We start from the raw sequence: 1,153,433 nt of genomic DNA, 5'->3' as shown, positions 1-1,153,433 counted from the left end.
TGGCGTAATGCTCGTGCGCGATGGGTCGTAATGTGGCGCTCTTTACGCCATCGGCCCAGGGCGTAAACGCTCATTACGCCATGGCGGTAATGACGGAAGATTACCGCCTGGGTCGTAATGAGACCCCATGTGTTAAGAATCACACATGATAGAATGTGCCTTGGATGTGCGGCTAGATGCGTGTGGCGAGGTGCGACTTCAGTACAAGTAGCGGTCTGCCAGCTGCGGCTTTCTATAGGCAGCGCACGTGGCAAATTGCATAAGCCAATAATATGCACTGCACTCGAGTTTGTGCATTGCTGGGTGCCCCCCCCTTGTGATGTATTAGTTTGTGGCTAGGAACACTACTGCGCAAATAACTTAGCTTCTATGGAGCAGGGGGGACTCGAGGATATGGGCGACGCCCTCTGTGCGTGCCACTGATAACTTGGAAAGCTTCTTGGCATTTGCTCGTCAGCGCGGCTTAGCTGTACTGTGCGCATCTTCCCCAACGCCTGGCTAAGTTCACCAGCACTGGCGCTACTTAGCTTGCATGTGCGAGGGGCCTGGAGGAAGGTCGGCTGGGGCGTGGGTCCTCGTGCTGCTCACCTTGCTTGGAGCTCCTGGAAACACGTCTGCTTCTGTCGGACGTCTGAGCACAAACCCCGTGCTTCTGTTTGCGCACGCATTCGCACGTGTGCACCACCCAACGTGGTCAGGGTTTTGTAGTTCTTGGCCCGGTGTCTGCTGGGAAAGGTAGTCTGGAGGCTCCTTTTCCTGCAGAAAGGGCATAAAAGCTTTTAATAAGGCTTGAAAGTTTCCTGTGTGTGTGTCTTTATGCTGCTTGTCACTGGGCCATGTATAAGACCTACATCTGACCTCCTCCCACACAACCCCAGGTTCTGTACCCTGACAGGTAGAGCTGGAACTTGAGTCGAAAATAACCAAGGAGGCTGGCACAACTGGATGATTGAGCTGAAACCCAATCAATCCTTGATAGCGTGAACAAAGAAAGGCAGAGACAGCACAAGTCTGGAAAGGCACAGAGAATGCAAGATAGCCGGAAACAGCTGACAGCAAGTTAAGAGCCCCAACAGTTGAATAGCATTGGTAAAAGTCAACAGCCAACATAAAGGCATGGATGTAATAGATGAAAGACAGGAGGAGTTACAGAAATATGCTGTTGAACAGAAGTGTACAGAGGCAAACCGAGGCAGTCTAAGAGTACGCGGAAATAACAGCCCGAGAGATGGGCGGACAGATCTGCAACAAGGACAGTAGCAGGAAGAACAGGGACTAAAGGCACCAGAGTGTGAAAAACAAGTAAAAGAGCAATAGTCCAGTAGGCAGGCAGCATCAAAGTCCAAAAGGGAAGACAGACACAACGTGCCGTCCAAACGGAACAGAGCGCAGTAGTAGTATAAGCAGACATCTCAGGTGAGGACTGGACCATGACTTGTGCCTCTTGGGTCCCATTCCTAATGCATCCTCCTTTGCCAAAATCCCCAGGGGCTGAACTCAACATGTACCAACTTGACATTGTTAACATCCGGCCCCCTCCCACCATCAGTGTGACTTTGACAGCCAAAGGGTGCAGGCTACCGTCTACAGCACGAAGTGCATCAAGCAAGTATACAGGCAAGAAAAGAACATACATCACAATCAACATCAATAAATGGACAGTTCAATAATGTGCTCACCAAAATTGATTGCAGACATGCCGTGGAGAAAACATCCATAATCCCCACTAGGGGTGTTAGCACAAGTAGTACAGCAGCAAACAGGCCACAGATATGACGAAAGTCCAATGCCCTTGTGTAAATGGTTGTCACACCGAACCATCCTTGCGAGACCATGGACAGGGGAAGCAGGAGTGGCATATGTGTCAGGACCGCAAGCAGCAAACACATACACGAGACAAGCTTGAATGGGCCCAGCTGGAACAGACAGTGGATGCTTTCAAAAGCCACAAAGCACCATACCGTCACATGCATGCACAATAGACAAACAATTTTAAACTATATTAACTAATTAAACTAACTATGAAATAGAAAATAGCCACCTATGACCCGGGGGGGGGTAAGTCACCCAGGAGGAGGGAGGTACAGGGTGCACCTCAACACCCACATGCAATGATGTTGAGATAAAAAAACAAAACTCCATGGGCTCAACGCCTGCACGGCCGGCCTGTGTGGGAGATAAGTCGTCGTCCTCCTCACCCTCTGACTCAAAAGGTGGACGTGGCACAGTAACCTGACCACGCCTATGCGCAACTTACCCCTCGTCGGCAGCAAGTCTGCAGGACTGGTAATTCCGTGGGTCCCGTGCCCACTGGGCCTAGAGACCCAAGCTTCTCCTCACTGATGAGCCCCAACAAGGGCGAAACATGTTTGGGGATGCTTGTGGTCTCGTGCAGAAGGGATGTGACCTAACGGTTCGGGCTGGACTGCCCCTTTTGGGGTGGGGCCAAGCCTGATTTGCATATGGTCTTTCCCCTTCTGTAATGGCTTGGCAGGCGAAGAACGGTGATCGGGAGGGTTGCCCAGAGCAACGCCAGTGGTTAAGATTCATTCTAAACCTTCCAGCCATCACCTCTTTGTTTTTGCTTTGCAGGACTGGTAAGCATGGTTCTGTGCGGCGATGACACGTAGGTCAGCATGCAGCACCTCACGTGATACGCGTGCTTCCTCTTGCAAGGTAGCACGTGTAACACGGAGTTCTTCCTGCATGGCCTGGCATGACATCTGGAGCACCTCCCGGCATGCACGTAGCTCAGCCGAGATGGTATTCTCAAGCTGGTCCAACCTCTCCTCTATCCGCTGCCTCTGGGTCATGTTGAGCACACCCAGAGTATATCTGAGGGATTGATGGTCATCCCTCAGTGCCTCCCTGTGTGCCTCTACGTGAGCAGCAAGTGCTTGACGCAGAGACACCATTTCAGCCCGGCGTGCCCTGTCTGAGGCCGCCAAGCCCAGCCTGATTGAGCGGGCCGTGTACTGTGCTGCCCGCTGCTAGAGCTCCACCTGCCTGGCAGGGGGAGCACGGATTGGGCCACACGTTCCATGCTCTGAGCGATCTTATCAATTGCTGCCCCCTGTTGTTCTGAATTGGCACACATGGATTGCTATCACCAAGTATACTCCGGTGCCGCACGGCCACCGCGTTGCCGGTCTTGACACCCATGGGGCCGAAGGAGCCGCAGTCCTCGCTGGGTTGGTACCGCTTGCAGCTGCAGGACTACATCCCTCCGTTGACGTGATGCCCCAGGCACATCATCAACCTGTGTAGAGTGCGACCATGCGTCCCGATCCACCACAGGCAGAGGTTCCAACACCGTCTGGTCCCTCAGTGCAGGTGTCATGGACAGAAGATCGTCCGCATCAGAATCACTCACTGTCGACGAATGGACATGACGCGCATCCAACTCAACATTGTCGTCAGAGTGATCATCCGAGCCAGACTCATTGCCAGCCCTAGACACATTGGTCCGGAGTACAAGTGGTTTCTCATGGCCTACCACCCCACAACCCCCTCGTGTGCCAGGTTGCTGATGTAATAGCAACGCCGTGCCTGGGATGACATCACTATCCTCTGGCTCCATTGCGTCATCATCTGTAATGTGGAAAAAACAAACATGAGTACACATGTCAGAAGCACACAACCCACACACACATAGACATCACATCGACAGCCAACACATGAAGCAGACATGTCACACACAAATTAAATTCCGGCATGCATCCAGTGGCATTGATATGCAAACACATCCCAAAAGCAGAAATGTATGTGTGTAAATAGCAAGGCCTACACATGTACAGAATGTAGTATATCACCTCCATCACACACCACCTCTGTTAGGCACATGTCACAGGCTGAAAGGACAGATGGCAACAAAGAGATGGCACATACCATACCATAAGCATGTCTGAACTGCAAAATGGCCACAGCTGCAAGTGAATCCAAACACACCATGACACACATAATATGCATGTACACATACATCACTAAACCATCACCAATATAGCTTCATCCATCTGCAGCTCGGCCCGTACCGGGCGTCATGGGCTGTGTAAACATAGTGAATGTCCCGAGCAAAGCGAGGGCCTGCAACCAGGCATGAGGGACCATAACGCCCAGTATGGTCTGAGCTGCTGGCCATGAAGCCTCCAGAACACCCCTCAGGGCCTGATTGAGCACATTGTGCATTGATTGTGCCCTAAAACATTATTCAGTGTGTCAAATCATCACGGCCAGGCCACACCAGATTAGCTAAGTGGGTCTGGGCGTACACATATTGAACATAACGGGCGCAATGCTGAAATAGCAGCAGCATTAACGTTAATCAACTACATTTTAGTCATTCAACAAAAAAGCTGCAGAGAACACATGTGTAAATGAACACCTTCACACACACATGAGTGAGTAGCTGCAATGTTGCACTACACAACCTTGAAGCTGCTTGCATATGTATATGTGAAAGTGTTCAACAACACCCGTGTCCATATACACCCGTATGGTGATTAAGAACAGCAACCTATACAGCAAAGCAAGCAGCTACAACGCTGCTTGCTTCGATGTATGTGAAAGTGTACACATACACACGTGAAGGCAGCTCCACAGTCATTACAACCCGATTGGCAGGCTATAATCAATCTGCTGCCTATACCAGTTGGTATAGGCCGCAGATTGACCTATCAACTTAGCTAAACACCCACTAGGGTGTTCCAATACTGAGTACATTTGTCACAGGATGCACCTGTGCCCGTGCCTTTCATGACAGTGAAGGAATGACAATCTGACCATACATGCCATGTCACTTTGACATTGCAGCAGTGAGTAGGCATGTAGAACGGTGTAACATGGCTCAGAAGTGGGTTGGTGCAGTGCAGCATATGTGTACGTAACCGACTATCTACATCAACAAGTACATTATGATGCAAATCAATAAACATGAAGGCAGTGTAAGGCCAAGTTCAGGCATCACGTGCAATGTGCATGCAATGGGTTGCATGGATACAGGCAACCCCCCTGCCCCCTTAGTGAAAATACAGGGGGGCATACCATGGCAGCGAAAGGTTGACCAGAGAACTGTGTATTGGCAGACAGTGTTGACTAGCGTCAATTGCATCATCTGAGTTAACTGACAACACAGCAGATGAGAATGGGACAGTAAGCAGGACACATGATGAACCCTCAGTAGTACACCCATTTGTGCAGAAGGCACTACACCAGTTGAACAGAGTCAGGGGGCCTGAAACAGGGTGAGGCCTGTGTCCCACACAGACCAGGACACCCTAAACATGTGCGTGATGCAGGACTGAGCCAGAGTGGGCATGGAATGGATGATCAAATGCCATTAAATGTATATCATCCTGGACACGTACTACAATGATCATCCTGCCAAGGACACATAGGGCCATGCATGGAATGCACATGGAGCATGAATGGGCACTCATGTCCCTGCAGAGCATCTGCCATCTGCACAGTCCGAGTGAGACACCCTGCATCAAGGACAAAGGATGTAGCCCACAGTATGTGTCTGGCAGGTTAGCAGGGGGAAGTGTGCATATACACAGGAGCGTTGAACAGGCCATTACAGTAGTCCAACATGATACCCACCAGTGCCATGGTGAAATTGGGGATCAGGGGGGTGGAGGGGCAAGGGAGCATGCCTACGTGGAGTACCCGCATGCAGGCAGAACACACATGCACGTCAGTCATGCGATGACATAGTCTGAGTGCTGAGTGGAAAGATACCCCAGGCTACATGCAGAAGGGCCAGTAAGCTGGAACATGGACCCGAGGGGCAGCCGGGTGACTAGCATGTGAGTAGGGTGCAAGTGTGGTGATGAGGGTAGTCCCCGTCTGCTCTACATGCCCAGCATGCTGCACAGCAGGCACACATCAGTGAAGCATTGCATGACTCGCACATGAGAACCATGCACACATAGCATGTAGTGGCAGTCAAGCACAACACATCACACAAGCAAACCACACATGGGCTGGACAAACATGCCACAACACTCACTGGACGGGGCATCAAAGTCCAGCATCTCTCCCACTCCTTCGTATAATTCTGCCGGTATGAACTCCGCAGCGATTGACTCGTACAAAGTGAGATCTTCCTCCTCAGGTGGTGGCCCACTGCCAGTCACCCGAGTCATAGCATAATTTGAAGCACGCTTTAGCTTAGCAGAGCGTCGGAGGTCATCCCAACGCTTTCTGCACTCCTGAGCTGTGCACACCTCATGTCCGAATACACTGACACCCTCCGCTACATGCTTCCAGTGGTACAAACGCTGGGCAGTCGTAGTGTGACAATTCGGGCCCACTAGCATATCACGGTCGTGTCCCGACATGTAGTCCACAAGGAAGTCCAGTTCCTGCTTGCAGAAAGGCTTCTTCCTTGACGTGCTGGAGGCCGGAGCCGTGTCTGGGGTCCCAGCCTCTTGTGCAGGTGCAACCTTCCTCCTCTTGGGCAGTGATCCGGACCCTGACTGGCACATGCTTCCCTGATCAGTATGGGCAGTGGCGCTGGTGGATTGAACCGAGGGTGTGGCAGGTGTAACTAGGACGGAAGCCCTAACTTGCGTCAGTGGCTGCTGGGTGCCCCTGACTGGACCCTGCGCAGCAACATCCGCTGTGCCAAGGTCATTGACGGAGACTGTCCTGGATGGCAGACTCACAGCTGGGGTGGTGTCGGCTGCATCTGCCCATGCAGTTGCCAACACCCGGATGCTCGGGGCAGCAGATGACAATACTACCCCAGGGACACGTGCCTCGGTCAGGGGAGCCCTGCGTGCCCTTATCGCATGCCTTATGACCACCTGGAAATCATCCTGGGACTCTTGAGGTGCCAACATGGCATGCGCTGGCCGACCCTGAGCCTGGGTGGTGGTGGCCACAGCTGCAACTGCAGCTACCACTACCCTTGGGCCCATGGCAGTCCATGAAACGGACTGCCGGGTCACATGGGTGCCAGTGCCAGATGCAAGAGCTGCATCTCCCGGAACCACAGGGGGTGGTGGCATGACTGCACCAACACGTGGCAGAACATCCTGCCGAAGTGGCGCACCCTTTCCCCTTCCCCCTCTGCAGCCACCCTGGAGTCCCCTAGTCACCCCGGCCACGTCCCTGAGCACGCCCGCCACGTGGAAGATGCCCAGCTGAGGCGCCCCTCACCTTTTGTGGCCTCCCAACCATGGCACAGATGTAGTAGTACCGGCACAGATATAGTAGTGCCAATGGGAGGTGTACATGACAATTGTCCTGGGCAATTGGGGTGAAGGGGGTGGGATGCTAGATGTTAATAGCAACCCTGTGCGCCTGCAAGGCTGTATGTGACCCCGGTGATAAAGTGACGGCTCACGCAATGCTCAGGCACCCCAAAACTGCAGTAAAACTGTGCACGCGACCCCTGGTAGCCCACATGTGTGGAATTAACCTCCCGCAGTACACGGTTGCACTCAGGGACACAAAAAACACATGCGCGTGGGACACACAGGCTACTATGACCTCGAAAGCGGGTACGTGATACACAGGGGGACCCACAGTGGGAAAAAGAGCGTGCGCGACTCACCGTCTGACTAATGACTGGTAATGAAAAACACGCGTAGCCAATACCCCCGCCAAAAGAAGAGATACGTCCTTGATCCGCTGTGAAGTAGTGATGGTGCGTGAAACAACCAGAAGTAGCAACACATGCTTTGGTCTCCACGAAAGGCACGTACAGCGAACTGCTGGGACCCGCTCAACTTTAACCCGTGCTGAGGGAAACGCCTGCGTGCATCACGTCACTTACGCGCTTAGGCCCTTTCCTCGAATTACATGCATTAACACGCGGACGTGCTGTTTTTTCACGTGCTGAATCCCTATGCACCCATGACGAGGGAAACGCCCGCACGTGTCACGTCACATACGCGCTTATGTGCTAAGGGCCTTTCCTCGAATTACACGCTGATGTGCTGTTTTGTCACGTGCCAAATCACTCTGTATCAAGCTGGCCACACGACAACACACGGAAGACCACGCTGCTGCCCATAAGGCCATTGTCCTGCCCCCCAGAACCCCAAGCGGACTCCCACCAGCCATCTGCTGCTGCCTGCCTGCTGGCCACGTGCCCTGCTATTTGGTGCCTGTACGTCAGCCATCTGCAGGGGTCCAGTTGCTGTGACCACCCCTGCTGGAACAAAAGACTCCCGAATGCAGTTCCATCGCTCTACAGCCCAGCACCAGGACCCATTTGCCCACCCACACCTGCCTCAGGGGTTGCCATGTCGGGGCAAACACTACCGGAGGCCACTGGTGACCCCCAGCCAGAGAGGCAGAGGGCTACCAGCTTCAGTGCAGGAGAAGTTGGTATCCTGGTGGAGCAAGTCCTGTTGCATTATGATGCCCTCTTCGGAAGAACATGCGCCAACAAGGATGGAAGGGAGAGGATCTGGAAGGACATCGTGGTTGCCATCAACATGGAGGGGGTGGCAACCCGCGACCTACAACATGTCCGTAAGCGCTGGGAGGACTTCAGGTCCAGGACCCTCAGGAAGGCCCGGCACCTCTTGGAAGCAGCGGATGCAGTGAGGCGCCGGGTCCACCTTACCACTGACGACATGAGGATCCTGGAACGTATTAACCCAGTGCTTCACCTCCAGGTCCTCGAGAGGCAGACCCGTCCGGAGTCGAGCGTTAAGTGTCCATGCGTACTTATTGGACGCAGTGCATGTTGTGTTGTGCCAGGAGTGTGCAGCTTGGACATATGTCTGAAAAGGGCAATGTATGGATGTGCATGTGCAGGGACATGACCGTGCTGCATGTGAGTCCAGTCATGTGTGATGCACATCAATTGTGTATGTGTTCCAAAGCATGATGCACAACAGCATGGGGAGACGCACACATGTTAGCATTTCTGTGTATGTACTATGGCATGGTTGGGGTGTGACACATGGATGCTGGTTCCACCGTCATGTACATGCATGGCATACATATATGTGTGTGTGTGTGTGTGCTTGACATGTGTGCGACTGATACGCCATGGATGCATGTGACACAGACATGTAGGAACCCGATTGGCAGATCTGACATAGTTGCTTATGATTGCACTGTGACAGGTGGTGGAGATGTACAGATGCATGTCTGTCTGTTGGCGTGTATGCGTGTGTTCGGCACTCCCCATGTTGCCAACCTTCGGATGTTCATGCTGTTGTGTGTGTATGGATGCTGCTGCTTGCTGCATGATTCCTGTTAATTTGTGCATGTGTGTGGCTTCAAATGATATGAGTGTTGGGGAGTGTGATGCCATCTGTGAAGTTTGACACTGACACTCATGTGCAACTGTCATGTGTGTATCCGACCATTGTACAGTGCCCTGATGCCTGTGTTCTGTCTCTCCCTGTCTGCATCGTCGACTGATGAAGAGGGCGGAGACGGTGCTGTGGAGCACAGTGGCAGGGATCCCACTGCCAGCCCGAGACCCAAGACCCAGCTCTCCTCCCACGTAGTCATCTATTCCGAGAGTGTGGAGTCTGGTGCCGCATCCATGGCCGCAGCTGCCGAGGGAAGGTCCAAGAGGCGGAGATTGGAGGCGGACTCCTCTGCAGTAGTAGGGGCAGCTGAGCCCACACAGGGGCCTATGGAGGAAGATGGCACAGAGTCATCCAGGTTGGTGGGGGGTTCGGTTGAGGAGGAGGCTGTGGAAGGCCCATGCACAGGGCCTGGAAGGGGGATTCCACTGGTGCTAGTGGTGCAGTACAAGGGCAGGGACAGGAGGCAGCACATGCCGCAGCGGATGTGCCTGTGTGTAATCCTGTCCCCGATCCTGTGACTGCATCATCCGGTCCAGCAGGGATGCCATCGTCCAGACCCGTTTTCAGGGAGGGGATGCGCATACAACAACTGGCCTTCCTCTCCCTGAGGATGTTGCAATCCGTGATCGTGTTGATCCTGTCCTAGTTAGGATGGCGTTCGTCAACGTGGTATTCGGGATGACGTGCAGGGTTCTTGTGAGGACAATTCACCTCATTTTGAATACCTCTTTGACCGCGTCACCCTACTAGGACAGGTCACCAGTGCTGGGTTCCTCCATGTGCTGGAGGCTCTTGTGACCCCCACCTCAACTGAACCCCCTATGCGCCAGTCATCCTCCCTGCCATCTTCCCACCCAAGTATCACCTGGGACCCCTGTGGAGCTGCCCAAGCCAGCGGCCATGCTGGTGGAGGACACATCCCTGCCACAGTCGGGAGTCGGAGGTCCAGCAGGGGTGGCTACCCCACCAACTGGACCCCAGCAAGAGGAGGACGTGCAGGCATCAACAGGCAGGGCACGTGCACGGCAGCAGCAGGCTCAGAGTGGGAGCAATCATGGCTCGGGGCCATCAACATCACAGGGGCAGGCATCGGCCGGAGGGCAGAAAGACCCAGGATTGGGAGTGTCTTCCGTGTGGCAGCGGTTGGGCCAGCAGATGGATGCAGAGCGGCGGCGGGCGGAGGAGGCACGGCTCACAATGGTCAGGGTGGAGAACTCCATGTACCGGGAGTTGAGGTGGGCTGAGTGCCTCGAGGCAACTCGCAGGGAGTTGGAGGAGGCCATGGCTGCATCCCTGCGAGACCTCGAGGCCAGAGAACTGGCCCCCCTCCGGGACATTGAAGTGGAGTTCGATGATCCCCTGGCCCAGGACATCAATGATTGAGCTGTCAGACTAGCCCGCCGCCTTTGTATATAGTTATTTAGATTTAGGTTTCATTTGGTTTTTATTTTTATTTGGAGTCCACAGACTTTGCTCTACCTTTTGTATATAGTTGTATTTTTGATAGGGTTTTAGGTAGGTTTCCTTTTGTTTTGGGATCATGGACCCTTCATTCTTTCTTTGTAAATAGTTCTGGACATGTAAATACTCTTTTTTTTTTCCATCCCATGGAGAAATGGTTTTCATTTTTGGATTTGTTTCTTTGGACTTTGGCAATGGACCACTTTTCATTTTTCATGTCTTGTTTTTTCAAATTTCATTGGATTTAACTTTCTTTTTCTGATTGCATTCATTATTTGTTCATTTGCATGTGTGGTTTTCTTTTTGTCATTTTGTTTTATTTTTAATAAATTTCATTATTCTTCATTATTGGTGTGGTGTACTATGATTTATTTTGCGCATGTCTCCATGAGCATTGGCTCAGTAATGTGTTGCCACTGTGTGGCTCTGTCACACATTTGTTGATGGGTATGTTGGTTCTTTTCAGACTATAATGGAATGGGTAATTTACTAGGGAGAGGCTGCAGCGGATCGTTGGGAATTTGCACTGGGAGGTGGGTGGGTTGGTTTTTGGGTTGGCATTAGGGCCATGGGTCTGTATAGTTATGACGTGGTGTTTGGGGGGACATGAGTCGAGGCCTGCTGGCAGGTTGCTGTCACTGGGGGTGGGGTGGGGGACATGAGTCGGGGCCTGCTGGCAGGTTGCCGTCACTGGGATTGGGGTGGGAGACATGAGTTGGGGCCTGCTGGCAGGTTGCCATCACTGGGGGTGGGGTGGAGGACATGGGTCGGGACTCACAAGTGCATGGTGCCATGTGGCATTTTGCCTAAGCAAACGGCAACACTGGCGACGAGGCTGTTTCCTGCATGCATAGGAGTCCTCCTTTCGGCAGTCCACCACACTTGCTCGGGTGGTGGACAACCCGCTGAGCCACCTCCTCCTCCTTCGCCACACTGCAACGAACAACCGAAGCGCGGGTGCGCTTACCTGGGCAAGCCGCCAGGTCTCCTCCTCCTTCGCTGCTCACACGTGGCACGAAGCCGCAGGCGCCCAGCGACAGCAACTTCCCGGGCTTTCAACTCCTCCTACGAATACAAAGTCGAGTGCGCTCGGAGAGCGTGCCGAGTCCTGGCAGTCCGCCAGGCCTTCCTTGAAGACGCCTGTGAGTAGTCCACACCCACGCATCCATCCTCACATGCCGGCACTCCTCCTCCTCACACGAGCAGCGTTTTTTTCCACAGCAGGGACGACCAGCCTCCAAAACAAATCTCCATCCTGCTGAGCACCACATACCCACAGTTTTCCCTGCTGCAGACCATTCACGCGCTAGTGTGTGGATATTGTCCTAAGACACAAGAGATCTGACCATTCATCTCACCAAAGCCCTACAGCCCAGGCTGCCAGACACTGTTACACCTGCGCTTGATCTTACAACAGCGCCGCACTCAAAAGTCAAGCGCAAACAGACAAAACATCTCCACATTCCACTTGCTGGTGGGGCGTTTAGGACCTTTACCCAACCCAGAATATGAGCAATCCTGCGTCCCCCCAGCCTGACCGCACAGCGAAGTCTATACAACTGCGGATGCCTCCGCCATTCATCATGACACCCCAGGCCACGAAAGAGCCCAGATGGACCGAATGGATGGAGGATTTTCAGCACTTTGTGAGGGGGTCAGGAGATGGTGACTCCCCCAACATCAGAGACATTTTTCTCAATTTGGTGGGTGGAGAAATAAAGGCTATCGTGAAAACAATCCCCTCAGCTGAACAGAACAACTTCGCAGAACTGATCAAAGCACTAGATAAACTCCTCATCATTGAAGTAAATCTAGACTATGAAAGATATCTGTTCGATCAATGTACGCAAATGCCACAGGAGACTGGACGAATTCATAACCCGCCTAAGGGTGAAGGGGGCACACTGCCAGTTCGATGAGTTTTCCCTCGAGGAGGAGATACGGCTGAGGGTCAGAGGGCCGTCTCTCCCCTGCACTCAAAAAACAGCTATTGAAGAAGCCCCTCACCATTCCAGAAGTCAGCGAGCTCGCTCGCATTTATGAGAGGGCCGACGCCCAAGCTACATCCATGGGCGGCTCTAGTAACCCCAAACAAGACGCCAACGAACTCGTTGCGGCCATACAGCCACCTCGCTAGGGAGACAGAGGATCGTACCCATACAGAACACAAGTCACACAAGTCCCGCGTCAACAGAGGCAATGCTATCGCTGTGGAATGACGTTTCCACATTCAGGGTCATGTCCAGCTCTATCACAACGATGCACAAACTGTGGGAGAGAAGGACACTTTCACTCAGTTTGCAGAGAAGGAATACCGTTTCCCCCGATGCGCCCACAAGCGCCCACCAGGACACCATTCCGCCCACCATCCCCACAATATAGACAACCAAGATACCATAAACAAGGTCAACGGCAATACGTCAGAGCCATTGACGAATGCCAAGAACTGGGATACCCGCCAATCCCCGACCAGGCAGATCAAACTCGATACTTAACGGACAAATATGACAATCCACCGAAAGAATACAGGGCCGAGGAATTCTACCATGACGCTCCAGCAACCGCCTACAATGCGTATTATGACCCACACAACCAGGACGAGTACGTCAACCTCATACTTGACAACGACGAAGCCAGGGAGGCCCCCAAGATCGTGATCAAGATGGAAAACTGCCTATTCCAATTCATGGTAGACTCTGGTGCAACTGTGAACATTATGGGCGAGCAAGACTATGCCAGGATGCCAAACCCACCAATGCTCGAGCCATCACACTCACAAATATTCCAGTGGGGAGCCGCCACACCTTTGCAGACCATAGAGCACTTCACACGCCGCTTCCTTTTAAACGGCCGCCAAGTGGACTCTACCATTCATGTCATTCGAGCACTTACCAGGAGCCGTGCCTACTCAGCTATCACACGGCCTCTCGCTTGGGTTTGATTGAAATTAACGTAAGAGCGGGACACCATCACCGCAACATCAAATAGACAAAACCCGAAGGACTCCATCGGAACAATCACGTGCAATCCATCTCAAAATCTCATTACGCAAGAAGCCATCACATGTAATTTCCCAAAATTGTGCTCAGGTCTGGGGAAGCTCAAGAGTCCCCCTAGTAAACTTCACATAGACCCCTCAGTGAGACCAGTGCCACAACACCCTAGAAGGGTTGGATTCCACCTCCAGGAGGCAGTATCGAGAGCACTCCAACAACTGCTCTCCGATGGCATCATCGAACCAGCAACAGGACCAACACCATGGGTGTCCTCCCTCGTGATTGTACCCAAAGAAGGAGGCAAGATACGCTTATGCGTGGATATGAGGGTAGCCAACACCGCTATCCAACGCGAGAGACACCCAGGTCTGTGCATCGAGGACATGATAGTGCAGCTAAACAACACCCAGATGTTCTCTAAACTCGACTTGGTGCAAGGTTACCATCAACTGGAGCTGCACCCCGACTCCAAAGCGATCACGACCTTTGCAACGCATGATGGATTATTCAGAGTTCGGAGATTACATTTCGGGATCTCATCCGCAGCCGAGATTTTCCAAGAAGCTATACGTCAAATCATTAGACCCATACGTGGAGCCCTGAATTACAGCGACGACATTCTTGTCTTTGGATCATCAAAGGAGTCACATGACAGAGCCCTACATGCTACCTGCGAAGCGCTGCAAGCTGCCGGCCTCACGCTTAACGTCGCTAAATGCCAATTCAGCAAAACAAAACTTAAATTCTTCGGACACATTTTTTCCAGTGAAGGGATGATGCCAGACCCCGACAAAGTCGGCATGATCACCAACCTCAGTGAACCCCAGCGGGTTGCGGACGTCCGGTCCTTCTTAGGCATGGCAGGGTACTGCACAAGATATATACCTCACTATGCTTCCCTCACTGAACCACTCAGGAAACTTCTCCAAAAGGAAGCAGTGTTTACTGGACACCTGCGTGTCAACGGTTGTTTACTGGCATCAGGCAGGCCCTCACCGAAGCTCATCGTCTTGCCTATTTTAACCCGCTGTGGCACACGGAAGTGATAGTGGACGCAAGCCCAGTCGGCCTTGGAGCCATTCTAGCCCAGACCAGCGGCATGGATGTCAACCCCAGACATGTGGTTGCTTACGCAAGCAGAGCCCTGTCAACCCCGGAAATGGCCTACTCCCAGGAAGAAAAAGAGAGCCTGGCCACAGTCTGGGCGTGTGAACACTTTCACAATTTCCTAATCGGGAAAAAGTTCACTCTAATCACAGACCACCAGGCGCTTCTCTCCCTTTTCGGGAACCCACACACCAAGATGCCCCAGAGGATCGAGCGATGGGGCATTTGCCTGCAAGAGTACACTATGACATCATCCACCGACCGGGTGGCGAACTGAACCCCGCTGACTATTTGTCACGACACCCAGTCGGAGCCCCAATAACGCGGAAAGGGGATGTTGCATACGTGCAATACATTGCTTCGAACTCATTACCTCCAGCTCTGTCACTTGAGACGGTCGCTGCCGCATCGGCCGCAGACCCCACAACCGCTCTCACCATCAGCCTGACAATGTCCAGTAAATGGAGGGACCACCGGAGAGTAATGTTGGCCCACCCGGAGGTGAGTAAGCAGGAAATCGAGAGACTAGCTACAGTGCACAATAAGCTGGCTGTAAAAGACAATAACATCCTACTCAGAGGGTGCTGGATCGTCATCCCAGCCACTCTAAGGAGCGAGGTTGTCCGCACCGCCCATGAAGGGCATAGGGGGGCTGAAAATACAAAAAAACAACTGAGGTGCCATGTCTGGTTCCCATTCCTAGATGCTGCAGTTGACGAGTGGGTGAAGAACTGCCACGCCTGCCAGTGCACGTCACCAGCTGAAACCCCTGCCCCGCTGCAGCACACACAGATACCTGATCACCCATGGGAAAGGGTAGCCATAGATTTTTACGGGCCCACAGAAACGGGTGACTACCTCCTGCTCCTGATAGATGAACATTCAAGGTTTCCGATACGCAAAAAGTTTGCCACCACAGCTTTTCCCCAAGTAGCAGCGGTATTGGAAGAAGTACACAGCGAGTGGGGGATTCCCAAAATAATCAAGTCAGGCAATGGACCACCATTCTGTGGACATGAGTTTGGGACACTGGCAAAGCACCTAGGATTCAGTCACATGAAAATCACTTTTCGTCACACGCAAGCAAATGGGATGGCGGAACGATTCATAGCGTCAATCAAAAAGACAATACAGAGCGCCAGAATCGAAGCAGTCAACCCGCACCAAGCACTATGCAGACTCCTCAGAGACTATTGGAACACTCCACATGAGGCCACGAACAAGACACAGGCCGAGCTCATGCTCCACTATGAAGTGCGCACCCGCATCCCACCAAACTCGCCAGTCGCGGAGCCCCCAGATGCGGAGATTCTCCAAAGAGATGCAGAACGGAAAGAAAGAGCCAAACGGGACACTGATGTCCGGCGCAAAGCAGCGCCAAAAGATTTCCAAATAAGTGACGAAGTTCTCGTACAACAACCGGTGTCCAGAAAGACAGGCTCGCGCTTCGCCTCAAGCCCCATGAGGGTCACTGCAGTGAAAGGGACGATGGTGACAGCCGAAGATCAAGACAAAGCCATAACGAGGAACTGTCAACAATTCAAACATTACGTCAAGAGAGAAGACACAGAGGTGCCTCAAAGACCTGTTACACCGGAACCCCGGGTCCCTAGAGATGACTTGTGGACCCCTCCTGAGGGAGACCCCGGAGTGACAGAACAAGGCACAGAAGCCCCGAGCACGTCAGGGTCAGAAGCTCGAGATTCACGGCCACGCCGGACAATCAAGAAACTGACGCAGTTAGTCGAAGAGTGTTAAGCTGATGTTTTGACATATTGGGCCTCATTACGAGGTGGCGGTATATTACCGCCCTCCTACGGGTTCCCTTTGCGGGTCCTCCCTTAACGCCGTTAAGGACGGGACCCGCAAAGGGACTCCAGAGCTAATAACGGTACCGCAATTTGCGGTACCGTTATTAGCGCCTTCCCCATTCCCATTGAGCCCTATGGGGGCTCAAATGGGAATGGGGAATGGGTCTGGTGAATGGGGAATTACCGGTCCCGCCAACCTTGGAATGGACCGGTAATTGCTCCATTCACCAGACCGGAGTCGGAACGAGTTTGGAGGCAGACCTCCAACCTTGTAATGAGTCCCATTGTCCGGAGGTGGTGTTACCGGCCACTACACGGTTACTAACTAACCCGCCCGTTGGAGAGGGGGGGCTCGATGACGTTGTTGTTGGGGAGCGGGGAGTTCTGGGTAAGGCGCGAGAGGGGCCAGTTAACGTTTGCAGTTATAAAATAAAGACGTGTTGCGAAACCCTCCGTGTGTGTGCGTCCTCCTTTTGCCTAAGCAAATGGCAACAGGTGCAGTCCCAGATTCTCTTGCTAGAGGTCCCACTGGAAGCGGATTTTGGATTTGGAAATTCAAGGTGCAGTACCAGAGTTTGCTACTAGAGGTTCCATGAAGCGGAATCCAGCAGAAAGGATAGACGGTGCTAAGGCTCACGGGTAAAGGGACTCAGGCTAATGCATCCAATCAGCGGGTCTCAACCTAATGCAGCCAATCAGCGGAACGAACATAGCGAAGACCATGGATAACGGAACGGTACGGGATATCAAATCTTACACAACACCGGCTGCAAACCCCTCCAAGCTGGTTTCCTTTTACATCTTTATTTGTATTGGTTAAAAATTTCAACCTTTCAAATTTAAACATTCATAATTACAAATCTTATTACATTCTTATTATTTACATTAACATTAAAAACATGATTAAAATACATCTTCTAATACATCTTGTCTATTCACAGCACCGTTCTTGTTCCATTCCTGACATACATCAATGTTAAAAACCTCCTAAAAACATAAGAAACTGGAGATTATTCTCAGTCATGTCATGCCAGAGTCTTCCAGCAGATGTTAAGCAACAACTGGAATCCACTCACATACATGAGAGGAGATAACATGTGAAACATGTGGATACTGTCATTAGTACACTAATATAACTCAACTCGTGATGTGAACATACTAGACACCAATTGTTGTGTGGGGGTGTAGTTGTTTTGGCAATGTGAGCACCGTGACTGTCATGATGCTCACATGCTCAGTTAATAAAAGGGGCTCTGCGAGGGCAGAGCAGCAGAGCCCCAGGAAGTGGCAACTCGTATCAACTCGTGACGAGGTCGCGCCCGCCAGCTGCTGATGGTGGTGGGCGGAAGTACGGATCCGCGCACACGGCCACAATCGGCGGCCGTGTAGAAGAGGCACGTGGTGGCCGCAGGAGTGCGGGTGGCCCCGGGACCTGTTGCGGTCCTCCTGCGCTGGTCACCTGGTGCCCGCGGTGGGAACTGGAGGGGGCCGGCCCACGAACAAAGAGAAGGGGCATGGCCTGGAGCCCCGGCCCGCGACTCGCGTGTGGGCCTCATCTGAGGGCCTGTTTTCTTCCCCCAGGCATCAACGGGGAAGAGAGGGAGGGGGTGTGGCCCGCCTGCGAGCACCACGAACAAAGAAAAGGGGCGTGGCCTGGAGCCCCGGCCCGCGACTCACGTGTGGGCCTCATCTGAAGGCCTGCTTTCTTCCCCATGCACCAACGGGAAGGGGCGTGGCCTACCTGTGAGCCCCGCTTACAAAGAAAGAGGGATCCCCACGCCTGGGCCCCGTGGTGAACGGCCTAGCAGCAAGTAAAAGAAAGCCCTTCCACATACGGGCCTACAAAAAAAGGATAAACGTTTCAAGTGTGGGCCTTGTGACTGGCTGGGCTGCCCCAGGGAGGGAGAGAACTGGGAAGGGCCTGGGAAACGGGCAGTGCCCCTCCACAAGCCGCACTTGTGCCAAGCCCTGGGGTTGCAGCTCCACCTGGAGTGCTCGTGCGCCCCTGGGCAGGAAGAACGTGGGCACTTAAAGGGGTGAACGTTGTGGTGGGGGCACCCTGTGTGTTACCAGCCACGGCAGGCACCCATCAACACCGGTGATTTGCACCTGGCATCCTCACCTGCACTCAGCATGTTGGACGACGAGGGAGTATGTCAGGGTCAGCTGGCACAAATACCCCATTTTGATGTCCTGGGTGCGCCGGCAAGCCTGGGGGCCCGGTGGAGAACCTGGAGTTGTACTTCGCTGCAATGGAGATCAAAGATGCAGCCAAACGCCTGACACTCCTGTACTCTGCCGGGCTTGCCGTCCAGAGACTGTTCAAGACATTAAAGCCCCAAGATCAGTCGTACGGCGCAGCCATCGCAGCCCTGAACGAGTATTTCAGACCCATGGTCAACAGGGACTATGAGAGGTTCAGGATGAGGTGTGCAAGGCATGAGGAAGGGGAAAGCCTCGGTGCATTCCATGGGGAGCTGTGCGGCATTGCACTGTCCTGTGCCCTGGGGAATTTCGAGGAGGACGAGATCCGGGCGCAAATCATCTATGGCTGCAGCTCCACCAAACTATGCAAGCAGGTTCTGAGGGACCCAGCGCTGACCCTCGATCGAATACTGGAGCTTGGCCGGGCCCAGGAACTGGCGGAGGTGCGGGCCTCGGTCATGGACTCCTCTAGACACCACCTAAAGATGGAGGTCCCCATGCAGCGAGTGAAGGTTGAGGAGGTGGCGGCTGTTGGCAGGTGGCCAGGAGGAAGAGTGATGAGGAGGGGAGACTGGCCGAGGAGAGACCCCAATGCCACAATATGTCATCAGTGTGGGTGGGATCTTCCACACCCGCAGGACTGCCCGGCGATAGGACAAATCTGTGCGGGGTGCGGGAAAGGAGATCACTTCGCACGAGAGTGTCTCGCTCCAGCCCCAGCCGGCATGGTGGGGGCATCAGGGGGGAATGGGGCGAAGGGGAGAAAGACCCCCAAGGTGGCGGCGGTCCAGGTGGCGGAGAGTCCCCGAGAAGCACTGTATGATATGGGGGAGGAGTACGAAGAGAATATATTCTTCTTGTCCTGCAGCGGCGCCGGGGGCCAGTTTGATCCCGGGATTTTCTGAGCTGGAGGGGCCCGTCATAGGGCCCGTGGTGTGAGGACTGGAACACACCTGTTTGTTTTGCAGTGTCAAATATGTTTGAGTTTTAGTAGCTGTTAGGTGGTGCGCGTACTGGAAAGCACCAAATGTTTGCGGTGGGGTTTTGTTTGATTTTGTTTGCTTATAATAAAGGAGGGATGTTGTGTGGGGGTCTAGCTGTTTTGGCAACGTGAGCGCCGTGACTGTGTCATGACGCTCACGTGCTCAGTTAATAAAAGGGGCTCTGCTGGCGCTGCGAGGGCAGAGCAGCAGAGCCCCAGGAAGTGGCAACTCGTGTCTGCGTGTGTGTTTGTGCGGACAGTTTGTGGGCCTGACACGTGGTCGTGGCCTTGTGTGTGGCGCGGCCCGAGTGTCCTCGGAGCCGCGACCGCTGAAGTCTGGGGGCGGTGAACCCAGCACTGTGGATCCTGCGCCCGGTGACACTGGGCACCGTATGGTGCCTCCCTACAAGAGACACGCCGGTTGTCTGCCGACGTGTCTCCAGCCATCGGGTGATCCCGACGGCATCTGTGGGCTGCCCTGGAGACCGGAGGCAGCCCACAACACCAATTATTAATCAATGCTTCCCCATAGCTCTCAACTCACCCGCTTTTGGCGGGTGTCACCCGCCTTGAAAGCTGATGAATCACCCGCCAAGCCCCTCCTACGCCCATTCACTTCTATGGGCTTCTCGCCCGCCAAAAAGAAAATCGGGTGTTTTCACCCGCCTTGGTGACAAAAAAGGTTGGGAGCTATGGCTTCCCACTTCCTAAATCGAATGTCATTACACTCGATTTAGAACAAAGGGCCCTCAGGTGTAAACCTTCTTCTTCTTCTTCTTAATTATCGGAGGCGTGGGCGGACCCACACAGGCGCTTCCCCATCCTATAGGATGATGTGCACCGTACCCACTAATTATTATTTAGCTCCATTTAAACTCCTCCCACCTCCCCGTCTGCCTCCCAACATCCAACATCACACTACTCCTCCTCCTGCCTGTCTCCCCATCACCTCCCAGCAAAGCCCTCCCGCTCAGCTCAGCCACACCCAACGCAGTCAACCGAACCCTCATCAATTCTCTCTCTGCAACATGTCTCTCACACCTGATCAAAAAATGTCCCACCGTTTCAGGCACCCCACACACCGCACAGTCCCTTGATTCATGCTTCCCTATTCGAAATAGACAGTCATTCAGCCCCACATGACCTATCCTCAACCGATTCAGCATCACCTCCTCCCCCCTCCTCCATTCTGAACTCCCTGCATCCACCTTCACCGACACTTTCCCACGAACACTGAACATCCACCTGCCCTTTACCCCACTCACCCATCTCTCCTGCCACTCATCCAGGACCCGTCTCACCATCACAGCCTTCACCTCATCCACACTCAAAGGCAACCTCACATCAACCGCTCCCCTCCTCATACCCTCATCCGCCGCCAGATCCACCAACTCATTTCCCAAAATGCCACTATGACTGGGAACCCACGCCAACTCCAAATCCATACTCCCGCGCACACACCGATCAATCTTCATCCTAATGTCCAAAATCACATCCTTCCTATCACCATCCCCTGCCACAATCGCCTGCAACCCACTCAATGAATCCGAGAACACCACCACTTTCTCATACCCCAACTCACACACCCTATCAATCACCAATGCAATCGCCACCAACTCAGCCGTACAAATAGACACATCATTCGTCAGTCGTCCTATTTTATACTCCCCAATGCTGTCTAGATAATACGCCATTCCCACTCTCCCAGACACAGGATCCTTTGAACCATCCGTAAACACCTTGTATCCTTCCTTTCCTGCCACATACTCCTGACCCAAAGCTTTGATCTCACCCCGCATACCTCTCTTCTTCGACAGCACATTCGCCAACTCCAAACACACCTTTGGAGATCTCATCATCCACCTCGGCCTTCTCTCCAAATCCGTATCTGTCACAATCATCAAATCACCCACACCCACTGCACTCCCTTCTTCCACATGTGAAACCCAAAGGTGCCCCCCTTCCTCCTCCACCGATCCCTGTAATAGCCAAACCTCCAATTATACTTCAAACATTCACGCACCGGATGAGCCACACTCTTCGCACTGCACTTCACCCACCATCTCATATTTAACGCATCCCTCCTCAACCCCAATGGCATCTCTCCCACAAGCACCTGAACCGCATTCACCGGAGAGGACCTCATCACACCCGAACACACCCTCAATGCACTCGCCTATACCCTATCTAACCGCAACTTCTGACTCGACGTATAACCCACTGACACCTGACACCCCTTATACAACATTCGTAAACACTTCTGTTGCGCACCCCATTCTTTCCCAGTCACCGCCCGCAACAAATTCAGCCTGCGCTTACACTTATCCACCACACCATCCACTTGCACATTCCAATTCAACTTTCTATCCAGAATCACCCCCAAGTACCGAAACTCTTCCACGCTCTTCATCCTCACACCTTTCAAAACCAAATTCAACTCCTGCTGCACTCTTTTCCTTTCCTTGAGAACACCATACTCACACTTTTATCCACAGACACAGAGAAGCTCCATTTCCCACACCACTCCTCCATGCGTACTATCGCAGCTTGCAACCGTCTCTGTACCAACAACAAACTCCGCCCTCTTACCCAGACCACACCATCATCCGCGAAGAAATTCACCTGACACCCAATTCCCGCCAAAGCCTGAATCAACCCATCCACCATCGCATTAAACAGCATCGCACTAATCACACTCGCCTGCGGTGTCCCATTCTCCATCTTCCAAACTTCAGACAGCACCCCCCTCACTCTCACCTGAAAGGTCCTATCTGCCAAAAATGCCTTGATCCACCGAAACATTCTTCCCTTCACACCCATCTCCAACATTCTCACTAACAACCCTCCCTTCCACACCATATCATACACCTTCTCCAAATCCAAAAAGAACGCTCCCACCAACTCTCCATCACATAATGCCTCCTCCACCCCTGTCACTAATCTCACTAATGGATCAGCCACCGACCGATTCCTCCCGAACCCACTCTGAAAGTCACTCAAACACCCATTCGAATCCAAATAAAACCCCAATCGCTCAACCACCATCCGTTCCATAACCTTACACAGCACAACAGTCAACGCAATCGGCCTATATGACTTACACTCTGTAGGAACCTTGCCACCCTTCAAAATCACCACTACAATCGCTCTTTTCCACAACTTCGGCAAAACGCCACTCTTCCAGATCTCATTGAACAGCGCTAATACCTCTAACTTACATTCCTCAGGCAACTTCTCCAAAAATACATACATAACTCCATCCACCCCAGGGCTAGACCACTTCCCCTCCCGAATCGCTCCATTAAACTCCACCATTGAAAATGAAACCTCATATTGCTCCTCCCAAGGCCCAACATTCGCCACCACCTCTCGCGTCTCCTCCTCTACCACACCCATTCGTATCCTCACCTCTTCTGGGAAGTTCCTCGAACTGTGAACCCCCACAAAATACTCCCTCAACAAATTCGCCTTATCCCCATCCTCACTAATCACCTCTTCTCCTTTCAACAACACAGACATACCACCCTGCGATCTCATTAATCCGGACATCGCTTGAACTGTTTCCAAACCTCACTCACACCAGAATCACTCCCCAGGGACCCACAATAGCTCCTCCAATATCCTCTCTTTCTTTCCCTAATCACCCTCTGCACCACCGCCTTAGCCTTCTTATATGCCACCAGATCCACCAACATTCCCGTTCTCACCGCTCTTGCTCTAGCCTACTTTCGTACCGCCACCGCTCTTGAACATTCCACCGACCACCAAGGAACCTCGATCTTCCCACCCTTCCCCTTCTCAATCTCCGGAATTGCTGCCACAGACGCTGCTCTCATTCCCTGCACCAGATGCTCATTCCATTCATCCACCCCCCCTCTCTTCCCCTTGGAACAATCAAATCCTGACACACTCCCTTATACACCTCCCAATCAGCCTTCCTCCCAGTCATACATGACCTGGTCCCTACCTCACCCCTCACAGTCACCAAAATAGCAGAATGATCGCTCCTCATGTCCCCATCCTCACGCACCTCCCAATCACATTCACCCGCAATTGCAGCAGTCACGCAGGTCAAATCCAAGCACGACAGCTTCCCAGTCCTCACATCCAACCTCGTACCTGACCCATCATTCAGCAATACCAGACTCAATTCATCCGCCATGTCTTACAACAGTTCTCCATTCGTATATCTGTCCTATCACTACCCCACAACGTGTTGGCACTGTTAAAATCGCCACACAAAACACACGGTCCCACATGTCCTCTTATCACTCCAGTCAACACACCCACTTCCACCACCTCACACGGATTTTAATAATTCAGCACCAATACTTCCGAACCTCCTACCCGAATCCCCGCCCCAATCGCCTCTACTGCTCCATCCACCACAATCTCCCTTGCAATCAACCCCTTTCGAACTGCTAAAGCCACACCTCCCCCTCTCCCCTCCAACCTATCCTTAAGAAACAACTCAAAACCTGGTTTCACAAATCTCAAATCACCCCTCAACCACGTCTCCTGAATACAAACCACGTCAACATTCAATTCCTCACACAACACCGCTTTCAACTCCTGTCCATTCCTCAACAAACTCCTCGCGTTCCACTGTAAAATCCTCATGCCGGCACCCCACTCAGCTTCTGCACTTTAGCAACCTTCTTAAACACATCTTCTTCTGATACATCTACAACATTCAGAAACCTCCTCCCAGCTTCCACCACTCCTTTCGTAAGATCTGATGGACTGATAGACACATTCCCCTGAACCAGATCCAGCACATTCACTATAAAGCACAAAAACTCAGTTTTCGGGACAACCACCATTTCTACACCTTTCACTTCACCCACCACTTTCTTCCTTCCCACAACCTCATCCACCACCAACTTTTTCTCACTCACCTCACTCACTACCCGTACTGGTTTCACCTTTGCAACAGCCTGCGCATAAGACAAACCTTCCGCCGCCCTCACCTGTACCACTTCTCTCGCCACCCTGTAACTCTCACACCCCCTAAGCAAGGAAGAATGCTCCCCCCCACAATTCACACATTTCTCCGGGGTCCCCACCTTGCATTCCTTTATATCATGATCTCCACCACACCTCCCACAGTGTCTCTCATTCCTGCATGCTTTCGCCACATGTCCAAATCGTTGACACTTATAACACCTCAATGGCATTGCCACATATACTTTCACACAATACCTCTGATAAGCCATCTCCACCACCTCCGGACACTTCGTTCTCTCAAATCTCACTGCCACAGTTGTAGACACCACATCCCCATGTGCATCCCTCCTCCCCAACCTCCACGCCTCCACCACCCCCACTCCCGCCAGTTGCTCCTCCACCTCAGACATACTCATAACCACCGGCACTCCATACAGCACAGGTGTAAACCTGCCCTGAAGCCCCTCCTAGGGCTCGTGGAGTGTCACGTGGGAGCTGCGTCACAAGTCCCACTGCTGTGACCTGAAGCCCCTCCTAGGGCTCGTGGAGCGTCACTTGGGAGCTGCGTCACAAGTCCGCATCGCTGTGAACTGAAGCCCCTACTAGGGCTCGTGAACTGTCACGTGGGAGCTGCGTCACAAGTGTGCACTGCTGTGACCTGAAGCCCCTCCCAGGGCTCGTGGAGTGTAATTTGGGAGCTGTGTCACAAATCGGCAGCGCTGTGACCTGAAGCCCCTCTGGCGCTCGTGGAGTGTCACGTGGGGGCTGCATCACAAGTCTGCACTGCTATGACCTGAAGCCCCTCCCAGGGCTCGTGGAGTGTCACTTGCTATGTGGTTCACCTTCCCGTGGGTACGCATAACACGTGGACTATAATGCAGCAATTGACAAATCTTTCTTTTTACTTAGTATGTTGGTCTCAGACTAACAGAGACCTTCACAAACTGAGTTTATAGCCACCCGAAGTACTGGGAACCGCCGGCTCGAACGATATATTAATAGCGGAATGTGTAAGCTAAGGAAAGGTTGGCTAGAGCGACTGTAACCTCGAAAATATAGAACGACTCGTGTACTTTATGAGTTCAGTTAAAATAAACTACATATAATAACATGTTATATGAAAAGGAAGTTTATTAATTTACTTCTATGAAATAAAGCTTCTGAGTTTGAGTAACCGATAGTAATTATGCAGATATTTGCTATGCATTATGGGTTGAAGGCTATCCTGATGGAAAGACCATAATGGGGTTCATTAACTGGTCAGTCTCCTGGCATCCTCTTCTTAGGGAAGCCTGACTCTCTTACTCTGTGTTTCAGGATCTCACAACAGGGAACAGAGAACAGGGCACCAGACTTTATTATTAATATATCTGAGTAAACCATGTATGCTGAGATCTAGCCAGGGTTTGGCGAGCTGCTTTATTTTCAGACTAGTAATACCATCTCCAGGGATCTAGAGATGCTTGCATACTAGTAGTGGAGTAACCCCCCTTTCATCAACTGACAAGCCTTAACCACGCCCTAACCGGATGTCCCGCCCCTTGGGGTGTCCATGGCAACGCATGTCCCGCCTTAGCGGATGTCCCTGTGCTGTAGTGACGTCATGTGTTGTGTTGAGGGGCGTGGTGGTGTAGGAAAGGGCGTTTCTGGGGGTGATGTTGTGTGTGATGTAATATTTTGGGGGCTAGGCGTGGTCTAGCAGGTGTGGTGACATCACGGGGGTGTCCCTGAAGTTTCCCCTAAGGCCTAACCTAACAGTGACGTCATGGCTTGTGTTTAGGGCGTGGTGGTGTAGGAAAGGGTGTTTCCCGGTGGTGATGTCGTGCATGAGGTCATATTTTGGGGGCTAGGCGTGTCCCAGCAGGGATGGTGACATCACGGGCGTGTCCCTGATTTTTTTTTTGTAAGGCCTAACCTAACAGTGATGTCATGGCTTGTGTTTAGGGCGTGGTGGTGTAGGAAAGGGTGTTTCCTGGTGGTGATGTCGTGCATGAGGTAATATTTTGGGGGCTAGGCGTGGTCCAGCAGGGATGGTGACATCACGGGCGTGTCCCTGATATTTTTTTGTAAGGCCTAACCCAATAGTGATGTCATGGCTGGTGTTTAAAGCGTGGTGGTGTAGTTAAGGGCGTTTCCCGTTGGTGATGTCGTGGATGAGGTAATATTTTGGGGGCTAGGCGTGTCCCAGCAGGGATGGTGACATCACGGGCGTGTCCCTGAAGTTTTTTCTAAGGCCTAACCTAACAGTGACGTCATGGCTTGTGTTTAGGGCGTGGTGGTGTAGGAAAGGGTGTTTCCCGGTGGTGATGTCGTGCATGAGGTAATATTTTGGGGGCTAGGCGTGGTCCAGCAGGGATGATGACATCCCTCTGGGGTCAAGGTCCAGGGTTTTGATGAGATGATGTAGGTATGAAGTTGTGATGTCAGGTGGGCAGGCCCGGGGGGGTGTTGTGGGGGTGATGTAGTTGTGGGTCCTCCCCTAGGGGTGGAGTATGGTGTATATATACAGAAGGAGCTCTGGAGAGAGGTAGACGGCGCTCTTGGAGTCTGACTGTACTATTTGCATAACACTTACAATACCCCTGAATCATGAAGCGTTACAGCTACTACTCTAAGAATACAGGAGGGGAAGACGTCAGCAACACCGCTGAAAAGGCTGATAGTCCTAGAAGTCCGACAACAATAATTCCTGTAGCAGATGAGGAATCGCAAGGTCCCACTTATAGTGGAATGGCGTATGAGGATGAGTTGAGCCAGGGCATTTTTTTAATGAATCTGGGTGATATGACACCTCCTGATTCTTATCCATTTAAAGATGCTGATGGTGTAGAGGCTGGTATAATGGATGCAGACTATACAGAGGCCGATCTGAAGGCTACGGACGAATCTATGAAGACTTCTGAAGAGCCTTTGTATGCGGATCTGGGGGTTTTGGACAAGCTGTTTCCAGAGGTAGCCATGACCCCGGAGTTGGAAACAAGCGCTGATGAAGATAGGCTGTTTATGGAGACAGCAGATGCTGTGGAGGCCGGTTTGTCTAGGGATGCAGCTGTTGCTATGGAGGCGGAGGCGGAGGGACCTGTTCTGTGTAAATTGGTATGTAGGAAAAGGGGTGTGTGTGTGTGTGTGTGTGAACTATGTGTTAAAAAAAAATAAAAATATATATATATATATATATATATATGTATTGAAGAGTTACATTTCTTTCTTTTTTGAATTGCAGAAAACGACAGATAAGTTGACGGTACTGAAAGTCAGCGGTCTTCATTTAATACCGTCAATTTTTACTGTGTGTGCTGTTCAAAAATGATCGAAAGTCCAGCAACACAAGCCCGCAATATGTGTAAGAAGTGTGTTTGTTTAAAGCGCTTTGAAAGTTCTGATGAAGAAGAAGAGGAAGCTATGACTTTTTTGGAAACCTCAACTGTTCAGGCTTTTGCGGCCTGTGTAGTGAAAGTGTGTTTGAAGCGTGATTATTACCGCTGGTGTTATGGACATAAAAGCGATGACCCGCAACAGGATGCTCATGACTGTTTACTTCTGAATTATCACGCTAGAGCAATACGTCGGATATGTTTTCTGTTGAATTCATATAAAAGTTTTCAGCTGCTTAAAGCTGTATATAAAGGCATGGGCATGCGTGTACATGCTAGTATGGAGAGTGTTCTATCTAAAACATGGATAGAAATATACCATTGCCGCAATCCCGAGAAAAAATTGAGATCTTTACACATGGCTGGTCCTGTGCGTTTTAGAAACAGGGTAGCCCGTTTAATGGATACATATTTTTGTGACCTATACACTTTTGGGAATCCCCTGAAGCCTTGTGTAGCACGCCGTAAACTGTTTTAAATAGAGAGGAGAAATAAATAGAGTTTTGTTTCTTATATGTGTATATTTGTTTCTAGGATAAGATTTCTGAAGGGCCAGCAAGGCGTGTGGATCGTAAACTGAAACCGGGCCGTGTATGTGTGGAAAAACTGTTATACGCTATGCTGAAAGAGCGGATATCGGAAATTGCCCCAGATACCCTGAAATATCTACAGATACCTACCCCCCAACCAGAGCCAATTTGTAAAAGTTTGATGTGTATAGGTAACATATGTACCAACACATGGCTCCCGGTATTGGATGAATACTGGCATTTGTACAAATATGATGTGGGTTCTTTATATTTACACCCTAGAGAGGTGTTACATCAGCTGTTGGAGCAATTGTATGAAAAATTACTTTAGCATTAAAGGATACGTTTTACAGGACCGCGAATTGTATGAACTTTTAAATGCCTCAAGTGTTTTATGTATACAGAGTTATATGCGGGGGGAATGGGGAGTTTTGTATAATGCTATTTATAAGGCTGCAGAAAAAATATCAAAAAGGGTCACGTTGTGCCAGACGCTATATGTATAAGAGTTGTAATAAAATCATCTTTCACCCATTATGCCTTTGTGTTTCAGGGGTGAACATCTCTTATTGAAGCATGCATGAAAGCTATTATGATGAAAGCGGTGTTGGCAGTTATGGGGGTGTTGATGCTCTTTATAAAAAATTACAACATGACAAGAAACCTATCTCACGCGGAGCTGTTAAGGAATGGTTATCAGGTGAAGAGGCATATAGTCTTCATAAAAATGCTAGAAAACGTTTTAACAGAAGAACAACAGTGGTTTCCCAAATAGACGATCAATGGCAGGGTGATATTGTGGATATGCAGAGTATTATGTACTTACTATGGGCCTCATTACGACCTTGGCGGTAACCAATGGCGCTATTAGCACCATGGTTGCCGCCGGTACCATACCGGTACCGTCATGGAGAATGGTGCAAATACCGCCCCATTCCAAGGTTGGCGGGGCAGTAATTCCCCATTCCCCATGGCCCTTCCCCATTCCCATTTTTGCCCCAATAGGGCTCAATGGGAATGGGGAAGGCGGTAATTACGGTACCGCAAATTGCGGTACCGTAATTACCTCCAAAGTCCCTTTGCAGGTTTGTTCCTTAACGGCTGGTAAAACCAGCCGTTAAGGTAGGGACCCGCAAAGGGATCTCGGAATAGGGAGGTAAGGGATTACCGGTACCGGTAATCCCTTACCTCCCTACCTCAGTAAGGTGGAGCGATTATCTGAATTGCAAATAGTACATAATCTGCCATTCTGTACAAGTTACTGAAATGGAATGGATTCACAATTAGGTATGGATACATACACAAATTGCTCATTTGGGATTTGTTCCTGTATGACATTGCTACAGAGAGTGCATGTATGTTTCCACATGTATAAAATCTGGAAGATTTCATTTATAGGTATGCTTTTGGTTTCCAGTACTTGTAGTAAGTACATTAGAAATTCTTGTGGATCTTCTTGTGTGTTTATAGTGAATCTCACCATTCCAGCACAGTAGTCCAATTCTTGTCTTATTCCGTGAACACTGGCCCTCATTACGACCCTGGCGGAGATCCATGGTGCAATATGCACCATGGAGCATGGCGGAAAGCTGCCGATACCGCCATGGGGGTTGGCGGATTTACCGCCCCATTCCGACCTTGGCGGGGCGGTAAATCCCCAATCCCCATTTTACCCTTCCCCATTCCCATTTTTGCCCCATAGGGTATAATGGGAGTGGGGAAGGCGTTCATTACGCCACCATAAATTACGGTGGCGTAATTAACATCAAGGTCCCGTAGCGCCATGGATTACTCCGCCCGGAAAAACCAGGCGGAAAAAGGCTCCATGGCGCTACGGGAACTCGTAGTAAGGCGGACGGGTCCGCCACGATTACCGCTGGCGTAATCCCACTCCGCCAGGGTCGTAATGAGGCCCACTGTATGTGTTGTTAGGATTGTTTGTTGCGTTTCTATGAAGGACTAATATTTGCAAACACAATTGGTCTGTAATGTGTAAGTAAATATTGTTAACAATTGGTGGCAATTGAAATAGAATATTCATTGCTACATTTGCATAGCAATTTACACCAGTTTCATTTGAAAATTTGAATGGACCATCTAGTTCCGTATCTGAGTGCTTTTTTCAGAGGTTCTCTTCCTTCTTTAAAGAAGTACCTGGTTTACTTTCCCTAATAAATTCTTCTTTGCTTGTGGTAATTGATGAACCTTTACCTTCTTTTGTTTCCTTTGAAGGATTTGCTGTCAGATTCTGTTGCATTTCTGATTAAATTAGTTTTCTTTTACCACGTTTAACTTTTTCTGGAACAGGATATTGTTTCAGGTGGGGGGTGTACAGTGAACACAGTCTATTGTATTCTAAAATGCAAGAAATATCAGCGTTCACTTTACTTGCATCAAAGTTGATTAGAAATAGACCGTCAAGTGTACGTAAGCGTGATAGTGCGACGTAGCTCATCCCTTCCTTAAAGACTGTGTTTCCTATATCTATTAATGCTTTGTCTAGGGTAAGACCTTCGGATTTATGAATGGTGACTGCATATGCAAGAGTTAGAGAAAAGTGTGCTCTACGTACATACATATCTTTGAACAGAAGGAATCGAGCAGTTGAGCGCCCTATCCTTTTCACTTCTGAAAGTTTGTCAAAGCGAATATTGACAAACTAAATGTTGTTGTCACGTGGGTATGATAGAAAGCTAACAACTGTACCCAGTGCCCCATTAACTAGCCCTTGCTCCCCGTCAAGGTTACGTTTAAGCATTACTCCACAATTTAAGGATAATTTTAATACTTTTTCCAACCCAGTTGTGTTGGATATTGAATTGTCTAAGCTACTTAGTCTTGTTGTGGCTTGCTCACACATGGGTAGTGTCATACCATGTACGTCTAGTTTGTCTGTGGCACAAATTTCCATTATTGGTTGCATTTCTTTATTTAACATTGTTTCATTGAATTTGCAACAGCTTGCAAGAGTTGGCATTAAGGCCATACAATTGACATGTTTGTGTGCTAATTGTTCCATGACATCAGTAGCACATGCATTATCGCCATAAAGTGCATGAATGTGCCGGTTTTTCAATATTGCTTGTGCTTCTTGAGATAGCATACCAACTCTAATACCTTTTAGGATATTGCCATAAGTGAGATCTACAGATTGCCGCATGTTTTCTGTTAATTCTCTATATTGGAAATTTTGCCAAAGGTTGACATTTTCTATGCTGCCAACAAGTTTTACGGCAGAGTTTGTGTCCTACGGTTTTAAAAATAGGTTCACCTTTCACTGGTGTCAATTGTAGAAGATCTCTGAAAACGATAATGTGTTTCCCTGCAAAGAGTTCTTCGTAGTTTGTTTTAAGTACTTCTTGCAATCTGAGGTGAATCAAAGCCACCATTAGGTTGGAGACCATGCTCACTTCATCTATTAGTAGCATTTTCATTTGCTTTAATACTCTGCGTAGTTCCATTGCAGCTTCTGCAGAAAGTTTGTAATAGTCAAATTTGTCTTGGTGTTCTACTGGAAGAAGTAGTAATCGGTGTAAAGTGACACTGCCTATGTTGTAGGCAGCTAAACCTGTGGGGCAGTTACAACAGCTGACAGTTTGTTGTTTGTCAATTGCTGAAGGAACTTGCTGATGATTTTGATTAAGAATGTTTTTCCTGAGCCAGCTTCACCACTGACGTACAGCTGTATTGGTTTGTAATTTTGGCAGGTACATTCTTTATTTTCGTGTTGTACACCATGTGCAATTTGTTTTGTTACGTCTTCAAAAATGGTGCGCTGATCTTTGTTAAGTTTCGCTTGTTGTACAGTTACGTCTTCTATATTTTCTTGATAGTGACATATGGTGTTTTCCACTTCTGTCATAGCTAATTCTGCCTCATTTGCTCTTAGTGGCTGTCCTAGTGGTGCTTGACTTCCTGTTACAGAAGGTTGACTACTGTCGGAAGAGTCCTTATCTAGTTGGGCCTGAAGTTCTTCTTCGTGTTGCTGTTCATTGTGCAACATTGTTTTGTACTGCGTAAAGTTCACATCGGTGATAGCGCTTTCATTTGCTTTGAAAGCATCTTCATAGCAGTCATAGTTATCTAGTATCTCTTCCTCTTTTCTTCATGGTTTAAAAAGTTGTAGCAGAGACATGAAATATAGTTCTTTCTGTTGAGGAGTTTTTAATGACAATATAACATGATTAATTAAGCTTTGTTTGGTAAGTTTCACTAAGCTGCCTTCACAATCTCTGACTCTATCGGCCTCATTACACGGTAGGCGGTGGACCAAGGTGCTAATAGCACCTTGGTCCATGCCGGTAAAATACTGGCACCGCCTTGGTGGAAAGGGGAATTACAGCCCTATTCCAAGTTTGGTGGGGAGGTAATTCCCCCATCCACCATTGCCCTTCCCCATTCCCATTTTTGCCCCATAGGGCATAATGGAAATGGGGAAGGTGCTGATTACGGTCCCGCAAATTTGCGGTGCCGTAATTAGCACCAAGGTCCCTTAGCGGGTTGGTTTTTAACGCCTGCTAAAAGCAGGTGTTAAAGTACCAACCCGCTAAGGGACCTCGTAGTAAGGCGGTAAGGGTTAACGGTCACCGGTACCATTACCGGTGACCGTTAACCCTTACCGCCTTCCGTGTAATGAGGCCCAAATATATCTGCCTTTGCTTTCATCGGGTTTTATATTATTTTTGTATGCAAAGTTTTGAGCTATGTGGTATAGACACATTCTTTCCAAAGTGCTACTCCTGTTCGGATAGTATGTGTCTAGTAAATTGTTTTTTAAAATGTCTTGGCTGTTGGGATCATTTCTGGCAATTGTTTCTATGTCCTCATATGATTTCAGAACTCTTTTTCTAGATTTAGCAGGACCAAGACTTAGCCATACTATGTTGTCTGTTTTTCCGTACAAAGCAGTACCGGTTAAACGATCTGTCGCTTCACAGGTGCCACATTCTCTATGAGAGAGCATTTATATGCCTAGGCTGTACAATTTCTGAGATAGTGTTTTGTCTGATGATAAGACATCCCAGAGGTCTTGAAGCTCTGTTTTTTTTGCTTTTGATAAGTAGGCTGTAAAATATCGTGCAACAGCAGTGGAATTGTCTGCAATGTACTGCACATCTATGTTTGCATTCCATAAGAGGGCAATTATTGCATTGTAATCATTGATATATTTAGATTCTTCAGTTATTTTTATGTAATACGTGTTCTTAGGTGATTTACCTTTCACACTATGTCGAACTGAAGACATGAAGTTGTTCACTTCACCTGTTTCTCTATCTGGTCTAGGGAAACCAAACCGGCATTTGGTATAGTATTTCCCTTTGTTTTTGTATTTGCGCCGACAATATTTGCCACATTTGTGTCTTTGAAATTGTAAAATCTGCCCATGCAGGTCACTATGTGTCCGTTCTGAAGGGATTTCACAAGTGACATATTTTTGGATGAACTGCAAAACAGTGGCATCAGTGTCGTGACCAAATTTAGGTGCACCTTTGATCCATAAAAACATGTGAATATGTGGTGCTCCTCTCGCTTGGTATTCTTTTCTCCAAAAGAAGTGTTGCACTTCTCAGAGGGGAGGAACAGTTTTATCGCAGATAAAGTGTAGCATAGCAATGAAACGATGATGGAAATATCTTGACACATTAAATGGATCTAGAGAACAAAGTTCTCCAGGTGTTAATAAATGTATGTTGGTTTTGTTGTTTTTTGATATGCGTAGGAACTCATGTAAATCTTCCCATGCATATTCTGCACAACATAGTGTAACAGAACCAAGTCGGTGGTCCAAGGATTCTGATCATACAACGTACGTCTCCGTGCCGTCGGAACCAGTATTCTTTTGTACCACTCATGTTTGCAAACAAATGTGTTATACTTGATTGTAAACCCTCATCTTTTTCTTGTACTTTTTGTTTTAATTGCGTAGATGACATATTTTGAAAGTGGGTTCCTGTGGACGTGCTCTTCTGTAATGGTTAAATAAAAGACTTAGCCAGTGAGTAGTTTGTATGAGTTAGAAGAGAACCCACATCTTTTATTAACACATTTTTTTCTCTTTCTTTTAGGTTTAATGTAAAGGATATGTCTTCTTCCCGATTCTTCAGTCTTCTTGTAAAGGATCCTTTCACAGTAGGTATTCAGGTAAGTTCTTTGTCACATTAATGTCTATTTTCTCCTCTTTTTACTGTCTCTGTTTTCTTATATCCTTGTTTTCATAGATTTTTAAAAGTTATTCTTCTTGTTTTCTCTTCTCTGTTCTTTCCTTTAACTCTGCTCTTCTTAGTCCAAAATACCTTTTAACCCCACTTCTTTTCCTGTCTTTCTATCGTGAACGTATTGTTCCAATATTAACAGTTTGCTGCAAACATTCATTCATGTACTTTCAACGCAATTACACTTTTTTTGCTTCCTTCTGAGGAAAAAGGTCAGTTCGTGAAAGTTGTCCATGTCTGAGCAATGTTTTCTGCTGTTGTGCCCAAGCGTTAACTTTCGCTTCTAATTATTCTTTTTTCATGTCCACATAACGTTGTTCGATATTCCCCTTATAAACATCAGCTTTCTTTTAACACACTCTCTTCCTTTCTCTCTCTCCGTGGCACTCTTGAACTTCCGTTCATCCATACCTTCTCTTGAAAGTCTCTCCGCCTCCTTACTCGCACATTCGATCGTCCGCTCCCGTAATAACGAAGTCTCAGGTTCTTATCAGTCTTTGGCCCATAAAGGCAGCTTTACTCCGTTCCCGTTGTGAGTTCAACAGGACACTTCTCCTCCCTCGCATTCACCTCAGTAATACGTTACTGTTTGCGGTCCGATGCTGACTGTGATCCCTCTCCGATTCTGGTCTCTTTATAGGCTTCGGGTCTGTCTCCTTTCACACCCCCGTCGCAACCGCGCACTCCCTTATTGACTTCAGAAGGACGACAACGGTCGCTTCATTTTCACATCGTTTTCCTTGTCGCTGAGCGCAACAGCGCTACTTCCTTATTGTCTCCAAACTGACGACAACGGTCGCCAAACTTTATCACATCTTCGGGCTGATCGCAACAACGCTACCTTTCCCAATCTTCATAAGACGACAACGATCGTCTTCTTTATTTCAATAATACACTTCTGTCATAAGCGTAACGGCGCAAGCTTAACCACAGAATACTCTTCAACTCTTCACCAGCTGACGCCTTCAATAAACCCAGCTGTAACGGTCTATCTCTGTCTCCTCTTCCCTGACCCGTGTCTCCTAGGCAACCAAAAGCACAGCATTCATTAGAGGAAAGTCCATACATGCAGGGCTTCCTCTAGGTGAAAGTTGGATTTAGAAGTGCATTTAGAAGTTGAATTAGAAGTGTACCCAACAACCTTTCTGTGAATATATAAGTGTCTCAATTGGCCCTCCCTGAAAGTTGAATTTAGAAGTACGCCCAATAGACTCCCTGGGAAAGTTGATTTAAAGTGTACCCAATAGACTCTCTGTGCAAAGGTGAATTTAGAAGTGCATTGGAAGCTGAATTTGAAAGTGTGCCCTGTAACACCTCTGTACAAAGCTGAATTTAGAAGTGTGCCCAATAGCTTCTTGGTGAAAGTTAGATTTAGAAATACATTTAGAAGTTGAATTAGAAGCGTGCCCAATAACCTCTGTGAATCTAGAAGTGTCCAAATTCCCCTATGTGAAAGGTGAACTCAGAAGTGGGCCCACTAACCCCACTGTGAATCTAGAAGTGTGCCCAATAGCCTCTCCGTCAAAGTTGAACTTAGAAGTGTGCCCAATAGCCCCTGTGTGAATATAAAAGTATGCCCAATAGACTCTCTGTGAAAGTTGAACTTAGAAGTGTGCCCAATTGCCCCTGTGTGAATTTAGAAGTGTACCCAATAGGCTCTCTGTGAAAGTTTGAACTTAGAAGTACGCCCAATAGCTTTCAGGTGAAAGTTAGATTTAGAAGTGTGCCCAATAGCCGCTCATTGAAAGCTGAATTTAGAAGTGTGACCAATAGACTTTACGTGAAAGTCAAATCCAGGTGTGGATTTAGAAATTGAAGTAGAAGTGCGCCCAATAGCCTCTATGTAAAAGTTGAATTTAAAATGCACCCAATAGACTCTCTGTGAAAGTTGAATTTAGAAGTCCATTAGAAGCCGAATTTAGAAGTGTGCCCAATAACCTCTGTGAATCGAGAAGTGTCCCAAATGCCCCTATGTGAAAACGGAATTGGAAGTGGGCCCAATATCCTATTAGTCTAATACCGTGACTGGTTGAATTGACTAATCTCCCTAATAACCTCTCTGTACAAAGTTGATTTTAGAATCACGCCTAATACCCTCCCTCTATAAAGTCAAATTAAGAGAAGTGTGCCTAACAGTCTAATATCCCCGCTACACAAAATTGACTCTAGAGATAGACCTAATAACATCTCTATACTAAATTAAATCTAGTAGTAGACCTAATATCATCCCAGTGTACAGTTGAATTTTAGAACTGCGCCTAATAGTCTATTATCCCCTCTATATGAAATTGAATACCATCTCTGTGTTCAGTTGAATTTAGAAGGGTACCCAATAGTACCTAATAACCTAAAATCATCTCTGTGTACAGTTGAACCTAGAAGTGTACCTAATTGCCCACTATCATCTCTGTGTACAGTCGAACCTCGAAGTGCACCTAATAGTCTAATATCATCCCTGTGCAAATTGATCCCAGAAGTGTGCCTAAAAGCATGCCTGAATTGAGAACTACAACTAGAAAGCCCTCATAAAATCCACCTAAAAGCTTGTACCAAGCATGAGTACACCCACTCCACCAGAGTTTGTCGGAAACGACCACCGTGGACTGCCCCCACTCCCCGATCTGCCTTCCGTCCCGTCCCCCCTTCCCAAATCAACCCACCCCCCTTCGCATTCCCTACCATTTGCCTCTCCAAACACCAAGCCAGAGGGGCACGATGGCGAGCCAACCATCCTAAGACCACTCCTCCCCCGAACCCCCCCACCGACCAGCCAATGCTAACCATGCCCGCTCCCCTCACTATCATAGCAGGCATACCCCGCCCTGAACTCATCAACCCCCCGCCTTGCGCACAAACCCCCACCTCCTTCCCCCCCGACCGCACCCTTTCCCCTCCCTAAAAACTGCACGCCTAGCCCTAGCCAGAACCGAAGCTGCATCCCTCTCTCCCTCTGACCCCCGCTACCCTCTCTCTCACTCCAATTGCTACAATGAAACTAAAGAGGATACGTACCTGGTCCCCCTCAATCTCTCACCACTCCTCACCGCCCCTGTCTCGACCCACCACCTCATTCCCGCAATCACCTCCTTCACCCGTGGTTTCACCCGTCCTAAAACCCGTCTTCCTCGACTTCTTACCAACTGCAACTGAAACTCCTAACCACCCACACCCCACCTTCAAATCCCCCAAACCCAACCCGATCACCCTAACACATGCAGCTACCCAAACCCGCCCGAAGCCCGCCAATTTTTCTGCTCGCCCACTATTCCCATCGAGCAGCTCCCCCCCTACCCCTCTCCCTCCCCAGTCTCCACTCTCTCCGCCACCACCCCCTTCCGCCCCAGCTCCGAAACCAACCTTGCCGGCCAGTGTAAACTGCATCCTGTTTAATGCCCGATCCGTAGCAAAAAACAGACACTGCATCTTTGACCTCCTCGCCTCTGACAAACCAGACCTGGTTTTTATCACCGAAACCTGGTTCTCTGACGATTTCGCCCCAATCGCTAATGAAGCCTTGCCCCCTGACTACTCCCTCATCCCACTGAACCGTCCCTCCAGAGGAGGGAGAGTAGCATTCGTCTTCAAGTTTCTCTTCCACGCCTCAATCATCGACAACCAACCTTCCATTCCTTCCTGCAAATCTCTCCTCGTTAGACTATCCCTCTCCCCGTCGCTCTCACACAGCTTCCTAATTATCTACAGGCCCCCTGGCTACGATAGACAATTCGCAAACAACCTCTGCGACTCTATTGCCACCCTTCAACTAAACCATCCCAACCTCACCCTTCTTGGAGACTTCAACATATGACTCGACATCCCCACCAACCCTATGACACACTCTCTGGTTGACGGTTTGGATGCAATTAACCTCCAACCCCACATAAACGGCCCGACTCACTATAAAGGACACACCCTCGATGCCATATTTAGCTCCAACACCCTGATTCATTTAAAGCCCCCCACCCCTATCCTCTGGTCCGATCACTACATTCTCTCGTTCGCCATTCACTCACCCGACCCCCTTCAAGTACTCGAATCTGAACCTCCGAATCTACGTAAATGCTGGAAAAAACTAATAATCGTCCCGGACCTAGCCGACGCACTCCTCCAGTCTCCACCACCTACCTGCCAACTCAACAAACAACTAACGCCTGACGCCTTTGACTCATGGCTCAACGCATCTCAAATGCAGCTCACACCCCCTTGCAAAACATCAACCCGCCGTGGCCTCTTCCCCAGATGGTTCACTCCTGAGTTGAAGATCACTAAACAACTATATAAATACCTAGAACACAAATGGCAGAAAGACAAAACCCAAGAGAACAGGGCCACCTTGGCCCGACACCTTTATCAGTACAAGGCCGAAATCCGGAAAGCAAAAAAAGCCCACTACAACTCCTGAATCCTAAACTGCAAAAACCCAAGCAAAGAACTCCACAAAATCATTTCCGAATTCACCAATCCGGCTTGCAACACGACCGTCCCGACTCCCTCACAATCACTGTGCGACTCACTTTCCCTCCACTTTTTCACCACAGCTCTCGAAAGAACGAATACTCTAGCCACCATACTGGCTCTCTTACATCCACCAAGCACTGCCCTTCGCATACCAAACGGCCCACTAGCTGCGACCACTACGCAACCAACGTTCGAATCCTTTAGTCCAATATCACCAGAACAATTCCTCAAACTTCTATCTGCCCGCAAACCATCTGGCTCGCCGCTAGACCCTTGCCCAGCCACAACCCTCAAAGAAATGTTCGCTTCCACCTGCGCAGGCGAACACGAAAGATCCATTATAAATGCCTCCCTTTCCTCTGGTATCTTTCCCGTCGCATTCAAAACGGTTCATGTCAAACCTCTGATTAAAAAACCTTCGCTCGACCCCCTCGAGCCCAAAAACTACCGCCCCATCTCAAACACCAGATTCCTTGCCAAACTCATTGACCGAACCGCCTACTCCCAACTAAATGCCTTTGTCGAAGCCAACAATCTCCTTGACCCCACTCAATCAGGTTTCAGAGCCCGTCACAGAACTGAAACCACCCTAACCTCAATCTGGGATGACCTTAAAATGACGGCAGACTCCGTGAGATGCACGGCACTAATCCTTCTTGACCTATCCGCTGCCTTCGACACAATCAATCACTCAATCCTCCTAGACCGCCTCCACTCCCTCGGAATTCATGGAACCGCTCTTAAATGGATAGCTTCATTCCTCAAAGATCGATACCAAATAACGATACTCTCCACCTATACCTCCCAAGCCCGACCAGTCGACACGGGAGTCCCTCAAGGAGTATGCCTATCCGCCCTCCTGTTCAATCTCTACTTGATCACCCTCCCACCAATAATTCGTTCGCACAACATCCTGTGCTACAACTACGCCGATGACACCCAACTAATACTAAAACTCCTGGACTTAAAACCCCACTCCCGACCAGACCTAGCCTCCTGCCTCCTTGACATAGAACTCTGGATGACCCAAAGCCACCTCCTGTTAAACCCCTCCAAAACGGAAATCATGGTATGTGGCAACCCCAAACTTCTTCCACACCCACTACCCTGGCCATCCACCATGGGCAACTCACCAACCCCCTCCAACTCAGTGAAAAATCTTGGATGCACCCTTGACTCTGAGCTGACACTCTCGCGCCAAGTCAACAATGTCTCAAAGTCCTGCCACTACACCTCAAAACCCTTAGGCGCATCTTTCCATATCGCTCCTTTCCAAACAGACTCTCCGCGGTCCACTCGATCGTTATATCAAGACTGGACTACGCAAACCCCCTATACCTCGGAATCCACCGTACCAACTTAATAAACTCCAAAGGGCACAAAAAGCGGCAGCCAAATTGCTTCTTGGGCTCGGCCCAAGAGACCACATCTCCCCAGCCCTTAAGACGCTGCACTGGCTCCCAGTAGCCCGAAGGGTGACTTTCAAAACCTTGTGCATCTCCCATCGAGCACTGCATAAAACTGCACCTCGATACCTTCAAGACAAGCTAAAACCCTACCACCCCCCACGCACCCTGAGATCAAGCTCAGCCAGCCTCCTAGTCATACCAAAAACAAACTCAATCAGGTTAGTCGGATCATCATTCTCAGCCTTGGCCCCCACGCTATGGAACTCACTCCCACCCCACATCTGCCTAACTGAGGATTTAACGTCTTTCCGCAAACTGCTGAAAACCTGGCTCTTCCCCTAAAAACAACCCGTACCAAACTTACCCAAACAGACCAACAGCAACTCAATGTGACCAATCCATCAAACCACCTGATGCGAGAAACTGACAGCTGACAACCCCTAATATAAACTAGAAGGACAAACAGAATTAAACAAATAAAGTAGATCAGAGCAGTGAAATGGTTAATAAGAGTAAATCATACGGAAACAGTAAAGAGATTTAATCTCCTGAAATGGACAGAATGCATGCGGAGTGAAAGAAAGTGAATGGCGTGGATGAAGTAGTTAAAATGGATGAAACAGTGGAACAAATGAATGCGCTGAGTGGAAGAATACATGAGTAGAAGATCAAATACCTATATAGTTCAAATGAGTGTGGAAATCGAACGAATATGTAGATCGGATGAGTGTATGGAATGGATGAACATGTTGAGTGGATGAGTGTGTAGAGCGGCTGGGTGTGTACAACGGACAAGCGTGGAGCGCGGATGGGTGCGTAAATACAGAGAAGCGAGTAGAACGCAGGAGTGCGTAAATCAGATAAATGTCCAGAACAGATGAGCGTAAACGGGATAATTGTGCGGAGCAGATGAGTATACCGAGCACATAAGTGTAGATAACAGATGAATATGGAAGTGCCGAGAGTGTGTAGATCACTTGAGCAGATGAATGTACAGAGCAGATGAGTGTACAGAGCGGATGATTGTATAGAGCAGATGATTGTATAAAGCAGATGAGTGTGTAGAGTGGATGAGTGTATAGAGTGGATGAGTGTATACAGTGGATGAGTGTATAGAGTGGATGAGTGTATAGAGCGGATGAGTGTATAGAGCGGATGAGTATGTAGAGCGGATGAGTGTATAGAGCGGATGAATGTATAGAGCGGATGAGTGTATAGAGTGGATGAATGTACAGAGCGGATGAATATATAGAGCGGATGAGTGGATAAAGTGGATGAGTCGAGTGGATAAAGTGGACGAGTGGATAAAGCGGACGAGTGTATAGAGCGGATGAGTATATAGAGCGGATGAGCAGATAGAGCGTATGAGTAGATAGAGAGGATGAGTCTAGAGTGGATGAGAGGATAAAACGGATGAGTAGATAGAGCGGCTGAGTGGATAAAGCGGATGTGCAGATAGAGCGGATGAGTGGATAGAGCGGATTACTGCATGAGTGGATAGAGCAGACAAGCGGATAGAGCGGATGAGTGGATAGAGCGGATAAGTGGATAGAGCATATGAGTGGATAGAGCGGATGAGTGGATAAGTGTACAGAGAGAATGAGTGTACAGAACGGATGAAGGTATAGAACAGATGTGTGTAGAGATGAATATATGGATCAGCATATTGCTGTGGAATGCGTGGAAAGCACGAGTGCTTAAAGCAGATGAGTGCGGAGAGCAGATGAGCGCTTAGAGGGGATGAGCGCGCAGAGGGGAGGAGCGCATAGAAGGAATCAGTGAGTAGAGGGATGAGTGCGTAGAGGGGATGAGTGTGTAGAGGGGATGAGTGCGTAGAGGGGATGAGTGCGTAGAAGGGATGAGCGTGTAGAGGGGATGAGCGCGTAGAGGTGATGAGCGCGTAGAGGGGATGAGCTCGTAGAGGGGATGAGTGCGTAGAGGGGATGAGTGCGTAGAGTGGATGAGCGCCTAGAGGGGATGAGTGCCTAGAGGGGATGAGTGCGTAGAGGAGATGAGTGCGCAGAGGGGATGAGTGCGTAGAGGGGATGAGCGCATAGAGGGGATGAGTGCGTAGAAGGGATGAGTGCGTAGAGGGGGTGAGTGCGTGTGCATGCGTGGGGCAGACAGGAATGCATTGGTGGTGCAGACAGGTGTGCATACGTGGGACTGACAGGAATGCATGCGTGAGGCAGACAAGTGTGCACACGTGGGGAAGACAAAACTGCATGCGTGTGGCTGACTGGAATATGCATGACGGACTGGAGCACGCGGAGCGGTCTAGACCGCGCGAGGCAAGACGGATTGCATGTGCGCGTGGAGCAGACCGGAGAGTATGGAGCAAGCCGAAATGCATGGAGTGATAGGAGTGCATGGAACGGACTGGAGCACATAGAATTGCGTGACGTATATAGTATGGTTTGGAATGCAGAGAACGTTTGAAAGAGCATATAACCCATCATATCACACCCCACGCTTACTCTTGCCTTACATCACCACTTAACTAGAACACAGAGATACCATGACACCATTCGGTATAACTGTTCTCATACCAACATCCGCCGCTCCCTCCACAGCATTCTAAGTAATCACTGCTGGTTACACCCCCCCAGCCAGGCGTTCTCCTCAGGCCTAACGCAGCCACTTCCGGTCTGGGCAAATCCTGCCAGAACAAACACATTCTCCTGATCTCTCAACCACCACACCTACCGCTAAAAAGCAGCTATTACACGGATTCCGCACGAGCTGCACACATCACAGGTGCTCACACGCACCTTTTTGACTCTCTCTACTCTCTCTACTGATCCGAACTTCGGTTCCCAAGGGCGTTCAACCTACTAGCGCCTTCAGACCATACCAATGGTATATAAGGCGCTATATAAATGTAAAATAACAATAACAATATGTATAACCCAGGCTTTCATTAACACGACTGTAACACTATGCAGTTAAGTATTCACATTGTCACACCCCCTCTACTAAGCCCTTACGCTCTGGGAGGGTTTCAGCTCTGGACAAATAATCAGCTTGGGTCAGTAACTTTCCAGGTTTGTGAATAGTCTTAAAAGAGAAGGGCTGGAGAGAAAGAAAACACCTGAGCACTCTCTGGTTTGAGTCTTTGTTAAGGGCAAGCCAGACTTAAAAATTGTTAGGCTATACTTGAAACTGCTTGTTTCAGTGTTTCAAGTATAGCCTCTAAATGCTGCAGATGTTCTGGCCAGGTGTGACTGTAAATTATGATGTTATCTAGATAGGCTCCGACATATTGCTCATGACCTTTTATAATATAGTTCATTAATCTTTGAAAGGTTGCTGGGGCTCCAGGTAAACCAAAAGGTAACGCCGTAAACTGATATAGCCCAGTATGAGTGGCAAACGCCGTCTTTTCCTTATCTGAGGGTAAGAATGGTATTTGCCAGTAACCCTTGGTTAAGTCGATGGTGGTCAGGAACCTTGCTTTTCCTAGATTATTTAGCAAATCCTCTATTCTTGGCATTGGGTAAGCGTCAAATTTAGAAACTTCATTTAATTTTCGGAAGTCCATGGAGAACCTCACACTGCCATCCAGTTTTGGAACTAAGACTACAGGGGAACTCCAATCACTATGGAACGGTTCAATGATCCCTAAATCCAGCATTTCCTGAACCTCTTGGTAAATGGCCTTTTTTCTTTGCCTCAGGTATTCGGTGCGGTCTGAGTCTTACTATGGTCTCAGGTTTGGTAACTATGCAGTGATAAGTTAGTATAGTCCTCCCTTGCAAGGAAGAGAATATTTCCGAGAAACCTTGTAATAAGCGAGATAATTCATTTTTTTGGACAGATGTTAACTCTGAGTTAATATTCAGACTTTCCAGTCCTACTTTCTCCTTGAATTGTGGAAAATGTTCTTTTGGTGGTACATACATCAAGAGTTGTCATGGCCACGGTTTGAGCTGGTGGAATCCATTTTTTTAGTAAATTTACATGATATGTCTGACAAGGTATCCTACTCCCAGGTTGTCTCACTTTATACGTTAAAGGACCTAGTACTTCTTGAATTTCATAAAGTCCCTTCCAAGCTGCCAACATTTTGTTTTCTGATGTGGGCAATAACACTAATACTTGTTCTCTGGTTTTGAAAGTACGTAGCTGGGAGTTTTGATTGTAATATCTCTCCTGTTTTATTTGAGCTTGAAGAAGATTATCTCTGGCTATTGCCTGCATTTTCTCTACTCTTTCCTGTAATTGAGAGGCATACTCCATCAGAGTTAACTCACAATCCGGTTGTTCCTCCCAATTCTCTTTCAGTATATCCAACAGAGTTCGTACTGGCCTTCCGAACAGTAGCTCGAAAGGTGAAAAACCTGTCGAGGATTGAGGAGTGTTTCTTAGAGTCATCAGTATCCAAGGTAAGACTCTATCCCAGTCTTTATTTTCTGGAGAGGTAGTTTTCTTTAGCATTTGATTAATGGTTTGGTTGTAGCGTTCCACTAAACCATCAGTCTGTGGGTGGTAAACTGCTGTCTTTAGGTGTTCAATTTTCAGCGTTTCACAGACTTGCTTAAGAATATTGGACATGAAATTTGAACCACAATCGGTGACGATCTCCCGAGGAATTCCAACTCGACCAATAAAGGGAATTAGAACATCACAAATCTGTTGAGTATTTGTGGCTTTAAGGGAAAAGCCTCCGGGTATTGGGTGGCATAGTATACAACCACAAGGATATACCTCTCCTGGATGGATCTAGAGGTCCCACAATATCGACTCCTATTCTACTAAAAGGTTCCAAGACGAGTGGCATAGGTTGTAGCGGTGCCTTCTTCACATTGGCTCTGTTCTTCTTTTGACACTCCTCACATGATTGACAAAATCTAACTACATGATTATATACTCCTGACCAGTAGAACATGTCTAGAATTTTTTTAGACGTCTTCTCAGAGCCCAAGTGTCCTTCCCCAACTTGTAAGTGAGCGACTTCCAGCACGGTTTTGTAGTATTTACTGGGAATTAACAACTGCTTCCAGGGGAGTTGCTAAGTCTGGAAAAGACACGGGGCTAAGCTGATCTCGGAACTGTTGGGACTGGGGGCTAGCTAGTCTTTTGGCTGTAGCTCCTGAGATTCTATCCGGGGCTACAACCAAAAGATCAGGGGCTATAGCCCCCTTAGCCCCCCCCCTAGCAATGCCCCTGACTGCTTCAATTCCTCTCCATTCTGAGACTTGCTCAGTCTGTACAATAATCCATTTTGTTTGATGAAATGTGGTCCTTGCCCAGTTGAATCTTCTAAGGCACATTCTCTGGCATATCGTAGTAAAGGATCCAGGTCTTGAGCGGATAAAAAGCTATCTCCGTCCTTGTCTACTTTCCAGTCGACAGCTACAGGGAAAACATTCTTGGTTTTCCACTCTCACTTCATTAATCTTTTTGTCTTTTTACTCTTCTGTGATTTAAGAGATGGACTAGATATTTCTTCTTCATGGAAAGGGGCCATTTCTAACCAGCTCTTCTCGATTTCATGGACTATATTAGAAAATTTGGTATGTCCGAACCAATTAGTATGGGCTTGGGTAACTTGGGTAATACGGCAGCTCTCACCTCCATTGTTTCCCCGGCCAGCTTAATCTGTATTTCTTTCGAAGGATAAGCCTTTATATCCCCATGTACACATCGAATAGGTATTTCCCCTGAAGAATAATAACCTTCACCTACCAGCTCCGATGTTACAGCTGTCTGTAGGCTTCCTGAATCGACCAATGCAGTGGTGGGTTTTCCATCTACTTCTGCCTCACAAGTATACAGATATTGTGACTGTCTTCCTGGTATTTGCTCAGAGGATTCATTTTCCTTTATGGATTCAAAAATCCCCACCTCCATCGGTTCAGTTTTCGGTTTCTTCGGGCAAAATCTGGTGAGATGTCCCCAGTCTCCACAGTCAAAACACTGGGGCCCTCGAGCTATTGTTGGAGTTTGACGATAGTTGATAGAGCGTTCGCTATTAGGTTTGGAACATACATTTTATACCTCTGGTTTTCTTATCATGGAATGTGGCCACCTTGGTTGAGACACAGGTTTATTCATAAAGGTATGAGGTCTGGAATTGGTCGTATAGGACAACAGCTTGCCTTGCCCAGCTTTTTGATAAGCTGAGGCTACGTCTACAGCTTCAGTTAGTGATAGTCGATGATGCTGTTTGACCCATCTTTGTACAGGACCGGGAAGAGCTTCGATAAATTGTTCCAAGATCACTTTTTCTGTTATTTCACCAGGAGAAGACATATTAGGTTGCAGCCACTTCTCTAAAATATTTTAAAATAATTGTCTCTGAGTCTCTTCTCCAACCAATTTAGCTTCTCTGAATTTAATTTGATACATTTCCTCATCATGACCCATTCGTTCCAGCACGACTTTCTTCATGTCCCCATAGTTGGTGTCTCCCGCTGGGTTTGCAGCTTGGTAAGCACATTGCATTTCACCGGTCATTAATGGTGCGATGTAATGACACCATCTCTCGTTGGGCCACTGTGCGTTTTGAGCCACTCTCTCGAAATTTACAAAAAAATGTGCGGGTCCTCACCAGCCGAGTATTTTTGCAAAACTGAAGTGGCGACTTGAGGGTTATTTCCAACCTTTGTAACTTCCAGCAACTGAGCCTGTTGCAGTTGTAATGCTTGCTGGAACTATAATCTGTCTGCCTGGGCTTGCTGGCTCTGAATTTGTAAAGCTTGTTGTAGTAGTTGTTGCCCCTCGCTTAGAGTCTTAATAAGGTCCTCTATGGCATTCTCGTGATCCCACTTCAGCCACCAAATGTGGACGTGCTCTTGTGTAATGGTTAAATAAAAGACTTAGCCAGTGAGTAGTTTGTATGAGTTAGAAGAGAACCCAAATCTTTTATTAACAAATTTCTTTCTCTTTCTTTTAGGTTTAATGTAAAGGATATGTCTTCTTCCCGATTCGTCAGTCTTCTTGTAAAGGATCCTTTCTAAGTAGGTATTCAGGTAAGTTCATTGTCACATTAATGTCTATTTTCTCCTCTTTTTACTGTCTCTGTTTTCTTATATACTTTATTTTCATAGATTTTTAAAAGTTATTCTTCTTGTTTTCTCTTCTCTGTTCTTTCCTTTTAACTCTGCTCTTCTTATTCCGAAATACCTTTTAACCCCACTTCTTTTCTTGTCTTTCTATCGTGAACGTATTGTTCCAATATTAACAGTTTGCTGCAAACATTCATTCATGTACTTTCAACGCAATTACCCTTTTTTTGCTTCCTTCTGAGGATAAAGGTCAGTTCGTGAAATTTGTCCATGTCTGAGCAATGTTTTCTGCTGTTGTGCCCAAGCGTTAACTTTCGCTTCTAATTATTCTTTGTTCATGTCCACATAACGTTGTTCGATATCCCCCTTATAATCCCCAGCTTTCTTTAAACACACTCTGTTCCTTTCTCTCTCTCCGATGCACTCTTAAACTTCCGTTCATCCGTACCTTCTCTCGAATGACTCTCCGTCTCCTTACTCGCACATTCGATCGTCCGCTCCCGTAATAATGAAGTCTCAGGTTCTTATCAGTCTTTGGCCCATAAAGGCAGCTTTACTCCGTTCCCAGAGCGAATTCAACAGGACACTTCTCCTCCCTCGCATTCACCTCAGTAATACGTTACTGCTTGCGGTCCGATGCTGACTGTGATCCCTCTCCGATTCTGGCCTCTTTATAGGCTTCGGGTCTGTCTCCTTTCACACCCCCGTCGCAACGGCACACTCCCTTATTGACTTCAGAAGGGCGACAACGGTTGCCTCATTTTCACAGCGTTTTCCTTGTCGCTGAGCGCAACGGCGCTACTTCCTTATTGTCTCCAAACTGACGACAACGGTCGTCTCAATTTATCACATCTTCGGGCTGAGCGCAACAGTGCTACCTTTCCCAATCTTCATAAGACGACAACAATCATCTTCTTTATTTCAATAACACACTTCTGTCATAAGCGCAATGGCCCAAGCTTAACTGCAGAACTCTTCACCAGCTGACGCCTTCAATAAGCCCAGCTGTAACAGTCGATCTCCGTCTCCTCTTCCCCGACCCTTGTCTCCTAGCAACCAAAAGCACAGCATTCATTAGAGGAAAGTCATACATGCAGGGCTTCCTGTATGCATAACCCAGGCTTTCATTAACACGACTGTAACACTATGCAGGTAAGTATTCACATTGTCACAGTTCCAGATTTCAAAATGTGTTCAACTCTGTAACATAGGGTTGCTAGTTCACTTTCAAAGAGTAGGTGGAATATGTATTCCACATTTTGTCTAAACCTGGGATCTTGCGAATGCATTCGTAATGAGCGGTATTCTGATGCCGTAATCTGAGTGGGTCTATCATCGTATCTTCCACCTTTTCCAGTTGGAAATAGCAGTTGAAAAGCACATGCTTCTATACTTTTTTCCCATATGCTCATTGGTGAACCATTGGTTTGTCGCATTTGGTAAGTTTCTAGTGCATCATCTATGCTTTCATTGGAATGCAATGGATGAATTGTGTACTGGTCCAAAAGAGTGGATACTGCAGCAGGATCCAGAAGTTTGAATTGTCCAGTTTCTGATGACTCTTCAATTATTTCAGTTGTTTCCCTTAAGCTTTCTTCAATATTTATTTCCTTGTAGTATTTGTGATTGTCTTTTAGATATTGCAAGGCTTGTCTAACTTTATGTAAGTCCACCAGTTGTTGCCAATTTATTCTGTCGTTGGTTGGTACACCATTTACCAAGACAATTAAAGAATGCTCTATTGAACGTTGCACTCCTAGAGTGTGTACATTTTCTGTTAGATCTAATAGCAAATAAACTACTTTGCCACGAATGCCTTTCAGCAATTTAGAGGGAGGTAATTTTGCTGTTTTTGGGTCAAAGCGTATAATTGCTTGAAATGGGTGAACTGTTTGAATTATGATGCTCTCATACAAATTGAGTTGCTGCAGGGTTTTTGGTAGTGGGAACAATTCCAAATTATTTGTGATTGCACGTGAAGGAGTTTGGTTGTTGTCTAGTTTTATAGTGCAGTAACTATAACATATTAGGGGTTCATTTGATATTTGTTTTTGGCTAAAAGGTAGAGAGCTAATTCAAACCATTTGGAATCTTCATTGTCTTCTATTTTGCATGCTATGTCTATATTTTTTGTGTTCCTTTTGTAAAACGTTCTGCGACAACACACACACACCTGGTTTGGTATTTCTGCCGATGCACTTTTAAATTTTAGTATTTCTTTTTTGTATGTGTGTAATAGAAGGTTGCAATGTGCAGAAATGTTGCTAGTCTGTTCTAAAACTATTGCATTTTGTAAGTGGCTTTCACTTCCAAAATATTTTCTCTGGATACGGTCAATTTCTTCTTGTAGATATTTGGGTGGGTGGTCAGTCAAAATCTCGAAAAAATAATCTCGAATAACAATAAGGTAAAAAAAAAAAGACCGAAAAAATATATATTTATTTTGGGGTCTAGGATTAAAAAAAATGGTAAAAAAAATAAAGAAATAAAAAAAGGGGTAGTGGGAGTGGAACCCCCCCCATTTTGAATAAAAAACGTCATTAAAAAAAATTCGACTTTTTTTTTCTTCAGCCTTTTTTTTCGAGATTTATTTTTTCGAGATTTATTTATTCGAGATTTTGACCATAAACCATTTGGGTGTACCATGCAAAAGAGTGTTATTTAAATTGGCTAATTCTGAAGCTGGACTTTTAGCATAGTATATTTTATACACTAGATTTCTTACATTTGAATGATGTATTGATATCCTTTTGATATCATGGAAGGTGCTTTTGCAAATAGGTCCAGAAATGCAGGCTAATGAATGTCCTTGTAGTCCTGTGTATTTGTGCACTGGACAGATATCCATATTTTGCAGCACTTTCATTTTAATTTTGTCTTTACCTTTCACATACTGATTGAGGAACTGACGTAAAGATTTGAAAGATTTGTTAGGAATGGCACACATTGACGTGCACGACCATTTGTATACTGGACGGTCTGGTTCAGTCGAATCGAGAGGTAATTCTGAGTTTTCAGGGGATACTTTTCTAAGCAGTGTTTCTTGTTCCATGATGCTATTATGGATTTTTTCATACCCTCGTCCAATGCTATGGATGGCAATTGTGTTTGTTTGATTTTGTTTGTATGCTTCTTCATTAAAATATGGTTCTGTGGTTGTTGTGTGACTCCATTCACCTCCACAAATATGTAAGAAGTTATTTTTTTTTCACATTCTGTTTATTAATAAGTTTCTTTTGTAGTTTGGTACTTAGCTTTGTTAGTGGTTTCATTCTATTTAACACTAATATAAACAACTTCCTTTTGAGAATGATTGCACTGTCCACGAGAGCTTGTAGGATTAATTTTATACAGTAGGTTTTAAGGGTTGAGGATGATTTCGGTCTGCTTCTTATTAGATTCTGAAGGACTCTGTGGCGAAACATTTTTGCTAAAATACTTTTTTTACTATTGATTGTTGTTATTATATCAGGATTAATAGGAGCATTGTTAGCAGTACTGGTAGCCGATTTTTGCGAAGAGTTTAGCATTTTGTGCCACATTTTGTTGGAGGAGGTAAAGTTTCGGTAGTTGAAGCTTCCTTTGTTTTGCTAAACAACTGTATTATCTGTTTTGTTCCAACGTTCTATACAAACTCTGCTACAGATGGATGCTTAGATTGGACACTTTTATTTTTATTTGCTCTACTTCTGCGTTCCTTTCTACGGACTTACTTTTTGGTAGGCATTTTTTGGGGTCTGTTGAAAAAAAGAAGGCATGGTTTGGTCTGTTGTACAATGTATGTGTGCATGCGTGCATGAGTTTGATGGGCAAGCTCTTTGTGGTGGTGTGTGAATGTGCATTGGCCTCTTAATATGATTTGGGAAGGCTATTTTTCTGTTTGCATACTACTACATTGTGCTTCAGATGAGAGTAGAAAGTGGGCTAGTGGTGAGGAGAAGCCTTAATAGTGAACGTACTGGCATAAAATTGAAACAGCTATTTGTTTTCTAGTAGTAACATTCTAAGGGTTCTGTTTGTTATTTGAGTTCCAAACATACAGGGATTTGTGAGTCATTCTGCCTGTTATTCTTTGTTTAATGAATGGGGATTTGTGGGTAGAATGGTTCAGAAATCACTGTTTGATTTGGTGTGCAAATTAAATACATAAACCACACAGTCTGTTTGAGGAATAGTTGGAATATAAAGTCGTACTGTACTTACTTTTTTTTGCAGAATGACCAGGTTTAACAAATTATAAATGACACGTTCACAGGTAGAGCTATTGTATGGGACATGTCAAATGGTGATTTTGTACTGAAAAATAATTTCCCATGTATGTATAAGTTATTTTGCAATGTTGCGGAAGCAGACAAAGTGTGCAAATTAGTCCACAACCTCAGCGTGGGTGCGGTCACATGATGACGTCCTGAACACATATGCAAGGGAAAAGCGTGCCCACTGGACAGCAAATGCAGACTAACAAAAGTGTGCATGCGCGCCAGTGTTCTACGGACAGCGTCACAAGTGAGACGGACAGTTAGGGACAGGCGGGATGTTTGCAGTACTTATGGGTGTACTGCGCATGTGCGTACCTGATCTGATGACTGTACGGACAGGTCCAGTGTCCTTAGGACATCTCCATTTTGTTTGACAACGAACATGCCGGCCACCGCGCCTGTTCTACGGACGGTTCCATCTTGGCTGTGGACGATACAGACAGGTATAGTGTCCTTAGGACACTCCCATTTTGCTCATTTACATACATCCCGGACACCTGGTGTGTTCTAGGAACATGTTTTATCTCGTTTGTGAGCGGTACGGAGAGGTATAATGTCCTTAGCACGCCCCATTCTGTTCATTTACGCACAACTTGGACAGATGGTGCATTCTAAGATCAGTTCCATCTTGGTTGGCATTGGTACGGGTAGATGTATTGCCGTTAGAACATCCATATTCTATTGCTTACGGCTAGCTCGAACAGGCGTGCTGTTCACAAACATATTTAGTCTTTTTAAAATAACTTTTTTTACTCAAACCCTTCCTCTACAACAAATATACAAAAACTTTCTAAAAACACACACACACACTTCAATCAACAGAAATACAGGGGGATGCAGATACTGACATGAATATAGGGGAATTAGGGTTCACCACGGGCTGATTGTGAGGAGATGATTTGTGTGGGGAAGAAGGGATGGATGTTTCATCAAAACGTCTATTTTCTTCTTGAAGGTTTGGGGATGGTTCACTCGGGAATGGAGAAGGGGGCAGGTACAGGTGGGACAGTGATAATGTATATTTCCTCTCACAAATTCCTCCACAAATTGCCTTAAACAGTTAAAATTGTCATTTAGTGTGTCCATTTTCAGTTCTATCCTTTTCAGCCTGTCTTCCTCTGTGTCGTTTGTTTGCCTTTCTTCTTTTTTTTCCTGGTCTGTTAAAAATAAATATGTACATGTTAAATGCCCATAAAATACTGACCATTATTTTGCTTATGCAGAGCACTGTGTACCATTACTATCGCTATCTTCGGACATTTCCCCATGTGCGAAATTCTCCTCCAGCCACTCCAAAGTACTGCACATTTCTGTATTAAAAGAACAGAAAGAAATTATTTTTTCTGCCCCTCATACCAAAATAAGTACAAACACATATAAGAAAAATGAAGTTCACTTACTCTTTTGTTGTAATTTGTCTTCGTTGTAGTGCATGCGTCTACTGTCGGTCCTGGCTGCAGAGTTTTTGTGAGGTAATTACGTTGGAGTCATACTTTCTTTTTTTTATGGTATAATTAATTTCATTCTACATGGTCATTAAATGCATGGTTTTTGTTTAAGACGTTTAGATTTCCCTATTTATTTGCTAGTACTTATCATGTCTTTATGTGCCCTTTTTCAAGGTTGAGCATTTTTTGAGTAACACAATAGTACAATTTCAGATACCCCGTGACTGTTTGGGTAGTGTTGACCTCGTCCGCGCCCGTCCGCAGACAGGCACTCAGTCCGTGCCTTTCCAATATCGATAGCGAGGGGGTTCTGTATGGTCTATGTTAAATGTCTATAAAGTAATCAAATTATACTACATATCTCCCAATATCACATGATGATAGTGTATATTTACTTTCTGACTGTCAGTAGATACACCCACCTTGCCTAGATATGGCAGTGAACAAAAACAAAGGGGCTACACATGTGATGTCATCAGGGATGTCATCAATGACATTTGTGATGCCATCTTTCATGTCCTGGGTGTTAGTGTTAGCAGAGCACAGTGGAGCGGGCAGTTATGTTCGCTTAGCCTACCATAACTGGCGAATTTCAGGGGTTTTTCAGTTTTACTTTGAATCATAATGGCACGTTTGAAAACTTTTTTTAGTGAAGTGCACAGGTTTTTGGTAGGGCAACTTAACCATAACGTCCCCTTAACAAAGTTTTTATTTAGTGAAATGTATATATATATATATATTCACTTGGTTATAAGGCATAATACAAATCAAAAACTCCTGGAAAGGAAAGATTAGACAGGTATTATGCACAGAAACGTCCACAGAGATGACCCCTATATAAAATTGTCAGGCCTGAGTTGCATGGGGCCTTGTGCCCAATCGTTCAGGATACAGGTCCACAGAAATAAGATGCAGGAAAAAATGCAGGTAGGGTCTCTTGGGTCCAGTGAAGAGTTCTTAGGGTTACAGTTCAAGATAGACTAATGCCCAAAAGTATCCCCAACAGTCAGATGTCTTGCACAAGCAAGCTATGGCAAAGCCAAAAGGGTTAGAAATAAGGTTTATTATAAGTCCATTGACTTATAATGGGAGTATAGGGGTAGTTTAGAAACTCTGTAACTTACCCCCGTATTCCGATTTTTCCCCAGACTTGGCAGAACAAAAGAAGAGTGTCCGATGTTGCTTTTCCCGCCGAAAGCCACAGTCCTTGATTCCCAGGGATTGCAGGTTCGAGCTGATCTCCCGTTGGTGTCTTTTACTGTTGCAAGGACTCTCGGTCAAAGAATGCAGAAACACTCGATGCAGCACCCCTCTCAGGACTGGACTCGGGTCAGGTAAGCAATTTTCAGATAGTGCACACCACGCACAGCGATGCAAATGGATTCAGTAACTATAGTCAGACTTTCCCTTCTATCGCGGGTCCCCTTGATGCTAGTGCGCCAACATTTCACAGGAGATAGTCTTACAGGGCCAGCTGACGATCCCCTAAGTTTCAGGCCGGAATGTGGTATGCTGACGCCGGCAGCACAGTAGCCCAAAAATGAAGCTGGTCAGCCACACAGCCACAGGACGGTTCTAGGGCACTTCCAAAGGTTTCCTTTGGCAGGTCACCGAGCAGACATTGGGAATGGATTGTCCCGCCACTCCAAGGGTCGTAGCTCCTTCGAAGGACTGCTAAAGATCACGAGCAAGACATGGCTTCTCCGGGACAGCAGCAGAAGTTGGTCACCAGGCCTCCTTCAGTCAGGTCTCAGGTTTCTTTGCAGGTCTCACAGCTGGATAGGATACTTGTCTCCTTTAGGTTTCCAAGGATCTCTGAAGAATGGGTGCATGGGTCCACTTCTTATCCTAAAAGCCAGGTAAGAGCTGAACTCCCACTAACCAATAGCAGGAGTAGCCCACAAACCCACCCCAGCAGTGGTCCAATCAAGACCACTAGTGCGAACATTCATGCATATCACTTTGACACACTGAAACCAGTTTGTGGATTGGAGTCAGACTGACCCAGTCCACATCCCGCCAGCAAACACACACAGCCCTCCAGTAGCCTGCCAAAAGCTCCAGCTTTCCCAGGCACTGAAAGGCCTATAAGGACTTTCCTGGCCTCTGAGGCCAGGCAGAAGGCTAAAGAACAACATGGCAAAAGCCGGTCTGATAACACAGCTAGTAGAGCGCTCACTCTGACATCCACGCAGAGCCTGCCGATGCAGGTTCGAATCCCGGCAGGGGAAAACTCAGCTTTTCGTCCTTCCGAGGTCAATAAATGAGCACCACACACATGGGTAATAATAAGCAGCGCTCAGATGGCTGAGGGTTTGTAGCGCTATTTAAATGCAAAGATATATAAAAGAACAGGCAAAATATCTCGTGGGGCGGCCATGTTTGACCAGGAGCCAAACGCGGTAAAAGCTGTCAAACGTAAATCCCCATAAAGTGGGGAAAAGTCAGCGATACCACCAGCCTATCCTTTTAGCCCACCTAGAGTAACCAAAAATCCTCTGAGTGTTAGTCTAGGGCAAAACAAAAATGTACCCCATTGTACTGCAGTGTAAACTGCATTGTACAATGATAAAAAGTTACCACAAGTGATACAAAAGTAACCAAATATAGTAACATAGTAACACGACTAAGGGAAACAAGGTTTCCCAGTACTGACAGCCTAAAGAACGGTTTCGGGCAAAATGACCTCACCGAAATTTACGACCCTTCAAAAAGTCTGAAAATGAATACCACCAAAGGTGCAAACACCAACAGATAGAACGTTTGGTGGTATGCATTTTAGGAAGGTAAAAAAACAGACTGTCGGGGCTGCGAGTGTGTCCCCCGCAACACCCCGCTCACCATATTATACAGTATAGTGAGCAGGGGTTGCGGGGGACACCCCCGCAGCTGCCTGACAAAAAAGGAGTAAAAAGGCTGCAGGGGCTGCAGGGGTGTCTAACGCATCATACCCGCTCACCATACTATACATTATGGTGGGCGGGGGTAGCAGGGGAAACCCCTGCAGCTCGCCGACCAAATGTTACACAAAAAAAAAAAGAAAAAGAAAAGAAAAGGACATGCGTTGCCGGTTACCGATCACGGAAGTGAAAGTGAACCAGCGTTACAGGGACACAGCGCGTCGGATAGAAAGGTAATTAGGGGGATGAGAGTATGTTGGGAGTTTGAGTGGGGGTGTGTTGGGGGTGTAGGTGGGGATGTGTGTTTGGATGTGTTTTTTTTTTAATGGATGTCCGCATGGGAAATGTACGAACAATTTTGTACTGCGTACATTTCCTATGCAGACTTTTTGTATGCAGTGATTTCCGTCGCGGGAATATCACATAGATTCTGAAGGACGTATCAGTTTCCCCATAACATATGAGCAAAGGCCAGGGCAGTGAAGTTTACAGCCTCACTGCACTGTGAAAGTACAGGTCAGATTCAAAAATGAAAGCAAACTGTTTGGGGGTTCCATAAAGATGGAAGGAAATGTGCAGTAAAGAGAAATCTTTCCTAACAGCGTTGTGTATGTATGATTCCACCGGCTTTATCTCAGGTTCACATGGATACTCCGGCCACCTCAACCTAAACACAGTTCTGATCCACTAGTAGTGTAGCCTCTGTATGGGGGAATCATCTACATAGTTTATACTTTCTTCCCAATCTATAAAATTACCATGTGCATACATGCATCCCATAGTGACAACGCCAGCGGCGCTCCAGCTAGTAGATATGGAACATTCTAACATTGGAGTCATCCCTGTATGACTCCATAAAGGAGCCCCTCTATCATAAGGATATTCCCAGCCTAACATACGCCGCAGTTTCCTCCATGCCAGACATGCAGCAGCCAGTGAATCTAGAGGTCCCTGAGATACATACGCAGAACCGTACATTAAAATGCGCAGCTCGACTGCACCTGCCGCTGCCCTTTCCACTGCTACGTGTGGCAGGGGGTTATGGTTATCTTCCCAGTAGGAGGCAAAGAGTGCTTGTGCTTGTGCCACCAAATAATAAAGTTCAAAATGGGGAGACCTGTGGCCTCCTTCCTCCCAGGGCCTGGTCATGGCCTTTCAACACATGCTGACCCCTCTATTACCCCGCACGAAAGATGTGCACATTGAATGCAGTGCTAAAAAAAAAAGCCCTGCCCGGCCAAATCAGAATATTATTAAACAAGTATAAAAGCTTTGGAAGTATCAACATTTTAACTATCATGAGGCACCCCAGCAGCGACATTGGCACCTTGCTCCAGCGTTCCATCTTAGGCCGCAGCTGTTGCATGTACACCGTATAATTTAAGGCTATTGTCATCTTCGCTGATGTATAAACTATAATGCCTAGGTATCTAAAGGAATCTGTCACCACACGCAGCCCATGTCCTTCTCACTGCCTCTGTCCAAACCTAGCCAATGGAAAAATCTCATATTTATCCCTGCTAAGGCATAGCCCGAGTATCTACCAAAATCCTCCACCGTGTGGAGGATCGCACCTGCTTCTTTCGCTGGGTCTTTCATGTAGAGGAGAATCGTAGCCCTCTCTTAGCATGCCGAGTCTGGACCAAGTCAGCAAGGGGTTCTATTACAAGTGCCTACAAAAGAGGTGATAATGGGCAGCCTTTCCAGGTGCCGCCACCCAATTCTATGGGCAGCGATACCGTCCCATTAGTGAGAACTCTCGCTATTGGGTCTCTATACAACAGGCGGACCCATGATATGAAACAGGGTCCAAACCCAGCATTTTCCAGAACTGCAAATAGATAAGGTCAATGCACCGTATCAAATGCCTTCTGCATATCTAAGGAAATGGCTACCGCATCAAAGTCTGGGGGCACCCGTGCCATCACGTTGCAGAATCAACAGAGATTTAATGTCATAGCCCTGCTAGGAATAAACCCTGACTGATTGTTAGGAATGAGGTAAGGCATCAGGGGTTGCAGGCGATTTGCTATTATTTTAGCAAATATCTTGGCATCAACGTTGATTAGCGACAGCGATGACTATATGACACACACGTGCCAGGCTTCAACATAACCATGATCATGGCTTCACGCACCGTTTCAGGGAGGATTCCTGCATCCAAGGGACTCTGACCACATCCGAAGTAAATGCAAGACCTGGAACTCCTTGTAGAACTCCTTGTAGAACTCTGCAACCAGCCCATCTGGGCCAGTTGCTGTGACCGAGGGGAGTTCCTTGATTTCTTGTTCTACCTCCTCAGCAGTCACAGGAACCTCAAGGGAGTGGGAATCATGCTAAGGTATTCCCTAATTTCGGCATCAGATGCCTCAACTTTGGGGCAGTACAGAGTTTCATAAAAGGAACAAAATGCCTTTCTTATACTCCTTTCCGAGCAGACCCTGGTTCCATCATCGGTGTGTGTATAAGTAATCAGGCCTCTTTCCGCCTCCCTTCAGATCAATTGGGCCAGGAAATGTACCGGTCTATCCGCTTCACTGCATCGACGTGCCATACCGGGCCTATCCAAGAATCTTAGCTCTCTTTGAGCAAGGTCTCGAAATGTATCTAACTCAGCTTTAGACTCAGAGAACACTGCAGAAGTGCGATTGTCCGCGTAACTATCTTGGAGCTCTTTCAATCCCTTCTCGACCGTAGCCATATCGTGCCTGAGCTGGCTCAGGATCCCAAGTTCAGTCGACATTGCCAGCTCCGCAATTAAACATTTAACGCCTGCCATAACACTGCAGGCGTTGTGACCGACCCTGCATTTTGGGAAAAATAGACATTGATACCCTCTTGTAATCCCTGCATGAAGGCAAGGTCTCTTAGTGCCTCAGGTTTGAACTGCCATGGGAGTTTAGGACGACCCTCCGTAGACTAAGTTACAACCAAAATCAACGGGGAGTGGTCAGAGAATGTTTTTGGATACATTACACAATCAGACACCTTAGGGAGGAGATGATCAGAGAGAAACCATATGGGAGTGCATAATATGTACCGCAGAGTAATAAGTGAATTCACATTCTGTTCCCTGACGGAGTCAGCAGACATCCACAATATTCAGATCCTGCACCCCAGACCAAAGAACCCAGGCTGCCATCATCAGGTCCCGTGGACCAGAAGTGGACCTGTGCACCGGCAAATCCATAATGGTGTCAAAATCACCTCCCCATATGTGGGCCACTCTCGGGAATCCCTGCAGGAGATTTGTCAACTGTGTGTAGAAATCTGGATCATCTATGTTGGGGACATAAATGTTTAACAAGACCGCTTCTCTCTTGCAAAGTAATCCATGTACCAACATGTGCCTGCCTCTTTCATCCACAACCAGATCCTGTATCATCACTCCCCACACTGTGGTGGAGGACGACATGTAATACCGCTCTCCACCCCAAGACTGGCCAACCTGTTGAGCGACTGAGTTCACCACATGTGTTTCTTGTAAGAATGGTATATTGGCGCCCAATCTATTAGCCTGAGCTATGATTTTCCGAGTTTTAACACAGTTAACCAGCGCGCGGACATTCCAGCTCAATAACTTTATCTGGATCAAGCCCTGCATCATCCCAACTACTGGCATGCATTCCATGGTTAATATAGATACGGAACCCAAAACGTTTCTGTGCTGAGTACTACACTGCACGCATATTATACGACACCAAGCCTTTTTGAAGTTTCACCCTCCACACCCCTGCCTTCTCCCCGCCCCCCCCTCACTGCCTCCCCCAACCAGCAGTGTAAACAATGCCCTCCCATTCATCACTAACCTACAACTGTGCAGCCATAACTTCCAGGCTGATTCCCAAACGAAACAACCTACGTGCTATCGCAACGGGGGCATTCTGTCGCCACTTCGGGCTCTCATTTCAGGTTACTAACAGGATACATCCAGCACAATAGTAATAACTTGTAAACTCAATGCTATCAACATGCACTTAAGGACTGCCTTCCCTTAGGGCCAACAAGTTATGATGGGCTCATTTCTTAGGCAATCCCTCCTGGGACTCGGCAAGCGGGTGCTGAACTGGGATTTTGACCTCAATGAACTTTACCGCCTCTTCCGGGACTGTGAAAAAATATAGTTTGCCCTGAAATTGAAAGCGCAGTTGAACCGGAAACAGCATTGCGTATTGGACATTGCCCTCCCTCAGCATCTTTTTGACTCCCAAGAATTGACGATGCTCCTGTTGTATTGACACAGAAAAATTGAGGAAGATCCGGCTCACCTGAGATCCCATTCGGAGCTCTTTATTATCTCTCGCCAGCTTCAGAAGCAAGTTTCAGACGCGGTAGCTCAATATCTTGGCTGGTATTGGTCTTGGAAAATCACCCCGCTTTGGCTTTTGAGTCAGGGCTCTATGACTCTTTCGACTGCAAAAAAGGCAATAGCTCTGGCTCCCCTAATAGCTCTTTAAACAACTGCTCCACCGCTTGTTCCATGTTTCCAGTAAGGGCACGCTCCGGAACTCCGACTATTGTTCCTCCGGTAGCAGGATTCAAGGTCATTGCATTTGGCCTTGACATACCTCATATCCTTAGCAGAGCAATCACAGTCGATTGCAAGTCGTGCACCATATCCTCCGTTGCCCAATCCATTCCTTTGGTTCATTTATCCATAGGATCTCCCTAGCAAGTTGCACTCTGATGGTGGTGACGTTGATTGTGATATCGTCCAGCTTCTTGTTCACAGCAGCAAACCTCTTCGTCATGGTTTCTAGCATTTGTTGTAATTCGTAGGGGAGGTTGCTTCGTGCTTGCTCAGGGGCACGTACACTCCGAGATATTGCCTCTCCCTGTCTTCAGGGGGTTGATTTTGTGTATTTATCCATAGCACCAGCCTTCTTGCCCCCGGCTGCACCCCTGGTCATGACTTGCAGCAGGCTGAATATACCAGCGGAAAGACAATGCAGCTAGTTATTGCAGCCCCTGAGTTCCAGCTTTGGCCTTTCAAAACACATGCTTGCACTGTATTGTGTATGTGCCTCATAAGGTGTTTGCTTATAAATTGCACATCTTAGATCACTCCTTTTCCTTCATATTGTGGGCCCAGGGCTGAGCACAGATTCATGAGCATACGTGTCAAATTCCACAGCCCCACAGTTCCGAGGAAATACAAAAAAAAGGGGGGGTGGGATTCCAGTATAAGTATTACCAGGCCGAGGGCTTTCCTTTCAGGAGCCTTCTGATGAGCCGGGTGTGGCAGCAGAGATAGGGCAGCTCCCAACTGCTCGGAATCACTAGTGTGCTCGCAACGGGCCAGAGCGCTCCCCAGCCACATGTAAGACCAGAGCTTCTCCTCTCCGCTGTTATATGTGCTGGACTGCCCATGTGGGTGGGACAAAGACTGATATGCAAATGGATATTTCCCATCTGTGAAAGGTACAGTGAGCAAAAAGCGTGTGCTGCAAACTCTCACCTCAGAACAGGTTATCATGCCTTGTTCTTTCTGGAGAGGAGCACCAGCTACCTTTTTTGGCACGAGCAGGGTACCCTGGTGTAACCACAATCAATACCGCACATGACGGAGCACCATTTAACAATTGCAGAGCAGCAGTATGGAAAGCGCTATGAGTACTTTACCCAGATACTTCCGATATGGGAGCTATAATGACTCGAAAAATGAAGGATTCTAAAGATCCGCTAATTTATGTACAGAATTCCAAGACGCGTAGATGCTGGAAACGCATGAATCTTGGACAAAATCCATACCTGTGTTCTACCATATATTGTGCCAAAGGTTGCCAGAACCGGTGCAGAAACAACTCAAGAAATTGGTAGGAGTTGAGGCTAAACCTTGGGCTGAAATACAGTTGACTATCGCACATTATTGTAGACTGCTACAGGAAAAGAATTGCAAAAAGGAAGCAACTCGAAAGGGTGAGGAAACAAAATTGGTGCAGAAGAAACTCTCAAAGTATGCTCTTGAAGGAGCCATGCTAACTAGCGCAGCTGAACGAAGCATACAGCAGATAGCTGGTCCACAACAGAATAATCAGGGTAACATAGGATTCTACCCACGGGGAAGGGGATTTGGGGGAAGAGGATGGAATAGCAATCAAGAGGCTTCCAAAATAATCAAGGAGGCTTTCAAAACGTGCAAAATGGAACCCCGGATATGTCAAATGGACAAATAATCTGACCACCGCCAGTATGTTGGCTGTGTGGAGTGACAGGGCACTTGGTGCGCACATGCAGAAATCAAGGCATGATGCAGAACGGCCAAGGGATGGGAGCAGGCATGGCAAATACACCTGCAGTTTCACAACAGGGCGTTGCATAGAATCACACGGTGCAACAACAAGTGCCAGGAGTGCAACAAGTAGTGCAACCTTCGAGCATGGGCAGTTTTTCACAAGAATAATTCAACAAGCACCGTTGCAAGTGTCACACATGATGAGCACAGGGCAGGCCCAGAACCCTAGAAGGGGAAGCAACAATGGGAATGGGGAAAATCTACAAGTGCACAGTGGGCAAAATTTGTATATGAAGTAGGACAGCTCACTGGGAACGCTGATGTGCTCTATCCTATCAGTGATGCCAGACCCTCATAGGGAACCTAGGGTGGATGTCGTTATAGGGGGTAAGAGTTTCACAGGAGCTCACAGTCGAGTTCCCTTTACAAACACACTCCCAGTCTCCAGAGGAGAGTGCGAAATGGATGTACCCTTATTATACTCACGTCAGACCCCAGTAAACATTTTGGGTTGAGACCTATTGACAAAATTGAACATGACAATTTCGTTCACGGAGGAGGGCATAGTATGCTCCACTCCTGGAATGCACTTCTCAAATGTATGTGAAATGATTAGAGCATACTCAGGACACATAGCCATGATGGCCATACCATTGGAGCCAGACATTTTTGCATATGGCATGCGTGTGCTTATGGCAGGTTTGCCAGGCCTTGCAGACAAATAATGAGAACCCCTGATGAGTTCTTATTCAGACCTAGAATACCAATGCATGAGGAGAAGGGACAAGTATTTCCCTTAATGATACACACTGCTGTAGTGCGAGGGTAAGTGGTGTTGGTTGACGGTTACGATGAAGAGGGCAGACAATGGTGCGCGATTATTGCCATCGAAGAAGGATATCGAGTGACTAACATCACTGATGATGATCTGTTTGAAGAGACGGAAGAGACAATGGTAGAGGTAAGCCTCACCTTTCTGGTAAAGATGATCAAAAGAGAGGTACCTCAGAAAATGATGTTGGCACTAAAATGTCCGGAATATTTTGATGACGATATAGCTCTCAGTGTGGACTACTGGACCCTATGACGTAGGCCTTTTGAAGGGGGTGGGAGAAGTAAAAATTAAATTGAAACCAGGAGCAATTCTACCAAGAGCCCGACAATATCCCATGTCCTGAGATGCAGATGAAGGGATTTCTAAGACAATTTCTGCCATGATGGATCAGGGCATCTTAGTGACGTCAGAGTCACCATGTAATACATCACTTTATCCTGTCAAGAAATCAAAGGGGGGGGGGTCTTGGAGGCTAATTCAAGATCTTAGACCGATAAATGATATTGTTGAGGCCGAGTTCCCTTTAGTCCCTAACCCGACTACAATATTATGTAATATACCCATTGAGGCAAAATATTTCAAAGTGATTGACTTGAAAAATGCATTTTTCTCAATCCCGGTGCACCGCGACTCGCGAGATTTGACGTCATTCACATTCAGACAAATGCGTCTGAAAAGCACGAGGCTGCCACAGGGATACTGTGAGTCTGTGTCTATTTTCAACAGAGTCCTGCAGATGGATTTGAGCAATATTGCACTAAAAAGTGTTGTCTTAAAATATGTGGATGACATCCTAATTTGCAGCACCTCAGAAGAGCAATGCAGGCACGATTCTGTTAAGCTACTGACTATATTGGGTGAGAAAGGTTATAAGGTTGACAAGGAAAATTTACAATATTGTCAACAAGAAGTGCTGTACATAGGCCAGCTAATTTCACATGAGGGAAAGAAAGTGACCCCAGAAAGGGCTCAAGCCATACTTAACATGGCTAAGCCTCACACGATAAAGCAGATGCAGAGCTTTCTAGGCCTGTGCAACTATGTTAGGGCATGGGTTTTCCATTACAGCTCTTATACTAAGCCTTTAATTCAGGCCCTAAAGAAGGCCCAAGTGTCAAAGGAAAAGATCGAATGGTCTGAAGCCAAGGAGGAAGGGTTTGCTGAACTCAAGAGAGTGATTTGTACAGGTCCAGTTCTTGGAATTCCCAATTATGCTGAGGGATTTTACCTGTTCTCACACACACATGGCAGCGTCATGATGGCAGTACTAGCTCAAAGAACCTCCTTGGGGTATAAACCCCTAGCAAACTACAGTGGGAACCTGGACCCAGTAATGAGAGGCCACACCCCATGCAAACAAAGTTTAGCTCCTGCAGCGTTCGCCATAGAGAAGGCTACAACTGTTGTGATGGGATGCTCCATGACATTGTACGTCGAGCACTCACTATTTGCCATTCTAGAGAAACCAAAGGGCACATTGACATCTCAGAGAGCTTCTGCTTATGAAGTGATCATATCAAACCCATCAATTAAGATAGTCCGATGTAAAATAGTAAACCCAGCCATGTTCATTGCAGAAACAATCACTGAGGGAGAGCCGATACATGACTGCGCGAACTATGAAGAATTCTATGATGAAATTCCCAGGGTGAAAGAAAATGCCTTGGCAGGAGGAGAGATCATCTTTATTGATGGGTCTTCGAGAATCGAACAAATTGATGGGCAAAGATACACAGGCATTGCTTTGATAAAACACACAGCAAATGGAGAGTTTCAAGTGCTTCTTAGTGCACGAATACCATCTCACTATTCAGCACAGGCTGCAGAATTATTGGCGATGATACTCGCCATTGAGAATCACGCAGACCAGGAACTAACAGTGTACAGTGACGTCGACAATGCACGCAGGCTTAGCGCGCTGGAAGAGGAGGGGCTACCTCCGAGCAGACGGCACACCAGTGCAGAATGCAGCCTTATTGGACCGGCTGATGAAGGCACGACAGCTCCCAGTGGGCATAGCGGTCGTGAAATGCGCCGTCCACACCAAGGGGACAGATTTTGCCTCACGCGGGAACCAAGCAGCAGACACAGAAGCCAAACGTATGGCATCCAAAAGTGAGACGATTATGGAAGTGGAAGTTGTGTGCACCCATGAAGGAAAGATGGTTGCACGAACCACACCTGAAGGTTACAACGATCTTGGGCAAACGCAGCTAATGGAACTCCAAGGGGAGGTGCTGCAGGACAAAAAGAACCTGTGGAAACGTCAAGGGTGTTCTTTAAACCCTTCTGACAGCTTGTGGAAACAAGAGAGCACTGGTAAACCAGTAATGCCTGTAGCCCTATTAAAAATAGCGCTGGAGCAGTTACATTACCGGGCGCATATGACCAAAGAGAATCTAGCAGCAACGCTTGCGGATGACTGGTTCATACCGAATTTAGCTGAGCATGTTGCATTCTTTATGGTGAACTGCATAATCTGCCAGCAATTCACTGCTGGGCACACATTAAAGGTAATGAGAGGAGTCATCCCCAGGCCAAATGGGCCTTTTCAGTACTTGCATGTCGATTACGTCGACATGATTCAAGTATGCAACGGGTACAGATACTTAATTGTTGTGGTGTGTCTATTCTCTAGATGGATAGAAGCAGCTCCATGTACACACCCAAACACTACCTGTGCGTCCAAATCTTTAGTGAGGGAAGTGTTCCCCTGGTGGGGGGTGTGTGAGGTCATGAAATCAGACAATGGAGCCCACTTTGTAAATGCAGTCTTTGAACAGATTAGCTTGCTGCTTGGTATAAAGCACAAATTCTCGTTGGCATATCATCCAGAAGGTAATGGGATCTGTGAGAGGCTCAACGGCTTGTTAAAGGAAAGGATAGCCAAGTTGAAGCTTACTCTAAGAGAGGGGATGGTTGCACTGCCTTCCATTGGCACTGTATGCTCTTCGGAACCAACCTGGATCCGACCATCATCTTATGCCACACAATATAGCCGCAGGAAGAAGAATGAGAACTCCCTTAAAACCCCGAGATAGAGTTAGATGTGATGCCCAGTCAACAGGGGAGGTTTTAGGGTCTGAAATGCAAAACTACCTGAACTGTATGACATCTTGCCTTACTGTAATTTCCGACCAGCTGCAGCAATGAAGAAAAGGGTGCAGCGTAGCACAGAACACAGAAGGAGACACTACAACAGACTCAGTTCAAGGTCTACGTGTTCCACTCGTCTTCCCTGGCGACGCCGTCTTGGTGAGAAATCATACAAGGAAAAAGTGGGACGAACCAAGATTCAACAGTCCTTTCAACATAGAGGACTGCTCTCCGTCCGCTGTGAAGCTTCAAGGCAGGAGAGCGTGGATTTTTCTCGGTGATATCAAACCCTACATCGGAGAAGGCCCCCTGCCTGCACCCCAACAAGAGGAATCGACGAGCAACCGGGAAGAACCACAGCACGTGCAGACGAGATCCATGACGAGGAAGAAGGATGCATGACCAGTGAAGTAAAGACAAAGAACTTTTACCAAAGGATTGTGGCTTTGTTTTGGACATTCCTCTAAGCAAAAAAGGGGATAAGGACATAAAACTGACACTCTGTGCATCCTAGTCGCAGAGCGAAGAAGAAAATGTTGCTTATAAGCCAAAACATAGTCTGTTAACTTTGAACTTTGGAATGAGACACGCTAAAGTCTTGATTAGAAAGAATATGCCAAATTCTGACTGAGGACACATAAATTGGAAGAAGATACAATACCCTGATTCCTTCCACACCGAGACCCTATTTGGAATCACTTATGGTGTCCCACAGTAGAGACATCACAAAGGACATAGTTACCTATTTCAACCTAGTGCTGAGATCATACCCGTCATTGGTAGGAAGGATCACAAGTGTTGCAGACTTTCTCCAAGATCCTGAAAACGAAAAACTAATAAGACAACTGCTCACTGTCATTGCAGAACAATTCATTGTACTCCCCGAGTACAGTGAGAAAGAAGCAAATGTTCCCAACAAAGGCGGAAATAGATGAGCTCATCAACACACTGTTCTTTCGCATAATTGAAGACTGCCCATCTATTGTCAGGAGAACAACTGATACGTTAACATTCCTTCGAGATCCAACGAATACAGAGAACCTGAGTCGCCTCCTAAACAATATAATCTTTCTGGTCGCACTCCACGCAAACGGACAGTGCAGATTTTGCTTACATCAAGGAAAAAACATGATCCTGAATCTAAACGAAAATCCGGACAGATGTCCCTATCACCAGAGAACAACAGACTGGCACATAATGTTCTGTTTCGCCTAGTTACTGACTTTCCAGAGCTAGTGGCCAGACTAATCGATTTTGACGTCCTCACATTCATCAGATATCCAGCTAATATTGCATAAATGGGAACGCTGCTGCATGGGATCATGCTCCAAGTGGAACTTTCAAACTATCAGAGAGGTTTCCTGAGAAGATCGTGAAACCTCCCGCCGAGGGACAGATCGAGGAAGAAGAGTTGAGAACTTCACTTGTTGTACCTGTTGTTTTTCCTTCCTATTCTTCTCATACTGATTGGTGTCCAGCATGTCCTCAGGACTGAAGCAGATTCGGGGGGTGGAGTGGGAGCTCACCTACTTTGAACATGCACAGTAAAGGGACACACTGAAGTATTACTTAATTTGATTTCTTTTCCCTAGTCTAACAAAGGAACTGTATCCTGAATTAAAAGACAATTGCCACTTGCAAGAACGGGAAGGGGAACATCTTTTGAACACCAGACACTCATAAACTCAGAACTTGAAAAACAACATTAGATAAGGAAATACTAACATCAACATTGGTGAATGATCGGGATGGGGTGGGGGTCCAGAGCAGCAACCTGGTCCTCCCACAAGAAGAGAGGCCTCCCCGCTTCTCTGGAAGGAAATGCTGTCTCCTCACATACCGAACCATAATGTACTTATGCATTGTATTTATCATTATTCTACTGTCATTAACGATCAGGACTGCTTTCTATATTGGTGCACAAAGCGTTCCAAATTAAGTGCAACCGCCTGATGATATACGCATGAAACCCACCAAAGCACCCAGATCTTATATAGTCATTCCAGTCCCTAGAAGACCTGATGGTGGAGTGAGTGAACTCGAAATGGATGTAATTAGCAACGGCACACACACACTTGTGGTAACGAATGAGCAGGAAAGACGCAGACAGGGTCAGCATGAAATGAATGAAGTAAAATCACTGACAACCACACGCGAACAAACACTGAATGTACACAAAACAGGCCTAGCATCTATGACTGGAGAACCACAAACTAAAGCAGCAGAAAGGAAGAGACTGTCTGCCATAAGAGACGTCATAGAAGCTGTCATGAGAAAACAAGAAGAGGTAAAAGAAAAGCCAACAGAAGCAGTCATATCAGAACCTCTTGAGAAAACAAGGGCAAACTTAGAAAAACTCTCCGAAAGGACACAAATGTTAGTAGACTTACTATTCCTGCACATAGCCAGAGCAAGGAAACTGCATGAGGAATTGAAAAATGATACCGCAGAGACTGTATTGCCAAGCATATATGTTCCAACACAAGGGACAAGCACCAGTTCCACAGTACAGCCATACACCAGACCAGTGTCAGGCTGGTTGGCATGGGCATTCGTACGCAGCAGAGAAAAAATGCATGAAGAAAGGAAAAGAGCTGCCAGACTCCTGTCCACTCAAATGGCGCAGATGAAGAGGCCTGCACCATGGACCAGGATACCTGATAACACTCCAGCAAGAAAAAGCCACACAGATGCATTCAGAGATGTAGAAATAGCAAACTACATGAAGACCTTAAGAATCAAGAGAAGCATGCATGAAGACGATAATGAACTGAACAATTACCTGGATAGCACAGAACACCTAGGTAACAACATTTGGTACAAACACATGAAGGAAGTTGGAAGACAAAATTCCGAAGGGGAATGCTTTGTTTGTGCTCTCCTATCGTACAGCATGGGGAAATCCAAGATTTTCATGGCTGTAGAAATTGATGTCCAGACAGCACACTGTCTGTCACACGTAGCAATGTGCAACACTAGAGGCCAGTTCATGGGAAGTGATGCCTCACTGATATGGGCAACTGAAACAGCTTATCCCGATGAAGATGATTATGTTCACGGCATTAAGACGAGAAACAGAACTCATACTAGGAATCATGTGATCAGGTATGAGAAGCCTGGAGTTAAAGGAGCAGCAATCAGATGGGAAGTAAACCCAAGACTGAACGTCCAAGGGAAAACTCCAACAGAGTCTCAAATTTGGAAAAACAGAGGCCAAATGCAGATTTGGGGAACAGTGCTTTCACCAGACGGATGGAAAAAAGGAGTAGTGATCTGCAGAACATGGATGATCCTCAGAGTCTGCAAGGAAGCCATTGAAAACTCAAAAAGACTGTGCAAACCATTATGGCCTAAACTTAGAAAGTTACTAACATGGGTGAAGACAGAGGAGGACCCTTGCAGATAGTGCCAATAGAAAGACCGAAATTGTGCTTCAGGAACAATGGCACAAGAAAAATCTGGGAGAATCGAAACTGCGGATGAATTTTTGAGGCTCCAGGAATGACTCATGGGATTGCAGTGATCATGGATCATTATTGGTCATGTGGATCCAAAGCATACATCAGACTGCCGAAAAACTGGGGAGGCATAGGCACGATTGTGAATGTCCACGTTCCATCATTAGTAATACCGAAAAGCGACCTGAACATTGACAGTTTCCCGAAAGCAGATGCTCACCTGAGGAAGAAGAGATCAGTGGAACTGATAACCCGAATGAAGAGAGAGAACTACTTCTCCACTAAATCAGAAGAAGCATTTCATGCGATCCCACATGAACACAGGCTGTTCAGCCTCACCTCATCAGTGCTCACGACAATTCTGATGCCAAGATTTCAGGTTGGACCAAATACTAAATGGTTACAGATAACCAGATGGGAGTTATTGCAGACCATCAACACAACCATAAAAGGATTTAATGTGATTAAGGAAGAGTTAAGAGCAATCCAACTGATGAATCTCCAGAACAGATATGTACTTGACATGATCACAGCTATGGATGGAGGAGTTTGTGCAAAAATAGGAGAATCATGTTGCACATTTACACCTTCTCACGACGAGGAAAATGGAACTTTAACAGAAGCTATAGGAATGCTGACAAACCTGCAGAACCAGATGATCAATGAAACTGAAGAAGTTGATGATGACAGCTGGTTTGGATCACTATTTTCATGGGTTCCACAATGGATGGTGGATGCATTCAAGTTCCTGGGAGCCTTGCTAGTGATGATATTACTAGGATTTTGTGTTATCAAGATAATAATCTCACAATGGCAGAAGACTGCGAAGAAAGCCATAGGGATGAAAATCATGATTGATGTCAAACCAGGATGAAAGCACAGAGATCTGACTGATGAAGAAATAAGGGACTTTGTGAAGGCTAGCAAGCATGCACGAGAAGGTACAAAGTTTCTTTATCCCAGGAAAAGCCGGAATTATGTGGGAAGATGGATTTATTGCAGCCCAAATGGACAATGCCAGCTGATGACATGGAACAAAGACAAACATGTAAGGACAGCAGGAATCCTGAGAGAAGTTATAAAGATATGAACTCCAAAAGGCACTTCTTCAAGACATCATGTACAGAACCAGAAGATGAAGAGGAAATTCACCCAGAAGATGAAATGAAGATGAATACAGAAGAACCAAGTAAGATGAACCCAAAAGAGGAAGTGGAAGTGGTCGATGAATCGACCAGAGAGGGGAGTGTAGAGGAGGTCCCAAATATAACCTGCACTCCAGTCGACCATTTTGAAGTACCAGGAACATTCACACCGAAATATGTGACATATGATGAACAGATAAACCAGCAGAGAGCCGCAGTGGGGCTCTGCCCAGTACCTATTAGCAGAATGACACCTATTGAAGTACCTATAACCAGACAACCATGGGCAGTAAGGTACCCATTGAGAAAACACTACCAGCAAATGAAACGAAATGAAGATTGTTTATGTACTGTGCAGGAAGAGCACAAAAAGTCCTTAATGGAAGACGAATGGTGACGTCACAAGGGTCAGGACTAACGCACCCATAGAAGATATGACGACCCAAGGATGACACGAAAAGAGATGAAACACCATGAATAGAGATATCGTGAAACTAAAAGAAGAGAACATCTAGAAATACAAGGGAGCTTAAATTGTAAGCAGGATGAAGATATTCAACCAGCTAATGCCTGTACATATGCTTGTAACTGCAAGAAGGCTAAGAAAACAGTGCAGCTTGCTATGCTTAGTAGAAGAATAGAGCGGCAAGCGCCATTGGACACAATCTACCTCAAAATGAAGTATGTTATACAAATGCGAGTCCACTTTGCATGTAAGGCAGAACCAACTCAGGTTATTAAAGGCCAAACGCAAGAAGTTTCATCTTCTAGTAACACAAGGAAAACGGCTGAATCAAAACTCGCAGAGGCAGCTTGTGCTGAGGAAGCCAAGGTCATATCAATAGAAGCTACGAACAGTAGCTACTTTTAATTGAAACTAAGAACCGAATATCCTGCCACTGAAGGATCGAGATAAGGTGAATGCAGGGGGCAGGGTGAAACGAAAATTAAATGCACAAATTGAAAGAAACGAGCCAAATCCATGGTGTGCCAGCACATGACCAGTGAAAGTAAGCATCCCCAAGCGTACCCCCCTTCAAGAGAGGTAATAACGGACACACCCCAGGAGGGAATGAGACCACGACCAAGTGCGGGTGGGATCAGAAAGAGTTTTATCTCAAATCAAAATAGGGCATGCAAAGAACTCTGAAAACTCAGAGAGCGCTCTGTCTGACAATAGCAAAGACAGTACTACTTGTACAAAACTACGTTACACACGTCACTAGCTATAGGGGGCACATAGTCATGGGGATTGGGTGGCGTCGTCTCACTATATACAATGTTTATAGTTGTTGCTCCATCATTGGTTGACGTTGGTGCAGGGCCTCGTGGGGTAGACGGGTCAGCTGGGCTCTTCAGGGTGGGGCTGACGGCCGGACACAACTTTCATTGATGATTGGTGGTTTCCCTAACATTTGCCCTTGCGGCCACACACTCACAATCATTTGTCACATACTATGATGTCAGGTGTCATGTAAATCCCACAATACAGTGATCCTTACTCAGAGGGGAGACAGGGGCATTGATATGCGATAGGGGGTATCCCAATACATCTGTTGTAGTGACAGCTTGGGTTCGAGCATGGTAGTCCCTTGAGTCCCTGTGCTGGGTTAGGGATACAGAGGGAGGGGTTATTTGATCACCCTGTCCTTGTGGCTACAATGAAGGATGGTATTACGAGCTGTTAGTACAAGAGTGGACGTCCCCCTTTGAGGGCTATCAACTTGGGGTCAGCGGGGATACCAGTGGGCCATGGGGGGCATGTAGCTGGTGCCCCGGAGGCGGTGGGATTTAGGACCAGGTAGCTCGTAATTCATAGAGCCGGGCTGTGGCAGCCTCTGCCATGGGGGAGGTGGATGCTTGGAGCGGGGCCCAGGGAGATTGGGCGGGGAGGTGAGGCAGTGCTGTTCGAACACCAGCTATCCCTGGCGGGCCTGGGAGGGGAGGAAGGGGAAGATGACCTTGCAGCTCCGGGCCTGCTTTCCTGCAAGGGGCAGCGCCTTGGGTTTAGGCAAGGGTGGGGGGCCACACGGGAGGCTTCTGGTATCGTGCATACATATTTACAGCGGTATGGGAACACAAGGCTTGGGGAGGGGTTTATCATTTGGCATAACATTTCACATCAGTGGTTGACATACGAACATGAGGTAGCATTTGAGTTGGGTTATGTGTAAGAGAAAACAATACATAGCACGTCACAGTACAATCTGGCTCCAACGCCTCAGCTGGTCATCATACATTACAAAAGGTGCTTTGTTGTAATTTGTATAGGAGTGATCACATATTACTTTCAACCTCCACATATTTCCATAATAGCAGCAAACGTTAGTCAACACGACAAAATTACACATGTACTTATTTTGTTATGCAGGGTGCCTCTGGGGTCAATTGGGGTGAGAGGCAGAGTGTGCCACATATCTCTTAGGCAGGGGTGCGGGGTGAGGTCAGACAGAGTTAGGCTGGTTTCAGTTACTTTTCCACGGAGCCCGGTCACGGCTGGGGCAGATGATGTACTGCGGAAGTGAAAGGGGCCCCTAGGGGTCCCTCGTGCTATGGAAACAAGGCAATGACCATACACGAAAAGATGCGCCTGACACGAGGTTTCAAAATCCCAATGCTAGGGTTTATTGCAAGCAAAAGATAGTATCAATTGGTCAATTCTGATCTCACGCCCCGCAACGTGAGTTTCCTAGACCTCGAGGGACGCAAGAGAGCGAATTACGTACATCAGTTATATATATACAAAATGCATATCATACAATCAGCAAAATCATGTTCAACACCCCTCTGTACTAAGTTCCTTTGAACTCGGGATGACGATTGACATATCCGACGAATATGACGATCATAATGCTTTCGATGTCTATTCTAGTAACAATGTGCAATTTAGAAAGTGCTGAGGCATCTTTTAGAACACAGTGGTTCTGTTCTTGGAAGCAATCTGTACATGGGGGAAGAGCCACATTCCAAGCTTTACTATCTATGAGGTACTATTCGTGTCCTGGGAGCCGACACATTCTAAGGGGTTTTACGAAGGGGGGCTGCAAGAGAAGCATAATTCAAGCCTTTAACTGTATTATTCTAACATATTCTACCATCGTACGAGACTGGCTGGCAGCTGTGAAGTAATTAAATGCCCTGCAGCTTCCTCCCAAGGCTACAGAGAGGGAGCGTGGGCATTCCTTTCTGGGCTACTCATGAGGAGTTCAGCAAACTCTTCAGTCCCGCGACCTTGTCCTTTCATATTCAGACAACAATGTTAACAGTTGAGCAGAGTAAGCAGAATCCGCAAGAATTGCAAGCTGCAAAGCAGTTTTTAGACAGAAAGCAATGAGCAATGGTTAACAAGCAAAATGGCGATTCTGCTACGTTGAAAATGGCCGCTTGTTGGTCAAGCATAACAGTCTATATTTCTATAATTCGGTGCATAAAACGGTTGGCCCATGGCCATCAAGTTACGTCTGTCATTCAAATGAAGGGTATTCATTTTTCCAGATTGACAAACCCTCCTTTTGGCCATGTGCCAAACGTCTTATTTATTCATTGTATCCTCCTCTTCGGAGGAGGAGTCTGGGGTATCTGCATCTGAATCATCTCCATCATTAATGTCTATCGCCATGAATTGTTTTACTATCTTTGTTTCCTCAGTGTTTCTGTAATTCCGGCCATGCGTTTGTTTTCCTCTCAACACTATGTGCATACATCCCTTAGTACATCCATCAGTTATTTCAGTGCATATTATTGGTAAGCATTGTATGTAACAACAGCATGTTATGAATATCCCAAGTACCATCATTAGTATTGAAATTAACTTCCATCCCCAAGACCGCAATAATCCCCATAACCAGGATTCTATCCCCCAACCCCCTGCTTCAGTAGAGAGTGTGGAACTTATGACATGTAATTTCCGGATCGCTTTAAATATCGTAGGGGAGTAATCATCGATATACACACAGCATGCAGTTTTTACGAGCTTGCAAACTCCCCCACGATCAACTAATATTATATCGAGAGCCATCCTGTTTTGAAGTGCCATCAGTCTTATTCCTTTTTCTTCTAATGTCATATTCAATAAAATATCCGTTGTGGAATCTATTGTTTTTTGTAATATTCCAGACAGTTTTCTTATATTGTAAGAATTTTCTATTTGGGACAAGAACGGTATAAATGATTTGGCTATATCCATTGCTATCATTCCATCCTCACTACTCCTTTGAGTTCTACCTTTTGTTCGTCTGGCTACTTCTGCTGTCTCCAAGAGGAACACTCCTGAAAGCAGTAGACCTAGGTAGCATGTACCTCCCCAGTTCCTAGGTAACCATGGATATGCTTTTTCTCCACATATAAAATAAACAGGGTCTCCCACGTACACGGGTTCTATTTCATGTTTTAAAACCACTGTGTTCAGGCAGTTACTAAACGTTCCTACTTTATAGGAACCCTTTTTCTGTAGACATAGGGGAGCAGTTTTGGGGCTGTGATCCACTGCATAGGCAGGGGGCACAGCATCTTTGTTCCATTCATCCCTCATCTGAAATGTCATTACTGATGCTGTTTCTGCTGGCGGGGTTGGTCTATTCTGCCTATGTAATCTATTTAGTCTTGTTATTTTTCGTGTATTCTTTCTCACGGGTTCTAGTGCAAATACGCGAGCTTTTTGGAATATGGAACAACCCACAGGTCTCATGATTACTTCCTCAAATTCATTCATATTGGTCTCATCTAGCTGACCCGTATTACTCTTGTTCCATTTCCCAAAGAACATTGCACTTAACGTTACTTCACAGGAATAAATCAATGGCAATGGTTGTGCATACCATCCTATCCCTTTCCCACCGTGCTGTGGTAAATGGGTGCAAACCCAGCAATCTTTTTTCTTTAACACCGCATGGGTCATGTTCATGATGAGCAACAATGTAATGTTGTCGTAACCTTCTCTATGTCTTTCTTCCATTGGGGACAAAGTACCAGTGATTACATGAACCGGGCTTTCAGTAGCTGTTGTTGGCAAAAGTTTTTCTAATGGGTGTACGTACTCCAGGAACCATAATGTAATAGCTGTTATTTTTGGTACTATCATACTTAAGAAACATAGGACCAATGTCCAAATTAGTACCTTATTTTTCTCATCATGCTTTTTCCCTAAATTTAGAGTCTCTAAATCTATTATCTTTTCAGCAGGGGTGCAGGAGGAGGCTGAAACCGGTCTTGACTTGTTCTTCATCGTCCTTCTTCTTGCTGGCGAAGTTCGTCGTGAATGTCTCTCGTTCTTGATGCCAGAAAAGTTCAACGAAAAATGTCACAGTTCAATTCTCCAGCCTTTTCACAGCTTAGATCATTGATCCACTCCGAGCAAGATTAGTTGTTCTTTCTCCAACTGCTCAGACGATTTCTGAACAGTTCTTTATTGATAGAGTACCATGTGCATCCAGCTTGTCCCGCTCTGGCTTAGGACATAGGTACTCTATAAGGGCACCAAGGAGCCGTGAGTTTTGAATTGTCCGACTTGCACAATTCTCACACTTCTCTCCTCTACACCCCTGGTTCCTACTCCATCTGTGAGTAGAACCAAAGGCCAAAAAGAAAAGCACCAAAGATCTGTGGATCACTTTGCCTGTCGAGGCCGCAGATTATATCTATTCACTCCTGCTATGGTATGATCCGTGAATAGTGCCCTTGCATTTTCAGTATCAGGCTCAGTGTCTGCCTGTGGCACAATGATGGGCAGCGATGGGCGTCGTGGCAATGATGTAGTTTCTTTCTCTGGCTTTGGTGCATTCGCGAGAACTGGTGGGCGCCAAAGGGGTACACGCGTTGTTTCTGCTCGTGTTTGCAATGCAGGGTTTGTGTCGCTCGGCAGTGATGTTGTTTCCGCTGAGCAACGTTGGGGCACTTTTCGCCCTTCCCCCTTACTGGCAGCCTCCTCAAACTCTGTTTCGAGTTTCACTTCTCGTTTGCGCTTTGTTTCAACTTTCACTTCTCGCTCAGGCTGATGCTGTAGCACTGGACTGGCAATAGTTGCTTTCGTTTCTGAGACCGTTGTCTTTTTCTCGTCGTCTGGATCAGGCAAAGTTTTCAGTGATGCTGGGAACCTTTTGGCATGGGTAGCATGGATCCATGCCTTACGTCCGTCCACTCGGATGGCCGTCTGTGTTGCCAAAAGTACTTGATAGGGGCCACGCCACCTGGGTGCTAGTGCTGTCTTCCGTTCAAGGTTCTTGATTAGCACCCAGCTCCAAGGCTCCAGTGAGTGTCCTGGTCCTGTATATCGCATCAGCAACGCCTCCTGCACCTGCTGATGAATCAAACGCAACTTTTGTATTAAAAGTCCACATTAAGTGCTTAACATAGGATGCTCGACCTCACATCATTTTCTAGGCTGCGGTGCGCACCATACATTTGCTGGTCTCCCCATTATAATCTCATAAGGGGAGAGCCCAGTCTTAGCCTGCACAGACGTGCGCATACACAACAGCGCTAGGGGTAATGCATCCACCCAATCAACTTGCTCCCAGCGCAAATTTTCGCCATCTTTGACTTCAGGATTCCGTTGTGTCTCTCCACAGGCCCGGCAGAACTGGGATGCCTGGAACTGTGGAACCGCTTCTCTATTTGCAGACCTGCACAGATCTGCAGCACCACTGCCCCCACAAAGTGGGGCCATTGTCTGACCACAGGACACGAGGCAACCCAAACCGGGAGAAATACTCCTTCAGCATTACTTTTGCTGTGGACATGGCAGTACAGTCTTTTAAAGGATATGCCTCCACCCACTTGCTGAATGCACAGATTACCACCAACACGTACTTGTAGTTCTGGCACCTTTCCATTTCTATGAAATCAAAATAGATTACCTCAAATGGCATAGAGGGTGGGCCGAAACTGCTGGAGTCACTGTTCCCTTTCCTACATTGTGTTGCAGGCACGTGATACAATTCTGCACTAGTCTTTCGGCATTCTTTTTTATGTGCTAATTTTTCCATACTGTGGATAAATGCTGTACCATTTTCTTTGCGTAAATGTGGGTAGGGCTATGCGCCATTATAACCATTGCAGTTACGTAACAATTTGGCAACATCCAGTTCTTTGTTTCCTTGTCCACCCAACATCCTTCCAAATCTAACTCAGCAAAGCCCTTAGCCCACCCCTGAATCTCTTCGGTCGTGGCCTCAGCCTGCATTTCTTTGACCGTGGCAACTCCATTTTCTATCATACAAGGTACTTCCTCAGTCTGTACTGTCATCATTTTATTCCCCAAATCTGTGGCTGTTTGCTTCGCAATCCTGTCTGCAAACGCGTTTCCCTCTCCCACTCTGCCTATTACTTTCTTATGCGCCTCACACTTTACTATAGCTAGGTGTTTTGGAAACGTGAGCGCAGACAACAATCGCACAATCAAAGGGCCATGCTGAATCCTGGCTCCATGTGATGTCAAGAAACCCCTCTCAGCCCAAAGTCGGCCAAAATTGTGAACCACGCCAAAGGTGTACTGGCTGTCCGTATAAATATTTACGTTCAGATTCTCAGAGTTCACAGGCTCGGGTCGGTGCTATTATTTCTGCGGCTTGTGCCGAATTGTAGGGGATCCTTCTGCTCTCTACAACTCTCTTTAGGGTAGTAATTGCGTATGTACCCGTTGATGTGCCATCAGGTAATTTAAAACAAGAGCCATCGCAAAATAACTCCCCATCTGGCTCTTTTTGCGGGATATCGCTCAAATCAATCCTTCCCTTTGTTTCTTCTTCAGTGATCATTAGACAATCATGGGGTGGTGATTCGTTGACACCAATTTCTGCTATGGGCAGTGGCATTAATTCTGCAGGATTTAATGCGCTACACCTCATAATTTGGATGAGGGTGCAAACAAGATGAGCTCATATCTTGTCCTTCTAGCTGAGGTGAGGTGTTGCGTCTGCGTCCTATTTAATAGAACGTCTATAGCATGTGGCACCATCAGAATTAAAGTGTGCCCCAATACCATTCCTTCCGTTTGTTTAACTGACGCAGCAGCCGCTGCGACGGATCGCAAACATTGTAGTAGTGCGCGTGCTACAGGGTCCAGCGTGCAAGAAAAATAGCCGCCCGGCCTATTTCTTCCACCTTGTTCCTGTGTCAAAACCACCAATGCACATCCTTCACTCTCACTCACAAATAGTCTGAAGATCTTTTTATAGTTAGGAGTGCCTAAAACTGGCGCAGCACACAATGCAGCTTTCAATTGCTCAAACGCTTTCTGACATTCCTCATCCCACTGTAAAGGCATCTCTGCATCCTTTTTAGTCAACTTTATCATCAGCTTCACAATCAACGTAAAATTACTGATCCACTGCCGACAATAAGAGGCCATGCCTATTGCAGCTCTCACTCCTTTTTGAGTTTTTGGAATAGGCATACTAGAAATACTTTCTATGCGTTCTGGTGTTAATCTTCTCCCTTCTTTTGAAAGTAGGTATCCCAAATAAGACACCTCCTTTTGATTATACTGGAATTTCTTCAAACTTGCCTTATGACCATGGGTCGCTAAATGTGTCAAGAGTAATACAGTACTTTCTTTGCAGATCTCTTTCGTGTCAGCAGCTAATAACAAGTCATCTATGTACTGCAAGAGTACACAACCTTTGGGTAGTTCTAGCATGTCTAGCTGCTCTTTTAGCGCTCTGCTGTAAATGCTCGGGCTTTCTGTATATCCTTGTGGAATGCGTGTGAATGTGAATGATCGACCTCCTAGAGTAAACGCGAACAGATATCTACTGCTCTTATCCACTGGGATGCTAAAAAATGCATTCTTCAAATCGACTACACTAAAGTATTCTGCAGTAGCCGGTATCATTGTCAGTATTGTTGTGACATCTGGGACCAAAGGGAATTGTGGGTCTACCACTTTGTTTAATGTGCGCAGATCAATTATGAAATGATATGGTACTTCATTGCCTCCTTTCTTGTAAACTGGAAGAATCGGGCTGTTGCACGTGCTTCGTGCAATTTCCTCAACCACCCCCAATCTCACCAGGTCAGTAACAATGCTTTTCAATCCCTTCTCACCTTCAACAGAAATCTTATACTGGGGAATTCGTGGTAGTGTGACACCTTCTTTCAGAGTTATTTTTGCTGGCTCTATTTTCAAGCATCCTACATCATTATCATGCATTGCCCACGGACAGGTTGGTACTCTACTTAGCTCTTCTGGCAACTCTTTTGACATAAATTCCATCACTGGTGCATCGTGAGGCCACATCGTGAGGAACACCCCGTCTGCCGTACAATGTATGACTGCCCCCAATTTTCTCAACAAATTTAATCCTAGCAAGTTCTCTCCACAATTCTTTGTCAAAAGAAATGGACACTGTTCCGTAAATGGTCCTATTGTAATTGGGGCAGCTTCGGACATGCGGTTAATTACTGGTGTACCTGCGAACCCTACAGAAACATTCTTCTGCCCTGACAGTGGTATCTCCGGAACCACGTGGTGGTCTATCAAGCACTTCTGTGCCCCTGTATCTACAAGGAAACGGTGCTCCTTATTCCCGACTCTCATTTCTACGTAGGGTCCCCTCTGATTCACGGGAATAGACACTGGTTCCGACCCCTGCCGTGGGCTGTCCTATCGCGAAAATAACACATCGTCCGATGTGTAGTCACCGCTGCTGCTATCATACATGTTTGGCTGTGTATCAAAAAATATTCCCATTTCCCCCTCGATGTCCTCCACTCTGATCATTTCTCTGTTGGCCCTGCCCGCCCCTATTTTGGTTCGAAACGCTTTGGTTTAATGTCTGGTCCTGCTGTTCTTGGTTTTGGCCATATGATTGGGTTTGAGTACACCCACCTCTATTCTGTAGGTGCGGGCATTGCGCTCGCCAGTGTCCTTCCTCTTTACAGTACGCACATTGATTTACTCCCAATGACACCCCGTGCATATTATTCAAATTTCCCCGGCCTTGTGCATTGCCTCTACCTCTTTTGTATCCAATAACCTGCTGCAGCAACACCCCTACTATTGTTTGCATTGCTTCCTTCCTCATCCCCAATGGGTACCCATTACATATCTCACTTACTTCTTTTACTGACATTCTTTTATTCGACATACATTGCATTTTTTCCCCTACACATACCTGCAATCTTTGTTTATCGCCTATCTGTCCCGGTATCGGCAAATGCTTTGTACTACCTGGAAAAACTCTCGGCCATGATTTTTTCATACTCAACCTTGACGCCTCCTTCCTACCTTTCTTAATAAACTCTGTGCTATACTCAGGTGTAGCAAACATTTCAGCATATCTGTCTTCCATTTCATTCTTTACTTCAATCAGTTTGTGAACATGTTCCCTTACATCCTCATCCCTTTGCTCACTGCGTGCTAACTTATTCAAATCTAACAACCTTTGTGGCAGTAAATTCCCAAGTATCTTTTTCCACTCTCCCACCAGAATTTCCCCCATGCATTCCAACACTACCTGTCTCTCGTCTCTTCTTCGGTACTCATACAATGAGGCCAATGCTGCCGTCTCGTCATTTCCTTCTATGTACATTTCTGCCTCTTGCCGTAATTCAATCTTTCTCTCTTTGCTGATCGCGCTTCGAATTACCCGTCCAAATCCTGTTCTTTCAGCCCCGCCTCTCGCCTCCCCAGTCTCAATATCGACTTCGGGAGGGGCGGATGGCTTTGAATCTGGCTCTAAAGCAGGAGGTGCGGATTGGACAAGTGAGACAGGTGGCAACTGTGAAGAGCCTTGCTGGGTGCTGGGAAATTGTGTGTCCGCGGTCTGCACTTGTGGGAGGGCTCGAGCTGTGGGTGGGGCTTGGGTTAATGCTTGCGTGAGCGGATGTGCTTGGGCTACGGGAGGGGGTATGAGAGCTATTGGTTGGGCCCGCGCAGTCACTGCTGGCGTGTTTGGTTTCAATTCTGGTTTTGGGCCTCGACCCGTGTTAGTTAACAAATGTTCCATTAATTCATCTGCTATGTGTAGTTCCCGCTGCGGGTATGTTCTGTCTATGTTCATCTGGTCCCGTCTCCCTTCCTGTCTTAGACTCTCAGTCCACTCCTCCTCTTCCTTCTCTTCTGCTATCTCAAGCTTCGTTTTATGCCTACGTACATGCTTCTCTCTACTTCTTAATCGGAGAATCGCTTCCCTCCTCTAATCTTTGACGGTCTCAAAAGCTGCAGGTCGTGCTTTCTTTCTAATCAGCACCCTCTCTAGGTTATCTATTCTCCCCATCTCAAAATTTCACAAAATATTATCGCACCCAAATCATATTTTGCATACATATCATAGGCCGGCGTTCCCCCAGGCGGTGCACTTTGGCCATATTCCAAGGACTGTCTACCAAAAATCAGGGTTCTCTTTGAATCGAGGAATGACTCACCTGATAAAACAAGTCGCCTCTTCTAACGCACCCTCTCCCCACGTCGTGTCTGCTCTTCTCTGGCCTCTGCCTCGTCTCGGGACCCTCGCCTCCTTTTCCCTCTGGCCCGGTACGTCGATCAGGGATCAGATGTGTGCAGATCTGCGGAAGGAATCTCTCCTCTTTTCTACAGGGCGCCCCATACACTTCTTGATCCCGGCTCGACCGTCCCGTCCTCACCGTTCTTCCGCCTTTACTCTGTTACAACGTATAAGATGGGGTAAGTGGGGGAGGGTCCCTGTTCGGGCGCCATCTTGAAAGGGGCCCCTAGGGGTCCCTCGTGCTATGGAAACAAGGCAATGACCATACACGAAAAGATGCGCCAGACACGAGGTTTCAAAATCCCAATGCTAGGGTTTATTGCAAGCAAAAGATAGTATCAATTGGTCAATTCTGATCTCACGCCCCGCAACGTGAGTTTCCTAGACTTCGAGGGACGCAAGAGAACGAAGAGAAGCATAATTCAAGCCTTTAACTGTATTATTCTAACATATTCTACCATCGTACGAGACTGGCTGGCAGCCGTGAAGTGATTAAATGCCCTGCAGCTTCCTCCCAAGGCTACAGAGAGGGAGCGTGGGCATTCCTTTCTGGGCTACTCATGAGGAGTTCAGCAAACTCTTCAGTCCCGCGACCTTGTCCTTTCATATTCAGACAACAATGTTAACAGTTGAGCAGAGTAAGCAGAATCCGCAAGAATTGCAAGCTGCAAAGCAGTTTTTAGACATAAAGCAATGTGCAATGGTTAACAAGCAAAATGGCGATTCTGCTACGTTTAAAATGGCCGCTTGTTGGTCAAGCATAACAGTCTATATTTCTATAATTCGGTGCATAAAATGGTTGGCCCATGGCCATCAAGTTACGTCTGTCATTCAAATGAAGGGTATTCATTTTTCCAGATTGACAGAAGGGCAAATGATACAGTGTCCATTCTGTTGTTTGTTCGTGTCTGGTTGCTCGTGAGAATGGACCTTCGGCGGATCTACCATGAGGTGGAGGCTGGGGGAAGTGTGTGCTTCTGAGGGCACAGTCAAGCAGAGGTCAAGCTGCAGCTCTGTGTGTGTGTGTGTATGCGAGCAACTTTTCATGGACAGGGTTTTAGTGTTTCGCTATGTAAGCGGCTTCAATTCAACACTACAGCTAAGTCAATGCCTAGTCTGGGATGCTGATGGAAACCCTTATTGATATATTTTTTTGTCCAGTTCGTTTATTCTGGATGACAACCCTTATATAACACCCCTCTCTTAGAATCCCCCTGACCCCACTGAGCCAAGAAGTAGGTTTGTTTTGCAAATTTAAAAGGTTTAATTGAAAAATTAAACAATATATATATATCACACTTTTATAATAAATTAATATTTGATATCACTCTTATGAATATGACAGTGATCAACAATGGATAATGTTATACTAGCACACTGATTTAATTACTTAGGAGTAGTATAGAGGATAAGGTAGCTGAGAATGCTTTATGGTTTCAAGGAGATGCAAAGTGGAAAAGAAGCAACACAGGAATAACCTTGATATGATTTCAACAAGAGATAATGTGATCACTTTTTCTTTTGACAATTCACTCCCCCCCCCTTTATGCAATATAAAGAAATGGAAGGAGAGCACACAGTCTTCAAGAATACCAAAAAAATGCAATACAAAGTTCCAGTTCCCCCCTAGCAAGCTGAGAGCACCAGGGATGATTTTTAAACACAGGCCCAAGACTTTCAGGTGATTTGCAAGGGAGTGAAATATGCTAAAATTGATTTTAATTCCCTATAGGAGGTTCAGGGTAGGTGAGAGATACTCTGAATGAGTTCGGGTCCACACTACAATGATTAATGAGGGATTATCAGGTTGAAAACGGATTTCCGGGATGGAAGCGAAGGACAGATCTTTTTACACGTGGTTGGAATGGAGCAAAATGTCAAATTGCGGCAATTTAGTCGCGTGCGTCGAGCGCAATTACGGAAGAGCTCACTGGAAAGCTTAGAATCTTAGCTTTAAGATGAAAGTTAAATCTCGCTTCTATCACAAACGGTTCAAGAGATACGGATGATTTTGTGAAGGTAGATTCTCAAAATAAAAGTAAAGCTCAGAAAGACAGATGACAGTTTTGCAGCTTTGAAATGACAGAATGAACACACGATTCCTATGATGCAGTTCTCAATAGGTTAAAATAGTTTGATTAGATTATTTTAAACTAAGAGATTGGTTTTGCACAGTTCTGGCTGAGTACTCACACTATGAATTTAAAATAGGCCGTCAAGGTCTGGTCAACAGGTTTGGACTGGACTCTGGGCGGTTTCTCTCTGCTCGGCGGGTCAATCAGGCACCGGTTCTGTTCACAGCGGTCTGGGTCTGGTCTGCGGTTCTGGATACAGTGGTCTGGTCTAGCACTCGGCACTGCACGGATCTCTGGTTCTGCTGGTCTGGATCAAATGGATTCTGGATATAGCACTGCTTTCTGGGTACTGACACAGGGTTCTAGGCCAGAATCAAACAGCTCAGCCCGGCTGTTTGAATAATTTGCAAATGATTTTGAGGCCTGCTGAGAATACTTTTGCTTGCAGTAGGCCTTCTGGGTTCAAAGTTCCTTAGTCTATCTGGAGTCAGCCTGGATCTCGGGAGTTCGGGAGTCTGGATGTGAGGTCGTCCGTCAAAATGCTCTGCAGAAATGGAAAATGAATGTCTCTACCTGTCCTGCTCAGTCTCCTTTTATGTGTTTTGGAAGTGGGTGTGAAGGCTATCGTCTATGCCCAACCCACTAAGGGTTCTGATAGGTTGACACATTGTCTGTGCTCTCACTGGAGAACAGAGTTGTGTGTCAGAGTGAGTCATGAGGTGTCATCTTTATGGCATACAGAAAGAACACTCCCCTTTTCTTTTACCTTAGAAAATCATTTTCATAACTAAACACATTTCCCAGATACACAAGTGGTTGACATTACATATACACATCATATGTCACATAAGGTAGTCTCTGTTCCAACTCTGATTGTTTCTAAGAGCTTGGATTAAGAAATGACAACATTTTGCTCTTTTTGGTTGGTTTTCCAATATTGGATTTTTACCAAAAATTACACAAATGTACATCGGCTTTGTACACATATTCCAATAAATTACCATGTCTCTAGCATAAACACAGTGTCTGTAGTATTAATAATTAGCGGGGTTCGGTCACCGAACACCGTACGAAGTGGAATTTGGGCTCAAATCGTGAGGGCATTTTTCATTTTAAGGATCTCAAAGTTGTACATTTCTGTCATCTGGTTACAATTAGTTATCAATATTCTTAAAAAAAACATATATTTGCCTTCCATTCAATTCACAAAAGTGTCTGGGTCCGCCCCCAGAAGCTTTGGGAGTCAGATGGTCATATGGCCTTCTTTGCTGGCAGGGCACTGTTTACAGTCAACACCCAAATCAGCATATCCTATTCAGTGGAAAGAGTCTATTGTGTCATGTCCTGCAGGCTGGAGGAGAAACCCCTCCCTCTCAATCAACAGGGCCATGTGATATCCTGCCTTCTTGTGTGGAGTTCTGAGGTGAGAAGGTTTCCCAGCCTCTTGGACTGTTAATTGAATCAGCCTGTCTTCTGGGATCAGCAGGTGTTTAAGAATTTTAATTAACCAAAGGCTTTGAAGTTTCCAGCTGGCTCAGGATCCTTTTGCAACTCCTGAAGTACAGTTCTCCTGTCAGAGTTTAGACCGCTAGCGCCGGTTTGTGTCCAATGCCGTACTGCACCCATTTATTTAGGAGTTGTCTTTTATTAACTCCATTTCAAAAAGGGGATTTTCTTGATAGTATATGATCATTGTTCAACATGGCCTTGGTGTGGATTCTGCAGTAGAATCATTTTGTGACCATAATTTTAGCCATTTTTGACATTAATTAAAACGGATTTTGAACAGATGGTCTCCTGTATTAGCTATCTTGCAATGTTTGAAATGGACATTTTAAGCTTGCATTCAGGGAAACAGAGGTGATTTAAAAGTGCTTTTGAGCTAACAGGCACTGTTGTTTTTCCTTTGGCACCACCTTTCACCCCTGGCGCTTCCGGTCCATCACGCTCGCACTGGTGTGTGGCAGATTAGGCGACCATTTTGGTGTGCGCAAAACTGCGCGGTTTTCCTGGACTCTGGCACAACGTGGGCTTTTCGGCCATCTTGGATTTTCTAAGCCCCCAGCACCAAATGTTGCAGCTTAATGACTCAAATGTGGGTCAATACCCCTGACAGCTAGACCAAGATGGAGTTGGCTCAATACAAAATGGTGTCTACGCTATGCCTTATAACGTGGTTGTGTAGCCTCGCGTGTCGATCCGCAGCCACCTCGCCACCTGGGCCCTTAGGGCAAGTGGGCTGCGGACGAGTCATGAGTCTCCACCTGGGTTGGAGATGTACGTGAGGGGGGCCTCGTTGCCTGCCCTCCCTTACACCAGCCGAGCGAGAAGAGGCACAGTTTCACACCTACACTTGGCATCCGCCCAGACAGAGATATCAGAACTTTCTCGAGACAAGAAGATGTAGTTTCGAGGCCAACCACAGTGAACTAATTGACACATAGCCCATAAAGAGATGATTGATTGAAGGAAGGCAGGGTGAATTGGGGGACACCCTGTACCTGGTTGACCGTTCTGTCTGCTGCTAAGCAAATTGGAGATTTATGCATGGGGTTGATGCCAACCGAATCACAATGAACCAAATAGTCTAGGGTCCTATAGTTAGTAGAACCAATGAGACATCGTACTTTTAGTGACGTCTACAGTAGTCCTTTTTGAAGGAAGAGCTTAGATGCCCACCTGACAGTATTTACCCTATCCCCTCACTCCGTTACCATATACAGATATAGCCCCTATATTAAAGTTACATTTTTCCAACCAATAGAATTGCATGTTAACTTTTGAGTGTTACACATCAGATTATGACGTGTTTTTGGTATAAAAGTTATGTTTTGTATGAAGTTCGAGGGAATTGAAGCGAGACGGGCTGTCGCCCCACTGTCGTTTTCCATGTTTCCCCGTTTTTTGTACTTGTCATTAAACGGACTCCCCGGTGCCAAACCATTGAGTCCTTATTGATTGGTGTTGCAATAAGAAAACTTGCACCCCCATCCATCTCAAGGTGCAGCTATATTGTCTTAAAGTACTGAAGAGCAAACCCCGACTCTATGGGCCGGCCGGGGGTCTCTCGGTACAAGGGGTTAACGGCGCCGGTAATGGTGCTGGAGCCGGCAACCCCTTACCGCCCTATTACGAGTCTGCTCGCAGGACCAGCAAAGGGTGCCTGGTAAAACCAGGTTCTCTTAGCGGGTCCCGCTAGCAGACCAGGGAGCTAACAACAGGCCCGTTAATAACAGGCCCGTTGTTAGCTCCCTCCCCATTCCCATTGAGCCCTATGGGGGCTCGAATGGGAATGGGGAATTGCAAGGTTGGAATGGCCCGGTAATTCCTCATTTAAGTAACCATGACCCGGTACCCGTTAAGGGGGTAACCATGCCGCAAATTGTACAGTGGTGACGATAACGTATACTTGTTACATTTAGAGTGCTACTCTTACCTTTGTTCAAATAACCCTCACAAGGCTAAGCAACACTAGAGAAGCAATTATTTTATCATGTCTGATACGGATACATACACAGGAGAACTTTAACAGTTGATCAATTGATCAATTGAGAGATATGTGTAAAGCTAGGAATCTCACTGTAAAAAGCAAAAAGTTTGAATTGATAGAAAAATTGTTGGAATACCAAAGTCTGAGGAGTGGGTCTGAAACCCCTACCCCTGCAGCAAATGTGTAAATGTTGATGAGGATGATAATGTTTCAGAGGGTAACTCAAATGTTATTGATGAGTTAGATGAGGCAGAAGAGTCTCAAAATGTAGGCTCTGTTTTACCTCTACCTGCACATAGACCTCAACCTTTGACCACAGGGATCCCATCAGGTCCAACACTAAGTCCTGCATTTGTCTCTCTGGAAAGAATGAGACTAGAATTGAAGTTTAAAAGAATCCAAGCCCAAACTGAAAGCAAACATCAAGAACTTAAGCTCAGAGAAATGGAGTTGAATCATGCACATGAAATGAAAAAGTTGTCTCTTGAAACTGGTTCTCTCCCAGAGTCTTCTAGGTCTTCCAGTCCTAAGAGGCCTCGCATGCACAAAGATGCAGTAAGTATGTATGAGGTTGGCTTGATATTTTGGATTGGTTGGCTGATTTTGAATATAACCATGGGATTCAAGACATTACATGGAATCAGCTGATTCCTTGGCTTTTTTCTAGGCTACCCCCTGTTGCAACTGATGTGGTAATGGAGTTGGGGGATATAGACAGAAAGGAGTATGAACGTGTGAAAGTAGCCTTGATAGCTAGGTTTGGGAAGACCCCTTCCAGTATCTTAAAAGGTTTAGAACCCTCAAAAAGCATGATGGTATCCCTTGGGCTACTTGGGTGACTGAATGTTTGAAAGACTTAGATGGTTGGGTTAAGGGTTACAGAGTTAACACTTATGAAGGTATGAGAAATCTGTTTATGTTGGAATATATTTATGATGCCTGCTCTCCTGAGCTGAGACAGCACTTGGCTGACTCCAAAGAAATTCATCCAAAGAAGTTAGCAAGGGCTGCTGACTTGTGTGTTGCCAACAGGGCTACTCACAACGATTCTGGGTCAACTCAGAAGAAGGATGAGGGAAAGCAGCACAAGAAGGTAACAAATAGAATTCCAATACCTTCACTCCAAAAGAGGGCCCCAGACATAACAAGGGTAAGCCACAAGGGAAACCAAATCAGGCTTGTGTACTTCCTGGTGCCAAACCAGAGGGAGGTCAGAACAAACCCCCATTCACAAAGACATTTGAAAATGTTATGATTGTGGGTCAACTGACCATGTGAAAGGGGATCCCAGATGTAAGGGTAAACCTTCAGGGATCCCCACTGCCTCCTTGGCCTTCTCCCCAGAGGATGAAGTACCAATGGCAAGGGGAAATCTTCACTTACTGGCTGAGGAACCCATGAAAGTCTCAGCCAGTGTTTCTTTAGTATCCCTGGGTCTGTGGGACCAGCAGAACTTAGATGTTTACAATTCCATTCCAGACAATACTAAAGAGTATTACAAAGACAGTGGGCCTCATTACGAGGCCTCATTACGAGGTAGGAGGTAGCCAAGGTGCTACTAGCGCCATGACTACCCCCTTACCTCATTCCGGGTCCGTGTTCCCAGAATAGGGACTTACCGGGTCATTCCGACCTTGGAGGGCCCGGTAAATTCCCATTCTGAGAACCATTACCCATTCCCATTTGATCCCCCATAGGGTTCAATGGGGATGGGGATGGAGCTAATAACGGGCCTGCTATTAGCGGGCCCGTTATTAGCTCCCTGGTCCCGTTGCGGCTCCCGCTAAGGGCGCCTGCAAAAACCAGGCACCCATAGCGGAACCTGCTAAGGGACCTGTCATGATCCCTGCTTCCAAGGGGTCAGGACTTGCCTCACATCCTTGGAAGCAGGCCCATAACCTTGATCCTGGGTACCAGCCAGTCCCTATCGGGACCTTTTGGACCTTGTCCTGGCGCCAGTGGCACCAGGCTCATAAAGATGACCGGTCCCGTAATGCTTAAGAGTGCTTGGGTGGACCTACCTGCAGCAGACCATGCTGCTTACTTACCAGCTCGATGGTCTTCTGATCCTTCTCTGCCTGGAACTACCTTTCCTGTCTGGGTGGGGCAGGAGCCACTCCCTGGAATCAGAACACAGGAACTCTTTTCTTACCTGGGCGAGGCTGTGGAAGAAGACGCCTATGCACTACAGAAGGCTATTTAAACCACACCCGATTGATGAAACGTGCTTCGCGTTATTCTGCATCTGCAGCAGGACGCTCACCGTGTCAGCTCCAGTCTTCCTGAGATTCTTCAGCTCCAGTTCCTGTGAAAACGAATTCCTTACCTGCTAGAGATCCGATCCTCAGCTGCACCTGCCAAGACAAAACAACAGGTTAGCAGAATTCAATTTGAGAGCAGCGCTCTTACTTACCAAATACGGCGGCATCTTCCAAAGCCTTCCGCCGCTTTCTTCGGCTCCCCATCGACATCTGCAAAGAAAAGGACTTGATTAAGCATTGCATTCTTGAATTGCTTACCTGCGCTCCGCACGTTCTGAACTTCAAGAAGCGCTGCATGCCGACATCTGCAAAACAAAGGGAGACATTTTAAGGCGCATTCTAAACCAACCATAAACTTTCTACTTACGCGCTCGCACGTTCGCCGGCATCCATCTAGCAACGCTCTCTGCATCCACGATCTGCAAGGACAAAAGAGACATTAAGGCGTGCTTTTGAAACAAACAGCAGTCATTTTACTTACGTGCACCGCGCTTCATCTTCTTCGTACATACGCGCTTGCACGATCCTGGGCACTTATTCATCAGCGTCCATTGCACCTAAACCTGCAGGACAAAGAGAGACATTAGAAAGGGTGACAGCAACCGGTCATCTTTCCTACTCACCTGCTCGCCGCATCATTCCTCTACAATTTCAATCTTGACACCCTGAGACTGAGCAAGGGACTAAATTAAGGGTGCTCCAATAACTATCAAGAAACCGCTCGTGCGGTAAACGGCGGTATCTTCCAGCATCAACCTCTGCAATCAAGAGGATTGTCAGTGAACCAGTGAAGTAACTGGTACTTGCGCCCCTGCAAAGACGCAGGATGGAGAGCCCGGCCTTAATATATCTAAGGTGAGCAAGCCACGCCATTGGTTCGAATAAGAGGACTGAGGAAGGAGAAGTTCAGTCAATCCAGTTCCTAAATCCTTGTTCTTCCGTCTGCAGACACCTCACTCTACACGTCCGGTACATCGTGAGAAGGGGACCAGCCCTAGGAGAAGGCCGAGATCTACGAGTCACACTAGAAGACACGGCGACAGCTCAGTCCAGCCCAGCGCCTCCGTGGAAATCAGGTGAGCGTTACAGAACGCAAAGCCCACCACAAATCCTCCACCCAGGCGCAATGGAAACCTCAGATACTGACCAACTAGCCCAGTTGCTAGGGGAATTAAGAGCAGAAGTACTAGCAGCGCGCCAGGAAACGAACGCCCTAAGGAGGGAGCTAATTGTGTCCAAAGAGCGCACAGATGATCTTGCTAGACAGTTGTTACAAACGCAGGCGGGGCAAACACCGCTGCCGACCCCAGGGGGGGGTAATATCCCAGCGACCTCCACTAATCCTGTACAAATTAATCTACCTGGAAATGTGCCTTTGGCTCCACCCGAACGCTTCTCAGGCGATCCCAAAAGGTTTGCAGTGTTCATCAATCAATGTCGTCTGCACTTCCTGTGTAGGCCAGCTGCATTTCCCACTGTTCAGGCCAAAGTGGCCTTCGTACTTTCATATCTAAGTGGCAGTGCTGCAGACTGGTCCATTCCCCTGGTAACCCAGGATGACCCGATTCTTCGTAATTTTCAGGCCTTCCAGTCCAGTATGGAAAGACTATTTGCCAGACACTCTCAGGGACAGGCCTTAGATAACGAACTCCTCTCTTTACGACAAGGTAATCAGGATCTTCTGGCATATATTGCATCATTTAACAGACTGGTAGTTGAAGCCAGATGGCCCGAGGATAAAAGGATTACGCTGTTTTATAGGGGGTTGCGTGGAGAACTCAAAGATGTCCTGGCCCAAGTAGTAAATCCTCCGCAAGATTGTTCTGAATATATTGACCTGGTGGTTCAACTGGATCACAGGTTACAGAATAGGAAGGCTGATCGCTCCAGATTCGAAGCTCAGGTTTTTTCAAGACCACAGAGTTCCGCCAAAGGAGTCGATACCGTAGAACCCATGCAAATAAGAGTCGTGAAAGGGCCATTAACACAAAAGGACTGAGAAAGAAGAAGACAGCTGCAATTGTGCCTCTATTGTGGGAATTCAGGACATTTTCTTCGTGAATGCCCGGTGAAACCTGCTAAGAAGACCGTGGGAGCTTCCGACAAAAGCATCGAAAAGCCAGAATCGGGAAACGACCTCGCCCGACAAGTGTAGAGGTCCGCTTGCCGAGCGTTAAAACCAGTTCTTTGACCTCGCATTTCATCGTGCCCATGGTCCTAATAAGCCCCGAGAAGCCAGATCGTTTGCATGCCATCAAGGCATACATTGACAGTGGAGCAATCGGCAATTATGTGGATCGCGAGATGGCATCCAGGATGAATCTACCTCTCTGTCCTAAAATGGTTAAAGACGTTATTACCACAGTGGATGGTACGGAAATAGCTTCCGGACCAGTTACGCATACCACCGAGGGAGTGACGTTAGTAAGCCAAAATGGACATCGTGAGGAGATCGTGTTTGATGTGATTAAGGCCCCTCAGTTTCGAATTATCCTGGGGATCCCTTGGTTAGAAAAACACAATCCTCAAATTGATTGGCGAGCAAAGACAATTCAGTTTCCGGAATGTGCCTCCACTTGTTATCTGAAGTCCGACATTGAGCTGGCAGCAATTACATCCGAGGGTCCCCAACTGCCTCCTGAATATCTAGAGTTCCAAGATGTCTTCCAGAAAGAACAAGCCAACTCCCTACCCCCGCACAGGTCATACGACTGTCAGATAGACCTGGTACCTGGGTCCACTCCTCCATGTAGTAGGATCTATGCTCTCACCGAACCAGAAAATCTCCACCTTAGGCAGTATTTGGACCAATACCTGGCCAATGGATTTATTCGTCCTTCTAAGTCTCCAGCCTCTTCAGCTCTGTTCTTCTTTCCGAAAAAGGAAGGGGATCTCAGAACATGTATCGATTATCGCGCCCTGAATCAGATTACAGTCAAGAACAGATATCCTTTGCCATTGATCCCTGAACTTCTAGACCAAGTCAAGAATGCTTGCATTTATACGAAGTTGTATCTCAGAGGAGCTTACCACTTGGTCCGAATAAAAGAGGGCGACGAATGGAAGACAGCCTTCCGCACCAAGTATGGATTATTTGAGTATCAAGTAATGCCCTTTGGACTATGTAACGCCCCAGCCGCCTTCCAGTACTTCATGAATGACGTCCTCAGAGAACTAACTGACGTGTGTACAGTTGTCTACATCGATGATATCCTTATATATTCGTCCTCTGAGGCCGATCACCGGAAACACGTCAGGGCAGTTCTTGAGAGGCTTCGCCAACATAAACTCTTTGCCAAGCTTGAGAAGTGCGTTTTCCATGTCACCGAGGTCGAATTTCTGGGATTCATTCTGTCACCAAATGGAGTCCACATGGATTCAAGAAAGGTAGACGCTATCATTAAGTGGCCATCACCAACGTCGGTGAAAGGAGTCCAAAGCATGTTGGGGTTTCGCCAATTTCTACCGCAGATTCATTCCAGAATTCTCCCGAATAGTCCAGCCCATTACTGCCCTTCTAAGGAAAAACAAACGCTTTGTGTGGTCTACCGAGGCGGAGCAAGCCTTCCAAGAGTTAAAAGCCAAGTTTATCTCCGCTCCTGTTTTGAGACATCCCCGCCCAGAGCTTCCTTACATCGTAGAAACCGACGCCTCCAGTCTTGCGATGGGTGCAGTCCTATCGCAAAGAGATCCAGAAACAAACCAGTTACACCCCATGGCATTTTGGTCCCGCAAATTCTCGGCTCCTGAAATCAACTACACCATTACCGATAAGGAACTTCTGGCTATTAAGTCCGCCTTCAAGGCCTGGCAACACTATCTTCTGGGTGCCAGACACACAGTCACAGTGATTAGAGACCATCGCAACTTACAATACCTAAAGACAGCTAAAGCTCAATCCTCCAGACAACTCCGCTGGGCACTATTTTTTGCCGAGTTTGACTTTGTCATTACCTACCGACCAGGCAACAAGAACGGTAAAGCTGATGCCCTTTCCCGGATGGGAGTGGAAGAGCACATGGTCAATCCTGAGCCCGTACCTATCATTACCGAACAAAGAATCCTAGGTCTAATCGGCACACAATCCATCGAAGAAGTTGAAGCCAAAGTTAAACAACTTATAACTCCAGCAGACATACAGAATTGGCATCTTCAGGGAAAAGACTTCACGGTGAAGAACGACCTATTGTACTTCCAAGAACGGTTATATCTACCCTGTGCTAGTTTACAGAATCAAGTTATCTCTTGTTATCACGACTCCCTAATGGAGGGACACCCCGGTATGGCCAAGACCTCGGAAAAGATCAAGCGTCACTTCTGGTGGCCGTCTTGGAGAAAGGATATCAGAGACTTTGTAATGTCCTGTGGAGTGTGCGCTCAAAATAAAAGTCAAAAGGAAAAACCAGCAGGCCTCTTACGCCCACTTGACATCCCACCTCGTCCCTGGCATACTCTCTCCATGGATTTCATCACCGACTTACCTTCATGTTCCGGATATAATACGATCTTAGTAATCGTGGACCTATTCTCCAAGATGGCGCACTTCATCCCACTGAAAGGTCTACCGTCAGCAGCAATCCTGGCCCGGGAGTTTCTCGAAAACATCGTTCGGTTGCACGGTTTTCCTTCAGTTTTAATCTCGGATAGAGGAAGTCAATTTTTCTCCCACTTTTGGCAGAGTTGCTGTCGGTTGGCTCAAATTGATGTAAGGCTTTCAACCAGTCACCACCCCCAAACCGATGGACAGACCGAGCGGACCAATCAAACTTTGGAACAGTACTTACGCTGCATGCTGCAACAAACAGAAAGAACTTGGAAGGACATCCTTTGGATAGCCGAGTACGCTTACAATAATTCAGTCCACTCTGGAACCGGAAAAACCCTGTTTTTTCTTTTATATGGTAGCCATCCCCGAACCTCTAATCTGGATCCACCTCAGGATCTAGGGACACCAGCAGAAGACCACCTGCATTCTGCAATCACCCAAGCCTTTAAGGAAGCCACTTCTCATCTGCAAAGGGCTAAGGAACAATACAAGAAAGGAGCAGACCAACATCGGAAGGAGGCCCCTCAATATCAAGTAGGAGATCAAGTCTGGTTATCCACCAAACATTTACCCCTAAAAGGACCGCGCACCTTCAACCCAAGATACCTGGGACCCTACTCAATCACTACCATAATAAACCCAGTGGCAGTCAAGTTGGACTTGCCCCCTCATATGAAAATGCACCCAGTCTTCCATGTCTCGCTACTAAAACCTGCGCAGCCAGAGACCCGATTGACTAAATCTCCAGAACCTATCCTAGTTGATGGAGAACTCGAGTTTGAAATCAAAAACATCTTAGATTCCAAAATCTCCAAATCAAGGCTATACTACCTGATTGACTGGAAAGGTTATGGCCCCCAGGAAAGGTCTTGGGAACCTGCAGAACATGTCCACGCACCTCGTTTAGTCAAGAAATTTCATCGAACATTTCCTAACCAACCAAGACCCCCGGAGAAGTCAAGCTTGGGAGGGGCCTTGAGGGGGGGTGCTGTCATGATCCCTGCTTCCAAGGGGTCAGGACTTGCCTCACATCCTTGGAAGCAGGCCCATAACCTTGATCCTGGGTACCAGCCAGTCCCTATCGGGACCTTTTGGACCTTGTCCTGGCACCAGTGGCACCAGGCTCATAGAGATGACTGGTCCCGGCGCTGGAAGCGCCGGGCTCATAATGCTTAAGAGTGCTTGGGTGGACCTACCTGCAGCAGACCATGCTGCTTACTTACCAGCTCAATGGTCTTCTGATCCTTCTCTGCCTGGAACTACTTTTCCTGTCTGGGTGGGGCAGGAGCCACTCCCTGGAATCAGAACACAGGAACTCTTTTCCTACCTGGGCGAGGCTGTGGAAGAAGACGCCTAAGCACTACAGAAGGCTATTTAAACCACACCCGATTGATGAAACGTGCTTCGCGTTATTCTGCATCTGCAGCAGGACGCTCACCGTGTCAGCTCCAGTCTTCCTGAGATTCTTCAGCTCCAGTTCCTGTGAAAACGAATTCCTTACCTGCTAGAGATCCGATCCTCAGCTGCACCTGCCAAGACAAAACAACAGGTTAGCAGAATTCAATTCGAGAGCAGCGCTCTTACTTACCAAATACGGCGGCATCTTCCAAAGCCTTCCGCCGCTTTCTTCGGCTCCCCATCGACATCTGCAAAGAAAAGGACTTGATTAAGCATTGCATTCTTGAATTGCTTACCTGCGCTCCGCACGTTCTGAACTTCAAGAAGCGCTGCATGCCGGCATCTGCAAAACAAAGGGAGACATTTTAAGGCGCATTCTAAACCAACCATAAACTTTCCACTTACGCGCTTGCACGTTCGCCGGCATCCATCTAGCAATGCTCTCTGCATCCACGATCTGCAAGGACAAAAGAGACATTAAGGTGTGCTTTTGAAACAAACAGCAGTCATTTTACTTACGTGCACCGCGCTTCATCTTCTTCGTACATACGCGCTTGCACGATCCTGGGCACTTATTCATCAGCGTCCATTGCACCTAAACCTGCAGGACAAAGAGAGACATTAGAAAGGGTGACAGCAACCGGTCATCTTTCCTACTCACCTGCTCGCCGCATCATTCCTCTACAATTTCAATCTTGACACCCTGAGACTGAGCAAGGGACTAAATTAAGGGTGCTCCAATAACTATCAAGAAACCGCTCGTGCGGTAAACGGCGGTATCTTCCAGCATCAACCTCTGCAATCAAGAGGATTGTCAGTGAACCAGTGAAGTAACTGGTACTTGCGCCCCTGCAAAGACGCAGGATGGAGAGCCCGGCCTTAATATATCTAAGGTGAGCAAGCCACGCCCTTGGTTCGAATAAGAGGACTGAGGAAGGAGAAGTTCAGTCAATCCAGTTCCTAAATCCTTGTTCTTCCGTCTGCAGACACCTCACTCTACACGTCCGGTACATCGTGAGAAGGGGACCAGCCCTAGGAGAAGGCCGAGATCTACGAGTCACACTAGAAGACACGGCGACAGCTCAGTCCAGCCCAGCGCCTCTGTGGAAATCAGGTGAGCGTTACAGGACCTCAGAATAGGGCGGTAAGGGTTAACCGGCACCAGCACCCTTACCGGTGCCGGTAAACCCTTACCGCCTACCTCGTAATGAGGCCCAGTGTCTTGTGAATGTTCAGGAGACCCCTGCCATCAGAGACACTGGGGCCTGCATTACTGTAGTTGATGAATCATTTTTCAAGGTGGAGGATGTTGCTAAGGTACCTAAATACCTAACTAAGCTTGCTGGAGGCCCTGTCCAAATGCTTCCACAGTTACCAGCTCTCGTCCAGTGCAATGGCATGACTGTCAAGATACCTGTAAGTGTGCAGAGTGAAGTACCTGGGAGAGTCCTGTTGGGGAATGACTTAAAAACTCTTGGAGTTGTATCAAGCACCCCCAGGCCTCCCAGCAAAAGGAAACAGGAGCAGACTAGGAAGGCCAGAGAGAGTAACTTAAAAGGCTCTCCAGAGGAGATTATAGAGGAAACTATAACTCCCAGTCCACAGGACTTACTGACTGCAATCTCTAAGAGAAAGGAGGAAAGGGGGAAACCTAAAACCTCCAGAAAGAAACCAGCCAGCACTCCTGTGCTAACAACAAGGACATCCCCGAGAGGAATGTCCAAAGTCACACCTGTGACTCCTCCACCAGCTGAGGCTGAGTGTGTGGAACAACCTTGTGTGGTTGAATCAGCTGCTGAGGAATCAGAGCTGGAAGAGGACCTTGCTCCTGTTGGAGATCTGGATCCTGCAGACCATCCTGAGCTGCAGTCTTTATTGGCAGAAGGTGGACACTGTAGGGCAGACTTCAGCAGAGGTCAAAGAGAGTGTCCTACTCTTGAAGGTCTTCGCTAACAGGCAGCTTCCCAGCGGTATGGGAAAGAGCCAGGGAAGCATAGGTTGTACTGCGAAGATGGCTTCTTCTTCAGTGAACCGACTGAGTCTATTCCAGGGGACTACAGAAGACTTGTAGTGCCTCTTGAAAGCAGACTCCGGTTCCTACAGTTAGCCCATGAGATACCTTTGGCTGGTCACCTGAGTTTCAAGACGACCAAGGAAGGGCTCTCTTTAAATTTCTACTGGCCTATGTTGGGGTCTGATGTAGATAAGTTCTGTGGGAGCTGTTACACTTGCCAAACCTCTGGCAAGAGTGGAGCCAAGAATGGGGCACCCTTGTTGCCTCGCCCAGTGGTGGGAGTCCCTTTTGAGAGGGCTGGAATCGACATTGTTGGTCCCTTAGACCCTCTAACAGCTTTAGGAAACAGGTCTATCCTGGTTGTAGTAGACCATGCTACTAGGTATCCTGAAGCCATACCCATGAGGACTGTTACAGCTCAGGCTGTGGGTAAGGCTCTACTTGGTATTTTTACCAGGGTAGGTTTTCCTAAGGAAGTTATCTCTGACCGGGGATCCAATTTTATGTCCCACTACATGCAGGCCATGTGGAAAAACGGTGGAGTAACTTACAAGTTCTCAACTGCCTACCATACTCACACAAATGGCTTGGTAGAGAGGTTTAAACGTACAATGAAGAGCATGATAGGTTCTTTAGAGAAACCCCTTAGGAGAAAGTGGGCGATCTACTGCCATGCCTTCTATTTGCTTATAGAGAAGTCCCTTAGGAGGGAGTTGGATTTAGTCCCTTTGAACTTCTCTATGGCCATCCCTTTAGAGGCCCCTTGGCCCTGATTATGGAGGGGTTGGAGAGTGCTCCTTCTCCCAAGCCAGTGAGAGTCACTGACTATGTGATAGGTCTCCGGAGGAGAATGTCACACATGATGGCAGAAGCATCAGATAACTTGAAAGCTGGTCAGGCTCTGGTGAAGCATTGGCATGACCAGAAGGCCAACATGGTCACTCAAGACTAGCTAGTTTTTAGTTATGGTACCTACAAGGCAGAGGGCCTTACAGGACTAATGGATAGGACCCTTCAAAGTTGTGGCAAAACCTGGAGAGGTCAACTATCTGGTGGATTTAGCAATCCTAAGGAGGCTCCCAGCGTCTTTCACACCAACCGTCTAAAAGCTTATGTCTCAAGACCAACATTGGGAGCTTTGCTTCTAGCTTCAGCTCAAGAGGACGAGGAGAGTGAACCTCTACCTGACCTACTCAGAAGCCAGCCTTTAGATGAGAAGATAGGAGTTAATCTCTCTTCTAATTTGACACCTGAACAACAGGAGGGGTATACGTTTCTGTTAAATCAGTTTGCTTCATGTTTTCACTACCACCAGGCTTGACCCCTTGGGGCCAGCATGATATTCTAACTGGTGATGGTTTACCTGTTAAAAGCAGAGGTTACAGGATGTCAGATCATGTAAGATCCCACATAAAGGAGGAGGTCAACACGATGATTGATCTCGGGGTAATAGAGCCATCCACATGTCCATGGTCTAGTCCAGTTGTTCTGGTAGCAAAGGCAGGATCCAATGAGTTGAAATTCTGTGTGGACTATGGAGCTCTTAATGCAGTCACCAAGACTGATGCCCACCCTTTACCCAGGACAGATGAACTGGTGGACAAACTTGGTTCAGCCAAGTACTTCAGTATATTTGATCTCACTTCAGGCTATTGGCAAATAGCACTGACAGATCATGACAAGGGGAAAACTGCATTCTCAACCCCAGCATGCCTCTACCAGTTTAAGGTAATGCCTTTTGGACTAAAGAATGCACCTGCTACATTCCAAAGAATGGTTAACCAGGTTCTGAATGGGATGGAGGACTTCTGCATGGCATACTTAGATGACATTGCAGTGTTCAGCCCTTCTTGAAAAGAACATGTTGACCACTTAGGATATGATTTGCAGGCTCTTAATCAGGCCCATCTGACCATAAAGGCATGTAAGTGTCAAATTGGTCAGAGCAAAGTGGTCTACCTTGGACATGAGGCAGGAGGAGGTGAAATCAGGCCATTGCCTAGCAAAGTACAGGCTGTACAAAACTGGGCCACCCCTACTACTCAAACCCAGGTGAGAGCCTTCCTAGGCCTCACTGGTTGCTATAGGAACTTCATAGAGAACTATGGACCATAGCTTCTCCCTTGAATGTAGTCTCCTCACCCAAATTTCCTAAGAAGGTCAGGTGGAATGAGGAGTGCACTCAAGCATTTGAAGGAATAAAGGAAGCCCTTTGTCAAGCTCCAGTCCTAAACGTTCCTGACTATAAGCAAACCTTCACTGTGCAGACAGATGCTTCAAATACAGGTATAGGTGCAGTTCTGAGTCAGCTGGGTGAGAAAGTTAGGGAGCACCCCATTTGCTTCATCAGTGGGAAGCTGAAGGAACCTGAGACAAGGTGGGCAACCATTGGAAGAGAATGTTTTGTTATTGTGTGGTCACTGAAGAAGTTTAGACCAAACTTGTATGGATCTACTTTTGTGATTCAGACTGACCACCAACCCTTGAGATGGTTGATGCAAATGAAAGATGAAAACCATAAACTACTGAGATGGTCAATCAGCCTGCAAGGGTTTGATTTTACCATTGAACACAGGCCTGGGTGTCACCACCAAAATGCTGACGGTCTCTCCAAGATGTTTGACCGGCTAGAGTAAGGAGATTCATCCAGGAGTGAATTAAATCCTTCTGTCCCTTAGTCTGGGTGTGGGCGACTTTTAGGGAGAATTCTCAAGAATTTGCTAATTTCCCTTACCTTTTGAGACCCCCAGCAACTTTGCTGGATTTCTAGGATTTGATTTTTTTTACCTGGGAAGAGTGTGAGCCTTTTTCCCACTCTTCCATGTATTTTGAGATGTGTTTTACTTTTGTGTTCTTTGGTTATGGAGTTTTAAACCACCTCCATAGCCCTCATCTTTTTCTGTGTGTCGCACAGCACCTTCAGTGCAGTGGCACAAGGATGTCTTTCAGACTCCCCAAGGTTTAAATACCTTCTCATGGACTGACTACTGTCTCCCAGAGCATGTAAAGTTGAATTGACTTTACTAGTCTCTTTAAATGTACATACCCAGCACACCCTATCTTCCTATAGAGTGCTGGAGGGGTTGCCTAGCATCCCCTGAGTCAAAACACTCATTTAACAGTGAAATGTTACCCTTTCTTACTTGAAATGGCTGGTGGCAGTGGTTTAGATCAAGCTACCATGATTTTTCCCGACCGCGAACAACGGTAGCTAAAAATCGGGTCAGCCATGTTTTTCAATATGGCGCCCAAGGCCTATCGGTAAAAACAGACTCTGGTCAACTTTTTTTGCCATTTCTTTTAGGAAACTTCCAAATTGTCAAGCCCTGCTGCTGGTCCGAATTGCCTGAAACTCCATCGACAGAGAAGCCCTTTAAGGTTAACTTCTTCCCTTGAGTTTGGTGGGAACAACCAACTTGTAAGCCGCCTAGACACCGGTCAACTTTTTTCGCCATTTCTTTTTGGAAAGGTCCTACTTGTGTTTGTCTCTGCGCGTCAAACCAGGTTTGGTCCTTTTGTTTGTTGGCCTTTGGCGGGCTTCAGTGCTGAAGCCCTCCTCTGGTGCCTGAGTGTCTGGGCTGGACAGGATGTGAGGGAGGTGACCGAAACTCCCTGTGCTTAGTCTCATAGGAGACCTAAATGCACTCTGGCGTGATTGGCTGGCAGGCTGTCCAGCAAGGACAGCCACCCTGCTGTGTGAGTAACAGCCAGGCTGAAATGAATGGGGGAAAACTGTTTAAAAGCAGGTCTCTGGGACTTGGAAAGCAGAGTCGACCACTTGAACGAAAAAACCAAAGACGAGCTGAATGAAGACAACTGCTGCAAATCCTGGATGATCGGTGAAGCCCTGCTGCACGGCCAAATTGCCTGAAACTCCATGGACAGAGAACCTCTTCAAGGTTAACGTCTTCCCTTGAGTTTGGAGGGAACAACCAACTCGTAAACTGCCTGGACACCGTCCCGTCCTGGTCGAATTTTCTGCAGAGTGCTGTGGAAAACCAGATAGCCAGTGGGAAGGATACCAGTTTGTGTTCTTTGAGGCACTCACACCTTAAACCAACGTTTTGCCAAGCTTGTGGCCTCTTCCGTGGGCAGTGCAAGAACCTCCCGACGTCCTCCTTCTTGTCCCCATGACTGAAGCTCAGGAACAGCAAGATCTGCTCGAACTGCCAGGAACAACTGCCTCAGCTACAGTTCTTCTTCACTTTAAAGGTACTGTGCAAACGCGGTCCGGAAATCTTTTCAGCCACGGTGAAAGTTTGTGAAACTTTTCCGACTTTGAAGGCTTGTCCTTCCCTAAACCAACACCTAACTTTTAGTCTGACCTAATTCTTCTAAGATCCATGGCAAAGACTTAACCGTTTACTACCAGAACTGTGCTTTCCTATACAAAGACTCTGAACCATTGACTTTGGCCCAGGCCCATGAACTGAATTGCTGGTTGTAGTTAACTGAAACCCTTTGCCCTGCCTATGAAAGTATTTGTGCTTCATTTCTTGCCCTTTTACCCCTTTTTAAAGTAATTGAAGTGCCATTTTGCTCCCACTTCAGGGGAGCTGAACTTGTTCAGCAATTTATTGGTTGTGTATTTGTAGTATATTAGTGGATGATATTGAGATGCTCTTGCTAGTGTAATATTTTTCAAATGACTGTGTAAATAAATGTATATTCTTTTACCAAGAAACCTTGAACAGAGTGTGTGTTGGAATCACTGTATTTGTTGGTCCTTTGTGTAACTTGTTCTACTGCTCACTTTACTCTTGAGATAAGTCTGGCTGCTCAGCCACTGCTCCCACATTACTGTGTAGTACAGGCTTGTATCAAAGGTGAAATTGTACTGACACTTGTAGTCTTAATTGCATGTAGTGTTCCCCAAGGGTACTGCATGTGACACTGCCTAACACCCCTCCCTGCATACCTCCATACTTTTTGATTGTGGGGGATGCAATATATCATGGCCTGAACGCACCTATGGTAATTCGCATTTCCAGCCTCTGTGGGGTTAATTCACACTAACGCAAGTGGCCATCATGTTTTATGTTTAATCTGGTCCCAACCGAAGTAGAGGTACCATATAGCCCCTCCCTGGACACCCCATACCTTTTGATTGTGGGGGTGCAAGATATCATGGCCTGACACACCTACGGTAATTCGCATCCCCTGTCTCTCTGGGGTTAGCTCACAATGACACATATGGTCATCCTGTTTTATGTTTAATCTGGTCCCAACCAATATAAAGGCACCATCTAGCCCCTCATGGGACACCACCATACCTTTTGATAGTGGGGGGTGCAAGATATCATGGCCCGAGTGTACCCGTGGTAATTTGCATCCCCTAAATCTCTTGCAAAATTCCCACTAACACAAGTGGTCATCCTGTTTTATATTTACTCAGGTCCCAACCAATGTATCAGCACCATCTATCTCCTCCCTGGACACACTCATACCTTTTCATTGTGAGGTTGCATGATATCATGGCCTGAACGCACCTATGGTAATTCACATACCCTGTTTTTCTGGGGTTAACTCACACTGACACAAGTGGTCATCTTGTTTTATGTTTACTCTGGTCCCAAATGATGTAAAGGTACCATCTTGCCCCTCCCTGGATACCTCCATACCTTTTGATTGTGGGGGGGTTGCAAGATATCATGGCCTGACACACCTACGGTAATTTGCATTCCCTGTCTCCCTGGGGTTAGCTCACAATGACACACATGGTCATCCTGTTATATGTTTAATCTGGTACCAACCATCTATCCCCTCCTGGGACTACACCATACCTTTTGATTGTGGGGTGTGCAAGATATCATGGCCTGATTGCACCCATGGTAATTTGAGTCCCCAAATTCTCTTGCAGTAATTTACACCGACACAAGTGGTCATCCTATTTTGTGTTTACTCTGGTCCTAACAAATCTAGAGGCATCATAGCCCCTCCCGGGGACACCCCACACCTTTTGATTGTGGGGGTGCAAGATATCATGGCCTGTCACACCTATGGTAATTCGCATCCCCTGTCTCCCTGGGGTTAACTCACAATGACACACGTGGTCATCCTGTTTTATGGTTAATCTGGTCCCAACCAATGTAGAGGCACCATCTAGCCCCTCCCGGGACACCTCCATACCTTTTGATTGTGGGGGGTACAATATATCATGGCCTGATTTCAAGTATGGTAATTTGCATCCCCTAATTCTCTTGCAGTAATTCACACTGAGGGGGTAATTCATAGAATTAAGCGCACAAGTGGCGCACGCGGCTGGTGCACAGTGTGCGCGTGCGATAGTCTGCGCCAGCCGCATGCGCCAAAATCCATTTCGGCGCACAGCGTATTCATGGATTTTAGCCACCAAAAGCAGCCGCGGCGCAGAGTGGCGCAGCGACCCTGCAGCAGCGCCAGTAACGCCCCCAAGAACGCCCCCCGCGCAAGGAAAAGTAATCAAAATCCCCAATCCAGCGCAATGGGCTGCGCTAACCCTGGACCAGTATACAGGGCCGCCACACAGCACACGGCAAGCGGGGAACGTGTATTCCTGGGGTTCGCGGGAAGTTTCACCCGCGATTCCAGCAGGGTATGTGTATTTCTGGGGTGCGGGCAAGTTTAACACGCGATTTCAGCAGGGTATGTGTATTCCTGGGGTGCGGGGAAGTCTAACACGCGATTTCAGCAGGGTACGTGTATTTCTGGGGTGCGCGGGAAGTTCCACACGCGATTGTAAAAGGGTACGTGTATTCCTGGGGTGCGGGCAAGTTTAACACGGGATTTCTGCAGGGTACGTGTATTTCTGGGGTGCAGGGAAGTTTAACACGCGATTTCAGCAGAGTACGTGTATTTCTGGGGTGCGCGGGAAGTTCCACACGCGATTGCAGCAGGGTATGTGTATTTTCGGGGTGCGGGCAAGTTTAACACGCGATATCAGCAGGGTACGTGTATTCCTGGGGTGCGGGCAAGTTTAACATGCGATTTCTGCAGGGTACGTGTATTTCTGGGGTGCGGGGAAGTTTAACACGCGATTTCAGCAGGGTACGTGTATTTCTGGGGTGCGCAGGAAGTTCCACACGCGATTGCAGCAGGGTACGTGTATTTCTGGGGTGCGGGCAAGTTTAACACGCGATTTCAGCAGGCTATGTGTATTTCTGGGGTAGAGGGAAGTTTAACTTGCGATTTCAGCAGGGTACGTGTATTTCTGGGGTGCGGGCAAGTTTAACACGCGATTTCAGCAGGGTACGTGTATTTCTGGGGTGCGGGGAAGTTCCACACGCGATAGGCCCTGTGTGAGTGGGGTACGTGTATTTCGGGGGTGCAGGGGATTCCTACACGTGAATTGGCAGTATGGGTCCTCCCAGGTGTTCCCTCTACACACTCCACAGCCCCTGCAGGCAGACCACACCCCAGGGGACTACCCTGCACCCCTGGGTATGTCCCACAGGCAGCCCATCCACCATGGGCATGCCCCCCCAGCCAAGCCACTTGTCACCTTGCACTAGTGATCACCAACGCATTACACCCTTGCGCCCCCACCCCCCAGCAGTACAGGGCACTTGCCTGCAGGCCCCCACTCATGTCCCCCAGCACCCCCATCCCCCAGCAGTCCGGGGCACCTGCCAGCAGGCCCCCACTCATGTCCCCTTGCACCCCCACCCCCCAGCACTGAGGGGCACCTGCCAGCAGGCCCCCACTCATGTCCCCTTGCACCCCCATCCCCCAGCACTGAGGGGCACCTTCCAGCAGGCCCCCACTCATGTCCCCTTGCACACCCACCCCCCCAGCAGTGTGGGGCACCTGCCAACAGGCCCCCACTCATGTCCCCTTGCACCCCAGGCACTGAGGGGCACCTGCCAGCAGGCCCCCACTCATGTCCCCTTGCACCCCCAGCACTGAGGGGCACCTGCCAGCAGGCCCCCATTCATCTCCCCTTGCACCCGCATCCCCCAGCACTGAGGGGCACCTTCCAGCAGGCCCCCACTCATGTCCACTTGCACATCCACCCCCCCAGCAGTGTGGGGCACCTGCCAACAGGCCCCCACTCATGTCCCCTTGCACCCCCAGCACTGAGGGGCACCTGCCAGCAGGCCCCCACTCATGTCCCCTTGCACCCCCAGCACTGAGGGGCACCTGCCAGCAGGCCCCCACTCATGTCCCCTTGCACCCCCACCCCCTAGCACTGAGGGGCACCTGCCAGCAGGCCCCCACTCATGGGCCCTTGTACCCCCACCCCCAGCACTGAGGGACACCTGCCAGCAGGCCCCCACTCATGTCCCACTAATGTCCCCTTGCACCCGCCACCCCCCAGCAGTGCGGGGCACCTGCCAACAGGCCCTGACACATGTCCCCCAGCACCCCCACCCCCCAGCAGTCAGGGGCACCTGCCTGCAGGCCCCCACTCATGTCCCCTTGCACCCCCACCCCCCAGCAGTGTGGGGCACCTGCCAGCATGCCCCCACTCATGTCCCCTTGCACCCCCAACACTGAGGGGCACCTGCCAACAGGCCCCAACACATGTCCCCCAGCCAACACGTCATCACAATATCGATCCCTGGCCCTTATGGGCAGCCTCCACATGCCAAACACCCACCCAAGTATTTCATCCACCCACATAGAAATGCCAATTACATGACACAACCCCAATGGCAAGTATGTAAATGAAGACATGTGCCTCACACACACACAATGGGTGCAAGTGAATCTCAAAACCCATATCATGACATGCATGAAACCAATGAGATAATAAAACACATCGAAGTTGGAAGAAAAAAATGTATTAAAAGCAACATGAATGGAATTAAAATCAAACAAACGACAATGGAAATTTAAAAAAGAAAAGCTGCATGTCTGTAAAATAATGAAAAACAACAAATCATAATCCAAAGGAAAGGTGTCCAAAGGTGTCCAAAGTCACTGCTCCAAACCATTGCTCCATGGGGAAATCCAAACAAAAAAGTTGAATCCAACAGTTAAATATATACAGATGAACAATCCAGGGTCCATGATCCCAACTGAAGAAATGAAATCTATCAAAAACTCCTACCTAAGAAAAATACTATATACAAAAATGTGGTCCATTGTCCAAAAGGTCCAAAATAAAGAAAAAACCAAAGGAAACCTAATACTAACCAAATAACTATTTACAAGGTCAGCGGGCAAGTCCAACAGCTCACATGTTAATGACCCAGGCCAGGGCAGCATCGAACTCCTGCTCGATGTCCCGGAGGCGGTCCTCTTCCATGGCCCCGAGGGTTCGCAGGGACGATGACATCTGGAACTCCAGGTCCCTGCGAATGGCCTCGAGGCACTAGGCCCGCCTCAGGGCAATATGCATGGAGTTCTCCGCCCTGACCATCGTGAGCCATGCCTCTTCCGCCCGCTGCCGCTCCGCATCTATCGCATGGCCCAACCGCTGCCACACGGAAGACACTTCCCGTCCAGGGTCCTCCTGCCCTCCGGCCGATGCCTGCCCTTCCGATGTTGATGGCCCCGAGCCATCATTTCTCCCACCTACAGCCTGCTCCTGCTGCTACTGCTGTCCATGTGCACTGTCCGTTGGTGCCTCCACATCCTCCATCTGCTGGTCTCCAGTTGTGGTGTCCACCCCTGCTGGACCGCCAACTCCCGACTGTGGCAGGGATGGGATCTCCACCAAGCTGGCTGTGTTGGTCAGGCCAGGTCCACAGGGGGCCCTGGTGTAATCTGGGCCGGAAGACGATGTGGAGAACGACCGGCGCATAGCCCCCACAGAGGAGGAGAGGTCCGCCAGAGTGCGCGTCACATGTAGGAACCCTCCGACCAGGGCCTCTCCCAGCAGTGCCACGTCACGACGCTGCTCTTCGTGATGGCGTGCGTTCTCCGCCCAGGAAGAACGCACGTCATCACGAATGACACGCGTGCACAACGCGACACCCACCAGGACGGATCCCATACGGTCGCGGGACCCCTCGTCCGCAGGTGATATGGCACTCCACCCTACCTGCGGATGGGCCTGGGACAGGGCCTCCCTGCTGGTGCATGATGGTGCAGTCACAGGGTCAAAGACAGCGACATGCACAGGCCCCTCCGCGGTGACCTGTGCTGCCTCCTGACCCTGGCCCTGGCCTGCACCACTTGCACCAGTGGTACTACCCCCACCAGTCCCCATGTGCGGCTCAGTAGCGGGCTCCTCCTCCTCTGTGGAGACCACCAACCTGGATGTCTCCACACCGTCTTCCGCCACTGGAAGCCCCTGTGGGGGCTCACCCGGTACTTCCGCCACAGCCGTTGAGGCAGACGCAGCACCAGCCCCCTCACTCCCGGACGATGGTAATTCCTGGGAGGGTGGCTGGGCCTTGCATCGCCACCCAGTGGAGGCATCCCCGCTGCTTGGCTCCACAGCGCCGTCTCCACCCTCTTCTTCACTTGACGCTGCGTAGAGGGAGACATAGAACACAAGCATCAGGGCACAGTACAAAATAGCCTAGACAGGAAGCAATAACACATGAGTGGCACTGTCAAATGTCACTTCCATCCTGTCATTCCACAACACATGGGTGAATGCACACAACACACATGCAGAAACAGTCCGGGCGCCTGCAATCTACATCAACATCCATGTAGAAGGGCCCCTGTAAACCAAGATGTTGCCTTCAAAGTCACATGCATCCACGGCGTTTCAAAGTCACACACACACTTCTCAGGCACACACACACACATGTGCACCATACATGTACATGACATCAGCACCCATTCCTCACCCCCCCTCCATGTCCAGGAACAGAGACAGCCATGCATTCATGTGTGCATTCCACATAGAGCTCCCCATGTTGCTTTAAAACACATGCACCAACCATGTGGCTCACACATAACTGGTCTCACATGCATGACCATGATGTCCCTGCACACACACATCCATACATGGCCTATGTCACACATACAGGCAAGCATCAGACTACCAGCACACTGCAACATGCCCTGTCTCACACAGCAATGCTTGGCCACTCACCGCTCAACTCCAGACGGGTCTGCCTCCCAAGGATCTGGGCATGGAGCGCTGGGCCTACGCGTTTCAGGACCCTCATCTGGATGGCACTCAGGCGTGCCCGGCCCCCCTCCGCGAGGCGCCGGGCCTTGTGGAGGGTCATGGACCTGAAGTCCTCCCAGCACTTCTTGACGTGCTTGATGTCACGGGTTGCCACCCCCTCTGCGTTGATGGCAACCACTACGTCGTCCCAGATCCTCTCCCGTCCTTCCTTGTTGGCGCGTGATGTTCCAAAGAGGGCATCATAATCTGGACCCCTGCAGATGGCTGACGTGCAGGCACCAAATAGCAGGGCACGTGGGCAGCAGGCAGACAGGCAGCAGCAGATGGCTGGTGGGAGCGTGCTCGGGGCTCTGGGGGGCAGGATAATGGCCTTCTGGACAGGAGCGTGGTGTTCCATGTGTGTACGCGTGGCCAGCTTGATACGGAGTGATTTTGCACGTGAAAATCTTGCACGTCAGCGTGTAATTCGAGGAAAGGCCCTTAGCGCATAAGCGCGTCACCACACATACGCGATATCATTGGACCAAAGGCCCTTAGTGCGTAAGCGCGTCAGCACACGTACGCGATATCATTGAACCAAAGGCCCTTAACGCGTAAGCGCGTCTGTGACGTATTGTGCACGGGCGTTGCCCTTTCGCGTGTAAAACTTGCCGCGCACCCCTGAAATTCACGTACTCCCTCGACCAGGGCCCTTTTGCGTGTGAAACTTCACGCGAACCCCGTAATACACGTACCCTGCTGAAATCGCGGTTGAAACTCCACGCAAACCCCGTAATACACGTACCTTGCTGAAATCAAGGGTGAAACTTCACGCGAACCCCAGGAATACACGTACCCTGCTGAAATCGCGGGTGAAACTTCACTCGAACCCCGTAATACACGTACCCTGCTGAAAACGCGGATGAAACTTCACGCGAACCCCATGATACACGTATCCTGCTGAAAACGCGGGTGAAACTGCACGCAAACCCCAGGAATACACGTGCTCCGCTCAACAGGGCCCTTTCACGTGTAAAACTTCACGCTGTACCCCAGAACTACACGTACCCCGCTCGCTAGCACAGGGCCAATATTCCTGGGGTTCACGTGAAGTTTCACCTGAGATTTCAGCAGGGTACGTGTGCTCCATGGGGAAATCCAAACAAAAAAGTAGAATCCAACAGTTAACTATATACAGATGAACAATCCATGGTCCATGATCCCAACTGAAGAAATGAAACCTATCAAAAACTCCTACCTAAGAAAAAAACTATATACAAAAATGTGGTCCATTGTCCAAAAGGTCCAAAATAAAGAAAAAACCAAAGTAAACCTAATACTATCCAACTATTTACAAGGGCAGCAGGCAAGTCCGACGGCTCACATGTTGATGTCCCGGGCCAGGGCATCATCGAACTCCTGCTTGATGTCCCGGAGGCGGTCCTCTTCCATGGCCCTGAGGGTTCGCAGGGACGATGACATCTGGAACTCCAGGTCCCTGCGAATGGCCTCGAGGCACTCGGCCCGCCTCAGGGCCCTTTGCATGGAGTTCTCCGCCCTGACCATCGTGAGCCGTGCCTCTTCCGCCCGCTGCCGCTCCGCATCTATCGCATGGCCCAACCGCTGCCACACGGAAGACACTTCCCGTCCAGGGTCCTTCTGCCCTCCGGCCGATGCCTGCCCCTCCGATGATGAAGGCCCCGAGCCATCATGGCTCCCACCTTGTTGCTGCTGCTGCTGTGCCTCTGCCCGTGCACTGCCTCCTGCTGCCTGCACATCCTCCTCCAGCTGGGGTGCAGTTGTTGAGGTGGCCACCCCTGCTGGACGTCCGACTCCTGACTGTGGCAGGGATGTGTCCTCCACCAGCCTGGCCACAGGGACAGAGGCAGCTCCACAGGGCACCCAGGTGACACATGTGTGGGAAGATGGCACGGAAAACGACTGGCGCATAGGGGGTTCAGTTGAGGAGGGGGTCGGAACAAGGTCCAGAAAACAGAGGAATCCGGCCCTGGTGAGCTGTCCCAGTGGGTCAACGCGGTCAACGAGCCATGCGAGAAGACGTGCAGTCTCCTCATGAAAAGACTGCAGGTCAGCTCGCATGGCACATTGACGCAACACCACCCCACCCAGGACAGGCTCAACCCGGTGCTGGATAGCCACATCCTCAGGGAGAGGAAGGCCAGTTGGTGTAAACCAATCCCCTCCCTGAGAACGGGTCTGGGCGTAGGTATCCCTGCTGGTGCAAGATGATGCAGTCACAGGATCGGTGACAGGATTCCACACAGGCACCTCTGTGACGGCCTGTGCTGCCTCCTGCCCCTGCACTGCACCACTTGCACCAGTGGAATCCCCACCTCCAGACCCCGCCTCTGTTCCTTGCACAGCCTCCTCCTCCACCAAACCCCCCACCAACCTGGATGACTCCATGCCATCTTCCTCCGTTGGGCCCTGTGGGGTCTCAGCTGCCCCTTCTGCTGCTGAGTAGTCCAACTCTGACCTCTGCCTCTTGGACCTCCCCTCGGCAGCTGCGGCCTGGGACGCGGCACCAGACTCCTCACTCCCCGACGAGATGACAACCTGGGAGGTGAGCCGGGCCTTGCGTCTCCGGCTGGCCGTGCGATCCCTGCCGCTGTGCTCCACAGCACCTTCTCCGCCCTCTTCATCAGTTGACGCTGCAGACAGGGAGAAATAAAACACAGGCATCAGGGCACTGTACAATGGACTCATACACACATGACAGTTGTACATGAGTGGCATTGTCAAACTTCAGACATGGCATCACAATCCCAACACACATGTCATTTCGACTCACACACATGAGCTATTCCACAGCCATATTGCAACAGCCAGCACCATCCATACACGTACAACAGCATGAGCAGCCAAAGGTGAGCCACACATCACATGAAACACAGGGAGTGCACTACACATGCACACACGCCACCACACTTACATGCATGTGTACACCTCTGCTAACTGTCGCAGTGTTGAGATCGGCATCCATGTCACATCTGCCAATCAGTCTTCCACATATCAGTGTCACATGCATCCATGTTGCATCACTGTTGCACCCTTGTCAAATAGACACACATGCACATGTACACGGTGCAGATACATGCAGCTGGAACCAACATCCATGTGTGACACCACAACCATGCCAACTGACATACACAGTAATCCAAACATGTGTGCTCACACATCTGCATTTGGCGTGCATGCTTACCCACACATACACCATCCATGTGTCTCACATATGAAAGGACTAGCATTTGTGTCTGCCCCACAGCCCTGTACATACACATCCAGACATGGCCCTAGAAAACCACATGTACAACCTGCACACTACTGGCACACCACCACACGCACAGTTTCCAATCAGTATGCATGTACACTTACCGCTCGACTCAAGACGGGTCTGCCTCTCAAGGACCTGGACGTGGAGCGCTGGGCATATGCATTCCAGGACCCTCATCTGATGTTCCGACAGGTGGCCCCTTAGCATCCGCTGCCTTCAAGAGGCGCCGGGCCTTGTTGAGGGTCCTGGACCTGAAGTCCTCCCAGCGCTTCTTGACATGTTGGAAGTCGCGGACTGCCACCCCCTCTGCGTTGATGGCAGTCACGATGTCCGTCCAGATCCGAGTCCGTCCTTCCTTGTTGGCGCGTCTTGTTCCGAAGAGGGCATCATACTGCCCCAGGACTTGCTCCACCAGGACACCAACTTCGGTGGCAGTGAAGCTGGTGGCCCTCTGCCTCTCTGGCTGGGGGTTGCCAGTGGTGCCAGATGGTGTAGTGCCCGACATGGCAACCCCAGCGGCAGGAGTGGGTGCTCAACTGGGTCCTGGGGCTGGGCTGTGGAGCGATGGTATCCCAGTCGGGAGTCTTCTGTTCCAGCAGGGGTGGTCACAGCAACTGCACCCCTGGCTGATGTGCAGGCAGCAAATAGCAGGGCACGTGGGCAGCAGGCAGTCAGGCAACAGCAGATGGCAGGTTGGAGCGTGCTCGGGGCTCTGGGGGCAGTGATTTGGCCTTTTGGGCAGGAGCGTGGTCTTCCGTGTGTTTTCACGTGGCCAGCTTGATACGGAGTGATTTGGCACGTGAAAAATGTGCATGTCAGCGTGTGATTCGAGGAAAGGCCCCTAGCGCGTAAGCGCGTCAGCACTCGTACACGCTTTCATTGGACCAAAGGCCCTTCAAGCGTAAGCGCCTCTGTGAAGTGACGCGCGCGGGCGTGCACTGGCGTTTCCCTCGTGACGTTAGCATAGTGGTTCAGCGCGCGTGAAAAAAACTGCACGTCCGCGTGTGAATGCATGTAATCTGAGGAAAGGGCCCATGCGCGTAAGTGACGTGACGCGCACGGGCGTTTCCCTCAGCACGGGTTAAAGGTGAGCTGGGGCAGCAGTTCGCTGTACGTGCCTTTCGTGGAGACCGACGTATGTTGCTGCTTCCTGTTGTTTCGCGCGCCATCACAACTTCACAGCTATCAAGGACGTATCTCTTCTTTTGGTGGGGGTATTGGCTACGCGTGTTTTTCTTCATCGCGCTAGTCAGACGGTGAGTCGCACACGCTATTTTTCCCACTGCGGGTGCCGCTGTGTATCGCACCCATTTTCGAGGTCATAGTAGCCTGCGTGTCCCACGCGTACACGTTATTCGTGTTACTGGGTGCCACCGCGTACTGCGGGAGGTTGATTCCACGCACGTGGGCTGCAGGGTTGCGTGCACGGTTTCACTGCAGTTTTGAGGTACCTGAGTGTTGCGTGACCCGTCACTACATCACCGGGGTCACATACAGCCTTGCAGGTGCAGGGGGGCTGTTAAAATCTTGCTTCCCACCCCCTTCACCCCAATTGCCCAGGTCAATTGTGCTGTACACCTCCCATTGGCACTACTCCATCTGTGCCGGCACTACTACATCTGTGCCATGGTTGGGAGGCCAGCAAAGGTGAGGGGCGCCTCAGCTGGGCGTACTCCTCGTGGCGGGCGTGGTCGGGGACGTGGCCGTGGTGACCAGGGAGTAGGGGGACTCCAGGGTGACCAGGGCGGCCACAGAGGGGGAAGAGGCAGGGGTGCGCCACTTGAGCACAATGTTGTGCCATGTGTCGGTGCAGTCATGCCACCACCCCCTGTGGTTCCAGGTGGTGCAGCTTCTACATCTGGCACTGGCGCCCGTGTGACCCGGCAGTCCGTTCCATCGACTGCCACGGGCCCAAGGGTAGTGGTAGCTGCAGGTGCAGCTGTGGACACCGCCACCCAGGCTCAGGGTCTGCCAGCGCAGGCTGCGTTGGAACTTGAGGAGCCCTTGGAAGATTTACAACAGGCCAGGAGGGAAACCGTAGGGGCATGCAGGGCTGCTCTGACCAAGACATGTGTCCCTGGGGCAGTTATGTCATCTGCTGCCTCGAACAGCCGGGTGTTGGCAAGTGCAGGGGCAGATGCACCCAACAACACCCCGGTTGTGAGTCTGCCAACCAGGACCGTTGCGTTCAATGACCCTGCCACAGCGGATGTTGCTGCGCAGGGTCCATTAGAGGGCACCCAGCTGCCACTGACACATGTCAGGCCTTTGGTCGTCCCTCCACCTGCCACTCCCTCGGCTCAATCCACCGAACCCACTGGCCATACTGGTCAGGGCGGCATTAGCCAGCCAGGGTCTGCGCCACAGTCCAAGAGGAGGAAGGTTGCACCTGCAGCACAGGCTGGGACCCCACACACAGCCACAACCTCCTGCACGTCGAGGAAGAAGTCTTTCTGCAAGCAGGAACTGAACTTCCTCGTGGACTACGTGCGGGACCACAGCCGTGACATGCTGGTGGGTGCCAATAGTCAGACTACGGCTGCCCACCATGACACCCATTGGAAGCAAGTTGCGGAACATGTCAGTTCATTCGGCCATGAGGTGCGCATGGTGCAAGAGTGCAAAAAGCATTGGAATGACCTCACACGCAGCGCTAAGCCTAAGCGTGCCTCAAATTACAACTTGACTCTGGTGACTGGCGGTGGACCTGCACCAGAGGAGGAAGAGCTCACTCCGCATGAGTCACTCGTTGCAGATTTCATACCACCTGAATCAGTCGAAGGAGTAGGAGAGATGCTGGACTTTGATGCCCAGTCCAGTGAGTGTTGATGCGTGTTTGTTGAGGATGTGTGCGTTTTACTTGTGGGATGTGTTGTGCATGATTGCCACTACATGTGACGTGTACATGGTTCTGATGTGCAAGTAATGCAATGCTTCCGTGATGCATGTCTGCTCTGCTGGATGGTGGACATGTGGAGCAGACGGGGACTGTCCGCATCACCATTATTGCACCCTACTCACATGCTGGTTACCAGTATACCCCTCCGGTCCATGTTCCAGCTCACTGACCCTTCTGCATGTGGCGTGGGGTGACCTTCCTCTCAGCCCCGGCACAATGTCATAGCATGACTGACGTGCATGTGTCCTCTGCCTGCATGCGGGTACTCCATGTAGGCATGCTCCCTTGCCCCTCCTCCGCCACTCTGCACCCCAGTTCCACCTTTGCGCTGGTCTGCTTCAATCTTGCCATTGGGTACTTTCCTGTTCATGCGTCCTGTGTACATGCTAACTTCCAGCGGACAATCTTCCAGACATATGCTGTGTGGTACAGCCTTATTACTTGATGCAGGGTATCTCACTTGTACTGTGCATAGGTCAGATGCCCCGCAGGGATATGAGTGCCCATTCATGCTCCATGTGCATTGCACGCATGCGCCTATGTGTCCTTGACTGGATGATCACTGTAATACAAGTCCTGGGTGACATACATTGCATGGCATCTCATCAGCCTTCCCATGTCAACTGTGGCTCAGTACTGCGGTGCACACATGTTTAGGGTCTGTCAATCTGTGTGGGTCACAGGCCTCAGCCTGTTGAATGGCCAATGACTCTGCCCAACTGGTGTAGTGTCTTCTTCACACGTGGGTTTCATCATGTGTCCTGCTTACTGTCCCATCATCATTTGCAGTGTTGTCACTTGACTCACATGAAGCTGTTGATGCTAGTCAACACTGTCTGTCAATACACAGGTCTATGGTCAGCCTTTTGATACCATGCTAGGCATCCCTGCTTTTGCACTTGGGTGGAGGGGTGCTTTGCTTGTAGATATGCTACCCATTGAATGCACATTGCACGTGATGCCTGAATTTGACCTTGCACTGCCTTCACATTTCCTGACACACACCATGGAGTCCTTGTACATGTAGGTAGTGAGTGACATACACATTTGCTGCACTGCATAGACCCACTTCTATGCAAACTGCCACCTTTCAACAGGTCTGATCACAGAAGCAATTCAAAGTTGACCCAGCATGCATGCCAGGTTCTATTTTGTGTGTCACATGTCTGCCTGATGTGTTTGTTGTCGGTGTGTGTGTGTGGTGTGTGCTTCTGACATGTGTAGTGACCTTTTTTCTCTCTATTTTTCAGGTGATGACGCAATGGAGCTGGAGGATGGTGTTGTCATGCCAGACACAGGGTTGTTACCACTACATCAACCCAGCACAAGTGGGGGTTGTGGGGTGGTAGGCCACGAAAACCCCCAAGTGCTACAGTCCATCTTGTCTCTGGCTGCCTATGAGTCCAGCCCTGATGACGGCTCTGACATCCATGTCGAGTTGGATGAGCATCAAGTCCATGTGTCAGGGGTGAGTGATTCTGATGTGGACACTCCTCTGTCTGCGACACCTGCACTGAGGGGTCAGACAGTCTTGGTACCTCCGCCCGTGGTGGATCGGGACGCAGGGTCATCCTCCACACCAGTCATTGATGTGCCTGGGACATCACGTTGATGGGGGCATGTAGTCGTGCAACCGCGGGCGGTGCCAACACAGCGAGGACACCCGGTCCTTGGTTCCCGCAGGGGTCAAGCCCAGCAACGCGGTCGCCGCACGCAACCGCAGTATACTGAGTGGGAGCAAGACATGACTGCCAATTCAGAACGGCAGGGGGCAGCAATGGCGAACATCGCTGAGAACATGGAGCGTGTGGCCCGATCTGTGCTCCCCCCTGCTAGGCAGGTGCTTCTCCAGCAGCAGGCGGCACGGTCCACGGCCTGCTCGTTCAGGCTGGGCATGGCGGACTCAGACATGGCACGCCAGGCTGAAATGTCGTCTCTGCAATTGCAATTGCTGCTCACGCAGAGGCGCACATGGATGCCCTGAGGGAGGAGTATGCTTCCCTCAAATCCACTCTGGGTGTCCTTCTGATGTCCCAGAGGCAGCGGGCAGAGGAGAGGTTTGCACAGCTTGAGCGTACCATCTCGGCTGAGCTACAGGCTTGCCGGGAGGTGCAGCGGTTGTCCAGCCAGGCCTTGCAGGAGGAACTCTGTGTTACACGTGCTACCTTGCAAGAGGAAGCACGTGTATCATGTGAGGTTCTGCATGCAGACCTACGTCACATCGCCACACAGAACCAGGCTCACCCGTCCGGCCGACTTGCTGCCCTCGAGGGGCAAGCTGCGGCTAGGCGTGGCCAGGCTACTGTGCCACGTTCTCCTTTCCAGGATGAGCCAGACTCGGACGACCATCTATCTCCCACATAGGTCGCGCTGTGCAGGCGTTGAGCCCATGGAGGTTTTTGTTTTGGCTCGCATCATTGCATGTGGGTGTTGAGTAGCACCCTGTACCTCCCCCCTCCTGGGTGCCTCCCCCCCCGGATCGTATGTGGCCATTTTTGATTTTTCTTTTAGTTTAGTTAGTTAAGTTTCTGTTTGATAGTTAGTTTAATTATGTAATGTAGGTTTTTCATAGTTAGTGTAATTAGTTAATATAGTTTAAAATTGCTTGTCTATTGTGCTTTCATGTGACGGTGCGGTGCTTTGTGGCTTTTGAAAGCATCCACTGTCTGTTCCAGCTGGGCCCTTCAGGCTTGTCTTGTGAATGTGTTTGCTGCTTGGGGTCCTTGACTCACATATGCCACTCCTGCTTCCCTTATCCATGGGCTCGCAAGGATGGTTCGGTGTAACAGCCTATTACACAAGGACTTTGGACTGTCATATCTGTGGCATGTCTGGGGCTGTGTAACTTGTGTTAACACCCCTAGTGGGGATGATTGCGGTGTTATTGACCACTGTTCTGCTTTTGCTAGATGGGGTGTTTCATGATTAATGTGTACATTCATTGCTATGCATTGTGTAGTATGTTTCTTATCTTTACTGTACACGTGCTTGTAGCAATTCATGCCGTAGATAGTGTGTTCCACACTTTGGATGTGAAAGACGGACTGATGGTGTGATTTCTGATGTACGTCTATGACATGGTCCAGTAATGAGATGCCTGAAGAGACACACACAGATGACTCTAAAGCATTAATCATGTGTTTCTGCAGGTGGATGAGCCTCCAGACCACCTTTGCCAGCAGACAGGGCCCATTGGACGTCTGGATTCTGGACACGTTTGTTGGTGCCCACATGCACATGTGTGCGCAAGCAGAGGCACAGGGATTGCAGACATACATCCTAGAACTGCTGACGTGTTTCAAGGAACTCCAGGAAAGGTGAGCAGCACAGGGGGGCCACAACACAGCAAAGCTTCGACCAGGCCAGTTGCACATGCAGGTTTAGTAGCAGCACTGACAGTGAGCTTTGATGAATATTGGTGTTGAAGCACACAATACAGCTCAGTTGTGTTGGAGGACTGATGGCTAGTTGATTGTAAGGTTGTCTGGGGCACCTGCAGGGGCAGTGGCACATACCCTCCGGTCCACCATGGGCCATTGAGGCACTTGTATCACCCATGTTGCCTTCCGAGACATTTTTTTACGGTCATGGTGGGACACGACTTTTTCTGAAGTCATACCTTGCTATATGCGTCTGTCTGCTTACCCAGGGAACATTGCATGTTGTGAATCGTGACACATTGGTGTTCCATTTGCCACGCACCCACCGGCGCCAGACTTATTGCATTGACTGTGTATGAACCATCACAGGGGGAATGTTACGTATGGGTACGAAGCATCCACACCAGATTGTCTGTTTGTAGAGTAGTTTGTTGCTATGGGGCATATTTGGTGGTGTGTTTGTGTGTTATGGGCACGCACAGATTATTAATTGTGGCTCTCTTTGCAGCATTGAAGTGCTCCTGTAACCGGACCTGAGAGTGCGCAGGCAGGAGGCCAGCACTCAAAACCAGAGCTGAGTGTCTTGTTGTTTTTCTTTCAAACTGCTCTACATAGGCTTGCTGGGGGGTGCACTGATGCATGGATGAATGTGTAATTCAATTTGGTATGTTTTGTTTTCCATAATCACCCCGAGTCCTATCCAATTCTAAACCCTGTACCCTCTACCCGGTGTTCCTGCTTCCCGTACCTATCCAACCAATGTTCCCTAACCCTCTTTCCCCGCTGGGGTTGCGGATGCCTGTGTAAGCCCCAAGCTTGCAGGCGCCAAAACCCTAGAGGGGGTGGTTGGTTCGTGCCACTCCTGCGCCTGCCTCCGGAAGGCCCTGACAATGATGTACAATTTTGTTATGATTGTTTATGTGTTAATGCAAGTACTCCATTTTAGTGCATTCCCTACTTTCACGTGTCATTCCTACTCCCCTCTCCTGCCCCTCATTCCAGTTATCCAGTATGCCAATGGCTGTCCAAACTGCATATCCCTGACCCTCCTTCCCCACCAGGGTCTCAGAGGCCTGTGTGAGTTTGACCTTGCAGGCACCCAGGCCACGGTGGAGGTGGTTGTTTCGTACCACTCCTGCGCCTGTACACGGGAGCTGTGACAGTGCTCATCCATTCGTGGTGCATCATTCTATGTTATGTACCACACATGGTTCACATCCTGTTGTGACATTGTTTTACTGTGCTACCTTGGTTGTTACATCATTGTGGTAGTACTTGGACTTTGTGAGGTACTGCTACTTCAAGTCATCTACTGGAGGCTGTTCTGGTTCGTTTTTCTGCCTTGGATTTTGTGTCTTTGCAAATGAAGGTGGACTCTGAGGGTGCAGGCAACTTTTAACACACAAGGTGGGAGATGGTGACGAAGGGGAAGGGTGATCCTGTGGCCAGGTGAAATTGAGGGTTGAAGGCTCCATGACCCAGGTGCAGTTGTTCAGTGGGTTATGGTCATTTGTGAGGGAGGGGGGGGTGTTTTGTTGTTGATAGTTGCCTTGCCCTGCAGTGTGATGGGAACCCTGACATTGTAATTGTGGTATCCTATGTACATGATGTGTTCTGCTGATCAATTCATGTTCATGTGTTGTGTTTACCTTTCAGGTGTGAGGGGATAGTTGTGGTTTGACATGCTGAGGTGTACACATGGTGAATGTTCACATGTGATGTGTAGAGGACACTGATGGTGAATTGATTGCACATGCATATGTTGAGTGCATGTCCTTGCTGACCCGCACACTCGCACTATGATGCACTACATGTACAACCACCCTTCGATATCCACATGTACACTCTGTTTGCCTTCTGCTGCCCACTGTGTCCCTGCAGCACATGTTCTGTGACCAATTATGTATCATGTACAAGCCTATTTTGCTTTTTGATGTGGTTTGTCGCTTAGATGTGATGCTCAGGGTGTGCATCACACACAATGGCTGTTCACTGTGCTGTGCGCTGAGCAGTGTGTTGCAGGAGTTGGACACAGCACACAGAAGCTGCAGTGTTGATTTTGCAATGCACAATGTGCATGTAGACAGGCATTCTTTGTTATGTTGCGGCTACTACTTTTGTGATGCATTTGGGAATGATTTATTTTGGGTGGGAGGTTGTTGGTCAGTCATTTCATCTGATTCCATGTCAGGCATCATTGTCTGAAGCCAATTTACATTTTTCACATGTCAATGTGTAGCTTATTGGTAGTGTGTTGGTGTATGGCTATTGCTTGCCATGTCATGTTGTGGTTTGGGAGGGTTTGAGTGACATAACAGTGATGGTCATGGTCTGTTTTGCAGGTGTGTGTGATTCACACCTTGCATGTCAGGGTCAGCCGCTTCTCGAAGCAACAAGCTGGGGGTAGATCTCTCTCCGCGGCAGGGGCCTCCCTCTGGAACAGCCTTCCTGCCTCACTGAAACTTGAGGAGAACCATCTCCGGTTCAGGAAGCACCTCCTCTATGCTTCTGCTTTCTCTCTCCCTCTCCCTTGCTAATTTTGTCACTGAAACTGCACTGAATCTGCAACTGGGCCACTCTCACCGACCTCGGTCCCTGGCCCAGCCACTCTCCACTTGCACTGCCTCCCTGGCAACCCCTGCACTGCGGGACTGTCTCTGTATCCCTACAGCCCCCCCCCTTCCCAACACTTGTCTGCACTTACCTTTGCACTTGCCACCAGCTAGCCTATTTATTTATTTTTTATTCTACTTACCCTGTACTGCACTCCCCCCTCCCCTTCCCCTTGCACTTTTCCCTTCCACCTACCCCTGCACTTGCACGATCTAAATGACACCTGGCCTAGTAGGATCGTTGTCTATCTTCCCTTGTTCCCCTCTCCCTGCCTCGTCGCACCTTGCAACACTTGTGTATAGGCGCGTTACAAATGCCATATCATATCATATATCATATGTGTGCCTTTTGGTCACAAAGGATAGCTTGTGTTTAAGTAGCTAGGGATGCACACAATGTGGCACTTCCATGGCAACAATCTCAGGGTGGTAAGGTTGTGACAGTTGACTGTCTCTTTGTCATCATCGATTGTCACCTGGTATGTGCCAGGCCTGTATGCACTCCGCAGGGGTGGGTGTTTAGGTGAAAAATGTGGCCACAAGCTGGGTCCGGGCTTGCTCGCCACGTGCCCTATCCCCTCCCATGGGCAGCGCCTGTGCCTGTGGTTGGAGATTTGGGGGCACCACCATGTCCACCGGTACGTCCTGCCGTGTTGCAACATTGTGCAGGACACATGCTGACACAATGATCCTGCACACTACTGGGGGTGCATAGAGTAGCTGCCCGCCAGAGCAGTCAAGGGAGCGGAAGCGTGACTTGAGCACTCCGAATGTGCGCTCCACTATGGCCCTGGTTGCAATATGGGCCGCATTGTATCTTACCTGGGGTGGTGTGGTGGGGTTCCGGATTGGTGTCATCATGTGGTTGCTCAGAGGGTAGGCACTGTCCCCTGGGGAGGTGATAATAGTTGAGATTATTAGGGTTTGGGTATTTGTCTGTGAGTGACTTGCATGCATGTGCACAGGCATTTGTACTCACCTAGGAGCCATGTGTCACCATGCTGCCCAGCTTCCAGGGCCCGGCTCAGGGCAGACATTCTGTATATGAAACTGTCATGGGTGGAGCCAGGGTAGTTTGCATAGACAGAGGTGATGATTCCCTTTGCATCGCATACCACCTGTACGTTGATGGAATGCAAGTGCTTGCGGTTTCGGTAAATGTGCTCAGTGTCCCTAGGTGGACGTAGGGCCACATGGGTGCAATCTATGGCACCGAGCACTTTGGGGAAGTGTGCCACCCTGTAAAAATCCAGGACAACGGCCTGCCTTTCTGCGGGTGTTCTGGGCATGTATATGTGCCTGCGGACTGAGGGGCACGCTGTCATGATTGCCAAGACCTGGTGTAGGCAGCGTGACTGTGTGGCCTGTGAGACCCCCCCACTATGGCAGTGGTCCGCTGAAATGACCCAGAGGCCAAAAATTGCAGGACATTGAGCACCTTCTCCAAGGGGCTCAATGCTTGGGAGCAAAGGGTGGGGGATGTAAGTTCATCTTCCCACTCCCTGACCAGGTCTAGAATGATACGGGGTGGAGACCTATACCTGCCGTAGACCTGGTCGTCAGGCATCCCAAAAAGACTTGTCCGTGGTGAGAAAATGCGTGCCCTGGCTATTCTCCTCCTCCTGCGGTGTCCCACGATCAGTGCTGTGACAAATGGGGCATTCATCGTAACATGTATATACGTGTTTGTTGTTTGCGCGCACTTTTATACTGTGCACGGGGACGCTTCCGCCTGCCTTCGTGTGGTGGACACGTTGATGCCTGTGCGCGTCTTTTGCCGTGCGCGGGTTTCCCGTATTCGAATCCATGAATACGGGTTGTTCGCGTGCGTGTGGGCGTTCCGTGTAGTTCCCTGCAGTACTTCCCCAGTTACGCCTTCTTTTTCATGCGTTGTTCCCCATTCCGCGTGTTACGCCCACTGTTCCGCCCACTTTTGTTGTGTGCGTCACGCTATGTGCGCTTTTGTTGTGCGCGTAGCGCATGCCGTTTGATGACGTGTGTGCCCGTGTGCGACATGCATGGATTTGGCGCACGACCAGTGGGAAACTAGCGCAGCGCCTTCCTTGTATCGCACGCTTGCGCAACCTTGCGCCTGCTTGTGCTGGGATTTTCGGCGCACGATTGTTCCATGAATCGACCCCTAAGACAAGTGGTCATCCTGTTTTATATTTACTCTTTTTCTATGACAGCCCAGTTCCTTTCGCTTTTTGTCAACCACCTGCCAATGTAGGCGACAGGTTGCTCTACCCCTTCAGAGTTCAGATGCGCTAACACTGCTCCAATCCAAAATTCACAGGCTTCTGTGTGGATAATGAATTCCAGACCATAGTCTGTCACTTTCAGAACTGGGGCCCTGCACAATCCATCCTTTAAATCCTGAAAGCATTTTTGACAGGAAGGGTCCAAGTTACCTCTGTTGGCATCATTTTGGACTTTACATCATTCAGGGGCATGGCAATACCCCCTGATGAACGACGGCAGTACCCGGTGAGACCTAGAAAGGCTCCCACCTGTGTCTGTGTGGTGGGGATGTCCCAATCCTTCACAGCCTGTATCTTCACTTCAAGAGGTTGTTTCTTACCTCCACCGACCAGGTGTCCAAGGTAAGTCACGGTGCCCTTGGCTATCTGGCACTTTGTGGCCTTGATAGTCAGTCCTGCTTTCTGCAGCACCTGAAGCACTTGTTTCAGGTGGTATACATGATCCTCCCCGGTGTGGCTGAACACAGCAATGTCGTATAGATAGGCGACGCTGAGGTTTTCCAGTCCTGGCAAAACCTGATTAACCATCCTGTGAAAAGAGGCAGGGGCATTCTTCAGTCCGAAGGGCATCACAGTGCACTGATAATGTCCTTCCAGGGTTGAGATTTCCTACCTCTCTTTCGCTCCATCTGTCAAGCTGACCTGCCGATACCCCGCTGTGAGGTCAAAACACTCATGTACTTGGCAGTGCCGAGCTTGTCAATGAGCTCATCTGCCCGAGGAATGGCGTGAGCATCTGTCTTCATGACAGAATTGATTCCCCTGTAGTCCACACAAAAGCAAACTTCAGTCTTCTCACTAGTGGTCTTTTTAGGGACCAGTACCACTGGGCTAGCCCAGGTGCTGTGGGATGGCTCTATCACTCCTAGGGACAACATCTTGGAAACGTCCTCCTTGATGGTGTCCCTGACCCTATGGGACATCCAGTGAATTCTTCTCTTCACCGGTTTACTGTCTCCAGTGTCCACATCATGGGTGCACCAACCTGCCGAATACCGAATAGTTTGGGCCTCATCACGAGTTTGGCGGTAACCCTTAAATGCGGCGGTAGCGCTATTAACGCCGCATTTAAGGGTCTGCCAAATCACGGCTTCGGCTGATTTCCCCCCAGCTCTTAGCTGCCGAAATTTCACGCTCTTACCGCCGGCGGGAAATCCGCCGGTGGTAAGAGCACGAAATTTCCCCATTGAGCCCAATGGGGAATGGGCTCAATGGGGAATGAGGATTTCCCGTTCCGCCAACCCCGTGATCCAGCGCTATTAGCGCTGGGGGGTTTGGCGGTAGGGCTATTAACGCTGACGCTAATAGCGCCGGCATTACCGCCCAACTCGTGATGAGGCCCTTTGTCAACTATTTGGCCGAAGCCGATTATATGAAGCCGAATAGTTGCTTTATTTAATAAATCATGTTCCAACTTCGAAAAACACACTTATTAAAAAAAATAAAGCACCATTTTAAATGCATTCTATACTTTTATTTCTTTTCATTGTAATTAATGTAGCATCTTTATTTAAAGTATAAAAGCCAGAAATAAAGCAGATTTAACCAAAATGAAGGGACCAAATGTACTGAAGATTGTTGTATATTCAGTGCCAGTTAAAGTAGGAGGCTTCACAAATGCAAAAGGACTGCCTTTGTGAATCAGATGCATTGCATTCTCTATCAAGTTGCAGAGTCGATGCGTTCGAGTTTCGAAACTTCTTTGCAGCTCACATAGAAATGTATAAAATGGTTCCTGTCAGCGCATGCAGGACACAAGTCAAGAGGAAATCTGAAATGCGTGAACTCCATCTCACAACTGTTCACCCCACCCCAACAAATGCTGCTCACTTTTCACTTATCCTAGCCACTCTTTCTCGCAAATACACAAACATAGGGAACTTATAATTCCTGATAAAATATCAGATAAAGCTAAACTCAGGACTCAAGTCCTTAAAAAAGAAAAGGGGGGACTATAACGTACACAATGGGAAGTTGACAGGATGACAGGAACTGAAAGTATCTATGCACATTTCTTCCAGTTTGTTTTTTCCAACTGAAAAACGTGCACATTGCATATAAACATTCGCCAAAAGAAAAGATGTTCAGGTATTGCTGCAGGCTAAGTATAAAAGAAGAGCACCTTTTTTATCTAAGAATCTGTAACTAAACATGTCCTAAAGAGCAGATTACAATATACAATATTTTTCAGCTGTGTGATAGCAATTTGTCTGGTCCAATTATATTCAGTTCATGTTGCATTGTATTCAAAGGAGAATGTCAAAGTATTCGGCAAGAGCCGAATAGCAAGAAACTATTCGGCTGGAGCCGAATAGCTTTTTTTCAGCCGGAATTCGGCCGAATACTTACTCGAAGCCTAAGTTCGGTGCACCCCTAGCGAAAGCAGACTGGCAAACTGTCCCAGTAAACGGCAACAGTCTGTCAGTCACTGTTCTAACAGGTCCATTGCAGGGATGACACCTTCAACTGACCCATCGCTGGCTTCAGTGTGCAGGAGGTCTGGGAGGGGATAAGACTGCTCCTCGGTCTCTCCGTCATTCATTAATGCCATGACCAAGTCATCCCGGCTATAATGGGGTTTTAGCCGGTTGACGTGAAAGACCCTGCTCATCTGTTTAGGTCCTTTTACTTCAATGAGATAATACACCTCACTGACCTTTTCCAGCACACAGTACGGCCCGGCCCACTTGTCTTGAAGGGCACTGGGTTTGACAGGCTCCATAATCCACACCCACTGGCCTGGAGAATAGACTGTCACTGTGGCCTTTTGGTCGCGCCAGTGCTTCATCAGCTCCTGACTGGCCTTTTGATTCATGGTTGACTGTTCCATGTACTTTGCCATTCTAGACCGAAAGCTGAGTACATAGTCCACCACATCTCGTGACGGGGATGAGGGTTTGCTTTCCCATCCCTCCTTCACTAGACTGATTGGACCATGTACAGGGTGTCCAAACAGAAGCTCAAAGGGGCTAAACCCTAGTCTGTTCTGTGGCACCTCACTGTAGGCAAACAGTAGGCATGGCAATAGAACATCACATTTTCTCCTCAGGTTCATTTCCAAGCCACCTATCATGCCTTTCATGGTCTTGTTGAACCGCTCCACAAGCCCATTGGTTTGTGTATGAAAGGAGATAGGGAGCTGGTAGGCGACCCCACACTCGTCCCACATAACATTCATATATGCTGATATGAAGTTTGATCCCCTGTCAGAAATGACTTCCTTGGGGAATCCAACACAGGAGAATATCCCGATCAGAGCCTTCGCAACCACGGGGGCTTTGATGCAGAAGGGCAGCCTCAGGGTATCTCGTGGCGTGGTCCACAACCACCAATATATATTGGTTCCCTGAGCTGGTTTGAAGATCCAAAGGACCCACAATAGGCATGCCTATTCTCTCGAAAGGCCGCCCATCCACAGGTAGTGGAATTAAGGGGGCCTTTGTGGCACCACCTGACAAGTCGGGCAGGACCGGACAAATTCCTTAACATTTACGCCGAACTGCGGTCAGTAAAAGTGTGCAGACAACCGGTCCGATATCTTAGTCACTCCCAAGTGACCGGCTAAAGGAATTCAAGGGTGCAGTACCACAGTTCGCTACCAGAGGTCCCTTGAAGCAGAATTCGGATAAGGAAATTCAAAGGTGTAGTCCCAGAGTCGGCTACTAGAGGTCCCTGGAAGCAGAATCCGGATTTGGAAATTGAAGGGTGCAGTACCAGAGTCTGCTGCTAGAGGTCCCTGTAAGCGGATTTCAGATTTGGAAATTCAAGGGTGCAGTACCAGAGACTGCAACTAGAGGTCCCTGGAAACAGAATCCAGCAAGAGGGGTGGTGCTCAGGCTCATGGGTGTGTCTCAGGCTAATGCAGCCCATTAGAGAGAACATAGCAAAGTCCAGGGATGGCGGAACGGTACGGGATTCCAAATATTTCACAACACCGGCCGCAAAGCCCTGTGTGGCAATTTCTTTTTACATCTTTATTTATATTGGTTAAAAATGTCAACCTTTCAAATGTAAACATTCATAATTACAAATCTTATTACATTCTTATCATTTACATTAACATTAAAAACATGAATAAAATATATTTTCTGTTAGCTACTCATCAGTGCCCCAGGCAGCCCCACACATTACACATGCACACTGTATAAGGATACGTGGACACGTCTGCTCGGTATGGGGTCCCGGCGGCAACTGCCATGTCCGGTCCTCGTTTATTCAAGACCTGCATGCTCGAGCCAGAACGAGACTCGCGCATGTGCACAACAATATTACGCTACCTAACATCCCTCCTTTTGTCTGAACAAGAAAGACAACAAAACATTAACAATGCAACAACTCAACGTGAGTTAACTCGTACCACGCGAGACAGCCCTAGGCCTCGGGGTCCATGACATAATCCCAGAATCGAGCTGGAGGCTGCCGCACCTCTCTGCTCGGGTATCTCTGGCTGCCCCCTGGGGTCGGCAGTGGCACTTCCCTTTGTGAAGGCCTCCCCCTCCATCTTGTATCTCCATTGGCGGGGGGCCTCAGGGTCCGCCGGCTCGGGCGTCTCTTGTGTACCCTCCGGCGGGTTGACTTCCGTTTTCTTGAAGTAGGACACATTTCTGGTTAACGTCCCTCACCCGTTGGCTGCAGTTACCATGGATCCTTTCACATGGGTCACCCCTAGACGTTGTGGTTCATATGTGAGGGACACCTTTCCCTCTGGGTGTTTTTCCCTTATCAGCACAGTTTCCCCTACAGCGATAGCCTTTTCATGGATATTCCTCCACTCGCTTTCGTTCTTGGCCTGCCACTCCTGCCGGACACGCTTATCGTCAATTACCCCAGATGCTCTTCCTTCCACCTCAGGTATCAGTTCTCTACGGCAGCGTTTAAACAATGCGTCAGCCAGTGCGACTGCTATGGACTGGTGTGGGGTTGTCCTGTATTCTCTCAGGAACTCAAAGAGGTTCTGGCATAGCTCCCCTCCTCACTTCAGTGAAATGCAGGAGATTTTATTTAGGGTCCGCATGAACCTTTCTGCTTCTCCGTTAGCTCTTGGACAGAGTGTGGTCACTCTTCGGTGTCTGATGCCTCTGTCTTCCAGGTATTTGGCAAATTGTTGCCCCTGAAACGGCAGGCCATTGTCTGAGCAAAGTTCCAATGGGAACCCGTGCATGGCAAAGATCTTCTCTAGTGCCAAAATGGTGTGGTCACAAGCCGTCGACTCCACCAACTCGATCTCTGTGTATCTGGACCACTGATCCACCACAGCTAAAAAGTAGATACCCCTTCCCGTGGACCCAAAGTCGGCATGTATGGTTCCCCATGGCTGCTCGCTTCTCTCCATGGACCATATTCAGGGACCCCTTTCCGCTGGGCTGGCTGCTTGGCAGGGAACACTTGTGCGCACAAATCCGTCCACGCGCCCCTCCAGGTCGGTGAACCATAGCTTTGGTCTCAGGTGTGCTTTCGTTTTCACCGCATATTGATGCCCTTTGTGTTCTAGTTCTAACACCCTGGCAACCAGGGACCGTGGAATGACAATCTGCCGTCCTCGTAGTATGAGTCCATCCTCCGACACGGGGAGCTCATTACGGGCTTTCCACATCACCTGCAGGTCTTTCTGAGCCCCCGCCTCCCGCCTGGAGTTGTTGGCTAACATGTCCTTCCATTCCCTGCTGCCCATGGCTGATCGAATGACCTGAAACACCTTATTGCTATCCGATGCCACTACTATCTCTTGACGTGATAACGCCACCGGCATGGCGGCCTCCACAATGCTGCAGACCATTTCGATGCACTCCACCACCTCTACATTGTCTTGATCGCGGCCAGCCCTTGGGTGCCAAGACAAGTAATCTGCCGGGTTATTGATGCCAGGCTGGTATTGCAGTTTTACCCCGTATTCGATCAGGGACAACATCCACCGTTCAATTTGCGGGGGTGGTTTTGATGATACCCCTGCCATGATCATTATCAGTGGTTTGTGGTCTGTGATGACCATCACCGGTTTGCCCTGCATGTACAGTCTGAGGTTTTTACAGCCCCACAATATAGGCAGCGCCTCCCTTTCAATTTGTGAATACCTCCTTTCTGTATCTGAGAGAGCCTTACTGCCGTACGCGATTGGGCGCATATGCCCTTGGGCATCAGCTTGCAACCGTACCGCACCCAGCCCTACCGGACTAGCGTGCACCACAATCTCAGATTCCTTTTCAGGGTTGAAGTATGGCATCGTCTCTTGGCCTGACAGCGCTGTCTTGATGTCTTTAAATGCTTTCTGTTCTATAGCGGTCCATATCCATGCCACATCGTTTTTTGTCAGCGCCCTCAGCGGCTCAGATAGAGACGCCAAGTCTCGAATGAATCTGCCGCAGTCGTTCACCATGCCCAAAAAGCTTTTAATTTCAGAAGGTGTCTCTGGGGCAGCTGCCTCACGAATGTCCCGCAACTTTTCTGGGTCCGGGGATATGCCCCCGGCATGGAAGATGAAACCAAAGAACTGAATGCGGTCCTTGAAAAACTCACACTTCTTCTTGTGTAGCGTGAGGCCCAGGCTTTTAGTCTGTCCAGTGCCCATTCCAGCCTTTTCATATGGTCAGCTTCTGAAGAGGCAAAAACCAGGATATCATCGCTCATGTTAATTACCCCCTTCAGTCCGGCCAGGGCACCGCAAATGATATTTTGGAACACCTCAGCCACTGACGAGACTCCAAAGCTCAGCCTTTTGAACTGGTACAGTCCTTCATGTGTGGTGAAGGTCGTAATGTAGCGGGACTCCAGGTGTAGTTCCAACTGATGATATCCCGACCGTAAGTCCAACTCGGTGAACACCTTAGCCCCTTGCAGCTCACCAATGATGTTGTCCAAAGTCGGCGTGAGGTGTCTTTCTCTTTTGATGGCAGCATTGGGTAATCGCATGCCAACACAAAAGCGCACGGATCCGGGCTGTTTAGGTTTCGGTGCCACTACAATCGGGGACACACACGGGGTAGGGCCTTCCACCCTCTCTATAATGTCCATCTCAATCAACGACTGCAGTTCTTTCTCTACCTGGGCCCTCAGGTGAAATGGTATTCTCCTGTGCTTCAGTGCTGTAGGCCTCACCGACTCATCGATATGTAGTCTGATCGGGTCACCCTTCAGCTTACCCACCCCTCGGAATAGGTCTTCATATCGTTCCAGGAGGCGATCAACGTCAGTTTGATATACCGACATGGTGAAATGTACAATGTCCAACGCCTCTGAGGCTGCACAGCTCAGTAGGGAATGAGAGCTCACATCTGTAACAAAGAATCTGGCCTTAATCGTGTTTTATTCATGGGTGACGGGCGCTACAAAGACACCTTGTATGGGCAGAGGTGTGTTCCCCCCAAAGGTGTAGATCCTTGCTTTGGAGGTTCCGAGTCCCGGTGGACCTGGAAGGGCCTCATAATGTTCTGCCGCCAGAACACAGACTGAAGCCCCTGTGTCAATCAAAACCGGCGTTGGGGTGTCTCCAATGTTGACCATGAATATGAGCTGCCTCCTTTTCTTTGCCCCTGTGGCAATGTTTGAGATGAAAAATACTTCCTCTTCATCTTCTTCTTCTTCAGCTATGTCGAGCTCTAGTACACCCTGTTCGATTGCAGCCACATTCTTGAATTTCCTGGGGTTACCGCTGCTCACTCTTGCAGGTCCCCTGGATGTGGCCACCGGAGCCGCAGCCCTGTACACCCTTGCATAATGTTCTGGCGTGCGGCATCTGCCGCACACTCTAGTTTTTGCTGGGCATTCGCCTACATAAGGCAGATCATACCCACAGTATTGGCAGGATTGTGGGCTATAAGGGTTAGGAGGGCCCTCAATCCTTTTCTGGCCCCATCGTGACTTCGTAGGCATTGGCCGACCAACAGCGAAAGCTTCACTCATTACCGGGAGGACAGCTGCGTCCATCTTGGCATCCCTGCTCTCTGCTAGCTCGTATGCACGCCCTGTGTCCAGAATCTGCGCTAGCATCAGGCCGGGCTCTCGGAGGACCAGTCTCCTCAATTTTCCAGAGCTGCACCCTTGAGTGAGTTGGTTCTGCACACATGATGAATCTATCGTAATCTACTTTTGCTATGGGTAGGAAATGGTTTTGTAGGGCTAGCTTGACAGGCGTGTAGGTGGTTGCCTGTAAATTTAATGACTCGAATATTCGGTGCACTTCCGTCCCTGTTGAGTATAACAATGTAGCCACTTTTGCATTGTCCTCTGTCTCACCGGTGGCTTTAAAGAACATTTCAAGCTTTTTAACCCATAGTAACCATTTAGGCATAGTTCTCAACTCACCCGCTTTTGGTGGGTGTCACCCGCCAAAGCATCTACACACCCGCCCACCCGCCAGCTCATCTGTTTCACCCGCCTTGGCAAAGGTGGGAGCTAAGATTCATATTTTTGCCGGGACCCGGTTTCGAGATCCCGAAATCGGGTCCCGGCAAGACTCTTCCTGCGCGAATGGAGGCGTGAAAAGCAAGTGTCATGCTTTTCACGCCCCCATTTCCTCCCCCTTCCCCTCCCTGGCGCTCTCCTCCAATGAGAGGATTGTGCCTGGGAGCATACCCCCCCACCCCCCTCCCGTAAAAGGTCCGCGACATAGAAGTAGGACTGCCGTTTCATGTTTTTACGGCAGTCTTACTTTTATGTTTATGCCCTTTCTGGGTTTTCACCCGCCTTGGTATCAAAAAAGGTTGAGAGGTATGTTTAGGTCCAAGTTTGGAAGGGTTCCCCGGAATGTCAAACTCTGTCATGGGCGCCAAAGTACCTTGTTGTTGGCTTGACACTTGTTAAGGGGCGATGGTTGCACCATCCTGTTCACCCATTCCTGCAGACCGCACGAGCACCCCATGTTATTATATGAGGCCGCAAGTCTGCCCCGTCCTGGGTATGTTAGGGATCCCCACTCACTTGGTATGATAGCTTGACCAGTCACTTCTATCGGCGTCTTTCACACCAGCAGGGTTGGCTTCCCTGTTATTCTTACAAGTCCCAGATGCAGGAGTGGCCACCACTGACCTTTGTAACCTCTATCCTGAGTCAAGAATCCGTGTGTCCAGGCCACCAGCTGCCCAGTTTAGCAATGTTGTCTCTTGGGGAACTCTCCCCCTGGTATGAAGTATCACAGCCTTGTTGAGTGGGCTGTGCACGTTGGGGTGTTCAAAACACCTTCAAAGTTCAAGAAACACGGCCATCGGGTGTCCGACAGCCGAGAAAGTTCCAAAAATTGCAATCTTGAAGTACACGAACGGCGCACGAGCGTAACCGTCGTGTATGAAGAGCTAAGATGACCGCCAACTTGCCGCGTATGATTCAGAGCTGCGGAGCGTGTCGGAACGCCTCATCCGACTTGTAGAAGCCTTGTGAGGATCTCGCACACAAACGCGCAGCACTTCTCATCGCCAATGTTAGCTGCTCATCAGTGCCACAGACCGCCCCACACATTACACACGCACACTGTATAAGTATACGCGGACACGTTTGCACGGTATGGGGTCCCGGCGGCAACTGCCTTGTCCGGTCCTCGTTTATTCAAAACCTGCATGTGCGAGCCAGAATGAGGTTCGCACATGCGCACAACAATATTACGCTACGTAACATCTTCTAATACATCTTGTATATTTACAACACCGTTCTTGTGCCATTCCTATTCCATACATCAATGTTAAAAACCTCCTAAACACATAAGAAACCATCACTGGAGATTATTCTCAGTCATGCCAGAGCCTTCCGGCAGATGTTAGTAACAACTGGAAACCGTTCACATACATGAGAGGAGATAAAGGTGATACATGTGGATATTGCCATTAGTACACTAATATAACTCAACTCTTGATGCGAAAATACTAACCACCAATTATTCATCAATGCTTCCCACTTCCTAAATCAAATCTCATTATACTCGATTTAGAACAAAGAGCCCTCAGGTGTAAACCTGCCCTGAAGCCTCTCCCAGGGCTCGTAGAGTGTCACGTGGGAGCTGCGTCACAAGTCCGCACCGCTGTGACCTGAAGCCCCTCCCAGCCTCGTGGAGTGTCACGTGGGAGCTGCGTCACAAGTCCGCACTGCTGCGACCTGAAGCCCCCTCCCCCCCAGGGCTCGTGGGGTGTCACGTGGGAAGTGCGTCACAAGTCCCACTGCTGTGACTTGAAGCCACTGTCACGTGGGAGCTGCGTCACAAGTCCGCAGTGCTGTGACGTGGAGCTCCTATCAGGGCTCGTGGACTGTGACATGTATGTGCTTCACTTTCCTGTGAGCACGCATAATGCATACAACAGCAATTGACACTTAAAGCTTTCTTTATACTTAGTATGTTGGCCTCAGAATAACAGAGGCCTTCAAAAATTGGGTTTATAGCCTGCTATCACAGCCACACACAGTGCTGGAAACCGCCGGCTTGTACATAGTGAGAATAATGAATATACCCGGTATGGAATGGTTGGCCATAGCGACTGTTACCTTGCAAAGATAGGACGACTCAATTACTTTATGATTTCAGTTAAAATAAACTATGTAGAATATCTTGTTATAGGAAAAGGCAGTTCATTCATTTACTGCTATGAAAATAAAGCTTCTAAGTTTGAGTAACCGATCGCAATTATGCAGATATTTGCTATGCATTATGGGTTGAAGGATATCCTGACGGAAAGACCACATCGGAGTTCATTGATTGGTCAGTCTCCTGGCAGCCTCTTCTTAGGCAAGCCTGGCTCTCTTACTGTGTTTCAGGATCTCACAACAGGGAAAACAGAACAGGGCACCAGACTTTATTATTAATATATCTAAGTAAACCCCGTATGCTGAGATCTAGCCAGGGTTTGGTGAGCTGCTTTATTTAAGACTAGTAATACCATCTCCAGGGATGTAGAAAACACATGTGATGCATGTGTTTTTTGGTTTTCTTTCTTGACCTGAAGAAGCAGCAGAGAAACAGCACTGTAATGCACTAGGGAAGGCAGCGGCTTAACAGGCGACAGGCAGGGGTGAAAGTGGAAAAAAGGAACCAGTGGTGCTCCGGGTGCATCCAAAGGCAATAGTGGAATGGTGGGATAGATGGACGGGATTGCAGGGGGTGGTAGTGACAAGTGGGGTCTGGAGGGTGGGTGAGGGGCAGGGTTGGGTGGGGAGAGTCAGGGGGTGGCAGTGTCAAGTAGGGGGTGGAGGTTGTTGAGGGGGGTTTTAGGATTACAAACTTTGCCTCAAATAGTTGGATTTCAAGATCTACAGTAATAATGCCTATAGCGTTTACTTACAAAAAAACAAACTGAATAAAGCCACATGACAGCATGCAAATCCTTATAGCAACATGTTAAGCAAAAAGAATACAATTGTTTTAATTTTTATATCCCGAATAGTAAACTATAAATCGCAGAATGCAAGATAATGCCAACCTGAAAAATATAGTCAAACCCACTGTACTTTCAGTGATTTAAGACATGTAATGAAAGGATTTGTGAAATAAACAAAGATAGATATGCAGATTCTTTGAACCAAACTTGCAGCTCGTTGTTATTTATGATGTTGAAAACATTTGATTAGTGACAAAAAACAACGTTATTTTTTTCAGGTCAAGATACTAGTCATAAACAAATCTTTAAATGGATGTTTTGTGTTTCTCAATTTAACTATGACAGATTTCCAAGGTAATTGGCACAGGGTCTTTGAGTTGGAAATGTTCTTGAGCCTTTGAAATAAAGGTACGTTCTGTAAAAATTAAAAGAACTAGTGGTACGGTGTACCAAAGATTTGTATTACACTGAGATGGCTACAGGAACCCCCGTCAGGCAGCCCTTTGTAGAGATCAACACCCTCTCCCCCACGGGGGAGAGAGTGCTGATCTCTACATCTATTACCTAAAAGCATGCCTGACGGGGGACAGCAGCCACATGCTTTTAGCCTTGATGGTGGGGCTGCCCCTCGTCAAGCATTCCTTTTGATCGCTGCATCTCTTTGCGAAAGGGATGTCTGACAAGAAGCAGCAGCACCATTAAGGCTGAAAAGGTGAGGCCACTGGAAGCTGAGGCTATTTTTGTTTTCTAAAGCTTGATGCTTCCGCAAATGAGCAGGAGCTTCAGGCTTTAGAAAAAAACATCCTTGACTTCCAACGGCCTCACCTTTTCTTCTATAATGGTGGCCACTTGCACTGCCTCCCTGGCAACCCCTGCACTGCGGGACTGTCTCTGTATCCCTACAGCCCCCCCCTTCCCAGCACTTGTCTGCACTTACCTTTGCACTTGCCACCAGCTGGCCTATTTATTTATTTTTTATTCTACTTACCCTGTACTGCACTCCCCGCCTCCCCTTCCCCTTGCACTTTTCCCTTCCACCTACCCCTGCACTTGCGCGATCTAAATGACACCTGGCCTGGTAGGATCGTTGTCTATCTTCCCTTGTTCCCCTCTCCCTGCCTCGCCGCGCCTTGCAACACTTGTGTATAGGCGCGTTACAAATGCCATATCATATCATATCATATATCATATGTGTGCCTTTTGGTCACAAAGGATAGCTTGTGTTTAAGTAGCTAGGGATGCACACAATGTGGCACTTCCATGGCAACAATCTCAGGGTGGTAAGGTTGTGACAGTTGACTGTCTCTTTGTCATCATTGATTGTCACCTGGTATGTGCCAGGCCTGTGTGCACTCCGCAGGGGTGGGAGTTTAGGTGAAAAATGTGGCCACAAGCTGGGTCCGGGCTTCCTCGCCACGTGCCCTATCCCCTCCCATGGGCAGCGCCTGTGCCTGTGGTTGGAGATGTGGGGGCACCACCATGTCCACCGGTACGTCCTGCCGTGTTGCAACATTGTGCAGGACACATGCTGACACAATGATCCTGCACACTACTGGGGGTGCATAGAGTAGCTGCCCGCCAGAGCGGTCAAGGGAGCGGAAGCGTGACTTGAGCACTCCGAATGTGCGCTCCACTATGGCCCTGGTTGCAATATGGGCCGCATTGTATCTTACCTGGGGTGGTGTGGTGGGGTTCCGGATTGGTGTCATCATGTGGTTGCTCAGAGGGTAGGCACTGTCCCTTGGGGAGGTGATAATAGTTGAGATTATTAGGGTTTGGGTATTTGTCTGTGTGTGACTTGCATGCATGTGCACAGGCATTTGTACTCACCTAGGAGCCATGTGTCACCATGCTGCCAAGCTTCCAGGGCCCGGCTCAGGGCGGACATTCTGTATATGAAACTGTCATGGGTGGAGCCAGGGTAGTTTGCATAGACAGAGGTGATCATTCCATTTGCATCGCATACCAGCTGTACGTTGATGGAATGCAAGTGCTTGCAGTTTCGGTAGATGTGCTCAGTGGCCCTAGGTGGACGTAGGGCCCCATGGGTTCAATCTATGGCACCGAGCACTTTGGGGAAGTGTGCCACCCTGTAAAAATCCAGGACAACGGCCTGCCTTTCTGCGGGTGTTCTGGGCATGTATATGTGCCTGCGGACTGAGGGGCACGCTGTCATGATTGCCAAGACCTGGTGTAGGCAGCGTGACTGCGAGGCCTGTGAGACCCCCCCCACTATGGCAGTGGTCCGCTGAAATGATCCAGTGGCCAAAAAATGCAGGACATTGAGCACCTTCTCCAAGGGGCTCAATGCTTGGGAGCAAAGGGTGGGGGATGTAAGGTCATCTTCCCACTCCCTGACCAGGTCTAGGATGATACGGGGTGGAAACCTATACCTGTCGTAGACCTGGTCGTCGGGCATCCCAAAAAGGCTTGTCCGTGGTGAGAAAATGCGTGCCCTGGCTATTCTCCTCCTCCTGCGGTGTCCCACGATCAGTGCTGCGACAAATGGGGCATTCATCGTAGCTGTATATACGTGTTTGTTGTTTGCGCGCACTTTTATACTGTGCACGGGGACGCTTCCACCTGCCTTCGTGTGGCGGACGCATTGATGCCTGTGCGCGTCTTTTGCCGTGCGCGGGTTTCCCGTATTCGAATCCATGAATACGGGTTGTTCGTGTGCGTGTGGGCGTTCCGTGTAGTTCCCTGCAGTACTTCCCCAGTTACGCCTTCTTTTTCATGCGTTGTTCCCCATTCCGCGTGTTACGCCCACTGTTCCGCCCACTTTTGTTGTGTGCGTCACGCTATGTGCGCTTTTGTTGTGCGCGTAGCGCATGCCGTTTGATGACGTGCGTGCCCGTGTGCGACATGCATGGATTTGGCGCACGACCAGTTTGAAACTAGCGCAGTGCCTTCCTTGTATCGCACGCGTGCGCGTGCGCTTGATTTCTCACGCTTGCGCAACCTTGCGCCTGCTTGTGCTGGGATTTTCGGCGCACGATTGTTCCATGAATCGACCCCTAAGACAAGTGGTCATCCTGTTTTATATTTACTCTTTTTCTATGACAGCCCAGTTCCTTTCCCTTTTTGTCAACCACCTGCCAATGTAGGCAACAGGTTGCTCTACCCCTTCAGAGTTCAGATGCGCTAACACTGCTCCAATCCCAAATTCACAGGCTTCTGTGTGGATAATGAACTCCAGACCATAGTCTGTCACTTTCAGAACTGGGGCCCTGCACAATCCATCCTTTAAATCCTGAAAGCATATTTGACAGGAAGGGTCCAAGTTACCTCTTTTGGCATCATTTTGGACTTTACATCATTCAGGGGCATGGAAATACCCCCTGATGAACGACGGCAGTACCCGGTGAGACCTAGAAAGGCTCCCACCTGTGCCTGTGTGGTGGGGATGTCCCAATCCTTCACAGCCTGTATCTTCACTTCAAGAGGTTGTTTCTTACCTCCACCGACCAGGTGTCCAAGGTAAGTCACGGTGCCCTTGGCTATCTGGCACTTTGTGGCCTTGATAGTCAGTCCTGCATTCTGCAGCACCTGAAGCACTTGTTTCAGGTGGTATACATGATCCTCCCCGGTGTGGCTGAACACAGCAATGTAGTCTAGATAGGCGACGCTGAGGTTTTCCAGTCCTGGCAAAACCTGATTAACCATCCTGTGAAAAGAGGCAGGGGCATTCTTCAGTCCGAAGGGCATCACAGTGTACTGATAATGTCCTTCCGGGGTTGAGAATTCCTACCTCTCTTTCGTTCCATCTGTCAAGCTGACCTGCCGATACCCCGCTGTGAGGTCAAAACACTCATGTACTTGGCAGTGCCGAGCTTGTCAATGAGCTCATCTGCCCGAGGAATGGCGTGAGCATCTGTCTTCATGACAGAATTGATTCCCCTGTAGTCCACACAAAAGCAAACTTCAGTCTTCTCACTAGTGGTCTTTTTAGGGACCAGTACCACTGGGCTAGCCCAGGTGCTGTGGGATGGCTCTATCACTCCTAGGGACAACATCTTGGAAACGTCCTCCTTGATGGTGTCCCTGACCCTATCGGACATCCAGTGAATTCTTCTCTTCACTGGCTTACTGACTCCAGTGTCCACATCATGGGTGCACCAACCTGCCGAATACCGAATAGTTTGGGCCTCATCACGAGTTTGGCGGTAACCCTTAAATGCGGCGGTCGCGCTATTAATGCCGCATTTAAGGGTCTGCCAAATCACGGCTTCGGCTGATTTCCCCCCAGCTCTTAGCTGGCGAAATTTCACGCTCTTACCGCCGGCGGGAAATCCGCCGGTGGTAAGAGCGCGAAATTTCCCTATTGAGCCCAATGGGGAATGGGCTCAATGGGGAATGGGGATTTCCCGTTCCGCCAAACCCGTGATCCAGCGCTATTAGCGCCGGGGGGTTTGGCGGTAGGGCTATTAACGCCGACGCTAATAGCGCTGGCATTACCGCACAACTCGTGATGAGGCCCTTTGTCAACTATTCGGCTGAAGCCGATTATATGAAGCCGAATAGTTGCTTTATTTAATAAATCATGTTCCAACTTCAAAAAACACACTTATTAAAAAAAAATAAAGCACCATTTTAAATGCATTCTATACTTTTATTTCTTTTCATTGTAATTAATGTAGCATCTTTATTTAAAGTATAAAAGCCAGAAATAAAGCAGATTTAACCAAAATGAAGGGACCAAATGTACTGAAGATTGTTGTATATTCAGTGCCAGTTAAAGTAGGAGGCTTCACAAATGCAAAAGGACTGCCTTTGTGAATCAGATGCATTGCATTCTCTATCCAGTTGCAGAGTCGATGCGTTCGAGTTTCGAAACTTCTTTGCAGATCACATAGAAATGTATAAAATGGTTCCTGTCAGCGCATGCAGGACACAAGTCAAGAGGAAATCTGAAATGCGTGAACTCCATCTCACAACTGTTCACCCCACCCCAACAAATGCTGCTCACTTTTCATTTATCCTAGCCACTCTTTCTCGCAAATACACAAACATATGAAACTTATAATTCCTGATAAAATATCAGATAAAGCTAAACTCAGGACTCAAGTCCTTAAAAAAAGAAAAGGGGGACTATAACGTACACAATGGGAAGTTACATGACAGGAACTGAAAGTATCTATGCACATTTCTTCCAGTTTGTTTTTTCCAACTGAAAAACGTGCACATTGCATATAAACATTCGCCAAAAGAAAAGATGTTCAGGTATTGCTGCAGGCTAAGTATAAAAGAAGAGCACCTTTTTTATCTAAGAATCTGTAACTAAACATGTCCTAAAGAGCAGATTACAATATACAATATTTTTCAGCTGTGTGATAGCAATTTGTCTGGTCTAATTCTATTCAGTTTATGTTGCATTGTATTCAAAGGAGAATGTCAAAATATTCGGCAAGAGCCGAATAGCAAGAAACTATTCGGCTAGAGCCGAATAGCTTTTTTTCAGCCGGAATTCGGCCGAATACTTACTCGAAGGCGAAGTTCGGTACACCCCTAGCGAAAACAGACTGGCAAACTGTCCCAGTAAACGGCAACTGTCTGTCAGTCATTGTTCTAACAGGTCCATTGCAGGGATGACACCTTTAACTGACCCATCGCTGGCTTCAGTGTGCAGGAGGTCTGGGAGGGGATAAGACTGCTCCTCGGTCTCTCCGTCATTCATTAATGCCATGACCAAGTCATCCCGGCTATAATGGGGTTTTAGCCGGTTGACGTGAAAGACCCTGCTCATCTGTTTAGGTCCTTTCACTTCAATGAGATAATACACCTCACTGACCTTTTCCAGCACACAGTACGGCCCGGTCCACTTGTCTTGAAGGGCACTGGGTTTGACAGGCTCCATAATCCATACCCACTGGCCTGGAGAATAGACTGTCACTGTGGCCTTTTGGTCGCGCCAGTGCTTCATCAGCTCCTGACTGGCCTTTTGATTCATGGTTGACTGTTCTATGTACTTTGCCATTCTAGACCGAAAGCTGAGTACATAGTCCACCACATCTCGTGACGGGGATGAGGGTTTGCTTTTCCATCCCTCCTTCACTAGACTGATGGGACCATGTACAGGGTGTCCATACAGAAGCTCAAAGGGGCTAAACCCTAGTCTGTTCTGTGGCACCTCACTGTAGGCAAACAGTAGGCATGGCAATAGAACATCACATTTTCTCCTCAGGTTCATTTCCAAGCCACCTATCATGCCTTTCATGGTCTTGTTGAACCGCTCCACAAGCCCATTGGTTTGTGTATGAAAGGAGATAGGGAGCTGGTAGGCGACCCCACACTCGTCCCACATAACATTCATAAATGCTGATATGAAGTTTAATCCCCTGTCAGAAATGACTTCCTTGGGGAATCCAACACAGGAGAATTTCCCGATCAGAGCCTTCACAACCACGGGGGCTTTGATGCAGAAGGGCAGCCTCAGGGTATCTCGTGGCGTGGTCCACAACCACCAATATATATTGGTTCCCTGAGCTGGTTTGAAGATCCAAAGGACCCACAATAGGCATGCCTATTCTCTCGAAAGGCCGCCCATCCACAGGTAGTGGAATTAAGGGGGCCTTTGTGGGACCACCTGACTTGCCAGAAGCTTGACAAGTCGGGTAGGACCGGACAAATTCCTTAACATTTACGCCGAACTGCGGTCAGTAAAAGTGTGCAGACAACCGGTCTGATATCTTAGTCACTCCCAAGTGACCGGCTAAAGGAATTCAAGGGTGCAGTACCACAGTTCGCTACCAGAGGTCCCTTGAAGCAGAATTCGGATATGGAAATTCAAAGGTGTAGTTCCAGAGTCGGCTACTAGAGGTCCCTGGAAGCAGAATCCGGATTTGGAAATTCAAGGGTGCAGTACCATAGTCTGCTGCTAGAGGTCCCTGTAAGCGGATTTCAGATTTGGAAATTCAAGGGTGCAGTACCAGAGACTGCAACTAGAGGTCCCTGGAAACAGAATCCAGCAGGAGGGGTGGTGCTCATGGGTGTGTCTCAGGCTAATGCAGCCCATTAGGGAGAACATAGCAAAGTCCAGGGATAGCGGAATGGTACGGGATTCCAAATATTTCACAACACCGGCTGCAAAGCCCTGTGTGGCAATTTCTTTTTACATCTTTATTTATATTGGTTAAAAATGTCAACCTTTCAAATGTAAACATTCATAATTACAAATCTTATTACATTCTTATTATTTACATTAACATTAAAAACATGAATAAAATATATTTTCTGTTAGCTACTCATCAGTGCCCCAGGCAGCCCCACACATTACACATGCACACTGTATAAGGATACGTGGACACGTCTGCTCGGTATGGGGTCCCGGCGGCAACTGCCGTGTCCAGTCCCCGTTTATTCAAGACCCGCATGCGCGAGCCGGAACGAGGCTCGCGCATGTGCACAACAATATTACGCTACTTAACATCCCTCCTTTTGTTTGAACAAGAAAGACAACAAAACATTAACAATGCAACAACTCAACGTGAGTTATCTCGTACCGCGCCAGACAGCCCTAGGCCTCGGGGTCCATGACATAATCCCGGAATCGAGCTGGACGCTGCCGCACCTCTCTGCTCGGGTATCTCTGGCTGCCCCCTGGGGTCGGCAGTGGCACTTCCCTTTGTGAAGGCCTCCCCCTCCATCTTGTATCCCCATTGGCGGGGGGCCTCTGGGTCCGCCGGCTCGGGCGTCTCTTGTGTACCCTCCGGCGGGTTGACTTCCATTTTCTTGAAGTAGGACACATTTCTGGTTAACGTCCCTCACCCGTTGGCTGCAGTTACCATGGATCCTTTCACATGGGTCACCCCTAGAGGTTGTGGTTCATATGTGAGGGACACCTTTCCCTCTGGGTGTTTGTTCCTTATCAGCACAGTTTCCCCTACAGCGATAGCCTTTTCATGGATATTCCTCCACTCGCTTTCGTTCTCGGCCTGCCACTCCTGCCGGACACACTCATCGTCAATTACCCCAGGTGCTCTTCCTTCCACCTCAGGTATCAGTTCTCTACGGCAGCGTTTAAACAATGCGTCAGACAGTGTGACTGCTATGGACTGGTGTGGGGTTGTCATGTATTCTCTCAGGAACTCAAAGAGGTTCTGGCATAGCTCCCCTCCTCACTTCAGTGAAATGCGGGAGATTTTATTTAGGGTCCGCATGAACCTTTCTGCTTCTCCGTTAGCTCTTGGACAGAGCGTGGTCACTCTTCGGTGTCTGATGCCTCTGTCTTCCAGGTATTTGGCAAATTGTTGCTCCTGAAACGGCGGGCCATTGTCTGAGCAAAGTTCCAATGGGAACCCGTGCGTGGCAAAGATCTTCTCTAATGCCAAAATGGTGTGGTCACAAGCCGCCGACTCCACCAACTCGATCTCTGTGTATCTGGACCACTGATCCACCACAGCTAAAAAGTACATACCCCTTCCCGTGGACCCAAAGTCGGCATGTATGGTTCCCCATGGCTGCTCGCTTCTCTCCATGGACCATATTCGGGGACCCCTTTCCGCTGGGCTGGCTGCTTGCCAGGGAACACTTGTGCGCACAAATCCGTCCACGCGCCCCTCCAGGTCGGTGAACCATAGCTTTGGTCTCAGGTGTGCTTTCGTTTTCACCGCATATTGATGCCCTTTGTGTTCTAGTTCTAACACCGTGACAACCAGGGACCGTGGAATGACAATCTGCCGTCCTCGTAGTATGAGTCCATCCTCCGACACGGGGAGCTCATTACGGGCTTTCCACATCACCTGCAGGTCTTTCTGAGCCCCCGCCTCCCGCCTGGAGTTGTTGGCTAACATGTCCTTCCATTCCCTGCTGCCCACGGCTGATCGAATGACCTGAAACACCTTATTGCTATCCAATGCCACTACTATCTCTTGACGTGATAACGCCACCGGCATGGCGGCCTCCACAATGCTGCGGACCATTTCGATGCACTCCACCACCTCTACATTGTCTTGATCGCGGCCAGCCCTTGGGTGCCAAGACAAGTAATCTGCCGGGTTATTGATGCCAGGCTGGTATTGCAGTTTTACCCCGTATTCGATCAGGGACAACATCCACCGTTCAATTTGCGGGGGTGGTTTTTATGATACCCCTGCCATGATCATTATCAGCGGTTTGTGGTCTGTGATGACCACCACCGGTTTGCCCAGCATGTACAGTCTGAGGTTTTTACAGCCCCACAATATAGGCAGCGCCTCCCTTTCAATTTGTGAATACCTCCTTTCTGTATCTGAGAGAGCCTTACTGCCGTACGCGATTGGGCACATATGCCCTTGGGCATCAGCTTGCAACCGTACCGCACCCAGCCCTACCGGACTAGCGTGCACCACAATCTCAGATTCCCTTTCAGGGTTGAAGTATGGCATCGTCTCTTGGCCTGACAGCGCTGTCTTGATGTCTTTAAATGCTTTCTGTTCTATAGCGGTCCATATCCATGCCACATCGTTTTTTGTCAGCGCCCTCAGCGGCTCAGATAGAGACGCCAAGTCTCGAATGAATCTGCCGCAGTCGTTCACCATGCCCAAAAAGCTTTTAATTTCAGAAGGTGTCTCTGGGGCAGCTGCCTCACGAATGTCCTGCACCTTTTCTGGGTCCGGGGATATGCCCCCGGCATGGAAGATGAAACCAAAGAACTCAATGCGGTCCTTGAAAAACTCACACTTCTTCTTGTGTAGCGTGAGGCCCAGGCTTTTTAGTCTGTCAAGTGCCCATTCCAGCCTTTTCATATGATCAGCTTCTGAAGAGGCAAAAACCAGGATATCATTGCTCATGTTAATTACCCCCTTCAGTCCGGCCAGGGCGCCGCAAATGACATTTTGGAACACCTCAGCCACTGACGAGACTCCAAAGCTCAACCTTTTGAACTGGTACAGTCCTTCATGTGTGGTGAAGGTCGTAAGGTAGCGGGACTCCAGGTGTAGTTCCAACTGATGATATCCCGACCGTAAGTCCAACTCGGCGAACACCTTAGCCCCTTGCAGCTCACCAATGATGTTGTCCAAAGTCGGCGTGAGGTGTCTTTCTCTTTTGATGGCAGCATTGGGTAATCGCATGCCAACACAAAAGCGCACGGCTCCGGGCTGTTTAGGTTTCGGTGCCACTACAATCGGGGACACACACGGGGTAGGGCCTTCCACCCTCTCTATAATGTCCATCTCAATCAACGACTGCAGTTCTTTCTCTACCTGGGCCCTCAGGTGAAATGGTATTCTCCTGTACTTCAGTGCTGTAGGCCTCACCGACTCATCGATATGTAGTCTGATCGGGTCACCCTTCAGCTTACCCACCCCTCGGAATAGGTCTTCATATCGTTCCAGGAGGCGATCAACGTCAGTTTGATATACCGACATGGTGAAATGTACAATGTCCAACGCCTCTGAGGCTGCACAGCTCAGTAGGGAATGAGAGATCACATCTGTAACAAAGAATCTGGCCTTAATCGTGTTTTATTCATGGGTGACGGGCGCTACAAAGACACCTTGTATGGGCAGAGGTGTGTTCCCCCCAAAGGTGTAGATCCTTGCTTTGGAGGTTTCTAGTCCCGGTGGACCTGGAAGGGCCTCATAATGTTCTGCCGCCAGAACACAGACTGCAGCCCCTGTGTCAATCAAAACCGGCGTTGGGGTGTCTCCAATGTTGACCATGAATGTGGGCTGCCTCCTTTTCTTTGCCCCTGTGGCAATGTTTGAGATGAAAAATACTTCCTCTTCATCTTCTTCTTCTTCAGCTATGTCGAGCTCTAGTACACCCTGTTCGATTGCAGCCACATTCTTGAATTTCCTGGGGTTACCGCTGCTCACTCTTGCAGGTCCCCTGGATGTGGCCATCGGAGCCGCAGCCCTGTACACCCTTGCATAATGTTCTGGCGTGCGGCATCTGCCGCACACTCTAGTTTTTGCTGGGCATTCGCTTACATAAGGCAGATCATACCCACAGTATTGGCAGGATTGTGGGCTATAGGGGTTAGGAGGGCCCTCAATCCTTTTCTGGCCCCATCGTGACTTCGTAGGCATTGGCCGACCAACAGCGAAAGCTTCACTCATTACCGGGAGGACAGCTGCGTCCATCTTGGCATCCCTGCTCTCTGCTAGCTTGTATGCACGCCCTGTGTCCAGAATCTGCGCTAGCATCAGGCCGGGCTCTCGGAGGACCAGTCTCCTCAATTTTCCAGAGCTGCACCCTTGAGTGAGTTGGTTCTGCACACATGATGAATCTATCATAATCTACTTTTGCTATGGGTAGGAAATGGTTTTGTAGGGCTAGCTTGACAGGCTTGTAGGTGGTTGCCTGTAAATTTAATGACTCGAATATTCGGTGCACTTCCGTCCCTGTTGAGTATAACAATGTAGCCACTTTTGCATCGTCCTCTGTCTCACCTGTGGCTCTAAAGAACATTTCAAGCTTTTTAACCCATATTAACCATTTAGGCATAGCTCTCAACTCACCCGCTTTTGGTGGGTGTCACCCGCCAAAGCATCTACACACCCGCCCACCCGCCAGCTCATCTGTTTCACCCGCCTTGGCAAAGGTGGGAGCTAAGATTCATATTTTTGCCGGGACCCGATTTCGAGATCCCGAAATCGGGTCCCGGCGCGACTCTTCCTGCGCGAATGGAGGCGTGAAAAGCAAGTGTCATGCTTTTCACACCCCCATTTCCTCCCCCTTCCCCTCCCTGGCGCTCTCCTCCAATGAGAGGATTGTGCCTGGGAGCATACCCCCCCTCCCGTAAAAGGTCAGCGACATAGAAGTAGGACTGCCGTTTCATGTTTTTACGGCAGTCCTACTTTTATGTTTATGCCCTTTCTGGGTTTTCACCCGCCTTGGTATCAAAAAAGGTTGAGAGGTATGTTTAGGTCCAAGTTTGGAAGGGTTCCCCGGAATGTCAAACTCTGTCATGGGCGCCAAAGTACCTTGTTGTTGGCTTGACACTTGTTAAGGGGCGATGGTTGCACCATCCTGTTCACCCATTCCTGCAGACCGCACGAGCACCCCATGTTATTATATGAGGCCGCAAGTCTGCCCCGTCCTGGGTATGTTAGGGATCCCCACTCACTTGGTATGATAGCTTGACCAGTCACTTCTATCGGCGTCTTTCACACCAGCAGGGTTGGCTTCCCTGTTATTCTTACAAGTCCCAGATGCAGGAGTGTCCACCACTGACCTTTGTAACCTCTATCCTGAGTCAAGAATCCGTGTGTCCAGGCCACCAGCTGCCCAGTTTAGCAATGTTGTCTCTTGGGGAACTCTCCCCCTGGTATGAAGTATCACAGCCTTGTTGAGTGGGCTGTGCACGTTGGGGTGTTCAAAACACCTTCAAAGTTCAAGAAACACGGCCATCGGGTGTCCGACAGCCGTGAAAGTTCCAAAAATTGCAATCTTGAAGTACACGAACGGCGCACGAGCGTAACCGTCGTGTATGAAGAGCTAAGATGACCGCCAACTTGCCGCGTATGATTCAGAGCTGCGGAGCGTGTCGGAACGCCTCATCCGACTTGTAGAAGCCTTTTGAGGATCTCGCACACAAACGCGCAGCACTTCTCATCGCCAATGTTAGCTGCTCATCAGTGCCACAGACCGCCCCACACATTACACACGCACACTGTATAAGTATACGCGGACACGTTTGCACGGTATGGGGTCCCGGCGGCAACTGCCTTGTCCGGTCCTCGTTTATTCAAAACCTGCATGTGCGAGCCAGAATGAGGTTCGCACATGCGCACAACAATATTACGCTACGTAACATCTTCTAATACATCTTGTATATTTACAGCACCGTTCTTGTGCCATTCCTATTCCATACATCAATGTTAAAAACCTCCTAAACACATAAGAAACCATCACTGGAGATTATTCTCAGTCATGCCAGAGCCTTCCGGCAGATGTTAGTAACAACTGGAAACCGTTCACATACATGAGAGGAGATGAAGGTGATACATGTGGATATTCCCATTAGTACACTAATATAACTCAACTCTTGATGCGAAAATACTAGCCACCAATTATTCATCAATGCTTCCCACTTCCTAAATCAAATCTCATTATACTCGATTTAGAACAAAGAGCCCTCAGGTGTAAACTTGCCCTGAAGCCACTCCCAGGGCTCGTGGAGTGTCACGTGGGACTGCGTCACAAGTCCGCACCGCTGGGACCTGAAGCCCCTCCCAGCCTCGTGGAGTGTCACGTGGGAGCTGCGTCACAAGTCCGCACTGCTGCGACCTGAAGCCCCCCCCCAGGGCTCGTGGGGTATCACGTGGGAAGTGCGTCACAAATCCCACTGCTGTGACTTGAAGCCACTGTCACGTGGGAGCTACGTCACAAGTCCGCAGTGCTGTGACGTGGAGCTCCTATCACGGGACGGGATTGCAGGGGGTGGTAGTGACAAGTGGGGTCTGGAGGGTGGGTGAGGGGCAGGGTTCGGGGGGGAGAGTCAGGGGGTGGCAGTGTCAAGTAGGGGGTGGAGGTTGTTGAGGGGGGTTTTAGGATTACAAACTTTGCCTCAAATAGTTGGATTTCAAGATCTACAGTAATAATGCCTATAGCGTTTACTTACAAAAAAACAAACTGAATAAAGCCACATGACAGCATGCAAATCCTTATAGCAACATGTTAAGCAAAAAGAATACAATTGTTTTAATTTTTATATCCCGAATAGTAAACTATAAATCGCAGAATGCAAGATAATGCCAACCTGAAAAATATAGTCAAACCCACTGTACTTTCAGTGATTTAAGACATGTAATGAAAGGATTTGTGAAATAAACAAAGATAGATATGCAGATTCTTTGAACCAAACTTGCAGCTCGTTGTTATTCATGATGTTGAAAACATTTGATTAGTGACAAAAAACAACGTTATTTTTTTCAGGTCAAGATACTAGTCATAAACAAATCTTTAAATGGATGCTTTGTGTTTCTCAATTTAACTATGACAGATTTCCAAGGTAATTGGCGCAGGGTCTTTGAGTTGGAAATGTTCTTGAGCCTTTGAAATAAAGGTACGTTCTGTAAAAATTAAAAGAACTAGTGGTACGGTGTACCAAAGATTTGTATTACACTGAGATGGCTACAGGAACCCCCGTCAGGCAGCCCTTTGTAGAGATCAACACCCTCTCCCCCACGGGGGAGAGAGTGCTGATCTCTACATCTATTACCTAAAAGCATGCCTGACGGGGGACAGCAGCCACATGCTTTTAGCCTTTATGGTGGGGCTGCCCCTCGTCAAGCATTCCTTTTGATCGCTGCATCTCTTTGCGAAAGGGATGTCTGACAAGAAGCAGCAGCACCATTAAGGCTGAAAAGGTGAGGCCACTGGAAGCTGAGGCTATTTTTGTTTTCTAAAGCTTGATGCTTCTGCAAATGAGCAGGAGCTTCAGGCTTTAGAAAAAAACATCCTTGACTTCCAACGGCCTCACCTTTTCTTCTATAATGGTGGCACCAGCCAATCGGCATCTCTTGAATAAAGGGATGCCTCGCAGGTGCCAGCGCCATCATCTTTGAGAAAAAGTATTTTTTTTCTTAAGCCTGAAGCACTCGCACATGAGCTACCCCCGGCCCACTCAAATTCCACTTAAAGCCCTGGCGTCGAACCTCTGGGGGGCTCCCAGCAACTGCCAGCATGTAGCCTGTCAGCAGACATATACCAGAGCAATATACTCTTTATTTCACTTTATCTGCAGCGACTCATCACCCTGCACTTCTTTGGCTTCCTTTCCTTTTATAACTGCAGAGAAGAAGGCATAAGCCCTCTTCTTTGCTGAGCTATAGTAATATTGGGGTGTCTACACAGTTAAAAAGCCTTCTGCCGATCCTACCTGCCCAGCAAACTATTGCCCGATCTCTATCACTCCTTTCCTAGGCAAACTCCTGGAAAATCTGGATCTATGTGATCACTGTGCCGCCCGTAATGTCGACTTTTATTTTGCCAACTCCCATTATGGCGCAGCGCTGTGATCACATAGATCACTGTCGCCGGCATCCCCCTCTCACCTCCCCCTCTTCCCACTTATCTTCCAGCGCAACACATTAGAAGTGTGCCGCCGTCTATCAGGTATCCCTGCAGCGTCAGTTCTCACCCACTAACGTGGATCCAAACTGGCGCCACAGAGTCTGTTTTTTTTCTCACTTTTCTTTTTTTTACTGTCACCCACAACCCCCAAATCCCATTACACCGACTAAGGGGGCCGGGGGGCATCCCTTCAACCCCCGCTCGCCCTAGCCGCAGTAATTGGGGGCTCAGGACTTTTTGAACTGCGCAAAGGTGCTGTTCTAGTACTGGGCGACATTTTTTAGTCACCGTAATTGTACTATCCCGAAAATCTGGCCATCTCCCAGCTTAATCTCTACACCAAATCTGTTGATTGTCTTCATGACCATCAGTCTGGCTTCAAAGCATCCAGAGGCACGCAAACTGCTCTCCTGAATACCCGTGATGATCTGCTCTCTAATGGTGACACCAGCCTTCCTTCTGCCCTCATTCTCCTTGACCTTTACTCTGATTTTGACACTGTCAATCACGCCATCCTGATCAATCAACTCCACGAGAACCTGGGCATCACGGATCAGGCCCTGGAGTGGTTGACCTCCTTCCTTCTGGACTGACCCTCCCAGGCCCCAGTTGGGTCCTTCCTCTCCACCACCTCTCTCTCCACATATGGTGTTCCCCAGGGCTCTACCCTCTCATCCTGGCTCTTTTGGCCCACCTGATCTCTACCTACCCTGAACTTTCAGTGTTTTGCGGATGACACTCAGCTCTCTTTCAGGCTCCCCTTAGCCTCATCTCCTTTCTCGCTTATTCCTAACTGCGATTCAGGAGTGGTACACCCTGGTTCTCTCTAGGCTGGACTACTGCAAAAGCCTCTTTCTCAATCTGCCTTCCTCTACTCTGCGGCATTCTTCAAATAATCCTGAACAGGACTGCAAGACTTATCTTTGGCCTCAATCCCAGGGAACGTATCTCTCCAGTGCTGAAATCTCTACACTGGCTCCCGGTGGCTGAAGGATCATGTTCAAAACCCTCTGCATCGTCCACAAGGCTTTTTGGGGCCAGGGCCTGCATTACATCCAACTCTCTCTTCCAAAATACCTTCCTTCCCGAGCCCTTCGCTCAGCTACCTTCAACTCTCTAAGGGTCAGATGCTTCTCCAGGCAGACAGGGGGGGTAGCTGTCTCTCCTACACAGGTGCCTCCCGCTGGAATGACCTTCCCTGCCCCTCTCAAACTTGAGCCAGACCACCTGAAGTTCCTTTATTTTCTCCTCTGCTTTCTCTCTCCCTCCCCTGCTGACCTACCTGTTTGCTGGGCTGACTGGTCGCTTGGCTACCCTCAGAGTCCCACTGGGTACCAGACTCCTCCACGATCAGTCTTCACTACACTGCCTCTGGGCCTACCACGCACTTAGGGGCTGTAACTGTAACCTCTGCAGTCATTTCCTCCTGGCACTTACCCAGAGCCACACTGCCCTGGCTGCACTTACTCAGAGAAATGCTACCCTGATTTCACTTCCCCCTTCCCTCTCCCAGCACCTCCCCTTTCCCTTTCCCCCTGCACTTTGCGCTGTCACACTTGCACGATCTGAATGACACAAGGCCTAGTAAGATTGTTTGTCTTGTTCTCCCTCTATCTTCCCTCCCTTGTCTTGTCGCGCCTTGAAACGCTTGTGTATAAGAGCGTTATACATCACATATGTATACGGGCAAGCAATGCTCTTTTGTTTGCAAAAGAAGTACAATAGGTAAGATTTCAGAATTGATGGGAATCAGGGAGCTTTTTACAATGGGGTGAGTTCCAGTGACTTTATGACCAAGTTGAGATGGGGAGTAAATGGGACAGTCACCTGGGTCAATATGTGGGTGGAGTTAAATAGCTTAAGGACAATCAGCATTAGGCATTTTTAAGTGCATATATGTCTCAGTTTAATTGTTGACTCCTCATTGAAATGGAATGTACATTGGCTAGAAACAAAAGCTAAATGTATGGTCATGGCCAATGTTCTAAGTAATTTTATCGGAAGAAATGTGGGTATATCCGTACAGACCGTTCTCTTGCTATACACCGCCAAAATAGTGCCAGTTCTTCCTTACAGGATTGACATCTGGGGCCACGCCTATGGAGCAGAATTAATTAGGTTTGAAGCCAAATTATTAACGAAGCTACTATGTATGCCATCTGCCATATTGATCGATTTTCTAAATTGAGAATTTGATCTAACAGGGATGGGTCAAATTGATCAATCTAGATAACGGTACTTGCATAGTAAACTATATCCAGTCATTTCTCAGACTGGACACTTATAAGAAATTGGACACCATTGGCAATATAACTAAGGTGTATGACAGATGGAGGTCTTAAACAGGTATTTCACTAAATGCCATTTCAGTTGCTTCTACCAAATTTATGTTAAAACAGAAGCTACATATTTTCACTCATGAGAGTCGAATTGTACGACTGGCCTCTAACAGCAACCAAGGTGGTTTTATTAGTTACATTAATGAGCAGCTACACAGACCTGCATACATTGCAGCATACCCTAATAGCGGGGTCCTGCACCAATACCTCCTGCTGAAATGTACTATCTGCGATATGCTTGAGGCCAAGGGTAGCCAAATGGGTATTTCTCATGAAAATTGCAACTGTCGTTTATGTGGTGAAGAAACAATTGAAAGTATAAAACATATCTTGTTACTTTGTGAAGGCTTGGACCCACTCAGAACGAATTATATGAAAATGTCTAACAACCAATTGGATTGTACAGATTTGTTATCCTTGTGGCCAATATTTATGGAAGGCAATGATATAAATGTAATTCATATTTGATCAAATTTTATTGGAAATTTACTGAAATTTTAAGGATTTTATGATTTCATTCTATGATCTGATTTCAAGATATCTATTGATTATTACCTTCTTCCAAGAACATTATTACAGATAAATATGATCCGTTTATGTACACTGAGATGCATATGTTGTTTTTATGTTTTTATGTGTGATTGTTTTTGATGTTTTATATGTTTTTATCATTCTTTCTATTTTTAATGTTTAGTTCTTTTAAACATCATTGTTTTTATGCACCAAAATGTTTTATGATGTATATACAAGGCTTTACAGCCAGATGTATATTATTCAAATAAATAAATAAATATTGGTGCTACGGTCAGCTATGTTAGGGATGTCACTATAATGGAAGAATTGTTAGAGTGGAGGCAGAGAATGTGAGGGACAGAGACAGGTTAGGGTGAGGGAAAAATGTTAGCTCAAAGGCAGATGAGAGGTAGGTTAAGAGGAGAACTCGGAGGCGAGGAGATAGCCTTTTAATTTATCTTCGAACAAATCGGTGTGGACTGTATCTTGGATCTCTCCGGGAAGAGAATTCCATGATATGATATTTTATTTTTATCACGCTCATACACAGGTGTTTCAGAGCGCGACATGCAAGTGGAGCAAGAAGACAGAAACAGTGGAAGCCAGAGGAAGCATGTATTAATCATTTTGTTTTGTGTCTGAAGTCCTAAAACACAGGGGATCCGCTAGCTCCACATTACTTTTCACTCAGGCATATCTAGGTATCAAATGGAATGGGGATAATAAAGTTGTGTGGTTGTCAATATATATGCAAATTAGGGGGGTTGCATGTATTTTGCCACAGAGGGATTAGCAAATACTACATAATCAGCAGCCCTGAGTGTAGAGGAAGAAAGGTAGAAACAGATAAATTCAATTAGCAATTTGGATGGGTCTCTGAACGCAGGCTGTACTGCATGGTACTAGCATGTGTTCTGAGCTGCCTGGGAAGCCAGCACCCCTTCCCTGCTCCCCCTTTACCAGTGAGCACTCCTGTAGGTTTCTAGGCAGATGCTAATCGTGTCTTTTTGAAACAAACATGAAATTATATTATCTTACCTGCCCGGCCTGGCACTGCTCCATGCTCATATCTGTAAAGTCTGTTTTCATGTTGATGGCATCACAGTCATCAATATAAAAAATGGACTTCATGAATAGCAGCACAGCCGGCACCGCGACGCACACGAAAGGTACGTTTAGTTTTCTTTTAAAAAGACACCATTACCTGCGCTTGGGCCCATAACTTGGCCGGCGGAATGTTACCTGCAAAGTCAGCCCACCACCTCAGGTCTTATCATCTGATAAAACGAAACAACTCTCCCTGAAAGGTTATCTCATCTATAAAGAACTAAGGCAAAATTGTGAATGTGCTTGCATTGAGTAACAACATTTACATCTATTAAGCATCCAGAAATCATTCAGATATTGGTGGTTATAGTTTTACAAGTCACTTTGAGTCTAAAGGTGTGGTACCCCCTCACATTGCAATTTAGGGTATGCATTGACCTCCCAGTAAGTGGCAATACAGAAAATAGCCTCAGGAGGTGTTAATTCAGCCTGTGATAGTCTAATGCATGCATCATGAAATAATTTGCCATGAGTAAGCCAAGAGACCTTTGCACTGTGATATGCAAACGCACGGTCGCTATTATTATTATACATGAAATAGTGAGAAACACGCACAAAATCTCACAAAAGTAAAACCTGTAATCCTTCACTCTTTCATCCTTCTTAGTCCATAAATCAGATACAACAAATGGATTGCATCAAAGATTATCAAAACACTTAGAAGTAGACTGTCTGCAGGAAGCACTGGATTAATCTCTACATTATCTCTCGCCAGCTTCAGAAGCAAGTCTCGGACGCGGTAGCTCAATATCTTGGCTGGTATTGGTCTTGGAAAATCACCCCGCTTTGGCTTTTGAGTCAGGGCTCTATGACTCTTTCGACTGCAAAAAAGGCAATAGCTCTGGCTCCGCTAATAGCTCTTTAAACAACTGCTCCACCGCTTGTTCCATGTTTCCAGTAAGGGCACGCTCTGGAACTCCGACTATTGTTCCTCCGGGAGCAGGATTCAAGGTCATCGCATTTGGCCTTGACATACCTCATATCCTTAGCAGAGCAATCACAGTCGATTGCAAGTTGTGCACATATCCTCCGTTGCCCGATCCATTCCTTTGCTTCATTTATCCATAGGACCTCTTTATCAAGTTGCGCTCTGATGGTGGTGACATTGATTGTGAAATCGTCCAGCTTCTTGTTCACAGCAGCAAACCCCTTCGTCATGGTTTCTAGCATTTGTTGTAATTCGTAGGGGAGGTTGCTCCGTGCTTGCTCAGGGGCATGTACACTCTGAGATATTGCATCTCCCTGTCTTCAGGGGGTTGATGTTGTGTATTTATCCATCGCACCAGCCTTCTTGCCCCCGGCTGCACCCCTGGTCATGACTTGCAGCAGGCTGAATATACCAGCGGAAAGACAATGCAGCTAGTTATTGCAGCCCCTGAGTTCCAGCTTTGGCCTTTCAAAACTCATGCTTGCACTGTATTGTGTATATGCCTCATAAGGTGTTTGCTTATAAATTGCACATCTTAGATCACTCCTTTTCCTTCATATTGTGGGCCCAGGGCTGCGCACAGATTCATGGGCACGAATGTCAAATTTCACAGCCCCACAGTTCAGAGGATATTACAAAAAAAGGGGGTGGGAGTCCAGTATCAGTATTACCAGGCCGTGGGCTTTCCTTTCAGGTGCCTTCTGATGAGCCGGTGCCGCAGCAGAGATAGGGCAGCTCCCGACTGCTCGGAATCACTAGTGTGCTCGCAAAGGGCCAGAGCGCCCCCCAGCCACATGTAAGACCAGAGCTTCTCCTCTCCGCTGTTATATGGAGAGTGCACCCAGTGAAATCACGGCACCACAGCAAGCCTAGACCCCCGTCAGCCCCCTAGACGCCACCATCAGCTGCCAACAGAGGAAAGGGGCCAACAGGACACCCGACGTGCACGCTCCGCACAGAGCGGTGGAGCAGCACAGCACCCCGGTCCTCTCACGCCAGGGACCAGCCAAGTCATCGGCGACACTGGCCGATGGCCCCCAAGGCTTCACGTCCTCTCCACGCACATCAGAGGGCATCAGGCAGCAGCGCCTCAGGAGTCATCCCGTTGCCGATGGTATATTCAAATGTAAGTCCTCAGGCCAAACTCGCCCGCGGTGAGGGACGCAACTTGCAAGCCACTCAATCCAGTCGGACCAAGATCTGGTCTGGCAGCCTCCCACAGACAATATAGCACGAGCTGCTAAGGTGGCAACAACACCAATTATGTAGTGATATGCACAGTGATTCGTGCCGCAGAACGGAACTCTCGACTAAGCAGCCATTTTGCTTGGCTGCTGCCCACTTCCCCCCTTAGTTTATTGTTGACATCCCTACAAATTGTTTAGTGTTAGTTGTAAGGGCTAGTATAGGATTTGGACACAGACTTTTAAATTGGACTTGAGGGCCTTATCACGAGTTGGGCGGTATCCAGGTGCATATACCGTTGAGCGGTATTTGCGTTAATGCTGGGCGTTGTGGCACAAACAACACCCCATCAAGAGTCGGCAGGCACGCGCATACGGCCCGGGCATTAACGCTAATACCGTTCAGCGGTGATAGTGGCTGGAAATCCGAAAATCCAGCTAACATTGCGTTAGCGTCAGCGGCAAGTGCTAATAGCACGCGCTATTAGTGCCGCAGGAAACGCATAACGCCAGAATGGGAAACAAAGCAGCAGCCATTTTGGAAATCACAATTCACCTAAAACCGCAGCCCCTGGAAGCCACCCACTCCAAAAAATATCTGAAAATGGCCCAGGAGCGTGTGAGGGGCAAGTCAACCCTGGATAGGCTGCGCAAACCCAAGTCCTCAGACTGTGAACTGCCAATACTGGTGGAGGAGGTGATTTCCCACTAGGATGAACTATATGGACCCCAACAGAAGAAGACAGGGTCACAGCGGCGAAACCGCATCTGGGTGGACATCAGTGAGAAGGTCACCACAGCTGGCTGTGTCCACAGGGATGGCGAGGACTGCTGCAAGAGATTTAATGACCTTTGGGTCCGTGTCCGTGGCCTACTGGCACAGCAGAGCAGTGAGAGCATGGTGAGTGTTAGGAAGAATTCTCATAAATGGCTGATTTCCCTTACCTAATGAGTCCCTCAGCAGCTTTGTTGGATTCCTAGGATTTATTTTTTTCACCTAGTAAGAGTGTGAGCCTTTTTCCCACTCTTACATGTGTTTTGCTGTGTGTATTTTCACTTTTTGTGTGATCTTGAGCACTGGAGCCTCACCTACTCCATGGCCTTATATTGTTCATGTGTGTTACACAGCACCTTCAGTGCAGTGACACAAGGTTGTCTTTTAGACTTCCCACTGACTCCATTTTTCTGGGGCTGACTACTGTCCCCCAGAAAAGGGTAAAGTTGCCATTACCTTTACTTTAGTCACTTTAAACCACAGACCCAGTACACTCCATCTTACATGGAGTATTGGAAAGGGTTAATTATTATCCCTTTTTGTCTGTGTCTCTTGGAGCATTGTTTCTCTCCCTTTACATTAAGACTTGGCTGGTGGCAGTGGTAACTACCCTAACTTTTCTACCGCAATTATCTTATATAAACGTGGTATTGTTTTAGGCTATTATATTAGCCTCAAACTTCCCCTTGACCAAATACATTTTATTTTGGCTCCGGCTGGGCTTATTCGCCATTTCTTTTTGTTAAAGTCTTTCTCGTGTTTTTCTCTACGCGCCAAACCGGGGATGATTCCTTTGTTCTTTTTGCGGGCTTCCGCACAGAATACGTCCTTAAGGCGCCTGAAAGTCTAGGTAGGCAGGATGTGAGGGAGGAGTCTTCGGACCCCTGCCATGGGTTCCCTTGGTAACCCAAGTCGCACTCCTCTTTGATTGGCTAAGGGGACTGTCCTTGCCAGGACAGCCACCCTGCTGTGTGATGGACAGCCAGGCTGTATGAATGGGGGAAAGCTGCATAAAAAGCAGGTCTCTGGGACTGGAAAGGCAGAGTCGCCACTGGAACGAAACAACCAACGAGGACTGGAAGAAGAGGACCCCTACAATGACTCAACCGCCCGGTGAAGCCCTGCTGCAGGTCCGAATCCGACGACAGAGAAGATCCTCCAGGAAACCTCTTCCCTTCACCCGGTGGGACCAACCAGTTCACCCAAACTACAAGCCAGGACCCCTCCTCTGGTCGAATTCGCTGTACAGAGCCACAGTGGGCCAGATAGCCAGGAAGGTCGGACCCTGCTTGGGTTTTAAGGAGCGCACCTTTTATTTGTTGTTTTGCTCTGCTGCTGGTTTCTTCCCTGGGTGGCTCAGGACCCTCCAGTCTTCCTACTTCATGTCAGTCCGACAGTCGCTTCAGGAACCGTGAGCCTGCAGGAACCACCAGGAATGTCCGCCTCAGCTACAGCTCCCTCTCCGTTTTAAGGTACTGTGTAAATCCGGTTGACCGTTTCGTTCAACCGCGGTAAAATTGTTTTAAATCTTTTGCCAATCCGAGGGCTTGTCCTTCTCTTCTCTTTGAACTAACTTTTCTATCAACCAACCTTGTCCGGAATCTGTGCCACAAACTTTACTGCGAACTACCCTGAACTGTGTGATCTTGAGCAAAGGACTTTTGACCCATTGACTTTGGCCCTCAGCCTTTTCGAGCTGATCTCCTCACTGAAGTTCCTCTTGTTCAATTGCCCTGAGTACTTACCTGTTGGTTTGCCTGATTTCTAATAACTTTGTCTTTCCCTGCCTTTTAAATTGTTGGAGTGCCATTTTGCTCCCACTTCATTTTGTGAGCTTAACTTGTCTGGAATTTAAGGGAAGTGGTGTGGTGTATTTATGATTGTGATTTTGAACTTGCTTATAATAGTGAAATGTTATACAACTGTTGAGTAAATAAATATATATTCTTTTACTTAGAAACCTTGAGTCAGTGTTTGCCTGAATCATAGTAATTGCTGTCCTTTGTGTAACTATTCGATACTGCTCACTTACGCTTGAGATAAGTCTGGCTGCTCTGCTACCACTTTAACTGTGTAGTACAGGCTTGTACCAAAGGTGAAATTGTACTGTCACTTGTAGTCTTCATTGTGTGTGGTGTTCCCAAAGGATACTGCATATAATTCTGCCTAACAGGGAGGTCTACCACCACCACCATCGGAGCTGGCACCATGGGAAGAGCAGTGCGCCACTGTGAGTGGGAGGAGCGTAGGCAGGCACCGGCACCCAGAAGGCTGACGGTGAGTCAGCAGCCCATGCAAATTGCATTGTGAAGAGGCCACCACTCCATCCCCAGTGTGAATGAGTACAGTGTGTGGGAGCGACCACAGTCACCCAAGACAGCACCGATGTGCCAGTGCACCTAGGCGACCCCAGAGCCAGAGTCGTGGGTAGGATAGCCAATGGACAAATGCAAGCACCATGCTACACACATCCATGGCGGGGCACAGAATCACCCCATTTCCAGGTGGGCGTGTGTAGTACCAGCCCCCACTCACTGACTGGGTCATGCCAGCTGTGTATGTGCATCATTTGCATGAAATGGCTATGCCAACAATTCCAAACTGTGTCCCCCCCCCTCATGTAGCAGGCCCCAGTAATACCAACCCATTGCAAAATCCAAACAGGCCAGGCCCAACAAGCATGAGTGAAACTGCCCTGTAAAGCCCTCCCTGTAAGTACTGAAATGCATGAACAAAATTATTGAGGGGAGTCTGCCATGCCCGATGTTCCCTACAGGCATGCAGGCATCATCCGAGGCCAACATGGATGACGAGGAAGCAGGCCCATCCCAAAGTGTGCCCAGCCGCGCCTTCACCAGCAACACCACACCGCGAAGAGCCCGTCAGGACATAACATGCCAAGGAGGCGGAGGACCCCAACACAGCAGTGTCACACCACCTCAGCGCACCCAAGCCACCAGGGCCTCACCACCTCAGTGCACCCAAGCCACCAGGGCATCACCACCTCAGCGCACCCAAGCCACCAGGGCATCACCAACTCAGCGCACCCAAGACACAAGGTCCACGTCACCAAGCCCGTCCCAAGCCACCGGGGCTTACCAGGATGTGGAAGTGGCCACGAGTGCAACCAGCCCAGAGGAGGAAGCGTCATCCGATGAAGAGCAGCAGGCTGGATCTGCCCTGACACCGATACCCAGTCCTGTGCAGCAAATAGTCACTCCTGAAGGGACTCCTGACCATGTGGAGACGCACAGCCACAGGTCTGTGCATGCCATCGCCGCGCACGCTCACCAGTGGTGAATGAGGACACACCATCAAATGGGTCATCGGCTGCTAGCCCCTCCATCCACGGCAACCCCACCGGACAGCCCAGCACCTCCAGTGACAGCAGACCACAACACTGCGCAGCCCTGCCTGGCACAGCAGCCCCACAACACTGCACCTCACTGCCCGGCACAGCAGCCCCACCCGGGACATAGGAACAGGTCCCGCCAGCGCCGTCATGGCACGCCTGAATGTGATAGAGGCACGCCAGATGAGGATCAAGCGCATGGCCAGCGCACCCAACCGCCACATCAAGGCCATCAGCAGTGCTATTAAGGGGGCACCCAAGTTCATGGCGTGTGACAATGCACACACGTAAGGTTGTGGAGGCATGCACTGTGGCCCTCACTGGGTTTGGCCAGCGAATCCACGAATTGTGCGAGGGGCAATCTGTACATGCAGAACAGATGAGTCGAACAATCTTCTCCATCAGCAGCTGCAGTTGGCTGCATCGGTGCCATCCACCTCCACCACCATCACAGAGAGGTACACAGGGGTACAGGGGAGGTCACTGCGTCATTTGCAATGCTGCTTACCTGATGCCAATGCACGTGGGAAGCGTCCACGTCCCCGTTGGATGAACAATGCACTGTTCGCCTGAGGGCCAGGCACATGGACCCATTGGCACTGTGTGGGTGGAGGGGGTAGGTGTGCTGGGGAGTTAGTGGCAGAGGGGGTATGTGAGCTGGGGAGCTTGTGAGGGAAGGGGGTATGCGTGCTGGGGCGTTGGTGGCGAAGGGGGGTATGTGTGCTGGGAAATTGGTGGGGGGAGGGCAGTATGTGTGCTGGGGAGTTGGTGGGGAAGGAGGTTAGTTTCACAATCATTAAAGCCCATTCAAACCTGACATCATGCAAGGACATTAATGATTATGTACAAGTGTTCTTTATTTTACCAGTGCTGGTTGTGGTATATGTGCATTCACCATGTTAAAAGAAATTGTCGATCAACGCCTGTCTGGCCAACCTCCCCTCCCTCACCCCATCCCTGTGTACAAGAGCCCCGGCCACATGCTCATCATCACTCTCATCCACTGGGGGTTGCCCGTCTGCGTCAGGGGGTAGTGGCACATTCCTTCAGCAGCAGATGTTGTGCAGCATAGCACAAGTGAGGAAAATCTTTCCATCCTTTTTGCGTGCATACATTTGTGCCCCTATAGTACGGTCCAGGCACCTGAATCCTTCCTTCAATAGTCCAAATGTCAGTTCTATACGGATGCGTGTCCTACTGTGGGCATGGTTGTATGCTTGCTCTTCCGGTGTTTCGGGATTCTGCACAGGGGTCATCAGCCTGGTGAGCTGCGGGTATCCTCAATCACCGGCATGGGATCAAATGAGTACATGAGCCCTACCTCCCTTCAGTGGGTGTGCAAAGACAAAGCATCAATACACTATGCACTGTGGTCCTCCTTGTGTGCAACAGGGGCATGCAATTTGATTGGCTGATTGGTATACATCCATCATGTTTCATGTCATGCTTCATCTGACCCGTACATGCACCCTGTGTGGTTGAGTGGGCTGCCCTGTGGTGGCTGACAGTTGGCTGCGCATGGGATGACTGAAGTCTCGCCGGTGATGCTGCACTATGTGAATGGGTTTGTGTGTGCCACTCCTGCTCTTCAAATACCATCACGTAACCACTTCTACTTAGAATATGGCATAGTCTAGGGCTGCAATCACGTTGGGCACTTGGGCAATCGTATAGAATTGTGCCTTCAGTTCACGTGTGCCTGGGTGGTGGGCAATGCCATATGTTGGTTCACATGGTACAGCAGTGCATTCAGCACCTGGCCCAGGACTACACTAAATGTGGACTGGGCCATGCCATGCATCATAGCTACTGTGTGCTGAAAGCTGCTCATCCTAAGGTATTGCAGGACTGCAATCGGCTTGACGAGTGGTGGCACAGCGGTGCTGATTGCAATCCTGCTCCCAATGTCCCCTTGAATTGTGCCCAGCAACTGTGTGATGGTAGCCCTGTCAGCCTTTACTCTAATACCAACTGGCCATCAGTCAGGGCCCAGGGTGATGGCCTGACCCTGGGGATGGCTGCACGCCCTGCTGGGGCTGGTCTCCTCATCCTCCTCACCCCCCCCCCCCCTGTGCTCCCTGTGCCCTGGGCTGGTTGTCAAGCCGCTGTAGCTCCAGACGCAACATGTAGAAATCCATGTCAAAGCTCCCTGCTCCAAATGGCATCATGGTGTTGGGAAGTGTGTTTGGGGCCTGGGTGCGTCTTTTGTAGCCCTCTTGTGTGCATTGTTTGCACCTGTGGCTTTATTACTCTCATCTGTGTTCATTCACCTTCAGCAGGTGGCCGGGGGTATTTCCACCGCTATTAGTGCCGGTTTTTTGGCGCTATTAGCGCTGGTACTGTACTTATGATGGGTTCGTAGTAGCCCTGTGTGTTGTCGGCACTATTACAGCCAGTTGGATTGCAGTCCTGATCCGGCAGACCGGTATTGGCAGCCTAATACCATTACCGCTGGATTTAAGGACTACCGCCCAATTCTTGATGAGGCCCTCAGACTTTCCTTAGTTTCTTTAGGTAGGGAAATCCCACCTTAGCATGGGGCAAATTATGTCTTCAGCTATCCTGACATTTAAGTAATAAACCATTTTTGTTTGAACTTTGAATCTGTTGTCCGTATCTTGCTTCATGATGCCTTCACATCAGGCAGATCAGGGGGAGGTTTACTTACACAACTGCAGGCAGTTCTGACGCGTGCATAGAACTCAGGCGTCTAATCACACTCGCAAATCTATTTTCTAAAATTAGCATACCAAATCGCCACCTGTGGGAAGCAATTCTCTGGCACTGAGATGTAGCTTATGTGAGGGACCCCGCTTCAACCCCCTGCCATAACACTGTGGTCTCTGTGGGAAGTTCTACTCAAACAGAAGAGAAACACTTCCCTAACAGACATACACATGTATGCAAGTATTCACAATCATTGATGTGCTGTAATCTGCTAAATCGTAATTATTGTTACAACATGTCTACGATAAGAGCCCCCTCCCACTTACAGGATCCTGCATCAGTCCAATAGTAACACTTGCAGAGAACGGAAGCTGTGTGGCAAGACTCAAGGAGCTCAATATCACTCAGTGCTTGGATGGATGGCTTGAGCCTCATCCATTGCTTTAAAGGTTTCATAAACACCTGGGGCTATTGTGAGAGGAGAAATTGCCCAAAGAAGGGGCAGGCTGTACTCAATCATTCTGCCCACCCTCTCTTAGGAATTGATACCTCTATTCCCAGAGTTCTAGGGATGTCACAGGGGACCTCAATGCTCTCTTAGGGATTCATACCTCTATCCCCAGAGTTCTAGGGGTGTCACGGGTGACATCCACGCTCTCCTTGGAATTGAAATAGCGAACGTTATTGCATCTGTTAAGGATATCTACAAAATCGATGTGGAGATATCGAAAAGGTCCTGAGGGGTGTGGCAATGTTGCCGTAATCATTTTCAGCGTGTGACCTGCACTATAACATTGGCATGTCACACAGTTAGTAATGCACCCTGACAAAGGTTCGGAAAATGTGGAATTAACCATTGTTCATGAAGGTCTGCTGCAACATACTCTTTGGATGTGTGTGCTGGGTAATGCAATTGATCAAGGGCAATTTTAAGCAGCTCCTGGGGCATCATAGGCTTCCCTGTCATATCTTGTCTCCATTTTAATTCTGTGGGCAATGAGAAACACCCTCTCTTTGTCCATAGTTCCTGCTCTTGCGGTGAGGCATGTCCTTGTAGCTCTATGATTTGGGCCAAGGGCAGGACATTATAGGGCTCAGTGAGTTGTACTTTGTGTCATGGAATGTTTGTCAACATGGAAACTTGTTCTGTAAGGTATGATAAATATGCTGCTTCTTTTGCTGCTGCATCTGTTATATCATTTCCCTGAAATATTAAATCTGTACCGTTGGTGTGGGCTGCACACTTCACAACTGCTAGTGCTGAGAAAAGGGGCAACGCTTCAATTAATATGGAATGTAAATCTGCATGTTGTCAGGTATGTCATCTGATTTCCGAAGCCATCAGCTCTGCCATCTCGACAATCTTGAGCGCCCTGTTGATGTGACAAATGCTGAATTTGAAAAAATGATGACACAGCATCCATTTCACATTTCTATTACTGTTATTAATACCACAAGTTCTGCTGCTTGTGCAAAATAGTGCAGCAGAAGTTTTACTTTTGACATTAGTTAAAACTCCCCCTCCTCATAACGTACTAATGCTGTCTCTGTGTGTCGATAACCTGAGTACTGATCGATCGTTGATGATCCTTCAATGAAAAGTATCTCTCCTTCCTCAACATGGGTTAGATTTTCTAATGTGTCCTGATAGGTAGTACTATCATGTACATAGTCGCCTTCATGCACAGGTTCAACTAATAATGTTGATGGATTAACAATGTGCCACCTCACAATGTTAATTGAATGATTTGACAGTATTACTGAATACCCCAAGCTCGTTGGGTGGTAAAGGTAGACTTGGTGTTATACAGGGTAGCAAACAATGCATGCTCCAGATTATTATAAGGTGCATTTTTGAATTCTTCTAATGAGTAAATCATTTCTGGTGTCCAAATTATGGGGCCATTCACTTTCTGTGCTTACTTGACCCCTTGGTGTAGGTATAATCAAATGTCCAAGACCGGCAATAATTGCACAGTCCCAGGAATTGGTTGTGGTGTGTTTTGTACTGCTGCCACCCTCTCTGGGGCAACCCTCCTCCCGTGTGATGATATTATCTGTGCTAGAAACTGAACCTCATTCTGACAATATTACAATTTCTCCATGTCAACCTTGTATCCCTTATTTGCCAATTGTGTCAGGAGTGTTACCAAATCCTCTCTACGTTGCTCTTCTGTGGGGCTGCACACCAGGCGTGCATCAACAATCACTGTGCTAGATATCTGCAGGTTTCCTTAATCCATTTGTAATACTCTTAAAAACACTTGGGGATTCACAATACCCTTTTGGTAAATGAGTGTGTTGGAACCATTGCCCACGGTAGGTAAAAGCAGTCAGGTAGTGTGACTCTGGGTGCAACGTAATTGAAAAGAATGCATTCTTTAGGTCTATTACTGTAAAGTAAATTGGCCATGGGGTTATGTTACACAAAATAGTGGCTGGATTAGGCAACACTGGAAATTCTGCCTCTTATATGTTATTTAAATGGCGGGGGTTCTGAATCATCCACCAAGACCCCCCTTTGCCTTTTTTACTGGGTATATAGCTGTGTTGCATGGGGATTCTGAGTGCTGAATGATGCCCTGACGCAATAGAGCTACAATTATTTCATAAATTCCCCCGTCCGCTTCCCATAACAGGATGTAATGTTTCATCCTGGGTAAAATTGCCCCTTGTTTTCGCTTGATGCAGACAGCCCATATTCCCTTCAAAAGACCCATATCATGTGGGACGCTGGTCCATATTTCTTTGGGTACCTTGTCCAAATCCTCTTGCAAATGTGCTCATAATGTATTGGTACTTTCTGTGGAACCTCTCTGTGTTCTACAACCACATGGTATGGTATGCATACCTGAAACACCATCTCCCCTACTCCATCACCATCTGCAAAAAGCTGTTCACCAGTGAAGTCTGTCAAGTGCTGTGCTGGGTCAATGCATAGGACATTGCATCATTCACTACCATCATCATCTGTGCCATGCTGAATCACTTTGTCTTTCCTTGGGAGTGCTGCTTATAAGTGTATTATGCTAGTGGTGCCCTGTGCTGTTTCCTTGTGCACTGCTGGTCTGAATACAAATTCAGCTGTTTCTCTTGAGTACAGCAAGGGTGCTAGAATGTCCTGTGTACCTATGGTAAGAGATACATCTTCAGTGATAGGAACTGTTTAAACAGACCCAGAGAATCCCTGCCTGACCATTATATTGTCCCACAGAGGAAATCCTTCCTCCCTAATACAAGACTTGGTTGCTCCTGTGTCGACCAAAAAACAAACATTTTGTATCCCCTATGTGTACTGCAACATGTGGTTGCTCTTCTGGGTAGGTAGTTACGGAAAGGACTGGGCATGTTCTGTTGGCTGTCCTATTGAGGATTTGTACATGTATCTGGCAATGAGAACGGGCTACCTCCGAATACTGGCCCTCATTACGAGGTTGGCGGAATGGGTTTACCGGCACCGGTAATGGTGCCAGTGCCGGTAAACCCATTCCGCCCTATTACGAGGTCTCCTCGAGGGACCCACAAAGGGCGCCTGGTAAAACCAGACGTCCTTACCGGGCCCGTTGTTAGCTCCTTCCCCATTCCCATTGAGCCCTATGGGGGCTCGAATGGGAATGGGGATTTACCGGGTCTGGGTTCCTTGAACGAGGAATTACCGGGTCCTCCAAAGGTCATTTGAGGAACCCAGACCCGGTATGCGGTAAGAAGGTAACCATGCCGTTAATTGCAGCATGGTTACCTCCAACCTTGTAATGAGGGCCACTGTCTCTATTGTACAGTGTGGTACTGCGTTCTGTGGTAACAAATTATTGTCCATTGCTTGGCAGGTGTCTGTGCTTGAAGGGTGTTCAGTTGTGGGTATTGGGGCAACTGCCATTGTTGGTCAGTACTCTGCGGATTTTGGGCAACTGGAGGCAGCTGCTGTACTGCATTTTGAAAATCTGGGGAAACGGAATTGCACCTTTTGGGGTTGGATCTGTGGCTGTGGGGGATAGGTGATAGTCTAACCTGCTGGACATGCACCAGGGTCATACTCTACTTGAGTTCTGTTCCTAAATTCTTGTGCAAAATGTCCCATCTTCCAACAAATAAAACACAGTTCTCCAACCTGGGACTTACTCCTCCGTATCCAAATCCCATCCACTTCCATCTCTGAAAGTTCCCCTTCCTTGTGGAAAAGGCCCTGTTTGTGGAAAATATCCACTTTGTAGACCATACCCTCCCACCATACCCTCCCTGTGGATAATACCCTCCCCCTTGTTGATAATACCCCCCTAATGGAACAGACTCTATTCATGCCCCCCCATGCACGGAGCTGAACTCGGTTGCCCTGGTGTGGTGTTTGTAATTACTGCTCCTTCCATAGTAAATGTTGACACTGTGGCTTTGAAGAAATACAGTGGTGGAATAAGGTTTTCTGACCATTGGGAAATTACACATGACATGAAGGATCTAGCGAGATGGTAACATCAGCAGGCACCGTGGCCTCCAGGAGATCAATGGAGGAAGCATGCCTTAAACTCAGTACTGGGCATCCTCACCTGAGAACCAAACAGGAGTTTCGCTATGAACACTATCTTGATGTAATTAGCCCACAATCTGCACCCGCACTTTACTTAGAATTTAGGCTCAACACTCTGTGGGTTACGAGCTTTACAAAGAACTAGAGCTGTTCTAACGGTACAGCCGGCCCAGTTTGTGGGACTCCAGTTGAGTCACCTGCCCATTTAATGCTGTTCTGTCCAGGATAAATGATGGACTTGAGAGTTAGACATCTACTCCCATTTTTTAAGGCTGGCGAACATACACTGGACAGAGGAAGCAATGGACCTTTGTAAGAATTCTAGCGATCTAAATGTTGCACACTATGGCTAAGTTTCTAGATCAATTAAATCTACTAGCTCCCCCTCATGGGTTGTATCTGCTTGATGAACATTTATTTATATAATGAACCAATGATTTTAGTGATTCTGTCCTGTAGGCGCACTTTACAAAACCATGGGCCTCATTCCAAGTCCGGCGGTAACCGAGCCGGAAAAACCAGCAGGTTGCTGCCGGGCTTGGAATGAATACCGCCTCCGTGATTGCCGGAATCACCGGGATATTACAACCACAGTGACCCAGTGATTTCAGAGGCGGAATTCCGTAAATCCACATTCCCATGGAGTCCCACAGGACTCCATGGGGATGGGGACAATGGAAACACTGGTTCCGTCTATGACGGTGCCAGTGTTTCCATTTCCGTCTGCAGGCGGGTGGCGTTACTCCCGCAAGGTTAGACCTGTCGGAAGTAACACCTCCCTCCTGCAGTACTCGTAATCTGCCGGTCCAGAATCAACGGTGGTGGCGGGTTTACCGCCACTGTTGTTTCCGGACCTGCAGACTCTAAATGAGGCCCCATGTGTTTTAAATCGTTGTTTTATTACCTGCAAATCTTTTTTATGATATGTCTGAGGATATCTGGTACTATTCTAATTAGAATCTTGTATAACATTTTATAGTAATCTTTCATGATTTCAACATGAATTGTTGCTTTGTGATATGCTTTGATGGTTCTATAACAAATAAAGCTGATGTTGAAACCCACTAAATGTAGCTAATTTCTTTTTTTACCAGTTTTGCATCTGCCTTCAGAGCATGGTCTATATTCTTTCTCTCCTTATCCTGTTTCTCTCTGCAATGATGCACTATGTGTTCTTGAATCTCGGCCCATCCTTTCATCTCAATTCCTACCACCTTCCAAAATTCTGCCTGTACATCTGAGGGGGGACAACTGGGCAATATGTGATAAAAAACAGGAATGGCTGTTGCGCCTCTAACCTCCACATCTCCTGTATCTGATGAATGTTCTGTGTGGAGTCCTGATCTGATCTCATAATATGAGCTAGAATAGACTGCATGTCTGATGTGTCCCTTAATAATTTCCATGCATGTGCTCAGCAGTTTTTGGAGTGCTGTTGTGGGCATTACCGCTCATTGTTACCACTTCATTTCCCGCCTGTTTCCACAGACCGTTGTCCTGTTCACCCAAGAAAGAGGCAAACAAACTATTCATGTCACCTACAGTTAAGGTAGTCTCTGCTGTGCCTTTCCTCGCAGCATAAATCCATTTGCGAGGGATGGCATGCTGTTCATTAAACTTTCCTTATCCATATATGGCACTGGTACCTACTGAGGCCCCCCTCAACCTTTCTGTAATTGGGGGAACTCTGTGCCCTTCTTTTGAGGCTTTAATGTATCCTCTCCCTTCTTACCACTTGCTACTACTATTCTGGTTGGACGTTGCCTAAACTGCTTGGATCATGACAACAAATCTCCATCTTTGTCTTCTCAAAAGATTTGGTCCTCTCCCTCTGCACACTCCCCCTCATCCGCTTCTCCGCTATTATATGTGGAATCACTAAATCACTATCTAACAGTTCTAGGGTGAGTATGTCCAGGGTCGGGCTAGGCCATCGTCCATTCCTCCAATGGCCGGGCCGAAATCACTTGAAGGTGGGCGAGGCCCTGGGGGCCGGTTTCTGAAACCCACGCCTGGGCCGGTTTGGGTTTATTTCTATTTGTAACTTATGTTACTTTAAGTTACATTGCTTTGCGGCCACCACGGATGCATTCATCATCAAAGAAGTGTTACCTTTCTTTGATGAATGCTTGCATGATCAGAGTAGGCCCAGGGTAGGCCCGGCCAACCGTGCGCAGAGTGCCCTGCAGGCAGCCCTGTGCCAACTGCCAAGTCGGCAACACTATGGCGCCAGGTGAAGACACGTGTTATCATTTTACAAAAGACTGGGAACGGCCGGGCTGGGTGGGGCGAGGGTTGCCTCAGCCCGGCCCGCTCCCAGTGAATTCTAAGTAACATGAGTCCCGGGCCGTACGCATTTGCAGTTTGCAAATTGCTTCAGTTCCTCGTGCATTAAGGTTCTGGGGACTGGGCGGGCCGATCCTGAGGCTGGATGACGTGTGCTTACATGCTGCAAGATAGCCATATCGCTCAGCTAAAGAGGAGACTACTGCTGGAAGGGGCTTGGAGGAGCAGCAGAGAGTGGATAATCCTCGGGGTCCCAAGGTCAAACCTGAGGCCAAGGACCCCCTGAACGCCCATTGGCACCCGTTTCACCAACATGGGCGACAAAAAGAAATGCATACAGCACAGGAAGTGGGGACTGCATGCACTGCACTTCCTGAAAACTGGGAGGGGGCCGGGAGCATCACTCCAAGTGTGTACCCCGTTTAACCTCTATGGCTCCTTAGGATAAGAATGTGCAAGTTAACGACGCGCACCACCTTCTCTCAGTGCTCTGATACCCCCCTGTAAGCGCTATAGAACTTAAAGCATTTAAAAGGAAGTTTGAATGTGAGCGCACAGTTTAGTTTCAAAACTCCTTCTTAACCTGAAACTTGTCATTGGGGGGACAGATCAAACTTCACTGGCGTTTTTCGGCGGTCTGGACCCCTCCTTCTCTCACCCCTGCTTGAAGGGCTATTCCTGGCACCTTTGCTCCCAATGTCTGGTTTCATGCAGTTTATAGGTGAACAATGCTTCCGGGTGGCTGGTTTTTGGGGGGGTTGTGGGCGGGGGCTGCTATTACTGCTCAGTCGTACTGCTGTTTGAATCTGAGATATAGTCCCCACCCCCCTTTTACTTTCTTTCTACACAGCTCCCAGGTGTGTAAACCCAGTGTTGTATGGTATCCTGCATCCCCATGGCAGCATGAGGGGGGGCAGTGTTCCGCAATCTTCGGAACAACGCTCACTTGGATACCCCACCCACCCAAAGATGGCTTACAAACAGCGTAAAAATGAAAAATGAGAAAATACAGCGGCATAGCCCGCCCTTCAACAGCTCCGTTCCTGGGATTGGCCAGTGATGTCTTTGTAGATCCGCCCCTTTCCATTCCTGTCATCTGTAGGGGATGCAGAATATCATACAAGCTGGGAGCGCAACGAAATGTTAGCTGCTAACAGTCCAAAGGATCAGGAGCATGCTTCAGGGCTCATTTTGTTTCTTTGAGGCAAATATATGATCTTCTCGGCTCATCAAGCACTAACCGTTTCCCAGTGTCACAGCCTCCCTGAGACACACAGGGCCGCATTACGAGTTTGGAGGCAGTCAAGCCCTTAATAAGGGCATGGCTACCTCCAAACTCGTGTCCGGTTCCAGGTTGCCTGAATGGGGAAATACCGGGCCATTCCGACCCCGGAGGGTCCGGTATTTCACCATTCAGGGAACCTGGACCCGGACCATCCCCATTCCCATTTGAGCCCCCATAGGGCTCCATGGGAATGATGGGGGCACCAAGCAAGCTCTGCAACAACACAATCTACTGCCAAACGTCCACATCCAGGTCAATGGAAGAGTTGTATTTAGCTCAGCTTGTACTTGTGTATTTATAAACCAGTTATGAACGTATCGTTTTGTGTTAACAGGACTGTACAGCTGTATAGCCTGGTGCATAGCTGCTAGGTTCTTCCCAGCCATGTTTGCTGTATACTTTGCTAGGAAGCAACAAGGACAGCACATTAGCAGAGAATCAGGGACGGCGGCAGGGCCTTTCAACTTTTTCAAATGAAAGGGACCTCTAGCCTAAGGCGGCCCCCAGCAACAGCCCCCATATTGCCACTCAGCAGTGTTATAATAAAGCAGAAATATATTCCTTTATATAGTGCTCACTTTCTGAGTCTTACAGTGTGCACTTGCAGTGCTCGCCTTACAAGCTGCTGCTGGTGCCCGTCCTGCCGTCACTTAGAGGAAAAAAGAAATGTTATCACCTACTTTCAACACTGTTTCCTCCACATCAGCCACTTTCTTATGAAGAAGGATCATTCACAACTATTCAGAGTTCATTCAGTGATTCAGCTCCCTGCTGGCTCGTGATAATTGCCAGCTATCAACCTTATCTTTATCTCCATTATAATGTATGCCCTCCACCCCACAGGAGCCTCACACTTCTTTCTGCTCTAAGCAAGGGCAGCCCAAACCATCATGTTGAAATGGACCCCCACACATCTTCACCCGGGCCTGCAGAGAATATTCCATTATGTTTAGAGAGGACATTATATCAGACCTATGTGCACCACTACATCAAAACTATTTTGCCCTGTGCTGCCTGGACAGCTTTAAAGACGTGCTTGAGTGCTTCACACTCTGCTGCTACAATGTACGGAATCCTAAAAGCCTGTTGCAAGGAAGATCCGAGGCTGCCAGCGATTTGGCCGGAAGAGATGGGGGAAGATGTTGACCTGAGATGCTGACGGAGATGTTGTGAAAACACTCGTCTGATGAGTCTGAATTGGGGCCTTAGAGAATCACAGACGAAAGTGCTCTTTAGAGCTTACTGGTCACTGGAAAAGTTATTTAGAAGGCATCTTTTGGACAGTGAGCTCTGCTGGAAATGCAAGAATTCAAGAGGCTCCCTCAGTCACTTGATTTGGTTTTGTCCAAAGACAATGCGGTTCTGGGAAAGAGTATGTGAGAGATTAGGCTTGATCTTGAACTGAACGATCCCCATGACTGCCACTTTGTTGGTTCTGGGTGATATATCTATGTTGGATCAAATCAGCTTTGGCAAAAAAACATGGTTGCTCCATGCTTGCATGCTCGCTAAGAAGATGATATTGGGATCCTGGAAGTCAAGCAATTCTTTCAATATCGATGACTGGGTGGAAGAGCTTCTTACTATTTCAACATATGAGAAAGCCATTTACAAAAATACAGGTGAAATTGACAAGTGCTGGGACATATGGAGAAGCTTCCTTGAGGTTTATGGATGAAGCAGGAATTTTATTTGAACAAGAATGTCTCTGGCGTTGACCACTGCTGTTGCTGTATGCTTGATTAATCTTTTGTGCAGTTGTTGTGTGATATTTCCATGATTGCTATTGATAACATTTGCAATGTTATATTTTGGTTCTGTGTTTCAAGACTGCCTTCCCTTTCTTTTTCTTTTCTCTTTTCTTCTCTTTCCTTCCTTCTATACTTCTATTCTTTTCTTTAGTTTCTTTAGTTAGAGGTAGTTGGATAACCAGTCGGTTAGTATGTTCAGATTTTAATTGATTAGTTGTATATATGCAGGCCGATTCATGGAATTAATGTGCGCTGAAAATTTTGGCGCAAGCGTGCGAAAACGTGCGATTCACAGTGAAAGAGCGAAAATCGCAGTGCAAGTGCGAATATCGCAGGGAAACCAGCGCACATCTATTCATGGAAGTCCGTGCGCGAGTAAAATAAGGAATGTGCGCTGAAAAAGTGTGCGGCGCACGCCGGCGCACAGGTCATCTTACGGCATGCGCTAAGGCCACACCGAAAGCGCACATAGTGCGGCGCACATAACAAAAGTAGGCGGAACACGGGACGTAACACTCGGAATAGGGAACAACTCGCGAAAATGTGGGCGTCACGGGGGAAGTACAGGAGGCAAGTGCGCGGAACGCCCACACGCTCGCCTACAACACGTATTCATGGAATCGAATAAGGCAAACCAGCGCACGGGCAAAGACGCGCACTGACCCAAACCTGTCCGCCACACAAAGGCAGGCGGTAGCGTCCCTGCGCTGGAAAAAAATGTGCGCCAAAATGTGCGCTAACAAAAAGCACGAATATACAGCTCTGATGAATGTCCCATACTGTGGGCCCCTAGGACAAATGACGTGCAAAGGGGTACGCGACAAACAGCGACACCCGCTGTGTGAAAAATTAGCTTGTGCATGTATTTCGTGAGTGCGCGTGAAGTTTTACACGCGATCGGGCCTGGGGGAGCTGGGTACGTGTATTTCAGGGGTGCGCGTATAGTTCTACACACAATCGTGCCTGGGGGAGCGGGATGCGTGTATTCCAGGGGTTCGCGGGACGTTTCAAACGCGATAGGCCCTGTGAGAGTGGGGTGCGTGTATTCCTGGGGTGCGCGGGAAGTTTCACACGCGATTGGCCTTGGTCGAGCGGGGTACGTGTATTTCGGGGGTGCACAGGAATTATCACACGCGACAGGCCCTGTGCAAGTGAGGTACGTGTATATCTTGGGTGCAGGGGAGTCCTACACGTGAATTGGCAGTGTGGGTCCTCCCAGGTGTTCCCTCTACACCCTCCACGGCCCCTGCAGGCAGCCCACACCACAGGGGACTTCATGTTCTGCAGGCAGCCCATCCACCATGGGCATGCCCCCCAGGCAAACCACATGTCAGCTTGCACTACTGATCACCAACGCATGACCCCCTCCACCCCCACCCACCAGCAGTGCAGGGCACCTGCCAGCAGGCCCCCACTCATGTCCCGCTCATGTCCCCTTGCACCCCCAACCCCCAGCAGTGCAGGGCACCTGCCAGCAGGCCCCCACTCATGTCTCCTTGCACACCCACCCCCCAGCAGTGCGGGGCACCTGCCAGCAGGCCCCCACTCATGTCCCCTTGCACCCCCACCCCCCAGCAGTGCGGGGCACCTGCCAGCAGGCCCCCACTCATGTCCCCTTGCACACCCACCCCCCAGCAGTGCGGGGCACCTGCCAGCAGGCCCCCACTCATGTTCCCTTGCACACCCACCCCCTAGCAGTGCAGGACACCTGCCAGCCGGCCCCCGCTCATGTCCCACTCATGTCCCCTTGCACCCCCACCTCCCTAGCAGTGCAGGACACCTGCCAGCAGGCCCCCACTCATGACCCCTTGCGCACCCACCCCCAGCAGTGCGGGGCACCTGCCAGCAGGCCCACACTCATGTCCCCTTGCACACCCACCACCCAGCAGTGCGGGGCACCTGCCAGCAGGCCCCCACTCATGTCCCCTTGCACACCCACCCCCCAGCAGTGCGGGGCACCTGCCAGCAGGCCCACACTCATGTCCCACTCATGTCCCCTTGCACCCCCACCGCCCTTGCAGTGCAGGGCACCTGCCAGCAGGCCCTCTCTCATGTCCCACTCATGTCCCCTTGCACCTCCACCCCCCCCAGCAGTGCAGGGCACCTGCCAGCAGGCCCCCACTCATGTCCCCTTGCACCCCCACCCCCCAGCAGTGCGGGGCACCTGCCAGCAGGCCCCCACTCATGTCCACTTGCACACCCACCCCCCAGCAGTGCGGGGCACCTGCCAGCAGGTCGCCACTCATGTCCCCTTGCACCCCCACCCCCCAGCAGTGCGGGGCACCTGCCAGCAGGCCCCCACTCATGTCCCCTTGCACACCCACCCCCCAGCAGTGCAGGGCACCTGCCAGCAGGCCCCCACTCATGTCCCGCTCATGTCCCCTTGCACCCCCACCCCCCAGCAGTGCAGGGCACCTGCCAGCAGGCCCCCACTCATGTCCCCTTGCACACCCACCCCCCAGCAGTGCGGGGCACCTGCCAGCAGGTCCCCACTCATGTCCCCTTGCACCCTCACCCCCCAGCAGTGCGGGGCACCTGCCAGCAGGCCCCCACTCATGTCCCCTTGCACACCCACCCCCCAGCAGTGCGGGGCACCTGCCAGCAGGCCCCCACTCATGTCCCCTTGCACACCCACCCCCCAGCAGTGCGGGGCACCTGCCAGCAGGCCCCCACTCATGTTCCCTTGCACACCCACCCCCTAGCAGTGCAGGACACCTGCCAGCAGGCCCCCGCTCATGTCCCACTCATGTCCCCTTGCACCCCCACCCCCCCAGCAGTGCAGGACACCTGCCAGCAGGCCCCCACTCATGACCCCTTGCGCTGGAAAAAAATGTGCGCCAAAATGTGCGCTAACAAAAAGCACGAATATACAGCTCTGATGAATGTCCCATACTGTGGGCCCCTAGGACAAATGACGTGCAAAGGTGTACGCGACAAACAGCGACACCCGCTGTGTGAAAAATTAGCTTGTGCATGTATTTCGTGAGTGCGCGTGAAGTTTTACACGCGATCGGGCCTGGGGGAGCTGGGTACGTGTATTTCAGGGGTGCGCGTATAGTTCTACACACAATCGTGCCTGGGGGAGCGGGATGCGTGTATTCCAGGGGTTCGCGGGACGTTTCAAACGCGATAGGCCCTGTGAGAGTGGGGTGCGTGTATTCCTGGGGTGCGCGGGAAGTTTCACACGCGATTGGCCTTGGTCGAGCGGGGTACGTGTATTTCGGGGGTGCACAGGAATTATCACACGCGACAGGCCCTGTGCAAGTGAGGTACGTGTATATCTTGGGTGCAGGGGAGTCCTACACGTGAATTGGCAGTGTGGGTCCTCCCAGGTGTTCCCTCTACACCCTCCACGGCCCCTGCAGGCAGCCCACACCACAGGGGACTTCATGTTCTGCAGGCAGCCCATCCACCATGGGCATGCCCCCCAGGCAAACCACATGTCAGCTTGCACTACTGATCACCAACGCATGACCCCCTCTACCCCCACCCACCAGCAGTGCAGGGCACCTGCCAGCAGGCCCCCACTCATGTCCCGCTCATGTCCCCTTGCACCCCCACCCCCCAGCAGTGCAGGGCACCTGCCAGCAGGCCCCCACTCATGTCCCCTTGCACACCCACCCCCCAGCAGTGCGGGGCACCTGCCAGCAGGCCCCCACTCATGTTCCCTTGCACACCCACCCCCTAGCAGTGCAGGACACCTGCCAGCCGGCCCCCGCTCATGTCCCACTCATGTCCCCTTGCACCCCCACCTCCCCAGCAGTGCAGGACACCTGCCAGCAGGCCCCCACTCATGACCCCTTGCGCACCCACCCCCAGCAGTGCGGGGCACCTGCCAGCAGGCCCACACTCATGTCCCCTTGCACACCCACCACCCAGCAGTGTGGGGCACCTGCCAGCAGGCCCCCACTCATGTCCCCTTGCACACCCACCCCCCAGCAGTGCGGGGCACCTGCCAGCAGGCCCACACTCATGTCCCACTCATGTCCCCTTGCACCCCCACCGCCCTTGCAGTGCAGGGCACCTGCCAGCAGGCCCTCTCTCATGTCCCACTCATGTCCCCTTGCACCTCCACCCCCCCAGCAGTGCAGGGCACCTGCCAGCAGGCCCCCACTCATGTCCCCTTGCACCCCCAACCCCCAGCAGTGCGGGGCACCTGCCAGCAGGCCCCCACTCATGTCCACTTGCACACCCACCCCCCAGCAGTGCGGGGCACCTGCCAGCAGGTCCCCACTCATGTCCCCTTGCACCCCCACCCCCCAGCAGTGCGGGGCACCTGCCAGCAGGCCCCACTCATGTCCCCTTGCACACCCACCCCCCAGCAGTGCAGGGCACCTGCCAGCAGGCCCCCACTCATGTCCCGCTCATGTCCCCTTGCACCCCCACCCCCAGCAGTGCAGGGCACCTGCCAGCAGGCCCCCACTCATGTCCCCTTGCACACCCACCCCCCAGCAGTGCGGGGCACCTGCCAGCAGGTCCCCACTCATGTCCCCTTGCACCCTCACCCCCCAGCAGTGTGGGGCACCTGCCAGCAGGCCCCCACTCATGTCCCCTTGCACACCCACCCCCCAGCAGTGCGGGGCACCTGCCAGCAGGTGCCCACTCATGTTCCCTTGCACACCCACCCCCTAGCAGTGCAGGACACCTGCCAGCAGGCCCCCGCTCATGTCCCACTCATGTCCCCTTGCACCCCCACCCCCCCAGCAGTGCAGGACACCTGCCAGCAGGCCCCCACTCATGACCCCTTGCGCACCCACCCCCAGCAGTGCGGGGCACCTGCCAGCAGGCCCACACTCATGTCCCCTTGCACACCCACCACCCAGCAGTGCGGGGCACCAGCCAGCAGGCCCCCACTCATGTCCCCTTGCACACCCACCCCCCAGCAGTGCGGGGCACCTGCCAGCAGGCCCACACTCATGTCCCACTCATGTCCCCTTGCACCCCCACCCCCCTTGCAGTGCAGGGCACCTGCCAGCAGGCCCTCTCTCATGTCCCACTCATGTCCCCTTGCACCCCCACTCCCCCAGCAGTGCAGGGCACCTGCCAGCAGGCCCCCACTCATGTCCCCTTGCACCCCCACCCCCCAGCAGTGCGGAGCACCTGCCAGCAGGCCCCCACTCATGTCCACCTGCACACCCACCCCCCAGCAGTGCGGGGCACCTGCCAGCAGGTCCCCACTCATGTCCCCTTGCACCCCCACCCCCAGCAGTGCAGGGCACCTGCCAGCAGGCCCCCACTCATGTCCCACTCATGTCCCCTTGCACCCCCACACCCCCAGCAGTGCAGGACAGCTGCCAGCAGGCCCCCACTCATGACCCCTTGCGCACCCACCTCCCAGCAGTGAGGGGCACCTGCCAGCAGGCCCACACTCATGTCCCCTTGCACCCCCACCCCCCAGCAGTGCAGGGCACCTGCCAGCAGGCAACCCCTCATGTCCCCTTGCACCCCCACCCCACAGCAGTGCGGGGCACCTGCCAGCAGGCCCCCACTCATGTCCCCTTGCACACCCACCCCCCAGCAGTGCGGGGCACCTGCCAGCAGGCCTCCACTCATGTCTCCTTGCACCCCCACCCCCCAGCAGTGCAGGGCACCTGCCTGCAGGCCCCCACTCATGTCCCACTCATGCCTCCTTGCACCCCCACACCTCCAGCAGTGCAGGACACCTGCCACCAGGCCCCCACTCATGACCCCTTGCGCACCCACCTCCCAGCAGTGCGGGGCACCTGCCAGCAGGCCCACACTCATGTCCCCTTGCACCCCCACCCCCCAGCAGTGCGGGGCACCTGCCAGCAGGCCCCCACTCATGTCCCCTTGCATACCAAACCCCCAGCAGTGCGGGGCACCTGCCAGCAGGCCCACACTCATGTCCCACTCATGTCCCCTTGCATCCCCACACCCCCAGCAGTCTAGGGCAACTGCCAGCAGGCCCACACTCATGTCCCCTTGCACCCCCACCCCCCAGCAGTGCGGGGCACCTGCCAGCAGGCCCCCACTCATGTTCCCTTGCATACCCACCCCCCAGCAGTGCGGGGCACCTGCCAGCAGGCCCACACTCATGTCCCACTCATGTCCCCTTGCATCCCCACACCCCCAGCAGTGTGGGGCACATGGCAGCAGGCCCACACTCATGTCCCCTTGCACCTCCACCCCCCAGCAGTGCGGGGCACCTGCCAGCAGGCCCCCACTCATGTCCCCTTGCATACCCACCCCCCCAGCAGTGCGGGGCACCTGCCAGCAGGCCCACACTCATGTCCCACTCATGTCCCCTTGCATCCCCACACACCCAGCAGTCCAGGGCACCTGCCAGCAGGCCCCCACACATGTCCCCTTGCACACCCACCCCCCAGCAGTGCGGGGCACCTGCCAGCAGGCACACACTCATGTCCCACTCATGTCCCCTTGCACCCCCACCCCCCTTGCAGTGCAGGGCACCTGCCAGCAGGCCCCCTCTCATGTCCCACTCATGTCCCCTTGCACCCCCACCCCCCCAGCAGTACAGGGCACCTGCCAGCAGGCCCCCACTCATGTCCCCTTGCACCCCCACCCCCCTTGCAGTGCAGGGCACCTGCCAGCAGGCCCCCTCTCATGTCCCACTCATGTCCCCTTGCACCCCCACCCCCCCCAGCAGTACAGGGCACCTGCCAGCAGGCCCCCACTCATGTCCCCTTGCACCCCACCCGCCAGCAGTGCGGAGCTCCTGCCAGCAGGCCCCCACTCATGTCCCCTTGCACACCCACCCCCCAGCAGTGCGGGGCACCTGCCAGCAGGCCCCCACTCATGTCCCCTTGCACCCCCACCCCGCAGCAGTGCAGGGCACCTGCCAGCAGGCCCCCACTCATGTCCCACTCATGTCCCCTTGCACCCCCACATCCCCAGCAGTGCAGGACACCGGCCAGCAGGCCCCCACTCATGACCCCTTGCGCACCCACCCCCCAGCAGTGCGGGGCACCTGCCAGCAGGCCCACACTCATGTCCCCTTGCACCCCCACCCCCAGCAGTGCGGGGCACCTGCCAGCAGGCCCCCACTCATGTCCCCTTGCATACCCACCCCCCAGCAGTGCGGGGCACCTGCCAGCAGGCCCACACTCATGTCCCACTCATGTCCCCTTCCATCCCCACACCCCCAGCAGTCCAGGGCACCTGCCAGCAGGCCCCCACTCATGTCCCACTCATGTCCCCTTGCACCCCCACCCCACCAGCAGTGCGGGGCACCTGCCAGCAGGCCCACACCCATGTCCCACTCATATCCCCTTGCACCCCCACCCCCCAGCAGTGCAGGGCACCTGCCAGCAGGCCCCCACTCATGTCCCACTCATGTCCCCTTGCACCCCCACCCCACCAGCAGTGCGGGGCACCTGCCAGCAGGCCCACACCCATGTCCCACTCATATCCCCTTGCACCCCCACCCCCCAGCAGTGCAGGGCACCTGCCAGCAGGCCCCCACTCATGTCCCCTTGCAGCCCCACCCCCCCAGCAGTGCAGGGCACCTGCCAGCAGGCCCCCACTCATGTCCCCTTGCACACCCACCCCCCAGCAGTGCGGGGCACCTGCCAGCAGGCCCCCACTCATGTCTCCTTGCACACCCACCCCCCAGCAGTGCGGGGCACCCGCCAGCAGGCCCCCACTCATGTCCCCTTGCACACCCACCCCCCAGCAGTGAAATGGCGATCCCACGACACAAACCAAAAGTCAACTATGTACATCAACACATGTCCGCCACATAAAGGCAGGCGGTAGCGTCCCTGCGCATTCAAAAAATGTGCGCTAACAAAAAGCTGTACATACAGCTCCGATGAATGTCCCATACTGTGGCCCTCTAGGACAGATGACGTGCAAAGGGGTACTCAACAAACACGGACACCCGCTGTGTCAAAAATAGCATGTATTTCGGGGGTGCGCGGGAAGTTTCACACGCGATTGTGCCTGGGCGAGCGGGGTACGTGTAATTCAGGGGCTCGCGTGAAGTTTTACACGCGATTGTGCCTGGGCGAGCGGGGTACGTGTACTTCAGGGGCTCGCAGGAAGTTTTACACGCAATTGGGCCTGGGCGAGCGGGGTACGTGTACTTCCGGGGCTCGCGGGAAGTTCACACGCGATTGGGCCTGGGCGAGCGGGGTACGTGTATTACTGTGGTGGGGGTGGAAGTACAGGAGGCAAATGCGCGGAACGCCCACACGCACACGCCAAGAAAGATACGCTAATCCGGAAACACGTACGCAAGCAGGAAGCAGGCGTACGTTGACCTGCACAGCATAAAAGTGCGCGCAAACAACAAACAAGCTCAGACGCCAGGATGAATATACCGTTCCTAGCAGCAGTGGACGTGGGATACCGCAGCAGGAGGAGGAGGATAGTCAGGGCCAGAATTTTTACACCCAGAACCAGCCTTTTTGGGATGCCTGATGACCACCTGTATGGGAGGTACAGGTTTCCACCTCACATAATACTCGACCTGGTCAGTGAGTGGGAGGATGACCTCACATCACCCACCCTCTGCTCCCAAGCACTCAGCCCCCTGGTGAAGGTCCTTAATGTACTGCACTTCTTGGCCACTGGATCATTTCAGCGGACAAGTGCCATAGTGGGGGGGTGTCACAGGCCACACAGTCACGCTGCCTACACCAGGCTTGGCCATTATGACTGCACGCCCATCAGTAATCAGGCACATATACCTGCCCAGAACACCTGCAGAAAGGCAGGCTGTCGTCCAAGATTTTTACGGAGTGGCACACTTCCCCAAAGTGCTAGGTGCCATTGACTGCACCCATGTGGCTCTACGTCCCCCCAGGGCATCTGAGCACATCTATAGAAACCGCAAGCACTGGCATTCCATCAACGTCCAGGTAGTATGTGATGCCAAGGGAATCATCACCTCAGTATATGCCAACTATCCAGGGTCCACCCACGACAGTTTCATTTACAGAATGTCAACCCTAAACCGGGACCTAGAAGCTGGTCGGCATGGCGATACATGGCTGATTGGTGAGTATAAATGCCACAGCACATGCATGCATGTCAGATACTGAGTAATGTCACAACCCCACTAATGATACCCATCACCACCTCCCCAGGGGATAGTGCCTACCCTCTGAGCACCCACATGATGACGCCAATTCGGAACCCCACCACGCCACCCGAGGTAAGATACAACACAGCCCATATTACAACCCGGGGTATAGTGGAGCGCACATTCGGAGTGCTCAAGTCACGCTTTCGCTCCCTTGACCGTTCTGGCGGGCAGCTGTTATACGCTCCCCCAGTAGTGTGCAGGATCATAGTGGCAGCATGTGTCCTGCACAATGTTGCAACATGCCGGGGCCTGCCCATGGACATGGTGGTGCCCCCACATCCCCAACCACATGCACGCCCATTGCGCATGGGAGGGGAAAGGGCACGGGGTGAGGCAGCCCGTACGCAGCTGGTGGCTAATTACTTCACCTAAAAACACACCCCTGTGGAGTGCACACGCCCTGGCACATGCTAGCTGACTATCAATGATGATGAGTCAAGTGACAGTCAACTGTCACAACCATACCAGCCTGAGATTGTTCACCTGGTAGTGTTCCATTGTGTGCATCCCTACCTACACAAACACCACCAATGCTGTGTCATCAAAAGACACACTTCTATGCTGCTAAAATCATTACCCCCTTGCAAGATACAACATGAGAACAGTGCCATGTCACCCAACACCTCCCCAGCACAGCCATCCAACACACCATGGCATGTCATGCTATGTGATGGCAAACAAAGGAATCCCCAAAACATGACACAAGTGTCACAAAGTACAGTGTCTTGAATGGAACATGGGCACACACAATATGCTCCCATTAATGTAGAACTGACAACACACATGACTAAAGACTTACCACAATACAATGCAGCTAGCCACCCCAAACATAGCATTCACATGACAGTACTAAGTTAAAGGATACATAGACTTACAACCTGGTGATGCTAGCACATCGACCACTTCCAACTGTACAGTGTTGGTGCCACGCAAATCTGGAAGTGCACTGCTTACAACATGGACTCCATCTCCAAAGTAGACGGCCTTGTGAAGACAAGAGGAATGAACCTGCAAATTAGGAGGGAGACATGGATGCACAAGCACACATCAATACACCATGCAGTGTACAATACTACAATAATATGCACTAGGAATGTATACACAGTATTGACTACAGACTGCCCACACATGTCATGGGAGTCCAACGTCACTGTGTAAGTTACTGTCACTTGGGCACACCCTTTGCAAGCCCATGGTAACGGGAAGCAGGAGGGGTGTGTGTCTCACGAACCCAAGCATCTAACCCAAACTCAGGACAAGCCTGCATGTGCCCAGCCGGAATACAGTGGATGCCCACGGGAGCCACACAAGGCAACACACTGTAACAAAAACTCAAAAATCAAAAACCAAAAATCAAAAATCAAAAATGGCCATGTGGGCGCCAGGGAGCCTGGGGGAGGCCACCCAGGAGGTCCGAGGACAAGGTGCACACCAACAGCCACCTGTGTGGATGTTGCGGAAAAAAAACACCTCCATGGGATCATGGCCTGCACGGCTACGCTATCGTGAGAGATTCAGAATCGCTGTGGTCGCTCTCATCACCCTGTGCTGCTGCCGCCACAGGAGGTGGTGGTGCTATGGCAGGCAGCCCACGCAAAGCCCTAGTCTGGCCCTCCCTGGCAGCAAGCATGCTGGTGTGGAAGGTCTCGTTCTGGAGGAATATGGTGCGTAGATCCCCATGCACCACCTGTCGTGATGCCCGGACCTCCTCCTGAGTTGCCTGAATCTATGCTGAGAGCGTACGTGTGACCCGCTCCAGCAGCTGTTCTGTCCTCGTGACAGTGGAAGCCTCAAGCTCCACAAGAGTCAGCCTGAGGTGATGGACTTCTACCCTCAGGGCTTCCCTATGGCCCTGGGACTCTAAAGAAATCGCTTCCCGCAGAGTGTCCAGGGCCGCCCGTCTGTCCCTGTTGGACGCCAACATGTCCTCCCTGAGTGATCGGCAAATGGAGTCTGTTGCCTGCTGTAGTTGGTCCATCTGACTTTCTGGGGGGACAATGGAAGTGGCCACCCACTCCATAGCTTGAGCCATCATCTCAGATGCTGCTGCCTGTTGGTTTGCCATACCGTATATGGATTTCTCCCATGCGGTATTGCCTGGTGGCGTACGGCTGCCGTGTTGCTGGGCACCACACCTGTCTGGGGCAAGGCGAACTGTGCCTTGCTGTGTCGGCATTGCCTGAGGCTGCAGGACTGCATTCCCCCTCTTATCTGCTGGCCCAGGAACAGGATCAGATGTTGCGGAGTGTGGCCCTGCATCCATAACCACCAAAGGCGGACCTACCAACACTGACATCCCCATAGTGGGCTGTACCCCTGGTGCAGGTGGGTCGGACAGAACAGAATCCCTCCCAGAAACACCTACCTGCGAAGCCACATAGGTCTCATTATCCGAATAAACACCCGAAAAGAGGTCTGGGGAGGTGCACCCAGAGACACCACTGGAGAGAACGGTCTGCAGCAAGAGTGGGTTCTCACCCACCACCACACCCCATCCCCCACTGGTGCCCGGTCGTGCCTGAGATCCCTTCTGGGTCTGCACCATCTCCTCACCCTCAACAGCATCAAGTGCGTCATCCCCTGCAGAAACATGAAAGACAAAAAATGGAAACAGGCATTAGCACCATGGCACACAATTAGGCCTCACAAGCTACAGAACCAGTACTTGATTGACACATGTCCCACATGACTATAACCCTCCCATGCATGCACTGTCACTGAGTTTGAAGGGGAGGAAAATGTCAGACACTGATGACACCAAGATGGAAGAGCAACAAATTAGCTGCATGCTGGCTAGCAGAGCCATCACACATTGGCCTGTGAGTGGCATGTCCAATCCACATACATGACACATGCCATCACACAGATGGCATGTACCATAGGCATGTCACATATCGTTTGACAATAGGGCTGAGAAATGCATAGTGAAAGTGGGGGGATCGAAACAATCAGCCTGAATGAACAATGAGAAATACGGAACAATGTTGTTGCAAGATGCCACTTCAAGGGCAACTGGCGTGATGTTGCACAAAAAGTCTACTGTGGGCAGAAGGGATACTGTAATACCCAAATCCTGGGGCGCAGAATGTTTTGGATGAAGCACATGGGTGACCCAAACCACTCAGACACACACACCCTCACCTGGCACTCAATCAGAACCCCTCACACACACAACATACACATGGATCACACCCACGCATGTGCACTCACCGGACAATGCCTCATAATCTGGCAGATCTCCCACACCTTGGATCTGTTCCTCTGTGACGCAGGTCCCAGCAACAGACTCATGTACAGTGAGTTCAATGTCCTCTTGTGGAGATCCACCTCCAGTCACCAGAGTAGCGGCATGACTTGAGGCCAGCTTTTTCTTTGCCCTGCGCTTAAGGTCATTCCAGCGCTTGTAGCACTCACCGGCTGTGCGCCTCACTGATCCAAGGGCACTTATGATGTCCGCGACGGCCTGCCAGTGTGCCTGACGTTGAGCAGGTGTGGTCTTGCACCCTGAAGTGATCAACATTTCGCTGTCATGTGCGGACACATACTGCACAAGTGCATCACATTCGGCATCATTGAAGCTAGGCTTCCTTTGCGTGCCGGACTGCGTAGCCGTGTCAGGGGTATCAGCCTGTAGTGGACGAGTACTCTTCCTCTTTTTTTTGGAAGGTGGTGGGGATCCTGAGTGGCCTATGCTGCTCTGGCCACTAGGGGCAGGAGCACCGGTGGACTGGGTAGTTGGAGTGTGGGAATGCACACTGAGCATGGGACTTGGTGCAGGCATTGGCTGAAGTGTTACGTAGTCAGGGGGAACATTAGCAAGATGGACTGGGACCAACACTGCCCTGGCTGGGAGAGTCAGAGCTGGGGTGGATGGAGCTGCAGTTGCCCCTGCAGCCTCCCCACCCTGCCTACTCGGGGCAGCAGATGACATAGCTGCCCCTGATCCACGTGGCCTGGTGACACCAACTTGCACCGCCACACGTGGCCTAGACTTGGCGACCTGGAAGTCAACCTGGGAGTCACCCTCTGCCAGGTCAGGTGCTACAATGGGCCGGTCCAACCAGGGCTGAGCAGAGATGGTGTCAGCCACGTTTCCCTTAACTATGGGGGGCTGGGGAGGCATGGGTGTCCCTGACTGGTCCTCCACACATTGGGGGCTAGGGGTACCCTGCAAATCCCGGCCACATCCCCTACCGCACCCACCACGGCCACCTCTTGAGGCTCGGCCACCTTTGCCACCCTTACCAGTTGGTCGCCTCCCAACCATGGCACTGATGTGTTGTATGTATGGGAGTTGCAGTAAACTATTGTCCTGGGCAATTGGGTGTCAAAGGGGTAGGGTACTAGATGGAATTCGTACCCTAGTGCTCTAGCAAGGCTGTATGTGACCCCTGGGGAAAGAAGACGGGTCACACAATGCACAGGCACCCCAAAAACAGAAAATAACGTGCACGCAACCCCTCGTAGACCACGTGCGTGGAAAAATGAACTAGCACTACGCTGTGGCACCCAGAAACACAAAAATGAACGTACGCGTGTTATACGCAGCCTACAATGACCTCTGAAGGGGTACCCGACACACGGGGCAAGCACAGTTGGTAAATACGTGCGCGACTCACCATATGCCTGGAAAATGAGCGTGAAAAATACGCGCGTGTGCGCGTTGGCAACACCCCCGCCAAAAGAAGAATTGTACACTGTCTGAGGAGACAGGAAAAAAGAAGAAGTGAACGCTGTTTGAGGAAACAGGCCCAACAGAAAATCAGAAAAAAGCTGAGGTAACAGGGAGTACGAACTAGAAACGCTGTGAAGCAAATCGCGTGTGAACTGACAAGAAGTACAGAATTCACCCACTCGCTCTCCACAAAAAGCACGTACAAGGAAATGACGTCCTACACGTGCCTTTTGAACCGGCCCACATGTGCAATGTCACTTCCGTGTATACGCGCTAAGGCCCTAACCTCCAATTACATGAGCTGACACTCGGACGTGCAGTTCTTGGACGTGTAACATGCACCCGGGTTCAGGGAAACACCCGCGTGCGCATGTCACAGATGCGCTTACGCGCTAAGGGCCTTTGGTCCAATGAAATCGAGTGCTGACGCGCTTACGCGCTAAGGGCCTTTCCTCGAATTACACGCTGACGTGCTAGATTTTCACGTGCCAAATCACTCCGTATCAAGCTGGCCACGCGTTCACACACGGAAGACCACGCTCCTGCCCAGAAGGACGAATTACTGCCCCCAGAGCCCCGAGCACGCTCCCACCTGCCATCTGCTGCTGCCTGATTGCCTGCTGCCCACGTGCCCTAACATTTGCTGCCTGCACGTCAGCCCGGGGTGCTGTTGCTGTGACCACCCCTGCTGTAACCAAAGACTCCCGACTGCTATTCCATCGATCCACAGCCCAGCCCCAGGACCCAGTTGCCCACCTACACCTGCCTCTGGGGTTGCCATGTCCGGCACTACACCATCTGGCACCACTGGCAACCCCCAGCCAGAGAGGCAGAGGGCCACCAGCTTCACTGCCACCGAAGTTGGTGTCCTGGTGGAGCAAGTCCTGGGGCAGTATGATGCCCTCTTCAGAAGGTCGGCCGCCGACAAGGAAGGACGGACTCGGATCTGGACGGACATTGTGACTGCCATCAACGCGGAGGGGGTGGCAGTCCCCGACTTCCAACATGTCAAGAAGCGCTGGGAGGACTTCAGGTCCAGGACCCTCAACAAGGCCCGGCACCTCTTGAAGGCAGCGGATGCTAAGGGTTACTGGGGTCACCTGTCGGAACATCAGATGAGGGTCCTGGAACGCATACGCCCAGTGCTCCACGTCCAGGTCCTTGAGAGGCAGACCCGTCTGGAGTCGAGCGGTAAGTGTACATGCATACTGATTGGAAGCTGTGCGTGTGGTGGTGTGCCAGTAGTGTGCAGGTTGTACATGTGGTTTTGTAGGGCCATGTATGGATGTGTATGTACAGGGCTGTGAGGCTGACACATGCAAGTCCTTTCATGTGTGAGACACATGGATGGTGTATGTGTGGGTAAGCATGCAGGCCAAATGCAGATGTGTGAGCACACATGCTTTGATTACTGTGTATGTAAGTTGGCATGGTTGTGGTGTCACACATGGATGTTGGTTCCAGCTGCATGTATCTGCACCGTGTACATGTGCATGTGTGTGTATTTGACATGGGTGCAACAGTGATGCAACATGGATGCATGTGAAACTGATATGTAGAATACTGATTGCCAGATGTCACATGGATGCCCATCCCATCACTGCGACAGTTGGCGGAGGTGTACACATGCATGTAATTGTGGTGGCGTGTGTGCATGTCTAGTGCACTCCCTGTGTTTCATGTGATGTCTGGCTCACTTTTGGCTGCTCATGCTGTTTGTATGTGTATGGATGGTGCTGGCTATTGCAATATGGCTGTGGAATAGCTCATGTGTGTGAGTTGCAATGACATGTGTGTTGGGGATTGTGATGCCATGTCTGAAGTTTGACAATGCCACTCATGTACAACTGTCATGTGTGTATGAGTCCATTGTACAGTGCCTGTCTCCTATCTCTCCCTGTCTGCAGCGTCAACTGATGAAAAGGGCGGAGAAGGTGCTGTGAAGCACAGTGGCAGGGATCGCACCACCAGCCGGAGACACAAGGCCCGGCTCCCCTCCCAGGTTGTCATCTCGTCGGGGAGTGAGGAGTCCGGTGCCGCGTCCCAGGTCGCAGCTGCCGAGGGGAGGTCCAAGAGGCGGAGGTTGGAGTAGGACTCCTCGGCAGCCGAAGGGGCAGCTGAGACCCCACAGGGCCCAACGGAGGAAGATGGCACGGAGTCATCGTTGTTGGTGGGGGGTTTGGTGGAGGAGGAGGCCGTGAAAGGGACAGAGACGGGGTCTGGAGGTGGGGATTCCACTGGTGCTAGTGGTGCAGTGCAGGGGCAGGGACAGGAGGCAGCACAGGCCGCCGCAGAGGTGCCTGTGTGTAATCCTGTCCCCGATCCTGTGACTGCATCATCTTGCAGCAGCAGGGATGCCCACGCCCAGGCCGTTCTCAGGGAGGGGATTGGCTTACACCAACTGGCCTTCCTCTCCCTGCGGATGTGGCTATCCGGCACCGAGTTGAGCCTGTCCTGGGTGGGGTGGTGTTGCGTCAACGTGCCATGCGAGCTGACCTGCAATCTTTTCATGAGGACACTGCACGTCTTCTCGCATAGCTCGTTGACGGCGTTGACCCACTGGGACAGCTCATCATGGCCGGATTCCTCCGTTTTGTGGACCTTGTTCCGACCCCTCCTCAACTCCTCAACCCCTATGCGCCAGTCGTCCTCCGTGCCATCTTCCCACCCATGTGTCACCTGGGTGCCCTGTGGAGCTGCCTCTGACCCTGCGGCCAGGCTGGTAGAGGACACATCCCTGCCACAGTCGGGAGTCGGATGTCCAACAGGGGTGGGCACCGCAACAACTGCACCCCCGCTGGAGGAGGATGTGCAGGCAACAGGAGCCAGGGCACAGGCAGCGGCACAGCAGCAGCAGCAACAAGGTGGGAGCCATGATGGCCCGGGGCCTTCATCATCGGAGGGGCAGGCATCGGCCAGAGGGCAGGAGGACCCTGGACGGGAAGTGTCTTCCGTGTGGCAGCGGTTGGGCCATGCGATAGATGCGGAGCGGCAGCGGGCGGAAGAGGCACGGCTCACGATGGTCAGGGCGGAGAACTCCATGCGTAGGGCCCGGAGGCGGGCCGAGTGCCTCAAGGCCATTCGCAGGGACCTGGAGTTCCAGATGTCATTGTCCCTGCGAACCCTCGGGGCCATGGAAGAGGACCGCCTCCGGGACATCGAGCAGGAGTTCGATGATGCCCTGGCCCGGAACATCAACATGTGAGCCGTTGGACTTGCCTGCTGCCCTTGTAATTAGATAGTATTAGGTTTCCTTTGGTTTTTTCTTTATTTTGGTTGCGCTTGGACAATGCACCACCTTTCTGTATATAGTTTTTCATTAGGTAGTATTTTTGATAGGTTTCTCATTTCTTCAGTTGGGATCATGGACACTGGATTGTTCATCTGTGTATAGTTGACTGTTGGATTCTACTTTTTTGTTTGGATTTCCCCTGGAGCAATGGTTTTCACTTTTGTTTTTCCCTTGGATTTCATTTTTGGAACTGTGACTTTGGACACCTTTCCTTTGGATTATGATTTGTTGTTTTTCATTATTTTACAGACATGCAGCTTTTCTTTTTTAATTTCCATTGTCGTTTGTTTGATTTTAATTCCATTCATGTTGCTTTTAATACATTTTTTTCTTCAAACTTCGATGTGTGGTATTATCTCATTGGTTTCATGCATGTCATGATATGGGTTTTGAGATTCACTTGCACCCATTGTGTGTGTGTGAGGGACATGTCTTCATTTACATACTTGCCATTGGGGTTGTGTCATGTAATTGGCATTTCTATGTGGGTGGGTGCAATACTTGGGTGGGTCTTTGGCATGTGGAGGCTGGCCATAAGGGCCAGGGATCTAGATTGTGATGACGTGTTGGCTGGGGGACATGAGTGGGGGCCTGCTGGCAGGTGCACCACAATGCTGGGCCATGGGGGTGCAAGGGGACATGAGTGGGACATGAGTGGGGGCCTGCTGGCAGGTGCCCCACACTGCTGGGGGCTGGGGGTGCAAGGGGACATGAGTGGGACATGAGTGGGGGCCTGCTGGCAGGTGCCCCACAATGCTGGGGGGTGGGGGTGCAAGGGGGCATGAGTGGGGGCCTGCTGGCAGGTGCCCCACAATGCTGGGGGGTGTGGGTGCAAGGGGACATGAGTGGGACATGAGTGGGGGCCTGCTGGCAGGTGCCTAACACTGCTCGGGGTTGGGGGTGCAAGGGGACATGAGTTGGACATGAGTGGGGGCCTTCTGGCAGGTGCCCCACAATGCTGGGGGGTGGGGGTGCAAGGGGACATGAGTGGGACATGAGTGGGGGCCTGCTGGCAGGTGCCCCACACTGCTGGGGGGTGGGGGTGCAAGGGGACATGAGTGGGACATGGGTGGGGGCCTGCTGGCAGGTGCCCCACAATGCTGGGGGGTGGGGGTGCAAGGGGACATGAGTGGGACATGAGTGGGGGCCTGCTGGGGGTTGGGGGTGCAAGGGGACATGAGTGGGAAATGAGTGGGGGCCTGCTGGCAGGTGCCCCATAATGCTGGGGGTGGGGGTGCAAGGGGACATGAGTGGGACATGAGTGGGGGCCTGCTGGCAGGTGCCCCACACTGCTGGGGGGTGGGGGTGCAAGGGGACATGAGTGGGACATGGGTGGGGGCCTGCTGGCAGGTGCCCCACAATGCTGGGGGGTGGGGGTGCAAGGGGACATGAGTGGGGGCCTGCTGGCAGGTGCCCCCACACTGCTGGGGGTGGGGATGCAAGGGGACATGAGTGGGGCATGAGTGGGGGCCTGCTGGCAGGTGCCCCACACTGCTGGGGGCCGGGAGTGCAAGGGGACATGGGTGGGACATGAGTGGGGGCCTGCTGCCAGGTGCCCTGCACTGCTAGGGGGTGGGGTGCAGGGGGACATGAGTTGTTGATCAGTGGTGCAAGCGGACAGGTGGCTTGTCTGGGGTCCATGGCCATGGTGGATGGGCTGCCTGCAGGACATGACCAGGGGTGCGTGGTAGTCCCCTGTGGTGTGGTCTGCCTGCAGGGGCCGTGGAGGGTGTGGAGGGAACACCTGGGAGGACCCACACTGCCAATTCACGTGTAGGACTCCCCGTGCACCCCTGAAATTCACGTACCCCACTCTGACAGCTAAATCGCGTGTGAAACTTACCAAGGACCCCTGAAATACATGTACCACACTCGCACAGGGCCTATCGCGGGTGAATCTTCCCACAAACACCAGTAATGCACATACCCCACTCGCACATGGCTTATTGCGTGTGAAACTTCATGCGAACCCCTGAAATACACGTACCCCACTCGCACAGGGCCTATCGCGGGTGAAACTTCCCACGAACACCAGTAATGCACGTACCCCACTCACACATGGTCTATCGCGTGTGAAACTTCACGCGAACCCCAGAAATACACGTACCCCACTCGCACATGGCCTATCGCGCGTGAAACTTCACGCGAACCCCTGAAATACACGTACCCCACTCGCACATGGCCTATCGCGTGTGAAACTTCACACGACCCCAGGAATATTGGCCCTGTGTGAGCGAGCGGGGTACATGTATTCCTGGGGTTCGCGTGAAGTTTCACCTGCAATTTCAGCAGGGTACGTGTATTACGGTGTTCGCATGAAGTTTCACAAGCGAAAGGGCCCTGGTCGAGGGAGTACGTGAATTTCAGGGGTGCGCGGCAAGTTTTACACGCGAAAGGGCAAGGCCCGTGCACAATACGTCACAGACGCGCCTACGCGCTAAGGGCCTTTGGTCCAATGATATTGCGTACGTGTGCTGACGCGCTTACGCGCTAAGGGCCTTTGGTCCAATGATATCGCGTACGTGTGCTGACGCGCTTACGCGCTAAGGGCCTTTCCTCGAATTACACGCTGACGTGCAAGATTTTCTCGTGCCAAATCACTCCGTATCAAGCTGGCCACGCGGACACACACAGAAGACCACGCTCCTGCCTAGAAGGCCATTTTCCGGCCCCCCAGAGCCCCGAGCACGCTCCCACCAGCCATCTGCTGCTGCCTGTCTGCCTGCTGCGCACGTGCCCTGCTATTTGGTGCCTGCACGTCAGCCATCTGCAGGGGTCCAGTTGCTGTGTCCACCCCTGCTGGAACAGAAGACTACCAACTGGGATTCCATCGCTCCACAGCCCAGCCCCAGGACCCAGTTGCCCACCCACTCCTGCCTCTGGGGTTGCCATGTCGGGCACTACACCATCTGGCACGACTGGCAACCCCCAGCCAGAGAGGCAGAGGGCCACCAGCTTCACTGCCACCAAAGTTGGTGTCCTGGTGGAGCATGTCCTGGGGCATTATGATGCCCTCTTCAGAACATCACGCGCCAACAAGGAAGGACGGGAGAGGATCTGGGACGACGTAGTGGTTGCCATCAACGCGGAGGGGGTGGCAACCCGCGACATCAAGCACGTCAAGAAGCACGGAGGGGGGCCGGGCATGCCTGAGTGCCATCCAGATGAGGGTCCTGGAATGCGTAGGCCCAGCGCTCCACGCCCAGATCCTTCCGAGGCAGACCCGTCTGGAACTGAGCGGTAAGTGGCCAAGCATTGCTGTGTGATACAGTGCAGGTTGCAGTGTGCTGGTAGTCTGATGCTTGCCTGTATGTGTGACATAGGCCATGTATGGATATGTGTGTGTGCAGGGACATCATGGTCATGCATGTGAGACCAGTTATGTGTGAGCCACATGGTTGGTGCATGTGTTTTAAAGCAACATGGCGAGCTCTATGTGGAATGCACACATGAATGCATGGCTGTCTCTGTTCCTGGACATGGAGGGGTGGGTGAGGAATGGGTGCTGATGTCATGTACATGTATGGTGCACATGTGTGTGTGTGTGCCTGAGAAGTTTGTGTGTGACTTTGAAACGCCATGGATGCATATGACTTTGAAGGCAACATCTTGGTTTACAGGGGCCCTTCTACATGGATGTTGATGTTGATTGCAGGTGCACGGACTGTTTCTGCATGGGTGTTGTGTGCATTCACCCATGTGTTGTGGAATGGTAGGATGGAAGTGACATTTGACAGTGCCACTCATGTGTTATTGCTTCCTGTCTAGGGTATTTTGTACTGAACCCTGATGCTTGTGTTCTATGTCTCCATCTACGCAGCGTCAAGTGAAGAAGAGGGCGGAGATGGCGCTGTGGAGCCAAGCGGCGGGGATGCCTCCACTGGGCAGCGACGCAAGGCCCAGCCACCCTCCCAGGAATTACCATCATCCGGGAGCGAGGGGGCTGGTGCTGCGTCTGCCTCAACGGCTGTGGGGAAAGGGCCGGGTGAGCCGCCACAGGGGCTTCCAATGGTGGAAGACGGTGTGGAGACATCCAGGTTGGTGGTCTCCACAGAGGAGGAGGAGCCCGCTACTGAGCCGCACATGGGGCCTGGTGGGGGTAGTACCACTGGTGCAAGTGGTGCAGTCCAGGGCCAGGGTCAGGAGGCAGCACAGGTCACCGCGGAGGGGCCTGTGCATCTCGCTTTCCTTGACCCTGTGACTGCACCATCATGCACCAGCAGGGTGGCCCCGTCCCAGGCCCGTCCGCAGGTAGGGGAGAGTGCCATATCACCTGCCTCTCCACTACCTGCGGACGAGGGATCCTGCGACTGTATGGGATCCGTCCTGGTGGGTGTCGCGTTGCGCACACGTGTAATTCGTGATGACGTGCGTTCTTCCTGGGCGGAGAACGCACGCCATCACGAAGAGCAGCGTCGTGACGTGGCACTGCTGGGAGGGGCCCTGGTCGGAGGGTTCCTAGATGTGACGCGCCCTCTGGTGGACCTCTCCTCCTCTGTGGAGGCTATGCGCCGGTCGTTCTCCACATCGTCTTCCGGCCCAGATTCCACCAGGGCCCCCTGTGGACCTGGCCTGACCAACACAGCCAGCTTAGTGGAGCTCACATCCCTGCCACAGTCGGGAGTCAGCGGTCCAGCAGGGGGGGACACCACAACTGGAGACCAGCAGATGGAGGATGTGCAGGCACCATCCGACAGGGCACATGGACAGCAGGAGCAGGCTGTAGGTGGGAGCAATGATGGCTCAGGGCCATCAACATCGGAGGGGCAGGCATCGGCCAGAGGGCAGGAGGACCCTGGACGGGAAGTGTCTTCCGTGTGGCAGCGGTTGGGCCATGCGATAGATGCGGAGCGGCAGCGGGCGGAAGAGGCACGGCTCACGATGGTCAGGGCAGAGAACTCCATGCGTAGGGCCCTGAGGCGGGCCGAGTGCCTCGAGGCCATTTGCAGGGACCTGGAGTTCCAGATGTCATCATCCCTGCGAACCCTCGGGGCCATGGAAGAGGACCGCCTCCGGGACATCGAGCAGGAGTTCGATGATGCCCTGGCCCACAACATCAACATGTGAGCCGTTGGACTTGCCCGCTGCCCTTGTAAATAGTTATTTAGTTAGTATTAGATTTCCTTTGTTTTTTTCTTTATTTTTGACCTTTTGGACAATGGACAACATTTTTGTATATAGTTTTTTTATTAGGTAGGAGTTTTTGATAGGTTTCATTTCTTCAGTTGGGATCATGGACCCTGGATTGTTCATCTGTGTATAGTTGACTGTTGGATTCTACTTTTTTGTTTGGATTTCCCCATGGAGCAATGGTTTTCACTTTTGTTTTTCCCTTGGATTTCATTTTTGGAACTGTGACTTTGGACACCTTTCCTTTGGATTATGATTTGTTGTTTTTCATTATTTTACAGACATGCAGCTTTTCTTTTTTAATTTCCATTGTCGTTTGTTTGATTTTAATTCCATTCATGTTGCTTTTAATACATTGTTTTCTTCAAACTTCGATGTGTGGTATTATCTCATTGGTTTCATGCATGTCATGATATGGGTTTTGAGATTCACTTGCACCCATTGTGTGTGTGTGAGAGGGACATGTCTTCATTTACATACTTGCCATTGGGGTTGTGTCATGTAATTAGCATTCATATGTGGGTGGGTGCAATACTTGGGTGGGTCTTTGGCATGTGGAGGCTGGCCATAAGGGCCAGGGATCTAGATTGTGATGACGTGTTGGCTGGGGGACATGTGTCAGGGCCTGCTGGCAGGTGACCTGCACTGCTGGGGGGTGGGGGTGCTGGGGGACATGAGTGGGGGCCTGCTGGCAGGTCCCCTGCACTGCTTGGGCGGTTGGGGTCCAAGGGGACATGAGTGGGGGCCTGCTGGCAGGTACCCTGCACTGCTGGGATGTGGGGGTGCAAGGGGACATAAGTGGGGGCCTGCTGGCAGGTGCCCCGCACTGCTGGTGGGTGGGGGTGCAGGGGGACATGAGTGGGACATGAGTGGGGGCCTGCTGGCAGGTGCCCTGTACTGCTGGGGTGTGGGGGTGCAAGGGGACATGAGTGGAACATGAGTGGGGGCCTGCTGGCAGGTGCCCCGCACTGCTGGGGGGTGGGGTTGCAAGGGGACATGAGTGGGGGCCTGCTGGCAGGTGCCCCGCACTGCTGGGGGGTGGGGGTTCAGGGGGACATGAGTGGGACATGAGTGGGGGCCTGCTGGCAGGTGCCCCGCATTGCTGGGGGGTGGGGGTACAAGGGGACATGAGTGGGGGCCTGCTGGCAGGTGCCCCTCAGTGCTGGGGGTCCAAGGGGACATAAGTGTGGGCCTGCTGGCAGGTGCCCCGCACTGCTGGGAGGTGGGGGTGCAGGAGGACATGAGTGGGACATGAGTGGGGGCCTGCTGGCAGGTGCCCCGCATTGCTGGGGGGTGGGGTTGCAAGGGGACATGAGTGGGGGCCTGCTGGCAGGTGCCCCGCACTGCTGGGGGGTGGGGTTGCAGGGGGACATGAGTGGGACATGAGTGGGGGCCTGCTGGCAGGTGCCCTGCACTGCTGGGGGGTGGGGTTGCAGGGGGACATGAGTGGGACATGAGTGGGGGCTGCTGGCAGGTGCCCCGCATTGCTGGGGGTGGGGGTACAAGGGGACATGAGTGGGGGCCTGCTGGCAGGTGCCCCTCAGTGCTGGGGGTGCAAGGGGACATGAGTGGGGGCCTGCTGGCAGGTGCCCTGCACTGCTGTGGGGGGTGGGGGTGCAAGGGGACATGAGTGGGACATGAGAGAGGGCCTGCTGGCAGGTGCCCTGCACTGCAAGGGGGGTGGGGGTGCAAGGGGACATGAGTGGGACATGAGTGTGGGCCTGCTGGCAGGTGCCCCGCACTGCTGGGGGGTGGGTGTGCAAGGGGACATGAGTGGGGGCCTGCTGGCAGGTGCCCCGCACTGCTGGGTGGTGGGTGTGCAAGGGGACATGAGTGTGGGCCTGCTGGCAGGTGCCCCGCACTGCTGGGGGTGGGTGCGCAAGGGGTCATCAGTGGGGGCCTGCTGGCAGGTGTCCTGCACTGCTGAGGGGGTGGGGGTGCAAGGGGACATGAGTGGGGGCCTGCTGGCAGGTGCCCCGCACTGCTGGGGGGTGGGTGTGCAAGGGGACATGAGTGGGGGCCTTCTGGCAGGTGCCCCACACTGCTGGGGGTGGGGGTGCAAGGGGACATGAGTGGGTCATGAGTGGGGGCCTGCTGGCAGGTGCCCCGCACTGCTGGGGGGTGGGTGTGCAAGGTGACATGAGTGGGGGCCTGCTGGCAGGTGCCCCTCAGTGCTTGGGGGTGGGGGTGCAAGGGTACATGAGTGGGGGCCTGTTGGCAGGTGCCCCACACTGCTGGGGGGGTGGGTGTGCAAGGGAACATGAGTGGGGGCCTGCTGGCAGGTGCCCTGCACTGCTGGGGGTGGGGGTGCAAGGAGACATGAGTGGTACATGAGTGGGGGCCTGCTGGCAGGTGCCCTGCACTGCTGGGGGGTGGGTGTGCAAGGGGACATGAGTTGGGGCCTGCTGGCAGGTGCCCTGCACTGCTGGGGGGTGGGGGTGCAAGGGGACATGGGTGGGACATGAGTGGGGGCCCGCTGGCAGGTTTCCCACAGTGCTGGGGGGTGGGGGTGCTGGGGGAGATGAGTGAGTACCTGCTGGCAGGTGCCCTGCACTGCTGTGTGGTGGGGGTGCAAGGGGGTAATGCGTTGGTGATCACTAGTGCAAGGTGACATGTGGCTTGGCTGGGGGGGCATGCCCGTGGTGGATGGGCTGCCTGCGGGACATGACGAGGGGTGCAGGGTAGTCCCCTGTGGTGTGGTCTGGCTGCAGGGGCCGTGGAGGGTGTAGACGGAACACCTGGGAGGACCCACACTGCCAATTCACGTGTAGGACTCCCCTGTACCCATGGAATACACGTACCCCACTCGCACAGGGCTTATCGCGTGTGAAACTTGCCCGCACCCCAGTAATACACATACCCTGCTGTAATTGCGTGTGGAACTTCCTGCGCACTCTAGTAATACAGGTACCCTGCTGAAATCGCGTGTGAACCTTCCCCGCACCCCAGAAATACACGTACCCTGCTGGAATCGCGTGTGGGACTTCCCGCGTACCCCAGAAATACACGTACCCTGCTGTAATCGCATGTGGGACTTCCCGCGTACCCCAGAAATACACGTACCCTGCTGTAATCGCGTGTGAGGCTTCCCGCGCACCCCTGTAACACACGTACCCTGCTGTAATCGCGTGTTGAACTTCCCCGCACCCCAGAAATACAGGTACCCTGCTGAAATCGCGTGTGTAACTTCCCACGCACCCCTGTAATATACATGCCCTCCTGAAATCGCGTGTCAAACTTCCCTGCACCCCAGAAATGCACATACCCTGCTGAAAACGCATGTGTAACTTCCCGTGCACACCAGTAAGACACCTACCCTGCTGAAATCGCATGTTAAACTTCCCTGCACCCCAGAAATACACGTACCCTGCTGAAATCGCGTGTGGAACTTCCCGCACACCCCAGTAATACTGGTACCCTGCTGAAATTGCGTGTAAAAATAACCCGCACCCCAGGAATACATGTACCCTGCTGGAATCGCGTGTGGAACTTTCTGCGCACCCCTGTAATACACGTACCCTGCTTTAATCGCGTGTTGAACTTCCCCGCACCCCAAAAATACACATACCCTGCTGAAATCGCGTGTGGAACTTCCCGCGCACCCCAGTAATACACGTTCCCCGCTCGCCGTTTGCTGTTTGGCAGCCCTGTATGCTGGTCCATGGTTAGCGCAGCCCTTTGCGATGCATTGTGAATTTTGATGGATTTTCCTTGCGCGAGGGCGTTCTTGGGGGCGTAACTGGCGCAGCTGCAGGGTCGCTGCGCCACTCTGCGCCACGGCTGATTTTGGAGGCTGAAATCCATGAATACGCTGTGCGCGGATTTATCGATTTTAGCGCACGCGGCTGGCGCAGACATTCGCAGGCGCACACTGCGCGCCAGCCGCGTGTGCCACTTTTGTGCGAAATTCTATGAATTACCCTGATAATTAGTTGTCACTGTGTTATGTTCTTATTCGTTGTTTTGAAAATAAAAAATGTTGAACCGGAAATCTATTTTGCCCTAGCAAATCATGGCCCATACCGCACGTCATAGCGTTGAATACTATGCACATGTACCAGAGGTGCAGCACTCATAAACTTACAAGAACAGTACAAACAATTTTGATAGTGGGGGTGCAAGAAATCATGGCCTGAACGAACCTACAGTAATTCGCATCCCCTGACTCCCTGAGGTTAATTCACACTAACACAAGTGGTCATCCTGTTTTATATTTACTCAGGTCCCAACCAATGTAGAGGCACCATCTATCCCTTCCCTGGACACCCACATACCTTTTAATTGTGGGGGTGCAAGGTATCATGGCCTGAACACACCAATGGTAATTTGTTTCCCATGCCTCTTTGGGGTTAATTTACAATGACACAAGTGGTCATCCTGTTTTATGTTTAATCTGGTCCCACCAATGCAGAAGCACTATTTAGCCCCTCCCGGGACACCCCCATACGTTTTGATTGTGGGGGTGCAACATATCGTGGCCTGATTGCACCTATGGTAACTTGCATCCCCTGTTTTTCTGGGGTTAACTCATACTGATACAAGAGGTCATCCTGTTTTATGTTTAATCTGGTCTCAACCAATATGGAGGCTCCATCTAACCCCTCCAGGGACACCCCATACCTTTTGATTGTGGGGGGTGCAACATGGCATGGCCTGATTGCACCTATGGTAATTTGCATCCCCTGCCTCCCTGGATTTAACTCACACTAACACAAGCGGACATCCTGATTCATATTTACTCGGGTCCCAACTGAAGTATAGGCATGATCTATTGCCTCCCTAGACACCCCCATACCTTTTCATTGTGGGGTTGCATGATATCATGGCCTGAACACACCTATGGCAATTAACATACCCTGTTTTTCTGGGGTTAGCTCAAACTGACACAAGTGGTCATCCTGTTTCATGTGTACTCTGGTCCCAACTCATGTAAGGGCACCATCTAGCCCCTCCCTGGATACCTCCATGCCTTTTGATTGTGGGGGTGCAAGATATCATGGTCTGAACACACCTATGGTAATTGGCATCCCCTGCCTTCCTGTGGTTAATTTACACTGACAAAAGTGGTCATCCTGTTTTGCATTTACTCTGGTCCTAACCAATGTAGAGTCACCATCTAACCCCTCCCTGGATACCCAATACCTTTTGATTGTTGAGGGTGCAAAATATCATGGCCTGATTTCACGCATGGTAATTTGCATTCTCTAATTCTCTTGCCGTGATTCAGACTAACACAAGTGGTCGTCCTGTTTTATATTTACTCAGGTCCCAACCAATGTATCAGCACCATCTACCTCCTCCCTGGACACCCCCATACCTTTTCATTGTGGGGGTGCATGATAAAATGAACTGAACGCACCTATGGTAATTTACATACCCTGTTTTTCTGGGGTTATCTCACACTGACGCAAGTGGTCATCCTGTTTTATGTTTACTCTAGTCCCAAATGATGTAAGGGCACGATCTAGCCCAGTGTTAGGGAGAATTCTCAAGAATGTGCTAATTTCCCTTACCTTTTGAGACCCCCAGCAACTTTGCTGGATTTCTAGGATTTAATTTTTTTTTACCTGGGAAGAGTGTGAGCCTTTTTTCCCACTGCATGTATTTTGAGATGTGTTTTACTTTTGTTTTCTTTGGTTATGGCGTTTTAAACCACCTCCATATGCATCATCTTTTTCTGTGTGTCACACAGCACCTTCAGTGCAGTGGCACAGGGATGTCTTTCAGACTTCCCAAGGTTTAAATACCTTCTCTGGGACTGACTACTGTCTCCCAGACCATGTAAAGTTAAATTGACTTTACTAGTCTCTTTACATTTACACACCTTAAACCAATGTTTTGCCAAGCTTGTGGCCTCTTCCGTGGGCAGTGCAGGAACCTTCCGACGTCCACCTTCTTGTCCCCATGACTGAAGCTCAGGAACAATGAGATATGCTTCAACTGCCAGGAACAACTGCCTCAGCTACAGCTCTTCTTCACTTTAAAGGTACTGTGCAAACGCGGTCCGGAAATCTTTTCGGCCACAGTGAAAGTTTGTAAAACATTTCCGTCTTCGAAGGCTTGTCCTTCCCTAAACCAACATCTAACTTTTCGTCTGAGCAAATTCTTCTAAGATCCGTGGCAAAGACCTAACCGTTTACTACTAGAACTGTGCTTTTGTATACAAAGACTCTGAACCATTGACTTTGGCCCAGGCCTATGAACTGAATTGCTGGTTGTAGTTAACTGAAACCTTTTGCCCTGCCTATGAAAGTATGTGTGCTTCATTTCTTACAACCTTGTCTTTTTAGCCCTTTTTAAAGTAACTGAAGTGCCATTTGGCTCCCACTTAAGGGGAGCTGAACTTGTTCAGTAACTTATTGGTTGTGTATTTGTAGTATACTAGTAGATGATATTGAGCTGCTCTTGCTAGTATAATGTTTTTCAAATGACTGTGTAAATAAATGTATATTCTTTTACCAAGAAACCTTGAGCAGAGTGTGTTTTGGAATCACTGTATTTGTTGGTCCTTTGTGTAACTTGTTCTACTGCTCACTTTACTCTTGAGATAAGTCTGGCTGCTCAGCCACTGCTACCACATGCTTCTGCCAAAGGTGAAATTGTACTGACACTTGTAGTCTTAATTGCATATAGTGTTCCCCAAGGGTACTGCATGTGATACTGCCTAACACCCCTCCCTGCATACCTCCATACCTTTGGTTTGTGGTGGGTGCAATATATCATGGCCTGCACGCACCTATGGTAATTCGCATCCCCTGCCTCCGTGGGGTTAATTCACACTAACACAAGTGGCCATCCTGTTTTATGTTTAATCTGGTCCCAACCGAAGTAAAGGCACCATTTAGCCCCTCATGGGACACCCCCATACCTTTTGATAGTGGGGGGTGCAAGATATCATGGCCTGATTGTACCCGTGGTAATTCGCGTCCCCTAATTCTCTTGCGAAAATTCACACTAACACAAGTGGTCGTCCTGTTTTATATTTACTCAGGTCCCAACCAATGTATCAGCACCATCTATCTCCTCCCTGGATACACCCATATCTTTTCATTGTGGGGGTACATGATATCATGGCATGAACGCACCTATTCACATACCCTGTTTTTCTGGGGTTAACACACACTGACACACGTGGTCATCCTGTTTTATGTTTACTCTGGACCCAAATGATGTAAGGGCACCATTTAAGCCCGGGAGGATAGCTCAGCAGCAACATGTTCGCCTTAAAAGCAAGACGACACAAAGCAACACAGGTTCAATTCCCGGGTCTGTGCTTAGAAACCTCTGGGTATTTAAGTGCATTATAAATCCGCAACTAAGACAACAAAAAAAGAAACAATTATGCAACCATTCCTGTAACAGCACCTCGAAGCCCGCGGGCTGTCTGAGCGCTTTAAAAATGCAAAATATTTTTTTTTTCAAAAAGCCCCTCCCTGGATCCCTGGATACCTCCATACCTTTTGATTGTGGGGGGTGCAAGATATCATGGCCAGACACCCGTACTGTAATTTGCATTCCCAGTCTCCCTGGGGTTAACTCACAATGTCACACATGGTCATCCTGTTTTATGTTTAATCTGGTCCCAACCGAAGTAAAGTTACCATCTAGCCCCTCCCTGGAAACCCCATACCTTTTGATTGTGGGGTGTGCAAGATATCATGGCCTGAACACACCTACGGTAATTCGCATCCCCTGTCTCCCCGGGGTTAACTCACAATGTCACACATGGTCATCCTGTTTTATGTTTAATCTGGTCCCAACCAATGTAGAGTCACCATCTAACCCCTCCCTGGACACCCCAATACCTTTTGATTGTGGGGGTGCAATTTATCATAAATTTATCATAAAATCTTAAATAAATAAATAGCAAGCAGGTCAGCGCTTTTGCCTCTGCCTCCGCCCTAAGCACTAAACTTATCAACGCCATCAAACCCTTCTTAACCAAGGACAACTGTCTCTCAATATATAGAGCTACCATTGAAGCTAAGCTAGACTATTGTAATGCACTGCTTGCCGGTACATCTAAAAAACACATTAACATACTCCAAACCACTCAAAACAATGCCTTAAGAGCAGCTCTAAGTATACCTAAAAGAGATCACATCTCTCAAGTAAGAAAAGCAGTCCACTGGCTCCCTGTCTGCGTCAATCTCACTGCACCCTCCTACCTATCAGATACGCTATCCAGACCCACATCAACTAGGCCCATAAGAACCCGCTACACTAACCAACTCATCATCCCATGCATCCACAGAGCTAAGGCTGGAGGAATAGGCTTTCAATATCTTGCGCCTAAACTTTGGAACGCGCTTCCCTCTGAACTTAGAGCAGAAAATTCTCTTCTTGCATTTTGCAAAAACTTGAAAACAGCGCTCTTTAATTAGACACATGCTCTATCCGTCTATCCTCTCCTCACCCTGCCAGCTGAGCCACAAATTATTTTTACCCATATGAGCACAATCTGCTTCTGCTGTCTATGTAACTAAGTTGTGACCTACCTGTTATGATATCTTTGTAACCAAGTTGTCACCCATCACTGTAACAAGCGCCACGATGCTCCCGAGCTGATGCGCACTCTACAAATTCGAATAAATAAATCAATAAATCATGGCCTGAATGCACCTATGGTAATTCATACCCTCTGCCTCCCTTGGGTTAACTCACACTAACATAAGTGGTCATCCTGTTTTATGTTTAATCTGCTCTCAACCGAAGTGGAGGCGCCATCTAGCCCCTCCCGGGACACCCCCATACCTTTTGATTGTTGGGGGTGCATGATATCATGGCCCGATTGCACCTTATGGTGCATCCCCTGCCTACCTGGTTTTAACACACACTAACACAAGTGGTCATCCTGTTTTATATTTACTCGAGTCCCAACCGAAGTATAGGCATGAGCTATATCCTCCCTAGACACCCCCATACCTTTTCATTGAGGAATTGCATGACATCATGGCCTGAACGCACCTATGGCAATTCACATGTTTTCTGGGGTTAGCTCACACTGACACAAGTGGTCATCCTGTTATATTTTTACTATGGTCCCAACTGATGTATGGGCACCATCTAGCCCCTCCCGGTTAATTTACACTGACATATATTGTCCCTGGGGTTAACTCACAATGACACACGTGGTCATCCTGTTTTATGTTTAATCTGGTCACAACCAATGTAGAGGCACCATCTAGCATCTCCTGGGACACCCCCATACCTTTTGATAGTGGGGGTGCAATATATCATGGCCTGATTTCAGGCATGGTAATTCGCATCCCCTAATTCTCTTGCAGTAATTCACACTAAAACAAGTGGCCATCCTGTTTTATATTTACTCTTTTTCTACGACAACCCAGTTTCTTTCCCTTTTTGTCAACCATCTGTTAATATAGGCGACAGGTTGCTCTACCCCTTCAGAGTTCAGATGCGCTAACACTGCTCCAATCCCAAAATCACAGGCTTCTGTCTGGATAATGAATTCCAGACCATATTCTGTCACTTTCAGAACTGGGGCCCTGCACAATCCATCCTTTAAATCCTGAAAGGAGGTTTGACAGGAGGGGGTCCAAGTTACCTTTTTTGGCATCTTTTTGGACTTTACTTCATTCAGGGGCATAACAATACCCCCTGATGAATGACGTTTGTACCCGGTGAGACCTAGAAATGCTCTCACCTGTGTCTGTGTGGTGGGGATGTCCCAATCCTTCACAGCCTGTGCCTTCACTTCAAGAGGTTGTTTCTTACCTTCACCAAATAGGTGGCCTAGGTAAGTCACGGTGCCCTTGGCTATCTGGCACTTTGTGGCCTTGATAGTCAGGCCTGCATTCTGCAGCACCTGAAGAACTTGTTTTAGGTGGTATACATGATCCTCCCCGGTGTGGTTGAACACAGCAATTTCGTCTAGATAGTGGACGCTGAGGTTTTCCAGTCCTGACAAAACCTGATTAACCATCCTCTGAAAAGTGGCAGGGGCATTCTTCAATCCAAAGGGCATCACAGTGAACTGATAATGTCCTTCCGGGGTTGAGAATGCTGACCTCTCTTTCGCTCCATCTGTCAAGCCTGCCGATACCCCGCTGTGAGGTCAAAATACTCATGTCCTTGGCAGCGCCGAGCTTGTCAATTAGCTCATCTGCCCGAGGAATGGCGTGAGCATCTGTCTTCATGACAGAATTGATTCCCCTGTAGTCCACACAAAAGCAAACGTCAGTCTTCCCACTAGTGGTCTTTTTAGGGACCAGTACCACTGGGCTAGCCCAGGTGCTGTGCAATTGCTCTATCACTCCTAGGGACAACATCTTGGAAAGTCCTCCTTGGTGGTGTCCCTGACCCTATCGGACATCCGGTGAATTCTTCTCTTCACCGGCTTACTGTCTCCAGTGTCCACATCATGGGTGCACCAATCTGCGTGACCGGGAGTCAGCCAAAACAGCCTGCCAAACTGTCAAAGTAAACGGCAACAGTCAGTCAGTCGCTGTTCTAACAGGTCCATTGCAAGAAAGACACCTTCAACTGACCCATCGCTGGCTTCAGTGTGCAGGAGGTCTGGGAGGGGATAAGACTGCTCCTCGATCTCTCCGTCATTCATTAATGCCATGACCAAGTCATCCCGCTATAATGGGGTTTTAGCCGGTTGACGTGAAAGACCCTGCTCATCTGTTTAGGTCCTTTTACTTCAATGAGATAATACACCTCACTGACCTTTTCCAGCACACAGTACGGCCCAGTCCACTTGTCCTGAAGTGCACTGGGTTTGACAGGCTCCATACTCCACACCCACTGGGCTGGAGAATAGACTGTCACTGTGGCCTTTTGGTCGTGCCAGTGCATCATCAGCTTCTGACTGGCCTTTTGATTCATGGTTGACTGTTCCATGTACTTTGCCATTCTAGACCGAAAGCCAAGTACATAGGCCACCACATCTCGTGACGGGGATGAGGGTTTGCTTTCCCATCCCTCCTTCACTAGACTGATGGGACCATGTACAGGGTGTCCAAACAGATGGTCAAAGGGGCTAAACCCTAATCTGTTCTGTGGCACCTCCCTGTAGGCGAACAGAAGGCATGGCAGGAGAACATCACATTTTCTCCTCAGGTTCTCTTCCAAGCCCCCTATCATGCCTTTCAGGGTCTTGTTGAACTGCTCAACAAGTCCATTGGTTTGTGTATGAAAGGAGATAGAGAACTGGTAGGCGACTCCACACTCGTTCCACATAACCTTCATATATGCTGATATGAAGTTTGATCCCCTGTCAGAAATGACTTCGTTGGGGAATCCAACACAGGAGAATATCCCGATCAGAGCCTTCACAACCACGGGGGCTATGATGCTCTTAGAAAGACAGCCTCAGGGTATCTTGTGGCTTAGTGCAAAACCACCAATATATATTGGTTCCCTGAGCTGGTTTGAGGATCCAAAGGACCCACAATAGGCATGCCTATTCTCTTGAAAGGACACCCAACCACAGGTAGTGGAATTAAGGCGGCCTTTGTGGCACCACCTGACTTGCCAGAAGCTTGACAAGTCGGACAGGACCGGACAAATTCCTTAACATTTACGCCGAACTGCAGCCAGTAAAAGTGGGCAGACAACCAGTCCGATATCTTAGTCACTCCCAAGTGACTGGCTAAAGGAATTCAAGGGTGCAGTACCACAGTTCACTACTAGAGGTCCCTTGATGCGGACTCCAGCATTGGAAACTCAAGGGTGCAGTCTCAGATTCTGCTGCTAGAGGTCCCTCTGGAAGCGGAGTTCGGATTTGGAAATTCAAGGGTGCAGTACCACAGTGTAACAAAGTGATGTCGAGGGAAGCAGGTAAGTTCAATTAGGTTTATTGTCCTAGCCAGCGTTATCTTCCGTAGTACATACACAGGGATGGTAGGGTCCACAAGACAGGATACAAGGGAGGAACACCGGGATTGCCCCACACCCAAATAGCCACTCTCACTCTGGCTGCCCCCCAGAACATCAGCACTACCACCACTGAGCACTACCCCGCTCTATCAAGAGCAACAACAATTGCCCATCATCCGCCGAGAAGCCCTTAAATTGATGAAATGAAAACACACTGCTTCCTACCACCCCCTTAGCGTGTACCACTTACCAAATGGTCACAACTTCACCTCACAAGCTCACCTAATCTTGGGAAATTGCACCCCAACGCACATTTAACAACACCCATCATCCAAACATACAGGTATTGAACTAATTCAACACAGTGGTAATACCATTCCCTAACAACTACGAACCATAAAACGGACGCTCAGATCCAACAAAGAGCTCCCTAACCCCTGTACCTAATAGTGTACACTTGCTCTATGCACACTGAGGAGAAACCAACTTCAATAACTCGGTGAACATAACAACCCGTCCTTGCTTTAGGCAACACCAACCAAAGGCAACTATATTAATGTTCAAATCAACAACAGAACATGTCCTTGCACTAAAATCGCACAAGACTGCACCACTGCCTTAGTTACTACAGACCCACCCGGCATCTGTACTAGCAACCACATACAAACCGCACAGCTGTCCTAGATACCACTGACCCACCCGGCATCAGTACTAGCACAACATACCCTTGCTCCAAAACTGCCACCACTCATTGCCTTAGTCACTACAATACTCACACAGCATCGGTCAACAACAGACTCCACAGTGCCGACAGAGTATGACAACGCCTAAGAATTACACCATCAAAGACACCACAACTGAATTTATATACACATACCCACCCGGCATCTGCATTCACTCATTCATCTTACACCCCACAGCAACCGCACCTGTTATGGTGAAGACTACGGACACCCCCGTGCCCACACTGGCCTGTCAAGGCCAAGGCCAAGTTACAGAGGTGAAGAAATACGCACTATCCACTCTCCACACTCTCCATATCCACCACACATAGTTTCATTCTTTCACACACAACTCACTAGACATCACTCGATGTAAGAACAGTTCACTTTAGAGATGCGTGGTGGAAATCTCAAATAAAATGGCAGAAAAACAACATCTTCATAACAAATAAGCTCCTCATCCGTTGTTGGTCCGCCAACTCCTTTATACATGTCCACAATATGGAAATCCAAAAAGCGACAGTCTTAAACCACCACCAGATCGGAACATGGATGCATAGATGGTCTTGACCCCCGAAAATGCAGATTTATGCATACCACCCCTCCCACATGTCCGAGAATGGGAAATATATGGAAATACAGTAATCAAGTACCCAGAACGCCTACACCCAAAAAGGCCACAACATAACACATGACAGGAAAGACAACGGCCTCAAACAACACCGACCCACACTAACCCAGGGAACCAAAACAGACCTACACCCCTAACAACAGGCCACAACATTAACACGAACAAAAGAGAACAGGCCCATGACGACTCACCTAATAAATAGAGTCTCTACCCTGGGTCACGTCCTGCTGGCTCATGAAAACTTCCCAGAACATCATCCAGAAACGCAAACTCTTCTGCCGCATACGAATTCCGCTTGGACTCCAAAAGCATCTCCTCACTCCCCGCTTTATGCGTAGGAAACTCTGGCAGACTCCGGCTCAACACCTCTTCTTGTACTGTAACATCATGATCCTTGCCGAAACTCAGGACGTTCCAGTCGTCGCTTTCCTCTTCACACGCTCTTCCGTAGGTCTTTGCGTAGTATGCTCCATGTGACTTCCACGCTGGCGTGGGCTGGGCATCTCCTGCAGGCACACCAACGGCTGCGCATGCGACCAGACACAGATACGCTGCTCTGATCTGACGTCATCACTAGATACGCAGGAACATATGGGGACACATTGAGAGCACCACTAACCATGCCGGCTACAGCCCCATGCTTCCCTTGCTTGCTGGGGACCGCACAAGTTCTGAACACCCTTGCGGGCCGGCGATTTGTCTCCTGCTCTCCCGGACGGAGCTCCGATTCCAAACCTGGACGCACCCTCTCTGACAGTGGCAGCCCTGCCGGGGAACTATCGGCAGCACCCTCTGCCTCACCGGCAATGGCCTCACTCCAAATCCTCCCGTCGGACATGGGAGGTGCTCTGGGCGCCCAACGTCATCCAGCCGACCTCTGGTCGTCTCCACGGGACCCTCCTTCAGGACCTGGACAGCGGCGCATACACAACTCGGTCATTGCTCTCCGGAGCCGCTTCGCACCACAGCTGGCTACCAGCCCCACAGGGACGCAGCCTGCAGTCTGTCACCAGGAAGGAAGGTGCCTCAATGGAAGCACCTACCACAGTCACTACGAGCGAACAATCACTGGACAATTAGGGCCGCAGTTCGAACGTGGCACCCCGGCCCGGTTGGGCCTATCCGGAGAGATTCCCAATCACCAAATGTATTCAATCCTCCCATACAGCCACGCCGGGCTGCAACAGGGAAACTCCTGGGTGTGGGGCAGGATGACGGGGGTGGTGTCCTCAGCTTGCTGCACCCCCCCAGCAGCGCCAGATGAAATCGAAGGAAACCAGCTACCATCCCATCCTCGTCGCCAGTGTAACAAAGTGATGTCGAGGGAAGCAGGTAAGTTCAATTAGGTTTATTGTCCTAGCCAGCGTTACCTTCCGTAGTACATACACAGGGATGGTAGGGTCCACAAGACAGGATAGAAGGGAGGAACACTGGGATTGCCCCACACCCAAATAGCCACTCTCACTCTGGCCTCCCAACGGTCACTCTCAGAACACTCAGAGAGCACACATTCCACATTAGCTAACATCACAGAACTAGTTACATCACAGCATACCAGCTACATTACTACACACATGCTACTAGAGGCCCTCTGGAAGCAAATTTCGGATTTGGAAATTCAAGGGTGCAATACCACAGTTCGCTACTAGAGGTCCCTAGAAACGGAATCCGGATTTGGAAATTCAAGGGCGCAGTACCAGAGCCTGCTGCTAGAGGTCCCTGTAAGCGGATTTCAGATTTGGAAATTCAAGGGTGTAGTATCAGCGACTGCAACTAGAGGTCCCTGGAATCGGACTCCAGCAGAAGTGGGGCGGTGCTCAGGCTCACTGGTGGGTCTAAGGCTAATGCAGCCAATCAGCAGATCGAACATAGCAAAGTCCAGGGATAGCGGAATGGTACGGGATCCCAAATATTACACAACACCGGCTGCAAAGCCCACTGTGGCGATTTCTTTTTACATCTTTATTTATATTGGGTAAAAATGTCAACCTCTCAAATTTAAACATTCATAATTGTTTGCGGTGTTCCGCTATCGCCGCCCGTGAGCCCCCCACCCCCGTATGCACAGAGACACGGAGACTGAGATGTTACTCGTGTGGGCTCCCCGGTGGCTCTGACGCTGCCGGGAACGCCCCGTTTATCTATAGAGGGCACGCGATGGCGTGAACGTCATTCCGTCGCGTGCGTGCCCTTAAAGGGCCAACGCCACACTCCTCCTTTTCCATAACAACAAGACTTGAAAAAGAGAGGATCTAACTATCACACATTTCACAGCACACAATATAATCCCAACTGTCCCCCGTTTATTGACAGCCACCCTGGATCCCCCGATGGTACTTCCAACAGCATGGACACATCCATCAGCCAGCCTTACAGCTCTGTCTGTCACATAGTCTGTGAGACGGGCAGGTTTCCCACGCCCTGTTCTCAGGGGGTACCTCCTGCCGACGTCTCTGGCCGGTGTACCGTCGCCTAGTCCTCCGCGAACAGGAGAGTCTACTGTGGGGGCTTGACCCCCACCTTCGTCCAGTGCATCTTCACATTCTCTGTTCTCCTTGCTTTCCACTCTCAGCTCACCCAGTCTCTTGAAGAAGCTGGCATTCCTGGTCACTGATGATGTCCCATCAGAGGCGGTCACCATAGAGCCCTTCACCGCCACGACGTCCAGTGGAGCGGGTTCATACGTGAGAGACAGTTTGCCCTGTGGGTGGCGATTCCTCACTAGCACCTCATCACCCGGGGCAATAGTTGGGGGCCTCAGACCTCTTCTGCTATTTTCCATCTGCGTCCTTGCCCTTCTGTCCTCCTCCACTTGGTCATTGTCAATGACAGCCGGCTCTCAATCCCCCACCTCAGGTATGACGTCTCTCGGGCATCGCTGGAATAGGGCCTCTGCAGGTGCCACACCCGTGGATGAATAGGGTGTCGTTCGGTATCCCCGCAGAAATACATACAGCACCCTTTGTAAGCATTCGCCTTTTCCTTGAGCAATCCTAAATACTTTGTTGAGTGTGAGCATCATGCGCTCTGCCTCTCCATTCGCCCGAGGCCAGAGCGGGGTGACCTTTCTGTGCTGGATGCCATAGTCCTTGATGAGGTCCGCGAAGCTCTCTCCTTGGAATGGTGCCCAATTGTCGGAGCACAGAACAGAGGGTAGGCCATGAGTGGCAAAAATCTTCTCCAGCGCTATCACCACCTTGTCAAACGCCACCGACTCTACATACTCGACCTCGGGATATCGAGACCATTCGTCTACCACCACCAGAAACTGAGTGCCCCTTGTTGTGGATCCACAGTCCGCATGCACCACTTTGCGCGCATAATTACAAATCTTGTTACATTCTTATTAATCACATTAACATTAAAAACATGATTAAAATATCTTTTCTAATACATCTTGTCTATTTACAGCACTGTTCTTGTGTCATTCGTGTTCCATACATCAATGTTAAAAACCTCCTAAAAACATAAGAAACCATCACTGGAGATTATTCTCAGTCATGCCAGAGCCTTCCGGCAGATGTTCAGCAACAACTGGAAACCGTTCACATACATGAGGAGATAAAGGTGATACATGTGGATATTGCCATTAGTACACTAATATAACTCAACTCTTGATGCGAAAATACTAGAGACCAATTATTCATCAATGTTTCTCACTTTCCAAATCGAATCTCATTATACTGGATTTAGAACCAAAGGGCCCTCAGGAATAAACCTGCCCTGAAGCCCCTCCCAGGGCTCCTGGAGTGTCACGTGGGACTGCGTCACAACTCCGCACTGCCGTGACCTGAAGCCCCTCCCACGTGGGAGCTGCGTCACAAGTCCGCACTGCTGTGTGCTGAAGCCCCTCCCAGGGCTCGTGGAGTGTCACTTGGGACTGCGTCACAAGTCCCACTGCTGTGACCTGAAGCCCCTCCCAGGGCTCGTGGAGTGTCACGTGAGAGCTGCGTCAGAAGCCCGCATAGTCATAGTGTGACCTGAAGCCCCTCCCAGGTCCCGTGGAGTGTCACGTGGGAGCTGCGTCAGAAGTCCGCACCGCTGTGACCTGAAGCCCCTCCTAGGGCTCGTGAGGTGTCACGTGGGAACTGCGTCACAGGTCCGCATAGGCATAGTGTGACCTGAAGCCCCTCCCAGGGCTCGTGGAGTATAACGTGGGAGTTGCGTCAGCAGATCGCACCGCTGTGAACTTAAGCCCCGGTCGTGGAGTGTCACGTGGGAGCAAAGCAGTTATTGAAAGTTGGACCTTCATTATTACTTAGTATGTTGGCCTCTACCATCAGAGACCTCCAAAAATTGGGGTTATAGCCTGCTATCACAGCCACCCGAAGTGCTGTTATGATTTCAGTTAAAATAAACAATGTAGAATATCCTGTTATATGAAAAGGCAGTTCATTCATTTACTTTTATGAAAATAAAGCTTTTAAGTTTGAATAACCGATGGTAATCATGCAAATGTTTGCTATGCATTGTGGGTTGAAGGATATCCTGATGGAAACACCATACTGGGGTTCATTGATGGGTCAGTCTCCTGGCAGCCTCTTCTTAGGGGAGGAAGCCTGACTCTCTTACTCTGTGTTTCAGGATCTCACAACGGGGAACACAGAACAGGCCCCTAGACTTTATTATTAACATATCTGAGTAAACCCCGCATGCTGAGATCGTAGCCAGGGTTTGGTGAGCTGCTTTATGTAATACCATCTCCAGGGATCTACAAAACACATGTGATGCATGTGTTTTTGGTTGTCTTTCTTGACCCCAAAGAAGCAACAGAGAAACAGCACTAATGCCCTAGGGAAGGCAGCCGGTGTAACATCACTTTTTCCTATCTTGTCAGAAAATCCTATCTTGCTGACTGAGCATGCGTGCGCATGTCCGTCAGTACTTAAAGGATAGGATTTTTTGACAGCAGGAATGTGGTGTGCCTGTGTTTGTGGGGTACAAGGGGTGCCGTTTCTGTAACTTGATGTGAGCCAGCCTCACTGAACTAACAGAACACGGAGAAGCCCTGTTAAGAGCTACTCGGAAACGGACGCAAACCTCACAAATCCACCGGACGCCGGAAGATAAACACAGCGGACACTGTGTTTCATAAAGTCCCAGGATTCTAATAAGCACTAACAAGCACTAAATGTGCAAAACATATGAAAGTATACAAAACAAATATATATGTACGTGTATGTGAAGTAAGTGCATCATTATCACGTTAATAATGCACTTATTTCACATACACATACATATTCGTGATAAATCCGGCTGACTGCGCATGCTCAGTCATGACTTGTAGTTTTTTTTTCTTTTTTCCAGTTCATTTTAATTCCAGCATCTCATGTCTCAGTGTTACTTTTATCTTGTGACAATGTGCCAGAAATTGCAGTGGATAGAAGCCCCTCCATTGGCATGCACCGTAGTCAGGCTTTTGTTGTGGGGTGGAAGGGGGGGGGGGGAATCTGCTTGTTCGAAAAAATGTCAACGATGGCTGCCAGCCGCTCGAAAAAGGGCAGACTTGGCATCTTTCTCTGTGATTTGTAGCATGGCTTTTATGTGAAAGGTGAACTCGTTGCACTGGCTTTCAATGCAAGGTCAGAGCCGTGCTGGCGTTCAGTAACTTTCGGTGCACGTGCCGTGGACCTGGCCAGCGTTTTGATCTGAAATGAACACACTTGATCTGTAAAATAAGTGGATGTTTTGTCAGGGCAGATGATCTGACCATAAAGGGCAGCCACCCTTGCAAAAGATGCACTGGAGTGGAGCAAAGTCTGTCGCCGACAGGTGTTCTTCGCAAAGTGCCCGTTAAAGGACCATGGTTTCAGGAATCTCTTGCCATTTTAGGAGGGTGGGGGACAAATGTTTCTGCAATGACGTTCCAAAAAATGCATGCAGGCTGTCCCCACATTGCAATGTCCCAGGGCACAGCTACAAATGCGAACGGCCAAGGGCTATGCTATAAAGTGGCTCCGATTCTCCTCGTAGATTTTATGCCTTAGATTGCACTACCTGTTCTTCCTGTTGCCCGATCATTACAGCTCAGCAGTTGACACTGTAGTTCCCTTTTCATTTAATCTATTCATGTTATGCCCAGTATGTTTGCCAGGAAGCTAAAATGGGAAGCCTGTTTATCGGTGTTAAATTACAGGATGTTTTGGATATAGGTAGGTGGTGTTTATAACAATCGGAGGTGCCTAATGACAAATCTGCTAGAAAGCCCAGAATAGATAACTTTAAAAATGCCAGAAAACCACCCAAATAGGCTGGGTTCTCATTATTCTGAGTGGGTGATGATCGCCCCCCTCAAGAGATTGACGGATGACAACAGATTTTGTGGGGTTTTTGTTGTTGTTTTTTTTAGTACTTTTTTTGCATATATGTTGAACATCCTCTTCCACCCAGGTCGTTACCAAAGTACTTAATAGGAGCGTGCACATAGCCAGACCCGCCCCCCTCTCTCCCGTGGCAAGCTCTCTGTTGACATGTTCGAATGGGCATGGTTTCTTCTTGGGACCACGGTAGAGTGTTTTGTTGACCCACAACTTTCACCATGTTCGCAGTGAAGACAACTTCCAGAGAGGAAATGCCCCAGGCAACTATTCCGTGCAGTGGATTACATTCAATAAGCGTTGTGCTAAATGGTTAGCTTAGAGCGAAATTGCGTATGGAAAAAGTTGGACGCTTGATCCTCAGTGACTCATTCCAGTTCGCATAATATTGGGCCCGCGTTGGTGGCAAAGCTCGTTAATATCCTAAACCATACGTTTATTGCTTTTTGTTGGTTTGCAACAAACCTTATTCAATTTCTAAAGTCATTTCATGTTTACGTTTCATGTGACCTGAGTTTGTTTATTTATTTATTTATTCGTATTTGATGAGCGCGCAGCAGCCCGAGGGCATTGTGGCGCTCGTTACATTGGGAGAACAAAAACTTATTTACACCTAAAAACACATATCAGCATGATTAATGTACAATTGCAAAGGACAATTTGTCCAACAAATAGTAGTGGTAGTTTTAGTTGAAGTGAAAAGTTTTTAGTTTTTTTCTAAAGGCAGGGAGAGAACCTTCTGGTCTTGGGGCAGGGGCAAGCTCGTTCCATAGTTTTGGAGCTAGGTATGCCTATATATATATACATATATATATATATATATATATATATATATATATATATATATATATATATATATATATATATATATATATATATATATATATATATATATATATATATATTTGCCTTGTTAGTGTCTTAGCTACTGTTGATACTTTCTGAGTCTGACAGTGCTTCTTTTGGGCAAGTTGACCGTGCTTACATGCTCCCACAAATAACAGGATTTGGGGTTGAACGAAATGTGAATGGAGAGGTAAACGTGATTGTTCCTCCAGCACCTGCCTGTATGATATATATATATATATATATATATATATATATATATATATATATATATATAAAAACCTGTTACTGGACCATAAGCAAGAGCCATAAAGACAAACATAGGGCTTAGACAAGGTTGTGTATTAGCACCAGTACTGTTTAATATATGCCTAGCAGATATGGCTAAAACCCTTGATAAAACTCCACTGTGATAGGAAAGGAAGAGATCAGATGGCTCACCTATGTGGACAACACTGTGGTCCTGGATAGCAGTCCTATTGGCCTGCAGCGATCAATTGAAACATTGCACACCTATGCAATAGAAAATAATATGGAGATCAATTGAACAAAAACAAAGGTGATGGTAATTGGAGCACCTCGAAGTAGTAAATCAAAGTTTAATTGGGGAAATAAATGGGAAAGTTCTTGAGGGTGTCATCATGTGTATAGCTCAGCATGATTAACTTTGCTAACCCTATTAAAACAGTACGAACAAATAAGGAAGTAGAATATTACCAAACAGTTCCTTGCTAGTATGAGCCGCCATTCAATAGAGGGCTACCTTCAGATATACAGGACTGGCATAATCGCAAGCATCTGGTATTGGCTTGAGGTGCTCAGTGAAGACAACATACAGTGGTTTCACCGATTAGATGTGGTCGATTTTGAGAGTACCCATAGAGGCCATTAGATGTGAATTGGGCCTCATATCTTTAAGGGTTCTGTGGCAGGTCTAACAGTGTAAACTATATATTAAGCTCAAGATGCAGGATCCAATAGAGGATACAAAGATGGGTTTGATGGAAAGAGATAATACATTTAAGAACAGTAACCCACTAATGACACATTTAATTATATCATCCGAAAAACAGCTGGAGAATCTCAGTTTGGAACCCACATTTAAGAACACGCATTGAAAAGCAATTTTTATATTAAATTGAGAACAAAAGCCAGAAATTGGGATACATCGCTTAATGAGTCACCGAGTACTAACAGGCACTACAGACAGTATGCTAGTCAGGGGTTTAGCATAAGAAGTGTGTGATTACTTATTGAAATATAGTAGTTAGGACCTCACGTTTCATAATACTGCTGCGATTTTAATATACTACCTTGCTATGAGTCTATTGGAACTTGGGAAGGTATCCCAGTAGAAGACAGAAAATGCTGACTTTGTAAAACCCGCCTGGAAACAATAAAACACATATTGACGGGCTGCCCCAAGTTGAAGCAATATTATATAAAAGATTACACAACACTGGTAAACCATTTGACATCGATCTCCCAAGATCAATTTTGGGCTGATATATACTCAGGGGTGCCCACCCCATTTGGGAAAGAGCGGCGTTATTACTATATGACTAATACACACAATCTGGGTGTATCAAAATTATCATTAACGACCCGATCTACCTAATGCTGTACACGATGAGGATGTTACAAGTGATTTTAATGAATGTGGCTATAACTGTTTTTAGCAAATAAATCAAATTTAGGATAATTGTATTGGTTATTTTAGAAATGTTTTGTAATATTTGATATGATTTATTGTAATGTTTGTATAAAATGAATTTCTTTTGTAATGTAATCAAATGTGTACGTGCAAGAGGTGTTTCTGATAACTAAAGCACGAAATAACAAATAAAAATGTGTAAGTTAAACTTGCTTCTTAAGTTCCCTACTTTTAAGTTGTACTTAACATTAGCAGTCAGTCACTAAGGCAGCAATGCATGTTTTTTTGTCAAATGTATATTAAACTTGGGGCAGAGTAAAATTAACTAGAAACAAAGCATGTAAAGCAATTTCCACTAGTTAGTCTTCCTCCTCACATGAGAGTGCTCATTTTAGACGTTATTCAGCACTCCAGACTCCCTTGGGAAGGCTGTAAGCAGTAGCGACATTTAAAAGAGAGAAGAGAAGTTCTGAGTGCTCACTGGGGAGCACGTTGCTAAAGAACCTAAAAATGGCAGCTGCAGCCTGCCAAAAACGTACAAGGGGTGTCATAGACCATTGGCCATTTTAGCACAAAGTGTCCACCAATGCTTAGCGTTATGCCCCTTTAATTCTGTCCACCACGGCCGGCCGGTGGTGCATCACCTTAAAAGTCTCCATCACTGACATGTGGCTGATGCTCAATGGTAGCTTCCTCCGAGTGCTCTGAAGAGAGCACTCACCGGGAACTAGATGCTCCACTACTGCGACGCAGCAGAGTGTTAATTGGTTTTCTGTCTCTAATGGACGCAGACAGTGTCAGGCCAAAAATCTCTACATCCAATCACAGCGCCACAAGCATCCATGATGCTCAGACGTGGGGAAACAAAGTCTGGAGTTAAGGTGCAGTGGATGTGCTGTCAGCACCTACAACCCCTTAGGAAATGTGTACCAGTGAGCAGCTGGCACTGAGCCCCACTATGAATGATCCCCAAACTCTTCCATTTCTGAAGAGCCTGACCATACAACGGTCAGACTCTAGGCAACAGAGCTATCCCCGAAATGGCATATAGTGTATCTTACAGTCCCGAGCTTTAGACAGCAAATCTATCCCTGTTAAGGGAAAAACCTCTGCCACAAGAAAGTAGAAATTGTCTAGGCAACCACAGGGAGCCCACACGGCTCTCATGGCCACACATTCTTTTTGTAGCTTTTCGAGCCCGTGCAAGAACTACACAAACATAATTCTGACATTCTTCTCAGACCTTATGCAAACTTGTGCAAACGTTGTAAAGGCAAGAGCACAATTCAGTCACCTCACCCCTTCTTCTTTAGCTGTTAAAGTGTTAGGTAGTACATGTTTGGCTATAGGAGACCCCCACGGGCACTAGCTCACACCATGTGCATGTGCAATCCCATGACAGCCCTTCCCTGCCCTGGGAAGGACAGCCCCTAAAATCTGGATGAGTAAGTCATGTCTATTTTTGCTCTGGTTCCATGATTTAACTGTGGCATAAAGCTTTGCAGGGACATCGGCCAAAGACCCTTACCTAGCAGGGTTCATGAGAGACTGACAACTCCAGATTGCAGTTTTATTGGCATGTCCATCAATGCCCCCCACCCACTTTCTGTTGTTGCAAGCGTTCTGCTCTTCTTCCTCCAGCTGCTGCACCCCCTTTAGGCCAAGTGTTGCACTTTCAAGCGCTCCACACTCTTTCCAGCTTCTTTTTACATTCTGAAGAACCCCCTGCAGGGTTGCAGGGCTTCTGGTCCCTGCTCTGATGAAAGCCTGACAAATGCCTACTTGCCATGCCCAAGACAGGCCCTGCCCTAATGGCCAAAAGTCCCTCAGCCTGCCCACCAGCATGCCAAGTAAGATATAATGGATGAGTGTGGCCCTCAAATTTTAAGTATCCATTTCTCCGAACCAAAGGTCCTTGCCTCGCATAACCCTTAGCATGTGCTTATGGTAATTGAGTGGAGTTATTTAACTGCCCCTTTCCCTCATCTACCAAATCACAGGTTCTTGTTTTGTTGTACATAGGATATAATTTATCACAGACTGAGAGCGAAAGACTGCGAGCGGCTGAATGAGAGAGTCTGACAGTGAGTGAGTGACTGAGACTGATCAATGAGAGCTTATGAAATGGGATCCGTCTGCAAGAGGCCACTGATAAGATTGTGGGGTTGCAGATTATTTTCCCTTGTAAGGCCTAGTCCTGCCTTTCCCTGACCAATTGACTGCCTTCTAAGCTCTCCTACCACATTACAACCCACACCCCTCCCCAACAGATCCTTGCCACAGGCCTACCCATTAGCATATCAACATTAACCAAAACATGACTAAGCTCTCCTCTTTAGTCCCTTCACACTCTTCCACATCCGTGGCTAACCAGATCCAAAGCACTGTCTTGTTGTCTGTCGGGTAGTAGGCTGCTCCCTCTTGGAAAAGCTACTTCCTGGTTTCTCCACCAACCCTATAGAAAGAAAGCAGAATGGTACTTCAACCTACACCTATCCACACCACAGGTTTTGCACCTGCCTCTCCCACAATACTTATGCCCCCTTTTTTTCCCTTACAGACCCACATGCGGCCACCAGTAGATTTAGAAGGACACTCTACAAGACCACTTACATTAGAAACCTGCCAGGAACAGACCTGCTTCACCTGTATTCACTGTTCTTTGTGTCTACAGTTTTTCCCACTTCCTTTTGAAAAAAAACACTGCTCTACCCCACAAGCAGTGACCATAACCAACATAAGTGGGAACCAACCCTACAGATAATGTTTTCAGACACTTTTACTCCCTAAAAGAAAATATGTAAATAATCCCCAAAAATGAAATGGTGAGTAAAAGTGCTCCCAACAAAAAAAATAAGAAACTTGATACATAGGAGCCTCCTTTCCTTCACACAGTCTGCAGTTATGTTCAGATCAGCAGTACACATTGAGCCACGGGAAGAAGTGCTACTAATATTAGGGCCTGTTCTAAGGAGGTACAAATTTACATTTTTAATGTGCATGAATAACTAGTGCAAAAAAATATTTATTACAATACATTGGTTTTAGAGTGAAAACATTTTTACTCCACTTTGGATGGAACTTACTTTTTTTCTACTCCATAAAAACAATCTGACCCCCCCACCCCCACTTTAAAAAATAGGGATTAAAATACCACCACTTCTAAATCTTATCTGGAGCACTGGTGGAACCATGAAATCCCATGTCGGGGTTTAGGAATTACATCCAGAAAATATGTGGGGTACCTGATGCATGGTCCTGATTTTCCAGGGCTATTGTACTAAAGAAAATCGTAACAGTTTGAGGACCTGACAAACTAATACATGGTTTAAAATTAAAATTCAATGAGCAGGAGCTAAAACCAGCTCATGGGTGTCAGGCATCAGCCAGTAGGCAGGAGCTACTGCTGGGGAGCCAGAAGTGAGTACACAGCGCATCGCAATTCTAAGTTCTACAAGAGAGGCAAACTTTAACTTTTTGCACATTACGTATGATCCTTTTTGTTTAAATGGGTACTGGATGTGCAAGGCATCCATTTTATTTGTTAAAAATTGATTAGCAGACTTTACTAATTAACATTTCATTGATTAGCAAACACACCTGTTTGATTAGCAATGTTGTACCAATATGTTTAATGTCACCAGAAGTTATTTGCATCCAAAATATAAATCTAGCATCAAAACATTATTTTTGTGTACCGCTGAAGTAAGATAGTGAGACAAATCAGGTCTTGAAAGTTCTTTATAATTCCAATACAACTGCAGGTTAAGTGATTTAGTTTACCTACTCAATCTAAAAGAATTACGCTCGAACCATAGCAACGGGTGACAAAAAAATGCAAAAGCGCTTTCTGTAAAATGGTGCATGTCTCCACAAACCAACTTTGTTTGGCACACTGCTGCCAGCTATGTGCAGGGGAACCTATTTGACATTTACTGCAAAAAAGTAAATGTCACATAAAACTTTCAAACATCCCTTATTAAAAAGGCTCTGAAAACAGTTTGGCCAGCTCTCTCCCGTAGGTGGGTGGGTGTGTGTGTGTGTGTATGTGTATATATATATATATATATATATATATATATATATATATATATATATATATATATATATATATATATATATATATATATATATGTATATATATATATATATTATAGCAATCCTAATCATAGAGCAAGGTGAGCTCTGGAGACTAACTACAGTGTGTGGTATTGCAGTAGATGTGTCGATGTACAGCCTGGACGAAACAGTTGCTCGTTCTTTTGCGTAATCATCTAGTTAGCCTAGTGTATTCATTATGTAAGAGGAATGAAAGTAAGAGACTAAGTAGAGAGAACTGGTCAAACTAGGTGGACTCTTGTAGTTTGCTGGGATCTCACTTTAAGGGTATGTGGTATAAAACCGTTTCTGCGTTGAGCGCCAGTTGCACAGAATGCAACCGGCAGGTCACAGAATTAGATTTGCCCTTAAAAGCAGTTAGCTGTGTGATCATGTACATTTTCAAAAGTGTTAACTCATTAATGTGATGCATCTTCCCCTGCCCCTCCCCCAGCAACAAAACTCTAGTTAACAGTATGATATTCAGATACACTAACCTTGACTTTACTTTAAGCCATGGAGACTATGCAGTGTTTTACAGAGGCAATACTGTAGTTGTGCATTATGCAACAACTAAAATTGTTAGGAATGCAATTGCATGATTGTTTTTAATAAAGTTACACACACTGTTCTTTGCAGCAGTGGATATAGTTAGCTTAATAAAAGTATTAGCCAGATACTTCTGGTTTTCAGTTGTTTGAAAAAGAAAAAAACATCTTGCCTACCACTCACACAGGCCTTTGGCACTTAAGCGTGAACGAGATGATTACTATTGCACTCTCTCTCCATTAGTCCCTATGAACTTGCTGTGAACAGAGAAGAGGGTGGCAAGAACTTTGAGATCCAGAGAGGAATTCAGGGTGAGCAGCAGGGGCATTGCTAGGGGGGGAGCTAAGAGGGCTATAGCCCCTGGTCTTTTGGTTGTAGCCCCGGATAGAATCTCAGGAGCTACAGCCAAAAGACTAGCTAGCCCCCAGTCCCAACAGTTCCGACATCAGCTGAGCCCCGGATCTTTTCCAGACCTAGCAACTCCCCTGGTGAGCAGTGCTTTCATTGAACAGGGTAACTTAAATGGTTAACTCTGCTACACAAGTATCAATTTAATTAGCAAACCTACAGAATTTCATAGAAAATTGCTATGTGACGCTGCTTATTTTACGCCTTGATGTGCCTAATCATTCTTCATTAACATACTCAAAGTTAACATCACATATCTGTTTGAAATGCACCAGTTGGCCCGGGGTGCCAAAAGTAGCTGTTGTTTTCAAGCTACCCATGCTTCCCTTGGCTAGAAGCAGGAGCTAAATAGCGCCCAGCAATTTTGAACCCTGAAGAAATATCATTTTATCTCTGTATGTTATCCTCGTATAGAGTCAAACCCTACAAATTCTGTTTTATAGGGTAGCTACATAGAACATCCATGCTGCACAAATTTACTCTGAAATGACAGCTAATCATATCTATGTTGGGGGATGTTATGGTTACAAGTAAAACTGAAAAACCCCAGAAATTCACCAGTTATGGTAAGCTAAGCAACCATAACTGGCACCACCACCGTGCACTGCTAAGACTAACACCCAGGACATCAAAGATGACAACACAAATGTCATTGATGACATCACATGTGAAATTAATTTTGATTAAAAGTCCCTACAAGAGACTAACAAGGGGTGCTAAAAATATGACCATATTACCACAAGCACATTTTTCTTCTCTTTCAAACCTATCCCAATTTCGAATAACCTTACCAGAAAGCCAGTCCCAGTTGGACATGTCTGCTTTAACCCCATGTGTTGTCCCTCGTGGTTATGGCCAGTAGCCAGATTGTCCGGATCATGACCTTATTCCATGACCTGGACAATCTGGCCACTGCCCATGGCCAAAGGCTACACCTCTGTCACCAAAGGTATATCACTATTTTTTGTACCTACATTATGACACTTGTCAAAAAATAAAACCTGGGCACATTTGCAAAACCATGCTTTCAGGTCCTTGCCAATGCTCCTTACACAAGTTTGCTGGAAATCCACCCATGTTATATTTTTTCAAATGTGTCAAATGTATGCACATACAATAGTCATATAAACTAGCCCCCACATGACAAAATCCATTCAGACTTTACAAAAACATTTATATCTAGATCTAAAATCTTATTGCAAACCTTTGTGTAGATTTGTCAAATTGCACCACATTTATAAGCCTTTACAATAGTTTTGGAACCCCCCCTCTAATTTTGCCCCCTCTCGACAGAATCCCACCAAACTCTGCAGACTCATTCGGAATCAGGTCAAGAATATAATTGCTAAATTCCATGCAGTTTCATTAAGTGGCGCCAAAGTTATAAGCCATCCAAGAACTGTTTTTCACCAAGCCTGTAATGCAGATGTGTCCGCGAACTTCATAGGACTGCCATATACCATCCCATCCACATCACCCTTCACCTCCCCAGAGATTATTTGATAAATTTGACAAGTGCAATGTTGTGTTTTTTAATATGTTTTTACTGCAATGTCCGCAGACACCGGCCGCTGTCCTCGAATCCAAGATGGTGGGCGTTTCCAAAAATCTGACGCACTTTGCGCTTTTCATCATCCAATCAGTGGGCACTTCGATATCCGCGGACACCACGTTGCCTTCTAAGCCAATCAGAGGCCAGTACACGGACTGAACAGGGAGTGTGTCCGCAGACCGTACACAGATATCACACATTTTTTGTACTTACCTTTTGGTCGTTTAAAAAAAAATACTGGACGGATTTACACCCACGAAAAATCGTCCAGCGGTTCCAACTGTAGGCGTGAGCAAAGTTTTTTCTCATTATGTCTATGGAAAAAATACTATAACTTTGTCCCTACCCTTGACGAAACCTCACCAAACTTGGAAAAAAAATTCTGAGCGGGTCAACAATTTTTTTTGTTGCAAAGTTTGGTGAGGATTCGTCTCGAGGGACGAAGTTATAAGCCACCCAAAAAGTGCTCTTCCTATGGGTTTAGCAACGTAACCATAACTACTGGCTACTGGGCTGCTATCGCAGGCCCAGTAATATATAATTTTTGTGATTTTTATTTAAAAAAAATGTATTTTTATTTTTTTAGATGCTGGTATCAGCTTTTATGTGATTACTAACAATATCAACCTGCTCCCCCCCCTAATAGCATTAAAACACCATTGCGTTATGTCTTCACTGCCTCTTGTGTGTTAATTATAGCTCCATTTAAAAAAAAAAATATATATATATATATATATTTAAAACATAAATGTTGTGTCCAGGCCTCAAAATCTGTACTCGCCAATAGCGTTTGGCGAGCAATATTTGGCAAGTAGGAAATTGTGTGCATGTGGGAGGCTGAGGGGGCACATGAATTTTTATGCCTGGCTAGTAGCTTGCAACTTTATCCCACAAAGCTTGTTTCAGCCACAGAGGCACAGTCTACGAAACTGTCTCACCCATATTTGCAAAAGGGCCTATGTCGGGAAAAGGATAATTTGCATTCAGCAATTGGGGGAAACCCATGGATTAAACTTGTGTGCAGCATACCTCTCACCCTGCATGCTTTTGGTGGATGCTGGCTGTTGTGGAATTAGTACACTCACCCGCCAAGCCCCTTACCCAGCCATAGACTTAAATGGGCAATCACTGTCTCAAAGCAAAATCCTCTTATTTTCACCCACCCTGCTGAGTCGCACTTTTGAGATGTATGTTTTAGCCAGGGATCGAAATTGCTGCTGTTATATCCGCCCTACGTACCGCAGCGCGGTGACGTAGGGCCATCTAATAAAAGCCCCGCCCCCGACAGTGGGAGGCAGTTCCGGGCGAACACAGTCCAGCGAGTGTGTGTCCGTTTGTCCGCGCTCCTGCTGATGCCGCGCCCTCGGCCGCGCAGCCTCCTGGACCGGAGCCAGCCCCACGTGCGGGGCCCTCCGGAATACCGATACACAACATGAACGAGCAACCACGCGCTCAAGAGCAATTAACACGCGGATGCCCCACGGACGTCCCGAACGAATTTTTGGACACCCGGTGGGGGCCACAGAGACCACGTGACCCCAGCTCAAAAAAAAAAAATAAATAAATAAAAATTTCTCAAGCCCTCTCCCGGGGGGTCGAGAATTTTTTTTCTCTTTCTCTCGCATGGCGCACATGCCACAAGGCGCACCTCGGACGGCGCACAAGTGCCAGTGGGCACATTCACCACGAAAGAACATTCCTCACGGCAAAGTGCGTACAAACCCATAAGGCAGGACAACATCTGGCCAGTAAGACAGCACAAACAACAAATCGAAGGTACGTGACACCATGGCGGCTGGGATCTCAACTCCTGGACCCTCCACGCCGTCCAGGATCGCGGCAAACCTGTCGATGGCGTCGCCACCACCCCGCACACAGGGCAGTTCGTCGACGCTGGTACAACCCTTCGATCCGTTCACTGACCCATCGTCCAGTGGACCCAGATGGCAGTTATGGCTACAAAAGTTCGAGATGGCCATGGAGTGCAAGGACATCACGTCATCCAGAAAGATGAAAACTCATCTACTCCTCAGTGTGGGCGACGAGGTGCTACGCATCTTCAACTCCCTGAACATTGATGATGTCCAAGACGCATACCTGAGTGCAAAGGACGCTTTAACGGCACATTTTCTCCCACAACTGAATCCAGACTATGAGACCTTCATCTTTTGCATGACCATCCAGGCCACTGATGAGACTCTAGACGCCTACCACACGAGGCTGAGGAAACTGGCCATGTCGTGTGAGTTCACGAACACTGAGAGGGAGATTAGAAGACAAATCATAAATGGCATACATTCGGAGAAGCTGAGGCGGCTCGTACTCAGTGAGAAAGGCATACCTCTACAACGCATCCTGGAATTGGGTCGACAGAGAGAGCTTGCCCACTCCAGGGCCGCCAACATGGAAGCAACACTACAGAAACTGCAGCCGTCCCTCTCCACAGCAATGGTCGCCCAGATCTCCGACAGACAATTTACGAGAGGTGAAGTTGGCGGCAACCACACCCAGAACAGGTGGCAACCTCGAGTACCAGGACCCACGGAATGTGGGTGGTGTGGTGGCCAAAGACACGGAAGGCGAAACTGTCCGGCACAAGGCACCATGTGCGGAGCGTGCGGCAGGAAGGATCACTATGCGAAAGTGTGCAGATCAGCGAACACGCCGCTGCAGCCCCCGCAAGGCTCGCAGGAAAAGGGGTCACCGAAAAAAAGAAGCAAGCCAGCGCAAGGAGTGTTGCAGTAGTTAACTCCTCGACAGAAGAGGAAGGGGATGATCTCTCAGCCGTACGGCAAACGGCAGGCACGGAGAGCGAAGGAAAGGGCCGGAAGGTATACCTGGTATCTACACTGAACCAGGGTCCAGTACCACCGCCAAGAACCGCCAGGCGATGCAAATGCACGGTCACCATCCAAGGCCAGTACGTACAGATGACCATCGACATGGGAGCCTCGGTAAACGTCATGCCAACCAGTGTCTTCAAAACCCTAACACCACCACCTGAGCTCAAATCCACAGACACCCGTCTGTTTGCCTACGGCAGCCGGAGACCCCTGCCAGTTATCGGGAGGTTCCGCACCACTCTTGAACATGGCAAACATAAGGTGTGGTCAAAGATATATGTCGTGAAGGCGGGAATCGAAAGCCTACTGAACGGAGATGCGGCTGAAGACTTGGGCGTGGTCAAATTCATCTGCCAGATTGACAATGCAACCGAAGTCGAGAACTTTCTCAAGCAACACCCCAAGCTACAGAAGGCTGTCTCAAGGGAAAGACTATCAAATTACACATTGATCAATCAGTACAACCACGTGCGGTGAGACACCGGAGGACACCGTTCCACATGAGGGAACAGGTAGAGAAAGAGCTAAGGACACTGGAAGCTGCCGGCATCATTGAAGAGGCCACGGGACCAACGCCGTGGGTCTCCCAGATGGTGGTCACCAGGAAGCCCAAACAGCCCGGAAAAGTCCGGATCTGTATTGACATGCGCCTGCCCAATGCGGCCATAAAAAGGGAACGACACATAACACCAACAATCGATGAAATCATCACCGACCTCACCGGGTCATGTGTGTTCTCGAAGGTGGACCTAAAGGCGGGGTACCACCAACTCAAGCTCCACAGAGAGTCGCGCTACATTACCACCTTTTCAACTCACCTAGGTCTGAGGAGGTACAAGCGCCTGAGTTTCGGCATCTCATCGGCCACGGAAGTTTTTCAACAGACCATCCAGGAGGTCATCAGAGGCATACCAGGGGTATTGAACGTGAGTGATGACATCCTAATACATGCACCCGACACCAAGGAACACATCACGAGACTCAAGACCCTCCTGGGCAGGCTGGAAGAAGCCGGACTCACAATCCATCGAGAAAAGTGCGAGTTCCTAAAATCAGAAAATCACTTTCTTTGGGTACAAATTTGACCGCACCGGCATCTCACCTGATCCACAAAAAGTGGCGTACATCCAAGCTGCTAGTCCCCTGGCGACCCCCACCGAAGTACGCAGTTTTCTGGGAATGGCCACATACTGTGCCAGATTCATTCGAAACCTAGCAACCCTATCTGAACCGCTACACGAACTAACAAAGGTCAGCACTAAGTGAGACTGGGGGCAGAAATGCCAGGAAGCCTTTGAGAGCATTAAAGACTCCCTGTCGACTGAAACCAAGATGGCCTACTACGACACGGACCTCCCGACAGAACTGTTCGTGGATGCCAGCCCAGTAGGACTTGGAGCAATCCTGATGCAGGTCACAAAGGAGGGCGAGAAAAGACTGATTGCATATGCATCCAGGGCACTCACAGCAACAGAACAAAGGTACTCCCACATAGAGAAGGAGGCCATTGCCGTACTAAGGGGGTGTCGACACTTCCACATGTACCTGTATGGGCGCAGGTTCACGGCAATCACTGACCACAAGCCCCTAATACCAATCTTCATCGGGTCATCGGCGCACCCACCGGCCAGAATCACCAAGTGGCTGCTACACCTCCAGCAATATGATTTCGAACTCGTCTATCAGCCGGGCAGTGGCAACCCGGCGGACTTCCTTTCGAGACACCCACGACCAGCAACTCAGCAGGAAGTTCTGATCGCCGAAGAAACAGAGGAACACATTTGCCAAGTGGTTGGGGCCATGAGGCCCAAAGCGGTAAACATTGAGGACATTGCAACAGAAACCCAGAATGACCCCTGTTGCGACCTGGTAAAAGATGCCATCATGTCAGGAAACTGGAAGGAATTCATGACGCACACCCGCAACAGAACCGAGGGGGCTAGGGAGTTCCTATCTGGCATGTTCACGGTTCGACAGGACCTCTCAATCACCGAAGGAGGGCTGCTGCTAAGGGGAGATCGCATAATCATACCCCCAAAGTTGCAAGACAGGATAGTAGCCTTAGCACATGAAGGACACCAAGGTCTCGCAAGAACAAAGGCCCGGGCCAGACACAGGGTGTGGTTCCCTCATATCGACGATCGTGTCGAAGGCCTAGTAAACACATGTTTGCCCTTCCAAATAACGGGTGGGCCCCCAGATCCAGAACCGATTCTGTCGGCCGAGCGCGGCCGGGCACGATGGGAAGCGATCAGTATTGATTTTTGCAAAATCAGAGAGGGCCTACATCTACTGGTGGCAATCGATGATCACTCACGCTATCCAGAAGTCGAGATACTGGAGTCCACCGCCGCGGAAGTGGTCATCCTGGTGATAGAAAAGATGTTTGCCAGTCATGGTCTGCCCACCACTATCAAGAGTGACAATGGACCCCCGTTCACAGGGGAAGAATTCAGGCAATATCTACAGGAACCGGGCATAAAATACCACCACATCATGCCAAGGTGGCCACAGGCCAATGGGGACGTCGAGCGTTTTATGAGGACCATCAATAAGGTGCTAAGAGTATCAAGGGCAAACGCCAGCCCGTGGAAGATCGACCTATACCGGTTCCTGCGGAACTATCGGGTCACCCCACACAGCACCACTGGCATACCACCTGCTGACCTCATGTTCAGAACAATCATCAGATCATCGATTCCCCATCACCCAAGCAGGACCCCCGATGACGTCGATAATGCCCGCATGGAAATGAGGAGAAGACGTGCCAATGCTCACATGAGTGCCAAAAGAAGAGCAAGGCCGTCCGACCATCAAGTGGGTGACCAAGTCATCATGTTACGAAACCCCACGAAGTCCAAGCTAGACACCAGGTACGAGGAACTGCCACGGACTGTCAGCAACCAGCGCGGGACCATGATAACTGTGACCCAGGGATGCCGGAAAGTGACTAGGAATGCCTCCTGGTTCAAGCCCGTGCCCTGCACTCTCTGGACAGATCGCGAGGGCCCTCAAGACGACGACAACTTACAACAGGACAGCGAAGAGCCGGCACAAGACCCAGAGGAAGAAGCCGCATGGGACCGCAGCTGGCAGTCAGAGAGCCTGCCCGGCAGTGGGGACACACACAGTGAAGGTGAGCAGATTCACAAGCCGAGCGGGGACAGCCCCCAGGTGAAGCGGTATGGTCTGAGAACCAACACGAGGCCGCTTGCGAGGCTGAATGACTATGTATGTTGAGCAGGACACAGTCGCCAGGCATCCCACACAAGGGGGAACTGGGATAGTGTGAAAAAAGAACTGTGTGAGGAGGTTGAAGTTGAGTATGTTGATTGTGTTTGATGTTAAGTTTATTTGAAATAAAGGAGGAAAGTTATATCCGCCCTACGTCCCGCAGCGCGGTGACGTAGGGCCGTCTAATAAAAGCCCCGCCCCCGACAGTGGGAGGCAGTTCCGGGCGAACACAGTCCAGTGTGTGTGTGTCCGTTTGTCCGCGCTCCTGCTGATGCCGCGCCCTCGGCCGCGCTGCCTCCTGGACCGGAGCCAGCCCCACGTGCGGGGCCCTCGGGAATACCGATACACAACAGCTGCAAGCAATTTAGTTCCTGGCTACAGCCTTGGCGAGCCTAGTAAACCTGACACCACCATTCACTATGTGTCTGTGAATTTGTATGAAAGGTGTATTGGGAAACATCTAGAAAAAGAGAAAAGAATGAGCAACTTGGCATCACCGAAAAGAGATGGCCACGGAGATAAAAATGTGGAAATAAAGAAACTGCAACCGAGATGTATGCAGAAACAGCGAGCAATAGTAGGAAGGGTGTATGTACAGTGTGTGAATGTGTGTGCATGCCACAATCTAAAGGAAATAAAAGCAAATCCCAACATCTTTCTGGCACTTGAGACTTTCTGGCATGTGCATTACTCAGCGTTAACCCACTGTACAAAAATAGAATTTTTGTTTTCAATCTCTGCATTTCTTTTAGGCTTGCTATGCACCCCTTTCATTTTAATGTATCCCTTACCACCGCCATGCAAACGCATTCATGAGACATTTATAGCTCATAGGCCATGACGAGTAGCTCATGGTTAGTAGAAAATCTTCACATCCAGGAGCTACTTGGCGCTCCTACTCCACAAATTCCAATTTTGACCCCTTGTCAAGCGCCCATACAGATCTATTAAAAACAATATAGGGGGTACTTGTTATGCAGAAAAATGTATTCTTACATTTTCAGAGAAGCTTTAACTGATATCTGTGTTAAGGGCAAAGTATGTGTATTTTGATGTGACCTCTGTCTAGTCTATTAATGCAAGCTCAATTTAAAATGTTCCTTAACGTTTATGAGGTGATCATATCCATGTTTTGCCAGCTGATTGTAGCCCAAAAGGGAACACAGAAACGATAGAACATTACAGTGTTTGGGTTCACTCTAATCTTTGTTCTATAAGCACCTTTCAATATGAGCATAAGTGTTTTCCTAAAAGGTAAATCGCAGACAGCCTTCATGCCATCAGGGAGTAGTGCGTTTGTGTCATTCTCATGTGAATTTATTCATAACAATGTTCAAGCATCAATTTGTATAACATAGAGAAAAAAAGACTAAACTCTAATGAGGTGGTGTTATGTTGTGTTTTTTTAAACCAACGAGTTCATTAATATGCACCCGCAAAAGATTTCGCAAAAAGTCATAAACTCACCAACAATGGTCGTCTGCAGTGTATATAGTATTTAAAAAAGAAAGTCATTGGGCCTCGTTACGACCCTGCCGGTCCGGAAAGAATGGTGGTGGTAAATCCGCCACCACCGTTCTTTCCGGACCAGCTGATTAAGAGTCCTGCAGGCGGGAGGTGTCGCTCCCGCCAGGTCTGACCTGGCGGGTTTAACACCACCCGTCTGCAGGCTGACATGGATACACCGACACTGTCCAATGGGACTCCATGGGGATGGGGATTTACCGATTTCCGCCTCCGGAATTGCCGGAATCACTGGGGTTGTAATGCCCCGGTGCTTCCGGTGTAACGTCACTTTTTTCTATCTGTCAGAAAATCCTATGTTGCTGACGGAGCAGGCGTGCGCAAGCTCAGTCAGTACTTAAAGGATAGGATTTTTTGACAGCAGGAATGTGGTGTCCCTGTGTTTGTGTGTTTGTGGGGGTGCCGTTTCTGTAACTTGATGTGAGCCAGGCTCACTGAACTAACAGAACACGGAGAAACCCTGTTAAGAGCTACTCTTAAATGGACGCAAAACTTACGAATCCACCAGACTCCAGAAGATAAACGCAGTGGACACTGTGTTTCATAAAGTCCCAGGATTCTAATAAGCACTAAATGTGCAAAACATATGAAAGTATACAAAACACATATATATGTACGTGTATGTGAACTAAGTGCATCATTATCACGTTAATAATGCACTTATTTCACATACACGTACATATTCGTGATAAATCCGGCTGACTGCGCATGTTTATTTTATTTTTTTTGGTTCATCTTAATTCCAGCATCTCATGTCTCAGTGTTACTTTTATCTTGTGACAATGAGGCTTTAATTCAAAAGCGATATCCTGGTAAAATAAACTTCATTAGAAGACTTGTATTTTTGAACAGTCGATATGATCTTATGCTTGATATTGCCACACGTGTGCCATTGTTCACTCTTCCTTTAAAGCATATTCCCTGTCTGTATTGCCATTGCGCTCTCGGCCATACATAGGAATCCAGCACAAACGTGTCATAATCACTGTTATAGATCTTTGCACTGATGAATGCCCTGTTACAGCAGTACTATCCCATCAAGAGTATAGCCAGCTAACTGAGGAGTACCAGCATTGCCCCATTTCAAATATGGCAGCTCTACTAGAAAGTGCTGGCTCATACGCCTCCGCTCCCCGCCCATAGCATTCACCCTCACCACGTGCACACTCAGAGACATGCAAACAGTCTCATTTTCCCTCTCCCTGCCCCTGCTCCCTGCCCCCTCCCTCGCTTTGCATCTGTACCTCCATTTCTAAAAAGCCTTCTGGGTTGGGTGTATCTCTACATCTGTTCACCCCTCTTTTCAAGAGGGGTGCACAGATGTACAAATACACCAAACGCAGAAGGATTTTTAGAAATTGAGGGACAGTCTTGTTTTGCATCTGTTCCTCCATTTCTAAACATCCTTCTGGGTTGGGTGTATTTGTACATCTGTGCACCCCTCTTGCCAACAGGGGTGCACAGATGTACAAATACACCCAACCCAAAACGATTTTTAGAAATTGAGGGACAGACTTGTTTTGCATCTGTGCCTCCATTTCTAAAAATCCTTCTGGGATGGGTGCACCTCACCATCTGTGCACCCGATCGGTGGTGCCTGTACTACGAATGTTAGTACAGGCACCGCCGATAACATGTTATGTTACTTGGTATTTATATAGCGCTCTATATATCATTGGTATGACCTCAAAGCGCTGGTAGGTTGAACGCCCTCGGGAACCGTAGTTCTGGTCAACAATTTACCTGCCTCAGCTTTGCCCTTCCTCCATCCATGTACCCTAGCACATGCCAGCCTAAAGCTCACCACACCCAACCCCACCCCACCCCACTTCACTTCATCCACCCAGCCTGTCCCAACAACCTCACCTCACCCTAAACCCTCACCCAGAAATCTCAGACCGGCCACAATCACCCCACTAATACACCTAATTCCACCCAACCACCACCTCTCCTCAACCAAACCAACCCCCCCACTACCTCACATCACCCCATCTACAGCACTCATCAAACCATGTCACCTGCTCACCCGACCTCATCAAATTAGCTCGCCTCATCCAACATATCACGCCACCACCTCACTGACCCCATGACCCCTCCCACCTGGGCTAACAATCGCACATATACGCTTGAGGACCCTAGCTTACCCTAGCACAATACCGCCCTACCCTAGCTCATCCAGGCACAACAACTCATTTTTCATAACTAACCCCAGAACACCATAGCTCACCCCAACACCCCACTCCCACACGCTAGGTCACCTCAAAGTAACACACCACCCACCCAACCCAGCGTGCTCTGCAACCCACCCAGAGCTCACCCCAGGAGTCCACCCACCCAAGCATCTCAATAGCTCACCCACACTTGTTACCCCAGGATCACACCTAACCCTCTACCCACTCTTCCTCACCTAGCATCCCCGCTGCTGGTTGCAGCACCACACCAACACACACACACCCTAAGAACCCACCCAAGTTCACTCCCATATCCTAGCCCACCCCATACGCTATGACTCCCTGATCACTCCCAGCCCGGCTACATCACTGCAACACATGCGGCTCACCCCAGCACCCCAACCACCCTTACACACCTTAACAAACCCTAGCTCACCCCAGCACACCTACCTCACCCCAACACAACCAACCACACCCAGGAACCCTAGCTCAGCCAAGCACACCTACCTCACCCCCGCAAAACCTACCACACCCAGGAACCCTACCTCACCCCAGCACAACCTACCACACCTAGGAACCCTACCTCACCCCAGCACAACCTACCACACCCAGGCACCCTACCTCACCCCAGCACAACCTACCACACCCAGGAACCCTACCTCACCCCAGCACAATCTACCACACCCAGGAACCCTACCTCACCCCAGCACAACCTACCACACCCAGGCACCCTACCACACCCCAGCACAACCTACCACACCCAGGCACCCTACCTCACCCCAGCACAACCTACCACACCCAGGCACCCTACCTCACCCCAGCACAACCTACCACACCCAGGAACCCTAGCCCAGCCAAACATTCACCCCAATGCAAATGCAATAAAAACAAGCACAACTCATTCAACATAGCTCATCCCAGCAGCCCACCTATCCAACCACTGCCAAAGCCCCCCAGAAAACATGAGGTCACCCCAGCGCCCCATTCTCCCCAGTCACACAACCTCCCTCACACCTCACCCGACCTCACACACCCCACCAAACTTCAACAAACCACTTAGCCGCATCCTACACAAGCTTACCCAACAACGTCACCCCGCCCTAGCTACCCAGCATAACACCGACCCACCTTAGCTCACCACAAAAAAAAAACATTCCACTCACCCTAACTCTTACTAGCATACAATCTACCCGCCCTAGCTCACCTGTGCAGTACAACCCCAACCGTCACTTTTTCCTACCCCTAGGTGTGTTGCCCAATGCTAGTTGTCGGTAGGATTTTCTGACGGGTAGGAAAGAATGACAGGTCAGGCTGTCAAATTTTCCTACCCCGTCACTGGGTTGCCCAATGCTAGTTGTCGGTAGGATTTTCTGACGGGTAGGAAAGAATGACAGGTCAGGCTGTCAGATTTTCCTACCCCGTCACTTTTTCCTACCCCTGGGTGGGTTGCCCAATGCTAGCTGTCGGTAGGATTTTCTGACGGGTAGGAAAAAATGACAGGTCAGGCTGTCAGATTTTCCTACCCCGTCACTTTTTCCTACCCCTGGGTGGGTTGCCCAATGCTAGCTGTCGGTAGGATTTTCTGACGGGTAGGAAAAAATGACAAGTCAGGCTGTCGGATTTTCCTACCCCGTCACTTTTTCCTACCCCTGGGTGGGTTGCCCAAGGGCTAGCTGTCGGTAGGATTTTCTGACGGGTAAGAAAAAATGAAAGGTCAGGCTGTCGGATTTTCCTACCCCGTCACTTTTTCCTACCCCTGGGTGGGTTGCCCAATGCCTGCTCTCGGTAGGATTTTCTGACGGGTAGGAAAAAATGACAGGTCAGGCTGTCGGATTTTCCTACCCCGTCACTTTTTCCTACCCCTGGGTGGGTTGCCGAATGCTAGCTGTCGGTAGGATTTTCTGACGGGTAGGAAAAAATGACAGGTTAGGATGTCAGATTTTCCTACCCCGTCACTTTTTCCTATCGGTAGGATTTTCTGACAAATAGCAAAAAGTGACGTTACACCGGCGATGTTTTCCTGTCCCCAACAGCTGGGAAAGGAAGGGGGATCAATAGGTAAACATGCTGCGCGCCTTTATACGTGGGTTTCACTGAGATAGCTGAGTGTGTTAATGCACATGTACAGAGGGGCCACGTATAACCCAAAGAAAGAGAAACGTCTTTAAATCCGGGGAGATTCACTTGTTGCATGCTGGAGGGCACTGTCATATAAAACGACATATGTTACATACTTATCAAGCAGGTGCATCATAAAGGTTCCCGTCATCCACGCCGGGACCGCTAGTGCAGGCTGGGACCTGTAGTTTCTATTATTTGAAAAAAGGGCAAAGGGGGGCACCTTGCTGATGAAAAGGACACAGGGACGGAAGAGCATTCTATGTGTGATCACGTACACACAGTAAGATTCACTCATCACATCTCTTCGGGAGGTCATCAACACCAAATTCATTTCAGAAAAGAACAAAAGTGCCCCGAATGCAGTTATCCAAAATATACCAACCCCAAAAATATCAAGGTAGACATTTTTACTAAAACTTTAATTTTTAGGAGAAAAGAAACCATGTCACAATTCACGAACAACAATTGTTATTGGCATGTGACGTAAACTCCGCATACACAATGAGCGACCTACTCTTCCCAGTCTGCAAAATGCTTTTTGGCTTACTGCACAAAAACCCAGACTCATTTAAAAGTGGAAAAGGTCGCTTTAATGTGACAGGCCAAAGCTTACAATTCAAAATGCTTAACTGGCTCCATGGCCTAACAAACTAAATAAATATTACAACAAACAATTAAATAATTAAACATTCTCCTTTTTCATTTTCATCTTCCCAACAATTAAATAAATAACTCATCTATCTCCTCCCTACTTACCCCTTGGAGCCTACCGTCTCCTTGCCCTTTTCCCAGGCGTCCCGCTTTCTCCCAGGGGCCACGCCCCTCCAGGCTCAATACCTGCTCCCCCGGGGTGACCTGCTTGTGCAAACAGCGCCACCCCCTACTTTCCCGTGTCATTCCCCATTGTGCTTCCCTCCCCTCACATCAAAAGGGGCCATGCCCCCGGCGCCCCGAACACTTCAACCCCATTATACTCCCCTCTACACCAATCTCCCCCTTTCCTCTGACCTGCAGCCAGCCCGACCTGCCACATCAGCAACTGAAATCACATCACATCTTCGCAATGCCCTGACCTGTCACAAAAAACTACCACCCCTACCTCTAGCAAAAAACCCCCCACAAAATGTACCCAGGACCCTCTCTCGGCTTCAAACAGACCTATTCCTAAAACCCAAAATGAAGGGGTGGGAGGGCGGGACAATCTTCAAGTCCTAACCGTCGCCTGGCTCCCGAACCTTCCCTGAGCCCCTTAAATACCCCGGGAGGCACTCTGCCTCACACGGCCACTTGCTGGCCGTGTGCAGCGCCAAAAATCTCCCCGGGGGAAACGCTACGCGTTCCCCCCGGGGCCCCCCTTTTGGCTTACTGCACAAAAACCCAGACTCATTTAAAAGTGGAAAAGGTCGCTTTAATGTGACAGGCCAAAGCTTACAATTCAAAATGCTTAACTGGCTCCATGGCCTAACAAACTAAATAAATATTACAACAAACAATTAAATAATTAAACATTCTCCTTTTTCATTTTCATCTTCGAAACAATTAAATAAATAACTCATCTATCTCCTCCCTACTTACCCCTTGGAGCCTACCGTCTCCTTGCCCTTTTCCCAGGCGTCCCGCTTTCTCCCAGGGGCCATGCCCCTCCAGGCTCAATACCTGCTCCCCCGGGGTGACCTGCTTGTGCAAACAGCGCCACCCCCTCCTTTCCCGTGTCATTCCCCATTGTGCTTCCCTCCCCTCACATCAAAAGGGGCCATGCCCCCGGCACCAGAAAAACCCTCCCCTGAGGAGTTCTTTCTGCCCCACTCCCCTTCCCCCTTTTTCCTTCCTATCTCCAACTTCTTACCCAGTCTCCCAGCCAGGAACTCAGATCCGCCAGGTAATGACTATTCCCATACATGGACAAGTGTACTCCGTTCTCTCTAAAAATAAGGAGCCCTTCATACGTTATGTCTTTGTGGTCCATCACCTGTACCGCCGCCGAGGCACAAAACTTGACCATTTCCCTGTTTATCCCTTTCCTAGTCCTCTCTATTGCTCCCTCATTTCTCGCCCCCCTCCAAACTCTCCGCGGCAACAACTTGGTCCAAACCACCTTTGCTTTTGGCCACATTTCCCTCATCCAAACTAAATCCCTCTTCATCTTCCTTCGCAGAGAGACCCCCGTATCCTTCACCAGGTCATTCTCTCCCGCGTGAATAATCACCACTTCTGGAACCCCATAGCGTTCCCTCATCCCTGCTAATATAGGAAGCAGCTGATCCCAGCGCAGACCCCCCAAACCGTGCCATCTCACCACCACCTCCTTATAGCTGCATCCTAGCTGCCTCCCAAACACCCTTTTTTCCGCCTCCTTCCCAGCCCACTTAACAATTGAATGGCCAACAATCCACACTTGCGCCAACTCCCCTTCCTTTCGCGCAGCATCTGAAACAAAAAAAATTAACAATCACTGGCAAGTCAAAACATCACAATAAGAACAGTCCTCCCCAAAATCCTTTCCCCCCACTCATCACACATTCCCCTTATCAAAATCCCTGACGCCCCAAGCTTTTCACTTTGTCTTCGGAAAATCCCAACCTACTGCCTTCAGATGCTGCGCCCATCCTAAAAGAATGAGTCCCAAAATCTTCAGCCTTTTCACCCACCACTTCCAACGCCTTCCTCAATACCCCCAGCACATGTGCCGCTGCCACCGGTGACCCATCCTCATGCTGAAACACCAAGCCTGCCCTACCCCCACAACGCTCCTTCCACACCAAACCTACCTGTACTGGACATAAAGTCCTACTCCCTCTACCCAGTAAAACCCAAGAGCCCCTCCCCTTCTGGTCAGTCTTGGATCTTCTGATCTTGATGTCCAGACCTTCCTCTGTAATTCGTACATCATCCCATTGCAGTCCTCCTACCCCACCTTTTCCCCCTACCAACTCAGAAACCCTGAAAGCCCCAAAAAATAACCAAGTAAAACAAGTCACAAACAGTTCCCCCTCCCATACTGACCAGCAAACTCCCCCCACCACCTCAGTCAGCCTCTGCAACAATTCCGCCGATATCGGCCTCCTCTTATCCTTGTCCCTCTTACTCTCCCTAGCCCAACCTTCCAACATCCTATTTGCCATTTCCCCCCCACTTGGTTGAAAACCCCAAAACCATTTCCCATAGAAAGAAATCCCTGCTAACTTCCCCACAATCGTTGCCTTTGACCAACCCCTGTCCATACACCTCAAGAGAAAATTCCTAACATCATCTCTCCTCCTCTCTTCCGCGTCCCATCTACCCTTCCAACTACAAGCTCCCCCCCTAATAAAATCCTCCCAGGCCCTCCTATATTCCTCCTTAGATGCCGATGCCAATGAACCCTCCACCAGTGAAAGCGCTCTCAGCTTCCTATCCTCCACAGCTCCTCCGGAATCTGTTGCCCCTCCTTCTCTGCATCTGGAGCCAATCCATGGAATTTCTGCCATTGAAAACGAGATAATGCATCAGCGATGCCATTATCCTTCCCCGGCACATGTGTTGCCTTAAACACCACATTCCATTCCATGCACCGCAGCACAAATTCTCTCATCAATCTCACCACCCTCTGATCCTTAGCTGACTGCCTATTCACCACGTGAACTACGCATTCATTGTCAACATTAAAATTCACCTTCTTATTCTGAAAATCCTTCCCCCACAACTGCAATGCAACTAGAAGTGGAAAAAATTCAAGAAATGCTATACTCCTTCAACCACCGTACTGGCCATTTCTCCGCACACCACTTTCCTCCCCAAAAAACTCCAAAACCTCTCGCTCCTGCTGCATCAGAAAATATCTGAACTTCCCAAGTCACCGGGTCTCCCTGCAACCACATTGTCACTGTTGAAATTCTCCAAAAAGCGCAACCAGATTCTGCAATCCTCCTTCACTGCCCCTGACACTCTTATTCGATGATGTGGGCACTTCGCTCCCGCCATAGCCCTCGCCATGTTCCTGCAAAATGTTCGACCTGGGGCCACCACCTTGCATGCAAAATTCAAATGCCCCACCAAACTCTGCATTTCAACCAGCATCATTTTCTTGGCCACCACCGCTTTTTCCAACAAAACCACCAATTTGCTCACCTTGTCGTGCGGCAAGCGTGAGGTCATGGCCACTGAATCCAACTCAATTCCTAGAAATGTCAATACCACTGCCGGTCCCTCTGTTTTATCTTCCGCTAAGGGCACACCCAGCTCCTCCATCAGCTCCTGAAACAACTGTAGCATTTTTTTACACTCCTCCACTCTTTGTGCCCCGCTAATGAACAGAAAATCATCCAAATAGTGCAGCACACTCTCCCAACCCGAACTAAATGAGAAGACCCACTGTAAGAAAGAGCTGAACCGCTCAAACAAAGCACAGGAAATTGCGCACCCCATTGGCAAGGCTTTGTCTATGTATATACCTTCCTCAAACTGCAAACCCAACAACCAAAAATCCTCCGGGTGCACCGGCAATAGCCTAAAAGCCGCCTTGATATCACACTTGGCCATGAAGGCCCCTCGCCCTTCCTTCCTTATCAGTTCCATCGCCTGGTCAACACTGGCATACACAACTCCGCACTCTTCCGGAGCAATAAAATCATTAACTGACATACCCTCCGGCCATGACAAATGATGTATCAGTCTGAATTCCCCCGGAGCTTTCTTCGGCACCACCCCCAATGGGGATATTACTAAATCCCCCGGCAAGTCAACAAATGGGCCCACTATCCTTCCTGCCTCTATTTCCTTGGTCAATTTATGTCTCACAACGTCAACATTTTCTCTTGCTGACTTCAAATTTTCAGCCCACCTGCGCACTCTTGGGCCCTGGTACCCTAATCTGAACCCCTGACAGAAACCCTCACTCAAGATCTTCGCCCCTTCTCTGTCCGGATAAAATTGTAACCATTTTTCGAGCACCCCTACTTTAATTGGAGTAAAAGCTTTTCCCCACAACCCCTCTACCTGTCCCCCTCCCCCTCCCCCTGTCCCCTTGCTGGAAACACTGCGTGAGAGGGTGTTTTCCACCACACTTGCTACACTCGTGCCTGAACCTACACAGGGTCCGTGCGCAGCCATCCTTATTATACCCCCAGCACGCTGCTGATGACAGCCCCCCGCCTCCTCCCCCCGCCCCTTCGTGGGCGGGGCGACCAAGAAAGGGCCGGAAAGGTACGGGCAGCCCGCTCGCCGTGTGCAGCGGCGGGGCAGGCCTCGTTGGAGCCATCCATTGCAACCAAAGATCCATATCTATCTCTCCCCAGACCACCTGACTGTCCTCCGCCAATCTTGCTCTGAATTCCTCATCATACCTTACCCATGCAAAACCCCCAAAACTCGTGAAAGCCTTCCTGATAACATCCATATATTTAAGCAGAGCCACGCAACGCTCTGGAAAATTTTCACAATAAACGCTGGCATAAATGATAAATGCCGACGTCCAATTCTCAATAGTCACCGGGACCCTTGGGCGCGACGCCAGTTCCCTTTCTTCCTCTTTAGACCCCTCTTTTGCTCTCACTTCCCTATGCAGCAATTTGAACACATCTACAAACTCCCCTGCCTGAATCTTCTCCCTTGTCGTCGCCATCAAGTGTGCCCCCAATGGTTTTGTTATCCCCATGTACGGCAATGTTTTCTCCTTTCCTTTCCCTTCATTCTCTTTTTTATTACCAGCTTGCACTTCAAGCACCAATGGCTCCATCGCCTTGTCCGTTTGGACCTCCACTGAGCACATGCTCTTTTCAACCCCCAAAGCTCCAATGGCTTGCACACCAGCTTCTTTTCTTACCCCATGCAAACTCGTCCCTTCATTCCCCGTCACCCTTCTCGTGACCCCTCTCTGCCATGCAGAGGACCATTCCCGTTCCTGCTCACCTCTTTCCACTCCCGCCGTCTGTGGTCTGGCGTCCACCCCGATGCTCCTCATCTCCTTTCTTAGAGGGCTCCTACTGCGGGGACAAAACATGTCAACAGACTCACCCAACCAATAATTTCCCCGACCCCTTACCCCCCTATCCCCCTGCCTTTCCATATCCCACATCAAACTTCTTTTCTCTTCCCCCCTTTCCCTTGCCGATCTATGACCCTCTGCCTCCCACTGCCCCATATATTCCTCCAAACCAACTTCATCATCCCTTATGTACCACTGCTGATGCGAGCTCCTGCTCAAGTTGAGGCGATCTTCTTCTTGCGAGCCCGGGGTGTACGCCCCGTCACTCCTTTGACGTCTTCTCGGCGGGGCCGGGGGGACCCCTGCCTGGTCCTCTTCTCTTGGGTGAGGCGTTCCGTCTTCCACCCTGTATTCCTCATTGCTAGGGGCCGTGCTGCACCCTCTAGGCTCTCCTTGTGCCGATCGAGGTGTGGCCGTACTAAAACCCTCAACCTCACTCTGACCAGTGGGGGCTGCGCAGCGCCCTCCACCCTCCATCCTCATACCCCTGGGGGCCGTTCCGCGCCCCACTCCACTTTCCTCAATTGATGGGGACCTCTCCCTCCTTCTCCCTCCTGCACTCTTCTGCAAATATTTTTCCCCTCTGCCCTGCCACCCCCCTCAGCACCCCCTCGCTCGGGTCCCCAAGAGCCCTCTCCATCTGCGTACTCCCCTCTTCCCTAGGGCTATTACTCACTCCCTCCCTCAGAGGCTCCCCACCTGAAATCATCTCTCCCTCAGACGCTCTCCTGTCTATTTCCCTTCTCAGCCTCCTTCCCCTGGATTCCCATACCTCCCCTCTCCCTGCCGCAGGGGTGCAAGCCACCACTGCCGCGAGAGCCCCATCTGCCGCTGCTCTCCGCTGCGGCCTCCCCCCACTTATCTCCCCCTCCCCCGTGCCCTCTCCCCCAGTGACCTCCCCAACTGCCCCACTAAATACCCCTAAAATACTGCCCTAACCCTTGTAGCCCCCTGCCCAGGCAACTAAGTGCCAACCGCTAGCGAAAACCCCCACCAAAATCAACCTCACCACAATACAGTACTGTTTCTTTCCTTGTCACACTGCCCCCTGGCGGCTAGTGAGCGCCACCGCACCTCGGGCCCACAAAAATGGACGAGGCCCCTTTAAATAGGAGCGCTCTGCCCCCTCTGTCCTTCGACGGACACCGCACTCACCGATCTCCTCTCCCTGCAGGCAACACGGACCTAGGATCCCGTATCAACAAAATGATCCCTCTCACACCCGCTCCTGAGCGGATGCCAATTCACGAAAGCCCGATGCTTCCCAAACACCCCGCCCCCCGCCGGCGAGCAAAGGAGCACGGATGCTTTTACACAAACTTCCCCCCCGCACGCCCACGGCACCCCGCGCCCTCGGACCAATAAAACCCGTCTACCGCGACGCGGACCCGGAGCTAAGGTAAGTAGCGGGGGTGTCTTATTTACGGCACCCCCAATAACCCTTCCCTAAACTGTATATAACTGCTAATCTGCTCTTTATAATTATTATATATATTTTTTTTTTTATACTAAGACCACTATCTGACCGCCCACTATACCAACACTACCCTCAAAATCACCCACCTCACCTGCTCTACCCCTCCACACTCCTAGGCCCAGCTACACAGGGAAGGCTCGGGAGCAGGCGACCAGGACAATCTTCAAGTCCTAACCGTCGCCTGGCTCCCGAACCTTCCCTGAGCCCCTAAAATACCCCGGGAGGCACTCTGCCTCCCACGGCCACTCGCTGGCCGTGTGCAGCGCCAAAAATCTCCCCGGGGGAAACGCTACGCGTTCCCCCCCCGTGGGGTCCCCCCTTTGCCATCATGCGATCAGGAAAGGGTGAGTTGTGTTTTAATAGGAAGCCTGTATTGTATAATTAAAGAAATATATCTAACGATCAGAAAGGGGGGGGGTGTCGGGGAGTCGAATGCTCACAGTATTTTCAGGTGCACTGTTGGGTTTTACTTATGGCCTCATCTCACTCATTCCCTGGACTACACACAAGCCAGGTTCTGCATAACTCTCCTTTATTCCGTCTCCTTCACAACCGAACTCCCCTTCCCTCGACCCTCCCCTTCCTGCCGCCTCCTGCTCACTCCCGTCGTCCGAGGTCCCTTGTTCTTAAAGGGGTGATGTTCCCTTTCCCTGGTAACACCCCCCCCCCCCACTTAGCAAGGAAGTTCCCGGGTTACATCTGTTCAATCAGACGTTGGGGTTTCCTTGTGGCCCCCTGGGGCCGGCCAGGGGACTTGCGGGTCTCGCCTGACATTTCAACTTGCGGCACCTTGATGTCCGCTCCATTGTGACCTTCATCGGACTCTGCTGCTGGTCCGGTTCTTCTATGCACAACTTTCGGAAGAAGGATGCGTTCCGCATTACCTCGCTTTGGTCTTCCGTTGCTGTCACCATTGGCCCTTTGATGGCCGTAATTAGAAATGGCTCTGGGTTATATCGTGAGCTCGTTTTCCTTTGTTGTCTTTGAAAGACTATGACGGTTTATCTGACTGCGAGCTGTGGCTCCTTGGCCCTTCTCTTTCGGTCTGCCCATTCCTTGACTTTTCGTTTCCTTGCCGCATCTCTTTCTTGGATCTATGCATCCTGCTCGGGGGTATAGTCTTCCACTTGGGGGAGGCGAGTCCGTGGCCTGCATTTCACTATGAGTTCCACGGGTGTTTGCCCAGTCGTCTCATGTGGCGTGTTCCTGTAACTCTGCAGCATCTGACACATTGCTTGCAGTTGTGGCATCTGGTCTATTACAGCTTTTTGTCTGGTTCGCTTGATCGTGGTCATAAATCTTTCCACCATGCCCTTGGCTTGGGGCCACAGTGGCGTGATCTTTTGGTGGTGGAAGCCTAGGTGATTGGCCAGCTTCCGGAATTCCTGCCCTTGGATGGTGGGCCGTTGCCACTCTTCACCGTGACGGGGATTCCCCATTTACTGACCAGTTCGTCTATCACTGGAGCTATGTGGTGGAATGGCGTTGACTGCACGTGTTTGATGAGGGGAAACGGGGAGTATTCGTCTACTTTGACCAGCAAGTGTCCTCCCTCCTCAGGAGGACCGTAGAAGTCCATGGCTATTCTCTTCCATGGCCTGTCTGGTAGGAGTACCATTTGTAGTGGGCATAGGGGTCTGCTTGGTGCTGTATTTTTGGCAGGGCCCACAGTGTGTTAACACGTCCTCCACAATGACATCCATTTATGGGAACCATAATTGGTTCCTTAGTATTCTTTTTGTATTTTCAACTCCTCAGTGTCCTTTGTGGGCTATCATCACCAGCGCTTTCCTGAGGCCTTTAGGGACTACCAGCCGGTTGCCTCTTAGTAGCGTGCCCTGGTCTGTTGTCACTAGCTCTGTTTGTATCTTGGCCAGCCTCGCTAGGTCTTTCCTATCCACCTACCCTCCTGTCAAATGTTCAGTGTTGAGATGTTTCCACTTGTTTTCATTGGTAAGATGCACTGCTACCTGTATGGTGGGGTCTGCTCTGTTCTTGAAGGTTAAAACGTCCGTGGTAACAGTGGGGGGAAGGGCATTCATGGATAGGTATGAAATGTAGTCCTCTGCCTCGCGTGTCATGGTGGACTCTGTCGTCCCTTCCGGGTGTCAGGATAAGTAGTCAGCCGGATTGGCATCCCCCCTGGCTTGTGGATGATCTTATAGTCGTACTCTTGGAGTCTGATGCCCCACCTTTTGATGCAAGGGGGCATCCTGGTCTTGGGATTGCCAAATACAGATAGCAGTGCTTGGTGATCAGTAATGAGGGTGAACCTCCTCCCGATGACGAAATGATGACATTGTTCAAAGGCCGGTACGGCTTCTAGGCTCGTGTTCTGCTTGAGATTATGCTCTTTCAATGGGCGATAGGGCTCTGCTGGTGTATGCAATGATGTTATGTTTGCTGTTGTCGTTGGGGTATGACTGGGCCAGGATAGCACCACAGCCAACTGGGATGGCGTCAACTGCCAGGTTGGTGTCCCAATTTGGGTCGAACTATGCCAGTTGTCGATGGTTGGCTAGTTCTTCTTTTATGGTGTGGAAGGCGTCCTGGCACTGTTTTTCTCGGTCGAATGGGAAGTCCTTATTGAGCAGGTTCCAAAGGGGGTCTGTGATGGTGGCGTAGTGCGGGAGATAGCGAGTGCAGTAGCCTGTCATCCCTAGGAATGCCCGTGGTAACAGTGGGGGGAAGGGCATTCATGGATAGGTATGAAATGTAGTCCTCCGTCTCCCGTGTCGTTGGGGTCTGACTGGGCCAGGATAGCGCCAAGGCCAACTGAGCTGGCGTCAATAGTGAGGTCGGTGTCCCAATTTGGGTTGAAATATGTCAGTTGTTGATGGTTGGCTAGTTCTTTTATGGTGTGGAAGGCATCCTGGCACTGTGGAATGGGGAGTCCTTCTTGAGCAGGTTCCGAAGGGTGTCCGTGATGGTGGCGTAGTTCGGGAGATAGCGAGCGCAGTAGCGTGCCATCTCTAGGAATGACCGTAGTTCAGAGATCCCGGCAGAGGCGTGCAGGTTGACGATGGCCTTGATTTTCTCAGGGTCAGCTGTGATGCCTTAATGTGAAAAGATGTGGCCAAAGAGCGCAGGCTGTCTTTGTTGATGTCGCACTTGGGACCATTTAGCGTGAGGCCATCAGTGTGAAGCATGTTGCACACCGCAGTGAGTGCTTTTTTCATGTTGTTCCTGATTGATTCCAAAGATGAGATATCATCACTGTAATTGAGGATGTTGAGCATTGGAGATATTAGCTTTCGCATTGTCTCCTGGAAGATTTCCGCCACCGAGGAGATCCCGAAGTTGAGACATTTGTATCAAAACAGTCTTTCGTGTGTTGCAAAGGTTGTGATTGGCCTGGAGGCGGGTCAATTACCAGTTGGTGGTATCCCTGGTTCAGGTCCAGTTTTGAAAAGCGAGTGGCCTGGTTTAACTTGACTAGAATGTCCTCGATGCTGGGCCCCAGGTGTCTCTCTCACTGGTTGGCCATGTTAGGATGCCCATGTCAAAGCACAGACGTAATCGTCCATTGTCTTTCGGGACGATTACCAGGAGAGATACCCATGGCATAGGGCCTTCTGCCCTTTCGATAATGTCATGTTGTAGGAGAAGCTGCAGTTCCTGTGTCACCTGTGCCTGAAGATGAAATCCAACTCTGCGTGGATGTTAGGGCACCGAGGTGACGGTTGGGTCAGTGTGTAAGCTGATTACGGTGTCTTTCAGTATGCTGACGACCTTGAAGAGCTTGGGGAATAGGGTTTTGAGCCACTCAATGTCCAGTGTTTGGTGGGCTATCGACTGAACAACATGAGTGTTTGGCGGGAGACCCTGTATGACTTCTGATTGTTCGAGGAGTATGTCGATCAGTGCCAGGGCTCGGGCTGTCCGATAGCTGAGGAGACAGCGTCCTACGGAGGGACTCTGTATAAAGTGAATGACTGTAGAGACTTTGCAACCTCTGTGGGATAGATCACAGAGGAACTGTCCTTTTGACTGAAACGGTCGGGTTGCCCCCCATTGAAAAATGTGGGCGAGAGATTTGCACAGTGGGTACGTAGTTGCTATGGTGTGATACAACTGTTCATTCATGATGTTGACGGTTGCCCCTGTGTCCACCACAAACTGGTTGTGGATGCCTCCAATTGGTACAGTTTCTTTGGGTGCCATTGTGTCCGATGAGGTGGAGATGAGACTCACGTACTCTCTACTGTACTTGTCGTAGGGGTAATGTTGGAATTCTTCCGATTCGGGCAGTTCACATAGTGGGGGGTTTTCATAGGGGTCATGAGCATAGCGCGGGATTGGGTTAGCGCTCATGTCATACTCCTGACTTAGTCCATGTCCTCCTTGGTGGCCCAGCTCCGGGTTGTTCTGGAAGTTTTGCACAACATGTCGGAGTGGCGCCTGAGTAGTTCGATGTATAGGTCTTCCAGGACTCTGATCACTTCGGGGCGGGCTGTCACTGTGTTTGGGTATCTTTCCTGGAATGATCTCTGCGGGTCTTTGTCAAAGGGATGTCGGTCACTGGGTTCTCGGCTGGTCTGGACGTGTGGCTAGGTTTGGCAGTGGTGGCGATCGGTAGGTTGCGGGATTCGGTAGCTTCTCTCTACTCATCGCCTGGAAGTGGTTTTCTTTGCCACAGCGCTTGCACCTTTGTCCAATGGTGGGGCATGGACCTCTATTAGGGTATTCAAATCTGCACTTGTCTCTGTGTGGGTATTGTTGTGGGCTTCTGAACCCTTGTCTCTCCAGGAATCCAGGTTACCTGTTGTATCCTGGCTGTCCAGGGGTCATGGCTGCAATGATTTCCCTCTTTTTGGGGTTCTCAATGGCTGCTGCCTGTTCGTGAACCCTTTCGTATATTCGTGCCAGATCGATGATCTCCTGCAGGGGCAGGGGTTTCTTCAGTAGGTGGTTTCTGAAGAGTGAGGAGGTACATCATTCGATTATTCCTAGGCGGATAGCTTCTTCATCATTAAAGTTGGCGTAATCGCAGTGTAAGATTTTCCTCTATAGACGGATGACCAATTCCCCTATTGATTCGTGTGGGAGCTGGATGCATTGATTGAACACATATCATTCATAGTCTCTATTGGGGAATACTATTAGTTTGCTGTTGAGTGCTGCTAGGAGGCGCTGATAGGTAGTCCTTTCCTTTGTAGGGATTGTCTGCATTAGGCTCTTTATTTCTTTTCCTGCCAGGTTGTGGTGCCTCACCCTGCTCTTTATGATTTCTGTATTCAATTTCTTTTATCTGCGGAAGGAGCTGGTCAGGTCTGTTTTATTCTTCTCTCGGATGCCATGCTTGTCAGTATTCCATGATACCTCATATATTCGTTTGTGGGGGACACCGCCGTCTCTGACTTCTGTTCGGTGTGGTCTGCGATTCTTATGTGTAGATTCTGCAGATAAAAGAAATTGAATTCAGAAATTATTAAGAGCAGGGTGGGGCACCATATAGAAAACGCATGTTCTGCTTGAAACTAATTATGAACAGCATAGAGAAATGTGCTTTAGATAGCCCTGAAGTAAGTGGTTCACTCATATTAGACCACGAAAACCGGTAGGCTCTACCCAACCTCGCTCAAAAAACTGACCACTCATATTAGACCACGAAAACGGGTAGGCTCTACCCAACCTCGCTCAAAAAACTGACCAGTGATATGGTGAGAGGTCGGTAATAAGTCTTAGTTACTTACCTGTAACTATATTTCTCCAGCATTGGTATCTTTCATAGATTCAAATGCTTGAATATTCCCTGTCGTCAGAATGGGAATCCTTAGTGATAGAAAATGTATATATATATATTTTTTTTTTTAATATACATCGATTATTCCATAGAGAATTCACGTAAATACCCCGTTGTGGCCTATGAGCCACTCTGTTGTGTAGTCCCTCCACCTCACTTTGGTCCTTTATGGCCCCAACCAATGACGTGACAGTGCTTAAGCTCCGCCCCAGTCAGCCATCTTCAGATTTTGAACCGTAGGAACTACAGTATGATGGGTGCTGAGCATAGGAGCAGCCTCTCAGGGGAGGCGGGTGGGCGCATGTGAATCTATGAAAGCTACCAATGCTGGAGAAATACAGTTACAGATAAGTAACTAAGATTTCTCCAGCATTGGATATTTCATAGATTCAGATGCTTGAATAGAATACCAAGAAGTTAAAACATTCCACAATAGTGTATATATATATATATATATATATATATATATATATATATATATATATATATATATATATATATATATATATGGTGAAAAAAAGAGGAGGAGAGGGGCGCACTCCAGTTCCCTGCACAGTAAACCTTCTCAGCCACAGGTGTTCTCCTCCGACCGGTTTCTGTGCCAATACACGTCATCAGGGAGGCTGTCTTAACTTGCAGCTCACAGCAAGTGCAGGTGTTAACACTTAGTGAGGATTCTGCTGCAAGGACTTCTGGTAGCTGTAGTCATCAGGTTTGCAAGGAACAGACTCACACCCAATCCCACAGTGGGGAAAGGGGGGGAGTAGCCTACAGTGAGGCACTCCAAAGTTGGGCATAAATTACCCCGGTGCAGCACCCTATTAGATTTCTGAAGATTCCACCCTTCAGAAAACTTACAAATGTGGTGAAAAAAAGAGGAGGAGAGGGGCGCACTCCAGTTCCCTGCACAGTAAACCTTCTCAGCCACAGGTGTTCTCCTCCGACCGGTTTCTGTGCCAATACACGTCATCAGGGAGGCTGTCTTAACTTGCAGCTCACAGCAAGTGCAGGTGTTAACACTTAGTGAGGATTCTGCTGCAAGGACTTCTGGTAGCTGTAGTCATCAGGTTTGCAAGGAACAGACTCACACCCAATCCCACAGTGGGGAAAGGGGGGGAGTAGCCTACAGTGAGGCACTCCAAAGTTGGGCATAAATTACCCCGGTGCAGCACCCTATTAGATTTCTGAAGATTCCACCCTTCAGAAAACTTACAAATGTGGTGAAAAAAAGAGGAGGAGAGGGGCGCACTCCAGTTCCCTGCACAGTAAACCTTCTCAGCCACAGGTGTTCTCCTCCGACCGGTTTCTGTGCCAATACACGTCATCAGGGAGGCTGTCTTAACTTGCAGCTCACAGCAAGTGCAGGTGTTAACACTTAGTGAGGATTCTGCTGCAAGGACTTCTGGTAGCTGTAGTCATCAGGTTTGCAAGGAACAGACTCACACCCAATCCCACAGTGGGGAAAGGGGGGGGAGTAGCCTACAGTGAGGCACTCCAAAGTTGGGCATAAATTACCCCGGTGCAGCACCCTATTAGATTTCTGAAGATTCCACCCTTCAGAAAACTTACAAATGTGGTGAAAAAAAGAGGAGGAGAGGGGCGCACTCCAGTTCCCTGCACAGTAAACCTTCTCAGCCACAGGTGTTCTCCTCCGACCGGTTTCTGTGCCAATACACGTCATCAGGGAGGCTGTCTTAACTTGCAGCTCACAGCAAGTGCAGGTGTTAACACTTAGTGAGGATTCTGCTGCAAGGACTTCTGGTAGCTGTAGTCATCAGGTTTGCAAGGAACAGACTCACACCCAATCCCACAGTGGGGAAAGGGGGGGAGTAGCCTACAGTGAGGCACTCCAAAGTTGGGCATAAATTACCCCGGTGCAGCACCCTATTAGATTTCTGAAGATTCCACCCTTCAGAAAACTTACAAATGTGGTGAAAAAAAGAGGAAGAGAGGGGCGCACTCCAGTTCCCTGCACAGTAAACCTTCTCAGCCACAGGTGTTCTCCTCCGACCGGTTTCTGTGCCAATACACGTCATCAGGGAGGCTGTCTTAACTTGCAGCTCACAGCAAGTGCAGGTGTTAACACTTAGTGAGGATTCTGCTGCAAGGACTTCTGGTAGCTGTAGTCATCAGGTTTGCAAGGAACAGACTCACACCCAATCCCACAGTGGGGAAAGGGGGGGAGTAGCCTACAGTGAGGCACTCGAAAGTTGGGCATAAATTACCCCGGTGCAGCACCCTATTAGATTTCTGAAGATTCCACCCTTCAGAAAACTTACAAATGTGGTGAAAAAAAGAGGAGGAGAGGGGCGCACTCCAGTTCCCTGCACAGTAAACCTTCTCAGCCACAGGTGTTCTCCTCCGACCGGTTTCTGTGCCAATACACGTCATCAGGGAGGCTGTCTTAACTTGCAGCTCACAGCAAGTGCAGGTGTTAACACTTAGTGAGGATTCTGCTGCAAGGACTTCTGGTAGCTGTAGTCATCAGGTTTGCAAGGAACAGACTCACACCCAATCCCACAGTGGGGAAAGGGGGGGAGTAGCCTACAGTGAGGCACTCCAAAGTTGGGCATAAATTACCCCGGTGCAGCACCCTATTAGATTTCTGAAGATTCCACCCTTCAGAAAACTTACAAATGTGGTGAAAAAAAGAGGAAGAGAGGGGCGCACTCCAGTTCCCTGCACAGTAAACCTTCTCAGCCACAGGTGTTCTCCTCCGACCGGTTTCTGTGCCAATACACGTCATCAGGGAGGCTGTCTTAACTTGCAGCTCACAGCAAGTGCAGGTGTTAACACTTAGTGAGGATTCTGCTGCAAGGACTTCTGGTAGCTGTAGTCATCAGGTTTGCAAGGAACAGACTCACACCCAATCCCACAGTGGGGAAAGGGGGGGAGTAGCCTACAGTGAGGCACTCCAAAGTTGGGCATAAATTACCCCGGTGCAGCACCCTATTAGATTTCTGAAGATTCCACCCTTCAGAAAACTTACAAATGTGGTGAAAAAAAGAGGAGGAGAGGGGCGCACTCCAGTTCCCTGCACAGTAAACCTTCTCAGCCACAGGTGTTCTCCTCCGACCGGTTTCTGTGCCAATACACGTCATCAGGGAGGCTGTCTTAACTTGCAGCTCACAGCAAGTGCAGGTGTTAACACTTAGTGAGGATTCTGCTGCAAGGACTTCTGGTAGCTGTAGTCATCAGGTTTGCAAGGAACAGACTCACACCCAATCCCACAGTGGGGAAAGGGGGGGAGTAGCCTACAGTGAGGCACTCCAAAGTTGGGCATAAATGCAGAAAAACATTTCTGCCAAACCTTTACCATACAGCAACACAACGGTTACATACTAAGGGAAAGGTGGGAAAAGAGGCTGGTCCTACCTTATGCAAAAAGGTGGCGCAACACTGCCTGTCCAACTGCTGATTCTTTGTTGGTATCCTCTGCCAGGCAGTAGTGCTTAGTGAATGTGTGCAGGGTACTCAAGGTAGCGGCTCTGCATATGTCCTTCAAGGCTATCCCTGCGTGAAAGCTACTGAAGCCGCTCTCCCTCTGCTGGAGTGCGCCAAAGGAGGCCTGGTGAGGGGGTCACCCTTCGCTTGATGACAGTGGGCGATACATAGAGAGACCCAACGTGCCAGACCTTGTTTGGCGATATGCTGACCTTTTGTGCGACCAGGAAAGGCTATGAACAGTCTGTTAGAGTAGCAGAACTCCTTAGACTTCTGTAAGTAGAATTACAAAACTCTAGCCACATCTAGAGAATGCAATGCTCTTTCTGCCTCCGAGGTATGGTTCTGAAAGAAAGACGGCAGCACAATACGCTCTGTGAGTGTCATTTCCGATAAGATCTTGGGAAGGAATTTAGGATGTGTTCTCAAAATGACGCGGCCCTTCTGAAATAAAGTAAAAGGTGGTTCTGAAGGCAAAGCTTGCAACTCACTGATCCTCCTGGCCGATGTAATGGCTATCAAGAAAGCCGTTTTCCAAGATAAGAATTTCATGTCACATCTGTGAATTGGCTCCAAAGAGGGTTCCATGATAGCCGTTAGCACGGTATTTAGACTCCAGGTAGGGACTGGTGAGGGCGTAGAAGGGTAAGTACGCATCAACCCCTTCAGGAAGACCTTGACAGCCGGAAGAGAGAGTAAAGACTGTGTTTCTGGTGTCGTCGTGTATGCTGGTATGGCCGACAGGTGAACTTTAGTAGAGGATAGTGAGAGCCCTGTCTTAGCCAAATGCAATAAGTAAGGTAGTACCTGTTCTACCGAAGCTGTAAGTGGGTTAATTGTAGACGTCTCACACCACTTAGAGAAGCGAGTCCATTTCCGGACGTAGGTGATTCTCATAGAGGGGGCTCTAGAGGCCCTGATTATGTCCCAGCAGTCTGCAGGGAGATTCAGATTCATGAGTTTGCGCTGTTCAGGAACCAAGCCTTGAGGGAGAGGCTCGCTGGGTCGTGGTGAAGGACTTTGTGATTCTGTTGCGTCAATAGGTATTGATGCGCTTTGAGGCGAATTGGAGGCCATCGGGATAGATGCTGTAGAGTCGGGTACCAAACCTGCGCGCCCATTCCGGTGCTATTAGGATCATAGAGCAATTCTGCTCCTTCATTCTGCGTAGAATTCTCGCTATGAGTGGAAAGGGGGGAAAGGCATACAGGAATTTCCCTGTCCAATCCACTGAGAAAGCATCTCCTACTGACTGATGTTCCGGGTACCTTGAAGCAAATTCTTGGCATTTTCTGTTGGCTCTGGTGGCAAAGAGGTCGATCTGTGGATGGCCCCATATGGAGAAAATCCACTGGACTTCCTTTTCGTCTAGCTCCCATTCGTGAGATGACATGTACTCCCTGCTCAGTTTGTCCTCTAGGACATTGTCCACTCCCTGGAGATGTTCTGCCCTGATTTGGACTCTGTGGGTATGGAACCACAGCAGTTAAGCTTTTTGTGACAAGACCTCTGATTGCGTGCCCCCTTGCTTGTTTGTGTAGTGCATGGAGGTTGTATTGTCTGTCTGGACGGTCAGTACCTGTCCAGCTACTACTGGAAGGAATGCTTTCAGAGCCCACCGTATCGCCGTGAGCTCTAAGACATTGATATTGATGTGGAGCTGTGATTCCTGGTCTGACCAAGTCCCTTTTGTTTGGAGGTCCGCCATGTGAGCTCTACAGCCCGAAAGGGACGCATCTGTCCTTAAGAGAAGAGTAGATGTTGAAGTCTGGAATTGCATTCCTTGTAGCCGGTTCCGCAGCGTATTCCGCCACCGAAGTGCCTTGTATACTGTCGTCAGTATCTGGACTACATCTTCCCATGAACCTATAGTTTGTTTCCATTGGTGGTCCAGGGCCTCCTGGACTGGCCTCATGCGAAGTCTGCAATTTGGTATGAGAAATATACATGAGGACATCATGCCCAGGAGGGATTTGAACGAGAGTACCGTGGTTGTCCCTTTTTCTAGGAACCATGAGGTTGAGCGGAGGATAGGTGCTACTCTGTCCGCCGATGGTCTTACCCTGGAAATGCTGGTGTCGAGCTCGGCCCCCAGAAAGAGAACTGTCTTGCTGGGTATTGGGAAGGATTTTATGTTGTTTATCGAAAAACCGAACCCTTTTAGCAGTTTTATATTTTTCGAAACTGCCAAGCGAGCGTGACTGGAGGAGCTCGCCCTTATCAACCAGTCGTCCAAATATGGAAAGACTTCCGTTCCCATCCTTCTGAGTTTTGCTGCTATGGGTGCCAGGCATTTGGTAAACACTCTTGGTGCTGATTTGAGCCCGACAGGAGCACCCAGAATTGGAAATGCAGGTCTTCTACCATGAACCTGAGGAACTGTCTGTGGGCAGGATAAATTGGAATGTGGAAATAGGCGTCCTCCAAGTCCAGAGTGGCTAGGAAGTGGTTTCTGTTTAGCCACGGTAGGACGCCTTGCAGGGATAGCATCTTGAATTTGATGCGTTTGATGTATTTGTTGAGTGCTCTCATGTCTAATATGGGGCTCCACTGGCCCTTTTTCTTCTTGATCAGAAAGAAGCAGAAGTAGAAATCTTTTCCCTTCTGAGGTTAAGGATCTGGTTCTATTACTGCTTTGTGCAGTACTTTTTGAACTTCGGACATGACTTGCCATAACATGTGCACTTTGCGAGGGGGGGAAGCAAGTGATGGAGGTTGGTCTAGGAATTTTATGGTGTGACTCTCGTGGACCACCTGTAACACCCACTTGTCCGATATTATCGAATGCCAGCATTGAAAAAATTGGCTTACTCTTCCCCCCACAGGTGTGTGACATTGAGGGGGAAGAGCCGACCTGTCAATTTTGTTTGTTCTGGGCTTTACCTTGGCTAGAGCTGCGCCTTCCTCTCTGGGAGTACTTGTTGGAGGATTGGTATCTGTTGCCCTGGAAAGTGTTTCCGTGTGTCTTTTGACCATAGGAAGAACGATTATATCCTCTGTCTTTTGACGACGAGCCTCGAAAAGGGCGAAAAGACCTACAGTCTCTATATTTATCCTTTAAGTAACTGATGGCTCGAGCTGTGTCCATGTCCGTCTTTATTCCTTTTAGGTGGTCATCGACCTTCTTACCAAATAGCTCTTGCCCATCGAAGGGCATGCCCAATATTTGTGCTTGCACCTCTGGTCTGAAGTTTGTGGCTTTCATCCAGGCCTGTCTCCTTAGTACAGTGCCGTGGGCCATCTGCCTGAATCCTGACTCAACCACATTGACTGCAGCATCGATCATGTGATCTGAAGCTGCTTCTCCATCTGCAATGATTGACCTGGCTTCTTCCTGGAGATCCGCAGGTAGATGTTTGGTCAGCTTGGACATGCAAAGCGAAAGCTTGCGGTCAAACCTAGCTGTCATGGCTAGCGCATTGCCCGCTCTAATAGTGAGAGATGCTGAGGAAGACACTTTTCTACCCATGGCTTCCAATTTACGACCTTCCTTGTCTGGCGGTGCTGACAGTGGTGATGAAGGGTTGGCTAATTTCTTTCTGGCCCCTACAGTGATAACAGAGTCTAGCTTGGTATGACCGCTTAGACAAAGCGGTGCTGAGTCTGGTGCCTTGTATTTCTTTTCAGGTCTTGAAACCAACAAGGTGTGGATAATGGAGTGGCCAGTATCTTCGACCCAGATTCCCATATGGTGTCAAGAAGAGGAATGGTGGTAACCGTTCTTCTGCGCTTGTCCCTGTGCTCATAAAGCACTGACTTCTTCTCTTCCGATGTAACTTGTAATTTGAACAAGTCCGCAGCTTTTCTGATGATAGTATGAAACAATACTAAATCATCCGTGGTGAAGAATCACGTGGAGAGTCTTTCTTTCTGGGCTTCTCAACAATATAATCGTCCCATTCGCTGGGAGCATCAGACATGATCCCCCCTTCCTCTGGGTCTGAAAAGTCCCTGAACAGGTCATCTTGCCAATCTGAGACCGACACAGATGATGAGACCATAGTTGGATTTTGAACCGGAGATCGAGGTCTATGTGACGGTGCTGGAGACGGGACCCTTGTCAGTGAAGCACAGAGTGTTCTGCTCCTGGATCTACATGGAGGCTCAGGTGATCGTGCTCTTTTCTGTGGTCTACTCCTGGAAGGGGAGTGTCTTGGTGTACTATGTCAAGGTGAGATGTCCCTCTGGGGGATTCTCGACTCCTTCGGCACAGATGACCTATTCTTTTCTTCTTGACGTCTGTTGAATTCCTCGATGATCCTTGGCATCGATTCCATGAGCAAATTATCATAAGGATCGGCAACAACCTCAGTAGATGGTTGCCATGGAGGACTGTTTTCCTTGGGGGTGAGAAAAGGTTGCTCACCAAGAAATTCTGTGTCTGAAAACTCCTCTTAAAGAATGATGTCAGGGAATTCTGTCATCTCTTTTAAAGTAGATAATTGTGCTCCAAATGGTTCAGGAGCTTCTGAAACCGAAGGCGCTGCTCCCATAGACTTGGGGAGACTGCTCCCATTGGATGGTTTATCTGTGACATCCGCGAGGGGCGTCTTGGGCCCTATTTCTTCCATAGACGAGGAGGTTTGCGGTGTCATCGACGGTGCTTTCGTCGATGGTGGCTTCGTGGACGACGGCTTCGTGGACGATGGTTTCATCGACAAAGACTTTGAAGATGGTTGATGACCCTTATCCGTCGATGAGAGGTTCGTGGACGAGAGCTTCGTCGACGACTGTTTCGTAGAAGTTGACCTCGACAATCAGGATTTGGTCGTGGATGATGAGACTTGGAGTGTCGTCGTCGTTGATGAGGGTTTCGTCTATGGCTTGGTCGTTGGTGGGTCTCTATCTTTACTGTGCTCATAGACGGCTTCTCCGTGTACGACTCCCCCCTCCCCCGTTTTTTTGAAAACACCTCCTTACCTTTGGAGGTGGTTTTTTCATCAGGATGTTGTATCTTGTGGCCTCCAGGGCCCAAGGGAGCCATAGAAGAAGTGGTTTCCAACTTTATATTACTCTTTAGAGTGGGAGAGGTACTTCATTCCACTAAAGAGGCCCTTCTCTTAAAAGTTTGTCTCTCAGATGGTTTAGTAGACAATACAGTAGCTGTTTTGGCAGACTCCTCTTCAGAGGACAGACCTTTGGCTTCTAGATGTAACAGAAGTCTCCTGTGTCTGTCTTGCAGGGCTTTAGTGGAAAAAGGTCTGCAAATGTCACATTTATTGATGTCATGAGGGTATAGGCCATAGATGCAGTGATCATGTGGATCCTTCATGTAGACCAGTTTTTTCCTGCACCTCGTGCAGTCCCTGAACAGGGAAGTCTTCTTGGCAGCCTGAAGTTCAGCCATGCTGAGGAGAAATTCACTTGACGAATTTGGGGCAAGAAAAAATATTCTCGGTGCCCAAAAGTTCAGAATAGATAGCCCCTAAGCAGGGGAAACAGTAGAATATATTTTAAGAATATATACTACACAAAAAAGGAGAAAAATATTTGAAAGCTCAGAGAGCTGGAGAAAATCTGAAGATGACTGACTGGGGCGGAGCTTAAGCCTTGTCACCTCATTGGTTGGGGCCATAAAGGACCAAAATGAGGTGCAAGGACTACACAATAGAGTGGCTCATAGGCCACAATGGGGAATTTACATGCATTCTCTATGGAATAATGGATGTATATTAAAACATTTTAATCATTATTTTTATCACTGAAGATTCCCGGTCTGACGACGGGGAATATTCAAGCATCTGAATCTATGAAAGAAACAATGCTGGAGAATAAAAGATTCTTCCGAAAATTATAGGAAGAACACAGATCGTATTACTTACAAACCAAACACAGATAAAGCCCAGAGTAAAGGAACACTTTCTGTGCAATAGATGGGGTTGCACTCAGATATATTGAGAGATATTTTGAATAACATAAAATGTGTCTAGAATTCTCTGACATCACCTACTCTCAGCTTTGTGTTTTTCCAAATACCAATACACAAAACTGAGAGCACTTTTATGGAATATTTTTAAATATTTCTGTCAAACGAAGAAGCCTAATAAAAAACATAAAATTTCATTTGTAAGGCAGACGACACATGCCTTGATGAGCATAACATTTAAAATAATCGTACTAGCCAATTTTACGGTGTGTACAATAGGTTAGCAATAGGGCAAGTCCTCTCTGTACTTTCCCCTCACCCTAGATTAGCGGAGCAACCAGCGCAACCTAGGGATAGAAATACACAAGGATTTAGTTCAGTGTGGTTGAAGGGCAAGAAAGACTAGGGCAACATTTGGCGACAAGATAACATTTTGTAGTGAACTTACCTGAGACTTTGTTGTGTGAAGATTGTATACGGAACAACACTTTGCCATGCCTGCCACAAACAAACCCACACATTTTCACTTTTATAAATATAGATAGATAAGAAGAGGAAATGCAAGACTCATACGCATTTCATCCGGCCAGCCCATCCAGTCGCCTATTCAGAAAGAAGCACTGGAAAAGCCAATCGTTTTGGGTTTTGTGTAGGCATGTGATAGGTATAGCTGGCAAATGATGTTAGTACCTGACCAAATGATATCACATGATATCAGTGCCAGGCACATTCAATCTAATGCCAATGCACAAGCTAACACTGTGAGCTGCGGCAGTGATTGTTTCTGTTTGGTGGGTGTGCTCTGCACTGAGGAGCTTTTGGATTAAGGGGATGTCGACCATGATATGATATGACATGGCATTTATAACGCGCCTGTACACAAGTGTTTCTAGGCGCCACAAGGCAAGGGAGAGAAGACATAGGGAGGACAAGACAAACAATCCTACTAGGCCTTGTGTCATTTGGATCATGCAAGTGCGACAATAGAAGTGCAAGGGGAAGGCGAGGGGGAAGTGCAAGGGAGAGCAAAAGGGGGAAGTGCGATCAGGGCAGCGTGGCTCTGAGTAAGTGCAGCCAGGGCAGTGCGGCTCTGGGTAAGTGCAAGAAGGCAAGGTGGCTGTAGGGGTTACATTCACAGCCCCTAAGTGCGAGGTAGGCCAAGAGGCAGTGAAAAGGAAGACTGGTCCTGAAGGAGCCTGGCACCCAGTGAGACTCTGAGGGAACCAAGCAACCAGTCGGTGCAGCGGACAGGTAAGTTAGCAAGGGAGTGAGAGAAAGAAGGCAGAGGAGAAAAGGAAGGTATTGAGCTGCTATTCGGAAATTTGGATGGTCCAGCTCAACTCTGAGACCATCAGGGATATAGTAGGATACCCTACCCCTGAGCACTCTGAATGCATTCTTTTTGAGGTGTCCACTCTAGCGCCCAGTCCAGACCCAGATGCGGACCTTTGGATGAGACTAAGCTGTCTCCTGAATGATAAATAGTGTACTGCACGATTCATGGGAACACTGGAACACCTAAATAGGTTCACCTATTTTACTAAACCCTGTGATACTTTAATTATGGGGAGGTCAACACCTGTGGTACAGAGGTTGCCTGCCCAGTCGTAGCAAGCAATGTGTTCCCCCTTCTTGGCCTATGCTGAGGAAGGTGTTTCTACGTGTTTTCATAGACTGCCATTTAAAAGCCTGCATTTTTCCCACCCTTTTGGTAGACGTAAACTCAACTCATTTTTTGTTTGTTTCTTTAAATGGTGGTCACCCTTACCCACCCGGCACACACCACCACCTCACTCCACCATCTGCTAGTCCACAACATATATATATGCATGTAATTGATCAATGCTGACCAGAAGTGCACCAAAAAATGAAAACCTGCATTAGAGTAAATGCCGATATGAGCTGGTTTTATCCTACGGAGCTCTGTTCCATCCGCTAGTTTTTTGTAGACTGTCCTCGCTCATCTCTTCACATCAGTCTGGCTTCAGAGCTGTCAGAAGCGTGGAAACTGCTCTCCTGAACATCCGTGAAGATCTGCTCAACCTTGACTCTAACATTCTGTCTGTCCTCATCCTACTCGATCTCTCTTCTGCCTTCGACAAGGTCAACCATACCATCCTGCTCAACCGTCTCTGTGATAACCTGGGTATCACTGATCAGGTTGTGACCTGGCTGACCTCTTTCCTCTCTGATCGACCCTCCCAGGTCCAACTTGGGTCCTTCCTATAATCTATCTTCCTCTCTACCTGTGATGTTCCCCAGGGGTCTAACCTCTCGCCCTGGCTTTTCAGCCAATACCTGGCAACTCTCGCCCACCGCATTGCCATTTTCTGCTCAAACTGTCAGTGCTACGCTGACCACACTCAACTCATTTTCAGGCTGCCCTCGACCACCTCATCTCCCTCTCTCATCTCTGATTGCCTAACTTCCATTCAATATTTGTGTGCCGCCAATGATCTTTGTCTGAATGCCAGCAAGACGGAGATCCTCCTCATCGGCACACCGTCACCATCCTTTCCCCTCACTCTCTGGCCGGCCTCCCTTAGCCCTCCTCCTACTCCCACCTTCGAGGTTAAGAACCTAGGCGTTATCTTTGACTCCACACTTTCCTTCTCTGCCCACATTTCTGATGTCTCTAAAAAGTCAAACTTCCTACTGCACCTCCTCAGATGTACTCTGCCTTTCCTGTCCTTCCCCCAGAAGCTCACTGTCTCCCAAGCTCTGGTTCTGTCTAGGTTGCACTATTGTAACAGCCTCTTTCTAATTCTACCTGCCTCTACTCTCCGCCCTCTGCACCAAATCCAGAACAGGACTGCAAGACTCGTCCTTTGCCTCAAGCCCTTCTCTGTGGCTGCCTGTCATCCCAAGTTTGTGTAGAAAAGAATTGCCATTCTGCCGTGTGTGTTTCCTTTGCATTCTGTCTTTTCCCAAAATCGATTTTCTTACCTGTGTTCACATTGCCATGGTGCCCAGCCTGTAAGCTTCTTTATCACTTAAGTGCAGCCACACAAATTGCTGTCCTAGCTATCCCACTGCAATTGTAAATTGATGTACAAGTAACAAGTAAAACCCGAGTATGCCATTTTGCTCTTAAATAAGGTTTTCATTTTCGTTTCTGGCCTTCCATCTTGGGGTGGTGGGCTGAATTCAAAACCCGATTTTTCTCTCTTCATACTGACTCCATGCCACTACTTTCCATCCACAAAGAACTTAGTTAGTTTGGGGGAAGTGTTGCAGGGGGAGTGCATAACCTGTGTGCTATCTGTTATTTTTAAGAAAAGCGATTTTGCTTCTGTTTTGTGTTAAAGGCTTATGTAGATTATGGTAGGAATTTGAATCTTCTGTGTTGCAGGATTGTAGGGTATTTGTTAAGGTGGGCGTGAGACGGGTTGGGGCCTTCTCAAGGAAGAACCCAGGGTTCAAATAAAATAAAAGCATTTTTACTGTGCACCACATTCATTGTCAGTGGAAGAAGTCCCTCGCTGGAGTGTACTGTGTTATAAAACCGTTACATGTATGTAAGGGATCTGACGAATGTGTAGTGGGATATGGGGACAGGGTCCTTTTTCGGCCATGCAGTGCCAACGATGCCAAAGTAAGAGTGGATTTGTGGACAGTACATTGTTAAATCGGCCAGAAAGCAAGCAGAGGCAAAAACCTTCGGGAAGCAGCTGGGAAGAGCCTACAGCGAGGTGGAACTGGTATGGTCCGGTTTGGGGGACATGATGTGGAGTCCGTTGATACCCATGTTGTTTGAGCTGGGGTTGAAGAGCGGGTATTCATTTGGGGGAGAACAATTTAATACAATGGACTGGGCTAGAAATAATGATGAAAAAAGAACTGGGGCTCATTCCGAGATTATGGAACGGCACAAAATTGGTATGGACACAAAGGCTGCCACGAAGATTGTGTAGGGGTGCAAAGAATCCTGCGGCCATTGATAAAGCAAGAAAAGAAAGAAACAGAGAAGTGTCCGGTTTTTGCAGAGCGACATGAATTTAAGTGCTGCGCCATTATGACATTAGGTTTGGGGAGCCAGCATACTTTAGGCAGAACAGGGTGCACTTGTCATTCTTGGGGCCAGAAATATATATTTGATGAATGTGATGAATGTGGTTGATGTGTTTCTAAAAAAGAGAAATATGGGTGGGTGTGGGGCAGCGTGACTCCATCTGGGGAGGGTCAGGCTGAGTGCCACAGCGGAGTATTAAGAGCAGAAAAAACAATAGGGAAAGGGAAAGGTTAACAATAACTGAAGTTGCAATAAGAGAACAGAAGGGGATGAAAAATAAATGAAGAAAAGAACAAATATGCTTGGTCCTAGAGCACGCAGGTGCGAACAAGAGAAAGAAAGAAAAAAGAGAGAAGAGAGGCCGAGGAAAGATGAAGGTGGGGAATAAGAAGGAAGAAGAGAAGGAAACAAAGAAACGTACAAGGAAAGGGGAGATGTTAAATAGGGGAGGGAAGAGAAAGAGGATAACAACGAAGAAGGGGATTTTTTGTAAAGATAAGTTTACATGTTAAGTATTGTCGGTGGACCTGCTGCCTTTCATCTAAAGAAATCCAAGTCAGAGTTTCATTGGCAACATATCTCACACCATGCAAGATTATAAAACAAAATCCATTCGCCTTTGACTTTGTTAGGCAGACTCATATGCAGTACCCTTTGGGAACACCACACACAATTAAGACTACAAGTGTAAGTACATTTTCATCTTTGGTTCAAGCCTGTACTACACAGTAAAGTGGTAGCGATGGCTGAGCAGCCAGACTTATCTCAAGAGTAAAGTGAGCAGTATCAATAGTTACACAAAGGACAGCAGTTACTATGATTCAAACAAACACTGGCTCAATGTTTCTGAGTAAAAGAATATACATTTATTTACACCATTAGTTATGAAACGAGTCACATAAAGCAGCAGAAAATCACAGTCTTAATATAATTCAACAATCCCCAATCAATTCTGGACAAGTTAGGCAAAAAAATGAAGTGTGAGCAAAATGGCACTCCAGCAATTTAAAAGGGAGAAAAGACATGGTTATTCAAAATCAACAGCACCAACAAGTTATAGGCAGGGCAATCTAGAAAAGGCTACTACAACTAGGATTCAAGGAAATAGGTCTGCGCCAATGCTAATGGTTCAGAGTATTTGCAGAGGAACACACAGTTCAAAGTAGTTCGCGGTTAAGTCTTTGCCAAGAGTTCAAAACAAAGTTGGTCGGAGGAAATGTTATTCAACGGAGAATGGAGGGACAAGCCCTCAGAGAGGTGAAAGGTTTCAAGCACTTTCACCATGGTCGGAAGGAAAGAACAACCGAGTTTGCACAGTACCTTTAAAGCAGAAGAATGCTGTAGCTGAGGCAGTTGTTCCTGGCAGTTCCTGCAGGCTCATGGTTCCTGAAGCTTCAGTCGTGGTGACAAGAAGGAGGACAGCTGGAGGGTCCTGCACTGCCCAGGGAAGAAGCCAGCAGTGGAACAAAACGACAAATAAAAGGTGCGCTCCTTAAAACCCAAACTGGTTCTCTTACCACTGGCTATCCGATCTACTGCAGCGATGCACAGCAAATTTGACCAGGATGAGGACCGGTGTCTGATGTTTGGCGATCTGGTTGTTCCCACCAAGCTGAAGGGAAGAAGATTTCTTGCAGATCTCCTCTGTCGTCGAACTTTCAGGCTATTCAGACCTGCAGCAGGGCTTCACCGGGTGTCCAGTAGTTGCAGCAGTCGTTTTCCTTTAGCTTCTCGTTGGTTCTCTCGTTCCAGTGGCAACTCTGCCTTCCAGTCCCATAGACTGGCTTTTTATGCACCAAATCCCTCATTCACAAAGCCTGGCTGTCAATCACACAGCAGGGTGGCTGTCCTGGCAGGGCAGCTACCTAGCCAATCAAATAAGAGTGTGTCTTGGGTCTTCAATGAGACTCTGTGCAGGGTGCCTCAACTCCCTCCCTCACATCCTGCCCACCCAGACACTCAGGCGCCTAAGGAGGGCTTCTGTGCAGAAGCCCGCCAAAGGACGGCAAACAAAGGAACCAAACCTGGTTTGGCGCACAGAGTAAAACACTAGAAAGACCTTTACAAAAAGATATGGTGAAATAACTGGACCGGAACCAGGTTAAAATAAACGTGGATTACTGGGTTTGAGTTTGAGGCTACCACCATATCCTCTAACGGCAATGAGGCTATTTTTATAGTCTGCGGTAGAATAAAAATGGTAGATACCACTGCCACCAGCCAAATCTTAGATAAAGGGGAACATAACAATGTTCCATGAGAATCAGACAAAGGTGGATAACTAATAACCCCTCCAGTACTCTATGGGAGGATAGGGTGTACTGCGTCTGTAAAATTAAAAAGACTAGGAAAGTCAATGGCAACTTTACATGTTCTGGGAGACAATAGTCAGTCCCAGAAAATGGAGTTTAAAGTGGGAAGTCTGCAAAGACAACCCTGTGTCACTGCACTAAAGGTGCTGTGTGACACACAATAAAAAGATGATGCCTGTGGGGTGGGTGAGACTCCATAGTCCATGAGCATAAAATGTACAACGCACAGCAAAACACATGTAAGAGTGTGGAAAAAAGGCTCACACTCTTACCAGGTGAAAAAATTAAACCCTAGAAATCCAGCAAAGCTGCTGAGGGAGTCAACAGGTGAGGGAAATTAGCCCTTCTGGAGAATTCTCCCTAACAGACTTTTATGTCAATTACATTTACAGATCCCAGAGCTCTCCCTCCCCCCTGCACCAGTCAATTTATTCTTCTTCACTTGGTGACCCCCATGAGCCCTCATGTGGGGGTACATGAGAAAGCCCCTAGTCCTTTAATGCCTGCAGCCATGCATGAGGATGACGTTGCCTTGGTCCTGTGTGTCTGCCCTACCCTTGCCCCCCTCATCCCCTCCAGTTCACCCTGTAACCCCGCCTTTCCACTGTCCATACCACCCTCTCTACCTGCCAAGCTCAACCCATGACAGCTCTAGCAACACGCTGGCAGAGTGAATGGAGCCAAGATGGCAATTAAGTGTCGGGGTCTTGAATGACATTATCGTTAATGGCAGCGCATGGGCTTATGGGACCACGCCGGGCCTGTCACTGGGCATCAGGCCTCAGCTAGTTGTATGAGAATATGGCTTTATGGGGCTGGTCCTGCCTTATCGATCTGCCATTTCAAATCTGTACTCCACCCCAGCCAGTACCACACCTCCTGTACCTTCCATCACCCTTTTGTTCTGCCCTAGTGAGGCTAGCCCCTGCTAAGACCCCTTTTCTGGTGGGGTAGAAGTCAATCAACTCCACTCATATTTGTTAGATTAAAAAACAGGCTACATTGCCAGAGTCAATTTACAGGGGATCCCATCAATTGCCTGGTTACAAGTGAACCCGGCTTCTAAACATTCCTTCCCGGTTACCCTCCATCATTCCCAGACATCACATCGAGGGACAGTGTCCTCCCAGTGTCAATTGCTTCCAGGTGACTACACATCCATGCTGGACATAAGTCCTTCCGGGTTAAACCCTGATTATTTAGAACAGAATTCACGTTTTGTTGGTTATATTCTTGACTTGTACTTTTATTAACAAACGATTGTAATGAATAACCAGGCGCTAAAAGGGACGAACAACAGATGCGTAGAGCAAGCAGACATTCTTCAGTACAGTTGGCAACTGGCAGAGAGGAGAGCAGGCGCCCTGCTGCACATCCATCACACGGGCATGAGTTGCAAAAGCACCCCGGGAGGGGAGACGCTGCCAGCTGTCAGACCCAGTCGCATCTGCGCGGGGTGGGGCACAATTCCACGACCCTTTTCCATCCAGGCACCCTGGGGCCGGAACACAGCATAGTGGCCCACAGCCATGGCCGCAGTTAGGCCGCGAGGACCTTCAGCTTCCTCTGGTCCCTTTCCGGCCGCCTCTGGAGTGGGGGGAGGGCTGATCTGGTGCCTGTCTTGGGTGGGATAAGGGGTCTCCACACATGCCCGGGAAGCAGGGATGTACCAACACAGAAGAGCAAGGTGGGCGTGGGGTGAAGTAATGGAGCCTGAATTCACCCATTGGGTACAAGAAATGAGCAGGAGTGGCCATGGGTCACGGTTTGGGAGCTGTGACTGGCAGAGCTTCCCAGTGCATCTGGTACTGGATAAACAAGGCAGAGCCGAAGCTCCAGAGCGAGGCTGGCACAGAGAATCCTTGTGGCACTTCCCTTGACTGATTGATGGAGAAAGGTAGGCGATCGCTCCTGTGGCTACTGCTATGACACTAATCCTTCTCTCTACTACCATTAAGAAGTCAAGTTCATCCATTTTGTGACCATTATGATTAGTACGTTTTCTTAAATGCTTAGCCAGATATAACTTTGTGTTCTTGTTATAAACACTGATGACGTTTGAGAAAAACACTATTACTATTATCTTATAGATCAAAGGTTATGACGTGCGAATGCTAGAGGGTTACCATTTCCTTTTTACTTTTGGTCGTTAGGTGGCGCTGTAAGGGCCGCCTGTGAGCTGGAAGTATTACCATGGTGAGTGCAGATAAGAGAGTGACTGCATGTGAAAAGGGGCAGTACTTGCGGGTGTTGCTTGGTTAGTGACCCCCCCCCATGGCCTCTTTAGCGATTCCCATCCACCACTTTCCCCTTCCAGCCCAACACTCAGCCCATGGGGGCTTTTTGGGCTCGCTCTTTGCTACCTGAACAGCCTTCTGAAAGGAAACTTCAAATTGCAGCGATAAACCATAACTCGGTGCCTTTCAGCCAACGGATTTATTTCATTTTATCTTTATTATTAGGGACATTGAGCTAAATGATATTTTACATCACATGCAAAACTTCAGTGCAGTTAAAATAATAAAAACAGTACCATTAAACATTCTGACAGACACACACATAAAAGAACATTCTCTCCTTCCCTCCCAACCTTCAGGGTCTATGCGCCTGTGGCTGCCAAGATCTGCTGGAGAGCAGCCAGAGCAGCTCTTCTGTGATACGCCTAACCCCTGCACCTTTCAGCCCCGGAACCTTAAGGTGTGGCTTAAAAAAGGGTCTCAGTTTTACCAGCACCACCCAGCCATAAACAATGTGGCTCTTCACAGCCTCGAATGCCCCCGTCTTAACTCCAAGCAATGGCTGCCCCATACGAACACGAGTAAGAAAGACCTAACATTTAAATAATGAATCCTCGATAAGGAGTATGTGTTTTACCTGTAACTCCAGTACCCCAGCATTGGCATCTTTCATAGATTCACATGCTTAGAATATTCCCAGCTGTCAGGCTCTGAATCTGTGATCAGGAGTATGTGTCTTACCTTTAACTCCAGTCCTCTAGAATTGGTATCTTTCATAGATTCACATGCTTTGAATATTCCCAGCTGTCAGGCTCTAAATCCTCGATAAGGAGTATGTTTTCTATCTGTAACTCCAGTTCTCCAGCATTGGTATCTTAAATAGATTCACATGCTTTGAATATTTCCAGCTGTGAGGCTCTTCATCCTTGATAAGGAGTATGTTTCTTTCTTGTAACTCCTGTCCTCCATCGTTGGTATCTTTCATAGATTCCCATGCTTTGAATATTCCCTGTCATCAGGCTGGGCACCAGCGATAAGGAGTATATTACTTACCTGTAAATATCTAGATGTCCAAACTTTTTGGATTGTGATGGTTACGTGTGCCAGACTCTGTGACACTAGGTCAGTTGTGGGTATTAGGTGACATTTCATTCATCGAAAATATAAAAGACCGATTTAGAAAGACTGCTCTGAGACTACTCAGAGTGGTCTTTCACAATCAAACTGTCATGCCCGTACCGCAGACGAGCGTACGCAGAAGCTGGCAAGCGCGGATGGGCGAGGGAAGTCGCTGAAGTAATAGGTAAGTGTTTTGTGGGTTTGTGTGTGTGTGTTTGTGAGAGAGTGATTGTCTGTATGGGAGAGTAAGGAGAATATTTGTGGTGGGGAAGGGAGAGGTCAGATTAGCAGGCAAATGTCCGTTTGCAGGTCAGTGGAGGATGAGGGTGAATGTGTTGGGCTGGGAATGGTGATAGCGGGGGATGAAAGTGGATGTTCAGGGGTGAAATCCCCTGCTTTCATAGAAATCCTGCGGGGGCCGAGATTGGTTTCAGTGTGATATTTCAGCATTATAAAAACCACACAAAATCAAGCAAAATAAATCTGTCTTTTTGTGTTAAGCCTTCTAAATGCAGAATTATCACATAGAACCCCTGTGTCTCCCTAAGGCGCTTGGGCTGATCTCCAGACAGGTTGATGAGGTTGGTGCACCATGCCTGCCTCGGCCATTCTGGAGCTACGAGGATGATCTGTCAGGGATACCACCGTACAGGTTCCATTACCCTCTGAATGAATGGATTTGGAGGGAAAGCGCAGGCAAACATACCTATCCAAGGAGAATGTGTCCAAAGTGAATCTGGCTGGGGAAACCGATTTGTGAAAGGTTTGCATTCTTTGGAGGCAAATAAATCTATCTGTGGCATAGTCCAACACCTGAACAGTCTTGTGAGCTCCCTTTCTTGTGGGCTGTCCTGCTGAGCTCGTCCACCACTGTATTTTGGACCCGTGTAGGTGATATGCTTGCAGGAGCTTGCTGTTGACAATTGTCCAATGTCATAGTTTTTGTGCCTCTTGTGACAATTGCCTGGATCGGGTACATCCCTGCTTCTGTTTGTAGTACATGGTCATTGAGTTGTCTGTGAGTATCCTCACTATCTTCTGCTTGAGCACCGTCAGGAAAGAATGAAGGGCTCATCAGACTGCCTGCTGCTCAAAGACAATAATATGCATGTCTTTTTCTTCTGCTGTCAATTTGCCTTTTCCGTATAGATAATTTAGGTGTCCTCCCACCGCATCCCGTTATGGATGTATCCGTAATCATTGTTTCTTGGTGCGCGCTTCCTTCAGTGGCATTCCCTTGGGCAGGCTGCCTCTGGGCCCCTGCCATTGTAGGTGCCGAATGAGAACTGGCCAGATTGTAATTCTAGCTCCCAGTTGCCTAATGCTTGTGAACACTGGATTGCATGTGCTATGCGAATGACACTCAGCTCTCTTTCAGGCTTCCCTCAGCCTCCTCTACTCCCTCGCTCATTCCTGACTGTCTATCCGCGTTGCAGGAGTGGTGCGTCTCCAACAATCTTTGCCTTAATGCCAGTAAAATGGAGATCCTTCTCATTGGAACCCCTGCTCCCGCTTTCCCTCACTCTCTCACTCTGACCGCCCTCCTTGTGCCCTCTAACCATGTCTTCCTGTGAGGCAGAAAACCTTGGCGTCACCTTCGACTCCACTCTCTCCTTCTCTCCTCACATCACAGACCTTGCCAAAAAAAACCACTTCCAGCACCTACTCAGAGGTATTCTACCTTTCCTCAATTTCCCCCAGAAGCTCACTGTATCCAGAGCCCTGGTTCTCTCCAGGCTGGATAACTGCAACAGCCTCTTTCTCAATCTGCCTAGCTCTACTCTTTGCCCCCTGCAACTAATCCAGAACAGGACTGTGAGACTTATCCTTGGCCTCAATCCAAAAATGGTATCTCTCCAGCCCTGAAATCTCTCCACTGGCTCTGGGTGGCTGCAAGGATCAAGTTCAAGACCCTTTGCATCGTCCACAAGGCTTTCTGGGGCTGTGGCCCGCACTACATCAAACTCTCTCTTCCAAAATACCTTCCTTCTTCAGCTCTTCGCTCTAAATCTCTGAGGGTCAGACGCTTCTCCAGGCATAGATTGGGGGGTAGATCTCTCTCCTCTGCAGGTGCCTCCTTCTGGAACGGCCTCCCTGCCCCTCCCAGACTTGAACCAGACCATCTGAAGTTCCAGAAGCAGCTCAAAACCCTCCTTTTCTTCTCTGCCTCCGCTCTCTCTCTCACTCCCTTGCTAGCTTACCTGTCTGCTGCTCCGACTGGTTGCTTGGTTCCCTCATAGTTGCACTGGGTACCAGGCTCCTCCAGGACCAGTCTTCCTTTGCACTGCCTCCTGGCCTACCACACACTTAGGAGCTGTAAATGTAACCCCTTCAGAATCTCTGCCTGCTTGCACTTAACCAGAGGCACGCTGCCCTGGCTGCACTTACTCAGAGCCATGCTGCCCTGATTGCACTTCCCCCTCTTATTCCTCTTGCACTTGTATTGTCACACTTGCATGATCCGAATGACACAAGGCCTAGTAGGATCGTTCGTCATGTTCTTCTAATGTCTTGCCCGCCGTCTTGTGGTGCCCAGAAACACATATACAGGCGCGTTACAAATGCCATATCATTTCATATCACATACCTTAAAGAGAATTGTTAGAATTCTGTCTGGAATGGTCTGTTATCATGAGAAAACTAACCCCCAGAAAGATTAACTGCTTTGAAGGCTGTATGCAAGACTTCCGGTAGTTGATGGTAATTCCTAGCGGTTCCACAGTGTCTACAGTGAGTCTGTGCGACTGTTTCACTTGCCTGTGTGTAGCAGCCAGTACCAGCCAGTAATCCAGGTATGGGAATACGTGATGACTGTTTCTGAGGTGGTCTGCTACTGGTGCATTGCATTTCATGGATGTGCTGGGTGCTAATTTTAACCGTGTCTGCTTTGTGTATTGATTCAATGAAAGAACCACACTGCACCAGTTCGTCCTCAATATTGTATTTAATAATTTATTTTTGTTTTTTTGACAACGCGAAGCAACTTCTGAACCAGCCGACATGTGTTTCGAGCGCTGCTCTTTCTCAAGGCTTGTGTTCCAGCTGCAAAGCATACAGTCCTAGGACAATGGTGAACAAAAATGTGGGTCATTACTAAACACAGACGCCGTGGCCGAAAGGTCTGTTCTTAATAAGCTAAGTGATCGCAACAGCAACGTACTATAGAATAAACCTCCGGGTAACGACCTGTATTTTTGTTCACAATTGTCCTAGGACTGCATGCTTTGCAGCAGGGACACTGTAATTGAATCGTTTTGTTTTGTGGAACTGTAAGCAGAGGCTCCACTTTTGGATACAACCACCCGCAGCCCATGTCCGCCAACTTTAGGTGCGCTTAATTTCAGTTACAAGTGCTGGGATTCCAGTTCTTTTCTGCTTCTAGTCGGTTTCTGCTTTGTGTATTTGTATGTGGAAACATGCATCTTGGAGGTCTAGCGCTGGCAGGACGTTGTGAGTTTTCACCTGTTTGATGGTGACCCGCAGGAATTTTTGTCTTTGCAGAAATGTGTTTAATGTTTTCAGGTGTACTATTGGCCCCCATTTTCCATCCATCTTCCTGACCAGGAAATACCTGGAATATATGCTGTTCGGACCTTTTGTTCTTTGGGAGCATGCTTTGGACTTCCTGTTGCAGTAATGTTTCATTTTCTGTCTGCTGTTGTTTCAGTGGTACATTTGGAAGTTTTCCCTTAAAATGTAACTGATGTCTGTATTTTACGATGTGCCATACCCATTTGTCTATCGCTATTTTTCTCTAGTTTAGTTAATGGCTTATGATCCTGCCCACCACGGCTGGTTGCGTGTTGCTGCTTTCCTCCGGTGCTTGTTGGTCCTGCTTCTTTGGCTGTGGGAGCCCCTGCGTTTTGCCAAATAGCTGTATTCTTTTGCCTTGTTTTAACCTCACCAGCTCTTGTGGAATTCCTGTGAATAATTGTTGATTGGAATTAGTTATGTAGGATCGTCCACCTTTTGTGGGTCTGGATGACCGCCCAAATCCCCTTGAAAGGTTTGGAAGAATTTTGATGAAGTCACAGATGACAGTGATCTAGCGGAGTCATCAATATTTATTATGGCCTTTAGAGCTTCATCGATCTTCTGACCAAACAACTGTGCACCCTCGAACGGCCTATCTTGTACTTGTGAGTGCACATCTCGCCTAAAATACTTACAGCAGAGCCATCCTTGCCACCCCATTGTTTATCTGCATGAAGCCTATATCTATGTCAATGTTTATATTGTGATTGAACACTTTTTCACCCTCCTTGTTTATCTCTAGGGCTTCCTTTCTCCCTTCCCCTGGCAAATGCTCTATTGTAGGTGCCTTGCAATGCCACATTTCTCCATCATATCTGGCCATTATGGCAAGGGCATTCACCATATTCATTATTGTATACCATTGTTATCCAGTGGGATGCAGCATTTTGTAGCTTGTCATTATTTCTGGCTGCACTTAAGACTACTGACTCGTGACTGGGATGTACAGTAGGGCATTAAGGAGCAGAGCCTGGTGTCCTAAAGGCCTTCTCATGGTGTGTCTTTAATTCATCCTTTGAATGGAGCAGGACCTCTTCCCACACATGATCTAAAATAGGGATGGATACTTATGCGCTTGTTTATATGATCATACAGAAAGCAGTCGTCCTTTTCACCGATGGTGGTCCTTCCTCTCCAATATCTTTTTCTCTGCCTGTGGTGTCCCTCTGGGATCTAACCTCGCTCCCTGGCTAATCAACCAGTACCTGGCACTCTTTGCCCACCGCATTGCCGCTCTCTGCCCCAACTTTAAGTGCTATGCGGATGATACACAGCTCATTTTCAGGCTACCCTCGGCCTCCTCCTCCCCTTCCCTCATCTCTGACTGTCTGTCTGGTATCCAGGATTGGTGTGCCTGCCTTGGCCAGTAAGACTGAGATCCTACTCATCGGCACACCCACTCCCTCTTTCGCTGCAGCCCTCTGGCCGGCCTCTCTTGGCCCACTTCCTGTTCCCACCAACAAGGCAAAAAATCTTGGGATTATCTTAGACTTCATTCGACTGCCATCCTTCTCTCCTCACATCTCTGACGTCTCTGAGAAGTCACACTACCAGCTTCACCTCCTCAGAGGTATTCTTCCTTTCCTCTCCTTCCCTCAGAAGCTCACGGTCTCCAGAGCCCTGGTTCTCTTTAGGCTGGACTATTGTAACAGCCTCTATCTAAATCTACCTGCCTCTACTCTCCGCCTTTTGCAACTTATCCAGAACAGGACTGCGAGACTTGTCCTTGGCCTCAAGCCCAGGGACCGTATCTCTCCAGGACTGAACTCTCTGCACTGGCTCCCAGTGGCTGCGAGGATTAAGTTCAAAACCCTCTGCATTGTCCACAATGCCTACTGGGGCCCGGGCCCGAATTACCTTCAACTCTCTCTTCCCAAATATCTTCCTTTTCGAGCTCTTCGCTCATCTGCCTCCAACTCCCTCAGTGTCAGGCGCTTCTCCAAGCAACGAGTTGGTGGTAGATCGCTCTCTTCGGCAGGGGCCTCCCTCTGGAACAGCCTTCCTGCCTCCCTGAAACTTGAGGAGAACCATCTCGGGTTCCGTAAGCACATCAAAACCTTTCTCTTTGCTTCCGCTTTCTCTCACTCTCTCCCCTGCTGAATTCCTGGCTGAATCTGCACTGGTCAAAATTACCTGCCAACCCTCTCTGATTCGGGCGCAAGCGCCGCCAGTTGCACACCTGCACTGCCCTCCATGGCAACCCTGCACCTAGGAACTGTTTCTGCCTCGCTACTGTTCCCCTACCAGCTTTTATGTCTGCACTTAACGTGCACTTGCCACCATCTGGCTGTTTTTATTATCTTATTTATTCTATTACATCTTGTACTGCACTTCCCCTCTCCTTCCCCCCCTCGCACTTATCTCTCCTACCCCCCACCCATGCACTTGCACGATCTGAATGACAAATGGCCTAGTAGGATCGGTGTCTGTCGTCCCTTTGTTCCCCCAACCTTGCCTCGTTGTGCCTTGAAACACTTGTGTATAGGTGCGTTATAAATGCCATATCATATCATATCATATAATCTGAAATGTATCGCATGATCTGGTTATCATGGTGTGAAATGCTCCCACGCCATCTGGTGGTGACTGTCTCCAAAGGTCTTCAGGAATGTCCTCTATGGGAGTCAACTCGTTTTCCCAGTTGTCATTGTGTGAGAGTTAGTGTGGATTGCAGTGGTTCATTATATGGTTGACTTGGTAACCTGGATCTTTGCCTTGGTGGCCTGAATCCTGGTCTTGGCGGGCATGCTCCTTCCGGGTTCTGAGGCTATGGTAATTGCACACGCTGCAGTTTGTGTCGCAGTGGTATGATCCTATTCAGCTCTGAGACCAGGGTCTTCAGTGTTGTCAGTACCTTCATGGACAGAATAATTTGGGGTTGTATGCTCAGATATTGCATGGTTATGTGAGATGTGGACCTTAGTGAAGTAAGTAAGTAAGTGCCTACGGTCATTTTGTGGGGTGGGCGTATCTCTTATCTCGACTGAATGATCTGAGTCCAAGAACATTGGTGAGGACCCCTGCTGTGCTACAAACTCAGAATCAATATAGTGTTCCAGGACCTGGTCCAGCATCACCTCCAGGATTATTATTTTTTTGATAACATATTTTATTGTATTTTCCGATTTAACATCATAAAACATGCATTCTTCTTATAAACATACAACCTGTGTGACCAGTGGAACAGTCCTTTGTCAGGTAAAAAGAAAACGTGAAAGAAAAGAAGAGAGAAAAAAAAAGGAAGAAGAAGAGAAAAGGGTCTTGCAGTGTCCATTGTTTCTCACGCCACATGCCATATTAGAGTACTTTTGCACATTGCACGCTGTGCCCCACCATCCTTTGCTCAGGTTGTTGCAGTCACTGGGCTTCCTCCCATTTGTTCCATATCTTATCTGCTTTCCTCGGGCATCCCCTGGCTACATATACTCTCCTTTCCATCGCGATGCATATGTTGACGTCCGTCACCCATTGCTCGTACTGTGGCGTAGTTTCCGACCCCCATAGTTGTGCAACGTTCCTTCTAATAATTGCCGAGGCCGTCGATAAAAGCAACTTGTCATATTTAGATACAAACAAAGGGAGGTCTGGGAATCTCTCTACCAGCACGAACACAGCCCAATGACCTGTTCTTGGGTGAATAACCCCTGGGAGAGACTCTACCAAGTCTTTAGCTCACTGTCCTTTTCACAGAGAAGACATTTCCCCGCATATCAGCCTTTGTCCTGCCCAGGGGCAGTCCAGCGCCGAAATGCTAGGCAATTCCCCTCTGAACAAAAGTACCATCAGTAACCCCATACACGTGTTTCAGCCTTGTTGGGCATCATCAGTGAGGTGAAACTGTTGCCTCTCTAAGAACAGTGAGCAAGGGGTCCACGTCTGGATTGCCCTGTTAACTTAGGGTGAAACCCAAAGTTAATGTATGCAAACAAAGGGGGTCTGGGAATCTCTCTACCAGCAGGAACACAGCCCAATGACCTGTTCTTGGGTGAATAACCCCTGGGAGAGACTCTACCAAGTCTTTAGCTCACTGCCCTTTTCACAGAGAAGAAATTTCCCTGCATATCAGCCTTTGTCCTGCCCAGGGGCAGTCCAGCGCCGAAATGCTAGGCAATTCTCCTCTGAACAAGAGTACCATCAGTAACCCCATACAGTGTTTCAGCCTTGTAGGGCATCATCAGTGAGGTGAAACTGTTGCCTCTCTAAGAACAGTGAGCAAGGGGTCCACGTCTGGATTGCCCTGTTAACTTAGGGTGAAACCCAAAGTTAATGTATGCAAACAAAGGGGGGTCTGGGAATCTCTCTACCAGCAGGAACACAGCCCAATGACCTGTTCTTGGGTGAATAACCCCTGGGAGAGACTCTACCAAGTCTTTAGCTCACTGTCCTTTTCACAGAGAAGAAATTTCCCCGCATATCAGCCTTTGTCCTGCCCAGGGGCAGTCCAGCTCCGAAATGCTAGGCAATTCTCCTCTGAACAAGAGTGCCATCAGTAACCCCATACACGTGTTTCAGCCTTGTTGGGCATCATCAGTGAGGTGAAACTGTTGCCTCTCTAAGAACAGTGAGCAAGGGGTCCACGTCTGGATTGCCCTGTTAACTTAGGGTGAAACCCAAAGTTAATGTATGCAAACAAAGGGGGGTCTGGGAATCTCTCTACCAGCACAAACACAGCCCAATGACCTGTTCTTGGGTGAATAACCCCTGGGAGAGACTCTACCAAGTCTTTAGCTCACTGTCCTTTTCACAGAGAAGAAATTTCCCCGCATATCAGCCTTTGTCCTGCCCAGGAAGCGCCGAAATGCTAGGCAATTCTCCTCTGAACAAGAGTACCATCAGTAACCCCATACACGTGTTTCAGCCTTGTTGAGCATCATCAGTGAGGTGAAACTGTTGCCTCTCTAAGAACAGTGAGCAAGGGGTCCACGTCTGGATTGCCCTGTTAACTTAGGGTGAAACCCAAAGTTAATGTATGCAAACAAAGGGGGTCTGGGAATATCTCTACCAGCAGGAACACAGCCAAATGACCTGTTCTTGGGTGAATAACCCCTGGGAGAGACTCTACCAAGTCTTTAGCTCACTGTCCTTTTCACAGAGAAGAAATTTCCCCGCATATCAGCCTTTGTCCTGCCCAGGGGCAGTCCAGCGCCGAAATGCTAGGCAATTCTCCTCTGAACAAGAGTACCATCAGTAACCCCATACAGTGTTTCAGCCTTGTAGGGCATCATCAGTGAGGTGAAACTGTTGCCTCTCTAAGAACAGTGAGCAAGGGGTCCACGTCTGGATTGCCCTGTTAACTTAGGGTGAAACCCAAAGTTAATGTATGCAAACAAAGGGGGGTCTGGGAATCTCATATTGAGATGCCTCTCCCTCCTCCTCTATCCCAAGCAGGAGTAGCTTTGGGTCTCTGTGTATCGTTTTCCCCAGTACCCGTGAGAGTTCATCGCAACATTTTTGCCAGTATTGTCGTATATGGTCGCAGTCCCATAGTATGTGAAAAAAGGTTCCCTCCTCTCTCTTGCATCGGAGATAGTGTGTGTCGGATGTCTTCCCCCAACGATATAATGCCACCCTTGGGTAGTAAATTCTATGCATAATTTTCAGTTGTACAAGTCTAAGTCTGGCCGAAATGGCCACTTCCCGAGGATACATGAGGGCCCCCACCCAGCCCTCTGGCTGTATGGGTCCTAAGTCTCTTTCCCATTCGCCCCTTAGGCTGGTCAGTTCAGTGGTGGCAAAGGAAGGGATGACATTATACATGGTAGACGTTACTTTGGCCTCTATGCTTGCCTCCACTATGTTTCTTTCGAGGGGAGTGCTTTCGGCCATGTCTTTAAGTGCCGGGAGGTGGGCTTGTAAGGCATGTTGCATCTGCGCATATTGGAACCGTTCAGTGCCTGGGAGGAGAAATCTGGACTCTAGAGTTTCAAAGGACACCAATTTGCCCCCTTCTACGATATCGCACAATGTACTGATATCACATTGTGACCATGTACGCCATCTCAGCAGTTTGTTTATCTCGGGTAGGTTTCTGTTGTTCCACAGAGGCTGTAGTGGAGTGATCTTCCCCTCCCATCCCAGGAACTTGTGTGCGTCTGTCCATACTCGGGCGATGTGCGATAGCATAGATTGTGGGGCTGAGTTACGAATCGCTTTGTAAAGGAATTCAATTTGGGGTCTAGCGCGTTCACTGGCACTCCCCAGTCTATTGTGTGGCAGCGTAGAGTCCCCGTGCAGCAAGTCATTGATCACCGCCATTTGACTAGCCCAGTAGTAGGACTGTAGGCGGGGGAGCCCTATCCCTCCTTCTCAAATGGAGCGTTGCAGGGTACCCAGCGCAATACGTGGATGTCCGTTACTCCAGAGGAGCTTCCTCAGTGTGTTGTCTATCTTTTTAAATTCTTTCGCCGGGATGTGTAGTGGGGCATTTTGTAGAATGTATAGGAAGCGTGGAAGTACCATCATTTTAAACAATGCTGCCCTTCCCAGTAGGGTCAATGGGAGGGAGACCCAGTGTCTAGCATCTTCCATGAATCTGGTCGTTATCGGGTGGAGATTATTGGCCACGTACCTGCTCAGGTTGTTAGTGATTTGTATGCCAAGGTATTTAAACTGCTCGGTTTCTAGGCGGAAGGGACAGTTGGCTGGTGGAATGAAAGTTGTGGTGCCTATTGGGAACAGTGTTGATTTGGGCCAGTTTACTCTTAGCCCGCTGAAAGTACTGTAGCTGTCCAGTATGGCTACAATCGTGGAGCAGGCTTGGTGTGGGTCTCTTAAGTAAAGAAGCAAGTCATCCGCGTACAGGGAGACCCTATCCTCACGCCCATCTTCCCACTGGATACCACACCAGGCCGGTGACGTTCTCAGTGCCTCCGCTAGCGGTTCCACAGCCAGGGCAAATATCATGGCGGATAATGGACATCCCTGTCTAGTTCCCTTCCCGAGCTTAAAGGTGTGCGATGGCCACCCATTCACTCTCATTTGTGCCTCGGAGGATTCATATAGGAGTTGCACCCAGCTCAGAAACTGGGGACCAAACCCCATCCGGCCCATTATTTCCCAAATTGCCTCCCAGTACACCGAGTCGAAAGCCTTTTCAAAGTCAATCGCTAGTACAGCCAGGGGGCCTTGGGTGAATTGCGCGTTCTCTATTACAGTGTGTAGCCTATGAATGTTCATGCGGGTCGACCGTTTTGGCATAAATCCGCACTGGTTGGGTTGAATTAGTGTTGTGATGACCTTTTGTAAGCGGTTGGCCAGTGCTTTCGCTAGTATTTTGGTCTCACTATTGATAAGTGAGATTGGTCGATATGAACTACAGAGGTCTGGTGGTTTGTCTGCTTTGGCAATCACTATTAACGTGGCTTTCCGGAGGTCCGCCGGTAGGCGTCCTCTCTTTTTGCACTGTAGGAACATTTGCAGTAGGTGGGGGGAAATTTCATTTGTACCGAGTTTACGCCACATCTCAATCGGGAATCCATTTGGCCCCAGTGTCTTTCCCGTCTGGAGTTCCGACATGGCCGCTATCAGTTCCTCCTCTGTGATATCTTTCTCAAGTAGAGCCTGCTGTTCAGCGCTTAGAGTGGGGAGGGCTATGTCATCTAGTACCGACCTATTGATGGGCGATGTGGGCGGCCTGTAAAGTTCCGTATAGTAGGCTGCAAAGCCCTCGGCTATGTCTCGGTCGGTCCGTAAGGGTTCAGCTCCTTCTGATCTTAACGCCCTGACCTGGCCGCTGCCTATTTCACGTTTCTCTAGCCATGCCAGCATTTTGCCTGCTTTATCACCGGTCTCATATAATCTAGCTCTCGTCGTCATATGTGCCTGCCTAGCGTTGTCTAACGCAACATTCTGTAGACGTTTTTGGGCAAGTGTTAGTGCTCGATTTGTTTCTGGTTGGTCTAGTGTTAGGTGGTTGAGTTCAGCCTGGGTCACTTGTGCTTCAGCTATCACCAATTTCTGTTGGTGTTTCTTTCGGTGTGCAGCGACAATGCTAAGATCTCACCCCTCAGCACCGGTTTAAGTGCCTCCCACTGGGTCTCCGGATCATCTACTGATCCTGTGTTTAACTCAAAGTAAGTTTTTGTCGTTCGTTGTATTTGCTCCAGAAAATCTGGGAGGCCTAAGTAATAATTATTTAAGCGCCAGGATGGGGGCGGACGTCGTCTGGCCATGTTAAGCTCGATTAGCAGGGGGGAGTGATCTGATATGCCGTGCGGCAGTAGAGTTGCTTTTGTGGCCCTGTGAGCCTCCGGCCCGGGCAGAAAGAAGTAGTCTAATCGCGATAATGAGGCGTGTGCCCCCAAGTGGAAAGAGTATTCCGTTGTGTCTGGGTGTAGGTCGCGCCACACGTCCTGCAATCCCAAGGCTGTGGTGAACGCTGCTAGTTTGGTGCGAACAGTGGGATTTCTTCCTCTCAAGTGTGAGCGGTCCATCCCCACCTCCATGACTTCGTTGAAGTCACCCCCAATTATCAGTACGTCTGAGTTATCTCCCGAGATCAGAGGTGTAATGTCCTGTAGCAGGGTAGTGAGCAGTGTCGGTGGCGAATAGACCCCAAGTAGGGCTATCGTCTGGTTCCATAGTGTTACAGTGATAAGTGTGTACCTGCCGCCAGTATCTTGGGTCACCCGTGTCATGGTCAGGGGTAATCGTTTGTGTATTAAGATAAGCACCCCACGGGAGCCTGTGGTGAACCCAGCATGTATTGCAATTCTGTAGTTGGTGCGTTTAAATAGGGTACATGTAGTGCCTGCTAAGTGGGTTTCAGTTAGGAAGGCTATGTCTGGTGTGTGGCGATGTAGGAGTTGCGTGATAAGTCGTCTCTTGATTCCAACTCCCATCCCATTAACATTCCAGGTTATGAGTCGTAGGGTACTGGCATCAGTGTTAGTGGAGGCCATCTGGTAAAGAGTGCGGGTTGATCACCGGCTGATAGCACCGTGTGCACATGCCGTTTGCTGATAGTGTTGTGGCATAGCGTTCTAGGTTTGGACTTTGGACCCTTTTCTGAACAAAACCGTCATTAAACAAAAGTTCCCATCGCCCACCCTATACTCCTTCTAACTCGAAGCATCTGTCGCCCGAACATTCAACGAAACAAACCTCAGCTAACCGTGGCTGAGTGTGCCCGCTAACAAATGAACAAATAAACTATTCGGGGTTGTGTAGCCTCCGGTCGTGTCCCGATGCGGTGTCACACCAGGGGAAGGGAGGGGGGGCGGCTTCCATCTGGGCTGGCCGCTTAGCTGTGTGTCTCTTCGCGGCTAGTCTGTAAACGTGTTCAGTATAAGGTTTTTATACAGTACCTTAGGCCCGGCACGGTCGGGTCTCGAGAGTTTCTGTTCGCATCTTTCCCGGGAGTCGGTGCTGTTATCCCTGCAGTTGTGGTGCGATTCCCGGTGCAGGCAGTTGTTGATCTGGTGGTTCAGGACCCGGTCGGGCGCGGGGTGCTCTGTTTCTCTGTCTGTTGCCCCTCGTTGCTGTCAAGTCTCCCTCGATGTGTTGTTCCGCCCATCTCCTCGCCTCTCCGGGGCCGGTGAAGTGGACTGTTGTGCCTCGATGGTAGATTTTAAGTTGGGCAGGGAACATCAGGCCATATTTCACTCTGAGGGATTGTAGTTGTTTTTTTAGTGGGTCAAATGATTGTCTAGCCTTTTGCACTTCCCTGGTGTAATCTGGGAAGAATGCTATTTTGGATCCGTTATAGGTGAGGGTGCCTTTCGCCCTTGCGGACTGGATCAGCGCATCACAATAGTTCAAAAGTTTGGCGATCACTTTGCGAGGCGGGGCGCCTGGAATTGGACGACCCGTCGGCACTCGGTGGGCTCGTTCAATGGAAAAGAAATTGGAGAACGTGTTGTCTTCAAACATGTCTGTGAGTCACTGTTCCAGAAATAGCTCCATATTTGGGCCTTCCGCTTTCTCCGGCAGCCCCAGGATCCTTACGTTATTTCGCCTGGATCTGCCCTCGCTCTCATCCACTCGCTCCTCCATGGTTTTCAATCGTGTTGTGACTCCAGCCAACTGCTGTTCTATGTTCCTTATTCCATCCTCCGCACCGGAGATGCGTTGTTCGGCCTCGCCGGTGCGCGATGTCAGCTTCTGGAGGTCGTGTCGCAGGAGGGAGACGTCCATGCTGATGCCATCCATTTTCTGCTCCATGGAAGCGCGCGAGTCGGCTATGGCCGCCATGATGTCCTTTAGGGAGATCGTGCCCTCTCTTTCCACCCTGGTGTCTGTTTGGTCATGTTCTTGTTCTGTCTGGCCGTTAGCTGTTGGCGTAGTAAATTGATTGATCCTGCTCTGGGATATCAATCTTCTGGACTTGTTTTTGCCCATGCCGAATGCCAATATGTATCGCAGTCCGGACTGCTGTAGAGGGGTGGCGGCAATACTTCCCACCAGTCTCGGCACCGGGGCAGTTCTCTATGCCCCACTCGGCGGGGCCGTTTCTCCTTGTTCGCCGCAATGTGTGGTGGGCAACCAGTTTGCCTCCCCAGCCAGTTCACGTGCCCCTCTCCACCGGCCCTGCCGTGCTGTGCGGGGCGTGCGGTTAGTTTTTCGCTCTCGCCGTCCAGAGCCTCCCCACAGACCACACGGGGTTGCCGTCCAGCAGATTGTTGATTTATGTAGGCGTAGCGTACAGGGCTTTTTGCTGTGCGGTTTGCAGTGGATAGTTGCGGTTCTCCCTCAGAACGCCTTCCCGCCGTCCCGCTTCACTCCGGTGAGCGCGGCCATCTTGATCGTGGGATGCCGCTGACGCGGTGCATCCTTTCCACCGCTCCGAACTCGCTCAAAACGGTGCGTTTCGGCCTGGAACTTTCTCTGCGTGTGCCAGGGGCACTTGCCTTCAGGAGGGTATGTATTTTTGGAGGATTTGCCACTCGTAGCAGGCTATTTATTCAGGCTGTTTGCTGCGGCCGTCGGAGCGCCAGGAGCTCATGTCCTCATCGTCCCGTTGCTGGCCACGCCCCCCCCCTCAGGGATTATTATTGGTGAGATGGGTCTTTGGGTCGAGAATTTTTTATACGGGACCTGCCATCTGCGTCGGCGTGCCATTGTGTCCAGCTGTCAATGAAAAATACGCGATCAGCGGAGCAGGACGAATTGGCGCAGCCACTTTGGCGCATGCCGATTTGCCGTGACGTATTGGCGCAGGAGACAATTAGGCGCGCCCAGTTTGGCATGCCCACTTTGGCACGGGAACATTTTGCTACTGGGATCTTTGGGCGCAAAGGATAACTGCAAATTAGTCCTCTAGATATATTTAGGCCATCTCGCGATCCTGCAGGAATTTCATAAGACAAAAGCATTATCTGTTGATAATGGCATTCATAATGCGTAAGCGCTGCTTTTATTTAAGCGCAGAACCAACGCCCATCCCCCTGTACACACGGATATAGCTTTCTCACCTGAAATGTTGTGTCTGAAGCACAAAGGTGCTAATTGTCTACAAACATACGGAAAACAGCCATTATGCGTTGGCCACAGGTATTTGCAGGGCGACTTGCTTGCAATTATGTTTTACCCACTGGAGAGAAAAGCTATTCAAATACATATAGATCCTTTGGTAAATATGCAGCGTACTAATGATAATTAAAATGCCTTTGCTCCGTATTTAGCGCAACATATAGGGGCCGATTCATGGAACAATTGTGCACCTAAAATCTTGGCGCAAAAATAAGCAAGTGCACGCTCACACGTGCGATTAATGGAAGGGCCTGCCTGTTTTTACTGCGGGATGTGCGCCAAATCCGAGCGTGGCGCACACGGGCGCACACGTCACAGCGTCGGCACACACACCAAAAAGGGGCAGGACATGGGGTGTAACACGCGGCATGGGAAACAACGCATGAAAAAGAAGGCGTAACTGGGTAAGTACTGCAGGGAAATACACAGAACGCCCACACGCACGCGAACAACACGTATTCATGGTATCGAATACGGGAAACCCGCGCATGCTAAAAGACGTGCACAGGCGTCAACACATCTGCCACACCAAGGCAGGCAGAAGCTTCCACGCGCACAGTATAAAAGTGTGCGCAACAACAAACACGTATATACAGCTACGATGAATGCCCCATTTGTCACAGCACTGATCGTGGGACACCGCAGGAGGAGGAGAATAGCCAGGCCCTGCATTTTTTTGCCCCGGACCAGCCTTTTTGGGTTGTCTGACAACCAGGTCTATGGCAGGTATAGGTTTCCACCTCATATCATCCTAGACCTGGTCAGGGAGTGGGAAGATGACCTTACATCCCCCACCCTGTTCTCCCAAGCATTGAGCGCCTTGGAGAAGGTGCTCAATGTCCTGCATTTTTTGGTTACTGGGTCATTTCAGCCATAGTGGGGGGGGTCTCACAGCCCACATAGTCACGCTGCCTACACCAGGTGTTGGCAATCATTACTGCGAGCCCCTCAGTCCGCAGGCACATATACTTGCCCAGAACACCTGCAGAAAGGCAGGTCGTGGTCCAGCCAGGACTTCTACAGGGTGGCACACTTCCCCAAAGTGCTTGGTGCCATAGATTGCACCCATGTGGCCCTACGTCCACCTAGGGCCACTGAGCACATTTATCGAAACCGCAAGCACTGGCATTCCATCAACGTGCAGGTTGTATGCGATGCAAAGGGAATCATCACCTCTGTCTATGCAAACTACCCTGGCTCAACCCATGACAGTTTCATATACAGAATGTCCGCCCTGAGCCGGGCCCTGGAAGCTGGGAAGCATGGCGACAAATAGCTCATAGGTGAGTACAAATGCCTGTGCATATGCATGCATGTCACACACAGACATACACAAACCCAACTAATAACAACCATTATCACCTCCCCAGGGGACAGTGCCTACCCTCTGAGCAACCACATGATGACGCCAATCCGGAACCCCACCACACCACCCCAGGTAAGATACAGCGCTGCCCATATTGCAACCAGGGCCAAAGTGGAGCGCACATTCGGAATGCTCAAGTCACGCTTCCGCTCCCTTGACCGCTCTGGCGACCAGCTACTATATGCACCCCCAGTAGTATGCAGGATCATTGGGGCAGCATGTGTCCTGCACAATGTTGCAACACGGCAGGGTGTACCATGGACATGGTGGTGCCCCCACATCCCCAACCACAGGCACAGGTGCTGCCCATGGGAGGGGAAAGGGCAAGTGGCGAGACAGCCCGGACCCAGCATGTGGCCACATTTTTCACCTAAACTCCCACCCCTGCGGAGTGCACACAGGCCTGGCACATACCAGGTGACAATCGATGATGACAAAGAGACAGTAGTCATCTGTCACAACCTTACCACCCTGAGGATGTTGTCATGGAAGTGCTACATTGTGTGCATCCCTAGCTACTTAAACATAACCAATCCCGTGTGACCAAAAGGAATTCATGCAAGGTGTGTATCACCCCCCCCCCCGCAAAACAGCCCATGACAATCCCTGGTATGTCACCCAAACCCTCCCAACCCACATCACCCATGTCTGCCACACCATGACATGGCATGCAACAGCAAAAAACCAACACATGACCAATAAGATACGAAATGACATGTGATAAATGGAAAGTAGCCCGAGACAATGACGCCTGACATGGAATCAGATTAAATGACTGACCAACAACCACCCACACATACCAAGTCATACACAAGTGCCTTCCACCAGTGGTAGCTTGAACAAAGCACTGAATGCCTGTTCACATGCACATTGGGCAAGGCAAAATCACTACTCCCGAACCCATGTGCTGTGTGTGTCTCCTGCTACACACTGCTCAGCACACAGCACAGTGAGCAGACATTTTACTGGGGATACACCTTGAGCATCACATGAAAAGGACAAAGAAAATAAATAACCTATTGACGCATGTACAGGATCCCCAAATTGTAATTGATCATGCGCTGCAGGGACACAGCGTGCCCGAGAAGGCAATATGTGTGCACCTGTGGGCATGGAAGGGTGGTTGTACGTGTGGTGGAGCATTGTGCAACTGTGTGCGTCAGTAGGGACATGCTATCAAATTATGCATGTGAAATCAAGTGACCCTCAGTGTCCTGTACACATCACATGTGAACATTCCCCATGTGTACACCCCAGCATGTCAAACCATACCAATCCCCTGTTACCTGAAAAGTAAACACAACCCAGGAACAGGCATTGAACAACAGAACACATCATGTACATAGTACCCCACAATTACAATGTCAGAGAGTGCACCAACACTGTAGCCCAAGCTTACTGTCCAACACAAAAGGCCCTCCCTCATATACACATCACCATGACCTTCTGAACAACTGTGTCTGGGCTATGTAGCCTTCTTCCTTCTAGTCTACCTGGCTACAGGATGCCCCTACCCCTTGGTCTTCATGTTCCACCTTGCATGTAAATAGGGTCCAGCCCCCTCAGAGGCCACCTTGACTGGTAAAAATACCAAATTGCAGAGAACTCCAGGGAGCCAAACCCCCAAACCAGGGAAAAAGCTTCTAGGCACCAGAAAACCCTGGAAGAGTCTCCAGTAGATGACTCGAAGTTGAAAAAAATATCCAAGCACATGTACAAGCAGAATGCTAGAACAACCAAGGTAGCCCAGTTCAACAATGGTTCAACAGGATGGGTACCATTTACCGTACATAACATACAATGATGATGCAACAACTGATGGGTAGTGTCACAGCTCCGTCGTCAGACGCAGGAGTGGCACGGACCAAACACCCCCTCTGTGGTCTGGGCGCCTGCAAGGTAAAACTTACACAGGCCTCTGAGACCCTGGCAGGGAAAGAGGGTCAGGGATCTGTTGTTTGGACAGGCATTGGTATTCAGGATGATCGGAAAGAGGGGCAGGAGAGGGGAGTTGGATTGGCAAGGGAAAGTAGGCAAAATACAAAATACAACTATTGACAATAACACATACTCAATCAGAGAAACCATGTTCATCATGCAAATTGTGCAAGCCAAAGAGAGACTTATCTCTGGGGTGAGTGCTGGCCTCCTGCCTGCGCACTCTCAGGTCCGGTAACAGGATCAGTTCAATGCTGCAAACAGAGCGTGAGTTACAAATCTGTGTGTGTTTACAACACACACACACAACACCATTCATGCCCCAAAGTAAGTGACTTCTCTACAAACAAACACTCTCGTCTGCTGCTTTGTTCGTATACGTTAGCTTGTATGTATGTATGAAGCACAATATAAAGTTAAATACATATCTGCATTATCAAAGGGACATGTTTTGCTGAGTTTCTATTTCAATTACAAATGTAAATTTCATTTGTTTGTTTTGGAACAGTGCTTGCACTTCATGGGGAGTCAGGTTTGGTTGTTTTACTTTTAGTCTTGAAGATTTGAGAGGCTAGAACAGCCGTGATTGGTGTAATGACAATCCCTCACCCTTCAGCAAAGACTCTACTGTCACTGACAATTTACAGAAATGTACCCCATTGACTTTAAGGTTGAATGGATGTGAACTAGACCGTGCATACTCATCATTTTACACTGTTTTTTTAATTAGTGGGTAAATTAAATAATAAGTGTAAAAATGATCTGCCATCACATGATTATGCACACAGCACAGGAACTCTGAAAAATACAATTGTGCAATACTGGTTTGCTTTCACGGGAAAAAAATCCATAATTTGTTACAAATGTTTAATTCTCAATTGAAATTTAGTTGTCCATCTTATTAATTATACACCCCTAAAATGCTAGGATAATAAATATGCACTGTGCTTCTGTTTGCTCCATGAGCATCAACACAGCAGATGCTGAATGGAAAGAAACCATTCCTTTCATCACAGTGTGCAGATTCTTTTATTGAAAGGCTTCAGAGAAATGTATTCTGTTCCAGAGGCTTTTCTCCATGGCATGCAATGACATCCAAGTAGATAAAAATCAAAAGAAGCATTCTGGTTTCTCTCAAGTAACATGCTCTTTGCAGTGCCCTCTGCTCTAAATGTGTGTGTAAATGTACACAGGAAAATAATAAAGCTGTAGTATTTATAAGATTTTCATGCTTAAAATGGCCTGGTATGAACCTAATCTGCATGCTTGGTGATGGTCACTTGATTACCGACTTCTCAGTGTTCATTTTCTTTGATCTGGGCCCATTCTTAATGGGGTCAACACAAATGGATACCTATGAATGGAAAATTCTATAAACAGTTGCATCTCGCTTGGTTCACTTGGATTGCTTATCATCACGTGTGTTTCTTCAGCTGAGTCTTAGAACCCCACCTCCTTATGTTCATATATATTCATTGTACTCTAGTTGTAAGCACACCAGTGCTATTGCTGCGTAGATTAGAAGCACACCACGCAACATGTTTTTCCCTTGCTTCTCTTTTGGCTTGTCATGACTCCTGTGCTTTTGTTGCGGATATTTAGGACCAGAACACCTGCATGCAGTTCTCTTGCTTTCTTCTCTGTATCTTTCCTGCCCTCTCCACGGGGGTTGCTTTCAACCTCTTCAGTCATCCTCAACGTCCTCAGATCCCATTATATACCTCTCTATATCACTTGGTTCATCAGTCTTTGGCTGTCTCTTTTATTAGTGTCCCCCTCAGCATTCTCCTCATGCTCCTCTCATATGGCCAGTTGTATTTTATTTCACAACTCTCCCTGCAACATTAGATGCAAGATCTTGCAAGCTTGCCTATGGTTCTTACTCTTCTCTTGGCTGCATCTACATACTTATCCTCACAGGGTATTTGTCTGTGGGAATGCTAGCTTGAGTGTAGAGTGACCCTGTCTGCAGTTTTCTTTAGAGTGTCGGCTTCGTACTGTGGCCTGGCTGTTGAAACTCTGATCTTCTCCATCAGAAACTCCTGGCTATTCTGGGCATGCTCTATTTATGATGCATGTGGTGGATTTCATTGGGTCACATGGTCATGGCAATGGAAAAAATACTACTTTCATCCAGATGCTTAAGTAGTAAAGAGTGACTCTGTGTTTCTAGATTGTTCCAGTTCTCTGGTGTAACAATGTCCAAAAAAGTCATAAATGAGGTTTGAGTCGAAGTGATGAACTAGAGGACATATGCGCTGTGAAGGCTCCAACTTCAACTCAACACTGCTTACAATTAATACCCACGAAAGCTTGGCTACTCAGCTAAACCTTATTAACATTGGGCCTACTGGCTCATCAAATGTGCAACTTTCCTAGCAGTGGCTACTCAGCTAAAACGTATTAACAGTGGGGCTACTGGCTCATCAATGTCATGGTGAGTATGGTGAAATTAGTGTTCATAAATATACAAGCCCTGGGTACTGAACATAGATGTTAACCATAAGCCAGTACACAGCCTTCCTCGTGACCCTCTGTACTCGGGTCCTTTGCAGAATCAAGAGCGGCAACAGACCTTAGCTCACAGATCGCAGAGCCTTTCCAGCAATTTTGGTAGAGCTACATAGAAACACCAAATTAAGAGTTTGTTTGGACGAGTCAGGTCATCTTTCGGAACTCATGGAGGTAGAGAGGGGGGTGAGACAGGGGTGTTTGGGGGCCTCTGTTCTTCAACCTTTTCTTAGCAGACATGGGGTTCTCCCTGGAATCGTCTGCATTGGCCAGCCCGATATTGAACGAGAAAAAGGTCTATTGGCTGGCTTATGCAGACTATATAGTGCCCCTGGATAGAACACCAATTGGGCTTCAACATCTGCTCACAAAATTGAACGAGTATTCATAAATTAACAAACTTTCAATCAACCTAGCCAAATCATTTATTATGGTCTTTAAGCATCCTAAAAAAAAACAAATATACAAGCTGGGAATTAGGTGGTCAAAAGATTAAAAGGGTAGAGATGGTCAAGTATTTGGGGTATAACATCCACGCTTTCCCATCTATAGCCAAAGTTGAGGCCGAGGTGTCGGTAAAGATAAACCAGGGCGCATTACAAATGCTTAAATTGAACCATACATTCTGTACATGTTCAATCTCTCCATTAACCAGATATTATATGGTCAAAATAGTTCCAGTTGTTCTTTATGGATTGGAAGCTAGACCTCAACTTTGGTTAATAAATTGGGAGATATTTGAAGGTCGTTGTGGAAAAAGGTCTTAGGACTTCCTACTTGTACATCTAACAGGAGCCTTAGATGCGAACTGGGCTTGAAATCCCTAAAATGCATGGCGGACTGGAAATTAATTTCCCTATATAGGGAGATCATTATTGGAAAAGGGACTACTCTCTATGACGACATAAGATCTCATATGTCAAAATCTAAATCAGGAATCTTGTCGACATTGGGAAACAAAGTAATGAAGTCTCTCTCCAAGATCGACCTCGACGTCGAAACTCTTATTTCCAATCTGCTTAAGATAAAGAAAGAACTGGAAACATTTGACTGGATAGAGACAGTTGAGAAAGTAAGAATGGTCTTGCTGAAAACCCCTTTTTAAGGGGGGAAAAGTAACCCGGCTGCCTTTCAAGCTTTCTCGAAAAATTTCCAAATAAACTGCTCCAAAAAAACCTTCTTAGAATGAGACTTAATCTGGTTCACTGTGGAGAAGTATTGGATAAACGTAAGCGAGGTGACTAGGCAAAGCAGTTGATCCAACAAAGCAGTCATTAAGGCACCTGTTGATGGACTGTGAAGGGACAGAGAATTAACGCTCAGTACTCTTTACAAATTTCATGCGTTTTGTGGAGGACCTGACCTCAGAACATTTTTGGGACAGAATAACTGCAGGATAATATGCTGCATTGATCTCTGCAGCGGTCCAGGTGCTGGAAAACTGTGGAATCAATATGTAAAAGTTTGGGAACACAGTGTTAAAGCATTTATTCTGTCTTTATCTGCACATTATGGACAATTAGTAGGCCAGAAGGATTGGCCTCACAGGTGCTTTGTTAGGTTTTTGTTTTAAAGTAATTGTTGAAATATTATTATGCAGAAATGTTAATCTAAGAAATACAATTTGTTCTGCCTTTGTATGGACAATTTTGTAAAGACTCATTGAATCATAAACAAAAATAAATAAAATGTAAAAAGTATAATTAACCTGGGGCGTGGTTTCTTCATGAAAACTATGTACTGTAAGAAAAACACATTATTATTTTAGCAAGGTGTATGTTAATGTTAATGTTAAATGTTAATGTTAAAGGTATTTGTATCACGCACCGTCACCAATGGAATTGGTCCCCAGGTGCTCAGGCAGATCTGTAAATGAGAAGGCGCATGGGTTAGTAAGGTGAAGAGAGAGTAGAAAAGTGAGAGAAGTGGCGTCATGGAAATATTCACAGTTCTATTTAAGTGTGGCATTTGCTAATCTTCACAGTCTATATGCGACACAAATTACATTATTTCTTTACAAATTACATTATTTGTTTACATTAAAATATGTATTGTATACCATTAGCTACGTTATCATCACTAATTTCTGCTTTTGGGAAGTTCTCCTCTAACCACTCAAGTGTGTTTGCTATTTCTGTGAGAAAAAAAAGTGCTTCTGTCTTATAACGCATGGTTATATACTGAAGGCGAATAATAGAGCAATGCAGTTACTACTTAGTGAGAATTTGTTCTCCAATGAGCACCTGGCGTTTCTCAATCTGTATGCAGAGGTCTAATGAGGAGATTATATGAAGTATACAGTTATGGTTTGTGATTGGGGCGTTCTATTGTAATGTGTGCTAAATTAAACAATCTTTAGTATTTATTAAAGTAAGTCTTTGTACAAAAAGGTATATTTGTGTTTTGTAAACATTAGTTACGATTTCATGTACATCTGTTTGTTGGTTGATGGCTACAAATTTTTGGGTCTCCCCTTGATTCTGGGCTTTGTGAATGCTCTCCGACGTATGCGTACTACCGCACTGTCCGTGGGCTACTTACGTGCCACATTGGGGGGGGGGAGTATAATATAAGGAACTTATAGCAAATTAAGGGTGCACTAGTAAAAACCTATGAAATTCACTAAAAAAACTTGGTTAAAGGGACGTTATGGTTAAATTGCACTAAGAAAAACCTACGAAATTCAGTGAAAAAACTTTTTTAAAGGGATACAAGTAAAACCAAAAAACCCTTGAAATTCGCCAGTTATGGTACGCTAAGTCTCTGTGCACGGCTCCGACTAACACCCAGGACATCAAAGATGACATCACAAATGTCAGTGATGGCATCACATATAAAATTAATTTTGATTCAAAGTCTCTAAAAGGGGTTGTGTTTATAATGTTAGTAAAACAATGTCACAGTGATCGGGAGACCTATCATGAACTACTTAATTTATTAAAGAATTTACGCATCTGAACAAAACATGACATTGAAGTGTTGTTGTTAATACAGGAACCTAATCAAACATACACATAGGCAATGGCTGCACCATGCATATACGAAATGTGTGAAATAGATGTAAGGCAACACATATATGCTTCACTGAATTGTAAACACCACGGTATTCTGTATCTTGCTGGTCAAATGCACAATTTAGGGGCTTAAAGGTTTGTTTTAACTGCAAAACAGACTAATTCAGATGATAGACAATAGCTTCAATCCTACATTTCTGAGCCTTATGAAATGAATTTCTAGCAATTACACATTTTGCTCGCGCATCCTTATGGGCCATGGATAATTGTAGCTTGAAGGTGTGTTTTAACATCATCGATGATTCTATGCTTGATGGCACAGAGATCAAAATCTTTTCACAGACCTTTGTAATATATTTTGCTGGTATTACCAAATTTGACTGACAAAAATCGATCGAATGCTACAATTTGACTGATTTCAGCCAGTACCATTCGATCGATTTTTAAAATACTGAACATGTGAAGCGGGAATTGTGGGGGTGTCCACCGTTCCCCTGTTAGGTATTTTTGGACTTGGGGCATTGCTGGGGAGTCCTCTGTTTCCTCAGAATTGGAGGAGCGGGACTGAAAAGAATCTGCAGCATCGGACCCAACCTGCATTAGAGGGACAGATTTGACGCTGCAGGGCTGCAGGGGAAGAGGTGGCAATCAAGCAGGGAAGTAGGAGAGGGGGTGGGGGTGGAGAAAGGTGCATTTTGGGTTGTTTGGCTGAAGTGAAAATCGATGTACGGCGAAATTGACTACGGTCGATTCCGCTGCGAATAATTACATTTTGGACAAACAATACAGATCCATTTTGCTATCTACAGGCTTTGTGCCTCAGCTGCAGATTTAACATGTTAGCAATATGTAATCAGCCAGTAGAGAATAACATCTTATGTGATAGTCAGACCTCCAGGTGAGGTTTTGAGGTGGGAGTATTTTACTCCCTATTTTTTAACTTTGAGAGTAAATGTGATTTCAAGAGGGTAAAAATGACTTTTGTACTTTGCAAGAGAGTAAAATGTATGTGATATCCAGCCGACGTGTTCCAAAACTGTATAGAAATCATTACTATGCAGCAGCTTTCTGCATTGTGCCAGAATACACGTTTCATTATTTCTCTAAGGCTTTCTCTAAGGCCTGGCCGTTTGATTTCTCCGGTATATATTTAACTGTTGAAAACACAAAAACATAGCCAATTTCATAGTAAAGCAAACATGAATTGTATTGTGTGTCTTGAGGTTCGATAGCAGAATTGTCTTTTGATGTTCAATGAAAGTCCTCATTTCCTGGAGCTATTACTACCTAATAGTATGCCAATGTTATGATGAAACAGTGCAGAGAGGCAAGGACTCCATGCTAAATTCTGTATCTAATCTTATGATCAAATGGTTATTTATATAGCACTTTTGCCAAAGCGCTGTACATAGAACATATTTATCACAATTATCACCAAACCGAAATCGGTATTGCTTTATCGACCTTGAAAGGCTGAGTTGGCCTTGCTGGGATCCAAAGCCGCAACCTACAGTTCATGCACAGATCACAGCAACAAGTCCACCAGCTGAGCTATCTTACTGGCTAACGTCCTTCACAGGTCGGTAAACTGAGTATCGACTGAGGTATAATAATCACAGTGCGTAGATCTTGAACAAACCATGTATGAAGCACAACATAAAGTTAAATACATATCTGCATTATCGAAGGGACATGTTTTGCTGAGTTTCTATTTCAATTAGAAATGTAAATTTCATGTGTTTGTTTTGGAACAGTGCTTGCACTTCATGGGGAGTCAGGTTTGGTTGTTTTACTTTTAGTCTTGAAGATTTGAGAGACTAGAACAGCCGTGATTGGTGTAATGACAATCCCTCACCCTTCAGCAAAGACTCTACTGTCACTGACAATTTATAGAAATGTACCCCATTGACTTTTAAGGTTGAATGGATGTGAACTAGACCGTGCATACCATCATTTTACACTGTTTTTTTAATTAGTGGGTAAATTAAATAATAAGTGTAAAAATGATCTGCCATCACATGATTATGCACACAGCACAGGAACTCTGAAAAATACAATTGTGCAATACTGGTTTGCTTTCACTGGAAAAAAAATCCATAATTTGTTAAAAATGTTTAATTCTCAATTGAAATTCAGTTGTCCATCTTATTAATTATACACCCCTAAAATGCTAGGATAATAAATATGCACTGTGCTTCTCTTTGCTCCATGAGCATCAACACAGCAGAAGCTGAATGGAAAGAAACCATTCCTTTCATCACAGTGTGCAGATTCTTTTATTGAAAGGCTTCAGAGAAATGTATTCTGTTCCAGAGGCTTTTCTCCATGGCATGCAATGACATCCAAGTAGATAAAAATCAAAAGAAGCATTCTGGTTTCTCTCAAGTAACATGCTATTTGCAGTGCCCTCTGCTCTAAATGTGTGTGTAAATGTACACAGGAAAATAATAAAGCTGTAGTATTTATAAGATTCTCATGCTTAAAATGGCCTGGTATGAACCTAATCTGCATGCTTGATGATAGTCACTTGATTACCGACTTCTCAGTGTTCATTTTCTTTGATCTGGGCCCATTCTTAATGGGGTCAACACAAATGGATACCTATGAATGGAAAATTCTATAAACAATTGCAAAAGCCAACATCATTGGCTTTTCCAATACTTGTTTAATAATGTTAGCATTATGATCTCAGTTTTATTTATGTTATGCCGATAGTGATTTTAATGTTTTTGGAAGATAATACTTCAAACTGTTGCTGAAAGAGACAAAACTCAATCTTTCTCTCTCGCTCTCTACAATTCACAGAGATTATGAGGTGGGTCAGCAGCATGTGTGTGTGTGTCTAATTAGAAGTGGTCAAGGCCCAACTTCACCCTAACCTTTATTGTCTCTCTTAGCGCTCTTTGAAATTTCAGTACCCCTGCATTGTTGCTCCAGGATGATGACTGCACTTCTCCTGGTGTTCATTATCCTATCTCGCTTGGTTCTCTTGGATTGCTTATCACCACGTTTGTTTCTTCAGCTGAGTCTTAGAACCCCACCTTCTTATGTTCATATGTATTCATTGTACTCTAGTTGTAAGCACACCGGTGCTATTGCTGCGTAGATTAGAAGCACATCACGCAACATGTTTTTCCCTTGCTTCTCTTTTGGCTTGTCATGACTCCTGTGCTTTTGTTGCGGATATTTAGGACCAGAACACCTGCATGCAGTTCTCTTGCTTTCTTCTCTGTATCTTTCCTGCCCTCTCCCCGGGGGTTGCTTTCAACTTCTTCAGTCATCCTCCACGTCCTCAGATCCCATTATATACCTCTCTATATCACTTGGTTCATCAGTCTTTGGTTGTCTCTTTTATTAGTGTCCCTCTCAGCATTCTCCTCATGCTCCTCTCATATGGCCAGTTGCATTTTCTTTCACAACTCTCCCTGCGACATTAGATGCAAGATCTTGCAAGCTTGCCTATGGTTCTTACTCTTCTCTTGGCTGCATCTACATACTTATCCTCACAGGGTATTTGTCTGTGGGAATGCTAGCTTGAGTGTAGAGTGACCCTGTCTGCAGTTTTCTTTAGAGTGTCGGCTTCGTACTGTGGCCTGGCTGTTAGAACTCTGATCTTCTCCATCAGAAACTCCTGGCTATTCTGGGCATGCTCTATTTATGATGTATGTGGTGGATTTCATTGGGTCACATGGTCATGGCAATGGAAAAAATACTCCTTTCATCCAGATGCTTAAGTAGTAAAGAGTGACTGTGTGTTTCTAGATTGTTCCAGTTCTCTGGTGTAACAATGTCCAAAAAAGTCATAAATGAGGTTTGAGTCGAAGTGATGAACTAGAGGACATATGCGCTGTGAAGGCTCCAACTTCAACTCAACACTGCTTACAATTAATACCCACAGAAGCTTGGCTACTCAGCTAAACCTTATTAACATTGGGCCTACTGGCTCATCAAATGTGCAACTTTCCTAGCAGTGGCTACTCAGCTAAAACATATTAACAGTGGGGCTACTGGCTCATCAATGTCATGGTGAGTATGGTGAAATTAGTGTTCATAAATATACAAGCCCTGGGTACTGAACATAGATGTTAACCATAAGCCAGTACACAGCCTTCCTCGTGACCCTCTGTACTCGGGTCCTTTGCAGAATCAAGAGCGGCAACAGACCTTAGCTCACAGATCGCAGAGCCTTTCCTACATTTCATCAAAGCCACCATATTCCACTTACCTTTATGTTTAACATGCGCAGGGAGAATGTGATAACTGCTTGCCAGAGTATTTTTATTTTTTCAAATGAATGGTCAGCCATGGGTTTGTACCTAGATAGGCGGGTAGTCTGGCATTGCAACTAGAAGAAAGCATGCATACACTTAGAGCATTTACACCTTATAATGTTTAGTCTGACCATGATGCTCAAATATATAGGTTGGTAAACCGTCATTGCACTTATAACTGCTTAGGTTAGCTATTGTAGCACAGTGGTCATATGCAGGTATCCTCGATATCACACTTAGTAGAGCCCTTGGGCTAGCGTTTATAGAACTTGGAAGATATGTAGTAAGACTATGAAGGTAACCAGTCTACCGTGCTTAGAAAATTACATTATCCTAGTTTCAATAGTAGCCTGTCTGTCCCACTTATAAGATCGTCTAGGACAGCCAGTCTATCACTCTTGGTTGACCTGAGGGAAGCCCATAGTGCCTAAAATAGTCTATGAAGGACGTTGGCTTTTCTTCCTCACAGAAGATCGGATGACACAGCGACATCAAATGATAAATATGAGCATACTTATGTCAGTAAGCACAGGAAGGCAATCAGGGACAGGGAGGTCTTTCCAACTCCATGGATACTCACACATACCTCCTACTACCCAGACTCTTTGCTCAGCAACAATAACAATACAATGTAGCTATCGGCCATGATTAATTTGGCCTAGCTGCACACATAATTACACACCACCTTGCACACCGCAATTACTGTTAGAATGCAACTATCCCCCACGATAAATTTGGCGTAGCTGCACACATGATCTCACATACCTCCACTAGAATGCTGTGTACCCCCATGACAAATTCAGCTTTGCTGCACACATACTATCTGTATCACATACCCTGAACACTATCTCCAGCATTAGAGCGCACATGCACTATTTACTTCTCTGCCCATCTCTACTTACCTGGGCTCCAGTTCCAGAGGGCTTTCAACCTGCAGCGTGTTGAGACCATACCAATGTTGAAAGGTGCTATACAAATTCCTATTAACATGACATAACAGAATACATCCTGTCTAAATTAGCAGGTGAGTATTGCCGGTGATGTCTGAGCTTAATCGCCTGCATCCCATACTGGTGGAAAACCGTGGAATTCAAGACCCTCCTACACATGGAAAACCACAAATCATCCATTATTTCCTTCTCCAAGTATATTGCCCATTTTTCTCTGTGCTTTAAGAAAGTAGAATGACTTGTTCAAAGGTCATCAGGATCCCCCCTTCTCGGGATATTGAAGGCCCCCTTGAGTTTAAAGTATTGGAAGGGAGAGAGCTTATCAATGCAAAGACACTCCTCCAATCTACCAATAGATATGGACTTCCCATCCTCCCATAGTTGCTAAGCAGGCTGCTTCATGCCAACTCTGAAATTGTAACGGTTCTGCTATTGGATCTCGCATTGGAGGAGGCAAGATACGTCTGAAAGGTGAGGGCCATGTCGATAGCCAACGTGTACTCGCGGTCTCGTTCCATATAAGCCTAAGCGCCTCCAGCATGGGGTGTTTCACCACTCTGTTAGGGATCTCTTCTGGGGCCGCCAGAGCCATTCTCCCAATGTAACTGAGACTAATATCATGTAATCTATCGTCGCCCACTGGTTTTTTAGTGCTCGGATGTAGGTGGTGTATCATTATACTCATTTGAGTCGCCCGGTAATATCCATCCAGGTCTTGGAATTCTACCCGCCCTGTTCCCGTTGGAGTGTGACAACCCTATATTCTATTCTAGGTCTTGCCCTTGTCTACAGAAATTTAAGGAGTCTCCTTTTAACCGACTGTAAAAAAGAAGATGGCAGAATGAGAGGGAACATCTGGAAGAGAAAAGAAATTTGGGGAGGACCACCATTTTAATGCAATTCAACCTTGCCATCCAGGAGAGGTTCAATCTGGCCCATCGATCTAGATCCATCTGCACCATGTCCCAAATTAGAGGGAAGTTCTCCACAAATAAGGTATCATGGTCTCTAGGTATCAGCACCCCCCAAGTACCGGGACCCCTCCGATTAGTCAGGGAAACATAGCGTCCCCATGAAGTCCCCACCCGAGGAGTCTCAGGGTCCCACCTGATAAGCCACTGATTTCCTGAAATTTATTTTGAAGCCTGATAACTCTCCATATCTGGTCAGGCCCGCCAGTAAGTTTGGGAAGTAAGCCAGTGTTTGCATTACATACTGGAGGGCATCAACCATGAATAAGCTTCATTTATAATCTTCTTCCCCTATTTTGAACCCCCATAATGCCCCCAATAGATCTGATGTCTATCGCCCATGGTTCTATGGTGAGGGCGTAAAGGAGGGGTTGGAGGGGGTCAGCCCTGCCTAGTTCCACTCCCCCATTGGGAAGGCCCTGGATTCCTCCTCATTCATCACAACTCTCACTGTAGGCTCAGAGTAGAGGGTGCAGACCCACCTCTTCCATTTTGACCCTATCCCATCAAAGACATAACCCCTTTCAAAAAGCCCCAACTAACTCGCTTGAAGGCATTTTCAGCGTTGAAGGATAATATCAAAGCCCCCTCCTCTCTGACCATCAGTGAATGTAGCACATGAAGGGTCTTGTGAAGATTGTCCTCTCCTTGCCTATTCATAATAAAGCCTGTCTGGTCGGGATGAATCATCCTCGGGAGGTGAATCTCCAACCTAGAGGCCAAAATTTTGGTGAATAGTTTGGCATCTGCATTCAACAACGAAATAGGTCTAGATGTATGTCATTGCCTAGGATCTTTCCCTGGTTTAGGAATAATGACAATTTGCGGTTCTAGGAACTTGGGAGGGACTTCACCCGACCATGCATATCGCATTAAAAATCTTAGCTAATTGCTCCACCAAAATCTTTTGAAATTGCTTGTAAAATCTAGCCGTATAGCCATCCTCATTGGGGGCCTTTCCGACTTTTAGTTGTCCTATAGCTAGCGACACCTCTTCCGCTGTGATTTCAGCTTCCACAAGGGCCTTTTCCATGGTTGTCAGCAGAGGCATAGCAAGACCCTCTAGGTATTCATTGACAGCATGATCCATTGGGTCTGGGTCCTGAGTATATAAGGTTTGATTACCAGACATTTGATCGAAAGAACCATTTGGTTTTCGACGAAATTACGTCGACCAAATGTCTTAATAGTAATCTGCAAAACACCCAGAGAACTCCTCTTGTGGGCACACAAGTGTTCCATGGATGTTCCTAATCCTTTCCACTCTCCGCTTACCTCTACTACTTCCTACACTGTTAGCCAGTAGTGTCCCTTCCTGATCCCCTTTCTCATAATATTTTTGCTTGGTGTATCACATTTTCTTAGCCTCCTCACCTATCAGCGTAGAGTGCAGGCCTGTCGTATGTCTTGCATGTCGTTTAAGAGGCCCTCCCTATCCTTCTTGTTCTGTTCAGCAGTACCCTCATCCCTTGTAACTCAACTCACAATCAGTCCCCTCTCGCATTTCCCCCTGACCTCTTCAGCTATACAGAGTCCCCATATCGTGGCTTTACCCGTGCCTCATGTAATGTTTGGGTGGACCTCCCCTGTAACATTGGTTTCAAAGTACATAGGAATCTCCTAAAAACTGGGTCTCTTGGCGAGACATCATTGCAACGCCAACCAGGGGTGCCCCTTCTTCTAACTTCAATCTGCCACTCCGCCAAGACCATCTCATTATCCAACCATGTGACTCTCTGTATTTTTACGGAGGTGTCATTGCCCCGCCATTATCGCAGAACCAATAAAAGGTCTATTCTGGTATATGTGGAATGTGGGGTGAAAAAAAATGTATTCACCTGCTTGGGGAAACTTTGATCTCCAATCATCTACTCAGTAATGGTCTTCAAGTAGGTGAGCAAAGTCTCTGTTCTTCTTAGCCATTTGCTCGTCTCCACCCCTCCTCCACAGACCACCAATTGACCTTTGGATCTGCAATCATGATAAAATCCCCCCCACTAGCGTATGCCCTTCCCCTCCATCCCTCAAGCACCACAAACACTTTTTTCAAGAAGGGTAGCTGGCCAGCTTTCTGGGCGTACATTGTTGCCAGTGCGATTGCTAACGGCTCCACACGCCCCTTTTTTTTTGACAGGATCCTGCCTTCAAAACCCATCCTTGCCTGTACCTCCTTCATTTGAAAGGGCCTTGCCAGGAAAATTCCCCTTTCTTCCTTTTTCTGGTCCTTATGTGAGGCCAGGAACATGTGGCCTACCAGCTGTCTCTGTACACTTGGCTACCCTCTGATTTCGGGTCCAGGTTCCTGCCCACCCAGCCACGAACCCGCAATGCCTCCTGGCAGCCCTTGCACTTGAGTCTGTATCTGTCCCCTTACCTACACTTATCAGACACCCCATGTTTGCGCTTTAAACCTCGCACATGCCACCTACTAGTTGCACTACCATTTATTGTTGTGTTTATACCTTGCTCAACACTTTCCACCTCTCCCTGGCACTTTTCCAATGCCGCTCCCCTGCACCTGCGCGCTCTCAATGTCACTTGGCCTAGTAAGATGTTTTTTTTGTACTTCTTTGTTTCCCTCCCTTGCCTCGTCGCGCTCTGACGCACGTGTGTATGAACGCGATACAAAAACATCATATCATATTACCCCCTTCCGCAATGTGTGCTCTTTTCCCTGCTTTAAGTGAGTTTCCTGCAGAAACAGGATGGACAAATTATATTATACATACTGATCTCTTGTTGGGGGAATTAAGCCCTTTAACATCAATTCAGCCATAACCCCCTCTTGCGAAATGCGCAACGCCAAACACCCCTGACCAGTCCAGAACCAGTTCACCTCCAAAGATGTGTGTGCCACAAACCCCCCAAACCCTCTACACCCCATGCCCATCAAGAATAAAACATGTAACCAACTGCCAACCATCAGGGCATAGCGCCCCACTAAATTGAGACACCAGGGTATTACCATGTCACTAGGTAGTGTGTAGTGCAGCATCCAGCTATGGTTGCGGGATCAGGGGTTTTCTAGATCTTTTGCAGCTTCCATCTCTTCTGCGACCCATTGGTTCGGTGAAAGCACTTTTAAACAGCTCCCTCAATCAACGCTGACTGTCCTGTTCCAGCTGAGTTTCTTCTGTTTGCAATTCTTGAAGGACTCTGTCAGCCTCATCGCCCCGGTGCAATGTATAATTCTCCCCTTTATTTTCAAAGGCTAGTGCAAAAGGGAATCTCCTGCAATATTGCACACCCTTTTCTTGGAGCCATTTTATCAGAGGTCTGCACTTGAATCCCTGATCAAGAGTATACAAGGAGAGATCTTGGAAGATTTTGACCTGTGTATCCTCCCATTCTATAGTGTCTGCTTTTGGGCCTTAAGGAGAATTTCTGAGAATGTCATCTTTGTCTCTGTATTTATGGCACATCACAACCACAGAGTGAGGTCCCTTTCCAGTCCCAGCGCATCTATGGACCCTGTCAAATCTTATTTCCCTCTCAGCCAAGGAGACAAGTAGCGTGTGCAACAGTCTTTCCAACGCGTATTCCAGGTCTTGTGGCATTTCCATGTCTTTGCCAGGAAGGCCCCATATTCTCAGGTTATTTCTCCTCTCTCTATTCTCATTGTGGTCCATCTTGCACCTGATCTCTCGTTCGCTCTGTTCAATCTCCTTGATTCTCACCTCTACTCTGACCTCTGCAATGCTCCAACGCATCAACCCTATCTTCCACTTTCGTAACTCGATCCACAAGCACCCCCATTGACAGCTGCACCTCTGCGCGAAATGCTTTTAGCTCTGTCAGAACTAAGTGTATATCTTGCTGGATACCTCCCTGGGCACCCGAGGTCTTTGGCGCCTTCCTTGCTCTTATCTGTGACTTTTTCCCTTGGGTTTTGTGTCGCAATGTACCATTGCACTCCTTCCTTTTCAGCTGTGCACTGCCCACTTGGCATCTGGGATTTTGGGTCTGGGCAGCCCCTATCTCCTCCCACAAACAGGGCCCAGATCTCTTCATGAATATTCAGGCGGCATTCAGCTTCCAACATTGCAGGTGCCAGGCCCCACTGACTGGCCCAATCAACCCCCTGGGTGCAAATCTATGGGTAACACTCAGCTCTCTTTGCTGGGGCAGGTCTGCTTCATTGCCATATCACCAGCAAGGCCTCCATGTCAATTTAATTATTGCCAGCATATGTCCAAATTCTACCGACAAGATCGCTGCAGGGGTGGTTAGGGGCAAACCTCCCCTGGGGCGCTCACACACCACAAGCAGCAGTCAGGGGGCCCACAGCTTCCTCCCTCTTGGGGGCTCACCTCCTGATCGCCACATCCACAGACCCCCCCTCCTCCTTCCGGCATTAGGGCCTCTGCATTTGGGTCTCAGCAGGCGCATTATGCACTGTCAGCCCCTCTCTGATGCAGGGCCCGGCCTCCTTCCCATTGCTCCCATACCTCACTTCACAGGTCACTATTCACTCTTTGAATGCCGTCACTCCTCGTGTGCACCACAGGGTCAGGGATAGGCCAAAGACCACCGCACCACCAAACAAGCCCTTCTCTCTGCATGCCCGATGCGGCCGGCCCAACACCTACGCTCTTGTTCGCTCTCTCGAGCAGGTCCGTTCTCCCAGTGTCTCCCATGGCCCAACGCCACATCCATTTGCTGCCTCACATCTATTCCTCTTCTCTGGGCACAGGCTCAGGACCACTGATGGCCCGCCGCCAATTCCCACCACCAGCAGGTCATCACACGGACAACTCTTGGTGTGCGGTCACAGCAGGCTTCTGCTCCGCCCTCACTCGTCCAACCTTCCACTGAGTTGGGCATTCACTAGCACCGCTGCTTGGGTCCACTCCGGACCTCCCTTCCGTGCATGTCTGGGGTGCTTCTATCTTCCTACCCAGATGCTGAACTCCACGTTCACACAGCCATTATTCTTTGTGCATTTTAGCGGTCTCTTCTGGCAAGAATTTTAGCTAAGATTTGCTCTATGTGTAAGGGTGTACAGTCTAAACATTTAGCTTATCCATGACTTTTACTGAGGAACTGAGATGCCTTAAACAGACTCTTCCATTGCAGTTGTTGCCAGAAAGGTTGTGACATCAGAACTAAAGGCTGCATCTGCCATTAACAATTGCTTTTAATGTATTCATTGTTTGCTTGTTAGGCACTTATACAGGAAATGCATTCTGTTTCAAAGCACCCACAGGGCAGCAGGGAGGGAAAATGGGATATCAGTACAATTAAATAGAGAGGGGGAAGGGACGGCCGAACCTACCCTGCCTTATGAGTATTCAGAACGTGCAAGTGCAGGAAGGAAGAACGCGCTGGGGTAGGGGCTGTGGTGTCCGTGCCCGAGGCTGAGCTCGGGGCTGAACATTCAAGAAAATGTTCCGGTGCATAATGAAGTAGGTGGCGCAAAGGCAGAATGAGTACTATGAATGATGCAGTATAGAGCCCCACATTTGTGTGCAGGAAGAGCCTAGAGACTGCTCATCCGGTTGTCAGCTGGGATACTTGCATGTGCATGGAGAGGCTAGGTAGGTGCCATGTGTTTTTCTAATGTACCTTTGGTGCATGTTGTGGGAGCATATGGATTGTGTACACTGAAAGTGCCTGCTCCATTCAGCGCTTAGCCCAGTTGCGCAGGTTGACCAGTAGGTACTTTGGGAGGTTTGGAGAGTGAGCAATGCTTGACCTTTGTTCAGATTGGGATGAAAATGTTCACAGGTGCTGCAAGTGCCATGTGACATATACAGGCCGGTATATCTGGTGCTGAAGGGCCAACGAATCACACGAGGGGTGGGGGGTTGGGGCATTCAGTCGAGACAGGCGCCAGGACATTCATGACCTTTGTGTCCAGAAGAGGGAATGGGCTTGCTCATCTGGGGTTGGATTACTGTACATTTACGGAAACACAAATGCAATTTATGCATAGACAATTTCTTTATTTTTTTTAATTTTGTGATATAGTTAAAAAATATAAACTTTACACACAAAAACATGCATATTAAAAAAAGTAGAGGTAAATAAAAACTAAGAAGGAAAAATACTTTGGAGGCACCTATACCTTGATTTATAGAAAATGTAAGAATTGCTAACAATTTTTAAAACATGTAAATTGTCATCCAACAGAATGGCCTACGCCTCTCAGCACAAAGTATATAATACAGAAATATGCAAAATCAAACAATCCTACTATTGGAACAGGATCACCAAAGCCCTGCACCCATCGAAGGAACTCTTCAAGCTCATCTCTGAATTTAACGTCCCTGTCAGCAACACTATCACGCCCATCCACACCAAACCCTCTATGATTACCTCGCACACCTCTTATACAACACAGCCCTAGAGAGACACAATACCATCCTCTCTAAAATCTTATTGCTCTCCCCCTCTTCCCAACCTCGCCAATGACCTCAGAACTACACTCCATCCTCCACATTTTCAATACCTGCTCTCCATTCTCCCCCCAGAATTCCTCAAGCTACTATTACTCAGCCATGCCTCAGGGTCCCCTGAGGGCCCCTGCCACTCCTCATTGCTTAAACAAATGTTGACAGCCACCTGTGCCAAAGACCTCGCAAGATCCATCATCAATTCATCAAGTCCTTCCTCAAAAAGATCTCCCTCGGCCCTCTTGTCTCGACCAACTACAGACCCATCTTAAACAACCACTATATAGCTAAACTAACCAACCGAGTGGCATACTCACAACTATGCTTCTTTTCAGAACCAAGCAAGATCCTCGAGTCAGCCCAATCTGTCTTCCTGCTTCGTCCCCATCAGTGATGATCTTAAAAGACACACAGACTCAGAAGGCTGCGCCGCCCTAATCCTACTTGAACTCTCGGCGGCGTTCGACAAGTTTCACCGCTATATCATCACCAAGAGATTACACACTTTAAGCATCAGAGATTGAGCTCTGAATTGGATAACCTCCTTCCGTTCCAACAGATTCCAAATTGTGCACATGCCTCCATTCTCCTTGGCTCCACGCCGAGTCACCCATGGAGTGCCACAGCATGCCTCTGTCTCCTCGCTCCTCTTTAACCTCTAGCTGAGTCTGCTTCCCTCAGTCATTTGATCCCACAGTCTCATGCTGTAATTAAGCAGACGATGCCCAAATCATCTTCACAATCCCAAATAGCCCCACGTCTACCTCCCTCAATGTAGCAACTTGCCTCTCAGAAATTGAAGGCTGGATGATGACCAACTACCCCTTGCTGAAACTTTGCAAAACTGAGATCATGCTTTGCAGGAAGACTGCCCTCTTCCCCCAACCCACTCCGTAGCCCCCCTCCCTAGGTCCACCTCCCACCACCTCCAACAAAGTAAATAATCTCTCATGCATTATGGACGCAAACCTGACCCTATCACATTCCATCAACTCTGGGTAAAATGTTGTTACATAAACTTTGCATCCTCGCCACCTCTTTCACTACCTGACCTTCCAACACAAAATCTCTGTGATCATTTCTATCATCCTTTCACGTCTACACTATGCTAATGCCCTATACCTAGGGGCACTTGCATTGCAGCTAAAAAAACTCCAATGAGTACAATACTCAGATCCTCCTACCCCTTACTGGTAATTATGACAAGGATTTGGCCTTGGTGAATAGGTTCTATCTCATCATCCAGGCATGGATGGCCACCCACGGACTATGCCTGAATGACAACAAGACTGAGATCATCATCCTGGGCACCACCTCTACCCTAGACCAACTGAGATCGTAATACTCTTCCTTTAACATTGACAACAATATCATCACTGTTGCCAGGAAGGTGAAGACTTTGGGGTTCTACTTGGACTCTACCTTATCCTTCAATAGGCAGGTCAATGCCATGGCCTCATCCACTGCATACACATGCAAATTTATCAGGGCAAGTAGACCTTTTCTGTCAAACAGCAGTTGCACCACCTTGTCCCGGGCACTGATTTTGTCCAAGTTGGACTACTGCAATGCGCTCTACATAGGTGCGAACAAACAAAAATCAACAAGAAAATCCAAATCCTGCAGAATAACACCCTCAGAGCAGCCCTAGGAATTGCTAGGCAAGAACAAATATCCAATATCAGAAGATCTAACAATTGGCTTTCAACTTCAGACAAAATCAAACTGAAAGTCGCCTCACGTACCTACAAATGTTTGAATAATGCGGCACCCTGCTATCTGACAGAAAGAATCACTAAGAAATATTCAATAAGGACTACCAGACTATCCAATAACAACTTTCTGACGGTCCCCAGATTTAAGCTCACCAGAATTGGGGGCTGTAGTTACCCAGTCAAGGCAGCCCAACTGTGGAACTCCCTTCCTGCCACACTCAGAGCGAACAATCCTTACCAAAACTTCCGCCTGAATACTATAAAATGGCTCAAAGAATCTGACAACTAGATATGTACTTGCTACCACTTCGAACTTATGCCGCTTCTGTAAATACTCTAGATATTATAATTACTTTTGACCTCACTTTAGTTGTTTTGTGCTTATTGACTTAACCCATGTACATACATTAGATATTAGAGTTGCTTTTGACTTACTGTACCTCCTGCCTCCTGTACTTGCCCACTTGGCCTTTTTCTGCTATACTGCGTGCCTTAAATGTATTGTTTCATCTTGATGCGTAACCAAGCTGTGAATTATCTTATGCTATGCGCCCTGATGCCTATGGGTCCGGTGCGCAATACAAATAAATAAATAAACAAACAAACACGGCTGCAAGACTCCTCCTAGCCCTAGGCCTCAGACAATACCTCTTCCCCGCCCTCGGTGTCCTACGCTGGCTTCTGATCGGGCGATGAGCCTCCTTCAAGGCAACAAAGGACAGGAATACTTGCAGCATACGTGTTACAGGCCCAACAAAGCTCAGATCAGGCTCAGCACTTCTTCTGGTCATTCCACCGTCCAAATCAACCTGGCTCGGCTCACTCACACACTTAGTCTGAATTTTACGCCCATCTCGTGAGCTAACTTCCGCCCAACCCCCTCGCAGGGATAACGGGTGAACAAGAGGATCCTATTAGGTCGAACATAGCACTCCTCCCCATGCCTATGTGATAACCACTGCATGACTTAAACTAATATGCCTCAGTCCGTCTTCACCTGACAATCGTGCGCTGCATCCCACGAAATACAGTATCATACACCGGAGTGGGGGGATTCGGTCTAGCTATTTACATAGCTGCACACATTTGACATGCACACTATTGGACTATACCCTACCCTATACATACATCACCCTCGGCCTGAGCGCCACCACCCATAGAACACAGCTGAGTCCCATGCAAAATTCAGTCCAGCTGTTCACATAGCTTGACCCTTTTGATAATTTGGCACAGCACCCATCCACACACCTGTTTATATGGGCTGCTGTTAGGGACCTAGCCATTTCCCTACCCACCTTTGATTAGGCTATAAATGCACACATGCATTTTACCACTCCTCTGACTACTTCTCAACTCAGACTATAGTCTTCCAAAGGGTGTTTATCCTCACAGCACTTCGAGGCCATACCAATGGCAGCAGGTGCTCTACAAATGCCACCTAACATAACATGAGGCGCCCAAACAAAAAGGGCACCTCCCTGGCACCTTCTGAAGGGAATGCGAGCTCCTGTTCAGTGAATGTGGGATTTCTCTGCTCCCTTCATCTCCCTTGTGCCGCCACTGTCCACAGATACCTCTCAGGAATTAATTTGCTTGGTTGGTGGTCCAATCCACCAATGCAGGATGGAATGTATTCCACCGTTATGTGGCTACTCAAAGCTTTCTACATAATTCCGGCATTACTGCATCCATAGGTTATATGTCTGCATGCAGTGCTGTAACTGCAGTTACCAGACGTATGCGAGTAAATGTTGAATCCTGTGGTGTGTCTCTGGATACTGCATTTGGCAACAGTAATTACCACCAAAATGATTTTTCAGCCTTTTGTCCTGCATGACTCACAATTGACTGGAAGGTGGTATGTATGGGTAAGAGTCATTAAGTTCTTCGAACAGTCCTATTGCACTTTAATCAAGTGCCAAATTAGGATTAAGTGAGTAGCAAGTGACACAAGTGCCTGGAGGAGATACAATCTGAAGCTGGCATAACTGGACTATAGATTTTGTATTTATTTGATGAACAGGGATGTCAATTTCAAACAAAAATGACTAACAATAACTAACACATTTGCAGATGGCGGAAAACATTCCCACAAAGGGCGCCTGTACAATAGCATAAAGATGAGAACAGGTAGTGAGTTAGTTTATGAGGGTGTAAAAAGTGAGGACATATACCAGGGATAAAACAAGACAAACAGAAACAAATTATATATAAGAAAACAGGTGACTTACAAGGTAACATTAACCTGAGGGGGCGAGTGCCTCAAACTAAATAAGAGTCCTAATTAAACATACAAAATGACCTTATTCAGTGTCACTGCAGGCAGTGGTGGGCAGGCCTGGAGGATGAGGTGGTGAGAAGAGGGGGGCTCCCTCTTTAGGAAGTAAGCAAAGTTTGAACCGTGCTTTGAAGAGATCCACAGATGGGCTGGCTTGGATTGTATTGGGCAGTGGGTGCCAGGCGAGAAGGTAGAAAAAGGGGGACACAATAGAAGGCACAGGGAGTGTATGGGACAGTGAGTTGGAGAGCAGAGAAGGATCGGAGGGAACAAGATGGTGTGTAAACCGAGATACAATCAGACAGGTACTGAGGAACAAGACCATTGATAGCTTTGTAGACTAGGAGATGGAGCTTAAAAAGAGAGCGGTTGTGCATCGAGAGCCAACGAGCGTGTTGTCGGTAAGTAGAACTGGAGAGGAGGATCTGGGTATGTTGCAGAGAGTACAGGTAGCAAAGCTTAGAACTTTATCTCGAGGGAGTAAAGAGTTGAGATGAAGGCATAGGCTTGACCAGTAGTCCAGTCTGTCAAGAAGGGAGGAGATTAGAGTTTTTGTAGAGTGTTCAGTAAGAAAAGGATGCATTTTCTGAATGTTGAGGCGGTTAATACGAGCAGCAGTGGTCGTGATTAATTGTTGCAGTTGTAGGTCGCAATTAAAGCGGACCCCGAGATTGCAAGCCTTTGGTGAGGGAGCAAGAGGGCCAGACATAAAGGAGATAGTAGAGAGGGGGATAGCATTGGAAGCTGGGATAAGGATGACTTCCAATTTTAAGAGTTCAGTATGAGGCAGTGGAGAGCTATCCAATGCGTAATGACAGTGAGACAGTTTGTAATCTGTTCTGAGATGGCTGGGGTGAAGGAGGGAAAGGAGAAATATATTTGTGTCATCACCAAAAAGGTGATAGTGAAAGCCAAATGATGAGATAAGCCTTCCGAGGGCAGAGGTATAGTGGATGAAGACCAGAGGTCCAGGGACTGTTTCTTGGGGAATGCTGACAGGGAGAGCTTGGGTTCAGAGGTTTGTGAGTCCCAAGTGGTTTTAAAGGCTCGCCCTTCCAGGTATCATACGATCCAGACAAGACCAGATTTGCAAAACCCAGTTCTGGAGAGTGAGGAGGAGAGAGGGGTGGTCAGCACTGTCAAAAGCAGCAGAAATTTCCACAAGGATGAAGATAGAAGAGAGGTTGGAGTGGTGAGCATTAGAGAGAAAGTTGGAGTCCTGTCCTGTTGGAGTATTCACTATGGGAAACCAGTTTGAAGTGGGCCCTCAGGGCCTTATCCTCAAATAACTTAATGATCCAGTCTAAGAACACCCAATTAAGGACTTTGGAATAATTGGAAAAGAGAGAAACTGGGTGATAGTTTGCTGGGACGTTTGGGTCAGCAGAGGGTTTCTTCAATGGGTAAGACAGGTGCAGATTAGAAGGAGGTGGGGAAGAGTCCAGCGGAGAGGACGAGAGTTTAAAGAGCTCAGAGAGAAAAGGGAATGTTATTGAGACTCATTACGAGGAATGCGGTAGGGGGTTAACAGGGCTGGTAGAGCTGCTGGCACTGTTAACAACCTACCGCCCCATTACGAGGTCTCCTTGCGGGACCCTCTAAGGACACCTGGTTTTACCAGGCATCCTTAGCGGGTCCCGTGAGCGGACCAGAATGCTAACAACAGGCCCATCATTAACGGGCCCGTTGTTAGCATCATCCCCATTCCCATTGAGCCCTATGGTGGATCAAATGGGGATGTAATGGGGTCGGCTTCCCTGAATGGGGAAATACCGGGCCCTACAAAGTCGGAATGGCCCGTAATTCCCCATTCAGAGAACCTGGACCCGGTACCCGGAATGGAGGTAGCCATGCCGGTAAGAACGGCATGGCTACCTCCATTCTCGCAATGAGGCCCTAAGTCTTTGAACACTTGTTGAGCAAGAGGGTCGATGGGAGTGCACGATGGGTTGGCACTGTGAAGGATTGGTGCTAATTCAATAGGAGATAAGGGGAAAGTAGTCGAGTATAGCACAGCAGAAGGAGAGAGGTGGTGGACAGAAGGAGGGCTGTGAAGGGAGAGAGAGGAGGGCTCTGAGTATGCCACCAATATTATAGCTTTTTGAGGAAACGGGAAGAAGGGATGGGTATTGGATTGGGAGGTGTGAGCAAAGATTTGAGACTAGATGAAAGTTTGTGGGGGTGATTCCGATGGAAGGAGATCAGGTTTGAGAAGTAGAAGGATTTGGCCAGTGCAGAGGTTAGAACAGCCAGGGTATTTTTGGAGGCTAGGGGTAGGGCACGTGTCCAAAATTTGCACCAGCATCATAGGTCACGGCGCATGTTTGTTTTGAGGGTCTGAATTTCAGAGGTGGTCCATGACTGTGGATGGGGACAGGAAGGTGTGAATATGTGAGTATGATAGTGTTGGCTAAATGGAGTCATAAGTTCACAATAAAGTCAGAGAAAGCTGGCCAATGGAAGAGGCATGAATAAGGGAAAAGGACAGGAGCGAGGTCCTTATATCAAGGGGCAAGAGAGTCCTGCCAGCATTTATTTTTAGTCATTGGAGAAGAGAGGAGGAGTAGAAGGCAGGGGGACACCATGTTAAAGTGAACAATGGAGTGATCCGAGGCAGAGGGGTCAATGGAGAGGTCAGAGTAGGAGATTGAATTAGAGAGAGAGAGTTCCCACCTGAGTGGGTAGGTAGGCTGGTTGTGGAGAGAGTAGATGGAGTGGTCAGAAAGTATGGAGTTAAGTTCAAAGCAAGTGGCTGCAGAGGGTTTGGGAAGGTTGAAGTCCCCCAAAATGATAATGGAGATGTCGGTAGGAAGTGACTCAAGGAGAAGGGTGAGGTCAAGGAAGCAATTGAGAGGATCAAGGGGTCGATAGAGTTTCACACATGTTTGAAGAGAAGGAAAGTGGAGATGATAATGACACATTCAAAAGAGGAAGAGTTGATGTTGGAGGGGGCAGAGTGGCAGTGTTGAGGGCGTTATTGATAAAGAACCCTGTGCATACACACATCCTAACAGGCCTGGGAGAGTGAGAGAAGGTAGGAGTGTCAGTGTGCAGAATTACTAGTCTAGCAGAGTCATGAGTGGAGATCCAGGTTTGTGTGACAGCAAGTAGTGAAAATTGAGGGTGATACAAGTCGTACTGTACAGAGATGTAGGAAGACTTGTTGCACAGTAATTGCACATTCCATAGGCCAAATGAAAGAGTGAACGGAGGTGGGAGAGAGGGATAGATGAGGTTGGTGATCCTGGGAGAATGGGGGCCTTATTTACACCAAGTTGAGGTTGAATGCTATGACAGAAAGGAAGGAGAAGAGTGAGTAGATAGAGACATGGAGAGAAGTCAAGGTGCATGATGGAGGGCAGAAGAAATAGGCAAGTGAAGACAATGAAGAAAGGGAGCAGCCCACGAGAGAGGGAGGGTAGGTGGGTGAACAGAAAAGGAATGGGTGGATGGCTGGCTGAGAAGAAGCAGGTGTAAGTTCTGAGTTGGGCAGGAATGGGTCGATAGGTAACCAAATGACTGTTAGCAGACCCAGAGCAGCAATGTGCCTTGGTCCTGTGAGTTAACAGGAGCTCTGCAATGAATGGATAGTGAATGAGAGGAATGATCCCTATCCGTGGAAGTAGGGGTCAGGTAAAGGGAGAGCTCTGCAAAGTCCTGGCTCCGTCAGGGGTTGAGGCACTTGGCCCTTTCCAGCCCCAACAGGCCCAAACAGGAAGCTGCCCATTGCTGTTGTTAGCCTTCGGCTGCATACGCACAGACTTGATGCCCAGCGGAGACTGAATTTGGGAGGCATTGTGTCACATGTCCCTCTAGGAGCCAGTCACAGTGATCCAGATGACTGCAGACTTGCAGGTAGAGTCCTGGGTGTTGAATGCCATGGGAACATTGTTTTGTAAGCAGGACCCCCAGATGGTGCACAGGGCCCTCTGGCAAAGCAGGATGTCTGGGTTGTGGTCCATGTACAAGCTTTCCACAAACAAGTCGGGCTTGTACATGGAAACATGAACGGTGGTTCTATCCTATGTGAAGGGTTTTTGTGTCCCGTGTGACAGTTATTCAAGTTGTAACCATATGAGAACGTACATTTGGACATCTGTGACTTATCTAGCAGATGTAAACCATCATTGCTTTTGGACTAGTCCATGTGGATATAAGAAGGTATTGATCTGATAAGCACCCCGGTGTGACTGTGGTTACCTCAAAGATCTATCAGTTTTCAAAATGTCTGTGGTGATTCATGGACCATTCAGATAAACAATAGCCTGATTGTAGGGGCTAGAGGCGAATCTATATGAAAAGGTTGCATTGGACTAAGTACCAATTGTAGGTTTTTATGACATTAGTTGGTTGATGTTTTTTGGACCCCTGGCGCACAGTGTTGAAGAAATCTTTTTAGAACAAAAATAGGTTCCCCTGAAGAAAGTTCAGCCATTCCAGGGCCAGTAGAACGGAAACATGTTTGGAGTATGTGGTTTTATGACATGTTTATTATGTGATGTTGTAATGTATTGTCACCAGTGTTTGTTTACTGATTCAATGATGGAGGATTTATGAAAAATAGAGTGATCTATATGTGTTAAACATAACCACCTTGTGTGTGAGTCTAGGGTCTTTATAGAATTTATATATATGTATGATTATTAATTATTTTTGATAAATACTGTTAACAATTCTGAACAAATTTGTAATCAGGTAATGACCCCTTTTGAACATAATTTGGATTCAAACATTATGGAGAGCCAGCACTCGACTCTTGCAGTGCGATTATCGCAGAACATAGCCGAGATGAAAACAAACAATAGCATGCCAAAGGAGACTGAGCAATTCCATAAACGGTAACTGCTGGACCCTGTACACTGCAAGCAAGGCCGATTCCAGCCTAAGGCCTGCCCTTATGTTAACATCAGGCCCTTTACTAGAAGAGGGGTCAATGAGTACTCCTTTGAACTGCGAACCTAACTGGCAACACAATTCTTTGTATAACGAGTCACAACTGGAAGCCTCGGTATAGAGAGAGAGCAATTTACATGACATTCAAACCTCTTCATCCTTATCATCAGATCCCTCATGCAATAGGCCGGCCTTCCGTACTATGCAACATGAATGCATCCAATACTTATCAGTCGCGGCAACGGAAGACCAATATCAAGTCAGCTTTGACAATTGCCCTAAATCCTGTTCCTAAATTGTTTGAAACAATGAACGAGACCATCAAAGATCAAGCTACCTTACTGTCGATGACTCGCACCAAGTTAATATTCTTGAAATCCTTGCATCTACTATACAACTCAGGTTGGACAGAGAAGCAGAATTATCTGCTAAATTGCATGGAAGGTTCTATGACTTGGCGTGAGGCGAAGAGGAGGATAAAAACACCATGATGGCCACTATCTTAGAAGCCATGAAATGGCTCATATCTCCCTAAGGAAAAGATAAACTGGCTCAAATGCCACCTAGAGAAAACATCGATCCCATGACTAGACCGCAAGCATCACTCATGGAACGTATTGAGACTCAGAAAGGTAAAAAAATCACAGAGACCCGCTGCCCAGGTATCTCAGGACCACATCACCTGGGAGCAGGATAAGGTTGAGTCCGCGGCTCGAGAGATACTACTGGGCAAGTGGCTGGCTCCAGTGGATCCTGTGTATTACAGGAAGAAAGACAGGGGAGTAAAAATAATTTTACCAAGTACCAATCAGCAAGCCCATGAAGCCCATGTAGAGATTGGGATGGAGGGGGTCGACATACAGGCAGAGAACCAACCACAAGCTGAAATTAAAGAGCCAAGCGTGAAGTTGTTCTCTATCTAAGAAAATCTAAAGAACCAACAAGAGCTTGCTGAGCGGCCATCTGGGAAACAGACAAAAAGAAGAAAAATAACCAAGTGATAAAACTAAATCTAATGGATCAAGAGCATTTCTAAAGAAACTGAAGACTCCACTGCGCGATAACATAGGCCTCCCCATCTTTAAAAAGAGGGAGCGATTGAGGTCTTATTATTAGCAAGGGCAAAAGAGACTCCCTAATTTAGGATCCTAGATCCCATTTGAATAAGGGATTGTTCGATCAGCAACTCAAGGAAGGGGAAGACCTATACATTTAGGCTTTAATGGACCCTGCGACACACTCAGATGAAGGGGCCTCAGATCAAGGAGAGAGAGTGGATCTCTCATCCCGTTCAGAATATGACAATGGGGCTAATGAGCCCCTACTCTGCGATAACAAGCCAAAGTCCTCCTCTGAACTTCATAAAAGAATCATACCTGACAAGGTTAAAGTAAGAAGATCTGACCCTTTTCAAACCTTGGAAGAAAAGAGACAAGCCATGACATGGAAACTACGACATGCTAGTATAATAATAGTATATAATTGAGTGGGGGGATTCTGCAGAAGAAAACTCATCTTCGAATAATTACCAGATACCATCAGCGAGAGTGACAGTGGTAGTAGAAAGACTACCATCTTCCAAAGATGGCCTAATTATAAATCGAGCTACTGTGTTAAAACTCCTCCATTGTGCCCTCAATTGCGTGTCATCACAACAGAAGATATAAAAATAGTCCAATCTGTCACTGAGTCTCGTCTTGATTGGGTTATCTTGCACTTTAATTCCATGTTGGTGAGAATGGCCCTGCTGGAAGTAACATCAGGTCTGCTCCCTTTGGGCTTTGAAATAAGTGAAGAACCCAAAACAAACTAAAAAAGTGCTTCCGGTGAACAAAGGAAACTTGTAAAAAAGATAGATGCACCTCGGATTCTGGATGAAAATACAAAGAAGTTAAATTATGAGCAAACTTCAGCTACTACTACAAATTAAGTGTAGTAGTTAATTAACAAGGACAATGAACGACTAAGGTCCACAGAAAAAGTGTCTGTTATGATAAAAGTGTATTTAATTCTGAAAATAGCCAAGAGAGGAAGGTGACGCAGGTAAATAATAGCAGTGAATCCAAAAGCAAGATCCAATATTGGATGTGGCTAGCCGCATCCTTGGCACGAAGGACTTGATCGAGGTCAGGAAAATAGATTGAGCTGCCCGAAGAAAACTGAATAGACTCAGACTTCAAGGACAATGAACGACTAAGGTCCACAGAAAAAGTGTCTGTTATGATAAAAGTGTATTTAATTCTGAAAATAGCCAAGAGAGGAAGGTGACGCAGGTAAATAATAGCAGTGAATCCAAAAGCAAGATCCAATATTGGATGTGGCTAGCCGCATCCTTGGCACGAAGGACTTGATCGAGGTCAGGAAAATAGATTGAGCTGCCCGAAGAAAACTGAATAGACTCAGGACGGGGATGGAGTAACGCAAAGGAAAAAAAGTAAACAGCAATACAGAAACTGGTTAATAGACTGCAAAACCCAACTAATACAACTAGATGCGGAGCAAATGTTAAAAACAATTTGCAAGAAAAACACGCGTAATCTATGAGCATTGTTTGATAATAATGAGAATTTTCAACCAGCGACACTCTCTACCTCCGTCCCAGAGGAGAGTTGGATTGCCCTTTTCATAGCCCTTTTTGCTCGGCCTGAATTTGGGCGATTGTTGGCAGAAAATGGTCGATTGACTTTGAAAAGAATGACATTGACCTATTAATAAGGAAACTAAACTCCTCTCGAGGCCCGGGACCAGATGTTTTAATGAACAGTATATTAAAGCAAAACGCAGAGGCGTTGGTAGACTTTTGTGTCCTGTTGTTTAATCAGATTTTGATAGTGAGATAAGTTCCTACTTCGTGGAAGACCACATTGATTATTCCAGTGTTCAAGAAGGGAAATAGGTAAGATCCTAGAAACTATCGCCCAATTACTTTCCTGGACATTTTTGGAAAGATCTTTCCACTGTCTCATTGCGCCATCTAGGTGCCTTGGCGACTGAATCTGGCCATCTGGAACTTAGGCAATCTGGGTTTGTTAGGGGTGTGGGCACAAACCTCAACCTCGTCCTGCTGAACCTGTTAGAATTAAGCGCTATCAGGAAACAAATTAAATAGATCTGGCTTCATTGATTTGGAGCAAGCCTTTGACAATGTCAGCAGGGAGAGGTTGGGGGAGAAGCTGCAAGCTTGGAAATGCCCAATGGGTTTGGTGGAGGCAATAAAATCATCATATACATCGATCCAGGTGAGATTGTCAGGGGAGTGTCTTCTCTAAAAAAATACGTACTTTTCACAGTTTAAAGCAGGGTTGCCGCCTGGCACCGGCTTTGTCCAACCTTCATTTGTTGGACATGGGGGGAAAGCCACAAGAAGGTTAAAGCTGTTCCTCCAAAAATATATGACACCCCTACTGTGTGGATCCTATTTTTTTTTCAAACGTATTTTATTGGTATTTGGTGAGAAAATTTGTGCGGTACAAACATGAAAATTAAACAGTGAGGTGAGCAAAGGAGAAAATAATGGGGAGGGGAAAACAGAAAAAGAGGGAAAGAACAACAAAAACAACAACAGTCTTCATTTGGTGACGAACGTTTCGGTGGATGGATGGGTCGAGGCCAATGCTTTAGTGCTTTAGGAAGCAGGGGGGGTCGCATACAGAGTCCGTCGGTTCAAGCCAGGTGCAGGGAGTTCGTTTTGGTGCAATGCTATGGGCTATCAGGGAGGTTTGTAGTCAGCGCTGAAGCGTATGTCTCTCAGGAGGGCCTTCCAAGAGTCCAAGGTGCCGCTCTCTGTGTCACCGCATGATGTGGTACCATCTTGCCAGGCTCTCGTTTCGGCTGCCGTCCATCTCTCCATCTCTTTTAACCAGCGTTCATGCCTGGGGCCCGATGGCGTCTTCCAAGCCATCGCAATGGTTCTCTTGGCCAGGATGCATGAGATGTCCATTAACCTAACAACATGTTTGAATTTGCTAGGTCTGGGGTAATTTCCCAGTAGGCACTCGCCGGGAGTCCATTTGTACCTCCGCATTCCGGCGTCCATGCAAGTGTGTTTAGCTTTGGACCATAGTGACATCGCCCTAGTACAAGTCCAGAACATGTGGATCATATCCGCATTATCGTTCCCACACCATGGGCATGCTGGGGAGGATGTCTTGTTGAAGGAAGCGACCCTGTGTGGGGTCATGTATGTCCTGTACAGGATGTTCAACTGAATCTGGCCGAATTTAGCATTCCTTGACACTTTTTTGGGGAATATTAACACTCTTTCCCATTCTTTGTTCGTGATTGGGGTCTCGAGGTCTGCTTCCCATCTCGCCCTCAGAGCTTCGCCTTTAGGGTTGGGTTTGTCACATAGTCTGTTGTAGAGCCTGGAGTCTGGTCTCCACCCATCGGTAAGATCATGCATCTCTTGTAGTAGAGGGTCTGGGGTGGGCTCCTCTGGCCAGCTGTTCCATTGTTTCTTGGCGGTCTGTTTGAGGCGGTGGTACCAGAGAAACTGGCCTGGAGGTATTCCTTCAATCCTTTATTGAATCGAAGTCCCTGAATTCCCCCTCCTCAAACATGTCACCCCATGTGTATATGCCGGCTTCTTCCCACCTCCTTGCTGTGAATAGGTCTGCCGTGTTCTACAAGTGTCTGCCAAGATAGGATTATCCAGAGAGTATGGGTGTTTCACTCGCTTGATGTAACAGGACCTGGCCCATATCTTCCTTCCTAGCTCAATTACCAGTGGGGTAACCGGGGATTGTCGTATGGGGTGCCATAGGGTTTCCTTGGGGATTACGCTGTTCGAGGATTGCCTCAGTAGTTCCGATTCAGCCGAAGGTTCGTCCGAGAGCCATTTCGTTATGTGGTTTAAATGGGCAGCCAGGTAGTATAACTGGAGATCTGGTAGCTTTATTCCTCCCTCTTTATGTGGCAGGGATAGGATGGATAGCGATAGTTTATGTCTGTGAGGGCCCCACAGGAAGTCCTTGATGATTGCCTCCAGTTTCTTGAAGAAGGGCGGTCGGACATAGTGGCAAATGTTCACGGAAAAGTACAGGAATCTGGGGAGTATGATCATCTTGACAATCGCTGCTCTGCCTACCATTGCTAGCGGAAGCTTGGACCAGAATTTTATAGAGCGTCGAAGACTCGTGGTTGCGACTTCTGTGTTGTGTTCGGGGTGTGGCTCACGTTGATCCCTAGGTACCGAAACTTGTCCAGTTGCCACCCTATTCCTACAGCCGGGAGATCGGTTTCTGGTGTGCCGCGTAAGCCCGCCAAGGGGAACGCGGAGGACTTACTTCTGCTAAATCTGATTCCGGAGTATTTCGCATAATTGTCGAGTACCTCTAGCGCTGTTGGTGCGTTGGCCTCGGGGTTTCTCAGGTATAGAAGAACGTCGTCCACGTATAGGGATATTATGTGGTGAACATTCCCCACCTTGATGCCAGCGTCGAAGAGCTGTTGCCTAAAGTATGATGCGATCGGCTCCAGGCCGAGTATGTACAGCATGGGCGATAGCGGGCACCCCTGTCTCGTTCCCCTGTGAATTTCCCAGGCTGCTGATACCATTCTTCCCATTTTCACTCTTGCCATTGGGGAATTATAGAGAACCTTGATCCACCTGATGAAGCCCCCTCCAAAGCCGAATCTCCTCAAGACCTCCCTAATCCATTCCCAATATATGGAGTCGAAGGCCTTGATAGCGTCAAGCGACAATACCGCCAGGTCTTCATCTCTTTCGTGTGTTTCGGCCATTATGTGTTGTAGCCTCCTTAGATTAGCTGTGGTGTTGCGCCCAGGCACAAATCCGTTCTGATCTTCATGGATTATGGATCCCAGCACTCTGGCCAGCTTGCTGGCCAGTATGGATGTGAGAATTTTAGCATCATAATTCAGCATGGCCAGGGGGCGATAGGATTCACAGTCGGTGGGTGCTTTGTGTAGCTTGAGCATGGGAATGATTATGGTCTCTTTCATGGTGTTGGGTAGGACCCCGTTTGTGTATGCCTCCTGGTAGACTTCGTGGAGAACTGGGGTGAGGATGGGCTTGTACGTTTTGCAGAACTCAGGTGGGAGGCCGTCACTGCCGGGGGCCTTGCTGGTAGAGAGGGACCTGATTGCCCCTTGCACGTCTTCAAGAGTGATTTCCGTCTCCAGTTCTTCTTTCTGCTCGGCTGATATTCGGGGGAGATCTATCTCATCAAGTGTTTCTATAATGTCCTCCGTGGGAATTTGGGCCTCGTGGGCGTACAATTTGGAATAGAATTTGGCAAATGCGTTGTTGATCCCCAGTTGTGTCGTGTGGGATATCCCGTCGGCGTCCCGTATCTCCGTTGGGAGGTGCTTGGGGTGTTCTCGCTTGCAGAGCCAGGCCAGTAATCTCCCCGGTTTGTTCGATTCCTTGTGGGTTCTGGTAGTGTATGTGGTGAAATCGAATTTCTCCAATCTTTCCCATGCTTGCTGACATTCTACGCGAGCTTCCTTCAATTTGCTCTCGACCTCTGTGGATTTGTCGTGGGTGGACTCTAATCGGGAGATCTCTGCTTCTTGAGCTTCGAGTGTTGTCTTTAATTGCCTGCGAATTCCGCCGGCTTTTGATATAATTTCTCCTCTGATCACCACCTTCATAGCTTCACATAGTGTGCTCCAGGAGGATACCGAACCTTTGTTGATTTCCAGGTATTCTTCCAATTTTCCTGCGAGGTCTTCCCTGAACTCAGGGTCTTCAAAAGCCGCAGTCGGCATCCTCCACATGGGGATCGGGGGTCTGGGTCCCTTTTGTTGCCATAACATGGTTAGTGGAGAATGGTCGGAGATCGTTCTCCCCAGATATTCTGTGGCTGCGGCTCATGGGGCAAGCTCCTTGTCAATGAACAAATAGTCAATTCTTGTATGGACTCCGTGCGGAGCTCAATAGTGGGAGTAGGTCCTCTCGGTTGGGTGGTGTCCCCTCCAGATGTCCACCAAGTTAAGCTGCTCAAGTGTTTCCATCAGGGCACGGGATGTGAGGTTGCATGGGTGGGGAGGAGGCGATGATCTGTCCATGCTTGCGTCAGCGACGCAATTGAAGTCGCCACCCCATATAAAGGTGCGATCCCGGTGCTGAGACAGCTTTGCGATCATTGTGGTGAGGTATGCCGGTATTCCGTGTTGTGGGAAGTATGAGTTAGCCAAGCAAACCGGGGTCTGTTCCATTGTGCCCCAAATCACTACATATCTCCCCTCTTTGTCTAGTTCACAACCCTCCATTTGGAAGGGCGCGTCTGGGCTTATCCATGTTAGCACCCCTCTCGTGTATTTGGAATAGGGGGACCCTCTCACAGTCCCGGCCCATCGGTCTGCAATCTTGGACATGACCTCCGGCTTGAGGTGGTTTTTCCTGCAGCAGTGCAATCGAGACTTTCTTCCTTTTGAGATAGGATTGTATGCGATTCCGTCTGAGGTATGAGCCCATGCCCCTCACATTCCATGTCATCACGGTAAGTTGTGCCGCCATCGGGTCCGAGTTTTGGGTCTGGTACGGGGCTCCGTTCCTAGGGTTAGGCACTGCTTCAATCCGTAGTGACCGGATTGCAGGGGAGAAACCGCTGGTTCCTGAGCTCTTGGGTCAAGTCTTGGGCCCATCCCGGTCTTTATTAGCGAGAGAAATTTGAAGACTGTGTAACTTTTGAAACTGATAACAGAACTCAAACTGGTGCGCCCAGCGACTACAACATTGTCGCGGTGCTCAGGCGCTCTCGAGCCATCAAAGCCCATCCGGGAGTCAGGCGTGAGCTGGGTCAGGCGGGTACCTGCCCCGACTGGATTCTACGCTGGCGGTAGGGCTAGGGCCTGGCGGCGGAGCCGAACAAGGCCGTTTCCGTCAGGGTCGGACTGGGACAAGAAATAGGCCCGGACAACAAAAAAAAAGTGGCCCACCCCTCGCCTCAAAAAAGTGGCCCACCCCTCGAAAAAGTGGCCCACCCCTCGCCTCAAAAAAAGTTGCCCTCAAACCATCATCCGTGAATCACGTCAATTCATGACTTTTACAGAAAATGCTACATATTGAGGTCCACAGCTCCGAGGCACAGGAGTGGCATGAACCAACCACCCCCACTGCGGTTTTGGGACCTGCTGCAAGTCAATGCTTATACAGGGCTCCGCAACCCCAGCAGGGAAGGAGGGTGGGGGTGACGATGGTTGGATAGATGGGGAGGTGGGTAGGGAAACCGGAATGAGGTTTAGGGAGAGGTCAGAAAATGCTACGTATGGAGGCTTCATGTGTCTGTTACATTACAACACAACTCATAAAATAACATTACTTTGCATACAGTTCTGTGGGCTTGTATGAATTTGTTGCCCTGGTGTAATGGATGTGCCAGTGGTTTTTGCTCTTGGCACCCTATTTTAATTGTGTGCCCCAACAATTCACGTCCAATCACACTCTTCGAAGAACAACTACTGCATCTCACAGAGTAACATCAGACCCCTCCCTCCAGACAGCGCCTCTACAGCCAACTTACACATCACCGCCTATCCCTGGCCCCTTTCGGGATACCAATGCCCCTATGCCCTCGACAAAGACACTGTGGGGTGCTTCCGAACTGCCCACAGTCAGCAACAAAGGCTAGCTATCAACCGGGGTCAGACTGGGCCATGCAATTGTCTCAGGCACCAAAGAAAAAGTGGCCCGCACTTGCAAATGGCTTTTCATTCCTTTTGTGATACTGTTTGAATAGTACCCGGGGGGAGCTTTTTTGATAAAGTGACATGCAAATTGTATATTTTAAAGAATATTTATTCAGCAACACTGGTCAAAACTACTAGTCGCAGTGTGAATTAACTCATCAAACTGGCCCACATGGGCCAATAAGGGTCCCACTTTGGCCAAAAAAAGGTCCCACACCAGCATTTTGTGTTTTTGGTTGGCCCTGGGCCTATTGTCCTACAGGCCAGTCCGAGGCTGCTCCCAGCTCAACTGACTTTTCAGTACTGACACTTTTTCTCTCATCTTTTCCCCCAGTTGCAACCCCTCCCCACAGAAAAAAAGTCATGTTTTACCATGGGCAGGTGAAGTGACCAGTGTGTATGTACTCTCGGCTTTACTACACAATATGTTTTGAGAAAAGTTCACAAAAGACACGCACCACAGTAAATGATGACCAAAGAAAGTGTTAGTTATTAGCAGTAATTAGTGATTGCCAATGATTCCATGTATCTGTATTCATCGAAGCATTTTTCCGAGGCATCACATTAAATATTCTGAAACATGCTCTCAGAGCATGTTTCAGAATATTTAATCTGACGCCTCGGACTCTGCATGAAAGTTGCACAAAAAGTTAAATTTTAAAAACACATACCAGTTAAGATGCACACAAACCCGTTGCTCGCAAACATTGTCAGACAGTTAAGAATTTAAAGAGTGCAACAAGCGGAGAAAGGCTCATCTGTACAAACGCTGTGGGAAAAATAAAGTTGTCCTTTGGATTCTGGGCTTATTTTACGAACTTCAAAGGGAAGTGTTCCTTTTCCAGGTGGCAGGAAGCTTTTGGGCGGGCTGGTGAAAGGATTATAACACGATCTGTCAGGCTGCATGCAAAACTATTTTTTTCCAGTCAGTCTGAGATAAACTGTTCTGTTAAGCAGGAGCGGGCTGCTAGTCTTAAGCCGTAAAAAGGAAACAGGCCTATCAGTGCCTTTAACGTTCACTGATGCACGGGTGAAAGTGCACTCTAAAGTTATAAGCACGCTGATGGCAGGTCAATTGATTGTGACCTAGAATTGTGCTCTGCAGTTAATAATTGCATAGCAGCCCAGACATGTGCTTATCACCTATGTTTACTTTACACGTACGTGTTGCCACGAGAAAACACTTTGGAGCTGGTGGCCGCTTGCCGACGCTAAATGGTAAATGCTTTCCAGCATAGCCTGCAAACAGAGCCAGGTGCGAGATAGCGCCATTGCTCAAATGAGACCATACGTCGCCCGGTGTTACTGTCTAACGTCAAGGCAAGGTCATGTGAAACCGGAGACACTGCAGAAAAAGGCTTCTCTTACTCACGATCGACAAACTGCGTATTAATGTTATACACTTTCAGAATCCACGCATTTGTATTTCAGATGAACCAAACATTGTAAAACTACAATTTCAATAGGAAACATGCCCTGTAATACGTTCAATACCGTGTCTGCATTCCCAACTTTAGGATTTCATAATAAATGCAAGATAACATTAGGCCATCTGAAACATGTATTGTGATCATTTGAAGGATATTAATTTAACATTTACAAAACGGCACAGGAAGATTTTTCTATTCACGTATCACTGTAGGAGTATCTCAGTACAGCCTCTGTCCTTGTGAACTCGAAACAAAACACGCTAAGCAGTAGGCAGTGGTGGTACTCACAGAACTTCACAAGCAGCAGGTACTTGTTTTCTTTCAGGGCCCTCGCAAAGTTTTCACTCGTCAACCCGAGGACACCGGCCTCCTCTTTGATTTTGGGCGCTTTGCTTTTCTTGACCCTTGCAGGCTTTGGTGCCTGCCATCAAAGACCCATCCTGCACTGTAAAAAAAAGAGCCACTGGGAGAAAGGCGGCACTCGCAGTTCACGCGGCCCACCCCCACCCACACCCACAACAATTTGTTTTGGAGAGAGAGAGCGCTCTGCCTGAGCTGGGCTCAGGCTGCCTCCTGACTGGCGCCACGCCGGCCTGCCGGGCCCGGCAGGTGGCTGGAGCACTGACAGCAGAGCCTCATTCATCACAGAAAGTTAACACTTAATTGTTAACTTTCTTTGATGAGTGCATTCTCTATCTCCGCAGCAAGCCGTGATTAAGGGCAGCTGCAGAGGGGAGTGCCGGTGCCGAAAAAACACTGAGGCCGGGCCCGGGGGCCCGGGGGCCTGCCAATAAAAAAAAAAAAAAATTTGAATTTTTTTTTTTTTTTTTTTTACAAAAAAAAAACGGCCCAGATGTGGCTGCCGGAAAACCGGCCCCAGGGGACCCCAAAGTCGTTCGGCCACGGGCCGAAAGACCGAAAGGGCCAGTCCGACCCTGGTTTCCGTGTGATAAACTGAGATTGGATTACCTTCTGGTTTCCGGCGTCTTATTTGCTGGTTTTTTTACGGTTACATGTGGGTTACTTGTAAATTTGAGGGAGTTAGGCCTCTGTCCATGGATTGTCCTTGCCGTCAGCGAGATTATTGTCTTCTAGCCACATGTTGGCTGCGTCTGGATTGTCGAGGAATACCACTCTCTCTTTATAAATGACCCTGAGGCGCGACTGGTATAGTAGCCTGTATTTCAGGTTCAGTTGGCGTCGCCTAGCTTTAATCGGGACAAATGAATTTCTCTCTCTTTGCACCTTTTGTGTATAGTCCGGGTAGATGGCGATGATGGGGCCACCCTCCCTGGAGTGTCTTAAGATAGTTTCTCTGTCCTGAAAGTTCATTATCGTAGCTATTATTGGTCTAGGGTGCGAGCCAGGGGGGGGGGGCGCTTCTAGAGGGACCTGTGGGCCCTTTCGACCGAGAATCCCTGTGTCAGCTTGCCGGCCCCAATTTCTTGCAGCAGAAGGGTTTTGATGAAGGATGTGGTGTTTGCCCCTTCGCTTCCCTCTGGGACACCTAGGATCCTAATGTTGCTCCGTCTGGCCCGGCCTTTGGCCTCTTCCGCCCTCTCTTCTAGGAAGGCTACTTTCCTTTTCAATTGGGCGACTTCAGACTGTAGAGCTGTGGTGGCCTCTGACGTTTCCTCCGTTGATTGTTCGATGGTCGTTACCCTCTCAGCTAAGTTGCGTGCGTCCTGGCGAATGAGTATTTTAAATTCGTTAATCTTGGAGTCTGTGTGCGATTTTAATGAAGCTATGGCTTCCAGTATTTGAGAGTGATTGTCGGCGGCTACCCCTTCACTTGTCTGGGCGGTTTCAGAGGGGCTGGCCCTGGCTTGAGTAGGGGTCTTTACCTTGGTGGAAACAACGGAGTCCATGGTGGCAGCTCTGGTTGTGTTCTTGGCGGCCATCGTGAGGTGGTGGTTGTGGATGCCCTGGGCCTCAGGAGCTCGGTGGCATGCGGGGATGTGATCGAGTCCCCCTTTCGTTGCGGGGCTCGGGGTGGGTGACCCAAGACGGTGTTTTGATTGCCCTCGGTCCTAAGCGTGCAGGCCCCTCAAGGTAGATGCCAGTAGAATGGGGGTATGCAGGGGTTCCCTTTCGCACGTGTTGCGAGGTCTCACGCACCTTGTCTTGTGGGTCTGTGCGGGTGGAGTGTCCCGCTGCGTGTCTGTCTTCTCCTCCTGTGCACCGGGATGCTGGGTGATCTGTTCCGGAATCAGGTCCGGTGCCATCCCGGTGAGGTGAGCCTCAGTGCAGTCAGGATTGGGTGTGTCAATATGTCCTTGTCCACGTTCACCCAGCCGCCTAGGTGTTCGCCGTTCCGGAGCTTCGGTCACCTCAGTGGGCCTCAGTGGGCCGTGCGTAACTGCGGCGGGGCCCACGTAGTGCGCTTATCTCAGCGTGTGTGAACCGGCGCGGGTGACCTCATACTGTGAGATGGGGAGCGTCCAGGCTGCGGGCCTAGCGCTCGTTCCAACTGGGTGGCCCCCGGGGGGTCGCTCTCCTGTGCTGTGCCTCCACTCCGCCCCACCAGGCCTGGAAGTCCGTTGGGGGAGGGGTTCCCCTCAGAGGCTCCGCTATGCGGTGCGAGGCGCCATCTTGGATTCAATCGGAGCGGAGGGGGGAGGCAGTCCGAGAGCTCCGGTAATGTCTAGGAGGTCCGATTCGGTGGGCCCGCCGGCGGTTCGGGAACAGGTCCACTTCCCACGACAGTACGTTCTTCTCCGAGGGCTGGTGCTTCACATGAGCCGGAGAAAAGGATCAGGAAACGGCGTCTCGGCCGGAGCTCGGCAGATCAGCTACCGCTCGCCATCGGCGCCAAGCCACGACCCGCGTGGATCCTATATGCTGAGGATCTGCTCATGATAATGGTTTTAACTGCTGCTCAGAGCAAACCAAAAACTAGATTTACATGTATTTGGGCAATCAAAAACTTGACCGGGTTGATTCTTTTAATTACCTGGGTGCTCCTATCAATTGTAGCATGAATGAATGAGAAACGTTGGTCGCTGCTATTGAGATCTAAATGTAAAAATCGGTCAATCCAAGCTTTAGTGCTGCATACAAAGTATGGTAAGTTCACAATGTGCGTCATTGTTACCTTCTATAAACAGAAGGTGATCCCTATTCTAATCTACAAAGTTGAAGTGGCCTTGAACCTTCCGCTGCAATTCTGCGAGCTTCTTGAGGGTGATTTTTGAAAAAGGGTACTCAGTCTGCCCAACAGTGTGCCCATGATCTCAGTTAGATATGAATTAGGTTTGCAATCGCTCCAGTCTATCATTCACTGGAAATCCCTGGCATTGTTTTGCAACTTCCTTTTGAGATTTGACGACATAGGCACAATCGGAGAAGTGAACGGCTCCTTGATACTTGGGAAGAAAAGTGTACAAATTGGCTAAATAACTTAAGATAGTAATGACAAATCCGGAGATGGTCAAACACAAAATATTGAGACAAGATTGGATTAACACACAAGAGAAACAGAGTACATATAGATTATTGTGGAATTTGGTACATGAAAGGAGAGCTATAAACCAACTTCCAATTCCCTTGCCCATTTTTCTGGTATCTATTTATGCGACTACGTTTAAACCTACTTCCAACCAGAGAGGTGTTAAGTGTACAGAGGCAGATAGCTAAGTCTGAGTCATTTTGTAGATTCTGCAAAAAAGGAAGAATTGATTGAATATGTGAAATATTTAGTCATGGAATGCAATGCCCCAACATCAGTAAGAACTAAATTCCTGGCTGATATTTGTAAACATCTGGAAACATTTCCGATGGATGATTGGTGGAGTTTGTTCTTAATCGGGGAGAACCCCTCCATGATTTTCTCTGCGATGAAATTCTTGGATGAAATCTTACTTTGCATACCTTCTTAAGCTGTAACTGTTATTGTTTTTGTTTTTATCAGTTTTTGTGCGTTTCACTGTTGTGGATGTAACTGTGTAGATGCTGAGATGCTGTAGATGCTCAGTTTTTATTGTAAGAGATGAATTGTAATAACTCGAGACATGAAAGGTTTGTAACAAACCAAACATAGATAGTCATAGGTTCATGTTTCTATCAGAGCATTGGGATTGCGTAGGGTCGATATCAAGGTGAATCAAATATCAGCTTTTCAAGGAGGATAGATACATTTTTGTCATACCAAGGGTTCAAAATAGCAAACCTGGAAAACAGGCTGTATTTTATGAAACAGGCTAGGGTGGCGGTGTTGGTTTTGAAGACATGAACTGAGTTCCCAAACCTTTAGAGTGTTCAGTTAAAACTACAATTAAATATAGGGGTACAAGAGGTAGGCAAGTTTCTGATCTGTATGGGTGATATTGCATCCTGCCATGACAACAACCAAAGGCTACCTCCCCCAAACTAGGCTTAACTGTACGTACACCCAAACAGAAGGATTAAAAAATGGGTAAGTCTGAAAAGGCACCACACACAGCCAGGGATCCACACTGTTGATCCTAATTCATGGACACCATCCACCAAAATAGCCATATGCATAACACAACAGGTAAAACAGCTATCAATCACAGGTATCTTGCTAAATGTATATTGCAATGTCCCTCAGGAAGAACCAACGGCTCCCTTAGAGTAGGCAGGGTAACTGGCCCTACGACGTGACGATGTGCCGCCTACCATAGATAGAGGGCGAGATGATCCTTTGTCAGGCAATGAAATATCCTACAGTTGCCAGGGTTGGTAATGTTTACCAAAAGAAAAAATTATTGACCTAACTCCTCTGGAGGAGGAGTTTGCCTCTACTCCCAGTCTACACACAGGTGAGAGGAAAGGCTGAATTACTAAAACCTATAAGCACTGAATGCCACATAGTGTGTACATCCAATCCTATGTGGTGTACAAATGTCAGGTTACATTCTAGAGGGGATTCAGACCACTTTCTATTCTACACTCCCCCAAGTGCGTAACTCAAAATGAAACCAATTTCCTTCAGTGCCAGGTAAAAGAAAATTGTTATTTCTACTTATTTGTCATATAAATGAAACCAGGTATCCCACAACAAAAGTATCTAGAGTGTCTGACTAGCCCTGGTGAAGGAGTACTAGGCCCTAGGACATTGTTTTAGATGTCTGGACAGAATCCTCGGTGGAGAGCATCTAAGTAAGGGGTGCAGGGCCTTGGCACATTGTTTTAGATGCCTGTACAGGCTCTTCGATGAAGGGCATCTTGGAAAGGAGTACTGGACCCTTAGACATTGTTTTGCTGCCTGGACAGGGTTTTCAGTGAAAGTCATGTGGGGAAAGAGTACAGGATCTTTGGACGTGGTTTAAGCTGTCTGGCCAGCCCTTCAATGAAGGTCATCTGGAGAAGGAGTACTATGCGCTGGGATATTGTTTTAGATGCCTGGACAGTGGTGGAGACCATCTAAGTAAGTGGTACTGGGACATTGGGCCTCATTACGAGTCCGGTGTTAACCGAGCCAGAAAAACCGTCAGGTTACCGCCGGACTCGTATTACCATTCTGCCTCTGTGATTCCCAAATTACCGGGGTTTTACGACCCCGGTGACCCGGGAATTCCGCAGGTGGAATGGTGTAAGTCCCCATCCCCATGGAGTCCCATGGGACTCCATGGGGATGGGGACAATGGAAACACTGGTTCCGTCTATGACGGAGCCAGTGTTTCCATTTCCACGTGCAGGCGGGTGGTGTTAAACCCACCAGGTCAGACCTGGCAGGAGTGACACCTCCTGCCTGCAGGACTCTTGATCAGCCGGTCCGGAAAGAACGGTGGTGGCGGTTTTATCACCACTGTTCTTTCCGGACCGGCAGGGTCATAATGAGGCCCATTGTCTTTGCTGCTTGGATAGGCTCTTCAATGAAGGGCATCTAGGAAAGGAGTACTCGACCCTCACACATTGTTTAGCTGCCTGGCAGGATTTTCAGTGAAAGGTTATCCATGTAAGGATAACTGGGCCCTGGGACATTGATTTAGCTGCCTGGAGAGGCCCTTCAAGGAAAGGCAAATGGGGAATGAGTACTGGGCCCTGGGAATATTTTTTAGCTGCCTGAGCAGGCTCTTTGGAGGAGAGCATCTGGGCAAAGAGTATTTGGCCCTGGGACATTGTTTTAGCTGCTTGGACAGGCTCTTTAATGAAAGAAGGACATCTGTGGATAAAGTACTGGACCTTGAGACATTGTTTAGCTGCATTGACAGGATCTTCGAGGAGAGGCACCTGGGGAAGGAATACTGGGCCCTAGGACATTGGTATAGCTGCCTGGTCAGGCTCTAGTGAAGGAGTGCTGGGTCCTGGGACATTGTTTTAGATGCCTGGACAATCTCTTCGGTGAGCGCACCTGCAGAAGTAATACTGGGCCCTGTGTTATTGGTTTAGCTGCCTGGACAGGCTGTTCGGTGAAGGACACCTGGAAAAGGAGTACAGGGCCTTGGGACATTGCTTTAGCTGCCTTGAAAGGCTTGACAGTGGAGGGCATCTAGGGAAGGAGTACTGGGCCTTGGGATATTGTTTTAGCTGCCTGGACAGACACTTCGGTGGAGAGCATCTGCGGAAGGAGTACTGGGCCTGGCACATTGTGTTAGCTGCCTGGACAGGCTCTTTGGTGAAGGGCATCTGGGGAAGGAGTACTGGGCCTGGCACATTTTGCTAGCTGCCTGGACAGGCTCTTTGGTGAAGGGCATCTGGGGAAGGAGTACTAGTCCTTGGGACATTGCTTTAGCTACCTGCACATGCTGTTTGGTGAATGGCATCTGGGGAAGGAGAACTGGGCCCTTGGATATTGTTTTAGCTGCTTGGAAAGGCTCTTCAGTGAAGGGCATCTAGGGAAGGAGTTCTGGGTCCTGGAATATGTTTCTAGCTGCCTAGACAGGTTCTCCGGTGAAATGCATCTGGAGAAGGAGTACTGGACCCTTGGACATTGCTTTAGCTGCCTGGGCAGACTCTTCAGCAAAGGGCACCCGGAGAAGGAGTAATGGGCCATACAACATTGTTTTAGCTGCCTGGATAGGATCTTCAGTGGAGAGCATCTAGGGAAGGTGTACAGGGCCATGGGACATAGTTTTAGCTGCCTGGCAGTCTATTTGGTGAAGTGCATCTGAGAAAGGAATACTGGACACTGAGACTTTGTTTAGCTGCCGGGACAGGCTCTTTGGTGAGGGCACCTGGGAAAGGGGTACTGGACCCTGAGACATTATTTATCTGCCAGGACAAGCTCTTTGGTAGAGAGCCTCTAGGGAAGGTGTACTGGCCCATGGGACATTGCTTTAGCTGCGTGGAGAGTCTTCCCAATGAAAGGCATCTGGGTAAAGAGTACTGGGCCCTGGGACATTTCTTTTCTGTCTGTACAAGCTCTTTAGTGAGGGGTATTTGGGGAAGAAGTACTGGACCCTGGGACATTGTTTTAGCTGCTCTTCAGTGAAGGGCATCTGGGGAAAGGGTACTGGGCCCAGTGACATTGTTGTAGATACCTGGACAGGCTTGTTGGCGGAGAGCATATAGGAAAGGAGTACTGGGCATTGGGTAATTGTTTTAGATGCCTGGAAAGGCTATCCAGTGAGGGGTATTGGGAGAATAACTGCTGTGCCCACGGACAGTGTTTTAGCTGCATGGATAGGCTCTTCGGTGAATGTCATGTGGGGAAGGAGCACTGGGCCCAGGGCCATTGTTTCAGCTGCATGGACCGGCTGTTCAGTGAAGGGCATCTGGGGATAGGGTGCTGGGCCCAGGCACATTGTTTTAGATGTCTGGACAGGCTCTTCACTCAGGAGTATTTGGGGAAGGACTACTGGGCCAAGGGACGTGGGTGTAGCTGCATGGGTAGGCACTTTGGTGAAGGGCATCTGGGGAAGAAGTACTGGGCCCTGGGACATTGTTTTAGTGCTATATGGTTCCCTTGGGGAGGGGAACCCTTGTACAGTATTGCATGTGGTCTTCGAGGTGCTTGGCAGGATGCTCCCCACCTTCCTCGCTTTCCTTTATCCACTTTGCTCTTCTTCCCTTCACAACCGTGCAAGTACTCTAAAAGCTGGTCCCGCCTTACATTTTTCCATAGGGTAGGCTCTGTGGCTTTCAGAATGCGGTCAGCTGACCAAGAGTGTTTCAAGTTCTGGATTTTCGCTTACAAAAAATGCTTGCACAAGATTGAGTTTGTAGGTGTTGGCCTGTAAGTAGAGCAAGTTTATTGTATATAAATGGCCGGGAAGGGCTAGATGCCTCCTTAGAGACTGAACTAACCGGATTCTCTACGAACCACACAAAAGTAAACCTTTTATACATTGTTACAACATTTCACACAGTCCGACATATTTTATCACAAAGTCATCCCCCAAATACAATCGGCAAACCCTATACAAAGAAATCTATTCCCACACTCTTATTGTACACATTGATCTAAACACAATCCCCTTCAATATACATTTATGTGAGCTCATATTCGCAATACAACCTATTTTGGATTCTTTCCATAGTTGGTCATAACATCAGCATAAATTATTTATTTATTTATTTGTATTTGTAGAGCGCGCTGCAGCCCAAAGGCATCGAGGCACTGTTACAGGTGATTGTAAGAAGGCTTGGTTCAGGGTTATATTGACAGCTGCCCCACAAAAGCTTTCTTAGTTCCACATTACAGCAGATGGCTACAACATTAATAAGCAGAGCAATATCAGGTAAGTTCAAAACAGTAAGTCACCAAATGGCATAAGGCACACTAAAGTAGGTCGCTAGAACAGGCTCATATATCATACAAATTACCTGGTTTTGATTGCTTTGCGGAAGGCTATGTGCGAGTCAATATTCCTAATGTGGGATGGAAGGGCATTCCAGTGATAGGCAGCCATGGTTGGGAACCTGGTGCCTCCTGCACGAATTCTCCGGGTCTTGGGCACGGAAATCCTATTGGTGTAGGCCTTCCTAGTAGGCCTAGATACGGTAGGCTTTGCTATTCTTTGAACCAAGTAGGGGGGTGCCAGGTCATGGATGGATTTATGCGTAAGGGCAAGGGTTTTAAGGACAATTTTCTCCTTAACTGGGAGCCAAAGGACCTGCCTCCGAACCTCAGAGTTATGGACCTTTTTAGAAATCCTGGTGGTGGCCCTAAGGGCATTGTTTTGTACCAGTTGCAGTTTGGCGATGTTCTTGCCAGAGGTCCCTATAAAAAGGGTGTTGCAGTAATCCAATCTTGTACCAATTATAGCCCTAGCAATGGCGAGGCAGTGTTGTTGAGATAGGAAGGGTCTGGCTCCATTCAGCAATTTGGAGTAGTACTCAGAGGATGAGGCAATGGCATTCACCTGCCTGTTCATGGTAAGGTTGGAATCAAGAAAGATGCCAAAAGTCTAGGAATATTATCAATGGTGATGGATTTGTAGTGATTGTAAAGTTTACCTAAGGTGACTGTAGATCCAATTAACAGAAGTTCAGTTTTCTCAGTGTTGCGGCATATCCAATGTTCTGCCATCCATGAGTGGATGGTTGAGTAGATGGAGTTGAGGGTGTTCAAGTCAGCCTTGTAGTCCCCTGAGAGGGGGATAAGCACCTGGTATCATCTGCATAATTGGTGTATGAGAAGCCCAATGTCTCTAGAAGGTTAAACAGAGGCCTAGTGAATAGATTATTTAAGGTGGGCGCAATGCATGAACCCTGTAGGACTCCGCATTTGAGGTGACTTGGAGAGACGGAGGCTGAGTCAGAGAAGACTTTCATAGCCCTTTCCTGTAAAAATGAGGTGATCCAAGCGCAAGCCTTGGGGGAGAGGTTAGCCGCAGTAGCGACGTGGTGGCGTAGTGTCTTGTGGTCCACCAAGTCAAAGGCTGTGGATAAATCAAGAAGCAGAAGGAGCGCAGCTTTGCCTGCGTCTCTGACATTGTCCATTTGATTTTTTAAGTTTCTGTGCCGTGTCGTGGACGGAAGCCCGACTGACGAAGGCCAAGGACACGGTTGCCGTCAAGGAATTTCTGGTCTTGCAGGTAAGCTGGTTTGTCCAGGATTTTTTGTAAAAAAGGAACGGTGGAGATGGGTCTGTAATTCCCCGGGACCGTTGTATCAAGGGAGGATTTTTTAAGGAGAGGGCGTACACAGGCTTCCTTAAGGCCGGTCGGGACATAGCCACACTGGAAGGATGAGTTGATAAAGGCAGTGGGGAAAGGGGCATGGGTAGGGGTGCATCTCATGATGCCTACCCCCGGGACCCAGACCAAGTCCAGCAACTCCGAAAGCAGGCATCAAGTTATCCTAAGCAAGCCCAACAACCCCTGCTAGGGGCTATTTGGATCCAGTCCTGGTGCCTATGGCGCCAGGCTCATATGGAGAGTCAGTCCTGGTGCCATAGATTAAAACTTACCTGATGCAGACGATGCTGCAAGAGCTCCAAGCCAAAAGAGGCTTGGAAGGGACTACTTTACTTAGGGACTTTTTTTTTACTCGGGCGGGGGGAGGAATACTTACCTGGGACTACTTTGGAGGCTATTTAAACCACGCCCGAAGAGCAGCACACGCTTCGCGTTATTCTGCATCCAGCAGTGTAACGCTCACCGTGCCTGCAAGTCTGCATCCAGCCTTCTGCCACGCCCGCCTCGAGTTTGGAGCTCCTACAAAAAGAAGGAGAAAAGGTTAGAACAAGAGCAATACCTTTGATCTTTACCTGAATTTCCGATCCATCGCGCCTTCGAGCTGGAAGAAAGAAGTTATTTTATGCGCATCGCCTCGCCTCGTGAAAGTCAGGCATTTGAACTCTTACGAACTTTATACTTACGGCGTCTTGCCGGGAATCTCGAAGTCAATATTGTTCTGGAACTCACCAATTCCTTCGAGCCAGTGAGGCAACTGGTTATCAACGCGCCCCTGCGCTCAATGCAGGATGGAGAGCTCATCTTTTCAAACCATCAGAAGAATATTCCTACGGGTCAAGCAAATGAAGCTAGGTGGGCCAGTCCAGTCCGTCATCTCGGCCCTACGCATCACATTGGTGGAGACCGCAGCTGTCCAGTTCTGATCGACGCCTCTGTGGGAGCCAGGTGAGCGTAACAGCGCAGCCCTAATGAGCTGAGCAGGGCAGACATCTCCCTTGCAATTGGATGGTTTAATAGTATTGAGGAGAGCGATAACTTCACGTTTACTCATGTCCTTAAAGTCAAAGGGCAGAGATTCATCAGCAGTCGTGCCTGGGGGCAGGTTGCTGTGAAGGTTGGCTATTAGGTGAGTAAGAGTCTGTTGATGAGCTAGGATTTTAGTTTGCAAGGTGTTTAGTTTATCCAGCATGGCAGATTGAATGTTATTACACATATTTTCATCTTTACAGAGGGTGGAAGGCGGGGTGGCAGGGTTTTCCAGCTCTCTAAAAATGGCAAAAAGGGCTTTCGTTCCTGATTCAGAGTTTGCTATCCTTGTATTGAAAGAGTCGGCTTTGGCCTTGATTATAGAAGATTTATACTCTATAGATATAGCCTTAAAGGCTTGCTTAGAGGTGTCCTTCCGGTTATCTTTTCATTTAGAGAGTGCCACTCTCTTCTTGGAGTGAAGTTCAAGGAGCTCCTGAGAGAACCATGCATTGGAGTGCTTAGCGCTCTTAGCTTTTCTTAAGGTGAGTGGAGGAATGGTCTCGACAGCTTGGGTGATGGCCAGTTTAAACGCACTTGCGAGAGTTTCAGGGTATTTGGAGAAGGGTGGCCCGAATGCAGACACGTTAAGGTAGGGCGTGATCTTTTCCTTGGTGAGCTGACGGAGGCTTCTCATGAATGCGGCCGGCATTGGAATCACCGGTTTGCGAGGCTCTTTCGATATGTTAAGGTCGAATTGGATGTAATGGTGGTAAGACCATGGTATGGGAGTAATGTTGGTGACCTGAGTAGTGCAGTTGTGATGGCTGACCCAATCCAGCGTGCGACCTTTAATATGGGTTGGTTCAGAGATTGCCTGAGAAAACCCTAAGGTGGATAGGGCTTTTTTCAAGGCAGCTGCATGGGCATCATTAGGGTCGTTGAGACCTAAATTGAGGTCTCCCAAGAGCATAACTTTAGACTTTTTTTCAAATTTTCAGAGAGAGAGAGTATCAAGGCTCCATGGAAGTCTGAGACTGGACCAGAAGGTCGATAAACAATGTGGAGAGAGATGGTACAATTAGGGTTAAGGGTTATTTTGAGCAGAAGGTAGTCAGAATGATGTTCTCTGTCAATCCTCCTGATTGAGATAGACTCTTTGGAAATGAGAGCTACCCCACTGCCTCTGTGGAGGGTACGGTCTTGCCTAAAGATGGTATAACCATTTGGAATGGCAAGGGTAAGGGCGGGTCTAGATGTTTCATTTAACCAGGTTTCCGTAAGTATGAGCAGTTCGAGGTTGTCCCTGATGATAAGGTCATGCACTTCTAAGGCATGGGCTGGGAGGGAACAGGCATTAACCAATGCACACTTAAGATGGCCTTTAGGTGGTGGGGCCCGGGCGACATGAAGCTCAGCAGGCAGGGCAGGGGTAACAGGGACAGGCAGTGAAGCCCCAAGAGCGCCATGTGGGGGCATATGAACAGCGAGGGCCACAGGCAATATTACATCAGCAGCGTCATGTAGGGGCATATGCTCAACGATGGACACAGGCACAATTACATCAGCAGCATCATGTGGGGGCATATGCTCAACGATGGACACAGGCACAATTACATCAGCAGCGTCATGGGGAGGCAAATGTACATAGTAGGGGGCTGGCACCCTTCCAGTGATTGGATGAGCCAAACCCGGGTGAGCAGGGGTGTGCTGGTGCTGGTCTTGGCTAACAGCCTTGACCATGTTAGTGGCATCGGCGGTCGTAGTAATGGGCACTGGCCGAGCACAATTTACGATAGAAATAAAATATCATATCAAATAAATCGGCTGGGAGGAGGGAAACAGAAATGAGCATCAGTGGCGAGATAACAGCGGCATCCACTTTAGATGCTGGCATGACTAGCATATACCCACACAGAGGCTCCGATGCTGCTCCTGTAGTGGCAGGCAACATAGCCATGATATGGGAGACCTGCGTGGATAACTGCTACTTGGGGTGGGTTGTAGGTTAAAGGGTCGACTGCAATTGATTCGAATGCAATAGTTTCGAGTCAAAAGGACCGAAAAAAAGGTCAATTGTTTTTTTTTCTTTTGGGGGGGTCTTTTTTTGGGGGTGGTCCCTCCAAACCCCTGTTTTGGGTGTAAAAATCACTTTTTTTTCCTATACGGAAGCCAAAAAATAAAAATACATTTAAAAAAAGGCATTCAACCTTTTTTTCAGTCCTTTTGTTTCAAAACTATTGTAATCCGAAACAATGTATTTGATCCTTTGACTGGACACCCTTGGGGGGTGAGTGGTGAAGCTAACATGGTGTGGGTAAGAGCTAAAGCAGATGACTGAGATCCGAGGTGAGGGGTACTCCGACACTGGGCATGGGATCTTGGGTCAGTACCTCTGACGCCTAGTCGGGCATTTCTACGGAGAGGGTGCAACGTGTACTGGGTGGGAGGAGCTGGGAAGGTGCGCGATCGGAGTCGCGTGTTACGCCACAAACATAGCGCAGGTGTACATCGGAGGGGTGTTTCAAGGGCAGCCTCAATGTTGGAAACAGTAGGACTGATGCGCATGGTTGCGGCCTGACCCTTACCTTGGGTAAGTGAGCACGTATCACGGGCCTTCAACATTGAGCAGCGGAGAGCTGCAGAGAGTGAGCTCAGCCTTTTCACCTGGCCTTCGCTCCTCTGCGGCTTCGCCTGTCGGTGCACCTCCTATCCATAAAAGACAGGAGGGGAGGGACTAACAGGGTTGACGGACCAATTGGGGCACATTCTGGGGGCAAGCTAATGTCGGGTTTCCATGGAAACCACGGCAGCGGCCATCTCATGTTTCCTACAAACCTCGTGGCAGGCAATGGTCACTGGAGGCTTCCTCCAGCACTCCTGTGTTTCGAAAAGACATCAGAGCTTCTGAGGGAGCATTAGGATGATGTGTGTGAAGTCAAAGCAGCTTCCATCGAGCACTCCTGTGCTACGCGAGTTGTTTCAACAGCTGAACTAGCAGTCAGCTGGAGATCCCTTCGCAGCGGAGCTGCAGAGATTGAGCTTGGCCTTTTATCCTGGCCTTTGCTCCTCTGCGGTATCTTACTTATTCACTTGCAACATTCTCAATGTATTACAAGTTTCAACTGGCCAGGGACCTCTAATCCTGGGTGTGATGCACATGGTTTTTATGAGAACACTTCATCAATATGAGGGGGGAGAGGAATAAACCATTTCCCAACTATAAATATTTTACTCCCAGGCCTACTGGGATCTCTGTCGTTTCTTGTTACAAGCTAATTCATTAAAACTGCCATTCCAGCCACCATAGCCTTCAATTGTGGTCGCCTTCCTGAGAACCTAATCGAAACCCATAAAGCATTTGCTGCTCCTGCCCTTACGCACCTCCTGCACCTGGTCTATTACTCAGCCCAGAGTCTACCCTGCCATGTGGCCGGACTGCCCTGGTCACTGAATAACAAGCTCCCTTGTACTCAGAAAGATATCTTGTATCCACAACAGCACCAAGCCATAAACCCATGCCCCAATAGCACTTTGTTTCATCTTGCCTGCGAATGACCTCATTATTATCTCAGCCGGTCGATTGCAGTTAGCTACACCAGGTTCACCTCACTAAGCCAGGCTTCTACGGTCTATCTAAACCCCCAACTATGAGGGATCTTTGGTATACAAACTCCCCAGCTATTCACCATGCACCCCCTGCTCCCCAAATATCCCAAAGCACATCTCCTTTGAAACCCTGATTAATGTCATGTAAGCGTGCTCAGAACTAACGTACCCCCTCCCAGTGGCACCCCCAGCTGCAGATTTCCTTTCTCCCGTGTGTAAATGAAGCCCTTTGCTCCCTGTTCTTTGCCACTACTTTGCACCTTCCTCGACTACATTGTGTTCGTCATGTACCCGCACAGTTGGCATTGGTGCTCCTACATGTAGGCAAATCTAAAATGTATCAACTCCACACAAAATAACACTAATAGCAACATTGCCTCTGTGCGTGCAGCGCACAGCGATTTTAAATGCAATGGATCCCTGCTTTCACAGAAGGGACATTAACAGGCTGCCTCATACACCCGTGTCTACAAGAGTCCCCCAGGCTTACTCCATTTCAATTAACTACACTAAACACACACCAAATTGCAACATTGTGTCAACATCCGGTCTACCCCAGGCATCAATATGGCTATTGCCACCTAAGCCTTTTTTCTATATTGGGATAAATATCGACCAGCCCAAAACGTTTCAAATGGGACATTGGACTCCCTCTAGGTTCAAAGTATAACGTTAGGTTGTGCTAAACCACAGCCTGGAACATTAATCTATTGTTTATTCTGGCTTAGAACCTACTAGGGAAGGTCTCCAACCAATAAAAGCTGCTAAATATCTGTACAGAGAGGGAAACACTTCCACTACATGAGACCCTTTCTCTTATTATGGGAACAGGACGAGGCCATATGGACTCTTTAATGACTGCGTCAAAGGACCATTGAATTAAGTACAACTGATTGGAAGAAAAGAAAGCAATACTCTAGGTTTGTCCATAGGCTCTAAAGGGAAGTGAACATACAAATTCAATATGTTTAAACCCTGGGCAATGAGCAACATTACAAGAAGAACAGCCAAAATGTTTCCTACTGCACAGGGCAGGTTCTAGTCAATATGGCGCCCAGGGTGAAATGACAGAATACGCGCCCTCCATTTTGCTTCTCTGCTACGGCTAAACCACACTGCACTCCCTCTCCTAAATCATGTAATATTTGCAATTTAAATACTGTTTCATTGACTTGTACTTGAAATTAAGTGTGTAGTGTATAAAATATTTTAAACAGGAATGCATTTTCTATATCGTGATTTTGTTTGTTGTCTAAATGAAGGGCATCTCCTAAATGATGATTTCACAAAAGCATCTATTGCTGCTGCTTTAATCTATTTCCCAACGGTTTTGCTGTCCTTTCAAAGTGTAGACATAGCCAATAGCTCTCTTCAGTTGGTGAACACAAGGCACAGGCACCATTCCAAAATCTCTACAGAAGAATGGAAGATGGGTGTGAAATAAAGGGAACGAGTTAGGCCGTGGTGAAAAAGAAGGCAGTTCCCAGCTATATGAAGTAAGGTTAGCTTACAAAGAATGACTTGAAACTACTTTCTAGCGCACTAGGGGAAGACCGGAGGAGTAGAAAAGCTGTGACATTGGCATGAAGCAGCCATGTTGCCATATGATCTACGTACCTTGACAAAGTATAACAATACCAACCAAGTGGTGTTGGTGCATGGGAACACCTGTTATATGGTGAGAGTACCTGAGTATAGGGGAGAAATATCTAGAAAATGGCATGAGTACTTAGAAATGTAATGGCAACAGCTACCTAATGGGGGGAGCTCCTGGGCATATAATGTTACCTTCTGGCAAACAGTTGCATGCCGGATGGACAGCGCATGTGCAACATGTTGGTTTTGGGAATGCAACAATGCCATCCGGCACCTTGGTGCCACCAACTAGGCCCTTCTTCATTCTGAGGGCACTGAATCCAGCACCATCATTGAGTAATAATAACACTGATTAATACACAGCTTAGAAGTGGTCCATCTACATGAGTCAAATAAAAATCAGCAAATTATAATTATATGATGCAAGTACAATGCTAACATATTGAAATGCTTAGTGAACTGTGCCGGTTAATGTTGTCGGATGGCAAAAGCTGCCCAATTGTCTGAATACCTGGTAAATATGCAAGTCGCTTACTGTATGATGACAATACATGTAAACGGTTTAATATTAACATATCCTGGGAAAAACCTATAAAATGATGGCAACGTGGACATGCACTTGTAACGCTGGGCACATTGTGAATGTCCACGGGCATGTAACAAAGAAAACCTTGTCACTAGACACAGGTCAAAATGGTTGGCAATGTCATTAATTGTTGCAAAAACAATTGTTTGCTATCTTTGTACATACACATACGTCACACACACACACACCCGCGCGCGCGCACGCACGCACAACCAAACATTATCCAACTCCTGTTCTGACCCTTTTGCTAAAACTTAACGGGCAGCAACACATATTGCTGTTTTCTATACTTACCCCAAATGTGTGTGCTTCACAGTAAAGAGCATTGTTTGGCAAGGTGCCTCCATATCACCCGAGCATGGGTTTCCAGTCCAGGACTTTCGTGTAACATATCAAGGCATTCTGGGAGTTGTATTATTTTGTTTCAACTGAAGTAACATAACAGAAACAATGAAAGTAGTGTTCAGATGACATAGAGTGACTCATTTGAGTTCCCTAAAACATACCACAAACAAGAACATGAGTAAAGTCACTGCTTGAATCAAAGAAACGAATCCCTATTCCTGCCCTTCTCACATTATTGCTTCCTTTGGTCATTGACTTTGGGTCCCCACTCTTGCCCCACAGACACCTGGCATTCTCTGGCTCTTGTGATTAAGCCAGCAACAAAAAAAAAGCAGCCCTTTAAATCCACCATAACCGCCCTCCATTCTGGAAAGCCAGTGCTATGCATACATTATCATACTGTTAAAGCATGATTGTCTCACAAAGAGATGCTTATTTGGGAGGTGGGTCCATCTTAAGAAGGCTCTAAGCAGAATATTAACCCATCAGCTACATCATGGAACGGAGATGGACAGGGCAGGCTTTTGCCCTAGCTGCCTCTGTGCGTGAAGCCTCAACGATGTTAAATGCAACTGCTCCCTGATTTCACAGGGGGGAATTATCAGGCTGCTTCATATGCACTGCGCCTAAAATTGTGCCCCGGGCTGTAGCCCGGTTTGCCCGCCCCTAGAAAAGGGCATCCATGTAGCTAGTACTGCCACATGTTCCAAGCACACCATCAACTGGAAGCAAGTACAAATCCACAAATACAACTAAAGTAAATTAGGAGACGCAAAGACTCTCGGCTCCAATGAGGATTTACAGGGATGCCCCACCCTATCCAGGATATACAGAAACACTGACTCCCGCCCGCCAAATACACACTCTTTCATCAATATAAGTCAATTTATTTATTTTTTATTTTTTTATTAACTGTTGGTATGGTTAAATAAAACGTTTTACCACTATACAAGATAATATCCACATTGACCATAACAATTAATATGAACATTTAAAATTAAAAAAACACAATTCTCAACAATATTCCTATAAATAGCTATCAAAAAATGTCATATCATAATATCATTTACATATCCTTTAAAATCACTATAATAGTAATTCATTATATTTTCTTAAGAGGTTTTTCTGATATTTATATAATTTCCAACCATTCATAATATAAAGTAAAATTCATATTTATACAATTGCCAGAATATAAAAAAACTCCATATTTGATCAGAAGAAAAATATTTGACCCTATATCGTTGATTATAATTCCCTTTGATGTAAAATTCCTATAATTTACAACAATTAGTTAAAAGATGCCTAGGTGTTTCTGTCTCCTCCTTCCTTCGCCTACATAATCGCACCTGGTGTGGTAATTTCATCCAAGCACTCATTGTTGAAAATGCTGGCAAAAAATCCAATCTAATTAACATTATATATCTTCTAACCTTATTATTGTGTAGTTTTCTAAGGTACTGACAAGGTGTATCCACTTCAAAACTTTGTTTAGTGTATGTTCCATACTTCTTTAATTTGGCCAGTGCTGTGATCTGATTATCTCTATCGCAAATATAGGCCAAATATTTTATACTCTTTTCCAACAAGTAAGTATTGATATACTCATCAGATACAGCCAAAATATTCAAAAAAGCTAAGAACTTCAATTTTCCATTCTTCCAATGCAACACCAGAGAAGCAATTCTTCATCACCTCTCTAAAGTTAGAAAGCAAAGAATCAGGGATATTATCAAATAGTCATTATCCTAGCATATAATACTCTCATTGCTATCTTCTTTAGCATACAGAGTGACGTCAATTTCAGTTCACAATTGATTGCTTCCACCGGGGCATGCATATCTTCAAAGTCTACCTTCTAGTTTTTTAATCCATATTGTCTCTTTCAGGGGAAATATTTCCAACCCATAGCATAAACTAGGGATCAAATTTGTTTTATATAATTTAACCAAACGCTCAGCAGAGAAGCCACCTTTATACCTTATAAAATGTAGGATACTCTTAAATCTTTTTTCTATTTTCAGCAAAATAAACTTTTCAACCTCAACCCTCATTGTGTCATTTAGGAGTGAACAGCTTTCAGTAGCTATTTTCTAAACACATTTAAAATGGTTTTTCCTTTTTGGGAAGATAACCACAATTACTAAGTTATTATCACTAGAAAAGCGACAAATTCCATCAATACTACTTTGGAGGCCAATCTGTGTTCTATCTAACATTAGTGTGTCTGTAACATGAGTGTGTCATCGCGTATGCTAGCACACTATTTTCTAGCTACACACTCTCAGCAGAAAATGATTACATTTATCCAGGACTGTTCTAGAATCAGACACACTTACATTATATAAAGTAGGAGCTAATGGGCACTCTCCTGCTATGATCTAATCTGAGCTACTGTATCTGCATAACATTCCATTATACAATGTAATACAGTGGGATTCATTTAACAATCTCTTAACTTGGCCCATAGTAAATTGCAGTTGACAGTATCAAATGCCCCTTGAAAATACACAAAGCATATGTACAATGACCCGTCACTATTTTTAAGGTTTTCACATATTAAATATATAATGATCCACAAATTAACAAGGGTGCTGATTCCTTTCCTAAAACCCAACAGTTTTTTGTGGAGTAAGTTATTTCTTTTTATCCATATGTTAACTTTCTGAAGTAATTTCTGTGCAAAGAGTTCGGAGCAAGCATCCGTTTTGGCTAAAAGTTGGTAATTCATTGGATTATCTCGAGTGCCCTTTTTGAATATAGGAATTAAAATAGACGCTCTCCAGCTTGTTGAGATGAGACCTGTGATTCTTATTGTATAGAATAATTCAACAAAGACCTCAGCCAAAAACATGGATTCTTTCTTGTAGATTAGATCAGAAATACCGTCCGGACCTGGGGCTCTTGACGGTTTCAATTTGCCCGTCATCGTCACCAGATCATCTTTGGTATAATGTAAAGACTCCATATCGCATATATATGGGAGCTTTCCTGTAGGCTTCAAAAAAGATTCCTCCTTATAAAATAAGTGCCTGATATATGTTATCCAAACACTCTCTGCTATGCTATGTATGTATTTATTCTCTCGCAGTGTCTCTGAGACATACCTTTTGTAGAAATTCCAAAATTGTTGAGAATTGTTCTTTTTAACCATATTAGCCATGAGAAACCACTGCTTTGTAAATTCCAAAGCTCTCACAAAATTCTTGTATCTGGTTTTAAGCTTTGCAATCTTTATCCTTTGGGTTTCCTTGCCAATAAGTTCTGCTTTTAAATGTTTTGTTTAAATAATCATCTCTTTTCCTTAGCAATCACTATATCAAAGGTTTTCCTCTTTACAGTACATTTAGTGAAGTTTAATTTAGTCCTATTTTCTATAATAACTTGCAAGCATAGTAAATATATCAAACTTCCTCATAACATTATAACCGGCTGGGAACACAGCCCTAATTAAGATCTCAACGAATGCTTTAAAAGTGTCTATATTTTTAACAGACCAATACATTCTATTACCAGCCCTGCTTATCTCAGTATTAGCACACATTTTGCACTTTAATTTGACATCACTCTTAAGACAACATTTTTTTACCACAGGGTCACATCGTTGAAATAAGTTGTAACTTTCCCGTACTTTCAAACACTGATTCTGCAACCAGAATATAATCTATCCATGAATATGTTTTTCCATTTGAACATGTATAAGGTATTGAACAAGGGACATCTTGATCTGTATACAGTTGTATTAAGGAAGTGGAATTGATAAATGACATACAGTGTTCCATGGACATCCTCTCTTCCTCTTTCTGGTTAATACATTTGGCTCCCAAATTATTATGTTGATTCGGAAGACTCTTCATTTTCTTGCAGCCAATTTTCTCACAGCCTTGGCGCCATGATGTCGACATGCAGCATGTAAGATTAACCTATCAGCGAGGCTGGCACATACCAGGCCCCCACACGGTTACCCTTTTACTGTCCGTCGCTTGTCATACACAGATATATTCAGATGCACACTGTGCACAGTTTTCTGTCCCAGCAATGAGCGCCCCTCGATTCAAAAAGTCACCTCAGACGAACAAAGCTATTTCAAGCTAAGCTGATCCTATACATCAAGTGCACCCTGCTCCACTTAATAAACGGAGCCTGCACCCACTAAGGCACACTTGTGTGCTTCCTCTACCTTTGTCTCCGATGAAGCCTTACATGCCAGACACCATTCAGTACGAAGAGAAAACCCTCACAGAAGGCCCCCACAAGGTCTGGATTTTTACTCACCACGTACCTAGCAACTCCCTCTGGATGTGTTGCACGCCCCATGGCTCAAGCAACTATTTAGGTAAGAGATCCCCACTGGCCCTCTGGAATGCTTACCTGTGAGGGAGCCCCACAATAGAATTATCAGCGAGGGGGCGGCTCTGCATATATACACATGTACACACTTGCGCAGAAGCTTCTCAAGCATGTTGTGCGCTGTGGATTCCAATACAGTAATATATGTTACATATTCCCTTTATAGAGTGCCCCCACCACCCAAGCGGCAGATCTTTCTGAAGATATGCAACAATCTACATAGCATTGAAGACTTATCACAGGTAAGCTTGCCCAGACTGGGCCCTAGACCTAATTTGACCCCAGGCCACTAGGAGTTTAGATAGATAGACACTCTTCTATATATTTCTATACAAAGATTTTATATATATGTATCTCACTCTTTACCTTATGTGTAAGTACCTTCTGCTATAGACACAACTGTCCACTCGATCAAGACATTTGATGAGGCCCATGAATATGTCCCTCTCTAGATGAAGTAATACCTGAGGTCAGTATGCTTTTCCACTCAGTTGCTCGTATCCGTGGCAATATATTAAATAACACACATTTCTAGAAACATATAAATCATAGTTTATATTTCTCTGCAGGGTCCTCTCAAGAAATTGAACATTGTCCTGAAGAAGGCAATGGTCCTGCCATTGACAGCTGCCAAAACGTCATACCGAACAGACAGATAGGCTAGCAACCATCATTGCACGGTCAATAGGGGTGGTCACAAAATAAAATTACCCCTCTAAAATAATGAACCGTTATCCTTTCCTGATGTAGACCTGCAATTTGATGTATTTCTTAGTCAGCCTAGACAAGTAGTGATCTGTCTCCGGAGTCACTCTTTGCGTAGTCTGATTAATTGACAGAACCTTCACTTTAGTATACCAACTCGTTTGATTTTATATGTGATGTATTGTTGTTTTGCTGTATATAGTGTTGGGGGAGAGGCGGTACATCCCGCCTCTCTGCACCATTCCCGCCAGCGGTAAATGACATATAAACTAAGGGGGGGAGAGATCTGCACCCCTCCCATGCTTTTTTGCATCTTCCCAATCGAACATAAGTGTATAAATGTTGTGCTCATGTCCCTAGTTTGGACTCCATTTTGTGTCTTTCCAAACGCCATCTTTTTCTAGGCCCTCTGCCCCTCTGTCGAAATAATCATTCTGCCTCTCCCTGCGCTGCGCACAGTCAGCCCCCACTACGTCTGTCCTCTGTTAGCTCAGCACGATTCCTGTTCTCACGGAAACAGTGCCCTTCCTTGTTGCAACTAACAAGTATCAAATTCGGACAGAATGTGCTCATCCTCGAACGTGAGACCCAGGCCTGCTCCTGCCCCAGCGCTCCATCCATCACTGCTGACCGACTCATGCCCTCTCCACCCCCTCCTTGCCAGGCCTCGGTCCTCTGAACCTATGCCCCCTATTCCCTTTGAATGTATCTGGTTAGCAGACCCTACCCTGGATCACCTCCAACCTACTCCACATACACTTACATCTAGAGTGGTCATATATCCTGTTCGTATTAGCACCTATCTACAATGCGTTTGAAATCGTGAGGGCCACTAATCAGAGATCACCCCTCCTGATAAGGCATCTGAAGGAATGGCCACTAACCCATGCCTCCCCCCCCCGGCTCCTTTGGTACAGACATACATCTAACACGTTGTAGTGATCAGGTGAATATACCCACCATAACTCTAATCCCATGACTCAATATATCCTCTATAAAAACAACATATGTCCATCCGTGTCATGAGGCTTCAGAGAGATTGAAAACCTCCAAGGTGGGCACCTGGGCTTGGGACCATGTGATTTATGGGTACCAAGGTACAGAGAGTAGAAAGTCCATAAATCTCTCCTTCTCCACTCCCCGCCTTGGAACCGCTTCCCCTTCTTGCTCCCCCTCCTTCCTTTATAATTTCCCCTTGATTATCTCCCTCCACTCCCGACCACCCCAATCTCACCCTTTCCCCTTCCCTCCTCCTTATCCTTCTCCTCCTCACTCCTCCCTGTCCCTCACAGTCTGTCAATCTGAAAAAATGAATACCCTTCATTTGAATGATAGACGTAACTTGATGGCCGTGGGCCAACCGTCTTATGCACCGAATTATAGAAATATAAACTGCTATGCTTGACCAACGAGCGGCCATCTTAAATGTAGCAAGAATCGCCACTTTGCTTGTTAACCATTGCTCATTGCTTTCTGTCTAAAAACTGCTTTGCAGCTTGCAATTCTTGCGGATTCTGCTTACTCTGCTCAACTGTTAACATTGTTGTCTGAATATGAAAGGACAAGGTCGCGGGACTGAAGAGTTTGTTGAATCTCCTCATGAGTAGCCCAGAGAGGAATGCCCACGCTCCCTCTCTGTAGCCTTGGGAGGGAGCTGCAGGGCATTTAATCACTTCACAGCTGCCAGCAAGTCGATGGTAGAATATGTTAGAATAGTACAGCTAAAGGCTTGAATTATGCTTTTCTTACGGCCCCCCTTCGCAAAACCCTTTAGAATGTGTCGGCTCCCAGGACACGAATAGTACCTCATAGATAGCACAGCTTGGAATGTGGCTCTTCCCCCGTGTGCAGCTTGCTTCCAAGAACAGAACCACCGTGTTCTGTTCAACAACTAAAAGATGCCTCTGCACTTTCTAATTGCACATTGTTACTAGAATAGACATCGAAAATGTTATAATCGTCATACTCGTCGGATATGTCCATCGTCATCCCGAGTTCAAAGAAACTTAATAAAGAGGGGTATTGAACATGACTTTGCTGATTGTATGATATGCATTTTGTATATATGTAACTGATGTACGTAATTCGCTCTCCTGCGTCCCTCGAGGTCTAGGAAACTCACGTTGTGGGGCGTGAGATCAGAATTGGCCAATTGATACTATCTTTTGCTTGCAATAAACCCTAGCGTTGGGAATTTGAACCTCGTGTCTGGCGCATCTTTTCGTGTATGGTTATTGCCTTGTTTCCATAGCACGAGGGACCCCTAGGGGCCCCTTTCAAATCCTACTGCACTAAACTCCCGATTCCCTTCAGTTTAATTGCTCTTCTTACTGTTTTGTTGACTGATTCATAATTTTAATTTGTTTCTATCATTATATTGTGTTATGTTTTATGTATCACATTGTTCAATTGTGCAGCATTTTGGTGTAAAGCGCTATATAAACAAATAAATACAAATACAAATACATAAACATGTCAGTGAACTCTAAAGCACCCCCATTCATGCCAAACTTGTTATGCTCCCCCTTTTGTTCTTATGCGCTCAGATCCTGTTTTCATAGTTTAGATAGCTAGGAAAGTAACGTTCTGCTAACACAACCTTAACCCCGTGGAGATAAGCCCAGCGGAACCACGTGCCGCCAGATCGACACCCGAGCTCCAGCCTATCCGATGCGGTTACCTCCTATGGATGTATATTGTAACACTCTGTTCTTCCAATTGTATCCCAGAATTGTATACTTATAGCAAACCGTCACAGGTGAATGTTTTGTGGACCTAAAATGTACTGTTCATGTAATGCTGACCTGAGTGCTCTCGGGCAGCAGAGTTCTTTGCTTCCATTAATTTTACTATATAAAACTTGGTTCCCTTGCAATTACTCTCCTGGTCTTATTCCAAAATGAGGTGTGTACTTTATTGGTCATTTTGGACTTGTGCGTGTTAAGGTGCCTCCCTTCAGTTGGTGACCCCTTATGTGTGATAGTTCAGGAGATACTTCCATACCTGCGGCGAGATCCGGGGCTACCCGTGAAGGGCCATTACTACCTACGGTTGGCAGACGTTCTACAAAAGCGTACGCTCCTGAGTGGGCCTGGGGGTCCCTGCTTTGCAAAAACCCAACTGCTCGCCGGAGCTGGGCAGGGACAGCCACGGGCGGGCCCCCTCGGGATACACCGCGAATGGAGGCCCTTGAAAGAACCCCGGCACGTGAGTACTAATTGCAAGGGAAGAACAAATAAGGGTTTATAGTTGGGAAGTTGGGATATGAGGGAGAGGAACACACATGGTTGGAGTGAGAACGAGTGAGAGGAGTATTTGAGAATGTGAACTTTTTATATGGCCGTTTTTTTTTTTATAATATGGAGAAATAAGTTGAAGAAGAGAGGAGATACGGGAACCTTAATACGTTGAGAATGGAAGGTAGTCACACTAAGTTTAGAAAACTCCTGAAGACCAATCTTTTTAGATAATTCAGATGCTCTCAGCCTTACTCTCATTTACCTCTTTGTATCAGATTTAGGAGGTCGATCTGTTACTTAGTTTGTGTTTGTCTTGTATAAGTGCCCTGATGCCCGCGGCTGCCGGCGCTATATAAGATGAAATACATACATACATACATACATACATACATACATACATACATACAACCTAGCTCTAAAAGGAGGTAGAACGCGGCCACGGGTTACACTGTCCCGACCAGTGTAGAGATTAAAAGAGAAGAAGAAGAGAATAAAGTAGGAGCCTCAAATACAGAGTAGGCTCGATAGTAAACAATAGTGGTTGTTTTAGGTCTTATCTTTTTTCTAGTGTTTGGTGGTGTGGCGGACGGCTCAGGAGGGGCACAGGTGGTGTGTATGGAGAATGTGTGAAAGGGGGGTTTGAGTAAGGGCAACGAGGGTAAAATCTGTGTTCAATGTATTGTAGTTTATACATATTTGTTGGTCTAAACGTTTGTTGTGTTTTTGTCAAACAGAATAAGCAGTGCTATAGGGGGGTGAAGTGACAAGATACATATTTGTATGCCCCTTGTCCCCCTTGAGGAGAAGAGGTTAACAGGGGAAAGAGGGAAGGAAGAGAGTAGTGTGACTTGCAGGATTGACCAGACCACAGGGAAGAGCCATTTAGGTTGCGCAGTGGTGGGGCATAGACAAGGAGTACACAAAGGGGAGGAGTTGATAGTGTACTCACATATGCGACTACCAAACCATTACTCTGCACACGCAGTAGAGCTGGTGGCCTTGATTGAAGCACTAAACATGTCAGATGCCCAAGCAGTGAACATCTTTTCTGATTCGGCCTATGTCACTTCCACACTGCAGTCAGGGTTAGCAAGATGGGAATGGAGAGAGTTGAAAAGAACCGATGGAAGTCCCTCTCAGCATGCAGAATTACTGAGTAAACTACTAGAAATGTTACCACTCCCAGTATAGTTAGCATTAATACAGTGCAAAGCCAATACAGGAGGAAGACATTATCTCACTATGAAATGAAAGAGCAGACAGACCAGTAAAAGAAACAGCATATATGCCAGAGCGGTCACATGTGCTGTTCCCTGGCGAAAAAGAAAAAATACCTCTAATAACAGTATTAAAAGTGAACAAAGAAAAAGATGTATTGCCAGAAAACTTTAATGCAACCCCAATATTGCAGATAATTAAGTTGCAGGGAGAAGCAGGATGTTCTTTGTCCCTAACTGACTTGGTTTGGTGACATGATAGCACTGGAAAGGTTGTCATGCCAAGAAAACTGTTACAATTAGCATTGGAGCAGCTTCACTACCCTGCCCATGTATCGAAAGAGAATGTGGCTGCAGGGATAAGTGAAGACTGGTTTGTGCCAAATCTGTATGAGTATGTCGCAGCGTTTGTAAATTACTGCATAACCTGTCAGAAGCTTTGGCCAGGTCACACGTTTAAAGCTGTACAGGGAACGTTGCTGTGATTGGAAGGCCCCTTCCGGCACTGGCATTTCAATTATGTTGATATGCAAGAGAGATGTACTTCTTACAAGTACCTGTTTGTAGTTGTCTGCCCATTCTCACGTTGGCTTGAGGCAGGTCCCTGTGCCCATAATGACGCCCGCTCTGCGGTTATATTCTTTGTTATGGAGGTGTTCCCAAGGTGGGGAATTCCAGATAAAATGTGTTCTGACAATTGTAAGAAAGGCATGGTATCAACAGTAAGACAGACAAAAGTGACCACAGTTATTGAACTTTAACAAGGGTGTGATAAACACCTATCTAAACCTAAATCTACAGATGGGAGCAAGCTACGACCTTCAAATAATAATAATGCACTCCTAGTGGAGTCTCATCAAAATAAAATGTCCTATATTAAAAAAAAACCTATTGCCAATCCTTAAAGCTAAACATACATAGTGAGGGATACTGTTCATGAAAAGGAAAGAAGTGTTCATGAAAAAGAAAGAAGTGTTCACAACATTATATGTCAGGATCTTCAGGCCTTTGGCCTCCCTTCCCCATGTGTTCAGCATGGGACAAGGCGGTTCACTCGAGCAAAGCATACGCTCTTGCTTCTTTGGTACGACGACACAGTGCCATTACAAGCGTCAGGGCCTTGTGCTGCAAGCCTCGTAGCTTTTACTAAGTCTCTTGACTCAGGGGGGCATGATGTACAAGAACAAAATAAACACAAAGTTCCTCCCCTCTTTCAAGTGTTCAATTTGGGTGTCTCACCCTGGATCCCCTTCACCCAGGCTCAGATCTCTTTTTAAATTACAGTCAGTGTCATGGATCCCCCTCAGCCGGGCTCAGATCCTATCTCTATCACAATTAGTCTCCCTCAGCCGGGCTCGGTCCAATTATAGCACGCATTCAACAATCGAAGACTTTTGAATGTGCACAGTATTGAGCTAGACCCGTTGCAGGACCACTTCAATCTAAAATTTCCCCTTTCAATAGTTGCCAATTAATTGGATGCCTGACAGAGACCTTCAAGTGAGCACCACATTGCGCTAGACCACTCTGTCTATGGTATATTGTTTTGCCTCCCAAAGTTCAATCACTCCTCTGGTTTTCAATTATATTTGCATCGTTCATCACATAGGTTTCACATGCTATTCTCTTTAGATTTCTTCATACAATGTTGCCGCTTGCAACCTTGGTTCTAACATAGGCGGGTTTGGTATCAGTCTCTCCAACTCACCGGCTATACTGTCTTTACTGCAGCTACTTTGTTGTAGGGGCCAAGGACAGTATCACAGCGGCAGCTGCTCCTACCGGCCTTGGTTATGGATGCAGGAGACCTCCGGGTGCCTCTGACACACAATGCAGGTTTGTTCATCTTTAGTTCCCGCCCTTAGGTTTCTTACTTTCCAAGGTTTGCAAAAGTAACCGTCTGAAAAGGTCAACTGCACTTCCCTTCTTGCAACCCTCTCCGGTCTCGCCATCTTTCTCCTTGTATTAAACTGCCATCTTGGAAAGGCTGTTTCCTCATGTGCTTGCCTCGCTCAGAGTGTGCTTTTGTGCTCCACCTTTTATCTATGTGGGGAAGTGTGATGGAAGTCAGATGTGTCTAATGATCAGTAATTGTCTGACGTTGCCTGACCAGTGTATTGGGACATGTCAGGTATACGGCTCTGGTGTTAGTTCATTTTCGCTCATAGTGAGCTGTCCGTGAGAAAGTGTTTGTGTTGGGAAAGGGGGGGTGAGTTCCTAGGTAACCTATGTGGTAAGATGGGGAAAAGGTGTTACAGGGAAGGGGATACTGTGTCTCACCTTCCAATGTCCCACTTCCACTTCCCCAAACCCCTCATCCAGGTAATCCTCCTACACTGGCCCACCCCCAGGAACTGGATCTAAAAGTGATGGCTGTGTCCTGGCTACCTGGAAGACCGATCCCCGGGGACTAGCGGGTGAAACACATTCAGGTTTCTGACATAATGGTCAGCACTTTGCTAATGATTTAATAAAAGAAGTAACAAAGCATAAACTATGCACCGTGTATCATCCACAAGCCATAAGTTTGGTAGAAAAGATGAATGGACTGCTTAAAATGCGATTGGCAATCCATACGCAAACACTTGAAAAATAACGGGAACACTGCTTGCCTCTTGCTTTGTTTGCACTGAGAAATACGCCTGGAGGAGATCACTACCTGTCTCCTCATGATATTGTTACAGGGCGTAGAATGCATGCACCTATTCCGCCGTTGCATAAATCCTGTTTGCAAACTCTTCTGCTTCTATTCTGGGGGAGGAATATGATACGTATCTCAAAGAACTTACCAAATCCCTTAAATATATATCCTTGCAGATGAAGCCTACAATCCAATCTGTTATGTTATGTTATTTTGCATTTATATAGCGCCTTATGTACCATTGGTATGGTCTCAAGGCGTGGTAGGTTGAACGCCCTCGGGAACCGAAGTTCAAGTCAGTAGAGAGAGTAGCGAGAGTCAAAGGTGCGTGTGAGCACCGAATATGTGTGCAGCTGGTGTGGCATTCGTGTGATAGCTGCTTCTTAGTGGTAGGTGTGTTGTTGAGAGATCAGGAGTATGTGTTCCTTCTGGCAGGTTTTATCCAGACCGATTCTGGCTGCGTCAGGCCTGAAGAGAATGCCTATGCTGGAGGGTGTGTAACCAGCAGTGTTTAGTTAGAGTGATGGGGAGTATGAGGCAGATGATGATATGAGAACAGCTATACCGAATGGTGCCATAGTATCGCTGTGTTCTAGTTGAATGGTGGTGTAAAGAAGAGAGTAAGCGTAGAAATGTGATATGGTGGTTTACATTAAGTGTTTGAGATCGGGCCCACTCCGATAGTTCCATGTACTCCATTCGTTCTCGTTTCTCCTGGGTCATTCGTTTCACCCGGTTCATTGGTTCCACCCAGTTTATTCGTTCCATACACATACTACACTTGTTCCAACCACATACTTTCAAACTTCCTTCGTTCTAATTACATTTCTTTTTAATCAATCTACTTCACCCGTTCCATCCACATACTTCAATCGTTCTATTCAATATAGTTGACCCATTTTGTCCACACACTTCACCCGTCTCATCTATTTACATTGCCTGTTCTTCCAGATCCATCCTCGGTTCCTGCCACCCACAACCTTTCCTCCCTTTACTATATCCATTCCTTCCAACCACTTCACACGTTCATCCACATACATCACCCGTAACTTGTTCCTTCTCCAGCATGGGATCTGGCATGGATTCACATGCTCATGAATAAAGAATACATAGCAGTACACATGCACAACTACGGGAGGTGGGAAGGCTCAACATAAGCATCTCTTACCTCCTCACCAGGCTCACCTTCAAGCAAACAGGTTGTGCAGCACTGCTTGGCCTACTCCTTCCCACAATCCCTGTCGATGCAGTAGAATCTCGTGAAGGTCTGCGTCGACCTCCACATAGCAGCCCTGCAGATGTCCAGCAGGGGCACACCAGACAGGAACACCATAGTTGCAGCGATTTTCTCTGGTGGAATGGGCTCTTGGACGGCTGACAAGAGCTGCCTGGAAAGCCTTTGCATGGTTAACAGGGCCAAAGTTCACAAAAAGTTGCAACGTGTTCCGGAAACTCTTTGTGCGGTCCACATAGAACTTCAGCGCTCTAGCCACTTCCAGTGGGTGCAAAGTCCTTTCAGCCAGAGACAAAGGAGTCAGAAAAAACACAGGTAACAGCACCTTGGGCATGACAGGGTGCATCCACAGCACCACCCTCATGTCGTGAAAAGTCAAATACGGTGGCTTACAGGACAGGGCCTGAATCTCACCCACTCGTCGTGTAGAGGTGATGGCCACGAGGAACACTGTCTTCCATGACAAGAACTTCAGTGGAACTGTCTGCAGAGGATCGTATGGACGGCCCATGAGCCTTTTCAATCTGGACAATCAGGCGACCCAAACGGACACTTTCAATGGGCATCACTTCTTTATCCGGGTGACCAAGTCCTCGTAAGAAACCACATTCCAAAGTGTAAAGAGGAGCGCTACCCTGGCCCACATACCATCATCCATTCAACAACAACTGATGTCAAGCTTGAAGGTCGGAGAGGATGGGTTCATATCACCGACGTTCGTAAAGGCAAGAGTACTGTCTCCTAAAGCATAACATAATGGGAAGTATCAATGAACTTTCTTTCTATTTTTTTACAGCAATACGATAAGATTTGTTTTTCAAACAGCAAATGAGGGTGATGAATACGTTTTTAAGGGAAAATGTTTAGCAAAGAAAAAGAAATGTTTAGTTTTTTGTAGTGTGATGATGTTAATATGATTTAGTATAGTATTAATACTTTTGCTTTGTTTGGTTTTTAAAGAAAAAAGTGATACATAAATGAATTACCAAAGAAACAGGGGAAAAAGAAGTTTGATGACTGGGGATAGCTTCCACCAAGGTACTGAAGAGGAGCACAATTGATTAACTAGAAATGTTTGGTATGATGAGATGGGGACAAGAGAGAGTAATGGCACCTGATATGACTGCACCCAGGGTTTTTCTGCCCCACGAAGTGTCTTATGAGAAAGCGGGATGCCTAATGCACTTGTCACTCTGCAAAACTAGATCTTTAGTCCAAGGAAAAAAGGTAGTAATTCAGTAGGTGGATGAAGGGGCACAGGTATATGAAGATTATATTCTGAAATTAACAAGAATGATGGAAAAAGAGGAAAAGTGGCACAAGTTAATAGAATATGTGACAGAAGGTCCTGAAAAGGGGGAATTACAAATACCAGACCATACAAGATTGCAGTACACAACTAAAGGGCAAAGCGTCTCCTGGTGTCATACTAGAGCAGTGTGGTATGGGGACAAGTGGGAGGGGGCAATAATGCATTGTCGTGCTGAAGAATTGGTGGGGTTTGAACAAAACCTGGCAGCCAAAGTGAATGATAGCTGCCGAACAATTTGGGGAAAATATGTGCATGCCTTAACCTGGTTACATGAAAAACATCAACCAGTTGACATAAGGAGCTGTACATGATTCCCTTTGTGTTTCAGGTCAAGTGGGTCAATTTACCTGGGGACTAATCTGGCCTGCACCAAGGTGGCAAAGAATGCAGCGCTGTCTGGTGGGCATGTGGATTCAAAGCACATGTCCAGCTTCCGTCTGACTGGAGTGAAGTTTGTGCTCTCATCACTTTGCACAGCCATGCACTAGTGGTGCCTCGAAATAGCACTGCCATGAAGATTGCACTGCAGGGAAAAATGGCACAGCAAAATGAGCAGCAAAAAATAATGAGGATAAGGAAACAAGAGAGTAATTAATTTTCAAAAAAGAGTGCAGAGAACCTGGCTGCTATGCTGGATGAATTGTGTTTGTTCTCCACAGCTGCTACCTTCTTTACTTCATTGTTGCTTCCAGGAGTATAAGCTGCAGCAAATTCAAAATGGCTGCAGCTTATTCAGTATGAGTTATTGAAGCTGGCAAATTCAACAACAAAAGGTTTGAATGCAATTAAAGAGGAGATGAGGGTTTTGCACATGGTGGCCCTTTAATATCTTTTCCTGTTAGACCTCCTAATAGCCATCAATGGAGGTGTTTGCGCCAAACCTGGGACCAGTTGCTGCACAGCCAAACCTGAAGGTGATGCCTCAAATGGGACATTAACAGCAGCCATAAAAGAGATACGGACACTCCAGAAATAAATGACAAGCAAAGTTAGCGGAGTGCAAGCAAAAGACTGGCTGGACAACATCTTCACATGGTTACCCACTGACTTACCAGATTATTTCCAGTGACTGTCTCTGTGTTGGTTCTCATTCTCATCACCTTCTATGTTATTAAGGACATTCTTAAAGTATATTTTAACAAACAAAAAGGACAGTTTATGTTACCTTTAGTATTGACAAAAAAGGTTTTGAAATGAAGAGTAGGAACAAAATAACAGGGGAGAATGAAGAGCGCCGGATGACGGGTTTAGCAGACCGGTTGGTTCCCATTCCCCATTGGGCCAATTCGGGAATTCATCATTCCTCATTGGGCCCAGTGGAGAATTTTTGCACTATTACCGCCGGCAGATTTCCCGCTGGCGGTAATAGCACCGAAAATTGCCAAATTTGCGGCAGATTTGCCCCCAGCTCAGAGCCGGAGGCAAATCCGCCAAGCCCATGATCTGGCAGACCCTTAAATACGGCGGTAATAGCGCTACCGCCGCATTTAAGGGTTACCGCCAGACTCGTGATGAGGCCCAAAGAGTTTTGGATTCAAATTGCAGAGTCTACGATCCCAGGCCAGCACTGCTAAGTCTGCGATCCCAGGCCAGCTATGCAGAGTCTGCGATCCCAGGCCAGTATTGCAGAGTCTCTGATCCCAGGCCAGCACTGACAATGCTTTTTGCTTTTCGAGGTCATAGATCAGAGCTTGCAGGTTCCGCCAACAATAATTAAAAAATCTCTTGGAAAATACTAATTTCTAAGGGAGCCAAAAAGAACCACAGCGGTTTCAAATTGCCCTGTAGTACATTTTCTCTGGGAAAAAGGTTAGAGTGCCCCCGATATGCAACATTTGTGTAGCGGTACGTCTGTGGTTCAAGGGTCTGATGTTGACATTGTGGTAATTGCTTCTAATTTGAATAAAGATGTGGTGACCAGGGCAGATTATTAAAGGTGCACTGGTCGTTTCAATTAATTAACTGTGGAAATTTGGGGTGGATAGTGATATCACATATTGTAATTAAGGACGATGTGGAAAGGTTTGTCGACCCAATTATTAAGCATAATGTATGCTTTTCTATAAGGCATCAAAGTGTGAACACCAGCCAGCTTTGTGTGGATAGACTTTTTTATGTTGCACAATCACGAATGCAATTTACTTTGCATTGTATAAAAGTTCTTGATTTAGGGGCGTTTCTTTAACAGTATCCTTGCACGGCGATCTGTCCTGCAATCTGTTTGAATTTGCATCTGGGGCCCTGAATTAAACTGGGTTATTTCTTGCACCTGCGTACACTCTTTTTGACTACCATTGTACATTTTTGATGGGTTTTTGAAGTGACCCTCGACACAGTAGCGTCATTTATTGTAGTTTGGAAGGCTGTTAGAGGTTTCAGCATAGGGAAGATGTGGGCTGCTGTAATATTCTGTGTGTTTCTTCTAAGTGTGGCCGGTGCCAGTAATGGTGAGGCAGAAGGCAATGACATTGTGGTCTGACCAAGGGCAGGGCTCATTAGAGATGATAAAGATGTTGCAGTTAAGATCTGCCAACCAGTGAAGGATGCATCCTTTGTCGGGGTTGGGGCTTGTGTTGCGTTTTGATGAGTTGAGAGACGCCAAGTGCTTTGATAGTTTGCTGATACAAGAGCATTAAGGTCCAATGGGTCATTAAAATCTAGGTTTAAGTCGCCAAGAAGCACAATTCTCGAGGATGGTTTTTGCTCATTGAGAGCAGTTGAAAGATATTCCCCTCAAATGATAGTGCATGGTCTGGTGGTCTAGAGATTAGATGTAAGGTCAAAGTGGCATTGTGGGAGAGGATCGATTTAGTTGACATCAGTTCCCCTTATTGTAAACTCTGGCTATTTGTTTCTCGGAGTGATAGAGAATGTGTGGCTATGATTGCTACACCCTCCCCTTTTTTTTGTTGTTGTGATTTTGGTTGTATTTACCCAACCTCACACAATAAAGAGTAAAAAAAGAACGTCAGACTACATCATCTGCATAGGTCTGATATGGCACCATCTTAGTGGCACTGCAGGGAGGGGCTAACAGAACACCAGAAAGCAAGTCCCAGAGATCAGCTAGGTATAGATCGAAGAGGCAGGGAGCCAACATGCAGCCTTGGTGGAGTCCTCTATCCACCCGAAAGGTGTCCGTCAGGGCACCCTGCCCATTCAATCGCACATGTAACACTGTTTTGTCATGAAGGTGAATCAAAATCATTAGAAGTGATTCTGGGACCTTGCAGGTTTGCAACATGGTCCACAAATGTTTAAGATTGACACTATTGAAGGTCTGACTAAAATCAACAGTGGCCACATACAGTAGCAATGTGCCTGCTACTTCAGAATCCCTCCTTAGCAAGTTGATCATCAACCCAGTCAGCTCAGTTCCCAGGCCCCTTCTGAAACCGGTCTGATACCTTTGCACGTTTCCCACCCTTGTAGCCGAGTTCACCATGTCACTGAGAACAAGAGACGCAAAGGTTTTACTTGGCGATAGGGTCGTAGTTTTTCGGATCGCCCCTATTTCCCTTTTTGTAAATCGGGATAATAACTGCAAAATTCCATGAGGTGGGTATAGTGCGAGGGGGCAGGATTTTACAGAAAAGGATAAAGAATATGGAAGACAACATGGTGGGATCTGGTTTTAGAATGACATCCCATTGGACCCGGCTGCCCTGGCATTAAAAGATCTCTTTATGAGATTCTCGATGTGGTCTACTGAAATAGAGAGAATCCATGGGATGTCTATGATATCAAACAGAATTGATCATGTAGATTTCTTGTAGACTTTAGCAAAGTGTGCGACCCACTCTTTTTGCTAAATAGGATTGCTCTGCATGGAACTCTGAAATATACTCATCGAATTAATCTTTGCCCAAACATTACTAGAGTCATGTTTAGTTAAAATGGCCAACATTTCAAGGCCATACTTATTGCCCCAGTCAAACCTATATCCATTCAGCCAGTTTTTATATTTTTGTTTCTGGCCTCTGATTTTTAAAGAATAAAAAATCTAATTATTAATGTGGAGTCTTGTTGCTCTTATCTCCCTTCTCAATTCTTTCTTTTTCAATCAATCAATGATCAATCACCTACTTATATAGCACACTTTCACCAAAGGCACCATGGCATTCAGCAAAAGTAGGACAAACCTCGAGAGGCGAGAAAGGATGGCCAAAGGAGAAACCAATCCTTACCGGAAGAGAAACGTTGTGAGGATTTGTTCAAAAGGGATTAAGTCCACAGTAGTTCTTAAATGGACAAGTAAAGAATTCCAAAGTTTAGGTCCCACCACCGAGAAGGCTCTGCCGCCTAGTCGCTCCATCCTGTATTTAGGTGCAGGAGTGCTGCATTCGACGATCTCAAGGACCGAGTTGGAGTATATCTATGCAGTTTATCATGAATGGCCAAACAACCTTTACCATTCAGGGCTCGGTGCATAATGCACAAAGCTTTAAATTTGACCCTGGCTTCGATCTGCAGCCAGTGGATTTTCGAGCTATCGTTACTCCGGCTCCTGACAGGATATATGTAACCAGACGCATTGCTGCATTTTGCAGCACCTGGATGCGCTGAATAAGGAAGGATGGCTGTGCCAGATATATGGCTTTGCAATATTTAAGACTGCCATTCACACACAGTGCTAATATCTGGGGATGGAATTTAACAGGGACAAAAGGGAGAACTTTCTTCAACTGTTTAAGTTTTACAAACCCTAATCCACATACTGTGTTCACCTGAGTCTCCATAGACAGAGATGCTGGTATCCTGATGCCCACATTGCTGACTGCTTTGGCTGGTTCTGGCAAAGGACCAAATCACGGTGGCCATAAGTCATCGGTCCATCCCTTAGCCGCCTCTGGTCTGGTGATCAGGACCTCCGTCTTCCCCCATTCAACTTGAACCAATTTGCCTCCATCTGGCCTGGACAGATTCCAAGCACTTCTCTAATCGTCCGCTCACCTCTACCTGCGTCAGATCCATTCGAAACAGAATATGGGTTTTATTTGGTCTGCATAAAGACCCTAAAACCCAACGAGTGAATAAGAACCATCAAAGGGTGAATATACAAGTTAAAAACCAAAGGGGGTAAAGCTGAGCCCTGTGGAACCCCGCAGATATCCGCCACTGGTGATGTCTAATACGGGTAAAGAGAGACTATCCGGGAACGTGAAACAAAAAAGGCACAAAAGCAGTCTAGAACAGAACCAGATTTTGCTTTGAATCAAGGCATAATAGGGATTGATCTGTTGTTGCTGCAAGGTCCTTGATTTATCAGTAAGTTGGCGAAGGTAGGGTTAGAGGTCTTAGCACGGCCTTTTTGGTCCAGTATTAACTGTGAGTGGTCCCTGAGATCTGACTCCCGGATATACATATCTGTGCATAATCCAAACAACTCTGTGGTCTAAACAAAATGATTTAGCAAAGCCAACTTAATCCACAATGCCCAGGTATCACTCGCTAGTCTATCACCCCTTGAAGGGCCATTCACAATCTTCAGGTCCCAGTTCTCAAAAATCTCCACCCATATTTTCCCCTCACTTTTCGCTTGTGAAGTATTGCCTCCTCCCTGTGGTCTATTTTCATAATCCCTCCCCGTTAATTGCAAGCAATCTGCATTTAGGTCCCCAGCTATCATTATATGCGTCCCATCGTTCTCACACAGAACGAGGCCCATAACTTCACCCACATTTTCCTTTAGACTCAACAAATTATGCTGACCAGAATTTATGTAAATATTGACAAGAGAGATCTTTGTGGCACCACACCCTTCAAAATTACCATGTTAACCAGCAAACCATATGTAGAATCCAATATAACCTACGATTCTACCTAGATAGAATTATGTGCCAAGATGATAAAACCTCCCGAAGGTCTCCCTCCCTGCCACTTTAATTTGTCTTGGGAGGCTAGATCAGGGGCAACATGCTTGCCTCGAAAGCAAGACGATGGGGAGCAACACAGGTTCGATTCCCGAGTTTGTGTTTATAAACCTTATAACCAATTGGTATTATTCATTTCTGGTAAGTAGTAAAGCAATCTACAATTAATAGGTCCATCAGCCACACCTCTCGCAGAAATAGGATATGATTTTCCTTAAACATTTCCTGTCTCATCTCATTACCCAGGAAACTATTAAAACCATGAGTGTTCCAACTCAAGATCTGAATAGTTGCGGATGTCTCAGTATGGACTAAAGTCCTGCCCCATGATCTCCTAATTTCCTAGATGGTTTTGCAAGATTCTGAGACATCCAATCTTGAGAATCCTTATTTGCCTTGATCATCTCAGGTTGCACAAGCTCAACCCTCCTTGCATTCATATCATCGGTTTTACATGTAATCTTAACAGAAAGACGAGATCCCAAACTGAGAAACTCTGCAGCCTTATCCTCCATCTTCTCAGTCACCAGAGCAGATGCTTCTTCATATTTCCTCAGATCGTAACCAATAGACCGTACACTGTCAATTTCACTCAAAATCATTTGAATAACTATATCCAATTTAAAATCCAATAATGCACTGTCTAGGGGTTCATAGTCAAGACAAAACACCCTTTCGATGTCTCTAAACTCCAATAATCTCATTTGTGGGATCTTGTGTAATAATCTAATTATATTTAACCTATTCATCGTGACCTTATACAGGCCTTTTACAATCCTTTCCAGTAGGAATCTGTGAGAAGTTGACACGTTGCACCGCTGCTCTTTTTGATTTTTAATAGCTTTTATTCTGCCTTCCCACGATTGAGGGGGCTGAACGGATAGTGAGGGCCGGCTCTCAAGGGATCTTGTTCTATTAACTTCCAAATAGCATTGTGATGCCCCGCTGTTTTCTATCTGCAATGATAGGCCACTACAAATAGCTTGCTCTTGCGGACTCCCCTGCTTTAAGTTTTCTGTCCATTTCACTGGTGCAATTTGACCATTTACAGACCTCACTATGTTCGTATCAAGGACCTGTTCGGCAACAAGGGGGCAACATGCCTTGCTTGATCAGCACACAAGCTTAAATCACTGACTTTACAGATCCCATTATCTGATAGCTCACAAACTTGGCCCCTCTTACTTGTAGGAATTAGGGATTTATGACTATCCAGCCCCTTGGATGTCGTTTTCCAATTGGACATGGAGATGAAAAGCAGAGGATTACTGAATTGCTTCATTAGGAAGGCCAGATTGGGCACACTAAGGTCGATCCTCCCATTATCACTAGTTTCAGAGGATGTTAACTGACTTACTTTCAAAGTGACAGCCTGAAAACCCCCACCTGCCACTGTATCCATCCATACGTGTAGCATTCACCACATTCTTCTTCCGGTCGATTCAGGGATCTAGTTTAATTTCATTGAACCCAGATTCAGTTCAATCACACCACACCCCATGTCCAGGTTTTCAGAGTCAGTAACCCTTCCTATTTCCCCTGTCAAATTCTCCACATTTAAACAAAAAAGGCCCCCAGAAATGTATTCTGATAACTTCAGGAATGCCTGGTCAAGGCTGTTACACAAACCAATTCTTGATTTTTTTTGTAGAGATGTATTGATGTCAATAAAAGGGCTCTCAAGCTCAGAAATAAACGCAATTTATATTGCCAATGCATTCAGCCTACACATGTGATATAGTAAAATGAAAAACTCTGTCAGTGAACAGGTGTTTATTTACTAACATTCAGTAGCCTATCAGCCTTACCTAAAGCTCAATCTCCTCACAAGCAATGTTTTCATACACACACACATACTAGATTTGATACACAAATATATGTATGGACAGACAAGATTACAAACTCTGGATTTATGACTTACTGAAGAGACTTGTATATTTTTTTTAAAACATATTTTTTATTGATCATTTTTATTAAACATGCCATAACATCTAATCTACCCGCAAATCACCACCCCTACCCCTTTGCGCTCAGGCAGTATCTTTGCATGTAAATTCCAGTTGTTGTAGGCATTTGCTAGGCTCCATTGGGGCCTATCTGATTCCCATATGAGTTCACATTAGGTTTAGTATTCTGATGTTTTGCGGGCCCCATTGTTGCATGTAATAACTCTTCAGGTACTCTAACACGTCTCCCCAATTTCTCCTGAATTTCTTTGCTTCTCCTTGTATCCTGTATGTGAGCCACTCCATTGCCACTATGCCCCATAGTTTATGTTGCCAATTTGTTACTGAGGGGGGGGGGGGGGGGCTGCAAAATGTGTTTCCAATTTTTGGCCATCACCAGCCACGCTGCTATTAGTAGTATCATAAGGGCTCTCTTTAGTGGTTTCAAAATTGAACGCAATTCAGGGTCTATGATCCCACATGTGCTTTCTCCCAAAGAGAGGGTATGTAGTTCCCGTATCATGCGATTTATCTGACCCTTAATATCATCACAGAATCTCTTAATCTTGGCGAGTCCCACCGTATATGCTTCCAGTCCCCTTCCCCTTCACATCCCCTCCAACACTCCTGAGAGACTGTGTTATACATTTTATGTAGTTTTTGAGGTGTGTAGTGCCATTGTAGCATCATCTTGTACCAAGCCTCTCGTAGCTGTATGGACCTGGTCAGTTTCGGAATGTTCTTCCACAGCCCTTCCCAGTGCTCCTGTGGGATACCTTCACCTTGTGTCCCCTCCACGACAGTTTGGTATGGCCAGATCTTATGAGCTGAACCTTCCGGTAGAATCGAGTATATGTTTGACACTAATTATTTGTCCCTTGAGTGTGTAGTTATATAGGCTTCAAATCTCATCAGTTGTTTTGTTGCAGCGTGACCTATCTCGGGTTGTCTTAGCCAATGTCACAATCGTGTATAATCCAATCTATTTTTTTATTCCCATATATACCTTGCATTCTTTGAATGTTGCTATCTCCCCATCCCAAACCATGCCCCTATCTTTGTGCGCCCATGTTCCCACCATCATCTGAATTTGCCTTTTTCCATACCCGGGAGAAGTTGGGATTCCCAAACATACGAATAAATGCGGAGGGGCATGTTGATAGATGACCCTTCTTTAGCCATCTGTCCCACATGTTGCATGTTGTCCGGAGCACTGAGCTGTGTCTGGCAGTCTGGGGCCTTTCTTCCCTGAGCCATAATAGCCCTGCCAATGGTCCACCTGCCACCGCCCTGTCCATTCGGGCCCGACCTTTTCTCTGTGAACCATTCTCGCACCACTATCAACTGTGCTGCTTTATTATTTCTGTTTAGGTAGCCCCATTCCCCCTTTTGCCTATGGGTCATTAGTAGATCCAGAGAAGCTCTGGGGCATTTATTTTGCAAAATAAATGTTGATATCAGTGAATTAATTGCTTTAAAGAATTTCAGCAGGGCTGCAATTGGGAGGGTTTGAAATATAAACAGAAGCCTGGGCATGGTACCCATTTTAACTGCTGTTTTGCGTCCCAGTCATGATATTTGGAGGGAAGTCCATCTTGAAAAGTCTTCTTGTGTTTTCTTTATTAAGTCAGGGTAATTTGCTTTGTATAGATGTGAAGATATGGTGATTAGTCTTACCCCTAGGTATGTGATACTACCTCTGGCGGTTTTGAAGGGAGAGTGGCTTGCTCCTTTGATAGGCCCAGTTCTAGCAGTTCTGATTTAGTCACATTTATTTTCAGCCCTGAGATTCTTTTTTGTTTCCCCAGTAATGCTGACAGTGCTGGAAATGACCTTTCGGGTTCCACCATAGTCATGAGCATGTCGTCTGCGTAAGCCACAATCTTATGGATCTCCCCTCAAACGGGATACCTTTTATACTTTGACTCTGTCTAATTAAGGATAACAGTGGTTCTAAATAGATCGCATATAGGAGCGGAGATGGGTGTCATCCCTGCCTTATCCCCCACTCTATTTGTATTGTGTTGAACAAGTGTTCACCAACTGTATTGAGGGGTCCTTATAGTTTGCTCTTACCATTTGTATAAAGTTAGGTCCAAACCCCATGTGTTTCATTGCCATGATCAGGTATAGCCATTCTACCCTATGAAATGCCTTTTTTCGGCATCTAGGGATATCAGTGTTGCAGGGATCTGTTTGATTTCCGTCTTCTCTATGAGATGCATGACCCTTCTAGTATTATTCCAAGTTTGTCCCTCCGAAATAAAACCTGACCGATCCTGTCCTATCACATAGGGAAGGATAGTTTTCAATCTGGCAGCCAAGATGCCTGTGATCATTTTTGCCTCTAAATTTAGTAGAGCTATGGGCCGGTAGGAGCTAGAAATTGTTAAATCTTTGTTTGGTTTCCCGAAGAGGATCACCTTCGCCTCCGACATTGAGTGTGTTATACTCTCGCTCTACCGGAAGGAGTTATATAATTTAGTTAAAAAAGGTGTACAGTCTTTACTTAATATTTTGTTAAAAAACTGCCGGAAACCCATTAGGGCACTTTATTGCTTAGGAGTAATTTTAGCAACTTTGACACCTACTCTGTTAATCCTCCTTCTAGAATTTCCCCATCTTCCGGGGTTACCTTTGGCATCTGTAGTTTGTCTAGATGTTTCTGTATGGTTGGCTGGCCAGGTCGCTCTGAGGAGTATAGCTGTTCTTAATTTAAAAAAAAAAAACTTTGTATTGGTATTTTATACACAGGTGCACAAATAAAAACGTGGTTTGAATGTTCCATTAACAGCAATAAAATCCTTGCGCTCACATGTTAATTGCACATCATTGACACCAATTTAACAGAACCACAAACAGAAACTGTCTTCACTTGACGGGCACATTAGATTATCTATTTTTCCTTCATACAGTACAGATTTCAGGGATGCATTTGAGGCACATAGTTCCCACCATGTGGGTGACCCATTAGTCCTTATGTCTATGTAGTACATTAAATAGTGTAACAGAAGGTATTAACCAACCCACATATGGCATGCCGACATTCATGGGGGCTTGACGTCCGAGGGGTGGAACACATCCCATACCAGTGTTTTCCAGGATTCATAAATGGCACTAGGAGTAAGCACTGAACTGGCAGCCACATCATTACACACTCTTGTTTCTATTTCTGCCCAATGTTCAAATTCCCGGAGCCAGCGTATTGTGGGCCCTTAGCCCATTTCCACGCCATTGCAATGCATCTCTTAGCTAATATGCACCCCATGTCCATGAATTTCATAACATGTTTGAATTTACCAACCCTAGGGTATGCACCCAACAAGCATTCCTTTGGTTTCCAGGAATATCATGCTATTCCAGCCCTTCTGAAGGCTTGTTCTATTTTTGCCCAGAATCCCTGTGCGTGCACACACTCCCAGAACATATGTTTTAAATCAGCTTTCTCTGCGCCACACCAAGGGCATGTTGGTTGTGCAATACTATTGAATTTAGCTACCTTGTGTGGCGTCATGTAGGTGCGGTAAAGGACATTAAGCTGAATTAGTCTGAAATAGGGCTTCTTGGACACCTCCCCGAGGTATGTCAGTATACGTTTCCACTCCTTGTTGCTAATGCCTTCGCCCAAGTCTGCCTCCCAGCGTTCCTTCAGTATCGCACTTTTAGGATTCTGTCCACCATTTGGCCATATAATCTGGATACTGATTGCCAGCCATCCCCCTGATTATGCATCAGTGTCAGCAAGGGATTTGCAGCTGGTTCCTCTGGCCCATCCTCCCTATTCCCTTTTGTGACACTCCTCACCCTCTGATACCACAAGAATTGCCCCTTGGGGAGACCTTCCTGCTCAAGCAATGACCCAAATTCCCTAAACACACCCTCCTTGTACAGGTCACCCCAGGTGTAAACGCCCCAGCCTTCGCAGCGTCTGATCCTGACCAAATCCTCTTTGTCCCTACAGACATCTGCTGCTATTGGAGTCTCAGGTGAGTATGGGTGTTCAATTTTCTGTAATTTCTGAGTCCTATGCCATACCTATCGTCCCAGTGTCACAATCATGGGCGTGCGACCCAAACAGCTGAGCTGCAACGATAGTATCTCCTTAAGTTGTCCCGGGGCAACTAACCGCTGCAGCAGTGTAGTTTCAGAGGTGGTCTCATCCGAGAGCCACATGACTACGTGGCTGAGTTGCGCTGCCAGCTAATACCTCTCTAAATATGGTAGTTGCACCCCCCCCCTGTGGGGCAGGCATAGGGTCACAAGGGCAAATCTATGATGGGCCGTTCCCATAGGAATTCCCTTAACATTGCCTCCAGCCCGCAAAAGAAGGAGGCCTGAATGCAGTACTGGATATTGACAAAATAATACAAACATCTCGGCAGGATTATTATTTGGGTTATAGCAATCCTGCCCATCAGTGACAGTGGTAGTCTGGACCAGAATGTTATGGACTTTCTCAAACCCTTGACCACATTTGCAGTGTTACCCTCATGCATCTCCATAGGCGTGTGTTTGACATTCACCCCCAAATACCGAAAGGAGTCTAGTTGCCATGGGAGCCCCACTTCTAATAGGTCTATTGCATCTTTCCCTCTCGCCCCGCAAGCAGAAATATACAGGACTTCTTTTTACTGAAACAAATTTCGGACACTCTTGCAAAGTTGTCTAATACCTTCAGTATCACTGGCGCATTGTGTTGCGGCTCTTTCAGATATAGGAGTACATCATCTGCATAAAGCGTGATCAAATGTGTGTGTCGTCCCACCCATATGCCCGCCTTTGGAAACTGCTTACGGAGATAGATTGCTATTGGCTCTAGTGCCAGCACGTATAGCATGGGTGGCAACGGCCATCCCTGTCTGGTGCCCATTTGTATTTCCCAAATTGCCGACAGTAGCATCCCAGATTTTACTATCGCCCCGGCTCAGCATATAGGATCTGTACCCATTTAATAAATTGCTCGCTGAACCCAAACTCCCTTAATTCTGTAATTAGCCACTCCCAGTACAATTAATCGGTCGAGCGATATTATTGCATATTGCTCTTGGGAATCAGTAGTTTGTGCTACGACATGTTGCACCCGGCGCAGATTCATGGCTGTACTGCGACCCGGGATAAAACCACTTTGATCTTCATGTACTAGCCCACGAATCACCCTATGTAACCAACCAGCCAATATAGTTGTTATGATCTTTATGTCGTAGTTTAGCATGTCCAGTGGCCGGTAAGAATCACAGTTATCAGTGGCTTTCCCAGGTTTAGGGATTGGGATCACTAGGGTCTTCCTCATGCTCACTGGGAGTGTCCCTTTGGTATAAGTTTCCTTAAACAGCTCATGTAGTATGGGGTTCACTACCAACGCACACGTTTTACAGAACTCCGGGGGGAGTCCATCGCTGCCCAGGGCTTTACTAGTAGCCAGTGATTTGATTGCCTCCCCTATTTCCTGTGCTGTGATGTATTGATCTAGTATATCACAGTGTGCTGTAACCAACCGGAGCAGCCCAATTTCTTCCAACATGCTCGATATTTCCTCTTGGGGAACCAGAGTTTCATTTTTTTGAAGTTGGGAATAGTACTTGGTGAACGTATCATTGATCTCTTGCTGTGTCCTGTGTATGATACCTTCCTCATCCCTAGGTTCAGTGGTTAAGTGTCTCGGGTGTTCCCTTTTACACAGCCACGATAATAATTTGCTCGGTTTGTCCCCCTCAGCGTGTGCCCTAGTGCTTTTAACCATGTAATCAAATTTAGCCAGTCTTCTTGGCAGCTACTATTGGGTGTGGCCAGTTTCTGCTCCTCTGTGTTGGGCCTCCATTTGTCTAATATCTTCCTCTAGCTTCTCCAGTTCCACCTTGAGTGTCTTCCGGATACCACCCGCACTAGCAATGGCCTCCCCTCTCACCACCACTATCTTTGCCTTCCAAACTATACGCCATTCTTTCACACTGCCCACATTCCTTTCGAGATACCATAACAGTATGGGGGGTCTAGGACCCTGCAACCTCCACTCCATTAATAACGGCGAGTGGTCTGATATTGTTCTGCCAAGGTATTGTGGCGAGTCTATATCAGCCATTTGGGTCCTGCCCACAAAGAGGTAATCTATCCTGGTGTAAAGGCCATGGGGTGAAGAGTAGTAAGAGTAGCATTTATCCACAGGGTGTAGTTCCCTCCACACATCCACAAGTTCAAGGCCATGTAATGCTGCATTAAGCGCCAGGGGTGCTGGTCCAATGTTATTCACAGGTGGAAGTGATCTGTCCAAACCCAAGTGCCCGACACAATTAAAGTCCCCACCCCAGATAAGAAAGCTTTCCCGGTATGGCGCTATTTTGGCACATAGTATGTGGAGCTGTGACAGGATTCCATGATTAGGGAAAAAGGAGTTGATTATGCATACTTCAACATGCTCTATGTGACCCCTCAGGATTAAATACCTCCCATCTGTGTCCGCCTCCACACCCAGCAAGCGAAACAGCACTATTGCATTAATCCATGTATACCCCTCTGGCATATTTGGGTTAAACCACCCCATATCCCTGCCCCCTCCCCAGCGTTCATTCACTTTTGCCATTTCACCCTTCGTGGGGTGGGTTTCTTGTATTAATGCTACGGCTACCTTCTTCCTGTTAAGGAAATATCTCACGTAGTTTCTACGCAAGTAAGTGCCCATCCCTTTCACATTCCACATTATTACCTTAATGTTGGATGCCATGGTCACATGTAGCAACTCCCTTCCACCTCCTAGCATCCAGCAACCAAAATGCTTTAACTAATGGCAATAATATCCTCAACAACTGGGTACCCCTACTCTCACCGTTCACATGTGACAGTACTTTCTTCACGTGGCACGGCCTTCGCCAGGGTCTAGGTTGTTGTGTTCCATCCACATGGTGGCCGCAGCCGGGGTCTCGAGAAAGATAGCCTTGCCGTTGAATATCACCTTGAGTCTTGACGGATACATGAGCATATATTTGATGTGCAGTTTCCGTAGTTTAGCTTTTATTGGTACAAAAGAATTTATGGCTCACGTGGTAGATGGCTAATTTGGAGTTTCTTTGTATAGCCCCTCCCTCCCGCGAGTATTTCAATATCACTTCCCTGTCCTGAAAATTAAGGATTTTTGCGATCATTGGTCGAGGATGCGATCCTGGTCGAGGTCGTTTTTGCAGAGACAAATGTGCCCTTTCGACCGCAAACCCTTGTGAGAGATTCCAAGCTCCAACTTCCTGTATTAGCAAGTTCTCCAAATAGTGTGTGGGGTTCGGGCCCTCCAGCTTTTCTGGAATTCCAAGCAGCCAGACATTATTTCGGCGAGCCTGCCCTTCTGCGTCTTCAGACCTGAGTTCCAGTACAGTGCTCCTTCTTTCCAACTCTTTCAGTTGTGTTTCCAGGTCCTTCACAGAGCCACTGGTTTCTTTCCGAGTTTTCTCCGTGGTCATTACTCTCTCTGCCAATTTTCGTGACCTCATTAATTTTTGTCTCGAGAGACGACCTCAGTGCAGCTATTGCCGCCAGTACCTGATTGTCTTTATTGCCAGGCTCAGGCATCTCTGCTGCTTTCTGTCCCAAAGCACCGTTCTGGTTTGAGTCGTGGGATCTGGCCGCCTTGCGGAAGGAGTCCATAATTGTGTTTTTGTTCTTCCCTTTAGATGGGGTCTGCCGGTGTAGGGGCAAGCCTTCAGCAGTGGCTCAGCGTCCGATGTTTATGCTACTGCTCTGTTTCTTGTCTTCCATGTTCACTGTCCCAATGGGCACCAACCACATCGACTTCCACTTGTGGACACAATACTTTAGGTTGTCACACCTCGCTGTTTGTGGGTCACCTGTGCCCTAGACCCTGCCACAGCCACGGCCGCCTTTGGCGTTAGAGTGCTACCATCAAATTCTGCTTCTGCGCCGCCGCACACACCCTGTATTCTGTTGGTCCAATGCACTTTTTTTGGTTCAGCGTCCTGCGGATTCTGATTGCTGTGCGCCTCAGTCAGTCGTGCCCCACCATGCTGCTACTGTATCACTCCCAGGGGCTGTTCACATCAGCACTGGTGTTCCCAGCTTATTGCGAGGGGCACCCAATGTGTGCATGCACTCCACTAGTAACCTTCCAACTGCTTAATTGCCTCTAGATCTACTCAGTGCCCAGGACACGAGTCCAGTTGGTCAGTGAATTCTGTGGCTTTCAATGGAACCGGATCAAGGGCAGGCTATAGCCCACTCGTTGCAGTTGGGGTATTCAGCAGTCCTATTTCGGACCGGTGCTCAGTGCTGCATCCTTGTCTATCGATATGTATGTCAACCGTTTCTGTCTTTTGTTGTACGCAGTTGCCAGTTCAGCGTTTCTCTGCTCTTTCTCTATTATGTGTGTGCTGCCTCTTAGCTCAGCCCGGATCCTTGTTGATTAGAGGGGTAGGACCCCTTACTGTTTATTAGGGCCGCCTCCTCCTGTGCCCCAGGACACGCGGCAGAGCCTCTTGCAGTGCGACTCAGACAAGTCTGGCAAATCGGTTTCCCTTCAGGTTCACCCTGCCTTGCTTTGGCACTCAACACTGATCTCCAATGTCCACTTGTCCCGCTCCAACCCCCTTTCAGTTGCTGTATTTGATAGGGTTTATGATTCGTGGCTAGCTACCTACTCCAGGTTATCTGTGTGCCCAGGGCTCTTGCTACGCCACTTATTGGCCGGGAGCCTTGTGCCCCCACTGCTGTTAGCCAGTGTTTCCACCAGTGTTCTAAAGGCACCAGCCCACACTTCACATACGTGCATCTTCATCGCTGCAGTACCGTTGCCACATACCTCTCAGGTGGCGCAATCTGCTTCCTCCCACCCGTCGTACTTGGTTTGTGTCCTGATGTCGGGCTGTTCAAAAGCTTTCCCGCTCTGCCCGTGATAGTCCAAAGCAGCTGGGGGGGCTGTTCGTTCAGTTGCGCTCACATCCCCTCACTTCAGCCCCACACCTTTACCTTCCGCTCCAGGTCGAGGGCTCCCCTGCTCCTCTGCAGTTCCAGTCTGTCTCCTTCTTAGTGCAGCTCAACGCAGTGCACACATTGCAGTTTGCTGCCAGCCCTTCACAGCACCTCTCACTCACAGGTCTGCACGCCTGGGCACAATGTCTCCTTCCAGAGTTTGCCGCTGCACACTACCAGCACTCCCTGCTGTTCGGTGTAGAGAGTTTCTTCCTCTCTGTGTGGACCTTCACTTTTAAATGAGCGGCCCATATCATTGACTCAGCTTTGCTGCATCAGCAACCTTCACCCTCTTACTCTTCTATTGGCTACACAGACTGTACTGCAGCCCCTCCGTCCTTCCAGTGTCCTTGTATTCCTGGTAGAGTTCTCTGGGCTCCCCAGCTTCACTTGTGTGGGGCGGAGGGTTGGTTCTCTGTGTCTAGGCGTTAGTAAATAAACACCTGTTCACTGAGAAGAATTTGTCATTTTCACTATATCACATTTGAAGGCTGAATTGATTGCCAATGTAAATTGTGTTTATTTCTGAGCTTGAAAGCCCTATTATTGACATCAATACATTTCTACAAAAAATTCAAGAATTGGTTTGTGTAACTGCCTTTACCAGACATTTCTGAAGTTATCAAAATACATTACTAGGGGGCTTTCTTGTTTGTTTGAGATAAGCCTCTACCCCCAGTTTGTGGTGACATAGTTTGGCTTGGCATGCAGAGTGATGGTGGGCACCACGTTGTTCGTTAAACTTATTGATTTCAACACTCAAAATCTATTGTATTTTGAATTTCTATGGTAGCTTTGGCCTGGAGCAACCAGTCAAAAAAGGTCCTATTTCATCAGGACCCACAAATTGCACAAACGGAATAAATAAGGTGACTCCACCCTATTATAACTGGTGCTCTCACTTGGCCCCCGGCAGGGCTGCACAAGTATGTGGGCTGGTACTTTTATGACTCAAAGACAATTTACTTGCAAAAACGTTTAAATTAATCATAGGAATTGTTTTATTCACATTCCTATATTTGTACTTAAGATAGTACTTCTGTATCATGAGGCCAAACAAAAATAATGGTAGGCTTTTAGATGTACATGTGCCAATGCATTTCGGTCATAAACCATCTTCAGGGCTGTACATATTTGATAGATTTTGTTTTCTAATTTGCCAAACATTCACTTCTGTTGCGTAAAAAACGTCTTCGATCGTGTATAAAACACGTTGTAATCACAGCTCCTGTCATACAACTGGAACTCACCACCTGTTCAGGTACCAGAGCACATACTTGTGCAGCCCTGCCGGGGGCCAACTGAGAGCACCAGTTATAAAAGGGTGGAGTCACCTTATTTATTCCTTTTGTATAGTTTGGCTTGGCTACATTATTTGTGATATTTTCCACAACTGCCTGAACAATATTCGACCTTAGAACAGATTGCTGTGTTAATGAATGAAACATAGGGAACCATTTTTCCTTTCTGAAACCGGATTGTTTGCAGGCAGAGGAACCAACAATGTTCAAGTTCTCAAATAAATTGGGACAGCTTAATAGTACTTCGATGGGTGTGGAATTGTCTCTCTCCTCTCGTGCCACTATTGGAATCAGATTATCAATTTTTTCAACATCTCCCATTTACTTTCTTGCTATATTCATTTCCTTGTCCTGTTTGCCAACTATGTTTCTTTCATTATCCTTATTCAGGCCAAAAATAGGACAGTCAATCGCGTCCCCAATAGCAACTCATGATTCTTTCTTCTCCCTCAGAGAATAGAATAGATTTACTGAGTAATGCCAGACCTACTACGTCAGACTTTTGAATCTTAGTTGGACTCATGTCTCTCATTGTAATTATCCGTTTGTCTGTTACATTAACATTTCTTAGGAACTTTCTTGAGTCATCTCTCCTGTTTTCACTTCCGTTTTTTACCTCCCTTTTGTTTTGATCTAGATGTGTTGAGCTCTGCTGCTCTGGTACAATGTATGCTGGTTCTTCTTCCTCATCTGACTCATGAGTGTCTCAGGCTCCATGTTCTGATTACCACGTACATTAATTATTCCAGTAACATCTTTAAGAGAGTCGTGCACCATTTCCAGATTAATCTTTGTATCACTTAACTGCAGCGTGCGTCTTTTTTAATTCTAGCATGTAGTGTTGAGAAAGAACTCAACACCATATTGAACGCTGACATTTCAGAGCAGTTAATCTAATCTGATTGTCAAATTCATGTAATGTATGATGCAATACCTGTTGGGGGGGGGGTCTGAGTTATTTACCTTATGTACTTGCTCGATTTCCTATATACTAATCTGATGCTGTTATCTTTCAAGCTCCTTCACAAGTAAAGCGGATGGCTTTTCACTATAAGGCAGAGGTAGTCTTGACAAGTTTAGGCAATTTGAATAACAACAGACTCTCTTACCTTGTCTTATAACACAGCGCAGAGATTAGGGATCTACCTGAATCCCCCTCTCCCAGCCTAATAAAACAGGCGTGGAGTGACGGTGTCAGGGAAACCCTTGGTTGGGGAAAATACCCATGTAGCTGGGGATCGTTGAGGGTTCCAGGAGATGGCTGTCGAGGCTAGCGAGCGCCGAGAGACAGCAACAGGAAGCACTAAGGAATCTTGGATGTCTGTGTCTGTATTTATGCCTCCGACTCTTGATGTAAACAAGAAAGGTAAGGCTACTCTGAATTTACAAATATGAGAGAATCAGAAGCGGGAAAGAAATGGAGACCGTACCTTGGGAGGAGTTCTAGAGGACTCTAGGTGTTGGTAGCAAGGGTTTCGGCCACTCTGCCATATGAAAAAAGGTAACTGGAACACCAGCGTTCGTTCTAAGAACAGACGATGAAAAGGTAAGAATGGAATAGCTCATTTTAGCTACGAATGTGGTATGTTTCTGCAGCGTACCTACCCAGGAGTGGGAAGAGCTAGAATTACTTCTGCGAGAAGACGTAACATCTGCGGTTGAAAAGGAATCTGGGTAATGTAGTCTCAGGTTGGGAATGAGAAAGAGGAAATGTGATTATCGGTGGATACAATGAGAGGGATTAGTGTCGGGGTAGGGCGAACTACTTACTAGAAAGCAAATGACGAACTGACTATGTCCAAGACGAGAACCATGAAAAACTGGTCAGGGAATTTGTCCACGGGAATCCCGGGAGCGTGACTCACGATAGTCGTAGCAACGCGCTGCTTGGTCTGTGTTGACACCGGAAATACTCTTCTGTGTTGACGGGGAGGAGTCACAGCCTCTCGATGCAGTCGGAGAACTGAAACAGCGCTCGAGGGAAGTGGCGCCATCTTGGGAGGATACCTCCTTATACCTTGTACATAACGCCAACGGCGCCAAACAGGCCAGTTCTGCGCCGTACCCATTACAGATGCTCTGTTCAAAACAAGAAGTCTTCCACCTCCAATAGTTTGACGGGAGTGAACGTCTAGTTTTCCTTGAGTGGCAATTTTAACAAATCCATTTGAGGATCCAGTTCCAAGAGACTAAAATCATGAATAGAAACCGAATTTGGTGAATTAGGAGCAATTCACAATACTTTTTTCCGTGTTTTCTGAGTTCTTAACCAATGATTTACAAGATCTTGAATAGTTAGGTGACTCCTATTAGGGTGATGGGTTATTCCTTTTGCAGGGACCATAACCATATGAGTTATGGCCTCTTTATCAGTAATAAGAGCTCTATCACTTGCTAGAGTACTTACTGTTTGATCGGTCACCATTAAGCAAGATTCACTCCCCTGCCAGGAATCTTTCACACACTACTGCTCGCCTGGGGTACTCTCCTGCCAGGACTTTCTTCTTTGTTATAGTTCTTGACTTTTGCATTCGTTTTGTTTTGGGGTTTGGGCTTCATACTTTTCTCTTTTGTCTTCCAGGCAGTTTTCTCTTGTATTTCACTTCTCGCGATTTCCCAAGATTTAATTATCTTAATGTCCAAAAATTCTCTTTAGATTTTACTTTCTTTCATTTCATAGGCTTCAAATGACCTGAATGTTAAAAACTCACTCTGGCAGACTCACCAGCTCTGTTTGGCGTCTCCATTTACTTTCATGCCTACGTAGCATGCCATTGCCGCTTGCTTCCCAGTCTGGGCTGCTAGGACGTCTCTCCTGCTTCCCTAATAGCTCAGGCTTCTGCACACCTGCTTTGCTTCAGGTTCCAGAAAGGACAACACTGCTTCCACAAGCTGCCAAGCGCCCAGAGACCCTGTTGCAGTTCCTGGCTTCTCCACGGCTAGAACTGAACTCATGTTTCTGGTTTGGTAATTATATTTAAAGGTCTGCACATAGGTGTTTTCCTCTAACAACTAGAATGATGACCATGGTTGTTGCTCTGTATTGATCCCTTCATCCTCCTCGTCTCAGTATTTAGAGTGTTGCTGGATTTAAAATCCTTTAAGGTAAACAGATGTTTAACATTTGAGAGTGTATTTTTACTGGTTCCATATGACAAATCAGATTGGAGTTTGTACTTTGATGGACATTCAAGGAAGAGTGGTTGGAATGATATTGGGGCAAGAGCCTCTTTGCTTTTCCTCACAGGAGGAACAGACACATTGCAAGGCCATCAGGGTGTTGGGAATCAAAGGGTCCTCTATGTGGGCAAATGCAGGACACCATGTTTTATCCACTGAAGTCATGACTTCTTCCTGGTAGTTGTCTCCTCCCATGGGATCCTCCCGTACATCGTAGCACCCAGGGTCAGCATCAGGTAGAGTCTGCTGTTTGTTGGCCACATGGGAGGAGGTCACCGCCACTGAATCCGTGATGACTTCATTGGATTCAACAGAGCTGGACCACCCAAAGAAACCTTCCTCACATCAGATCCCAAGGGTCAAACCACTCTTCAACACTCCATCTGGAAACTTATTTGAAGCCTCAGCAGTGTCAGGAAGAGGGCGCAGCTTGTGCCCCTGAAGATTTGTATTAGGGTGAAAGGTCCAACATTAAGTAACAAAGATGCAGCTCTTGGATTTTTGCGGTGGGGTCCTGAGATAACTGACAAGGTACAGGTACCAGAGAAAGTCACATTAGTCAGGGGGTGAAGTTATACCCCTCTGCTCAGGGAAGATAAGGGAACATATGTTCAGATCCTTATCCTTAAAAGCATGTTAAGTGTTTTATTGGCGACCAAGTCAACAGAGAGAAGATGCACAAGCATAAATCACGTTTTTGGGAAGAAGAAATGGTTTTAATAATTAAGTGAGATGTATGTATGTAATTACAAGTTTACCATATGATTATATGGAGAATCACATTTTGCTCATAAACTGTACCGTAGTAAATACAGACATGGTTCAGGTATCTTCGGAAAGCATATGTAGAGCGCTATCTGTTGATAGAAATCCCCCGTCTTTGGGAACCAAAGTTATAAGGTAAAATGTGATTGCAGCTCCCCAGAATAAATTAAAGATCCAAGAGCCAGATACCTTACGACCCAGGCGTTAAGTTACCGCCTGGGCCATGACTTTACCACCATGGCGTAAACTACGTTTACGCCATGGTGGTTGGCGGACTTACCGCCCCATTCCGAGGTCGGCGGGGCGGTAAGTCCCCAATCCCCATTTACCCTTCCCCATTCCCATTTTTGCCCCATAGGGCATAATGGGAGTGGGGAAGGCGTTAATTACGCCACCGTAAATTACGGTGGCGTAATTAACTCCATGGTCCCTTAGCGCCATGGATTTTAACACCTGCTAAAAGCAGGTGTTAAAAGCGCCATGGCGCTAAGGGACCTCGTAGTTGGCGGTAAGGGGTCGGCGCAGCTAACGCTGGCGTTAACCCCTTACCGCCAGGGTCGTAATGAGGCCCCTTGTCTCTAAATGAATCAGATACTTGTCTGTAAAATCTCATGATTCAAATGTTTATACTTTTTGTGGAAATTACAAAAATCTGTCATTCGTGCATACAACCACCTGCCGACACCAGACATGGTCCATTGCGACTGGCATGGTAAGATCAATTCAAAAATATACGGGGAGTGACATTCACCTGTAATTTGAAGAAAAGTGTTGAATATTTCTAAATTTATATCTGTGTTGGTCAGAAATGTCATTTCAGATGGGTGGAGCAAGAACTCCCAGAAATGGCGCCTGGTGACTGATTAACCAATCATGGGAAAAGGGGATAGGTCTTGTGTAGGGGGAAAAACAATCAACGTCCAATTGTAATCATTAGCCAATGAGCCAGCACCTGATAATTCAGAGATTTTGTGGTGTGATTATTAGTTTTTAAAAGTAGACGCACAATGGAAATGGGGGATGAACCAACATTGCAAGGGGGACAGAAGGAGGGGGATGAGACAAGGAGAAAGATGTATTCAAATCTGGGGGGAACCAGGAGAGAGGCAGAGGCTTGGCAATCCCTAACCAGAGATCAGGAGAGGCAAACAGGGGGATTCATGCCGGAGGACATCCTTAACTGAGTCTGGAGAGGCAGCCTTAGCAGGTCCCTATGCTTCCCAAGAGATGACCTAGGAGGCCTGATGACTGTTCCTGAGCATAAACCCATGGAGATTTAAAGAATGTACATATGACGGACAATTGGGGGTGATCTGTTTGAATTAATAACTTTCCCTTATTGGTGGGGTTGGCATATAGAAGTAGATCTCTGGCATCTTCTTACTAATTAATCATTTAATTAATTCCCACATAGTCAATGGACACTGAAGTGGTTTTGGGGAAATTTTAAATCCCCAACATCTAACCAAGTGATGATAAATATATAGGGGCTCATTACTAGCATGGTGATGTGGGAAAAAAGTGGTGGTAAACGAAGTACTGCCACTTTTCCTGCTCCGCCATACTACAAGTTTGGCCCTGGAGTGGGGGATTTACTTCTGGTATCATGTTGGAGGTAAATCCTGCATCTTTCTGCTGTAAAATCATCAAAATCAGTGGAATTACCATAGTCTTGGGAGGATAGCCTAGGGCCAACATGCTCGCCTTGGAAGCGAGGCAACACGGAGCAACACAGGTTCGATCACCGCGTCTGCACTTAGAAACCTCTGGGTATTAAGCACGTTATAAATAAACTATCATATCATAGCAGTGCTCTGCCAGCGGTAGTTCTCTCGAAATCCCCAATGGCGTCTTATGGACTCAAAATTAATGGGGACTAACACCACCACCACAGCTTGTAATCCGGTTTTAACTCCGCCGGAGAAAGTGGAAGTAACAGTGATTCTATTGGGCAGGATTCCGGCAAATTTACCGCCAGAATACCACCCAACTCGTAATAAGGCCTATAGTATTTTGAGGTATTAGGTATCCTTACATTATTCTTGCCATCCCCAAGCATCCCAGAATTAATTGTTGCCCCATAAATATCTCGTACAGATCTGGCATCTGGATTGCTAGCGACTCATTCTTCCAGGACGAGTCTGGACATAGCTCTATTAAGAATTCAGATATCTGGCATCTGGATGACTAGTGACAAACTCTTTCAGGATGAGTCTGGACATAGCTCTATTGAGTATTCAGATATCTGGCATCTGGATGACCAGCGACTGATTCTTTCAGGATGAACCTGGACATAGCTTTGCTGCGACTCAGAGTTGATGTTAGGTATTAACTTCAATGGTGGGTAAAGTGTCCACCTTTAAAATATCATGCTATATCTGTTTCCATTACAGACCACAAGCTGTGATTCATCCGAGCGACTATTTCAGAAAGTGGACTGCTTATTGCTGACGCTGCTAAGGACCATGAGGGCGGCCAGGATTATGCTGAACTTGTTATGCAGACCAGCAAATGTGAGAGGCATCTGTCTCAGAAACATAAGTAAGTATTACTGGGCGTCCCAGTTGGTGATCAATAATAAATGGGTCGGTCAAGCATTGAGGCTGGGAACTTGATGCTGAGGCTATAAGCTCAAGGCTTCAGCTCAACTCCACGAGGTCTTCTATCTGGTTATAGGTGTTCAAGAGAGGATGAAGGACTGGTGGAGGAGGGCACTGAAACATAAGGGCTGCTGAGGGATAATGACTAAAGAAGGGGAGAGAAAGCGGGGCCTTAAAAGTTGGGAGATGGGGTTTCAGCGTAGTGGTGGGTTCCCATAGCGTGGACATATCCCTGAAACCATTTGAAATTTCAATGCACACATTTTTTAAGTACATTGGGTAGGTGGAAGGCCTTTAGGATGGATATTGTTATGGGTGGAAAGAGAGGGGAAGGTGATATGCGGAATGTATGGAATTGTATTTATTAGTAAGTACAGACAAATGGAAATAGGAAGAAGATTTGAGATGCCTAGCAGAGGATGAATGGTGGGGTGCGCACCAGATACCGCGCACATGCAAGGTGCTATGAGCTTATGGCTGTGACTGGAAAACAACAAATTCATACAAGTGAACAATGCACAGGCTTCAGATAATACTCAAGACTGACTTGAGGCAATGCCCCACAGGATACCTAAGACTCCCTCATAGCGCTGAACATCATAATACAGAAGGCTCACTCAGTGGTCTGTTCCCCACAATATCTTTGACAGCCTACATTCCTTAGATATATGCACAACGAACTGGCTTCAGTTAATATCCAAGACTGACTTAAGGCAATGCCCCTCAGGATACCTAATACCCCCAAGGAGCTCTGAATATGGTTATTCTGAAGGCTCGCCCAAAGGTCTGCTTCCCACCATATCCCTGACAGACTCCACTTCTTAGAATATGCACAATGCACTGGCTTCAGATAATACCGAAGACTGACTTAAGGCAATACTCATTGTGATACCTAAGACTCCCTCAGAGCTCTGATCAAGATAATGCAGAAGGCCCACTCAGAGGTCTGCTCCCCACAATATCCCTGGCAGACTACACTCCTCATATGTATGCACAGTGCACTGTCTTTACATAATAACCAAGACTGACTTAAGGCAATGCCCCTCATGATGCCTAAGACTCCCTCGGAGCTTTGATTATGATAATGCAGAAGTCTCACTCAGATGTCTGCTCTCCACAATATCCTTGACAGGCTCCACTCCTTAGACTGGGCACAATGCACTGGTTTCAGATAATACCCAAGTGTGACTTAAGTCAAAGCCGCTCAGGCTACATAAGACTCCCTCTTAGCTCTGCACATCATATTGCAGACAGCTCACTCAGAGGCCTTCTCCCCACCATGTCCCTGGCAGGCTCCACTTCTTAGAATGGCACAACTCACTGGCTTCAGATAAAACCAAAAGACTGGCTTATGGCAATGCCCCTCAGGATAACTAAGATTCCCTCAGAGCTCTGATCATCATAATGCAGAAGGCTCACTCAGGGGTCTGTTCCCCACATTATCTTTGACAGACTCCACTCCTTAGAATATGCACAATGAACTGGCTTCAGATAATTACCAAGACTGATTTAAGGCAATGTCCTTCAGGATACCTAAGACTTCATAAGAGCTATGAACATGGTGATGCTGAAGGCTCGCTCAAGGGACTACTCCCAACAGTTTCTCCCTTAGAGCTATAAACTCCCTCAGAGCTCCCTCAGAGCGGTAAACATCATAATGCAGAAGGCTCACTCTTCTCCCCACAATATTCTTGACAGACTCCACTTCTTAGAATATGCACAATGCACTGGCCTTAGATAATACCCAAGACTGACTTAAAGAAATGCCCATCAGGATACCTAAGACTCCCTCCGAGCTCTGAACATCATAATGCAGAAGGCTCACTCAGAGTTCTGCTCCCTGCAATATTCTTGACAGACTCCACTTCTTAGAATATGCACAATGCACTGGTTTCAGATAATACCTAAGACTGACTTAAGGCAATGCCCCTGCCAGCAGAAAAGGCCAGAATCACCGGCACCGGTGCTACTGGTGCCGGTGATTGCGGAAACCCATTCCATGGAGTGTTATGGGACTCAATGGAATGGGAACTTACCGCTGTTGCTGGCACCCATAATATGCCAGTAATACTGGGATATCGGGAGCCAGTAATGGTAAGGGCAGTTTACCGGTATCCCGTCGGTAGTACTGGCGGGATACTGGGAAACTTGTAATGACGCCTGACTCTGCTGACCACAAGAGGTCCCTTGCACACCAGATTAGTTCAAATATATTCTCAAGGGAGTCTCGGAAACATGAATCTTATTAACAAGTGCACTCCTACTTAAACAGTACATACCAATGGATCCAGTGTGTACTCGTGGTTCCGCTTTAGGTTCGGAATTAGAGCACTCTAGCTCTCCGCCACAGCTCATGACAAAACATATTAGAGGGAACTTGATATCTATCAGCTGGGTAATACCAAGCAGTGCATCTGGTGAAAGCGCTCATATTTTGCCAGCCATTTTGTAGAAGGGCGTGGAACTGCCTGTGTTGGGGAGGGAGTTGTTAAATGTTTCTTTAAAGTACTTGTTTTGTTTCCATGATTCTCTCTAAGCTGATGTATTTTCTAGTATTGTGCTGCTTTACTTCCTTTTTATCTGTTTTGTGTGATTGCTATTAACAATGTCTATTGGCCCTGTACGTTTGGCTAAAGTACATGGCCGTTGTGATGTCACGTGTAACACGGGAGACCGGGGTCACGTGAGAGGGCAGAGTCGGGGAAATAAAGGAATCGCCGGAACTGCGTGATCCGAGGCAGTCCGGGTTTATGCACCCTTCCAACGTGTTGTGTCTCTGTGCAGCGCCTCATTGTAGTAGGCTGAGTAGTGTGGGCTCCCCTTTGCTCTTTTCCTTCTACCCTGGCTATGGAAATAACATGGCAGACAGTTTTGTTTGTGGAGAAATTATGGCCATAGGCTTGTTTATTTTCTACAGAAAATAACACCACACAATATCACAAACAGAAAATATCACCAACTTGCTTTTGGGCACTTCATGTCCAGGGATTGGAGATGCCCAGCCTTCTCCTCGGCTAGTCTTTGCTACCCTAGGGCATCCGTTCCCGGACACGTGCCGCCACACCTGAGTGGGTGTTTCCTCGGCCGCTCAGGTCCCCCCAAAAGCGCCCCTATATGCATCCCCGCTCTACCAGGGCCCTAAAAATGTTATCTGAAAACACTCCCATCCCTTTGCTAGAAAGATGTATGCCATCTTGGTGAAACATCTCTGGGTTGTTTTGCGACAGGCCGATGCATCTAGGACAATGGTCCTTCTCTTTGATGCAATCAAGCTCTATTGCTCTCCCCTTCCCCGCCTGGTCCGTTTTCGATTTCCTCAGCAGTATTGACATACCTTTGGACCCTATGCTGACGTCTCTTCTTGCCAGACCGTCCCCTGCTACCGTGTTGCGAGCTACTAGCTCCCCGATCCTAAAAGCCCCACACTAAGCTAGCGCAAAAGCTGCCCTGAACAGCATTGCCTCATAACTGCTGCTACATGTACTATGGAATAACTGTAACAGTATTACCACTTTCCCAAAATTCAATGGTCTTCTGTTGTCTGGTTTCTTTCCTTCCAATTTCACCCAACCCTTCATTGCGTATTTTATCCATGGGCTATTCGTTGGTTCCGTCACCCCGGCCACCTTTGTGGTATATGCGACCGCAGACAAATGCGCTGCTGCCCAGCTTTTCCTTTTACCCTGGGCAAATGTTTTTTCCAAGAAATCGCACATTTTTGCAATTGTAATTTCACCCACATCTTGTACTCCTGTTTCTGCTAACACATTATTAACATGCTTTTTATACTGCTTACCCGTTTTGTATGTTGAGGCGTTCCTGGCCAATTTTTCTATCACCCGTCCTTGTTCCTGTGGCCTTTCCTCCTTTTCTGAATTAACCTCGTAGTTAACCGTTTTTCCTCCAGCACTCTCAATGGAACCCATGCCTTTTTTGGTGTGGGCGTTTTTTATCCTTTTTGCATCCGGCCTCAGCTCTCTGAACCTGTCCCACTGAAAACAAGACAAGGCGCCAGTGACCACATTTGATTCTCCGGCGATATGCCTCGCCCTTATGCACACATTGTTTTTTAGACATTCCAATGTGATTGCCCTCATTAATTCCAATACCAGCGGGCATGACGCACTTCCTTTATTTAACACGTGTACCACAGCCATGTTGTCTGACCAAACCTTTAATTCCTTGTTATTTAGCTCTGTCTCCCATGCGCACAGTGCTACCCAGATTGGAAAAAGCTCCAGCAGTGTGATGTTACTAGTCCATGCTGCCTCCTGCCATGTTTCTGGACACTTTTCTGCGCACCACTCTCTATCCAATATTGCCCCAACCCCAAATCCCCCGGCTGCATCCGTAAACAACACCCTCTTATCCTCCTCGTTTATGAGTGGGCGCCAGATCGCTGACCCATTGAATTATTTAAGGAATTCGCCCCACTTTTTTCTTTTTTTTTTATACTCCCACCACCTATCCTTACTCTGTGGTGCCCCTCTTTAGCTCCTCTTGTTCTCAGCTCAATACTCCTTTGGAATATTTTGCCTTGCGGTATGACCCTACCAGCAAAGTTCAGTTTACCTGCTAGTGCTTGTAATTCTTTTACGGTAGCCTTGTTTCTCTCTTTCAAGCTCTTGATTGTTTCTAGTAGGTCCGCCACCTTCTCCTCCGAGATCCTGCACACCCCTTCCCTTGAGTCAATTTCTATTCCCAAAAACTGGATTGTTTGTGTTGGGCCCATAGTTTTTTCTTCTGCCAGCGGGAAACCCCAGTCCTCCGTTAACGCCATGAATTTGTTCAAAGTGGCCCTACACCGTTCTGACCCCTGTGGCCCTAGAAATAAGAAATTTCCTCCATTTCCTTTGTGAGTGCCCATTGCAGGAATGAGCTCACTTTTTCAAAATAGGCGCATGAGATGGTGCATCCCATGGGGAGGCATCTCTCCACGAAATAATCCCCTCCCAATGCATACATAGCCATTTCTGTGATTCTTTGTTAACTGTTAGCAGACGAAAGGCTGACTTTATATCGGCCTTTGCCATCCATGCCCCCTTTCCTGCCTTCCTGACTACCTCTACTGCATCCTGAAAATCCGAGTAAGTCACTGACACTGCATGCTGTGGTATGCCATCATTCACTGATGCCCCTGGGGAGTATGCTGTTCTGCCAACTCCTCTGTGAACTGTACTGCCTGTTCCGACAGCTCTGATCCCCTGCTCTGTCATACCTGTTTTCGTATCTTCCGTTACTATACTTGTAATCACTTCTATAATCGTTTTGCCAGTATTGCCTTCTCTGTTGTCCTCCCGAACTCTGCTCCCTGGTGTCCCATTTTTCTTTTAATATATTGAATATGTACAGGTTAAAGTTTTCCTCATCCCATCCTATATCTGGGAAGCAATCCATTTCTTTTCTAAATTCGTGATTATACTCTTTCCATGCTCCCCCCCCCCAAAATGCTTTGTACACCTTCAAAACTCTCTGCTGGTATGTGACCAAAGGTACCCCGTCCTCTGGGTATTTTTGCAGTATAATAGTGGACATTCTTTGAAAAGCCGCCATCCAGTTATCAAAATTGTTTGCTACTGTTACTCTCCTTACTAAGCCTTTCTCATCTACTTCCATGTCCTCTATTGATACGTCCCTTCCTCTCTTTTGGCATTCTAGCAGTGAAAAATTGTCTATGAACTCCTTTCTCCATATTTTTTCCTTCACTTTGTCATTAATGTACCATGCCTGTGCCTTCATGGATCGGCCTTGGGCATCTTTACCAATTGTGGGCCTGCCATATTTTGGCATAGCTGGCTCACCCTCCTTTCCTACTGTGACCGCGAGCGGCCCTGCTGGGACTGCCCATTGTGGAGTTGCCCCTGGTATCGGTATAGGAGTGAGCCCTGCGGGCGTCACAGGTGGGCTGGGAATCATCCCCTGGGGAATGAACCCCGGCGGGACCCCTTGTGGACCAGGAACGGCTGGTATCCCCTGTGCTATGGGGACCCCGCTGTCTATTGGCCCTGGCACCCCTACCCCTTGACCGTCACCTGCACCCTCTACCCCTGCGCCCTTCCGCTTATCCTTGCTCACTACTCCCTTCCATTTCACCCATGCCTGCCAGTGGTCCCTCTCTTCATCCTCACTGCTTTCTGTTTCTGATGGAACAACACTTTGTTCCTCCCTGTGCTTTTTGCCACCATGGGTTCTGGGTGACTTACCCTGAACTGTGATGCAGGTTTTCAACATTTTTACAATTTTTCTCCCAATTTTGTTATCACTTTTCACGGTACCTTTTCTGTTTTCTTTTCTTTGCTTCTTCCTGGGCGCCTCTGGCTGCTCCTGGGACCTTCTTGGCTCCTCTCTCATCCTATTCTGTCCTTGCGGTACTGTATCCTCTTCTTCTCTGCTGCTGGACTCCTCTATCAGCAAAGGCGACATTACCTTTGCCCTCTCCTCCTTTTGCATTACTTCCAGCACCCATTGTGCTCCATATTATTTTTCAGCTTTTTTTTTTTTCTTTTTCTTTTTCAACCTTTCAGATCCAAAGCACAACCTTTATGGACCCTAGCAGCAAAGGCGACATTACCCTTGCCCTCTCCTCCTTTTGCATTAGATTCATCACCCATTGTGCCCTATATCCTTTTTCTGCCTTTTTGGCCCATTCACTGAACTCCTGTGCATGTCTTGCTCTTTCCTCTGCCATAATTCGAAGATCTTCCTTTCAGTTCTAGTAGCTTTTATTATTTTCTCTTCTCCGGGTGCGATGTGCTACAATTTTCGCTGTGTAGTTGTCCCTTTAAAAGTCAGAGCCTTCTCTGTGCCAGTAGGCAACTCTCCTTTTCTGCTACACTCTTCAGTTCCTTGCCCCCTCGTGCGTGTTTCTTTGGTCCTTAGCCCTGTTCTTCTCCCAGCCAGGCCTTTCCTGCTCTTTGCTGGCCCCAAAGATTTGCCTCGTGTGTTTGTCCTTAATGTTGCGTTGTTCTTCTCCCAGCCGGGCCTTTCCCCTCCGTTGCAGCACACAACCACATTAATTGTGACTGCCCCTTTAAGATATCAGTGTGTCCCGGTACTTCGAGTGTTTGCCGCTCCTTCCAATTATATTGCCCCGTACAAGCCACGCCCCTTCCTCGCCGCTCCTTCGTTTTGTTTACCTAGTATCTGCGGGCTTCATACCGCGCTTGTAACCGCTTCCCCTTCTCACCACACGCAGGTCTTGTTGCGGCTTTTCTCCCTGCTGCCGATGACTCGTTTCTGAGCGCCCGCTGATTCCACGCTCCTTGCTGCCTCGTTCAGCTACCTCTTCCTGGATCTTCTCTCCGCCGCGTGTCTTCCTTGGATCTCCTCTGCCGGCGTCCCTCCTCTGCTGGCCCTCGGCGGGTGACTGAGTTGGCAGCCGTCCTGTCTTCACTCCGAAGCCGCAGCTTACCCGAGTGAGGTGAGCGGGCCGCTTCTCCTTCTTCCGCCCAGTTCCTTCAGCTTACCCAAACGAGGTGAGTGAAAGTGACTGTCGAAAAACGAAAAGGGGAAAAGAAAAAACGTTTCCTTCTCCCCCTTTTCCAGGCCCTAGGAGCGTACCAGAATGAGGTGAGCTCCTTACCTGGTTTGGGCTTCTCTTGCTTTCTGTGGGGATACTTATACTCCCCTGCTCCTTTGTTGTCCCTTTGGGGGCACGACTTCCTCCTGCCCCCCTGTTGCTTTCCTCTCACACCTTTCCCTGTTGGTGTTGTGGTTCCCTGGGCAACGCTGGGGGTGAGGGCGCCACCTGGCTGCCCCTCCCCTTGCTTTTTGCGCCGTCTGTCTCCCCCACCCTGCGCCTAACCCCCCAGGTCCTCCATCGTGCCGTACTTTGTACAGCACGGGGCCTGGGGCATAGGCCCGCCCTGGCCCGTGTATACTGTTGTGGCTGCACCAGATGCCAGTGTATGTAAGAGTAGAACATTGGCGACGAGGACCACGTTGCGCTACGTGTGCCTGCAGATTGAACGCTGTAGGCATCCCAGGTTCCCCAACGTTCGCAGCACCAGCATTATGCCGTCGGAGGAAAGCACTCACACCCAGCAGAAAGCAGCGGCCCGTATAGAGTTTCGAAGCTCATCAGAGAGTTGTCTCTATCGAAGGTTCTGAAAAACGGAATGCAATGTGAATGATCCCCGGAGTGTGAGGGACCCACTGGGTGCGCGAACAGAAGTACAGTGAACTGACAGTGGACCCGTAGGGAGCAGGGTGGGCTCACACTGTGAACAAAGAGGAGCAACACCGATCCACCAGGGGGCCGTCGGGGGAAACGGATCGGCTTGGTAGTGCTGCCCAACATGATCGCAGGGCTACGGGAGGGCAGAGCGGACTGCTTGGCTCCCATGGAGTTCGGTGACAGCGGCCCATTTTGGAGGCATCGGGTGGGCCTGGAACGGTTGCAGACACCGAGGTTGGGTGCAACTTGGCCCTTCCATGAAAGGAAGGCGGCAGTTGCTGCTATGCAGATTGGTGTTGAGAGTAGCCCCTTTCCCTCTGGATACCGTCACTGTGGAGGAGGTCATTAAGCCTTTGGTAGGCGAGGAGGGCGCTCAAGAACCCAAACAAGATAGCCGCAGCTCATGATCTCCGACACACCATACATAAATCCGGCGATCATCCAGAGGATTCCTGGCTATCCTGACATAACAAGCACAACTCTGCGCTTTGGGACATCCCGTCCGCACTGGGGTGTATTTTGAGGCTTGACGGTACTGGGGAAGAGGAAGAAGGTGTCAAGGCCCACGCAACTGCATGGTGCTTCGCCTGGTGACTCTGGAGAAGGAGCTGCACTGCAGCTGTTTGAGCATTCCATACTGTGCGTGGTGCCGCCGGAGAGTGGGGAAGCCAGCAGCAACACCGGTGCAAAGGAGAGGAAGACAGGTAGTGCTCCTGCCTTAGCGCACAGGCATACCCAGTCTCTCTCGGGCCCTACAAAGACCTTGTATTGGGTCCCGTGACCCACAGCAACTGGTGGTCTGGTGCTGATCACCTGGTAACCACTGGAGGTTGGAGCTGACCTGCATGGTGAACGCCTGAACCCCCGGGCATCAGGGTGCTCCATGTGTGGAGTAGGCTGACGCTGCGCTCATTGGCGGGATTGGGCTACAGGCGGGACCCTGATCAGAGACCCTAACAGAAGACTGGTCGCAAGAAAACCAGAGAGTGTGGTGCGGTAAGCACCGCTGAGGCAATGCAGCACCCCACGGAAACGACAATCCGGTTGAAGCTGCAGTGGGGATGCCACTGTAATGAAAAGAAATACACGGAGAAGGCTTGTGAACGTACAGAGGGCTGCAGCCTAAATCCAATTGTCGGTGTAGCCCAGACAACAAGGCTGCAACCTGCAGAGGGAAACACGTCCTGCCCTATACACAGGTAAACAACTGAATTTTACTGAGATCGCTGGGTACAACATGCTAGCCAAGTGGGGGTACAACGGAGGCACACTTCATCATTGCCAGCCCTTATCAAGTACAGTGGCCAGGGGGAGCCTCTGCTGGGGGAGGTGTCTTTCCTACTCTTTTCGCCACCGCTGGAATATCACAAGGGACAATACCGAGAACACTCAAAGGGGGACATTGGGGGTAAGTCCACAGTGGCACATGGGTGGAGCACACTCAAAGGCTGTCAATCTGAGAATGAAATTGTGCCGCTGTAAACATCACATCTCCTGGAGCCCTGCTAGAGGTGGCTTACTGAGAACGTTGGGTGGAACAAGCTGGCCAAGCGAGGAGCTCCGGGGGCAGATCTGCTCATAACATTTCCAGCCAATATTAAGTACAGTGGCCAGGAGTAAGCAACTACCAGACCACCGGGAGTGGAAGGTTAACTACAACTTCAGACATCACTCACATTGTCCCACTGCTCAGGATCGCGACAGCAACGGGATGTCTAAATCAGGCAAAGGTGGCAAGCACCATTCTAAAATACATTTCCATACACCCTCTCAAACAAAGAACGATAGGCCGATGGAGGGACCCTCCCACCCTGTCCCCAAGGACACCGCCGGGGCATTTCAAGATATCAAGGAAATGTTTAACCAGCTGCAGAGTAGCATACAATAACCTTTGACTCGCCAGACGAATTTGGCTGACATTTTCCCAAAAATCATGTCAGAAATGAGCCCCACCAAACTCGGCATTGTTGGGAAAATTCAATTCATGGTTCAAAAGTTAATAAGAAACCCCAAAAAATACTGTTCTTGGCCTACTCCCATGCATTTTTCCATACAGAAAAAGCTTCCATTGAACTCGCATACAGTGGCAACTGCTGGGCGAATTTGCACCAAATTGGACACAAAGCTTTTCAGATATTCCTCTTTGTTTGTTAACTGTAAATCCATCATTTTCTTTTAAAGATTTGACTGTGACAGCGATTCCCCAGTCAAAAAAACATTCATATATACCAGAAGTGTAAAGTTGCTATTTTTCGATGTGAAAAGTCAAATAAGAAAAATGCTCAAAACAACATTTCGAGGGGGATGGTTTCACATTAGGGTAGAGTTTGTGAGGTGGGGAAAGTGGACCACATACGTACTGGGAGATGATTGAGTGGGTTGGGGGGCACGTTTTCTGATGAATGGTTTTTGTCGAGAGCACTAGAGAGAATGGACCAATATGGCTGCCTAAACAATGGCTCCCTTACCCACCAGTATAGAGTTTCGAAGCTCGTCAGAGAGTTGTCGCTATCAAAGGTTCTGAAAAACGGAATGCAATGTGAATGATCCCCAGAGTGTGAGGGACCCACTGGATGCGCAAACAGAAGTACAGTGAACTGACAGTGGACCCGTAGGGAGCAGGGTGGACTCACACTGTGAACAAAGAGGAGCAACACCGATCCACCAGAGGGCCGTCGGGGGAAACGGAGCGGCTTGGTAGTGCTGCCCAACATGATCGCAGGGCTGCGGGAGGGCAGAGCGGACTGCTTGGCTCCCATGGAGTTCGGTGACAGCGGCCCATTTTGGAGGCATCGGGTGGGCCTGGAACGGTTGCAGACACGGAGGTTGGGTGCAACTTGGCCCTTCCATGAAAGGAAGGCAGCGCTTGCTGCTATGCAGATTGGTGTTGAGAGTAGCCCCTTTCCCTCTGGATGCCGTCACTGTGGAGGAGGTCATTAAGCCTTTGGTAGGCGAGGAGGGCGCTCAAGAACCCAAACAAGATAGCCGCAGCTCATGATCTCCGACACACCATACATAAATCCGGCGATCATCCAGAGGATTCCTGGCTATCCTGACATAACGAGCACAACTCTGCGCTTTGGGACATCCCGCCCGCACTGGGGTGTATTTTGAGGCTTGACGGCACTGGGGAAGAGGAAGAAGGTGTCAAGGCCCACGCAACTGCATGGTGCTTCGCCTGGTGACTCTGGAGAAGGAGCTGCACTGCAGCTGTTTGAGCGTTCCATACTGTGCGTGGTGCCGCCGGAGAGTGGGGAAGCCAGCAGCAACACCGGTGCAAAGGAGAGGAAGACAGGTAGTGCTCCTGCCTTAGCGCACAGGCATACCCAGTCTCTCTCGGGCCCTACAAAGGCCTTGCATTGGGTCCGGTGACCCACAGCAACTGGTGGTGTGGTGCCGATCACCTGGTAACCACTGGAGGTTGGAGCTGACCTGCATGGTGAACGCCTGAACCCCTGGTATCAGGGTGCTCCATGTGTTGAGTAGGCTGACGCTGTGCTCCTTGGCGGGATTGGGCTGCAGGCGGGACCCGTCCCTCATGGAGGACTGATCAGAGACCCTAACAGAAGACTGGTCGCAAGAAAACCAGAGAGTGTGGTGCGGTAAGCACCGCTGAGGCAACGCAGCACCCCACGGAAACGACAATCCGGTTGAAGCTGCAGTGGGGATGCCACTGTAATGAAAAGAAATACACGGAGAAGGCTTGTGAACGTACAGAGGGCTGCAGCCTAAATCCAATTGTCGGTGTAGCCCAGACAACAAGGCTGCAACCTGCAGAGGGAAACACGTCCTGCCCTATACACAGGTAAACAACTGAATTGTACTGAGATCGCTGGGTACAACATGCTAGCCAAGTGGGGGTACAACGGAGGCACACTTCATCATAACATTGCCAGCCCTTATCAAGTACAGTGGCCAGGGGGAGCCTCTGCTGGGAGGGGAGCACTGCGGAGGTGTCTTTCCTACTCTTTTCGCCACCGCTGGAATATCACAAGGGACAATACCGAGAACACTCAAAGGGGGACATTGGGGGTAAGTCCACAGTGGCACATGGGTGGAGCACACTCAAAGGCTGTCAATCTGAGAATGAAATTGTGCCGCCGTAAACATCACATCTCCTGGAGCCCTGCTAGAGGTGGCTTACTGAGAACGTTGGGTGGAACAAGCTGGCCAAGCGAGGAGCACCGGGGGCAGATCTGCTCATAACATTTCCAGCCCATATTAAGTACAGTGGCCAGGAGTAAGCAACTACCCTCTCAAACAAAGAACGATAGGCCGATGGAGGGACCCTCCCACCCAGGGACCCTCCTACCCTGTCCCCAAGGACACCGCCGGGGCATTTCAAGATATCAAGGAAATGTTTAACCAGCTGCAGAGTAGCATACAGTCCTTGGACGGGAAGATGGACACTCTTACCTGCAAGGTTGACCGCATGCAGGTCCGTCTTGACAAACATGGGGAACGGTTGGATGAGGTGGAAGGGAGGATGTCCAACGTCGAAGATTAATCCACATCCATGACCAGGGACATGACGATGGTGAAGCGGGCCCTGAAGGAGCTCACTGATAATCAGGGGGATTTTTAATCCAGGTCCCGGAGGAATAACCTACAGATTGTTGGGTACCGGAGATAGTGGAGCAAAGAAATATGGAAGACTTGGTGGAGGAGATGCTTCGGGAAAGGCTGGTGCCTGACGACTTCTCACAGGTATTCATAGTGGAAAGGGCGCATCGTGTACCGAGTGGGAGGAAACAAATTCCTGGAGCACCTCCACGTCCAATCATCGCCCACATGTTAAACTATTGGGACAGGGACCTCGCTCTCCGCAAAGCCAGGGAAAAGGGGAACACAATAAAACTCTTCCCGGACTTCTCAGATAAAGTACAAGCCTCAAAGGAGAACATATATAGAAGTCAAGAAACAACTGCAGTACAGAGCCATTCGCTATGCCATGTAATTCCCGGCCAATCTGCGGCTAGAGCACGAGGGAGAAGCAGTTTTCTTTCACACCCCGGAGGAGGCCAGTGCTTTTCTGTAGCTACAGCCAAGGAACCCCAAGCACCGGAGTGGCCCGGGTTTGGTATAGAACCTCACTCTACCATACAAACCTGTCCATATAGCAGACTCTCAAATTTAGGTGTGTCCTTCCGGTTTCTAAATTTGCATTTTGAAAGTATTTAAAAATTGCACTGTGAAACCTAGGCCTTTTTTCCACTATTCAGGACTCTCAAATTTAGGTGTTTCTCTCCTGTTTCTAAAATTTGCATTGTGAAAGTATTTGAAATTGCACTGTGAAACCTAGGCCTTTTCCCCCTATTCAGGACTCTCAAACTTAGGTGTGTCCCTCCTGTTTCTAAAATTTGCATTGTGAAAGTATTTACAATAACACTGTGAAACCTATGCCTTTATCCCAATATTCAGGACTCTCAAATTAGGTCTGTTACTCCTGTTTTAAATTTTTTTTAAATTGCATTGTGATAGTAGTGCCGTTCTGTGGCTTTGCTTCCTAGCAAAGCACCCATCTAGCGAACCTTCTACCACTGCCTAGCGCCTGTCATCTTGTCCAATCTCTACTTGTCTCGTCTCTCTCTGTCCTGTCTGCTTGCATCCTGCCCAGTTGTCCTTCCCTAGTGTTCTCCCTTACCTCTTCCCATTCCCCTCCTCTTCTCTCTCTCCCCACCTACTCTATGGTGCTTTCTGTCTTTCTTATCTTTTCAAACTGCTTCTCTATCGACTATCCTGCACTCCTCACTAAATCTGGTAGGAAGAAGTTTAAAAAGGACATCCTGGTCTCCAACCCAGGCCTTCCTATCGCTGACACCTATACCAGTGCCTCCTCCAGGCAAACATTCACTGACATCCTCTTTGTCATTCCCTCACCAGACCTATGGACTCTACATATTGTCTCTGTGTTCTCTCCTTTCTCTTCTATACCATTAATGGTGTCACCTGATGGTAGGCCCTCCTGGCCTTCTTCCACTCCTCTAAAGTCATCATTAATATTTACCTGAATGGTACCGTCTTGGCCCAAGGCCCTCAAGCCAGCCTTCTCCTCTTTGATAGACGCTTCCCACACCTCATCAATTTCCTTTCTTCTCCTGCTGTCCCCTCTCTCCCCTCCATGGCCTCCTTGCCTCCCCCTGCTGTCTCCTCTTTGGCTACCTTGCCTTTACCTCCTTCCTCTTCTGCCCTGCCTCTGGCTGCTTCTACACAACCCCGAAGAGTGTACCTCTGATTTGTACCCCTCCCCGGAAGTCTTTCAAGGATGGCAACCTTCTCCATATTGCCACTCTAAATTCTCTCTCAGCTGTCAAACACTTCTCTGACTTCTGCCGCCTCCTGGAGGAACTTGACCTCGATGGTTCATGGCCAGCTCTGTCTCGAGCTTTGATACTCTCCTCCCTGATGGCTACAAGATCTTCTCTGTGCCCAGATCCAAGCGGATGTAGCCCTGATCTTCCCTGAGTGGATTCCTGCCTCCGTCATTCCTAAGCAGATCTATTCCTCTTTCAAATGTCTCGTCTGCAGGCTCTCTCTTTCTCCTGGCTATTCCCTTACAGTAGCTACCATCTATCGGCCACCTAGTCACATCTCCTCATTCCTCTCTGAGTTGGCAGACCTCTCCTCTTCCCTCCTGGTCTCAAGCACTCAACTCCTCCTTCTTGGAGACTTCAATATCCATCTGGATGCTTCCTGTCCTTCCACTGGATTCTTTCATTACCTCTGCAAATCTCTCCCTCTCTCTCTATTCTCCGCTATGGCCCGACGCACTCTGCAGGGCACACCCTTGATGTTCTGATCTCTTTAGACATTCCCCTTTCAATCCCTCTCACCACTCCTCTCTCCTGGAGTGATCACTTTCTCCTTTCCTCGCATCTCACTCTCTCTACCCCTCAGGCCGAGCCAACTCCAGCACTGCCACCTACTTTCTTGGTTATTTGACCCATGAATCGTGTGTCAGTTGAGGCTTTCGCCGCCACTTTCTCTCCCCCCCTTTCTCCGTTTGCTGACTCACACCCTGACACAGCCCTTTCAATGCTCCACTCTGCTTTATCTGATACTCTCGATATTCTTGCCCCTGTCATGGGGATCAGCTTGAAACCCAAAGCCAAGTGCAACTCTTGGAGGAAATGGCGTGCTCCTGGTACATCCTCTGACAAACTGGCCTGTCGCCCTCTGCTCCAAAGGCAATACCCGCTCTCTGTTTGCACCAAGAAGAGAGCCCAAATCCAAGCACACGTCTCTGCTGCATCTAGCAACTCAGCCGAACTCTTTAAAATCTGCAGTCTCTTCCTCTCCTGTCCCCTCCCAGGCCCTCTGCACGATCCTGGCTTCTCATTTCATCTCTAAAACTCTGGACATCCAGTCTTCTCTCTCTTCCTCTCCTCCCCCTTCACTCCCCTCTCTTCCCCTGTCCCTTCTTCAGCCACCTCGCCTCTCTCTCCTTCTCTGCCTTTCCCCTGTTCTCCCCTGTTCTCCCTTGACGAGGTTTCAAGACAAGTTCGATCTAGGAATGTCTTGTCAAAACAGGTCCACCCCTGTTCCTCCAAAACCATCAAGGACCACGCTGACATCTTGGCTCCTGCTCTGGCTGATTTCTACAACCACTTCTTCACCACTGGAGTCTTCCCCTGCCCTCTGAAGCACTCCCTTGTGCACCCTCTTCTTAAGAAGCCCTCTGCCGACCCCTTCTGCCCTGCTAACTACCGCCCAATCTCCATCACTCCTTTCCTGGGCAAACTCCTGGAAAAGTTGGCCATCTCCCAGCTGAATCTTCACACTGAATTTGTTTGTTGTATCCATGACCATCAGTCTGGCTTCAGAGCTGCCAGAAGCATGGAAACCGCTCTCCTGAACATCCGTGAAGACCTACTCTCCAATCTTGATTCCAACACTCCCTGTGTCCTCATCTTACTTGATCTTTCATCTGCCTTTGACACAGTCAACGATGCCCTCCTGCTCAACCGTCTCCGTGATAACCTGGGTATCACCGATCATGCCCTGGCTTGGCTGACTTCCTTCCTCTCTGATTGACCCTCCCAGATCCAACTTGGGTCCTTCCTCTCCTCTGTCTCTATCTCTACCTGTGGTGTTCCTCAGGGGTCTAACCTCTCTCCCTGGCTGTTCAACCTATACCTGGCACTTCTTGCCCACCGCATCGCTGCTCTCTGCCCTAACTTTAAGTGCTATGCGGATGACACTCATTTTAAGCCTCCCTTCCTCCACCTCTTCACCTTCTCTCATCTCTGTCTGTCCGCTATTCAGGAGTGGTGTGCCGCCAATGATCTCTGCCTTGAATGGCACACCTGCTCCCTCCTTTCCTGTCACCCTCTGGCTGGCCTCTCTTGGCCTTCTTCCTACACCCACCTGTGAGGCTAAAAACCTTGGAGTCATCTTCGACTCCATGCTTTCCTTCTCTCTTCACATCTCTGACGTCTCTAAGAAGTCACACTACCAGCTGCACCTCCTCAGAGGTATTCTTCCTTTCCTCTCCTTCCCACAGAAGCTCACTGTCTCCAGAGCTCTGGTTCTCTCTAGGTTGGACTACTGCAACAGCCTCTTTCTAAATCTGCCTGCCTTTACTCTCCGCACTCTGCAACTCATCCGTAACAGGACTGCAAGACTTGTCCTTGGCCTCAAGCCCGGGGAACGTACCACTCCAGGACTGAAATTCCTGCACTGGCTCCCAGTGGCAGTGAGGATTAAGTTCAAAATCCTCTGCATTGTCCACAAGGCCTTCTGGTGCCTGGGACCTCAATACCTCCAGCTCTCTCTTCCTAAATATCTTCCGCCTCGAGCTCTTCGCTCATCCGCCTCCAACTCCCTCAGGGTCAGTCGCTTCTCCAAGCAGCGAGTTGGTAGTGGATCTCTTTCTTCTGCTGGGGCCTCCCTCTGGAACAGCCTAACTGCCTCTCTGAAACTCGAGGAGAACCATCTCCGTTTCGGGAAGCACCTCAAGACCTTCCTCTTTGCTTCTGCTTTCTCTCCTCCTCTCCCCTGTTGATCTCCTGACTGAATCTGAAATTGCACGGGTTACCTGGCTAACCTCTGATCTTGGGCCCAGGTCCTCTCCCCGCCAGTTGCACACCTGCACTACCCCCCTGGCAACCCTTGCACTCAGGAACTGTTTCTGTATCCCTAGTGCCCCTACCAGCACTTGACCCTGATGTCTGCACTTACCCCTGCACTTGCCACAAGCTGGCCACTCTTTAATTTATTGTATTTATTATTTTACTGTTATGCTATGTACTGCACTGCCTCCTCCCCCGCCCTGCACTTTTCCCTTTCCCACCTCCCCTGCACTTGCACAATCTCAATGTCACCTGCCCTAGTAGGATCGTTGTCTCTGACTTCCCTCTGTTTCCCCTCCCTTGTCTCCTCACTCCTTGAAACACTTGTGTATAGGCGAGTTATAAATGCCATAACATATCATATCATATTGTGGGAATAATGGGTGAAATCACAGCTGATGAAGCGCACTCTTGGAACTGTGCAGGGTTAAAGACATGTGAATAACTGGATCCTGGGGCTGTCAGGTGACGTATGGTAGGATATGGTGTGGAGGGTGGCTGGAGGCCGAGCCACTACTCATGCGGAAGCTTCATTTTTGTGAAGGGGAAGCAGGGATATTGATGCTGATAAGTTGCCGTGATCAGTGGGGGGTATCAGTGCTGACAAATTGGGGTTGTCGGTGGGGGTGGAGGGTGGTTGGGGGTTTGAATTTAATGGTACAACTCAAGCACAGAGCAGCTACTCAAGGTCGACAACTGAGGAGCACGAGAGCAGTCTGCTGGAAGGCTGCGATCACTGGAAGATTTTGGGTGTGAGGCATGTAAAATGATGGCGACACTTAATTGCATCACTTGGAATGTAAGACGGTTGAACTGCCCATCGAATTGTCGCAGGGTCCTGCTATACTTACAGCGGCACCATGTGGGGATAGCATTTTTTCAAGAGATCCACAAAGTAGGTAGAATCCATATTTGGGAAAAGTTGGGGATGTCAAAGATACCTCTCTGCCTCTTCTTCGTATGCTAGGGGGGTATGCATTCTTATTCATAGTTCTGTGGGGTTTTGCTTGATCAATATGGCTGGGGCCAGAGAGGGGAGCATACAAGGTAAACTATATACTCTGGTCAATTACTATGGCCCGAACCAGGATAGGGCAGAGACACTGGACTGGATTGAGCTCCAATTGTGAGGATTATCTGGGCCGGGGATTTTAATACAGTTATGAATCCAGCATGGGACCATACTGGGGATGGCGCTCGCCATGTAACTAAGGGAACAAACAAGATACAGGGTATGTGTCTTACATGGGAGGTGGAGGATGCATGGAGAGATAGGAATTTAAAGACACGGCAATACACGCACCACTGCTCAGTCCATAATTCAGCATCACAGCCAGATTTCTTCCTGGTTTCTCGCACGCTGCTGGATGGGGTCACAGGAATGACAATACTTGCCCGCACACTGTTAAACCATGCCACGGTGCTGATGTCCGTGGAGTTGGCGGACCGGGAGAGAGAGAGAGACCCGCCTGGGTGTTTAGGTCTTAAAGATACACTGTTTCGTGATGCTCTGACAATGGCAATAGATGCATACTTTGAAACCAATGTGGGATCAGTGGAGGTCAGACGGAATTCTCTGGGAAAGCTTTAAATGCTTAATAAGAGGAAAATGTTTATCTAAGGAATCTGGGGCATTACGACAAATGAGGAGGGAGCTGGCTGATAAGGAGGCCCTTATTCAGACACTACAATCAGCAGCTACCACACCATCACATGCAGAGATTCTGAAACACATGCATGACTTCAATGAGCTGGCGCCGAGGGCAGCCACATTTGTATGGGGGAGGAGAGCGATGCAGCAATATGGGGAGGGTCAGAAACCCGGTAGCTTTTTGGCGAGAGCATCCAAACTGAACAACCTCAAGGTCCGAGTCCTGTCAATAGCGGAAGAACATGGGGTGGATACATTTGCGGACACGGAAATAGTCCGAGAGTTTTTGGAATTTTTCAATCAGGTGTACTCACCCCAGTCCTTGGCCTCCCAGCAGGAAATAGAGGCTTACTTGGACCGTGTGGCTTTGTACTGGTGTCCGGATGAACAAAAGGAGTGGTTGGGGCACCGACTAGCCTTTGAAGAAGTGCTGAGCGCTATTAAGTCCCTTCCGTCCTGGAAGCCCAAGGCCCTGACGGGTTTACGGCTGGTTTTTACGAACATTATGCGGATAAGCTGGGTCCACACCTATTAAAAATGTATCCACAGAGCCTGAATGTTGGCCACTTACCTGAGTCCATGAGAGAGGCGGTGGTGGTGGTGCTGCTCAAACCGTACAAGCCACAAAATGACTGCTCCTCTTACCAGCCGATCTCTCTCATTAATTTAGAAAACAAAATCTTGGCCAAAATATTGGCCTCCCGGCTAGCACCCCTAATGCGAATAATAGTGAGAGCAGACTATTCAGGCTTGATTCCGGGGTGCTCAACTTCTTATGGGTTAAGGAGAATGTTTGTATTGATCTCTACGGTGCAGCAGTTTTCATCTCTAAAACTCAGGACATCATGTACACTCTCTCTTCCTCTTCCACTCCCTCTGCCCCCTCTATTCCCTGCTCTTGCTCTGGACCTTCTCCGGCCACCTCTCCTCCCTCTTTCTATGCCTTTCCCCTGTTCTCCCCCCTGAAGCACTCCCTTGTGAAGCCTCTTCTTAAGAAACCCTCCGACGACCATCCTGTCTCGCACTCAAACTAACATTGTGTCCAAGGAACTGATAGCGCGGATGAGATCACATTGCCACAGAGCTTCAGACAGTACCTAAAAGGAGTGGACATGAGCCTAGAGCTGTAAGACATGAACACACAGTTTGAATAACACAATTTATGCGTAACATAGGGTTTTGTTGCCCTGAATGTAATCCAGCATGAGAAATGTTGTAATGGGGCGGGGGAGCAGGGCTTTGGTTGTTGTTGGCACCATAGTGCTGGTTATATTGAAAATATAAATTTAAAAAAAACCTGACATTGTGAATGCCATATTTTGTGACGAGGGAGAAGAAAGTGTCGATTGATATGGCGCATAGAGAAGGAACTGGCCGCAGTAGAGGTCCAAGTTCTATTGTGGTGTGTTTGTATTATTGTGGAGAGTAGATTGAGGTATTGATGGAGGCAAAATATCTGAAACGTATCCAATTTGAAGGGGACTAACTTAAGATTTACCAAGACGTAGCTGGATTTACGTTGGCCAGGAGGAGACACTGTTGTCAACTTGTACTCTGGTTGACTGGACAGGGGATAAGATTTCACTGGGACTTTCCTTTTCCGCTCAACTTCGAGGTTGGTGGGGAGGATTACAGGGTCATGACAGGGAGGAGGCCTCTACAGAGCTTTGACACCTTTCGGGCTCGCATTTCTGAGACCGGAACTCAGACACTGGACCAGACTTCATCAAGAAGAGGGAATCACCGAGGGGACCCATGCCAAGAAAAAGAGTTCCAGGGGACAAAACATTCTTTAGCTTGGGGGCATCCTCTCCTTCTAAGTGAATGTAGACGTTTAAGTTCATTGTAGTTGTTGTAAAGGAGGTGTTGATGGGATGGAAGGGGGTTGCCACACAAGACTTTTACAAGACTTGCGGGAAGAGGGGTGCTGTGTTGGGGATGTATTCTGCTGTGCTAATACAGGATTTTAGGTTTTAGATGGGGGATCGAAAAAAGGGTTTGTTGTAGTGGCTATCTAGCAATGGGTGTCTCAGGTGTAGCAGTGTGTAGGTTTGTTTTTTGGGTTTTGTGTTGGGAAGATGGGGGGCGGAGGGGATAGATGCAGAAAGGGGTGGGTGTGATCCGGATTGTGCTAGCATTGAGGGGGTCATTTAATGGAGGGGGTTGGATGAGAGGGGCTATGGAACGAGGGCCAAGATGTCTATGGTACATTCATGAGAATATGATATGTCATATATAACGTGCCTGTAAACAAGTGCGGAAGGGGAAGGTGAGTGTGGACACGCTGAATGTCAAGGGTCTGAACTCCTCCACTTTGCTGGCAGAGAGTGGATTGGACAATGTTTTGATTCAGGAGACTCAGCTGAGGGAGAGGGAAAGAAAGGAAGTTGGTGGGGATAAATGTTGGGCATGTCTTTTGGTCCTCTGTGCAGGGTCAGAGCGGTGGAGTTGGGATAGTCCTCCATAGGCCACTGGCTTTCAAGACGGAGAAAATAATCCAGACCCTAGAGGGAGAGCTCTAGTAGTGCAGAAAGCCCACTGCTGTCCCTAGAATGACTTTCATTGCCCATCTACAAAATGCTTCCTGGCCCTGATTCAGGCAGTATATTGATGCATGGGGAGAGAGCGCGGGTAGATTTTTCGATCTGAGACAACGAGGTAATGGCCGCTATAGGATGCGCTATGATAAGATATGATATTTTATTTGTGGCGCGCCCATGCACAAGCGTTTCAGAGCGCGAAATATGTAGAATGCCCGCTTGTGAGTCCCCGGGAGAGGACAGGTATCCAATAGGGTTCTAGAAAATGTTTTGTGATAGATTGCCCAATATTTGTTAAATTATTTAACCCCATTTTGGAGAAGGGACGGCTCCACCGTCATTCGGAAAGGCGCTGATTGACTTAGAATGTTGACCGCTGAAGCAGCAGCCTAAGCCTGCAGCTCCTGCCCCTCCTGTGAAGGATTTTATGGACTATGAACACTAATACTGAGAAGAAGATGGATACAGCTGAAAACCCCTTCCACAAAAGACCAAATAGGCTGAAATGTCTGAGGTGCCAGGGATTCAAGACATCTACATTCTACTGCTGAAGGTGGCCCAGGATGTAGAGGAAGGGGCAAGAACCCCCTGTCTGAACTTAACCAGAAAGTAGCTCATTTGGAGGGCCGAGTTAACAAACTTGAAATCAGTACAGAAGGCTTGGGGGCAGAAATTACAGGCAGCTTTAGAGCCTACAACCGAGCTGAAGGCAGAATTTTTAAAAGAAAAAAGAGAAACCTCTTGGAATGGGCCTGATACTACGGGAGAGAAATCTGAGGCTGACAGGAGTGGATGAAACTAGAGAAGAGATCAACAATATGGACTCATTTGCAGTGAATATTATTGCTAAAACTCTAGGCCCAGACACACTCTACAATTGATATAGACTATGTATACAGGGTAGGAAACCCTTCAATACCAGGCCACGGCAGATTCTTCAGCCCCTTAATAATGAAGATGAAAAGAAAAGGTGCTGAACGCAGCATGAAAGGAAGGGCATGACACCTATAAAGGCAAGCCCTTATTCATTTACCCGGATTATCCAAAAGAAATCCTGGACAAAAGGAAAACATTTAAAGAGGCTGCAACTCTGACTACGGAGAAATGCATTAAAGTGTTCCTGAACAGAGCATCTATACTGAAACTATCTCTACCAGAAGGTGAAGAAATGACTCGAGATCCCTCTAAAGCTATACTCTTGCTGGAAAAGGTACAAACTGGCCCCACATATTGGTCGGAGAACATTGTGCATTACGGTACTGTTACTACTATCTTTTCAGACTTGAGCGCTGTATGAAATCACTGGGAAGCTGCCTGTTTGTACATGTATTTGTGTAATATTTGTGTTATAAGTATCAATCAAAATGGCACTGGATTACTTCGACCGTTAATGGTTTTAATATTGACTGGGCTCGAGACAAATAGCGCTGTGCGCGCCTGGATGCCTTTTTTGCTGATATTCAAGTTGCCCGCAATATGGAGGAACCCTTCGTCCATAGCATGACAATCTAGATAAAAGGACCCTGTGCCGTACTTAATAAGGCTTACGTTGTTGCTGGAGTGACGTGTCACCCTATAATATATATATGTCAGGCCCGCTCGACGTGAGGTCTAGTGTGGGCAAATTAAAAGTACAGGGTCGCTTGCCTCATCTCTCGCCCCCATATCTGTTTCAAAGTTGCCAAAGTTAAGCTTCAGCTGGCGTTGCATAAGGGGCCGGGCACACTTGCTGTATGGGGGCGCGGCGGATGAGTGAGGACAGGAAGGTCCACAGTGGGTATACAATGAAACTCGTGAAGGAGCAAACACGCAAGCCTATGCAGGGACAGAATAAGACCAAGAGGGACTGGATGACGATGCGGCTCGCACCCCAACAAGGCAAGGTGCATGGATGATATGAACACATACTCGGTGCCCGCTGATTGAAAGTAACAAGGGTTTTTACATGCAGGGCAGTAATGATTTTAATACAGGAACATTTTCTAACAGTGGATTGGGCACAGCAGTAACGCAAGGGTAGACACAGAGAAGGGGGATGCCTTTACTCATTACAATTATGTATTATTACATTTACTTGTTGCTTTAAATGTGCAGGATGAGAAAGAATTTCGGAATATATTACATGGAATTATGATCTTAACACACACTATACTAAACAAGACACTTGTCTTAACGTCCCAACTGTTTTGATGTAAGTATGTTCTATCAAGACTTTCTAATACCTGGACATAATATCTATTGGCTGAAACTCTCCAGGGATGGGACATTTATTACCTGTATGCCTTTAGAACTAGAGGGATTGGAGGTTGGGGGTGGAAATTAAAATTAAAGTAAAAGGAATGCATGATGAATTACATAGAAGTGGGGGAGGGTTCTTTCTATCTATTTCTGCATTAACCCAAGGTCAATGTTGCATAATCTTTAACGATTATACAGAGGTTGTCCCCATTAACATGATTTTCATTAGGTCTAATGATCCTTTCTTGCAGGAATTAGGACTGCCATTACTGTTGGAATGCCTCCATATTCACTGTAATATATGTTGGTACTATGCTGTACGCGTATATCTAGAATAGAAAGGGGATGAAGTAGAAGTTGTTAAATAGTACGTATACTTGTACCTGTTTTTAATAAGAGAGTGGTCTTTAGCATTTTAGGATTTTAGGATGAATGGGTTTGTGATGACTATGTGAAAAGGTAAAACGGAGGTAGATGCATGCAGCGATAGTATAGAACTGCAAGCTACATAAATTGATCAGCAAAGACGGCCTTACTAGTAATGAGTTCCCATTAATGTATGTAATGCCTTCCATACTCATTGCACTGTATGATGTTACTATGCTGTTTGCGTGTATCTAGAATAGAAAGGGTATGAAGTAGACATTGGGCCTCATTACACGGAAGGCGGTAATGGTTAACGGCCACCGTTTATGGTAACGGTGACCGTTAACCATTACCGCCTTACTACGAGGTCCCTTAGCGGGGTGGTGCTTTAACGCCTGATTTTTGCAGGCGTTAAAAACTAACCCGCTAAGGGACCTCGGAGCTAATTACGGCACCGCAAAATTGCGGTGCCGTAATTTGCGCCTTCCCCATTCCCATAGAGCCCTATGGGACAGAAATGGGAATGGGGAAGGGCAATGGCGGAAGGGGGATTTACCGCCCCTCCAACCTTGGAATGGGACGGTAAATCCCCTTTCCGCCAAGGCGGTGCCGGTATTTTACCGGCATGAGCCATGGCGCTAATAGCACCATGGCTCACTGCCTTCCGTGTAATGAGGCCCATTGTCAAATAGTACTTTTATTGGTACCTGCTTTCAATAAGAGAGCGGACTATAGTATTTTAGGATTTAAGGATGAATGGGTTTGTGATAACTATTTGATACGGTACAACGGAGGTAGATATATGCAGCGACAGTATGGAACCGTAATCTGCATAAATGAATTAGAAAAGAATGCTTAACCGGTAATAGCTTCTCATTAATGTATGTATGTAATGCTTTCCATACTCATTGTTCTTTATATTGGTACTACCCTGTTTGCTCATATCCAGAAAAGAAAGGGAAGGAAGTAGACGTTTTTAAATAGTACTTGTACTTGTACCTTTAATGGGTTTGTGATGTCTATGTGATAAGGTACAACCGAGCAATTACAGTATAGAACTGTAAACTGCATAAATGTATCAGAAAGAATGCATTACTGGTAATAGGTTTGCATTAAGACATGTATGCAATGCCTTCCATACTCATTTCAATGTATGTTGATAATATATTATTTGCTTATATATAGAATAGAACGAGATGAAGTAGAAGTTATTAATTAGTACGTCTACTTGTACCTACTTCAATAAGAGAGTGGTCTTTAAGATTTTAGGGTTTTAGGATTTTAGGATGAATGCGTTTGGGATGACTACGTGATAAGGTACAACAGAGGTAGATGTATGCAGCGGGAGTATAGAATCGTAATCTACATAAATGAATCAGAAAGAATGCAATACGGGTAATAGGTTTACATTAATGTATCTGAACCATTGAATGAGTGTACCGGTTTTATGCTAGGTGTTGCGAGTCTTGTAGGGTGATGAGTTCTGGATTTAGGAGGCATTATTGATACACAGAGATGGGAATTACCCAAACTCACATTGCCAATAGCTTTCATGGCTGGAGGCTGGGTAAGACGGAATGAACTGAACCAGACATTACATGCGTGTTATAATTTGCTGAGAAATTTAGATTATAGATTAATATATGATCATGGACACAATGGAAGTCTACGATACTGCAGTATGAAAGGTCATTATATAGATTTGAATGTCTGAGAGTAGATATGGGATGATTGAGGCCGTCTGCAAGTTCAGACAAAGTGCAGACGATTAGAGAGGAGTAGGTAGAACGCTTATAATGTATTTAACAAGTTGATGCCCATATGATATTGAGCACCTTATTTTTGCAATCTTACATAGCTCCTGAGGCGAGAAGTAGATGGCTTGATCATCACAAAACAAAATAAGGTATATAGTACATGCCAGAATTTGGTTAACAGAGGGAGTTTGGATAGGGCGGGATCATCTAATGAAGGGAATAGTCTAATATGCCATGTAGGGCTGGCATTGGATATATGGTAACTATTTGTATATATATTAGTATTCTTAGATAGGGAGTAGGGCAGGAGGGAGGGGGTTTAATTGTCATGTTTGTCAACCACAGGTTGGTAATTTCGACAGCCTGACATTTTCCTAAGAGGGAGTGGGCTTTTACTTTCTTTTCTTTTTTGTGTACTTTTCACAGAGTTGGTATTAGTTGAGAATTTGACCTGCTCAGGGATAGAAAGAATGTGTGCTTCAAGTAGTGAGATATGCTTTGTCTCTTTGGAATGTGAAGGTGATCAATAGCCCAAGAAACAGGAAACAAATTCTTAATAATTTGAAGAGCTTAAAAACAAGCGTGGCCTTTTTTGCAGGAGACCCTTCTATCAATTGATGAGACTGCTAAATTACAGAGGATGGGTAGGTCAGGTCTTTGATTCCTCGTTTAACACACGCTCAAGAGGCATGGTGTTACTGATATGCAATGATCTCGAAATCCAAGTGCTTACTGAGCGGAAGGACAAGGAAGGCAGAATGGTCTCACTTTCAATGTGCATCCAAGGAGAGAAATTTACATTTTGCAATACTTATGCCCCAACTGTAGATGACAGTTCATTTTTTCGATTGATTACTGATTCATTGTAGGACCAAGACTGCAGTAATATAATACTGGGGGGAGGCTTTAATGAAGCGATAGACCCATTAATGGATAGAAGTAACAATAGTATTTTGAGGGCGATGAATAATCAAGCCACTGCCTTGAAGGATCTAATTACAGAGCATAACCTAACAGATACATGGTGACTGCAACACCCATCTGACAGGGCCTATAATACTTACTCACGGATAGATATGTTTCTGACAGCTGGTTCGGTTACTACTAAGTACACAAGAGGCATAATTAAAAACATACATTTATCAACCATGTGCCTGTGGAAATGACTATGGCCCTGAAGTTTTCTACTCAGAGAAGTTCACCAGGGAAGTTAAATAATTCAATTCTAGAGGAGGGAGGAATTGTTGACAAAATTGTCAAGGAAGCTAATTATTTTACTGAAGAGAATTACACCGGGGACAGTCTGCGAGGCCTGTAAAGGCACAATGAGAGGTCTCCTAATTAGTTTATCGAGCAGGAGGAAGGGGAATAGAGAGACCGGGATTAAGAGTATGGAGATAGAGATTAAGAATTTGGAAAGGGAGATGATGCTAAACCAGCAATATGGAAAGAACATGAGTTAAGATGGTTAAAATTTGAATATAATAAAAGAATGTCAGAAAAAGCAGAGTATGCGCTATTTGGAATCAAGTGTGGGGAGAAGTGTGACAGGTGGCTGGCACACAGATTGAGGAAACAGGAAAAGGACAGGGCCATTCCATCTTACTTAGACTGATGGCACCATTACATTTGATCCGAGTGAAATAAATAGAGTTTACCATAATATCTATAAAGGGCTATACTCTGAAGATGCAGGTGTTACAGGACATTTGGATGTGTTTGGACAAAACTTGGTACTTCCAGAACTCTGCAACGCTGATAAAATAACTCTGGAAGAGGATTTCTGAATAGAAGAATTTAAAAAAAAATGCTCTAGCCTCAACCCGGCTAAACAGCCTGGGACAGATGGGCAAGCAGTAGAATTTTACACGATAATGCCCAACTCAGTTTTTGAATTACTGAGGGATATGCATAAGAATTCTATGAGTACTTGGATGCTACCGGGGACAATGCGACATGCTTCAATTTCACTCATCGCGAAAAAGGGAAGAGACCAGACTTTGCCTTCAAATTACTGACCAATTCGTCTCATAAACACAGACAATAAGATATTTGTAAAGACATTGGTGAAAAGACTAGAGATAATAGTACCTAGGCAAACCAGACAGGAATTGTTAAAGGAAGGTATGCTGTTACCAATATGAGGAGATTACTTCAGACAATCATACGGGATTGTGAAAGATGGGTTTTGGCAAATCTTTTTTTAAATTGGATTAAAACTTTGTACACAAATCTGACCGCTGAAGTGTCTACTGATGTGATTTGTTGAGAATCATTTGGTTTAGAACGGGGCACTCACCAGGGTTGCCCATTATTACCCTTTCTCTTTGTAACTGCGATAGAACCACTGGATGCGGCGATCAGACAGGAAGGGAGAATAAATAGAATCAGTTTGGCGGAGTCACCCAAAAACGCTGGATGTATGCAGATTACTTGCTTGTGTTACTTAGGGACCTAAACAGCTGGATGCCGACTCTGATGGAGCTGATTGTAGAATGTAATGCTTGTGCCGGTGATAAAATTAATTGGTCTAAATCAGAGGCGATGCCTCTAACCCTTCATTGTAACAAAAATATGATTGTGAATTTGGGATTTAAATGGTGTCCACAACAAATTACATATTTGGGGTTTGGCTAACCAAAAGGGTAGACAAAGTGATAGCAGAAAACATGAAGGAACTGTTATTGGGTTTAACATTTTTATTTGTATTTGTATTTGTGTCGGCTGAATTAAATCAACCTTTAAAATATAAATGTTCATAAAAATACATAATTTACATTAAAGTCAAAACCAAACAAAATTATTAACAACCAAAATCATTAAAGAAAATTAAACAATCATAAAATCAACAATTAACAATGTGCACATTGTTACTAATAAATCAGACCTTTTCTGAAAGTGAAATAACTCAAGATTATTAAAGAATTCAATACTTGTAAAATTTGTTCAACATGATACATTATCCAGCTTGCAATAACATATCGACATAACAAACAAAGATAGCTTGTTCGGCATGACTTAAGTTCACTGTGTTGCATCAGGAATCATTTCTACATCTTCTAGTTTTAGACTGGTTAATAAATTAATGGTTGCAATTTGAAGAGACAAATTGAACGATCTCAAGATTATTGACCAACATTCCTGTGATTCTAAAGTGTTCAGGACTGTACAATGCCTTGTGAAATGGGCCTCTCTTGCCGAGTGGAGTTCACGGCACTCAGTAATTAAATGGGCTAAAATTTCAGGAGTGTCACCAACTAAACAAAATCGACAGATGTAACTTTGGAGAGGCAAGAGTTTGCGTTTTGCTAGGACATCATTAGTGATTCATAGGTTGAAACGCAAGCGTATTATGCCAGCACAAAGCTTATATGAAGGTGAACGCACCAGGTATAGGGGTAGAGTGCTGACTCACATCCCCATCTTTATATGGTAGACATATTTATCTAGTTTTAATCCAATCTGCCTGGAAGATCTTTAGCTTGGCTTTGTCTGGATTGCCAAGCAATAGATCAAGGGAATCTCTGCCTCGGCTAGAATTTGATAAACTTTCTGAAGCCAAGTGGTTATGAAGGTGTGATTCACTGAAAACATATACTTGGTTAGAGTTTGCAGAATGCCGTTAAGCTCTGTAGATAGCAAACATTTCTTAAACAGTGCACAGAGTCGCCAATTGTAAAGCGCCTGGAGGGAAACCAGCCCCAGCTCATATTTAATCCAAGCAGCCAGCATGCATTGGGGCAGATGTAATAATTGCAGCCAAAATGTGGCTTCCCACTTTACAAACTGGAAAGGGGAATCACTATGCAAGGTTTCTAAGCCATAAAGTAGAGATGGGACTGTGTTCATGTTCCAAAAGTGCCATACTAGCATGATTGAGAATTTTCCATATCTATACCTAATAATGCATGCCTGGGAGATAGCTGAGGCTAGTTTAGCCGCCACACGCTCCAAGTGGCCTTGTGCCTATGTTTTGCCCTCAAACATCATCCCCAGATAGGTATAATATGGAACTACTTTTATAGGAGACTGATTGATAGACAAAACATAAGCTACCAGACCTGATCGCATAGGAGAGTAGCTCACAATTTGAGTTTTTGCTGTTGATTTTTGTTCATTTAACTGTATATAGTCATGTAAAGCATTAAATAAGCGCTGAAGACCCATCTGAGTTTTGGAAATAAGGACAAGGCCATCCACATACATTAATGTTTGGATCGAATGGTTATTGAATTTTGGGGAATCTGATATGACATTGGCCGACGAAGCTCTAACATCATGTATAAAATAGTTGAAAATACCAGTTGCCAACAAGCAGCCCTGTTTCAGACCACGCTCGGTGGTAATAGGTTCTGAAAGTAGACCATGGTGATGCAGATTCGGATGGAGGTCTTTGCATGTAAAGAATGGATAGTATAGAGCGTGTAAGGGCAATGGTCTCTCTGTAGTCTTGCCAGCAGTCGCAGGCACTAACTGAGTCAAATGCTGTGTGAAGATCTATGAAAGCAAAAAAAAGTGTTGCTTTTTCATCTGGCATCGTGCTTTGGTGGCATTGAGGGCAAATATATTGATATTGGTGCCAAGCATTAAAGTCACGTAGGACCATTTTGGTGAAAATCTTGCCCGGTGCATCCAAAAGTGCAATTGGACGATAATTTGACGAGGCACTACGGTCTCCCTTTTTAAAGATGGGAATGATAATGGAAGTTTTCCAAGAAGGCCGGAATAAGACGCAAGCTTATTATTCCAGAAAAGATTGTATCAAGGATGTAGGCTCACTCATTGGGGTTTGCTTTTAAAATATAGTTTGATAGCCCGTCGGGCCCATGGCCCTTGAGGAGCTAGCCTTCATTATAAGAGCATAGATAATATCAGGTATTTCCATGGTAGTGTGGACACTGGCTCAGAGTGAAGCTTTGCATGTTGAGGGTCAGCATATAGAGCTGTGAAATGTTGAATCCAGCTACTTTCTTCTATACCATTAATTTGAGATTTACCTTGCTGATGGTAAGTACGATTATGTAAAAGGTGCCACATATCTGCTGAGTTTTTCTTAGTCATTGCGCGCAGCATTGCTTTGCTGTCTTGTTGGAATAAGTGTGCTTGCCGACATCTTGACCAATTTTTATACCTGCATTTAGCAGTTTTAAGATCTCGCCAGCGAGATGTATGGTCAGAGGCTGCAAGTTGTTTCTTCATTTTCCTGAATTCAGCTCTGATGCGGTTGGTTTCAGGATCAAAGACATGAAAGTGATGGATTTTATTATGTCGTGGGACCGTTATGGAGTCTACGAATCAATGTAGTAATTCAGAATTTTTAGATGGATTTCTTGATAAAGAATTATAATCTACTATACTCTTGAAGGTAGCTAACAAATTCATATTCCATTTCACGCGAGAATGTGCTGAATTCACAATGAGCTCAGCGGGGAAGAATGTTTTTTTGTCGGTCTGGGAAAAATCCCAGGTAAACTGTAGGGCTAATAGTCTGTGATCGCTATGAGTTTGGTCACTAACAGTTAATCGCTTCACACTCTGAAATATATAGTTGATGATACTCGTGCTCAAACCCCGATGCCACATATGTCGGGGAGGCAAGTCACCAGCCACTGCACCGTTGACCATATGAAAATTGTTCTCATCCATAAATGCAATCCATGTGCGTACATCTTGATTGTTACGCTTTTCATTCCAACAATCTAAGTTAATATCGCCCAAGATGACAGTGTGAGTGATGGCGGGGTGCATGAGAATAGTGTTGAGGATGTTAGCTGGGCCCGTGTAAAAAACCTCATCAGTCATGGCTAAGATGTTATGATAGATATTGACCAGGGCTATTGACTTAGCATTATTAGTAATTTTCACTAACTGGGTGTGGGCACCTACAGAGGCCCAAGGCATGATGGTGAAACCTGTCCTTGTATTAACAGCCACCAGGAGACCTGAAGAAGGTCACCCTCCACTTCGGGTAGCTGGAATAAGGGCAAGATCAAAGTTGTCCCATAGCGGAGGCGTAGTGAGCCAAGTTTCTTGGAGCGCTATGGCATGATACAGGGAAGGTACATTTTTAAAAGATGAATTTAAATGAGCACGGCCTCTGGTGTTCCAGCTTGCAATTGTTAAAATCGATGCTGCATCACAAGTTGGTGGTTAATTGTGCTGGCCTAGTGGTAGTGAAGTATCTCGGCTATGTCAATTTGTACCCTGGTAGATGTTAGGTTTCATTTTGGAAATTTGCGTTCTTGCCAGTACACTCTCGGGGTCCTCTGATAGTAAGAAGCCCATCTCAAACAGTTGCATTTTACATCGCCAGATTGTATTCCAAACGATTCCAGAGGGAATCCAAAGTCTAACTACAGAACGTGTGAATTCCGACACAAACTCAATTTGATCGATATCCTGTGTAGATATGGCATGCAATTCCCCTACATCGCCAAAGATATTTAATACACTCTGGCGATTTAGGTCATAAACTGGGAAGTTCCCCTCTCTGCATTTTAGAATAAAGATATGAAAGCTTGCTCGATGCGGATGCAAGTGTCTAGAGGAGGACTGCCAGTTGGACTTACTCAGGGTCCATTTCAAATTAGAGGATTCCGTGTGTGTCCTTGGCAAGCATTGAGGCCGAGAGTCCTCTGCCCAGGGTTTAGCGGTAGCACCAGAACATGTGTCTGGTGTATAGCCCGGGGTAGTATCAGTAGTGTTTCTAGAGGAGACCACAGGGGCAGTATGAGATTGTATAGGTTTAATAATCAGTTTTGTCAAATTTGCTGCCAGATATTCATCAACTCACATTTTCCGTTCTTCCAGAGCGGCTTGGGATAAACCGGAATCTGAGGGGAACATGATGGGGGCCCTGGGGACAAAGGAAACCGTTCTTTTGGCCATCTGATTGTCACAAGTGAGTGGTATGGCCTTCTTTGCTTCCTGGTCAAATTGGCCTACAGGCCCATATGACAGATCGACTGAAGCGGCAGAATCTGGGGCAACACAAGTAGAGGCAACAACTTTCGTATTGGTCGCAAGGTCGGCATCCTTTGCCTGTTGGATAGAGTGTACCAAGTAGGTAAGGGGAGAAAGCATAGCACCTGGCTGTGGTAGACCACAAGTGGGCACATTAGGGAATACTGGTAATGGAGCATTCATGACTCCCAAAAGCTTATCTGGTTGAGTGTGTATAGGAACAGCCCGGGCAACAGGGGCTAAATGCGATGTACAAGCTTTCCCAAGAGCTTTGAAAAAGGCATTGAGTGTACTTTAGGTATGTTTTGAGCCCACCATGATTTTGTTTTTTTTTAAAAAGGGAAAGTGGTCTTTTTTTGCAAGTTTGCGATTCCTGGATTTAAGCAAAGATAAATGACCTTGGTTAGGACAGGGTGAGTCCTTGCGTCGGCTGTCCTCTGGGACAGCTGGAGCCTCCACCAAGCCATTTGTGCCGGACTGGTTGGCACTTGGCATTGTAACAGCTGCAACCAACACAGGAATAGGGTGATTGATAGGACGAAAGATGTCAGAAATTGTTGGTAAATGGCATGGAACAGAGGGCCACAGATAGCCACAGAAGCTTGAAGTGAGGATTTGACAACATTTTCATCATCATTGCACACTACAGAATGACATAGCACGTCAGAAGCAAAGTTATCATGAGCGCTATTGCTCCTTTTAGGCAAATTTTGGTTATACAACCATTTCATTAACTCCTCGAACTGAAGAGCTTGGTGGGTTACTTTAGAGTCCAAAGAATCAAACACTTTACACAAGCTAATAATAGCAGTGTTAATGGCTGTAAGGGCCGGTTGGATCATTAACAGATGATGTAATGAATTGTCAGTAGGAGGTAATTTGTTGGGTCAAGGAGTAGGAAGGAAAATCAACTGTAACATTGATTTGGAGTGAGCTACAAAGGAATGCGAGGGAGCTGAAACCTCCCCGTCCCTCAGGGAAATAGGGGACTCACACTGACTGGCATGGATGGATGAGGGAAACTGATTAGTGAGATAGGGATATCTAATTCCGGAGGTGCTGGACAATTTTTGGTAGAGGCTAATATGGTAAGATCTGATAGAGGCTGGGGATTCACACGGCTTATCGGCGTGCGACAAGAGGCATGAAAACTGCCAATGGTTAGAGGGGAGGGCGTACATCCACGAGAGGCAGCGTCAACGACCGTGAAGTAACAGTCACGGCAGTCCCATCATTTTGGACATCAAAAGGAAATCTAGATTGGGTCTGAGAAGGGAAACACGTTGGTGTAATTGAAATAGTAGAGTAGAAAGTTTGAGGAGCTATTCCAGGGGTGTTAAGGCTTTGTGTCAGAAGTGTATGGGGAACAATGGCCAGCATGTTTGAAGTAAGTTTGTAGGCCATGTATACCATTTACAATGCAATATGATTTAAAAAATGAATTGGAATTGGATTCGGCAAAATTAGAATACCTTGTACCCGACGACACAAGTAGGTGCGAAATTGTGAAGACAAGGCAGTAGAAATAACCACAGCACCCAAGCGGTACTCTTACGGTACTCCCATGTGTGCGTGCACGCTGTATGCGAGCGTGCTCGTATTATGGGATTTGCCTGGTAACGCGGGAATCAGGGCGTGTCCAAAACGGCTCTGTGGAGATACAAACAGTTGAATCAACAACAGCCAACAGTGTGGGGACTCAGTGGGGGCTCAGTGGGTGTTAGGCAGAATCCCGTGCAGTTCCCTCAGGGACCACTAACCAGGATTAGGACCATAGGTGAGAGCAATAAATCCTCTTTGGTAACAGTCTGTACCACAAAGATTTAGTTGGTAGCTGCGGCTAAGCAGTCAGACTTATCTCAAGAGGGAGTTGAGCAGTATTCAGGGTTTACACAATAGGTATCACAGCACTATGGAACAATGAAACACTGACCAAAGCTTGGTATCAAAAAGGGAATATATATTTATTTTTGTTACGCTCACCTGGCTCCCACAGAGGTGTCGATCGGAACTGGACAGCTGCGGTCTCCACCAATGTGACGCATAGGGCCGAGATGACGGACTGGACTGGCCCACCTAGCTTCGTTTGCTTGGCCCGTAGGAATATTCTTCTGATGGTTTGAAAAGATGAGCATTGAGCGCAGGGGCACATTGATAACCAGTTGCTTCACTGGCTCGAAGGAATTGGTGAGTTCCAGAACAATATTGACTCTGAGATTCCCGGCAAGACGCATAAGTATAAAGTTCGTAAGAGTTCAAATGCCTGACTTTCACTCTTGTCCGATTCCTTGCAGGTTGCAGCTTGACCCTAATGAAGAGTTCCTCGTGGCAACCGGTAGTATTCTGGTAAGGATTTGTATTTTCCAACACAGTTCGATAAAATAATGTCAATATGTAACCTGTTGCTTTCTCCCTTATTCAGGCGCTGAGAGAAAATATGAAGTCTCGGGGAATAATACCTCAGGCGCTAAAATCAGGTAAGTCTATTGTGGTGAGGAGGGTTCCCCTTGTTAGTCCCTTTGTTTCACCTTGCGGTCCTTTTGTTTCCCCTTAGGGGCCGGGGTTCGGCGAAGATGCAGTGGAAGCTGCGCCGACCTGTGAAGAGGAATAGTACCCCCGGTGGTAAAATCAGGTAAGTCTATGGGGGGTAACTAATATTCCTCTGTGTATTCCATTGGCTCACCTTGTTGTTCTTCTCTTCTCCTTAGGTGCCGGAGTGCGGCGGGAACATGCAGGAGGATGCAGTGGAATGTGAAGGTGCTGCGAAGGCCGGTGAGTTCAGCGCGGCGCTGCAGCAGGCGAGGCGACGCGCATAAATAGCTTCTTTCTTCCAGCTCGAAGGCGCGATGGATCGGGAATTCAGGTAAGGATCAAAGGTATTGCTCTTGTTCTAACCTTTTCTCCTTCTTTCTCCCTTTTTCTAGGAGCTCCAAACTCGAGGCGGGCGTGGCAGAAGGCTGGATGCAGACTTGCAGGCACGGTGAGCGTTACGCTGCTGGATACAGAATAACGCGAAGCGTGTGCTGCACTTCGGTCATGGTTTAAATAGCCTCCAAAGTAGTCCCAGGTAAATATTCCTCCCCAGCCCCGCCCGAGTAAAAAATAGTCCCTAAGTAAAGTAGTCCCTTCCAAGCCTCTTTTGGCTTGGAGCTCTTGCAGCAAGTTTGCAGCATGATCTGCATCAGGTAAGTTTTAATCTATGAGCCTGGCGCCTGTGGCGCCAGGATGACTCTCCATATGAGCCTGGCGCGATAGGCACCAGGACTGGACCCAAATAGCCCCTAGCAGGGGTTGTTGGGCGTGCTTGGGATAACTTGATGCCTGCTTCTGGGGTTGCTGGACTTGGTCTGGGTCCCCCGGGGGTAGGCATCATGACAGCACTCCCCCCCCAAGGCCCCTCCTAAAGTCGTTCTTCCCTGTGGTTTCGGTTTGTCTGGGAAATTTTGGTGGAATTTTTTCACCAATCGGGGTGCATGAACATGGTCACTAGGTTCCCATGACCTTTCCTGTGGTCCATAACCTTTCCAGTCGATTAAATAAAAGAGTTTTGACTTTATCATCTTGGTGTCCAGGATGTTCTTAACTTCAAATTTGTGTTCTCTGTCTACAAGGATAGGGTCTGGTGGCTTGGTTAGTCTTGTCCCTGGTTGCACTGGCTTCAAAAGTGACACATGAAAGATGGGGTGAATTCGCATATTAGCAGGTAAGTCCAACTTGACAGCCACCGGGTTGATAATGGCCTTAATAGAGTAAGGTCCCAAATATCTGGGGTTAAAGGTCTGTGTTCCCTTTAGAGGTATATGTTTTGTGGCTAACCATACTTGATCCCCTATCTGGTATTGTGGAGTATCACTTCTATGCCGACCAGCATCTTTCTTGTATTTTTCTTTCGCCTGTTTTAAATGTGTAGTTGCTTCCTTAAAGGCTTGTGTAATCCTAGCGTGCAGATGGTCCACTGTGGGCATTTCTAAGTGTTGGGGTGAGTCATGGTCTGAGGTTCGAGGATGGTGCCCATTTAAGGTATAAAAGGGGCTTTGTCCAGTTCCAGAGTGTACTGAATTATTGTATGCATATTCGGCGATCCAAAGAATGTCTTTCCAATTACTCTCAGTCTGATGTAACATACAACGCAGGTATTGTTCGAGAGTCAGGTTGGTCCTCTCCGTTTGACCATTGGTCTGGGGGTGGTGACTGGTCGATAACCTCACATCGATTTGTGCCAATTGACAGCATTTTTTCCAAAAATGTGAAATGAATTGACTGCCCCAGTCAGAGACCAATATGGACGGAAATCCGTGTATGCGAACAATGTTTTCGAGGAACTCCTTGGCCAGGATTGAAGCTGAAGGTAATCCCTTTAAAGGAATAAAGTGGGCCATCTTGGAAAAAAGATCCACAATAACTAGAATGGTGTTAAATCCATTGCATGGGGGTAGATCAGTAATAAAGTCTAACGATAAGGTGTGCCATGGTGTAGGCGGAATGTCTAAAGGTTGTAAGAGTCCAACTGGTTTTTGCTTTTGACTTTTGTTTTGGGCGCAAATGCCACAAGACATCACAAATGATTTAATATCCTTTCGCCAGGTGGGCCACCAGAATTGTCTTTTAATTTTAGCTTCAGTTTATGCAATACCCGGGTGCCCCTCCATTAGGGTATCATGATAACGGGAAATGACTAGCTCTTGTCGTTCCTTGTGTGGCAGAAATAGCCGCCCTTGGTAATAAGGCAGATCATTGGTGACAGAGTAGTCCCGGCCCTTTTTTACCCAGTCCTGCAGGGCTGTAGGATCAAAGAGTTGCTGGATCTTTACCTGAATGTCCTCTACTGTCTGTAGAGTAGTCCTACCAAGAATTCTTTGTTCCGAAATTATAGGTACTGGTTCTGGGTTCACTTCTGTCTCTCCCATCCCTATTCGGGATAAGGCGTCTGCTTTACCATTCTTACAATCTGGTCGATAGGTTATTACGAAATCGAACTCGGCAAAGAACAATGCCCATCGGAGTTGACGTGACGATTGGGCCTTGGCTGTCTTTAAATACTGTAAGTTCCGGTGATCGGTGATCACAGTAATGGTATGCCTGGCACCGAGAAGATAGTGCCGCCAAGCCTTGAAGGCGGATTTAATGGCTAATAACTGCTTGTTGGTAACCTCATAGATCAACTCGGGTGTCGAGAACTTTCTGGACCAAAATGCTACTGGATGAAGCTGGCCAGTTTCAGGGTCCTTTTGAGACAGGACAGCTCCCATGGTTAGACTGGATGCATCAGTTTCCACTATGTATGGAAGTTCAGGGCGCGAGTGCTTTAATGCAGGTGCAGACGTGAATTTCGCTTTCAGCTCTTGGAAGGCATTTTCAGCTTCTTCAGTCTACATAAAGCGTTTATTTTTTCACAAGAGTGCTGTGATGGGATGTACAACATGTGAAAAATCCGGGATGAATCTGCGGTAGAAATTGGCAAAGCCGAGCATGCTTTGTACTCCTTTAACTGAACTTGGTGATGGCCACTTAAGGATTGCGTCCACCTTTCGTGAGTCTATTCGGACTCCCTTTGGGGTCAGGATAAACCCAAGGAATTCAACTTCTGTGGCATGAAAAATGCATTTGTCCAGTTTTGCATATAGTTTGTGCTGGCGCAATTTCTCAAGGACTGCTCGGAAGTGCTTCACATGGTCAGATTCTGAAGAGGAGTACACTAGAATATCATCGATATATATGACAACTCAAATGTCAATGAGTTCACGAAGGACATCGTTCATGAAGTATTGGAAGGCTGCTGGTGCATTGCACAACCAGAAAGGCATCACCTGGTATTCGAATAACCCATACTTAGTGCGGAAATCAGTCTTCCATTCGTTGCCTTCTTTTACACGTACCAGATGGTATGCCCCCCGGAGATCTAATTTAGTGTATATACAAGCGTCCTTCACTTGGTCTAGTAGTTCAGGGATCAGAGGCAATGGGTATCGGTTCTTAACAGTTATCTGGTTCAATGCGCGGTAGTCTGTGCACGTTCTGAGGTCACCTTCCTTTTTGGGCACAAAGAACAAAGCTGAAGATGCAGGGGACTTGGCTGGGTGAATAAAGCCATTGGCAAGGTACTGGTCTAAGTATTGTCGTAGGTGAAGGTTCTCAGGTTCCGTAAGGGCATAGATCCTGCTACAAGGGGGTTGTGCACCGGGTATGAGATCGATTTGACAATCGTACGATCTGTGAGGAGGTAAGGTGTTTGCCTGTTCTTTTTGGAAGACATCCTGGAATTCTTGGTATTCTGGAGGTAGTTGCATGACTGCTGTGGTTACTGTGGCCAGGCCGGCGTTCTGATTTTTCTTTGGGTAACAGGTTTGTGCACAATCTGGGAAGGTTATTCTCTTCTCTCGCCAATCAATACAAGGATAATGTGTTTCCAACCAAGGTATCCCCAGTATAATTTGGAACTGTGGGGCTTTGATTAGATCAAACACAATAGTCTCTCGATGCCCATCCTGACCCAATAGTGTCATCTCTGCGGTGGAATGAGTTACAGGACCAGAGGCAATTTCAGTTCCATTGATTGTGGTGATGACATCTGAGGTGGTTTTTCGGCAGAGAGGTAGATTCATCCTGGAAGCCAATTCATAGTCCACATAGTTTCCTATGGCCCCGCTATCAATGTATGCCCTTACTGTGTGCATATGCGATGGCTGCCCTGGATCTACGAGGACCATTGGTATGATGAAATGCGAGGTCTTTGTATCCTTCTTCAAGCTCGGCAAGCGGACCTCTACGCTTGTCGGGTGTGGTTGTTTCCCGAGTCTGACTCCATATGGCTTTTATCAACAGCTCCTACCACCTTCTTGGGTGGTTTTACAGGGCAATCCCGTAGAAAATGCCCAGAAGTTCCACAATATAGACACAATTGCATTTGCTGTCTCCTTTCTCTTTCCTTCTGGGTTAAAGATCCTTTAACCCCTCCGATTTGCATGGGTTCTGAAGCAGCTGCTCCTTTGGGGTTAGCGTGGGTTTTGACCAACACCCGATTCTCAAACTTGGCTCGATCAGCCTTTCTGTTCTGAAGTCTGTGATCTAACTGGACCACTAAGTCTATATATTCAGCGCAGTCTTGAGGTGGGTTCACGACTTGAGCCAAGACATCCTTGAGTTCTCCTCGAAGCCCTCGATGAAATAACGTGATTCGTTTTACCTCAGGCCATCCAGTTTCCACTATCAACCTATTAAAGGTTGCGATGTAGGATAGAAGGTCCTGGTTACCCTGTCGTAGGGACAAAAGTTTGTTATCCAGGGCCTGTCCTTGGGAGTGCCGGGCAAATAGTCTTTCCATGCTCGTTTGAAAGCCCTGAAAATCCCGAAGAATTGGGTCATCCTGAGTAACTAGTGGAATTGACCAATCAGCTGCACTGCCGCTGAGATATGACAATATAAAGGCTACCTTGGCTTGATCGTTTGGGAAGGCTCCAGGTCTGCATAAAAAGTGCAAGCGGCATTGGTTCATAAACACGGCAAACCTTTTGGGATCTCCGGCAAAGCGTTCGGGTGGAGCTAATGGAATATTTCCTGTAGATTTATTTGCACAGGGTTACTCGATAACACAGGAGCTGGATTTCCCCCGGAACCTGGTAGGGGTGCTTGTCCAGCCTGGCTTTGCAATAGTTGCCTAGCAAGGTCATCAGTTTGCTCCTTTGACAAAATCAGTTCTCTCCTAAGAGCGTTGGTTTCTTGACGGGCGGAATGCACTTCAGCCCTCAGTTCCCCTAGTATTTGGGCCAATTGGTCATTCTCTGAGGTATCCATAACGCCCGGTAGGAATTTGTGGGTAGGCTTCGCGTTCTGTTACGCTCACCTGGCTCCCACAGAGACGTCGATCGGAACTGGACAGCTGCGGTCTCCACCAATGTGAAGCGTAGGGCCGAGATGACGGAACTGACTGGCCCACCTAGCTTCGTTTGCTTCGCCCGTAGGAATATTCTTCTGATGGTTTGAAAAGATGAGCTCTCCATCCTGCATTGAGCACAGGGGTGCGTTGATAACCAGTTGCTTCACTGGCTTGAAGGAATTGGTGAGTTCCAGAACAATATTGACTCTGAGATTCCCAGCAAGACGCCGTAAGCAGTGCTTAATTTGTAAAAAAATAAGTGCCAGTGCCCAAAAAATATTGGCCCCATATTGCCGGGTGCGGCGCCGCCCGCAGTGCCGGCGCGGCCCGCAGTGCCGGCACACGGCCCAGCCCAGTTCAGTACTAGACCTAGATCGGCCCACCACCAGCCCATCACACTGCTGCTGCTCCATGTCACATGTTTGGCGCTGCAGCAACTGCTGGCACAGGCTAGTAGTGGGATGGATGGGGAAGGGCACACCTCCTTACGGGAACTCTTTGAGCTCTCATTATCATTAAACTTTGCACTGGAATTGCCTGCAAGTGTTTGTTTAAAGCAGTCTTCTGAGAGTTAATGGCTTAAAATTGGAGTTGTAAACACGCTACTGGTATAGTAAAAATGTCTTACCATGCAGTTCCTCCAGCCATTCCATTTATAAACACACAAAGCCAACATTTCTGGCTTGTGCATAGGTTTTAAGCTTTTGCCAGTCAGTGCTATTAGATACCAAGGTACCATTTTGCACCTGGCTGCTACAAACAGCTGTGCCTAAGTGCCTTTCCCATGCCTACACAAAAGCCCAAACTGTTGGCATTGCCAATGCTTGTTTTTGTTAGGTGCAGGAGCACCGTGGCGTGCTCCCTTCTTTGTGTCAGCAGCATGTGTGTACTCTTGCACACCTAGCACCCCCACCCACCACTTATGAGCTTTTCTCTTGTCACTCCGTGTTTGCAGGCACCCCCTTGAGCAGTACGTGTCCTTGCATTAGTTTGTTGCACTAAATTCCTGTTATGAACCAGCATTGGCAAAAGTTAACCGCTGGGGTTTAAATGTACAATCTGCAGGTTATGTACAGATCACTGCAGTATGGCACAACCATCTACTTAGCTGTCTCTCTGGAATTAGTCTATAGTTTGCAGGCCACATACATCTGCAGCAGGCGCATGAACCTGCCAAGCTATCATCCAGGGATTGGACCCAATCACCAGCAGGCTAATCAGAGATCTCTGCTGCAGGCATGCTAACATCCTGAGCTATTTTACAGGGATAAGAACCTATGACAATCAGGCTACATCCAAATCTCTACAGCAGGTGCATTAACCTTCTTAGCTATTTTACTGGAATTGTCTTTTGACCTGCAGGTTACACAAATGTGGCGGCCATAACTACTGACATGGAGGACATGGAGGAAGCCCCCTCAATACTATTGCAACAGAGAACTTACAGTGCCCACCCCTCGGACAAGTAGACTTAGGAAGGGCAAAAACTCAAACCCGGCTGTGTTTTGGGGCAACCTTCGATTTACATAGGCTGCACTACTTTCAAAGGTTCCTTAATTATAAAGGCCACGTCACAAACTCCCTAGCCTTAGGTTATGCTCACAAATATTGCGTGTGACTCATTAGGCCCCTAGCCTGTCACAGGAAGACTTCACAAGTTTGGGACGTTAAAACCCATTTTCCGCGTGGAGTAATTGGACACTCCATACACAAAGCCAAGGCAAATTCCAGGAAAACACAGCACAGGCTCATCTGTGGGAAGCAAGTGAAAGGACAAAGGCCACTTTAGGAATTAACGTTGTGCTGTCTCATTCCCCTAGCCTGACAGGCTGACACTCATCAAGGGCTCGCAGGCCACCCTAGGTCATTCCCCTAGCCTGACAGGTTGACACTCATCAAGGGCTCTGATATAATGTTGAGGTAAAGTCACAGCAGGGCACTCCCTATTCTGTTTCTTTTAGGCCTTAAATTGTATTACTGCCTGGGTCTTGGGCAGGCATTAGTGTACAATGGAAAGCGCTACCAGTAACAGCCTCTTTCTATGGCAAGTCACAGCCCACTGAGAAAAGGTCATTAGTATCCCACAGCCCCTCATTCTGTGTATACGCCACAGAAAATGCACCATATACATACACTGTTTTCAGAACCTATCATTCAGTGACGTGGCTAGTTTGTTGGCATGACGCCCGTACGCTTACACGTTTTATTCACAAGCTGCTTTGGTGAAACCTGGTTGTGCATGGACAATGTCATGGACGAGGGGGTGAAATGGTGTTACAAACTCGTGGATTTCTGGAATAAGGGGCGTATAAAATGAATATCAGAAATATCAGAAACAAGCAGGTTGGGAGTGGGGGTTAGAATGCAGACAAGCATGTGTACCACTTAAGGCAGCGTGCGTGCCACCACAGGCGCCTAGCTCCTCGAGGCAGCTTAAGCCACATTTTTATATGAAGAGTAGAAACGTGAGATACATGACCCATGAGCGTGTCCATCTGCTGTTAAAATGAAGGCAGTAGATTGCGCAGACCTTCTCCTGTGTGCGCCTGGCTACTGACAGGCCCCGGGGAGAAAAGGTGTGGGCCAGGCGAGCAGCCGCTGCAGCGATGGGCCAAAAACCCTCTGTGCAGCTGTTTGTGAATAAGGGAGGCGGTCTGAAATGCCTCCGCCAGTTGGGCCATCCGCCGTTTTCCAGACTCTATGCATGTAAATCGACAGCCAAAATAGGGTGAAAACATAAGCTCTAGCTCCAGTACTACTCCTTAAGATAGGTAAATCACTTTCTTCTGAAACGGAATTCATGCCGACTACATGAAATATGAACAATAATTAAACGCACAGTCTGTGGGCCCTCCACACTTTAAAGACACTTTTTTTAAGGAGAAAAGAAAAGTGCTCACCTCAGAAAGGCCAATTACCCAAGAATGATGAAGTTACGAGGACAAGTAGGAGAAATGCTTCCCTTAAACGATCACAACCGCAAGCGAGTGATTATTCGTCAGCGGGGGTGTGGCGGGGACAATAAAATCTGATTGCTCTAAACGGACACGTTTAATTGTACATCAGAAAGTTGCCCAAGCTGTTGTTGTTCGCTGCAGAAACGCCTTTCTCTGCTAATCTAGTGATTAAATCAGTGCTCCCCGCCATTGCTTATCTGCCTGCGACGAGCTGTTCTTTTAAAATAAAAGTGAGCCACCACCGGAGAGCAATTAACAGCTAACTACTGTTCTCTTCAGAACGGCAACATTTTCTTTCATTTCAATTGCAGGACAAGTAGCTTTTTGACCCACGAATTAGGGAACTGAGCACGGCTGCCTCCTGGCTGGCGCCACGCTGGCGGGTAGCTGGGGCACTGTCAGCATGGCCTCAGCGAGCGATTGCATTCATGAAAGAAAGTTAACCCTTACGTGTTAACTTTATTTCATGAATGCCTTCATCCCCTGGGCACTGCTGCACAGCGAGCCGTGCCCGTGATCAAGGGCAGTTGCAGAGTGCCGGTCCCTGCCGGTCCCGGAAAAAACTCTGCCGGTGTTGGGTACCGCCAAACACCGGCACAAATTAAGCACTGGCCGTAAGTATAAAGTTCGTAAGAGTTCAAATGCCTGACTTTCACTCTTGTCCGATTCCTTGCAGGTTGCAGCTTGACCCTAATGAAGACTTCCTCGTGGCAACCGGTAGTATTCTGGTAAGGATTTGTATTTTCCAACACAGTTCGATAAAATAATGTCAATATGTAACCTGTTGCTTTCTCCCTTATTCAGGCGCTGAGAGAAAGTATGAAGTCTGGGGGAATAATACCTCAGGCGGTAAAATCAGGTAAGTCTATTGTGGTGAGGAGGGTTCCCCTTGTTAGTCCCTTTGTTTCACCTTGCTGCCCTTTTGTTTCCCCTTAGGGGCCGGGGTTCGGCGAAGATGCAGTGGAAGCTGCGCCGACCCATGAAGAGGAATAGTACCCCGGTGGTAAAATCAGGTAAGTCTATGGGGGGGTAAATAATATTCCTCTGTGTATTCCCTTGGCTCACCTTGCTGTTCTTCTCTTCTCCTTAGGTGCCGGAGTGCGGTGGGAACATGCAGGAGGATGCGGTGGAATGTGAAGGTGCTGCGAAGGCCGGTGAGTTCAGCGCGGCGCTGCAGCAGGCGAGGCGGCGCGCATAAATAGCTTCTTTCTTCCAGCTCGAAGGCAAGATGGATTGGGAATTTAGGTAAGGATCAAAGGTATTGCTCTTGTTCTAACCTTTTCTCCTTCTTTCTCCCTTTTTCTAGGAGCTCCAAACTCGAGGCGGGCGTGGCAGAAGGCTGGATGCAGTCTTGCAGGCACAGTGAGCGTTACGCTGCTGGATGCAGAATAACGCCAAGCGTGTGCTGCTCTTCGGGCATGGTTTAAATAGCCTCCAAAGTAGTCCCATGTAAGAATTCCTCCCCAGCCCCGCCCGAGTAAAAAAATAGTCCCTAAGTAAAGTAGTCCCTTCCAAGGCTCTTTTGGCTTGGAGCTCTTGCAGCATGGTCTGCATCAGGTAAGTTTGCAGCATGGTCTGCATCAGGTAAGTTTTAATCTATTAGCCTGGCGCCTATGGCGCCAGGACTGACTCTCCATATGAGCCTGGTGCCATAGGCGCCAGGACTGGACCCAAATAGCCCCTAGCAGGGGTTGTTGGGCTTGCTTGGGATAACTTGATGCCTGCTTCCGGGGTTGCTGGACTTGGTCTGGCTCCCCGGGGGTAGGCATCATGACAATTTTATACACATCTAGTTCAACACATGAATCACAGTTCATAAAGTAAGTTAAGTTCAGTCAAGGAAAAGTATATACAACTCCCTATTCAATTGTAGACAAGTTTGCGGTAGAGTGAAAACTGAGCAAAAAGGCACAGTGAAAACCAGCTACAAATGGCACTCTATCAATTTAATGAAAGGTAGGGAAAGCACAAGCTAAACCGAAATATCTTCAGACACCCCCTAGCAACACTTCCCTGAAGTTTTGTGAACAAGTAATGTACAGTAACACTTTAGCAGAAAGATAAGTGAATGAAAACTGAGCAAAATGGCACTCCACATGTTAAAACAGTAGGAAGGAAGAGGGCTTTAGAGGATTTAGGTGCATCAAAACATTTCTCATTGAAAATCAATCTAGTGAGAGCAGATCTAACAAATCAGCCAGAGTCAATAGGCCTGAGCCAGAGTCAGTGGTACAGGACCAAGAGCTTAGGAGCAAAAATGTTCTTGTAGCTGCAGTCAAGTCTTTGGTAGACGAATATTGAAAAGGTAGATGCGAGGCAAAAGACAATGTTAAGAGAGAGGACGGCCAAACCAATAAGTAGATAAAGGATTTAAAACACCTTTAGGGCTACCATGGGGAAAGGGAGGCCTGGCGGAACAATGTACCTTAAACGTGAAGAAGTGGCTCCTGTGGTGGCGGTTGTTCCTGGTAGTTCCTGCAGTTCGAGGGGTCCAGCAGAGGAAGAGAGGCTCTCGTCGTGGAGGAAGGTTCGGGTCACTGCACTACCCAGGGATGAAACCAGCCGCGGTGCTGCCAAACAAAGTTTAAAAGGTACGCTCCTTTTAATCGCAGTCTGGGTTGATAGCTGGCTGGCTATCCGGTCTCCAAGTGCGGGGCACTGTCGATTCGACCAAGACAGGTCTGGGGAATGATGGGTGAACTGGTTGGTCCCACCAGCTCAAGGGAAGAAGGCTCTTACGATGAAGATCTCCTCTCGTCTTGTGGAAGAAAAGTGGTGAGACGATCCGGCAGGGCTTCACCGGCGGTGTAGATGCTGAAGATGTCTGTGTCTTCTCTCCCCTTCGGTTCCGTAGTTCCAGTGGCAACATCTTACTCTTACGGTACTCCCACCTGTGAATTGAATCTAGAAAGGTGGAACCCTTTGAAATTCTCCCTGTGGGGGGAGGTAAACGCTTTAAAGATGAATTCAAAACCCAAAATTACTTATGAACTTGCCATGCTGCCTTTACCAGTAGGGGGGAATTTATGGTTGGATTTTGAAAACTTGCTGTTAAACTCCTTATGGGATGGTAAACCTCCTTGCATGAAGCTATGGAAGCTTCAATTACCAGTGGACAGAGGGGGCATGGGAGTCCCCAACTTTCAAGCTTATTACCTGGCTTCAACTGCCATACATCTGGTGCCGCTATTGAAATCAGAACCAGATGAGTGGGCAAGGGCAGAGGCAAACCTGAATGGGCAATTGACACCGAAGGCGAGTTTGTTGACAAAATCGGTGCAGGCTGGGAATACAGCGCTAACTACTGAATTTGTAAGGGCTTCATGGAAGGAACTCCTGTCACTTCTAGGAGGGAATGCTCTAAAATGCCTTGATTCCTCAATCTGGAACAATCCAGTTGTGAAAGACAAGAAGAAAATGCTGTTCTGGCCAGAATGGTTTTAGGAGGTGTTCAGTGAATAGGTGATCTCAGAGAGGGAGGAAAATGGCTCTCATTTAATGAGTTGAAAAAAAGGTGGGAAATTCCAGATTGTACAGCTCAGGAATTTCATTAATTAAAAAGGGCCATTGGCAATATCTCAGAGGTAGGAGCGATTGATTTCTAAAATGTGAATGTTCTAGTGGAGATTGAAGGTCATCTGGCAAGTACATATTGCAAACTAATTGTTTCGACTGCAACTAGCAGTGTAGGTTTGTTACAGGAATGATTGACAAGATTACCTAGCGAAATGACAGAAATACATTGGGCCAATGTCTGTAGGAAAGTGGCTCTGTCTTCTAATGACTTAGGAGAGAGGTCAAGGCAGGTTAAAATCTTAAATAGGGTCTATTGGACACCAGAACGCTTAAATAAATGAGGAATGACTGATACAAATGAATGTTGGAGTTGCAGGAACAGAATGGGAAGGCTGGAGCATATGATGTGGGAATGTGTTAAGGTGCAGAAGTTCTGGGAAAACATGTGTGGAGTATTTAACAGAGTGCTTGGGTTATCTCTTCATTACAGGTTTGAGACGTTGATTCTTGGTGATGATGAACTGATTAAGGGGTTAATTCTGGCACAAAAGAAATGGCTGTTTAGAGGTTCACTGATGGCAAAGAAGTTAATCGTAAGACACTGGAAATCATGAATTTCCCCAACTGAGAATAGATGGTCTGATGAAATATTTAAATTGATAGATATGGAGAGAGTGATCTATAAACGTCAAAAGAAAAAGTAATTATTTGAAAATATTTGGAGCAGGTTTCTTGAATTGTATTAGCTCTGTGATTTTAGTTCAATAAGAAGTGATTGGGCGAGAGGGGTTAATGTCGGCATTGTTGTAAATATTATAAATATGTGAATAAAAAAAAGAAAGGCACTGATTGCGCCTGACCGCTGATAGGGGTGATAGAAATTTTGCGTCCTATAGGCCGAAATCACTTTTGAGTGTAGACATTAACATTTTTATGAGGACTCTGGCATCCAGGCTTCACATTCCTTCCAAAATTGGTACATTTGGTTCAAGTAGGCTTTATCCCAGGAAGACAGAGGACAGATACTCTTAGAAAAACACTCAATTTGATAAGCCTTGTTAGAGGAGACAGGGGGAACTCTGTTGTATTGGCACTCTATGCTAAAAAGGCTTTTTATCGGGTGAATTGGGAATTTTTATATGAGGTATTGGGAAAATGTGGGTTTGGAGACCAGATCATTAATCACATTGTGACCCTGTATGCAACTCCTAAAGCTTGAGTTGTGGTTAATGAGAGGAAGTCAAAGGAGTTTGATTAATGAAGGTTTATTGTATGTCATCAGGGTCTTGTATTCTCCTGTTTGGGGGGGAAAGTATTTTCTTTAACTTTGAATCTGGAGTGCATGTATATTTTATTTTGTTTTAAATGTTTTTTTTAGTATGATATCATAAATGATTTGGATACATGATGAAATAGTTGTAGAGGTTATGATTAATCATATACAACAATAAAAAATAATAAAAAAATTATGAAGGTGGGACTAGATGTGGAGAAGGATGCCGTATAGGGTAGATTTTAGTCATTTTAGAAAAGTTTGAGCCAATGTCTATTTGTTTTAATTCTTCTAGAAGGCAAAGTTGTAAGCAGAGAGGAAGGAGGATATGGACCAGGGTTTGTATAGCTGAGCCTGCGGGGAGGGCAAAGGAAACTTTGCGACATGGCCTCAAAGTAATAGGAAGCTAAGTCAGGTAGGGTAAGTCAGAGCAGTGTTGAGGGCAACATAGGAGTTGAAAAGTAAGTAGAACTGGGATGTGTCAGCAACACCAGCAGAAAAAGTGGAGGCACAAAGGCATTAGACATTGCTGTGCTGTAGTAAATAATGGCAGGCTAGGAAACCAAGGACCCAGGCTTGAGGTTTCCTTCAGTGATAGAAGAGAGAAGGGGATCTGAGATAGAAGGGTGGATACATGAGTGGTCAGAGAGTGAAGCATCAATAGCGAGAACAGAGGAGCCCAGAGAGGTAGACAGGAAGATGAGGTCGGGCGAGTTGCTGTGATCATGGGTAGAAACGTTATGCAAGTTTACCCGAGAGAATGGAGTCTAGCTTTAATTGATGGGCCTTTATCATGTTGGTGTGCTTGCGTATTCCCATTAGGAAGGCAGGGACGTCAACCGGGAGAGTTCCAAGTAGAAGATACAGTTCAAGTCTGGAGAAGACGAGGTATGCACTATGCCACGAAAGCAGAGGTGGCATATGGGCACAGAAGACTGGGGGCTACCCATATATAGGACTATATGAGAGACCAATGTTAAAGGGCATGGAGGACTCTAGATGCCCATTGAGGCACTTCAAATATTAGAGCGCAGAGGGGCGTTCTTAAAGAGAATGCATTTTCTACCTTATGATTGATGACTTTACTTCTTTCTGCTGTCCTCCTTTGACTCTCACTTGTTCTTCCTTTAGGCCCTACAATGAAACTGAAACGTTCCATCATCTTAAACATGTATGAGAAGGTCATCGATGAATTCTACAAGTAGTGACACTTGTTCCATGAGAAAGCGGGAAGAATGCATTTTAATAAATGAGGCCGAAACAGTGTGCTTGTGTTTCCTAATTGTGTTCAGTCACAGTGGTCACCTACCACACACCGTGGGTAATAATAAGCAGCGCTCAGATACCTGAGGGTTCGTAGCGCTATATAAATGCCAAATTATTATTATTATTATTATTATTATTATTATTATTATTATTATTATATGTTCATCTTGGAAACTCTACTATTTACCTACAGTTGCCCGAGTGTCCCCTCTACTGGTTTGAACCTTTTACTAATTGATCGCTGTGAATGCCCTCTTTATTGTGTGTGTTTCTAAATAAATATCATGTCTGGTTTGAATGCAGCATCATGCTTAGCATGTTTTAAACATTTTTTTACAAACTGCCTGTGGTAAATCAATGTACTTATTAAAAGCCACCAGTATAGCTCTTTTTCAAACATTGCAAACGAGTTGGTGCAGGCGTGTGGCCACGTCCGATATGGGACTATTTTCCCTGTAGGCCTGTTGGCCTTTAAGTCTTACATACAACCTACAGTACATACAAACTACAGTACATACAACATACCATACAAACATTATTGGCTGATGACTCTTCGATTACTTTGCCAGAGAGGCTGCTATCAAACTAGAGACTATTGTGCCTATGAATTCTCTCATTTGAGTCTCGATTTTAGGCCTCAGTCAAGCCCATAATGCCACTCCAGGGCGTGGTACAGCCTAGACTTTTCCTCTGACCTTGAAGTGGCCGAGATGGACCATCTGTGGCTCAATGCAATAGCTATAGATACTCTCTTTCTCCATAACACCTAATCCTTAATCCTACTCTGATCCTAGGGAGCAACCAGCACATCAGGTTTTCAGGTCAACCACTCAATGGGCCTCATTACAAGTCTGGCGGTCCGGAAATAAGGGGGCTGGAAGCAACATACCAACAACCTTTTCAGATCTGTGGATATCGCGACAAGATGGAGTGCACTCAGCACTGACGGTCTGGACATGGATGTTACAAAATCAGAGTGCACATCCAGGACTGCCAATTGGGTGTACGAACCCTGGAAAGAGAACAAAGTGTGATGGCATCTTTTGAAATGTGTATTAACCATGTAATAGGAGGGAAGTGAACTAACTCATTGGTTCATGTAAGCCTTATTAGTTAATAGAAAGTAAAGGAACTCCTTAGGGATCCCTGCATGCTTAACAGCATCCTTACAGATCCCTACATGCTGAGCAGCCTCCTTAGGGTTCCCTGCATGCTTAACAGCCTCCTTAGGGATCCCTGCATGCTTAACAGCCTCCTTAGGGATCCCTGCATGCTTAACAGCCTCCTTAGGGATCCCTGCATGCTGAACAGCATCCTTAGGGATTCCTGCATGCAGAACAGCATCCTAAGGGATTGTCATGCCACTCACCCGGGGGTCAGGGTCATCCTGCCGGCGTGCCCCATCCTGGTGGATCTATCCGCACTTTCGCTTGGGGGGTCCCCGGAATTCTGCTTCTGGGTTTCCTGGTTGCGCTAGAATGCACAGGGCACTCGGGCTGAGGAGGACCCACGGTCCAAGCCTCGCTTTGGGTGCTCCAACACCTGAGAACAGCATGGCTTGCTTTTCAAGCCTCCCAGGTGTGGGTTGCCCTTTATAAGGGCTCGGGACACTTAAACAAACCGCGTCTCAACACGGTTTGTTTACAGATAGTGTCCTCGCCGGTCCTTGTGCTCTGCACTCCTTGCCTGATCCCTGTTTTCCCCTCCTGTCCTGGTCTCCTCCTTGCTATCCTGTTTTGGACCTTGTGGTCACCTTGTTCCTTGTTGCTGGGAAGGGTTCCCCCCTGCTTCCTTGGCTCCTAGTCCTGGGATGGTTCCCCTCATTCCCATCCTTGGTGGGTTGGCCTTGTTCCTCTGGTTCCTGGATCCCCTGCCTTTTTGCCTGCCTCTTGTGCTGCCTTGGTACTCTGTCTCCTCTTGGACTCATCAGCATTTCAGTCTGCATCCTTTGCCTGAAGTCCCACTGCCATCTGGGTCCAGTCTTCCTCGAAGGAACTTCTACTACATCAAGAATCGCTTCCCCTGTCAGTGCTTGCACTGTCCTGACGCCACAATAATCAGGGGAAAGCGCACCCGTGGTTTTGGGAGCTGGTTCACCACCAACCCGGTTCCCATTCGGGTGGGTGTCGGGCTGGTTTCCCGCATCATTTAATCTTCACTGGACCTTCCGGCAATCTGGCAGCATCTTCAAGACCATTGCCCGGAAAAACAAGTACTCAGTGCCCTTGAGACGCTTTCCTTAATAGGGATCCCTACACACTGTACAGCCTCCTTAGGGATAGCTGAAGGCTGAACTGCATCCTTAGGGATTCCTGCATGCAGAACAGCATCCTAAGGAATCCCTACACACTGAACAACCTCCTTAGGGATTCCTGCTTGCTGAACAGGATCATTAGGGATCCCTGCATGCTGGATAGCCTCCTTAGGGATCCCTGCATGCTGAACAGCCTCCCCAGAGATACCTGAATGCTGAACAGCATCCTTAGGGATCCCTGAATGCTAAACAGCCTCCTTAGGGATCCCTGAATGCTAAACAGCCTCCTCAGGGATCCCTGCATGCTGAACAGCCTCCTGAGGGATCCCTGCACGCTGAACAGCTCCACAGAGATCCCTGCATGCTGAACAGCCTCCTTACGTATCCCTTAAGTATGCTGAACAGCCCTACACCCCCCCCCCAAAGGATCCCTGCATGCTGAACAGCCTTCTTAAGGACCCCTGCATGCTGGACAGCCTCCTTCGGGATCCCTGCATGCTGAACAGCCTCCCCAGGGATCCCTGCATGCTGAACAGCCTCCCCAGGGATCCCTGAATGCTAAACAGCCTCCTTAGGGATACCCGCACGCTGAACATCCTCCTTAGGGATCCCTGCATGCTGAACAGCCTCTCCAGGGATCCCTGCATGCTAAACAGCCTCCCCAGGGATCCCTGAATGCTAAACAGCCTCCTTAGAGATCCCTGCATGCTGAACAGCCTCCTTAGGGATCCCCGCACGCTGAACATCCTCCTTAGGGATCCCTGCATGCTGGACAGCCTCCTTAGGGATCCCTGCAGGCAGAACAGCCTCCCAGGGATCCCTGAATGCTAAACAGCCTCCTTAAAGATCCCGGCATGCTGAACATCCTCCTTAGGGATCCCCACACTCTGAACATCCTCCTTAGGGATCCCCTCACTCTGAACATCCTCCCCAGGGATCCCTGCATGCTGGACAGCCTCCTTAGGGATACCCGCACGCTGAATATCCTCCTTAGGGATCCCTGCATGCTGAACAGCCTCTCCAGGGATCCCCGCATGCTGAACAGCCTCCCCAGGGATCCCTGAATGCTAAACAGCCTCCTTAGAGATCCTGGCATGCTGAACATCCTCCTTAGGGATCCCCGCACTCTGAACATCCTCCTTAGGGATCCCTGTATGCTGAACAGCCTCCTTAGGGATCCCTGCATGCTGAACAGCCTCCCCAGGGATCCCTGAATGCTAAACAGCCTCCTTAGAGATCCCGGCATGCTGAACATCCTCCTTAGGGATCCCCGCACTCTGAACATCCTCCTTAGGGATCCCTGCATGCTGAACATCCTCCTTAGGGATCCCCGATCTCTGAACATCCACCTTAGGGATCCCTGTATGCTGATGCTAAACATCCTCCTTAGGGATCCCTGCATGCGGGACAGCCTCCTTAGGGATCCCTGCACGCTGAACAGCCTCCCAGGGATCCCTGAATGCTAAACAGCCTCCTTAGAGATCCTGTCATGCTGAACATCCTCCTTAGGGATCCCCGCACTCTGAACATCCTCCTTAGGGATCCCTGCATGCTGAACATCCTCCTTAGGGATCCCCGCACTCTGAACATCCTCCTTAGGGATCTCTGCATGCTGGACAGCCTCCTTAGGGATCCCTGCAGGCTGAACAGCCTCCCCAGGGATCCCTGAATGCTAAACAGCCTCCTTAGAGATCCCGGCATGCTGAACATCCTCCTTAGGGATCCCCGCACTTTGAACATTCTCCTTAGGGATCCCCGCACTCTGAACATCCTCCTTAGGGATCCCTGCATGCTGAACATCCTCCTTAGGGATCCCTGCATGCTGGACAGCCTCCTTAGGGATCCCTGCACGCTGAACAGCCTCCCCAGGGATCCCTGAATGCTAAACAGCCTCCTTAGAGATCCCGGCATGCTGAACATCCTCCTTAGGGATCCCCGCACGCTGAACATCCTCCTTAGGGATCCCAGCACTCTGAACATCCTCCTTAGGGATCCCTGCATGCTGGACAGCCTCCTTAGGGATCCCTGCATGCTGGACAGCCTCCTTAGGGATCCCTGCACGCTGAACAGCCTCCTTAGGGATCCCTGGATGCTGGACATCCTCCTTAGGGATCCCTGCATGCTGAACATCCTCCTTAGGGATCCCCGCACTCTGAACATCCTCCTTAGGGATCCCTGCATGCTGAACAGCTAGACATTTGAAGCCATTTTCAGGTGTTACAGGCATTACCGGCACCATTAATGATTTCAGTCGGATTGCTGATAGTTCCAGGGGAATGTGGCACAGTTTGTATTCGTGGCTAATAACATCGATCATCAGGTTCCCCAAATGGGAAATCCCAAAAGAACCTTCCCCATTCCAACTCCTGAAGTCGTTTGCCGGACCAGGAATCCTGATTGTACCAGTAAGCATGGTAGCAGAGTCTGCGAGCATGGATCCTATGTAATTTTGTGGCCTTTCAGAAGATGTAACTGCCCCTAAAGGGGGCGGTGGTGACGAATCTGCCCTTAAAGTGGGTTGTGGGGTGAAAGGTATGAGGTATGAGCTGCCCAAGCCTCCAAATGCTCACAGAAAGGAAAGTGGCTGATGGAAAAATGAAGCACATTCGTAAGATTCAGTATGTCCCTGCACTCCACACAACCTGTTCTCACTGTCAGTGGCATCATGGCCACTAGAAGGCAGCACTGAGTCACAGGATGAGCTGTTAGTGACATGTTACTCTACCCACCAAGAACCAGGCGAAAAACTGAATGCATTTGTAAACCTCAGTGAATGATCGATGCAGGCGTGACACCAGACAAAAAACAGAGTTTCTGAAAGTGAAATGAATGCGTGCAGACGGCAGCAGAGTTGCTGGGGTGTCAAATCTGCATAAAGCACATCTCAAGTACACAGGAGGTACTGAGAGGCCCCCTTCATTCAAATAACGAAAGCGAGATATGTGACAGTCTTTCACAAAGTGAGTGAGTAAATAATAATATTATTTAAAGTACATTTCATCAGATGGTCCAAAGCTCAAGAATTTAACTCTGGTAGGGTACAGGGTTTCTTGGTCATGCATTTGTCATCTTCAAACGCCAAGTATAGTGCCTCTATACTCAAGTCATCTGGCCTCATTCTGACTCAGGCGTTAAGGGGTTTACGGCGCCCTAAACGGCGCCGACCCTTAACGCCTGATTACAAGGTTCCCTTTGCGGGATGGCTTTTAACGGCTGCTTTTTGCAGCCGTTAAAAGCCATGCCGCAAAGGGACCTTGGCGATAATTACGGCACTGTAATTTACGGTGCCGTAATTATCGCCTTTCCCCACTCCCATTATGCCCTATGGGGCAAAAATGGGAATGGGGAAGGGGCCATTGGTGAATGGGGAATTACCGCCCCACTCACCTTGGAATGGGGCGGTAATTCCGCCATCCACCATGGCGGAATTGCAACCTTAGCGGCATGGACCATGGTGCTAATAGCACCATGGTCCTCCGCCAAGGTTGTAATGAGGGCCATCCTGTACTGGGTTGTAGGTACTTGGCTTTCTCAAGCTCCAGTTGTTGAGCTGGGGCCTCATTACGAGTTTGCCAATAATTAGGCAGTAAATTAGCCAAATTCACACCAACTCAATTACTGCTACTGCCACTTGGTCCTTTGGAGCTAACACTGTGTTACAAGTTGTGGTAATTCCCCATTTTTGGAGTTCATGGGACTTCATGGGGGCTTTTTGGGCAGATTACTGCCGGCGTTATTACCGGCTGTTAAATCTGCTGATTGTTTGAGGTAACGAGGAGGATTTATCTCCAGCAACAAGTTGGAGGTGAATCTGGCACTTTCCCTCTAAAATCAGTGCATTTAAAGGGCATTAATTCTACCGGTTGAAAATCCACCCCAAAATTATAATTTGGTGGTGCAGGAAAAGTGGCGGTAACAGAATCACTGCGACTTTTTTGCCACACCGCCAAACTTGCAATGAGGCCTGTGGCGTCTTAGTTTATCTGAGAGCAATGCTTTTCTTCATTGTCAGTTCCTCAACTGTCCTAACTGTGCCTAATACTACTATCCTGTGTTTATATGCACAGTTAGTTTCTTAATGCCTCTAGTGACTTTGGACTCATACGGAAGTCATGATGCCTTTTGTTGAAGTTCTAGTCCAGATCCTGTCGCAAGGACTGCAGGACACTCTGCAGACCTGGAAAGGCCAATGTCAAGCTGCCTTGAGGTGATGACATGTGGAACCCGCAGATTCCTCCTCCTAATCCAAGCCCTCCCCAGGGCTATGCAACATAGACCAGGAATATACAGGTGGCCATGGTAAGGGTTCTCATCCCCTTTCCCTAAGCCACGTTTCCCAATTATATGAAGCCAGTAACAGAGGATCTTAATAATAGTTGGGAGAATCAAGCTCTAAACCCACAAACAAAATGCAAAATCTCAGACCTTCTGGGATATCACCACCATGGAACGCAGTCTGCGTAGAAGTTTGCAGAGGCTCAGGGTACCTTTAATGCAGAACACAGCACGTTGCTGTTTGTACCCACGTACCAGCTTGGAGGCTCATGTAGAACCATCACTTCAATAAGCGAGGGAGAGACGGGAGCATTGAACCGGACAGCAAGCAGTGAACTCAAAGCTCTGCGCTGGAGGTAAGACTTCCACCTGATTCTGAGATGTCCATCTGGGGATCGTAATCCTAGAGAGGTCAGGTAGAGCTTGTAGATGATTCCAATTACGTAATGGAGCATGTGAACCAAGCAGAGAGACCAAGAGAAGGAGCAACAGAGCCCAGAGCAATAGAGACGAAATGGGCAAAGCACTAAGAATCCCAAGTGCAATAAGTAAGCAGAGGAGAATACCAAAGCACTAAGAACCCCACTTGCATTTTGGTATTAAGGAAATTTGACCCACTGGAAACCCCACCTGCATTTGGAAGGTGGAGGAGAAAGCCAAATCAGCATTAGGCATACTTGCTTTGTAGGCCGAGGCGAAGGGCAAACAACTGAGAATCACACATTCATTTAGTAGGCAGAGGAGAAGAACAAAGAACTGAGACGCCCATGTGCATCTAATACAAAGAGGAGGAGGCCAAAGCACTGAGAACCCTACATGTATTTAGTAGGCAGATGTCAAGGTGCGTGCTCCGAAACCCCAGAAACTGTTGGGCCCACCCCAGTCCCTGTCACCCAGAAGGACTTGTCAGGCCCCAAGGGAATGCCCCAGAACCTCATGGATTCAGTCCTGGCGCCGTTGGCACCAGGCTCATGAAATGGGCTGAACTTATGGAACTACTTAATCTGCCTAGTGAGGCTGAGCCTTTCTGTACATCCAGGATGTGGCAGAGGGACTACTTTTCCTGAGAGACAGGGTGTGGTAAAGGGACTACTTTACCTGGAACTACTTGCAAGGCTATTTAAGTCACACCCTGCAGGCAGAACACGCTTCGCGTTATTCTGCACTCCTGCAGCGTACCGCTCACTGTGTCTGCTCTGCCCTTGAGTTTCTACAGCCACGCCCGTCTGAGCTTTCCATCCATCGATGCCTGGAAGAAGAAAAGGAGAAGAACATGTGTTACTACAGCTACAAAAGGCCTTACCTGCAATTCCGTCCATCGGTCTCGTTTCCAGCTGGTCTTCTGACCACCGCCCCTGTTGGGAAAGGACTTCCGCGCAGGCATCCAATACTCACCCGGGATTCTGCATTCCTCCGGGTTACTTCGGAGCGGTTCCTCCATTCTTCATCTTGGGGCCGCGCCTGCAAAAAGGGAACAGAAAACAGCAGGTTAGTCGCACACAATACAAAAATGAACAATTGTTCAGCCATCCAGCGCCACTCATCCGCGCTACTACTCACCTGGAGGCAACGAGTTCAGCATCCTAGGAGAGTCAATTCTTCTTCTAAACTTCCGTACGGAACCGCGTCTGCAAGAAAGACAAAACACGTTTGAACCTTGGGAAAATAAGACTCTGAGCATTTATACAAAGCTGTCATTGGGATAGAGACTTACCTGATTAATCCAAGCATTCCCGAAACACAGCAACAACCACTCAGAAACAGTGAAGTAACCCTGCTGAAGGTCAAGCAGGACGGAGAGCCAACCGCACCAAACTCAAAGGTGAGCAGAAGAGGAGTCGGGCATCAGGAGGTTGCAGGAAGTGGGACCAATCCAACCCACTCATTAGCTAACATCTTGTTTCAACATTGCAGGCTAACGCTTCCAGGGGAGATAACAGGGGAGAGGACACCATCATACCATCAAAACTACACCAGTACAGATATCGGTCATACGACTACGTGCTACACTCCCGTGGACACCAGGTGAACGTGACAGCAGAGCAGAAGGCCAAATCACTGAGCACCCCACATACTTTTTGAAGGCAGCGGAGAAGTGCAACACACTGAGAACCCCACATGTATTTAGTATATAGAAGAGAAGTCCAAATCACTGAGAAACCCACCTGCATTAAGTAGGCAGAGGAGAAGGCCAAAGCACTGAGAACCCACATGAATTTATTACACAGAAGAGAAGGCTGAAGCAATGAGAACCCAACATCAATTTAGTAGGTAGAGAAGAAAGTAAAATCACTGAGATCTCCACATGCATTTAGTAGGCAGGGGAGAAGGCGAAAGCACTGAGAACCCCATGTGCATATTATAGGCAGAGGAGAAGGCCAAAGCACTGAGAACCCCATGTGCATGTTATAGGCAGAGGAGAAGGCCAAAGCACTGAGAACCCCATGTGCATTTTATAGGCAGAGGAGAAGGCCAAAGCACTGAGAACCCCATGTGCATGTTATAGGCAGAGGAGAAGGCCAAAGCACTGAGAACCCCATGTGCATTTTATAGGCAGAGGAGAAGGCCAAAGCACTGAGAACCCCATGTGCATTTTATAGGCAGAGGAGAAGGCCAAAGCACTGAGAACCCCATGTGCAATTAGCAGACAGAGAAGAAGGCTAAAGCACTGATAACCCCACATGCATTTAGTAGGCAGAGGAGAAAGCAAAAGCACTTTGAACCCTACATGCATTTAGTAGGCAAATGAGAAGGTCAAAGCACTGAGAACTCATGTGCATTTAGTAGGCAGATGAGAAGGCCAAAGCGCAGAGAACGCCACATGCATTCAGTAGGCAGAGGAGAAGGACAAAATACTCAGAACCCCATGTGCATTTGGAACACAGAGACAAAGGCCAACGCACTGAAAAAGCCTTGTGCAAATGGAACACAGATGAGAAGACCAAAGCACTGTGACCCCCTTGTGCATTTACTACACAGTTGAGAAGGCTAAAGCACTATGAACCCATACCCATATGCATTTAGTAAGCATAGGAGAAGTCGAAAGCATTGAGAAACCTAGGTACATTTAGTACACAGAGGAGAGGGATAACACACTGAGAACCCCACATGCATTCAGTATCAGTAAATAAAGACAAACACTTGAGAACCCCATGTGCATTTAGAGCACAGAGGGGAAGCAGAAACACTGAGAACCCCAAATGCATTTAATAGGAAGAGCAGATGACCAAAGCACTAAGAACCCCACAAGCTTTCAGTAGGCAGAGGAGAAGGACAAAGCACTGGGCACCCCAGATTCATTTAGTGCACAGAGGAGAAGGACAAAGCATTGAGAACACCACATGCATTTAGTAAGCAGAGGAGGAAGCAAAAGCATTGAAAGCCCCACATGCATTTAGTAGGCAGAGGAGAAAGGAAAAGCGCTGAGAACCCCATGTGCACTTAGTCCTTAGTGGAGAAGGCTAAAGTACTTAGAACTCCACATGCATTTAGTAGGCAGAGGAGAAGGTCAAAGCACTGAGAGCCTCATGTACATTTAGTAGTCAGAGGAGAAGCCCAAAGCACTGAGAACCCTATGCACATTTAGTACACAGAGGAGATGGTCAAAGTGCTGAGAAGGCCACATGCATTTCGCAGAGAGGAGAGGGCAAGCACACTGAGTACCCCACATTCATTCCTGTGGCAGAGGAGAAGGCTAAAGCACTGGCTATTTAATAGGGGGCAATTTCTACAATGGCATGTTACTACAAATACATCTTTCTTTATTTCTTTGAGAAATAATAGTTTTGAAAATAAAGATTGTGGGCCCGAATCATGTAATTCTTTGCACTGCTGAAAAGTTTCTTTGCACTGCCGACACAAATGCTGATTCATGGAACTGTGCAAAGTGTATTTTTGCAGTGCAATGTCCAGGCAAAGTCAGTGCACAAAAATACACTTTGCACAGATACATGAATCGGCGTTTGTGTCGGCAGTGCAGAGTCACTTTGAACTGTGCGAAGAATTCCATGAATCGGACCCTATATTACTTCAAAAAACACAGTGCCACCACCATCAGATGGCGGTTACACAGTTTACTAATCAGCATCGGTAAAAACCAAATAGCTAGAATATCTAGCGCTGTTGTGAGTGGTCAATGTGGGGGGTCAGTCTATTATAAGAATAAAGGTCAATTTTGAGTTGCTTTTTAATTGCTCTATAGCGATCATAGGTGGACAAAGGGCCTCATTAAAGGGACGGCGGTAAGGGTAAACGGTCACCGTTAATGGTAACGGTGACCGTTAACCCTTACCGCCGTACTACGAGGTCCCTTTGCGGTTTGGGGAATTTAACGCCTGCTTTTTGCAGGCGTTAAAACCCAACCCGCAAAGGGACCTTGGTGCTAATTATGGCACAGCAAATTTACGGTATCGTAATTAGCACCTTCCCCATTCCCATTATGCCCTATGGGGCAAAAATGGGATTGGGGAAGGGCAATCGTGGATGGGGGAATTACTGCCCCACCAACCTTGGAGTAGGGCGGTAATTCCCCTTTCCTCCAAGGCGGTGCCGGTAATTTAACGGCATGGACCAAGGTGCTAACAGCACCTTGGTCCACCGCCTACCGTGTTATGAGGCCCAAAGTCCTTGGGCTGATTGTGAGAATCGGTGAGTATGACACTGCTATGCTTCACATTCCAAACGAGGGAGATGTTTGAGCTATGCCTTGTGTTATTCACAAACCCCAGGATGAGAAGAGCATTGTAGCCCTTACTCTGAGATCGCCAGTGGCAGGGTAGTATGCATTTCACAATTTATTATTAGACTGATGACAGATTCTTCAGAGGCCTGTCACACTTGGATCTGTATGCTGCCATTTAAAAGCACTTGAATGAAAATACATCACCTGTGTTTGTGGGTCGAGCATCATCGGGCTGAAAATGTGATCCTTCTGTGCGGGAGGCTACCAAAGGTTGTTAAAAGAATTGTTTTTTGATAGAGGCACTGCAAGGCACACGCGTACTCCCAGGCAATGGCCGTCAAGAAAGCAGATTGATTTTTATGATCACAATTTTGAAAGTAAACCATAAATAAACTTCTAAAAAAAACCTGCTCAATGGTGCGACATCACTTTCATCAGTGCAGTTACACCCACGACCACACACATGCTGTAACTCTTTTTGGAAGTGGGTGCTGTACAAATCATAAATGAGCGCCTGGGGGCCAATTCATTTGGTGACGGTGCACTATATAAATACCTTTAACATTAACATAAATACATTTAATAAATACATCACGGGTGGTACACTTAAAATATGACTGCCTCCTCGCCTCACCTCCGTAAAATCTACAACCCGCTATACATCAAAAACTGCATTAAATCACATTTTTCCATTTAATTAAGTATATGTTGCACATTTCAACTATCCCATTATCCCTGCCTCACAAGTGCCAGGAATATTATTTCACAAATTGGAAGGCCCCATAACACTCATTTTGCTTGCCGTCAATAGTCCATTCTAAAAGAGTTGTGTGCTTTAACCCTCTAGCTTAGTGCTCATTTCGTTTTTCACTACACTCACCCTAACTTTAAAATGTTTGGCAACATAGCCATGACCACATGTACTCGTCGGATCACCCCAAGGTTTTGGATCTGAGAATGAAAAGCTATGATATTTTACTGTTTGCTTTCTATGCCTGGAGAGTTTTAGAATAGGAACATCCTAAGAGAATTAAACATATGTCCTGTAGATGTATAACTACAATGCGTTATTTCATTTTACCCGAGGCTGCCTGCCCCAAACGTGTTACCTTGCCCCAACACCATGTTTTCCATTAGATCCTTAGCTATTATCTCATCTGTGACTGGGTTTTCTGTGTTGAGAAACATTTACATGAAGAGGGCATGTCCTCCCTTGGTCCCCTCCCTTACCTCGTTGAGCTCTGAAACACTTGTGCATGAGCACGATGCAATAGAGCCAACCCAAACATTGCCACCTACCTTCTCGGTCATGCGACCCATGAAACGTGTGTCAGTTGAGGCTTTCGCTGCCACTTTCTCTCCCCTCCTCCTGCCATGGCTGACTCACATCCTGACACAGCCCTTTCCTTGCTCTACTCTTCTATCTCTGATAATCTTGATGTTCTTGCCCCTGTCATGAGGATCCGCTTGAAACCCAAGTGCAACTCTTAGTACAACTCCAACCTAGCTACCCTTAAACGTTAGTGTAGGGAGTCTGAGAGGAAATGGTGGGCTTCTTGTACATCATCTGACAAATTGGCCTGCCGCCTGCTCCAAAGGCAATACCGGCTCCTTGTCCGAACTAAAAAGAGAGCCCATATCCAAGCCTGTGTCTGTGCGGCATCAACAAACTCGGCTGAACTCTTTAAAATCTGCAAGGAGCTGGCCAACCCATCTGCAGTCGCCACCTCTCCTGTCGCCTCCCATGTCCTTTGCATGGCTCTTGCCTCTTATTTCATCTCCAAAACCCAGGACATTGTGTCCACCATCTTGTTCTAAATCACGTTTTTCCCTGTTCATCCAAAACCATCAACGAACACATTGACACCCTTACTCCTGCTGTAGCTGACCTCTGCAACCTCTCCTTCGCCTCTGGAGCTCTAGAGACAGTGGGCTTTTGGGGGAAGGAGAGGAAAGGAAGAATACCTCTGAGGAGGTGCAGTTGGTCGTTTGACTTCTTAGAGACATCAGAGATGTGAGGAGAGAAGGAGAGTGTGGAGCCAAAGATGACCCCGAGGTTCTTAGCCTCACAGGTGGTAGCAGAAGGAGGGCGAAGGGATGTCGGCCTGATAGTGGCAGGAACAGAAGGTGCAGGTGTGCCGATGAGGAGGATCTCTGTCTTACTGGTATTCAGGCAGAGATCATTGGCAGCAAACCACACCTGTATTGCAGACAGACAATGCGGGATGAGAGAAGGAGAAGAGACGGCAGAGGGGAGCCCGAAAGCGAGTTGAGGGTCATCTGCATAGCACTGAAGATTGGAGCAGAGAGCAGCAATGCGGTGGGCGAGAGGTGCCGTGTAATGGTTGAACAACCAGGGAGAAAGGTTAGACCCCTGGGGAACACCACATGTAGAGAGAGAGATAGAGGAGAGGAAGGACCCAAGTTGGACCTGGGAGGGTCGGTCCAAGAGGAAAGAAGTCAGCCCGGCCAGATCCTGAACAGTGATATCCAGGTTATCCAGCAGGATGGCATGGTTGACCTTGTCAAAGGCAGAAGAGAGATCAAGTAAGATGAGGACAGAGGGGATATTAGCAGAGGGGAGAGAGTTCCCGCTCATGAACACTTACCACAGACTGTCCATAGGCAAGGGTGCCACCAGTCCCTCAACCGGTAGCGTGGCTACCCTTAATTTCTGGCAAGTCCCACATTCACACAAAAGATACTTTCATACTCCATAACCCCCTCTCCACCTAAGCGACATTCCATACTTTCCCTTGGAATATGGTACCAAGCACCCTCCATTTCTCTTGTTCTAACAGTATTAAATTTCAATTTTAGGTAGTCCCAAACCAGATAGTTTCCCACAAATTGTTGGACGTAGGTAGATGTGGACTTCCTGTCCTGTATATAGATGACAAGCACTGCAGTGTGGGTTTTTGTGGCAAGATTAAGTAATGATTGTTCCTGGCCATGACCAACTAGGAGGACAATTATGGTGCTGAGTAGGTCCCCAGGAGCGAATGTTAGCCAGTTCTTTGCCGTTGTGCAAAGTCGAACAATGCTACTAAACAACATCAAAGTAGCTCTGGTAATATTTTTATTTATTTTATTGAAAAATCTACAGTTTTAACATATGTAAAAAACTTTTGTTTCAATTCCATTAACCCAACTCAAAAAGCTCTTAGAAACCCAACAGCCCTGCACAGCAGGGAAAGTAGAGAGATGCACAAAAACAAGCGAAAGACATCTCTTTCAAAAACATCAACCAGTTTGTACAGAGCATGTTAAGTATCAATTCTTTTCCCAATACGTTTCTTCCAGAACACAAAGACAAGAGAAGCATGGGGATCACTGCTCAAGCGGACATTTCAAAAGTGCATCTAGATAGTTCACAATTGCACCAACATGTTTTACATTTGTACCGGATGAAATCTTATGCCACCAAGCGGTCATATCATCATCAAGAAGAGCAAATTGACTAAGGTGTACAGAACGCAAGGCACTGGTTTTCTCACACTCAATAAGTAAGGGCCTCATTACACGGAAGGCGGTAATGGTTAACGGCCACCGTTAATGGTAACGGTGACCGTTACCCATTACCGCCTTACTACGAGGTCCCTTAGCGGGTTGGTGCTTTAACGCCTGCTTTTTGCAGGCGTTAAAAACCAACCAGCTAAGGGACCTCGGAGCTAATTACGGCACCGCAAAATTGCGGTGCCGTAATTAGCGCCTTCCCCATTCCCATAGAGCCCTATGGGGCAGAAATGGGGAAGGGCAATGGCGGAAGGGGGATTTACCGCCCCACCAACCTTGGAATGGGGCGGTAAATCCCCTTTCCGCCAAGGCGGTGCCGGTATTTTACCGGCATGAGCCATGGCGCTACGCCATGGCTCACCGCCTTACGTGTAATGAGGCCCTAAGTGTTTCAATGATTCAACTGCCAATGAGCAAAAACAACATAGATTGTCTTTTACCAGTTTGTCTTTTCGTTGCCAGACAATTTCCTTAGATTTTAAGATGTTCAATCGAAATCTTAGGAATTGCTCATAATGGTAGCAAGATGGAGAATGCATTAGATAATGCGACTGAATGTTTAACTTTTTTTGTCCAATTCATGACCAGTTTGTAAAGGACAATTTTTCCAGTTTGTCTAGGCTGACGATCCAAGCCCAAGAATCAAATTTCTTTTTTGCATGTTGTGGTCTAATGAGAAGGTCAAACTCCGAGATTCCTGCAGCATCAACCCAAGCTTGTACTCTCAGACGCCACATGTCTAATAGAGTAACATTGTTGTCAACATAGGTTTTGTTGAATATGTGATAGACAGGCATTAAATTCTCAACAGACATTTTTTTCAATTAATGTCATTGATTTCCAAATCACATAGCTATATAAAGAATTCAGTGACAATTCATCTCGTAGGGATATCATTGAAACACATTGTGGTAAGTGGAGGACATAGCGCCAAACACGCCCTTCTAAGGAGTTCCAGTATTGCTCGCTGATATGCCAACTAACCTCGGCTCCAAAAGTTAGTATAGGAACTACCTTTTGTAGGTAGAACGTCAGAACCGGGGATAGAGAAAATGTGCAATAACTTTTGTTTATTTTTGCCGCTTGGATGGCAAGACTCATGGTTTTTAATTTCAAGTCTTTTACCGATTGGTGTTCACAGATGGAATTGTTGAACTGCACACCCAAGTATCTTATACAATCAACGGTATCAAGAAACTGTCCACCTACAGCCCACCTAAACACCTTTGCCTTTTTTCTTGAGACAATGCCAATTGACACAATTTTAGTTTTTTCTGTGTTGATTGTGAGCTCATTGATCGATAGATACTCATGTAGAGAGCTGAAAGCCTTTGAAGCCCAATTTGAGTTCTATCAATCAACACTAGGTCATCCACATAGGCAATACAACTTACTGGAATTCGATTGATCTTTGGAGGAAAACAGTGAACGTGTCCAAGATGATCCAGTAAATCTGCCAAAAATAATTTGAACAAGTCCGCGGCAAGCAGACACCCCTGCTTTATGCCCCTTGCCGTCAGAATGGAATCGGACAGTTCACCACTTCTATTTAGACGTACACAGATCGAGGTGTTAGAATGAAGAGCCACTATTGGATCCAGAATGTTTGAAGGACAATTCCACTTTCTTAATTTGTTCCAGAGCAGGTCTCGATTTATACAGTCGAAGGCCCGGTTCATGTCGATAAATGTTAGGAAGATGTTGTGCCTGACTTTCTGGGCTTCAAGTTTTAGGATTGTGAGAATCAAAAGATTGACATCGACACCCACACCTTTTGTGAAGCCGGTTTGCCGTACGTCAAGGATGCCAGCCAACTGCGCCCATTGAACAAGCTTCAGTCGTAACTGACAACCAAAGATCTTCCCAATTGAATCTAAAAGGGCAATGGGTCGATAGTTGTCAGGGAGATCCCAGCTACCTTTCTAGTGAATGGGGACAATAATAGCTGTTAACCATGACACAGGTAAACATTTTTGCAAGGCAATGCTGGCAAATAACCGTTCAATAAAGAGGGCCCAGACCATTAAATTCTCTTTAAGCATCACATTGCTAATCAGGTCAGGGCCAGCAGCACAAGAGTTCTTTAGAATCTTGATTACTGATTCGATTTCATCGAGCAGCATTTCTACAGCCCAAGACCCATGGCTTGCAGCCATGTGACACTCTAAGGGAGTGCCCTGGCTGACTTTTGCAACCACTCCTTCGCCTCTGGAGTCTTCCCTTCCCCCCTTAAGCACTCCCTTGTGCACCCTCTTCTTAAGAAACCCTCTTCTGACCCCTCCTGCCCGGCTAACTATCGCCCAATCTCCATCACTCCCTTCCTGGGCAAGCTCCTGGAGAAACTGGTCATCTCTCAGCTTAACCTCCATGCTGAATCTGTTGGCAGTCTTCATGACCATCAATCTGGCTTCAGAGCTGCCAGAAGCACGGAAACTGCTCTCCTGAACATCCGTGAGGACCTACTCTTTAACTTTGACTCCAACACTCCGTGTGTTCTCATTCTGCTCGATCTCTCTTCTGCCTTTGACACTGTCAACCATGCCATCCTGCTCAACCGTCTCTGATAACCTGGGTATCACTGGTCAGGCTCTGGCGTGGCTGACCTCTTTCCTCTCCAATCGACCCTCCCAGGTCCAACTGGGGTCCTTCCTCTCTGACATCTTTTTCTCCACCTGTGGTGTCCCCCAGGGATCAGATCTCTCCCCCTGGCTGTTCAACCAGTACCTGGCACTCCTTGCCGACCGCATCGCCGCTCTCTGCCCCTATTTTCAGTGCTATGCGGACGATACCCAGCTCATTTTCAGGCTACCCTCGGCCTCCTCCTCTCCTTCCCTCATCTCTGACTGTCTGTGTGCTATCCAGGAATGGTGTGCTGCCAATGACCTCTGCCTTAATGCCAGTAAGTCTGAGATTCTACTCATCGGCACACCCACTCCCTCCTTCCCTGCAGCTCTCTGGCCGGCCTCTCTTGGCCCTCTTCCTGCTCCTACCTGCACGGCAAAAAACCTCAGGGTTATCTTCGACTCCACACTCTCTTTCTCTCCTCATATATCTGACGTCTCTAAGAAGTCACACTACCAGCTGCACCTCCTCACAGGTATTCTTCCCTTCCTCTCCTTCCCCCAGAAGCTCACTGTCTCACAAGCCCTGGTTCTCTCAAAGCTGGACTACTGTAACAGCCTCTATCTTAATCTGCCTGCCTCCACTCTCCGCCCTCTGCAACTTATCCAGAACAGAACTGCAAGACTTGTCCTTGGCCTCAAGCCCAGGGACCGTATCTCTCCAGGACGAAAGTCTCTACACTGGCTCCCAGTGGCTGCGAGGATAAAGTTCAAAACCCTCTGCATTGTCCACAAGGCCTTCTGGGGCCTGGGGCCTAAATACCTTCAACTCTCTCTTCCTAAATATCTTCCTTCCCGAGCCCTTCACTCATCCGTCTCCAACTCCCTCAGGGTCAGCCGCTTCTCGAAGCAACGAGCTGAGGTAGATCTCTCTCCAAGGCAGGGGTCTCCCTCTGGAACAGCCTTCCTGCCTCCCTGAAACTTGAGGAGAACCATCTACGGTTCCGGAAGCACCTCAAAACCTTCCTCTTTGCTTCTGCTTTCTCTCTCCCTCTCCCCTGCTAATTCTTCGCTAAATCTGCACCGAATCTGCAACTGGGCCACTCTCGCCGACCTCGGTCCTGGGCCCAGCCACTCTCCACTTGCACTGCCTCCCTGGCAACCCCTGCACTGCGGGACTGTCTCTGTATCCCTACAGCCCCCGTTCCCAGCACTTGTCTGCACTTACCTTGCATTTGCCACCAGCTGGCCCTATTTATTTTATTCTACTTACCTTGTACTGCACTTCCCCCCTCCCCTCCCCTTGCACTTTCTCCCTTCCCCTACCTCTGCACTTGTGCGATCTGAATGACACCTGGCCTAGTAGGATCGTTGTCTGTCTTCCCCTGTTCCCCCTCCCTGCCTCGTCGCACCTTGAAACACTCGAAAACCTTGTGTATAGGCGCGTTACAAATGCCATATCATATCATATCATATCAGGGGGTAGGGGTGTGGCCTGGAGCTCATGGCGAGTGGAAGCTGAGTCGCCGTGCTCTGGCCGAGACGCTGTATCCTGATCCTTTTGCCTGCCTAAAATTGCACCTGAGACAGAAAGAACCGGTTCCGAGGGAAGGGGAACTGACCCCAGACACATTACTGTGGTCTTCCCCTGGACTCGGACCTCCAAACACACGGATTCTTCCCGTAAAGGTCCCCCCCCGACGGGACCCAAGATGATGGCCTTCTTTCAAAGCTGATGTCGCAGGAGAACGCCTTTGCAGCGAAACCGACTTATAAACTGCTGCTGCGACCGAATCGGGGGAGAAGAGCCTACACCTCCACCCGGGTCCGAACCTCTGCTGCGGGGAGCCAACCGGGAGCTCCCGACCGGGGAGACCGGGCCCGTGCCCTGGACTACGGCACTGAGAGAGGCTCCGCCGACCCCCCCGGTGCGGGGAGCCCTGCCATCGACAGCAGAAGAAGGTGGAGGTGAGGAGAGCGCTGGGCGAGGGCATAAACCAATTGAACATGTGGCGCTGTATATTCCTCCGAGAACTTGATCATTGACTCTGCGTAAACCGGACCACCCGGAACCATAAGCTCCCCAATCTCGCCCACCGTCATTCACCTCCGCACGACCGAGTGGCGCCTCTCACCATGGCGGCCAGGAAGAAGACGAAGGCAAGCACCATGGACACGTATGTGTCCGCTAAAGTAAAAACTCCTCCGCAGCCATGCACTTCCACTCCCGAACCTCCCCGAGCAAAACCGGCAGACTCTCCCGAAAATCAAGCTCAAGTGCTGGAGGCAATTGCATCACTGCACGCATTTATAGATTCCAGAATCGGGGAGTTCAAATCCGAGCTACAACTCATGCGCCAGGATGCCCGCAACCTGACAGAAAGAGTAACCTCCGCCGAATCAACCATAAAGGAGATGTCGGGAGATACAGCGGAGCTGAAAGCTAAGGTTGCTGGACTTAGAACGGAAGGTGCTCACACTCGAGGCCAGGGCTGAGGAGGCCGAGGGCCGAGCCAGACGCGCCAACATCAGAATACTGGGGGTACCGGAGGCAAGTGAGGGCCCGAACCCGACGGCCTATATAGAATCCCTGATACAACAGGAGGTGGGCGCTGGAAAGCTGACGCAAGGATTTTCGATTGAAAGGGCGCACAGATCACTACAGAAGAGACCCCCGCCGGGCTCATACCCTCGCCCTATAATTGCTAAAGTTCTCAACTTCCAGGATCGAGAGATCATCCTCCGGCATTCCAGAGAGGAGGGCCCCATCGAACGCGGGAGCTCGAAGATCACGATCTACCCCGATTACACCCCGAAAGTCCAACGGGAGAGGAACTCATTTGTGCCGATTAAAGCCCGACTCAGGCAACTGAACCTGAAGTATATGTTGCTATACCCCTCCAGACTGAAAGTGATCCACAAGGGCAGGGCGATCTTCTTGGAATCTCCGGCAGCCGCAAACATGTGGCTAGAAGACAACAATCTAGCTGCAGATAAAGACCCTCAACCCACTGAAAATTGAAGAACCCCCCGCGTCTGAGACATCGCAGAAGCCGTGACTCATAAACCCAACTCGGACGTAAGGCAAATGACCTAAGAGAAGGTAAAATCACCCAACAGTTAGCAATGATGATGCAGCCCTCGCTCGGCCCACGCCAGGCACAGGGCCCCACCCCCCACGAACAGTACAGGACAGGCCAGTTGCCTGACCGACCTCCCTCGTGCCCGACACCCGGATGGGTCCTGACGGTACGAGAGCGCCTGAGCACCAGCAAGCGACCATGTCGTTGCTGGGCGCACCAGTTACAGTTTTGTTAATTGTTTTTGTTCACACCACAGTCCTCAGAATATCAGCGGAGCGGAAACATGGGACCGGAGGCCCTTGGGGGCGGCGGAAGAGAAAACACCTGAACCCAGAGGGAAAGCCGCACCACCTGGAGAAGGGCCGCCCCGTGAAGACAGGGGCGACAGGGAAGATGAAACCAAGACACAAGCCCAATGGGACTCCAACTTAAGGTGATGATGTGGAATGTGAGGGGCATGGGCACGTACCTGAGAAGGAACCAGATCCACTCCTACCTGCGTAGGAAAAAGGTGTCAGTTGCGATGCTTCAAGAAACCCACCTCACGGAAGAAACCACGGCCAAATTATCCAATAGATGGGGAGGGATAGGGAAAGGGGCGCCATACTCCAAATTCGCCAGAGGAGTGTTTACGTGGGTGAGCCCGACTGTTCCCTTCCACCTACTGGGCTATGAAGCCGATAAAGAGGGCAGATACCTAATATTATGGGGTACCATTGAATCCACGCCAATCTGCCTGGTGAACTCATACTTTCCGCAACACGGAATACCCTCACACCTAGCAACGCTCAGTGCCAAAATGATTCCTCGGAGAGAGAGTGCTTTCATATGGGGTGGCGACTTCAACTCCATCAGGAACGGTGCTGTGGACAGATCAGACCCCCCCGTCTCTCAAATTGCCCTGCATCCAACGCGCTAAACACTGCAAAAGAACAGCTCGACCTAGTGGACATCTGGAGGGAACAACACCGCACCGAGAGGTGCTACTCCTATTATTCTGCCCCGCACAAGGTCCACACGAGAATAGACTATCTGTTCATAGATCGTGAGCTGGCTCAACAAGTGGACGACACACTCTACCTAGGCAGAACCATATCCGATCACTCACCGCTGATCATGCAATGGGCCCTTAGAGGACCCAGACCGCCTATCCCGCTATGGAGAATGCCACCCGCAGCACTCACAGACCACGCATTTAGGGAGGAACTTGGCACCAAACTTGAGGAATACCTAGACATTAACACAGGCTCAGTGTCAAGCTGGAACACACTATGGGAGACCATGAAGGTTGTAACAAGGGGTGAAGTTATATCAGGTGCCGGTGGTATCCGTAAGCACCTGAGACTGGAACTAGAGGAACTGGAGAACAAGATCACCCACCTGGAATCCGAAATCAACATCATGCCGGACGCCGAAATAGAACTGAAGGGCACCCGGGAGGAGTGCCTTTTGGCCTGGAACAGACTGTCTAAATTTGACTACACGACCTACATAGGCAGAGCGCACAAAGAAGCGGATAAGCCTGGTAGAATGTTGGCCTGGCTGTGTAAGCGCGAGTTCCCGAGGCACCTCCCAACTGAAATAATCGATGAAAGGGGGATAACTCACCGGACGCAGCGAGACATTAACTCAGCTTTTGCGGCCTTCTACTCCAGATTGTACGCCCACGACACCAAAATACCAGTGGACGACATAAAGGCCACACTGGCCGAGATTGAGCTCCCAAGACTGATGGAGGCCCAAAGAGAGTTACTGGACGTGGAAATCACTACAGAGGACGTGACAGACGCGATTAAAACGCTGACCACCTGCAAAACCCCCGGGAGCGATGGGCTCCCGCCTGAATTTTACAAAGCGTACGAAGCGACCCTTGCTCCGACACTCCACAAGGTGTATATGGAGGCATACGAAAACGGAAACTTACCCAACTCCATGAAAGAGACAATTATCATCCGTATACTAAAACCCAACAAACCCACCAACAACTGTGAATCATACCGTCCAATCGCCATGCTAAACTATGACTGCAAGATCCTGACCACAATCCTGGCTAAGAGGCTGGCGAGGGTGATTGGAACCCTGATTCATGAGGACCAGAATGGTTTTGTGCCAGCACGCAACACCACCGCGAACCTGAGGAGGCTCCAACACATCATGGCAGAGACCTATGATCGAGACGAGGACCTAGCAGTACTCTCCTTGGATGGCATAAAAGCCTTCGATTCCATCTACTGGGAGTGGCTGATCGAAGCGCTAAAAGAATTCGGCTTTGGCGAGAGCTTTGTAAAGTGGGTCGAGGTATTGTATAACACACCGACAGCGAGAGTGAAGACTGGTAAGACGTTGTCCAAAGCCTGGCCGATACAGCGGGGCACGCGGCAAGGATGCCCGCTATCCCCAATGTTATACATACTGGGTCTGGAGCCAGTGGCTGCCTATTTCAGGACACAACACTTCGACGCGGGCATTGGACTGGGCAGTGATCACGCCATAATATCCATGTATGCGGACAACGTCCTCCTGTACCTGAATAACCCCCAGCTCAATGCACAAGTCGCGTTGGACATCCTCGACAACTATGCCCGATACTCTGGAATAACATTTAGCAAACTAAAGTCGTGTGCGTTCCCACTGGCCAGACTCAGGGGTCTGGATAAGCCCGACCTCCCAGATGTCGGGATACAATGGCAACCAGAGCAGTTTAAATACCTGGGAATCGAGGTGTGTCATACCCCAGCGCTCACGCACGAACACAACACGAAAAAAGCAGTAAGAGCCCTCCGCAAATCTATGAACTTCTGGTCGAAGTTACCACTGGCAGTAATGGGTAGAGCGGCAATAGTCAAGATGATAGTTCTCCTCCGTTTCCTATACCACTTCACGAATGTATGCTTCTACATCAGACCTCCCTTCTTCAGAAAACTAGACTCTCTAATCAAGGACTTCATATGGGGGTCGTCCAGACACAAGATCTCCCTGCCCACACTCACGCTCCCGTACAAAGAAGGTGGGATACAACTACCCGATCTGCAAAGATACTACCTAGCCGCGCAGCTCAGCCACACAACGAAATGGCTCTCTGACGACCTGTCAGCAGAAGTGGGGCTCCTGCGACATCCGACTCCCAAGCTGTTCCCTAAAGAAATGCTTTGGAACCCGACAAAACAAACTTCTGGAATCCCCATGATTGTTACCCTGGGCAGGCAGGTATGGGCCAGAATTGGCTTCCTTCGACAACTGAAACACCCCTACAATCCCAATACTCCCATCCTGGCGGATGTGTGCAAAACTCAGGCAGACTTAGCGACAGCTAGGAAATGGGAGAGAGCCGGAATCTATACATGGGGAGATCTGTTTGAAGACGGCACGTTCAGAGAACTCGAATCGCTACAAGCCAATGAAGGCATCCCGAACACCCAGTTCCTGTGGTACCACCGCCTCAAGCGGACAGCAAGGGCACAGTGGCCTGTCTGGCCAGAAGAACCCCCACCGGACCCCATCCTTCAGGAGATGTATGATTTAGCAGACGGTTGGAAACCGGTCTCCCGCTTGTACACCAAACTAAATGACAGACCCAACTCGAAAAGCGTGTCCCTGAGACAAAAATGGGAATCCGAATTAGGGACCACGCTAACTGACAGTGAATGGGAGCGAATACTACTATACCCCAAAGAGGTGTCGAGGAACATTAGATTTAAACAAGTTCATTTGAATGTGCTATACAGGACATACATGACCCCACTAAGAGTTGCTACCTTCAACAAACATGCACCGCCGAACTGCCCCTGGTGCGGAAATGACAAAGCGGACATGATCCACATGTTTTGGACCTGCACCAAAACAGCGAATTTCTGGTCCATGGTGGAATGTACCTGCACCGAAGTGGGACTCATGAGATATGAGTGGAACCCAAAGGAATGCCTACTGGGAGCCCATCCCAGACTTAGCAAATACAAACACCTGGTCAAACTAATGGACCTAGCATGCATCCTCGCAAAAAGGTCCATAGCAATGGCATGGAAATCCCCAAGGGGCCCAAGGCACGGACGTTGGCTTAAGGACCTGGAAAAGTGGACGGAGGCAGAGACCAGGGCTTGGTAGGATGGAATCCGCTCAAACGATGATGACTCCAACGACACCCTAGACTCATGGAAGGCCCTGGTACGCGACATCCAATTTGCCTCCGACCACAAACCCCCCTGAGCTTTCACCCTTACTAGAGACTTGCTTGTGACTTACCCCCAAGAATGGTCAACCTGATAACCCAGCCCCCGTGACCTTGGGTGTGCCGCACATCAGCCCCTCTCCCCCCGCCACAATTACGAACAACATATTGAGCTAAGAAGACTGTGGTAGTTAATTAGTTAATTTGACTTAGTTTGTTTGTTGCGTTACCGTTTGATGGTTGTGTTGTATTTATATAAATGCCAATAAAATACTTTAAAAAAAAAATCATATCAGGGGGTAGATGAACTAGCAAAAACACCAGAAAGGTGACTGGACATCTGTCGCCAGAAATTGTATTTTGAGGTGTGGCTAAACGGTCACCTGTGCCCATATTTAATATCTGCCATATATCCCGACTATTCTTAGTAATTATAAGCTTCATCATCAACTCGGCACAATCTTGTTCGATAATGGCTTTATGTGAGGTTACCCAATTCCTATTGATGGGTCTGAGTCTCACAGCATCTAGTACCATGCTCTTTGGTGATGACATGCTGCCCTCAATTCAACTAGAACAAGGTATACACCATAAAGGATACAGGTGGAGTTAACATTAAAGGATACAATATGGATCTGAATTCTTTCTTCTTAACCTTCAAGTAGAATCCTCAAGGAAGAATCCTTTCCATTGATTAAACCCACTGTCCGATACAAAACACGGCCAGAGCGAGGAATCAATTGAAAGGATGAATAACTATGCACATTCTCCAATCTGTGTACAAAGAAGCATGAGGTTAGTAATAAGAATTTTAGCTGTACTCCTTAAATCCCACTAATGCTACACTAACCTGTAGGAGTGGTTTGTCGAGTTGAAGTGAGCTTCAATGTTCCAAATGAATCCAAAACACCAACACAACGGAAAGGAAGGGGGGAAGTTAGGAGGAAACTAATCCCGAACGGAACGAGTGCTGAACTAGAGTCGGGTAGGTGCACTCTGGATAGCGTCCTTAGTTCGGTGCACTAAACATAACACAACATAAACCTGGTGTCTCCAGCAGGGTGTAAATGGAAGAGTCTTTGGTTGGCAGAACGTAGATCACCTTGATTAATATTGGAAAACAAATTGTCCTGGCATCTCCAGAAGTTCAAACAGAAAATCTTTCTCTATACAGTAGTGCGTTATTCACCCTTGATGGCAAATTGGAAAATAAATTAATCCCAACCAGGACACAGTATATATATCTCAGTAAATTAATGTTCGTGGACACGGGACTAAGAAAGATGCTGTAAATGCTCCTGTAGCTCCGAGAGTAGCATTGAAGGTTATAAACGAATGATAACACACAGCAGTGAACATGTGCTAGAAGTATACCTTATGGCAGGTAAGGTGATAACACCTCCGCAGGAAACAGCAAACGGCTTCGGGAAGCCGCCATGAGGTGCAGCAATCGGCTTTGATGCTCAGGTCTCAGGAAATAGCGTGGAAATTGGTCCGGAATCCAGGAATGGAAATGGAAAAGCTTTAGGAAGCTTAGGGCTGAAGGACGCAGTCCGCATGGAGACAAACCGCCAGCAGGAAACAAAGTTGCAACAATCAGAAGCGGGGGGTGCTCAAAGAACGCCCCTAAATACGTACCAAAGGCACGTGACTGGTGAGCCAAAGGCGCGATCACGTGACTTTAGGAGTGCTGCCGTTCTGAAGGCATATGGACTCCTGCTACCATATGCAACAGGTGAGTGAAGAATGACAGTACCATCCCCCAAAGGCATCTGCACAACCCTCCTTGCGTGAAACCTGCAAAGCAATACTGGAGCATGGATGTTGGCAAGCGGTTCTCATGTCCGATCTTCAGGGCCGTAGCCCTTCCATCAATCAAATAATAAGGTTTGCCAGCATGCATCTTCATGTCCAAGATAGCCTTTACCTCGTTGTATTCATCAGAACCCCTGACTTTTATTGCCAAAGGGACAACGGGCAGATGAGTACTCGAATGACATGGCTTGATCAAGCAGACATGGAACACAGGATATACTCTCCAACGAGTAGGTAATTCCAGACAGACCGCTGCAGGGTTGATAAGCCTGGTAATGGCAAAAGGACCGATAAACCCTGGAAGGAGTTTCTTCTTGTCTGGTATCTTCAGATTCTTAGCTGATAACCATACTTTCATGCCAACCTGGTATACCGGTGCAGAGGTTCTCTTGGCGTCTGCGTATCGTTTGGTATTCTGTTTGGCGCGATGCAGTTGTTCTCGGATTCGAGTAGGCAATACCGACATGTCCCGTAATTTACAAGTGGATGCTGGATTGTCTGTAGACAGCTCAGGATCTAATTGAATGGATCTAGGATGTTGACCATACAAGTAGCAGTAGTACCAATAGAAGAATGAAGAGAATTATTATAAGCAAACTCCGCTGACGGTAACATGGACAACCAGTTAGACTGATACTGCAAGCATAGGCACCGTAAATACTGCTCCATGGTACTGTTTGTTCTTTCAGTTTGTCCATCCGTTTGGGGATGGAGGGAGCTGGACATTCTGTCATCTATTAACAGAGCAGAAGTAAGTGCCTTCCAGAAATGAGAGGAAAACTGGGATCCTCTGTCTGTAATGATGATAGTCGGTAGGCCAAAGAAACAAAAGACATGTCTCAGAAAAAGATCGGCTAGTACAGCAGCAGTGGGCAAACCCTTACAGGGTATGAAAAGTGCAAGTTTGGTAAAGTAGTCCTCCACAACCCATATTGTGTTAAAGCCTTGTTCTAACGGCAACTCAACCACGAAATCCATGGAAATCATGTACCACGGTTTATGTGGTATCGGTAGTCTTTGCATTAATCCCATGGGTTTACCGGGTTGATTCTTGCACTGGGCGCATACAGAACATGAGTTGACATAATCAATCATGTCTCTAGAAATGGAAGGCCACCAACACTTTCGTCGTAATAGTTCAACAGTCTTTTTTTGACCTGGATGAGCTGCCATTATTGAATCATGTCATCAACACATGGCTGTGGAGCGAGTACTCTCAGTGGGTAAATACTGGACCCCTCGCATATATGTTAGACGTTTCTGGACATCCAAGTTCAATGTAATTACATCCTGCGGATGCTGGGATACCCACTCCTGTAGTTCGTGTTTTAATGAAGGCTGAGCAGAACAATTGCAAACTACATGCTTTGCCACCAAAGGATGTGGTTCTGGCTTGGATTTGTCCCTACCTAGACGTGATAAGGTGTCAGCCTTAAATACTTCACGTGAAGGGAGGTAAGTAATCCGGAAGTCAAAATGAGTAAAGAATGCATGCCATCTAGCTTGGCGTGCGGTTAGACATTTCATTGTTTTGAAGGCTTGTAGATTACGATGATCAGAATATATAGTCACAGGATGTTTAGCTCCCAATAGGTGGTGACGCCACTCCTGCAGTGCGTCTTTGATCGCTAGGAGTTCTCGCTCTGTGACTGTATAATTGCGTTTGTATGGGTTCAGTTTACGAGAGAAAAAAGCAACAGGGTGCTCCTCATTACTGTCTGGACAAATTTGTGAAAGAATGGTCCCAACTGCAACGTTAGAAGCATCCGCCTCTACTTAAAATGGAAGATTTATGTCCGGGTGTTGTAAAACTGGGGCGGTAGTGAATAGTCTTTCAATTCTTTTGTCTTAACTTTCAATGTAGAATCCTCAAGGAAGAATCCTTTCCAATGATTACACCCACTGTCCGTTACAAAACACGGCCAGAGCGAGACATCAATTGAAAGGATGAATAACTATGTACATTCTCCAATCTGTGTACAAAGAAGGTAAGAAGGAATGCAATGCCGTTTCGCTGGGAGTTTGGAAAATAGCCTCCACCTGTTCTAGAATGGTCTTGCTGCCGTTCTGAAAGCATATGGACCCCTGCTACCATATACAACAGGTGAGTGAGGCATGACAGGCGAGTTCTTTTTTATAAGGTGCAGATCTTGAAGCAGAGCTTTTTTTTTCTTGTGCATGATTAAACTGAACGCATAGTTGGGAATGCTTTTGACCTTGAACCCTAATGGCGATTTGATGCTCAGTTTTTGTGGGATAATCAACACCATTCAATAGGCCGGTAGCTCTGGTAATATATACACCCTTGAGAGAGCTTTCCAGGGCATTAACTAACTTGTATAGTAGGGTAAGGCAACAGAGATATATTTGTCATTGACTAGGCGTGATATTATACTCCAGAAAGACCATTTCAACAGCAGTACATAGTGGGAGACGTAAGAGGCTCTTCAACAGGGAGCGTTCTAATTTACACATCTCTTCAAAATTTGCCTGTACATTTGCCATATTTCGGCTCTGTATAATAGGACAGAGTCTAATTTAGCTTGATAGAGATAAGCTAAAGAACCATTTGAAGATCCCGCGCCCTTTTGGGCGAAGGAGCAGATGCGACCCATAGTCATATGGGTCTTTAATCTAACTTGGTCCAAATGGGACCACTTAATTTATGGTCAAGATGAATACCCAAATATTTACATATGGGGACCACTTCAAGTGTGACCCCTTCTATGACCCATCTCACCTTTTATGTTTTTTTGCCAGCTGAATTGAAGACCATGATTTTGGTTTTGATTTTGGTTATGTTTATAGCGCGTGAGTTGACATCTGCGTACACTTTCAGTTTATTCAGCATGGATTGCAGGCCTTCAGGAGTAAGATTCAAAATGGCAAGGTCATCTGCAGAGCCCAACCACTGTATAGGGGTGGAGCCTAATTTGGGAGGGATAGCAGAGAAGTTGTTAATATCTGTGCCCAGATCAGAGATTTATTAGTTGAACAGCATGTGGGCTAATATACAGCCTTGTTTGAGGCCTTTGTGGGTTGCAATCCATGAAGTAGTCCCACTGTGCTGATCTAGTCTGATCTTAACCCTAGTTTGTGTCTACAAGAGAATGATCATCCTTAAAAGGCCAGATGGGATTCTCAGCTTACTCAGCTTTCCCCACAGCCTATTACGATCCACAGTGTCAAAAGCGGCACTGAAATCAGTGTATGCCACATAGACAAGGAGTTTCCTAATCATCCACGCCTGTTGGATGATGGTGGTGAATGCAAGGATGTTTGTGATAGTGCTAGAGTTCTTCCGGAAGCCTGTCTGATTATAAGGGATGATATTAGAAGATTCTGCCCAGTCCTCAAGCCCTTTAAGGAGGCCCCTGCAAAGATCTTTTCAGAGACATCCAACATGGCAAGTAGGCAATCATTTTTTAGGATTATCATGGTCACCTTTTTTCAGAACATGGACGATTATACTGTCTCGCCAGGAGGATGGTATATTCTGCAAAGCCTCAATGAAACAGAAGAGTCGATGTAAGGTAAGGGACCAGACTGCAGGATCAGACTTAATAAGTGTGCTACAAATCCCATCAGGTCAAGGAGCCCTAGAGGATTTGCTGTCTCCAATAATCCTGTAGATGTCATATAGACTATGTAGATAATGCTAGTTATCCAACAGCATCTTCTGACGGGATACATCTGCAGGGGAGCCCCCAAACACCTGCTGAGTTTACAAGACCCAGCCTGTTTCAGATACACCATTGATGTCTCTAGAGGTGGAGTCCCTACCATTTACAATCTGCCAGAATTCTATGATATTATTGGAGGGGGACAACCGTACTAAGTCACACCAGTGAGAGCATTCAGATGCATACCTGTGGTTCTTCAACCATTTAAGATAGTTATGTTTTGCAACCTTCGTCATACCGGAAGTAATTCAGCAATGGCTTCAGATGTGTTACCGGATGTGATTCAGCAATGGCTATAGCCCGCAATTCATGTCTCAGCTCCCTCTTTCTGTGCCTGATTTCCTTGTCATATGGGTGGTGATGAGAGCTCCTGAAACCAATACCCACCCTACGTGTGGAGTACTTAACTGTCATGAAACAGTTTTGTATTATTGCTGTAGAAGATTCAAAGTGAGTGAAGACCAGGGGGGCACTTTCCACCGGAAAGGGCATAACATTGGGGGTCCTGTCCTTATAAAGATGGCCAAAGTGTCTCAGGCGACCGTCACAGCTTTGCCTATGTTCCGGTCACGCCAGGTGATACGGTTTGTGCTAGAAATTACACTTAGGGGAGCAGTGGGTCTAATGCTGGGTGCCAAAGCCTGTAAGTTAAGGCACGCCATGAAGGGAAAATGGTCGCTCTCAAAGCACTGATATACGTACATGTAAGCAGCAAGGGTAGCCAACTTGACAACAAACATGTCATCTAGTATGCTGCTCCCACCATTTCCGATTTGTGTATAGTTGGGGGGTATCAGAGGGACAAGCACCATTAACTAGATGGAAAATATGCAAGGACGACAGACAAGCCCAGCTCGTCCCCCAATGACAGGCCCTAGGGGAACCCCAACTCTGCGTGGGCCCCCGATGACGAACAATTCACCATCGGTAGAGGTAAAGTACATTGGAATTTTAGCCATAAAGTGCCCACAAAGAAGAACCGGGCCCCCATACTTTAAATCATTCAGAATTACCTCAATTTCTTTAAACAATGTAGAGAAACTCCCTTCATAACGGGGAATATATATATATATATTTATGAGGCTTATCTCCTGGGGTGAAAGGAACCAGATTCATAGGGAAGAGTCACTTTACCCATTAAAGTTTTCGCAGAAGAAGAGGGAACTTCCTCAAGACCAGAGTCTTGGGGCATCCTCTAGGGACGCCCCTGCACTGCTCGGCAAGTTATAATATTCCATCCGTCAACCACAAGAGGATTCATCAGCCGTGTCTCCTGGAGCCTGATTATGCTGAAGCTATCAATATAATCCAATAGACCGTCGCGACTGAATAAGTGTCCATTCCCCCTTGTATTCCAGCTTAGTAACAAGGAAGGTGGAGTGGATCCATGGTTAGAAATGGGGAGCCCCCCGCATCTCTACCATATTCGCTAACCATGCCCAATGGGGATCCCCCCGTGACCCATGCGTAGTTTTAGCATCATCAGAACGCATGCCATCATTTGTTTTGAAGCTGTGGTGGCACGAAGGGTACCACGTTGCTGTGATCAATCAACAACCTCTCTGGGCGGCCTGGTGGCTCTATTAACCCCACTAGAAGATCCCAGGTATTTATGATATGATATGATATGATGTGGCATTTATATGACCTATACACAAGTGTTTCAAGGCGCAACGAGGCAAGGGAGGGGGAACAGAGGGAAGACAGACAACGATTTTACTAGGCCAAGTATGATTCAGATTGCGCAAGTGCAAAGGAAGGGGGAAGAGGTAAAGTGCAGGAGGAGGAGGGAAAGTTCAGTGCATGGGATAATAGAATAACAAGATAAATAAAAGAACGGCCAGCAGGTGGCAAGTGCAGGGTAAGTGCAGACATAAGTGCTGGTGTGGGGACTGTAGGAATACAGAAAACAGTCCCCAGGTGCAGGGGTTGCCAGGGAGGCAGTGCAGGCATGCATCAGGCAGGGCTAGGGCCAGAGATCAGATGGTTGACCCGGTGACCAGTGCAGTCTCAGAAACAGCCAGGATCTTAGCAGGGGAGATGGGGAGAGAAAGCAGAAGCAAAGAGGAGGGTTTTCAGGTGCTTCCAGAACCGAAGATGGTTCTCAAGTTTCAGGGAGGTGGGGAGGTTGTTCCAGAGGGAGGCTCCAGCCGAAGAGAGATATCTACCACCAACTCGTTGCTTAGAGAAGCGACTGACCCTGAGGGAGTTGGAGGCGGATGAGCAAAGAGCTTTAGAGGGAAGAATCTAGGAAGAGAGAGTTGAAGGTATTGAGGCCCCAGCCCCCAGAAGGCCTTGTGGATGATGCAAAGGGTTTTGAACTTAATCCTCGCAGTCACTGGGAGCCAGTGCAGAGATTTCAGTCCTGAAAAGATACGATCCCTGGGCTTGAGGCCAAGGACAAGTCTCGCAGTCATGTTCTGGATGAGTTGCAGAGGGAGTAGAGTAGAAGCAGGCAGATTTAGAAAGAGGCTGTTGCAATAGTCCAGACTAGAGTGATTCAGAGCTCTAGAGACAGTGAGCTTCTGGGGGAAGGAGAGGAAAGGAAGAATACCTCTGAGGAGGTGCAGCTGGTAGTTTGACTTCTTAGAGACATCAGAGATGTGAGGAGAGAAGGAGAGTGTGGAGCCGAAGATGACCCCGAGGTTCTTAGCCTCACAGGTGGGAGCAGAAGGAGGGCAAAGGGATGCCGGCCTGATAGTGGCAGGAACAGAAGGTGCAGGTGTGCCGATGAGGAGGATCTCTGTCTTACTGGTATTCAGGCAGAGATCATTGGCAGCACACCACACCTGTATTGCAGACAGACAATCCGGGATGAGAGAAGGAGAAGAGACGGCACAGGGAAGCCTGAAAGCGAGTTGAGGGTCATCTGCATAGCACTTAAGTTTGGAGCAGAGAGCAGCAATGCGGTGGGCGAGAGGTGCCGTGTAATGGTTGAACAACCAGGGAGAAAGGTTAGACCCCTGGGGAACACCACATGTAGAGAGAGAGATAGAGGAGAGGAAGGACCCAAGTTGGACCTGGGAGGGTCGGTCCAAGAGGAAAGAAGTCAGCCCGGCCAGATCCTGAACAGTGATATCCAGGTTATCCAGCAGGATGGCATGGTTGACCTTGTCAAAGGCAGAAGGGAGATCAAGTAAGATGAGGACAGAGGGGAGATTAGCAGAGGGGAGAGAGTTCCCGCTCATGAACACTTACCACAGACTGTCCATAGGCAAGGGTGCCACCAGTCCCTCAACCAGTAGCGTGGCTACCCTTAATTTCTGGCAAGTCCCACATTCACACAAAAGATACTTTCATACTCCATAACCCCCTCTCCACCTAAGCGACATTCCCTACTTTCCCTTGGAATATGGTACCAAGCACCCTCCATTTCTCTTGTTCTAACAGTATTAAATTTCAATTTTAGGTAGTCCCAAACCAGATAGTTTCCCACAAATTGTTGGACATAGGTAGATGTGGACTTCCTGTCCTGTATATAGATGACAAGCACTGCAGTGTGGGTTTTTGTGGCAAGATTAACTAATGATTGTTCCTGGCCATGACCAACTAGGAGGACTTCTATGGTGCTGAGTAGGTCCCCAGGAGTGAATGTTAGCCAGTTCTTTGCCGTTGTGCAAAGTCGAACAATGCTACTAAACAACATCAAAGTAGCTCTGGTAATATTTTTATTTATTTTATTGAAAAATCTACAGTTTTAACATATGTAAAAAACTTTTGTTTCAATTCCATTAACCCAACTCAAAAAGCTCTTAGAAACCCAACAGCCCTGCACAGCAGGGAAAGGAGATAGATGCACAAAAACAAGCGAAAGACATCTCTTTCAAAAACATCAACCAGTTTGTACAGAGCATGTTAAGTATCAATTCTTTTCCCAATACGTTTCTTCCAGAACACAAATACAAGAGAAGCATGGGGATCACTGCTCAAGCGGACATTTCAAAAGTGCATTTAGATAGTTCACAATTGCACCAACATGTTTTACATTTGTACCGGATGAAATCTTATGCCACCAAGCGGTCATATCATCATCAAGAAGAGCAAATTGACTAAGGTGTACAGAACGCAAGGCACTGGTTTTCTCACACTCAATAAGTAAGGGCCTCATTACACGGAAGGCGGTAATGGTTAACGGCCACCGTTAATGGTAAAGGTGACCGTTACCCATTACTGCCTTACTACGAGTTCCCTTAGCGGGTTGGTGCTTTAACGCCTGCTTTTTGCAGGCGTTAAAAACCAACCCGCTAAGGGACCTCGGAGCTAATTACGGCACCGCAAAATTGCGGTGCCGTAATTAGCGCCTTCCCCATTCCCATAGAGCCCTATGGGGCAGAAATGGGAATGGGGAAGGGCAATGGCGGAAGGGGGATTTACCGCCCCACCAACCTTGGAATGGGGCGGTAAATCCCCTTTCCGCCAAGGCGGTGCCGGTATTTTACCGGCATGAGCCATGGCGCTAATAGCTTCCGTGTAATGAGGCCCTAAGTGTTTCAATGATTCAACTGCCAATGAGCAAAAACGACATAGATTGTCTTTTACCAGTTTGTCTTTTCGTTGCCAGACGATTTCCTTAGATTTCAAGATGTTCAATTGAAATCTTAGGAATTGCTCATAATGGTAGCAAGATGGAGAATGCATTAGATAATGCGACTGAATGTTTAACTTTTTTTGTCCAATTCATGACCAGTTTGTAAAGGACAATTTTTCCAGTTTGTCTAGGCTGACGATCCAAGCCCAAGAATCAAATTTAATTTTTGCATGTTGTGGTCTAATGAGAAGGTCAAATTCAGAGATTCCTACAGCCTCAACCCAAGCTTGTACTCTGAGACGCCACATGTCTAATAGAGTAACATTGTTATCAACATAGGTTTTGTTGAATATTTGATAGACAGGCATTACATTCTCAACAGACATTTTTTTTCATTAATGTGATTGATTTCCAAATCACATAGCTATATAAAGAATTCAGTGACAATTCATCTCGTAGGGATATCATTGAAACACATTGTGGTACGTGGAGGACATAGCGCCAAACACGCCCTTCTAAGGAGTTCCAGTATTGCTCGCTGATATGCCAACTAACCTCGGCTCCAAAAGTTAGTATGGGAACTACCTTTTGTAGGTAGAACGTCAGAACCGGGGATAGAGAAAATGTGCAATGACTTTTGTTTATGTTTGCCGCTTGGATGGCAAGACTCATGGTTTTTAATTTCAAGTCTTTTACCGATTGGTGTTCACAGATGGAATTGTTGCACTGCACACCCAAGTATCTTATACAATCAACGGTATCAAGAAACTGTCCACCTACAGCCCACCTAAACACCTTTGCCTTTTTTCTTGAGACAATGCCAATTGACACAATTTTAGTTTTTTCTGTGTTGATTGTGAGCTCATTGATCGATAGATACTCATGTAGAGAGCTGAAAGCCTTTGAAGCCCAATTTGAGTTCTATCAATCAACACTAGGTCATCCACATAGGCAATACAACTTACTGGAATTCGATTGATCTTTGGAGGAAAACAGTGGACGTGTCCAAGATGATCCAGTAAATCTGCCAAAAATAGTTTGAACAAGTCTGCGGCAAGCAGACACCCCTGCTTTATGCCGTCACCACTTCTATTTAGACGTACACGGATCGAGGTGTTAGAATGAAGAGCCACTATTGGATCCAGAATGTTTGAAGGACAATTCCCCTTTCTTAATTTGTTCCAGAGCAGGTCTCGATGTCGATAAATGCTAGGAAGATGTTGTGCCTGGCTTTCTGGGCTTCAAGTTTTAGGATTGTGAGAATCAAAAGATTGACATCGACACCCACACCTTTTGTGAAGCCGGTTTGCCGTACGTCAAGGATGCCAGCCAACTGCGCCCATTGAACAAGCTTCACTCGCAACTGAGAACCAAAAATCTAAAAGGGCAATGGGTCGATAGTTGTCAGGGAGATCCCCGCTACCTTTCTTGTGAATGGGGACAATAATAGCTGTTAACCATGACACAGGTAAACATTTTTGCAAGGCAATGCTGGCAAATAACCGTTCAATAAAGAGGGCCCAGACCATTAAATTCTCTTTAAGCATCACATTGCTAATCAGGTCAGGGCCAGCAGCACAAGAGTTCTTTAGAATCTTGATTACTGATTCGATTTCATCGAGCAGCATTTCTACAGCCTAAGACCCATGGCTTGCAGCCGTGTGACACTCTAAGGGAGTGCCCTGGCTGACTTTTGCAACCACTCCTTCGCCTCTGGAGTCTTCCCTTCCCCCCTTAAGCACTCCCTTGTGCACCCTCTTCTTAAGAAACCCTCTTCTGACCCCTCCTGCCCGGCTAACTATCGCCCAATCTCCATCACTCCCTTCCTGGGCAAGCTCCTGGAGAAACTGGTCATCTCTCAGCTTAACCCCCATGCTGAATCTGTTGGCAGTCTTCATGACCATCAATCTGGCTTCAGAGCTGCCAGAAGCACGGAAACTGCTCTCCTGAACATCCGTGAGGACCTACTCTTGAACTTTGACTCCAACACTCTGTGTGTTCTCATTCTGCTCGATCTCTCTTCTGCCTTTGACACTGTCAACCATGCCATCCTGCTCAACCGTCTCCGTGATAACCTGGGTATCACTGGTCAGGCTCTGGCGTGGCTGACCTCTTTCCTCTCCAATCGACCCTCCCAGGTCCAACTGGGGTCCTTCCTGTCTGACATCTTTTTCTCCACCTGTGGTGTCCCCCAGGGATCAAATCTCTCCCCCTGGCTGTTCAACCAGTACCTGGCACTCCTTGCCCACCGCATCGCCGCTCTCTGCCCCTACTTTCAGTGCTATGCGGACGATACCCAGCTCATTTTCAGGCTACCCTCGGCCTCCTCCTCTCCTTCCCTCATCTCTGACTGTCTGTCTGCTATCCAGGAATGGTGTGCTGCCAATGACCTCTGCCTTAATGCCAGTAAGACTGAGATTCTACTCATCGGCACACCCACTCCCTCCTTCCCTGCAGCTCTCTGGCAGGCCTCTCTTGGCCCTCTTCCTGCTCCTACCTGCACGGCAAAAAACCTCGGGGTTATCTTCGACTCCACACTCTCCTTCTCTCCTCATATATCTGACGTCTCTAAGAAGTCACACTACCAGCTGCACCTCCTCAGAGGTATTCTTCCCTTCCTCTCCTTCCCCCAGAAGCTCACTGTCTCACGAGCCCTGGTTCTCTCAAAGCTGGACTACTGTAACAGCCTCTATCTTAATCTGCCTGCCTCCACTCTCCGCCCTCTGCAACTTATCCAGAACAGAACTGCAAGACTTGTCCTTGGCCTCAAGCCCAGGGACCGTATCTCTCCAGGACGAAAGTCTCTACACTGGCTCACAGTGGCTGCGAGGATAAAGTTCAAAACCCTCTGCATTGTCCACAAGGCCTTCTGGTGCCTGGGGCCTAAATACCTTCAACTATCTCTTCCTAAATATCTTCCTTCCCGAGCCCTTCACTCATCCGTCTCCAACTCCCTCAGGGTCAGCCGCTTCTCGAAGCAACGAGCTGGGGGTAGATCTCTCTCCACGGCATGGGCCTCCCTCTGGAACAGCCTTCCTGCCTCCCTGAAACTTGAGGAGAACCATCTACGGTTCCGGAAGCACCTCAAAACCTTCCTCTTTGCTTCTGCTTTCTCTCTCCCTCTCCCCTGTTAATTCTTCGCTGAATCTGCACCGAATTTGCAACTGGGCCACTCTCGCCGACCTCGGTCCTGGGCCCAGCCACTCTCCACTTGCACTGCCTCCCTGGCAACCCCTGCACTGCGGGACTGTCTCTGTATCCCTACAGCCCCCGTTCCCAGCACTTGTTTGCACTTACCTTGGATGTGCCACCAGCTGGCCCTATTTATTTTATTCTACTTACCTTGTACTGCACTTCCCCCCTCCCTCCCCTTGCACTTTCTCCCTTCTCCCTACCCCTGCACTTGTGCGATCTGAATGACACCTGGCCTAGTAGGATCGTTGTCTGTCTTCCCCTGTTCCCCCTCCCTGCCTCGTCGCGCCTTGAAACACTCGAAAACCTTGTGTATAGGCGCGTTACAAATGCCATATCATATCATATCAGGGGGTAGGGGCGTGGCCTGGAGCTCATGGCGAGTGGAAGCTGAGCCGCCGTGCTCCGGCCGAGACGCTGTATCCTGATCCTTTTGCCTGCCTAAAATTGCACCTGAGACGGAAAGAACCGGTTCCGAGGGAAGGGGAACTGACCCCAGACACGTTACTGTGGTCTTCCCCTGGACTCGGACCTCCAAACCCACGGATTCTTCCCGATAAAGGCCCCCCCCCTGGCGGGACCCAAGATGACGGCCATCTTTCGAAGCTGATGTCGCAGGAGAACGCTAGCCGCCTTTGCAGCGAAACCGACTTATAAACTGCTGCTGCGACCGAATCGGGGGAGAAGAGCCTCCACCTCCACCCGGGTCCGAACCTCTGCTGCGGGGAGCCAACCGGGAGCTCCCGACCGGGGAGACCGGGCCCGTGCCCTGGACTACGGCACTGAAAGAGGCTCCGCCCACCCCCCCCGGTGCGGGGAGCCCTGCCATCGACAGCAGAAGAAGGTGGAGGTGAGGAGAGCGCTGGGCGAGGACATAAACCAATTGAACATGTGGCGCTGTATATTCCTCCGAGAACTTAATCACTGACTCTGCGTAAACCGGACCACCCGGAACCATAAGCTCCCCAATCTCACCCACCGTCATTCACCTCCGCACGACCGAGTGGCGCCTCTCACCATGGCGGCCACGAACAAGACGAAGGCAAGCACCATGGACACGTATGTGTCCGCTAAAGTAAAAACTCCTCCGCAGCCATGCACTTCCACTCCCGAACCTCCCCGAGCAAAACCGGCAGACTCTCCCGAAAATCAAGCTCAAGTGCTGGAGGCAATTGCATCACTGCGCGCATTTATAGATTCCAGAATCGGGGAGTTCAAATCCGAGCTACAACTCATGCGCCAGGATGCCCGCAACCTGACAGAAAGAGTAACCTCTGCCGAATCAACCATAAAGGAGACGTCGGGAGATACAGCGGAGCTGAAAGCTAAGGTGCTGGATTTAGAACGGAAGGTGCTCACACTCGAGGCCAGGGCTGAGGAGGCCGAGGGCCGAGCCAGACGCGCCAACATCAGAATACTGGGGGTACCGGAGGGAAGTGAGGGCCCGAACCCGACGGCCTATATAGAATCCCTGATACAACAGGAGGTGGGGGCTGGAAAGCTGACGCAAGGATTTTCGATTGAAAGGGTGCACAGATCACTAAAGAAGAGACCCCCGCCGGGCTCACACCCTCGCCCTATAATTGCTAAAGTTCTCAACTTCCAGGATAGAGAGATAATCCTCCGGCACTCCAGAGAGGAGGGCCCCATCGAACGCGGGAGCTCGAAGATCACGATCTACCCCGATTACACCCCGAAAGTCCAACGGGGGAGGAACTCATTTGTGCCGATTAAAGCCCGACTCAGGCAACTGAACCTGAAGTATATGTTGCCATACCCCTCCAGACTGAAAGTGATCCACAAGGGCAGGGCGATCTTCTTGGAATCCCAGGCAGCCGCAAACATGTGGCTAGAAGACAACAATCTAGCTGCTGATAAAGACCCTCAACCCACTGAAAATTGAAGAACCCCCCGCGTCTGAGACATCGAAGAAGCCGTGACTCATAAACCCAACTCGGACGTAAGGCAAATGACCTAAGAGAAGGTAAAATCACCCAACAGTTAGCAATGATGATGCGGCCCTCGCTCGGCCCATGCCAGGCACAGGGCCCCACCCCCCATGAACAGTACAGGACAGGCCAGTTGCCTGACCGACCTCCCTCGTGCCCGACACCCGGATGAGTCCTGACGGTACGAGAGCGCCTGAGCACCAGCAAGACCTTGCCGTTGCTAGGCACACCAGTTACAGTTTTGTTAATTGTTTTTGTTCACACCACAGTCCTCAGAATATCAGCGGAGCGGAAACATGGGACTGGAGGCCCCTGGGGGCTGCGGAAGAGAAAACACCAGAACCCAGAGGGAAAGCCGCACCACCTGGAGAAGGGCCGCCCCGTGAAGACAGGGGCGACAGGGAAGATGAAACCAAGACACAAGCCCAATGGCACTCCAACTTAAGGTGATGACGTGGAATGTGAGGGGCATGGGCACGTACCTGAGAAGGAACCGGATCCACTCCTACCTGCGTAGGAAAAAGGTGTCAGTAGCGATGCTTCAAGAAATCCACCTCACGGAAGAAACCACGGCCAAATTATCCGATAGATGGGGAGGGATAGGGAAAGGGGCGCCATACTCCAAATTCGCCAGAGGAGTGTTTACGTGGGTGAGCCCGACTGTGCCCTTCCACCTACTGGGCTAGGAAGTCGATAAAGAGGGCAGATACCTAATATTATGGGGTACCATTGAATCCACGCCAATCTGCCTGGTGAACTCATACTTTCCGCAACACGGAATACCCTCACACCTAGCAACGCTCAGTGCCAAAATGATTCCTCGGAGAGAGAGTGCTTTCATATGGGGTGGCGACTTCAACTCCATCAGGAACGGTGCTGTGGACAGATCAGACCCCCCCGTCTCTCAAATAGCCCTGCATCAAACGCGCTAAACACTGCAATAGAACAGCTCGACCTAGTGGACATCTGGAGGGAACAACACCGCACCGAGAGGTGCTACTCCTATTATTCTGCCCCGCACAAGGTCCACACGAGAATAGACTATCTGTTCATAGATCGTGATCTGGCTCAACAAGTGGACGACACACTCTACCTAGGCAGAACCATATCCGATCACTCACCGCTGATCATGCAATGGGCCCCTAGAGGACCCAGACCGCCTATCCCGCTATGGAGAATGCCACCCGCAGCACTCACAGACCACGCATTTAGGGAGGAACTTGGCACCAAACTTGAGGAATACCTAGACATTAACACAGGCTCAGTGTCAAGCTGGAGCACACTATGGGAGGCCAAGAAGGTTGTAACAAGGGGTGAAGTTATATCAGGTGCCGGTGGTATCCGTAAGCACCTGAGACTGGAACTGGAGGAACTGGAGAACAAGATCACCCACCTGGAATCCGAAATCAACATCATGCCGGACGCCGAAATAGAACTGAAGGGCGCCCGGGAGGAGTGCCTTTTGGCCTGGAACAGACTGTCTAAATTTGACTACACGACCTACATAACCAGAGCGCACAAAGAAGCGGATAAGCCTGGTAGAATGTTGGCCTGGCTGTGTAGGCGCGAGTTCCCAAGGCACCTCCCAACTGAAATAATCGATGAAAGGGGGATAACTCACCAGACTCAGCGAGACATTAACTCAGCTTTTGCGGCCTTCTACTCCAGATTGTACGCCCACGACACCAAAATACCAGTGGACGACATAAAGGCCACACTGGCCGAGATTGAGCTCCCAAGACTGACGGAGGCCCAAAGAGAGTTACTGGACGCGGAAATCACTACAGAGGACGTGACGGATGCGATTAAATCGCTGACCACCTGCAAAACCCCCGGGAGCGATGGGCTCCCGCCTGGATTTTTTAAAGCGTACGAAGCGACCCTTGCTCCGACACTCCACAAGGTGTATATGGAGGCATACGAAAACGGAAACTTACCCAACTCCATGAAAGAGACAATTATCATCCCTATACTCAAACCCAACAAACCCGCCAACAACTGTGAATCATACCGCCCAATCGCCATGCTAAACTATGACTGCAAGATCCTGACCACAATCCTGGCTAAGAGGCTGGCGAGGGTGATTGGAACCCTGATTCATGAGGACCAGAATGGTTTTGTGCCAGGACGCAACACCACCGCGAACCTGAGGAGGCTCCAACACATCATGGCAGAGACTTATGATCGAGACGAGGACCTAGCAGTACTCTCCTTGGATGCCATAAAAGCCATTGATTCCATCTACTGGGAGTGGCTGATCGAAGCGCTAAAAGAATTCGGCTTTGGCGAGAGCTTTGTAAAGTGGGTCGAGGTATTGTATAACACACCGACAGCGAGAGTGAAGACTGGTAAGACGTTGTCCGAAGCCTGGCCGATACAGCGGGGCACGCGGCAAGGATGCCCGCTATCCCCAATGTTATACATACTGGGCCTGGAGCCAGTGGCTGCCTATTTCAGGACACAACACTTCGACCCGGGCATTGGACTGGGCAGTGATCACGCCATAATATCCATGCATGCGGACGACATCCTCCTGTACCTGAATAACCCCCAGCTCAATGCACAAGTCGCGTTGGACATCCTCGACAACTATGCCCGACACTCTGGAATAACATTTAGCAAACTAAAGTCGTGTGCGTTCCCACTGGCCAGACTCAGGGGTCTGGCTAAGCCCGACCTCCCAGATGTCGGGATACAATGGCAACCAGAGCAGTTTAAATACCTGGGAATCGAGGTGTGTCATACCCCAGCGCTCACGCACGAACACAACACGGAAAAAGCAGTAAGAGCCCTCCGCAAATCTATGAACTTCTGGTCGAAGTTACCACTGGCAGTAATGGGTAGAGCGGCAATAGTCAAGATGATAGTTCTCCCCCGTTTCTTATACCACTTCACGAATGTATGCTTCTACATCAGACCTCCCTTCTTCAAAAAACTAGACTCTCTAATCAAGGACTTCATATGGGGGTCGTCCAGACACAAGATCTCCCTGCCCACACTCACGCTCCCGTACAAAGAAGGTGGGATACAACTACCCGATCTGCAAAGGTACTACCTAGCCGCGCAGCTCAGCCACACAACGAAATGGCTCTCTGACGACCTGTCAGCAGAAGTGGGGCTCCTGCGACATCCGACTCCCAAGCTGTTCCTTAAAGAAATGCTTTGGAACCCGACGAAACAAACTTCTGGAGTCCCCATGATTGTTACCCTGGGCAGGCAGGTATGGGCCAGAATTGGCTTCCTTCGACAACTGAAACACCCCTACAATCCCAATACTCCCATCCTGGCGGATGTGTGCAAAACTCAGGCAGACTTAGCGACAGCTAGGAAATGGGAGAGAGCCGGAATCTATACATGGGGAGATCTGTTTGAAGACGGCACGTTCAGAGAACTCGAATCGCTACAAGCCAATGAAGGCATCCCGAACACCCAGTTTCTGTGGTACCACCGCCTCAAGCGGACAGCAAGGGCACAGTGGCCTGTCTGGCCAGAAGAACCCCCACGGACCCCCTCCTTCAGGAGATGTACGATTTAGCAGACGGTTGGAAACCGGTCTCCCGCTTGTACACCAAACTAAATGACAGACCCAACCCGAAAAGCGTGTCCCTGAGACAAAAATGGGAATCCGAATTAGGGACCACGCTAACTGACAGTGAATGGGAGCGAATACTACTATACCCCAAAGAGGTGTCGAGGAACGTTAGATTTAAACAAGTTCATTTGAACGTGCTATACAGGACATACATGACCCCACTAAGAGTTGCTACCTTCAACAAACATGCACCGCCGAACTGCCCCTGGTGCGGAAATGACAAAGCAGACATGATCCACATGTTTTGGACCTGCACCAAAACAGCGAATTTCTGGTCCACGGTGGAACGTACCTGCACCGAAGCGGGACTCATGAGATATGAGTGGAACCCAAAGGAATGCCTACTGGGAGCCCATCCCAGACTTAGCAAATACAAACACCTGGTCAAACTAATGGACCTAGCATGCATCCTCGCAAAAAGGTCCATAGCAATGGCATGGAAATCCCCAAGGGGCCCAAGGCACGGACGTTGGCTTAAGGACCTGGAAAAGTGGACGGAGGCAGAGACCAGGGCCTGGCAGGATGGAATCCGCTCAAACGATGATGACTCCAACGACACCCTAGACTCATGGAAGGCCCTGGTGCGCGACATCCAATTTGCCTCCGACCACAAACCCCCTGAGCTTTCACCCTTACTAGAGACTTGCTTGTGACTTACCCCCAAGAATGGTCAACCTGATAACCCAGCCCTCGTGACCTTGGGTGTGCCGCACATCAGCCCCTCTCCCCCGCCACAATTACGAACAACATATTGAGCTACGAAGACTGTGGTAGTTAATTAGTTAATTTGACTTAGTTTGTTTGTTGTGTTACCGTTTGATGGTTGTGTTGTATTTATATAAATGCCAATAAAATACTTTAAAAAAAAAATCATATCAGGCGGTAGATGACTAGCAAAAACACCAGAATGGTGACTGGACATCTGTCGCCAGAAATTGTATTTTGAGGTTTGGCTAAACGGTCACCTGTGCCCATATTTAATATCTGCCATATATCCCGACTATTTTTAGTAATTATAAGCTTCATCATCAACTCGGCACAATCTTGTTCGATAATGGCTTTATGTGAGGTTACCCAATTCCTATTGATGGGTCTGAGTCTCACAGCATCTAGTACCATGCTCTTTGGTGATGACATGCTGCCCTCAATTCAACTAGAACAAGGTATACACCATAAAGGATACAGGTGGAGTTAACATTAAAGGATACAATATGGATCTGAATTCTTTCTTCTTAACCTTCAAGGAAGAATCCTCAAGGAAGAATCCTTTCCATTGATTAAACCCACTGTCCGATACAAAACACGGCCAGAGCGAGGAATCAATTGAAAGGATGAATAACTATGCACATTCTCCAATCTGTGTACAAAGAAGCATAAGGTTAGTAGTAAGAATTTTAGCTGTACTCCTTAAATCCCACTAATGCTACACTAACCTGTAGGAGTGGTTTGTCGAGTTGAAGTGAGCTTCAATGTTCCAAATGAATCCAAAACACCAACACAACGGAAAGGAAGGGGGGAAGTTAGTAGGAAACTAATCCAGAACGGAACGAGGGCTGAACGAGAGTCGGGTAGGTGCACTCTGGATAGCGTCCTTAGTTCGGCACACTAAACATAACACAACATAAACCTGGTATCTCCAGCAGGGTGTAAATGGAAGAGTCTTTGGTTGGCAGAACGTAGATCACCTTGATTAATGTTGGAAAACAAATTGTCCTGGCATCTCCAGAAGTTCAAACAGAAAATCTTTCTCTATAGTGTAGTGCGTTATTCACCCTTGATGGCAAATTGGAAAATAAATTAATCCCAACCAGGACACTGTACGTATATCTCAGTAAATTAATGTTCATGGACACGGGACTAAGAAAGATGCTGTAAATGCTCCTGTAGCTCCGAGAGTAGCATTGAAGGTTATAAACGAATGATAACACACTGCAGTGAACATGTGCTAGAAGTATACCTTATTGCAGGTAAGGTGATAACACCTCCGCAGGAAACAGCAAACGGCTTCGGGAAGCCGCCATGAGGTGCAGCAATCGGCTTTGATGCTCAGGTCTCAGGAAATAGCGTGGAAATTGGTCCGGAATCCAGGAATGGAAATGGAAAAGTTTTAGGAAGCTTAGGGCTGAAGGACGCAGTCCGCATGGAAACAAACCGCCAGCAGGAAACAAAGTTGCAACAATCAGAAGCGGGGGGCGCTCAAAGAACGCCCCTAAATACGTACCAAAGGCACGTGACTGGTGAGCCAAAGGCGCGATCACGTGACTTTAGGAGTGCTGCCGTTCTGAAAGCATATGGACTCCTGCTACCATATGCAACAGGTGAGTGAAGCATGACAGTACCATCCCCCAAAGGCATCTGCACAACCCTCCTTGCGTGGAACCTGCGAAGCAATACTGGAACATGTATGTTGGCAAGCGGTTCCCATGTCCGATCATCAGGGCCGTAGCCCTTCCATCAATCAAATAATAAGGTTTGCCAGCATGCATCTTCATGTCCAAGATAGCCTTTACCTCGTCGTATTCATCAGAACCCCTGACTTTTATTGCCAAAGGCCTAACGGGCAGATGAGTACTCGAATGACATGGCTTGATCAAAGAGACATGGAACACAGGATATACACTCCAACGAGTAGGTAATTTCAGACAGACCGCTGCAGGGTTGATAAGCCTGGTAATGGCAAAAGGACCGATAAACCCTGGAAGGAGTTTCTTCTTGTCTGGTATCTTCAGATTCTTAGCTGATAACCATACTTTCATGCCAACCTGGTATACCGGTGCAGAGGTTCTCTTGGCATCTGCGTATCGTTTGGTATTCTGTTTGGCGCGATGCAGTTGTTGTCGGATTCGAGTAGGCAATACCGACATGTCCCGTAATTTACAAGTGGATGCTGGATTGTCTGTAGACAGCTCAGGATCTAATGGAATGGATCTGGGATGTTGACCATACAAGTAGGAGTAGTACCAATAGAAGAATGAAGAGAATTATTATAAGCAAACTCCGCTGACGGTAACATGGACAACCAGTTAGACTGATACTGCAAGCATAGGCACCGTAAATACTGCTCCATGGTACTGTTTGTTCTTTCCGTTTGTCCATCCGTTTGAGGATGGAGGGAGCTGGACATTCTGTCATCTATTAACAGAGCAGAAGTAAGTGCCTTCCAGAAATGAGAGGAAAACTGGGATCCTCCGTCTGTAATGATGATAGTCGGTAGGCCAAAGAAACGAAAGACATGTCTCAGAAAAAGATCGGCTAGTACAGCAGCAGTGGGCAAACCCTTACAGGGTATGAAAAGTGCAAGTTTGGTAAAGTAGTCCTCCACAACCCATATTGTGTTAAAGCCTTGTTCTAACGGCAACTCAACCACGAAATCCATGGAAATCATGTACCAAGGTTTATGTGGTATTGGTAGTCTTTGCATTAATCCCATGGGTTTACCGGGTTGATTCTTGCACTGGGCGCATACAGAACATGAGTTGACATAATCAATCATGTCTCTAGAAATGGAAGGCCACCAACTCTTTCGTCGTAATAGTTCAACAGTCTTTTTTTGACCTGGATGAGCTGCCATTATTGAATCATGTCATCAACACATGGCTGTGGAGCGAGTACTCTTAGTGGGTAAATACTGGACCCCTCGCATATATGTTAGACGTTTCTGGACATCCAAGTTCAATGTAATTACATCCTGCGGATGCTGGGATACCCACTCCTGTAGTTCATGTTTTAATGAAGGCTGAGCAGAACAATTGCAAACTACATGCTTTGCCACCAAAGGATGTGGTTCTGGCTTGGATTTGTCCCTACCTAGACGTGATAAGGTGTCAGCCTTAAATACTTCACGTGAAGGGCGGTAAGTAATCCGGAAGTCAAAATGAGTAAAGAATGCATGCCATCTAGCTTGGCGTGCGGTTAGACATTTCATTGTTTTGAAGGCTTGTAGATTACGATGATCAGAATATATAGTCACAGGATGTTTAGCTCCCAATAGGTGGTGACGCCACTCCTGCAGTGCGTCTTTGATCGCTAGGAGTTCTCGCTCTGTGACTGTATAATTGCGTTTGTATGGGTTCAGTTTACGAGAGAAAAAAGCAACAGGGTGCTCCTCATTACTGTCTGGGCAAATTTGTGAAAGAATGGCCCCAACTGCAACGTTAGAAGCATCCGCCTCTACTTAAAATGGAAGATTTATGTCCGGGTGTTGTAAAACTGGGGCGGTAGTGAATAGTATTTCAATTCTTTTTTCTTAACCTTCAATGTAGAATCCTCAAGGAAGAATCCTTTCCAATGATTACACCCAATGTCCGTTACAAAACACGGCCAGAGCGAGACATCAATCGAAAGGATGAATAACTATGTACATTCTCCAATCTGTGTACAAAGAAGGTAAGAAGGAATGCAATGCCGTTTCGCTGGGAGTTTGGAAAATAGCCTCCACCTGTTCTAGAATGGTCTTGCTGCCGTTCTGAAAGCATATGGACTCCTGCTACCATATACAACAGGTGAGTGAGGCATGACAGGCAAGTCCTTTTTTATAAGGTGCAGATCTTGAAGCAGAGCTTTTTCTTTTCTCGTGCATGATTAAACTGAACGCATAGTTGGGTTGGGAATGCTTTTGACCTTGAACCCTAATGGCGATTTGATGCTCAGTTTTTGTGGGATAATCAACGCCATTCAATAGGCCGGTAGCTCTGGTAATATGTACATTAGGCCCTTGAGAGAGCTTTCCAGGGCATTAACTAACTTGTATAGTAGGGTAAGGCAACAGAGATATATTTGTCATTGACTAGGCGTGATATTATACTCCAGAAAGACCATTTCAACAGCAGTACATAGTGGGAGACGTAAGAGGCTCTTCAACAGGGAGCGTTCTAATTTACACATCTCTTGAAAATTTGCCTGTACATTTGCCATATTTCGGCTCTGTATAATAGGACAGAGTCTAATTTAGCTTGATAGAGCTAAGCTAAAGAACCATTTGAAGATCCCCCGCCCTTTTGGGCGAAGGAGCAGATGCGACCCATAGTCATATGGGTCTTCAATCTAACTTGGTCCAAATGGGACCACTTAATTTATGGTCAAGATGAATACCCAAATATTTACATATGGGGACCACTTCACGTGTGACCCCTTCTATGCCCCATCTCACCTTTTATGTTTTTTTGCCAGCTGAATTGAAGACCATGATTTTGGTTTTGATTTTGGTTATGTTTATAGCGCGTGAGTTGACATCTGCGTACGCTTTCAGCTTATTCAGCATGGATTGCAGGCCTTCAGGAGTAAGATTCAAAATGGCAAGGTCATCTGCAGAGCCCAACCACTGTATGGGGGTGGAGCCTAATTTGGGAGGGATAGCAGAGAAGTTGTTAATATCTGTGCCCAGATCAGAGATTTATTAGTTGAACAGCATGTGGGCTAATATACAGCCTTGTTTGAGGCCTTTGTGGGTTGCAATCCATGAAGTAGTCTCACTGTGCTGATCTAGTCTGATCTTAACCCTAGTTTGTGTCTACAAGAGAATGATCATCCTTAAAAGGCCAGATGGGATTCTCAGCTTACTCAGCTTTCCCCACAGCCTATTACGACCCACAGTGTCAAAAGCGGCACTGAAATCAGTGTATGCCACATAGACAAGGAGTTTCCTAATCATCCACGCCTGTTGGATGATGGTGGCGAATGCAAGGATGTTTGTGAGTGCTAGAGTTCTTCCGGAAGCCTGTCTGATTATAAGGGATGATATTAGAAGATTCTGCCCAGTCCTCAAACCCTTTAAGGAGGCCCCTGCAAAGATCTTTTCAGAGACATCCAACATGGCAAGTAGGCAATCATTTTTTAGGATTATCATGGTCACCTTTTTTCAGAACATGGACGATTATACTGTCTCGCCAGGAGGATGGTATATTCTGCAAAGCCTCAATGAAACAGAAGAGTCGATGTAAGGTATGGGACCAGACTACAGGATCAGACTTAATAAGTGTGCTACAAATCCCATCAGGTCAAGGAGCCCTAGAGGATTTGCTGTCTCCAATAATCCTGTAGATGTCATATAGACTATGTAGATAATGCTAGTTATCCAACAGCATCTTCTGACGGGATACATCTGCAGGGGAGCCCCCAAACACCTGCTGAGTTTACAAGACCCAGTCTGTTTCAGATACACCATTGATGTCTCTAGAGGTGGAGTCCCTACCATTTACAATCTGCCAGAATTCTATGATATTATTGGAGGGGGACGACCGTACTAAGTCACACCAGTGAGAGCATTCAGATGCATACCTGTGGTTCTTCAACCATTTAAGATAGTTATGTTTTGCAACCTTCGTCATACCGGAAGTAATTCAGCAATGGCTTCAGATGTGTTACCGGATGTGATTCAGCAATGGCTATAGCCCGCAATTCATGTCTCAGCTCCCTCTTTTTGTGCCTGACTTCCTTGTCGTATGGGTGGTGATGAGAGCTCTTGAAACCAATACCCACCCTACGTGTGGAGTACTTAATTGTCATGAAACAGTTTTGTATTATTGCTGTAGAAGATTCAAAGTGAGTGAAGACCAGGGGGGCACTATCCACCGGAAAGGGCACAACATTGGGGGTCCTGTCCTTATAAAGATGGCCAAAGTGTCTCAGGCGACCGTCACAGCTTTGCCTATGTTCCGGTCACGCCAGGTGATACGGTTTGTGCTAGAAATTACACTTAGGGGAGCAGTGGGTCTAATGCCGGGTGCCAAAGCCTGTAAGTTAAGGCACGCCATGAAGGGAAAATGGTCGCTCCCAAAGCACTGATATACGTACATGTCAGCAGCAAGGGTAGCCAACTTGACAACAAACATGTAATCTGGTATGCTGCTCCCACCATTTCCGATCTGTGTATAGTTGGGGGGTATCAGAGGGACAAGCACCATTAACTAGATGGAAAATATGCAAGGACGACAGACAAGCCCAGCTCGTCCCCCAATGACAGGCCCTAGGGGAACCCCAACTCTGCGTGGGCCCCCGATGACGAACAATTCACCATCGGTAGAGGTAAAGTACATTGGAATTTTAGCCATAAAGTGCCCACAAAGAAGAACCGGGCCCCCATACTTTAAATCATTCAGAATTACCTCAATTTCTTTAAACAATGTAGAGAAACTCCCTTCATAACGGGGAACATATATATATATATATTTATGAGGCTTATCTCCTGGGGTGAAAGGAACCAGATTCATAGGGAAGAGTCACTTTACCCATTAAAGTTTTCGCAGAAGAAGAGGGAACTTCCTCAAGACCAGAGTCTTGGGGCATCCTCTAGGGACGCCCCTGCACTGCTCGGCAAGTTATAATATTCCATCCGTCAACCACAAGAGGATTCATCAGCCGTGTCTCCTGGAGCCTGATTATGCTGAAGCTATCAATATAATCCAATAGACCGTCTCGACTGAATAAGTGTCCATTCCCCCTTGTATTCCAGCTTAGTAACAAGGAAGGTGGAGTGGATCCATGGTTAGAAATGGGGAGCCCCCCGCATCTCTACCATATTCACTAACCATGCCCAATGGGGATCCCCCCGTGACCCATGCGTAGTTTTAGCATCAACAGAACGCATGCCATCATTTGTTTTGAAGCTGTGGTGGCACGAAGGGTACCACGTTGCTGTGATCAATCAACAACCTCTCTGGGCGGCCTGGTGGCTCTATTAACCCCACTAGAAGATCCCAGGTATTTATGATATGATATGATATGATATGATGTGGCATTTATATGACCTATACACAAGTGTTTCAAGGCGCAACGAGGCAAGGGAGGGGGAACAGAGGGAAGACAGACAACGATTTTACTAGGCCAAGTATGATTCAGATTGCGCAAGTGCAAAGGAAGGGGGAAGAGGTAAAGTGCAGGAGGGGGAGGGAAAGTTCAGTGCATGGGATAATAGAATAACAAGATAAATAAAAGAACGGCCAGCAGGTGGCAAGTGCAGGGTAAGTGCAGACATAAGTGCTGGTGTGGGGACTGTAGGAATACAGAAAACAGTCCCCAGGTGCAGGGGTTGCCAGGGAGGCAGTGCAGGCGTGCATCAGGCAGGGCTAGGGCCAGAGATCAGATGGTTGGCCAGGTGACCAGTGCAGTCTCAGAAACAGCCAGGATCTTAGCAGGGGAGATGTGGAGAGAAAGCAGAAGCAAAGAGGAGGGTTTTCAGGTGCTTCCAGAACCGAAGATGGTTCTCAAGTTTCAGGGAGGTGGGGAGGTTGTTCCAGAGGGAGGCCCCAGCCGAAGAGAGATATCTACCACCAACTCGTTGCTTGGAGAAGCGACTGACCCTGAGGGAGTTAGAGGCGGATGAGCAAAGAGCTTGAGAGGGAAGAATCTAGGAAGAGAGAGTTGAAGGTATTGAGGCCTCAGCCCCCAGAAGGCCTTGTGGATGATGCAAAGGGTTTTGAACTTAATCCTCGCAGTCACTGGGAGCCAGTGCAGAGATTTCAGTCCTGAAGAGATACGATCCCTGGGCTTGAGGCCAAGGACAAGTCTTGCATCATGTTCTGGATGAGTTGCAGAGGGCGTAGATTAGAAGCAGGCAGATTTAGAAAGAGGCTGTTGCAATAGTCCAGCCTAGAGAGATTCAGAGCTCTAGAGACAGTGAGCTTCTGGGGGAAGGAGAGGAAAGGAAGAATACCTCTGAGGAGGTGCAGCTGGTAGTGTGACTTCTTAGAGACGTCAGAGATGTGAGGCGAGAAAGAGAGTGTGGAGTCGAAGATGATCCCGAGGTTTTTAGCCTTGCAGGTGGGAGCAGGAAGAGGGCCAAGAGAGGCCGGCCTGAGAGATACAGGAAAGGAGGGAGTGGGTGTGCCGATGAGGAGAATCTCAGTCTTACTGGCATTAAGGCAGAGGTCATTGGCGGCACACCACTTCTGGATAGAGGACAGACAGTCAGAGATGAGGGACGGAGAAGAGGTGGCCGAAGGTAGCCTGAAAATTAGCTGAGTGTCATCCGCATTGCACTGAAAGTTGGGGTAGAGGACGGCAATGCGGTGGGTATTGCCAGGTATTGGTTGAACAGCCAGGGGGAGAGGTTAGGCCCCAGGGGGACACCACAGGTAGAGAAGAAGATAGCAGAGAGGAAGGATCAAAGTTGGACCTGGTAGGGTCGGTCAGAGAGGAAGGAAGTCAGCCACGCCAGGGCCTGACCGGTGATACCTAGGTTATCACGGAGACAATTAAGCAGGATGGCATGTTTGACGGTGTCAAAGGCAGAAGAGAGATCAAGCAAGATGAGGACAGGGGGTGTTGGAGTCAAGGTTGGAGAAGAGGTCTTCAAGGATGTTCAGGAGAGCAGTTTCCGTGCTTCTGGCAGCTCTGAAGCCAGACAGATGGTCATGAAGACAACCAACAGATTTAGTGTGGAGATTGAGCTGGGAGATGGCCAGTTTCTCCAGGAGCTTGCCCAGGAAGTGAGTGATGGAGATTGGGCTATAGTTAACCAGGCGGGCGGGCGGGATCGGCAGAGGGTTTCTTAAGAAGAGGGTGCACAAGGGAGTGCTTCAGGGGGGATGGGAAGACTCCAGTGGCGAAGGAGTGGTTGCAGAAGTCAGCCAGGGCAGGGGCAAGGGTGTCAATGTGGTCCTTGATAGTTTTTGAGGAACAGGGATGAACCTGTTTTGACAAGACTTTCATAGATAGGCCTTGTCTAGAAACCTTGTATGCGGAGAACAGGGGAAAGGCAGAGAAGGAGGGAGGAGAGGTGGCTGCAGTGGGGCCAGAGGTAGAGCATGGAGTATAGGGAGGGAGGGGAGAGGAGGAGGGTGAGGACAGGATGTCTTGAGTTTTAGAGATGAAGTGAGACGCCAGTGCTGTGCAGAGGGCCTGGGAAGGGACAGGAGAGGTAGAGACTGCGGAAGGATTGGCCAGTTCCTTGCAGATTTTAAAGAGTTCAGCCGAGTTGTTAGATGCTGCGGAAATGCAGGCTTGGATATGAGCTCTCTTCTTGGTGAGGACAGAAAGCCGGTATTGCCTTTAGATCAGACAGCAGGCCAGTTTGTCAGAGGATGTACAAGAAGCAAGCCATTTCCTCTCGGCCACCCTGCAATTGCACTTAAGGGTGACGAGGTCTGAGTCGTACTAGGAGTTGCACTTGGCTTTGGGCTTCAGGCGTATCCTCATGACAGGGGCAAGGATATCAAGAGTATCAGATATAGCAGAGTGGAGCGTGGAGAGGGCTGTGTCAGGGTGAGAGTCAGCCAAAGGGGGACGGTGGTGAGAAGGTGGCGGCGAAAGCCTCAACTGATACGCGCTTCATGGGTCGGATGACCGAGAGGGTGGGTGGCAGTGATTGAAGTGGCTTGGCCTGTGAGGTAGAGAGGGTGCAATGGGAGGAAAGGAGAAAGTGATCACTGCAGGAGAGGGGAGTGGTGGGAGGGACAGAAAGGGGAAGGTCTGAGGAGTTCAGAACATGTAGAGTGTGCCCTGCAGAGTGAGTCGGGCCAGAGGGGAGAATAGTGAGTGAGAGAGGGTCGCAGAGGTCATGAAAGAGTCCAGAGGAAGGACAGGAAACATCCAGGTGGATGTTGAAGTCTCTAAGAAGGAGGAGTTGAGTGGTCGAGGCCAGGAGTGAGGAGGAGAGGTCCGGCCCACTCAGCGAGGAAGGAGGAAATCTGACCAGGTGCCGATAGATAGTAGCCACTGTAATGGAATGGCTAGGGGAGAGAGAGAGCCTGCAGACGAGGCATTCAAAAGAGGAGTAGGCCTGCGTAGGAATGACAGAAGCAGGAATCCACTCGCGGAAGATCAGGGCTACACCCCCTCCAGAGCGGATGAACCTGGGCGTAGAGAGGGTCTTGTAGCCGTCAGGGAGGAGCGTGTCAAAGCTTGTGACAGAGCTGGCCGTGAACCCTGTCTCGGTGTGGTAAAGTTCTTCCAGAAGGCGGCAGATGCCGGAGTAGTGTTTGACAGCTGAGCGAGAGTTAAGAGTGGCAATGTGGAGAAGGTTGCCGGAAGGACTTCCGGGAGGGGTACAGATACAAGGTACGCCCTGCGGAGGTGTGGAAGGAGCCTGAAGGGGGGCAGAGAGGGAACGAGAGGGCAAGGTAGTTGAGGAGGAGGCAGCAGGGGGAGGCGAGGAGGCCGTGGAGGGGGAGAGGGAACAGCAGGAGAGGAAAGGAAATTAATGAGGCGCGGAAAGCATCTATCAAAGAGGTGAAGGTTGGCCTGAGGGCTTTGGACCAGGACGGTCCAATATGAATAAACATTAATGATGACCTTAGAGGAATGGAAGGAGGCCAGGAGGGCATCCCACCGGGGGCCGCCATTAATGGGAGAAGAAGAGAAAGGAGAGAGCACAGAGACCATATGTAGGGTCCATAGGTCTGGCGAGGGAACGACAAAGAGGATGTCAGTGAGAGTTTCCTTGGAGGAGGTACTGGTATAGGTGTCAGCAATAGGGAGGCCTGGGTTGGAGACCAGGATATCCTTTTTAAACTTCTTCCTACCAGATTTCGTGAGGAGGGCAGGATAGTCAATAGAGAAGCAGTTAGAAAAGATAGGAGAGACAGAGAGCACCATAGAGTGGGAGGGGAGGGGAGAGGAGTGGAAGGAAAGGGGAACACTAGGCAAGGACACCGGGTAGGGTGGAGGCAGACGAGACAGCGAGAGGCAAGAAGGTTAAGCAATAGGACAGGACGAACAACACTCAGGATTAAGGAACTATCAAAAATGCACGTTTTTAAAACACGTTTTAAGACAGTGGGAGAAAGAACCACCTAATTTTGAGAATCCTGAATAGAAGGAGAAAGGCCTAGGTTTCACATTGCATTTCTTTTAAATACTGATACAGTGCAAATTGTAACAACAGGGGGAAAGAACCACCTAATTTTGAGTTATGCCCGTAAAGACTGTCAGTTCAGTAACAGAGTATTCATATCACAATTTGTATACTGCCACATGATGTTCCAAAATATAGAACAGGATGTCCTCGGAGAAGAAGTGGACAGTAATGGTGGCTTGGGCAACGTTCTCACATAAATCCACAATTCTTATGTCACTGCTTCTGATGATTGCGTGCAGGAGATCTAGAACACGAGAGCGATTTAAATAGAGTCTGCTGCCCTCGCAAAATATGCTTTGGACCTGCAGAACCCTAACAGTATCAGATGAAACACAGCTGTGGGGGTAGAAGGGACATTAGCACCAGTGCAACCCAGGTCCACCTGGGTCATCACACTCTTCATAATCGTCTGGTTCGCTTCCCCAAGACCGGCCACCACTTTATGTGCAAACAAGCCTTCAAGGTTATAAACAGGATCCTAGACAGTTACCATGGCCCACTAGATGTGAGTAGGTTTGTTTACTGCAGTTGGGTGCCGTTATTTGTGTTTGTTAGCAGTTTCACAGGTAGACACTTATTCTGCGCCTTAGGAAGACTGGTTGTCTTCATTGTCCAAGTGCTCCATAAAAGGCTTTTATCTAGCATTCTCCACCTCCAAGAGAATTGTCATTGCACAATTTGACAGGTGTGCAGGGTTGACGTTTCTTGTTTGTTTATTTTGTGGCAGGATTCAACACTGAGGAGGGCAAGCTGTAGAGGGACTAAGCACATGACTCTGCATGTTTCTCCCTTATTGTTTTTCCTTTTTTGTCCAACAGATTCTCATACACAACAGCCTGTTTCGCAACCTTGGTTCTTTTTCGTAGGTACCAGGTAGTAGTGTCAGAGTCAGTGGCAGCTATACCATCCGGTTTAAATACACAAGCGTGTTGCGTGCTATTTTTTTGCACATGGGCTTAGAGTGAACTGGAAATTGTATTGACTTTTCCAGCAATTGTGTCCATGCCTCTAACCAAGGAATTAGAGGAATTCAACAGCTCATGCAATGGATGCACTATTTTATCGAAGTTAATACAAAGCCCATTTAGCTTAGCATCTGTGGCATCACATTTAGTGATCAAATGTGTGAGCAGGGATTCCAGAATCGAGAACATAACAGCAGAACAGCTGCTAGCTTCATGATATTGTGTGTTGTAGCTTGTCTCCTCTAAGCTCAATGTTACCCGAGCCCTGGTTCTCTCCAGGCTTGACTATCGCAATAGCCTCCTCCTGAATCTACCTCCTTCCACTCTGCAATCCCCACCTGCTAATCCAGAATAGGGCAGCAAGATTTATCCTTGGCCTCAAGCCCGGGGATTGCATCTCTGCTGCCCTAAAAAGTCTTCACTGGCTCCCGGTTGCCTCATGGATTAGATTCAAATCACTCTGCATCAACGACAAAGCTTTCTGGGGCCTGGGATCACACTATCTACAACTCTCTCATACTAAATATTCCCCTTCCAGACCTCTACACTCCTCTGGCACCAACACTCTGCGTGAAAAGTGTTTTGCTAAACACAGGGCAGAAGGTCAATTGCTTTCCTCAGCAGGCTCTATGCTATAGAACATCATCCTTAAGCGCCTTGAGTAGGATTTCCTTAAATTCCATAAGCTCCTCAAGACTTACCTCTTTACCACCTCATTCCCCCCTTCTCTCCTCTACTAATCTCACAGTTGCTTTGATTGGGTACCAGGGCCCTTCTGCATCCTCAGGGTCCTGACCTCCCACACTCAATCGCCCCCAGCTTCTGTCTATCCCCAGCACTTGCCTCTGCACACCCTCTGTCCTGGAGGCTCGCACTTATCTTACCATACACTTCATCTGTTGCTCACCCACGAGTGCTGGCACCCCAGCACCTATTCCAATTGCCCCGCCCCTTCCTCACTTGCACATTCTGAATACTCACAAGGCATAGTAGGTATGTCATTTATTTTTACCTTCCACTGCATTTATTATCTTTATGGCTATTAATGTCTCTCATTTCCATGTCCCCCCACCCCTGTTGCTCTGTGGGTGCTTTTAAACAGAATTAACTTGCTGAGGACCTGACAGACCTAAAGAGCTCCGGATAAGAGTGGATCAAGGCCTGTTCTTCGATCTGCATATGCCAATGCCAGTCCCCTCAGAAGGGTTCTCTTTATCATCAAAAAGTCCATTTCAGGGTGGTCTAAAGCATCCACTTTGGAGGTAGCACTACCTCCGTTAAGACCGAGCTAATTGGGAAGCATGTGGGAGGCTCACACTGTATCAGAGAGCTGATATTCACCTCTATAAAATCAACAAATCGATCCATATTAGTGGTAATCAGTGCCTTAATTACCATTTCAATGGTTTATTATCCTAGGAAGGGAACAGAGGCTGTGAGTTCTTCCTCTAGATCGGTACATAAGTCAATTACCACTTCTTTACTTGATGTTTCTTGCGTCTGGTAGAAGCCAGTGATTTTCTTATCGATCTTACTGCTCCCAATTGTGTCAGTGAGGATCACAGTACTTTGTGGCCAGCCACGGAAGAAACAGGTCAGGCTCTTTTACTTTTTTATTGAGAGTTTCGATAGCAGAGAATCCGGGTTGTGCCAATTAGAGTGTACCATCAGTGGGGTAGGGAGGAAGCAGGTTGAATTTGAGTTCCATGTTATCCTCCCCTTTTCCCCCCAAACCCCATTTCATCTTGAGGCGAGTGGGAAGTTTGCATAAAGATGGTCAATGGCCAACGCCTGCCCACTGCCGCGCGCTTAGCCGTACAAGCAGCAGCAGTGGTGGGTGCTTGGTGCTTTGGCATAAGTTGCGGAGAGGGAAGGTGAAACGTAATACAGTGAGCCGTGTTCACGCAGATGGAAATTTTAATTACTTAGGTACCAGCTTTAATGATAGATCTGAACAGATGTAAAGTTGGCACTTAGCATAGCAACAAAGTGGTAAGGTGGCTGCAGGCAGGTGCTGGGCACCGGCTCAACAGATGACGACCATCCACGCCCGCACGCCAAACACCAAAACACTCAGCTCACTCAGCACGCTCCGCGCAGAGTGAGGTTTTTGTAGTGTGAAGTGTGAGAAACCTGAAGGTGTCTCCATGACTAGTCCCCGGGGATCTGTCATCCAGGTGGCTAGGACACGGCCATCGCTATTGGATCCAGTTTCTGGGTGTGGACCAGTGAGGGAGGATCACCTGGATGGGGGGTCTTTGGGGAGTGGAAGTGGGACACCGACGGGTGAGACGCAGTTTCCCCTTATTATAGCACCCTTTCCCCATCCTACCATGTAGAATACTCAAACACTGTATCCCCCGCCCTCCTTTTCCGACACAAACAATTTGGCACACAATGAAAGACGGCGGACAAACACCAGAGCTGTTTACCTAACATATGCCAAAACAAGGGTTAGGCAAATTCAGGCAATTGAGAAAAATCACACACACCTGACGGCCCTTCCCCTTCCCCACAGGATTAAAAGGTGGAGCATGAGAGCACAATACGAGCAAGACAGACCACACGACGAGAGCGCTAACCCAGCACAGCAGTTGAAGAGGAGGAGATAGGCGGCCACAACCGAAAAGGGTGACAACGAGGGATGCGACCTTGCCCTTTCCAACACAGGCCTGCGCAACCTTCATGGAAGCAATCATAAGACCGCGAGCAATAGCTAACGTGTGCTGCAACAGATGTCAACGGTACACAGGGCCCTCCTCCGCTGATATCCAAGCCGGAGAGAGACCCTTGCCACCGTAGTATCGACCTTGACTCCAGAGACAAGCAAAGCCAAGCGGTTCATTATAGCCGGTGAGTCGAGGGGAAAGCCGATAAGAAACCAACTGTGTTGAACAAAAGTAATAAACAGCTAATTGGAGAAAGTATAAAGAACTGTTAATACAAAAGGGGAAAACCAGCTACAGAAGAGTCAGGCACCACGTGGGTGCTCACTCAGGAACCTCTAGGTGATTACCCTATTGTTCAAACTACCGTTACCAGAAGGCCTTGGAAAAGGTTTGAGAAAGGGGTCAAAGTGGTCATACAGGGGTCTAGTAAAATCCTCTGTACAGTCGAAAGTATTTTACTGGCAGATGGTTGAAAAGCTAAGGGAAGTGGATCCTTTATCGTAAGAACTGTTCAAGGAATTGTGTGATTGGCAAAGTTGGCAAGAGTGAACTCGACGGAGGGATGCCGATGAAAAGGGTATGAAGCTTGAAGTCCCAATAAATAGTGTGTTGACTAGAGCGAACCTGGCAGAGGGATGTACACAGTGAACTGTTTAAAAAGACATTAAGATTTGTGAATGTCACAGAAGAGATTGTTGTGAAAAGCCATAGTGAACCCGATGGAGGGAGGCTGATATTTGAGAAGGGTCTGAGACCGGAAGAGGGGGACCCAGGGGTGAAAAGGCATCACCCAACATACATGTGAAAAGGAACTTCTTGTTTATTATTTTGGATACATCAGGTCCTCCGAGGCCAGAGACTTTTTGTAGAAAAGAGACTTAACCACCGAAGACCCTGATTGCTGAGAGCGGAACTGTTGGCTCGTGCTGGGAAAGCTCTAGCGTGTGCTGTGCTCCAGAATCCCACCTTGTTCCATGCTCAAAATGTGGAGAATGGAGGCCCCCCGAGTACCACATCCTGACTTATTACTTATGTACACTTCTTTCTTTCTTATAAACATTATTCCACACTCTTTGATGTATTTAGCATAAGGATTGGCAATAGGATTTTCTTAGTATAGGCCCTTTTATTTGACAAGATGCCACTAGGACTGCCTTATTATTATTTGATGGTCGTAGCTTGCTCTCATCTTCGATTTTGGTTTAGATTAGGCGTTTTTGCAACCCTCCTATACAGTTTAATAAACACACTTGAACTGTAATCACTTATGTCTGTCTTTACTGTTGCCACCATGAGTTCCTTACAGAAGCCTCCTCCTCAACTGAGCAGGTGATTGAAATAAGGAAAAGTCTCCACAGTCACCACGAAGAATCAAAGTCCGGAGGTTTAAAAGCCTGCTTCAAAAACACTCAGCTCACTCTGAGCACTCCGAGCAGAGTGTTTTTTTTGTAATGTGAAGCCTCCTCCTCCTCAACTGAGCCAATGATGGAAATAAAGAAAAGACTTCAGTCACTGCAAATAATCAAAGTCCGGCAGTGTTGCAGCCCGTTTCCAAAACACTCAGCTCATTCCGCGTGCTCTGCACAGAGTGAGGTTTTTATAGTGTGAAACCTCCTCCTCAACTGAGCCAGTGATGGAAATAAAGAAAAGACTCCACAGTCACTGCGAAGAGTCAAAGGCCCTGATTCATGGATTATTTGTGCCGAAAAAAAACGGGATTTGTGCGCCATTCTGCCCGCAAATCCCCATTTGTTAAACAGGGATTTGTGGGCAAAATGACACACAAATCCCGTTTTTATCGGCGCAAATAATCCATGAATCAGGGCTAAAGTTTGGCAGTGATACAGCCTGCTTCCAAAACACTCAGCTCACTCTGCACGCTCTATGTAGAGTGAGGTTTGTGTGGGGTGAAGCGTCCTTCTCAACTGAGCCGGTGATGAAAATAAAGAAAAAACTCCACAGTCACTGAGAAGAATCAAAGCCCAGCAGTGTTGCAGCCTGCTTCCAAAACACTCAACTAAATTATATATATATTGAAGTGTATAACTGTCTATGTGAGATAGTACTTACATATCTTTCTGTGGATTTACATGCTTTTCTGTATGTGCTAAATGACAGTGCATTTGAATCTATGCTGGGCAGTAACTGCACATCTGTGTTGCAGTACATGCCTGCATAACTGTGGCAAAGCCTTCATGTTTGGGCACATGGAGTATGTGCATTCTTATATGACCAATCAGGCAAGCCGGCAGGTGAAACCATACTTGAGGTATTTTCTTGTCACGCCTGCACTCGAACTTCCTTGATGCTGCAACCTCACTCTACTTTGAAATCTGGACATCCTTAACACTCCTCCATAACTCTGGGTACATTCCCTACTTTGGACATGCTTCTAGCCTCTTTTGCCTCAGCCCCCTTCTCTGCTTGTCCCCCATGTTTGCACCTTTGATTACACTGTGTGTTCACACCTACTGCTAATCTCTGTATCTGGGTGCTTTCCAAATTGCCTGTGTTTTCATGCATTTAGCTTAGTTGCAATCATCGTTATTGCCTATCCTTTACCTCTCTTTCTATCCTTTTCTCTAATCCCCCCCCCCTGGTTGCCATGCTTGCCTGGTGTATCGGGCCCCTCATGCGGCTTGCTTGAGATGTCTGTTTATTTGAATCCCTCTTCTTGCTGTCCCCTCCTCTCTCCTCTCCCCCTCCCTTTACTGTATCATTAGCACTTATTTATCAGAAAGGTCGCCTGACCACTACGATAGCAGCTTGTTTGTCTCCTCCCCCCATCCCTCACCTGATTTTTTTCCCCTCCCTCTCTCCCTCCAGCACAATCTGAAATGTCGTCAGGCTTAGTACAATAGTTGCTTGTTATGTTCCTCTCCTTCTTCCTGTCCCCCCCACCTCTTGTTAAATTCCGGCACTACCTCAATTGTGGTCAGGCCTAGTAAGGTAGCTGCTTGTCTATCTCATTCTCCTGCCCAACCCCTCCCCTCCTTATCATTGTCAAAAGCAATTGCACTATTTGAAATGTCGCCAGGCCGAGTATGATAGTTAATGTCACATTCTTAATGTATCAAGGACTAGTAAGACTGTCACCTCCCTTGTTCCCTCCCTGCCTTGAAGCGTTTTTGAAACACATTGGGCCTCATTACGAGATAGGAGGTAGCCATGGTGCTATTAGCACCATGGCTACCCCCTTACCGCATATCGGGTCCGGGTTCTCGGAATGGGTACTTACCGGGTCATTCCAACCTTGGAGGACCCGGTAAGTCCCCATTCTGAGAACCATTCCCCATTCCCATTTGAGCCCCCATAGGGCTCAATGGGAATGGGGAAGTAGCTAATAACGGTACCGCAATTTGCGGTACCATTATTAGCTCTGAAGTCCCTTATCGGGTCCCGTCCTTAACACCTGGTCAGACCAGGCGTTAAGGAAGGGACACGCTAAGGGACCTCGGAATAGGGCGCAAAGGGATCACCGGCACCGATGTCCTTAACGGACAGTTTTCCCCAGAAGATTCCTTCTAGTTTGATCCAAAATTCCCACGGTGTACACATAAAACCTCCAGCTCCATATAGAAAAGCTGGGGTGACTTTGGCTTTGTAAAAAGTCAATATCGGCAGCAGCGAGAATTTTCTGAATTTATTGTGGATTTATCAACCATGGAAAATTTGAATCCTCAGTTTTGTCTTCATGCAGACTGTCGCGAGAGGTCTGCCTTGCTGTTGTTGATCAAACCGCCCAGATATAGTACCTCCTTGACAGTTGCCAATGGCTGCTTATTCAGGTACCATTTAAACGCATCGCCTTGTCGGCATCGTCGGGATACAAGAACCATTACATAGGTGTTTGTTGTGTTAATTGAAAGGCCATTCGCTAAAAGATATTCATGCAGACTATTCAGAGCCCTGTGCAAACCAATCAGAGTGGTATCAATAAGCACCACATCATCAGAATAAAGAATTTGTGACAGATGTTACGCCCCAATCTTGAGAGGAAAGATTCCCGTCTTATTCATGTGTGCTTCGATATTTGATAGGAATAGGTTGAACAAGGTTGCAGCCAGTGGACAGCCTTGTTTTAATCCTTTATAGGTGTTTATCTTTGTTGACAGCAGACCTTGATCAATAGGACGAATTCATATATTGGTTGCATCATAAAGGGACTTGATTGCTGCTAGAATCTCTGGAAGGCAATTCAAGGCTTCCATCTTTGCCCAGAACTGTTGTCTATTGATACTATCAAAGGCTTTTCTCAAGTCCATGAAAGCTAGATAGAACTTGGTATTATCGTTATGGGCCTTTGCTTTGAAAAGATTCAACAGAAAAGGCTGTACCAACCCCTTTGTTGAATACTGTTTGTCGGGGGTTGTCTCTTTCATTGAGGGTCATCCAGAATTGTAATTGTCACAAAAGAAAGTCAGCAAAAAGTTTGCTCAAAGCATCTAACACGGCAAATGGGCCATAGTTGGATGGCTTGTCCCTAGATCCTTTCTTATAAATAGGGACGATGATCACAGACATCCAAGAGCTGGGTATCATTTCCATCTTCAGAATCTGTTTAAATAGTTCCAATATAAAGGGTGCCCAAACTTCTGGGGCGGCTTTGTAATGGTATTATTTATGCCGTCTGGTCCAGGTGCTCTAGAATTGCTGAGTGTTTGGATGGGAAGCTCTACGTCAAGTAAATCAATGTCAGTCTTCCATCCACTCATAGTTTTGGGCATGGAAGGATAGTTGGACTCTCTCGTCTCAATTAATAATTTTTCGAAAGTAGTCAACCCATACCTCTTCAGGAATCGATTTGCCAAAGCTTTCGAATTAAGGGCTCTGGTGCCGGTGAGTAGCTGCCAGATCATTCTCGTGTCTTTGTTGGAGGGCGTCTTTTGCATGAGTTTAGCTTCTTTTCAAAGGGGCTTGGCTTTGTATCTGGTCAGCCAGTTCTATCTTTGTTTCCTTAGTTTCATCTTCTGCAGTTGAAAGACGTCTTGCATGTGCTTTATCAGTCTCAGATCTCTGTGAAGAATTTTCTTTGCTTGTGCAATCTTTCCATCAGTGACGTGTTTTTGAAGCAACTCTTCATTTTTAGTTTTTTGGGCCTTGGATTTAAACTGTAGCAATAAGGGCATATAGTTTACATCTCCTCCTACTTTCAGCTGGTTTGAGAAGTTCTCGGAAAAGGTTTTGATGTCTTTCCTTCGCATCCTTAAACAGTTGAATCCCTGATTGAGCTCGATATCAGCTTCCAAATGGCATGGGTTTGAGGTCGATTTTGAGTTCCAAGTTAGTTGAAGTAGTAAATGGTCACTTGCTTCTTTCTGAATGACCTCAAAGGATATTACATCATGGATTAAACCACTATATATGAAAAGCAATTCAGGACGCTGATGCAGGTACGATTCCACAACTTCGGTTTGTTAGGACAATCGCCAACGGTTTGCCCATTCACCATAAGGAGAGCCCTATCCGTCATCACCTCCATCAATTCTGCAGCTCTCCTTTCCCTATTTGATTGTGGTAAGGCCTGACCAGCTTCAATGCAGGGGAAGTTGACATCGCCGCCCATTATTATGAAGTCGGGGTTGTAAGTGACAGCTACCTCGTCAATTGCAGTGATGGCCGCTTCAATGAAGTCCTCCACAGTGATCGCCCTAGGATTCCAATATGCATTGAGTAATAGGCATCGCTGCAAGTCTTTGTCTTCTTGTGATTTGAAAGTAATTCCTGTTATTTGTAGAAAGTGATTAGGATTATCTAAAGGTACAATCTTGTTGATGTTTTCATTCTTTATCAGCGTCAATAGTCCAGATGCCGGTCGTCCTCTCAGACCGCTATAGGAAGGGTTGAGTAGGCTGGTGTAGCTGTCTAGAATAGGCTGATGTTGGAGCCAGGTTTCCTGCAGACGTATGATTTGAAACTCTCCTAAAGCAAGACTAGTGTCTTTGGGCAGGTGCAAAAACCCTCTGGTGCTCCAGAGGGCTAATTTCCATTGCGCTTATCATTGTTAATCAGCCGATTCTTTAGCTGGGAGTCGCTCTTATATGTATCTTGCTGCAGGAATTTGTTGATACAAATTGCAGGGGCACAACAGTAGCGCTCCTCAGCCATTACACTGACTGACGCCCTTGTGTCAAGAAGTGCCGGGACGGTGTTGTCTAAGATAGACACAGAGCATTTAGGTTGACGTTTCCTTTTTCCTCCAACCATGGGCACTGCCGAGGTGAAGTAGACATCTTTTATCTCCATCACCATCTCTTTGCAGTTTGTGCATTGTTTCAGTTGAGGTTGTGTTCGCATTCTCTGTTACTCGATTCAGGGCAGTGCCTCTCGGTCGTTCTATGCCGCAGGATACAGCGGCAGGGGCTGTTGCTCTGCAAACTCTCACAAAGAGGTTCTGATACCCGCATCTGGTACACGTGTACCCCTTTGCTGGGCATTCCTTCTCGTGAGAGGGGTCATATTCACACTGTGGGAATAGAGCAGGAGTGGGTGCATTTCATTGTTTTTTTTGACGCCAGGTGTTACTTCCACCTTGGTTTTTGGGCTGACATTTTTCCACCGTGCAGACTTCCTCCAGCTTCACTGACTTCAACGCCGACTTCATTTTGGAAGCTCTGACATCAGCCAACTTGTAAGACCGCTCTAGTGTGAGAATTCTGGCCAGTGCTAGCAGTGGTTCGCGAACAATTTGTCGCCGCAGTTTTACAGAGTGGCACACTATGATGATCTGTAGTCTTACTTTTTCTTCATCATGTGACCGAGCGCAGGTTGCTGCCGGTTGTCTCTAGCACTGTGGCCCTTATCCAGGCTTTCGTCGCTTTTTTGCATGGCAGTGCACAAAACACCTTTTTCATAGTCGGTGTTGACCACGGGTGAGAAGTATTCTGACAGGGCTTTCACTGCCGCCTCATACGAGTCATCTGTGGGGCGTAGGGTTTTAAATAGTTTGTGGACTGCTGGGCCTGCTGAGTATGTCTGCGTACACTTTTTTGTCATGTCATCCCTTTCACCTGTGGCACTGAAGTACATTTCAAGGCGCCCCTGCCAAAGCTCCCACAGACATATAACGGATAGGGTGATTTTGCATTTGAGAAGTAACTCCATTAAGACTTTGCTGCTAGAAATGGCCCACTTTCTACTCCCGATGGGCTTTGGATGTAGAGAGAAATCATCTCCCACGACAGGAAGTCACACAAACTGGGACAATGAGGCAAATGCCCTTCGTTCTGCCAAAGACAGAGAAGGAGCAAAACAGAAGACCCAAAAAAGATATCTGCTGGAAAATAATGTGGATTGCTATGAGAAGCCAACAAATCAAAAGATGTTTGCTCCCCTAGTGCAAGACGACCATGATGGTCAAATAGCAATCACAGTCACCGATGATAATGCTCCAAGAAAGATCTCCACCAAGCAGCCAAAACCACTCTTACTGAGAGATGAATGTCTGACATCATTCTTTTCTGCACCAAGTGCTCCTCATGGATTTTCAAAAGAGCTTGATGAACATCCTGCCCAAAACCTTCTGGTGACGATATCTCTGACCCAAACTTGTTCTCATTGAAAGCCCATTGCAACCGGATGTCAGCACTTTCCATCACATTACCTCTGTTTTTGAAGATATATGAGGGAATCAATGAAAACACCAAAGATCAAGCAACTCTGTTAGCCTTGATCAATTCCAAAATGATCTACATTGAGTCCTTCGTTACATCGCTGCAAACCAGAGTAGAACAGGAAATGGCACGTGCCAACGTGATGAGAAGACAATTGGAAGATGCATTGGAATTAGAAAGAGCTGATAAGAAATGCCTTTTGAACTCCGTTCTGGATCTTCCCCAGCTAAAACTTTTGATGCAGAGCATTAAAAAGGGTCTTGCCGAATCTATTAGCGAAACATCGACGAAGGAGTTGGGTGTGGACACAACTCACCTGCCCGTGCATAAGACAAATATAGAAGGAAAAGATGGGACAGAGAAAGATGTGAGTAAACCCAAGCAATTCGCATCACACGTGACCTGGCTGTTGGGCTGACGTGCTGTCTCTCGCTGCCTTTCCCTGCCACGGACACGCGACATTGGTGAGTCGCCAAGGAGAATTGAGGCCTCCCGCAACATGGACTGAGTTTACACTCTATGGACTCAACCTGCGCTTATTCACGTTGTTACCACGCCTCCTGGCCCTCCCATTGCCACTCCCCCAACAGCAACCAGAACCAGCCTTCCAAACCACTGGGTACGCGCATCGCACACGCATCGCAAGTGGCATTACAAGTGACCTGGCTGTTGGGCTGATTTCCTGTCTCTCGCTCCCTTTTCGCCTGCCTGCTGCCTTTCCCTGCCACGGACACGCAACATTACTGAGTCGCCAAGGGGAAGCGAGACCTCTCGTATTCGTGGATTGAGCTTACGCTCTATGGACTCAAGTAAACCCGAGCAATCGATCACATTGCCGTCCACTCGGATGATCATAGATGGTACAGCTCAGATTGGTGTCCGTGATGAACAGATAGAGGAGACAGAGACTACTCAGTGTTTGTTACCCACCGAAGGACTGCCAACTGGAATGATTCAAACTCACCCTAAGCCACCAGCCAACTGTCACCCTTTCTTTTCTGGTCCAAAAAGGAAATAACGCAAACTGGCTAGACTGATGTCAAAAGAGAGCTTCACAGGAACAAAAAACCAAAACAAGTCTATTCCAAAAGATAAAACTTCAAATCAGGCACGCAAGTTCATTCTCAACCTATCCGTGCCTCAAGTTGCCCACCGTCCCAAGGCTTCTGACCTACATTCACTTTTGAAAACGACTACAGGCAAAATACCTCTTGCTATAGAGCTTAATCCGTTAGACAGTATGCTTCTCATGGATGACAACTCTATTAACAGTGAAGAAATCCACTGCCTCAACTTCTTTACCTATACGACTGATGAAGAGCCAAGTATAATTGACCACGAGTCGGATCGATGTAGATAACTCTGCCTGCCCTAAAACTGATTGGGTGACCTCTCTGCATGCTAAAGATAATAGCAACGACTGTTATATTGAAAGCAATGCTGTAAAGGCAAAAGCAGGCTCTCCCTTCCCAACACTGGCAGAGAAAAGACAGAAAGTCATTTCTAAAGTGGACCCAAACAAGTTTCAGGAAATATGTCGACAACGATCGCCCTCCGAGTCATTTCTTCGGAAACAATCTGGAAATGTCTACGATTCACATCCCTGCTTCCAACCAGTGAAGATGCCTTCGCTCGAAAGTACAAAGTCTTCCAGTGACCTGTTAGTGATATTGGAAGATCTCCTACCATTGAGAGACCACCTAATACTGAACCGAACAAACATCTTAAGATTACTCTGCAATGTCCCCTTATTGTGCTTTTAGCAGTCAAAGTCCGGTCTGTTATCAGTCTCTCCGACGGTCCGGCTGTGCTGAATTGCCTGGTGTTTTCTTATCGAGGTCAAGGACAGTATCACAGCGGCAATCGCTTCTCCCTGCCTTGGCTATCAATGTGCGAGGGCCCTGTGAACCTTCCACACACACTGCACTCTTGTTCAGCTGGAATTGCCAGTCTTCTGTTTATTTTCCTCGAGGCCTCCTGAAAGTTGCGGTCCTTCTCTGAAAAGTTCAAGGGTAGTTCCCTCCTGGCAGCCCTCTCTGGTCTCGTTGCATTTCTTCTTGGTTTAAACTGCCATTTAAGAATTGCTGCTTCATCATGCATTTTGTCTTGCTCAGAGTGTGCTTTCTTGCTCCACCTTTTATCCTTGTGGGGAAGTCAGATGGAAGTCAGGTGTGTGTAATTATCAGTAATTGCCTGACTCTGTTTGACCCTTGTGTTTGGACAGGTCAGATATACGGCTCTAGTGTTAGTCTGTTGTCGCTCGCGATGAATTGTCAGTGAGAAATTGCTTGTTTTGGGGGGGGGGAGGTTGAGCTTCTAGGTATACTACCTCCTGGTAGGATGGGAAAAGATGTTACAGGGAAGGGGATACTGCGTCTCACCCTCGGGTGTCCCACTTCCACTCCCCGAATACCCTCCCATCCAGGTGATCCTACCGCACTGGTCTACCCCCAGGAACTGGATCCAATAGCGATGGCCGCGGCCTGGCTACCTGGATGACAGATCCCTGGGGAGTATCGAGTGCAACACCTTCAGGATTCTCACATACCCTTCCCCCATGCGATGTAGCTGCATCTGTTTCACAGGGGAACTGGAAGAGGAAATCTACATTCCCTTGGTCTTTACCTTTTTGGTGTTCCACAGTGAAACAGTTGCTGCAGGTCTAAGAACTATCGCATGACTCGAGAGTTGGAGTCTATTCATTGGCTAATCCAAACTGGTGGCGAATGGTCCGTGACCAGTGTGAACTTTCTTCCTAGGGGGTAGCACCTGAGGTGGATAATGGCCCACTTGATGGCAAGGGCCTATAATTCCAGCCTGGACTAATTTCTTTCACGTGGGAAAAGTTTGCAACTCGTAAACAAAATGGTATGTTCTAATCCATCGCAAACTTGTGGTAGTTCTGCTCCTAACCCGGTAAGGGAGGCGTCTATTTGCAATACAAATTATTTTGAGAAATCTACCACCTTTAGTATTGGGTTCTGGCACAGGGTTTGATTTAATTTGTTATAACATATATCATCCTAGTCAGTCCAATGAATGTTCTGGGGTTCTGCGCTCTTTAGTTTGTCTGTCAGCCTAGCTGTCCTGTCCGAGACGTTTGGGATAAACCTACGGTAATAACGCATTAACCCTAGAAATGCTCTGAGGTCTCTTTTAGTCTTAGGTGTAGGGGTTTCTAAGACAGCGATCACTTTCTCACGTCAGGGTTGTACACTACGATTCCCTACAAAGAAGCTGAGCTATTTCATGGCTGACAGGGCCAGTCTACATTTGGATGTATTGGCAGCCTCTCATAATAGTAAAAAGATGGAAAATGTGTTCCTCCCAGGTTTTACTATGAATGACAATGGGCCTCATTAAGAGTTTGGCGGTCCGGTAATGATGGTGCCGATAAGGCAATACGGGCATCAATTACCGGGCCGTAGCATTACGACCCTAGACGCCGGTCCTACCGGCATCGACAAGGACCTGCTGCTGCCGTGCACCACCGTACCAGCATGCGTGTGGTCGCAGTGCCCGTAATACCGGCATGCCGCAAGGAAGAGGACATCACGAGTCGCACGGACATGCACAGACCGTCATCCAGCTGCCGGTAAGAAGGGCCACCATGATGCCGTCAATACCGGCATCGCAGATCACCCGTTAATAGGAACCTGCTGTGCAACCAACTGCCACAGGTGCACACAATAAGCACAGGTGGAGGCAATGGAGCCAGGTCCTGCACAAAAGGAGAATTTTTGGGATCACTTTAGCAAAAATGACCATGTCTCCGTGCACACTTGTGAGCATAAAACTATGCAAAAATAAATACTGTACTTGCTTGTGATTTTACACCAGTTTTAATTATTTAAACACAGTTTATTTGGTGGTAGTGGTAACTAGTGTACCCCATTCGTTTTCTAATTTCTTCAGTATTCAAAACATAAATTATTACACACTTTTAGCATCACTTCATGCTTGACAATTTATCAAAGTGAAGGATACTAGAAACATTTCCATGTAAGTCACAATTTACACAACAAAGTGTAACACTTTCTTCATCCGTGGGTACATTTCCTATTGTTTTAGGAGAAACTTTATTCCATATGTCAAACTTATAATTGGCTAGCAAGCCAATAGTCCTTTTGTTTGAGGGTTTCTCTAATGCACAACGCTCTTCCTTAAAGCACCGGTGGCTGTTTTGGTCTGTAAAGAAAACGAAGAATGTTCGTTTTTTTAGACTGTCTGTGGCTCTATTGTGTGTGGGTTTTGTGCTGGGAACAGTCGCTAGAACATAGTGCTGTGTCCCAGTCACAAAACCCTAGTTAACTAATTCTGGAATATATTGCATTTTTTTTATGTCCATGCGGTTAGCGCTGCTCACCTCTGTCTGGACGTTTCCCAGGGTGGCTTGGTTTCCTTTCACCAATCTGTCTAACGTCCTTGCCTCCGATCTGATAGTGTTTGTTCACTCATTATTCCGTTCGTCGTTTTGTGACAGCTCCTGCCAGCGGAGGATGAATTATTCGTATCGCTCGGGTCTGCTACTTGTGTTCCTGTGGTTTTGTTGGTTGTGATGGCAACCGTGTCCTAGTTAGTCCTTTCTCTCTTTCCATGTGGCCACAAATGTCTATTTCTGTGGATTTCCCCGCGCGCCATCTTTTAGAGACTACTGGTGACGAGTTACTTTGTTGAGTGACACTGATTCTTTCTCCTAGTGCATATCTATAATAGCTTTGCTGATGTATTCCAGGGCTCTGGCTCATGATATTTGTCATGTTGTTTATAAAGATGTCCACTTCATTCATCTTTTGATTGTGTTTGCAGAGTTTTATAATCTTGAAAAACAACTATTTCGAGTAGCAATCATTATTCAATTGACTTATGCTTGCTCGTGGTCTATGTTGGCCGTACATGCCCTGATGTATTAAATGGGCTCCATCCTAAAACGCTCACACTGTGGTTGCTGAAGTGTGTATTTCAACAGTCATTAGCTGTGTTGCAGCGATTTTGTTCAAACTTCTTTGCATGTTATAAAAAACAACTTAGGTCCTAATCAGCGTTCATACCATTCGGCTGCATGGAATTCAGTTTTTCAATCCAGTATGTTTCTTTCTGTAGCAGCATATTATTGAGGTTTCCCCCTCTCCTTGGTTTTTTTTGTTTTTTTTGTTCAAGAATAATAAACCTTATTTGGGCAATGTTGTGTCTCTCTTTTTTGAAGTGTTGTGTTACTGGGGATTTGATGGCGCCTGTTCTTATATTGGACTTATGTTCTGACCATCCTGTTTTTACTTTCCTTGTTGTCATTCCCACGTAATATAGACCGCAGGGGCATCTTATGCCATATATTACATTCTTGGAGTCGCATGTAGACGAATGATGGAGATTTATATTGTACCCTTTGTGAGGATGGGTGATGGTATTGCCTGTAATTAGGTTATTCCAGTTATTGCAGTTATGACACGGTGTTGTACCTTTAAAGTTTTCCTGAGTCTGTCTTTCAGCGGAAAAGTCTGCCTTGACCAAATGTTCTCTGATTTATTTACTTTTATTGTAAGCAAAAAGGGGGGGTTCTGGAAAGAGTCTTTTCATCATGGGATCAAGTGTGAGAGTTCTTCTTGATGATTTTCTTTATTTTAGGACTCTGTTGAGAGTAGGTGGTAACATATACCAGTTTCTCCACTTCTGTTTTTTCTTTTGATTCCAATGCTTCTTCTCTACTGATCCTGTGTCACGAGTCGCACAACACCGCCCACCTCCCAGCGCATAACACCGCCAGCCTCCCAGCGACACCAGACCTGCGGCGGTGGTCCTTCCCGGGCGCGCCCCTTCAGAGGCTGTGGCGCGGGCTCCCCGTATGGGGGAGGCGGCGCACGGCGTCATGGAAACTGTGGCCGTGTGGCGCTGGGGTGGATCGGTCTTCACCACCCCGGCTTCCTGGTCACATGGTCAACCCCCACGTGATGCTGAAGGGGCGGCCCGCCCAGCCAATCCTGTTGCCGCTTCCCGGTTGCAAGGGTCACGTGATACGCGACGCCACTCACGTGACCCAATGAGGAAGCGATCACGTGACCCAAGCACCGGCTCAAAAGTACACTGAAGCCAAGCTTCCATGCTTCTCAGCTGTTTTCAGCATTGCGAGTGGCGATGTGTTTCTTCTTGGATCTTGACCTTCTGATTTTTGAACCCTGGTTTCTGGTGATTTTGGACTGTCTTGCTTGCTCCTTGGATTTGGTTGCCCGGACTTTGCCTTGTGGATTTTGGACTTTCTGGCTTGCATCATTGGACCTGCTTCTTACGGATTTCGGACTTGGTTTTTGGAACTTTAGAGTTTTGCCTTCCTCGTATCTTGGACACTTCTTGCTTTGGACATTTTGGAACTGCTTCTGGAACTCCCCTTTGGCTCAAGGTTGTTTTGCACTTCGGCTCAGCACCACGTCAAGCCCCAAGGGAGGGGGGTCTGGCCCCAGCGCCCCCGGCTATCTCCCCATCCTGGTTCTTCTCCCATGCTAGGTAGGTCCCACTCCATTTTCTTGATTATTGGTCATTCCCAGGTTACTGCTTTATACTCACACTTACCTGCTTTTCCCTTGCAGCACCTGGTACCCGTGTTCCTGACCCTTTGCACCTGTGGCCTCAATAACCGGTGAGGGAGTATATTATTCTCTCCTTCACTGGTGCTTGGGGACGGAGGTACCCATAGACATTGCAGAGGTTTCGTTGTGACAGACTGAGAAGCCATCTCTGCCTTGGCTATGGATGCCGCCGCCGGGGACCAGATGGCTGCTTTAGTCCAGGCCATTACGGTTCTCAGAGCTGATATGTTTGCTGCCACGGCCGCTATCCATCAGCGACTTGACACTATACAGAGCGAACGCCATGCACTCCCTCCTGATCCTGAGTTCGGGGATAGCTCTTTCTAGATGAGCCCACCGGCCCCTGTTCCGACTCCTGCTCCGACTCCTGCCCCGGTCTACGTTCCTACGCCGTTCCCCCTGGCCCCAGCAAATTCTGCACTTTCATTAATCAGTGCAAACTTCATTTTTTATGCCGCCCCCTAGCTTTTCCCAATTCCACAACGAAGGCGGCATTCACACTCTCACACCTGGGAGGCATAGCAGCCGCCTGGGCCAACCCATTGCTAGAAACAAACAGCCCCGTACTATACGATTTCGATTTGCTAATCGCGGAAATGACAAGAGTGTTTGATACTAGACACAAAGCACAGACACGGGATCTAGAATTGCTAGAATTGGCTCAAGGTAAGTGTCCACTGGTCGATTACATTACTCGCTTCAACCAATTGTCAGTGGAGACAGCATGGCCGGAGAATAAAAAGGCTGTGGTGTTTTATCGTGGTCTAAATGAGGCTATGAAATTTGCACTGGCAGTTGTACCTCCACTGCCGGCACAATATCCCGAACTCGTGGATCTGGCACTACAGGTCGATGCCCGAAGGGCTGAGAGAAGAGTTGAGGCTAAGAAATCTTTTCCTTTTTCGAACCCAAGCACCAATGACTCCACTACTGAGCCTATGCAAATCGGCGGGGTCCGTAGCCCTATTACAGCTACCGAAAGGGAACGCCGTAGAACCTCCAACGCATGCTTTTACTGCGGGTTGAACGGCCATTACGTCCGGGAATGTCCTCGACGTCCTAAACGTAAAGCAGAGGTTTTTCGGAAAGCCCGTCCCTAAGTGAGGGGGTTCGGACGGGTCCTTCCTTTTCTTCCTCCTCACCTTCAACATTAGCGGGACCCATGCATATTCAGGCCCTTCTACTTTACCCCGGCAACAGTCCACATCAGGTTCACTTGGCGATTGATTCAGGGGCCACGGGGAACTACGTCGACATAGCGTTAGCCGACTCACTTAACTTACCCGTTTTGAACAAACGACGACCGTAACCTGTGCAAGCTGTTGACGGTTCATCGCTCGTCTCAGGTCCAATCAAGCAGCAGACAGCACCATTGACCCTTGTCATCCACGTAAAACACAAAGAAACCCTGTCATTTGATCTTATCACAACACCACAATTTGGTCTCATCTTGGGTCTTCCGTGGTTGCGAACCCACAATCCAGTCATTGATTGGGCCCAGAGTAAGGTGTTATTCGAATCCCCCTATTGTCAAAATCATTGCCTGGTATACCCTGAGCCGGTGACCTCCCCTTCTCAGGTGTTGGGCGCTTTGGCCCATTTGCAGCTCACGGATGAGCATGATATGGAGTCCGATCCTCCTAACCATGTCGTGGGAGTCACCGCTTCTGGCATACCTGCAGAATATACCTGGATGTTTTTGACAAAAGAAAGGCTGAAGATCTCCCGCCACACAGACCTTATGACTGCCCCATCGACCTCGTCCCTGACGCCGTAATCCCTTGTGGTCGGATTTATTCCTTGTCTCCCACGGAAGATCAGGCCCTCAAAGACTACCTTCAGACGGCCTTAAGAATAGGCCACATTCGCCCATCACAGTCCCCTGCTGCCAGTCCCATCTTTTTCGTCCCCAAAAGGGAAGGAGACTTACGTCCCTGTGTAGACTATCGCCGTCTCAACCAAATCACCAGAAAGAGCCGATATCCGATTCCCTTAACATATCCCCTTCTAGACAATCTTACTCATGCCATACTTTTTACTAAACTTGACCTCAGGAGGGCCTACAATCTTATTCGAATAAGACAAGGGGTTGAGTGGAAGACCGCCTTCTGTACCTGACATGGACTCTTTGAATATACCGTCATGCCTTTCGGACTCTGCAATGCCCCTGCGACATTTCAGAGATTCATGAATGACATCTTCCATGATATCCTAGATACATTCGTCATAGTCTATCTAGACGATATTCTGATATATTCCTCTTCATTCTCATCACACGTAACCCATGTTAAAGAGGTACTCCACAGGCTTAGGACCAACGCCCTGTTTGCCAAGCCTGAAAAATGCCTCTTTCATGTTACAGAGGTGGATTTCTTGGGGTTTCACATCACTCCTAAAGGTCTATCCATGAATGCGGCCAAGGTTGATGTTGCTCTGAACTGGCCAGTGCCCATGACAATTAAGGCTTTGCAATCATTTCTCGGGTTCGCAAATTTCTATAGAAGGTTTATTGCAGGGTTTTCTTCCATAGCTGCACCACTTACTCGCCTGACCAGTCCCCGAGAACCATATGTTTGGACGAAAGTACAGGATCTGCCTTTCGAGACATTAAAGGCGGCTTTCACTTCCGCTCCTATTCTGCAACACCCAAACCCTGATTTACCTTTTATAGTGGAAGCAGATGCCTCATCATTTGCATTAGGGGCGGTGTTATCGCAACATTGTCCTGCCTCAGGGATGCTGCACCCCGTCGCCTATCATTCCCGCAAGTTCACCGCTGCAGAACAACATTATACTGTAACCGAAAAGGAGTTGCTCGCTGTTAAGGACGCATTTCAGGTTTGGAGACACCACTTGTTGGGAGCAAAAAATCAAATCGTCGTTTATTCTGACCACCGTAACCTACAAGACCTGGCGAACCTGAGATGCGTAAACAGTCGACAAGTCCGTTGGCACCTGTTCTTCTCCACCTATGACTTTGTCATACGACATCGTCCTGGCACCGGTCATGGTAAAGCAGATGCTCTTTCACGTTTACAGGGTGGAGAGTCTTTTCCTGTGTTCCCTGAACACCTCCTGGACAAAAATCATGTTATTTGTCTATGCACTCCTTCAACCGACCTGGTCAGTTCTGTCCGCAGTTGGGCTTCTACACATTCCAATGACATGAGTGAATGGGATTTAGTGTATCACGAGGGATTACCCTTTATGCAAGACCTACTGTTCCTCCCCACCACGGACACGCGCATTCAGGCTCTCGAGTGGTCTCATGACGCCCCAGTTAACGGGCATCCGGGGCAACAAAAAACCCTCGCATTATTAAAGAGATGGTGTTGGTGGCCGTCCATGCGCAGAGATGTAACTAACTATATTTCAAACTGCCCAATCTTTGCTCAATATAAAAATACTAAAGGGCGTCCGTTGGGTCTGCTTCAACCATTACCCATTCCTCCCCGTCCCTGGCACACGGAAACGATGGACTTTATAACCGATTTGCCGAAGGTCCAGGGTCATGATACCATATGGGTCGTGGTGGATGCATTCACCAAGATGGCACGCTTCGTCCCATGCACCGGCATTCCTTCAGCACTGACACTAGCCAGATTGTTTTTTCAGTCGGTATTCTGTCTCTTCGGATTACCTTCGGTGATCATATCCGATAGGGGTTCCCAGTTCACCTCTAAATTCTGGCGCTCCCTCACTCGTCTCTTGGGCATAGATGCTCGTTTCTCGTCTTCATATCACCCCAGACTGACGGCCAGACCGAACGTTGCAACCAGACACTAGAACAGTATCTTCGCTGTCTCTCTCTTCAACACCAACATACCTGGTTCCAAGTTCTGCAACTTGCAGAATTCTCATATAACAACGCACCTCATTCTGCCACCGGTTTCTCTCCGTTTTATTCCATGTATGGACAACATCCCAGAGTCTTTCCCATTCCTGACTTCTCCACTACATTGACTCCTGCAGCAGCCGATTGCATTAGGGATCTGAAGGGCATACATGCTCAGACCCTGGTGCATTTGAAGGAAGCCCAGACCGCCATGTGCCGTGCGGCCAATAGACATCATTCCCCAGCCCGTTGCTACTCGGTTGGGGATAAGGTCTGGTTATCCACTCGCCACCTACGGATACCAGGTTGCCCTAAACTCCTTCCCCGTTTTGTTGGCCCGTACTGAATTTCGAGGGTCATTAACCAAGTGGCCTTCCGTCTGACCATACCCTCCTCATGGCGCATACACCCAGTGTTTCATACTTCCCTGTTATAACCTTGTCGCCCCCTCACGAGGCCACTGCTGCCGCCGGCTCCTCTTGTGCAAGGGTCCTCAGATGAGTATGAGGTGAGGGACATATTGGGATCGCGTCTTCGTAATGGGGTCTTGTACTACCTGATTGATTGGGCCGGCTTCTGCCCGGAAGAGAGGTCATGGGAGCCTGCATCTAATGTTCACGCCCCCCTTTTAGTGTCACGATTCCATCGGGAGCATCCGTCCTGCCCACGTGGACGTGGGCCTTTGAGTGGGGGTTCTGTCACGAGTCGCACAACACCGCCCACCTCCCAGCGCATAACACCGCCCGCCTCCCAGCGACACCCTACCTGCGGCGGTGGTCCTTCCCGGGCGCGCCCCTTCAGAGGCCGTGGCGCCGGGCTCTACGTATGGGGGAGGCGGCGCACGGCGTCATGGAAACTGTGGCTGCGGTGGCGCTGGGGTGGATCGGTCTTCACCACCCCGGCTTCCTGGTCACGTGGTCAACGCCCACGTGATGCTGAAGGGGCAGCCTGCCCAGCCAATCCTGTTGCCGCTTCTCGGTTGCAAGGGTCACGTGATACGCGACGCCACTCATGTGACCCAATGAGGAAGCGATCACGTGACCCAAGCACCGGCTCAAAAGTGCACTGAAGCCGAGCTTCCGCGCTTCTCAGCTGTTTTCAGCATTGCGAGTGGCGTTGTGTTTCTTCTTGGATCTTGACCTTCCGGCTTTTGAACCCTGGTTTCTGGTGATTTTGGACTGTCTTGCTTGGTCCTTGGATTTGGTTGCCCGGACTTTGCCTTGTGAATTTTGGACTTTCTGGCTTGCATCATTGGACCTGCTTCTTACGGATTTCGGACTTGGTTTTTGGAACTTTAGATTTTTGCCTTCCTCGTATCTTGGACACTTCTTGCTTTGGACATTTTGGAACTGCTTCTGGAACTCCCCTTTGGCTCAAGGTTGTTTTGCACTTCGGCTCAGCACCACGTCAAGCCCCAAGTGAGGGGGGTCTGGCCCCAGCGCCCCCGGCTATCTCCCCATCCTGGTTCTTCTCCCATGCTAGGTAGGTCCCACTCCATTTTCTTGATTATTGGTCATTCCCAGGTTACTGCTTTATACTCACACTTACCTGCTTTTCCCTTGCAGCACCTGGTACCCGTGTTCCTGACCCTTTGCACCTGTGGCCTCAATAACCGGTGAGGGAGTATATTATTCTCTCCTTCACTGGTGCTTGGGGACGGAGGTACCCATAGACATTGCAGAGGTTTCGTTGTGACATCCTGCTCAAAAGGAGCACAACCACACACCACGCCCCTTCCAAGACCAAAATGATACCACGTGCACTCGCCATACTGGAGCTGGAGGACATGCCTGCACTGCGACTCCTTGAGCAGGCAGTACAACAGGCAACACAGAGGACACGCAGGAGGAGAAGGAGGGTGAGACTGGGCCAGCAAATCCCACCAGTGCAAATCCCACAGGTAGCCATCAATTCCACGTATAAGGGCCAATCCATTCAACTTAAACCCAGCAGAGATCCACACCCTGTACCGCCTGGACAGGGGCACCATCACCACCATAGTGGAATTAATACATGGAAATCACCTAACCATGTCCTCAGCACCACAACGCACCATCACATGTCCACGAAGCTGAAAACACATGACTGCATTGAAGCACCTCGCAGTGCAAGCATCCATGAGTGCGCAGTATCAATTCCACCTCCGGTATTTCCGTTGTCACCGCCACTCCCCGACAGCAATGCTGCATAACACCATGGCAACATGTGCTGATGAAAAAGAATTGCAGTACACATGCAACAAAGATGCATCAAACTGAACACATCAAGTAGCGAGCAACACCTACATCGGTGCGATAGGCGTGGGCATTGCCCACAGAACATGAGTACCAGCATGCAAGTCGACACCATGCGTCATCTAAAGTACTCTACCAAACACTGGCGCATACTACCAACATTCACATTGTGCCATTTAATGTGACGTGTGTGTAGACGTCGAGGATCACGTGCATGGCGTCTACAATGACCCATATGCATCATAGTCTGAAAAAGCAATATCATGTAGTACAGCACCCTGATGTATCAAACATTGCCCAACATGCATCTGGAGTCATCCCCTGCCGCACAGCCCTCACATGTGTGTACATCATGGACCTTGTCAATCCATCTGGGATGCTGGTGGTTCTATTGTCAAGGCCCCTAAGTCATGTACGTCACCAAAGGCCAGCACCATGGATTGGCAAGTACTGTACAGGGAAGATAGGTGTGCAGATGTGAAGTCAATAGCTTCCATCCATGGAATACTGCAAGTGAACATGAACGATGTACAGGCCAAACACATATGGAAACTGAGTAGTATCCTTAAACATACCTTCTTCTGCTCCCATGCAGGTAAGGCTGGCTATCCCCTGAAGGCGTGGCTCCTCACCCCTTTCAGGAATCCGCAGAACAGGCACGAAGAGGACTTCAATCGTGCCCATACACGCACACGTGCGGTCATTAAGCAGACCTTTGGCCTGTTGAAGGCAAGGTTTCGCTGCCTCAGCAGGTCGGGTGGCGCCCTCATTTACGGGCCTGAGAAGGTGGGCAAGATCATCATGGTATGTGCCATGCTGCACAACATGTGCATCTGGCGGAACGTACCCCTGCCACCTGACATGGATCAACCACCACCAGGTGAAGTTGAAGGCGAGGAAGGAGTAGATGTTGGACATCGGCCAGGACGCGATACACTTGAGGGACGTGCTGTGCGCCAATTGGTCATAGACCAATCATTCTGATGTACTGGGATGCAGAGGATGCCATATATGTGGGACTCTGGGCACTGGGCGTGGGGGTATATGGGCACAGTGCACTGTAAAGCAATAAATTGACACACACCAAAGAAGCAATGTCCACTCATGTGAGGTATTTTACACAACAGATGTATTTAAGTGATGGTTTGTACAATGTGAATGAACCCTCCGCCCAACCCCCCACTGCCCCCTCCCCCAACACCCCCAACACCCCCCACACCCCCTGCACACCCCCACACTCTCCACCCTCCCCCCACCCCCAAAAACCCCCACACACCCTCCACCCCTACTCCACCCTCCCCCCAACAACCCAAGACATCAATGGTACAACATGTGTCCAGATGCGGTGCAACTCAACATGTGCAGGATGGCCCTGCTACTGTGGACCCCCCTTCAGAGGACGGGGTTGCATCTCTGAGTGCCGCGCACTGCGCAGGGTCCTGCGCACAGGGCTGGTCTGAGTGGAACTTGTTGTCGTGGTAGATGCAGATGATGTTGATGGTTGTGTCCCCGAAACCGCTGTTTGCGCTGCTCCATACTGTTTGCAATCCTGATGAGGATCTGGCGCACAGCAGCGAATCCATCGTGGATGCGCTTGGTGTTCCGGTTGATGGCCTTGATAACGGCCGCAGTGGTGTCACGTTTTGCACGGCATGTTGCCTCGCCTTCTGCAAGGTACTGTTTCACATATCCATGCATCTCCTCCTGCCGGCCCTCCATCCTGGACAGACGTCCTTCGAGGTCCCGTATTGCAGTGGTGGAGGTGGATGGTAGGTTTGGTGGTGTGTCTGCAGCCAATACGGGGCTGTGAAATGTTGGAGACCACTCTCCATGGCTGCCCTGTCCTACAGATTCCTGGTGAGGGGTGCCCTGTGGGGTGACCTGGGGGCTTGGGGTTTGACCAACATCCTCTGAGTGGAAGACTCCTGCATTAGTGTCGTCGTCATGGACCCCTTCCTTGTCGCCACTATGCCGTGCCGATGCAGCCGTCTCCCCTATCGAGCTTGTGGCAGCTGACTGTGAGCCCTCATGGTCATTTTATCATATGTGGCACACCTGTGTGGCTTGTGTCTCCAGGGGTGCATGGGCAGGTGTCTGCTGGTCCTGTGTAGGTGGCTGTGTGGCTGGTTGGGCACTGGTTGCTGACTTGCATAGCACTTGGACCATCCTTGATCCCCTCGACGTGAATGGCCTGGTGCCATCATCTTGGCCCCTGGGCCTTTTGGCTGGTGTCATGGCTTGTGCAGTTCCATCACGTTCTTCGGTAGTCTGCATCCGTACCTGTGGGGGACAGAGAGTGGCAGGGCATCAGTGATGGTGGTGCTTGCCTCATGCATGCATTGGTCTTTGTGCAATTGGCGCCATGTGTTTAGCTGCATGCCTGTTTTTGCGGCGGCCTGGGTACATGCAAGATTTGGGGGGGAGTATTGCCATCCCTCAGGTGTTCACATGTTCACCATGGTGTCTGCTGTGGGGACTATGGGTGTGTTGTTTCTTGAGTAATCTGTGCAATGTGCAGTTCATCTGTGTGTCGGGTGTGTATTTGTGTATGGGAGCAGAATACAGCATGCATTTGGATGTGAGAGTGGTGGGGCCAGCATCTGGACAGGGATATGTGTATGTGTGTATGATGGGCCATGTCTTGGCTCGTATCACTGTCACATTTGTTGATCAACTGTGATCATTGGTTGTCAGGTGTTTGTAGGGACACGCACCTTCATCTCCAATGATGGCACTCCAAACTCCGCTCCACTGACTCCTTCGATGGACTCGACATCTATCAATGTGCTGCATGTTTCCTCCAACCTTGCCAATTTAATAGGTGGGTGGGCACCGCCACCTGTTGCCAGCCCCTGGCTCCGATTGGCCGACAGGATATTCCTCACTCTTAGCCTCAGGTCATCCCAGCGCTTTTTGCAGTCTCGCACTGTGCGTGCGGTGGTGTCAACTGCACTAACTATCCTTGCCACTTCCTCCCAGATCTCCTTCTTCCTGAGCTGTGCTGGACGCCTGAGGCCAGCACAGAAGACCACGTCCACATTCTCTACAAGGGTATCTGATAGCATGTTCAGCTCCTCGTCCTTAAATCTTCCTTTCCGCAGGCGGGCAGTGCCTTTCTGGGTTGCCTTTGACATTTTCTCCGGGGTGTGTTTGGAGTTTAGCCTGAGAAGGTCCAGTCTGTGGAGGATGGCAATGGATTGTGTTTTTAAAGATGGCCATCGGTGCATTTCCTGTTCCGGCGCGATGACGTTACTTCTGGGTCCGGTAATAATGGACCCGTTTATACCACCTATGTTAATAACAGTACCGCTATTTGGGGGTTGCCGATGGCAGAGGGATTATGTGCGCATTTCATGATGCCGCTATCTGGGGGTTTGAGGGTTGTTACCGGCATGCCGGTACGCCGTTACCGGCATGCAGGTATGCACGGGCTCTCTCACACGTGATCAGCTGCTGTTTGCAGGATCGAGGCTACACGGACATGTTGTTACCGGAATGCTGGTAATGGCCATTTCTTACTGCAAATCTTGTAATGACGCCCAATATCATCGATATAAGCTCCACAGAAATCGGAGTAGGGTTGTAACATTTTGTTTATAAATTGTTGGAAAGTGGGTGGGACACAGTGTAACCCAAAAGGAAGGACTTTGAAGTGAAATAGTCCGAGGGGCGTTGAGAAAACTGTCTTTTCCTTATCAGGTCCATATACGGGGACCTGCCAGTACCCTTTCGTTAAATCTAAGGTGGACAGAAAAGTGGCGTTCCCGAGTTTATCAATTAGGTTATCGATGCGTGGCATGGGATAGGCACTGAACTATGAAATGGCCTTAACTTGGCGGAAATCTATGCAAAACCTCCAGGAATGGTCAAGTTTGGTGACCAGTACGATTGGAGAGGACCATGGGCTAGAAGAGGGCTTGATAATATTTGCCCTTAACATCTTTTTCACTTCCTCAACTACTATTTGTTTACAGGCCACCGGGAGTCTTCTCCGGTTTTAGATTAACCACTTTTCCCTTAGGTGTTCTAATATAGTGCTAGGTGTCTTTAACTCTTCCTGGTTTTGCCGAGAATACATCAGGCAACGATGTGACTAAATGTTTTAAATCTTCTTGTTGTTGAATAGATAGCTCTGGAGGAATTTGTTCAAAGGTGTCTATCTCTTCTGGAACCAAACAGGATAGTATTGTGGCATGGGTGGCTGACAGGTTCTCCTTCCACTCTTTTAAGAGATTCACATGATATAGGTGGACCTTCCTTTTCCTGCCAGGTTGGGCTACCTTATAAGTACAGGTTCCTGTTTGTTCCATTATTTCATATGGCCTGTGCCACTTAGAGACAAGCTTGTTTTCTGAAGTGGGTAAGAGGACTAGTACTTTTTGTCCTATGGAAAACGATCTGAAGCTCACCTTCTTCTCGTAAGTGGATGTTTGTTGGATCTGGGCTTTTTCCATACAAGTACAGACTAGATCTCGAACAAGTCTCATATGCTCTCGTAATCTGGTAGCTGTTTGCGAGAGGGGAATTGGTGCCTATTCTCGTTCTTGTCAGGTCTTTAGGAGCATGTCCAGGACATCTCTAGGTACTCTGCCATAGAGTAGTTCATAAGGAGAGAATCCAGTGGATGCCTATGGGGTTTTCCTTACTGCAAATAGTGCCCAGGGGATCATTTGGTCCCATTCCTTCCCATCTGTATCTACCAACTTTCTCATGATAATTTTCAGTGTTTTTTTATTGAATCTTTCTACCAAACCATCGGTTTGGGCATGGTACACAGAAGTTCGTAAGGTGGTAATATGGAGTAGCTCTTTGACATCAGCCAGGAGCTTAATCATAAAATTTGATGATTGATTTGTCTGTATTTCCTGAGGAAGGCCAACCCTGGAAAAAAAACTGTAGGAGGTGCTTGATAATTTGCTGGGTGGTATTATTCCACATAGCGAATGCCATGGGGTATCTGGTTGCGTAGTCAACAATCACAAGGACATATTTGTTTCCCAGTCTAGATGTTTCTAGAGGTCCAATAATGCCCATCCCGATTCTTGAAAAGGGGACTTCTATGATTAGTAAAGGATTCAGAGGGGCAGGTAATGGGATTGAGTGCTGTTTTTTTTTTAACATATTTAGCTTGTTTGAATAAAGGTTTTTATATCAGCATGGATACCTGGCCAGTAAAACATCTCACTGATATGTGCCTGGGTTTTGGATTGTCCTAAGTGCCCCCCAGTCAGATGGGAATATACAATCTCTAGTACGACCTTTCGGTGGGTTTTGGGGATTACTAGCTGTATTTTTCCGAGGCCTTCTATAGATGTTTCTTTTCTATATAGCAACCCCTGCTTTAAGAAGCAAAAAGGGCTCCCCTTTTCTATACCTTCTCCTTCTGGAATAGCTTGTAAAAAAGCTTCAGCAAGGGATGGGTCATTTCGTTGGGCGAAGGCTACGTCGAGATGGATGGTAGGTCCTTCTCCCTTTCTCTCTTCAATGTTAGAAGGTTTAGCAGCGTCCCCAAAGCCTAAGGTACCTCTTTCTTTTTTATCTGGTTCACTTTCTTTAAAATTAGGATATAGAGCCTTTTCCAGAATTCTGTGGGCAATTTGCTCTCCACGATGTACTTCAAATGAGATTTCACCATGATTCTGTAAGAGAACCTGTATGGCTCCCCGAAAGTTGTGATCGATGATGCCCGCTAGAACGTCTATACTGAACTTCCAAGTCAGGCCAGATTTTGGTGCCAGTATTCTGTAACTCCCAGGAGGGGGTATTAAAACTAAGTCATGGGAATCATTACTCTTTTCCCAGGAGGGATAATAGCTTATCTACTTCCACAGGTATCAAAGCCGATTGATTCTTTCAAGTGACCACAGTTCAAGGGTGTTCATTGAACTTTATCAAGGGTGGGAAGCCTATCAAAACCTAAATCTAAGATGGGAGCAAGCTACGACCATCAAAATAATAATTGTCCAGTTCTAGTGGAGTCTTGTCAACATAAAAGGGCCTATACTACAAACAAAAAACTATTGCAAATCATTGCAGCTAATTTTACAAATGGTGTGGGGTAATGTTCATGGAAAAGAAAGACGTGTTCACAAAATGATAAGTCGGGATGTTCAGGCCATTGGCCTCCCTTCCCCATGTTTTTAGCACAGGACAAGGCGGTTCACTCGAGCATAGCACACACTTCTGAATGAGGATACAAGTTCTTTTACCAAGATCAGGGCCTTCTGTGCCCACGTCTCTTAAGTTGAAAGTCTCTTGATTCAGATGGCCTGATGTACCAAAACAAATGCCAAAAGTTCCTTCCCAAATATTCAATAAGGCGATGTACTCTCCACCCCGGATCCCTCTTAGCTGGGCTCAGATCCTTCTTTGACACAATTAGCCTCACTCAGCTGGGATCAGACCAGTTTTTGTTCGCAGGCATCCCTCAGGGTCACATTTGCCACGGCAATATCTTCTCGGGTGACTCACGGTTCACCCCGGATGCCCCTCTTCCAGGCTCAGATTCCCTTTTATACCATTAGTCTCACTGAACCGGGCTCAGACCAATTTCAGTTTGTAAGTTATGGAAGACTTTTGAATGTGCACAGGATTTAGCTTGGCCCGTTACAGGACCGCTTCCATTTCACAGTTCCATGATTCTCACACATGCACAGTTGGGTACCAAACAGAGACCTTCGAGTGAGCACCCACGTGGCGCCAGACAACTCTGTATTTGGTACCTATTTGGGTTTCATAAAGTTCATTCACATACGAGTAATCTTTCCTCATAAAATGTTGCCGCTAGCAACCTTCAGCATTATACAGTCCAGTCTGCTATCAGTCTATCCGACGCACCAGCTGTGCTGAATTCACTGGCGCTTTGTTGTCAGAGCGACTTTCGACCACTCTCTCCTTATCTCCCGGCTCTCTGAGGCGGGGATTTCTGGCCAAGTGCTTGACTGGTTCACGGCGTTCCTTGTGGATCGCTCTCAATCAGTCTCTCTTCCCCCCTTCCGCTCTGCTCCTGCTCTTCTTTCTTGCGGAGTCCCTCAGGGATCAGCATTATCCCCTATTTTGTTTAATATCTATATAAGATATCTCCTGCTTCTTATTGCTGCACATGGATACCGTTTCTACCCCTATGCAGGCGACACCCAGATCTTGGTCTGCCTTGATCTAACTAAACCTGAGACGGCATCCCGTCTTAGACACTGTCTTGAGGAGCTGGGAATATGGATGTCACAGAATTGGTTGAAACTTAATGGAAGTAAAACCGAGGTCCTGGTTGTAGGCACCCTCAGTCCACAACTATTCTGGACGGTTGATTTCTGGCCCTCATCCCTCTATCCCTGTCCGAAACCTGTCTTCGTCCGTGTGTCTTGGTTCAGCCACACTGACCATGGATGAACAGGTTGGTGCAGTATGCAAATCCAGCCTTTTTAAACATCGGATTCTCCGAAAGTTTCTTCCCTTTATCCCGACAGCAAACCAGGCACCTGTGGTTGCCGCTCTGGTCCTAAGTGTTCTGGATTACTGCAACTCGCTATATCTGGCGCAACCCGGCTACTTCACGGGGCAGCTGCAACTACTCCAGAACGCTGCAGCCAGATCGGTTATCCGCCCCCCTTTTGGCGCTCACATGACCCCTCTGCTACGGCAATTGCACTGGCTCCCTGTTGCCCAGCGGATTATGTTTAAATCCATGTGCATTGTGCACAGGGCCTTCTACGGCACAGGAGCTGAGTGCCTACAAGCCAAATTTCCCTGTTATCTGCCTACCCGTGCCCTTCGCTCTCAAGCGGCTTCTCGGGTGATGGTACCTCGCTTTAAGCTGGCCCACAAAGATGGCGGTGCTTTCTCGGTAGCAGCAGCGAAAGGGTGGAACAACCGGCCCCTCTCTCTGCGTGAGACCACCGACCATCTATCATTTCGACGGAACCTGAAAACTCTGCTCTGCTAATAGTGACTCCCTGATTACCATTCCTCACCCTCTCTCTTTTAGTGCCATGATGCATTCGGGTGTACGCGCGCTCGATAAATAACAATAACATAACATAATAAGGACAGGAACACAGTGGGAACCGCTCTCCCTGCCTTTGATATCATTGCGGGAGAGCCCTGTGTAACTTCCACACACTGCACTCTTGTTCAGCTGTAATTCACAGTCTTATGTTTCTTTTCCTCAAGGCCTTTTGAAAGTTGCGGTCCTTCTCCGAAAAGGTCAAGGGTAGTTCCCTCCTTGCAGCCCCCTCTGGTCTCACCGCCTTTCTCCTCGGTTTAAACTGCCATCTCGGAATTGCTGCTTCCTCGTGCGTTTTGCCTTGCTCATAGTGTGATTTCGTGGTCCGCCTTTTTTCCTTGTGGGGAAGTCTGATGGAACTCAGGTGTGTATAATTATCAGTAATTGCCTGACTCTGCCTGACCCTTGTTTTGGGACATGTCAGGTGTACGGCTCTGGTATTAGTCCATTGTCGCTCACAATGTACTGTCTGTGAGAAAGTGTTTGTGTCGAGAAAAGGTGGGGTTGAGCTTCTAGTCATTACAGGGAAGGGGTCACCGCATCTCACCCTTCAGTGTCCCACGTCCACTCCCCGAAGACCCCTCATTCAGGCGATCCTCCTGCACATGTCCACCCCAAGGTACTGGATCCAATAGACATAGCTGTGTCCGGCCACTTGGATGACAGATACCCGGGGACTAGGGGCTGAGACACCTTCAGGATTCTCACAATATGCGGGCGCGCATAAAAACTTCTGTGCGCAGGGACGCGCATACCAGTTCTCGCAGCACAAACTTTGCGGTATCTATGTGTACTTTTCAATGAATCGGGCCCTAAATGTCCATCAGCTCCGACAGGAACCAGGCTGTCAGGAGAAAATACTGTAACAAGAGATTTTAGACAAATGGCCGGGCATGCATCCAGTGGCAAGCCACTGAATCCGCTGTGCTTTAAAAACGTATCCAGGACAATTGAATGCAAAATCAGAACCAACGTTATTGGCTTAGCCAACCCCTCTTTTCCAAATAACCAACATTTTAGGTACAAGTGAATGGAATAAATGAAAACAAAGGCGCAAGTGTATGTGGCGCTCTAGTGGTGGTGATAAGGCACGTCCAACTCCAAGCTAAGAAAATTCCCCGACTGATTTGCATAACTGCTTTGCTACACTGCAGTGCCATGCAAAAGCTTTTGCGATTGTTCAAACTGAAAGCCTGATTCATGTAATTTTTTGCATGCAGAGTAGGGACTTTGGTCGGCCATCCTGTGTGCAAAACCCCCTTAGTTGATTCATGGAATCGACTTTGCAGGCCTCTTCCGTACCTTGCAGGGACTTCATACAAGTCCGTCACGTCTCTGCAAGCAGTTGAGTGACTTGCACGAGACTCCTCGCAAAGTGTGGGAGGGGCCTAGGCAAGGACATAACTAGGGGGCTGAACATGCATATTCCCCATACTCCACGCAGAATGAGGAAAAACCAGGCATTACGTAGAAATTGTACGCCTTAAACTGCGTGTTACAAAGCGTAATAATGGATCTGACCGTGCATTGTCTCATTGGTGAAACCTGCACGCAAAGCTCCGGATCACACTGCCACGTGAAAGTAGGCGTGAGGCCCCAATCGCATAGGAATCACAGTGCAAAGGTAAGGTCCGATCGGGAATTAAGGGGTGTGCACACGCAGTTGGGGTGCCGTTCACTGTTAGGGGTGCGTGTATGCAGAGTAGCAGGGTGCATCTGCAGTTTAGGGGGTTCATATGCAGATTGACCGGAGAATTACCTGAGTTACGGAAAGTGGTACGCATGTTTTGGGGGTTCTGTTAACAGTTATGGGGGACTCCACGCAGTATTACCAGGGTGCATGTGTTTGCAGCCGAGGAGCCTACAAAGGTAGGTGAATGTGGCTGGATTTGCTTTACGTGGGGCGTGTCAGGAGCATCTCGAGCACTACTTGAACATAGGGTTACTTTGCGTGAAAGATTCCATGAATATACAGACTGTGCACAAAATGTTATGCCCGCAGGAACATGCAAAGCCGTTCTCTGCACGGGGACTTTGCAAACACTGGCAGGCACTTTGAGTGCAAGGTTTTATGGTAAAACTTTATTAAAGACTTCCCATGAGGAGGTGTTTTGGCGGGAAGGAGCCGGAACTGAGTGGGAATGGCCATGGAGATTAGCATATCCATGGGTAGTCAAACAAAGTGAAAATGCCTTTAATATAGAGCATTCCTCTGGGGGAAACAGATCACAGAGATGTGTAATGTTTATATTTTATTAGCAACTAGATAATCCATTTAAAACCTAGACAAGCATCTGTTGAATTTGACTAGAGGTATGTAATCCCTTCATTTTGCAGATTGGGAGGGGGGCATGGGCTTCGGGAGGGGGCGAAGATATAGGTTTCAGCAGGGGGCACTGGTTTTGGGAGGGTGGGAGGCAGGACATGGGTTTCAGGGGGTCCCAAGGCTGTCTGTGCCCTGAACCCCATGAACTGTTTAGATGGCCCTGCCCCCATGTGCACTGCCACTCCTTCCTTCCAATGTTGCACAGTGCTCCTGTGTACTGTGTACAAATTCAACGGTGCACAAGGGGCAGGGGAGTGCATGTACAAGCTAAAGAAGTAACGCATAACGCCAATAAGTAACTTGGAGGGTGACATCACGATGCACGCACAATACTCCTAGTGTGTCATGTGTCAGGTGGCAGAGCGCTGCGCAGAGAAATTTATTTCGCACACTCATGCACACTGTGAGCACAGGTCTTTTTTGTTTGTCTTTTATTTTATTAGCCTAGGTGGAGCAGAAGTTTTGCTCCTTGGTTTTATTAACCACACACATTTTTTATTTAGTGTTGGAAAGGATATAGCGCACAGTAAAATTGAAGCTCACCAAGTTTGAGATATGAAGAAGCCCACACTAGCTAATTATGTGTTGCCAAGGGAAATGTTTCTCATGGGAAGACACCCCAGGTGCCTCCCACACAATATGTTTCAAGGGCACCATGCTGGGTACTGAGGGCTTTGGCAGAGAATGCAATAGTAAAAGAGAATTAAAAATGAAAAATAGGAATTCATCAACTGTGCCCTGCAAAGTGTTTTCTACTAAAAGCTGGTAAGATGCAAAGGAAGTGGCGAGGGAGGAGAGGAACGAATCAGGAATTTTAGATATGGTGCTCCAGGGGCGGTAACAATGTCTGCAGCTCGTGTTATCTCTAAATACAGGATTCAATTAACTTGTAGCTATTATTTATTTGTGTGTTGAACTGTGCCTGCCAATTAAAGCTAAGAGTGTTCCTGCTGGTCAACTTAAGTGATATAATTAAATGGCAGGATATTTTGGTATCATGACGTCATGAAGAGGTGGTAGAGGCTTTTGTTCCAGGAAGTGTTTTTGCCAATTAGCATTGTCTGATGTATAGAGTTCCCTATAAGCTCAGTGGCGCTGACCAATAATTTATTTATTTATTTCAATCAAAACTTTATTGCTCAATTCTTTATGCACATGCAATTAGCTATGATTCTTCATGCATTCCCAACCATAACACATTTTCCGTCAACATATAGGGCCTCATTATAACCCATGTGGGACGGGGTTAACCCCGTCCCACCTGATTACGAGGTCCCCTCGCGGGACCCGGTCTGCGCGTCTGGTTTCCCCAGACGTGCCGAGCGGGTCCCGCGAGGGGAGGAGGGAGCAAACAACGGGCCGCTCGTAATCGGCCCATTGTTTGCTCCCTCGCCCATTCCCATTCAGCACTATGGGGGCTGAAATGGGAATGGGGAAGGTCCGGGTCCGGGTTCCTATAAGGAGGAATTACCGGGCCCTCCGAACTCGGAATGGCCCGGTAATTCCTCATTCTGGGAACCCGGTCCCGGATGGGATTTCGGCGGCAGCCATGCCGCCAATAGCGGCATGGCTACCGCCGAGGTCGTAATGAGGCCCATAGTGTCATAACATTAATCTCTCCCCTCTCCCTTCCCCTCACCCGCCCTCCGCCCTCCAGTTCTACGGTGGTTCATTAAGTCCTTTTAACTGCCTGTGGCTCATACCTCTTCTTTCTCTATGATTCCTAGTGCCTTTATTCTCTGTTGGGCGTATAGGTGTCTAGCTTCTTTGGTAGCGTGTTTTACGAAGGGAGACCAAACTTTACTGAATTTCCTCAGCGTTACTCGGATTATTACATTCATCTTTTCTACATCAACTGTGTCCCATAATGCATAGTACCATTGTATAATGGATGGAAGCTCCTTCTGTTTCCATTGCCTGATTATGCATCTTTTTGCAGCCATCGTTAAGTTTGCCCATAACCTCCCTGTGTCACCTCTCAGATTTCCTTGTCCGTCAGGCCTAATACCTTGAAGAACCTCTGCTCCCTCAGATTCCACTTTTATTCTCAGTATCTCATTTACCTTAGATTTCACCTCTTGCCAGAAGTGCTTTAACCATTGGCATCCCCACCGAATATGTTCCATGGTGCCCTTTCCCCCGCAACCCCTCCAACATTCTTCTGAAATTGTGGGGAACATTTCGTGCAGCCTCTCCATGGTGTAGTGCCATTGATGTAGAAGCTTATATTGCAGTTCCCTATGTTGCACCGACGTGTATGAGGCATGCCAATTTCTTCAGTGTCTTGTCTCACACCTTGTCAGTGGTCTCTTTCCCTCTTATTGCCTCCCATTTGTGTCTCAGTGTCCCTGCCCCTTCTCTCTCCTCACTTAGCAAGATCTTATATATTGCCGACACAAGTCCAATATTGGTCTCTGCTGATGCCATTAGATTCTCCCACTCTGTATAATCCCTTGTGAGATTAGTTACTACCGCCCTTGGGGTGGACGATTGGTATTTCTCTTCCTACCATCCGCAAACGGATGGCCAGACTGAGCGTCTAACCTCCACTATGGAACAATACCTGCGGTGTCTCACTTTGCAACATCATGACACTTGGCTCTCTGTATTGGGAATGGCACAGTTCGCCTATAATAACTCTTTACATACTTCCACCAAGGTTTCTCCTTTTTTCGCTTTATATGGTTACCATCCACATTCTCTTCCTTTGTCCCCTGTTTCTCCCAATGCTGTTCCCACTGCTTCTTCCTGTGTCCGAGACCTGGTCATGTTGCGCAAAGGAGTCAGACGTCACTTGAGGATGCTCAATCCACTGCTAAAGCATTTTCGGATCGAAAACGCTCACCTTCGCCCTGTTACCAAGTGGGTTCGAGAGCCTGGCTTTCTACGAAGCATCTAAGGATGCCAGGTAACAAAGCCCTTCTGCCTCGATTTGTGGGCCCTTATCTTGTCACAGAGGTTCTGAACCTGGTGGTGGTCCATCTGCAGCTACAAGACTGATGGAAAGTCCACCCAGTATTCCATGCTTCCTTGCTGAAGCCCTGCCTCCCGTCTACTCGGTTGCCAGTTCGTCCTTTCCCTGTTGTGGTGCAAGGTTCGAATGAGTATGAGGTTCATCAGATCCTGGACACTAGGGTATCCAGAGAGCGGAGGCAATATCTCATTGACTGGAAGGGGTATGGCCCGGAGGACATGACTTGGGAACCCGTGGCTAATGTGCATCTCCCTAGGCTGGTGGCACGATTCTGGGCCTCCAGGAGGGTGGGGCGTTCTTTGGGGAAGGGAAATGTTAGAAAACGAAGTGGCATTCTGACTCACCTTCCTCGGCGTTCTGCCATCAGCTTGTTTCATGGTTTTCCTGCACACTCCCCTTTCCGGCATTTTGCGACGTTTCTAGCAAAACGGGTATTCGTCACGGCCAGGACCCATTTTTCTGAGCGCTGCAGGTTACCTTGGAAACTGGGACGGCATCGGCAGCTTCCCGGTCACGTGCAACGTTACACAAGAACACGTGAGCAAGTCCTTTTAAGAAACCACAGGACAGTACCGCGGCACTCCTGATTTTGAGCTGTTCCATGTTTTTGCACTTTGTATTTGAATTTCTGCTGACCTTGACCCTTGCATTGTCCCACGAATTTCGCTGAATTTGTCCTTGTCTGTCAAGCCCCTCTTTTGCTGTTCAACCTCGGTACATTCCAGGACTGCTCTCTCCTGCCCTTTGCTTCTGTTTTTTTGACCCGTTCGTTATTGACCTCCATTCTGTTACACCGGATTAGCCATTGCCTGCTCCTTGTCTGCTTTGTCGTTATCGGATAGTGCTTCTATCCAAAAGTTTCCTCCCTGTTTTCTTGCTGCCTCCCACATATCCTTCCCCTTACAACCTGCTAATCTATTGTGCTCCGTTCTTTGGACCTACCTGAAAACCACGTTGCACGCCTGAAATACAGAGCAACAGTCTTAGGATATTGGATCTCCCTGGATTTGCCCAACTGACCTGCGTGTCCTATAGGAGTTCTTCTTCATCCATCCACGCCCACCTCCACGCCCACAGGACTCCCAGCTGCACTTACCTTCTTTAGGCATCCTCGTGCCGTCGTGTCCGGTGGCATTTGGGACTAGAGACTCGCTACCTTAGAAGCAGGCGTCCTTGTGTCGCCGGGTCCGGTAGCAAATTGGAAATAGAGACCTGTCACCCCAGTGTTAGGTGTTCTCTGTCGTCGGGTTAGGATATCTCCTGTTGACCAGAGGTACCTACAGTCTACGACCAGTCCAGTGGTAAATCCTTCATCTCTATCTTGTGCTCTATCTCAAGGAGCATTCTTTCCTGGTACTTTCATGATCTGTGGTTTACGTTTCTGTTTTTCCAGGGGAATTGGCTTTCTGGTTCCAACACCTGCATGTTCCTTAGTCCATTCAGTCCACTGACGCAGGTGGGTCCTTTCCCATAGCTGGTATTACTGGAAGATTATTTCATTGTGGTTGGTGGTAACTGCCCCTTCTGTTCCCCAGGTATTTTTGCGAATTGCACCACTACAACCTACTCCGAGGCAACAGGCAACCATCCTCGGGCAGTTCACGACGTCTCCTGGTCTCCATCTTCTGGTTAATACATTACTTGGTGTGTTCTGGTTCTTCCTCACCCAAGGACTGTATTACCTTGAGGATATCCACGGCTACATTAAGAGTTCAAGGCGTCCGGATTCCTTACACTCAGCTTCTGGGGTCCATCCAAATTTCTCTTCCTTCTCAAGGAGATCCCTGAGGGACAGACCATAATGGAGAAATTCCAAGAAGTTTGTGAAGCCCAAAAAGCTCTGGACTTCCTTGACAGAGGTCGGTGAGGGCCCTTGTCAGACTACTTCGACTTTCTTTGGATCCATAGTGACTCCCTGTGGGTGAGGATGAAGCCAAAGAAGACACATAAAGCATGAACTCTCCCAGTTTGGTGAATAGCTTATGCTACCAGAGTTGGGAAAGAACGGCTTGTTTTATGTTTTACATGATTCTTTAATGACTTGGAGAACACCAGAATATTGTGGATGTAGAGTCACACATGTCTAATCACTCTAATTTATTGAATATTGGAAGGCAGCCAGGACATTGCATAGTCCAAACAGCATCCCCTGATATTCAAACAAGGCAAGCTTGGTCTGCTAAGCCGTCTTCCACTCATGTCCAGCTTTGGCCGTACCAGATGGTAGGTGCTTTGAAGATCTAGTTTAGTAAATTATTTGGCTTCTGCCACCTGGTTCAATAATACTAAATCATGATCTTATTGAGTCCTCCGTAGTCTATGCAAGTGCATAGGTTCCCTTCCTTCCTTGACACAAAGAAGAAGGGTGAAGCTACTGGATACTTAGGGGTTCATCACAAGTTGGGCGGAGCAGTAGAATGAGGCGGTAATGCTCTTACCGCTGCATTTACCATGATGCCCAGTCTCAGGTTGGGTGGAAAGTGGGAGTTTTACCTCCAGCGTTTTACTGGAGGTACAAATCTCCCCTTTCCTCCCATTTTCTGCACTATTAGCGCAGCGCTAATTGCAACGGCACTAATAGCGCCAAGAAACACTCATTAGGTCCAATGGATCCAACGGGAATGTGGATTTACCTCCCCACCGCAACTCGGGATCGTGCCAGATCAAGTTGCGGACACCGCCAACTTGTGGTAGAGCCCTTAGAGGGGCAGATAAAACCGTTGCAAAAATATTCATCCAGTTATTTTGACAGATGTTTCACCTCCAGCTCTGTGAGAGCATATATTTGACTATAACCTCCAGGAACCAGATCAATCTGATGACATGACCTATAGAACGGTAATAAGTAGGTTCTATGTTCTTTCATCGTCAGGCTTTATAACGTCTGCCTTTTAAAGTGGACACAATTGGGAAAAGTGAGAATATTTTTTTGGGGGTGGGTGTCCCACCAAACTTCTTCTCCCCCACCTATTTTTTACTATTCCAGACCACCCAACCCCTTATATGCCCTTTCCCATCCCCCCAAAACATTTCCATAAACGTATTCATCATTTAAAATGCAGGCATAGAAATACCTGGCGATGAAAGAACGTTATACCAATGCGTTGGCCATTCCTTTGCTGTAAACATCCTGGAATTGTCTGGTATTCAACTGGTAGTGCTCCTAAAACAGGATTCCCCAATGGTTCATGATCCATTCGACAAACCTTCTGGGGAAGACGGGCCTTCAAGCACCGATGAAGGGTAACATAATGTCGAGCTCCTATTCCTCCAACAAATGGGCAGATCATGTTCAGCCAACCAGAGAATTCTGAGAATGATCACTGGAAAGGCACCCGGGCAGAGTGATATTGCGCAGGACCTGATGTACTGGTTCTGTCAATGGTACAAACATCTTCTATGCTCTCCTTGGGTACACACATAACTCCAAAACTAGCAACGTGGCTCCTGTCCATATAGTGTTCAGTGGCTTCACAATTCATGGAAGTCACTACCGCCCTCAGGTTCCCAGTGGCAAAAACTTCTTGCAACATCTGATGAGTGAATATGTTTCCTGTTGGCCTCCCAAACCACCGGGGATGTTAGGTTTTTGTTGATCAAATATTCCATACCCTCTTGCATCCTTATGGGACCCTCTGGTCAACATAGGCATCCCTGAGTAGAATGTCCAAGTTTGACGAAACGCTCCTGGCCATTTCTGGTTAACTTGGACAAGAGTTGAGGACATTACTCCTTATAATCAGTTTGTGCTTTCATTGAATTTCTCCTTCCCATGCGTCATACTTGATGATGTGTTTTTCCCCTTTTCTTTCCTGTTTAGGTGCTTAAACTGATTCTATTCAGCAGCCAATGTTATTGGAATCTATTTCTGATGTATTGCACCTCAGTTTCTTCACTCTCTGTTGAATGACTCAAAATATGTTGTTTTATCATGTGTTCTTTCTGCATTTGTGAAATAAAAAATGTAATCTTTAAATTAAAAGGGTGAAAATAATTACAAAGTGTCCATGGTAGAGAAAAGCTGGTATGCTTGACGTATGGTTTTCCCGTTCAAAAATGGCCACCTGGGCAAAAGTGAACATCTGAAGTGGTCCAAATATGAATAGTTCACCAACAGTTACTATTCTGGGTTTCTTTAGCCAGGGTAATTACTGTGTCCTTTTAGGGCAAAGTATATATTGTGCATAATACAGTGTGTATATTAGTATTGTGTTTTTTACATTGTCGTTTTCAATTTTCTGGAGGGGATTTTGGGGACCTCCCTCCTTTGCTTTAGTGCTGCTGTTCCCCTTCTTTCCTGGTCATACCCCTTATTTACCCTCCTGTGCAACCCTTTGGTCATCTCCAAACTCTGGACCAGTGGGACCGGTAGAGACAGGTCAGAAGTGTGGCAAGTGTGGAACTAGGGGCACGCCAATTGTATTTACCCGTGGATGATTATTTAGCTTGCCACCCTATACCTGTCTCTACCTCTCCAGTGTGCTCGACCACACCATTACTCACCCGACTCCACATATCTCCTAAAAATTACCTCCATCTAACACAGGCTTTCAGCTCACTGTGGACCAATACCACCTCTTTAATTGTAAAGCTCAAACAATCTGTTACACTGTCTGTCATGTTACATTAACATGGTTTTGTATTGCGCAGCAAAAGGTATCAAGGCGTTGTAGAATCAGAATAAGCATCAAAAATTCTGCTGCAACACTGGAGAGAAATGACATGAGACAGAGGGGAGGAGCGAAGGCAGTTGAGTACTAGGTTTTGTTGAAGAGAGGTTTTAAGATGTTTCTGAAAATGCAGGAGATGTGTCTCTCTTTTTATAGAGATTTGGAGGTTGTTCTAAAATCTGGTAGCTTGGATCGCAAAGGTACGGCCACTTTGTCGTTCCTTACGAAAACTGGAATGGTGAACTTCCTGTCCAAATGAGATCTTAGGCAATGGGGGATTGTGCAATCTGAATTTGGCCGCAAGAGAGTTGGCATCAGGATGTTGGAGGCTTTTGAACACTAGGCACATGCTCTTAAAAATTATACAATTTTTGATGGGGAGCCAATGCAAAGATGGTAGATCTGGAGTGACATTGTCGTCATTTTTAGTTCTTGTTAGAATTCTGGCCATAGTAATTTGAACTCTCTGAAGATGCATGATTAGATTGTTGAAGCTTACAAGTACATGCTGTTGTTGAAGTCTATCCTGGATGAGTCCAGGGAGTTCATTGCAAGGACCTGCTGATGAAAGCAGACAAGGGGAAAGATATGCTTTACATTTCTTATCAGGAAAAAGCATGATTTGGTGACTGAGGCTACTTAGCTGTTGAATGTTATTTATTGTCTACTAGAGTTCCTAGCTTTTTGACTCCTGTATTTGTATTTGTTATGTTTTATATAGTGCCTTTCCCCAAAGCGCTTTACAGAGAACAATTAGCTGTACATTAAAATAGGCAATGAAGATCGATGTTCAGAGTCAATAATAACAGTAAAACAGTCGACTGTAGTAAGTGCTTTTTTAAGGAAGAGCGGAACTGGGAATAGGAGGTAATGGAACGGCGAGAAAGGGAAGAAGATTCCAGTGAAAAGGGGCAAGGAGTTGGAAAGATCAAAAATAGGATTGTGCACAGGGGGCATGAAGGACAGTAAGTCGAGATTGTGCAGCAGAGCAGAGAGTGGGAGAAGGAGAGTAGAATGAAAGGAGAGATGCAAGATAGTGGCGAGACCGTAGAGAGATTTGAAATCAAGACAGAGGAAGTTGTACTTGAGTTGAGACTGAAAAGAGAGCCATCCAAGTGAGGCGAGAGATGAGGAAATTGAGTCCCGATGGGAGAGAAGACAGAGCAGATGGAGGAATGATAGACTGATTTAAGAGGAGCAAAACGAAAGGAAGGAAGACCAAAGAAGCGAACAGAGCAATAAAAGATTTAAGAAAAGACTAAGGAAGATACTAGAAGCTTTGTAGCATGAAAAGTAAGAAAAGGGCGAATTTTGCATAAGTTGTAGAGATGAAATCGACAGGCGCGCGAAGTAAGAGAGATGTGGTGAGCAAAGGAAAGATGGGTGTCAAAGTAGAGACCAATGTTGCGAGCAGTGTGGGAGATAGGGAGGTAGGAGGGAGGAAAGAGAAGGGGAGGAGGAGAAGCCGGGGGTGGAAGAACATTAGCGGGGAAGAACAAGACTGTTTTACCAGCATTAAGAGTAAGAAAGCGAGAGGCCATCCAGGATTATTGCCAGTAAGGCAGGATGAGAGAGTGTGATGACTTCTGGACATTGCCCGAAGGAGACTGGCCAGAAATCTGGGGACTGATAATTAGGGTGTTCATTCACTATGAGGAGTGAATCTTTAAGTGATTTTGGACCATTAATGTTTGATAGCTAGCAAACAATCTCTGATCCTATTGGCAGGATCGTCACTACCTTCGTTATGATCCACCAGGATCTGGATGTCTGCAACTTTCAGGATTCCTCAACTGTTCCTGGAAGTGAGGTCACAAGGAGGAAGGACAAGATCATTTGGGATTTAAGGCTTTTAATTCTTTGACCAACTTGGCGGTCATAGATTTTATTAGCCCCATAACTCGAAACTTGCCATGTTCCCATGGCATTATCATCAATCAATCTGACTAAAAACTTTTAAACTAAAAACTTTCACAGTGCACATAATGGGCCTCATTACGGGTAGGGCGGTAAGGGATACCGGGCACCGTTAAGGAGACCAGTGCCGGTAATACCTTACCGCCCTACTACGAGTTCCCTTAGCAGGTCCCTCCTTCAACGCCTGGTTTTAGCAGGTGTTATGGACGGGACCCGCTAAGGGACTTCAGAGCTAATAACGGTACCGCAAATTGTGGTACCGTTATTAGCTCCTTCCCCATTCCCATTGAGCCCTATGGGGGCTCAATGGGAATGGGGAATGTTTTTTTTCAATGGGGACTTACCGGTCCCGCAAAGGTCGGACTACACCTGTAAGTCCCCATTGAACGAGACCGGTGTCGGTACCGTTAGTGGAGGCTGTCATGGCGCAAATAGCGCCATGACTACCTCCAATCTCGGAATGAGGCCCAATGTCTTCAAAAGATGCCAAAATGCAGAGCTGTTCAGTAGTGGCCAATATTGCAAGGATCCCTAACGCTTGTTATTTAACACACTACTGCCTTACAATAGCTTTGTTACTATGTACCCAGCATTTTGTACACTTCTCTATTAACCAATCATGGCTATGTGAACCAATGAATTGTTTTACTTCTCACCATTGAAATATATAATGCACATTTCAGAAGAGGGCATCACACGTTGTTCTTTGCTACCCACGGTTCACAAGTCCAATCTTCAGTCCTACCTGTTTCATGCTGATTTTCTACAAATCTATGAGTCATGCCTTTTGGTAGGTTTTCCTAATTATAGCCTTCAAGTGCTGGTTTTAGGTCGCTGCTGCCGTGGGACCACTGGAGGATTGCAGAATGGTGACGTCTGAGAGGCGGTGGGCCATTAGGCTTGCGCGTATGTGCCCCAACAGTCCAGTGTTCATGGCCTTCCTGAACCTCCCCTTCCAGACTCCTCTTCTGCAACCGGAGGCAGGACCGCTCTGCGTCGCATCGTAGCCTTAGCGGTGCAGACACTTCCAAGTTCCTGCTTCTCCCTTGCTCTCTGCTTTGTTCATGACTTCCTCTTTTTCGTTAGCAGCGGCCAACTGGGTCAAATCGTTTTTGTCACAACGCTCCGCTGGGGTGTTCTCTGGTGAGTCCTTGGTAGAGGATTTTCTGGTGACTTGCAGAGTCCCTCAGGAATCCTGTTTGCTGCCCACATTATATAACATCTTCACCCTGCCTCTAGATGATCTTCTTGATGTTAATGAGGTGTTATACAGCAACTAAGATGATGATACTCAGGGGGTAATTCATAGAATTCAGCGCACAAGCGGCGCACACGGTTGGCGCACAGTGTGCGTGTGCGAATCCCTGCGCCAGCCGCGTGCGCCAAAATACATTTCCGCGCACAGCATATTCATGGATTCCAGCCACCAAAACCAGCCGTGACGCACAGTGGCGCAGCGACCCTGCAGCAGCGCCAGTTACGCCCCCAAGAACGCCCATTGCGCAGGGAAAAGCCATCAAAATCCCCAATCCAGCGCAAAGGGCTGCGCTAACCCTGTACCAGCACGGCAAGCGGGGTACGTGTATCACTGGGGTGCGCGGGAAGTTCCTCACGCGATATCAGCAGGGTACGTGTATTTCACGGGTGTGCTGGAAGTTCCACACGCGAATGTCCTGGGTACGTGTATCTTGGGGTGCGCGGGAAGTTTCACACGCGATATCAGCAGGGTACGTGTATTACTGGGGTGCGCTGGAAGTTCCACACGGGAATGTCCTGGGTACGTGTATCTTGGGGTGCGCGGGAAGTTTCACACGCGATATCAGCAGGGTACGTGTATTTCAGGGGTTCCGTGGAGTACTACACGTGAATTGGCCGTGTGGGTCCTCCCAGGTGTTCGCTCCACAACCTCCAGGGCCCATGCAGGCAGCCCACACCACGGGGGACTAGCCTGCACCCCCAGTCATGTCCCCCAGCACCCCCAGCCCCCAGCACTGTGGGGCACCCTCCACCAGGCCCCAACTCATGTTCCCCTGCACCCCCATCCCCCAGCACTGTGGGGCACCCTCCACCAGGCCCCCAACTCATGTCCCCCTGCACCCCCACCCCCCAGCACTGTGGGGCACCCTCCACTAGGCCCCAACACATATTCCCCTGCAACCCCACCCCCCAGCACTGTGGGGCACCTGCCAGCAGGCCCCCAACTCATGTCCCCCTGCACCCTCACCCCCCAGCACTTTGGGGCACCCTCCACCAGGCCCCAACTCATGTTCCCCTGCACCCCCACCCCCAGCACTGTGAGGCACCCTCCACCAGGCCCCAACTCATGTTCCCCTGCACCCCCACCCCCCAGCACTGTGGGGCACCTGCCAGCAGGCCCCCACTCATGTCCAACACATGTTCCCCTGCACCCCCACCCCCCAGCACTGTGGGGCACCCTCCACCAGGCCCAACTCATGTTCCCCTGCACCCCCACCCCCCAGCACTGTGGGGCACCTGCCAGCAGGCCCCCAACTCATGTCCCCCTGCACCCCCACCCCCCAGCACTGTGGGGCACCCTCCACCAGGCCCCAACTCATGTTCCCCTGAACCCCCACCCCCCAGCACTGTGGGGCACCTGCCAGCAGGCCCCCACTCATGTCCAACTCATGTCCCCCTGCACCCCCACCCCCCAGCACTGTGGGGCACCTGCCAGCAGGCCCCAAACTCATGTCCCCCTGCACCCACACCCCCCAGCACTGTGGGGCACCCTCCACCAGACCCCAACTCATGTTCCCCTGCACCCCCACCCCCCAGCACTGTGGGGCACCTGCCAGCAGGCCCCCAACTCATGTCCCCCTGCACCCTCACCCCCCAGCACTTTGGGGCACCCTCCACTAGGCCCCAACTCATGTTCCCCTGCACCCCCACCCCCAGCACTGTGAGGCACCCTCCACCAGGCCCCAACTCATGTTCCCCTGCACCCCCACCCCCCAGCACTGTGGGGCACCTGCCAGCAGGCCCCCACTCATGTCCAACTCATGTCCCCCTGCACCCCTACCCCCCAGCACTGTGGGGCACCCTCTACCAGGCCCCAACTCATGTTCCCCTGCACCCCCACCCCCCAGCACTGTGGGGCACCTGCCAGCAGGCCCCCAACTCATGTCCCACTGCACCCCCAACCCCCAGCACTGTGGGGCACCCTCCACCAGGCCCCAACTCATGTTCCCCTGCACCCCCACCCCCCAGCACTGTGGGGCACCCTCCACCAGCCCCCAACTCATGTTACCCAGCCAACATGTCATCACAATCTAGATCCCTGGTCCCTATGGTCAGCCTCCAAATGCCAAACACCCACCCGAGTACTGCATCCACCCACTTAGAAATGGCAATAACATGATAGAACCCCAATTGCAAGTTTGGAAATGAACACATGTCCCTCACATACACCCAATGGGTGTCAGTGAATCTCAAAACCCATATCATGATATGCATGAAACCAATGAGATGATACTACACATTGAAGTTTGAACAAAAAATATGTATTAAAGGAAACATAAATTGAATCAAAAATAAACAAACAGAAATGGGAATTCAAAAAAATAAAAAGCAGCATGTCCGTGAAATAATGCAAAACCAAAAATCATAATCCAAAGGAATGGTGTCCAAAGTCACAGTCCACAAAAGAAAATCCAATGGAAAATTATAATTGAAAGCCATTGTCCAAGGATAAATTGTAAAAAAAAAAGAAAATCCAACAGTCAACTATCTACAGATGAACAAGCCAGGGTCCATGATCCCAACAGAAGAAATGAAACCTATCTAATAACACTACCTAATAAAAAAAACTATATACAAAAATGTGTCCCATTGTCCAAAAGGTCCAAAAAAAATGCAAAACCAAAGGAAACCTAACACTAACTACAGAACTATTTACAAGGGCAGCGGGCTAGTCAGACGGCTCACTTTTGGATGTCCCGGGCCAGGGCATCATCGAACTCATGCTCAATGTCCCGGAGGCGGTCCTCCTCCATGGCCCCGAGGGTCCGCAGGGCCATCGACGTGTCCACCTCCAACCCCCTGCGGATTGCCTCGAGGCACTCGGCCAGCCTCGGGGCCCTACGCATGGAGTTCTCCGCCCTGACCATCGTGAGCCGTGCCTCTTCCGCCCGCTGCCACTCCGCATCTATGGCGTGGCCCAACCGCTGCCACACGGAAGACACTTTCTGTCCTGGGTCCTCCTGCCCTCCGGCCGATGCCTGCCCCTCCGATGTCGAAGGCCCGAGCCATCATGGCTCCCACCACGTTGCTGCTGCTGCTGTGCCTCTGCCCGTGCACTGCCTCCTGCTGCCTGCACATCCTCCGCTGGCTGGGGTGCAGTCGTTGATATAGCCACCCCTGCTGGACGTCCGACTCCCGACTGTTGCAGGGATGCCTCCTCCACCAGCCTGGCCGCACCTTCAGAGGAAGCTCCACAGGGCACCCAGGTGACTGATGAGTGGGAAGATGGCACGGAGGACGACTGGCGCATAGGGGGTTCAGTTGAGGATGGGGTTGCAGCAAGCCCCATCAAATGGAGGCATCCGGCCTGGGTGACCTGTCCCAGTAGGCCGACGCGGTCAACGAGCCATTCAGAATGACGTGCAGTCTCCTCATGAAAAGACTGCAGGTCACCTTGCATGGCCCGTTGACGCAACGCCACACCAGTCAGGACAGGCTCAACCCGGACCCGGATAGCCACGTCCGCAGGCAGAGGAAGGCCAGTTGTCGTGAGCTCATCCCCTGCCTGAAAACGGGTCTGGACGTAGGCATCCCTGCTGGTGCAAGATGATGCAGGGACAGGATCAGGGACAGGATTGCACACAGGCACCTCCGCGGCGGCCTGTGCTGCCTCCTGTCCCTGGTCCTGCACTGCACCACTAGCACCAGTGGAATCCCCACCTCCAGACCCCGTCTCTATTGCTTGCACGGCCTCCCCCTCCACCAAACCCCCCACCAACCTGGATGACTCCGTGCCATCTTCCCCCGTTGGGCTCTGTGGGGTCCCAGCTGCCCCTTCTGCTGCCGAGGAGTCCAACTCCAACCTCCGCCTCTTGGACCTCCCCCAGGCAGCTGCGGCCTGGGACGCGGCACCGGACTCCTCACTCCCCGACGAGATCACAACCTGGGAAGAGAGCCGGGCCTTGCATCTCCGTCTGGCGGTGGGATCCCCGCCGCTGTGCTCCACAGCACCTTCTCCGCCCTCTTCATCAGTTGACGCTGCAGACAGGGAGAAATAAAACACAGGCATCAGGGCACTGTACAATGGACACATACACACATGACAGTTGTACATGAGTGGCATTGGCAAACCTCAGACATGCCATCACAATCCCCAACACACATGTCATTTCAACTTGCACACATGAGCCATACCACAGCCATATCGCAACTGCCAGCACCATCCATACACATACAACAGCATGAGCAGGCAATGGTGAGCCAGACATCACATGCAACACAGGGAGTGCACTACACATGTACACACACCACCACACTTGCATGCATGTGTACACCTCTGCCAAGTGTCGCAGTGTTCAGATGGGCATCCATGTCACATCTGCCAATCAGGCTTCCACATCCCGCTGTCACATGCATCCATGTTGCATCACTGTTGCACCCTTGTCAAATACACACACATGCACATGTACACAGTGCTGATACATGCAGCTGAAAACAACATACATGCGTGACATCACGAACATGTCTACTTACATACACATTCATCCAAACATGTGTGCCCACACAACTGCATTTGGCATGCAAGCCTACACACACAAGCACCATCCATGTCCACACATTACAGACCTCGCATGTGTTAGCCTCACGGCCCTGTACACCCCCACCCATACTCGACCCCATACAAACAGATGTGCAACCTGCACACTACTGAAACATCACCACACGCACAGCTCACAATCAGGATGCATGTACACTTACCGCTCGACTCCAGACGGGTCTGCCTCTTAAGGACCTGGACGTGGAGCGCTGGGGATATGCGTTCCAGGACCCTCATCTGATCTTCCGACAAGTGGCCCCTTAGCATCCCCTGCCTTCAAGAGGCGCCGGCCCTGTTCAGGGTCCTGGACCTGAAGTCCTCCCAGCGCTTCTTGACATGTTGGAAGTCGCGGACTGCCACCCCCTCCGCGTTGATGGCAGTCACGATGTCCGTCCAGATCTGAGTCCGTCCTTCCTTGTCGGCGCGGGAACTTCCGAAGAGGGCATCATACTGCCCCAGGACTTGCTCCACCAGGACACCAACTTCCCTGGCACTGAAGCCGGTGCCCCTCTGCCTCTCTGGCCGGGGGTTGTCAGTGGTGCCAGATGTTGCAGTGCCCGACATGACAACCCCAGAGGCAGGAGTGGGTGGGCAACTGGGTCCTGGGGCTGGGCTGTGGAGTGATGGAATCCCAGTCGGGAGTCTTCGATTCCAGCAGGGGTGGTCACAGCAACAGCACCCCTGGCTGATGTGCAGGCAGCAAATGGCAGGGCATGTGGGCAGCAGGCAGTCAGGCAGCAGCAGATGGCAGGTGGGAGCGTGCTCGGGGTTCTGGGGGGGCAGTAATTCGGCCTTCTGGGCAGGAGCGTGGTCTTCCGTGTGCTTACGCGTGGCCAGCTTGATACGGAGTGATTTGGCACGTGAAAATTCTGCACGTCAGCGTGTAATTCGAGGAAAGGCCCTTAGCGCGTAAGCGCGTCTACACGCATACGCAATTTCATTGGACAGAAGGCCCCTCAAGCGCAAGCGCCCCTGTGACGTGACGCGCGCAGGCGTGCATGGGCATTTCAGCGCGCGTGAAAAAATGCACGTCCGCGTGTAATCCGAAGTAAGGGCCCATGCGCGTAAGTGACGTGACGCACGCGGGCGTTTCCCTCACCACGGGTTAAAGGTGAGCGGGCCCAGCAGTTCGCTGTACGTGCCTTTTGTGGAGACCGACGTGTGTTGCTGCTTCCTGTTGTTTCGCGCGCCATCACAACTTCACAGCTATCAAGGACGTATCTCTTCTTTTGGCGGGGGTATTGGCTACGCGTGTTGTTCTGCATCACGCTAGTCAGACGGTGAGTCGCACACGCTCTTTTTCCCACTGCGGGTGCCCCTGTGTATCGCACCCATTTTCGATGTCATAGTAGCCTGCGTGTCCCACGCGTACGCGTTATTCGTGTTACTGGGTGCCACCGCGTACTGCGGGAGGTTGAATCCACGCACGTAGGCTGCAGGGTTGCGTGCACGGTTTTACTGCAGTTTTGGGGTGCCTGAGCGTTGCGTGACCCATCACTGCATCACCGGGGTCACATACAGCCTTGCAGGTGCAGGGGGGCTGTTAACATCTTGCTTCCCACCCCCTTCACCCCAATTGCCCAGGTCAATTGTGGTGTACACCTCCCATTGGCACCACTCCATCTGTGCCGGTACTATGTGCCATGGTTGGGAGGCCACCAAAGGTGAGGGGTGCCTCAGCTGGGCATACTCCTCGTGGCGGGCGTGGTCGGGGACGTGGCAGTGGTGACCAGGGAGTAGGGGGACTACAGGGTGTCCAGGGCAGCCACAGAGGGGGAAGAGGCAGGGGTGCGCCACTTGAGCACAATGTTGTGCCATGTGTTGGTGCAGTCATGCCACCACCCCCTGTGGTTCCGGGGGATGCAGCTTCTGCACCTGGCACTGGCGCCCGTGTGACCCGGCAGTCCGTTCCATCGACTGCCACGGGCCCAAGGGTAGTGGTAGCTGCAGGTGCAGCTGTGGACACCGCCACCCAGGCTCAGGGTCTGCCAGCGCAGGCTGCGTTGGCACTTGAGGAGCCCTTGGTAGATCTCCAACAGACCAGGAGGGAAACCATAGGGGCAGGCCGGGCTGCTCAGACCAAGACACGTGTCCCTGGGGCAGTCATGTCATCTGCTGCCCCGAACAGCCGGGTGTTGGCAAGTGCAGGGGCAGATGCACCCAACAACACCCCGGTTGTGAGTCTGCCAACCAGGACCGTTGTGGTCAATGACCCTGCCACAGCTGATGTTGCTGCGCAGGGTCCATTTGAGGGCACCCAGCTGCCACTGACACAAGTCAGGCCTTTGGTCGTCCCTCCACCTGCCACTCCCTCGGCTCAATCCACCAAACCCACTGGCCATACTGGTCAGGGCGGCATTAGCCAGCCAGGGTCTGCGCCACAGTCCAAGAGGAGGAAGGTTGCACCTGCAGCACAGGCTGGGACCCCACACAAAGCCACGACCTCCTGCACGTCGAGGAAGAAGCCTTTCTGCAAGCAGGAACTGGACTTCCTCGTGGACTACGTGCGGGGCCACAGCCGTGACATGCTAGTGGGTGCCAATAGTCAGACTACGGCTGCCCAACGTGACACCCACTAGAAGCTTGTTGCGGAACATGTCAGTTCATTCGGCCATGAGGTGCGCACAGTGCAAGAGTGCAAAAAGCGTTGGAATGACATCAAACGCAGCACTAAGGCTAAGCGTGCCTCTAATTATAACTTGACTCTGGTGACTGGCGGTGGGCCTGCACCAGAGGAGGAAGAGCTCACTCCGCATGAGGCACTCGTTGCGGAGTTCATACCACCTGAATTGGTCGAAGGAGTGGGAGAGATGCTGGACTTTGATGCCCAGTCCAGTGAGTGTTGATGCGTGTTTGTTGAGGACGTGCGTGTTTCACTTGTGGGATGTGTTGTGCATGATTGCCACTACATGTGATGTGTACATGGTTCTGATGTGTAAGTAATGCAATGCTTCCGTGATGCATGTCTCCTCTGCCTGCATGCGGGGACTCCATGTAGGCATGCTCCCTTGCCCCTCCTCCGCCACTCTGCACCCCAGTTCCACCTTTGCACTGGTCTGCTTCAATCTTGCCAATGTGTACTTTCTTGTTCATGCGTGCTGTGTAGATGCTAACTTCCAGCGCAGAATCTGCCAGAAATATGCTGTGTGGTACAGCCTTAGTACTTGATGCAGGGTATCTCACTTGTACTGTGCATAGGTCAGATGTCCCGCAGGGACATGAGTGCCCATTCATGCTCCATGTGCATTGCACGCATGCCCCTATGTGTCCTTGACTGGATGATCACTGTAATACAAGTCCTTGGTTACATACATTGCATGGCATCTCATCAGCCTTCCCATGTCAACTGTGGCTCAGTACTGCGTTGCACACATGTTTAGGGTCTGACAATCTGTGTGGCTCACAGGCCTCAACCTGTTCAATGGCCAATGACTCTGTCCAAGTGTTGTTGTGTCTTCTTCACACATGGGCGGCATCCAGAGTTTTCATCATGTGTCCTGCTTACTGTCCCATCATCATTTGCAGTGTTGTCACTTGAATCACATTAAGCTGTTGATGCCAGTCAAAACTGCCTGTCAATACACAGGTGTATGGTCAGCCTTTTGATACCATGCTAGGCATCCCTGCTTTGGTACTGGGGTGGAGGGGTGCTTGGCTTCTAGATATGGTACACATTGAATGCACAATGCACGTGATGCCTGAATTTGACCTTGCACTGCCTTCACATTTCCTGGCACACACCATGGAGTCCTTGTACATGTAGGTAGTGAGTGACGTACACATTTTCTGCACTGCATAGACCCACTTCCATGGAAACTGCCACCTTTCAGCAGGTCTGATCACAGAAGAAATTCAAAGTTGACCCAGCATGCATGCCAGGTTATATGTTGTGTGTCACATGTCTGCCTGATGCGTTTGCTGTCGGTGTGGGTGTGTGTTGTTTCTCTCTATTTTTCAGGTGATGACCCAATGGAGGCGGAGGATGGTGTTGTCATGCCAGACACAGGGTTGTTACCACTACATCAACCCGGCACTAGTGGGGGTCGTGGGGTGGTAGGCCACGAAAACCCCCAAGTGCTACAGTCCATCTTGTCTCTGGCTGCCTATGAGTCCAGCCTTGATGTCGACTCTGACGTCCATGTTGAGTTGGATGAGCATCAAGTCCATGTGTCAGGGGTGAGTGATTCTGATGTGGACACTCCTCTGTCTGCGGCACCTGCACTGAGGGATCAGACAGTCTTGGTTCCTCTGCCCGTGGTGGATCGGGACGCAGGGTCACCCTCCACACCAGTCACTGATGTGCCTGGGACATCACGTCGACGGGGGCATGTAGTCGTGCAGCCGCGGGCGGTGCCAACATAGCGAGGACCCCCGGTCCTTGGGTCCCGCAGGGGTCAAACCCGGCAACGCTCTCGCCGCGCGCAACCGCAGTATACTGAGTGGGAGCAAGACATGACTGCCAATTCCGAACGGCAGGGGGCAGCAATGGAGAAAATCGCTGAGAGCATGGAGCGTGTTGCCCGATCTGTGCTCCTCCCTGCTAGGCAGGTGCTTCTCCAGCAGCAGGCGGCACGGTCCACGGGCCGCTCGCTCAGGCTGGGCATGGCAGCCTCAGACAGGGCACACCAGGCTGAAATGTCGTCTCTGCGTCAAGCAATTGCTGCTCACGCAGAGGCGCACATGGATGCCCTGAGGGAGGAGTATGCTTCCCTCAAATCCACTCTGGGTGTCCTTATGATGTCCAAGAGGCAGCGGGCAGAGGAGAGGTTTGCACAGCTTGAGCGTACCATCTTGGCTGAGCTACAGGCTTGCCGGGAGATGCAGCGGTTGTCCAGCCAGGCCTTGCAGGAGGAACTCCGTGTTACACGTGCTACCTTGCAAGAGGAAGCACGTGTATCACGTGAGGTTCTGCATGCAGACCTACGTCACATCGCCACACAGAACCAGCCTCACCCGTCCGGCAGACTTGCTGCCGACGAGGGGCAAGCTGCAGCTAGGCGTGGCCAGGCTACTGTGCCACGTCCTCCTTTCCAGGATGAGCCAGACTCAGACGACCATCTATCTCCCACATAGGTCGGGCTGTGCAGGCGTTGAGCCCATGGAGGTTTTTTTTTTTTTGGCTCAGCATCATCGCATGTGGATGTTGAGCAGCACCCTGTACCTCCCCCCTCCTGGGTGCCTCCCCTCCCCCCCGGGTCGTATGTGGCCATTTTTGATTTTTCTTTTAGTTTAGTTAGTTAAGTTTCTGTTTGATGGTTAGTTTAATTAGGTAATGTATGTTTTCCATAGTTAGTGTAATTAGTTAATATAGTTTAAAATTGCTTGTCTATTGTGCTTTCATGTGACGTTGCGGTGCTTTGTGGCTTTTGAAGGCATCCACTGTCTGTTCCAGCTGGGCCCTTCAGGCTGGCTTGTCTTGTGTATGTGTTTGCTGCTTGGGGTCCTTGACTCACATATGCCACTCCTGCCTCCCTTATCCATGGGCTCGCAAGGATGGTTCGGTGTCACAACCTATCACGCAAGCGCTTTGGACTGTCATATCTGTGGCATGTCTGGTGCTGTGTGACCTGTGTTGACACCCCTAGTGGGGATGATTTCGGTGTTATTGTCCACTGTTCAGCTTTTGCTAGATGGGGTGTTTCATGATTAATGTGTACATTCATTGCTATGCATTGTGTAGTATGTTTCTTATCTTTACTGTACACGTGCTTGTTGCAATTCATGCCGTAGATAGTGTTCCACACTTTGGATGTGAAAGACGGACTGATGGTGTGATTTCTGATGTAACTCTCTGACATGGTCAAGTAATGAGATGCCTGAAGAGACACACCCAGATGACTTTAAAGCATTAATCATGTGTTTCATGCCCTTTCTGCAGGGGGATGAGCCTCCAGAGCACCTTTGCCTGCAGACATGGCCCATTGGACGTCGGAATTCTGGACACGTTTGTTGGTGCCCACATGCACATGTGTGCACAAGCAGAGGCACAGGGATTGCAGACCTACATCCTAGAACTGCTGACGTGTTCCAAGGAACTCCAGGCAAGGTGAGCAGCACAGGGGGGCCACAACACAGCAAAGCTTGCACCAGGCGAGTTGCACATGCAGGCTTAGTAACAGCACTGAGGGTGAGCTTGGATGAATATTGGTGTTGAAGCACACAATGCAGCTCAGATGTGTTGGTGGACTGATGGCTGTTGATTGTAAAGTTGTCTGGGGCACCTGCAGGGGCAGTGGCACATACCCTCCGGTACACCAAGGTCCATCGAGGCACTTGTATCAACCATGTAGCCTTCCGAGACATGGAAAGGGGCAGCTCACAGGGACATACAGCAAGGGACATACTCGGGTGCAGTGCATTTCATTTCCATGTACATTTTGATAAATGCACTGCCAACTTTGTTTCAGTCATAGTGGTACACAACTTGCTCTGAAGTCATGCCTTGCTATATGGGTCTGTCTGCTTACCCAGGGAACATTGCATGTTGTGTGAATTGTGACACATTGGTGTTCCATTTGCCATGCACCCACCGGCGGCTGACTTACTGCATTGACTGTGTATGAACCATCACAGGGGGAATGTTACGTATGGGTACGAAGCATCCACACCAGATTGTCTGTTTGTAGAGTAGTTTGTTGCTATGGGGCATGTTTGGTGGTGTGTTTTTGTGTAATGGGCACGTACAGGTTGTTGACTGTGGCTCGCTTTGCAGCATTGCAGTGCTCCTGTAACCGGACCTGAGAGTGCGCAGTCAGGAGGCCAGCACTCAAAACCAGAGCTAAGTGTCTTGTTGTTTTTCTTTCAAACTGCTCTGCATAGGCTTGCTGGAGGGTGCACTAATGCATGGATGAATGTGTAATTCAATTTGGTATGTTTTTTTCCCCCTAATCACCCGGAATCCTATCCAATTTTGAACCCTGTACCCTCTACCCGGTGTTCCTGCTTCCCGTACCTATCCAAGCAACGTTCCCTAACCCTCTTTCCCCGCTGGGGTTGTGGATGCCAGTGTAAGCCCCAAACTTGCAGGCGCCAAAACCCTAGAGGGGGTGGTTGGTTCGTGCCACTCCTAAGCCTGGACTACAGAAGGCCATGACAATGATGTCAAGTTTGTTTGGATTGTGTATGTGTTCATGCAGGTAGTACATTTTCTATGCATTCCCTACTTTCATGTGTCATTCCTCCTCCCCTCTCCTGCCACTCATTCCAGTTATCCAGTGTGCCAACACCTGTCCCGACTGCATATCCCTGACCCTCCTTCCCCACCAGGGTCTCAGAGGCCTGTGTGAGTTTGACCTTGCAGGCACCCGGGACACGGTGGGGGTGGTTGTTTCGTGACACTCCCGCGCCTGTACACGGGACCTGTGACAGTACACATCCGTTCATGGTGCATCATTCTATGTTATGTAACACACATGGTTCACATCCTGTTGTGACATTGTTTTACTGTGCTACCTTGGTTGTTACATCATTGTGGTAGTACTTGGCCTTTGTGAGGTACTGCTACGTCAAGTCATCTACTGGAGGGTGTTCTGGTTCGTTTTTCTGGCTTGGATTTTGTGATTTTGTAAATGAGTGTGGACTCTGAGGGTGTAGGCACCTTTTTACACACAAGGTGGGAGATGGTGACGAAGGGGAAAGGTGATCCTGTGGCCAGGTGGAATTGAGGGTTGAAGGCTCCATGACCCAGGTGCAGTTGTTCAGTGGGTCATGGTCATTAGTGAGGGGGGGGGGGGGTTGTTGTTGATAGTTGCCTTGCCCTGCAGTGTGATGAGAACCCTGACATTGTAATGGTGGTATCCTATGTACATGTTGTGTTCTGCTGAGCAATGCCTGTTCATGTGTTGTGTTTACCTTTCAGGCGTCAGGGGATAGTTGTGGGTTGACATGCTGGGGTGTACACATGGTGAATGTTCACATGTGATGTGTAGAGGACACTGATGGTCACTTGATTGCACATGCATATGTTGAGTGCATGTCCTTACTGACCCACCCACTTGCACTCTGATGCACTACATGTACAACCACCCTTGCATATCCACGTGTACACTGTTTGCCTTCTGGTGCCCACTGTGTCCCTGCAGCACATGTTCTGTGACCAATTATGGATCCTGTACATGCCTAATTTGCTTTTTGATGTGGTCTGTCGCTTAGATGTGATGCTCAGGGTGTGCATCACACACAATGGCTGTTCACTGTGCTGTGTGCTGAGCAATGTGTTGCAGGAGTTGGACACAGCACACAGAAGCTGCAGTGTTGATTTTGCAATGCACAATGTGCATGTAGACAGGCATTCATTGTTATGTTACGTCTTTAACTCTTGTAATGCATTTGGAAATGACTTATTTTGGGTGGGAGGTTGTTGGTCAGTCATTTCATCTGATTCCATGTCAGGCATCATTGTCTGATGCCACTGTACATTTTGGACATGACAATGTGTACCTTATTGTTACTGTGTTGGTGTATGGGTATTGCTTGCCATGTCATGTTGTGGTTTGGGAGGGTTTGAGTGACATAACAGTGATGGCCATGGCCTGTTTTGCAGGTGTGTGTGATTCACACCTTGCATGTCAGGGTCATCTGCTTCTCAAAGCAACTAGCTGGGGGTAGATCTCTCTCGGCGGCAGGGGCCTCCCTCTGGAACAGCCTTCCTGCCTCACTGGAACTTGAGGAGAACCATCTCTGGTTCGGGAAGCACCTCAAGACCTTCCTCTTTGCTTCTGCTTTCTCTCTGCCTCTCCCTTGCAAAATTCTTCACTGGAACTGCACTGGACCTGCAACTGGGCCACTCTCACCGACCTCGGTCCCTGGCCCAGCCACTCTCCACTTGCACTGCCTCCCTGGCAACCCCTGCACTGCGGGACTGTCTCTCTACAGCCCCCCCTTCCCAGCACTTGTCTGCACTTACCTTTGCAGTTGCCACCAGCTGGCCTATGTATTTGTTTTTTAGTCTACTTACCCTGTACTGCACTCCCCCCCTCCCCTTCCCCTTGCACTTTTCCCTTCCCCCTACCCCTGCACTTGCACTATCTTAAATGACACCTGGCCTAGTAGTATCGTTGTCTGTCTTCCCTTGTTCCCCCCTCCCTGCCTCATCGCACCTTGAAATACTTGTGTATAGGCCATATCATGTCATGTCATATGTGTGCCTTTTGGTCACACAGGATAGCTTGTGTTTAAGTAGCTAGGGATGCAGACAATGTGGCACTTCCATGGCAACTATCTCAGGGTGGTAGGGTTGTGACAGTTGACTGTCTCTTTGTCATCATCGATTGTCACCTGGTATGTGCCAGGCCTGTGTGCACTCCGCAGGGGTGGGAGTTTAGGTGAAAAATGTGGCCACAAGCTGGGTCCGGGCTTCCTCGCCACGTGCCCTGTACCCTCCCATGGGCAGCGCCTGTGCCTGTGGTTGGGGATGTGGGGGCACCACCATGTCCACCGGTACGCCCTGCCGTGTTGCAACATTGTTCAGGACACATGCTGCCACAATGATCCTGCACACTACTGGGGGTGCATAGAGTAGCTGCCCGCCAGAGCGGTCAAGGGAGCGGAAACGTGACTTGAGCACTCCGAATGCGCGCTCCACTATGGCCCTGGTTGCAATATGGGCGGCGTTGTATCTTACCTGGGGTGGTGTGGTTCCGGATTGGCGTCATCATGTGGTTGCTCAGAGGGTAGGCACTGTCCCCTGGGGAGGTGTAAATGGTTGTGATTATTGGGGTTTGTGTATTTGTGTGTGTGTGTGTGACATGCATGCATGTGCAAGGGCATTTGTACTCACCTAGGAGCCATGTGTCGCCATGCTGCCCAGCTTCCAGGGACCGGCTCAGGGCGGACATTCTGTATATGAAACTGTCATGGGTGGAGCCAGGGTAGTTTGCATAGACAGAGGTGATGATTCCCTTTGCATCGCATACCACCTGTACATTGATGGAATGCCAATGCTTGCGGTTTCGGTAGATGTGCTCAGTGGCCCTAGGTGGACGTAGAGCCACATGGGTGCAATCTATGGCACCGAGCACTTTGGGGAAGTGTGCCACCCTGAAAAAATCCAGGACAACGGCCTGCCTTTCTGCGGGTGTTCTGGGCATGTATATGTGCCTGCTGACTGAGGGGCGCGCTGTCTTGATTGCCAGTACCTGGTGTAGGCAGCGTGACTGTGTGGCCTGTGAGACCCCCCTCATTATGGGAGTAGTCTGCTGAAATGACCCAGTGGCCAAAAAATGCAGGACATTGAGCACCTTCTCCAAGGGGCTCAATGCTTGGGAGCAAAGGGTGGGGGATGTAAGGTCATCTTCCCACTCCCTGACCAGGTCTAGGATGATACGAGGTAGAAACCTATACCTGCCGTAGACTTGGTCGTCAGGCATGCCAAAAAGGCTTGTCCGTGGTGCGGAAATGCGTGCCCTGGCTATTCTCCTCCTCCTGCGGTGTCCCACGATCAGTGCTGCGACAAATGGGGCATTCATCGTAGCTGTATATACGTGTTTGTTGTTTGCGCGCACTTTTATACTGTGCGCGGGGACGCTTCCGTCTGCCTTCGTGTGGCGGACGTGTTGATGCCTGTGCGCGTCTTTTGCCGTGCGCGGGTTTCCCGTATTCGAATCCATGAATACGGGTTGTTGGCGTTTGTGTGGGCGTTCTGTGTAGTTCCCTGCAGTACTTCCCCAGTTACGCCTTCTTTTTCACGCGTTATTCCCCATTCCGCGTGTTACGCCCACTGTTCCGCCCACTTTGGTTGTGTGTGCCGCGCTATGTGCGCTTTTGCTGTGCCTGCGTGCATCATGGCAGGATTGGGCGCACGGACAGCGGGAAACACGCGCAGCATCTTCATTGAATCGCACGCGTGCGCTGCGTTTCTTACGCTTGCGCTACCTTGGGCCTGCTTGCGCTGGGATTTTCGGCGCACGTTTTCTCCATGAATCGACCCCTCAGTGTCTCAGACCTCTCTCAGGTGATCATACTAGAGACATGGAAGCCATCAATTCAGTGTTTTCTCTAATCCACAATGGGATGGTGGAGAATGGTTTAGCCCTTAATGATACTTAAACCGAGCTGATGATAGCCCTCGGGAAAGCCAGGGCACGAGGGTGTTGATCAGGGGTTGAACTGCTGCTGTGTCCCACGTGGGCTCCATAGCCCAAGTGCCGGAGTGCCAGGCCACGCCCCCTTTTCTATAACTGCTGCCTCCAGGCCAGCCAGTGCCAAAGCCTATGGGGGTAGCAGGGCAGCAGGGGTGTTGTCCACCCACAGTGGGAGCTGCTGCTGTGCCCCAGGAGGGCCCCCATAGCCCAAGCGCTGGAGCATCAGGCCATGTCCCCTTTTCTATAACTGCTGCCTCCAGGCCCGCCCGGGCCAAAGCCCACGGGGGAAGCAAGGTTGGGGGAAGCAAGGGTAAGCGGTGTTGAGCGCGCACAGGGGCTGTTAGGCGACCCGAAGGGGGTCTGTTCATTCATAGAGGCTGCTCATGCACTGAAGAGGAACGCCAGTATCGAGAAAACAGATCAAGGTGAGGAGGGAGAGAAGAGGGGTGGGGACTATTTGAATTGCTTTCCAGCCCGGGCTTCCCCCTCTGATGCGATCACATTGCCCTAATTGCTCTCCTCACCTATCCCCACCTACACAATTACCAGTCCTGGCATTAGGGCTGATTTGGCTGCCATGGTCACGAAAGCAGTGGACACTGATGCGGTTGCTACACCCCCGTACTCCCCTCCTTCACCACCAAGATGCACTTTTGCGCCTGTGCCACACAAGAGTAGAACTCTAACTGTGACGCGGAGGCTAAGGGACCCCGTATCTCAAGTCCTACCCCAGGTCCCCAAAGCAGATGCTAATAAAGCCAGAATTGCGGCTCCACCATGTTAATAGGGGATGCATATAACCTGATCAAAGAAATCAACAACTTTTGGGAGGTGCCCCAGTTCTTGAGTGGATTGATGGACACATTCACAACTGAGAGGGAAGCCCTGCACGCAATGGCAAAGGTGACACCATTACAGCACCTTGGGTTGGGGCAGGCACTAAGGCCCTGAATCAACCAGCGGGCTCCACTGTGTTATCTGTTGCTCCTCATTTTGGGACTCCAGGTCTAAGGTGGAACCACTCTGGATATGGCCTCTTTGGGGATCTACGAACTATTGGCCCAGATACCCATGGAGGCATCTGATTTACTCCTGGCTATCGCCCCACACCAGCTCCTACTTTTCTTTGTCAATCTCAGAAAAAACACTTCAACTCTCCTGTAAACAAAACCCAGGGGATGTGTACCAGTGACCCTGACATCACCATGAACCAATCTCTCTTAAGCAGCATGACTGAGGGTTTCAATACCCCCAACCTTTTGAGTCCAATCCAAGACCCCCTAGCCCACCTGTGTGCAAACAGCAAACAGGAGCTGCGGACCCTGACCCCTATGAGCCGACAACCTCCACCATCACTAGGGGCACACGCACAACACAACCACGATGCAATAAAAGTGGGAGGTCTGACGGTTGCTAAGTCCCCTTCCACAGCCTTCGCTGGGCAATCTAACACACATACCTCCGCAAAATGTACTGAGGACGTAGCACGGGGCTGCATTTAATGTCAGGTGCCTTGTTGAGCTGGCGGCCCTGAAAAAACTGGTTCTGTTGATCCTTGAAAACACCAGAGTCACAGAAAGCGGCATACCAGGGGAGCATCCTCAAAGAGTCCATGCAGAGTCCAAGGGCAGAGGTCCAGAAATAACCATGGCCATTCTAGAAGTGACCCCATGATGGAGGGAACATCGCCCGCAGAGAGTCCCTCAAAGGGCCCAGGGTCAAACTACTGTTGGCACTAACCTCCGAAGTGCCAGTCGTCAGGCTATTCCTAGGGATCTTCATGTGGGGAGTGCCTCTGGGGTGCAGAATCAAGGGGGGGGTTCCACATCTCTCACAAACAAGTGCCCCCACTGGCTGAGATCAGGTTGCAGCTTTATAATTAAGGAGGATTTATAATATTACAAGCTGCAAGAGACAAGGTCCTAACAATGAAAGCATAGATGATTTATCCACATAGACCTTAGGGACCATAGGATGGCCACCACACTATTGGGGCTGGGTTTGTGCCGCCGTCCTATCTCTAACAAGACATATGCCACACTCACAGTGCACAGGAAGGCGGGAGGCATGGCACTCCCGCACTTCTGGAAATACTACGAAGCAGCTGACCTTTGGGTAATCAAGGGCATGTTGCTCTTTTGAATGCTTCAAGCATTGTCTGAAGATAGCTCTGTTTCAGTGATGTCTCCTCCATGCCTTACTGTTCTGCTCTGTTACTCGACTGGCATCTGTTTTGTCTGTCTTTTTTTTTCTAGCGCTCCCATGCCTGCGGGCCCGTCCTTAGCGCTATATAAATAAATACATTTCCTTTCATCCCCTCACAGGCTGCTCTTGTCCTCCGCGCTGCTTCTTGGTTGTTCACTGGGATCGTCCTCGTGTCCCTGGCTCTCCATCGATACCTGACGCTCTGCTGGTGCCTTCTGTATTCCTTAGGCACTTCTGCTTCAACTCCTGGACCTCCATACCATTTACTGTTTTTTTCCCCATCTTGGGGTTTTTCCCCCTGGAGGACAGCCTTCTGTTAGCCACTTTGCCTCCAGCAGTAAAGAATCAGAAGGCAAGATGGCTACAGACCAGGACCGACCTTACATCTACACTTCTCGCCGTACACAGAGAAGCAAGGTAAGGCTGAGTATTCACAGCTGGATCCATCTGAAAATACAAAGCCTCTGAAAATCTGATGTGATGGCTGTCATCTGAGACCGGAGTTGAAGTAAGGCTTATCCGATTCAGAGAATGAATGAATCCCTAGCTATCAAACTGAGCCGCATAAGGGCCATCTTGGCCATGTTCAAGTCAGATGGAAACTGAAGCCTGTACACTCCCCTTTACATTGAGCTCATTGGTTTGGCCAAGGCATACGATCAGACTGACATGAGAAACGTCCTAGGGACAAAAGGCGAATTCTCAATTTTTGTCACACTCTTGTCTGATAATAGCAACTCTGTCAAAGCTATCGAAGAGTCATCAGAACGGTTGTAATGTAAGATTTATTGGCCTGGGGGCAAAAAGGACAAAAACCCACATATCAGACATTGCCGCAGACCTGATCCAACTTGCTGTACTATCCATGGTTATTGATATAGACACCTCTTTTGCTTTATCAAAGGCTAATTGTAAAAAATAAAAAAATAAAAATATATAAAAAGTGGTGCAGAATTCAGACTAAATATCTAATACAACATTGAGAAAATTAGAATGTCACCCAATAAAGACGCCATCCACTGCAATAAAGCAACAAAAGTCTCAAAACAGTAGAAGGGTCGATGTGGCAAATAAGGTTACGTATTGGAGTCCTCAGGAGGAACACGCAAACCACAGGCCTAAACACATCATGGAGTCAAGCTTTATTTGGCAGCAATGCAGTTAACCATCTAAACTGTTCCGGCTTCAAGCATTGAAAGTTCAGTTGATAAAAATGTCCTTCATTTGTTAGAACGCACTCTTCTGGTTTCCCCTGGTCATGGGTGTCACTGCTTGTACAATTCATTGATGACCTTCTCATACATACTTAAGATTGCAGGACGCTTCAGTTTCATGGTGGGACCTAAAGGAAGAAAAGGGGAGAGTGTATGGGGGAGGACAGCTGAAACAAGAAAAGTCATCACCCGTAAGTAAGAATACCCTTCCCTCAAAGACTGTCACTCTGCACTATAATGCTATAAGTCTCATATGTGGGCAAGGCCTGTCCTCTGTACCCTTCTACATCCTCTGCAATCATACGAGAGCCCTTAAAGGCAACTTGACCTTTACTCACAGTTCTTCCTCCTGAGCTTTTTTTAACATACCCCCTAGCCCTCGTTCTCTTCAGCCTGGTCCTCTTACTTGATATTCTCTCAGCGGATGTCTGTGCAGTTATGAGGGACCTGAAAATCACCAAAAGGAGCAAGGCCCATGGATTACAGCTGGACTCCACTCTGTCCAACCCATCTGGTCACTTTACATAACCTTCCAACACACTGTGATGAATCCTACAGAGTCATCACTGACCCCCAACCTAAAGTCTCCTCACATGTAGACGGGGGAATGCAGTCGCTACCTTATCCTGACTCTCGGGACGGTAATATGAGGGAGGATCACATGGGAGGAGATGGTTGTCGGGGAGATGTGATGCCTTCTATAGGAGAAATGCAGTATTCTTCTTTATATGAAGAGCAAAACCCCATAATCCCTAAAAATCTGATGTCAAATTGTCCTTCTGTAAAACCTTCCCATGTTAAAACCCAAACTACTGTTTATGAAACCACTCCTCAGTACGGCTTACATTCAACATCCCATGATTGTAACGAGTTTTACCTGGGTAAAGGTTTTGAGCAAAACATCACTATACCCAATGTTCACATCACACTTCCTGCTTCTGGCAGTTACTATTCCAAGAAGTATCTGAAACAATATTGCTTTGAGCAGTCTAGAACAAATACATACTCCAATTTCCATAACCTCTGGAGAACTGAGACGAAGAAGATGAACAAGGAGTCAATGGGAGGAAAAGTGACTCCAAGTGTGTAGTGCGTTCTAGTTGTCCAAAATGGAATAAACTGTGCGGGATATTTAAACCCAAAAGTTACCTGCAGATAGAGAATTGAGGAAGGAAAGAGGAGAGAGGCTGCAGAGTATGCAGAGCGGGAAGCAAGACCTGGGACAGAGGCGGTTCACAGAAGAAGAGATGTGGGGAACAACGTGAACGGCTGCCTGCAGCAGGTCGGCAGCATTCTAGACCGGAGATAAGAAACTCTGGTAATGCGAAGCTGAACAATGCAAAGCTGGGTCAGAAGAGGAGAGGCCCTGCAGAGCTGCGACGGTACTGGTGTCAAAGGAAGAAAACACTCATGCGAGAGTTGAACAGACTTGTGTGCAGGCAGGGAAACCAGCCACGCAAAAAATGCTTGCAGCAACAGCACGGTTTACCAGTGAGTCAGACTGAGAGTGAAGGGGCTCCTGGGACATGCAGAGACTTTAAAGAGTATTTGAACAACTTTTGCATATCGACTGCATAGAATTATAAAGAGAAGGTAAACATGGTCCAATTCCCCTGACATGAGATGTCAGTTGGGGGACACCTGGGACAAACATTGCCAAGAGAGGTTGAAAGAAAGGTTGACAGACAGAGCTTGAACAAACCCGCATATTTGAGATGTCTGCATGGTGGAAATTGGTGCAAGTAACCACTGAAGTCGACATGTTTTGCTACTGAAGAAGTGTGATTGCATGATACCCGGCAGGAGAGTATACCAAGAGATCTATATGAATCAAAACGGAGATATTTCTAGCAATTGAAAAAAATAGGATATCAAGAGTTTTTTTCAGTTAAAGAAGTTGAGAAGTTCCTGGCAGGGGAGCATAGCAGGAAAAGAAAAATTGTACAATTGTATGAAAGAGACATTTGGTTTTGCCATCCTGAGAAAAGTATTGTATGTAAGAGACATTTGGTTTTGCCATTCAGAAAACCGTGTTCTATGAAAGAGACCTTTGGTGGTTTTGCCCTCTTCAGAAAAGTGTTCTGAGGAAAAGACACATGATCAGCTATTCTGAAAAGAGTAGTCAATGGCTGAGACATGTTTGCTTTGCTAATCTGAAGATACATTTTCATTTCATTGGGACAGAACATTGTTGGAACAATATATGTCCAAAACGCTTCCTGAATTGGTTGAAGGGAAGGGTGATATGCCCTTACCCAGTGAGGAGGGAAAAGAAGAAAACTGAAATCCTGATCCTCGGATCCGCGACCAACCTAAAAAAACTTAGCCCCAACTACTCTGCATTCAACATTGATGGCAACATAATTAGAGTTGCCAAAGTAGTGAAAACACTATGCTTTCACCTTGACTCTGCCTTGACACTGAAGAGACAGGTGCACTCCCTAGCATCCTCTACTGCCTACACTTGTAAGCTCATTAGGGCATGCAGAGCCTTCCTCACCCAAGCCAGCTGCATCATCCTTGCCAATGCCCTAATACTTTCCAACCCCGACTATTGCAATGCCTTGTACTTGGGAGCAAACATAAACCTCATTGACAAAATTCAAACATTGCAAAATAACGCCCTTAGAACTGCCCTTGAACTGCCCTTAACCTACCCATCAAAGAACACATCTCTAACAAAAGAAGATAACATAAGTGGCTAAAAATCAGCGACAGAATCTCACTTAAAACAGCCTCACTTCCCTTTAAATGTCTTAACAATGCAGTCCCCCCTTACCTGGCAGCAATAAAAGTGAGAAGAACATCGACCCGCCCTACCAGAACTGCCAACTCCTACTGTCTACTGCCAAATTCAGGATGAAGAAAACAGGCGGCAGCAGTTTCCCGGTTAAGGCAGCCCAGTGTTGCAATGCTCTCCCACTTGACATTAGAACTGACCAATCCTACTATAGCTTCAGACGGAATATTTGCAAATGGCTACATTCCAATGACTCCAAAGATTAACCTCGCTACAACCTGCATAATGCCGCTCCTAGCTATCTCACAGATTAATTCACTAAAAGATGCTCTACTAGACCAACAAGAACCTCCAATGTCAACAGCCTCATCATACCGAGATTCAGACTGTCCAAGGCCGGAGGAAGCAGCTTCCAGGTATAATCAGCCCAACTCTGGAATTCACTGCTACCTACCCTACACGAAGAGCAGCCCTTTCTGAAATTTAGATCGAATTACATCAATCTCCTAAAAGCTGCCGACATCTAGTCAACCTGCAACCACCCATTGCCTATACCTCTAGTGCAGATTTGCCAGTCACCACTAGCATCCATGCCAGTTCCCACCTGGCTTCCGCGCCACTACACTTGCACCCCCCGCTTAGCGTTAGTAAGCTTGCCAGGACCTATTCTATGCCAGTTCATCCGGCCACTAGTTGACCCCACGGTCTATGTATATTTAGCTTGGCTGTAGCCGGGCAGTATATTACCCTATACCGCCCTCCATTGCTCAACAGCTTCACTTACACCTAGCCAGCCTGCCCTATATAATCTTTGCCTTCCAGTCATCTCATAACCTGTATTTAATTGTATAGACATGCATATCATTGTACATTATTGTAACGTGTTCATAAATGTATATTTATCTTCGTCACTGTACATTATCGGTAACCTGCAACTTAAGTCTTGCATTTTCTGTACTGCTGCGCCCGGTAACCTCTGGGTCTGGTGTGCAGTACAAGTGAGTAAAACAAACAAACAAACAAACAAACACTTATAGATCTTACCCAATCTGACTGTGTATATGTATATTCCTCAACAAATTTTCCGAGACATCTACCTCTAATATTTCATATGGATCTTGTACCTCACTTTGTAACTAAGCTTTTAAGTATCCATGTTTTTCTGCTCTCTGTTGCGCCCAGTTACTCTTGGGTTTGGCGCGCCATACAAATCAATAAACAAACAAACAAACCTATTGCTACATCTGTACTCCCCATGGGAAAAGTGGTGAATTTAAAACCATACAGGATCCCAGAGGCCATGAAAGAAATAATCCTCCAGGAAGTCGATAAGATGCTAGCAGCCGATATTATAGAGGCCTCGCAGAGTCCATGGTCCTCAATGATAGTCTTGGTGGCTAAGCCAGATCAATCATGGATTTTCTCCTATGACTTTCGGACATGTAATGCTGTGTCCCAGTTTGATAACTATGCCATGCTCAGGATAGATGACCTGATTGATCGACTGGACACAGCCACTTATATTTCCACGATTGATCTCACCAAAGGCTATTGACAGGTATCTCCGAACCTTGAAGACAACTCTGGGCGGAGCATATGATACACCTGCATGAAATTACCAGAGACGTACAATAGGCCAGACTAACCGCCAACCCAAAGAAGTGTCATTTGTCCCAATCTGCCGTGAAATATCTAGGGTTCTTTGTGGGCAAAGGTTTGGCCAACCCCAGGCAGAAATGTATAGAGCTGTAAAAGACACCCCTGTACCGAAGTCTAAACAAGATCTAGGGGCCTTCTTGGAACTGGTAGGATACTACCAATACTTTATTCCCAATTTCTCATTCATCACGCCACCTCTAACCTAGAAAAGCTGAACCTCAGAAGATAAAGTGGCGTAAGGAAGAACAACGCTCTTTTGATACCCTTAAAACTATACTATGTAGTGAACTAGTTCTTCAGGTCCCTAATTTTAATAAAGAGTTTGTACTTCAGACTGACGCATCCAGGGTAGGCATAGAAGCAGTTCTCTCAAAGACATATCATGGAAAATAGCATCCTGTGATGTATGTTAGTCGTAAATTGTTTCCTAGGGAAAACAACTATGCCACCATTGAGCTTTATGCCCTGGCAATAAAGTGGGCAGTGGGAAACCTTAAATATGACCTCACTGAATTCAATTTAATTTTTTATCACAGATCACTCGCCCCTTACGTGTCTTGGTTTAAGAAAAACACGAATCCCTGAATCATATGCTGGTTTCTCGACCTGCAACCCTTTCGTTTTAGTGTAGAACATCACAAAGGTAAAGAACAGGGTAATGGTGATTCCCTCTCATGATTTCCTTTACCATATGGAGAAGCCAGCTGCATGAGGGGAAAGATCTGTGACGAATCACAGGGTATCGTCATTGATCCCATTGCAGAAGCCCCTGCCCATGAGGCCAGGGAGGCGAGGCCGCTACCCGATAGCCCCCGCGGAGGGGGGGTACTTAGCTGGTGGATCTTATGGGGAAGGAAACCCTCTGTGAGACCAGTGATGACTATTCTGGGAGAATGTGGTATATAGAATCCCCATCTCTGTCCTCTCAGCCCTCTCAGCCTCTCCACACATCTATGTACGTCTGTAGTGTGGAGGACCCAGTGCATATAGACCATACTAGAACAAAGAAAAGTGAGACCTATCCAGATGGAGCTCACAAAAATGCTGGGATGAGAAAAATGGGCCTACCGAGATGGCAGTTGACAAAAACACAGACGAAGAAGAGCTGGCCACCAGGAGGCAAAAGCCCACTGTGGAACCAACATAAGTGGTACAGTCACCCAAGGGCATAAGGCAAACATAAAAAGGAAAGAAAGACTATGCTTACATACAGATCCTCTGTGGAGGAACCGAGAGCCGGCTTAAGCACCTCTGCACAGAACAGAAAGGGCTATCGGAGCCTCGCTAAACAAAGGCTGTGTTACCAGTTGTCCAGGATAGAGAATCAGGGGCCCAGGAGAGACCAGGAGTCGACCACACGGTCAGACCAGCACAAGCAAGCCCCATCTCAGCTGGTCCCACAGGGGAGGAATGTTCAGATCAGCCAACTTGCTTAGGTTGCTTCCGGATCTCACCCTCAGCCATTGAAATCCTTCTTAAAAGATACCAAAAGGAAGGTATCAAAATATATCCTCATATCACTTATGTCTGGTCCCTATGGTAACAGGAGTGACATATCCAATACATTCTGATCAAGAGTAATACATTGTCTGAAATAAGTTAAATAATCCTCCTGATACAAAGAGGACTTTCACCACTTGTATTCTCTCAGCCAAAGGCTCAATAACCAGAGTGAACAACAAAGTTAGGAGAGACCATCCCTGCCTTGTACCGCTTTGTAGTTTGATCCAATAGGAGGCTGCACCATTGACCCTAACCACTGAACCCGAGTCAAGTAAAGCGCTTGCAGCCCGCTTCTCCAATTATGCCCAAACCCATATGCTTCTATAACCCCCTCTAAAAAAAGCCATTCCACCCTATCGAATGCCATTTTGGCATCCAACGAAATGACTACAGGGTGTTATGTATAATGTATTGCTTTTCTAACATTGTCTGGTCCCTGCTGTCCAAGGACAAGCTCTACCTGGTCCAAGTGAATCAGACTCGGGAGAACTACATTCAAGCAGGTGTCCAGCCCTTTTGTTAATATTTTCACATCCACATTTAATGAAGAGAATGGCCTCTATGAGGAACACTTCCAAGGATCTCTTCCCTCCTAGAGGCTAATATTTAAATTAACACTCCCTATCAGCACCAGGCGATGATGGAGAGTCCATGCCCCGCTTTTAACACAGTACATGCTGCGTTTTCCATTTACAGACAATCATGCAGTTACCAAATCCGATATTACAGACATTTCCATGCGTATCATTGGTACTCACCCAACTCTCCACCTTCTTGGGTGAAATCCTTTTCCAGAATGATCCATTTCTGCACCTTTTGAGCCCTGGAAACTGCCCTGTGGTTCACTCGGTCCAAGCCCTCCTGGATGGCCTTGTAGATCAGAGGGTCCTTGGAGCACACCACCTCTGACACGCGCGTAGATTGGCTGCCCAGCTGCTGGCAGAACTTGATAGCCTCTGGGGTCAGTTCATCCTTGGGTTCTAGTGTAATCGGATCTATGGTGCACTGAGCAGAGGAACAAAGCACAATGAAAATGAGGCACCCGCTGATATCACATTTGTATTTGATTTTCTTACATTAATGTCGCAGAGAAGCCACTAAGGCCCTCTACAACCAAGACACCAAGGAGAACAGCTCTTATGAAGGGGACTGTGCAGGAATGTGCTGTTATCAGAAGATTAGGGGGCAGGAAATGGTGTAAAAGGGACAAGTATCATAGCAGGTGCATCAGTCTGACAATCACTTTTGAGCCAATAATAGTATCAGCCTAGTGGTTGACAGCTAGAGCACAACATCAAGGAGAGTTAAATGTGGAGCGTTGACTCTTAAACAATGGGATAAGATTTACTGCAGGTCCATACAGAAGTGCTTCCAGGAGGGACAGAGGGATTTGTCAGGCTGATGACGGGGTATCTGGACTGCCGCAGTGGTATTGGTCCACCAATGCATTACCTTATTTTGTAATGATAAACCATCAAAGGAAATGCATTGTTCCACTGCTCAGAGCAGGACAGTTTGCCTGATGCAGATCACCCTCCCTTTATGAACCTGCTTTGGAGTCAGTTGGGTACTTCCTTTTTACTTGGTACAGGGGCCTGTGATACTTTGAAATACTTTGAATACTATTGGAGATGGCGTCTACCATTTTAGAAAGCTTATATTTTTCTTCCCTCAGGCCATAAACCTTCTTTGTATAATATGCTATTATATTTAATGAGATATTACATTAAAGAACCTATGCTCAGATTTAGACTGCATTTATTTAGGTTAATTATTTCAGTGTTTATGAATTTTAATATAAAAATAAACATACATCGATGGACCAAAAAGTGGGAAGTTAGAGTGTGATGTAGCAGGCTGCAATATACGACGGGTAGATTTATCAGGACAGCTCCAATATTAATGTAAGATCTTCTGTGACAGAAGCTGTAGCTCTTGCAAACAAGCCCACAATAGAAAGCAGGCACTTGGTGACCTGAAGCACAATGGCCAGATCTCTTTGGGTGGAGTAAGAGTTGTTCCATAAGTAACTGACCCATCTCGAAGCACAATGTTGCCTGGAAATTTCCAGTGTGGATTTCAGTCTGGCCATGCTCAGGAGAACACATTCATCCACCTGTGGGATGATGTGCTGGGATTTCACCTCTCTGGAGCTATTCTCATTCTTCTTGTCCATGGGCTCCGGGATTGGCAGATCATGATATCCTACTGGATCCTATCAGATCTCTGTCAGCTTGTGGATCACTTTCAAACAAAGCCTGGTGTTATCTGAACTCTTTTTGGGGAAAAAGGAAAATTTTAAGTATTGGAAAACATCCAGTCTATCATGCAAGAATCTAATCAGGACCCCGTTTCCCTTGCCTATTACCAGATATTTTAAATCCCTTTTGGGCCCCTTCATTCTATGTTGATACACACAAACATAGCTGCATAGATAGTATGGCCATGACATGAAGCATGGAGCTTGATGTGTTTCTACTGTCAGAAGTCCACTTTGAACACAATATGCTGAAAGACAGTGAAGGGTGATATGATATGATATGATAGGTTATTTATAGCTCGCTTAATACCCAGAGGTTTCTAAGCGTGGACCCGGGGATCGAACCTGTGTTGCTCCGTGTCGTCTTGCTTCCAAGGTAAGCACGTTGCCCCTGAACTTTCCTCCTGAGTACTTGCCTTTGGTCAGATTATGGGCATTGATCAACAGACCATACCAGTCTGGATTATGGATGGATTAAAGGAGCTTTATGCTTGTTCCTTACCAATTATAGTACACAGAAGAACAGAAACATTAGGACTTATTCAGAACACAGACCTGAATCAACTTTACCTATAATCAGCTTAAGTTGTCTCTTTCTTCCTTCAGCTCCTCTCCCATACATATAGAACCATTTCATAGGTCAAAACAGAAACATAAAGTATCAGGACAGTCTTTGATCAACAGGTCCATAGGTTCAAGTGTTTCCTTTCACAGTTCACAAAATGTCCTCCCTTAAGTTCACAGCCTCATGGGTTCTCTGAAGAAACAAAGGGGGTGTGTTGCTTCTTAGTCAGTGAGTGTGTATAATCATGGGAACCTGGGCTATTTCTTCAGATAACTCCATGACCTGACCATGATCCCACATTTTCAAAGAGACCATTAGGATGATAAGGACATCTGGGTGGAAGATGTGCTGCTTACTCCTGACCCCCCTGAGGTGACCAGAGGAAACCTGTTTCAGATAGGAGCAGTCATTCCCCCTTCCTTGGGGCTTTTTGTGGGCTCCCATAAAGCTCCTGAGAAACCTGTCCACACAGAAAAGGGTGCCCTTCTTCTTCCAGGAGACATGGAAGCAGTTCTCCTGCTCTCAAATGCTGCTCCTCTTCAGGGCTGGTAGGCAAGACATCAGCACATCCATCTTTCAAGGGACTATCCTTTGTTCGGTCTCTAGAGCCAACGTCCTGGCCTGACCTGTGCTCAAGGATTATAATTTGTTTTTTTCCCCCCGCTGCTGATGTGCCTGACCTGATCGACTGCAGTCTCAATCTTGGGGGTACTCTGACCTCGTTCTTTTTTGTCTTGGCCGCCAGGCACTGCAGGGGCTGCCTGCAATCCTTCACAGAACATCAACCGTTACAATCGGATACTTGGCACTGTAACTAACCTTTATACGGAGTGCTTTGGGTCCCTTCAACGAACCGTATGAGCCTGATCGACATCTTGGGGGACTTCCTCTTCCAAATCCATCATATTTGTAGAAGGAAATCGTTTTTTTTGGTTAAGGACAGCAGCAGAAGTGGGGGAGGACCAAGTAACTAGAGGAAAGCAGGAGTGACGGCTTGTGGAGGATATTGTTGGAGTAGGTACTAGTACTGCGTTTCACAGAAAGGAGTGTCAGGTATCTTTCTCTCACACCATCCAGGAGACGCTTTGGTGCTCTGACTAAGATTCCCAGAATGCAGCCTCCAGCCCAAAACGTGTCCATCTTACCCTCAGTGTCTGCCTACTATCTCTGCCTCACTGATGGTCTATAGTATATCTCCTTGCCTTCCTTTCGCAGCCTACACCTCCTCCTTGCAGGTCAGTCGCGTCTTATGCTAGTGGTTCCCAAGTCTTTAGATTTGTAAATTGCCTGTCACAGGCATAGTAGCGCTAACAAGACGTACAACAGGCATAATAAAACAAACTAAATTGTGCATAGGAAGTCCCTCACCCATTATCCGCATAAGGGCAGAGCTTAGGCTAATCCAGGGTTCATCCGAATATCCTAGTTTTCAAGTCCTTTTTAAACGTGGAGAAGGACTTGCATAGCCTCAGATCGGGATTCAGCGCATTCCAGCTCTACGGGCCGTGTAGGCAAATGACCCCTGGTTGACCCCCCACAAGTTTGAACAATGGTGTTTTTAAGAGCCTTGCATTATTTGATCTTAGTGTCCTTCGAAAACAGCAACCCGGCGAGGCGGTTCGAAAGGTACGCTGGGCTTAATCCATATAAGCATTTATGTGTGATCTATAGAAGGTGGAGTGTCACTCTACTAACTATAGGCAGCCAGTGTAGTGCCCTCCTAGCATCTGTGACATGTTCATTCTTTCTCAGACCCTTAACCGTTCTAACCGCGTTGTTCTGAATCACCTGGAGGTGCATGATTTCTCCTTTCCCTGCACCCTGCAGCAGACTGGCCCTGTACTCCAATTTGGCATTGATAATTGCCCTTGCAATTGAGGCACAATTATCCCGTGACAGAAAGGGTCTCAACTGTGTAAGAAGTTTGAGATAGTAGGAAGTGGACGATACCAGATAGCTCACATGAGCCTAGATGTTAAGCTCCTGGCCAATCACCATCCCCAGGTCGTTCACTTTCGGGAGGGGTGTGATGGTGCACCCTGCTATGAACACCTCCCTGTAGTCTGGGGAATGTTTCCGTAGGCGTGAGGCTGTCCCCTCAATCATAACTTCGGTCTTTGCATCATTGAGCGCCAGATTATTCTCCATCATCCAGGACTGAATCAATGAATAGACCCTATTGATGGACTCAGTGTCCCTGCTCTAGTCTCCTGGGCATCGGGATCAGACATTGAGTATCATCAGCATAGTTAGTATACAATACCCCTTTGGAATCCAGAAGTTCAAACAGTGGGAGTGTAAATAAATTAAACAGAACCAGGGACAAACACGATCCCTGTGCTACCCCGCAGTGAAGCTGGAAATCATCGGCCCTGCAGTCGTCCGCAAGGACCTGGGCAGTGCGTACAGATAAAAAGGATTCCACCCATTTTGCAGCTGTTGGAGAACAACTAGCCGAGTGCATAAGTCTGATGATCAACAGGGCGTGATCTACCAGGTCAAATGCCGCGGAGAGATCAATCAGCACGAGGAGGGCAGTGGCTCCTTTGCCCACAATGTCCAGCATATTGGCCTTGAGGTCAGTCGGAGAACGTTCTGTACGGTGTGCCTGCACCTGAGTATATACGGCCTGATCTGATACTTTGAGCAGCAAATGGTGAGTTTGAAATAGACCTAAAGTTTGTCGGGACATCCGGATCAAGAGAGGGCATTTTTTGATAATGGGGCTCTCCATGTCTGCTTCAGACAAGCTGGCACTGAACATTCCTTAAAGGATGGTCAGTTGGTTGGCACATCATTTAACTACCCTAGAGGGGCACACATCTCCTTTACAAGATGTCGGTTTAAGTCAGTTCATCACAGTAAGCATATCACTCTCCGAAACCAGGGCAAAGTCAAGGAGCGGAAGGTTTCTTTTTACCTCATGGGGGATTTGTGCTTGAGAAGTCTTTGCAAATGAGTCCTTTTAAGTGCTGATATCAGCCTGAATTTCTTTGACTTTATTATTCATGGCGTCCTGAATTGAGGTACATCATTTTTTATCTTTGACAGTGGTGGAGGTCTGTGGGCAAGGGATCTCCAGTTCCTTAAGGATCTTAATCATTCTTTTAGAGTCTGAATTTCCCTGCGCAAGCCTTTGATTGTATTCCACTTTCCTTGCCTTAATGATGGCTGCTTTATGCACTTTAGCTGCCTTTGCATATGTATCTTTATTAGTTTCCAAATGTGAGGCTTTCCACAACACAAAGCATTGTGCTTAGCTATTTTGAGCTTTTGAATGTCACTGGAGTGCCAACTTGTGTCTCTTTTAAGTTTACACCACGTCTTTTCCGGAGCTAAGGTGCTGACTGCAGTTTCCAACATCCTTTGATCTGCTTTTGCAGATTTGTGTAGTGTCAAGTTTTGGCAGCTCTTTCCCCGAGTGCTCTCGAGGAGGAGCACTGCAGGTGAGAGTCGGGCGCGTGTTTCTAAATGTCGTTATCACTTTTTTCACTTCAATCTTCCTGTTTTGACAGCTTCTACCGGAACGTGTATCAACTTGTGGTCCGACCATGGGCATGGTACCACCTCCCCCAACTTAACATCGATATTGGGACTAGCCACGCATTCAAGGGTCCTGCCCCTTGTATGCGTTGCAGTCAAGACATTCTGTTGGATGCCTACACTGGATAAAGTAGCCTCGGTAATAGTGACCAGTGTGTCTTTATCATCCCGAAGACCGAGGTTAAGATCTTCCAAAAGGATGGCCTTGGTACGGGGTCTGAGGCGTAGCACTATTGTGTCCCACAGCTGGATTGGGAATTCTGGCATGGGTGTGGGTGGTCGGTAGACCAGAATGAAGTCAATGGTTTTGTTAGCATCCAACAGGACGTATCACAAACTATTTGGCCATTTAAATGCACCAAATGGGTCTGAAGGGTGGACCAATGTATCAGGGCAACACCTCACCGTCTGGGGAGCCAGTCTGCCCTTAACATTGAGCAACTAGAGGGGATAGCCAGTGCTGGAGCTGGACCTGCAGCTTCATGTAGCCAGGTCTCAGTTATGGCACAAATATAAATGTCCTTTTTTAATATGCAATCTGCTATTTCGGTGGCATGACAAATCAACGATCTGGTGTTGATCATTAAGCACACAAGCGGTTTAGTCATCCTTCCCACAGTTCAGGAGGGCCCTGGGTTCCTTACTAATTCAGTTAATCCGATACCTGTAGCAGAGTGTATTAAATTTAGTGTCCAGGAGACCGTCGAAGCTCTCGATGCGTCCCAGATGCAAACCTGCGTTAACTAGCCACAGCAGAACGCGCCATTGCTGACGCGATGCAGACGGGAAATTAAGTCCCTGGGGAAGATGGGAACTGTAGTTCTTGGGAACTACGCTTATCTCATGGGCCTGGATATTGAAAAATCCTGTTTGAAAGATACACAGCAATTTAAGCCCCCACAGGGTGTGCTGCTTCTGCCGTGTTGTTAACGCAAAGTCTAGTCCCTCTAAATTGAAACACACTAGTCAGCATGTCGAACTCCTCGCAATGTGCTATCTCGCTCCAATGAATAACATGCAACACTTCCCTCCACCTGTATCCACACTCACACTTATCCCAGCCCCTCTGCTGACTGATACCCCCAGGATTCAGAAATCCTCCACTAACCTGGCTTCTATGATACACCCTTCCACCAGGATCCAGAGGGAACAAGGGCACGCCCCTCCTGCTCACAGAACTCTCTCCTTTGCTGCTCCACATTTCAACAGCTACCGCTCTATATAGCTTTGCTCCATGTGCCGTGTCTCTTCCTCTTCCCAGACCTTCACCGCATTGATGGGTGGTCCTATGACCTGTCCTCACTGGTCCATATTGCTTACTGGTCCTTTGCTCCTCCTCATTCCTTCTGTAGTCCTGATTTCTAGTCACAAGGTCTAGTGAGAGGTGGCCCCCATTGCTTTTATTGCCATTTTTTCTTCAGAGGGATTTGGTCTGAGGTTGTTCTCTGTTCTTCTAATTTACAACAAGCTATATTTCTGCTTTCAGCAGGCTCGGCAAGCAACAGAAACATCAATGTATGTTGTGTGACGCAAGATGTAGGCAGTTCACCAAAGTGCATTTCAGCTGCACAGTGCAAGTTGACACAGGTGTGCATAGCAGGAACTGCTCTTTCCAGCCAACATGGAGTGGATTACAGGAGTCATGTTGCCAGAATTCTTGTCTGTTCTATGGAGCGGTGTGCTGCTCCCGGATTGTGCAGGCCGTTGATGGGACTCTATGATGGGGGAACTGGGAGAACGAACAGACTTAAATGCACATTTTGCAGGAGAAAACAACGTGGGGAGGGAGAAAATGGTGGATGAGTGTGGCCGTTGAGGAGTGTGGAAGGGTGAGGTGATTGGTGTCCGTGGGTGTGTGAAAGGCCACAAAGCGGTTTGTTTTTATTTTTTATAATTACTATTATGGAATAAGAAGATAAAGGAGTTACATGATCCTTCCCAATTGGGGAAAGAAGGCAGCACTGCATTTTATGGAGAAAAATAAAGCAAGGTAGGGTAGAGGCTCCGTATATTTAGTGGGCCTTGGATCTCCTAACCCAATATAGGGAGAGGGGTGTTGGAACAATACGTAGTAGTTTTTGTATTTTTAGTGATTTTGTTGTTGCTTTGGTTGGGATCGAGGAGGGGTCCATGGTGGTGATGGTGTGGTGTGTATCAGATGGAGGTGTGAGTGATAAGTGCAGTGAATGGCGAGGAAGGTGTTCATTTGAGGAGTGAGTGAAGAGAGTAAGAGAGGTGAGGCATTGGGAAACGGTAATTGCATTAAAAGGTGATTGAGGGGAGCCACAAGAAGGTAAGAGAGCCGCAGGTTCGGCCCTGTGACAGGCGGACAGACTTTTGAGTGTTAAAACCAACTGAGAAGGCAGAACCGAAAATCGAACTGACCACTCCACTAGAATATTTTTGCAGCTTTATCACTATATGTTAAGATTAAAGATATTTGTACCGTGCACTGTCACCACCGGAGTGGTTCCCAAGTGCTCTGGCAGATCTGAAAGTAGAGTGTGAATAAAGGGGGGTAGAAGGGCAGTAGGGTGTAGTGGGAATAGGAAAGTGAGAGTTGTGATGTTCTGTTGGCAGCTTCAGTTTAGTTTGCACCATTCGCTGAGCTTAAGTGCGGTTTTTGGGTCGCTGTGAATTACCATCTGCTGTTATGTTAATGTTAAAGGATGTGCTCCCCTGGCACTCTGGCGGATCTAAAAAAAAAGGGGGTCAGTTGGCGTACATCAGTAGGGCAAAGTTGGAGAAAGAGCAAGGGAGCTGTGATGTGCTGTTGGCAGCTTCAGTTAGGTTAACACTGTCTGCTGAGCTGTTTGCTGTGGTATCCGGTCGGTATTTATTTATTTATTATTTTTTACATTTATAAAGCTCACAAAGTGGCCCTGGGGCATCGTGGCGCTGTTACAGCAATGCTTACTTCTTTACATGAGAGACAACAGGAGCACATATATGTGGTTCTTGTCTACAGTGAACCTAACACACGACAGGTAATGGTTTAGTTGACATACCCACGGTTCTAGGTGTCCATTGTGTGCTGTTGTCTAAGGCTATGTGTGGTTTGTTTGTTATTGCAGTGTAGTGAAGTGTGTGCGGTTTGCTGTGGCTTTAGAGGTATGGTTGTGTTTAGTTAGAGTTTGAGAGGTGAATGCAGAGGAGTGAGGGTTGGTTATTAGCATTGTTGTCTGAAGAGACGCACACTCATTTTGTGGCTCGTCTCCCGGTGTGACTCAAGGTAATATTCACAATCCTCTCTGGAAGTGACACAAGCTAATATTCACAGTTCTATCTTAATGTGGCACAGGCTAATATTCACAGTTCCAACTTAGTGTGGCACAGGCTAATAATCACAGTCCTCTCAAGATGTGACTCAAGGTAATATTCACAATCCTCTCTGGGTGCGATGCAGGCTAATATTCACAGTTCTTTCTTAGTGTGGTTCAGGCTAATATTCGCAGTTCTATCCTAGTGTGGCACAGGCTAATATTCACAGTCCTCTCTGGATGTGATGCAGGCTAATATTTACAGTTCTGTTTTAAAGTGGCACAGGCTAATATGCACAGTCCTTCCTAGAGGGGACTCAAAGTAATATTCACAATCCTCTCTGGATGTGACTCAGATTAATATTCACAGTTCTTTCTTAGTGTGGCACAGGCTAATATTCACAGTCCTCTCTAGATGTGACTCAATGTCACATTTACAATCCTCACTGGATGTGACGCAAGCTAAAATTCACAGTTCTTTCTTAGTGTGGCACAGGCTAATATTCGCAGTTCTATACTAGTGTGGCACAGGCTAATATTCACAGTCCTCACTGGATGCGATGCAGGCTAATATTTACAGTTCTATTTTAAAGTGGCACAGGCTAATATTCACAGTCCTTTCTAGAGGTGACTCAAGGTATATTCACAATCCTCTCTGGATGTGACGCAGGCTAATATTCACAGTTCTATCTTAGTGTGGCATAGGCTAGTACTCACAGTCCTCTCTAGGTGTTCCTCAAGGTAATATTCACAATCCTCTCTATGCGACGCAGACTTATATTCACAGTTCTATCTTAGTGTGGCACAGGCTAAAATTCACGGTTCTGTCTTAGTGTGGCACATGCTAATATTAACAGTTCTGTCTTAGTGTGGCATAGGCTAATATTCACAGTTCTATCTTACTGTGGCACAGGCTAATATTCACAGTCCTCTCTAGTTGCGACTCAAGGTATATTCACAATCCTCTCTGGATGTGACACAGGCTAATATTCACAGTTCTATCTTAGTGTGGCACAGGCTAATATTCACAGTTCTATCCTACTGTGGCACAGGCTAATATTCACAGTCCTCACTGGATGCGATGCAGGCTAATATTTACAGTTCTATCTTAGTGTGGCACAGGCTAAAATGCACGGTTCTGTCTTAGTGTGGCACAGGCTAATATTCACAGTCCTCTCTAGATGTGACTCAATGTCACATTTACAATCCTCACTGGATGCGACGCAGGCTAAAATTCACAGTTCTTTCTTAGTGGGGCACAGGCTAATATTCACAGTCCTCACTGGATGCGATGCAGGCTAATATTTACAGTTCTATTTTAAAGTGGCACAGGCTAATATTCACAGTCCTTTCTAGAGGGGACTCAAAGTAATATTCACAATCCTCTTTGGATGTAACTCAGACTAATATTCACAGTTCTATCTTAGTGTGACACAGGCTAAAATGCACGGTTCTGTCTTAGTGTGGCACAGGCTAATATTCACAGTCCTCTCTAGATGTGACTCAATGTCACATTTACAATCCTCACTGGATGCGACGCAGGCTAAAAGTCACAGTTCTTTCTTAGTGTGGCACAGGCTAATATTCACAGTTCTATACTAGTATGGCACAGGCTAATATTCACAGTCCTCACTGGATGCGATGCAGTCTAATATTTACAGTTCTATTTTAAAGTGGCACAGGCTAATATTCACAGTCCTTTCTAGAGGTGACTCAAGGTATATTCACAATCCTCTCTGGATGTGATGCAGGCTAATATTCACAGTTCTATCTTAGTGTGGCACATGCTAATATTAATAGTTCTGTCTTAGTGTGGCATAGGCTAATATTCACAGTTCTATCTTAGTGTGGCATAGGCTAGTAGTCACAGTCCTCTCTAGGTGTTCCTCGAGGTAACATTCACAATCCTCTCTATGCGACGCAGACTTATATTCACAGTTCTATCTTAGTGTGGCACAGGTTAAAATTCACGGTTCTGTCTTAGTGTGGCATAGGCTAATATTCACAGTTCTATCTTAGTGTGGCACATGCTAATATTAATAGTTCTGTCTTAGTGTGGCATAGGCTAATATTCACAGTTCTATCTTACTGTGGCACAGGCTAATATTCACAGTTCTCTTTAGTTGTGACTCAAGGTAATATTCACAATCCTTCTGGGTGCGATGCAGGCTAATATTCACAGTTCTTTCTTAGTTTGGCACAGTCTAATATTCACAGTTCTTTCTTAGTGTGGCATAGGCTAATATTCACAGTTCTTTCTTATTGTGGCACAGGCTAATAGTCACAGTTCTATCTTACTGTGGCACAGGCTAATATTCACAGTCCTCTCTAGGTGTGACTCAAGGTATATTCACAATCCTCTCTGGATGTGACGCAGGCTAATATTCACAGTTCTATCTTAGTGTGGCATAGCCTAGTAGTCACAGTTCTCTATAGGTGTTCCTCGAGGTAATATTCACAATCCTCTCTATGTGACTGTCACAACTTAGCGGGAGGGATAAACACTCTTGAGGCCGATTGGTTAACAAATTTCTTTTATTTTTATTCAGTTCAACTCTCAACTGGCACTAACGAAGAAAATGGGAAAAAAAAGGAAGTCTCTTTAGCGTAATAACCCTGCTTAGAATTTCGGGGTCGGTGGCGAGCTTTTCTAGCAAAGGGGTATTCGCAGCCCTATACAGTCTCAGTTCTCAGAGGGCTCCCTGTTCGTTCCCAGCTTATACGGTGGGTCAGTGGGTTTGTACCCCGTTACCCCAAAACCTCCAGGTATGGACTCCCCTCATACGCCGAGCGCCTCACCGTCTTTCTCCTGTATTTTCGTTCGTATAAACTCCTCGGCCACTCGGGTAATCCTCTTCCTGATTTCTCTTGTCTCCTCGATCAGCTGTTGCCGCGGCGTGTGCTGCCCCTCCGACTCCTCGGTCGGGTACTCCCTCGCTCAGTCACACCCCAGCTGTTCGTTTACCTGCAGCATTGCATCTTCTCGGGGATTCCCCGGCCAGCCGCTCGTCATCGGGATTTCTTTCACAAACTCCTCCCACACGAGGGAGGGCTCCGCGGCGAGGTGCCTTCTCGCCCCCCTCTTTTCGCAACCAGGTGCGACGCAACTTGTGGATTTCGGCAACGTGCCTCCTCCTCTTCAAACTGGGCACAACCGGTGCCGGAACAACTTCTCTCAACAGGATTTTCTTAGGGCTCTCAGTACGCCCATTCATAAGACGGTTCCTCCTCCTCCGCATTCGGTCCCTGTTCAAAAACAAACCCCCACAACGCCAGGATTAGAGAAAAGCCCTTTACTTCTTTCCCCTCCACCGATTGGCTCTTAATCACCGTCAATCAATTCACTCCCTCCCTGGTGACATCACCCTATTGTCCTCTGCTTGCTGTGATGCCGGGCCACTCCAGAGTCTCCAATGGTCCAATCCTTCACTGCATCACAGACCCCCTCTTCCGGGCTCTTACGCTCGGGAAGAGCATGCATCCTAGACAGGAAATCTGCTTGTGCCATTCTCCGGCCAGGTCGATGTATCGTCTTGAAGGAATATGGCTGAAGGGATAGAAACCACCTCAACACTCGAGGATTCGTATCTTTGTTTCTAGAGAGCCACACTAGAGGAGCGTGATCCGTCACCAACGTGAATGATCTTCCTAACAAATAGTACTTTAGGGCTTCTATTGCCCACTTTACCGCCAGACACTCTTTCTCGATGGTGGCATATCCCATCTCGTTGGGTAACAGTTTACGACTTATAAACAGGATTGGTCTCTCCTTATCTCCATCGTTCTGAAACAGGACGGCCCCCAGACCATAACCTGAGGCATCCGTATGTAGGAAGAATGGCATTTGGAAATCGGGACATTTTAACACCGCTTCATTCGAGAGGGCATTCTTTAGATCCTCAAAAGCTTTCTCGGTTTTCTCATTTCTCCACTCCCTTTGACGGGGGGCCGTGGACTTTAACAGATCAGTCAAGGGAGCCGCAATTGTTGAAAAATGTGGGATAAAACGTCGGTAATAACCTACAAATCCTAGAAATGCTCTCACTTGTCGAGCATTTACTGGAAATTGCAAACGCTGGATGGCCTCTAGTTTTTCCTTCTGAGGCTTAATTAGCCCTTGACCCACCTGGTACCCCAGGTATTTAGTGTGGAAATTGGCCAGGTGAGATTTCTTTGGATTAATGTGTAGTCCGGCATCTCGTAGTGTGCGCAGGATGGCCCGTAAATGACTTAGATGTTCTGTCCAACTCTGGCTGTAGACAATGATGTCATCTAAGTATGCTCCCACATAGCCTTCATGACCCTTTATTAGAAAGTTCATCAGTCTTTGGAACGTAGCCGGAGCCCCATGAAGGCCAAATGGCAGCACGGTAAACTGATATAAGCCGGTGGGAGAAGCAAAAGCCGTCTTTTCTTTATCCGCTGGATTCAAAGGGATCTGCCAGTAACCCTTGGTTAGATCTATCGTTGTCAGGTATTCGGCCTTCCCTAGTCTCTCCAGAAGTTCTTCAATACGCGGCATGGGATATGCGTCAAATTTTGATATTTCGTTCAGCTTTCGAAAATCTAGGCAGAACCTCGATGTCCCATCGGCTTTGGGTACGAGGACTAGGGGAGAGCACCATTCACTATAAGATGGCTCGATTACCCCCAATTTGAGCATTTCTTGGATTTCTTGGTTCACCGCCTGGACCTTCGCTTCGGGAATCCTGTATGGGCGAAGTCGGACCTTGACTCCCGGGTCGGTTTGGATCTGATGACAAGTTAGCGTGGTTCTCCCGGGAAGTGACGAGAATATTTCTGCATACTCTCCCACCAAGTTTGACAACTCATTCTTCTGGCTAGTAGTTAACTCCAGATTAATGTTCAATGCCTCCTTGCCTATTTCTTCCCCACTGTTAGGCATACTTTCCTCCGTCATCTCCTCCACGTTGATCATGGTTATGGTTGGCACCGGATCGACCCACTTTTTTAACATATTGATGTGGTAGGTCTGTAGCGGTATCTTCCTCTCAGGTTGACGAACCCGGTACGTTACGGGACCCAAGACTTCTTCGATGGTATAAGGTCCCCTCCAGGAGGCTAACATTTTGTTCTCTGAGGTGGGTAGGAGAACTAAAACTCTGTCTCCCACTTGGAAACTTCTCATGCGAGTCCCTTGGTTATAGTAATGCTCCTGGTTGAGTTGAGCTTGTAGAAGATGACTTTGTGCAACTGCCTGGAGTTTCTCCACCCTCTCCTTCAATTGTAAGGCATATTCGGTCAGCGTAATCTCTGAGCTGGGTTGTTCCTCCCAGTTTTCTCGTAAAATATCTAATAAAGTTCTCACCGGCCGGCCAAACAAGAGTTCGAATGGCGCAAAACCTGTCGAAGACTGTGGTGTATTCCTTAAGGCCATCAGAATCCAAGGGATTAGTCTGTCCCAATTCCGTTCTCCGGGCAACATGGTTTTCCTTAGCATTAGTTTTATAGTTTGGTTATACCTCTCCACTAGACCATCGGTTTGTGGGTGGTATACTGCTGTTTTAATCTGTTCTATGTGGAGGGTATCACACACCTGTTTTAATACGGCTGACATAAAATTGGTGCCTCTATCCGTTATGATTTCTTTGGGGATGCCGACTCTTGTAATAAATGGGACCAAGACGTCACAGACTTGTTGCGCATTAATGGATCGTAAAGGAAAAGCCTCTGGGTATCGAGTTGCATAATCTACGATTACCAATAGGTATTTGTGACCTCTGCTTGTAGGATCTAGTGGACCCACTATGTCCATCCCGATCCGATGAAACGGTTCCAGTATTAAGGGCATCGTTTGTAACGGGACTTTTCGGACATTAGCTTTGTTCTTTTTTTGACACTCAGGACACTGTTGGCAGAAGCGTGTCACTTGTCCATATACCCCTGGCCAAAAAAACCTAGCGAGTATCTTCTTGGTAGTTTTTTCCACTCCGAGATGACCTTCCCCTAACTGGACATGTGCCACTTCCAGCACGGACCTGGTATATTTGTTGGGTACCAGCAGTTGTCGGACTTCTCCTTCGGTGGGGTCGGTGACCACCCTATAGTATAATCCTTTGTCTTTGATGAAGTAGGGCCCTTTCCCACTTGTCGTTTCTCCTAATGACGTTCTAGCGTTTTTTAATAGGGGATCAAGTTCCTGTGCAGAACGGAAACTGTCCCCCTGATCCTCCATAGTCCAATCCACTGCTACAGGATACATGTTTCGCGCAACCCATTCTCGTTTCTCTCTTCGCTTTTCTACTCGACTCTTCCTCTGTTTGTTTGATTTTGATGTGATCTCTTGGTGGTGGAAGGGCGCCTCTTTCAGCCACCCTCTCTCAATTTTCTGGATAATGCGTGATAAGTCTGGTACATCGGATCCGACTAACAGGGGCTCCGGAAGCACCGGCATCACAGCTGCTCGTATCCCTATCTCTTCCCCGACTAACTTAAGATGAATTTTTTTTGTTGGGTATCTTTTGACATCCCCATGCACGCAGCGTATCTGTACAGTCTCATTCGTCTCTGGCATACCACCTACCAGTTCCGAGTTGACAGCAGTCTGTAGGCTTCCCGAATCTATCATGGCTCTGGTAGGTCGGCCCTCCACTTCTGCCTCGCACACATAGGGATAAGAAGGCTTCGTTCCGAAACCTGCCTCAGCTTGGTTACTTTCCTTGGCGACCTCCAGGGTCCCCATCTCCATCGGTTCGGCTTTTCCTCTCTTGGGACATAGTCGGGCTAGATGTCCCCATTCTGCGCACTCGAAACACTGGGGTCCCCGGGCCCCGAGGATAGGGGGTCTGGGACTTGCTGAGGTCGGAAAGCCTTCACTGGGAGGTCGAGTCTTTAGTACCTCCCAATCGGGTTTTCGGAGCATTGAGTTCGGCCACCTTGAACTGCCAGAGAGTTTCGGGCCAGTACCGGGGTTTCCCCCCATCCCCTTCTGGATGGCTGAATAGGTTAATAGCTTCCCCTGGCCCGCCTTCTGATATGCGGAAGCTATATTCACCGCTTCGACCAGAGATGGTTTATGATGTTGCCGTACCCATCTTTGGATCGGTAGGGGTAGGGCCTCGAGGAATTGTTCCAGCACGACCTTCTCCGACATCTCATGGGCGGTGGAGGTGGTTGTCTGCAACCACTTGTCCCCTATTTCTTTCACCCGGTAATACAGCTGGCGAGGAGTCTCATCGGGAAGTAGTCGAGTCTCTCGGAATTTAATTCGGTAGGCCTCTTCATCATGACCTAACCTCTCCAGGACCGCCCGCTTCATCTCTCCATATGGGGTGTCTCCTGCGGGGTTGGCTGCTTGGTATGCGCTTTGCATCTCCCCCGTCATTAGGGGGGCCACATAATGACACCACTGGTCTGTAGGCCACTGGGCATTCCGAGCCACTCTCTCAAAGTTCACAAAGAAGTGAGCCGGATCTTCCCCTGAAGTAAATTTCTGTAGCACAGAGGTAGGCACCTGCGTATGGCTCCTTGAACCGGATGTTTCCATCAGTTGAGCTTGCTGAAGCTGCAAGGCTTGCTGGAACGTCTGCCGATCGGCCTGTGCTTGCTGTCCCTGCATTTGGAGCGCTTGTTGTAACAACTGTTGCCCTTCGGCCAATGATTTGATCAGTTCCTCCAGTCTCTTCGGAGGCGTGGGTTCGAATCCCACCGCTGCCACCAAATGTCACAACTTAGCGGGAGGGATAAACACTCTTGAGGCCGATTGGTTAACAAATTTCTTTTATTTTTATTCAGTTCAACTCTCAACTGGCACTAACGAAGAAAATGGGAAAAAAAAGGAAGTCTCTTCAGCGTAATAACCCTGCTTAGAATTTCGGGGTCGGTGGCGAGCTTTTCTAGCAAAGGGGTATTCACAGCCCTATACAGTCTCAGTTCTCAGAGGGCTCCCTGTTCGTTCCCAGCTTATACGGTGGGTCAGTGGGTTCGTACCCCGTTACCCCAAAACTTCCAGGTATGGACTCCCCTCATACGCCGAGCGCCTCACCGTCTTTCTGCTGTATTTTCGTTCGTATAAACTCCTCGGCCACTCGGGTAATCCTCTTCCTGATTTCTCTTGTCTCCTCGATCAGCTGTTGCCGCGGCGTTTGCTGCCCCTCCGACTCCTCGGTCGGGTACTCCCTCGCTCAGTCACACCCCAGCTGTTCGTTTACCTGCAGCATTGCATCTTCTCGGGGATTCCCCGGCCAGCCGCTCGTCATCGGGATTTCTTTCTCAAACTCCTCCCACACGAGGGAGGGCTCCGCGGCGAGGTGCCTTCTCGCCCCCCTCTTTTCGCAACCAGGTGCGACGCAACTTGTGGATTTCGGCAACGTGCCTCCTCCTCTTCAAACTGGGCACAACCGGTGCCGGAACAACTTCTCTCAACAGGATTTTCTTAGGGCTCTCAGTACGCCCATTCATAAGACGGTTCCTCCTCCTCCGCATTCGGTCCCTGTTCAAAAACAAACCCCCACAACGCCAGGATTAGAGAAAAGCCCTTTACTTCTTTCCCCTCCACCGATTGGCTCTTAATCACCGTCAATCAATTCACTCCCTCCCTGGTGACATCACCCTATTGTCCTCTGCTTGCTGTGATGCCGGGCCACTCCAGAGTCTCCAATGGTCCAATCCTTCACTGCATCACAGACCCCCTCTTCCGGGCTCTTACGCTCGGGAAGAGCATGCATCCTAGACAGGAATGACGCAGACTGATATTCACAGTTCTATCTTAGTGTGGCACAGGCAAATATTCACAGTTCTTTCTTAGTGTGGCACAGGCTAATATTCACAGTTCTATCTTCCTGTGGCACAGGTTAATATTGACAGTCCTCTCTATGTGTGACTCAAGCTATATTCACAATCCTCTCTGGATGTGACGCAGGCTAATATTCCCAGTTCTATCTTAGTGTGACATAGACTAGTAGTCACAGTCCTCTCTAGGTGTTTCTCGAGGTAATATTCACAATCCTCTCTATGCGACGCAGACTTATATTCACAGTTCTATTTTAGTGTGGCACAGGCTAAAATTCACAGTTCTGTCTTAGTGTGGCATAGGCTAATATTCACAGTTCTATCTTAGTGTGGCACATGCTAATATTAACAGTTCTGTCTTAGTGTGGCATAGGCTAATATTCACAGTTCTATCTTACTGTGGCAAAGGCTAATATTCACAGTCCTCTCTAGGTGTGACTCAAGGTATATTCACAATCCTCTCTGGATGTGACGCAGGCTAATATTCACAGTTCTATCCTAGTGTGGCATAGGCTAGTAGTCACAGTCCTCTCTAGGTGTGACTCAAGATAATATTCACAATCCTCTCTGGGTGCGATGCAGGCTAATATTCACAGTTCTTTCTTAGTTTAGCACAGGCTAATATTCACAGTTCTTTCTTAGTGTGGCACAGGCTAATATTCACAGTTCTTTCTTAGTGTGGCACAGGCTAATAGTCACAGTCCTCTCTAGGTTTGACTCAAGGGAATATTCACAGTTCTATCCTGATGTGGCACTTGTCAGTATTCACAATCCTCACTAGTTGTGAAGCTGGTTAGTACTAACACTTTGGTGTGCTAGGCTAGTTTGTGCCAGGATATGTATTCTCAGTCCGTTGTTGCAACAGCAGTAGGTGGCTGAGACACAGGGAGGGCTGTTTTAATCATGGGCCAGAACAGGGAATAAATAAACTAATATTAGGACATAAGTATACATTTTTAGTGTCCAAATACAAGGGTAAAAAGCTTCAAAAGAGGAAGGAAGTGTTAGAATTGTGGAAGATGGTAGAAGATTTAGACGATGTCGCACCAAGCCAAGCCAAGTTATCCGCGGGAACGCCAACCGTAGAAAGTCAGACTTTTCCCACTGGACCCCTGGGGGTCGATTGCCCCACCCCATGCGGACCAGACACAGAGATACAGAGGCCTACAAACACACCACAGTCCCCGTTAGGATGTTATCCCACCCGTGCTGCTTTATGATACACCAAATCAGTGTATGTCTCTCCCGCATACCACCGTCCCACCCCCTATCATCATCACAGGCCCAGTATCAAAATATCCCCAATTCTCAGACATCTGCCACATCGAGAGAAAATGAAAGGGTGTGGCGGTCTGGATAAGAAACCCCAGAAAGGGGCAAAAAGCACTATGTGTGCTAGATGAGTGGAGAGAGCAAGATATTTTGTTTAGGATTGATAGTATGGCTATTTAGGATGTACATATAGAGAAGGAGGATAGGGGGAGTAGAGGACAGCGAGTGGGAAGTTTGGATTATGAGACTGTGGGTCTCATTACAGGGTAGGCGGTAAGGGATTACCGGCACCGGTAAGGGCACCGGTGCCGGTAATCCCTTACCGCCCTACTACGAGGTCCCAAAGCGGGTCCCTTCCATAACGCCTGGTTTTACCAGGCGTTATGGAAGAGACCCGTTGAGGGACTTCAGAGCTAATAACGGGCCTGCTAAAAGCGGGCCCGTTATTAGATCCATCCCCATTCCCATTGAGCCCTATGGGGGCTCAAATGGGAATGGGGAATGGTTCCCAGAATGGGGATTTACCGGGTCCCCCAAGGTCGGAATGACCCGGTAAGTCCCTATTCTGGGAATACGGACCCGGAAGGCGGTAAGGGGGTAGCCATGGCGCTAAGAGCGCCATAGCTACCGCCTACCGTGTAATGAGGCCCTGTATGAATTATGGGATTCTCGGAAGTGAGATGGGTGGGGACCCAGGAGATGAGGAGTGGGATACGGTGGACGAGGTGGAGGAAGAAGAGGCCCCACCTGTGATTTCATCACGCGTGGAAAGTTTATGGGGGCCCTGATTAAGACACACATACATAGGCGTATATCAATCGTCAAAGGTAAGGTTATGGAAAAGAAGAAGTTGAGGAAGGATTCACTTGCTGCATAAAGGGCCAGGACAGGCTCAGCTGTGGAACAAGCTGCCCCTATCAATTACGCTATTTTCCAATCATTTGGCCTCTAAGAAGGCCTTAAAATCTAATTTATTTTGAATTCAGTGGCTGATGGCCGGTGGTTGTTTTCTGGGCTCTTATCTTTTCCTCTCCAGCGCCACGATGCCTTTGGGTGACCCTGCACTATATAAGAATTCATAAAATAACATAACAGTATGTTACGTGGTCACACATGGATATGAATAATTTAATTAAGGCATTGCCGCCCCTCACTTCAGGGGCAGAGAAATGGATATATGCATTTGAGAAACAGACAGCTGTTATCACCTTAGCTGTGAGGGATTTGAACATTGTATTTGTTGCTATCTTGGGGGACCAGGCTGATGATATATGGTCTAATGCAGGGTACACTGGAGTACGGCTGGGAGAAGATATACAGGATGGGGCCCATTTCAATGACATTAGGGCACAGGTGTGGGCAGCCTTACACCGTGCCTTCGCCAATGCACCCTGTTAGGGAGAACTCTCAGAAATGTGCTAATTACCTTCTACCTTAGAGACAACCAGCTCTTTTGCTGGACTTTAGGACTTTTAATTTCTCACCTGAAGAGAGTGGGACCATTTTTCCCAATCTCTCATGTGTTTTTCTGCTATTTGGACTCTGTGTTTCTTTTGACTTTGGAGTCTGACAAATTCCATAGGCATCATCTTAACATTTCAAAAAGGTAGCAGGCGCTCCTCTCCAGAAAGAACATGGCATGATAACCTGTTCTGAGATGAGAGTTTGCAGCACACGCTTTTTGCTCACTGTACCTTTCACAGATAGGAAATACCCATTTGCATATCAGTGTTTGTCCCGCCCACATGGGCAGTCCAGCACCGAAATGCTATGGCAATTCCTCTCTGAACAAGAGTACCAAAAGCAACCCCATACACGTGTTTCAGCCTTGTTGGGCCTCATCAGTGAGGTGAAGCTTTGTCTCTCTGAGCACAATGAGCAGGGAGTCCACGTCTGGTTGCCCCCAGGTAACTCAGGGTGACCAACATTGTGACACACAGCACCTTCAGTGCAATGGCACAGGGAAGTCTCTTAGATTTCCCAAAAGTTGAAATACCTTCTCTTGATGAAACTACTGTTTCCCAGAGCAGTGAAGTGAAATTGACTTTACTTACATTTTGTAACTTTCTAGACTCAGCGCACTACCATAGGGTGCTGGAGGGGTTACTTAGTATCCTCTTGTGTTTAGTTTCTCATGTAACATTTTTATATTCCCCTTTCTACAACTAATGGCTGCTGGCAGTGGTTTACTTTTTACTACCATTGTGTGCTTTTATTGCGAGCTGCGTTCGCAGCTGCAGTAAGGCACCCATGGATGCCCATTTTGTCAAAATGGCCCGGTCTTATTTTTTCGGCATTTCTTGTTGTTAAGGTCCTTCTTAAGATTTACTCTGCGTGCCAAACCAGGTTTGGTCCCTTTGTTCTTTTTGTCTTTGGCGGGATTCACTGGTGAAGCGTGTCTGGCAGGGCCATGAAGTGAGGGAGGTGCCAGAAACCCCCTGTGCTTAATCCCCTTGGTTGCAGGAATGCACCCGCAGGTGACTGCCCAGCTGGCTGTCCTTGGAGGACAGCCACCCTGCTGTGTGATTGACAGCTAGGCTGCAAAAGAATGGGAGAAATCTGCATAAAAGACAGGGTCTTTTGGCTTGGAGTCGGCCGAGTCGGCCACTGGATGAAGGAATCCGAAGAAGAACTTGGAAGAGACAACTGCTGCAACTACTGGACCGTTGGTTTGCCCAGTGAAGCACTGCTGCTGTGCTGAAGCTCCGAATTTGCCTCGATTAAGAAGCCCTGCAAGGACGACTTCTCCCCTTGGGTTGGTGGGACCAATCGACCCCAAGACAAGCTCATCTGGAAATCCTCTTGAAGCTGGCTGTACTTCCATTGCTGCTGCAGGAACCAATTGCCAGGGAGAGGAACACCAGAATCGAGTGTCTTTAAGTCAGACCCGTCCTCCAAGCAGATCCTCCAGACTCCCAGGAAGCAGGACTGACCGAGCCTGTGCCACCTCAATAGAGTGCTGGACCCGAGATGCAAGGAAAGTCCATAGTGTTAGCCGAGAACTGCCGTGGTGCTATTTTTACCTACCTGCAAGAAGTGTTTCAGCTCACTTAGACTTTTGCTTAATTAACATTGGCTGTCCTGGCTCCCTAAAAGACTCCTCTTACCTCTGACGTTGTGCTTTACCTTTCCCCCAGGAAAGGATTAATTTACTTTGCATTGGAGGGTTCAAAATTACTTACCTGCTTAAGAATATTCCCTAAAACCTTTTCTTTGACACCAAACTCAGTATTGCTCTAAATGTGCCAGCAATATATCAATGTCCACAGTGTCATAGTTATTTAACTCACCTGATGGCGTAGGAAGTGTCTGTGTGCCATCCCCAATGGGTATCTACCGATTTGTTGAAACTGAGAGTGTGTATTTTGCAGTGTATTTTTGTGTTACATTTATTTGCTCCCTTCTAAAGAAGGCTTATTCAACTGACTGTTAAATGAATACATAATTGTTTAATCAAGAAACATTGAGTGTAAGAGTTTATTTTGATAATTGTCACTGTGAATCTCTTTGTTATACCCTTACAGCTCACATTTGCCCCTTTTGGGATACACCTAGCTACTCAGCCACACTACCAACCTGTGTAGTACAGACTTATATCAAAGGTAGTTTTGTTACCTATTGCCAGGAGATCAAGGCTGGCGCAGTCTCCCACAGGGTACTGCATACAATCTTGCCTAACGCCCCCGGTCTTCATTCAATCATGCAGTACACAATGGGGGATGGTGAAGACCCCGCCCAGTATATTTTACAAGCTCCAGAGATGGGGAGGGTCAAAAACTGAGAATCTTGGGATCGGTCAATTACATTCTTTTATTTTATGGTCAAGAAGGGACCTCGCAAACAGCACTTGAGAAAATAGTGGGGATAGAAGAGAAGGGATGGGCGGACATGCAGTCTATAATTATACATCACTGTAAATGGTTGAGAGAAAAGAGAAGAAAATGGCCCAACGACATCAACAGAGGAAGCGAAACTGGTACAAAAGAAGCTAGCAAAAATATCAGTGGAGGGGCCTATGGTAACAGCATTACATGACAAACAGACAGAGACCAGGGCGGTACAGGCAGAGGTGAGAACAGCCCCTGCATTAACAAGAAGATACGACTGGAATGGTGGGTTTCAGCCTCAATATCAAGGATGGACCCAAGTAGGATATCAATGGGGGGCAGGGAGATTTGCAGGCCAGAGAGGGGAAAAGAACAAGTTACTTACCCCTAGTAATATTCTTTCGACGGGATGTTCCTCCAACGTATTCCTCATCTTTAACATGTAATGTCCAGCTTCACCTGCTTCGGAAAAAACGTTTTCGGCAGAGTACGCTGTGCGTCCATGTCATCGAGGGATGTCCCTCGAAGGCCTTCGTTGAGGGTGATGTCATCAGAGACCATTTATAGCATGTGCTGCACCTGTTGGCCTCAGTTCTGTTTTTTCTCCTCATGCTGCCCCGATATTCATAAAAACGGGCATGACAGTACTCAATCTGTCATGCATGGGAAATTCTGCAGAGGGGTAGGTTGGGAGGGTGATGAGGAATACGTTGGAGGAACATCCAGTCGAAAGAACTTTACGCGGGGTAGGTAACTTGTTCTTCGAATGGATTGTGTCCTCCAATGTATTCCTCATCTTTGACAGACTCCCAAAGCAGTGTTTATGATTGGAGGAGGGTGTAGAATTTTAAATATTACACATTTTCAAGGGCGGAGCAAAGTACCGCCTTGCCAAAAGAAACATTTTGAGAATGGGAAGCATCCAGAGCATAATGTTTTGTAAATGTGTGTATTGATGACCATTTTGACGCATCACAGGTATTCCAAATAGGAACTCCCCTTTGAAGGGCTGTCAATATAGCCATGTCCCTGGTGGAATGAGCCCGCAAACCTTCAGGAGGAACTTTCCCTGCTAGCCTGTAGCACTTGGAAATTGCCAGAATTACCCACCTAGACATGGTCTGTTTGGTAACAGCCTGACCTAGTTTGTGTCCTGTACACCCTATGAACAACTGCTCATCTAACCGTATTATGGATGTTCTTGTAATGTAAAAGCTTAAAGCTCTTCTAGGATCTAACCTATGGAGTCTTTCTTCCTCCTTGCCAGGGTGAGGTTGAGGGTAGAAGGAAGGGAGGAACATTTTTGGTTCAAATGAAAATCCAAGATGATTTTTGATAAAAATGAAGGCTTGACCTTCAAGACAACCTTGTCCTTGTAGAAGACTGTGAAGGGTGGCATTACTGACAGTGCCTGCAACTCGCTCACTCTGCGTGCTGATGTGAGAGCAACCAATAGCATGTTTTTCAAGGTTAACAACCTTAAAGGACATGTGTGCAGGGGTTCAAAGGGTGCACACATTAAGAATTTTAAAACTAGTTTTAGGTCAGAAACTGGAACATGGAAAGGAGACGGGGGATACACATTAGTGAGTCCTTTTAGGAATTGAGTCACTAGAAGTATTTTGAAATAAGAGCATTCCTCTGACGAGCGCTTATAAACGGACAGTGCCGCCAGATAGCCTTTAATAGTACCAATCTGGAGCCCCAAATGTGTTAAAGATACAAGGAAGGACAATGCGTCGGGTGTTTAAAACAGAAAAAGATCTAGATTATTTTCTTTGCACCAGTTGTAATACTTGTTCCAACGGCAACGGTACAAACATTTTGTTGCTGGTCTTCTATCCGAAAGCAACACCTCCATCACGTCATCCAGGAGATCCCAGTCCTTATATCTCAACCTTTCAGAAACCAATTGTGAAGGTTGAGAATATTGACCTCTGGATGGAGAACCTGACCTTACTCTCATGAGAGCAGATCCTCGCTCTGTGGAAGATGTATGGGAGGACAGATGGACATTTCTATACGGTCCCGGTACCACGTCCTCCTGGCCCAATCTGGGGGCAATTAGGATCATGTGCTTCCTGAACTTTCTCAACCTCCTGATCACCCGAGGAATGACGGGGACTGGAGGAAACACGTACAGAAGTGGAAAGTCCCAGTCCACCACAAAAGCTTCTTGGGGGAAATTCCCTGGAGAAGTACAGTTCACACTTTTGGTTTACACCGGTTGTGAACAGATCCATTTGAGGGGTTCCCCAAAGGGTGAAGATCTCTTGAAGGACTTCCTGGGCTAGTTCCCACTCGTGGAAGACCGTGCTCTGCCTGCCCAGAGAGTACGCCGACGTATTCTCCACTCCGGCTGGTGAACTGCCACTAGGGAGATTCCTTCTTGAATTGCCAAGTACCAGAGCTGCATTGCCTCTCTGCACTGTGATAGTGACCCTACACCTCCTCTCTTGTTTAGGTGGTACATGGCCACTGTGTTGTCTGTCATTATCAGGCCATTCTTTCTCCTTACAGAGGGCAGGAAGGCCTTCAGCGCTAGTCTGATTACCCTCAGCTCCAAAAGATTGATGTGTAGTCTGGACTACTGTTCTCTCTGGCCATGGTTGCCAAAAAGGCTCACCCTTCAGAATGTTTTCTTCGCAGGCACAGCACAGAAGGTCCTGTGAGACCCTGGATTGGAATCTGAAGTCAGTCAGACATCTTTCCTGAGAATTGGGACCATTGTGTTCTTAGAGCCCATTGAAGGGATCTTATTCTCAGGCGGGCCTCTGGCACCAGAAAAATGCAGGATGCCATGAGGCCGAGCAACCTCAAGGAATCAAAGGCCGGATGATTCTGGGCACTCTGAAATTTGGAAACCATCTGAAGAATGTCTTAAGTCCTCACCTTGGGTGGCAAGCTCTTTCCAAATGATGTGTCTAATACAGCCTGATGTACTTGATGATGTGTCTAATACAGCCTGATGTACTGGAGCTGCTGAAAAGGTGTCATATGGGACTTCTTGTAATTGAGGGAGAAGCACAAACTGTGAAGAGAGTGGCATGTGACTTTGAGATGATCCAGAGCTTATTCGGGAGAACGTGCCCTGATCAGCCAGTGGTCCAGATAAGGGTAAATGCGAATCCCCCCTCTCCTGGGATTCGCTGCCCCTACCGCCATCAGTTTGGTGAAAACCCTTGGGGCAGAGGTCAGCTCAAAAGGCAGAACTCTAAACTGATAGTGAGAACTGCCAACTGCAAACCTCAGGTATTTTCTGTGCTTGAGATGGATTGGCACATGAAAATAAGCATCCAGGAGGTCCAATGACACCAACGAATCCTGAGGTTGGAGGGCCTGAAGGATCTGAGAAAGCATGACCATCTTGTGAAATCTGCATTTTATGTATGATAGGTTTAGCTTGAGTTTCATCCATTTCATTCATTCATTCATTCATTCATTCATTCATTCATTCATTCATTCATTCATTCATTCATTCATTCATTCATTTATCCATACATGCATTCATTTAGCATGCACTATGTTTGAGCACTGTAGTTTGTATTGAGTTTTCATAGATAGATCGATATTTGCTGAGAACCATGTAATTAAGTACACTTGGTATTATGTAGAATGCACATTGTAGTGTGTTTCTAGGCGCTAGAGATCTGCTTTGTATTTCTGTCCATTTACGAATTAGGATTCTTGCGTGGAAGGAGCATTGTGTTCGCAGAGGAACACACAGTGAGAGAAATGTTTTGATAACAATACAGTCTTGGCAGACAATCAGCTATTCTTTGGCACAGAGAAACAACCTTGTGCTGAATGCGGAGAAAGAATGTTTTGGTTTTTGCAAATAAGACAGTCTCGAGTGAAGACAGGAAAGACACAATAGCTTGCAGTTCTATTCTTAGTATAATGTAGAGGCATGTCACTGTGACTAGCCATAGTACGCACATATTATAGTATGCACGTAGTTTGAAATGGAATGCGTTCTACACACACAAATACACAATGAATGTGTCATTGTTCTGTACAACTGTGATGTTCTGATCAGAATGTTTGAGTGAGTGGGTAGGATTCAGGAGGAGTGGTAGATGCAGGAGGAGGGTCTCATCACAGCCTAGGGCTATAGAGCTGGCTGTGTGGGAGTCAGCATTGCTAGAGAGAAGCCGGGAGGGTTGGGGAAGCTGCAGTGATGCTTAGAGAGTGCAGATTACTTGCTTATGTAGTGATTAGAAGACATTATGCCATGCAAGGCATATAATAAAGATGCAATTTTGCTTTGAAATAATCAATCCGATTCCTGTGTCTTTTGTGATCCGTCTTTTGTGATCTCTTATGTTTGTTTTGTTTGTTCCATAGCATAGCAATTTTGCTGTATTATCCACAATCTTCAACTTGCCCTTCCTGAGGAACTTGTTCAAGTATCTCAAGTCCAAGATGGGTCTCAGTCCTCCGGCCTTTTTGGGGATCAAGACATATGGGGAGTACCATCCTTTGTTCCTCTCCGCTACAGGTACCGGTTCTATAGCACCTTTCTCTAGCAGGGTTAAAACTTCCTGCACAAGGAGCGCGTCCGGAAACATCAAAGAGTGGTTCCCTGGTGGATTGTACTGAGGTCTTCTTATAAAAGGAAGGCAGTAACCGTGGACTACCGTTTCCAAAGCCCAAGCATCCGAAGTAATGTCTTGCCATTTTTCTAAATGTAGAGAAAGTCTTCCTCCCACAGGTAAGCTGTGACTCAGGACCTGGTTTTGTGGCGGCTGCTGCAGAGGCCGATGGTAAGGAGGCTGCTTCTTGAGCTGGCTTAGCACCTCTACATCATCCATCATGAGGACATTTTCTCTGGCCCCTTGGACTGGCCATTCCTCTTGCCCTTCCAACTGAGGAATAGTAGCAAAAAGATTTACCCCTCCAAGGTCGACTAGTAGGAAAAGGCTGAGGTTGCCTAACAGCGGCGCCTAAAGACTTGGCCGCTGCCTTCATTGTCTGCAACTTCTCAAGGCTCTCATCAGCCTTGCTGCCAAAAAGAAGAGACCCGTCAAAAGACATGTTTAGGAGTCTAGACTGCACATCTGGAGCAAAACCAGACTTCCTTAACCACGCATGTCTGCGCACCATGGTGCTGTTAGCCATGGGTCTGCTGCCAGTTTCAGCAGAATCCAATCCTGACTGAAGTTATTCACAACTAGCTCCTTTGCCGTCCTTAATTATAGCCAAGAAGCCATCCCTTTCTCCCCCCTCGGGAATATGTTCTGCCTCCATGGATATGCAATCCCACAGAGTGTACGAAAATGTTGCCAGGGCACAAGTGGAGTTGGCCAATTTCAGTGGCATGCTCCCTGACGAAAATACCATTCTTGCCCACCCATCTACATGCTTGTCATCCCTATTAGGAGCACTGGTAGGGTACGCTGCCTGTTTTTAAATGGCTGTAGCTGCCTGCACCACCAGACTCTCCGGAGTGGGGTGTTTCGACAGGTAGTCGGCGTGACTACTGGAGGGGAAGTTTTTTCTTTTCAGATTCTTATTAACTGCCAGATTGTTCCCTGATTTCTAGCCACCCTTCTTTGTAAAGCTACATGGAAGGGCAAAACAGGGTCAGGCTGAGGACCATTATCCAATATATCAGTTAGGTTGTCTTGTTTATAAGGGAGTGGTGGTCTGCTTCATCTCATGTACTCAACAACCTTGGACATGAGCTGTCTGTATGGAGCGTCTACATGTTTGCCTGGCTCGGGTCCCCCAAATTCCAGGAGTGAAGTGTCTACTCCACTTGCAGACTGTACATTTTCATATAGGTCCTTAATCCTGGACTCTTCAGATATTAGACACTCTGGAACATTGGGTGTCCCATATTGCAGCCCACAAGGGGCATCTTCATAATTTCAGCGTTCCTCATCTTCATAAATTGAAGATAGTGATTTAAAGAACTCCTTTCTGGGAAACAGAGTTTACATTTTCTCATGGATGGAAGATACAGGCTTCGACACCGTCAAAGGCTTTGCTGGCGTAGACAGAGGAGGGATGCTGGGCTTCGATCGGACAACTGGCGTATGTGGCGCAGTTAACTTCGAAGTCTTCGACAAAGATGTCGACGTCGAGAGCCCGACGGGCATCGAAGGCACCTTTGTCGTCGAGGGCCTGACAGGTGTCCAAGACACTGCTGGCGTTGAAGGCCTCGATGGCGTTGAGGATCTCGACCTCAACTTCTCTCTGTGCTTGTCATCAGATGAGGGCCTTGAGGGCTCCCGATGTTTGTCAGACTGTTTTCCCGGCCTGGAGACCTCTCCTTATCGAATTGTTTTGAAGGCTCGGTAGGGGCATGACCTTTTCAAATAATTTTAACATTTCCTTCTGGAAAGCCTACCATTCTGCTGGGGTAGATTTGTTTATGGGACAGGCAACCCTTTTGGGTGAAGTGTCGGTCGAAGGCGACCACCGGTGCCTTCTCTTCGACTTCTTCAAAGAAGTCGATGAGTGGTGGGAGCCACTCCTACACCTAGAGCGATTTTCCTTCTTCCTTCGATGAGAGTCCCCACTTGACTCCTCGGTAAAAGGCCTAGCTGGTCGGGGCTTAAGGGGTTTGGGGATTTTCCCTATCTGGAGTTTCCCCTTCCACTCCCTCAAGGCCTTTCCTTTCATGGACTGGCACTTGGTACAACTGGACGTGTCATGGTCCTCCCCAAGGCACCACAAGCAGGCACAGTGCAGGACAGTAAGGGACATCTCAGACCCGCAGTCTCAGCATTTTTTAAAGCCGGTCTTCAGTGTTTATGGTGTCGAAGATGAAGACATATCAACAGATATCGAAGAATTTCTCGAGAGAGATACGTTCTAACAATGAGGCGCGCTGAATTTCGTAGTCGAAACAAATGCTGTAGCAGAAAAACGGAACTGAGGCCAACGGGCCCAGCAAGTGCTATATATGATCTCCGATGATGTCACTCTCGACTGATGCCTTTGAGGGACATCGACTCAACGCCATCGTCGCGCAGCACTCTCTCCCGAAAAAGATTTCCAAAGCATCTGAAGCTGGACATTACATGTCAAAGATGAGGAATATGTTGGAGGACACAGTCCATTCGAAAGGAAGATTTGGAAGGTGGGGCCGGGGGGGGGTGGTAAATATGGGGCAGTGTTGGACATGTGTGAAAATGGGATATTTATTATGGGATGCAGAAGCAGGGTTTGTGGGGGATACAACCAAATGCCCCCGTATACGCTAGGAACATCAGCCCCTATCAATTGCCCTATGCCCCTGGCCCCACCACAGTCCCGTACAGAGCCCCACAACCACCTGCCCGCGTAGCTCCACCTCTGCCCTTCCTGCAGCTGCAAGCACCAGCCCCCAACAGCCAGACGGCGTACGCGGCCCGCCCCACCCCTCCGCAGGTTCCTCAAATGCACAACAGTAACAAGGTCCCCAAAGGTATGATTACACACCATCAGGAAGCGAGTGTGCAGGGGGCAATCCTTTTGTCTTCCCAGGGATTAACATCTATCCAGATTAGGACAGCCCTTGGCTTTTTTCCATAGTGGGTTGTATGTTTTATGGTGTGAGCAAACAAGGGCGTGCCTTCAGAAGCTTGTTCCAGGCGCACAGAATACGGTGTGTGTTGATGGACAGAGATGATGAAAGGTGTGCCAAGAACATTAAAGACTTGCAATGTGCGCAGCACCCACTCATGAAGGTGGATGTTTTTTTCTTCGTATCCAAACAATGGGAAGGAGTAGTGGTCAGCTTTACAGCAGGGGGGCTGTTGGGGTTCGACAAAGAAGTGATATAGGAAGTTAAGAATCTTTGTCGTGACATTTGGACTGCACGTGTCTCCAAGCTAACAGGGATTGAAGCAAAAGAAACCCCAGGAAAAGTGCAAGGAGAATACCAGGTGTGTTTCCAAGGGGTCAGAACTGTTCCCGTAAGAAATAACAATATATGCAAGACTCTGTAACTTCGAGATCTGCGGAAGGGAACCGCAGCACTCATGGATATGTATTGGGACTGCGGCCAGCAGGCGTATCTGCACCTCCCACCATCATGGAGGGGCACATGCTCGTTACCTACCCTGCATTCAGCCGGCCTTGTGGTTCCTGAGGCGCACCTTGTGATAGCGCCAACCACTGATGCAGCACAACCAATAACAACCCACACACCAGCCCACACAGACAAGAAGAAAGAAAAGATCAGTAAAAGGACAAAAGAGGTGATCAAATTACATATCCAAGAACTCCTCAAAGCTGCTGAAAGAAATTCCTGATACATATCGGCTGTACAACAAAGCTGAGGTCCTCTTTGCATCAATACTGTTACCAGGGGTGCAGGGCGCAGCCAATGCAAAATGGCTGCAGATAGTGAGGTGGGAAGTGCTCCAATCGGCCAATGATACAGAGCAATGACTAAATGCGATGATAAGTGAAATGCAGGCCATCAGGTTGATGACGCTTCAGAAGCGTTATGTTCTGGATCTGCTAACAGCCATGAAATAGGGGGGGGTTGGAAAACAATTGGACTGTGTTGTTGTACCTATCTCCACAAATGATGCAGAGAATAGGTCCCTGATGCACATCATAGAGGCCCTACATAAGCTGGAGACGAATATGCGAACTGAGGGTGGAAGCCAAGTTGATGACTCGTTCGATAATTTGTTCTCATGGGCGGCATCCTGGATGGGAGCATTGGTGTAGATATTGGTTCCTATTGTAGTGCTCCTGCTGGTGATTTTTGGCACATGCCAGATGATCTTTCAGTGCTGCGTAAAGACTCTTTCGAATAGCGCAATGATGATGTTACAATTGGGGCAAATAGTGCTCCGCATGGTACAAAAGATTGGTAGGCCCAAACAGATGATCCCAACAAACCTTGTATGGTGAGAATTGAGCATAGTATTGACCCGCTCAGGGATGAGGACAATGCCCCGCCAGACCCAGAGAATTACACTGAGCACTGGGTTGAGCTGGCAGGTGATGGAGGGTTTATCTACCTCACATGTACCCCAGAACAGTATGCCCAGGCAAGAGAAAGCTTGGGTGATGTATGTCGAGTTTGGGGGCCCAAGGAGGGAACATGGAGATATGAGGAAGCACAGAGAGTAGCAGCTGAGTTAATGTAGGATTAACTAAAGGGAGGAATGTTCAGATGCATGCCAAACTCCCCATCCCCCCCAAACGGTATAGATTCAAAACAATATGGTAGGAGCATTTGTAAATGATTATACAAGACCCTAGGAGGGATGGGGAGGTGTGCACAAGGGGCGAAAGGATGCAGAAGCTTGTAGTAAGTATAGACTTTGTAAAAGTCAGTTATCATGTGCGTCAAAATATACTGAACCGCCATTGTTTCAGAAACTAGGCCTACAATGGCCAGGACCCAGTACCTAGAATGATAGATGTAGGCCTTAGCACTAATACACTCTTCCATCCCCATTCCCAACTCAGGCGGTAGACTAGAAGGTCATTACAGCAATTAAGACATAACCCTCCATTGGTTCACATTGCAGGCACATGCATCCCAAAAGGAATGTGAACAGGAAGTGCGGGAAGGGTTGTGCCTGCCCCTGAAGGACACTCTCATGGAAGGCAGGGCAGAGGTTTGAGACTGCCAAAACATCCATCCTAGATTTATTTATTTATTTATTTATTTTTTTTTTTTGCACCCATGGCCCCAAGCCCACAGCTATACTATTTGGAAAGCCAGATGCCCACTATTAAAACTTCCAAATCCCTCAGCATTCAATTTATTAGTGTGACCGTAGGGGGAAGACTAGTGCTTTAGGGGAACGAACCCCACAGCCAGTTAAAATTTCCCCTGATCTCAACATTGTTTGTTGATTGTTAGCGCAAGTGCATTCCTGTGAGACATTTGCAGTGAAAGAGAAAGAGAAGAGGGTCACTCACACTGTATGGAACAGGTCAGATTCTGTTGATCTGGCACTCTTTTTCCTCCTTATAGGAAGTAAAAAACTGTTTTGAAATTTGTAGTCTTGTAAGCCCACTGAAAAAATGTGTGCCAAGAGGATAAAAAGTCATGTGATAAGAATGTCTCAGAATTATTGGCTAAAACCTCATTGTTCTCAGATGAAGGGGAAGGATCATTGGTGTCTAACTTGTTCAACTGGGTCGAATTGTTACAAGTAAAAAAAAAGATTAATTCTTACCGAGTTACATGGCTCAATTAAGATTGAATATTTGCGTTCCGGAAGCCTGCCACAGGGGTTGGTAGTATGGAATGAGCCATGCTTATTTTTAGACAAGAAAGACTTTGTAATCCAGTGGAGCTATATAGCGATTAAGTGCAGGAGGGATTGGATTATCCTCATAATAGATACCGCGCGTGACATCGCTATAAAGATAATAGGCAACCTTGATAAAATGGAAGAACAAATTAAAAGCCTAATTCCACTTGAATCTTACAGAAATCGGTTGGAAGAGATTTCCAGGCAAGGTATTCGTAATAGACGACAAGGAGTTTGTTTTGGGAACACCTCATATAGTTCAGGAAGCTCTAGTGAAGATGGATTTTCCAACCAGAGAGGACAGAGAGGATTTAGGAATCACGGAAGGAACCAAAGAGCGAACGGCTGGAATACCCGTAATAGGAGGAATCCGTTGGTTACTAACCAGTCGGGAGCAGGTCTTTTACCACACCAACAGCCACAATCTTTTTTAGAACCGCACGCAATTCCGGACAATTGGGACTGTGCGTCCAGATAGCTAAGCAGTCACCAAACTAACTAGTGAACTTGTCCATTTATGTTCCCACGAGTGTGTAAATAGCTTTATTGAATAAAGGATTTGGGTTTGTCCCGACTGTGATTCATGATAAATTTAAGATCAGGGTGGAGATTGAACAACAACTCCGAAAAATTCACTTACAACAGTTCTTTTTCATAAAGACTATGAAAAACAAGACAATGAGAGTGGGCTACATAATCGATCTTCATTTTGCCCTCCTGTTAATAGCTACTCTCCAGAAGCTATAGTATTTACTAAGAGGCTCTGGCATGACTTACATTAATTAGAACGGAAAGCCACAAAATCTCCTTTCCAAAATCTTTGTAATGTAGAATGTAATGCAATGAAAAATTTGGCAAGTAACCAACATGCGATTTTACGGAAAGCAGACAAAGGCGGCGTGATTGTGTTATTAGATCGCCAGACTTACATCACAGAATGCAATAGACTATTGGACTATACTTCTTTTTAAAAACAAATTGCAACAGATCCAACACCGAGACTTACCCTGCTGATACAGAATAAAGTTGAAAAAACTTTGTCCAGAAGATGGGTTTGTAAATAAGAATATGACTTCTGTTCTACATTCTCCCGAAAATACACACATCGTTTATTAACCCTGTGGGGCGTCCGATTGTGTGTGGGATTGGTTATTTACTTGAGCCTTTGTAAAAATTAGCAGATCGGTACCTGAAACCATTTGTTAGCACAATGTTTTCATTTATGCAGGACACTACAGAAATAATCAATATGATTGAGGGGATGCAATTTGATCCAGCTAAGCAACTGCTGATCAGTCTAGACATAGGGGGTCATTACAAGTTGGGCGGTAAGGGACAACGGTGCTGGTAATCCCTTACCGCCCAATTCCGTGGTCCCTTAGCGGAAACCGTAAAGGACGTTTGGTCTGACCACACGTCCTTACGGGTCCCGCTAAGGGACCAGGGTGCTAATAACGGGCCTGCTATTCACGAGCCCGTTATTAGCGCCCTCCCCATTCCCATTGAGCCCATTAGGGGCTCAATGGGAATGGGGAATGGTTGATTCAATGGGGATTTATCGGGTCCTCCAGGGTCGGAATGATCCGGTAAATCCCCATTGTACCAGACCGGTGCCAGACCCGGTTTTGGAGGCAGCCATGGCGCAAATAGCGCCATGGCTACCTCCAAACTCAGAATGAGGGCCATAGTGTCCTTGTACACATGTATATCACAACAAGCTACTTTGAGTGTGGTAGAGGAGGTATTGCTTACTAAGAGAACAGAAGGCATTACTCCTAATAGCTTTGTGCTCTGGTGTGCCGAATTGGCACCTACAGAAAACTTTTTCAGTTTTAATGGTAAGTTATATCACCAGATGCACGGGACTGCCTGGGGTCTCCAGTGGCACCGTCATCCGCCAACCTCTATGTCGAGGCGTTTCAATTGTCAACAATCTACCCCGCTTCAAACCTGTTTCTTTTCTAAGATCGGTTTGTGGCGAAGATATATAGATGATATCTCGATGGTGTGGGATGGCACAGTGGCCCCCTTTCTGGACTTTATGGACTGGATTAACAAACAAACCAGTTTTTGAAATTTACTTCAATACACAGTCATCTGGAAGTGAATTTCTTGGTCGTCCCCATTTGGGTTGACACTAATGAGAATATCTTTCAAGTTCATCCTTTTCACAAACCAACAGTTCATAACTCTCTTCTGAAGTTTGACAGTTCCCATCCCTGGCATACTAGAGAGAATCTGCCCTTTGGACAGTTTTTACGATTGAAGAGGAACAGCTCGGTAAAATCTACATTTTTGTCTGAAGCTAAGATCTTGAGTGAATAGTTGAAGTCCAGAGAGTATCCAAAAGCAATTGTGAAAAAAGCACTGAAAAGATAGATTAAAAATAACCGTGCGTCACTTTTGGAATACCAAGATAAAAAGAAAAAAAATAGTGGAATTGTGTTTGTTAGCACTTTTACCCCATTGTCAAATCAAATAACAAAAATTATTAAAAGGAATTGGCAGATATTGACAGGCGGATAGTGCCTGTTAAAACCTCCACTCTACGCTTTTAAAAGAGGGGCAAATTTGAAAGATCTGCTGACCAAGAATGACCTCTTTCAGCCAGCCCAACAACAGCAAAGCATTACAGAGATGTGTGGTATTCCCCGAATTTCAGGTGATGCTCAGTGTAGCCTTTGTACTAACTGTGCCTTTACTAATCGTTCTACAGAGGTTGATTTAGGTCTCAGCAAACCCTGGAAGCAACAAACCTTTACTAACTGCAACTCCAAGAATGTGGTCTATGCTATATTGCGGCAAAACATATATAGGTATGACTAAACGTAAAATCAAAAAGAGAATATCAGAACATAGGAGCTGCATTAAAATATATGGTGCCCTTGCACCGAAATATATATAGGTATGACTGAACGTAAAATCAAAAAGAGAATATCAGACCCCAATTGGCTTACAGCGCCAGCTTGATAACTTAGCAAACTATATGGCCTCCAACAACTTATCCATAAATAAGTCAAAGACCAAAATCATGATCCTCTCAAAATCAAATCCACCGCAGAAACACAGCAATAACTGGGCAGTGAACGGCAAAATAATCGAGGTGGTGTCAAACTTTAAATATCTTGGCGTAGTTTTGGATGGGACTACACGTAATTCAGCGATGCAACTTCACTTGTGGTCCAAAGCCAAAAGCTTAACCTCCCAACTCAAATTGGTCGACCGCAAGTTCGTCAAATTTTCCCTGCTGCCGGCCATCAACTTTTATAAGGGCAAAATGGTGCCGGCACTCACCTACGGGATGGACGCTATGATTAACATGCCTAACTCGCTTTGGTTGAAACTCGAGGGTTACATATGAAAAACCATCCTCGGACTCCCCAATGCGATTCCAATCGCATATGTGAGAAAAGAACTGGGGCTTCTTTCTTTGAGCGCAACCGTCAGTGTGGCTGCTCTGGCGTTATTTAGGAAGACTCTCCTGAAAGATAATCTTCCTATTTTTGAGGTAATCGGCCAAGAGTTGGCATCATCGAACTGTTCTGCTCTCTTGAGCTGGTCAGAAAAGCAATTGGCCAAACTTCAAGACCTAGCATGCACAACAGACGATCTCATCATGAACCCTCAAAAAGTAAATGGGAAGCTGAAGAATCAAGACTGGATTAATACTATTGAGCAAGCGGCATCATGTAAACTACTGAATCACCTTCCTCCCACATATAATAGGCTCAAAACGCTGCTAGCCTATTGTAAGAAATTTCCGAACAAAAAATTAAGGAGCACGTTTTTAAGGGTCCCGGCTGAACCTTTTGCACACCAGAGAAATTTTAGGGATAAGAAACCTTTCTGCTTCCAAAACATGTAGACTGTGTAAAAATCCTGACTCTATTGAGTCAGTACGCCACTTACTTCTAAGCTGCCCTTCACTTTGCCTAGAACGCTCTGCGTTTTTGCTACCTCTATGGGCGGACTCAGTCCTGATTGAAGAAGAAACTTGGTGGCTCCGTCTTATATCAGGGGAAAAAACTCAATGGTCTGTAGCCATGGCTAAAATACTTGAAGCTGCATTTTGTAAAATTGGTGCTGCAGAACCTGTTTCTATGACAGTGGCTGATTTACCATAACAGACCCTTGCTGAAGGATTGGTCAAGCGAACGACTCGTCCCAACTGGCAGGTTTTCATCTCGACTTGTTTGCGATCTCTGGGCCTATTTCGGCTCGCCACATCTAAAATAACATGGCGGCCAACCGTCTACTGTACCTTTTACTTTCAAATAAGTTCTGATTGTCTCAAAAGTAAAGAGGGGTCGGGTACAAGACTGTACTTCCTTTCTTTTGTCTCTTCTTCTTGTAAAAATCATTTTTCTGTGATTATGTACAAGTAATAAAAAAAAAAAAAAAAAGAGAATATCAGAACATAGGAGCTGCATTAAAAAACAGGTGCTCACAGCCCCATTAGTGAATCACTTCATTATGATGGGACATGGCAGTAACACACTGAGATGGACTGTGGTCATGCAGATTCAACCTGCACAAAATGGAGAATCTATTGCCAAAAGATTATATAGGAAAGAGCAGTGGCTAATTTTTCTTTGTAATATATCAGTCACAGAACTTAAAGAATTGGTGGATTGGCAACATTTCTGAAAGTGAGCTGCTATAGCCAATGAACACCAAATAATACAGGGTAAGAGTATTTTACATGTACATATGTAAGGCACAAGTGTGAGGGGTACGGTAGAATTTGCTGTTAATGAATATCTCATTGGGTCATGTAGTTGACCGTACATTGTAAACACGAAAAGCCCTTCTCTGTTTTAAGAATACACATGTGTAGTGGAAATAGAATAGTGGCGGTTTTCTTGTAATTCTTACCACATGTGTTGATACGTGTTCAGGTCTCTTTTAATTGTTATAGTAAATGACTGCGTCATTTTGATACATGACAATGACGCATGGTCACTTGCCCCTTTAAGACGTAGGCGTCACCTTGTAGGAACTGATGCCGGAGGACGTTGTGAGACCGCTGGTTAGAGTCTTGCTGAGATTAAGGTAAGCTGGTTGTAGAGGCACCCGTATGTATGGTGTAGCGAGTTAGAAGCAGATATTTGAGAGAAAACCACGTTAGTGAAAATCTGGGCCACGCGTGTGATTAATCTTATATCTGTTAAGTTTCAGTGCGGAAACTTTCATCCCAACGAGTTGGGAATATTCATTATCGCGAGACATACGCTGAAAGCATATTTAGCAGATCGGAAGACAACAATAAGAACTGCATTCTAGAAGAACGACACAGGATAGTATAAGGTATGTAAAAGAGGTTGCCTATGCAGACTTAAACATTTTTTTAATTAACCAAATAGAGAATGCAGGCTTATGGAATACCAAACTTCTTGATGCATTGTCATGTATACTTTTTTAGGACCCTTAGACTAGTGCGGGACCTTAGGATACTTTAAAGGTATGTTACAGAGGTATTAGGAAGAGAAGTAAATAGCACGTGAGAGCTGTAGCTTTTGTTTGTAAGTGAATATACTTCCTAATGCCCTTGATAGGGTGCCTTGTGAAAAAGTGTAGAAGAGAGTAGCCCATGGAGGGTTAAGTTGTACAATACAGGTTGCTTGAAGTGCAAAGCGGCTTAACCTGACCGGCCATACTTTTGTTGTTTCACAATTTTAGATTTGAGTCTACAAAGAAGAAACTTTCACTTTACTGTACGTGATGAATGAAATAATAACACAGTGAGCCTCTTGTGGGTTATTAATTTTCCTGTAACTGAGGTTAGATATAGAGAACAGCATTAATGAGAACTGTGTATTATGTTGTCTTTTCTAGTACTTTGGATGGAGGTTGTGGATAGGTTGATGTAAAAAGGAATATAGAAGATTTTACAGACCATCATTGAACAAAGATGCAACCCCTGAAGAAGTTCTTAATGAATTTGTGCAAAATCTTTTAAGAACGAAACATTTTGGGTTCATGGTAACATTGGAACGATGACAATGTGTTTGATCAAATGTATTAATTTATTGTAGGACCTTGATTTTGATGATCCATAAAAGTACTGATCTGTGTGCAATAACAGATTAGCCAATAATGTTTCTGGCCTTCTAGTAGCTGTCCAGCGCAGTTTATATATGAAAGGTGGATTCTAAGAATGTTTTAAGGTTTGACAATTTATGAATATCTGCACTTTATGAATTATATTGTATGTGTCACTTGTGTTTTTAATGTGTTTTTTATAGGGTTTTATGATGAAAGCATATGTTGAAATAATAAAATAATTTTGTAATGACAAAACACACAGTTCTTTATTTGTTGTACAAACTGTGTCACGTTCAAAGTAAGTAAAGACAACGGTATGCAGTGGTGTGCTTTAGGGGAACGAACCCCACAGCCAGTTAAAATTTCCCCTGGTCTCAAAATTGTTTGTTGGAGGTCCACACCAACCTCTTGGGCTCTTTGATGGAGACTGCTCTGAAAGGAAGTCTGCCTAATGACCATTCATTCTTCTTTATAAGTTTGTCATGGCCTCATACATCGTTATCTCTCATAGACCTGCATAATCAGTGCCAATAGCAACAAGTAATAGAACAGATGAGACTTCTCCCACTTACCTTAAGAGCGATTAGCATAAATCAGCATAAATGATCTTTATCCTCCAGTCTTCAGATAGATTAGAACAGATGAGTCTTCTTCCACTTACCTTCAGAGCTATTAGCATATATGATCTTTATCCTCGAGCATTCAGATAGATTAGAATAGATAGGTTTTCTCCCACTTACCTTCAGAGCGATCAGCATAAATCAGCATAAATTATCTTTATCCTCTAGTCTTCAGATAGATTAGAACAGATGAGACTTCTGCCACTTACCTTCAGAGCTATTAGCATATATGATCTTTATCCTCGAGCATTCAGATAGATTAGAATAGATAAGTTTTCTCCCACTTACCTTCAGAGCGATTAGCATAAATCAGCATACATTATCTTTATCCTCTAGTCTTCAGATAGATTAGAACAGATGAGACTTCTGTCACTTACCTTCAGAGCGATTAGCATAAATCAGCATAAATTATCTTTATGCTCTAGTCTTCAGATAGATTAGATCAGATGAGACTTCTCCCACTTAACCTTCAGCGTGATTAGCATAGATCAGCATAAATGATCTTTATCCTCTAGTCTTCAGATAGATTAGAATAGATGAGTATTCTCCCACTTACCTTCAGAGTGATTAGCATGGAGAGGAATTTCCTTTTGTCACCGATTAACATACAGTTACTGATGATGGGCACCTCCTTCTTCAGGCGATCCTCAATAGGGACTGGGGGAATATTTTCACCTCCTGCTGTGATAACGATTTCTGCAATTAACAAAAGTCACCAGTTATATAAGGGCACAGTAAAGACTGGATGGGGTTTATGTGGCAATACCAACTATATGGTTGGGGTAGAGGCACCCCAGCCAAGGCTCTCAACAGGTAGCAATGGACAAGCAACCAAGGCTGAAACTCAAAGGAGATGTTTCAGGCTGGTTCTTAGGTACAGTGATCCCTCATACCGCCACCATTTAAAAAAAAGTTTTATTGGTTTCAAACTAAAAACAAGATATAGTATAAAAGAAACCTTTAACAGTTTTAAAAGAAACAAAAATAGAACTTTTCAAATCCCACAGAATCCATCCAAACAAAGTCATTTCCCTGTCTTCATAGCTTACTTGTTTACAGTCAATCAGTCATAATTATTTCACACCCGATTTCAGACCAATCACTGAATTGATGAATTTAAGCATGGCCAAGATATGCCCCATTTTTTGACCAATCAATAACCAATCCAAATATTCTTCCAGAGTTAAGGATCCCTTTAGGTAGTTTCCCATGTAATGTAATCGCTCCACATTCAGGCTTTTGCATTCCATTGCAATGTGGAAGAGCGATTCCACCTTCTCATTCCTTTAGCAGAAGCAGCAGACATTGTTTTCAATGCCACTCTGCTGACGTTTCAATTTAATTTCTCTTGTGGACATAATATTCAAACGGCAGAGAATAAGAAGGTCCCTATAGAATGGTGAGGGGAACTTACATAGACACATAGGGGGATCAATTAAACCTTTGTTTTTGATCCACCATTTGAATGAATACGGGGTGATTGGTCTCGCTTAGCATCTTTTTCTCCAATCAGCGATTTCCAGTTTAGACTTTACTTTTAGAGGGTTTCCCCTTAACAAGTCAATAACCACCTCCAAGAAGTGTAATGTCTCCCATATTGCTTTAGACCAGTCAGTTAATAGTTTTTCATCTGACTCATTATCTGGGCATAAAATAGAAAAGGGAGCAGGGGCATCCAAAATAATGCATTTCCTGAAGAAAGAAATTTCCTTCCACAGTACAATGGAGGCCATAGAGGCTAGCAGTAGCTCATGACGGATTTTAGCTGTAGGTAAAGATATGGGCAGCCTTAAAATCTTCCTCCAAAAATGAACTTCCATTTGTGGCCATATTTTTTTATTCAAATTCATTAAGGTCTCTTCCCCATAGATAAGGACTTGTATAACCTTTTGCTGATAAAAGGTCAGAATGGGTATCATGGAGCAGGCCCCATAGCGTCTGTGGATGGCAATTCCTTGATTCGTCAAAGTTTGTAATTTCAATTTTAACCAGGTCACATGAGCAATTTCATTAACATTTCTATTAATTTTTACTCCCAGATATACAATGGAATCTACGAGATCTAAGCGCAGATCTTCTACCTTCCATGAGAAAGTTGTTATTTTCCTTTTCCTAGCATTTGCCATAACTAGAATTTGTAATTTTCTTAGATTTATTTTCATGCCATTAAGATTCAAGTAGTTATTAAAGGCTGTTAGTCTGCGCTGTAAGCCGATTTCTGACTGATCTAGGAAGTCCATATCGTCTGCATAAAGGAGCCATGGCAGCTCACAACCATTCAGCTTAGGTGGAAATGTGCGAATGTTGTCTTGTGTGAGGTCTAGGTCCGGTAAATACAGACTAAATAGGATGGGTGCAAGGGCACATCCCTGCTTTAGGCCACAAAATGTCTGGATTTTTCTAGACATCAGGCCACCCACTCCTAGTCTGATTTGTAAGGAGGTATCAGTATACAGCGCTTGTATTGCCTCTAAGATGTCAGCTGCGCAGTCCTAGGCCTTCAATTTAGCCCATAGGCGATTCCTATTAACTCCATTGAAAGCATGATGTAGATCTAGGAAACCCAAATGTATTGTGGTATTGCTAGCCAGTGTTCTCCGTTTTAGCAGATTCAGAATAAATACATTAACAGAGGTCCCCAACGCCTTTAGAAAACCTGTTCGTCTAGGGTCAAGAATTCCCTTTGCGGTAGCCCATGCATTAAGATCCCGAAGAATCAACGTAGCAAAAAGCTTCCCTAGGGAATCCAGGGTGGCGATAGGACGATAGTTCTTCGGATCAGTCCTATCGCCCTTCTTAAATACGGGCACCACGCAGGCCTCTCTCCAGGATTTAGGAAATCTCACGTTTGCCCGTGAGATAGAGGCAGTCTCAAGGCTGCCCTTTAAACAGCTAGAGGAAGCCTCACAGCTGCCATTTCATTGGATAGATGAAGCCTCACTGCTGACATTAGAATGGCTAGAGGAAGCCTCACGGCTGCCATTTGAATGGATAGATGAAGCCTCACTGCTGACATTAGAATGGCTAGAGGAAGCCTCACGGCTGCCATTTGAATGGATAGAAAAGGCCTCAAGACTGCCCTTTGTATGGCTAGATGAAGCCTCACAGCTTTACAGCTGCCCTTTGAATGGATAGAGGAAGCTTCACAGCTGCCCTTTGCATGGACAGAAGAAGCCACACTGATGCCCTTTGCATGGATAGAGGAAGACTCAAAGCTTGCCTCTGAATGATAGACGAAGGCTCCTAACCCTTTGAATGGATAAAAGAGCCTCACAGCTGCCCATTGAATGGATCGAGGAAGCCTTACTGCCATTTGAATGGATAGAGAAATCTCATGGCTGCCCTTTGAATGGCTAGAGGAAGCCTCACATCTGCCCTTTGAATGGATTACAGGAAGCCTCACATCTGCCCTTTGAATGGATTACAGGAAGCCTCACTGATGCCCTTTGAATGGATAGAGGAAGCCTCACGGCTGCTTTTTGAATTGATAAATGAAGCCGCATGGCTGCCCTTTGCATGGGCAGAGGAAGCCTTACGGATTCCCTTTGAATGGATAGAAGCTGTTCATAGTTGTCCTTTGAGGAGTGCCTTGCTTGAGTAAAGTGACCCCTCAAGGCCCATGTTTTGCAGGCAACATTTTGATCCTTAGAGGGCTATTCTGTATACTGGGAAGCATGATGTATGTTCTCCTGGTGCTGCAAGTGGCAGCAGGTGTCTGCTTGCTCAAAGGCTGTGATGCTCCATTTTACCCAAACACAGAGCACGATTTATGGAAAAGTAGGCCGAAATCCTGCAACTCTGGCACGCCGAGAATGTCAGAGCCTGCACACAGATGTTTTCTGCGCACTCCATGTATTCATGGATTCGTTCGCGCACAATAACTGCATAATCATGTTGCGGCGGGAACGCCCACGAGATGCCCCATGCATATCAAAAACAGCCAGAAACAGCTGCCTTTGCTTGCTCCCTGGGTGCAAATACATGCACCCACAAAACAGTGAGTGGGGTTCCCCGCAAGAAAGCCTGCATCTCGGGGACAATATGCAGAGTCCCCCGTAACTGTTACCAGCACCCCGACAGCATGCAACTCAGGTAAAACTCAGAAAATCTGCGTGCAAACCTTGGTATACCGGTAAACCGTTCCTGCATCCCGCTGCACTGCCTACGCGCACCCCTTAGTTATATTGGAACCCCGGCCGAATGCACAGACCCCTAAATCCAACACCCGATCTTTCCTCTGCACTGCTATTCCTATGCGCAAGTGTCCTTATGATTGCCTTTGAGTGGCGGAGAGATTGACAAGCGACGCAAGAGGTTGCGCAGTTACATCCATGAATACGTTTTGTTGTGCACATTTGTGGGCGTGCTATTGACTGAGTCCCGCCCCTCGTAATATCCACTTTTCCCCTTGTTCTTCCACATTTTCCGAGCTCTGGACCCTACTCTGCCATCTGTACAGTCCTCGCTCCCCTCTCTGTGTGGAGTCTAGCGCAGGGCACTCGGCCGCTCGCAGAGATGTGCCGAGCCTCTGCTAAATCCACGCAAGTCCCAGGAAAGTCACGTGCAGTCGGTTCCATGCATCGACAAACAGGGATTTGCACACAGATTGGCACGCAAATCCCAGAAATTCCGCACAAATATTTCCATGAATCGGACCCACAGTCTGCATTCCACTGAGGCATGTATGTGGACTCGGTATGGAACATGCACAAAATTGTGCTGCTGCTAAACGCAGAGACTCTCTCTTCATATGAGGGAGGAATCATTATCTTCAGAAGTTATTTAGTGAAAGATGCTGCAGCCACTTTAGTCTCACATCGAAATGTTTTACATACAATGCATGTTTACAAACACATTTAGAGTGAGTCCTGTGAAAAATGAACTGAGCACCAAGTAGAGCGTGCATTATGTACTTAATGAGTCAAGCATAAGTGGACATATTAGTCAAATATGTATGGTCCTTTTTATATTCCCAAAATACCTTTTGGTGCTATTTGCTCCTTTCCCTATGATATGATAGTTTATTTATATAGCGCCTATACACAATGTGTGTCAAAGCGCTTCAAGGTAAGGGAGGGAACAAGAGAAAATACAATGATTTTCTTACAGGGCATGAACAGTAAGGATGTGAAATTACCTATCCTACGCAGCCTGACATCATTTCAGATAGTGCTGGAGGGGGTAGGGGATGGGGGGCGGATGAAAAAAAACAAGTACGGGAAGGGAGGAGGAGACAGACAAGGTTGCTATCATACAAGAGCTAAGACATAGATAAGGAAGGGAGGAGGAGAGTGGGAAGGAAATGGAAACAGACAGGCGACTACCATACTAGGCCTGACGGCATTTCTGGTAGAGCCGGAGAAAACAAAAGGTGAGGGAGAGGGGTGCAGAAATGGAGGGGAGGAACAAAACAAATGACTATCGTACTAGGCCAGACGACATTTCAGATAGTGCTGGAGGGGAGGCGGATGAAAAAAAACAAGTACGGGAAGGGGGGAGGAGACAGACGACGTTGCTATCATACTAGGTCCAGGGAAAATTCTGATAGAGTAAGTGCATAGAAGAAAGTAAGGGGAGGAGAGGAGGCAATAGGAAAAGGGAGAAAGGGAGAGGAGTGAACAGCAAAGAAAAGAGTGGAGAAGCAAGAGGGGATAGCGAATACAATAGCAGAGGTCAGTAACAACACATAGGGCCTCATTCCGAGTTTGGCGCAAAGGGATACCGGGCGTTAAGGACGGGACCTGTTAAGGGACTTTAGATCTAATAACGATACCACAATTTGCGGTACCGTTATTAGCGCCTTCCCCCTTCCCATTGAGCCTTATGGGGGCTCAAATGGGAATGGGGAATGGCTTTTTCAATGGGGATTTACCAGTCCCGCAAAGGTCGGAATAGACCGGTAAGTCCCCATTGAACAAGGGCAGAATCAGTACCGGTCTTGGAGGTAGTGATGGTGCTAATTGTGTCATGATTACCTCCAAACTCAGAATGAGGCCCATAATGTGGCAAGCCAGGATACAAGATGAAAATGGGAACAGCATGATTCAGGGCCACCATGAGAAAGGGTGGCGCACCGTGAATCAATGAAGTCCATAAAGATCAAATCCAGCATTGGCCACAAGACGGTGATGGTGAAACCAAAATCTATCAGGACAGACTCCTGCAGAAGTAGGCTAGAGGGAAGGGGGGTGCAGGGTAGATCTCTACAATAGCCTATTTCGAATGAGTACAATAAGAGTGTGCCATACTTTACGTCTTGGAATGATAACCCGTTAGGGTAGAATTCAATTTTTGGGGTTACTGCTGTCCCCTAAACCTTTGTCATTTTCCACTTCGGTTTCTTAGGATCTCTGACTTTTGGTGTTCAGTGCGTTTACAATTATTTCCCAATGCCACTGAACCCCTTTTTTGATTGATGGTCCTATGATAGCCCATATGCTGCTAGGACAGGGGTGCCTTTTAAGCACCTCTTTTTGTCTCTAGGGGGAATATCTCACAGAAATTGATTTTGGTGAGTAAGGTGTGAAGGTAGCAGAAATGTTGTTTCGCTTCATCAGTAGTGCAACCTGATTTACCACATTAGCTGCCCAATGCAACCTTTTTTTGTAACCTTTGGGGTGCAAATGAATTTTCTTATGTCCTATGCTCAGCCATTTTGTTGTTGGCCCTCTCCTTTGTTTAGGGAAACCATAAGGCAGGTCATTGTGTAACATAGGCTCTCTCCGAGCCCAGCCATGCACTCTCTATTATAGTGTAGATGGGCTTAGACTAGTCCCTGGCCCTAGAAACACCAATACATAGATTGTGGGGGTCGGCCTGGGTGATTGCTGGTTTGTAGAGCCATCCTGGTTGGCTGGCTTCCACAATCTATGTGAGAATATCCCTGTGTGTAATTTGAGGGATGCCCTATGCTAGCACACGAGTGAAGAGTATATTGCGGGAAGATCCTGACACATTGGCTAGCCCTGCTGAGGGCCCCCCACGCTGCTGGAAAAAAATGCAGGCCATACCTCAAGCTCCCAAGCCAGCCTGGGCTACCACACATGCACAATGTGCATGAAGATAATTCTTCTGAAATGGCATGACGAGCACTGTTTTAGGTGGAAGATGCATTACGTTTTTTATCAAATCTTCCATTTTTCATATAACATAGAAAAAAGCGGGTGGCACATCACCCCCAAACATACCAGCGGATACTGTGCATGACCATTGACATTATTATGCATATGCCAGTGGCAGATGCAGCTGTTGTTGGCAAGAAGGGGGGTAGTTACTGAGGAGGCACTGGCATTGTAAATGCTCCAAAATCAGAAGTGGCAGGTGAGTATTGGTGGAAGGGAATTAATTGCCATCTCCCATGAAGTAGTGCAAGCGACCGAGGGAGCTCTAGATAAGGTCAGGAGATTCATGAAGAGGGCTGGTTCCCACCAAGAACGTTTATAAAATAATGGTTCTCCAGGGTAACGCATGAAAAAGTCCTCTAGATGCCAATACAGCAACAGTACACAGGAGCATTTTTCAACATTTTCATGCCGCCTTTTTCCACAAAATACACCAGCATTGCCACTGAAACCCACATGAATGCAGCTGTGCCCATGATTTATGACAGCATTGCCACGGTAAAACACTTTAATGAAGCTGCGGCCAAAATGTATGCCAGCGTGGTTACTACTGTAAGTCACTTTCAGAAAGCAGTGAATATTGCATTTGTACATACTGTCCATTTGGCATTTTTGGGGGGCCTGGCCTGCCCACATTTTGTTCAGTGGGGGACTGTTAGGGAGAATTCTCATTCTATGGCTAATTTCCCTTACCTATAGAGTCCCCCAGCAGCTTTGCTGGATTTGAAGGGTTTGTTTCCTTTTACCTGCTAAGAGTGAGACTCTTTTTCCCACTCTTAGGCATTTTTTGCTATGTGTGTTCTAGGCTATTTTTGTGTTTAATGTCTGTGGGATCTTTCTCAACCCCACAGGAACCATCTTTATTCACATGTGTTACACAGCACCCTCAGTGCAGTGCAGAGGGGTGTCGTAGCGACCCCCAAACATAGACTCCATACCCTGGGACTGACTACTGTCTCCAAGGGCATGTTCAGTCCCCATAGACTTTACTAGTCAAATCCTATGAACTAAACCAGTACAACCCATTTTACTATGGAGGTACTGGAAGGGGTTAATAGTTTTTCCCCTATGTTCATTTTCGAGAGAGTACCGTACAGTCCCGCTCTCCAATGTTTCTGGCTGGTGGCGGTGGTTACTACCATACATATTCGATCCTGAATATTTCCCTGTGGGATTTTCCCATTGTTTGAGGCTACCACTTTTTCTGACAGCCTCTAACATACCGCCGGTGTATTTTAATATTAACTCTACTCCGGTAGGTTTTTATTGCCAGAACTTTAATATAACTTCTTTCTCGTGTCTTCCTCTAAACTCCTAACCCTGGTCGGGGATCCTTTGTTCGTCCTTTTGGCGGGCTTATGCCGAGAAGCCTTCCTTTCGGCACCACTGATTCTGGGATGGGTCCATTGTGTGGGCGGGGGAGTAGGACCCCTGGACGGGGTTGCCTCAGCAACCCATGTCGCACTCTACCCTGTTAGGCTGGAGGGTCTCTCGCCAAGATGACCACTCCACTGTGTGAGTGACAGCTAGGCTGTATGAATGGGGATCTTTTTGCATAAAAGCAGGGTCCTGAGGACTGGAAGTGGAAGACGTCGCCACTGGAACTAAGAAGCTGAAGAGGAGAGAAGCCAAAGACATCTGCAGTGACTGAACCACAGGTGAAGCCCTGCTGCAGCGTCTCACCACTTTTCTCCACACGACGAGAGAAGATCTTCACCTGCAAGAGCCTTCTTCCCTTGAGCTGGTGGGGCCAACCAGTTTGCCAATCGCCCTCCCGGACCTGCTTTGGTAGAATCTCCCGTACCCTGTACTCGGAGGCCGGATAGCCAGGCACCAGTCACACCCGGACCGCGATTTAAAGGAGCGTACCTTTTATTAGTCGGGCAGCACCGCGGCTGGTTTCATCCCTGGGTAGTGCAGTAACTTTAACCTTCACCCACGACGAGAGCCTCTCTTCCTCTGCTGGATCACCCGAACTGCAGGAACTACCAGGAACAACCCCCAAGTAATTGGATTGAAAGCAGCATTATTTCGGCTGCGGCGCCGCCTTCCTTTTGCTTACTATAGCATTGAATGAATGATTTTCAATGCTATAGTAAGCAAACTGAAGGCTACAACAACCGAGTTTACCTTTTTGACAGGTGGGCAGGGCGTGTGGGCAGAGCCGTGCACAAATGGGCGGAGTCCTGTGTGGCTGTGGGCGGGGCTTACATCTCAGGAATTTTGATTTTCAGATGTAGGCAGGTATGCTCACAACGCCCTGTTCATTGAAACAAAATACTTGCCTAAAATGGCCGCCGTAATAATACTGATTTCAATCTAATGACATGGATTGAAAGCATTATTATTATGGCGGTCGGGGGGTCGCATTGAGGGAGAGAAAAAAAGTCTGTGAATGCTGCCCGCCAGCAGCGGCCTCATATAGTGGTGCAGGCAGTGGGCACGAGCATTTTGCCCCGTTTCCGAGTCCCACCCACTTTTCCACATGATTCTCTACCGGCGGCAGCCAATCAGGTGGAGAATATGATGGGACCCGGAAAGAATGTTAAAATTACAGAGATTCAATGGACTTTTCCAGAGACCCGGAGAAATGCTTAAAATTCCGGAGTCTCCGGAAAAATTCCAGAGGTTAGGCAGGTATGGTTGTGAGGCGCCTGTACATTGAAACAAAACACACTGCTGTTTGCATCCCCTGGATTTACAGATTTAAAACCTGGGATGCTAATAGCAATAAGCACCTATTCGGAGGTGAGGTGGGGCCTTCACAGGCTGTTAACGGCACCAAGGCCAGATGTTAAGGCCATCGCTATAACTTTGGCCCGGGCCGTTATCAGCCGGTGAAGCCCGCCCGAACGGGTGCTTATTGCTTAAATGATTACTCTATCTATTTTCTGGGAGTATAAAGGGACCTTAGAGGTCTTGTACAATACGACCAACCCAATCCGAATGTTTGAATGCCCTCTGGACTTTGTTCTCCCTCTAGGTGCTGTATGTAGTGCTGTATGTAATGTGTAAGGTGCATTTATAACATTTATGCTACTATGGTCTAGACGTAAAGCAATTATGGCGACTTATTCCTGTGTTGGCATTGTGTACCCTTATGATGACTTTGAATGTATTATTTTACTGTTTCTAGGGTTCCCTTTCCTTCCCACCCCTCATGCCTACATGTATGGTGCCAACCTCCATGTATTGGGCTTGCACTTTAATGACTATTGCTGGCCATATACATAGAGCCTGTTTTACTATGGTTTACATTTTTTCGCTGTGTGTTATGTTTAAAGGGCGTGAGGATAGCTTAGGGGCAATGCGTTTGTCTAGGAAGCAAGACAACGCAAAGCAACTATTAATTAATTTAACCCACTTTACTTATTTAACATTATAGATATTCTATGTGTGATTTTAAAATAAAGTGTATATTTAAGAGTATTCCAGTGTAGCATATTCTTTGGGGGGGACTATTGGGAATAACTGCACTTCACTGACACCCACCCTCTCATTCCTTGAGCTAAGCCTGACTGCTCTGCCACAGCTACCATTATAATGAGGTCTGGAAGCCCTGTTTTACCATTAAGTTCGAGGGTTTTACACGTTAAAATATCTCCCTAACGCCTTCTGAAAGAAAACAATGTATTTGGTTATTCTAGATTTTGATCATGTGCTTTGCTCCTCAAGATAAGTGTAATGTTCATATTATTGAATTGAATTGAATTGATTATTTATATAGCGCCTATACAAAGGGGCCTCATTACGAGGTGGGCGGTAAGGGATTACCGGTGCCGGTAATCCCTTACTGCCCTACTACGAGTTCCCTTTGCGGGTCCTTCCTTAACGCCTGTTTTTTTCAGGCGTTAAGGACGGGACCCGCAAAGGGACTCTAGGGCCCTATGGGGGCTCAAATGGGAATGGGGAATGGCCCTGGTGAATGGGGAATTACTGGTCCCTTCGACCTCGGAATGGAACGGTAATTGCTCCATTCACCAGGGCGGAGTCGGAAGGGTTTTGGAGGCAGCCATGGAGCTAATAGCTCCATGGCTACCTCCAACCTCGTAATGAGGCCCAATGTGTTTCAAAGCGCTTCAAGGAGGGAGGGAACATGGGAAAATACAGTTACATTCTTAGGGCCTCATTACATGGTAGGCGGTGGACCAAGGTTCTACTAGCACCTTGGTCCATGCCGGTAAATTACCGGCACCGCCTTGGTGGAAAGGGGAATTACCGCCCTACTCCAAGGTTGGTGGGGCTGTAATTCCCCCTTCCACCATTGCCCTTCCCCATTCCCATTTTTGCCCATGGTTACCGCCTACTGTGTAATGAGGCCCTATGCCTGATGACAATTGATATAGTGCATGAAGTATACAAGAGGAAGAGGAAAGGGGGCGGGGGAGTTTGGAGTGAGGAAGAAAGAAAGGAACAAAACAAGCTACTGTCAAAATAGGTCAGAGACACATTTTATAGAGCGGGGGGAGCGGGAGGAGAAAGACAAGGAGGGAAGGAGGGGAGACCGACAAGCTGCTATCAAAAGTCACGGGACAAATGATAAGAGTAAGTGCAAAGGACAAGAAAGACGGGGTGGGGAGGAGGGGAGGGCAGGGTGGCTGCGAAGCCAGGCAGCTACAATTACTATGCCTGGTGGCAATTGGGGTAGTGTCAGGCTTAACAGGAAAAGAAAAGGATAAAGATGGGGGGGTTTGGGGTGGGGAGGCAAGGTGGCTTCAAAAGACAGGCAGCTACAGATTTACTATGCGTTAACGGCAGTTGAGGTCATGCCGGAAGTTAACAGGAGGCGGCGGAGGGGAGGAGGGAATAGTAGGAAAGGAGGGAGAATAGAGGGGGGTGAAGAGTAGGAAAGGAGGCAAAAAAGAGCGGGTGCATGGGGTAGGAGGGGGCAGACAGACACTCATGGGGTACATGGGGGCACACAGTCACTCACGGGGGCATGAGGGGCACACAGACACTCATGGGGGCACAAAGACACTCATGGGGGGCATGAGGGGCACACAGACACTCACTGGGGGCATGAGGGGCACACAGACACTCACGGGGGGCATGAGGGGCACACAGACACTCACGGGGGCATGAGGGGCAGATAGCACAGCGAGTAGAGTGCTCGCTTTGACATTCGTGCAGAGCTTGCCAATGCAGGTTCGAATCCTGGCAGGGCCAAACTCAGCCTTTCATCCTTCTGAGGTCGTAAAATGAGCACCACACACCGTGGGTCATAAGCAGCGCTCAGATGCCTCACGGGGGGCATGAGTAGCACACAGACACTCACAGGGGCATGGGGCACTCAGACACTCACAGGGGCATGAGGGGCACTCAGACACTCACAGGGGAGCATGAGGGGCACACAGACATTCACGGGGGAATGGGGGCACACAGCCACTCACGGGGGGCATGAGGGGCACACAGACACTCACTGGGGCATGAGGGGCACACAGACATTCACGGGGGAATGGGAGCACACAGACACTCACAGGGGGCATGAGGGGCACACAGACACTAATGGGGGGCTTGAGGGGCACACAGACAGTCACAGGGGCATGAGGGGCACACAGACACTCACAGGAGCTTGGGGGCGCACAGACACTCACGGGGGCATGGGGTCACACAGTCACTCACGGGGTGCATGAGGGGCACACAGACACTCACGGGGGCATGAGGGGCACACAGACATCCACGGGGGCATGAGGGGTACACAGACACTCACGGGGGGCATAAGGGGCACACAGACACTCACGTGGGTCATGAGGGGCCCACAGACACTCACAGGGGGCATCGGGGCACAAAGATACTCATGGGGGGCATGAGGGGCACACAGACACTCACTGGGGGCATGAGGGGCACACAGACACTCACGGGGGCATGAGGGGCACACAGAAATTCACGGGGGAATGGGGGCACACAGCCACTCACGGGGGGCACGAGGGGCACACAGACACTCACTGGGGCATGAGGGGCACACAGACATTCACTGGGGCATGAGGGGCACACAGACATTCACGGGGGAATGGGAGCACACAGACACTCACAGGGGGCATGAGGGGCACACAGACACTCACAGGGGCTTCAGGGGCACACAGACACTCACGGGGCATGGGGGCACACAGGCACTCACGGGGCAGGCGTACCGTGGTGGACAGGGGTAGACAGGGCCTTAGGAGTGGGCCTTGGGGGAGGGCCGGCCAAGCCTGCCAGCTATCCCATAGGCCAGTAAGAGCCTGGCCCCAACCAATCAGGCCCAGCATCAAGTGACAAAGGCCCAGGCACTCTGGTACACGCAGGGGCGACCATGTTGGAATGGCCAAGGAAACAACAGCAGGATAGCAGAAAAAACAAGAAGGCCAGAAATTTGCCAAAACAGGCAATCAACAACAAGGGCAACGGAGATCTGCTGCACTGACAAATATTAAAGTCAATTAAATTTGCTTTTTCATGGATTTTTTGGTATAAGTCGCGCTTATTATGTCATATAATGACCCTTATATATACTGCAAGTGATAGAGATGGACATTGTAAAACTTTAACAATAGCTAGTTGACAATAATAGCACAATTAAATAATTTCTTTTTTAAAAGTTTCTTTTGCTGAGAATGCACACCATTTGGTTTTTCCAAATGTCCTTTCTACTTGGAAAGGTTTGTGCTCAGATTAAAAACAAATCTCTATTTCTATAATGCGCTACTTATACTGATTATGACATTAACAGTAGAACAGAGGCCCTTGAGGTACACTGATTCCACGAGACAGCACACAGCGTTCTCTGTCAAGAAAAAGTTTCTGAAGCAGCTGAAGCTGGAAAGATATTATCAAGAGATGAGGAATACATGGGAGGACCCAATCCATTAAAAATATATGCATTGCCATCAAATCTTCCTGGATCATCTACAAAACTATCACCCTCAAGACCCAAAGCTATGTCTCTGAGAAACATATCATGTCCAGAGGCCTGCGATCCGCCAGAAGAAAAGACATGTACAGACTTGAACTCCACCGTTGCAGGAAGGAAAGAACCAGAAGACCGGCCTCCTCTCTCTATGCCCCCAGAATCTAGAAGCTCCTCCCTATAAACACAGGACTTGCCCGCTCGCTTCTAGATTTCTTAAACGAGCTCAAGACCCTCCACATCAAAGAATGGCTCCTCCCTAACACCTACATCCAAACAGCCTGCGCGCCAGCACTACCAGAGACCTGGCAATTTGCTCCCCCTTGTTTCCGCCCAGCGACCATCCTGGAATCAGGTGTTTCAGAGGCTCCACCAGATGCATGTTTAATCAAAGCTAACTGTGGACCCTGCAGCCGATCCTGAAGAAGCAGACTGCATGCGCATATTGCCTTTTATTGTGAGTCCATAGACGTTATAAGAGTGCACCGCCTATTTGAGTCCCCTAGTTTTACAAGAGCTATGCAACAACATCCTATATTTAAGGCTGAGTGATGTGGCTGTGGGGATAGTGGGTGCTAGGGGCCACCACCCGCTTCATGATGTGGGATTTAGAGGATGTTAACTGAGGATCCCAAATGCTTTCGTAACAAGCCCAAGAGAAAATACCTTCTCACTAACCACAAGAGGTGTGCAAACCCCGAGAGGAAGAAGAACACAGAGCAGGCTGATGGACCCCAAGTCTTGGTAGGGGGAAATACACCTAGTAGGGTTGAAAGTTAAGCATTGATATTGTATTTGGTTATTTATAACATGCTTAATACCCAGAGGTTTCTAAGCACAGATCTGGGGATCGAACCTGTGTTGCTCTATATCGCCTTGCTTCCAAGGCAAGCTATCCTCCTGAGACATAGCATAACTTTCTAGGAAGGGGGGCAGGGCATGTGGCTCCGTGAGCCACTCCTCACTAGTGTAACTCCTGACGCCCATGGCCCCCATGGCCTATTCCCTTCCATCATGAGCCTTTTTAAACCTTTACTGAATGGCTTATATGGGGTCCCTAAAACTACCCTGTGGTCCTGCCCCCAAAGCTCCTACACTTTGACCCCTGCTTGCCTCCAAATGATATACATATCACCTGCCTCTTTTGGAAGTCTAGCACCTGCACGCATACAGCAATAGTTCAGTATAGAAGTCTGGCACCTGCACGCATACAGCAATAGTTCAGTATAGAAGTCTGGCACCTGCAAGCATACAACAATAGTTCAGTATAGAAGTCTCGCACCTTGATGCATACAGCAATACTTCAGTTTAGAAGTCTGGCACCTGCACGCATAAAGCAATAGTTCAGTATAGAAGTCTGGCACCTGCGAGCATACAGCAATAGTTCAGTGTAGAAGTCTAGCATCTGCAAGCATACAGCAATAGTTCAATATAGAGGTCTAGCACCTGCAAACATACAAGAATAGTTCAGTATAGAAGCCTAGCACCTGCAAGCATACAGCAATAGTTCAGTATAGATGTCTGACATCTGCAAGCATACATCAATTGTTCAGTATAGAAGTCTGGCACCTGCAAGCATACAGCAATAGTTCAGTATAGAAGCTTGGCACCTGCAAGCATACAGCAATATTTCAGTATAGAAGTCTAGCACCTGCAAGCATACAGCAATAGTTCAGTATAGAAGTCTGGCACATGCAAGCATACAGCAATGGTTCAGTATAGAAGGCTGGCACCTGCAAGCATACAGCAATAGTTCAGTATAGAAGTCTGGCACCTGCACACATACAGCAATAGTTCAGTATAGAAGTCTGGTCCCTGCAAGCATACAGCAATAGTTCAGTATAAAAGTCTAGCCCATGCACGCATACAGCAATAGTTCAGTATAGAAGTCTGGCACCTGCATGCATACAGCAATAGTTCAGTATAGAAGTCTGGCACCTTCAAGCATACAGCAATCGTTCAGTGTAGAAATCTGGCACCTGCACATATATGGAAATAGTGCAGTATAGAAGTCTGGCACCTGCATGCATACCGCAATAGTTCAGTATAGAAGTCTGGCACCTGCAAGCATACATCAATAGTTCAGTATTGAAGTCTGGCACCTGCAAGCATACAACAATAGTTCAGTATAGAAGTCTAGCAACTGCACGCATACAGCAATATTTCAGTTTAGAAGTCTGGCACCTGCATGCATAAAGCAATAGTTCAGTATAGAAGTCTGGCACCTGCGAGCATACAGCAATAGTTCAGTGTAGAAGTCTAGCATCTGCAAGCATACAGCAATAGTTCAATATAGAGGTCTAGCACCTGCAAGCATACTACAATAGTTCAGTGTAGAAGTCTAACACCTGCAAGCATACAGCAATAGTTCAATATAGAAGTCTAGCACCTGCAAGCATACAGCAATAGTTCAGTATAGAAGCCTAGCACCTGCAAGCATACAGCAATAGTTCAATATAGAGGTCTGGCACCTGCAAGCATACAGCAATAGTTCAGTATAGAAGTCTGGCACCTGCAAGCATACAGCAATAGTTCAGTATAGAAGCCTGGCACCTGCAAGCATACAGCAATATTTCAGTATAGAAGTCGGGCACATGCAAGCATACAGCAATGTTTCAGTATAGAATTCTGGCACCTGCAAGCATACAGCAATAGTTCAGTATAGATGTCTAGCACTTGCAAGCATACACCAATAGTTCAGTATAGAAGTCTAGCACCTGCAAGCATAAGTCTGGCACCTGCAAGTTCAGTATAGAAGTCTAACACCTACAAGAATACAGCAATAGTTCAGTATAGAAGTCTGGCACCTGCACGCATACAACAATAGTTCAGTATAGAAGTCTAGCACCTGCAAGCATACAGCACTAGTTCAGTATAGATGTCTGGCACCTGCATGCATATAGCAATAGTTCAGTATAGAAGTCTGGCACCTGCAAGCATACAGCAATAGTTTAGTGTAGAAGTCTAGCACCTGCAATCATACAGCAATAGTTCAGTATAGAAGCCTAGCACCTGCAAGCATACAGCAATAGTTCAGTATAGAGGTCTGGCACCTGCAAGCATACAGCAATAATTCAGTATAGAAGCCTGGCACCTGCAAGCATAGAGCAATAGTTCAGTATAGAAGTCTGGTACATGCACGCATACAGCAATAGTTCAGTATAGAAGTCTGGCACCTGCAACCATACAGAAATCGTTCAGTATAGTAGTCTGGCACCTGGACGCATACAGCAATAATTCAGTATAGAAGTCTAGCACCTGCAAGCATACAGTGGTAGTTCAATATAGAAGTCTAGCACCTACAAGAATACAGCAATAGTTTGGTATAGAAGTCTGGCACCTGCGAGCATACAGCAATAGTTCAGTGTAGAAGTCTAGCATCTGCAAGCATACAGCAATAGTTCAATATAGAGGTCTAGCACCTGCAAGCATACTACAATAGTTCAGTGTAGAAGTCTAGCACCTGCAAGCATACAGCAATAGTTCAATATAGAAGTCTAGCACCTGCAAACATACAACAATAGTTCAGTATAGAAGTCTGGCACCTGCAAGTTCAGTATAGAAGTCTAGCACCTACAAGAATACAGCAATAGTTCAGTATAGAAGTCTGGCACCTACACGCATACAACAATAGTTCAGTATAGAAGTCTAGCACCTGCAAGCATACAGCACTAGTTCAGTATAGATGTCTGGCACCTGCACGCATACAGCAATAGTTCAGTATAAAAGTCTGGCACCTGCAAGCATACAGCAATAGTTTAGTGTAGACGTCTAGCACCTGCAATTATACAACAATAGTTCAGTATAGAAGCCTAGCACCTGCAAACATACAGCAATAGTTCAGTACAGAAGTCTGGCACCTGCAAGCATACAGCAATAATTCAGTATAGAAGCCTGGCACCTGCAAGCATACAGCAATAGTTCAGAATAGAGGTCTGGTACATGAACGCATACAGCAATAGTTCAGTATAGAAGTCTGGCACCTGCAACCATACAGCAATCGTTCAGTATAGTAGTCTGGCACCTGCAAGCATACAGAAATAATTCAGTATAGAAGCCTAGCACCTGCAAGCATACAGCGATAGTTCAATGTAGAAGTCTGGCACCTGCACGCATACAGCAATAGTTCAGTATAGAAGTCTGGCAACTGCAAGCATACAGCAATAGTTCAGTGTAGAAGTCTAGCATCTACAAGCATACAGCAATAGTTCAATATAGAGGTCTAGCACCTGCAAGCATACTACAATAGTTCAGTGTAGAAGTCTAGCAGCTGCAAGCATACAGCAATAGTTCAATATAGAAGTCTAGCACCTGCAAACATACAGCAATAGTTCAGTATAAAAGCCTAGCACCTGCAAGCATACAGCAATAGTTCAGTATAGAAGTCTGGCACCTGCAAGCATACAGCAATAGTTCAGTATAGAAGTCTGGCACATGCAAGCATACAGCAATAGTTCAGTATAGAAGCCTGGCACCTGCAAGCATACAGCAATAGTTCAGTATAGACGTCTGGCACATGCAAGCATACAGCAATGTTTCAGTATAGGAGTCTGGCACCTGCAAGCATAAAGCAATAATTCAGCATAGAAGTCTGGCACCTGCAAGCATACAGCAATAGTTCAGTATAGAAGTCTAGCACCTGCAAGCATACAGCAATAGTTCAGTATAGAAGTCTGGCACCTGCAAGCATACATCAATAGTTCAATATAGAAGTCTGGCACCTGCAAGCATACAGCAATAGTTAAGTATAGAAGTCTAGCACCTGCAAGCATACAGCAATAGTTCAGTATAGAAGTCTGGCACCTGCAAGCATACAGCAATAGTTCAGTATAGAAGTCTTGCGCCTGCAAGTTCAGTATAGAAGTCTAGCACCTACAAGAATACAGCAATAGTTCAGTATAGAAGTCTAGCACCTACAAGCATACAGCACTAGTTCAGTATAGATGTCTGGCACCTGCACGCATACAGCAATAGTTCAGTATAGAAGTCTGGCACCTGCAAACATACAGCAATAGTTTAGTGTAGAAGTCTGGCACCTGCAAGCATACAGCAATAATTCAGTACAGAAGCCTGGCACCTGCAAGCATACAGCAATAGTTCAGTATAGAAGTCTGGCACCTGCAAGCATACAGCAATAATTCAGTATAGAAGTCTAGCACCTGCAAGCATACAGCAATAGTTCAGTATAGAAGTCTGGCACCTGCAAGCATACAGCAATAATTCAGTATAGAAGTCTAGCACCTTCAAGCATACAGCAATAGTCTGGCACCTGCAAGCATACAGCAATAGTTCAGTATAGAAGTCTAGCACCTGTAAGCATACATCAATAGTTCAGTATAGAAGTCTAGCACCTGCAAGCATACAGCAATAGTTCAGTATAGAAGTCTGGCACCTGCAAGCATACAGCAATTATTCAGTATAGAGGTTTAGCACCTGCATGCATACAGCAATAGTTCAGTATAGAAGTCTAGCACCTGCAAGCAGACAGCAATAGTTCAGTATAGAAGTCTAGCACCTGCAAGCATACAGCAATAGTTCAGTATAGAAGTCTAGCACCTGTATGCATACAGCAATAGTTCAATGCACTGTGAAACCAGGGGCCAGTGACCAAGCTCCCCGCATGAGCCGGCAAGTCCAAATGATGAGCGCTGGAGACCATGCAGGCAACATGAGATCATGTTGTCATCCTCAGTTTATTTAAAATATTCTTTCATTAATGCGCTTTCGGTGGTTCCCTGATGCCTTCCATACGTTCGTGCATCTCGAGTGTACCCGACCACACGATGGTAACATAGCCAATTCTTCAGTCCATGCCCACATTCACACTATAGCAATCGCATGACACGTCTAAGCATGTGAATATGGGTCATTACCCTCACGTTCCACTCACTGCACGGGACAGTGTCATTCCCTGGTGTCTATTGTTCCCAATTTAAAATAAGAACAATGGCGGATACCTTGACAAGGTTAATCTATATGCCAATGGCTAGTGCCATTGTCATCTCTGAATTAGACATTTATCTTAGATCCACTCCTTTACTAGGGGGTCATTCTCAGTTATAGTGCCATGCTGCTGCTCATGTACTCATCCCACACTTTCTGACATAGAGCGCCCACCACCGTCTTTACTCAGGGATATAGCACCCAGACACTTCTTTACTCAGTCAAGTTTCATGGCTGTAGCTCCCAGCTTTTTCTTTACTCAGGGATATAGCGTCCAGACACTTCTTTACTCAGGTTCCATGCTATAACGCTCAGATTCCTCTTTACTCAGGGATACAGGGCCCAGACACTTCTTTACTCAGTTAAGTTTCATGGCTGTAACTCCAAGCTTCCTCTTTACTCAGGGATATAGCGCCTCAACACTTCTTTACTCAGTTAAGTTTCATGGCTGTAGCTCCCAGCTTCTTCTTTACTCAGGGATATAGCGCCCAGACACTTCTTTACTCAGCTAAGTTTCATGGCTGTAGCTCCCAGCTACTTCTTTACTCAGGGATATAGCGCCCAGGCACTTCTTTACTCAGTTAAGTTTCATGGCTGTAACTCCCAGCTACTTCTTTACTCAGGGATGTAGCGCCCAGACACTTCTTTACTCAGTTAAGTTTCATGGCTATAACACTCAGATTCTTCTTTACTCAGGGATACAGTCTCAATGTTGTAGCACTCAGATAGTTCTTTACTCAGTTAAGTTTCATGGCTGTAACTCCCAGCTTCTTCTTTACTTCGGGATGTAGTGCCCAGACACTTCTTTACTCAGTAATGTTTCATGGCTGTAGCTGTCAGCTTCTTCTTTTCTCAGGGATATAGCGCCCAGACACTTCTTTACTCAGTCAAGTTTCATGGCTGTAGCTCCCAGCTTCTTCTTTACTCAGGGATATAGCGCCCAGACACTTCTTTACTCAGCTAAGTTTCATGGCTGTAGCTCCCAGCTACTTCTTTACTCAGGGATATAGCGCCCAGGCACTTCTTTACTCAGTTAAGTTTCATGGCTGTAACTCCCAGCTACTTCTTTACTCAGGGATGTAGCGCCCAGACACTTCTTTACTCAGTTAAGTTTCATGGCTATAACACTCAGATTCTTCTTTACTCAGGGATACAGTCTCAATGTTGTAGCACTCAGATAGTTCTTTACTCAGTTAAGTTTCATGGCTGTAACTCCCAGCTTCTTACTTCGGGATGTAGTGCCCAGACACTTCTTTACTCAGTAATGTTTCATGGCTGTAGCTGTCAGCTTCTTCTTTTCTCAGGGATATAGCGCCCAGACACTTCTTTACTCAGTCAAGTTTCATGGCTGAAGCTCCCAGCTTTTTCTTTACTCAGGGATATAGCGCCCAGACACTTCTAGTTTCATGGCTGTAGCTCCCGCTTCTTCTTTACTCAGTGATATAGCGCCCAGACACTTCTTTACTCAGTTAGGTCCCATGGTTGTAACTCCCAGCTTCCTCTTTATTCAGGGATATAGCGCCTCAACACTTCTTTACTCAGTAAAGTTTCATGGCTGTAGCTCCCAGCTTCTTCTTTACTCAGGGATGTAGCACCAAGACACTTCTTTACCCAGTAAAGTTTCATGGCTGTAGCTCCCAGCTTCTTCTTTACTCAGGGATATAGCGCCCAGACAACTCTTTACTCAGCACAGAGTCTCAGTGCTATGGTGGCCTGCTGATTCTTGCCTCATACTTTTCACAGGGTATGAAACTCAGCTCTCTATCTATAATCCACAGCAGGAGGACAGTGTCTGGCACACTGATTTTTACATTTTTTTTTAAATAACTGACTGGGGGCCTCATAACAAGTTGGCCTTCCTGAACAGGAGTACCTTCCTAAAGAGGAGTGCCTTCCAGAAGAGGAATACCTTCCTGAAGGGGATTGCCTTCCTGAAGAGGAGTATCTTCCTGAAGAGGATTGCCTTCCTGAAGAGGATTGCCTTCCTGAAGAGGAGTGTCTTCCTGAAGAGGAGTGCCTTCCTGAAGGGGATTGCTTTTCCAAAGAGGATTGCCTTCCCGAAGAGGAGTACCTTCCTGAAGAGAAGTGCCTTCCCTAAGAGGAGTACCTTCCTGAAGGGGATTGCCTTCCAAAAGGGGATTGCTTTCCTGAAGAGGAGTACCTTCCTGAAGAGGATTGCCTTCCTGAAGGGGAGTACCTTCCTGTAGAGGAGTGCCTTCCTGAAGAGGAGTGCCTTCCTGAAGAGAAGTACCCTTCCTGAAGAGGAGTGCCTTCCTGAAGAGGAGAACCTTCCTGAAGACGATTGCCTTCCTGAAGGGGATTGCTTTCCTGAAGAGGATTACTTTCCTGAAGAGGAGTGACTTCGTGAAGAGGAGTGCCTTCCTGAAGAGGAGTGCCTTCCTGTAGAGGAGTGCCTTCCTGAAGAGGAGTGCCTTCCTGTAGAGGAGTGCCTTCCTGTAGAGGAGTACCTTCCTGAAGAGGATTGCCTTCCTGAAGAGGAGTGCCTTCTTGAAGAGGAGTACCTTCCTGAAGAGGAGTGCCTTCCTGACGAGGATTTCCTTCCTGAAGAGGAGTGCCTTCCTGAAGAGGATTTCCTTCCTGAAGAGGAGTGCCTTCCTGAAGAGGAGTGCCTTCCTGAAGCGGAGTGCTTTCCTGAAGAGGAGTGCTTTCCTGAAGAGGAGTGCCTTCCTGAAGAGGAGTACCTTCCTGTAGAGGAGTGCCTTCCTGAAGAGGAGTGCCTTCCTGAAGAGAAGTACCCTTCCTGAAGAGGATTGCCTTCCTGAAGAGGATTGCCTTCCTGAAGACGATTGCCTTCCTGAAGGGGATTGCTTTCCTGAAGAGGATTACTTTCCTGAGGAGGAGTGACTTCGTGAAGAGGAGTGCCTTCCTGAAGAGGAGTGCCTTCCTGTAGAGGAGTGCCTTCCTGAAGAGGAGTGCCTTCCTGTAGAGGAGTGCCTTCCTGTAGAGGAGTACCTTCCTGAAGAGGATTGCCTTCCTGAAGAGGAGTGCCTTCTTGAAGAGGAGTACCTTCCTGAAGAGGAGTGCCTTCCTGACGAGGATTTCCTTCCTGAAGGGGAGTGCCTTCCTGAAGAGGATTTCCTTCCTGAAGAGGAGTGCCTTCCTGAAGAGGAGTGCCTTCCTGAAGCGGAGTGCTTTCCTGAAGAGGAGTGCTTTCCTGAAGAGGAGTGCCTTCCTGAAGAGGAGTACCTTCATGACTTTTCAGAATTTCAGATGATTGGTTCAAGTTTTAAATCCAGAGCGAGCTTGTCCTGGAGTACTCATCCCGAGGTTTTGAGTCTTTTCCTTACAGATTTCTTAAATGTGAATGTTGTAGGAATGCATGTAGCTTCAGCAGATACCTATTTGGGGACAGCATTCATTGCAGCTTTTCTTGCGATGCTGAGTACCTTGTAGTGAATCCGATATTGAATCAGAAGCTTGCAAAGAATCTCCCGACTTCTGGTTATGTGGTTTAATATTCTGAGGAAATTCATGCTGCTCTCTGTTGAAGTGGCTGCAATTTGGTTGAAGATCCCTTTCTGGACCGCCTTTATGATGATACAGCAGATATTCTAGTCCTCAAAATCTGCTTATAAACCTGTCTTTCAGCCTGCTTCCTCCCCTGCCTCTTCGTCTGCCTCTTTAGAGGCCGTATGTCCTCTCCCCCTGTCTCTGCCTTCTAGGACTTCATTGATAGTTATGATTTTCTGTAAGGAATCTAGGTATTGGTTAAGCAGAAGAATGGGTCCTCCTCCTTCCGGTCCACATTGCCCCAAGTTTTTATACTGGCCGACAGTCATTTTAACCCTAGATGGAATTCCTTCCATGTCCATGGCTCTGCACTGTGCCACTGCCACTTTAGACCCTAGTCCAACATTTCAGCCCGGATTCCTCTCGCTACCCGGCTTTCATGCACCTCTCCGATGCTGGTCTCCTCAGTCGCAAACCGGCGGGAAATCTCCTGTGAGGAGCCTTTACCTCTTTCTGTTTGTGGGCAGCAGCTAGCCTGCACTGTTATACTATCCTCCTCTGATCACCTTCCTTCTTATTAGTTTCCACGTACGTTTGGGTGATGGGGTACTGGTTAGCTGGTCTGCGCGCAGCTCTTGGTGTTCCCACTGGATCATGGCTTTGTTCACCTGAACCTTCTCTCTCCAAAGGAGCAAGCATCCTCTGGGTGGTGGAGACTTCAGGGTTTCCAAATGACATAATCGTGGGGTTTCTTTCCAGGCTCAAAGACAGTAGGTCTGGTTTCATAGTTCTTTCCTTTTCAAAACTACATGTAGGAATTTATATAATGCGTGGATAGTAAAGAAATGACTGACTCTTGAGGGATGGACATGACATCACTCAAACAAGCTCACAGACCCCATGATGGAGGACGACCGTGCACCCTCCCTCATACAGGAAGCTCGCAGCTGTTTCTTTTTTTTTTTAGAGCTTCATTTAAAATTTCAGCAAAGAGCATACAGAATAATCAACCAACCAAATTCCATGAAACAAATTACATAACAGCATGGTGAAAAACCAATAAATGAACCTATATATAGTCATATATATACATAAACAGAACCCCCATCCTCCAACAGTAGAAAGACATAAATAATACAGTGAGATTAGTATAAATGTGTACATTTTCCCCAAATCTTCTCATAAGAAGCCACTTTGTCATTTATCCTCCAAATCACCAATTCAACCTTTGCAAGCCTGTTCATCTCATCAATCCACTCCTCCAGCTGCAGGGCAACGTTAGACTTCCAACCCCTCAGGACCAGCCTTTTGCCAACAATTGAACCTCTGAACAGCTATTTTTTCTGGGGCACAGTCAATCCATTTAGCAATTCATCACCGCCCAAAATCACTGTCTTGAAATCTAGGTCAATGCTCTCACCTAATACATCGACACAAATCCCACACACTTCTGTCCAAAAACGACCAACTCGTACACAGCTCCATAACATATGCTCGAAGGTACTAAGCTCCTGGACACAGCCCCAACATTCATCCGAATCTGAAATACCACATTTCTTCAATCGTTCCGGGCACCAATAAACTCTATTCAAGATCTTAATTTGCCTAGACTTCTCCCCAAGATTCAGTGTGCAGAGGATTACATTCCCACACATATTCTACCAAACTTCCTGAGAAATATCGAAGTTAATCCTCCTGCTCCATTCATCATAGAGTTTATCATTATTCTTGTAATTTGCAACAATCAATTTATATATTTTATAAGCCAGCCCCCTTCCCCCAGTTTTGGTTTGGCCAGAAACATTTTTTAATCCAATTTATTTGTCCAATCAACTTCACCAATAGAATTCTTAAGACACCTGTAGTCAGCATATGAAAAACATGAAATGTTACATTTATCTTGCACTTCACCAGCAGACATCCACCTCCCATCACTCTCAAGATCTCCAATCAATTCCACTCCTCCTTAAAACCATTCTGGCCAGAACAACATTCATCTATTGTTCCTTATTTTTGGATTTTACCAAATTGACGCATGCAGCGATTTTAGAGCATCAATACCCAACAGTTCCAGTAGCTTACATCAAGCATCCCTTAGAAATTCTGTAGCGGAAAACCTCCCCCAGCCTGACTTAGATTGAGTAGTCAGAAGAGCTCTCAGGGCCAACGGGCCAGAAAAACCCGACTCCGCAATAGACCAGGCATCCGGATCCCCAGCCAAAAAAGGAATAAACGATTGTGCTGAAAATGCCAAGTGGTAGGCTTTAAGATTTGGAACTCGCAACCCACCACGATCCACTGGCAACGGAAGTTTCCAAATTTTAAGCCTGCGAGGTTTGCGATCCCAAAGAAACTCCTGTTTTGAACTTTCCACCTCCTCTCAATAGTGCGCCCTGACCTCAGTCAGCTGCACAAGAACAGGATTCCATACTGTCAAGGGCCACCTTCAAACTTCAATGATTTATGTTTGGCTAATAAACCTACCTTCCTCTGTGGATTTAATGCAAATAACTAGTTACTGAGTCACACCACTCACACTTGGATCTGAGGCTTAATGAGCAGAGCCTTCGAGCCAGACTTTGGGCAAGCAGACACTCACTAGACCTCTCTGGATGTGACTCACTAAGTGCTCATACATGAGACTGTGATACATGACCTCTCCTCACCTTCTTGTAGCTCAGAGTGATCGTTATCTTATAGACTACTTCTATACGCCTGGTACTCAGACATCACAGTTGATTGTAACCATCCTCTCAGACATCCTTTGGCAGAACTTTCCATGGGATGCAGATCTATTTTTACAGGAAATTGTGCACATTTAGTTAGCCTGCAAGCAAAAGGCTTGTGACATTCGTGAGTGGGGGGATGTGGGTGTCTTACTGAAATGACCACTTCATATCAATAAATATATTGCTGTACTTTGTCAAATTTCATTTGCATCCTTTGGCGCAGTGTGTCTTGGTACCCCTCAATCTGTATCTATTCAATGTGGTAGTGTACTGGCAGTTCACCCACACTCCTTGACACCTGCGGCCTTTTTGCTAATCATAAGTTACTGTACAAGCGCTGAGGATACCCCTGACTTTTTCTGCCAATTGTTACTTGGCTTACTGAAATCTACACTCAGTGTGACACAGCCTCACTAGCAATCCATCAGACCTCTGATGTATTAGCTTTGGTGGGAGCTAATTTGCAGACCCAATGCAGCAATAAACTCTTCCCCTGACAAATTGTCATTTTGTATAACTCCTGCTGTTTGTAGGCCAATCGGGAAAAGCCTGAACTCTGCCAGAATTGGAGATTAGACGACTGGGGAATATTGCCGTACTGTTGAACCAGCCCTGACAGTTCTACATGTTCAATTCATCTATAGTTCAGTTGTCAGGCCTCTAGGATTAATTACAGCTACAGTACCCATACACTAAATGGTTTTACCAACTCTTCCAGATGCCCCTCTCTAGTATCGTGACAATCGCCCATATTCATGCTCTTACCTTTGATTCGCCCAGTAATGTAGAGGAAGCCGTCCTGGTCAAACTTGCCAATATCCCCTGTGTGAAGCCAACCTTCCTCATCTAAGGCCTCTATTGTCTTCTCCGCCATGTTCAGGTAGCCCATGAAGACGTCTCTTCCCCCGTAGCAGATTTCCCCATTGCCATTCTTATCCGGCATATATATCTTGGTTTTACATCCTGAGACCGTCTTACCACAGCTGTGGAGATAGAACACAGAAACAATTTGCTTGTGGAACAATACAATAGATAAAACAGTAGGATACGCAATTACGCCCTGGACTCTTGGAAACAATGTACATGCAGGTCTGATAATCTAGAAAGCCTCTCGGAACCATATGTGTCTGTACCTATGACAGGCCACTCCAAACCATGTGGGTCCGTACCTATGGCAGGCGACTCTGAATCGTGTGGTTCTGAACATATGGCAGGTGACTCCAAACCGCATGGGACTGAACCTATGGCAGAAGACTCCGAACCATGTGGGTCTGAACCTATGCCAAGCCACTCAGATCCATATGGGTTTGAACCTATGGCGGGCCGCTCCCCAGTGCTTGAAACTTGCCAATCCTAACCTGTAGTGGTTAGTCCTAAGTATTGAAAATCACATTTCATAAAGCTAGAGGACTGTGATGAATCCTGCTGAGTCATCACCAAACCACAGCCGAAAGTCTCCTCCCATGCAACCAGGTGAAGGCAACCGCTATATAATCCTAACCCTGCGGGTGGTATCGGGAGGGAGGATCACATGGGAGGAGACAGCTATTAAGGGGAAGTGGTGACTCCGCTAAGAGAGACGCAGTATTCATCTGCTTCTAAGAATAAAAATCAAATCATTCCTAAATACCTAATGGCATGTAATAAATGTACAAGTCCCTCTCATATAACTTCTCAAAGAACCGGTCATGGAAAACCATATACACAGAATAATGTTGGTACGTCAGGGGTTCAAGAACTAAAAGTGAAACCCTTGAATTATCCTAATTCCACTTTAAATAGAAGTCCTCACTCTAATGAGGAATCACAAACTCTTGTTACAACCTCTCCTGCCTCTAATAATTATCAATACCTAAAACAATCAAAATTAACTAACGGTAAAACTGAACAAACTAATATCACTTAATTAACTATAATGTTTATGGTACTGGGACGAGGAAGAAGGGTCCAGAGGCATGAGGATTCAAAGTGCTGTTTGTAAAAAGGTGCAGTCTAGTTTTTGTAGACCAAGGCACCTGCGCGGGACATTTTAATCCCGACACGAGACCCAGCTGGACAGAGGGCAGGAAGAAGATGAAGGCGATGTTGAAGGCTGTTGCAGGCGCAACCACAGAAAGAAGAGCGTCAGAGGAAGCCGTCAGAAATGGTTTAGGAGAGCAGCAGAAGTGCAGAGTATGCGCAGCGGGATGTGGCATGCCAAGAAGTGGTATAGGGGAATCTAGGAGGAATCCTGGTTAACACTAAACAAACACAGGTTAGAAGTGTCAACTCTATCTAGGCCCGGGGTGGGTAGACAATATTTATAGAGAAGATAGAGTTCTGAGTAACAGGGAGCACTGAACAGAGTGATCAATCGTGATACACTAACATACAAAATTTTAATATGGTATGAACAAAGTTTAAAACAGAATTAAATCGTTAGACATATGATAGCACTAAGGATTAGTGATAGAAAAACAACATTTCTAAAAACAAGTATCATAGAAAAACGTCAAAATCAATGAATGATTTTTTTTCCAGTGTATCAATGTATTTCATTCATTGTATACATTTATCAACGCGTGTCAAGAAGAGGCCCAGCTGAAGAGCAGACGTGCTCCCAGCTGAGCATACAGCGTGTCGTGAGAGAGAGCACCCGGAGACCAATGCGCAACTCAACAAAGATCTGCGGAGCAGGAGAGAGGTCGGCCCTGAGACCGAATACCTGCCAGAACACCTAACTGCAAGACAGCACTGCAGAAGAAAGCTGGCCAGTTGGCTAGCTGTCAATGCAGACCTTGGGATGCTCCCATAAGAAAGTCATTGAAGTGTGATGATTTTGAAAACCAAATAGTTAATGAAAGATAGCAGAAGCTACAGAAGCTACAGAATTTTGAATACCGAACAATTAAAGAAATTAAGTAGAAACCTCATAATTGCAAACGCCAAAGAATTAAAGAAGCAGAGCAGAAGTGGCAAGAACATGAATTCCCTCATAGGGGACTACAATTGGGGAAAGCTTACAACCAGCATTGCCAACAGCCAAGAGGCTATGAGAAAACTACAATACACCGGAAAAGGCATAAATCCCATTTTAGAGGACATACATTGGGGAAAGCTTATATGCCACATTGCCAAGAGACTGTGAAACCATAAGAGGCGAGAAGGGCGCAGCTCTCTGTTTTTTTGGATATCAACTGGGGGAAACCTTTAGCCCAAACTGCCAACAGTCAAAATGTTTTCAAGAAGCATTTAAGAGATATTTTGAAAATGACTCTTCTATATTAAGTTATCAGTTTGGGGGAACACATTTAGCAAGAGTAAAGAAATCTAATTAAAGGCAGTAAATTGTGCAGCTTGGTGAAAAGAATCTTAGAATCGAATTGCCATCAAAGTTGAAAGTCACTGTAGTAGTTTTCTTCCTGGCAGGCAAGTATACCAGGAAAGGGATTATAGTAGTTAGTTCTGGCAGGCGAGTATACCAGGAAACAAGAAGATGGTTTGATGAAATATATCTGTCGTAAAAAGGTATGATGGAAAGACCTTTGTTGAAAGCAAAGAACCATTAACTTTATTATTTGTTTGTTTTACAAACTGTGCTGTCGTGACAAAAGTGTTTCATTTGAATTGTTCTATCCTGACAAAAGTAGTTTATTTGAAGGAGTACCATGAGAATTGTTGTGCTATCCTGATAAAAGCGGTTCATTTGATTTGTGCTAACTGACGAAAGTGATTCATTTGAAGATGGTGAAATCAGGTACTAATTGTTGAACATTTTGAACAATTGCTTTGGTTTTGATCTTGTGTTTTGGAAGAAAGACATTTACTTTTCAAAGAAGAATATTGTGGAAAACATCAGTTGGTTTGAATTCCGAATAAACATTTGTGGAAAAGACATTTGCTGTGTCCCAGAGAGAGACACAGTCGTTGGAAGAGCCTTTTTGTGTTACCTTGAACAGAACTTTGTTAAAACGGAACTGTGTTAAAAGTATTCCTAAATTGATCTGGGGGAAGGAAGTCCAAGCCTGGTCACAAGGAGTGCTGTCAAGAACCTTTAAGTTTGAATTGATCAATGGTTTGTTAAACTAAAGTAAACCATACTTTCCCTGTATAATTTTGTTGTGTATTGTGTATATTAGTGTGAGGGTCAGAGACATTTTGGACACTAGGTAATTTTTCTTTAGTTTTAGTTTGCTAGGCAGGGACCTCCTTATTAGGATAGAGAAAGATAGGCATTTATCCAACCCATATTCCTTTAATAAATGGCACATTTTGAGAACCTTTACCTTTGTGTCCACCTCACATTTCTAACCCCTCAAAGTACATGAATACACTTGTGAGGATGGGAATATAAGCAGTGCACTTTAAAATAGACAATGCAAAACTTTGTACTGACTGGGTACAGTTGGCGCTAAAGTACCCTTTACCTCATGCCACAAAAGCTTGCCTCTGCTATTTAGGCACCCAATTCATCAGTAACCAACAAAAGAAGAAAGAAAGTCAATGGAAGAGATTAACTTTTTTGAACACTTGTCTGTGGAACCTCTCTTGTGGTTCTAAATAGCGAAAGCAAGTTCTAGTGATGAGAGGCATAGGGTTCATTAGCGGCCACTGAACACTGTCAGTACAAAGTTGATTAGTTTGTGAAATTCCAATTTACTATGGCCTGGGCGTGTGAAACACAGATGTGTGTTTCGGCCTCTTATGGGGAGGTTCTATCTTCACCACCCCTCAATTTTGGTTGGCCTTCATCAGGACAGATAGCTGGTGACTGCCTATGATGAAGCTGAACTATATATATGGCACACGTAGACCCATCTCTTCTCAAATTTGAGGGGTGGTGAAGAAAAAAAACGACCCCATAAGAGGCCAAAAAATACATCTATCGACGCTGTTTTGGGTGTATAATGCAGAAAATATATGCAAGTCTGAGACGCAACACATGACCTTTTAGTTTGGATTGTCATAACTTTGCCACTGTCATTTGGCAAGAAGAAAACATTGAAATAGGGTGTGAATACTGTAATTGGCCAGAAGAAAAGCATTGAGGCGATAAGTCCAGATAGCTGTCGATGGATTAAGAAAAGTGAATTTGTTGTTAAATATAATGCTGCTGCTTTGAGCTTTTTTTAGTCCCTTTTACTAACCCCATCACTTTTTTGTGAACAATAATCCACCGCCAGTGTATTTGAGACTGATATTTGGTGCTATTGAGTTGTTTTAACATTTTTTTACAATAATAATAAAAACAGATATTTTTTGTACATTAAACCATTGAGCACAGAAATGTTCCTGCAGGAAAAAAATGTTTGGAATGGAGTGTGATTGAGCGAGAATGATGATGACAGATGTTTAGTTAGTCACGAGAAACATGTCTCCCACAGGTGTTCTCTTTTCTAGATTTCCATCCCGGTAGAGGGGGACACTAGTCCAGGCCCCATCTTTATTTAGACCAATAAAGGGCTGTACAGTGCAGGGTGATGACCAGCCATTGACCAGCCTCTTTGGCTCTTCACCTATGAGCCTTTGCTTTTCTCTTCCTACCTTCTGCACCTGTGAGTAACTCTAGCTTGCTAATTAGTGTGCTGTCTCTCCACACTGCAGTACTCACTTGCTCCTTCTTCTGTTACTCCTACTCACCTCTTACTATGCTTTCTCCTGTCACGCTAATTCTTCCTTTCCTGTCCCTATTTTAATACTCACATCTTAAAACTCCCAATACTTCACCTCTCTTTCACCTACTTCCAACAAATAAAGCCAACAACCTAACCATTCCTCCTCTAACACCTATCCACCTCACCTCTCTTCCTCTGTGACTCAACTTCTCTACTCTTCCTTACCGTATCAACTGACCATTGCACTCTGGAATGCTTAGTCTGGATGCAACAAAACTACCTTTATCACCGACTAGTTTCAATCCAGCTCTCCTCCCCTAGATCGCCTTGCTATCACTAAAACCTGGCAGACCTAGACGACTCCGAACTATCCTTCATTCAGTTTTGTCGTCTGTTTGAAAGAAGTGGAGGCGTCAGACACCTCATCCCACCTCAACACCCCACAACTCTCCAATGTCACACCCTCTCCTACCTCTTTGGAATTCTCCATCTCTACTATTGCTCCGATTCACTCAGTTCACATCATTCCATCTATCACCCTCCTGGTCCACTGGACCATAATTTGATGAACTCGGCAACCCCTTGATTCTCTTTCCATTAAACATCACCTCATTCACTTAGGTGACTTTAACATTCCCTCTCTAGCCATTTCTAAGAAATCTGAACTTTAGTCTTTTTTTAGTGATCATGCCCTCCAATCTATCCATAACCTACCCACAAATGGGGTAACTCTTTGAATTTCTTATTCATCCCCACCTCCACTTTATATGATCACTCCATTATTCCCACCCTCTGACCTCTCCTCACAACTTTCCTCACCTTCTGCCATTCCTCCCTTTCTGACCTGCAGTTATCCTTCACACCTGTTGCCTGTTCCATCAACACTGCCATCTCCAGGTTCCAATCCCTACTATATGACGACTCCTCCTCTCACTTCACACTGCTAAATGCTAAATTTCACCCCTAAGTCTCAGCATCCCACCCATTGGTCACCCCATTCTTACACTCTGTCCTCATAGCCATGTCTCAGCTGCAGCGCAAATTGAGGCATACCCACTTACATGAGGACCTGCAACTCTACCTCTATGCCCTGACCTCTCCCAAGCCCTCTGCTGATAGAGTGAAAAGGGAATTCTACCACACCCTCATTGACTCTCACTCCAAGCATCTTCGCCGGCTAAAGGGCACCCTAAACTCACCGCTCACTCCACCTAAAGCTATCACTATCAACTCGACTCTCACAGCTAATGATATAGCTGGATACTTCGCTATACAATTTTCCCAAATTCGAGACACTCTCCTGACCTTCCTCATACTCGCTCTTTGAAACTCTACACTCCGCCTACTCTACCATAATCCTCTGTCTCAATCCCTATTTTGTCACACTAATACTGAATACTGAATAAATCATATCTCTACTGATGAAGGATAACCCCTCTTGTGAGCCATCAGACCCTCTTGCTCCTCAGCTAGTCAAGCCTATTGGCCTTCAACACTGCTTGCTTTCCCTCTATTTTCAAAATGGCCACAGTCATCCCTCTCCTAAAAAAGCAAGGGGCTGTCCCAAACCTACCGGCTAACTTTCGCCCTATGCCGTCCTTCTGTACTACTTTGAAGGGCCTGAAAGGGTTGTGTTCAACGACCTTACCAATTTCTTAGACATGCAAAACCTTCGAGACCACCTACAACCAGGTTTCCGCTCCTGTTACTACACGGAAACTGCTCTCATGAATGTCTCCAACTTCATCTTTCCTGGATTGAATCTCACCTGGCACCTCGCCAGTCCTCTGGCTCCTGGAGCAACAACACCTCTCAACTCACTCTTCTAACTGTTAGTGTTCCACAAGGCTCTGTTTGGGTCCTCTCCTCTATAGACTCAATACCTTTGCTCTTGTGGCAGTGATTTCCTCCTTTGGGTTCTTGCACCAACTCTTCACGGACGACACCCAAATCTTCTTCTCTTTTCCTGCAGTCTCCTCTGATCTCTCCATCAAAATGTCCAACTGTCTCTCTGCCATTAAATATTGGATGGCTTTGCACTCTCTGATGTTAAACACTACCAAAACAGAGATGCTCTTCTTCCTTGCCAAATACTCCCTCTCATCTCTTCCTCTGCCTATCCAGGACCCACCTAACACTCTCACCTACTCTTTGTCAGCTCTAAACCTCAACATCATCTATGACATTTCTCACACCTTCTCTACTTTCATCTCCAAAACTGCAATGGCGGCTCGACTCAACCACTTAAATATTCTGAAAATGAGGAACCTCCTTCCTTTCAACACTGCCAAGCATCTCTTCAATACTTGTTTCTTCTCTAAACTGGACTACTGTGTCAGCATCCTCCTTGGTCTCCTCAACTATGCTTTCTGTCCTCTCGCTACAAGATCATGACCTTCACTACCAGGACTCACTTTGAACTCCCTCACTTCACTCTTACTGCCTCATACCAGCACCAATCTGGATGGCTGATGATTCAAAACAGAGCCAGATTGAAATGTCTTCTCCTGGTTCACAAATCTATCTACGATAAGCCACCACCATATCTATCCATCTCTATCCAACTCTAAAAGCATTCTCGTAATCCCTGCTCGGCATCTTCGATTATCCTTGTGGCTCCTCGCCCTCCCTATGCTTCCTCTTGCATTCGCTCTTTCTCTCTTCTTGCTCCACTTGCATGGAATTCTCTTCCCCGGACATCCGAGAAACAGACCACATGGATTTGTTCAAAACCAAACTAAAAGACTGCCTCCTCGCTGCCGAGTTACCCTCTTAACCTACCTCTCACGTGCCTTTTAGTTAACATTTTTCCCTAGCCTCTAACCTGCCTCTGTCCCTCACTTTCTCTGCCCCCACTTTAGCACTTCGCCCATCATGCGCACATCTCAGGCACAGCTGGCCGTACCGCCTCCTGGCACTTAAAAATGTTTATTGTCCTTAGTGTATGTAAGTCCACCCACATTTTGTCCCCAGTGACTGTTCAATTTATTCTGCTCCACAACCTCGTCAGAATGTCACTCGAACTCACCTCACTGTAAGAAACTCACTGCTTCCCGTCAAATCTGTTTACTGATCTAGTGTACGTTCTTTTGTAATCAAAAGAGCATTGTTCATCCCAGTATATAAAATAAATAAATTAAATGAATAAATAAACTGTAGCTATATGGGGATATGCGCCATTTGCCACTGTGACTGTATTTGAAAGCTTCTTCCTTAGAAGTCTCTTTCCATTGACATACTCTGGCTGTACCCCCCTGCTTCTATTTACAGGGGATGATCCTATTGCTGATTGTATCACCCTTTCACCAATGACATATTCAATTAGGCTACGGGATAACCAGGCCAGAGGATATGGAGCCAAACTGAAAGATATTGTAGGCATTGCTGATTCTATGAAGGTCACGTGGCTTTTTATGCATTGGGCTTTGTACAACTAAGAATACTAGGGATTTCCTTAGAGAAGTGAGGGAGAGATTTTGGGATATGGAAAGAGATGGGTAACCCGGAAAAACGCTGCATACTCTCCTGGTATTTCACTCATAAGGATAATTGGGGGATGAAGGCTTATGTGACCTCTAGTAAAGATAAGGACGCCAATAAGAAATGTATACAACTTATATATGCCCGTCTCCCTCTGGGCTATATAACTGCTGTGTGGGGCGTGGGGCGTAGGTCTAGATTCTGGGAATGTAAACATAAAACCGCTGACACTTTTGGGCGCGTCTAACTCTTATGCCCACATTATTGCATCTGGAGATTAAAGCAGCTCCTATCCCTTTTAAGGTCAAATGATATTGAACCATGTTAAGAGGCCATAAAAGACTGGGCATCTACTACAAACGAGGGAGTAATCTCAATCTCAATTCGGCCATGCTTCAAAGAAGAAGGGATCTTGCTGTAATGTTAATGTCTTATTTTATGGATATGGCCTATATGTGGCCTACCATATATATGTGTATATGTATCTGCTCGTATCTGCTCATCAAACTAAACTTTCCTCTATCCTGGTAATTCTTGACCTTTCTACAGCCTTCAATACTCTCGAATCGTTAGGGGTGTCACGGTATTCGTTTTATGACGGTACGATAACCTTCTTGCCAAATGACGGTATATCATGGTTATCGCGGTATAGCAGGTGGAGTTAACTGATCTTAACAAATATTTTCTAAAAGGTCATAAATTGACAGATGTATCATCACAAACAAAACCAGGCACCCAGGGCCAGAATTGGGCTTTTCAACATACGTTCCACTGAAATGCCTTGCTTCCACCAAACACAAACACACGTGTGGAGTGGAGGGGGTGGGGTGGAGGCCTGCTGCAACTGCCAAAGCAAACTGAATAGCTTTTCTTAAGTGGTCATTTAGGCTTTTTGCTTCCCCACTGGCTACTGGTGAAGATGAACCATGAGGGCTTTTGAAGAGGATGCCAGGCTCTAGAGGCCCGAGTCCTGACTCCAGCTGGCCAATGGGTTTGCCAGAGGAGGTTTTGGGCAAGGGTCGTGACAGCACTCCCCCCTAAGGCCCCTCCCATGGTGTTCCTTCTGTCTGGCCCAGGTTTGGTTGGGAAGTTCTGATGGAATGTCCTGATTAGACACACACACACACACACACACACGCACTCTCTCTTTACGTTACAGCCTTTAGTTTACTTGCGGGCCAAAAGGTGTTCAGTAATCACTGACATGTTGCCCTTTGGTATGGCAGCAGGGAAAACCCACAGAGATGAGTGAATTTCGCAGTGTGACTTATTATATGTAAATTCAATGATAGAACCAGGGAAATCCCCCATCGCCATATGTTTAGAGAACATTATCCATTATAAATATATAAACCCCAAAGCCGCCACCCCAAAGTAAACCCTTTTCCTTCTTGGCACTGTATCTATTCTTCCTATTGCTAACATATTGATTTTGTGTAAGGCACGTGTGGTTTATGGAATGGCATTAAAAACTGCTCCAACTGAAACTACTTGGCAGAGGCACATCCAACAGTGCAAAACCAAGAATGTGCAGCACTTGCTTACTGCAGCCTTCCCAAATCAGATTGAAAAGCACACTTAACGGTATGAACGGTATAAACAATGTGACGGTTATTGTTCAATTAAGTGGTTCACGGTATCTTTAACGGTATACCGTTATACCGTTACATCCCTACTCTCGATCACTCTATTCTTCTTGCCTCACTTGCCAAATTTGGATTATCTGGTTCTGTCTTACAATGGTTTCGCTCCTATCTTCCCGATCCAACTTATTCCATTCATGGGGCCTGTGAAAAACCTGAGGGTGTTTTACTACTCAATCCCCGGGGATCTCATAATCAGGTGGCCAGGGAAGGGTCATCGCTATTGGATCCCGACCCTGGCGGTGGACAAGCGAGGGAGGATCACCTGGGTACGGGGTCCTTGGGGAGTGGGGAAGAAACACCAGAAGGTGAGACATGGTATTCCCCATTTACTGACAGTTGTTTACCCAAAATTCCCTCTACCTTTATGGGATACAACTCCCATAATTCCCCTCCTTTCTTTATCAGCCCAACTAATGGGACGAGGAAGAGGAAGACTGAAAATAGGAAGATTACCACTAGCAATATGCAATGGCCTGGCCACTAATGAGGCCAGGCAGGGTCAGACACTCAGTCACAATCACACACACCTGAAATGGCTACCCAGAGTATAAGAGGTGGAGTACAGAAAGACAAGCAGAGCGAGATTGAGTATGAGAAAGCACAGCTGAGCACGGGCTGTTGAACACCAGGCTGCGGAGAACGGTTGGCCGAGACGCTGACAGATTGTGAGCGAGAGCAAGAGAAAGCAAGGCGAGGGAGTCATATCTCGAAGAAGCCAAAAAGGTGTCAAAAGGAAAGCCGAGCAGCTGGAGGAATCCTCTCATTGATGTGCCCAAAGGTTTACATTTCCCCAGAGCAACAGGAGTGCCAGGGAAGGTCTGAGAAGAGACGGGGAGAAACCCTCACCTCGGACATGATAGCAGCGAAAAGCCAGTTTCAATCTATCCCAGCAGGGGAGTTCTTGAACGAAGGGAGATCCCGGTTTGTGAACACACGAATGTGATCATTGCTACAAGCCAGTCAACGCGTCTGATGGCAGACGCGAGAAGAGAAAGATACGATTGTTGTTTTGAAATACAAAGTAGCAGAGTGGTCCTGCAGAGAAAGAAAGACGCATTATCAAAAGTCTCTGTGAACTGTAATCTCCCTCAGAAAAGGGAGCGGAAAACTGACTGTGTTAAATGGATGTCGGAAGCAAGTCGAACAAGGAGGCTGACAAGGAAATAAGCTGTGATCCCGAAAGGGCTTGTTAATTAATAAAGTGAATGTTTAAGTATGAAGGAAGTTTGACCTCAAGGGAGTGCCAAGAGGGCAGATATGAAACCAAGTTTCTAAGAAGAGCACATGGGAATATAAGGAACTACAATAACCAGAATGCATTGGGTCGAAGTGGTCATGCATAGGACTGTGCTGTGGGGCTGTGCAGTTTCGAAAGTTTTTGACGTGAAAGTGAATTGACAACCAAGAAGGTTGGGGAATGGAGTCCCACAACAAACTGAAAGAAGTTAAACGTCTTGGAAGGCGTAGGCTCATGTGAGGGAATCCTGTGGAATCAATGGTGAAGGATTCACCCGAAATATCGTTATATCCGAAATGTTTTCTATTGATGATGTGAACCAGTCGAGGGAAGCCTGAGAGAACTGTGTCATGTGAACCAAGCGAGGGAAGCTTGAGAGAACTATTTTATGTGAACCAGGCGAGGAAAGCCTGTGAGAACTGTGTTATGTGAACCGGGCGAGGGAAGCCTGAAGAGAACTGTCATACTTAGTGAACTAATGGTGCGTCAGGCAGGGGAAGATGAATTCTTTGAACTGCGCCTACCCACTTTGAAGGAACTCTTAAACGAGCCCCCATTGACTTAAATTGGGGAAGGGAGCTGTGAACCATCTTCATTGCCATTATGACTTTCTTTTGATACGCTCTTATATTTCTCATACATTTCCTATACTTAGTTATTGTATAGCGCGAGGGCAAGTATAGGTTTCTGACATGGACTTTTTCTTTGTTTGACTGACTAACATGGACTATGTTATTTTACTTTGATGGGTGAGACTACTCCCATCATAGAATTAAGGCCAGCCAGGATTCAAATCTTAATAAAGGTGTTGAAACTTGTATCTTTGTGCCTGTGTCTAACTTGCGATACCATGCCTGCCTCACAGGCCAGACACATTTTTTTCTCTGGTCCCCATTTGTATGGTGTCCTTCAAGGCTGAGTGCTTAGTCCCCTGCTATTCTCCCTCTACACTATTTCTCTCTGTGCTCTTACCATATCCTTTAACTCATCATGTCACTTGTATGCGACTCCCTTCACTCCACTGTCTCTGACAGCAGCTTTGCCATCCAACATTGGATATCGTCTCACTATCCTCACCTCTTCTCCTACATAGACTGAGGTCCCATTCTTCCCTTCTGCTACTCTTCCAACGCCTCTGTCTCTGCCTGCTCTCACCTGTCCTCCGTTGTCTTCTTCGACTCACAATCTCGGGGTTACTTTTAACTCCTCTCTATCCTTTCTCTCTCAGTTCTTTTCGAACATCTCATGTACTGCACGCACCGCTTCGCTGCGCCTGCCCATTCCCATCATTTCGGGCTCCCAAACTCCTTTTATATCGTCCATCTTCTCTCACATCGATAAGCACTCAGCTCTTCTGCTTGGCCATCCTGCTTCTCATCTTACCCCTCTTTGCTCAGGTTACTCTACGATTAATTTTCTTTTCCCCTCGCACCCACTCCATCACCTTTTCTCTCTTTGACTCCCATCTTCTTTTCCATTTCCTCTCTATTGTATACAAATGCATCCATTCTACTCTAACTAACATCCCTTTTGTTCCCTTTGTTCACAATCCCAATTTCTTCTTCTTGTTCCTAAACCTCCCTGCGTTCCATCTCACTCCTGTCAATTCTCCTTTGCCCCAAATCACTGTAATGCTCTTCTTTTTTTCATCTGCTAATTTCATTCTCATCATTTATTTCAAACTCGGCTTAAAAAGCCAATTTCTATCTGTTCTTTCTAGTCAATGATGCTTCACTATTCTTTGCTGTTTCATTGTTTCATTTCATTGCTTTATCATTATTGCATCATTTTGATACCGTTAATCGTTACTATAAGTCCAAATCCAAATGACGCCTCGCCCAGCACCTGTGAAGAACCAGTGTGTATGAATGTGACTATTTTCTGTGCATTTCAAAGCACATTCTGTTTGTGGATTTAGGATGAACATTGAAAAGCGCAGAAACACCCACTATTTTAGAAAATGCGCAAAAGGGGTGATAAAGTGCATCTGAACGGGCATGTCCAAGATGCACACATTTCGATGCCCTTTGGGAACTGGTCTGTGCCTTTTTTTGGCACTAGTGGTGAAAAGTGCAATTTAGTTCAGAGAATCAGGCCCTAAATGCGTACACTTGCCACCTTGGCCAAATATGAACACACCACATGCTTAGGTCTGCCATCTTCACTAAGGGGGCTGGGCCTCTGAGCCACGCAATGCCAGCAAGACGGTGGCCCAAAGGGTCAATGTGATCCCCTTCTGAGGACCAGGACGACGGGACGCGCCCCGCTGGGATGCGAGACTGGACCCCGGGGAGGGTGCCAAACACCCAGGAAGCACCAGAGATTATGCTGAAGGCCAGCTAAGGGGACTGGCATGCGGCATGCAGAGCAGGTGGCGCATGTGTGCGTGACATTATACCCCCCTCCTGGGGACATTGGGGGATTTGTATTTTTGTATTTTGTTTATTTATATAGCGCGCCGGGACCTGAGGCAACTGGGCGCATATCTTGAAAAACAGAGTTACAAATGACATACATTGAGCATAGTTTTTCACAGGAAGTGATGGAAGAACACACAGAGCAGGTGGGGTGGGTGCACAAGAGAAGCAGGTTCCCAGGAATGGTCAAATGTGGCATAACCCTTCCAGTCAATGAGAAAAAAGAGGCGCAACGCTGCCACTAGGAGCTACGTATGGCTTGGACATCGAACCCAGGGTGTCCAACAATGGAAAGAGTTGACGGCCTAATGAGGTTCCGACCATAAAGGTCAGCAATGAAGGGCTTAAGAAGGTAAATGTGAAACACTGGGTGAATACACTAGGACGGATCTAGATGCAAACGTTGCAGAATCCTAAAGGAATGCATAAAACAAGGAGATTGTTAAGTTTGAAGCTGTGTCCTGTCCCCTGTTAGGTATCTTATCTGATCAAATGTCCCTACATTAATTGGGTCCTTGTTAGGTCTTCTGTTACCTCATCATACACTTGATGTTAGGCCCCAGTCCTGTTATCTTATTTGATAAAAACAATTGTCTTTATATTAATTTGATCCTTGTCCTTATCTTTATCTAGTTCCTGGTCCTATGTTTCATTTTGCTTGCCTAATTGGTCCATGAGATTAGAGAAGGGACTTTTCACAATCTGGGCTTTTCCTGCCTGTGCGTCAGCAAGACTGAAAAATAATCTTTTGGGCTTTTTTAATTGCTAAATGTAAAAATATGACTTTTATTTTCCTGCTAGACCATTCTCCATTAATCAAAACCTTAATATATGTATCTAACGAATATTCCCAGTAAGCAAGCTTGTTCTTAGAGCTTACAAAATATGCACATGTGTGTGCATTGAATGCATAGCGTTTTGAGGCCTTGTGTTGGCACTTCAGTAATGCCATAGTTATCTGGAGTTAATACATATGCTTAGTACATTGTAATCTATATGAATACTACTGTTCTGAACGTGTCAGTCTGTACATGATAGTATACATGTATACTGTACACAATTCTAATCACCCAATTGTTCATATATACCCCATGTTTATGGTCTAAATGCTGAATGTGGAGCTTTCAAAAACTGCATATACCCAAGAAAGTCTGAAATCATAACACCAATATATTGCTGTCCAATGCTAAACCTGCAGATATTCAGGAGCAGTGGTAATGGATTATGACAAAGGAGAAGGACTTTGATGAAGGAATATGAAGAAGAATGATTGTGACGAAGGATAAGGACTGACAACTAAGGACTGTGGAGACGAGGCAGGATTGTGGCGAACGAGACTGCTGCAAGGTGAATGATTTACTGATAAGGGACTGTGAAGAGAAGGACAGTGATCAAAGACCGGTGGAAAAGAAGACCAAGTTACTTACCAACTGTAACGTTCTTTCGATTGGATTATCCTCCCATGTATTCCTCATCTTAGATATATCCTTACCTTCAGCTTGCTGCTTTGGATTTTTTTGTTCTCCTTTCCACCAGAGGGCGCTCCCCTCGAGGCCGCGGCATCGATGTCCCTCGGCGGCACCCGGCGAACACCGATGTCATTGTCTGTATAAGAGCCTCGAGCGCGCCCGCTGGCTTCAGTTCTGTTTTTTCGTATATTGTAGTCAATTGTTTTTGATTAATGGTGTGCCTCTTTTGACCCAAGCCTTAAAAGAACTTAGAGTGTAATACACGTAAACTGTACTGTGGGGTTGGATGGGAGGGTCGATGAGGAATACGTGGGAGGAACATCCAATCGAAAGAACGTTACAGTTGGTAAGTAACTTCTTCTTCGAATGGATTGTGTCCTCCCACGTATTCCTCATCTTAGATAGACTCCCAAAGCAGTTTTGTCTCGGAGGTGGGAGTACAGACTTTTTCTAATCGTGTACACAATGGAGTACAGATTTAGCAAACAATTTACTTGAGAAGACGTTGGGTCCAGAGCATAATGTTTTATAAAGGTATGCATGGATGACCATGTGGCTGCTGCACAAATGTCTTATACAGGGACACCTCTTTTTAGTGTTGTCGAAGTTGCCATGCCCCTGGTTGAATGAGCTCTCAATCCATCAGGTGGTTCTTTCTCAGCCAATCTATAACATTCTGTTATAGCCAAAATGATCCATCTAGATAATGTTTGTTTAGTTACCGCCAGTCCCAATTTGCATCCAGTGTACCCCACAAAAAGTTGATCACACTGATGTATTTTTGACAATCTTGAAATGTAGAAACTAAGAGCTCTTCTGGGATCTAGTCTATGTAGCCGCTCCTCTTCTTTGCTTGCATGAGGAGGAGGCTAAAAAGTAGGTAAAGTTATTTTTTGCGACAGATGAAAGTCCGAAACAATTTGCGGCCAAAAAAATGGTTTAACCCTTGTCCTTATAAAAGATAGTGTGAGGAGGACCGCTAGAGAGCGGCTGCAACTCACTTACCATGCGGGCTGATGTCAATGCTACAACTAGTATTGTTTTCAAAGTAAGGAGCCTTAGCGGACAAGAGTGTAAAGGCTCAAATGGAATACATGTGAGAAATTTTAGAACTAAGTTCATATCCCACACTGGAACCTGGAAAGGTATTGGTGGAAATACATTGTTTAACCCTTTCAAGAATTGAACTATTAAAGGTATCTTGAAGTGAGATTCTTCTTCTGAAGAGCGCTTAAAAATGGAAAGCGCTGCTAAGTATCCTTTTATCGTACCAACCTGGAGCCCCAGATTAGCTTGATGTAACAGAAAAGATAAAATTGTGGGGATATTACATTGAAATGGGTCCACATTCTTTTCTCTGCACCAGTTACTGAACTTATTCCAACGACACTGATACAGAGATTTGGTTGCTGGCCTTCTGGCCAAAAGCAAACTCTCCATCACGTAATCCGGAAGATCCCAATCCTTGTATCTCAACCTCTCAGAAGCCATGCGTGAAGGTTGAGTGTGTTGACCTCCGGATGGAGAACATGACCTTCCTCTCGTGAGAGAAGATCCTCTCTTCTTGGAAGACGTATTGGAGGGCAGATGGAGATGTCCAGAAGGTCCGGGTACCACGTTCTCCTGGCCCAATCCGGGGCAATTAGGATCATGGTTTTCCTGAACTTTCTCAAACTCCTTATTACCTGAGGGATCACAGGGACTGGAGGCAACGCATACACAAGAGGAAACTCCCATTCTACTAAGAATGCGTCTTGTAGAGCTCCTCTCGGGGGAAATTCCCTTGAGCAGTACAGTTTGCACTTCCTGTTGACACTGGTCGCGAACAGATCCACCTGCGGGGTTCCCCAAAGGGCGAAGATCTCTTGAAGGACTTCCTGAGCTAGTTCCCACTCGTGGGAGACTGTACTCTGCCTGCTCAAAGCATCCACTGCTGTGTTTTGCTCTCCGGCTAGAAGAAAGAGAGATCCCTTCTTGTATTGCCCAGAACAAGAGTTGCATCGCCTCTCTGCACAGCGGCAGTGACCCCACTCCTCCTCTCTTGTTGAGGTAGTACATGGCCACTGTGTTGTCCGTCATTATCAGGACATTCTTTCCCCATACAGAGGGCAGGAAGGCCTTCAGCGCTAGTCTGATTGCCCTCAACTCCAAAAGGTTGATGTGAAGTTTGGACGCCGATAGAGACCAACGACCGCTGATTGTCAGATCGTTGGTATGGGCTCCTCACTCCGTGAGTGAGGCGCCCATCACTACTGTTATCTCCGGCCATGGTTGCCAAAAAGATTCTCCTCTGAGAATATGATGTCTGCAAGCCCACCATTGTAGATCCTGTTCTACTTGGGCTGGAACCTGCAACAGATCTGACATTTCCCCTGAGAATTGGGACCATTGGGTTCTGAGAGCCCATTGAAGGGATCTCATTCTCAATCTGGCTTCCTGCACCAGAAAAATGCAGGATGCCATCAGGCCGAGCAACCTGAGAAAATCGAAGGCCGGAAGATACTGGGCATTCAGGAATCTTGTTACAATCTGCAGAATGTGGTGAGTTTCTGTGATCTATCATGTTTGACTTTTTTTAAATCAGAGAAAACCCTAGCTTGTGAAAGAAGTGACAAGTCTTGGACAGATGATCCTGGGCTTGATCCGGGCAGCGTGCTCTGATCATCCAATCGTCCAGATAGGGGTAGACATGAATCCCCCCTCTCCTGAGACTCGCTGCCACCACCGCCATCAACTTGGTGAAAACTCTTGGGGCGGAGGTTAACCCGAATGGCAGAACTCGAAACTGATAGTGAGACTTGCCAATCGCAAACCTTAGGTACTTTCTGTGCTTGAGATGGATTTGCACATGAAAGTAAGTATCCTGAAGGTCCAATGATACCAACCAATCCTGGAGTTGGAGAGCCTGAAGGAGCTGAGAAAGTGTGACCATCTTGAACTTGTCCTACCTTAGGAACTTGTTCAAGTTTCTCAAGTCCAAGATGGGTCTCAGTCCTCTGTCCTTCTTTGGGATGAGGAAATATGGGGAATACCAACCCCTGTTCCTCTCCACTACAGGTACTTGTTCTATTGCACCTTTCTGTAGCAGGGTTAAGACTTCCTGCGACAGGAGCGGATCCGGATGTTTGACAGAGTTGTATTCCGGGGGTGATTGAGGTTTCTTTAGAAAAGGAAGGCAGTAACCTTGGGATACTGTTTCCAGTTCCCAAGCATCTGAAGTATTGCCTCGCCATTCTTCCAGATGCTGTGAGATCCTGCCTCCCACTGGGATCTTGTGGGTCAAAACCTCAGGTGGTTTTGCGGCAGCTTCAGCAGCGGCTGAAGGGACAGATGCCGCTGCTGGGGCAGATCTAGCACCTTTTCTTCGCCCCGAGGAAGTTTTCTTTTACCTCTTTGTGACTGGCCTGTTCTCTTCCTTTTCCAATAGAGGAATAATAACGAAAAGGACGACCCCTCCAGGAAGATGAGTCTGTGTAGGGGCATTGCTGAGGTTGTCTTATAGTGACACAGAGATTTAGCCGCCGCTTTGGAGGTCTGCAGCTTCTCCAAACTTTCATCCGCCTTGCTGCCAAACAACCTCGAGCCGTCAAAAGGCATATTAAGAAGCCTGGATTGCACATCCGGTGCAAAACCAGACTTTCTTAGCCACGCAAATCTACGTAGCACCGTGCTAGTTGCCATGGACCTACTGATACTGTCAGCTGTGTCCACACCTGATTGAAGGCATTCTCCCCAAGCCTCCTTTCCATCCCTTATTATGGCTAGAAAACCATCACGCGCTTCACCTTCTGGGATGTGTTCAGCTGACACTGACATGCAGTCCCACAGGGTATAAGTGAACGTGGCCAAGGTACAGGTTACATTAGTAGACTTCAAAGCCATACTCCCTGATGTAAAAATCTTCCTAGACCATGCATCCATCTTTTTATCGTCCCTATCTGGAGGGTTTGTAGGGTATGCAGCATTTCTTGTTGGAAATGGCTGCTTGTACTACCAGACTTTCTGGAGATGGATGTTTACTCAGGTATTCTGGATCAGAATTGCAGGGTCTATATTTAGACACACATTTCTTAACTGCCGGGATGGCTTCAGGGTGTTCCCCTTCAGGGGTGCCTTCGATGACCTCGATGTAATCGTCAAGGGGGTTGTGGAAACTGTCGAAGGAGCTTTCGAAGTTATCAAACGTGAACTTGACATAGTTTCCTTCGAAGGAATTTTCGACTCGAGGGCCTTTGAAGTCTTCGATGGCGTTGATGTCAACTTAGATGGTGTATGATGTATCGACGCCTTTTTTTTTCCCTTTACCTTTGATTTATGCACGGAAGGGTCTTTTTCATGAGGTAATCGAGAAGAGTCCCTCGATGACACCCTCGATGAATTTTTATCAGCTTTCCTTGTTTTGGACCTCCCTCTGTCACGTTTTTCGTGAGTAGGGGCATGGTCTTCTTTAGCCTTTTTTGAGGGGGTCGCGTTCCTAAAATTTATTAGCATGGAAACTCAAAAGGCTTCCCATTTACTCGGGGAGTCATGTTTTGATGGGCATGCTATCACCTCCTGCTGGATGGAGGAGGATGAGGGAGATCGATGCTGTCTTTTCTTTGTCTTTTTGGATGACGAAGAAGAAGACTTTCTCCATCTACTCCTCGACCTATGCTTTTTATGATATTTTCTCGAAGACTCGGCCGAGTCTTTCCCTTTTGAAGTAGACTTCGATGAACCCTCCCCCATCACCAGTTTACCTCTGCTTTCTTTCAAGGCTTTATGGGTCATCGACTGGTACAGTCTTCAATTCGGTGGTCGGAACCGAGGCACCAAAGACAAATTTTGTGTGGATCAGTCAGAGACATTTTCTTCCCACACTTCAGACATTTTTTAAATCCCATCTTTGGCGTGGAAGGGTTTGAAGAAGACGACATAGCTTTTTCTTCACAAGAGATTGAAGCGCCGTTTGAAGCGATCCAAAGCGAAGCTAACGGAAAAACAGAACTGAAGCCATGGGGCGCGCTCAAGGCTCTTATACAGACAATGACGTCGGTGTTCGACAGGTGCCGCCGCGGGAGATCGACGCTGCGGCCTCGAGGGGAGCGCCCTCTGGTGAAAAAATTCCAAAACAGCAAGATGAAGGTAAGGATATATCTAAGATGAGGAATACGTGCAGGACACAATCCATTTGAAGGACAGCTACTAAACATCCTTTATTCTCTCCTGTTCTCTTTGTTTAGCCACATGCATTTGCTTATATGTCCACATTCATCAAGATAGGATGCACACATTGAGTTTGGTTGCATGCACACCCGCAGGAGTAAAGAGAGCTGAGTGACAGTGGTTCTTCACACTAATCTGAAAGCCTGCACACACAGGGATACTTTGGAAAGGCTGGCGTCAACAACTTTCAGCCAAAACAAAAAAAGGGGAGATTTACAGGACATTGGGGGGGACTCCGGGGACAGCTTTGAATGGTGAGGCCAATTAAGAGGGTTCATGCCATTAGGTCAGGTTCATCTTAATGGAGACCCCCGAGATATGTGTTGAGCCTGCAGGCATAGGTTCTAATTCTGTCAGGACCCTTTCAGACTTACATGCTCACACAGTCCATACGATAGGATGGGTCCCATTTACTTGGGCAATGTTAACATTGGTTATTCACATTGCAAAGGAAATAGCTTATGAGAAGCGCACATGTCTTGGCCTGTTTTGGAGGTGCCCACATTATATTACTATGTAAATCACAAGTGTGGCGTTTACAGTGGATTCCTATGGAGTGCGTCTGCATTTTGGTGTTGCTCCAGAGGAATCTCAAGCATTTGCCCCATCATAAACATGCATGCAGGCGCACATGCTGGAGCATTTGTATGGCACAGAGGACCATTACGGCTCAACCGGCCTGAGTTCCTACATGTTTACAGTAAATAAAGGAAGAACACCTTCTCTTGCTCTGACGCAAGCCCTTCACATGGATGTATCCAGCTTACTGCACATACTACAAATATAAACCCCTCGTGAGGGGGGCAGTTACCAAAAGGAGGGTTAGCCCCTAGCCGGCACTGACCTTGTCAAGCGGAAGTCACTCGGAATGGATACTGTATGGGGACCACTGCTTTCAGACAATCCATAAACTTCCAGAATAGGTAGGTTCAGCGCTGAGAAGTACTCCAGCGTGTCCTTCAAGATGGGAGCAGAAGATGTTTGACACCTGAGACATCGATCCAGGCCGACGTTAGCGTGTAGCTTCTTCAGCACCAAAGAATCGGCCAGCGGGGAGCCCCAGGGCTGGGAGGATGTCCTAGAATGCAGAGGGAAGTGACATGCAAACATGAATGGCAGACTTAAATAGATTGCATTCACCTTACTTCTCAATCCTTTTCATAATACTTTCAATTGAAATTCTTCTGCCCCCAAGTCCCCTCCCCTGAGCCCTCTGAAGCCACCTCGGTTGAATGGAACATCAGAAGATTCCAGAAACGCTGTCTCTGACGTGCCACCGTGCCACTACTGGGTGAGTCGGGAGACAGAAGTGGGCAAGCCTGCACAGTGCAAGAAACCCAGTTCTGGAATTCTCTTCCAGCTAGCATCCTAGCAGAAAGACTTTATTAAAGATTGCCACGCTCTAGGGTACTGGCATGAGATTGCCACCTATGGGGAAGGCAGTTCTAGGGTACTGGCATGAGATTGCCACCTATGGTGAAGGCAGCTCTAGGGTACTGACATGAGATTGCCCCCTATGGTGAAGGCAGCTCTAGGGTACTGGTATGAGATTGCCACCTATGGTGAAAGCAGCTTGAGGGTACTGGAATGAGATTGCCCCCTATGGTGAATGCAGCTCTAGGGTACTGGCATGAGATTGCCACCTATGGAGAAGGCAGCTCTAGGCTAGGGGCATGATATTGACACCTATGGTGAATGCAGCTCTAAGGTACTGGCATGAGATTGCCACCTATGGTGAATGCAGGTCTAGACTACTATGATGAGATTGCCACCTATGGTGAATGCAGCTTTAGGGTACTGGCATGAGATTGCCCCCTATGGTGAATGCAGCTCTAGGGTACTGGCATGAGATTGCCACCTATGGTGAAGGCAGCTCTAGGCTAGGGGCATGAGATTGCCACCTATGTTGAAGGGAGCTCTAGGGTACTGGCATGAGATTGCCACCTATGGTGAATGCAGCTCTAGGGTACTGACATGAGATTGCCCCCTATGGTGAATGCAGCTTTAGGGTACTGGCATGAGATTCCCACCTATGGTGAATGCAGGTCTAGGGTACTGACATGAGATTGCCACCTATGGTGAATGCAGCTCTAGGGTACTGGCATGAGATTGCCCCCTATGGTGAATGCAGCTCTAGGGTACTGGCATGAGATTGCCACCTATGGTGAATGCAGGTCGAGGGTACTGACATGAGATTGCCCCCTATGGTGAATGCAGCTTTAGGGTACTGGCATGAGATTGCCCCCTATGGTGAATGCAGCTCTAAGGTACTGGCATGAGATTCCCACCTATGGTGAATGCAGGTCTAGACTACTAGCATGAGATTGCCACCTATGGTGAATGCAGCTTTAGGGTACTGGCATGAGATTCCCACCTATGGTGAATGCAGGTCTAGGGTACTGACATGAGATTGCCACCTATGGTGAATGCAGCTCTAGGGTACTGGCATGAGATTGCCCCCTATGGTGAATGCAGCTCTAGGGTACTGGCATGAGATTACCACCTATGGTGAATGCAGCTCTAGGGTACTGGCATGAGATTGACACCTATGGTGAATGCAGCTCTAGGGTACTGGCATGAGATTGCCACCTATGGTGAATGCAGCTCTAGGGTACTGGCATGAGATTTCCACCTATGGTGAATGCAGCTCTAGGGTACTGGCATGAGATTGCAACCTATGGTGAATGCAGCTCTAGGGTACTGGCATGAGATTGCAACCTATGGTGAATGCAGCTCTAGGGTACTGGCATGAGATTGCAACCTATGGTGAATGCAGCTCTAGGGTACTGGCATGAGATTGCCACCTATGGTGAATGCAGCTCTAGGGTACTGGCATGAGATTGCCCCCTATGGTGAATGCAGCTCTAGGGTACTGGCATGAGATTGCCACCTATGGTGAATGCAGCTCTAGGGTACTGCATGAGATTCCCACCTATGGTGAATGCAGGTCTAGGGTACTGACATGAGATTGCCACCTATGGTGAATGCAGCTCTAGGGTACTGGCATGAGATTGCCCCCTATGGTGAATGCAGCTCTAGGGTACTGGCATGAGATTGCCACCTATGGTGAATGCAGCTCTAGGGTACTGCATGAGATTGCCACCTATGGTGAATACAGCTCTAGGGTACTGGCATGAGATTGCCCCCTACGGTGAATGCAGCTCTAGGGTACTGGCATGAGATTGCCACCTATGGCGAATGCAGCTCTAGGGTACTGCATGAGATTCCCACCTATGGTGAATGCAGGTCTAGGGTACTGACATGAGATTGCCACCTATGGTGAATGCAGCTCTAAGGTACTGGCATGAGATTGCCACCCATGGTGAATGCAGCTCTAGGGTACTGGCATGAGATTGCCCCCTATGGTGAATGCAGCTCTAGGGTACTGGCATGAGATTGCCACCTATGGTGAATGCAGCTCTAGGGTACTGCATGAGATTGCCACCTATGGTGAATACAGCTCTAGGGTACTGGCATGAGATTGCCCCCTATGGTTAATGCAGCTCTAGGGTACTGGCATGAGATTGCCACCTATGGTGAATGCAGCTCTAGGGTACTGCATGAGATTCCCACCTATGGTGAATGCAGTTCTAGGGTACTGACATGAGATTGCCACCTATGGTGAATGCAGCTCTAGGGTACTGGCATGAGATTGCCCGCTATGGTGAATGCAGCTCTAGGGTACAGGCATTAGATTGCCACCTATGGTGAATGCAGCTCTAGGGTACTGGCATGAGATTAGCTCTAGGGTACTGGCATGAGATTGGCTCTAGGGTACTGGCATGAGATTGCCACCTATGGTCAATGCAGCTCTAAGGTACTGGCATGAGATTAGCTCTAGGGTACTGGCATGAGATTGCCACCTATGGTCAATGCAGCTCTAGGGTAATGGCATGAGATTAGCTCTAGGGTACTGGCATGAGATTGCCACCTATGGTGAATGCAGCTCTAGGGTACTGGCATGAGATTAGCTCTAGGGTACTGGCATGAGATTCCCACCTATGGTGAATGCAGGTCTAGGGTACTGATATGAGATTGCCACCTATGGTGAATGCAGCTCTAGGGTACTGGCATGAGATTAGCTCTAGGGTACTGGCATGAGATTCCCACCTATGGTGAATGCAGCTCTAGGGTACTGGCATGAGATTAGCTCTAGGGTACTGGCATGAGATTCCCACCTATGGTCAATGCAGCTCTAGGGTACTGGCATGAGATTAGCTCTAGGGTACTGGCATGAGATTGCCACCTATGGTCAATGCAGCTCTAAGGTACTGGCATGAGATTAGCTCTAGGGTACTGGAATGAGATTGCCACCTATGGTCAATGCAGCTCTAGAGTAATATCATGAGATTAGCTCTAGGGTACTGGCATGAGATTACCACCTATGGTGAATGCAGCTCTAGGGTACTGGCATGATATTAGCTCTAGGGTACTGGCATGAGATTCCCACCTATGGTGAATGCAGGTCTAGGGTACTGATATGAGATTGCCACCTATGGTGAATGCAGCTTTAGGGTACTGGCATGAGATTCCCACCTATGGTGAATGCAGGTCTAGGGTACTGACATGAGATTGCCACCTATGGTGAAGGCAGCTCTAGGGTACTGGCATGAGATTAGCTCGAGGGTACTGGCATGAGATTGCCACCTATGGTCAATGGAGCTCTAGGGTACTGGCATGAGATTGCCACCTATGGTGAATGCAGTTCTAGGGTACTGGCATGAGATTGCCACCTATGGTGAAGGCAGCTCTAGGGTACTGGTATGAGATTGCCACCTATGGTGAAAGCAGCTTGAGGGTACTGGCATGAGATTGCCCCCTATGGTGAATGCAGCTCTAGGGTACTGGCATGAGATTGCCACCTATGGTGAAGGCAGCTCTAGGCTAGGGGCATGAGATTGACACCTATGGTGAATGCAGCTCTAAGGTACTGGCATGAGATTGCCACCTATGGTGAATGCAGGTCTAGACTACTAGCATGAGATTGACACCTATGGTGAATGCAGCTCTAAGGTACTGGCATGAGATTGCCACCTATGGTGAATGCAGGTCTAGACTACTAGCATGAGATTGCCACCTATGGTGAATGCAGCTTTAGGGTACTGGCATTAGATTCCCACCTATGGTGAATGCAGGTCTAGGGTACTGACATGAGATTGCCACCTATGGTGAATGCAGCTCTAGGGTACTGGCATGAGATTAGCTCTAGGGTACTGGCATGAGATTGCCACCTATGGTCAATGCAGCTCTAGGGTACTGGCATGAGATTAGCTCTAGGGTACTGGCATGAGATTGCCACCTATGGTGAATGCAGCTCTAGGGTACTGGCATGAGATTAGCTGTAGGGTACTGGCATGAGATTCCCACCTATGGTGAATGCAGGTATAGGGTACTGACATGAGATTGCCACCTATGGTGAATGGAGCTCTAGGGTACTAGCATGAGATTGCCACCTATGGTGAATGCAGCTCTAGGGTACTGCATGAGATTGCCACCTATGGTGAATGCAGCTCTAGGGTACTGGCATGAGATTAGCTCTAGGGTACTGGCATGAGATTGCCACCTATGGTCAATGCAGCTCTAGGGTACTGGCATGAGATTAGCTCTAGGGTACTGCCATGAGATTGCCACCTATGGTCAATGCAGCTCTAGGGTACTGGCATGAGATTAGCTCTAGGGTACTGGCATGAGATTGCCACCTATGGTGAATGCAGCTCTAGGGTACTGGCATGAGATTAGCTCTAGGGTACTGGCATGAGATTCCCACCTATGGTGAATGCAGGTCTAGGGTACTGACATGAGATTGCCACCTATGGTGAATGCAGCTCTAGGGTACTGGCATGAGATTAGCTCTAGGGTACTGGCATGAGATTGCCACCTATGGTGAATGCAGCTCTAGGGTACTGGCATGAGATTAGCTCTTGGGTACTGGCATGAGATTGCCACCTATGGTGAATGCAGCTCTAGGGTACTGGCATGAGATTAGCTCTAGGGTACTGGCATGAGATTCCCACCTATGGTGAATGCAGGTCTAGGGTACTGACATGAGATTGCCACCTATGGTGAAGGCAGCTCTAGGGTACTGGCATGAGATTAGCTCGAGGGTACTGGCATGGGATTGCCACCTATGGTCAATGGAGCTCTAGGGTACCGGCATGAGATTGCCACCTATGGTGAATGCAGTTCTATGGTACTGGCATGAGATTGCCACCTATGGTGAAGGCAGCTCTAGGGTACTGGTATGAGATTGCCACCTATGGTGAAAGCAGCTTGAGGGTACTGGCATGAGATTGCCTCCTATGGTGAATGAAGCTCTAGGGTACTGGCATGAGATTGCCACCTATGGTGAAGGCAGCTCTAGGCTAGGGGCATGAGATTGACACCTATGGTGAATGCAGCTCTAAGGTACTGGCATGAGATTGCCACCTATGGTGAATGCAGGTCTAGACTACTTGCATGAGATTGCCACCTATGGCGAATGCAGCTTTGGGGTACTGGCATGAGATTCCCACCTATGGTGAATGCAGGTCTAGGGTACTGACATGAGATTGCCACCTATGGTGAATGCAGCTCTAGGGTACTGGCATGAGATTAGCTCTAGGGTACTGGCATGAGATTGCCACCTATGGTCAATGCAGCTCTAGGGTACTGGCATGAGATTAGCTCTAGGGTACTGGCATGAGATTGCCATCTATGGTGAATGCAGCTCTAGGGTACTGGCATGAGATTAGCTCTAGGGTACTGGCATGAGATTCCCACCTATGGTGAATGCAGGTATAGGGTACTGACATGAGATTGCCACCTATGGTGAATGCAGCTCTAGGGTACTAGCATGAGATTGCCACCTATGGTGAATGCAGCTCTAGGGTACTGCATGAGAATGCCACCTATGGTGAATGCAGCTCTAGGGTACTGGCATGAGATTAGCTCTAGGGTACTGGCATGAGATTGCCACCTATGGTCAATGCAGCTCTAGGGTACTGGCATGAGATTAGCTCTAGGGTACTGCCATGAGATTGCCACCTATGGTCAATGGAGCTCTAGGGTACTGGCATGAGATTAGCTCTAGGGTACTGCATGAGATTGCCACCTATGTCGAATGCAGCTCTAGGGTACTGGCATGAGATTAGCTCTAGGGTACTGCCATGAGATTGCCACCTATGGTCAATGGAGCTCTAGGGTACTGGCATGAGATTAGCTCTAGGGTACTGGCATGAGATTCCCACCTATGGTGAATGCAGGTCTAGGGTACTGACATGAGATTGCCACCTATGGTGAATGCAGCTCTAGGGTACTGGCATGAGATTGCCACCTATGGTGAATGCAGCTCTAGGGTACTGGCATGAGATTGCCACCTATGGTGAATGCAGCTCTAGGGTACTGGCATGAGATTGCCACCTATGGTGAATGCAGCTCTAGGGTACTGGCATGAGATTGCCACCTATGGTGAATGCAGCTCTAGGGTACTGGCATGAGATTGCCACCTATGGTGAATGCAGCTCTAGGGTACTGGCATCAGATTGCCCCCCTATGGTGAATGCAGCTCTAGGGTACTGGCATGAGATTGCCACCTATGGTGAATGCAGCTCTAGGGTACTGGCATGAGATTGCCACCTATGGTGAATGCAGCTCTAGGGTACTGGCATGAGATTAGCTCTAGGGTACTGGCATGAGATTGCCACCTATGGTGAATGCAGCTCTAGGGTACTGGCATGAGATTAGCTCTAGGGTACTGGCATGAGATTCCCACCTATGGTGAATGCAGGTCTAGGGTACTGACATGAGATTGCCACCTATGGTGAAGGCAGCTCTAGGGTACTGGCATGAGATTAGCTCGAGGGTACTGGCATGAGATTGCCACCTATGGTCAATGGAGCTCTAGGGTACCGGCATGAGATTGCCACCTATGGTGAATGCAGTTCTAGGGTACTGGCATGAGATTGCCACCTATGGTGAAGGCAGCTTTAGGGTACTGGCATGAGATTGCCCCCTATGGTGAATGCAGCTCTAGGGTACTGGCATGAGATTGCCACCTATGGTGAAGGCAGCTCTAGGCTAGGGGCATGAGATTGACACCTATGGTGAATGCAGCTCTAAGGTACTGGCATGAGATTGCCACCTATGGTGAATGCAGGTCTAGACTACTAGCATGAGATTGCCACCTATGGTGAATGCAGCTTTAGGGTACTGGCATGAGATTCCCACCTATGGTGAATGCAGGTCTAGGGTACTGACATGAGATTGCCACCTATGGTGAATGCAGCTCTAGGGTACTGGCATGAGATTAGCTCTAGGGTACTGGCATGAGATTGCCACCTATGGTCAATGCAGCTCTAGGGTACTGGCATGAGATTAGCTCTAGGGTACTGGCATGAGATTGCCACCTATGGTGAATGCAGCTCTAGGGTACTGGCATGAGATTAGCTCTAGGGTACTGGCATGAGATTCCCACCTATGGTGAATGCAGGTATAGGGTACTGACATGAGATTGCCACCTATGGTGAATGCAGCTCTAGGGTACTAGCATGAGATTGCCACCTATGGTGAATGCAGCTCTAGGGTACTGCATGAGATTGCCACCTATGGTGAATGCAGCTCTAGGGTACTGGCATGAGATTAGCTCTAGGGTACTGCCATGAGATTGCCACCTATGGTGAATGCAGCTCTAGGGTACTGGCATGAGATTAGCTCTAGGGTACTGCCATGAGATTGCCACCTATGGTCAATGGAGCTCTAGGGTACTGGCATGAGATTAGCTCTAGGGTACTGGCATGAGATTGCCACCTATTGTGAATGCAGCTCTAGGGTACTGGCATGAGATTAGCTCTAGGGTACTGGCATGAGATTCCCACCTATGGTGAATGCAGGTCTAGGGTACTGGCATGAGATTGCCACCTATGGTGAATGCAGCTCTAGGGTACTGGCATGAGATTGCCACCTATGGTGAATGCAGCTCTAGGGTACTGGCATGAGATTTCCACCTATGGTGAATGCAGCTCTAGGGTACTGGCATGAGATTGCCACCTATGGTGAATGCAGCTCTAGGGTACTGGCATGAGATTGCCACCTATGGTGAATGCAGCTCTAGGGTACTGGCATGAGATTGCCACCTATGGTGAATTCAGCTCTAGGGTACTGCATGAGATTGCCACCTATGGTGAATGCAGCTCTAGGGTACTGGCATGAGATTGCCACCTATGGTGAATGCAGCTCTAGGGTACTGCATGAGATTGCCACCTATGGTGAATGCAGCTCTAGGGTACTGGCATGAGATTGCCACCTATGGTGAATGCAGCTCTAGGGTACTGGCATGAGATTAGCTCTAGGGTACTGGCATGAGATTCCCACCTATGGTGAATGCAGCTCTAGGGTACTGCATGAGATTGCCACCTATGGTGAATGCAGCTCTAGGGTACTGGCATGAGATTGCCACCTATGGTGAATGCAGCTCTAGGGTACTGGCATGAGATTAGCTCTAGGGTACTGGCATGAGATTCCCACCTATGGTGAATGCAGCTCTAGGGTACTGCATGAGATTGCCACCTATGGTGAATGCAGCTCTAGGGTACTGCATGAGATTGCCACCTATGGTGAATGCAGCTCTAGGGTACTGGCATGAGATTGCCACCTATGGTGAATGCAGCTCTAGGTTACTGCATGAGATTGCCACCTATGGTGAATGCAGCTCTAGGGCACTGGCAGCTCTAGGGTACTGGCATGAGATCACCATTGTCACACTAAATAGTCCAACGCAAGACGATGACTAGCCTGGTGAGGCTTGTCACTTGGCAAATTGAGGACGCCCCAGGAAGCACAGAAAGCAAAACAAACTTAAAAAAAGGGGAAAACAACAAACCAATCATCAACAAATATACACGAGTGATATAACACTTGAAGACAATGAATCCATTGCACCGAGCACAAAACGAAAACACGAAAAGAAACAAGAAAAGGTGCAAACACAAGACCAGTAACTTGAACTGCTGGTAGATAAAAAAACAAAGGCTCTCGAGATGCAACAAAGGACCCCCTAATTGGGGCATCATGAAAGCTCTCTCTCTATGGATACTCAATCGTTATACATGGAGCAGGTGGGACTGACAGACAAATACAAAATGTACATTTTGTGGATCAACAGTTTTCAAAAATAACTCCTAAGGCCTCAGAGTGGGCCTGGCTACCAGCTATGTTACAGCCGCAATCTTCACACTGATCCCAACAGTATGAGGAATTATATTAACATCATCACATTGAACACAGGAGCATGGAACATCTTTCTAGCGATACTACAGGAAATTTGGATGCAAAGCAGGTTCCACCTAGACGGCTTTTGCACAATATCAAAATACGCTATTAAGGGAAACCTGGGTCACCCTGTGGGCGGAATAAGCATTGGTATTAGCAACAAACTGAAATATGAGGAGGTGGAGGGCTCTACAAGCTCCCCCTGCTTGATGGCCCTAAATGTTCGACTAAATTCTAAGCATCAGACCCTCATAATTAACATCTATAGCCCCCCAGGTATTCTTGATTTAGCAGAAGAAAGCCTGATGGATAACATTATAGCTCACCCGGATATGTCTGTTGTTGTAGGTGAGCACTTCGACGCCCACTTTGGGGGAACCTTCTGATAATAAGAGATATGAAACTCTATCCACCCACATCCTGACGGCTCACTTGCAATGTACGAAAGGTAATAGTTTAGGGCGGAGAGCAGGCAACTTTATGGAGACTCATAATATGATAATGGTGACTGCAGGTAACGCCACCTGGCACCCTGGGAAAAGAGTATCTATGCCCGACCTTTTCTTCATTGACGTTAAGAACTGGGATTGCATGCTATCCTTGGCGGTAGGCTAAAAATATCACATAATGCTGCCGTTAAAATGCTGGAAGGAGTCTGGACAAAAGGATTATATGGACTATGAATCAGAGGATGGGTCTTAACTGGGAAAGAGATTCCATAGGGAAAAATGACCCCTTACGAAATAGAAGGATGTGTAGAAAACTACATGGGCCACGAAAAGAGAGCTAGCAGTGAAGATTCCTAAAATCAGAGACCTATGATACATTAATATCTAGGAGGAAAAGAAAACGTATTAGAGAAGTACACAGCACAAGATCCTCCACATTAATAGAGAAGTTGGGGGAGTTTAAAACAATTGAAATGTAAATATAACAAAATCGATCAAAACTAAGAAGTGGCAAGTGTTAATAACAGTAGTAGTAACAAAAGGCAAATAAGAATTCTGGCGCCTGGTCAATTGTGCTATGGCAGACCCTGCTAAGGCATTAATAAATGTTATAACTGAGGAACAATGGGTGGCACTTATAGACGACTCCGGCCTCCCCAAACTGGCGACCATATGAGGCAGAAGATATAGAGGAAATTAGCAAAGGAATGAAAACCACAGGTGCACCCGGTCCAGATGGCCATACTAACGTCCTTTTGTATACTGCCTCCTGGGCCAAGTTTTCTGCATCCTTATTTCCAAATTACAACTGCAGATAAAAGGATCCCTAGATCGTGGCAACACTCCCTAATAATCCCTAATAAAGCTTGTTGTAGGGAGAATGCTAATAATTGCTGACTCCTAGCCTCTGCTGGACATGATTAGTAAGGACTCTCCACCATTGTGTTAAAGAACCTGACCCCTTGGGCCAATAGGAGACACCTGGTTGACGTATGTCAAACAGGCTTTTGAAAAACTACTGTTCAGCAGTCCATAATATATTGATTCTGAGAATTTGAACAGAACAAGCAAATACAGGATCAGGTCCATCATTTTATGCGGTGTCCATAGATTTTACTTGAGCTTTCAATTGTGTGTCGATAGAGCCATTCTCTGGAAAAGAAAATGGAGATACGGGAGTCAACACCGGCCTACTGAATATGTGAATTCTGCCGCACAGGTTAGAATAAGGCTGGAGGGCCATGGACCTTTACCAGTGAAGCAATGATGCATGCGCCTTTGCTGTTCAACCTTTACGCCGCAATCAACTGATGAACAACCCTCTACATGGGGTTGGGACAGGATATGACCGAGAGATGTCTTGCAATGTGGGCTTCCTTTAACAAGGTGTATGGTTAAACAGAGTTTGAATATGGGTATGAAGGATGCTTGAGTTTGCTGACTGTTGGGTGGTTTGTGGTGTATGTGTGTGGATGAGTGTCTTTTTGTGTTTTCTCTTTGGGGGGGATTATAATCTTTCTGTGGATTAGTTGTATACAATTACGATTTGTTTATTGTTTAGTGGACTATTTACAAATACATATGAATTTTCAGCTACGATTTTCATTACTGTTCTTATATGCATATTTTACACTATTCTATAACTGCTTGTCATATTTAAATAAAAAAGGAAAAGCTTTCCCCTTCATGGGTTAACAAGCTGATATACGCTGACAATGCCGTTATCCGTGCCCATACTTGGATAGGGTTGCAGCAATCTTGCGGCACCCAGCGAGTACTCTAGGCTAAACGATCTAGCATATACAAAATAAAAAAGCAATGTACTGTGGGACTAAAACAACAACATCAAAGGTAAAATTACTATTTCTGTTACGTGGAAAGCCACCAGATACCTCTGTTAAACCTAATCCCTTATTTTCTGTTGGTTGCAATAAAAGAAATCCTTTGAAACAGAGATTTTGCATTTGAGTCGTCTGTGCTTCCATCATCCATGAAACATCCCACGAGCTGAACTGACAAAAACCCAGTTGCGCCAGCTTCCCTACACAGTGGATGTGGGCAGGTGGCATAATAAATTATTGGCAGAATACTTGTGCCCCTGTTTAGAAGCACTCGAGACTCTATGGAATTTGTGTCTCTTCTCACCGAAAATGTCCTGGATTAAACCACTTTTTAGGGCAATAGCCACAAGATGAGTGAGGGGGGCAGATGGTGATTGTCTTGGCCATAGACAAAGATCTAGTGGATATTTGCAGTATGGCAAAATCTTGGCATGTCTTGGAAACAGGGGACGCAGTGTTCCAGGAAATTGGAACCTGCATGAGCAGCAATGTACGGCATGAGCAGAAATGTACGGCATGAGCAGCAATGTACTGCATGAGCAGCAATGTACGGTATGAGCAGAAGGGTATGGTATGAGCAGCAAGGTACGGCATGAGCAGCAATGTACGGCATGAGCAGCAATGTACGGCATGAGCAGAAAGGTACAGCGTGAGCAGCAATGTACGCCATGAGCAGCAATGTACTACATGAGCAGCACGGTATGGTATGAGGAGCAGGGTACGGCATGAGCAGCAAGGTACAGCATTAGCAGCAAGGTACGACATGAGCAACAAGGTACAGCATGAGCAGCAATGTACGCCATGACCAGCAATGTACTGCATGAGCAGCAAGGCATGGTATGAGCAGCAGGGTACGGCATGAGCAGCTGGGTACGGCATAAGCAGCAAGGTACAGCATGAGCAGCAATGTACTGCATGAGCAGCAAGGCATGGTATGAGCAGCACGATACGGCATGAGCAGAAAGGTACAGCATGAGCAACAAGGTACAGCATGAGCAACAAGGTACAGCATGAGCAACAAGGTACAGCATGAGCAGCAATGTACGCCATGAGCAGCAATGTACTGCATGAGCAGCAAGGTACTGCATGAGCAGTAAGGTACTGCATGAGCAGTAAGGTACGACATGAGCAACAAGGTATAGCATGAGCAGCAATGTACGCCATGAGCAGCAATGTACGCCATGAGCAGCAATGTACTGCATGAGCAGCAATGTACGCCATGAGCAGCAATGTACGCCATGAGCAGCAATGTACGCCATGAGCAGCAATGTACTGCATGAGCAGCAATGTACGGCATGAGCAGCAAGGTACAGCGTGAGCAGCAATGTACGCCATGAGCAGCAATGTACTACATGAGCAGCAGGGTATGGCATAAGCAGCAAGGTACAGCATGAGCAGCAAGGTACGACATGAGCAACAAGGTATAGCATGAGCAGCATTGTACGCCATGAGCAGCAATGTACTACATGAGCAGCAAGGTATGGCATGAGCAGCAAGGTATGGCATGAGCAGCAGGGTATGGCATAAGCAGCAAGGTACAGCATGAGCAGCAAGGTACGACATGAGCAACAATGTACTGCATGAGCAGCAAGGTATGGTATGAGCAGCACGGTACGGCATGAGCAGAAAGGTACAGCATGAGCAACAAGGTACAGCATGAGCAACAAGGTACAGCATGAGCAGCAATGTACGTCATGAGCAGCAATGTACTGCATGAGCAGCAAGGTACTGCATGAGCAGTAAGGTACGACATGAGCAACAAGGTATAGCATGAGCAGCAATGTACGCCATGAGCAGCAATGTACTACATGAGCAGCAAGGTATGGCATGAGCAGCAGGGTATGGCATAAGCAGCAAGGTACAGCATGAGCAGCAAGGTACGACATGAGCAACAAGGTACAGCATGAGCAGCAATGCACGCCATGAGCAGCAATGTACTGCATGAGCAGCAAGGTATGGCATGAGCAGCCGGGTACGGCATGAGCAGCAAGGTACAGCATGAGCAGCAATGTATGCCATGAGCAGCAATGTACGCCATTAGCAGCAATGTACTGCATGAGCAGCAAGGTATAGTATAAGCAGCAGGGTACGGCATGAGCAGCAAGGTACAGCATGAGCAACAAGGTACGGCATGAGTAGCAATGTACGGCATGAGCAGCAATGTACGGCATGAGCAGCAATGTACGGCATGAGCAGCAATGTACGGCATAAGCAGCATAGAACTGCATGAGCAGCAAGGTACGGCATGAGTAGCAAGGTACGGCATGAGCAGCAATGTACGGCATGAGCAGCATAGAACTGCATGAGCAGCAAGGTACGGCATGAGTAGCAAGGTATAGTATAAGCAGCAGGGTACGGCATGAGCAGCAAGGTACAGCATGAGCAACAAGGTACGGCATGAGTAGCAATGTACGGCATGAGCAGCAATGTACGGCATGAGCAGCAATGTACGGCATGAGCAGCAATGTACGGCATAAGCAGCATAGAACTGCATGAGCAGCAAGGTACGGCATGAGTAGCAATGTACGGCATGAGCAGCATAGAACTGCATGAGCAGCAAGGTACGGCATGAGTAGCAAGGTACAGCATGAGCAGCAATGTACGGCATGAGCAGCATAGAACTGCATGAGCAGCAAGGTACGGCATGAGTAGCAAGGTACGGCATGAGCAGCAATGTACTGACTGTAGGTTGCAGCATGACACCTTGTTAACATTTCTCATTGCATCATATGCTTCATCTTAGAGGTGTGTGTTTCCTAAGCCATGATCCAGTAACCCTTTCCTGCACATTCTCATTAGTGGAATAGGGCAGGTTCCTAAGAGAGAACCCAAAGAACTGGATTCATGTACCATGTGTTGGCACTAACATATTTCCGGGAATAATCAAGGGATACATTTGGACATTTTAGGAACAATACATATGTTAGCTCTCGTTCCCAAATCCCTCACACAGAGGATAGACAAGGCAACAGCCCATGCGTACAAATACTGAGGACCTAATACTCAGCCACAGGGATCATGTGGCTTGCGCCTGTTAGAAGAGAGACACAAGGTGTGCCTCACTCTGTATAATGCATTGTTGACCCACTCAGTGTTGGATGTTGTAGCTTTGCTCTTGGAAGCAGGCTGGTCAAATCCGCAGATTCCAATCCGGATTGGACCACTGCAGGACGAGTACATTGTAATATTATTCTGGCTACCAAGGTAATGTTGCCTTCATCATCCAAAAGTAAATCATGGGCTGGCCTAAAATGTCTCAATGCTCTTCCTTCACCATCTTGGCATGTCCATGAGGGGTCTTCTGAGGTCTTTCAGCATGATGGGCCGCTCTCCAGCTCATAGCGATTAAACCTTGTGTTGGCCCTGGTGCTCACACACCAAACCTGCTCTTTCATACCCCGGACTCTAAGTGGCCCCCTAGGGCCCCCTAGGTGCGCTGTGAAGCAGCGTGGACTACCCCATGGAAGAGATCAAAGGGCACACTTTGTGCCAGGCCATACCCGTTCACGTGGCTGAGGCGAGCCGCTGGACCAGTACCGTGCTCCCAGGCGCTGACGGGCTTCTGAACAAAAGATGATGAGGATATTGTGGTTTCCAGGGTTGCTTTGATTTTCTCCCATATCCGAGGCACCCCAAAGAATTGGGTGGGGCGCACCTCTTTCAGTGTATCAACAAGAGAGCCCTGCAGTCAGAAAAAGACATAAAAGCATTGAGTGAAGAGGGAGGAAGACTCACATGACTGAGTAGGCCTATGCAGAGCATGCAAACCCGGGGGCTGTGAGCTTGCAGGTCAATGTCAAGCTCTGTGCGTCCCTGACTTGAAATGACGAGGGGGTGCAGTTGATAGGGGATGAGTTAAGGATGCTTGTAATATAAACTCTGGCCCTGGTAGGCCACAGCTTAGTTCTTAGTTCTTCAGGTCACTTCAAAGTATGTACAGGGAAAGTAGAATAAAGGAGAAGTATACTGAGGTTTTCTTCTCTGCTCCCCAAGGCTAGTCTATTATAGATGATTAGTACCCAGCTGGAGCGTGGCTTATGTGTCCCAGCCAATGAGGAGACTCGGCACAGGGGCTTTACCCCTCCCCCACCCCCAACCCTCCTCAGATCAGGAGGCCGCCATCTTCCCCTGCCGGGTGCTCATGTAAATGCTCACCTGCACCGCGCGTCCCCAACCCCCTCAGCTCTCTTTTTCTCATATTGTACCCCCCCACTTACCTTATGCAGCCTGGTCCCTCGCCGGCGCCAGGAACAGCAGTTCCTGGTGCGCCCCGTAGCTCTGCCAATGGCCGCCTTCTGCCCCTTCCAAAGTGGCCATGTTTTTTTTTCTTTTGGGAAACAAAGACGTTTCCCAACTTACCAATGTACACTATTAGTTCCCCGGTCCAACGGGCCAGGGTACTAATCGCAATAAACTCTTCGCTGGGGGGCCATAACTATGGCCCGGTGCATTACCTGACGCAGTAATGGCCCCCCAGCTCTGGGTTTATTGATTAATGATTATTATTTTTATTATTAGTATTCTTAGTATTATTATTATCATTATTAATATTAATATTATTATTTATTATAAAGCTATTTATTGAGCGCAGACCTAGCTTTGGGAAGCAACAGAGCACTTTATAATCATAGGGGGAAACACAATGTTGAAAGGAGCAGAAAAAAAGGAGTGGGGAGCTAACAGGGGAGGGTGGGCAATTGGCAGTATGGGGGTGAAGACAGTGGCGAGCAGATCACCCAGTCTCAGGTAGGGTGGGGAGTGCAGGGTGTGTGGACCTAGCAACCAGGGGAGGGAACAGCGGGGAGCAGATCACCCAGTCTCAGGTAGGGTGGGGAGTGCAGGGTGTGTGGACCTAGCAACCAGGGGAGGGAACAGCGGGGAGCAGATCACCCAGTCTCAGGTAGGGTGGGGAGTGCAGGGTGTGTGGACCTAGCAACCAGGGGAGGGAACAGCGGGGAGCAGATCACCCAGTCTCAGGTAGGGTGGGGAGTGCAGGGTGTGTGGACCTAGCAACCAGGGGAGGGAACAGCGGGGAGCAGATCACCCAGTCTCAGGTAGGGTGGGGAGTGCAGGGTGTGTGGACCTAGCAACCAGGGGAGGGAACAGCGGGGAGCAGATCACCCAGTCTCAGGTAGGGTGGGGAGTGCAGGGTGTGTGGACCTAGCAACCAGGGGAGGGAACAGCGGGGAGCAGATCACCCAGTCTCAGGTAGGGTGGGGAGTGCAGGGTGTGTGGACCTAGCAACCAGGGGGTGAAGACAGTGGCGAGCAGATCACCCAGTCTCAGGTAGGGTGGGGAGTGCAGGGTGTGTGGACCTAGCAACCAGGGGAGGGAACAGCGGGGAGCAGATCACCCAGTCTCAGGTAGGGTGGGGAGTGCAGGGTGTGTGGACCTAGCAACCAGGGGAGGGAACAGCGGGGAGTAGATCACCCAGTCTCAGGTAGGGTGGGGAGTGCAGGGTGTGTGGACCTAGCAACCAGGGGAGGGAACAGCGGGGAGCAGATCACCCAGTCTCAGGTAGGGTGGGGAGTGCAGGGTGTGTGGACCTAGCAACCAGGGGAGGGAACAGCTGGGAGCAGATCACCCAGTCTCAGGTAGGGTGGGGAGTGCAGGGTGTGTGGACCTAGCAACCAGGGGAGGGAACAGCGGGGAGCAGATCACCCAGTCTCAGGTAGGGTGGGGAGTGCAGGGTGTGTGGACCTAGCAACCAGGGGAGGGAACAGCGGGGAGCAGATCACCCAGTCTCAGGTAGGGTGGGGAGTGCAGGGTGTGTGGACCTAGCAACCAGGGGAGGGAACAGCGGGGAGCAGATCACCCAGTCTCAGGTAGGGTGGGGAGTGCAGGGTGTGTGGACCTAGCAACCAGGGGAGGGAACAGCGGGGAGCAGATCACCCAGTCTCAGGTAGGGTGGGGAGTGCAGGGTGTGTGGACCTAGCAACCAGGGGAGGGAACAGCGGGGAGCAGATCACCCAGTCTCAGGTAGGGTGGGGAGTGCAGGGTGTGTGGACCTAGCAACCAGGGGAGGGAACAGCGGGGAGCAGATCACCCAGTCTCAGGTAGGGTGGGGAGTGCAGGGTGTGTGGACCTAGCAACCAGGGGAGGGAACAGCGGGGAGCAGATCACCCAGTCTCAGGTAGGGTGGGGAGTGCAGGGTGTGTGGACCTAGCAACCAGGGGAGGGAACAGCGGGGAGCAGATCACCCAGTCTCAGGTAGGGTGGGGAGTGCAGGGTGTGTGGACCTAGCAACCAGGGGAGGGAACAGCGGGGAGCAGATCACCCAGTCTCAGGTAGGGTGGGGAGTGCAGGGTGTGTGGACCTAGCTGTTATGGAGGAGCCATTCCTTGAAGAGGAAGGTCTTGATCTCTTTCCTGAACTGTAAAAGGGAGGGGGCAAGTCTGATGTCGATGGGGAGGAAGTTCCAGAGTCTTCGAGCACAGACAGAGAAGGCCTGGCAGAGAGTCTAGTGCAGCTGAATCTTTTCTTTGCATTGTACATGTAGGTTTGCCTTACCCTCTTCTGCTAGGGCTCTGCATTCAGCTAGTTTCCTATCCTGTCCTGTCTTGTCCTGTCCCGAATATAGGAAACATCCTTCCAGCTGGACCATTTCCCAAACAATGAGCTCTCCCACAGAGACCCAAGTTAGGATCAAAAGGGATATGAAGAACCATTAACCCAGCGCGCCAATGCCACGGGAAACACTGAATGTGGATTGGCTCAATTGCGAGCCATACCACAGTGTAATCCTGTCTACGCCTTTGCGTGCATTGCGCGCCGGGTCTGAAAGTCTCCTCACTCACCTGCCTATTCATTACTATGGATCAACTTGGCCCAAAATGGTGCCCTGTTGATCCGTAGTAATAAAGCAGTACGTGCGTTCTAGTCTTTGTAGAACGAATGCATACTGCAGCAGCCACCTTTCAAACGGCAAAACAAATTCCGCTTGAAAAGTATAACAACGCCATTAGTATACCGGGGCTAAAAAACCCAGAACACTAATGGCAATAAGCCGCTCGCCGGTGTGCCATTACCGCCTAATGGTAATACCCCTGCGGCCTCCTATAACTATGGGCCTCAGGGGCATTACCTTAGGCGTTAATGGCCCGCATTTCAGGGCTTATTGCCACACTAATTTGCATGTAGAGAAAAAAAGAGCAGTTAGCATTACAACGAAAGGGTAAGCCTAAGCAATGAATCAAAGAGCAAGTCTAAGCAATTAATCAAAGAGTAAGTCTAAGCAATGAATCAAAGAGTAAGCCTACGCAATGAATCAAAGAGTAAGCCTAAGCAATCTATCAAAGAGTAAGCCTAAGCAGTGAATCAAAGAGTAAGCCTACGCAATGAATCAAAGAGTAAGCCTACGCAATGAATCAAAGAGTAAGCCTAAGCAGTGAATCAAAGAGTAAGCCTACGCAATGAATCAAAGAGTAAGCCTACGCAATGAATCAAAGAGCAAGTCTAAGCAATTAATCAAAGAGTAAGTCTACGCAATGAATCAAAGAGTAAGCCTACGCAATGAATCAAAGAGTAAGCCTAAGCAATCTATCAAAGAGTAAGCCTAAGCAGTGAATCAAAGAGTAAGCACAAGCAATGAATCAAAGAGTAAGCCTACGCAATCTATCAAAGAGTAAGCCTAAGCAATGTATCAAAGAGTAAGCCTAAGCAGTGAATCAAAGAGTAAGCCTAAGCAATGAATCAAAGAGTAAGCCTAAGTAGTGAATCAAAGAGTAAGCCTAAGCAATGAAATAGTAAGCCTAAGCAGTGAATCAAAGAGTAAGCCTAAGCAATGAATCAAAGAGTAAGCCTAAGTAGTCAATCAAAGAGTAAGTCTAAGCAATGAAATAGTAAGCCTAAGCAGTGAATCAAAGAGTACGCCTAAGCAATGAATCAAAGAGTAAGCCTAAGCAATGAATCAAATAGTAAGCCTAAGCAGTGAATCAAAGAGTAAGCCTACGCAATGAATCAAAGAGTAAGCCTACGCAATGAATCAAAGAGTAAGCCTAAGCAGTGAATCAAAGAGTAAGCCTACGCAATGAATCAAAGAGTAAGCCTACGCAATGAATCAAAGAGCAAGTCTAAGCAATTAATCAAAGAGTAAGTCTACGCAATGAATCAAAGAGTAAGCCTACGCAATGAATCAAAGAGTAAGCCTAAGCAATCTATCAAAGAGTAAGCCTAAGCAGTGAATCAAAGAGTAAGCACAAGCAATGAATCAAAGAGTAAGCCTACGCAATCTATCAAAGAGTAAGCCTAAGCAATGTATCAAAGAGTAAGCCTAAGCAGTGAATCAAAGAGTAAGCCTAAGCAATGAATCAAAGAGTAAGCCTAAGTAGTGAATCAAAGAGTAAGCCTAAGCAATGAAATAGTAAGCCTAAGCAGTGAATCAAAGAGTAAGCCTAAGCAATGAATCAAAGAGTAAGCCTAAGTAGTCAATCAAAGAGTAAGTCTAAGCAATGAAATAGTAAGCCTAAGCAGTGAATCAAAGAGTACGCCTAAGCAATGAATCAAAGAGTAAGCCTAAGCAATGAATCAAATAGTAAGCCTAAGCAGTGAATCAAAGAGTAAGCCTAAGCAATGAATCAAAAAGTAAGCCTAAGCAATGAATCTGTTTGCATGGCGGTTCATGAGTGCATATTTATTTGGTTGACTGTGCTTGTGCAGGTGGTGTAGAACACACACACGTATCTTTACGGGTCCATTAGGGACAAGAGGGGACATCCACACTGGGCTGGTGATAAAGCAACAGGCAGGCACGCACAAACTCTAATGATGACATCAATCCTGCAACCTGTCTCGTGTTGAACCTTGACCAGGGTTGCACAAAGGTGGCCCTACAGTGATAAAATTCCTACACCCCACACCCTCAGCCTCTGGCACTTAGAGTAGTGGTTGAAAAGTGGCCCACATGACGTTTAAACTGTTCTCTGGTATTTAATCTTCAGGCCATGGTCATGTGTGACTGAACCATGCCTTCCAACATGAGTGCTGTTAGTTTCATTGATTATGAAATATTTTTACCTTTTTCCAACATGGCAGAAGCCATTGAGGAGGAACATCCTTGGGCCTTGGTGGTGTCTCGCACATACGGAGTCACCATTGGCCGATGGATGCCATGTGTCTCTTTCCTAGTCCTCTAGATCTGGGTATTACAAGCTGTTCTGAGAGGGTCAGGGTGCCCTGGCCCAGAATCCACCTCTGCATAGGTTCCAACCAGGCTCTGGCTCTGCACGTGCGACCAGCGCATAGTTTCCGTATTAGGCATACCCGCTTATCGCTATGAAGGGGACACCATTGTTCTGTGGTCTCTTGTGAAGTCAATAATATTTCTTGGGGCCATTTCACTTGCCAGGCGGTGGCCTTTCCAGGTGGAGTACCTCCTATGCCCCTACAGAGGCATTACCACCTGACTTGCTCCACTAGCACCAGGGTGTCTTTTAAGGATGGGCTCCAGGGCCTTGAGGAACGCCCATCCCTAGGACTCCGCTAATGTGCCATTACCCCTTCCTTTGGGACATTAAACAGGTGACCACATCGCTCAGGGTAAAAGCTAGCTGGGCTGAGGAGTGTTAGGCAGAATTATATGCAGTACTGTTTGGGAACACCACATACAATTAGGACTACAAGTGACAGTACAAATTCACCTTTGGTACAAGCCCGTAATACACAGTAAGAGTGGTAGTGATGGCTGAGCAGCCAGATATATCTCAAGAGTAAAGTGAGCAGTATCAATAGTTACACAAAGGACAGCAATTACTATTATTCAAACAAACACTGACTCAAGGTTTCTGAGTAAAGGAATATACATTTATTTACACATCAGTTATTAAACATTTCACTAAAGTAAAGCAGTTGAAAAATCACACTCTTAATACACCACACCACACCCAATAGATTCTGGACAAGTTAAGCTCAAAATGAAGTGTGAGCAAAATGGCACTCCAATAATTCAAAAAGTAAGGGAAAGACAAAGTTTAACAAAAACTGAGCAGCACCAACAGGTAAGTAAGCAGGGCAATCTAGGCAAAGGAACTAGAGTGAGGGAATCAAATCAAGAAGCTTAGGGCCAAAGTTAATGGGACAAAAGTATTTTGCTCAAGAACACGCAGTTCAGGGTAGTTCGCAGTTAAGTCTTTGCCAAGTGTTCCGGACGAAGTTGGTCGGCAGAAAAGTTAATTTAAAGAATAGGGAAGGACAAGCCCTTGGATTGGCGAAAGGTTTCACACACCGTCACTGCGGCTGGACGAAACGAACACCCGGATTTGAACAGTACCTCAAATGGAGAAGAAGGCCGTAGCTGAGGCGGACGTTTCAGGCAGGTCCTGCAGGCTCATGGTTCCTGAAGCGACTGTCGGACTGACACGAAGTAGGAAGACTGGAGGGTCCTGCTCTGCCCAGGGAAGAAACCAGCAGCAGAGCAAAGCAACAAATAAAATGTGTTTTCCTTAAAACGCAAGCAGGGTCCGGTCCTCCTGGCTATCCGGTTCACTGTAACTCTGTACAGCAAATTCGACTAGGAGAGGGAGGTCTTGCTTTGAGTTTGGATGAACTGGTTGGTCCCCCCAGCTCAGTGGAAGAAGATTCTTTGCAGATCTCCTCTGTCGTTGGAGCCTGAAGATTCGGACCTGCAGCAGGGCTTCACTGGGCGGTTCAGTCGTTCTAGGGGTCCTCTTCTGTCAGCTCCTGTTCAGTTCTCTAGTTCTAGTGGCGACTCTGCCTTTCCAGCCCTAGAGACCTGCTTTTTATGCAGTTTTCCCCCATTCACACAGCCTGGCTGTCAATCACACAGCAGGGTGGCTGTCCCGCCGGGACAGTCACCAAAGCTAATCATATTAGAGTGCGTCATGGGTCTCCAAGGAGACCCTGTGCTGGGAGTCCTAAACCCCTTCCTCACATCCTGTCCCCCCCAGACATACAGGTGCCTAAGGAAGGCTTCTGTGTAGAAGCCCATGAAAGGACGGTGAACAAAGGAACCAAACCTGGTTTGGCGCACAGAGTAAAGCACGAGAAAGACTTTTACAAAAAGAAATGGCGAATAAACCCAGCCGGAACCGTATACAAACGGATATGGTCTAGCAGGCTTAAGTTCGAGGCTACCAAGATAGCCTAAAACAATACCAAGGCTATTTAAGATAACCGCAGTACGAAAAATAGGGTAGTTACCACTGCCACCAGCTAGGTCTTAATGAAAAGGGAGCGAAACAATGATCCAAGAGAAACCGACAAGAAGGGATAAGTATTACCCCTTTCCACACTCTATTTAAGATAGTTTGCACTGGGTCTGTGGGTTTTAAAAGAGCCTAATAAAGTCAATGGCAACTTTACATGTTCTGGGAGACAATAGTCAGTCCCAGAAAATGGAGTCGGAGTTGGGAAGTCTAAAAGACACCCCTGTGTCACTGCACTGAAGGTGCTGTGTAAAACAGTAAAAAGATGATGCCTATGGAGTAGGTGAAGCTCCACAGTCTATGAACACAAGAAAATGTTAAACACACACAGCAAAACACATGTAAGAGTGGGGAAAAAGGCTCACACTCTTACCAGGTGAGAAAAATAAATCCTAGAAATCCAGCAAAGCTGCTGAGGGACTCAGTAGGTAAGGGAAATAAGCCATTATGGAGAATTCTCCCTAACAAGGAGGAAAGCAACATGCATTGAAAAAACATAGTACTTCACATGGGTCATTAGAAAACTGGGTCCTACATTAGGTAGGGCAACCTGGGTTATGCAAACGGCTTTGAAACCTATCCTTATGTTAAGTAGCGGAAATGACGTGAATGTGGATCAGCTGAGATGTGCTTGCAGCGCCTCAGACATAGAAGAAGGTGAGAAACAACCTGGTAGACCTTCAGTATTAGCTTGAGCAACCAATTATCTGGGCCCAGCGATCCATTGTTCTTTAGCTGAGACATTACTGCTTGCACAGTTACTGACAAGTCCAGAAAAAGGCAAATCCTATTCCGGTGCTGAGGATTAAAAAGAACTATTCAGTCATCATTACGATAAATGGGGCCTGTTAGAATGGATTTCTAAACTCTGGCCTGGTGGGCAGATGTTTAGGAGGCCACCCTTCTTATAGTGAACAGGCAGCAACTTCTGGGAGTTAGCCAACCCAATCGAGGTAGCATGGATAGAGGCCAAGGCTACATCTCAGGAGAGATGAGTGAGGTCAGGGGTCCACAATGAGTCCACACAGTGAAACACCAAGGAATACACCTAGACAGTAAGTTATAAAATACTATATTTATTTAAGGCCCAGAAAACTCACTAGGAAAAATGACTAATGGCAGCTAATATTATCACACAATACTAAACACTATAAAATATATATACAGTCACTGTAGTTGGTGCACAATAATCAATTCACCCCACAATACCTGAAAAGGAATTTAAGTAATTAGGTTAGCACCAACAGTCCACATGAGTTGCAATCCTAACATATGAAGTCCAACCCTAAATTGTATGGGGCCTTGTACCCAAAAGTTCTAGGTTTTCCAAGAGTTTAGGAGTTGGGAAAATATTAGGAGAAGGGTCCTGGGGACGTGAAGATGAGTCCAAATGTCAGAGGTAGATGTATACTAGTGAATAAGGAGGTTCCTAGCTTTTCGAGGGCTTTCCGCGACAGGTTTTGCCAAAGCCGAACAGTTGTGAAGGTTTTAAAAGTTATTGAAACGTTTTAAGGGTGGAGATAGGGGGGCAGGTAAGTATCGTTACAACTTACCACCTGTACTGTGGGTTCTCCTCAGACTTGGTTGGCCGTGGTAGGGTCACCAGAGGTATGTTTTCACGCCTTCTGTTTGGTCGCTGGTGCCCAGGTGCTGCGGGTGCAAGAAGAGTTCTGGTTGGGTACAGGAGCTTGGTGCAACCACTTCTCGATGAACAATACAGCACGCACTGGTGCAGGACTCTTCAGGGCCGTCGACCAGATGCTAGAATGCAAGTATCAAGGAGGTTCTCCGATGCTTGGTGACAGCAGGTGTCACAGTTGTCGCAGTCGAAGATAGCCCCATATCTCAGAACTCATCGATGGCAGGGAGCTGAAATTTCACAAGGGGCCGCTTGTTAGACAGTCTGAAGACCCTTGGAGTTCCAGGCCAAAACCCGGAGCGACAGCACTTCTACCATGGTAGCCCAAACTGGAACAGGTCAGCCCACTGCATGGTCCAGGGGTACTTCCATAGGTTCTAACTTGCTAGTTTACCAAAAGACACCGGGACCAGTTGTTCCCACCAGTCCTGTGGGTTGAAGCACTGACAAGAGTCTTCTGAGATCTCCAGCCAGATTCGGTCACCATGCTGCTTCAAGGATTGTCCATGGGTCTTCCACGGTCTTCACAGCTATGACAGGATACTTGGGTCCTCTTCAAAACTGCTGGAATGGCTGCAGGACACCTCTTCTTATCCCAAAGTCAGGTGAGTGATCAGACTCCGCCCTCCAATGGCAAGACCTGCCTCGCACATGCACACCAGCAGTGGCCCAATCCTTGACCACTGTGGGACTGGGTCAAGCATGCACACCAGCAGTGGTCCAATCCGTGACCACTGTGGGACTGGGTCAAGCATGCACACCAGCAGTGCTCCAATCTGTGACCACTGTGGGACTGGGTCAAGCATGCACACCAGCAGTGCTCCAATCCGTGACCACTGTGGGACTGGGTCAAGCATGCACACCAGCAGTGCTCCAGTCGGGGACCACTGTGGGACTGGGTCAAGCATGCACACCAGCAGTGGTCCAATCCGTGACCACTGTGGGACTGGGTCAAGCATGCACACCAGCAGTGGTCCAATCCGTGACCACTGTGGGACTGGGTCAAGCATGCACACCAGCAGTGCTCCAGTCGGGGACCACTGTGGGACTGACTCAAGCATGCACAATAGACATTCAGGTGCCAGTATGTGGAGTCGGACCAAACAGTCCTAGTCCATTTCTTGGGACCCCACACATGTGGTATGAATTAGCCCATGAAAAGCCTGGCTTTCCCAGGCAAGTGCATGACCATAAAAGGAAATTCCTGACCTGGCAAGGCAGGTAGAAAGCCAAAGAACACGATGGTCAAGAAACAAACAAAACTCTTGTGGCACAGCCATGTTGAGACACTAGCCACTGTTAGAAGCCAAAAGCGTTAAACACAGTAAGGCTAATAAAATGTGTCCTTAGGCACAACTTAGGTAACCGAAAAGTGTTGTGCAATGATAAAAAGTTACAAAAAATAATAGTCATAAGACTAAGGGAAACAGTCTCCCAGCACTGACATCCTGAAGGACTAGTCAGTTTCCCCATAACTAGCAAAGAGGTCTTTCAGCTACCTTTACTCCCTGAAAGTAATGCCACAGCTTCGAGCCAACTTTGATATTACAGCTCCATAAAAAGTGCTAAAGCAGCACCTAAGAAAAACAATCAATGGTTTAATGAAAAACTAAAAACCCTTACAGGATTATAATGAAAAAATGAAGCAAATGGCTTAGGACTAGAGATAATACCGACCACCTCAAGTTTAAGCTTGCATTGAGATATATAAGGAAGAGATTCTGTTAGCTAAATCTTCATGTCTTCAAAAACAGATCAACCTTGCGGATAACAGACCCAAAGCACTGTTCATATACCGGCATCTCAAAAGATGGTTAATGATTTTAATATCTTCTTCTCAGAGGAAATCGATCTGATTAGGGCTAACACTGAAGCACAAGTAGTGGTCCCTGATACCGAAGTGACCGCTGAGAGTACAGACCCTGACAATCAAATGACTGGGTCTCAGTTCGCATTTTCATTGGTCACTGAAGAAAGTATTGCGAAATTGATCACTAACCTTAAACCCACCAATCGCAGCTATGACCCCATCCCGGCTTATTTGGGCAATCGGCATGCGCACGCCCTTAGTGGGCCTATACAGGCCTTGGCGAATGCCTCACTAGCTCAAGGTTGTGTGCCTGAGGAATAAAATAATCATATCTCACTCTGCTGTTAAAAAAGCCCACACTAGACCATAAAACACTGTACAATTATCGTCCAATCGCGGGTCTCTTGTGGCCTGCCAACGTTTTTGACAAAATTGTGGACACACAATTGCAGGATTTTCTGGAAGAAAACAACATCCTAGATTCTTATCAGTCAGGATGCAGTTCAGGTCACAGGACTGAGACAGCCTTACTGGCCGTCTGGATCAACCTTCTCAAGACCGCCGACAATGGTGACATCTGCATGCTTGTCATGCTTGATTTGTCTGCAGCCTTCGACACAGTCAATTTTCATATTCTACCCGAAGAGGCCCTTCATTGGATCACTTCATTTTTGCCTGACCGCTTTCAACAGGTTTAGCCAGGCCCTTACTTGTCAGGCTTATTGCCAGTAACCTGTGGAGTGCCACAGGGGTCGTCTTTGTCTCCATTACTGTTCAATGTATACATCCACCCACTACTCAATATCTTTGCCCACTTCGACCTGCGCTGTCACTCATATGCGGATGACACGCAGATCTATATTCAGTTAAAGCAACCTTTGGAGGCAGTGGAGCGAGTTTTAAAATGTGCAGAACAAATTCAATCCTGGATGCTGGAAAATAAGCTCCAACTGAACCCTTCAAAAACAAAGATTATTGTTTTGGGCCCTAAAAAGAAATTAGCTAATGTACTACCCCTGTTTCCATGTCCTAATATATTTCGAACTGCTACTAAATATACTCAGATAGTACAAAATCTGGGCTGCATTTGGCAGTCCAGCATGAGTTGCAACCTACAAGTCAATCGGATCATCAAGTCTATTTTCAACTAAATCTTCTTAAGCCTCTACTCTTGCTTATTTCTTCGAAGGATCGTCCAATCGTGGCGAGAAGACTCACAAACACTAAACTTGATTATTGCAATGCCCTTTTAGCTGGTATACCGAAATATCAGCTTCATCGGCTCCAGGTTGCCCAGAACTCAGTGGTCCCACTGATTTTCTCAACGCAGCGGAAAATCCCTATCTAGGAGTTTCGGAGAGGCCTTCACTGGCTTCCAGTGCAGCAGCAGATACAGTTCAAGATCCTATGACTTGTTTTTAATTGTATTCATGGCCTCGCCCCAACCTATTTATTATCTAAGATTGTAATTCACTGCCCCACCCATGCATTAAGATCTATGGGAAAAGGTCTGTTAGTGATCCCCCCTCCGGAACTACTACTTGGGGGGAACATACATCTCTCATATGGGCCCAAGAGCTTGGAACGACCTTCTGTCACAAATTCGGCAAATTAATGTTTGAGCCATCTTCAGGAAGCAATTGAAAACATACTTGTTCAAATAATTTTCCAGGCTAATCTAAGGCAAAATATGCATACACTCTTCATTCCAACGACACCCAGGTGCAGTATTTTCTGTCAGGCTCCCTCTGGGGATATGCAAGTTACAAATACTAAAATCAAATCAATCAAATGTAAAAATAGGCAAATACTCCCAAAGAATTAATATAGGGAGTAAAAACACTACCAACAAAAAGTAGAAAACAGACACATAGGACCTTCTAACCTTGTTTTCACCGACACAACTGTATGGGTAGATTTGGACCAGTGGTGCACTTAGTACCGTAGGAAGATACTATTATTACTGACTGATACGAAGATTACAAATATATCCCTCAACGTGCATCAATAAACTAGGCGCAAAGAAGTATTTATTACAAAATCATTTCTGTTTTACAGTTAAAACATATTTCTACTCGGTTATAAAAATACTCCCTTTGGGAATGCAACTTCATTTTTTACTCCCAGAAAAATGATTTACTCCCAACTTGACAAAATAGGGAGGAAAACATTCCCACTTCAAAATCTTATCTGGATCACTGCCCATAACATGTGAGCAAAAACCTAGCGGACTGAAGCGGAAGGCTTCACTTCACTGTAAAATGTCAGGACATGGTGAAAAGCAAAAGGTTTGGAGGTCCATAGAATATGGAGGGAAAGTTTCTACAAAGCCAACATTCCTAACTCTGCCATTGAGAGGTCCAAGTCAAAGAGTGCTCCAAAGTTCTTGACTACCCTAGTGTCCTCTGGCCTACAGTCCATTGGTGAGACCACGTATTACCAGGCCAGGCCTCTGCAGGGCATCTACCAGCAGGATCTTGGTGGCGCTCATCTCAAGACTATTTTGTAGTTCTTAATCGTTAGGGAATAGGATCAAGGTTATCTGATGTAAGCTTAAAAATGTGCTGGCTGTCATTAGTTGTATATGTTCACATGAAATATGTCTATGAATTTAGATAAATGTCAAAAAGCAGGGATGGCGATTGTAGATAGAATGTGGTAACACAATCTTCTGCTGTCTGTACTGCAGGAAACATGTAGTCCAGTCCAGGGGTGAACCTATAATATCAATTTCATTTAAGTGGGAGAGCAAAATGTTATGGCACACAGTGGCGAACAGTCTTCCGATTCTGTAAAATACAGGAAGTAGTTGATCCGGGTGGTATAGGGTTTCTAATAGGGTTGATGTGATAAAGTTCCAGGAAACATGGGCTCTTCTCCCCTCCCATTGTACGTGTTTCACTGTTTCCCCACTCCAGAGAAGGCATAGGGGAGATAAATTGCATTCAAATGGAACCGTTCGGGCAAGTAAAGCTGGCTTGGTTCAGACAACTTTTTGGCTGTAGTGCTGGGTGTGGGGCGTGAGGAGAATACACATAGTCCTTCCACAGTTGAGCTGGAGTCGCACGGCTGACAAGTGTGATATCAAACTGCCGTGGCTGTAATACTCAGGATTAAACACAGAGAAATAGAGTAGGTATCCCTGTCCTTTTATTGCATACAAGTGCATCGGGGTCTCTCCATTTCTTCATAACTGAACTAAATGGCACCACAAACCCTCTGTCTTGTCTTGTACAAATTCCCATGGGAGAGTTTCAAATATTTTTTAACATAACACATATATCATTTTATTAATACATCATCCTAATCAATACACAGAAGAATGATCTTCACAAACTTATCTACAATGAAGGACAGCAGTGTTAAGAACCACAAAAGAGTGCCAGTGCTTAAAATGCTATATGAATAAAAGTATACTTACATTGGTGCTAAGGGATTGGTCATAGCAGGTTTACGTTTACTCTAAGGGATTGATGACAGCAGGCTTACATTTACTCTAAGGGATTGATGACAGCAGGCTTACGTTAGCTCTATGGCATTGATGAAAGCAGGCTTACATTTACTATAAGGGATTGATGACAGCAGGCTTACATTTACTCTAAGGGATTGATGACAGCAGGCTTACGTTAGCTCTATGGCATTGATGAAAGCAGGCTTACATTTACTATAAGGGATTGATGACAGCAGGCTTACATTTACTCTAAGGGATTGATGACAGCAGGCTTACGTTTACTCTAAGGGATTGATGACAGCAGGCTTACGTTTACTCTAAGGGATTGATGACAACAGGCTTATGTTGGCGCTAAGGGATTGATGACAGCAGGCTTACGTTAGCTCTATACTATTGATGATAGCAGGCTTACGTTTACTCTATGGGATTGATGACAGCAGGTTTATGTCAGCGCTAAGGGATTGATGACAGCAGGCTTACGTTTACTCTAAGGGATTGATGACAACAGGCTTATGTTGGCGCTAAGGGATTGATGACATAGGCTTCTGTTGACTCTAAGGGATTGATGATAGCAGGCTTACATTGGCTCTATAGGATTGATGACACTAGGCTTACATCGGTGCTAAGGGATTGATGATAGCAGGCTTAAATTGGCTCTAAGGGATTGATGATAGCAGGCTTACATTGGCTCTATTGGATTGATGACAGTAGGTTTCCATTGGCTCTTAGGGATCGATGATAGCGTCTTATGTTGGCTCTTAGGGATTGATGACAGCGACTTCTGTTGACTCTAAGGGATTGATGATAGTAGGCTTACATTGGCTCTATGGGGTTGATGACAGTAGGCTTACGTTGGCGCTAAGGGATTGATGATAGCAGGCTTACATTGGCTCTATGGGATTGATGACAGTAGGCTTACGTTGGCGCTAAGGGATTGATGATAGTAGGCTTACATTGGCTCTATGGGGTTGATGACAGTAGGCTTACGTTGGCGCTAAGGGATTGATGATAGCAGGCTTACATTGGCTCTATGGGATTGATGACAGTAGGCTTCGGTTGGTGCTAAGGGATTGATGATAGCAGGTGTAAATTGGCTCTACAGTTCTACTGCATATCACTGAAGAATCCAGTCCTGTTAGGCAATGATCTAACTGCTTTGAGGCGGATTTCTCCTACATCTTACGCAAACCTTCTTTAGAGGGGTTGGAAACTGATTCTTTCTAACAGGCACCGGACATACGTTGTGTGAGAGGGATTTGCCTGTTACCCTGACCATTATAGGAGCCATGGTTCAAAGTCCTTTCTGAAAAACCCACAAGGGATTGCAATTCGAGTCACATTGTAGAGAGGTAGCATTATAAAACCCTCATTGTCAGTATAAAATGGTAAGTGCACAATTATGATCCTCAGAGCAGAGCTGAAAGGTTTTCTGTTTGTGTATGTGTGACATCTCCATGTTTGTAATATGCTTATGTTTGACATCTCCATGTATACCTGTTCTCTTGTCACCTCTGAAAAGTACTCCGTTAGGGATCTGTACTGTTGTATACTCCAGTAACGCACTCTGTAATGTATCTGCATTGGTGTATACCTCTGTAAAGTGCTCTGTTGCTTCTCGAAGCTAGGTACGCGCTCAATAAATACCATAATAATAATAATAATAATGACAATGGTGTGACATGTTGAGTGACACTTCATGGACCTTGTTGCGAAGTATCCTTATGCCGACATCCTAGCATAATGTAGTACAGAGCAATTGGTTTGTCGAGTTTGCGGATAAGAGATGAGAGCAGGGAGAGCGCCAGGTTGTAGATGAACGGGCAGGGAGAGCGCCAGGTTGTAGATGAACGAGCAGGGAGAGCGCCATGTTGCAGATGAGAGCAGGGAGAGCGCCAGGTTGCAGATGAGAGCAGGGAGAGCGCCAGGTTGCAGAAGAATAAGCAGGGAGAGCGCCAGGTTGCAGATGAGAGAGCAGGGAGTGCGCCAGGTTGCAGATGAGAGAGCAGGGAGTGCGCCAGGTTGCAGATGAGAGAGCAGGGAGAGCACCAGGTTGCAGATGAGAGCAGGGAGAGCGCTAGGTTGCATATGAGTGCAGGGAGAGCGCCATGTTGCAGATGAGAGCAGGGAGAGCGCCAGGTTGCAGATGAATGAGCAGGGAGAGCGCCAGGTTGCAGATGAGAGCAGGGAGAGCGGCAGGTTTCAGATGAGAGCAGGGAGAGCGGCAGGTTGCAGATGAGAGCAGGGAGAGCGCTAGGTTGCAGATGAGAGCAGGGAGAGTGCAGGTGGCAGATGAGGGTTGTATACAGACATAATGGCGAAGGTAAGATGGCTTATGAGCAGCAGGTGTAACTAGCATGTGCTATATATTTTGCAGTGCATTTTGTTAGCCCTGCTACAACACTGGCTTCAGGTGACATTTTGTTTGGCGTGCTAGAATGGGGCAGAACGCATTGTAATGTGTGAGCATCACACTACATGTGTGACACTTGGCATGCCTGCCAGTGTGTGCATGTGATCAGTGACAGTCAATATAGCAAGATAACATGTAATGTGAGACAGTCCAACCTCTTCTGAAAACATGACTGCATTTATTTATTTATTTTAAATGCGCATCGACGGAGCTCGTAGGCATAAGAGCGCAGGGACAAACAGATAAGACAAAACAAATCAGGGCGAAAGGCAGGGCAAGTGTGGGCAGAAGATCTAGCAGAAAAGGAGCGTCTTAAGTGCCTGTTTGAAATATAGAAAGTTGCTTCACTTTGCCAATTAAGTGGGCGGAGCAGACCATCCTAAAAACACAGACATGTACAAGCGCACACACACTCAGCTTACCTTTAAGGCGTCTGGTTTTGCAAAGTAAGTGGTGCCCCCAAAGCACATGGGCATCCAGAGGTCGAAGAATTGTGGGGCTACGTGGCTGAGTGGCAGATAGCTGACACCAATCTCCTGCTCTTGCATGCCAGTGTCTTTTCCGTACATTTTCACAAGCCATGTGATCTGCGGGACCATAAGGAGACAACGCTTCAGCAATTGTGTGTGTCAAGGGAGAGCCACATGAATCTGCCCTTGGAGCTTTTAGAGGTTGTCTGGCACTAACGATGCACTCACATACTACAAACTGCCTCAAGGCTGCGGCACTCTGCCTGAGGAAACACGTGCTGGCCTAGCACTGATGCACTCACCAACAGGCCAACCTCCCGAATAGACCATTGGCTCTGAAAGAGTTATACTTAAGGCAGTTCTAGGAACGGGACTCATTCAGAGAAACATAAATATTGTTTTATATGTACTTTGACGTTGAAAAGGGTTACACATTTACCCTACATTTACCCTACAGTCCAACAGAGAATCAATCCTTCACAGTTCCAGCATGAGGATCTGACCTGCCCATTGGCTATCCAAATTCCATCTAGGCCTCCAGAGTCCCAGCATGAGGATCTGATCTGCCCATTGGCTATCCAAATTCCATCTAGGCCTCCAGAACCCAGCATGAGGATCTGATCTGCCCATTGGCTATCCAAATTCCATCTAGGCCTCCAGACCCCAGCATGAGGATCTGACCTGCCCATTGGCTATCCAAATTCCATCTAGGCCTCCAGACTCCCAGCAGCATCTGCCCCTGCCCATTGGCTATCCAAATTCCATATAGGCCTCCAGATTCCCAGCATGAGGATCTGCCCCTGCCCATTGGATATCCAAATTCCATCTAGGCCTCCAGACTCCCAGCAGCATCTGACCCTGCCCATTGGCTATCCAAATTCCATCTAGGCCTCCAGATTCCCAGCATGAGGATCTGCCCCTGCCCATTGGCTATCCAAATTCCATCTAGGCCTCCAGACTCCCAGCAGCATCTGACCCTGCCCATTGGCTATCCAAATTCCATCTAGGCCTCCAGACCCCAGCATGAGGATCTGACCTGCCCATTGGCTATCCAAATTCCATCTAGGCCTCCAGACCCCCAGCAAGAGCATCTGACCCTGGCCAGTGGCTATCCAAATTCCATCTAGGCCTCCAGACCCCAGCATGAGGATCTGACCTGTCTATTGGCTATCCAAATTCCATCTAGGCCTCCAGACCCCAGCATGAGGATCTGACCTGCCCACTGGCAATCCAAATTCTATCTAGGCCTCCAGACCCCCAGCATGAGGATCTGCCTCTGCCCATTGGCTATCCAAATTCCATCTAGGCCTCCAGACCCCAGCATGAGGATCTGACCTGCCCATTGTCTATCCAAATTCCATCTAGGCCTCCAGACCTCAGCATGAGGATCTGACCCTGCCCAGTGGCTATCCAAATTCCATCTAGGCCTCCAGACCCCAGCATGAGGATCCGACCTGCCCATTGGCTATCCAAATTCCATCTAGGCATCCAGACCCCAGCATGAGGATCTTACCTGCCCATTGGCTATCCAAATTCCATCTAGGCCTCCAGACCCCAGCATGAGGATCTGACCTGCCCAGTGGCTATCCAAATTCCATCTAGGCCTCCAGACCCCCCCTGCCCAGTGGCCATCCAAATTCCATCTAGGCCTCCAGACCCCCAGCATGAGGATCTGATCTTCCCATTGGCTATCCAAATTCCATCTAGGCCTCCAGACCCCCAGTATGAAGATCTGCCCCTGCCCAGTGGCTATCCAAATTCCATCTGTGCCCCCAGGCTCCCAGCGTGAGGATCTGCCCCTGCCCATTGGCTATCCAAATTCCATCTAGGCCTCCAGACCCCCAGCATGAAGATCTGCCCCTGCCCATTGGCTATTCAAATTCCATTTAGGCCTCCAGTCCCCAGCGTGAGGATCTGCCACTGCCCATTGGCTATCAAAATTCCATCTGGGCCCCCAGGCCCCCAGCGTGAGGATCTGCTCCTGCCCATTGGCTATCCAAATTCCATCTAGGCCTCCAGACCCCCAGCATGAGGATCTGCCCCTGCCCATTGGCTATCCAAATTCCATCTAGGCCTCCAGACCCCAGCATGAGGATCTGCCCCTGCCCAGTGGCTATCCAAATTCCATCTAGGCCTCCAGACCCCCAGTGTGGGGATCTGCCCCAGCCCAGTGGCAATCCAAATTCAATCTAGGCCTCCAGACCCCCAGCATGAGGATCTGCTCCTGCCCATTAGCTATCCAAATTCCATCTGAGCCTCTAGACGCCCAGCACAAGGATCTGTTCCTGCCCAGTGGCTATCCAAACTCCATCTAGGCTTCCAGACCCCAGCATGAGGATCTGACCCAGGCCAGTGGCTATCCAAACTCCATCTAGGCTTCCAGACCCCAGCATGAGGATCTGACCCAGGCCAGTGGCTATCCAAATTCCATCTAGGCCTCCAGACTCCAGCATGAGCGCCTGGCCCTGGCCATCCAAATTCCATCTAGGCCTCCAGTCCCCCCTGCCCAGTGGCTATCAAAACCCCATCTAGGCCTCCAGACCCCAGCATGAGGATCTGACCCTGCCCCTTGGCTATCCAAATTCCATCTAGGCCTCCAGACCGCCAGCATGAGCACCTGACCCTGCCCATTGGCTATCCAAATTCCATCTAGGCCTCCAGACCCCAGCATGAGGATCTGACCCTGCGCATTGGCTATCCAAATTCCATCTAGGTCTCCAGACCCCAGCATGAGGATCTGACCCTGCGCATTGGCTATCCAAATTCCATCTAGGCCTCCAGACGCCAGCATGAGGATCTGACCCTGCCCAGTGGCTATCCAAATTCCATCTAGGCCTCCAGACCCCCCCCTGCCCAGTGGCCATCCAAATTCCATCTAGGCCTCCAGACCCCCAGCATGAGGATCTGATCTTCCCATTGGCTATCCAAATTCCATCTAGGCCTCCAGACCCCCAGTATGAAGATCTGCCCCTGCCCAGTGGCTATCCAAATTCCATCTGTGCCCCCAGGCTCCCAGCGTGAGGATCTGCCCCTGCCCATTGGCTATCCAAATTCCATCTAGGCCTCCAGTCCCCCCTGCCCAGTGGCTATCAAAACCCCATCTAGGCCTCCAGACCCCAGCATGAGGATCTGACCCTGCCCCTTGGCTATCCAAATTCCATCTAGGCCTCCAGACCGCCAGCATGAGCACCTGACCCTGCCCATTGGCTATCCAAATTCCATCTAGGCCTCCAGACCCCAGCATGAGGATCTGACCCTGCGCATTGGCTATCCAAATTCCATCTAGGCCTCCAGACCCCAGCATGAGGATCTGACCCTGCGCATTGGCTATCCAAATTCCATCTAGGCCTCCAGACGCCAGCATGAGGATCTGACCCTGCCCAGTGGCTATCCAAATTCCATCTAGGCCTCCAGACCCCCCCCTGCCCAGTGGCCATCCAAATTCCATCTAGGCCTCCAGACCCCCAGCATGAGGATCTGATCTTCCCATTGGCTATCCAAATTCCATCTAGGCCTCCAGACCCCCAGTATGAAGATCTGCCCCTGCCCAGTGGCTATCCAAATTCCATCTGTGCCCCCAGGCTCCCAGCGTGAGGATCTGCCCCTGCCCATTGGCTATTCAAATTCCATTTAGGCCTCCAGTCCCCAGCGTGAGGATCTGCCACTGCCCATTGGCTATCAAAATTCCATCTGGGCCCCCAGGCCCCCAGCGTGAGGATCTGCTCCTGCCCATTGGCTATCCAAATTCCATCTAGGCCTCCAGACCCCCAGCATGAAGATCTGCCCCTGCCCATTGGCTATCCAAATTCCATCTAGGCCTCCAGACCCCAGCATGAGGATCTGCCCCTGCCCAGTGGCTATCCAAATTCCATCTAGGCCTCCAGACCCCCAGTGTGGGGGATCTGCCTCAGCCCAGTGGCAATCCAAATTCAATCTAGGCCTCCAGACCCCCAGCATGAGGATCTGCTCCTGCCCATTAGCTATCCAAATTCCATCTGAGCCTCTAGACGCCCAGCACAAGGATCTGCTCCTGCCCAGTGGCTATCTAAACTCCATCTAGGCTTCCAGACCCCAGCATGAGGATCTGACCCAGGCCAGTGGCTATCCAAATTCCATCTGGGCCTCTAGAAGCCCAGCACGAGGATCTGTTCCTGCCCAGTGGCTATCCAAACTCCATCTAGGCTTCCAGACCCCAGCATGAGGATCTGACCCAGGCCAGTGGCTATCCAAACTCCATCTAGGCTTCCAGACCCCAGCATGAGGATCTAACCCAGGCCAGTGGCTATCCAAATTCCATCTAGGCCTCCAGACTCCAGCATGAGCGCCTGGCCCTGGCCATCCAAATTCCATCTAGGCCTCCAGACCCCAGCATGAGGATCTGACCCTGCCCCTTGGCTATCCAAATTCCATCTAGGCCTCCAGACCGCCAGCATGAGCACCTGACCCTGCCCATTGGCTATCCAAATTCCATCTAGGCCTCCAGACCCCAGCATGAGGATCTGACCCTGCGCATTGGCTATCCAAATTCCATCTAGGCCTCCAGACCCCAGCATGAGGATCTGACCCTGCGCATTGGCTATCCAAATTCCATCTAGGCCTCCAGACGCCAGCATGAGGATCTGACCCTGCCCAGTGGCTATCCAAATTCCATCTAGGCCTCCAGACCCCAGCATGAAGATCTGCCCCTGCCCATTGGCTATCCAAATTCCATTTAGGCCTCCAGACCCCCAGCGTGAGGATCTGCCCCAGCCCAGTGGCAATCCAAATTCCATCTAGGCCTCCAGACCCCCAGCATGAGGATCTGCCCCTGCCCATTGGCTATCCAAATTGCATCGGGCCTCTAGAAGCCCAGCATGGGGATCTGTTCCTGCCCAGTGGCTATCCAACCTCCATCTAGGCTTCCAGACCCCAGCATGAGGATCTGACCCTGGCCAGTGGCTATCCAAATTCCATCTAGGCCTCCAGACCCAAGCATGAGCGCCTGACCCTGGCCATCCAAATTCCATCTAGGCCTCCAGTCCCCCCCTGCCCAGTGGCTATCCAAACTCCATCTGGCCTCCAGACTCCCAGCATGAGGATCTGACCCTGCCACTTGGCTATCCAAATTCCATCTAGGCCTCCAGACCGCCAGCATGAGCGCCTGACCCTGCCCATTGGCTATCCAAATTCCATCTAGGCCTCCAGACCCCAGCATGAGGATCTGATCTGCCCATCGGCTATCCAAATTCCATCTAGGCCTCCAGACCCCAGCATGAGGATCTGCCCCTGCCCATTGGCTATCCAAATTCCATCTAGGCCTCCAGAACCCAGTATGAGGATCTGCCCCTGCCCATTGGCTATCCAAATTCCATCAATGCCTCCAGACTCCCATCAGCATCTGACCCTGCCCATTGGCTATCCAAATTCCATCTAGGCCTCCAGATTCCCAGCATGAGGATCTGCCCCTGACCATTGGCTATCCAAATTCCATCTAGGCCTCCAGACCCCAGCATGAGGATCTGATCTGCCCATTGGCTATCCAAATTCCATCTAGGCCTCCAGACCCCAGCATGAGAATCTGACCCTGCCCATTGGCTATCCAAATTCCATCTAGGCCTCCAGACCCCACCATGAGGATCTGATCTGCCCATTGGCTATCCAAATTCCATCTAGGCCTCCAGACTTCCAGCAGCATCTCACCCTGCCCATTGGCTATCCAAATTCCATCTAGGCCTCCAGACTCCCAGCAGCATCTGACTCTGCCCATTGGCTATCCAAATTCCATCAATGCCTCCAGACTCCCATCAGCATCTGACCCAGCCCATTGGCTATCCAAATTCCATCTAGGCCTCCAGACCCCAGCATGAGGATGTGACCTGCCCATTGGCTATCAAAATTCCATCTATGCCTCCAGACCCCAGGATGAGGATCTGTCCCTGCGCATTGGCTATCCAAATTCCATATATGGCCTCCAGACCCCTACTACACCCCAGAAAGCAAACCATGCCAGCCAACAACACACATGCAACCACAGCAGGACAGACATAATAGACACAATGCCCAAACTACACATACAGACGTACCTACATTCACATGGACATTCACACAATCCACGAAACAGAACTTGAATAACCCCAACGAAATGTCTGTGATTTACACAAAATAAACTCAACAGGCACATTCTGGTCCAATCAAACATTTACGATAAGGGTTATTGTTAAAATGTTTTTGGGGTAATTATTGACAAAGCAGAATGCATAATGTAATGCACACTTAACCAAAAAATGCCAATAAGAATTTGATTTTCCAAAAAAGATGTCTCCATTGAAAGACACCTGACTCTCTGGTGCTTCACACAAACAGCTGCAACCATCTGGCGGGAAAAAGATGTCAAAATACTTAAGTTCATGCATTTCTGTCGGAGGCCATTTTCTGAGTGTTGCTGTGCTTTGTCCTGATGTGTCATGTCTCTTTTGCTAATGATGGTACTAATGTTTTGAAGCCGACTTTATTCTTCTAAGCACTTGCTGCAGGGTTTGGCAGAGTGCTGCTGCTTCGGCCTAAAACAGCGGGACAGATTCTCAACACGTTTTTTTGGCACAAAAGATGAGATGAGCCGGCACTATTTCCTCACATTTGGCACTGTGACCTCCATGCCAAACAACATTGACATTCTCTGACCTTAGGGGTGTAAGCGCTTGTTTAAACAGAAAGTTCGAGCCAGAAAATCCAGGAATCCCCAATAATTAACACCACCTTTCACTGCATTTTATAAAAAACACAATTACAAAATAAACCTTACACATATTTAACATGTAAGACATATATTATAAAAATGATGTGCTACACACAAACATTTAAATGACTACATTTTACATACAACCCCTTTACAGCACTTACCTCTTGTACTATTTTTTATAAACTGCAACTTCTGCAAGCTGTATGTCTACAACATGCAGTGTTCAAGTTTTGATTAAAGGCGTGCGTACAACGTTAATGCTATTTACTTAGATAATATACGTACAGCCTTAAAGCTTTGTATATGCAACATAAAAACAGACACTTTTTGCGCTATTACAAAGTTACTTTCACCTCATGGAAACAACTTGATTTATACAGGAAAATTATGACCAAAACCAACACCCCACCTCTGGAAATATTCAGAACGGGGAAAAACTGCAACAGAGAACATGCCTTAGAAAAATGGAAAACAGCGACAGAAGAGAAAAGAGAAGAGCAAGATATATCGATGGAAATGTTACTAGAGAGACTGCAAAAAGCGAAAATAAAACTAAAAGAGAATGACTGGCCGAAAACCAACCAAGAGAATGACAAATACCGACATTATATACATAACCCATCTGACAATAGAAGAATTAACCAACTACCTTCATACTTGCAAATATTTCCGTCCTCAAAAACAAGAGATACATTCATGAGACTTCGGCTGAACATCCTCCCGACTCGAGAAATAATGGCAGCCAGAAAACAAATCCCCAAAAGCATAAAATACTGTCGATTTTGCAAGAACCTCAAGATGACCGAGAGCTTACATCATATAATCATGACATGAAAAAAGACAACAATCGAGAGAATGGTTCATGAACACGCAAACTGTCTTAACACCTGAAGATCGCTGGGCGAGGATGATTGCTGGGAATGAAAAAAAACTGCTGTTTGCCCTAATATCATTTGGGAACAATATCATGAACAATAGACGAGTAGGATAACACATACACACGAGGAAAGAAAACAAGAAGCAAGAAAAAGGATAAAGCTCCCATAGCCTACGCTACATAACTTGAGTAATGATCATAAGAAAAGTAAGATGAAAGGTTTGAATGCAAACGAAACATTTTATATAAAAAAAAAAATGTCACTTTTAACATCTAGCGTACCAGCCTGTCCTTATGTACCTATTTTCATGGGCACGAGCAAAGAAAGTAAAACTGTTCATGTCTAACGTACACAACCACCACGACCTTCGACTGTATAGTACCCTTATACGTTTTATTTAACTCGCTTAGGGCCTGATTTATAAAGCCTTTTTCAAAGGGATTTGCCCAATGAGAAACCCCTATTTGTAAATTATGCCCTAAGAGCCTAATTCACTGCAAAGTACTACGCTGCCCTTCTTCGTGCGCATGAGCACATGCCTACAACAACTAATAGCGCATGCATGCTAAGCCCATGTTGCTATACAAACACACGCGCAGTGCACTGTTCTGTTTACCATAACACCCCCCCAGGCCAGCCAATGCACATACAGAAACACTAAATAACACCCCACAGTAGGACAGGCCAGCCAATGAACATACAGGAACACTAAATAACACCCCACAGTAGGACAGGCCTGCCAATGAACATACAGAAACACTAAATACCCCCCAGTAGGACAGGCCAGCCAATGAACATACAGGAACACTTAATAACACACCCCAGTAGGACAAGCCAGCCAATTAACATACAGAAACACTAAACATCCCCCAGTAGGACAGGCCAGACAACGAACATACAGGAACACTTAATAACACCCCACAGTAGCACAGGCCACCCAATGAACATACAGGAACACTAAATAACACCTCACAGTAGGACGAGCCAGCAATGAACATACAGAAACACTTAATAACCTCCCCGCCCCCACCCCACAGTAGGACAAGCCAGCCAATGAACATACAAAAACACTTAATAACACCCCCAGTAGGACAGGACAGCCAATGAACATACAGAAACACTTAATAACACCCCCAGTAGGACAGGCCAGCCAATGAACATACAGAAACACTTAATAACACCCCCAGTAGGACAGGCCAGCCAATGAACATACAGAAACACTAAATAACACCCCACAGTAGGACAGACCAGCCAATGAACATACAGGAACACTAAATAAAACCCCACAGGAGGACAGGCCAGCCAATGCACATACAGAAACACTAAACACCCCCCAGTAGGACAGGCCAGCCAATGAACATACAGGAACACTTAATAACACCCCCCAGTAGGACAAGCCAGCCAATTAACATACATAAACACTAAACATCCCCCAGTAGGACAGGCCAGACAATGAACATACAGGAACACTTAATAACACCCCACAGTAGCACAGGCCACCCAATGAACATACAGGAACACTAAATAACACCTCACAGTAGGACAGGACAGCCAATGAACATACAGGAACACGAAATAACTCCCCACAGTAGGACAGGCCAGAAAATGAACATACAGAAACACTTAAAAACACCCCCAGTAGGACAGGCCAGCTAATGAACATACAGAAACACTTAATAACACCCCCAGTGGGACAGGCGAGCCAATGAACATACAGAAACACTTAATAACACCCCCAGTAGGACAGGCCAGCCAATGAACATACAGAAACACTAAATAACACCCCACAGTAGGACAGACCAGCCAATGAACATACAGGAACACTAAATAAAACCCCACAGTAGGACAGGCCAGCCAATGCACATACAGAAACACTAAACACCCCCCAGTAGGACAGGCCAGCCAATGAACATACAGGAACACTTAATAACACCCCCCAGTAGGACAAGCCAGCCAATTAACATACATAAACACTAAACATCCCCCAGTAGGATAGGCCAGACAATGAACATACAGGAACACTTAATAACACCCCACAGTAGCACAGGCCACCCAATGAACATACAGGAACACTAAATAACACCTCACAGTAGGACGGGCCAGCAATGAACATACAGAAACACTTAACAACACCCCCCAGTAGGACAGGCCAGCCAATGAACATACAGAAACACGTAATAACGCACCCGCCCCCACCCCACAGTAGGACAAGCCAGCCAATGAACATACAGAAACACTTAAAAACACGCCCAGTAGGACAGGCCAGCCAATGAACATACAGAAACACTTAATAACACCTCCGGTAGGACAGGCCAGCCAATGAACATACAGAAACACTTAATAACACCCCCAGTAGGACAGGCCAGCCAATGAACATACAGAAACACTAAATAACACCCACAGTAGGACAGGCCAGCCAATGAACATACAGAAACACTTAATAACACCCCCAGTTGGACAGGCCAGCCAATGAACATACAGAACCACTAAATACCCCCCAGTAGGACAGGCCAGACAATGAACATACAGGAACACTAAATAACACCTCACAGTAGGACGAGCCAGCAATGAACATACAGAAACACTTAATAACACCCCCAGTAGGACAGGCCAGCCAATGAACATACAGAAACACTTAATAACACCCTCCTGTGGGACAGGCCAGCCAATGAACATACAGAAACACTCAGCAGCACTTGCTTTACAACAAAGCACGTGTCGCTCATGCGCGCAACCGCGCCCATCAAAAAGTTTGAACACGAGTAAGTACACCTTTCAAAAGGTGTTTACAAATAAAAAAATATAAACTTGTATTATTAACATACATGTTTAATTTATTTGAAAAAATAAGGGTATTTATTTGTATTGCAGCAAATTGAATAAATGGTTAGTTGTAGCCAAATAACTAAAGAGGCAGGTTAGTAAAGTTAATATTTTTATCATTTAATTGTATGAGTGACAAGAGTGCGTATGTGTGTTAATATTTTTGAAACAATAAAAAACACAATTTTACAGCAAAGGGGAAACTGTCCATGCTTGTGCATGTACGTGAATGATACTAGTACGCAGGGCATGTACAAAGGCACGCGTGTCTTTTTTGTACTCCTTGTTATGTAACTTCAACCATATTCATAGCATGTACATACGCATGCATGCTAGTATATACTGTACATGGTGCAACATGGGAGGAAGTACCATGCTGTCAAGAGACGTGGCAAACATCCAAGTTTCAGGCGCGAGAGGGCCCACAGAACGCCCCAGGTGGTCTTCTCGCCTGGGTGGATTCGAGCTGGAACTGGGGAAACAGAGCATTTGCCACAGGGTGTTATGATCTGCAAGAGGTCTGTCTAGGCAACGACTCTGAATATCCCAGGACACTTTCCAGTCATTATAACCGAACTGACAAAAGCAATGAATAGCTAGCTACACTTTATTTATTTAAAAAAGGTGTTACATATTTATTTATTTATTATTCCATTTATAGACGCGCACAAAGCCCTCTGGCACCTAAGCGCTAGTTACAGACAAGATGAGACGGTAATCCGGTAAGTACATGTCTAGGGTTAGATAAACAGGTGTGTCTTTAGATATTTTCTGAGTAGCTGGTAGGCGTTCGCAGATCGGAAATGCTTGCACCAAGGCAATTGCATTTTGTTCTTTTCGGGGATTTTATCTCTAACTACTGGTGTCCTGGAAGGAATTTTGAATGAAGAATAAACAGACTCGGTTATACCAGCTCTGATTACTACAAAAACCTAAACGAGCGTACACATACGCCTTGAGATGGCACACATGTCATACATTATAGACTTAAGAGCATGTAATAGCAGGGCACGTGGCGATCAACCGGCTAGGCATCTATTTCCCCCTGGCAACAAGCAGTCACACATAGATTTAATAGCAGGGCAAGTGGCGATCAACCAGCTAGACCTCCATTTCTCCCTGGCAACAAGCTGTCAAACATAGATTTAATAGCAGGGCAAGTGGCGATCAACCAACTAGGCCTCCATTTCTCCCTGGCAACAAGCAGTCACACATAGATTTAATAGCAGGGCAAGTGGCGATCAACCAGCTAGGCCTCATTTTCTCCCTGGCAACAAGCAGTCACACATAGATTTAATAGCAGAGCTGGTGGCAATCAACCAGCTAGGCATCTATTTCCCCCTGGCAACAAGCAGTCACACATAGATTTAATAGCAGGGCAAGTGGCGATCAACCAGCTAGACCTCCATTTCTCCCTGGCAACAAGCTGTCAAACATAGATTTAATAGCAGGGCACGTGGCGATCAACCGGCTAGGCATCTATTTCCCCCTGGCAACAAGCAGTCACACATAGATTTAATAGCAGGGCAAGTGGCGATCAACCAGCTAGACCTCCATTTCTCCCTGGCAACAAGCTGTCAAACATAGATTTAATAGCAGGGCAAGTGGCGATCAACCAACTAGGCCTCCATTTCTCCCTGGCAACAAGCAGTCACACATAGATTTAATAGCAGGGCAAGTGGCGATCAACCAGCTAGGCCTCATTTTCTCCCTGGCAACAAGCAGTCACACATAGATTTAATAGCAGAGCTGGTGGCAATCAACCAGCTAGGCATCTATTTCCCCCTGGCAACAAGCAGTCACACATAGATTTAATAGCAGGGCAAGTGGCGATCAACCAGCTAGACCTTCATTTCTCCCTGGCAACAAGCTGTCACACATAGATTTAATAGCAGGGCAAGTGGCGATCAACCAGCTAGGCCTCCATTTCTCCCTGGCAACAAGCTGTCACACATAGATTTAATAGCAGGGCAAGTGGCGATCAACCAACTAGGCCTCCATTTCTCCCTGGCAACAAGCAGTCACACATAGATTTAATAGCAGGGCAAGTGGCGATCAACCAGCTAGACCTTCATTTCTCCCTGGCAACAAGCTGTCACACATAGATTTAATAGCAGGGCAAGTGGCGATCAACCAGCTAGGCCTCCATTTCTCCCTGGCAACAAGCTGTCATACATAGATTTAATAGCAGGGCAAGTGGCGATCAACCAACTAGGCCTCCATTTCTCCCTGGCAACAAGCAGTCACGCATAGATTTAAAAGCAGGGCAAGTGGCGATCAAGCAGCCAGGCCTCCATTCCTCCCTGGCAACAAGCAGTCACGCATAGATTTAATAGCAGGGCAAATGGCGATCCACCAGCTAGGCCTCCATTTCTCCCTAGCAACAAGCAGTCACACATAGATTTAATTAATAGCAGTGCACATGGCGTTCAACCAGCTAGGCCTCAATTTCTCCCTGGCAACAAGCAGTCATGCATAGATTTAATAGCACAGCAAGTGGCGATCAAGCAGCCAGGCCTCCATTCCTCCCTGGCAACAAGCAGTCACAAATAGATTTAATAGCAGGGCAAGTGGCGATCAAACAGCTAGGCCTCCATTTCTCCCTGGCAACAAGCAGTCACACATAGATTTAATAGCAGGGCAAGTGGCGATCAACCAGCCAGGCCTCCATTTCTCCCTGGCCACAAGCAGTCACGCATGGATTTAATAGTACGGCAAGTGGCAATCAACCAGCTAGGCCTCCATTTCACCCTGGCAACAAGCAGTCACATAGATTTAATAGCAGGGCAAGTGGCGATCAACGAACTAGGCCTCCATTTCTCCCTGGCAACAAGCAGTCACACATAGATTTAATAGCAGGGCAAGTGGCGATCAACCAGCCAGGCCTCCATTTCTCCCTGGCCACAAGCAGTCACGCATGGATTTAAAAGTACGGCAAGTGGCAATCAACCAGCTAGGCCTCCATTTCACCCTGGCAACAAGCAGTCACGCATAGATTTAATAGCAGGGCAAGTGGCAATCAATGGACTAGGCCTCCATTTCTCCCTGGCAACAAGCAGTCATGTATAGATTTAATAGCACGGCAAGTGGCGATCAAACGGCTAGGCCTCCATTTCTCCCTGGCAACAAGCAGTCATGCAAAGATTTAATAGCAGGGCAAGTGGTGATCAACCAACTAGGCCTCCATTTCTCCCTGGCAACAAGCAGTCACACATAGATTTAAAAGCAGGGCAAGTGGCGATCAACCAGCCAGGCCTCCATTCCTCCCTGGCAACAAACAGTCATGCATAGATTTAATAGCACGGCAAGTGGCGATCAAACAGCTAGGCCTCCATTTCTCCCTGGCAACAAGCAGTCACACATAGATTTAATAGCAGGGCAAATGGCGATCCACCAGCTAGGCCTCCATTTCTCCCTAGCAACAAGCAGTCACACATAGATTTAATTAATAGCAGTGCACATGGCGTTCAACCAGCTAGGCCTCAATTTCTCCCTGGCAACAAGCAGTCACACATAGATTTAATAGCAGAGCTGGTGGCAATCAACCAGCTAGGCATCCATTTCCCCCTGGCAACAAGCAGTCACACATAGATTTAATAGCAGGGCAAGTGGCGATCAGCCAGCTGGGCCTCCATTTCTCCCTGGCAACAAGCAGACACATATAGATTTAATAGCAGGGCAAGTGGCGATTAACCAGCTAGGCCTCCATTTCTCCCTGGCAAAAAGCTGTCACACATAGATTTAATAGCAGGGCAAGTGGCATTCAACCAACTAGGCCTCCATTTCTCCCTGGCAACAAGCTGTCACACATAGATTTAATAGCAGGGCAAGTGGCGATCAACCAACTAGGCCTCCATTTCTCCCTGGCAACAAGCTGTCACACATAGATTTAATAGCAGGGCAAGTGGCGATCAACCAACTAGGCCTCCATTTCTCCCTGGCCACAAGCAGTCACGCATAGATTTAATAGTACGGCAAGTGGCAATCAACCAGCTAGGCCTCCATTTCGCCCTGGCAACAAGCAGTCACGCATAGATTTAATAGCAGGGCAAGTGGCAATCAACGGACTAGGCCTCCATTTCTCCCTGGCAACAAGCAGTCACGTATAGATTTAATAGCACGGCAAGTGGCGATCAAACGGCTAGGCCTCAATTTCTCCCTGGCAACAAGCAGTCACGCAAAGATTTAATAGCAGGGCAAGTGGCGATCAACCGGCTAGGCCTCCATTTCTCTCTGGCAACAAGCAGTCACGCATAGATTTAATAGCAGGGCAAACGGCGATTAACCAGCTAAGCCTCCATTTGTCCCTGGCAACAAGCAGTCACACATAGATTTAATAGCAGGGCACGTGGCCATCAACCAGCTAGGCCTCCATTTCTCCCTGGCAACAAGCAGTCACGCATAGATTTAATAGCAGGGCAAGTGGCGATCAACCGACTAGGCCTCCATTTCTCCCTGGCAACAAGCAGTCACGCATAGATTTAATAGCAGGGCAAGTGGCGATCAACCAGCTAGGCCTCCATGTCTCCCTGGCAACAAGTGGTCACACATAGATTTATTAGCAGGGCAAGTGCCGATCAACTGGCTAGGCCCCTGTTTCTCCCTGTCAACAAGCAGTCACACATAGATTTTGCAAGTGTATTAATTAACGATTGGTGCCTAGTAACATGTTTTGAGGTGTTAGACACTTTGAAAGGGATCACAAACCAGTGAGTCTGGACCTCAGCTCTGAATTACTCCGTGAGTAGATCTGAAAGCAGGGACATACATGTAAATAGTGCCATTAGACGAGACTCAATTGGCACAATTAGGTGGGCTGCCCTAACGGACGGAGGCGGATACTTTTCCTGACCTTAATTGTAATATCATGGACCACCTTGATCTATTTCTATGTAAGGAAGATTTAACAGGTGCTCAGTTACTGCGCTTATACAATGACCCACCACAAGCGCATTGAGACTATAGTAATGGTAAAAGGCGCTATATAAATAATGACTAAAATACAATACAATACATGATACGACATATTATTCCTTTTGTGACAAAACCAGGGTGAATAATTAAACCTTCAGCCATTACACAGAAAGGGTGGTTCCTTTGTGGAGTCCATGGGGCGGCGTGTAGTGCTGAAGACCTGTTAGCTAGCAAAAAGAGGAAGTGTGCAGCTGGGAAATGGACCAACTTCCTAGAGGGTGTGAATAACAACAACATTGCAATTTCTGGAAACAGGTCCTCCCTGGAGACACAGAAAGTAGAAAGACTAACCAGAGTAGAAGTACTGAGCGTGTGTGGCGCAGCCACTTCCGTTACTTATATATTGAGAGCCAACATTTCGGCCTATCCCGGGATAGTGATGGGCTCACTAGCATAGACGAACCTCTAGAATAAAAAAAAATTACAACACCATAAGAAATTAGTAATGTGATTGCATGGCGGAGTGCGGTAAGGCACCGGGCCCGAACAAAGTTCTGGTAGACTTATTTTAATCAGAAACAGAAGTCTGTTTTCCATGCTTATTCAATCCCGTACTTACTAAGTCAGTGGTACCAGTATCCTGGACTAGAGAGGAGAGTGTCCCATTATATCAAAACCAAGGGTGCGATGATCCGGTTAAGTATCGCACTATATCGCTTTTGGATGTTGGTGGGTAAATCTTTTCTAGAGCGGTCCTTCAGAGGGTACAAACGTGGCTTGAAGAAAACAAAGTAATTAACCATGTCCAGGCAGGGTTTATTTTGTTGTTCATTTATAACGCGCTTAATACCAGCGAGTGGTTTCTAAGCGCGGGATCGAGATTCGAACCTGTGTTGCTTCCAAGACAAACCTGCTGCCCCTGAGCTATCCTTACTCCCCAGTTTTAGAAAAGCATTAGTACTATTGTTCAGGCCTTCTGTCTCTTGTATTGAAGTATGTGTATATTTCATCATCATAGCTTTATTCCATACTAGCTGTCCCCGGCCATTCATTGCTGTGGCTCAGTCTGGTTAAATGGAAAAGAAAGAAAAGAGAAAGCACACGTTTCTAATATGTTTAATTTGACAATGCTTGGGTAGTTTTTAATGGCTCTGGCAGTTCTCCAAGTTTAGGCAGTTTAATTTTCCCGGCGGCGCAACACATTCCTTTAGTTTCTCCATTCAATTTCAGAGCCTTGCAATAAGGACACACTTCAGTCATGGTGCGGATGAGAACATGCCGCCTCAAACTATAATCATCAGCTCGGTTGTACTAGAATGCAAGGCGATTGTAATCGCATGATTGCTGAGCACAGAGTCGTGTGTGACGCTGATCTGCTGTTTCTCGTTGCCGTCTTTCAGCCACTCTCAGCCTGTCGCGTTCACTCTGTTGAGAACGAAGCAGATCTGAAGCTGCAGAACACGAACGCCGTGCTCGCAACCGTGCATCCTAAAATCTGGCTGCACATCGCTCTGCTGCTTCCTCGGCACGTATTTGAGCCATTCTAAATCGGAAACATTGAAATGGAATCGTAAAATAACGTGTGTTGCTTTTACGTCTAACAGATGGTGCTGTTTTGCAGTAAAATGTTCAGTATAGCTTGTGTTGCTTTTATGTCCAACAGATGGCGCTGTTTTTCAGAAAAAGAATATTTTTTACCTGTCACAGCTGTGACATCTATGTATAGTAGGTATATAAAAACATGCGCCTATTCGAATGCAACGTTGTGTCAAAATTCCAAAGCAATCAGTGAAGAACTTTCGGAGATTTAAGATTTTGAACAAACGAACATTTACATCTTTATTTAGATAGATAGATTGTGTCTTATAGATAATACAATATACAATTCATCAATACAACAGCAATAAACATGCAATACAATACAAGACAATTAAACGGAATGATAAAAAGTGACACATCTTTACATTATTCATAATAAGATGCAACACCACAGGAGAATGAGGGCCTCTGGGCACATCAGCATTCAAAAGAATGAATCACTCTTCTTTATCGTCATCTGTTCCTGCCAACCTTAAGAGGTCCTTTCTCTTTCACTAAGTCCTGTAGCTATCCTCTGAAACGGCATAGATCACTGTTTCTCGTCAGTAGACCTACATAGAATCATAGCATCAGACACTGGAAGAACATATTTACAACTTAGAGTTAATGCAGTGCCCTATAGCCAGAGCAGAAGCATAGACAATGAGAAGTCTTTTCTCACTTTTGATCACAGCTAGAGCAGATGCCATGATTTGACAAACCCCAAGAGTGCTTTAGGTGAGCAACACTGGCGTAACGGGGGCCCCCGCGGGGCAGCGGGGGCCCCCACCAGCACATGTCCTGGGAGGGGGCCCCACTTTTCTTCAAAAATGTTATTTTTTTTTCTTTTTGATTTCACTTTGCATTCATAAAGAAATTATTTCTGTAACAGAAATAATGTCTTCATGAAGGCAGAGTGACTACAAAAAGAAACTTTCTTTTTGAAGTCTGAGGGATCCCTAACCCCATGCAATGGAAGATCCAACGCTGGAGGCCTCCATGTCATGGGGTGGGAAAAGAAATAGTGGGCCTCATTATGAGTTTGCCGGCCCGGAAACAACAGTACCAGTAAGCTTGCCGGTACCGTTGTTTCCAGACCAGCCAACTACAAGTTCTGCGAGCAGGTGACTTTCAGCCCACCAGGTCTGACCTGACGGGCAGAATGGGACCTGCGCGCAGAACTCGACGGATGCACCGGCATTCATTCATAAATGTTGCTGGTGCATCCAGCCTCCCCATTCTCATTGAGTTCAATGGGAGTTCAATTACCAGGTCAGCTGGGGCTGTAATGCACTTGTAATTGACCATTCCCGAGCACCGGAAAACTCATGACTCCGGCGGCAGCCATGCCGGTATTTACCGGCACGGCTACCGCCAGGGTCATAATGACCCACAGTATCATTATGGAGTTAATTCTGGGCCAAGGAGCTGATTTTGGAGGTTGGGGTAGAGGTGGGAGGGAGAGGGGATGTTTGTGGGAGGGCGGGATTGTGTTACAAATCATAATGGTTGTCCATGTCCAGTCTAAGCAGGCATGATATGTGGTATTAGTGGCTAGAGAGGCATTTTGGTGCAGCCAGTCTAGTCATTCCTCAGTTTGGTATTACTTTTTTTTATAACTGGGCATTTATGATAAACCAGTCCTACTAAGTGTAATTACCTGGCTAGACTGGCATTTCAGTGCTGCCAGACTAGTCGTTTCTTACTGGGGCATTGTATATTTTACTTGGAATCTGTGATAAAATGATATGATATAAGTCATAAGTCATTTATAACGCACCTGTACACAAGTGTTTCTAGGCGTGACAAGACACGGGAGGGAAGATAGAGGGAGGACAAGACAAACAATCTTACTAGACCTTGTGTCATTCAGATCATGCAGGTGTGAGAACGAGAAGTTCAAGGGAAAGGGAGGGGAGGGGAGAAGTGCAAGGGAGAGGGGAGGGAAAAACAGGGCAGCAATTTTCTGAGTAAGTGCAGCCAGGGCAGTGCAGCTCTGGGTAGTGCAAGGAGAACAAGGGACTGTAGGGTTACAGTTACAACCCCTAAATGCTTGGTAGGCCCAGAGGCAGTGCAGGGTTGACTGATCAAGAAAGAGTCTGGACATAGTGAGACTCTGAGGGTAGCCCAGCAACCAGTCGGTACAGCAGACAGGTAGGTCAGGTAGGCCAGGAGGGTAGGGAGAGAGAGAAAGCAGAGGAGAAGAGGAAAGTTTTGAGCTGCTTCCGGATCTTCAGGTAGTCCGGTTCAAGTTTGAGAGGGGCAGGGAGACCTTTCCAGAGGGAGGCACCTGTAGAGGAGAGAGATCTACCCCCACCCCCAGCCCACACTCTCTGCCTGGGGAAGTGTCTAACCCTTAGATAGTTGGATGTCGATGAGCGAAGGGCTTGAGAAGGAAGGTATTTTGGAAGAGAGCGATAGATGTAGTGTGGGCCCGGGCCCAGAAAGCTTTGTGGACAATGCAAAGGCTCTTGAACTTGATCCTTGCAGCAACCTGGAGTCAGTGGAGAGATTACAGGGCTGGGGAGATATGATCCCTGGGCTTGAGGCCAAGGATGAATCTCGCAGTCCTGTTCTGGATTAGTTGCAGAGCGCAGAGAGTAGAGGAAGGCAGGTTGAGAAAGAGGCTGTTGCAGTAGTCCAGCCTAGCGAGAACCAGGGCTCTGGAGACAGTGAGCTTCTGGGGGAAAGTGAGAAAGGGAAGAGTCCCTTTGAGGAGGAGGAGCTGGTAGTGGGACTTCTTGGCGATGTCTGAGATGTGAGGAGAGAAAGAGAGAGTGGAGTCAAAGATGTCAACCCATTTTTTTGCTTCGCAAGAAGGTGAAATAAGAGGGCCCAAGGTGGATGGAGAGAGTGTGAGAGGGAAAGCAGGGCACGGGTCCCAATGAGAAGGATCTCCATCTTACTGGCATTAAGGGAGAGATCGGTGGATGCGCACCAATCCTGAATCGCGGATAGACAGTCTGGAATGAGAGAGAGAGGAGAGGAGCCTGAGGGGAGCCTGAAGGAAAGCTGTCATCTGCATAAGAGGAGAAGGTAGAGATCCTGTGGGCCAAAGGGGCCGAGAAGAGGTTGAAAAACCAGGGTGAGAGAATGGAGCCCTGGGGAACGCCACAGGTATAGAGAGATGTGGCGGAAAGAAAGGGACCAAGGTGCACCTGGGAGGGGCAGTCCAAGAGGATGGATGTCAGCCACTCAAGGACCTGATCCGTGATGCCGAGGCTCACATGGAGTCAATTAATCAGGGTGGCGTGATTGACCATGTCGAAAGCAGAGGAAATATCAAGGAGGATGAGGATAGAAGGAATACTGTAATCAAGGTTAGAGAGCAGATCTTCACAGGTGTTCAGGAGAACAGTTTCCATGCCTCTGGCAGCTCTGAAGCCAGACTGATGGTCATGGAGACAACCAACAGATTCAGCGTGGAGAGTTAGCTGGAAGATGGCCAGTTTTTTTCCAACAGTTTACCCAGGAAAGGGGTGATAGATATTGGGCGATAGTTTTCCAGGCAGGCAGGAAATGCAGACGGCTTCTTGAGGAGTGGGTGCATAAGAGAGTGCTTAAGGGGAGAGGGGAACATTCCAGTGGTGAAAGAGTGATTACAGAAATCAGCGAAGGCTGGAGCGAGGCTGTCAATATGGTACTTGATGGTTCTAGAGGAGCAGGGGAGCACCTGTTTGGACAACACTTTCAAAGATCGGACTTGTCTAGAAACCTCATCAGGTATTGTCAGAGAGAAAGAGGAGAAAGGAGGAGGAGAGGTAGAGATGGCCAAATGGGGACCAAGAGAGGAAGAGTGAGAGGAAGAGGAGATTGGGGACTGGATGTCCCGAGTTTTAGCGGATAAGTGAGAGAACAGAGCCATACAGAGGGCCTGGGAGGGAACAAGAGAGGTAAAGACCACAACAGGATTGACCAGTTACTTACATATTTTAAAGAGTGTGGCCATGTTGTTAGAGGCCACAGAGACGCAGGTTTGAATGTGTGCTCTCTTCTTGATGAGTGTTATTGCTCGACTGGCATTTTGGTGTAACCAGTCTAGGTATGTCTAAATGTGGCCTGGCATGCTTTACTGTAATGTTATTACGTGTCTACACTGGTCTACATTGTGCAGCCAGTTGGACATGCTTTCAATGTGGTATGGCATTTTTAATAGCAAAGCATTAATGTTCCTGTGCACTGTTGGTTACTTGCATGTATAGGATTGGTGTTACCCTACAAATCATTGCAAACACTCTGGCTTCTTAGCCAATTTTTCTCAGAAAGTGTCCTGTATATTGCATTAAAACACATATTTATATCTTTCTCCTAGTGCAGTGTGTGGCATACCCATTCAAAAGCACATTTGTGCGTATTGCGCAAGGTGATAATCTAGGCTGGCCCAGAGTGTGGCGTGACCCGTGATTTGTTGCTGAGTTGGGGTGGGGGGGCCCTCAGCATGGCTTGCAGGGGGGCCCCCACATTTTGTGTTACGCCACTGGTGAGCTAAAGTGATGTACCAAAGTGAAATCTGATGTATAAGGAGCGAGCAAGAGGGGGGATAACAAGGTCTAAATATCCCTTTCTAGCCCAATGTCCGTGACCTAAGATACAACGTTCACATGTTACTTTTATTCGATCCAAAGCATAAGTGTTGTGTGCCCTCTTCAGCATAGCTTTAGTCTGTGAGTCACAACTGTCTGAGTTCTGCCACAACTGCAACAAACCAGGAGAGGATCACATCCAGCTGGGCCACCCTCCTGGGACAGTACATGCTTGAGTGCCACTTTGATGCCCACACACACATCCAGTAGAGGACAAGTCCAATCTCTATTCTTTCTGCTCTATCGCTGAGATTAGTTTATAAGTGTGATGGAGAGTTTGGTGTGCTTTTTGGTAAATACAATATTTTCTTCAGAAATTGATTCTCATTAATTGTCAGTTTTGCTGCATTGTGCAATCCCCAAATCTCATCACCCTCTCAGCAGCTGTCTTTTCTTACATTTTATATGTTCCAAAGAAGGCTCTAAAGCCCCATTGCCATATTTATGTGCAAATCTATCAGCCCACGTATTTATCTTTTCTAAAGTAAAGTTAGATTTCTCAGAATGCCCAGGCTTTACAGTTACTTGAGAATATAAGGCCTAGGTTGTCATATTTTGTCACTTGTTCCAATAAAGTGACAACCAGGGACATTGTTAAGCTAAAAAACGTTCTATGTGGGGGTTGACAGACCATAGACTTGGTCTTTGGAAGGTTTATCCCAAGACCGATTCATTTTGAGCAATCGCTAAAACACATTAGCACCCTGGGTGGGGGAGCCAGCCAATAGGGTGGCTAGAAACGTGGTCTTGAACCAATGGTACAAGCCCCCGTTCCAAGCCGCCTGATGGCCGGCTCCCCCCGCCGCCATCTCCCTCCACCCTCAGTCCCATTTTTTTCCAACACCCCCCAGACTACCTACTTACCTTATTTCGACGGCGGCATTTGCCGCGCCGTATTCCGCTCCTTCCCTTCGCCTCCCGCAGGCCGCCATGCAAAAGGAAGAGTGGCTCTGCACGTTCCCCCACCTTCCCTTTCCATGGTGGCCATCTTGAAAAAGGATTTTCCTACCTGCAGTGGGAGCTGCGCGTGTCCTTTGTAGGAAGGAACATTCTTTTTATTTAGCACCCCGAGTTACTGCTTTGGTAATCTAGGGTGTTAATGGCCTTCATCCCCCGTTTGAGGGGTTTGAACAGGGGATAACGGCCCGGAGCCTTGTTATCCGGCCTGCTTTGCTCAGGGACAATAACTTTGGCTTGCCCTACAAACATGCACTAAGCAATCAGTCCAGGAAATGCCCATGCTTGCTAATCCTACTCATCTGGTAGTCCTTGAGCAGAACTACATAGCGAGCAGCGACTAGCACTTATATTTTGCTAATCCTACCTATCTGGGAATGTATTTAGCAGAACTATCTATCAGGGAATCTACTTAGCTAAACTACCAACCGAGGGTGTATCTACCACCTATACTGTACCTATAGTAATATTTTGACAACGCCAAAAGCAGTTGACCCAACAAGACACAGGGAGAACTTCAGCCTAATTGCCCTGCACCCCAAAGGGAGATACCGTCCCCTCAGCATGAACTGGAAGCTCATATAGGAACTGGGTCCTCCTCGAATCCACACAGACACTCAAACACACCAATATGCTAACTCTTTCCTCTGCACCAACAAACAATAGAATGCAGCTATACCCTCGATTAAGTCGTCCTAGGTGCACATATACTTACACACATCAAATCATAATGCCATTGATTGCACCGCCACCTGAATGCAGCTACCCAAGTCCAATTGGCCTTGTTGCACACATTCTACTGATCTCACACACCACCTCATCACGCCTAGCACCAGAATGCAGCTACACATAACTTAATCAAGAGCTGAGCATGCAAGCTCATGTTGTTTCCTGCTCCTCTTATTATATCAAACTCCTGGCGCTAATCCGCCCTTTCCTAGATGCAAGCAGCTGTGCCACTCTGGCGTGAGCCATCATGGGATCCCGCTTTGAGTACTGTTCTAACCTCCTTTACGGGGTAGGTCAGGGGGAACTGAATCTACTCCAGTATGTGTTGAACAACGCCATCAGAGTAGTTTGTGGCCTGCACAAATCAGACCATGTATCTGTAGGAAGAAATTCCCTGCACTGACATTCTATTGGGAAGCGCATTGTCTTTGCACGCTCTGCATTGCTCACTCTTGTCTTTTTTGGCAAGAGCCCAGCCTACCTTTCATCTACGCTGGGATGGCTCCCTGCCAGACGCATATTACGATCCAACAATTCGGGTTTCCTTCTGACTCCAAGAACCAAACTGGTCTCGGAAGGCTGCTTCCCTATGGCAGCCCCTCGCCTTTGGAATGCACTGCCGGCTGATTTGAGATCTTGCTCCTCCCTGACATCGTTCAAACTTAGGCCGAAAACTCTCCTATTTGAATGATTGGCCGCTTGGCTTTCCCCCTCTGACTGTTCACATCTTTCTGTGTTTTCTTGTGTGTCCGTCCAGTCCCACGCGTCCATGCCTAAGGGCATAGTTCCAGCGCTCTACAAATTAAATAAATAAATAAATAAATAAAACGAATCCGCCCTGACTGCACACATACCGAGTGCACCCAAACACGTTTTATTACATTACTCTCTCCACTGACCCGGACTACGGTCCCCGGATGGGGAGTTGGGGGCATTCAACCCACAGCGCTTTGGAATATGACCACTGATAAAAGGCACTATAAAAATGCCAAAAAGCATAACATAACGTACTGGTGTTTTCCTTGTTTTACTAATACACTATATACTTCTTCTGCACTTCTTATTTTTCATATAAAATGTATATTTGTTTGGCAGTATTCTTTTCTGGACCTTGTGTATAGTACATGTAAATCACATGTATTCCACATGTTACTAAATTGCCTTTGTGGCTATTAAAAAGGTGCATCAACTTTTTTTAAATAGATCGTATTTTACATTACCTGTTACAAATGTAAGTGTAATATAATAAATTCAAATAAATGAATGGGTGCTCATTAATACAACAAAAGTGCATACGTATAAATTGCATAAATTCAATATTCAATACAACAATTTGGATGAAACAAACATACAAAAAATACAAGGTACGTTTGTATAGAAATAGGCACACAAGCCAGAATGGGTACTATTTAAATTCCTAAATTATACATCTTCCTTAATGGTTAATCATTTGCTCAAATCACCTAAAAAACTATACATTCACAATAAAGTGTTCATGTAACGCTATATAGAAAATAGACATGCACGTTATTAAAATCCCAGTGCATACAATGTAATTTAAACATTATACTTATGCACAGTAAAAACATGCCAACATATGCCGATTTCATATTTAATTAATAAAGACAATGCTACATAGATTATGCCTGCAATACTAAACTGTAACCCACTTTGAACACATACATGGTAATAGGACAAATAGATTATATTACATTGCTCTACTATTTAAAAAAATATATTTTAAAAGAAAAAGAATTAAAGCAACAGGTACAATTTTACATTACATCATACAAAATTCAAGCATGTACAGCATATAAAACATTAATAAACAATTACTTAATTAATATACCCTGAGCGGCGGGGGAATTACTGAGTCAGGTAATGCGCCGGGGCCCAGAGTTATAACGAAGGCCCCGGGGCATTACCTGACTTGATAATTCCCCCGCCGCGAGGGACATATTGCTATTAGTACCCCGGCCCGCAAGATCTGCATAACCGGGGCACTAAAAGCATTTTTTTTGTCCCGAAACACTGTGCATTACGGGACAGAAAAAAAGACCAGGAATATGGCCGCCGGGAAAGGGAAAACGGAGTCTGTTTTCCCTTTCCATGGCAGCCATCGGGAGCAGACGCGCTGGGAACAGAAGTGTTCCCAGCACATTCACTCCCAAAAGACCACAGGTTGGGAGGGGGGAGGATGGGAGGGTGGGGGAAAGGGATGGGAGCAGAGTGAAAAGAAAAAAAATAGACGTACCTGAATCCCCCGGCAGGGGACAAAAGCAGCCTCCAGCCGTGGGGAGGCTCGGAGCGGGGATGGCTCCGCTCCGAGCCTCTACACAGCAGGAGGCTGCCACGCCGCCCGCCGTGGACAAAGGAGACAGAAAGTGGGGTGGGCTGGGGTGGGGAGGGAGGGAAAGTGGGAGAAAAGGGAAAATAACACAAAAAAAAACCTGAGTCCCCGGCGGTGGCCAAAGGCAGCTTCTCAGCCACGTGGAGGTTCGGATTGCCCCACTTCCAGCCTTCACATTGGCTGGGGGGCTGTCACGCCCCCCGCCGGGCACAATGGCCGTGGAATCCCGGTCGAGGGATTCCCGGCCGGGTAGTGCCCCAGCGAGGTAAAATCAAAATGTTTGTTTTATTCTGATTGAGCCCTCGCGGGGTACCCTATATAAAAAATAAAGTTGAAAACTACAACATTTTAAACAATACCTGGAATTTATATTAGCTGAAAATTGAACTTTTTTTAATATTCAAAGCACTTTAACATAACACTTTTAAATGTCAAAATATCAAAACAAAGTTACATGCCTTATAATGCGGTGTTACATGACCACTGCTATAAAAGTCGGAATGCATTTAAAATGCAGTAAGCAGATTTTACCTATAAACATGACTACATTTAAAAGCCACACCTTCAATAAAATTTAATTAATTCCTAAAAAAATATTTAAATTAGATGGTTATAAAACATTTTAATCACATTATTAGTGAAATGTTTGGTTTTTACTTAACAAAAAATGTTTTCTTTGTAAGTCAATACAAAGTATTTGAACAATGGCAAAGAGGTTCATTAAACGTATACCTATTGGGATACATTTTCACATGCATTTAAAAAGTAGTGGAACAGTAAAGAAAGTGCCTTTTTTCATGAATACAGCAACTTTAGAGAAGTCTTTTCTTGAAGTTTCCTGCAGTTAATTAGATACAACTGATACATTTTCCTAAAGATTATAATTTGGAAGCAACTGTTTAATATAAATAATGTTTATTTACATTAAATGATTTAAAAAGAAATCAAACATTAAACCGTTTATTTCTACCAAAAAATATTAAAACGTATTACAATTGATATTCATTATAAATGCTATATACAAAATATGCACAGTAAACATGTTTGTATTTAATTACATACTAGCTGTTGCCCGCAGCTTGACTCGCTTGGATTTGGTACAATTGTTTTTAAATGACACACAGGTTTTTTGTTCAAACTGTACGAAATATAATTTACAGGTTGATGTCTTGATAAGCAATGTTTATTGCAGACATTAGTTGGGGCATATTGGCTACAAAATTTCAAACAGACAATGAGACAAAATAATGAAAATGACTTATTTGGCATCTGCAACCTCTAAAAAAAACTATTTGAGTACTTCTTTGTAAACTACATTAGTGGTTCTCCCTTCAGGTGCTAGGATTACCAGAGAGTTAGGTGAGATCACTCTGGAACAGGCCACATAAAACGTCCCATGCGAGAAGCAGTCTTCCCTTAGGTCAGTACCCACTACCTTTAAAGTCTGCGCCACAGATTTCTTGATGGTCATGGGGAAACAAACCTTTTAGTGGAACTGAAGTCTTTTGAATTCAAATGGATATTCTGAAGATATTAGAGGTATTCGTGGTATGAACATGGATTCCCCCTGGCCAGAAACGGTTCGCACCATAGCCTCAATCACACTTCTGTGGAGAGCTTTCACTCGCAATATGAAGACCCAACCATCTGAATGGAGGGCTACGCTCACATTGGTGACACTTAACGTGCAGGGACTGGGGCATCTTATAAAAAGGAGGCGGGTTTTGAATCATGTGTGGGATCTCCAGGGTGACGTGGTGTACCTGCAAGAAACGCATTTAAATGAAATAGTCTTAAAAACTTGAACATGGCTGGGTAGGGGTTGCGGCTCATGCCCCATACCTTGGCAAACGGGATGTGTCCATACTTTCTATTTTTTATTTTATTTTTATTTGTATATTTTATTTATTTGTATAGCGCACCCGACCCGAGGGCAACCGGGCGCATTACTTAGTTACACGCAGAAGTATTTACATTAAATATACAGGATATAAACATTATATAACCAGGGTAGGCATGTTATACAAGGCTGTACAAACTGCAAGGCAGAATATAATACAAAAGTTACAAAGTTATAGGTATAGGATATGATACAAAAGGTCTACGCTGCCTTGGCCACCTGAGAGAGAGACCCCCAGGGACCAGCGGGTGAGACTCCTTCTGGTTTCTCACAGTGTGCAATGGGTCCAGGCGCTTTCACAGATTTCTGGCTCATTATGACAATTTTTTTTTGTTGAAATTCTGTTTATTGATTTTCCAGCAGTCAGCATACAAACATTGCCATAAAAAGAGGGCAAACAATAACTTATAGCACCCCTTTGGGGTGAAAGGGGTCACCCCTTTCTATCTTATTGGAGATACACATGTTGGTATCCTCCTGCCCAAAAAACTGGTTGCTCTCCCTGTGGCAACAGTATAAACAGAACCTAACCCCTGTAAGAGGATTCAATTCAACACTACAGCTAAGTCAACGCCTAGTCTATAATACTGAATGAAAACCCTTATTGATATATCTTTATGTCCAGTTCATGCGTTCTGGATGACTACCCCTATATAACACCCCTCTCTTGGAATCCTCCTGACCCCACTGAGCCAAGAAGTAGTTCTGTTTTGCAAGTTTAAAGGTTTATTTGATAACTTAAACAATATATATTATATCACGCTTTATAATAAATTAATAATTGGATATCACACTTAATCTGGTATGATAAAGATTAACAACGGAGAATCTGGCACTAGCACACTTCTTGATAATCACTAAGGAGTTGACATGAAATGGATAAGATAGCAACAATACTTTTATGGTTTCCAATGGGTGCAATGTGGAATGAAATGCAGTACAGAAAATAACTTGATAGGATTTCAGCAAAAGACAATGTAATCACTTTCTTGGACAATTTACCCCCCCTTTATGCAATGCAAGGAAATGGAAGGAAGCACACAGTTCTCGGAAATGCAATTCAAATGTAATTCAGTTCACCCAGCAACTTAGACTACAGAAGTTGAAAACACAGGCAAAATGCTTTTAAAGGTGCTGGCAATGTAGAAAAAAATATGCTAAAATGCTTTTAATTCCCTCTAGGAGGTTCAGGGTGAGTGAAATCAAGTTAATATTAGTCCAGGCTCACTTTAGCAAGTATCTAGGAGTAGCTAGCAGGTTAACGAATTTCTGGCAAATGGAAGGCAAGCAGCAGCAAATTTTTACACGTGAAGAAATTTGCAAATCGCGGTAAAATTCGCGAATGCGTCTGGCGCGATTACAGAGGAACTACAAGGACTATCACTATCGTTTTGGGGTCCGAAGACAGCCTAGGATCTCAGCTTCCAGATGAAAGTTACTGCAAGTCTCTAGCACAAACGGTCGCAGAGATATGAGCGATTGAATAAAGGTCGTTTTTCAGATTGAAATTTTAAAGTTCAAAAAAGACAAGTGCAGCTTGCAACTAGCAAATCACAGGTGACAGTTAGGAGGCAGTTCTACTTAGATTAAAATAGCTTGGATTATATTATTTTAACTAAGAGATTGGTTCTGCACAGTTTTCTAGGTACTCACACTATATTCTTGAGTTAAATGGGCCTTGCCACGGATCTGGTCAGGTTTTGGACTGCACTCCGGTTCAGCTCTCTCTGGTTTTGGATACTGCTCTGCTTTCTCTGGGTCTTTCTGCACAGCTTTCTCTGGAGATTTGATAGATTTGAAGTCTCTATGTCTGCTCTCTGAAGGTTTGATGGAGGTAATGTATGGAATTTTGGCAGAGCTTCCAGCTGCAAATGGATTTGAAGGTCTCTACCTAAGTTTCAGTGGTCCATTTATATGTTCTGCAAGTGGGTGTGTGTGTTGGTCATAACTAAACTTGCCCCTCTCACTTGTCATTGGCCAAGCTTTCATTTCTCCCCTGATTGGGGGAGCTAAGTTGTGTCAGAGTGATGTCATTTTACAGCCTGCAGAAAGTCCACTCCTCCTGTCAACTTACACACAAATCTAGATTTGAACCAAATACATATTTGCAGAGGTACATATTGTTTTAAAATCATATGCACCCATCATGCATTACAGGAGGTATACCCTGTTCAAATTCTGCTCTTCCTGGGAGCTTGCATTCAGAAATGGCAATATTTTGCACTTTTTAACTGATTTTGCAATTCCGGACATTACCCCAAATTTACACACATGTGCGCAAGGAGTATGGACATTAGTTGATGAAGTGTCAGATTTTTCACATGCACACATTTTGAGTAATATCCTCTTTTCCGCTAAAACCCCCCTGAACATGCCACCGGTTCGAAAAACCTCTTAAAATGTGGGCAGAAAAATCACAAGAATTATGGTATCATTTAAATAATTTTCACAAGTCCGTACTATGAGTTATTCATCTTTTTCTAAAACCATATTCTGGCTATAGAGGTGTGTCTTTTCAGGTCACATGGTACAGAAACCAGTCTTTCCAGTTTCTGCCAAGCTCAGAGACCCTGCCACTCCCAGCTTCTGCCAAGAGGAAGCTGTTTTACGACATCTGCAATAAAACATTTGCCTGAGTCAGGACAGGGCTTTGTTCAGAGCTCCTGTATTCTGTGGGGCTCCCCTTAATTCAATTATCAGAGAGATGGCATATCCTTACTGTGGCCAGCAAAAGGCAGATAGGCCTGGGAACACAGCTGTGACTCAAGTTTCACTCCTGATGGGGGTAGTTGCCAGGCAGAATTCAGTTCCTTAAGCCAAGTTTCAGATAAAATGTCACTTTTTGTTCCCCAGTTTCTGCATTCAAATAAAACTAAACATTTTCACATATGCAGCTAGAATGCTGATTCTAAGTTTAAAACTATGACATTTAAACAATTGAAACCTATGTGACACACAAAAGTAGGTCACTCAATCAATTTAAACATTTCGATTTTTAATGTCTTTCAGTCCAAATTTACTTAAATTGCTGAAATCCACAGCTCAGCCAGTCTTGTTATAAACCTTCAAGTCACTTCAGAATATAACTTTACATTGGATCCACCTCTCAGTAAGTCTTTCTTTGGCCTGTTTTGGGTTCATTTATCCAGTTTTACACAAAAAAAAAGTAAAATCTGGCGTTGTTTTAAAACGCCGGCTTTTGGATAGTGGTGAGTACTGGTACTGCACCCGTTTTGGGATTTAAGAAAATGAATTCCCAACAGTTATGGGTTTGCTTTTGGCAATCAGCATTGCCATTCCCAATTGTTTCAGACTACTGTGTGGGTAGTCCAATGGTGGTTTTTAGGCAGTGTCCTTCTGTGCCCATAACATCGGCAAAAATGGGTGGCAGCCTATTCTTCATGCATTTCCCTGTGCATTTTCTGGGAAGCTCTGGCCATCATGATGTTTTCCATGTCAGTACTGCACAGTTTTGAGGTAGGGCTCGGATGCATGGGTAAATACATCCCACAAGCCCCCCTTTTGCGTTGGCCATTCGGTTTCACTGATGGGACTCGCAAGATCTGGGATGTTTCCTCATCTTCTTCCAATAGATGGTACAGTTCAGCATCGTTTCCTCCATCCGGTACTGGTCGATCGGTTCTCCTCGCCGGTCCTGATGGGAATATTGGGTGGTACCCCGGGCCCGTTGCGTCTCTGCTCCCGGTCTCCGGATCGTCCTCCTTGGCCCGTCTCCAGGTTTTCTTTCTCCTAGGACGACAAAGGAAGAGCGGCAATACCTATTCATAGACGTTTTTCCACCACTGTTGAGATAGTGGGGCAGCATATGCATTTCATCATAACGAAACATTACATTCTTATTTTGAAAAAAAAAACAGTATAACTAAGAGACAGTTTCATGCAAATCACAATATTTTAGATTTTAGATGTGGTATGTTTTATGGTTGGAACTGAATTAGTCTGAGACAGTACCCGCTAGGATTCCAGAGGATTCCTCCAGTTGTTGCAGAGTGTGCCTGGGATGGCAACATTTCAACTGGTTTATGTGGACCCACTTGTCTTCCCCCGCTGCCAAAGGACCTTTGGGGATGTGGATTTTGTAGGCCACTGGGGAGATTTTGTCTATAATCTCAAAGGGTCCCTTCCATGTAGGCAAAAATTTGCGCTGCTTGGCCTGGTTCCTTTGGAAGTTGTATAGATAGACCCGGTCTCCCACCTGATATTCCTTCCTGGAAGTCTTCAGGTCATAGTGGGTCTTCATGCTATCAGCCGATCTTTCTAGATTCCGCTGAGCGTAAGCAAAAGCATGTTGGAGGTGTTTCCTTAAATTCTCCACATACTCATGAGTAGTGGAGGCATTTATCAGTGTCTGCTCTTGGGTCCTGTAGAGCAAATGCTGAGGAAGCACCATCTTGCGTCCAGTCATCAACTCGAATGGTGACATTTTGGTTGCAGATGAAGGGGTAGATCTGATGGCCATTAGGACCAGGGGTAATCGGATATCCCAACTTGGCCCAGAATCTGCCACAAACCTTTTTAAGATGCTCACAATTGTCCGGTTGTAGCGTTCCACTGCTCCAGAAGAAGCTGGTCTATAAGCAATATGCAACTTCCTTTTGACCCCCAGTATCTCCCACATCTTTGTCATTACTTCACTGGTGAAGTGGCTACCCCTGTCTGACTCAATCCTTTGAGGTAGACCGAAACGGGAAAAGATGTGGTTAATCATCAAGGCAGCTGCGGTTTCTGCCTTGCAATTTGGGTCTGGGAGACATTCCACCCACTTGGTAAACAAGCATGTCACAGTCAACATGTACTTATTCCCCCTAGCAGAGCGAATCACGGGGCCTACAAAGTCGATTTGTAAATCTGGCCACGGCAGTGTCATCCCCCGCTTTTGGAGAGGTGCACGGTGTGTGAGGGATGATGGCTGAAATTGTGCACACACAAGACACCCCTTCAAGTATTGGTCGAGGTCCTGCCCCATGTGTGGCCAGTATGCAACCTCTCTTAAGATTTCCAATGTTGTGTGAAACCCCCTATGACCGGCGGTGGCCGCATCATGGGCATGACTTAACATCAGGCTTCGGAATGAGGTAGGAACCACCCACTGATCGTGGCCAGCTTTGGATTTCCTTACCAACAAACCGTCTTGGATCCGGAACATTTTTGGACATTTCATCAACACTCTTAGGTCCTCTTTCCCAATGTAATCGGTATCCGTCAGGGGAAAGTTCTCAGGGTCCTCAAGGTGTTGGTAAAATTTACCAATTATTGGATCCCCCTTCTGAGCGGTAATCAAATCAGCATCAGGGGTCTCCTTACTCCATTGTGCAATTGAAAGGTCGTTGTGAGCATTTGTCTGGGACCTAGTGATAGCAGTGACCTGGATTTCCCCCAACAGGGACTCAATCTCAATTAGATCCCCTTGGATGGCCCCGGTTTTGGCCAGCTGATCAGCTAAGTCATTTCCAGTTTTGTCTGGTCCCTCTACTTTGGAATGACCCTTGATCTTTTTCCAATAGATGGTCATCTCATTCGAGGTGACCAGATCATCAATGTTTTGGATCAACTTCCCATGTTTCAAGGGTTTGTTGTTAGCACATAACATGCCTCTGGTTTTCCAATTAACCAGGTGCTCCACGAACCCGTTCCGTACATAATCCGAATCTGTGATTATGACCAGTACGTGGAGTTGATGCTGGACAGCCGTGAGGATGGCCTGATGCACAGCCATCAATTCTGCCACCTGACTACTTCGGGGACCAATTTTGTATCCAGCGGAGGGTTCTGGGAACTCATTCACCCATGCATTCCCTACGCCGGCCACCAGTTCTTTCTCCCCGTTGTTGTCAACATGGTAAGAGCATCCATCCACATAGACAGTGGGCATTCCCTCACACTTGTCCTCTTCAAAGACTTTGTGTGGGGAATTAAGGTATGCCTCCGTGTTGTCCTTGATTTTTAGACTTTCGTCCTCGAGACAGTTTTCTCTGGCACAATCATGCAAGTCAGCCAGACCTTGCGCGAGTGGACTCTTCTTGTTTTGGCCATATCTGACCTCCACAGGAAAGCCTTGCATTGACAGAATCCAGGAAGTAATTCGGGAATTACTCACATTTCCGGCCCGGATTCTGTCACTTTGGAGATATTGCAGAGGCTGGTGTGCAGTCTCCACTATGATGTGTTCCCCCTGGATAAACGGGCGTTAATTCTTCAATGCCCACACCGTTGCCAGGAGTGCCTTCTCACAATCGTTGAATTTTTCCTCCACAGAGGATAAAGTTTTGCTCGCATAGGAGATTACTTTATTGACCTTGTCATGCTTTTGGTATAATACTGCCGTCAAGCACGTATTAGAGAACCCTGTCTCCAGGAAGAACTCCTTGTTTCTGACAGGGTAAGCTAGGCAAGGCGCTTCTGAGAGGCTTCTTTTGAGTTGTCTTACTGCCTCGGCTTGTTCTGGACCCCATTCCCACTTGACCCCGCCCTTCAGGAGATGAATCAGGGGTCTGGTGATCTCTGCGTAGCCCTCAATGAACTTTCTGCTGTAATTAGTCAGTCCAAGGAGGCTCCTTAGTTCCCGCAGAGTTGTGGGGTCTTTCAGTTTCTGAAGTGCTTCCACTTTCTTTTCCTGGGGACAGAGGCCCTGAGCAGTAATCTCATGCCCCAAGAAATTAACACGGGTTCTACACCACTGTGCTTTCTGAAAGGAAAGTTTTGCTCCGGCGGCCCTCAACTGCGTCAGAACATAACGGATCTCTGCTATGTGTTCCTCCACAGATGAACTTTTGATGAGGACATCATCTACATAAGCCAGGTTACCCCTCGCACCCAGGTCGAGCATGGCCTTATGTAGGAAAATATTGAACTCATTACCGGAGTTAAGGTATCCGAAGGGAGTCCGGGTCCATGTGTATTGCTGGCCCCCAAAGGTAAAAGCCAGCTTGTATTGGTCCTCCCTACTGACAGGCACGGTCCAGTATCCATTGGTCAGGTCTATTGCAGTGAATACCTGTGACCCCTGGATCTGGGCCAGCCCTTGGTCAATGTAGTGCAGAGGCCATCGGGAAGTATGGACCCGTTTGTTGAGCTCCCTAAGGTCAGCACAGAGTCTCCACTGGCCGTTCGGCTTCAATATTCCCAGCACCGGATTATTGAAGGTGCTGTGGATGGGACGGATTATTCCCCTGGACTCAAGGTTCTTAATTATTTCAGTAAGGGACTCCATTGATGCGAGAGGCAAGTGATATTGCTTCACAAACACAGGAGTCATGCCAGGGTCCGTGGGGATTGTGGTTGTGTGGATGTCAGTGCGACCACAGTCATATGAGTCTACCGCAAAGAGATCTTGGAAATCCAAGAAAACTTGTTTCAACTTTTGCTTTTGTTCCGGAGTCACACAGGCATCAGCTAGGTTGACTCTCTCTTCCACCATCTGCCTGAAGCCTGGAAAGACTTCTGGTTTGGCTATTTCAGCGGCCTCCTCCAGCTGGGTGGAGAAGTCCCTGGTCAGAGTGCTGATTTGGACTGGAGGCTTCAGGTGGGAAAGGCAGCCCTCATGGACCTGGAAAATCACCTCATCCCTCCTGAAGTCACAAGTCACATCTTCTTTACCATAGGGGCAGGAAGTTTACACCAGGAAGTTCCCCCCATGCCGGGTAAAAATCCTGTCTGGTGTTGTATTGTCCTCACTGTCACTGTCAAAACAGTCCTTGGGGATTGGCCCTAACAGTTCATTTACTAAGTCGATGGAAAAATGTCGGTCATCAACCGCCATTCCAATAATGGTGCCTGCGGCTAGAGTAATACTCTTTAAGTCGCTGTTATCCACCTCTATTAGAATGGTGTCATGTTCTATGTTGACTAATGGAGTTGGGTTTACCCCCAACCCTAGCTGTTGAAGAGAAGTGTTTAGATGTATGTAAGCATCAGGGTTTTGCAAATATTGTCCTCTTTTAGCTTTCACTTCCAGGGAGAATTGTCGGGTCCTTTCTGGGATGGTTACTTCCTCTTTAATCTGAATTTCAACTGCATAAGGTAGCAATTGAGCTGACCTAAATGCTTTTTCTGGATCATCAAAGCCCATGGGATTATCCGCTAATCGGGACCAAGCTTTGAAGTTTATTAGGTCCAAACTAATGGCAAAGCGATTGAGAATGTCACTGCCTAAGTAAAAGGCGGCAGGGACGTCTCGCACGACCCAACAATTGTGGACTATGCTCTTGTTGCCAATGGAGATTTTGAGCATACACCTGCTTGGCAGGAGATGTTTGGAATTAGGTGCTTCCAGGTCCATTTCCCATTTGTCTATCAGTTTGAATGTGGGAATGGCTGGATCTTTTGGGAGTTGGCGGAACATGGCTTCGCTGATGAAACTCTTACCGTTGTTCACACACACTCGAGCGAGAACAGAGTCCTTCCCATCATTTAATTGGACAGGGATGAACAACTGCTCTCAAATTTGCTGAATATCAGCCAGGCTCTGAGCTGATTTCACATCTTTCTGGACTATAGGAGTGGGAGTTTCTGATTGTGGATTAGTATAGAATCTCAGAGTGTTTCCTTCCAGCGTGGAGTACCACTTTAGACTGGAAGGAAGGTTGATTTTCAGAAATAGAGAGGACCCTCCACCACCAGTCTCTTGTCCTACTGCTATTACTGTCACGTCTGGAATTTGGCTATTCTGGAAGTGAAATTCTACTTGGTCAGATTTTTGTTCAACCATGTGGCAGGTGCCGTTTAAACTAACATGGTTGACACTCTGTTTTAATTTTATTGGTCGGCTAGTCTGGGTCCAGAGGACCCTGTTTACGCAATCTATTAGGGGTGACAACCTTCTCAGGAGGTCATTCCCTAGTAAACAAGGGGTGCCCTCTGGGGTCACAACTATGACCGGGTGTTTCAACTTGTGTCGCCCAATTTTAATGTCCAAATCTGCCGTCCCCTCGACGAGAATTTCCTTCCCGTCAAAGTTCTGGAGTTGCCCAGGAAGAGAGGTGAGAGGAATTTGGTAATTCTCTCCCCTTCCTGCATTCAGTTCGTCAAAGGCCCTTCTAGACAGAAGGGTAGCTTGAGATCCAGTGTCCACCAGCGCTGAGATTGTACCCTGCCCCTGTACTTGTACCGGGGCATAATATCTTCCCTCCTTCTCCTCAAGGGGGCACAGATAATGCACATTTTTGGACAACTGGTGGGCTAACTTTCTGGTTTTGGACATCGCTAGCGAAGAGATTTGGGCAGAATTCTGTGGAGAGCCTTGGGAATCTGAAAGAAAAAGTTGGCAACTGGAGATCAGAGCCATTGTGGGTTCCCCTGGCTCCGGTTCCGGGCCGCCCCCCCCTTTTTGGAGGCAGTCACCAGGATGGGTTTGAACCAGGGGATTTTCTTGCTGTTGGTTCTGGGATGAGATGGTGGGCGGCGGTAGCTCAGTCTCCACATCTCCCCAGTCTGGATTTGCATCCCTAGGGACCCATTTTTCTTTGGGAGGAGTTCCCCCCTCTCTGAAGGAGAAGATCCTTTTCCCAGGATCCTCTGAGGATCCCTCTCCCTCAAATTGGAAGATCTGTACCTCCTCCTCAAACTGTGTCTGTTTGGGTCTTTTGTTTCTCCTACCACCCCTCTGCTCCTTAGGAGGCAGACTTTCAGGGGCAGGAGATTTTGTTTCCGGTTCCTGGGTTTCCAGGGGCTGTTTACAAGTGAGGAAGGAAGCTTCCTCCAAGGCTTTACACCCCCCTTCCCTTTGTGCCTCCTCCCTGGGAACCGGTGAGTTATCGGGGTGCTGCCCCCGTCATTGTTCTGGAGCACCAGGTCCAGAGTTGGGTGCGTTCTGCGCCGGCATGCCGATCTGAGGGTTCTGCTGAGCCCTCAGTATGTGACCCAGATCCCGCGCCATGTTTTGAACCTGGCGCTCTAACTGGGAAACCCGCTCAGGCTGATACGGGGCCCTGTTTTCTCCCCTGGGCTGATCCCGGGAAGGGTAGCTGTCCCTTCTCTGGTAATACCCCGGATTGGGAAGATTTGGGTAACCCTCCACCCTTGGCCTCCCCTCTCCCGGATTAGGTTGTCTGGGCTCAGGGAATTGGGGAAAGAAGGATGGATGGTTTTGGGGCTGAAAGTCGGGTGGATATCTGGGGAAAAAGTTCTGCCCAGGGTTTGGTAAATTTCTGCCCTCCTGTGGAAAGTTTGGAGGGAAGTTCCCTGGGTTCGGTGCTCGGTTGGATCCCCCCCCTAGGGCTGGGGGAGTCCACACATAACCCAGGATGGGTCGATTTCCCTTGTAACGGGGACTTACATAATCAGGAGAGCGAGGGACCCCATTTGTGGGGCTGCCTCCTTGGCTCCCTGTCTGTGACTGACCCGAGGACCTTCTGGGCCTAGCATTATTAGGTGCAGGTAGGTTTTTAGGCCCCCCCATCTCCAACTCTAAAACGGGGGTGACCTTTACCTCTGCCACCTTGGCAGCAGCAGGGGTGCTGTTGGCTTTGGGGTTTTTCTGAGCATTATTTTTGCTATCTACCGGTTTCTGCACCTCATAGATCCGGGTAGCCTGTTCAAGGACCCAGTCTAAAGATCTTTTCTCGTGAAAATCCCTCACAAGCTTGGTCATTATGTATTTGGGCAAGGCATGAAAAAATGTATTTATGAATTCTCTGCTATCCGTGCGCACCCTTCTTGTGGTCTGTGCAAAAGCACGCTTTAACTCCTGCACAAATTCTTGTGGGGCCTGATCCTCCCCACATTGTAAATTGTAGGCTGCCCTGCGAGCCTCTTGAGGATTTCTGTGAACAGAAAAGTGTTTCAAGATGGCCGCCTTATAGGTGGACCATCTTAAATGATTTTGGTCCTCCAGCCCCGCAAAGAAACTGGAGTATTCCGGGGAGAAGGTCCACTTTACATATTGAATACAGCTTTGGCTGTCCTTCAAATGGAAAGTCTCCATCATTTGCTCAAACAACTCTAAGTGCTCCCAAACAGAATACTTAGCGTTCTTATGGTAAGGCGTGATGACGCTCCTGATCGCCTTAATCTGCTTTAAGGGGTCCTTAAGCAAGGCCCTTTTTGCCTTATTGGCCTTTTTGGTTCGGGTAACCCTTGTCCATTCATCCTCTGACTCAGAGGCACTGCTCCCAGAGGTTCCTGTCTGCTCTTCCAGGTTTTCCCAGATTCTGTGAGCCTGGGAATGGCTGGCAGAATGTGGGGACCTGGTCTCCTGTGTCCTGCGCAGTTCAGAGGAGTCTTCAGATTCCTCCTTGCTGCCAGGATTTGATGGGTACCCCCTCCACTGACCTAACTGGGCAGAGGTTTTCAGGATGCCCTTAATGGGCCTACTCTCCTGGGGTTCCCCACTGAACTGTACTGTACTTGGGTGCCCATACCCAGATGCCCACCCCTCCATTCCTGAGTGGTACTGGCCTATGAGCCCCATACTTTTAGCTGGATAGTAATCTGCCATCCCTGTGGCCCTGTGCTCATGTGCGCCAGGGGACATGGGGGTGGTAGAGTCCAGGGACTGGGAGAGATGAAGGCCCCTGGTGTTAGGGCTCCTGAGGTTATGGTCAGGAGTCTCTCTTTCCCAGCGGACCTCATCTCTATCCGCCCCTGCTCCCTGTTGCAATGCAAGAGCCTGCATTTGTGCTTTCAGTTCCTCAGTCAACGCCTTACTAGACTCTATCAGTCTCTCCTGCATCGCTACCTGTTGTTGGAGCCTATCATTGTGTTGACAGAGGGCCTCATTTTCCCTCTGTGCCTCCTGGTTGGTCCTGGAGAACTGGGCCAGTCTTTGCTGCAGGAGGTTTACCTCCTGAGTCCCATCCCTACTGGCCTGCTCCTTTCTTGCCAGAGCATCTTCCACCCTTCTGGTGTGCTCTACCAAGTTCTGGTTTTCTTTTTGGAGGTCACCCAGCCCCTGGAGGGCCAGGTGATTTTCTTCAATTTCCTTTTTTAAGTGGCAGACTTCCTGGCCTAAAGTGTCTCTTTCCTGACCAAGAGCCTGCATCTGTGCTGCCAGGTCATCCCTCTGCCTTTGAATGGCACCAGCTTTCTGGCACTCTTCATCAAACTCTGCCTGGGTATCCAGGTCTTTCAGAATCAATTTATTGCTTTCTGCCTTTTCCCTATCTAGGTGGCCTTGCAGGGTGACTACCTGCTCAGCACATACCCTGTTGAAGTCCAGTTGTTGCTCCAGCTTTTTCTGGCTTTGCAGTAGGGAGTCCAAACCTTCTTGGTGTTCCTTCTGCAAGGCCAGAAATCTGGTATCCTGTTCTGACTTTTCCTTTTGCAGCACATCCATATCCTCCTTTATTTTAGTGATGTACTGTCTGGTCTTATTTTCTGACTCCTGGCTTCTGTGCAGCCTTTGCTCAGAAGAGTCCAGATCAGATTGGGCCTTCTCTAACGCCATCTGTTGCCTTTTTGCCAGATCATGGCCTTCAGCACATTTATTCTGTATGGCTCCCATATATAAATATAAATATGCCGCTATCCTAACAATCTTGTCGTGTTCATCTTTGGCCTTAGGAGCCATATATAGTTCACTCAGGGCCACATGTAATGGACCCTGATCTCTCCATAAGTCTGACCCTGTTTCAGTGGCCTGTCGCGTGATGGCCTGCAACCAGGCATCCTGGTCCTGCTCAGCCCATTCACCTCTCACAAATAGTTTATGTAAGAAGTGCTCTCTGGCTATTTTCATATCTACCAAGGTCGTCATTCTAGAGATTGGTCTCTGTCCTGACTTACAGAAGTTAGTATTTTATTTTTGCAGAACAGAACTTTTCTTGGAGTGTCCCTTTGAGGAGTGCTTTACAGCGTAACACAGCGTGGTGATCCGACCGGATATGTGTATCTGGTCAGCTGGCACGCTGTATTAATCTGCACAAATGGTAGATCTAACCCAAACGTCCGGCACGAGCCCCCAATTTGTAAGAGGATTCAATTCAACACTACAGCTAAGTCAACGCCTAGTCTATAATACTGAATGAAAACCCTTATTGATATATCTTTATGTCCAGTTCATGCGTTCTGGATGACTACCCCTATATAACACCCCTCTCTTGGAATCCTCCTGACCCCACTGAGCCAAGAAGTAGTTCTGTTTTGCAAGTTTAAAGGTTTATTTGATAACTTAAACAATATATATTATATCACGCTTTATAATAAATTAATAATTGGATATCACACTTAATCTGGTATGATAAAGATTAACAACAGAGAATCTGGCACTAGCACACTTCTTGATAATCACTAAGGAGTTGACATGAAATGGATAAGATAGCAACAATACTTTTATGGTTTCCAATGGGTGCAATGTGGAATGAAATGCAGTACAGAAAATAACTTGATAGGATTTCAGCAAAAGACAATGTAATCACTTTCTTGGACAATTTACCCCCCCCCCCTTTATGCAATGCAAGGAAATGGAAGGAAGCACACAGTTCTCGGAAATGCAATTCAAATGTAATTCAGTTCACCCAGCAACTTAGACTACAGAAGTTGAAAACACAGGCAAAATGCTTTTAAAGGTGCTGGCAATGTAGAAAAAAATATGCTAAAATGCTTTTAATTCCCTCTAGGAGGTTCAGGGTGAGTGAAATCAAGTTAATATTAGTCCAGGCTCACTTTAGCAAGTATCTAGGAGTAGCTAGCAGGTTAAACGAATTTCTGGCAAATGGAAGGCAAGCAGCAGCAAATTTTTACACGTGAAGAAATTTGCAAATCGCGGTAAAATTCGCGAATGCGTCTGGCGCGATTACAGAGGAACTACAAGGACTATCACTATCATTTTGGGGTCCTAAGACAGCCTAGGATCTCAGCTTCCAGATGGAAGTTACTGCAAGTCTCTAGCACAAACGGTCGCGGAGATATGAGCGATTGAATAAAGGTCGTTTTTCAGATTGAAATTTTAAAGTTCAAAAAAAGACAAGTGCAGCTTGCAACTAGCAAATCACAGGTGACAGTTAGGAGGCAGTTCTACTTAGATTAAAATAGCATGGATTATATTATTTTAACTAAGAGATTGGTTCTGCACAGTTTTCTAGGTACTCACACTATATTCTTGAGTTAAATGGGCCTTGCCACGGATCTGGTCAGGTTTTGGACTGCACTCCGGTTCAGCTCTCTCTGGTTTTGGACACTGCTCTGCTTTCTCTGGGTCTTTCTGCACAGCTTTCTCTGGAGATTTGATAGATTTGAAGTCTCTATGTCTGCTCTCTGAAGGTTTGATGGAGGTAATGTATGGAATTTTGGCAGAGCTTCCAGCTGCAAATGGATTTGAAGGTCTCTACCTAAGTTTCAGTGGTCCATTTATATGTTCTGCAAGTGGGTGTGTGTGTTGGTCATAACTAAACTTGCCCCTCTCACTTGTCATTGGCCAAGCTTTCATTTCTCCCCTGATTGGGGGAGCTAAGTTGTGTCAGAGTGATGTCATTTTACAGCCTGCAGAAAGTCCACTCCTCCTGTCAACATACACACAAATCTAGATTTGAACCAAATACATATTTGCAGAGGTACATATTGTTTTAAAATCATATGCACCCATCATGCATTACAGGAGGTACACCCTGTTCAAACTCTGCTCTTCCTGGGAGCTTGCATTCAGAAATGGCAATATTTTGCACTTTTTAACTGATTTTGCAATTCCGGACATTACCCCAAATTTACACACATGTGCGCAAGGAGTATGGACATTAGTTGATGAAGTGTCAGATTTTTCACATGCACACATTTTGAGTAATATCCTCTTTTCCGCTAAAACCCCCCTGAACATGCCACCGGTTCGAAAAACCTCTTAAAATGTGGGCAGAAAAATCACAAGAATTATGGTATCATTTAAATAATTTTCACAAGTCCGTACTATGAGTTATTCATCTTTTTCTAAAACCATATTCTGGCTATAGAGGTGTGTCTTTTCAGGTCACATGGTACAGAAACCAGTCTTTCCAGTTTCTGCCAAGCTCAGAGACCCTGCCACTCCCAGCTTCTGCCAAGAGGAAGCTGTTTTACGACATCTGCAATAAAACATTTGCCTGAGTCAGGACAGGGCTTTGTTCAGAGCTCCTGTATTCTGTGGGGCTCCCCTTAATTCAATTATCAGAGAGATGGCATATCCTTAGTGTGGCCAGCAAAAGGCAGATAGGCCTGGGAACACAGCTGTGACTCAAGTTTCACTCCTGATGGGGGTAGTTGCCAGGCAGAATTCAGTTCCTTAAGCCAAGTTTCAGATAAAATGTCACTTTTTGTTCCCCAGTTTCTGCATTCAAATAAAACTAAACATTTTCACATATGCAGCTAGAATGCTGATTCTAAGTTTAAAACTATGACATTTAAACAATTGAAACCTATGTGACACACAAAAGTAGGTCACTCAGTCAATTTAAACATTTCGATTTTTAATGTCTTTCAGTCCAGATTTACTTAAATTGCTGAAATCCACAGCTCAGCCAGTCTTGTTATAAACCTTCAAGTCACTTCAGAATATAACTTTACATTGGATCCACCTCTCAGTAAGTCTTTCTTTGGCCTGTTGTGGGTTCATTTATTCAGTTTTACACGAAAAAAAAAGTAAAATCTGGTGTTGTTTTAAAACGCCGGCTTTTGGATAGTGGTGAGTACTGGTACTGCACCTGTTTTGGGATTTAAGAAAATGAATTCCCAACAGTTATGGGTTTGCTTTTGGCAATCAGCATTGCCATTCCCAATGGTTTCAGACTACTGTGTGGGTAGTCCAATGGTGGTTTTTAGGCAGTGTCCTTCTGTGCCCATAACATCGGCAAAAATGGGTGGCAGCCTATTCTTCATGCATTTCCCTGTGCATTTTCTGGGAAGCTCTGGCCATCATGATGTTTTCCATGTCAGTACTGCACAGTTTTGAGGTAGGGCTCGGATGCATGGGTAAATACATCCCACACCCCCTACTCCTTGGCCAACCGGGCCCATTCCTCCCCCAGCACTCCCTACCTACTACCCATGTTCACACTTGGTTCCAAGTGTATGTCAATCTGGGTAAGGGCTATGCATGGACGTCTCTATGGAAATTGAGCGCAGGTCTTCAGGTGTAGGGGTATTGGGGCTACAGTGCAGGTGCAACACTAATCGGTGTGGGGTCTGTTCAGCTGCTGGTGGCGCCCCAGAGAGGGGCATCATGCATCCTTAGTCTTCCCAGTACTCATATATGAATGGGTCCAGCAGTTCCCAGAGTTTGTCCGCCCGTATGTTACTGCCGGGGTTCTGCCGTTTATATGTGGCCCGTTCCAGTTTGCAGATCTTGGCCAGTTAGACCTGTCCATTGTAATATGGAGGTTAGAGTGGGTGTTCTTCAGTGTATGACCAGAAGTTTGCAGGCGGAGAAAAGCATTATTCCTCTTATCTTACAAATGAGTGTATCGGAATGCCAGTCTCTGTGGCCAGCCCCAAGCAACATAGAATCGGGGGATAAAGAGATGTCAGATTCTGGAAAGCTTGAGATCACCTGTTTATGTATCCGTCACCAGTACGTCTTCAGTTTTCAACAGGACCATTATAGGTGCCCCATAGTAACCATGTCCGTACATCCACGCCAACAACTGGGTGAAGATATCAGACCCATCCAATACAGTCTGGCCGGGGTGTAATATGTGCGCTGAATTATCTTAAATTGGATTTCCCTATTTCTAATGTTCACTGAGGTCCCCCGGTATGGCTGAAAAGTAGTCATATATATCTCCTGCGTCAATGGTGTAGCCGAGGTTGGTGGTCCACGGCGCCGTTCCTATCTACATTGTTCAGGATGCTCTTAGTATAAAAGGTGCGGAGACGTGGGTGTTCATCTTGTTGCTGTTCCAATTCCAGTTCACATGGGGCTGGGTGGGTTTGATGGGAAGTGTCTGAAGTGTATTGTAGAATTAAAGCAGAGAACGTCCTATACTGCAGCCAATGTCTGGCCTTGAGATCCAAAGGTTGACGACCAGCTTGGAATGGTATTATTTGGGAGCCTTCGCATAGATCCATAATCTTAATCCGTAACCACAATGTGTCTTGTCGAGGGTGGAGCCTATGCTTCCCTCCAATTGCCATCAGTGTTCCCACGCTCATCCATGTGGGTGCTACTTTAACATCAATTCCCTGTTGGGAGCGCAATTTGTGCCATTGTGTTATCGTCGGGCCCAATATAGGATGTGATGTGATATGGGGTGGAAGCCGTGTCGGAGGGGTGGCTAGGATTTCGATGGGAGTCTGTGGCACCATCAGGGTTAGTTCTATTCCCTTTCAGCTCGTGGTATCTCCCGCATTCAACCACGGTTTTGCCCAGCAAAACTGTGCAGACTGGTACTAGCTCCTCCATGATGGGAGGGCCAAGACCCTGCCCGCTTTGTTGGCCATTACAATACGTGTCCGCATGTGCGCTTTTCTCCCACGCCATATAAACCTGGAGATGGCAGGGTCCAGCTCTTTGTATAGTTTAGGGGTGGAATTGCAGGGGAGCATCATTGCCAGGGAGATAAGCTTGGATATGGAGTTCATTTTTACTGTGTTTATCCTGCCCGTTGCAGGTCGGCTCGAATTCGCTCAACTGTGTGGGGGTAATTGGGATCTCTGAGGTCTCCGATGTGTGCGCTAATTTTGAGCCCTAAGTAGGTGATGTGGTGTGTTTGCAATCGAAAGGGGGCCTCCCCACCTGGGTCCGAGGGGGATATTCTGACTCAGTGGGAGAATCTCTGATTTTTCCTAGTTAACTTGGTATCCTGCCATCGGCCCATATTCCTGTATTCCCGTAATAGGTGGTGGACGCACGGGACAGAGGTCGGGCTCTTACTGATATAGAGCAAAGGGTTGTCCGGGTATGGGGAGACCCGATGTTCTTCCCGTCCCCGTAGCAGGTCTTCCCAGTGGGGATCTGTACGTAGCTTGATTGCGATCGGCTCAATATAATATAATACATTTTTATTTATATCGCCCTCATACACAAGCGTTTCAGAGCACAAAAAAATAGATAGGGCGTATAGTAAAGGAGAGAGCTGCATTCGTCTGGGTGTTGTCTTTTCTTCTGGAAAACCACTATATTTGCAGCTAACATCAACTGTGGCAGCCGGCCCCTTGCGTTGCACAGGCAAAAACTTCTTCCAGTCTGGGGGCGATCTTGTCGCCCATGGATCGATACAAATCTATCCATCTGGCCCAGAGGCTTTCCCCGGTGAGAGGGAATGGATAGCTCGATCTACTTCTGCCACCGATATTGGGGTGTCCAGAGTGTCCCGTTGGGCCCTGGTGAGTCTGGGCGGTGTGATGGACCTCAGAAATTCTTGCATTTTTTTACAAGGGATGTATTCTGGGGCTGCCTACAGATTGGCATGATATTCAGTGAACCGAGCATTAATAGCCCTGACTCCCACTAAGGGGTTTCCGCACCCGTCCCGTATCGTGGCAATCACATAAGTAGTGGTCTATTGTTTTCGAGGTAATATTTTTGAGACCATCCTGAATAGGACTTTTGGACTCTGGTGGTTATTATATGTTTGATTTTTTATCTAAGGGATCGTATGTGTACCATAGTCTGTTGATTGGGTGTTTGTTTGAGAGCTCTCTCGAGTGTGGCGAGGTCCCTGGTGAGCTGCGTGTCCTCCTCCTTCCACTGTTTTAGTTTATGTGACCATCTAGATATACATTGGCCTCTCACAAAGGCTTTGAACGCATCCCAGCACTCGTACGTGTCATATAACTGGTTTAGATTGGTATCCCAGAACTCTGCCATATCGTTCTTAATATGATCTACAAAGTCTGGGTATGTCAGTGCCCTCGTATTGAGACGCCATGATATGGTTTTGTGGGCAGTGTCAGGGAGCGTCAGGAGCATGGTTGAAAATAGTGATGGGCAGTATGGCGCAGTCCTCCGTCATATATAGGGCGTTGGAGCGAATACACCAATAGTCTATCCTGGAGTAGCTGAGGTGGTTGTGGGAGTAGTAGGTGTAATCTGTATGGGACCTGTGTACATGCCTCCAGGCGTCCCTCAAGCCCAGGTGCAATAAGAGTGTGCTAAGAGCTGACTGTTTCTTCAATTTCACTGGCCCATCTGTGCCATTGCTTAGGCTGTCTGATGTAGGGTCAATAGGAACGTTGAGGTCACCACCAACAAAGGTTAGATTCCCCAGGAGGGGTGCACAGATGGCGAAGGTGTGGCTAAAAAAAGGTTGAAGTGTCCGTCGTGGAGGCATAGATGTTAGGAAGGTGACAGAGTGGTGATGTATTTGTCCCCTTATAGTAACATATCTGCCCTCCTTATGTGTGATCATGTCCTGGATTTGGAGGGGGACCCGTTTATGGATTAGTACACATGCAAGCTCATCACAGAATGCCGCCCTTTTCTGTCCACTGCCAATTGCACTACACTAGCCAGGACACTGGTCCTCTCCAAAATTGATTATTGCAATGCCCTTTATCTGGGTACTAACCAATGCAATATCAGAAAACTTCAAATTATTCAAAACAATGCAATCAGAGCAGCCCTTAACATTCCTAGGACCTCACACATTGCGGAATACAGACAGAACCTCCGTTGGCTTTCAGTTACTCAAAGAATCTCTCTTAAAGCTCTTGCACTCACCCACAAAAGTATCGCCAACCAAGCCCCCAGCTACCTTACCAACAGGTTCACATCCCACACGGCTGCAAGACCACTCAGAAGGGCCCAAACTAACTGCCTCATCATTCCGCGTTTCAACCTCCAAAGATCAGGCGGCCGCAGCTTCCCTGTCCTGGCAGCCAAGCTGTGGAATGCTCTACCCAACACGCTCAGAGCTGAACCCTCTTTACCAGCCTTTAAGTGTAAAGCCAAAGCCTGACTGTCCACCCACGATTCTGCATGACACTGATTCCAACTTCTACCCATGGCAGCGTAGACCTTTTGTATCATATCCTATACCTATAACTTTGTAACTTTTGTATTATATCCTGCCTTGCAGTTTGTACAGCCTTGTATAACATGCCTACCCTGGTTATGTAATGTTTATATCCTGTATATTCAATGTAAATACTTCTGCCTGTAACTAAGTAATGCGCCCAGTTGCCCTCACGCCAGGTGCGCTATACAAATAAATAAAATATACAAATATAAATAAAATAAAAATGGCTATAATACCATTCCAAGCCGTTCGTCAACCTTGAATCTCAAGGCCAGACATTGGCTGCAGTATAGGACGCTCTGTGCTTTAATTCTACAATAAACTTCAGACACTTCCCATCAAACCCACCCAGCCCCATGTGAACTGGAATTGGAACAGCAACAAGATGAACACCCACGTCTCCGCACCTTTTATACTAAGAGCATCCTGAACAATGTAGATAGGAACGGCGCTGTGGCCCACTGACCTCGGCTACACCATTGACGCAGGGGATATATATGACTACTTTTCAGCCATACCGGGGGACCTCAGTGAACATTAAAAATAGGGAAATCTAATTTAAGATAATTCAGCGCACATATTACACCCCGGCCAGACTGTATAGTATGGGTCTGATATCTTCACCCAGTTGTTGGCGTAGATGTACGGACATGGTTACTATACATAGCCTTTGGATCCAGACCCTGGCAGTGGACCAGTGCAGGAGGATCACCTGGGTGAGGGGTCTTCGGAGAGTAGGAGTTGGACACCTGTTGATGACATGCAGTATACCTCACTTCCCTGCAACACCTTTACCCCCATCCTACCCCATAGGATATATGGAAACTCTACCCTCCCTTTTCCTGCACGAACACTTTTACACAGACAGCCCACTCTGGCAAAAAACAGACTCACACCCGAGCTGTGTACCTGACATGCCCCAATACCATGGTCTGGCAAGGTCAGGCAACTAATGGTAAACATTCACACCTGACTCAATTAAACTTCCCCACACTGATAAAAGGCGGAGCATGAGAGCACACTCTGAATTGGGCAAAGCACACAAAGGAACAGCAGTTTCGAAGGAGGGAGATTCCTTGACCTTTCAGACAGAAAGCCGTTTCTTTCTAGACACTTTTGGATTTCAGAGCATAAGGCCAATAAACCAGACTGAAGAATCCTGTATTGTGTGTTGGAGATACCCGGGGCCCTCCTGAATGGCTGATCGAGTAGGAGAGAAGCTGCAGCTGCCGTGGTACCATCCTTGTCTCCAAGATCAAAGAAAGATCAACACAGCCAGTGAGTTGGGGAAACCAATGCAAGACCAGTCTGTGTTGAAAGCAAGGTTGCAAGTGGCAACATTGTATTCAAAGAGCAAGGATAAAGATTGCTGAATGAGTGTGATGAAAGACACCAGGACAGCCTAACGGCTGATGGATGTTTAAACTGTAGCACAAAAGATACAATATTTGTGACAGAGTGGTCCGGCACCGCGGGTGTGCTCAATCAAAGGTCTCTGTAACATATGTGGCCAAGAAGTGGCAGAAACAAAAGTAAAAGATAAAGAATAAGAATTGGTGTGAATGGAAGTGGTCCTACGATGGTTTAAGCAAAACCCATCTGTGAAAAATTGATTTTATTTGCCCATTTGTTCATACATATAACCTGCCTAAGCCAGTATAATGTAATCTGCCATTATAATGTAAACTGCTAAAAGCCATTTATGAAACTGAAATGAATAGGCCTCTCTGCAAACCAGATTTACCGCACACAATGAATACAACCTGCTTGCTAAGCAAGTAAAGTTCAAGGCATAAACTTTATACAGCTTTTGTACATGGTTTTTATAATTAGGTCATCATAGATGTGATGTGGTTCTGCTGACTTTGATCAACATGTTTCCTTAAAGTAACTGCAATTTGCAAAGGCTATGCAGAAATGAAGCGCCTAACATGAACTTCCCTTTTCGCAAAGGAAAGCTGCTTGTGGTTTAAACGTTGAACTTGAACTCTCACACAGAAGCACATATAAGTAAGCACATGCTATTTTTGATGCAGCCGCTGTCATGAACTTATGATATGTCTGCTGACGTACATTACAGTATTTAGGGGCCGATTCATGGAACAAACGTGCACCGAAAATCTTCGCGCAAGCAGGCGCAAGCAGGCGCAAGCGGAAAAAAACAGGCGTGTGATTCATGGAAATCCCTGCGCGTGTTCGCCTCGGGATGTGCGCCAAACCCGTGCATGGCGCACAAGTCACTGCAACATCCCAAAAGGCGTGCGCGATGCGCACAGTGAAAGCGCACAACCTCGGCGCATACACCAGAAAGTGGGCGGGACACGGGGCGTAACGCGCGGAATGGGGAACAACGTGCGAAAATAAGGGCGTAACTGGGGATGTACTGCAGGGAAGCAGACGGAACGCCCACACGCACTCGAACCACACGTATTCATGGAATCGAATAGGGCAAAGCCACGCACAGCCAAAGATGCGCACAAGCTGAAACACGTCCGCCACACGAAGGCAGGTGGTAGAGTCCCAGCGCATCACAAAAGTGGCAACATACAGCAATTGGGCCTGTGCGAGCGGGGCACGTGTATTGCGGGGGTGCGCGGGAAGCAACACACGCGATTGAGCGGGGTATGTGTATTTCGGGGGCGCACGGGAAGTGACACACGCGATTGAGCGGGGTACATGTATTTCAGGGGTGCGCGGGAAGTTACACACGCGATTGAGCGGGGTACGTGCATATCGGGGGTGCGCGGGTAGTTACACACGCGATTGAGCGGGGTACGTGTATTTCGGGGGTGCGCGGGAAGTTACACACGCGATTGAGCGGGGTACGTGTATTTCGGGGGTGCGCGGGAAGTTACACACGCGATTGAGCGGGGTACGTGTATATCCGGGGTGCGCGGGTAGTTACACACGCGATTGAGCGGGGTACGTGTATTTCAGGGGTGCGCGGGAAGTTACACACGCGATTGAGCGGGGTACGTGTATTTCTGGGGTGCGCGGGAAGTCACACACGCGATCTCATCAGGGTACGTGTATTTCAGGGTGCCGGGGAAGTATCCCACGCAACATCAGCAGGGTACGTGTATTCTAGGGGTGCGTGGGAAGTTCCACACACAATTCCATCAGGGTACGTGTATTACAGGGGTGCGCGGGAAGTTCCACACGCAATATCATCAGGGTACGTGTATTACAGGGGTGCGCGGGGAGCAGCACACGTGAATTGCACGTGTGGGTCCTCCAAGGTGTTCCCTCTACACCTTCCACGGCCCCGCAGGTGGCTCACACCACAGGGGCCTACCCAGCACATGTCATGCAGGCACCCCATCCACCATGGCCATGCCCACCAGCCAACCCACATGTCAACTTGCACTACTGCCCACCAACGCATGTCCCCCTGCACTCCCAGCCACCAGGGGCAGCCTCCACCAGGCCCCCACCCATGTCTCCCACCACCCCCACCCCCCAGCAGTGCAGGGGCAGCCTCCACCAGGCCCCCACTCATGTCTCCCTGCACCCCCACCCCGAGGAGTGCAGGGGCAGCCTCCACCAGGCCCCCACCCATGTCTACCACCACCCCCACACCCCAGCAGTGCAGGGGCAGCCTCCACCAGGCCCCAACTCATGTCTCCCTGCACCCCCACCCCCCAGCAGTGCAGGGGCACCCACCACCAGGCCCCCACCCATGTCTCCCACCACCCCCACCCCCAGCCACCAGGAGCAGCCTCCACCAGGCCCCCACCCATGTCTCCCTGCACCCCCACCCCCCAGCAGTGCAGGGGCAGCCTCCACCAGGCCCCCACTCATGTCCAACTCATGTCTCCCATCACCCCCACCCCCAGCAGTGCAGCGGCAGCCTCCACCAGGTCCCCACTCATGTCCAACTCATGTCTCCCATCACCCCCACCCCCAGCAGTGCAGGGGCAGCCTCCACCAGGCCCCCACCCATGTCTACCACCACCCCCACCCCCCAGCAGTGCAGGGGCAGCCTCCACCAGGTCCCCACCCATGTCTCCCCCCACCCCCACCCCCCAGCAGTGCAGGGGCACACACCACCAGGCCCCCACCCATGTCTCCCACCACCCCCACTCCCAGCAGTGCAGGGGCAGCCTCCACCAGGCCCCCACTCATGTCTCCCTGCACCCCCACCCCCCAGCCACCAAGGGCAGCCTCCACCAGGCGCCCACTCATGTCTCCCTGCACCCCCACCCCCCAGCCACCAGGGGCAGCCTCCACCAGGTCCCCACTCATGTCTCCCATCACCCACACCCCCAGCAGTGCAGGGGCAGCCACCTCCAGGCCCCCACCCATGTCTACCACCACCCCCACACCCCAGCAGTGCAGGGGCAGCCTCCACCAGGTCCCGACCCATGTCTCCCACCACCCCCACCCCCCAGCAGTGCAGGGGCACCCACCACCAGGCCCCCACCCATGTCTCCCACCACCCCCACCCCCCAGCAGTGCAGGGGCAGCCTCCACCAGGCCCCCACCCATGTCTCCCACCACCCCCACCCCCCAGCCACCAGGGGCAGCCTCCACCAGGCCCCCACTCATGTCTCCCTGCACCCCCACCCCGCTGCAGTGCAGGGGCAGCCCCCACCAGGCCCCCACTCATGTCCAATTCATGTCTCCCATCACCCCCACCCCCAGCAGTGCAGGGGCAGCCTCCACCAGGTCCCCACTCATGTCCAACTCATGTCTCCCATCACCCCCACCCCCAGCAGTGCAGGGGCAGCCTCCACCAGGCCCCCACCCATGTCTACCACCACTCCACCCCCCAGCAGTGCAGGGGCAGCCTCCACCAGGTCCCCACCCATGTCTCCCACCACCCCCACCCCCCAGCAGTGCAGGGGCACCCACCACCAGGCCCCCACCCATGTCTCCCACCACCCCCACCCCCCAGCAGTGCAGGGGCAGCCTCCACAGGCCCCCACCCATGTCTCCCACCACCCCCACCCCCCAGCAGTGCAGGGGCAGCCTCCACCAGGCCCCCACCCATGTCTCCCACCACCCCCACCCCCCAGCACTGTGGGGCACCTGCCAGCAGACCCTACCCATGTCTCCCACCACCTCCACCCCCCAGCCACCAGGGGCACCCTCCACCAGGCCCCCACCCATGTCTCCCACCACCCCCACCCCCCAGCAGTGCAGGGGCAGCCTCCACCAGTCCCCCACTCATGTCTCCCTGCACCCCCACCCCCGAGGAGTGCAGGGGCAGCCTCCACCAGGCCCCCACCCATGTCTCCCACCACCCCCGCCCCCCAGCAGTGCAGGGGCAGCCTCCACCAGGTCCCCACCCATGTCTCCCACCACCCCCACCCCCCAGCCACCAGGGGCAGCCTCCACCAGGCCCCCACTCATGTCTCCCACCACCGCCACCCCCCAGCAGTGCAGGGGCAGCCTCCACTAGGCCCCCACCCATGTCTCCCACCACCCCACCCCCCAGCCACCAGGGGCAGCCTCCACCAGGCCCCCACTCATGTCTCCCTGCACCCCCACCCCCCAGCAGTGCAGGGGCAGCCTCCACCAGGCCCCCACTCATGTCCAACTCATGTCTCCCATCACCCCCACCCCCAGCAGTGCAGGGGCAGCCTCCACCAGGACCCACCCATGTCTACCACCACCCCCACACCCCAGCAGTGCAGGGGCAGCCTCCACCAGGTCCCCACCCATGTCTCCCACCACCCCCACCCCCCAGCAGTCCAGGGGCACCCACCACCAGGCCCCCACCCATGTCTCCCACCACCCCCACCCCCCAGCAGTGCAGGGGCAGCCTCCAACAGGCCCCCACCCATGTCTCCCACCACCCCCACCCCCCAGCACTGTGGGGCACCTGCCAGCAGACCCCACCCATGTCTCCCACCGCCTCCACCCCCCAGCCACCAGGGTCAGCCTCCACCAGGCCCCCACCCATGTCTCCCACCACCCCCACCCCCCAGCAGTGCAGGGGCAGCCTCCACCAGGCCCCCACTCATGTCTCCCTGCACCCCCACCCCCGAGGAGTGCAGGGGCAGCCTCCACCAGGCCCCCACCCATGTCTCCCACCACCCCCACCCCCCAGCAGTGCAGGGGCAGCCTCCACCAGGTCCCCACCCATGTCTCCCACCACCCCCACCCCCCAGCAGTGCAGGGGCACCCACCACCAGGCCCCCACCCATGTCTCCCATCACCCCCACCCCCCAGCCACCAGGGGCATCCTCCACCAGCCCCCCACTCATTTCCCCTATCACCCCCACCCCCAGCCACCAGGGGCAGCCTCCACCAGGCCCCCACTCATGTCTCCCTGCACCCCCACCCCCAGCAGTGCTGGGGCAGCCTCCACCAGGCCCCCACTCATGTCCAACTCATGTCTCCCATCACCCCCACCCCCAGCAGTGCAGGGGCAGCCTCCACCAGGCCCCCACTCATGTCCAACTCATGTCTCCCATCACCCCCACCCCCAGCAGTGCAGGGGCAGCCTCCACCAGGCCCCAACTCATGTCTCCCTGCACCCCCACCCCCCAGCAGTGCAGGGGCACCCACCACCAGGCCCCCACCCATGTCTCCCACCACCCCCACCTCCCAGCCACCAGGGGCAGCCTCCACCAGGCCCCCACCCATGTCTCCCTGCACCCCCACCCCCCAGCAGTGCAGGGGCAGCCTCCACCAGGCCCCCACTCATGTCCAACTCATGTCTCCCATCACCCCCACCGCCAGCAGTGCAGGGGCAGCCTCCACCAGGCCCCCACCCATGTCTACCACCACCCCCACACCCCGGCAGTGCAGGGGCAGCCTCCACCAGGCCCCCACCCATGTCTCCCACCACCCCCACCCGCCAGCAGTGCAGGGGCACCCACCAGCAGGCCCCCACCCATGTCTCCCACCACCCCCACCCCCCAGCAGTGCAGGGGCAACCTCCACCAGGTCCCCACCCATGTCTCCCACCACCCCCACCCCCCAGCAGTGCAGGGGCAGCCTCCACCAGGCCCCCACCAATGTCTCCCACCACCCCCACCCCCCAGCAGTGCAGGGGCACCCACCACCAGGCCCCCACCCATGTCTCCCACCACCCCCACCCCCCAGCAGTGCAGGGGCAGCCTCCACCAGGCCCCCACTCATGTCTCCCTGCAGCCCCACCCCCGAGGAGTGCAGGGGCAGCCTCCACCAGGCCCCCACTCATGTCTCCCACCACCCCCACCCCCCAGCAGTGCAGGGGCAGCCTCCACCAGGTCCCCACTCATGTCTCCCTGCAACCCCACCCCCGAGGAGTGCAGGGGCAGCCTCCACCAGGCCCCCACTCATGTCTCCCACCACCCCCACCCCGCAGCAGTGCAGGGGCAGCCTCCACCAGGCCCCCACTCATGTCTCCCTGCACCCCCACCCCCAGCAGTGCAGGGGCAGCCTCCACTAGGCCCCCACCCATGTGCAACTCATGTTCCCCAGCCAACATGTCATCACAATCTAGATCCCTGGTCCCTATGGTCAGCCTCCAAATGCAAAACACCCACCCGAGTATTGCATCCACCCACTCATAATAATTTGCAATTACATCACAGAACACCAATTGCAAGTTCCGAAACAAACACATTTCCCTCACATACACCCAATGGGTGTCAGTGAATCTCAAAACACATATCATGAAATGCATGAAACCAATGAGATACCACACATTGAAGTTCACCAAAAATAATATGTATTAAAGGAAACATCAATAGAATAAAAAATGAAGAAACAGAAACGTGAATGTACAAAAATGAAAAGAAGCATGTCCGTCAAAAAAGGCAAAACCAAAAATAAAAATCCAAAGTAATGTCCAAAGTCAATGTCCACAAAACAAAATCCAATGGGAAATAAAAAAGAAAGCCATTGCTCCATGGTCAAAAATAGAAATAAAAATACAATCCAACTGTCAACTATGTACATGGGAACAATCCAGGGTCCATTATCCCAACAAAATAAAGGAAACCTATCTAACTACACTAACTAATAAAATAAACTATATACAAAAATGTGGCCAATGTCCGAAAGGTCCAAATAAAATAAAAACAAAAATGAAACCTAACACTACCTAGAAACTATGTACAAGGGCAGCGGGCTAGTTTCACGGCTCACTTGTGGATGTTCCGTGCCAGGGCATCATCGAACTCCTCCTCAATGTCCCGGAGGCGGTCCTCCTCCATGGCCCCGAGGGTCCGCAGGGCCGCCGACGTCTCCACCTCCAAACCCCTGCGGATTGCCTCGAGGCACTCGGCCCGCCTCAGGGCCCTCCGCATGGAGTTCTCCGCCCTGACCATTGTGAGCCGTGCCTTTTCCGCCCGCTGCCGCTCCCCATCTATGGCGTGGCCCAACCGCTGCCACACGGAAGACACTCTCTGTCCTGGGTCCTCCTGCCCTCTGGCCGATGCCTGCACCTCCGATGTCGAAGGCCCCGAGCCTTCATGGCTCCCACCACGTTGCTGCTGCTGCTGTGCCTCTGCCTGTGCACTGCCTCCTGCTGCCTGCACATCCTCCGCCGGCTGGGGTGCAGTTGTTGATGTGGCCACCCCTGCTGGACGTCCGACTCCCGACTGTGGCAGGGATGCCTCCTCCACCAGCCTGGCCGCACCGTCAGAGGCAGCTCCACAGGGCACCCAGGTGACTGATGGGTGGGAAGATGGCACAGAGGACGACTGGCGCGTAGTGGGGCCAGTTGAGGAGGGGGTCGGAGCAAGCCCCATCAGACGGAGGAATCCGGCCTGGATGACCTGTCCCAGCAGGCTGACGTGGTCAACGAGCCATTCGAGATGACTCGCAGTCTCTTCATGAAAAGACTGCAGGTCACCTCGCATGGCCCGTTGACGCGACGCCACACCAGCCAGGACAGGCTCAACCTGGACCTGGATAGCCACGTCCGCAGGCAGAGGAAGGACAGTTGACGTGAGCTCATCCCCTTCCTGAAAACGGGTCTGGACGTAGGCATCCCTGCTGGTGCAAGATGATGCAGGGACAGGATCGGGGACAGGATTGCACACAGGCACCTCCGCGGCAGCCTGTGCTGCCTCCTGTCCCTGGTCCTGCACTGCACCACTAGCACCAGTGGGATCCCCACCTCTAGACCCCGTCTCTAGTGCTTGCACGGCCTCCTCCTCCACCAAACCCCCCACCAACCTGGATGACTCCGTGCCATCTTCCCCTGTTGTGCCCTGTGGGGTCCCAGCTGCCCCTTCTGCTGCCGAGGAGTCCAACTACAACCTCCGCCTCTTGGACCTCCCGCCGGCAGCTTCGGCCTGGGACGCGGCACGGGACTCCTCACTCCCCGACGAGATAACAACCTGGGAGGGGAGCCGGGCCTTGCGTCTCCGGCTGGCGGTCGGATCCCCGCCGCTGTGCTCCACAGCACCTTCTCCGCCCTCTTCATCAGTTGACGCTGCAGACAGGGAGAAACAAAACACAGGCATGAGGGCACTGTACAATGGACACATACACACATGACAGTTGTACATGAGTGGCATTGGCAAACCTCAGACATGTCATCACAATCCCCAACACACATGTCATTACAACTCGCAAACATGAGCCATACCACAGCCATATCGCAACTGCCACCACCATCCATACACATACAACAGCATGAGCAGCCAAAGGTGAGCCAGACATCACATGCAACACAGGAAGTGCACCACACATGTACACACACCACCACACTTGCATGCATGTGTACACCTCTGCCAAGTGTCGCACTGTTCCGACGGGCATCCATGTCACATCTGCCAATCAGGCTTCCACATACCGCTGTCACATGCATCCATGTTGCATCACAGTTGCACCCTTGTCAAATACACACACATGCACATGTACACAGTGCTGATACATGCAGCCGAAAACAACATACATGCGTGACATCACGGACATGTCTACTTACATACACATTCATCCAAACATGTGTGCCCACACAACTGCATTCGGCATGCAAGCCTACACACACAAGCACCATCCATGTCTCACACATTACAGCCCTCGCATGTGTCAGCCCCACGGCCCTGTACACTCCCACCCATACTCGACCCCATACAAACAGATGTGCAACCTGCACACTACTGAATAATCACCACACGCACTGCTCACAATCAGGATGCATGTACACTCACCGCTCGACTCCAGACGGGTCTGCTTCTCAAGGACCTGGACGTGGAGCGCTGGGGATATGCGTTCCAGGACCCTCATCTGTTCTTCCGACAAGTGGCCCCGGCGCCCCTTGGCATCCGCTGCCTTCAAGAGGCGCCGGGCCTTGTTCAGGGTACTGGACCTGAAGTCCTCCCAGTGCTTCTTGACATGTTGTAAGTCGCGGACTGCCACCCCCTCCGCGTTGATGGCAGTCACGATGTCAGTCCAGATCCGAGTCCGTCCTTCCTTGTCGGCGCGGGAACTTCCGAAGAGGGCATCATACTGCCCCAGGACTTGCTCCACCAGGACACCAACTTCGGTGGCACTGAAGCTGGTGCCCCTCTGCCTCTCTGGCCGGGGGTTGTCAGTGGTCACAGATGGTGTTTGCCCCGACATGACAACCCCAGAGACAGGAGTGGGTGGGCAACTGGGTCCTGGGGCTGGGCTGTGGAGCAATGGAATCCCAGTCGACAGTCTTCGGTTCCAGCAGGGGTGGTCACAGCAACAGCACCCCTGGCTGATGTGCAGGCAGCAAATGGCAGGGCACGTGGGCAGCCGGCAGTCAGGCAGCAGCAGATGGCAGGTGGGAGCATGCTCGGGGCTCTGGGGGGCAGTAGTTCGGCCTTCTGGGCAGGAGCGTGGTCTTATGTGTGCTTACGCATGGCCAGCTTGATATGGAGTGATTTGGCACGTGAAAAATCTGCACGTCAGCGTGTAATTCGAGGAAAGGCCCCTAGCATGTAAGCGCGTCTGCACGCATACGCATTTTCATTGGACAGAAGGCCCCTCAAGCGCAAGCGCCCCTGTGACGTGACGCGTACAGACGTGCATGTGCATTTCAGCGTGCGTGAAAAACTGCACGTCCGCGTGTAATACGAGGAAAGGGCCCATGCGCGTAAGCGCGCGTGGAAACTGCACGTCCGCGTGTAATACAAGGAAAGGGCCATGCGCGTAAGCGCGCGTGGAAACTGCATGTCCGCGTGTAATACGAGGAAAGGGCCATGCGCGTAAGCGCGCGTGGAAACTGCACGTCCGCGTGTAATACGAGGAAAGGGCCCATGCGCGTAAGTGACGTGATGCGCGCGTGCGTTTCCCTCAGCACGGGTTAAAGGTGAGCGGGCCCAGCAGTTCGCTGTATGTGCCTTTCATGGAGACCGACGTGTGTTGCTGCTTCCTGTTGTTTCACGCGCCATCACAACTTCACAGCTATCAAGGACGTATCTCTTCTTTTGGCAGGGGTATTGGCTACGCGTATTTTTCTGCATCGCGCTAGTCAGACGGTGAGTCGCACATGCTCTTTTTCCCACTGCGGGTGCCTCTGTGTATCGCACCCATTTTCGATGTCATAGTAGCCTGCGTGTCCCACGCGTACGCGTTATTCGTGTTACTGGGTGCCACCGCGTACTGCGGGAAGTTGAATCCACGCACGTAGTCTGCAGGGTTGCGTGCACGGTTTTACTGCAGTTTTGGGGTGCCTGAGCATTGCGTGACCAGTCACCACATCACCGGGGTCACATACAGCCTTGCAGGTGCAGGGGGGCTGTTAACATCTTGCTTCCCACCCCCTTCACCCCAATTGCCCAGGTCAATTGTAGTGTACACCTCCCATTGGCACCACTCCATCTGTGCTAGCACTACTACATCTGTGCCATGGTTGGGAGGCCACCAAAGGTGAGGGGCGCCTCAGCTGGGCGTACTCCTCGTGGCGGGCGTGGTCGGGGACGTGGCCGTGGTGACCAGGGAGTAGGGGGACTCCAGGGTGTCCAGGGCAGCCACAGAGGGGGAAGAGGCAGGGGTGCGCCACTTGAGCACAATGTTGTGCCATGTGTCGGTGCAGCCATGCCACCACCCCCTGTGGTTCCGGGGGATGCAGATCCTGCATCTGGCACTGGCACCCATATGACCCGGCAGTCCGTTCCATCGACTGCCACGGGCCCAAGGGTAGTGGTAGCTGCAGGTGCAGCTGTGGACACTGCCACCCAGGCTCAGGGTCTGCCAGCGCAGGCTGCGTTGGCACTTGAAGAGCCCTTGGTAGATCTCCAACAGGCCAGGGGGGAAACCATAGGGGCAGGCCGGGCTGCTCAGACCAAGACACGTGTCCCTGGGGCAGTCATGTCACCTGCTGCCCCGAACAGCCAGGTGTTGGCAAGTGCAGGGGCAGATGCACCCAACAGCACCCCGGTTGTGAGTCTGCCAACCAGGACCGTTGCGGCCAACGACCCTGCCACAGCTGATGTTGCTGCGCAGGGTCCATTAGTGGGCACCCAGCTGCCACTGACACAAGTCAGGCCTTTGGTCATCCCTCCACCTGCCACTCCCTTGGCTCAATCCACCGAACCCACTGGCCATACTGGTCAGGGCGGCATTAGCCAGCCAGGGTCTGCGCCACAGTCCAAGAGGAGGAAGGTTGCACCTGCAGCACAGGCTGGGACCCCACACACAGCCACGACCTCCTGCACGTCGAGGAAGAAGCCTTTCTGTAAGCAGGAACTGGACTTCCTCGTGGACTACGTGCGGGGCCACAGCCATGACATGCTAGTGGGTGCCAATAGTCAGACCACGGCTGCCCAACGTGACACCCACTGGAAGCATGTTGCGGAACATGTCATTTCATTCGGCCATGAGGTGCGCACGGCGCAGGAGTGCAAAAAGCGTTGGAATGACATCAAGCGCAGCACTAAGGCCAAGCGTGCCTCAAATTACAACTTGACTCTGGTGACTGGCGGTGGACCTGCACCAGAGGAGGAAGAACTCACTCCGCATGAGGCTCTCGTTGCAGAGTTCATACCACCAGAATTGGTCGAAGGAGTGGGAGAGAAGCTGGACTTTGATGCCCAGTCCAGTGAGTGTTGATGCGTGTTTCTTGAGGACGTGTGTGTTTCACTTGTGGGATGTGTTGTGCATGATTGCTGCTACATGTGACGTGTACATGGTTCTGATGTGTAAGTAATGCAATGCTACCATCATGCATGTCTCCTCTGCCTGCATGCGGGACTCCATGTAGGCATGCTCCCTTGCCCCTCCTCCGCCACTCTGCACCCCAGTTTCACCTTTGCACTGGTCTGCTTCAATCTTGCCAATGTGTACTTTCTTGTTCATGTGTCCTGTGTAGATGCAAACTTCCAGCGTAGAATCTGCCAGACATATGCCGTGTGGTACAGCCTTAGTATTCGATGCAGGGTATCTCACTTGTACTGTGCATGGGTCAGATGTCCCGCAGGGACATGAGTGCCCATTCATGCTCCATGTGCATTGTACACATGCCCCTATGTGTCCTTGACTGGATGATCACTGTAATATAAGTCCTTGGTTACATACATTGCCTGCCATCTCATCAGCCTTCTCATGTCAACTGTGGCTCAGTCCTGCGTTGCACACATGTTTAGGCTCTGACAATCTGTGTGGCTCACAGGCCTCAGCCTGTTCAATGGCCAATGACTCTGTCCAACTCTTGTTGTGTCTTCTTCACACGTGGGCGGCCTCCGGAGTTTCCATCATGTGTCCTGCCCACTGTCCCAGCATCATTTGCAGTGTTGTAATTTGAATCACATCAAGCTGTTGATGCCAGTCAACACTGCCTGTCAATACACAGGTGTATGGTCAGCCTTTTGATTCCATGCTAGGCATCCCTGCTTTGGTACTGGGGTGGAGGGGTGCTTGGCTTCTAGACATGGTACACATTGAATGCACAATGCACGTGATGTCTGAATTTGACATTGCACTGCCTTCACATTTCCTGGCACACACCATGTAGTGCTTGTACATGTAGGTAGTGAGTGGCGTACACATTTTCTGCACTGCATAGACCCACTTCCATGGAAACTGCCACCTTTCAACAGGTCTGATCACAGAAGCTATTCAAAGTAGACCCAGCATGCATGCCAGGTCATATGTTGTGTGTCACATGTCTGCCGGATGCCTTTGCTGTCGGTGTGTGTGTGTGTCGTGTGCTTCTGACATGTGTATTGACCTTTTTCTCTCTATTTTTCAGGTGATGACGCAATGGAGGCAGAGGATGGTGTTGTCATGCCAGACACAGGGTTGGTAACGCCACATCAACCCGGCACTAGTGGGGGTCTTGGGGTGGTAGGCCACAAAAACCCCCAAGTGCTGCAGTCCATCTTGTCTCTGGCTGCCTATGAGTCCAGCCTTGATGACGACTCTGACGTCCATGTTGAGTTGGATGAGCATCAAGTCCATGTGTCAGGGGTGAGTTATTCTGATGTGGACACTCCTCTGTCTGCGACACCTGCACTGAGGGATCAGACAGTCTTGGTTCCTCCACCCGTGGTGGATCGGGACGCAGGGTCACCCTCCACACCAGTCACTGATGTGCCTGGGACATCACGTCGACGGGGGCATGTAGTCGTGCAGCCGCAGGCGGTGCCAACACAGCGAGGACCCCCGGTCCTTGGGTCCCACAGGGGTCAAGCCCAGCAACGCGGTCGCCACGCGCAACCGCTGTATACTGAGTGGGAGCAAGACATGACTGCCAATTCCGAACGGCAGGGGGCAGCAATGGAGAACATCGCCGAGATCATGGAGCGTGTGGCCCGATCTGTGCTCCCCCCTGCTAGGCAGGTGCTTCTCCAGCAGCAGGCGGCATGTTCCACGGCCCGCTCGCTCAGGCTGGGCATGGCGGCCTCAGACAGGGCACGCCAGGCTGAAATGTCTCTGCGTCAAGCAATTGCTGCTCACGCAGAGGCGCACATGGATGCCCTGAGGGAGGAGTATGCTTCCCTCAGATCCACTCTGGGTGTCCTTATGATGTCCCAGAGGCAGCAGGCAGAGGAGAGGTTTGCACAGCTTGAGCGTACCATCTCGGCTGAGCTACAGGCTTGCTGGGAGGTGCAGCGGTTGTCCAGCCAGGCCTTGCAGGAGGAACTCCGTGTTACACGTGCTACCTTGCAAGAGGAAGCACGTGTATCACGGGAGGTTCTGCATGCAGACCTACGTCACATCGCCACACAGAACCAGGCTCACCCGTCCGGCAGACTTGCTGCCGACGAGGGGCAAGCTGCGGCTAGGCGTGGCCAGGCTACTGTGCCACGTCCTCCTTTCCAGGATGAGCCAGACTCGGATGACCATCTATCTCCCACATAGGTCGTGCTGTGCAGGCGTTGAGCCCATGGAGGATTTTTTTTTGGCTCAGCATCATCGCATGTGGATGTTGAGCAGCACCCTGTACCTCCCCCCTCCTGGGTGCCTCCCCTCCCCCCCGGGTCGTATGTGGCCATTTTTGATTTTTCTTTTAGTTTAGTTAGTTAAGTTTCTGTTTGATAGTTAGTTTAAATAGGTAATGTAGGTTTTCCATAGTTAGTGTAATTAGTTAATAGTTGATTTAGTTTAGAATTGCTAGTCTATTGTGCTTTCATGTGACGGTGCGGTGCTTTGTGGCTTTTGAAGGCATCCACTGTCTATTCCAGCTGGGCCCTTCATGGTTGTCTTGTGTATGTGTTTGCTGCTTGGGTTCCTTGACTCACATATGCCACTCCTACCTCCCTTATCCATGGGCTCGCAAGGATGGTTCGGTGTTACAGCATTTTACACAAGGGCCTTGGACTGTCATATCTGTGGCATGTCTGATGCTGTGTGACTTGTGTTGACACCCTTAGTGGGGATGATTTAGGTGTCATTGTCCACTGTTCAGCTTTTGCTAGATGGGGTGTGTCATGATTAATGTGGACATTGATTGCTATGCATTGTGTAGTATGTTTCATATCTTTCCTGTACACGTGCCTGTTGCAATTCATGCTGTAGATATTGTTCCACACTTTGGAGGTGAAAGACGGACTGATGGTGTGATTTGTGATGTGACTCTCTGACATGGTCAAGTAATGAGATGCCTGATGAGACACACACAGATGACTTTGAAGTATTAATCATGTGTTTCATGCCCTTTCTGCAGGGGGATGAGCCTCCAGAGCACCTTTTCCAGCAGACATGGCCCATTGGACGACGGAATTCTGGACCCGTTTGTTGGTGCCCACATGCACGTGTGCAGAAGCAGAGGCACAGTGATTGCAGACCCACATCCTAGAACTGCTGACATGTTCCAAGGAACTCCAGGCAAGGTGAGCATCACAGGGGGGCCACGACACAGCAAAGCTTGCACCAGGCGAGTTGCACATGCAGGCTTAGTCACAGCACTGAGGGTGAGCTTAGACGAATATTGGTGTTGAAGCACACAATGCAGCTCAGATGTGTTTTTGGACTGATGGCTGCTGATAGTAGGGTTGTCTGGGACACATGCAGGGGCAGTGGCACATACCCTCCGGTACACCAAGGTCCATTGAGGCACTTGTATCAACCATGTAGCCTTCCGAGACATGGAAAGGGGCAGCTCACAGGGACATACAGCAAGGGACATACTCGGGTGCAGTGCATGTCTTTTCCACGTACTTCATGATAAATGCACTGCCAACTTTGTTTCGGTCATGGTGGTACACAACTTGCTCTGTAGTCATGGCTTGCTATATGGGTCTGTCTGCTTACCCAGGGAACATTGCATGTTGTGTGAATTGTGACACATTGGTGTTCCATTTGCCACGCACCCAGCAGCGGCTGCCTTACTGCATTGACTGTGTATGACCCGCCACAGGGGTGATGATATATATGGGTACGAAGCATCAACCACAGATTGTCTGTTTGTAGAGTAGTCTGTTGCTATGGGGCATGTTTGGTGTTGTGTTTTTGTGCAATTGGCACGTACAGGTTGTTGACTGTGTCTCCCTTTGCAGCATTGCAGTGCTCCTGTAACCGGACCTGAGAGTGCGCAGGCAGGAGGCCAGCACTCAAAACCAGAGCTAAGTGTCTTGTTGTTTTTCTTATGAACTGCTCTGCATAGGCTTGCTGGGGAGTGTACTGATGCATGGATGTATGTGTGTTTCAATTTGGTATGTTTTTTTCTCCCTAATCACCCGTGATCCTATGCAATTTTGAAACCTGTACCCTCTACCCGGTGTTCCTGCTTCCCGTGCCTATCCAAGCAAAGTTCCCTGACCCTCTTTCCCCACTGGGGTTGCGGATTCCTGTGTAAGCCCCGAACTTGCAGGCGCCAAAACCCTAGAGGGGGTGGTTGGTTTGTACCACTCCTGAGCCTGGACTACAGAAGGCCATGACAATGATGTCCAAGTCTGTTTGGATTGTGTATGTGTTCATGCAGGTTGTACATTTTCGTGCATTCCCTAGTTTCATGTGTCCTTCCTCCTCCCCTCTCCTTCCGCTCATTCCAGTCATCCAGTGTGTCAACACCTGTCCCGACTGCATATCCCTGAACCTCCTTCCCCACCAGGGTCTCAGGGGCCTGTGTGAGTCTGACCTTGCAGGCACCCGGGACATGGTGGGGGTGGTTGTTTCGTGACACTCCCGCGCCTGTACAGGGGACCTGTGACAGTAGACATCCATTCATGGTGCATCGTCCTATGTCATGTACCACACATGTCTCACATCCTGTTGTGACATTGTTTTGCTGTGCTACCTTGGTTGTTGCATCATTGTGGTAGTACTTGGCCTTTGTGAGGTACTGCTACCTCAAGTCATCTACTGGAGGGTGTTCGGGTTCGTTTTTATGCCTTGGATTTTGTGATTTTGGAAATGAGTGTGGATTCTGAGGGTTCAGGCATCTTTTTACACACAAGGTGGGAGATGGTGACGAAGGGTAAAGGTGATCCTGTGGCCAGGTGGAATTGAGGTTTGGAGGCTCCATGACCCAGGTGCAGTTGTTCAGTGGGTCATGGTCATTTGTGAGGGAGGGGGGGGTTGTTGTTGATAGTTGCCTTGCCCTGCAGTGTGATGGGAACTCTGACATAGTAATGGTGGTATCCTATGTACATGTGTTCTGCTGATCAATGCCTGTTCATGTGTTGTGTTTTCCTTTCAGGTGCGAGGGGATAGTTGTGGTTTGACATGCTGGGGTGTACACATGGTGGATGTTCACATGTGATGTGTAGGGAACACTGATGGTCACTTGAGTGCACATGCATATGTGGAGTGCATGTCCTTGCAGAACCACACACTTGCACTCTGATGCTCTACATGTACTCCCACCCTTGCATATCCACGTGTACACTGTTTGCCTTCTGGTGCCCACTGTGTCCCGGCAGCACATGTTCTGTGACCGATCATGGATCCAGTACATGCCTAATTTGATGTTTGACGTGGTCTGTCACTTAGATGTGATGCTCAGGGTGTGCATCACACACAATGGCTGTTCACTGTGCTGTGCGCTGAGCAGTGTGATGCAGGAGTGGGACACTGCACACATGAGCTGCAGTGTTGATTTTGCAATGCATAATGTGCATGTAGACAGGCATTCATTGTGATGTTACGTCTACAACTGTTGTAATGCATTTGGAAATGACATATTTTGGGTGGGAGGTTGTTGGTCTGTCATTTCATCTGATTCCGGGTCAGGCAGCAGTGTCCCATGCCACTGTGCATTTAGGACATGGCAATGTGTACCTTATCGTTACTGCATTGGTGTATGGGTATTGCGTGCCATGTCATGTTGATGTTTGGGAGGGTTTGAGTGACATGACAGTGATGGCCATGGCCTGTTTTGCAGGTGTGTGTGATGCACACCTTGCATGTCCGTGTCATCCGCTTCTCAGAGCAACTAGCTGGGGGTAGATTTCTCTCCGCAGCAGGGCCCTCCCCCTGGAACAGACTTCCGGCCTGACTTGAACTTGAGGGGAATCATCTCCAGTTCTGGAAGCACCTCAAGACCTTCCTCTTTGCTTCTGCTTACTGTCTGCCTCTCCCTTGCAGAATTCTCCACTGGAACTGCACAGGAGCTGCAACTGGCCCACTCTCACCGACCTTGGTCCCTGGCCCAGCCACTCTCCACTTGCACTGCCTCCCTGGCAACCCCTGCACTGCGGGACTGTCTCTCTATCCCTACAGCCCCCCCTTCCCAGCACTTGTCTGCACTTACCTTTGCAGTTGCCACCAGCTGGCCTATGTATTTGTTTTTTAGTGTACTTACCCTGTACTGCACTCCCCCCCTCCCCTTCCCCTTGCACTTTTCCCTTCCCCCTACCCCTGCACTTGCACAATCTAAATGACACCTGGCCTAGTAGTATCGTTGTCTGTCTTCCCTTGTTCCCCCCTCCCTGCCTCATCGCACCTTGAAATACTTGTGTATAGGCCATATCATGTCATGTCATATGTGTGCCTTTTGGTCACACAGGATAGCTTGTGTTTAAGTAGCTAGGGATGCAGACGATGTGGCACTTCCATGGCAACTTTCGCAGGGTGGTAGGGTTGTGACAGTTAACTGTCTCTTTGTCATCATCGATTGTCACCTGGTATGTGCCAGGCCTGTGTGCACTCCGCAGGGGTGGGAGTTTAGGTGAAAAATGTGGCCACAAGCTGGGTCCGGGCTTCCTCGCCACGTGCCCTGTCCCCTCCCATGGGCAGCGCCTGTGCCTGTGGTTGGGGATGTGGGGGCACCACCATGTCCACCGGGATGCCCTGCCGTGTTGCAACATTGTGCAGGACACATGCTGCCACAATGATCCTGCACACTACTGGTGGTGCATAGAGTAGTTGGCCACCAGAGCGGTCAAGGGAGCGGAAACGTGACTTGAGCACTCCGAATGTGCGCTCCACTATGCCCCTGGTTGCAATATGGGTGGCGTTGTATCTTACCTGGGGTGGTGTGGTGGGGTTCCGGATTGGCGTCATCATGTGGTTGCTCAGAGGGTAGGCACTGTCCCCTGGGGAGGTGATAATAGTTGAGATTATTAGGGTTTGGATATTTGTCTGTGTGTGACTTACATGCATGTGCAAGGGCATTTGTACTGACCTAGGAGCCATGTGTCGCCATGCTGCCCAGCTTCCAGGGCCCGGCTCAGGGCGGACATTCTGTATATGAAACTGTCATGGGTAGAGCCAGGGTAGTTTGCATAGACAGAGGTGATGATTCCCTTTGCATCACATACCACCTGTACATTGATGGAATGCCAGTGCTTGCGGTTTCGGTAGATGTGCTCAATGGCCCTAGGTGGACGTAGGGCCACATGGGTGCAATCTATGGCACCGAGCACTTTGGGGAAGTGTGCCACCCTGAAAAAATCCAGGACAACGGCCTGCCTTTCTGCGGGTGTTCTGGGCATGTATATGTGCCTGCGGACTGAGGGGCGCGCAGTCATGATTGCCAGTACCTGGTGTAGGCAGCGTGACTGCGTGGCCTGTGCCTCCCCCCCACTATGGCAGTAGTCCGCTGAAATGACCCAGTGGCCAAAAAATGCAGGACATTGAGCAGCTTCTCCAAGGGGCTCAATGCTTGGGAGCAAAGGGTGGGGGATGTGAGGTCATCTTCCCACTCCCTGACCAGGTCTAGGATGATATGGGGTGGAAACCTATACCTGCCATAGACCTGGTCGTCAGGCATCCCAAAAAGGCTTGTCCGTGGTGCGAAAATGCGTGCCCTGGCTATTCTCCTCCTCCTGCGGTGTCCCACGATCAGTGCAGCGACAAATGGGGCATTCATCGTAGCTGTATATACGCGTTTGTTGTTTGCGCGCACTTTTATGCTGTGCGCGGGGACGCTTCCGCCTGCCTTCGTGTGGCAGACGCGTTGACGCCTGTGCACGTCTTTTGCCGTGCGCGGGTTTCCCGTATTCGGATACGGTCTGAGTGTCATCGCGTGTGATCGGAGGGGAGTGAGCGCACACGCAACTGGCCTGGGTACGTGTGTTCCGGGGTGCCGGGAACTTTCACACGCGATTGGTGGAAATCCACGTGTGTTCTGTCATCACGTGCAATGAGGGAACACCTGCACGCGTCACGTCACAGACGCGCTCACGCGCTAAGGGCCTTTGGTCCAATGAAATCGCATATGCGTGCTGCCGTGCATACGCGCATGGGCCCTTTCCTCGTATTATACGCGGACGTGCAGTTTTTCACGCGCGCTGAAATGCGCATGCACATCTGTACGCGTCACGTCACAGGGGCGCTTGCGCTTGAGGGGCCTTCTGTCCAATGAAAATGCGTATGCGTGCAGACGCGCTTACGCGCTAAGGGCCTTTCCTCGAATTACACGCTGACGTGCAGATTTTTCACGTGCCAAATCACTCTGTATCAAGCTGGCCACGCGTAAGCACACGGAAGACCACGCTCCTGCCCATAAGGCCGAACTACTTCCCCCCAGAGCCCCGAGCACGCTCCCACCTGCCATCTGCTGCTGCCTGACTGCCTGCTGCCCACGTGCCCTGCCATTTGCTGCCTGCACATCAGCCAGGGGTGCTGTTGCTGTGACAACCCCTGCTGGAACCGACGACTGCCGACTGGGATTCCATCGCTCCACAGCCCAGCCCCAGGACCCAGTTGCCCACCCACTCCTGCCTCTGGGGTTGTCATGTCGGGGCAAACACCATCTGTGACCACTGACAACCCCCGGCCAGAGAGGCAGAGGGGCACCAGCTTCAGTGCCACCGAAGTTGGGGTCCTGGTGGAGCAAGTCCTGGGGCAGTATGATGCCCTCTTCGGAAGTTCCCGCGCCGACAAGGAAGGATGGACTCGGATCTAGACTGACATCGTGACTGCCATCAACGCGGAGGGGGTGGCAGTCCGCGACTTACAACATGTCAAGAAGCGCTGGGAGGACTTCAGGTCCAGGACCCTGAACAAGGCCCGGCGCCTCTTGAAGGCAGCGGATGCCAAGGGGCGCCGGGGCCACTTGTCGGAAGAACAGATGAGGGTCCTGGAACGCATATCCCCAGCGCTCCACGTCCAGGTCCTTGTGAAGCAGACCCGTCTGGAGTCGAGCAGTGAGTGTACATGCATCCTGATTGTGAGCAGTGCGTGTGGTGATTATTCAGTAGTGTGCCGGTTGCACATCTGTTTGTATGGGGTCGAGTATGGGTGGGGGTGTACAGGGCCGTGGGGCTGACACATGTGAGGGCTGTAATGTGTGAGACATGGATGGTGCTTGTGTGTGTAGGCTTGCATGCCAAATGCAGTTGTGTGGGCACACATGTTTGGATGAATGTGTATGTAAGTAGACATGTCCGTGATGTCACGCATGTATGTTGTTTTCGGCTGCATGTATCAGCACTGTGTACATGTGCATGTGTGTGTATTTGACAAGGGTGCAACATTGATGCAACATGGATGCATGTGACAGCGGTATGTGGAAGCCTGATTGGCAGATGTGACATGGATGCCCGTCTGAACACTGCGACACTTGGCAGAGGTGTACACATGCATGCAAGTGTGGTGGTGTGTGTACATGTGTGGTGCACTTCCTGTGTTGCATGTGATGTCTGGCTCACCTTTGGCTGCTCATGCTGTTGTATGTGTATTGATGGTGGTGGCAGTTGCGATATGGCTGTGGTATGGCTCATGTGTGCGAGTTGTAATGACATGTGTGTTGGGGATTGTGATGACATGTCTGAGGTTTGCCAATGCCACTCATGTACAACTGTCATGTGTGTATGTGTCCATTGTACAGTGCCCTGATGCCTGTGTTTTGTTTCTCCCTGTCTGCAGCGTCAACTAATGAAGAGGGCGGAGAAGGTGCTGTGGAGCACAGCGGCGGGGATCCGACCGCCAGCCGGAGACGCAAGGCCCGGCTCCCCTCCCAGGTTGTCATCTCGTCGGGGAGTGAGGAGTCCGGTGCCGCGTCCCAGGCCGCAGCTGCCGGGGGGGAGTTCCAAGAGGCGGAGGTTGGAGTTGGACTCCTCGGCAGCAGAAGGGGCAGCTGGGACCCCACAGGGCCCAACAGGGGAAGATGGCACAGAGTCATCCAGGTTGGTGGGGGGTTTGGTGGAGGAGGAGGCCGTGCAAGCACCAGAGACGGGGTCTGGAGGTGGGGATCCCACTGGTGCTAGTGGTGCAGTGCAGGACCAGGGACAGGAGGCAGCACAGGCCGCCGCGGAGGTGCCTGTGTGCAATCCTGCCCCCGATCCTGTCCCTGCATCATCTTGCACCAGCAGGGATGCCTACGTCCAGACCCGTTTTCAGGCAGGGGATGAGCTCACGTCAACTGGCCTTCCTCTGCCTGCGGACGTGGCTATCCAGGTCCGGGTTGAGTCTGTCCTGGCTGGTGTGGCGTTGTGTCAACGGGCCATGCGAGGTGACCTGCAGTCTTTTCATGAAGAGACTGCGAGTCATCTCGAATGGCTTGTTGACCACGTCAGCCTACTGGGACAGGTCACCCAGGCCGGATTCCTCCGTCTGATGGGGCTTGTTCCGACCCCCTCCTCAACTGGACCCCCTACGCGCCAGTCGTCCTCTGTGCCATCTTCCCACCCATCAGTCACCTGGATGCCCTGTGGAGCTGCCTCTGACGGTGCGGCCAGGCTGGTGGAGGAGGCATCCCTGCCACAGTCGGGAGTCGGACGTCCAGCAGGGGTGGCCACATCAACAACTGCACCCCAGCCGGCGGAGGATGTGCAGGCAGCAGGAGGCAGTGCATGGGCAGAGGCACAGCAGCAGCAGCAACATGGTGGGAGCCATGAAGGCTCGGGGCCTTCGACATCGGAGGTGCAGGCATCGGCCGGAGGGCAGGAGGACCCAGGACAGAGAGTGTCTTCCGTGTGGCAGCGGTTGGGCCACGCCATAGATGGGGAGCGGCAGCGGGCGGAAGAGGCACGGCTCACAATGGTCAGGGCGGAGAACTCCATGCGGAGGGCCCTGAGGCAGGCCGAGTGCCTCGAGGCAATCCGCAGGGGTTTGGAGGTGGAGACGTCGGCGGCCCTGCGGACCCTCGGGGCCATGGAGGAGGACCGCCTCCGGGACATTGAGGAGGAGTTCGATGATGCCCTGGCCCGGAACATCCACAAGTGAGCCGTGAAACTAGCCCGCTGCCCTGGTACATAGTTTCTAGGTAGTGTTAGGTTTCATTTTTGTTTTTATTTTATTTGGACCTTTCGGACATTGGCCACATTTTTGTATATAGTTTATTTTATTAGTTAGTGTAGTTAGATAGGTTTCCTTTATTTTGTTGGGATAATGGACCCTGGATTGTTCCCATTTACATAGTTGACAGTTGGATTGTATTTTTTTTCTATTTTTGACCATGGAGCAATGGCTTTCTTTTTTATTTCCCATTGGATTTTGTTTTGTGGACATTGACTTTGGATTTTTATTTTTGGTTTTGCTTTTTTTGACGGACATGCTTCTTTTCATTTTTGTACATTCACGTTTCTGTTTCTTCATTTTTTATTCTATTGATGTTTCCTTTAATACATATTATTTTTGGTGAACTTCAATGTGTGGTATCTCATTGGTTTCATGCATTTCGTGATATGTGTTTTGAGATTCACTGACACCCATTGGGTGTATGTGATGGAAATGTGTTTGTTTCGGAACTTGCAATTGGTGTTCTGTGATGTAACTGCAAATTATGAGTGGGTGGATGCAATACTCGGGTGGGTGTTTTGCATTTGCAGGCTGACCATAGGGACCAGGGATCTAGATTGTGATGACATGTTGGCTGGGGAACATGAGTTGCACATGGGTGGGGGCCTGGTGGAGGCTGCCCCTGCACTGCTGGGGGTGGGGGTGATGGGAGACATGAGTTGGACATGAGTGGGGGCCTGGTGGAGGCTGCCCCTGCACTGCTGGGGGTGGGGGTGATGGGAGACATGAGTTGGACATGAGTGGGGGCCTGGTGGAGGCTGCCCCTGCACTGCTGGGGGTGGGGGTGATGGGAGACATGAGTTGGACATGAGTGGGGGCCTGGTGGAGGCTGCCCCTGCACTGCTGGGGGCTGGGGGTGCAGGGAGACATGAGTGGGGGCCTGGTGGAGGCTGCCCCTGGTGGCTGGGGGCTGGGGGTGGTGGGAGACATGGGTGGGGCCCTGGTGGAGGCTGCCCCTGCACTGCTGGGGGGTGGGGGTGGTGGGAGACATGAGTGGGGGCCTGGTGGTGGGTGCCCCTGCACTGCTGGGGGGTGGGGGTGGTGGGAGACATGGGTGGGGGCCTGGTGGAGGCTGCCCCTGCACTCCTCGGGGGTGCAGGGAGACATGAGTGGGGGCCTGGTGGAGGCTGCCCCTGCACTGCTGGGTGGTGGGGGTGGTGGGAGACATGGTTGGGGGCCTGGTGGTGGGTGCCCCTGCACTGCTGGGGGGTGGGGGTGGTGTGAGACATGGGTGGGGACCTGGTGGAGGCTGCCCCTGCACTGCTGGGGTGTGGGGTGGTGGTAGACATGGGTGGGGACCTGGTGGAGGCTGACCCTGCACTGCTGGGGGTGGGGGTGATGGGAGACATGAGTTGGACATGAGTGGGGGCCTGGTGGAGGCTGCCCCTGCACTGCTGGGGGGTGGGGGTGCAGGGAGACATGAGTGGGGGCCTGGTGGAGGCTGCCACTGGTGGCTGGGTGGTGGGGGTGGTGGGAGACATGGGTGGGGGGCTGGTGGAGGCTGCCCCTGCACTGCTGGGGGGTGGGGGTGGTGGGAGACATGGGTGAGGGCCTGGTGGTGGGTGCCCCTGCACTGCTGGGGTGTGGGGGTGGTGGGAGACATGGGTGGGGACCTGGTGGAGGCTGCCCCTGCACTGCTGGGGTGTGGGGGTGGTGGTAGACATGGGTGGGGGCCTGGTGGAGGCTGCCCCTGCACTGCTGGGGGGTGGGGGTGATGGGAGACATGTGTGGGGACCTGGTGGAGGCTGCCCCTGGTGGCTGGGGGGTGGGGCTGCAGGGAGACATGAGTGGGGGCCTGGTGGAGGCTGCCCCTGCACTGCTGAGGGGTGGGGGTGCAGGGAGACATGAGTGGGGGCCTGGTGGAGGCTGCCCCTGCACTGCTGGGGGTGGGGGTGATGGGAGACATGAGTTGGACATGAGTGGGGGCCTGGTGGAGGGTGCCCCTGCACTGCTGGGGGGTGGGGGTGCAGGGAGACATGAGTGGGGGCCTGGTGGAGGCTGCCCCTGCACTGCTGGGAGGTGGGGGTGGTGGGAGACATGAGTGGGGGCCTGGTGGAGGCTGCCCCTGCACTCCTCGGGGGTGGGGGTGCAGGGAGACATGAGTGGGGGCCTGGTGGAGGCTGCCCCTGCACTGCTGGGGGGTGGGGGTGGTGGGCGACATGGGTGGGGGCCTGGTGGTGTGTGCCCCTGCACTGCTGGGGGGTGGGGGTGGTGGGAGACATGGGTGGGGGCCTGGTGGAGGCTGTCCCTGCACTGCTGGGGGGTGGGGGTGGTGGGAGACATGGGTGGGGGCCTGGTGGAGGCTGCCCCTGCACTGCTGGGGGTGGTGGGAGACATGGGTGGGGGCCTGGTGGTGGGTGCCCCTACACTGCTGGGGGGTGGGGGTGGTGGGAGACATGGGTGGGGGCCTGGTGGAGGCTGCCCCTGCACTGCTGGGGTTTGGGGGTGGTGGTAGACATGGGTGGGGGCCTGGTGGAGGCTGCCCCTGCACTGCTGGGGGTGGGGGTGATGGGAGACATGAGTTGGACATGAGTGGGGGCCTGGTGGAGGCTGCCCCTGCACTGCTGAGGGGTGGGGGTGCAGGGAGACATGGGTGGGGGCCTGGTGGAGGCTGCCCCTGGTGGCTGGGGGGTGTGGGTGGTGGGGACATGGGTGGGGGCCTGGTGGTGGGTGCCCCTGCACTGCTGGGGGGTGGGGGTGCAGGGAGACATGAGTGGGGGCCTGGTGGAGGCTGCCCCTGCACTGCTGGGGTGTGGGGGTGGTGGTAGACATGGGTGGGGGCCTGGTGGAGGCTGCCCCTGCACTGCTGGGGGTGGGCGTGATGGGAGACATGAGTTGGACATGAGTGGGGGCCTGGTGGAGGCTGCCCCTGCACTGCTGGGGGTGCAGGGAGACATGGGTGGGGGCCTGGTGAAGGCTGCCCCTGGTGGCTGGGGGGAGGGGGTGGTGGGAGACATGGGTGGGGGCCTGGTGGTGGGTGCCCCTGCACTGCTGGGGGTGGGGGTGCAGGGAGACATGGGTGGGGGCCTGGTGGAGGCTGCCCACGCACTGCTGGGGGTGGGGGTGGTGGGAGACATGGGTGGGGGCCTGGTGGAGGCTGCCCCTGGTGGCTGGGGGGTGGGGGTGGTGGGAGACATGGGTGGGGGCCTGGTGGAGGCTGCCCCTGCACTGCTGGGGGGTGGGGGTGCAGGGAGACATGAGTGGGGGCCTGGTGGAGGCTTCCCCTGGTGGCTGGGGGGTGGGGGTGCAGGGAGACATGAGTGGGGGCCTGGTGGTGGGTGCCCCTGCACTGCTGGGGGGTGGGGGTGGTGGGAGACATTGGTGGGGGCCTGGTGGAGGCTGCCCCTGGTGGCTGGGGGGTGGGGGTGGTGGGAGACATGGGTGGGGGCCTGGTGGAGGTTGCCCCTGCACTGCCGGGGAGTGGTGGGAGACATGGGTGGGGGCCTGTGGAGGGTGCCCCTGGTGGCTGGGGTGGTGGGGAACATGAGTTGGACATGGGTGGGGGCCTGCTGGCAGGTGCCCCACAGTGCTGGGGGGTGGGGGTGGTGGGGAACATGAGTTGGACATGGGTGGAGGCCTGCTGGCAGGTGCCCCACAGTGCTGGGGGATGGGGGTGGTGGGGAACATGAGTTGGACATGAGTGGGGGCCTGCTGGTAGGTGCCCCACAGTGCTGGGGGGTGGGGGTGGTGGGGAACATGAGTTGGACATGGGTGGGGGCCTGCTGGCAGGTGCCCCACAGTGCTGGGGTGTGGGGGTGCAGGGGTACAGGAGTTGCACATGGGTGGGGGCCTGCTGGCAGGTGCCCCACAGTGCTGGGGGGTGGGGGTGGTGGGAGACATGGGTGGGGGCCTGGTGGAGGCTGCCCCTGGTGGCTGGGGGGTGGGGGTGGTGGGAGACATGGGTGGGGGCCTGGTGGCGGGTGTCCCTGCACTGCTGGGGGGTGGGGGTGGTGGGAGACATGGGTGGGGGCCTGGTGGCGGGTGTCCCTGCACTGCTGGGGGGTGGGGGTGGTGGGAGACATGGGTGGGGGCCTGGTGGAGGCTGCCCCTGGTGGCTGGGGTATGGGGGTGGTGGGAGACATGAGTGGGGGCCTGGTGGAGGCTGCCCCTGGTGGCTGGGGGTGCTGGGAGACATGGGTGGGGGCCTGGTGGAGGCTGCCCCTGGTGGCTGGGGGGTGGGAGTGGTGAGAGACATGGGTGGGGGCCTGGTGGAGGGTGCCCCTGCACTGCTGGGGGGTGGTGGGAGACATGGGTGGGGGCCTGTGGAGGGTGCCCCTGGTGGCTGGGGGTGCAGGGGGACATGCGTTGGTGGGCAGTAGTGCAAGTTGACATGTGGGTTGGCTGGGGGGCATGGCCATGGTGGATGGGGTGCCTGCAGGACATGTGCAGGGTAGGCCCCTGTGGTGTGAGCCACCTGCAGGGGCCGTGGAGGGTGTAGAGGGAACACCTGGGAGGGCCCACACGTGCAATTCACGTGTGGTGCTCCCCGTGCACCCCTGAAATACACGTACCCTGCTGGAATCGCGTGTGTAACTTCCCCTGCACCCTGAAATACACTTACCCTGCTGATATCGAGTGTGGAACTTCACGTGCACCCCTGAAATACACGTACCCTGCAGAAATCGCGTGTGTAACTTCCCCTGCACCCTGAAATACACGTACCCTGCTGATATCGCGTGTGGAACTTCACGCGCACCCCGAAATACACGTACCCTGATGGAATCGCGTGTGGAACTTCCCGTGCACCCCTGAGATACGCGTACCCTGCTCGCACGGGCCCAATCGCGTGTGGAAATTCCCGCGCACCCCTGAAATACATGTACCCTGCTGGAATCGCGTGTGTAACTTCCCCTGCACCCTGAAATACACGTAGCCTGCTGATATCGCGTGTGGAACTTCACGTGCACCCCTGAAATACACGTACCCTGTGGAAATCGCGTGTGTAACTTCCCCTGCACCCTGAAATACACGTACCCTGCTGATATCGCCTGTGGAACTTCACGCGCACCCCGAAATACACGTACCCTGATGGAATCGCGTGTGGAACTTCCCGCGCACCCCTGAAATAGCGTAGCCTGCTCGCACGGGGCCAATCGCGTGAGGTACTTCCCGCGCACCCCAGTGATACACGTAGCCCGCTTGCTGTGCTGGTACAGGGTTAGCGCAGCCCTTTGCGCTGGATTGGGTATGTTGATGGCTTTTCCCTGCGCTAGAGGCGTTCTTGGGGGCGTAACTGGCGCTGCTGCAGGGTCGCTGCGCCACTGTGCGCCACGGCTGGTTTTGGTGGCTGGAATCCATGAATACGCTGTGCGCGGAAATGGATTTTGGCGCACGCGGCTGGCGCAGGGATTCGCACGCGCACACTGTGCGACAGCCGCGTGTGCCACTTGTGCGCTGAATTCTATGAATTACCCCCTTAATGTCTTGACACGTAGAATAATTGTGCAGAGTTAGCATGATGAGATGATGAATCGACACGCCATGTCTAGAGCTTTGCGCACGTAATGTCTGAAATTTTGCTATATATACGTGACCATTTTGTATTGTCATTTGTCAGAGACTGCAATGGCTTTCTGCTATTGTGGTTTTTCTGTCCCACTTAAGTGTAAATACATGTGGTTGAGCCGCAAGACAAACTTTGTTAATCTCTTTGTTGGAGTATGAAATATATGTTTTGTTTTATTATTTCCAGACGGGGCGAACCCAAATCTGCAGCATTGTGATATTGTTTACAATTTGGTGACTCTGGTGGGACTACTTCGTCACAGACGGTTCCAGATGGGCTTTGGACCAGGGCTGAAAAGGAGCGGCCGATGGCTGACGATTCATGGAGGCCACTGCTATAATAGGAACTTGGGTAAGCAGCTCAGGGTTTACCAGCAGCCATGAAACCTCAGATCACATCTGCCATACTTCTCAACACGTTGACTCACTGTGACTGAAGTTCCCCATCTGAGACCAGCGCAACGTTCACTGACTGAGAGGCTCCAACACAGACGGACGAGCGTGTGTGCTGATGAGAGACATCTGAAACCCGGTGAGACTGTTTCTGGTAATTGAATAATTGGTTGAAAATGCATTTATTATTATAACACCATCGGAAAGGTACTGCTTTTAAGTATGTCCTAAGGGGTTATAAACTTGTGATTACAAGGTAACACAAGGTAACAGGTAACAAGGCTAGGCAAGCCGAGACAGGTAATTGAGTAATTATGGGAAGTGCATGTACCAAGATGAACTGTTGTGGTTTGAAATGTTGTTCCCGAAAGCGTTTAAATACCTTAAAACAGCATGTGCCTACACCGCCAGAAGGAACCCCAGTTTGGGAATTAATGATTAAGAAGGGACTGGGTGTAGTCCTGTTTTTGCGCAAATGGCATAAGTATACCTCCGAGGCCAGTGACCCTACCCTTTGTTTTCCTACTCATGGTACTTTTGATTTGGACAAAATAGCGTATCTTAGAGAGACGTCAGCCAAAGGAGATAAAGAGGTAAGGCCAGTTCAATGGGAGACGTATAAAATATGGGAAGATTATGCCAGACAGAAATCAATAAGAGATGCATGGCTAAAGAATACAAAGCTGCAATCAGAAAAAGATAAAGCTAGAGCCTATGAGCTCCAGAAACTAAAAGAAGCCAGGTACCGCTATATACCAGACGAGGAGCATAACTGCATCCCAAGGGTATGAAGCAAAGTGTTTTGCAAATGCTAGGATATCTAAAGCGGAAGAAGGGATTAAGATAGCCATGGAAAGTGCGCCTCAAGTAGAACAGCCTGTGGCAAATGAAATTGTGAAACACTTATGTAGCAAAGTGTGGTTAGCCTATAAAGAGGTTAATAGTAAACATGAAGGAAGAATGGAAGAATATGATCTTCCAGACCACTATAGAGAAATAGATAGGGATAGCCAAAAGGGGACTATTTCTACGGGTGACTGCTCAGATATCATAGTGACACTACTAGGGTGTTTGATAAAATTCCCTTACCCAGTCTAGTAACACACCAAAACCATATGAGAGACGGGCCAGGCTTTGATAGTAACAATCCCACACATCATGTGCATGTGCTTTGGAATCGTATGGAGCTATTATCCTTTACCAAGGGCTTTCCAGATATTAGGCAGAATCCAGAGCAATGGTATAGCCAAACTAACTGTGTGCTAAAGACTGGACCTCTAACACTAAGTGATATTGCCCAGCTATTCTCGTGTATATTACCTACAGACATTTGGAGAGAGTTCATGAAACAGGATAGTGAAGAACCACCCATTAAATGGACTGCCTTAGAAGACGAGACAGTGACCAAATTCAGAAATGAGCAGGATTGTTGCACAATATTATTCTTGCCTTGCCTGAGCACATAATGATAGCTTATCCCAGTTGATCTGCTTTCTGGGTACCAACTACCTGTAAGCAGGAAGAAGGAGAATCAGTTGAGAAATATTTCGCCAGAAAAGAGCAGGCTTTTAGTTCTTTTAGCAGAATGGACCTAAGTACTACAGAAGGGCAAAAGGCCTTTTGTTCACATTTTGTAGAAGGATTGCTTCCTTATCTTAAACATGATGTTCAAACATATGAGTCCACATGGCCAACCCAAAATGCTGCTCAGATATTATGCGAATAGACACAGTAAGGAAAAGACTGAGAAAGAAAGAAAGCTAAATAGTTTAAAACTAGAGCATTGATGCAACAAGCATTTCCAGAGAGAGGACGAGGAACAAGTATGCAGAGGGGAAGATGTATGTATAGAGGAAGGGAACGAGGAGTAAGTGCACCACCTTTCAATGGAAGGAGTGGTTCAGATGAAGGGTGCCATTATTACCAAGGTCAGGACCATTGGATCTGTGACTGCCCAATGAAGCCTAGAGGAAGAGCAAGGTCAGTAGGGTGAGTTTTTTCCAGAGGACAGATGAGACAAAGTAATGGTTAAAAAGTTAAAATTATCCAAGAGAAGCAGAATAATTTTGATCACAGACAAGGTCAAAAGTATTCAGCAAGAGATTACTATGAGGATGATACACATTCAGATGATTTTGTAGAATAGGGATGCCCAAGAGAGGGTAAAGGGAGAGTGCAGATTCCAGTAGACTCCAAAGGACCATATGTCGAGTTATCACTTAAAGATGCAAAATCAGGAAAGATGAAGTTCTTACTTGATGCCAGAGCTACCCATACATCTATCGCCCATAAAGTGGTACCTACTGTGCCCCTCTCTGGGAAGGTAAAAACATCAGTAGGTTTTCTAGTATGCCTGTTCATGGCCCTATTTCAGAGCCTATCCAATTTTCTATAGGACCTGTTTCATGTCTTTCTCCTGTTGGGATTCAAATGTGCTTTGAATCTATTCGGAATTGATCTGCTTAAGCAATTGCAGGCTACTATTTATTGTACACCTGATGGTGTCTACCTCACTTGCATGTCTGATTACTTACAAAAAGGCTGTGCATACGCTGCTACTACCACAGGTGTACTTCAAACTTAATTACTAGCTGTTGTAGGGGTGCTGCTAGGTCTAGAAAGATCCAGGGCTACGCTAATGTCAGGACTGTCAGGACACGACGTTAGCTAGCTTTTTGATTGTAACCCCTGAGCTTCTATCCGGGCTACAACCAAAAGACCCAGGGCTTTAGCCGCTGTAGCTCCCCTCTAGCAATGCCTCTGAACTGTTGATGAAAGAGTGTGGGCCAAAGGTAAAAAAGATGTAGGGTGTCTCCAGGTAGAACCTGTTCGAGTTACATTAAGAGATACTGCTATCTACCCAACAATACCCCAGTACAAAATGACACAACAAGCACTAGAAGGAATCCGTCCCAGTGATACAGGATTTCTTAACTAAGGGCATTATGAAACAGTTACAGGCAGCCCCTGGAACAGTCCAATACTTCCTATTCAAAAAAAGGTTAGAGAGAATGCACTACCTGAATGGAGACTAATTATTGATCTGCACGCTATTAACAAGATAGTGCTGCCTCAATTTCCAGTTGTGCCAGATATGGTTTCTCTGTTTACTATGCTCCCACCTACTGCCCAGTATTGTACAGTTATTGACCTTAAGAACACATTTTTTAGTGTTCCATTTCATAAGGATAGCCAGTATGTGTTTGCTTGTAATATCGAAGGAAGTTCTTATACATTCTGTAGAGCTCCATAAGGTTACACAGAGAGCCCAAGTATTTACAGTTAAGCTTTAAAAGCACAGGTAGATTACTTTTCGCTTCCTAGTGGTACAGCCCTTTTACAATATGTAGATGATTTGTTTATAGTTGCTGAGACCAAAGAACAGTGCATAAACTGTACAGTCCAATTATTGAATTTGTTAGCACCCAAGGCTTCTCAGAGTAAGCTACAGTTTTGCCAACAGCAAGTTACCTATTTAGGACATCTCCTGTCAAAGCAAGAAAGGAGATTACATCCACAGAGAGTACAAGCTGTACTTAATACAGTAGCTCCAACAACACAGCAAGAAGTGAGAGGTTTTTTGGGTATGATGTAATTTTGCCGCCAATGGATCCCCAATTTTTCTCTCTTATCAAAATCCTCACTCAAACTCACTACAAAAGAGACACCAGCCCCATTGCCATGGTTACCAGAACACCAAGCAAGCTTTAATATGCTAAAACAAGCTTTGTGTAACACCTGCTTTAGAGACCCCCAACTACACCAAGTGTTTTTCCTTGTTTGTGCATGAAAAATCGGGATGCGCTTTATCTGTATTAACACAACTCCAAGGAGATAAAAACAGGCCTTGTTCTCATTGTTTCTCCACCTTAGATACAGTGGCTAATGGGTTACCAAGATGTCTAAGGGCAATTGTTTCTTTCAAACAATCTGAAAGTATAGTTCAAGGACATCCACTGTGTGGGATGGTCGCTCATGCCATTGATATTCTGATGAATAAGACTCAAACACAGCATATGACAAATGCCAGATTGTCTAGATATTCATTAATTTTACTTGCACCACACATAACGATAAAAAGATGTAATTCACTGAACCCTGCCACAGTGCTACCCCTCCCTTCGGATGACCTCACTGTATTGCATGACTGTATCTTAACAACAGATGAGAAACAAAAGGGATGGAAAGACTTGACTGATGTACCTTTGATTGATCCTGATGGAACTTTGTATGTGGATAGATTATGTTTTAAACTTCCATGTGGTAGCTCCACAGCTGCCTATGCTATAACCACATTGAAAAATGTGGTTGAAGGTTGCAAAATACCACAGCACTCTGCCCAAGCCGCAGAGATCATTGCCTTAACTTGAGCTTGTGAGCTCAGACTTGATTTGAGAATGAATATTTATACTGATAGCCAGTATGAATTTGGAGGGGCACATCATTTTGGAAGACTATGGGCTGAGAGAGGTTTTTCTTACTTGGTTGTTTGTTTGTTTGTTTATTCATTTGTTATGCGCACCAGACCCGTAAGTAAAAGGGCGCAGCAGTATGAAGATGCAAAGCTTACATAGTTACAAAATATACAACAGGTACAGAACTTACATAAATACAGAATATACAGAATGTGCAAATATATACAGAAATAAGATGGTCTATATAGTTACAGAAATAAGCCATGAACAGTGTGCAAAAATACAAATTGCAGAGTAGTACCCTCCGTATATCACTAGGGCTCACAAGTGAGCTAGATAAATGGACATATCCTAACAGGTAGGAGGCTAGGGGTCTGTAGCGATAATGTGTTTTATAAATATTTTCTGAAGTGTAGGTGAGGTTGGTCAGCTCTCAGGTCTTGTGGCAGAGAGTTCCAACATTTAACAGCCTTTACAGGGAAACTATTATCACCAATAGTGGTAAGCTTGTATTTGGGTATGGTCAGGCAATTAGCATTACCAGCTCTGGTTAGTCTATGTGAAATTCTTCTCTGAAATTTGTTTGTAAGGTAGCTGGGGGAAGTGTTATTAAGAGCTTTATGAGTCAATGATAATGTCTTTAACTGTATTTTATTGGCCGTGGATAGCCATTTGTGATGGCGTCTGAGGGGGGAGATGTGGGTTCTTTTGTTTTTGCCTAAGGCTGCTCTTAAAGCATTATTGTGTAATGTTTGGAGCTTTAGGATAGTTGTTTCATTAGCACCACTCTATAGAGCATTACAGTAATCAATTCTGGAGAGTATTAATGCTCTAGCCAAGATCAAGCAGCTGTCATCAAAGAACAATGGCTTGCCAGCTCTGAGTAGCTTGCACGTGTAGGCTGTGGAAGAGGTCAGGGATTTGATCTGTTTAATAAAAGACAATGTGGAGTCAAGGTAGAAGCCAAGGGTTTTTACCTCCTTGGAGACTTTAATGGAATTCCATCAGTATTGAATGAAGAAAATTCCTGTCCTCGTTTTTTGATGTTAGCCTGTGAGCCCAGAATCATCAACTCAGTCTTATCATCGTTCAAACAAAGGCCATGAGTGGTCATCCATGCTTGGATGATAAGATATACTTTGTTCACCGACCCCGTGTCCTTACTATGATCCCCAGAGAGCGGGAAGAGAATCTGGGTATGCGTAATTGGTGTAGGTAATACCCAGATGGTCCAGATCATCGAACAATGGTTTGGTGAAGATGTTGTATAGAGATGGTGAGACGCAGGTGCCTTGAGGAACACCACACAGGATAGGTGTTGGGTCTGCAGCTGCCGAGGGAGAGACGACTCTCATGGTTCTTTCGCTCAGGAAGGATTCAATCCATTTGATGGCTTCGGGGGAGAAGTGGGCAGCAGAGTCGAAGTGTCGGCAGCGGACCTTGTCATCGACCAGATCATATGCAGCTGAAAGATCAAGTAGGAGCAGAAGTAATGACTTCCCTATGTCTCTCAGCTCGTCTATTTGGGACTTTAAGTCGATTAAGGCTGTTTCCGTTCCGTGTAGAGCCAGATTGTCTGTTACCTAGGAGTTTATGCAGTGCAAGGTGTTTTTGAATTTGGTTGTAGGCAGCTTTATCCAATATTTTGAGTAAGAATGGGACTGTGGTAATAGGCCGGTAATTGGTGGGGATGAGAGGGTCTAAGGTCTGTTTCTTGAGGAGGGGGAGCACCCAAGACTGTTAAAGGTTGGCAGGGATAGTGCCTGTGGCAAAGGAAGCATTAATCAGTTTGGTGATGAATGGGGATACATTTCTGGCAGCATCTTTTATTAGTTGTGCTGGGCAGATGTCACCTTTGCAGTTAGAGGCCTTCAGTGACAGGATGATTTTTTCTACATCCAAGGTAGACATTTTGAAAAAATTGAAAATATTATTGTATGCCGGTAGTGAAACACTAGGCATGGGGATATTAGGCGAGTGCTGAAGGTTCAGTACTTCTTTTTTTTGCTGAATTTTATTTTGGAGCGTATCAATTTTATTTGCTAGAGCATGTTGGATGTCTGTACAGCAAGATTTATCTTCTCATGGTACTAAAATCCAGCATGGAATGCTGATCACAAGGTTGTTGAATTTGCTAGTAGCGCCTAGACAGCTAGCTATCATATAATGTAGCGCTCACAAAGTGACACATGAGTGGGAATAGGTAATGCTTTCACTGATAGAACAGCTAAATTGACTGCCCAAGCACCTGCCACTTTAACCTATGTATCAGTGAGTCCACCAGTGACTACTGAATTTGATAATGTTCTCAAATGAGTCAGACAAATACAAGTAGATGCATCCAAAGAGGAAAATGAGAAATGGAATAGCAATGCTACACCTTGATGATGGTTGTTATGTATACAAATCTGATAAGAGATTATGGATGTTACCCAACAAGTGTGTGCATATGATGGTCACAATGGCACATGGACACTACCATATAGGTGCAGATGCAATTGTAGCATTATTGGGAGTAGTATGGTATAATACAAACATTCGAAAGACAGCATTAGCTACATGTCAAAATTGTATTACTTGCTTAACACACAATAGAGGAAAGGGTACACCTACCCCTAGAGCTCATTTCAGACCCCCAGAACTATCATCCGAATGACTTCAGATGTATTACATAGAAATGCCACAATGTAAGAGATTCAGATATGTTTTAGTTGTAGTATGTATGTTTAACAAATAGACAGAAGCATTCCCTATGGTGGATAATACTGCTTTGAGTACTGTCAAGACTTTGGTGAAGAGTATTTTCCAAGATACGGACTGCCCCAAAAAATCTGGAGTGACAACGCTTTTCACTTTTTTAATAAGACAATGGAACTATTATGTCATGTGTTGGAAATACACCAGAGATTCCATTCAATTTATCACGCACAAGTAGCAGGTCTTGTGAAGGGATTAAATTCCACCCTCAAGAGCAAATTGGCTAGGATCTGTGCTGGTAGCCCTCTCAAGTTCGGTAGATGCTTTGCCCCTAGCCCTAACGTCCATATGTACTATCCCACACTCAGGAGTAGGTTTATCACCTTAACAGGTAATAATGGGACGACCTGCAAATATATGGGGAATCCCAAGTCCAAGAAAACTGTCTAATGCCCCTTATCCTTTGTTGAGTGATTACTGTTTGGAGCTTACTAAGAGGTTGTCTATTATTCATAAACAGGTCAAAGACTCTTTGCCTAAACATCTGGAAGGACCAGGCCACTCTATCCAGCCTGGGGACTGGATCTTCACCAAGAATTTCCAGCGATCATCCTGTCAGGAGTGGCAATTTATTAAGAGTGGCACAGGACACCCAGAAAGGGTTTGGGTGGTTGTGCCAAATAAAGTGGACAGATAAGAATACACACAGCGGAAAGGAAAGAGAACGAAGAGTAAGCAAGAGTAGCAAGGGAAAAGATACAGAATGAATACCCTCTTGAGGTGTATGCAGATATAGGAAAAGAGTATTCCACGAACCTTGGAAATACTCTAGCCTTCTGCACAGTTTGCTATAACAGAGGCCCACACTGATTGCTCATGACTTGGAACAGCAGCTCTGGGTGTCTGTAATGTAGAAACAGGACAAGGGAAGAGGCAGAGGTTGACTGATGGGAACCAACAGACAAGCTCTGTACAAAAGGGTCTACAAACAGTACAAGAGAAGATACTACAGACAAATCCAATAAAGGAGGTGATAGCAAACTAGCAGAAGGAAATGAAAGGAAAGTCGTGTAACAGGATAGGATAGCAGAGGACAGTAAGGAGCAAGGTTGAGAGCTCAGAGGAGCAGGAAAGCAATGAGTAAGCCCACAGGGGTAGGACTGTAAGGTAGAACTCCCAGAGAAAAAGGGCTTAGGGCAGCAGAGTAAAAACAGACTGCACGGCAAGGATCCCGTAAGGGCCAGGCAGAAAGGACTGAACCCTGAGGGACAGGGCCGCTGAACGTAGAAGGTAGCAGAGGACTGTAGAGAGCTGCTAGGCCGAGAACCCAGCGGAAAATGTAGGTAGTAGGCAGCAGAGCGTGATAAGCTGCAAAGTAGGAAGGCCCTGAGGACAAGAGCTGTAGGTAGCCAGAGAGAGGTAGGCTGCAGAGCAGGGAGCCCCAGAGGACAAGGGCTAAGGAAGCCGGAGTGAGGCAGGCTGCAGAGCAGGGGAGCCCAGAAGACAAGGGCTGAAGGCAGCCGGAGTGAGGCAGGCTGCAGGGCAGGGCGCCCAGAGGACAAGGGCTGAGGCAGGAAAGCAGCAGAGCGTGATCAGCTGCAATGTAGAGGGTACGCAGGGCAAGGGCGGAGGCTGGAAGGCAGCAGAGCGTGGTCAGCTGCAATGTGGAGAGCCCGGCAGGGCAAGGGCGAAGGCTGGAAGGCAGCAGAGAGTGATCAGCTGCAGTGTGGAGAGCCCGGCAGGGCAAGGGCGAAGGCTGGAAGGCAGCAGAGCGTGATCCGCTGCAGTGTGGAGAGCCCGGCAGGGCAAGGGCGAAGGCTGGAAGGCAGCAGAGCGTGATCGGCTGCAATGTGGAGAGCCCGGCAGGGCAAGGGCGGAGGCTGGAAGGCAGCAGAGCGTGATCAGCTGCAGTGTGGAGAGCCCAGAGGAGCAGGGCTGTGAGGCAGGGAGCCTGGAAGGCTATGACTGGAGGCAGCAGGGTGGAGTAAGCAACAAGGCAGGGTCCAAGCAGGAGTGAAGGTAAGCAGCATACAAGATCGGTAGGAAGATGCAAAAGGTGGAGGAAGGACTCTCAGATGCAAGAGGCTGAGCCACTGCAGGCAGCAGCCTTTATATTGCCTAGCCCAGCACAGAGGCAGGCTAATTGGTTGCACCTGGCTAAACACACCTGCAGGCAATCGGCCACCTCCCTTTCTGTTCCTGGGCTGGTGGAAGCAGGGTAAGTCTCTAGGGCTTCTGGGGGGTGTAGTTCCATTGATAACCAATAGGAACAGCCAGGAATCAATGCTTGTAGCCAGGTGCATTATGGTATGCGTAGTTTGTTGGAAATAATAATTAAGCAGCAAAGTCTCGCAAATGGGAAATAAAGTTTCCAAAGTAAATATAGATAGATCCAAGAGTCTGTTGTAAATAAATGATAAACATATAGTCCAAATTGAGCGTAAATGGATGCGCCCATGGCGCAGGCATGACAGTATGCCCCTCTCCAGGCCCCTCTCCAGGCCCCCTGAAGACCGACCTATAGGAAGAATGTCTGTCACACCGTACAAGAGTCTTACTCCAAAAAGGCAAATCATGAAGCACCAGAAACGGGTTGTAAGGTGAGAGTCTTGAATGGCTGTAGAGAGTATCAAGGCGGTAGCAACTGGGTGTGTGGGTGTCATGAGAGAGCCAGCGGGCTGGAACGCACCTGAGACTGGTAGAGTAGAGTCTGGCAGTCTTAGTGCTATAGATACACCAGCAGGAACAACTGGAGCAGTAGTCTTAACAGGAAAACCCTTCGCTGACCCTGCAACAGTTAGCATGGCGGATGTAGGATCAGGAAGAGAAGGTGCTGAGGGATCAGGTTGTGTAGCAGAGGATTCTGCTGCAGCGAGCACAGCTGCGAAGGAAGTAGAAATCTGGGCATCGGGAGCATCAGAATTAGCAGTAGCTTCAGGAATCACAGTAGCTATAGCAACCTCAAGATATGCAGCAGAGACTTGAGGAGTCTCAAATGTGGCAAGGAGTTTAGGAACCACAGCAGCAGGAAGATCATGGATTGCAGTTGGAAGTTCGGGTGCTGTAGCAGCTACAGACAGTTCAGGTGTTGCAACTACTGGTGGATCGGGTACCACAACCACTGGTGATTCAGGGGGTATCGAAGGAACTGAAGATGTTGATTGCTCAAGAGTGTTGTCTGATAGCACAGCCACACTTTGGCAAGCCCCGCTTGCCAACTCAGCATGCTCGGTGTGAACTGCGCCAGTCTCTTCAGCTGCCATTGTCATTTCAGAAGAGGTTGTAAGTGTGAGTACTGGACAATAGGCAATGGTGAGGGCGGAACCATCCTTTGACTCAGAGGGATTTCCAATCGGAAGACCACCCTTGTTTTGTGGTGTAATGGCTGTGTGCGTGATTTGACCCACCGGAGGAGTTAATTCTTTTCTGTCAGTACAACAACCTGAGTTTCGGTGGCTGGAAGGTGAAAGAGCTGTGTCAGTCTTTAGAAGGGATACATATGCTATATTTAGGTCTTCCATCTGCTTGGTATAAGTCTGTATACTTTTCTGTATGGCAAATCCAGGCCTTATCATGTCGATCTCTAAAGATAAGATGTCAGGTGTTGGACATAGTGTCAGATGGTCTGGTGACTTGTGTCCCTTCATAAAATTCTTATAATACAAATACACAAAGTCATCATAGAGGTCTTCGGTCTTCCTTTTAAGGCGTAGGAGGTGTTCGTGTAGCAGGTAAGTATCATTAGTTTGATCTAAAGCTTCAGAAGCTGGTGTGGCAGAGAATTCGGTTGTAGCAATGGGAAGACTGACCTCAGGGTTATTGTGGTTAGTAGATACTGTGGAAGCATTTAGACAACCGATGGTTAGTATAGGTCTTTTGTACCCAGGACCAGATGCACAAACCTCAGGATAATGACTGCCTTGTCCTGTCAAACAAGGTTTTCCAGCATTCTGGGGGGCTTGCCAAGCTGATCTTGCGCATATCACTCTGGCAACAGCGTATTCTGGTTTAGAGTCTCCCACAATGAGGGATATATCCTTATCTGTTGCGGTGTTAGAAGGCTTGTCAGAAGACGCAGGAGAGTTTTTCACTGTTTGGTCTAACAAGATCTGTAAGAATTCATTATCTTGCTGTAGCTCTGCAACAGATAAGGACGGCGGGTCATAGTCGCAAATGTCATAATAATTGTACATGGAAGAAGGGTCAGCTAGCCAGTGAGTATAGTACCGTGCTTGTAAATCTTTGTTTAATAAGGCGAGACTGTCCTTTAGACTAAGGGTCTTGTTTGCTGTCTTTAGGGAAACCATAGGTTTATGCAAAGGTTTCTTAACCCGAAAGGAAAGCATCTTTGTTCTGTGTGTGCCTTTCCGGCCTATGGAACAAGAAATTTTTGGCTCTTGCATTCTGTCAGGAGTGGCAATCTATTAAGAGTGGCACAGGACACCCAGAAAGGGTTTGGGTGGTTGTGCCAAATAAAGTGGACAGATAAGAATACACACAGCGGAAAGGAAAGAGAACGAAGAGTAAGCAAGAATAGCAAGGGAAAAGATACAGAATGAATACCCTCTTGAGGTGTATGCAGATATAGGAAAAGAGTATTAAAAGAGTATTCCACGAACCTTGGAAATACTCTAGCCTTCTGCACAGTTTGCTATAACAATGGCCCACACTGATTGCTCATGACTTGGAACAGCAGCTCTGGGTGTCTGTAATGTAGAAACAGGACAAGGGAAGGGGCAGAGGTTGACTGATGGGAACCAACAGACAAGCTCTGTACAAAAGGGTCTACAAACAGTACAAGAGAAGATACTACAGACAAATCCAGTAAAGGAGGTGATAGCAAACTAGCAGAAGGAAATGAAAGGAAAGTCGTGTAACAGGATAGGATAGCAGAGGACAGTAAGGAGCAAGGTTGAGAGCTCAGAGGAGCAGGAAAGCAATGAGTAAGCCCACACGGGTAGGACTGTAAGGTAGAACTCCCAGAGAAAAAGGGCTTAGGGCAGCAGAGTAAAAACAGACTGCACGGCAAGGATCCCGTAAGGGCCAGGCAGAAAGGACTGAACCCTGAGGGACAGGGCCGCTGAACGTAGAAGGTAGCAGAGGACTGTAGAGAGCTGCTAGGCCGAGAACCCAGCGGAAAAAATACGTAGTAGGCAGCGGAGCGTGATAAGCTGCAAAGTAGGAAGGCCCTGAGGACAAGGGCTGTAGGTAGCCAGAGAGAGGTAGGCTGCAGAGCAGGGAGCCCCAGAGGACAAGGGCTAAGGAAGCCGGAGTGAGGCAGGCTGCAGAGCAGGGGAGCCCAGAAGACAAGGGCTGAAGGCAGCCGGAGTGAGGCAGGCGGCAGGGCGCCCAGAGGACAAGGGCTGAGGCAGGAAAGCAGCAGAGCGTGATCAGCTGCAATGTAGAGGGTACGCAGGGCAAGGGCGGAGGCTGGAAGGCAGCAGAGCGTGATCGGCTGCAATGTGGAGAGCCCGACAGGGCAAGGGCGAAGGCTGGAAGGCAGCAGAGAGTGATCAGCTGCAGTGTGGAGAGCCCGGCAGGGCAAGGGCGAAGGCTGGAAGGCAGCAGAGCGTGATCCGCTGCAGTGTGGGGAGCCCGGCAGGGCAAGGGCGAAGGCTGGAAGGCAGCAGAGCGTGATCGGCTGCAATGTGGAGAGCCCGGCAGGGCAAGGGCGGAGGCTGGAAGGCAGCAGAGCGTGATCAGCTGCAGTGTGGAGAGCCCAGAGGAGCAGGGCTGTGAGGCAGGGAGCCTGGAAGGCTATGACTGGAGGCAGCAGGGTGGAGCAAGCAACAAGGCAGGGTCCAAGCAGGAGTGAAGGTAAGCAGCATACAAGATCCGTAGGAAGATGCAAAAGGTGGAGGAAGGACTCTCAGATGCAAGAGGCTGAGCCACTGCAGGCAGCAGCCTTTATACTGCCTAGCCCAGCACAGAGGCAGGCTAATTGGTTGCACCTGGCTAAACACACCTGCAGGCAATCGGCCACCTCCCTTTCTGTTCCTGGGCTGGTGGAAGCAGGGCAAGTCTCTAGGGCTTCTGGGGGGTGTAGTTCCATTGATAACCAATAGGAACAGCCAGGAATCAATGCTTGTAGCCAGGTGCATTATGGTATGCGTAGTTTGTTGGAAATAATAATTAAGCAGCAAAGTCTCGCAAATGGGAAATAAAGTTTCCAAAGTAAATATAGATAGATCCAAGAGTCTGTTGTAAATAAATGATAAACATATAGTCCAAATTGAGCGTAAATGGATGCGCCCATGGCGCAGGCATGACACATCCAGCCTACAGCCAAGGTGGAAAGGTCCTGGGAATGTTCTATTGGCCACCCATACTGCTGCAAGGTGTGAAGGACATCGTAACTGGATACATGCGAGCCACATGAAGCAGGCTCCTCCATTTCTGGCTGGGAATATGTCTACTGAGCTACCATGGGAAGAATCTGTGCCAAAAGGGACAGATAATTCCCAAAGACTATCTTCATGCAACGTTTCCCCAGGTATTGTGCCTCCCAAAAACATCACAGGAGAGACAGAGGGACCACGATATAACCTCAGGCCATGAAAGCTGAAATGACTGTGCTGATTGACATTTGCTTCTTTTCCTGATTGACATTGCTTCTTTCTCTACAACAGATTGTGCAGGATGGTGAATTCCGGCATCTTTAACAAGCTGTCTTTTGGGTGAGGGATATGAACACTACTGAAACTCCTATAACCCCTTTTTCACCTCATTCTGTTAGGACATTTCTGTAAGGAACTCTCTCATAATGCCAAACAGTATCTATGACTCACTTGCTACTGAACCCAGACCCTGGTATCGCTCCAAACCCAAACTCCTGTTGCTTCCCTTACTTCTGAGTGCATTCCTATTGGGTTTATTTTATTTCCTAGAAAGAGTGCTCAAAACTTCATATTCTGCCAATCCTGTGCATACTCTATCACCCAAAGAGTTGTCTCATATGGAACAAATGAGAGAGAATTCTTTTATTTCCCTGCTTCATCACACCCATAATATTGTGCAGGAGTCTGATTGTTGGATCTGCTTACAGCTACCTGCCTATGTGGGGGAAGGGATGCCCCTGCAACAGATACCGTTACCTTTCCTTCCCCTCCTGTTATGCGCTCTATTTATTTTTCTTCTGAATTGAGCTGGTTCATGCCCTCAGAAGGATGTCTTTAGGGTTTAGCGCCCTGCATGGTACTGCTTTGAATCACAAAAGTACTCATTCTGATTTTTATGAACATATCCTTAAAAAGGGCCGATGTGATCTAGTGACTGTACCCAATGCCACTTTTCCTCTTTCCTCCTATTTCTCTCCTTTTACTGAAAGTACAGACCTTCTTGTTCACTTTTCTCGTGATCAGCTCTTTGTGAACTACACTACCACAAACCCGATTGCTTCCAGGGTAGTATCTGCATAGAAGCCTGTGGGTCCTATGATTTGGGATATAGCTTAGATTGCAACATGATCTATCACATGCCTGTTTTAAATCCTTCTGTGGATGCCCCAATGTGGTTCCATGTAATAATGTCCTCTCAAAAATATCACCATGCAAAAATTTAGCCGACAAAAAGGCCGTTTTTTGTGTGGACATTATTGCATGGAACATGCGGGGGACACCCCCGCAACACCCAAACCCTTTTTTTCATTTTTTTTTTTTGCTGCCCCTCTCCCCATATATATGGTCACCCATATAATATCGCCACAACCTTTTTTTTTTTTTTTTAAATTTATTTTATTATTTTAGTCAAACAATACATCAAACAACAAATAAACATAAAACTTAAAACAAAATAAACACTGCACTCCCCCCCCCCCATATGAGCCTGTTCATTCCTTGCTCTCGATATCTGCTTCGTGTGTCAGGGTTTCGCTACTATCAGAACTTGCTGGGGCCACTGCCGCTCCAAACATTTCGGCTATCAGCAGTTTCCATGCAATTAGAGAACCCATTTCTTCTTCACCCCCAGCGCCACTGGCTTCTTGCCACACAATTGTTTCAGCCTCCGCCCATTTTTGCAAATCTTTCCACCACACTTCCACTCGCGGCCTGTGACACTTCTTCCACCCCATGGCGATCCTACGCTTCGCAAGCACATATGCCAGGTCTTTTAATTTTTCGATATGTCTGTGCTTCCGCGTTCTGGGATACCCCCCCAACAGGCAGGCCCAGGCCGAATCTATTGCTAGTGTGATCCCCTTTTCCGCTAACTTCCGAGCCACCTCCCCCCAGTAGGCTTCAATTACCGGGCATGCCCAAAACATGTGTACCATGTCTGCATTCTCCTCGTCACACTTAGGGCAAGCCTGGCGCCCAACATTTCTGAACCTTGATATTCTCCGAGGGGTCATGTAAGCCCTGTGCGTCATGTACAGCTGTAGTTGCTTAAACCTGGCATTTCTCGACACCTTCTTATGATATCCCAAAGCCCGTTTCCACAGCCCATCCTCCATCGGGGCTCCCATCTCCGTTTCCCATTCTGCTCTCAAGTGTCCCAGGTCCTTCCCAATACCAATCATCAACATCTCGTACAGCCTGGACACTTCATGTCCCCCCTCTGATGTGTCGTATATCACTTCGACGGTGGTGTTCGGTTCCTCCGCCAACCTGGCTTCGGGCCACCTACTCAGGATCTCCTGTACTATCCTGTGGTAAGTAACATACTGACCACTGTGCAGTCCCGACATCGTTCCAAGCTCTCCCAACTCCATAATAACCCCTTCCCGCCAAATGTCTCCCAAGGTGACTAGTCCCACCGACTCCCAATAAGTCCTAATGACTACCCTCAATTGCCCATCTCACTTCGTCAGTGCGACCAGCGGCATCTGCGGGACACAAGGCAAAGGGTCCCCCATCATTCGGCAGGCTCGGCGCCACATGCTCCATCCCAACCACAACATCCTAGGGCACCCCTTCATCTCAGAACTAGCCACCCAAATCATTTCCCGCAGGTAGAAAGGAGTACAATCTCCCCCGAGCAATCTGTGTTCCGGGGTCTCCTCATCAGAGAGCCACCTAGCTACGTACTGCAGCTGTGCAGCTACATGATAAGCCTCGAAGTTGGGCAGTTTGATGCCACCTTTCTCATAAGAGTTCTGCAGCTTCCATAGTGCGACTCTGTGTCGAGTGCCATGCCACAAAAAGTCCCTGCATAGAATGTGTAGTTTAACAAAAAACTTCCTAGGGATCATATAGGGGATATTGTTGAAGTAATGTAAAAGTCGGGGCAGGACCACCATCTTAAGCATAGCCCCCCGGCCCATCATCGCAAGGGGCAACCCTTCCCAAAACCTCATGCACTTCCCAATTTTTCCTATAGCAATTTCAGTGTTGCGCCTGTGTTCCTCCTCAACGGAGTGATATACATCTACCCCAAATAGCGGAAGGAGCCCACCGCCCACGGAATTTGCAACACCGGTAAGCTCTCCGCAGGCTTTCCCACGTACCTCCCCAGCGGGAATAAGCTGGATTTTTGGGGGTTCACCGCTATACCGGACAGTCTGGCATACCGCTCCATCACCTCCAAGACATACTGAAGATTCTCTTCCGGATACATCAAGTACAACAACAGATCATCAGCGTACAAGGAGATGAGATGCCTTTCTCTTCCTATCTCAATGCCGATCAGCTCATATTGTTGCCTGAGGTATATCGCTAGGGGCTCCAGGGCCAGGATGTATAACATCGGGGACCACGGGCATCCCTGTCTAGTGCCTTTGCCTAGCTGCCATCTCTCAGACACCACTGCTCCCGTACGGACCCTGGCTAGCGGTTCGCTATATAGCATTCTAGCCCATTCAGTATAACCCGGCCCCATGCCATACCCCCGCAGGGCCGCCAGCAGCCACGGCCATTTAACAGAATCCGACGCTTTGACTGCGTCCAGTGCCACAATCGCCATTTCGCTATCTTGCCTACACCCCCATTAGACCACTCGGTGGAGTCGTCTATGGTTGTGAGTAATATTCCTGCTCGGGACATAGCCTGTTTGATCAGGGTGAATCAACTTCCCTATCACTCTCCGCATTCTGTTGGCCAAAACCGCTGTCAGGATCTTACTGTCCTGATTTAACATCGACAGGGGCCTATAAGAGCTACAGCTATGGCCTGGTTTATTGGGTTTGGGGAGCGGTATAACAATCGCCTCCCTAAGCGACTCCGGCAATCGTCCCACTTCAAACGCCTCGTTAAGCATATCCAGCATGGGCGGGAGCACCTCCTCCTGATACATTTTATAGAATTCACTGGGGAACCCATCTGCCCCCGGGGCTTTACAAGTGGGTAACTGCCGCACTGTCTCTTTCAGTTCCTCGAGAGTGATTGGCGCATCAAGTTCCTCCCTTTCCTCGTCGCTCACCTTGGGCAGGCCTATGTCCTCCAATACTTCCTCAATCTCATCTTGGTTGCTCTCCCCATCATCCATATATAAGGCAGTATAGTATTTCGCAAATGCCCCGTTTACTCCCTCTTGAGTATCCACCGTCTCACCTTCCTCATTGGTTACAGTCCGAAGCCCGGGGGCTTCACTCTTATATAGCCACGCTAGGAGCCGGCCCGTTTTATCTTCTCCCGAGTGTTGCCTTTCTATGTATTTTTTATAGTTTAAATTGCAGAGCCTGTCCCAGTATTCCGCGCACTTCCGCTGAAGTCTGAATATTTCCTCCCTATCTGCCTCATCCCCCTCCAGCTTCTCCTCTAGTTCAGTCTCTGCCGCTTGTAGTTCAGCCAGAACCCCCCCCCAGCAACCCCTTTGACTTAGCAATGGCAATCCCTCTCATCACAACCTTGAAGGCCTCCCATAATGTGCCCGCTGACCGCACGCTGCCAGTGTTCCCTTCAAAATAAGCAATGATCTCCTCTCTCAGATCCTCCCTGAAAACAGAGTCTTTGAGCGCCTCTGCACGGAGGCGCCAAGTTGGTATTCACGCCCTGGGGGGGCAATACTGCCACCCGAGGACCAGGGGCGAGTGATCCGAGAGAACCCTAGCTTTATATTCTGCGTGAGTACTCTCAGTAACCACGCCCTGGGTGGCAAAGATGTAATCAAGCCTCGTATATAGCTGATGCGGAGCCGAGTAATGCGAATACTGTCTCCCCTCAGGGTGTTTCACTCTCCACGCATCAGCCAAGCCAAAGTCTGCTAGCAATCCTCGCAACACCTTGGCCGCTGGGCTGAGCCTAGCCGCCCCTCCGTCAGACCTATCTACTTTTGGATTCAAGACACAGTCAAAGTCCCCTCCCCATACCATCGCAGCCCCTGCCCCCGCACTCAGCTTAGTGCACAATGTCCTGAAGTATGCCGCCGTATTTTGGTTAGGGGCGTAAGTATTTACTATACATACTTCTCTGTTCCCTAACAGCCCTCTAATCATGACTAACCTCCCCTCTGCATCGACAGTTTCTTCAATCATCTTAAATGGGACATGCGGCGCTATCCAGACAAGCACTCCCCTTGCATAGGCAGAATACGATGAACCCACCGCTATTCCTTTCCACTTCGTCTTCATCACCTCCAACCTCTCCTTTGTCAGATGTGTCTCCTGCAACAAGGCGATGTCTATCTTCTGTCGCCTCAAGTACAACATGACCTTGTTGCGCTTCAGGTAACTGTTGAGCCCTCTAATGTTCCAAGTTAATATTTTAAGATCACCCATGGTCTGTTGATTGCTTCCCATCCTTCCCAGCCCGGCCCACCCCCTCACACCAAACAGATTCCCCAGAATAGAACGTCCAGCAAGGCTCATATGTATACTTTAAATACCCCAACACCCCAACCCAACTAACTGCCCAGCTCCATCCCTGGATCTCAGGCATTCCCGCGTTTGGCTCTCCCTTGACAACCCAATTGAGAACCCAGCAGGGCGTCACCACACTAACAGTGACCAAACTAACCTATAAATGGGGGTATAAAGAGCGGTCTTGGGAGGCTCCTACCTTGCATAGCACTCGTCATGCGCACGACTCACGCTTCCCACCAACCGAAGTGTGCCAGCCGCCTAGCTACATCAATGACTATAATCAAGTCCCACAGTTCTCAGTCCAGTTAGCACCACCATTCTGCTCGATCCGTCAAACTGCATCCTCCTTTTGGATATCTGGCTCCTGGGGGCAGCTCTGCATGTCCAGCCACCCCATGGCATCTTCTGAAGTTTCGAAGAACAGCATCCTGTTTCCATGAAACACCTTTAATTTAGCCGGGTAGAGCAGCATATATCTGTGGCCCGCCTCCCGCAATCTCCTCTTAACCGATCCGAAGTTCATGCGACTTCGCTGCACCTGCAGGGTGTAATCCGGATAAGCAGTTATATTTGCCACGCCCCGTTTTATTGTACCCCCTTTACGGAAGTGTTCAAGGATTCGTTCGCGATCTCGATAATTTAGAATCTTGGCAATCAACGGCCTAGGCGGGCTACCCGGAGGTGGCTTCCTAGTCAAAGCCCTGTGCGCCCTTTCCACAGCGAATCCCTGGGATAGAGTCCCTCCGGTGATTTCCTGCAGCAGCATATTTTCCACATACTCCGTCGGATTGTGGCCCTCGGTACCTTCCGGCAGTCCGACAATGCGAATGTTGTTTCTCCGGGCGCGCCCTTCTGCCTCATCGGCTCTGCTCTCCAGATTGCCCAATCGTTGCACCACGGCATGTAGCTCCCTCTTATGTGCGGCGCAGTCCGCTGCGGTCGGGCCCATTTCTTTTTCCAGGGTCGAGAGAACCAAAGTCCGGACGTCTTGCCTGAGGAGGTTCACATCCTCCTACACCGCCCCCACTTGACGCTCCATCGCTGTTTTCAATTCCGATACAGCCAGTTGAAGCTTGGACTCCCAGGCCGCCTTCAAGTCCGCAATTGCTTCAAGGACCTCCTGATTTGTGCTCACAGCGGCCATTCCACCTACTGGGGTCTTATCTTTGCTCTTGGCTCCTTCTAGGCCGGTCGGCGTTCTGGTGTATTCATCCAGCGTGGGCTGCTTAGCCTTTCGGGGGCTTGCTGGCCATTTCTTCAACTTAGCAACAGTTTATCGTCCACGCTTGTAATTACGGGGGGCGATCCGTTCTGTGTGACCCAAGCGGATAGTGCGCCACCCCCCCGACGACACTGTTTCTTGGTGAAGTGCCCAAGCGTGTCTCTGCTTGCGGCTTATTACCTGCGCGGGACTTGTCTCTATTTTGCCCCTCGTTATGGTCCTCGCTGGTCCAAGCTTCCGCTGCCTTCTTTCCCCCTTCCCGGGGCGAGCGACTTTCAGTGCCTGCGGTGCAGGTTACTTCTCGTGATGGGTGCCAACGTTATCCGGTATGACCTTGTTGCTACCCCCTCAGGCAGTGTATTCCAGGGGGTGATGCAGCCCCCTATGCTGCAGCCTTTGCATGGCCTGTCCACAGGGCCCCTCTGCTCGTCCAAATACAGCTCTTCTTTCTTATTACCAGCAGTCCAACAGGCCACCGCTTGATGTATTGTAGGTGGGCTCCGTTATGGGGCTTCCACTCCGATGGAGTCAAGCGGATGGCACGAAGAGCGTGCCTCCGCAATGTCTTCCAGGACTCCTGGGGCTTAACTTCTTCCTGCTTGGGCTCGTTCGTGCGAGGCAACAACTATGCAACCTCTCATGGGCCTAGGTGCGGAACGCGTGTTATCGCCGGATTCCGCCGGCGACTGCAACTATACATCTGTGCCAGCGTGTGCGATCGTCTTCGTACTTTTCATCTGCAGCGCCGGCGGATCAGCATGTCCGCGTCCCGCTCTCGCCTCTAGCAGTCGCTGTATGGGGGGCACTTCTCGGTTGCGTGCGTGCGGCACTCAGTTGCCGATTTCTGTGGCCACTCAGCAGATGCCGGTCAGTAGTGTCTGCACCTTTATCTTCAATATGTCTGGCCCTGCACAGCCCACGGTGTCGGCATCCACATCAGCGCCGATCGGACGCCGAGCTTCCGCGGCGCCTACCCGTTCCTTTGTTCAGCTGGGCCGCCATTTTGAATCTCGATCCGGCGAGAAGCGGGCTTATATTTTCACCTTAATCTTCCGCGTGCCGGCTGCATTCGTCGCGATTCGTTCCATACGTGTGCAGTGGAACTTCACACGACCGCTCCTACATTTCTAGCGTCGTGTGCCGCATTTATTGCCCGTTTTCGTCCGCGGCATACAGGATCATCAGAAGCTCCTCCACAGACACGTCTCTTCACATGGCTCCGTAGCCACGCCCCCTATCGCCACAACCTTTTCCCGGCGATATTATATACGGCGACCATATATATGGGGATAATATTACCTGATAGCCCCAATGTATGTAAGGGATTCTATTTATTTTATCTGCGGTAGCAGAGCACACACTTGGCTTCCCAAGGGCTGGACTAGATGTTGCCACCTAGGATTTGTCTTGCCAGCCATATCTATTAAACACAACACTGATGTTCCACAACCTGCCATTAAACCCCTACCAGGCCGCCAAAGGGATGTGTTGAAAGGAGACTCTGATGCCAATATTGCTGATGCCCTGCTGAAAGCTTTCATTCCCTGGTATGGCCCGGCTATGAACTCCCATAGTATTAGGATATTATCTAGGGTTTTGGAGGCTACAATCACTGAAACAGCAGATGCTTTAGAAAACATGACAATTAAAATGCAAGCCATTAGGCTAGTGGCCCTTCAGAACAGGATGGTACTAGCATGAACCTGGATGATCATGGAGGGGTCTGCAAAATGATAGGGTCTTGCTGCTGCTCTTAGGTACCCGATGCTTCTACCTCTGTGCGTGAATATTTAAAAAGGCTCCACGTGAGATTGGCTCCCAGGTACACAAAGACACTGGCTCATGGGACAGTTTACATTCGATTTGGGGTTTCTTTAGAATATGGGGCTGGAAAATAGGAATGTTGCTGCATACTGTGATCCTAATGATCTTAGGATGCTACCTCTTTGTTAATCGCTTGCCAGCATGTTGCCAGTGTCTAGCCCAGCTGTGTGCTCCTCGACCATACCGTGGTGCCAGAGGCAATGCCCTCATGTTGCAGGATGTTGCCATACAAGAAATGATGCAAATAGAGATAACTGAGATAAACATTGTTGGTGCCCCACTCCCCCTCAGCCTTCAGCTCGCACCACTAGTTGTGACACTGACAATGTGTCACAAGTGATTGTCCAGGAAGAAGAAATATATGAAACTGTTCCGGAACTATGGTCTAAAACTCTTATTGTAGAGCTAATGTTCATAAGGGCCGTTTGTGGAAAATTGATTTTATTTGCCCATTAGTTCATACAATATAACCTGCCAAAGCCAGTACAATGTAACCTGCCATTATAATGTAAACTGCTAAAAGCCATTTATGAAACTGAAATGAATAAGTCTCACTGCGAAATAGATTTACCGCACACAATGCATAAAACCTGCTTGCTTTAGCTAAAAAAGTAAAGTTCAAGGCACAAACTTTATACAGCTTTTGTACGTGGTTTTTATAATTAGCTCATCACAGATGTGATGTGGTTCTGCTGACTTTGATCAAGTTGTTTCCTTAAAGTAACTGCAAATTGCAAAGGCTATGCAGAAATTAAGCACCTAACACGAACTTCCCTTTTCACAAAGGAAAGCTGCTTGTGGTTTAAACGTTGAACATGAACTCTAACACAGAAGCACGTATAAGTAAGCACATGCTATTTTTTTCTGCAGCCGCTGTCATGAACTTATGATATGTCTGCTGACGTACATTACAGTATTTCATGTCTTTACACATAGAATAATTGGGAAGAGTTAGCATAATGAGATGATGAATCGACCACAGGATGTTTAGAGCTTTGCCCACGTAATGTCTGAAATGTAGCTATATATTCACAAGACTATTTTGTACTGTCATTTGTCAGAGACTGCAATGGCTTTCTGCTATCATGGTTTTTCTGTCCCACTTAAGTGTAAATAAATGTGGTTGCAAGGCAAACTTTGTAAATCTCTGTGTTGGAGTCTGAAATATCTGTTGTGTTTTATTATTTCCAGACGAGGCAAACACAAACCTGCAGCATTGTAATATTGTTTACACATCGCACAATCGAAAGTCTTTGGTTTTTGATACAAATGGGTCTGAGCCCGAACGAGGGAGAAACCTAGTTGCAAACCTGGGAAAGTGAAAATCCTGATAAGAAAGGAACTTTGGTGTTTGTTTGTCACATCTGACCCTCTGCAATAAGAGACTGCCATTGGAAGAGAGACTTTGGCAGAAGTTGCTAATATCTATGCTTTGAACTGTTTCGTCGTGGCCAAAAAGCCAGAGTGTGTGTGAAGCTCAAACTTGCCGCCTTGTCCCGTGCTGAAAATGTGGGGAAGGGAAGCCAACTGCTCAACTATCCTGACATAATTTCTTGAACACTTTTCTTTTGTCTACATTGTTGTCCCACACATTTTGTATTTAGAAGTAAGGATTAGCAATAGGTTTATCAGTATAGGCTCTTTTATATTGACAGAGACTCCACTCGGACTTGGATTTAGGATTAGCTAGGTGTTCTACCAACCCACTGAAGTTCAATAAATATCCTTGAATTGTGATCACATGTGACTTTCTTCACTGTTTGATACCATTCCTTCCTCACAACACCCATCACTTTTTTTAAGAATGAAGGTTTCTATTGGACTCCTTACCTAATGAAATTGTAAATGCAATTGTTACCACAAATAAAATACCATCTTCGTAGATGTGATGCTGGAAATGCATCGGAGGGACAGGGCCTCCGTATCCTTGTCCTTCACTGCTTTATATCGTGTGTGCTGTCCTGTTTTCCGTGCAGGAATTCATGTGGGACTCCTGGCGGTGCAGCCCTCTCTTTTGGTTTGGTGAACAGACCCATGGGATACCCTTATGGCACCCATGTGTATGTTTTTGGGCACCTGTGTGTGACCCACAGAGCAGGGTATGGGCTGGTGTCAGCTCAGTGCTGAAATGACTGGTGCCCTGAGCGTCCTCCATTTGGGATGCCCAGGCGCTGTCATTGGAATCGGTAGATTCCTGATGGAGACAAAAAGGCCCCCGTGGCCTCTTGCCTTCCATCACCTGTTACCTTGATCTTCCCGAAGACCCAGGAAGCCCTGCCCCTGCCTCTTCCCCCTGACAGGCTGTTGTGTGCAAGTTCCATATATGGTAGTGTGGGGAAGTGCCAACCAGACTGGCTGGAGCCTTCTCAACGACCGTATGTTGTGGGTATGCCTGTGGGTGGGACCTGGGTGAATGGAGTGTGTGACGAATACGCATTCTATGTTGTGGGTGTCTAGTATCTGGTGCTTGACACATTGACTGAGACAGCCCTGCCCGAAACCGGTATGAATGCAGTATGGAGTGTTGAATGGCTCGGTACTTGTCCCAATACTCAACTTGTTGTGCGTGCCTGGAGAGAAGTGAATGGCCTGAATGCACTGTGTGCCTGATTGGCTGCCTGCCTGCATGAATGCCCTTAGTCGTGATTGGATGCTTTAGTGTGACCCAGCGGAATGAATGGGAGATCAACAGTATATCTGGGGACCTCTCACTGCTAGGAATCGTGTTCAGAAGCTGAAGTCCACTACGACGAGTAACTGGGTAACTGAATCTTGACCTTGAAGCCCTGCTGGATGAGAAGAATTGCTGTTGCTCTCCTTCACAATCTGAAAGCTGCTGTGCCTCCAAGGACTGACCCAGAGAGGACCTGGTAAGGCGCCCTCTTCTCGAGCTACGAGGTACCATCGTGCACCAGCTGATCTTTGCCAAAGCTCCCTGGTAGACAGACCTTCGACAGGCTGCCGACCCAATACGGGCACTGCTGTGGAACTCCAAGGAGAAGCGCTCGGACTGTTGTCCGCCACTGTCGACGACCGCCGTCACCGACCGGAGCCGCTGGGCTCCCGTTGTGCCTAGGAACTTCATTCGATCCAAGGATGCTCTTTGCGGTCCAGAAGTATCGACACCGAGGTGCCCCGCACGCCTCTTCCTTGCAGGATGTTTACGCTTCCCCATCAGCGAGCACCGCTAGGAACGACGCTGCCACTTCACCGTCGTAGCTCGACCTGTTCTCCGTCAGATGTTCGACGACCCGTGACTCCTGCCTGAAAGGGAGGACACTCAAGAAGGGTTGTCGATTCCCCGACAAGGAACGCTACCACGCCAGGTACTCTGGGGTTGCAGAACTATTGGAAAGTCTAGTGTGACCAATATATGGACTGGGCTTGTTTCTTTGCTTTACAGGTTGCCCAGGTGGGTGGATCTCCGCACAAAACTGTGTCTATGTATCGGGCCAGTATTCTGCCAATTGTTCAACCATCTTACTTTCCTTCCTCTCTCTACTGCTGGTTTCCTCTTTATTTGATCTGTGTGTCATTCTGACCGTATGCAATTTAATGAGATCTCATAACGTTAGTGGTACCACTTTAGAACTGTATATATTTACCATTGTTGATTTCAGAGTACAAAGTGAGTTATTGTGATAGTGTACATGACCTTGAATATTAATTATATAAAGACTGTGTTTTAACCGATACAGTGTGTGGACATTCCTTTGTGGGTGCTTGGGGACAACACCGTAATTAAGAACCAGCCTGCATCACCTCCCGAGAAGCTAGGCATTGATTGCTCGACCACGCACCAATAATAGAGAATTTTGGCTGGGGTCCTCTGTGCCTCTCCTCTACCATATAGAGAGCGGAAGTACAGACCACCCCCCTCTGGCGTCTTTACAGTAGAGCGATGTGGAAAAACAGGTGGTAGGGAAGACCCTGGTAATAACCGGCCAATTTCCCGACTGGGCATGGCGGGACAAATCTTTGGGAAAGTTGTCCACAACCATCTGGAGGAATGGGTTTGATTCAATGATATAATTTCTACCCTACAGGGCAGTTTCCAGAAGGGAGTGTGCACAGTAGAACAGACTTTTATGCTGTTCCTGCTTATTGCCAAATTGGTTATTTAAAAAATAATAACTAACTTCTACTTATTGCTCTCAAAACAGCCTTTGATTCCTTTTCAAGAAGCACCTTGTGACGCGCTTAGAAAAAAGTAAATATACCACCTGAACTCTTGAGGGCTATAACGTTTCTCTATTCCAATAACAGGGTAAAAATGTATTATGTATAAAGAGGTGGTGACACTCTTCCAATTGGAAAAGGGGTAAGGCAGGGGTGTGTTTGGGCCCCTGCCTTATTTGACCTGTTTAACAATGATATCGCTGTAAAGGTAAGTAGCCTGATGGCCCTTATTGTTAATGGACACTCTATGGGTATACTGTGATTTTAATTACAAAAATCAAAATGGCCCTCACTAAGAAAAAAGAATTCTGTGCATATTTATGGAACTCTAAAGGTCTTGTCATAGAATATAACAAAACAAAGCCTGTGGTATGCTGTGGGGGCAAGAAGAAAGTTAAATCTCTTAATTTGCGCATTAATGACTTTCTCATAGATGAATTCCCATTTTTTACTATTTGGGACTTAGACTCAACAGAAAAGGAACACTGGCATTACCTTTGCACTAAATCTAATCTAATCTTCATTACAAAATCAGGAGTGGTTTAACATTTGCATGTGAAAAGAGGGTAGGCTGATCAAACCAGCTTTATCTGTTTATAAAGGAAAAGGTACGCAGGCCTGCGTCTCCAGCTCAGAAACATGGGGTTGTTTAAATAATAAATAGATGACAGTGAACAGAAAATATATTCCTAGAGCAATTGCTAGGGCCCTCCATATCTGCATATAATATAGATGTACATTATGAGTTGGGTGGCTACCAACTGAACCGCTCATTGCGATGATACCAGCCCTATACTATGTATTCTGAGCCAGATTTATTAGCCTACAGAGGAGCACTGACCGACCTTCTCAACCAAAGTGGGTTATCCCAAATTTCCTGGTTCAGACTGGAGAAGCAGTGATGTGGAATAACACTGAGAGTATAGGGATCTATGTCTGTGGTCAAAGAGAAATTTCAAGAATGGTATCAAGAAAAGTTATTATACTCCGATGTGTTCCATTGTAAGTGAATATCTTTCCTATGGATTGGATTTTCACAGTTTCCAGATACCTTACATATGACTGGTCAAGAAGAACAAAACTATTACAAAATAATCTGTGACAACTGCTTGGGAAATTCACCTTTCGTGGGATATATTGTATATGCCCAGCTTTGAAGAGTCAAAAACATTCACTCTTCTCTTGAGGCAATTGTTTTGCTTATTTATTGTTGGTGTGATCTCTGGACTTTTATGTACTTGTATGTACTTTTATAGTAACATTTTGATAACTATTAATGTAATCGTATGATGAATTATGTGTGTTTGTATGTGCTTTTATGATAATTGTCGAAATAAAGCTACTCGAACGGACGAAAATGCTACTAAAAGATTAAAACAATAAGAACATACTGCTGCAGTCTTGATATTTCTTTTAATGTAAGTATAAATGCTAAAGTAATTTAAAAAATATATGTTTGACGAATTGGATTCTGCCTCGAGGGAGTACAAGTATGAGTAGGGATATAATGGCACACTCAGCTCTACAAACTAAAACCCAAGGCAATAATAAAGGAAAAACAGGGACAATCAAGAGATATAACTCTTTTTCCTATTGTGATAACGCGGGCCAAGGGAAGGCTATACTCTCGAGAGGGGTGTGAAGGTGAAGCACTAGTGACCCAAACAACACAGTATCACAGCCCAAAATAAGGGAAATGTCCAATCAAAGCTCTATGAAAGTATGAACACTTTAATAAAACACACCATCTGCAAGTAGAACAAAAAATGATTACTGTATAAAAACCCAACACAAAGGAAAGAACAGAGGAGATGCAACAGACAGAGAAAGTAGCGCTCTGAACATGTTTCCAGGGATGGTAGGTAAAGTACTACCATAAAAAAGGATATTGGGTTGAAAACAGGATCGTCTGTGAACTAAACAGACTCTACGGTCCCATTGGACCGTGGGGGCAGTTCAGTATCACAGTACAGGGATTCAGTTCGTGGTGGGCAGGCGCATCAGGCCCGATTTCTATGTTGTTGCAAGCTAATCAGGCCGAATCCTGTTCTGGCCGCTGGGAGTGGTCAGTGAGTTCAGCTCTAGCAGTTCAAATCAGCAGGCAACAGTTGTTGAAGTGGTGATCGAGGGTGCGTCGATGTGCAGCGGTTCTCAGGTTAACTGGGTTGAGTCATGTTTGTAATCACTGGTTAGAGTCGGCAAGTGAGTCTCCAGACAGTCGGTTCGGTTTCCGGCATACAGCAGACACTTCGGGCCTAGCAGCTGACGTGCTTCGTTAGGACAAAATGCAGTTCGAGCTGTTTTAGATGTAATGCAATAGTTCTGCTGGTTCAAGGAATGCAGACACAGGCACCAGCACCTTCCCTATTGTTTAGGATGTTCAGAAATACGCAACGACCCGTTTGGTGCAGGAGAACAGAGAGCTTTTGTCATGATCTCTGCTTCCAAAAGGTCAGGGTTTTCCCAACTCCCTTGGAAGCAGATCCATGACCCAGGTTCCGAGTGCCAACCAGTCCCAATTGGGACCTTTTGGACCAGTCCTGGCGCCAGTGGCACCAGGCTCATAAATATGCCCAGTCCCAGCACTGGAAGCGCCGGGCTCATAATGCTTGGGTGGACTTACCTGCAGCGGACCATGCTGCTTACTTGCCTGCCAGTTGAGCCTCTGATCCTCTTCTGTTTGGAACTACTTTTCCTGTTGGGTGGGGCAGGAGCCACTCCCTAGATTCAGAACACTGGAACTCTTCTGGAAAGCAGGAACTCTTTTCTTACCTAGGCGTGGCTGTGGAAGGAGACACCTAAGCACTACAGGAGGCTATTTAAACCACTCCCGATGGATGAATCTTGCTTTGCGTTATTCTGCATCCTCTGCAGCAGAACGCTCATCGTGTCTTCTGCATCTGATCCTGAGCCTAAGGAAAAAGGCTTACCATCCTGAATCCAGTCTTCAGCAACACCTATAAAGACAAGAAAGAACAGGTTAGCATTACGGTCTTCAGTGACAGCTCTTCTCTTACCTGGTCCATCGGCTGTCACCAACGCCTAGCGCTGCATTCCGGCATCTGAAAGACAAAGGCTTACCTACTCTTCGTGCGCTCCGGAGGTCTTCACACTGCATTCCGGCATCTGAAAGACAAAAGCTTACCAACTCTTCGCACGCTCCGGAGGCCTTTGGCGCTGCATCCCGCATCTGAAAGACAAAACAAGGTGCGTTTAAAGACATTGGGGAACTTTAATACTCACGTGCCATTACTCCTTTCCACATCTAACCCAGTGGGTATTCCGGCACCCTGCAGCCGCTCCGAACTTGTACCTGCAAAATAAAAAGACAGTTAGAGCGCATCGTGAAGCAGGCAACAAGCGCTTACTTACGTGCTTCCAGGCGCTTCTATTCATCACACGGGCTCCATCTGCAACTCACTTCAGCCCGTCATCCGCCATCGCCGGAACCCTGCAAAACAAGAAACATCATTACTAAAGACTTTAAAGACATTAGAATTACTCGAAACTTACCGGTCGTGCAGTAAACGACGGACAGCAGTCCTCTGAAGTCAAGAGGCCTGCTCCCCTTATCCAGTGAAGAAACTGGTTACAGTACCCTGCCCCGAGGCAGATGGAGAGCACAGCGTTCACTTACCTAAGGTGAGAGCGTTAACCTTTGGGGTTCTACAGGAGAAGAGAAAGGGAAGAAGAGAGAGACATTCAATAACCCAGTTCCTTAATCCCATATTTTCTATCTGCAGACATCTTACCCTTCGAATCAGACATACAGTGCACAGAGGTCCAGCCCAAAGAGCCAGCCGTGTGTTACACATCACCTTTGAAGATACGGTATACGCCCAGTCAAGACCGGCGCCTCTACGGGAATCAGGTGAGCGTTACAGAACGCAAAGCCTACCACAAAACTCCCGTCCAGGCGCTATGGAAACCTCGGATACCGACCAGCTAGCCCAGTTACTTGGGGAACTAAGGGCAGAAGTGCATGCAGCCCGTCAGGAAACAAACGCTCTGAGAAGGGAACTGATTATTTACAAGGAGCGAACAGATGATCTCTCTAGACAATTGCTACAGTCACAAGCCGGACAGACCCCGTTACCCGCATCTGGGGGAAATCTTCCTTCTACATCCTCTATGAATCCAGTGCAGATCAACCTACCTGGGAATGTACCTCTGGCTCCGCCCGAACGATTTTCTGGTGACCCAAAGAGGTTTGCAGTATTCATCAACCAGTGCCGGTTGCATTTCTTATGCCGGCCAGCAGCCTTTCCAACTGATCAAGCTAAAGTAGCTTTCGTGCTTTCGTACCTTAGTGGCAATGCGGCAGACTATTCGATTCCTCTAGTAAATCAAGATGATCCAGTCCTCCATGATTTTCAAGCTTTTCAGCTCAGTATGGAAAAACTGTTCGCAAGACATTCACAGGGGCAGGCCTTGGACAATGAGCTTCTTTCGTTGCAACAAGGTAATCAAGACCTTTTGGCTTATATTGCGTCTTTCAACAGACTGATAGTGGAAACTCAATGGCCTGAGGACAAAAGGATTACGCTGTTTTATAGAGGTCTACGTGGAGAGCTCAAAGATGTGTTAGCCCAAGTAGTGAATCCCCCACAAGATTGTACGGACTATATAGACTTAGTTGTTCAAATAGATCACAGACTGCAGAACAGGAAGGCCGATCGTTCCAAGTTTGATGCTCGAGTATTTTCCAAACCGCCAAATCCTTCCAAAGGAGTAGACTCCGGGGAACCCATGCAAATAGGGGGTCTGAAAGGTCCTCTAACACAAAAGGAGCGGGAAAGGAGAAAACAGTTGCAATTATGCCTCTATTGCGGAAACTCAGGGCACTTTCTTCGAGACTGTCCGGTGAAACCTGCCAAGAAGGCAGTAGGAGCTGCAGTTACCAAAGTTACAAACTCTGAGCAGGGAAACAACCTCGCCCGACAAGAATAGAGGTCCTCTTGCCGAGCGTGAAAACCAGTTCCGTGACCTCGCATTTCGTGATACCTATGGTCCTCATTAGCCTTGATAATCCGGATCGATTACATGCAATTGAAGCTTACGTCGACAGCGGTGCCATCGTCAATTATGTGGATCATGAAATGGTTTTGAGGATGAATCTAACTCTTTGTCCCAAGGCTGTAAAGGACGTCATTAACACCGGTGGATGGTACGGAGATAGCCTCCGGGCCAGTAACGCATACCACTCAAGAGGTGACGCTAGTAAGTCAAGATGGACACCATGAGAAGATCGTGTTCGATGTGATCAAGGCCCCTCAGTTTCAGATTATTCTAGGAATACCTTGGTTAGAGAAACACAATCGTCTGATTGATTGGCGAGCAAGAACGGTCCAGTTTCCAGAATGTGTCTCTACTTGTCACCCTCCACCTGGTGTTGCACTGGCAGCAATTTCTTCAGAGACTCCCCAGTTACCTCCCGAATACCTAGAATACCAAGATCTTTTCCGGAAGGATCAGGCTAACTCTCTACCTCCTCATAGGTCTTATGACTGCCAGATAGACCTGATACCTGGATCTACTCCTCCTTGTAGTAGAATTTATGCCCTCACTGAGCCTGAGAACCTTCACCTTCGACAATACCTGGATCAATACCTGGCAAATGGGTTTATTCGTCCTTCCAAGTCCCCTGCTTCTTCAGCTTTGTTCTTCGTTCCAAAAAAGGAAGACCTTAGAACTTGTATAGATTATCGCTCCCTGAACCAGATCACTGTTAAGAATAGATATCCGTTACCTTTGATCCCTGAACTCCTGGACCAAGTCAGAAAAGCATGCATATATACAAAGCTGGATCTTAGAGGAGCTTACCACTTGGTACGAGTAAAAGAGGGCGATGAATGGAAGACGGCCTTCCGCACCAAGTATGGGCTATTTGAATATCAGGTCATGCCCTTCGGACTTTGCAATGCCCCGGCCGCCTTTCAATATTTTATGAACGATGTCCTCAGAGAGCTCATAGATGTGTGTGTTGTTGTTTACATTGACGACATCCTCGTTTATTCTTCATCGGAATCTGAACATCGGAAACACGTGAAAATGGTCCTCGAAAGATTGCGTCAACACAAACTTTTCGCTAAGTTGGAAAAATGTGTTTTCAACGTGACTGAAGTTGAATTCTTGGGATTCATATTATCACCTGGCGGAGTGCGTATGGATTCCAAGAAGGTCGATGCAGTTCTCAAATGGCCATCACCATCCTCCGTAAAAGGTGTGCAAAGCATGTTAGGCTTCGCTAACGTTTACCGCAGGTTTCCCCGAATTCTCTCGAATAGTCCAGCCCATCACTGCCTTGTTAAAGAAAAACAAACGTTTTGAATGGTCTACCGAGGCGGAACAAGCTTTCCAGGATTTGAAGACTAAATTTATCTCTGCACCAATCTTAAAACACCCTCGCCCCGAACTCCCCTACATCGTGGAAACTGATGCTTCAAGCCTTGCCATGGGGGCAGTTCTATCACAAAAGGACCCGGTAACCAATCAGTTGCATCCCGTGGCATTTTGGTCCCGCAAATTCTCGCCTCCAGAAATCAATTACACGATTACTGACAAGGAACTTCTGGCTATCAAGTCTGCCTTTAAGGCTTGGCGGCATTATCTGCTGGGGGCCCGACACACCGTTACTGTGATTACGGATCACCGAAACCTGCAATATTTGAAACCGCAAAAGGCCAATCCTCTAGACAACTCCGTTGGGCATTATTCTTTGCCGAGTTTGACTTCATAATTACCTATCGACCTGGTACGAAGAACGGTAAAGCTGATGCCCTTTCTCGGATGGGAGTGGAAGAACACTTGATCAACCCTAAACCTGTACCAATCATTCCCGAACAAAGAATTCTGGGTGTAATCGCCACAGAATCCATAGAGGAAGTTAAGGATAAAGCCAGGCAACTTGTAACTCCAGCAGACATACAGAATTGGCATCTGCAGGGAAAGGACTTTGCAGTAAAGGACAACTTATTGTATTTCCAAGAACGATTATACCTACCCAGCACAGATTTACAGAAAAAAGTAATCTCTTGTTATCACGATTCTTTAATGGAAGGACATCCCGGTATGGCCAAGACCTCAGAAAAGATAAAGCGCTACTTCTGGTGGCCGTCTTGGAAAAAAGATATCAGAGACTTTATAATGTCCTGTGGAGTATGCGCCCAAAACAAGAGTCAAAAGGAAAGACCAGCAGGCCTCTTACGCCCTATTGACATCCCACCTCGCCCTTGGCATACGCTTTCTATGGACTTCATCACCGATCTACCTCCATGCTCCGGATACAATACGATTCTAGTAATCGTGGACTTATTCTCCAAGATGGCGCATTTCATTCCGCTCAAAGGCTTGCCAACAGCAGCAAATCTGGCCCGAGAATTTCTCGAAAACATCGTCCGACTGCACGGTTTTCCTTCGGTTCTAATTTCGGATCGAGGTAGTCAATTTATTTCTCATTTTTGGCGAAGTTGCTGTCGGTCGGCTCAAATTGATGTTAGACTATCGACCAGTCACCACCCTCAGACCGACGGACAAACCGAGAGGACCAATCAAACTCTGGAACAGTATTTACGCTGCATGCTGCAACAAACTGAAAAAACTTGGAAAGACATCCTTTGGATAGCCGAATATGCCTACAATAACTCTGTCCATTCGGGAACTGGGAAAACCCCGTTTTTTCTTTTGTACGGCAGTCACCCTCGAACCTCGGAGTTGGATCCCCTCCAAGATCTTGAAACACCAGCAGTAGACTACCTGCATTCTACAATCACCCAAGCCTTTAAGGAAGCTGTTTCTCACCTTCAAAGGGCTAAAGAACAATATAAGAAAGGAGCAGATCAACATCGGAAGGAAGCCCCTCAATATCAAGTAGGGGATCAGGTCTGGTTATCCACCAAATATCTACCTCTAAAAGGGCCACGCACATTCAACCCAAGATACCTTGGTCCCTGTTCCATCACTACCATAGTAAACCCAGTAGCGGTCAAGTTGGACTTGCCCCCGCACATGAAGATACATCCGGTCTTCCACGTCTCTCTATTAAAACCTGTGCAACCTCAAACCCGACTAACTAAATCTCCAAAACCTATCCTAGTTGATGGAGAACTCGAGTTTGAAGTCAAAAGCATTCTGGACTCCAAGATCTCCAAATCTAAACTATTTTACCTAATTGACTGGAAAGGCTACGGCCCCCAAGAGAGATCCTGGGAACCTGCTGAATATGTCCACGCTCCTCGCCTAATCAAAAGATTTCAGCGAACATTTCCTGACAAGCCAAAACCCCCGGAGAAGCCCGGTTTGGGAGGGGCCTTGAGGGGGGGTACTGTCATGCTCTCTGCTTCCAAAAGGTCAGGGTTTTCCCAACTCCCTTGGAAGCAGATCCATAACCCAGGTTCCGAGTGCCAACCAGTCCCAATTGGGACCTTTTGGACCTAGTCCTGGCGCCAGTGGCACCAGGCTCATAAATATGCCCAGTCCCAGCACTGGAAGCGCCGGGCTCATAATGCTTGGGTGGACTTACCTGCAGCAGACCATGCTGCTTACTTGCCTGCCAGTTGAGCCTCTGATCCTCTTCTGTTTGGAACTACTTTTCCTGTTGGGTGGGGCAGGAGCCACTCCCTAGATTCAGAACACTGGAACTCTTCTGGAAAGCAGGAACTCTTTTCTTACCTAGGCGTGGCTGTGGAAGGAGACACCTAAGCACTACAGGAGGCTATTTAAACCACACCCGATGGATGAATCTTGCTTTGCGTTATTCTGCATCCTCTGCAGCAGAACGCTCATCGTGTCTTCTGCATCTGATCCTGAGCCTAAGGAAAAAGGCTTACCATCCTGAATCCAGTCTTCAGCAACACCTATAAAGACAAGAAAGAACAGGTTAGCATTACGGTCTTCAGTGACAGCTCTTCTCTTACCTGGTCCATCGGCTGTCACCAACGCCTCGCGCTGCTTTCCGGCATCTGAAAGACAAAGGCTTACCTACTCTTCGTGCGCTCCGGAGGTCTTCACACTGCATTCCGGCATCTGAAAGACAAAAGCTTACCAACTCTTTGCACGCTCTGGAGGCCTTCGGCGCTGCATCCCGCATCTGAAAGATAAAACAAGGTGCGTTTAAAGACATTGAGGAACTTTAATACTCACGTGCCATTACTCCTTTCCACATCTAACCCAGTGGGTATTCCGGCACCCTGCAGCCGCTCCGAACTTGTACCTGCAAAATAAAAAGACAGTTAGAGCGCATCGTGAAGCAGGCAACAAGCGCTTACTTACGTGCTTCCAGGCGCTTCTATTCATCACACAGGCTCCATCTGCAACTCACTTCAGCCCGTCATCCGCCATCGCCGGAACCCTGCAAAACAAGAAACATCATTACTAAAGACTTTAAAGACATTAGAATTACTCGAAACTTACCGGTCGTGCAGTAAACGACGGACAGCAGTCCTCTGAAGTCAAGAGGCCTGCTCCCCTTATCCAGTGAAGAAACTGGTTACAGCACCCTGCACCGAGGCAGATGGAGAGCACGGCGTTCACTTACCTAAGGTGAGAGCGTTAACCTTTGGGGTTCTACAGGAGAAGAGAAAGGGAAGAAGAGAGAGACATTAAATAACCCAGTTCCTTAATCCCATATTTTCTATCTGCAGACATCTTACCCTTCGAATCAGACATACAGTGCACAGAGGTCCAGCCCAAAGAGCCAGCCGTGTGTTACACATCACCTTTGAAGATACGGTATACGCCCAGTCAAGACCGGCGCCTCTACGGGAATCAGGTGAGCGTTACAGCTTTGGTTGGTCTAGCCCTCCAGTTGCTGTGAGGCCTTCACAAAGGATTTGATGACAGGATACTCCTGTGCCTGGTCTGCTCTTCTGGCACAGAAGATCTGTTGCAGAGTGGTTGGTCCTGGTCCACAGCACTGGTCACTCCTGATGTTCCCTGGGAGTGGTTAGGGGACAGAACTTCCTTCAGTCATGGATGGCTCCTTTTTCACCTAAAATGGAGGGCTTTGGACAGTGCAACTGTCCCAAAGGATGTCCAGGTGAGAATATTCAGAACATCTCTTTGGCCTTAAAGGATCCTTGAGACACTGCAGGAATTTTCCAGAAGGGGTGCAAGACTCCTTTTTAAAAAAAATAAAATTGTAGTAACATTCAAGTTATAACAACATATCACCTTAATCACAACATTTCCTTATGTTTCAGTTATAACACTTCTCTCCCCCCAACCCCAACAGCCATGGACCATACTCCTGTCATTTCATTAAAAGACAGGTGCATTATATTTCGTAACATTCCCCCTGCAGGATCGCTCTTCTGTGTACGCTAGAAACTGGGGCTCGCCATCGGCCTTTTTTCATTTGTGCAACCCAAATATCATATCCCGCAGCCCCCGTACCCCCTCAAACATGTGCATCGCCTTGGTAACTCCTTAGATATTCCCCAGGAACCTCACACAGACCATCCATATTTTTCAAAAAAATGGAGCCACAGTCCCTCAATGCTCGATCTAGATTCATCCATGAGGTGTGCCAGAAACTCCATGTCATGAATTGCACACACTTTAGTAACCCACTCTTTCTCCCCAGGCATTCGCAGAGTTTTCCATCTTTGGGCCAGGCAGCACCGAGCCGCCACCATCATAACCTGAAACATATGGTTTGTGCATTTCACCGTGGGCTCCCTCCACATCAACCCCAAAAAGGAGAAGCCACTGGGACAAGGTCCTGCTTATCCCATCCACCCCCTTATCCAGGACAGGACCTCTTCCCAGTACATCTGTACCATCGGAAATTTCCACCACATTTGCATGTAGTCTCCCTTTTCAACACGACACTTCCAGCAGTGTGGACATACCCCTCCCTCATACGTGTTATCCTATGCGGGGGATAGTGCCATTTGTGAAGTGGTTTCAGAGCCTGGTGGAGATATTGGAGCAAGGCTGTCGAGCGGTTGGCCGGGCTGCACATGGTGTTTCATCTCTTGTCAGCAATATCCTCACCTAGGTCCTCTCCCCATTGCACCTGCATAGTCGGGGGATCTCTCTGGGCCGACCCCTAGAATCCCTATGTGTAATCAGGAACTTTTCAAAATCTGTTAGTTCCCTCCTCAAGGTATCCCCCCACCTGTCTCCCGTGAGAACCCCTTTTAGTTGCAAATAACGAAAGGGTGAGAGATTATTCAGGCCCAGGGCCTCCTCCAGCTCTTTTAAGGACATGAAAGTTCCCCCATTCCATAGCTGCCCCGCCCTGCCTAGACCCGCTTCGTACCACTTTTGGAATGCAAGCGGCTCATCTATCCCGTCCCAAAGGGGGGGGAGCCCAAATGCAGCTCAGAGGCGAGGGCCATGTTGTAAGCCATCTCCCTCCTACCATACCGACCATAAAACCTTCAAGACTGGATGCCTCAGGACCCTCCCCGGGATGCGCTTCTTTGAGACCCAAAACCATTCCTCCAGGGTGACCGGAGATAGGAGTGCAATATCCATAGCCACCCATTGCTTCCCCGTATCCGGTGTGAAGTGGTCCACCAGAATTCTCAACTGTGAAGCCCTATAATATGTTTCAAGTTCCGGGAAACCCACACCCCCCTCCTCCTTCTGTCTTGTCAATACCTCGTAGGAGATTCGGTGCTTCTTACCTGCCCAGAGGTGGTGCAACAAGGCCTGTTTAACATCCATCAGAAATGGCTTAGGTATCTGGGCTGGAGCATTTGGAACAAGAACAGAAACTTGGGGAGAATAACCATTTTCACTGGGTTAAGACACGCCATCCATGAGAGTCCTGATCTTGCCCATCGTTCGATATCCTGCTTCACAGCTGACCACAGAGGGGGGAAATTACTGGCATAAAGGTCCCCGGGATCCTGTGTCACCTGGACCCCAAGGTAGCAAAACCTATCTCTCCGTTTAGTGAATGGGAGCCCTTCCACATAATCCCCCTCCGCAGCCGACAGGTTGCCTGCCAAGAATACCACTGATTTCCCCAAATTGACCTTGTAGCCCGACAGGTTTCCATAATGTTCCAGACTATGCAGTGCCTGTGGTACCGACTGAGATGGGTTGGTCACATAAAGCAACACATCGTCTGCAAACAGACTAAACTTACAGCAAGTGTCCCCCCAACCTTACCCCACTGATCCCCTCGTCCCCTCTGATAGATATCGCCCAAGGTTCCATCACCAACACATATATGAATGGGGAGAGGGGACATCTCTGTCTTGTGCCCCTCCCAGTGGGAAGACCCAGGCTCATTACCATTCACCACCACCCTTGCCGAGGGGTCGGAGTACAGGACCGCCATCCATCCCAGCCACCTCGGGCCCATCCCTCGGGATGTCAAAACTTCCCCCCTAAAAACTCAGCTCACCCTGTCAAAGGCCTTTTCTGCGTCTAAAGATAGGAGAAGAGCCCCATTATCTCAAACCTCCCAAGAGCTCAGCACATGAAGACTCCTCCTTTTAAGGGCACAAGTCCTCAGGTGATTGATCTAAAGCTAGCCTGCTTTAGGGGACTAACCCCTGCTCCTGGCTGGAGTGGACTTTGCCATGTTGATTTTGCACCCAGAGTGCTTTTCACCAGAGAAAGTGGAGGAGACAGGAAAGGGAAAGAGAGAAAGTGAGAAATAAGATGGTGAAAGGTTTCTTCTGTTTCCATAGCACTCTTGCCTATCTTACTCCTGCCCCCTTCCCTCCAACTGACAACAAGAACTTCAGACATGCAGCACCCTGCTGTGAGGCTACTCCTGCTGAATGGGTCTGCTCCTTTGATACATGGGCCCATGCCAGCTGCCTGCTGTGTGGCTGTCTCTGAGTGAGGGGGTTTCCAGCCCTCACAAAAAGAATCAAAGAGAGGCTGGATCCTCTGGGTATCTGTCCTGCCATGTGGCAATATCAGCCTGCCTGACCCGAATAAACATTCCTTTCCCCAGCAGAGCTGACTCACAGGAGTTAACACATGTACAGGATGAGGCAGCCATGGTCATAATTATCACCATGCTCTATGCCTAAACTCAAGCATAGCTTATTCTTAGAGTTTGCCCTGCCACCAGCATGTGACACTCATAATTATGATAGTTTGGGTACAGGGGATATAGCTTAAATATCGCCCCTGGGCTGCAGTGACTTTGCTGTCGATGCGGTGGTCGAGTGGGCATCTTGTGACCTTTGAACCTGCTCTGCGTCATGAATAGAGCGGGTGCTGCGGATCAGTCTACTGAGGCAGCAGGGCACAAGTGCACTATGATTTTCGCATAGAGTTGCAGCAAAGGGGGGTCTGTTAGCAGATTACCCCTTTGAAGAAGGAGTCACCCACATCATTTTATGTACCAGATGGCAATTCCTTACAATATGTTAGTATAGAGGATGGCTTAGTTGATGGACCTATGGAATATGCCATGTCAACTGGTCAAATAAATCTCCGGAGTGAACCTCTCCTTTAAGGACCAGAGTTGGCACACTTGTGATGGGAGAGACAGAACAAGCTTTTATTTTTCTCTCATACAGGGAGACACGGTTCTGCCAATAATCCCACTATTTACTGTTATAAGCACCTAACAAGCAAACAATAAAACAAAAATAATAATAAATATATGAATTACACCAACCCGGGAGGAGATAAAGGGGTTACACAGATTGCCTGCTGCATTGAAACAGTGCTAAAATACACCTCACATAGCGGGAAGAGTTCAAGGGTTACACACGTGCATAATTTCTGGTTAGCGGTGTACATGCAGCACACAGAGTAGGAAAAGTGCTAGAACAATATGAAGCAGAGCTCCTGTAAAGTTTGTCTTGCTTCAGCCCACCATGCTTATAGAAGACTTGGGTAAGACTTACTGCTGAAACAGCCAAATCAAGGCTCAAATTCTGCCAGGAAGCTGTCTAAATTGATATATATCTTGTAATTTACAGACATTTCTTTGTAAAGGTGAGTATTGTGACCAACGGATAAGGGCAGAGTCTCACTTCCATTACTCGCTCAAAGAGTTTCTTATGAATCACTTTCACAGATATGTTTTACATCTAAAGTTGTGGGCATTCTAATGTTCCCAAAATGCTCTTTGATTTTATGCAAATGACCATGGTTGGGTTCCATGAAGAGATGCTGTTTTGCGTTTCCTGGCCTGCGGCAAGGCGCCTCAGCCTCGCTCCGCCACCCCAAAGAGAAAGGGGTTTCTCAGATTTCATTTTTCCATTTTCAGCGCTGACCGCACATGCCCATTAGCTGCTGCCTTGTACCATTTGATCAAGGTGGGTAAAGAGTTGAACACAATGCTGACCATGCATTCAGAACCATGTAAGTGTCACCTTCTGTGTTAAACCAATGCTGCCTTGTAGCCTTTCCAGGGTCTTATAAAGTTTTGTAATTCAATTCCCTAAGAAAATGCTATCTTGAAGTTTTCTAGCCTCTCTTGGTCACAAACCATATTGTCCTCTTTCACTTTTCAGTACCAGTTCCTCACCCAAATGAAAACCCTGCATCATGGAAATCACTAACTCCTGCAGGTTTATCTGGTAATACGAGACACTTTTTTCCGGAAAATACAGCTTATGTGTTATCATGTGGGGCTCTCTTTCATTTCTGTTGTTGTTGTTAGTCGATTCACTTTAAATCACTTAGTTCGGAAACAGTAAATTATATAAACATCTATAGAGCAACATTTCTTAAAATCATACAGTGTGATACTGTTGTCCAGACAGATTTTCTATGAGGATACTCACGTTGTCGTGACTCAACATCACGGCCTTTGGTGCTCCCGTTGTCCCAGATGTGTAGGCCATCATGCAGCACTGGTTGGCCTTCTGGGAGGCGATGATGTCATCCACGATAGAATCTGGTACATCTGACCCAATCCGCATGAACTCCTCCCACTGTAGAAAGAAAGCCAGGGGTCAGGATCCAGAGGCACGGATGTGGTCATTATAAAACAGGGGCGTTGAGGATCTTCCTTTCCTTTCGAGAAGAGGACAAAAGAACACTGAGGGAGACCAGCAAGCATGAGTTGGCTGGGAGGCCACCAGCAGCTCGGGCAGTATAGAACACCCCAGTACAAAAACGTTAATATAGTCTGCAATGCACCATTTCTAATGACTCTGTGCTCAGAGGCACTTCCAAAAAAGTCTTCTACATCCATTGCAAACATGGCTGTGCCACCAGGTAATGAAGAGATGTACTCTCTCAAAGACTTTCCACTAAATCTGCATCCAAAGGCAGTGTGCACAGTCCATGCTAAAAAGAAATATAACTAAGTATGTGTTTATATAGTGTTTGTACCATGCTTCACAACACTGGCTCTAAAACAGATTATTATCATAAACGACGGATTTGGCCCTTCCTGTGCTTGGACATGGTATCTACACTGAGCACAGACATCAAAAGCAAGCACCTAACATGGTGAGCATATATGTCCTGCTCTTTAACATCAGTGTTGCAGATGTGGACAGCCCTCTTCTGCAGGAGGAAAGTGATGTTGCTGCAGAAAGTTTAAAAGGCTCTTCTGTTATGTGAATGTGTGTGTTTACAATGTTTTGTCTCTTTAGAGGCAACCTGTGGTTTGAGAGGGGAAAGAGGAGAGTGGTGATCTGGTGCATGGAGGCCAAGAAAGGGCCATCCCTGGAATATATGATTCTGCTGGCCCAGCAGGCACATGCCTAAACTGTTTAATGGCTAGTCCACCTCTGCCAGCAAGAACTCATGTAGGGACATTTGAAGGAAGATGAAAGTATCTGCAAGGGAAACAGAAAACAGGAGGTAGAGAAACAATCTGAAACTAAGATGCCAAACACAGACCAAGGGTACAGTCATCAGTGAGCATCAAGGAGATAGTACTGAAGTAACTGCAAGGGAAACAGAAAACAGGAGGTGAAGAATCACTCAGAAACTACGATGCCAAACAGAGACAATGGGCACAGTCCTCAGTGAGAATCAAGGAGCTAGTACTGAAGTAACTGCAAGGGAAACAGAAAACAGGAGGTGAAGAATCTCTCAGAGACTAAGATGCCAAACACACACCATGGGCACAGTCATCAGTGAGAATCAGGGAGATAGTACTGAAGTAACTGCAAGGGAAACAGAAAACAGGAGGGGACGAATCACCAGAGACTATGATGCCAAACAGAGAATAGGGACACAGTCATCAGTGAGAATAAAGGAGAGTACATAAGTAACTGCAAGGGAAACAGAAAACAGGAGGTGACGAATCACTCAGAGACTATGATGCCAAACACAGACTATGGGCACAGTCATCAGTGAGAATAAAGGAGAGTACTGAAGTAACTGCAAGGGAAACAGAAAACAGGAGGTGAAGAATCTCTCAGAGACTAAGATGCCAAACACACACCATGGGCACAGTCATCAGTGAGAATCAGGGAGATAGTACTGAAGTAACTGCAAGGGAAACAGAAAACAGGAGGGGACGAATCACCAGAGACTATAATGCCAAACAGAGACTAGGGGCACAGTCATCAGTGAGAATAAAGGAGAGTACTTAAGTAACTGCAAGGGAAACAGAAAACAGGAGGTGACGAATCACTCAGAGACTATGATGCCAAACACAGACTATGGGCACCGTCCTCAGTGAGAATCAAGGAGATAGTGCTGAAGTAACTGCAAGGTAAATAGAAAACAGGAGGTGAAGAATCACTCAGAAAAAAAGATGCCAAACACAGACCATGGGCACAGTCCTCAGTGAGAATCAAGGAGAGAGTACTGAAGTAACTGCAAGGTAAACAGAAAACAGGAGGTGAAGAATCACTGAGAAACTACGATGCCAAACACAGACAATGGGCACAGTCCTCAGTGAGAATCAAGGAGCAAGTACTGAAGTAACTGCAAGGGAAACAGAAAACAGGAGGTGAAGAATCTCTCAGAGACTAAGATGCCAAACACACACCATGGGCACAGTCATCAGTGAGAATCACGGAGATAGTACTGAAGTAACTGCAAGGGAAACAGAAAACAGGAGGGGACGAATCACTCAGAGACTATGATGCCAAACACAGACTATGTGCATCGTCCTCAGTGAGAATCAAGGAGATAGTGCTGAAGTAACTGTAGGGGAAACAGAAAACAGGAGGTCAAGAATCACTCAGAAACTAAGATGGCAAACAGAATCCATGGGTACAGTCATCAGTGAAAATCAAGGAGAAAGCACTAAAGTAACTGTAGAGAAACAGAAACCAGGAGGTGAAGAATAACTCAGAAACTAAAATACCAAACACAGACCATGGGCCTAGTCCTCAGTGAGATTCAAGGAGAGAGCACTAAAGTAACTGCAAGAGAAACAGAAACCAGGAGGTGAAGAATCACTCAGAAACTAAGATGCCAAACAGAATCCATGGATACAGTCATCAGTGAAAATCAAGGATATAGTACTGAAGTAACTGCAAGGAAAACAGAAAACAGGAGGTGAAGAATCACTCAGAAACTAAGATACCAAACACAGACCATGGGCCTAGTCCTCAGTGAGATTCAAGGAGAGAGCACTAAAGTAACTGCAAGAGAAACAGAAACCAGGAGGTGAAGAATCACTCAGAAACTAAGATGCCAAACAGAATCCATGGATACAGTCATCAGTGAAAATCAAGGATATAGTACTGAAGTAACTGCAAGGGAAACAGAAAACAGGAGGTGAAGAATACCTCAGAAAAAAAGATGCCAAACACAGACCATGGGCACAGTCATCGGTGAGCATCAAGGATATAGTACTGAAGTAACTGCAAGGGAAACAGAAAACAGGATGTGAAGAATCACTCAGAAACTAAGATGCCAAACAGAATCCATGGGTGCAGTCATCAGTGAAAATCAAGGAGATAGTACTGAAGTAACTGCAAGGGAAACAGAAAACAGGAGGTGAAGAATCACTGAGAAACTACGATGCCAAACACAGACAATGGGCACAGTCCTCAGTGAGAATCAAGGAGCAAGTACTGAAGTAACTGCAAGGGAAACAGAAAACAGGAGGTGAAGAATCTCTCAGAGACTAAGATGCCAAACACACACCATGGGCACAGTCATCAGTGAGAATCACGGAGATAGTACTGAAGTAACTGCAAGGGAAACAGAAAACAGGAGGGGACAAATCACTCAGAGACTATGATGCCAAACACAGACTATGGGCACAGTCATCAGTGAGAATAAAGGAGAGTACTGAAGTAACTGCAAGGGAAACAGAAAACAGGAGGTGACGAATCACTCAGAGACTATGATGCCAAACACAGACTATGGGCACAGTCATCAGTGAGAATAAAGGAGAGTACTGAAGTAACTGCAAGGGAAACAGAAAACAGGAGGTGAAGAATCTCTCAGAGACTAAGATGCCAAACACACACCATGGGCACAGTCCTCAGTGAGAATCAGGGAGATAGTACTGAAGTAACTGCAAGGGAAACAGAAAACAGGAGGGGACGAATCACCAGAGACTATGATGCCAAACAGAGACTAGGGGCACAGTCATCAGTGAGAATAAAGGAGAGTACTTAAGTAACTGCAAGGGAAACAGAAAACAGGAGGTGACGAATCACTCAGAGACTATGATGCCAAACACAGACTATGGGCACCGTCCTCAGTGAGAATCAAGGAGATAGTGCTGAAGTAACTGCAAGGTAAACAGAAAACAGGAGGTGAAGAATCACTCAGAAAAAAAGATGCCAAACACAGACCATGGGCACAGTCCTCAGTGAGAATCAAGGAGAGAGTACTGAAGTAACTGCAAGGTAAACAGAAAACAGGAGGTGAAGAATCACTGAGAAACTACAATGCCAAACAAAGACAATGGGCACAGTCCTCAGTGAGAATCAAGGAGCAAGTACTGAAGTAACTGCAAGGGAAACAGAAAACAGGAGGTGAAGAATCTCTCAGAGACTAAGATGCCAAACACACACCATGGGCACAGTCATCAGTGAGAATCACGGAGATAGTACTGAAGTAACTGCAAGGGAAACAGAAAACAGGAGGGGACGAATCACTCAGAGACTATGATGCCAAACACAGACTATGTGCATCGTCCTCAGTGAGAATCAAGGAGATAGTGCTGAAGTAAATGTAGGGGAAACAGAAAACAGGAGGTCAAGAATCACTCAGAAACTAAGATGGCAAACAGAATCCATGGGTACAGTCATCAGTGAAAATCAAGGAGAAAGCACTAAAGTAACTGTAGAGAAACAGAAACCAGGAGGTGAAAAATAACTCAGAAACTAAGATACCAAACACAGACCATGGGCCTAGTCCTCAGTGAGATTCAAGGAGAGAGCACTAAAGTAACTGCAAGAGAAACAGAAACCAGGAGGTGAAGAATCACTCAGAAACTAAGATGCCAAACAGAATCCATGGATACAGTCATCAGTGAAAATCAAGGATATAGTACTGAAGTAACTGCAAGGAAAACAGAAAACAGGAGGTGAAGAATCACTCAGAAACTAAGATACCAAACACAGACCATGGGCCTAGTCCTCAGTGAGATTCAAGGAGAGAGCACTAAAGTAACTGCAAGAGAAACAGAAACCAGGAGGTGAAGAATCACTCAGAAACTAAGATGCCAAACAGAATCCATGGATACAGTCATCAGTGAAAATCAAGGATATAGTACTGAAGTAACTGCAAGGGAAACAGAAAACAGGAGGTGAAGAATCACTCAGAAAAAAAGATGCCAAACACAGACCATGGGCACAGTCATCGGTGAGCATCAAGGATATAGTACTGAAATAACTGCAAGGGAAACAGAAAACAGGAGGTGAAGAATCACTCAGAAAAAAAGATGCCAAACACAGACCATGGGCACAGTCATCGGTGAGCATCAAGGATATAGTACTGAAATAACTGCAAGGGAAACAGAAAACAGGAGGTGAAGAATCACTCAGAAAAAAAGATGCCAAACACAGACCATGGGCACAGACATCGGTGAGCATCAAGGAGATAGTACTGAAGTAACTGCAAGGGAAACAGAAACCAGGAGGTAAAGAATCACTCAGAAACTAAGATGCCAAACAGAATCCATGGGTGCAGTCATCAGTGAAAATCAAGGAGATAGTACTGAAGTAACTGCAAGGGAAACAGAAAACAGGAGGTGAAGAATCACTCAGAAAAAAAGATGCCAAACACAGACCATGGGCACAGTCATCAGTGAGTACCAAGGAGAGAGTACTGAAGTAACTGCAAGGGAAACAGAAAACAGGAGGTGAAGAATCACTCAGAAAAAAAGATGCCAAACACAGACCATGGGCACAGTCATCAGTGAGTATCAAGGAGAGAGTACTGAAGTAACTGCAAGGGAAACAGAAAGCAGGAGGTGAAGAATCTCTCAGAGACTAAGATGCCAAACACAAATCATGGGCACAGTCATCAGTGAGTATCAAGGAGAGAGTACTGAAGTAACTGCAAGGGAAACAGAAAGCAGGAGGTGAAGAATCACTCAGAAACTAAGATGCCAAACACAGATCATGGGCACAGTCATCAGTGAGTATCAAGGAGAGAGTACTGAAGTAACTGCAAGGGAAACAGAAAACAGGAGGTGAAGAATCACTCAGAAACTAAGATGCCAAACACAGATCATGGGCACAGTCATCAGTGAGTATCAAGGAGAGAGTACTGAAGTAACTGCAAGGGAAACAGAAAGCAGGAGGTGAAGAATCTCTCAGAGACTAAGATGCCAAACACACACCATCGGCACAGTCATCAGTGAGTATCAAGGAGAGAGTACTGAAGTAACTGCAAGGGAAACAGAAAACAGGAGGTGAAGAATCACTCAGAAAAAAAGATGCCAAACACAGACCATGGGCACAGTCATCGGTGAGCATCAAGGAGATAGTACTGAAGTAACTGCAAGGGAAACAGAAAACAGGAGGTGACCAATCACCAGAGACTATGATGCCAAACAGAGACTAGGGGCACAGTCATCAGTGAGAATAAAGGAGAGTACTTAAGTAACTGCAAGGGAAACAGAAAACAGGAGGTGACGAATCACTCAGAGACTATGATGCCAAACACAGACTATGGGCACCGTCCTCAGTGAGAATCAAGGAGATAGTGCTGAAGTAACTGCAAGGTAAACAGAAAACAGGAGGTGAAGAATCACTCAGAAAAAAAGATGCCAAACACAGACCATGGGCACAGTCCTCAGTGAGAATCAAGGAGAGAGTACTGAAGTAACTGCAAGGTAAACAGAAAACAGGAGGTGAAGAATCACTGAGAAACTACAATGCCAAACAAAGACAATGGGCACAGTCCTCAGTGAGAATCAAGGAGCAAGTACTGAAGTAACTGCAAGGGAAACAGAAAACAGGAGGTGAAGAATCTCTCAGAGACTAAGATGCCAAACACACACCATGGGCACAGTCATCAGTGAGAATCACGGAGATAGTACTGAAGTAACTGCAAGGGAAACAGAAAACAGGAGGGGACGAATCACTCAGAGACTATGATGCCAAACACAGACTATGTGCATCGTCCTCAGTGAGAATCAAGGAGATAGTGCTGAAGTAACTGTAGGGGAAACAGAAAACAGGAGGTCAAGAATCACTCAGAAACTAAGATGGCAAACAGAATCCATGGGTACAGTCATCAGTGAAAATCAAGGAGAAAGCACTAAAGTAACTGTAGAGAAACAGAAACCAGGAGGTGAAAAATAACTCAGAAACTAAGATACCAAACACAGACCATGGGCCTAGTCCTCAGTGAGATTCAAGGAGAGAGCACTAAAGTAACTGCAAGAGAAACAGAAACCAGGAGGTGAAGAATCACTCAGAAACTAAGATGCCAAACAGAATCCATGGATACAGTCATCAGTGAAAATCAAGGATATAGTACTGAAGTAACTGCAAGGAAAACAGAAAACAGGAGGTGAAGAATCACTCAGAAACTAAGATACCAAACACAGACCATGGGCCTAGTCCTCAGTGAGATTCAAGGAGAGAGCACTAAAGTAACTGCAAGAGAAACAGAAACCAGGAGGTGAAGAATCACTCAGAAACTAAGATGCCAAACAGAATCCATGGATACAGTCATCAGTGAAAATCAAGGATATAGTACTGAAGTAACTGCAAGGGAAACAGAAAACAGGAGGTGAAGAATCACTCAGAAAAAAAGATGCCAAACACAGACCATGGGCACAGTCATCGGTGAGCATCAAGGATATAGTACTGAAATAACTGCAAGGGAAACAGAAAACAGGAGGTGAAGAATCACTCAGAAAAAAAGATGCCAAACACAGACCATGGGCACAGTCATCGGTGAGCATCAAGGATATAGTACTGAAATAACTGCAAGGGAAACAGAAAACAGGAGGTGAAGAATCACTCAGAAAAAAAGATGCCAAACACAGACCATGGGCACAGACATCGGTGAGCATCAAGGAGATAGTACTGAAGTAACTGCAAGGGAAACAGAAACCAGGAGGTAAAGAATCACTCAGAAACTAAGATGCCAAACAGAATCCATGGGTGCAGTCATCAGTGAAAATCAAGGAGATAGTACTGAAGTAACTGCAAGGGAAACAGAAAACAGGAGGTGAAGAATCACTCAGAAAAAAAGATGCCAAACACAGACCATGGGCACAGTCATCAGTGAGTACCAAGGAGAGAGTACTGAAGTAACTGCAAGGGAAACAGAAAACAGGAGGTGAAGAATCACTCAGAAAAAAAGATGCCAAACACAGACCATGGGCACAGTCATCAGTGAGTATCAAGGAGAGAGTACTGAAGTAACTGCAAGGGAAACAGAAAGCAGGAGGTGAAGAATCTCTCAGAGACTAAGATGCCAAACACAAATCATGGGCACAGTCATCAGTGAGTATCAAGGAGAGAGTACTGAAGTAACTGCAAGGGAAACAGAAAACAGGAGGTGAAGAATCACTCAGAAAAAAAGATGCCAAACACAGACCATGGGCAAAGTCATTGGTGAGCATCAAGGAGATAGTACTGAAGTAACTGCAAGGGAAACAGAAAACAGGAGGTGAAGAATCTCTCAGAGACTAAGATGCCAAACACACACCATGGGCACAGTCATCAGTGAGAATCACGGAGATAGTACTGAAGTAACTGCAAGGGAAACAGAAAACAGGAGGGGACGAATCACTCAGAGACTATGATGCCAAACACAGACTATGTGCATCGTCCTCAGTGAGAATCAAGGAGATAGTGCTGAAGTAACTGTAGGGGAAACAGAAAACAGGAGGTCAAGAATCACTCAGAAACTAAGATGGCAAACAGAATCCATGGGTACAGTCATCAGTGAAAATCAAGGAGAAAGCACTAAAGTAACTGTAGAGAAACAGAAACCAGGAGGTGAAAAATAACTCAGAAACTAAGATACCAAACACAGACCATGGGCCTAGTCCTCAGTGAGATTCAAGGAGAGAGCACTAAAGTAACTGCAAGAGAAACAGAAACCAGGAGGTGAAGAATCACTCAGAAACTAAGATGCCAAACAGAATCCATGGATACAGTCATCAGTGAAAATCAAGGATATAGTACTGAAGTAACTGCAAGGAAAACAGAAAACAGGAGGTGAAGAATCACTCAGAAACTAAGATACCAAACACAGACCATGGGCCTAGTCCTCAGTGAGATTCAAGGAGAGAGCACTAAAGTAACTGCAAGAGAAACAGAAACCAGGAGGTGAAGAATCACTCAGAAACTAAGATGCCAAACAGAATCCATGGATACAGTCATCAGTGAAAATCAAGGATATAGTACTGAAGTAACTGCAAGGGAAACAGAAAACAGGAGGTGAAGAATCACTCAGAAAAAAAGATGCCAAACACAGACCATGGGCACAGTCATCGGTGAGCATCAAGGATATAGTACTGAAATAACTGCAAGGGAAACAGAAAACAGGAGGTGAAGAATCACTCAGAAAAAAAGATGCCAAACACAGACCATGGGCACAGTCATCGGTGAGCATCAAGGATATAGTACTGAAATAACTGCAAGGGAAACAGAAAACAGGAGGTGAAGAATCACTCAGAAAAAAAGATGCCAAACACAGACCATGGGCACAGACATCGGTGAGCATCAAGGAGATAATACTGAAGTAACTGCAAGGGGAACAGAAACCAGGAGGTAAAGAATCACTCAGAAACTAAGATGCCAAACAGAATCCATGGGTGCAGTCATCAGTGAAAATCAAGGAGATAGTACTGAAGTAACTGCAAGGGAAACAGAAAACAGGAGGTGAAGAATCACTCAGAAAAAAAAGATGCCAAACACAGACCATGGGCACAGTCATCAGTGAGTACCAAGGAGAGAGTACTGAAGTAACTGCAAGGGAAACAGAAAACAGGAGGTGAAGAATCACTCAGAAAAAAAGATGCCAAACACAGACCATGGGCACAGTCATCAGTGAGTATCAAGGAGAGAGTACTGAAGTAACTGCAAGGGAAACAGAAAGCAGGAGGTGAAGAATCTCTCAGAGACTAAGATGCCAAACACAAATCATGGGCACAGTCATCAGTGAGTATCAAGGAGAGAGTACTGAAGTAACTGCAAGGGAAACAGAAAGCAGGAGGTGAAGAATCACTCAGAAACTAAGATGCCAAACACAGATCATGGGCACAGTCATCAGTGAGTATCAAGGAGAGAGTACTGAAGTAACTGCAAGGGAAACAGAAAACAGGAGGTGAAGAATCACTCAGAAACTAAGATGCCAAACACAGATCATGGGCACAGTCATCAGTGAGTATCAAGGAGAGAGTACTGAAGTAACTGCAAGGGAAACAGAAAGCAGGAGGTGAAGAATCTCTCAGAGACTAAGATGCCAAACACACACCATCGGCACAGTCATCAGTGAGTATCAAGGAGAGAGTACTGAAGTAACTGCAAGGGAAACAGAAAACAGGAGGTGAAGAATCACTCAGAAAAAAAGATGCCAAACACAGACCATGGGCACAGTCATCGGTGAGCATCAAGGATATAGTACTGAAGTAACTGCAAGGGAAACAGAAAACAGGAGGTGACCAATCACTCAGAAACTAAGATGCCAAACAGAACCCATGGGTGCAGTCATCAGTGAAAATCAAGGAGATAGTACTGAAGTAACTGCAAGGGAAACAGAAAACAGGAGGTGACCAATCACTCAGAAACTAAGATGCCAAACAGAACCCATGGGTGCAGTCATCAGTGAAAATCAAGGAGATAGTACTGAAGTAACTGCAAGGGAAACAGAAAACAGGAGGTGACCAATCACTCAGAAACTAAGATGCCAAACAGAATCCATGGGTGCAGTCATCAGTGAAAATCAAGGAGATAGTACTGAAGTAACTGCAAGGGAAAAAGAAAACAGGAGGTGACCAATCACTCAGAAACTAAGATGCCAAACAGAATCCATGGGTACAGTCATCAGTGAAAATCAAGGAGATAGTACTGAAGTAACTGCAAGGGAAACAGAAAACAGGAGGTGAAGAATCACTCAGAAACTAAGATGCCAAACACAGATCATGGGCACAGTCATCAGTGAGTATCAAGGAAAGAGTACTGAAGTAACTGCAAGGGAAACAGAAAACAGGAGGTGAGGAATCACTCAGAAACTAACATGCCAAACACAGATCATGGGCTCAGTCATCAGTGAGTATCAAGGAGAGAGTACTGAAGTAACTGCAAGGGAAACAGAAAACAGGAGGTGAAGAATCTCTCAGAGACTAAGATGCAAACACACACCATGGGCACAGTCATCAGTGAGTATCAAGGAGAGAGTACTGAAGTAACTGCAAGGGAAACAGAAAACAGGAGGTGAAGAATCACTCAGAAAAAAAGATGCCAAACACAGACCATGGGCAAAGTCATTGGTGAGCATCAAGGAGATAGTACTGAAGTAACTGCAAGGGAAACAGAAAACAGGAGGTGACCAATCACTCAGAAACTAAGATGCCAAACAGAATCCATGGGTACAGTCATCAGTGAAAATCAAGGAGATAGTACTGAAGTAACTGCAAGGGAAACAGAAAACAGGAGGTGACCAATCACTCAGAAACTAAGATGCCAAACACAGACCATGGGCACCGTCATCAGTGAGTATCAAGGAGTGAGTACTGAAGTAACTGCAGAGGAAACAGAAAACAGGAGGTGAAGAATCACTCAGAAAAAAAGATGCCAAACACAGACCATGGGCACAGTCATCGGTGAGCATCAAGGAGATAGTACTGAAGTAACTGCAAGGGAAAAAGAAAACAGAAGGTGACCAATCACTCAGAAACTAAGATGCCAAACACAGACCATGGGCACAGTCATCAGTGAGTATCAAGGAGTGAGTACTGAAGTAACTGCAAGGGAAACAGAAAACAGGAGGTGAAGAATCACTCAGAAACTAAGATGCCAAACACAGACCATTGGCACAGTCATCAGTGAATATCAAGGAGTGAGGAGTGAGTGCTGAAGGTACTGCAAGGGAAACAGAAAACAGGAGGTGAAGAATCACTCAGAAAATAAGATGCCGAACAGAATCCATGGATACAGTCATCAGGGAAAATCAAGGAGATAGTACTGAAGTAACTGCAAGGGAAACAGAAAACAGGAGGTGAAGAATCACTCAGAAACTAAGATGCCAAACACAGATCATGGGCACAGTCATCAGTGAGTATCAAGGAGAGAGTACTGAAGTAACTGCAAGGGAAACAGAAAGCAGGAGGTGAAGAATCTCTCAGAGACTAAGATGCCAAACACACACCATGGGCACAGTCATCAGTGAGTATCAAGGAGAGAGTACTGAAGTAACTGCAAGGGACACAGAAAACAGGAGGTGAAGAATCACTCAGAAAAAAAGATGCCAAACACAGACCATGGGCCTAGTCCTCAGTGAGATTCAAGGAGAGAGCACTAAAGTAACTGCAAGAGAAACAGAAACCAGGAGGTGAAGAATCACTCAGAAACTAAGATGCCAAACAGAATCCATGTGTACAGTCATCAGTGAAAATCAAGGAGATAGTACTGAAGTAACTGAAAGGGAAACAGAAAACAGGAGGTGAAGAATCACTCAGAAAAAAAGATGCCAAACACAGACCATGGGCACAGTCATCGGTGAGCATCAAGGAGATAGTACTGAAGTAACTGCAAGGGAAACAGAAAACAGGAGGTGAAGAATCACTCAGAAACTAAGATACCAAACACAGACCATGGGCCTAGTCCTCAGTGAGATTCAAGGAGAGAGCACTAAAGTAACTGCAAGAGAAACAGAAACCAGGAGGTGAAGAATCACTCAGAAACTAAGATGCCAAACAGAATCCATAGATACAGTCATCAGTGAAAATCAAGGATATAGTACTGAAGTAACTGCAAGGGAAACAGAAAACAGGAGGTGAAGAATCACTCAGAAAAAAAGATGCCAAACACAGACCATGGGCACAGTCATCGGTGAGCATCAAGGACATAGTACTGAAATAACTGCAAGGGAAACAGAAAACAGGAGGTGAAGAATCACTCAGAAAAAAAGATGCCAAACACAGACCATGGGCACAGACATCGGTGAGCATCAAGGAGATAGTACTGAAGTAACTGCAAGGGAAACAGAAACCAGGAGGTGAAGAATCACTCAGAAACTAAGATGCCAAACAGAATCCATGGGTGCAGTCATCAGTGAAAATCAAGGAGATAGTACTGAAGTAACTGCAAGGGAAACAGAAAACAGGAGGTGAAGAATCACTCAGAAAAAAAGATGCCAAACACAGACCATGGGCACGGTCATCAGTGAGTACCAAGGAGAGAGTACTGAAGTAACTGCAAGGGAAACAGAAAACAGGAGGTGAAGAATCACTCAGAAAAAAAGATGCCAAACACAGACCATGGGCACAGTCATCAGTGAGTATCAAGGAGAGAGTACTGAAGTAACTGCAAGGGAAACAGAAAGCAGGAGGTGAAGAATCTCTCAGAGACTAAGATGCCAAACACAGATCATGGGCACAGTCATCAGTGAGTATCAAGGAGAGAGTACTGAAGTAACTGCAAGGGAAACAGAAAGCAGGAGGTGAAGAATCACTCAGAAACTAAGATGCCAAACACAGATCATGGGCACAGTCATCAGTGAGTATCAAGGAGAGAGTACTGAAGTAACTGCAAGGGAAACAGAAAACAGGAGGTGAAGAATCACTCAGAAACTAAGATGCCAAACACAGATCATGGGCAGTGTCATCAGTGAGTATCAAGGAGAGAGTACTGAAGTAACTGCAAGGGAAACAGAAAGCAGGAGGTGAAGAATCTCTCAGAGACTAAGATGCCAAACACACACCATGGGCACAGTCATCAGTGAGTATCAAGGAGAGAGTACTGAAGTAACTGCAAGGGAAACAGAAAACAGGAGGTGAAGAATCACTCAGAAAAAAAGATGCCAAACACAGACCATGGGCACAGTCATCGGTGAGCATCAAGGAGATAGTACTGAAGTAACTGCAAGGGAAACAGAAAACAGGAGGTGACCAATCACTCAGAAACTAAGATGCCAAACAGAACCCATGGGTGCAGTCATCAGTGAAAATCAAGGAGATAGTACTGAAGTAACTGCAAGGGAAATAGAAAACAGGAGGTGACCAATCACTCAGAAACTAAGATGCCAAACAGAACCCATGGGTGCAGTCATCAGTGAAAATCAAGGAGATAGTACTGAAGTAACTGCAAGGGAAACAGAAAACAGGAGGTGACCAATCACTCAGAAACTAAGATGCCAAACAGAATCCATGGGTGCAGTCATCAGTGAAAATCAAGGAGATAGTACTGAAGTAACTGCAAGGGAAAAAGAAAACAGGAGGTGACCAATCACTCAGAAACTAAGATGCCAAACAGAATCCATGGGTATAGTCATCAGTGAAAATCAAGGAGATAGTACTGAAGTAACTGCAAGGGAAACAGAAAACAGGAGGTGAAGAATCACTCAGAAACTAAGATGCCAAACACAGATCATGGGCACAGTCATCAGTGAGTATCAAGGAGAGAGTACTGAAGTAACTGCAAGGGAAACAGAAAACAGGAGGTGAAGAATCACTCAGAAACTAACATGCCAAACACAGATCATGGGCTCAGTCATCAGTGAGTATCAAGGAGAGAGTACTGAAGTAACTGCAAGGGAAACAGAAAACAGGAGGTGAAGAATCTCTCAGAGACTAAGATGCAAACACACACCATGGGCACAGTCATCAGTGAGTATCAAGGAGAGAGTACTGAAGTAACTGCAAGGGAAACAGAAAACAGGAGGTGAAGAATCACTCAGAAAAAAAGATGCCAAACACAGACCATGGGCAAAGTCATTGGTGAGCATCAAGGAGATAGTACTGAAGTAACTGCAAGGGAAACAGAAAACAGGAGGTGACCAATCACTCAGAAACTAAGATGCCAAACAGAATCCATGGGTACAGTCATCAGTGAAAATCAAGGAGATAGTACTGAAGTAACTGCAAGGGAAACAGAAAACAGGAGGTGACCAATCACTCAGAAACTAATATGCCAAATACAGACCATGGGCACCGTCATCAGTGAGTATCAAGGAGTGAGTACTGAAGTAACTGCAGAGGAAACAGAAAACAGGAGGTGAAGAATCACTCAGAAAAAAAGATGCCAAACACAGACCATGGGCACAGTCATCGGTGAGCATCAAGGAGATAGTACTGAAGTAACTGCAAGGGAAAAAGAAAACAGAAGGTGACCAATCACTCAGAAACTAAGATGCCAAACACAGACCATGGGCACAGTCATCAGTGAGTATCAAGGAGTGAGTACTGAAGTAACTGCAAGGGAAACAGAAAACAGGAGGTGAAGAATCACTCAGAAACTAAGATGCCAAACACAGACCATTGGCACAGTCATCAGTGAGTATCAAGGAGTGAGGAGTGAGTGCTGAAGTAACTGCAAGGGAAACAGAAAACAGGAGGTGAAGAATCACTCAGAAAATAAGATGCCGAACAGAATCCATGGATACAGTCATCAGGGAAAATCAAGGAGATAGTACTGAAGTAACTGCAAGGGAAACAGAAAACAGGAGGTGAAGAATCACTCAGAAACTAAGATGCCAAACACAGATCATGGGCTCAGTCATCAGTGAGTATCAAGGAGAGAGTACTGAAGTAACTGCAAGGGAAACAGAAAGCAGGAGGTGAAGAATCTCTCAGAGACTAAGATGCCAAACACACACCATGGGCACAGTCATCAGTGAGTATCAAGGAGAGGGTACTGAAGTAACTGCAAGGGAAACAGAAAACAGGAGGTGAAGAATCACTCAGAAAAAAAGATGCCAAACAAAGACCATGGGCCTAGTCCTCAGTGAGATTCAAGGAGAGAGCACTAAAGTAACTGCAAGAGAAACAGAAACCAGGAGGTGAAGAATCACTCAGAAACTAAGATGCCAAACAGAATCCATGTGTACAGTCATCAGTGAAAATCAAGGTGATAGTACTGAAGTAACTGCAAGGGAAACAGAAAACAGGAGGTGAAGAATCACTCAGAAAAAAAGATGCCAAACACAGACCAAGGGCACAGTCATCGGTGAGCATCAAGGAGATAGTACTGAAGTAACTGCTTGGGAAACAGAAAACAGGAGGTGAAGAATCACTCAGAAACTAAGATACCAAACACAGACCATGGGCCTAGTCCTCAGTGAGATTCAAGGAGAGAGCAATAAAGTAACTGCAAGAGAAACAGAAACCAGGAGGTGAAGAATCACTCAGAAACTAAGATGCCAAACAGAATCCATGGGTGCAGTCATCAGTGAAAATCAAGGAGATAGTACTGAAGTAACTGCAAGGGAAACAGAAAACAGGAGGTGAAGAATCACTCAGAAAAAAAGATGCCAAACACAGACCATGGGCACGGTCATCAGTGAGTACCAAGGAGAGAGTACTGAAGTAACTGCAAGGGAAACAGAAAACAGGAGGTGAAGAATCACTCAGAAAAAAAGATGCCAAACACAGACCCTGGGCACAGTCATCAGTGAGTATCAAGGAGAGAGTACTGAAGAAACTGCAAGGGAAACAGAAAGCAGGAGGTGAAGAATCTCTCAGAGACTAAGATGCCAAACACAGATCATGGGCACAGTCATCAGTGAGTATCAAGGAGAGAGTACTGAAGTAATTGCAAGGGAAACAGAAAGCAGGAGGTGAAGAATCACTCAGAAACTAAGATGCCAAACAGAATCCATGGGTGCAGTCATCAGTGAAAATCAAGGAGATAGTACTGAAGTAACTGCAAGGGAAACAGAAAACAGGAGGTGAAGAATCACTCAGAAAAAAAGATGCCAAACACAGACCATGGGCACGGTCATCAGTGAGTACCAAGGAGAGAGTACTGAAGTAACTGCAAGGGAAACAGAAAACAGGAGGTGAAGAATCACTCAGAAAAAAAGATGCCAAACACAGACCCTGGGCACAGTCATCAGTGAGTATCAAGGAGAGAGTACTGAAGAAACTGCAAGGGAAACAGAAAGCAGGAGGTGAAGAATCTCTCAGAGACTAAGATGCCAAACACAGATCATGGGCACAGTCATCAGTGAGTATCAAGGAGAGAGTACTGAAGTAATTGCAAGGGAAACAGAAAGCAGGAGGTGAAGAATCACTCAGAAACTAAGATGCCAAACACAGATCATGGGCACAGTCATCAGTGAGTATCAAGGAGAGAGTACTGAAGTAACTGCAAGGGAAACAGAAAGCAGGAGGTGAAGAATCTCTCAGAGACTAAGATGCCAAACACACACCATGGGCACAGTCATCAGTAAGTATCAAGGAGAGAGTACTGAAGTAACTGCAAGGGAAACAGAAAACAGGAGGTGAAGAATCACTCAGAAAAAAAGATGCCAAACACAGACCATGGGCACAGTCATCGGTGAGCATCAAGGAGATAGTACTGAAGTAACTGCAAGGGAAACAGAAAACAGGAGGTGACCAATCACTCAGAAACTAAGATGCCAAACAGAACCCATGGGTGCAGTCATCAGTGAAAATCAAGGAGATAGTACTGAAGTAACTGCAAGGGAAACAGAAAACAGGAGGTGACCAATCACTCAGAAACTAAGATGCCAAACAGAATCCATGGGTACAGTCATCAGTGAGTATCAAGGAGATAGTACTGAAGTAACTGCAAGGGAAACAGAAAACAGGAGGTGAAGAATCACTCAGAAAAAAAGATGCCAAACACAGACCATGGGCAAAGTCATTGGTGAGCATCAAGGAGATAGTACTGAAGTAACTGCAAGGGAAACAGAAAACAGGAGGTGACCAATCACTCAGAAACTAAGATGCCAAACAGAATCCATGGGTACAGTCATCAGTGAAAATCAAGGAGATAGTACTGAAGTAACTGCAAGGGAAACAGAAAACAGGAGGTGACCAATCACTCAGAAACTAAGATGCCAAACACAGACCATGGGCACCGTCATCAGTGAGTATCAAGGAGTGAGTACTGAAGTAACTGCAGAGGAAACAGAAAACAGGAGGTGAAGAATCACTCAGAAAAAAAGATGCCAAACACAGACCATGGGCACAGTCATCGGTGAGCATCAAGGAGATAGTACTGAAGTAACTGCAAGGGAAAAAGAAAACAGAAGGTGACCAATCACTCAGAAACTAAGATGCCAAACACAGACCATGGGCACAGTCATCAGTGAGTATCAAGGAGTGAGTACTGAAGTAACTGCAAGGGAAACAGAAAACAGGAGGTGAAGAATCACTCAGAAACTAAGATGCCAAACACAGACCATTGGCACAGTCATCAGTGAGTATCAAGGAGTGAGGAGTGAGTGCTGAAGTAACTGCAAGGGAAACAGAAAACAGGAGGTGAAGAATCACTCATAAAATAAGATGCCGAACAGAATCCATGGATACAGTCATCAGTGAAAATCAAGGAGATAGTACTGAAGTAACTGCAAGGGAAACAGAAAGCAGGAGGTGAAGAATCTCTCAGAGACTAAGATGCCAAACACACACCATGGGCACAGTCATCAGTGAGTATCAAGGAGAGGGTACTGAAGTAACTGCAAGGGAAACAGAAAACAGGAGGTGAAGAATCACTCAGAAAAAAAGATGCCAAACAAAGACCATGGGCCTAGTCCTCAGTGAGATTCAAGGAGAGAGCACTAAAGTAACTGCAAGAGAAACAGAAACCAGGAGGTGAAGAATCACTCAGAAACTAAGATGCCAAACAGAATCCATGTGTACAGTCATCAGTGAAAATCAAGGTGATAGTACTGAAGTAACTGCAAGGGAAACAGAAAACAGGAGGTGAAGAATCACTCAGAAAAAAAGATGCCAAACACAGACCAAGGGCACAGTCATCGGTGAGCATCAAGGAGATAGTACTGAAGTAACTGCAAGGGAAACAGAAAACAGGAGGTGAAGAATCACTCAGAAACTAAGATACCAAACACAGACCATGGGCCTAGTCCTCAGTGAGATTCAAGGAGAGAGCACTAAAGTAACTGCAAGAGAAACAGAAACCAGGAGGTGAAGAATCACTCAGAAACTAAGATGCCAAACAGAATCCAGGGATACAGTCATCAGTGAAAATCAAGGATATAGTACTGAAGTAACTGCAAGGGAAACAGAAAACAGGAGGTGAAGAATCACTCAGAAAAAAAGATGCCAAACACAGACCATGGGCACAGTCATCGGTGAGCATCAAGGATATAGTACTGAAATAACTGCAAGGGAAACAGAAAACAGGATGTGAAGAATCACTCAGAAAAAAAGATGCCAAACACAGACCATGGGCACAGACATCGGTGAGCATCAAGGAGATAGTACTGAAGTAACTGCAAGGGAAACAGAAACCAGGAGGTGAAGAATCACTCAGAAACTAAGATGCCAAACAGAATCCATGGGTGCAGTCATCAGTGAAAATCAAGGAGATAGTACTGAAGTAACTGCAAGGGAAACAGAAAACAGGAGGTGAAGAATCACTCAGAAAAAAAGATGCCAAACACAGACCATGGGCACGGTCATCAGTGAGTACCAAGGAGAGAGTACTGAAGTAACTGCAAGGGAAACAGAAAACAGGAGGTGAAGAATCACTCAGAAAAAAAGATGCCAAACACAGACCATGGGCACAGTCATCAGTGAGTATCAAGGAGAGAGTACTGAAGAAACTGCAAGGGAAACAGAAAGCAGGAGGTGAAGAATCTCTCAGAGACTAAGATGCCAAACACAGATCATGGGCACAGTCATCAGTGAGTATCAAGGAGAGAGTACTGAAGTAATTGCAAGGGAAACAGAAAGCAGGAGGTGAAGAATCACTCAGAAACTAAGATGCCAAACACAGATCATGGGCACAGTCATCAGTGAGTATCAAGGAGAGAGTACTGAAGTAACTGCAAGGGAAACAGAAAACAGGAGGTGAAGAATCACTCAGAAACTAAGATGCCAAACACAGATCATGGGCACAGTCATCAGTGAGTATCAAGGAGAGAGTACTGAAGTAACTGCAAGGGAAACAGAAAGCAGGAGGTGAAGAATCTCTCAGAGACTAAGATGCCAACCACACACCATGGGCACAGTCATCAGTGAGTATCAAGGAGAGAGTACTGAAGTAACTGCAAGGGAAACAGAAAACAGGAGGTGAAGAATCACTCAGAAAAAAAGATGCCAAACACAGACCATGGGCCTAGTCCTCAGTGAGATTCAAGGAGAGAGCACTAAAGTAACTGCAAGAGAAACAGAAACCAGGAGGTGAAGAATCACTCAGAAACTAAGATGCCAAACAGAATCCATGTATACAGTCATCAGTGAAAATCAAGGAGATAGTACTGAAGTAACTGCAAGGGAAACAGAAAACAGGAGGTGAAGAATCACTCAGAAAAAAAGATGCCAAACACAGACCATGGGCACAGTCATCGGTGAGCATCAAGGAGATAGTACTGATGTAACTGCAAGGGAAACAGAAAACAGGAGGTGAAGAATCACTCAGAAACTAAGATACCAAACACAGACCATGGGCCTAGTCCTCAGTGAGATTCAAGGAGAGAGCACTAAAGTAACTGCAAGAGAAACAGAAACCAGGAGGTGAAGAATCACTCAGAAACTAAGATGCCAAACAGAATCCATGTGTACAGTCATCAGTGAAAATCAAGGAGAGAGTACCAAAGTAACTGCAAGGGAAACAGAAAACAGGAGGTGAAGAATCACTCAGAAACTAAGATACCAAACACACACCATGGGCACAGTTATCAGTGAGAATCAGGGAGATAGTACTGAAGTAACTGCAGAGGAAACAGAAAACAGGAGGTGAAGAATCACTCAGATGCCAAACAAAGGCCATGGGCACAGTCATCGGTACCAGCCAGAGAGAGCGGGTACTCCTTGCAAAGTGAATAGATAACAAAGGGCAAAGAGTCAGTAAGAAACCAAGATAATAAACAGTGACCAGTCCCTAGAGAAAACTCACTGAACTGAAAATAGATTACTGTTGATTCCTGGCCTCATACATTCAGGTTTATTGAAGGTTCACAGATGTATTATCTTGTTTTCCAATTTAATATTTGCCTCCGGTTTTCTAAGACACAAAACACTGACCATGGGCAGAGCCATCAGTGAGACTTAAGGAGTGAGTACTAACAACAGGGTAAATAAAGAAAAAGAGGCAAAGATTCAGTAAGAAACCAAGCTGATACAAACGGACCAGCCAAATACTGTCCTCATTACATTCTGCTCTGCCCTCAAGACCTCTCTGCAGCATTCAACACTGCATACTATGGAGTGCGCCGCACAGACTCCACGCTGCAGCCAACCTATGACCTCCTGCCCTTGGTTGGCTGTGCACCCTTTTCAGTTAATAGAACCCAAAAGGTACATATGGGTATATTCATTTCTCCTATGCCCAAGCTCTCCCCTGGGTTCTGCCGCTCCAACCCTTTGTTCCATCTTCATCTGTGTCCCCTTTTTGACATCAATGACTCATTTGAGGTATGTTGCCAGTCCTATACTGGCAATTCTCACCTTAACAATCATATACAGACTTCAAAGTAGCACAATTTAGCGAGTTGGGAATCTACATGACAGCGATGAAAACATGAATAACTGCTAGTTGGCTCCTGCTCAGCAAGGTCCCTTTGTGCATCCTGCATGCATCCTGAATGTCACCAGAGCGTTATCCCTACCAGGATATAGAGAACAGGGCGCGAGGAACCAGTCAGAAACCAAGATAGAAAACATTAACTTTATGGACAGTCACAAGAGAACCAGTGACAAGTAATCAATGCAAAGGAACTAGAACGGAAGAGGCGAGTAATCAATCAGAACCAATCTTCCAATTATTAGTCAAGGATACAGTCATCACAGAGAGAGTCAAGGAGAACATACTCACTGCCGATTAGATGGGAAACAAGAGGAAATGAGTCCAGAAGAACCCAAGCTACCAAACACTGACCAGTGCGGGAGGCACAAAAGCAAGTTTCAGTACTCCCTATACAGGAAACTGAAAGCATGAGGCAGGAATCAATAGAAATTGAAAACACTGGCCATGGTATCAGTCCAAGTAATCGAAAAAGTAGACAATACATCAACTAGAAAACAGAGGAAGCAATCAGAAACAACAATACAAAAGACTGACCGTGGGCACAATCAGCAGAATGAGTCTAGGAGGAAGTACTTACAACACAGTACATTGAAAATAAGAGGCAAGGAGTCAATCAGAAGACAAGATAGTAAGCTCTTTCACCAGAGCATCTCTAGGGGAAAGTACTCACAACACAGCAGTTTGAAAACTAGAGGCAAGGAATCAATCAAAACCTAGATAGCAAAAATGTACTTTCGAGACAGTAATGAGAGACCAAAGGAAAAGTATTCAATACACAGGAGCTAGAACAGAAGAGGCACATTTTATTTTATTGTATTTTTTTAAACCGCAGACCTATTGTGAGAGCAGCTGAGAGCTGTACAAGGTGTGGGTAGCCAGCGTTTTGGCTGGTATCTTTAAACAGTAGAGCAGTAATGTCTGTGTTTCGGTATGTGCGTCCATTGAGATTAGACTTTGGTAAAGTGTTAATGAAAAAGACACAGTTTGAGATATTTGAGAAATTGGAGAGTTGTGGATGCATCCTGAGCCGATACCGGTATCGAGTTCCAGATGGTGAGTGTGTCACAAGAGAAAGATTGTTTGTAGGTCCTCTCTTTGCGGAAGAGTTGTGATCCAACCTGATTGCTCAATTTGCTGTGCTAGGAGTCGGTGCCACCAGATATGTGGAGCTTAGCCTCCAGGTATACCGGTGTACTACTCAGGACTGCTTTGTAGATGATACCTGCAGTCTTGAACAGCATCCTGTCCTGGAGAGGAAGCCAATGTAGTTCTCGTAGGATCAGTGCGATTCAGTCAAATTTCTGGGCACCCGCCATAAGACGTGTTGCAGCTTGTTGAGCTGCTGTCATTGCTTTAATCAATCAGACCCAAAATACCAAACAATGACCATGGGGACAGTCACCGGAGAGAGCCAAGAGGATAATACTAAAGACACAGGAGTTGTGAAATAAGAGGAAAAGAATCCAGAAGAAATCAAGCGGTCAAATACAAACCATGGCGATAGGCACCAAAACAAGCTGAAGTACTCACTACACAGGAAACAGAAAACGAGAGGCCAAGAATCAATCAGACATTAACTACTGACCCTACACCAGTCCCAGTAAGAGTTATGCACAAACCATACATAGGAACTAGAAAACAAGAGACAAGTTGAGATGCTTGCTTTGCAGCTGAAATCTGATGTGGCACGAGGGAACAGATGTACCTTCCACATTCTGTCTGAGGGTCTGCCACCAGCATCAGATGCACATTGAGATGCTTGCTTTGCAGCTGTAATCTGATGTGGCACGAGGGAACAGATGTAACTTCCACATTCTGTCTAAGGGCCTGCCACCAGCATCAGATGCACATTGAGATGCTTGCTTTGCAGCTGTAATCTGATGTGGCACGAGGGAACAGATGTACCTTCCACATTCTGTCTGAGGGTCTGCCACCAGCATCAGATGCACATTGAGATGCTTGCTTTGCAGCTGTAATCTGATGTGGCACGAGGGAACAGATGTAACTTCCACATTCTGTCTAAGGGCCTGCCACCAGCATCAGATGCACATTGAGATGCTTGCTTTGCATCTGTAATCTGATGAGGCACAAGGGAACACATGTAACTTCCACATTCTGTCTCAGGGCCTGCCACCAGCATCAGATGCACATTGAGATGCTTGCTTTGCAGCTGTCATCTGATGTGGCACGAGGGAACAGATGTAACGTCCACATGCTGTCTGAGGGCCTGCTACCAGCATCAGATGCACATTGAGATGCTTGCTTTGCAGCTGTAATCTGATGTGGCACGAGGGAACAGATGTAACTTCCACATTCTGTCTAAGGGCCTGCCACCAGCATCAGATGCACATTGAGATGCTTGCGTTGCAGCTGTAATCTGATGTGGCACGAGGGAACAGATGTAACTTCCACATTCTGTCTGAGGGCCTGCCACCAGCATCAGATGCACATTGAGATGCTTGCTTTGCAGCTGTCATCTGATGTGCCACGAGGGAACAGATGTAACGTCCACATGTTGTCTGAGGGCCTGCTACCAGCATCAGATGCACATTGAGATGCTTGCTTTGCAGCTGTAATCTGATGTGGCACGAGGGAACAGATGTACCTTCCACATTCTGTCTGAGGGTCTGCCACCAGCATCAGATGCACATTGAGATGCTTGCTTTGCAGCTGTAATCTGATGTGGCACGAGGGAACAGATGTAACTTCCACATTCTGTCTAAGGGCCTGCCCAGCATCAGATGCACATTGAGATGCTTGCTTTGCAGCTGTAATCTGATGTGGCACGAGGGAACAGATGTAACTTCCACATTCTGTCTGAGGGCCTGCCACCAGCATCAGATGCACATTGAGATGCTTGCTTTGCAGCTGTCATCTGATGTGGCACGAGGGAACAGATGTAACGTCCACATGTTGTCTGAGGGCCTGCCACCAGCATCAGATGCACATTGAGATGCTTGCTTTGCAGCTGTAATCTGATGTGGCACGAGGGAACAGATGTAACTTCCACATTCTGTCTAAGGGCCTGCCACCAGCATCAGATGCACATTGAGATGCTTGCTTTGCAGCTGTCATCTGATGTGGCACGAGGGAACAGATGTAACGTCCACATGCTGTCTGAGGGCCTGCTACCAGCATCAGATGCACATTGAGATGCTTGCTCTGCAGCTGTAATCTGATGTGGCACGAGGGAACAGATGTACCTTCCACATTCTTTCTGAGGGTCTGCCACCAGCATCAGATGCACATTGAGATGCTTGCTTTGCAGCTGTAATCTGATGTGGCACGAGGGAACAGATGTAACTTCCACATTCTGTCTAAGGGCCTGCCACCAGCATCAGATGCACATTGAGATGCTTGCTTTGCATCTGTAATCTGATGTGGCACGAGGGAACACATGTAACTTCCACATTCTGTCTGAGGGCCTGCCACCAGCATCAGATGCACATTGAGATGCTTGCTTTGCAGCTGTCATCTGATGTGGCACGAGGGAACAGATGTAACGTCCACATTCTGTCTGAGGGCCTGCCACCAGCATCAGATGCACATTGAGATGCTTGCTTTGCAGCTGTCATCTGATGTGGCACGAGGGAACAGATGCAACGTCCACATGCTGTCTGAGGGCCTGCTACCAGCATCAGATGCACATTGAGATGCTTGCTTTGCAGCTGTATTCTGATGTGGCACGAGGGAACAGATGTAACTTCCACATTCTGTCTGAGGGCCTGCCACCAGCATCAGATGCACATTGAGATGCTTGCTTTGCAGCTGTCATCTGATGTGGCACGAGGGAACAGATGTAACGTCCACATTCTGTCTGAGGGCCTGCCACCAGCATCAGATGTACATTGAAATGCTTGCTTTGCAGCTGTAATCTGATGTGGCATGAGGGAACAGATATACCTTCCACATTCTGTCTGAGGACCTGCCACCAGCGTCAGATGCACATTGAGATGCTTGCTTTGCAGCTGTAATCGGATGTGGCACGAGGTAACAGATGTAACTTCCCATGCTGTCTGAGGGCCTGCCACCTGCATCAAATACACATTGAGATGCTTGCTTTGCAGCTGTAATCGGACGTGGCACGAGGGAACAGATGTACCTTCCACATGCCAAATGCCGTCTGAGGGCCTGCCACCAGCATCAGATGCAAGCTATAATCTGATGTGGCATAAGGGAACATATCTAACTTCCACATGCTGTCTGAGGGCCTGCCACAAGCATCAGATGCACATTGAGATGCTTGCTTTGCAGCTGTAATATGATGTGGCACGAGGGAACAGATGTAACTCCCACATTCTGTCTGAGGGCCTGCCACCAGCATCAGATGCACATTGAGATGCTTGCTCTGCAGCTGTAATCTTATGTGGCACTAGGGTACAGATGTAACTTCCACATGCTGTCTGAGGGCATGCCACCAGCATCAGATGCACATTGTGATGCTTGCTTTGCAGCTGTAATCTGATGTGGCACGGGGGAACATATGTAGCTACCACATGCTGTCTGAGGGCCTGCCACCAGCATCAGATGCACATTGAGATGCTTGCTTTGCAGCTATAATCTGATGTGGCATGAGGGAACAGATGTAACTCCCAAATTCGGTCTGAGGGCCTGCCACTAGCATCAGATGCACATTGAGAATGCTTGCTTTGCAGTTGTAATCTGATGTGGCATAAGGAAACAGATTTAACTTCCACATGCAGTCTGAAGGCCTGCCAACAGCATCAGGTGCACATTGAGATGCTTGCTTTGCAGCTGTAATCTGATGTGGCACGAGGGAACAGATGTAACTTCCACATTCTGTGTGATGGCCTGCCACCAGCATCAGATGCACATTGAGATGCTTGCTTTGCAGCTGTAATCTGATGTGGCACGAGGGAACAGATGTAACTCCCACATTCTGTCTGAGGGCCTGCCACCAGCATCAGATGCACATTGTGATGTTTGCTTTGCAGCTGTAATCTGATGTGGCACGAGGGAACAGATGTAACTTCCACATTCTGTCTAAGGGCCTGCCACCAGCATCAGATGTACATTGAGATGCTTGCTTTGCAGCTGTAATCTGATGTGGCACGAGGGAACAGATGTAACTTCCACATTCTGTCCAAGGGCCTGCCACCAGCATCAGATGCACATTGAGATGCTTGCTTTGCAGCTGTCATCTGATGTGGCACGAGGGAACAGATGTAACGTCCACATTCTGTCTGAGGGCCTGCCACCAGCATCAGATGTACATTGAAATGCTTGCTTTGCAGCTGTAATCTGATGTGGCATGAGGGAACAGATATACCTTCCACATTCTGTCTGAGGACCTGCCACCAGCGTCAGATGCACATTGAGATGCTTGCTTTGCAGCTGTAATCGGATGTGGCACGAGGTAACAGATGTAACTTCCCATGCTGTCTGAGGGCCTGCCACCTGCATCAAATACACATTGAGATGCTTGCTTTGCAGCTGTAATCGGACGTGGCACGAGGGAACAGATGTACCTTCCACGTGCCAAATGCCGTCTGAGGGCCTGCCACCAGCATCAGATGCAAGCTATAATCTGATGTGGCATAAGGGAACATATCTAACTTCCACATGCTGTCTGAGGGCCTGCCACAAGCATCAGATGCACATTGAGATGCTTGCTTTGCAGCTGTAATATGATGTGGCACGAGGGAACAGATGTAACTCCCACATTCTGTCTGAGGGCCTGCCACCAGCATCAGATGCACATTGAGATGCTTGCTCTGCAGCTGTAATCTTATGTGGCACTAGGGTACAGATGTAACTTCCACATGCTGTCTGAGGGCCTGCCACAAGCATCAGATGCACATTGAGATGCTTGCTTTGCAGCTGTAATATGATGTGGCACGAGGGAACAGATGTAACTCCCACATTCTGTCTGAGGGCCTGCCACCAGCATCAGATGCACATTGAGATGCTTGCTCTGCAGCTGTAATCTTATGTGGCACTAGGGTACAGATGTAACTTCCACATGCTGTCTGAGGGCATGCCACCAGCATCAGATGCACATTGTGATGCTTGCTTTGCAGCTGTAATCTGATGTGGCACGGGGGAACATATGTAGCTACCACATGCTGTCTGAGGGCCTGCCACCAGCATCAGATGCACATTGAGATGCTTGCTTTGCAGCTATAATCTGATGTGGCATGAGGGAACAGATGTAACTCCCAAATTCGGTCTGAGGGCCTGCCACTAGCATCAGATGCACATTGAGAATGCTTGCTTTGCAGTTGTAATCTGATGTGGCATAAGGAAACAGATTTAACTTCCACATGCAGTCTGAAGGCCTGCCAACAGCATCAGGTGCACATTGAGATGCTTGCTTTGCAGCTGTAATCTGATGTGGCACGAGGGAACAGATGTAACTTCCACATTCTGTGTGATGGCCTGCCACCAGCATCAGATGCACATTGAGATGCTTGCTTTGCAGCTGTAATCTGATGTGGCACGAGGGAACAGATGTAACTCCCACATTCTGTCTGAGGGCCTGCCACCAGCATCAGATGCACATTGTGATGTTTGCTTTGCAGCTGTAATCTGATGTGGCACGAGGGAACAGATGTAACTTCCACATTCTGTCTAAGGGCCTGCCACCAGCATCAGATGTACATTGAGATGCTTGCTTTGCAGCTGTAATCTGATGTGGCACGAGGGAACAGATGTAACTTCCACATTCTGTCCAAGGGCCTGCCACCAGCATCAGATGCACATTGAGATGCTTGCTTTGCAGCTGTCATCTGATGTGGCACGAGGGAACAGATGTAACGTCCACATGCTGTCTGAGGGCCCGCCACCAGCATCAGATGCACATTGAGATGCTTGCTTTGCAGCTGTAATCTGATGTGGCACGAGGGAACAGATGTACCTTCCACATTCTGTCTGAGGGTCTGCCACCAGCATCAGATGCACATTGTGATGCTTGCTTTGCAGCTGTAATCTGATGTGGCACGATATGATATGATATGGCATTTGTAACGAGGGAACATATGTACTTTCCGCATGCTGTCAGAGGGCCTGCCACCAGCATCAGATGCACATTGAGATGCTTGCTCTCCAGCTGTAATCTGAAGTGGCACGAGGGTACAGATGTAACTTCCACATGCTGTCTGAGGGCCTGCCACAAGCATCAGATGCACATTGTGATGCTTGCTTTGCAGTTGTCATCTGATGTGGCACGATATGATATGATATGATATGGCATTTGTAACGAGGGAACACATGTACTTTCCACATGCTGTCTGAGGGCCTGCCACCAGCATCAGATGCACATTGAGATGCTTGCTTTGCCGCTATAATCTGATGTGACATGAGGGAACAGATGTAACTCCCAAATTCTGTCTGAGGGCCTGCCACTAGCATCAGATGCACATTGAGATGCTTGCTTTGCAGCTGTAATCTGATGTGGCATGAGGGAAGAGATGTAACTACTGTGTGCTGTCCTGCCACAAACATCAGATGCACATTGAGATGCTTGCTTTGCGCTGTCATCTGATGTGGCACGAGGAAACAGATGTAACTTCCACATGCAGTCTGAAGGCCTGCTACCAGCATTAGAAGCACATTGAGATGCTTGCTTTGCAGCTGTAATCTGATGTGGCATGAGGGAACTGATGTAACGTCCACATTCTGTCTGAGGACCTGCCACCAGCATCAGATGCACATTGAGATGCTTGCTTTGCAGCTGTCATCTGATGTGGCAGGAGGGAACATATGTACCTTCCACATTCTGTCTGGGGCCTGCCACCAGCATCAGATACACATTGTGATGCTTGCTTTGCAGCTGCAATCTGATGTGGCAAGAGGGAAGAGATGTAACTTCCACATGCTCTCTGAGGGCCTGCCACCAGCATCAGATATACATTGAGATGCTTGCTTTGCAGCTGCAATCTGATGTGGCACGAGGAAAGAGATGTAACTCCCACATTCTGTGTGAGAGCCTGCCACCAGCATCAGATGCACCTTGTGATGCTTGCTTTGCAGCTGCAATCTGATGTGGCACGAGGGAAGAGATGTAACTTCCACATGCTCTCTGAGGGCCTGCCACCAGCATCAGATACACATTGAGATGCTTGGTTTGCAGCTGTAATCTGATGTGGCACGAGGGAACAAATGTAACTTCCACATTCTGTCTCAGGACCTGCAACCAGCATCAGATGCACATTGAGATGCTTGCTTTGCAGGTGTCATCTGATGTGGCACGAGGGACCAGACGTACCTTCCACATTCTGTCTGAGGGCCTGCCACCAGCATAAGATGCACATTGAAATGCTTGCTTTGCAGCTGAAATCTGATGTGGCATGAGGGAACAGATGTACCTTCCACATGCTGTCTGAGGGCATGCCACCAGCATTAGATGCACATTGAGATGGTTGCTTTGCAGCTGTAATCTGATGTGGCATGAGGGAACAGATGTAACCTCCACATTCTGTCTGAAGGCATGCCACCAGCATCAGTTAAACATTGAGATGCTTGCTCTCCAGCTGTAATCTAATGTGGCATGAGAGAACAGATGTAACTCCCACATTCTGCCTGAGGGTCTGCCACCAGCATTAGAAGCACACTGAGATGCTTGCTTTGCAGCTGTTATCTGATGTGGCACGAGGTAACAGATGTAACTTCCACATGCTGTCTGAGGGCCTGCCACCTGCATCAAATGTACATTGAGATGCTTGCTTTGCAGCTGTAATCGGACGTGGCACGAGGGAACAGATGTACCTTCCACATGCCAAATGCTGTCTGAGGGCCTGCCACCAGCATCAGATGCAAGCTATAATCTGATGTGGCATAAGGGAACAGATGTAACTTCCACATGCTGTCTGAGGGCCTGCCACCAGCATCAGATGCACATTGAGATGCTTGCTTTGCAGCTGTAATCTGATGTGGCACGAGGGAACAGATGTACCTTCCACATTCTGTCTGAGGGTCTGCCACCAGCATCAGATGCACATTGTGATGCTTGCTTTGCAGCTGTAATCTGATGTGGCACGATATGATATGATATGGCATTTGTAACGAGGGAACATATGTACTTTCCGCATGCTGTCAGAGGGCCTGCCACCAGCATCAGATGCACATTGAGATGCTTGCTCTGCAGCTGTAATCTGAAGTGGCACGAGGGTACAGATGTAACTTCCACATGCTGTCTGAGGGCCTGCCACAAGCATCAGATGCACATTGTGATGCTTGCTTTGCAGTTGTCATCTGATGTGGCACGATATGATATGATATGATATGGCATTTGTAACAAGGGAACACATGTACTTTCCACATGCTGTCTGGGGGCCTGCCACCAGCATCAGATGCACATTGAGATGCTTGCTTTGCTGCTATAATCGGATGTGGCATGAGGGAACAGATGTAACTCCCAAATTCTGTCTGAGGGCCTGCCACTAGCATCAGATGCACATTGAGATGCTTGCTTTGCAGCTGTAATCTGATGTGGCATGAGGGAACAGATGTAACTCCCAAATTCTGTCTGAGGGCCTGCCACCTGCATCAAATGTACATTGAGATGCTTGCTTTGCAGCTGTAATCGGACGTGGCACGAGGGAACAGATGTACCTTCCACATGCCAAATGCTGTCTGAGGGCCTGCCACCAGCATCAGATGCAAGCTATAATCTGATGTGGCATAAGGGAACAGATGTAACTTCCACATGCTGTCTGAGGGCCTGCCACCAGCATCAGATGCACATTGAGATGCTTGCTTTGCAGCTGTAATATGATGTGGCACGAGGGAACAGATGTAACTCCCACATTCTGTCTGAGGGCCTGCCACCAGCATCAGATGCACATTGAGATGCTTACTCTGCAGCTGTAATCTGATGTGGCACGATATGATATGATATGATATGATATGGCATTTGTAACGAGGGAACATTTGTACTTTCCATATGCTGTCTGAGGGCCAGCCACCAGCATCAGATGCACATTGAGATGCTTGCTCTGCAGCTGTAATCTGAAGTGGCACGAGCGTACAGATGTAACTTCCACATGCTGTCTGAGGGCCTGCCACAAGCATCAGATGCACATTGTGATGCTTGCTTTGCAGCTGTCATCTGATGTGGTACGATATGATATGATATGATATGGCATTTGTAACGAGGGAACATATGTACTTTCCACATGCTGTCTGGGGGCCTGCCACCAGCATCAGATGCACATTGAGATGCTTGCTTTGCCGCTATAATCTGATGTGGCATGAGGGAACAGATGTAACTCCCAAATTCTGTCTGAGGGCCTGCTGCCAGCATTAGATGCACATTGAGATGCTAGCTTTGCAGCTGTAATCTGATGTGGCACGAGGAAACAGATGTAACTTCCACATGCAGTCTGAAGGCCTGCTGCCAGCATTAGATGCACATTGAGATGCTTGCTTTGCAGCTGTAATCTGATGTGGCATGAGGGAACAGATGTAACGTCCACGTTCTGTCTGAGGGCCTGCCACCAGCATCAGATGCACATTGAGATGCTTGCTTTGCAGCTGTCATCTGATGTGGCAGGAGGGAACATATGCACCTTCCACATTCTGTCTGGGGGCCTACCACCAGCATCAGATACACATTGAGATGCTTGCTTTGCAGCTGTAATCTTATGTGGCACGAGGGAACAAATGTAACTTCCACATTCTGTCTCAGGGCCTGCAACTAGCATCAGATGCACATTGAGATGCTTGCTTTGCAGCTGTAATCTGATGTGGCACGAGGGAACAGATGTAACTTCCACATTCTGTCTGAAGGCATGCCACCCGCATCAGATGCACATTTAGATGCTTGCTTTGCAGCTGTAATCTGATGTGGCACGAGGGAACAGATGTAACTCCCACATTCTGTCTGAAGGCCTGCCACCAGCATTAGAAGCACATTGAGATGCTTGCTTTGCAGCTGTAATCTGATGTGGCACGAGGGAACAGATGTAACTCCCACATTCTGTCTGAAGACCTGCCACCAGCATCAGATGCACATTAAGATGCTTGCTTTGCAGCTGTAATTTGATGTGGCACGAGGTAACAGATGTAACTTCCACATTCTGTCTGAGGGCCTGCCACCAGCATCAGATGCACATTAAGATGCTTGCTTTGCAGCTGTAATTTGATGTGGCACGAGGGAACAGATGTAACTCCCACATTCTGTCTGAGGGCCTGCCACCAGCATTAGCTGCACATTGAGATGCTTGCTTTGCAGCTATAATATGATGCGGCATAAGGGAACAGATGTAACTTCCACATGCTGTCTGAGGGCCTGCCACCAGCATCAGATGCACATTGAGATGCTTGCTTTGCAGCTGTAATCTGATTTGGCATGAGGGAACAGATGTAACTACTGCATGCTGTCCTGGCACCAACATCAGATGCACATTGAGATGCTTGCTCTGCAGATGTGATCTGATGTGGTACGAGGGAACAGATGTAACTTCCACAAGCTGTCTGAGGGCCTGCCACCAGCATCGGATGCACATTGAGATGCTTGCTTTGCAGCTGTAATATGATGCGGCATAAGGGAACAGATGTAACTTCCACATGCTGTCTGAGGGCCTGCCACCAGCATCAGATGCACATTGAGATGCTTGCTTTGCAGCTGTAATCTGATTTGGCATGAGGGACAGATGTAACTACTGCATGCTGTCCTGGCACCAACATCAGATGCACATTGAGATGCTTGCTCTGCAGATGTGATCTGATGTGGCACGAGGGAACAGATGTAACTTCCACAAGCTGTCTGAGGGCCTGCCACCAGCATCAGATGCACATTTAGATGCTTGCTTTGCAGCTGTAATCTGATGTGGCACGAGGGAACAGATGTAACTCCCACATTCTGTCTGAAGGCCTGCCACCAGCATTAGAAGCACATTGAGATGCTTGCTTTGCAGCTGTAATCTGATGTGGCACGAGGGAACAGATGTAACTCCCACATTCTGTCTGAAGACCTGCCACCAGCATCAGATGCACATTAAGATGCTTGCTTTGTAGCTGTAATTTGATGTGGCACGAGGTAACAGATGTAACTTCCACATTCTGTCTGAGGGCCTGCCACCAGCATCAGATGCACATTAAGATGCTTGCTTTGCCGCTGTAATTTGATGTGGCACGAGGGAACAGATGTAACTCCCACATTCTGTCTGAGGGCCTGCCACCAGCATCAGATGCACATTGTGATACTTGCTTTGCAGCTGTAATCTGATGTGGCACGAGGCAAGAGATGTAACTTCCACATGCTCTCTGAGGGCCTGCCACCAGCATCAGATGCACATTGAAATGCTTGCTTTGCAGCTGTAATCTGATGTGGCACGAGGGAACAGATGTACCTTCTACATTCTGTCTCAGGGCCTGCCACCAGCATCAGATGCACATTGAGATGCTTGCTTCGCAGCTGTAATCTGATGTGGCACGAGGGAACAGATGTAACTCCCACATTCTGCCTGAGGGCCTGCTACCAGCATCTGATGCACATTGGGATGCTTGCTTTGCAGCTGTAATCTGATGTGGCATGAGGGAACAGATGTAACTACTGCATGCTGTCCTGCCAACAACATCAGATGCACATTGAGATACTTGCTCTGCAGCTGTAATCTGATGTGGCACGAGGGAACAGATGTAACTCCCACATTCTGCCTGAGGGCCTGCTACCAGCATCAGATGCACATCGAGATGCTTCCTTTGCAGCTGTAATCTGATGTGGCATGAGGGAACAGATGTACCTTCTACATTCTGTCTCAGGGCCTGCCACCAGCATCAAATGCACATTGAGATGCTTTCTTTGCAGTTGTAATCTGATGTGGCACGAGGGAACAGATGTAACTTCCACATTCTGTCTGAGGGCCTGCCACCAGCATCATCAGATGCACATTGAGATGCTTGCATTGCAGCTGTTATCTGATGTGGCACGAGGGAACAGATGTAACTTTCACATTCTGTCTGAGGGCCTGCCACCAGCATCAGATGCACATTGAGATGCTTGCTTTGCAGCTGTAATCTTATGTGGCACGATGGAACAGATGTGACTTCCACATGCTGTCTGGGGCCTGCCACCAGCATCAGATGCACATTGAGATGGTTGATTTGCAGCTGTCATCTGATGTGGCATGAGGGAACAAATGTACCTTCCACATTCTGAGGGCCTGCCACCAGCATCAGATGCACATTGTGATGCTTGCTTTGCAGCTGTAATCTGATGTGGCACGAGGGACCAAATGTAACTCCCACATTCTGCCTGAGGGCCTGCTACCAGCATCGGATGCACATCGAGATGCTTCCTTTGCAGCTGTAATCTGATGTGGCACGAGGGAACAGATGTACCTTCTACATTCTGTCTCAGGGCCTGCCACCAGCATCAGATGCACATTGAGATGCTTGCTTTGCAGATGTAATCTGATGTGGCACGAGAGAACAGATGTAATTTCCACATTCTGTCTGAGGGCCTGCCACGAACATCAGATGCACATTGAGATGCTTGCTTTGCAGCTGTTATCTGATGTGGCACGAGGGAACAGATGTAACTTTCACATTCTGTCTGAGGGCCTGCCACCAGCATCAGGTGCACATTGAGATGCTTGCTTTGCAGCTGTCATCTGATGTGGCACATGAGAACAGATGTAACTTCCACATGCTGTCTGTGGCCTGCCACCAGCATCAGATGCACATTGAGATGCTTGCTTTGCAGCTGTCATCTGATGTGGCACGAGGGAACAGATGTAACTCCCACATTCTGTCCGAGGGCCTGCCACCAGCATTAGATGCGCATTGAGATGCTTGCATTGCAGTTCTAATCTGATGTGGCACGAGGGAACAGATGTAACTTCCACATGCTGTCTGAGGGCCTGCCACCAACATCAGATGCACATTGAGATGCTTGCTCTGCAGCTGTAATCTGATGTGGCAGGAGGGAACAGATGTACCTTCTACATTCTGTCTCAGGGCCTGCCACCAGCATCAGATGAACATTGAAATGCTTGCTTTGCAGCTGTAATCCGATGTGGCACGAGGGAACAGATGTAACTCCCACATTCTGCCTGAAGGCCTGCTACCAGCATCAGATGCACATCGAGATGCTTGCTTTGCAACTGTAATCTGACGTGGCATGAGGGAACAGATGTACCTTCTACATTCTGCCTGAGGGCCTGCTACCAGCATCAGATGCACATTGGGATGCTTGCTTTGCAGCTGTAATCTGACGTGGCATGAGGGAACAGATGTAACTACTGCATGCTGTCCTGCCACCAGCATCAGGTGCACATTGAGATGCTTGCTCTGCAGCTGTAATCTGATGTGGCACGAGGGAACAGATGTACCTTCTACATTCTGTCTCAGGGCCTGCCACCAGCATCAGATGCACATTGATATGCTTGCTTTGCAGTTGTAATCTGATGTGGCACGAGGTAACAGATGTAACTTCCACATGCTGTCTGTGGCCTGCCACCAGCATCAGATGCACATTGAGATGATTGCTTTGCAGCTGTCATCTGATGTGGCACAAGGGAACAGATGTAACTCCAATATTCTGTCTGAGGGCCTGCCACCAGCATTAGATGCACATTGAGATGCTTGCTTTGCAGTTCTAATCTGATGTGGCACGAGGGAACAAATGTAATTTCCACATGCTGTCTGAGGGCCTGCCACCAGCATCAGCTGCACATTGAGATGCTTGCTTTGCAGCTGTAATCTGATGTGGCATGAGGGAACTGATGTAACTACTGCATGCTGTCCTGCCACCAGCATCAGATGCACATTGAGATGCTTGCTCTGCAGCTGTAATTTGATGTGGCACGAGGGAACAGATGTAACTTCCACATGCTGTCTGAGGGCCTGCCACCAGCATCAGATGCACCTTGTAATGCTTGCTTTGCAGCTGCAATCTGATGTGGCACGAGGGAAGAGATGTAACTTCCACATGCTCTCTGAGGGCCTGCCGCCAGCATCAGATGCACATTGAAATGCTTGCTTTGCAGCTGTAATCTGATGTGGCATGAGGGAACAGATGTAACTCCCACATTCTGCCTGAGGGCCTGCTACCAGCATCAGATGCACATTGGGATGCTTGCTTTGCAGCTGTAATCTGATGTGGCATGAGGGAACACATGTAACTACTGCATGCTGTCCTGCCACCAACATCAGATGCACATTGAGATGCATGCTCTGCAGCTGTAATCTGATGTGGCACGAGGGAACAGATGTAACTTCCACATGCTGTCTGAGGGCTTGCCACCAGCATCAGATGCACATTGTGATGCTTGCTTTGCAGCTGTAATATGATATGGCACGAGGGAACAAACGTAACTCCCACATTCTGCCTGAGGGCATGCTACCAGCATCAGATGCACGTCGAGATGGTTGCTTTGCAGCTGTAATCTGATGTGGCACGAGGGAACAGATGTACCTTCTACATTCTGTCTCAGGGCCTACCACCAGTATCAGATGCACATTGAGATGCTTGCTTTGCTGTTGTAATCTGATGTGGCACGAGGGAACAGATGTAACTTCCACATTCTGTCTGAGGGCCTGCCAACAGCATCAGATACACATTGAGATGCTTGCTTTGCAGCTGTAATCTGATGTGGCACGAGGGAACAGATGTAACTTCCACATTCTGTCTGAGGGCCTGCCACCAGCATCAGATGCACATTGAGATGCTTGCTTTGCAGCTGTAATCTTATGTGGCACGAGGGAACAGATGTAACTTCCACATGCTGTCTGGGGCCTGCCACCAGCATCAGATGCACATTGAGATGCTTGATTTGCAGCTGTCATCTGATGTGGCATGAGGGAACACATGTAACTACTGCATGCTGTCCTGCCACCAACATCAGATGCACATTGAGATGCATGCTCTGCAGCTGTAATCTGATGTGGCATGAGGGAACAGATGTAACTTCCACATGCTGTCTGAGGGCCTGCCACCAGCATCAGATGCACATTGAGATGCTTGCTTTGAAACTGTCATCTGATGTGGCACGAGGGAACAGATGTAACTCCCACATTCTGCCTGAGGGCCTGCTACCAGCATCTGATGCACATTGGGATGCTTGCTTTGCAGCTGTAATCTGATGTGGCATGAGGGAACAGATGTAACTACTGCATGCTGTCCTGCCACCAACATCAGATGCACATTGAGATGCTTGCTCTGCAGCTGTAATCTGATGTGGCACGAGGGAACAGATGTAACTCCCACATTCTGCCTGTGGGCCTGCTACCAGCATCAGATGCACATCGAGATGCTTCCTTTGCAGCTGTAATCTGATGTGGCACGAGGGAACAGATGTACCTTCTACATTCTGTCTCGGGGCCTGCCACCAGCATCAGATGCACATTGAGATGCTTGCTTTGCAGTTGAAATCTTATGTGGCACGAGGGAACAGATGTAACTTCCACACATGGGCGTAGGACATGGGGGGGACATGGGGGACAAATCCCCCCCACAATTTTAAGTGGGGGGGGGATGTAATGTCATTTATCCCCCCCAGAATATGTGTTTGGTGTGTCGTGCAGGGATCTGTTTTTGAAGTGGGGGGAGGGGCTGCTTACTATGTAAGCTGCCCTCTCCCCCTTGCCCCCCAAGGCATGGAGGCAATACCCTGGGGGGGCAGATGGGTAATCATCTGCCCCCAGAGAAGGGGGGCAAACAAAAAAAAAAGATTTCTTTTTAAACATAGTTTTGGGTGGGGTGGGTGCGGGTGGGACCACTAGCCACCAGGGATTTTTGCAAGGGGGTGGCCCTCTCCCCCCTCCTTAAGTTGAGGGGGGGCACCCTTATGTAGCCATCCCTGGGGGCAGATTTCTGCACCTAGGAAGGGGTACATGAGAGGCCCTCCATCCATTTGGGGTGGGGGGAGAGGCCACTGCAAATATTGGCAGAGCCACTCCTCTCAAGCCGGGGGCAGTACGTTTTGACCCCCCCTTGGGGCAGATGGACACACATATGTGCCCACCTGCCCCTAGGGAACGGCAAAACAAAAAGATATATGTATATTATAGCTTGTTTTGGTTGGGGGTGGGGTGGGCCACTAGACCACCAGGATTTTTTGTGTTTGAAAGGGGGAGGCCCTCTCCCCACCCTAAGTGGATTAGGGGGCACCTTATGTAGCCCTCCCTGGTGGCAGATTTCTGCCCTTAGGAAGGGGTACATGAGATGCCCCCATCCATTTGGGGTGCGGGGAGAGGCCACAGCAAATATTGGCAGAGCCACTCCTCTCAAGCCTGGGGCAGTACGTTTTGCCACCCGCCTGGGGGCAGATGGTCACACGCATGTGCCATCCGCCCCCAGAGAAGGGCAAAACAAAAATATATAAATCACAACTTGTTTTGTTTGGGGGTGGGGGGCCCACTAGACCACCAGGATTTTTTGTGTTTGAAAGGGGGGGTGGCCCTCTCCCCCCACCCTAAGTGGATGGGGGCACCTTATGTAGCCTTCGCTGGGGGCAGATTTCTGCCCCAAGGAAGCGGTACATGAGATGCCCCCATCCATTTGGGGCGGGGGGGAGGCCACTGCAAATATTGACAGAGCCACCCCATAAGCCTGGGGCAGTAGGTTTTGCTCCCCCCGGGGGGCAGATGGCCACACACATGTGCCCATCTGCCCCTAGGAAAGGGGAAAAACAAAAATAAAACAAATTATAACTTGTTTTGGGTGGGTGTGGGGGGCCATTGAACCCCCATGGATGTTTTTAGTGGAACGGGGTGTAGCCCTCTCCCCCCCACCCCAAATTGATGAGGGGCATCTCATGTAGCCCTCGCTGGGGGCAGATTGTTAGTACTATCTTCCCCTAGGAAAGAGACAAAACAAAAATAAAAAAAATGATAACTTGTTTTGGGTGGGTGTGGGGGTCAATAAACCACCATGTATGTTTTTAGTGTAAAGGGGGGCTCCCACGGGTGTCTTCTTTTCGGAAATGCATGGGGTTCTCTGTTTTCCTTGGTGGCTTCAACACCCTAGGCCTATTCTGTAGGTTGTCCACATGAGCAAAATCTGCTTTGCCGAAAGGCTTGGGGTTATCAGTGGGTTAGCCTTTTCCCTTTGCGCCAAGGTAGGTGCATCCACACATGTGAGGTACCGTTTGCGTCGGGACACCTGTGGGAACGCGGGAAGATAGGACATCTGTTGTTGGCGGTGTGTGGGCAGAGGGAAATGTCTCTGAAATTTGGTGGAAAAAAACAATTTTCAGACATTTCACTCTGGCCACCCACTGAAACACACCGCCAACAACAGATGTCCTACCATCCTGCGTTCCCACAGGTGTCCCGACAAAAACGGTACCGGGGCGCAAAGGGAAAAGGGTAACCCACTGGTAACTCCAAGCCTTTCGGCAGAGCAGATTTTGCTCATGCGGACAACCTACAGATTTGGGCCTAGGGTGTCGAAGCCACCAAGGAAAACAGGGAACCCCATGCATTTTCAAAAAGAGGACACCCGTGGGAATCCACAGAGGTCTGACTTGCGTAAATCGCCCCAGAATGTATTATCCACAATCCCTGGCAAAGTCTGAAATTCGGTGAAAAAACTACAATTTTCAGACATTTCCCTCTTGCCACCCACCGAAACATGCTGCTAACACCACATGTCCTACCTTCCCACGTTCCCACAGGTGTCCCCATGTAAACGGTACCTCACATGTGTGGGTGCACCTACCTGGGCGCAAAGGGAAAAGGCTAAACCACTGGTAACCCCCAAAGGGTGTGCGGAGACAACCTACAGATTTGGGCCTAGGGTGTCGAAGCCACAAATGAAAACAGGGTACCCCATGCATTTCTGAAAAAAAGACACCCGTGGGAATCCACAGAGGTCTGACTTGATTGAATCGCCCCAGAATGTATTACCCACAATCCCAGACAAAGTGAAAAGTGTGTTTTTTCAACTAAATTTCAGACTTTGTCAGGGATTGTGGGTCATAAATTCTGGGACGATTCGTGTAAGTCAGACCTCTGTGGATTTCCACGGGTGTCTTCTTTTCGGAAATGCATGAGGTTCCCTGTTTTCCTTCGTGGCTTCGATACCCTAGGCCCAAATCTGTAGGTTGCCACATGAGCAAAATTCCTGAAAATCTGCTGAGCGGAAAGAATTGGGGTTACCAGTGTTTTAGGCTTTTCCCTTTGCACCCAGGTAGGTGCACCCACACATGTGAGGTACCGTTTTCATCGGGAAACCTGTGGGAACGCGGGAAGATAGGCCTTATTTTGTTGGCTGCGTGTTTCGGAGGGTAATCAGAGTGAAATGTGCGTAAATGGTGGGTTTTTTTCTGTCATTTTCCTGATTTCCCCCCAAACTATGGAATCTTTCCCTACATAGTTGTTGCTTGACCTGTGCAAATCACCCCTTCCTAAACTTGGAATATTGTCTATTCTCCAGAAATGTATGCCTTTCGGGCTTCCCATTCAGCCTTCCTACCCGTTTCTTCCATTCCGTCCACGAATGTCCTATTGGAGAAAAAACACCAAAATCGCCTACCGCTCACAAAACAGCTGATTAGCATATCAAACTATGTCATTTTGGTTTCCACTCAATCAGTTCTTGAAAGCCTGGAAAATGGCGAATCCAGCACAGCAAACCATTTGTTCCTAGCTCTTACAAGGAAAACACCAAAGGCTTCTTTGTACAACATTCTATTGGCATTTTCTGAAAAAAAACCCAAATATTCTCCTTTTTGGTTATTTTCTCTCACCCCCCTACAGCAAACTTGGATTCCCTGGTGGCGTTACGACCACCTACATGTGGGAAAAAGGGGCAACTTTGGCCAGTATATCTCATGTAATGAAGAAGTTACAAGGGATTGAATGGCGACATACCGAAATCACCAAAAAAGGCCTTGGCACTGGGGGGAAATACCCATGGCAGTTAAGGGGGTAAGACGGTAAAGCCCCAGAGGAGATATCATTTGTAAGGTAGCTTAGTTAGTTAATTCTCCAAATGCAGATTGTGCACAGGAATATGTAACACCTGTGTTCAGCACCTGGCTTAATCTTCCGGTGGGATAATAGGCAGAGTGAATGCATTCAGCTTCCAATGCAACACAGCATTTTCCAGGTCGATTGGTTCAGAAAAAGTGGTGGAAAACACTATTACTGTCGCTTTTTCAAATTGGCCAGATTTTTGTGCATTTTCTGGGTGGAGTTCGGGAGCCGAGTGGACACACCAGGACCCCCTGTATTTCCCACTCCACCAGACAAATGCGGACTTACTGCCAGCATGGATTCCCATGCTGGAAATAAGGAAAGGGATTCCTCTGGGATCTGTTTGGAAATTAAACCTGGTAAAAGCGGGCAGTGTCCAGAGGAAGCCATTGTCAATTTCGCCACCAATCGCTAATTGCGTGAAGTATTTACACTCTTCCAAAGTGGAAAAGCAATGTGATTTCACCTGCCTTTTACGGTAAAATCTTCCATTTTGTGGCAGAAAAGTAAAAATGTGCACCAATGGAAGTGGTCCATTCCATGCAGTTTACTTTGCGCCTTGATGCTTGGGGGTTTTGCGTGATGCTGCACATGTAATAAATAATTAAATACATTTAAAATGACCCCAGATAAATGCCAATTTGTGATCAGAATGAGTGAGCATGGCATGTCGCTGGTAAGAGGGTGTCCTGTGCTTCTTGAGTGCGTTGGCAAATGCCCTTAATTGCCATCTCGTGTTAAGCAGGTTCTGAAACCCATCAGTGTGGATTGCGCAATAATAAGTTAACAGAGATATTTCAAATGGCCAATTTCACTCTTTGGGTGACATTGTCAAAGTGGGAGAATGTTGCCCAGCATGTGCCACTTTCTCTACAGAGTGAATTGTGCCCACCCCGAGGAAGAAGTGTAAAAAACCCACAAGGGCACTGTGCCCTGCTCTTTCTGTGTGTGTCTTCCCCAGAGGGCGACAGATGCTGACTCAGACATGGTAAGTCTCAAGTGGCAAGCCTGTACCCTTGTTGATGTGGCAAAGGATTCCAGACCTCTGGGGCTGATAACATTAGTAGCATTAAGTTACATGCCACCTGACTGGTATGTGTGATAAAGTTGCAAAGCAGAGCTGTTAGTGGGCTAAAGCAGGAGGCAATGTCTGCCCACCCTCAAAGGGTACGTACAACCAAACGTAATAGGCCCCTCTCCCCATCATGGCTGTAGGGGCCAGGCTCCAAAACAGGGCAAGAATGCCCTCCAATAATCCATGCCCACAAGTAGGGTACCCCTCGTGCTCCAGGAACCGTGTTGAGCAACCTCTGTGCTTTCCAGGTGATACTAACAGTATTTAAAGCCAGAAGTCTAAAAATTAATCGCTTAATTGCAGCTGGAAATTAGCTCCTGGCGTGATCAAAATGTCTTAACTAAGTGTGACATCATCCCCTTCCTTAATAAGCAATATGTATGCTCTCGTGTTTCTTCATCCACTGAATTACTTTTAGAAACAAAGGCAAGAGTTATGTCTCTTGTGTAGGCATCAGGAAGGCAGTTGCCAGCCTCTGGCATAATATGCCCATGTTCTTCCAATATTGGCTAGCTGTTGCCCTCTTATGGCAAGGTAGAACCATCATGTCAGTGACTGGCAAATGCCTTTCCCCTGCAGACAGAAAAGCGGAAATAAGAGGCCAGTTCAAGACACGGCACAAATAGAAGTTAAGACAGACTGCAGCTGCCTTTGCTGTGTTAGGGAGAATATGTTGAGTGTTCAAGCAAGGAGGTATGTTTTAAGCAAGCAAACAGTGAGACAAGGGAGAGGCAAAGAAAGGCCAGAAGGGCTCTTTGAATAATGTAACAGGGCAGAGGACCCATGCTCTGCCGTCCTAGTAACATATGAGAGAATCAAATAGATCAAGCTTTGCAGCAAATGTTAAACGGGAAAAGAACAGAGTCCAGCTCTGCATTCAGAATAACAAAGGCAAAGAAAGGCTAGGCTCTGAAGCCAGCATGAGATGGAATAAGAGGGACCAGACTCATCATGAGAGACTGGCCCGTCCCTCACAGAGGCGCTAGAGTGGCAGCCCACATAGCGGGCTGCCCCTCTGGCCACCCCCTGGATCCACATACACACATACACCCCACCAACTGGGCATCCCACTGGTCCGACACATCCGGCCGCGGACCTGGGGAGTGCTTATAAGGGGGTGGGCTTACGATCGTTCATCCTCCTTGTTTGCTGTATTCCCCCCCCCGGGGACAGTCAAAGCAGAAACATCACACACCTGGTCCCTCTACTCCCATAACAGGGCTTACTCAGATACCACTTTCTTTGAAACCCCAATCTTTACATTCCAAGAGACACACATGTCTCCCTGCCCCACACAAAAAAGTAGCAACTTGCAGTTGGTAGAAAAGGCTTCAACTCCTTTATTTGGCAGGAGTCCACTTACAGGTGATCTGCCTTTTAACGAGCTGGTGTCCCAGCTGTGGCCCAATGGAAGTAATTATTTCCTCTCTCTTACCATGAGCTCATAGTCAGATGAAAAATCCAGAAATGCAACATACAAAGACATGTTCTTTGCTGCTGCATCCTTTAATTGTCTTCTGTTTTCTTTTCTTCTTTTCTCTTATTTTATACAGTGATATTTGTAATTTAAGACGCACTACTATTTTAATTCTAATTTTGTGAAAAGTCGAGTTCTTTGACTGAAACACAACAAATAAATAAATAAATAAAGCAAAGTCCCCAATATGTCCCCTCTCCCCCTCAGATTTTATGTGTCTCCTACACCCCTGCTTCCACATTCTGTCTGAGGGCCTGCCACCAGCATCAGATGCACATTGAGATGCTTGCTTTGCAGCTGTTATCTGATGTGGCACGAGGGAACAGATGTAACTTTCACATTCTGTCTCAGGGCCTGCCACCAGCATCAGATGCACATTGAGATGCTTGCTTTGCAGCTGTCATCTGATGTGGCACGAGGGAACAGATGTAACTTCCGCATGCTGTCTGTGGCCTGCCACCAGCATCAGCTGCACATTGAGATGCTTGCTTTGCAGCTGTCATCTGATGTGGCACGAGGGAACAGATGTAACTCCCACATTCTGTCTGAGGGCCTGCCACCAGCATTAGATTCACATTGAGATGCTTCCTTTGCAGTTGTAATCTGATGTGGCACGAGGGAACAGAAGAACCTTCTACATTCTGTCTTCTCAGGGCCTGCCACCAGCATCAGATGCACATTGAGATGCTTGCTTTGCAGTTGTAATCTGATGTGGCACGAGGGAAAAGATGTAATTTCCACATTCTGTCTGAGGGCCTGCCACCAGCATCAGATGCACATTGAGATGCTTGCTTTGCAGCTGTTATCTGATGTGGCACGAGGGAACAGATGTAACGTCCACATGCTGTCTGTGGCCTGCCACCAGCATCAGCTGCACATTGAGATGCTTGCTTTGCAGCTGTCATCTGATGTGGCACGAGGGAACAGATGTAACTCCCACATTCTGTCTGAGGGCCTGCCACCAGCATTAGATTCACATTGAGATGCTTGCTTTGCAGTTGTAATCTGATGTGGCACGAGGGAAAAGATGTAATTTCCACATTCTGTCTGAGGGCCTGCCACCAGCATCAGATGCACATTGAGATGCTTGTTTTGCAGCTGTTATCTGATGTGGCACGAGGGAACAGATGTAACTTTCACATTCTGTCTGAGGGCCTACCACCAGCATCAGCTGCACATTGAGATGCTTAATTTGCAGCTGTAATCTGATGTGGCACGAGGGAACAGATGTAACTTCCACATTCTGTCTGAGGGCCTGCCACCAGCATCACATGCACATTGAGATGCTTGCTTTGCAGCTGTCATCTGATGTGGCACGAGGGAACAGATGTAACTCCCACATTCTGTCTGAGGGCATGCCACCAGCATTAGATGCACATTAAGATGCTTGCTTTGCAGCTGTAATCTGATGTGGCACGAGGGAATAGATGTAATTTCAGACAGAATGTGACAGGAGGGAACAGATGTAACTTCAGACAGAATGTGACAGGAGGCAACAGATGTAATTTCAGACAGAATGCGACAGGAGGGAACAGATGTAACTTCCACATGCTGTCTGAGGGCCTGCCACCAGCATTAGATACACATTGAGAAGTAGGTGTTCACACTCCTTTGTCGTGCTATGTGGCCTCCACTTCCTTCTTGCCACCTTTGAGTCTTTGTTGGTTGTACTGGTCTCTTCACTATGTAACATGGTCCACCTAGACGTCTGGACTACCTGAACCAACTCTGGAAACTTGGGTCAACTTGAGGGGTGTTGGATGTCAGACTTTAAATGACGTATCCCCCATGTGGCCCAGTTCATTACCAGCCTGAGGATGTCTGCCCACTGCAGGTCTCTGCAGGAATCATAGCCTATTACCCTCAGGCTGGCAAGGATCCCACATCTCTGGTGTCTCTTCATGAAGAGGAGAGGGAGATAGAGCAGCAGAGACTGACTGGACGTCACAGAGCAAAGGAACAGAAACCTTTTCTACTTATGGAAACCCTCTCTCACTATAAAGAGCCGCCAAGCTTCCCCAGAATGCCGGCTGCGTAAGAAGGGAGCAAATACTCCATACATGACAAAGACAGGTTTGTTGTGTTTGAACTTGAGCGGGTGTTTTAAGCAGTTACATCTTACTAGCTATATTTCAAGGAGAACAAATCTATATGTTATGTTGTGTTATTTTGACTTATACCGGGCGCCGCTGCCATGTTTCATGATCTCCAGGTGCTCAGGCGGTTCTGAAAAGCAAGGGAGCTGGGGTAGTTAGCAGGGTTGAGTGGGAAAAGCGCAATAGAGCTTTGCTGTGCTCCTGGTAGCTTCAGTTCGGAAAAAGAGGGTCACTGTGTGCTGGCATGGTTTTAGTTGATGTTCATGACTCCCTCTCTGTTTTGTTCTGAGTTGTGCAATGCGACATGCAGATCACACACCGATTGCAGGAGCGAGTGCGCATACGGCTTGTCCCTTTCTTTAATGGTACCGGAAGTGATGGTATGGAAAGGCTGGCCAGAGAAATCAAAGTGGTTATGATTAATTCAAACCTTTATACCCTTCACTTATTTATTTTACTGGGTTTCCCCTCCATTTACCAATTGTTCTTTTTTTCACCTATCCTTAAGTAGGTGAATGCATAGAACAGGGCCTTTATGGATAATTAGCATTATACCTCAGTTGCTTCTTGCGCCTGCCGCAGAGATCTGGTTGCGGGTTTATATCATGGATAGGCAAGCAAAGCATTCCATCCTACGGTGGATATGATCAGTGTCCTTGAGTTGGGGAGGGGAAGGGGAAGAGCAGCAGGCAGAGCTGAGCTACTTGCAGGCTTACGCCCTAGGGGAGCATTCTCTAGTCCCCCAACCGGCACAAGTGGAAACCGGAGTCATCACCGGCATGTCCTGGATGGTCGAAAAGAAGGGAGAAGAACTGAAGCGATCTGTGTCGTGTGGCAATGATCAGGTCTAGGTAAGCAACCCTCATGCCAAAGGCCAGCGTGCCCTCCACTGACTCCAAACTAGATTGTGGACTCCTTACATAGTCAAGGCCCAGACCCCTGCCAAGCGTCCCTCATGCCAAAGGCCAGCGTGCCCTCGACTGACTCTCAAACTAGATAGTGTACTCCTTACATAGTCAAGGCCCAGACCCCAGGCAAGCATCCCTCATGCCAAAGGCCAGCGTGCCCTCCACTGACTCACAAACTAGATAGTGGATTCCTTACATAGTCAAGGCCCAGACCCCAGGCAAGCATCCCTCATGCCAAAGGCCAGCGTGCCCTCCACTGCCTCACAAACTAGATAGTGCATTCCTTACATAGTCAAGGGTCAGACCCCAGCAAGCACTCCTCATGCCAAAGGCCAGTGTGCCCTCCACTGACTCACAGACTAGATGGCAAACTCCTTACATAGTCAAGGCCCAGAGCCCGGGCAAGCATCCCTCATGCCAAAGGCCAGCGTGCCCTCCACTGACTCACTCACAAACTAGATAGCGAACTCCCTACATACTCAAGGCCCAGACCCCAGGCAAGCATCCATCATGCCAAAGGCCAGTGTGACCTCCACTGACTCACAAACTAGATGGCGGACTCCTCACATAGTCAAGGCCCAGACCCCAGGCAAGAATCCCTCATGCCAAAGGCCAGCGTACCCTCCACTGACTCACTCACAAACTAGATAGTGGACTCCTTACAAAGACAAGGCCCAGATCCCAGGCAAGCATCCCTCATGCCAAAGGCCAGTGCCCTCCACTGACTCTCTCACAAACTAGATAGTGGACTCCTTACATAGTCAAGGCCCAGACCCCAGGAAAGCTTCTGTCATGCCAAAGGCCAGTGTGCCCTCCACTGACTCCCTCACAAACTAGATAGTGGACTCCTTACATAGTCAAGGCCCAGACCCCAGGCAAGCATCCCTCATGCCAAAGGCCAGTGTGCCCTCCACTCACTCACAAACTAGATGGCGGACTCCTTACATAGTCAAGGCCCAGACCCCAGGCAAGCTTCTGTCATGCCAAAGGCCAGTGTGCCCTCCACTGACTCACTCACAAACTAGATAGCGGACTGTTAGGCAGAAACCTGTGCAGTTCCCTCTGGGACCACTGCAAAAGATTTAAGACTACAGGTGTTTGGCAGTAAACCCACTTGGTAGCAGTCCGCACCACACAGATTCACTTGGTAGCTGTGGCTGAGCAGTCAGACTTCCCTCAAGAAGAGCATGAGACTACCCATTGCTACTTCCCTATCAGTCTCAGATCCGCAAAAGAGACGAGACGGCCCATGGAGCCGCACTAACTCTAGCATGAAAAATCAAATATGTAATGAACCGCTGTTAAGAAGTGAAAGTGTATATGTGCCGTAGCCGGCCTCTATGCTATGAAAAAATGCATTGTGAATGGCAGAACACATAGAAAAAGGATTACTTATAAACGATGCAAATTTTATCAATTTATAATTTCAATTTTGTAACTAAAACCCTTAAAAAAAGCAAATGCATCTGTCGCCTAGATTCGAATCTCTAAACTAGTAAATGGTGAATTGCGAGCGGGAAAATGAGGGAACCAACCCATTCCCAATATTTCATTCTTTTTACCTTACCAGGACGTACCTCGTCCACGAGTCTGACGGGACTCTCTCCATTTGTATCACCCACGTTATTTAGAGAAACCATGAACAACAAAAGATTGGTAAGCTCTACTTTAGACAATACTTGCATTTAAACAAACGAATGATATCTGGAAGGATAAACGACATTAATCATATTGCTAAACTATTTTTGCCCCCCACCCCTCTTACTCAATTTTAAAATCTCGTTTACCCCCTTTTCATTTCTACTTTCTCTTTTTCTTTTAATTTAATTTACCCCACCCCTCTCTTTCTCCATCTCCTCTCTTTCTCCATCTCCTCCGGAACACTGAATCACCACGCATGCACCTACCATGAAACTGGACAATATATTGGTATGTGCGTTCTTTGTATTATTTCATTATTTTCTCATGATGGACATTTATGATGACAAATTTGTTTATTTCTGCATTATGATATGGTTTAAAATAATGCTTTTTGAATTTATTTATTTTTTTCTTTTTTTCTTTTTTCTAAAATAACTGTGAAAATTGAATTTTTGTTGGTTCTTTACTAATTCTTTATTGATCAGTTTGGATAATAATTTGTATACGAATAATTGCCCAGATTTGAGAAAGGCAAAGTTAGAGTGCCGAAACACGTGTCATCAATATGGGCTGCAACTAAAAATAAACAAGGCTGAAAATGTACAAACATAACTACTTTTGAACAATATATTTCTTTGGTGGCGCAGTAATGGATGCGTGTAGAACTTTATAGTTCCCTCAAGAAGAGTTAGGCATTATACAGAGCATTCACAATAGGTCAAAAGTACACCAAAGAACAAGTAAACACTGACCAGGGCTTGGTGTAAAAGAGATATAATTATTTATTTAAAACCACATCTAGAAAAACACACAGGCACTAATAGTAAGCAATTGAAAAACACGGTCACAAAAAGATATACACTCCCTTAGAAGAATATTAGACAAGTCTTAAGTAAAGCCCCACTTATTTTCAGACAGCGGTGAGCGCTTAACGCAGATGGCACTCTAATAATTTGTTTTAAAAGGGAGAGAAAAGCAGAGAATAAATTGAAACAGGTCCCAGCACTTTTACAAGAACACAACAAGAGAGGAAGGCAAAGTAAAACCGTGACGTTAGAGTTCAGTAGGCCGGATCCACTTTAAGAGGATCAAAACGAAATGTGTCCAAGGTCACACGGTGGCAGTACACAAGTCTTGTAACGGTTCAAAAAGGAGTTGGACCAAAGAAAGGGACCAGTTAGAAGGTCAAGGCAGCCAGCCCAGTCCAGAAGGTTAAGGGGTTATTATTACCTTGTACCAATCTTTCGAAAGGGAGGCCTGGCGGACACGGTACCTTAAAGTGGTGAGAATACTCCAGCGGGGGCAGTTGTTCCTGGCATCGGATGCAAGTCAGTGCTTTGTCTGGGGGAAGAGAGGATCTCGTCGGGGAGGAAGACAGGAGTCCGTTGCACTGCCAGGGAAGAAACCAGCCACGGAGTTCTCAGTTAAAAGGAACGGTCCTTTAGTTCGCGGTCCAGTGGTAAGTGGCTATCCGGTTGCCGGGGTGCTTGGCACGGGCAATTCGACCACAAGCCGGTCTGGGGTGCGAAGAGAAGAAGGTAAACTGGTTGTGCCCACCAGTCAGGGGAAGAAGCCTCTCCAGCCTGGAGATCTTCTCTGTCGTCGGGAAGTGGTGAGTCGGTTCCGCAGGGCTCCACCGGTGGTGCCGTCGTGGTAGATCGGCTCAGCTTCTCCCTCGTCGGATTCTCAGGTCCTGTGGCGACTTCTGAAGTTCCAGTCCCCAAAGCCCTGCTTTTATGCAACACACCCCCATTCACTCAGCCTAGCTGTCAATCAAACATGCTAAGTGGTGAGCCGGCCAGCTCACCACTTGGGCCAATCACACAAGAGTGTGACTTGAGTTACCAAGGTAACTCAGTCCAGGGTGCCTAAACCCCCTCCCACACCCCCCGTGGTACCCAGTCAGAGTGGCACCACTTTTGGAGGCTTCTGTGGAGAAGCCTGCCAAATAGCGGAACAAAGGGCTCGAATTGGGTTGGAGTCACAGAAGAGAACACAAACGCCATTTTAGAATCGAGTCCTGGCAAAAAATACCAACCGGCGAATTAATATTAAATAAATAAACCGGCGGTATGTTCGAGGCTATGAGAATTAAATAATTAAAGTTGGTAGCCTCGAACAATGGGAAAATCCCATAGGAATATATTCATGGTCGAATATAAAAAGTAGTATCCACTGCCACCAGCCAAAACTCGATCAAGGGGGACGGAGACGTGCCCCCTCGACTAACAGACTCCGGGGCAATCGAATTGCCCCGACCAGTATGTACACAATATGATGGTTTGTACTGGTTTCTGTTAATAATTTGGGACTAGTAAAGCCAATGGTGACTTTACATGCCGTGGGAGACAGTAGTCAGTCCCAGTGTATGGAGTCTATGGTGGGGTGTCACTATGACACCCCTGTGTTACTGCACGGAGGGTGCTGTGTAACACACATAGGAAAAACACATGTGACCCTATGGAGTAAAGGACCCCATAGCCCATAAAACACATTACCAGTCAAAGGAACACCATAAATCATGTCCAAGAGTGGGAGAAAAAGAGTCTCACTCTTGGCAGGAGAAAAAAACAAACTCCAGAAATCCAGCACAGCTGCTGGGGGACTCACTGGGTTAGGAAATTCAGCCTAAAGAGAGAATTCTCCCTAACATGGACTCCTTACATAGTCAAGGCCCAGACCCCAGGCAAGCATCCCTTATCCCAAAGGCCAGTGTGCCCTCCACTGACTCACTCACAAACTAGATAGTGCACTCCTTACATGGTCAAGAACCAGACCCCAGGAAAGCATCCCTCATGCCAAAGGCCAGTGTGCCCTCCAGTGGCCCGATTACAAACTAGATGGCGGACTCCTTACATAGTCAAGGCCCAGACCCCAGGAAAGCATCTCTCATGCCAAAGGCCAGTGTGCCCTCCACTGCCCGCTCACAAACTAGATGGAGGACTCCTTACATAGTCAAGGCCCAGACCCCAGGCAAGCATCCCTCATACCAAAGGTCAGCGTGCCATCCACTGACTCACAAACTAGATGGGGGACTCCTTACATAGTCAAGGCCCAGACCCCAGGCAAGCCCCTTCATGACAAAGGCCAGCGTGCCCTCCACTGACTCACTCACAAACTAGATGGAGGACTCCTTACATAGTCAAGGCCCAGACCCCAGGCAAGCATCCCTCATACCAAAGGTCAGCGTGCCATCCACTGACTCACAAACTAGATGGGGGACTCCTTACATAGTCAAGGCCCAGACCCCAGGCAAGCCCCTTCATGACAAAGGCCAGCGTGCCCTCCACTGACTCACTCCAAACTAGATAGTGGACTCCTTACAAAGACAAAGCCCAGACCCCAGGCAAGCATCCCTCATACCAAAGGTCAGTGTGCCATCCACTCACTCACTCACAAACTAGATGACGGACTCCCTACATAGTTAAGGGTCAGACCCCAGGCAAGCATCCCTCATGCCAAAGGCAAGTGTACCCTCCACTGACTCACAAACTAGTTGGAAGACTCTTTACATAGTCAAGGCCCAGACCCTAGACAAGCATCCCTCATGCCAAAGGTCAGCGTGCCCTCCACTGACTCACAAACTACATGGCGGACTCCTTACATAGTCGAGGCTCAGACCCAGTCAAGCGCCCTCACCTACAAAATACTGCAGCTCATGATCAAAATCGCAAAAAACTCAATCCAGCAGGCCTACCTGCTCATCCCACACTAGCCTTATAGCCACGCCCAGATTCAGGAGACAGAAGGCAGGCGGAGTTAGCTTCTCGATGGTAGCTGGCCAACTTTGGAACACTCTGCCTCCCTCATTAAGAATGGACACGTCCCTTTGGTCCTTCCGAAAAAAACTAAAGACCAAGATGCCGCCCAAATCTAGCGAATATACTGCCACTTCTATAAATAACCCTTGTACTTTACCCTGCAACCCCTACGTTTCCCTCTGCGCTCAAGTGTAACTGATGCCTGTAATCAGTCTCGTACGCTGTAAGCGCCTAGATACCTCTGGAATTTGTGCGCTATATAAATGTTCACATAAATAAATAAATACATGATTTATGTCACTTTTCTGTTAAGAGAGACCCATGTCTAAAAAGCTATGGTGCAATGAGCAAGCTAAGATGTGATTCCCAGCCTGTGGTGTGCACTATATCAATGATGCATTCTATTATATATAGAGCAAACACTGTTGTCTATTTATGACCCTACCTATGAGAGAGGCTTTTTGTCTAGCGCAGAATTGGCGGTATCATTTCTAGGACACCTCAGTTTCAGCAGCCAAAGAACATAAGGCCCACTTAGGTTGAGTGATTGGTCTCATAGTTTGGTCAAGCCAGACTGTCAGACAAGGCGTCCTTGTTGCACAGTCTGCAGTTTTGTATATTTCAGATGACCTATTCTGGTTCTTTACTTTACACCGAAATAGCACATCTTTATGGTAGCTTTGCAACCGTTAAACTAGTTCTTTGTGCATGAGTGCCAATGTCTACTTTTTCTTTGTTGGGGACTCAATACCATCGATGGGGGAAACACCCTCTTGACAGGGCTCCCATCGGCTCACGTGACTCCCCTAGAAGCAGTCCATCAGGACACAGCACGCCTTGTCACAGGTGTGTGGAAATCGTCCTAAGCAGGGGTGAAGTCCTAAAAATAAAAGTGGGGGGGGCTCATCAACAAACGCAATGGGATGTGACGTTGCAAGAAATTAGCATATCAAGGTGAAATATGCAAATTTCATTAAATTGTCTTTGCATAACCATCCAAATTGCACAGGACGAATGTCATGTGCCTTTCATAAAATCAACACACACACAAAACCAAGAGAGGATATTTTGTTTGTTAAAAGGTGTGCATGTTTTAAATTTCAAGAACCAATACAAATGTTTTCCTTGGAACATGCTGTATTGAAATGGGACATTTCACATTTAGTGGTTTGTTATATTCCATCAGGTAGTGCAGTGGTGAAGTGTCCAGTCAGCAAACCTAACGACTGCAGTTCGATCCCTGAGGTCGGCTTTAATTCATAATTTCAAGGAATAGTTCAATGTTCAATGTTCATCAGGGACTCCGTCTACCTGCTGTCTACCTGCTGTGTACCCTCGACTTTAGCCCTGGTCCTAAGTGAGCTACATTGACTTCCTCTCCAGGCCAGGATACTGTTCAAGTCTGCATGTACCATCTACAGTCACAAGTAGCACACCAGCGTACCTGGAGGCTACGCTCCACATATCTGGTGGCCCACCGCTCAAATCACATCTCGCTCGCAAAGGGAGGACTCGCAAACGGTTCTATGTTGTTTCCTCGCAGGGCAATTTGATCGAAACCTGGTTCATCCAGATCAACAATGGTGCTGCGGCGAAACATTTCCCTTGCGTTCCCCCTCCCCGCCATCCTCTTATGTGGGGGACACCCCCACCATCCCTATAATCTCTCCTGCCACCCCTCCACTAACTACTTACACTGTGTTCTGCGAGGGACACATCTAGCACACTCCTCGTCCTATTATCCCTCCTCCCCACCATCTTTCCCCATCCCTCTCACACATACATACTTACACATCATATACAACAACACACAACTAACCCCAGACCCCCTTTACCTTCTGCGTCCATCTGTCGCCACGTCCACGCTTCTGGCTGAATTGTTCGCTGCAAGCAAACCAGATGCATCGGGTTGCGCAGAGACCAATTTCCGGTGAGTTTGCCGCAAACAAATTGCCCGGTACGCTCGCAAACGATCCTCCTCTTGTCATGCACCCACCCTCTGGAGCTGGAACCCGATATTGGCTTGGAATGCCCCCACAATTCTCCAATCTCTCAAAATGTGTCTTTTTCAACAATACCTGACCGAGGAGTAATCCGGTCGCGCAGAACACATCTCCCAGTACTGCGCTACTGTTAAACGATGTCTGCCAAAACGCGTGCTACCCACACCCTCGACAGCTCACTGCTGCTCTCGATTAATATTAAGCTGCAGACTGTGAGTGGGCCAGTAGTGACATGACAGGAAGCGGTAAAGGTAGGGATATATGGAGGAAGGGTGGCTATCTCAAGTAGGTAGGACACAGGTCTGGTGCCTGAAAGTGCCAGTCCCACAGCAGGGCTGACTGAGGCCTTCATCCTTCTTAGGTCAATACATTGAGTACCATTATTTGGTGAACCAGTAACACATGTTATAAAAGTGCTTAGAAGCCGGAGGAATGCTGAATGAAGTGAAAAATAAGTAGACACAGTATTATTGTTATAAGGGGGGGTAGGACTTGTAGTTGGGTTTCATATTGAATGCGTTTTAGATTGGACATTTACATTCTCTCGGGTCTTCCCCCATGTCAGTCCCAAACAGTCTGGAGGAAGAGAACTTAAGGACTAGCCCACTAAAAGTGATTGATATTTACAATAATTGTAATGAAGAAAATTATGAAAAAAGTTTCCAACAAAGCTTTCAAGCTTTCCTTGATGAGGGAGAGGATATTTTAGAAGTTCTGGTATTTAGCTCACAGCATTCTGTATTCTTGTACAATATTAGCACATTTATTTTCCCTACCACAAACGCAGACCTACAAGTACCAGAATGCACTGTGAATGCGGGCTAAATGCTTGGACAAGCTGATCATTTCACACTGGGCCTGTTCCAACTCAAGGGGGAGCATGCAGGGAACCACCAACATTAGCACTTATATGCGGTTTGGCCACCTGCATGCAATTGTAAACATTTACAAGACAGAATTTAAAGGTGAAGAGGAAAAACCAGACAAAGAGTCGTCTTTAATCTTCGGATTTACTCTCTGGGCCTCATTTTCTTGGGTATAGCAGGGGTATGACGTTCATTTACCGACAGTCATGTTTTCGATGGTTTTTTAAGGATTTCTTTTTTTTGAAAGCACTGATAAAAAACTGGGTGTGTGGGGAAGGGTATATAAGTGGTTGTGGTAGAAAATAGTGTTAAATACATAGGGGATGCGGGTTGGGGGGAACCCCCAACATAAAATAAATACATTTTTTAATGCGTTTTTTCAAGAAAAATGGCCGCCGGTAAATGAACACAGAACCGTAGCAGGAAATGGAAGTGCCAGCACAGGGTGTAATGCTTTCACGCCTCCATTTCCTGCTCTGCCCACGTTTGGGTGCAGTGACCAGATGGGGGAAGGGGATAGAGTGGTGATAAGATTTTGCGTTCAGCTGCACGCTGGCGTGAGATCTTCATGCAGGCGTAAAGCAAATGGATTCCTATACAACTGTAAGGTGTTTCTCCCCTGTGTAACTGTTTTAAGTATCTGTATGGGTGGGCTGAAACCTGTCTGAGACCTGAGTAGGGAGCCTAACACCTCACTGCACCCATATGCATCGTAGTCTTACCCAAGGGGGACAAATAGATGGCCCCAGTAGATACCCAAGGATGGTCCCTCACAGGGAAGCAAGCTCAAACAGTGCTCCTGGTTCAATAAACAAACAGTCTTTTTTTTATAAGCAGGGCTCGCTTTTTCTTCATATAATTGTATACCTTAAATCAAACATTGATACACTTGTGCCATATGTCTTGTTGAACCCTTAAATGAGTCTTCCTATTTACCACAAAATGGGAACAGTGTTTGACCCTTTCATTACATCCATTATACCCATATTTAGTCTCGCATGCTCTGCCGTAGAGTGGCCCTAGCAAGTCCATTGGGGCCGACCGGCACCCAACTAATTCACCTTTGTTGACTACTTCTTCATATGAGTGGGTGTTGGCAGCTGATAACCTGTGCCCACACCTTTGTTAAACTTTGTTTGCGTAGACCTCCAATCCCCAGAGAACGTGAGCATTTACATGCATTACATCTCTGTTCAACTCTAATCCTGTAGGCTACCAGAAACGTGCTCACTCACCTTGGTTAAATATTGGCTCAACATATCATGTGGATTACATGAGAAGGGCACATTCACTTGAGGAATTTAAGATTGAATTTGGAGCGGGCCATAACTGCCCTATGCACACACCACGAAGCGGGCCTCCTCCGACATAATATATCCCCGTGGGGTTTTATAAAGCAAATGCCCCTCCCAGGATGGATGTAGACTTAAATAAAGGTTCCACTACCCCAGCCTATGCCTGAACGGGCCGCAGAAAGAATATTAGGAACATTTAAGGTGCCGCCGCGTTCTCACTCCTGCCAGGCACCTTTTTTTTTCAAATGTCTCTAAAAGTAGGTCCAGCCTCCTACCGCCGAAGCGCTGGTTACATTTCAATGTCCTTCTCTCCGTCCCGTGACATGGGGAATGAGGAAAACATATAGACATAGGGGCCACTCGTACGCTCCCGGGTGACTCGGCGGCCCGCACACGCAGAGCACGGGATCCCGCTCTCTGTGCTCCGCTTTGCTACCCGCTTCCTTATTCTATACTCGCTCCTAGCCTCTCTCTCCCTCATTTACGGACACCACCCGGCCGAAACATAGGGCAAGTGTGCCCTCCGGCCCTCACTCTCGACCCTGGGTGGGGGAGAGCATCGGGGTTCTGTCAGGCGGAGGAATCTTCTCTGGGGTCAGCGGGCCTGGCTGCCCCCAGCGGCAGCTCCGAGCTCCTTCCTCTGTTTGTCTCCCACCTGTTCTCTCTCTCAGTCTATCCCATCCACCCCGGCTTATGCCAAGCGGGAGCCACCATCTCAGACCGCCAGCAGGGGAGCCCGCTCCCGCCCTGAGGTAAACATCACCTCAGATGTATCCATGCTCCCCCTGCTCGTGGAACCTACCACTATAGTTCTAACCTCTGTCAGCGCACCAAAATAAAAACAGAAGCCCTCACAGAAACGTGCCATGAAACGAACATGTACATAGACTTACTGTCAAAACCAAGTGACACCTATTACATGCTAAGCAAAAGAAATCCCCCACAACATGTGGGTTGACTCAACCTTCCTCCGCTTTGCACCTGCTCAAGCCCAGGCAGACCGCATAGGAGTCCAATAGAAAAGGCGGTCTGCGAGGGGTCATGTGGAGGCGTTGACCTGTTCACGAGAAGGTGACACAAATGAAATGGTCAAAGCGGGATGGCCTTGCTTAACTCTTAGCGTGGGCACTCAGCGCCTGCCTCCCCCCCCCACTTTATCCGCCCCTTCTTGCCCCCCCCCCTCCATCCCTACTACCCCCTCCCTCCCCTCTCCGCATCAGTCATCCCATGCAGGCGGAAGCAAGAAATTGACACGACACCAGTTAATGATTGGAAGGTTAACATGCCTCAGCAGCTTTATTTGCATAAAGTCTTGGAGTTATCTTACAGGCGATCCGTAATTCATCGTCACTGATATACTATTCCATGTGCGGCTACCTAGGGCTTTCCCCCTCCCTCCCCCTCCCCATCGTCCTCGTCCGGTGGACGCCTTGGATTGAGCCCGGTCCTGGCTATCCACCTCTCTCTACCCCGGCCGTTGTTGATGTCAATTTTTTGCCCCCATTTCCCCCTGCCCCTTGCTAGGTCTTTGTTGCGGATGCCCGACCCCCCCGCACACTTACCCCGTGTCCTAATCGGGTTCTAGCTAAAACCGGCAGCCACGCGGTGCCTAGCTAATGTTCAGGTTCCTATACCGGCACCGCCACAAGTGCCCTTACAATTTCCTATACCGGCACCACCACAAGTGCCCTTACAATTTATTTACGTGTCCGTATTTGGGCCGGCACCGCCCTCCGATGCCGTCCCCCACTTTCTGCCTGCCTAGTTGGCCGTCGCTTGCGACGTCCATCTAACCTTTTCTTACCAAACTCTACTCAGCCCCCCCTACGCCTTCGCATTGTTCCGGTTATTGGCATTCTAGTCCTACCCCCGCTATGCCAACCCCCCCCCCAGGTCTCCCTCCTGTGTCCACGAGCCCCCAGAAACATCGCAATTCCCTCTCACTAAAGGCGCCCCCCCTCCAACTGCAGCCTTAGCAGGTGTCCTCCCCCCCTTGGCTGGTGTCCTATCTCTTCCGGATTCCCTGTCCCTCGTACTATCTTCCTTTCCCAACTATCTCCCCCATTCCCCCGGTCCCCTTATGCTGCGCCCCGCCAGGCCCCCTCTTTCCTGTCCTTGCTGGCCCTCCTTGTCCGAGCTCCCCCCCCCCCGATGTTCCTACCTTTCTTACTCCCTCCTCCAGCCCCCCCCCCCCTGTTCCCCCCCCTTCGTGACGACTTCCCCCTGCTGTAATTTTGGTCCCGGTAGCATACCCCCCGTATTCTCCTCTTGTTCCCCCCCGAACCAGCTTCACTTGCTGCCCTCTTTTAGTTTGTTGTTCGTTCCCTCCCCCCCCCGCAATTTGGGTCTTGGAATTGTCTCCCAAGTCCCCTACATCCCTCCCCTTTTTCCCCAGGGCCTCCCCCAAGCCTATTGCTCTTGGGGCGCCGTGCATCTAAACTCTTGGCTGCTCATTCCCCTGTGGGTCTGCTGGCAGTGCTTTGTTCAGGGATTGGCCTGTGATTCCTCCAAGACTCTCTGCTGGCTGCCGGCGGCGGAGAGTCCCCCCCCCCCAGCTTGCTTCCACAGGGCACACCCTGTATTTTTTTTTTTTTTGGCTGGCATCCTGGGAGGTGCCCCCCCCACTCGGGCCCCTCATACACATCCCGCATTTTGAAGTGCCGTCATCCATTCCAAAGACATCAAAGCAGTGCCCACCTCGGACAGGTGGGTCCCGTCCCCTTCAAAATACCCTGGTACTTTTATAGTGATGAGGGGATGGCGAATCCAAATCATCCCCCTGCCTTTCAGAAAACCGCCCATCCGATTATTTGTTTTGCGCCTTGCTTCTTCTATGGCGCCGTGGCGCAATGCCCCCTTCCACTCCTGTCTTGTGATTATCTCCGACCACATCACCTCACAACCCCTGAGCCCACTCCCCATCCTATGAAGTAGGCTTCGCAATAGTTCTGACAGGTCCTTCCTTCCTTTTGTCACCAAATCGTTGCCCCCTATATGTAACAATACGATATCAGGCCAGGGGTGTTGCCTTGCCGCCTGTTCCAAAGTTCCCCATACGGATGAGACCTTCAAGCCAGCCTTGGAGATCCAGCTGATCTGTGTGTTCCGTAGTCCCAAGTTCCCGTCCCTAAACGCCTGCCGTGCTCTGGCCGCTGCACGTGCCACGAAGGAGTGCCCCACGACCCAAACCCTGGTGGCTTCTGTGGAAACATGACAGATCGTGTTAGCGTATGTATACTGACTAATGTCCTTCCCCCCCTATGCCGCCCTCAGCCCCCCCGCTCCCCCCTTGATTCCTTCCATTAGCGCACGTATAATTTGAATTTATCCGATGCCCATCTCCCGATCTTTTTTACCATGTCTTCCCCCAGTCCTTCCCTGCTTGCTGTTGTCGCTGCACCTATGCGAAATGAGTGAGTTGAATATAGCCCCGAAGTTGCCAGAGTTCCCTCCAAGACCCGCCTGAACTGAAAATTGGTAAGGGGGGATCGGTCCTTGTGTAGGAATAGATACCCCGGCTCCCCCCCCTGATGGCAAAGTATGCCGTGGTGCATACCACTGGACAGAAAGCCTCCTGTCCCAGTCTGGCTAACCGCAGTTCGCTTCCTTTGGCCTTCTGGTCTGTTTTGGAAATCCTAATATTGACCGATAACCCCTCCCCAATGTGGCGTACATCCCCCCATAGTAAGGCTCTGCCGCTCGAATCATTCTTGGCTTTGGCTACCAATTCACTTATCCGCAGTGCCCCAAAAAAGGCCAGTGCGAAGCATGCCTTAAACATAATGCATTCGTATTGCGAGTAGCACACCCTTGAGGTTGCCGCCATCACCTTTTGTAACAGCTCAAAATCAATGGGTTTCCTTACAATGTTGGGGGGGGCCGTTGCCGTGACTGCCCCTGACCTGTCCCATCCTTTCATTGCAGCTCTAGGAAGCCTTTCGTCGGGTCCGGCTGGCCCGCCAGCTGGCTATGAAATGCCACCGCGCTGAGATGACCACCCAGCCACGATCTTGATTTCCCCGTCCCCTTAGCCCAAAGAACGAACCCATCCACCCTTTTTTCTAGACCTTCGTCCTGCAAATGCCTAGTGTGCAGCAGAGATGTCTCATAGTTAGCCTTGTATCTAGTCCACGTGCTCCCTGCTAGGGCTCTGGAGGCGAGCTTTCTCATTCCTTGACCCAACTCACTAACTGCCATAGTTCCTCGTTGAACAGAGTCATGATGGGCTGGGCCAGGCTGTGTACTTTCCGGAACTGTGTCATCTGTGAACGAGAAAGTGCATCAGCCGCTTTATTATCCACCCCAGGTACATGTCGTGCCTTGACGGCCGCATTCATCTCTAGGCATTTCCGAACCAAATGTCGTAATAGGCACAATGTTGCCGGGCATTTTGCCGAGTGCGTGTTGACTGCCTGCACCACAGCCAAATTGTCCGACCATACCACCAATCGTTTGTTGCGCAGCTCGTGCGACCAAATGTGCATAGCTGCCACCACTGGGAATAGCTCCAGCATGGTGATGTTTTTGCACCACCCCTTTCTCACCCATGCCTTTGGCCAGTTAGCCCTGCACCATTCCTTCCCTAATATTGCCCCAAATCCCACCCTACCTGCCGCATCCGTGAATAGCTGTAACTGAGCGCATGCCGTCCACGGTGCCTGCCATAGACTTACCCCGTTAAATCCCTTTAGAAATGCGCGCCATACTTTGAGGTCCTCCCTGACCCCCGCCCCGAGGCGCACCTTGTGCCACCCCTTCTCATGCCTGCCCGCTGCTGCCGCCAAGCGTCTTGCAAAAACTTTCCCAGCCGGTATAACCCTGGCGGCAAAGTTGAACTTCCCTACCAAAGACTGTATGTATTTTATGGATACCTTCTCCCCTTGTAACGCCCCATCTATGTCGCTGATGAATTCCCTTATCTTCTCTGCCGGTAATCTGCATGTTCCCCCCACGGTGTCTATCTCTATTCCTAGGTAGGTTAGCTTGGTGCAGGGTCCCTGCGTTTTGTCCCCCGCCAACGGTACCCCCAGTTCCTCCGATAAAGCCAAGAAGTTCTCGAGGAGTGCTGCGCAGATGTTCGTGCCCCCCCTTCCTATAAACAAGAAATCATCTAGATAGAGCGTTTCCCCCCCCCTGCCCTCCCTTTTGGAGAGTGCCCATTCGAGGAAGGAGCTGAATGCTTCGAAGTATGCACATGATATGCTGCACCCCATAGGCATGCATTTGTCGACGTATACCTGTCCCTCAAACTGGAAACCTAGCAGGAAGAAACTGTCTGGGTGAACCGGGAGCAACCTAAATGCTGCTTCTATGTCTACCTTTGCCATTAGTGCCCCTTTTCCCGCCGCCCATGCTAGGCTTATGGCCTGGTCAAATGATGAATATGTTACTGTGCATGCCTCCATGTCCAAACCGTCATTTACCGAGCCCCCCTTGGGGTGCGATAGGTTGTGTATTAGGCGAAACTTCCCGGGTTCTTTCTTGGGTACTAGCCCCAATGGGGAAATGATGAGGTTGTCCAATGGGGGACCCTGGTAGGGTCCTGCTACCCTTCCTAATTCAATCTCCTTGTTAATCTTTGCCCTGGCCACTTCCGCCCCCTCTGAAATGGACTTTGCGTTATTGGCTGTTCTGGCACCTATGCGACCCTGGTAGGGGATGCGGAACCCCTCTAGGAACCCTTGAGCTAGTGTGTCCCTACCCAATGAGGCCGGGTACCTACCCAGCCATGTGAGCAGTTTGTCCACCTTGATGGGGGAAAACCCCTTGCTATTGAGGCCGTTCACCGGCCCCCCTAGTTCACCCCCCCTTTCGTACCCCCATACACCACCATTACCCGTGCAGTCTCTTGTGCCTGTTCCCGTTGCCGTGCATGCCCTTGTCCCCTCTCCTCTTGATGAATCAATTCTCGAGGAACCTTAAGAGAAATATTGGTTTATTTTAGTATACATTGTAAGTCGTGGCAACCCCCCCGCATATATCATGGCACATTGCCCCATGACCAGGAAATATCCTTTCCAAGTCCATCCCAGCGCTCATTTTTGCGGGTCATTTGCTGCGGGCCTATTCCTGCACCAGCGCGCCGGGTGACCATTGTGGCCACAGGTGGCGCAGGCATGCCTAAACTTACAAGTTGCTCCCCAGTTGCATACTCCTTCGTTGTAAAATCTGCAAAATGGCTGTGGCCTTAGGGCCCCAGTGTTCAATCGCCCAGCCCCTGCTGCTCTGGGGATTCCTTCCGGAGCGGCCGACAGTACCGTGCCCGTGCTACCCCGGACCGGTTGTGTCCCCCAGCTGTTGGCCCAGGCTGCCGTTTCCGTCCGACCCTCTCTAGGTGCCGCCGGTCTGGGGGCCGTGCTTGGGCTGTTCTGCCCCACCCCTTCTGCCGGGCGTACCCCCCCCACCTCCGTCCAGGGTTTGACGCGCCCTCCCGCCAGCATGATTGTCCCATCTGCTTGCTCTACTGTCCCACTGGAGGACTCCAACCAATCCTCCACCGACTTATGGTTCCATTTTAGCTTTGGGTCGTGTTCCATACGTAAACGGAAACGCTGGTCCCTTAAAAACCATTCATTTCCGCCCTGTTGGTTATATTCGTGTATCACCCAAGCCCTGTATGCCATCAGGTGTGGGCCCATGTCGGGGTCCTTCTGGTTGATAGTTTGGGACAATATTTTGAAAGCCGTGAGCCAGTTTTCCAGCGTCTCCGCCGGCCTTACTCTTTTTCTGGCCTTGGCCAATTCCCTCCCCCCAGTTCCCCGCAGTGTGTCATTCCCTTTGGTTTCATGCTCAAGGAGTGACAAAATGTCGATGAACTTGCCCTCCCAAATTTCTTGCTTCACCCACTCCGGCAAAAGCCATGCTGAGTAATTACCCCCAGTTGCCGGTGGTAATTTAGTATTAGGGGCCCCTGCCTCGGTGCTCCCAATGGTGTTAGCTGGTATGTTCCCAGCTGTGACGTCGTCCCCCCCCTGCCACACCCTGCTAGCCCCCCTAGTGTCTGCCCCCGGTGTCTTGTTTGCCATGGGGGCCGGTGTGCCCGTTGCCCCTTGCGCTGCCAATACTGCCTTTACAATTTTTTGAATGAATTCTGACTCACCCTCGTTGCCCGCAGGCACCATGATTGGCAGCGAACCTTGGTCTGGCCTTGTTGTTCCTTTAGGTTGCCCTTTGGGGGGAGCGGCAGGTGGTTGGGCCGGCAACGGCACTATCGGTGCGATCCCAGGTGCTGCCGGTGTCGCCCCCATTTTTGCTTTTAACGCTGCCAGCTCCTCCTCTAAGTCCCTTTTAGTTTTCTTCACATGCGGGCCCCCACTTGTCTTCGCCGTGCGCTTCCGGGGGGGGGCACCCCTCCTGTCCACCCCCGGTGGGTGCATTATCCGGGGCCCCGACCCCTTCGCCGTTTGTCACCTCCCTGTTTTACGGCACGGTTTTGCCCCCTTCCGTGTTGCGTCCCGGACTGATGACTGCGTTGTTGAGCGTTGGACCCCCCATCCTCGCCATGGCCGCCTGCCATCCCAGAACCTCGGTAAGGGCTAAAAATTCAGCCCAAGATTGTGCATCCATCCCTCGCCCCGTGGTTGATGGTCCGGCCACTTCCTCCAAAGTCTGGCCATCTTCGAATAGTACGAGCTCGACCACGTCCGGCCCTGTGTTACTAGTACTTGTGTGTACCGACATGTTGACCTGGTAAAACAAATGTTGAAGTCACTCAGATGCACATCAATCCTGTATTAAATGCTCAACCCCATGCCCCGCGTGAACCACCCCCACCGGCGAGGTGTGGGGGGGGCTCACTGTCTATCTAATGCGCCGGGTGTTGTTCCGTGACCTTCGCCGTACCCCCCAAAGACTTTCTAACCGCCGCGCCCCTAGCCCTCCTCCCGGCCTGTTGCTATCTGGATGAAAAGGGGGCCCTTCATTTGCTTAACCTGCAAGTGAATGTCATGAACTAGCTTAATAAATCAGGAAGCCCGAGCATTTCTATGTACTACGATCTGACACTGCATTGCGCCCTGAAACACTTGTGTATAAGCGCGTTACAAGTACCACCTCATAGCATCCTCTTGTATGATGAATTGTGAAATGCATACCATAATAATGCATGTTGGCGAGGAAAACCTTTAATTTCACACCAGACAGGCCATTCACAACATAGGGTTTTGCGCCCCCCTGCTCGAGAGGCAGCCCCCTCCATAATACCCCACGCCGGACGCCACCCCCGCCTACGCCCCGAACCCTGGTCCCGCATGAGCCAAACCAACGCCTCCACCCGGAAAACCCCCTCCGAACGAGCAACCCCGCCACCAACCCCCCGCAGCGGTGTCTTGCGGCAGAGCCGCCCGCCCGGGGAAGGCCATCCAGGCAAAGGCGCCGGCCCGAAAGCCGGAAGGGGAGAAACCAAGAGCCAAGGGCGCCCGCAAGACTAACCCCACTGCTCCGATCTCATTTAAACTTGCTGAGTGCAATGGCGCCCCCGCGCCGGCACTCAGTATGAGCCTGACAGCGCGGCGGGCATTCAAAGGTGACCATTAAATACAGTGATGCGAATGCCGATGGGGCTTCCGCAGTGCCTGCTGGAGTCGATGCAAAACCCCCCAAACATAACTGCCCGATAAAACCAATACCCTAACGCTCAAGTCGCAAGGCACCACCCGTGCCGAGCCTTCACCATTCAGCAGACCATCGTTCAGTGCGGCCCGCCACCCACCGCGTACTTGTCGCAGTCCGCAAGAACATCCTAGGGTACACATTACATATCCCTCTTTTCCCAAAATTAGCAATGTTCTCTTAAATTATCACTGCTCTCTTGGACCCGTCCATACAGCACCGAAAATGGGCACGGCATCGTTTCCCCTCTACACCAACCCTCACATTAATTCAAACCAGAAATGTAATGCGACCCACGGTCACAGCTTCACTTAACACGATTGACCTGCCCTCAAAAACCCACTGCACCCACAATGGTGTACTGGGAAAACATCCTCACTACCCCCAACGCTAGCAAGCACCGCCCACCCCCAGGTCAAAACATGCAGGCAGGCGCCACATCCCCACTTCGACCCCTCCACTAACCCCCAAGGCCCCCGTCCTCCGCGACAGCATGTGGCCTCCCATACCCGCTCTCCCACCAACACCCTGCATTTGCACGCGCCACGACCTGGCCGGCAAGCACACCATGCTACGCAAAAGCGATGTCTCCCCCCCGTACCTCGGTCCCCAACCGCCCCCGATGCAATGCTTCCCCCTCACCGTGGTTCGCCCCCCACATAACAAACAACGATTTGTTTGGGCTATGCATTTTTAAACCCCCCCCACCCGCGCACCATCATCGCACGCACCAAAAACCCCTTCATAGCGAAGTAGCCAAACACCATATGCATTATCTCCCCCCGCACCTCAGTCCCCCACCGATCCCCCGACACTTGCGGCGCCATCTTGCACTCCCCAATGCACCCCCCTAACCGTGGTTCGCCCCCTCGCACGCACCAAAAACCCCTTCATAGCGAAGTAGCCAAACACCATATGCATTATCCTCCCCGCCGCACCTCAGTCCCCCGCCGATCCCCCGACACTTGCGGCGCCATCTTGCACTCCCCAATGCATCCCCCTAACCGTGGTACGCCCCTCCCCCACAACAAACACGATTTGTTTGGGCTATGCATTTTTTTTTTATTTTTTTTTTAATTTTTTTAAGCCCCCCTCCCCCCACGCATCATCATCGCGTGCAACAAAAACCCCTTCATAGCAAAACACCATGTGCGTTATTTCCCCGTTCAAATGCGGTCACCCTCCCTCCACCCCGCGGTCTCGGTCCCCAACCGTTCCCGCGAAAATTGCGGCGCCATCTTGCGCTCCACCAATGCATCCCCCTCGCCGTGGTTTGCCCCCTCCCACACAACAAACAACGATTTGTTTATATTATGCCTTTTTCTTTAAATCTCCCCTCCCACGCCCCATCATCGCGCCCAACCACACGCCTTCATAGCAAAACACCATATGCATTATTATCCCGTTCGAATGCGTGCACCCTCCTTCCACCCCGCGCTCTCGTCCGTTCCCGTGAAAACATATTGTGACACCCTCTTGCCCTCTTTACGCGCATCGCACCCTACGATGGTTATACCCCTTTCACCCTTACTTTTAACCTCACTATCCCCTGCCTCCCACCCCCACTACCACTATACACCCCTAACTGCCTTGTATTCCGCGGCCGCCATGGCGCTCGCCGTTGACCGACCCGCCGCGAGCCGTGCAACCATACTACGTACCTTTAATTGTCCCAGCTGGAACCGAAACCCGCAGCGGCAGGAACTCCCGAGAAATCCACACGACTGTACTCCTGGACCACGCTTGGAAACAACCGCGATGCCAACGAAGCCCGGGGAGCAGGATGCAATAGGGATCTCCACGTGAGGCAGGATGCAAAATAAAACCCCGATCCGGCGAGGCAGGAAACTGGACACCAAAAACGAACGCAGCTCCGGCGAGACGGGAAACCGAGGGAGAATGTGTGATTGCTCACACAAGCCCGGGTTTTTATGACCGGCTTCTCCCCGGTTTCCCGCCCAGCGCCAAAGCTTTCGCGCCCTTCCGGGGGGCGGGGGGGCGGGCCCTGCATTACGTCATCATCCTGCCCCCCGGCGCATTATTTTTTACGGGCGTGGGGGGGGGAGGGCGGCCTGGACCGCCCCCACTAAGGGGCGGCGCCCGCCATGCCAGCTTTCCTGGCGCGTTCGCCCGCCGTAGCGTGGGCACTCAGCGCCTGCCTTCCCCCCCCACTTTATCCGCCCCTTCTTGCCCCCCCCCTCCATCCCTACTACCCCCCCCTCTCCGCATCAGTCATCCCATGCAGGCGGAAGCAAGAAATTGACACGACACCAGTTTATGATTGGAAGGTTAACATGCCTCAGCAGCTTTATTTGCATAAAGTTTTGGAGTTATCTTACAGGCGATCCGTAATTCACCGTCACTGATATACTATTCCAAGTGCGGCTACCTAGGGCTTTCCCCCCCCTCCCCCTCCCCATCGTCCTCGTCCGGTGGACGCCTCGGATTGAGCCCGGCCCTGGCTATCCACCTCTCTCTACCCCGGCCGTTGTTGATGTCAATTTTTTGCCCCCATTTCCCCCTGCCCCTTGCTAGGTCTTTGTTGTGGATGCCCGACCCCCCCGCACACTTACCCCATGTCCTAATCGGGCTCTAGCTAAAACCGGCAGCCACGCGGTGCCTCGCTAATGTTCAGGTTCCTATACCGGCACCGCCACAAGTGCCCTTACAATTTCCTATACCGGCACCACCACAAGTGCCCTTACAATTTATTTACGTGTCCGTATTTGGGCCGGCACCGCCCTCCGATGCCGTCCCCCACTTTCTGCCTGCCTAGTTGGCCGTCGCTTGCGACGTCCATCTAACCTTTTCTTACCAAACTCTACTCAGCCCCCCCTACGCCTTCGCATTGTTCCGGTTATTGGCATTCTAGTCCTACCCCCGCTATGCCAAACCCCCCCCCAGGTCTCCCTCCTGTGTCCACGAGCCCCCAGAAACATCGCAATTCCCTCTCACTAAAGGCGCCCCCCCCTCCAACTGCAGCCTTAGCAGGTGTCCTCCCCCCCCTTGGCTGGTGTCCTATCTCTTCCGGATTCCCTGTCCCTCGTACTATCTTCCTTTCCCAACTGTCTCCCCCATTCCCCCGGTCCCCTTATGCTGCGCCCCGCCAGGCCCCCTCTTTCCTGTCCTTGCTGGCCCTCCTTATCCGAGCCCCCCCCCCCCGATGTTCCTACCTTTCTTACTCCCTCCTCCAGCTCCCCCTCTCTTGCCCCCCCCCTTCGTGACGACTTCCCCCTGCTGTAATTTTGGTCCCGGTAGCATACCCCCCCGTATTCTCCTCTTGTTCCCCCCCAACCAGCTTCACTTGCTGCCCTCTTTTAGTTTGTTGTTCGTCCCCCCCCCCGCAATTTGGGTCTTGGAATTGTCTCCCAAGTCCCCTACATCCCTCCCCTTTTTCCCCAGGGCCTCCCCCAAGCCTATTGCTCTTGGGGCGCCGTGCATCTAAACTCTTGGCTGCTCATTCCCCTGTGGGTCTGCTGGCAGTGCTTTGTTCAGGGATTGGCCTGTGATTCCTCCAAGACTCTCTGCTGGCTGCCGGCGGCAGAGAGTTCCCCCCCCCAGCTTGCTTCCACAGGGCACTCCCTGTATTTTTTTTTTTTGGCTGGCATCCTGGGAGGTGCCCCCCCCACTCGGGCCCCTCATACACATCCCGCATTTTGAAGTGCCTTCATCCATTCCAAAGACATCAAAGCAGTGCCCACCTCGGACAGGTGGGTCCCGTCCCCTTCAAAATACCCTGGTACTTTTATAGTGATGAGGGGATGGCGAATCCAAATCATCCCCCTGCCTTTCAGAAAACCGCCCATCCGATTATTTGTTTTGCGCCTTGCTTCTTCTATGGCGCCGTGGCGCAATGCCCCCTTCCACTCCTGTCTTGTGATTATCTCCGACCACATCACCTCACATCCCCTGAGCCCACTCCCCATCCTATGAAGTAGGCTTCGCAATAGTTCTGACAGATCCTTCCTTCCTTTTGTCACCAAATCGTTGCCCCCTATATGTAACAATACGATATCAGGCCAGGGGTGTTGCCTTGCCGCCTGTTCCAAAGTTCCCCATACGGATGAGACCTTCAAGCCAGCCTTGGAGATCCAGCTGATCTGTGTGTTCCGTAGTCCCAAGTTCCCGTCCCTAAACGCCTGCCGTGCTCTGGCCGCTGCACGTGCCACGAAGGAGTGCCCCACGACCCAAACCCTGGTGGCTTCTGTGGAAATATGACAGATCGTGTTAGCGTATGTATACTGACTAATGTCCTTCCCCCCCTATGCCGCCCTCAGCCCCCCCGCTCCCCCCTTGATTCCTTCCATTAGCGCACGTATAATTTGAATTTATCCGATGCCCATCTCCCGATCTTTTTTACCATGTCTTCCCCCAGTCCTTCCCTGCTTGCTGTTGTCGCTGCACCTATGCGAAATGAGTGAGTTGAATATAGCCCCGAAGTTGCCAGCGTTCCCTCCAAGACCCGCCTGAACTGAAAATTGGTAAGGGGGGATCGGTCCTTGTGTAGGAATAGATACCCCGGCTCCCCCCCCTGATGGCAAAGTATGCCGTGGTGCATACCACTGGACAGAAAGCCTCCTGTCCCAGTCTGGCTAACCGCAGTTCGCTTCCTTTGGCCTTCTGGTCTGTTTTGGAAATCCTAATATTGACCGATAACCCCTCCCCAATGTGGCATGCATCCCCCCATAGTAAGGCTCTGCCGCTCGAATCATTCTTGGCTTTGGCTACCAATTCACTTATCCGATGTGCCCCAAAAAAGGCCAGTGCGAAGCATGCCTTAAACATAATGCATTCGTATTGCGAGTAGCACACCCTTGAGGTTGCCGCCATCACCTTTTGTAACAGCTCAAAATCAATGGGTTTCCTTACAATGTTGGGGGGGGCCGTTGCCGTGACTGCCCCTGCCCTGTCTCATCCTTTCATTGCAGCTCTCACTAGGAAGCCTTTCGTCGGGTCCGGCTGGCCCGCCAGCTGGCTATGAAATGCCACCGCGCTGAGATGACCACCCAGCCACGATCTTGATTTCCCCGTCCCCTTAGCCCAAAGAACGAACCCATCCACCCTTTTTTCTAGACCTTCGTCCTGCAAATGCCTAGTGTGCAGCAGAGATGTCTCATAGTTAGCCTTGTATCTAGTCCACGTGCTCCCTGCTAGGGCTCTGGAGGCGAGCTTTCTCATTCCTTGACCCAACTCACTAACTGCCATAGTTCCTCGTTGAACGGAGTCATGATGGGCTGGGCCAGGCTGTGTACTTTCCGGAACTGTGTCATCTGTGAACGAGAAAGTGCATCAGCCGCTTTATTATCCACCCCAGGTACATGTCGTGCCTTGACGGCCGCATTCATCTCTAGGCATTTCCGAACCAAATGTCGTAATAGGCACAATGTTGCCGGGCATTTTGCCGAGTGCGTGTTGACTGCCTGCACCACAGCCAAATTGTCCGATCATACCACCAATCGTTTGTTGCGCAGCTCGTGCGACCAAATGTGCATAGCTGCCACCACTGGGAATAGCTCCAGCATGGTGATGTTTTTGCACCACCCCTTTCTCACCCATGCCTTTGGCCAGTTAGCCCTGCACCATTCCTTCCCTAATATTGCCCCAAATCCCACCCTACCTGCCGCATCCGTGAATAGCTGTAACTGAGCGCATGCCGTCCACGGTGCCTGCCATAGACTTACCCCGTTAAATCCCTTTAGAAATGCACGCCATACTTTGAGGTCCTCCCTGACCCCCGCCCCGAGGCGCACCTTGTGACACCCCTTCTCATGCCTGCCCGCTGCTGCCGCCAAGCGTCTTGCAAAAACTTTCCCAGCCGGTATAACCCTGGCGGCAAAGTTGAACTTCCCTACCAAAGACTGTATGTATTTTATGGATACCTTCTCCCCTTGTAACGCCCCATCTATGTCGCTGATGAATTCCCTTATCTTCTCTGCCGGTAATCTGCATGTTCCCCCCACAGTGTCTATCTCTATTCCTAGGTAGGTTAGCTTGGTGCAGGGTCCCTGCGTTTTGTCCCCCGCCAACGGTACCCCCAGTTCCTCCGATAAAGCCAAGAAGTTCTCGAGGAGTGCTGCGCAGATGTTCGTGCCCCCCCTTCCTATAAACAAGAAATCATCTAGATAGTGCGTTTTCCCCCCCCTGCCCTCCCTTTTGGAGAGTGCCCATTCGAGGAAGGAGCTGAATGCTTCGAAGTATGCACATGATATGCTGCACCCCATAGGCATGCATTTGTCGACGTATACCTGTCCCTCAAACTGGAAACCTAGCAGGAAGAAACTGTCTGGGTGAACCGGGAGCAACCTAAATGCTGCTTCTATGTCTACCTTTGCCATTAGTTCCCCTTTTCCCGCCGCCCGTGCTAGGCTTATGGCCTGGTCAAATGATGAATATGTTACTGTGCATGCCTCCATGTCCAAACCATCATTTACCGAGCCCCCCTTGGGGTGCGATAGGTTGTGTATTAGGCGAAACTTCCCGGGTTCTTTCTTGGGTACTAGCCCCAATGGGGAAATGATGAGGTTGTCCAATGGGGGACCCTGGTAGGGTCCTGCTACCCTTCCTAATTCAATCTCCTTGTTAATCTTTGCCCTGGCCACTTCCGCCCCCTCTGAAATGGACTTTGCGTTATTGGCTGTTCTGGCACCGATGCGACCCTGGTAGGGGATGCAGAACCCCTCTAGGAACCCTTGAGCTAGTGTGTCCCTACCCAATGAGGCCGGGTACCTACCCAGCCATGTGAGCAGTTTGTCCACCTTGATGGGGGAAAACCCCTTGCTATTGAGGCCGTTCACCGGCCCCCCTAGTTCACCCCCCCTTTCATACCCCCATACCCCACCATTACCCATGCTGTCTCTTGTGCCTGTTCCCGTTGCCGTGCATGCCCTTGTCCCCTCTCCTCTTGATGAATCAATTCTCGAGGCACCTTAAGAGAAAAATTGGTTTATTTTAGTATACATTGGGCCTCATTACGACCCAGGCGGTAAGTTACCGCCTGGGCCGTGACTTTACCACCATGGCGTAAACTACGTTTACGCCATGGTGGTTGGCGGACTTACCGCCCCATTCCGACCTTGGCGGGGCGGTAAGTCCCCAATCCCCATTTACCCTTCCCCATTCCCATTTTTGCCCCATAGGGTATAATGGGAGTGGGGAAGGCGTTAATTACGCCACCGTAAATTACGGTGGCGTAATTAACTCCATGGTCCCTTAGCGCCATGGATTTTAACACCCGCTAAAAGCGGGTGTTAAAACCTCCATGGCGCTAAGGGACCTCGTAATTGGCGGTAAGGGGTCGGCGCAGCTAACGCTGGCGTAAACCCCTTACCGCCAGGGTCGTAATGAGGCCCATTGTAAGTCGTGGCAACCCCCCCGCATATATCATGGCACATTGCCCCATGACCAGGAAATATCCTTTCCAAGCCCATCCCAGTGCTCATTTTTGCGGGTCATTTGCAGCGGGCCTATTCCTGCACCAGCGCGCCGGGTGACCATTGTGGCCACAGGTGGCGCAGGCATGCCTAAACTTACAAGTTGCTCCCCAGTTGCATACTCCTTCGTTGTAAAATCTGCAAAATGGCTGTGACCTTAGGGCCCCAGTGTTCAATCGCCCAGCCCCTGCTGCTCTGGGGATTCCTTCCGGAGCGGCCGACAGTACCGTGCCCGTGCTACCCCGGACCGGTTGTGTCCCCCAGCTGTTGGCCCAGGCTGCCGTTTCCGTCCGACCCTCTCTAGGTGCCGCCGGTCTGGGGGCCGTGCTTGGGCTGTTCTGCCCCACCCCTTCTGCCGGGCGTACCCCCCCCACCTCCGTCCAGGGATTGACGCGCCCTCCCGCCAGCATGATTGTCCCATCTGCTTGCTCTACTGTCCCACTGGAGGACTCCAACCAATCCTCCACCGACTTATGGTTCCATTTTAGCTTTGGGTCGTGTTCCATATGTAAACGGAAACGCTGGTCCCTTAAAAACCATTCATTTCCGCCCTGTTGGTTATATTCGTGTATCACCCAAGCCCTGTATGCCATCAGGTGTGGGCCCATGTCGGGGTCCTTCTGGTTGATAGTTTGGGACAATATTTTGAAAGCCGTGAGCCAGTTTTCCAGCGTCTCCGCCGGCCTTACTCTTTTTCTGGCCTTGGCCAATTCCCTCCCCCCAGTTCCCCGCAGTGTGTCATTCCCTTTGGTTTCATGCTCAAGGAGTGACAAAATGTCGATGAACTTGCCCTCCCAAATTTCTTGCTTCACCCACTCCGGCAAAAGCCATGCTGAGTAATTACCCCCAGTTGCCGGTGGTAATTTAGTATTAGGGGCCCCTGCCTCGGTGCTCCCAATGGTGTTAGCTGGTATGTTCCCAGCTGTGACGTCGCCCCCCCCGCCACACCCTGCTAGCCCCCGTAGTGTCTGCCCCCGGTGTCTTGTTTGCCATGGGGGCCGGTGTGCCCGTTGCCCCTTGCGCTGCCAATACTGCCTTTACAATTTTTTGAATGAATTCTGACTCACCCTCGTTGCCCGCAGGCACCATGATTGGCAGCGAACCTTGGTCTGGCCTTGTTGTTCCTTTAGGTTGCACTTTGGGGGGAGCGGCAGGTGGTTGGGCCGGCAACGGCACTATCGGTGCGATCCCAGGTGCTGCCGGTGTCGCCCCCATTTTTGCTTTTAACGCTGCCAGCTCCTCCTCTAAGTCCCTTTTAGTTTTCTTCACATGCGGGCCCCCACTTGTCTTCGCCGTGCGCTTCCGGGGGGGGCACCCCTCCTGGCCACCCCCGGTGGGTGCATTATCCGGGGCCCCGACCCCTTCGCCGTTTGTCACCTCCCTGTTTTCCGGCACGGTTTTGCCCCCTTCCGTGTTGCGTCCCGAACTGATGACTGCGTTGTTGAGCGTTGGACCCCCCATCCTCGCCATGGCCGCCTGCCACCCCAGAACCTCGGTAAGGGCTAAAAATTCAGCCCAAGATTGTGCATCCATCCCTCGCCCCGTGGTTGATGGTCCGGCCACTTCCTCCAAAGTCTGGCCATCTTCGAATAGTACGAGCTCGACCACGTCCGGCCCTGTGTTACTAGTACTTGTGTGTACCGACATGTTGACCTGGTAAAACAAATGTTGAAGTCTCTCAGATGCACATCAATCCTGTATTAAATGCTCAACCCCGTGCCCCGCGTGAACCACCCCCACCGGCGAGGTGTGGGGGGGGGCTCACTGTCTATCTAATGCGCCGGGTGTTGTTCCGTGACCTTCGCCGTACCCCCCAAGGACTTTCTAACCGCCGCGCCCCTAGCCCTCCTCCCGGCCTGTTGCTATCTGGATGAAAAGGGGGCCCTTCATTTGCTTAACCTGCAAGTGAATGTCATGAACTAGCTTAATAAATCAGGAAGCCCGAGCATTTCTATGTACTACGATCCGACACTGCATTGCGCCCTGAAACACTTGTGTATAAGCGCGTTACAAGTACCACCTCATAGCATCCTCTTGTATGATGAATTGTGAAATGCATACCATAATAATACATGTTGTCGAGGAAAACCTTTAATTTCACACCAGACAGGCCATTCACAACGTAGGGTTTTGCGCCCCCCTGCTCGAGAGGCAGCCCCCCCCATAATACCCCGCGCCGGACGCCACCCCCCGCCTACGCCCCGAACCCTGGTCCCGCATGAGCCAAACCAACGCCTCCACCCGGAAAACCCCCCCCGAACGAGCAACCCCGCCACCAACCCCCCGCAGCGGTGTCTTGCGGCTTAGCCACCCGCCCGGGGAAGGCCATCCAGGCAAAGGCGCCGGCCCGAAAGCCGGAAGGGGAGAAACCAAGAGCCAAGGGCGCCCGCAAGACTAACCCCACTGCTCCGATCTCATTTAAACTTGCTGAGTGCAATGGCGCCCCCGCGCCGGCACTCAGTATGAGCCTGACAGCGCGGCGGGCATTCAAAGGTGACCATTAAATACAGTGATGCGAATGCCGATGGGGCTTCCGCAGTGCCTGCTGGAGTCGATGCAAAACCCCCCAAACATAACTGCCCGATAAAACCAATACCCTAACGCTCAAGTCGCAAGGCACCACCCGTGCCGAGCCTTCACCATTCAGCAGACCATCGTTCAGTGCGGCCCGCCACCCACCGCGTACTTTTCGCAGTCCGCGAGAACGTCCTAGGGTACACATTACATATCCCTCTTTTCCCAAAATTAGCAATGTTCTCTTAAGTTATCACTGCTCTCTTGGACCCGTCCATACAGCACCGAAAAATGGGCACGGCATCGTTTCCCCTCTACACCAACCCTCACATTAATTCAAACCAGAAATGTAACGCGACCCACGGTCACAGCTTCACTTAACACGATTGACCTGCCCTCAAAAACCCACTGCACCCACAATGGTGTACTGGGAAAACATCCTCACTACCCCCAACGCTAGCAAGCACCGCCCACCCCTAGGTCAAAACATGCAGGCAGGCGCCACATCCCCACTTCGACCCCTCCACTAACCCCCAAGGCCGCCGTCCTCCGCGACAGCATGAGGCCTCCCATACCCGCTCTCCCACCAACACCCTGCATTTGCACGCGCCACGACCTGGCCGGCAAGCACACCATGCTACCCAAAAGCGATGTCTCCCCCCCGTACCTCGGTCCCCAACCGCCCCCGATGCAATGCCTCCCCCTCACCGTGGTTCGCCCCCCACATAACAAACAACGATTTGTTTGGGCTATGCATTTTTAAACTCCCCCCCCCACCCGCGCACCATCATCGCACGCACCAAAAACCCCTTCATAGCGAAGTAGCCAAACACCATATGCATTATCTCCCCCCGCACCTCAGTCCCCCACCGATCCCCCGACACTTGCGGCGCCATCTTGCACTCCCCAATGCACCCCCCTAACCGTGGTTCGCCCCCTCGCACGCACCAAAAACCCCTTCATAGCGAAGTAGCCAAACACCATATGCATTATCCTCCCCGCCGCACCTCAGTCCCCCGCCGATCCCCCGACACTTGCAGCGCCATCTTGCACTCCCCAATGCATCCCCCTAACCGTGGTACGCCCCCTCCCCCACAACAAACACGATTTGTTTGGGCTATGCATTTTTTTTTTTTTTTTATTTTTTTAAGCCCCCCTCCCCCCACGCATCATCATCGCATGCAACAAAAACCCCTTCATAGCAAAACACCATGTGCGTTATTTCCACGTTCAAATGCGGTCACCCTCCCTCCACCCCGCGGTCTCGGTCCCCAACCGTTCCCGCGAAAATTGCGGCGCCATCTTGCGCTCCACCAATGCATCCCCCTCGCCGTGGTTTGCCCCCTCCCACACAACAAACAACGATTTGTTTATATTATGCCTTTTTCTTTAAATCTCCCCTCCCACGCCCCATCATCGCGCCCAACCACACGCCTTCATAGCAAAACACCATATGCATTATTATCCCGTTCGAATGCGTGAACCCTCCTTCCACCCCGCGCTCTCGTCCGTTCCCGTGAAAACATATTGTGACACCCTCTTGCCCTCTTTACGCGCATCGCACCCTACGATGGTTATACCCCTTTCACCCTTACTTTTAACCTCACTATCCCCTGCCTCCCACCCCACTACCACTATACACCCCTAAATGCCTTGTATTCCGCGGCCGCCATGGCGCTCGCCGTTGACCCACCCGCCGCGAGCCGTGCAACCATACTACGTACCTTTAATTGTCCCGGCTGGAACCGAAACCCGCAGCGGCAGGAACTCCCGAGAAATCCACACGACTGTACTCCTGGACCACGCTTGGAAACAACCGCGATGCCAACGAAGCCCGGGGAGCAGGATGCAATAGGGATCTCCACGTGAGGCAGGATGCAAAATAAAACCCCGATCCGGCGAGGCAGGAAACTGGACACCAAAAACGAACGCAGCTCCGGCTGGAAAACACGGGGAGCTCAAGAGCCCCAAATGGGAAATCAGCTGCAGGTAGAAACACTACGCGGCATGTAAACATAACTGCGTGTGTTTCTGCCTGCTGTGGCTTTCACTTTGGGTCTCCGGTGCTCCCAAAGTGATAGCCACAGCAGGCAGAAACACACGCGGTTGTGTTGGAAAACGCTGCGGTTTTTCTTTCCAAGTTTCTCAGGCTCCTCCGAGCCGGAGGAGCCTGAGAAACTTGGAAAGAAAAACCACAGCGTTTTCCAACACAATAACGTTGTATTTATGTTTGCGGTCGCTTCAAAAGTGACCGCAAACATAAATACAACGTTTTTAAAGCTGTGGTTTTATCTCCAGCCCGGAAAACTTAGAAAAAAAAACGCAGCTAGTGCTTATTTTTAAAAAATAAATAAATAGCACTTACCGAGATTCAGCTGCAGCTTTCCTGCTCTGGTCTCCGGTCCCCGTCCTCCGCCTACAGCACTAATGAAGGGAAAGCCACCCAGCGGTAGCCTTTGTTTACTACAGCTGGCTGGCTTTTCCTTCATTAGTGCCGCAAAAGCAAAAGCCAGCACAGGAGGGCCTCCATTTCACAAAATGGCTGCGCCCATGTGCTTGCTTTTGCGAATTTTGAGCTTGAATAGCTCAAAAGTTTACATAGGAAGTTTTAAAACGGAGAATGCTAGTATTTTTTTTTTATGTTGCCTATCTATTTTTTAAATAAAAATGTTTACTAGACCATCCCTTTAAGTGGTCAGTAAACAGTTTAAAGATAATCTGGTGAATGTGTGCAAGGCGCATTAATTGAGATTGCCGCTCGCCGACGGGAGTAATCACTGGAATTATCACTGAAGAGAACATCTACCAGCCCCCCGAAAGGGGTCCCAGGTGAGCGAATGCTCTTTATTTTGAGTCTGGGTACTGGGCGACAACGCAGAGCTGTTTTGTACGCAGCAGTTAACCTTTTAGCAGCGCACACACGTGTGCAGGGAACTGTTGTCGATAAGCCCAATTTGTTTACACAAGGCGTGAAGCAGTTTGTTTCATCAAGGCGTGTAAAAGAGCCTGGGTAGCTGATACTGTTAGTTTTACACAAGGCGTGTAAGGGGACCCAGGTTGTGGAAGCAGATCATTCTACACAAGGCGTGTAGGGGGACTCAGTCTACACAAGGCGTGTAAAGGAACCTGGGGGACAGTGACAACATTTTTTACACAAGGCGTGTACAAGTAGTGGTTGCCAAAAGAAATTGCCTCACTTTATTTGAATAGTCTGAGGTACACGAGGCGTGTGCAAAGGATTGGGGGCGGCAACTTTTTGGCGCACAAGAGGCATACAGGTGGCCAGTGTGACGGTTGGTCGAGTGTTCTGCTCAGCCGTGTGTTCTCCTGAGTTGTGATGACGTCGGCAAGAGCACAGGGGTTGGACGTGCTCTCGAGACGAGAGGCGCAGACCAGGTCCTTTTATCTAATAGAAGGAAGAGTGCGTCATTGGGGAAACGGAAGGAAAGCGCGAAGGCGTCGCATTTGGAAGAGGACGCCAACAACAACACGGGAGTTAGGGTTGGATGGCAGAACCCTAGTACCGCACGATGTCGTCGCAAGTGTTTTTTATTATGGAAAAAGGAGCAGACTGGCACTTCAAGAAGCACATGGTGGAAATGGCGGTGGAGTTGAAAAGGTTCATTGTCATGCTGATCCACATGAGGAAACTGCGAAGCAGCATATAATCACTGGAGGGGTGCCGGACGTAAGTGTAGAAGAACCAACGTGTTACCCGGTGAGAGAAATGGGCAATGTTAATAACGTTGGAAGATACAAGTGTCCAGGGAACTATTGGATTTACAGAGAAAGGGGAGTTGCTCTGTGCAATGGGTGTTTAAGTGCCTCCAATGAATTTAAACTTCATTGGGAAAATGTTTGGGGACACTGTAGGTCTTGTGGAGAGTTGTTGGGTGAAGAAGGGGACACTTCCGAAATTGTTTTGCAAGAATTGGATCCAGATTTTTAAAAAAATTTTCAAGGAATTGTCATGCTATGGATCCAGATTTTTAAAAAAATTTTCAAGGAATTGTCATGCTATGATAGAGAATACTAATTATATCTGAGAAGTGTTATATCTGTTGCTGTTGTTTATAAGGTATTACAAGACATGTTTGAGAGTGTGTAGGCAGTGTAATCTGAAGGTGAGTGTGGAAGAGTGACGTGGCTTTCATAGATTAACAATTTAGCCAGGTCACAGTGGTTTAGTGTGCACACAGTAACCAATGTTATGCTTTTGAAATCCTAGTAAATTGTCACCGAATCCTCGAGCAATTTATGCACTATTTGAAGTATGTTAAAGTTTAACCTATTTTTTTCATCGAGAAAGTCACAGACTGTAAACATACTATTGCTCAATTGCAATGTTAATGTAACACGGAATTTCGTACATTAACTGTAAGTGAAGGGAAATGCGAGGGAATTTGTGGAATTGAATAGTTATGGACTGGTTACAAAATGTTTTGTTGAGTTATGGTTAGGAGCGTTTATGTTTAGGAGGTTAAGTACTCTAACCTCATGGGTTTTAAGGAATCAGCCCATGCTATAGTAAAAGGGATTCTGAAAATCCGGCTGCAGCCTGGGAGGTGGATTTAAGGAATTAAATCCAGCCCATGTTATCATAAAAGGGATTTTGGAAATCCAGCTCCGGCCACTGAGGCGAATTTAAGGTTATAAGTTCAGCCCATGTTATTGTGTAGGGATTTGGGAAATCCGGCTGATGCCACAGAGGGGAATTTAAGGTTATAAGTTCATCCCAGGTAATGGCGTAGGGATCTGAAAAATCCGGCTCAGGCCACAGTAGGGGATTTAAAGACATAATCCGATTTTAAGTGATTGGAAACAGGAGTTCGGCTGTGGGCATATAGGGAATAGATTAGATTCCTTTTAGAGTTCAGTTCATTGAATGTAGGACATTCTAGGAGTACAGTAGGGTGTTTCTCTAGACATAGTGGGAGAAGGGGTTAGAGGTTTTGACATTTGAAATTGCCTTCTCCATCTCTTGTCTTTGGGATCACGTTAAATTACTGGGAATCTGAGTGGGATCCTTGACTTGTTAAGAGTTGTTTTCTTTAGCAAGTTGGGGTGCGCGTTTGGAGTATTAGGGAATCATAGCAGTTGGGGTAGTAGGAGGTGCATGGTTTAGACAGATGTTCTAGTGAGGGGCTAGTACCCTTTGTTGTGGTTAGCTGCAGGGCCCGCAGTTGTGAGGTGGTTTTGAGCATTAGTGTCACATTTGTGGTGACAAGTGATGGGAAGCTTTTGGAGTTCAAACTTTAGGTTGAGTAGATTTTTGGGGTGACATATAGTTGACTTTCTAGTTATTTCAATATTGTATGAGGGGGAGATATGTAGTGATGTGTCTACACATTTTCCCTGTGTGTGGTGTGGGTATAAAAGTCACAGTGTTCCTGTAATGTGATGTCATTCATGCTGGAATCTAAGGTATGGATAGAATGTGGATGGTGTGAGGGTTACGGGAAATGACAGTTGGAGAGGGAACACGGGGGCTGGTCGATGTTTCCTCCGGACCTACATTAACTTCTTCTTGTACCTGTAACCCACAAACAAAATAGAAATAAACACACCTAAACAATCAGAGGTGGTGTTCATTTATCGAAGAATGCACTTTCTTTACAGTATGCCAGTATGTGAAAACCCACCTCGTAAACATTATCACGAGATGACAGAAAAGAAGGTATCTAAAAAATGGAACGTGATTAGGGCATACATGGCATTAAAGGGAGGGCACTCAGTGGAGGGTCTGCTTGAGATATGCAAGAGTTGCATAGTTCCTGGTGCCTTATATGCTCTGGAGACTTTGGCATCGAGATTCCCCGTGAATCTGGGTAAAAGTGAAGGTAAATTGTGGAGACCCGCATTGAGATTACCCAAATCCACCTCGATTGAAGCAATCAGATGTGAATTGAGATTCACTTCTTTAACAACTGTATGGAAAATAAATTGTTGTAAGTTGTATATTAAGATCTTATCGCAGAGCTCTAGTGATGACAATTTGCTAAAATTGGTAGGAAGATGCATGTCTGAGAGAAAATAAAAATGTATATTTGAAAGATTTATCGAACACTTCGCTTAGCTTCTTCAAAGATATTAACTTAAGCTTATCCCTTAAATTTGTGGGTACGAGATACCTGATTAAAACTTTGAAAAGAAAAGCAATACACTGGGATACTTGCAAAAATGTACAGCTGCTTGGAAATAAGAAACGGTTTGTTGAATACTGTTGCCAAGGAATAGCAGTTTCTAAGCCTTGCAGTTCCCTATTAAAGGTAAACAACAGGGAATTGTCTAGGTTCATCACTCTTTTGAGATTTAACATTCTACCCTGTTATGAGTCTTTGGGTGGCTGGATAGGTATACCCAGAGAGAAAAGAGTGTGCAGATTGTGTTATATGGAGGTGGAAACGGCTACACACCTCCTAACAAATTGTGACAAACTGCTAGAAATGTACTGTAGAGGATATAAGGACTTGACACATGATTTTACGATGATTGCATCTGACCACTTTGGGTCAAGCCTCTATATGGCAGATCCTCTTATGCATGTGGCTGCCGCTTACTACGTATGGAAAACTATTTTGAAAAAATGGGAGGTAATACCTGAAAATGGCAGGTTGTGAAATATGTTTGGATTATGTAAATGGAGGATATTATTGTTGTCTCAGATAAGTTCCCACTTCCAAATGCAATACTTCTCTCAGAATTGTATCCATAAAAAAGTATATATTGTGTGATATTTTATGTTAGAGTAATGGTGTACATGTTGAAATGATGCCATACCTTGGCAGATGGCTCTCTATTTCTAAGATGTGTTAAAGGGTGCTCATCTTCCTGACTAAAAAGTGATGTATTTAAATTAGATTGGCATTGTATGGAGCTTTTATTTTTATATTTGTACTTACACTGGATTTCTGTGTTTTGCTATGGAAATGATATAGTTATTTAAAAATGAAATGATTGTGCTGTAATTAAATTTGATGTAATGTGATAAGAATTGATGTTATTTGTTTGATGAATTTGTGTAAGTGTTTAAGGTTTACACTAACCAATTACACTATAAATTAATGAAAACATGTTTTTTTAATAATACGCTTAATACCCAGAGGTTCCTAAGCGCGGACCCCGTGTCGTCTTGCTTCCAAGGTGAGCACGTTGCCCCTGAGCTATCCCCCCGAGACATAACAAGTGTCAAGTTGACTTTAAGCAGTGTACAGTAGATGCTGTCAATTTAAAAACAAGTTGGAGTGGGCCATGCTAGCATACTGTAGGGAGACATGCTTTTTTATAAGGTCCTCCAGTCAGTTGGAGGTATTGTATACGGTGGTCTACACAGACAGAGATCACGTGGGATAGTCAGGGCGTTGGCATCACATGACTTGGGAAAATACAGCGGGTCCTCTTTTTTAGTCTCCATAATCTGGCCTCAGAGTACTTCACTGCAGCAGTAGGGAGTCTCATAACCTTGACATCCCATCAACTCTCGACAGTGCTCCAGGTTCCTACAGAGAGTCTCATCTAGTCCTGGCTGTTTCCTGCTTTTTTGGAACTTGCCATATTGTTTTTCTAGTGGGTGCGTGCAGTTATAAATTCAGCACTAACACCTTTCCCATAGCCAGCTGTAGAAGTATAAGAGTTCAGTACATGCCATTGGCAGGCCTTCCAGTTCAGCATCATGTACAGAGGTTGGTTTTCTGCATGGCCGGGGGAGGCGTGCAGTCAGTCTTCAAAGCTGGCTACCAAAAGTCCTGGAGATAAGCACACACACGCGTCAGTACTAGCAAAGCAGTGGCACTGCGGGAGTTCCTGACGTGCCCATTGGCAGTGAGTGGGAGTCACAGGATAGCACAAGACAGGAGAAAAAGGCAATGGAGCCCCTTCACAAAGCAGAGTTAAACAAGTTAAAACGCATAACAGATGCCACAACCAATAAAAAGTGATCAGGAGAATAACATGCTTTGAGAAAGCCAATTCTGTTTGACTGGTTTATATACAACATATTTCATGTACATGTGTTAATGCACAAAGACATGCTTAGACAGAGGTGGGATATGTTGGAGAGAAAGAAGGCAGAGTGGTCACAGGAGGGGTGGATGAATGAATACGAAGGTGAGGTGAAAATGAATCTGGAATGTTACACTCTGAGCAGTTAGTAAAGAGAAAATATTAATATCACTCACCCGGGGTGGTGTTCAAACACAGTTAGGAACGCCTCTGGACCGGGTGAGTGATATTAATATTTTCTCTTTACTAATTGTTCAGAGTGTAACATTCCAGATTCATTTTAGCTGAAATGCCCTTTCGCTTGCTATACAGGTTGAAGCGATTGACCCATAACTTCAACTCCAAGGTTAGTGCCTTTGATTGTTAAGCACCATCCCAAACCATCCCAAATTATCTACAATCCTCCAAGAGCTAATTAGTCTATTTACATTTCCCTAGGAAAATCCTTAATCAGCTGAAGGAACTTTACATATCCTGCCCTGAAGATGGATTCATCGGAATCCGATACGCGTTGGCACTTTATTACATCTAGGAGTGTTTAGGATAAAAGACAGAGCAGAAGAGATTCGACTACCCATACTGCTGTAGCACATACACATTGTGTGTGAATTCTGTATCTGAATTGTTGTATGTTTTGTACATTTGCATTGAACTAAGGGTTTTGCTGAATATATAAATCTAAGTGACCATTAGGTTGTTTTTTGATGTGATTCTATAGCTTTGATTACGATACCTTATCCAACTGTATTTATGAGACCTGGATTTGAATTGATTTACCATTCATCTATGTTTGTAAGTTGTTTGAATATATTTTGCTATATAAAGAACATATGTTGTGCACCTGTATTGTAATTGTAATTGATCTTGGTGGCTCTAGATTATACTGTACCAGGTGGACATCCCTTTATTTAAGGACACAGCTAGTGTATATAATGAACGCAAATTAACATTGCATTACCCCTTCTCTCTAAGAGTCTCACACACACCACTGCGAAAGGTGTCTTCCGTTTGTTTGGAAACCCCATTTCACAACTGGCTACTGAAACATATTGGGGATTGCATCCCATTAGGAGTGCAGCATAGGGCTATCGGTTGGCAACACCCGATGTGTGGTCTGTGGTCACCTAACACTGCAATGTGTTAGGAAGAATCTAATTGAATGAATGCCCACAGGAAGAAAACAACAAAGAAACTACTGATGTAGACTTATACAAATCCAAAACCCAACACTACACAGCAATATGTTGCCCACCGTTCTCTTTACCAACTTTCAGACGACGCTGAAAAATTACCGATTGAATTAATGGCCAGCTAGAGTGGATGGCCAGCTGAGGCCAAAGCAAGTTTTAGAACAAGATAAAAAGTCATCAGGGAAAGGAAAGGAGTATTGAACGTACACGGTCTAAGGAATCCAAATGCTCGAGTCTGGTCGGAGAGGTCGGGATTCAACAATGCACAGCAGTCTCAGGGGTCCTGAAAGTATTGACCTTCTCTCCAAAAGAAGGTCAAGAGCAGTTCAAGAATTCACCACTTGGGCTAGTTTGCTTAATGTACATTGTGTACAAGGATGGTCTTATTTTATTAAGAGCCGCTGTCCTACTCACCACACCCTTTTTGTGCAGCTTGTCTTTTGTAATTCTGCACTTGGCAATGGATGGGAGGATGGTGTCACTGTATTACTCATACTGTGTACAGGTTGTGTCTCTTCTCCTTCAGTGCATGCACTTTGTGCGAGGAGGTTGTCTTACTGTGTGCAGGCTGAGTCGCTTCTCATTCAGCTCATGAACTTGGTGCAGGGAGGTTGTCCTACCGTGTGCAGGTTGGGTCTCTTCTCCTTCCGTTCCTGCACTTGGGGCGGGGAGGTTGTCTTACCGTGTACAGGTTGGGTCTCTTCTCCTTCAGCTCATGCCGGTACTGCACGATGGCCTTCAGATGGGGAAGCTGCTCCTCTATCTAAACGAAACATGCAAGGAGCATATAAAATGCCTCACAAATACAGCACAACATTACAAAACAATTCTAATCATCTGCAGTACAGGGTCTTCCATTTATGAAGAAACAAGACAAATAGCAGAAGCCCAACACAGACATCTAATAAATATGAAGCAAATCCAGAGAAAATGCCTTCAAATGATGGGTTGACATTTGTGTACTGAAGTGGTCAAAAATGAACAGCAAACATCACTGAATATTGTTATGAAATTTGACCCCCGGCCTTTGAGTAGATGGGAATCAAGGTTCTAGAAATGAGGGGTACTGGGTCAATCAATGGCATGTGATTGAGGGGTGCCGGATTACATGGCCACAATATTCTGTTCAAATCCATGACATATGATTGAGGGGTGCTGGATTACCTGGACACAGCATTCTTCTCAAATCAATGCCATGTGATTGAGGGGTGCAGGACTATCTGGCCACAGCCTTCTTTTCAAATCAATGTTATATGAATGAGGGGTGCAGGATTACCTGGCACAGCATTCTTTTCAAATCAATGGTATATGATTGAGGGGTACCGGATTACCTGGCCACGGCATTCTTTTCAAATCAATGGTATATGATTGAGGGGTGCAGGATTACCTGGCCACGACATTCTTGTCAAATCTATGGCATATGATTGATGGGGGCCGGATTACCTGGCCACGACATTCTTGTCAAATCTATGGCATATGATTGATGGGAGCCGGATTACCTGGCCACAACATTCTTGTCAAATCAATGGTATACGATTGAGGGGTGCCGGATCACCTGCAGGGAAGTCATTTAGGGGTCGCCAGAGGTCGCAACTGCGACCTCTGCGGTCTCCCTTGCGACCTCTGTGGTCTCCCTTGCGACCTCTGTCTTAAAAATGAAAAAAAACGTTTTTTTTTTTTTTTTTTTTGGTAATGCAAGCTACTGGGCTGTGGCCAGCACCGTGCGGCTCTTTACTTCTGGGGTGGCTAGCTTTCTTGTTCAGGCCCCTTTAAAAAAAAGAAGAAAAATAAGAACAGGAGTGCCACAAGTCTAACACTTTCAGCACTGACCCTAAATAAGAAAGAATAGGAATACCAAATAATGAGTCTTTCTGGAATTCTATACAATAATCGCTAGACTCATCAAAGGTTTATTTCAGTCACACTTCGGGGGGTGAGTCACTGATTTAGTCTGTTCTTAAATGCCTCAACTCAGTCTTTCATCCTTCTGAGGTCGATAAATGAGTACCTGTAAAGACTGGTAGGGAGTGTCTGTACTTCCGCTCTCTATATGGTAGAGGAGAGGCACAGAGGATCCCAGCCAAGATTCTCTATTATTGGTACGTGGTCGAGCAATCAAGTCCTAGCTTCTCAGGAGGTGATGCAGGATGGTTCTTCAGTACAGTGTAGTCCCCGAACCCCCACAAAGGAATGTCCACACACTGTATTACTGAAAACACAGTCTTTATATAATTAATATTCAAATGTATGTACACGATCACAATAACGCACTTTGTACTCTGAAGTCAATAATGATAAATATATACAATTCTAAAGTGGTACCACCAAGATTATCGATTCTCATTAAAGTGCATCAACTGTACGGTTAAAATGTCACACAAATCAAAAACGAGTAAACCAGCAATAGAGATAGGCAGGAACGTAAGATGGTTGAAACAATAGGCAGAATGCTGACCCCTACCGCTAGGCACAGTTCTGTGTGGAGATCCCCCCACCTGGGCAACCTGTAAATAAAGATATATAGCACAAGCCCAGTCCATATGTTCAATAGTCTCACTTCTTCCTATTAAGGTTTTACCCCCCCAATGTACCTGGTGGAGTAGAGTTCTCCGACGATGCGTCGACTGATTCTTGAGTGACTCCCTTTAAGGCAGGAGCCACGGATCGTCGAGAGGTGTCGAGGACCTTGGCGTTCGGTGTCGGGGAATCAACGGCCCTTCTTGAGTGCCCTCCCTTTAAGGCGGGAGTCACGGGTCGTCGAACGTCTGATGGTGAACAGGTTGAACTTCGGCAGGGAAGTGGCAGCTTCGTTCCTAGCAGTGCTCGTCGACGACAGAGCGTTGGCGTCTTGCAAGGAAGAGGCGTGCGGGGCACCTCGGTGACGATAGTTCCGGACCGCAAAGAGATGATGAAGAACTGGGGCCCAGCAAAGGGTGTCGAGTCGTCGGCGTCTCTGTGGTCTTTAGGTGGCGGGAAACCCACTAGTGGATGCTCCTCGGCGCGCCTCGACGGTCGGGCCTTCTCCAGCGGGAGACATGCGGGTGACGATGCAGACGAGAGCGTCCGATGATCAATTGATGTTCTTAGGCAAACGGGAGCACGGCAGCTCCAGTCGGCGACAGCGGTCGTCGACAGTGGCGGACAACAGTCCGAGTGCTTTTCCTTGGAGTTCCGCAGCAGTCCCCGTATCGGGTCGGCAGCATGTCGAAGGTCTGTCTACCAGGGAGCGTTGGCAAAGATCAGCTGTGCACAATGGTCCCTCGTAGCTCGGGAAGAGGGCGCCTTACCAGGTCCTCTCTGGGTCAGTCCTTGGAGGCACAGCAGCTTTCAGATTGCGAAGGAGAGCAACAGCAATTCTTCTCGTCCAGCAAGGCTTCAATGTCAAGCGTCAGTTACTCCAGTTACTCGTCGTAGTGGACTTCAGCTTCTGAACACGATTCCTAGCAGTGAGAGGTCCCCAGATATACTGTTGATCTCCCATTCATTCCGCTGGGTCACAGTCAAGCATCCAATCATGACTAAGGGCATTCATGCAGGCAGGCAGCCAATCAGGCACACGAGGTATTCAGGCCATTCACTTCTCTCCAGACACTCACAACAAGTTAAGTGTATTGGGACAAGTACCGAGCCATTCAACACTCAAAGCTGCATTCATACCGGTTTCGGGCAGGGATGTCTTAGTCATTGTGTCAACCACCAGATACTAGACATCCACAACACAGAATGCATATTCGTCACACACTCTATTCACCTGGGTCCCACCCACAGGAGGTACCCACAACATACATCACTGGTTAGGCTCCAGCTAGTCTGGCCGGGCCTTCACAACAACACCATATATGGCACTTCCATCCAACAGCAAGTCAGGGGGAATGGACAGAGTCAGGGCTTCCCAATACTTTGGGAAAACAAGGTAATGGGTAATAGAAAGCAAGAGGCCACAGGGGCCATCTTGTTTTCCATCCGGAATCAACTGATCCCAATGGCAGGGCCGGGGCATCCCAAAATGGAGGATACTCCGCGCACCTGTCGATTTCAGCATGGAGCTGCCACCAGCCCATACCCTGCTCTGTGGGCCACCCACAGGTGCCCACAAACATACACTAGGGGCACAGGGTTGTACCCCCACCCATGGGTGCCATAAGGGTATACCACGGGTCCGTTCACCAAACCAAAAGAGAGAGAGCTGCACCGCCAGGAGTCCCACTTGAACTCCTGCGCGGAAAACACGACAGAACACACGATAAAAAGCAGTAAAGGACAAGGATACGGAGGCCCTGTCCCTCCGATGCATTTCCAGCATCACAGTACCAACACAGGTTGGGTGATATTGGGTGTACATTTTTTCTATATAAAGCGCTTAGGCGTAAGTGCTATATAATAATACATCATTATCATTTGGTCATGGACGTCTGCTTGCATTCACAGTAATTTAGCAATATGGGCCTACGTGCACTGATCTTAACGAAACATATGGCGATCCATTCTTGTATGAAATGTACACCACATTATAGTGATATCGTAACCATATTTTTCGTAGTGTACAATGCTATGTGATCTCATTTACTGTTTTGTCAGCGGGTGAAAGGTTGTGTTCCATTTCGTCCTGCGATATCACTTTGGGCGGGGTCAGATGACATCACTTCCTGTGATGTCATCAGGGGTCAAGGGTCGTGTGATGTCACTTCCGCTACCCCTGGCATTTTGGTGAAATGATGTCCCTGATTACCTGGCCACGACATTCTTGTCAAATCAATGGTATATGATTGAGGGCTGCTGGATTACCTGGCCGTGGCATTCTTTTCAAATCAAGGATATATGAATGTGAAGTGCCGGGCCATCTGGTCACAGCATTCTTTTTACGAGCAATCTTAATATAGCCTTTAATAGAAGAAAAGGAGTGGGGCTAGAGGCATCTCTCCAGTGCAGAGACATATAATAAAAGCCAAAATAAAAACGGGGTAGTGTAGAAGGCACAGAAATGCGAAATAATAAGAGGAAAAAAATGTGCTGTGATAAGAAATTCTGTGTCAGGATGCAGAGGATAAATCTATGGTATGTGGTGGAGGCGGTGGGGCAACGATTCATTTATAGCTGTAGGAGACAAACAACTATACTGGCTATCAATGTGAACATTGGGGACTATTCCCTTTCCCAGGTACACCCCAGGTCACACAAATGGGGCTACGGGCAAAGGCCAAGAGCCGCTTGCTCAGTTACTGATCAGGAGTACTAGGCACAGGTATGAGTGCCGCTGTTGCGGAGAGTGGCACTTAGAGGCAAGGCCAGGCAAGGATGAAGCAAAGGGTAGGGTAAGTTTAGGACTTAAGAAAGGGGTATGAAGAGGGTGGCATGATAGAAACGTCCCAACCCTGCAAAGATATGAATGATTGTGTGAGCTAGAAGGTGCTGTGAAATGGAAAGAGATTTTGATGACAGTCTTGGAGTTCTGTATAGCGGTTGCTGGTGCCACAGAGGGCAGAAAGAGACAATCTGCAGTGGACGAGGCGGTTCAATGTGTTTTTAGTCTCGATTTGTTCAACCACAAATGTTTCATGGTTAAATTGTCACTGTTTTTAAATTCAGAGCAGCAACAAAATACGGGAGGCCACCCTCCTGAAGCTCCCCATTAACCTGCAGCCACTCCCTCGTCCCCTCAAAAAACAATATTTCCTTTCACAAACATACTAGCAGTACCTTTTAAAAAAATGATATTTTGTGAAGTTCATGGCGATTAATATTCTACACTGAAAAGTGTGTGCAGAGCATATTCTCCCTGTGTGAAGGGGGTATTCTCCCAAGACAAAGGGGGTGATATCACTGGTACTGAATTAGGCTTACTCAACAGAAGCTTTAATGGATATTGAGTTGGGTGCACTTAAAGGGGACCTTGCTTGGTTTTAGAGATGGTTCCAGTCAACAGGAACTTTAATGACTACTGAGAAGGTTCCAGTCAATGGAGCTACCCTGTGTATTGAGTTGGGCAACTTTCATGGTTATTGGGAAGGTCTCACTCAAAGGGAGCTTTCATGGTTATCGAGAAGGTATCAGTCAACAGCAACTTTCATGGCTATTAAGAAGTTCTCAGCCAACGGGATCTTTCATGGCTATTGAGAAGGACTCTGTCAATAAAGTAAAATAAACCTGTGGTGGACAATGGGTCTGGAAATCCATATTAATTCACCACAGCTTGCCTTCTTCAGGACTGATCAATTATTATTTTACCTTGCTCAAAGAACAGGAATGGTTAACTGGAATGGTTAACTTGTCCTGGGGAAGGCATCTAATAAATACTGTTTGAGTTTACCTAAAGTCTGTCACTTTGCCATGTCATCAAGAGCTTCTGGACAGATATGCCTCTGTAATGTGTATGACCTCATTTGAGAAAGCACTCTGTGTGTCGTGTAGGGGAGGTATGGTATCACAAGTATGACACTGACATAATGAGTACAATTGTGGAGTCCGTCAAATCAAAATGGCCTATGCTAACAAAACCTAATGCCTGCCTATCTCTTACCTAAAAGGTGTATAAAGGAGCAATGTATGCAAAGGAAAAATCAGTGTTCAAAAGAATAAATGTGGTTGAATCAGCTCTCCGCCCCACGTTAAACCTCATGGAGTAAGGCTGTCCCTGTAGGCAGGATGACACACTCTGATTCGGTTTTCAACACAATAAACAGTTCCAAAATATGGATCTAGGCCCGCTTGGCCTTCCATGTTAAAGTCTCTTTTCCTGACTTTCAAATAATGTTTCAACAAAAAGTTCACATAGGTCCCCCTCTGTTGGGCTCAGACCCGTCACAACAAAGTTCACGTAGATCCCCCTCTGTCAGGCTCAGACCTCTCACAAGAAAGTTCACCGGCTGTGTGTGTTTCTTTCTTGGTTTTACGATTTCCAATTCACAGGTCAAGGTTAGTACGACCTGGCCTTGCCTCCCCAACTCTGCCGTTCTTCCGGGAGAGTTTCTGGCATCCTTGAAACACAATGCAGCCTTCTGGTGTGGGATCTGGCCTTCTCCACATGTCTGTTGCAGCCTGTCGGAGGCAACAACCTCCAGTAGGGAACTCTTGGAGGTTTCGACCCACTGCTTTCGTCCCTTGGTCCGTCGCTCTGCCCCAGTAGGTTTGCCTTTATCCGGAAGTTCTGCTAGTACTTGTGTTCCACCTTGCTCATAGTGTGTCTCTAGGATCTGCCTTTTATTCGTGTCATGAGAGCTAATTGGTATCAGGTGTATCTACTTAGAATCAAGTGCCTGACTTTGCCTTACCCGATTAGGGGGACATGTCCAGTACAATGTGTGAAAGTTAATGTTGTTACTCTCAGTCACCTTCTTCCTCAGCCCAGTGTTTGTGCAAAAAGAGGGGCGGGGGGTTGGGACCTCAGAGAATCCTAAATAATAGGATGGGCCAGATAAACAAAATAGGGGGGAATACCGTGTCTCACCATCGGCTGCCTCACCCGCACTTCCCGAAGACCCCTCATCTAGGTCATCCTCCCGCACTGGTCCACCCCCAGGAACTGGATCCAGAAGCGATGGCCGTGTCCTGGCCACCTGGATGACAAGTCCCTGAGGACTATCAAGCGAGACACCCTTTGTTTTCTCACAGTTGACACAAGACAATCTAGGAGAGCCCACCCTGGAGGCGCCAAGCACTGCCTTTAGCCACTATGTAGCTTAGATATTTACCCATGTCTTTAGATGGCGCAGAGCGAGTGATGGAAAGAGGCGCACAACTCACCTGCAGGATTTTCTCCAGTTGCTGGTGATCTTCGACCACAAGTATGTTGGAGGCAGAGTTCTTGGCCACATACAGACAAGCGTCCGATGAGCTTGTGTTATAAATTCCAACAGGAAAACCACTGTAAGGAAACAATGAGTTGACCCTACATTAGATATCATGTTTTTTTTTAAAAAGCTCTACAGCGTTGTAGTGTCTGAACCACAGCACGTTCAGCAGGAGCCCCATTAGTTAACACTTTCACCTGGTGTCTACAACTGCTAGATGCTATATCAAAGCTAGGTTGGAGTGGGCGGGGGAGAGAGTGTGTCTCCACAAAGCTTACTTATCAAGAGTGGCTTCAAAACAAAGCATATGAAAGGACCAGGAATCAATGACCAATGAATGAGAGGCAGATATCAAGGGTATGCCACCAATAGGGCTATGGCAGCGCACCTGAAAAACATACAAATCCCAGGAGGTTTTCAGAAACACATTGTATGGCATTGCACTAAATGGTTGATGTACCGGACAAGCCCTGTTCACAAATGACCAAGAAGCAGATCTCCTTAATGGCCACTAATGGTAGTGGCCCTTTCATCAATAGTCGATCAAGAGTGAATATGCATAAATGACAAGTGATAGAGGGGCGGTTACTGAGAATGAGTCCTTAGCAATCCAATAGTGATAATCGTGAACACATATTGACAAAATGCAAACTCCTTGTGAAAACATGATTCCCAGAAACATATCTTCCCAACTTTCAGCCTTCTGGAAAATAAATTATCACCCAAACCTATCACATATGGATGGCTTGAAGATATTCAGCTTGCTATGCTTTCTAAGAGACATAGAAGTTTGAACCCTAAGGGACTGACCTAAGACTCATAAATCCCTTTCTGTAAACCCACAAAATAGCCCCTATCCCACCTTCAATTTCAGAGCTGTCTCATCTAAGGAATAACCTCTTCTTATCACCTCTCTCAGACGTACTGCTTGTCAGGATAGCTCATTTCAGAGTGCATAGACGCCAGCCTTCCATTCCTTGTAACCATGGTAAATGATTCTGTAAATACTAGTACTATTGCTTAGCCCCTTAGTGTCTCACTATCAAAAACACACTCTCTAGATCCAGATTTACATGGTCATTATATACCTGTTTCCATGAAGGTTCTTGATAAAGTAGTTCCGCTGCAGTGGCATGAATTTGTGGAAACCTCTGGCGTACTTGGTGTACGACAATCGGGAGACAAGGGACCAAACCTGCACTAGTAGATGCTTATGAGCACCTGCTTATGAATTCTGACGAGCATGAATCTACTCTTTTGATGGTGCGTGATTTGTCACCTGCCTTTCACACCCTAGATCACAGAGTACTACTCCAAAGTCTGGGATGATGATTGGTGTCTTAGGATGTTGGGCCATGCTTAGCTTTTTAATTTGAGCCCTTTCCTTCGGGGCACTCCTGTTGAATCCATCTGGATGGTATCCAGACAAATTTTCCAGAGTGCAAGCAAGTCTCAGCTGTATCTCTGTTAATATTGGATAGTGTCCTTCTGCCACTTTTCGTGGCCTCTCTGCACGTGGCTCTGTAAGAAAGGGGACATTGGAAGACACAGATGTGAAACATTTGATGTTAATGGGTGCATGTCAGATATGATATGATATGATGTGATATGATATATATTAGTCAAAACCTTCCCATGCCAGCGGCCCTAGCCCGATCAAAAGAATTACTCACCAAAGACAGAATGTGTCCACTCCTAGAAGTCTCAGCACTAGTATCACCCACCTCCATTAACCCTGAAGAACTAGTCGAACTGTACGCCACCACCATTAAAGAGATCATCGACACAATTGCCCCACTAGGGACAAAAAAAGCAAGAAAACTCTTCCACGCCAACTCATGGTGCAACCAAGACCTCCGTGACCTAAAAACACTCAAAAGACAAGCACTCAAGAAATGGCAATCCTGTCCCTCCGCCCCACTACGCGACTCATATCTAACTATTGCTAAACAATACAAAAACACCATAGCCAAAGCTAAAGCTGACACATACAACACTAGAATCGACAATGCCCAATCACATTCAAAAGAACTATTCGCTATCTTCAAGGAACTAGTCATACCACCCGCATCCAAACATCAAACAGTCAAAGACGAGAAATGGTGCAATGACATCCAGAAGGCTATGCTTGACAAAATAGACCTACTCCAAAAGAAAATCAAAGCCAACCTTGACAGTCTACCCAAGTCTCCTCACAAAACGCAGATTGCCCCCAGCCCTAAACACCCTACCCAACACAACAACAATCCTCCACCGCCATTTACCTTCAGAAAGGTAACCGCTCCTGAAGTCCTATGCATCATGGAACACATAGAACCTTCTCTCTGCAAGGGGGACATTCGTCCAGCAAACATAATCAAAGACTGCGCTGAGCCCCTAGCCCAGTTCATCGCTACCTTTATTAACGCCTCATTCGCCACTGGCTCAGTACCCTCCTCCCTCAAGGAAGCCTGGGTTCGCCCACTACTAAAAAGCCGACTCTAGACCCAGACTCACCCAACAACTACAGACCCATTACAACAGTGCCATTCTTGCTGAAAATCTTGGATAAGGCTGCTTATCTACAGATACAAGCCTACCTTGAATCTCACAACATCCTAGGCAAGAGACAGTCCGGTTTTCGCCCACGCCATGGCACAGAGTCAGCGGTACTCGACCTAAAGAACCAACTCCTAAAAAATATGGATAAAGGAAAATGTGCCATCCTCCTACTCCTTGACCTGTCGGCTGTGTTCGACCTAGTCAACCATAAAACCTTAAAGACACACCTCACCAATACAGCTCACATCTCGGATGAAGATACAACATGGATCTCATCCTTCCTGGAGGGCAGAGCGATGAGGGTCTACTCAGACCAAGCGTCAGCCACTCCCTCCCCCATCAATTGTGGAGTTCCACAAGGGTCTTGCACCTCCCCCACACTATACAACTTATTCACACTCCCGCTATTCAATGACCTAGAAGAATTCGTCATAACGTTCACCAATTATGCCGACGATACTCAAATCCTTCTACCACTAACTGGTGACTACGAGCAAGACCTAAAAACCCTACAAAACACTTATGCCATCATCTAGGCATGGATGGCAGCCAATGGCCTATGTCTCAACGGAGACAAGACAGAGATCTTACTGGTTGGACCTAAAGAAACCCTCAACAAACTAGACAGCAAATACCGCACCTTCCTAATTGAGAACTCGGTAATCTCTGTCTCCTCTGCTGTAAAAACACTGGAAGTATACCTAGATTCTATCCTGTCCATGGACAGACATGTCAGTTACATCTCCTCCTCAGCAGCCCTAACTACCAAAATAATCAACGCAGTAAAGCCCTACTTGTCCACTACAAACCGCCTCAACATCGCCAGGGCCACCATTGGCGCTAAACTGGACTACTGCAACGTCCTCCTACTAGGCACCTCTGTCAAAAACATTAACAGACTTCAGATCGCACAGAACAACGCTCTGCGAGCAGCCCTCAATATTCCAAGGAGGGAAAACATCTCCCTAGCAAGACAAAATGCCCACTGGCTCCCAGTTAAAGAGCGCATTCCGTTCAAGAATCTCACCATTACCCACAGACGCATATCCCAATCTTCCCCTATCTACCTTACTGAACGGATACAACCAGTCCAGTCACTCAGACCCAAAAGGGACTTGTACGCCAACCAACTCGCAATCCCCAACTTCACCAGAGTTAAAGCTGGCGGCTCGAGTTTTGATGTCCTAGCGCCAAAAGCCTGGAACTCTTTACCACCTAAACTAACAGCTGAAACATCCCTCATAGCTTTCAGAAAAGCTCTGAAAACCACCCTATTCAAGTGAATCTCCCTTATAATACTACTGCATGCAACAATATCTGAATATTACAACTGTACCATGCTCACTGTTCCCATGTAACCTCGGAACTGTAGCCATGCCTGTAACCATGTCTCCATTTCTGTTTTGTCGTTATTTTCACCATGCCAAGCAAACCTTCTTGTAACAGCGCCACAATGCCCTAGGGCAGCCGTGCGCTTTAAAAATGCAAATAAATAAATAAAAATAAATAAATATGGCATTTATAATGCGCCTATACACAAGTGTTTCAGGCGCGACGAGGCAAGGGAGAGGAACAGAGGGAAGACAGAGACAACGATCTTACTAGGCCAGGTGACATTGAGATCGCGCAATCGCATGGGAGGGGAGAATGGGAAAAGTGCAGGGGGAAAGGAGGAGGGGGCAGTGCAGTACATGATAAACAGTAAATAAATAAAGACAATACATAAAGACAATAAATAAAAAGTGTGGCCAGTTGGTGGCAAGTGCAAGGGTAAGTGGAAACATCAGGTGTCAAGTGCTGGTAGGGGGAATGTAGGGATACAGAAACAGTCCCGCGTTGCAAGGGTTGCCAGGGGGGCAGTGCAGGTGTGCGACTGGCGGGGAGGGGACCTGGGCCTGGGATCAGAGGGTAGCCAGGTGACCAGTGCAGTTTCAGTTTCAGCCAGGAGATCAGCAGGGGAGAGGAGGAGAGAAAGCAGAAGCAAAGAGGAAGGTCTTGAGGTGCTCCCGGAACCGGAGATGGTTCTCCTCAAGTTTCAGAGAGGCAGGGAGACTGTTCCAGAGGGAGGCCCCAGCAGAAGATAGAGATCTACCACCAACTTGTTGCTTGGAGAAGCGACGGACCCTGAGGGAGTTGGAGGCTGATGGGCGAAGAGCTTGAGAAGCGAAGATATTTAGGAAGAGAGAGTTGAAGGTATTGAGGCCCCAGAAAGCCTTGTGGACAATGCAGAGGGTTTTGAACTTAATCCTCACCGCCACTGGGAGATGGTGCAGAGATTTCAGTCCTGGAGAGAGACGATCCCTGGGCTTGAGTCCAAGGACAAGTCTCGCAGTCCTGTTTTGGATGAGTTGCAGAGGGCGGAGAGTAGAGGCAGGCAGATTTAGAAAGAGGCTGTTGCAGTAGTACAGCCTAGAGAGAACCAGAGCTCTGGAGACAGTGAGCTTCTGGGGGAGAAGAACCTGGTTCCTGTATGCCAATCTGCATTCTATGGGCTTGACTGAACGACGTGGGAGTATGTCAGCCATATGGAGGAGCCCATGATCTGATGGAGTAGAAAGCCTGGACGGACAATGTCCATATCAAGCCTTGCCATGATCGGCATGATCAGTTATCTTAACCATAGGCAGTCACTGTTCTGCAGATGTTACCCAGCTGTTCTTTGAACTCAATGGCACATCCTTTTAAGACAATCATTTCTTATCATATATTTTCTCTCAAATACAAACCTGAATATAAAACATTTGGCTTGACTTGAACACACACAGATAGACTGAGGTAAGTGAGACAGAGCCAGCTGTCATTCAGCCCTTTAATGTCTCTCCATTCCCCATTGCAGGCGGATCACCATCATTTGTATTTGTATTTGTATTTGTTTATTTATAACGCGCAGACCATCAGGCCCGGGGGCATCAGGGCGCAATTTGTACAGGGTTGCAAGAAAAGAAACATACATGGAGATAAATTACAAAAAAGTATAACAATACAGCATAATAAACAAACTTAATAATTACATATCTTACACATGGTACAGTGTCCCTAGGCTCTGCAGAGGAAGTATCCCTGAGGTAGTTGGGAAAGGTAGCAGACCGGAAATCGTGCAGGGGAACAGGCGGGTTGGGTAAGTAGGACCGATGTCTGACACAGCTATTGCTGGTCAAAGAGCCAAGATTTGGTTTTATTCTTGAAGGCGTTGAAGGAGTCTTCAGCTCTGATGGCAGCGGGGAGGGTGTTCCAAAGTTTGGAGGCTAGGACAGGGAAGCTAGTGCCTCCCGCTTTTTGGAGCTTAAACCTAGGGATAGTAAGTCAGTGAGTCTGAGCAATTCTTAGTGGACGGGCAGTGGAGTGGCGCGTAAGCCGACTGCAGAGATAGATCGGAGCCTTGTTGGCTAGACATTTGTGCGTGAGGGCAAGCGTTTTTAGGGAAATTCTCTGCTTCACGGGTAACCACTTAAGGCTAGCTCTGGCTTCTGAAATGTGGTGGTTACGAGGGATGTTCAGAGCCGAGCATTGCATTGTTCTGGGTGGTTTGGAGTTTGGACAGGTTTTCTTGGCTGGTGCCTAGATATAGGGCACTGCAGTAATCTATTTTTGCCATGATAAGTGTTCTCGCTAGTGTGACGCTATTGTGGGTGGTGAGGAAAGGTCTGCAGGCTGAAATGAGTTTGCACGTGTAGGCGGAGGTGGATCTGACTGCATTAGTTTGTCTTGACAAGGAAAAGGTGGAATCCAGGTAAAAGCCTAGTGTTTTGGTGTCTTTCGAGACTTGTATGGAGTTGCCGTCTATGATGAATGACTGATAGGATGGCTCCAGTTTGCTCAGGCGTTGTGAAGTACCTAGAATAAGTAGCTCCGTCTTATCGTCGTTCAGACATAGCTGGTAATGGGCCATCCAGGCTTGGATGACCAAGTAGACGTCATTGAGGGCCTTGGTGTCAGCAAGATAATCACCCGAGATGGGAATGAGTATATGGGTGTCGTCCGCATAGTTGGTGTAGGAGACACCCAGATAATCGAGCACATCGAAGAGTGGTTTCCTAAAGATATTGTAAAGGGTAGGAGACACGCAAGAGCCCTGAGGAACACCGCAATGAATAGGGGAGGGAGCTGCGGCAGCGGAGGGTGCAAAGACCCTCATAGATCTGTTGCTCAGGAAGGATTTGATCCAGGCCGCTGCGGAGGGAGAGAAGTTGGCAGCAGAGTGGAGGTGCCTGCAAAGGATCTGGTGTTTAACCAAATCAAATGCGGCGGAAAGGTCGAGGAGTAATAGCATTGCTAATTTGCCCTTGTCCATTAGGACTTCGATCTGGGTTTTTAGGTCTAATAGAGCCGTTTCGGTCCCGTGTCTGGGCCGAAATCCGGATTGTCGTAGACCTAGCAGATTGTTTGATTCAAGGTAGTTTTGGATCTGCAGGTAAACTGCACGGTCCAGTATCTTCAGCAAGAATAGTACTGTAGTAATAGGTCGGAAATTGTAGGTATGCTTGGGTCAAGGGAAGGTTTTTTTAGTTGCGGGATCACCCAGGCGTCTTTAAGGTTGTCCGGGACAATACCTGTTTCAAAGGAAGAGTTAATGGAGGCTGTAATGAATGGGGCTAGGTCATGGGCGGAGTCCTTAATGATGGGAGCTGGGCACGCGTCACCTTGGCAGTTGGAAGGTTTCATCCTGAGGATGATATTTTCTACTTCGATGATAGTGAGAGGTGCGAAGGTGAAGGGTTTGATGTTGGCAGAGTTGGAGAGGGTGGGCCTAGTGGGGGAGGATGAGCGGTTGTCACACCTCAGGCAGTCCTGCTTATCTTTTATTTTAGAATGGAGCATAGAGATTTTGTTTAGGAGGGCTGCTTGAATGTTAGCACACCATTTGCTGTCTTTTGTGCAAGTGTCTGGCGGGGATACTGGGGTTTTGAGCTCTTTTAGGACTCTAAAGAGTTCCTTGGAATTAGAGTCGGCTTGTGTGATACGATTATTAAGCGATTCTTTTTTAGCAATGATGATGGCGTCTTTATAAATGAGGGAGGCGAGGAGGAAGCCGTCTTTATGCTCATCAGATGGGTGGCTTTTCCACCGGTTTTCCGCGCAGCGTTTGGCCTTGCGAAGGATTCTTAGCTGTGGAGTGAACCATGAGTTGAGGTATGCTCGTGGTTTAGCCTTTCTAAGTTTAATTGGTGCTAAGGTGTCAATGGCCGTGAGCATCGTTTGGTTGTAGATGTCTGCAAGGGAGGTGGGATCAGAGCAGGCGTTAGTCGCCGCATTAAGAGAGGGGAGTAACAGTGGGAGGAGATGTTCTCTTGTTATATTTTTTTTATTGCGGGTGGGGAGGGCTGGGGCTATAGGTGTTGGGGCTTGCGGGGAAGCTTCAATGTTAAATGTTATGATGTGATGGTCAGACCATAAGCAAGGGGAGTTATTGAGGACCTGGATGTTGCAGTTGAGCCGGCTAACCAATCAATGGTCCTGCCTTTAATATGGGTCGGTTCTTGTAAGTACAAGGTAAGGCCAAGGTCAGTAAGAGCATACTCCAGATCAGTTGCTACAGGATCCTTAGGGTCGCCGCGACCAAGATTGAGGTCAACTAAGATTATTGTTTGGGAGTTGTTTTTTGTATTGTCAAGAAGAAGAGTGGAAATTTCACTGAGAAAGGTGGGTGCCGGCCCTGGGGGCCTGTAGATAAGGTTAAGGGTGGCCGTTTGGTTAGGTGTTAGTAGTAATTTGATTGTCAGCAGTTCAGCTGATTCGAGTTTGGAGTCGGATACCACTCTTAGGTCAAGGGAGTTTTTGTGGATGAATGCCACGCCACCGCCTCTAGTATGGGCAGAGGAGTGGTCACAGCGTGTAATGCCATAGTCAGGCGGTAAGGCCAAGGATAGAGAAGGGCCAGAGGCCGCATGTAGCCAGGTTGCGGATATGGCAATGAAGTCAAGGTTGGCAGTAATGATAAGGTCGGCTATGTCAAGAGCGTGTGCTGTGAGGGATCTAGCATTGATGAGGGCACCCTTGAACACAGGCAATTTAACCCCTGTGGTCTTAGTTTTGCAAGTGGCTGAGGGCGAAGGCGGGCTGGGTGGTGTGTGTGGGGCTTGCTTAGTGGTGTAGGTGCGGGAAGGACGAATGTGGAATCTGGTGCCTAGTCTCTTGTTCCTGAGAGTAAGGGGGCAAGGTTGGTTAGGGGTTGGTTTTGTGGCAAAGTGTTTGAGCCAGAGAGCAGGGTCATTAAGGTATTGGTTAATCTGGTTGCAGGGGTGGTGAGCGTCAACGGAAGTTGCTGAAGGACTCGTTGAGGGTGTCAAAGTCATGGTGGGTGACGCTGGGTCACGTAGGTAAGGGCAGGCCAGGATATTAACCTTAAAGGTAGGATTGGTTGACTTGGGTCGTTGAGTGAATGGGGCAAGGTATGTGGTTAGGAGGTGGTGCAATAGAAGGCGCACGCTGATGTGCATGATGGTGGTGCTGGCTGCCAGAATAGGTTCCCTATGAGCTTGTTGAGAGGGACAAGTTAGGGTCTGCTTGAGTGGGCCTGGTGAGAAAATGGAAGGGGGTGAGGATGCTATTGTATGGCTGGAAGCCTCGGCACCTAGATGGGGATAACCCAGTGGCTGGAATGCAAAGGTCAGGGCAAAGGTCAGGGCAGCCCTAGATTAGCGTAGTCGCAGGCTGTCACCCAGGGCAGTGGTAAACCTAGATTAGGCGTGACCCAAGTCAGGTACGGCACAATACAATTTGAAGCGCCCTAAGGCACAGCACCGTTGAAGTGGTCAGTGGGCTACCAAAGGGTATATTACAATTGAAATGGTCTGTAAGCGACCATAAGGCACAACACAATTGAAAAGGTCTGTAAGCGACCATAAGGCACAACACAATTGAAATGGTCTGTAAGCGACAATAGGCACAACACAATTGAAAAGGTCTGTAGGCGACCATAAGGCACAACACAATTGAAATGGTCTGAAAGCGACCATAAGGCACAACACAATTGAAATGATCTGTAAGCGACCTTAGGCACAACACAATTGAAATGGTCTGAAAGCGACCTTAAGGCACAACAATTGAAGTGATCTGTAAGCGACCTTAGGCACAACAAAATTGAAATGGTCTGAAAGCGACCTTGAGGCACAACACAATTGAAATGATCTGTAAGCGACCTTAGGCACAACACAATTGAAATGGTCTGAAAGCGACCTTAAGGCACAACACAATTGAAGTGATCTGTAAGCGACCTTAGGCACAACAAAATTGAAATGGTCTGATAGCGACCTTAAGGCACAACACAATTGAAGTGATCTGTAAGCGACCTTAGGCACAACAAAATTGAAATGGTCTGAAAGCGACCTTAAGGCACAACACAATTGAAGTGATCTGTAAGCGACCTTAGGCACAACAAAATTGAAATGGTCTGAAAGCGACCTTAAGGCACAACACAATTGAAGTGACCTGTAAGCGACCTTAGGCACAACAAAATTGAAATGGTCTGAAAGCGACCTTAAGGCACAACACAATTGAAGTGATCTGTAAGCGACCTTAGGCACAAGAAAATTGAAATGGTCTCAAAGCGACCTTAGGCATAATACAGTTATAAGGGGGTCTACTAGTGAACATAAGGCACAAAATACTAATGTTATTCTAAGGTTCGAGAGATTCAAGGGAGGCATGAAACACATTCAAATAATAGTGGCCCAGAGTACATGCCTACAGTAGTGTCCCCGGTACTGGCATGCGTGATTATACTCCTTGAAATGACGGTCCATGTAGAAAATGAGGTACAGGTAAAGGCGACTGAGGGGGACTCGTATCATTGCAATGTCAGAAAAGGAACAAGGACTCGGACTTTGCGGAAGGCGGTCGGGGAGGTTTAAATTGAGCAGGGGGGTGGCCACGCCGCGCTCACATGCGCGTAACAGGCGCAGGAACAGGCCTTCGTGCTGGCCACCGGCGGTTCCGCCTACCGGCGGATGAATGCAGTTTTACACTGCTTCGAGCGAGGATCAGCCTCGCTTTCGTGCCGCGCGGCGCCCGGCATGCGGGAGTCAGGCACCCTTGAAGACAGGGTCAGGCAGGCCCTTCGATGGTGCCGGCGAGGTTCTGGGATGCACTCCGTGTGCGTAGAGCAGCTTCAGGGATGGGAGGGGGGGCTCCTGCCCTCTACCCTCGGCGAGGATGGATGGAATGGGGGCACAGGCGCAGGAACAGGCCTTTGTGTGGTCTTCGTGGTGGCCACCGGTGGTTCCGCCTACCGGCGGATGAATGCAGTTTTACACTGCTTCGAGCGAGGATCAACCTCGCTTTCGTGCTGCGCGGCGCCCGGCATGCGGGAGTCAGGCACCCTTGAAGACAGGGTCAGGCAGGCCCTTCGATGGTGCCGGCGAGGTTCTGGGATGCACTCCGTGTGCGTAGAGCAGCTTCAGGGATGGGAGGGGGGGCTCCTGCCCTCTACCCTCGGCGAGGATGGATGGAATGGGGGCACAGGCGCAGGAACATGCCTTTGTGTGGCCTTCGTGCTGGCCACCGGCGGTTCCGCCTACCGTACTAAGGTTTAAACTCGAGGGGGTCTACTGTGACACCCTAGCTTGTGAGCATCACTTCCTGATATCTCCGTTTTTTCAAATGCATGTGTCCCTACTTGAGCCAGGACCATCTCAGCACCATCACAAGAGCCATAGTAGGTTCTAAGAGTATTGCAACCCAATTAACATGGCCCTCCCGGAGGTGGCCTGACAAATGCTTCGGAATAACACTGCGAGGATGATTATGAAGGCACCTTTCAAAACCCATGCTAATCCCCGGGACATTTGAGAAAGTATACCTCCTCACCTCAGAGTTACCCTCTTAACCTATCTCTCATCAGCCTGCTAGCTAAAATGTTTACATCGCCTCTAACCTGCCTCTGTCCCTAACTTTCTCTGCCTCCTCTCTAGCTCTTCTTCCATCATGTTCACATCCCTACCTGCACTTACAATGTCAAATGTTCATTGTCCTTAATCTATATATATCCACCCATGTATTGTCCCCGGTGACTGTTCAACATTATCCCTTCCACAACCGGGTCAAACTCTCCCCAATGTAAGAAGCTCACCGTGAAATCAGATTTCTTATCTATTGTACATTCTTTTGTGATCAAAAGAGCATTGTTCCTCCTATAAATAAAAATAAATAAATAATCCAATTGTGCGTCATTGCACACCGGCATCACATAGGCGCTAGAATTAAGTCTGAATACTTTGGCACACAAATGCATTTATGGAAACACACCTGGTTGTTCATCCAACAGACAGGAAACCTATGCACCAGAACGACCCCTTGGTTCCAGTAAACTTCGCTGCAATGTACCTCTGAGGATTAATTTGACCTCTGCAGGTATCAAGAGCTTTGGCGAACAAAGAGCAAAGACGTGAAACAAGCTCTGCAAACTGGGGGTTTCATTAGCATGTTGGACTAATGGCTTTCTGCAACAATACATGCTGCGCCCTCCAGTCCGTGCGCTCTTGCCCCTCTGGGTTGTGAGTGCCATAGTAATATCTTTACCATTGCGTAACAAATCACCCACGACTTTCATGAGGAAAATTGTTATTTTTTCCACAGAGATTGTAATGTAATGTCATTTGTATAGCACCGTCTCCCATTGGTATGGTTTCAAAGCGCTGTAGGTGAACACCCTGGGGGACCGAAGACCAAGGTACGGGAAATTCGTCAGAGGCGTTTAGAATGTGTGTGTGCGTTTTCACCAACCTACCATCAATAATGAACAGTGAATTTTGTAAACACATTTACAATGAATGTGAAGCAGTTAAAACAAATACTGCTAATAAAGTAATTGGAATAGTATAAAAAATACATTATTTTTCTTAATGTCTCTACTCTATCAATTATTTCTACATCCCATTAACTTTTGTACGATACTTGTGGGATGTTCGCACTTTCAGGGATGGGGCTGGCGTATGATACGGAGCAGAATACGCGAAAATAGAAACATGGTGGCAGATCGCAGGCGCGCGACCACAGCGGCTGTGGCACCTCCCTCCGACAAGTTTCTGGGCCCAATCACCATTCACCGCACGGAACAGGGGTGTACCCTGAAGCGTCTGGGGAGTGAAGTGGCGCGAAAGTGCTCTGCCGTGGTGAAGGACTGTGGAGGACTCGAGTATTTCCTTCATTTCCTTGATTTTTGAAGGCAGAGCTCTTTGGGCAGGAGCCCCGCAGCAACCCTACAAAATATAATTCCGGACACGGAGCGCGGAAGTGGAGCAGAAAGTGTTCTGCTGTGGGACACAGGGGGGGTGGTGGGGTGGTGGGGGCTGGAGGTTGCAGCTAGCAGCTTGGAGCCCTGCAACCGAGGACAAGGAAGTGGTGAGTGCCCATTAAGATGCTAACTTAAATACTATAAATAAGGAGTTCAAACTGTGAGGCCTGGGATCGCTAGCCTTTGATACAAATTTTTCCCCACTGTATGCTCCTCACCTTGTGAAGTCTCCCTCCCATGGAGGTAGTTGGACAAATGCATAGCAACAACCTATGCTGTAACCTAGGCAATTGTTTGAGAGAGCAGCAAGGAGTAAAATGACGAAGCGACTGGGCCTCAAAAGCCAGTCAAACATGCTACAGGATGGTTCCTTCACTGGAGGGACAATTTGACTCAATTTTAGAGGAGGCACCACAAGAGCAAATATTCAATAGCGGCCTGTCGAAGAGGACTTGGCAGCGGCAATTAAGCAGAACCTATGTGAAAAAAACAACCTCAGTGAAAAACAAATGACAAATCAAAAGCCACATGGTAGACCCCGAGGAGGGAAGAGATGGGAGCAGCTCAGGTCTTGTTGGCTTCACCGGTCCCTGCACGGAAAATCGCAGACTTTTACCCTAACCAGCGTGCAAGCACGGAACATAGATCAGCTGCTAGGGTAAGAGAAGCAGAATAAACCAATAGCTCTCAAATCCAGGACACTAGCATGATTGCATTCATGGACAATAATGGATCCTCTGAACCCAAAGAGGCGCTAAGCATTAATGGTAGGTGGGATAGCCTATTGCACGTAACGTGTGACGGATCAGCGAGGGGTTCCCCTACAGAACTGAAGGAAGGTGGAGGAAAAGATAATTGCATCCTATCTTGCGTGAGGCTGACAACTATATTAGGCTGACATCTCCTTGCATTTTGGCCCTGAATTCAGTTTTGAGCTTGTTTATCGAGCTTTATGACACTATATGGTCGGAGGTAAGATCACATACCCTAACCCTGAGCGGAATGAAGCTAAACGTGGCCATAGTTAGATACAGTGCAGGCGAGTGGCCAACAAGAGATCCACGCCAAATGCTGCAATACGACCAAACTACAGCGGGAAGAAGTGGAAGTTGAGAGTAGATGTGAACAAAAAAGCCAAGAGTCTCAAGAAGATTTGGGAACCCAGATGGCGGGCAGAGGGGACATCCCAGCAGATACTGCCATTCGAGAACCCTGGTCAGGCCAGGAGTGTGAATGAGGCTCAGAGCCTAGCGGAGAGAATGTTGGCCCGTGACCTGAACCAAGTGACAAGATGAACGAAGAAGGGGGTGAAGACTTAACTGCAAAATCGGAAAAAGAATTACCCTCTCCTAAGCGAAAAGGGAAATCCTGCTATTAGAGCAAAGGCAAGAAAAGTTAATCAGTCTCATCTCGGAAATTCCTGAGGAACCTCATGATAATGGAAGCTCTAAACCGCCCCAACAGAGCAAAATGAAGAAAGTAACTAAAGCATTGAGGACGACTCAAGAGGGGAGAGAGCAAAGGACCTCGCCCAAAGAGGTGAGGGCGCAGGGCAAAGACCAAGAGGAAGAAGAAATCGAGGAGACTGGCCAAGTAGTAATACCTACGAAGGACTGGGGGGAGCCTGTGTTTGAAACCACTAAAGTTACACTGGATGCAACTGCTCATTCTATGGACAAGTGGGACTGTGACAAAGGTCAAATGGTGTGGGAAGCCAGAGATGTTGTAAAGGCAAACCTTGGGGGTGGGCAGAGTAATGCTGAAGGTTCAGGGATGGAGAGCGGTAAACTCCTCGTTGTGAAAGAGGGATACCAAGGACGGGACAGACCCATTGATGCAAGATCTAAAAGTCTCTTTGAAAAACTTTACAAACCCCCCAGTAAAAGGTTTGTGAAGACGGCCGCACAAGAGTGTGGAAATTCCCAGGGGAAAAACATGTCTGAAGAAAGACGGAATAGACGGGTCCCAATTGAGCCTCCTATTAGGAACGATTACCAGGGGGATCACCCCTTTAGTATATTAAAGAATGCCTGGAATTGTGACAAGGGGGCAAAGGAGACTGCACCTAGGGGACGAGGGAGGGAAACGTCGAACATAAATCAGTGCAAAACATAGGCACAAGGAAAAGTGGACTATAAACTTTCCATTATAAACTTTCCCTAACTAGTTTACTAGGTATGCCGGAATCGTTTGAATGTGTTGGTGATTTTCAATGAGGTTGGTGGGTATATCATCGAGGAATATTGACAGAGTGTCATTCCCCGACTTGGCAAACAGCAGTACATGGATGCGACATTTTGAATCCCGCTTGGTAAGAGACCTCGTATTAGCAGAAGGTGAAGAACTAGCCAGTATGGGTTTTCACGTTGAGGGAATGGAGAATGGGATGAAGGCTCCGGGGGCGCCAGGGTACCTATGAGTGGTGGTTAAGGCTGGGGAGGTCAGAGAAGTAAATGAGGGGGGCAGAGAGGAAAGGGACCTGGTAAAGTACTGGTCAGAAGTAACATCTATCATACATGGAAAGAGATGTTTTGGAGGGAAACGTGAAGGTCTGTGCTCATACCAAAAAGAGTGACCTTTGCTTGACCTTCTGGAACTCTAGAGGTAACACCCATTTATTCAATAACTAGAGGGCACTAGACCACTTGAGACAATGCTGCCTCATCCTGCTACCGGAAACCTGGCTCATAACCCACTAACGCTGGATGGATACAAGGTCTTCCCACAAAAAGCAAGGTCGAGTGAAGGGGTTCGCAACATGGGGGTTGTGTTACTGGCAGTTAGATCAGGACAGAGGTGGTCATCTAAAGAAGTGCCCGATATGCCTTTTGGAGCGATGTGAGTGGAAGTCCGGCGTAGTCATGGGGAAAACCCCAAAGCTAATACTCAATGTATATTGGCATATGGGAATTTCGGTTTTACACGTTTTCCTGGAGATGCTGACTAGGGTAATGGTAGACTGGCAAAAATCGAAACTTTAAGGACAGGAGGCCTAGCTCAAAACGAATTGCAGTCAGTGGTACACAGTTTGGGACCTTCAAAGTTGTTCTCCACAACATGGTTTTATCTTATCTAGTTGTGGGAAGGAATCAGTCCCACACAGGGGCGTTGCTAGGGGGGGGCTAAGGGGGCTATAGCCCCTGATCTTTTGGTTGTAGCCCCGGATAGAATCTCAGGAGCTACAGCCAAAAGACTAGCTAGCCCCCAGTCCCAACAGTTCCGACATCAGCTTAGCCCCGGGTCTTTTCCAGACCTAGCAACTCCCCTGGTTAATTTAGGTACTATCTTACCTTCATAGTACATAATTGCCGGTTTTATGGTAAATCGCCTGAACTTACTGTCCACTCTTCGCAATTGGCTTAAAAGAGCTGCTGCCTTTTGTTTCAGAATCAGGTACAAGTTAGCAAATCCTTTATTCGCACCTCATCCCGTGCACACTACACACCACAGAGCTTTCCCACCAAGCGGCCAATATAGTAGGACATACACCAAAGTACTTAGGAGGAAACAAAAGTAGGCAACACAAAGCAAACCAAGACCCGGACCTATCAAAATGCCAGGACCCAACACCCAATAACAAAAGGTGCAAATAATGGGGGGCGCTGTTGAGCAGCCTTGAAAATGGCTGCTTAGCTCATCAGCTCCGTCCACCACCAACGACATACTGATCGAGATGGTGGTTTCCAAATACCTCTGAATCCACAAAGTGGACCATCCACCAACGTTGGTGGGGAGCACCTTTGTTCCACCTTTGTTCCAAACCCTGGGCGGATTGGACGCTCCAGGGCGAAGATCCTGCTCTATACGTTCCACGAGGAGGAGTGCGGCCGTTCTCACCCTGGGCCGCGGTCTCCAGTGGACATCGTGACATCTGGCTGAGCGTCTCCTGCTGCCACCTCCCCCGGCTGAGGCGTCTGGACCGGGGGCGGCCTGCGGTGTATCCCTGGAAGCGGGTGACCGCTGTGCGGCATGGGCGCCCCTGCATTCCCTGGGCCTACACTGCGATCTCCTTACATTGCTGAGGCGCCGAACTGTCACTGCTGGCACGGCTGTCCTCTGCGCCTCGGCCCATGCTCGCACCTCCACAAAGCCACCGCACCTAAAGGGGAACGGGTAGTGCATCTCCCGCAACAGTCAGGGGGCTCGGGCTGCCGCCCGTGCCGTGAATCGGACCAAACAGACATCGTGCTAAGGGAGCCCTGCAGCCGTAACAAGTAGGTGCACTCGTGGGGGCCCCCCTTGTGACCTCCTGAGTGTGGAATGAGAGCTGGTGCCAGGCCCTGCTGTGGCCCACTTTTGGATACTTATTATCCCCTCCTGCTGGCACATGAGAGCCACACCACTTAGTAATAACACTACCCCGCAACATGCTACATGTGAACCAGCCCCTCACTAAGGTGCTACTTGGTATGAGCTTGCACTACTGTCTGCTGCCGGATCCCGGGCCCACCTCTGCTATATGACCTCACTGCTAGCCCCTGGAGGAGTGCAACATCCTACTGGAAGTACCCAGAGCATGGCTGACACACACTAGCGGCACAAACCCATGCTGTCTTCACCTCCAGCACCTTCCTATCATGTTTTAGCTGGCTGAAGTGGTGCTTGCTCCTGGTGAAGGAGAGTGCCCACCTCGCTGCGCCTTGCAGCTACAGCTGGACATTTCACCATCTCTACGGCTGTGGCCCCCCTCCCTGGTGCTAAGCACATCGTCCGGGCCCTGTTGCCTGCACCCCCAGGCCCACACCTGGGAGCCATCTCCACGTACCTCTGGTACATCTGCAACCCGACTCTGATCTGCTGGATCTAGTTCCCAACTTTCTATACTAAAGATACCTACTGTGCCTGGTATACATATAACTGCCTACGATCAACGCCAAGTGCTCACTGTTTGGATTGCCTCCCGGCGCATGAGATTTTAGTGGGAAGGCCCGCCACTTAGACGCCCCTTCGATCATCAAGCTGGTGTCCTCGGACAATCAAAGCAGGCAGCTACTCCGTGGGTGGCACCTGGACCGGTGCTACTCTTAGGACCTGAACCTCCCACTCAATCATTAAACAGGCCCACAGCTCAAATGCGCACATCCTTCTGAAGCGCAGCGTGAGCTCCCCCCTAAACTGACTAAACTGTGTGGAGGGCCGGGGACCCTGTAGGCAGCCGTGTGGCCCCTGGGCTGCACCGGGGCGCTCGACAGTCATCCTAACACCAGATGCAATTTCCGCACCTACAATAGTGCATTATTACCATAGTTGTGCAAGCCTACTGTGCCCGGTTACCACGTGGCTACCCTGAGGAAAACGACAGCCCGCTCCTGGAATGTCTAACAGATTCTGCGGTGCCAACAAGGTCGGTGCCATGGACAATTTAATCAAGGCAGCGCCTAGGCCCGGTTAGGGGCAATTCTCGACCAGTCAGGAGGACGCTGCAATGCCGGTGGACATTCCAGTTCCTGATTTAACCAGCGTAATGGAATCTATTGCCAAAAATGTTGCATCCTTTCACGAAAAGCTTGATGACATCAATGCAAACGTGGCGTCACTCAAATCACAATTGGATCAGCAAGGTACTAGAATCACTGAGGCCGAAACCAGAATCGGGGACAAACGAGGATGGAAAACATTCACTACAGGACACGGTGGCCTCCCTTGTTCGCGATATGGAAATCATTAAAGCGAAATGTGACGATTTAGAATCTAGGTCATGCAGGAACAACATTTGAATAATTGGGGTTCCCGAGAACGCACTCAAGGGAAGAATGGAACTGGCGATTGAAAACCTGCTTAAAGACCTGCTTGACAACCCAAAACTCTCTCCTTCTTCAATGTCGAGCGGGCCCATCGCGCGCCCCAAACCTGGAGATTTCCCAAGGCCCATAATTGCAAAAATCCTAAGCTACAGGGACAATGATCACATACTCCATCTGGCACAGGAGAAGGAGGAACTGAGGCTGGGCTCACAAGTCATCCGAATTTTCCCTGATTTCTCAACGGGCGTGCAACAGGAAAGACGCCATTTTACTGGAGTGAAGAAAATGCTTCGGGAAAGGATCGACCCATATGCAATACTATTCCCAGCACGCCTTAAATTCACCTTGAGAAACAAGCTCTACTTTTTCACAGTCCCAGATGAAGCAGTGAAGTTTATAGAGGTGCATATCACACTGAACAACCCTGCAGACAAGCTGATGGAAAATGACTGAGGGGAGGTGCTACTCCCCTTCTTCTTAGATGGGACCCATCCTGTGATATTATATCCTTTGGCTCATGAGCAGATAGTGACCTAAGCAATGGTTAACCGCCTGTCATATGTAACATTGAATGTTTAAACTGATGTGTTTGCCCACGCTGCAATGCCTCATCAGAGGCTCCAATAATCCTTCTAGCCATGTGTTGATAGTGGCACGTGCTCAGACCAATCTCTTGTCACAACTTGCAATGTTTTGTAACGTTTTACTGGGGTTCGGGCGTTGTCTAACGCATTGACCCCGAAGTTCTACTATCCTATTTTCAAGAGTTTGTGGGACAGTGAGGGAAGACTAACCGCCTCATTACGCAACATAGTGTGGTTGAACACCAAGGCTGCTAAGAAGTTGGTTGTACGGCAGCAGCACACCCCACTGCGGCTGCAATGGTTACTCTAGAGTTCTTGTTGTACACGGGCCCCTGTTGGCCCCCGTGCCCCGCGTGAGCCAAGTTGGGGGTGGCTCACAGGCAGTAGATCAAAGGGAGGGAGATGTCACACTGCTTGTTTGGTAAGGGCAGTGCGGGTGGGGGGCGGACATGTTGGGGTACGTCATATTAAAAATGGCGGAGGTGATGTGGCATTGCACATCATGCAAGCGACATGGTGATATTATTTATGCAGTTCTATATGCACAGAGGCGCAACTGCTGGGATGTCCCTTGAAGTCACATGATACCATCAGGAGCCCATGACTTCCTGTGTCTTGGTGGTGTCCTGTGCCAGACTACACATGAGGGCTAGGCAGAGACCCCTTCTATCCAGGAGGGACCATGCAAAACAATCACAACCAACGTCGATCTTGCTGGCCGAAGGAGTGAAGGGGGCAATCCTCTGTCGGTTGCGTGGCATCATTTGCGAGTGGAGACCCCCATTTACTGTGAGGATCCCAACGTCACTCTTGTGGTGGGTTAGTTCCTAATGGAATGGGGCACTATGTCGGGGGCTTTATGTCCTCATCTATGGTCTCCATAGAATCAAACGTTGCACATACATTTTCTGTAATTAAAACCCATTGTCTTCGAAGGCGTTTCTACAGCTGAAAAAAGGAGGCAGAGTTTTGATTCTCATGGGTAACATTACGGATATGTTCTATTTGAACACACGTGAATGGGCTGAGAGGATAGCTCAGGGGCAACGCGTTTGTCTTGGAAACAAGGTTTGAATCCCAATCCCGCCCTTAGAGACTGGTCTTCGCTGCTAAGCGCCGTAAATAATAAAAGATTCATAAATGAAATGAATTGTCAACTGTACGCATTCTGATGAGACCGGAACAAGACTCCCCAGTAGATACGTTTCTAGATACGTTGTCGGAGAGGGAACTGCTCACTGTGTTTTCCTCCTGCTGCGTTTATCCTCTTTATCCTCACGGTAGCCCTGCTAGATGCAGGAACTGCAGAGTGATTCTGTTCTCTCCCAGGTGGCCTCAGAAGATGAACATATCCCAAAGGAAACATAAACAGAATCCCCAGTAATGGAACTATTGACCAACCAGAACTTTTTATGTATCCAGGAATATCGCCTTTCTGGTGGGCTTGACCACAGCGTGCAGATTCAGTAAACAACAGGGTTTCTGATCAGAGGGCCCCTTAGTGGTTTTCACAAAAATACAGTGGTTTTCTGCTCTCAAAAGAAAGAAAACTGCACTAGGCGCTACACTCACTGCAGCCCGTGGAGAGTTCACGCTGTGGCTACTTGCCCTGAAGATGGAAAGCAGGGCTCTGCTCTGAGCCCCTCTTCCATTTTCAAGACAGGTGCAGAAGTGGTGGCGCTGACAGCTAATAGAAGCCGTGCAAAGATAAAGTGGATGGGAGTTTAGGGCTCGAGGTTAGGGGTGCTGGGCAGTGGGGAACTGGATATGAAGGTAGGAGGCAGGAGGTAGGGGACAGCGGGCCGGCTCCCAGTCGCAGGAGGGTGTGTGCGTCAAGTACAGAGGTTGCTCAGAACCCAAGATTGAATTGTGTGATAAAGCCTGATTACGAGGAATGCGATTGGCTGATGCTTCCACCAAGGGAGGAAATGGGATTACGGTCTAGGAGTACAGTTGTCACAATGGTGAGTAGGGGTGTACCGAACTTTGGCTTTGAGTAAGTATTTTGCCGAATTCCAGCTGAGATAAAGCTATTCGGCTACAGCCGAATAGTTTCTTGCTATTCAGATCTTTGCGAATACTTTGTCATTCTCATTTGAACACAATGCAACAAGAACTCAAAAAGGCAAATGTAGACTTCAGTTTGCAAAACTGAATAGAATAAGACCAGACACTTAGTCACACGACCAGCCAAATTGCTATCACACAGCTGTAACATATCTTGCATTGTAAACTGCTCTTTAGGACATGTTTTGTTACAGATTCTTAGAAATACTTAGCCAGCAATAAAACAGGAGAATCTTTTCCTTTGCTGATTGTTTATATGCAATGTGCACTTTCTTCAGTTTTAATCGACAATCTGAAGGACATGCGCATATTTCACTTTAGGATATAATATGATATGATATGGCATTTGTAACGCGCCTATACACAAGTGTTTCAAGGCGCGACGAGGCAGGGAGGGGGGAACAAGGGGAAGACAGACAACGATCCTACTAGGCCAGGTGTCATTCAGATCGCGCAAGTGCAGGGGTAAGGGGAAGGGAAAAGTGCAAGGGGAAGGGGAGGGGGGGAAGTGCAGTACAAGGTAAGTAGTATAAAATAAATAAAGTAGGGCCAGCTGGTGGCAAGTGCAGGGTAAGTGCAGACAAGTGCTGGGAGGGGGGGCTGTAGGGATACAGAGACAGTCCCACGGTGTAGGGGTTGCCAGGGAGGCAGTGCAAGTGGAGAGTGGCTGGGCCAAGTACCGAGGTCGGTGAGAGTGGCCCAGTTGCATATTCAGTGCAGTTTAGTGAAGAATTTAGCAAGGGAGAGGGAGAGAGAAAGCAGAAGCAAAGAGGAAGGTTTTGAGGTGCTTCCGGAATCGGAGATGGTTCTCCTCAAGTTTCAGGGAGGCAGGGAGGCTGTTCCAGAGGAAGGCCCCTGCCGCAGAGAGAGATCTACTCCCAGCTCGTTGCTTCGAGAAGCGGCTGACCCTGAGGGAGTTGGAGACGGATGAGCGAAGGGCTCGGGCCTCGAGACGGATGAGCTCATCTCATCGAGCGCGTTGCCCCTGAACTATCCTCCCGAAACTTGCCAAACTGTTTACAGTATTAACAAAGGTAAGCTGGTAGGGATTTCCTTGCTTTCACATTTGGTGAAAGAAATGATAGTTCTATTTAGTCTTTGCTGGATAGTCCTACTTTGTTGAGTTTGTATGCAAAATAGCAATGAGGCACCCATGTCATCCTGCAGACTATCTGGGCCTGCTTCCTATTTTGTTAGGGGTCTTTATTTGCCAGTGGCTACAACTTGGCCTCAGCCCCTTACACAAATGCACACTTTCTTTGTCATCAAGATAGGCACAGTTGCGTTCTGATTAGCGTTGTGGCACATTTATTTATTTGTTTGCATTTTTAAAGCGCTGACACAGCCCACAGGCATCGAGGCGCTGTTACAGGACTTATTTGTTTTTTAGTTGCGTAATTGTTTTTTGTTGTTGTCTTAGTTGCTTATTTATAACGCGCTTAAATACGCGCACCCCAGGATTGAACCTGTGTTGCTTCGTGTCGTTTTGCTTCCATGTCAAACACGTTGCCGCTGAGCTATCCTCCCGAGACAAGGGTACTTGGATAGACCGTATATTTTCATTAGACAAAGCTAAAATGCTGAGGGCAAGGGCAAGAAACTTGAAAGAAGACGACATTGCTGTTAGGCCACGCTTAGAAGAGAGTTTCACAGTTGGGCCGTCTTCTGTCACGACTTGTCCACGATACAGATATACAGGGCTTGGGACAGTAAACTAGCTTGCTCACACTGGAAGAATACACGAGAACTGCAAGGGCACTGTTAGAGGGTGGAGCTGGCCATGGGACATCGTACCAGCTCCCCCATTGGATGCTATGGGACACCAGCATCAGGAGGCACAGAGCTTCGGAGGTTGGAATGGTGGGGGCTGGCCATGGATATCGCATCCACCCCCCCCATAGAGTGCTCTGGGACACCAGCACTGTATAGGCTTCAGCGCCTCGCTAGGCTGATAATGCCACAGCATACGGCCCTGTCCTGCCTGCTGTGCAGGGGGGGGCAATGGTAGCGTGGCCTGCAGGCCCTGTGTATCTAGGGCGGGCCTGCAGGCCACAATAAAGGACACACACACCGATTAGTTGGTCATGGTGTCCGCAGCCGTTGACTCCATTTTATTAGGTTGGGCCATGACAACATCATGGCCCTTCTTAAAAGGGCAATACATGGGGTAGGGACCCAACCCCTTAAAGGGGAGACACACCTCAGAGGTTTTACTACACAACAGGCACCACCTGGCAGCAGAGGGTGACTGAGAGACTAGGACAGGGCACAGAAAACGACTCCCAACCTTTATGCAGGTTACATATGTAAACACATTTAACATAACAAAGCAATTGTGACTTAAAAGCAAAGAAATAGGGCATTTAGGAAAGCCCTTTTGGTGGCAGTGCAAATTCAGTATTGTGGAAACCTGGGCAAACCGGCCTTGATGGACACTCACCCTGCCATGATGGCGCCAATATCTGCAATGAACCACTCCGGGGAGTTGAAGCCGAGGATCCCAACGCCGTGGAAGCGCTCCAGGCCAAGCTGCAGAGGTCAAGAAAAGACAGAGGTAAGTGGCATTGTAAGGACAGAGACTCTGAAGTGTGTCAAAGTGATAGCACCTGCCAATCCGAGCACATGTGCTGTGACTAGCCCAGGCCAGAACGTACTGTCACAGGCCCGAGTTTACTGCCACAGGCCCAAACCCACTGTTAGCACAACACATTAACCACCTGTCCATCAGCGTACACATGCACTGTGACTACCCCAGGCCAGGACCTACTGTCGCAGGCCAAAAGCTCACTGTTAGCACAACACATTAACCAACTGTCCATCAGCGTACACATGCACTGTGACTATCCCAGGCCAGGACCTACTGTCGCAGGCCCTAAACTCACTGTTCGCACAACACATTAACCACCTGTCCATTAGCGTACACATACACTGTGACTATCCCAGGCCAGGACCTACTGTCGCAGGCCAAAAGCTCACTGTTAGCACAACACATTAACCAACTGTCCATCAGCGTACACATGCACTGTGACTATCCCAGGCCAGGACCTACTGTCGCAGGCCAAAGGCTCACTGTTAGCACAACACATTAACCAACTGTCCATCAGCGTACACATGCACTGTGACTATCCCAGGCCAGGACCTACTGTCGCAGGCCAAAAGCTCACTGTTAGCACAACACATTAACCAACTGTCCATCAGCGTACACATGCACTGTGACTACCCCAGGCCAGGACCTACTGTCGCAGGCCAAAAGCTCACTGTTAGCACAACACACCCAGGCCAGGACTTGCTATCACCTGTCCTGACCTATCCCTGCTAGCACAGTGCATGAAAGACTTATCACTCAGACCACAAACACTGTGTCCATCCCAGGTCAGCATGTAGTGCCAAAGGCCCAAATCTACTATCACACGTTCTAAAATCACTGTTAGCACAACAAATTAAACACCTATCCATCACAGTACACAGATACTGTGCCTATCACAGACCCATGCTTACTGTCAGTGACCTGAACCTTTTACTGTCTTTACAATGCACAGCACACCTGCACATCACATCTGTCACTCAGCGCACACGGGTACTGTGACTATCACAAACGTGAACATACTCTCAGGGACCTAAACCTTTTACTGTAATCACAATGCACAGCACACCTGCACAGCACATTTGCCACTCAGAGTACACAGATACCATGACTATCACAAGCATGAACATACCCTCAGAGGTCTAAACATTTTACTGTAATCACAATACAGGTACATCTATAACTCAGAGCACGCAGATACTGTGGCTATCACAGTCCAAAGCTTACTGTCACAGGACTGAACCTTTCACTGTCACCAAACTGTAGGCAACACTTGTCTCTCCGATCACAGCAATATTGTGTTGATGGCAGTCTCAAACCTACTGTCACAGGCCTGAACCCTTGACTGTCAGCAGCGGAAATGGAGGGATTTATAATACTAATTTCACAGTTCAAAATAAATGCTGGAGTTGATACTGTAAAGTTATTTGAGCAGAAACAAAAAATGTTCTCTGGTGAATGCCAGCCATCTCTGGTGCTCCCACCCTGTAACTAAGTTTTTTGCACGTAACAGTGCCTCGATGCCCAAGGGCTGCTGTGTGCTATACAAATGTAATAAATAAATAAATAAATAAATATGATGTGCTGCTGACGGACTGGTGCAGGAGATTACGAGAGGAGGTGTTGTCATGTGAGCTGGTGGTTTCTTTTATAACGACATAGTCTAGTGTTTGTGTGTGTATCAGACGTTCTACTATATGTTCAGTGGCTGCAAGCATTACCATGCACTACTTGCTATTCATCGCCTCTTCACGTAGCTTACTTATCTATGGACAATGTTCCTAGACTGTGGGCATGCCAGAGTTGCTCCCCGATAAAGCAGTTCCTAAACATCTTAGTGCCACTTGTTTACATTAGAATATGCAATTACGGGCGATTCCAAGATGGCGGCACTGGGAAACGGACGTGTTTGAGACGCGCTCCATCCCCCCATTAGGCCGCGCCAGCAAAGCACATCAATTAAGCGGAAAAATTCGTCTACGGCAGAACTTACCGTGGGCAGCAAACACTACGCTCGACTGGGAGTACATCAAGACCACCTAAGCAACCCAAGCCCGGTGGCGTAGCGGACTCCGGCGCCGGAGAACATTCCCGGGAGGCAGACCATAGAGGCCCCGTTGCTCCCCAGCTGGGCAACGCTAGGACTCTGCGTCTCCGGGACCGGGCTCCCACGACGGCGGTTGTGTGGATCGTGTCCGCGAGGAGAACCGCAGACGTGCCGCCTCCAGGCCAAGGAGTGGAGGTGTCGCAATCCAGCAAGAGACGGCCCTGACAGGAGGCAAGGAGTGCTCCAGAAGGTACCAAAAAGAACGCAGCACCGAAGCACCACCTCCAGACAGCAGTAGCAGCGACCGGAGCGTATACAAGGCGGCACTATGTGGAGGACATATTACGGACGGAGAAGGACAACATCAGAGGCCTCGAGGCCTGGGGGGGGGTGACCGGTGTGCAGGAACACGAGCGTCTCCTACACTCCAGGTACGCAGAGAAGGGGGCAGAGGGGCCGGGCGCACGGAACGCATGTAGAGGCCCCACACGCCCCAGGCAGACCTTGCGGATCCCTTCACATAACCCCCATTCCCTACATGGGGGCACACTGGTACGCAGGGGCGGCAACCCCCTGCCCCCTACCCAGATTGTGGATCAATTATACGGCGACAGCGATTCCCTAAGGCCGACACAGAACGGAGGCAACCAGCAATAATACACTGGAGGAGGGGGAAACACAGACAACGGGAACTCGGAAAACACCAGAAAGAGAGGTTACCCCACCCGGCATGAAAAGCACACGCTAAGTGGAGACAAAGTTTGGGCTAATAAATAACACTCCACAGTGAAGCAGAGGAGCGGATACCCCCGGTAGAGAAACAGTTCCGATACTACAGAAGAATCTTACTGCACCTATGTCAAAATCTAGAGGGAGGGCAGCGCAACAAGATCAGCAAGCATCACAGAAAAGAGGAGATCAGAGCCTGACGCAACTGTGGGGGCCAGAACACCCCAATCCTTCCACATCCACTAGGAAGAAGATCCCAGAGGTCCATTCCGTGACACAGAACACAGGCTCGCAGGGCACGGGGATGGCATCTAAGGAAGACTTGAAATCGTGGTTCGGGGAGTTCCAGATGCAATTCTTAGCAACAACACAATCACAATTTCGAAGCCATGAAAAAAGACATGCAAACTGCCATACAAGAACTACGAACAGAGATCACGAGTCTGGGAGAAAGGACGGACACCCTGGAAAATATAACCCAAAACCTAGACGAGGAGGCACGTCAGAATGCGGAACTCCAAGAACAACTCTTGACCCCCACTCATAACCTTGAATTACAGTGCGAGGATCTAGAAAACAGATCACGAAGATCGAATATAAGAATAAAAAATATGGCGGAAACAGTGGAGGACAGAGACCTTAAAGAAGCAGTGCAACAGGTCTTTAAAGAAATCTTAAACGCAAAGGAGTAAGAGGAAGTTGGAATCGACAGGGTCCACAGGGTGGGTCCAAAGAGGATCGGACCTGGCATGCGGCCAAGGGACGTTCTAGTTGCCCTCTCCTCATATCCCCAGAAAGAACTAATATTACGGAAAGCCAGGTCAATGGAGCACATCAGGATGAATGGAGAAGAGGTACAACTATACCAAGATTTGGCACAGTCCACACTACAGAAACGCAGAGAAATTGGTCCGGTGGTGAAGTTCCTAGCGTCAAAACAGATCAAATATAAATGGACATTTCCTTTCGGAGTCCTGTTCTCATGGGAAGGCAAGCAATGGAGAATAACGACATGTGAGGAAGGGAAACAACTGCTGGGCATGCAAGATCGAGAAGTAGAACAACAAGGAGAGCAGAGAGATAAAAGACCCCAGAAAAAAGTGGAATGGCACTGGACGAGAGTAGAGAAAAAGGGGAGAGCTCTGACGCCAAAAGAGTTATGACAACAAAAGGGGAAGCTCCAGAAGCCCCCATTGGGGTAAATACGGCCTGCCCACACAGACATACACAAAGAAAACAAGATGGCAGATGGCGATTTTTTCCAAAAGATAAGGTGCAGAGGGGGGAGAGGAGGGCTCCGGTGACACCTATTGGAATCCAGAGGGTCTTAGAATACCCTACAAGTTACCCCTGTGGTCAGATGAGCATGGCGCACACGGCGAAACGCCTGAGCGAACATAGGAACCAGGGCTCATCCCAGGGCAGTTTTGGGGGAGGGGGGAAGGAAGGCGAGTTGGGGCATGCCTAGGGGGGGTGGGGAGGGATACCGGGAACCACCATAGCTCATATATGAAGACTCAACCAGAGACTTTCCATTTATGGACGGGATGGGTATCAAGGTACTAACATACAACATCAGAGGCCTTAACTCCCCTGTCAAAAGGAAAAAAGTGGAACACTACCTAAAACAAGACAAGTACGACATCATTATGCTACAAGAAACACACATAAAGAGACAGGACAGGGGAAAGGTACGGCTGAAGGGATACAACCAGATAATACAGGCAAACGCTAAGGACAAAAAGGTGGGGGTCCTGATCGCATTCAGGGAATCCATAAAGGTACAAGTGCTCCAAACAGAGGCTGATACTCTGGGCAGATATCTCCTAGCCAACACGATTATAGAAGGTTGCCCTCTAACTCTGGCTGCAGTATATGCCCCCAACACAGGACAGGAGGGTTTTCTGAAGGATATGCTTGAGAAGCTGGAACACTTCGCCACAGCGGAGATAATATTGGGGGTAGACCTGAACATCGCATGGGACCCCTCTTTAGACAGATCGACCCCCAGACAGCAGGGGCAAAGCCCTCCCTCAGAGGTCCTAAAAAAGAAAATGTCTAATATGGCTCTGGGGGACATCTGGAGACACATAATTACTAATCTCAGAGGATATACATACTATTCACACGTACACCATACGATGTCTAGGATAGACTACCTATGGGCCTCACCGGGCATCCTGGGCAAAATACGAAAGACAGATATCGGGTCCATATCACTGTCGGATCACGCCCCATTGTGGGCGGAGATCGCATTAACCCCACAGGCGTCTGGGCTATGGAAATGGCGACTCCCAGAGGACATAATTAGAGATCCTGTAATGGGGAATAAAATCCGAGAACAAATCACTGAATAGCTTACAAGTAATAACCACCCTGACATATCAATTGAAACACAATGGGAGGCTCTAAAGGCAGTAACCAGGGGACACCTAATCGCATTGAAGGCCCAAAAAGAAAAGCTCAACTATCAGTGGGAAAGGGAGCTGGAGGCCAAAATTGGGAGCATTCAGGCAGAAATACTTCTGAAACCAACTATAAAGCTACAAAAAGCCCTGCGGCACGTCCAAGGTCAGTTAGAAGCGATCTGCACTAAGAAAGCAGAAAGGCACCTGCTGAGGCTAAAACATTGGCACTACACTAAGGCTAACAGAGCAGATAAACTTCTAGCTAGACAACTTAAGGGGAAGCAACTAGATAGGACGATATTGGCCCTCCGCGACAATAAAGGGAATAGAAAGACCCAAACAACCGAAATGGGGGAGATAATGGAGCGGTTCTACAGAACGTTGTGCTCCACAGACCATCCCGATGAAAATCTCCAAAAAACATATCTGGAGGGGGTAGACCTTACAGTGCTATCCGTACAGAAACACTCACATTAGATAGGGACATAACGATTGAAGAGGTCAATACGGCAATCAGGGACCTCCCCAGAAACAAGGCCTGATGGCTACACGGCGATATTCTACAAGGAATATGGGGACATACTGGCCCCGACCTTGACCAAATTATTTAATTCCTTCAAAGAAAAACATGACATCACCCCAACGATGAATGAGGCCAAGATGCTGATGATACACAAACAGGGGAAAGATCCCGAGTCTCTGTCCTCCTATAGACCAATAGCATTGACAAATTTAGACGCCAAGCTGTATACTAAAATCCTGGCCTACAGACTTACTCAAGTGCTTCCAAAACTGATCCATCAGGATCAGTTTGGTTTCGTCCCCGGACGACAAACACACGATAATATTAGGAGGGTCCTCCACATCGTGGAAAAGATAGGAATAACGGGCACGCCCGCAGCGATACTAACTCTGGACGCAAAGAAAGCGTTTGACCGAGTAGAATGGTCCCTCCTATTCCACATACTGAGGAAAATGGGCATAGGAGAAACATTCATTAAAATGATAAAAGCCAATTACAAATCCCCCAGCATTAGAATAGCGGTGAATGGGTTCCTGTCTAATAAAATATGAATCGAGAGAGGGACGAAACAAGGTTGCCCACTATCCCCCGTACGCAATTTTCCTGGAACCACTGCTAGCGCGAATAAGAGACAACCAAAACATAAAGGGAATAGACATGGGAGGTATTACCCACAAAACTGTGGCATATGCTGATGATATGTTGATAACGTTGGGAGATCCCGAAAACTCTCTCCCTATACTAGTGCAGGAGATAGACAACTATGGCTCTATATCCGGCCTCAAGATAAATAGACAGAAATCCGAACTACTGACACTGGTGGCAGACACAACCCGAATCCAATCGGTAGCAGGCGCCCTCCAACTAAAAAACGCTACGACAGGGACCAAATACCTGGGTATCACCTTAACACATAAAATACAGCAATTATACTCCCAAAACTACCCAAAGCTACAAAAAATACCTGGGTATCACCTTAACACATAAAATACAGCAATTATACTCCCAAAACTACCCAAACCTGTTGCAACAAGTCAAACGGGACATGGAAAGGTGGAACCCGTTATCGATATCATGGTGGGGGCGCATAACGGTCGACAAGATGACCATCCTACCCAAACTCTTGTATCTATTTCAGGCCCTACCAATAAGACTCCCGAGGGCGTTCTTCAAATCCCTAACGAAAGCAGTCAAGGAATACATCTGGCAAGGGAAAACCCCTAGAATTTCAAGCTCGGTAGTAACAGCCTCACGAAAAGAAGGGGGCTGCGCTCTACCCCACTTTAGAAGGTACTATGAGGCAGCCCAACTATGGGTCCTGAAGGAATGGATTCCGGAAGAGTCCCAAAAACTGTGGGTTGCTCAAGATAGGGCAGTGGCGAATGCCCCTACAAGACACATGCTCTGGGCAGGGAAGACACACAGACATCCCAATCTACGCATAAGCGAAATCATGCAGGCATCATTGAAAATATGGGACGGAGCAACTAAGAAAGGTACACTAAACAAAGACCCAGCCCCATTCATGCCCCTATTCAGAAACCCAGAATTTCTGCCAGGCCTAGAGAATAAGGCATTCCAAAAGTGGGAGGAACCGGGTTGCAATATGGTAGGGGATATGTATCAGGAACAACAAATAAGGATCTTTGAAGATTGCACGACCCTACTGCACCTGAAGGGGACGGATAGGTATAAATACGACCAACTGTACCATTGGCTAGACACACCGAGAATAAGACAAGCAGCCCCAGAGAACTAACCCCATTTGAGCAATACATCATGCCAAACGACGGGTCAAAGAAGTTTGTATCAAATACATATAGTTTCATTAACTACGCAGGAGAAAAGGTCACCTGGCAATATATTAAGAGGTGGGAAAAAACCCTGAGAAGGACAATCCCAAGGGGGCAGTGGGAATACACGTGGGGTATGATATCTAATTTAACGAGAGCCATCCACTCAAAAGAAATGTGGATGAAAATTCTCCTACAATGGCACTATACGCCAGAGAGGCTCCACGGAATGTTCCGGGACTCTCCCAATGTATGCTGGAGGGCATGTGGAGGGGAAGGGAATTGGAGGCACATTTGGTGGGACTGCCCAAAGCTTCAACAATATTGGACAGATGTGAATGACCACATGAGCTCAATGTTCCAGGGGGCCGAGACTCTGGGGGAGGAGGTGTGGCTTTGTGGGATTTGGAACCCGAAAGACAAAACCTTCTCCAAAACACAGAAAAGAAACTTCATGGGTCTTTTAATTGGGGTGTGGTTGGAAATCGCCCACAAATGGAAGCAACGGTCCCCACCCGTGGCAATAGACTGGATACGAAGAGCATGGTACTATATAACAATGGAACATATGACATACAACCTACAAGGGAACTATCAGAAATTCAGGGAGGATTGGTCAGACACCTTGGAGTACCTACAAAGCGACTATATGGAAAAGTGGTGCCCACATAAAATTAGAATTCTTGATATGTTCAGATAAGTCACTGACTCTACAAACAGAAGCTAAATAGAAGGGTGGTCATTCCGGGGGGGAGAGGGAGAGGGGAAGGAGGGGGTTATATTGATTGTTCATGTTGTAAAACTAATAAAAATATATATTTTTTAAAAGAATATGCAATTACCAACACATGTCTTCTTCAATATATTGTGACATCTGTGGAGGTTTTCCTCCTGACCCTCTAGCTATCATAATAGGTATGGGCATCAGCAGATAAGGATGTGATTGCCGTTCTGGGTGATTACAGCCTAGGAGTACAGCAGTGACAGAAGCCAATCAGAATTGGAAGATTGAGTGAGAAATCTAGAGGGCTCTTGTAATAGCCCCTTGGGAAGGTATGCAGCATCACGTTAGGCACACCACACTGTGAGGATCTGGAAAAAAGGAGCTGCAGGAATAACTTGTGTCTTACCAGAGGGGGCAGAAGCAATAACCCTTTGAAATGTTTACTATCCTTTTTCATGAAGCTCCTTAAGTTGCCACCAGGTCTTTCCCAGAATATACATAGGTCACATTGCTTGGGTCTTGCCTGAATCTCCTCTGCTATTAACCCCAAACCTAGACTGATGATACTTTTGTTTCTTGAACACACTAAGCTGATGCCTGTTTGCAATGCAGTCAGACAAGTCAAATAACTCAAGTGGTCCAGCAGTGGACTCTTTATCTCTCAAGATGTTTCTGAGATCACGGCTGAAAAGGGAAGGTATTCTTGGGCAACCAGGGAAGAGTGTAGGCTGTAAGGAGCCAGATGTGGACACTTTCCTTCTTTTTTCATTTAAGGTCACCTTGAAAAGAAGTCTAGCGCCTGTGAGAATCCAGATGCCCACCATACATTCCCGACAAGTCTCAAGTTTGAGGAGTCGGGGACACACGAGACAATGGCTCCGCCATGTGCAGAATTCTCTCCATCTCAAGCTTCTGTGAGAAAAACCATCTCTGTCTCAAATTAATTATCAGGCAATTGATGTGTTCACTTTTCTGCAATGTTGATTTGTATCTAAATGTATATGCTGCACTCAACAATGTATTTATATGCCAATCACATTCTTCTTCATTATGCACTCACATGCACATATATAGCTAATATAGATCTTAGATATATATATATATGTTGGTTAGGTTTCAGCATTGAACTTCAGGTTTCTCATATCCTATTGTATGTCTACGCCCATTCCTACTTTATTTTGTTGCTTACACACTGCATAATCGTTCAGTTCCTGGTTAATTTCAACATTGAAATGATCAAAGTGTAGGCGCTGTCATCTTCAGGTTTCTAATAGCAACGCTTCCTAGCTACTTTCTCTACCTTCTTGCAGTCCAGGTTATTCTATGTTGTTTCATTGGCACACATGTTAAAGTGGTGAATTTCAACAACCTAAATTTAGTCTTTTTCTTTTAATGGATGTGTGTCCCCATACCCTCCAGCCCTCCACCCTGCCCTACCCTCCATCCCTCCGCCCTGCCCTACCCTCCAGCCCTCCACCCTGCCCTACCCTCCATCCCTCCGCCCTGCCCTACCCTCCAGCCCTCCACCCTGCCCTACCCTCCATCCCTCCGCCCTGCCCTACCCTCCATCCCTCCACCCTGCCCTACCCTCCAGCCCTCCACCCTGCCCTACCCTCCAGCCCTCCGCCCTGCCCTACCCTCCATCCCTCCACCCTGCCCTACCCTCCAGCCCTCCACCCTGCCCTACCCTCCATCCCTCCGCCCTGCCCTATCCCTTCCCCCTTTCCCAACCTCACCTATCCTATATATATTCATCCCTCTCTTAATGTGTGTCTGCAAAACCATCATATACCATTGAGATTTATCCTTACATTATAATGTCTATGTTATGTTTGTTTATATCATGTATGTTTATGTCTCACTGAATGTGTTTATGTTATTTCTATTTGTATTATTGGTTGCATGTGTTAATAACAAATAAAAAAATAAAAATTTTACCGAAAAATGCTGATTGATTTTTTGGGGCGTTACCCCCAAGCCCCATCTCCCTTTCTTTATAACCCCACCCCAACACCCTCTCCACCCATTTGAACCCCTTACCCTACCCCCAAGTATTAAACGGCCCGCGGTAGCGGTAGTTATGGTTAAATTGCTAAACCCATAGGAAGACCACTTTTTTGGCAGCTTATAACTTCGCTCACCCTGGGGGAATCATCACCAAATTTTGAAAAGAAAGCATATGGCCCGCTCTGGTTTTATTCGCCAAGTTTGGTGAGGTTTCGAGCGGGGGGGGAGTTATAGCGGGGGTTCCACACATTTTTTTTGCCATAGACTGAATGGGGCGAAAACTTTGCGCATGGCTACAGCCCGAACAGATGGACGGATTTGCACCAAATGTGCGGCAGGAGCAGGGGCTTGGTCCACAAAGTGTGCTTTTGTGTGTTTTGTGGAAATCGGACCAGTACTTTTGTTGCAAATAACTGAAATGTACGTCTCAAAAAATTAGTGAAATCTGGCTATGCTCCACGGACCCATTTCCCTGTTCGCTCTGCGGACAGAAGTCTAATTGGTTTGCGGTGTGTTGTCGGTGAACTTTGGACGCGGATGGTGGTTGGCTGGAGGAAAGCGTGCTCTGCGTCAATGTTTTTGGGAAATGCTGCCATGGTGTATCGGAGGATAGTCAGCAGGGGGGGAAGTTATATGGGGGTCCCACACATTTTTTTTCCATACATTGAAAGGGTGGGGGAGTGAGAAGGGCTTCCTCTGACATATCTGATTAGAAGACAATGGGGGGGTGCCAGCAGTATCTGTTGCTAGTTCGCCAATTCGTGGTTACCTCAACAGGCAACAACCTTGTGTGGTGACTGGAGGCAGCCTTCGTTATGGCATGAGCGCTCCAGCAGCGATTTCTTTCTGTGATGAGTGGTGGCAGGCTGAATTGCAGAAGGGGAGTGTATTCCACATGACATGAACTTTTACACATAGCATGTACTATGGTGTGTTGTGTGTGGTAAGTCCGTAGCTCTTGCGATGCATGGCTGCAGTCCTTGCACAGGAAAGTATGCCCACTGGTTGGAAAGGTATGTGCACTGGTTGCAAGTAGGTGTCAGCCTGTTGCTTTGTGTGTGTGTGGTTTGGCAGCATTGCACACATTGTTGGTTGCATGGGTGTGGTCACTGTTACAACATCCTACAGTTGTCGGTGTAAGGGTGGAGATGCTGCAGTGACCAGTCTGCAGTGTGTCCACTAGGTGCAGTGTTGGAATAGTGTCCGTACAGAAGAGGGTACAGTTAAACTGGGTCTTATATGTGCTTGGGTAGTCTGCATTGCGCAGATTAGTAACTGTTGTCGTGCACCATGCAGTATTGGTTGTATGCACATACTACAGTGTTGGGAGCAGCGCCAATGTTGTGAAGAATTTGTTGTTTGCTTGGCATGAATACAATGGTTTGTGAATGAAAGTGGGCATTATGGTAAGTGGAACATGTGTGCTTCCATCCCTCCTTTAAGGTGCAGTGGTTGGGTTGAAGTGCTGGTCCCTATGTTGTCTTTGTCAATTCTGGCACATGGCTACATGTTCGTCTACATGGCTCTGTTATGTTGTGGTGGGTGTGGGCAAGGCCTGGACTGTTGGGTGCATGGCCGAAGGCTGTAGGCCGTAGGCCATGCACCCAACTCTCTAGGCCTAGGTCTTCACCACAGCTACCACAAAAATAATGCAGGAATGCAGTTGTAACTCTGCATGTCTTCAAAGGTGGGGACCTTTACACAATGGTCGTGGAGGACATTGTAGACTTGGTAGAAAAGCAAAAGTGAGCTGCTATGCATTCATTAGCATATGGTGCAAGTTATTGCATGTGTTCCACATTAGGGAGTGATGTGTGACCGTTTCCATTTGCTAGGGCTTGCCCTTTGTAAGACCCTTCAAATGTTGTGTTGCATGCATGGCTGGAGCCGTTCCACCCACAACTGTGTCCACTGGTTGCAAGTAGGTTTTCCATTGTTCCTTTGTGTGTGTGTGTGGTTTGGTTGCATTGCATACATTGCTGGTTTCATGGGTGTGGTGATTGCTGCAGCATCTAACAGTTGTTGGTGCATGGCTTGAGATGTTGCGGTGAGCAGTGCCGCAGCGTGTCCAGTTGCTGCAGTGTTGGAATACTGTCCGTATAGGAGAGGGTACAGTTGAAGTGGATGCAATATGTGCTTGGGTAGTTTGCATTGAGCAGATTGGTAAGTGTTGTACTGCACTGTGCAATTATGCATGTATGCAGTTTCTTCTTCCAGTTGTCGCTGTATGAGTGTAGATGCTGCAGTGAGCAGTGCTGCAGCATGTCTACTGGGAGCAGGGTTGGAATAGTGCCCATATAGAAGAGGGTACGGTTGTACTGGTTCCTATATGTGCTTGGGTACTCTGCATTGTGCACATTACTAAGTGTTGTCATGCACACGGCAGTACAGGTTCGATGCACTTACTAGAGTGATGGGAGCCGGACCAATGTTGTCAAGATTCTGTTGTTTGGTTAGCAGGAATAGAATGTTTTGTGAATGGAAGTGGGTAGGGGTGCCAACCAGTGTGGCATGTTAGTGGATTATGGTAACTGGAACATGTTTGCATGCATCGCTGTATGATGGGGTGTCGGTTGGGTAGAAGTGCTGGTGCCTATGTTGCATTTTTGAATTATGGAACCTGGCTACATGTTCGCCTGCATGTCTCTGTTATGTTGTGGTGGGTGTGGGCAAGGTCTAGACTGTTGGGTGCCAAAGGCCATAGGACGTAGGCCATGCACTCAACAGTGTCCCCTTCTCCACAGCTACCACAACACAATGCAGGCCTGCAGTTGTAACTCTGTATGTCTTTGAAGTTGGTGACTTTTACACAATGGTTGTGGAGGACATTGAAGCCTTGGTAGAACAGCAGAAGTGAGCTGCTATGCATAGATTAGCATATGGTGTAGATCATTGCACCTGTTACACACTAGGGAGCCACATGTGGCCATTTGCATTTGCTATGGTTAAAGGAAGTGTTCATCAGCGCAGAAAATATGGCCAATGTACACAGGCACCTACATACCGTTCAGCACACCCAATGCAACTTTATGCAGCCATGCATGCAAATATGTGGCCATGGTGAAAGCTGGCACCCTCGATGGCAGATGGGAAGTGCATTGCCCATGACATGAGCATTTAAACATAGGGTGTACTATGGTGTGTTCTCTGTGGTGATGGCCTAGCGCCTTGGATGCATGACTGCAGTGGAAAGGGATGAAGGTCTGTCCCTGCTTTACTGGGGTGTGGCCCTCACTGTAGCTGGGAAGGCGCGCATGCCACATACTGCCCTTTTAAGCATGGTGGGCATGGAAATGGAACTGTGGGAATAAGCCTATCAAGTGTCGAGGGTGTGCCTCACTGGAAAGGCTGGTACTATTTTTCCCCATCAGTCTGTGCAGTGAGGGTGGCAGGCAGCGATAGAGTCCTAATAGTGGGCAATACCTTTGTGCACGATCTGTACAGGTATGCCGCGCAAAGAGGCATAGCTGCTAATTTTGCATTGGAAGGAGTGGAGGCTTTCTGGGGTACTGTCTATGAGGGCACATTCGTTGGTATGGTTAATCTTTGCAGATGTGTGGCCTTTGTCGGTACTGTTGATGTTGTCGTACTGCATTATGGAGCTCTACATTTGGAATACATGCCAGGAGGACGTTTGCTCTGTCGCCTAAAGAAGTTGATGGAAGAAGTGATGCAGATTTTTCCCACTGCCAATGTGGTTTTCTCAAGCATACCACCAAGAGGTGCATGGGATCATGCCAGTGTAATTTGTCCCCAGCCAGAGGTCGGAAGGTCTTTCATTAACAGAAGCATGTGTCAATTTATGTCCACTGCTGGGATGTTCTCCGCCAACTATGACATCATTAATTAGCAAAACTTGCAATGATTCCATGCAAATGGCATTTTTTTTACCAACATTGCCAATGTTGTTTTGTTTTACACTGTGCAACAAGTGTTGAAGACAATCCTCTAACAATGTAAGGAGGCAAATGAAAGAGAAAGTCAGACAAAGAGCAAAACCAAAAAAAGCTCTTTGTAAGCACGTACTACAAAAATAGAAAATAAATACATTTGAAAAAAAACGTATTTTCCGATGGACTAATACAGACCCAATCCCATAACCTGTTTCACACTTTTTCCCCCCAAACTCCTCCCCTTTCTAGTACGATACCTCCTCGGATTCCATGGTAGTTTCAGGATTAAAAGTGCCACATGGAGCCCTTTTCAGGATGGTAGTCATGTAATTGGCACTGTGCAGGCGAACAGATTGCTCAACAAGGAGAAATGCAGAAGAGTATGATGGAAGTATGCAAGGTAAGGGCAGGCTTCCTGTTTGTATGCATGCACTGTATGTACTTGTTGGAAGTTGCTAACATACACCTAGTGTTGCTTTTCTATGATAATATTTCATAAGTTTGCAGTATGTGGGGTGCTGCAGAATTATTTTTGATGAGGTGTACAAGATAAGTGACAGGCATCCTGTTGTTATGAATGCAATGTATGTACAATATTATATGATGTGATATTGTATGATATGCCATTTATACTGAGCATATATACAAGTGTTTGAAGGTGCGCCGAGGCAAGGGAGGGGGAATAGAGGGCAGACAGAGACAATGAACCTACTAGGGCAGGTGTCACTGAGCTTGCCCAAGTGTATGGGGAGGGGGAGAAGAAAGTGCAGTACATGGGAAGAAGAAACAATGACAATAAGTTAAAAAAAATGGGCCATTGGTGGCAAGGGCAAGGATAAGTGCAGCCATAACGTGGTGGTGCAACTGTTAAGGATACAGAAAACAGTTTCCAAGTGCGGGGTTTGCCAGAAAGGCAGTGCAGGGGTGCGACTGGTGGGTGGGGAGGTTGTTTGGGCCCGAGATCAGAGGGTGGCCAGGTAACCAGTGCAGAATCAGTTTCAGCTAGGAAGTCAGCAGGGGATAAAGCAGACGGAAAGAGAAAGGGTTTGAGGTGCTTCTGGAACCGGCAATGGTTCTCCTCAAGCTTCAGGGAGGCAGGGAGGCTGTTGCAGAGGGAGCCCACAGTCAAAGAAAGAGATGTAACACCAACTGATTGGTTGCTGAAGCGAGTGACCGTGACGGAGTTGTTGGCGAATGAGGGAAGAGCTTGAGCATGGACCTATTTAGGAAGTGAGAGTTGCAGGTATTGAGGTCCTAGGTCCCAGAATGCCTTGTGCATAATGAAGAGGGGTTTGACCTTATTCTTCGCAGCTACTGGGAGCCAATGCAGATATTTCAGTCCCGGAGACATACAATCCCTGGACTTGAGGCCAAGCACAAGGTGCACAGTCTTTTTCTGGATGGGTTGCAGAGGGCGGAGAGTACAAGCAGGCAGATTTACAACAAGGCTGTTGAAATAGTGTAGCCTGCAGCGATCCACAGCTGTGTAGACAGTGAGCTTTTCTGACGTTGCTTTAGGTTGATAACATACATTCAGTGCTGGTTTTGGTGCCATATTTGTATGATTTATGTAAGATATGCGTTAGTGGGGAAACAAATTTGTAGTATTGTCGGAAGGAAAGAAGAGACTTCCTGTTTCGATATGACAATGGGTGATATGGGTAAATGGAAACATTGCAAGCATATACAATTGCGGTGCCACTTGACGCTAGTGGATGGGAGAAAAAAAAACAATATCCTTTTTAATAACGTAATGGACGCTCACTGCCAGATACCGTGTGCACAGGCACTTATAATGGAGTTGTAAACATACTGCAGAAAAAGTTTTCATATGGGTGTGCATGTGGATGAATGTTGATGCACAATGATACAACACTTGGAGGCTTATTGTTCAACGGTACAAATGAAGTGTTGTACAGATGTGACAGTGTTAGATGCAAACGTGGTGAATGCCATTGATGGATGCATGTGTCAGTATTTACCATTAACCAATGAGGTAGTGATGGACAAAAAATAGTGGAAAGGGAAGAAGGACTGTTCCTGCTTTGCTGGGGCGCAGCCTCGTGGAATTGGGGAAAGCGCACGTGCCACATTGTGTGCTTCTCACCATGCTGTCCAATGGAAATGGGACTGTGGGGATTGTCCATTCAGGAGCTTCAGGTGCTCAGGGTGTGTGTCACAGGAAAGGGCAGCAAGATTTTGTTCCATTACTCTGTGCAGTAAGGGTGGCAGGCAGAGATGGACAGATGCACTATTTGGGTAGTTGGTGATGCCTTTGTGGAAGATCTGTTCCAGTATGCCGTTGAAAAAGGCTTTAATTGCGATTTGCGATTTGGAGGGAGTGGATGCTTTGTGGTGCTTTGGTGATGTGCACAGTCTCGGCAGTCTGCTTGCAGTATGTCGACGAGTGGCCACTTTCGCAACAGTATATGGTGTGGTTGTGCACTATGGAACATTGCATTTGGGTTCCATGCTCTGTTCCCATGTGTACCGGCAACTGAACAGACCTTCCAGGATTTTGGGCCATGAAATGGCACATTTTGCGGCATGAAATGGCAAATTTTGCGGCACAAACCTTTATTTATTGTGGCATTTTTGCAGGACATTTTTTATTAACTGGAGGGTGTAAGATTGCCACATTGCAGGAAAGAGGCATAGTGCAAGGCTAGAAGAGAGCCAGGGTATCATTATTATGTATCTTTTGTATTAATTTAATAGGAAGAGTCCCAGATGTCTCAGGCTTGGCAGAACAGTGTTTGATTTGGCTACATGTTTGGTTTAACGTGCATGCCTATTTAATAATATTAACTAAATTGATCATTATCAGTTGTAATGCTGAAAATATTCCCCTTCTATGTTCTCCAATCCCCCACACACCCACACACCTCTCTCACCAACACATATCACACATCTCACCAACTGCCCATCACAACTTGCATTCCTAAACCTCTCTGTCATACAAATACTCATGTGTGATGTCACACTGTCAAGTCACAATTTGCACTCCCCAGCCCCTGCCACAGTCCAAATCATACTCCCAACTCACACCTTACACTCCCGCAATATGGATTGTTTCTGCCATTCTATATCCCTCATCTTTTTTCCCAATCTGCAGCTCACTGCCTCTTTTGGGCCAACCGCTTCCTCTCTGCTTTCTGGCTCACTAACGACACGCTCCCTCTTCTTTCCGTACCTCCGCTCGCTCTGAGAATTCTGGCCCACCGCATCACTGCTTCTTCTGCTCTCCTGTGCACTGCTTCCTCCTATGACCCACGGCTCTCCCTCTGCTTTCTTGCCTATTGCTTCACATCTCACCCATCACTCTCCCCCTCTCTCCTTTCCCACTCATAGTGTGACCATTATTTTCTTTTTTTTTTAAAGTAGATTTTGACCCAGATACTCAAAAAATGGGGCATTTAAAAATAGAGCCGAGGATATGCTATTTTTAGGCAACCCATTTTTGGAAATGAGCAGATCACCTTATTCTCAAAGGTGAGCGGCGCATTTCCACGTGCTTGAGCTGTAGCGCAAATTGTGTGCTGGCCAGCTGCCTTGAATAGGGTTCTGGGTTGTATGACTGAAGTGTCATTATTTGCTGAGGAATTGACCGTAGTCCATTTCGCTGCAAATTGATTTGCACTTCAGTCAAAAACCCCAAAATGTACCTTTCACCACCACCCCATTCCCTCCCCTACTTAACTGCTTGGTCGCTGCTGCTTTCCCTGCAACCCTCCGGTGTCAGATCCGTCCCTCTAACGCAGGTCGGATCCGAAAACGCAGGGTCCATTTTTAGTTATTTTCTTTTTTTTCAGTCCCCTGCCTCCAATTTTTAGGAAGTGGGAGACACCCCTGCACTCCACAAGCCCAAAAATACTGAGCATGGGGAGCGGGTGACACCCCGCAACACATGTTCAGTATTTATAAAATTCGATCGAATGGTACTGGCCGAAATAGGTCACATTTTACCATTCAATCTATTTATGTCAGACAAAATGGGTAATACCTTCAATAGAAGTGCTCTTCCGATAGTGTTCTGCAAGCTCCCAGCGCCTTTCACAGGGACACGCCCTTCAGGGGCATGCCACTGTAAAATGCGACCCAAATAACGCATTTTGCCCTGAGTTCCACCAGTCCCGACATTATGTTAGCCCCTGACCTTTTCTAGACATAGCAGCACCCCTGCAGGGTTGCCTACAATTTCTGTACATTTAAAAGTGCACCTTGCTTGGAAATGTGGGGTGCGCTTTTAAGTTGGCAGAAACACCACCTAATTTGCTCAAGGAGGTGAAAAGGGACATCTGAATGGGCGCACATATAAAATGTGCCCATTCAGGTGTCCATTGTGGATTGGGCTGCTCTTTTTTGGGCGCAAGTGATGAGATGTGTTAACACATTTCATTTCTTGCGTAAAAAAAAAAGTTTTGAGAACCTGGCACCCTGAGTATTTTTTTTTAACAGTCGTTTTTGCAGATTTCTTTTTTATTTAAAAATAAAATGCTGTTTTTGCACAAAATGGCAGTTTTCGCGAAATTGTGCACAAAACTGACGTTTTCGCGGCATTTTGCGGGATCGCTATAGTCTGGAGGGTCTGACTGAAGAAGTTTATGAAAGCAGTGAAGTGCATTTTTCCCACTGCCAAAGTGCTTTTCTCATGTATACCACCACGAACAGTATGGGATTATTCCAATGATTGTTGTCGCCAGCCAGAGGTCGGAAGGGGTCTAATCAACAGAAGCATGTGTGAGTTCTTGAGTGCTGCTGGGTGTTAGTCTTAGCAGAGCACAGTGCTGGCGTGAGTTATGTTTGCTTAGCTTACCATAACTGGCGAATTTCTGGGGTTTTTGGTTTTACTTGTAACCATAGTATGGATAGGTTCTGGTTAGAGCAAAGTAACTGTAACGTCCCTGTAAGAAATGTTTTTGCACTGAATTCGCTAGGTCGTTCTTAGGGCAACTGAAGCATAATGTCCCTTTACCAATGTTTGTCCAGTGAATTTGATAGGTTTTTAGTAGGGCACTGTAACCAGAACCTTCCTGTAGTATCGTATTTCAGTAAAGGGGATGTGTTTTAGTAGCGTAACTAACCCATAACGTCCCTTTGACAATGTTTTTTGTTAGTGATATATTTAATATAAATGTGGTATTTTTTCAGTTATAATGATTAGTTAAAAATGTTTTTCGTTATTATTCAGTAATATCAGTGGATACTGTATTATTTTGTATGGATAACATCTTTCACGTGTTTCTTACTTTATGTCTGAGTATACCCACCTTTTGAATAAGATTATGGACAAATTACATGGAATATTAGAGGCATGGAAAGTCCTATTAAATACAAAGGGTTTTTACCGATTTGAATACATTGAGGGCCTGGAGTGCATTGATTGAAAAAAAAAATCATCTGTCAGATTCAGACTCTTTTTAAAGATAAAAGGATGATGGGTGGGTGGTGTTCTTGCTTCCTTTTGAAAGGAAGGGTGATGTTGCAGTCTTGGTTGATAAAGGTTTAAATCCAGAGTTGCATTCCACGGTCACTATATGACAAAGGTAGATGAGTTTATATTGATCTGACCATTGGCAAACAGAATGTTAAATGATTGAACAAGGTCCTAAATCCGACCTCCTGACTAATAATACCAAAATAGGATCACAAATCATCCTTCTTGGGGATTTAAACTTAGGCCTCGGTAATCCCAAAGACGCTAATGCGCTATCCCTGGAAAACACTATCTCCCAACTACGGTTGAAGCACAGGATCACAGCCCCAATACATAACAAAGGCAGAACCTTGGATTGGTTGGCAGATCACAACTGCTCCACCTCCATCCTTAAAAATGAACGAATTGCCTGGTCAGACCACCACGTCATCTGCTTTTCCATCCAAGGTAAGATGCAGCCGAACACCTTACCGGCTACTATCCCGCAAACCCTCTCCAGGAATAACCGCAACATCACCGTGCAAAGCCTTCACCCTCTAATCCACAATATCCTTGCTCCTGCAAACTATTCCAATTTAGATGTGGATAAACTTGCGGACCTCTATAACAAAGCACTTGATTCAGCATTAGATATCATCGCTCCCATCAAACTTACTAAAGCTAAACCGGCAGCCCACTTGAACAAATGGTTCACTCCTAAGCTTAAAATCCTTCGGAACGCCAAATGAGTGGCGGAAAAAAACCTGGAGAAAAACGCCGAACCCGGCCAACAAAGCACTATTCACAGTAGGGGCCACCACTTACAAAACCTCTATCCTCAGGGCCAATAAAGAGACCTATGACAACAGAAATGACAATGCCAAATCAAGAACAAAAGAGCTCTTCATTATCCTCAGGGAACTCGAGTCCCCCTCCAAACCTACAGAAACCTGCGTGAAAGATGCAGATTGGTGTGAGAGAATCCAAAAAGCTTTGGCAGACAAAATTGCCATGCCACAATCGAGAAACAAACAGAAAAAGACTAGCCTAGCCAAAAAAGCAAACTCTCCGCTACCATCCACTTCTAACACTCCCACCTGCCCTCCCTTCTCTTTCGCACCTGTCACAACGAAAGAAGTGGAATGCATCATCAAAGGCCTCAAGCCTTCCAGATGCCAAGGGGACTCCTGCCCAGCCTCCATCATTCAGGAAGGCGCCAACGAACTGGCCCCTTTCATTAGAGCCCTAATCAACGCCTCCTTCAAAACAAGCTCAGTCCCTAGTAGCCTCAAGGAGGCTTGGGTCATGCCCCTCCTAAAAAAAACGAACCTAGACCCTAACAACCCCACTAATTATAGGCCAATCACCACAGTCTCCTACATCCTAAAGTTCTTAGAAAGAGTGGCCTACTTGCAAATCCAGAAGCACCTGGAAGAGAACAACCTTTTGGGCCTCAGACAATCTGGTTTCAGGCCAAGGCACAGAACAGAGACAGCTCTTCTGGACTTAAAAATCCAAATGGACAAAGTACAAGGGCAATCTAGCCATTCTCCTGGTGCTTTACCTCTCGGCAGCTTTCGACCTTGTTGAACACCAGATCCTCATGGAACATCTGATGGCTTCAGCTGCATTCTCCAGTCAGGCGATCCCCTGGGTCCAATCCTTCCTAGCCAACCGAACCACACGGGTCTTTTCGCCAGGGCTTCAGCCCACCCCATTACCATCCTTTGTGGCGTCCCACAAGGTTTGTGCATCTCGCCAACCTTATACAATATCTTCCCAAAGCTATTGTTCGACTGCCTTGATAACCTGGGTGTCACATACACAAACTATGCTGACGATACCCAGGTTCTCATCACCCTATCAGGTTGCTATGAAGAGGACTCCATGCGGATTAACAACCTCTACCTGGAGAACCAAGCCTGGATGGCAGAACACGGCTTTTGCCTCAACAACAAGAAAACTGAGCTCCTTCTCGTCGGCTCCCAACCACGGCTTAGCAAACTTGGCCCCGTTATGCTTCTATCAACATAGATAGTAACCTAATCACAGTGGCCACAGAAATTGAAACCCTGGGGGTTTATTTGGATTCCACACTCTCGCTCAAAAAACAAGTAAACGCCACAGCCTCCTCCACGGCTTACACAAATAAGCTCATCAATGCCTGCAATGCCTTCCTCTCACTTTCCAGCTGCATTACCCTAGCCAGAGCGCTAGTGCTCTCAAAAATCGACTACTGCAATACTCTCTTCCTTCGCACCTCAGAGCCCAATCTAAACAAACTGCAGGTGCTGCAGAATAATGCCCTCAGAGCGGCTCTGAGTATCCCGCGGCACTCTCACATTTCCAACTTCAGACAAGATGCCCATTGGCTCCCTGTACGAGACAGAATTACCCTTAGATCACTCGTCATCGTCCACAAATGCCTCTCTAATGACGCCCTCAAGTACCTGGCAGACAAGTTCAACAAACACATTTCAGCCAGACCAACCACAACGTTGAATTCTCACTGTCTATCCATCCCCAAATTCTCTCTAAAAAAGCAGAGGGCTCCAGCTTCCCGGTACTAGCTGCCAAACAATGGAACGCTATACCTGTGAACCTTAGAGCAGAACCATCCTTTTGGACCTTCAGAGCAAAAACTAAGTCCTGGCTCGCTAGCAAGAACTCTCCCATTGTCTGACATACCAACCATTGTCTCACCACTGTATTTCTTTACGGTGTCTGCCCATCGACCACCATGTAACCCGGTCATGTGCACTTATTGTTATTATCTTGTATGTCTATAGTCTGTTGTAAGCTGCTCTAAGTCTCTGGCGCCCAGTTACCTCCGGTTTGGTGTTCAGTATAAATAAAGAAACTAAACTAAACTAAATGTTATGAACCTACATTATGGCAAACTCTTCAGAAAGGTATTGCTGATGAGGATCTTATGAATCTTATAATAGCAGGGAACTTTAATTCTCCCAGAGTTGTATTATTGGATGGGAAGTTTAAATACAAATTAACCACAAGGAAAGTGTGTAAGACCTTTTTTGAGATTCATCAGTCGCTCTGGAAGCTTTGATATCTGGAGATTGTTTCATCCTGACGATTTGGAGTCATCCTTTGTGTCCCCCATCTGTTCAAGTCTTGATTTGGTCTTTTTCAGTATGCTTTAAATTAAATCTATTATTGAATGGTAAATTGGTGCCCATGTGATCTGAGATCATGTCCTAGTTATCCCAAAGCTTCGTTGGCAGGCACTTGAGTGCAGAGCTACTTATGGAAACTTAATTCTACACTATTAAATTAGGATAATTCCAATTAGTCCACTAGAGTTTTCTGAGCAACTCTTTAGAGTGAATGAATTATCTAGCTTTGTCCACAAACTGAGATATTGTTAAAGTCTACCTGCCCAGTAATATCACTGTGTCTGTGGCAAACAAAGTAAAAGTCTTCATGATTTCTCTCATCAAGTACTTTGAAAATTTAATGATAGAATGAAAATACCTTTTGGACTCAACTAATCAACATTTCAATGAATTGCTCAAAGCTAAAATAGACTACAATAATATTTGTACAAATAGGGCCACTGGTACTCTACCCAAGATCAATCCAAAATTCTATGGAGATAGAAGTAGATCGGTGTATGCTGGCGAGATACCTATGGTTTGACAGAGATAGAACAAATATAGTAACATTGAAGAGAGACGCTGTGACTGTCAGAAGATAAGCACATACTAGATATCTTTTCTACATTTTATAAGGTTTTATGTTCCAGGAAGGCTTTTCCATCTGTTTAAACAATGAATAGTTACCTGAAGAGTATAATAGGCCATCACTGTAAAGGGAGGCTCATACACTGCAAAATGCAATTTTAAATGATGTAATTGTTAAAAAAATGTCCACAGTTTCTGCCCATTTTAGCTCCTAAACTATATATCTTGTATAACCCATTGCTAACCTTTAAGGTGCATTATGGTGCTGTTTCTGGTGCTATGATCTCAATCATAAATAAACCAGATAGAAATCCAATGCTTCCAAAAAAAGCACAAGTCGAATTCTTTAATCAATTGTGAATCTAGGATATTTCCTAAGCTCATATCCAGTAGACTGAAGAGGCTTTGCTAAGATCATTTTCAGTAGACTGAAGAGGCTTTGCTAAGCTCATATCCAGTAGAATGATGAGGCTTTGCTAAGCTCACATCCAGTAGACTGCAGAGGCTTTGCTAAGCTCGTATCCAGTAGACTGAAGAGGCTTTGCTAAGCTCATATCCAGTAGACTGAAGAGGCTTTGCTAAGCTTGCTAAGCTCGTATCCAGTAGACTGAAGAGGCTTTGCTAAGCTCATATCCAGTAGACTGAAGAGGCTTTGCTGAGTTCATTTTCAGTAGACTGAAGAGGCTTTGCTGAGCTCATTTTCAGTAGACTGAAGTGGCTTTGCTAAGCCCATATCCAGTAGACTGAAGAGGCTTTTCTAAGCTCATATCCAGTAGACTGAAGAGGCTTTTCTAAGCTCCTGTCCAGTAGACTGAAGAGGCTTTGCTAAGCTTGCTAAGCTCGTATCCAGTAGACTGAAGAGGCTTTGCTAAGCTCATATCCAGTAGAATGAAGAGGCTTTGCTGAACTCATTTTCAGTAGACTGAAGAGGCTTTGGTAAGCTCATATCGAGTAGACTGAAGAGGCTTTGCTAAGCTCATATCCAGTAGACTGAAGAGTCTTTGCTAAGCTCATATCCTGTAGACTGAAGAGGCTTTGCTAGGCTCATATCCAGTAGACTGATGAGGCTTTGCTAAGCTCATTTTCAGTAGACTGAAGAGGCTTTGTTAAGCTCATATTGAGTGGACTGAAGAGGCTTTGCTAAGCTCATATCCAATAGACTGAAGAGGCTTTGCTAAGCTCATATCCAGTAGAATGATGAGGCTTTGCTAAGCTCACATCCAGTAGACTGCAGAGGCTTTGCTAAGCTCGTATCCAGTAGACTGAAGAGGCTTTGCTAAGCTCATATCCAGTAGACTGAAGAGGCTTTGCTAAGCTTGCTAAGCTCGTATCCAGTAGACTGAAGAGGCTTTGCTAAGCTCATATCCAGTAGACCGAAGAGGCTTTGCTGAGCTCATTTTCAGTAGACTGAAGAGGCTTTGCTGAGCTCATTTTCAGTAGACTGAAGTGGCTTTGCTAAGCCCATATCCAGTAGACTGAAGTGGCTTTTCTAAGCTCATATCCAGTAGACTGAAGAGGCTTTGCTGAGCTCACTTTCAGTAGACTGAAGAGGCTTTGATAAGCTCATATCCAATAGACTGAAGAGTCTTTGCTAAGCTCATATCCAGTAGACTGAAGAGGCTTTGCTAAGCTCATATCCAGTAGACTGAAGAGTCTTTGCTAAACTCATATCCAGTAGACTGAAGAGTCTTTGCTAAGCTCATATCCAGTAGAATGAAGAGGCTTTGCTAAACTCATATCCAGTAGACTGAAGAGTCTTTGCTAAGCTCATATCCGGTAGACTGAAGAGGCTTTGCTAAGCTCATATCTGGTAGACTGAAGAGGCTTTGCTAAGCTTGCTAAGCTGATATCCAGTAGACTGCAGAGGCTTTGCTAAGCTCGTATCCAGTAGACTGAAGAGGCTTTGCTAAGCTCATATCCAGTAGACTGAAGAGGCTTTGCTAAGCTTGCTAAGCTCGTATCCAGTAGACTGAAGAGGCTTTGCTAAGCTCATATCCAGTAGACCGAAGAGGCTTTGCTGAGCTCATTTTCAGTAGACTGAAGAGGCTTTGCTGAGCTCATTTTCAGTAGACTGAAGTGGCTTTGCTAAGCCCATATCCAGTAGACTGAAGTGGCTTTTCTAAGCTCATATCCAGTAGACTGAAGAGGCTTTGCTGAGCTCATTTTCAGTAGACTGAAGAGGCTTTGATAAGCTCATATCCAATAGACTGAAGAGTCTTTGCTAAGCTCATATCCAGTAGACTGAAGAGGCTTTGCTAAGCTCATATCCAGTAGACTGAAGAGGCTTTGCTGAGCTCATTTTCAGTAGACTGAAGTGGCTTTGATAAGCCCATATCCAGTAGACTGAAGAGGCTTTTCTAAGCTCATATCCAGTAGACTGAAAAGTCTTTGCTAAGCTCATATCCAGTAGACTGAAGAGGCTTTTCTAAGCTCCTGTCCAGTAGACTGAAGAGGCTTTGCTAAGCTTGCTAAGCTCGTATCCAGTAGACTGAAGAGGCTTTGCTAAGCTCATATCCAGTAGAATGAAGAGGCTTTGCTGAACTCATTTTCAGTAGACTGAAGAGGCTTTGGTAAGCTCATATCCAGTAGACTGAAGAGGCTTTGTTAAGCTCATATTGAGTGGACTGAAGAGGCTTTGCTTAGCTCATATCCAGTAGACTGAAGAGTCTTTGCTAAGCTCATATCCAGTAGACTGAAGAGGCTTTTCTAAGCTCATATCCAGTAGACTGAAGAGTCTTTGCTAAGCTCATATCCAGTAGACTGAAGAGGCTTTGCTAAGCTCATAACTAGTAGACTGAAGAGGCGTTGCTAAGCTTGCTAAGCTGATATTCAGTAGACTGAAGAGGCTTTGCTAAGCTTATATCCTGTAGACTGAAGAGGCTTTGCTAAGCTCATATCCAGTAGACTGAAAAGTCTTTGCTAAGCTCATATCCAGTAGACTGAAGAGGCTTTTCTAAGCTCCTGTCCAGTAGACTGAAGAGGCTTTGCTAAGCTTGCTAAGCTCATATCCAGTAGACTGAAGAGTCTTTGCTAAGCTCATATCTTGTAGACTGAAGAGGCTTTGCTAGGCTCATATCCAGTAGACTGATGAGGCTTTGCTAAGCTCATTTTCAGTAGACTGAAGAGGCTTTGTTAAGCTCATATTGAGTGGACTGAAGAGGCTTTGCTAAGCTCATATCCAGTAGACTGAAGAGTCTTTGCTAAGCTCATATCCAGTAGACTGAAGAGGCTTTGCTAAGCTCATATCTAGTAGACTGAAGAGGCGTTGCTAAGTTTATATCCTGTAGACTGAAGAGGCTTTGCTAAGCTCATATCCAGTAGACTGAAGAGGCTTTGCTAAGCTCATATCCAGTAGACTGATGAGGCTTTCCTAAGCTCATTTTCAGTAGACTGAAGAGGCTTTGTTAAGCTCATATCGAGTGGACTGAAGAGGCTTTGCTAAGCTCATATCTAGTAGACTGATGAGGCTTTGCTAAACTCATTTTCAGTAGACTGAAGAGGCTTTGTTAAGCTCATATCGAGTGGACTGAAGAGGCTTTGCTAAGCTCATATCCAGTAGACTGAAGAGTCTTTGCTAAACTCATATCCAGTAGACTGAAGAGTCTTTGCTAAGCTCATATTCAGTAGAATGAAGAGGCTTTGCTAAACTCATATCCAGTAGACTGAAGAGTCTTTGCTAAGCTCATATCCGGTAGACTGAAGAGGCTTTGCTAAGCTCATATCTAGTAGACTGAAGAGGCTTTGCTAAGCTTGCTAAGCTGATATCCAGTAGACTGAAGAGGCTTTGCTAAGCTCATATCCAGTAGACTGAAGAGTCTTTGCTAAGCTCATATCCAGTAGAATGAAGAGGCTTTGCTAAACTCATATCCAGTAGACTGAAGAGTCTTTGCTAAGCTCATATCCAGTAGAATGAAGAGGCTTTGCTAAGCTCATATCTAGTAGACTGAAGAGGCTTTGCTAAGCTTGCTAAGCTGATATCCAGTAGACTGAAGAGGCTTTGCTAAGCTGATATCCAGTAGACTGAAGAGGCTTTGCTAAGCTCATATCCAGTAGAGTGAAGAGGCTGTGGCCCCTTTTGATTAACAATCACCAGACGGGTTTTGAAAGGGGGCTGCCATCCCTATACAGTACGAGACTCTTGTGCAATGTTCTCGCTATGGCTGGGTCCACGTCCACCTGCCACCTAGTTTCCATACTTCACCTATGCAATATACTTGATTCAAAAGACAGAAAGGCAGAGGTTCTTGTGCTCAAATGCACAGAGCTTTGTGTTATTAAACATACTCATGAACATTTAAGCCTCTGGGGGATGTGGCAGATACACTCTGATTCCCAAACACACTGTCACTGCCCTGAGAGGTCCTAAACAATCTGAAATTTAGACAAATCTAGAAACCCTTTCTTTACTGGGTTCACTACTGTGCACCAGAAGCTGGAAGCTAAATGCTACATATTGCCTAAATATGCAAGACACCTTGTACAACTAGAGTACAACCTATGACTTTGATGGTAACTTCACCAATCAGTTGACCCAAAGTTCAATTACCTATTCCGACAGTCTCTGCTTTTTCTTAAACCAAAATTATCTTACACTGACCTCCTCACCCAGTGCCACCTGTGGTATTTTACCAATAATGACCTACCTTCAGGAAGCTCTTGGCTGCTGCCCAGCACTGCCTGTAATACTGGAAATACGTAGTGGTTTGCCATTGGCCGTCCCTTTTCACTGCCATGGCTGGCCGGTTGCCGAAACTCTGGACCGCGTCTTGGAACATGCTGATCGTGGTTACCGGAGGCTCCGAAGCTGGTCCTGCCACTTCCATGCGCAGTCTCACTGCTCCATCTCTTGCAGTGGTCCAGAGGCTGTCGGCTGGAGCTAGATTCAGCTCGGTAATGCCGTCCTTCTTCTCACGGACAGAGAACGACTGGTGCTCTGCGGGAGATGTGAAGGGGCGTGAGGATAGTACCACAAAGGAGCATCCATCAGAGAAAGTATTTTATTCAAATCGGCCTTATCAGCTATAATGGATTCTCTCTTTGTTTGCCACCTCAGTAAGAAACATTTCTAAAAACTAAGAACATAACGCATTGGGTTAGTTCTGGCATAAAGGAGTAATGATGTATTGAAAATGTAAGAAGAGAATATCAAACAATAAGATTCATAAATATGGGCTTGCTGAAAGTTGCCTCTTAGCAAAGATGTTTGTGGGAACACACATTCAAGTAATACAACTGGAAAGCATAGCATGGGTCAAGATTTATATTTTTTTCCTGTATCACCACAGGATCTGAAATCTAATGGTCTGTGGCTGAGGTTACTCTATGTAGGGTCTGCCCGCTCCATCTGCAGAGTTTTGATACACACAGACCATTCTGAAAAGGGTTGAAGTTATGTTGCTCAACATTACATTCAGAACCACAATATGACATTAGTCCGGCAATACTATTAGCAGTAAGTCACAACTAACAAAAATGAAAACACAAACACCAGGTTATAATTTGGCAATCCTTCTCCAAAATGCCATATTTCATTGGAACCCCACAAAAAGTGTTCCTGCACTTGTAGTATGGTAGTGACAGAGTTGTAGACGTACAGAAGAAAAGGATGGATTGGGTGAAGAGTACTGCACTTGTAGTATGGTAGGGACAGAGTTGTAGAGGGACAGAAGAAAGGGATGGATTGGGTGAAGAGCAAAAAAAACACAAAAGGTGAAGAGTAAAAAAACACACATACAAGAGACTTGACTTGTTGTAGGAGGCACTAATTGATTCCACTTTGATTAGATTAGATGTGCCGAGTATTGCCTGAGAGTTTACATTCCAAATTTTGCCCTAAACCACAGTCTAAGTGCTACCGTGCCTCCATTTGTCCAATAGGGAACACAAGGACACATTAGATTAACAGTTAAATAAAACAGAGTCAATTTAGTTCAAGCACAGACTTGGGTGATAACACAAAACAATTTTCCTTCTACACACTACTTGTAATTCTTCTCTATGTGAGTGTAGAACAAATATACAATAAGCAGTTTGACGCTTCCGCAAGCATGATACACACATTTTAGATGGTCTTCCTCTATTGTCAGTGTTTCTATCAGTGGCATTATGTGGTGCAAGTCATACATTCTGGAAAACCCCACTCAAAGCATCATCCCATATATGCAGGAACTGCACTGAAACTGAATCCAGAATCACTTAGCCAACTATTAGGTTATCAAACCATGGTGACTTTTATTTCCGCTCAATCAGTTACCGTCACCGATCATATTTATAGGACCTTGGAGAGATGTTGCCACTTCATCAACACACATGAATTAGGGTAGGAAGAAGCTAGGGTAACCACCAATCTCTGTGGAGATAAACCCTGCATGTCATAGAGACAGCACAACCAGTGGTGGCTGTTCATATTCCTTATTTGAGTGGTCTTCATTTTCCCCCCGAATTGAGTGTAGGAAGGTAGCATGAATTAACCTATGTTGAAATGACCTATTTTAGAGCACACACTTTGCAAAACCTGGGTAAAAAGCCCTGCAATTTAAATATGGTACAGTAGGGAAACACAAGAAAAATCCAATGGATGGCAGGTCATTAATAGTAGAGAGGAAACTTTAACAACATATTTTCATGATGCCTCCGATCCCAATCTATGCCAGCATTGCCAATGTACAATGCACTTTCACGAACCATGTGCACACAAAATATGCCAGCATTGACACTGAAAGGAGACATTTTCATGCTGGCAGTGCCTAATATATATAGTAGCTTTGCTACAGTGAAACATGTTCATGCTCTCTGTGCCAAAGATGTTCTAGTATTGTCACTTCGCGCTTTGAAACACATGTGTATAGGCGCGTTATAAATGCCATACTATATCATATCACTGTAAAATACGTTCACGTTCTTTGGGCACAAAATAGGATAGTGTTCCCACCATAAAGCACCATCCATAAAGCATGTGTATCCTCTCTGTGCCCAAAATGTGCCTGTTATGTTACAATTGATAACGACAGATCAATCCCTTTGAGTTTTTGTTGCTAAGGAGCTTCTACCATAATAGGGACTTTATCAAATTGTAACACAGCACAAAATAACAGGCTACCCCTCCTCTTGTTCTTTTTCAACTTTAGGACTTACACTAGCAGGCAAATGATTCAACCACTGCAAACAGATCTCCAAAATACATGTACAAATATTTTAAATACACTCTCTTTATTACTCTAAAAATGACAACTGAGCTGTTGCTTCATTTGGAATTCCACAACAAAAAAATGGATTACTATTTGAAAATGTTAAGTTACCAGGATCCCTATGTTATCACAGTACAGCTCAAAAAAAAATGTGTTTCATTGTTTTTTATTACAACTACTGTATCAGCATGCTTGGAACTTTTGAAACTAACCCGAGAGTACACGATTGCACCTTACAATGTTGGATATGTATGTTAAGTGAGCTTGTTCTGTGCATATATATTTTGGAGATCCGTTTGCAGTTATTGAATCATCTGGCTGCTAGTATTAGTCCCAAAGTTGAAGAATAACAGGAGGATGGGGTATCCTCTTATGTTACAGTAAAATATGTATCATCATGCTGCTTATGTTTAAAATATGTGAGAATTGCCAGTGTCAAACATGTTCATGATCTCTTAGCCAGATACATGTATGTACTGACACTGTAAAACATGACTTGCTCTCTATGCTTAAAATGCACCATTATTGCCACTGTAAAATATGTTCATGCTCACTGTGCCAAACCTATGCCAGTATTGCCACTGTAAACATTTTCATGCTCTCTGTGGCCAAAGTATTTGAGAATTTCTATAAAACAGTTTTGTCTATTGTCGAAATATGCCAGTACTACGACTGTAAAATATTTTCATTCGCTGTTACTCAAAATATTTCAGTATTTCCACTGTGAAACATATTCTTACTGTGTGCCCTAAATTGATCCCAATTGCCACTGTAAAATATCTTCATTTTCTCAGTATCCCAAAATATTTCTGTAATGTCACTGTACAACATTTACATGCTATATGTGCCCAAAATATGCCAGAATTGTTTCTGGAAAAATTTGTCCTGCTCTTTGTACCAGAAATGTGCCAGTATTGGCTCAGTAATATATCTTCATGTTGTTTGAGTCCAAAATATTCCAGTATTGCCACTGTAAAATATTTATGTCCGCTGTGCTCAAAATATTTCAGCATTACCACTGTAAAAGGCTTTCATGCTCTTTGTGTCCAAACATTTTAGTCTTGTTACTCTACAATATTGTATTTTACACTTTGCACAAAACATGCTAGCACATGGTGAAAGGTATTCATGCACTACCTGCTCAAAATATGCTAGCATAGTAAATAAATGTCACAGTCTCTGGGCCTAAAATGTGACAGAAATGCCATTTCAAATCATGTTCATGCTCCCTATGCCCCAACTGTGCTAGTATTGTTACTGTAAAATATTGTTATACTCCATGCACTTATAATGTGCAAGTATTGCCACTATAAAACATTGTCATGGTCTAGGCCCAAATGCTTTCAGTATGGTCACTGTCAAACATGTTCATCCTCCGCCAAGACAATATGTACCAATTTTGCCACTCTGAAACATTGTAAAGCTCTCTGTGTTTCAAAATATGTCAGTATTGCTGCTGTAAAATATGTTTATGCCCTATGAGTCCAAAGTATACTAATATCATCAATGTAAAACTGTTGTTGGGCTCTGTGACCAAAACGTGCCAGTATTTTCATTGTAAATCGTGTCAATAAGTCTGATGCCCAAATGATTCAGTATTGTGACTGGAAAATATTGTCATGCTCCCTGTGCCCAAAATGTGCCAGTATTACCACTGTAAAACATTACCATACTCAGTGACGAAAATAGTTCAGTATGGCCATTGTTAAACATATTCATACCCCCGTGTCCAATACGCACCATTACCGAACTGTAAAACAGAAAGATCTCTGTGTCCAAAAACATGTCATTTTTGTGACTGTACAACATTTATAGGCTTTGTTTGCCCAAAATATGCCAAAGTGCAATTTTTGCTAATAATTACTGAAAATATGCAAGTATCGCTACTGTAAAAGATTTTTGTGCTCTGTGTGCTGAAAATATTTTAGTATTACCATTTAAAAAAATGTTCAAGCACTGTACCCAAAACATGCCAATATTGCCATTGTAAAACATGCTCATGTTCTAATTGCCCAAAATATATATTTTTTCCCAAGATTTGCCAGCATCAATGTTCATTTTATGTGCCCAAAATATTTCCATAATGTCATCTGTATATTGTTGAGCGAGGTTCTCAAAAACTGTTCTGGGTGACCTTAAGTATATGATTAGTGGCTGCTTACTTCTTCAACCTTTTCAGAATCAAAAGTTTGAAGACTTTACTCAGTGCATCTAATAGAGCAAGATATCGATAAGTGCTCGTGTCAGATCCTCGCCTCCTGCTATGTTTTAAAAATAGGAATAAGCAGAGCTTCTTTGTATGAAAGTGGAATCACCCCAGTCAACACAATCTTGTTAAATACTGTGGTTGCATAATTATGCCCCATATATAAGGGGGGAACTCCAAATTAGCTCACGACAGCTGAGCGCTCTACCTTATTTTGGGGTAGTTAGGCATTAAATATAACATGAGGTAGTTAGCAAGTTATTCAACAGTTAGACCAAAGAATTCAATTAGTCTAATTGCATTCACAGTACAAAATATTAATTTATTCAAAAAGTCATGGATATAAAAGACAACCTAAAGGTCAATTCAGCTTGTCGGTATTATAATAAAACACACTAAAACACAATCCTTCTTGTGACAGTATGTCCTCAAGAGTGAGAACTTGTGTTGAATTAATAAACACAATTAGTTATCAACAGCATTCAAAGCATATGCTAATTTACAGTTGTCATACTTTAAAAAGGAGTCAAGTTATCTAATTCTAGTCTGTCTATATACTAGAACATAGGACTATGTTCTTGTTCTAGTATATAGAATTAGATAACTTGACTCCTTCAACGCGAGTTCTCACTCTTGAGGACATACTGTCACAAGAAGGATTACACCTATATTGAATATTAATTCCCATTTTATTACTAAGTCTTGTCACTGGAAAACAGTTTCAAGGTCTCTGTGCCAAACATATTGTAGCTTTCCCACTGAAAACCATTGTCATGCTCTGTGCTCAAAAGAATCAATAATAGCCACTGTAAAAGATTTAAATTCTCTCTATGCCAAAGATATGTCCATATTGCTACTTTAAACATTGTGTATCTCATCTTTACCAAACATATGCCAGTATTGACAATGTATACTATTTGTATGTTCCCTCTGCCCATAATGTGCCTGTAAAACATGTTCAGGCTCTATTTGCTTGAAATATGGCAGTATGTCCTGGATAAAACATTTTCATGCTTTTTTCCCTAAATATGCAAGTATTGCCATTGTAAAACATATTCCCTGGATGGTTCTTGGAAACCCAGCATAGCATGGGTGGGAAACACCTGATTTCCATACTGGCGTTCCTTTCTGTAATGGCACAGCAGTCTTATAAAAATGCTTTGGTGGCTTGCTTATTATGATTAATTCAAAACCTTGCATCCATTGATCCATGCATCCATGTGCATCCTAATCTCACACCTCCCTTCACTTTGCACCTGGGAGGTCCAAGTGTCTTTCCCATTTCAGTTTAACTGAATTTATTAAAACATCCCCCAGGAAATGGACATTCACCACTGATGAAACACCACTCAAACGACTCCTCTCCTGCCTCCAAGCCTTTTAGCCCCACAATCTCACAACGCCTTTCAGCCCAGTCCCTTCTCACTGCCGACACTGCAGCATCATTGTCCTTGACCAAGCCTTCTATTTGGGTGCCCAGGTCCAGCAGAGCATCAGCAAACTAATGGTGGGTAAAACTGACCTTGAAAACATGCCCCCAAATAGAAGCTCTATTCTCAAGGTTGAGCTTAGAACCAGCTTTAGCCCCCTCGACTCACCGCTCGAGTCTACTCATTTATTATTGATTACCAAGTTTGATACCCTGTAATACTTGCTAATGTTTAGGAGGCAGGTGGTCTCGTATATCTGCAGGTCTGCATAACATGTTCCATGGATTCCGAGCCATCCTTATGGCCATGGCAGCAGCTGAATGAAGACTTCCTTTATTTTGAAAATAATCATGGGAAGAATTATAGTTTGTGTTTTCTAATCCATAAAGAAATATCCGGAGTGTGGTTATTTTAAACATGTCCACCTTATACAACAGCGGAATAAGCAGCTGAGAATAATACTTTAAATCATAATTTTAGTATCATTAGGAGCATATCCGTGTTCAGCCTTAAGAGGAATCTCGTCCTTGGGATTACCTCCCCAGTGCCAAGGACGAGATAGCTCATCCTTGGCACTTAAGGGGTTAATGAAGGAGAAAATGTTAGAAGGCTTTGAGTGGTGAAATACCGAAATCACCAAAAAAGGCCTTGGCACTGGGGGGGAAAACCCATGGCAGTTAAAAAGGAATCCATCCAGTGACTAGTCAGGCAAATTCCCAGGAATTTTAATGTTTTGACATATCACAGTGAGCTTTGCCTTCTGTCCTACGCACACTGGCCCAAGACCCACTACTGGCAGTTGATATGCAACCCTAAATGTCCACCAAACTCACCCAATACATCATTGACGCAGGAAAGATGATGTTGGTTTCCTCAAATATGTCGACATGATACCTGCCCTTATTTAAGACAGCTATAACAGACTGTAGAATGAGCACAAGGGGAATGTTAGGATGTTAGATGGTATATTAAATTGCCATCAGAACAACGCTGCATTACAAAGCTCATAGCCGACGATCGAATTGGCAAAGCTCTGTGATCACAATGTGCAGCTCTTCGTGGACATGCTGGTCCAGCGAAAATGCTTATTTCTTAAACTGTGGCCCAGGTCCCCTCCCCGCCAGTTGCACACTTGCACTGCCCCCCTGGCAACCCTTGCACTTGGGGACTGTTTCTGTAGCCCTACACACCTGTCGTCTGCACTTACCTGTGCACTCGCCACCAGCTGGCCGCACTTTTATTCATTATGTATTGTCTCTATTTATTTTACTGTTATCCTATGTACTGCACTGCCCCCTCCTCTTTCCCCACGCACTTTTACCCTTCCCTTGCACGTACACGATGTGAATGTCACCTGGCCTAGTAGGATCGCTGTCTCCGTCTTCCCTCTATTTCCCCTCCCTTGCCTCATCGCGCCTTGAAACACTTGTGTATAGGCGCGTTATAAATGCCATATCATATCATATCATGACTGAGTTCAAAAGGGTAGGCGTCACTTTCCAGTCTTTTTAAGAATTCTGTGTTCGCTTTCTAAACAGAAACAGGGGAGCATATGCCAGCTACTTCCTGAGCTGCATGTTTTTAAACTAGAATTATATTTTCATTGCTTCTTAATCAAGCTGTGCATCGCTCATTTGATAGTTTTATTTTTAGGAGTGATGGTTAGTTATGTTATATTTACCATTATAGTCGCTTGCCTAATAAACCTCCCTGCATTTAGGAAATAATGGGTTACATTAAAATGCATTCATTGTCATTTGTCAATGGGTCAGAGCTGTCATTTCTAAATGGGTTCAGCAACATAATCCCTGCATGTTTGTGTTTGGTCAGGCTGAAGACACAATAAACTAGGCCCCCACATGCATAGCGCTGGCATCAGGCTTGGTGTGCTTTAGACATGAATAACTGATGACCAGAAGCTATTCATCTCATCCTCTCATCAGAAGGTGGAGATTAATGACTCATGGTCGTCCCTTAAAAAAGGCACTCAAGACAGGTAAGGCCCAGTTTAGGGCTTCTTTGAGATGACAGTAGCTTTGCTAATAATAACCTCATGCCCGTGTCAGGCAAAAACAAGGTAAAAATCTTAATAAAAGGAGGTTAGAAAGTGAGTACAGAAGATGGCACATCAGGAGATGCACAGTCCCCTCCATTACGGGGCCGGGGTGTTCAATTGGCTACGGTTATCAAATTGTGATGCTCTAAATGTAAACTTTACCATTGCAATATTGTAATTAGGAGGTTTACCAGCTGTGGCGTGAATCACTTATTTAGAAAACGCCAGCCAATAGAACCAATAATGTGCATGCCACTCACCTGATAAGAGGAGACTGAAACACTATCCAGTATCGCCTATGCCAATTTCCTGAATTAGTTTTAGCTCATATAATAATAACACTAATATCTATTTCTGATGTAGCGGTACAAACCCCTGGTCCTCAGAGCACTGAAATAACAGATTACATTATTATCAAACAGAGTGGAACTCAATTTATCGACCTCAGAAGGACGAAAGGCTGAGTTGACCTTGCCGGGATTCGAACCTGCCACAGCATGCTTTGCACAGAAATCAGGGGAAGCATTTAACTTGTTCTGCTATGTGATGAATCAAGTGGAGTCGCCACGGATCCCTCAGCTGTGACCTCCTCCCATGTAGCCAGGGGACAGCAGCCGCTACCGGATCCTGACCCTGGGGGTGGCTTCATGAGGGAGGATCACATGGGAGGAGACAACCTCCGCCAGATGTCGTGACTTCATCGGGTGAGATGCCGTATCCCCCTCCCCCCTCTCAGGATGAATCCCCCATTTGCAACAAAATGAGGGCACATTGTGGTGTCTTACCTCTTCCACCCATGGAGAGTAGTGGGAAGCTTTGGACACCTCCCAAAGGCAAACTCTCAACTAACCAGCCTTGTAAAATTGTGAGACACTTTTCCCAGTTCCACATACTCTTCTTCCAAACCGAGTTTGACTTTAAAATCTATTGCAAACATGTATTCTCAAAAAGGGAGTACTGTTCTCACAAACCCCACAACACTGGGACGAGGAAAAGGGGAGGAGTAATGATTGTCACTTCCCACTCTCAGCAGTCTAGGCCTTCCCCAAATCCTATCGGGCAGAGCCAATATAAAAAGGAGTAAAGTCTCAGGATGTGTGAGAGAGGCCGTCCCTGCAATGCTTAGTGTGGCAGAAGGGAAGGAACTGTGGGTTGCTGTTTGGGCCAAAGGAGCAGGTAACCCTTGCACCCCAACTGCTTAAGTGGAGCTGAGAAGTGCTATAGGAGCCAAGAGGAGCAGTCTGGCCCCGCCAGGAAGAAGGGGAACACCTGGGCATTAACAGGTTGCCACAGCCCAAAGGAGACTCATTAAAAGGGAAGCCAGGGAGAGAGATTCCTGTGCAGGCTGCAGCAGCTGCTCAGGAGAACACGGTGCATCTCGCTTGGAGGCGTGCAGAGGCTGGAGACATGAGTCGGAGTGACGGAGCCATGCGGATCGCTATCAAAGAGGAATAGACTCATTGCGAGAGCCAGCAGGGCTGCTGAAATGCCGGGAACCACAAGACGATTTCTGGGCATTCAGCAGCTGAAGGAGGCAGCATTAACCTCACAGAAACGTGAAGGCAGCAGGCGTGCAGGAGCAGCACCGCGGAAGAAGGCAGGGAAACGTTAAGACAGTCCTGAGTGGAGGGCAAGCGGCAGAGCTGCGCCGCATAAGTGCAAATGGAACCGAAGACGAGAGGAAAAACTGGCTAGTCAGCCGAAGCGAAGTGGTCCCCCCGGGGCATTTCAACAGCCACGTAAAACACAAATTGAACTTTGTAATGCCACGTAAACAGAATCGATAAGAAGATTGTTTGTATGACAAAAGTCAGAATGCAAATGCAACCCCAAACAATATTTAAGTGCATGGAATGCTGACATGGGGAAAACTGAAACTGTACTTAGAAATAAATAGAAATATTGACCCACGGAAAAGATATGCCATTGTGATTGTGGAGAGAGGCTGTAGCACAAATAAGGAACTAAGATGTCCTGGCAGGCGAGTAAACCAGGCAAAGTGTAAGCATTTAAGAAGTCCTGGCAGGGGAGTATACCAGGCAATTGGAGGTGCTTAAGAAGTCCTGGCAAGGAAGCATACAAGGAAGTGTTTAACCTAACAGGATTGTTGTGGGCCAAGGAGAGACGCAAAGAACTGTTAGAACCGGAGACATTATCATCCTATTGAAGAATCCAGGGGAAGGGAACCACCCTCTGGAACCAAGGTTATGTTATCTTGGAAAACATTTATGTTGGAACTGTTATATTCTTTATTTAAGAAAACGTTTTGCAAATATCAGGTTAAAGACATTTCCCTCATCACTTTATTATTTTGTTCATAGTGTGAGGGTCAGGATAACACGTTTGGACACAAGAACGGCTTTTGATTTCTGGCAGATCCTTAGTTTTTGGTCACAGGTAGGGAACTTCCTCTTAGAGAAAGGTCAGAGAGGCATTTTCCCAACCCATTTTAATAAAAGTCTTTAACATGAAAACTTTGTATCTGGCTTTCATCTCTGACCCCTCACAGCCATCAGAATCATGTAAACTGGTTTGGAGTTAATCTAGTCTAGCCAGAAATGAATGCTAGGCATGGGCCATTAGCCACACCCAACGTGTCACTCACATTCTTAGCCCGTTTTCATCCAAATCATAGAGGTCCTTTTTTGTAAGCACACCATGAACTCCGGACTGCACATTTTGACACTGTTTAAAACCTTGCATTACATTATGCGGCACAGCATGGCATAGCACCGGCTCAGCAGCCTCAAGACAGACACAGGAGGGATGCCGTTACAGACATTAAGAATTATATATTAGGGTCTTGCCCTTCCAAAAATGAGGACATACTCAAAGTCAGAGAAACTAGGACAGCTGCAAGCTACCTATCCACACCTTACACCTGCGGGCAAAGACACAGGTCTTTAGCTATGTTTCCTCCCTCCAGCTGCACCCACCCTCTAGCAGGCTGTGACAGCTGGTTTTCAATCGATAGCTGGCTGTACTTGCAACTTCTAGGCACTCCATCCATCACCATCCTTATGGTCAGTATTGTCAGACATTATGGAAACACAGGGCGCTGCTGTGCCATGAATCTAGGCTTGACTATAGCATATAATAATTAACAAATGGTTGAGAGCATAATTATAGCTTTATTGAAATGAGTGCCTGCAAGATTAGAAGTTCATAAAAAGCTATCCCTACTAAATGAGCAAGACAAAAGGGAGCAATATGGGGACATAGTGACATCTACTTATTAGTTACTAGGCAGAATTCACACAGACAGGAGGCCTGCAGAGGTACAGAAAAAGTCTAACAAGGATAGAAACTCACACAAAGAGATACACCAGCAAGGGAGGCGCAGATAGTGAGAGCAGCTCTAAGGTCTTTGTTTTGGAGTATCTGTATTTTGTTAATAATGTATGTATTGGCTCCAATGTATAAGGCTTTACAGTGATCTAGTTTGGATAATATGAGGGCTCTGGCTAGGCTCATGCAGCTGTAGGGTGAGAGGAATTGCTTACCAGCTCTAAATAATTTGCATGTGTATTCTGTAGAGGAGGCTAGAGTATTTACCTGTTTAGTGAATGTTAGGGTGGAAACTAAGTGAAAACCTAAAGTTCACAGAAATATGGTACTGAAGAGGGCTCATCTCATTTCCCACAGGCAAAAACATCAGAACCTTCTAAGGCTGAGTGAAAAGACATGAACGTTGAAAGGAAGCATACTGCAACTCTACAAGTTCAACAACATGCAGAGTCTGCGCGCTAATCAAATAATTCCCAAGACAAAGCAACACACTGACTGGATAGAAGCCTTTTAGATTCTGGGTCTGACATTTCTATATTTGGATAGAGGCACAAGGCATTGTGTGAGCACACAAAGGCAGGGTTTGACATTGAGGGGAGCTGAGAGCTATTTAGCTCCTCTGTGTTGCCTAGAAGAGCCTGGTTAGCTTGACACCAACAGCTACCGGGAGCTACTTTTGGCTCCCCAGGCCAACTGATTTTCAAAAAACACACCCACCTATATGAATTTAACTCTGTCCGTTTGGGACAATCTATAAATAAACATTAGGATACATATGCAACATTTAAAATTGCGCCGGTTATAAATAATGGACAAAATTATATATTTCCATTTTATGTGGAATTTAGATTTAGGGGACGCTATATACTAGCTCCTTGTTCTCCAGTGGTAGCTCCTACTCATTTAGTCTTAATTTCGATCCCTGCAATGGCACAGACACATACAGAAATAACTACGCCCACTGTGCAAACGTTAGCAAATAATAAAGTGTATTTTGCAAGCATTCAGCTGGAAGGTGAAAATCCCAAAGAGATTGAAGCACTGTTTTGGCCACAGTTACATATTCAATATATAGAAAGTGAGTGGGGACATAGTGAGTGGGGACATAGTACAAAAGTATGCAAAGGATGGGCAGCACTGGGAGCAGTGCAGCTGTTTAAAAACCATGTAGACCAATCGCAAATGGCACCCTCGCAGAAGGGGAATGTTGCCTTCCTACCTAATGGGGTAGAAGAATTTATTTCATACTCAAAAGGAAGCCTCTCATCAACACAATCTCATCGTCCCTGGTTTGAAAGAAATAAAGAGTAATTCTAGCATAATGCACCCTCACACTGGTGTTGTCATACACAGTATAATAAATATATATCTTTATCATACAAATTATCAATACACAATAAAATAAGTTGATAAAGAGTTAAAAACATCAATATAGTACACACCCATCAAATGTCAAATCCCTATTGCACATATGGTGTAAAATACACATATATTGGTCCCCAGGATTCACAATTAGAACAAACAATTGTTATTGGAATGTGAGTGAGGACCAGTCAGTCAGAACTTCTCTACATTTGTATAACTGCCAAGCAGTTATAGGAGTGTAGAGAAGTTGTCTTGGGGTCACACCTTGGGGACATTGTTTCATATTTATTCAATGTAGGATTTGTTGTTCCATAAAAAAAGAATAGATCTTGTTTTGTTTTTTTTCTGCAGGCAGAGGTACCTATTTATTGACTCTCTCTTCAGTATCCTGAAAGAGATCCCATATATCCCTACAGCCCCCCCAAACTAGAGCAAGGATCCTTCAAGTGGAAACATCTCCCACTTAACGAATCAAAAGCTAGGTTTGGTGGAAGCCCTGACCTGGTGCTCCCTTAGCCAACACCCAATCCACTTTCATGAAGGGGGTCTCTACGCGTCACCGATTATGAAGTAGAAGAAAGATAACAGAGTACGGAGGTCAGACACATCCTGCTGGCAGAAGCTTGAACATTGCCTACAATACTGTCTCATAGTGTTTGAGGGGCATGCCTGACAAGTAAGGCTATAGCAGCAGGAACGTTGACTACTTCAGGTGGGGTAGGAGCTTGCGAAGTAAGCTGATTCTCACCTTACAATCTCCAGGGAAAGTAGCACCCTTTTGGACTAGTTTGCCAATAGAAATCTGAGTGACTGGACACCATTTTGAAAGAAATGAAAAGCCCATACGTTTAGGTTCACTTTTGGAGTGGGGTTCGGAGATAAAAGCCACATTCTTGGCTGTGTATCAGGGATCCAGGGATGAAAAGAGGATACTTTGAGGGGAGCACTGGGAAAGGTTTAGGAATGGGAGTGATGTTATCATGAATTATGTTTCAGTTTTTATGATGTATTGTGTCTTGTTTTAAGATGTGTTTTTTTAATGATGGTTTGTGTTGTACAATGCCCCAACATCTTTGGGTAAAGTTAAAGAATACCTAATAAAATAAATAACTGATGTACAAGGCATTGAACCTCCCACAAGGGAACCAGATAACACTCTGAGATATTTGCCCATGCCCATATAGCACCTAATAGCAATGCCCCTGAGCCGAATACCGGCACCCCAAATGACCAGTGTGCCTTCACCAGCCCCAGCCTGTGCTGATTTCCTGTTGCTCCCCAAGCTAGATAATCTAGCTATCCAGGGAGAGTGACTAGCCATTGAGTGGGCACAGCCAGAGGATATCAAGGTGTAATGATGGCTACTGGAGGGATCGAAGCAAATAGATACCAGTGAGTCACCCGGATGGCCAACCCAGACTCTGCCATGTAAATTCAATCAAAGTTCTGTACATCGCTGCCCCCCCCTGAGCCAACGCAATGGCCGCCCAGACACTGCCTTGTAAAGTCAATCTAAGTCCTGCCCAATGCTGTTGCCCCACATTGCATCGATTCTTTGTAGGTCTTGGCTTTCAGAATTCCTGGACGGCTGAAGAGATGTGGATCAAACCAAAGAGGTCTGTGAAGAGGTGTAGACATCCGCCATTTAGAGAATAGGAGTCCTGAGCCCTCTGCCTGTTGAATGGAAAAATAAATTATAACTTAGTGTGACTGTCTCAAGGCTCAGAAACCCTAAAATGTAGGGAAACTTAGAGCACTCGTGTAATTTATAGTGCAATTTATAAAGCACAAACCAAGCCGGGAAACAGCAGAGCGGATCCACTTGTGCATATTTTACTATGAGGGGTGGCCCAAAGAACAGAGGGAACAATGAAGACCTTGACGCAAAGTCTACGTTAGGAAAGGAAAAAGTGAAAATGTCTGTGGGGCCAATACAACCTAAATATGACAAGTGCTTTTCTCAATCTGTAGTCAAGGTCCATCCATCAGGCTCCTCTGGATTCCAGCCCAAGCCTCTATTCATTGGATGTTAGTGATCGGTCTCTGGTTCTTGTTGTATTCTGAACATCGCCCAGGTTATCCTCCGCTAACATGGCTCCTTGCCAAGTAATCAAAGTGTCTCTTATATATTAACAAAAGGAAATGTCCACAATCTCTCTGGGGTAACAAGAAGGGCATATCGTTCAAATACTTCTCTGGGTCTTTCCCTGGCATCACTCTGATCAGCTATTTATTTATTTATTTATTCACATTTGTTAAGCGCACAGCAGCCCATAAGCATCGTGGCGCTGGTTACAGTGGTTACTCAGCTTAGTTACAGAAAGACATACAGAAGAGCGCAATGGACATGATGCGCTCGTTACAGTGGAAGAAAAATGGCCTAGGAGCATACAAGGACATAATACAAGTTAGCGTACAGGCAAAGCACTCCAAAATATTGGACGTGAATACGTGTAATGGAGGGTGGTACCTGTGGTGGGTGTGCTGTGGTGGATGCTAGTTGAAGAGGGCAGTTTGTAGGTTTTTTCAGAAGGCGTTGAGAGACGTTTTGGCTCTGAGGGCGGTAGGGAGGGCGTTCCATAGGTAAGGGGCAAGATGAGGGAGATCAGAATGATGAGTGATCTGGTGTCCTTGTTGCCCTTAAGCAGTATTTGTTACGAATTTAAGGTCAGAAGGGAAGGAGAGAGGATGGGGGGAAGGGAGGGAGGGCAAGGGTAGGAGGGGAGGGGTAGGGAAAGGAATTCAGGGGGGGGAGTGAAGAAGATGGGCTTTCAGGGAGTGCCGGAAGGATGAGTAGGTAGGAGTGGAGCGGATGGAGAGCGGGAGGGAGTTCCAGAGTAGGGGGGCCAAGAGTTGGAAGGAGCGGAAGCGTGAGGAGGCACATGGGGCTGGGGGTACAGTGAGGAGGTAGAGGTTTGCTGAGAGGAGAGAGCTGGCGGGCGAGTAAAATGAGAGGAGGGAGGAAAGGTAGGGGGGCACCAGGTCATGGAGAGATTTGAAGACAAGAAAGAGGAACTGAAATTTCAGTTGTGAGAGGAAGGGAAGCCAGTCAAGTTGAGAGAGAGAGGAAGAAATAGAGTCTCGAGGGCCGAGAAAACATAGAGTACGGATTGAGGAGTGGTAGATGGATTTTAGGGGAGTTAGGTGAGAGAGTGGGAGTCCAAAGAGGAGAGGGGAGCAGTAGAAGAGGCGGGAGAAAATAAGAGAGGAGATTAGGAGTTTGGAAGCATGGAATGTGAGAGAGGGGCAGATCTTGCGGATGTAATAGAGGTGGTGGTGACAAGCTCGAGAGGTTAGTGAGATGTGCTTGGAGAAGGAGAGAGAGGAGTCGAGGTGGAGGCCGAGGTTGCGGGCATGGGAAGATATGGGGAGGTTGGAGGTTTTGTGCTGCAATGGATAAATTCCACGCAGCTTAACCTCAGGTGTACTATCAGAGATGGAAGTGTAGCATAAATAAGGCTTCCGGTTTTATGGTATTTATTTTTCTGCCACTTCCATCTGTATTTATCCACATTTTTTTTTTGACTGTTTTTCTTTAGGAGAATCCTAAGAAAATTCATCAAAATGACTGGCTTTCGTTATTTCCAATCCCTTCTTGTTATTGTGCGTTTTCAGAAGTTTCCTAAGTGAGGAGTCGCCTTTGAAGGTTGCAGTCACGTGTTTAACTCCGGGCTTATCCTTTAGGCCGATGGGTTTTCCTCTTTAATTTGTCGAAAAATTGCGTCTATAAGGTTTACCAACGCTATCGTCCATCTTGTCGTTTCGCCGGATATTAAACGATTCCATAGATTATTTTCACATATCATCCATGGATTTTCAATCAGGGGTTGTAGGTGCACTAGTCTGTGTTTCTTAGTTTTAGGGCAGTTTATTATGAGGTGTTTCAGGGTTTCTGTCACCTCCGTTGATTTGCACAAACGGCATCCTTTATTCCCGGACACACCTCTGATGAACAAAAGTTCGGAGCAGATTTAGTCTAGCTTTCATAAACATAGTTATTTTCCTTTTTATCAGGAAATTTAACGCAATATTTTAGTGGAGATTTGACTTTATTGAAGGTGGGCGGGAGATGTGAAAGAAGTTTATTTTCTGCTGCTGCCTCTAGTGTGTTAATCCAGTCCATGGTAATCATTTTTCGCTTTATTCGATCCGGATTGTCAATCAGTTCTTTTTCTGTGCAAGTTATTTCCTCCAGCTTTTCGTTTCTCCTTTCAACCCATCTTTTCAGTGCTCGACATTTGCCGCTTTCTATTTCATCCTTTATGAATTTGAGGGCTGGTAGCGAATCGGGCAGAATGATTTTTCGGAAAAAGCTCATAGCGCTTTGCTCTATCATGGATGTCAGGGATACAAGACCCAGCTCTCTTCGGATCGCCGGAATAGCTGTCGATTTCGGGAGTCCCAGCACTGCCTTCCATATCTGCCCTTCTAGTTTGGTCCAAATTGCTGCAGGAATGTTCAGTGAGACTTCTGTTCCATATGCTAGGACTGGGACAGTTTTTCCTTTGTAGAGGTTTATAGCAGGCTTTAGGGAGAACTTGCCGTACTTTCGATCGATCGCTTTCATTTGTGATGTGAGTCTTTTAGCCTTTTCCCACAGCGCCTTTTGCATGGTTATGTCTGTTCTTGAACTGTCTATTTCGACCCCTAGGTATTTGATGTTTTCAACTGTTTCAATTTTCTCTTTTTCGAGGAACCAAGCCAATTTTTTAGTTTTCTTGTTTGTTGCTTTTTCGATTGACAAAACTTTTGATTGGTTTTTGTTGATTTCTAGGTCGTTGGCCTTGATGTATTCAGCTAAGTTTGACAGTTTGCGCAGGAGTCCGACTTTAATTTGATCTATCAAGATCACGTCGTCTGCATATAGTAATCTGGGTATGAAGGTTTTGCCCAGTTTTGACGGGAAGCTCCTTTTTTCGGCTTCTGAGTCTTGCAGATCGCTCAGGAAGGCTGTAAACAAAGCTGGCGCTAAGGGGCATACTTGATTAACCCCTCTACAGATCTTGATCTCTTCAGAGAGTGTTCCTTCTTGACTTAGTTTCACTCTTATGGTGTTGTTCGTGTGTAATGCTTTAATAGGCTCGAGTATCGATTGAGGTCAGTTCCAAAGTTGAAGTTTCTCCCAGAGCCTGTTTCTGTCAATTTTGTCAAAGGCTTTAGATAAATCAACAAAGGCTAGATGTATCTTTGGTGCCCCTTCTTTCACCTTTGCTTTTAAGATATTTAATATCATTATGTTTGTATATTGTCCTTTGAAGGTCTATTTTTCTCCCATTTTCTGAGGGGTCCAACAGTAGGGATGCGTATAGTTTGCCTATGATGTCCAGCAAGGCAATTGGTCTATAATTTTCTGGCTGTTCGCGCCCTCCTTTTTTGTATATTGGTACAATCACCGCTTTCAGCCACGACTCGGGGATCTGTTGTTTGGCCTCACATTCTGCAAAGATTACACCAATAACGTTCGACCACTCATTCGGAAATTTTTTGAGTTCCATGTTAGTCAGGCCATCAGGTCCGGGTGCTCTAGATGTTTTTAGTTTCTTAATTTTATCTGCAATGTCTTCTGGGTTAGAGAGATTCACCCAGGTCGAGGTTGGATTGTCCTCCTTCATGCTTTTTGCTCTTTTCAGGTCTTCGAATTCTTTCGAGAGGTACTCTATCCATTTTTCTTCTGCAACTGCGTTGATCAGATGCATGTTCTGGATTGCAGATGCTGTTTTTATTAGTGACCAGAATTCGCTAGATTTTTTAGATGATAATCTCTTCATCATCTCCTCTGCGTCCAGTTGGTATTGTGTTGCCCTTTGTCGTTTTAGCCAGTTGCGGTACCTTTTTGTCTCCTGGTGCCATTTTGCCCAATCCTCGCTGGTGTTTGTTTTTTTGGCTATTTTCTTTAAGCGTCGTCCCGTTTTCCTCTGTTCTTGAATGCGTGTTTAGGGTAGGTCCAAGGAGCCACAGTTATTTTTCGTGATTTTTTTGTACGGGGCTAACAGCGGTGTATAATCTGGTCTTTCGTATATTTTGTTTACTTTGTTGGACTGAATTTTTTGGTCCCAGTCGTTTTTCAGTTTCAGAATGTTCGCTTCTGTTAGTCTTAGACGTGTTTGTTGGTTATTTAGCTCTGTAATTGGGGCATGCCTAGATTTTATAGGTCTCCAGCCCTGCCAATCGCATGACAACAAGTTGTGGTCGCTGTTCAGCGTTCTCTCAACTTTGAAACTCATTATCGCTTGCATTAAGCCTTTGGAGATGCTTATGTAGTGTAAGGTGGCACTTGAGCGGCCTCGTTCCCATGTCGGTACGTTGATTTGATTGGGGAACAGTGTATCTATGTTATGTAGATTTCTTGCCGCGATAAGATCGTTCCAGGCCTTCCCACGCTCTCTCGTTTGATCGTATGTTGGTGATCGCCGGTTGCCGACTGGATTAGATTGTTTCTGATTGCCACAGTTTGCGTTTAGGTCCCCGTAGATTATGAGTTCGATGTCTTCGAAGTCTTCGTAAAATTGTTCGATCGTGGAGCTCATGCTGTCGCAAAAAGTTTTAGTCGACATCCTCTGGGGATTCCAATAGCAGGTGAGTATAGCTAACACGTTAGAGTTTTGGCTTTTTTTTGGTGCCTGTTGGGCCCATGATGAGACCACTACAAGAAGTTTGTAGCCTTCTTTCCACTTTACTGGCTCTGCTAAACCACCTCCTGTTTTTATCGCGATTAATAAGCCTGATGCCGGTCTTCCAAAAAGGCCTTTCACTGCTGGGGAAATTACCACTGTAAAACCGTCCAGTGCGGGTTTAGACATCAGCCACGTTTCTTGCAGGCATAAGATGTCATAACTGCCCAGGTTAACGTCTCCGGCTACCTTTAGGTGCGCGTGGCCCCGGGTGTTCCAGGATCCTAAAATGAAATTCTTTGGTTCGGGCCATACCTCCCTGCATTTCGCTGTTGTGTTAGGGTCGGACTCTGGCCCTGGTCGTTGCTATTTCTCATATTTTTTGTTCCATGTTGATGTCAGCCAGTTCCAAAGGCCCTTTATCTGCCTCGGGTCCCTTATCTTGCTCTTTTGCTTTGGGGTCTCCGAAGTCGGGCCGATTCCTGTCTTGATTTTTCTGGGTGAGTTTCGGTGCTCTGGCTTTTGAAAGCGCGGTGACTTTGGATATCTTGCCTCAGGTAAAGGCTCCCTTTCCTTGTGGTGTCAGGTGACCGATGTCCTTCTGGAGCTTCTGCGTTACTTATTTCTGTCAGACGCAGACTCATCCGATCCAGTTCTTCGAAGGCTGATTGATCGATTCCTTCTGTTCCCTTTATACTGATGTGGATATAAGCTTTCGCCTGATTTCCATCGTGGTAGGGTTCCACTAGTTTGGGATATTCCGATCTCAGATGTCTCAGGTGTTTCGATCTCTTTGTTATCTGGAGAATTGCTGATCGGTTCAGTGGCTCTTTTCCTTTTTTTGGGTCTTGTTGCTCTAACTTAAATAATCTTGTTTGGTAGATGGATGTGGTTTCCTTCGTCGTTGTCTCCACCCATTGTCTTGGGGTCTTGGCCCAGCTTGTGCTTGTGGGTCTGGCAGGCGATTTTATACGATGTGATTCTCGGTTGTCTCTCTGATTTGACACATTATGATCTCTGGATAGTTTCTGGTGGCTCAGGTTTTCCTTTTTGTGGTTTGGTTCCCTGTCTGTTCGCTGCTCGTTATATTTTCTTGTTGCATAGTGCCTTTCCTTTTTGGGCTTTCTTTTGTTTTTTGCTTTTTTATTTCGGTTAGCATGACGCCTAATTGCTCCACTTCTTTGAAGGCCGTTTTTTGGATGTACTTAATGCTTTCAGCTTTTACGTGGAGTATGCTTTTGCTATTCTCCCTCTATGGTACGGCTCTACCAGCGTCATGTTTTTGCTTTTCAAGTTCTTTAGGGATCGCGTGTTCTTCATTATTTGTATAATAGTCGGGCGGTTTAGTATGAGAAAATCTTTCCTTTCCCCACTTTGCTCCAGCTTGAAAAGGCGGGTTTCTTCTTTTCTTTTTGATTGTTCCAGCTCAACTCTTCTACTCCATCTGGTCTTTTGGGCTGGGGTTTTTTCTCTATCTTCATCTGACCGAGTTTTTTTGGTATGGTTTTCGTAAAGGCTTTCTTGTCTTTCCGTTTCCACTTTTTTACGACGATCCTCTTTTGTTTTGTATCTTTTTTCCTCACTTAAATCATTTCTTTCTTTGGGCTCTTTGGAGGGCGTGATGTCAAGCTCAATTATGACAGGGTTTTGCTCTTCCCAATGTTGCGTTATGTTCATTAGAGTCGGGTCTGCCATAAAATCTTCTGTAGTTTTTGCCAAATTTATTGCCCTACTCGTCTACGGGTGTGTTGTGACTGGTGTTTTTGGGTCTTCTGCTGCTGGTACCTGTTTTATGACCGTTTGGCCCGTAAGTGACGTTTCCATCGTTAGTTGTGGTTTGTTCTTTTGAGGTGGTGGCTTTGGTCAGTTTTGTTCTATGTTTATTGCCAACGGAGGTGTGTTTTCTATTGGGATCCACTGGCCTTCTTTGTGGTGTACTGGATTCTGCCTGGTCTGTGATGCATTTTGGTTGTTTTACCGGGATTGTAGATCATTGATTTTTTTTTTCCAGTTCTTCTATTTTGTCTTTCTGTGGTCGCTGGTGTGTGAGTTTCAAATCTTCAATTGCCGTTATATAACTTTCCACGTGCAATATTTTATTGATCATATTAGACATCATTGCCGTGTTATCTCGTATTTCTTCTCTTATCGCTTCATAGAGTTTGCAGAATGGTGCAAGTACCACTGACATGGACATGGCGGACATGATTGTGATCATGTCGGGGTTTTTTTTTGGTGAAACTCTTTGCATTCCAGCTGCTATGTCACTTAATCTATGATTCTTTGGTGTAGTATGCATTTTGTCTGCTCTTTTTTTCGGCAAAGGTGTGTATAGTGGAGATTTTGTAGAAAATATGCTTTGCTCGTGTTCGGGGATTACGTTGCTTCGTGCCGGTCTTTGCGTAGAGGGTTCTGCCCCTTGGGGGGGGCCCTCTTCCGTCCTTTTCTAAGGACCTTGGCGTCATCAGGGAGCCGGTTGTCAGATGGGGTTTGGTCCATGCATATCTTCCCACTTTCTCCTTTGGCGCGGGACTTAGGTCTTTTTCGTTTTCTATGCGATCAATCACAGCGGTTTCTTTCCTTATCATGTCTGTTCCTGGTTTTTCCCCTTGTGGGTTAAACAGGTGCGCTGGTGATTCAGTTTTTTCAGCATTTCCTTCCCGTTCTTTAGGTGTTATTTTGGTTTTGGTAGAGCGGTGTTCCTCAGTTGTCTGGGTTGCCTCTGTTGACTCGTTTTTCCCCGTTTCTTGCTCTAAGGTGATGTCGATCGAGCTGCTTCGTTGGTCTTTTCTTGCCTGGTTAGTCTGTGGAGTTGTGGTCCAAAGTGAGTCTGTTTTCCTTTGTTTAGGTTCCGAAGGGTGTTCATGGGCTACTTCTAGCATTTCAGCGTCGGAGATTTCGATCTCTGTCGTCAATTTTCTTTTGAATTGTTGTGTGAAGAAAGCCTTCAGTGGACATGATAGTAAAGGATTTGATAGGGGTTTTACGGAGATTCTTCTCCTTTTAATCACTTTAACTGACTCTTGTTCTTTCATATTGGTTACTTGGTCGTTTAAAATTTGGTGTTTTCAAAACTTGTTTAGTTTTCGTTTTTGTTTTTGATGGTTTTGCTTCGCTTTGCCGTTCTCCTCCTCAGATTCCTTGTCTGAAAAGTCTCAGAGGTTGCTAGTATCACCCTTGGAGTTGGGATTTTCTTCGATGGGTACAATGGAGGTTGAATGGGCTTCAGCCCCGTTCCTCTCACTATCCTGGTTCTGTGACTCTGGTGTTTTCTCGCACTGTTTCTCACTGGTCTCACTCGTTGTGTTCGGTGCTTTTCCCGTGTTTGCCTTTTCTACATGGTGAAACATCGCTGTTATTTTGATTGTAGGTTGGGGGTGGTCGTTGGTGGGGGTTCTTTTATGCCCCTGTGCCCCTGGTAGTTCCAAACTCATGTCCTGTCGTTGGTCGTCCTGTGAGCCTTTGGTGATTTCTTGATCGTGGTGCGGTAGATCCGGGTTTACCTCTCTCCCCACCTTCTCTGGTGTTGGTGTAGGGTTTTGGGGCCCGGGAACCTGTACTTCATCCCATTTGGGTGTAACGGGTGGTGTGGTTCGCTCTTTTGTGTCTGTGTACGCCTGCGACTTCGGGCGGAGGTTGTTTACCGTAGTAGGTGTCTCCATGGCGTTTCCTATCGGGTGCCTTCCCTCCTTGCCGCTCGCAGTCCGCCCCGTCCCGTGCGGGAGCCGACCTCCGTCAGCTCCCACTCCAGGTACTCCCACCACAAGGGCTTCGAGCGGACTGCTTGCTGCAATGGGAGGAGCCACGGGCGCACCTTCGATTGTGAGGTCCTCGCCGGCCGTGCTCATCGACCCATTACGACCCGGGATGTTTTCCTTGCACGCAGCGTTTTCCGCGGTCGAGAGAGGTCGGCGGCTCGCGTCTCTATCTTTTTTCTCATCCCGGCCAGCCGCACTTGCCGCTTTCGCTCCCGCCAGGACTAGCAGAGTCTGCTGAGGGTGCGGCATCGAAGGTGGTGGCGTGGTTGATAGCGCTTGCAGAGCCGATCCCGCTGCCGCCGGTACTGCTGAATCCATCTTGGCGACAGGTCTGGTAGGTTCTTTGGCTCCTTTTGGAGTTTCTCTGTTTTCTTTGTTGATGTGATTGGGCGAGTTTGTGTCACTCGCTACCTTGTTGTGTTGAGGAGTTGTTTGGGTCGGTCTGGAGCCCGGCACGTACATTCCTCCCTTGGTCTTGTTCTTTAGTGGGCATGCCTCTCCCCCTTCTTCCACCTCGTTGATAGGTTCCGGAGAGGACGGACGGGGGGGGTGCGTTGTGTGGGGAAGACGTGGCTGGCAAGTTTGATTTTCTTTGAAGTCTTCCCTTTGGACGCACTTCGGGCTCCATGTGGGTTCTTCTGCGGGTCTGCAGCGGACTGCTGCAGACTGCTCCTTCACCTCTGCTCCCAGCTCCGCTCACCGCTCCGTGGTGTGTTTGGGCTTTTAACTGCTACTTCTTTCAAAAAAAGATGCGGAGTGGCTGCACACTGCAGACTGCTCCTTCACCTCTGCTCCCAGCTCCGCTCACCGCTCTGCGGTGTGTTTGGGCTTTTAACTGCTACTTCCTTCAAACAAAGATGCGGTCTGGCTGCACACTGCAGACTGCTCCTTCACCTCTGCTCCCAGCTCCGCATTTATGTGGTGTGATATAAAAAGATAATTTGCAAACAGTATTTTTCTGCAGTTATTCTAATCAAATAATGCATTTATTAATGCACACTTGCCGCCATGTAGGAACAAAATGCTAGCTCCATTTTTTCCATAACAAACACTTACTTTTGTGAGAGCTGCGGCCTTAAGATATATGCTGCCAGCAATTTGAAGAACTTTAATGCTATTTTTATACAATGTTTACACTCTCCATGCTGCCAATCTGCGATGTATGAGTGACATCATAGAGAACCAGACACAAAGACCTGTTTTACCATTTTTATCAATACATACAGACAGAAAAGCAGATTGATTTCTGTCTGTGTTTATGTGTAAAAATTAGTAAAAGCACAAAACTTGAAGCCTTAAATATAAATCATTGGTATGCCGTACCACTAGTTCATTTGTTTTTTACAGAGCGTACTGTAGGGGTCAGCAATGCGAGGCGGACAACTGCTTGTGGTTTTCTAAGTGTCAGACACTTTATTGATTTCAAAAAGTGCAAAGAAACCCTAACTAAAGCTACTCTAGCAGGGAGTTCCCTACCTAGTCTAGGCTCTAAGGGAAATTTTCCTAGCATATACAAGACTGGCCCTCAACCTGAACAACAAAACATTCAAAGTAAATCATAAAAGAACATAAATAAATGATTACCAAGTAACCAGGAACTTGCATAACTTTCACTTGTCCTGGGTAGATCCCTTTCCCAGGAATTTCAAATTATATCCCTCCAAGTGATCACAATGAAAAGTAAAGTCTTGAACCGGTTCTTGAAAGTTCCAAAAGAAACAAAAGTTCTCCCAAATAATAATCCACTGGTAACAGTTCTTTATCTGTCTGTTGAAAAGTTCCCCTTTCAATTCCAGCAAAGAAAACAGCACCAATGGTAATCCTGGATATCCTTGGATTGTCCATAGGTTTGTAACTTCTTTAGTATAACTTGTCAGGATGCTTCTTCTTAAGGTGCTGCATTCATCTTGACAACCCCCTTCTACTAGTATCCCCGTGGAGACAGGCTGCTTTGCTCCACCGTGTACTACTGTACTACTGCTTCAACCACCTTCAGTACAATGTTCTCTGACAATATTATAGCAATAGGACGAAATATCCGAATAAAAATTACTGACCCCACCAAAAGACCTGAAACACACACCACGAAAAGTTCTAACTACCAAAGGTTTGAACGTTTCCTGGTATGTGTTTAGGTGTTTTGGTGGGGTCGGTGTGAAAAATAAATTAAAGGTAAGGCTGCGGGGTAAGTGAGAGGGGTTTGCAGGGGACACCCCCACCACTATCCCGACAGAACCCTGCAGGGGTGTCCCTCACAACATCACGCTCACTATACTACACGGGCGTTACAGGGAACACCCCTGAATGTTTGCATGGGAAATGTACGAACATTTTGTATTCGTACATTTCCCATGCGAGCATTTTCGTTGCGGAAAATCGTCCGCAGAGATATCACGTAGATTCATATTATAGAGAATCACAGTTCTGTTAGCTTTGCTTCAACGTGGTACTTTATGATTGTTAGGCAACTTAAAGACCAGACTCTTCGACCTCCACAGGTAGGCAAGACACTCTTCTTTCCAGTATTATAATAAAAGGACAGCCTCTTCTGTCTTAATGCCACCAATATAATCGGCCTTTACTTCCAGACTGCTTCTCTCTCAGCTTCAACGGTCTCAGCATTACAGATTGATGATTTCATCTTCTTGCAAGTACCCAGCTCCCTTCCCTAGCTTTATGCATACCCTCTTGGTCCCAGAAGCTACCCCAAAGCTGTATTGGCACTCTTCCAGCTTTGGATAACCTTGTCACCCTTGTATCAGAGGATATTGGACCTTTAACGACTTTAACAACTATATAGGTGGTTAGATTTGAATAGGACTGGTTTCACTGTACAAAGGATTCACCTACTGGCTTAGGTACTACTTGGTCTTCTCTTTACTTCAGTAGCTTCTATAATTGCAGAATGCTTGTTATGGATGTTACAAGGTTCAGGTTTCACAAGAGAAATAGATTTAGGTACACACAACCACTCTTTGAAGAAACTTTTTAACTTCAAAGAACTGTAAGGACTTGTGTACCCTTTCATTCACCCGGGGTGAAGCACAATCATCCGTACGTGACCTTTCTTCGATGTAATAGTTCTTGTAACAATTTGTGAATGTTCCCCCTCTTAATTGGAGACACGTGACCAGTCTGGAAAAGTTATATAGTTCAACAATGGAAAACAGAGAGCTTTTCGTTTACGCAAGCACTCTGACTTGCTTTAAATGCATGTGTGATGACTTTCCTTTGTTGTTAAGACTTTTCACATCAACTAACAACTTCTACCCACTCCCACTTCTACACGAGTTATAATTGAGCTGGTTACAGTTACTGGCAGTCACCGGCAAGGGGTTTTCAGTGAATTGGAGTACAGAGCTTCATTTACCGGCTCCAGAAACTCTGCAGTTGCGGGCTGCTTCCACTTCCTGACTTTTCTCCCTGCTACTACTGCTTCTTCAGGCACTCTTGGGGCCTACACCCCTCTCCAGTATGGGTGTCTCTAGTCCGGCCTCGACCACAGGAATCCTTCTTCACTCCACTGTTCATCGGCTTGCTTCTGCACACGGGCCTCGGTCTGCAGCACAATCTCAGCTCTGCAGTCACAGCTACTAGGAGCACCTGGGAAGATTTTCAACTCCAGCATGTCTCTCTCAGTGGAGCCACGGCAAGGCAGGGTTTGTGGAAACAGGACCAACTCAGAACCTGCAGGTGAAATCTGCTCTTCTCTCGTCCCAGTATCCCTTACGTGATCACACTTCCTCATGAACTGCCAGCCTCATGCTCCAGCTCCAGCTCCTTTCTTCTGCTCCTTCCTGCTGCAGCCATTTATGCCTCTCAGGTGGGGCAATTAACTTCAGGTGCAGGTCCTTAATGATAATTTCCTGACCCTGGTAAATTCTATTAGGCTTACTTGCCTGTCCTTTACTTCTACATGCTTCCTCAGCCCTTTCCTTTGTCTCCATCCCCATATGATTCTGGGACACGTAGTTCATTTTAAGGAAAATAGGGTTTTCCACTTCTTTTACACTTTTAAGGGTGGTTTAAATTCCTTAGTATTTTTAGAAGAGGGGTTGTGAGGTTATTATTAGAGACAGCTGCTATAGAAAAGGCCTCATTTCTGTCACTCCTTTTGGTATACCTTTGGCATTGAGGAACATTTTAATTTTTAGGGGTACAAAAGACCTGTTCTTTTGATATAATATGTTGTGGGGTCACAACCTTGGAGTTTACCATTTTAGTTGAGATATATTAAAGCGACAATAAGTCAGAATCTCCCCTGACATGGTCGTAAGAGTATCCTTCTGAGAGGAGAAATACTGAGGTGCCTCATGCAGCAGAATCTCCTCACTACCCTGTGCCTTGTCTCTACCAAGGTGATCCTCCCGCAGTATACCACCCCCAGGATTGGGATCAGGAAGCATCTGCCCTCTCCTGGGAGGAGACTTTAGGCAGGGTTTTGGTGAGGGATCTGCAGGATTCCCCACAGTACCTTTAGTTCAAAGGCTCAAAACACATGTTTCTTTCTCCTGAGCAAAATATAGAATCAGCTTAGGTAGGACATTTAAGCACTGCCAGTTTCCCAAGTCACAGCTAGGCAGACACACACACACAGCATCCGGGGCTCTGCAGGTGCTTGAGGTGCTCAGGTTGCAAACACATTTCTTTCATCAGCGGCAGAGCCTTTGATATTCATGATGGAGCATTTCCAACTCAAAGACCCGCAAAGCACCAGTTACCTTGCAAATCTGTGATAGTTAAAGTGAGAAACACAAAGCACCCATTTAACGATTTGTTTATATCTGGGGATAGATAAACAGTCCCGATTTACTGTTCTGGACAGTTTTAGGGATGTCCTTTTGTGGAATCTCTCAGAGAGGTATATCGGCGCAGCATTATTTTTGAGAGATTTATGGGTAAGCGAAGCAGTTTTTAGTAAGATTTTGTTGTTTTTTCCGGAGCCAGTTGTTCTGTCGTCCACTCTCAGAAATATGCTCTCTTCTGGAGATGCCTAAGGCAGCTCTAAGGGCATTGTTTTGTAGGGTTTGGATTTTTGTAATGATGGATTTGTTAGCGCCTATGTACAGGGTGTTACAATAATCCAGACGGGACAGAATAAGGGCTCTGGCTACGATGGTGCAACTATTGTTTGAGAGAAATGGCTTACCCATTCTAATAGGTTTGCACGTGTACATCGTAGACGACGCTAGTGTGTTGACCTGTTTAGAGAAGGACAGAGTAGAGCCGAGGTAAAAGCCTAGTGTTTTTACCTCCTGGGCTACCTTAATGAGGTTGCCATCAATTATGAAGGAGGAGTAGTCGGCTCCTAATTTATTTAGGTTAGTAGGGGTACCCAAGATGAAGAGTTCTGTTTTATCATCATTCAAGCATAGACCATGCATGGCCATCCATGCCTGGATGATGATGTACACTCTATTCACCCAGGCCAAATCCTTGTCATAATCCCCTATAAGTGGGAGGAGGATCTGAGTATCATCTGCATAGTTAGTGTACGTGATACCAAGATGATCTAGATCATCAAAAAGGGGATTAGTGAAGATATTGTACAGTGTGGGCGAGATGCAGGACCCCTGCAGCACACCGCAGATGATAGGTATGGGGTCTGCTGCTGCTGAGGGTGAGAAGACCCTCATTGTTCTGCCGCTTAGGAAGGATCCAATCCAGGTTATGGCATCTTTGAAGAAATGTGCTGCTGTGTCAAGATGGTTACATGGGATGGTGTGATTGACTAGATCGAAGGCAGCTGAGAGGTCCAGGAGAAGAAGCAAAGCTGAATTGCCACTGTCTCTGAGCTCGTCGGCCTCGGTCTTGAGGTCGATGAGGGCAGTCTCTGTTCCATGTTGTGGACAGAAGCCTGATTGTCTAGCTCCTAACAGGTGGTGTAGTTCCAGGTGTTTTTGAATTTGCATGTAGGCCACCTTATCTAGTATTTTTAGAAGGAAGGGGACTGTTGTAATTGGTCTATAGTTAGTAGGTGTTGATGGATCTAGAGTAGTTTTTTTTAGAAGTGGGAGTACCCATGATTCTTTACGGTTGGTAGGGATGGTGCCAGTGGCAAAGGAGGTGTTTATGAGCTTGGATATGAAAGGTGATAGGTCTGGAGCCGCGTCCTTGATGAGTTGTGCCAGGCAGACTTGGTCGCAGTTTAAGTGGGGCAATCTGGTCTAAGGAGGAAGCCATGATTTTGTTATATTCATTGACCAGGCTTTCTGGGTCGGTAGTGTCAGGAAGTGAGTTAAGGGTGGGGAGAATAGCAGGGATAAGCCTATCCACTGTAATGCTTTTTTTTTGTTTCTGGTTAAGGTGGGTGGAGCCCTGGGGACAGGTATGGAAGGAGGTCTATTGGTAGAAAGCATGAATGTGAGCAGGTGGTGGTCGGTCCAGGCTACCAGTGAGGTGGAGAGGATATTGACGTGGCAGTTGTAATCTGCTTCCCAATCTAGTGTTCTCCCTTTGTTGTGGGTGAGGGCTTTACTTCTTTGGGTCAGGCCCAGATCTGATAAGATATTTGCTATAGCCCGGGCAGGTTGATTCGAAGGATCATTGAATCCCAAGTTAAGGTCCCCCAGTAGTAGTACTTGTGTAGAGATAAGGGTATGGATATCTTCCTCAAATGTCCCAACTGGGGCCAGAGGGCAGTAGATGACGAGGATATTAAGGGTGTGGGAGTTGATTAATGGTAGTTTGACTGAAAGAGCTTCACACGATTGATAATCATTGGGGGGGCTAGTCTCAAGCAGAGGCTACATTTGCAGATAATGGCAATGCCTCCGCCTCTAGTCCCTTGTCTATCTTGTCTTAAGATTGTATAACCATCAGGAACTGCTGGCATCAGCATAGGGCCTGCTACAGCGTGCAGCCAAGTCTTGGTGACGGCAAGGAAGTCTAAGTTATCGCTTAGGATCACATCAGCAATCTCTGTGGCATGTGCTACTGGAGACCTACAGTTTATTAGTGATCCTTTAATAAGTGGGCTCGTAGGAGTTGTGGTTGTTAGGCTGGAAGTTTGATAGTCTTTGTGTTTGGGGTGCTGGGCAGTGCACTTTTTAGTTTCGGGAAGGCAATTGTCTGCTAGCTTGGTTCACATGGGGGTTGGGCCAGGCAAGGTTTTGGTAGTCCTCCTTCCTATAGAGGTAGGTAGCGAGCTGATGGGGGGCTCATATATTTTGGCTAGTCTGGCTCTGAGGCGAGCGTTCCTGGACACCGTTGTGCAAGGATTGCTCGGGATTGGACATTGAAGGTTATACATAGCTAAAGGCCGTTTTACAGGGTATGTCATACTTGGTAAGTCCCCAGCAGCTAGTGCATGAGGTCTGTCAAGGCAAAGTGTAAAACTCAATATGAAAAGTGGGATACAGGCATTCTGTTTGGCAGCAATAGTGAACATGCTAGGACCTGGCTGTAAGCTAGCTGCAATAGTCAAATGGTGGGGCAAACATAAGCTAAATGCAATAGTCAAATGGTAAGGTAGGCATAGGCTAAATGCAATAGTCAAATGGTGAGGCAAACATAAGCTAAATGCAGTAGTCAAGTGATGAGGCAAGCATAGACTGCGTACGATAGGCAATGTGTCTGGCTAGTTGCAATAGGCAATTCTTACAATAGACAAGCAATATGAGCGCTGATGGTCGTTAGAGCTGACCTTCTGCCTGAGTCAGGCAAGGCAGTGGGGTATTTAAGCCTTGTCGACTATGGGTACAGCAATGCATGAGTGTGGGCTGAGTACAGCTTACATAGTGGGGGTTGGACAATGGTTAAGGCAAATGGCAGCCATTACAATATTCTCTGTGTGTCTTTGCGAGCGATGCGTAATGAGTAGACACCAAAATTCTTGTATCTGCTGCGCCCTGTTACCCTAGGGTATTCCGGCGCATTACAAATAATAAACCAAACTAAACCAAACCAAACCAAAAGTGTTTACAGAGTTAATACTAGGCTAGAGTTTAAATGTAGTGGAGGAAAACAATACTGTGACGTGCCTGGAAGATTGAAGGCACTGTTAGTGATGTCCGTGTTCTGAATAATGATTGCATGGCATAATCTTGTAATGGGGCACTGGTCCTCGCCCTCCGGTGCAATAACAGGGGTGCCAATAGGGCCCTAGGTGCGGGCCTTTGGGGTTAGGGCCGGCTGCACCTGCCAGCTCGAGGATTGGCTGACTAAACGTTGCTGATGGCCAATGGGGTTGCGGCCAGCCACAGCAGCCAAGTGAGCAGCCTAGGATGCGCTCCGGTGCGCATAGGGCGGCCATTTTCTAGTGGCAGCAAACAAATAAAAAGAATATTTGGGCAGTGACAAGGCCCGTGAATTGAGGCAAGAATTGCACACAGCGCATTTCTCATGGGTTCAAGTACATGGGCTAGTCCAGATGTGCTAGTACCAAAGCCAGGATCCAAGGAGTTCAGATTCTGCATGGACTATATAGCTCTAAATGCAGTCAACACAACAGGACTGATGTCCATCCTTTAACTAGGGACAGATGAGCTGGTGGATAAACTTGGTTCAGCCAAGTACCTCATTACATTTGACCTAACATCAGGCTATTGGCGAACAGCTCTGACAGACCATGCCAAGGAGAAAACTGAATTTTCCACCCCAGGAGACCTCTACTAGTTTAAGGTAATGCCTTTTGGACTAAAAGATTCACCTTCTACATTCCAAAGGATGGTAAATCATGTTCTGAATGAGATGGAGGACTTCTGCATGACATACTTGGATGACAATGCAGTATCACCCCTACTTGGAAAGAACATATTGACCACTTAGGATATGTTTTGCAGGCTCTTGAGCAGGCCCATCTGACCATAAAGGCGAGTAAGTGTCAAACTGGTCAGAGTAAAGTGGTCTACCTTGGACATGAGGTAGGAGGAGGTGACATAAGGCCCTTGCGTAGCAAATTACAAGCTGTACAAGACTGGGCCACCCCTACTACTCAAACCCAGGTGAGAGCCTATTTAGGTCTCACAGGTTACTATAGGAACTTCATTCATTGAGAACTATGGGACCATAGCTTCTCCCTTAAATGTGATCTCCTCACTCAAATTCCCCAAGAAGGTCAGGTGGAATGAGGAGTGAAGGACTTAAGAAAGCCCTTTGTCAAGCTACAGTCTTGAGAGCTCCTGCCTACAACCAATCCTTTATTGTACAGACAGATGCTTCCAATACAGGTATAGGTGCAGATCTACATCAGCTGTGGGGGAAAGGCAGGGAACACCCTATCTGCTTCATCAATAGGAAACTGATGGACCGTGAAATAAGGTGGGCAATAATTGAAAGAGAATGTTTTGCAATTGTGTGGTCTTTGAAGAGGTTTAGACCATACTTGTATGGATCTACTTTGTAATTCAGACAGACCACTAACCCTTGAGATGGTTAATGCAGATTAAGGGGGAGAATCCTAACTTGTTTAGATGGTCAATCAGCCTACAGGGGTTTGATTTTACTATAGAACATAGGTCAGGATGTAATCACCAAAATTCTGATAGTCTCTCCAGGAAGTATGACCGACTGGAGTAAGGAGATTCATCCAGGAGTGGATTAAATCCTCCTGTCCCCTAGTGTGGGGGGGACAAGTGTTAGGGAGAATTCTCTGAAATGTGCTAATTCCCTTCTACCTTAGAGACCCCCAGCTCTTTTTGCTGGACGTTAGGACTTTTAATTTCTAACCTGGAGAGAGTGAGACCTTTTTCCCACTCTCTCATGTATTTTTCTGTGATTTGGATTCTGTGTTTCTTTGACTTTGGACTGTGACAAACTCCATAGGCATCATCTTTACATTGTGTCACACAGCACCTTCAGTGCAGTGGCACAGGGATGTCTCTTAAATTTCCTAAAGGTTTAAATACCTTCTCTTGGTGAAACTACTGCTTCCAAGAGCAATGAAGTGAAATTGACTTTACTTATATTTTGACACTTTCTAGACCCAGCACACACTATCTTACAATAGGGTGCTGGAGGGGTTGCTTAGTGTCCCCTTTGTCTAGTTTCTCAAGTGATATTTTAATGTTACCCTTTCTACATTTAATGGCCGTTGGCAGTGGTTTACTTTTTCCTACCATTGTGTGCTTCTACCGCGGGCTGCAATTGCAGCTGCAGTAAAGTACCCATGGGTGCCCATTTTGGCAAAATGGTCCCGGTCTTCTTTTTTCGCCATTTCTTGTTGAAAAGGTCCTTCTTGAGATTTACTCTACAATCCAGGTTTGGTCCCTTTGTTCATTTTGTCTTTGGCGGGTGTCCCTGGTGAATCCCGTCTCTGGGTCCGGTGTGTCTGGCAGGGCATGAAGCGAGAGAGGTGCCCGGAACTCCCTGTTCTTAGTCTCCTTGCTTACAGGAATGCACCCAAAGGTGATTGGCTGGAGGGCTGTCCTTGGAGGACAGCCACCCTGCTGTGTGATTGACAGCTAGGCTGCCAATGAATGGGAGAAACCTGCATAAAAGGCGAGGCTTTTTGCTTGAAGACAGAGTCGACCATTGTACAAAAGAATCTGAAGAAGAACTTGGAAGAGACATCTGCTGCAACTCCTGGACCGTTGGCTTGCCCGGTTAAGTCCTAATGCAGTGCTGAAGCTCCAAATTCGCCTCGACTAGAGAAGACCTCAAAAGGATGACTTCTCTGCTTGGGTTGGTGGGACCAATCGACCCCAAGACAAGCTCATCTGGAAATCCTCTAGGAACCAGCTGTATTTCCATTGCTGCAGCAGGAACGATTTCCAGGGAGAGTAACACCAGAATTGATTGAGTGTCTTTAAGTCGGACCCGAGCTCCAGGAAGATCTTCCGGACTCCCATGAATCAGGACTGACCAAGCCTGAGCCACCTCAACAGAGTGCTGGACCCCAGATGCGAGGAAAGTCCATTAAGGTATCCGAGAACCGTGGTAGTGCTATTTGCGAGGGTCGCGAGAAGTTGAAACCGCGAAATTTTGCTGATTTGAAGTTTGCCCATTGCTGCCGCCGACCATCAATTTGTAGTGCAGGAGTCCCCAGACGTCCTCCCTCTTGTCCCCACGACTGAGGCCCAGGAACAACAGGATCTGCAGAGCTGCACAGAAACAAAAGCCAGCTGGAACCAATTTCTTATAACCACAGGTACTGTACAACTAAGGGGATTTACCTCTTGTTGTGTAGCCTTGCTAGCTCTCAGTTGAGACCGGTCTTGGTTGCTTTTGCAGAGTTGCTTGCAGCTTTGCCCCTCACAAGCCTCCTGATTTCATTTTTATACAAAGACTTCTAAAAACATTGTGCAAGACTTTTTACCTACCTGCAAGGAGTGCTTCAGCTCACCTAGACTTTTGCCCAACTACCATTGGCTGTCCAGGCTCCCTGAAAGACTCTTCTTACCTCTGACTTTGTGCTTTGCATTTCCCCCAGGAAAGAGTTAATTTACTTTGCATTGGAGGGTTCCAAAAGTACTTACCTGCTTAAGAATATTTGTTAACCATTGCTTTATTCCCTCATATTCTCCTTTTGACATTAACCTCAGTATTGCTCTAAATGTACCAGTGATATATCAATGTCCACAGTGTCCTAGTTATTTAAGTCACCTCAGGGTGTAGGAAGCATCTGTATTTTTGCTGTCATTGCTTGAGATTCTGGCGCTGTGTGAAAGCAGGAGGACCGGACGATAGGATTTATTTTCTATTCTGCAGGGAGCGGCGCGGTACGCTAGAGGTACGGAGATTTTTTGTGTGACCGACTCATCCGACATAGATGTACGTGGACTAGAGGTGCTCCTGGGTCTTGTGAACGATAGGAGTCTCCATCAGCTATGTTGTTAGTGCTCAACAGTCATATAGAGGTCCATGGAGGATTGATTTCCGACGCCCTGCCTCACCGTCCCGCAAGTGGAAAACGTGGGGATTCGCTACTGGCCCAGATACGTGGAGAACCGGGCGGAGCAAGTGCTCCTAGCCCGACGTCCTGAAGAAGGTCTCTGACCGAAACACGTGTCGACGTGATCTCTAGCAGGGATATCTGGTGATATTGGACACCGGTTATATGATGACACCTGATATTATGGACTGGGTCACCATAGGAAATGTTAATTGAATATTTTTAGAAAGTAATTCTTGAACAACACAATTTGGTGTTATTATCACACTAGGGTGTTGTATCGATGGATGTTCGAATGTATTTCTGAATGTGGATACGTATGAAGGTATGAGTTGATGGAAGATTTTTTAGGTAATTTTTATGAAAGTAAAATAATTGTTCATGTGATGAGTTTTTCCAAATAAATATGTGATTTATATCTAACCAGTGTCACCCTGTTCCACTGATTCACCTTTTTGATTGTTGGAAGCATCTGTGTGCCATCCCAAATGGGTATTTACTTATTTAAAGAAACTGGCAGTGTATTTTGAAGTATATTTTTGTGTTACATATATAATTGCTCCCTTCTAAAGAAACCTTATTCAACTGACTGTTAAATTAATAAATAAGTGTTTAATCAAGAAACCTTGGGTGTAAGAGTTTATTTGGATACTTGTCACTGTGGATATCTGTGTGATAACCCTACAGCTCACATTGAACCCTCTTGAAATAAGCCTGGCTGCTCAGTCACTTTACCAACTTGTGTAGTACATGCTGATACCAAAGGTTGGGTTAACTATTGCCAAGAAGACAAGGCTGGTGCAGTCTCCCACGGTATTACCCAATTTCACCTTTTACAATTGACCTTTTGTCCTAAGAAACCTAATTAGAGTGGTCCTAATTGACCTTCTGCATAATTGATCTCATAATATTATATATGAACTGGGTTGGTTTTGGATTATTATAAATATAAAGGGATTGGGTAGGGGTTGCGGGGGGTTTTGGATTGGGATGGGTTTCCAGGGGGATTCCCCCCACATACATGTCCTAATTGACCTTTAAAATTAGGTAAATTCTCCCAAAGGTCAATTGTGAAAAGGTCAATTTGTATACATCTGTCTCCCACAGGGTACTGCATACAATCCTGCCTAACAGAGATGTGTGTTAACAGCAGGCAGATGGTCTTGCTAATTTGGAATTGGTCATGTTGGAGATGGCAGATGACTAGGCCACAGAAAATACTCAGAGATTTCTACAGTGAATTTTTCTTTCTTGCCCGTTTTAGCAGGTGCACAGACAGGGCCAGCGTACTTGGGGGTGGTGTGAGATGCTGCACAGTGATTGGTTGAGGGTGCAGGGCACAGTAGGTTCCCAGGTGCCAAACAATGGCTGATATAACAATTAATGTTTCAAACCCAAAGCCAGCATTCCAGAAGGCGAAGGACACGGTCAAATTAAAGTGCAACCAGGGGAAGCTTCATAGGGTGTGACTCTACTGCCCCCACTGAACGAATGGCCACTCAACTGGTAGTGCGGAAACTAAGGGAAACAGCTTATACATTCAGGGAAATATCCTCACTTGAGGGGTGTCTCAGTAGTCTTTTTCATGAAGTTGCTTGTTCCCATGGTGAGAAAAGTTCTCAAAATGAAACTTTTTTCCAAACAGAAGTCACAATATAAGCTTTCAGTTGTACAGCTATATAGGTGAGAACCATCAGGCTGTGCAAAGCGTTCCGGGCTCATGGGAGTAGGATGGGGTATTTGGTTTTGTTGTCACACTGTCTACACCTCACAAAAGTATTGTTTAAATCTGGGGGTGACGCACACCATGAGACACTTGAGGGTGGGTTGTCCAATGAGAGAGGGGTCTGAAAGCAGCAAAGTGAACCTAAGGCTACTGGCCAATGGGGATGATGAACTCCAGTTGACCCAGACATCAGGTCACTATTAGAGGGAGGGTACTGGTCTGGTCACGAGGGAAGGTTTGAGCCAATAGGGCTAACAAATGTATGGTGATTATTAACATCAATCAATAAGATTGCAATGTCAACTCTTCTGGCATGACTTTATCCTATATATACCGCCATTGAATGCAATGCATTGAATGAAAATTGCCTTTTCTACAAGCCCAGATTGCATATAATAGACTTGTTTTTCGTGCAATGTTTGCGCTCATTTTTGCTCCTTGGGTTCATTGGCTTCGTTTTCGGGCTTTGGGCCTGCCTTACACCACAATACACCATCTGGAACAAACATCCACTGGGAAACCCTGAGCTCCATACCCAGCACACTGAATAACTGACTGGCAGGACTGAGCACCATTGCACTCAATGGCTGTGAGGACCCACCAATTGCACCCAGCACCATTGCCCTCAATGGCTGTGAGGACCCACCAATTGCGTCCAGCACAATTGCACTCACAACTGCACTCAATGGCTGTGAGGACCCACCAATTGCACCCAGCAGCATTGCACTGAATGGCTGTGAGGACCCACCAATTGCACCCAGCACCATTGCACTCAATGGCTCAGAGGACCCACCAATTGCACCCTGCACTATTGCACTGAATGGCTGTGAGGACCCACCAATTGCGTCCAGCACAATTGCACTCACAATTGCACTCAATGGCTGTGAGGACCCACCAATTGCACCCAGCAGCATTGCACTGAATGGCTGTGAGGACCCACCAATTGCACCCAGCACCATTGCACTCACAATTGCACTCAATGGCTGTGAGGACCCACCAATTGCATCTAGCACCATTGCAGTCAATGGCTGTGAGGACCCACCAATTGCATCTAGCACCATTGCACTCAATGGCTGAAAGGACCTACCACTCGCACCCAGCACCATTGCACTGAATGGCTGAGAGGACCCACCACTTGCACCCAGCAGCATTGCACTCAATGGCTGTGAGGACCCACCAATTGCACCCAGCACCATTGCCCTCAATGGCTGTGAGGACCCACCAATTGCATCCAGCACAATTGCACTCACAATTGCACTGAATGGCTGTGAGGACCCACCAATTGCATCTAGCACCATTGCACTCAATGGCTGAAAAGACCTACCACTCGCACCCAGCACCATTGCACTGAATGGCTGTGAGGACCCACCAATTGCATCTAGCATCATTGCACTCAATGGCTGAAAGGACCTACCACTCGCACCCAGTACCATTGCACTGAATGGCTGTGAGGACCCACCAATTGCATCTAGCACCATTGCACTCAATGGCTGAAAGGACCTACCACTCGCACCCAGCAGCATTGCACTGAATGGCTGTGAGGACCCACCAATTGCATCTAGAACCATTGCACTCAATGACTGTGAGGACCCACCAATTGCATCTAGCACCATTGCACTCAATGGCTGAAAGGACCTACCACTCGCACCCAGCAGCATTGCACTGAATGGCTGTGAGGACCCACCAATTGCATCTAGCACCATTGCACTCAATGGCTGAAAGGACCTACCTCTCGCACCCAGCACCATTGCACTCAATGGCTGTGAGGACCCACCGACCGTTGCTCTCGATGGCGCTGGTGACCAGGACGTTTGAACGCAGGGACCACGGCACTACATCGCGGCGCGGAGTGACCAGGACGTTTTCCATACGCTGTCCCACATTGGACCGATTGGAAAGGTCAGTATTTCCAATGAGGAAATTGAACTAACCATGCTGGCATTATGAAGCTTCATGACTCCACCAAGTAATGAAAACGGAAACGCTCCAACTGTGGCCTCATGCTTGAAGGGCTCAACTATTCATAAATAATGTTGGTCCCCCACGCCAAGCACCACCAACCGGAAGGTTTTGGTTTTGATGCACAGGGCTCTTTGCATGGCACGGCTCGCGTACTGTGCCTACATAGATATAGCGCCCAGAAGACGGGTTTCGGCAAGCACATGAGTAATCCATCTCCGGTGCTGTTGCAGTCTCCCAGAAACACATTAGAGTGCTGACGCCTCATGTGAAAACATTGGGTTACATCTGATGCCGATTTTTTATATGAAAATATCATGTCATATCTGATTCAAGCGAGCTGATTTCCCACACTAAAAACTTTGCTTTATTTGTGGTTGAGTACTAACCAGTCACCTCTGCTACTAACCCTTCACTGGTGTGCCAATGAAATATCTCCATCTACAAATGTTAATGTGGTGGGGTGTTCTTTGTCTTCTCCATACGCAACAGAGAATCAACCCTGTTTAGGTTTTGTACTGTGCATTTTTTCCTGTGTTGACAGGTTGTTTTTTTTTTTTTTTTAATATGTTGCGATATTAATTAAAATATGTGTTTTACATTGGTTTTGGTCAGTGATTTACACAAACGGGATATATAGAGCCGCTTGTGATTCATGTGTAGAGTTGTTTATATATAATTGGTGTAGTAGGAGACTGGGGAGCTAGTGGTGGAAGTGTTCGTTTTGCTCACTCGATGGCGTTGTGGTCCTCACAGTCATTGGCCTTAGGAGCAGGTGCATAGCACGGTTAGTGTTATTGTTGGGGGGAGGGAGCGGAAAGTCACAAATTCTCCTACTAACAACATGGTGTACCCAACTAAATAGCCAGTGGCCTGATGTGTTCATTGGGGACTTAAGACCAGCGGGGCCTGGGGGAGGACATAGCACTAAGGTGCTGAGTGGATATTGCCCTCTAGGCAGCCATGCATTGCGGGGGTCAACCTAAGCGCCATTAGCACAGCGTGTCCTAATGGTGCCAGGGCAGATCCCTGTAATCCAAGGCCGCCCTCATTGCAGATAATGCTAATGGAAAAGAGGTCTTTCACCCTCCAGCGAGGGTTCCTGGGGGCGGTGCTCACAGGCCCCCCTTGAGGCAATAACAATGCACTGCCCCACTGAAGTGATATGCCATGTGATTGACAGCAGAGATTCACCCAAGTGTTACCAACCCAGAGATTGACAGCAGAGATTACCCAATGTGTTACCAACCCCAGAGATTGACAGCGGGGATTACCCAATGTGTTACCAACCCAGAGATTGACATCAGAGATTACCCAATGTGTTACCAACCCCAGAGATTGACAGCGGGGATTACCCAATGTGTTACCAACCCCAGAGATTGACATCAGAGATTACCCAATGTGTTACCAACCCCAGAGATTGACAGCAGAGTTTACCCAATGTGTTACCAACCCCAGAGATTGACAGCGGGGATTACCCAATGTGTTACCAACCCCAGAGATTGACAGCGGGGATTACCCAATGTGTTACCAACCCCAGAGATTGACAACAGAGTTTACCGATTGTGTTACCAACCCCACAGATTGACATCAGAGATTACCCAATGTGTTACCAACACCAGAGATTGACAGCAGAGTTTACCCAATGTGTTACCAACCCCAGAGATTGACAGCAGAGATTACCCAATGTGTTACCAACCCCCAGAGACCCAAATGTCCAGTGGGAACACGACTAGGGTGCAAGCCCCTCCCCCCAAGCTACAACCCGGGTTAGGGTCTGCCTTCTCCGAGCCACTACTTCTTCCTGTTCCTATGCTACTGTGACCGGAGTTAAAGAGTTGGCCGATAGTGTGCCGGCTCCATCTGTGACCTCTTCGGTAGCCCCCTTTCCAAAGTCTGATCCTGATGGCATCTACCAGCTGGTGATTTTCTATGGCTTGGGTGTTGTCTCCATAATAACAATGAAAATAATAATGATAGTCTGGAGCTTAATCTCGGATTAATCCCGGTTTCATCAAGCTTCTAAGCGCTATAAAAAATCAATGCCTTGGTTATTACATGCTCACGGTACACAATGCATAGGCATGGGGCAGAGGGGCTGTGACAGCCCAAGATCATAGCAAATGAGCTATCCTCTCGACCACTCCAGGAAGGGATCTTGCCCCTGGACAGCTTCACAACCCTCTGGATGCAGAGGCATCACGCAACGGTGACCCACAGTTTCATGTGATGAAGGACCAAGGAGCCTTGGGGTAACATAGCCCCGACAATTCCCCTTGACAGGACAGTGTGCGACCTCAGAAGGAGCAGGTTCATTCTTTGGCGCATTCCTCCACGTCTAAGGCCTTACAGGTGACCTGCACCCAAATGACGCCACTGTCCCTCCGCCAGATAACACCCCCAGACCAAGCGCAGAGTTTCTAAGCACTTTCTAGTTGTACTCATTAATTTATATGTACACCGGGACCTGTGCCAGTCATCCAAAAACATAAATCATAAATCCTATTGACGGATATTGATGCAAAAGGAGCAGGTGCAGGGACGGATGGACTCCTGAGTAGCTGCCCCAGGTTGGCAGTCTTATGACACAGAAGCGTAGTCCTTTCATTTGGGGCATCAAACGTGCTACAAGCTGCCTTTTGCTGGCGCCCTTAGGCCGTCACCTACCTTTTTACTCTGGGTTGCTGGACATCAGCACCCTACTGTCAAAAAGTGATGAATTCAGCAGACATTGGGTCTCATTCCGAGTTTGGAATTATGAGCTATTAGCGCCATGGCTGCCTCCAAACCCGGGTCCGGTCTGGCAGAATGGGGACTGACCCGGTAACTCTCCATTCTGTAGACCATTCCCCATTCCCATTTGAGCCCCCATAGCGCTCACTGGGAATGGGGAAGGCGCTAATTACGGGCCCACAAATAGCGGGCCCGTTATTAGCGCCCTGGTCCCTTTGCGGGTCCTGCTGAGGGACCTTGGAATTGGGCGGTAAGGGTTTAACGCTACCGGTCTCCTTACCGGTGACCGTTAACCCTTACTGCCCAACTCGGAATGAGGCCCAAATTGAGGCCCTGATTCATGCAATTATTTGCGTGGAAAATTGGGACATTGCGTGTCATTCTGCGGGCAAAACCACCTTCGTCGATGCATGGAATCGACTGCGTGGGACTTTTCCAGAACTTGCATGGACTTCACGCAGGTCTGGCACGCCTCAGCGAGCAGTCGAGCGCCTTGTGCGAGACTCCTCACAGAGTGTGGGTTGGGCCTACGCAGATTCCAAAATAGGGGGCGGAACACGGAAAATGAGGAAGAACAAGGGAAAACGTGGGCGTGCCGATGGAGTGTGGGAGTGCAAAAGTGCAGTGGAAAAAGATGGTGTACATGCAAGGAGATTGCACACCCACAACCCACAGCTGTGCAGAACGAATCGTATTCATGGATCATGAACGTGCAGCCTCACTTCAGGAAAATGATCACCCAAAGCTCCCGATGTAACCGCAACCCGAAGGAAGGCATAGGAATCACAGTGCAGAGGTAAGATTGCATGTTGGATTTTCTCAACTGCTACCGTGGTGGTGTGGCGCAGTATAAAGCAGGTTGTGTGTGTAACACAGCGCCAAGCGTCGCCACTTTGTCTTCAGCATGGCTCACAGGCACATGTTCAGTCACCTGACCATGCTGTGCTCCACTCTGGTCTCCCCTGGCCTTCACCTTACTTGCCCCGAGGAGGATGTCCTTACGCGCCTTTTGCCCGAGACTCTTGTAATTCTGCGGGCGGGGGGGAGGTTCTGTTTCATTTGCACTTTTGCGTGAGCAGATCCCTGTTGCCGAATTTCCCTCTGTTGCACAGCAGAGTGGAAAAAGATTGTGTACATACTTGCATAACGCCCTTTTGCACTCCGCCGTGCAAATGAAGTCCACGCGCTTACCATGGTCTGGAAGTCTGGCGGACTCCCTAGGCAGACGCTGTAGGAATGCTCAGCATTTGCGGCAGCATGAAAATGCATGCTGGAGCATTTGTATGGCAGAGAGGAATAAGGCAGCGGAATCATAAGTTACGATCCACCCCTCCTGTCACCCATACAAACGCATGAAAATGAGCCATACCGTTAATCAAATGTGTCGGAGAGTCGGCTCGGGGACAGCAAGTATGCAGATGCTCTGGGACCCGGGTCACCCCTGCGAGAGTCCATCTGTGCGAAAGTCAGTGCTTTAAGTGGGATTAGAAATTGAGGGGGGGCTCTCGTTACGGGGTGTGGCCTAAGTACGGCTATGCTTAGGCCACGCCCCCTATCGAGAGTCCCCGCCCTCATCTAAGGGATGGGGCTGCTAAAAGAAGCAGAGCTGGGGCGCACTGGCATTATTACCTTTGATTACCTTTGATTCGCCCAGCCCCTCATTTTAAACAAGGGTCTGAGCTCACCAAAGGTGTGACACCAGTGTACCCCAGCTCACACCCTGCAGCCAGCTTTTTCATTCAAGGAGCCACGTGGTGCAATGCTTTACCACGGGCTCTTTGAGAAAGTGCTGCCTGCTGCTGATGGCTCTGTACTCAAACAGGAGGAGGGCGTTTCAGAGTACAGAGCCATCAGGCAGCCCGCACTGCACGGTTGCACCTGCTGCTTGCAGGTGTCCGCACTTCGATTGCCTTTTCGGTTTCTTTTCTTCTAATCGTGTAACCGTGCAGCTGCTACATGGGCTGCCTCAGGTTTCAGCATGGCAAGTGCTAGTCGGGGTGGGCCCTGGCTAGCCCCGGCCCACTTAAAGTACTGGCGAAAATGCCTATACCTACAATGGGACATTCTGGAATTTTGCCTGCTAAACCCCCTCACCCCCACCATGGGAAAACCAAAAGTCTACTCCCCTTGGTCGGACGGAGATGAAGCACCCCAGGGATAGTTGCAACATTACCCAATCCCTCGCAACAGAGTGCCTGTCCTTCTCTTGTAGCTGCGCCTCATTTTGTCCGGTTCTCTCCCCTCTCTTTCCTTCCGAGTTCACGTAGGAAGGGAAGGCATGACGAAGATGACATGTGAGGAGGAACACACAGGCTGCTGGGTTTGTTTGGTTATAAACCCACCCGCAGCTCGCCCACCGTCATGGGGTTCGTACTTATATATCACCACCCTTGTGCACCTATCCCCACGCTACCCACGTCCTTTGGGATCTCCTTTGCTTCATTTTCAATGCCAAAAGTATGGGTGACTGCCATTTTTTCACTCAAGATGGCATTGCGTTATTGTAATTCTTTGTTGCTGCTTTCAAATACAGCAGCGCCATCTGCTGGCCAACCCTCCAGAATCTCTAAAAGGTATGTTGTCATGATTGCCTTTTCCATGTTTATTCAGGTTATGGCATGGAGCAAAGACAATCTCAATAAACTGGGCGTGGACTTCAGGAGCAAGTCATCCATAATGGGTAAGTGGGCCCCGCCCCCCGCCAGGACCTCCATATATCATGGCACCAGCCCAGTAGAAACACTGAGTGCTCCCTCAACTGCTTGCTGTAGGAGAGTGAGTACTCCTGGGCTGTCTTGGTTTCCCTTTGACAGTTTAGTTCACCAGCGCACGTGTCTAATGGGCCATCATAGGCCATTGGTGTTTTGCTTTACCAGCCTCGCCCGCTCCTTTGGGGGTGCAGACTGGGGAACTGCACGTCCTAATGTGCATAGTGGGTGCTCCTGCACCTGCCTGCACATTCAGAGTGATTGGGGTGCTAACAATGGAGCACCCTGGCTCCTGAGAGCATGTGCAGAAACCAGGAAGTTTTCTTTGCTTCCTAGTTCCTGTTTGTGCTGTGTGGGAGCCAGAGGGCTTTCGTGGACGCACTGACAGAGCAGCGCAGAGCGACGCAGCGTCTGGACGGGGGTTGCAAGTAAGATGAATTGTTTATGTATTATGGTATTATGTATGTTATGTGAGCTTGAATGCGTGAGTGTATGATGTATGGGTGAGTGTATGAATAAATGCTGTGTGTGAATGAGTGTGTCAATTTGCGTGAACGTTTGTGTGCTTGTGAAGGGCAAGTCAACTGATTTTTGTGGGTGGGAGTTGTGGGGAGGTTACTACAGCCTTTTTAATGAGCATCAATAATCAAGTAAGCATGATACGCGTGTTTACAAATAATAAACGGGCCTTTTGGTGCAGCCAGTGTAGCTATTTCCAATGGTGGCATGGCATTTTAATCTGGCCATCTGTGATAAAGTAAGCATGATAAGAGTCACTATGGGGCTAGGCTAGCATTTTGGTGAAGCCAGTCTAGCTATTTCTTACTGTGGCATGTCAATGCTTTACTGGGCATCGGGTAAAGTAAACATGATAAGTGTTATTACATGTCTCGACTGGCTTACATTGTTTGCAGCTAGTATGGCATGCTTTCTTATGGTGCCAATAGCGTTTTTAATGGCAAAGCCAACAGGAGTATGCTCTTAAGTGGCATACTGCCATATATAGACAGAACCAGCATGGAAATGTTTTCTCATAGTATCATTCCTGTGCATTATGTGCACAGTAAACATGAGTATCGAAATAGTAAGCATATATTGGTGCAGCCAGCATGGGAATGTATGGCCGCACCAGGGTGAAACTGTGTTTATACTGGAATACATTGTGGCAAAGGTATCATGGAAAGGTGCAGGGAAATGGTCCTGTGCACTGTTGGTGACCTGCATCTATTGGATATTTTGGACTGGAGTTACTCTGCAAAACCAACCGTAAACTATTTGGCTTTTTAGCCAATTTTCCACAAAAAGGCTGCTGTATAATGCACCATGTTAACCCATTATTCAAAACATTTTTGATGGGGAGATCCCCTTCACTGCTGAGCTCCCAAAATAGAGGAATTGGGTATATCTAAGTCAGCATCAGCCGCAAAAGGCAAGCTCTTCGGATAGTACTTTATTAAAGAAATGGCTAAATTTGCCAATGCCTATGCAGTGCTAGACACAGCCTAAGCGTCTTTGAAAAGGGTATTCGGAAGCAAGGTTTTTGGAAGGACTGTCAGAGGTATGTTATGTTATGTTATCGGCTCTTATATAGTGCACGGACTCCAAAGCCATCATGGCGCTTGAGGTCGAGAAGAGCAGACGCCTAGGCCAATCAAAATAAATAATCCACTTTCTGAACTCAAGATAGTTAGAGGTTCTTCTGATGGCCAATGGAAGACCATTCCATAAGGATGCCGCTGGAACCTTCCATCTGGAACATTCCATCTTCAATCCATCTCTTAGGAGACGTGCTACAAACCGAAGACTGGTTAGCACGAATAGACCTCAGAGACGCTTCCAGTTGCACAGGAGCATCGGCAGTGCCTACAGTTCTGTTGGCAAGGTCAGAGATGGGGATTCACGAGTCTCTCGTTTGGGCTGGTTTAAGCCCCTTGGTGATTCACCAAACTGATGAAACCAGGGGATGAGGTTAATAGTTTATCTGGACGACTTCTGTCTAATGGGCCAGAACAAGGAGGTATTAGAACAACAGGTGAGAAAAACAACCGCATAAACTTAATAGACCCCATTGAGTAAACCTTGTGGCAGCTTTCCAACAACTAGAATATATATTGTGATGCTGTACTACCATAGACTGTTAATGAACAGATGGCCTTACTTAATCCGGCCAAATAAGTTGTTGATTTAATCAACAAAAGGTGGAAACCGTGATATCATACAAAATAGACTTTTTATTCACAACAAATATATTAAATATAAAACAGTCAGCGCTCTCTGCTCCGCTCCCAGGCTCCACAGTGCTGCTTGGAACCAGCACCCTGGGCACCCGCTGCTGGGAAACAGCTCGCCCTCATAGCTGTCTGCTACACGCAGCAACTTGGGGCTCCATGTCCACCTACTGACATTAACACTAAGGCACTAAAGTCCATTGCTGCCCTGACCAGATTGCAACAGCTGTGCTAATGCACTCAACACCAAGCCTGTGAGCTGCGTAGACCCCATAAAGTGCAGTTGTTTCTTATACTTAGACGCCGAATACGCAACACCAGCTCTGCACGCCACCTGGCCCATGCCGCGGATGCTACAGTGTGCCGGTGATTCCGCCATGCCAGGGACTGTTACATTACTGCTACCTCGCTCTCCAAATTCATCAATCAGCGGGCCACGAACTAAACGAAGAACCTCAGAAACAACACACTTTCAGGGGATGCTAAACAGGTGGTAGTGACACCTTCTTCCAGTGCTGCACCACACCATTTAATTAATAAGCCAGAACTACTTTGGAAAAACCACACATCGGCACGCAGCTACTACACAAGCCGAAGTCATTACACAACCCAGGAGATACCAGCTTCGACGCTGTGGTTCCCCTACTGCAAGAACCCCCAGTAATACTACCATTAACGATACCCCTCCGACGGCTACAGGATGACAAAGGGAGCTGGAAAGAAGCAGAGCTCAATAAACATGTTCGCTAAATCCGTGCCCAATACCAGGCAAGGAGCTGATGACACTGGTGGAGTTGCAGGTGGAGGAACCCAGTGAACTATACTGTATGATGGAATACATGCGAGAAGGGTTCACTGCCATTCACACCAAACTGGATGACATGAGCGGCACTATCAGCTCAATAAAATCTTGCATGGACAAAACCGATACTCGCATCACAGAGGTAGAAACCAGAGTGGGTACTAACGAAGATGAAATCATCACTCTGAGAGCAGATGTCGCCTTGCTCACGAAACAAGTGCTAACCATTGGGAAAAAGAACAAACTCAAAACTCGATCGTGCCGCAATAACCTGCGAAAAATAGCGGTACCGGAAGACAACATCACACGGCCCATGGAAGAATTTGTGGAAAACACCCTATTATCACTACTCGACACACCCAAGTTGTCTCCCTACTATCCGATAGAACAAGCCCATCGTATGCTTGCTCCTAAGCCCAAACCTGGAGCCCCTTCCCACCCGATAATAACATGCCTACTAAACTACAGGGATAGAGACGCACTACTGCGGGCCGCAAGAGCCAATAGCAAACTACCACTGGCCTCCAATAGGATTTATCTATATCCAGATTTCTCAACATTGGTGCAGCAGGAGCACAAATCCTTCATGGCCACTAAAAAGAGGCTCTGCGATCACAACGTGAAATATGCAATGCTCTACCATGCTAAAATAACAGTAGAAAACAAACAAGGTGTACTTCTTCACCATGCCAGAGGACGCCACGAGATTTATAGACAAACACTTCCCTGGGGTGGCTGACACTGTTCACCGACTTTGTAGCATACACTTGGAAAATAAGCACCTGTAACCAGTTTTAGAAAGCGTAAAGTTAGCTGAGTCAGTTTCGGGCTGTAGTCGGGTAACGCCCCCCCATGCAAAGTTCAAAATGTTGTTGGGATGTTTGGGACGGGCTGTCGGTTCCTCTGATTGGGCGAGGAGGAGGGAAGTTATGGGACAGTTATGAAAAATGTGCTTGACATGTTTTTTTGCTGATAGCCAGCAACGTCACTGGGCAGCGACATTGCTGGTAATCCCAATATTCAATGGAATCCAGTAACTATGACACAAACTGACCTAATGTGAACTGAAATGATACATGTTATGAGTTGGAATGTGAGGGGATTGGGGAACCTGACGAAAATGCGCCGGCTACAACTATAGGCTGAGCGGCACAAAGCGTGTATCCTGTTCTTGCAGGAAACCCATGCATTGGCCATGGGCAGTGAGAGCTTTGTGAAGAACTGGGGCCCACAGCGCTATTACAGAACGTACTCGACCCATTGCAGAGGTGTTATGATCCTCATCCACAAATCCATACACCACACACATAAAAACATACCCAGTCCCGCTGGGGAGCTTTGTGCTACTGTGTGGTGTACTCCTGGGTCAAGACATATTTCTGCTAGTCCCAATATTGATGATGCCGAATTTTACATAGTCTACACTGACCCATTACTCTTCAAGAAATATCCAGAGCATTCAAAGCCCCTGGCCCTGAGGGCCACACAATGGAGTTCTTTAAGCACTTCAAGACTCGTCTTATCCATAAGTTAACCGCTTTTTGGGAAAAAGCCTGCATCACGGGTACACTTCCCCCCACGCTACGAGAAGCGGTGATCACGCTCTTACTTAAACACGATAAGCCTCCCACACAATGCAGCTCCTACTGCCCCCTTTCACTAATAAATTTGGATGTCAAAATACGATTAGTTCACCCAGACCAATCTGGTTTTGTACCTGGCAGATCTACGGCGCTCAATCTGAGACACCTTTTCAATATCTTGGCATAGATCAACCCAAAGACGCAGGCTGTAGCCGCAGCCCTGGACATACAAAAAGCCTTTGACTAAGTATCCTGGGAATTCATGTGGGCAGTACTAAGGGAAAGCAAGTTCAGACCTAGGTTTAAATCTTGGGTACAACTATTATACACACTACTCACTGCCAGGGTGTCTGTGAATGGGGCTCTCTTAGACCCTCTTGAAATATACAGCAGAACCCAGCAGGACTGCCCGCTGTCCCCCCTCCTCTTCGCCACAGTGATGGAGCCTCTAGGAGACGCAATCCACTGCAAACATGTGCAAACAGGGTTCCGATTAACAGGTGAAACGGAAATTGTCTCATTATATGCAGACGATGCACTATTGATTGCATTTATGACCTTTGATGTGTTACAGTTAGTTAATGTCTTCTGTAACCATGGTCGATTTAGGCCTATCTCTACGGTTAGACTTCTTTTTGTCTGGGCACAACAGCTACAATGCTCACAGGGGACATGTCCCTGTGGTTTGGGGATGCCCCAATTGTCTGTGATGCTCCTGTGATTAGGCGCCAGCAGGGGGCTGTCATTTTTAGAAAGCATCTCTTTAAGGTTCTTCCCTCTTTTAAATGCGCATCGGGGTGGAGACGGGGGTGTATTCAACAACTGACCTATTACAGAATCTGGGATTCCTGATCAGTTGGGAGAAATCGGAGATGACACCAGCCCAGTTGATAGAATTTCTAGGGGGTGTCCTGTCAAAGTTACGAATACAAAAGGATCGAATGCAATTTTTTCGAAACAAAAGGGTCAAAAAAAGAATGCCTGAATGCCTTTTTTTATGTATTTTTTTTTGTTTCGTATAGGAAAAAATAGTGGTATTTCCCCAAAGAACAGGAGCTTGAGGGGGGAACCCCCAAAAATAAACGTGCATTAGAATCTTTTTTTGGGAGATCCTTTTGGTTCGAAAGTATTGCATTGGATCCTTTTGTTTTTGAACCTTTGACTATAAACCTTTCTAGGGTTTGAGGTAGACACGAGACTAGGTACTCTCAGTCTACTGATAACAAATGTAAATCCCATCAATAAAGAGATCAGAACAATGCTAGTGAAAGAAGTAATTTCACTGAAGGGAGTTAGCGAGGTAGGTAGGAAGACCTCCATTCGGGTGATTTTGACAGGGACCCTCCACTAATGGGAACTGCAACGCCTGAGAATTCAACACCTCTGGCAGGGTCTAACATACGAGCAGAGAGTACCAATATCTGCAGAGGCGAAAACAGAAGGCCTGGAATGGGAGAGCAATATTTGGATCCTCCCCGGACCTCATAATAGAATCAGATGCCTGTCGATGGAGCTGGGGAGCCCGTTGCAGAGAGATGTCAACGGGAGGAAGGTGGACAGGGAAGGAGTTAGAAGTCCACATCAATTGCCTGGAGCTATTGGCGTGGTCCTTCGCAGTGAAGTGTTGGACCCAGGACAGAGCGAATTGGTGCGTCTTGCTAAAAACTGACAATGTTTCCGCCATAAGGTACATGAACAGACTGGGCTGAATGAGGTCCAAGATGCTAGCAGGGCTAGCAAAGGATTTTGGGCACCTGTGACTTCAGATCAAGATCAGCGGAGAGAATAATATCTCCCAGGCCTGCAGTACGAAGTAGCAGACTGGAACTCAAGATATTTAAGGGATGCCAGTGACTGGCAATTAGACAGATCCGTATTCCAGACCCTAATGAAACTGCGGGGTCCATGCAGGACAGGCCTGTTTGCATCCAGACTGAACAGCCAGCTGCCACGCTTCTTCGGCTGGAGGCCAGACCCAGAAGCGGAAGCGATGGATGCTTTCCTCCAGAAATGGAGTCCGGAGAGGGAATATGCATTTCCACCGTTCACCATGATTTCAAGAACGCTAGCACAAGTGAGGAGACAACAGGCAATGGTAGTGTTGGTGGCACCAGACTGGAATAGTCAGGTATGGTTCCTGGACCTTTAAGAGATGTAATTCAACAAGTCAGTGTTACTCTGGCAGCACAGACCGATAGTACAGGGACCAACGGGCAACATTCACCCCTTAACAAAGGAAGGGAACCTGATGCTTATGGCACAGACTATTTCCGGAGAGTCTAGCACATGCCATGCCTTTTGGGAGAGGCTGAAAGACTCACTGAAGAGGCATAGGAACCAGGAGGGCATACAAATCAGCTTGGTGAAAATGGAATAGCTGGTGTTTGGCAAGGAACATACATCCACTGGAGCAGATATAATTCACGTAGTGAATTTCCGAGCGGCTCTGGCAGCTCAGGGAAAGGCATACAGGACAATTAATACCTGTAGATCAGCCATATCTTGGGGTCATCCTAAAGAGGAAGGCCACCCAGTAGGAGACCACCCATGAGTTTGCAGGATTCTCAGAGAAGTACGGATAATACACCCTCCAACGTCCCCAGGTACTCCAGTATGTGGGACGTTAACAAAGTATTACAACTTTTTCCTAATTGGCCAGTTAATGAGCACCTAAGGAGGTAAGCTTTATCGACAAAGCTTGCAATGCTGCTTTGCTTCATAACCTGTAAAAGGGTCTCGATGTTAAAACATTAGAGGGGCACCAAAAATATTTTTACCCTGCGGGGGTCACGTTTTATGTTAACAAGAGAACAAAGACATGCCTCAAATTGGTCTCGTACACAGCATTTCCAGATGAAGCATGGCTTTGTCCTGTGTGATGTCTGACAGCATATGAGGACATGACAGACAGCCTTCAGCCAGCTGGGGTGAACCAGCTACTTATTGTGCTGCGGACGCCTTTTGCAGCAGAAAGATCAGCAATCTTAGCCATGTAGGAAAGATGGAGCATGCAGCAAGCATGTATTGACATCAGAGCTTTTGGGTCCCATTCAGTCCGGGGTGCAAGGGTGTCAAAAGCCTATACCATAGGAACACATTTAAAGGGCATCTTAAAAGCAGCTGATTGGTCAAAAGAGTCAATGTTTAAAGATTTTTAATTTTCGACTAATAGAACAAATGTCATTGTTGGTGGTGAGTAAACTTTGAACAAGCATAATCCGAGCCTCCGGTCTTGACTACTGATTTTCCATGCTAACGTTATAGAAAGTCAAAATTCTATTAAAGACACAGAGGCAAATGATTTTATCTGGCGCAGAAGCTAAACTGGCAGGATCCTGAGAGCAACAAGGACATAAGAATTTATGTTACAGCGTCAACCTGCTGGCGTGCATTCAGCCCTCCAGATAAGGTGCACACTGTGTCATTTTACGCATGTAACTGTAGCAAATACGGAACATTTCATTTTCCACTTTGTACCGTTTATGCAGTCTTCACTGTATTTATTAATTTTAAAAAAGTGTATCCTTTCCTCCACTATATGGCACTGCAGGCAGCATCATGGGGGTACAGTTTGTTATTAATCGGATTAACCGTTTTCAACATTCAACAGTTTTTAGTAAACCTGGATTTACTCTTCTTAGAAATTATATAGCTCTGACATGGAGTTCTTTTGCCAGTTCTTAATAAAAACACAAGCAAATTTACTTTATTGCGGGTAAGAATTATGGAAACTAAGGATGTAATTACATATGGTATCAGAAAGCACATTTGGTAGGAAACATGTTTTTGGGAATTAGACCCACAAAATACCAACTTCTGTTCCAGTGGCCAACTTTGTAAATCTAGAACACATTAAACTGCTTTACAAATGCGTTACATTTTTGGTAACGCATTTCAAAACAATGGGCCTCATTACAAATCAGGCGGTCCAGAAATAACGGTGGCGGTAAACCCGCCGCAACCGTTGTTTCCGGACCGCCTGATCCCGGCTCCTGCAGGCGGGAGGTGATGTTCCCGCCAGGTTTGACCTGGCGGGTTTAACACCGCCCGCCTGCAGGCGGACGAGGAAACACCGGCAGCATTACGAGATGCTGCCGGTGTTTCCATGATCCCCATTCCCATTGAGTCCCATAGGACTCAATGGGGATTAACACCATTCCGCCTCTGTGATTCCCAGGAAACCGGGGTTGTAATGCCCCAGTAATTCCGGGAATCACGGAGGCGGAATGGTAATACGAGTCCGGCGGTAACCAGGCAGTTTTACTGCCTCGGTTACCGCCGGACTCGTAATGAGGCCCAATGTGTTCAAATCTTTCAGAAGTGAAGTGGAAGTTGCCTTTCTTACGTATTGATGTTATGAATTAAGTTACTGTAAAAAGTGTTTGCTGTGGCCACCAATGCTTGTTCTCTTGGGTATAAGCATGTAGTAGAGAATAAGGTTCCTCTTGAGAATGCAAATATCAGCTTGGTTTGATGAGAAAGCCTGCCTCATGTGGATCAGATCAAGACACTTCACACAGCAGAGGTATTTCTGTTTGGCCGCTGAACTGGGGAAGAAGAGCATGGAATCTATCACAGTATAGAGAATAGAAGGGCCGCCTTTGGCAGGTGGAGGCCTCTGCTCAGGGACACTTTTGCTTTCAACATAATAAGATAGAGTTCATCCCAAGAAGATCTCAGTGAGGAAGCAAATCATAGAAAACATGAACCTCAAAACATGCATCTCAAAACTCATGCAACTGCAATGCAGTTTACAGCTGAACAAACACGGCACAGCTCAAACACGCACTAACCCAAAAGAACGCTCTAAACTTTGCAGCCCTCATTATGGTCAAATGAAAATCGCAACTCATTAGCGAAGGAGCCCTCAATCTGCTTTTATACTGCGGTTAACTGGCAAGTAGAAATTTACCCAAATTACCAGCAGAATCACAGCTCGTGTACAAAGTCTAAACAGTATGATATTATATGATAACGCACCTGTACACAAGTGTTTCTAGGCAGTAGAGTCTAATAGTATTTAGGTTCTGTAACTGTTCGTGTTGCTTGCTGGAAGGAATGTCATGATGTAAAATGGAGTGTTTGCTGTGTAATGGGTTCGTAGAATGTTATCTTGTTTTGTTGGTGTTCTATGGTGCAGAAGTTGGAGAGCATCAGTCTAACGGATGGCTGTGCTAAGGTCCGTTTATGTATTAAGCTTGCTAATAAAGATTCATGGAAGTTACAGCGTGTCATGTTTCTGTAACCTAACAGCGCATATACGCAAAAATCTGAAATATCTAAAGAATACATTTTGCTTAATGTTGTACGACCAGGCTACAGCACTCTGTTAGGGAACATTCTCATTTATGGCTAATTTCCCTTACCTAGTGAGTCCCTCAGCAGCTTTGCTGGATTTGTGGGGTTTATTTTTTCCACCTGGTAAGAGTGTGAGCCTTTTTCTCACTCTTACAGTGTATTTTTGTGTGTGTTGTATTTTTTGTGCTCATGGGCTAAGGAGTGTCACCAACTCCACCTTTAGTGCAGTGACACAGGGATGTCTTTTAGGCTTCCCTTGTGAACTCCATTTCAGGGGATGACTACTGTCCCCCAGAAACATGTAAAGTCACCATTGGCTTTACTAGTCCTTTTAAAATACAGATCCAGTGCAAGCCATCTTACAATGGAGTACTGGAGGGGAATATCTTTCTCCTGTCCTTCTGTAACTTAAGGGGCACTTTGTTTCCCCCTTCCCGACTCGACATGGCTGGTGGCAGTGGTAACTATCATTTTTACACAGATTCCCGTATTAGTGTTCTGGCTGTGGTGACAGATGTGAACCTAAAACCCGCTACCCCAAATAATTTTTATCATGGATCCTAGCGTGGTTTCTTCGCCATTTTGTGTTGGAAAGGTCTTTCTTGTTGTTTGCTTTTCGCGCCAAACCAGGTTTGGTTTCCTTGGTCGCCGTCCTTTGGCGGGATTCTGCAAAGAAGCCCTCCATTGGCGTCTGGGTATCTAGGTGGGCTGAATGTGAGGGAGGGGTTTAGTAACCCCCTGCACAGGAGTCTCACTTTGTGTCCATTGGCTGAGGTGGTTGTCGGGGCTGGACAACCCCTCTGCTGTGTGATTGACAGCCAGGCTGTGTGAATGGGGGATTTTGGCATAAAAGGCAGGACTCTTGGGCTGGAAGTCAGAGTTGCCACTGGAACTACAAGAACCGAAGAGAAGTGGAGAAGAAGACGGCTGCTGCAACTCCTGGATCCCGGTGAAGCTCTGCTTCAGTCCTGAGCTATCTACCCTTCAACGACAGAGAGGATCCAGTCCGGAGTCTTCTTCCCTAGAGCCTGGTGGGATTAACCAGCTCACTTTCTACAGCCAGAGAATCCTCTTCTGGGTCGAAATCGCTGCAATGAGCTGTATTGGTCCGGATAGCCATCAGAAGAGCCCTCTCCTGTTTTTAAGGAGTGCACCTTTTATTCATCGATGCTTTGCTGCTGTTGGCTTCCTCCCTGGGTAATGCACATGGCTCCAGACATCCTCCTTCTTGTCCCCATGCCTGAAGCTTCAGGAACCGTAAGTCTGCAGGAACTACCAGGAACAACTGCCGTAGCACCAGCTTTCTTCAGCCGAATAAGGTACTATGTCCATTTGGTCGTTCTCTCCGTCCGACCTTGAGGAATTCGGGTGAACCCTTTTCCTTTCCGAAGGCTTGTCCTTTCTTCCTTCCGTCTTATAACTTTTGCTTCCCCTTGACAATATCCAGTACTCCTGGCAACGTTAATCTTGAACTATTCTAACCGTGTGATCCTCGACATCAGAGCCCCTGGTCCATGTGACACTGGCGCAGGCATATTGACTTTTATCTGCCTCTTAGAAAACGTCCTCTGATTCTATGGCCTTGACAAAAGTATTGCCTATGATTTTATCCACTATTCCCTTGTTTTAATTCTATGTGCTAAGTACGTTTGACTTCGGGTGCATTTCTTCTCACGGGTATGATTTATTTTTGTAATACCAAACTGTCATTATTGTCAAAAAGTGATCTCGTATTAACCCGTGGTAACGCCTTAGTTTCGAAACACTGGTCTGTCAAATCCTAATGTACTTACCTTGAATTGACCTGAACAAGAGGAATTGGTTATGTGTAGTATATTTAGAGTGTGGTTATATTTAGTAATAGTGAAGTGTTTTGTGAACAGATGGTTTTAAAATAAATGTACTTATATTTTTTAACCAGAAACCTTGAGTCAGTGTTTGTTTGAGTCACAGTAATTGTAGTCCTTTGTGTAAACCCTATTACTGCTCATTTGCTCTTGCGATAAGTCTGGCTGCTCAGCCATTGCTACCACTTTACTGTGTAGTACAGGCTTGTACCAAAGGTGAAATTGTACTATCACTTGTATTCTTAAGTGTATGTAGTGTTCCCCAAGGGTACTGCATATGATTCTGCCTAACACACTCTCAAGTATTCAATGAGCCGCAACTATAGAAGAGAGGCAGACCAATATTTTAACCATAAAGTGCGTAGCAATGATGTTTGTTATAAACTGTTTCTGAAGCAAATGTTTTAACCCAATCATCTATTTGGCCGGAAATGGAATATGGCATGGCTGGAGTGAAGGGGAGAGGGCTGGCCAAACCATTGCAAGGGCTAGCGTACAATAAGAAATCATTACATTCTTTTCTGAAGCTTATCTGCCCGTGCAGAGTCATTTCTGGGAGGATCATGGAGGAGATCTGGGGACCACTGGGGACCAAGGGAAGACACCTGCTTTCTGATGTCACCAGTGGCAGGGATATATTGAGAATTCCCCAGGTCTCCCAGACGGCACCCCGAAGCGTGTTCCGAACTATCATCTCTGAAAGGAAAGATCTTTAGAGTTTCCCAATAGGCAATACTTGCCAAGAAGAACAAGGGGCACTGCCAAGTACCAACATGTGAGGGAAATACGGCGAGAAGGAAATCACTTTGAGAAAAGGTTTGCCATGATTACCAGGAGAGTTGCAGGGAGCAATGAGCTCGGTCTGCATATCCACCCACTGAGCACGATACTGTGATACAATCACTGCGGGCGCCCATGCCTCAACTTGGACAGTGGGGCTGAACCCAACGAGAAATGCAGCCGGTAAGGGAAAATAGCGACCAAGTGTACACGCTCGGTGCACATATGTGACAGAAAGCAACACAAAGTACCCAAAGTTTTTACAGCAGGAAAGCTAAATCGCTTAGCTACCATGACACCAGTGCCTGCTTCCACAATGGCTGACAGGCTATTTGAAACCTTGGCCCACAGGGGCTGGACAACCATAACACATGAACATAAGTATTAGCAGAGGCTAAACAAATGGATGATAGATGTAACGGCACCAACCACTTATGCCAAAGTGAATGGGGAAACCTGGCCCATCAAAAAGCACTCTCATGAAACAATTAATGCCCAAGCCAAGTTATAACAAGTAGAGACTTATGTTTTAAGCCTCCATAAATTGAGGAAGTTAGAAGAGTAATCCACTACTGCAGTGAAAAGAGCAGGAGAAGAATTAGTAGAAAGGTTATCAAGCCAATTTGGCTACACCTTGGAAGAGCTGAGAAACAAAAGCTGTTTAAGGCAAATAAGACATTCTATGAGAGCGCTCAAGTTGGCAGGAGAAAGGAGAATAAAGGTCACCTTTGGACAATGTCTGAAGGCCCAAATAGGATGCAGAAAAGATTAGACATAGGAAACCTAATTTACGGGATTTATTGACGGACAGGACAACAAAAACAGAAGTAACAGAAAAGTGATGCTCTCAAAGACCAGCCTCCAACACCAGGCGTGTTACAGTCCCACCTCCCAATAGCACTGTGCTCTTCCTGGAACGGGAAAAAACACTTTGAGAGATTATTGAGAGGCTGCTGACTGTCCTGGTCCACCAAGGTTCCTTGGATAATCCCTGCACTCTCCTGTGTTACAGTCTCACCTCCCGGTAGCACTGTGCTCTTCCTGGACCGGGAAAAACACTTTGAGAGATTATTGAGAGGCTGCTGACTGTCCTGGTCCACCAAGGTTCCTTGGATAATCCCTGCACTCTCCTGTGTTACAGTCTCACCTCCCGGTAGCACTGTGCTCTTCCTGGACTGGGAAAAAACACTTTGAGAGATTCTTGAGAGGCTGCTGACTGTCCTGGTCCACCAAGGTTCCTTGGATAATCCCTGCACTCTCCCGTGTTACAGTCTCACCTCCTGGTAGCACTGTGCTCTTCCTGGACTGGGAAAGACCACTTTGAGAGATTCTTGAGAGGCTGCTGACTGTCCTGGTCCACCAAGGTTCCTTGGATAATCCCTGCACTCTCCTTTGTTACAGTCTCACCTCCCGGTAGCACTGTGCTCTTCCTGGACCGGGAAAAACCACTTTGAGAGATTCTTGAGAGGCTGCTGACTGTCCTGGTCCACCAAGGTTCCTTGGATAATCCCTGCACTCTCCCGTGTTACAGTCTCACCTCCCGGTAGCACTGTGCTATTCCTGGACCGGGAAAAGTCTCTTTGAGAGGTTCTTGAGAGTCTGCTGACTGTCCTGGTCAACCAAGGTTCCTTGGATAATCCCTGCACTCTCCCGTGTTACAGTCTCACCTCCCGGTAGCACTGTGCTCTTCCTGGACCAGAAAAAGTCTCTTTGAGAGGTTCTTGAGAGTCTGCTGACTGTCCTGGTCCACCAAAGTTCCTTGGATAATCCCTGCACTCTCCCGTGTTACAGTCTCACCTCCCGGTAGCACTGTGCTCTTCCTGGACCGGGAAAAGTCTCTTTGAGAGGTTCTTGAGAGTCTGCTGACTGTCCTGGTCAACCAAGGTTCCTTGGATAATCCCTGCACTCTCCCGTGTTACAGTCTCACCTCCCAGTAGCACTGTATTCTTCCTGGACCGGGAAAAACCACTTTGAGAGATTCTTGAGAGGCTGCTGACTGTCCTGGTCCACCAAGGTTCCTTGGATAATCCCTGCACTCTCCCGTGTTACAGTCTCACCTCCCGGTAGCACTGTGCTCTTCCTGGACCGGGAAAAGTCTCTTTGAGAGGTTCTTGAGAGTCTGCTGACTGTCCTGGTCAACCAAGGTTCCTTGGATAATCCCTGCACTCTCCCGTGTTACAGTCTCACCTCCCGGTAGCACTGTGGTCTTCCTGGACCAGAAAAAGTCTCTTTGAGAGGTTCTTGAAAGTCTGCTGACTGTCCTGGTCCACCAAAGTTCCTTGGATAATCCCTGCACTCTCCCGTGTTACAGTCTCACCTCCCGGTAGCACTGTGCTCTTCCTGGACCGGGAAAAGTCTCTTTGAGAGGTTCTTGAGAGTCTGCTGACTGTCCTGGTCAACCAAGGTTCCTTGGATAATCCCTGCACTCTCCCGTGTTACAGTCTCACCTCCCAGTAGCACTGTATTCTTCCTGGACCGGGAAAAACCACTTTGAGAGATTCTTGAGAGGCTGCTGACTGTCCTGGTCCACCAAGGTTCCTTGGATAATCCCTGCACTCTCGCGTGTTACAATCTCACCTCCCGGTAGCACTGTGCTCTTCCTGGACCGGGAAAAGTCACTTTGAGAGGTTCCTGAGAGGCTGCTGACTGTCCTGGTCCACCAAGGTTCCTTGAATAAGCCCCGCAGTCTCCTCCACCAGCTGAAGGGATAGAAGGTGCATATCTTCTTGCATACACGTTTTAGCTTGTTCATTTTGTTTTGATTATAGTTTGGGTCCTTTTAGCCATTGGCTGAGGGTGCCTGGCCTCATCGCATCCTGGGGCTCACACTCGGTCACTGCTTAATTTTTAGTTCTGACTCACACTCGCCTTTACTAAGTGCATCAGTCTGTCCTCGATGCCTATTGGCAGATACACAGGATTGGCTACTGTTTAGCTTTAGTCTTGTCGTCGGATATACCGGGTATGGCTGCTGGCCCTGTGTCTTTGTGTACATTTGTGTAAATAATGCTCATTTTGTCATGTTTTTAACTTAACAAGGACAACTCTGTGTCTCCTATTACCACCTTGCACAATGTAAAAACATAAAACTACATACAAGGGTTAATCTTACATTACTTTACATTGTGCAAGATTATAATAGGAGACACAGATTGTCCCTGTTAAGTTCAAAACATGGCAAAATGAGCATTAATTACACAAATGTTAGTAAATACTTATTGTATGTGGCAGGACACCAACCCTTTTGTTTCAAACGAAAGAGGAAGGACAGAGGAAGGAGAACAAAGTTATGGACTAAAAGAGACAGAATTGGGCTGGGAAGATCATGTGGTTAGTAGTTCAGCCAATCAAAAACAAACTACAAAAATATTGATTTTATGTGAAATGCAGTTTTTTGTGGAGGTTTGATATGATATGATAGGTTATTTATAACACGGTTAATAGACAGAGGTTCCTAAGCGCGGACCCGGGGATCGGACCTGTGTTCCTCTGCATCGTCTTGCTTCAAGGCAAGTACGTTGCTCCTGAGCTATCCTCCCGTGTTTTATATTGTGAATGTTTAATGCTGCTCGAGAAACGTAAAGAGAAGAGTAAGCATAATCCTTTGCCTCCGTGTCTTTAATAGAATCTTGACTTTCTATAACGTTAGTATGGAAAATTAGTATTAGACAGGCCAAAGCTGCTCCATCAAGCGTTCATTTTGCTGGGGTGTTGGAGCGTAGTGCTTTGTGAATATTGCTTTTAAAAGCAAGTTGTATATTACTGCTGTTTGGTACATTAATGTGGTTTTCACTTTAATGCTGCAAAACATTGTGTCTGTGTTATTTTTGCTCATTGTTCCATATAGCCATCTCTGTTCATGTTGTGAAACTACATACATCAAAGTTCCCAACCCATTACGGCTGCCCTTGTACCAGAAAATTCTGAAATCCTTTCTCTATTTCTACAATGGTGACTATCCTGCTTAATGAGACCCAGGGCAGCAGTTGCTTGCCTGAGTCCTTCGCTTCTGCCCTGAGCTGACCTGCTTTCTTTGCTGCCTGCCACACACTCACTATTTCAGTGCCAAGAAAAGGCTGGTGTCCTCTGACCCGTAGCCGTTAGAGGAGTGTTTGCCCTCCCGGGTCCACTGCTTCAAGCTTCATCACTGTTAATGAAGAATGTGACCTCAGGCGATCTTTTGTTTTTCTTTTTTTTTTACTTTGGTTCAAAGAGTTTTATTGAATTTCTAACAGAGATCACAGTAGTCATTACAAATCTAGAGCCAGATCCCTCACAGAGGGAACCAGCAGGTCACACATTTAATGACAAGATAAGTAAGTATATAATACATAAGCAAGGGACACGGCTACAGTTACACAGGGGGAGCCACAACATACAATTAAAACGCATGGAATGATCAGAAGAAGAATTCATTGACAATAATCAATTGGACATTGACTGACTCTATTACATGGTGTCGGTAAGGGCAATCAAAATACATTCTTTAATTTTGAGAAGTGTATTGTTTATTACAAAAGCGTTCGAGAACATGTTTATCTGTGCGGGTGCGCTCCAGTGAGTACCAGAAATGGAGGGTACAATGGATTGTAATGATGCTACTGGGAAGAAGCTTAGAGAACGAAATAGATGAGAAGAAGGGATGAAGGAGTGAAAAGGGAGGAAGGAGAAGGGAACACATCTTAAGTGAACTACAAAGCGGTAAACTACTGTCTCTAAAAGGTTCTTTTGAGGTGGTGAAGGTGTGTGTTGTATGGATAGGGGCCCTGTAGTGCATTTGCGCGGATGAGGGCCGATCAAAGATCCGCCTGGATAATGTGGAAAGGGGTGCAGCATTGGGAGGGTTGTGCAGGTGGAGGGGGGAGGGGATCCCAGCCAGGATTGTTTACGACATAGCCTAAGTTCTAGAGAAAGTTGTGTTCGATGGAGCTGTCAGGGGGTCTCTAGATAGAAAGCCTACTGGTTTTTAGTTACAGAGATTTGTGGACTTCTAATGTGCTATTAGATGTGGCGTTCTGTAGGAACTTGCATAAGTAATTCTTCAGAGGAGTCCAGATTTCTCAGAGCTTCACGGTTTCTAAGGTGTCTATACATAATGCTTGTTCCAAGTGGTCAGATGAGCAGATGGAGTTCCCCCAAGCTCGATGGGTTGGCGGGTCTTTATTCCTCCATGTAGCAGTGATACATTGAATAGCTGCTACTAAAAGAGTATCTAGTAGAGAGATTTGCCTAGTATTAAAGAATCTTTTTTTAACAGTGGCAGGTAGCTAAAGAATTGGAGCAAAGGTCTTTCAATGAATGGATAGAGCCAATTTGAAGAATATCTAAAATATATTTAGTAATCTTCTCCCAAAATACAGAAAGTTGAGGACATGAGAAAAGCATATGCTCCATAGAGCCCAGTAATTGTGTAGCTTTCCATCTCCAGCAGTGTGGTCTGTCTCAAATGTTGGCCTGGTGTACATTTTTCAGAGTCCATAGTGCCCTGTGAAGGACAAAGAAAAGGGTTTGGGTTTTGCTGGCTGATCTGGAAGCTTCTGCGAGCCTCCTGAATATATGTTGGCATTAGTTCATTTCCAGTTCAATGCCCCGAGCTTCTTCCCATTTCCTAGTGACTTCCGGATTCAGGTTACTGTGACTGTGCGAGAGAGTATTTCCTTTGTAAACAACACTGGCCTTGTTAAGTGAGCTGGGCAATGCAATCTTGTCTGTACTACAAGGGTGTGCTGTCTGAGTGTATGTCTTGCATTTCGAGATTATCTTACAGAGCCTCATAGAGCTACTGAGTTCAGTCGGAGGGAGACCACATTTTTCCCAAAGTTCTGCAATAAATAAATAAATGCCCGGAAAAGATGTTGCTGTCTATCCAAGAGTCCCAATGTAAGGTTTGTTTATTGGTTGGTAATGAGGGATTGTTCCAGAGTGAGGCCAATCCTAAATCTACATGTGTTATCTCAGACGCTACATTGAGCCCTTTGAGTATTTTGACACTACAGGCCAAGCTAGGGATTAGAGGGTGCTTTTCCGGGCTAGTCATGCTGAATCTACAAATGCATGGGAGTGGGTGTTATAAGGCTTCTTCAGGTTCTAGCCATTTGGGGGGATTCCAACTGTCTTGTGGTGGGTGGCATGTGATTTGTTTTATTTGTGTTAGTATCAAAATGTGATGGTACGCCAAGAGATTTGAGAGGATGGAGTTGGCCTCTTCATAAAATGTATTGCTAAATGGGATTGGAATCCTAGAAAGAGGGTGTCATAGTACTGGTGCGAGCATCATTTTAATTATGTCCAATTTCCCCCACCAGGGTATGCACACAGGCGACCAGGTTGCTGTTTTTTTCCGTAACGTTTCTAAAATGGAGTTTTCGGTCATAGTGATTGTTGTGTCAATATTGGGAGTAGATTCTATCCCAAGATATTTAAAGTGGCTTGTTTTCCAGTTTAGCCCTAAGTCATCAAGGTCGCTTTTGTTACAAGAAACAGTTAGAGGGAGGGGCTTGGTTTTTCTCTTTGTTAAGTGTGTACTTTCCCATAGTTTTCAATGCGAACCACAGTTTTCCTCACTGTGCTATTGGGGTGGAAAGAAAAAGGATAGCATCTGCATACGCTGCGAGCTTGAGATTGGTGTTATGGATTAGAATTCCGGTGATAGTTGGGTCGTTTCTGATTGGTTCTAGTAAAGGTTCTAGAGCTAGGATGTATAGAAGTGGGGAGAGTGGGCCGCCTTGCCTGGTGCCGCTGCTTAAGGGGAATAAAGTGGAAATTGTGTTGTTAACTGTTATGGAGCCATAGGGGAGTGGTACAGGCATGTGATAAGTTTGATGAAGGAGTTGCCAAGACTGTGCCAACTTAGTGCTTTAAATATGAAATCCCATTCTAGACGATCGGAAGCTATCTCTGCGTCTAACGCCATTAAAAGTGTGCGTTCAATGGTAGGATTAGGAACTGATAGAATGTCAGTGACCAATCCAGTGTTAGCATAGGCGTGTCTTGAACCACTTTCGTATATGTGGGTTATAAATGCCATATCATCCCAGTAATAGAAACCTACTTGGTCGTTTTTTTAACAGGAAGGGAAGAAGTTTCTCTTATCTAACAGCAAGGAATTTAGCAAACATTTTACAGTCAACGTCGATTAGCGATATGGGTTTGTAGCTCTAATAAGGAGTCCTTATTGTTTTTCATTAATACTATAACTCAACAAAAATCTTCTGAAGGCCCTAACTTGTCGAATCACTATGCCAGAAATAGCGAACGCAATCTCCTCTATGAAAAAAGGAAATCACCTGGTCCAGATGGTCTCCCTATAGAATTTCACCAAATCTTCACTAATACTCTAGCCCCAAATCTACTTAGCTTATATGACCACGTTCGCTCTATAGACCTACCCTCGGGCACCTTTGGGGAAGTCCCCAGGCGATCTTGCAGAGCACAAGCTTCGATGTCCTATCTACACTTTCCGCGAGAGCGGGAGATGTCAAACTAAAAGCTGATGGACTGGATTCCGGAATGTTGGCCAAGGTGACAGCAGCTTGAACCTGCAGCTCCTGATCCCCTCCCTGAAGCTATTTCAAGATTGATAATGAACTCAAAGAAGAAAATTCAAGAACCAGAAAATCCTACTTCTAAGAAGCAGAAGCAACTGATGGACGTGGAAGAGGATAATCCTAGCAGCCAGGACATATATAAGCTTTTGAAACAGGTGTCCCTGGATATGGTAGAAGTTAAAACTACCTTGGCAGAACTGAATTCTAAGGTGTGTCATTTGGATGGCAGAGTGGAAGAGTTGGAAAGAAAATCACATTCAATGACTTCTGAGATGGCGGGAAGTTACAGGGCCTATAATAATTTGAAAAGGGATCTCCATGATGAGAAGGACCGGAGGCTGGAGATGGACTTCAAACTGCGGGAAAGAAATGTCAGGCTGGTGGGAGTGGAGGAAGACCCTGGAGTTGACAAGCTGCTTTCAACAGTTATTGGGATCTTCAAGGAATGTTATGGTCTAATATCAATTAAGGAAGAGGATATTGACCATGTTTATAGGATTGGTAAGCAGCCTGGCTCTAGACCCAGGCACATCATGGTAATCTTTGTTTTGGCCAGGAAGAAAGAAGGTCTGCTACTTGCTGCTAGGTCTAAAGGATCTACCTCTTACAAGGGAAAAGATATATATGTGTTTCCAGACTACCCTAAAGAAGTCATGATGGCTAGGAGGAGCTTTAAGGGTGTGAAAGATTTGGCAAAAACCCTGAAGGTGAAGTTCCTTTTGAACAAATATAATTCATTGACCTTGATGCTGCCAGAGGGGGAGAGAATAACTAAGGATCCAAAAGAAGCTTTAATTTGGCTGGAGGCGCTTCGGGATACACCTGGCACTATTGCTGATTGATTGACATTTTTTTTTTGGCCTCCCCTCTTTTTCTCACGTGTATTTTCCTTTTTTTTTAAATACCTTTTTTTTTTTTTTTTTTTTTTAACATTTAACGTGGTAAAATGGCGCCGGATGGTAGTTACAGTTATACATTCAAATTCACCTACATTCGATGCTGTGATACTGCTTGTGGAATCTTTAGCGGCGACGCTCTGATGGGAGAGAGTAAAGGACCTTGTTATCCGACGTGAGGACACGTGACGCGTTTCTCTGTGGTACGTCGATATTACGGCTGGTGTGGATGTTCCGTGTTGTGGCGCTCCCTCCTCGTGTAATGGATATATGGTGGCTCGAACGCCGGGAATGGAGACCGGGATTGGTTTACTGTAAGGTCAGAGGTAGGTAGGAGGTAGCGATCTTGCTGCGGGGCCTAAACTCGACGAACTACGAGTGAATTTCAGCTGCCCGTACTGTTTTGGTCTGAGGGAGGATATTAACGGGGGTATGCGCAACACGGAGCGCAGGGCTGCAGCAGTTGTGCCCCCGATCCTTCTGGTATATACGGAGCAGCTGACTTTTAACACTCTCTGGACATACAGGGTGCGACCCAGTGCCCTATACCCTCTTCCAATCTATTTGGAATGTGCTGTGCTGGTGTGTATAACATACCCTGGTTTATTAGAAATAAAGTGAACTGCTGGTGTTTTCCAACGCACGGTCACACGTACTCTATTGGATACGTCAAGTGGTACAGTAACCATCATTCTACCCTGTGCCCATGTGTCTCCCTGACCTGGCAGCTCTCATAATACTACTGTGGAACTGATGACAACACATTTGGCATGCTTTCCCATTTTATGCATGTTTTATTTTATAGCACTTGTGTGGTGGCACTTGCTAAATGATTCCTTCTACTGGCTGCCTTGTGACATGCTGCCCTGTAGTGCTATCTACTGATACTGACATTGGTTAATCCGGGGCGGTCAAAGGGTGTGGATTCATTTTTAAAGTCTGATTTGCTGCATTTGTGACATTATTCAAGGTCTGTGACTGGAGCTGAAGTGGCAAGATGACTTTTTCATGTGCTACGAATTGTCTATGTTTGGAATATGAATGACTCAGGCACTGGCATGTGGTGGAGTCGGGATGGGCACGCAGCTGCTGGGGTCCTGCTTCATTCTTTACACTGGCTCCTTGTGACATTGCTTTCCGGGAGTTGCGGAGTGGTCATCTTCACTGCTCCGGTATCTGTTTTTGGATCCAAATGACAAATGCATGTTACTTGACAAAACATACAGCATTTTATTTTCGGAATATTTTTATTCTTGAGGGAGACCAGTGTGTGGAAGCGGGGCGGAAGTGAACTGCAGTGTTGGTTCAATTTTAAAAGCATGTTGGAAGTGAGATTCCAGAAGGCTGTCTCCACTGTTTTGTGCCTGTCATTGGTTACAGGTCAGGAGAAGAAAGAAGACATGAGGAGCTCATTTTCCCAGTTCATAACAATATGATATAACTGCAGAAATGGGGCAATGCGGTGGCATCTTGACTTTTTAACTTGGTGGGATGTAACTCCTCATGGTCTCATACTGGGTGTTTTTTGATTCTGAGGCGCAGTCTCCGTATCGTAGTCACACTAGCTACGTCCATGACATTATTCAGGTACTATGATTAGTGGTACGCAATGTGCACTAAAGCGACAGAATGGCAGTTTAACAAGTTATTAGTAAATCTGCTTGTGATTTACAGCTGGACTTGGACAGAAATGGGGATTTGCTTCATGTTTGCCTAATATATGTTGCTACATTGTTATTGCTTTGCTATCTTAATAATAATGTTGTTGTGTTTTTTTTTTTATTTTTATTTAATTTTTTTTAAAATTTATTTATTTATTTTTTAAAGAGGGGTTGGGCATCTCCATCTTTTGACTCACGGGTCGGGGATGTTTTGATAGGTGGTCCAATGGGTGTATTTATTTAGTTTTAGATATATTTGTTGCATCCTTTTCACCTGTTGCTTCAATGACTGGGATGCTGTTGAAGTGATTCAGGTTATGTTATGGGTTGCTTATGGCCTGTATGGGCTCTATTTGATTTTGGTGTTTTCTGGTTGGGATATCTCCATGTGATTGGGAGGGGTATCGGGGGTGGCTTGGGGTTTGTTAGTTCTTGTTGACGTTGGATTCATACTTCTGCAGGTGGGGGTGGGGGAGGGTTTTTGATTCTTATAGGTACAGATTTTTTTATTTGGTTTTTTGTTGTCTTCTTTTTTCCCTTGCAATGCCTTCTGGGAGGGGTGACCAGTTGTCTGTTTCCTCATGGAATATAAATGGTCTAAATAATCCACTCAAAAGGCAAATGATTTTTAATTGTTTAAAGGATATGCACAGTGATGTTTATTTTCTTCAAGAGACCCATTTATTGATGGACGAAGTCAACGTGTTGCGCAAGGGGTGGATTGGGGAACTTTTTGTCTCGTGTTATTCGTCCAGGAGTAGAGGGGTTGCTATTCTGATTCGGAAGAATTCACCAGTTAAGGTTTTAAACTCATGTTCTGATAAGGAGGGTAGGGTGATTGCACTCTTAGTGGAAGTTCAGGGAGTTCAAACTATTCTTTGCAATGTTTACGCTCCGTCGGTGGATGATGGTTCTTTCTTTGGAAAAGTGGCTCAAACATTACAGGATTTTGCTTGCCGGAATGTTATTCTGGGGGGAGATTTTAATTTGGTTATTGATAATGTCAAGGACCGAAGTGGATCCAGTACTGCTTGCAGGCGGGATCCAACATTTTGTTCTTTTAACTCACTTGTTTCGGAATTTGCCTTAGAAGACTGTTGGAGATTACTTCATGCTGATTTGAGAGAATACACGTTTTATTCTAACTCTCATGGCTCACATTCTCGCATAGATATGTTTCTCACGGCTGGTTCAGCAACCTTGAATCTGGCAAGCTGTGAGATTGGCTGTGTCGCTGTCACTGACCATGCACCTGTGTTTATGAATATGAGTTTGCATTTTGATACTTCTAGATCATTTTGTTGGAGAATGAACACCTCAATTCTTCAGGATGAGGAGATAGTGGAAAAAATCAGATCAGAGGCTGATCATTTTGTTGTAGAAAATAGGACAGAGGGAATTAGTGTTGGGACAGTCTGGGAGGCATTTAAATGTACGATGCGGGGATTGATCCTGGGTTTATCCAGTAGCAAGAGGAAATGTATAGAGAGGGAAAATTTGGATTTGGAACAAAATATTAAGCAGCTTTCAATGGATTTGGTGAATGACTCAATGAATCTGGAGAAAAGGAGAAAACTTAGGGAACTACAGAGGAAGCTGAATGAGACTTTGAAAGCTAGATCTGAAAAGGAGTTGTTTAGATTGAAATGTTCGTATTTTGATTATGGTGAAAAGTGTGATCGCTGGCTTGCCTATAGATTGAGACAACAGCAGTCAGAACGGTCTATCACTTCTATCATTAGAGAGAATGGTCAGGTGACTTGTGACCCGAAATTGATTAATGAGACTTTCAAGGAATATTATATGAAACTTTACCAACGGGAGTTGGATGTCAATGGATTGAATGGTTCCTTTTTTGATGGATTGGAGATACCTAGAGTGAATGATTTGGAGAATGCAATGCTGGGTGAGGCTTTGACTGTGGATGACTTGAAAACCGCGATTGGGAAGCTGAATTCGGGCAAGTCTCCGGGCCCGGATGGTCTGCCTGCTGAATTTTATAAAATCTTACCTGATTCAGTGGTAGAACTTATGCGGGATATGTTCGTAGAATCCAGGGTGGGAGGTTTGCTTCCTGCTTCTACTAGTCAGGCCATTATATCGGTTTTTTTAAAAAAGGGTAAAGATGGTTGTTTGACTTCAAATTACCGCCCGATCAGTTTGATTAATACTGATAATAAGATCCTTGCAAAACTGTTGGCCCTTCGTTTGCAGACTCTTCTTGTGAAGTTAGTGCACACTGACCAGTCAGGCTTTGTTCATGGCCGGAGGACATCTAGTAATATTAGGAACTTATTGTTGTTGATGACACATGCACAGGATATAGATGATGATGTTGCGGTGCTTTCCTTAGACGCGGAAAAAGCGTTTGATCGTGTTGACTGGGACTATCTTTTTTCAGTATTGCGTGCCATGAATTTGGGAGAGGAATTTATTTCTTGGATCGCCTTGCTTTATGCTAGCCCGACTGCCGCTGTCAGGACTAATGGGCAATTGTCAGACACTTTCGTGCTACGGAGGGGTACGAGACAGGGATGTCCTTTATCCCCCCTGATATTTGTTTTGGCCATGGAACCATTGGCGATTGCCTTAAGGAGTGACGCGGGGATACAGGGTCTGAGTTTTCATGGTGCTGACCAAAAGTTGTGGTTTTATGCGGATGACCTACTTTTGATGTTACGGAATTTAACGGTGTCCCTTCCGGCCTTGCTGAATGTTTTGGATAGATTTCATACAGTGTCTGGATTTAAGGTTAACTGGTCTAAATCTGAGGTGTTACCAATTTCAGGATATTGTGACAAGAACTTGATTACTGGGATAGGGTTTCAATGGTGTGAAAGGAAACTAAGGTACCTGGGTATATGGCTAACCCCACTGGTGGATGAGATGGTTGTGGTAAACATGAACGAGGTTTGTACTGATTTAAAAATGAGCATCTTGAGATGGTCTTTACTTCATTTGTCCCTATGGGGCAAGGTGAACGCTATCAAAATGAATGCAGCCCCAAAGATTAATTATGTTCTAGGTATGCTTCCGATGAAAATTGGTCAGCATTACTGGAAAAAAATTGATGGTTTCTTACAGTCTTTCCTGTGGGATAATAAGCCGCCTAGGCTTAAATTGTGGAAACTTCAGTTGCCAGTAGAAAAAGGTGGTCTAGGAGTACCAAACTTCAGGGCATATCATTTAGCCTTTTCAAGTCATTTTATTGTGCCTTTTTTGATAGATTTGCCTGATCAATGGGTAATTGCAGAGGCTAGTATGTTGGGTCCGCTCCCTCCAAGGGCAATTCTCACAGCGACCAACAAGTCATGTAATAAATCACCTTTGACGGTTTTTCTGAGAGAGACGTGGAGACAGGTTCATGAATTGTTAGGCTCGGTTGCTTCAAGGACCATTCACTCATCCATCTGGTTGAATCCATTGATTGCTATTGGGGGCAGGTCTCTATTTTGGCCGGATTGGTTTCTAGGCGGAGTGCTCTGGATTGATGATGTTCTGGTGGATGGGGGGTGGATTGGGGAATGTGAGTTACGAGCAAAGTTTCACATTGATAATTTCAGAACTGAAGACTACAGGAAATTGAAAAGATCTATTGGAGATGTGACGGAACTAGGAAGTTCAATGGTGAATCTCTATCTTATGGAAAGGGAGCCAGGTGGTTGTTCCATTGCTAGCAGGATATATAATTGTATTGTGTCTGCTTATAAGGAAAATTCTGATTTGAGAGATGAATGGGGAAGGAGGTTGGGGTGTGAGATTTCGTCTGAGGTGTGGTTGGATATGTGTGCGAATGTTAAACTCTGTGCAATTGATTTGGTGGAGCGGTCAAGACAGATAAAGATCCTCAATAGAGTGTTTTGGAGTCCGGAGCGAATGTTTAAGAGAGGGCTGTTAGACTCGGATGAATGCTGGTGTTGTGGGAATGGACAGGGAAGTATGGAACATCTGTTGTGGGAATGTGTGCGTGTACGGGGCTTTTGGCACGAGGTTTGTGGTGCCTGTTTGCGTGTTTTGGATTTGGATGTTGAATTGGATTTTATGACAATGATTTTGGGAGGTGGTGAATTGCTGGATGATCTATCTATGTCACGGAAAAAATTTTTACTCCGTGGAGCTGGTATGGGCAAAAAGTTGGTCCTCAGGGGCTGGAAGTCACGGAAGGCACCTTCTCTTGATGATTGGGTTGAGGGGATGTCTGCCCTTGCATCCATGGAAAGGGTGGTTTACAAGCGGCAAGGGATGTTGAGGTTGTACGGAAAGGTGTGGGATGACTTTCTGAGTATTTACTGATTTATTGCAAGTTATGTATATATAATATTCATTTATTCTGTGTATTCTGGCTGAGTATTTTTGTTCTGATTGCTCTGATTGTTTGATTATTTATGTGTAAACTTTATAAATAAACAAATAAAAAAAAAAAAAAAATATTAAAAAAAAAAAAAAAAAAAAAAAAAAAAATAAAAAAAATAAAAGCTGATGGACTGCTCCCGTCTCTAGTCTCTCACGCACTCCTTGAATACGCTGCTCTGGGCCTTATGTTTGACACTGTCGGGCATTCTGTAAAACACAGACCTTACCCCTTCCCAGGGGAGTTGCTAGGTCTGGAAAAGACCCGGGGCTACGCTGGTGTCAGAACTGTTGGGACTGGGGGCTGGCAAGTCTTTTGGCTGAAGCTCCTGAGATTCTATCCAGGGCTACAACCAAAAGATCAGGGGCTACAGCTCCCTTAGCCCCCCCCCTAGCAACGCCCCTGCCCCTTCCCCCGCCCGTCCGCCCGCCCTCCTGCCTTCCACCTCCGGGTTAAGCTCTCGTCATGTACAATAGGAATGGAAACATTTTATGAATTGTTCTTCCAGTAACAGTGTTGAGTGAAAGGTGCCAGCTCTCTGGTATGCATCCAAGGCAGGACTGGCAGGTGAACCTGTGTGCATTTGCCCCCTCCTGAATACACTATGTGAACCTGCGATAAGCTCAGAGAAGAAGTACAGACTACCACTCCATCTTCGCTTTCATCCTTTCTGACCAACTGCTTGTTGAACTGCTCTCTGAACTAAAGTTTCGGGAGGATAGCTTAGGGGCAACGTGCTCGCCTTGGAAGCAAGACGATGCAGGAGCAACACAGGTTCGATTCCCTGGTCCACGCTTAGAAACCTCTGGGCATTTAGCGTGTTATAAATGACCAATCAAATAAATATATAACCAATCAGGAATTGGTATCCATGTTTACTCTGAACATTGTAAAACCATGGCAGTTTCGGGGATTATAAAACAAAAACAGTTGCGTTTGGTGCATAGGTAACCGGTTTAGTCATACGGATAGCCTGCACTTTGAAAGTTCCTATGCCAATTCCGCCGCAGTAGGACTTTCTCAGCTTTCATCCTTCCGAGGTCGATCAACTGGATACCAGCACTTGTAATAAGAATACCTGTCATAGTGCTAAGAAGGAAGAGGAGTATGGTATGAAGCGCTATTTGCAAACACCATAGTATTATTCAATGCCCTACTCTCTTCGTTTGGATCATGGCAGCACATGTTAATCGCGGTTGCCACATATGTGCAGCTTTTGCTATAGACCAATTCAGAAAGGTTTTCTAGGGGGACTTCTCATTAAGGAGGCACCCCTGCAGATACTTGCGATCACTCCTGTTTGGGGAAGTTGGGGTTGAAGGGTTCCATTCTCCCGTCCCCTGCACACTCCCATAAGCTGTACATACAGCCAAAGTTCAAAGGTAAAGACTTCTGGGTCAGTAGGAGTATAATAAAATGAGACAAGAAAATAAGTGCTCTGTCAGATCTTGGAAAGATTAATTATCAGAGATCCACCCCATTGAATATCAAGAACTGTCGATTAGAGCATGTGGAGATATGCGAATACGGATTTGATATCTTTTGTCGTCTTTTCCACTCTAGTCCGTGATTGCTCTTGAAGAAGGGGTCTTTACCTCGAAACGCATCAGCTGTTTACGGACTTTGTAGTGGCTACAACATGTGTTTTATGTTATTCGGACATTGTTCTTGTATAATAATTATACACTTATTTTCTTGTCTCATTTTATTATACTCCTACTGACCCAGAAGTCTTTACCTTTGAATTTTGGCTGTATGTACAGCTTATGGGAGTGTGCAGGGGATGGGACGATTCTACATTTGGATCGTCTTCTTTTTGCTATAGTGTGTTGTGACTTTGTGCCGCGGTCATAGTTCCTCCACCGAATCTTTAATCATTTTGAAGCCTTTTCCTTTGAAATTGTAATACTAAATATTTTCGAGATTGGTGTGCACTAAAATTCTTTGACTTGCTTGCAGGTTGCAATCACTCCAGCATCAAGGGTTGTGCAGGCAGGGACATATGCATCTGCATTTTAAAACCTTTCACTATATGCAGGTAATGTGTGGCAACAGGACACAGGCACACATTTGACTTGCAAATAATAATTTGTTATTTAAATACCGGTTTCACAGAGCGCTGTACAAGTGCAGAGAACATATTTACATACAATCATCACCAAACCGACGGTGTTAGTCACTTAGCAACGTCAGAAGGGCGAAAGGCTGTGTTGGCTTGTTGGGATTCGAACCAGTGATCTGCAGATCACACTCAACTCACAGCAGCGAGCGTGCAACCCGCTGTGCTATCTTATCGTAATACAGAAAAATGGTCGCGGCAATACCGTTTGTTTGCCTTTTATTAAAGTTTCTCCACTGAATTTTAAATATGTAAGTCGCCCTATCCAGGATGTGTATGTAATCCAGCGGCCACCCACTGGTCCCTTTATAATGTCCACTTCCCTGTCGTGTGGTACTAGTCCATACATGCGAGCCGCCTGCCTAAGAAGCCCATAGCACATTGAATTAAGGACATACGATGAAAGAAAGTTCAACACCTTTGCGAACGATCTACGTTGCAATACAGTCACTGTAGGTTTATTTTGCAGGGCCAGAATCATAGCCAGGAGCCTGAAGCTACTCTAGTTGGGCCCACCACAGAGACATTAACTTCTATAAATGCCCACACAGAGTTGCTGAGTGGGCATTTACAATTTCTGGGTGAGTCTTGCCCGCTCAGGCCCTACCCTGTCTATGCCTATGTGCAAGGGGTGAGCACGCAAGTTGTACAGGGACGGATCCTGGGTCTTCTCAAGGTGCTCGCCCAAATGGGTGGGTCTCGATACTGAGGCGGTAACCTCGACGCCTCAAAGGCAGCCATGTGAGAGTGGAGGGGTGAACGGGTAGCCAGGCCCAGAGGATCCCTTCAGGCACACCCAGACACCTTCCCTACCCGGCCGGCCACCCAGTGTGGCGTTGCCCCGTGAGGGAGACGCGCACGCGGCGACGTGACGTTGCACGTCGCCGCGTGCGTCTTAAATAAACGGGGCGTTCCCGGCCGCGTCAGAGCGACCGGGGAGCCCGAAGCACACAGACGTGTCTGGTCTGAGTCTGTGGGTGGAGGGGCTCACGGGCACGCGTGGGGGCACCCAGAGACCCCCAACAGTGGCGACGAGTGTTGGATGCCCGGGCCCGGCGGTGAGAGCGATCCCGGATAATTTTTCTTCGACGACGAAACATCCGCGGATGTTTCGTCTCACGCTGTGGCCGCGGACCATACACGCGGCTGGCGGCCATCTTGCGCACGTGGCTGAGGAACTTCCGAAAGCTCCGGTTTGGAGTCGGAAGGCCATCCAAGCCCAATTTTTGGATTTGCTGACTGCGGGCAGCCTAACCCGCAGGCCCATGCCTGAATTTTGATGTTTTGGCCAATTTTCAGTCTGTAACGTCGTGTGGTAGCTGGAAGATGGCCTGAGGTGGCTGGGCCTTCTCAGCCCACTCCATTTTTTGAAGCTCAATTTTTGGAACATTTGGTTCAAGGACCCTCTTCAACCCCTTCATCATCACGTGGGTGATGGCATGCCCGCTCCTGAGATCCACGTTGGAACGAGAAGACGCCTCAAGGTAGCTTCTTTAACCCTTTCATCATCACGAGGGTGGTGGCAGTGTGGGGAGAGGTGCAAGTTGCGGCCCTCAGGACTAGAACGAGGGTGCCTGTGCGCTTGGGCCCATGAGTGATTTCGGCACCCTGGAGGGTGCGACTGCCACGGCCTCGGAGGATTCGCAGGACGAAAGCCTGGCAGATTTGTTTCAACAGAATCCCCCACAGCCAACCCCACATCCTGCGACGTCTGGGCTGCCTACACCCACGGTTGGTGCCGCTCTTCCCCCGAACCAACCACCACCCCTGGCCATGGCCCAAGCCAGGGCGCAAGCGGCCTTGCAGCCCATTCCGGAGTTTGACGCTACGGGTCCTCCGTCCAGCCTGGGCCCCCGATGGAGAAGATGGATTGGACGGCTGGACATGTACTTTCGGGCCGCCCAGGTCACGGACAATGACAGCAAGGTGGCTACGATGCTGTATTCGGCCGGAGCAGCTGTACAGGAGATATTTGAGTCGTTAACTCCGGTGGACAACTCCTATGACCAAGCCAAAGCCGCCCTCCTCGCGCATTTCATTCCCCTTGCCAACGTGGACTATGAGAGGTTCATCATGCTCTCGGCCAGACAAAAGGAGGATGAAACGCTCGACACCTTCTATGGCCGCCTGCGCCGCCTATCCCAAGGGTGTGCGTGGGGGGATGCGGAGGATATGATGAGGACCATGCTAATCCAGGCATGTTCATCTGGCAAGCTGAGGCGACAGGTCCTGAGAGAGCCCGGACTCACCCTGCCCAGAATCCTGGAGCTCGGGCGGTGCCATGAGGTGGCGGAGGCCCGTACCAACAAGATGGAGGCCGGATCCCGCGCAGCGAGGCCGGAAGAGGTGTGCGCTGTCTGGCGAGGCGGCAGAGGGGTGCGAAGGCCCGGTGGGGCTCCCAGAGACAGAGCTGGTAAGCCAGTGGAGTCATGCCAGAAGTGCGGCTATGACCTCCCCCACTCGTCTGAGTGCATGGCAATAGGAAAGATCTGCGGACGCTGTGGGGTGCCCGACCACTTCTCGAGGGTGTGCAGGGCGACCCTGCCTGTACTGATTCCAAGGGGACAACCCCGTCTGTGGACCCCTCGCCAAAACCGCCCGCCCAATGTAGCTCAGGTGGAACAGGCGGGAGAGGAGACGCCGGCGGAAGAAGCGGAGGAAGAGGATGAGGAGAATATCTTCTTCGTCTCCAGCATGGAAGTCCTCAAGGGGAGGAGCAGGAGACAGCCGAGATGCGTCGTGGAGGTGAACTGCTCGCCGGTCCCGGTGCTGGTCGACACGGGGGCCTCAGTCAACGTAATGGCGAGAGGACATTATGCCGCGCTCAACCCACCCCCGAGGCTGGCGACGCCGAGAGCCCGCATTTTTGCATTTGGTGGGCGGGAGCCCCTGCCACTGGACGGTGCGTTTGTCGCCAAGGTGGAGCATGACGGGTCGAAGATCAAGGCCCGCTTCTACGTGACTCCGGTGAGCAGCAACACCCTGTTGAGTTGTGCGGCAGCGGAGGCTCTTGGCATAGTGAGCTTCGCGTACTCAGTCTACTTAGAGGACATCAACGATCTGCTGGACAAATATGCTGACATCTTTAAATGGATTGGGAGAATGAAGGGTGACCCCGTGAGGCTCCACATTGATGAGTCGGTGCAGCCCATGGCTCTGAAACACAGGCGGATCCCGTTTCATCTAAGGGACCAGGTGGACAGGGAACTAGACAACCTGGTGAACCTGGATATAATCGAAAAGGTGGAGGGCCCCACACCATGGGTATCCCCTATCGTAGTGGCGAGGAAACCAAAACAGCCGGACTCCGTCCGGATCTGTGTGGACATGAGGCTGCCCAACAAGGCCATCAGGAGAGAACGACACCTGACCCCGACAATCGATGACATCATTGCTGAAGTGCAGGGGGCCCGGTTCTTCTCGAAGTTGGACTTACGAGCTGGATACCACCAAGTTGTCCTCCACCCAGAGTCCCGATATATTACAACCTTCACTACCCACAGGGGGCTCTACCGATACAAGCGGCTGAGTTTCGGAGTGTCGTCAGCAGCCGAGGTATTTCAGAACTTGATCCGAGGCGCTCTCGCAGACCTGGAGGGCGTCCTAAACATTAGTGACGACATTCTGGTCTTTGCCAGGACGGAACTTGAACATCTGAAACGTCTGGCCAAGACCCTCGAGAGGCTGCAGTCGCTGGGGCTCACTCTCCACAAGGACAAGTGCGAGTTCCTCCGCCCGACCATTGAGTTCTTTGGTTTCATCTTCAAGGAGGGCGGTGTATCTCCGGACCCCAGGAAGGTCCAGGACATCAGGACCGCGCGCCCCCCTGAGTCGGCGTCAGATGTGCGGAGCTTCCTGGGAATGGTAACATACTGTGGGCGCTTCATCAGGAATCTCGCCTCGAGGTCGGAGCCTCTGAGGGCCCTGACGAAAAAGGATACCACCTGGCAGTGGGGCCCGTTGGAACAGTCGGCGTTCGAGGACATCAAAGGCGCCCTGACAGCAGATGATACCGTGGCTTTTTTTGACCCCGCCCTGGAGTCCGAGATTGTGGTGGACGCCTGCCCGTTTGGCCTCGGTGCTGTGCTCACCCAAGTGGGCAGAGATGGGGGGATAAGGCCAGTGGCATATGCCAGCAAAGCCCTCTCCGAGACCGAACAGAGATACTCGCAGATTGAACGCGAGGCCCTGGCTGTCTTGTGGGGCTGTCGGCATTTTCGGCTTTATGTGCTGGGGAGAGCCGTGACAGTGGTAACGGACCACAAGCCGCTGCTTCCGATCATGGCCGGATCATCTTCAAAACCACCAGCCAGAATCAAGACGTGTCTGGTCTGAGTCTGTGGGTGGAGGGGCTCACGGGCACGCGTGGGGGCACCCAGAGACCCCCAACACCCAGGAGCCGAGGAGCGGGATCACTCCATCCTTCGGTAGAGCTGGCAGAACATCCCAATCCTCCCTGCAATTGGGACGTCGAGGGACGGGTTGGGGTGATTCCTCTCTCACCCCCACCCCTGGAACATCAAGAAGAAAGCGAAACCTCCATCTGATGGCGGCCCGTTGGAGTTCGAAACATGTAGTGGCCCGTGATTAATATGGGCCGTTCACAATAAAGAAAACTCCTTGATGTTAAAAATGTGAAAGGAGGTTGAAAAATGGAACATCAAATGAAGAAAAAAAAAGAATGAGAATAAAAAAGGCTTGCAAACGTTTTGCAGTTTGTGCTTTTTTGCTGTTAAATAACGCCTTCGGACAGGAAGTTGTTTTCAGGTGCAGTTTGCTTGGGCATATCATTTATCCCTAACCAGGATCAACAAAGGTGACTCCTCTTACTAGACATTTCAGAGATACCAACCTGATCTCCCTCACTGATCTGACTCCCCTTACTAGACAGTCCAGAGATACCAACCGGATCTCCCTCACTGATCTGACTCCCCTTACTAGACCTTCCAAGGATACCAACCTGATCTCCCTCACTGATCTGACTCCACTTACTAGACCTTCCAGGGATACCAACCTGATCTCCCTCACTAATCTGACACCCCTCAATATAGATTCCAGAGATACCAACCTCAAGTCACTCACTGGTATGACTCCTCTTAATAGACCTTCCAGGGATGCCAACCTGATCTCCCTCACTGATCTGACTCCCCTTAGTAGACCTTCCAGGGATACCAACCTGCTCTTCCTTACTGATCTGACTCCCTTTACTAGACATTCCAGAGATACCAACCTGATCTCCCTCATTAATCTAACACCCCTCAATAGAGATTCCAGAGATACAAAGTTCAAGTCACTCACTGATATGACTCCCCTTTCTAGACATTCCAGAGATACGAACCTGATCTTCCTTACTGATCTGACTCCCTTTAGTAGACATTCCAGACATACCAACCTGATCTCCATCACTGATCTGACTCCCCTTACTACACATTCCAGAGATACCAACCTGATCTCCCTCACTGATCTGACTCCCCTTAATAGACCTTCCAGGGATACCAACCTGATCTCCCTCACTGATCTGACTCCCTTTAGTAGACATTCCAGACATACCAACCTGATCTCCCTCACTGATCTGACTCCCCTTACTACACATTCCAGAGATACCAACTTGATCTCCCTCACTGATCTGACTCCCCTTAATAGACCTTCCAGGGATACCAACCTGATCTCCCTCACTGATCTGACTCCGCTTACTAGACCTTCCAGGGATACCAACCTGATCTCCCTCACTGATCTGACTCCCCTTACTAGACATTCCAGGGATACCAACCTGATCTCCCTCACTGATCTGACTCCCTTACTAGACGTTCCAGGGATACCAACCTGATCTCCCTCACTGATCTGACTCCGCTTACTAGACCTTCCAGGGATACCAACCTGATCTCCCTCACTAATCTGACACCCCTCAATAGAGATTCCAGAGATACCAACCTGAAGTCACTCACTGGTATGACTCCTCTTAATAGATTTTCCAGGGATACCAACCTGATCTCCCTCACTGATCTGACTCCCCTTAGTAGACCTTCCAGGGATACCAACCTGCTCTTCCTTACTCATCTGACTCCCTTTACTAGCCATTCCAGAGATACCAACCTGATCTCCCTCACTAATATAACGCCCCTCAATAGAGATTCCAGAGATACCAAATTGAAGTCACTCACTGATATGACTCCCCTTACTAGACATTCCAGAGATACAAACCTGATCGTCCTTAATGATCTGACTCCCTTTAGTAGACATTCCAGACATACCAACCTGATATCCCTCACTGATCTGTCTCCCCTTACTAGACCTTCCAGGGATACCAACCTGATCTCCCTCACTGATCTGACCCCGCTTACTAGACCTTCCAGGGATACCAACCTGATCTCCCTCACTGATCTGTATTCCCTTACTAAACAATCCGGAGATACCAACCTGATCTCCCTCACTGATCTGACTCCACTTACTGCACATTCCAGTGATACCAACCTGATCTCCCTCACTCTTCTGACTCCCCTTAGTAGACATTCCAGAGATACCAGCCTGATCTCCCTTTACTGATCTGACTCCCCTTACTAGACATTCCAGGGACACCAACCTGATCTCCCTCACTGATCTGACTCCCCTTACTAGACATTCCAGACATACCAACCTGATATCCCTCACTGATCTGACTCCCCTTACTACACATTCCAGAGATACCAACCTGATCTCCCTCACTGTTCTGACTCCATTTACTAGACATTCCAGAGATACCAGCCTGATCTCCCTTTACTAATCTGACTCCCCTTACTAGACATTCCAGAGATACCAACCTGATCTCCCCTCTGATCTGACTCCACTTATTAGACAATCCGGAGATGCCAACCTGAACTCCGTTACTGATCTGACTCCACTTACTAGACATTCCACAGATACCAACCTGATCTCCCTCACTGATCTGACTCCCCTTACTACACATTCTAGGGATACCAACCTGATCTCCCTCACTGTTCTGACTCCCCTTACTAGAAATTCGGAGATACCAACCTGATCTCCCTCACTGATCTGACTCCCCTTACTAGACATTTCAGAGATACCAACCTGATCTCCCTTACTGATCTGACTCCCCTTACTAGACATTCCAGAGATACCAACCGGATCTCCCCTCTAATCTGACTCCACTTATTAGACAATCCGGAGATACCAACCTGATCTCCCTCGCTGATCTGACTCCACTTACTAGACATTCCAGAGATACCAACCTTATCTTCCTTACTGATTTAACTCCCCTTACTAGGGATTCCAGAGATACCAACCCGACCACACTCACTGATCTGACTCCCCTTACTAGACATTCCAGAGATAACAACCTGATCTCCCTCACTCACTAATGTGACTCCCCTTAAAGGACATTCCAGAGATACCAATCTGATCTCCCCACTGATCTGACTCCACTTAATAGAGATTCAAGAGATACAAACCTGATCTCCATCACTGATCTGATTCAACTTAATAGAGATAACCGAGACACCAACCTGACCTCCCTCAGAGATCTTCGTCCACATAACAGACATTCCAAAGATACCAACCTGACCTCCCTACCTGATCTGCTTCCCCTTACTCAACATTCTAAATGTACCAACCTGATCTCCCTCGCCGATCTGACTCCACTTACAAGACATTCCAGAGATACCAACCTGACCTCTGTCACAGATCTGTCTCCACTTACTAGACATTCCAGGTATACCAACCTGATCGCCTTTACTGATCAGACTCCCTTTACTAGTGTCAGCTTTCCTATGTTTTGTATTGTATGTTGTAATTTACTCCTAAGTGATCATCCTAAGTAATCCTTAACTTTCATTATAACAGAGGGAGAGCATCCCAATTCAACATGGCGGTCAGGAAGTAGGGGTTTGATTGGTCATTAGTAAACTGTAAGGTGATTGGAGAACAATGAGACAAGGTAGCATCAGCAGGATTCTAAACTGCCTTTCATTGTCACACCTGAAGCCGGAAGGTCCTGTTTCTTATTTAGTCTGAGTTATGGCCAAGTATAAGTTTCCATAAGATGAAATATCCTGGATATGAGTCAGCTTTCGAGGTAAACCTTTGTGGGACAAGACAAGCGGTCATTTTGGCGGCAGCGCTGCGCTTTAGTGCTTTAGGAAAAAAGACTATTTGCAATTCATATGTTTTCAAGTAATTTCAAGAAGAAGTTGAACCAAAAGGTTAAAGAACAAGTTCTAAAGTATAGTTTAGGGATTTAGCTAGGTTTAGGAATCAAATTCTACAGAGACTGTTGTTATGTAAAGATTCTGCAGATTGGAAGTTAATGTGGTTTCTTTACGACTTTCTGAACCGCTTAACATTTGCTTGCCATTTCCTTCTATTTAATATTGCAGTTTTGATATATTACACTATCTGCTTACTTCTTTTAATTGTGCGTGATGATTCTGTTATGCATCGACGGCGGACTTGGTCGGTTTGGCACCGTTGGCGTCACAGCTCGTCAACATATCGCTTTAAACCCAAGTTGACGTATAGTTCTTCCAAAATGGCGCATCGAACTGTGAGTAACAGTCTAGTCCTGCAGAATGGCGGACAAGAGGCTCCTCCCTCTTTCCTGGAGACGGTACATCTGAAGCAGAAGCCAGGAGGAGGGTGCGTTGCTACTGCTTACTGTAGCTACGTTACGTGAGTAATCGAATAGTTCCGAACTTTCCCCCTGCTTCCCTACCTTTCCGCAACTCCTCTGCTTCTTACCTTTCAACTCCTTTATATTTCCAGGTTTTCTTTTCCTCCGTGCCCACCGAGCGCAGAGAGTACTCCCACAGCCCCGAGCTTATCGCAGGAACCCTTTCAAGCAGCGTTCCCCGTTGTTAAGGAAGATTCTTTTCAAGTAGGTCGCGTACCTCGTCAGATACTCGACTCCCATCAGGCTACTTATTGCTGTTAGTAATTCTCGACCCTTTCAGGTTGTGTTCCTTTCTGCTAACGAGGATTCGTGGTATCAGACTACATTTCCCATAACCCCTTCTCCACAAGTCACGAACCTTGTCCTCATCAACTTAGGTAAACTAAACTCCTCAATGGGTATTCTGAGTAAGACTTCCTACTCCCTTCTTTCTAACCTCTCTTTTTCCTTACTCTTTTACCCAAAGGAGTCAAGCGTGTTTCAAACAGCAGGACTTCCCATCCGTCTATTCTTCCGTTCTAACAGAAATACAGTCCGGAAAGGTATCCTCATTTCCTATATCCATTGACATACCTTTCCGTCAAAAACATCTTAGTAATTCTCTCCTTATATTATAGTTACCTCCACGTGATGTAGAATACACCTGCTAGACATTGGGGATCAAATTACGCTCTCTAGCCACGCACCCCAATTTCTATTGATCAGCGCTCTCAAGCAACCCAGGGTTTTTTCCCTTTCGAGGGTTTCCCTGCTGTGGTCTCCAAGAGCTTTAATTACAAGCGCGAGGAGAGTGCGGCAGGTGAACTTTCATCACTTCCTGCAACTCCGAAGACAAGGTAGGCTGTACTTTGATTGCGTTACCCATCGGCCAACATCAAGAGTGAGAAATAGATCATTTGATTGGTAACCTATAAGAGATAACAGATAGCAACGCCCGAATATCACCTAGTGTTGGCGGTTGGAGAACGCAACCGAGTGTAGCCCTACTATGGAGCAACAAGTGCAACAGTTGGTTTCTGCCATGCAAGCACTATCGGCGGAAATGCAACAACTTAAACAAGAAAATCTCAGTTTACGTCAGACTATAGGGCAGTCAGGACAGAGTTCAGGGGTTCCCCCGGGTCCCTTGCCTTGTGGCAGATTTGATGGAAACCCTCATGTGGTGAAGGAATTCTTAGAATCCTGCACAGTCCAATTTACTTTCAAAGCAGCGTTTTTTCCTACCGACAGGGATAAGGTAGGTCACATGATCGCCCAGATGACGGGAGCCGCTTTGGCATGGGCCACTCCTCTTGTGACCAACAACAATCCCATTCTCGACTCTTATCCCGCCTTTTGTAATAGTGTTAAAAGTATGTTCGGGAGACAAGAAGTTACCATTGTATCCCAAGAGAAGCTATTGGATTTAAAACAGGGAAATCAAGATATCCTAACATACATAACCAAATTTAAACAAATGGCTGCAGACACCTCTTGGGCAGACGATGCTCAGATCACCATATTTAGGCGAGGTCTTTCTGAGGAACTTAAAGACGAAGTATCCAGAGTAGCGAGACCACACAACATGGCCGAATTCATTTCCTTAGTAATGCAACTGGATTTTCGTCTACAAGAACGGAATAAGGAAAGAAGGAAGGGACGTACTTTTAGACAGCTGACAGAAGGTGGTACTTTCTCAAACAAAGGCACTTCATCTGAAGAACCTATGCAGTTGGGGACTACCAGAGGCCCCCTTTCGGCAGAAGAACGATTTAGGCGAAAGACACAGGGACTTTGTATGTACTGTGGTTCCAAAACCCATACTGTGAAAGAATGTACTGTGGCTCCACAAAGGAAGCCGGGAAACGCCAAAGCCCGACCGTAAAGGGAACGACGGGGCAGGGCTTTCTTTCAGTTACCGGTTCCCTACTTAAGAAGGAGTCTCATCCTCCCAACTTCATCAATAATTCCATGGTGGTTCTTGAAGTATCCTTGTCTTGGAAGAACATTAGATTAGAGAAAGTATCCGCATTGATAGACAGTGGCACTGCAGGTAACTTTATAGATGACTCTTGGTCTAGAAATCATGGGATACCCAGAGAAACCAAACACGTGGAAATCCCAGTTGAAAGTGTAGATGGTAGTCCATTAACATCTGGCCCTATTAAGGAACAGACTTGTTCCCTTGGTCTTCACATATCTGCCCACCAGGAGATAGTGGTCCTTGATATAATTCGCACTGCACATTATCCGATCATACTCGGACTACCTTGGTTGAGGAGACACAACCCATACATCAACTGGTCAGCGGGTACGCTTTTTTTGGGTTCAGAACATTGTGTTCATCACTGTCAAGAAACGAAAAGATCTCCAGATGACAGCATTTCCAGCAAGATACTTAATCAGGTTTCTTCAATACCCCCAGAATACCAGATGTACCAGTCAGTATTTTCTCAGTCAGAATATTCATCTCTCCCACCACATCGAAGGGACGACTGTGCTATCGAATTGCTTCCCGACTGTCCCTTGCCCTTCGGTCGCATGTATATCCTATCAGCCAAAGAGAAGGAAGCCTTAAAAGAGTACCTTCATACCCATCTACAAAACGGTTTGATCACGGAATCAACCTCCCCAGCGGCCGCGTCTTTGTTTTTTATTCCAAAGAAGAACACAACGGAACTTCGTCCGTGTATCGATTATAGAGGACTAAACAAAATCACAGTACCTGATAAGTACCCCATGCCGCTTATACCAGACATCTTGGAGGCGATCAGAGGAGCCCGAATCTACACTAAACTCGATCTACGGGATGCGTATCATCTGATTCGCATACGTACTGGAGACGAATGGAAGACAGCGTTTCGAACGCCCTTTGGACATTTTCAATATCGTGTAATGCCCTTTGGCTTGGCAAATGCCCCCGCAGTCTTCCAAAGGTTTATGGATCATGTTTTTTCAGACATTTCTCTTCATTATGTTATCGTCTACTTAGACGATATACTGGTGTTTTCTCCTTCCTTGTCCGAACATATACGACATGTGCGTGAAGTCCTACTTCGATTACAACAAAATCACCTATTATGTAAACTGGAGAAATGTGAGTTCCATCAAACAACTGTCGCCTACTTGGGTTATATTCTATCCCCTCAGGGTATCGCTATGGATCCAACAAAAGTGTCAGCCATCATTGAATGGCCCTCACCAAGATCGGTAAAGGATATCCAGAGATTCCTAGGTTTTGCAAATTTTTACAGGCTCTTTATACCCCATTTTTCTAAGCTTACCATGCCTTTAACTCATTTGTTGAAAAAAGGAGTTGCCTTCAATTGGTCTTCTGAAACACAAAGGTCTTTTCAAGACCTGAAAGGATTGTTTACTGCTGCACCTATCTTATCGGTCCCTGATCAAAGGAGACGTTTCATTGTGGAATCCAATGCTTCTCATCACGCCATCGGCACTATTCTTTTACAACCGGACCATAGAAACAATGAGAAACCCATCGCCTATCTTTCCAAGACTCTGACCCCTGCAGAATTGAACTATACAGTCCTCGAGAAAGAACTCTTGGCCATCAAACGTGCCTTTGAGGATTGGCGCCATCTCTTATTAGGAGCACAACATCCTGTTGAGGTGAGAACGGACCATCAAAACCTCCGCACCTTACAATACGCGCAAACCTGCAACAGCAGACAAGCGAGATGGGCACATTTCTTTTCTCCTTTTCGCATCGTTTTCACCTTCATTCCAGGAAGAAACAACCAAAGGGCGGACGCACTATCTCGACGGGATCCCTGGGAGAAGACAGCCTTTCAACCTGAACCTTTGTTTCCCAAGACGCTTTTCATTTCAGTCCTCCATAACCTCTTGCAAAGGATGAAAGACCGAAACAAGATTTGGGTCCCTTCTAACCCCGAGATTATCGCACGACATGGTCTTACACTTAGCAAGGGATTGCTGTTCAAAGATGAAAAGATGTTTGTTCCGGAGGAAATCCTGCAAAAAGAAGTCTTACGACTCTGTCATGATTCTCGTGTTGCTGGACATCGGGGTTTTGTAAACACTACGGAATTGATCCAGAGACATTTCTGGTGGCCTTCTCTGCAACAGGACGTACGACTATACATCAGTTCCTGCCCGGTCTGTCTTCAAACCAAGTCATCACGTCAACCCCCCATTGGTGAATTGACTCAAATGCCACTCCCCAATAAGCCATGGCAAATAATCTCCACTGACTTTATAGTGGATCTCCCTTTGTCAGAGGGTTGTAACACGATTATGGTCACGGTTGACTCTCTGACCAAGATGGCTCATTTTATTCCTCTCTCTTCCGTACCTTCAGCAAGTACGATGGCTCGAATTTTTCTGGACCGTATTTTTTCATTGCATGGACTCCCTGATACTATCATATCAGACCGTGGTCCGCAATATACCTCCAACTATTGGCGCCACCTGTGTAACGCCTTAGGGATCTCACGAGCTCTGAGTTCGGGCTACCACCCACAAACCAATGGGCAAACTGAGCGTCTCAATCAGACCCTAGAGGGTTACCTCAGATGTTACATATCTTCGGCCCAAGACAATTGGAAGGAACTTCTACCGTTAGCAGAATTTGCGTATAACAACGCACAACATTCCGCAACCCGTTCCAGCCCCTTCTATTGTACGTATGGATTTCATCCGTCAGTATTTCCTGCTTCTCTACCTCAATCCCTACCTATTCCGAATTTGGAGAAACTCGCTGACGGAATCCGACAGGGACACGCCAAAGCGGTTACGGCCCTACAAGCTGCCCAAGAAGCAAGCAAGAGGCAAGCGGACAGACACCGGACTCCAGCACCGCTTATAAATATCGGAGACAAAGTATGGTTGGCAAGCAAGTTCCTGCCCAGAAGACTGGTCCCTTCCAAATTGTCACCTAAGTTTTATGGCCCATTCACTGTATTGGAAAGGAAGGGAGCAGCGGCTTATCGTTTACAGTTACCATTGTCATGGAGTCGCATTCACCTTACCTTTCATGTGTCTCAATTGAAACTGGATGTGAGGAGTCAATTTCATCCTAAACACTCTGGTATGCCTCCCCCTGTTCTGCTAGACTCTGCCCCTGAATACGAGGTGTCGGGAATTTGTGACGCCCGCTACTATCGCGGGGTTCTTCAATTCCTGGTGGACTGGAAGGGATATTCCGTGGCTGAGCGCTCTTGGGAACCCGCTTCAGCGGTTCATGCCCCGCGCCTCGTTCGCTTGTTTTACAGTAATCATCCAGGCAAACCGGGGGGTTCTTCCCTTGGAAGGGGGCATACTGTTATGCATCGACGGCGGACTTGGTCGGTTTGGCACCGTTGGCGTCACATCTCGTCAACATATCGCTTTAAACCCAAGTTGACGTATAGTTCTTCCAAAATGGCGCATCGAACTGTGAGTAACAGTCTAGTCCTGCAGAATGGCGGACAAGAGGCTCCTCCCTCTTTCCTGGAGACGGTACATCTGAAGCAGAAGCCAGGAGGAGGGTGCGTTGCTACTGCTTACTGTAGCTACGTTACGTGAGTAATCGAATAGTTCCGAACTTTCCCCCTGCTTCCCTACCTTTCCGCAACTCCTCTGATTCTTACCTTTCAACTCCTTTATATTTCCAGGTTTTCTTTTCCTCCGCGCCCACCGAGCGCAGAGAGTACTCCCACAGCCCCGAGCTTATCGCAGGAACCCTTTCAAGCAGCGTTCCCTGTTGTTAAGGAAGATTCTTTTCAAGTAGGTCGCGTACCTCGTCAGATACTCGACTCCCATCAGGCTACTTATTGCTGTTAGTAATTCTCGACCCTTTCAGGTTGTGTTCCTTTCTGCTAACGAGGATTCGTGGTATCAGACTACATTTCCCATAACCCCTTCTCCACAAGTCACGAACCTTGTCCTCGTCAACTTAGGTAAACTAAACTCCTCAATAGGTATTCTGAGTAAGACTTCCTACTCCCTTCTTTCTAACCTCTCTTTTTCCTTACTCTTTTACCCAAAGGAGTCAAGCGTGTTTCAAACAGCAGGACTTCCCATCCGTCTATTCTTCCGTTCTAACAGAAATACAGTCCGGAAAGGTATCCTCATTTCCTATATCCATTGACATACCTTTCCGTCAAAAACATCTTAGTAATTCTCTCCTTATATTATAGTTACCTCCACGTGAAGTAGAATACACCTGCTAGACATTGGGGATCAAACTACGCTCTCTAGCCACGCACCCCAATTTCTATTGATCAGCGCTCTCAAGCAACCCAGGGTTTTTTCCCTTTCGAGGGTTTCCCTGCTGTGGTCTCCAAGAGCTTTAATTACAAGCGCAAGGAGAGTGCGGCAGGTGAACTTTCATCACTTCCTGCAACTCCGAAGACAAGGTAGGCTGTACTTTGATTGTGTTACCCATCGGCCAACATCAAGAGTGAGAAATAGATCATTTGATTGGTAACCTATAAGAGATAACAGATTCGCTGAAGAATCGAACGTCACTAACGTTAGAATACCATCTTTCTATTTCAATGTCGAATTGAGGCTGTCTTGCGTGAGACAGTATCGTTTTCTTTCCCGTCTCTGCGCATCATAATTTTAATTAGGTGTGTGCGCATGCGCGCGAGATGGTGAAGTGTTTATTTTGTTTTCCGTCTTCGCGCATGTTTAGAATAAGCTTGTTTGCACATGCGCGAGACGGAGTAGTGTATATTAGAGTTCCCGTCTTCGCGCATGCTTGAGGAGTAGCGTTTCTTTAAATATTACGTGTGGTTGAGATCGAGTGATCTTTTTGGATCTCAAGACGCATGCGCAATTAGGAAGAAGTGTCTTAATCAAACACTTCTTTCATTATGCGCGTAGGAGAGCCATTGCTCTTTATTTGCTTGTGCGTGTTAACTGAAACAAAGAATTGTTAAATGTTTTCATTTCTAATTTACCCATGTAATTCAGGAACATGATGTTCTTTTTATATGAACAACACTATGAGTACAGTATTTTGAGTTCTATGTTTTAAGGAAACTATTCTTTGAAAGAAAAGGCATTTAAACATTTTAACTAAAGAAAAGTTTAATTTGAAACGAAGATTTATCTATCAATTCAAACCAGCAATTTTAGAACTCTTATGAAGAAGAGACTTTATTAATGGTTCTCACAGGAATACAGCCACAATTTGCTTTTCTCAAAGAAAGAAAAGGACATAAGTCATTTTGGAAGTGAACAATTAGGTGTCTGACAGTTTGAACTATCAATCTGCTTTCCAAGCTTCCATAATTTAAGGTGAATATACATGTGGAACTATTTATCCTGAAAGAATTCAACTCATAAGCATCTTCTATCAGTTAGCTCAAAAAGACAACTAATTTAAAGAATTTGTAACAATAATTGTTCATGAGTTAAAGAAGTTTTTACATCGCTTCTAGAAGTTTAAGAACTATCAAGGAACCTTCTTAAATACAAGCCATTCAGATCTCAGGAAGGCTAAACAGGTATACATATTTTCTAGGGGAAACTAGGTGGGGGAGAGATATTTTGGGAGAAAGTAATTCTATAATTTTCTCGCCCTCTGCAGGTGCTCAGCTGTTTCGAGAGAGAGAGAGCGACCTGTGTTCTGTTTTTATTTTCTCCCACTTCCCCTTTTCCCTCTGAGGTGTGGAGACTACTGCTGTGACCTTCAGTAGTTGACTGCACATCTTTGGGGGACCTGTGGGGCCAGCAGCTTCTGCGGAGAAAAGGATCAGGACCTGACAACTAGACATTACAGAGATACCAACCTGATCTCCCTCACTGATCTGACTCTCCTTAATAGAGAGTTCAGAGATAAAAACCTGATCCCCTTACCTGATCTGACTCCCCTTACTAGACATTCCAGAGATGTCAACATGTCCTCTCTCACTGATCTGACTCCCCTTAATAGACATTCCCAATATAGCAACCAGATCTCCCTCATTGGTCTGACTGCCTTTAATAGACATTCCAGGGATGCCGACCTGACCTACGTCACTGATCTGACTCCCCTTAGTAGACCTTCCAGAGATACCAACCTGATATCCCTCACTGATCTGACTCCACTTACTAGACATTCCAGAGATACCAACGTGATATACCTCACTGATCTGACTCCACTTACTAGACATTCCAGAGATGCCAACCTGACCTTCATCACTGATCTGACTCCCCTTAATAGACACTAGAGAGACACCAACTTGACCTCTCTTACTGATCTGACTCCCCTTAATAGTGATTCCAGAGATGACAACCGGACCTCCCTCACTGATATGGCTCCCCTTTTAGACATTCCAGAGATACCAACCTGATCTCTCCTACTGATCTGACTCCACTTAATAGACACTCCAGAGATGCCAAACTGACCTCCATCACTGTTCTGACCCTCCTTACTAGACCTTCCAGAGATACTAACCTGACCTGCCTCACTGATGATCTGCCTCCCCTAAATAGAGATTCCAGAGATACCAACTGGATCTCCCTTACTGATCTGAATCCCATTAATTGACATTTCGGGGATACCAACCTGATCTCCCTCACTGATCTGCCCCCCAATTATAGAATCTTGATCTAAAATAGCAACTCTAGGGCAGGAGTTAGGTTTCAAGGCCAGCTAGCCTTCAAGAAAATAGATTCAGCAAGTAACCTCAACTTTGAAAGGTGCACTTAATGTGCAGTATCCCCTAATTCATCTTTGGGAATTCTCCTCATCTGCAGACCCCCATTTTATGGCTGTCATCCCTTAGCAGCTTTAGTGGAAAATTGGAACCCAATGTATTCATCATGTTCAAAGATCTTTCTGATTAGTGTTGTTAACTCATGGCTAGAAGAAGAGCTCAATATACCATTATTGAGCACCCGTTCTGGGTGCTTCACCGGGTGTTAACAGCCCGGGGTCCCAAGTTAAAGGCCCAAGTGACGTGAGCGCCTTAATGATGGGCCCAGTGCTGTTACCAGATTGCGAAGCCCCTAAAACGGGCCCTTGTTGCTATTAGCACCCCGGGTTTTCAATTTGGAAAACTGGGTTGCTAACAGCAATGTATTTTCTGTGAATGAACGGAACGCCTCACGGCGTCCTGTTCATTCAAACAAAAAAAAATACTTACCCAAGATGGCCACTGTGGAGCTGGAAGACGGGACTCCCTATGGAGACCCACTTCCATTTCCATGGCCGCCAGCGAGGACACAGAGTCGCGTAAGTGGGGTGGGAAGGGATCGGAAAACCTGAGGGGAAAGGAAGCGAGGGTAGGGGGAAGATGGCGGGGGAAGCAGCCATGAGGCTACTCAGAATGTGGGGTGAGATTGTGAGACAGCCCGCAAGCCGAGCAACCTAATTGGTTGTCTCACCAGCCCAGGTGCTGATAATAATGACTTCATATATATATAATATGTAGGGTCATATTTCCAATGCTATCATAGTATATTCTAGTTCAATCACACTCCACTCTCTTCAGTCTAGATTTCAGTGTAAAATACAATACAATACAAGGTACATTATTGACATGACAAGTTAGACAAATATTGCCAAAATAAATACATGTTACATTCTGTTTAGTAGTGATGATTTTGGTTTTCATCTGTTTTGTAAACTCCATATTGCTTTATGCACTTGTCTTCTCCGGTGGCATTCAAATACATATTTCGCTCTTCTCACTGCTATTGAGGGTGTTTTTCTAATGATGAAGCAGAGCCGTTTGTATCCCTTTTTGTTGGCAAATACTGCTCTGTTCTCGCAAAATGAGGGGAAATAAGTATTGCAAATGTCTTTGTATGCAGGAGGATTCCTCTCATTCTCTAATGCTTCTAATTTACATTGCTGATAGATTCGGTCCTACCCGAGCTTCCTGTTTGAGCTGTGTTGTCCAGCTTCTATTTCCAGATCGTAGTCACACAGCTTGTATTTAGTGCTTGCTGTGCTTTTGTTTTGTTTTAAACAAAAATGAGGTATCCTGCAAGTTTAAAGTTTTGGCCTAATGGTTATAGCATTCACGCTTGCTGTGCTGTTCTAGTTCTGCTGTCTTGTACATTGTGTGTTGCTTCTTTAGGGCTTGTTCTAGCTCTTCGGCTACTTCCTGCTCCTGTCTTTGGCGCTTCACGCGCTTCCCTGGCTCCTCCTCCCCACCAGGAGTATATTCAAAACTGCATGTGTCACTTATACAGCACTCTTGAATTGAACACCAACATACTTAGCGGCTAAGCTCCACACCTCTCGAGGCTCTCACACCTCACGTACCAAAAACTATGAAAAGTTTGGCGTCTGAGCTGGCCCGCAAAGAGAAGAATCGCACGCAGTCCTCCTCCTGCCACGCTACGACCATCTGGAACTCAATGCCGGTAGCGGCTTGAAATGCCCCTACCATCCTCCAGCTCCGCAAAACACTAAAAACATAGCTTTTTAAACAATATCTGACAGATGAATAAAAATCTCTCCCTCCCTCCACAAACAGGCAAAGGGTGCAGTGTTGTGCGCCGCAGGTGTGCAAGACACTGGCCGACCATCTGTCGGGCCTCCCCTAATGTCGGCTTTGTCCACTACGTGCTACGCAATGCTTGCTTAAAGACTCAACACTGAGGCCCACTGCAGCAAAGCACACGCAGGCAAAAGGCTTGGTGTTGTGCGTCACAGGGGCACGAGACACTTGCTGACCATCCGTCGGGCACTCCCCTTACATCCGCTACATCTGCTATGTGCTATGCAATGCTTGCTTAAAGACCCGACACTGAAGCCCACTGCTGCTTAGCCCGCACAGCCAAAGGGCATAGTGTTGAGCGCTGCAGGTGTGCAAGACGCTGGCCGACCATCCGTCGGGGCTCCCCTAACATCTGCTATGTCAGCTACGTGCTACGCAATGCGTGCTTAAAGATTCGACACTGAAGCCCACTGCAGCAAAGCCCACGCAGGCAAAGGGTGCAGTGTTGTGCGCCACAGGTGTGCAATACACTGGCTGACCTTCTGGCGTGCATCCCCTAACTTCTGCTATGTCCACTATGTGCTACACAACACTTTCTTAAAGACTTGACAACTAAACACACTGCAGCGATTCCCGCGCAGGCAACGGATGCAGTGTTGTGAGCTACAGGTGTTAGGCACCATGGTTTAGTGCCTCCAAGTCCACATCCGCTACAGAAGCCCCTTAACCCCCCCTTGCACAGCTCCCCTGGGTCACACCTTCCACCAGCTACTCCTTGCCCCAGATAAACGCACTGGTGCCACAGTTAGATACTGCAATTTGACTTGCTACTCCCAGAACCATGTTGCGTGATCCCCCCTACCTCGTTCCTACCCCCATATGAGTCACAACAGCAACCTCCAAAAAACTCACTGACCACCTGCTGCCCACCCCCTGCTCAAGTTCTATCCTCACCACACCTCCATTCCCCCACCAGCTTCCTATCAGAGCTCAGCCCACATCATACACCATGCAGAGCCAACCAAGCCAAGCAATCCCCTTCAACTCCGACCGAACAAGTTCACAGCGCCAAGACCAACTGACATTCTGGCCAACCCTCCACTCACCTCACCCACTCCACACCGCTGACATCGCTGCCACCTCACTCCCCATCAGAAACAAGTCACTCCCTGATCGCAACATGATCTCTGCCATACCACTGACAGCATTGCCTCCTCCACCTTCCATCAGAAACAAACTCCTCCAGCATTGCACCACAACCTCTACCACCTCCACTGTCTCCCCCAAAACCCAATCCCACAACAGACCAGCCAATATCCCCACCATCCCTCCCCTAAAATGCACTCTTATCAACGCCAGATCAGTCCCAGCCCATGCCTCAGAAATCTTTGACCTCTTAATTACCAATAGCCTTGACCTGCTAGCCATTTCAGAAACCTGGCTTCATTCAACTGCCGGTCCCTCATATCTATCACCATTCCCCCAGGCTATGCCATCTTACGACATGACAGAAACAACAATAGAGGCGATGGCGTTGCCCTTATTTACAAAAACACCATCTACTCAGATGTTTATGTGAAATGTTTGTAAATTTATAAAACCCGGTACCCAAGGGCGTAAGGGCGCAGACAGAAGACATAAAAGACACACCACAGAACAATGTATAAGTTTGGACTAAAGAGCTGAAGAATCGCAGATGGTTCGAAGGAAAGAGCATAGAACTAATGGAATAGTAAAGTCTTCCATTTTCATTTGAAGACTTCTGTAGATTCAATGCTTCTGATGTCAGGAGGTAATGCATTCTATGCCGCTGGGGCGGCGGCAATGAATGCTCCATTTCGGGTTTTGGCCAACTTACAATGAGGGATGATCAAGACATTTGTGTTATTTGACCTAAGGGACCTAATATGTTGTTTCCTTTTAATCACTTCCATTATCCATTAAGTATAGGGGCATTTGACCTTCAAGGCATTTGTGAGTGAAAAGAATCAGCCTAAAGCATACTCGGGCCTGCACAGGAACGCAATGCATGCTTCTTCTGGCGTCCGAGACTTGATCTCTACTCCCAAGTTCTTTCACAGCTCTTACCGCTCCGTTCTGAATCACCTGAAGCCGGTGGAAATCCTTTTGTGCAATGCCCCCAAAAAGGCAGCAGCCATAATCCAATTTAGAGCTAATAATGGCTCTGGCAAGAATCTCTGCATTTTTCTCAGAGATAAATGGGAGAAGGTGCCTGAACGGTTGGCTGAAGTAAGACGATGACAAAACTAGACTATTAACCTGGGCCTCCATGTCCGAGTAGACACACAGTGGTTTCACTTTCGTCATCACCTCAATCGTACAATTGTCAAGACTGAAAGCTTTATATGCTGAATCAAGTTCAGCCAGTCTTGGATTGGTCCCCACTAGCATAAGATCCGTTTTAGAGCTATTCAAAGCCATGCCATTCAAGATCATCCAATTTTGAATGACTTGGTAGACCCTGTTGATGTTAAATTCATCGTCTTTATGCACACCTGCAATGTGGATAACACATTGCTTGTCATCCGCATAGTTTACTAGAAAATCCCTTCTTGTTCCACCAAATCAAAAAACCGAATCATGAAGATGTTATAGAAACAAGGGGACACACACGCTCCCTGTGGGACTACAAATAACAGAGGATGGGATTAGCTTCAGGTGTTTTGCTTGTTTCGCTTGTTTCTCCTGTTTCTGTCGGACAGAAAAGAATTCACCCATTCAGCGGCTTGAGGTGAAAAATGGGTGTACTGCTTTAACCTGGTGGACAAGATGGCATGGTCCACCAGGTTACACGCTGCCGAGAGGTCCAGTATCATTAACAAGGCTATTTGGCCAACATCCTTTACTTGGAGCAGTTCCGACTTTAAAGATACCAGAGCAGTCTCAGTCCCATGGGCCTGCCAAAAACCTGATTGAAATTTGTGAAGGACCTGGACATTATTTAGGTGCTAAGCGATTTGGTTATATCCCACTCTATCCAGAATCTTCAACAAAAATGTAGTATTGGTTATCGGTCTATAATTGGCTGGGGGTTTGGGGCAAAGATTAGGTTTTTTCAATAATGGGGTAATCCAAGCTGCTTTGATGTTATTGGGTACGCAGTTTTGTTCGAAAGAAGCATTAACACATTTTGTGATGGCTGATATTAGTACAGGCGAGCACTCCTTAATAATCACCGCAGAGCAAGGACCCCCTTTGCAACTTGTGGCTTTCAGTTGAGCGATTGTCTTGGCTAATTCAGCCCTATAAAATAGGTGAAAAATGAAAAGTCAGAGCACTCAAATCACTCCTGTCCGGGGAGGGAGGCATGACTACAGAGTAATTTAGGTTCAAGAGCAACTTTTTTTCCTTCAATAGACTCTTTAATGTTAACCAATTTGCTAGCCAATGCATCCTGGATGCTTGTGCACCAACTTTCATCTTTTTGAATAGGGTCTTGAGTGGGGCCTGTGGGCTGTTCCTGCTCTTCTGAAGAACTCTTTACTATTCAAGGGTGCACTATCAATTCTAATGTTGAGTGAGTCTTTTTTAGCTTAAAAAATAGCTAGTTTATAAATCCTAGCTGCTTCCTTGTAGGCGTCTAAGCCATGAGAATCCCTATTATGCTGCCATATGTAAAAAAGTTTGATTTTCTTTTTACTTAAGCTCTCCAAGAGAGTCATTAAACCAAATCTTACTTTGATGTTTCCTCTGATAAACCATTTTGAGAGGAGCTAGGCTCTCGGTCACTTCCTTTAGTGAGTTCATCAGGGTAACTGATAACTCGTCCAGTCCTGTTATGTTAGAGATGTCTATATTCAGACGTGAGGCCCAGGTACCAAGATTCGCCAAGGTTAGTTTCTTGGAACTTCTCATATGATCGACTCGATTACTGCAATGCCCTCTTTCAGGCACAATCAAAATAAACTTGTGCAAACTGCAAACCAAACAAAACAACGCACTCTGGGCTGCCTCAGCTCTCTCCAAACATGACCACATCTCTGAAGCAAGAAAAAATGCAAATTTGGCTGCCTATCCGGGAAAAAATCAAGTTGAAATCTCTCTCCATAGCCCATTGATGCATCATGAACACTGCACCGACATACCAATCCCAATGCCTTGAGAATGACATCAAACTCACCAGTTCAGGTCAGCGAACGGCCGCTACCACAAAGTACCCAAGTTCAATTGCAAGTCTGCTGGAGGCTCCAGCTTCCCTGTCACAGTGGCTAAGCTATGGCGCAACGTTCCCACCGCACTCAGAAAAAACCTGTTTTACTGGACCTTCAGAAAAAACCTGCATACCTGGCTCTTTAACTAAGTCAACCCAGCCTCTGCACCCGCCTGGAAATGAACACTCCACCTGTATGTCACCTCTTGACATTTTCTTCTCGTCAATGTAACTAGCGCCTGATACTTGATGGTTCAGCACGCTGTAACAAATGCCTAAATAAATAAATATACTGCGCTACTGTATAAAATGGCCAGCCCAGTGTTGGTACCCTGCTGTTGTAAAGCCTCAGCTGCTCTTGAGCTAAGTTTGTGCTATAAACAATAAAATAAAACAGAATTTGGGTTCCTATGATGTCAAACGGTGGGACACTGCTCCTGAATGCATTGCTCAAGGGATCGTTTGAGGGTTTTTTCAGTTTGGTCTTGCTGGTAGTGTAGTTTGGATTAATGCTCTTGATATGGCACCAGAATATAGAAATGCTCTTTTGGATATTGAGCAGCACGAGGAAACCCCTTTAGTTCTGCTTTATACCACTGGTTTGTACCGTTTCTCTGACACAAAGTACATGTTTGGAGAGACGATGGTGGAGCATTTCTGTGGGAGGTTTGTCCCATTCTGCATACATTTTTTTTATTTTGTCCCCCACAGCTCACTCCCGTAAAGTAGGATACGGTTAGTGGTGCTGTCAAAGAAGATGTAGTATTGTGGGGTGCATTTAAAGGCCGCAAACAGAAGTCCCTTTCACATGCATAGCAGGCATTTAAATACTGCAACCAAAAACGGCCTGTCTTTTGCTTTCCCTGTGACATTAATGGCAGGCATTTAAACATTGCAACAAAAACGGCCTGGGTTTTTTTTGTTTCATGTGAAGTTTGACCGCCATGGGGAAAGGGGCCTACCTATCATTATCAATGGACAAGCAGCAGTTAATTTGCCCAAGAAAGAGGAATCAAAGAATCCTGTGACATGGAAAACAGGATTTTTAAACATTAAAAGCAAAAACGGCCTGCACATGTAGTTGCAAATAAAAACGGCTTTAAAAAGCCACAATGGAAAAAGATATCACTGCTCACAAAAAAATGTCAGGAAAGCAAAACATGATGTGTGGAGTGACCAAAGCAAATGTATATTATGTTTCACCCACAAAACTCCACTAACATGTGAAGAGAGGTGTCCGGTCAAAGTATCAAAACCAGGATGGAGAGAAGGTTACTGAAGCTTGCCATCTTTGAGAGTGGAGTGACTAGATCCCCTGCCCTATTTTTATAGAGTGTCCTGAGATCCAGCAGTCTTTCCTGAATCTTAAACAAAGGCTTGCTATGTAAGTAGCAATAACCCCAGCCCTAAATTGCATAAGCCCTTCATTTTTGTAGCAGTGCATACAATATTTCTGAAAACCCCTATTGCCAGTGTAGTTCACTCCTTTCCCCATAAAAGAATCTCTTGTTTGCCTGTGTATGCTAGCATATCCCCACTGAACAACCCCTCAATTGTCTGTGTAAATCCTTAGTATTTTTGTAAGTAAATCAATTAATTCCCAATTGTACTTCACGGATCAGGCTTATTGAAATTCGAAACCTACAATCTTGTACACACTGTTTTTGTGAATTGTTATAGTCATTAAAGTGTTGCCCCAAAACAATCAATTCCCTTTTTGAGTTAGAAAAAACAAATTTGTCTGGGTATTTAAAGTGTGCATTACCAAAAAATTCCTATTTGCATCTGTTACTTTAAACCCCAACTGGTTTCATTAGTGTGATTAGTGTGAGCAATCCCTTTGCCCAGAAGTCTACCTGTTATGTGCCTCTGTCATTGTAACTGAAAACCGATTTTCATATTGTACGTTACCCCTTTCCCAGAGCCTACCTATCATTGTAAGCCTCAGTGTAAACGAATTTCCATTTGCCAGTGTATTTTCCCTTTGCATTTGCTATCTCCCGAAAACCGATTTTCCTACTTTATTTCCATTTTCCCTGGTGTGCTGATTAGTATTCTCTAAAACTGTGCCTGTCTCTGATGTGTAAGCAATACGAATGTTCTTCTAATCTGTTCCGTAGCAGTTGTGAGAAATAGTGAAAACCCATTCTTCCATGTTTCTCCTTTCTTTGCTGGCTTCCCATATTGTGGTTGTGAGCATCACCCAAAAATTTCCCTGTATATTCCTACTCCTTCCCACTGCCTTCCATTCAATGGAATCAAGTCCAATTGATGTTTGGGGGTGAGTGTTTCAGGGGAGAGCGCTTAACCGTAGTGCTATCATTATGGTAAATTGTTCTTTTTCTGTTCTTCCAAAAAAACAAAAACGGAATTAACTGATATACTATATCTTCACCTGGTTGTTTTGTAGGGAGTATTCCTTTTTCATTAAATAATACATGAATTAATATCTTATTGAGACACACCGGCCTGGTTCCTCGTCCATTCGGACAGAGGGTGTTTGTGGAGGTTGGGTGCGAGGCGGGGTGGTGGCCACACAAAAGAATCTGTATTATACTAAAAATAAAAGGCGTTTTACTGTGCGCCACATTCATTGTAGGGGAAAGAGTTTCCTGGCTGGCGTGTGCCGTGTAATAATCCATGACAGTATTCACTTTACAGGTGGATTGAAGTACAATAGTTGCTTCTTGTTGGCGTGGAATGCAGAGAAGTCTTTTTCATTAAGTGTCTTTAGTGCCGATTAATAACTCCCAGATGCACATATTCTGTAACACGCTGAATATCTGCGCCATGAAGGACAGTGCGGATGTGTTGCTGTGGAATACCATGATTTCCATGTCTAGGGCCCGGGACTTGCAGAATTCTTCAGGAGGTTGCGATTGTGCTGGAGGACTTCCTTGTTTTGTGTCAGTATGACCAGCTCATTATCATGTAGCAGGCATTAGTCCCAGACCGGGAGCGTGGGATTCTTCTAGCAATGAAGCAAGGCCAATGATTTTGAGATTGAACAGGGTTGGGCTGTCACTTAGCAAAGACTGCAGGGGGTAACTATACTTCTGCCCTCTATATGGCAGAGTAGAGACACAGAGCACCCCAGCTAAGGTTCTCTACATGGTAGCAATGGACAAGCAACCAAGGCTTAACCTCTCAGGAGGTGATGCTGGCTGGTTCTTAAGTACAGTGAGTCCCCAGGCCACCAAAAAGCAATGTCCACACACTATGTTGTCTGCTAACACAGTTCTTTATATAAAAATAAGGCTCAAGATATATACACAATTCAATAACACACTTTGTACACTCGTAATTTTAATATGGAAAATATATACAATGTCTATGTGGTACCACACTTAGATATAGAGTCCTTTAAAATGCATCAACTGCTGACAGTTATATGGTAGCATACAAATCATGCAGTAAGGTGTATCAACATATATCATAGGAAGGAAGGCAGGTTGGGTTAAATAATGGCAGAATGCTTCTTTAGCTACTAAGACACAGTTTTGAGTGAGCATCCCTCCTCCCCCCACCTGGGCAACCTGTAATAAAAGTATAAGCAAGCCCAGTGCTGCTTCCAATCTGTCCCTGCTTCTGGGCAACACGACTCGACTGGCTTCCAGCGGTCACGGAAATCTTCAGAACCACTGGTCCACAGCAATGTACTTCGATGGCCTCGATGTCCCAGCGCTCCTCTTCAGGATACTCGGCAGAGCCCTTCTCTGGTCGACAGCCTTTTGCGACTGGCTTCCAGGGTGGTTTGATTTTAATTTGATTTGATTTTTAGGATTTGTAACGTGCACTGAACAGAATAACTGTATAACGGCACAGGTGACAATCATAATAGGTCGCGGATATAGATGGATTCATAACGAGCCCCCATGATAAAGAGGGTTATCTAACTAAACACGAAGGTCTTTAGTGCTCGGCGGAACTGAATAAGTGAGCTCATAGTCCTCAGCTCAAGTGGCAGAGTTCCACAGCTTTGGACAAAGACGGAGAATCTTCTATCCACCCGTGATTTTAATGCTGAGTGAGGGATAGACACAAGGTAACCATCACTAGACCATAGCTGCCTCACTAGGTGATACGGCTGAATTAGCTCCCTCAGATATAAAGTGGCGATACCGTTTACACACTTGAAAACGATGCAAGCTGTCTTGAACCTGATGCGGTCTTCAATTGAGAGCCAATGTAGCTCATGACGAAATGGAGATACATGAGCGGTTTTCCTCAGCTTGAATACCAATCTAACGGCTACATTCTGTGCTTTCTGAAGTCGCTGGAGTTGTTTGGCGGGGATACCCAGCAGTTGACTATTACAATAGCAAGCGGGCGCTGGTTAAGGCGCCCACCACAGCCGCATGATCTTCTGTAGGTATATAGGAAAGCACTTTGCGAAGCATTCTCAGAAAAAGGTGCACCACTTGAATCTTGGCTCCATCCTGGGCTTCACCCCCAAGGTCCTACTGCCAGATGCAGCCCAGATTTTCTATCTTGGACACAAATTTTAGATTTTTGCCCAAAAGCAAGGGGATCGGAAAATTCTTTGCAGTATTCAACAGATGCTTGGGCCCAAACAAGACAAGCTCGGTCTTTAATGTATTGAGCTGTAGAAACTTTTTTGATATCCAGCCACTTACTTCTTCCAGGCACTGGCCCAGTCATTTAAATGCTTCCAAGATTGTATTCAACCAAACAATTCATAAGTGCTCATCAAAGTTCCCTCCTTCTCTTTGTGACAAAGACCTTTAAACAACGTCTTCTCATCAGCCTAGAATAATTCCTTGCTTCATTGGTTTCAAAAAGAAAAAAAGGTCTTGGTTATAATATTTCAGCCACAGTACACAAAACCATTTGGTTGACAATGTTAAACACTTCTGCAGCAGTTCACACAACTACTGTTTCAATGTTATTAACTTGGCCGGATGCTTCTGCTGGAATTCACCAAAACCCTCTAGTGATTCTTTAACTGCTTCAATATTGTTAACCACACCACAGTACTTCAATGGCTTGCACCTGATCCACTCTCCTGCCAGCACAGATCAAGGTACTATGGCACTCTCTGGCCTGGTGTATTTTCCTACCAGGCCAGAACAAACTCCTACTTGCAGGTACTTTAGCAGCACATATTAAACAGGTTAGTAATGTCTTGTGCTTCACAATTTCAAGTATATTGAATGTGTTAGGGAAACAAGAACCACACTGGTGCCGTTTGTTGCACTTCTGCAGGTTATGCTCCTCACCCTCTGAATATTCTCTTTCAAAATTCTCATTTTCTTGTTTCTCCCCTTTTCTGTCAACCAACTGCTCCACTTTCACACTTCCTTGGCTTGGGCAATGTGGGCTTAAACCATTCTCCTTTGAGACCACTTTTCTAGAGAGGCAGCAGTCTTTATAATTGCTCACTATCTTAACCACCTTCTTTTGGCTTGTGCAATTCTGGTTCTTTTGTTATTGCCTAGGTTTACTTCTCTTTTGGCTTTGGCAATGATGGTTTCTCTTTTCTTCTAGCTTTATTGCCCTCTTTTGTTGTTGGCTCTCATTACGCCTCGAAATGTCACTGGTTCAACCTTCAAATATTGCTCTCTTGGTTGTTGTCTCTCACTCTTCCCCCACAAAGTCACAATCACTATGACTAGCCAGTTCTTAATTTGCCCTCTGTGCCTTCTTAATTCAGCTTGATTCCCATCAGTAGTATTAATCTGCTTTGCATTAGTTTGACATTCAAAAGGTAACTTCTTCCACTTTAACCCTACTTTCTTAATCTTAATTGTGAGATTCATTGCCTGGGCTTGGCAAGCTGGTGGTTACGGAGCGCACTGGGGTCACAATGTAACAGTGAACCCACCTGGTCTGGCATAAGTGCCAGTTCATCTCGCTGCCTCCAGGTCTTCTGCTTTGGATTCCCTGCGCGGCCCGGCAATTTCCTCTGCACAGCTTCCTTCCGGGCTGTGTCTGTCAATTTCAGAGCTCTCCCAGCTTCCACAGCAATGCAGAACTCCTCTGCCTCCTGTACTCGTCTGACAGTGGGAAAAGCAGCAAAATGGTACGCCTTCTGCAGCTGCAAATACGAACCTCTGAGACCCGCTCTGGACCAGCATCACAATTATACACTACTGACGTCCTGCCGTCTCCTCTCACGTCTGCCTTCTGCTGCCACTTGGAGAATACAAAACTGCTCCACCTGCTAGTACTGCTGTCTCCTCCTTCTCTAATGGCTTGCCCCTGAAGGGCCTTTTTATGCCTCCCAGTCCTTCTCAGGTGTGGGTCATTCCTCCTGATTGACTGCAACCGGCAGTCTTGTGCCTCTGCTTTCCTCTTCCTCGTTCCAGTACTCTGGGCACGTTCCAGTACTCTGGGCATTATGGGACTTGAAGTACCCAATGTTGATTTGGGTTTTACAGTGAAATTAAGCTCATTACTCTTCTCACATATATAACACATGGAATCCACAATGGGTTACACAAAGTTTGTGGCATTATAAAATAATGGTATTTCTCAGGGTTTAAATTGGTGGCAATTACAGACTCCTCTTTCTTATTTCTCTGGGACTTAGAAAAGCTCAAAATTCTATAAATGTCAGCAACCCTTAAAGGATGCTTCTTATTTCTAACACCTGACTGATTACCAGAGTCATCACCTCCAGTCTGACAGATTGATAAAAATAAAGGTTCTTGCAGACAACAAGCAATTATATGTTCTGGTATTAAAGATACTTCCTTCGTTGAGGAAGAGAAATACAGCGTCTCATCCCACTAATTCATCCGGTTCCCCTGGGGTCCTTCTCCTCCCAGGTGGTCTGCCAAGCTAATACCACCCCCAGGGTCAGGAAGCGTCAGCCTTTCCCTGGCCACCAGGGAGGAGACTTTAGGTAGGGTTTCTTTGAGGACTCTGCAGGATTCATCACAGTTTTCATTACAAAAATGGCCATCCCGCGTGTGTTCAGCTATGTGGGGTGGGCCCTTGGCCATCTGTTTGAGGTGTAATGCAGCAAGAGTCGCTCCAAGTGACTTTATTTATTATTAATGTGTTTAGTTAGTTAATGTCAAACTTTACACATATAAAAAGAAAGACATTCATTTAAAAAATACATTAAAGTATCGAAAATATTACCATCAACGTTACTGCAAAATGACATATTAAATTACATATATATACCATTTTATTCTCTTTCTGGATTTGTATATGTTTGTCTCTTAAATCTATCATAAGATCTTAGTAAAATTCCGTCAAATTCACCATAAGATTCACCATAAAATAGTTGGTAGTTCTCAGTACAGATGGCTCTTTAAACAGTCACATTACTTCAGAATGTTCATGACTTCTAACCATATGTGATAATGTGCCAGATGAAATGCTTTATTCCCACCATTTAAACAATAATCTCAGAATCCTTCTTGTTTTATGCTATCATAATGAGATGCATATTTACCTAATCGAGTCATGTAAATTGTTCCCAATTTTCTACATTGCGTCATTGCATGCCTCAAATTTTCTAATTGCGAAGTATCTTTACAAATTTGACAGTATCTTTTCGCAATTGGAGGGTGCATTTCAGGGTCCAGTGTCAAAAGTAATGGTGGTCTATTTATTCGCAGAAGCAGTGAGCATCTTTGCAAACCAGGCGTTGGACATAGTAACAGGTACTTCTGGTGTCTTTTTAAAATAAATTACAGGCTTGATGTCAATGAAGCTTTTCAATTTGTTAATGTATTCATAATTCATGATCCAGTCCCAGTTTTCAATTCTTTAATCAATAATTCTTTTTTGGGTATGTTATTCAGTTTCCCAGTCTGGGCACCATTCTATCCATTATAATGTTTGTTCAACCAATTTAACATATGCATCACTTTGATTGTTTTTAGAACACTCTCTCAATGTTTCCAATAACATACATCTGGGTCCCATCTTATATTTTATATGCAATTGGCATATCCTTTTCAAAGCAAGTGCCGGTAGAGAGGTGAATCCCAGTTCAAGTTGCAGTAATTCAATAGACACCGCAGGGCCAACACCCAATACCTTTCTCCAGAAGTTTCCTTCTATTACTTTGCGTCAGTGATAATCATTCATTGCCAGGGCATCTGTGCTGTACAGTATGGCAGGACGAAAGCATTGTCTATACAACACTAGCAGGTGGACGTGTGCTTTGCACAGTAGTTCCTACTCAAGTCCTAGTTTGAAGTTTATTTCATGAACTAAACTAATGCCTCTTTGTAGAGAATATTGCAAGTGTTTCCTGTAGGGGTTAGTGTGAACAAATTGTGTTTGTTTCCAACTCTGGAGCAAGTCGCATAAAGTGGACCATGAGAAAAGCATGAATCCGGTAAATCGGTTCCAGCTACTTGGAGTTGAGGCATTAAGGCACCGGCCAGGCTATACTCTGAAATTTCACTGAAGAATCAAATGACAAGAGCTGTTAGTGCTATTGCTTTCCTGCGTTTGGTGATGATAAAATCCCTGTAGCCGTTTTTGGAGGTCTAGTCAACTTCAAGATATTTATAAGAGTCGACATATTCAATTTTCTTTCCTGATATTACTCATTCAGGTTTCAGCACCTTTCGACTTGATACCTGCATCAACTTAGTTGTGTCATAATTATAATTGTCATAATTAATAATAAGTGCATTATCACTGGCAGTTATTTTAATTCCGAAAAAGGTACAAGTGACTTTGTAATTGTGCTGTATTCTTTCTTGGGCCAGATGTTGAAATCTCCAAGTATAGTTAGTAGTTGGTGATTTATGGATAAGATAGTGGCAGCTTCAGTGTGTTTGTCAGCAAAGAGGGGGATGTAGGAGGGAGAGCTGTAGATTAAGAGGAAGCTCAATGCAACTGTGGGAGAGATGGTATATACATATGTACATATATGAATATATTCACTAACAAAAACATTGTTAAAGGGATTTTATGGTTAAGTTGCACTAGCAAAAACCTATGAAATTCAATGGAAAAACATTGTTAAAGGGATGTTATGGTTAAGTCGCACTAGCAAAAACCTATGAAATTCAATGGAAAAACATTGTTAAAGGGATGTTATGGTTAAGTTGCACTAGCAAAAACCTATGAAATTCAATGGAAAAACATTGTTAAAGGGATGTTATGGTTAAAGGCAAAACTGAAGAATAAAAAAATTAAATTCACCAGTTATGGTAGCTGAGCAACCGTAACTCGTGCCACCGGTGTGCACTGCTAAGACTAACACCCCTGACATTAAAGATGCCATCACAAATCTCATTCATGACATCACTGATGGCATCACATGTGCGTGTAGTTTTAATAGGAAGCCTCCACAAGGGATTGTTATTGTAATGGTGGCAGAAAACTATCAAAGATTATTGGAAGAACTATCATGAGATAAGTAGGTCATGGAGGAATGCATTGCTATACACACCATCGTATTACACACTTCTTCACTGTACATGAAGGAACTCATGTGCAAACGAGCCATTGTCTGCATCATGCCTCATGGAAGGGTAACCTTACAAATCTTTCCATGTTACATAGTGAAATCATGAATGCATTCGTTTTAGAGCGTTAGGTACTGTGAAACATGTAAGAAGTAGCTACCATTGCCTTTATAACTACATAATTGCACTACTGCACAGAAACCATAAAAACACCACAAAGCATACCAACATGACCACATACAAGGGAATTAAAGTAAGATGAAAAAGGAGCAGTATTACCAGAAATTGTTCTGATTATCTTCATGCACAGAAACTAGTGCTGTGTTTTACACTTTCCTCTACCCCTATATGTATATATATCATATGATGTGAGTGAACGTAAGGAAAGTAGTGTACGAACATATGAGAAGGGTGTCGTACACAAATATAGAACCTGTTGAATTGTTTGTTCCTGACTGTTAGTGAAGAAAAGCACCTGGCCTACTTATGGTAGTGAACAAAACAGAGGGAGCCACACATGTGATGTCATCAGTGATGCCATGAATGAGATTTGTATTGGCATCTTTCATGTCATGGATGTTAGTCCTTGCAGTGCACACTGGTGGCACGAGTTATAGTTTATTTTAATTATTGTATTTTATTTATTCATTTATAAAGCGCTCAAAGCCCAGAGGCAGCTAGGCGCTGGTACAAACTTAAGAAGATGGTTACAGGTAATTAGATCTTAGCGTCATAGTTGCATAATGACATTTTAACACATTCCGCAGAGAATACAGTTTATGTACACAAGTATTATAGTTACAAATGTTGGATCAGAGTTTATTGAGAGGAGTCTGATCTGAAAAGTAGGGTTTTTAGGTTTTTTCTAAAAGACCAAGAAGAGGTGTCATTTCTGAGGTGAATGGGTAGGGCATTCCTCAATTTAGGGGCTATAGTAAGGAAGCTGGCTCCTCCTAAACTGGTTGCTTAGCTTACCATAACTGTCGAATTTCGGGGGGTTCTGGTTTTACCTGTAACCATAACTTCCCTGTAACAACATTTTTCCATTGAATTTCATAGGTTTTTGCTATTGCAACTTAACCATTGAGTACCTTTAGCAATGTTTTTGTTAGTGTACTTCATAGGTTTTTAGTAGGGTACTGCAAGCAGAACGTTGCTTTAGCCTAGCGTTTTCTGTAAAGAGGATAGGTATTTGGTACGGCAGCATACACATAACGTCCCGTTAACAACGGTTTGTTACTGATTCCTTGGCTGTCCTCATGATAAACGTGTGGAAAGGGCAAATTGCCTGGTGTATGTCTCCATTTGCGCTACCCCTTACTTTTCCGAATAGTGTTGGTCTGTCATAGCAATGACAGATGTACATAGTAAATGTTGTTTAGTGTGTCAGTAGGCCCTCTTTTTTTGTTAACAGTGCATGGTAAATCTGTGCCTCGCACTACTGGCCAAGATGACTACAGATGATCAATATGGACTTTTCCTAAGGAGACTGCACCTCGTTGGCGTATGTGCAATCACGCAGCAAGTATCCGTAGGACTCCATTAGTGTCCGCATCTTCGAATGCACTTTTAAGTAGTTGTGGAAGCGCACATGTTTCCGTTCCACACCTACACCCATGCATAGGTCATCCACTGTATGCTGGTAACACCACTCCTGTCGCCAGCCCTGCGGATTCATGCAGTAGGCTACCACATTTAAAGTACTGCTGCCGACTTCGTGGGAGGCTCTGCAAACCAACCAATATGTGGCTAAAGCACTCCTAACTGTATAACGGCAACTGGTAAACAAGGAACAGTAACCTGCAGTGTCACGTGGGTGTGTTGAATGTTGCGTTACTTTGATTTATCTACTGCTTGCCTTTCCATGACCGGTGAAACAGATACATTGTGTCTGCACTCAGCAGTGTGGCGGAAAGTATCAAGAGGTCGCCTGCCAGTCATTCAGCTAAAGAAAACATGTAACTGAAGATGGGACAGTTTGTAGTAAGTCTGCAAAATGGCAAAGATGGTGCACCTTGGTCATGCACATCCTAGTGCATGTAAAGGCAAGTAAGGAAACAGCAGAATATGCAGAGTGCAAACAATCTTAGTGGTGGTTAGAAAAGCACTGTAGCTGCATGGGTCGCACAAAATAAATGGCTTCCTGCTGCACGTAATGAAGCTGTGTTTCGCATTGATGTAAACATTCTTGTATTCCACAATGTATGTATATCCGTGAATGCTGCCCATAACACTAATGGCATAGAGTAAAGTGTTTGTACTCCATGTGACGACAACTGAAATGAAAGCACAAGGGACCAGTGGGCAGGCTACCATCCTTACAGCAATGACGTAGGGTACTTTCATGTACAGCATTTGCCACATCTGCTGCAGGCAACAAGAGGGGCACTCCTGTAGGGCAGCAGAGCTGTAAAACAACCTTTCCAAACCATATGCCGCGCTACAGACCCTTACCCGGTAAAGGGCATTGTATTGTGCATGTACTGCAACGCGCTACTGTACAGCGGGAAGGTACTTGGAAGTGCGTGGGAACGGTCCTTTCAGGAGCATTACAATGACTGGTGCCTATGTAGATGAGGGCCACCCAATAATTCTGTCTCCCGGCGCATCCCCTATAGTATCCATGCAGGTGCTGCCCCTTCTGTACCGGACCTTTCCTGCCGTTCCTTCTGTGGTGTGTGTGAGAACACCATAATAAATGAAAATGAACTGGCATAGGAAAAAAGTAAATAAATAAAGCATCTTTCACAGATCAACAACGGAATAGCCAATGCATGCATGCAGGGCGGAAGGTATGGCAGTGTGATAAACACTGTAGTTCACTCCGTTCGAAAGGGGGTCGCTGTACAAAGAGGTTTCTTTATGTGTTCCAGAGAGTGTTGAAGTGTGTCAGTGCGCAACCCTTACTACAAAAAAATTTCACTACTTTCAAGAAGGGCACCGAGCCAATTTAGATGGGGTGTGCAGAAATCGAGATTGCAGGCATAGTAAAATGAAGGTTAGAGCTGGGGAAAAGTATTCGTGCTTTGAAACGTCATATTCCCATGGGCGAAGTATACCATTGGCACATGTCGAACAAAGGCACAAATACACTTCTTAAATGTACCACGCTGTCTGCATTCACGGACAAAGTAGAAAATGACGCTGCCACATCGGTGGCTCTATAATGCGATAGAAAGTTATGCAAAAGATTGAAAACAAATGCTTGGCTTTGCAAGTGCTGCCTTCATCCCAAACGGCACTGAAACATGTGTAACATGCTGTGCAATATTCCCTCCACAATGAACAACAATAATGTCAGCATGATTGCGTGCCACCACTTGTCACACAGACAAACCAAAATCACTCACTTCATTGTAGGTGCTCCATAGTGCTCCATAGCATTATACATCCACATGATAGATTCCAAAATGAGCAGCCACTGCACAGTGTTTTCCATTCACTTTAATCAATGTATTTCGAACTCCCATAGAACCCGCACGCTCTGGCTCCTGAAACACAAAGCCATAACCGCACCCTCTGCATTTTTGTCCACAAATACACTGTGTACCCCTTTTCTATGGCCGTCATCTGCAAAAGGGGCGTATCTAACATGTGCCACCCTGCAACTATCGCGATATTTGCGCACTTTTCGTGCTTTTCATGCACGGGAGTGGGGGAATAACTTTCAACCAGGATAGAGGACATTGTTAGTTGTGGTGGCTTTTAAAAGAGCTTTATTTTTTTGTTGTTTTTTTTAAAGCACTTTTTTGTGCGGTTTTTATAAGTATTTATGTGTTTTCTATGGCAGCTCACATTTTTACAATAAGGTCATCACTGTAGCCTGTAGATTGTGAAAGAAAGTGTCATTGCCACTGGTGGACAAAGACATGCCATTTCCTTTGAAAAGGTGTATATAGAGAGAACAAATGTCATTCTCACAGGAGAACATCCCAGCAGCACTCAAGAAGTCACACATGCTTCTGTTGATGTGACCCCTTCCGACTTCTGGCTGGCGACGACAATCATTGGAATAGTTCCACACTATTCGAGGGGATATATATGAGAAAAGCACCTTGGTAGTGGGAAAAATGTGCTGCACTGCTTTCATCATCTTCTTCAGTTGACGGGACATACGGGAACAAGGCATGGAACCCAAAAAGAAGGCTCCAAAGTGCACGACCACAACATGTACAGGTCCAGAAGTGGCTATGCGTTGACATTCTACAAGCACTCCGCCGAAACAACATGCTTCTACACTGCGACACAAAGCCTCCACTCACCTCCAAACCAAAATTGCCGAAAAAGCCTTCTTGGATGGCATACACGACCAGATCTTCCACAAAGGCATCCCCCACGATGAAAACTGTGCATCCTGCCATGTTTGCAAGCCGGTGCAAAGTAATGGAACAACTGGTGCCCTGTGACGAATACCTGAGCACCTGATTGGCCAAAGGCCATATTCCCATTTCCATTGGCCACTATGGTGAGAAGCGCACAATGTGGCACATGCCTTTCCCCAATTACCGCGAGGGCCTTGCCCCGGGGAAGCAGGAGGACTCCTTCCCCCTATTGGTGCTCTTGCCTGTGACGTACACCCTGGGCATCTGATTGGCCAAAGGCCATAGTCCCATTTCCATGGGCCAGTGTGGTGAGAAGCGCAGAATGTGGCACGTGCCTTTCTCCAAGTACTGCGAGGGACGTGCCCCAGTAAAGCAGGTTGAGTCCTTCTTCCTATTGGCGTGCTTTACTGTGATGCACACCCTGAGCACCACCTGATAGGACAATCGCTACAGTCCCATTTCCATAGGCCAGCATGGTGAGAAGCGCTGAATATCGCACGTGCAGATCCCCAAGTATGTCGATGGCCGGGCCCGAGTGAAGCAGCAGTCCATCTTCCTATTGCCGCACACCCTAAGCATCTGATTGGATAATACCCACAGTTCCATTTCCGTGGCCGCCACCGGCAAAATCCCTGCATGTGGCTTTCGTGCTGTGTGCGGGCGTTGGGGAATAACTTGCAACCAGGGTAGGGGGAGTTTGTGCTAAGGGGCGGCTCTTAAAATAGCCTTTTCTTTCTTTTAGATGCTTCTACAGAAACACCTTTTTTCGGTTTTTATTAGCTTTTGTGTTTTCTTTTGCTCACATTATTACAGTAAACTCTTCACTGCATCCTGTAGACGGGCAAACAAAACTGCATTGCCATTGGATGACAACAAAATGCCATTTTCTTGGAAAAGCTCAGCATTTCCACAACTAATGAGGTCATTGTTGCAGAAGAACTTTCCACGAGCGGACAAAAATGTATACATGCGTCTGTTGATGAGACCCCTTCCTGCGTCTGGCTCAGAACAACATCCATGAGCAGTGGCCCATACTCTTCATGGTATTATGGATGAGAAAAGCACCATGGCGGTGGGAGAAAGCGTCCTCACGACATCCAGAATCTCCTCACTCTACGGAACAAATCTAAGCAAGAAAGGTAACCCATATGCATGCCGCCGTAATGGATGATGATAACATCTACTACTGGAAAAGTGGTGAGGTCTTTGCAAAGTTCATGCATATCGAGGTAATTGCACTCATACACAGCGTTCCACAATGCGTCCACTCCTTCCAAACCAAAATTGCTGTCAAAGCGTCTTTGCAGGGCATAGGTGTGCAGATCTATGACAAAGTGATCACCTACAGTCAACACAATGCATTTCACCATGTCAGCCACCCTCAGTACACACAGTATAATGTACAACAGTTTCACCTCCCCTTCCTGATAACCACACCCACACTATCTGATTGGCTAATCCCCACACTGCCATGTCAATTGGGCAAGGTGGTGTAAAGGGCGGATTGTGGCACGTGTGCCTCCCAAAGTAGCGCAAGGGCCGCACCCCTGTAAAGCTGGAGCAGTCCTTCTTCCCTTTGCACTATCTTCTCTGCAGCTGTACCTCATTGGGTTACTCGTAGTTAGGTACACACGCATCCACCAATCGCATCTAAGCTGCCATCATGCAACCGTGTCACTCCTGTACAACACTTCACTCGCACCGTTACACATTCACACTGCAAGTGTGCCTTTCTAAAGCACGTTCACTACAAAGATCAATGAAAGTATGCACGATTTCTCCATCCGCATACATCCACATAGCCACCCAGGATGTGGCACATGTAATCCTGAAAGTACAGTGGAATCCGCTACCTTTTCGTGATAGTGAGTTGGGGGGCTGGCGGGGTAAACAATATCAAACAGGGTAGGGGATTCAGTCTTCAATCGTAGATGTATAATGTTTTTCTTTTTACGTGGGTGCAAGCAACTTTTTTAGTTTTTTCTCTTTATACGTGTTTCTGTTTGCCTCTCCTCACATTTTTACAACATTCTAGTCAATGCTTCTTGCACAGTGTAAAAGAAAACAGCATTGACAATGGCGCTCAAATAAATGCTATTTCTACGGAAACACTGCATATTTTGCGACCTCATGATCTCATAGTGGGTGGAGAACATGCCAGCAGTCTGCATAAATTCATGCATAATTCTGTTTATAGCGCACCCTCCGACCTGTGGCTGGGGACAAATTACACCGTCAGAGACCCATACTCCTGGTGTTATGCATGAGAAAACGACCTTGGCAGTAGGAAACATATGCATCACTGCGGTCAGCAACTTCTTCAGGTGACGGATTAATCGTCCACACAACGACATGTAACCCAAATGTAGACTTCCATAGTGCACCATGACAAAGTCAATGTTTGTGACGGACACCACATATCTGCAAAGGTGAACCATCCCGCCGAAACTGCAGTCACCCTGACAGGCCCAGAAAGCGTCCACTCCTTCCAACACGAAATTACCACCAACGCCACTTTGCACACAACACCTGTGCAGATGGCGCACAAATGTATCACCGACGATAAGCACTGTGCGTCTCTCCCTCTCGACCAACCTCACGACACAGTATTGGGAAGAAATGGTACCGCCCCTTCCTGTGAATCACACCCTAAACACCTAATTGCCTATTTCGCACAATTCTATTTCCATTTCCACCCTGCTCATAATGACAGGATGTGGTATGTGCGTTTTCCCATCTACAGTGAGGGCCATGGCCCAGTAAAGCACACACAGTACTTCTTCCCTTTGCACTGTCATTTTTGCAGCACTCCCACATTGCGTGCTGTCAAATTTTCAAACATGCATGCAGCAATCACATACAAAACCTCTGCATTGCCCATTGTCATTATTGTACACCACTCCATATTTACCGTTACACACTCTCAGTACACGTTCCGTTTGATTGCAAAGCCCCTCCACCAGAAACTTCTGCTAAACATTGCATGATTGCAGCATCCACAAAGATCCTAAGACGCACCCAGCACACCTTTGGCTATGCACAAAACAGTGCAGCCCTTTCCACACCCACCACAACCTATACATCTAAGCAAGCAACCATGTGGGCACCTAACATTATGCACAAACATAAAACACGTAGCAGCACTTCCACCCAACTCCCCCACACCATAAAACACCCATTCACGAAAACTTATCACACTAACCAGAATCCACAAACATACCACAGCCTGCACCACCCCTACACACTGCCATTCATAAAGTAAAAGTATTGTGTCACTATCAACCTATGCACAACAGCTTCACAACATTGGGCCTACTTCAATAAATCTGCATACAGCAGAGTAACCAACCACATATAATCTGCACTACAGCCATACCCTCTTCCATACTCACATTACGTACACACTGCACCCTGTGGCCACACTACACAACTGCTAACTGCACCATCTCCTGCCAAACACCAAATACTGTAGCATGTTGCAACTATCACCACAACCATGGAAAGCACAATACATGCTTTGCAACTCACTTGTGGTGCTGTAGCACGTCAACAATGTGCACCACACCCATTCTCCAAAGATCACCACCCTGTGTCTGATGCACTGTCAAACCTGCATTGCTGCAGTGGGTGTGCTCCTTGCGCACATTCCCTGTCCCGTAAATCAACCATGCATGTCAGCATGTCACCAACTACCACTACGCACCACTGGCACCAGCACTCCTAACCAACCTCCACACTACAATGGATATGCACAGTGTTACATGCAACAGTTACCATAATGTATAAACATTACACTGTCTCCGGCACCCCTACGCCCTTTCATTCACATACTATTGTCTTGCCCACTTCCACTTAGAAAGTATTGTGTCACTGCCAACTTAACCACAAAATGTTTACAACATTGCCCATACTGCAAGCATTGCGCACACAGCAGACTATCCAAATACATATAAGCGGCCCTTCAACCATACTCTCTACCATACTGACAGTATGCACACTGTATTCAGTGCCCACACTGTGTGCCTTTTCACTGCAGCATCTCCAACCACAGCGCACCGCCATGGAGCTATGCAGCAACAAATTGCAACAGTTACCATAATGTACAAACAAGACACTCTCTCCTGCACCCCTGTGAACTTTCAATCACATACTATGGGCGTACCCACTTCCATTCACAAACTATTTTGCCACTGCCAACCTACCCACATTCTGTTTGCAACACTGGCCTATGACGGCTGAAATGTTCTCCACAACCATTCCTTACATGTCAGCACCCTCTAACTGATGCACAGTCAAACATGTCGCACTGCCATGGGTATCCTCAAGTCTGAGGCTCTTCAGTGCATGGCCTACAGCCTTCGGCTATGCACCCAATAGTCTAGGCCTTGAACACACCCACAGCAACGTAATGCCACCATGCATGTCACCAACTACGACAATCCACATACACACCACTGCCACCAGCAATCCTACCCAACCTGTGCACCGCCCTGGAGCTATGCAGCAACAAATTGCAACAGTTAACATAATGCACAAAGAAAACACTCTCTCCTGCACCCTGTACACTTTCATTCACATACTAGGGGCGTACCCACTTCCATTCACAAAGTACTGTGTCACTGCCAGCCTACCCACGTTCTATTTGCAACACTGGCCCTACTGCAACCCACCCTCTACCGGATGCAGAGTCAAGCATACGTTCCTGCGGTGGGTATGTTGAAGCACTACGCTCTTGAGTGCATGCCCCACAGCCTACGGCCTTCTGCCGTGCACCCAATAGTCTAATCTTTCCACAGACCCACCATACCTTAATTCACCCATGCATGCCACCATGTGCCCAATTACTGCATTCCATCTGCAGCACACAGCCACCCGCGCTCCCACCCAACCTATGTCATGTGCAATTCCCTCCCCTTCTGCAATTGACCTGCCACCACTTGCCACGAAAAGAGGTCGCCGTAAACCGGTCGTGGCAGAAGCTATGGGGCTGTTACGACAGCTGAGCTGCCTCCAATCACCACACAAAGTACTCGCCTGTCTAGGTACCCGCGAATTGACGCAATATGCACGAATACTGCAGGCACTCCGTCTTCTTCGACCTATGGACATATGTCACATGAACCACTTCTCACTCCCCCACCCGTTCCCTATCTTATTGCCAGCAACACATTGCGTACGGTACATTTTCCAGACCCTTCTGTGTCCTCTGAGACACCATGGCAGCTTTCCCCAAAAAATATGACGCACAGCACGCTTCCCTCCAGCCAATCAGTGGCCGCATCCAAAGTTCTCCGGCAGCAAGCCGTACCGCAAGCAAATGACACTTCGGTCCGTGGAGCGAACAGGGAAATGTGTCCGTGGAGCAGACCCATATATCACTAATTTTTAGAGACGTACATTTCAGTTGGTTGCAACAAAAGTACTGGTCAGATTCCCACCATAGATACAAAAGCACGCTTTCTGACCCAAGCCCCCGCTCCTGCTGCAAATTTGGTTAAAATCCATCCAGCCGTTCGGGCTGTAGACGTGCGCAAAGTTTTTCCCAATTCAGTCTATGGAAAAAAACAAAAATGTTGGGACCCCCTTATAACTTTGCCCCCCTGCAGAAAACCTCACCCAACTTGGTGTAAACAATCAGACCCGGCCATATACTTGTTTTTTACAACGTTTGGTGAGGATTCCTCTAGGGAGAGCAAAGTTATAAGCCGACGAAAAAGTGGTCTTCCTATGAGTTTAGCAACTTAACCATTCCCACACCGCCGATACCACGGCCCATGTAATATATATATCAAACTACAACAAAGTTATGTTGGGTTTAAAAAGACTCGAAAAAAACACTTCACCTGAAATGTGAAAGTAGAATAATCCATTGGAGCCAGGTCGCACATGGCAGAGTGTCACTTAGTAACCATTGCTGGAAGTTCACCTCCAGTTCAGCGCCAGATCCGCAAGGCATTGTGCGTGTGTAAATTAGCTCAAATGCAAGTAGTTGGCTCCAGAAAATAGCCTTTGTCTTGCACAGCAGTGCTACTTTGAACATAGTTTAATCAACCCTAGACAGACCTTTCTCAAGACTGCAGACTTCTACATGCCTGGTTTCAACTAGGGACAATGGGTGTAGCAAAGCCTGACAGTCGTGTGATTGGGGCATTGGAGCATATTTAGTAAGCACCAGGGTTTAAAAAGGCTTGGTAAGAAAACGTTCACCTGAAATGTGAAAGTAGATTAATAAGCTGATTGTTATTGTTATCCCCATATTGTCATTGCTATTCTGTAGCTGCGTGTGCATGGGTGTGGGTGTGTGTATGTGTGCGTTCTCATGAGTGGTACTTTCGTTTGCATTCAGTCTATTCCATCTTGAAGACGACAGTGGCTGAGGATGGCCCCAACAGGTGTCACTTCTACTCAGCCTCCATCCTGGGATAAGGCTTTGCGGAGGGTCATTCCTATTCCGTAGCTGCATGTACCTGGGTCCATATGGTTTATTGGTCCCCCTCTGTGGTGCGACTAAGATTGGACTCTGCACCATGTTGTTCCCTTTCTGGTGAGCTACATCTCAGCTGCTGGGTTGGGGGAGCTATTGTGTTTCTTTGGGCGTGTTACATGTCTCTCAGTCCTCTTGTTTATTCATACATTGGGTTATCAGCTTTGGGTTGAAGCGGTTTGTATCAGGGGCCCTTGATCTGGGACTTTGTCTTTCAGTAGCCTGGCAAATGTTTTAATTCCTCTCTCTTTTAAATGCATGCAGTCTAATAGCAGGCGGCTCTCACTGAATTCATTATAGGGGTGCAATCAATGTGCAAATATATGTTCTCTACATCTTTGAGTAAAAAGAGAAGTCTTTATCCATATGCTATGCCTCGTGTAACGATGAGTAGGCGGCCTTGTGCAAAGATCAACCTCTCAGTAGGTGGTCTTGTGCAAAGATCAACCTCTAAGTAGGTGGCCTCGTGCAAAGATAAACCTCTCAATAGGTGGGCTTATGTGTAAAGATCAACCTCTCAGTAGGCGGCCTCGTGCAAAGATCAACCTCTCAATAGACGGCCTTGTGTAAAGATCAACCTCTCAGTAGGTGTCATGCCTGCGCCATGGGCGCATACATTTACGATCAATATGGACTTTATTTTCCATTTGCGAGACTTTGGTGCTTTTCTATTTTTCCCAACAAACTACACTTACCACAATGCACTTGGCTGTAACCATCTATTCCTGGCCATTCCTATTCGCCATCTTTGGAACTACAATCCCCAGAAGCCCCAGGTATTTGCTCTGCTTCCACCAGCTCAGGAACAAGGCCAAACAACCCACGATGGGCATTTTTGCGAAAGCACAACTGTCTCCTGCGGCCACCTCAACCAAAGGCCCGATGGCACAGGCTGAGGGCGCGACAGCGGCTGATAATCATCAGGTTTTGGAAGCGATTACGGAGCTGAAGGAATCTTGGGGGGTTGCGATGATGGACCTATGCACTTCCATAGAGGCTAAAATATAAGCAGTGGGCATCGAAGTCTCCCTGCTGAGACAGGATGTCAGGGGACTGGCGGAACGCACAAGCAGCCTGGAGGGTGCGGTGAAATCTAATACGGACACTGGTGCAAACAATACAAAAGAGATCCATGTCCTCAAGCAACAGGTGGCCAACTTGGAGTTTCGAGCAGAAGAAGCAGAAGGGAGAGCAATGAGAAACAACATTCGTGTGGTGGGTCTGCCGGAAGGCGAGGAGGGCCAGGACCTGACTGATTATATCGAGAACTTACTCCTACAAGGAATCGGGGCCGGTACACTCTCGCAAGGATTTGTGGTCGAGCGTGCACATAGAGCCCTCATGCGGAAGCCGAGACCGGGGGCCACTCCACGAGCGATAATTGCCAAGATACTGAACTATAAAGACCGGGAAAAAATATTGGAGTATTTTCGGAAAGGCGGAACAATCGAGAGGGCCTCGAGCACTATCACGGCATACCCGGATTACACTATGCTGGTCCAGAGGCAGCGGTACAGCTATGTAACCATCAAAAGGAAGCTGCGGGCGGCTGTGATAAAATATATGCTGCTGTACCCTGCAAAATTGAAGGTCGTGCATAAGGGCAAAATGCACTTTTTTGACACTCCGGAAGAAGCGACAACGTGGTTGGATCTGCAGGGCTGCCCGGATCAAGACACGGAGGAGACACAAAATGGACGTGAAAAGTGACTCAGACACGGTATGCATTTTGCTATGGCAGCGAGCGAACATCCTAGGCGAAGGCTGAGAACGATGGGCCTGGCTGTAGGAGGCTGATATCGGATAACATATTGCGGATTGGGAGAGACTTGATGGACTTGAATATAGTGGCGGTTACATATATTTAAACTGTATAGCAATGTGTAGTTCTTTGATGTGCTATTGGAGTGGCAGGGCGGTAGCACCCTACCCCGCGAATAGTAGTTGAAGTTATAGTAGGTTGGCCACTAGGCCAGCCTCACCCTGCGGAGCTTCGAGTACAGGCGAAAGCCGGAAAGAGCTAGATGCGGGGGAGCCTGAGATTCAGGGATGGAGCTGGACAACAGTTGGGGGGGGGGGTGTTGGGGAAGGGTTGGGAGGTGGGGGGAAGAGGGAGTGGGAAGTTTGGTGTGTTTTTGGTTAACAGGGTTCTAGAAGGGGATGCAAGCCTACATAGATTGGAATGGAACTCAAGGTTACACTGCACCTGGGGGGGAGGGAATGGGATCATACCGGGCCATGGGGGACCTTAAAATACTCACATGGAATGTGCAGGGGCTTAATAGCTATCTAAAAAGGAACAAGGTTATGCTGTATCTGCGCAGGCAGAAAATAGATATTGAATTGCTACAGGAAACCCACCTTACACGTGAGAAGATGGACACGATTGCGGGAAAGTGGAAGGGGGTGCTTGTGGGCTCTTTGTACTCGGTTTACGCAAGAGGAGTACTTATATGGGTGGCGCCACATGTCCCGTTTCAGCGGTTGCAAGTGGTGGCTGAGACAGACGGGAGGATAGTTATGTTGAGGGGATTGGTAGAGACTAGGGAGATAAGTATTGTTAACACGTACTCCCCGAACCAGAACACGGCGGCGTATATTAGGACACTGAGTACGAACCTGAGCGTGTGTGTGGGAAGCACGGTGATCTGGGGAGGGAACTTCAACTGCGTATTAAACCCGAGGGTGGATAGATCGGACGGGAATCGGATAGACCGGCCCCTGCAGCCAGGGCGCTACAGACACTGCTTGATGACTTTGGGTTTGAAGATGCATGGAGAGTGTGGCACCCTGGGAAAAGGCAATATTCGCATTACTTGGCCCCACAGCAGTTATCAACGAGGCTGGACTATGTCTTCGCATCATCAGAAATGATAGCGGAAATTGCGCACGTAGAGTACAGGGCCAGGGTCCTCTCGGACCACGCGCCCCTGATTCTTGCATGGCAATATTGCCCCCCGAGGGCGAGGATCCCGACATGGCGCCTATGAGCGGAGGCGTTGAGAGACCCCTTCTTTAGAGAAGATTTACGGGAGGAGATAGTAAATTATTTTTAAACCAATACCGGGAGTGTGGACTCGGCAGGGACACTATGGGAGGCCTTTAAAGTGGTTATGAGGTGGGCGGCCATGGCGAAATCCAAGGGCCTACAGGGTGGGGTTTCAACAGAACTGAGGGAGACGGAAGCAAAATTGGAAGAGGCCTTAAAAGCCGGCGACGATACAGCAGAGAAACTAGATTTGATACTTAAGCTGCAGCAAAAATGTGCGGATTACTGGGAGAGGTTGTGCAACCTTAACTATAAGAGGTACATAGAAAGACAGCATGCGGGAGGTGACAAACCGGGGAGACTTTTGGCGTGGTTATATAAGAGCGAGACGCCTAGAGCCACAATCAGAACTATAGAGAGGGAAGATGGTAGCGTAGAGGACACCCAGGAGGGGGTTAATCAAGCGTTTGTGGATTATTATAAAGTGCTATATGGGGAAGACGGGGAAAGTAGCCAGGCAATGATAGAAGAAACGCTTGAGGATATGGGGCTGCCCAAGATAAGTGAGGAGGAAAGAGAGGAATTGGACTCCCCGATTACCCTGGAAGAACTGGGGGAGGTGGTGAGGCAGTTGCCTACTAGCAAGACCCTGGGGACAGACGGGCTCCCAAGTGAACTTTACAAGGTATATATAGAAGAGGTCCTCCCCCCGCTGCTAGAGATGATAAATGAGGCGTTCGAGACGGGCCACCTGCCAGAGTCACTGAGAGAGGCTCTTATAGCCTCCCTAAACCAAATAAACCAGGGCGCAGCTGTGGTTCCTTCAGACCTGTGTCAATGTTGAACCAAGACGGCGAGATATTAACTGCGGTCTTGGCGAATAGACTGAAAAAGGTCATTGGTAAGTTAATACATCCGGATCAAATGGGCTATGTCCTCCATAGAAACATCACCAACAATCATAGGCGACTTCAGGGGATCATTGAGTTTGGCAGTGGAAGTGAGGAGGAAATGGCAATCGTGTCCCTGGATGCGATCAAGGCCTTCGACTCCGTCAAGTGGCCATGGCTGCTGGTGGCCCTGAAACACTATGGGTTAGGGCCTGCCTATGTAAGATGGGCGGAGATTTTGTATAGTGAACCGCTGGCCAAAGTAAAGACGGGATCTGTGATATCAGAGAGGTGGCAGCTTAGTAAGGGTACTAGACAAGGATGCCCGTGGTCCCCTATGCTCTACAATTTGGCCCTGGAGCCTCTCGCGATCTATTTGAGGCAGCAATATGATACCATAGGCATCAAGGTGAACGGGGAGCGGCACTTGGTCTACCTATATGCGGATGACATGTTGCTGTATATGTGGTATCCGGAGGAGAACCTCCAGTACATTTTGGAAGTGCTTGGGAGATACGCTGTGCTATCAGGAGCAGCGGTGAACCCCCAGAAGTCTAGTCTGTTCCCGTTGGGGGCATATACAGGGGTTCCAGCGGAGAGGTTACAGATTTTACAGGTGCCGTGGGCGGTTAGTACTTTTCGATACCTGGGGATAGATATATATCACACCGTGGGGGAGGAGCATAGGTGTAATACAGAGCTGGCATTCCAAAAAATTGAGAAATGCATGCGGTTTTGGGCGAAGCTGCCTTTGGCGATGATGGGGCGGGGAGCGATGCTAAAGATGGTGGTCCTGCCAAGGCTCCTACATTACTTCGGGAATATTGCGTATCTGATTCCTAAAGGGTTTTTTGCCAAACTGAATAGCATGTGTGGCACGGCACGCGAAACAGAGTGGCGTTATGAAAGCTCCAGAACTTCCATGACAAAGGGGGTATAAAGCTGCCCAATTACGAGGCGTACTATGTGGTGAGCCAGTTGAAATATGCTGCCAAATGGCTATCTGATGAAGAGACCTCCGAATTTAGGCTGTTTGGGCGGGATTGTGCACCCTTTTATTTGAAAGAAGTTATGTGGGCACCCAGGGCGGAATGGTGGGGCGCCCTAAAATGATGCTGCTGTGGTGGAAGGTGGGGCGCAGGGCATGCCAATTGATGGGGAACCCGTCCCCATGCTCGCCGCAGATGCCATTGGTGGTATTGACAGGGGCAGACGCTCAGCTGCGACTGATACTCCGGAACCACTGGGGGATATTTGGCAGGGGGATTCTTGTGTTACCTTTGAGGGGCTGCGGGAGGAGGCTGGGTTGCACGAAGGCCAGTACATCACGTACCACAGAATGGTACAGAGGATTAAGAGAATGTGGCCCGAAACTGTGTTGGAGGAAGAACTGGACGCCACCATAGACGTTATATATGATATAGCTGAGGGGGGCCAGGAGGTCTCCAGACTGTACGAGATGTTGATGTCTAAACTGGAGAAGGAGGTCACGCAGCTTAGATTGCACTGGGAAACGGAGGTTGGGGCCCAAATGGGAGATGGGATGTGGGAACGGGTGCAAAGGTATCATAAGAAGGTGTCGAGAAACGCAAGACTGAAACAGATACAGCTTTACATAACACACAGGGCTTATATGATGCCTTGGAGGATATCGAGGTTCGAGAATGCAGGTCGGCAAGCATGCTCCAAGTGCGACGAAGAGAACGCAGGCATGGTGCATATGTTTTGGTCTTGCCCGATCATAGAGAGGTTCTGGAGGAGTGTAAAAGAGAAACTAGAAGGAAGAGGGGGCAAGATAGTAGTGGACACAGTATGGGCCTGCCTGCTCGGGGGGTTCCCCAGACCACGGAAACTCAGGCATGTAAGCAAACTAAGAGACCTGGCTTATGTGCTTGCAAAGAGAAGGATTGCCATGGGATGGAAGTCATGTGCCGAGGATAGAGGTGTGGTGGAAAGACTTGCAAAAATGGGCAGAAGCCGAAACCATAGGATGGCAAGAGGCATGCAGTAATGGGGGGGAGGAGGAGAATGAGTCCCTGATGGCCTGGAAATCACTGATAGCCGGACTGTTTGGGTCATTAGAGGACCCGACTGAACCTGTTGAGGAGGAGACCGAACCACAGGGTGTGGAATCTGATGACTCAAGGTGATAGACTCGCAAGGGGGGTGGGGTAGTGGGAGTAGTGGTTAGGAATTTAAAAAGTGTAATGAAACTGTTGAACATGCACTGTTTGTTTGGTTTTATTGTTTGTTCAAAAATGTAATAAAAACTTTTTTTTAAAAAAAACCTCTCAGTAGGCGGCCTCGTGTAAAGATCAACCTCTAGGTAGGTGGCCTCATGCAAAGATCAACCTCTAAGTAGGCGACCTCGTGGAAAGATCAAACTATCAGTAGGCGGCCCCGCGCAAACATAAACCTCTCAGTAGGCAGCCTCGTGCAAAGATCAACCTCTCAGTAGGCGGCCTCATGTAAAGATCAACCTCTCAGTAGACGGTCTCGTGCAAAGATAAACTTCTCCGTAGGCGCCCTCATGCAAAGATCAACCTCTTGGTAGGCGGCCTTGTGCAATGATCAACCTCTCAGTAGGTATGTAGTACCTCTTTTGAGGTCTGGTCATATTATCCACCTTTATCCCATCTAGATATGTTAGTTTCCGTGCTGAACCTCATGTAAAGTAACCCTGTTAGAACTGTATGTATCACTGAACCCTTACTTGTATTCCATTCCTATTAACCCATTGTTGTAAAGCGCACTGCTTTTGCACAAAGTTGGGCCAGCACTCAAAAAACACCCAAAATAAACACAGTCAAATGGTATGCAGTGATAAAAGCACAGCAAAAATGTCGCCTGTACAAAAAATCACGGCAAAAATGCTGTGGTGTGACCCGTTAAAGGTGTACCCCATTACACCATTTAAGGGGGGTAGGGGTGTCCGCTGCTCCCCTTAAATGGTGTAAGGCGTCCCGAGGTGTCACCTGCATCCATTATATTGCGATGGCAAAACCACAGTCTTTTTGCTGTGATATTTTGTGTCCACTGCCATTTTTGCCGCAATTTTAACACATGGAACCAGTCAAATGTATCCCCCTGGGCTATTGTCTGCTCTCTGTGCAAGAGCACACTGAAGTATCTATTTGGACCTCGGTGGGCACATATACCCAGGCTAAAGTAATATTGGTCTCCCATAATGTGCCTTTCAGAATCAAGCAATGACCTTCTCTGTCAGCTACTCGCTGCTTCAGCCTGAAATTGAATTACCTGCCTTGCCGGATCCTGACCCCCCGCACCCCTTTGATTTTTCTTGCCTGAAGCAAAGTATTGAGTTGGGTCGTTGATCAAGTGTAGCCTTTTCATGCCATTTCCTTTTAAGTAGGTTCCCTGGATACATGCTACATCTACGCTCTGAACTTTTGGTATTGCCAGTAGGCAAATTCTTTGTTCAGGGTCCTTACAAGAATCCTCAATACCTTGAATGGCGTTGACTATACAGAAAGCCCTCCTCTGCAACAATGTGGCTCTGCCCTGCTTGCCATGACCCACAGGAACCTCTGCACACACCTCTACAATGAGTACAATGTCCTGGGAGGATGGCTCAGCCGCAACGTGCTCACCTTGGAAACAAGACAACACGGAGCAACACAGGTTCGATTCCCGGGTCGGGGCTTAGAAACCTCAGGTTATTAAGCTCTTCATAAGTAACCTATCATAACAATAACACTTTTGCAGCATCCAACGGCTCTAGCCATTTCTTGTAACCTCAAACCATCCAGCTTGAGCCTGCGAAATTCCACCTCACATGCACTTTTTCTCCCAATGTATCAATGACTGTAATGTTAGCACAACTAAAACCATGTTGCTTGTGTAGCAAAGAATAAAGATTACCCCTGCTATCTGCGCAGGGAGTATTAATTCTATTAAAGACTAGGAGGTGAGCATTATGCTTCAATTTCTTTAATTCACTACTCTTCAGCAGTTTCAACAAAACCTCAAAACCCTAACAAAACACTGAAAACAGACTGAACAGACTTTTCCTTTTTCAGAACTACAATCCCCACAGTCTCTGTAGTCCTTCACACTCCATGCCCAGTAATAACCACTTCCTGTCCCTTGGCTCCTCCTCTCTTTTACTCGCTCTGAAAGTCTCATTGCGAACTTCACGATAGACCTTGCAACTGGCAACGATTCGAAACACTCCAACCAAATATCGAACTTCCTCGATTCCAGACGACTCCTGTCGCTAACCTCCTACATCAGTTGTTCTTCTGCTCCTCTCCTAGACATAAAAGAAAGCAGAAAAATCAGGGTGGCGTCCATGTATTAACATTATCATGATATCATTACTTTATGCAATCTCATAATCTATAATACAATACATGGATTGGGTGGGAATTTAATGCTTGCCTCCTAGTCTTTAATAGAATTAATACTCCCTGCGCAGATAGCAGGGGTAATCTTTATTCTATGACAAGACTGGAGGCGAGCATTATGCTGGTTCAAAGCTTCCCAACACTGTAACTGCTAAATTCTCAATTGGCTTAAAATAAAATTCTTTAAAAGTTTGATCATTTGACCAGTCTGCTGTTAGCATAATATCTCTAAGAGACACTCCTGTCGTAAAGGCTTTAGACGCCATTGATCCTCGCACTGAATGTGCCCCATACTTCTCCACGTCTATTCCTGCTGCAAGCATGATTTCTTTAACCCATCTGGCTATCGTGGCTGTGGATATCCCTTTGAAGGGCTTTCTGCGCGCTATCAGCAATTGCTTAGTACTCGCTGCTCTGAATTCCGCTGTCCTACTCTCGTATTCCTTCACACGGCTTGCTATGCAGCATTTAGCTCTGCTTGGGAAATATGGGTAGTGCACTGACGCAGTTCCCGTCTTAGTCCTTCCTACAATAGAGAACGTCACGCCCTCTGGACCAAATGACCTCCTGTCTATATCCAGTGCTCTTACGTCTGACACTCGTTTGCAAGACACTAAACACAATAGCATCGCCAACTTTCCTGATAACTGTTTCAGCGATAAATATTTGTTGCTGTGCCAACTCTCCAACAGTTTAAGCACTGATAGAACATCCCAGACGGTCTTATAACGAGGTTGTGGAGGCACTCTAAATGTTGCTCCTCGAATAAGCCGTACTACTGCTGGGTGCTCGCCCGCTGGTACCCCTTCGATAGGGAGGTGCCCCGCTCATATAGCGGACCTGTACACTCCTATGGTACGGAACGCTTTTCCGTCTTGCAACAAATGAGCTAAAAAGTTCAACATCGCCACTACAGGTGCAGAAACGGGATGAAGACTTCTCCCTCTGCACCAGCTCGTCCACTTGGCCCAAGCCGCGTCGTAGCTCCTCCTAGTGGATGGAGCCCAGGATTTTGCGATGAGCTGTGCAGCTTGAGACGAAATGCCTGGCAACGCCCAGCGTCTCCTGATATCCTGCATGCAACGAGCGGGAGAGCCCCCTTCACTCTCTGAGGGTGATACGCCCCAGCTGGGTCCCTGAGCAGGTGCACCCCTTCTGGGAGCATCCTCGGGTAATCTACTACTAGCTCCATGAGAGCTGGGAACCACACTTGCGACTTCCAACACGGCGCTACTAATAGCAATTCCGCCGTCTCCCTCCGACACTTCGCTAGAACTCAGCATCATAAATGAGGGAAACGCGTAGTGTGGACCTCCGGCCTATTCCTGCAGGAACGCATCCGTCCCTCGTGCTTCCGGGTCTGGCCTCCAGCTGAAGTACTCCGCGGTTTGCGCGTTCAATCACGATGCAAAGAGGTCTATGTGTACTGGTCCCCATCTCTCGGTCATCCTCCGAAACGCTGCTGGATCCAGCCTCCAATTGCTGGAATCCGTCAGGCACCGAGAGTTCCAGTCCGCTATGACGTTCAGCGTCCCGGGGAGATATTCTGCCGTGACCGACGTCTCCGACTGCAGGCAGAAATGCCAGAAGTCCTTCGCTAGTTCGGCTAGCATTCTGGATTTGGTGCCGCCCAGGTGGTTTATGTACCGCACTGCTGATATGTTGTCCATTTTCAGGAGTACACACGATTTCATCCTCCCCTTCGTGAAGGCTTTGATCGCAAAAGATCCTGCTAGCAACTCTAGGCAATTTGTAGGTAAGCAGAGCTCCTCCTCGCTCCATTTCCCTCCTGTCTGGAGGTCTCCGCACCTTGCGCCCCAGCCTAGCCGGCTGGCGTCGGATTCTATGACTAGATCCGGTCTGTCTCTGAAAATGGCACGACCATTCCAGGCGTCCATATTCTGCAACCACCATTCCAGTTCCGTCTTGGATTCCTGATCTAGCGGAACTGATTGATGATATTACAGGCCTTGCTGCAGATGCTTTATCTTTAGCCTTTGCAGTGCTCGATAATGCAGCGGGCCTGGGAAAATGGCCTGAATCGAGGCCGCTAACAGCCCTACGATCCTCGCAAGAGTTTGGAGGGACACTGTCTGACTCCGCAGACATCCTTTGATTTCCCTTTTGATGTCGCAGATTTTTTCGAGCCGGAAGCTCGAGCGTTGCTTTTCTGGTATCCAGGATGAAACCCAGAAAGTCTAGCCTCTGCGCCGGTACGATGTCTGATTTCTCCTTGTTCACTAAGAACCCTAGGGACGCAAGCAGATCCAGGACCCACTTCGTCTGATACCCGAGGGCTTCTCGCTCCTCGGCCAGAAGGAGGAGATCGTCTAGATAAATGATCATCCTTATTCCTTTCTCCCTTATAGCCGCAGCTACCAGCTATATTACTTTGGTGAAGGGCCATGACGCTGATGCAAGTCCGAAGGGCATAGTCTTGAATCGCCAGAGCTGTCCTTTCCAGCGGAAAACTTGGAAAGTTCTGAACTCTTCCGCCATAGGGATAGTCAGGTAAGTATCCTTCAGGTCTAGCCTTGTCAGCCAATCCTTTTCCCTGAGCGAGTCTTGGAGCTGGTGGATGCCCTCCATCTTGAAATGGCGGTCTACTATCCACCCGTTCAACTCCTTTAGGTTTATAACTGGTCACACTTTCTCTTTTCTGTGCACCAGGAACATGTTGCTTATGAACGCGGGTTCTCTCTGGCACCTTTCTATGGCGTTCTTTGCCGCTAGCAGCCGAAGTTCCTGATCCAGAAGGCTCTGCTCTGCGCGCTCTAAACACTGCTGATGGCACCTGTGCTCCTGCACGGGTGTCTGAACGAAGTCTAGATGCATGCCCCCAACCGCTTGCAGCACCCAGGCGTCGCTGGAAAGCTTGCGCCAGTTTCTCAAGAACATGCTTGTTCTCCCCCCCCACTGGAGGGTAATACGCCGCTCTCACCTTGAATGAATCCTTGTCCACGCCCGACTCCTCTTCCTCTATGACCTCTTTGGAAGCGTCCTCTGGACGGGAAGGAGTCCTGCTGCCTATTCTCCCAGTATTGGGCCCTGGGATCTGAGGTCTTCTTCCCCCTTGGTTGCGACCAGCCGAGCGACCTCTGTGGCGACTGGTCACTCCAAAAACTCGATTGCGGAAGATCTTTCGAATAGAAGCTTGCGCCTTCTCCAGAGACGCGTAGTTGCCCACGAAGCGCCCTATCTCTTTGCTGAAGGTCTCCCCAAAGAGGAGTCCTTGTGCCGCTTCTCCGGCTTCGTATGACGCTAAGTCACTTAGCTTTGAATCTATCTTCAGTAGGAGGCCTCTCTGGCGCTCCGATGCAATGGCGCAATTCGCGTTGCCTAGGAGGCACACCTCTCTCTGTGCCCAACCAGCTAGGGCCTCGGGGTCCACCTCTTCTCCGGTTTCCTTGGCTCTCTCGGCCAGGTCCATTATTTTCGCAAGAGGCCCAGCCAGGTCCAACACCTTCTCCTGGCAACTCCTCCAAGACATATCGATACCCTTCCGAGGGTCTTTGCTAGTTTTCGACACGAAGGTCAACATTTTAGGATCCAGTTCAGGCGTCTCGGCCACCTTCCCAGGGAGATCTGGTCTCGGGCATTCCGCTCGGAGCCTCTGTCGGACTTCTTTGCCCAGTACTTTCCGCAACCTCATTGTCATATATTGCGCTACTCTTGGCGAGGGCTGCCAGTCCGAGGATCTCGGGTTCCGGATGCTGTCCGGATCGAACATGTCCTCTTCCACCTCCTCGAGGTGTTTCTCGTTGCGGATTCTCTTTCCTCCGCTAGGCTTGATCTCAATTTCCTCCTCTTCCTCTTGGGAGAGAGATCTGCCTTCCTCCGGCTCTTCCTCGGAGCCTGGGCCTTCTTCTCCATATTCTTCCTCCCCTGGAGCGGGGGTCATGAGGTCTGGCACAATCTGACGCTGCAAAAATGCCTGCCGCAGCTTTGCGAAGGCGTCAACGACCTCCGGGGCCTTTCCTTCTGCCCCATCCGAAGGGCCCTGGGGGTCAAGAGGGGCTTTCCCCTTTCGGGCCTTAGTACTGCCCATAGACCCTGCTTCTGAGGGTTCGGCAGACGTGCTTCCTCTCCATCCGGTACTGTCTAAGGGCTGGTGTAACATCGACTCCAGGGACTCCAGCCTGTCTTGCAGGGGTCTCACCCCCTGAGCCACCGCATCTATAAGCGAGCTTCCCAGCACCTGCTTGAAGCTGGCAGCCAGCTCTGACAACTGCTCCTCTTCGCTAGATTCGAACTCGGACATCTTGCGTGGGTGCTGTGTGCCTGAAGTACCCAAACGGGTGTCACTGCACGCCCTCTCGCTGTAGACGCTCTAGGGACTGTATGTGCACCACTTCTTTATTATTATTCTTATTTCTTTTTTTTTTTAATTATCTTTTCTTTCTTATTTTTTTTTTTTTGTGTGGCTGCACTGGAAGGGAGATAGTCAATTTAAATATCAAAGCCTGGGATGGGATGCTCGATAATGCAGCGGGCCTGGGAAAATGGCCTGAATCGAGGCCGCTAACAGCCCTACGATCCTCGCAAGAGTTTGGAGGGACACTGTCTGACTCCGCAGACATCCTTTGATTTCCCTTTTGATGTCGCAGATTTTTTCGAGCCGGAAGCTCGAGCGTTGCTTTTCTGGTATCCAGGATGAAACCCAGAAAGTCTAGCCTCTGCGCCGGTACGATGTCTGATTTCTCCTTGTTCACTAAGAACCCTAGGGACGCAAGCAGATCCAGGACCCACTTCGTCTGATACCCGAGGGCTTCTCGCTCCTCGGCCAGAAGGAGGAGATCGTCTAGATAAATGATCATCCTTATTCCTTTCTCCCTTATAGCCGCAGCTACCAGCTATATTACTTTGGTGAAGGGCCATGACGCTGATGCAAGTCCGAAGGGCATAGTCTTGAATCGCCAGAGCTGTCCTTTCCAGCGGAAAACTTGGAAAGTTCTGAACTCTTCCGCCATAGGGATAGTCAGGTAAGTATCCTTCAGGTCTAGCCTTGTCAGCCAATCCTTTTCCCTGAGCGAGTCTTGGAGCTGGTGGATGCCCTCCATCTTGAAATGGCGGTCTACTATCCACCCGTTCAACTCCTTTAGGTTTATAACTGGTCACACTTTCTCTTTTCTGTGCACCAGGAACATGTTGCTTATGAACGCGGGTTCTCTCTGGCACCTTTCTATGGCGTTCTTTGCCGCTAGCAGCCGAAGTTCCTGATCCAGAAGGCTCTGCTCTGCGCGCTCTAAACACTGCTGATGGCACCTGTGCTCCTGCACGGGTGTCTGAACGAAGTCTAGATGCATGCCCCCAACCGCTTGCAGCACCCAGGCGTCGCTGGAAAGCTTGCGCCAGTTTCTCAAGAACATGCTTGTTCTCCCCCCCACTGGAGGGTAATACGCCGCTCTCACCTTGAATGAATCCTTGTCCACGCCCGACTCCTCTTCCTCTATGACCTCTTTGGAAGCGTCCTCTGGACGGGAAGGAGTCCTGCTGCCTATTCTCCCAGTATTGGGCCCTGGGATCTGAGGTCTTCTTCCCCCTTGGTTGCGACCAGCCGAGCGACCTCTGTGGCGACTGGTCACTCCAAAAACTCGATTGCGGAAGATCTTTCGAATAGAAGCTTGCGCCTTCTCCAGAGACGCGTAGTTGCCCACGAAGCGCCCTATCTCTTTGCTGAAGGTCTCCCCAAAGAGGAGTCCTTGTGCCGCTTCTCCGGCTTCGTATGACGCTAAGTCACTTAGCTTTGAATCTATCTTCAGTAGGAGGCCTCTCTGGCGCTCCGATGCAATGGCGCAATTCGCGTTGCCTAGGAGGCACACCTCTCTCTGTGCCCAACCAGCTAGGGCCTCGGGGTCCACCTCTTCTCCGGTTTCCTTGGCTCTCTCGGCCAGGTCCATTATTTTCGCAAGAGGCCCAGCCAGGTCCAACACCTTCTCCTGGCAACTCCTCCAAGACATATCGATACCCTTCCGAGGGTCTTTGCTAGTTTTCGACACGAAGGTCAACATTTTAGGATCCAGTTCAGGCGTCTCGGCCACCTTCCCAGGGAGATCTGGTCTCGGGCATTCCGCTCGGAGCCTCTGTCGGACTTCTTTGCCCAGTACTTTCCGCAACCTCATTGTCATATATTGCGCTACTCTTGGCGAGGGCTGCCAGTCCGAGGATCTCGGGTTCCGGATGCTGTCCGGATCGAACATGTCCTCTTCCACCTCCTCGAGGTGTTTCTCGTTGCGGATTCTCTTTCCTCCGCTAGGCTTGATCTCAATTTCCTCCTCTTCCTCTTGGGAGAGAGATCTGCCTTCCTCCGGCTCTTCCTCGGAGCCTGGGCCTTCTTCTCCATATTCTTCCTCCCCTGGAGCGGGGGTCATGAGGTCTGGCACAATCTGACGCTGCAAAAATGCCTGCCGCAGCTTTGCGAAGGCGTCAACGACCTCCGGGGCCTTTCCTTCTGCCCCATCCGAAGGGCCCTGGGGGTCAAGAGGGGCTTTCCCCTTTCGGGCCTTAGTACTGCCCATAGACCCTGCTTCTGAGGGTTCGGCAGACGTGCTTCCTCTCCATCCGGTACTGTCTAAGGGCTGGTGTAACATCGACTCCAGGGACTCCAGCCTGTCTTGCAGGGGTCTCACCCCCTGAGCCACCGCATCTATAAGCGAGCTTCCCAGCACCTGCTTGAAGCTGGCAGCCAGCTCTGACAACTGCTCCTCTTCGCTAGATTCGAACTCGGACATCTTGCGTGGGTGCTGTGTGCCTGAAGTACCCAAACGGGTGTCACTGCACGCCCTCTCGCTGTAGACGCTCTAGGGACTGTATGTGCACCACTTCTTTATTATTATTCTTATTTCTTTTTTTTTTTAATTATCTTTTCTTTCTTATTTTTTTTTTTTGTGTGGCTGCACCGGAAGGGAGATAGTCAATTTAAATATCAAAGCCTGGGATGGGATGTAATCAGTCATACCTCTAGAAAGAGGCACGATCCGAGTGACTTTGCTCCGTGACTATCAGCCTCGTGAGGCTCTTCCACAGCTGTAGCTGTCTCTGTGCGTATCGCTTTATGGTCGCGTGCTTATAAGCCGCTCCTGCGACCGTAACGCTGCTCCTGCAGAGGCAGGGCCTCGTCTTTGCTATCACGGCTTATTACTGCCGTATCACCGCCGGGCCAGGCTTCTCGTGTGTGCTTTGCTCCGCGTCGCATATGCGAATGCGACCGCGGAAGCGAAAGCACCCGTCGGCTCCGCCCCCGCAAAGGTGGGGGTCGAGAGGATTTGATCTCCTTGCGCCGCCGCTCGGGCTCCGCCTCCTCAAGGGAGGGGGCCGCAATACGGCACGTGACTCCCTCGCTGCAGGGAGAGGTAGAGCCGGGCCGTACTCCGCGTGATCCTCTGATCGCGAAAGCTTTACCACGATCGTGATGGATCCCCTAATGTGCCGGTCATACGGCAAGGGGAGCGCGATCCCCGGCAAGGCTGCCCGAACGTACGGGCTCGCTAATCTCGATGAAAAACGCTCAGATACACTATACAACGCGCCGCCACGCTAAAACACACATACACATGCAATAAAGCTCTGTTGATTTAAAATCTCACAGAATCAACCTCTCTGATAACTCTAGCCTGCTATATCTAACCCTAGATGCGCTGGAACTACAACTTTTCCACATAAAGTAGGGAGAGAACCAAAATAGTACTTATCTGCTTGAAGAGCAGTAAAAGAAGAGGAGGAGCCCAGGGACAGGAAGTGGTTATTACTGGGCATGGAGTGTGAAGGACTACAGAGACTGTGGGGATTGTAGTTCTGAAAAAGGAAAAGTCTGTTCAGACTGTTTTCAGTGTTTTGTTAGGGTTTTGAGGTTTTGTTGAAACTGCTGAAGAGTAGTGAATTAAAGAAGTTGAAGCATAATGCTCGACTCCAGTCTTGTCATAGAATTAGAAAAATACCTATCTGTAATGGCCCCTTATCGAACACCAGGGGCCTATGGTGTGTATGTATATCGCCTCCCTGTCTTGATTCACACTGTATAATTGTGGTACTCCTACTACCTTTCACTATATAAAACTCCTAAATAAAAAAATAAAACAGGTCTTGGGCTGCAGTCACATTTTAGACATTTATATTTTATGTACGTGTATGGGCATTCATTTAAGAATGGTGTGTCACTTCAAACAGAGATGACTTACAAAGTAGGGAGTAACAGAGAGCAGAGGCAATTCTAGGGCAAGGCGCCTTTCCATAAGAGCACTGGTGGATTGAAGAGTGTATGGTGTCTGGTGAAGCCGTGAATCAGGGACTGGAGGATATGACAATATTTGTAACACTGAGAGCTTGAAACAAGTATTCACATCTTTACAAATGGCATGTGGTAGTGCTGGTGGCCGAATGCTGGGACAGGTTGGTCAAGTGCTAAATTTGCATTGGAGGGTTGAAACCACTGTGGGGCTCCTTCCATTGCTAGAAGGTGGAGTTTGAGCCTCGTTCTGAAGAGTTCCACTGAAGAAATGGCTTAGATGTTTGGGGCGGTGAGGGGGGACAGCCGTCATGTGGATTGGGGCAAGCATGGAAAAGGATTGAAAGTGGGACCTGGGGGAGGCGGCCGACAGATTTTATTTTAGTTTTTTGTGCATTTATTAACCACGGTAAACACTCAGGCATCAAAATGCTGGTTACAACTCAGGGAAAAGAACAAGATAACGCAAGTATCTGTTCACACTGCAGTACGTCAAGCAGTTTTTTGTCCAAGGGTTCAAGTTAGAAGCTCATATTAATGGTCAAATAGACAAATGCAGGGTGTGGAGCGCTGGGTCAGAGTTGTGCTTGGGGGAAAAAAGTAGGGTTTTAAGCTGTTTTGGGAAGGTCCAATGCGATTGTTCCGCTCTTAGTGAGGTGGGTAGAGCGTTCCAGTTCTTGGCAGTGATGACCGGGAAGCACAGCTCTCCAACTCTCTGCTGCCTATAATTCAGTATGAGTCGGTGGGAGAAGTGAGATTGTGTGGGTATCACTGATTGTGCTTTTTTTTTGTTTTTCTGAGAGGTGTCTGTGGGCCCTGTCCGCCAAACATGTGTGTGTGATTGATCAGAACAGATTGTGTTGGGCAGCTGCTCTCCTGGGAGACATTTTCAAATATGGTTAACAGTCAAATACAAGTTTTGCAAAGATTATTGCTGTCTGAGAAACTGCTCCTTGCATGTTAGTTAATGCTATTGCTATGTAACCCAGTAAGATAGCTTGGTAGGTAGGTGTGCCTGCTTGTTGTATGTTGGTCTAGTGGCTGGACGCCAGAGAGCGTCATGTATGATGCCTCTCTAATAAAAGGGGCTCTACTGGCATGCAGAAGGCAGTGCAGCAGAGCCCCAGGAAGCGGCAACTCGTATTTGCGTCATTCTTTGAGGTCCTCTTGCCGCGTGGTCGCTGATCCGGGCATAGCAGGGTGAACCCTGCCAACCATCTGCTGCGTGAGCGCAGCATCTGTGGCTCGCGTCGGTTGCCCCGACATTATCTGTGGCCCGCCCCCGGTGACCGGAAGCGGGCCACCACATTAGCGACAAGGGCGGTCTAGACCCCACGCACGTGCTATGTGTGGGCTGCTGGAAGCCCGTGGAGCGGTCCTCACTGAAGCATCAGCCGCGTGGGTGAGGAGGCTGCCGGGCCGCATGGTCTGCCCAGAACAAAGAAAAGGGGCAGAGCCTGGTGAAGGTCGAGTGGATGGCCAGAGAAGAAAATATACTGTTTTTCCTCTGCTGGCAGTGCAGTGTATGCTGTGTGTGGAAGGAGGCTGCCGGGCCGTGTGGTCCGCCCGGAACCCGGAAGAGGGGCGAAGCCTCTCCTATGTCAGCCATGCGCACCCCCCCCTTCAAGGGCGTGGCCTCATCGTAATGAGCCCAGGGACAAAGGAAACTGGGCTGCGCCAGAGAATTGGTTCAGTGTCCTCCGCCTGAGGAGAGGGGACGCCCAGCCCCAAGACAAAGGAAAGGGGCGGGACCAACCCTCAGCAGAGTTCCCGAGTGAGGGGGACACCGGAAACAAGCCCTGGAAGCGGCGGACAACCGTACTAGGACCCGGGCTTGCATAAGGGTGAAAAAAAAGTGACAAGCAGCTGGATAACATTATGGAAGTAAAATCTCACCCGTATTTTAAAGGCAGCTGGCAATAGCAGTGTGCGTCTCAAGAATCCCTGGAACAACAGGCTATCAGGAAAGAAATGAAGGGAGTGCGTTGGTTCTCGTCTTGGTTTTGTGGTCCCAGTTTGGCAATGGGGTGGCAATAAGCAGTAGGAAGGTCCTCCCCTGGACAGTTCTATAGGGCCTGAGTGCCCAGTCTTCTGGGAGGGGTCAGGGGTCAATAGCATTTCCAGGAGTGCCCACTCCCACCCCAGACTTCCCACAGGGTAGTGGCTCCCCGGCGGAGTGCTTGTGCGCCCTCAAAGACACCCACAAGGGGCAGGCACCCGAAGACCCACCCCTGTGGCCACATTGTGGGCCTGCCCAGTGTCCATCATGACGGACGACGACAACGAGGGAGTATGTATGTCAAGGACAGCTCGCCCCATTACACCACTTTGACGTGGTGGGTTCGCCCGCCAGTTTGGGACCCCGGTGGACATACTGGGTAGAGAAACTGGAGCTGTACTTTGAGGCGGTGAAGTTCAAGGATGCAGCCAAACGCCCAACACTCCTATACTTTGCCGGACTGGCTGTTCAGAGGCTATTCAAGACACCAAGGCCCGCAAATCAGTCATATGCTGCAGCCATCGCAGCCCTGAACAAATTCTTCCGACCCATGGTCAACAAGGACAATGAACGGTTCAGGATGAGGTACGCGAGGCAGGAGGAAGGGGAGAGCCTCGAAGCGTTCCATGGGAAGCTGCGCAGTATTGCACTGTCCTGTGACCTGGGAAACTTCGAGGAGGAAGAGATCAGAGCGCATATCATCTACGGCTGCAGCTCCTCGAAGCGACGCAGGCAAGTCCTGAGGGACCGAGCGCTGACCCTCGACCAAATACTAGACCTTGCCCGTGCCCAGGAAATGGGGCAGGTGCGAGCCTCAGTCATGGACTCATCCACACATCACCTCAAGCTGGAGGCCCCGATGCAGCAGGTCAAGCTGGAGGAGGTGTCAGCGGTCGGCAAGTGGCAAGGAGGAAAGCCGATGAGGAGGGGAGACTGGCCGAGGAGAGACCCCAATGCCACAACATGCCATCTTTGCGTGTGGGATCTTCCACACCCGCGAGACTGCCCAGCGAAAGGGCACAGCATGGCAGGGACATCGGGGGGAAGTGAGTCAAAGGGGAGAAAGACCCCTAGAGTGGCTGCGGTCCAAGTGGCGGAGGACCCAAGGAGAACGCTGTATGATGTAGAAGAGGAGGAAGATGAAGAAAATGTATTCTTCCTGTCATGCAGCAGCGTCACTGGCCAGTTCGATCCCGGAATTTTCTGAGTTGGACAGCCCACTGTCGGGTCTGTGGTGTGTGGACTGGAACACACCTGTTTGTTTGCAGTGCTAAAAGTTAAAGTTTGTGAGTAGCTATTAGGTGGTGCTCGGACTGGAATGCACCCAATGTTTGCAGTGATGATGTAGGGGCACAATGGGTGCGCGGACTAGAATGCACCAAATTAGACCCTGTAGAGGGTCGCTGTTTTGCAGTAGGGGTGTGATTTTTCTTTTGTTATAATAAAGGAGGGATGTTGTGTGTTGGTCTAGTGGCTGGACGCAAGAGAGCGTCATGACTATGTCATGACGCCTCTCTAATAAAAGGGGCTCTGCTGGCACGCAGAAGGCAGTGCAGCAGAGCCCCAGGAAGCGCAACTCATGTCTGCGTCATTCTTTGAGGTCCTCTTGCCGTGTGGTTGCGGCCTGGTTGGCGGCCGGGCCTGGGTGCCCCCAGGACCTAGGCTTCTGCTGCTGGGGTGCCCCCCAGCCTGGAAACCAATACTCCGGTGATCCGGGCATAGCAGGGTGAACCCTGCCAACCATCTGCTGCGTGAGCGCAGCATCTGTTGCTCGCGTCGGGTGCCCCCACATTATCTGTGGCCCGCCCCCGGTGACCGGAGGCGGGCCACCACACTGCTGAGATCTGCTTGATTTCTGAATGCCACAGGTTCCAATCTCAGAACGATAGCGCACACGATAAACATGCGTGTCAAAGCAGGGCCGGCCTTAAGGGCAGCAGCGCCCTGGGCGAATTGGCGCCTCCACTCGCGCCCCTAGTTAACAGGGGGCGGGGCGGGGCGGAAGGGTGCGGGGCCAGGATGGGCTACTTTTTTTGTATTATCATTTTTTTTTTAACCTCCTTGCTCAGGCGAGGAGGCTAAATAGGGCACGTTAGCACCCCATTGTCATTGAATGAGCCCGCCGCTGTGGGTTCATTCAATGACAATGAGGCGCCTGCCACACCTTCTGCCACCACGCCAGCTCGGGGGAGCCCTTGAAAGACTCCCCCGAGCTGGCATGGTGTGGTGCTAATGGCGCCTTTTCTTATGAAAAGTGCCCATGGCGGAGGGGCGCATTTAAATGCACCTGCCGCCGCGGGCACATTTTACAGTAAAAGGCCGCCTGCCTCGACTTCTACCACAACGCCAGCTCGGGGGAGCCCTTGAAAGACTACCCCGAGCTGGCGTGGCGGGGGCTAATGGCGCCCTGGGGGGTCTGGTGCTCCAGGCAGTCGCCCGGCTCGGCCCCCCTTAGTCCAGCTCTGTGTCAAAGATCTGCATGTGAAACAGAAAGGTGATGGCTGGGAGGTAAACTACAGGCATTCCTCGGGGCAAAGCACCAGACCAATGCTTTTCAGTCTTCCGTCCCATTCCAGGAAGAGAAAGGTGGAATAATGTGGGATGGACTGCTCCCTCAGCTTTCTTCGAAGTCACCCCAGGTCTCCTGGGCCTAGACGCCCAAGCTACACTTCACTGACCGTGGCCAACGAACCTTCAGCTTGTCTGGAGATGCGTGTGCTCTGGTGCAGAACGGATGTGACGTGGGTTTGGGCTGGCCTCTAATGGATGTTCTTCTTCTTCTTCTTAATTACTGAATGCGTGGACGGACCCACGCAGGCGCTTCCTCATCCAATAGGATGATGTGCACCAACCCCACCAATCAACACATAGCCCACATAAACTCACAACTCCTCCCACCGCCCCGTCTGTCTCACAAAATCCAACAACACACTGCTCCTCCTCCCTCTCACCCCATCACCTACCAGCAAAGCCTTCCCACTCATCTCAGCCACACCCAGTGCAGACAACCAAACCCTCATCAATTCTCTCTCCACAACATGTCTCACACCTAAGCAAAAAATGTCCGACAGTCTCAGGCACCCCACACACGGCACACCTTTGGGCTGGGCTACCGCTTGTCAGGCGGGAGCAGGCCGGATATGCATATGGCTTTTCTCCCTCTGGATTGGCTTGGCAGGCTGCGTAAGGATTGTTCTGCATGAAACCCCAGAGCAATGCGCGTGGCTCTGATTGGTTCGTCCACCCATCACCTTCCCTTATGTTTAGAGGCCCATGTGCAGGTCACATTATGCTCCTTCTACGCAAGGGAAGGGCGCTATTCAGCTGCTGCTCATAGCCGGACTGGAAGCAGATGCCTGGCTTTACACGCACAAGACACCTACATAAATACCTTCACGTTGCTACTGCGCATCACACGTTTGGAGGTCATCTTCGATATTTTACACGCGTGTTCTATTTAAAATGCAAATCTTTCCACCGTGAAGCTACAAGACCATGAACCAGCCGAATGTCTTTTCATGGAAGTTAAAGTTATACCAGCCTTTTCATGCTCGAGAACCTTCATTAGAACCTGGACTGACTGATATGTACATTTATTGAGTTCTTGGTGCAACCCCGGCCCTAAACAGCACATACATCCTGTATAAACAGCGTCCATTTTAGGACATCCTGACTCATGTGTCCTCGATACTCAGTCTTCATCCTCACTCATCAGTCCTCACTCTTCACGCCTCATTCCTCCTCCTCCTCACATATCACCCAGTGGTCCCCATTCTGCCTCCTCAGGCATCGGCTGTCATCCTTGCACCTCATACCGTATTGCTCCTCGTCACAACTCGTCACTCTTACCCCGTTTGAACCATTCCATCTCCCCGGGCATCGTTCCTTTGGCCCAGCCAGCCATGCTCCTCTTCCCGCTCATGTCAGGCTTCCCATGATGTAAGACACGAATCACGTCAATCTCTGCAGGCATTGCGCACAATAAACACACATTTTACCAAATGCAATCAGAGTACTTACTTTCGAATAATCTACATGCTATACACATATACTGTCAAGGACCATCGGGAACTCTGAGGAAGCTTCGAACTCCATTTTGATGTGTTAAAATATACACTAGTACAGGCGTGTGCAGGATTTGGCACACCAGATGTTTTGGACTACAACTCCCAGGACCCCTAGCCAGCATGGTCAGGTCAGACTGATTATTTAGCATGAGGAATGATGACTTAGCGTAGGAAAGATGACTGAGCAGGCGGAATGATGACCGAGGGGTAGGAATGATGACTGGACAGGAGGAGAGATGACTATGGCATAGGAATGATAACTGGGCAGGAGGAGAGGTGACCATGGAGTAGGAATGATGACTGGGCAGGAGGAGAGTTGACCATGGAGTAGGAATGATGACTGGGCAGAAGGAATGATGACTGGTCAGGTCAGACTGATTATTTAGCATGAGGAATGACGACTTAGCGGTAGAAAAGATGACTGGGCAGGAAGAATGATGACTGGGAAACAGAAATGATGACTGAGGTGTAGGAATGATGACTGGACAGGAGGAGAGATGACTATGGCATAGGAATGATGCCTGGGCAGGAGGAGAGATGACCATGGAGTAGGAATGATGACTGTGCAGAAGGAATGATAACTGGTCAGGTCAGACTGATTATTTAGCAAGAGGAATGAGGACCGAGGGGTAGGAATGATGACTAAGCACTTGGAATGATGAATGGGCAGGAGGAGAGATGACCCGGGAGTAGGAATGATGACTGGTCAGATCAGACTAATTATTTAGCAAGGGGAATGATGACTTAGCGGTAGGAATGATGACTTAGCACTTTGAATGAGAAATGGGCAGGAGGAATGATGACTGAGAGGTAAGAATGATGACTGGGCAGAAGGAGAGATAACCATGGATGTGGGATGATTACTAGGCAGGAGGAATGATGACTGTGCAGGAGGAATGATGACCGAGGGGAAGGAATGATGACTGGTCAGGTAAGACTGATTATTTAGCAAGAGGAATGATGACTTAGCAGTAGGAATGATGACTGGGCAGGAGGGATGTTTAATGGGCAGGAGAAATGATCACTGAGGAGTAGGAATGATGACTTAGCAGGAGTAGTGATGACTAAGGTGTAGGAATGGTGACCGGGCAGGAGGACATACGACTGGGTATGAGGAATGGTGACAGAACAGTCTGATTATTTAGCAAGCGGGATGATGACTTAGTGGTAAAAAATAATGATTTAGCAGTAGGAATGATGACTGGACAGGAGTAATGATGAACAAGAGGTAGGAATATTGAGTGGGCAGGGGGAATGTTGAATGGGCCCGGAGGAATGATGACTGGGAGGTAGGAATGATGACTGGGCAGAAGGAGAGAAAACCATGGCGTAGGGAAGATTACTAGGCAGGAGGAATGATGACTGTGCAGGAGGAATGATGACCGAGGGGAAGGAATAATGACTGATCGGGTCAGATTGATTATTTAGCAAGAGGAATGATGACTTAGCAGTAGGAATGATGACTGGGAAGGAGGGATATTTAATGGGCAGGAGGAATGATGACCGAGGGGTAGGAATGATGACTTAGCAGGAGTAGCGATGACTAAGGTGTAGGAATGATGACCGGGCAGGAGGACCTATGACTGTGTATGAGGAATGGTGACAGGACAGTCTGATTATTTAGCAAGCAGAATGATGACTTACTGGTAAGAATAATGACTTAGCAGTAGGAATGATGACTGGACAGGAGTAATGATGACCAAGAGGTAGGAATGATGATTGGGCAGGAGGAATGTTGAATGGGTCTGGAGGAATGATGGCCGAGCAGGAGGAATGATTACTGGACAGGAGGAATGATGATTGGGCAGGAGGAGAGATGGCCAAGGGGTAGGAATGATGACTAAGCAGGAGGAATGTTGAATGGGTCTGGAGGAATGATGGCCGAGCAGTAGGAAGGATGACTGGGCAGGAGGAATGATGACTGGGTGGGAGGAATGATGACCGAGGGGAAGGAATAATGACTGATCGGGTCAGATTGATTATTTAGCAAGAGGAATGATGACTTAGCAGTAGGAATGATGACTGGGAAGGAGGGATGTTTAATGGGCAGGAGGAATGATGACCGAGGGGTAGGAATGATGACTTAGCAGGAGTAGCGATGACTAAGGTGTAGGAATGATGACCAGGCAGGAGGACTTATGACTGTGTATGAGGAATGGTGACAGGACAGTCTGATTATTTAGCAAGCAGAATGATGACTTACTGGTAAGAATAATGACTTAGCAGTAGGAATGATGACTGGACAGGAGTAATGATGACCAAGAGGTAGGAATGATGATTGGGCAGGAGGAATGTTGAATGGGTCTGGAGGAATGATGGCCGAGCAGGAGGAATGATTACTGGACAGGAGGAATGATGATTGGGCAGGAGGAGAGATGGCCAAGGGGTAAGAATGATGACTAAGCAGGAGGAATGTTGAATGGGTCTGGAGGAATGATGGCCGAGCAGGAGGAATGATTACTGGACAGGAGGAATGATGATTGGGCAGGAGGAGAGATGGCCAAGGGGTAGGAATGATGACTAAGCAGGAGGAATGTTGAATGGTTCTGGAGGAATGATGGCCGAGCAGTAGGAAGGATGACTGGGCAGGAGGAATGATGATTGTTCAGGTCAGATTGATTATTTAGCAAGAGTAGTGATCATGACTTAACAGCAGGAATGATGGCTCGGCAGGAGGAATGATGATCAAGGGGTAGGAATGATGAGTGGGCAGGAGGAATGTTGAATGGGTCTGGAGGAATGATGGCCGAGCAGTAGGAATGATGACTGGGCAGGAGGAATGATGAGTGGGCAGGAGGAGAGATGGTCAATGGGTAGGAATGATGAGCGGTGTGTTGGAATGAAGACAGAGGAGGCGGAATGATAACTAAAGAGGAGCAGTGAGAACTGATGCATGAGTTGTGAAGCGGGCTATTAAGGTATGAGGTGTAAGGATGACACATTATAACCAAGGAGGAGAAATTAGGAACTAATGGGGGGGTTGAGGACAGCAAAGGATACTGTTTGAGAATGTAAAGTGTGTGATGTCAGAGGAGGGTTGAGGAGAAGGAATGCAGTGTGGGATGGGGAGTGAAGAGTGTGGACTGAGCAGTGAGAACGACAGCTGTGGAGTAAGTAGGAATGAAGGGGTTAAGTGAAGATGTCCAACACGGATGCTGTGTGCCTGGCAAGTGCAATCCCAACTGCACATTCTAAAGCACTCCAAACTCACCCACTGCGAAGCCCCTGATCACACAGCTTCGGGGGCCAAGCACCTTCCAGCCCTTTCTCCAGAGGGCTCCCATCCTGATCCGTGACACCCTGGAGAAGATATATGCATGCATCTGGCCAGGGAAGCAGAGGAGAGCGGCTCCTTCAGGTGAGCTTGGGACACGGGATTCTGAAATGAGCCCCGACCCTCTTAGCTCTGCCTTTTACCAAATAAATAGTTAGCCAGGCCAGAGTCCAAGAGGAGGGGCCAGCCCTCTCTGAAGGCAGAAGAGCACGTGATCTTTCATGTGGTGGGTCACTGGAGAGAGACCATGCTTCTCACCTAGCTGGCACGTGTGAGAGGGTGGGGAGAGCTGGAAGGAGGGGCAGGCTGTTTACTCTCTGCATCTACCTTGGATTCCAATAGGAACTATGCAAGCCAGCTGGAGCCAGGGGAGCGTGGGCGGCTCCAGGCCCTCACAGGGCATCTCCAGAGCAGTGGAAAACCCTGACCTTGTAGAGTATAGAAGGGAGAGAGTTCGGGGTGGGTGTCAGCGGCCAAAATCTCAAAGTTACACATGATTCCTCCACCCGAACATGGCACACAGGGGGCAACAGGGCAATCGGAACCCTAGCTTGCTGGGGTGTTGCTCCCTAGGACAAAACTACAAAATGTTCAAAACAAAATTGGAAAAAATAAGATCACACAGAACCCATCTTGCCATGGCGGAGATGAGTGTTGTAAGGCCTGCCCCGCCGGTGAGGATTGGTCTGTTACAATCCTCAGCAGCCTATCAGGACTCCTGCTTGATAGAGTCTGGCCTCGGTTTCATTCTCTAGGAATGCTTGCCTTATGTTCTGGTGAATGTATTCATCACTAGTGAGTCCACTACAAAAAGAGTTCACTGGACCCCTTAACAGCACCAATGAATGCCACTACAGTGGTTACAGAAATGGGAGTTGGATTCTTTGTCGCACTAACTTTTGGGCAAAGTTGAAAAACATGCACAGGAAGATGTAACAATGAATGATTCATTTTTAGTAGACTACAAACTAAGGGGGTCATTTAGAGTTGAGCATTTTTGTAAATTCAATTTCGCTAGAGAAAGTTACTACCTCCTCAGTGGTATTTCGCCCAATTCAGAGTTTACCACTGGCAGAGGTGGTATTTCTGGAATGGGGTATTTTAATAACAGCAACTGTGCCATTAGTAGGGTAAAATGGTGGTTTTAAAAAAAACAAAATTCTAGCCATTTCCTCCTTCAATGTGAAGGTAAAAATACATTATGTACAGGGTCATTTCATACTTGTATATGCCTTATATGGGTAAGTGGGGGAATCATAGACGCCCGCCTTTCCATCCCCTTACCACGGCCCTATGCATTACATGGGTAAGTGGGGGAATCATAGACGTCCGCCTTTCCAACCCCTTACCACGACCCTATGCATTACATGGATAAGTGGGGCAGCGTAGAGGCCCGCCTTTCCACCCCCTTACCACTGCCCTATGCATTACATGGGTAGGTGGGGCAGCGTAGAGGCCCGCCTTTCCACCCCCTTACCACGGCCCTATGCATTACATGGGTAAGTGGGGCAGCGTAGAGGCCCGCCTTTCCACCCCCTTACCACGGCCCTATGCATTACATGGGTAAGTGGGGCAGCGTAGACGCCCACCTTTCCAACCCCTTACCACAGCCCTATGCATTACATGGGTAGGTGGAGCAGCGTAGACGCCCGCCTTTCCACCCCCTTACCACGGCCCTATGCATTACATGGGTAGGTGGAGCAGCGTAGACGGCCGCCTTTCCACCCCCTTACCACGGCCCTATGCATTACATGGGTAGGTGGGGCAGCGTACAAGCCCGCCTTTCCACCCCCTTACCACGGCCCTATGCATTACATGGGTAAGTGGGGCAGCGTAGAGGCCCGCCTTTCCACCCCCTTACCACGGCCCTATGCATTACATGGGTAAGTGGGGCAGCGTAGACGCCCACCTTTCCAACCCCTTACCACAGCCCTATGCATTACATGGGTAGGTGGAGCAGCGTAGACGCCCGCCTTTCCCCCCCCTTACCACGGCACTATGCATTACATGGGTAGGTGGGGCAGCGTAGACGGCCCCCTTTCCACCCCCTTACCACGGCCCTATGCATTACATGGGTAGGTGGGGCAGCGTACAGGCCCGCCTTTCCACCCCCTTACCACGGCCCTATGCATTTCATGGGTAAGTGGGGCAGCGTAGACGCCCACCTTTCCAACCCCTTACCACGGCCCTATGCATTACATGGGTAGCTGGAGCAGCGTAGACGGCCGCCTTTCCACCCCCTTACCACGGCCCTATGCATTACATGGGTAGGTGGGGCAGCGTGGACGCCCGCCTTTCCACCCCCTTACCACGGCCCTATGCATTACATGGGTAGGTGGGGCAGCGTAGACGCCCGCCTTTCCCCCCCTTACCACAGCCCTATGCATTACATGGGTAGGTGGGGTAGCGTAGACGCCCGCCTTTCCACCCCCTTACCACTGCCCTATGCATTACAAAGGTAAGTGGGGCAGCGTAGACGCCCGCCTTTCCACCCCCTTACCACGGCCCTATGCATTACATGGGTAGGTGGGGCAGCGTAGACGCCCGCCTTTCCCCCCCTTACCACGGCCCTATGCATTACATGGGTAGGTGGGGTAGCGTAGATGCCCGCCTTTCACCCCCTTACCACGGCCCTATGCATTACATGGGTAGGTGGGGTAGCGTAGATGCCCGCCTTTCCACCCCCTTACCACGGCCCTATGCATTACATGGGTAGGTGGGGTAGCGTAGATGGCCACCTTTCCACCCCCTTACCACGGCCCTATGCATTACATGGGTAGGTGGAGCAGCGTAGATGCCCGCCTTTCCACCCCCTTACCACTGCCCTATGCATTACAAAGGTAAGTGGGGCAGCGTAGACGCCCGCCTTTCCACCCCCTTACCATGGCCCTATGCATTACATGGGTAGGTGGGGTAGCGTAGACGCCCGCCTTTCCACCCCCTTACCACGGCCCTATGCATTAGATGGGTAGGTGGGGTAGCGTAGACGCCCGCCTCTCCACCCCCTTACCACGGCCCTATGCATTACATGGGTAGGTGGGGTAGCGTAGACGCCCGCCTTTCCACCCCCTTACCACGGCCCTATGCATTACATGGATAGGTAGGGCAGCGTAGACGCCCGCCTTTCCACCCCCTTACCACGGCCCTATGCATTACATGGGTAGGTGGGGCAGCGTAGATGCCCGCCTCTCCACCCCCTTACCACGGCCCTATGCATTACATGGGTAGGTGGAGCAGCGTAGATGCCCGCCTCTCCACCCCCTTACCACGGCCCTATGCATTACATGGATAAGTGGGGAGGCGTAGATGCCCGCCTTTCCACCCCCTTACCCGCCTTTCCACCCCCTTACCACTGGCCTATGCATTACATGGGAAAGTGGGGCAGCGTAGATGCCCGCCTTTCCACCCCCTTACCACTGCCCTATGCATTACAAAGGTAAGTGGGGCAGCATAGACTCCCACCTTTCCACCCCCTTACCACAGCCCTATGCATTACATGGGTAAGTGGGGGATCGTAGACGCCCACCTTTCACCCCCTTACCACGGCCCTATGCGTTACATGGGTAAGTGGGGCATCGTAGACGCCCAACTTTCCACCCCCTTACCACTGCCCTATGCATTACAAAGGTAAGTGGGGCAGCATAGACGCCCACCTTTCCACCCCCTTACCACAGCCCTATGCATTACATGGGTAAGTGGGGCATCGTAGACGCCCACCTTTCACCCCCTTACCACGGCCCTATGCATTACATGGGTAAGTGGGGCATCGTAGACGCCCATCTTTCACCCCCTTACCACGGCCCTATGCATTACATGGGTAAGTGGGGCATCGTATACGCCCACCTTTCACCCCCTTACCACAGCCCTATGCATTACATGGGTAAGTGGGGCAGCGTAGATGCCCGCCTCTCCACCCCCTTACCACGGCCCTATGTATGCACTGTATTGAAGGGATGCACCTGCACTTCCCTTCTGGACAGTAATGCACTTTAAAAAAAAATGTAATGGAGCCAATTTTTATTTTTTACCTCTACCTCTTTGGTGGAGCAGGAAATAGGCAATGTTCTGCAGAAGCTATTCCTACAACACTGCTGGCAGTATTCTCATGGAATACCGCACTGGTACTTTATAAAACCCTGAATTGGGGAGACAATAAAATCGCTGCTATCTGCCAAATATCACCGAATTTACTGTAACCACCCAACTCTGAGTGATCCTCTAAATCTGTGATCATTTTTAATGTTCTTGTCAAAAGCACCCTTATGTAAAAAACAAAAGATATAAATAGGAATCAATAACATATCCACATATATAGATACACAGTCACAGGAACACAGATGCATCCGGTCACATATACTTAACACAGTCACAAATACAATCAAACACATCACCACTGTCAAACAAACCGAAACATAGTGTGACGGTTCACAAGGTCTTGTCACTTCTCCCCAATGAGGGTCCTTCCCATGAGGCTAGGGAGGTGCGGCCACTACCCAATGGTTTAATGCGGGAGGGCCTTATGGGGAGGGACTTTGACTCCCACCACTCTCCCCCCCCCAGGGGATAAGGACGATTGTTAGGGAGAATTCTCATTTCTGTGCTAATTCCCTTCAACCTTAGAGACCCCCAGCTCTGGAGTGAGTGCAACCCTTTTCTCACTCCCTCATGTGTTTTAGCCTGATTTGGATCATTTGTTTGCACTGTTTTTGGAGTCTGACAAACTCCATAGGCCTCTACTTCTTGTATGGTGACACACAGCATCTTCAGTGCAGTGTCACAGAGAAATCCTTTAGGTTTCTCATACGGTTTAAAAACATTTTCTTGTGTGAGCTACCGTTCCCAAGAATAGTATAGTGAAATTGACTTTACTTACCTTTTCCCTATGTAGGTCCAGCAAACACCATCTTATGTGGAGTGCTGGGGCAGTTACCTTGTAGCCCCTTATCCTACCTACTCTTGTAAAAAAAATGTTACCCTCACTACTTTAAATGGCTGTTGGCATTGAGTTCATTTTCTTACCATTGTATTTTACTACTGCTGTGTGGTCGATCACTGGGTGAAATAGCCGATGAAGAAACCATGAATGAAGCTTGCAGCATCCTCCTGGCCCTTTGAATTGTCCAGTGAAGCCCTGCTTCTGTGTTGAAACTCCTTTTTCAATTCAACAGAGAAGCTCCGGAAGGGACGACTTCTTCCTTTCGGTTAGTGGGACCAACTAACCCCGAGACAAAGTCCACTGCACCATCTTCCTTGACTGGCTGTACTTCTTCGCTGCTGCAAGAACTGAGTGCCAGGGGTCAAGAAATCCGTAGTTCAGTGCAACGTCTGAAACCCGGCTAGAAGTTCCAGCAGTCTCCTAAGGGCCCTCCAGAGGCAGGACGACCAGAGCTTGAGTTCTCTCACCAGAGTGCAGGACCCAAGGAGCGAAGGAAGCCCAACCGGTATCCGAGATCCGCGACGTTGCTGTTTACTAAGCGCTGAAATCGCGAAGTGCCACTGAACGGAAAAGAGCCCATAGCTGCTGACAACCTCCCAACTACTGATGCAGGAGCCTTCCAGACGTCCTCCATCTTGGCCCCACGACTGAGGCTCAGGAACACGGGGTCTGCACTGCAGTTACAGGACAGAATGCAGCTGGACCACTCATCTTCAAACCAAAGGGACTGTTTAGACTTGGGGTACTTACCTCTTTGTCTTTTAGCTGTGCTTTCTCAGTTGGGAATTACATTGGCTTACCTTTAGAGTTGATTCCAACTCTCTTTGCACAGGCTTAACAGCTTGTGACCCTATAAGTGATTTTATTTAACAAACTCTCCAACTTTGTTCAAGACTTTGATTCTAAGAAGTGCCTTAGCTCCACAGACTGTTTCCAATTGGCTTTGGCTGTCCTGGCTCCCTGCAGACTCTTCTAGCCCATTGACTTTGATATTGCTGTCCCTCATAGGTGTTAACTTGTTTTACACTGTTGTTGCTGAGAAAGGCTTGTCTAGACTTAATTGGAAGATGTAAGTGTCCTTACATACTACACTGAGAACCTGTTTAACATTTTTCCTTCCTTAAACCTTTCCTTTCTGCAACCTCAGAATCTGCAAAGTATAACTAGTGGGATAAATAAATGTCATTACTGTCCTTATGATTGAAGTCACCTCAGGGTGTTGGAATTGCGTAAGAAGCATATCCAAAGATTATCCACTAACTTGTGTTGATTCTGAAAAGTAAGTATATTTTCATTGTTACACACATTGCCTTTTTAAGGAATGCTTATTTAAAACTTGGTGTTAAATAAATAAATAACTATTTATAACTGAAAACTTGAGTGTAAATTTTACATGGTAACTTGTATTGACAAATTTCATTGCTACAGCTCTACAGCTCACATCTACCCCTCTTGAGATAGGCCGGGCTGCTCAGTAGCACTGCCAACTTGTGTAGTACCGACCTATACCAAAAGGTGGGTTACCTAATGCCAAGCAGATAAGTGTTGTGTAGTCTCACGCAGTGTGACTGCATCAATTCTTACCTAACAGCGATCACCTAGGGTACAGCCCATTGGCCAACATCACACCCCAACCTTCCCTAGCCCCCCATTCCAAACCACTTCCTTGAGAACAGACCCATGTATTTCTGTAGTTTAGGAGAAAAAGCCAAAGCAGAAAGTACCAGGACGAAGAAGAGCAGAGAAGACATGAAGATTAAGGAATGTGCTAGTACGAGGTGGGCCTGAGGATGCATGCAGATCAACCTATCAAGAGCAACAACGGACTTTGATCATCCGCCGTGGCGGAACTGGCAATAATGTATAAGAAGAGAAGAAAGACTGAAGATTTGGTCAAGCTCAGCCGGGAAGGCAGCAGGTCTGGAAACCATCCAGAGTGGGAGTTTCAAATCCTGTCGACGGACTGTGGATGCCAAAGAGTGGAAGACAGATAATAACATTCAGCGGTTACCCCACACTAAGGTGATACTCCCTCCTACCAAGTGAGGATATTTTATATATATTTTAACCAACGGAAGGAACAGTTTCTTTGTTCTAAATTCTGGATCCAATTCCACTTCCTTAATTTCTTTTTAGCAATCTGTGGCGTTTATATCAGCCGAATCAAGAATCTTTTTTAAACCACTGGACCAATTTCGCATGATACTGCAACGCTGTTGTTGAACCGTGTTTATGAAAATTTGATATGCTGGAGCCTGATCCTTCAATGACATCGTCCGTATCATAGCTAACGATTTCCATACAACTATGTTGTGCATCGATTCAATTCCAAGTTCGTATCTTATGGCAGTCATTGAAACGCCCTTTGGAAACTTCAGGATACGTCTCCAGAAAATACCCTCGAGGGTGGGCCAAATCTGGTAATCTAGATTCCAACCAGCCTCTGCTCCAAATGTAATTGAGGGGACCACCTTTTGTGAATAAAAGGTTACTACTGGTTTTAGTGAAAATTTGCCATATTCAGCGTGCAGTTTGGCCCCTTGCAGCGCAAAGGTCAACATGCGCTGTTTGAGGTCGCAGATCCAGTTGTATTCTCTGATTGAAGTGTTATACACAATACCTAGATATCGTATGGATGGTGTATGTTGGATCTGTACAGCATCAAGATTCCATCTGAAGTTCTTCGTCAGTCTTTTAGACGTGTTCCCAATCGTCACAATCTTTGTTTTCTCAACATTTATTTGCAGCGAATTGTCGCTCAGATACTTTTCCAATGCAGATAAAAGTCTCTGCAGCCCAATTGGTGTTTCATCTATTAGGACAATATCATCTGCATATATTGTCCAACTAATGTTATTACTATCAATCTTTGGGGGAAAACATCGAGTCTGAGAGAAAGCTTCAGATATGTCAGATATGAATAGTTTAAATAACAGGGCAGCTAAAGGGCAACCCTGCTTGACTCCTTTGTTAGTATATATTTTCTCTGTAAATTCGCCTGCTTCATTAATTCGCACCCTGATTGAAGTCTCGTCATATAGAGCCATCATGGGCTGCAGTAGTTCAGGTGAACACGACCAAGTTGACAATTCTTTCCACAATTTTGCTCTGTTTAAGGAATCAAATGCTTGTTTCATGTCAATGAAAGCAATGAAAAGATTTTTCCCTTGATGTAAAGCTTTTAGTTTCAGCAGATTTAGTATCGTCAGGTACACTTCTGTTCCGACTCCTTTGGTGAAGCCTGTTTGGCGTATATCGAAGTGACCAGAGTTTGTCGCCCACTTGGACAACTTTTGCTGTAAAAAGGACGCAAAAATCTTACCCAAGATGTCTAAAAGGGCAATTGGTCGATAATTGGCTGGATCGTCACGTCTCCCCTTTTTAAAGATAGGCACTATAATAGCCGTGTTCCAAGATTTAGGGACCCTCTTTATAGTGGCTATCACTTGAAATAGATGATATATAAAGGTTGTCCAATGCTCATTATTTGCTTTTAATGTAACATTGGAAAGGCCATCAGGTCCAGCCGCACGAGAGTTTTTTAGTTGTCTGATTGCTATAGAAATATCTTCTCTTGATTCGACAACGTTCCAAAACTGACTGGTTTCCGGCATTTCCTCTTTCAGCAGATTTGCAGTGCTTCCAAAGACTTTGGAAAAATGTTGTTCCCAACTAAACTTAGGGATGCCATGGTGAGTCTTTGCCTGCTGGAATATTTGTTTATTATTTATAATGTTCCAAATGTCCTTTGTTCGATGACAGATCATCAGCTTCAGGATTCGTTCTCCTCGTTCTTGGTCTCTCATAGTTTTAAAGCTCTTCAGCCAGTTTCGATATTTCACCTTAAGCTGTTTCATTTGCATCCATTTTTTTGGATCCGTCTCTTTTTTTTAGTTTTCGCAGTTCTCGTTGCAGTTGTTTTTTTTAAGCGACACTAATGGACTAAACTCATGTTTTTTGTGTAAGAATAGGTATTTGGATGCTTATATTTAACCTGATATTCTACCAACAGAGCCATATAGTTTATTTTATCACATGCCGCTGTCTCTTCCGAGACTATCATTTCATTTAGAGCCCTCAGTTGTTTGTTATTTATTTTTAATCTATTTCCTCTTTTATTTACTTCTAATGTTTGGTTAAAGAGCTCTACATTTCTTGATGAATGTGCCTTTAAAGTCAATTCAAGTGGAATATGGACGCTACTTGATGATTTCAGAACTTTCAACTGTATGATCTTGTTTAGCAAGGTGTTTGAAGCCCAGAAATAATCAATAATTCTTTCAGATCCATCACGCTTCCATGTATAATTCGGTGGGCAGTCTCCTTTTGTTTGCCCATTGAGCATAAAACAGTTTCTTACAGTCATAGCGGACTGAAATTGAAATCCTCGACAGATTGAGTAGGCAAGGTTCATGTATTTTTTTATTTTCAGATTTTCTTCGAACCACGAGAAATAGAAGTGCCTGCAAACAATCACCTGTAAATCTGCCAACGATTCCATATTATCATCAATTAAGTCTGTTATCGATTGAATAAACTTGGCTGAAAAAATAATGGCTGTGTTCCATTAGATGTTAAGAAGCAGTAGATGTTTGAATGTCGAGCTAGATCTTCTGTTGTTTGAAAGAAGTGTTCCTTGAACGAACAAATTGGGAGAAAACGATTTAATAATCTCCCATCCCGAGGAATTATTTATCATCGTCAGGAGACCAGAGAAAGGTCGGCGAACTGATTTTTTCCAGACGGATTTAACGTAATTGCACATCCATCTCTTATAGGAGCCTCCCAAATCCGTGTTTCCTGCAGACATACTGCAATGTTTTTTTCCAGAGAGATGTCAAACTTCTGGAACAAATGCTGGAAACCTCTGGTATTCCATGAGATCAAGCCATTTTCCTCCTTCTTTTTATTTTGCAATGGCTAAGATCTGTTTGAATAGTTTTGGATGGTAGCTTTCGGGGGGGTATTTCGGTTCTCTACTGGTCTTTCTTTGATGTTAAAATGTTTCCTTAGGGTTTCTCGACGATGTTCATGAGTTTGCTCTTGGTTAACCAACACGTCAATTCCGTTTCCTTCTCTCTGATTTTTTACTTCGATTGTCAGGTCGAAGCCATATGACATCAGCTCTTCTTTTGCAGCTAAGAGTGTATTTTGCACTACTTGAGAGGTGATGTGCAGATAAACCATGTCGAGAGAATCCTCATTGATACATTCGACAATGGCTATGTCGTTGGTAGTTATCATTCTTAAGGAAGGAAAAGTATGTAATAGGCGCATCACATTTCGCCGGTTTAAGTTTACTTCGTTTTCGTCAGAGAAAATATTCTCGAGTCTTATTTTCCAGAATTTTTGTTTTCGTACTGGTTTTTCCGACACCAGTTCTTTTAAGTTCTTTTGTTTTTGCCATTGTGCGGACATCATTTTAGGATTCTATTTTATGGTGGTCAGTTTTTGTTGTTGTTGTGCACCCACATTAATGTCCTGTTGATATGCCCTCAACCTGGGCTTATTTGTATCACCATCTTTCTCTCTTTGGTCGTGAGTTGATTTTCTCTTCTCTTGAGGAATTCTTGGAGCAGGACAAGACCCTTCCTCAATTTGTGGAGACTGCTGCCAATCAGCTGAATCAACTGAATAAGTCAACAGGTCACATAAGTCAGTGACACTTTGATCAGATATCTTCGAACCAGTGTCAGATTCGAGTCTTTGTCTTTTATTTGGATTAGGCGGTACCACCACATTTGTTTTTTAATTTTCTTGCGATGCCAATTTTCTTGTGGGAGCGCCTTCAGGCTCTTCTATTTGCATATTTGATTGATTACGTGAGAAGAGTCCCAGCTTTTGAGGTGTAGACAGATTTCTCACAAACTGTTTTGTTTTGTTTCTGGCGGTACTTGTTGGCATTTGCCGCTTGTTTGCTGTTCGATTTTTCACTTGAACTTTTGTAGATCTTTCACTTGTTTTAGGCTTAATCGAGGGAACAAACATTTTAGCTGTGCCAGTGAAGATGTCGAAAGAGGACACCCGTCCTTTTACTAGCAGAGCAAGCACCTGATTTGTTTTATTTGCCTGCACCGTAGCAACCTCAGATATGTTGCTATTTTGTTGGGCTACACTCGTGGTTTGGTTGAAAGAGTGACACCAGACTGCTCTTCTAAAATGGGTCTAGATTGAGAATCTGTGAGCCTAGTAGATTCAATATTCGCTTTTCTAAGCTGCGGTGTATCCGAGCCCTTTGTGATGTCTATGCTAGGCGTAGTGGTGATAATTGCCTCGCATTGATTTACACACTGCTTACCATCAGGGATAATTCTTCCCGAGTGAGGCAGGACTCTTTCTCTATGCGGACCCTCTAGGTCACCCTTATTCCGGGAAAACGTGTGACGACACCACTTCATTGTTTCTAAAATGGCCTCCATTTGATCGTTTTTGTCTGTGTGGTCTTACGAAGCCAGATCTCCAAGTCGATTTTGCCATTGCAAAGAGATTTCCGCTTCTCGTTCAACTCTTGATGTCAGCAGGGTATTATTTTCTTCCAGTGAAGTCACTTTGTTTGTTAAATTAGGCAGCAAGGCATTTTGATCCTTAACAGACTCATTTAGTGGTTCAAAGAGTTTGATAAATGGGATCAGGGCTAATGATGTTGCAGCCAGAACCTTATTGTGTAATCTGGAATCCAGCTGCCACTGAAAGAATTTCTTTACTATTGGTCGTCGACTCGAGCTCCGGAATCAGTGTATCATCAGGTTTGCCAGAACATCCATCATTTCTTGGTGCTTGATGTAATGCTTTTGTGCTACAATGAAAACGCCGGTTTTCAATCAGTTCTTTTGAGATGCTCAATTGTGTTTTATTTGTTTGAGTTGTACTCATATTTTTGATATTCTGTGTATCTTTTTGGTGTGGTGTACCGGTCGAAGATTTCGGCATCTCATTTGGATTTAGAGCACCTTTTGTTCCTTTCTCGCTGTTTATCAGCGGCTTATCTTTTAGAGAGGATGCAGTTTGGGAACCTGTAGAAAAGCTGTGTATAAGTTTGTTTTTTACAGCTTGATAGTCTGCAGTTAACCTCTCCGTAAGCCGTGCTTCACGCCCTGCTAGATCCATTTCCAAGCATTTTTTATGGTTGGTAGTGGATGGTGCTGTCAAGGGAGGCAAGAGAACGGCAGTTTCCATTGAACATGGCGTCGCTCTTTGTTGTGAATGTGTTTCCTGGCGGAACAAAAGAGAAATTCATGTGAATATCTGACCCATTAGGTAATTTTAGGGCCATGAGTTTAGTATCCGTTACATCATACGGAGACAAAAAGGAAGCAGTGTCAATTTCAACCGTCATGATTGAGTCACGAGGATACGGACTATTCGCCGTTTGTGCCACCAACCTTGGAAGAACTGCCGGGAGAACTATGTTCTGGATCGCCGCTTCCATAGCTAGATCACTTTTTTCACTGTCACTTCCACACGCCTGAAGTTGCCGCCGAGTTTGATCAGCCGTTCCGGCTGTCACTGTAGCAGTCATGTTTTGTTATATCGGCGGGATCATCTTAAGCGCTGTCGCACTAGCTGCTTTTTTACTCGCAACATTTGCCGGACTAAATCCTTGTGGAGTCTCGTCTTTTGACCCTGTTGCTTCAGACTCAGCAGACTCCTCGGCCAAGCACACACCCACCGGGACCACAGCCTGATCAAAAGCCGCCGGCTCCGCCTCGCCCCCGCCCCCCACCGATGACAGCGACGGGCCGCGAGGTGGGCCCCCTGCATCCAGCCGCACCGCAAGGGCACAGGAAGAAGGAGAAGGAGGACCTCCGAGGCCACGGGCAGCAAGGAGCGGGGAGGAAGGAAGCGGGCAGGTAGGCAGGGTACCCAGGGAGGCGATGGGCAGGGAGGGGTAAGAGCGGGGAATGATTTCAGTCATGCTATGCACAGGTGAGGCAACTTCAACATAAGCAGAAGGCTCGCCACGATTTCAGGCGTTTTGAGTCGTTTGCCGCGTCTGCGGTCGAATGTCATTAACCATAGTTAGTTCTTACCAGTACCAGCCGACAGCAGCCACGGATGCCGGTCCCAGATCTTCTCTTTGTTATTTCACGTTCTCGATGACTTCCTCGACGTTGAGGATGTTGAAGGCGGACTGGAGGCAGACTGGACTCTGCTCCTGACTCCACGCTGCGCTCCACGCTCTGGGAGCGTTTTTATGCAAGCAAGTAATGCCAATAGAAAGAGGACTGAGGCTCTGTAACACGTCGTGCAGCTCCTCTGAAAGGAAAAAACCTCAGGGCCTGGAGGCAGACTGGACTCTGCTCTGGACTCCGCGCCGCGCTCCGCGCTCTGGGAGCGTTTTTAAGCAAACAAGTAATGCCAATAGAAAGAGGACTGAGGCTCTGCAGCACGTCGTGCAGCTCCTCTCAAAGGAAAAAACCTCAGGGACTGGAGGCAGACTGGACTTTGCTCCGGACTCCACGCCGCGCTCTGGGAGCGTTTTTAAGCAAACAAGTAATGCCAATAGAAAGAGGACTGAGGCTCTGTAGCACGTCGTGCAGCTCCTCTCAAAGGAAAAAAACCTCAGGGACTGGAGGCAGACTGAACTCCGCGCCGCGCTCCGTGCTCTGGGACCATTTTTAAGCAAACAAGTAATGCCAATAGAAAGAGGACTGAGGCTCTGTAGCACGTCATGCAGCTCCTTTCAAAGGAAAAAACCACAGGGACTGGAGGCAGACTGGACTCTCCCAGTAACATTCACACTATTGGGAAGGGTGGACCGAGCATCCGAGAACTTCCTCATTGCAGGGGCAGCAATAAGCCGACTGGCCACCAGAGAAGGGTCTGGGATCCCAACACAAGCATATTGAGTATCTGAGGAGAACTTCCTCATCCCAGTGGCAGCTACAAGCCCACTGACAACCAGAGAGGTGTGTGGGATGCTAACATAAGTCAACTAAGCATCCGAGGAAAGCATCTTCATTGCAGTGACATGGAAAAGTCCACGGTAGCCCGAGAAGGATTTGGGACACGAGAAGGGGGTGAAAGGAATATCAAGTTGAGAGATACAGAAAAGAACTCTCAAACACCAGGAGACGGGAGGCATTCACCTGTTGAAGAAACTGAAAGCCCTTTTGATCCACTCAAGAGACGTCAGGGGAAGGGAGTAATTCCTCCTCGCTATGTTGAGAACTATATTGGAGTGTGCAGACCAATATTAGGAGAAGGAGTCATTCTCCTGGTCTTGAAAGCTGAAGTCAAGAGAAACCAGGGAAGGGAGTCCTTCCCCCTGGCTTTGATGGGAACTATATTGGAGTGTGTAGACCAACACCATGAGAATGGAGTCATTCTCCTGGTCTTGAAAGTTTAAGACACTGAAAGCCCATTGATTAAGAAACGCCACGGGAAGTGAAAGTTGACTGATGCAAAGGTTTGTTGGAACCACAATCCATGGGAGGGGAGTTATTCCCCCTGTCATCTTGTTACTAAAGAACATTTCTGGGTATACCAGCCCAATTCCAAGAGAAGGGAGCCATTCTCCTTCAGAAGGAACTTTCTGTTGATGTAGTCAGTAGTTGTAGTGTAAGTGACAGAAGTAGGTTGTGACACAGGACGGTGGAGTTTGATTTCGACGGCCATTCCGATAAATCCTTTAGTATTCGTTTGTGGCAGGGAAACCTCTCTTAGTAGATTGCGGATAGTGAGTGTTTCTTTTCGATAAATAAAAGTTTGTACCAAACAAAATGCCACCCTTGTGTCAGCATACTTCTTTGACACCCTTACATACGGTGTCTCTGACTCAACTGATATAAATTGGTGAACCCTGAAATAATCCAAAGTGAGCAACCAAGCCACTGGTCCCACTGTAGCTACTAGTGAGTCTATAGGTTTCGATTTACGCATTAGTTGGGATATCTCTATAGAGGCAGGAGAATGGCAGTTGATCCCCACAGTCACCTACATCCCCCCAGTGTCAAAGTTCGGCCTAGCTTGGAGATACGGCTTAGACATAATGGCTGGAGTAATAGACCCAGACTACAGAGGTGATGTAATAATTTTTATTCAGAACTATGGGAAACAAACATACCTTGTTAAACCTGTGGAGAAAATCCCCCAGGGAATCTTAGAAGGGGCCAATTTCCCAAACCTGAAGAGGTTCAGGTAGAAGATTTCATGGAAAGAGGTACTAAGAGTTTTGGAGAGGCTGATGCAGAACACCCATCTATTGTCACCCCAGAAACCCAGAGAGCCACTGGTGAAGAAACTGAAATAATTCCCGATCTAGCTTTCACTCAGCGATATTACCCTATTCAATCAAAATCCTTCTTAAAGTTAGTTTCCGAAGAGAAAGGGAGGAATGGCTAAAGATGGGCCATTTTCTTTCTGAAGAACGGTCTTCTCTATCGAAGAGATCTCACACCAGAAGTTGTGACTAGGACCTAGATTGTCATTCCTAGGAGCCATATGAGGGTTGTCCCGGAGATAGCTCATGCCCATTTCACTTTGGGACACTCAGGAAAAGCAAAAACACAGGAGCAGATTATCAATAGGTTTTATTGGCACGAGGTTTATGCTGACGTCAAGAACTTCCTAGCCATGTGTCCCCTATGCCAGAAAACAGCTCCACAATCCCCTCCACCAGCCCCAATTACAACCTCTCACTATAATAGAGGTACCTTTCTCTAGAAATGGTATGGACAAAATGGTGCCATTAGAACCATCCAAACTAGGGGGATAAGTATATTCTAGTAATTCTAGATTATGCAACTGAGTATTCAGAGGCCTTCCTGATGAGAAATAATACCTCACAACAGATTCTTAAACACCTAATCCCTTTTCAATCACGGGTGGGCTTTACAAGAGAAATGTTGACAGATCAAGGAAGTACCTTTATGTCAAAATTGATGGCAAAAGTAAAACAGATCTTACAGATCAAAACCCTACGCACGTCCATTTACCACCCTCAGACAGATTGCTTAGTAGAACGTTTTAATAAAACCTTAAAGAACATTCTAAAAAAACTAGTGGAAGCGGATGGACACAATGATCCCTTGGGCCCTTTTTGCCATCAGAACATCCCCCAGGCCTCGCTAAGGTTTTCCCCTTTTGAGCTCTTTTATGGACGCGACCCTTGAGACGTATTGGACATGCTCCGGGAGACCTGGGTAGAAATGAAAGATGCAGTGTTACCCATGTCTGAAACAGCCCAAAGGCTATTGTGCTGGACATAGTCCTAAAACATCTAAGGCAGGCACAAGAAAGCCAAAAGTCCAACTATGACAAGAAGATAGTACCACTGTCCTTTTCCATCAAATAAAAAGTGTTATTCATTTTACCCACCTCTCCTCAGAGCTCAAAATGCTTTCACGATCATACAGACCTTATGAAATCTTAGAGAAGACATGTCCCTATAACTATAAGGTAATCCAATCTGACAGAAGACTCAAAACCCAAAAATATCATATCAAACCTTTAAAGGAGTGGAAGAAAGACCAGGTGGGCTCCTCTTCTGCCCGAATGGCCACCTTGTTAGCCGAGAAGAAATCCAAGAATAGTTTGGTCCCCTCTGAAATACCCAGGCTACAACAGCAGAACATCCAAGATCTAATAGATCAATTCCTGGATCTCTTCAATAGTGAACCAGGGTGAGTGAAAGGGATTAAACATTACATTCATCCCCCGCCCAGGCAAGGTGATTAACCTGTGGCCTTACCGTATTCCAGAGGCAAGGAAGAAGGGTCTTCTAGGAGGTGGAACATTTGTTAGCCGCTAATATAATTGAACATTCACAGAATTTGTGGTCATCACCAATAGTTCTTGTGGGCTGACCTGATCAGTCGTGGAGGTTTTGTATAGACTTTTCGAAAAATGAATGCTGTATCCCTGTTTGACAGCTATCCGAAGCCTCAAATTGACCTCATTGACAGACTGTGATCGGCTTTCTATATCTCCATGATGTATCTAATGAAGGGCTATTGGCAGGTGCCACTGAGCCCCTCTGATAAAGAGAAGACAGCTTTCTCCACCCCCAGAGGACTATTTCACTTCCAGATCCTTCCTTTCAGACTTCTTGGGGCTACAACAACCTTTCAGCGGCTGATGGACCAGATACTGCAACTTTTTTCCCACTTCGGCGGCATGTATCTGGACGACATGGTGATCCACATCAAAACCTGAGAGGAGCACCTGTTTCACTTATATGAAATCACCCACGCTCTGAGGCAAGCTGGCCTTACCGCTTATCCCAAAATGTGCCACTTAGCGCAGTCGGTGGTTAAATATCTGGGCTTTTATGTGGGAAATGGATTGGGCCAACCTTGATTGGAAAAAATCAGAGCTGTGCAGAAAACACCTCTCCCAAAGACCAAGCGAAACATGAGTGGCTTTTGGGGCTTACAGGGTTCATTCCTAATTATTTGGAGATAACATGTCTCACTGACAAATTGAAAAATGCTGAGCCAAAAAAACGTCGCTGGCAAAAGGAAGATCAAGCCATACACTGACGCAGATCTCATGCAGCAAGCCCGTCCTGAAGATTCCCATTTTTAATAAAGAATTCATCCCTCAGGCAGATGCTTCTAAAGTGGGAATAGGAGCCATTTTGCCCTGAGAATATGACGAGATAGAGCGTCCGGTTTTATATATCAGTCAGAAGCTCTTCCCAAGGGAGGAAAATTATGCAGCCATTGAACTTGATGCTCTGGCAATCAAATGGCCGGTAGTTACTTAAAATACTATCTGACAGGTAGAAAATTTAAGTTACTAACCGTCCACTCTCCACTTATCTTGCTCAGTTTAAGCAAAAATATGAACCCATGAATAATGCACTGGTTACTTGATCTCCAGATTTTCTGTTTTAGTGTAGAACACAGAAAAGTCAAACAACAGGGAAATGTCGATTTCCTTTCCTGATTTCCCTTAGAGGGAGATGGGGAAGCTAGAAGGTTTAGGGGAAACGTATGAGACGATTCGCCAGGTTTCGTCACTTCTCCCTAAGGGGAGCCCTTTCCCATGTGGCTAGGGAGGTGCAGCCACTACCCAGCAGTCAACCTAGGGGTGGTTTAATGTGAGAGGACCTCATGGGAGGAGACTCACCCTATGGGGATAAGACGATCACCTAGGATACAGCCCATTGGCTAACGTCACGCCCCAACCTTCCTTAACCCCCGTCACATTCCAAACTACTTCCTTGAGAGTAGACCCATGTATTTCTGTAGTGTAGGACAAACAGCCAAAACAGAAAGTACCAGCACGAAGACGAGCACAGAAGACATGAAGATTAATGACCTGTGCTAGTACAGGTGGCCCAGAGGATGCATGAAGATCAACCCATCAAGAACAATGGAATTTTATAATCCGCTAGGGTGGAACTGGCAACAATGTATAAGAAGAGAAGAAATACTGAAGATTTGGTCAAGCCCACCCGGGAGAGGCAGCAGGTGTGGAAACCATCTAGAGCAGGAGTTTCAAATCCTGTCGGCTGAATGCCAAAAAGGAGATGATGCCGGCGAATTGCTGAGGGTGCTCACCGTGGGTCCAGCTGGAGCAGGCCCAAACACGAAGCGGGAAGAGAAAGCCAAGCAGTCCAGTAGAGCGTGGAGCCAGGGGAGAGAAACCCAAAGAGCCAGAGAGACGCCAGAGAGATGCACCCAAGTCCCTGGAATTCCCAGAAGTCCCAGTGGCGTACCAAAGTCCAAAAGAAGGTAATGGGAGGTACGAGAGACAGACTTGAGCTATTTTCCACCTGCCCATCAGTAACAATCAAACTATTGGGAAGGGTGTACTGAGTATCAGAGGAGAAATTCCTTGTCATAGGGGCATCAACAAGCCCATTGACCACCAGAGAAGGATCTGGGACTCCTACACAAGTGCATTGAGCATCCAAGGAGAACTACCTCATCACAGTAGCAGCATAAGCCCACTGACCACCAGAGAAGAGTTTGGGACCTCAACACAAGTGTATCAAGCATACGAGAAGAACTTCCTCATTGCAGTGGCGGCAACAAGCCCACTGACCACCAGAGAAGGGTCTGGGACCTTAACCCGTGTGAACTAAGCATCAGAGGAGCAGATCCTCATAGCAGTGGCAGCAGTAAGCCCACTGGCTACCAGAGAAAGGGCGGGAACCCCAACATGCGTGTACTAAACATCTGAGGAAAGCACCCTCGTCTCAGTACAAATTCCACTGAGGCACAGAGAAGGATTTGGGACTTTTCTAATTCCACGAGAAGGGGGTGGCGAAAGGAACAACAAGAGATACAGAAAATAACTCTCAAACACCAGGAGAAGGGTGTCATACTCCTAGTGAAGAAACTGAAAGCCCTTTTGATACACTCAAGAGACTCCAGGGGAAAGAAGTAATTCCCCCTGGATTTGTTGGGAACTATATTGCAGTGTGCTGACCAATACCAGGAGAAGGAAGTCCTTCTCCTGGTCTTGAAAGTTGAGGAAACTGAAAGCCTGTTGATCAAAAGACGGGGAGTCTTTCCCCCTGGCTTTGTTGGGAACTATATTGGAGTGTCTGAACCAATATCAGGAGAAGGGAAACATACCCCGGGTTCCGAAGGTTGACTAGTGAAAAAAATGTTGTTGTAACCACAAGCCAGGGGAAGGGAGTCGTTCCCCCTGACATCCTTTTGCCAAATAACATTTCGGGGAATACCAGCCGAATGCCAGGAGAAGGGAGTCATTCTCCTGGAGAAGGAACTTTCTGTTGATTTGGTCTGTGGTTCTAGTGTAAGGCTTTGAAGTAGGCAGAAGATGGTGGAGTTTGATTTTGACTGACATTGTGACAGATCCTTTAGTATTAATTTGAGACAGGGAAACACTTCTTTAGGACCTAGGGATAGTGAGGGTTTATTTTTGATAAATAAAGGTTTATACCAAACAAAATGCCACCCTTGTGTCAGCTTCCTTCTTTCACTCCCTTACAATAGACACACAGAAACAGACACACTCTGCCTTTTTTGAAAGCACAAATAAATACAATAGGTCGCTCTTACTCCCTCCCCTTCACCAGATCCCAGGTGTATTTCCTCTCAGTTCCCTAAACTTCCATGAATTGGAATATGCAGATCACTTTCAAAGAAATCACAACTTGGGAGCAGAATAAAAGTCAAGGCCCTTGACTTCTCTGAATCTGCATTGTTCAATTACACACCCCATTTCCACAATTACCAGCAAGTCCCCGACCAACACTTCCTGTCATGCTTCGCACAGGCTGACTGACAGTCACCGTGGCCTATTGTCTACATGTGACCCAGGGTAATGGAAGAGGGATAGTGACAAGGTCTTGTTGACTGAGCAGCGTGTGAAATGAAAGAGGGTGCATGCAAGGTAAAGTAAGAAGTTTGAGTTATGGGTTAATAGATGAATCAGAAAGGGAGACATAGGTCTGAAAGTTGATTGTAAGGAAGTGGGGGTTAATTAGCATCGAAGATGTGCTGCAAGGTAAGGTCAACTAAGGGTGATGGGTAAGGAAAATAGGGTAAATGAGAGAGAGGTACAAATCTAGAAAGGTAGGTCAGCAGACTGAGTGACTGTTGTTGAGATCTGTGCCTGACCTGCATTCCACAGCATCCAAATGTTGGACTGGCTGAAGCCCTTTGTTTTTTTTTTTTTGCCAAAGTGATACATACTTGCTTATAAACACATCTTTCAGTTAAGACCTCTCTTATATTTTGTCAGGTTGCTTTATCATGTATCCTAATGCTTTGAAAGCCAATTTGCATGCCAGTGTACTAATTTATCGCTTGAACAACTTTGTAGAAAGCATTTTTCTGGTTCTAACATTGAAGATATAATAGGAGAGGTTAATGACTCCTAAACTGTCTAAATTGGGAACTGTAGAACCTGGAAGCCAGATCTCATTGTTCCACTTTCCGCACTTCCCATATTATGTGATCCTGAGCAAATCACTTTTTATCACTTATTTTACTTAAATATCTGCAGGGGAAGTCTCATTCATATGGGTTTATAATTTATTCTGCTACTCAATAAATATAATATTAACCATTTATATAATGCTTAGTGGTGGAGAGGCTGTGGGGTAGCAGGTGAGCAGTGTTCCAGGTATGGTTTTTGTGTTGTGGACCGGCTACGTATGGTCGCTTTTGCCATGCCATCCAAGGTGGGAGAGTTTCCCCATTCATGGAAACAGTTAAAAATATCTGAGTATTGGCAGGACTGGTTCTCCCTCATAGGACACAGTACCATTCCAACTGAAATGGCCATCATGCTTGGGTCCCGACCATTTGGCGTACAAGCGAGGGAGGATCACCTGAGTAGGGGGTCCTTGGGAAGCAGAAAGAGGTAGTCTGAGGGTAAGACACAATATCTCCCCCTTCACAGTTATCCATTGCCCTACTCTCCCTCAGCCATTATGTGACATTACTATTTCTGTCCCGTTCACACCTCCCCATTTTCACTACGTACTGGGACGAGGAAGAGGTGACTGAGAATTAAAAAGATTACCTCTGGGAAAAGTACTGTGAGGAGGAAGATGAATGGAGAGGCCTACTACACTACACTACTGGGCGTTCCATTTGTTGAGGTCAGGCAGAGACAGGTATTTGACAGCAATTATACACACCTGCACTCTGTTATATACCGTTCAAGGAGTGAACAGAAGAAAAGGGGTCCTAAAGGTCAGGCATGTCTTAACAATTGGCCTAATGAGAGTCAGGCATGGGGGGACAAAGACTCACACCTGAAACCCCTTAACAGGGCTCAGGTGTATAAAAGGTGGGGCATTCAGGAGTGTGTGAAGAAGCAGCTGGGAGATCAGAAGGGAGCCTGTGTGGCTGAGTCCAGCAGTGGGATCTCTTCTCATCCCCAAGCCAGGGTTTGCCAGTAAAGCAGTGCGTGTAGAGAGAGGAGCTGAAAGGCTGTGGCTGCCCAGGACCAGCTGGAGGAGAGTGGGATGCTGAGACGCTGAAGGTCTGCAAGGTGTAGCAGGAGAGTAAAGCATGATAAGGGAGCTATGTCTCCAAGGAGCTAGGCGAGTCCATGGAAGGTAGCCAGAAGGCTTGCTAATCCCTTTAGAAATAGGTAAACAGCAATACTCATTCCCCTGGGCCAGGATAGGAAGCAGGAGTGTCTGAGGGGCAGGTGGTAAGACCATAACCTCAGACGGCAAAGACATTGACAAAGAAAACACAACTGGTGAGTGAAGCAGAGTGAGAGCCCAGTGTCTGTATTGAAGAATAAACCAAGTGGCATAGTGGTTGTGTGCATGATTACACGTCCTTGAAAGACTGTGTAAAGAAAGGAACTGTCTGTAAAGAGGGGAGCTGTGCGCCGACACGAAGTGTGAGTGAAATAGAGATCCTAAAAAGGGGAGCTGTGCGAGAAATTAAGTTGGAGAAAAATCCCCAAAACTAAGGAAAATGTATTGACATAAAGTAAAGAGTGTTAGAAAAGCAGGAGAGTGATCCAGGAAGGCCGAAGAGACCCCACCATAAAGAGATAAGCAACATTCATGTGTGAACTTTGTGAAAAGTTAGTAACAAGTATCTGAGGGGCAGGTGGTGAGACCCTGACCTCAGAGGAAGTTGAAAAATGGGCAAAGGAACCACAAAAGAAGCCAGTTTAACTGTTATGGAACCTTTGTGTTTTGCAAGTTGAACATGTGTGTTAAAGAGAGTGGAACATTGTGAAACCAAAGAGGGGCTTGACACTTAGGCGAGGGAAGCCTAAGAAGCCCATTGAAGTTTATGGTCCAGAATATTTTGAATTCAGGAAATGGGAACCTGTAGAAACCCAAGGAACTTTGTATAAAATGACCTTTGTGATGCCAAGAAGGGTCTGACCTTGGACAAGGGAAGCCTGAGAGACCTGTTGTGAGATATAGGGCCTCATTACAACTCAGGCGTTAAGGGTTAACGCCGTCATTAACCCTTAACGCCTGATTCCGATTTTAACGGCTGCTTTTAGCAGCCGTTAAAATCCATGGCGCTAAACCGCCTTGGTGCTAATTACGTCACCGTAATTTACGGTGGCGTAATTAGCGCCTTCCCCACTCCCATTATGCCCTATGGGGCAAAAATGGGAATGGGGAAGGGTAAATGGGAAATGGGGATTTACCGCCCCACTCACCTTGGAATGGGGCGGTAAATCCGCCATCCACCATGGTGTAAACATAGGAGGGAGCTACAGAAGAACTCCAGTGCCATCCTGATGTTACGTTGAACACTATTGAGTTTATCTAATCCCCTACACATTGTTATCATATAGATGTGAGGGCAAGTATAGGTTTAGACACAGACAACATTGTAATTTTGGACTAACAGACTTAGATTTCCCTTAGCTTACTTTCTTTTTAGGGAACATTTCCACCTTTGGAGCTAGGGCAAGTTGGGCATTACACCATCCTGACCAGCAAAATAAAGGCTTTGAAACGGTATCACTTGTGTCCGTGTCCTCTCTTGATACCATGCCCTTCTCATAAAGGTAAAAGGAAATCACTCTCCTTCACACAACATATACCACTCAGGCAGGATTAGATACAATGACCAGACCAGCAGGATTAAGAAAAATCTATGCTGCCAGGTTTCATTAGAAATAATGAGCATCATGTTTCCCTATGCCACATCCCTCTCCACACACACAACCCCGTCCCCCTACACACGCAGAGGCCCACTCACGTGTCTGAGCCAGCTTATTGAGCCAATGACATACAGTAACGTCTTTACATTAGGCGTCTTTAAAGATTGTCGGAAGGAGGGATCCAGTTCCTTCCATCAAACACACAGGTTCTCGGCCAGCACCGCTCCATTGCGAGGTGGAGCTAATCCTGACTTTGCTTTCAGTATCTTTGCCTTGACTCAACCACCTTTCTCCTTCACTAAATTGAGCAAAATGTCAGTGAAAGACCAGGTACTGATGGCAGGTGGTAGCTTCCTACCTCCATTGGTAGGTCTGTGGTGGTGGTATTCCCCATCACACCCTCCTTCCAGGCATCAGAGTTGTCCAGCAAATACTTTTTGTTTAGCCGTGCTTTCCCAGGAGAGCAGGGGGAATTTGTTTGGCAACGCAGATGTTTTGGAGGAGGATAGGAGTGGGGCTGCTCTTGGCAGCCCTGAGCAGGTGGTATGCTTCCCAAGGTGCAGGTTAAGTTCTTCTGCCAGGCTGATTATTGCATATGGGCCAGATGTGAAAATGGGGCAAGGGCTCTGCCTCCCGACCGGGCTACCAGGCGGTACAGTGGAGTGGTGGCAGGGCTTCCTCTAGCTTTCCGAAATAGGGGCTTTCTTTAAAATGTGCCATTTCCCACAAACAGTGGCAAAAAGCCCCCTAACCTACGGCACTGCTCGGTTTGTTGAGAAAAGTTATGAATTGTGTTTTTCGTGAATGTGGTTTATGGCAGCAACTCCTTAACTCACTAAACAGGCAGAAGCACTACATGCAGCAGAAGTTCAAACTACCCTGAGATACAGGAAAAGTACAATCTGAGGAGCATCAGGGCAAGTGAGCCCGGAACAAAGAATACGGGTACGCCATAGGGATCAGAACATATACATTGTGAGTAGCGCACGTGCCAGCGTCCTGCACAGGCACCCATAACAGCCACTGCGTAGGCAAAAGTGCTGCACTCAGTGGGTCTGCTGCCTCATGGCTGTTATGAGGTTGTATGTCCCTTCCCTTGAGGCTCACTCTGGTAGAGGTGGTGTGGCTTCCAAGACCTTTTTTTGGTGTTAGACTTGAAGACATCCTCAAGGCAGCTGAACTGGTGCAGAGGCACAGTGTTCCATTCCTACTATTGAATGGGTCTGCAACCTTTGGCTCTACAGAAATGTTTAACTACAACTCCCATCAGCTCTAGCCAGTATAGTCAATGTGGAGGGAATATGGGTGGTGTTGTAGTCCAAAATATTTAAAGAGCCACATCCTGCAAAAAGAAGCCTGTGCTATTGTAAACCCATTCTGATGCGTCTTCTGTGGTGGTATCAAAGGTTTGCACTTAGGAAGCCTTGGTGCCATAGAATGGCGATTGCCCCTTGTGATGTAGGGGAGAGAAGAAGGACTGTATTCATGGTACATGACCATATAACCCTCCTTCAGGTTTGCTTTGGCTGATCCCCACAGGGCATATACACTAGTCAACAGCTTGTCTCATTGATGTGAGGTCAGTATCTGATGGCCGACCTCTCCAAGCGTTATTTGGAGTGTGATCCTCTTCTTGCTTTTTCTGTTAAACCTGGTGACTTCAGAAGTAGTGCTGAAAAGTGGATGTTTGGTGTTATTTTGAAGGATATAGTTGAAGGGAATACAGATTTTCCATACTAACGTTATAGAAAGTCAAGATTCTATTAAAGACACAGAGACAAAGGATTATGCTTACTCTTCTCTTAACTTTTCTTGAGCAGCATTTAACCATTCAATAATAAACACAAACTTTAACAAAAACTACATATCCCTAATAAAAGAGAGTATTTTTGTAGTTTGTTTTGATTGGTTGTACTTCTACCCATGTGACTTCTATGGCCAATCCTGTCCCTCCTAGTCCTTAACCATGACATCCTTCCTTATTTCCTCCTCTTTCTTTGGCTATCTTAGATAACTTAACTCATGCCCCCCAACTGGTTGGTACTGAAACTTGAAACCTTCTGTTGCCGCTTTCCACAGGATCCCGATGATTTAGCTTCTGCACCTTGTAGAACACGAAACCAACACTACCTAGATAACCATAGATAGGATGGGCAATCGCATGTTGACAACATTTTAACGTTGCATATCACTTATATATATAACAGTGCAGTCTCTGAGCAATCATTCACCATTCCTCAGTTGCAAGGGCGGGATAATCCTTTGCCTCTGTGTCTTTAATGGAATCTTGAATTTCTATAATGTTAGTATGGTAAATCAGTATTCGATGTCAAGATCGGAGGTTCAAATTATGATTGTTTAAAGCTTACTCGCCACCACCAACAATGATATCTGATCTATTGGTCGAAAATAAAAGTCCTTGAACGATGACTCTTTAGACCAATCTGCTGCCTTTAGAATAACCTCGAGTCGTTCTCCTACACTATGAGCTTTCGACGCCATTGCGCCTCTAACAGAATGTGCTCCGTACGCTCTGACATCAATAATTGATTGTTGCATGCTCCATCTGGCCTGGGCTGCTGTAGTTACCGCTGCAAAAGGTTTCTGGAGTGCAATAAACAATTGTGATACTCCTACTGTTCTGAGTCTGTTTGTCATGTCTTGGTATGCTTTTAGACGCCTCACTGGACACCGTTTGGGCTGATCTGGGAACAACGTGTAGGAGACTGATTGCTTACTCTCACTGCCTGAAGTCCTCCCAGGTAAATAGGCTCTATGGCACTATAAGGCCATCCTGGAGTAGATGCAGCCTGCCCTGACTGCCGCAGGGCCAATCCCTGCCCCGATGTGACATCATTGGAACCTGCGCTGACTGCCCCAGGGACCAATCACTTCCCGACATGACATCATTGGAACCTGCCCAGACTGCCCCAGGGCCAATCCCTGCCAAGACATCATATCATTGGAATCTGCACTGTCTGCCCCAGCTCCAATCCCTGCCCCGACATGACATCATTGGAACCTGCCCTGACTGTCGCAGGGCCAATCCCTGCCTGACGTGACATCATTGGAACCTGCCCAGACTGCCCCACGGCCAATCCCTGCCAAGGCATCACATCATTGGAATCTGCCCTGTCTGCCCCAGCTCCAATCGCTGCCCCGACATGACATCATTGGAACCTGCCCTGACTGCCCCAGGGCCAATCGCTGCCTGACGTGACATCAATGGAACCTGTGCAGACTGCCCCAGGGCCAATCCCTGCCCCGACATTACATCATTGGAACCTGCCCTGACTGCCCCAGGGCCAATCCCTGCCCCTACATGACATCATTGGAATCTGCCCAGACTGCCCCAGGGCCAATCCCTGCCAAGACATCACATCATTGGAACCTGTCCTTGGAACTTGCCCTGACTGCCCCAGGGCCAATCCCTGCCCCGACATGCCATCATTGGAACCTGCCCAGACTGCCCCAGCTCCAATCCCTGCCCCGACATGGCATCATTGGAACCTGTCCTGACTGCCCCAGGGCCAATTCCTGCCACGACATCACACCATTGGAATCTGTCCTGACTGCCCCTGGGCCAATCCCTGCCTCAATATACCATCATTGGTACCTGCTTGGAGTTTATTTCTTTTGATACATAATAAATCTTATCAGTCCTTCTGAAATAAAATCATCTTGCTACTTTGGTTAATTTGGCCAAATATGTACACAATAATAATAAAAACAATCGTGAAACTTCGGCAAGAACAACAGTTAGCTTCAGTTAGCAAGACACTATCGCCATATTTTTGCAATGCCTTCCACAGTCTGGTGGTGTTTTGAATGAGAAGTTTCAAAAATACCTTTTTTTTAAAACAATATTTCGATCAATTACATCAGGAAAGAGATGTGTTCAAGTGCTGGAATTACAGACTAGTCTCAAATCCCGGCTTCATCCCTTAATCAAAAGTGTGTGCTCCTGGCCAATCCTTTTATCTCACAATGCCTTATCTGCCAAAATTAGACTTCTCTACAACTCACACTGTCTGCTACTTCAAAAAAAAGCTTCACTCCGGATATTTCCACACAGGTAAACATCAACAGTGACAATTCACATACTGGAGGCCAGAGTGTATGTGTCTCCTGCCTTACTCATGGCAGCATGTTTTTAATTTAACTTCCTATTGCACCTGTGCGTATTAAAGTCTCCTTCTATAATGTAATTTTCCGTAACATCACTGATGTCACTATTTATGCAAATAAACGGTTCCCACGCTTACCGCCCAGGGCTCCACATATCCTTGGACCACCATGGCGTGAACGGCCGGTTTTAATTAAAAAAGAACATCATAAAGGTTGCACGGGTGTGAGAGTTTGCTGAATTGTGCCAGTCTGCAAATCAATTCTAAGTATACACCTGGGTGACCATGGACTTCTCCGAGCTCGCTGCCATCTGATAGTGGACATTGGCAATCAGCTGCTGGATAAACGCCTCCAGGATCCCAGAAAGAACACAAAGGTCATGAGAAAATCTGAAATTTCAAATGGGGACTGGGCCATGCAGGATCCATTGGGGAATTCAGAGCGAGCAACTTTCCTGAGTAGTCACGTCGGTCTGGGCCATGCATCTGATTGGCTATTATTGACCCCAAGGATGACCAATGGGCCGTGCAGGGTACACTCACCGGACAGCAATGGGGTCATGAAGGCTCGTGATTTCCTGAAGAGCCTTGAATTGCTGACTACGGCTTATTGTAGTCACAGAAATAGCAAAGGGGGCTATGCAAGCGTACCGAGAAGGCAGGACAGAAGTAGGGCAGCAAGCGGGCAAAACAAATAAGGGAACACATGATAAAAACCATTCACTGAACTAGCCAGCCCAGCCGAGAGCGAAGGCAGAGGCTGGACTGACCTCATCGCAAGATTCCTTACACCAGTGGTTGGCAACCTCTGGCTCGCCAGATGTTGTGGACTATGCCTGCTATGGCTAGTGGTCATGTGACCAAACGACTACTGCTCTGCAGGAGTACCGGCGGGATGGGTAGTGGCTAAACCGCCTACTCAGCCCCACACTACAACTAAACCGGCAGTGATCCCAATCATAAAAGTGAAACAGACGCAGCCCGACGGATATACATCCTTCGCCTTACATGGGAACGAGGGCAGGTTATACTCTCAGGTAACAAGCCAAAGAGCGACAGCCCAAGTATCCCAGAGTAAAAGAATGTCCAACAAAGGTTCTATACCAATATATTTCCTTTAATTAAACGATCAAAAATGCAAATGACCACCTAGAAAAACACCATCAAAAACACACCATTGTGGAAAGAACAAAAAACAAAATGCAGAACTTGTAGAGAATAGCACTCTGGATACTTCAGTAGGAGTGGTCATGCAAGCATTTCCAGCAATGGCACTGTTCAACAAATAGGGCTTGAAAAAGATAAAAAAGGGAGCCTAAAGTTCACTATGGTCCCAAAAAGTGGAACGAGGTCTCTTAACAATACCTTGTTCATGAGCTCGGGTGGTTTGACAGCAGTGAACTGGTCTTCTCTGAACGTTTCTTGAAGTGGAACCGGGTTTGAGATGTGTTGAGTCACATTGATCCAGGGAGTGAGTTTGCATCGAGTCAGCTTTGACATGAGGTTTCATGTGGGTCAAGTCGGCATTCAATGCGATGCAGTTCAAAGGCTCCAAAAGGTTGGAATTGATGGTTGAGTTGCTTCGTGTCCATGTTACCACTCGGTCGAGTCGCTGAGTGGCACAACAGCTTCCAGCGGTTCAAGTTGTTGTTTGAGCCTGGTCGAGGCTATGTCCTGTTGGTTTATGCGGTGTCCAAAAATACAGTGAGTCGTAGGCTTCTGCCCAAGTGTGCCAGTGTTCAAGTCGAGGCAGTGATGAGCACTGCTGTTGCGATGCAGCGTCGAACCAGTTAGAAGATGCAAGCTGCGGTTCGAAGATGCAAAAGAGCGGCAAAAGCAGCACTGCAGGTCCTGTGATGGTTCAGAGGCTGTGAGCAGGGCCGGAACAATTCAAAGGCAGCTTAAAATGGTGAAACAGAGTTCCAGGTTGCTTGGACTTCTTCAAGTTGCTGCAAGTTCCAGTCCAGGGGTCCTAGGACAAGATGAGTCCTTGTTGCTCTGCAAACCTTGTCCAGGGATTTTGGATGACACCTAAATGGGTTGCTTCACCCCCAGTGAGGAGCCTAGTTTGTGTCCGGCTGGAACTTGGTTTGCAGCAGTTCACCTGCAATTCCCCTGGGGATGGTAAGGGAGCAGGGCTTTCCTGTCCCTTGGAAAGCACCTTTTTTCACCTCTGTGGAATAGGACTTTGGAATGGAATGCACTCCCAAAAGGGATGCAGGGGTTTCTTTTATTGTGTTAATTATTATACAAGAAACCTTACACAATTTATGTCCTAGTAAAGCATAAATTAGATTAAAAATTGAATCCATTATACCAAAGAAGTACATACCCTTACAATTTACATAGTCACTAAGGAAAGAATAAAAAGAAATGTTAAAAAAATATATATAGTTAACATATGCATTTAAAAATGCCCTCATTGCACCTTACTGCTGCTATAGACAACGATCCAGAGATGTATTCTTCTTGCCGCCTAGGATAGAATCAAGCAGGTAGTAGAAGAACCCTTTGTTATAAAGATTATCACTGGGGATTGCATAAAAGTGAGCCTGCTGTTATGGGTCCAATCCTTGTCTCTGTAACAAATGACCCTTGCCTCCTTGCATCATACCCAGAATGCCTTGTTCTTCAGGAAATGGACCTTACAGAAAGGAAAGAGAGCCCCATAGAAAAGCAAGATTGTGGACCCCCTTCTCAGGTCCACGTTTTTCTCTCTGGATTCCATAATTATGCCCCCTTCCCAAGGTTGCAAACTTCAAAGGCCCTTTAGTGTGCATCACCCTAGTGTGAAAATGTCCACTGATAACGGAGTGCCCCTTTGAAGCAGGGTTCCCAGGAGATCTCCTGATGAGAGGTCCTGTGCCTGTGGGGAGGTGTTACCCTTCCTGTCCGGGAATGCAAAGGAAGGCAGCATTCTGCCTATTGTCTCACTTGCTTAAGTGGAGCTAGTCGGGCTGCAATGAATACCCATTGCCGTCATATAGCTGGTCTGGGCTCGCAGTGTTGAAACTTGTATAATATCAGATTGGTGTGGCTTTAATAATTGTGTCCTCTTATCGGTCACCGTACCATAACCAGGTATGGATTATTCTTAGAGCTTACCCTGCCACCAGACTGATAAGGCGACAATTATTAGGTTTTAGTCCAGAGGTGCAGGAGTTAAAACACCTACAGTGTCTTAAGTTATAACAGCTGTTAGGAATTGCCATTTGACCTTTGAACCTGCCCTATGCCACTGAAGAGCAGGTGCTTTAGTCGTCAGGGAACTGGTACAGCAAAGGTACATGTATGCATTATGCTTTTGGCATGGAGCTTCTTATGAAAGGTGGGGTCTGTTTAGCAGGTCTCTCAGAAACAGGGTTACTCTCATAATTTTATTCGTCAATATAAATCAAAAAGGCCAAGGCTTTCACACCCTAACCAGATGTAGCCAAAAACATCTAGAGAGGCAGAGGCTTCAGACGCCTGCCTTACCCTCACCACTACTTTATTACCAGGGTTTTAAGTGGCAAGGACTAGCCGGCTCCGGCAGTCAGCCAAAACCTACCTTAGAACCGGGGCTCCTCTGTGGACCCCAGTGCCCCCTACTAGCCCTAGCCAGCACACAATCAAACTTGTTTCTCCTATTTGCTCTGTGCATTAAAATGTAATGTTTTACTCGCAGCAGCCAGTCGTCGCATTCCATTTACTGCAAGTCTGAAGGACGTTGGGCCTTTATTGGGATAGAAATGCCTGCCAGATGTGGAGGGGATGTTCTCTTGTAATGAATGGGCTGCATGTCCTGGTGCTGCTACTACGAAACAAATGTTGCTGTGTTTGCATGGTCACCATGCCCTACCCAGGAGAGCTGTTAAACAAAAAAACAAAAACGGTACCCACGCTAAAGACAGTCCTAAATTCTGTCGGTTATTCAGGTTGAATCTCCATAAAAATGCAAGGATAGTGCTTTCAAGAAAAGTCACTAAGGGTAGACCAAGGAAGAAGTCTAAAGAGTGCTGACAATATATTTACTTTTCAAAACATCATTTTAATTTTTCAAACTATTATTTCAATGGATAAAGAAGAGCAAAAAGGAACATAAAACATAACATTCATCATATATACATAATTTACAAAAAGAACAACATATTCATCAAAAGATGGCAAAGTGGATTGTTTGAAAAAACTTTTAGAAAACTAAAAACAATCCTTGCAGGATACCAATTAGTTCCTACAACATAGAGTCTACCAGGTCTAGTTGATTATTCAATCAACTAGATTTGTGATTATCTGCCAAATAGTAGCACAACCTAGGCAACCTTGGTTGCTGGGGTATATGTAACAAACAATAGGGGTGCCCCTTTGTGCAAGCGTGAGTGGGGGCGGGGTATACTTTTAAACAAAAAACCAAAAACGGTACTCACGCTAAAGACAGTCCTAAATTCTGTCAGTTATTCAGGTTGAATCTCCATAAAAATGCAAGGATAGTGCTCCATTTTTATGGAGATTCAACCTGAATAACCGACAGAATTTAGGACTGTCTTTAGCGTGGGTACCGTTTTTGTTTTTTTGTTTAACAGTATACCCCGCCCCCACTCACGCTTGCACAAAGGGGCACCCCTATTGTTTGTTACATCTACCCAGGAGAGCCACATCATCAGTCTTTCCCAGCTCCCCACACCATGGGAAGAAATTGTGCTACTGGAGGGAAGTTGGTTCCTGGTTACCAAAATAAACTACAGCTACCATAATTCCTAGAGACGAATTGAGACTAATCTGAAACACCTGAAAAGACTGCCTCCCTGAAGCTTGTTAGAGACATGAAAGCGCTTGGAGGAGAACAGCAACTGAAATGCAGCAGGTATTCAGAGCTGGGAACTAGAGTGCGCGCCTCGTCCTCCCTCTTTTTTCTACACATGTGTTTGCATGGTCTCTGCAGCTTTTTTTCCGTTTGCTCCCTGCGTGTAAAATATAATTTCAGAAGTGACTCCTTATTTCATTTACTGCAAGGCTGCTGGGAGTCGGGCCTATGTAAACAGTTGTAACTAAAACACCCATTGGGTGGGAAGGATTTCTTGCGGTGAAAATGCTGCCTGTTGCATGTTGGTGCTGTCATTAGAAACAAAAGACTTTGCTGAGTGAACATTGTTTGCACGGTTGCCATGGGTACGTTCCTGGTGAGTACCTCAATGGAAGTGATTTCCCGAATTCAAAGCCTTAATATTTGAGCTGTTTTGTGCCTGCGTGTTCTCAAACTTCAGGAAAAGAAAGATTCCTCACCGACAGGACACACTTAATCTACGTGTCCCCTTATCGATCAGACCCCAACCCAGTCAGATACAGGTCCCACAAGGCTCCTCCCTGTCTCCACTCCTAATCAATCTGTATGTGGAACACCTTGTACAGACCCTTAGCAAACACAGCCTCCATTTCCACCAATACACAGGTGACACGGAAATATATCATATCTCATGCCCATCACAACTCCATCCCCTCAAAAGCTGCCTCCGCCATCACCACCTGGATGTCCGGACACCAACTTTCCCAAGCTCAACCCTTCCAAAACAGAATACCTCTGCATCAGCCTCCCCTTTGCCCCTCCCGAGGCACAAACCCACACTCACCCCCAGGATCAAAGAACTCGCCACAGGTATCCCTTGGCACACTGTCCAAACCCTTGGCTTCACCATCGACAGCACATTTCCTGCACACACCACATAGCTGTTGTCACCAAAACATTTAAACTACAACCACACCGCCTCTGCATGATGATACCCATCATTCCTCCTGACGACTTCTGACGACCTCTGCACTGCAGTCCAACCAGACCGTCTCTGCATGATGAGACCCATCATTCCTCCTGACGGCTTCTGACGACCTCTGCACTGCAGTCCAACCACACCGTCTCTGCAAGACCCATCATTCCTCCTGACGGCTTCTGACGACCTCTGCACCGCAGTCCAACCACACCGTCTCTGCATGATGAGACCCATCATTCCTCCTGACGGCTTCTGACGACCTCTGCACTGCAGTCCACCCACACCGTCTCTGCATGATGAGACCCATCATTCCTCCTGACGGCTTCTGACGACCTCTGCACTGCAGTCCACCCACACCGTCTCTGCATGATGAGACCCATCATTCCTCCTGACGGCTTCTGACGACCTCTGCACTGCAGTCCAACCACACCGTCTCTGCAAGACCCATCATTCCTACTGAGGGCTTCTGACGACCTCTGCACTGCAGTCCAACCACACCGTCTCTGCATGATGAGACCCATCATTCCTCCTGACGGCTTCTGACGACCTCTGCACTGCAGTCCAACCAGACCGTCTCTGCATGATGAGACCCATCATTCCTCCTGACAGCTTCTGACGACCTCTGCACTGCAGTCCAACCACACCGTCTCTGCAAGACCCATCATTCCTCCTGACGGCTTCTGACGACCTCTGCACCGCAGTCCAACCACACCGTCTCTGCATGATGAGACCCATCATTCCTCCTGACGGCTTCTGACGACCTCTGCACTGCAGTCCAACCACACCGTCTCTGCATGATGATACCCATCATTCCTCCTGACGGCTTCTGACGACCTCTGCACTGCAGTCCAACCACACCGTCTCTGCAAGACCCATCATTCCTCCTGACGGCTTCTGACGACCTCTGCACTGCAGTCCAACCACACTGTCTCTGCATGATGAGGCCCATCATTCCTCCTGACGGCTTCTGACGACCTCTGCACTGCAGTCCAACCACACCGTCTCTGCATGATGAGACCCATCATTCCTCCTGACGGCTTCTGACGACCTCTACACTGCACTCCAAGCACACAGTCTACCAAAACTGGACCATGGTAATGCCCTGCTGTTCCCAACAGCACGCTTGGTCCCAGAAAGCCAACCAAAAAACACAGCAGCCAGAGTCATCCTCCACTTAACCATCATCCATCGCCCAAGGTCTTACCCAGCTGCACATCCTCCCAGTGCTCCAGAGAATTGCCTTCAAATGGATCTGCATGGTATTCAAAGCCATCCACCACAAAACCCAATCCTACCTTCACGACAAACTCAAACCAATCACCGGCACAGACACCAGACAACACCTTCTGCACATTCCACTCTGCAAACTCACAGGCACACAAAAACAGGCATCTACCCACTGGGCACTCAGGTCAGCGAACACCCTACCTCTTAACATCCACACTACACCCTCCATCACCACTTCCAGAAAGAGCCTCAAAACATACCTGTTTCCCCACACATTATCCCGCCACTCCATCTCCCCTGCTACAACTTGTCCATCCTAATCAGTCCTTCCTATCCTGAAAACATTTTTTTACTTCTGTTTGCCCTCCTACCTTTTCAACCTTTGAACCTTGTAAGGGCCAATGCTGATCATACATTCTAATTTAATAAAATATTTATTGTCAAGCTGTAGGGTGCTACTTGGCTTCGAAATGTGCCACTGGAATGTGCTGACATCGAGATTTTGATTGCAGAATTGCAACTTTGCCCAGAAGAGAAGAATCAGAAGTTATTGGTTACTTTTTAAGCGTGCCTTGAACACCCTGCCAGGAATGGCAACAGTCAGGGGCGGAGGCTGGCAGGGTCTATGCTGAGTAATGTTATTCGACATTGCAAGTCTCAGGTTCCTCAAGCGCAGAAGGCAACCAACACAGGTCCCCGTGGGAGTGGGTGGGGGACGCTGCTGGTCATTTCAAGTCAGGCAAGTAATTAGGCTATTGATGATTACATGGTCAGGAGGTAAGAACGTAGAATATTATTCAGCTGTGCGCCCCTGCAGGTGATGTACAAACAATCTGACGCAGAAACGTTCAACAGCCAAGTGCGATCAAAGTGCAATCACACTCGGCTCATTGGGCAGAAGGAAGTCAGAATGCCCATTCTCTTGAACTGAGGGCATGACACTGCTTCCAGCATAGGGGGACTGGGTGACCTATGTCACAGAAGAAGCAGCATTCCAGTCCTAGGCTTCAGGATCAGTTTGAGTGCCACTTTTACAGTGTAATGCCATGTTAAATTACAGCCAGTGTCAGAGAATCATTGTGAGCCCAATTCCCCAGGGAGTGAGATGCAAAGAAAACTTTAAACAAACATTGGCAATACCAACAGTTTGGGCTTTTGTGTAGCCAAGGGAAAGGCACCTGCCAGGCAGTGCCAAAGTGTTATTAACTGGCCATTGATGGGAGCAGGTGCAAAATGGGGCGAGTTGCAGGGCATCTACTAGCAGTGGCTGGACAATGTCTAATACTTGTACACAAGCCATAACTGTTGGCTTCTCCAATGCTTGTTTTAACAGGACCTCAGTGAAGGACACACAGAGTGCTCATCAATCGAGTGGCTGAAGGCAGACCTGTTTAAGACTTTTTTATTACACCTGGGTTCACAGCACCAATTAAGTCTATAACTCTCAGAAGGGCGCTTTGAAAAATGACTGGCAGGGCCGTCTGAGTGCACATTTTGATGGTAAGACTTGATAAAGCGAGCTCAAAGAGTTCCCATCAGGCTGTGTTTTTAGCGGGGAGGGGCAAGAAGTGGGTGGGAATGGCCATAGCGATTAGCATGGCCATGATGGGCAAATAACCAAACAACACCTGCAAGCTGTGTGTCCCTTCTGACATGCCATTTCTCCCTATCTGCAATATTTCTGGCTTCTAGGCACCACATAATAGCCCAAACTAAAAAGGAGAAAACAGTAGCAATACTATAGCTCGCATCTTCTGTGTCCCCAGGGTGGGGTAAACGCACGATTTTATTTTTAGCGGGTGAGTGCCCGTGAAGTGTATGGGTGTGAAGGAGACTTGGCGGGGGAGTAAACTGACTACAGGGTGCTAACTGGATGGTGCTGGCCTTAGGGGGCTAGCAAAGACAGGCTGCGCGTGAACGCTGGCCTCGATTAATGTCCTCAATTAAAAGAATATTTTTATGTGCCACAAAACAGGCAACATAGGGCAGCTACTGGGCCCCTCCACCACCTGCCACCCGTCACCCGTCGTGCACCTTTCAACCGAAAAAGGTGAAAGGCCCTGACACCGTCCCGCTAATACACTACACTTAGGCCACGCCCAGAATTATTGAGCTCTCGATCCCAAATGCAGATTTGTGTGACCTTTTCAGTTCCCTTGAGCCCCAAGCACTAGTTCTTCGCTCAGGAATTCTTTTCTGCATTTGACGGCGAAGGATGCAAGGTAGCCACGGAAGCGGGGTGCTGTGGGGAGTGGCGAGTCCCATGTCGCTGAAGCATGGTGTCGTGCATCCAGAGGTGGTCCCAGCATTGGCACTTCAGGAAGCAGTAGACAAGCGAGCCAAATACATTAAAATCACGTGTTCTTCCATAGCTTATACTGGATTCCTCGCGCTTCCGCGTGCTGTAATGACAGGGGTTCATGTTACCCTATCAGGGCTGGAAATGGAAATCATTTACTCTGGGATCTCACCCCCTCTGGGTGGCATATGTGGGTGGGGCTGGGTGTCCACTGCCCTGGCCCCATTCGGCAGCATCCCCGATCTCTTCAAGGATCCCAATCCTGGCGATTTACATAAAATCAAAAGGCATTTTGGGAACATAAAAATGGCAACATTTTACATTTAAAAGTGATCATTTATTTTTATATTTATTAAGCGCACAAAACCCTAGGGCATCAAGGCACTATTACAACAAGTTACACCTAAATTATGACGACGACGGCTCAAAGATGAACAGCCATTTGATTCGGTACAAAATTCTTCTTATCAAATAATGCACTCTGGGCTTTCGGCTCTTTGTCTCAATACTCCCCCTAACAGAAGCATGTACCCCTTTGGACAGCTCCCTGGGTGAGGCATTGATCAATAACCAACCTTGCCACACGTCTTCTGATGCCTGCTTCAGAATTCCACCTGGGGAAGCTAGGGGTGTGACCCCATGAACCAGTGGCGTAACACCAAATGTGGGGGCCCCCCTGCGAGCCATGCAGAGGGCCCCCCCTCCCCAACTCGGCAACAAATCACAGGTCGTGCTACACTCTGAGCAGGCCTAGATGATCACGCTTGCACAATACGCACGAACGTGCTGCTGAAGGGGTATGCCGCTCACTGCACTAGGAGAAAGATATAAATATGTGTTTTAACGCAATATACAGCACACTTTCAGAGAACAATTGGCTAAAAATCCAGAGTGTTTGCAATTGTTTTGTAGGGTAACACCGATCCAATACATGCAAGTCACCAACAGTGCACAGGAACATTAGTGCTTTGCTATTCAAAATGCCATGCCACACTGAAAACATGTCCTGCTGGCTGCACAATGTAGACCAGTGTAGACGCATAATAACATTACAGTAAACCATGCCAGGCCACATTTACACATACCTAGACTGGTTGCACCAAAATGCCAGTCGAAGCAATAACACTCATCAAGAAGAGAGCAAACATTGAAGCCTGGTCAATCCTGTTGCGGTCTCCACCTCTCCTGTTCCCTCCCTGGCCCTCTGTATGGCTCTGGCCTCTCACTTCTCCGCTAAAACTCAGGACATCCTGTCCACTATATCCTCTTCATCTCCCTCTTCCTCTCTTGGCCCCCTTCGGCCATCTCTACCTCTCCTCCTCCTTTCTTCTCTTTCTCTCTGACAACACCTGACAAGGTTTCAAGACAAGTCAGATCCATGAAAGTGTCGTCCAAACAGGTGCTCCCCTGCTCCTCCAGAACCGTCAAGGACCATATTGACACCCTCGCTGCACCTTGGCTGATTTCCGTAATCACTCTTTCACCACTGGAACGTTCCCCTCTCCCCTTAAGCACTCCCTTGTGCACCCACTCCTCAAGAAGCCGTCTGCCGATCCTATCTGTCCGGCAAACTATTGCCCAATCTCTATCACCCCTTTCCTGGGCAAACTCATGGAAAAAAGCTGGCCATCACCCAGTTTACTCTTCACCTTGAATCTGTTGGTTGTCTCCATGACCACCAGTCTGGCTTCAGAGCAGCCGTAGGCACGGAAACTGCTCTCCTGGACACCCATGAAGATCTGCTCTCTAACCTTGATTCCAGCATTCCTTCTGTCCTAATCATCCTTGATCTTTCCTCTACTTTCGACACAGTCAACCACGCCATCCGGATCAATTGACTACGTGAGAACCTGGGCATCACGGATCAGGCCCTGGAGTGGCTGACCTCCTTCCTCTTGGACTGCCCCTCCCAGGTCCAACTTGGTCCTTTTCTCTCCACCAGCTCTCTCTCTACCTGTGGCATTCCCCAGGGCTCTATCCTCTCACCCTAGTTTTTCAACCTCTACTTGGCCCCTTTGGCCCACCTGATCTCTACCTTCTCCTCTAACTTTAAGTGTAATGCGGATGATACAGCTTTCCTTCAGGCTCCCCTCAGCCTCCTCTCCTCTCTCGCTCATTCCTGACTGTCTATCCGTGATTCAGGATTGGTGCGCCTCCAACGATATCTACCTTAGCGCCATTAAGATGGAGATCCTTCTCATTGGGACCCCTGCTTTCCCTCTCTCACTCTGGCCGCCCACCTTGGGCCCTCTTCCTTAGCCTTCCTGCGAGGCAAAAACCTTTTGTGTCATCTTCGACTCCACACTCTCTTTCTCTCCTCGCATCTCGGACGTCGCCAAGAAGTCCCACTACCTACCAGCTGCTCCTTCTGAGAGGGACTGTTGCCTTTCTCAGTTTCCCCCAGAAGCTCACTGTCTCCAGAGCCCTGCTACTCTCTAGGCTGGACAACTGCAACAGCCTCTTTCTAAAGCTGCCTTCCTCTATTCTCCGCCCTCTGCAACTAATCCAGAACAGGACAGCAAGTCTTATCCTTGGCCACAAGCCCAGGGATCATAACTCTACAGCCCTGAAATCTCTCCACTGGCTCCCGGTGGTTGCAAGAATCAAGTTCAAGACCCTTTGCATTGTCCACAAGGCTTTCTGGGGTCGGGCCCAAACTACATCCAACACTCTCTTCCAAAATACTTTCTTTCTCGAGCGCTTCCCCCGGCTACCTCCAACTCTCTAAGAGCTAGACGCTTCTTCAGGCAGAGAGTGTGGGAAGATCTCTCTCCTCTGCAGATGCCTCCCTCTGGAATGGCGTTCTTGCCCCTCTCAAACTTTAGCGGACCGCCTGATGTTCATGAAGCAGCTCAAAACTTTCCTTGTCTCCTCTGCTTTCGCTCTCTCCCTCCCCTGCTGACCTACCTGTCTGCTGTACCGACTGGTTGCTTGTCTACCCTCAGAGTCTCACTGAGTCCAGGCTCCTACTTGATCAGTCACCCTTGCACTGCCTCCGGCCTACCATGCACTTAGGGACTGTAACTGTAACCCTACAGTCCCTTGTTCTCCTTGCACTACCCAGAGCCGCACTGTCCTGGCTGCACTTATTCAGAGCATTACAGCCCTGTTTTCGCCTCCCTTCTTCCTTGCACTTCCCCCCTCCCTTTCCCCGTGCATTTCTCATTCTCGCACTTGCACAATTTGAATGACACAAGGCCTAGTAAGATCATTTGTCTTGTCAACCCTCTATCTTCACTCCATTGCTTGTCGCGCCAAGAAACACTTGTGTACAGGCGTGTTATAATAGACTTATGTCATATCACTTTATCACAGATGCTCAAAAAAAGATACAAGGCTGCAGTAAGAAATTGCTAGACTGGCAGAACCCAAATGCTAATCTAGCCAGGTAATTACACTCAGCAGGACTGCTTTATTAGAAATGAGCAGTTAAAAAAAAGTCATACCAAACTGAGGAATAACTAGACTGGCTGCACCGAAATGCCTCTTTAGCTACTAATACCACATATCATGCCTGCTTAGCCTGGACATGGACAACCATTATGATTTATCGCACAATCCCACTGCTCACGCATCCCCTCTCCCTCCCATGCCCTACCCCAACCTCCAAAATCAGCTCCTTGGCCCAGAATTACCTTCACGTCCCTCTTCTTTGTCCCAGAGCTTACGTTTGAGGCTCCTTGCCTCATAGGTAAGTACTGGGATGAGAAAGAGTGGGATTAGGATTAAAGAAGATACAGGTAGCTAAATCAGGCATTACCTGAATGTACCTCTACCTCATCCCAGTGCTTGTGTATGAGGCAAAGTGCCTCATACTCAAGTACTGCCTCATACACAAGTACGGGGACAAGGAAGAATAGGGCTAGGAGTAATGACGATTACCAATAAGCAATTAAGGCATTAAACACAAGTAGGGGCTTAACAATATTCAGTTGACTGGGCTGCAGTACTCACCCCCAGAAATTCTGGGCTATGCTGACTCAACCTGGCTGACCTACAGAGCAGTTGCCGGCCAGAACAGGACACAGATGTTAAACAGCACCTGGGTTTCGCTGTTAACAAGGGCCCAGCAGTTACTTACGTAAAGCATTTCACTGTTAGTACCAGCATTCAGATGCCAATATTTTAAGCAATTGAAATTGTGATGTGTGTTTAGTACTTTCATTCCAGGGAAGTGATTGGAAGGGTAGAAAGGGAACAGGAGAACGTTCATTCTCACAACAGTTCATAAGTGGGTGCTTTCACACTTAAAGGAGAGAGTTAACTTCTTGTAACATTGAAGCTGCACTAGCATAGTCTAATTAAAATGCGTAAAGAAATTAGATTCCCCCACACAAATAAGTTTGCCTACCCCACCACCCGTGAAGTTAGCGCCTCTCCCAAAATGTATGTTTTTTTGCGCCCCTGAAAACAAGCACAAACACCATTCACCATATACACGCATGCACACCCAGCCATCCTTACATTTAAGTGTGCACCCTTTCACCGTACACACGCACACCCAGTCACCCATACATTTGTGTGCACCCTTTCACCATAAACTCACACACGCACACGTCATGGGGTTGAGGGGAGCCCTATTACTTCAAAAAGCAATTGGGCCTCTGTATAAGTTTGCCGGTCTGGTAACAACGGTACCGGTAAGCTTGCTGGTACCATTGTTACCAGACCGGCAAACTATGAGTTTTGTTCGCGGGTGCCTTCCCGCCCTCAAGGTCTGACCTGGCAGGCATGCCGGCACCCGCGAGCAGAGCATGTCGGATGCACCGGCACCATTTTGAATGGTGCCGGTGCATCCGAGCTCCCCATTCCCAATGAACCCTATGGGGAGCAAATGGGAATGGGGAGCATTTTTTTCTGGTGTTCGCAAATGGGAATTTACCGGGTCCGGCGGGGCCGTAATGACCCGGTAATTGCCCATTCGCGGGTGCCGGAAAAAAGCACAGGTTTGGCGGCAGCTTGCCGGTTTTACTGGCAAGGCTACCGCCAAACTTGTAATGAGGCTGATTTTTCTTTTTGAAATCACTATGACTTCATAAAGAAATTATTTCTGTTAAGGACCGAATCATAATGGAAATCACTTCCATATGAAGGCAGAGTGACTTTTTGAATTCATAGGGCTCTCCAACCCCATGACATGGAGGCCTCCAGCCTGGGGTCTTCCGTGTCATGGGGTAGGGGGGACCCTCGGACTTCAAAAAGAAAGTTTCTTTTTGTAGTCACTCTGTATTCATAAATACATTATTTCTGTTACAGAAATAATGTCTTTATGAAGGCAAAGTGATTTCAAAAAGAAATTAAAAAACAAAATATTTAGGGAAAATATTTGTACATTTTTTTTCTCCAACTGGGGCCCCCTCCCAGGACATGTGCTCAAGGGGCCCCCGCACCACGGGGGCTGCAGGGGCTCCTGTTACGCCAGTGCCATGAACAGGACAGCATCTCTAACAAGACTGAAGTGTGCCGGAGCTCCGTCTTGTTCCTGCCAATACTCAGGAGTGTAACAAGACCACAGCTCAACATAGGGAGTCCCTTCCCCCCCATCGAAACGAGACCACAACACACCATTGGTTGGGATTCAATACGCCCTATCTATGACTCATATAGATCCATGTAGATCCCTTCCCCTGGGCCAACAATGAGCCAAGAACCGGGCAGGGGTATAGGCGAAATATATGTTGAATATATATTTATTTATAATGTATGTTCAACAGGATCGGATTGGCCCCTCGGCCTTTCAGGGCGTGTCCGGCCCGAAATCGCACCCAGGGAGTGGGGGCTGCATTCTGGACACGCCTGGGCCAGTTTGTAAAAAAGAAAAGTGAAAAGAAACGTCTTTTTCCACTTTTTTTTTCTTTTTAAAAAAGCCTTTCATCCTTCTTAGGTCGATAAATGAGCACCAACACAGGCTGGGTGATATTGTATGTATATTTGTTCTATAAAAAAAAAGCTTAAGCGTAAGTGCTATACAATAACATCTTATCGTTTGGCCTTGGGCGTCTGCTTGGATTCACAGTAATTTGACAATATGTATCTATACACACAGATATCAATGATACATATGGTGATCCATTCTTGTATGAAATGTACATCACATTAGTGAAATCATAAGCATATTTTCCGTAGTGTACCTAGGAACAATGCCATTTGATGCCACTTCCTGTTTTGTCAAGGGGTGAAAGGTTGTGTTTCATCGCTTCCTGGGATGTCACTTTGGGCGGGGGTCAAATTACATCACTTCTGGTCAAGGGTCGTGAGGCGAGGGGTGGGCCACTTTTGTTTGGGTGACCGGGGACTATTTCTTGCCCCAGTCCGACCCTGATGTTCAAGGAATCCTTACTGATGATACACGCCACCTTCTCTGTGGCACCAGAGCATCAACATTACATGCAGTTTCCTTTTTGTAATAAACGGGCAGATATTACTTGATAACATTTAGACAGAACTCAAAGCACAATTGAATTTCAAAACAAGTGACACACTGACATGCACAGTGCTTGATACCGGGGGTTCCTCTGCGCACTGGAAAATACTTGCCCTTTTGAATACACAGTGCTTGATGGGGTCGGGGCGATAGCTCAGTGGCAACGTGCTCACCTTGGGAGCAAAACAACACGGAGCACCACAGGTTTGATACCCGGGTCCGCGCTAAGAAACCTCTGGGTATTAAGCGCGTTATAAATAACCCATCATATCATATCAGATATCGGGGGTTCCTTTGCACACTGGAAAATACTTGCAGTTTTGAAAACACAGATTTGTAAAAATGCATCTGGCAAAGAGCCCCCTGCTTCCTTGTCACCCAAAGGCAGTGCATAAGCCTTCGATTAGGGTCACTTACTCACTCCTAGGGAAGAGTGTATATTGTTCAATGGAAATTACATGAATTCCACTTGGCAAAGCGCCTTTGCCCCAGCACCAAAGACCTGTGCATCATTGATAAGCAGCACCCCTATGTTTAAAGGCCAGGTCTACGGGGTGGGGAACGTTTAGGAATTTCGTTTGGGGTCAAGGGCACCCCTTTGTTTAAATACACTGTTTAAAGTGTGATGACAATGGGAATTTCGTTTTAACGCCAAGGACCTTTTTGTTTTAAGGCAAGGTTTGGGAATGGTCACAATTACAAATTTCGTTTTTTGTGGCCAGGACACCCCAATTAATTTATGTCAATATAACATTTTCCCACTAGGAGAGAGGGTGGAAGTTTCGAACTCTTCTAAGATGCCCCCTGCGTCAATTTCTTTGGGAGTTAATGAAACTAATATACAGCCAAATATGCTAATAGTCTACACAATTTGCCCCCCGTCCATCCACTATGAAGGGAAGATATGAAGGCAGGCAGATCCCCCACACACATGGCTTCAAATGCATCAATTCTACTTACAGGGGACCTCTGTTTTGGGGCAATCGGGGAAAACAGCCAGGCTCCTCGGGGACCAACTCGGGGTCTAGTCACTTCAGTCAGAGCTTGTCGCCAGCTTTCCTCCCTCTTCTGGCTCGCCTTACGAATCAGGGCCGAGTCAGCGGATGGCTTCCCCAGTTCCTCTCTCACAGACAAAGTTTAAGGCCTCTCAAGGTTAATGCCTCTCCGCCCAAGATGGTTTTAGGCAGCTGCCTCAGGATTCACCCACAGGTGGATTAAGGGCAAGACTTCCAAGCTGTTTAGCCACACTCCTTTTTCTCCTTCTCCCTCTTTCCTTCTGTCTCCCCTTTTGCACAGAGCAAGTGATTTTTTAATGTATGAGCCACACCTCCAATTATTACAATTAGGAGGTGCTAGTTTATCGGTTTTAAACTTTCCATTGGAGGATTAGCCTCTCTTCCGCCTCACCAGAGCCAACCCCTGCCTGCTTAGAGGCCCTGGAGTTCTATTATTGAAGTGAAGAAGTATACCCATTCTGTCATTTACACATTTTTTCAGCTGTCCGCTTTTTACCCAGAAAGTCCCTACATGGCAAAATGTTGTAATTGAACAATACAGGACATGATAAATAGATATTAATGTTCCCCTAATCATGGCAGAACTAATGAGATGACTCCCATGTTTGCAAGAGATTGTAAGCATGAATGGTGTTTTTTTCCAATTTGCACAAGAATTATATCAATCTATATTACTAGAATGTATATACAGTTACATCATTCACTAGGCTAACATCTTCCTGAATCCTAGCTCTGGCACATATTCCAGGAAGCTAGGAGTACATTATAGATTTCTATAGACTTTCCAAAAGTCGAATATTTATTAAATTGGTGGCAACAAAATCGGCTTCAAATTAGCTTTCAAATGAAACTAGAATGAACTTAGTGTGACTTATCATTGCTGAGAAAATCACCAGTTTGTATTTGTATTTTGTATTTAGTTTATTGGTATTGCGCGCCTGGCCCAGAGGCATCTGGGCACATTTCCTGAGAGGTATATAGGTTACAGACAAGGTAAGCCGTTACATAGAATCAAAAACAGGTAATAGTAGGTTACAAAGGTGCGCTAAGTGAAGCTCAATTACAGTGGTAACATGCAGATAATAGACAATAGAAGCAACAATAGTAATAAGAACGTAAAAAGTGAGAACAGAATAAGCAGGATATACAATAGGTGGAGCAGTAGAGTCCATAAATTGCAGGTGCAGGTCGAGTATGGATTATGTGCAGGAAGCAGCTAAAGATCCATTTTTTGACTTTGCACTTAAAGGAGTGAAAAGAAGGCTCAGCTCTGAGTATGTTGGGGAGTGTGTGCCATAATTTAGCTGCAAGGACTGGGAAGCTGGACCCCCCTGCTTTTTGTAGCTTAAACCTGGGTATGGTCAGTGAATAGGCTTGGGTAGATCTCAGTGGTCGGGTGGTGATATGTGCCGTGAAGCGGATAGATAAGTATTCGGGGGACAGGTTGGCCTGCCATTTATGAGTGAGTGCAGGGTTTTTAAGAGATATTCTATGAACAACAGGGAGCCAATGAAGGCTCCGTCTAGTGTCTGATATGTGTAGTTTCCTAGGAACGTTGAGTGAAGCCCTGGTGGCATTATTCTGGGTTACCTGTAGTTTGTTGATGTTCCTTTGACTAGTCCCAAGGTTGAGAGAATTGCAGTAGTCAATTTTGGCCATTATGAGGGTTCTGGCAAGGATAATGCAGTTATTAGCAGTGAGAAAGGGTCTACAAGCTGTTATAAGTTTACATGTATAGGCTGCGGCTGAGACCACAGCATTGGTTTGTCTTGTGAGTGATAGGGTGGAGTCAAGATAGATACCAATAGTTTTTGTGTCATTGGACACCGTAATGGTGTTCCCGTCAATAACAAGGCTGGGTCCAATTTATTGAGTCTGAGGTGCGAACCCAGTATAAGTAACTCAGTGTTATCATTGTTCAAGCAGAGCCCATGATGTGTCATCCAAGTCTGGATGACTGTATAGACGTCATTAAGAATGTTTGAATCGGACACGTAGTTATCAGTGATAGGGATGAGTATCTGGGTGTCATCTGCATAATTAGTGTAGGTGAAATCTAGAGAATCCAGAATATCAAAGAGTGGCTTTGTCAACAGGTTGTATAGTGTGGGGGAGATACAGGACCCTTGCGGGACCCCACACAGAACTGGTGACGGTTCAGCAGATGCAGTGGGGGAGAAGACCCTTATGGTTCTGTTTGCCAGGAAGGATCTGATCCAGGAGGTGGCTTCATCTGAGAAATAGGCCGCAATTTTAAGGTGATGGTAAATAATTCAGTGGTTAACCAAATCGAAAGCTGCCGAGAGGTCGAGCAGGAGTAAGAGGGTCAGCTTGCCCTTGTCTTTTAAGTTCGCGATTCGCGTTTTTAAGTCGTTCAGGGGAGTTTCTGTTCCGTGTGTGGGTCGGAAAACCAATTGACGGAGACCCAGGAGTTTGTTGGATTCAAGATAAGCCTGAATTTCTAGAAAGGCTGCACGGTCCCGAATTTTCAGTAGAAAGGGCACCATGGTAATAGGTCTATAGTTTGAGGGATTGCTGGGATCAAGGCTGTTTTTTTTAATTAGAGGCATGACCCATGCATCTTTAAGGTTGTCAGGGACAGTACCGGATTTAAACGAGGCATTGATGAATGTGGTGATGAAAGGGGCAAGGTCGTGGGCAGCCTCCTTGGTGACCGGTGCAGGGCAAGCGTCGCCTTCACAGTTAGACGGTTTAATCTTTTTGATGACATTTTCCACTTCCCACATAGACATGGGTGAGAAGCTGAATGGTTTGAAAGAGTGTGCAGATGCTGGGAAGTTGTGGGCAGAGGGGTTAGATGGTGAGTTTAGGCGTAGGCTGCATTATTTGCTATTGATTTTGTCTGCAGTGTGGAGATTTGATCAAGGAGCGCTTTTTGGATATTAGTACACCATGTGGTGTCAGTGTTACACTTGTTGATGGGGGCTATTGGAGATTCAAGTTCTCTGATGTAAGAGGATTCAATTGAACACTACAGCTAAGTCAATGCCTAGTCTGGGATACTGAATGGAAACCCTTATTGATATATCTTTATGTCCAGTTCATGCGCTCTGGATGACTACCCCTATATAACACCCCTCTCTTAGAATCCCCCTGACCCCACTGAGCCAAGAAGTAGGTTTGTTTTGCAAATTTAAAAGATTTATTTGAAAAAAATTAAACAATGTATAGATATATCACACTTTAGAATAAATTAATAATTGAATAGCACACTTAATCTGATATGATAAAGATTAACAACGGAGAGTCTGGCACTAGCACACCTCTTTATAATCAATGATGAGTGGTTATATGATGGATAAGATAGCAACAATACTTTTATGGTTTCAAATGGATGCAATGTGGAATGAAATGCAGTACAGAAAATAACTTGATAGGATTTCAGCAAAAGACAATGTAATCACTTTCTTGGACAATTCACTCCCCCCTTTTATGCAATGCAAGGAAATGGAAGGAAAGCACACAGTTCTCAGAATGCAATCAAATGTAATTCAGTTCACCCCAGCAAGCTTAGAGTACAGATCGGAGTTTTAAACACAGGCCCAAAATGCTTTTATATGTGCTGGCAACGAAGTGAAAAATATACTAAAATGCTTTTAATTCCCTCTAGGAGGTTCAGGGTGAGTGGTATCAAGTTAATATTAGTCCAGGCTCACTTTAGCAAGGATCTAGGAGTAACTAGCAGGTTAAACGAATTTTTGGCAACTGAAAGCAAGAAAACTGCTGTTTTCACACGTTGAGAAATTTGCAAATCGCGGCAAAATGTCAAATCGCGGCAGATTTTTCCGAGGGCGTTTTCCGCGATTGCGGCAAAACTATCGGGGGTAGGAATGCGGTTCTAGGTTCCTAGAAAAGCCACGAGTCCCAGCTTTCTGCGGAAAGTTACTGCAAGTCTCTAGCACAAACGGTTACGGAGATATGAGCGATTAAATAAAGGTCGTTTTTCAGATTTGAAATTTTAAAGTTCAAAAAGACAAGTGACAGCTAGCAACTAGAAAATGACAGGTGACAGTTTTGCAAAATGACAAGTGACAGTTAGGAGACAGTTCTACTTAGATTAAAATAGGATTGAATTATATTATTTTAACTAAGAGATTGGTTCTGCACAGTTCTACTAGGTACTCACACTATATTCTTGAATTAGAATGTGCCTCGCCACGGATCTGGTCAGGTTTTAGACTGGACTTTGTCTGGTCTCTGCACTTCACAATGATCTGGGTCAGCTCTACTCTGCTGGTCTGGTCTGGGTCTCTGGTTCTGCTAACAGTGATCTGGGTCAGCTCTGCTCTCTCTCTGGTTCTGGAAATTTGATAGATTTGAAGTCTCTATGTCTGCTCTCTGAAGGTTGAGGGAGGTAAAGTATGGATTTTCCCGGCAGAGCTTCCAGCTGCAAATGGATTTGAAGGTCCCTATCTGTCCTGTCTGTCTGCTTTTATCTGTTTTTAAAATGGGTGTGTGTGCAGCATCACTAGACCCTACCCCTCTCCCCTTGTCATTGGCCACTTCATCCGCTTCCACTTGATTGGGGGAATGAAATGAAGTGTCATCATGATGAGGTCTGTTTATGGTACAGAGAACCCACCCCTGTCAACTTTACACACAATCTATATTTGCTCAAAAAACATATTTGCACAGGTACACATTTGTTTAAAATTACATGCACCCATCACATATCACAGGAGGTATACCCTGTCCAAATCTGCTCTTCCTGGGGGCTTGCATTCAGAAATGGCAACATTTGCACTTTTTAACTGATTTTGCAATTTCGGACATTAACCCAAATTTACACACATGTGCGCAAGGAGTATGGACATTACTTGATGAAGTGTCAGATTTTTCACATGCACACATTTTGAGTAATATCCTCTTTTCCGCTAAAACCCCCCTGAACATACCACCGGGTCCTAACACGTCTTAAAATGTGGGCAGAAAAATCACAAGAATTATGGTATCATTTAAATCATTTTCACAAGTCCGTACTATGAGTTATTCATCTTTTTAGAGTTATGTTTTGGCTGCAAAGGGATGTGGTTTCCCCCAGCACAAGGTTGAATTTCTGGTTTTTCCAGTTCTGCCAAGCCAGCTTGCTCTCACAGGCAGTGCTCCTCCCCTGTCCTTCCAGGAGGAAGCTCCATTTACGACTCCCGCCAATAAAACATTTGCCTGAGTCAGGACAGGGCTTTGTTCAGAGCTCCTATATTCTGTGGGGGCTCCCCTTAATTCAATTATCAGAGAGATGGCATATCCTTAGTGTGGCCAGCAAAAGGCAGATAGGCCTGGGAACACAGCTGTGACTCAAGTTTCATCTCCTGTCGGGGGTAGCTGGTGGGCAGAATTCAGTTCCTTAAGCCAGGTTTCAGATAAAATGTCACTTTTTGTTACCCAGTTTAAGTCAAGACAATGTTTACATATGCAGCTAGAATGCTGATTCTAAGTTTAAAACCATGACATTTAAACAATTGCAACCTATGTGACACTCAAAGTAGGTCACTCAGTCAATTTAAACATTTAGATTTTTAGTGTCTTTCAGTCCAAATTTACTTAAACTGCTGAAATCCACAGCTCAGCCAGTCTTGTTATAAACCTTCAAGTCACTTCAGAATATAACTTTACATTGGATCCACCTCTCAGTAAGTCTTTCTTTGGCCTGCTTTGGGTTCATTTATTCAGTTTTCTACAAAAAAGTAAAATCTGGTGTTGTTTTAAAACGCCGGCTTTTGGATAGTGGTGAGTACTGGTACTGCACCCCTTTTTGGGATTTAAGAAAATGAATTACCAACAGTTATGGGTTTGCTTTTGGCAATCAGCATTGCCATTCCCAATGGTTTCAGACTACTGTGTGGGTAGTCCAATGGTGGTTTTAGGCAGTGTCCTTCTGTGCCCATAACATCGGCAAAAATGAGTGGCAGCCTATTCTTCATGCATTTCCCTGTGCATTTTCTGGGAAGCTCTGGCCATCATGATGTTTTCCATGTCAGTACTGCACAGTTTTGAGGTAGGGCTTGGATGCGTGGATAAAAACATCCCACAAGCCCCCCTCTTGCGATGGCCATTCTGTTTCACTGATGGGACTCGCAAGACCTGGGATGTTTCCTCATCTTCTTCCAATAGATGGCACAGTTCAGCATCTTTTTCTCCACCTGGTACGATCGATCGGTTCTCCTCGCCGGTCCTGATGGGAAGATTGTGCGGTACCCCGGGCCCGTTGCGTCTCTGCTCCCGGTCTCCGGATCGTCCTCCTTGGCCCGTCTCAAGGTTTTCTTTCTCCTAGGACGACAAAGGAAGAGCGGCAATACCTATTCATGGACATTTCTTCCACCACTGTTGAGATAGTGGGGCAGCATATGCATTTCATCATAACGAAACATTACATTCTTATTTTGAAAAAAAAACAGTATAACTAAGAGACAGTTTCATGCAAATCACAATATTTTAGAGACTAGATGTGGTATGTTTTATGGTTGGAACTGAATTAGTCTGAGACAGTACCCGCTAGGATTCCAGAGGATTCCTCCAGTTGTTGCAGAGTGTGCCTGGGATGGCAACATTTCAACTGGTTTATGTGGACCCACTTGTCTTCCCCTTCTGCCAAACCGCCTTTGGGGATGTGGATTTTGTAGGCCACAGGGGAGATTTTGTCTATAATCTCAAAGGGTCCTTTCCATGTAGGCAAAAATTTTCGCTGTTTGGCCTGGTTCCTTTGGAAATTGTATAGATAGAGCCGGTCTCCCACCTGATATTCCTTCCTGGAAGTTTTCAGGTCATAATGGGTCTTCATGCTATCAGCCGATCTTTCTAGATTCCGCTGAGCATAAGCAAAAGCATGTTGAAGGTGTTTCCTTAAATTCTCCACATACTCATGAGTGGTGGAGGCATTTATCAGTGTCTGCTCTTGAGTCCTGTAGAGCAAATGCTGAGGAAGCACCATCTTGCGTCCAGTCATCAACTCAAATGGTGACATTTTGGTTGCAGATGAAGGGGTAGATCTGATGGCCATTAGGACCAGAGGTAATCGGATATCCCAACTTGGCCCAGAATCTGCCACAAACTTTTTTAGTATGCTCACAATGGTTCGGTTATATCTCTCTACTGCCCCAGAAGAAGCTGGCCGGTAAGCAATATGCAACTTCCTTTTGACCCCCAGTATCTCCCACATCTTTGTCATCACTTCACTGGTGAAGTGGCTACCTCTGTCTGACTCAATCCTTTGAGGTAGACCAAAACGGGAAAAGATGTGGTTAATCATCAAGGCAGCTGCCGTTTCTGCCTTGCAGTTTGGGGCTGGGAGACATTCCACCCACTTGGTAAACAAGCACGTCACAGTCAACATGTACTTATTCCCCCTAGCAGAGCGAATCACGGGGCCTACAAAGTCGATTTGTAAATCTGACCATGGCAGTGTCATCCCCCTCTTTTGGAGAGGCGCACGGTGCGTGAGGGATGATGGCTGAAATTGTGCACACACAAGACACCCCTTCAAGTATTGGTCAAGGTCCTGCCCCATGTGTGGCCAGTATGCAACCTCTCTTAAGATTTCCAATGTTGTGTGAAACCCCCTATGACCGGCGGTGGCCGCATCATGGGCGTGACTTAACATCAGGCTTCGGAATGAGGTAGGAACCCCCCATTGATCGTGGCCAGCTTTGGATTTCCTTACCAGTAAACCGTCTTGGATTCGGAACATTTTTGGACATTTCATCAACACTCTTAGGTCCTCTTTCCCAATGTAATCGGTATCCGTCAGGGGAAAGTTCTCAGGGTCCTCAAGGTGTTGGTAAAACTTACCAATAATTGGATCCCCCTTCTGAGCTGTAATCAAATCAGCATCAGGGGTCTCCTTACTCCATTGTGCAATTGAAAGGTCGTTGTGAGCATTTGTCTGGGACCTAGTGATAGCAGTGACCTGGATTTCCCCCAACAGGGACTCAATCTCAATTAGATCCCCTTGGATGGTCCCGGTTTTGGCCAGCTGATCAGCTAAGTCATTTCCAGTTTTGTCTGGTCCCTCTACTTTGGAATGACCCTTGATCTTTTTCCAATAGATGGTCATCTCATTCGAGGTGACCAGATCGTCAATGTTTTGGATCAACTTCCCATGTTTCAAGGGTTTGTTGTTAGCACATAACATGCCTCTGGTTTTCCAATTAACCAGGTGCTCCACGAACCCGTTCCGTACATAATCCGAATCTGTGATTATGACCAGTTCGTGGAGTTGATGCTGGACAGCAGTGAGGATGGCTTGATGCACAGCCATCAATTCTGCCACCTGACTACTTCGGGGACCAATTTTGAATCCAGCGGAGGGTTCTGGGGACTCATTCACCCATGCATTCCCTACGCCGGCCACCAGTTCTTTCTCCCCGTTGTTGTCAACATGGTAAGAGCATCCATCCACATAGACAGTGGGCATTCCCTCACACTTGTCCTCTTCAAAGACTTTGTGTGGGGAATTAAGGTATGCCTCCGTGTTGTCCTTGATTTTTAGACTTTCGTCCTCGAGACAGTTTTCTCTGGCACAATCATGCAAGTCAGCCAGACCTTGCGCGAGGGGACTCTTCTTGTTTTGGCCATATCTGACCTCCACAGGAAAGCCTTGCATTGACAGAATCCAGGAAGTAATTCGGGAATTACTCACATTTCCGGCCCGGATTCTGTCACTCTGGAGATATTGCAGAGGCTGGTGTGGAGTCTCCACTATGATGTGTTCCCCCTGGATAAACGGGCGGTAATTCTTCAATGCCCACACCGTCGCCAGGAGTGCCTTCTCACAATCGTTGAATTTTTCCTCCACAGAGGATAAAGTTTTGCTCGCATAGGAGATTACTTTATTGACCTTGTCATGCTTTTGGTATAATACTGCCGTCAAGCACGTATTGGAGAACCCTGTCTCCAGGAAGAACTCCTTGTTTCTGACAGGCTAAGCCAGGCAAGGCGCTTGTGAGAGGCTTCTCTTGAGTTGTTTTACCGCCTCGGCTTGTTCTAGACCCCATTCCCACTTGGTCATCCCCTTCAGGAGATGAATCAGGGGTCTGGTGATCTCTGCGTAGCCCTCAATGAACTTTCTGCTGTAATTAGTCAGTCCAAGGAGGCTCCTTAGTTCCCGCAGAGTTGTGGGGTCTTTCAGTTTCTGAAGTGCTTCCACTTTCTTTTCCTGGGGACAGAGACCCTGAGGAGTAATCTCATGCCCCAAGAAATTAACACGGGTTCTACACCACTGTGCTTTCTGAAAGGAAAGTTTTGCTCCGGCGGCCCTCAACTGGGTCAGAACATAACGGATCTCCGCTATGTGTTCCTCCACAGATGCACTTTTGATGAGGACATCATCTACATAAGCCAGGTTACCCCTCGCACCCAGGTCGGGCATGGCCTTATGTAGGAAAATATTGAACTCATTACCGGAGTTAAGGTATCCGAAGGGAGTCCGGTTCCATGTATACTGCTGGCCCCCAAAGGTAAAAGCCAGCTTGTATTGGTCCTCCCTACTGACAGGCACGGTCCAGTATCCATTGGTCAGGTCTATTGCAGTGAATACCTGTGACCCCTGGATCTGGGCCAGCCCTTGGTCAATGTAGGGCAGAGGCCATCGGGAAGTATGGACCCGTTTGTTGAGCTCCCTGAGGTCGGCGCAGAGTCTCCACTGGCCGTTTGGCTTTAATATTCCCAGCACCGGATTATTGAAGGTGCTGTGGACTGGACGGATTATTCCCCGGGACTCAAGGTTCTTAATTATTTCAGTAAGGGACTCCATTGATGCGAGAGGCAAGCGATATTGCTTCACAAACACAGGAGTCATGCCAGGGTCCGTGGGGATTGTTGTTGTGTGGATGTCAGTGCGACCACAGTCATATGAGTCTACCGCAAAGAGATCTTGGAAATCCAAGAAAACTTGTTTCAACTTTTGCTTTTGTTCCAGAGTCACACAGGCATCAGCTAGGTTGACTCTCTCTTCCACCATCTGCCTGAAGCCTGGAAAGACTTCTGGTTTGGCTATTTCAGCGGCCTCCTCCAGCTGGGTGGAGAAGTCCCTGGTCAGAGTGCTGATTTGGACCGGAGGCTTCAGGTGGGACAGGCAGCCCTCATGGACCTGGAAAATCACCTCATCCCTCCTGAAGTTACAAGTCACATCTTCCTTACCATAAGGGCAAGAAGTGTACACCAGGAAGTTCCCCCCATGCCGGGTAAAAATCCTGTCTGGTGTTGTATTGTCATCACTGTCACTGTCAAAGCAGTCCTTGGGGATTGGCCCTAACAGTTCATTACCTAAATCTATGGAAAAATGTCGGTCATCAACCGCCATTCCAATAATGGTGCCTGCGGCTAGAGTAATACTCTTTAAGTCGCTGTTATCCACCTCTATTAGAATGGTGTCATGTTCTATGTTGACTAATGGAGTTGGGTTTACCCCTAACCCTTGCTGTTGGAGAGAAGCGTTTAGATGTATGTAAGCATCAGGGTTTTTCAAATGTTTTCCTCTTTTGACTTTCACTTCCAGGGAGAATTGTCGGGTCCTTTCTGGGATGGTGACTTCCTCTTTAATCTGAATTTCAACTGCATAAGGTAGCAATTGAGCTGACCTAAATGCTTTTTCTGGATCATCAAAGCCCATGGGATTATCCGCTATTCGGGACCAAGCTTTGAAGTTTATTAGGTCCAAACTAATGGCAAAGCGATTGAGAATGTCACTGCCTAAGCTTCCAGGTCCATTTCCCATTTGTCTATCAGTTTGAATGTGGGAATGGCTGGATCTTTTGGGAGTTGGCGGAACATGGCTTCGCTGATGAAGCTCTTACCGTTGTTCACACACACTCGAGCGAGAACAGAGTCCTTCCCACCATTTAACTGAACAGGGATGAACAACTGCTCTCCAATTTGCTGATTATCAGCCAGGCTCTGAGCTGATTTCACATCTTTCTGGACTATAGGAGTGGGAGTTTCTGATTGTGGATTAGTATAGAATCTCAGAGTGTTTCCTTCCAGCGTGGAGTACCACTTTAGACTGGAAGGAAGGTTGATTTTCAGAAATAGAGAGGACCCCCCATCACCAGTCTGTTGTCCTACTGCTATTACTGTCACGTCTGGAATTTGGCTATTCTGGAAGTGAAATTCTACTTGGTCAGATTTTTGTTCAACCATGTGGCAGCTGCCGTTTAAACTAACATGGTTGACACTCTTGTTTTAATTTTATTGGTCGACTAGTCTGGGTCCAGAGGACCTTGTTGACACAATCTATTAGGGGTGACAACCTTCTCAGGATGTCATTCCCTAGTAAACAAGGGGTGCCCTCTGGAGTCACTACTATGACCGGGTGTTTCAACTTGTGTCGCCCGATCTTAATGTCCAAGTCTGCAGTCCCCTCAACGGGAATTTCCTTCCCGTCAAAGTTCTGCAGTTGTCCAGGAAGAGAGGTGAGAGGAATTCTCTCCCCTTCCTGCATTCAGTTCGTCAAAGGCCCTTCTGGACAGAAGGGTAGCTTGAGATCCAGTGTCCACCAGTGCCAAAATTGTACCCTGCCCCTGTACTTGTACCGGGGCATAATATCTTCCCTCCTTCTCCTCAAGGGGGCACAGATAATGCACATTTTTGGACAACTGGTGGGCTAACTTTCTGGCTTTGGACATCGCTAGCGAAGAGATTTGGGCAGAATTCTGTGGAGAGCCTTGGGAATCTGAAAGAAAAAGTTGGCAACTAGAGATCAGAGCCATTGTGGGTTCCCCTGGCTCCGGTTCCGGGCCGCCCCCCCCTTTTTGGAGGCAGTCACCAGGATGGGTTTGAACCAGGGGATTTTCTTGCGGTTGGTTCTGGGATGAGATGGTGGGCGGCGGTAGCTCAGTCTCCACATCTCCCCAGTCTGGATTTGCATCCCTAGGGACCCATTTTTCTTTGGGAGGAGTTCCCCCCTCTCTGAAGGAGAAGATCCTTTTCCCAGGATCCTCTGAGGATCCCTCTCCCTCAAATTGGAAGATCTGTAGCTCCTCCTCAAACTGAGTCTGTTTGGGTCTTTTGTTTCTCCTACCCCCCCTCTGCTCCTTAGGAGGCAGACTTTCAGGGGCAAGAGATTTTGTTTCCGGTTCCTGGGTTTCCAGGGGCTGTTTACAAGTGAGGAAGGAAGCTTCCTCCAAGGCTTTACACCCCCCTTCCCTTTGTGCCTCCTCCCTGGGAACCGGTGAGTTTTCGGGTTGCTGCCCCCGTCATTGTTCTGGAGTACCAGGTCTTGAGTTTGGGGCATTCTGTGCCGGCATGCCCATCTGAGGGTTCTGCTGCGCCCTCAGTATTTGACCCAGATCCCGTGCCTTATTTTGGACCTGGCGCTCTAATTGGGAAACCCGCTCAGGCTGATACGGGGCCCTGTTTTCTCCCCTGGGCTGATCCCGGGAAGGGTAGCTATCCCTTCTTTGGTAGTACCCCTGGTTAGGAAGATTTGGATACCCCTCCACCCTTGGCCTCCCCTCTCCCGGATTCGGTTGTCTGGGCTCAGGGAATTGGGGAAAGAAGGGTGGAGGATTTTGGGGCTGGAAATTGGGTGGATACCTGGGGAAAAAGTTCTGCCCAGGATTTGGAGAATTTCTGCCCTCCGGTGGGAAGTTAGGAGGGAAGTTCCCTGGGTTAGGTGCTTGGCTGGATCCCCCCCCTTGGGCTGGAGGAGTCCACACATAACCCAGGATGGGTCGATTACCCTTGTACATAGTCAGGAGAGCGAGAGACCCCATTTGTGGGACTACCTCCTTGACTCCCTGTTTGTGACTGGCCCGAGGACCTTCTGGGCCTAGCATTATTAGGTGCAGGTAGGTTTTTAGGCCCCCCCATCTCCAAATCCAAAACGGGGGTGACCTTTACCTCTGCCACCTTGGCAGCAGCAGGGGTGCTGTTGGCTTTGGGGTTTTTGGGCGCATTATTTTTATTTTCTATTGGCTTCTGCACCTCGTAGATGCGGGTCGCCTGTTCAATGACCCAGTCTAAAGATCTTTTCTCGTGAAAATCCCTCACGAGCTGGGTCATTATGTATTTGGGCAAGGCATGGAAAAACTTATTAATAAATTCTCTGCTATCCGTGCGCACCCTTCTTGTGGTCTGTGCAAAAGCACGCTTTAACTCCTGCACAAATTCTTGTGGGGCCTGATCCTCCCCACATTGTAAATTGTAGGCTGCCTTGCGAGCCTCTTTGGGATTTCTGTGAACAGAAAAATGTTTTAATATGGCCGCCCTATAGGTGGATCACCTGGAATGATTTTGGTCCTCCAGCCCTGCAAAGAAACTGGAGTATTCTGGGGAGAATGTCCATTTGACGTACTGGATGCAGCTACTGCTGTCCTTCAAATGGAAAGTCTCCATCATTTGCTCATAGAGCTCCAAGTGTTCCCAAACAGAGTACTTGGCGTTCTTATGATAAGGCGTGATGACACGCCTGATTGCCTTAATCTGCTTCAATGGGTCCTTAAGCAAGGCCCTTTTTGTCTTATTGGCCCTTTTGGTCCGGGTAACCCTGGTCCATTCATCTTCTGACTCAGAGGCACTGCTCCCAGAGGTTCCTGTCTGATCTTCCAGGGTTTCCCGGATTCTGCGAGCCTGGGAATGGCTGGCAGAATGTGGGGACCTGGTCTCCTGTGTCCTGCGCCGTTCAGAGGAGTCTTCAGATTCCTCTTTGCTGCCAGGATTTGATGGGTACCCCCCCCCACTGACCTAACTGGGCAGAGGTTTTCAGGATGCCCTTAATGGGCCTACTCTCCTGGGGTTCCCCATCAAATTGCACTGTGCTTGGGTGCCCATAACCGGATGCCCGCCCCTCCATTCCTGGGTGGTACTGGCCTATGAGCCCCATGCTTCTGGCTGGATAGTAATCTGCAATCCCTGTGGCCCTGTGCTCATGTGCGCCAGGGGACATGGGGGTGGCAGAGTCCAGGGACTGAGAGAGATAAAGGCCTCTGGTACTAGGGCTCCTGAGGTTATGCTCGGGAGTTTCCCTTTCCCAGCGAACTTGGTCTCTATCCGCCCTGCTCCCTGTTGCAATGCAAGAGCCTGCGCCTTCAGTTCCTCAGTTAAGGCCTTACTAGACTCTATCAGTCTCTCCTGCATCGCTACCTGTTGTTGGAGCCTATCATTGTGCTGGCAGAGAGCCTCATTCTCTCTCTGTGTTTCCTGATTGGTCCTGGAGCACTGGGCCAGTCTTTGCTGCAGGAGGGTTACCTCCTGAGCTGTGTCCCTATTGGCCTGCTCCTGTCTTGCCAGAGACTCCTCCACCCTCCTGGTGTGCTCTAGCAAGTCCTGGTGTTCTTTTTGGAGGTCACCCAGTCCCTGGTGGGCCAGGTGATTTTCTTCTGTTTTTCTTTTTAAATGGCAGACTTCCTGGCCTAAGGCGTCTCTTTCCTGGCTAAGAGCCTGCATTTGTGCCGCCAGGTCGTCCCTCTGCCTTTGAAAGGCACCAGCTTTCTGGCGTTTTTCATCAAACTCTGCCTGGGTATCCAGGTCTTTCAAAATCAGCTTGTTGCTCTCTGCCTTCACTCTATCTAGATGACTTTGCAGGGTGGCTATCTGCTCCGTGCATGCCCTGTTAAAGTCTAACTGTTGCTCCAGCTTTTTCTGGCTCTGCAGTAGGGAATCCAAACCTTCTTGGTACTCCTTCTGCAAGGCCAGAAATCTGGTATCCTGGTCAGCCTTTTCCTGTTGCAGGATGTCCATATCCCTCTTTATTTTAATGATGTGCTGTCTACTCTCATTTTCTGACTCCTGGCTCCCCTGCAGCCTCTGCTCAGAAGAGACCAGGTCAGATTGGACCTTCTCTAACGCCATCTGTCGCTTATTCGCCAGATCTTGGCTTTCAGTACATTTATCCTGCATGTCTCCCATATATAGGTACAGGTATGCGGCTATCCTAACCATCTTGTCTTGTTCATCCTTAGCTTTAGGAGCCATGTATAGTTCACTCAGGGCCACATGTAGGGGACCCTGATCTCCCCATATATCTGACCCTATTTCAGTGACCTGTTGCGTGATGGCCTGCAGCCAGACCGTGCGGTCCTGGTGAGTCCACTCACCTCTCACAAATAACTTATGTAAGAAGTGCTCTCTGGCTATTTTCATATCTACCAAGGTCGTCATTCTAGAGATTGGTCTCTGTCCTGACTTACAGAAATTAGTATTTTATTTTTGCAAAACAGACCTTTTTCTTAGAGCGTTCCTTTGAGGAGTGCTTTACAGCGTAACACAGCGTGGTGATCCGACCGAATATGGGTATCTGGTCAGCTGGCACGCTGTATTAATCTGCACAAGTGATAGATCTAACCCAAACGTCCGGCACGAGCCCCCAATTTGTAAGAGGATTCAATTCAACACTACAGCTAAGTCAATGCCTAGTCTGGGATACTGAATGGAAACCCTTATTGATATATCTTTATGTCCAGTTCATGCGTTCTGGATGACTACCCCTATATAACACCCCTCTCTTAGAATCCCCCTGACCCCACTGAGCCAAGAAGTAGGTTTGTTTTGCAAATTTAAAAGATTTATTTGAAAAAAATTAAACAATGTATAGATATATCACACTTTAGAATAAATTAATAATTGAATAGCACACTTAATCTGATATGATAAAGATTAACAACGGAGAGTCTGGCACTAGCACACCTCTTTATAATCAATGATGAGTGGTTATATGATGGATAAGATAGCAACAATACTTTTATGGTTTCAAATGGATGCAATGTGGAATGAAATGCAGTACAGAAAATAACTTGATAGGATTTCAGCAAAAGACAATGTAATCACTTTCTTGGACAATTCACCCCCCCCTTTTATGCAATGCAAGGAAATGGAAGGAAAGCACACAGTTCTCAGAATGCAATCAAATGTAATTCAGTTCACCCCAGCAAGCTTAGAGTACAGATCGGAGTTTTAAACACAGGCCCAAAATGCTTTTATATGTGCTGGCAATGAAGTGAAAAATATACTAAAATGCTTTTAATTCCCTCTAGGAGGTTCAGGGTGAGTGGTATCAAGTTAATATTAGTCCAGGCTCACTTTAGCAAGGATCTAGGAGTAACTAGCAGGTTAAACGAATTTTTGGCAACTGAAAGCAAGAAAACTGCTGTTTTCACACGTTGAGAAATTTGCAAATCGCGGCAAAATGTCAAATCGCGGCAGATTTTTCCGAGGGCGTTTTCCGCGATTGCGGCAAAACTATCGGGGGTAGGAATGCGGTTCTAGGTTCCTAGAAAAGCCACGAGTCCCAGCTTTCTGAGGAAAGTTACTGCAAGTCTCTAGCACAAACGGTTACGGAGATATGAGCGATTAAATAAAGGTCGTTTTTCAGATTTGAAATTTTAAAGTTCAAAAAGACAAGTGACAGCTAGCAACTAGAAAATGACAGGTGACAGTTTTGCAAAATGACAAGTGACAGTTAGGAGACAGTTCTACTTAGATTAAAATAGGATTGAATTATATTATTTTAACTAAGAGATTGGTTCTGCACAGTTCTACTAGGTACTCACACTATATTCTTGAATTAGAATGGGCCTCGCCACGGATCTGGTCAGGTTTTAGACTGGACTTTGTCTGGTCTCTGCACTTCACAATGATCTGGGTCAGCTCTACTCTGCTGGTCTGGTCTGGGTCTCTGGTTCTGCTAACAGTGATCTGGGTCAGCTCTGCTCTCTCTCTGGTTCTGGAAATTTGATAGATTTGAAGTCTTTATGTCTGCTCTCTGAAGGTTGAGGGAGGTAAAGTATGGATTTTCCCGGCAGAGCTTCCAGCTGCAAATGGATTTGAAGGTCCCTATCTGTCCTGTCTGTCTGCTTTTATCTGTTTTTAAAATGGGTGTGTGTGCAGCATCACTAGACCCTACCCCTCTCCCCTTGTCATTGGCCACTTCATCCGCTTCCACTTGATTGGGGGAATGAAATGAAGTGTCATCATGATGAGGTCTGTTTATGGTACAGAGAACCCACCCCTGTCAACTTTACACACAATCTATATTTGCTCAAAAAACATATTTGCACAGGTACACATTTGTTTAAAATTACATGCACCCATCACATATCACAGGAGGTATACCCTGTCCAAATCTGCTCTTCCTGGGGGCTTGCATTCAGAAATGGCAACATTTGCACTTTTTAACTGATTTTGCAATTTCGGACATTAACCCAAATTTACACACATGTGCGCAAGGAGTATGGACATTACTTGATGAAGTGTCAGATTTTTCACATGCACACATTTTGAGTAATATCCTCTTTTCCGCTAAAACCCCCCTGAACATACCACCGGGTCCTAACACGTCTTAAAATGTGGGCAGAAAAATCACAAGAATTATGGTATCATTTAAATAATTTTCACAAGTCCGTACTATGAGTTATTCATCTTTTTAGAGTTATGTTTTGGCTGCAAAGGGATGTGGTTTCCCCCCAGCACAAGGTTGAATTTCTGGTTTTTCCAGTTCTGCCAAGCCAGCTTGCTCTCACAGGCAGTGCTCCTCCCCTGTCCTTCCAGGAGGAAGCTCCATTTATGACTCCCGCCAATAAAACATTTGCCTGAGTCAGGACAGGGCTTTGTTCAGAGCTCCTGTATTCTGTGGGGGCTCCCCTTAATTCAATTATCAGAGAGATGGCATATCCTTAGTGTGGCCAGCAAAAGGCAGATAGGCCTGGGAACACAGCTGTGACTCAAGTTTCATCTCCTGTCGGGGGTAGCTGGTGGGCAGAATTCAGTTCCTTAAGCCAGGTTTCAGATAAAATGTCACTTTTTGTTACCCAGTTTAAGTCAAGACAATGTTTACATATGCAGCTACAATGCTGATTCTAAGTTTAAAACCATGACATTTAAACAATTGCAACCTATGTGACACTCAAAGTAGGTCACTCAGTCAATTTAAACATTTAGATTTTTAGTGTCTTTCAGTCCAAATTTACTTAAACTGCTGAAATCCACAGCTCAGCCAGTCTTGTTATAAACCTTCAAGTCACTTCAGAATATAACTTTACATTGGATCCACCTCTCAGTAAGTCTTTCTTTGGCCTGCTTTGGGTTCATTTATTCAGTTTTCTACAAAAAAGTAAAATCTGGTGTTGTTTTAAAACGCCGGCTTTTGGATAGTGGTGAGTACTGGTACTGCACCCCTTTTTGGGATTTAAGAAAATGAATTCCCAACAGTTATGGGTTTGCTTTTGGCAATCAGCATTGCCATTCCCAATGGTTTCAGACTACTGTGTGGGTAGTCCAATGGTGGTTTTAGGCAGTGTCCTTCTGTGCCCATAACATCGGCAAAAATGAGTGGCAGCCTATTCTTCATGCATTTCCCTGTGCATTTTCTGGGAAGCTCTGGCCATCATGATGTTTTCCATGTCAGTACTGCACAGTTTTGAGGTAGGGCTTGGATGCGTGGATAAAAACATCCCACACTGAGAATCTTGAACAGCTCTTTACTTTTGGATTCAGCCTGCAAGATGCGCTTATTATAGACGTCTTTTTTTGCTAGGATAATCGCTTCTTTGTAGTTAGATGAGGCAGTGATCAAGGTATCTTTGTTAGCGTCAGTTGGTCAACCTTTCCAATGCGCCTCTGCATTTCTTTTAGCTTTGCGTAGGTCCTGCAGGTATGGTGTGAACCACGAATTGAGATGAGCACAGGGTTTTGGTTTCCGCAATTTTAGTGGGGCTATGGAGTTTAGCGCTTTTAGTATAGTTTGATTGTAGGTGTCTGCTAGGACTGTGGGGTCCAAGCAGGATGCAGAGACGTTGTTAAGGAGGGGAAGGATAAGTGGGAGCAGCTTCTCCTTGGAAATGTCTTTCTTATTGCGGGTGTGTATAGAAGGTCCAATGTTAGATTTAGGGCTTTGGGGGTTGGATTTAATAGCAAAGGATATCTTGTGATGATCAGACCAGATGCACGGTGAAAGTCACCTGATTGATGGTGCAATTCAAATCTGTGAGCCAATCACGGGTTCTCACTTTGATATGTGTGGGCTCCTGAATATGGTGGGTAAATCCAAGGTCTGTTAGTGAGCTGGCTAAGTCGAGGGCTTTGAGGTAGTTCGGATCTTGGTAGCCAAGATTGAGGTCTCCCAGTAATATAATTTGGGAGTTGGACTTGGTGTTGGCAGCTAAGAGGGATGATATATCCTCAGCGAATGTGGAGATGGGTCCTGGTGGACTATAAATAAGGTGCACTGTAGCCGTTTGATTGGGTGATAAAGGCAGTTTGACTGATAGTAGCTCAGCGGAAGGGATCTGCAGATTTGGGATTAGTCTAAGTTCAAGGGATCTTTTGAAAATAAATGCAATGCCTCCACCTATGGATTGGTTGGAGTCCCTGTCACATCTGATGATGGCATCATTGTCAGGTATTGCCATGGATAATGTGTGTCCAGCTGCTGCATGTAACCAGGTTTCCATAATAGCTAGGAAGTCAAGGTCTTCGGTTACAATGAAATCGGCAATGTCAAGCGCATGAGCTGGGATGGATCTGGCATTGACAAGGGCGCCTTTGATCAGGGTAACTTTAGTAGTGGGAGGGCTTTTCACGTGGGGGGTAGAAGTGTTTTTAGGAGTTAAGTTTGAGGTCGTGATACCTATGTCTTTAGGTTCTGATGTGGCATTATCCTGGTAAGGAAGGAGTCTGATATTGGGTGGAGGTAATGTGCGTAGAGTTTTGTGACTAAATCTCGAACCTAATCTTAAATTCCTCAGATGGAGAGCACATGATTAGTTAGCCGTGGGTTTGGTCGCAAAGTGCTCAAGCCATAGGGCTGGGGCGTTCAGGTATGGGTTGATGCAAGGCATGATGAGTACGGGCCCAGTGATGTGAGAGTGCAAGGCCAGAATAGGTGGGGCTAAGGGAAGGCAGTTCAGAGATGCTGAGTGAATGTGTTCTGTACATGCAGTCTTCTGTCATGCTTTTTTCGAATACGTCGTATGAGCATGCCAGATGCTAGTGCTAACATTCACAATGGGCCTTGTCATTAAAGTGGTAGTGACGCACAGGAAAAGTGTACGGTAAATCCAATGGAGCCAGTGCACTGTGAGATAAAAACTGCACTGGGCAAGTGACTAGGTTAACAGGCATTGTTAACTAAAGAGAAGGTTTAATGTGAGAAGTGCAAGGATCTCTCGTATGGAAACAGAAAGATGGCAGACTTACTGAATCAGTGCAATGAGACGACATAGGGACGTAGATTCAGGCGGGTATACGAGGTGGCAGTGTAGTATAGGTTGGGTTAGATGATAAAGGGCTAATCAATAGAGATAGTACTTGTTGCTAGTAGTAGTTAGCAATCACACAAGGCGAAGTGCCCACAAAAAATATGCATGGGCAAATGAAGGGAGGTGTTTCGGTCAGTATAGTTTAGATGAGAAGTGGTAGGAGGTACTCGCAAGGTGATCGTTAATGAGGAAAGAGTTGCATAACATGCATACAACATATACAGTGCAGAACCATTATATGCGGTGCATAACCTTAAAATGGACAAATAGCGGCTGTTAACAGCTAATGCATACAGTAAGTACAGTGTGTGACAGTAAGTACAGTGTGTAACAGTAAGTACAGTGTGTAACAGTAAGTACAGTGTGTAACCATTAAATGCGGTATATAATTATTTGAATAGGCTAGCAGCAACTAATATGCACTAATGCGTACAGCGTATACATCAGCTGCCGATGAATGAACACAAGCTCTCTGTGGGTCCCAAGATAACGTTGGAGAGCAGTACGTTGGATTAGATAACATACAGTTTCAACCAGAGTAGCTTGCAAGTATTCAGTACCTTAATGAGCGGTGGAAGGTCACAAGCATAGACCAATGAGTGCTACTTATAGTTTGGTGTGCTTAAGGCAACGACGTACTAGGCAGTAAACAGATTAGCGAGGTAAGCAGAGGTGGAGGAGACACAATCAACTTTATCCTCATTGTATTTTCTTGTAGAGCATTGTAACTAAGCTGAAAATATTCTTTTTGCTTTCTGCGCCCTGATACCCTGATACCCTCGGGTCTGGTGTGCATTATAAATAATTAAACAAACAAAACAAACAAACAAACAAAAGGAGCTCAATGGGAATCCTGTTTTGGGCTTTTTATTTGCATGAAAGGCAAAGTCGGGAAAGGAACTCAATGGGAAAATCATTTTGGGAGTTTGATTTGCATGAAAGGCAAAGCTTTGAGAACATTGTTTTGGGATGCAAGTAAATAAATGGGAAATTTTGTTTTGCACCCTCTACATTCACTAGAATATCAACGTTTTAGGGTTGCTTATTTTGGGATTATGGACACGCCCCTTCGGTACAGAAGGCAGGGGTTTCAGAAAGGTAGAGTCACCCAAGTACTTTATTGTACATGCCGGCACACTGGGCATGAACGTTGTTAGTCTCGAAATCTAACAACTGTCATCCCATGATTTTCTATATGGAAATGAATTGATTTAATTCCAATTCAATGTGCTAAGGATCTACACAGCTTCCTCCCTCCCCACAATTTAATGGATAGGGTGATTTTCTATAGTGGAAATAATTTGAGTTGGATTTAAGAAAATGTGCAAAGGGTCTTCCCAGTACCAACCCCTACCCGCTATGTGAGATGGAGATTAAGACTGGCAGCCCCCCACCACACTTTTAATAGTTTTGGGATATATCTACTTACATGGAGGCCTTCATTATGGGGCATCCAGGGAAACAGCAGGGCTCCTCTTGAGGACAGCACAGATCTGGTTACAGACTTCAGTCAAGGGTAGTCCCCAGCACCCAGACTTCCTCTTGCTCCTCAAATGTCAGGCACAGCAAGCTTCTAGATTTCCCAGTCTCTGTCTCCCCTGCAATGTTTAAGGCCTTGGTAGCTCTTCCGGTTCCTCTGCTAGTTCTTTGCAAGAGTTCAGAAGCAGACTACCTCCAGCAATAGAGTGGGAAAGTCAAGGTAGAAATCAAAAGTCCAAAGAACGGTCCCAAGTATCGAAAAGTCAAAGAAAGATCAGAACCAAGTCAAAGCAAGTCGCTCTAAGAGAGAAAACTGATCTCTTATAGGGCTGGTGACACTCCATTATTATCATATTTCCCACGCTACGTATTGGCCAGCTCGCTCCCTCTGCCTCCCCCCAATACGCCCACTACTTGCTAATAGGACAAGGAGTTAGGGCAGTGGTCTTCAAACCTTTTTGGCCGGGGACCCCCCTCAGCACAATTTGGGCAGGCCGGGCCCCCCCAAAAATGCCAAATGGACAGTATGTGATGCGCGCCGTCACCGCACCCTACTTCCAGTATAGTTCCTGGGGCTCCCCCACCTGTTCCCATCACAGTAGTTGGGCTCCCTCATCCCACTCCTACCCGGTCCCTGGGAGCTCCCCACCCCATCACACACCCTGGGTTCTCCCCACCCTGCTCCCATCACTATCCCATGGTTTCTTCCCATACTGCTCCCACCACAGTCCCTGGGCTCCCCCCATCCTGTTCCCAACAAAGTCCCAGGGCCAGTGGCTGCTGGTGAATCTTTTAAGTGGAGGGGCATAACTATTTCCCCCAAAAATGCCATAGCGACCGAGCGCTATGAGGGAGCCCAAACCAGTCAAGTGGTTTTTGGGGGTTCCCCGCCCACCCCGTGAATCTTTTTTGAAAATAATGGGTTAAAATGTTGCATTGTAGAGCATACTTTAAAAAAAAATAGTAAATAACCAAACAGTTTGCAATTGGTGCTGGGGGGCCCAGCTATTGAAGCAAGGTCAAGGATATGCAGGAGTGGCGTTGGCTTGCATTCTCCTTGCGAGAGTCCATTGAGAAACTAAAAGCTGTGAAGGAACCACTTTAGCAAAAATACACTGTAAAGCCTTGTCTCTTAGAACACTACAGGATGTTCATACTTAGTGGCAAATAACAAACTTATGTAATTATTAGAACTGTACGTCTTTGTATTATTACAAGAGACATGGGCTGTAGGAAGCCTGCTATGGGATGGGTTTGGTGTGATAAATCTCCATGCTAAAAAAAGCATAAGGGGGCACCCTAGCGGTGGACTTGCTCTGGCCTACCGCTCAGACACAAACATAACACTGGTATCTGACGTATTGTTAGCGGATTGTGCGATAATTGAAACTTTTAAAATAAAAACAAACATACAGCAAACTGACATAATGTTAACGAATGTATATTGGAAAACTGCAATGCAAAACAATGATCAGCTCATCAAATTGTTTGAGTCTTTAAATACTAGGATTAACATGTGGCTGGATGACCATTGCAGTGCATCCATGCTGTTATCAGGTGATCTGAATGCAGAGTAATGAAGCATCATGGGTCCTTGCCACAACGGGGTCTGACTCTGCATCTGCCTCTAATAAAGTATACAGAGGAAGTTTATGGATAGAGTTTCTGGACAGTTTGGGTATGCAGCCCAAGTTTAATATCACTCCAACTTGGAATGCCAGAGGATTAAGCTCAATGTTGGATTACATATTTGTGAGTAGCCAACTGCAGGATGTTATAAGTAACATGATAGTGCATAGACTTGACGTTAGTGATCACGCCATGATATCAATTGACTTTCCCTGGGTAAAGACAAAGCTGGGAGAGAGCTATTGTGATGTGAGAATTGAGGTGAGTTCCTCTGGTACGAGTATCAATGCTAGGTAGCTGGCCTTCAGTGCTAACGTCTTCAAGGCTAGAATGCAGCAATTCCCCTGACCTTTCCTCCACCTCCTCCTCCTCACCTGGTGACGTGGGTAGATCCGGCTTCTTTCTTCGAAGTTTTTGGGAGAGGGGCTTTTTCTTTTCATGCAGATAAGGTCTGCCTCGGAAAGAAGCCACCGTGACCCAGGATCTGGGACTCACTGTGACCCCCCTCCGTGACAGCCAGCAGGGGAAAAAGCCTTTGGCAGAAAAAAACCCTGGATGGAATGGAGTTGGTCGCAGAAGACACTGCAGCAGAGACCGATGGCCGATGAGAAGGATGCAGGCTGGTCAGGGCCGGATGGTATGCGTAGAAGACTACAGGATACTCCGTGTGCAGCTGAGAGCAGGCAAAGGGTAAGAAACCCTGGCAGGATAAACGGGGAAAAATACCCCAACGGGAGCTGAAGAGGAAGACAGATAGAAAGAGGAGGAGGGAGGCCGAATGAGGGCAGAAAAACAATACCCAAAAAATCAATGAAAGGGCTAGCGGGACAAAAAATAGCAGAAAGAATCCAAGTAAAAAGGGGAAGGAACAGAAGCCAAGAAAAACTACACAGGCGAAAACAAACGCCCAGAGAGAACACTATGGAGCGCAAGCAACGGGGAGGAAAACAATTTGTTGCAACGCGCCGAGCCGCCATAACGCCATCTAGTAAATACTATCCAGCGGTGGCCATCTTGGAAAAAACACTAGACCGCTGCCTGCACGTAGCGAATACGTGGCGGCACGGTCCAATGGCGGCCCAACCTCCACCTCTTTCACAACCACCAGCGGTCGCCAGCCGTGACAGTATGCCCCCTCCGATAGGTATGGCCCCCGGGTTTACCCGAATGTAATCTGTGAAACTTGCGCAGTAAGCGGGGAGCATGAACATGAGAAAAAGGTTCCCAGGTATCTTCAGATGATGGGTATCCCTTCCAGTGGACTAGATATTCAAGACGACCTCTGTAATATTGGGAGTCGCGAATCTGGGAGACTTCATATTCATCTGAGGATGGATTTGGTAAGGTCCATAGTTTTGGACGTTCCTGCTTCCTAACGTCCGGGAAATACGGGCGCAGCAGAGAGGAGTGAAACACAGGATGAATCCTTCTCAGTGCCTTAGGCAACTTCAGTCTGTATGCCACTGGATTAATCCTTGACTGTTTCTCAAAAGGACCAATGAATCGAGGGGAAAGTTTTGAAGGACGAACCCAACGAGGCAGGAACCTAGTAGATAACATGACTTTGGAGCCCTTACTCCACGCAGGTACAGGCCTTCGATGTTTATCCGCTTGCTCTTTGTAATGTCTGCTAGCTTCTAGGAGGCTATCTCTGGCAGTCTTTTGGGCTTCCTTGAGCTGTTCCAAAGTGGATTCAAGAGATGGAATCTTGGTGTCGTCCCAATAGGTAGGTACGAAGGCTTGTGTTCGGTAGGTGCAAAAAAAAGGGCTAATTCCGATAGCCGTATGTGCAGAGTTATTATAAGCAAACTCGGCAGTGGGGAGTAGGTCTACCCAGTTGTCCTGCTGCCGGTTGATAAAGAACCTTAGGTACTGTTCCAATGTCCCATTTAACCTTTCTGTTTGGCCATTAGACTGGGGATGGAATCCCAAGGACATCGCTCTCTCAATACCCAACAAGCTACACATGGCAGCCCAAAATTTGGACGTATATTGGCTCCCTCGATCTGACACGATCTTCTGAGGGAGACCATGCAGCCGAAAGATGTCTTTAAGGAATACTTCGGCCATCTCCGAAGCTGACGGTAGCTTGGCTAGAGGGGAAAAATGAGCGAGTTTGGTGAAAGAATCCACGGTGATCATTATGCAAGTGTAACCCCGAGATGCTGGCAGATCTACGATAAAGTCAGTAGATATATGTTTCCAAGGACCAGAAGGGGCCGGGTCCTGTTGTAATAACTCCAATGGCCTTTTGGTTGAATGTTTACTTTGGAGACACTTCAAGGAGGCCTGTACATAAGTCTGAGTATCAGCTCTCATCTCGGGCCATATAAACGACCTCTGAAGCAATTCAAGGGTACCCCTCACTCCTCGATGACAAGCAGTCTTGGAGTCATGGCACCACTGAAGGACTCGTTGTCTAAGTGGTTTGGTGGGGGCGAATAGTCTTCCGCCTATAAAATACAAGCCGTCCTCCTCCTCGACAGGCTGGTCTCCGAGACCTCGGACTGGAATAGCAGCGGTGGCTTCTCTAACATCTTGCAAAAAGGAGGTCGTCACAGCTAGGATCCGAGTATGTGGGAACATCAGCTCCTTCTTGTATGAGGTGTCAACATCATCTCGACGGGATAAGGCATCAGCGATCTGATTTTGAGAACCGGGAATAAAAGTGATGGAGAAGTCAAATTGGGCAAGGAAATGGGCCCACCTTGCTTGTCGAGTATTATAACATTCCTGCTGTTTGAGAATTTGCAGATTCTTGTGATCCGTTCGTATCAAGAAGGGGTGATAGCTTCCTTGTAGTAAATGCCTCCACTCCAAGCATGCTAACTTCATAGCAAGGAGTTCCTTTACAATGACCGAGTAATTGCGTTGGCTGGGACTCAGTGTCTTAGAAAAATATGCAATCGGATACTCCTGGTCTGGGTTGCCTTGAAGGAGAACAGCACCCACAGCAGCTGCCGAGGCATCCGTCAACACTATAAAAGGCTGTAACTGATCGGGTTGACGTAATATCGGGGCCGAGCAGAATCTATGCTTCAGATCAAGGAAACTGTCATTAGCTTCTTTGGACCAAACAAAAGGTCTGGAGGACTTCTTTAGCAGTGAGGTTATGGGAAGCGTGAGCCTGGATAACTCAGGAATGAACTTTCGATAAAAATTCGCTAGACCCAAAAACCGCTGGATGTCTTTCACTGACGCAGGGGCCGGCCAGGAGACTATGGCATCTACCTTTCTAGGGTCCATAATGATACCATCCTTGGACAGAATGAATCCCAGGTAAGATAGAGAAGATTGGGAGAAGGCGCATTTTTCTGGCTTAATCAACAGATGATGATGCTGTAGTCGACGTAAGACTTCCTTAACATGTAAGTGGTGTTCCTCCTGATGGCGTGAGAAGACCAGAATGTCATCCAGATAGACCAACGTAGTTTGACCCAACAAATCAGAAAATAGCCTGTCCATAAACCGCTGGAAAACCGAGGGTGCATTTACCAAGCCAAATGGCATAACTTGGTACTCGAACAGACCGTAGGGTGTGCGGAAGGCGGTCTTCCGGCTCTTATGCGGAGCAGATGATAGGCATTTCGTAAATCCAATTTTGTAAAGACTACCGAACCCTGTACAGCTTCCAGGATCTCTGATATGATGGGCATCGGGTAACGGTCCTTTATTGTCACTTTGTTCAAACCCCTATAGTCGATGCAGGGTCTCAGTTCTTTCGTCTCTCTTTTGGGTATAAAAAACAAAGATGCTCCGGCTGGTGATTTAGACGGGCGTATAAGTCCGTTGGCAAGGTTATCGTCCAGATATTTTCGGAGTACAGCCTTCTCGGACACAGAAAGAGGATACATTCTCCCAAAAGGAGCCAACGTCTGGGGGACTATGTCAATGGCACAGTCCTCAGGTCTATGAGGGGGAAGCTGAATGGGAACCTGTTCCTGGAAGACTTCAGCAAATTCTGAATAGCTCCCGGGAATGCAATGGATAGAACTCCCTTCGGTAACCGCCACGGTTCTTACTTCTTCAAATGAAGCCTCAGGTAGGCATTCTTTTTTACAATAAATTGAGTGAAAACTCAGCAGATTGTTGGTCCAATCCACCGTAGGGTTGTGTCTACGGAGCCATCCTATTCCCAGTATTACTGGGAAATGAGCTGCACGGATTATGTCAAAGGTGATTGACTCTGAATGCTGCAGTATGGATACAACTACTTCTTCCGTAGTATGCATAATAAGACCAGAACATAAAGGGGTTCCATCAACACCTTCCACCTTTTGGTCTTCTTTCTTAGCAATCCTTAGAAGACCCACCTTATCGGCCCATAAGGTATCCAAAAAATTTCCGGCTGCCCCACAATCTAGTAAAGCTTGGGTTTTAACTTCCTTTTTTCGGAAGCGTATCTTAATGGCTATAACCATAAGACGTACATCATCTGTCACTTGAGGAGAGGTAACTGAGAGATTAGCATAGGAACAAGCATAAGCCCCTCGATAGTCCGTCCTACCAACTACTGAGGACGTTTGTTTCCCGACCTCCTTGGGGGCACATCAGGACAATCTCGCAGCAGGTGAGTTGCAGAACCACAGTACAAACATAGGTTACCTTCTCATCTCCTCTTCTTCTCTTCGGCGGTTAAAGGTGCTCTAGTGGTTCTGATTTGCATGGGTTCTTCACCGGTAACTCGCGTAGCAGATGAGGAGGTGGAGGAGCGTGGTTCAGGATAAGATGTCACGGTTCAGATCTTCTTCTTCTCATTCTTCCGTTCTAGGAGTCGGAAATCTATCCTTTGGACAGCAGAAAGGAGATCCGAAAAAGTATCGGGCCGAGCCGTTCTGGCGAGTCCATCCTTTAGCTCCTCCCGAAGACCCCTACGAAATATGATGTATTGTACCACTTCGTGCCAGCCGGCCTCTGCCGCCAACTTCTTAAAAATGGATATGTATGTGAGTAAATCCGAGCTACCTTGACGTACATCCAGAAGGTCTTTGCTGGCCACATGCGCGCTCTCAGTTCGGAGGAAAGTCTGCCGTACCAGATTTCTGAAAGCGGCGTAATCTTGTAGGATCATCTCGGGACACCAGTGGGGTTGCCCAAGACAGGGCATTATCCGTCATGTGGGTGATCATAAACCCCACCTTCGTATGATCAGTTGAATATGCATTCTGTCTAAACTTAAAGCGAATGTTACAGGCATCCAGGAAATCCTTCACCTTACATCCTGAGCCATCGAACTTTCCTGAAACTAGAGCTAAAGGGGGTAAATCTTGCGCTTGTTGTTCCCTGGTGGCTACTCTTTGCTGCAGAGCCGCATTGTCGGTCTTTAAAGCTTGAACCTCAGCATTGAGGTTTTGGACAGCGGCCACCAGCTCTTGGAGCTGTTGTGGGTTGGCCATGACTTCTTCGTGGCGTTGCAAACTATCAATGCTAGGTAGCTGGCCTTCAGTGCTAACATCTTCAAGGCTACAATGCAGCAATTCCCCCGACCTTTCCTCCACCTCCTCCTCCTCACCTGGTGACGTGGGTAGATCCGACTTCTTTCTTCGAAGTTTTTGGGAGAGGGGCTTTTTCTTTTCATGCAGATAAGGTCTGCCTCTGAAAGAAGCCACCGTGACCCAGAATCTGGGACTCACCGTGACCCCCCTCTGTGACAGCCAGCAGGGGAAAAAGCCTTTGGCAGAAAAAAACCCTGGTTGGAATGGAGTTGGTCACAGAAGACACTGCAGCAGAGACCGATGGCCGATGAGAAGGATGCAAGCTGGTCAGGGCCGGATGGTATGCGTAGAAGACTACAGGATACTCTGTGTGCAGCTGAGAGCAGGCAAAGGGTAAGAAACCCTGGCAGGATAAACGGGGAAAAATACCCTGACGGGAGCTGAAGAGGAAGACAGATAGAAAGAGGAGGAGGGAGGCGGAATGAGGGCAGAAAAACAATACCCAAAAAATCAATGAAAGGGCTAGCGGGACAAAAAATAGCAGAAAGAATCCAAGCAAAAAGGGGAAGGAACAGAAGCCAAGAAAAACTACACATGCGAAAACAAACGCCCAGAGAGAACACTATGGAGCGCAGCAACGGGGAGGAAAACAATTCGTTGCAACGCGCTGAGCCGCCATAACGCCGTCTAGTAAATACTATCCGGCGGCGGCCATCTTGGAAAAAACACTAGACCGCTGCCTGCACGTAGGGAATACGTGGCGGCACGGTCTAATGGCGGCCCAAACTCCACCTCTTCCACAACCGCCAGCGGTCGCCAGCCGTGACAACGAGAGCCAAATGGACCACACATAATTTAGCTATACTTAACAACATGATGATGCATGATTACATGTCATATTCACTGGAAAAGAAAATGTAAACATATTCTGGGAAGGGCTTTAATGACTATGTTGGCTTAATGCTACAATGCTCATCTGTCATGAAACCATTCCATCAAGGACCCATAAAAAGTACCTCTCATACATTTGATTTAGGGGTGAAATGTCGGAAAGCGCAATTGAGAAAGGTTATGCTTAGCCTAAGGAAGACTAACTTAGTTTCAGAAGAATT

General features: G+C 47.6%; 1 protein-coding gene across 2 annotated transcripts; it reads right to left on the bottom strand.

Annotated features, from left to right (window-relative positions):
* Window positions 1–547,924: 547,924 nt before the first annotated feature.
* LOC138511215 (long-chain-fatty-acid--CoA ligase ACSBG2-like) lies at window positions 547,925–1,079,401 on the bottom strand. Of its 2 annotated transcripts, none has more exons than XM_069626743.1 (13): window positions 1,079,214–1,079,401; window positions 936,710–936,999; window positions 908,682–908,770; window positions 885,028–885,148; window positions 877,970–878,050; window positions 793,291–793,440; window positions 675,265–675,429; window positions 657,871–658,052; window positions 642,680–642,913; window positions 621,553–621,770; window positions 595,194–595,333; window positions 555,033–555,279; window positions 547,925–548,539 (listed from the first exon to the last, which is right to left on the bottom strand). In XM_069626743.1, the coding sequence occupies exons 1-13, from the start codon at window positions 1,079,323–1,079,325 to the stop codon at window positions 548,424–548,426; spliced, it is 2,145 nt and encodes a 714-aa protein (XP_069482844.1). In that variant the 5' UTR covers window positions 1,079,326–1,079,401; the 3' UTR covers window positions 547,925–548,423. The 2 variants fall into 2 exon arrangements, with proteins under 2 accessions (XP_069482844.1, XP_069482845.1); XM_069626744.1 differs by having other exon boundaries at window positions 547,925–548,500; window positions 1,079,214–1,079,400.
* Window positions 1,079,402–1,153,433: the final 74,032 nt, after the last annotated feature.

This window comes from Ambystoma mexicanum, chromosome 6p, assembly GCF_040938575.1.
Source record: "Ambystoma mexicanum isolate Mex_15411 chromosome 6p, UKY_AmexF1_1, whole genome shotgun sequence".
Classification (NCBI taxonomy): domain Eukaryota; kingdom Metazoa; phylum Chordata; class Amphibia; order Caudata; family Ambystomatidae; genus Ambystoma; species Ambystoma mexicanum.
Note: the sequence above shows the minus strand (reverse complement) of the source record. Positions and strands in the feature narration are given on the sequence as shown.

Excerpts from the sequence above, each read along its gene's own strand:
- LOC138511215 (XM_069626743.1), bottom strand. The coding sequence starts at position 1,079,325 with ATGCATGCATATATCTTCTCCAGGGTGTCACGGATCAGGATGGGAGCC. Across the intron at positions 793,441-877,969 it reads AGAGACCCAACCTGTACACG|TGGGAGGAGTTCATGCGGAT; the intron begins GTAAGACAACCT and ends TTCTTTCTACAG. Across the intron at positions 595,334-621,552 it reads CATTACTGGGCGAATCAAAG|AAATCGTTATCACAGCAGGA; the intron begins GTAAGAGCATGA and ends TGTTAATTGCAG.